At 43.4% G+C, this 1,153,433-nt stretch overlaps 3 protein-coding genes, 1 long non-coding RNA gene and 2 pseudogenes across 7 annotated transcripts; 2 read left to right on the top strand and 4 right to left on the bottom strand.

Annotated features, from left to right (window-relative positions):
- Window positions 1–2,033: 2,033 nt before the first annotated feature.
- Window positions 2,034–5,957, bottom strand: SIX2 (SIX homeobox 2). Of its 2 annotated transcripts, none has more exons than XM_036874038.1 (2): window positions 4,787–5,957; window positions 2,034–2,638 (listed from the first exon to the last, which is right to left on the bottom strand). In XM_036874038.1, the coding sequence occupies exons 1-2, from the start codon at window positions 5,350–5,352 to the stop codon at window positions 2,308–2,310; spliced, it is 897 nt and encodes a 298-aa protein (XP_036729933.1). In that variant the 5' UTR covers window positions 5,353–5,957; the 3' UTR covers window positions 2,034–2,307. The 2 variants fall into 2 exon arrangements, with proteins under 2 accessions (XP_036729933.1, XP_036729934.1); XM_036874039.1 differs by having other exon boundaries at window positions 4,793–5,955.
- Window positions 5,958–339,657: 333,700 nt separating this feature from the next.
- On the bottom strand, window positions 339,658–571,241 carry SRBD1 (S1 RNA binding domain 1). 2 transcript variants are annotated; one of them, XM_036873925.1, is made up of 21 exons: window positions 571,202–571,241; window positions 565,995–566,074; window positions 565,028–565,205; window positions 558,012–558,398; window positions 549,361–549,527; window positions 546,526–546,643; window positions 542,775–542,913; window positions 539,552–539,648; window positions 538,114–538,249; window positions 524,265–524,368; window positions 520,187–520,294; window positions 516,560–516,717; window positions 512,647–512,737; window positions 511,804–511,911; window positions 449,921–450,012; window positions 440,637–440,719; window positions 373,869–373,975; window positions 372,610–372,786; window positions 369,354–369,536; window positions 343,864–344,048; window positions 339,658–340,553 (listed from the first exon to the last, which is right to left on the bottom strand). In XM_036873925.1, exons 2-21 carry the CDS (start codon window positions 566,072–566,074, stop codon window positions 340,264–340,266), a joined length of 2,988 nt encoding a protein of 995 aa, XP_036729820.1. In that variant the 5' UTR covers window positions 571,202–571,241; the 3' UTR covers window positions 339,658–340,263. The 2 variants fall into 2 exon arrangements, with proteins under 2 accessions (XP_036729820.1, XP_036729821.1); XM_036873926.1 differs by lacking the exons at window positions 339,658–340,553; window positions 343,864–344,048 and adding an exon at window positions 353,622–353,683.
- LOC118906277 lies at window positions 459,279–459,890 on the top strand (annotated as a pseudogene).
- Window positions 571,242–601,643: 30,402 nt separating the features above from the next.
- PRKCE (protein kinase C epsilon) lies at window positions 601,644–1,111,785 on the top strand. Of its 2 annotated transcripts, none has more exons than XM_036872893.1 (16): window positions 601,644–602,147; window positions 602,350–602,893; window positions 787,255–787,318; window positions 918,006–918,165; window positions 920,241–920,275; window positions 921,625–921,710; window positions 924,697–924,826; window positions 944,096–944,238; window positions 946,640–946,736; window positions 949,535–949,734; window positions 952,641–952,814; window positions 1,026,453–1,026,607; window positions 1,075,687–1,075,825; window positions 1,081,151–1,081,339; window positions 1,085,162–1,085,308; window positions 1,108,521–1,111,785. In XM_036872893.1, the coding sequence occupies exons 2-16, from the start codon at window positions 602,546–602,548 to the stop codon at window positions 1,108,665–1,108,667; spliced, it is 2,214 nt and encodes a 737-aa protein (XP_036728788.1). In that variant the 5' UTR covers window positions 601,644–602,147; window positions 602,350–602,545; the 3' UTR covers window positions 1,108,668–1,111,785. The 2 variants fall into 2 exon arrangements, with proteins under 2 accessions (XP_036728788.1, XP_036728789.1); XM_036872894.1 differs by adding an exon at window positions 1,090,608–1,090,637 and having other exon boundaries at window positions 601,644–602,893; window positions 1,108,521–1,108,606.
- On the bottom strand, window positions 940,956–941,729 carry LOC118906275 (annotated as a pseudogene).
- On the bottom strand, window positions 1,021,560–1,021,918 carry LOC118905914. The gene is made up of 2 exons (XR_005022377.1): window positions 1,021,855–1,021,918; window positions 1,021,560–1,021,770 (listed from the first exon to the last, which is right to left on the bottom strand). It is a non-coding gene; the product is annotated as an uncharacterized LOC118905914 (long non-coding RNA).
- Window positions 1,111,786–1,153,433: the final 41,648 nt, after the last annotated feature.

The raw sequence follows: 1,153,433 nt of genomic DNA, 5'->3' as shown, positions 1-1,153,433 counted from the left end.
CGCCAGTCAGGGAGGGTGGGGCCCCTCGGGTCCAGGAAGACCTGAGTTGTCCCCTGAGAGCACAGCCTCCAGGAGAGGCCACAGGAGCTGCCAGGACTGCACTTCCTCTTAGGGGTGCAGGGGCCGTGGGGTGCTTAATGCCATCTTATCCTGCTGGGGATTCCCTTGACCCCCACGACAGCACAGAGCTTACGCTGAGGCAAAGTCTCCCTCTCCAAGTTAGCCCGCCCAGCTGCCCGCGTGCCCGCGGGTCTCGACTGGGAAGGAATCCTTGATATTTAGAAAGTCCGCGCAGAAGTGCTCTCCGCGAGCGCTGATTTCACCAGCGCAAAGTGCCAGAGAGGTCCTGGAGCTCCAGGATCACGGGGTCAGAAGAGCGCCTCCTCCCCTCCATCCCTTCCCACCCAGGGCCGGCAGGTCTGGTCGGAAGCGTCCCGGTCGCGGAGGAGTAACGTGTATGGTACCAACAGCCACCGAGACCTGAGACGGAAAAGCCTCAACTTCCTCCTCGAGGAGTCCCGCCAGCTTCGGACCTGCCTGGACCGGCTTAGACTTGTCGCTTGATGGGGAGGGGGGCTGGATCCCTGAGAGGGGAGGGGGCGCCCTAGGTTAATTTACAGCCGCAGAGGCACCTACGGCGCACGACGCACGGAGGTGCCTCCCCTGCCTGACCATCCAAGCCCCGGCGTCCGCTTGTTCCCATTTAGAACACGCGCCCGGCGCGCCCGGCTCCCCGAGTCTCCCGGACTTCCCTTCTCCCCAAGCCCCTTCATCTTCACGCCAAACCAACGGATTTCTGAGCGTGGAGACCTTCGTTCCACGGCCACACGCACGACCCGGGCTTCGCGGCTGGACCAGCGGCTGCCCTTTCGGCCAGCGAATCTGCCCAGTGCGTCGTGCCTGGTTCTGGGGATGGCGACCACCGCTAAGGAGTCCGCCCTTCAGGAAACCTCCACGGCCCGACTTGTTTCCCAGCCTTGTTATGTCCAAACACACGTAACCACGTTACGCACACAGCCTCTCATTTCCTACCCCCATTCCCAGGTGAAGAAAGAGGCAGGTGAGGGCACTGCTCGGCTGGTGGGGGGAGAGGAGTCCCCACGAGGGACAGGCCCCTTCCCCGCTCCTGCAGGGAGCTTCCCAAACAAGAAAAGGGACAGAGGGCTTTGGGGCAGGAGGTTTCAGAGTACTCAGCCCCTTCACCTTGCGACTCAAACGTTGTGTGTGTGGGAAGGCGCCTCCCGGTTTCTGGGACTCATGGGGCTTTGCTGCCCAGAACGGTCCACCCGGGGTGTCGAGTCCCTGTAGGGAAATCAGACACAGCTGCACTTGTGGCTCGCGGGCCTCGTGGTATATATCCATATATATATATTTATGATTTCTAATTTTATTATAAAATAAAAGCAGAAATATTTCCCGAAGAACATTCACATGAGGGCGTAACAGGGAGATGGCAAGTCTGCGGCTGGGAGGCACGCTCTGCCGGGAGCACGGTGGCCACAGTCCCAGGAGGAAGAGGAGAGCGAGTGGCGGGGCCTCACCAAGACAGAGGGGCAAGCGGCAAGGGGGCGTTCAGGGGCTTCCCTGCCGCCGCCTTTGCTCTTTCACTTAAGTTACTAGGCAGCGCTGACACCTGCAGCCCCCAGCTGACCCCGGGGGGAGGGCCTCTGGAGAAAGCCCGGGTTCAAAGGCCCTGTCTTCTCTTTGCTCTTCCCCCTCCCACTCCCACCCCAGTAAAATAAGGAATGGGGGGAGGGCAAACAGACCGCCAGGCACGAGGAGAAAGACCGACGGGTACAGCCCGCGAGGTGCAGGAGGCTGGCGGAGAGGAGAAACAGAAAACAGAGATAGAGTAATAGAAACCTAGCGAGAGATGGCAAGCCGGAAGTACAGAGGGAAACAGAGACAGTGAAAAGGGGGAAAGCAAGAAGAAAGGGAAAGAAGAGAGAAGGAAGGGGAATGAAGAGGAAGAAAGAGCAAGGAAGGCAAGGGAAGAGAGAGAAGAGAGGGGAAGAGAAGGCAGGGAGAGAGAGTAGGAGAATGGTGTATAATTTATTCCCTTCCCTGGTTCAAGACCCGGTCCCAGGCCTCCAAAGGATCTCCAAAGCAACTTGTTGAAAATAAATCCCGAACAAAGACTAAACCAGAGAGCCATCCGCCCTGCCCGGGCCGGCAGTTCTGCCCGCTCAGCGCGCGGGTCTTTCAGTACCTGGTGGGGTCGCCGGCGCGGGGCGCCCTCCGGACACGGTCCTTCTCAGGTCCCGAGCGACCAGCCCAGAAGGCAAGCGCGTCGAGGCAGGCGGGGCTCTAGGAGCCCAGGTCCACGAGGTTGGCCGACATGGGGTTGAGGATGGAGTCCTGCAGGCCGTGGTGATGCTGCAGTGGGTCCGAGCCGCCTCCCCCCGGCACGGGCACGGGCACGGCGCTGGGGCCCGGAGGGTGGCCCAGGCTGTGCAGGGACGGCAGCCCGGGTGGCGGCGGCGGGCTGAGCAGCAGCGCGGGGCTGGACGACGAGTGGTCTGGCGTCCCCGACGGCGTCTTTTCGTCCTCCGAGCTGCCTAGCACAGACTTGCCGCTGCCGTTCAGCGACGCAGCCAGCGGATTGTGGCTGTTGGAGTTGGAGTTCTCGCTGTTCTCCCTGCAAGTGCAGGAGCAAAGCAGCTGGGTCAGCGGGGAAACCGAGGTTGCTCGGCGCCGCGTCGCCCGGAGCCAGAGCCGCCGCGCGCTGCCTGCGGGTGTTTTCGGTTTCTAACATGTTTCGCGGGCCAAGCCTGGGTTCCGGCTCTTTCAGTCCCTCCAGACCCGATTTCTCTCTCTTATACCTTCTCCCTGTATCGTTTCTATCTCCCCACCTCTCCTGCTCTTAATCTCACGAATATCTTTCTGCTCTCCGTGTGTTCTGTCCTCCTTGCCTACCCCCACTGAGTGGCTAACTTTTCCAGAGCAGAGGGGCAGGGGGGCAGGGTTCAGTGGAGTTGTAGGGAGAGGGACAGGGAGGACGAGAAGGTGCCTGGGTTTTCGGATCACTCTTGGCTCCTCAAGCCAGGGTTTGTTGCGGAGAAGTGGGTCCAGGAGAGTCAGGGACCCTAGATTCTAGGCTGAGGGTCCACTTGAGGTTGGGGATCTCACAGGTCCTCATCTCCCTTTGCTTTTCTCTGCTTGAGGGAAAACCCCGTCTGAGGGACAGGTTCCTGGAGCTAAGGGTCTTTTCCCTCTAGTTCCAAACTGGCAGGCCTTGTTAGGGTTTTCCTTGCTTGGCCTAGGAACGAGGCCCTAAGGATGCAGGACTCCCTTTTCCTGGTGGCACAGCAGAAACTTCAGCTGGGGGCCTGAAGCTGGGGTGTGGAGGGCAGCTTCTGGGAGAAGAGAGAAGGAAGAGTGAAGGGGATTGCTAATCCTGGCCTAGACTTTTCCACCATACCAGAAACTGAGGGACTCTTCAGCTCTCACCTGGGGCCTGACCTGAGAACTCAGTTCTTCAGGACTCTGGATGCATGCCATTCTGGGGGGAGGGGGACCTCAGCAGGGAGAACCCACCTCCTGCCCTGTCTCTGACCGACCGACAGCCCCTGCCCAGATTTGGAGATTTGAATTCTTGGGTAGATTCTCTCTTCACTGGCTCCCCAGGGCCTTTTCTTTCTGTTTTCCTGGAAGTGAACTTCCTACAGGGCTGGCAGCTGAATCCTTACAACTGTGGATGCTCCAACCTCATGGTCTTAGAGACCAAGGTCAGCTTGAAGCCACCCCCCACCCCCCCGACTCCCACCGCTGATTCCACTGTTCAGCACCCGAACTCTGACCCTGGCCATTCACTCTGGGCTGCACACACCCCGTACCACAGACCCCGGGTGTCTTGTTTTGCTCTTACACTCAGGCTGATTCTGTTCCCACAGTCAGCTTCTCCCCCTCCAGATTTGGGGTTCTGAGGGGCCAAAGCCATAAGGGCCTCATGGTCAACTGCAAGGCTAGTTCAGCAAGTCCTGGTTTCCCTGAGGACAAGCAACTCCCAGCCCTTCTGCTGCTCTCAGCTCACCCCAGACATACCGACCTACCTGCCAAAGAGGGTAGAGCCTGAGCAGAGAGGAGCTAAGGGCTTGGCAGGCCAGGGAAGGACTGCTGGGTCCAACGAGGCAGAAAAAGGGACATGTGTTTCTCTTCTCTCCTAGAGCTGACACTTCGTCCCCAAGCCTTTCACCTCTTGGTCCTTTCAATGCGCGATAAGACTTTCCCTATCAACCCCCCTATCCAGACAAGGAAAATTCTTCCAGGCCTCTCCACATCCAGGTCGTACCAGGAAAGTTCCAATCCCAGTCCTGACCTCTAATCACACGGCCTGTAGCTGAGTGAGGCAGACGGGAAGCCCTGGGAAGTGCTGGTGAATTCTCACAGTCAGTCTAAACCTGCACCCCGCCCCCCGCCCCCCCAGTAGTCCTCGCCAAAACTCCTCTGTCCTCCGACCTTCGGAGAACTAACAGGCCTTGCCTGCAGTGCGCCCCTTGCCTGGAATCCAGGCCTACCGTCTTGCCTTTGCCCCGAAGGTCGCTGCTTCTCCACTTTTGCTCACAAGCGACCAGGGAGTTAGTTGACAACTTCCCGATTGCTCTGCCCGCTTTAGACAAATTTCCGATCTCCTGGTCGCCCGCAAGCGCCGTCCGGGTCAGAGCAGGCTGCAGCAGGGCCCTTGCTGGGACGAGCGGGCCCAGTTCAAGCCTCTCCAGGGGCTGAGCGGACGCCCTGGGACCCCCTCCCTCGAGCCGGGGGTAGCTGGCGCCGAAGCTCTACTTACTCGTACCTTTCCTTGGCCTCGGCTGCCCGGTCGCGCTGCCGCCGGTTCTTGAACCAGTTGCTGACCTGCGTGGTGGTGAGGCCCGTGGCTTCCGCCAGCTCGCGCTTCTCGCGGGGTGAGGGGTAGGGGTTGTGAGCGTACCACTCGCGCAGCACGCTTCGACTCTTTTCCTTGAAGCAGTAGCTGGTCTCCTCGCCGTCCCAGATGGAGCGCGGCAGGGGAAACTTGCGGCGCACTCGGTACTTGCCCACAGCGCCCAGGGGCCGGCCGCGCAGCTTCTCCGCCTCGATGTAGTGCGCCTTGAGCCACAGCTGCTGCAGCTTGGCGTGGTTGTGCGGCGAGAACTGATGGCTCTCCAGGATCTTGTAGAGCTCGCGGAAGTTGCCGCGGTGGAAGGCCACCACCGCCTTGGCCTTGAGCACGCTTTCATTCTTGTGGAGGTGCTCGCAGGCGGGCAGCGACCACAGGAAGCGGCCCAGCCGCTCGATGTTGCCGCCCTGTTGCAGCACCTCGCATACGCACGCCACTTGCTCCTGCGTGAAGCCGAAGGTGGGTAGCATAGACATGGTGCCGGTTGCGCCCACCCGCGCGCGCCCTCAGCGCGCCGCGCGGTCCGGCATGGGCGCCTCCCCGCCGGACCGTCCGGGCTAAGAGGCGGGCGGGGGCGGGGGCCTGGCCTGGCGCTGGCTCCCAAAGAACTCCGAGTCACTGCAGGACGTCCCCGAGCCGGCCGCGGGTTCCGCGCCGCTCCGCGACCCCGCCGCCCGCGCACTTCTCCTGAGTCCTCGTCCAAGCCCGGGGGCCGCCCGGGACACCGCTCCGCATGCTCCGCGCCCTCCCGCCCGCCAGCCGCTCCCTCGTTCGCTTCTCGCTCGCTCTCCCTCCCGTCTAGCTCGCTCGCTGCTTTTTTAATAATATTATTCTAAGCGGGCATGAGGCGCGGCGGCCCGCGCCCTGATTGGTCTGGTTATCTGACCCGGGGCCTGCCCGCGCCAGACAATAGTCGGAGTCAAATTATTCGCCATGGAGACGCTGTCAGTCACTGGTAACCCGAGCCCGGCGGGCCTGGCGGCTCCCCCTGGCCTGCTCCGCTGACAGATCGCCGGGCTCCGAGCAAAGCGTAGGGCAGCCCGAGACGGGAGCCGGAGGCGCTCCAAGAGCCTGGGAGGCGGAGAGGGCCGGGCAGAGGCCAGCGGCGGCGGTGATTGACGGGGCGGACGCCCAAAGAGCAAGGGAGGAGCTGGACCCGGGAGGCGGGGGTGGGGGGGGGGCGGAGTGGAGACGCGCAGAGAAGAAAAGGGGAGGACCGAAGTGGGGAGGGAAGAGGGGAGAAGAGAAGGCGGAGGACGTTAAGGGGGTGCCGGGAAGAAGGGGAGGGAGTGGGGTGGAGGGAGCCACGAGGGGGAAGAAACTTTGCCCAGCTTTTCGCAAGGCCGCGCCGGCTGTCCCCCGGGTCATCACGCCGCTCCCGGGGCTGCTGTTTGCCGGGTGGATTCTGCCCAGGAGCTGACCAGTGGGGTGGGAGAGTTTGGACGCGCTAGGGCGCCCCTTAAAGATTTGGCTTTTCCTGCTGACAGTGCCCCACCCCCATCCTAGGAGTTCGGGACCCGCGAGGTCCGCGAGGGAGAGGGGGAGGGAGTAAGAGAGAGAACTGAGGAAAATTTGGCAGTGGCTACAGGCAGACGCTTGAGAATCTACTTCATGGAGGATCCCGCCTTTCCTCCTTCTCTTAACCGGGCCGGCTGCCCCGCGGCCAGTACCGCCCGGCTGAGCGCTCTTGGCTCCTCGCTGGGCGGGGACTCAGACTTAACCCCACGGGTCCCACGGCCCGAGAAGCTCCGGCACTTCCGTGTGGCCTCCACGGAAGTTGACTCCGGTGGGCAGCGCCGGTGGTCTGCCCATAGGGATGCGAGGGCAGGGAATCTAGGATGGTCTTGGCCCTTCCCCTGTGGGTGGTCGGGGAGGCAAGATCCACCACCTTCTGGCCTCTCAGCTTGGACTCGGCTCTGGCCAATTCCAACATGAGAACCGGGTCGCCGAGCTCCGGAACGAGGGGCTTAAAAAGGGGATCCTATTTTTTGCTTCTTTGTCACGGCGCGTGTGTAAACACGTGGCGCTGGTTCTCTGGGAGAAGGGCAGGCGAGTAGGTGGGAGGGCTGGAGTGGAAGAGGGGGTGTTGCGGCTGTTTCTACGGTTTTGAAAAGCCCCGGGGTTAGCTCCTTCCCCGACTGGTCCTTCCCACCTCCGTTTCCCGTCTTGGCTCTGAGCTGTTGCAGGCTGGAGCCTCGCTGGCTCCCAGTGCCAGGACTCAAGCCAAAACAGAGCCCCGGCTCTGCCTTCAGCTTAGGACTGTGCAATCTGTGTCTAGGCCACATTTCTTGGTTCCTACGCCTTTAAATTTACTCAGAAGTTTGTGCTAGGAGCACTGGAATGGGGGTCCAGAACCCTGGGTTCAAGCTGTGACTTTGCTTGGTGTTTTTGAGCAAGGCTCCTATTTGTTCTTCTAACCCTTAGTAACATTTCCCAAAGTTTCCCCCCTGCTCTAGCATTCTAGAAGTCCTGTGGGGGACTTGCAGGCATGAAAGAGTGGAACCCTGGGATTCTCCCTGAGACTTCTGCCTCTGGGGGCCTGTCCAGGTGTATTGAGACCACAGGGTTATCAAAGTATGTTCCAAGCCCGTGGCAGGGACAGCTCCCTGCAGGATTTCAGGTGGCATGCTCAGAGCCCGCATCAGTCTGCTGCGAGGAGCCCTGCTGTGTCCAGGCCACTTTATCCGGAGTCCCGTGTGCTGCCACACAGGGTTTGTTTGCCCCAGAGTCGGGCTTAGAGGACTCTGGAAGACATGAGGAAGTACTTACCCCTGGCTGCAGTGAGGTTCAGAGCCCACCTTACTCGTCCCAAGAAAGGGCAACCTACTCTTTCCAAGACCTCTTCCTCAGCCACGTGATTAATGACTGGCAGGCAGGTCCCACCTCTGGCCATGGCGGTCTTACATCTTGGCAAGAGCAAGTCCTAACTGTCGGGGAGCACCCTAGTCTGGTGCAGGTGAGTGGGACTGGGCAGTAACTTCCTGGTGTGAGGCTTTGGGCCAGTTTATGATCTCCACCTCATTCTCTCCGTTAGATGAGGCCTGCGTGATCTTTCAGGTCCCTGTTGCTGGAATGAGTCTAAGAATACTAACCTTGAAAAAGTGGGTAAACTGCAACCTCAGCCACAGCTTCCACTGGGAATATGCCCCTCCCTGGACCCTTGGAGCTTCAAGATTGAACTTCCTTCGGGACGGGGTCCTGCCCATGTTCAGCTAAGGCAGATTTTCTGGAGCTTCAGACTCACTGTCCCTTCTAGTGTTGCTCTCCTTGTGGCCTCTGGGTGCTGAGCCCAAGGGTCAGACCTGCCAGGAGAACACACGTGGTACCTGCCATCTTGGATAATATAGTGTGTGCCATATGAAAAGAGTAAGCACAAAAAACCTGTAACATCATTACTCAATGCATGGGTGTGTGTCCATATGCCACTAGTTCTGCCCTTCCCCCATATCTGTAGGAAACCAGTTTTAGCAGGTCTGGGCTAGAACCTTTTGCCAGCAGAGGCAGCTGAGCGCCTGCCCTAAAAGAGGCTAGGAGCTCAGCTAGGGTCTCTTTACACTCTGCAGGCCCCTCCCTGCCTAGCCCCCTTCCTGACAGCCTTTGCCACAGGACAGAGCACTTGGCAGGCATTTGGGTCCTCCAGGATTTGACAGATGCCAGCCTGACCCTAAGACAATCTCAGCCCCAGGTTCCAGTGCTCAGAGCAGCTGCTGGAGAGGCCTGAGGGTGCCAGACACGGTGGGTCTACCCCACCCCAATCCAAGGAATCTATGGACTATGCAATCTATTCCTCCCCTAAGACATACTTGAAAGGCCTGCACAAATAGAAGCTCCATGGCTGGGGAGGAGAAAACTTTTGTAGACCTGTGGAAATTTGGGCTTTATTGAAATGTCTCCTTTCATCTCCAAAGTGGGCCTGGAGTCCTTTGGGATAGACTTTCTGGAAGGCAGCAGCAGGGGTGGATGGGTGAGCTTTAAAGAGCCCACACTGACCCAGTGCCTTTACCCCGACTCTTGGTCAGGGACAGCCTGAGGCTGGGCCCCCACAGATGGCACCCACTGCCCATCCCAGGGGCAGCACATGGCCCCCTCCCGGGACTTTTGGAGAAAGAGAGAAAGCAGCGGAACCAACCTCGCAAGGGCTTCCCTGACTTTGGTTTGGGGCTTTTCGTAAAGAAGGGGTTGCTAAGGAAAAGGAGCTGCTAGCCGGCTATTTCCAACGCCAGCAGAGAAGGGGGCGGGGGTTCGGTGCCAAACCAGAGAACCGGACCTTTTCTTTTCTTAAACTTTATTTTTCCAGCCTATAAAGACTGCAGAAATCCCCTGGGCAGACTCCGGCCCTGGCGCCGCCCGCCTCAAGCCCTCCCCGCGGTTCTGCATCTCTGGGGCGTCCCGGCCCGGGGGTGGGGAAGCAGGGTGCACCCGCCCGGAACCCGGGGTGGGCCGACCGCGGCCGCAGAGCCCTGTTCCCCCCACACTCGCCCCTACCCGGCCTCCCGCTTGGGCCTCGCTCGCATTTCGGTGAAAGCGGGCTCCCGCCGCCCCGCCTGCCCCCTGGCATTTGCGACCCCCCGCACCGCACGGTTTTCTGTGTTGGCCGACTTTTGGGGCAGGTCAGGGCGCGGGAATTGCGCTCGCAGCAATTCTCCATTTTTGAAGACGGTTCCGGTGGCGCCCGGGGATACAGGGAACTGGACTCCGGGTGGCCGCCCTCGTGAAACGGCGCGAAACGGGGCATCTCCTGCGCCGCACGTGGCTGGCACGGTCCCGGGCCCCCAAGGGCCGGAGCAGCAGCGTCCAGCGGGGGCAGCCGCTGCCCTTCCGCCCTGCGGGCCTTTTGCTCCGGACCCATGCGGCGGCCTGGGCCGCCCTCACGAGCAAACGGTTTGGAGGCCGCAGGCGCACAGGGGATCTGGTTCAAACGAAAAGAGCGAGAACGTAGGGCTTGGGGTCGGTCTGGAGGCCGGCAAACCCGGGAATAGGCCCGGGGCGGCGCCAGGGCCGAGCAGGACTTGAGACGGGTCCCCAGGTCCCGGACGCTGCCCGCCTGCCTACGACGCCCGTCCCGGCTCGCGGCCTTGCATCCCCGCCCGCGGTCACGGCTCGGTCCTGGAGCCCTTCGTACCCGCGCATCGCTCCCTCCGGGGCTGGCAGGGGACTCCGGGCCCCTTTGCCTGGGAAGGGGTTGGGGACTGGGGGGCGCGGGCGCAGGCTTGTGGGGTCGGGCATCCGGGTGAGGGGGCCAGGTTCTCGGCTTTGGGGCCAGGAAGCGGCCGAAGTCCGCCGCCGGGTTTTTTCCGCGGCGGCGCGGAGGGCCTGGGCACTGCGGCCCTGCCTTCGGCCGGGTCTGCCCGCGAGCGCCGCCACGCGGCAGGTCCCAGAGTCCGGGTCGGTGGGTCGATGCTCGGTTTCCCGCAGGCCTCTAACGGAGCAGGGAGAGGGCGCCGGGAGGGCCCGCAGGTTCTTCCCTGCTCACCACCCCCAGCACTAACCGGCCGGACGCACAGGCAGAGAGGACACGAGAAGTGGGGTGCGTCCGGGCAGCGCGCTCCCTCGGAGAAAGGCACACACCCGTTCCGAGGCGCACTAGGTTGCCCGGGTCTGATCCCACGATCCTTGGGGAACAGTCACCGGCTTTTCACCCTCGCGTGTCCCCCCGCCTGGAGACTCCGGATCTGCCTGGCACACAGTGGAAATGTTCGAATGAATGCTTGAATGACCAGTGGGATCTGACTGACAGCAACAACTGGGAAGTACCAGGCCAATAAGAGAATGGCCCTCTTCCTCCTCTTTCCTTCTGTGCTTCACTTGCAGTCCCCTTCCTGCCCTCCTTTCTTTGCAGGGGAAGACTCAGAGCTGTGACGGCTTTCTCCAACCAGAAGTACTGGGTGCTGGAGTCTCTGTAGGGCTATGTAGAAGCTACAGACCGAACGCGCTGCTCTTAGAAATTACAGATCTAACTGCCTATAGCATTACCAGGTCCCCCTGGGCTGCAGGAAAGAAAGTTTTCCAAGTAGAGCTATTCTAGCTTTTGTGGGTCTGCTGTCTTTAGTTGCATTTCCTTAGTTACTTTACAAAACTCCTCTGTAGGTAACGTGTAGATCAGGTTTCCTGTAAGAAGTGACTTTTTTTTTTTTTTCTTCTTTCCATTACCTGTGAGAAATTCTATCCGAGAGTAGGGATTCCTGGCTTGGCACTTCTCTCTCACTGCTGTATCTATTTTTATTACCATTAATTACAGTGCATCAGTCCCACTCATCAGCGACACCCGTCCCCCTGGCCAGTGACTGCTCTTGGCTCTCCTGACTTGGGTAGCACCTGGGCCAGAGGGCACTCCCACCCCGCCGTTGAAGGCAGCCACACAGGGGTTTCCACCAAGTTCTGCATTTGAAAAGGGAACCTGGAAAAAGCCAAGATTGTTCTGAACTGGGAAATCCGATACTTTATTTTGTTGTCTCTGTGAATTAAGGCTAAAATCCAGGGGCTGTTTCTTATAGAAGAATGTGTGCTAATTAATTTATGCACATTGCTGTGAGAATGCTTTAATAAAGTAGGTAGAAACAAGATACAGCCCTGCTGGGGAAGGCACGTAGCTCAGGGAAACCTGTGCCCGAGGCTGCTGCAGAGGATGCAGGTCAATGTCAGCCTCTAATAGATGTCCTCTGGTGGCATTCTGTTTTGTGACGACAGGTGGGGTTGGCCCTCTGGCAATTACCATCTCTGCTCCAACCATTCTAATACAGTTGCACTGTTAGTAAACGCTCACATATGGGGCAGATAGGCTGGGCGGGGCCGAGGACATGGGCTTTGGCAGCAGACAAGCCTGGGTCCTTGGTCCAGACCCACCACTTAAGTAAGCCACTCAACCTTGGAGCCTTATTTTGCTCATGTGTAAAACGAGGATAATAAGCCAGTGTTGGCACACAGCAAGCATTCAACGTTTGCTTATTGAATACAGTTGCATTGGGGATTGGAGATAAAGTTTGTGAAACATCTGGCTGACAAGAGGTGCTCAATAATTGAGGCTGTTGTTGTCATCGGGATGTGATGGGATGGTGTGTTTACAAAACTGCATATGATTAGTGTGATTTCAGAAAGCACCTGACTTAAGTGTCAAAAGGCAGATTTAATTTCCAGGTGACAAATATTATCAAGCCCCTCTCGTTTCCCAGACCCGGGCTAGGCACTGTGGGAAGTGCTCAGTTGTGTGATGGGAGGTCCTGGAGCAGTTGGAAAGACAGAAGCTCGTACGTGTGAGACTCCGTTGGTCTCTGCAGTTCACCATCCGCGGCAGCCTTGGAGAGGGTGTGGGCTTTGGTGTCAGGCTATCTGTGTTAAATCCTGCCTCTGCCACTTAATAACAGGGTGACCAAGGGCAAGCTACTCAATCTTATGGAGTCAGTTTCCCAGTCTAGGGAGAATAAAAAGTAGGCATAACAAACACCTTTGCTCTCAGGGGTTGGGGAAGTGGAAATGAGCTAAGCATGTGAAAAGGCTGGGTCCCCATTCCGAGAGGAATAGGAGAACTTCAGCAACCATAATGTTTTGTATTATCTTATGGTGTTTCCAGGATTTTGGTCTCATTAAGACAATTCTCAAAGCAAAAGACAGCTGCATACGGGTGTGACATCGCATGTTCCTTTGGGGTTGAGACCAAGGCTTCTCCCCCTGTTGTGTTTGCTCTCAGCGTTGAGGACAAGGCAGAACTCACGCTGAAAGCTCCATAGGCAGGTGTGGATTGTGCGTTCTGACCTAGAGTAAATGGAGCGACTCCTCTCCGCTCCCTAACTCCTTCCTTCTCAGCACACTGTGCTTTGAGATAGAGTCAGGAGTATCTGTTCAAATGTCTTCCACTCATAGAGTATCTTCTGTATACAAAGCAGTATACTAATGCAGAGTGGGTACCATCATCCTATAAAGTGGGCATTATTAGCATTTACAGAGGAGGAGATAGGTTCAGAGGTTAAGCAACTTGACCAAGGTCATATGGCTGGTAAGGAGCCTCTGAAACTTCAGTTCTTAAGGCCAAAATCCATACTATCAGCCATAAGCCAGTCACTGCCTTTAGTTCCTTTGTAATAGCAAAAGTAATAATAGAAAGAATTTACTGAAGGCCTATGTGCCAGGCATTGTGACATCTCACATAATCTCAAAACACCTCCATGAGGGGCTTCCCTGGTGGTGCAGTAGTTGAGAATCTGCCTGCAAATGCAGGGGACACAGGTTCGAGCCCTGGTCTGGGAAGATCCCACATGCCGCGGAGCAACTGGGCCCGTGAGCCACAATTACTGAGCCTGCGCGTCTGGAGCCTGTGCTCCGCAACAAGAGAGACCGCGATAGTGAAAGGCCCGCGCACCGCGATGAAGAGTGGCCCCTGCCTGCCACAACTAGAGAAAGCCCTCGCAGAGAAACGAAGACCCAACACAGCCATAAATAAAATAAATAAATAAATTTAAAAAAAAAACCTTAAAAAAAAAAACACCTCCATGAGCCAGGCATAATTAACTGCTCCATTTTGCAGGTGGTGACACTGAGGCTCAGAGAGGTTGAGTACAACTCCAGCAGCTATGGCAGAGCTGAGTTCTTGAATCCAGGCTGTTCGGCTGCAGAGTCTATGCTCTGACCCACTTCACTGAGAGCTTTTCCACCAGACTCTCCTCCCTCACCCCCAAGCTTTTCTTCTCTCTGAGCTCAGGTTCCCCGGGCACTTCCAGCTACCAGTGGTTCGAGTTCCCTGTAGGTGTCAGGAAGATAGGGCTAGGCTCTAGGAAGAGCCAGCTCTCCCCGCCTCAGGTTTCAGCCTCTAGGCCCTGGGGTTCGTGGCCTTCGCTCCCTGTCAGCCCCTGCAGGGCAGGAGTCCACTGTGACCAGGGCAAGCTGTACAGCGGTAGCCTCAACCCCAAGTTGGTAAAGTCTGGTATGTACTCATGGCTCCCATTATGTCTGGGCTGAGCTTGTGGGACTCAGAGAATTAAAGTGTCTTAGGCAAGGCACTTTGACGTGCAAGCTCAGAAATTCACTCAGACCAACAGAAGAAACAAAAGAATGAATTTCTTATAAGGATTCAGGGCTAGCACATGGATTCAAGGGCAGGGGACACCACTGTCCTTAACAGGGGTGGAACCAGAAACTGGAAAATAGTTAGATATCAAGGCAGCCACTTTTTCTCCCTCTGGGTGGCGGAACAGTCTCCTTTCTCAGAGAATCTTTGTTCTCTCTCCGAAGAGCAGCTCTCTCTGTTTCTTCTCCTCTTAATACTTCCCTAGGCTTTAGTGTGTCCCCCGCTCCCGGTACTCAGGAGGCACTACCAAAATCTCTGCCCCTGTTCCAAATTCTTGAGAGAGAGAGAATCTCATAGGCTCATCTTGGGTCACGTGATTCCCACTCCAATCAGTGATGCTGTGTGGGTGGGTGGGTGGGACTATATGGCACCCCGCCCAATCCGCAGGAACTGTGAGTCCGGCCATGGGAGAATGAGGTGATTGGGTGGCTACCGGTTTCTAGTCAGCTATGGAATGCCCGAGTCTAGGGCCTGGTACCCAGAGACATTAAACAAATTAGTTCCTTTGCTTTCCCCTTCTCCCCACTCCCCAATGTGGTGCCTTTTCCAGTCCATCCATCGCAAATCAGCCAGAGCTACCAAATTAGAGCCCAGATACGATGGTCCCACTCTGTGTTTAAATTCCACTAATGGCACCTATTAACCTCATGATGAAATTTAGACTTCTTAGCGTGGCTTATGAGGCCCTTTATCATCGAACTTTGCACGTATATCTAGCTTATTTCTCCACGCTGCCCACTTCTTTCTCAAGACTTTAGCCATCCAGAGTGATTTCCGTGCACTCTTCCACTCCTGTGGTAGAAACCCATCACCACCCACTTATGCCTCCCTGACCCTGGGCTTGGCTGTGTGACAGGCTTGGACCAATGAAATGTGACTGGGTGAGCAGATGCTTCTATAGACATTGCAAGGTGCCACCAGGACTCTTTCATCTTTTGCCCTCGTACCCCAGATAGGTGCTGCTCCAGCCCATGTCACAGGATGAAAAAGAAGATGGAGCAGAGCCCAACCTGAAGCAGGGTCACAGGTGGCCTGCAGCCTACCACTTTTGGTAAATGTTCAATACTCTTACAAGTTTATTTGGCCAGAATTAACGCTGCCTAGGAAGAGCTTGCAGAATGGACATAGGGCTGCGGGTACAAACAAATCTTCCCGAGTCACCCCCCACCGTCCATTCCCACCATACCCCTTCTTTTTAAAAGTCTAGTCTATCCCGTACAGCACCCCAAAGACCCTTCACCCTGTCCCAGCAGATGGATGGATAGTGAGGCCTTTATAAATCAATGGTGGATCCCCCACTAGAGCTGGCATGATCTGGGTTCTTGAAGGTGCTCTTTTGAACTTCTTACTACACAGGACTCACTATTTCAGATTCCATAAGCTGAGTTTGCTCCATAGTTAATCTATGTTGGCCAAAGTCAGCATCTAGCCTCTGGGTGTGTTTGAAAATTCAGAGGTCATGGGGTGTTGTCCATCACACACGCACACACACACAGGCACACATGTTCATATCCGTGGAGGTGTCTAGGGACAGGAAATCACATACTGTTGAACACATATTCCCAGCCATACTGGGCACAGTCCTCCAGCATTGACCCTAGAAGTTCAGATCCTTCTGTGGGTGGGTCTGTGATGGGCTATGAACCTAGCATGTAGTCCTTTCCACCCATGGCTGTGAAACTGAAGTCTCCTCCCCCCCTATGCTTTCAGCAACTGATTAATACTTACAGGGGCCACTGGAGCTCTTGATTCTCAGTAGATTGTACTACCAGCTGACACATTTCCTCCTCAAAGAACATACACTCTAATTTTCTGCACAGAACATACAAGCAAAAATATGTAATTTCAAACAATAAGTTAATGGTAAGAGTAAACAAAAATAGTCTAATGCAGCTGCAAGGTGAAGAAGGAGTGGGTGAGTGATCCTTGTAGTCAACCGAGGCTGTAAGAAAAAGGGGAGGGCTGGAGCCAGGGCTAGGACTGGGGCAGACCCAGGAAAAAGGCGCAGGACGTGAGATAAGCATAGTTAGAGAGCAGATTCAGACTGTGAAGTCCATGAACATTTTATAAAATGAGATTTCCTCATGGGAAAGGCTTAAACCCACAAAGTTTATTCAGCAATACATTTTGTAGCCTCAGCAGGACTTTAATTTAGGGTCCTTGTTTAAAGGGTATATGGAGGAATTCACACACACACACACACATACACACACACACACACACACAGAATCAAGCAGGAATATGCATGCACACATATAAATAAATGTATATATAGGCATATACCTGTCCCTGTACATACACATATGGACACACACAAGCACACATATACTTATATTCATAGGAAATGATGAATACACATTTATGCTCACATGAGGAAATAATTCTTGAAATCATGGGCACCATTTCATTCTCAATGCACTTTATACCTCTGGGTCACCACCAAACCAGCCATCTGTGAGAGCTGACTCGTGATTTGGGGTTTTGGGGGAAGGAGACTTAGGTGGTAAGAGGGGTAGGAGTTGAAGCTAGGAAATGTAATTACATTCAGTTTACTGAGCTTCTCCCCTTCTGAACAGCAAGAATTCTTAACCGGAAAAGTTTGTACATTCAACGCATTATAAACTTTGTGGCTACTTAGCCCGTGGCGGGGGATGGGACCTTTCTTAAGGAATCCGTAGTTTCTGCTAGCATTTTTTCTGATGCCTTCCTGACCTACCTTAGCTACATCTGGGAAGACCTCCTAAGGTTTATGTTCATTGCCTATATCCCTCTAGCTCTCCAAAGTGAGAGAGTGAGGTTTCTGGGAAAAGTCAAAATATGTACAAATAAACAGAATCCATCAACGCACAATGGCGTCATCGGGTGACAGCCATGGATGGCAAATGCAGTCTCGTTGCAGGGAGGGGGGTGGTACTCACAAGGTAGTCTGAGAACCATGCAAAATGGGATGAAGCTAATCTGAAGAGCAGTGGCTCTCAACTTTGGGGGTCAGAAACCCCACTGGAAATGTGAGAAAAGTCCTCTCTCCAGGGAAATGCTCATAGGCACATACCCACCAAAGGTGGCATTCTCTTGCAGGAAGTCAGAGCCCTGAGCTCATGCCTGGATCTGTGGTGTGTGCAGGGGAAGGGCTGCTGGGGCACAGCCAACCGCTGGAGGCCTGGTGCTTCCTTGGAGTTTCAAGCACCCCTTTGTGGTCAAGGACAAAGGTTTTGTCTCCCTTCACAGCCGCTAGGCTGACAAGCAAAAGAGTGGAAGAATCTTTTTACTCACCCACCCCATCCCACAGAACATGAGAAGGGGTCTCCCTTCTCATCAAGGGCAGGTACCACTTTTTGCCTTTAGTGAATATGGGCAGTTTTCTCAGACACCAGTCCCCCTCCGCCGCCAACACCCGCCCCAGCGGTTCAGAATTAACTGGATTGAATAATTTCTCCCTTGCAGGCTTTGTCCATCCGTGGTCATGGACATAGTCCAACACCCAACATGGTGCCTTGTGCCAGAAGAAGCTCAAAAAAAGGTTTCTGTTAATTTATCAATAATAGCTATCTTTCATTGAGTGCTACTATGTGCAGACACTAAGCAAGGGGCTTTAGAAGCAGGATTTCATTGAATCCCCTGACAACTCTATGAGGTGGATACTATTAATAGGTCCATCTTACAGAGAAAGTGTGTACTCCTGATGCACGGAAGGTTAAATTAATGAAGTCGGGGAGGAGGGAGTTGAACCAAGGTCTGCTTGCAGAGTCTGGGCGCGTAACCACTATCCTATGTCGCTACTCTGAGCAACATACCTGTTCAGTTAATGTGGATACACTGACCACGATTCGGCAGAAGCCAAAGGGAGGAAGGGGACTTGAAGAGCTGCCCGGATGCCAGGAGGGCTAGTTGATGCCCGCACGACCGAGCGCTGTGCGAGGCTAGGGGGCACCCCCCACCCCCTGCCCCTCCTCCAGGCAGGTCCCAGTGGCAACCTGAGCTGGAATGCAAGGACGAGCCAGTGCAACACCTTACTCGTATTTTATTTCAGCGATGGCCCGGGCAGGAGGGAAAGCGCCTCATTGAAATAATTGGCTCATTCTGGAATGGAGATTCATTTCCGACTGTGCGCTCCCGAGCTGGCTGATGTCAGAGGGAGGATATTTTCATAAGGATGAACTGTTCTTGATCGTTTCCTGCCGCAAAGGTCTCCCCTCTCAGCGGTCACGGGGCCTGTTATCTAACACCCCCCTCTGCTTCCAAACATATTCAAAGGAAAATAAAGCCCCTCTATGAAGAGCCCGAGCTTTCAGACCTAAGAACAGGCACGGGGTGCTACCGACTCCCCGCTCATGGTGGGAAGGCTGAGAAGTATTTGATTCAATTCAGCACAGACTTTCTTGCGTGTCTGGAGGGGGGCTGGGCATAAGTTTGGGGTAGGAGGATGTCAGGCTTTTGCCTAAGATCCCACCATTAAGTAGTTAGTCGCTTTGTGAAAATGCGAACTAATGGGTCCAGAGGACAGCATTCGAAGTGTCTGTGAACTTGGATGGGAAAAAGTGCATCCTAATTTTCACTAACCTCTAACTAAGATTTAGCAGCTCCTCCGAGAATGTAGGCATCAATCATGGCAGTACTAGGTGATACCTGTGACTTCCTCACCAGCAGAAACCACAGATATTTTCCTATCATGTTAGAGTTGGTGCAGGCAGGCACCTTGAAATACTTATGTTCATCAGTACTTTGGAATTATGGTACTGATTAGACCTACTGCTAGATCTTGCAATTTAAAATGTTAATAAAGATGAACATATGTTGCTGTATCATTTTAAAAATGATTTTTATAATTTTACTTCAATATAATTTTCTTTGTAATCATGAGTATTTTATTTTATGTATTAGAAAATATTATTCTGAGAAGGGGTGGTAGGACTCACCAGATGCCACAGACACAAAAATTGGCCCCCTGTGAAATCGATGTATATTTAGGGATTCTTCCTTCAGTACAGGGTTGCAGCTGTTTTGAAGAAGAGTTAATTCTTCATCTGTCACCTGTTCAGAGAGACCCTCACCAGACATCAGGGGGAAAGAGGAACAACCTGGGGAACCTTAAGAGATTCTGATATGTTTAGGCCTCAACTTTCCATCTATAAAATGGGGTGGCCAAGCCCGTCAACAGGAGGTGCTCTTTTCTCATTCCTGACTGGGTGGGAGGTTGGCAGAACTGTTCACACACCAGGTGCCCGGATTTGACATGGCTGGACGCCGAGCCTGGCACAGTGGCTTCACAAAGTCAGCTGGATCCCCTGTGCTTCCTGCATGCCTGGATGAAAATGGCTTTTTTTCATTTGGGATCCAAGATGCTGAGTCACTGGCCAGACCACAAGAGTAGTTTTTGTTGTAGAAACAGTCCAAGAGGCCGCTCCCCTAATCCCTGCCCAGCAAGCTAGGCCTCGACCCAGTTCTGATTCTGAGGGGATGTCTCCAGGAAAACACTGCAGGGGGTGTGGGAGTGGGTGGGGCTTAATGAAACAGGTTCTAGGGGGGAAGTCCAGGTTTCAGAGTTCCCTAGGGGTGAGCCCAAGGCAGGTGCTTGTCCTGGGGTCCCCTCCCCTTTACTTTGTCCAGAGTCTATGTTGTTCCTGAAGTCTTGTGCACCCAGTAACAGGCTCCAGTCTGTGGGGACCCTGAAGGGGAAGGCAGTTCCTGTTTGTAACGCCCTGACAATTAAGCTGGAGGTGTGAGAGGCAAGCCAAGCCCAGTAGGTACAGCATGCCTCCCAAAAGAGCTTAGGCGTGTGCCCAGACAGGCCAGGACGAGAGGCCTGGAGGGAGCAGAGTGTGCTAAATGGGGGGGCAGAGAGTTGGCAAAGAGGCAGAAGGCACAGGGGAGGGCATCCTAGGAAGGGGTGTCAGCCTGAGCACAGAAGCAGGAGGGGTTTTGACTGGTGATAGTGGGGGGTGCACTGTGGTGAGATAACCAAGATCGAAGTAAAAGGCAAATATTGGAGCAGCGTAGGCTGTGGGAAGTAGGGTGTGGATTATGAAGGACTGGATATTCGTTGAAGTTGTTTTGAGCAGGAGAGTTGATTCTGGCTGTGTTGCAGACTTGCAAGGAAGGGCAGGACTCCAGGTTTCTGCATCCAGGCCCTAACTTATTCCTGATTTATGGCTCTCCTATCTTTCTAAATGTAGCAACCTTCCATCCATCCATTCACGTGTTATCCGTTTATCCATCCATCCAATAATTACCCATCGATCCATGTATCCACCCACTCATTCTCTCATCCTCTGCCTTCCTCCCCACTCCCATCACTAGTCCAGGGACTGTTCTCTGCTGTATTCCGGGTTTCTAGAGTAGTTCCTGGCATATAGTAGGCCCTAAACAAATATTTTTGAACAGATTCTCTCCCTGAGCATTCACTTAGCTGTTCACATTTTGTACAGGATGCTTCTCCTGTAATATTGAGTCCTTTTGTCCCTGCTTATCACTGGAGCCACATCGGGTTATTAGGACACTCCACTATCCCAACAGGGCCTCAGAGAGTCCCTTTCTTCTCTAGTTTAGCCAAGCACCTTGAACTGCAGGAAAGAAGACCCGGGTGCTGGTCTCAGCTCTGCAGAGGCAAGATGCATGGCCTTGGGCACTATCATTCTCCTTGTTTCCTTGGCAGACAGATGTCAAGCTTGGGCTAGGAGAGTTTTGAGATTCTCCGGACTCTAATGGGCTATGATTCTATAACCTTAACTCATCCCACTGGAGGGCAAGGGGAAACCACGTTAAAAACTGCTTGAATTCAAAGGGAAGTTTCTGCAGAGTCAGTGATTTAAGGTACATTTCTCGGCCACACAGAGATGCCCTAGCTGAATGGCTAACCATTCCTCAGCCCTAGGAAACAATTCTCTTCTGATAGTCCCATTATGAACGCATTACCCCCTTCATCATTGGGAGGATCCAGGAGTGCCCAGAAAGGGACTTAATTACTCTGAGATTACGTTACTTTCCTGATTAAGTCACTTAATAAATGACCACATCAAGTAGCCTGAAGCGAGGCGTTTCCTAAGAGGGCCTGAATCACTTTTCATTTTCAGGGCTGTGTGTTTTCCTTGTGCAGCCTGGAGTGGCCATGCCCAGCTTGCCATCTGAGAAACATTTCTTCAAGGTGTCAAGAGGCCGTGCCATGCATTTGGAATGAGGGCTAAATTAAAAGGCCCTACAACACATCGCTATATAAATAGCGGGGCTGTTTCCAATATAAACTACCCATTTTGGCTGTCTTTTCTTGAGTGGAACAACGTGTAGTGGGACACTTGTCTGACATTTACACCCCCATAAGCACATACAAGAACAACTATACACACATGTACATATATGCATAGGCACACATGCATGCAGGCAGGAAGGGAGGTGTAGGGCCCCTGGAACAGGACATACCAATTAGCCACCAGGATTTGTTGCTGCAGAAAGGTGGAAAGATGGGTGACTGCTAACTTAGCACTTCTAGCTTTCATGCCTGTTCTGAGAATGGCCCCGGGACTCTGGTCTCTTGAGAGAGAGGCTTGAGCTCTGTCATGAACTCATACAACATGTTCTATTGCTTAACTCAGAGGTGAGGGGAAACTGACTGATTTCATCCAATTTCCTCAATTTTTAAAATAATTAATTAATTTATTTATTTATTTTTGGCTGTGTTGGGTCTTCGTTTCTGTGCGAGGGCTTTCTCTAGTTGCGGCACGTGGGGGCCACTCTTCATCGCGCTGCGCGGGCCACTCACTATCGCGGCCTCTCTTGTTGCAGAGCACAGGCTCCAGATGCGCAGGCTCAGTAGTTGTGGCTCACGGGCCCAGTTGCTCCACGGAATGTGGGATCTTCCCAGACCAGGGCTCGAACCCATGTCCCCTGCATTGGCAGGCAGATTCTCAACCACTGTGCCACCAGGGAAGCCCAACTTCCTCAATTTTAAGATGAGGAAACCATTGCCCAGAGAGGTCTGGGGACTTGCCAGAAGACACACAGCCAGAGGGAGCCATGCCAGTATAAGGACCCAGGTTTCTTGGTTTTTTGTTCCACGTAGCCCTACCCTCTGAGGTTTCAAGGGTATCATTTACATCAGTGAGCAAAATGGCTGTCCTTGTCACTCTGATTCTGCTCTGCCTGGAAACTGGGCTGATAGGCAATCTGCAACCCCCATCCTACCTCCCCACCCCCGGCTCTTGTTGTCCCACCTCAGCCCAGCCACACAGCAAGAATACTCTGGGAGCTAGTTCTCCCCACTCCCCAGAATTCACACCCTGGTGTAGTCTTTCCGGCACCGAATCTGGGCTGGCTCTTTTAAGCATTAAAGTCAGTGGAAGCAGCACTGTGTGTCTTCTGAGGCCAGGTCATAGAAAGCCTTGCAGCTTCTGTCCTGGACCTTGGAAACGCACCATCTGGAGAAAGCTGCTACGGTGTAAGAAGTCCACTGCTGAGAGACTGCCATGCTGTGAGGGAAGCCCAAGCTACCCCACAGCAAGTGTGAGTAGAGGTGTCTCCCATCTGTTGCTACCATCTGGGCCTGGGTGCCTGACACGTGCATGAAGAAACGCTTTCGGATTCCCAGGCTGGTCAAGCCTTCCCAAGACTGCAGCTCCTGCTGCCACTTTTGGGAGAGACCCAAAGGGAGTGCTGCCCTGCTGAGCCCAGAAACCATGAGAAATGGAGATAAATTGTTGTTTGAGGCCCCTGCATTTTGGGGGCGGTTTGTTAGGCTGCAATAGATAAAAGGAAGGGACACAGACACCTGTCATGGTTTCTCCCAGCTCTGCCTGCTGCTAGTCAGGGCCTCCTTCACCCCCTCCCCTCTGTCCAGTCTCCGTCTCCCTCACCCTGAAGTTATCCCGCCTCAGACAAGCCACAAAGCAGATAATTGAGAGCAGGCTGCCTTGGCTATTGATTTTACCCCAGGGAGAAAACTAGTGCTGTTGCCAGCGAGAGGTCCCAGCTGCTCACAGCGTGTTCTGAAGCTTCGGGCTCTGGAGAAGCTGTTGGCTTTGCTTCTACCTCATGCCATTAAGAGAGCATTTCCAATACCTGACAGGAGCTTTCAGGTACTTTGCTGTTCCCATTTCTGCTCTTTAGCCTTGAAGGTTTTTTTTTTTTTTTTCATTTTCATTTTTTACCAGTTAAACTCTCACTGGGTGGGATAGCCCACGGCCAGCCCTTCCAAGACAAATGAGGGTGAAAGAACTCAGCTCTCAGCTCAGGCATAAGCAAACTTCTGGGAAGAGAAAAAACCACCAAGCACTCCTAGGCCTTTTCCCCAGACTCAGTAATGTGCTCCATCCATCTCCTCCTGGACCTATGGGCCTGAGGGACCATCTAGAGTAAATGGACCAGAGGTTGACCTCCAGAAAGCCTAGGGGATGGTGAGAGGGCAGGGTAGTTTTCCAGAAAACTAGACCCAAACAAAACAAACAATTTCTGGGCACCCAATGTCGTCAGGTGCTGGGCTGGCTGCTTTCTTGTTGGGTAATTTACTGAAACCTCTGTGAGATCTGAGAGCTCCTGGCCCAAGATTGACCTCAGGCTAAGCTCTGGAAGGTGCTGATCATTCATTCTTCCCACGAGGCTCCATCACTATCTCTGGTGGCCTAGAGATCTACCTCCTGCCCCCAGGGAAACTGAGGCTGAGAGAAGCCACTTGGTTGGAGACTTCAGAGGTCTGAGAAGTACTTCCCCTGTAGGGTTGCCCGATTTAGCAAATAAAAAGACAGGACAAAAAAAAAAAAAAAAAAAAGAGACAGAAATCCAGTTAAATTTGAATTTCAGATAAATAACAAATACTTTTTAGTATAAGTATGCCCCATGCAATATTTGGGATATAACTATGTTAAACAATGATTCGGTGTTACCTGAAATTCAAATTTAACCGAGTATCCCATCTTTCATGTGGAAGTCCTAATTTATGGTGCTCTGAGTAATTCTTCATTTGAGTAAAGGGGTCTGCTGCCGAGGAAAATACGTTTACAAGTTACTGATTTAGATTAACCCACTTATTTGATTATTTTCCGAGAAAACCCAGAGAAGGAAAGTGACTTTTCCAGCTCCCGCAGGGAGCCAGCTGTGAGTCAGGCTGGGAGTTCACCTGGGTCAGGTCTTTGGTCCAGTGTTACCTTCTCTACGACACTGTCCTTGATCGCCCATTTAAAATGGTACACCCCCACCCCCACCCTCTGGGGACCTTCCCTGTTGTATTTTTCTCTATATTCTCTGCTTTATCTACTTCTCTCTTTTATAGTCTCTCTCTGCCTACTAGAATGTAAGCTCCACGACGGCAGGGATCTCATTTGTGTCATTCACAACTGTATCCCCAGGTCTGTATCCCCACGTGCCTGGCACTTGGTCGGCCTGCAGTAGACATTTGTTGGATGGCTGAGCGAAGGATTCTGGGACTCACGGTTCACAGTCAGAAGCTCCCCGCTCTGAAGCCCTTTGCTTTCCCTGTCATCTCTTTGCTGCCCTGCAGCCTCCTTGGAGCCAGGGAATTTATGCAACAGCTGCTTTCGGGGGACCATGTGAGGATGCATGTTAGGGGTGGGCTTGGGGAGGGCAGCCCTTGGAGCTTTGCCCTTAAATCCCAGCCACTCCTGCCATCCTGCTGGGTGTCAGCAGCTGCTGGTGTCAGGCAGGAGCGAGCGGAAGGACCCTCAGGAGGGGAGAATGGTGTGACTAGTGCGCAGAGGGGGCTCTCTCTGCAACGATGAGAACTTAGAAAGAGCACAGGTGCTCTTTCCCAACAGCACTGCCTCCTGCTCAGAGAGGCAAAGGTGTCCCGGAAAGAGCTCTGGACGAGAGTGACCCAGTGTGGCCGAGTGCCTGCCTCTGCTCTGCCGGTCACCACCTACTGTGGGGCGGAGGGTGATGGGGAACTGCCCTTTCCATCTCAGGCTTGCAAATCACTGCTGGCCTGGAACCCTCACAGGTAGGGGCGCTGATCCCACCCCCATTACCAAAGACATATCCCAGTCCTAGTCCAACTGGGACAAATGTTTTTTTTTCAGAAAAAAGAATGTCAAACACCTCTGTCGAGTCTTTGACTTTGTAAAAATAATAAAAGAAAAGATTCTGGAAGAGATAAGAAAAGAAAATTATATATAACTGGAGCACAAGGGACCTACGAGGTCTTGTGTTCAGACCCCATTTACTGATAAGGAAACTAAGTCTGGAGAGGCTGGGGGGGGCCCTGTTCCTCAAGTGACTCGGAAGAGCTGGGGGTAGGGGTGCTGAGCTAGAGCCGGGCTCCCTTCCCCCCATCTTGCCACCTACACACATCTAGAAGTTAATGCTGTTGGGTGACTCTGAAAGTGGGTCTCAAGGGGTCAGGTCTATTGTCTGGGGAGTTCAACAGCCCCGAGAGGCTTAGGGTCTGCAAAACTGAGACTCTAGGGTTTCTGGTGCCGGTTTCTCCAGACAAGGAATGGAGGTGGAGCCTTGTCACAAGACTGGCTATGGGCTGTGGGATTTACTTGCTCTTTTGCCATGACCTTGGGCAGATCTTGTTAAGGGATGAGATCCTTGGCTTCCAGAAGCTTCCATCCCTTAACTTGATGGGTGTTAGGTCTTGAGTGAGCTCCTGGCACGTGTGAGGGAGTGAGGGGTGGGGGAGCTGGCACCTCACCCCATCACAGGGGGCGCGAGGTCAGGGAGGGCCACTGGGAAGGACGGGATCCAGGAAGCTTCCTCTGCAGATGGGGCTGGGGGGCTGGGGGGGCTGGAGGGGGGAGGGGCTTGCCCAAGGTTTCACAGCTAGAGATGCCCCACTTCCTCTCTTGGCCTCCCCCTCCTGGACTTAGCGAACAAGACAGCAGCATCTTCCTCTTACTGAGTCCTGATGAAGGCCAGCCGCAGTGCAAAGCATGTTACGTGTATTAGCTCACATACAATTCCAACAGCAATATGAGGTCGATACAACTTATTCGCATTTAATAAATGAGGGAATGGAGATCAAGTCTCTTGTGCAGCATCACGCAGCTAGGAAGCTGCAGAGGAAGAAGGAAAAGCCCTAGCACCTAACTCTGATTTTGTGGGAAGGGCTTCACCTCACTGTGAGGTGAATGCGGAGGCCGGGAACCCTACATTTTTTTACCTCTGCTGCTTAAGGACCCAGCTGTACCTTTGTGCGAGCTTTCCCAAATTGTAGGCTTATTGGCTTAACATGCAAACAGATGCCACTTCAGCTTTACAGCCAGGGGTCCTGATTTATTTTGTGAATGATTCTATTTATCAGTAGCTTCATTAACATGTTCTCCGAGTGTCCAGATTACAAAGTTTATAAATAATTGTTTTCTTAATTGAAACATGTCAGGAGATTACAGGTGAGAAGCAGTTAATTATCTTTCCTTTCCAAATGGAAATTGACCTTAATTGTGAAATATTAATCCACATGTTTTATGCATTACACGAAACCCCCATTTTTGACATGGAGAGCAAGGAAGGCAGGTCTGAGGTTACATAATTGTTTTTAATGTAAATGCATCAGTTAATTAATACTTGTAAAAAACCCAAGGTTTTTCAGGAAACTTACAATTACAATCAATTTAAATGTACAGCTACATTAATATGGTGACAAGTCCAATAATACAACTTAAGTGATTGCAGGCTAGTGCTGAACAGATGTGTGAATAGGCACGCAGGCTCTGGGGTTGAGTATCACATCTTATTGGAAAGGAGAGCAGTCAAAGACCCCACTCCTGGGCCCCAGCCTCAGCCTCCAGCCAGGACTTCAGCCCCAGCCCTGTTGCATGATTGTAGAGCTGGCCCTTGATATGGGCCACAGCCAGATCTACTCTCTCTTTCTATATTTTTTAAAAATGTATTTATTTATTTTTGGCTTCATTGGGTCTTCATTGCTGTGGGCGGGCTTTAGTTGCAGCGAGCGGGGCTCCTCTTCTCTGCGGTGTGCAGGCTTCTCACTGCGGTGGCTTCTCTTTGTTGCGGGGCACGGGCTCTAGGCGCGCGGGCTTCAGTAGTTGTGGCTCGTGGGCTCAGTAGTTGTGTTGCGTGGGCTTATTTACTCCGCGGCATGTGGGATCTTCCCGGACCAGGGATCGAACCCGTGTCCCCTGCATTGGCAGGCGGATTCTTAACCACTGTGCCGCCAGGGAAGCCCCTGCTCTCTATATTTTGATCAAGACACGACATGCACATGCACATGTGGCACTGAGGTCCGCATTTTATTTCTTTCCCTAGCTATCAAAGAGGGTTATTTCTCAGCACTGAGAAAGTGGGCACCTCTTAGGCTGGTTAGATTCCAAAATGGTCAGAAGGGTCCAAGGAACCCACAAGAGAGAGGAGAGCGCTGGAGCTGCTCCTTCTTGCCCCCCTCCTTCTTAGCCCTTCGACCACCTTCCTGTAGATGATCCATTCATGTATCACCCATCAGGTGCCGGGGAGGACAGTGACGGCTGCACAGGGAGCCGGCGATGCTGCTGCGCCTTCCTGGCACCCTTGTGTCTGCTCCTGCCCCTCGCCTGCTGCCCAAAGCTAATCGATTCACATGTACACCTGACCGTGCTGGGATAGTCTGACTTCTTTTCTCCAGGATGGAACTTCGAGCCAGCGAAGATGAGAGTTGGCACCAAGTGCCCTGAAGAGAAGGGCCACAAATCTTGCTGCTCAGGCCCCCAGCGACCCTGCTTCCTTCTGGCCTGGGGGGTGCAGCTCTTCACTGGATCCTGAGGGCTCTTCTAGATATCTTCCAGTAAATGCTAAGCCCTCTCCTTACCCCCTCATTTAGGTATTTATTTATTTAGCCAGCCACTGTTGGTGTCTGGTACCAGTGACCACAAGAAACTTAACGAGGACCAGCCACCGTTACCGTGTGGCTTCGCGGTGAGGCAGCCAAGCCTGCGTTTGTAATCTGGCCTTCCCGGCTCACCAGCTATGTGACTCTGGGCAGATCACTTTCTCAGAATCTCCATTTTCTTATCAAAGTGAGGAAAATAAAAGACCGAATGCATACATTTATTATAAGGATTTTATGAGATAATCTATGTTTGGCATACATAATGTTCTGAAAAAATAAACAAACAAACCTGTTAGCTGCTGTTATTATTACAATTTGAGCTTTAAGAGTTGCAAGCAGGCTGCTGGAACTCTGAGTTCCCTTTTACCATGCTTGGTGGAGCACATAGATAACAAACACAGATGACAAAGGGGTTTACACTGATCTTTAAGTGGCCTTTTGACATTCAGTGGAAGGTACTTGACCCCTGACAGCAAATTAATTTCTAGAACAGGGTCCTAGCCTTGGTGACCATTCATGGTTATCCAGCTCTTTACATCACAAAGGGGAGTCCTGGGCTGCTCTGCATTTTTTTTTTTTTTTTTTTTTTTTTTGGGCCGTGTGAGGCATGCAGGATCCTAGTTTCCTGACCAGGGATGGAACCTGCATTCCCTGCAGTGGAAGCGAGGAATCTTAACCACTGGACCACCAGGGAAGTCCCTGCTCTGCATTGTTGATTGGAGCTAAGTCTGAGATGATGAGGTCGACCTCTGAGCACGGAAGCCAGAGAAACACTCTTCCAGACCACAGGCAGCACCTTACTTAGCCAGCCAGTATGTGCCATGGGTCATCCGGGGGCCTGGGAGAGAGTGTGGACAGCTCCATGTAACACTTCACCACTGCTGGAAACAGTTCAGAGTGTTTGACCCCAGCTGAGCATGAAGCAAGGGTTGTTAGCCAACTGAGGTATCAAAGACTGGGATATCTGGGGTGTGAGACTTGGAAAGAGTGTGAGAGAATTCTGCCTCTTGGGGTCAGATAAAACTCCAGATGGATTTAGCTCTGGAAGGAGATTCTCCAGGTGGAATGAACAGCTGGGACCAAGAAGCCATGGTCTGCTGGCGTGATTCATCCCTGGGGCTCTCCCATCCTGATCCCCACTGCTCCTGCCTTGTTGGCCCCAGGAGCAGGGGCTGCTCTTTTAATGCCCCAGCCCAGTTGGACATAAATGCTTCTCTCAACTCCTCTTAGCTCAGCTGTGACAGCTGGAATTTCTCAGAAGCCTTCTTAAAGGAGAGCAAAGGGAAATCAACCAGAAAATAAGAGTAAAAACCTATCCAGCTTCAAGAAATCAGGTCCCTTCAGCTCTGTCTCATTCCCAGGAGGGTCCCAAGGAGAGAGTCACTCATTCATCCTCATCCCAAGGGTTGGGACACGTCCACAGGCCCCTTGCTGGCTTTCCTTCTCAGCCAGATCCCCGTCGCCATCCAGAAGGGCCCTCAGGCACGTCTTAGCTCCCCCTGGTTCTGGCCAGAACGCCTCAGGCTCCCCCTTCATCTGCAAGACCCGAAGGATTCAGGAAGAAGCTCGGTTCCTCAGAGAAGGTCCTGTCTTGCACAAACAGGAAGCAGTCTGGCCCTGTGCAGGTCCACTGTTGTGGCAGCATCTACACAACATGTCTGGAGGGGTGGTTTCTCATAAAGGTTTTACCTACACACTTATTTCACAGGTGAGAAAACTGAAATTCAAACGAGGTTAAATGACATGCCCAGGGTCCCTGATTGACGTGAAGGTCAGGATTCAATTCATGTTCCCTGATGCCAAGCTGCCTTCTCTTTATTTTATTCACACAGCCTGCTAGTTTATTATTTCATGCCTTCCGTCCCCACTCCTCTCTCCTCTCTGCCCCAGAATTCACTGTCGCATGACCAATGTCGCTGAAGTTGCTTTGATTTACTGATGGAGAAAATGTTTACAGAAAGTCAACGGACACGCAGTAAGTCCTGGTTGAATTACGTTGGCAGAGTTGTTGATAATCGTAGTGATAATAATGAAACTAACTGATGCATTTTAAAGGGGGAAAGAACTTTCATTGAAAGGGGATAAAAAGAGAGCAGTGACTTAAAATCCAATGACTTTGCAGGAGCAGGGGAATTTTTCCTGGGATTACATTTCAGCTCCGTGTGGGCTTTGGTGGGGGGATGTACCTATTTCATATGAGTGTGGGCGATAACATAACAATTACCATTAAATGTTTTTCTTTGAAGATTTTGCAGTCGAATAACTAGGAACAGCAAAGGTTTAGTATGAGAAGCCAGGGAAACGTGGCCATAGGAATAACGTTCACATTTAATTGCTTTAAATGACAGCCTTCAAATACAATGCAATTAAAAACATACAATAAACATGTGGTGGAATTTAGAGCATCTGGGTCTGTTTAAATTGCTCTTGTTTTTCAACATCAAGGGTATTATTGATAAAAACAAAAATCTTTGTAATCACTAAATTTAATCCAACTAACGATGATGAGAAGGCCGTTGTAAACATGAAACATAACTTGAGAACTAAAGCTTACATATTTTCCTCATTGGGAAAGGCATGTTTTGAGTCATTTGCACTGGCGAAAGCTGCAGAACCATCGAGGCAGGGCTTCTGGGCTAAGAGGCTGCCAGAGACAGCCCCCAGCCAGCTGGCACTGCAGAAGGATGCAACTGTTGGTCACAGCAAAACTGAGCAGCAGTTGTTAATACCTTTGGTCTCATACCCATAGGAGGGAAAGAAGCAAGTGTGCATTGAGGTAGGAAGAAATTGAAAATCGGTAGAAGAAAAAAAAATGTCCCCAGTGAGAAACGTTGCCTAAGAATAAAATATAAATGGACCTATTTATGTTTGGCTTTTGCAATTCAAGTTTTAGGTCTAGTTTTACATTTTTATCCCTTCTTGTTTCCATAGGGAACTTTCACCATCAAAATTTCCATTGAATTAATATTTATTGAGTGTGTGGTCTTGGGCACCATGGGGGCTAGAATATGACCCCTCTTCTTGTTTGTGTAAATGGAGGTGCACTCACTTGGGAACAGGCACTGCTCTGGAACCATCCAAGGTGTCTTTTCTGGGAACATGGTGACAACAACTGTTGGCTGGTCTTCTCTATTTCTGCCTCACCCCTGCCTCCTAATTCACACACGTAGTTTTGCCCTAGTCGGTATCATCCCTTAATAAAACATGAAAGGATTCTTGGGACTTTATAAGGACAGCAAAAGACTAATTGAGAAGACCCAAATTCACACAATGGAATAGACTAATACTTAGTTTATTAAACAGCTATCCCAAGCACATCAATAGAAAGAGTAAATTACATATCACGGATATGCATGATAGGAGCCATGCTCTGACGGTTAATACCACCTCCTCCAAGTTCCATATTGGTCTAACTTTCTAAGGTGGGGCTGTCCGAGGCAGCGTTCTGTCCCGGTGTTGTGTCATCATCCAATCTGCTTCTGTGTCACAATCTGGTGTCCATACTGAAGTGCTCCTTCCTTGAATCCAAGGTAATATATTATTGCAAAACTTTCTTATTATTGATGTCTCTCATGTTCAAGTTCAGTCTTTTAAACAACATTAACTGTACTTCTACTGCGTGAGCTATCTACCTGGCCACCATGAGGATCCATGAAGTACTTAACTGTTGGAGATGGCTCTCTGGATATACTAAACAGTTTAGAAATGTTTCCTAGCACAGACCTCTGTATACTTCTTTGAAAATGTTATATATTCTGAGTGAGGAAAAAAAATCCATCAACTCACTCATAAAAGTGCTAACAAAAGATCAAGATAAAAAAAAATTCATTACATGGGACTGAGTGAACTGATGAGGATGATTATAATTTTTGTGACTTTCTGTTTGAATTAAAAAAAAAAAATCCCACAAGGACTCAGAGGCAAAGAATATACAAATCAATTTTCACTGCAAAGTAAAGGAGCTGTTACAGTGGAGGATTACTGTACTGAATGTCAATATTATGACATAGTATGAGTGCATTTCGTGTTTGGTAGTTGCAGTCATTGTTGCTTTTGTTGTGGTCATCCGTTTACAATGCTTGGTGTCAGTCTATTTATCTCTTGTAAAAATAAAATACAGTGTGTGTGTGTGGAAAAAAAAAGAACAAAACCCAATGCAGCCAAAATAAATAAATTAATTAATTAAAAAAAAATCCATCAACTCATTAGAAAATGGGAAAAAGACATTTACAGAAACTCACAGAAGAAATCAATAGAAGGTAAATTACAAATATTCAAATCTTATGAAAAGATGCTGTCTCTCCAATAACATACAAGGCAAAGTAAAACAATAGCAACTTTTAAAATTTCCTATCAGAGTAGGAAAGATGACAAATACTGCTAATAACCACTTTGGCAAAAGTGTGGGGGAAATAGGCACTTCTATGCTGGGGATGGGAGAGTAATTGGTACAATGTCTTTTGGAGAGCAATTTGGCCTTGTCTATAACAATTAGAATGTACATATCCTTTGAATCAGAAATTCCACATATAGGAATTTATCCTATGGAAATACTCACACAATTGTGGAAGAAATAGATATATTCATTACATTATTTATAATAGCATAAAGTTGGAAACTCCCTGTTAATCATTAGGGAATTAGTTAAATAAACTATGGTAATTCCATAATCCACACAATGGAACCCTGTGTGATTATTGAAAAAAGATGAAGTGGATCTATATGTGTCCATCTGGGAAAAGGTTCACAGTATACTCAAAAAACCAAGTTGTCCATAAGTGTGTATACTTTGACTTTTTTTTCTTGAAAGAGCTTGAATTGTGTTTTCACGTGCACAGAATTTTCTGGAAAAAAATATGGTGTTTATCTTTAGGGAGGGAGGATTTATGGCATACTTTCACTTGGTACCTTATAGACTTTTGCCTTATTTGAATCCTTTTTTTTAAAACAAGGAACCTGAGTATAACAAAACAGAAACAGACTCATAGATACAGAGAATAAACTAGTAGTTACCAGTGGGGAGAGGGATGGGGGGAGGGGGAAGATAGGGGAAGGAGATTAAGAGGTACAAATTACTAGGTATAAAATAAATAAGATACAAAGATGTAATGTACAGCACAGGGAACATAGCCAATATTTATGATCACTTTAAGTGGAGTATAATCTATAAAAACATCAAATCACTATGTTGTACACCTGAAACTAATATAACATTGTAAATCAACCATGCTTCAATTAAAAAAAAAAAAAGGAACCTGTTTTATTTATAAAATTAGAAAATCCACAAATAATACTTTTTAAATAGGAGTCTATGGGGGCTGCTATGCGATGAGTTTAGAGAATGTTAAGTCTTGGTGGGAAGCAGTGGCTTTCAGCCTATGACCCATTATACTCTCTCCCTGTTCAGGAGCTTTGTCTCTGGGTCTCATTTACATTTCCCCTCCTTCCTCTTCCTAGCTTGACCCTCCTAGGGTCCCTGGCTGGGTCTGACAATTAAACTGACAAAGACAAACTGACAGGAAAAAAGCATACAAGTTTTATTAAATTTTATAGTACAGACCCAAAGAAGTGAACAGAGCAGGAAGCTTTTATACCTTTTAAACAAAGAAACAATAAATTTTTGAAGAACTGACAAGACAGAGGGGTTTGGGTTACAAGTAGAAAATGGTGAAGAAATAACTAGGAAGATAAGGGTTAGTTTAACAAGGTTTGTTTGTATGGATTTCTTGGTCCCCAATTCCCTGTCTCTGTTGATAAGAATGTCTTCCTTCCTCCTGGTGCAGAGAGGGTACCTTTCACATGGGAGTTTTATGGCCTGTTTCAGTGAAGAAGCATGAGGTGGGGAGGTCAGAGTGAACTTCCTGCTTCTGCCATTATTTTTTCAAATTCCTTCAGCCTAAGATACACCAAGATGCCATATTTTTGGAGTAGTGTGTCTTGAACCCCATCACCAACATCTCCCCTCTTATGTTGACAATGTGACTTGAAATCTCAGTAGCATCCTGTCTTCCTCACCTCTCATAGCCAGTGTCGCCAAGCTCTGCAAAAGCAGCCTGCATGATATTCTTATATCTCTCTTTTGCATCCCTAGCAAAGTTGAAGAGACTTTCTTGAACTTTACATCCTAATGTGACCACAACTTCCCTGAAACTCCAAAGCATTGTGTTTCCTTCTCTGATGCACATATCTGTTCTAGTTTGTATTGACTTAGTTCTGTGTGTTTCTCACCCTCCCTCCCCTACTCTATTTGGATCACAAGCTTCTTGAAGTAGAGAACCTTTTTTACTCACATTTACCTTTACCTTATTTACCTTTACCTCTGCAAATCTTGCACAGGGCCTCATGTGGTAGGTACTCAAATTACATGCTTGTTGGATTAACTTGAATCCCAGACTCCAAGTGCAGTGCATTGACTTGAGTTGAACTGGTCCCTGTTACTGCCTGTGGTCTGAGGACCCCTTTAGACCTGGCTCCCAATCTCCAGAGAGGCCTGAGGAACAGGTGCTACTTAGGTTCTGGTGGTTGTAAAAAACAGAGACTTATTTAAGCTACCTCAGGAGGAAAGAAGATCTATCTTAAGGATGCTGGTGGCCTGGACCAGAATGTGGTCTAGAGCTGAGGGAGCTGGCACAGGCGTCTCTCCCATGAGTGGCCTGATTGCTGCACCTCACTGTATTTCTGCATCTCTTGGTGTATCTGCTCCATTCTCCTTCTGATAACTCTTTGTCTGGCTTCTGTAACCTGTAACTCCTGTTCCCATGTAACTTTGGCTTATACTAGATTATCATGGCCTCTCTGGTTTCTTCTTACATCACAAACCTTCTGTTTTAGCCTTATCGCTAATTATACCCTTCCCTTGGCATTTCTTGGTTCAAGTGCCATAGAAAGAGAATCCGATGGGCACAGTTTATTTTTGGGATTGGCTGCCCTTGATCCAGGTGTCTGCCCCCGGTCCAATCAGCTCTTGCAGTGCTAGAACAGTGGGAAGAGTAGGCCATTAAGGCCCAAATATGTCTACTTAGCGGCTACCCTTAACGCAGGTGTCTTCTGTCACAGTAGCGTGGAGGGTGTGTCAGGCTTCTGCAGCTGGTTCTGCCCAGTTTAGGGATGTCAAACAGCGCTGTCTCTAGCTGCTGCATTGGGAACCAAGAACCCAAGTGAACGAAGGAAGGGCCAAGAGAAAGAACCTCCTGGTTGGCTGGAATGTCAGTTCTCTCATAACATTGCCTCGCCTGCCCCCAGCACCTTCTCACCAGACAATGAGGACGTTTCCCAACATGAGATGTATGAGGGTGAATGGGCTAGAAGGAAATCAGCAAACAAAGCAGTCCTAATACTGACATGAGGAAATGCTGTGAATTTTACGAGTGAGAACATCGATCTTCACTAGGAAGATCACAAGGAGAGAAAAAGAAGATAAACCCAACAGAGAACTTGATACCCAGCCAACTCAGAGGATGAAATAAGCCAGGCCCTTAGGATGCTGAAATGAGAGTCTAATAAAATGGCAGTTGATGTAATCAAGAGTAACTGCAGGGCTTCCCTGGTGGCGCAGTGGTTGAGAATCTGCCTGCAAATGCAAGGGACACAGGTTCGAGCCCTGGTCTGGGAAGATCCCACATGCCGCAGAGCAACTAGGCCCGTGAGCCACAATTGCTGAGCCTGCGCGTCTGGAGCCTGTGCTCCGCAACAAGAGAGGCCGCGATAGTGAGAGGCCCGCGCACCGCGATGAAGAGTGGCCCCCGCTTGCCGCAACTAGAGAAAGCCCTCGCACAGAAATGAAGACCCAACACAGCCATAAATAAATAAATAAATAAATAAAAATTAAAAAAAAAAAGAGTAACTGCAAGTTTAGATATGAGAGTGCATTTAAAAGGATTGAGTATTGATATTCTCCAACACTATTATAGGGTTGACCAACAAAGAGGACGCATCCTAGCCCTTCTGTTTGCAACTTCAAGGGAATTTCATAAGTTGCCAGTGGATTGGTCTTTTCTGCACTGCAGGAATTTTCTCTTGGCATGAATATGAAGATATTTTAAAAGAGAAAAGAAAACTTAGTTACAGAGCAATCTTTGTTCTGTATTTCGAGGACGATTAAATCCCTTTCTCCCTCCCTCCCTCCCTGTCTTCCTTCCACCCTTTTCCTTTCCTCCCTCCCTCCCTCCCTTCCTTCCTTCTTTCCTTCCTTATGAACATGTCTTCTGTCCAAGACTTAGTATGCACAGAGTTTTTTACTCAGCAGCATGAGAAATACAAATATATACAGTACCAAAGAAAGTCTATCATTCATCGAATGCTTACCATGTGTCAGGTACTGTTCAATGCTCTTTACACATATCAATTATTAGCCTTAAAAAGTAGGTACTGGGGCTTCCCTGGTGGCGCAGTGGTTGAGAATCTGCCTGCCAATGCAGGGGACACGGGTTCGATCCCTGGTCGGGGAAGATCCCACATGCCATGGAGCAGCTAGGCCCATGAGCCACAACTACTGAGCCTGCGCGTCTGGAGCCTGTGCTCCGCAACAAGAGAGGCCGCGATAGTGAGAGGCCCGCGCACCGCGATGAAGAGTGGCCCCCACGTGCCGCAACTAGAGAAAGCCCTCGCACAGAAACGAAGACCCAACACAGCCATAAATAAATAAATAAATAAATAAACAATTTAAAAAAAAAAAAAAAGGTAGGTACTAATATTATCCTCACCTGTAAAAGGAAGAAACGGAGGTACAAGTGGTTCAGTAACTTTCTCAAGATCACAGTCAGAAAGTTGCAAAACTAAGCATTTGGCCTCAGTGCTGGTGGGGCTATGAGCACTGTTAGTGGACCACTCGGGCAATTGCAGGATGTGCAAAGAGGGAAGCTCAGTGAGGGAAGGATGGAGGGAGCAAGAAAAGGAAGAGTCTGCTTGTCAGCTCACAGAGGACCCCTTTTCCCCAGGATGATTTTTCTGGAGAGGGGAGTCTGAGGGGGGAGAAGGACCACAGGGGCAGTCCAGCTTACCACAGGTTCCATCTGAGCCATTAAGAAACATGGAAGCAGCTGATAGGGAAATCAGTAGAACACAAGTCCTGAATTTGAACCCTGCCTTCACTGCTTCCTACCTGTGTGACCTTGGACAAGCCTTTTATCCTTTCTCTCCATAGTTATGATCAAGTGAGGGGGCACTTTTTATACTCTGAAGGGCCATTCAAATATTTGATATGAAATGTCCATGGCCAGGTGGGACGTATTTGAGTAGAGCTAATTTCTGTGCCAGTGGCCAGCCCTTGCTCTGTATTGTAAGTACAGGACTGGGTCCTCAGTCCTCAAATGAAATGTATTCACTTGCGTTGACCTGTCCCTTCAGTAAAGGTGAGTCCCAACAAGGATGTGGAGTCTGGAGGAGCTGCCCCGAGGAACACTCCAGAAGAGAAAGGCCAATGGCTTTTCTTAGGAGAATTTGCTCCAGGATTATTACCATCTTTCTCAGACTAGCAACTTCTAGACCTTCATAAGGAATTACTAAGACAAGTTGGCTTGTGGCAAAATAAAAGGGAAGAGAAGCCAGACACAAACGGCCACATATTGTATGATTCCGTTTACATGAAATGCCCAGAAGAGGCAAATCTATAGAGACAGAAACCAGATTAGCAGTTGCCAGGGAATGAGAGGAGTGTGGAATGGGGAGGGCTTGCTGATGGGCAGGGGTTTCTTCTTGGGGGTGGTGAAAGTGCTCTGGAATTAGCTAGTGATGATGACACACTCTTGGGAATATACTAAAAGCTGTTGAAGAGTACACTTGAAAAAGGTGGATTTTGTGGTGTGTGAATTAAATCTCAATTTAAAAAGGTACAATTAAGAGAGGAGGCTCCCAGCAAGCTTCCCATTGCCATAGAAGATCTCCTCATCATGGAAGTCTCTCTGAGTGGAGGCAAAGCCACAGGGATCCGGAACTGCAAAGAATGCCGCCCACTGAGGGTCCTGACTGAGGAATAGACTCACAGGCAGATCCCCACACCCCCCAGCCCTGAACAGACGGCCTGTGGAGAGAGAGGCAGAGAGACTGCCCCCCAGACCCCCAGGCCTGTTCCTCGCTGGGCAGCAGAAGACCACAGCAAGTCAGTTGCCGCAGAGGGGACCCTGGTAAAATTTCTGCCTTTGAAAGCACGCCCCGAGCACTTCAAGATGGTCCCTGGGAGAGGAAGCTCTGACCCAGACTCGGCGCATATTTTGTGGTTTGGTGGTATGGTAGGGGGGGAACTGGTCCACGTCAATGTCAGTCCAGAGCTGAAGGGTTGAAAGACTCCCTTGACTCTTTGCACTTTCACTTGTGGCTTACCTCAAGCCATGCACTCTCTCCTCCCTCCTGGAGGAGGTCCTGGCAGGAGAATGCTTTTTTTTTTTTTTAAGAAAATATAGTAAGCATTCATCTTGGTCTGCAAATTCAGGTTCATACACACACACAAGCACCACTTTCTGTATTTTCTTTAAATCAACATAATTCCAGCCGTAAGCTCCCATCCTGTGGGCTAGTGGGAATTTGGTCATTGCTGGCTCCACCTACCATGTGGGCCCAGGCAGCACCAGGATCCGGTTTACATGGTACCTGGAGATGGGGAAGAGCCTTCAAGCTTTAGTGAGTCAAACTCCAGGCCTGAGTGCTCCCTTGAAGTCTGGCAGCATGGACTGGGGGTCTTGCATGGGACCGGGACCCTCTCATCTTTCCTGCTGGGATCTTACCACCTCTCCCCGGAAGCTGCCCTGAGTTGTGTGGAGGGTCCCTGCTCGTGCAGGACCCATCACAGCCTGTTTTATCCACCAGATACAAAAGCCTAAGAGCTTTTCAAGGGCTCAGAAAAAGTCTGATCATCAGAAGAAAATCCATGGGCTCCAAAATACAAAAAAGAGAACAGCATAATAGAAATGAAGAAATGTTTAATTGTGTTTAGAAATCTAATACTGTCATCCTCATCAATTGTTGAACTTAATATTCATGAACACTGCACTCTATATGAAAACAGTTTGTTACTTAGCTTCTCTCATTTTGCGAGAATTTCTGTGTGTAATAATGTTTGCTAAGTCATTCTTGGTCAGGAAAAAATTAGCAGCACCAGGGAACAACTCTAGAACCCACTAACCCCTCATGCTAGGCAAGTTTTCTTAGAGCAGAACTTTGCAAAGTTTCATGTGCCTGGTGAGTCATGGGGATCTAGTTGCAATGCAGTTCTGATTCAGTAGGCCTGGGGTGGGACTGAGATTGCGCTTTTCTAGAAAATCTCCCAGGTGGGGTAAAGCTGATGCTGGTCATCTCCAGACCACATTTTGTGTAGCAAAGCTCTAAAGCATGCTTTCATTTATTGCTTCTTGTTCAAGAACTTCCAGTACCCTCAAGCTGACTTTAGGGTTAAGTCCAGAGTCCACTGGTTCCATCAAGTTTTGATACTTTGATATTGACACATCTTTCCCACTGCGGTCCCAATGAATTTCTGTGTCCAGGCAATGCTTCTTCCAGCCCCCAGGCTTATTCCTTTGTTCAGGCTGTCTCTCTGCCTATAATGCCTTCTCTTCTGATCTCTGTCAAGTGGGACCCTGTCTATTCTTCAGCCTCCCACCCAACTGCTGCTTCCTCTGTGAAACTTGTCCCAAACTTGCTTGCCAGTATCACTTCCTTCCTTCCCCAAATTCAGTTTTTGGAATCCCCAGTGTGGCTCTGATTATGTACCCTCTCATGTTGTTAGCTAACTCTTTTGAAGATGTCCATCTTCCTTCTCTGACTAGGCTGTAAGGCGCTGGCTGATGCTGCTAAGGTTTCTCACTCTTTCTGCAGTCTAGACTTGGCTCTGTCATTAATTAGCCACACGACCTTGGAAAAATCACTTTAGTTCTCTGGGCCTTGAGTCCCTCATTTGTAAAGTAAGGAGTCAAACTAACTCAGAGGCTGCTGAAAGCCTGTCTGCTTCTGAAATTCCCTGGTTCCATATGGTTCTGACTGCCCCACGTTGCCTAGGACATGGTTGACATCCAAGAACACACCTAGTGGATTTAATTAAATTGAAATTTTAAGCAAGGAAAGGCTATATGTCCCCAGAGAGGTCATGGATAAATGGCCCTGGGGCAATGCAACAAATCATGGCTGTAGGAGAGATTCATTCTTCCTGAGCCTCCCCCATGTCTGGAATTTGCCATCTTTTCTCAGTGCTAGGCTCTTCCCTCCTTCTATTCTTTACCGAGACCACAGAGAAAATAAAATGCAATGAGGGAAATGCTTAGGGGTGTGAGAGAGAAACAAGAGAGGAAAGGGGGTGGGAGAGAGGGAGTAGGGGAGGGAAAAGTAGGGGGGCAGGAGAAGAGCAGAACATGAGGTCATAATGTGGAGGGACCAGACTTTTCAGAGATCATCTGTCACAGCAACCTAACCACCAGAAGATGTAAATAAACGAAGACGGTAATTCCATCTCAGATTTGTGGTGCTGTGAACAGCCCGTGGAAGCTCCGCTCTCACGGTGTGTCATGTCACCCACATGCCTTGATGGAATTAGAGCCCTAATTTATTTATGGTTGGGGATATGCTATTCCTTATGGCATTGCAATTGTCTTTATTTTATAGGCTGCTTGAAGCAATTTAATATGGTTGGATCCTGCAGAGGATGCATACCAACAAAACTCAACAAGTGAGAGTTGGCTGGCTTGTTGGCTCATGGACAGCCAGCAGTCCAGAGCCATGCGAGGCCTGCCAGCAAATGGGGCTTCAGGTTTTTCATCTTCCTCATGGGGCTCCCCCTCAGGAAGCAGGGACGCTACAGTGGGATCATCAGGAGTAGTCAGAGTAGGGATATTCTTCTCAGACACCTGGCCTCAGTGGTGGTGGAAACAGACCCCCAGCAGGATCAAAGAGGGCCACAGTTCAAGAGGGCAGCTCCTCCATGTTTGGAGTGGAAGCAGGACTTTGTTCAAACCACTCCACATCATGTACGGAGGGCCTCGACCATCAGACAGTGTAGAATAGTGTCAGGATTCGGAGTCAGAATCCCTGCATGCATGTCTTGCCACTGTCTGTGTTGTCTTGGGCAAGTCACTTACCTAAACCTCAGTCCTTACAGGTAAAATGGAAATAATATTTTCATACCGCAGAAGGTTGTTGAGACGTAGGTAAAGTGCTTGATAATCTCTGAGTGTTGCATAGACGGTGGCTCCAGCCTGGGGAGGCAACATGTGTCTGACCTCACCTGTGGCACAATCCCTCCTCCGGAAGCTCTTGAATCCTTAAGGAAACCAAGTCTCAGGACGATAGGCCGCCTACTGGCATCCTGCATCCCCTGTGCTTTGACCAACCGTCCTCATGGGTCCTGAGTCCTCTCTTGCTGAAGTACCCAGACACTAGACTTCTCCAGGCTACACCACTGGCAGGCTTTAGATTCTTTTTTATTTATTTATTTATTTATTTTTATTTTTGGTTGTGTTGGGTCTTCATTGCTGCGCGTGGGCTTTCTCTAGTTGCGGTGAGTGGGGTCTACTCTTCGTTATGGTGCGCAGGCTTCTCATTGCGGTGGCTTCTCTTGTTGCAGAGCACGGGCTCCAGGTGTGCTGGCTTCCCTGGTGGTGCAGTGGTTAAGAATCTGCCTGCTAATGCAGGGGACACGGGTTCGAGCCCTGGTCTGGGAAGATCCCACGTGCTGTGGAGCAACAAAGCCCATGAGCCACAACTACTGAGCTCACGTGCCACAACTACCGAAGCAGCCTTTATATTCTAATGGGCCAGGGGGTTCTTCTCTCTTCTAACCTTTCCTCTCATCCCTCTTCTGCAGGAGTAATACATGCTTTGTTCATTTGATGGTTTTGTGCATTAACTTTTCTGTCTTGAGACCATGGTAAGCATTCATTATGTCCTGGAGCAACATATTTTTTCCATCTAGATTCCAAGTTTCTAGAACGTTCTGGAGTTTCACTTGAGGAAGACAGAGCTAGGCACAGACAGGAACTGTAGTTGAGAACTGTATAACTTACTATATCCTAATTCCTCTGGAACACAGTTGTATGTATTTAAAGAAATAGTCAAGTGCTGAAAGAAAGAAAGAGGGGACTTCCCTGGTGGTCCAGTGGTTAAGACTCTGCACTTCCAATGCAGGAGGTTCAGGTTCCATCCTTGGTTGGGGAACTAAGATCCCACATGCCGTGTGGCACCGCCAAAAAATAAAAAAAATAAATTAAAATAAAGAAAAAATAAGGAAGAAAGAGGAAGAGAGGAAGGAAGGAAAAAAGAAAGGAAGGAGAAAATTTTATATAACTGTACATCTTAGTATACACTGTAATTTCTTCACCTATGAAATGAGGAGTTTTGACCAAATGTCTCTGGCAGTCACATCCAGTTAATAATATCCTATAGATCTATAGTTTATTCCATCATTGGCAAGTACATTACATAGGGTTCAATGCCCATAGCAGACATCATTAATTAATCACAACACTGTTCTTCTGCGCTTCAAACAATACCTTCCCAAATCATGTTACCAAGAGATGAAACCCATTTGGCTCCTGGGTTTACTCATTCAATCACCAAACTATTACTGAATAACCTTCATTTTTTTTACTTAAAAATTTTTTTATCTTCCAACCTTCCCTATTCCCTTAGCTCCCTCATGACCATTAACATGCAGGAATTTCTATGAGAAAAATGCAATGGGTATGATTTTTGGATGAAGCTAAGAGGAGCAACATCACGGAAGAGGTGGCATTTGAAGTATTATTAAAACAACAGTAATAACCACTACCGTTTAGCAGAGGGCCTGTTCTATGACTGGCATTGAATCTACACTTGATCTTACTAATCCTAACAATACTTCAAGATACTTATTATTTTTACCATCTTACAGATGAGGAAACTGAGGCTCAAGAGGAGTTAAGTCACTTGCCCAGGGACACACAGCATACAAGTGGCAGAGCTGAGATTCACCTTTGTAGCCCATGGTGGGTAGGATGTTCATAGATTGAAATAAAAGGAAGGAGACAGAGGCAGCACTTAGTAGCACCCCCAAAAATGTAATATTTAGGTATAAATCTAACAAAGTACATATGTACAAGATCTATATGAGGAAAACTACAAAGCTCTGATGAAAGATTTCAACAATGTCAAACCATGGTGAAAGCTGTCTCCATCAAAAAATGGAGAGATATTCCATATTCATGGATAGGAAGACACAATATTGTCAAGAGGTTAGCTCTTCCCAACTTTATCTATAGATTCAAGGCAATCCCAATCAAAATCCCTGCAAGTTATTTTGTGGATATCAACAAACTAATTCTTAAATTTATATGGAGAGGCATTTATATGGCCCAGAGCACAATACTGAAAGAGAACAATGTTGGATCCCTGATGATAAGACTTACTGTAAAGCTACAGTAATCAGGACAAGTGGTCTTGGTAAAAGAATAGACAAATAGATCAATGGGACAGAATAGAGCCCAGAAATAGACCCACATAGATATAGTCAACTGATCTCTGACAAAGGAGCAGAGGCAATTCAGTGGAGCAAAGATAGAAAAACAAATGGTGCTGGAACTACTGGACGTGCAAAAAAAAAAAGAATCTAGACACAGACCTTACACCCTTCATAGGTAGAAACAGAGGGGAGGGGACAGAAGAGGCCTGAGGAAAAGAAAATTGGATAATTATTTAAAACATATTGCAATTGATATGTAGATGGCCCATGTGTAATGAGATCAGTGTAAGATGAGCACACAAGGAAAACTGGCCCTTTTGAAAGCAGACCCAGGCATCCCAGAGCAGAGAGAGCCACCCAAGGTCATTGAGTGCTCACCAGGCCAAGAGGAAGGAGCAATGGATCCACTAGAAAACTTCTGCAGACTGGGGAGCCCTGTGCCTCAATTCCTGCAAACTTGCTACAGGAGGGGGCAGGCCTCGGTCCTGGGGTCGTGTGCCGTCTTCTCTGAAGAGCTCAGAGGATGGGTCATGAATGGACGGGTAGGTTCCAGGATGAGTAGAAGGGTCCCTCCGCTTCACGGTTCATTGTAGAGAATAGAGTGCAGAGGGGTTGGTGGTGGTTCAGCCTTCGTAATGTTATCCTCTGATCTCTCCAGATCAGGGGGAGAAGGGTGTGTCATTCAATGGTCCTTGTAAAGTCTGCCTACCAAGAGGAGCAAGGGTGCATTGGGGTGGCCAGGCCAGGCTGAGCCAAGTCAGTGGGAGGTTTGGGTTGTATTCTGCCGAATAATTTCCTGAGGCAGCTCTAAACATCGGCTTGGGGTGAGGCACAAACGGCCGTGTGAGATTCTGAGAGGGAAATGACGGGGCAGGACAATCCCGGGATGCCTTCTTCCAACGGTCTGAGCAGGTAGTGGGTACCATGAGGAGGGAGTAGAGGACCTGGGGGCCAGTTCCAAACTCGATGGTAACAATTTCAGGGCCTTCCAGATGAGGGGGCAGAGTGAGGGGAAGGCTTATGAACGGCTCGCCAATTTCAGAGAGGTTGTTGGACATGATGGCCGGTGTCCTTTTCCGGGGAGGATGAGGTTAAGAGACTTGACGACATTCAGTGAATGAGGTCCTCACAGTCAGTGTGTCCCCACAATCCCTTCCCATCCCTGGGCCTCCGTTTCCTCATTTTTAAGTGAGACACTTGGAGTAGAGGGCTCCCCAGTGTGCCTTCCAACTATACATTCTGTCCTATGAGAAGACACAGGAAGCCCTTGTCTTCAGGGAACTTCGAGTCTAAATCAGGAGGCTCACACCGGGCACAGTGTGGAGATGAGTTGTGGAGATGGTGAATGTGGAGAGGAGGGGGTGAGCCGGGGAGGCCAGAGATGCTTCAGGAAGCTCAGAGCTGGGGGCCTGGGGCCAGGACTGAGCTGAACTGAAGCCCTCTGATTGGGATGCAGGTCGGAGACTGGCTGTGGTTGTGAAGCTCTTTCCCAGACTCCCGGCTGCGGGGCCTCCCCCCATCCTCACGGTGGGGCAAGGGGCCGTCTCACAGACCCTGCTCCTTGTAAGCTCGGTGGCTCTCCTGCCTCTTTGGGCCACAGAGACGCTAACCTGCAGGCCCTGAGAGGCAGCTCAGCCCGCATCTTGAACTCATTTTCCAGCACGAGGGGGTCTGGTTTTATGTCGCAGTCCAAGGCACGTGTTTACTCAGCTTCTCTGCTCCCCGGCCCAAGGAAAGATAACTGAACTTGATGGATAACCACTAATTGGATCATTACCTTCATTTTGAAATGATTGCCCCTAGCCACCGGGGGCATTAGTTCCAAGCTGGGGCCCCCCAATCCGGCCCCAGGCAAGCTGTGGAGCAGAGGACAGCTCCATCTCAGACCCCAGCAGGACCGTGACCCCGCAAGGGCTCACAGCTGTGCTCCTGCCACACTATCCCCTCCAGCCAGCCCCCTCCCTGCTCCACCCGGACTCTGTGTGCCCAGCCAGTCAGGCTGCACCTTGCTCCCTTGGATACTCCCCCTCCCCCGTGCCCCCTTGTCCTTGTTCCCAGTGCTCCAGCGAACACAGCTCCCACCGAACCATCCTCTCTGCTTTTCTGAGCATCCCTCCCTCAGGGCACCACCTCCCTAGTTCTTCCTGCGTATGCTTTACCTCCCCAGACAGAGAACAGGGTCCTTGAAGGCAGGCCAAACCCTCTTCTCTCAGGCTCCCTTGCACTGCTGGCACTGGTCTGGGCACCCAGCAGTGGCTTCTTGGTTGATTGATGTTATGGGACAGGAAGGGATGGGCCGGAAGGGAGGGCGATTGATTCCAGCTGAGGAAGGAGGGAGGCAGGCACAGGCCGAGGGGAATGGATGCCAGGCGGGTGGGGGCAGGAGGGTCAGTAGCTCTGAAGGAGTCTGCCCCCCCTCCCTGGTGGCTCTGACCTAGGAGCTTGGGTTAAAAAAAATAGTTTACAGAAGTAATCCCTCTGAGAGTGATTAAATAAATTACCATAACTCCTGAGATGAAATATGACAGCCATTAAAAGTTCTTTGAAGACTAATGATATATAGGGATAAAACCAAGTTACAGAATATAATGTAGAATTGATTCCATTAAAAAATGTTGTTGAAACATACATATAGGATGATGGTAGCTGACAGGTACTGGGCCCTTACAGCACCGCCTGCATCGTGCTCTGGGCTTCCTATGTGTTATCTCCTGCAGGCTTCATACCAATCCTAGGAGCTAGGTTCTGTTCTTATCCCCATTTTACGTATGTGGAAACCAAGGCACAGAGATGAAGTAACTTTTCCAACTTTCTCTCTTGAAGCCTTTGGAGCTCTGAATTTCTCATGCTGCCTTGAGGGCCCTTCCACAGGGGAATTAGGTCAAAACTGACCAGTCATGTTCTAGGGAGTGTGGTTGGGGGTATGTTTTGTGGAAGGTGGACCAGTTGTGCTCCGTGTGTTCCCAGAAGAGAAGGGGGGTAGGGGTACCAGGAGGAGCACGACTTCGGCTGCTGGGCAGGGAGGAACCCTGTGTCCCTGGAAGTGATCAAGAATTAGCTGAGAACCAGCTTCCTCGGACACTGGAGAGGGGCTTTCACACTAGGATGACCTCTGAGGACTTCTAATCCTCACAGCCTATGAAGAATGCCAGCCTGGGAATGAGATCTAGGCTTTCCCTGCCCAGGTGCCTGCGCAGAGAATCCAGGGGCTTATGAGTTGCTGTTTCACCCGTCTTATGATTTAAATGTTTGTATCCTTCCAAATTCATACGTTAAAACCCTACCCTCTGCATCTGATAGTATTAGGAGATGGGCCCTTTGACGGGTGATTAGGATTAGATGAGGTCATGAGGGTGGGGGCCTCATGAATGGGATTAGTGCCCTTATAAGGGTCATAAGAGAGCTTGCTCCTTCTTTCACCCTCTCTGCCTTATGAAGATAGAAGAAAACAGCTTTCTGTATCTCAGAGGAAGGCCCTCACCAAGAACCCCACCACAATGTCACCCTCATCTTGAACTTCTAGCCTCCAGAGCTATGAGAAATACCTTTCTGTTGTTTAAGCCCCTGAGTCTCTGGTACTTTGTTATAGCAGCCCATGCTGACCAAGAGCTCCCTCTGGGAGATGGGTGCCCTATCCTGGCACTCTCCAGATTTCCTTAAGAGAGTATAAACCATTGCCATTCCTCTTAGCCCTCTCTGTCTCTCAAACACCCATGAGTTCCATGTGCTAAAGGCCCTGGAGCCCAAGATCAAGTTTCTCAACCTTTCCTACATAGGGGCACCTGGGCAAGTTTGGGCAGTGAAAGTGAACATTCTGGAGAAAGGTCATGGTACCCCAATAATAATGTTGTCCTGCAGAGAAAGGCTCGGGGTAGGGAGACTGAGTGTCTTCTGTCGCCTCCTGAGATGTTGTGTAAATCTGGCCTACCCGGGCCTGGGAGGTCTGAGACGTATGTGTGTGGTGAGGTGGGGGGACGTGTCTCCTGACTGAGATCTTCAACGTCCACTTACAGTTTTCTAGGCAATGTCCTGACCTTTGAAAAAGGACACTGGGATGAGAAATTCAAGCTGACATCCTCCCGTTATCTCACAGTGCCCACTGGTGTTGATTGTGGTGTTTGGTAATAAATCAATCAAGTTCTCTTTATTGCCTGGTAAGCGTGTATCCAGCTTTGCATGTGCTTGTGTGTGTGTGTGTTTGGGGAGGTGAGGCATGAAGAGAAGGCGTGGCCCTGCTCTGGGGGTTAGCCAGACCCAGGAGGAAACCGTTCATAGTAAACCCACAAAGCTGGACGCTGCTCTGTGGAGTTGGAGAGACTAGAGTGGCTTGTCAGCCTGGAGGAGCTGAGCACGAAGCAGCGCGTGCCTGCGGTCTGAAAAAGCCCCGAGTAGTCCTATGCCTTTTATACTTAGTGAAATACCTTTTACTCTGTGTTTCAAAAGAGGTCACTGAGCGCCCTCAGATGTGGAAGGAGTTGATATGAAAGCTCTGGGCAAATCAGCCGCCTCCACCAGCCAAGCCCCTCCCTCTCCACTCTCCCCCCTTTCTACTTTTTCTCCCCACTCCCCTCGAGTTAAACCTGTGGGGAAAACACCCCTCTTCTTCTGCCCTGTCCACAGCATCGCTTTTCTTTCTGGGGGGAAGTGGGGTGGCATTTATTGGTATTGAGCACCCAGGATGAGAGGCCTTGGTACTGGGCACTGCTTCTTGGGGACAGAACATGAGCGAGACCCAGTGTTTATCCTCCTGGCACTCAGGAGGGACACTGCAGAGCCACGAGGAGCCAGGGTGTCAAGGATGGCATGAGGCTCCACCCCCCGGGGCGGCCGTGGGTGCTGCAAGCAAAGGTGGGGAGTGTGCATGACAGGGGAGGGGACAAGGGGTCATTTGGGGGAAGGTGGTCAGTGTGGGTCCAGCCTGACTTTTGAGGGTGAGCAAGCACCAGCCACGCTTAGGTTGAACAAGGCGGCAATAAAGGCTGCTGTCCGAGCCCCGCAGAATGCTTGACCTTTCTCACTGACGCTGGCACATCTGGCCAGGCAGGGATGCAGCCTGACCTCTGACTTAGTCTCTGCTCTTCCTTGCCCCACCTTCCCAGAAATCTGACCTCCTCCCCTGGACCTGTCTAGTTATTTCCTACTGGGCTCCATGGGAAGCATCCAGAATGCCTGTGTACTCAGGATGTCTGCCCAGGTTGCGCTGAGGGCAGAGCCCGGCTCCGGGGCCTGGCCTGGCAGTGGTCCTCTCTCTTTCCCAGGTGTGAGGAGGACCCTCTGGAATGCCCCCACCTGCCTGGGACTGATTCTGATGGCTCCTCTGACCCAGTAGATGCGCCCTGGTTCTAGGCAGCACCAGCTTCCTCATCTCCCCCAACAGGGCCTGTCTTCCTTGGACCCCAGGTTTTCTCCCCTGTGCTGACATGGTGCTCCTTTCCTCGGGAGCCTTGGGCCCAGGAGGAATTGTTGACTTCTCGGTGGTCCCCCTGGGCTTGGCCAGTGCCTCCTCTGAATTCACTGACCTGTTTCAGCTGCAGGAAACGCGTCAGTTCCACATTCTGCACTCTCCTTCAGGCAGCTCAGCCCCACTCTTTTAAATGGTCCCTCTATGTCACTCTGTGGGGCTGGTTCTAATTCTTGGCCGTGACTCTAATCTGCTGACCACATGGCAGCTGCCATCTTGTGTCTTGCCCACGACGGGAAGTGTCTTTAGCTCTCCCCGCCCCCTCCGCCTCTTTCTAGTATCCATCTGGAGAAGGGAGAGACAAACGATGAGCTGGGTGTTTTACTTTTTTTTTTTTTTCTCATTTAAGCCTCGCAACATCTCTCCTACATGGTGTTAGGCTTTTTCCCATAGAGAAGGAATCTGAGGCTCTGAAAGTTATCTCGGTCGCCCAAGGTCTTACCAGTGGTGAGGCCGAGCTGGGTTAGAAACTAGTCTCTCTGGCTCCAGGGCCCCTGCTCGGTTTTTGTTATGGGTTGAATATGTCTCTCAAAAAGAAATATTGAAGTCCTAACCCTTGGTACCTGTGAGTGTGACCTTATTTGGAAATAGGGTCTTTGCAGATATAATCAAGTTAAGATGAGCTCATAGTGGATTAGGGTGAGTCCTAATGCAATTGCTGGTGTGCTTATAAGAAAAGAAAATTTAGACAGAGCCACAGGGAGAACACCATGTGAAGACGGAGGTGGAGATCGGTATGATACCTCTACAAGCCAAGGAACCCCAAGGCTATTGGGGGAGAGGCATGGAACAGATTCTCCTTCAGAACACGCACATGGAACCAACCCTGTGGATACCTTGATTTTGGACTTCTAGCCTCCTGAACTGTGAGAGAATACATTTCTGTTATTTTAAGCCACCCAGTCTGTGGTCATTTGCTGTGGCAGCCCTAGGAAAATAATACAGTTTCTTATACTTCACTCCAAGGATGCCAAGAATGCCTCTTTTTCCTGGCCTAACACCAGTGGACTCCTTCAGAACCCACTCTCAGAATCCTTCTCTCTGGGGTTGACTCAGATCTGATTAAGAGCCTATTGCATGAGTCCACCTGGGAGCCGCCCCAGGAAGTGACAGAGGACAATGAGTAAGTAAGCAGCTTATTCTTGCAGCCATCAGGGAAGGCTTTGCGGTGGCAGAAGCGTGGTGGAGAACAGAAATTGGAGATGAGGATGAAAAGCTAATTTGAGTGGGAAAGGAGAGCAGTGAATGTAAAAGCACCTGGCATGATAAGGCACGGTGTTTATTACATAGTAGGTGGTCAATTAATGTCAGTAAAAGAACCTTAAAAATTGTGAGATGTCTTGAAAGCAGCTGGAACCAGGTATGAACCACTGTATGTTTGCTGGATACAGGTTTTAGGCAAGAGTATTGTTAACTAAATTTGAGTGAATTGTCAAAGGTGTACCTCTAGTACAATGGGGGAAACCCAGTCTCAGGCCTCAAGAGTTGTGAATTCTGGCTTTGACTCTGCTGCTTCCTAATTTTTGTGACCTTGGACAAGTCATTTCATCTCTCTGACCCTCAGTTCACTCAACTGTAGAATGGAGATAATAAATGTCTCTTACTTTACAGAGTTGTAAAGATGGAATGGCAAAGAATTTGAATGTGCTTTGTAAACTGCAAAGCCCAATTTGAACATAAAGTACTATTATTTATATTATTAATGACTGGTCAGGCTCTTTTCTGTCCTGCAAATGCCCCATACACATTGAGTCTCTATGTCTTTGCTTATGATCTCTTTACCCACTTGGAAGTCCATCTTTGTTAGTTAGGATTAGATTTGGATGCAAGTAACAGAAACCCAAGACAACAGTGGTATGTTTCTCTCCTGTAATAGTCTGGAGGCACTTCAGGGCTGGTATGGGTGACTTAGACCTTTCCATCTCTGCTGTGCCTGGGTTGCCATTTCCAAGGTCACCTTATAGCCCAAGATAGCTGCTGGAGCTCCAGCCATTACATCCACATTACAGCAAGGAGGAAGAAAAGACAGAGGGCAGACTTCTGTCTTTAAGGACACTCTGTGGGAGTTGCGTATGCCACCTTTTTATATATTCTATTGGCCAGAAATTAATCACATGGACACATCTACCTTCTGGAGAAACTAGCAAATGTGGTTTTTATTCTGGGTGGTCACGTGCCAAGCTAAAAATCAGGGTTCTATTATCACCGAAGAAGGAGAGAAGACTATTTAGGGGAGAACTATGGATAGCATCTCTGCCATTCCCTTTGTCTCATCTCTGTAGATCCATATTTCATTTTTCAAGATCGAGTCAAGTTCATCTTCAAAATAAGGAGTTTTTGTTAGGGAGATACATAGCTAGTCCCTATGACACTTTACGCCAGGCAGTGAGCTAACTGCTTTACATGGATTATCTCACTTAACTTGCGCCACAGCCCTGTGGGCTAGGCACTATCATTGCCTCAGATTTATAGATGAGGAAATGTGGCTCAGAGCTGTGAAATGTCACAGTCTAGGTTTCCTGGGAAACAAACTCTGAGATGGAGTTTAGCAATTGGTGGGCAGGACGTGTATCAGAGAGCGCTTTGGGGGTTGCATGCCTGTGGCAGGGAGGGGATGGAAGCAGGACGGGGCAGAGGGAGAAGCTGAGCTGTGATGTGGTTCCAAAAAAGGTCTCAGCGGAGTTCCCAGGGAATGCGGAGCTGGGATAGCCCTGCAGAGCTGTTCCACGTTGGCACTAGGAGGACAGGCCTTTAGGCCCCTGTGCTGATCACTCATTTGGACACAGGCTGCCCCAGGAAGGGGCCTGACCTTGGGCTAATCACTTTTCCGCTGAGGCAATCCCCAAGGAGGCTGACAGCTGAGGGCTTTCTGCCGGCAGCACACCCCATGGCTGCAAGGATAAGTCCTTCCTTCCTGAAGCAGAATCCTGGAGGGATCAGAGTTCCCCACATAAAGTCACGTGCCTAAGCTTGCAGCAAGTAGCCAGTGACAGAGAGACAGGACTAGTACCAGGACATCTGACTCCAGAAATTAGGCTTATCCTTCGCAACGAGGCTCGGCTTGCTCAGAGTCACAGCTAGCAAGTAACGCCCACAGTCCAAGCACCCTCATCGCTATTCTAAATCAATTTGCTATACTGCCTCTCTAGGGTCTCCAATGGTGGTTCTTCCTGGGAACTTTACCTCTGTGTTTCCTATGTACCGGGTTCTTTTTTCTCTCTGAACAAACTCTGGCACTTAATACTACTTTGGCTGAACTATTTCGAGTCACTCAGTCAAACCATTGTTTTGTTGATAAAGGGCTCCTAGGGGCTCAGCCCTCTGCCAGGTGGAGTTGGATTCTGAGGACAGATCCTGTCCCAGCAGAACTGCAGGCTGCTTGGAGAGCTGAGGCTGACGCCCGCGGAGATGTTGGCGGTTGAGGCAGGACTGAGTGGCCCTGTGAGTCCTGTCTGCCAGTGCTCTGGGGTTCAGAGGGAGGAAAGAGGGACTGGGGCTGGATTGAAATGCTCCCGGCCTCCACCCACCCATCACAGGCTCCCGGAGGCTGGGGCCAGATGTTCCCCTCTTTTGGAATCCATCAAGTGCTAGTAAATGGGAAGGGATTTTAGAATCAGAGAACTAGAGGAGGATAGTCATGTTTCTTATCTCAGAGATGGAAAACAGAGGCCCAGAAGGCAGAATGACCTGCCCAAGGTGACACAGCCGGGTGGTGGCACAGCTGGACTGAGAACCTGGGTCTTCTGACCCCCGGCCTTGTCCACCACCTGGAGTTGCCCCTGTTAAGTGAGGACAGAAGGACCAGATGCAGACTTCAGGCTGGTCCCTGCCTTCTAACATTCTCAGCAACGCATTCAGGACCATCACTGTCACCAAGAGAGAAACATAACATCGGATTGGGAATAGCAGGCCCGTGGAAACACCCCGCAGAACCCTACACCCTATATACCCTGATTTCCACCAGCCCAGCTGCCTCCTTGCTTGTTCAAGGCAGTTGCCCCAGGAAAGGGGGCTGCGGAGAAGAGAGTACAAAAGTCCTTTCTATTTGGGGCTTAGCACCTGGGACTGCAGACAGCGCCAAGTCGAAGGAGAAGATTTAGGAGTGATTCTGTAGGAAGCCAGAGTGTAAGAAGCTTTAGCTCAACAGTTCAATATGCGAAAAGCTTTTGCCCACCGCCTGAGAGAGGCTCCCTAATACGCTGTAACCTGCATCTTCCCCCGAAACATCTTAGCTCCATGAAGCAATAAAACAGTCTGGCCTAAGTTACTGAACTTCTTTGAAGTCCTGAAGTGGCCCATAAATAAGGTGGGTACTTTGGAAGGGAGCGTTTTTTTTTTAGGAGGGATCCCTAAACGGCTCTTTCAGAGTCACATTGATTTGTAGCCGCCTCTAAGTCAATTTCCTGGGGTTCATAAATCTTGATTTGAGCAAAACGAAAACGTCGTCAGTATTTATTTGATGCATTTCTTACCACTCCATAGGAAAGGAAGAAAAAAAAAAATGTCAGCATTCTCACCCACCACCCTGGAGCAGGCATGGGACACGGCCGTTCCTGGCTCCTGGCAGACTATTTCGTTGTGAACCATAAACTCCGGGTAACAAATGTACCATTTCATGGTCAGCAAGAGTGGTAACTGTCACTGGAGAAATAAAACTGAGTTATTGTTTCCAGTTTCAAAAGAACAGCAACAAGTATAAAAAAAAAAAAAAAAAAAAACTGTATGCGATCCCTGTCCTCTTCCCCTCAGACACCTGCAGTCATCTAATGTTTCACTGAATCCTGCCACATAAATGCATAGCTTCACTCACTAATCCATATGGCTCCAGAGACCACTGTTACACGAGAACTTCAACTGATGGGGCCAGGCAGCCCAGGGCAGCTTAATCTTTTTTAATTCAAATCGACTGAGTCCCATGTGGCCGGGAGATGATACCCTATATGCTGCAATCAGACTGACCTAGACTTCTCGTGCTCTAAATGATTAATGAAACTGCCTCGAGTTTGTTTCTATGGTGATTGGAAACCCGACCCGGACAGAGGAATCTGCCATTCAGGGGAACAGAACCGAAAGGGGGGCACTGGGGACCCTGGCCGCTAGTCGGGAAGTGGGGACGCACAATTCGGCGAGTTCCTCTCCCAAACCTGCCGCTGGGCTCAGAAAGCGGGGTGAGGGGATAGGCAAGAAAATGGCTCTTTTAGGGAAATTTTAACTTGACTCAACTGCAGAATTATCTCCTCCCCACACCCAGAAAAATCTAAAAACTCTTTAAGTGTTTCTAAAGCAAATGACCCAAGAGTTGAGGGAAGACAGTATCGAACTCACTTTTGGTTTCCTAAAATAAATCCATGAATAAATAAAATAAACTAAAACCCTGAAATCTTTTGATTCCTTCTTTAGAATGAATGGTTTTGTCCATTATGAATATTACAAAACCTGCTGAGTACCTGACATTACTTGTTTACTCTCTGGTCATGTGTGGTTTTATTTGTTTTTCTTCCTCATTTGAAATAAGTCCCATTTGGGCTTCACACAGCAAAACTTTGCAGTCAGAACTGGCAGAAGTAGGCAGCGTGGGACTTAGGGGACATTAGGTGCTGCTGACAGAGAAGCAAAGGGTATGAATAATTAGTGCCAATGGTCACCTGCTGCCGTCTGCCTGGAGGGACAGTTGGGTCCTGCTTCAGGATAGAGACCATCCTAGCTTTCTCGTCAGAGCCCCCAAACCCTGCTCGGGTGTCCCAGCTCCATGAAATCCTGAACCTTTAGAGAGGTCACGCCCAAAACACCAAAGGCCACACCTTGTCATTTTAAAATCCAAGGCCATTGACCGAGGAATAATGACTATAAAAGTTGGTGAGGGCATCATTCCCCTTCTTTCATTCTCCCCCCACTGCCCACCTACCTTTCTTCACAAGATCCCCGGCCACCTCCTTAAACATGGTTCCCTACCTGTAAACCTTTGATGCCCGTGTTCCCTAGAGAAGAAATCCCAGACTTTAGTAGGCCCCACAAGGCCCTCCAAGGTTTCCCCCCACCTCCTGTTCCAGCTCGATCTCCCACACATCTCTGCCAACAGTTCCCTGAATGTCCTGCATGATTCTCCCATTCTCTGCCTTTGCTTTGCTGCCCCCTCTGTCTGGGATGCCCTTCCCAAGGGTCTGTTCCCCAAGACCCAGCTCAAGTGCCGTCTCAGCTCATGGGCATCCCAGCCCCTCAGCACAGATCCTCCTTCCTTCCTAATATGCCTTTTATCTTAGGGTGTCCCAGGCTCTGCCTTGCATGATAGGACATCTTGGTCCCAGTCGCAGGGCTTGGCACATGGTGTGTGCTCAGTCTGTTTGTTCCGTTGAATTTCTTCTTCCAACCCTGCTCCTCGGTCCCTGGCTCCACGGTTAGCTGGGAAGTTCATCTGACCACCATATTTGTTGTCCCCCTGACAGTCACCACTAGCTGTTCCCAGAGGAGCAAAGGCGTCAGGACTTTGTGAATCAGCAAACACCTAAGAACACTTCTGCGAAAGCAACCCGGAGCTGCTCTAGTTTGGCTCTAAGCCTCTCTTCTGACCAAGCTGGGGCTCACTGGGCCCGAGCTTTTGCAGCAGTTTCTCCAAATTGAAACCTTCCCTGCTGAGGGCCTGAGCTGGTTACAGCCAGGCTGGGTGTGTTTAGAGGGTCTGTCTAGCCCAGCCTCTCACCCCAGCCCCTGACTCGGCCCTGCAGGGGTGCAGCTGTCAGGCAGCGTCCTCCCTCTGCCCTTGGCAGGAGGAGGGGAACCTGAGTAAGAACGGGCCTCAGCCAGCCTCTCGCCCGTCCAATGAGACATTTCCACAAACTACCTGCTGGTGAGCAATCCCTTGGCCTTATCTGACTCTCCCACGGCGGGGGGTATCATGTGTGCGTGTTGTGTTCTCTGAAGGCACAGGTGGCAGAGCTTGGGTGTGGAGGCCTGTTGAGGAGGGAGCGGTATGCAGGTGCCCAGGAACAGATCTTGGGGTGAGCAGAGGCAGGGTCTCCCTGCGTCAGTGATGAGCCTGAATGCGTGACGTCCCACGTAGTCCCCTTTTCACCAGCTTACAGACCCCACCCCAAATCTCTCACCTGGACTCCCCCGTGCCCTGGCACAGAGCTCGCGGCATACGTCTCTGACATGTGTCCCGGCCTCTGCTTCACTTGTTAAATGGACGAGGTCATAATCCCTGAGTCTGTAACGCTTTGTAAATGGTAAAGCATCTCTCTCCCCTGTTCCTCTTACCTTCCCTTCCCCATGACCCTGTCCAACCAAACTGGTACTTGTTGTGGCTGCGCATGTTTTTAAATCACATTTTGTTTTCAGGGGTTCAGAAAAGTCCCATTGCTTCCATTCAGAAGGTTCTTCCCTGGATGTCGTGGGCACTCTGCCTGGGCTAGGCGGGGGGTGGGGCCTGGTGGAGAAGACCTGGGGGAGTTGGTCGCTGAGGTGAGGAATGTGAGACCTGGCGAGAGGGAAGTGAAGCCATGAATATTTAGATGAGGAGGAGAGTGGAATTCAATCTGACCCTGATACACAGGAGGATTGGATTGATAGCAATAATCTAAAATTAGAAGCACTCAGTCTTGGGAGTTTAGAGCTCAGACTCTAGGGGCAGACTAGGTTAAAAACTGAATTTGCCACTTACCAGCTGAATGACCTTGGGCAAGTTACTTAAACTCTCTGTGCCCCAGCTGCTTCATCTGTAAAGTGGAGATATTAAAGTACTTCCTCTATGGGATGGTAGTGATGATTGAGTTCCTGAAACAATACTTGACACACAGTACACACTAGCTGCAGTTACAACTAAATAAAGATCAACATCATGTACCTTCCCGAGACTGTCAGGATCTCTCATCTAGAGTTCCTTTTGCTGTTTTCCCAAACTCTCCGACCCCACCTCCCCGCCCCCTTCTATTTGTTGTGGAGGAAAGGAGGGTCTAGCTCACTGCTGTCCAACAGAAATATAATACAAGACACAGAATAAGAAATTTAAAAATTTCTAGAAGCCACACTAAAAAAATTAAAAGAAATAGGCAAAATTAATTCTACCAGTATATTTCATTTAACCCAATACATCTAAAATACTATCCTTTCAACATGCAATCAATACAAAAAATTATAGATTAGATTCGTAGGACTGGAGCATGTCTGAGGTGGGTGTCCAGAATTTCAGGTGCTGGCTTGCGCTAGCCCCAAGTTCAAAGTTATCCCCAGAGAGAATTGAACCCACAAGATTTTGGAGTGAAGCCTTGCTCCATCTTTGCCCAGCCATCTGTGAGGAGGTGGGGAAGGGAGCTGCATCCCTATTGTCTGGTCCTATAGAGAAAAACTGAGCCAAGCTCTGCCCTGAGGATGCTCTGGGTTAAGAGGTACTGATCCACAGGGAGCAAAAATGAGATGGAGCAGAGGGAATCGACCTCTGTCTTTTGGAAGTTAAACATTTCAATTAAAAGGCCAGATTATCCAGGTCTAAACCCTGCTTTGATTCTTAAGTTTTAAACTTTGCTCCTCAATTTTCCCATCTGTAAAATGGGGTAATGATAGTACTGACCTCAAACAGCTGTTAATGAGGATAAAATAAGTCTTGCAGAGCACTCAGAATGGTGCCTGTCATGTAATATGTTGGTCAAATAAATGCAGTATTTTACGGAACTACCAACTATTTGATTCACTGCAGTATCTCCAGCCCATATAGGTGCTCAATAAATATTTGTGGAATGAAATAAGTGCTTTCAAGGAGAGCTTTGGCAACAGATAGAAGGAATAGTTCGATAAGCCACAAAAGTTACTCCAGCAGCAATCGATGATTGCTAACGTGTCTCCCGGGGGTGATGACGAGAGGTGAGTGTGGGCAGCAGAACTTACTTTGTGAATGGGGGGTGAGGCTGGGTGTCTTTCTCTGCTATTCACCCACTATTCTTACTGTTTCCTCCATGTGTTTAATGAGTGTTTAAGGGCTACCAGTTTCAAAAGGTGCCAGTGATGTGGTGCAGGACACCCCAAGTCTCTGTCTGACCCTGACTTCTGGCTTTGTCTATCTTTGGGTGAACCTTGGGGTATGGCAAAGACTAGCTGGGTCACATTACACAAAAACTCTTTCTAGATAGTTAGATTCCAAGGAGAACAATCTAGAAACACAGGCCATTCTCCCAAGGACATGGGGGTTGACACCACGATGAACAACCTCCTCCTGCCCCACCCCCACCGCCCGATGCTGGAGAGTGGGGTTGAGTAGAGGGAAAGAGGATAAACTCTATCTGCCATCTTCCTGTCCCACGGCTTCCCACAACTTCCAAGGGAGTCCAAGTGGACTCCGAAATGTGCCCCCCTCCCCGGCCCTGCCCCCCTTTCTATGGTGTGGACATAATCAAATAAGGTATTACCTGTTGATAATCAAATGAGAACAACATATAACACATTGTGTGACCCAACAACAGTGGGGACCATTAGGATGTGTCTCTAAAGATTGGAAAGCCCACTAGGGCAGGTGGCACAAGAGAATTACAGGGAGGTGGGATTTTGAGGATGCTTGGGCTATTTTAGTCAGTCTGGGGTATTCGTTTGTTTGGCTAGTAAACTAATGACACCTTAAAAGCACTGAGTAACCACGGCCCCCGGTTTCCCACCAATACTCTGATTTTATCTCATAGGGACTCTGTGGCCCAGCTCTCCACCCCGGTTCCTGCACCAGCCCTGGCCCAGCCTCTGGTGTGCATGTGGGCTGCAGTCCGCTCCCCCAGACTGTAGACACTTTGGGTTCCCGTAAGTAGCTTTGACAGGGCTCAGCAGTATTCCCTGGATGAAAGCTGTTTTCTTTTAAAAAACAGATGTTGATGACAATAAAAGTCTGAAGAGGAGGCTACAATATAAGTGGATTTTTAAATCACTTCTACTTAGAGGAATTCACAGGACATGTTTTAAAAAATATAGCCCCCTACATGATTCCTATTACTAGTTCCATTGATGAAAAGACTCAACCACATTTGGTTAAACATCCTTAATACTAAGGGGCACCTCAAAACACATTTCCAGATGAAAAACGATGTAGATTTTTTTTCTTTTCAATTAGGCCTAACTTTCTGTCAATGGCTCTCCTGTTACCTCTCTTTTTATCTTTTTTAAAAATTAAAAAAAACCCAAAACAATGCAAGTAGTCTCTTTCATTTCTGAGACAATTAAAAAGGAGAAGCAAAAAAGTAAATGACTTTATTGATATTTTTAACTATTTTAAAAATAGGAAGTTGGGCTTCCCTGGTGGCGCAGCGGTTGAGAATCTGCCTGCCAATGCAGGGGACACGGGTTCAAGCCCTGGTCTGGGAAGATCCCACATGCCGCAGAGCAACTAGGCCCGTGAGCCACAATTACTGAGCCTGCACGTCTGGAGCTTGTGCTCCGCAACAAGAGAGGCCACGACAGTGAGAGGCCCGCGCACCGCGATGAAGAGTGGCCCCCGCTTGCCGCAACTAGAGAAAGCCCTTGCACAGAAACGAAGACCCAACACAGCCAAAAATAAATATAAATAAATAAAAATTAAAAAAAAAAATAGGAAGCACATTAATATGATTGAAAATCTAAGAAGAACAAAAAGATAATCAGCAAAACCCTTCCCTTCCACCCCTCTCCAGCCACCTTGTTCCCCTTCCCAAAGGTAACCAGCATTATCAGTTTTTTGTGTAAATTTCCAGAGATACGTCCCTCACAAACAAGTATACACCCGCCTATTCTTTTTTTCCTTTTTACATATCATACACACATGCTATTCTCTCTATTGTTTTTTCAGTTAGCGATATATCCTGGAGATCATTCCTTTCCATTATGTAAGAATTTTTCATTTTTTCCCAGCTGTATAGTATTTCATTGTATTCATTTAGTAAGCTGGCTGCAGATAGATATTTGGATTGTTTCCAGTCTGTTGCTATTACAAAACGTCTGCAAAGAAGTGCTTTGTATACATATAATTTCCCATGCATACTTATATATCTGCAGGATAAATTTCTAGCAATGGTAGCTTAAGGTCAAAAGATATGGGCATTTGTAACTTTGATGAACTAACTTTCATTTAAAAGTCACTGGTAATCCCTTCTCCAGTGTGAGTCATGTTACCATTTTTTATGTATAATTTTCCAGAGTCGCTCATTTAATAAGCACTTACTAAGCCCCTAGGGGCTGAGCGTTCTGTTAGGCACTGGCCATACAACACTGAACAAAACTGACTTTGAGACCAGAGGGGAGGCACACTGTGCGCAGAGCAAGTGCTCGGAACTGCTCGGGACACTTGGGTGTGAAAGAGCTATTCCCCCCAAATCCCATCAAATCTGGCTCTCAGCGCCCCCTATGCCATGGTCTGCACTAAGTTCAACATTACTTGTTGGGGTCATTTCCTTTCCCATGGATCATCCCAAAATCCTGGGGTTTTTGCGGCCAGAAAGTCGGAGGCGGCTCTCACATGCTCATCCCACTGCCACAGTCGCTGTGGTCCTCACATTCTGCTTGCTTTGCGAGCATCGCCAGCTCCCAGCCCTTGGCTGTTTCCATCAACCCCCGTGTGGGTTCCCACCAGCCAGGACTGCTTCAGAGTTGGAGGCACAGGCTTTCCAACCTCAAAGGAAACCCTCGTCCCCACCGCCTTCTGCCCCTGGGAATTACTCAGTTTCCTGCCTTCTTTTCAAAACACCAGTTTCCATTCCTTCCTTCCCTTGCCCAATGCTAACTGCCTCCTCAGAAACCCACCAACACCTGGGAGATGAGACACTCCCCCAAACCTAGACATTAAACCACAAAGGTCAAGCTGCTTTGAGAATTGGGGGAAGGGGATCCCATTTTCCTTCCTGGGTTTTCTGTATCCATGGGACTAAAGCAAAAATGTATATGTATATGTTATGCCATTGCATAAATACATAAATTATAAGTGCAAACTATAAGCACTGTTTACTGCTGTATTCCCTGCACCTAGAATAGTGCCTGACACATAGTAGGTGCTCAATAAATATTTGTTGACTGAAAGAATGAAGTATTATGAAGAAAAAAAATGGGAGAATGCCTGAGAGGAAAAATTAGTTAGTGGTGACTGCTTTGGACTGAGTAGTCAGAGATTCTCCAAGGAGATGACATTTCCAGTGATCTTTGAGGATCAGAAGAAATCAGCTCCGTGAAGTGTATGGGGAGGAACTGTCCAGGCAGAGTGTGGGGGACCCGAAGAGGAAGGGAACTTGCAGTGAAGCGAGCACAGGAAGAAGCCTTGGGCAGCGGTGTCACAAGGAGGTGACAGAGGAGGGCAGAGGCTGATCGGGGGGGACCTTGGAGGGTGTGTTAAGGAGTATAGATTGTATGCAAACTGTAATGCAAAAACCTTCCATAATTTTAAGCAAGGGAATAAAACTTTTTTTTTAGAATCTCTTTGCATTTTGGAAGGATCTCCCCAGCAGCTGTATAGGAGTGGATATGAGCACTGGATAGAGAAGTGGGTAAATAAGAAGATCATTAAGAGAGGTCATTGCAATCGTCACAGCAAGAACAGATGAGGGATGTGGAGAGGATGGAAAAGTGTGGGAAGATTTAAGATACGTCTTGGGGACAGACTTGGCAAGACTTGATCCAATGTGGGAGATGAGAGAAAGAGGGAAATTTAAGTATTATTGTGAGCTGGGAATAATTGTGAGGGGAGGGGAGATCGCCGTTAAGAGGTGGCAGAGGAGTAAAGGTAAGACTCAAACTGCCCGGGTTCTGGTCCTGTCTCCCAGGTCAGCCATGGGATACTGGGCAAGTGACCCACACTTGTGCCTCTGTTTCCTCATCTGGAAGAGAATAATAATAGTTCCTTCTTACATTTTTGAGGGTTAATTGATTAACCAAATGCTTATAATAGTGTCTTTTACATAGTAAAGTACCTAATAAAATTTAGCTATTTTATTATCTACTTCTACATTGGCATTTATTTATTTTATTTATTTATTTTTGGCTGTGTTGGGTGTTCATTGTTGCGCGTGGGTTTTCTCTAGTTGCGGAGAGCGGAGGCTACTCTTCGGGGTGGTGCGTGGGCCTCTCATTGCAGTGGCTTCTCTTGTTGCGGAGCTTGGGCTCTAGGTGCATGGGCTTCAGTAGTTGTAGCATGCGGGCTCAGTAGTTGTGGCTCGCGGGCTCTAGAGCGCAGCCTCAGTAGTTGTGGCTCACGGGCTTAGTTGCTCTGTGGCATGTGGGATCTTCCCTGACCAGGGCTCGAACCCGTGTCCCCTGCATTGGCAGGTGGATTCTTAACCACTGCACCACCAGAGAAGTCCCTACATTGGCATTTAAAACAGATGGACAGTACTCCATTTTATGAATAAATTACTTATCCAAATCCCCATTTGTATTGCTTCCAATGCTGCAGCTTAGTAATAATAGGATAGCACAGACTCAGGAGCTAAACTGCTTGAGTTCAAATGCTGCCCATATATTTATTAAATCTATAATTTTGGCAAGTTACCTAACCTCTCTGTGCCTCAGTTTCTTCATCACCAAAGGTGAGGATAATGATAGCACCTGTCTCAGAAGATTCTATAAGAGTGAAGTGAGTTAGTGGGTCTAGATCATTCAGAACATATTAAACACCATGTCAGCATTTGCTTTTATCATCATGTGCCAGCTTCTCTTTTAAGCATGTTATGTGTATGTCCTCACTTAATATTTATAACATCCCTATGAGTAGGTACTACTCTTATCCCGATGTTACAGACCAGAAAACTGAGATATAGACACGATTTGAAACTAGACTCCAGAGCCCCTGGTTCTAACAACTACTATCAATGGCACATCACTTTATATGTATCTTTGCTCATCTGTACAACTATTTCTTTAGGATACATTCCAAGAAATGGAATTGCATGATTTAAAAGTTCTTTTAAAGTATGACCTTTGATACACGAACACATCATTTTCCAGAGAGTTTGTAGCAGTTTACAATCCCACACAATTTACAACAGCTATGTCTTCTTGGTGAATTACTCTCTCTACTGTTAAGTAATTCTTATTAATTCACTAGATTTGGAGCAGTGGGTGAAGTCATGCCCAGTGACATCGTTGGTGGAAGTGACTCTCTCGGTGGCAGGTGATCGGGTAGAGCGGCTGGCTCTCCTGGCCTGAGTTGTGGGCTGGGGTAGGCAGGCTCTTGGTGAGGCCAGGCGTGTGGACAGCAGAGACTGGGAAGGGGCAGGGTCACACGTTACGTTTAGTTGTCACATTCCTTAGTCTTCTCTGACCTGGAACAGTCCCTCAGTCTTTCTTTTCATCATCTTGATCTTGAAGAGCATCATCCAGCAATTTGTGAATTGCCCCTCAATTTGGGATCAGACAGGGAATAACTATTTTAAATATGTTACAGAATTTATAGGAAAAGATGGATATAATGAGTAAAGAATTATATGGGTTTTTCAGAAAAGAAACAGACATTCTAATATAAAACCCAATGAAAATTCTAGAACTGAAAAATAAATTATCTAATACCATTCCACTTGATGGGATTAAAAGCAGATAGGACATTGGGTGTCACAGAACAAAGGATCCATGAACTTGAAGATGGGACAATACAAATTAATCAAACTGAAGCAAAGTAAGAAAAAAAATTTTTTAAATGAACAAATTGTCAGTGACACATGGAATAATATCAAATCGTCCAATGTATATGTAATTGGAGTCATAGAAGAGAGAAAGAGTATGACAGAAAAGTTTTCAAGAAACCATGGCCAAATATTTCTCAGATTTGATGAAAAACATCAATACATAACCAAGAAATTTAACAAACCTCAAATGGGATAAATATTGACACCTAGACCCATCATGGTCACATTGCTCAAAAAGATAAGGAGAAAATATTAAAAGAAGGCAGAGCAAAAAAAGATTACATACAAGGCAACATGGATATGAATTATGATTTTTTAAAAATTAGAAACAGTGTAAGCTAGACCACAATGGTACAGCATTTTTAAAATGCTGAAAGAGAAAAACCTTCAAGCTTGAATCCTAGAGCTAGTGAAATGATATATTCTTCAAAAATTAAGGCAAAATAAAGACATTTTCAAGTAAGCAAAAGTTGAGAGAATTTATAGTCAGTAGACCCTCAATACAAGAAGTGCTAAAGGAAGTTCTTCAAACTTAAGAGAAACAATCCCAGATAGAAACACAAGTGAACAGGAAGAAACAAAGAGTTCCAGGAAATAGCAAGCATGGAGATAAGTAAAAAAGATTTTTGTCTCTTTCCTCAATTTCTTTAAAGTACAATTGACAGTTTAAAGCAAAAAGAATAATAATAATCTATCATGGGGTTTATGACATAAGTAAAAGTAAAATATACGACCATAATAATACAAAGCATAGAAGGAGCTAAATGGAAGTTTATTGTTGTTTAGTTTTTCACTACATGTGAAATAGCATAATACTAATAAGTTGTAGTCTCTAAAAAGCTAAAGTTGCATATTGCAATCCCTAGAATAAGAACCAAAAATAAAGCAAAGAGGTATAACTAAAAATCCAACGAAGGGGATAAAATGGAATGCTAAAAAATAATCTCCAAAAGGTCAGGAAAAGTGGGAAAAGTGAACAAAAACAGAGGGACAAATAGAAAATAAATAGTAAGGTGGTAGATGTAACCTAATATGATAATTATTTATCAATAATTACATAAATGTAAACGGACTAAGCGCCTCATTTAAAACCTGAATGCCTTGGACATATATCTGGTTCTAATAACGTTATTGGCCATTTGGTTTCTAACTTCCTTTTACTGCTTTGCTTTTAACTTTCTTTTTACATTTTCGGGTACCTGTGGATTTCCTTTTCATACTTTTGAGATAGGCTAGGTATGAATTATATTTAAATAAGAAATCCCATGTGTTTGGAAGGAGGACAGGGAATCTGGGGGCTGTTTCCAGTGGTTTGGTCCATCATATTGGCAGCTTTATTTTTGAAATTTAAATAATTAATCCATCCTGAATTTATTTTGTTTTAAGGGAACAGATAAGTTTCTAACCTCATTTTATAAATTACTAGCCCATTGCCCTTATTTGTTAAATAATCTAGCCTTTCTCCACCGATTTGAGAAGCTACCTTGATCTCAAACTAAACTATTTTGTACCTTTGTGTACATTACCGAATTTCCATTCTGTTACCATGGTTGTCTGTTTTGTACTATTATTTCCGCTTTACATTATTTCAGTTTTAGTGTCTGGTGGGTGAAGACTCCTATCATCACCCTTATTTTAGAGCATCATAGCTGTTCTATTCACATGAACTATAGAAGAGTTGGTTAAGTCTAAACATTTTCTGTCTGGACTTTATTTTGGGATAATGTTAAAGATGTAACATAATTGAGGGGAAGAATTGGTATTGAAGTGGTATTCGATTTTTCCTCCTAGAAATGTGACATGCTTATCCACTTATTCAAGACATAAATGTCTCAGGCTTCCCTGGTGGCAGCGGTTAAGAATCCACCTGTCAATGCAGGGGACACGGGTTCGAGTCCTGGTCCGGGAAGATCCTGCATGCCTCAGAGCAAATAAGCCCGTGCGCCACAACTACTGAGCCTGCACTCTAGAGCCCGCAAGCCACAACTATTGAGCCCATGAGCCAGAACTACTGAAGCCCGCCCACCTAGAGCCCACGCTCTGCAACAAGAGAAGCTACTGCCATGAGAAGCCCACGCACAGCAATGAAGAGTAGCCCCCGCTCGCCCCAACTAGAGAAAGCCCACGCGCAGCAACGAAGACCCAACGCAGCCTGAAAAATAAAAAAAAAAAGACATAAATGTCTCTCAGGAAAGTTTTGCAATTTTCTTTGTGTGGATTCTGTATGTTTGTCGTAAGGGTATTCCTACATCCATATTTAGGAACTTGTTTTGCTATAGTAAATTAAATCTTTTTATCATATATATTTATATACACATACAGTTTTTCTTGTCCTAAATTTATATTTAATGAAACAAAGTATTAGGAGAAAAGTTTTTCTTTTTAAAAGATCATTAATGTGATATTGTATTCAAATTATTTTTCTTTCTCTTTTTTAGTCAACTATTTTTATTGAGGTATAACATGTATACAGTAAAGTATATAAATGTATTAATCTTAAGTGTTCGTCTTGATGAATTTTTCCATATGTATACCTAGGTCAAGGTATGGAATCTTTCTCTCATGCTCCTTCTCCACCTACACCAACCCCTGAGGTAACTATCGTTCATTTTTCTATCAACAGGGAAGAGTTTAGCCTCCTTGTGAATTTAATATAAATCGAATCATGCTGTATGCATTTTAGTGTCTGGATTCTTCCACTCAATATAATATCTTGAGGTTCATTCACTTTGTTGCACTTAGTAGTAGTTTGGACTTTTTCTTTGTTTTGTAGTAGACTACTACTACTACATTAATATGTAGTAGTCTATGTGTGTGTGCATATGTGTGTATGTATACATCTATGTGTGTGTACTCATACACATAAATAGTTATATACTATATACCACAATTTATCAATTTATTTACCCATTCGCCTATTGACGGGTCTTTGGGTTGTTTCTAGTTTTGGACTATTATGAAAATTCTTGTACCTGTGTTTTTATGAATATATGTACACCTTTCAGTTGGGTGTACCTTTCAGTTGGGTGTATACCTGGGTGTAGATTTGCTGGGATATAGAGTGTGCACATGTTAACTATCAAATGATATTCCAAAGTGGTTATACCATCCTACACTCCCACCATCAATGTTTGAGAGGTCCAGTGGCTGCAATCCTCACAGACATTTTGTATTATCAGTCTTTAATTTTAGTCATTCTAGTGGGTTCGCAGTGGCATCTCATTAGGTTTTTTTTTAATTTTTTTAAAATTTATTTATTTATTTATTTATTTATTTATTTATTTATGGCTGTGTTGGGTCTTCGTTTCTGTGCAAGGGCTTTCTCTAGTTGCGGCAAGTGGGGGCCACTCTTCATCACGGTGCGCGGGCCTCTCATTATCGCGGCCTCTCTTGTTGCAGAGCACAGGCTCCAGACGCGCAGGCTCAGTAGTTGTGGCTCAAGGGCCTAGTTGCTCCACAGCATGTGGGATCTTCCCAGACCAGGGCTCGAACCCGTGTCCCCTGCATTGGCAGGCAGATTCTCAACCACTGCGCCACCAAGGAAGCCCTCATTAGGTTTTAATATGCAATTACTTGGTAAGTAATGTTCAACACCTTTTCATATGCTTATTGGCCATTTAGATATTCTTTTTTTTAAAGTGCCAGTTCAATATTTTTACACATTTTAAACTTGGGCTGTTTGAGTTTTCTTACTGATTTGTAGATTTTCATAGATTTCAGGTATGAGTCCTTTGTCCTATCTGTTCAAAGATATTTTTCTGGGGCTTGCTTTTTATTCTCTTAATGATTTCTGTTGATGAACAGAAGTTTTAAATTTTAGTGAAGTTCAATTAATCAGTTATTTTTCATTTAGGGCTACTGCCTTCTTGTGTCCTGTTTAAGAAATCTTTGCTTACCCCAAGGTCATGAAGATAGTCTCCTACGGTTGCTTCTAGAAACCTTTGTTTTACCTTTCATATTTAAATCTACGATTCATCTCAAATCAATTCCTGTATGTCATATGAGGTAGGGGTTCACAGCTATTTTTTTCCCCAGTGTGGACATCCCAAGTTTCAACACCAGTTGTTGCAAAGATCATTATTTCCTCCACTGAACTGCAGTTGGTATTTCCTTGTGAATCGAGTGAGCATACAAGTGGGTCTATTTCTGCACTTTATGTTATTATTGGTCAAATTATCTATCTTGTCACTAATACCACTTTGTCTTAATTACTATGGCTTTTCATCTTGGTAAGACTTGAAATGTAGTAGTGTAAATTCTTCAATTATGTTCTTCAAGATTTTCTTAGCTATTCTAAGTCCCTTGCATTTCCCTGTAAATTTTAGAATCAACTTGCCAATTTCAGCAACTGTAAACTTTCTGGGATTTTGATTGGGATTGCACTAAATTTATATATCAGTTCAGGGAGAATTAATGCCTTAACAATATTGAGTCATCCAATCTGTGAGCACATGTGGGTCGTTTAGCTCCTTTTAATTTCTCCCAGCAATTTGTTGTTGTTGTTGTGTTTTCAGTATACAAGTCTTGCACACTGACTTGTGTTTTGTTAATACTTGTAAATTTTGTTAAATTTATCACTAAATATTTCATATTTTAATGCTATTATAACGCTATAGGGTTTTTAAGTTTTCATTTTTCTAATTTTTTTGTGGCTCTTTTACAGAAATACAGTTTTATCGATTGACTTTGTATTAATTCAATTATTAGTTCAAACAGTTTGTTATAGATTCTTCGGGGATTTCTATATATACCATTATGGCAGCTGCAAATAAAGAGTTTTACCTCTTCCTCATCACTTTTTAAGGACTTTTATTTATTTTTCCTTTTGAAAGGACTTCCAAATAATCTCTCTGTAGACTGATGGTCCTAATTCAAGTCATGTGTAAAATGACCTATAAAAAGTGTCAGAACAGAGAAGGCTTAGTTGGAAAGAATATTGGGTAATTTAACTGAAGCAACAATGGGTGAGTATGATTCCTCACTGAATGCCCCTGTTGATAGAGAATGTTTACCTTCACAAAAAGATAAGGAGAAAATATTAAGAGATGGTAGAGCAAAAAAGGAAGATTACATACAAGGTAACATGGATACGACTTATGATTTTTTAAAAATTAGAAAGAGCGCAAACCAGACCACAGTGGAACAGCATCTTTAAAATGCTGAAAGAAAAAAAATCTTCAACCTTGAATCTTAGAGCTAATGAAGTGATATATTATTCAAAAATTAAGGCAAAATAAAGACACCCACACATAATAAATATGCACATCAGCAAACACATGGTGAGTGAATCACCTTCACAGCAAATGTAAGAAAATTTTACCTGAAGGAAAATTTTTGTTAAATCACCAAAAACGCTCAAGAGCTTGAGTGAGAGGTCTCAAGACAAACTTTGCTTATGTCAAACTTTGTCTCTTGATCTTTTGGGACTCTTTGGAAAGCAATTTTCCCTGTAATTATCCACCTAAGCACAGACAAGATAAGGGCAGGATTCCTATTGTCTATTCCTACTCTGTAATTTACCAGTTAGGTGTTCCATGAATGTTCCTTGAATGAGTGAATGCATGACTAAATGAAAAGAGTGAATGAGTGGAATTATGGATAAGAGAAGTCAGCCCCAATCTTCAGTTCTCTTTGACAATCCACCCTGCTGAACTTTGAATTTATTTGCTATTTTCTGTTTTGCTAATTTATTTGCTAATTTATTTATTTTGTTGCTAATTATTTTGCTAATTTATTTGCTAATCCCAACCGTTTCCCATTTACAACTTGGTTCCACTAAAGGAATATTCCAATCCATAGTAGACTATTTTCAAAGATGGCCACAGCCATCTCTCTCCCCCCACCACTTCAATCCCACTTCTCAGAGGTTGCCAATGGGAACAGCCAAGCAATAAAGTAGGAGAAGTGGATGTTGGACTGAATTAGACCTTCTTTAAAAGCTGAATTTGGTTGTATCAATCCATGTCTGTACATTGTATAGTCATGGTCATGGAAGAAATGCCATAATCATTGTCTAGCTTCATTCACCATCTGTCAGCTCTGGCAGGGAAATGAAAGAGGCCCCTCTACTCCATTTTTTTTTTTTTTTTTTTAATGGCTGGTTGCATTATTTATTTATTTTATATATATATATATATATATATATATTATATAGTTTTTTGGCTGAGTTGGGTCTTCGTTTCTGTGCGAGGGCTTTCTCTAGTTGTGGCAAGCGGGGGCCACTCTTCATCGCGGTACACGGGCCTCTTCACTATCGCGGCCTCTCTTGTTGCGGAGCACAGGCTCCAGACGCGCAGGCTCAGTAGTTGTGGCTCACGGGCCTAGTTGCTCCGCGGCATGTGGGATCTTCCCAGACCAGGGCTCGAACCCATGTCCCCTGCATTAGCAGGCAGATTCTCAACCACTGCACCACCAGGGAAGCCCCTACTCCATCTCTTTTGAGGCAAGTGCTTCCACTCTCTGTCCACATTCAACGCTCCTGCCAATGTCTACCAGCACTCCACCCCTCACACTAATTGTTTACTCACTATTCATGTTCACGTCCATCGTGGTATACAACTTCCCTAGACCCTACAGTGCCCAGCCCAGTGCTTTGCAAAAAGTAGGCCCTTGGAACAATATTTTCTAGATGCACAAAATAAGGGAGGAAATGAGGAGAGGGGTCGACATGAAAGATGAGTTACAACTAATACTGAATGTTATATTCTGCAAGGTATAGTATACTACATTAAATTACATTGGATTGCTTTCTAGTAAATACGGTTCTGAGCTTAAAATGGTTTTTCGAGAGGCATTAGAAATTCCTACTTTAGCTTAATCACAATGTTTAGTTTTCTCTTGAAGGCACCTTATTTATTTAATGTCACAACACTAAAATCATTTCATTCTGCAATGTTCAATAAACAGAAAAAAAAAAACCCCTCAACATCTCTGCTAAATTGTTACCAACAAAGTAAACATTTCTCCCCCAGTTTTTTCTGAGTTGATTAAGCACCAGTATATTTTAAAATGTTTCCCAAGCCTGAGAAAGTCTCCCCTCTGAACATACAACTATTCGGTGTAGAATGTTTTTCCTACCACTTGATTACAATTTGGCAGTAGTTTCTGAATAATTTACAAATTTAAAATTTCTGTGCCCAAAACACACATGTGTTTGCAGCTAAACAAACTTGAAAGAATATGCAAATTGCACTTTTATGTCAAAAATGAGTGAATGCAGCTTCATGCAGAGAAAAAGCTAACTGCCACCCTCATGTTTTTGTTTAGACTAATCTGTGTGCTGTCGCTCCCACATCAGACTGCATCAACATTTTCTTTGGGATATTAGACGTAAATGTTTATGGCTGCAGATAGCCTAGAAGGGATTGGCACTTATTAAAAACGACCCTGGAGTATTTTCTTTGGTTTCCACATAAATATCCCAGGGAAACGTTCAATCAAACGAGGCTGCCAGGTAGAGGGAAACGAACATTGTAGCAGAGCCCTGGGGTCTCCCGGGTCCTGTGAAGTGAGGGGCCCCATCCAAGAATGGAGTAAGGAGGCTGAGCCCAGAGAACCGGGCGGAGCTGGCTTCTTTTCACTGTGGAAGATAAGGCAGCAGCGGCTGACTGGAAATGTCTCTCCCTGAGGCCAGGAATCCAACACTCTCCACAGACAAAGAAATTCACATTTAAAAGAGCCATCAAAAAACTAGATACCATATGTGGATTTCATCCCATCTTCAGCTGTAGGGGCCAAGGCTGGGTGTGGTGTCAAGACGGGACAACCTCCCATGGGGCAGTTGGTGTCACTCAGGCAGGTGAGAGCCCATCGTATCTTCACAAATGGCAGGAACAGGTTTTCGAAGTTTAGGTCTGGAAATGTTCATTCTTGAATCCAGAAAAAGCTGAGAAACTTATCCTAGGCTCTTGGACACTGAGGATACTTCTAGCTCTCCCTGCTTCAGCTAAAATGTATTCAACATCCACTATGTAAAGGTCCATTAAGTTCTCCTGATAAAAATCACTTTAATGTAATCACCGTCCTCCAGCTTTTACCCTAGACTCCCTGAAATCTAGGGAATGTCATCCCACTCTCAGTGGTCTTCTGCCCCCTCTCATCCACTACAACAGCTAGCACCAAGGTCGCAAACAACCTCCACAAGCCTAATCAAAACGAGCAATTTTCAGTTCCCATCTTATCTTACCTCTCAATGGTATTGAACTCTTGGCCTATCCCTCCTTCTTGAAACCTCTTCTACTGGCTCAGTAACACCATAATCATTTGGTTTCCCTTTATGTCCAGCTACTTCTGTCTCCTTTGCTGGCTCCTTTCTCTCTACACAGTCTTCTTAAGTTGACAGATCAAATGCCATATCATCATTTCAAGAGGCACAAGAAAAGCATTTGACAAAATCCAACACTCCTTCACGTTAAAGACACTCAGCAGACCCGGAACAGAAGGGAACTTCCTTAACCTGATAAAATACTAATACCCGTTGAAAATTAATACAGATATTGGTATCTGGAAGTGGGAGCTGCTCTAATGGATTCCTGAAAATGTGAAAGAAGGAAATTGTGCTGTTTGTGACAGCATGGTTGGACCTAGAGGGCATCATGCTGAGTGAACAAGTCAGAGAGAGAAAGACAAGTACCATATGATCTCACTTATATGTGAAGTCTAGAAAACAAAACAAACGAACAAACAAACCAAAACAGAAACAGATTTGTAGACACAGAACAAACTGGTGTTTGGGAGAGGGCAAGGAGTGAGAAGTTGGTCAAAACAGGTGAAGGGGATTAAGAAATACAAACTTCCAGTTTTAAATAAATAAGCCACGGGGATGTAATATACCACATAAGGAATATAGTCAATAATACTGTGATAATTCTGCATGGTGAAAGATGGTTACCAGACATATATTGTTGATAATTTTGTGATGTATTTGATTGTCAGATTACTATGTTGTACACCTGAAACTAACATAATATTGTATGTCAACTATCCTTCAATTAAAAAAGTCTTTTAAATTAAAAAAACCCAAAATATCTGAAAATGCAGAACTGGCTTTGGAATTCGGCAATGGGCAGAGGCTGGAAGAATTCTGAGGAACGTGAAGAGAGAGTCAGACTGCCTTGAACAAACTGTTAGTAGAAATATAGATGGTAATAAATCTGCCAGTTAGGACTCAGAAGGAAATGAGAAGCACAGTAGAGAAGATATCACTTGCCTTAGGTAATACCTACATCATCACCAACAGGCTGTTAGTAGAAATGTGGGTGTTAAAGGCAGTGCTATGAAGGCTCAGAAGGGAACGAGGAACATGTTACTGGAAACTGGAGGAAAGGGGATTCTGTTAGATATGGCAGAAAGCTTCGCAGAATTTCATCCTACAGTTATTTGGAAAGCAGAACTGGTAAATGATGGATTTTGACATTTAGCTGAAATTTCCAAGCAAAGTGTTGAAGGTGGGACCTAGTTTTCTTGCTGCTCATAGTACAATGCAAGAGAAAAGAGACAAATTGAAGCAAGAACCATTTTTTAAAAGAAGGATCTGGGATTTCATGATTTGGGAAATTCTCAGCTTAACCAGATTGCAAAAGATGCTAAGATTAAGAGATTCCCTGTCAGGGAAGAGTATTACTGGACAGAATTTAAGAGTGTAGCTGGGCAACCTCTTGCTAATACCTCAGAAAAACGAAAAAGTTAGAATATTCAGTTACACAGAAGGCTCTTAGAGATTAAGTGTATAACACATAGATCCCCTCCGCCATCTCAGCAGAAGACAAAAATAGAGGTGGGATTATTTAGGAAGAATCTGGGGAGGGACTTCTTGTCTAAAGACAGAGAGACAGAGTCTTAAGAATTTTATACCAGCAGAAACACTGCCAGCTTGGGCCAATAGGGACAGAGAGCAAAATAAAAGAAGGGTCTTGGACCCCAAAAATTCTTCAGGCAGGAAACAGGCCGATAAAAATACTCAGCAGCAAACACATGTTGCCATTCATGTAAAAAGGAAGGATGACTCAGAATATGGAGCCACAGGTTGAGGGGTAGAGCCATGGACCCAGAGGTTGGAACTGAGATCCCCAGAACATTATTTCCAGACCTTGTAACCCAGTGGGGTTGGCTGGCTGGATTTCTACATTTCGGGGGACCGGTGACTCTTTTTCCTTTTCCTTTTCTCCCTTTTTGAATCAGAATGTCTGTGCCTTTCTTACCTTTGTATTTTGGGAGCATATAACTTGTTTCTTTACTTTCACTTGTCCACATGGAGAGGAATTCTGCTCCAGGATAGGTTATACTGAATCTCGCTCATACCTACATTGATGATTTAGGTGATGGTATTTGGAACTTTTGAACTGAAGAGATATAGGTGAAGTTTTGGATTTGTTGATGCTGTAATGGGTTGAGAATTTAGGGGATCTTGGGATGGGGTAAAAGTATTTTGCCTATGGGACAGACATGAATCTTTGGGGGTCAGAGAATGGAATATGGTGGGCAGAATAATGCCCCCCTAAAGATATCCACATCCTAATCCCTGGAATCTGTGAATATGTTACTTTACGTGGGAAAAGGGACTTTGCAGATGTGACTAACGTTATAGACATTGAGACGGAACCAGTATAATCACTTGAATCCTTAAAATTGAGAATATTTCCTGGTGTATTCAGCCAGAGGAAGATTTTCTTCACTGTGGAAGAAAAATGAGAGAGATGTCACATTGCTAGCTTTGAAAATGGAGAAAGGGGTCCATGAGCCAAGGAATGTGAGTGACCTTTAGAAACTGGAAAAGGCAAAGAAGACTCCCCTAGAGTCCACAGAAAAGCAAACAGCCCACCTGACACCTTGCTTTTAGCTCAGTGAAGCCCATGTTGGACTTGTAAAATATAGAACTGGGAGATAATAAATTTGTATTGTTTTAAGCCATTGAGTTTGTCACAATTAGTTACAGCAGCAAAACAAATACAGTTGTCTGTGAAAAAGCCATAGATAACACCAACTTAATGATGAAAGACAAGGATCAAGAACAAAGACAAAGATCAAGAACAAGACAAGGGGGACTTCCCTGGTGGTGCAGTCGTTAAGAATCCGCCTGCCAATGCAGGGGACATGGGTTTGAGCCCTGGTCGGGGAAGATCCCACATGCCGCGGAGCAACTAAGCCCGTGTGCCACAACTACCGAGCCTGTGCTCTAGAGCCCGCGAGCCACAACTACTGAGCCCGTGCGCCACAACTACTGAGCCTGCGCTCTAGAGCTTGCAACATACAACTACTGAGCCCGTGTGCCACAACTACCGAAGCCTGCGCACCTAGAGCCTGTGCTCTGCAACAAGAGAAGCCACTGCAATGAGAAGTCTGTGCACCGCAACGAAGAGTAGCCCCTGCTCGCCGCAACTAGAGAAAGCCCACGTGCAGCAACAAAGACCTAACGCAGCCAAAAATAAATAAATAAATTTTAAAAATTGTATTAAAAAATTACTCTCAAAAAAAAAACAAGACAAGCTTGTTCATTCTTGCCAGTTCTATTCAACATTATACTGGAGGTTCTAGCCAGGGCAGCTAGGCAGGAAAAAGAAATAAAAGGCATCAAGACTGGAATGGAGAAAGCAAAACTAGCTATGTTTACACATGAAGTGATCTTATATACAGAAAATCCTAAGGAATCCATTAAAAAACTATTAGGACAAATAAATGAGTTCAGCATGGTTGCAGGATATAAGATCAATATGCAAAAATCAATTATATATCTATAACACTGCCAGTGAACAATCAGAAAATAAAATTAAGAAAATAATTTCTGGGGGCTTCCCTGGTGGTGCAGTGGTTAAGAATCTGCCTGTCAACGCAGGAGACACGGGTTCAAGCCCTGGTCCGGGAAGAGCCCACATGCCACGCAGCAACTAAGCCCGTGCACCACAACTACTGAGCCTGCGCTCTAGAGCCTGTGAGCCACAACTACTGAAGCCTGCCCGCCTAGAGCCCGTGCTCCCAACAAAAGAATCCACTGCAATGAGAAGACCGAGCACAGCAATGAAGAGTGGCTCCCACTTGCCGCAACTAGAGAAAAGCCCGCGCACAGCAACGAAGACCCAATGCAGCCAAAAATAAATAGATAAATTAATAAATTTTAAAAAAAGAAAGAGAAGAATTTCTAATAGCATCAAAAAGAATAAAATACTTAGGAACAAATTTAACAAAACAAGTGCAAGACAAGCCCTGAAGATTACAAAATGTCACCAAAGACTTAAAGAAGACTTAAAAAAATGGAAAGACATCTCATTCTCATGGATTGGAAGACTTTATATTGTTAAGAGTGCAAGCTCCCCAGATTGATCTTCAGGGTCAATGCAATCCCTACAAAAATCTCAGCTGGCTTCTTTGAGAATATTAATGAGCTTATTTTAAAATTCATGTGGAAATTCAAGGGATCTGGAATAGCCAAAACAATCTTGAAAAAGAACAAACTTAGAGGACTCACACGTCCTCATTTCAAAACTTACTACAAAGCTACAGTGACTGTAGTATCGGCATAAAGATAGACATGTAGATCAATGGAATAGAATTGAGAATCCAGAAATAAACCTTTATGGTTTTGGTCAACTGATTCTTGACACAAGGATGTCAAGACAATTCATGGGGAAATAATAGTCTTTTCAGTAAATGGTGCTGAGACAAGACAAGGTTGTATGTGAAGGAGACTTGTATGTGAAGGATATTCACATACAGAGGAATGAATTTGGATCCCTACCTCCAAAACATATACAAAAGTTAACTAAAAAGGATCAGAGATCTAAAAGTGAGAGCTAAAACTATAAAACCTTTAGAAGAAAATGTAAGTTTAAATCTTTGTGATCTCAGATTAGGCAATGATTTCTTATATATGACACCAAAACCACAAATGATAAAAGGAAAAACAGGTAAGATGAAGTTCATCAAAATTAAAAACTTTTGTGCTTCAAAGAACGCTGTCAATGAAGTGAAAAGACAACCCACACAGAATGGAAGAAATTTTTTGCAAATCATATATCTGATGAGAGGCTTGTATCCAGAAGAAAAAAACTTGTACACTCAGTAATTAAAAAAAAAAACATTTTAAAATGGGTAAAAGATTTGAATAGACATTTCTCCAAAGAAGATATACAAATGGTATACATATACCATATGTAGAAGATATACAAAAAAGATATACAAAAGCATATGAAAGAATGTTCCAATACCATTAGAGAAATGAGAATCAAAACCACAATGAGGGGGGACTTCCCTGGTGGTCCAGTGGTTAAGACTACACACTCCCAATGCAGGGGGCCCGGGTTCAATCACTGGTCGGGGAGCTAGATCCTGCATGCATGCCGCAGCTAAAGATCTAGCATGCTGCAACAAAGGATCCCGCATGCCACAACAAAGGATCCCGCATGCCACAACAAAGGATCCCGCATGCCACAGCGAAGATCCTGAATCCCGCAACTAAGACCCGGTGCAGCCAAAACAAACAAACAAATAAATAAATATTTTTTAAAAAACACCCACAGTGAGATGTCACTTCACACTTACTAGGATGACTATAATAAAAAGATGAACAATAACTAGTGCTGATGAGGATGTGGAGAAATTAACTCTCATACATTGTGGTGGGAATGTAAAATGATGCAGCTGCTTTGTGAAAATGGTTTGGCTGTTCCTCAGAAAGTTAAACATACAGTTACTTTATGACCCAGCAATTTTATTTCTAGGTATATAAGGGAATTTAAAACATGTTCACACAAAAACTTGTTCATAGCAGACTTATTCATAATAGCCAAAAAATGGAAACAACCCACATATCCATCAATTAATAAATGGATAAACAAAATGGATATTTATTTATATATATATACACCATGGGATTTTATTCAGCTGTAGTAAGGGAAAAAATATACAGCTAAATGCTACAACATGGACAAACCTCAAAATCATCAGGCTAAGTGAGAGAAGTGAGACACAAAACGTTCAGAATAGCAAATTCATAGATACACAAAGCAGATTAGTGGCCGCCAGAGGCTGGGGGTGGAAATGGAGAGTGACCGCTAATAGGTACAGGGCTACTGTTTGAGGTGACAAAAACATTCTGGAATTAGATAACTGTGGTGGTCGCACAACTCTGGGAATATATTAAAATACTGAACTGTATATTTTAAAAGGCTGAATTTTAGGTATGTGAATTATACCTCAATAAAGTTGTTACATATTTATTTTCTTTAAAAAAAACAGTTTATGAACTTCAAGCTTTGGTCCTAAATCCTATTCTTTTCTATACTCTCTCTAGGCAATTCCTTCAAGAACCATAGCTCCAACTGAAATTGATTTACCTGTCAACCTCAAGTGTATATGACAGGTGACTCCTCTGAGTTCCTCTGAATTTCCAACTGGAAGTTTCAAAAGCACCTCTAATTCACCATGACCAAGACTAAATTTTGCTTTCCCATTTGCCACCAAAGTCTGGTCTTCCTTCAATGTTACCTGTTCAGCAAATGGCATCAACATCCACTGAGTTGGAAATAGAAATGGCACTGCCTTTTCCTTAATGCCTTGTTAGTATTGAGGAAGTCCAGTAAATGACAGTCCTTTTCTGCTCAAGTTGATATTCTGTGATGTCAGGTTGATATGGACAAATATTTCAGTCGGCTTCATGACTGACAAAGCCAATACTGGAAAATGTAGTTTGGTTGCATAGTGCCTGGTGATTTCTCAACACTGAACCACGGATGCAGGCAGACTGGACACCCATTCATTAGCAGAACCAATTACTGCAGCCTCCCATACAGGGCCCTGCCTCTGCAAAACTTAGGCTCTCAGTAGAAAATACACTTGCCTACTATGCATATTTCTTACTAAAGAAAGGTAGGTAATAAACTGTATTCAACTTGGAGCTGAACTTGAGTGAGTTTTCCTTCCAAGAGGCACCACGGAGATTATTCTGCCATGACTGTTGAACTTCCGGGAAGATTCTGAAAACCCACACTGCAAATGGGAAGGCCCTTCATGCTTCATGAGTGTTAGGTGAATGACTCTGAGTATTTGACAGTGGGGAGGTCTGTGCTTTCTTCTATAAAGATTTTATGGCGGTGACAGTGGGATGAGAGCATTTCTCACATGTGGCAGAGCAGAGGCCACCTCGTGCAGCTCTCCCACGCTTGCAGCAGTAAACCTTTTGTGGCAGTCCTGCTATCTTGCACACCACGTATACCTGCTTGTGCTAATTTTGGTCTTAATTTGCTCTCCCTAAAGGAGGGATACAAATGGTATCTGATCTCACAACTGTGCATGTAGCCAGAAGACTTTTGATCCTAAGCCCTCTTGAGTTTGAGGTTTTCTTTTTCTTTTATTTATTTATTTATTTATTTATTTTTGGCTGCGTTGTATCTTCATTGCTGCATGCAGGCTTTCTCTAGTTGCGGCAAGCGGGGGCTACTCTTCGTTGCGGTGCACGGGCTTGTCATTGCGGTGGCTTCTCTTGCTGCAGAGCGTGGGCTCTAGGTGCGCGGGCTCAGTAGTTGTGGCTTGAGGGCTCTAGAGCACAGGCTCAGTAGTTGTGGCGCACAGGTTTAGTTGCTCCGCGGCATGTGGGATCTTCCTGGACCAGGGCTCGAACCTCTATCCCCTGCACTGGCAGGCGGATTCTTAACCACTGCGCCACCAGGGAAGCCCGAGTTTTGAGGTTTTCCTCCTCCACTTGTAGGGGCCAGATTTAACTTACGTGACTAGTTACTTATTGGCTGTGTGCTAGGCTCCTACATGGACCACATCTGGGTTATCCTATCTGTACCCACTGTTGGGTAGTGATGGACACTTGGACTTGGTCAGCCTCAACCATCTGAGCTGTAACATGCCTCTGCTCATTGTTAGGATTTAACCTAATGGCAGTATAAGCTACCCTGTGTATTTGCCGAAAAGCATAACATACTGAGCCCTGCAGAGACACTAAAAGGTATGCTGCCAGACTCACAATTCTGCCCTTTTTTCCAAAGCTTTGCTGGAGAAGCCTTAGACCAGGAGTAGAGAGGGAGAGGTGTAGAGGAATGCATTTTGGGGAAGGTTCATTTTATCCTCTCTTCTGCTGACAAGAATTGTTGGGTGTTCAGTTGAGCGTGTTGCATCCTGACCTTGACCCTTGCCCTTTCCTGCTCTTTCAGAGCCCAGTTGTCCTACAGAGGCTGACCACATACTGCCTAAGCTCCATGCCTTTTATGTGGTCCAGCTCACACTGTTGGTGACCAATAAACACAAGCTTAGCAGGTAAGAACACAGGCTTTGGGGGTCAGAGAGCCTTGAGTTTGACTACTGTGTGACCTTGGGCAAGTTACTTTACCTTTCTGAATCCCTGTTTCCTCATTTGGAAAACTGAGATAATAATACCAACTCCCTCATGAGGTAGGGAGAAGAAGAAATGAGCTAATGTAGGCAAAGCAGAGTGCCTGGGACATGCAGGGGTCCAATAAATGTTAGCTGTCACCACCACCGTGATCATCATTCATTTTCATCATCATGATTGTATTCATCAGTTTTAGCTGCAAGTGACAGAAGTCCATCTCAAATGAATTTAAGCAAAAAGGAAAATATTTTGGCTTAGTTAATTGAAAATTCCAGGCACAGGCTGAATCCAGAGTTTCAACAATGTCATCTGTGCTCAATCTCTCTCTGTCCAAATCACTCCACTTTCCTCTGTCTTGACTTCATCCTCCAGTGGGTGACTAAAACGCAGCTGGGGGACTCTAGCCTGCAGAGGCCCACCTGCCTTCTCTTCCCACCAAAGGCTTGGGTAAATGCATGTGGAAACGCCAGCCCACATGTCCAAGCTCCATCCACACACCCACCTCCCAGCGAACAGCCTCCCTTGGCCACCCCTCCTCCTCTGAAACACAGACCTGGGGAAGAGGCTTCCACAGGCTCTGGAAACAGATTCAGGGCTGTTTGGGCAGGGAAGTCTGGGGTCCTGGTATCAGGAACGTGGCTTGTAAATGGAAGTAGAAAGGATGCAGACTCTAGATGGGCGTGTTCACGTGGTCCCACAGAATCATCACCCCAGGAGGAAGGGCAGGGCTGGATGAGGGTTGAGCAGGGCCTTCTAATGCGCAGGGGCTCTGGTTGCCAGGTCTAAGAGAGCTATTTACTTTTTATATAGTACATGTTTCATATGGCGATTGTTGTGGAACAGTCTGAAAGCAATTCAAGACAGGATACCATTCAGTGTTGTGGAGTAAGAAAGAAAGGATTCCTTGAGAAGGAGGCCTTGGAGGATGGGAAGATCAAGATAGACCAGGACATAGAGAAGGGCATTCCAGGTGAGGAGAGCAATGTGACAAAAGGCCATGAGGTCAGATGGGGTCTACTGTGTTGGGTCAATGGGGAGCTCAGTCTAGTAAGACAGAAGGTGTCTGCTGGGAGAAACAGATGATGGCCCAGGGGGCCTACTGGTAGAAGCTTCTTAGAAAAGCTCTAAAGGGGAGTCCAGGTCCAAACCTGTTATAATAAGAACTGGGGAGACTTTGAAGGTTTGTGAATAGAGGATGCTGGTTGAAAGTGGTGTTTGAGAAGCTGGACCTGGCAAGCGCCATGTTGGTGGACCAAGGGGCCCACCCAGAGCTGAGATTTGGGGGAGTTGGTGAGGAACCAGACAAGGACCACTGTGAGGATGATGAGTGGGGGCGGGGGAGGAGTGGGGGGAGGAAGAGAGTTCTTATGCGTGGTCAATGGAAGAGGGTAAGACAGCAAAGGGACCACATCCAGAGCTGATGTCACCAGGAAAAACAAATGCCTAGCCCTAGCCCCGAGTGAGCTGTGTACAAATTCTTCCCAAGTTGAGCTGTCAGGACAGACGGGATGGACACATGTCCAGTCTTATTTGTGGTTAAGATGACCAACTTAACTGCACCAGGTGTTTGCTTTTCATTTTTGTTCCAGTCCCCTGATGGGCAAATGAAATTCAGTGAGTCCATGTGACCTGACCTGGCTGCGGTTACTGCGTCTGGGTGTCCTGTGGGCAGAGCTGGCGCCTCAGGCTGAGGCTGACGCGCTGGTGAAGTTCCTGTGGGCAGAACTGAGGGCTTTTCCCTGGCTGGTTTTGCTGGGCGGTTTGTAGGGCCTTGTCTGTTGACTGGGGGTGAATGCAAACTGGAATGTATTTGTAAAGGGGGCTTCCAGGCCTGTACCCACCGGCTTCTCATCTGAGCAAGGGGAACCGCAGGCGTCTGGCCAGCCACGAGACTGTAGCTACGGGCCAACAGGTCCAGGCAGGCCCCTGCGGAGCTGTGGCTCCTAGAGCATGAAGCACTCAAAGGGACCAAGGGTGTTCCTGGGTGAGAAAAAAATCATGCCAGGCCATGTGATTCCCCCCAAGCCTTTAAGCCAGGCAATTTGTAATTATGCGGTATCCATCAACTTACAATTATTTATTTATTCCCTGTTCTGTGTCTGCATTGTTGATACCACATGAGAAGCAGAAGAAATCCAAATGACTTCTGAAGAGTCTAGGAGTTTAAGTATGAGGACTTGGGTTCAAGTCCAGCTCTACCCTGTACCACATAAATGGACATTAACAAGTCCTTTAACTTCTCTTGTCCTCAGTTTCCTTATCTGTAAAATGGGCACAGAAACACAATCTATTTAACAATGTTGATGTGAGAGATACATGAGATTGATAATGATATATAATAAGCAGGCAGGTGTTTATTCTAATCTAATAAATAGAGATTAATGTAGTTTCTAATTTTACAATATTTGTTAAAATAATAAAATTTGTTCTGAAAGTCAATGAGTTCTGTGAAACTTTTCCTTGCTCTTAAAAAACAAGTTAACTGATTAGGGAACTAAAACTAACACACGTGTAACAGGAATGAATATAAGAGAAAGAAAATATACCATATTTTGTGAAACAGAGGATAAGAGCCACTTGACATTTTCTCAATATTGGGCCAAATAAATTTGGTCATTTTCTTCCTTTCTTACTGCCACCTACCTCTTTGGAAGCATCTGGCTTCCCCCTAAGTTCCTAAAGGTGGGAAATATCTACAGTCAGAAGCTACTGTCCTCTCAGCCCCTGTTTACAGATGGGACAACCAAGGCCCGGGAAGGGGAGGAGTCTTGTACTGCAAAGATTGCACCTTTAGGAAGTGGTAGGGCTGGGACTTGACCACAGGACTTCTGGCTCTTTCCATCCACTCTATTGCCCTCTGACCTGGAAGTTATCTTCCACTGTAAGATCTGGGTCATTGAAGGGGGGACCACTGGCTCCTTACCCACTTCATTGCAGGCCATGCCTTGCTTTCCTTCCCTGGGCGAGTCCCTCACAAATGACCATAGGGACAGAAATCACTGTCTTTGAAAATATTAATTTTGGAGTTAAAAAAAAAAAAACCCAAACAACAAAACAGAGCAATGGGGATTTTCAAATGGCAACGAGGTAGAGAGACAGGTAAAACCCCCTGTAGTGATTCTGTCCCCGAGCAGGGGCCTGTCCACTCTGACCTTAGACCTTCCCGGTCCACACAACCCACAGCCCATAGCTGTGGCTGCTCTCTGAGCAATCTCCAACCAGAAAAGATCTTGCAGAAATGCCTGACTGTGACCTGTGGCTGGGAAGGATGAGGAGGGTGGGGCTGTCAGGGTAGCTACAGCAATAAGGATGTCCCTTCAGGTGCTTTGGTGGTGGTAGTGGGTGTCCAGGTGGAGGGGAGCGGCTACCAGCCTCCCCCCGAGCTGAGCGCTGGAACTGGGGGCAGCCAAGAACTCTGCTTGGTTTTGCCATTTCCCTATCTGGCAGGAGTTGCTAATCCTTCATTACTAAAAATAACTTCTTTATCCAGGACCCAATCAGCATGAAACCTCATATCATTCGGATGCTATTTCTTCCAATCCTGTATGGTTACTGATTTTCCTAATGATGTCCCTGAGGCCCTGCAACACCCTGGAATGCTTTCTGAATCACTGAGGGAGAATGCAGCTGTGTTCAGTCTAGTTTTAATGTGATGTGATTCTTACTTGTTTTTCCAAAGCATCGAATAAAAGGCAACTCTCATGGGAACTACCCAAATGTTGTAGAGAAACAAAAGACACCTGTCTATGGAATGACAGTACATCTGGTCATTTCAGCCACTTCCGGGCACCTGCACGTCCACGTCAGTCCATGCGTATCTGCTCAGCTCTGGTTAGAGCTGTGAGGTTGGGTGTTTGTGGAAGTGGTGTGAGGCCTGCATTTTTTGTGTATCCTGCTCCCCTCGTTTGACTGCAAAGTTCTCAAGGGTGAGGAACATTTCTCATCCTTTGTCTTCCAAACATGTTTTGCTGATGACTGTGGTCACTCCAGGAGCCGAGTCCCTGGGGCTGCTGAGCTCACTGAAGCGCCCACTCTGGCAGGATAACTGCCCATTCCTTGCAGACTTGTGTCACCTGCATAAATGTAAACCTGCCTCCCTAAGGTGGCAAATCTTGGCCCTTTCCCTGGAACTGTCTGCCAGCGCTTCTCTCAAGGAGAGCTATCCACTCCCTAGTTTCTGCCCGCTCTCCTCACAGGCTGCCTTAATTACACTATCTGCCTCCAGGGACCAGACGTGGCGAACAGATGAGGGGAACTGGCTGGCAGGGCAGAGGCGATAGGAAACATTGGTAGCGAGATGGTAGGAAGCACAGATGGTCATTGCCCTCTTTCCATGAAGTGGCTCCTATAACATAAGGCCCTTCAGGGCCAGGATCTTCCATGCCCAGTTCACCTTTATATCACCAGCACTGAGGAAAGTGCTCTGCCTATGCTCAATAAATATTTGCGGAAGGAATAGGACTTGGGGTCCCAAGTCAGCTCAGACATTCATGAGCTCGGTGCATCATTCACTGTCCTCATCTCTAAACTGAGGGGGCTACTTTTGTAGTTCATTTACTGTATTATATTTCATTGCCTAAATCTCGAAACATAATGTTGAGTAGGAAATAAAAGTAAGTAGTAGACAATGACATGCAATAAAGTAAGTAGTAGACAATGACATGCAATATTATCATTTTCCAAAGCTCAGAAGACAAGCAAAATAAAATGATATGGTCTTCAGAGATAGATTGTATATCATCAGCCATTGCCACAATAATGCTGCATAACAAACTAGTCCAAAACTCAGTGGCTTACAACATTCATGTATTCTCACTCGGGCATTGTGGATTGGCTGGGAGTTGGCTGATCTAGTCTGGACTCAGTTGGGTTTGGTTCTGACTTCAGGTTGGGTCCAGGTCTGCTGCACGTGTCTCTCATTCTCCTTGGACCAGCAGGTAAGCTCTGGAGCATGTTCTTCTCATAGCAGAGGCAGGAATACAAGAGGAGAAAGTGGAAACATGTGATGCCTCTTGAGACCTAGGCTCAGAATTGGCATCCATCAATGCCTACAACAATCTACTGGCCAAAGCAAACCTAAATCATTGGGCAGGGAAATGTATTCCACCTCTCACGGGAGGAACTGCAAAGTCATATGTCAAAGGGTATCTAAAGGACTTGGAGCAATAATGTAATCTACCTCGCAAACATTGCTGGCAAAATAATAAAAATAATCAAGGGAACGATAAATACAAGATTCAAGATAGTGGTTATTTCTACGGAGGAGGTGTGAGAAAGGAATGGGAGGAGACTTAATTGTAATGGTCTAGTTCTAAGAGGGCATGGTGGGTTCACAGGTTTTATGATTACTATGTGTTCAGCTGCACCCTACGGGCCTGCAAGCCTTATAGTTGCCCAGTTGCGAGATTGAAGAAAAAGCCCAGAGGCAGTGACAGAGATGTCAGTGGATTGTTGGATAGGGAATCTTACAAGTCTGAAGCAAAAGTCCTGGAGCAACACCCCACTGTGTACAGCAGACAGCAAGAAGGACAGGGCAGCAGTCTTTCCTACCGGAGGGAGGCGACGGGGAGAAGGAGGCTACCAGTTAAAGGGGGAAGTGACTGTCAGGTTGGCTCATCAGTTACCAGGGAAACCAGCAGCTGGGGCAGAGGGCAAGCATGTAGGCAGTTACTAATTAAGTCCTATAATTAAGAGGATCGGACAGTCATGTGAGTAGGGTGTAGGTGAAACAGGGACTGGTCAAACAGATGTAGAGAGAGAGCAAGAGAACAGCCATCTTGAATGCCCTGACCATAAACTATGGTTTGTAATTTATGTAGATATTATTCGGTCTGTGTCAAATCTTACCTAATAAAAACAGTAAGTTTAAAAATATACTGGATGCGATACACTGATAGGAGAAGTTCTTTCCAGTGCTGACATTGTATGTCCTACAATTCTAAGGTAAACAGGAGCTGAGAGCTCTCCTTTGACGATGGAAAGCCTCTGAATATTCAGCAGTAGTCCTGGCTACCCAGCACCCAGAAATCAACCCGTGCTGGTTCCGTCTCAGGCCCAGTGGGGAAAATGAGAAGATATGTTCTCTGCACTTAGGGCTACAGGAAGTCTCTAGAAAACAATTTGGATGGCAGCTGAGATAGTACTGAGATCCCTGGCTTTGATTCCAATCTCACTGGCTTTAACTCTTAACTGAGACAACTCACCAGCTGTGCAGCCTTGGGAATATTACTTAGCCTTTTGGAGTCTATTTCCTTACATGAGACAACTGTACCTTGGAGGGTCGCTATGGATCCTTGAATAAGTGAGTTTCTATTTTCTATTTGCTTTCTGATGTTGAGCAGAGAGGCCATCTTAGTTAATTAGTTAGTTAGTGAGTTGCAAAGTCTGATACCTGTGTTTGACTCTCACCTGTGCTGCTTATAAGGCTGGGTCCTCAGGCAGTGATTTAACTTTTCCAAATCTCCATTGCCTTCTGTAATGTGGTGATGCTAATATTTTTCTTCAAAAGGCATGTTGGGTTTAAATTAGGTAGTGTGTACCATGAATCTGACGCATGTAGGGGCGTTCAGTAAATGTTAATCCCTTTCCCCTCCTGCTTCCAGCTTCTACACAGCTTCTTTCTGGCTGTGGCTCAAAGAGGATGGGGGAAAAAGGTCAAGTTCACAGCCAGGTGTCTTAAGGAGAATCCCAGTCCCCTTGGTTTCAACGGTAGGGGTGTCTCAGGTGTGGGTACTGGGAGGGGGGTTGGACCCAGGGAGGGATTATGTTTTCCATTACCCAAACATCTCCAATTTCAGCCTCCAATTTGGGGAAGCAAAATCATTTTGGGTCCCCACACAGTATCTGTCTCTGGAACTGATTATCTGCTTTGTTAAGTTCAGAGGCATTCTGATAAGGGTAATTGAATTAGGCTTCTCGGGATGGGAGAGGGGCTCCTACAAGCAGGCCTGCTGCCACAGTAGGGGGTCTCTCTATCCAGGCCCTGCAGGCAGGCTCTCCCTCCACACTCCTCTATGGAGCACGCCCTCCTGGGGTGCTCAGCGCCTTGGGCTTTGCCTTTGAAGATCTCTGCAGAGAAACCTCTCACACTCTCCACAATTGCAAGGCCATCGTGCTCCCCTGGGGTCCTGCCCTGAATCTGTTCCCAGCCCAATTTGGAGGCGTGGGGTATGGGGGGAAGGGAGGGGAGAGGAGTCTTCCCTTGAGGCAGAGGAATTCCTGGAGGTCAAGGAAATGTCTTTCCCGGGGACAAAAGAGCAGGAGGTCAAGGTTCAAATGATGTTGACCTAAATTTTTCCCAATTCCAGAGAGTTTTCTCTCTCAGGAGAACTTGCCTCCACTCTCCCAACAATCTTGGCAGGACTCTGCCCACCTGAAATGACAGAAGCCCGGTCATTTGGGGATATGACTGTGACAGCAACCACTCAAGTTTTCAAAAATCAGCAGGCTGCAAGAAAAGTTGTTTGATTCCCCAAATGTGTGCAGACTCAGCCGTCATTTCTCACACTTCATTATGGTCTCCACACACCCCCTCTCTCCCCGTTTCATGACCAGCGCTGAGAAAATCACAGGCTTGTTGTCTATTGTTGCATACCTCTGAGGGGTTGTTTCTTCTTCCTCCCACCAAACCAGGGTCCCATGGAAACTCAGCACAAAAAGGGTGACAGAGCAAAGTGACTGCCCAGTGCGCCCCTCAGGGCTCTCGGTTCCGTGATCTGTGGGTCCCATGCTACTTCTCTAACTTCTGCCCCACCAACCACCCTGTCTATCCACCTCCGGAGGAGCCACTGAGCTCCCATCATTATTATAAACAAAAGTGATGCAGTTTTAGAGACCACTAGAAGAGATGTGGGTTCGAATCCTGACTCTGGAACTTACTACTTGTGTGATCTTTGGCAAGTTAATAACTTGGGAGGATTGGCAATAAAACAGAGGTTCTCAAGCTTTCTCAGTTTATGGTGTCCTCAGTATGTCAGTCATTTTTTCACAGTGTCTCTAGGCCTTAAGAAACACATAAGAGTCCCATTTACTAAAAGTTAGAATCAAATAGGAACCCTCTTACATTGTTGGTGGGAATGTAAATTGGTGCAGCCATTACGGAGAACAGTATGGCGGTTCCTTAAAAAACTAAAAATAGAGCTGCCATATGATCCTGAAATCCCACTCCTGGGCATATATCTGGAGAAAAACATAATTTGAAAAGATACCTGCCCCCCAATGTTCATAGATGCACTATTTACAATAGCCAAGACATGGAAGCAACCTAAGTGTTCATTGAGAGATGAATGGATAAAGAAGATGTGGCATATATATATATATATATATATGTATGTATATTACTCACTCATAAAAAAGAATGAAATAATGCCATCTGCAGCAACATGGATGGACCTAGAGATTATCATACTGAGTGAAATAAGTTAGACACAGAAAGACAAATCTCATATGATGTCACTTATATGTGGAATCTAAAAAAAACATACAAAAGAACTTATTTGCAAAACAAAAGTAGAGTCACGGATGTAGAAAACAAACTTATGGTTACCAGGGGATAAGGGTGGGGGAGGAATAAACTGGAAGACTGAGATTGACATATACACACTACTATATATAAAATACATAACTAATAAGAACCTGCTGTATAGCACAGGAAACTGTACTCAATACTGTGTAATAACCTATAATGGAAGAGAATGTAAAAAAAAGAATCTATCTATCTATCTATCTATATATATATATGTATATCTGAATCACTTTGCTGTACACCTGAAACTAACACAACATTGTAAATCAACTATATTTCAATGAAAATTTTTAAAAAATTAGGACCAAACCACTTAAGTATCTATGTCTTGACAAAATAATAAATATATATTAAAAGAAAAAAGTAGTAGTTTTATTTCATTCTTAAGTTAACAATTACTTATTAAGGAGATGCATGCACCTCTTGCAACTTCTCAGACCTTGCAATCTGATGGGACCCTGCTGCCCTCATCCCTTGTTCCATGCTGATTTTCATATGGTTCTTGTTTATTTATTGCAGCTGCCACCAGAGAGCCAGCTCCACAAGATATGACATCATGGAAAGGAATGTAGTGTGATCTCACGTTAAAACTGTGAACTACCTCGAGCTAGTAGTTTGTACAGTGTCTAACAGATATTGAGTATCATATGTTTCCTTCAAAATCTAAAATAACTCCCGGTTCCCCCGTGAGTTTGCTGCAGCACCCCAGAGTGGGGAGTATAACACTCATGTTTGAGAAATGCCTAACATATTATAGGTACTTAAAAAAAGGTAGCTATTATTATTTCTCTTTAAACTTTTAAAGTCACTGTTGGTTGACTTATGACTGCATTGCCATGCCACCAGACTAGACTACAATCTCATTGAAGGCTATCTTATCCAGCTAAGATAGTCTTCAATGAGACTGGCACTTAGTAAGTGTTCAATAAATGTTTCTAGAATGGATGGATGGATGGATGCCTTTTGGACAATCCATCTGTTGGCTCATTCATACTAATATCCATCTGTCCATCCATCCATCCATCCATCCATCCTTCCATCCATCCATCCATCCATGCATGTATCCAATCAGCAGTAGAAAGTTGACTCTGCTGTCAGCTAGAACTGCCTTCCATCCTCTGCCCCCCTCTAGTGGATGGTGTTGGCTTCTCCTTGCCTTCTTGTCCTACCTCATGTTGCCTTGAGGAACCATCATTCTTTGGGCTCCAGCTCTGGAATTGTTCTTTCATGTGTGTAACTTTTTTTCTCAAAGGTCTCTGCAAATTCCTCAAGGATAGAAACAGTTCTAATTCACTGAATCCCCATACTTTTTCCGACATGGAACGTTCCTTACAGGACTGAACATAAAGTAGGTGCTCAGTAAGTACTTGTTAAGTGAATTATTTGATTTATGCTATGGCTCTATGCAACAAACCAATGTCAACATTTTGATCAATTTGTCTAGTGACTCAATTACAAGAATTGGGCCGGTAGTGACTATCCCATACATAGAAGGAAGGAGGAATTAGGATGACTTCGGCAGTCAGCGAGGGCTTCACTGAGAAGGAGTGTTGAGTGTTGAGTGGTGGGCAGGATTCAGAGGCGCTGAGGAATGAGGCAGGCATTCAGGATCGGGATAGTGGGCACAGCATGAGAAATGGCCTGAAGGAGGAAATGGACTTGGTGTGAAACAAAAGGCTTAACTGGATAGAGAAGGAATGAGATGGCGTCATGTGGAATAACGTTGGATTAGCAATTTCGAAGATATTGAAAGCTAGGGAGAAGTATTTAAAAATGTGAACATTAGTAGTTAAGTGGAAGGTATACCATACATTTGATTGTGTAAAGGTGGTTGCACCATATTGAATCACTTTACCTAAAGAAGAGGGACAAGGGGTAGAGGGGAAACGAAAATAATATGCCCTGTTGCAGGAGAGCTCCAAATGAAAACATTTTGCTGGGGTCTAACTGGCCATAGGTCTGATGGTTTTCTATCCACCGCACAAGTAAATAGCTCAAGGGCAGGCTGCCGGCCAGCGTAAAACTTTGTGTGGAAAATACTGCCAGTGTGGCTATGGAAAATGCCCTCTTGCTGACCATAATTATACAGAATGTGTGCAAATAAAAGCTGAAGGAAAACACTTTTGCAGAGGTGTATTTTTTCTGTTCTTATTTTGACAGAGTGGAAGACAAATTCACAGACGTTTTTCTCAGTCTCCCAGTCGGGGCAGAATGAGCTCATGTGGCAAGGCTGGGCTGGGGCTTGGGTTTCAGAGAGAGACCCCAAACTAGCTTCTACACAGAGACCTACACTTATGGGTCTTTCAGACCTGAGGTAGCCTCGGGGCAGCAGGGGGATTGTTGAGGAGGAGCCCGAAGAGGCATTGCCTTGTTTAGCTCTGCCTAACCAACAAGATTTGGTCTTATTCAGCCAAAGGGAGATGGGAGAAGTTGGGATGTTCAAACTATGATACCCACCTTTTAAGGTTAACTTCAGTGGAAGGTGATTCCTCTCCGTCTTCAGCTGTTTCCTGGGTTTCCCATCAGAGATAACCTCTAACTCTGAAGAAGCCCACAGCACAACAAAGGCCTCCAAGAAAGCCCTCTCCAAGCGGCAAGATGGCAATTTGGTTTCTTCAAATTTTACATCTGCCCTTCCAGAAAGTTGTCCTTTCTCCTCTTTTCTTTGACGTTTTTAGGAATACTTGAGTGAAAAATCCTCAGGTGAAAACCCTGTATTTTCCAGTCTGGCTGTGATACATTCACAGATTACCTGGCCCCTTCAGGGCTGGGTTCCAAAGTGCCAAGGGGCAAAGGACCATCAAAGAAGAGGCACACCCAAGGTCCCTGCAGTTGTAGAAGGTTTGCTTCAGGAGCATGTGCTCTGGAGGTGGAAATGGATCAGGAACGGGAAAGCTAGAAGGAACAATGGCGGCCCTGGAGACCAGCCCTCTCTGCCAACATTTCTTGTTCTGTCTGCCTGTCTGTTCCATTCTCCTCTCTGCTTACTCATAGTTTGTTATTTCACCCTGCATATGGCCCATCATGACTGCTGGCTCCCTTCACTTGTGGCAACTCTCTAGACAACTTTTGGTCTCTGTTTCCAAAGCTAACTGGTTGTTTCTCTGTGTCTTAAGAGAAATATAACTGGCCCAACTGCTCTCGACCATTTTTGGGGGGCAGGGCCTAGTGCCCTGGTCAGCCTGTGGCTTGACTGCCCTTGTGTTGGGCATCCACCCAGAGTGCAGTCAGCTGAGGAGTGGGCAACATGCCACTTAGGAGGAGAGACTGTGAGTTGGGGTGTGGATAAAGCAGGCAATGATCGCCATCTCTAATGCAATAGTTATTCTGAACAGCACTGGCGGACAAGGTTATGTCAGGGACTACACACACACGTAGTTTTTATCAGTTTAGCTAACATTTGTTTGACTTGTGAAAAATATTTTTATAGGAATAAAAAACCTGGCTTTGAATACCATGTGACTGTGATATAGTCTAAGACACATAGGTGTGTTTATACCCAATAATATCCAAATAACTTGGCAAAGAATAGAAACTCTTTAGTATCATGTTGGGAAAAAAAAAGAACACATTCCGTCAAAAACAAAGAAAAATGATCTGACTGACTGAACTTTTAAAAATTTGCTTTTTAAACAAAATTTCTTCTGCCCAAGGGAGAGAGGAGAAATAGTAATGTTTAGGTTACAATCTCCATTTCTTTTTCAACTTAACTTCCTGGGAGGACAACCCTCCTTTGTTCCAACCCATCCTTTGGGATACGTAAATACGACCAGGACCTGTGCGCATGCATTCAGCATACTCTGGACCCTGTGGCAGGTCCCCTCAGTTACAGCAGATATTGTACTCAGGCATAGCAGAGGGATACACAAAAGGGTGGGCATGTCATTTAGCATTAGGTTTGGCTACTTGTAACTAACATCCAAAAGAGCAGTGGATTAGACAAAGAAGTTCGTTTCTCTCTCAAGTAAAAGTTCAGGACAACGGAGTGGCTTTACTTCACAAAACCCTCAGGAACCCAGATTCATTCTGGGTTCTCCCCATTTGGGGGATCTCCAGTTCACAGGCTGGTCTCCCTACTGTGGTCAAGAATGGAGTGCCCCCTGCCACGTCTCTGTTACAAGCAGCAGGGAAGAGGAAGAGGGGATGGGGTAGCAGAGGGCAGGCACCAGCTATCTTTTAAGGAAGGTCCTTAGAATCTGCCACATAAACTTCTACTTGCATCCCATTGGTCACATGGCCACACCGAGCTACCAGAGAGGCTGGGAAATGTAGTCTTTATTCCAGATGGCCATTTGCCAGCTAAAATTTCTACTACTATGTATATTAGTCAGGGTTCTCCAGAGAAACAAAACCAATAGGATGCATTTATATCTAAAAAGCGACTTGTTATAAGGAACTGGCTCATGTGCGCATGGAGGCTGGCAAGTCCAAAATCCTCAGGGTGGGCTGGCAGGCTGGAAAGCCAGAAGACCTGAGGCTGGAATTCCAGTTTGAAGACCAGCAGGCTGGAGAATTCTTTCTTGCTGCCAGCCTTCGTGTTCTATTCAGGCCTTCAACTGATGGGATGAGGCTCACCCACATTATGGAGGGCAATCTGCTTTATTCAAAGTCCACTGATTTAAATGTTAATCTCATTCGAAAACATCCTTACAGAAACAACCAGAATAATGTTTGATCAAATACCTAAGCACCATGGCCCAGCCAAGTTGACACATAAATGACACCTATGTGTCATTTCTGTGTCAACATAAATGATGGCTACTGGGGGACAACAGCGGTCCCTGTCACACTGGAGATCAGCAACTTCTACTCTGAGCAAGAATGTTAAAAATCCCTGAGGGCAATGACTGTGTTTGTATTGGTCACCACTGTATTTCAGTGATTTTCATAATACTTTGCACAATAATGGTGACCATTATTTGTTGAGTGAATATCGTTTGTTTAATAAGGAGCAAAATTAATGTATAGAGAGGATTAAAATGAGTTGGAGCCACAGATGAGAACAGGATCAGCAAACTCTATAAAAGGCCAGAGAATAAATATTTCCAGTTTTGTGGGCCATATGGTCTCTGCCCAAATCCTCAACTCTGCGACTGTAGGGGAGAGCGGCGCACACAATGTGTAAATGAATGGGCACGAGCAGAGCTGACCCACAGACAGTAGTTTGCCAACCCCTGGACTAGAATATCAGAGCTGGGAAGGACCTAACCTCTCATTTTATAGGAAACTGGAGTTAATTGGCTTGGTCAAGGTTACACATGGGTAAGTGGCAGGAGGGAATAGATGGGAATCTGGGAATAGATGATAGGTCTCCTAACTCCTTGTTCAGAGCTTAAGCCCTATCATTCAAAAATTAATTTTTGAGGGTCAACAGCATAGAATGGACAGCTCCTGCTCCTCACTCAGTGTCATAGACCTTGGAAGAACAAGATGTGTGTGTATGTCTATGTGTGTGGCTTGTGTGAGGGGTATGTGTGTGAGTGGTATGTATGTAGGGTGTGTGTGTGAATGTGTGTGGTATGAGTGTGGTGTGTATGTGTGGATTGTGTGTGATGTGTGAGGTGTGTGTGTATGTGTGTGTGTGTGTTATATGGTGTGTGCTTGGGGGGGTTGTGTGTGTGTATGTGGTGTGTGTTGTGGTATGGGGGCGCTTGTGCGGTTTGTGTACATGTTGACAGTCACGGGGAAGGATTATTATCCTTCTGTGAGTCTGAGAGGGTACTGGTGTGCCCTGACATATGTCAACTTCTTTGTCAGAGGAGACAAGAGTGTAGCATGACAAATCCATACCCACTTACTGAAGTTATTCATGCCTTAAGGGGTAGTTCATAGACTGAGGCCTTGTCCTCTTGGTAAGCAGTCATACTGAGCAGGATAACAAATGGAAAGAAGATGCCAGGTGGTAAATGACAGGAAAGAGAAAGCCTGACCCACTTCCCAGAGTCTGAAACTATAAAAGCCAAGCTTCGGCCACTGTGGCTGCCATTTTTACTTTGCGGCTGAGCTGTCCACTGTGGTAGCCACGAGCCACGTGAGGCTACTAAGCACCTGAAATGCGGCTAGCGTGAGATGTAGACTGAAGAACTGAGTTTCAAATATATCAACATTTAGTTCATTCAAATTTAAATTTAAAAACTAAGACTTAAGTTATTAGAAAACTTTTAAGTCTGTTTGGAACAACCCGCTTATGTGAATCTACTTTTTCAACTGGCTATTTAATGTAATTTAAATACAGATCTAGTTTTTCTAATAAAAATTTAGGATATGAAGAGAGAGTTAAACTATACCTGGGTGGTGAGGGTTTCACAGGGATATGGGTATGTGCAAATAATCATATTGTATACAGTAAACATGTGCAGTTTTTTACATCAGTTATACCTCAATAAAGCTGTTAAAAAAATAAAAGTAAACTACAGATGAGAATCTCAAAGCTTTAATGCAAAACAAAAGAATTTAAAACATCTCATTAATAATTGTGTATATTGATTATATGTCGAATACGTGTTGATAATTGGGCTATTGTATGTTAAATATATTATTAAAATTAATTTCAACTCTTTCTTTTTGTAGTGCAGCTACTAGACGATGTAAAATGACATACTTCGCTCACGTTGTATTACTGTGGGACTGTGCTGTTGTAAAGACACCAGCCCTACACCCCCCCAGGACGTCCTGATCTACGCTCTCATTTTCCCTACAGCAAAATTTGTCCTAACCAGGGTTCGACAGCTTCTCTGCTAGTCTCTGATTGTTTCATAAAACCATCTTTCTTTCCTCCCTGGTTGGGTGGAAGTGGAAAGAAGACTTTGGCACTCTCAACAGAGCCCAACATACAATAGGGCCAGGCTAAGGGCTGAGTGGAATGATTCCTGAGCTGGAAATCTGAAGGCTGGGACTTTGCTCTGACCTTACAGTAAACACAGTGGTGATTTTTGCAAGCCACCCCACTGCCCTGCGCTTCATATTCCTCACCTCTGAAGTGATTCCTTGCACTCTTCTGAGGACTATTTTAAACATAAGCATTAATATCTGAGGAGAGCTGGAGAAAATGGAAATGCTATTCTAACGTTAAATAATTTGCATTACAAAGTGGAGGAATTCTGCTCTGGCCAGCCCTCCCTTCCCTCTCCTTCTATCCATTGAGCAAATACTAAGTGCTAAATGCCTGCTTCGGGCCAGGGCTGCACTGGGCTTACTACACATTACAGACCATCTTCCTTACCTGGCTCTACTCCACCCCTTTCCTGCCAGGGGAATCTTGGTTGTCTAAGCGTCTCACATCTTCTCACCTCCTGTAATCACCTGAAGTCCACAGACACACCCTTGGGGCCAACAATAGTTTACCCAATTTCATCTTCATCATGAGCCCTGCGTGAAGCCCTGAGGAAGAAATCAGCTCACACACTGCGTTTCAGGCCCACCGTTACCCCCGCATGATGAAATGTACACAGAGACCCTCAAAATTGGTGTTAAAAGCACATAAACCTCTTGGGTTGTTGAGATTCTAGCCCAAGCAGGGTGTGTGTGTAATATCACTAAAAGCAGGTATGATGGATAAAAATGAATGATGGCCCCTTCTCAACGTAAACCAAGCTGCTCATCCCTCAGGGTTGTTTATAAATAGAGGGGAGTCCATTTGTTCACGATCCCGGGGACAGGCCGGCACTCAATTTAGATAACGACCACATTTTGTGCCCAGCCATCACTCTCCAGCTTGCAAGGTGGTGATTAATCAAACAGTGTTTTGGTTTCTCCTGATATACATCTAGTCCTTCCGGTTTGGAGTGAGCTGAAGATGGCTTTAACAGTTTACAGAACAGCCCGGGGCCGGGACATTAGAAGGCCGTGAGAATGAACGCCCCGGAGGGCCCATCGGGCTGGACATTGCAGTCGAAATTACAAGTTGAGAGCAGCTGCATGAATATGGATTCCAGAAGTTTAGTCCAGTGGAGGCCTGGTCGTCTGGGGGCATCACTGGCTTATTATGCTCAGTCTGAGAGAGCGAATAACACTTGTCACTAAGATAGAGACACATGGAGTTGAAGGAACACCAAAACTGGACTAATCAGAAGGCATATATTTTTCTGATAAGGTACTCAGATACAGACCAAGGGTAATACAGTTTCCCCCCAGCCTCCTCAACTCCATCAGCAGCAATGAGGAGGGGCCCCGGATTCCACGTGCTCTTACGAGACACTCCCACCCCAACACTCACAGCCTCAGGATCGTGATCTGCCTTGCAGACCTTCATGCTCTTTACCCCTGTTTATGTCAATCATGCAAGGAGCCCAGGACTCCCAGACCATCCTTCACCCCTGAACTCTCCCCTCCAGACAGCTCCACAAAGCCCACAGTCTTAGCCTGTCTCCCACTCCCCCAATTCCCCAAGCTCTCTGGGTCTCGTGGTCCATTGTATCCCCTCCATCCTCTGCTTCTCTTTGATGCCCTCTCCATGCTCTTGCTCCAACCAGAAGCTGGCTTTCCACTCAGGACACAGCTTCCTCTGCCTCCCTCAAGTGGGGGCTGTTTCCTCCCCTTCATCTCCCATGCCGCCGGGTCTGGAGCTGGAGTAGTGGTCCTCTCTGACCCTCAGTGCTGCTTGGGTATCACTCTTCCTCCCTCCTCAATAAAACGCCTGCTTTGAAGCACATGCCATCAGCCTACAGACCCCGTGAGCGTCTCTTGTTGCAGTCATCTACGGAGCCCCAGCTCACTGTGCTGTTTCCCACACTCTGCAGTTACAAGTTTTGGTGATTTCATCGTCCATGAAGGGGATCCTCCCAACATCCAGACTTCTCAGGTCCTTGACAACCTCCTCTCCAATACCTCGTTTGCTACCCTATCACAGACACACCTTATAACCTTCCCATTACTAATGACTGCCACCCTCTCACAATCTCGATTTCACCCCCCGCCTCTAGGATCACCACGTGCTCCCTCTAGTACTTGATTCTAACAATCCTTTGAGCTGGGGCTGCCATACACAGTTGTGCATTTTGGGTACTGCACAGAAGTCCTTGGCCAAGGGGATAAGTGGGCCTTGAAATCCAGCCCAAGCCTCAAGAATGACACTATAAACCCTGAATCATGGCTTTATCCACCCAGGGGAAGAGGCAGCTTTTTCTTTGCACAGTTGTGGGACCGTATCACATAGAGGGGAAGCGTTTATCTAATTCATTGAAGACACTCCGTGGAGTAGCACCAGCTCTGATTTAGCCCCACTGGGACCTAGAACTTATTGCTCTCACTACTGTTCCAATGCCCCTCATGCCCTTCCCTCCTTTGCCATCTTAGATTCCATGTTCTGTGATTATAACCCCTTCTCTCAACTCCCTGGCCAACTTTCTCCCTTCATTGTATTCCTGGCAAAAGCCCAATCCTTTTAAAATGGAAACTTCCATGCCTGCACCCGTGTAGCTGAATATGGCTGGAGAGAAACATACATGGGTTCACATTCACATCCATGAGCCCTAACTTCAAGCGGATCCTTAGTTCTGCCTGGTACTCCTAGTCTAGTCACTCTCCCACGTTCTCAGATATCGATCTGTTGTCTATACCCAGTGAGAGCCTGCCCCCCATTTCTGTGAGAACACAATCAGCAGAGCCCTCCACATGCTCCTGACACGACATCCACCCATGTGTCTGCATCTGTCCCCCACACTCTGCCTTCCCTCCCACGCTGTGAGTGAACTGTCCCTGCTCTTATCCAAGACCAGCCCCTCCACTAGTACCTCAGATACATCCTTTTTGCCTCTACAAGGGCTTTCTGTAATCATCCTCTCTCCTCTCTCTTGTGTCATCACATTTTTTCTCCTACTGGGTCCTTTATATGAGTATATTCATGTGTTGTTATATCTCCCATATTTTAAAAAACTCTCTTTACCCTACAACCTCCTCCAGCTGCTACACCATTTCTCTGCGCCCCACAGCAAAACTTCTCTCAAGAGCGGGCTGTACCCGCTGCCTGTTTCCCATTCCCTCTCCAATTGAATCCACTCAGGCTTCTGCCCTCACCACTCCACTGAAATCTTTCTTGTCAAGGTTCCCAATGACCACCATGTTACAAATCTCTTGGTGAATTCTCAGTCCTCATCTTACTTTGACCTACAGCAGCTTTGACACACCTGATCACCCCATCCTTCCTGAAACTCTTTTCTTGGCTTCCAGGACTCTACTCTGTTGGGTCTCCTTTTATGATTGGCCTCTGCTTTTCAGACTTCTTTGCTGGTTCCTTCTTCTTTGTTTCTTCCTGCTCTAAGCTGGTTCTTTCTCATCTCCTCAAACTATGAGCACTGACATGGCCTCGAATGTCCTTGGGCTTTGTCTCTATCTACACACACTCCCTTGGTGATTTCATCCTTTCTTGTGGCTTTAATTATTGTCTATGTGCTGATGACTCCCACATTTCCATCTCCAGCCCCCTGAACTCTAGACTTACATATACAGCTGCAAGCACAATATCTCTGCTTCAATATGGGACTCAGACTTAACAATTATGAAGAAGAACTTCTGATTCTACCATCCACCCCAACCTTCACATCCTCGTCTTCCCATCTCAGTAAATGGCAACTCCAACCTTCCAGTGCCTGGGATGCCATCCTTGACATCTCTCTCTTTCTCAGCTCTCTCTTCAAAATTGATCCAGAAACCAGTCACTTTTTGTCATCTCCACTACCACCACCAAGGTCCAAGTCACCTTATCTTTCGCCTGATTTATTACAGTAGCCTCAGTCGGGGATTTCAGTTGGGGCTGTGGTCAGATCATCTCCATAGTGGCCTGAGCTTCCTTACAACATAATGGCTGGGTCTAGGGACAAGTGTTGAGAGAGAGAGAGAGAGAGAGAGAGAGAGAGAAGCTGTGTTGCCTTTTCTATCCTAGCCTTACTAAGGGAAAGGTATTACATTAAGCACTGAAGGCATAAAGATGAATAATAAGTAGTTTTGAGTTTCCAGGCTGGAAGGGTACTAGGGAACTTCACATGTTAGAACCCAATGTTCCAAGTGCTGTCACAGGATTAAGCAGGGGGTACCGTGGGAAGTGAGATGATGGAGGTAAATCAGAATGGGAGGTTTCAGTTGAGTCTGAAGGCTAAGGAGGAACTACAATGTGGAGGAGGAGAAAAGGGCTTCTGTGTAATGCTCACATGCTAGAAAAAGAGGTTAAAAAGGGACTTATGGAGTTAACAGCTGAGAGACCTTGGGGTGAATCAGATAGACTTCTTGCATTTACTAGTTAAACTTGGAGAAATTATATAATCTCTCTGAACCTGTTTTCTCATTTACGGAATGGGAATTATTCTTTAGAGTTGAGAAAGCTCCTCTCATAATGTATGACACTTAATAGGCCTTCAAAAAATAATGATTTTCCAAAATGAGTTGGTTCAAATTGCCCAATATAGGTTTTTTGAAGTTTTTTCTTTCACCAGTCCTATTCCAACAGGCCCAAACAGTCTCCAGCATTTCAACCTAAGAAATAAATGAAGAAATTTGGGGAGCAGAAAAGCAGAAAGGTTCATTTCCCCCTAGTCTCAGTTGAATCAAAGCCACACAGCCTGACTTACTGTATCTTCCCGTTCACATTCTCAGTGCAGAAAGTCCTCGCAGCAGGCCATGGATTTGCTTCTGGGGCCTAATTTGGGGTTGCTGTCCCAGGATCTGGACTGGCCAGTGAGGTAGATTTCCAAGTCACGTTCCCCATTACATCAGCTGGGGCAGACAGAGAGTGAAGAGAAAATAAAAAGGAAATAGAAGGTTTCCTTTTAATTCATTTTTTTTAAAGTCTGTGCTGTAGAGGATAGAGCATACAACAGCTGGTCCCTGCCTTCTAGACGCTTACAACGTATTTGAAGGGACCAGACACAAACATATGAATCCGGGAGTAGAAGTCATAGGATATATCACGTGTTCCGAATGTCAGGACAGAAGGTACAGACGCTGGGGGCGGGGGAAGCTGGGTGGGAGGCTTCTGTCTTGTAGAAGCTGTGGTGGTCAGAGGTGTCCACAGCCTGCCTGTCTAAGTCTGACTCTGCTGGGGCACATGCTGTCTCTGCACCTACTTTCTTTTTCAGCGGTTCCTTCTAAGACTGCAACTTTCTGGAAAGGAAGTGCCAGCCGGACCCTAAAGCCATTAGGCCAGATGCATCAAAGGGCCTGCCCCACATGCTTTGAGGATTAGAGTCGGTCTTATTTAACAATCTAATTAATGTTTTGATAATTTAACAATTTTGTATGCTTTCTGGAGGGCTTTCGAGGGGAGCGACCTTGGCAAATAAAGCCACGTTTCCTTTCATTCTTAGAGATGCCTTTTCTGATCCTATTAATGAGAAACATCCTTTCTATCTGGGCTGGGCCAAGAGAGTGAGAACAGGCTTTCCTGCTGTTGGGATGCGGTGGGGAAGCCCCAGCAGTGCGGCCAGCGAGGGATGAGGAAGGTGGGGGGCAGAACTGCAGCTGTCCTCTCAGCACTCAGCCACCCCAGTGTGAGGGCCAGCCCCTGTTCACGTTCTACTGTAGCCCTCAGAGAGTGCAGCACTGTGAAAGGTGCTCTGACAGCGCGCTGTGCTGCATGGACCCGGCTCTTCCACCCTCTGGGACTTCATTTCTTCCTATTTCAAATGGACGTGGCAATCCTTACCTGACCTGCCTCAGGGGGTGATGAGCCAGGCCACCTGTAGCAGCATAGGAATCACCGGGGAAGTTTCAATTACAGCCTGAAGCCCAAGGACAAGGAGTGTTGTGATGAGGCTGCACAAGCTCTTTGTAGGCTGAGGTGCCCTCCAGGGAAAGGCACAACTACCTTCCTCCTTCCAAACCAAGGCCCTGTGGAGTGGTGGTGAGCAGCGCAGGCTGGATGCACGGATGGGGGTTCTGATGCCTGCTCCATCACTGCCTTGCCGTGTGCCCGTGGGTGCACGTTCGTTGGCCTCCCTCAGCCTTTTCATCTATAAAATGGGTACAACAATAGCCTCATCCTTCGAAAAGCTACTGTGAGAGTCAAATGAGATGATGTACAGGCAGTGCTCACTTTGCAGAGTTCAACTAAGCATGAATTTCAGTTATCACGGTTTAGTTCAATAACACCAGTCCCAAAACATGGTTCCAATTTCAGTTACCATGTGTGTTAACTGTGAGTAATTGCATGAAGAACAAACTTCTCTGCTAGCTCTTTGACCCATAAATCTCTAGGTAAATGGCAGAGGCACGTCATGATCAGTGACCAATTGCATCACTTCTTTCAAAGCCTGTCGGTGACTGGTCCCGGCGCATTTGTTACTCAATTCACACACAGGCAGCAAAGCATGTAGCTGTGCTGCCTCCTTGTGTCCCAGTGATAAACCCATGTGCCAATCACAAGAGGGAGCTGGCCAAGAAAAACAAAAGTGCAGCAAAGAAATAAAAGTGATAATGTTGGAAGTGAAATTCAAACTCAACATAAATGGAATCATGAAAGAGCTGACCATGGGAATACTGATGATGCCACTCTTTGAGAGACTCTTGTATGCAGTGGGAGGAGCCAATGAAGGCAAACTTAGTGGCATAAATGTGGAGAATGGTTGTGATGAAAAGGGTGAAGATGTCCCAGAGGAAGTGACACCAGCAAAAAACTTCACCTGAAAGGAAATCTCAGAAATACTCCACAACAATGAAAGTACAAATAATGTGTTAGAAGCTGATCCAAACTTAGAAAGGAGTATGACAATTTGCCAAGGCACCGAAAAGCTGCTTGCTCTGTGTCATATGTTCTACAGTGAGAAGAAGGCGAGCACTATTCAAATTTTCTTCATAGACTTTTTACAAAGAAACATGTTAGTTCTTAATGTTTCTAATGTTTTAAGTTTCGGTATACTAAGTAAATGTTGGTTTTACTATTGTATTTCATTTCAATAAACGTTTAAAACTGACAGTAGAGAGTTCTTAATGTTTTGACAAAAATTTTAAAGTTCACAGAACAATTAACATTTTTCCCCGTGACTATTAAGATGGCTTTTCAGGGTTTCAGCACATATGGTTATTTTACAGTCCCTTCCTATCAAGCAAAGTGAGGGCTCCCTGCATATACAGATAAATGCTGATAGACAGTAGCTGCCCTTATTATTACTCTATTGACCCAAGGAGTCCAAAGGACCAAGTTGCATTGACTCTTCCATCGCCCTTTCTACTCATCTATCAGGTCAGAACACACTGGCTGAGGAAACCCTGGGACAATGAGAGGTTATAATAATTAAGAGGAGGACGGGTCCTACGCTGGAAAGCCTTACCCAAGAACTTTTCTCTTGGAACGAGTAAGTGACTAATCTTCAACCACAGGCAACAAGGTCCGTGGAGATTTGCAAATGCTTCCCAGCATCTTCGAGGGTGCTTCTAAGATACTCCACATTTGGTGGAATCTTCAAATCCCACATTTAACTGAGCTGACATTAGAATAGATAGAAACTTTCTCGGTGGGTTCAAGCACCTGAAGACAACCCCTCCCTCAACCAACTCAAGAGAAGAGGTCTGTAGAGAGGGCCCAAAAGCTCAAGGCACAGATTGGTCCTGAATTTCCAACTCTCTCTCATTTCTCTACTGAACCAGTCAGTCTAAATAAAGCACTTATTTTATGCTCAGGTGGAAGGAAGGTGTGCGAGATGGGGAGGCAAGGGTTGTAGATAATTTGGGAGATGAGCTCTGTGCCAAACTGCCAGGGTTCAAATCTTGGCTCTACAACCTTGTATCTGAGGGACTGTGGGCAAGTTACTTACCCTCTCCATGCCTCAGTTTCCTCATTTGTAAATTAAATAGGAGTATCTTAGTCAGTTCAGGCTGCTATAACAAAAATACCATAGACTGGGTAGCTTAAACAACATAACGTTTATTTCTCCTAGTCCTGGAGGCTGAGAAATCTAGGATCAAGGTGCCGGCAGATTCAGTGTCTGCCGAGGGCCTGCTTCCTGGTTCACAGACAGCCATTTTCTTGCAGTGTTCTCACGTGGCAGAATGGCATGAGAGAGCTCTCTGGAGTCTATTTTATAAGGGCACTAATTCCATTCATGAGGGTTCTACCCTCATGACCTAATCACTCCCCAAAGATCCCGCCTTCTAATACCTCCAAACTGGAGACTGGGCTTCAGTGAACTTTGAAGGGGCACACACACTCAGTGCATAACAAATAGTATCTATGGGGTTGGCCAAAAAGTTTGTTTGGGTTTTTCATACCATCGTATGGAAAAACCCGAATGAACTTTTTGGTCAACCCCATACTTATACAGATGAGAGGTCTACAAGTGATCACCTATACTAAGCCCTTTGCCTAGTCTCTGGTATATAGTGACTGCTCTATGAATGTCTGTTTTATTACAAAGTAATTAGTTAAAAGAAAAAAAAGATTCACATTCACACAGAAAGTTCCAGAAGATCAGATTTTTACCATTATTCAAATAAATTAACTCTATCCTAAATCATGTGGTACAGAGAATTTGTGCTGCTGGTATAAAGAAGTAAGCATTACTGGGAAGCAGACCTCCGTGACCCAGTAGAAGCTTCACAGCGTCACCCATCTTATGGGCTCTCACTTCCTCTTCACCAAAATTAACTGTTCTCCTCTGAATGAGATGTTACTGGGTTAATTATTTATAAAAAGAAGGGGCTTCCCTGGTAGCACAGGGCTTCCCTGGTAGCACAGTGGTTGAGAATCTGCCTGCCAATGCAGGGGACACGGGTTCGAGCCCCGGTCTGGGAAGATCCCACATGCCGCGGAGCAACCGGGCCCGTGAGCCACAATTACTGAGCCTGCGCGTCTGGAGCCTGTGCTCCGCAACAAGAGAGGCCACGATAGTGAGAGGCCCGCGCACCGCGATGAAGAGTGGCCCCCACTTGCCACAACTGGAGAAAGCCCTCGCACAGAAACGAAGACCCAACACAGCCATAAATAAATAAAAATTAAAAAAAAAAAAAAAAAAGGAGCTTCCCTTCATCTGTCTGCACCAGTAGGGACCATGGTGGCAGTTGTTTTATTTCCTAGAGGTGGGGGATTCAGATCCTCTCCCAACCCTCTCCCCACCTCCTTCTTGTTATCAGCGGCATGTTTTTTTGAGAGAGTGGGCTAGGGTTAGGGGTTGGGCTGTGGGAAGAGATGGAGATAAGGTAAGAGCATGACCTTGTCCATGAAGTTCTGGCCATTCCAGCCCATGCCAAGCTCTTCCTTCTCTGATCTCTTTATTACCACTGGTCCTTGGCACTCAGCATATCCCATACGTTTGTCAGGTGTCATCCAGCGAGGTAGATATTACCACCCTTGACGCTAAGATGCCATCTTACCTCTCACACAGAGAGCCCTCGACAGCTGTAAGCAGTAAGTACATGCTGACGGACCAAGAGGAGGGACCTCTCAGGGAAGTGGGGTGGAAGCTCTTGGGCTGGGAAGAGCCTGGTGGGAGGGTGAGGGTTGGACAGCCAGAGCCTGTGTCTGTCTCATTTTTCTCCCCATAACTGGCAGTCAGGACAGAGTTTCCCGCCTCCCACCGCGTCGGCCTGGGAGTGTGTCTTGGGTGATTTAACAGGTCTATGAAAATGAAATTTGGAGATGGGGGAGCTGCCCTTTCTGGAGACAGTGGGAGGGAAGGGCCCTATCCCTCTAAGGACCATGTGGCAAATAGGACAGGCCGCATAATTTGAGAAGCCCCGTGCAAAATGAAAATGTGAGGCTCCGTGTTCAAAAACTGTTGAGAATTTTAAGACCGTGACAGCAGGGCATTAAACCAAGTGTGGGCCCATGTAAGCACCTGGAGTGCTTCCTGTGGACGGTCCTGACAGTTCAGTGTTAACACGGAGCATGGTGATATCCAAAAGAAAACTGCTTTTGTATTACAGCTCAGTTCCTTGAACTATGTAAAATGCATATCAATAAATGCACTTACTCCAAAAAAAAAAAAAAGGGCAGGGCCCTGCACTGAACAGGCCTTGAACCCATGAAGCCTGCCCTGCAGCAAATCCAGGAGCTCTGCCTGGCTTGGGCACGGCACATTAACTCACCACCCACAGCTCCGAGCCCTCAGTGGGCTGGGGATGGTGGTGTAAGGGAGGAAGTACATAGAGTCCAGCTCCTTCCTCGCTGGCTGAGAGGAGGGATGGGAAAAAAGGAATGCTGGCAGGGCTAGAGCGTTGTGCCCTCAGAAGAGGCCCCAGCGGCCCCACGGACGGAAATGTTAAACACAGAGTCTCTGTGTTTATCTCACCCCATCGTCATGCAGCGTGACTAAGGCCTGCCTGCAATTCTACCCTGGGTGTGCTCGGGAGGAATCACAGCCTCTCCATGACAATATTTACTCCGCTGTTGCCCGGGGGAGCTCTAAATTCAGAGAATGGTGGTGGTTTTTTCGAGCTCTCCACCCTCATGCGCAGCTGCTTCTGCCCGCTGATTGTGTTCTGGTTTGGGTCAAGAGTAGGATGCAAGCCATCTCTGGGAGAAAACCCAGGGAGAGCCAAGACCTTCAAACTCTTACTATGGCTGCCGACACAGTTCAATTTGCCCACCACATTTGGCTTGTGAGTGGTTTTGTTTTCTCTGAGCTCTTTGGGATGAGGACGGTGGCCAGGCCTTCTCTTTCAACCCTGCCCCCTCCGCACCTGAGGACCTATATGTAGGTGCCATTCACAGAATGGAAGGAGGAAGGAAGGGAGGGGGGCCAGGAGGTCTCTCTCGTGTGCTAAGTGTGCTGGGCATCATGAGTTGGCTAGAGGTGGTGCGGGAAGGAGGGCTGAGGAGGAACTATCTGCTCCTCCCGCGGGAACCATCTCGTTCTCAGCTGCTCAAGGCAGCCCCAGCTGACTGGAATTCAGGTGTTGACTTTTCCAAATACTTTAAGAGCAATGAACGCTTAACAGCTTTGTGAAGCTCCCCACAGAGGCACCAAGGTTTTCCGAAGGATTTAGCCTGTCGTGAGTGTGTAACGCCTAAGAAAACTCTGCTTTTGAGAGTGATGTCCCAGAAAAGCCACGTAATACAGGGAGATGAGCTTCCTGTCTGCAGGAGTCTAGCAAATATAACGTCCTTTTGCTTCACATGGATACTTCTTCTATTCTATTTGCGTTAGTGGCAATACATTTCCTCTGGCATTGATTTCTATACGTCAAACCTATCAACCTACATTATTAGAATGATTGTGCAGGTTTTTGTCTTTTATCTTAATAACATAAGCTGATATATCTAACTAATGTAAAGGAGAAATAAGAGGAAAGTTAATTTGTTACAAGTTGAAGTGTTACTATTTTAATCTATGTAATGTATATGTATATGCTATATATATTATGTTATATATGTTGTATATTACATGTTAATGTTATATATAATATATTTTGTCAATTTCAGTTACTTAGAGGTAATTTAGGACTCCTTCCTCCAGACTACCAAATACCCAGATCCTTCTGTCTTAATTAATCTGGATACTTAATGTTGTTACATGCATACATTGAAGAGAGAGGCTAATTCTTTCAGCTGGTGGCTTCATTAGACTGCTAGCCATTCTGTCTTTTTATAATGTGGCACAATTACATCATACCATATGTCAGCAAATTGTCATTTGCTCTGTATCTTTCCAAATACCTTACTATTACACATTTCATTTGCAAGCAAGATTGGCTGCAAACTACGTCATGCTTTTATGAAGTTGGGCCTTGATAATGGAACACATATGTATAGCAGTCAGTATGTCAAGGGTGACCATGATGATTGCAGCCTTTTCCAATTGTTTTACCCAATTTACAGAACTGAGTAGTAAACAGAACTTGCTACAGGGCTAACTTGATACTCTACTGTTTTCTGTAGTGTCTTTACTTACAAGTTTTCAAGCCTGGAGGGGTTGGGGAATTTTCTTCAAACTACGTCCTTAGTATCCATGATTCCCAACTTATTTCCCCACCACACAACTTCTGAAGCTTTTTTCCCCCCACTGTTGCCACTCACCTCACACTAGAGACATCCTTTGCACACAAAGTGACAGACTCTTGGCGGCTTCTCCAATATCAACTCTCTACCGCTTTCCGGTTACCAGTGGTGATCTCCCGCCATAGAGTTCAAAATGGCTGCCTAGGTCTGGTCACGTGACCCAGTCCTGACCAGCGGGGCCTGAGGGGACGTTGACCTGAGGCTTCTGGGAAATATTTTCCTCCTCAAGAGAAGAGCAAAGAGAAATGGCATTTCCGGCATTTGGGTGTGGAGTGTGGCAAGTAAGAGAATCCACATGCGGAAGATGATGGAGCAGAAAAATGGAGAGAACCTGGGTCCTAATGTCATGACCGAGTCTCTTCATTGACCAGTCCTGCTCCTGCCCAGCCTTTCAATTTCTTGCTGTGCGAGCTGATAAATTCCCACGTTTTTTTAAGCCGCTTTTAGTTTTGCACTTTGTTATGAGCAGCTGAGAGCATCCTTTCCAACTAACAGCGTTCACTAATGAATGGTACACGTAGTAGATGCAGAACTCTATCAGGTATTAATGAAAAATTCAAAAGAAAGAGAAAATGGGTTTGTTTCCTTGAGTGAAATTATAATCTAGTTGACAGAAATAAAATACACCTACAAGTACAAATTAAGAATTTCTGCCCAGTACCTCAGGTTCATGTGCAAAGTACTACAGTATAAGCTAAATACGAATTGCAAAAATTTCTGCAAGATTTGTTTATATTATCAGTTTTCAACAAGGTGTTTTCACAGTGTAAAGAGAGAACCAAAGAAAAATTAAATATAAAACGTGGCTCCCTCCCTTTTCTTTTGTGAATCTGCTTGAAAGCTGACATTGCTGTCTTTGAAAGCCACATACTCTGGTGTTGTTTTGGAAAGCACTGGGACAGAAAATATTTCTCAGAAATGGGAACTCACCTATAGAGGCTGCTGAATGCATACACTGCCGCTTACGTCTGATTTGAAATATGCAAGCAATTTGCCTCTTTAAGAATTTATTACCATCAGGTTAATAATCTTCACCTGACATCTGGAGAGTAACTCATAGGCGCCTTCATGTTCTTTTAAACTCTATCTGCGGCTGAGCAGTTAGCCAATGTTAGCACAAATGCCAATGTGATGGTCAGAAATAATAATTTTGTGCCTCTCAGTCTTCCTGGAAGCCACTTCCATTAGGCGTGTTCTGAAGATGGTAACAGAGTGTACTTGTAGGTTTGTGTTACACGGCATTAATTATGGTGGCAGCTCTGACTCAAATTTTCAAAGTTTGGTGAAATAAGCCTCGTTTGGAAGATAAACTGGTGCGTGGGGCTTCGCATGTCTTCCCAGAAATACCATGAAATAAGACCACGATCTAAATTCCCTTAGAGGAGTCGCAGGGGGTCCGGCAGCTGGGGAACATCAGGACTTGATAGGACCACTGTCCTAATAGGAGGAAGTGAGAGTGACGAGAGGGGGTTTATGGATGCTGGTATTTCTGTTGTGCTGCGGTAGAGGGACACAAACATAGAGTACAAGTCCTGCATAAACTCCAGATCCTTCCACAGAAGGCTTCCGTGCTACCTCAAGTTCAAGCTCCTCACCTCAGCTGTCCAGCTCCTCTGCCCCACCCTTGGTCCCATTTGTCTCCTTGCCATCCTCCGAAGTATGTTCATTCTGGCTTCCCTGCCTTTGCTCATGGAATGCCCACTGCCTGGAATGCCTCTCTTCTTCCCATTTTCCTTCTACATCCCTCCTCCCTGCCTGTTCTTCACTGCCTAGTTCAAGTCCCATCTCTTACAGGACTATCCTGGTCCTCAGCGAGCTCTCTCTTCTTATGATAATAGTAATAACAATGTATTAAGCACGCAGGGTGTGCCACGTAATTCACACTCACTATTGTTCATCCTTGAAACACCCCTTGCAGATAGATAATTTGAAGAAATTGAGGTCCCAAGAAGTTTTAAGTGACTTGCAAGAGACTACACAAGTAAAACGTGGCTGAGTCTGGATTCCCATCAGTTCTATCTGGCTCTAGCTGTTCCAACTCTTGGACCGTGCTTAATTGCCTCAGCTTTGGCGCCTCCTATCCAGACAGCTTTGCCTGCTTGGAGAGGGAATAATCAGGACTTTGGCCTTCCAGACTGCTAAATACTCCTAAGTCATAGGCAAAGACTGTGCTATGGTGGACACCGTGGGTGTGGTGGGGTGTTCTGGATGTGAAAGCCTACTGTGATGGGATGGGGTTTTTCTACTCTCCATACACTGTCTCCATCCATCCCCACCTTGGGACCTGGTACGCACAGTGAAAAGGGCATTTGGTAATGCAACTCAAGAAATTTGATCATCAGAGCTCTTAGCAAAATGACGCTTAGATTTTCTTGCAAAGGTTCCACCTCTAGGAGCTAAAGGCCCCAACCTGCTCAGAATGGAATGAGATAGAAATGCAAGCTGATTAACGTTTATCAGAGGCTAAGGAGAGGCTATAGGACACAAGGATTAGGGGACAAAGGATTAAAGTGGAGAGGATCTACAGACATTAATGATTTGGTTTCCTCATGATAGAAAGAGGGGTGGCCCCCTGGCTCTTTTTGATCAAGAGCCATGATCAAAGGACTTGCTGGTCCTAAATGGATCCTCAGTGGTCGACTGAGGAGCTGGGGGACGGGTTGAATAGGCAGCGGAGCTACTCCTGAATTCCCACACTACTGCAGACTTCCGGTGAGAGCTCTACTTGAAAAGGAAGGGTTGTTTGTTTGTTTTTAGTTGCTTTGTATATTCTAAGTTTCAGGAAAAATTGTCGCACTCTTGGAAATGGACAAGAGTGTGCTTTCCTGGGTTGCTTTGAATGGGGTCTGTTGTCTAGCGGACCCTCTAGGGATTATCTGACTCAAAGGGATGCAGCTTTGACTCTAATGATTAGGCTAATTAAGAATTCTAGGGGGCTTCCCTGGTGGCGCAGTGGTTGAGAATCTGCCTGCCAATGCAGGGGACACGGGTTCGAGCCCTGGTCTGGGAAGATCCCACATGCCGCAGAGCGGCTAGGCCCGTGAGCCACAATTACTGAGCCTGCGCGTCTGGAGCCTGGGCTCCACAACAAGAAAGGTCACGATAGTGAGAGGCCCGCACACCGCGATGAAGAGTGGCCCCCACTTGCCGCAACTAGAGGAAGCCCTCGCACAGAAACGAAGACCCAACACAGCCAAAAATTAATTAATTAATTAATTAATTAATTTAAAAAAAAAAGAATTCTAGGGATACAAGTAAAAAGTGGTAGAGGATTTATAGCTGAAAATGATTCTAATCTATAGGAATCAAAGACATTTTGTCCAGTAGTGATACAATTATTTCAACCCTACTAACAAAGTGATCCCAAATAACACACTTTGTTGTGTTATAGGCTGTTAACCAGTTTTGCGAGTAGCTAGCAAATTCATTTCCGATTTCTGATTACCTGTACATGTATGCCTGTTCTTTAAATTCTTCTTTGAATTAGTTTTAACATCTTACCGGTTCTCTCATTTAATGAGTTAAATAAAATCCTTGACACATGTTCATTCTGTATTTGGATAAAGGTCATGATTTTACCTTTTCGAAAATTATAGTTTAGCGTGGACTCAGCGTGCTTGGCTAGCTGAGGGTGTTTGATAATGAATTCTGCTTCACCTTCTGCCTACTAGTGATGGCATCATCCTGAGCTGAGCAAATGTCAGAGAGGCGGGGCTCTTTATGTTTCTCTTTCAGCTGTCATACCTCAGTGACTTATGGGAATCATCAAGGAATTCTCATAACTAGAGTACCTTCTTAAGGCATTTTTAGCTCTCCTTCCACCTTCTCGAACCATCTGTGGTAAAGAACCAGTATTTTTATTTCCAATCCACTGCAGAATAATATTTTTGTCAAATATAATAAAAGTGAATTACTAGAAAATAACCAAGTGCTCAGATGTTGCAGTTATGTCAGATGGCTATAAAAGTTGTTGAGTGCTTACCCTGAATTCTCATACTTATCTCACGGAGGATGATTACAAAGAGTTTGAGGGCTGGCACTGGTTTGTGGTTTATACTTTGGGGAGTACTGCTTTATCTAAAGGGCAGAAAAGACTTCTATTTCCCTGGACCAACTTGTCCTACAAAATCCCACCAGACCAAACAGGCTCAGGTATACAGAGTTCTTCCTTGTGGTTGGGCAGGTTTAGTGAGTAATATAAAGTACGGGGACAAGGATCGAATCTCCAAATGGTTCAATCAGTTCCTTATTCTGAAACAAGGGCCCTTCCAGGCTGAGGCTTCTGAAAGGAAGGTCCTCCATGGACATTCTTGCACTCCTAACTTTCCTCTTCCAAATCCAGTTTCTTGTCTTTATTCCTCTTGTTCCCTGTATTAGGTCAAATACAGGTCTGGCTCCTGTAATAAAATCCAAAATAACAGTGGCTTAAACAAGATGGGAGTTTATTTTTCTCTAGCAGTCTGAGCATGAACAGTCCCTAGCTATTATGACAGCTTTACAGTGTGTGAAACTGACTCCTGTCTTGCTGCTCTGCTATCCTATCCTCAAAATAACACCTTCCCCTTTGTGGTCTAGGAGCCACTCCAGCTCTCCTGCCATCACATTCTACAGTCTAGCCAGTGGAAAGGGGGATCAAAGGAAAAGATGAGACCATGCTCCTTCCTTCTAGGGACATGACCCAGAAGTTGCACATATGACTTCTGCTCACATCCTATTGGCCGAAACCTAGTCACACAATGGTTCGCTGCCATACCAGGGATGCTGAGAAATGTAGTCCTTATTCTGGGCACCCATATGCTCAGTTAAAATTCAGAAATCTGTTACTAAAGCAAGAAGAAGAGATGGATATTGGGGGCCAACTAGCAATCTCTGCCACCATCTTCTTAAAGTTTCGGAGTCAGGTGCCGCTATTTTTCCTTCAACAGTTCCTCCTTCCAACAAAAGGAGGAAACTCTGCCTCTTAGTACCTTGTTCCTTACAAAACTTGGGCCAAGTGCTCGTAGAGGTGTTCTGCTCCAAAGGGCTGGATTATGCTCTGTTCTTATTAGGAAGAGTGTGGATTCCCTCATTCTAGTTCAACCTCCCTGCTGGAAAGACATGGCAATTTTTTTAAAATAAATTTATTTATTTATTAATTTATTAACTTTTTGGCTGCATTGGGTCTTCGTTGCTGTGCGTGGGCTTTCTCTAGTTGCGGTGAGCGGGGGCTACTCTTGGTTGCGGTGCGCGGGCTTCTCATTGTGGTGGCTTCTCTTGTTGCGGAGCATGGGCTCTAGGTGCACGGGCTTCAGTAGTTGCAGCACGTGGGCTCAGTAGTTGTGTCTCGCGGGCTCTAGAGTGCAGGCTCAGTAGTTGTGGCGCACGGGCTTAGTTGCTCCGCCGCATGTGGGATCTTCCCGGACCAGGGCTCGAACCCGTGTCTCCTGCATTGGCAGGCGGATTCTTAACCACTGCGTCACCAGGGAAGTCCACGGCTATTTTTCTTACTAGAAAGTCAACACCTAAGTAAGGCAATACTTGAAACATTTAAAGGCACTATAGCATACTCTCACATGGTGAGAAGACTATTTCTCATATTAGCATGCTTCGGCTCTGCGTGTTTGGGAACAAAAGACCTCATTATCATTGTGCTGAAGAGCCCTGGACTCTCTCCTGTCCCAGCTGAGCCTGCTTGAATTACTCTCCCTTTGTTATCCAGGAGGGATGGCACCAGCTCCACATTCTATATTCCAAGAAGCCAGGGATGATCATAAACAACTAAAACTTACTGAGATTTACCAAGGGCCAGGTGCTCCCCTAACAGCTTTACTTGGTTTACTTCACTTAATGCTCATACTGACCCTTTGAGGTTGGTGGTATTATTGTTTTCAATTTACGGATGAGAAAACTGAAACTTAGAAAGGGTGAGTAACTTGCCCAAGAGAATACAGAACCAAGCTCCCAAGTGGTTTAGATTCAAAAGAACATTTATATTTTTATTTGAAAATGAATAGTTATTGAGAATTTTCCTAATGATCAATTTCTATCATTTTTTTCTAATTATCAATTTGCACTGCAGCAAAGCATGAAGAGAAAAAATCGACACCATACACTATTTTCACAAAGAAAGATGGTGCTGTAAAATGTTGCTGTATTTCCTTATAGCCTTTGCCTCAGTCAGTCTGTGTCTCTTTATGTTTATCCCGAGTTTTACTTGAATAGCTAATAAGCTAGCTTTTCCCAGAAATGCTTCCAGCTTGTAGGCACACTACGCCCCCTCGCTGTTAGTGTGGCTTCCTCTAAACCTCCAGCTTCAGTGTGACCTTCAGAAATCGCTCAGTTTGGAAGTAACTCTGCAGGATGGGGCCCTTGTCGTGTAATATCCACACAGGGAAACGCCTGGAGAGGTTTTTCAGGCAACAACAGTAATGCTCAGATATTTTTAAAATGTCATCTGTGCTCTTTAAGTCGTAACTCAAATCCTCCCTGTTGGCTGCAGCTTGAACCCCAGGGCTGCAGTGGAGACAGGACGTGTGGCTCGGTCCCAGTCTGAAGGCCTCAGCTATCAACAAGAAATTCCCTCAGAGGAGATCCCAGGCTTTTTCAGGCAGGAGCCAAGAAATTGAATCATATGATGACATTAGATAATTTTTAAAAAATGAAGTACCTCCAGAAGGATAAAATGCTAGGGACTGCGCATTCACAGGCAGTAACTTACCCCACTCTGCATGGTGTCAGGGCCTATAGACTTGGCACATGAAAGACAAAATTTTACCTGACTAAAGATAGCTTTCCTTGAAGCCAATTTAATCTGGAAACGTTCACTCAAATTGTTTAGGCAGAGCAACATTAAGGATCCTGTGACTCTTCGAACGTGGGCACATTTGGCCAGACATTTTTGGGCAGGGAATATTCCCAGGATGCCAAAGAGAACAAGACGAAGCATTCTCAAGGCTTCTTTTCTCTCGAAAAGAATCTCTCATCCGTTAGTTAATGCCCATCCTTCTCTCCTCTGAGTTCTTTTCAACATGTACTGATTCTTAGCAAAAGATGCCTTGTTACATAAGCCATCTTTTGAGGGCCTCAGTGGCTTGTCTTCAGCACTCGATGCTGCATTCATGGTGGCCTCTCTTGCTCTCCCCGGTGTCACCCTCATGGCCAAGCAAGGTATTACAGCACACAGCAGCTGCTGTTTTATTTGTTCCTGCGCTAAGCTGCAGAGGAAACATTTCTGAATCCAGATACGCCAAAGAGCTCCCCAGACAGGCTACTGGGGGCCCTCCATTCCCCCATTTACTCCATTTAATCCTCACAATTCTCTGTGAGGTACTGTTAGCCCCATTGACAAAGAAGGAAGCTGAAACTCAGAGAGGTAGAGAGGTTTGGTCAAGGTCCCTCAGTGAGCAAGTGGCAAAAGCAGGGCTGGAAATGAGATTTTCTGAACCCCCGAGTCCAGCATTCTTGCCCTGATATGACAGCTGTTCTCACTTCGCCACAATTAGCGGGCTGTGGGAAAACCTGTAGCAATGTGTGTGTGAGGAGGGGGCAGACAGAGTAGCTCTTCCACGGCCCCTGCATTGCTTTGTCCGCGGGCCCATCGCGCCAGGCGGGGCTCCACGGCGCACCCTGGGCAGCCTCGGGCTCCTCCTTTTTCTACTGAGATTCTTTCATTCCTTTTCCCCTGCCCCCTCACCTCCCTGCCAAACACAGAAACGACCCCAGGAATAAAATGCAAGAGCTCGACCAACACAAAGCAAAGGTTAGAAATTGAATGCCACCCCTCCCGAAGCCAGGAAATTCCAGAGACGCGGTTCTCATGGCAAGGGGACTTCAAGTTACATATTTTGCAGTCTGGCTAACCAGTTGTACTTTTCAGTGTGAGGCTTAAGACAGGGTCTGCCTGTGCCACGAGGGTGCCTCCGGGGCTCTCAGACCCATATTAGATTGCACGCAGGCTGTACTGTGGATTAGCTGTGAGATTTGCAAATGTATAGTTTACAATGTGGTAAGAGCCTCGCGGCCCCGGGAGCAAGCTCTGAGAGTCGTTACTGTGCCGGGCTGGTGTGGGGGGGGATTTGCCCTTCAAACCTCAAGGCTGCGTTAGCATAGTTGGGGCCTACGGAGTTCCCCTGCTGTAAGAAGCAGTCTACACTTCATTTAAAGTGATTTTCACGAGCCCTCCCTCTTCCGACGCAACCCACCCGATGTGTTTCTCTGGGTAAAACCTTGAATGCTTCCCAAGTCCGCATAAGCCGGATGCCCAAGGTTTTAGAATCGGAAGACTGGTCTCTATTGGAAGTGGTTTCCTAGTCAGATGTGAGCTAAAGATGGAGGTCCCGTGGCCTACCTCCCCCTGGTCTGTGGGTCCCCAGTGAATGGGCAAAGCCCCTGTTCTAAAGGTCTTAGGCTGAACACCTACTGCCCACTGCCCTCTGGCCCCAAGGTAGGGACTGAAGAGTTCTCCAGCCCACGGGCAAGGCACATGGAGGACCCTCACCCCAGCCTGGAGAACAGCAGTGAGGGAACCCCAAGCTTTTCTCCAAAAGTCACCCTAGACTGGAAGCTGGAGAGGCCCATGTTCCTTTCCTGAGTTGTCCCTGACCCCACAGAGCAGGTCCCGGCTCTACACATCACTTCTGTGGTCCGTGTTTCAGCAGTGGAAGCTGAACCCGAGTCTCAGACCAATCACTGAATTGGCTGTTTGACTTGGGCATCTTTCTGGCTTTTCTTCTGCACTCACTTCTCCCTTCAAGACCCCTCCTCTATTTCGCTATGACCTTCTTGTGCCTTGCAGGTCCCAGTCCCTTTCCAGGCCAGTCTGCCTTAGACCCTATTCCCCTCTGGAGCTCTCTCCCTCCCCTCCTCTAACCCTCTTCCCCAGGCCTTTTGCCAAACTTCCTCCCAGCTACCTGTCACTCACAAAAAATCTGATAAAACTGAGTAATTACAGCTGATGTTACTGTGTTCTATATCTGAAAAGCATATTAATAAATACTCTCTCTTTAATCTCACATTAGCCTGTGATGTTCTTGCTGGATGAAGGAAATAAATATCTATCTTTCAAACAGGTTAAGTGGCCCGCCCCAGATCAGGCAACTAAGAAGTGGTAGGATTTGAATCCAAGTCTTCTGATCCCAAATACCTGATACCCTTTCCTTTAGGAGCTGCTGCTTTCTCACCACTGCCCTGCTGGGGGTTCACTGCTGCTCAAGACTTAATTTGTTACTTATCCCAGTGGGGTTTGTGTTTTAGGAGCCGGCACTTCTGCCAGAAGAGTAAGCAAGCAACAGAGCGAGGCTGGTGGGAGTGCCCTTCTGACTCTCTTCCAAGCAGACGGCTCCCACTTGACCTGCTCAAGAGAGAAATGAGCTGTGCTCATGCAAAGAGCTTCTGAGGGTTCTCTGCTGCCAAACTCTAGAAGGCAAAGCCAGGGAGAGGAGACACTGCTGGAGGTACCGTTTGCAGTGAGAAGCTGACACTGTGGGACCCACAGGCTCCCCTCCTCCTTGCCATCCTCTCCCTTCCAGAGGGTTAATTCTGTGCTCCGAGGCAGAGAGGCCTCTCTCAGAGACTCTGATTGTGGTTATAAAACTGTTCCTGTTGACTGGGAGGTTCATTCCTAACTGTGAGGTTGGTAACACCCCTCCCCCAGTCCCCGAGAAAGCCCTGATTCCCCTTTCCTCGCTGCCTTTCTTCCTTCCCCTCCCTTATTAAATATTTGTTGAATGAATAGATGAATGAATGAATGCTGCTCTATCCCTCTGCTCTTGGAGCCAAGTCACCCAGACAGTTCATTCTTGTAGATGGAGCCTGAGGAGTTTAAGAGGTTACCTTGGGCTGGAGCAATGCTCAATTTTTAAAAAATAAATTACTAACGTAACCCGTAAGGTCCTATAGTTCTTGGCTGGAGAAGATAACTTAGCAGAAGTCACTTTAGTTTACAAGCAAATGCATTCAGATGAAAATTGATGCAGGCTCCCTTTTACATAATTGAACTAGATGGTTGCCCATTTGGTGTAACTGGAGAGGGACTGGAATAGCTCTTCTACCCGAATGTCACTCACATCAGCCTGTCTCAGTGCCTGGGATTCCGCCATTAGAGACGCATTACTTTGCAGTTTTAAGAGCCTCTTAAACTCCTTGCAGTTGACAAGCTTTGTCAACAACTCAATATGTGGTTGGTATGACACTAAATATTCAGATACGTGCATCTCTGTGGTTGGGATTGCATAAAGATAGCATCATTATCCTAATCAAATTAAAGAAAATCTACACATGATGAAATTCACATGCTTCTTATTTTTCTGGAACTGAAGGCACTTGGCTGACTCTGATTCTGCCTCCCCCTTTCTGCCCTTCCCCACTTTTGTCTTCTGTATGAGGACACGGGCTTAGGAGCACCCTCTGCTCTTTGGGGTCTCCAGCAGGACAAAGTAACGTCCATGGATTCCAGGCCCAAAGCTTAGAAAGGGAAGGGAGGGTACATAAGGAGGAAGTGGTGTTGGAAAGCAGAAAGATGGGGAGACGAGGAGACAAGCAAAGAATAGGACAGGAGAGAGGAAAAGAAGGGTGCTTTTGGTGGGGACAGGAAAGAGAACTATGCACCCATTTTGTACAGGAAGCAAAGATTCGTCCTCGTGGGGCTCAGGCTCTAATCCGTTCCCTGGACTCATCTTATTCCAGTTTGTCCTGGGGCCTGCAATCCTCCCTTTAGGGATGTGCTGCTTCATAACTTGACGGCTCTTTTGCAAACTTCACCGGCCAGCCTGGGGTTGGTTCTCTGCACCCTGCTTGGAACTGCCCATCCGCCGTCATCTTCTCTTCCTCTAATTGAGGGTCAGATGCTGAGGCTGGGCTGTGCAGACCGGGCCTCTCATGCTGCTGTTCTGTTCACACCTTCCTTGGCACCTTCACAACCGGAAAAAAGACGTTCCAGAAAGAACTAAATGTGTGGCTTGGGTCTGATCGAGTTGCTCGCTGGGCTTGTCTACCCCAAGTGCAGGATGATGGAGACGGAGACGGGAAGTTCAGCAATGGCTGAGCAGTGTACTTTCTCCTTCGCAGCCTCCAGCTCACCAGCCTCTGTCCTCTGGGTCCTCATTCAGAGATCTGGGCGGGAGTCGGGGAGTGGGTGCTGGGGCCACGGTGTTAACTGCTTCTGGAGAACCAGACTGATGAGCAGATGTAGCTTTGCCCGTTTTCTTTTTTGAACCAAATCTGTGCATAGATATTGGGTGTTTGGAAATCAGCCTTGACCCGATGTCCTCAGATGTCAGGGCCGTGCATTCGTCCCCTTGGGCGGTGTTTTCTAAAGCGCTGGCTCTCCACCGCTAATGAGAGTTTCTGTCCCCATAGCATGACCTGCAGTGGGCAAAGCCTGCCTCACCCTTTGAACTTCTGCTGGGGCTTCTGGGCTACAGGCTTAGGGAGAGAATTCACCATCCTTTTCGACTCTCGCTTCCAGGGCGGGTATTCATGGTTCCAAGGGGCTCTCTCGTCTCAGCCTCCCGGAGCATCTCATTCTACCTCCTTTAGAGCTTTGAAAATGCTCACCAAAACTCAAGAAAAGACTTCTACCTTTAGCTTCTCCAACTGAGCCAGAGGTTTATAACTTAACTCTTTTTCCCCCAGTACTAAGAAAAAAAATAAACCCACGATATGTTCACATAAATAATACTTTTATGAAAAATACCCAGAGATTCAGAAACAACAACCAGGAACCTAATGAGAAGCCCAGCATTGTGTTCCATTTTTGAAAATCTTTTTCAAAGTCGGTTTGATTCTCACACATACGTCTGCATCCAGTCTGCTGTGACATCACATGTCATACACGCTGTGACAAACTCCAATGTACAATTGTAAGAGAATGAGAATGAAAAAAAGCAAATACTATCTTTGTATTATTGTGAAAATAGTTTCAACTGATAGACCACATTGAGAACCACTGCTTTACAACATCAGAGTTGATAGGTTTCCCAGCGTCAACTGCCTTCTCTTACACAGGTACACACATGCTTGCACACGCTTGTCTGTCTAGTATTTCTGTTTTGGTAATGTCATGATGTTCTTGGGATAACTGAAAACTGTGCACTGGGAATCAGCATCCTGCATGGCTAGCTAGCGACAGAACAGAGGGAATGGCCCCACTTTAGAGCCACAAACTCTCAGCTTTGGATCCTGGCTCCATCACTGATACGCTCTGGCCTGGGGAATATTACATAATCTCTTTAAAGCCTTGGTTTCTTCTTCTGTAAAAGGGGACAACAAGAACGTCTCTTCATAGAATTGGGAGGATGAAGGACACATATATGTAAAGCAACACATACAGTATCTGGCAGTGGGAGAACAGGTGTTCAATCCACAGCAGTTATGATTGTTGTCATTGCTATTATTTTTCAATAATGACGTAAGCTACATGAGTGTGAGGACTTGGTTCACTTCTATAACTCCAGACCTCTAGTGAGTGTTCCAGAAATATGAATGCATGGCAATTTACACAAATTCAACTTCCTTCAGAACCTCTTAGCCTGAATCAGCGTATGAGAGAAGATCAGGTGGTCCCTACCCCTGGGAGCTCTTGGTCTCATTAGAGGGGGAAAAAAAAGACTCACACTTGAGAAACGGTGCAGTAAGCAAAGGTGTGTGATGAAGAGTCAAAATGAGCAGAGCTGCCAGCATTTATTGCAGTGGCTCACAGATGGGAACTTCTAACACCTGGTGTGGGGATTGGTGCTGGCTCTGAGGTCTGTTTGCCGGCTGCTGCTGCTGTTTTTAACCCCTCCAGCAGCCTGCCTGCACAACCACGCAGTGGGAAGGAGCCAGAACAGGTTGTCCTCAAAGATGACTACCACCAAGCCCTCCTCTGCACATGTGCCGCCTCCCATTAAGAGGTTTACTTCATCTGGGCTGGCTTCAAGACTTACTTTGAATAATAGAATGCCGTGGAGATGGTATTCTGGAACTTCCAAATGAGGCTTTCTTAAGGCAGCTTCTGCTTCCTCCCTCTTGGAAGCCAGGGACCATGTGAGAAGTTTGGCCATCCTAAAACCACCCTGCTGGGAGGAAGGGCCACATGGAGAAGCATCGAGGCACCAGCCATATGCATGAAGCCTTCCTTGACCTGCCAGCATGGCCCATCTAGCAGCTGAATGCAGCTACATGAGTGACCCCAGCTGATTTTATATGAAGCAGAATTGCCTGGCTGAATCCAGCTAAGCCACAGAGTCCTGAGAAATAATAAATTGCTGTCTTAAGCCATCATGTATTGGAGAGGTTGGTTTCACGGTAATAGAAAACTGAAGCACGAGGGCAGGGGCTGGGCAAGAAGAGAGAAAGGTGGCAGAGCTACTGTGCTCATAAACCTCTGGGTCTGGTAGATGGCACCCTTCCCCTCCAGCCTCTGGGCACAGAGCAGATAAGGAGACTAGACACACCTTTGCTAATGTGTGTCTGGATTTGAACTTATATCCCCAAAGGAAATTTCATAAACGATTGTCAAGTAGGAAAACTGTTTAGGTAACAGACAGCAGAGCTGCCAGGATAGACATGTCCAAGGTTCCCTGTTAGTAAATGTGCTTATCCCTCCTGTGGGTAATTGCCACTGTTATGGGTTTTCTCTTGAGTATTTTTATTTTGCATTCTACTTCAATTGGGACTACCTAATTCCTGCTGCCAGGCCTTCTCTCATGTTTTTCCCATTCTCTAGACCGCCCTTTCTCTTTTTCTCTTCCAGTCGAATCCAACGATCCTTCAACATCCCACCTGGCCCACCAGCTCCATTGCAGGACTGTCCTGGCTCCAGCTTGCCCTGGTCACACCCTCCCATGAAGGGCCGCGGCTCCCGTTGTATGTCACATACATTTTGCCACTTAGAATCCTAGTATCACAGGTGGTTAGAGAGGACTAGACCTCAGAGGTGGATCCCAGAATAGGAACCTGGAGCTCAGGGAAAGTGACTTGCCCAAGGTTTTGCAGTTAGTTAGTGGAACATGGAGCACCAATATGGCAGCTCCATGGTTTTGGTAACCCACATTTACCAAACATCTGAGTTAAAATGGAACCAAACCAGGACCACTGAGAACTGGCAAGTGCAAAATAGGTTTATCCGGGGGCAGTGTAGGAGATGCACAGTGTCTTGAAGAGCCAGAGGCAGACCCAGAAAATGCGGAAGAGGAGGAGCCCTAGACGGAGACCCTGCTTGAGAAGGGAGGTCGCTGGAGAAAGAAGGTGGAGGGGTCCTTTGGCCATCAGGAGATTCAGAAGCAGAGTAAGAAAACTGCCAACATGTGGGACTAGACTGAGGTGAGAAAAAGTACTTGAGTTATTTGCATAAAGCCCATTCAAACTATGCAGGAAGGCTGGGTTTTTCCAGAATATTGACATTTGGGACCAAATGGTGGCCTTGGTGCCAAGAAGTGTTGCTACACCCATTGCCAAGACCTTTAAAAAGTTAAACATTCTGTGGTGGAAAAAGCTATTCCTTTATTTGTACAATGTGTTATTTTGCACCTAGGGGAAAACACGGTGATGTGAACCATCCTACATTTCCATCCCTGTTAAATCGGGTTGTGTTTGGGAGAGCCAGTAGATTTGAAAGCAGTAAGCATGAAAAATAAGCAGATTACTGAAGTATTTCAAAACAATTCCTTTTTCTCCAAATGGAATCAGTCGATATTAAACACAACACAACCGGCTGATGTAGGAGGGATGGGGAACAGCAGGAATATGAATGCCAGTCAGAGCTGACTGTGCTGAGGATGGTGTAATGTCCCAGGCATTGCTTTAAGCACATTGTCTCACTGAATAATGAGGTAGTACTATTATTTACAGGTGAGGAAGTAAGGCCCAGAGCAGTTCAGGAACTTGCCCTAGGTCCCAAAAGTGCTGGGATGATAATTCAGGTCTGTCTGACCCCAGCCCAGCTGGTGATGGATGGCCAGGGAACCAACAGCATGGAGATCTGAGATGGGACCACAGACAGGCATCAGCCTTAAACCAAGAACAGTTTTGATGTGCTTAACATCGGGAAAGGATGGATAATCTGCCCTTTAGTGACTGTACCACTTACTGGCTACCTGAGACTTCTTGCTTTTTTCTGTTATTTACATTTTCATGTGTTTTTATCTTGTCCCCTCAACTGGACCGACAGCTCACAAAGAAGGGGACTGTCTAGTGGGTCTCTTGCCCCCTGCTTGGCACCTATTATGCTCAGAAGCCCGTCAGTGAAAACATAACTGATTAATTAGTTTTGTCAGTTTCTTGCTCTGCCCTCTTTGTAAATGAATGACAGTCAGACCTGTATATTTTTTAAATGTGGTGAATAAACTTTGTAAACACTTGACTGGTGGTTTTCTAAATTCTCTATCAGTAGAATGAATTTAATGCTGCCCCCAGTTTTAATGAAATTCCCTTCATGCTGTCTTCAGGTTGATGTTTAAAAGTTTACACTAGACTGTCAATTTTTCTTTTGCATTTAAATTGTCATTCTAGTGAGGTGAACAAAATGAATATTCTGGCTATCAAAATACCATATTGGGGCTATCAGACTATTGTGAAAGTTGTTTTTTGCTTTAAAGAAAAAGAGGCTCTACAGTTGTCCTTTAGATTTTTTTGTTGGAATAACATGTTGGCATTACAATGCTGAAAATATGGTCGGGAAGAAAAAAGAGAAAAGAAGTGCGCACACACACACACACACACACACACACACACAGGTTAATGCTAATCCTCCACTACTGTGCACCTGGGAGCACGGAGCTGACCCTATCAGGGTCTAGAATAGTTGACAGACTGTCAACATGTCGATGACTTTCTGATCTGATTCCATTTGTTACTCTTTCCCAGGACTGAAATGGAGAAAGGGTCACACATCATCCTAGCTTTAGCAATAACTAGAACATCTTCCCAGATGGAGAAGGGAAAGTCTCCCCCAGTGTGATGCCAGCTTGGCAGGCGAGGAACTGTAAATGCCCCTGGGTTCATGTGAGTAGGGTTTAGTCTGGGCATTGTATAGTCTCAGAGAGAAAAAAAAAGGTTTCCTGAGGGAGGCTCGGGCAGCAGTGGTGAATCAACTATTGTCGTATCGGACTTCAGGAAAGTCCAGCATTAGGAAGGCCCCCGTTTTGTGCAAACTGATCAAATACAGATGTTTCCAAGGAGTTGACGTTATTCACCGTGACTTCACTGGAGATTGAATGGCGGACAGCCGGTCAGCAGTGGGGTGAAGGCATGTTTTGGTGAAAGGGTGTAAATGTATATACAACTGACAGGATGTGGATGACACTGGACAAACATCTCTTCTCTTGATAAATACGTGGTTTATTTCCAAAAAGTTTTATACCAAGGAGATGTAATGCAAAATAAATATGGATTCAGGCTTTGCTAGGTGTCTCTCATGTATGTCAAACTCTGAAAGAGATGACGGGGAAAATATAGGGTTCAAACTTCCGTCTTCCTGAAATATCAGTTTTCATATAAAACTCATCAGCTGAGCTAAGTATTAGGCTTGATCAATGGCAGGAAACTAGGGGATCAAATGCTAATAAATCAGAAACAGATATCCCCTCTCAAGCAGAAAATATATCACAAAACTGAAAACGAGGAAATCATCTGATGATTTTTTTAATGCGTGGGCAAGGAGAAAATGAGCTTTTTTGGGAGGTGGGGGAGGGCTGCATCCTAAACAGTGACAAAGAATAAGATTCTTAAACACCTTAATCAGACTTTGACTTGAACATACGCAAAAGAAACAAGGAAGATCCTGATTTGGGTGAGGTCTGGATCCTGAGGCATGATGTGTTTGTGTGGGTGTGCAGATATTAAGATGGCAAAGTGAACACATTAAAATCTTACTACTAATATTTTGCTAGATATTTTAATGCATTTTCTCTCTTCCGGAATTATATCTGCAGCCCTCACCCCTCTGTCTGCCAAAAATGTATTGTCTCACAATCCCATTCCCTTACTTCTTAGTATTTTTTCTCTTATTCATTTTCATTTTGTGAAGTAAATGTTTTATTGAAATAAAACGTGTGTACAGAAAAATGCACAAATCTTAAATTCACAAATTCCTAAGCTTGATGAATTCTCATAAAGTGGACACACCTGTGTAACTAGCACCCAGCATAAGAAACAGAACATTATCAGCAGTCCCCAGAAGCGCCTCTTGTTTTATGTTCCCGTTGCAAACAGAAATCACTATCCTGACTTGTCACACTACAGATTTGTGCTGTCTGTTTTTGATCTTTACATAAATGGATTCTTGGATGTATTCTTGCATCTGCTTTTTTGCTCAACATTATGTTTGTGCAATTCATCCATGGTGGTTTGTTGCGCACTTATTAATATTTTAAACTGTATTGTTTTTAATAATATACATACACTCATTTCATTAATGTAGTCTTGTAGGTACAGAAATGCCTCTATTTCAGCACATTGACCAGCATCAGTACTCAGAAGAAAGTTCAAAAGAGTAAACAATCCCCAGCAGAAATCACAAAGAATCTACTGAAAAAATTCTGAATTGACTTGATGGTAATGAAAGGCACATTATCACCAACACCTTTGAAAGGTTCATCTTTGTTTTCCTTAAAAATATACATACAATTATTTTTTTCTTGCACCCAACTTAAACAAGAATCCAGAGAGTGTGGTCCTGCTCCCTGAATGCAAACTGTTTGCTTCTGTGAAAACAGAGCAAGCTAAATTAAATTAGAAAATCCTGGTATTCAGTAGGACCAAATTTCCCTTCCTTCCTACTTTGCCGTTCCACAGTCTATCACCTAGAGTAATTAAGACCAGGGAGGTATCATCTTCACTGGATTAACCTTAACTAAATTGTGCTCATTCAACATGTGCCCTTTTGATTAGTCCGAGCAGGGCCTGCTGTCTCAGATACACCCACCTTGTAATTCTACACACTTAATTAATTTCAGATGAATAGCGGAGAGGATAAGCTAAATTCTCTGATTAATAAACTATAAGTCCTATTGTCTGTCAGAGTAGCTCAAGATTTTCATTCTTCCCTTATTTCTTTGCCATGCAAGGGCGAATGGAGATTGAAATGTGCACGCACACACGCACACACACACAACACATACACACAGCTGCAATTGTGTGAGGCTGGTGAACAGATCCCTGAGCAGTTTCATCACTGTAAAGGGCAGACCTTGAGAGAGAAAATACTGCAAGAATTGTTGGTAAAATAGATTATTTTTCTGCCAAGCGTAATTTTTAATGTCCTTCTTCACCTGAACCTTACTTTTTATTTGCACATATTTTCATATCCACGTACAGATACAAAACTTCAATATTAATGCCACTAATTTTGTATTTTTAAATGCATTTCTCAGAAGTAAAATACTATTTATAGTCTGAGAACCTTTCTGAGAAATAGTTTGAAGTTATGTGTTGAATCATCAAATTTGACAGCTCTCAAATATATAATCAAAATTTGCCCTCATGGGCATCTCTGACAGCAAAGAAAATTATTTCCTTATAATAAAACAGATCCCAAGGATGTTTATATGCTATAATTTATCTCATATTAAAAGATGGCTAGAAAATTATACAAGATAGATTTACAGCCTCTCCTTCAACCCAGAAAATTTGTGTCTAGTTATTAGTGACTTAAAAACTACTACTGATCTGCATAATTGTATATAAAGAGTTTCCCCAGTAGCTTTTATGTCCTATGATTCAACTTAATGAGGTCAATTATATTCAGGGAATTTAAATTACTGATACTTAGGGAATATAGCCAACATAGCTGTTAGTTTCTAGTTGGTATGCAAGGAATTCTAGTTACATAAGACAAAAATAACATATCTTAATATAGCCAATTTTATGTTTAATTAAGCAGAGACTTTTTTTAAGGCCACTAACCTATTTTATACAGAAAATTGTTCAAGAAACCATATACTCAACTCATTTATGTCTTCAGATGTTGGAGCTGTTCCGATTTAGTCTTTGTTCCAAAATGATTAAAAAAAAAACCTCCTAGTAATTCTGTTAGTATTTTCTACTAGTTTAGAAAATTTAACTGTGAAATTCTTGCACTCCATTTTTAACCACAAATTCCCAAACTACTAAATATTCCTACAAGTTAAAATACTGCTCAATAATTTACCACTAAATGAGTGACAGGGTGTGGAAGATTTTACTGATCATTTTACTAATTGCTCATTTGTGAAAATTCTCAAACTGGTGGAGTCATTTGGTTAATTGAATGCAAATATTAAATAATTTTTGATTGATGACATGCATGCTGATAGGCACATCGTTTTCCAGGATGCATCAGCTAAATGCTTTATCAGGTTTGTATTATCTCCTCCATCCGAGGCTGGGCACATGGGCATTTTAACTCATGTCAGGAAATCTTATTCTCTCTGCCTTCCCTAAAACCAGATCCTACATTTGACCTTTTAGAAAAACACGAAAGCAAGTAATTTAAGTCAGCCCACACCTGCACCATCTTCCAAAATATCCTCATATGAATGCTTAGCACGTCTCATTCCTGAGCAACTGAGGCGGCTGAGAAGGACTATTTATTCCCTCTAAAGAACAAAATACTGACATTGCAGTATGTCGTGTTCGAGGTTGCAGTAAAGTGTAAATATTATTCATGAAAGGGCAGCTAAGCTTGGCCCTGTGATTTAGATTTACTATACAAACCAACTATTTTTGAATGATGGAATTAGGCATTTACATAAGGGGACTTAACAGTTCCTCAGCCTGGTTATGTTCTGCTGTTTATGTTACACAATCGGAACCTGTAAATGCTGTTTTGGGTGATACATTACTAAGAATTTTTACATTAGGAAAGTAACCGTATTATCCGGGATTGTTAGCTGTAAGGAAAGTTGTTTAGCTAAATTCTGCACCTTAAAAAAGGAATAGAAAAATTCCTTAGAAAGTCTCCGAAAAATATAGTATAGTCGTCGCATCACCTAGCGATTTAATCGCCATGTGTCTCGTACTCCTGTTGGCCTCTTTTAACAGGACTTCCATCAATAAATTCAAGTTTTTGTTTTTGCTTACAATCGGTATTTCAATTAGGGCAGGTCCACAGAAAGGAATTAAAGTTTGGATCGTTTTCGACATCATTTGCAGCTATTCATCACTCTGTCTTTTAAGGATAGCTCCCCTTTCCGCACACCCATTGCTGCCGCCTCCCTCGCTCGGTAAATGAGTCTCTGCGCCAAGCAAGGTCGCTCTGTTCGAATTTCTGTGCCTTCACCCTCGGATTGTCGGATCCCCCTCGTCTTTTTCGTGCATATCTCTGAAAAAAAATTTTTTTTTTAATTCGTGGTATTTCTACGCACGGATGGAAGGCAAGCGGGAAAGGAGGGTGCAGGTGCGGGCGGGCGGGCGGCGGCAAGGGCGCGGCGGGTCGGTTGCGGCGGCGGCGCGGAGGCTCTTTCCGGCGCCGGGGGCGGCGCCCCAGGCCGGGTGCGGCGCCCGTTTGGCGCACGTGGCTCTCGGCGCAGCGCAGCCGGAGCGCGGAGGGTTGGGTGTCGGCGGGTGCCTGCGGTTTCCGCCTAGAGCCCTTCGCGCTGCGCCCAGCCGGGAGAGAGGGACGCCCGGGGCTGGCCGGCGGCGGGGGTAACGCTCGCTGACCCGGGGCTCCGGCTGGCGGCGTCTGCGCGGAGTCCCGCCGAGCACGCCCCGCGGCCGAGGGATGTCCAGAGGCACTGGGCGGAGTGTAGGCGCCGAAACATATCTCCGATTCGCTGGAGGCCGACGGGAGGGCCCGGGGCGGCTGGCTAGGCAGCGGGGCAGCTCGGTGGAGAAGGCCCTGCACCCGGCGCAGCGGCCGCCCCTCCGGACCTGCAGGTTTCCGAGGGGAGTCGCTGCCTCAGCGGCGGGGTGCGGGGGCTGCCGAGCCTGGGGCCCGAGAGACGGGGAGGCACAGGGCCAGGGGACTGGGTGGGGGGGCGGTGTGGGGCCCGGTCTGGGAGCCTCGTCCGGCGGCGGAGGTGGGCTGCCGCCAAGTGGTTTGCAGCCCCGATTCCGCCACCTCCTGGGCCACGGGAGTGGGCCCGCGGAGACAGGCAGGGAGAGGCGAACGAGGGTTTGCTCGAACCCGCAGGGCCTGGGTTGGAGGGCAAGACCCTAGGCGAGGGTGGCTGCGCGGCCTGGGAGTCCCGAGACCGGACGGCATTCGTGGAGCCGCCCCGACATGGGGGAGTTGGGGGGATGGTTGTGAATAAGGACGGAGTGATCAAGGCTCCGGGTTTTTTCTCTCCTCTCTCCGCTTCCCCCGAAGCCCTTTAGAAGCGGGCGGTTTGCGGAAACGTGGCTGCCCTGCGCCTCGGGCTCCCACGCCGCATCCCGCCGCAGAGAAGCGCCGCTCAAACCTGACCCCGGCTTGGGGACTTGACCCGGGCTTGACCTCTCCCTCCGCTCCGCCCGCACTCTCGAGACCTAACACTGCGGGCTGCCGGCCAGGACGTCGCCAACATCGCTCCTTAGTCTCGGCGCCCAGCTCCGGGCTCTGGCGCCGAGCTTCCAGGCTGGGGTAGGGACCACAGGACGGTGTATTCTGCGGGGTTTGGGGGTAAGCAAGGGAGAAGATCCCGGCTCTCCGGTGTCGCTAGCGGGTCAGGCCCAGAGCGCATCGTGCTCGCTCCGACCCTGCCGCGGAAGAGCGAGGCCTCCCCAGCAGACCCGGCTAGCCAGGGTCGGGGTTTCCCGAGCAAGGCCGGGCATTTGGGCTCTTGGCGGCCGAGGCTTTCGCGAGGGTGGGTTATCCTCCAGCCACTTTAGGGAAAAAGCGACGAGGCCAAGGAAGTTATGGACGACGGGGCACCCACTATTCCAGCGCTGCCCTCAAACTCGGGGGCTCCGTTCCCTCTGCGGTTACTTGCGGCGCACCCCATTCCTCCCCGACACACTGCCCGCAGCGCTCACAGCCAAAGCCCTCGGCGGTGTGCACCGGCCTGTGCGGGGTGGAGAGGCGGCTCTCCTTGGGTCTCCTGCCTGTCACATCTGCACTTATTTAAAGCTCGGCTGGTGGTCCTCGCTCTCTGGAATGCCGATTGTGGGCCTGGCTGCCTACGACATTTGCACTGATTAGCGAGCCGGTCATGGGGGAGGCCAAAGGCGGGGCGGGGGTGGGGAGGGGGAGCTTTGGGGAGACTCGAGGTTCACAGTATTCTTCTTGACCCCGTTCCGAGAGCCAGCCTGGAGCTCAGCGATTCCCACCGCACCAGATAGCTGAGTGTGTCGGGAAACAGGCCTGAACTTCGAGATCGTTCGATGTGTATAGGAAGTGGCCATTGCACTTTAGCATGTATGTTGTGGTCCGCGTGCACGCACAACCCGAAATCTGAAGGCTCCAGCGCTGAATCAGGCAGAGTGGGTGGACAAGTGCTGCGGCCCCAGGTCACTCCAGGCCCTACAGGTGGGCAGGCAGTGTCAGATTTGCAGCTTCCTCAACACGCGACTCTTAAATATCTGCTGGTGCAAGTCCACAAAAAGAGATTGACCTGCTGCATTTAAAATACTGTACACAAGCTTTAAAAAGGCACAGGATGCCTGCCTCAGAGTCCACACCCTAAGGGGAAGAGGCGTGGGGCAAGTTCCTTGGTGAAAAACAAGATGTGTTCCACCCTAAGGCGAGTCCCACAGGCGTAGGGTCCAGAGAGAGGCAGTTTTCATTCTATAAACCTAGGAGAGCTCAGTCTGATTTTGCATTTGCCTCTGGACTTGGTATAATTAAGGGTGAAAATAAGGCCCCTCTGTATTTCTATTCCCCTTTGCTGTCTGTGAAGCCTGTACCCCAGAGGAAAGTTGTTTTAGTAATCTGGAAAAGAGAAACCATGTGCTGAGTCAGCAAAAATCATGCACCAGGCCAGTTCAGTTCAGTAACACAGCTGTGTGTTATGCACACGCTCTCTAGGCCTTGCGGAGATAATGAAAAATATGGTTGGAATTTCATGGCATAGAAATGCCCACAAAGCCCGTTGGCAGTTGAGAGCCCTATTAAATTCCGTGTCTTCTAATACAAGAAATCTGTTCTGAACATGTCTTCTAACAAGCATTAGACCCAACTCCATTTAATACGAGAGAGGACAAGACAAATGCAATTCTCCAAACAACCCAAAATATATTTTTTTTCAAATGGTTGTGCTGCAGAATGTTTAAACATTCCTTTCTGCTTGTGTTCTTGTGACAGATGTTCAAGGTGGCTCCAGTGGATGCAATCTGATTTTTCATTTTGAATCATTAAAGCATTTCTCGAAATGCATCTTTAAAAGGTCTGAAGAGTCTCCTTGCAAATCCTGTTAGAACCTTAATAACCCATCGGTGGTCCCGCCTTCTCCTTTATGTGCAAGGAATAAATGTATTCACAGAGAGCCACTTGGAAGGCAAGTCACTTCTTAAAGCTGTTAAGCAACTATTTTAGAGAATGATTTCTCATCTTTTAACTGTACAAGTCTTATCCCAATTTGCAGAACTGGAGCATTTCAACCTTGGAACTACAGCCCAGATCATTGCATTTTTAGTGACAGTATTTCTGGGAATACTTCTTCATAATTCTTTTAATCTCTTAGTTGGAAAATGTGTGGCTTTTTTCTTACACTAGCATATTGCGTAAAAAACCAGCCAAAAGTTTGCTTCTATTTCATTCATCTTTTCTATCTTAAAACGTAAATGAAATTACTTAAAACTTAAATGAAATTAGTACAACTTTTATGCTTTTACCCTTTGAATTCTTAAAGATATAGCTGACTTTTTTAGGTTGTTTCAGCATAATGCAAAAACATCTGGATGTAAAATGAAAAATTTAGTCTGTCACTGAGGTTCCAGATGTTTGGTGCTATGTAGACAAAACATCAGGATGAGTGACTGAAATTTTTCTCTCCAAGCCAGATGGTTTAGTGCCTGGTGCTTCTATAAGGAAGCATATTTTCCTTTCTCTAAACATCACATCCTACTGTATCCCACGTAAGGCATGATTTACGCTCTTTCATTGACAAAAATGCTGGGCCATTTGGAGTGTAGCAAAGCAATCCGTAAATGAAACTCTCAGTATGTTTTGGAAAATGTAGTCCAAGTACAAGTGTTTGTGTGTACTTAGGAGGGAGTGGTGGTGGAGGAGCCAGAAATGGGAAGGTAAGAGAGAGCCTTGTTCAATGGGGGAATGACTTGACTAAAAGGACAGCCTTCTAAGAATCCATTTGTGGCATCCCATAATCTTAAATAGGCTAAAGGTAGCATTCAGCAGCAGCTTGGACAGGGCTGCCTTTTGCCTGAGATGCAACTGGGCTGTGAAATATGGTTGTGTCCTCTGAGGCCCTCTTTCCCCTTTATTCCTTCTTGAAACATTGTAAAATAAAACAAGTAAATGTAATATAACATTAAAACATGATTACTTAAGAGCATTACACAGGTGGGAAAATTCCATATTTGAAAAGTAAGGAAACAACATGGTGAATATTTAATCAGTCAAAAAATACAGTGCCAGTGAATAGATTTCTCTTCATGTGAAATGTCACCACATTTTTACAGTTGTTAAACTGGGGGATGAAGAGAGAGCAACATTTCTTCCTTCCCCAAAATCACAGAGATTAAGGTCATGAGCAGAGTCTGAGCTTTTCCAAGTCACTTTGCCTTAGCCATGTTGAGAAAGAAGGAACAAATACAAGAGAGGCCTTCCACTAGAATCAGCAGATGAAATCAAACCCAGAATGAATTCCATTCTACTTATTACCTCACACACTCACTGGGTTATAGAAGAGTGTTTAGACAATGGATGGCAGTGAATGTTAAAACATCATAAAATTTGACCACGTTAACAATTGCTGCAAGAAAAACATACCATTTTGAATAGACCTTCTTATAACTCAGTATCTGAGACTCAGATAATAAGACCCAGGATTTCAATACTGGCCCCAAATCAGTTTTTAAAAATAGTTTACAGGGATCTAGTAGAGTTTCAGAGGTACACATATTGAGTCATCAAGAGTCTTGAAAGTCAAAAAGGAATCTTTAACACCATATAAAACAGAATCACAGTTATTTTTCTTGATTGCTATAATGGGGATGTTTTCGTGACTTTTTGGTGATGTATTTATTAGGATAATAAAATGAGGGGGCTGGAAGGGACTTATCCAGGCCTCCTCTCTCCTTTTATAGATGAGTAAATTGGGCACCAAAAACATTAAAGGACCTACCCAAGGTCACACACTGAAAAAGTGGAAAAGTCAGAACTAGAACTGCTGAGTTCCGGTTGTGACAGAGTCCAAAGCTCGTACCACGGCAGCTTGCCTTTGGATCATTACCACTCCGCTCAGAGGCACAGATTTCCGAGTAGTGTCCAAGAAACTGACACCCGTCACTACAGGCTGGAGACAGCTCAAAACCATTCATTTGTGTTACACATCTAAGAACTATAATACAAAGCCAGCACGAAGGCAGAGTTCCCCCATTTGTCTCCATAGTAAGAGGGACTATTGCAAAACAGAACTAATAAAACTCCGGCAACTTCAACAATTTGGCTAGTGGTCCTGATGACAACAAACGACAAGCTTAGCTTTTTATAGAGAACTTGCAGCACCTTGGAGGAATGCCATGCACACAAACTGCTACAGTCTCTTTTCTTTGAAAATAACGCATTCAAACATTCAAAGTAAGTGACTTTAATGGGGAGGAGGAGGTGGCTGTAGCCATGTCAACACGATTCTTTACAGAATCAGACAAAGCGTCCCACCTGACTCACAACCATCTTAACTCCCTGTTCCAGTGGCCTGTATGATGAAATGGAAGGTTAGGATGCATTGGGTAGGTGGAGGGTGAAGGATGGGGGTCGGAGGATCAAAGAGAAATACGCTGCTTAAGGATATTTAGATAGCAACATGAAGCATACATACATCCCCAATTTTTAGGATCTAGGACCTCACTGGTTCTTCACGGCATGAGCCAAGGAATTGGTCTCATACGTGATGTTACCGAACCTCTTCCATTTTAATGTTTTTATTCGACATCAAATGAGAACACAGAAGCATTGCTTCTAAGAAAGGAAGACAACTCTTCATCATGACTGTTTTGGTCCAAGAAATGCAAGTAAGGATAGCGATTAGGAGAAATGGGGGTGGGAGGAGTGAGTGAAATCACGACTCAGTATTTGGAGTTGTGAGGGAGAGAACAGTCATGTTTCCACTGGCCTGGAGAGAGAAGAGATCCTGTTAAGGCCTTCTCTCCAAGCTAATGCAAGGTCAGTGCCTCCTGAGAAGCAGGATCTGGCCAGAATTTGAATTGAGGGATGGGAGAGGTAGCAATGCTGGGAAAAAGAGGTCTGACAACCTATATTCTTCTTTTGAAATGCTTAGGGGAGCAACTAAACCAGCCAAAGTTAAACCAAATAAAACCAGCATGCCCGCTTACCTCTAATTTACTCTCCCAAACAGATCATCATTTGGGCTATTCCCCTGAAGTCAAGCATGAAATCTATTTAGCTGGAGAGCTACCCATTTTCTCTGACCTGCAGAAGAGATGCCCTGTTCTCTAAGAATCCCTGGAATGCCAGAATCCAGAGAAAACTGGAGCCACATGCCTGAGCCCCTTGAGATCCTCCCATTCCTACCCCCATGCCAAAGAAACATGTTAACAAAGAAGGAGCAGACTTTCAGCACTACCTGACCCAGAAGCACAGCTGCTGATTCATCAGTGTAGGTCACTGCATGACTTTAACAGTTGCTGTGGATTTAAGAGTGTCTCTTATCAACTGGAGTATTTAAATCTTTTTTGTGCCTGGGACCTTTTGGGCAGTTTTGTAAAACCTATAGACTCCTTCTCAGAAAAATGCTCTCAAATGCACAAATGATATTGAAATAAAGTTATCAGAATATTTTTAAGAAACAAATTTGTGAGACAGTATTATATTTGCTTCCTTATTAACCCATTACATGTAAAATCTACTGGTGGGTCTAATAACTTACGTAATATTGAAATAGGGATAAGTGTGAGTGATAATTCAAACTATCGTCAACAACTATAATGTGATACAAAGGTATCTGTGATTTCTGTTGGTGACAAAGTCACAGGGACAGCCAATGCTGTCTATGTTCATAATGAAAAGAAATGCTAATTTTCAAATAGAGGTTTGTAGAAATGAAGATGTAATTTTTTCACATCCAAGTTTATGAACTTCTGCTTTTATTTGATTACATTTCCAAATCACTTCACTTCCAAGTGAAGGACCCCTTAGGAGGAAGAGGAGCAGTTGTAGTAGCACTTTAGACATATGCACTGGTCAGAGCCATTTGAATCTATTTTGATTGGATTATCCAAATTCCAAATTTGGAATTTAAACATTGAGCCTGTGTTATTAGACTTGGTCTGAGGTGAAAAGTAACTTTATATTGTAATCCAGTAGAGTGGAGATCTTGAGAAGTGTTCCCTTGCCGAGAGGACACTGAAGGGATTGTCAAAGATCACCTGTCAAAGTGGGGTGGGGAGGGGGAGGCATAACCAGAGCCAGGAAGGACTTGATAAGGTGAGTGGGTCACCTCTGCTTGGTGCATGAGCCTGAGGTGGGGCTCAGACTGGAATGTGAAATGCAGAGGGACCTAGGGAAGGATTACTGACTGCTGATGGCAGGCAGAGAGTCTCCCAGGAGGATGACAGTTCCAGCCTCCAAAACCTGTGGCCACAGAGGAAATAAGTCCAGGCACAAGTCAGAAATGCTATAGCCTCCACCCAGGGAATCTCTAGCAAGCCAGTGGAGCAGAAGGGATCTGCAGGTTAGGACAGAACAGCCTGTAGCCTGGGAACCGAGGGCAGAGAGAGAGAACCCAAAGCAGAGGGTCTTCCTGAAGGTGAAGAAACAGGTTGATATTATGAACTTCACTCAATTAAGAACTTTCCATTCATAAAAAGACATCATTAAGAGAATGAAAAGGCAGACCACAGACTGTGAGAAAAATATTCACAACATGTATATCTGACAAAGGATTCGTATCTGAGAATATATAAAGAATTCTTACAAATCAATAAGAAAAATACAAACCAAAGTTTATGAATGAACAAAAGACTCAACAGCTACTTCACAAAAGAGGATAACCAAATGGCCAACAAGCATATGATAAGGTGCTCGATGTTATTAGTCATCAGGAAAACGCAAATTAAAACTTCCTTGGGATACACACATAACAGACGGGCCAAAATTTTAAAATAAAAACAAAACATTGACAATATTAAGCATTGGAGAGGATGTGGAGCCACTGAAATTCTTACATTGTGGGTAGGAATTGGTATAAAGTGGTACAACCACTTTGGAAAACTGGCAATAGCTACTGAAACAAAGCATCTATTCATAACCTAAGGCCCAGCAACTCCATTCCTAGGTAGAGGCCCAAGATTGCATTTGCCCGTCAATTGATGTACAAGAATATAGCTTTATATATTTTACATGTTTATAAATATAAATATTATATAAAGTTATATAAATATATATCAACTTCATTCATTATAGCACCAACATGGAAACAACCCAAATTGCAGTCTGTTTATACGGTAGAATATCATACAGCAATGAAAAAGAACAAACTCTTGCAATACACAAAGTGGATGAATCTCACGGATATAACGTAGAGCAAAAGAAGCCAGACACAAAAGAGTACACGCCGTGTGATTCCATTTACATGAAGGACAGGCAAAACAGCCCTAGCACTAGAAGTCAGGATAGAATTTAGTTTTGTAGGGAGTATTGATTGAGAAGGGGCACAAGGGCACCTTCTGTGGTGCTGAATTATAAATATTATTGACTTTCTGAAAAGTGATTTGGAAATGCAATCAAGTAAAAGCAGCTGGCCATACTGTGGATTCAGTCCTCCTGACTCTGTGGTTTTATGTTACAAGAAGATTTCACTGGGCCATATGAGCATGAAGAGAGTGCAGAGGCAAGCGACAGACTGGCAGAAGATTTTTACAGTAGATATATCTGACAAAGGGCTTGTATCCAGTTAAAAATGTGTGGAAGACTTGAAGTGCCTTTTACAAAAGAGAATAACTGAATGGCCAAGAAATATAAGGAAAAAGGCTCAACATTATTATTCTTCAGGGAAATGCAAATTAAAACCACAATTTGATACTAATACACATCCACCAAAATGACTGAAATTAAAAAGACTGGCAACAACACAGACGGATGGTATCTTGAGCAAGAGAACTCTCCTAAACTGCTGATGGGAGTGCAAAATGGGATAGCCACTTTGGAAACTGGCTGTATCTACTAAAGCTTAATGTGCCTAGCAGGTTAGGGCTCCCTGTGGCTGGTCTAGGAAGCAAGTTAAGTAAGAACAGGAGAAGGACCAGGGATTTTGGCTCATGAAGTCCACCAAGCTTAGAGAACCCTATTCCAAGTGTTTGGGTTTTCCTTCGATTTATAGCAAAGTTCCTTATGCAAAATCCCAGCCTTGTATTGGTTTAAATAAAAGGAAAGAGGAATTGTCCGTGCTTAGTTCAGAATAGTAAGGGAGGTGACAGATCAGGAGCCCCAGAAAACTTTGGAGTGAGTGGGCAAGTCAGGATGGCTGCAGGGTTCTCTCCTGGGGCACCAAGTGAAAAGACCAAGAAAGCCACTCACCTCTTCCCACTGCTGTCCAGGAGATGGCCCTCTCCCTTCTTAGAACTCCTGCTACCCATGGGTGGCATGGATCACACAAATGTCCTGAGCAGAGGTGTTTCTGCAGCCCTTACTTCTGAGCCAGGGCCGTAGGAACTGAAGTGAGAGTCCACATTCATTGTGAAAATCCAGCTCAGGAGGGGAGGACAAAGAGGATGGAGGAGGGACGTGGCGGAAGGGGAGCAAAGTGACCAAAGAAGCGAGCAAGCCCAGAGCCAACGGAAGCCCGAGGCCCAGGCTTCCAGCTATCCTCACGTGAGCCCATCCATCTGCACGCACTTCTGGTCACACATCGATGCTTCCCATGAAAACTGGTGCCAGAATGGACAGGCTCCAGGGTGACTCATAACAAGCAGCAAAGGGCAGAAGGATGGCTGGGGATTTGACATCTGTTCTTTGGCCCGTCAGTAAAACTCCTTTCCTCTAAACACCGAGGATGGTAGTTATAAGTACCAGCCTTTGTGTGTCACTGTCAGAGTATTTTTTCCTAGTTTGAGAATTTTCTCAGGAGATGCAACCAATGAAACAGCCACCCCAAACTTCCAGGATCATATGTCCAAGTTCCAAGTTATCATTATCCTAGGGCAGCTGAATCCTTGAAGAAAATATGAAGTAGAAGATCTAGCTGTCTTGCAAATGAAAGATGTTTTTAATGATACCATTAAACTTCAACCTTATTCACATTCGTTCTGTTCATTTGGCTTTGAGATTTGGGAGGCTGACTTTTCAACCTCATGTTCATCGTTGTCACCATCTACTGACATGTATTAGGCACCTACTGTGTGTAGAATGCTGCATTTCTCATAGAAGGGATATATTTATTTCATAAAATTTATCAATAGAATGGCCTGGGGGCTTCCCTGGTGGCGCAGTGGTTGAGAATCTGCCTGCCAATGCAGGGGACACGGGTTCGAGCCCTGGTCTGGGAGGATCCCACATGCCACGGAGCAACTAGGCCCGTGAGCCACAATTACTGAGCCTGTGCGTCTGGAGCCTGTGCTCCGCAACGAGAGGCCGTGACAGTGAGAGGCCCGCGCACCGCGATGAAGAGTGGCCCCCGCTTGCCGCAACTAGAGAAAGCCCTCACACAGAAACGAAGACCCAACACAGCCAAAAATAAATAAATAAATTAATTAATTAATTAAATAAATTAAGAAAAAAATGAGTTTAAAAAAAAAAAAAAAGAATGGCCTGAGGTCTTGTTCTTAAATCCTAAGATACAATTCATTCATTCATTCATTCATTCATTCACTCAAAGGTTTATTGAGCCCCTACCATGTGCCAGGCACCATGTAGTCTCTGCCCCTAAGATGTTTATAGTCCAGGGAAGGAGGGAGATTTTAATTTTAAAAAATCATGCCTCTCTGCACATTTCACCCTTGACCCAACCCTAAACTACCTGAAATAGATAGTTGTCCATCTTAGGATAATCAGGAGTACATAGTGGGAAGTAAATTCACTGCACTTGAGAGGGCTACAGACTAGGGGAGAAATAAGCAAATCAGCCCAGGAGACTGGTCATCGTATGATGCAGGGGGTTGGTTGGATGGAGGGCAGCTGTGGCATCCTCCAAACTCAGAGACACAATCCTGCAGGAAGAACCACACGTATGTTGTTGTTCTTATTTGGTTGTGTGAGGCCTACACTCCCCACATGGTTAAGAGTCCCCAAAACTGACCACAAGAGAGTAGGTGGAGTCTGGGGGGAGGGGTGGGAGGTGAGGCCTCAGGACAGGCAGACCTTGACTGAGGTCAAAGGGAACACTCTTCTAGGTCTATCACACCTTGACTCTGGGTCTCCACCGACAAACAAGAATGATGAGGGTTCAGCTAATACTGCTGCGCACCCAGGAAAGAGGAAAGATGATAGATCTGCACGCTGCTGTCTGGTTTATAAGGCTCCTTCACATGTATGGTTGCATTTGTTAACAGCCTTTTGAAGTAGGCAAGGCAGGCCCTGTCACAGATGAGAGAAGGGAGGCTGCTTTCTACAGGTTAAATACTCTGCCGCGTACCACACGACCAACTCGTGGCAGAGCAGGGATTTGAACCCATTCCCTCTGTTAGTCCTGTATTCTTTCCACAGGCATAAATATTATTATTTGACCTTGCAAACCTCAGAACATGGATGAACCCCCCCTCTCTCCCTCCCTCCCCACACAACCGAGGAGCCCAGAACCTCCAAGGTGAAGGTTTACTCCTGAACTTGGCAAACAGCATTGATGATTCTGCCGGGAAGGAATCTTGCATTTGTTGGACACTTCCCAGGAGGGCTTGTCTCCCTGTGTGCTGAAGGGAAAACAGATGTCAGCAACAGGTTCTCAACCTCCAACATTAAGTCCCACTTTATGATTCTCTTCCACAGGCAGATTGAGAAAGAGATTCTTGTTTGCCTGACTGGGCCAGCTCTATGCACATGGGAAAGAAATGGCCGTTCTAGAGCAGCGCTCAGCACGCTTCCTGTAAAGGGCCAGGTAGTATATGTTTTAGGCTTTAGGGACCACTTGCAAATTATGTGACTGCCTTTGCAGCACAAAAGCAGCCGTGAACAATGCGTAAATGAGCGGGCGTGGCTGTGCTTCAGGAGAACTTTTGGACTCTGAAATGTGAATGTCACATAATGTTCCCATGTCACAAAATATGACTCTTCTATTGATTCTTTTTAACCATTTAAAAATGTAAACACCATTCTTAGCTCGTGAACCATATAAAACAGGCGATGGGCCACCCACGGGCTGTACCTTGCCAAGCCCTGTTCCAGAGGACCAAAGAGAACTCTCAGTCCTAAATATCGCCCCTATATGAACTGGGAATTCCACCATTGGTACTTCGTTTCTCTTGGGGTTAAACTATACTTCTCCAGATTCTTCTTTTAAGAAGCAGGCGTCCTGAGAGGAGGAGCATATTAGATTCCTAACAAGTTCATTTTAAAAGTTGATTAGACGAGTTAGGATGTAAGTGCCATGAGGGCAGGATTTTTCGTCTGTTTTGTTCACCGATCTGTTCATTATGTGCCTGGGAGAATGAACAGAGCTGTATAGATACTCTGAACAAATTCTGGTTGAGTGGATGAAAGAACTTTCCCCTCTGATCTGAAAGACCGAAGCCACTAGAAGGGGCAGCTGGGAGAGAACAGTGAGGGCAAGAGATACCAGGTGAGCTGGGCAGCGGATGAAGATAAAGCTTAAAAGTTAATGGTGTTCCTGTGGGCACTGGGCCTGGGAGACGCTCAAGTCGGCCGATGCTCCAGGAAGCCAGTGGGCTTGGAAGAGGTGGGACGCAGGGCCCGCCAGAGCCCACGGAGCCTGGGAAGTGTGTCAGGAAAGCTCCAGTGGCTGCTCTCGGCACCGCCCGGAGAAGCGGCACCAAGGCCTGACGGCTCACCCAAGCCATTTCAGTGGAGTGGTGTGGTCCCTGCCAAGGACAACGTTAGGACTCGGCAGACTTGGAAATTCCCCGTAGCATTAAAGTTAGAGGGGTCTTTGGGAGATGGGGCACATCTGAACAGACGGGATGCCAAAACCTACTCCTGCTGCAGGGAAGAGCCGAGGAAAGGGAAGGCTGAAAGAGGGGAGACGATGAAGACCCTCCCTCAGCAGCCACATTTTCCTGGGTCAGACATATCATAAAATGCTGTAGGAATAAATGAATGCGATGCCTATGGTAAGCGTTACTAAAAATAACCAGGGTTCCTCACTGTGACCACAATGAAAAATATCAAGCTGGACATTTAACTGGATGGAGAAGTTCTTGGAGATGAGCTGCCCCAGCAGAGGGGCTTGATTTCTCACCCTGAAAAATCTCTCCATGTGCAGAGATCAACAACCAGCCATCCCCTGGCTGCCCTCTAAACTCATCCTTATCTCTTGCCTATGGGCTCTTAGATCTGACTCGGTGATTTCCAAACTTGGTAAGGGATGGACCAAACCATCCACTTCATCTCTGGTTAGGTAAGTCAAGCTGGGGCCCTGTGAGACCTTCCAGATATTGGTACAGGGGGTGAGGTTCCCACACACCTGGCCCAGGTGCCCCAGGATGGGGAGGCACCAGTAGGACAAACTCAGATCCCCACTGGAGCTGGAGTCTGTACCTGCAACAGGGAAGGTCAATATTTGGGGCCAACACAAGAATCACGAAATGTCAGGGAAGGCCCGTGATGAGGTGTGGAGACATAGGCTGCAGTCTCTTCCTTAACGCACCCAGGGCAGCATGGCGTAGGAAGTAAGAGTTCCGTAGACCTGGACTGTATCCTCAACCTTGATGTCACTAGGTTTCTGACTTGGGGTAAGTTATTTTACCTCATGGTGCCTTGGTTTTATCAGCTGTAAAGTGAGCGATATTTACCTCACTGGCTGGTGTGAGGCTTGAGTGAAATGATATGTGTAATGCAACTAGTACAGTGCCTGACATGTAGGCAGCGTGTGATAAACAGTATTTGCTGTTGTTATTTTTGAATTGCCATTTGATGAGACCATTTCCACTTGCTGTTAATCAGCAAGGCTTCCCCTCCCCATTGTCCAGCTTCTACGAAGAGAAGGGGACCCCCTCCATGTCTCCTGACATCACACCACCCACTTCTCCACTTGCCTGCCCTAGTCCCCCAGTGGAAAGGAGGGCAGGCAGGTGTCCAGTTGGGTGTGGCTCAAAGTGGCCCTTCACCTTTGTGAAATTTCTTTCACATCTCAGCTTTAATTTAAACATTTTGGCCAATTTTGTATTTTACTCCATGAAATGTGTTAATAGATTGTCTTATACATTTGTTCCCCCATCATCTACGAGTAACACCGAGGCTTCGAGAAGACAAGCGTTCACCCTGAACACATGAAGACTCTCAAACCAACATGATTTCTGCCTCTGGGCACATCAGCAGATCGGGGGCGGGGGGGAGGCCCAGGTTAGACCATCACGGATGACTTCACAAAGAGGCCTTCACAGAGGCCTGAGCTGGCCGAACAGGGCTTGGACATGAGGAAAGAGGGAAGAAGGTAACGAGCAGAGGTCTGGAGGTGGAGAATACAAATGAAACTCTCAAAGAACCACAAAGAAACTTTGTTCCAGAAACCAGGAACCAGGGTTCTTTCTTAAATGAAAGTCACTAATCTTTGTGTCTCGTTCCAGTAAAACCTGACCCCACAGGAGCCAGATCTGCCGTCCCAAGGCCATCAGTCACCTTCAGCAGCCACGAGGTCTCTTCTCACTCTCCTCCCTCACTCCCTACACATTTGCCATCTGGACAGGAGGCCCCATGCAAGCATGGCTGGCGCCAGGCCTTGCTCACATGCCTCCCTCAGGACTTACAGTCATTAAGAAAGTTCTCATAATGAGCACTTTCATTAAGAAAGTTCTCATAATGAGCACTTTGGCCTCAAAGCACCAGCCTTCCCTGCCCCTCTCACAGCCAGCCTTCAGGTTCCGCCCTCCCCTGTCCCAGGCCTGGCACCTTCTCATGGTGGGAATGGTCCTGGATTCCCTCCCTCTCCCCTTCTTTCTCTGTGCAGCTTCCTTCCTGGAAGTGTTAACAAGGGCTGAAGGCCAGTGGGGTGTGAACCATGGTGCTCAGTCAGTTCTGCTACACAAAGCATGAGCTGCCTCAGCACGCGGAGCTAACTTGCTTTTTATCACCAGAACACTCCCATTTTTCTCTCCAGTGTTAGCCAGCTTCCTCCAGCTTCAAGGGGAGACATCACAGAAGCAGAGCAAGGTACATTCAATTGGGGGATTGAACAGTGGCCCCCTCCCACTGGCACATTCACCACCAAGGAAGAAGGTCCAAAGAAAGCTGCCTTGGGACTCCCTGGTACAGGATGGTGCCCCTTGGAGCTCACCGGGTCCTAAGAGTTATTTCATGAGGTTTATTCGGCATCTTGAAATGACAATCCGTGCCTCTGGGGCCTGGCTGCGAGGAAGATGAGGCAAGTGGACTTCTTTTTCTGTATCCAAATCAGGCAGCTGTGTCCCTGCAGATGGGTTCTGTCTCTTCACTTGTTGAGCATATTATAGGTATCAGTGACTACTTGGATGAAAGATTTATTGGTTTCCAGCCAACATGTTTTTAGATGTTTAGTCCTTTTCCACACAGAAACCAACATGGGGAACATCAGCATAGGAGGCCTCTTTAACTTGGAGAGACAGAAGCTGTTACAGGGCAGCACACGATGGCATGATGGCCTTGGCAGGAGGAGGAAATCTCGAAAACAAGCTTAGGCTTTTTAATCCAAATTCGAACCCAGCTCCTCAGTTGTAAAAAGGGGATGATGCTGCCTAAATAACTGGTACATTGTGAAACAATTTAGCCAGAACGGACACTCGGCAAAGGGTTTAATACATCGTAAATCCCAACCGTGATCATTTACTTCTTCCTCTCTTTGGTCATCACATTCAAGCTGGTACGGTGGATCCTTTGGAAGAGAAAGACGTGTACATTTTAGACAGTGGAAGTCAACTTCTGAAATCCATTCTTTCTAGATGTGGCTCTGATGGCAAATACAAAGAGTTCACTGGAGAATCGGGTCGTATCATGAACACTGGGTGCTCTGCCTCTCGAGGCTGTGGAAGAGACTCCTCGTGGTCCCCGTACCAACCCGTGCCCGGGTGTCTCAGCAGTCATGAGATTCCTGGCTGGACAGAACCTGAGTGCTGATACCATGGAGGCCTTTCTTGGGCTCTGACTTTCTTTGTCTCACTCTGGCCTGCTAAGCTCTGGCACAGTGCCTGAGCTTAAAGTCAACAGGTGGCCAAGAGTGGCTTCAAAAGTCTCTTTAGGGCTTTGGGAAGGGACTTGGAGATGCTTGAAAGAGGTACAGCAGAGCAGACCCCATGGAATCACTGCCTTTTGTCAGTTAGGTGAGTCATGGTGGATGGCACCAAGGTGCCTTGTGTCCCCTCCTCTGGGCTTGTCCCCTGCTTGAGGCCTTCTGACCCCGGACAGCAAGTCTCAGCTCTTCCGATCCTTTCTCCACTCTGGTCAAGGCTAGATGCTGCCCTGACAGAGTCAGGAGCCTCCAACCACATGGGTGTGATGACCTGACCACGGCTCCGACACGGTGTACTTTCCCAGGCTAAACTGGATAGCATTTGTTCAGTAGCTGTTTAGCTTAGACAACCCCACTGAACTTCAAGACCAATGAAGTTTTTGCAAAACGTGTTTTGCTTGTTTGTTTTTGTTTTGTTTTACTGCTGCAGTGAGAGGGCAAAAACTAAACCTCAAACCTCTTTCTGTGCGAGGTTACCTTTATTTAAATCACACCTTTTTTCCAGGAAGCTAGTAAATAAACAGAATGCGTCCCAGAGGTAGGCGTGGAGGAATAATGATGTAAAAAGTCAAAGTGATCTGCTCGATCACACGGCACGGGCACACCAAGGGGAAGGAGAGGCTGCTCTGGGACTTTTAGTTTTCTAAACCTCTAGTTTACAATTCTCTCTGGCAGTGGTCTGTATTTTTTGTTTAAAACTTTTCCAAATTTGCTCTCCAAATTTCAGCCCAAGACAAGGCTGTACTGGTCTTGGAGGTGAAGCTCAGCCATGTCAACTGGAAGGCTTCCCGCTGTCAGGTTCTCCCTGGCTGGCCCCTAAGGCCCTTGCTTCTGGCTTCCCACTGCAGCTGTGGTGCCACCATCAGCCGGAGTGTCCCCAGCCACATGTTCTCTGCTTCTGCTCCTGTTCCCAGATGGCCAGGATGGCGGGAGCACATGTTACGGCCACACATGTTGGACGGAGCCAGGTTTCCATCTTCAGTTTGCTTCTCAATGCTGCTCATGCCCTATTATTCATTACTGTTTGACTTTCTACCCCATTTCCTGCCTGCCTCCAATTTCCAAGCCTTCCCACTCTTACATCACCTCCATCTCCAGCCCCACTCTCAGCACATGATCTCATCGGTTCCTTCCTCAAGAGGCTGCCAGTACTCTCACCCCCACCCTTGCCTTTATCTCTGGCTCATCACCCCTCCTTCTTGCTGCTTTCTAAAGTCAATCCCTCCACCCCTTTCTGCTCCCGCCTGCCCCGATCGTGCTCCATCAGAGAGACCCCTCTCTGATATCTTTTCAATCTCTCCCTTCTTACTAATTTCTCATTAAATATTGTTCAAGGGCCCATCGCCACCCCCCCCCCCTACATCTTTCCTTTCACATTATCACTGTGAAATTTCTTTAAATTCACTCTTGCTGCCTCTACTTCCCACCCCCTTTTTATTTAGACTGTCGTCCCAGAGGTAACCACTGTCCTCTTTATTGCTTTATTGAACCCAAACAGCCCAGAATCTCCCCTGCTGGGGCCTCCTTGAAGCATCAGAAATGTGTTCCAGCTCTTCTCAAAACTCTCCTCCCTTTTCCTCTTGGCTCTTCTCCTACTCCCCTTCTGTCCCCTCTTGTCCGTTGCATTGGCACCTCTCAATGTGGGATGTTCCTATCCTATTTTGGTCCATTTCTCCCTCTACTGTCCCTTGGATATTGCCTCATGAAAGTCACTGCCAAGAATTCCAGCTCCGCATATCCAACTGGAACGGATGTTTTTTTTCTCTCCCTCCCCCCAAACCACTTCTCTCAGAGTTCTGTCTCTGTCATGGCCGTGGGCATCCTCCCAGGCACCCCGAAAGTAGCAAACGACTCGCTGGTGCTTCCCTTGCTCCCACCACATCTCGTGGCTGACCTCTGCAGGGCCCCCAGCACCCGCCCCCTCCAGGAACACCGCCAGTGTCCTGCAGCCCTCCTCCTCTCTGACCTGGGCGACTGAAATAGCCTTTGGTCCCCCTGCCTCCACTGTCTTCCCTCCTCAGCCTGCTCTTTTTTATGGCTCACAGGGTCTATAACGAACACACAGATGGGGTCACATCACCACTCCTTCACCCACTCGCCCCCTTCTCAAGGCTCCAACATCTTTAAGAGGTGACTGTGGTTTGCAAAATAAAAGCATGGCTTCTGTAGCCTGCTGACCACAGCTCTCAATATGGCCCCAGATCAACTTCAATTCCATTTCCCACCACCCTTTCCACCCCCTACCGACACCCCCCCCACAGCCCACAGACACTTGTCTTATTCTCCTTTCATTTGAGACCACTTACCATTCTCTAGATACAACTTTTACTTTCATACCTCCATGTTATGCCGTGTCTTTCATGCTTATGCTGGTTCCTTACCCTGGAACATCATTCCTTTTGAAATCCTCCCCATCTTTTCAGTCTCATCTCCTCCATGAAGCTTTCTCTTCTTCCTCCTGGCACAGCTCACTGCTTCCTCCCCTGAAGTCACGTAGCATTTTGTTTGTATCTCCATTACAGCACTTGACAGACCTAGCAACATGGCTTGCACACAGTGAGAATTTACTCTCTGCCGAATGCACGAGGGAACGAATGAGTAAAGCGTTCCAGTGCTGTATGGGGTAGGAAGTATAATCACTCGAGTGGTAGAGGACAATGCTCTCACAGTATCTACACCTTAGTTTCATCAGGATCCCAGCTCAGACTCAGCCAAGGCCCACGGGAACAGCCCTCCAGCTTCACTTCCTCACTACCTTTCCATTCTTCCTTCTGGGCCATGGGCCTCTCCTCTGCACCTTTACCCCGGATTATATTAAGTCTCTACCTCTTCCATAAGTCTGCTGGCAGTCCTTTCATCCAGGGACTTTCTACTTCTTCACAGGGCCACCATGAAGGTGTCTGCTGGCTATGACACCAGTCACCCCACTGCTTTGCCCTCACTCCTTCCAAGAGTTCCCCTCCTGCTGTTCAGATGCTGGTAAACTTGGATGCTTTTTCTTTCACCCTCTCATCTCAATGATGCCCATCACTGACATCGTAGTGAAGATCTGAGTCCCTATGTTCCCCTGCCAAAGGCTTCTGCAGTGAAGCCTATTAGGAAGTGCAAGTTTTGTCCCCTATTGGAGGCAATTCGCACCTTTGGAAAGGGGCAGGGGAGCTCTGAGATGTTGAGATCCCTCCTCATGCTCCTGAAATCTGCAAGCAGCCATCTCCTCTATCTTCCACTGCAGTAAATTCAGGGGGACCAGGACCACACAGAAGCCCTTCCCCTGAACAGTGTCCTAGCACGCGGCAAGAGGAAGTCATGCTGGGCTGGGACAGCTTGTAATTCTGGCCTGCCCCGAGGGTGAGTCAGCAGAGGGCCCTGGCTCCTCTCCCCCCATCTGGAGGGAAGATGCGAGCAGCACACCTGTGGGCAGCCCCTGAGCCAAAGAGCCCGTGGCTCTCCATCTGCGCATGCCCCACACTGCAGTGGGCCTGGTACCTCCTTCCCGGCGTTTGACGAGGGGGCCTAGGAGGCTCCAGAGCAGCAGCCGCCGCCCCGGGGAAGCCGTCCCTCTAGTGGTCAGATGAAACACCGACCTTCCAGGGAAGGGACAGGGCCTCGGGTCGTGAGTCCATCGCCTGTACCTGCACGGGCCTGAGCGCGCTGAAGGCTCCCATCCCCAGGCGGTGGGTGTAAACGGAGCCGGCCCAGGCCACCGCCGCCATCCAGGTTTCCCTGCACGAACCCTCCTACAAGCCCAAGGCTGGAAGGCCGCCTCCTCTGCCATGGCTTGAAATGGTTTGCACCGACGGAGTCCAGAGATGTAATAACCGGTCTCTATTTTCTATGAGAAGATTTATTCAAAAATAAATTTAGCTAAGGGGAAAAAGTTTAAAAAAAAATTTAAAAAAAAAAAAGGAAAACAGAGGGACAGATTTTCTTGTTGACCGGCTGCCAGGGATTGAAACGTTGAGGCAGCGAGGAGACAGCTGTAACATTTCACGGTGTAAAGTCAGCGAATTTCCACCGGCCCGCCTGCCAGAGACCACAAAATGGTTTCAAACAACGGCTCGCTTCATGCTATTTGTGTGTGTGTGTGTGTGTGTGTGCGTGCGTGTGTGTGCGAGTCCGCGTGTGTTTGAGAAAAAGGCGAGGGTGGGAGCGGGGGTGGGGTGGGCAGAGAGGGAGCTAAAAAGTGTCCTCCCGCGGCCGGCCGAGTGGACAGGGGCGCGGGAGCCGATTAATGAAAATGTTTCGCTGGCACGAGGGGTTAGGTTGCCCCACTGCAAAATTGCTTGCAGATTTGAAAACAGCATGTTTCATTTCAAACTCATTCTCTTGCCATACATTAGCACTTGTCAATGTAACCATTAAGCACAGGCAGTGCAGAAATTTAATTACAAAACCATTTATTTTATTGAAAGAAAAATAAACCCAAGCTACCTCAAATGCATTAGGTAGGTTCAAAACATGTTCAGCTGATAACACCCAAGGGTAGGGAGGCTGCTGCAGGAATAAATGCGTCTTTCATGTGCGGTGGGGACTCGATATTAGAAACAGCTGCCTATAGGTCGCTCTTTATTTAAGTTCAATTATGAATTAAAAAACACTGATTTAATGAAGGGACTTTTTATATCTGAAGTTACTCAGCTGTGGTATGCATTCTTCTCGTCCCAGTTTTGCCTCCCCTTTTGGGCGTTTGAATTAAAAATGTTAATTAGGCGAATGGAACTTTTTATTGAATGGGTCTCCCTCCTCCCCACCCCCATCTCAGGCTTGTCTTTTGTTCTCCTAATCGTGGAAGAACGCAAGGTCTGTGGTATTAAAGGAAGTCACAAAAATGTGCTAAACACATCAAAAAGTCTCCAATCTGTGTCTTATTTATGTCTTCTTCCCCTCTCCCCCATGTGTGTCTTCTGTACTGTTGGAAAGCCGGCAGCGTACGGCTCTCTGGTGAAATAATAGATTTGGGTCAAGCCGTGGGCTGATGTCATGCTGGAGACGGCCTCTCTTAGCACTAATGAGCTGCCAATAACGCGTCTGTTTTACTATTCTGCTGGAAAGGGGAAAAAAGAGTTATAACCTTAGCGGTTTGGACTGATTTGTCAATTTAAAGTGCTTTTTTTTTTTTTTTTTCTTTCCTGTCTGAGATATCTACCCACAATTTCTTACAGACATCTCCCGCAGTCCACTCAGAGGAGGAATCTGGAAAGGGAAGATTTTTTTTTTCTTTCCCTAGTGAGAATACGAATCTCTAAAATTTCAAGGAGGCATCATTTGTCTGGCAGGAAGTGGGGAGCAGGATGTAGATCCCACAGAGGGGGCTCTGGGACTTAAAGTTCAGTTTTAGCTCTTGGAACTAAACTTTTGCACGGTAGCGGACCTGTGACACTGAGACAGCGATGGGTTTACATGTGTCATTGTTTCCCAGGGTGAGACCTAAGGAGGACGTCCTGGCCTGTTTCAGAAGGGCCTCCAGACCTCCCTTGCCTCTTGCAGGACCACTGTTGATGCTCTTTGGGGGGGGGATGGGCATCTTTGTCCAAACTGCGCTGAAACCTGCCAGGAGCAAAGCCTGAGCAGGCATGCTGTCCTGGCGTCTTGGAAATTATACCCGCTCCCTCACGCGGATGGGCACCTCTCCTCAGACCCAAATGCTCTGCTCTGTTCTTAACACGTGCTCTCCATGCCAAACACCCAGGGAGCCTCAGGCAAGAAAAACATTCAGAAATAGAGAAACTCACCACTCCAGGTAGCAAACCTTTTACCAGTAGATTTAGATAATCACTTGTTTGGGAAGGAGGAAAGGGGGCAGAAGAAAACAGGATGAGGAAGTTGGAGGTGGGCGGGGGCAGGTGTTTGTGTCCTACTTTAATATTCTGAGAGAATTGGAATCTAAATTGAGGCCTGTAAATCAAGGAAGCCCCAGAGTAGAGTGGACCTCCATCCTGTTATCACATGTGCACCCAGCAGAGAAAATAGCAAAACACTACAAACATTCGCTGACGGGGTCAAGAAGGTGATGCCCCATTCTGACCCAGCCAAGGAGAGATGCTCATATTCCATGGCTGTGTGTGAGAAAGAACAAGGAGGAAAAGGGAGATGATGGGGAGGGAGGGCTGATTGGCTAATGCACTGTTACTGAAAGAATTTCCACTGGGAATATGTGCTGCAGACTTTCTGAACATCACATCACACTCAATAAAAGCACATGCCAACACCACGTGCTCCTGCTTATGTCTCTCCCTGTCCAGTGCTTAGGATGGATGAAGTTGCTTCCGTTGGCTCCCAACTCTTGTTAAGTGTGCAATGTCTAATTAAGTGATGTTTCCTGGCCTGGGTTGTAGGCAGGAGAGTTCCAAAAATGTATCCTAGTTTTAGAAACAGCAATGGTTTTTAAAATGAAGCAACTCAATGGATTCTTCAAGAATGATTTCTTTTCTCTTATTCCTGCTGTCTTTGGGAATAAGAAGCAAACTCCTAGGAAACAGAAGAGGTTTCCTCTCCTAGGAGTTGAGCTGGCAAAGCAGATGGAGCAAGCAAGCTCTTCAAAACCATCCTGTGGCTTAGAAGCAAGAACTGGGGAAAGTGAAATGAGCTTCCATCCACAGTAGCCTTCTGGGCAGTGTGAATGGATAAAGAAAATACGGTGTATATATACACAATGGAATATTATTCAGCCATAAAAAGGAAGGAAGTTCTGCCATTTGCTACACATGGATGAATCTGGAGGGTTTTATGCTAAGTGAAAGAGAAAGACAAATACTGTATGGTATCACTTATATGTGGAATCTAAAAAACAAAAACAAAAAAAACAAACTGATTTCACAGAAACAGAGAATAGAATCATGATTTCCAGGAGCCAGGGGAGGAGGGAGAAATGTGATAATACAGGTCAAAGGGTACACATCTTCAGTTATAAGAAGAATAAGTTCTCAGGAGCTAATGTACAGCATGGTGACTATAGTTAATAATATGATATTAAATACTTGAAAGTTGCTGAGAGTAGGTCTTAAGCATTCTCACCACAAAAAAAGAGTCAACTGTGTTAACTATGTGAGATGATAGGTATGTTAATTGTCTTGATCTTGATAATCATTCTATAATGTATATGTATATCAAATCATCATTGTATACTTTAAATATATACAATTAAAATTGTCAATTTTTCCTCAAACTAGTTTAAAAATAAATTTTAAAAAGGGATAAACCTAAAGTATAATGGTCAATAATAATCATAAATGTGCACTGTGTAAGAATAGAGGCTCAAGACACATGAAGCAAAATATGACAGAATAAAAGAAATAGAAAAATTTACAATTGTAACAGGATATTTCAACACTTCTTTCTGCAACTGATAGACCCACCAGACAAAAAATTCAGTAAAGACATAGAGGTTCATAACAACTTACTGATATTTATATAACCCTACACCCAACAAATGAAGGACATTATTTTCAGCTGTACAAGTTCACCAAGAGAGACCACATTTAGGCTAAAAAAAAAAAGTCCTAATAAAATGAAAAGATGGAAATAATAGTAGTGTGTATCCTCTAATCACAATGTAATTAAATTAGGAATCAATAAAAATAAGATACCTTGGAAAAACCCAAACATTAGGAAATTAAACACACACTTCTAAACAACCCATGGGCGAAAGAAGAAATCAGAGAGATATAAGAAAATATCTAAAATGTAATGATGGTAACAATACAACAAAACTTGTGAGATGTAGCTAAAGGAGTGCTTAGAGGGAATTTTATGGATTTAAATGCTTATATTCAAAAAGGTCTAAAATCAGTGACTGAAGATTCCACTTGAACCTAAAGTGAACCAAAGTATAGCCTACTGTCCAAATCCATGGATATGGAACCCAAGGAGATGGTGGGCCAACTGTACTAGACCATTTTATATAAGGGACTTGAGCATCCATGAATTTTGGTATCTGAGGGGGTCCTGCAATCGATCCCCTGCAGATATACTGAGGGATGACTGTAGAAGAAACAATAAATATGAGAGTGGAAATGAATGTAATAAGAAGCAGACAAGCAATAAAAATAATCAGCAAACCCCAAAGTTATCTCTTTGTAAAGAACAAAAAAAGTTTGATAAGTTTTATTAGACTGCTCGAGAAAGAGAGCACAAATTATCAGTATCAGAATTGAAAAGGGATTATCACAACAGATCTTAACAGACATTAAAATAATAAAAAGAGAATATGAGAATGTTTTAAAGGAATGTTTAAAGAATGTTTTAAAGAAATTATATCAATAATTTCTACAAAATAGAGGAAATAAAAAAATTCTTTAAAACTCTAAATCCCTAACATTTACACAGATGAAACAGAAAAGCTGAATTCTGGGCACAGGTGATTTCACTGGTAAATTCTACCAAACATTCAAAGAAGAAAACAGCTCAAACTTACATAAACTCTTTCAGAAAATAGAGGAGGATGGGGTACAATTCTCAACTTGTTTTATGATGCCATGAAAACTTTAATACTAAAACCTGTCAAATACATATATAAAAGAGGTTAATATCCCTTATGAACATAAATGTAAAAATTCTTAACAAAATATTAGCAGATTAAACCCAACAATATCTAAAAAAGAATAATATGTTATGACCAACTAGGGTTCATCCCAGGAAGGCAAAGTTGATTTAATATTCAAAAATTAATCAATATAATTCACCACATTAACAGGTTAGAGGAGAAAAATAATATGACCACTTTGATAGATGCACAGAAAGCAGACATGAAAAAATGTAGCATGTATTTATGATAAAAACTCTCGGCAATCTAAGGAATAGAGAGGAACTTTTTCAGTATGATCAAGGGTATAAAGATGAAATATTGAACACTTTCCCAGTAAGTCTGAGAACAGGCAAGGATGTCTACTTTCATAACTTCTGTTCAACATCATACTGGTGGTGCCAGCCATTGCAACAAGGCAATAAAAAGAAATAAATGGTTTAAAGATCAGAAAGGAAGAAAAACTCTCTATCTGCAGATGGCATGATTTCTTAGGTAGAAAATTCTAAAGAATCTACAAAACTATTATGGAAACTATAAATGGATTTAACAAGGTTGCATGTTGTAAAGTTAATATACAAATTAATTTTGTTTTTATACACTAACAGCAAACAATTAGCAAATGAAATTGAAAAAGTTAATTTACAAGAGTGACAAATATACTTAGAAATAAATTTAACAAAAGATATGCGAGACCTATACTCTGAAAACTACAGAATATTTCTGAGAGAAATTAAAACATAAATATATGGAGAAATGTACTATGTTCATGAATTAGAAGAATCCATTCCTTGTTGTAAAGATGTTAATTCTTCCCAAATTTATCTATAGATTCAATGCAAAATTCCAGCAACCTTTTTTGTAGCAATTAACAAGTCAATTATAAAATTTATGTGGAACTAGAACCCACCTAGGATTGCCAAGGTATTTTTTATAAAGAAGAACAAAGTCTGTAGTCCTCTACTACCTGGTTTCAAGGCTTGCCATAAAGCTACTGAAATCAAAACAGTGTGGTATTGGCCAAAGGACAGACATGGAGATCAATCGAACAGAATAGAGAGTTCAAAAATAGACCCACAGATATATTGTCAGTGATTTTTCACAAAAGTGCAAAGGCAATTCAAAGGAGAAAGGATGGTCTTTTTGATAAATGGTACTGGAACGATTACACGTCCACAGGTCAAAAAGAAAAAAAAAAGGTAAGAACAGAAAGAAAAAGAAAAGAAAGAACCTCTCTGTACCCTCCACACCTTGTAGCATATTCAAAACTAAAAATGGATCATAGATCTAAATATAAAACCTTAGATTATATAATGTCTAGAAGGAAAAAAATTTTATGACCTTGGCAAAGATTTCTTAGATACATCAAAAAAAAATCATAAAAAAGAGAAATTTGATTTTATCCAAATTAAGCAGGAAATAAAGTATTATTTTATTAATAGTTGGAAAATTGAGGCTTGCACCAGGTCCCAAAGGCTAGCAAATGGCAGAGCCTAGAAATGAACTCAGGGCAGTCTGACTCCAGAATCTACATTTTTGTGTTCAGAAACAACTCCATTCACAAGATACAATGCAGGGAGCATAGACTTCAACAGCACAGCTGCGCCTCTGGGCTAATAGGCCAGGACTACATCCCCAGTCCCCACCCTGAACCTGGGGAGGCCTGAGTGCTTGAGCTTTATCAACACTGAACGAGCTTTCAGCAAACCTGGCAATGCTTCATCGCAAAAGAAAAATGTTATGACGGAGGTTAGAACTGGGCTGTCCTCCCTGAAGATTTGGTAGCTCAATCTTACTGACTTGTTATTGCTTAAAACAAGGGCCATCCATGTGACTGGTGTCACCCCAGAGGCTGTGTTGCAGAGAATTCTGCCCCTCAGTCAGGGCTTGTACAGGGAGGGGAGGGGAGTGTTTGGGGCTGAAATCCCATTGTGGGCCCTCACTCACTGGACCTGCCCCTGCCTCTTTCTTTCCTGCAGTGCCTAACTCAGGACTAGGCACATGGTAGATTTCAATAAAGATATTGCTTGACAGTGGTCTGGAGATGCCATTATTCACATTAAGGATTTATTTGTAGTTCCAAACTCCAGACTTAGACCATTAGATTATTTTCTCTGTGTTCTATAGAGCGGCACATATAAACCTCTTTAAAGTTCAGACTCAAATCTAGTAGGTCTGGGGTGGGGCCCGAGATGCTGCATTTCTAACAAGCTTCCAAGTATTGATACTGATGCTGCCCATGGACCACACTGAGACTATCAAGGATAGAGAACACAAATGCCAGAAGTAGTTTCTCTCTTCCCTTTCAACCAAGAGAGAGTTCAACATGAGTAATCATTTTCCTCCGGGGAGGAAAGGCTCGATTAGTTCATTTCAATTCGTTTTGTGCATTCATTTTTTTTTAAAGGATGGATTAAGAATATACTATGTTTGTGTTACAGCTACCAGACCAGATTGAGAGCTGTGAGTGCCAGGGCAGGCTCATAGGATGGTGCCCTTCAAACACATTTGGGCATATGTATTTAGAGGCCATACCAGCTTTCCCTGGTGATGGGGGAAATGTAACCCAGCCTCCCTACTGTCTTTCCAACCAGTTGGACTCTGGTTCACACTTGCAAACTCCTTAGAAAAGAAGTGTAGCAACTATCTGCTGAATGTCTCCAAGTGTCTCTTCCAGCCACACTTTCCTTCTTTCCATGAGACAGATCACAGTGTGTGCTACTTGCCCTCACACTCTCTCTGAGAAGAACCCTGCTAATGTAAGTTTTCCATCTTGTTATTTATAATAGCTTGGCATCCTCAGGAAAGGCCTTGACTAAGCCATCTTTTAACTGGTACAATTATATTTCCTTCACTTATACTTTCTACTCAGCCCACTGCTGAGAAAACATAGTCTTTGCCTTCATCAAGCTTTCCATCTTCTTAAGGAAAGCAGGCTCACAGCTAAGCAATAAGAGCATGTAGCTGAATCCTGGATCAGGCTGTACCCAATCTGACTGCTGTGTAAGCAGGGACAGGTCACTGTGGCCTGGCGGGGCTTGTGGAAGGCTTCATGGAAAGGGCTGGGCCGGGCCTGAGGGACAGGAACATAATGTGAATCCAGAGAGCGTAAACCAAGGCCAGGAAGGAAAATCTGCAGTTTGGACAAATGCACACAGGACCACGCCTGCAGGTAGTTGGAACCCAGCTCCTCTGGGTTTTCAGAGCTTCTCCAGCCTACGCTCCTCTTACTGGCACCTGGCCAAAAGATCCGCAAACATTTCCATCCTGAATTCAGCCAGGTTGGGATATTTCATTCTACCAAAGAGAGAAGCCAGAGGTTTTGACCTGAATGCAAAGAATGAAAGTGGAAAAACAATGTTTGAATTTTTCTTCAGAAAAAGGAAGCAACCACCAATAATCTGGAAATTCTTAATAGAGTAGCAATTTAGGACAGCAGCTGAAACTGTTTGACAGAGTAGAAAACTGTGTGAGGCACCTTCCCTGAACTGCAATTATGATCCCACTGTTACTAGGAGAAAGAGAGCCAGTGACACAACATTGCCGTTTTAGGTCTTTAAAAATCCACATCTGCCTCCGTTATCTGATGCTACAGCCAAGCCCTGGGCCTTTTCTTCAAAAGCACCACAGTAAAAGCATCCCCATGCATTCTTGCCATTCTTCTGCCTTGCGGCAGGCTTCAGGTCAGAGCAGTTGCAAGATTGGCTTTGTCTGTGGTGTGTTTGTAGAATAAAGTGTTTTAACCATTTGGCGGAAGGAGGGAGAGATGAAACCAAGATGGCTGGAGCGCTTACACCTGATGGGTCACTCTTGGCAAGAGAAGGGAACTACTGGGTAGCAGAGCAGAGGGAGGCCTAGGGCCCCTTCCTGTCAGCCCCCAGCTCTGTGCAGCTGCCCAGAACCTTGAGCTGGTAAGGTCCCTTCGGAGGGGCAGCTGGGCAATGAGGAAGGCCCAGGTGGTAACGGCGACTGCAGGGAGTCAGAACACAGCATAGGCAAGTGCCACTGGGGTCACCAGGGATCCTAGGTACCCACTACTTGGGACTTCTGCTCAAGGGGGTTTTGAGTACCTTGGCTTCCTGGCCATTCAGATTTAGGGGAGGAAAGACAATGACAGGAACAAAACTGCATCAACCTCCCACAGAGTCCCATAGCATATGGGTATATTACATACCCCCTGACCAGGAATTCAAGGTCTTTAAAATACAGACCCAAACTATCTGCCCAACCTAGCTGCTCCCCTGCACACGCCATGTGCTCCAGCGAGGCCAGGGTTCCCAGTTCTTCACTGCCCCTCCAGCCAGACACAGCCTTTCCTCCTCTCTCTCCTTTCTTAATCCTACCCATCCTTCAAGATCCATGAAGCTTGCTGATTCTACAGGCCCACAAGAAGCTCTTCTTTCTCTAAAACTGGATTACCCAAACTGCAGACCACGCCAAATTTAGCACCAGCAAAGCACGGACAACTAAAAGCATTGTTTGATTCCAAAGAATTTGTTACCAGAAAATTTCTTTTAAAAGTACTGAAATAATCATCATGGGAAAAATATAAATTATCTTGTATTTCTTTACTCTTATTTTGTTGTTTATAGTAATGCTTATTTTTTAATTACCTGGAGGGGGACACCCTGTAATCTTTCCCCTAGACCTGAACCATGCCAGTCCCTCTCTGACCACTTCACCCAGTGACAGCCTGTCCTGCATGTCAGGGTCCCTAATCATTCATGTCTTACATGTGGTTATGTAACTATTTTCTGCCTCACTTTCTAACTAATCAGAATCTCCTTCTGGGCAGGCACTAAGTTTTCAGCATGGTTAAAGGATGTGATGCATGGAAAGCTGTTAGGACAGTGCTTGGCACATTGTAAAAATTCACTACATGTTAGCTATTACTATAGTTGTTATTATTATTATACTTCTTTGTATCACCCTAGAGAAGAGGTTTTTATTTTCTTCAAAGATTAGACATGGGCAACCAACAGGAGCTCAATAAATACTTGTTAAATTACTTTGCAGGGATATAGTGTCTACTAAATTAAAGGGTAGTTAATTAAATTAAACTAAATTAAAGGGTGGATTCAAGAGCCAGCATATCATAATGGTTACAAGCACAGCCTCTGGAGATATAATACTTTGATCCAAATCATGGCACCACAGCTTGAGTTCGATTACTTAATCTTAGGGTCTCTGTTTCCTTGTCTATAGTGCCTACTTCATAGATTTGTTATAAGAATTAAATGGGTTAACATTTCAACAGTACATCACACTGTGCCTAGAACATTAGTAAGCCCTGTGTCAGTATCTGAAATACAAACATTACCACATAGACATTTACCTTAGAGAAAAAGCTTTCTAAGAAGTACCAAGAAGATTAGTGTTTTTTTTTTTTAATCAATTTGAGAGAATAAGTTCCTCTGTTTGCAGATGAGCCACTGGTATGCTAATTACATTAAGTCCCAACTCTTCTTCAAAGCTGATGCAATAGGATCTTTCCTTGGCAGGATCTGACTAATGATTAAAGTATATATCTTTGTAATATTTGTACTCAAACTCTTCTCTCCCTTTGGGGGGGTAGATGCTGTGCTATGCCACCCTGACCCCTCCTCAGGACTGCTGGGAATGCTGCCAGCTGTCAGACCTCCTCCAGAAATCTACCCTCAGCTGGGGAGAGCCCTCAGGGACAGCCATATCCAATGACTGGTGGGTGTGGAGAATAGAGGCCAGTCCCCCTCACACCAACTTGCAAAAACTGTGAAGGTCATCCCAGCCCCAGAGTCAGCTGAGGACTGCCTTTCCTTCTTGCCTTCCACAGGTATTAATCCCAGGAGCTCTCCCTAATAAATGTCCTGCCCACTAATCTCCATCTCAAAGTCCACTTCCAGAGAACCCAGCCTGTATGTAGCACCAGGTAGGACAAATTCATTTATTTTCACTAATTCTGATAAGACCTCTAATTTACAAAGACCTGGATTCCATCTGTAACACAGGTGAGGACATGGTGTAGTTTGTCTGGGACAATCTGTTTGTGCCTTTAATTATGAAAAGATTTAATTATTAATAGCAATCTCTTGTACTTTAAAAATATTCCCAGTTTGAACAATAAAGTATACCGCCACTCTATCTGTACACAACCTCAGTGTCCCCAGGCCTCACTGCTAGTGTGGAAAATGAGCTCTTATTAACATAGCCTCAATTCCCCTGGTGTGGAGCTCCTCTTAAATATAACTTTGGAACCTCAGCACCCTTGCGAAGCTCTTTCCACTAATCCTCCCCCGCTGCCCAGAACATCTGAGCAACTCTCTGCAGCTCACGCACTCTCAATAGATCAAACTGCCATTCAGCTCCTACTCTCAACCCTCTTCTGAGGCTGTTGTTTGCACCCAGTGCCGACAGCAGCCCTCTCCACTCTCCCCGGGAGTGGTGGCACCCACCGGCACTGCGGCTCCTGGGCATCAGACAGCCTCTGGGTGTTCCAGCCAGCATTGCCACAAGGCCCAGATGGCCTGAGGAGGCCCGTGGATGCTCAGCCCTGACCAGGGTTTGAGTATCTATTTCAGTTGTATTTCATATATCTACCCTCCCAAGAAATAAGTAAAGAAACACATTCCCTTTGTCTGGATCCCACAGCAGGATGGCATGGGCCCTAAATGCGGGCAGTTCATCTCATATTGCCCACAAAGCTCTTTCCCACTCAGAGTCACAGAGAGGCCATCAGGGTGGCTGGATCAGGTTGGGGTTGAATAACAGCCTCCGAACTATACCTGGAACCCCTATACCTACCTAACTCTAGTGGCTCAAGTTCTTTTTCCAGAATTTTCCTTACACTCCACATAATTGAGTTGGCACAAGCAGATGTGGAGGAATTGTAATCTAACTCCGCACAAACCAGGTATATATACAGGCAGTCCTCGCTTTGCAGGATAGTGCAGGACCATAAAAATGACTGTGTAAGTTGAAACCCTGCAAAGTGATCTTGATAATCAATGGGGAAAATTACAATTGTTCTGTGACCTTTAGAAAATTTTGTCAAAACGTGAAAAAACTCTTACTGTAAGTTCCAAATGCATTGGGAAATGCAAAATTAGTAAAACTAATATTTACATATTACACTGTAATTTAAAACATTAGAAACATTGAAAATTACAGTGTTTGTTTTTTTATTAAAAAAACTTATCAAAAGTAGTTTGAACAGTTCTTGCCTTCTTCTTCTCATTATATAACTGATGTTATAGAGCAAGCATCTTGTCTATGCCTTGGTGCTTTTTCACACTTCTTTCTAAATTTGGATTGGCTTGCAATATTTCTTGCAATGCCATGAAATGTCTGTGAGCATTCCTTTAAGGTGAAGTTTTTTCGCTGGCGTCACTTCCTCTGGGACATGTTCATTTTCTTGGAATTTGGGTGCAAAATTCACTATATTCACTATATTTTCTTGGAATTTGGGTGCAAATTTCACAAATTTCATCCTTACCTGAGCTAGCATCTTCACCAGTAGCTCAACATCAGTCATCTCATGCTCAATTATGAAATAGTGAAACAAGCCTTTATTGGCAGCAAAAGTTCTTCTTCAGTCTTCTTGTAATTACCTTTTTCTTTTGCTGCGGCAACTTACTTCAATGCTTCGGCCTGAATACTAGCCAGACTAATTAGGATTTTAAAATATTACAGTCTTCAATCCAAAATAGAAAAAAATACTCCGTTTCAACCATAAGTGGCTTTCTGTTTCTAGTGCAATATAAACTAAAAGATGATGAAGTGACTTTATCTTCTTTTTTATACTCATTGGACTTTCCAATATGGTTTGAGACATCACTTCTAGGGCCCCATGTCTCATCCTATCTTTGTTTTGCGGTTGCCATTTCCATATCTTCTATTCACATCCAATTTCACTTCCAGCATTAACACTTTTTGTTTCTTTGTTGTACTTGTATTTTTGTTATCTAACCCTCTATAGATTATCTATTTTTGTAAGATATCATGTTAGTTTATCACAGGGAGATAAAGAGGCAACATAGCTACATGCACTGCTGTCTGTGCATGAACTGAGTAGCAGATGCATGGCGACCAATCACAGACAGACTTTGAAAGAACTGATGCTATTGCTCACATCATGATGCACATCTGTTGTTTACAAAGTGGTCTGTGACCTGAAGAGTGGGCAGTGAAATTTGTACTCTATGCAATTACAGTCATGTACTATGGTGATGAAAATTTGAACCATTTTGTTGGGGACTGGTATTATTTAACTAAATCACGGTAACTGAAACTTGTGCATATCAGAACCATGAAAAGGAAGGACTGTTTTATGAATGTTGTTTATCAAATATTTCTGAGCATATTTCTAGCATGCCATTTCACCCACCTTGTGGTTGGGTCGTTGCATGTGTTTACTTCTGGCTAGTGAATTGTGAGTGGAAGTTACATGTATCACTTTCATGCCAAAGCATTTGATTGCCAGTCAGCACCGGCACAGCCTCTGAGGATATCTGAGAATGTGGCTGCTCTGTTAGCCTGAGGCCCCTGCTAAGATGTCATAGACACATAGCATAAGCAAGATGTAAGCCTTTGTTTTAAGCCATGGAGATCTTACGGTTGTTCATTTCTGCAGCATAATAGCCCATCCTGATTGATACAGTATATAATTAGGAGAGAATCTAGGAAAAGGAGGATAGGGAACTGGGCAGAATTCAGAACCCAGAAATTGGCAGCTAATAGTTAAAAAGGCTCCAAACTGGGGAGAGGTTGGGGGATAGCGAAAGAATCAGGGGCATGTACTAAAAACAAATTTAAAATCTTTATATGGTAAAAAATGCACAAATACAGAAAATAGATGTTTAGTTTAATAAATTACTGAAAGGTGAACATTCTTACAACCTTTACTCAAATCAAGAAACAGAACTCTGGCAACCACCCCAGAAGCTCCTGTCTGGGGTGCCCCATCCCACCACAGACCCCACCTTGTCCCCTATCATTACCAATTAACTGCTTTTTATGATAATGACCTCCTTCCATTCTTCATAGTATCGTCACCCATATGTGCATCCCTCAACACTGTAGTTTAGTTTTACTTTTAAAATATTCTTCTCTCTCTTAATGTACAAATTTCCTGTCTACCCCATTCCCCTTGTGAATTTATCTGCTGATGAATTTATTTGTTATCTACAGTATCTGTGACACTCATGATGTAGCAGCTATCTTCACCAAGAAGGGGGAATTTAATCCTCACCAATTTACGCTGCCTCACCCAGAGGATGCATGCAGGTTCAGCTTCATTCCATTTGGAGGAGATCTTAGGAGCTATGAAGGGAAAGAGTTTGGAAAAATCCTTCTTAAAATATTTAGTGGAGCTGGCCAGGCATAGTGACTGGTGACTTCTAAATCGACAGCCTATAATGAAAGTATAGTCCCATTGTGTCCCCTGTGGATGATCTCCTGGCAAGGTTCACTGTTTCCAGGAGGAAATAAATCTGATGGGTGTGAATGTCCAAACCTCAGACTCATTTGAAGTGTGCACATGAGTTTCTACATAATGTTTTGTTGATTTTATTATACTTAACTTCTAAATGTATATTTATGTCTCTACTATAGTACCACACTATTTAAATATTAAAATAAGGAATTTGTATAGTTTCCAAATAAAGTAAAATGTGAAGGTGAAAAAAAGGGATCATTTGCGGATTTTCCCACAGTGCAGATTTTTTGACTTGTGTCCCCTTGGTGTTATCTACGTGTTCCTCTGACCCTTGTAGTTCCTCTAATTGCTAGTTGGATCTATAGATCGGTCAAATTTGGGTTTGATTATTTTTGGCAAGACGATTTCATAGGTGGTGGTGCATTTGTTTACCAAAATATACATAATTATCTACAAAATAATTTTTTTTTGTATTATGAACAGCCACTGATGTTCAATTCCAAGATTCAGCCTAGATCCATTCATTTATCTGTGGTTTCAGAATGGTAAAATTCCAATTCAGAAATTCCCTTCTCCTACTATGTGGTTATTTGTGGTACAGTTCAAACCGGGAAAACCAGGGTAAATGCTTGATTTTTTTTTCCCCAGAGATCAAAGCTCTGTCATATCCAGATAAGTTGCTAAGATCTAAATTTCACAAAACTGTCACAAAGGCCAAGATGGCCTCCATTGGCCCAGGCTTCTCTCACTAAGCTTTTGATCCCCTAAGAAATCTCCCCAGGCTCTGCACATCCATAGTCTCTCTCCCCATCTCTCCACCCCATCAGAGCCCACCTGCGGGGAGAGAAGGTCCTCATTTTCTCCGCCTTAGAAGATAATTTGTGACAATCACCCTTCCTAGAGGTATATGGATTTTAAGCCACATCTTTCAAATATTCTGTCATAATCCTTGTGGAACTGAAAACAGGTAGCCCTAAGCCCAAACCCAGTTTAGGACTATGTTTTGTTTTGGCTTGCAAGAGTGTTTTTGCTTGTTGGGCTTTTTGGTTTGTTTGTTTTAAGCTGAAAGAGACCATTTGGGTAACGGGCATTTTCTCTCTAGCTAGAGCAGAGCCTACCACCCCGTCTGTTTTATACTTTCCCTGTTTTCTGAGTCCCAAAGGTACTTGTGTTTGCCACCTCTATCTTACAGCAATCTTGTAGACAGGAGTTAGTAGCCCATTTTACAGGTGAATGAATAAGAACTGGAGAGGAGACGGGCCTGAGTGAGGCCTAATGGAAATGGGATGGGTAGTGAGTGCTCTGGGAAGCAGACCACATGGGGGAGAATGGGTGGGGGGCCCTCTCCAGCCCTGCTCAAACTAAAACCCACATTCTCTTCTCTTCCCTTTTACAGAGACAGCTCAAGGAAGCATGATAAAATGAGGCCTAAGATAATATTTGGGGGGAGAGTTTATTTTTCTATGGTCTGTTTGCATTAGACCGTCAGGCGAAGAGAGGCAGTTAAAGACTTGTCCCAAATGGCTGGGCTGGAGAAGCACAAATCCAATGTCAATAGATGGAAATACAAGTGTTTGGTTTCATTAAACTTCTTTTTAAAAAACATTTCTTCTTTCCTTTTCCTGAGGCAATCCAAGGGAAAGAGATACATAGCCGGAAAAAGACAGGGAGGAGGAGGGAGCAAGCCGGGGCCAGTGGCGAGCTGGTCCAGAAGACTTGCTCCCCTCTCGGTGTCTCCGCCAGCCCAGGAGGTTGTCAGAACTGACTAGGAGCAGTCACCTGGAGTCATCTGCTGGTCCCAAGGACCGTTGCTGATTGAGGGCAGAGCCAGAGTTCTAGCATTTGCCCAGCCACAAACTTTTAAAAAAATGAGTGAATATGAACAAATTGTCAAATCAGGACCAGCTCTGGGAAAAAACGATTTGAATTCTGTATTCTCCTGTGGCCCCTTTTGGCAACAGCTGTGTCCTTTTTCTCCCTCACCACCTTGCTGGCCCACGGCTACCCCAAGGCAGAGGCCACATCTGTAGAAGCAGAAGAAGGCAGGTAAAGTAGGCAGGATCTAGTCAGCTTGGGTTTTCAGGTTAAAATCCCAGCTCTGACATTTGTTAACTGGGTCATTTTGGGCAAATTCTTTGTGCCTCAGTTTTCCCATCTGTAAAATTGATAAATAATAATACCATGGCTGTTGAAAGAATTAAATGAGGAAACAAATGCTTAGCATGGTGCCTAGCATATAGTAAAGTGTTCAGTGAACATTTATTGTTGTAATTTCATTATTTTTAGAGCTCCCTCTCTCTCTACCTCTGTCCTTGCATTACATTCCACCCCCCCAGTAATCCCACTGGATTTGTCAACATAGATAAATGTACCCAGAAGAGTGAAAACACATGTTCTCTTGCAGGGTATTTTGCACATTGCCCACCAAGACCCTCTCTCCAGTACGTTTCTATACAGCTCCATGAATACCACTTCCTTATCCATATGGCAACATCTGCTTGGGTTGCCCTCTTCATTCACCTCCATCCACTCAAATCTAGTTCAAGGGCCACATTGTAACAATATACTTTCTGTTCCAAGAAAACCAACCCCAAGTTCATATAAGAAGAAAGAAAATGTATTGACTACACAGTTGAAAAGTCCAGGGGATAGGTATGTCTTCAGGCATGGCTTGATTCAGGGTCTTGTATGAAGTCACTAGTACCTGGTGTCATCTCTTGGTCTTGCTTGCTCCAGATTGGCACAACTCTCAGACAGACTCTACATTTGTGGTGGCAAGAGGTTTGCATTGCAAGGTGAACTCCAGGTTCAAGCCCAGTGAGAAAGAGAACTTTCCACTCTCCTAATAGCCCCAGCAGATGTTGCATGTGTTCCTTGGCTGTGATCGGGTCATAAGTCCATCCCTGGACCAATCTTATAATTGGGAGATGGAGGGAGGAATTTGGTGTTCCCACCTGTAACCTAACCTACAGTTCCTGGGCTGATGGGGGTGGGGAGGGGTGCTTCTCAGAAAGAAATCAGGATAGTTTCCAAAATAAGGGAGAATGGACACAGGAGCCAAACCCCTGCAAATGTCCACTACACACACATCTTTTCTAAAACCCATCTCCAACAATTCTAGCCAATTCTCTTCTCTGAATTCCTGACCTAATTCTTCATAATGTCACTCATGTTGGCAATGTATTTTGCTGTGATCCCTTTGTTGAGAATAAATCTTGCTATATCAGCTACTCTATGAACTGCTTGATGAGAAAACTGTTCCCATGTCCTTCATTTGCCAATGCATCATGTACTGCCTTCTTGTACTGCACTGTTACATTTCTATTACTGATATTGAACTTCCCATATATGTATGTATTACCTTCCTTACAGACTGTAAACTTCCCCATGGAAGGATATAAGGATACTTCTTTCTATATAATAATTGCTTGATAGATGTTGTTGATTGATCAATAATTGAATGATATTTCTTCTCTTATACCTTCCATTGGTTAAATGTCTAGCAGGTGCTAAATAATAGTCTTAGAATCATAGATTTAGAAGGAATGTTGAATTAGGGCAGGACCTTATAATCTAATGCAGGTCCCTTATTTTATTGTATATGGAGTTAGAACAGGACCCATGGTAACACAGTGATTATACAAGCAAGCTTAGAAAAAAATTTAAATCAAGATCCTTTGAACCACAGTTGGCACTTGTATTTGTTGATTATCTGATTGATTGAAAATTCAATGGTTTTTCCACTGAACTTTTATGTAAGACCAGGAGCAAGCCAAGGATGCCCACTCTCACCACTTCTATTCAACCTAGTATTTGAAGTTCCAGCCAGAGAAACTAGACAAGAAAAAAGAAATGAAAGGCATACTAATAAGAAAAGAAGAAGTAAAATTATGTTTGCAGATGACATAATCTTATATGTAGAAACTCCTGAAGATTCTACAAAGAAACTCTTAGAGCTGATAAATTTAGTAAAGTTGCAAGGTACAAAGTCAACCTACAAAAATTAGTTGCATTTAAAAAAATCGTTTTATTGTGGAAATAACACTTAACATGAGATCTACCCTCTTAAAAAATTGTTAAGTGTACAATACAGTATTGTTGGCCTTAGGTACAACTTTGTACAATAAATCTCTGGAATTATTCATCTTGCTTAACTGAAACTTCATGCCCATTGATTAGTAATTTTCCATTTCACTCTCCCCCTAGCCCCTGGAAACTACCATTCCACTCTTCTGTGAATTTCACTATTTCAGATACCGCATATAAGTGAAATGATGCACTTACCGACTTATCACTTCTGTGACTGACTTATTTCACTTAGCATAATGTCCTTAAGGCTCATCCATGTTGTCACATATTGCATAATTTCCTTCTTTTTAAAGGCTGAATAATATTCCATTGTATGTATAGACCACATTCTCTTTATCCATGCATCGACTTTGATCAAAGCATATTTAGGTTGTTTCCATATCTGGGCTATTGTGAATAGTGCTGCAATGAACATGGGAGTGCAGATATCAACTTGAGATCCTGATTCCATTTCTTTTGGATAAATATCCAGAAGTAGGATTGCTGGATCACATGATAGTTCTATTTTCATTTTTGTGAGAAACCTTCATTCTTTTTTTATAGTGGTTGTACCATTTTGCATTCTCACCAACAGAGTGCAGAAGTTCCAATTTCTCCACATCCTCAACATGTGTTTTTTCACTTTTTTTGATAATAGCCATCCTGACAGGTGTGAGGTAATATCTCATTGTGGTTTTTATTTTCTTTTCCCTGATGATTAGTGATGTTAGATACCTTTTCATATACCTGTTGGCCATTTATATGTCTTTTTTGGAGAAATATCTATTCAAGTCCTTTGCCTATTTTTTAAATTGGGTTATTAGGTTTTTTGCTTTTAAGTTGTAGGGGTTCCTTACACATTTTGGATATTAACCCTTAACAGATATATGGTTTGCAAATATTTTCTTCCATTCCATAGGTTACCTTTCACTCTGTTGATTGTTTCACTTGTTATGCATAAGCTTTTTAGCTTGATGAATTCACACTTGTCTATTTTTGTTTTTAATGCCTGTGCTTTTTATGTCATATCCAAGAGACAACTGCCAAGACCAATGTCATGAAGGTTTTCCCTTATGTTTTCTTCTAGGAGTTTCATAGTTTCAGGTCTTACATTTATGTCTTTAATCCACTTTGAGTTGATTTTTGTATATGGTGTAAGATAAGGGTGCAATTGCATTCTTTTGCATGTGGATATCCAGTTTTCCCAACACCATTTGTTGAAGAGACTATCCTTTCCCCACTGCATATTCTTGGCACCTTTGTTGAAGATCAATTGACTGTATATGCATGTATTTATTTCTGAGCTCTCTATTCTCTTCCATTGGTCCATGTATCTATCTTTAGGCCAGTACCATACTGTTTTGATTACTGTAGCTTTGTAATATATTTTGAAATCAGGAAGTAATTGCATCTTGATCCCTAACATCACCAGAAGCTCCAGTCTGCCTACCTGGGCCTGTTGGCTGGAGGCCCAGTGGGAAGACCAGCTAAGTCCAGCACAGGAGACAGGAGTACAGCCCTTAAACAGACAAAACAAACAAACAAAAAATTTATCTGGCTTTTCATTCCTCAGGGACCAGAGATTAAGGCAGAGTATATCCTTAACACGTAAAGGAAATAAATCTATAAAATAAGAGAAATACCAAAGGAGTGTTAAGCCAGTTTAGACACTTCATCCAAAGCCTTTGCCATTACCCGCAATGTAAGCTCCTGTACCTCCAGCAGTAACTCTGTCCCAGGCCCAAGATATCTCTCTGGGCCTTGGCCAGGGGCTTGATCCCAATGCAATTCAAGCTGAGCACTGGGCAAGGCCCATGGTGAGCACTGCTTAACCTGATTCCCAGGTCAAAGGATCCCCAGGGACACCAACTAGCACTCAGCAAGGGGGAGGAGGGCTGGGGAGGCATAGAACTGAAACGGCTCTCCAGTTCTCCTCAATCCTCTTTACCAGACAGTGGGGGCTCCCTAGTTGCCAGACCCAGGGCAAGAACCGGTGATCAGGCCCACATGGTTCTCTGTCCCACAGGAAATCTCCAGATAACTCCAGATAACTACCACCCTGCTCTAAGTTAGGTGACGGTCAATTCTGATGGCACGCTATCACCTGCACCAGCTATACACCCACAGGCCACATCTCTAAGACATTCGATTTCTCAGTGGACAATCAAGGCCAAATCTCTACTCTGGCTTGTGCTATGGCGCCATGGAGCAGTGCTGCCCAGCAGTGAAGGGCACTGCTCTGGAGCCGAACTGTTGGGTTTGTATCCCAGCTCTGTCCCGCTCTCCATGCCTCAGCCTCCCCATCTCTAAGTTGGAGATAATTCCTATCTTGTAGGGTGGTTATGCAGATTCAATGAGGTAATTTAGACAAAGTCTCTCAGAACGGTGCCCGGCACTTGTACTATAAGGTTGGCTGTTATTACCATGCGTCAGGAGCCCACAGAGCTCTCAAAACCACCATTTGAGCTAAAAAAAAGTCCAGGGTGCAGCTCCCCAGGACTTTGGGGGAAAGCTGAGCCTCTTGCACACGAGGGCCAGAAAGAGATGGCCCTGGATGTTCTCCTTCTCACTCTGTGGCCTGCAGATTAGAGGCCCTCCCAGCCTCCAGCTCCAGGGGGCCATTGGGACCATGCTATTGACTTGGAAGGTCACACCCCATGTTTGCACAATGCGGCCTGGCAGGCCGGATGTGGCCTCCTTTCCCAGCAGGCTCGTGCCAGATGGCTCCATTTCTATGGGGTGCATTTCAGGCCTCCTCGCTATTATCAGCGTCTCACTTTCAGCTGCTGGATCAGGGGCAGGATTCTTCCCTTCCTCCCTCTGCCCCATCATTGGGTGTTTGTTTTCACTGGCAGCCTGGATTCCAGAGGTGAGCCACCTCCTGTCCTGGTGAAGGCTTCTCCCAGCCTGATGCTCAGACTCACCCCACATCGCCTCAGTTAGAACCCAACTCTTGCCTCCCAGTCTCAACCCCAAATGAATCTGTCTTGAGTGAGGGGTGGGAGGTGAGGAAGGGGCTAGGTAATAACTATCCAGTCCATGCCACCCACAATTGAAGAAAAAATCTTTCCTGCAGTGATGACTAGCACACCAGGAAAGACAGAAGGGGAGGAGAAGAAAATGGTAGAGAGGGAAGAAGCAAAGATTTACCCTGGAACCATGAACACCGGATTTACAAAATCTGCCATGCTCCCATCCCCCGCTACTCCTTCACTCGTGCAGTGGCCCCTCCTGCTGTGCCCTTTCCCCTCTCCTCCCTGAAGCTGCCCTAGGACATCAGCTGTCACAGTCCTTCCTTCCTGACCATTCCTTCCCAAATGGACGGGGGGCAGGGGCTGTGAGCACTCCCCACCATATCCAGGTCAGCACAACTTCCTTATGTTAGATGAACTCCTCACAACAGGGGTGGGGGGCATTTCATCTTTGAATAAACAAACAAACAGAGAATTCTTTCATCACAGAGCTCCAAAAGAAGCCTGTCAGGGGGAAGGGCCGTTTAGCAGCTGGTCCCTTTCCCTCCCAGGTTTTTGTCCTCACTGGCAATGCTCTTTTGTTCTCAGTGCCACCAAGTCACCTGGTCCGCCTTGTTCTGCCCAGGTGTGGGCTGCACCTCCACTGTCCCCCTTTGCAGGACTCGGGCTGGAATTCTCTAAAAATAATCCCAAAGAAAATCAACAAAATGAACAAAGAGAACACAAACAGCTGCAGGACAGATGCACTGACTGAGTGCCGGTACCTAATCCGAAAACGACCAAAGTCTCACCACCCCTGGGCCAGCCAGGCCTGGGTTCCTCCCTGCCCATTCCGTCCCCCACTAGAAAAGACACTCTCAAGTAAAGCTTTTTTGATGCTCTCCCTCCCTTCCCTTCTCTCCACCCCCTAGCCAGGCACAGTGGGTAAGAGAAAGGGCAGGAGGTGTTCAGAGTGCAGCAAACAGCTGGCCTTGTGTCTGAGCTAGGGTCAAAGGGGAGGTGGGCCCCTAAGTCTCTTGGTCACTCAGTGTGGCCTTTGGAGAAGGGAGGTATCCATAGAGGGGGACCTAGGGTGTGGAGGAGAGCTGGTGAAACTAGGCTTGGAGCCAAGGCCAAGGTCTAGATGTTGGGAGCAGGAGCCTGGTTCCACCTCTGCCTTTGTCACTCTGGCCACGTCCCCATCTTTTCTGGGCCTCAGCTTCCCCATTGGTAAAAGGAGGGAGTTTAAGTAGGTGATCTCCAAAGTCACCTACTCACTTCTAGCACTTGGAAATTTTTCAATTTTCCAATTTCAACCACCAGTTCCCTGAGGTAAGAAAACACCAGTCCACTTAGATGGGTCTCATATATGGTACCTTGGTGTAAAGGCATCAACTCCCAACAGCTAACTTCCTGAATGTTGACCAGGTGCCAGAAACAACTGCAGCTACTTTACATGTGTTGACTCATTTCTTCCTCACAAGATCCCTGAGCAGAAAGGCCTAGTCTCCCCATCTCACAAAAGAGAAAACTCATGCACAAAGAGGTTAAGACCATCCCAGGGTGGTAAGTAAAAAGATCGGCTTCAGGCAGTGTGGCTCCAGGGTCTGTGCTCTGATCCCCTAAACTACTTCTTCATAATGTGTGACTATAATATCTATCATAGGCACAACAGCCAAAAGGTGGAAACAACCCACATGCCCATCAACAGATGAATGGATAAACAAAATGTGGTATATCCACACAATGGAATACTATTATTCCTTAAAGAGGAATGAAATTCTGATATGTGCTACAACATGGATGAACCTTGGAAACATTATGCTAAGTAAAATAAGCCAGACACAACAGGACAAATATTGTATGATCCCACTTACATGAAATATCTGGACTAGACAAATTCACAGAGACAGAGAACAGACTAAAGATTACCAGGGGCTGAGGGGAGGGGAGAATGGGGAGTTATTGCTTAATTGGCACAGAATTTCTGTTTGGGATGATGAAAAGTTCTAGAAATGGATAGTGAAGATTGCTGCACATTATATATGTATTTAATGCCACTGAATTGTACACTTAAAAATGGTTAAGATGGTGAATGTTCTATGTTAAAAAATTTAAAAAAAAATCTGTAACAAAATAGACACCGCTTATTGAGCACCTGCTATGCCCCTACTGCAGTAGGTGCTTTATGTATCACCTCGTTCAGCCTTTACAACAACCCTGTGCGCTAGGCTATGGTGACATTCCACCTAATTTATAGGCAAGGACACCAAGGCTCAGAGAATAAATTCCCCAAGGACTCACAAGCAGTAAGTGGTAGAGCTGATATATAAACCCAGGTAACGCTGACAGCAAACTCAGAGAAGAGGGTAGAGAGAAACTTGAGCAGGCTAGGAACAAGCTGAGACGAACCAGGGTGTGGGGCTTCTCACATCCCTCCTATGCTGGCGAGGTTCCACAAAACCCACGTTCGTCTTTCTCACATCCCTTTCTGCATTTGTTATGCTTTTTTCCCCCCTGTATTTTAGCCAACTAATGCCTTCCTGCCTCACCCCTCCACATCACCACCTCTGCCTATGTCTGCCCAGGACACCTCCTCAGCACAGCAGGACAACCTGTCAGGATTTGCGGCAGGGAGAGGGCTCAGAGCCCATCAGTGTTTATTCTGTGCTGAGCAAGACAGGGGCCCAGATCTCCACTAAGGGTGACCCCTGAGCAAGCAAATCCCCCCCTCTGGGGGTTCTGCTGGGGCCAGGGGTCCTGCTGGGGCCAGGGGCAGCTGGCTGTTGACTGACTGTCTGCAGAAGAACCTTAGGGAGGCTGTGCAGGTGACTCCATGGGGTGCCAGGCCTTGGCAGGCACCAGTTTATCCCAGTCAGGGCTGCAGGTTTCCTCTGCCTCGTAAATAACAACAACAACAACAAAATATGCACATGCAACTTTGCATTCAGGTCACCCAGGAAAGCCAAGCACACCTAGATCCAGGCCACCACACTCCTGTCCATTTATAGCCTCCTGAGGCATTAGCCTAGCCATGAAGTTCACGTGGAGGCACAAAGCATCCTTCCTCATATGGGAAGGTTCAGGCAAAAGTGCCAGATGCCAAAGGTTGTGACTGTCAGGGTTGGAGGGGATTTTGTGTGCACCCCACGACTTGGTTTCTCTAGCCCGAATCCCCCTAGACATTTCCCTGGCATCCTGCTCCTCCAGGCCCTGCGCCCAGCCAATGACTGTAAATCCCCAGAAGATGTTCACTGATGATCTGGAATCCCTCTCAGGGGACCCTGAACAAATAACACTGACCCAAGAAGTGAAATCCATGGGATTCCAGACCTCAGGCACAGTATGGAGGAAAGATTTTTAAGCAGACGAGTCTTCCCAAATACCCCTTTAATCATGTCCAGTAAGACTGACCCCTACCAGTGGGCAGATTTAAAGAATAGGCTCCCATGCTCTCGGGAGAGTCAATGTGGCATAACAGAGTGGACTCTGGTGTCAAACTTCCAGAGTCTAACTCCCGATCTGCCACTAACCAGATGGGTGATCTTGAGACAGTTGTGGCTAAATATTCCTTCTTTATAAACTAGAAACAATAATAATGCCTACCTCAGAATATTGAAGAGAACCAAATGGGATGAAGCACATAAACTACTGAGGACAGTGCCTGGCACAAAGGTCCTATTCAATAAATATTAGCTAACATTATTATGCAAACAGATATTGGTAGTCAATTGTGGCATCTTTGCCCCTGAAACCCTGGGAGTCAAGACTCCTTCTCAATGCAGCATAGCAGGTAGCTACTACCAACTGGCCAGGGCATTGCATCTAAGACAAGATCTATTTGCAACCATTGCCCGATTTTTTCTCCACTGGGTTTATTGCCCTTCCCCTCTCTGTGAGCTGGGACTCCTCTACTTCTCCACCCTGTCTCCTATTATGCCAATTCTAGGACCACTCTCCTCATAACATGTACATGCACTTTAGATGCAAAACTGATCCCTGATTTCCCCATGCACAATTTTATTTATTTATTTATTTATTTATTTATTTATTTATTTATTTATTTATTTATTTATTTATGCTGCGTCAGGTCTTAGTTGCAGTGGGCAGGTTCTCTAGCTGTGGGGTGTGGGCTCTCTAGTTGTGGCGCGTGGGCTCCAGAGTGAGTGGGCTCTGTAGTTGTGGTGCCCAGGCTTAGTTGCCCTATAGAATGTGGGATCTTAGTTCCCTGACCAGGGATCAAGCCCACATTCTCTGCTTTGGAAGGCGGATTCTTAATCACTGGACCACCAGGGAAGTCCCTTTCCCATGCACAATTTTAAACAGCTTTATTGAAATATAATTCATAACTATATGATCCACCCATTTAAAGTGTACAATTCAATGGCTTTTAGTATGTACAGAGCTGTACATATATCACCACAGCCAATTTGAGCATATTTTCATTACCCCCCCAAAAAACTCTTACACCTCTTACCCATCACCTCCAAAAATTTCCTTCCCCCATCCTACCAGTCCTAGGCAACCACTAATTACCTTTTGTCTTTATAGATTTGCTTATTGTAGGCACTTCATATAAATAGAATCATATAATATGTGGTCCTTTGTGACTGGCTTCTTTCACTTAGCATAATGTTTTCAAGGTCCATCCACATGGTAGCATGTATCAATACTTTATTTTTATTGCTGAAAAATATTCCATTGTATGAATATAATACATTTTATTTATTTATTATAAATTTGTTTATTTTATTTATTTATTTTTGGCTGCGTTGGGTCTTTGTTGCTGCGCGCGGGCTTTCTCTAGTTGAGGTGCGTGGGCTTCTCATTGCAGTGGCTTCTCTTCTTGCGGAGCACGGGCACTAGGCACACGGGCTTCAGTAGTTGTGGCATGCAGGCTCAGTAGTTGTGGCTCGAGGGCTCTAGAGTGCAGGCTCAGTAGCTGTGGTGCATGGGCTTAGCTGCTCCGCAGCATGTGGGATCTTCCCAGACCAGGGCTCAAACCTGTGTCCCCTGCATTGGCAGGCGGATTCTTAACCACTGCACCACCAGGGAAGCCCCATACATTTTACTTATTGACTCATCCATTGGTGGACATTTGGGTTGTTTCCACTACTATGAATAATGCTGCTATGAACATTTACGTTGAAGTTTTTGTGAGGACATATGTTTTCACTTCTTGGATAGATATCTAGGAGTGGAATTGTTGGGTAATATGATAACTCTGTGTTTAACCATTTCAGAAACTGCCAGAATGTTTTCCAAACAAGCTGTACCATTTTAAATTTCCACCAGCAGTGTATGAGGGTTTTATTTCTCCACTTCCCCACCAACACCTGTTATCATCTGTATTTTCGATTAAACCTATCCTAGAGGGTGTAAAATGCTAACTCATTGTGGTTTTGATTTGCATTTCCTGATGGCTAATGATGCTGAACATCTTCTCTCAGGCTTATTGGTCATTTGTATATATTCATTGGAGAAATATCTATTCAGACCCTTTGCCCATTTTTAAATTAGCTTATTTGTCTTTTTTATTATTGAGTTGTAAGAGTTCTTTATATATTCTAAATACAAGTCCCTTATCAGATGTATGATTTGCAAAAATATTCTCCCACTCTGTGGGTCGTTTTTTCATTTTTTTGATGGTATCTTTTGAAGCACAAAAGTTTTAAATTTTGAAGCCATTTTAAGTAAGGTAGGAGTTCAACTTCATTCTTATACATGTGGCTCTCCAGGTGTCCCAGCACCATTTGAAAGACTTTTCTTTCCCCAATTTAATTGTCTTGGCACCCTTGTCAAAGATCAGTTGACCGTAAAGTTGAGGGTTTATTTCTGGACTCTCAATTCCATTCCATTGATCTATTATATTTATTCATATGCCAGTACCACACTGTCTTGATGACTAAGCTTTGTAGTAAGTTTTGAAATCTGGCAGTGTGAATTCTCCAACTCTGTTCCTCATTTTCAAGATTATTTTGACTAATCTGAGTCCCTTGCATTTTCATATGAATTTTAGGATCAGCTTGTCAATTTCTGCAATGAAATCAGCTGGAATTTTGATAGAAATTATGTTGAATCTGTGGATCAATTTGGGGAGTATTGCCATCTTAAAATGTCTTCCAGTCCATAAACATGAGATGAATTTCCATTTATTTAGGTCTTCTTTAATTTCTTCCAACAACGTTTTGTAGTTTTCAGAGTATAAATTTTGTATTTCTTTTGTCAAATTTATTTCTAAGTACTTTATTATTTTGACACTATTGTAAGTGGAATTGTTTTTAATTTCAGTTTCAGTTTACTCATTTTTACTGTAAAGAAATAAATTGATTTTGGTATATTGATCATGTATCCTGCAACTTTGCTGAACTCACTTATTAGAGATAATAGTTTTTTTTGTGAATTGTTTAGGGTGTTCTCTATATAAATCATGTCATCTGAGAATAGAGATAGTTTTACTTCTTCCTTTCTAATTTTTATGTCTTTTACTTCTTTTCTTGCCTTATTTCCCTGCATAGAACCTCCAGTACAATGTTGTATAGAAGTGACAAGAGTAGACAACCTTGTCTTGTTTTGAATCTTAGGAGAAGAGCTTTAAGTCTTTTACCACTAAGTAGAATGTTAGCTGTGGGGATTTGTAGATGCTCTTAGTCAGATTGAGGAAGTTCCCTTCTATTCCTAGTTTCTTAATTTTTTTATCATTAAGCGGTGTTGAATTTTGTCAAATGCTTTTTCTCTGTCTATTGAGATGATCATGGAGTTTTTGTCCTTTAATCCATTGATGTGGTGTATTACAATAATTCATTTTCAGATGTTACACCAACCTTGTGTTCCTGGGGTAAAGCCTACTTGGTCATGGTGTATAATCCTTTTTATATATTGCTAGATTTGATTTGCTAGTATTTTGTTGAGGGTCTTTGTATCTGTACTCGTAATAAGTATTGGTCTGTAGTTTTCTCATGAAATCTTTGTCTGGTTTTGGTATCGTGGTAATACTGGCTTCACAGAATGAGTTGGGAAGTGTTTCCAACTCTTTTATTTTTGGAAGAGTCTGTGAAGAATTGGTATTAGTTATTTAAATGTGTAGTAGAATTCACCAATGAAGTCAGTTTTGGTAGTTTTTGCCTCTCTAGGAATTTATCAATTTCAACTAAATTAATATACTGTCATATATTTGTTCATAGCACTACTTTACATTTGTTTTATTTCTGGAAAGTCTGTGATGATATCCCTTCTTTAACTTCTGATTTTAGTAAGTTGATTCCTTTCTCTTTTTTTCTTCATCAGTCTAGTTAAAGTCTTGTCAATTTTTTTATCTTTCCAAAGAACCAACTTTTACTTTTGTTGATTTTCTCTATTGTCTTTTTAGCCTCTATTTCATTAGTTTATCCTCTAATATTTACATTTTCTTCTTTCTGTTTTCTTTGTGTTTAGTTTTCTCTTCTTTTCCTAATGCCTTAAGGTGGAGCATCCAGTTATTTGAGATCTTTCTTCTTTTTTAGTGGAAGCATCTACAGCTATAAAACTTCCTCTAAGCATTGCTTTAGTATGCTATGTTTCATTTACACTCAAATATCTTCTAGTTTCCCTATGATTTCTTCTTTGATCCATTGGTTTTTCAATAGTATGTTGTTTAATTTCTGCATATTTGTGAATTTCCTAATTTTTTCTATTATTAACTTCCAAGTTCATGTTATTATGATTAGAGAACATACTTTGTATAATTTCAATCCTTTTCAATTTATTGAGCTTTGTTTTACAGCCTAGCATATGGTCTATCCTGGAGAATGTTCCATGTGTGCTTAAGAAGAATGTTTATTCTGTTTCCTTTCAGCAAGGTAGTCTATAGATGTCTGTTACCTATACATGGTTTATCTAAGTTCTCGTTAGTTCCCATTCTTAGAGTGTCTTTCCCTTTATCTCCATGGTACTAAAGTGTATCCTTTACTCAAAGCATAGAGTAAATCTTACTTCAAATGCTGTGTAAGCTGCTATGGACAATTAAAAATAAGGAAAAACTTATGCATTCATTATTAATGCTGAATAACAAATTACCCCCAAACTTAGTAGCTTTAAACAACAAACATTTGTTATCTCAGATTCTATGGCTCAGGAATCCAGGAGCAGCTTAGCTGGATGGCTCTGAATCGGCATCTCTCATAAGGTAGCAGCCAGACTCTCAGCCAGGGCTACAGTCATCTCAAAGCTTGACCGGGGGAGGATCTGCTTCTGAGATCATTTATGTGGCTATTGGCAGTCCTCAGTTTCTTGCTGGCTGTTGGCTGGAGATTTCAGTTTCTTGCCACATGAGCCACTTGCTTGCTTCTCCCAGAGCAAGTGATCCAAGAGTGGGCCAGAAGGCAAGGAAACACCCAAGATGGAAGCCATAGTCTTTTATAACCTAATCTCAGAAGTGAGATTCTGCCATATGCTATCAGTCACACAGACAAACTCTGTACCAGAGTCTACACAGGATGTAAATACTAGGAGGAAGGGATTATTGGGGGCCATTCTGAAGGTTGGCTGCCAGAGTTTACAAATAATTTGTTTGAAGCAGCATAACACTGATCCCTAAATCTAATAAATGGCACAAAAAAGAAAACTACAGGTCAATCTCACTAATGAATTATGGAGGCAAAATTCATAAATTATTATTATTATTATTTTTTAAACATCTTCATTGGAGTATAATTGCTTTACAATGGTGTGTTAGTTTCTGCTTTATAATGAAGTGAATCAGTTATACATATACATATGTTCCCATATCTCTTCCCTCTCATAAATAAATTATTAACAAACAGATTCATGTGGCACCTTTTAAGAATACCCATATGTAAGTGGGGGTTTATCTTGGGAATGCAAGGATGGTTCAATATTCATAAATCTGTTAATATGATTCACCATATTAAAAGATCCAAGGAGAAAAATTAATCATTTCCATAGATGCTTAAAAGGCATTTGAATAAAATTCAACATTCGTTTCAATTCAACATTCATTTCAATGAATTCAGATTCGTTTCATAAATTCTTAATACAAGAGGGTGTTGGGCTGCACCCCACAGGCCTGCAAGCCCTGTGCTTGCCCAGCCTCAAGACCAAAGAAAGAGCCTGGAGTCAGCGACAGAGACATCAATGGTTTAATGGATGGGGGAGTTTACACATCAGAAACAAGGTCTTGGAGTGACACCCTACCATGTGGCAGACAGAGGGTAGGACATGGCAGCAGTCTTCTCTCCTGGGGGGAGCAGAAGGTTACCAGTTATAGGCAGAACTGACATCAGGTTGGCTCACAGTTTACCAGGGAAACTAGCAGAGGAGCACGCCCCTCAACACCCCTTTGATAAGCTATCATGGTGGAGATATTCTGATTTAAAGATTAGAACAATCACTAGCTAGGATGGGGTCAATTATGTAGGAAGGTCAGTCATGTGAGTAGGGTGTAGGTGAAGCAGTCACGGGTCAAGCAGGGGATGTACAGAGAGCAAGAGAACAGCCATCTTGGGTGGCCTGATCATACAGAGGAATAGATGGATTCTTCCTTGGTGTGATAAAATATCTTTCCCAAAAGTTAGCATCTTGCCTAAAGGGAAAACAATAAAAGCAGTTCCATTATAGTTAGGTAAAAAGACAAGGGTGCCCATTATCATTATTATTTTAAAAGCTCTGGAGAATTATGGCTTTCTCAGGGTATATGCCCAGTAGTGGGATTGCTGGGTCATATGATAGTTTTCTATTTTTAGTTTTTTAAGGAACCTTCATACTGTTCTTCATAGTGGCTGTATCAATTTACATTCCCACCCACAGTGCAAAAGGGTTCCCTTTTCTCCACACCCTCTCCAGCATTTATTGTTTGCAGATTTTTTTGATGATGGCCATTCTGACCGGTGTGAGGTGATACCTCATTGAAGTTTTGATTTGCAGTTCTCTAATGATTAGTGATGTTGAGCATTCTTTCATGTGATTGTTGGCAATCTGTATATCTTCTTTGGAGAAATGTCTATTTAGGTCTTCTGCCCATTTTTGGATTGGGTTGCTTGTTTTTTGATATTGAGCTGCATGAGCTGCTTGTAAATTTTGGAGATTAATCCTTTGTCAGTTGCTTCGTTTAAAAATATTTTTTCCCATTCTGAGGGTTGTCTTTTTGTCTTGTTTATGGTTTCCTTTGCTGTGCAAAAGCTTTGAAGTTTCATTAGGTCCCATTTGTTTATTTTTGTTTTTATTTCCATTTCTCTAGGAGGTGGGTCAAAAAGGATCTTGCTGTGATTTATGTCATAGAGTGTTCTGCCTATGTTTTCCTCTAGAGTTTTATAGTGTCTGCCCTTGCATTTAGGTCTTTAATCTGTATTGAGGTTATTTTTGTGTATGGTGTTAGGAAGTGTTCTAATTTCATTCTTTTACATGTAGCTGTCCAGTTTTCCCAGCACCACTTATTTAAGAGGCTGTCTTTTCTCCATTGCATATTCTTGCCTCCTTTGTCTAAGATAAGGTGACCATATGTGCGTGGGTGTATCTCTGGGCTTTCTATCCTGTTCCATTGATCTATATTTCTGTTTTTGTGCCAGTTCCATACTGTCTTGATTACTGTAGCTTTGTAGTGTAGTCTGAGGTCAGGGAGCCTGATTCCTCCAGCTCTGTTTTTCTTCTCAAGATTGGTTTGGCTATTCAGGGTCTTTTGTGTTTCCATACAAATTGTGAAATTTTTTGTCTTAGTTCTGTGAAAAATGCCATTGGTAGTTTGATAGAGATTGCACTGAATCTGTAGATTGCTTTCGGTAATATAGTCATTTTCACAATGTTGATTATTCTAATCCAAGAACATGGTATATCTCTCCCTCTGTTTGTATCATCTTTAATTTCTTTCATCAGCGTTTTATAGTTTTCTGCATACAGTCTTTTGTCTCCTTAGGGAGGCTTATTCCTAGGTATTTTATTCTTTTTGTTGCAATGGTAAATGGGAGTGTTTCCTTAACTTCTCTTTTGGATTTTTCATCATTACTGTACAGGAATGCATATACCCTGAGAAAACCATAATTCAAAAAGAGACATGTACCACAATGTTCATTGCAGCACTATTTACAATAGCCAGGACATGGAACCAAGCTAAATGTCCGTCGACAGATGAATGGATAAAGAAGATGTGGCACATATATACAATGGAATATTACTCAGCCATAAAAAGAAATGAATTGACTTATTTGTAGTGAGGTGGATGGGCCTAGAGTCTGTCATACAGAGTGAAGTCAGAAAGAGAAAAACAAATACCGTATGCTAACACATATATATGGAATCTAAAAAAAAATACGGTTCTGACGAACCTAGGGTCAGGACAGGAATAAAGATGCAGACGTAGAGAATGAACTTGAGGACATGGGGAGGGGGAAGGGTAAACTGGGACGAAGTGAGAGAGTAGCATTGACATATATATATACACTACCAAATGCAAAATAGATAGCTAGTGGGAAGCAGCTGCACTGCACAGGGAGATCAGTTCGGTGCTTTGTGACCACCTAGAGGGGTGGGATAGGGAGGGTGGGAGGGAGGCGCCAGAGGGAGGGGATATGGAGATATATGTATACGTATAGCTGATTCACTTTGTTATACAGCAGAAACTAACACAAGATTGTAAAGCAATTATACTCCAATAAAGATGTTAAAAAACATAAAAATAAAAATTAAGTCATGGGGGAAAAAAAAGAGAAAGCTCTGGAGATAGTAGCCAATAAAATTATGCAACAGAAAGAAGTTGGAGGTGTAAAATTTGAAAATAAGAGGCAAAGTTATCAAGATTTGTAAATGACATGATTGTATATCTTGAAGACCTAAGAGAACCAACTGAGAAACTGCTGCAAACAAGAGAATTTGGTAATGAAGCAGCAATATTTTGTTTATAATAAGAAATATATATTTGGTCTTCATCTCATTTCTGGTATAGAGCTCCTAAAACCTTTAGAATTTTCTAAGTGATTACAGCCATAAAAGTGTCTTTTGTTATGTTACTGAGGTGACTTAGGGCCTCACCTAAGGATGGGGGCTTGTTGCTAGGAGAACCAACCATGTGGATAAGGCATTGAAAATTTCAGCCCCATACCTGACCTCCAGGGAGAGGAGAGGGGCTGGAGGCTGAATGGATTGCCAATAGCCAACAGTCTAATCAATCATAATTATGTAGTGAAGCTTTGATAAAAACCCAAAAGCACAGAGCCTCCAGGTTGGTGAACACATGGAGATTTGGGGAGACTAGCATGCTCAGAGAGAGCATGTAAGCCCTGCACCCTTGCCCTACACCTTGCCCTATGCTCTTCCCTCTGGCTGTTCCTGAGTTATATCCTTTTATAATAAACCTGTGAGTTATTAAGTAAAATCTGAGTCTGTGAACCGCTCTACTAAGCTAATCAAACCTGCGAAGGAGGTTGTGGAAACCTCCCATCTATAACCAGTCAGTTGGAAGTACAGGTGGCAACCTAAACTTGAAACTGGTGTCTGAAGTCCAAGGAAAAGTTCATGGAAACCTCTAATATGTACCCATTAAGATAGAAGCACAGGTAACAAACTGGGCTTGCACTGGCATCTGAAGTTGGGGGGTGGGGGACAGTCTTATAAGACTGAACCCTCAACCTGTGGAATCTGATGCTATCTCCAGGTAGACAGTGTCAGAATTGGGTTGAATTCTCTGACACCCTGCTGGTGTCTGAGAACTCCTTGGTGGTGTGTGGGGAAACCACCCCCCCCACACACACACATAAACACGCACATTGGAATTGGGTCCAAGAATCCAAAAGAGAAGCCAATTACAAAATTAATGTATGGTAAACAATAGCTTTTATACATAAAAGTATCAACCAGTTAGAAGATATAGTGGAAGAAAAGAGTGTATTTTCAATATCAATTAAAGTATAAAATAGCTGGGAATAACCTTTAAAATGTGCAAGAAATGTATGAAGAAAACTTTAACATACAAAAGGGACTTGAAAAAATGAAAAGGTATACCATAATCTTAGATTGGAAGATTCATCACTGTAAAAATATCAATTCTCCACTCAGTTATTTTCTAAATCTAACACTATCTCAATAAAGATAACCACAGGACTCGTGTGAAACTAGAAAAGCTGATTGTAGAAGTAAACAATCAAGCATAGTTATGAAAATTGGGGACAGGAGAATAAGGAGCAAACTTTGGAGTGAGAATCCAGAAATCAGGGCTCTAGTCCAGCTCTGCCCTCACAAATTGAAGGACCATTCATCACTTCTGTTGGGGCTTCAGTTTCCTCATCAGCAAAGTGAAGCACCCAGGCTCTAGAATGTTCTGATTGATTCTGTTATAAGAATACTCAAATACCCCAGACTTGGTTGGAGCTATGTCTATTCTAAACAGGTCCAGGACAACTTGGCTCGGCAAGGCACCTAAGTATGGGAGTTTCTGGGATACCAGCTTCACCCTATGCTAAAAAGTGTTCCTACTCTTACCTTTACCCACATCCTTTCTCTGGTATGGCTCCCTGGGATTTAGTCAGTTGATTTGACCTGGCCTGTCCCTCCATTACCTTCCCACTGAGGAAGTAAGCAGTGTATTTGGATCTTGGTGTAGCTCCTATTAGATCCTTTCTTAGGAGCCAATTTGCAAAGTAAAAGTAAGAAGATGGGGTGCACAGAGACCCCTCAGAGGGAGGATGAACTACCCAGCGGAAAGAAAAGAGAACACAGAGACACAGAGAACAAACACCGGGCATTTTAGCCCCAGAGAGTCCATTCTGAGAGGATCATTGCCATTAGGCCTGATAGAGACAAATGGATGCTCAAACAGAGAGCCCAGAGGAAGGCACAAGACCTATACCCAAACTCAGGTGGAATTAATTGATCAATATCTTCATCTATGAAACAACAAGTGCATAATGGACTGAACTCAGTATTTATTGCCTTGAATAGAGAAGAATAATTTGCACAAGAAGAAAAGAAAAACTTCTCCTCTACCCAGTCAGGAAGGGGAAGAAGATGCTTGGTTAGGATGTGCTTTCTCCAAAATCCAGAGAAGTCACAGGAGAGGGAGATGGGGGAGGATGGCCAGAGAGCAGTGAGGAAGACTTCACATGAAGAGAGAGAAGGGTAGAGGAATTGGGGAAGAAAGATACTAGCCCAGGATGGCCAAGCCCCATGAAGGTTCTGTGAGTGGGCTGACATAAAGTACACTGAACAACAGGGGGTGGGACGATGCCCCAGTACCAGGCCCAAGCATGGGAGTTTTCGAAGCAACTCTCTGGGAACTAGTATAATTCCCTATGATATTATTGCAGGGCTTCAAAGGAGCTCAGAGTTTGACCACTTCCAAGCATTCTCCATCCACCCTCAGAAATGTAAATCATGCTGTGTTATTGCCTGTGGCCAGGCAATGGTTTGAGTTCAGGTCAACTCAAGTAATTGCTAAACTATTACCATGAGTCCAGCCCCACACTAAGGGCATGGTGACCAAAAGGAGGTCAGAGCAGGGTCCTTGCTATTAAGGAGTTTATAGCTGGAAAAACACAAATTCCATATTGGAAAATCGTATGATTCATACTACTCACCCAAGTGCCCAGTGAAATGTAAATGGGTGAAAAAGTGAGTGAGGTAGGAGTTCAGAGGGAACAGAGAAAGACAGTCGGCTGGTGGCCAGGGAGAACGTCACAGAAAAGGTGGAACTTGACACCAATATGCATCTGTGAGAATTTAAGATCCCTCTTCCTTCCTCCCTGCCCCAAGCTACAAGGGGTCCAAGCTGGAGCCCAGGAGTGGAAGAAGCAGCTTCTCTTCTGGAAGCTTAGAGGTGACACTCTAAGTGAGAACTTTTTCCTATCCTATCTTTTTCAGTGCTGTTTATTTGAAAAGGGAATAGATTTTCCTGTTCCAAGGGCCAAAAATCCAAAAATAAATCAAGAAAGGAATGACAAGGATGGACCTGGAAATGAAGTTAAAATATCTAGGCTTGGTGAAGACACCATGAAATGGTTTTCTCCTCATAGTGGCTGCTCAACTTATAGGGACGGCGGACCAGATTGCTCTAATGGATCTGGGGACACATTCTTCTCCCTGACAACCCTGCCCACCCCTCTTCCCACACCATTTCCTCCAAAAGCCTTTTGCAGATGGTACCTCTCAGTTCCCAGAACCAGTCTGGAGCAGTGATTAAAAGATCAAAATTCCAGGAATCATTTTTTTCTTCTTGTACACCTTGGCAAATGCTTAAGCTACACTGAGACACAGTGAATCATTTAAGAATGACAATCAAGATGCTGGAGAAAAATTAAGAATTCCACTAGGCATGGGGCCAGTCCTCAAAAAAGTGGTTGTTTGGGAAAAGGTAGGATTCTGTGAAGACACTGGGAACCCTTCCTCCCCATAGGTGCTCAGACCTCCCTCTTGCCTTTCCCCATTTTACAAGGACAGGAATCATTTACATTACTACCAGTTTTCTTCATATTACAGGGTTGTAACATAGCCTAGAAAAAAGAAATAACGAAAGACTCAGGACGTTATTAGATCCACTAACCCTGAAGAGTCCTTTATACAATACCCCACATTCCACTGAAAGGACTCCCAGTGTCCTTTTGCCCATTTCGGTCTTTCAAAATTTTTCCTAACACTCAAGAAGCTCTCCCAGAATGAGGGGAAAAAGACAAAGAGATTAAATCTCTTTGATTAAATCTCTTTGTCTTTAAAAAGACAAAGAGATTTAAACATACAATCGAGTTTAAATAATTATTGTAAATATCATTTCAAAGCATGTAAGGTAAACATCAATTAATTTTTGAAAGAGAGTATAATGTAAAATGTTAATAATTTAATAGTAATACATTGTTTCCCCATATCCCAGATCACACAACACACACACACAGAAGATGTGCATAAGAAAGGATAGAAGGAAGTCAAAGAATGAAAATGTCTTCGTGTTACACATGGCTATGTAGCATTTTTTTATTCTTAGCACTGGTATTTAGAAGAAATATGGATTCAAGCACATTTACTGATAGTTTTTATAATTGATAAAACAATCTGTGGTGTGTGTGTGTGTGTGTGTGTGTGTGTGTATGTGAGAGAGAGAGAGAGAGGGAGAGAGAAAGCACACACAAGAGAGAGCAGCTAGTTCCCTTCCCTTTAATTTGATAGGAGGTCATTTTTCCCCTTAGCTTTACTGAGGTATAACTGACAGATAAAAAGTATATATATTTAAGGTGTACAACTGATGATTTGATATATGTATACATTGTGAAATAATTACTACGTTAAAGCTAATTAACATATCCATCACCTCAAGTAGTTACCATTTTCTTTTCTTTCTTTTTCTGTGTGTGTGTGTGTGTGTGTGTGTGTGTGTGTGGTGAGAACACTTAGGATCTGCCCTCTTAGCAAATTTCAAGTATAGAGTACGTACAGTGTTATTAACTATCGTCACCATGCTGTACATTAGATCCCCAGAAGTTATGTTGCATAACTGAAACAGTGCCACGTGACCACCATCTTCCCATTTCCCCCATGAGGTCACTTCTAAAGAATCTGTCCTTTGTCCCCACAGTTATCTCAGTTCTTTCACATTTCCCTAGCCCTGCAGGCCTCCATTTCTGGTTTCACGTGCCTTCATATCCAGCTTTGTACATTCTCGAGGGCAAAGGGGAAGGGGGGAGGTATAGGAGGAGAGAAGTGGACAGTGGATGATGCGGCTCTGCTCTGGATACTTTGCCCTCTCCGACATCACAGCCTAAATTGAGCTGAGCTGGGGTTGGGGGCGGGGAGAGGTACACACTATGAAGATACTTCCCAGCCCTTTGTGCTGTGCTGTTTCCAATTTTTTGTTATTATCAGTAACACAGTAGTGAACATCTTTATATATGTTTTAGCTTCAAAACTTGTATTATTTCTGTCCAAGGATATGGAGTGAGACTTCCCCTCTTACCCCAGAAAGCAACCAGGACTCAACACTAAGACCGAGGAAGTATGAAGTGCCATGCTATGGCAGGCAGCCATGCTATGGTTGGTTCCCAGTGATCGCTGCTTCCTGGTATTCACACCCTTATCTAAAGTGAAGGATATAATTAATAATCATTCTGTAAGTCTAAGTAGAGCCTTTTTCATATAATTTCTAGAAACCCGAGAAAATGAATAAGTGCAATGACATTTATTCAAAATAAGTTTTCCCAGTTAGTTGATTCTCCATTCTTTGCATTCAGCTAAATAGATGGAGGACCTAATTGAACTGTCAGCTCATAGATCATTAAAAATAATTTTTGATGATAGGTCACCATGTGATTTTGGTATACAACTGGGAAAGAGTTCAAATATTGCTATAATAAAACTCTTTCTATTCCCACCATATTTTTGTGAACACATTTTCTCAGCATGTATATCTACAAGAAAGGAAAATGGGAATAGAACTGAAGCTAAACACTGTCTTATTCTAACAATAAATAACACTTATCCATGGATAGAGGAGCAAACAAAAAAGAAAGCCTTCCCATGTCATGAAGAGATACATTTACAATAACAATGTATTTTTGTTATTTATTAAAATTTGTATTACATTTATGGTATTTTGATCAATTGTATAATAAAATTATTTTAATGCATAATCTAGAAAAGTTTTTTTAACATTTAGAGGTTATAGTCACAGGAGTTTTTTTAATGTTAACTTTAATATATACACACATTTTAATTTTTTTATACACACATTTTTATTGCAGAGAGTATGATAAGCATAAAAAGATATTAGAAAAAAATTCTATGGGAGAAATGGAATAAAACTGCAGATTCAAAAAGAAATAGAAACAATATAAGATTTCTGATGGTAAAAAAAAGCTTGTTCATGTACTTTTAAAACAAGTGATGGTGAATATCAAACTGCTATGGTATTTATATTTCTTTGGATACACCTAAAAAGAGTAATGTTTCAGTTTTATAACTGTCACATTTCCAGTATGTCAGAAATTGCACCCTTTTGCGATTACTTTTTAAATTTGTGATGAAAATATTTAGCTGTCAATGCGCTCATGCTGCCGCTCAGACGTGGCTTAGCTCTTCCCCTTATCTGGAACATTCTTTCCTTCCTAGCCAGGACTGCATGGGTACGGAGGGCCTAGAACAGGCTCACACAGTGCGGGTGGGGTGCCTCAGGCTGCACTGTCTGCATTGCAGCTTTCCAGGGCTGTCCTGAACCCACCATTCTCCAAGAGCCAAGCAGAGGCACATCACACAGCTTACCTTAGGGATTATGCCCTCTGAGCTGAGGATAGCAACAGGCCCTGCTCACACAAATAAAGGGTCCCCAGGATTTTCAGGGCACAAACCCCTCCATTGTCCTCTGCCCTAATTAGTGATGCTTGGCTTCCTATGGGGAAGTGGGCTGAGGGGCCTGGGCTCCATACCAGCCATCCACCATCCACTGTACAGCTTATGCCTCCTCCCAGCAAGCCCTGGGTAAGCACTCTGGAGACAGAGAGGGAGGACTGAGCACCCAGGCTGATGGAGGAGACAGTTTCTACACAGAGGTGGAGAGGGGACATCAGAATCCCTGCCCCCTTGTCCTCAGCCTAAAAGAGGGACTTTATGCTCTTAATTTTTTTCTTTATGCTCATAATTCAATATAATTGATGATTTAAAGGGTCCAGGGCCTGAAATAGTCACAATGTACCTTTAGGACCAGCAACAACAGAAGATAACTACCTATATAATAGCAAGGGCATCAAACTCTTTGGGAAAGGCAATCTGGGAAGGCTGCCTGGAGGAAGTGAGATATTTGAACTAGTTTTTAAAGGAGATTTGAGTCTAAGCAACAATTCCATTATTAATTGCCTCCTGGAATGTTCTCTCTGTGGTGAGGAGTTATAACATTGAAAATGCCAGAGATCAGCTAAAGACAGATTAGGCGAATTTTGGAGGAAAGGGGTGAGGGAGGGTGGAGTGGGAGGAGAGAAAAACAAAAGGAAACAATCCTATTTCAAATCCAATAACATTGCCCTGCTTCATTTCATTACCAGAGATGAACGAAGATTACAGATGACATTATAAGTTGAAATGTGATCCCCTGGGAAAGAGTATCAGCTACCTCAGTAATTATAGATCTGCTCCCTGCCTGCAGAGAGCTCCAAGAACTAACGGGCAGTATCCCCTTCCACTGAGGTCCATGAGGTTTTAGTTGTAAAGAGCATAGCCCAGCACAGCTCTGAGACTTGTTGGGTTGCCCTGGCCTGGGGCCTTGGTCAATAAACCCATAGGAGCTGTGCCCCGCTGCAGCTCAGGGGAATGGCCAAGGAGGATAGTCTTGGGAGAGGAGGACACAGAGCAGTGGGTACCTACCAACTTTCCAACCCAATATGGCCACTCTCTTCCAGGCACTCTTGGCTCCAGGATAACAAAGCTGTTTGCTCTTGCCCCACACCTCCCTGCCCTGTGTTCTCCTGCCTAAGCCACTTCCCTCCTTCATATGTCCTTTATTCTTGTATCCCCATGTCAACCTCCTGCCGTTCCTAAGGCTCCTCCTCTGGAAAGGTTTCTCTGTGTTCCCATCAACCCACCCAGCCCTTTAGCTGACGATTGCCTGTCATCCTCTGCACTGCAGCCCCTGAGCCCCCATCTTGCAATTCTCTCATGAAATGGATCCCTTTCTACCTTGCACTATGGTAATTTAAATGGTCTGGTTTCCCCTTCCAGCCCGGGGCTAGAATTATCAGTCCCTGTTCACTTCAAATCCACAGACATGAGCTGAGCACTTCCTGGGTGCCAGGCACTGAGCAGGGTGCACTAATGAGGGTGGGAGATACGGTTCTGCAGCCAGGCATTCCCATCCCAATAGGAGAGCAGAGGCCAAGCACAGCCCGGGCACCGCCCTTCCTGGCCAGGGTCAACGCTTGTTCTATAACTTCGGCCCAGAGTGTGGCTTAGTTCCAGGTCGTTGGAAGATGGTTTATCTTTAGCCGAATGCAGAACAGCCTGTGACTGGGTTAGGGTCCAGGGAGCAGTGGTTGGAAGGAGGTCCAGCAAATATTGCTCAGCGTTCAGGGCATGGGCTTCTGGGAAATGGTGAGAATACCCTTGGTCATCATATTTTCGCTATGTGGAGGCCCAGGAGGGAGTCTGAAGCCAAGATTCCTATGCACCCCAGCTGAGTACAGGGAGAACATTCAGTTCACATCCAACAGGTGGTTTTTTAATGTTCTGAGAAGCTAATGAAAGTTCTGGATGTTCTTTCCAGAAGTGCACAGACTCATGCACCCACTATTTGGCACATAATTTCAGGGGATTCACCTACTCTCAGAAATCTATCCACGAATCCCTGGATCAGTATCTTGGTGAAAACAATGAGTCCTTTAGCGTGGTTGCTGTGGAACAATGGGCAAAACCTATACTCCCTGGGGGAAAATTTGCTCAGTAAACGTTTGTTGAATTAATGATGACCTTGAATTTAAGCAGGCCAAGATCCCCACTTGTGTTCACTGATCACTAATTATTTCTTGTACTGTCTGGTAGAGCCAGCATGAAGTCTTAGCCAGAGCCCACCCGGTGTTCAGGTAGAACAGGCGGCCTCTGCACGGTGGCATGTGGGTTCAGGGAATGCCTCACCTCTCAAACGTATCTTCCCCCAACAATCTTCCTTTGGCTGCATCGTGTCTGAAACTCCACCACTGACACAACCATTAACACAACATCCCTTTGAAGCAAGAGGTCGGAGTCAAGAGGTTACTGAAGTCCTTTCGTCCTTCCAGAAGAGCCCAGGGGTTAAGAACAGATGTGTAGAGCTTCTCTTCCTCTTAGCCGTGGGCTCGGCACATGGACTACAGTGCATCATACACACAGACTTCCCGACCTGGGCTCTGCCTCCCTCAGTGGTGATGTTCAGACTGTGAGGAACTGCAGAGACCTTAAGGGCCGTTTCAAAATCAAAACGCCACCTTATGATCTGACAACACTGAAACACAGAAATATCCTGGAAAATCTTGAGAGTCAGTGAATGAAAACTGCCAAGCACCTTCAGCCTCCAGAAAGTCTACATTTATCCAAGCGGGAAAGGGGTTGGGAAGGATGAGGATGAACATTTACTGGGTATCTGCTATGTGCCGGGTGATTTCCATATATTATCTCATTTAATCTTCACAATATGGGGAAAAGAAAGTATGATTTTCCCCAATGACAAGTGAGGAAACTGAGGCAAACGTGCCCAAAGGTAAACAGCTGGTAAAATAAAGAACCCAGATTCAAACTGAGGCTGTCAGTTTTCGGAGCACATGAGCTTCCCACTGTACAATAAATTTGTTTTGTTTCAGGACAGAACACAGATCAGACCTGTGATCACTTCAGCTCAGAAATAATGGAAAATCAGGGGAGACCAGGGTTGCCCTGAAAGACATCAACTTTAAAGTTGGGGGATGAGTCCAAGCCCCACTATTTCCCATGGAACCAGTGCTGGGTTTGTTTCATGATCATGAGAATGAATCACTTTTCTTTATCAATGTACATGCTTTGCAGACCTTAAGATCCTTGTAAAATCTGAAAATATGAAAGATTTTCCATGACAGCCCAAGTCCAAATCTTCCAGAGGCTGGGGAGATGCTATACACACACTTCCACAAGATGCCAGGTTCTGAGGCCCAGCAGAGCCCGAGAAGGCTGACCCCTGTGACTCCAGATGACTGTGACCAAGGACTCATTTGCCCATACACTTCACGGTGCAAGGAAATTAGCAACCTGGGAAAATATTCAGTTTTCAACCACATTTATTATTCCAATTATTTTTTAGTTCAAAATATCTTTGTTTTACTTTATCTCTTTGGCATTTTCTATTGTTTACGTGACCAAGTGTATTTCCCATAAATGTGATAATTATCATCAAGACAGTCAACATCCAGGAATTCATTTGCAGTCTAAAAAGCACTTTCCTACAAATGCAAATCACAATCATGGGCCATAACCAAGACTTCCTAAGACAGACAGTGCTGAGATAATTTTTTTCTTTGGGAATAAGCAACTTTTGGTGTGTTTATTAACTTTTGTGCCTGGATTTTTCCTCTTCTATTTCTCATAATTTTTTTTTAACTAGGTGATTTTAATAAATCATTCTCCTACTGATCCCATTAGACAGGGAAATAGGAACCAACCAGGGTATCTACACACAAATAAATATCTTTGCACAGTAATATTAGCAAACTGATGACTTTCGAGGTCTAGTTATCGTGGTTTCTCAGATAAAAACCATTTGGATAACATTAAAGAAAAAAACTCCAAAACTGTTTTTCACTTCATAGAGGGCTCTGCAGAAAATATTTTTGGCACCTCAGGTTGTCTTGTTGTTAATCAGCTCTTATTACAGGGGTTCACACCAGAATAATGTTCCAAAAGCTCTTTATCTCGTGACACGAGCAGAATGACATTTCAAAATCTCATTTTAAAAAGCCATTAGTCACCAGTATAACAAAACACATGCTCTGTACCAATAAAATTTAATGTTCAAATAAAAAATGCTTATTTACATGCATTTTTGTATGGCTCCCGATATAAAAGAAACCATGTTTTCATGAGATATTTTCCTTAGGTGAGTGGACCCTCCCTCCTATTTCTCTGTCTAATGGGAAGCCAGCCCATCTCGTTGTCATCACCCCTGGAGATGAGGCAGAGATCCAAGACGGGAGGAGCACATTCGGTAGTTATGACTTTGTGATTTGAAGATAAACAATAGCTCTGCCTCCCCACTCCCCGACTCAGTCTGGTATAAGAACTATTTCTACAGGTGGGTCGTTGTTGCAATGAGCTTCATCACTTCTCTGCCACCAAACCCACCTGTGGTGGACCCTGCAAGAGGTCCCTTCTTTCTGCACCAGCAATAGTCAGTTGCATGTATTATAACAAGAACAGTGACAAAAGGTAGAGTTTCTTTCTTTTTTAAACAGTCCTTTTTTATACCCAATTCCAGAGGATCCATCCATCAACAAAACAACTTGTTAAATTTATTAACTTTTACTTCATCCAAGATAACGAAATCTTATGAGATAGGGCAATAGTTCGTTTTACACCATTGTAACTCTATTTGATATCATCTGTAGGTTAAAATTTCCCCTTCAATCTAACTTAAATTTCCTCACTGAAGTTTATGCACTAGCAGTATCTGATTTTTACCTGTGTTACTTGGTTTGATGTATTTCTTACACGCGTTTAGAATTCACGTGGCTTAACATTGTAAACATAATACTAGGTCATTCATAGACTTGTCTTATATGCTTAGCATCCTGGGAAAGGATATCAGAGTTAAGGATGGAGTTTCTTGTAGGTAATATCTTCCTTTTTGGTTCTACAAACAAAAGTAAGTGTTGTGTTAAGGAATATTTTATTTTACTAAGAGGTTAGAATTTTATTCAGTAGCAGGTTAATGATTTATTAGTCTTATTAATGAGATGCCACAGCCCTAACATTTTAAATTAAGCTTAATAGTAACAGAGAGGGACCAGGAGGACAGAGAAACATGTCCTGGAAACTATTTATTTGTGTGTGTGGAATAAGTACAACCACCATTAATTCTTCCTTCTGCTTACCTGAAAGCCTTGCAAATTCTAGACAATCTACCTCTCTGTCAGAGTTCAGAAAGAGAAAGAAAAAACAAAATGAAGCTGACACAATTTTTTGCCCATGATGTCATTTGCTGTCTTCCAAAGCCTGTGGGTCTGATTTTGATGTCAGGGTGCGTAACTCCACAGTGACAGGCCCAAATGTATTTGAAGAGGGAAATAACCTTTCAGCTCTGCGGCAGTCATTTTCCCCACGAAGAAAAATATAGCCCAGGCTGAAATCACTTAGTGTCAATCAAGGTAACCAGATCACTTCAGCGTTAATAATGAATTTGATCACATGCCTCCACAGAGAGAAAAGTGTGAGATAGCTGAACTCTCCTTGCATGGGATACCCACTGGCTTCTATGTCAGGCCACAGTTCTCCTAGCCCAACTGGGAAGCAACAGGGTAATTTTATCTGCCATCTACTCTAATTGTAAACTGAGAGAATTATCAGGGTTGCCAGAAAGCGATTTCAGGGCCCTAAGTCCAGGCTGGGTGACTGGTATGCAGAGCAATGCCTGGGATTGTCATTAGGGATGGACCCAGGTTTTTTGTGGGGTCTAAGGCTTATACAAGTTGGGATCTCTCCTTAAGGAAAAGAATACAAAATTACAAAAGCAAAATTAGGAGCAGAGCCTTGGAAGGGGCCCTCTTAAGTTAGAGGTCCTGAAGCTTAAATTTCATTAACATCATGGTAAATCTGCCTCTGGTTGTCATGGAAACCAAAAGAATATTAGCCTCCCGTCTGGGTCCTGGATTTTGGATTGACTGTCTCCAAGGAGGTATATTCTCTCTACTCTTATGTAATCATTTGTACCTTTCTGTGTTTTATTACATGAAGATGAAGTATATACAATGCTATCATGGGTCCTGGGTCATCCCTTTACCAACCCCTCAGCCCACCTCAGATGTAACGTTGTGTTTCTGACTGACACCAATCATCAGTTGGTATGCCCTGGCTGTCCTCTATGATGCCAACTTTTAAAGGTTAAGCACATGTCCCAAATATCCTTAGTTTCTAAGGATATTAGAAATAATATCCTAAATAATCTGCAGTAAAACTTTTAAAATAATCTGCAGTAAATAATCTGCAGTAAAACTAAATAATCTGCAGTAAAACTTTTTAAAAAGAGGATAACGACAAACTCAATCACTAGAGACAAAAATAATGGAACAATGTAATCGAGGAGAACTTTGAAGCAGTCAGTTTTCAGGCAAACCAAAGATTGCCTGTCCTATTTAAGTTCTTACAAGCAAACTAAAGGCATTATTACCACAAATGGGAAAAATCAAATAGTGTTTAATCCCTCAAGTGCAATGTTGGTCCAACATTTCAAAATATTGTTCAATTAATAGACAAGAAGAGAAAAATTATATGATTATCTCAACAGAAGCAGAAAAACTATTTCATGAGATTTAGCACTCATTCCCAAGAAACTCTTAGCAACTTGGAAATAGAAGAAAATTTTCTTTTCTTGAAAAAGAATGTCAACCAGAAGCCTAGAGCAAATATCATTCTAATGATAAAACAGAATTATTTCTATTAATATTAGAGATAAGGATGCTCACAAGTATTTCACGTTGACTTAGAAGTCCCAGCCAATTAACTGACAAGGAAAAGAAATAAGACATAAGGATTTGAAAAGAAGAAACCATCAGTATTTGCAGACAGCATGAAAGTCTAAGAGAGTATGAAGCAAGCTATCACAATTCACAGAGTTCAGTTAGGAGGCCAAGTACCATATTAACATATGCAAGCAATAGATTGCCTCTGTTTCACAATAACTATGACAAAATGTCATGAAAAAAGATCTTATTCACAAAAGCCACAAAACCACAAAACTGCAAAATACCTAAGGATAAACTGAAAATATTCAAGATCTAAATGATAAAATTTTACTAAAGGACATAAAAGAAAAACCACATAAATGGAGAAAATGTTCATGTATCTGGTTGGAAAGACTTGGCATCGTAAAGATGGTCGTTCCCCTCAAATTAATCTATACATTCAGCGAAATCACAATCAAATTCCCAGTGGAATTTTTCAAAGAACTCACAAACTGATTCTAAAATTCTTCTAGAAGAGAAAATGTGAAAGAATATCCAAGGCAAATTTGAAAAAGAAGTTCTAAAAGAGAGAGCATGCTGTTCTAAATTTCTGAAGTAGCCCAACAGAGGCTGGGCTTGAAGATAAGTAAGAAGGAACACTTAGGGCTTCCCTGGTGGCGCAGTGGTTAAGAATCTGCCTGCCAGTGCAGGGGACATGGGTTCGAGCCCTGGTCTGGGAAGATCCCACATGCCGCGGAGCAACTAGGCCCGTGAGCCACAGCTACTGAGCCTGCGCGTCTGGAGCCTGTGCTCCGCAACAAGAGAGGCCGCGATAGTGAGAGGCCCGCGCATCGCGATGAAGAGTGGCCCCCGCTCGCCACAACTGGAGAAAGCCCTCGCACAGAAATGAAGACCCAAAACAGCCAAAAATAAAAATAATAATAAATAAATAATAAATAAATTTAAAAAAAAAGAATGAACTATTGATATATCCAACAATGTGAATAAATCTCAATATAATAAAGCTACAGTAATCAAGATAATACAAAAAAAAAAAAAAAAAAAAGAAGGAACACTTAGGCACATAGAGAGTACACGACTTGCATGTCATTGCAACTGACCTTAAAGGATAAGAGATCATACCAAGCAACAGAGCTTAGGGAGGACAGTTTCTTGGATTTACCTTAATTCCACCATAAGATACAGGCTTGAGTGCTGCCCATGGTCAGCCTGCCAGGGGGAAACTGCCAGGTACTGAGAAGTCCCAACCTGTGTTTTCTGGAGCCCATAGATTCCCAGCCACAAATCTCAAAACTCTAGAATGGTTTTACAAAACCACTGGATAAGGTTGGGAAGGCACATTATCCAGACCTATTATCAGGTTCAATTTCTTGCTTTATTGCTATAATGCCGTATTGCTGCACCAAGCACAGATTAAATGATAATAACTAGGCATCACAGACGTCTGGTAGACCTAAGACAATACGACAGGCCATGTGTGATGTCTGGTTATTATCACTACTCATCCTAAAGCCCATTTTTTGGTGAACTGCTTCAAAAATGTAGAAGAGCATGGGCTCCCTTCTAGAACTCCTTTCTCAGAATTTCAGGCAGGCATGTGATTTATCCACTAGGAGGAGCTGGGCAGGTCAAGCCTGGCCATTGCCTGTCACAATATCAAAACATAATGTAAAGCTATGGGAAATAAAACATTGTGACATTGGTTTAAAATAGCTCAATAGGACATAAAGGGAAAACTGAGCCATGAATATATGGTTTTATATATATATATTATATGATACATGTATTACGTGATAAATGTGACATTTTAAATCAATAGGGAAAGGATAGATTGGCTATTCAAAGAATGATATTGGAGCAACTTTCTGACCATTGGGAGAAATTCATTTACATCACTACTTTTCACTATTCAAAAATATAAATTCCAGAAGGATTAAAGACCTAAACACTATACAAAACTATAAAACCTTAGAAGAAAATCTTAGAGAATGTGACATAGGGAAAGCCTATGCAAAAATATGGAGGAAAAAGTGATTAAATTTAATTTTGTCAAATTTTAAAGTTCTGTCCACAGAAGTCACCATAAACATACTAAAAGGAAAGTAACAGATTACAAAAAGATATTAGCTACACATATAACATAGGATTGGTATTCAAACTATAAGGAGTTCACACAAAGACAAATAGCCCAAGAGAAAATGGGTGAAAGATATTAATCAGCAATTCATATAAGACAAACTACAAGTCAATATTAACATAACAAAAAAAAAGTAAAACGATCAGCTTCTCTGCTCACTAGGAATAGATTAAACAGTAGTGCGATACCACTTCCATTTTTTACTTGTGGTTGACAATGCTTTTTGTTTGTATACAGAGAAAGTCTTTATTTTTCCTTCATTTTTGCAAGATACTTTCACTGGGTATAAAATTCTGATTGACAGAGGCTTTTTCCCACCCATAGCACTTTATTTTGGCTGCACTGGGTCTTTGTTGCTGTGTGTGGGCTTTCTCTAGTTGCCGTGAGCAGGGGCTACTCTTCGGTGCAGTGCGCGGGCTTCTCATTGTGGTGGCTTCTCTTGTTGCGGAGCTCGGGCTCTAGGCGCGCAGGCTTCAGTAGTTGTGGCACGCAGGCTCAGTAGTTGTGGTTTGTGGGCTCTAGAGCGCAGGCTCAGTAGTTGTGGAGCGTGGGCTTAGTTGCTCCATGGCATGTGGGATCTTCCCAGACCAGGGATCGAACCCGTGTCCCCTGCACTGGCAGGTGGATTCTTAACCACTGTGCCACCAGGGAAGCATCCCCACCCATAGCACTTTAAAGATGTCACTCCAGGGCTTCCCCGGTGGTGCAGTGGTTGAGAATCTGCCTGCTAATGCAGGGGACATGGGTTCGAGCCCTGGTCTGGGAAGATCCCACATGCCGCAGAGCAGCTGGGCCCGTGAGCCACAATTACTGAGCCTGCGCGTCTGGAGCCTGTGCTCCGCAACAAGAGAGGCCGCGATAGTGAGAGGGCCGCGCACCGCGATGAAGAGTGGCCCCCGCTTGCCACAACTAGAGAAAGCCCTCGCACAGAAACGAAGACCCAACACAGCCATAAATAAATAAATAAATAAATAAATTTAAAAAAAAAAAAAAAAAAAAAGATGTCACTCCATCGTCTTCTCATAGTTTCTGACAAGAAGTTTGCTGTAATAGTTTATCTTTGTTCCTCAGCATATAATGTCTTTTTTTTTTTTTCATTGCTTTCAAGCTTTTCTCTTTATCCTTGGCATTCAACAATTTGTATATGACATGCCTAGGTTATTTTGTTTTGTTTTGTATTTATTCTGTTTAGTGTTCTCTGAGCTTTTTAGATCCATGAGTAGTGTTTATAATTAACTTTGGAAAATTCTCAGCCATTATTTCTTTAAGTATTTCTTCTGCCTTTTACCTCTCTTCTCTTTCTGGAATTGTAATTTACATGTATGTTAGACTATTTCATATTTTCCCACAGATTTTGCATTCTCTGTTCTGTTGTGCTTTCTTTTTTCACTCATGTGCATGTGCTTCAGTTTGGGCAATTTCATGAAGATAGATCTTCATGTTCAATGATTCTTTCTTTGGCTGTAACAAGTTTACTAATGAGCCTATTGAAAGCATTCTTCATCTGTTACTGTGTCTTTCATGTGTAGCATTTCCATTTGATTCTTTCTTATCATTTCCATCTCTCTACTGAAATTACCCAAACTATCTGCTATTATGCATTGTCCATCTTTTCCATTAGAACCTTCAACATATAAACCATAGCTATTTTATTTATTTATTTATTTATTTATTTATTTATTTATTTAACCATAGCTATTTTAAATTCTGCTGATGGCTTTGTCTCTCGACAGTGTGTTTTTTCCTTGCTGTTTTGTATGTTTTATAATTTTTTGTTGAAAGCCAGACATCTTGTATGTGACAGTAAAAATTGATGCAAATAGTTTTTATGCCTGGAAATGAGCATACCTTTCCCTCTGCTAGGCCTTTGGTATAGGGGTTTGAGTCAGTATATTCAGAAGATGCTCTATGGCAGACACTGTTGGTTGTCTCCCCAACAGTAATCACTTCTTCTTCCTTGCTAAAAAACTCCAACATCGGTCAAGTATTATGTGACAATGCCTTTAGGGAAGATAGGACCTTCCTCCAGTTTCAGAAGATGAATTATGTTTGGTTTAAACTAATCATGGAAATCTGATTTCTCTTTGCCAGTGATTGGTTTAATAGTATGCCTGTGATCCAATCCACACTAATATTAGTGTGAAGACTTCAGGGAGGAGTCTGGGAAAGATTTTCCCACATGATATAAAAAAGGGATGTGGAAGAGACCTTAACAATTTTCCACCCTCTCTATCTTTCTGCCATGCTGTTTGAAGCTTTGGATGTCATCTTGTGACCATGAAGGGAGAACCAAAGGAATCTTAGAGACATGACTCAAAGCCCTAACATGATTGAACTGTTGAATGAATCAACCCTGGAATCACCTATCTCTGGATTTCATATTGTATGAGAAAATGAAAAGTCTCTATTGCTGGTCTTGTTTCTTACAGGGAAAGCTATCCCAGAGAATCTAATACTTAAAAAGTATTCATTGACAAAATGAACACAAGGCTCAGGGCTAGGCCATTGCTTACCTCCAATAAAGTTCTCGATACTCCTCCACACCTCCTCTCTGCCCCAGCCATCCTGATCTTTGACTGCTTCCATGACTGTGTTAGATGGTTTACACATGCTGTTCTCTCTGCTGAAACCATCTTCCCCAACATCTTTGCCTAGCTAATTCCTATTCATCCTTTAAGTCTCACTTAGGGCATTGCTTTTTATGAAGGACTCTCTGCCCCCTGAGTATGTTTAAGTGGCCCGCCTATGTTCTTCCATGGTGCTCAGTACCATCCCCTAAATAGTACTTGTCACACTAAATGGTTATTGTTCCTCACTAGACTATAAGCTCTGTAGGGCAGCAACCATGTCTGTCTTATTCACTGCAGCACTCCTGCATGGAGCTCAGGGCCTCACAGGTGGTTAGTCCACAATAAATATTTTTTGAATAAATGAATGAAATCTTACCACCTGGAAAGGAAAATAAGGCACACATATGAAAAAGAAATAAAAATATAAGTCAGGGTATGCTAAGTATCAAATAATCCCCACTAAATTTCAAGGGAGTTGGAGAGAGTATCTGGGAAAAGCTTCCCAGTGGAGGTCGAAGTGAGCTGGACCTTGCAGGAATTGTACCAGAGGGAGGAAGACATCTCTGGCAGAAGTCGAGGTGCCTGAAGTGGGGAGAGAAGCAAGTAAAGCAGCAAGGCTGGATCCAAGGTGTCAAGTGAGGTGAGTGCCAGAGATAACACTGGACCAGATTATAGAGGGTCTTAAAGGGGTTTGAGCTTTATTCTGTAAGCAAAAGGAATGCCTTAAATATTCTGAGTGGAGCAGTGGCATATGCAGAGCCAAGCTTTTGACTATTAAATCTTGAGAGAGTAAGAGGTGGCTTGGAGCAGGTGGGGTGGAGTCAGGAGGACCAATGAGTCAGTCATTGTGATACTCCGAGTGTGAGCAGATGCGGGTATTTGCTTGAGTAATGATTCTGCTCCCATTTTTAACCCATGATTGGGTTAAAAAAAAAGCTGTGATTATACAGCAGATACATACACAGCAGATACAAAAAGTGATTTAAAAAAGACCTGTAGAAAGAACAAGTCAGGCAAAGATTATTCCTCACCATGACCCTACAGACAGGAGATCAAGAAGCAGACCCAGGAAAAGAAGGAAAGAAGGTTTCCAGGCTACTTCTTTACCAACAAAAATGAGCTCTTTTTAAGTCATCTGTTTTGGCTGAGGCTAAGAGAAGAAACTTGGTTCATTTTTGCAAATTCCAATGTCATTCATGGTTTGTAGTGTTTTCAACTGCAAGACAATTTTCCTGCTGTCACTAAGAGCTATAACTTTTCTTCAAACTACAAAGTTATGGTCAAAACAATACCGAAGTGGGTGAGTGTGCTTTTCTCTAGAAATGCCTCTTAAGAAGGGGCGTGAGGAGAGATACTCAAGTAAGATTTTTTTTTCCCATAGCACTTTAATTATATAACAGCTTGAAAATTCTTAACACCTTTCATGTGAGGTGATCAAAAGCAATTTTATCGCACTCGTGGTTTTATTTATATGCAGAAAATCTCTTCAGATTTCAGAAGAGAGTTGATATATATTTGCATCAAAGCTACTAACTCATATACCTGACAGCAAGTCATATTTTACCAAAAAATGAAGCCTTAAAATTTTACTGTCATAAGGTTTCCAGTCCCCGCGTTGTATCTTAGCCTTCCTGCCAAACTTGCCAAGAGAGAAGGCGCCTTGAACTTTTCTGACCCTATTGTGTCAAACACATCTCTCATGCTTCATACTTTGTCTCAGTTCTTTTCGACAATCAGGTCTGAGATTTAAGAAATTCTCCACAGGAAAAACCTCAAAACAAGGACCGTACCTTCTACACACATCTGGAGCTATATATCAAAACCTGTCCTCACAGGTTAGTTGCCAGCTTCTCCGGACAGAAAGGAAGGGATGTCCATCTTTTGACTAGGAACTGGCTCTCCTAGGTGCCTGCCCTTCCCTCCTTTTCCCTCATGTGAACCCCTTGTCTCCCCTTTAGGAAACTGCTCTCCTTCTAGCGTCTGGAGTCCTTGGACTGTCTGCCTCTGATATCGCAAGCACCCTCATGATAATTCCCCAACAGGGCTCGGCCATCTGTGATCCACCCCTTCAGACCTCAATTTGTGAAGTCAAATTTCTTCACTTCCAAGGAATATGCATATTTTAAAATACTAAGGCCCCACTGAATCTGACTCTGGGGGTGAGGCCCAGACATCAGTTTAAGTTTTAAAGCAGCCCAGGTAACCTGCAGCCCACCTTCAGAACCACTAGATTAGATGGTCTCCGAAGTTCTATCATCTTTAACATTCCATGATTCTAGGAGGTGCTAATGGTTTACTAGGATATACCACTTCCCTTTTCCTTTCATCAACAGAGACCCTGGAAACATAATGACAAATCCTAGAAAGGCAAATTGTTTCAGTTCAAAGCCCTACATCAATGGCTTTGTAATTGTTGTCTAGAGCTCTGGGGTGAGGTTTAAGGCAAGATGTGGGTGAATGGGAAAAAAGTTGTATCAGCCAGCAGTGTCTGTCAAGAGCAAGAGGAACAGAGCGGCACTCAAGATTTCTCCCAGGCGGTCCTAATCCAAAGAGGAGATTACACAGGAAGAGATCTCAGACATGGATCCAGATCAGTGCTACCCCTTGTTTCAGGTATGTATTGCTGTGTAACAAAACATTTCAAATTGAAGTGGCTCAAAACAACAAGCACGTGCTCGTGATGGTATAACTTGGACTGGGTTTTAGGGAGACATCTTATTGCTTTTCCAAGTGGTGTTAAGGGGCAGGACTTGACTGGGGCTGGAGGAGCCAAGATGACTTCCCATTACATGTCTAGCACCTTGGCTGGGGAGGCTGGAATGGTGGGAGGTTGGCTGGGCCCCCCTCTCCAGCAGGGTAGTCAGATGTCCTTACACGGTGGCTCAAGGCTCTAAGAGAGTGAAAGTAGAAGCTATTGGGCCTCTTCAGAGCCTTTTACAAGGCTCAGAACGGGCACAGCATTGTTTCTGCAGAATTCTGTTGACCAAAGCAAGTCACAAGGCCAGGGGAGGAGAACTACACTCAATCCCTTGATAGAAGGCACAACAGGTGTGTCCAGGGAGGGGAGGAATTGTTGGTGGCATCTTTGCACACAATTTACCATACCCCTTACTCAGCTCATCGAATGGGTCCTATTGTGTGTCTACTGGCCTGAAAACTATATTATAAAGTAGGTAACGAGAGTATGTTGATATTCCTAAGTATCCACCTGTAATTTAAATTGTTTAAATAGTAATATAACCACAGACACATGCATATTATATTCATAAACACATATATTTTCATCACTGCCTTAGCTAATATCTAAATATTGTCAAATATGGTCATCTATTAGATTATTATCTTCACCAGTGACCATCGGGAAGAGATAATGTGGTTGAATTTTAACCTGACAATCCCTTGGAAGGATTGTATTTTGTTGTATTTAAGAATACAAGGGGAAATGGGAAATTAAGACTACAATAGGAAGATAGCTGTTTCCCCCCACAGTACTCTGACCTAAACCCAAACTGGCAGATACACAGTCTCTTGGGTGTCAGTTTCAGGATATGGCACATAGCAACAAGATTAAGAACAGGAAGTGAAACCAGGGGCTTAAAATCTGCTTCTTCTGGGAAATTACAACCCCAGCCCCACTCTGGCCTTCCCCTCTCGCTGCATATCCTTACCTCATCTGTCTCTTTTGGGAGACTGTGTTCACTTACTGAAATCCTTTGTATCCCTTCATACCATATGATCCCAAAGACTTTGGGGGGGATCTCCTTTTATTTTAACTACTCTTCAAATAGACCCTAGCCCTGGGACCACAACTCCAAGCAGAAAGATTTATTAACAGTTGAGTTTCACTTGTTTCCACATTGTAGTTCTATTGGTTAAAATTCCAAGACAACTTCTCGTTATTTAAACAAAAATGAGACTTGGGATATTTTGTAAACCACAAGACAATTCATAAGAAGGCCACAGAGGCATGGTTGACAGACTGCTTGTCCCATGAAGTTTGCTGGAAAAAATACATAAATGATGTCAGACAGAACCACACAGGCTATGCCCAATCATTTACTCAACAAGTATTCACTGAGCACTTAATATGTTCTTGACATGCTGTTAAACACTGAGAAAACAGAGAAAAAGAGGACTCTGTTCTGGCTCTAATAGCTGGAGTAGAAGAGAGAGACATATAATCCATTACATCGCACACAATATATTAAGTATCCTAATAATAAAAACAACAGAAAATATGTAGCATTTACCATGAATCAGGCATTGTTCTAAATGCTGTAACTTATACTGATCCATTTACTCCTCAGAATAACCCTACAATCTACATTCTCTTATTATCTCCATTTTACAAATGAGGAAGCTGAGACACAGACAGCCTAAAGAATGTGTTCAAGGCAAGCCCCTAGGAGGTGGTAGAGCTGGAACTTAAACCTATATGGTCGGGCTCTAGAGTTTGTTCCTTTCACCAGCACACAGAGAAGACAGCAACTAATTTGTCTGGGGGAGTTGGGAATGGTCCTATGGAGGTAGTGATGCTACCATTTTAAAGGATAGGGGCAGTTCCGCAGGGGAAGAAGAGACATTTACAAACTTGAAGACAACCTTGAGGACTGAGGAGAAAGCTGGTGAGGCTGTGGAGATGGGGTGTGATAGGGAGGTGACGGCAGGGCAGGCGGGGGGCGGGGGGGGGGGCGTTGATGGTGACGAGCCCTGTGTACTGTGACCGTGAAGGCAAAGGGTCCATTCGGGGACGGCCGACTTCCCCCCCATCCCCTGTTCAGAGCCTCGCCTTAATTCAGAACCATGTCCTCACAAACAACATGTTGCAATCCGAAAAAGAGAGATGGAAAATAATGGTCAAAGAAATCTCCATGCACAGTTTCATTTTCAGAGTCAACACACATTCTCTTAGCTACACTTCATGTTTTGCAGGTGAGAAAACAGTCGAAGAAACAAGTGTCAGCCAGTAAATTCGTCCAAAGCCAGGCCTCAGACCAGGTCTTTGGATTCCTTATTCAGTGCCCTTTCTGTTGTGACCAACACAGTCCGTCCCCATCACTGGACCCCAAAACCTCCAAGGGTCCATTCAGCTAGACCTGGGTCCAGAGGACCACTGTCACACAAAAAGGAGAGCCAATGACATTTAGAATGCTGAGACTCTAGAGGAGGCAGATGCACCCACAGTAAAAATGACATTAGAGTCTCATCATTATCACAGTCACAGTGTGACCTGCAGGTCTTGGTGTCCTCACCTGTAAAGTAAAGGAAGAGTGTTCGAGATGATTTCCAAAGGGCCCGTTCAGACTTATCTTTCTCTGCCTCCATCACTGTCTACACGTAGCTTCATTATTTTAGTCAACTGCTGTTTTTGGCCATCACTGAGTGTCCAGTTCCACTCAAAACAGAGCTGAGTTGACAGACTGTGCCATTAGAGCTGGAAGTGCAGCGTCTGGGACACAGCCTCAGGCGTGTCTGTATTCCAGCCAAGTTCCTCTCTTCAGTTTAAGCTAACCTTGAAGCGCCCAGCATTTCCATGTCCCACTGTGGGATCTGCTTTGTAGGCTGAAATGAGATACGTGTCTCCCTATTAATATCCTCACACTGTCTGAATGCATTTTAAAAAGCTCACCGTGTTCGGCAACTTGTGGGCCTGTTTTTGTTATTGTTGGTTGGAGTCGTGCATACTTGACTTAAAAGTTAGCACCAAACGCAGCTTTATCTGATCAGGGAAGCATGAAATAGAGAAGGAATGGGTAAATTTCCTTTGCAAAGCAGACACCCCTGGATGCATTTTTCATGCTAGAGATTTGCATCAACTTGAATGAATGGCAGTGGTGCTTCTCACCAGGTGAAGGGAGTGCCAGCGAGGTCAGAGAGAGAACACTATAGAGTATTGCAAAGATTACAACACAGGCTGAGTCTACTGGGCCCAAGGAAAGGGACATGGGGCAATGACCATGTTAACTTGATTCCCTAATCTCCTCCTCTGTTTATGCAGGGCTCTTCGGTTTTCAAAGAGTCTTTATATTCCTTTATTCATTTGATTGCCATAGTACCTAGGAGGTGACCAGGGCATAGGTCATTATCTCCAGTGACAGGAAGCTGAGGTTTGGCAAATGGCCAAGGTTAAATGGAAAGACTAGAACCCAGGTCTCCCAACTCCCTAGTCCAGGGCTCTTTCCTCTGCACCATGATGCCACAACCACTGGGATTCAAACTTGAACTTTTTGAAGGTAGAAACTGCCTTACTCATCAATGTATGCCTCAGGACTTGGCATATACAATCAAGAAATTTTTGTTGAATTTCTTGAACCCTAGTTTGACTAATGAGAGAGACTGGCCTTTATGAACTTACTTAGGTACAGACAGAAAAAGTCAAAGTCATTACAGTACCTGCAGGCTCCTATGTGATCTGATCCCTTTATCTTTCTGACCTCATCTCCTTTTACTTCTCCCATTGGTCACTTCACTCTGGCCACTCTGGCCTTCTTGCTGGTCTTTACACATGCCAGACATTAGTCCTGCCTCGGGGCCTTTGCAATGGCTGTTCCCTCGGCCTGGAACACACTTCCCCAGATACCTTCATGGCTAACTTCCTTGCCTCCCTCAAGTCTATGTTCAAACATCACCTTCTCTATAGGCTTGCCCCAAACCTCCTATTTGCACATGTAACTCACCCCCACTCTAGTACTTTCCAATCTCTCTTACCTTGTTCTGTTTTATTCATTGGCATTTTTTGCCTTCTATCACATTGTACACATTTCTTATTGTTTATGATTATTATTTATCATCTGCTTACACCTACTAGAATATGAACTCCAGGAGGGCAAGGATTCACTGATGTGTATCCCAAGGGCGTAGAACAGTGTCTGACACACAGTAGACTCAATAAATGTTGCTGAATGAATGGGTTTGCAAAGTTACAAACACACTTTTATTTCATAGAGAGGTTTTCTTTCTGGTCTATCCAAGTGTATAAGCATAACTGTGGTATAACCGACCGTTTTTGGTACCGCAGGTTGGTCGGGGAGTAGGGAATCTGTCCCGTTACTTTTGTTGCGGGGGGAGGAGCAGCTGTGGCCTGAATCACCGATCTAGAATCTTCTCCCACTGGGCATGGGCCTTTTGCCTCTAGGTGGGGTCCTTGCAAAGAGGAATAGAGGGGCAGATGGAAAAAACAGGAAGACACATTCCTCATGGTAGATTTTCAGAGGGGCTCTCACATCTCAGAGTCAGTAAGGCATAGCACTGAGAGGGTTGCAGAGAGCACTTCTAGATGTTGAGGAACAGACAGAATGCGGCACCAGATCCACTGACACTGCAGCACAGGAGCCAGGACAGGGATTCAAAGCACACGGGCGGGCATTGAGTTCAATGGGCACACGGCTTCTTCCAGCCCTGGGCCCAGGCCCGCACTGACTAGTGGGGCAGGGGCTGAGGGGCGAGGGCATTTCCAAGCATGCCAAGCCCGGGTACAGGCGAGCTGGAGAGCTGGCTTCAAGCGCCCAGACATCTGTATGGAGCAAGCTGGAGCCTTTGCTGTTGCGGGGCTGCTTGGTCCTGGGCTGGGCACCTGGGCAGGACCCAGGAGAGACTGCAGCTCGGGAAGGAGGCTCATGCTGTGCTCAGGCAGGACGAGCAGCCGCTCGTCTGGAGACCTCAGGACCTCCTACAGCACCCCAGGCCTGGGTCCGGGAACTGGGGTCAAGTGGAGCCAAAGGGGGAGAACTGGGGAGGGGTGTGGGGCAGCCCCAGCTGTGAGAGAGGGAGGGGAGCCGGGCAGGGCCAAGCGGGGCTGACCCAGGTGAGAAAGGCTTCTTCTCAGAGACGGCCGGCTCTTTATTCACGAGGGCCTTGTGGAGAGAGACTGCACGGGCTTTCAGAGTCAGGGTCAACGCCAGTCTCACCGTTTTTTAAAGCTGGGCAAGTTGTTACCATGTCAAAGCTTCAATTTCCTCACTCTCTTTCCTCACAGGAGTGCTGAAATAACCAACAGAGAGCGAGCGCTCAGACAGCCTGTGTACTTCACGGGCACACTGAGGGGCCCACCTCGGGAAGCAGCGGCGGCCTCTGATCTCTCTACCACGGCCCCAGCCCAGGCAGGTTGCAGGAGCGGAGCCTGCTGCGGCCTCCACCCCGCTTCCCATCCCCCACCCCCTGCCCAGCCAAGAGATGGTTTGTTTGAACTAAGAATTTAAATGTAAATATGCAACATCCCTTCTCCTCTCCCTCCACGCAGTGGGAGAGAGCGTGCGTCCACCTCTGTCAGCGCAGCAAGAGTGCCCTGTGTGCAGAGATCCTATCTACGCCGAAAAGAGCAGAAATATTAGACACAGCTGAATAAGAAAACACAGATTATTGCTGGAGACCCCTAAGGCCTACTTTGTCTGTGCAATAGTTTGTTTTACTTTTCACAGAATTTATTTTGGCTGCAGCCAGATTGATGGTGATTATATCTGAAATCCCTCCCACATATCTGTCACATAAACACTTCGTTTAATTCAGGTCTGTAAAAGCTACAGGCCAACAGGGAGCCGGGTTTTCCAATTAATTAGCAGACGCTAACACTGGGCATCTTGTCACATGGTCCGACGGCTCAGAGGCTGAGGGTCCAAGAGGGGATGGCACGCGGCCCTGGCCCCTTTCTCAGGAGTTTGATCCCTTGGCCAATAAAGGAAAACCGAGGAAAAGATGGAGGAGGAGGAAGGTCGCTCGCTGTCTGGCCTGGCTGAGGAGCAGGATTCCAGGCTACAGAGTGGGCCAAAGTCGTCCATCTGGGCACAGCCAGAGGAGGAGGGGGATTCGTAGGCGTTTTGAAGTGGATACAAAATAAACCCCAGGCTTCCTCGGACTTTCTGTCGACAGAATCGCTGGATCCGACACCTTCTGAGAAGGAGAAGGGCCTTAGGGGCCCGCGGCTGGGGAGGGACGCCCTGCTCAGGCAGCCGGGGAGGGACATGGAGCCTGGAGCCTTGGCAGCAACGGCTCTGACTCCCCGAGACCCCCAAACCGCCTGCTCCCCAGTGGCTGCTCAGGCCCTGCGGTACCCGGCAGGATTTCCTTCTGTCTGATGGGAGCGTGCCCCTAACAGGCCGCATATGCCCGCCAGCTGTTGCGCTCCTTCTGCCCACAGCTGAGACAAGAAAAGCATTATTTCCTCCTGGCCTTCTCATCTCCGGGCCTCTCTAACTTCACAGACCTGCTTCGGGCATCGTTAACTCGGTGCTGCTTCTCAGGGTGAGTCCCTCTTTGCTCAGAAAAGCCCCTTTTTTTTCTCTCCATCCCATTTGCCTTTCCGGTTGACGTGGGGTTCCTCCACTAAGGGGCTGGGAGTATGCAGAACTTCAACAAGGATATTTGGTTCTCAGAGGCTTTATCTGCATCCTTACTGATTTGGAAGAGGCTGTCCCAAGCCTGGGAGAATTCCTGGTAGCCCAAGAACAAACATTTTTTGAGCCTCTGGTCTTTATACAGACCATCTCATTTAATACCAAAAACCCAGCCAAAGACCTATTTTGAACCCCATTTGGCAAATGACGGACCTGAATGGAGAGGGGAAAAGATGAACCGGAGGTAACCCAGCCAAGAAGAGGCTGAACCAGCCCTCAATCCGCGTCTGCCTGAATCCATGTGCTAAAATAATCCAGGGCTTTCCAGAAAGGACACTGGGACGGGAAGCAAGACTTTCCCACTCTTGTCTTTGCTGTGCCACTGTAAGGATGGCCTGAGTCAAGTTCCCAGCCTTCCCTGGGTTTTGTTTCCCTCTGTGTAAAGGAGGGGTGGGTAGCACCTCCCAGGCCCTGCCCTCCAGAGCTGCCTGCCTCGATTCTACCTCCAAATAACCGCAAGAACTGGGCCAACCTCAACTCTCAACCTGCAGAGGGACGGGAGGCCAAAAACCCAGCTCAAGCCATATCCAGTTACTAACTAAACACTCGTCTTTCTTCCCGACTGAAACTGGACAGGCCTGGTGCTTAGGGCTCTTGAATTTTTAACCCTTTCACAGCACCTGGCTTTTTCCCCCCAAAGCACATAAAATACAAGTCTCAGATTGGTCAGACATTACTCAGCTCAGACCTCACCTGGGGAAAAGATCTGCGGGCGCCTAAGCAGGACACACCATTTTTGACTTAACCAGTCCTAATTGTTCACTTCTGTCCCTTTTTGTAAATGTTACTTTGGAAGTGTGATTCCTATTTCACCCTCCTTCTTAAAACAAAGGGTGCCATTGTTTAGAGGGCCGGAGGAGAGAGGGAGGGGACAGGAGTTGGGGTCAGGGGTCATGTCCTGGTACAGACATGCTGTTCCCTAAGGTGGAGCTGGGGTACGCAGGCTCCTGGGAAATGCCTATCCAATCAGGGCACCCCAAGTCTGCGAGGAACTCCCCATCTAATTACTTCAAAGGGTCATTTAACTCCTTATTTGTCTGAGGTCTCCTCTCGGGACAAGCCTGGGGTTAGAGTTTTGTTCTCCTGCACTGAAATTGACTGGATTCCAAGATTTTTAAATCTCCACTCCCAGGGCCAAAAACAGACAAACAAACAAAACTGAAACAGAACAAAAAGCAACCTCGGGGGACAGTACTGTAGAAACCATGAGGATCCAAATTCCAAAACTCTTGCATTCACCCCAGCATTAAGGATGTGATAGTCACAGCCAGGAAACAAATGCACAGCCTGAGTGCTGGCCTCCGGGCTCAGAGGCCTAATTGTCAGACTGTGTTTCCAGATGCAAGGTTCCTGCCTTTGGCACGAACGTTTTCTATAACAAACCCACTTTGGGGTCATTTATCAGTGCATAAATGCACACCTGGGAGGTGGGGGACAAGCCCCCATTTTTCTGGCTTTATAAATACGGAACTCACATTTCTCCCATTGACATCTGCAGAGGAATGATCGATTAGAGCGCCTTGCACCATGGAGCAATTTCAAATAAACGAGAGTCGGCTGTGCATGCTCCAGCTCTCCACGCCCTACAGAGGAAACAAGCTTTCCCTTCCAGCCTCTTCCTTGTTAGGTGAGCAAAAGTAAAGACCCCAGCTGAGAGGGAGTCCCGCTTCAGGATTCTGACTCAACAAGGTATGGGGAGAAGGGTGTGAACTCTCAGTTCCACGTGCTGCTCAGCAAACCGGGTGGGAACGGGAGGTCCAGAGCTCAGAGCACTCAGGCCTCCAGGACTACCTGGGACCAAAGAGATGGAAGTGGGTGAGACTCACTGCTGGGTGACTTCCCAGCGTCACTAGTTATAGGGACTTAGGACCACCTCTGATTGTGGGCCAAGTTGGTAGTTATTCAAATGGAAAGATTTGAGAAAACCCCTAGCATTGTTGGCTAACCCAAAATATTGTCTGCATCTGATGCCTGCAGTGACACCATTGGAAACCCATTTGTTTGGGTTGACCATGTTACCAGCTTGTAACATGGTGAAGGTGCCCTGGGAGGAGGTGGGAATATACCGGGAGGAGATGGGGGTGGACCTGGAGGAGGTGGAGGTGGGCTGGGAGGAGATAGAAGGGAACTGGAAATTGGTAACAGGAAAAGATGCACCAGAGCCAGTGAGGACTCAGAAGGGGCCCTGGGGTTAGACCTGGACATTAATGGTCACCTTAAAGAAGGCAGCTCCAGTCAGTGTGCGAGGAGGGTTGTAAGGCATGAAGTAGAGGCAGTGTGTATGAAGCTTCTTTTTTCCACAAGTCTGGGACTGAAGGAAAGATGAGAGAGCTTCAACTACTGCTAGATAAGACAACTGAATTAGGGATTTGGGGGCACCTTCTAGACTTTTGGGGTAGTTCACATAATACACTATATGTGAAAATACCTTCAAAACAGTAGGGGGCCATCTGGGTGAGAATTTGGGGTCCTGATTGTTAACTGGTAGGCGTGTTGAATCAGCAGACAGGGGAGACTTGAGCCTCGGCCGGCCAGCCGTGCTGTGCCCTCCACCTCTCTGACCCTCCACAGACTCTCGGGGTTTCTCTCCAGAACTTCAGTGACTGTGGCTTCTCCACTTCCGCCATTATACCCGCCCCAGGAGATGAAGCCTGAGCCTTGAGTGCCTGGGAGGGAAGGGTGTGAGGGAGGATTACTCCAGCCACCCCCTCCTCCTATTAGACCCTCTTTCAACACCAAGCAGGCGTCTGGCACTTGCTGAACCTTTAGAGGGAAAGACCAGCTTGGTGAGGGGAGGGCTAAGTGGAGCCAGTGAATGTCTTGGGAGGAGAATTAAATTACCCCAAAGAGGGCTCTCTTCTTGGAATCCCTGAAAGCTTGTGTGACAATATAATTAAGTAGGAGGCCACAACAGCCTGTCAAATTGGAAGTGTGCCTCCGGCTTGCCTAAGGGGATGGGTGGGTGAGCAGGGCTGGGGGCGTCAGGCCTGCCATCAGCGCAGTAATTCCAGGTATGCACTTCTCTCTGTCAGTTCCTGAGAATCACAGACGAAGTAAACGGAGGCTCTGAGCCTTCAACAGGTGAGGATGCCAGCTACTCACCGGCTCACTTCAGCCGACAGAGCCACCCACGGGAATTTCTGACACCCCAGCCCCACTTGACCTCTTCTTTCTCCAAGCTCAGCCTCATGGTCACCAACGCTAGTTAGCACTTTAGGTTGTTTTATTTTTTTTGGTGCGTATGCAGGAGCATTGCCCTTGTATCACCATCACATTTGCTCCTTTGATATGGAGACTGGTGCAGCCAGGAGCAGCTTTGCATCCAGGGCAGAGATGCAGAGAGAAAGAGAAAGACAAAGAGAAGGAAGGGAGGGCGGGCCCTCAACGGAATAACAAGAGACCTTACTGCTAACTCAATGGCTGTTTCCCCACTTGTAACCCCCCCACCCCACCTCGACCTCTTCCCGGTCCACCGGGCCTCATCATGCTGGTCCTCCACCACCATCGCCACACAGCTGTTTCAACCTAACTCAGGGCTCCAAACGGAACAAACCTTTGATTGGAAACCACTGCTGAATAACCAACGGTGGCCTCCTAAGCAAATGTCCTTATCCACTGACCACAGACACTAACACACATACGTAGAGATAAACATATATGTGTTCTGTCTCCCAAGCATTTTAAATAAATGTTACCACAACACCTCAGCTATGTAGACTTTTTAAAAAAATCAATATTGCCTCAAGCTAGCAAATAAGGAAGGAAATCACTGGGAAATGCATTATTCATGAGCTTGCCAGAGTGCTGATGACTGGCAGTGATAAAAGTCCCAGTGTGAGCGAGCTGCAGTCTGATAGCTCCCTATCAAGTCAATCTATCCAGCCTGCTTCCTGTTTTTGGGAGCAGGGATATCAGGCTCTCATCACTTTTCTCGTCTCTCTCATTTAAGAGAGTGGGATCTGTGCACCTGTGGGAAATGAACCTGGCTTTTGCTCCGGTCATGACACGCAGGGAGCAGGATGGAACCAGGCGGAGGAGAGGACCGAACCCCGGCAGGGGGAAACCCTGTTGAGAACTACTTAGAATTCCGTCCTCTGTAGCTCTTCCGCTCACACCCTCCTGTGAGTGAGAAAAAATCACTCTCAGCTTTTGAGAATTCTAATCGGCATGAGGAAACAATGAGTGGACATCAGTCAATATAGAGCCCTTGCCCAATGAAATTATGGGAAAGGCTCTCAGAAGCCTGAGCACAGGGCTGGTTAGGAATGGCTTGGCTGCCTCATCAGTTAGCTTTCCTAGCAGAGACAGGCCACCAAGCCTGGAGAATGGAGGATGAGGAGACAGGAAGGGCTCGTGGGGCAGGGAATCCTTGGGACTTATTCACAGATCCTCTGCTGGCCCATCGAGTTGCCTTGGGCAAGACACTCCACTCCACCTGGGCTTCTGAGCACCTCCCCACCATTAAAGTAAAAAGTCAGGAACGCCACAGTGTCAGGAAAAGCAAATCAATTCCTCCTGAAGTGTTGCATGAGCTTGAGTGGAGAGAGAGGGAAAATTGAGGAGTAAGAAAAAATTGTTGTGTTCAAATGAAATTTCAGACGATTAACACAGACTCATGCATAACTTATGTGCACCTGAGAAATGCGTTATGTAAATGAACACAGTTCCAAAGAGCACTAGTTCACACATGATCACACATGCAGTGGGCGTGAATCCCAGAACAATAAGCACTGTGCCTGTAGAAGACACAGAGAGCACTGGAAGAGGGAGATGATGGGTCATTTCCAGCCCTGCTGAATCAGCTACAATCATTTTCGTTAAGCCTCTGGAGGAAAGTAAGAGTCAGCTGTCTGAAGCAGTTTGTTACAGGCCCCCACTCCACTCCTTGCCAGAACTCCTGGCAGGCAGGGCGACTGGTACTTCTAGACAGCAGGGTCCAAGTCAGAGATCACCGGATGCAGTTGCAAAGGACGGGGTGGAGGGCAGGGGCAGGGTCCAAGGACCCAGTCCTCCAGCTGCCCAGGTGCCAAGCAGAGGGGAACAGAAGCAGTGTCATCCCCTTTCAGTCCTGGCCGAACCGGTCTCCTGGGCAGGCAGGCAGGGTGAGCCAGAACCGGTGCCAGGCGGAGCCCAGGCAGCAATGCTCAGCTGAAGGCAATGAGGGCATTACTCAGCACAAGCAATGAAACCCCCGTTAGAAAAATCACACCATTTTTCACAGGAAGAAGTCTGAGTTACAGATTTTTTTCTTCTTTATGTTACATTGGTATTTGCATGTGCATACAGGGCTTTGAAGGAGGTTAACAAAGATAGACCAGTAGCAATTTCGTTGGTCCCACTTTACCAAATAGAGAAGAATCATCATTTATACTCACACGGTCGACTGTATTCAAGCACATGTTCCTAAATTGTGTGACAGCTGTGCTTTTAATTGAGCTACCTTTCCTCCTGCAACTTTATTTGTGCCACAGCAGTTACCTGAAGGAAATGCTTGCAGGAATCTCTGGACAGAACTATCATGATACCCACCAGGAAGTGGAAAGAATAGCTGAGGAGCAGAGAGCTTTCGCCAAGCTCACGCATTGTACTCTCAGAAGACACATGTCCTTCAGCCTCTTGCCCAGATGTGGCACCTAAGTGCCAGAGCCCAGGAGCAAAAAGCGCTAACAGCAGAACCACATTACCACTGACAGCCAAGGAAGGGCTGTGGAAACAGTTCTGTGTGTTTGCTTTCTGGGTCATGAGTCTGGGTTCATTTAGTGTAGGGACTGGGAGAAAAATACACAACAACAACACAAAACCCCTCTCCTTTTCTTCATAGTCCCAGAGTGTATCCTCGTGTTACAAAATAACATAGAATAATAGGACTTGGTATTAAAAGTCACCCTAAGAATCACTAGTCCGGTGTTTTCAAAACCAGGGTTTCCCAGAACATTTTTTCTAAGAGATGTTAACAGGTAGGCTGTATAAAAAGTATCCCACAGTCAATTAGTTTGGGAAATATTTAATACTCTCCCCATATATTCACAATGCACATTGAAATATTGAAGGCACTGAGAAGTACCGTAGTAGGTAAATCTTCGTTTTAATTTACTGAGCATCTGCAAATTTATCTAAGGATAGGACAATTTTCCCTTCAGTATAGCTAATAATATACTATGGGATAATATTATTTTGGTTAAACATATATCTGTCTTCCCTCTCTCCACCCCCCAGATGAAACCCTCAGAATACCTGCTTGAATAAGGCAGCTTGTCGTATATGATTGATTCCTTTAATGGCCCCAGTTTTTCACCCTTCCCTGTATCCATATCTTTCGCCACATAATTTTGCAGTTCCTTCCACACAAGAGGAGGAGTATATTCCCCACTCCTGACGCTGATTTGGATCATATGACTTGGTTTGGCCAATAGAAATGACTGTGTGCCAGTTCCCAGCCTGTAGGATTCAAGGGGTTGTATGATTCCTCTTGCTTTCTTTCACCTGTGCCATTGCCACTAGAACATGCCTGGGCTAGCCTGCTGAGGTTGGAAGACATGTGGAGCAGAGCTGAGTCACCTCATTTGCCCCAGACAAGGCCAGCCTAGATCAGCCAATAGCCAGTCAACCACAAGACAGGTGGCTGAGCCCAGCCAAGAACAGCAGAAGTGCCTGGCCGACTCCCAGCTGACCCCAGAGGGATGAGCAGTATGCACTTACTGTTGCATGCCACTGAGGTTTTGTGGTTGCCTGTCATTCATCATGCAGCATTATTGAAACAATAGATAATTGGTGCAGTATAGAAGAAAGTACATGGGCTTTGGAGTCAGTTATATTTATATCCAAATCCTAGCCCCACTCTCTTTCAGCTGTGTGAACCTGAGCAAGCCACACAACATCTCTTAGCTTTAGCTTCCTTGTCTATGAAACAAAGATAACGTCAGAGCACCATTATCAGGACCAACAGAGATAACATATGAAAGCAACTAAAATAGTGTCTGGCACATGATAGGTGATCAGTAAATGGCGCTTCCTTTGCCTGGAATTCTTTAACTGAACCCACAGAACTTTCATCTAAGGCTGAGTACTTTGGTGTCTTCATGCATAGATTTGAACAGTCTGGAATCAGAACGCATCAGGATTCCCAGGCATAGAGGCCACCCTGATGTACATACTGTTTAGCAGCCACTGCATCACTTAGTGATACAGCAAAAACTTCTTTCCAGTATTTCAATTTCTATATCAATAGTCTTCTACAGCCTTTTCAAAGGTCACAGAGTAACCCATAGAGTGAGTACATCATCATTTATTTTGCCATTTGGGATGTTTCCATCATTTTCACCACTAAATAAGGAGTAAATGTGTATTAAATACCAAGATAGATGAAGTCATGTTATTATAAAATAGCACATAATGAACAAAAGAATAGCAAAAAGAAGACAAAGTCTTTAAAACTGACATTCAGAATAATGGCCCTGTGTCGTCAATGAACACTTAACATCTCTGCAACATTTCTATTGAAGAAGAGGCACAGGTAATATATTCTTGAAAACTGTCTGTCCTGAATGGGTAAAATAAAAGCTTTGCTGTCTGCAGGAAAAAGCCACAGTTGTCTGAGAAATGTCACTTCTGAGGTGCACCAAAACCAGATAACTCAAATTTGCCTGCAGATTCTTAGACAGAAAAAAGATGAAGCCCAACCTTTTCAAATGTCAAGGGTTCCAACTGGTGAGATTTGGCTGTTAAAACCATCATGCTCTCCACCCTGTGAACCTATATTTATTCCTGGTCCTCTCAGTACGTAAGACAAACAAGAGCAGCAGCATCTGCCTTTCTCCGAAGCCCTCTGTGAGCTCACAGGCCCCTGAAAATGCCATTCTCCCCCTCCCTAAGCCTTCCAGGGGAAACAGCAGGTACCTCTGAAAACAGCCATGGCCAACTGGTCACCATTAGCTGATCGCTCGCTCCTGGAGGAAGTCATCCCGGCCTACAGCGGAAGTCCATTTCCAGTGATTACCACTAGACAAACGGCTTTTAAATTACACCCTAAAAGGCTAACAGGCCATTTATCTTTTTCAGTAATGGCACAGAAATACTGCACTACTGCCTCCCCAGCCCTGCAAAGGGGCTCTGACTTGCAAGGGGGAGTGTGGGTGGGTGGATAGGAAAGGGGTCCAGGAGACAGAAACACCTGACGTGGGGGGCGTGGGGTGGGATTTGATTCAGAAAACCTGGCGGCTTTTCTAGAGCCAAATGGGGGCGCACGCACTGGCTAGACCTCGGAGAAGGCAAAGCTGAGGTGGTTTTCCCTGGCAGGTGTCTAAGGTTAACAAAGAGAACTGGAGCTGAGCTACTGGAATGGGAAAGGTGGGTGAGTACAAGGAGAACTGGAGCAGGGAGAGAGAAACCAGACAACGCCTGTGACCGCGGCTCGACCAGCAGGCTAGAGCTGGGACTTCATCCTCAAACACGCAACCCCAGGAGCATGGACTTCCCAAGGAAGCGGCCAGATGCTCGGACTCTGAGCTCAGCCTCTGGGCTTCCGGCCTTGCCCCTTACTACCCTTGGGACATCTTAAAAGCCGGGAACTGCTACCTCCACCAGGCCAGGCGTTAACTCTGTGACATGTTATGAATAGGGAAACATTAAAGAAAGAATTCCGGCATTCCTCCTCCATGCTCTAAAGCCTTTGTTTACCTTATTAGCCCAGGCCTGTCAGTTCCCCCGCGAGCTGACAGGTCTGGAGGGTGAAGGAAGCTGTCACCGCATGGTTTCCACGCTGACAGTCTGTCTCGCCTTCGTTTCAGCACATAGCCTGCCTCGAGGCACCAAGTCACGCTACATCTTTCAGATCGTGGCCTCCCGGGGGCATGGCGAGACCAGAGCCCCCCGTCTGGAGCCCAGAGAATCACACAGAGGGGCCTCTGGGCCAAGAACAAAAAGCTGCCAGCTTTCAGGGATGGAGTTATCATCATCTCACATGCCTGGCTCTCCCCCTTCCCAGGGAGGAGATGCCACTTCTGTGGGACTTTCTCCCTCCCGCTTTCTGCAAGACACCTGAAACGCCCCCTTCGTGGAAGCAATCACTGGCTGTTTAAGATACTCCACATACTAACCTCATGTCCCTCAAACTGGAGTTTCACACTCTTAGATATGCTCACCATACAAAGAGTAAGCATCACTTATGTTTAGGAGGGTTGATTTTATAACGATAAAGAGTTTGTGGGGGAACCACTATTTCTAGATTGGAACAAACACAAACATTAAGAAATAAAATGCATATTTTATGTGCATTTTTAAAGATAACATGAAAGTCCAAGATATTTCGTTCTTATGGAATGGAGTTAAGCCCCTAGATTACTTGGATTTACATTTCCACTCTTCTCTGATATTAGGGATGCTTTGGTGAAAAGTTTAAGAACCACTTAACTAGCATGACAAATTACAAAATAGTTCCCAGTATCCAGTTTCCAGCAAGTCTACAGAATATGTCTGTCTCAAGTTCTTCATTTATAGCAATAATAAAAAAATAGTATTCATATGCCAAGCGCTATTCTAAGCACTTTATATGAATTATCTTCTTTAAATATGGCCACCAACCAATGAAACAAGGACTATTATAACTGTTCAAAGAGGTTAAGTGATACGTCCAAGGTCATGAAGCTTCAAAGTGGTGGGACCAGGATTTAAACCCAGTCAATATGACACCAGACCTTCCTTTCTTAGCCATTCACCCACACAGACTGTAGAATGAAGGGCCTGGATCGAGTGATCTCAAATGTCTCTTTCAGCTTTGCATTCCCAGGGTTAAAGTACAAGAAATACGATCAAATAAAAAGAAACCCTTTCTTATAAAGACAAATCCAAGACAGTCAGGGCATCCTTAGTTTGGTCTCCTCCACTTTTGGTAGGTGGGAATTTCGAGCTGGCTTCACTACTAGAATCAGTTCAGGCAAAATGGAATCTGAGAAAGCTTCTTGGAGGAAGCCCTCGGAGTGGGCTCGGAGAGCAAGGACCCTAGGGGCTTTCCAAAGCATACACAGTGCCAACATGTGTAGAATGGGGGTGGTTGCTTAGTAGCTGCACTTGCCTAGAAAGCAAATGGAGAAGACGACAGTCAAGTGACAAACGTGTGATGTGAAAGGAGGCAGCACGGCTGACGAGTGGGCTCAAGAGGAAAGCCTATCTGTCTGTGGGCTCCTAAGGGCTCTGAGCAAAATGCCTCTGAAGGACAGGGACACCTGGTGCCCAAACCCCACCTTCCTTCCCCTTCCAAATGGCCTTCTGGCCCTGTTCTTATAAAAAGCACAGTAAAGGCAGGTTTAATCCACCGAGTCAAGGGAAGAAGCAGACAGCCATGCAAGAGGTCCAGGGGAAGAGGACACAAAGGGAGGGGAGCCTCAGTGAGAAGATGTTTGTGGGGGAGGGGAGGCCCCACCAGTCTCATGGCCCATCAAATGTTGGGGAACGGCAGTGGGGCCATGGGCTCAATACTGGAGAACATGGAGCTTTTATTAGCATTGACCTGAAGGCTCTCTTTACCCATCTGTCTCTAAACGTCTCCCCTTTCCTCCCCCAAAATACTTGGCTCAAGATAACGCCCCCAAAGAACCTGGCACCATGTGGCCAAGGATGCGATGCAGGGGAGATTTCAAAATGTTGAACTCTTGGTACAGCTTGGGTATCAACCGACCAGAACAGGGTTCTCACCAGATAACTTCGTGTTAAGTCCCTTCTGCCATTTAGCTTTTTAACCTTCAGTGACGTCTCCCCACGTGGGGCAGGCAGTCATCCTTATAATTAGCTGCTGTGGATTTCCCCCAGTGGCAGCACCTGCCTCTCCGCCCCAAATCCCTCTTCATACCCACATACTTCCCTCAAGTCCTGGGCTCTCTCCGGCAAAGACCATTAAAGCACACGACCCGCACATCATTCATTCTAACCTCCAGGTTGTCACCCACCCTCTCCCCCTGGAAAGTGCGCTCTTCTCCCCTTCACTGGCCACACGCCCCCGCCCCGAGCTCTGCCGATGGCCTCCTGACTCCAAGAACACTTCCCTCCAATCCACCAGTGTTGTTAGCGTCTCTTCCAGGACACTTTAGTCTGACTTGGCATTTGATGTTAGGAAGCTCCGCTCTTGAGTGAACACTGCCCTACCATGTTCATTTGACTGCTTCATCCATGAGTTCTGCCGCCCCACCAAGGTTGTACGCTCCTTGAGGGCGGGGAGCAGGCTTCAGTCTCCTCTTGTAACCCCATGGTGCCCAGGGCAGGACTGAGCGCTCTGCAGGTGTGTAGCAACCACCAAGCAATCCAAACTGACTCATGCCTGGATCTGAGTCCTGGCCCTGACACTGGCAGTCACCTCTGTTTGGGGGCCTCTATAAACTCAAAGGTTGGACTGTGGTTCCCAATGCTGGCATCACGTTAGAGTCACCTGGGGACTTGGAAAAAGTCTCACTAGCCAGGACCTACCCCAGGTCTTCTGTTTGAATAGTGTTGGGTGGGAACAGACATTAGTTTTTGTACATTTTTAAAGCGTTCCAGGTGATTCCAGGGTGCAGCCAAAACTGAGATCCACTGGATGAGATCATCACAGTCCTGTGCACTCTGTGCCTCCACGAACTGAACTGAATTGGACGGTATTCCAGGTGAGGTCATCCCTGAGAGAGGGTTAGCTTGAAAGCTCTTCCTGACTGACAGGCAGGGAGAGGCCACCGGTGAGGCTGTAGTAATAGCTGCTGTCAGAGCTCACGGGAGGCTCATCACCTACGCCCACGGCGGGTCCTCCCCTGGGGCTGTTCCTAGGTGATGCTTACTCCAAAGGACCCTTAGATGCTAAATGAAAGGGTTAAGGCCTCCCCCACATCTGCCCTCCCTCCCCCTCCCTACGTGCTCTTTAGAGTGTCAGGAAAAGTTCAAGATTGCTGCTGGCAGGTGTGCCAGAACTCTTGCCTGAACATATTGGATTATAAAATATGTGGATGTGACAAGCATATCTGACAGGTCCGTTTGCTTCATACTAAGATGATGTTTAGAAGAAAGACATGTTTTTGCACCGCTGTGGTTTAGAGTTTTTTGGTTGTTTTGTGTGTTTCCCAAGTGTTTTCATTCTTTCCTCCTTCTTGAAATACGGTCCTGACTTTGAGTTGTGACATCTATTAAAAACTAAGCTAATGAGAAAGCGAAACCCATGGGAGTACATTAAATGCCACTTAGGAAAGTTGATTCCAGATCCTTTTCAAAGCCAAATCTTGGACACCAAATCACGCTCAATCACAGACCTTCATTTTTCCTTGGATAGAAAAGTCTTTTTGTAACTCTCCTTCATTGTGGGGCTGCATAAATGGGGCATATTCATATTCTCTCTGACCCTCCCTCCCTCCTTCCTTCACTCTCTCACTTGTTGAAACAAGCACAGTAATTGCATTACCAGATTTCCAGGATTAACTTTTCGTTCAAGGAAAAGAGCTCAGTTTGAGCGAGTATCTGTAATTAGAGGTGGTAGGGTAATTAGCTGCACACAGCTAGATTGTGTCTACAAGGAACCTAGAAGACAGGTCTGTTTGTTCTGTTTCATCAAACAATTTAATCAAACAGTGAGTGCCTTGCTCACAGGCCTCACAGAACAAATATTTGCTGATTGATTAGTTCATCAAACAACTGGTCAATTCAGTTAAACCAGCTCTTTGCTGTCCAGTAAGCCAAGGAAAGAAAAATAATTGACCTAAGTCTTTCACTTTTTAAATGGCTGCTTTGCTGCCTTATAGAAACAACGGCAGAACAGCACATGGTAAAGGTGTTGAAATCCACTTCTTTCTTTCCTTTTAATGTCTTTCCAAAATAAATAGCATTTAAAAATTAATAGGCTACAAAATGAAAATCTACAAAAGACACTCATCACTTTGTCTACCCGAAGGCCCCTTCCCTGAGCAGCCTGTCTCCTTGGGGTCAAGGTGTGTCCCATCATTGAGAGGCTCTTAAGTCAGCGCATCCCTCCAGCAGAGCAGGACTGACCCGTGGAGACAGCCTCTCAAGTGCCAGGAGAAGGTGCAGCACATCACTGGGGATTTTGCTGCGGACATGATGTCAACATCTAGATGCACAAGGAACACCCAGACCGGACCCTGGTGTCCTGCCCACCTCACAGAGAAACCTCTGCTTTCTGTGTTGCTATTAGCAGATGGTAATGACTGGCTAGAAGCCCTGCTTGGCCCTGCTCTGCTGGTAGAAATTCCTGGTGGGGAGTGAAGTGTTTCAACACGCTTAATTTTCCATTCTGGACCAACTGACCAGAGGAGATTTGTCTCTGTTGGGCCCAGAAGAAAGAACTTTGCCCCACAGCAAGGCAAGGCTCCAGCTGTGCACAGAGTTGCCTGGCCAGAGAGGCTCTCTGCTGAGGCTGAGGAATGGCAGGGAGGCTGCTTTCCATGAAAAGCAATTTAAAGTGACATGATGTTAAAGGCCAAGCGTCCAAAAAAGGCAAACAGCCCATCACTTGGGAGTGATCCGCTGAGTCCGGCCACATTTTTTAAAAATCCATCTCACAAATCGTTCAGTGTTTAACTTGAAGTCCATTTGTTAATTTGGTAAACACTGGCGTGATATTGACAGTATGACTCTAATCCAGGCAGGAAGGAAGTATCAGGTGTCAGATGACTCCAGCCCCCTTTCCAGTCCCTCCTCACCTGAGGGTCAGGGAGGGGGTAGTGACAGTTCAGACAGCAGGTGGAAGAGCAGGGGAGACAGGGGCTCCTTAACCCTCCGTGTGCCAAAGCACTCTCACTTGGGGTGGAGGGTGGAACCTGCAGAGCTTCCCTCTCTTTCAGCAGTATAGAGCAGTTTACCATTCATAAAACACTTCTCACAGTTCCTGACTAATTAAATCTTCTGGCCTGTCCTATGAGACCAGCTGTGATCAGGGTTAATTTTTAAATTAACTTGGCTGGGCCACAGGGCCCAGCTATTTGGTCAAACATTATTCTGGATGTTTCTGTGAAGGTGTTTTTTTGGATGAGATTAACGTTTAAATCAGTGGACTTAGAGTGAGCAGATTACTCTCCATGATGCGGTGAGCCTCATCCAATCAGCTGAAGGCCTGAATGTAGAACAAAGTCTGACCATCCCTGAGCAAGAAGGAATTCTGCCAGTTGACTGCCTTTGGACTTGATCAGCAACTCTTCTCTGGGTCTCCAGCCTGCTGGCCTACCCTGCAGATTTTGGACTTGCCAAGCCTCTATAATCACATGAACCAACTCTGTAAAATCAGCCTCTCTCTCCTCTCTCAGAAATATATATATTTCTGTTGGTTCTGTTTCTCTGGAGGACCCTGTCTAATACACCAGAAGTGTTATCAACCCCATTTTATGGATGAGGAAACAGCTTCAGTGAGAACAGAAACCAAAATCAGGCCACTGCAATGTAAATTGGTCACAGAGACAGGTGTTGGGTCTACGTTCTAACATGATGACTTCGCCATTTAGTAACATAAAAACCCAGGGCTGGAAAAGAACCCAAGAGTCGGGCTTTAGGCCCTGCCATCAGACAGGCATATGTCTTGATCATATCACTTCTATTCTTGAAGATTTCCAGGCATGTAATCCCACTCCTCACCTCCATGACCCATTGCTTCTTCCTCCACTGCCAACTGGAATGACCTTCTCTCCTAATTTAAACTCATTTTCTTTGGTGATATCACCCACACAGGAGAAAAGTACTGCTTATAAAGTTTCTAGCAGGAGCCCTCCATGAACTAAAAGACAACTTTAAATAGCATGTGGCACAAAGCTAAGAACACAGCAGATGCACACAATAAACAAACAATTGTGTTTGTGGTATCCTACAAAGGTGATCTAGGCTTTGTAAACTATAAGGCAAACATACAAATGGAAAGTATTGTCATCATTAATGTTCCAGGTTGCAGGACCGGATGAAGTTGAGAGAACACTCAGTTTCTCAGGTATAAGAAGCAGATCATAAAAGCTTCTGGTTCAAGGCTGAGACTACTCCACGCTAAAAATTAGTTTAAGTGAGATGATATGAGATTTAACACTCTAAACTTAACTAAATAAATTCTGGACCCCTGGCTTAGACCCTCTCCAAACCCTCCAAATCCTCTCCTTTCTTTTTATTTATGTATTTATTTATTTATTTTTGGCTGCGTTGGGTCTTTGTTGCTGTGCGTGGGCTTTCTCTAGTTGTGGCGAGAGGGGGGCTACTCTTTGTTGCAGTACGCGGGCTTCTCACTGCGATGGCTTCTCTTGTTGCAGAGCACGGGCTCTAGGCGCGCGGGCTTTTAGTAGTTGTGTCACCTGGGCTTAGTAGTTGTGGCTCGCGGGCTCTAGAGCGCAGGCTCAGTAGTTGGGGCGCATGGGCTTAGTTGCTCCGTGCGGCATATGGGATCTTCCCGGACCAGGGCTCGAACCCATGCCCCCTGCATTGGCAGGCGGATTCTTAACCACTGCGCCACCAGGGAAGTCCTCCTCTCCTTTCTTCATAGGAAAATAAATAGGTGCCCCTTCTTTTATTAAAGAGAACTGTTTTGGTCGCAAGAAATGGAAACCATCTTACATTAACTTAAATACACAAGTGTAGGTCTCACAGACCCTGAAGGCAAGAGCAACTAAACCTAAGGAGGGGATTGGAATCAGAAAATGGAAAGCCATGGGGAACCCGGGGGCTACTCCTTCTTGCTCTCACAGTGACTCCATTCTTGTCTCTCTGCTAACTCAGTCCACACAGTGGGGAAAAGCCTCCTTCCTGGTCCAAAATTTATAATGTCTTCTTTGTTCAAAAGTCTAGCCAAGAATGAAATCTCTTGGTCCTTATTCCAGATTCTTGGGTAAGGAATTTTGACTGTCCACGTTTAAGTCAGATGTTCACCCCTTATCCAGCTGACTGTGGCAGGGGTCTGGGGTCAGTTAGTACCTCCCATGTGGCTGGCAGAGGACCTATGACTATACACCCTTGTGATCCAGGACCATAGGATGGAGACAGGAAAGTCACCCCCTAAATTGTCAACCATACCAGTGTTTCTCAAAGTTGTTCTGCATCCAAACCACCTGGAAAGCTTAGAAAAAACACAGATTCTGCAAGCCTACTCTAGCTCAGAGACCTTGGACCAATAGCTTCCAGCTGCCAGCAGCATTGTCTACTTTCCCTAGAATGTTCTAGGAAGGGGAAAGGATAATCAGTACATTTAGAAATAGCCTCTTCCCCTTTTCCCACCCCACCCAAATGATTCTGTGCAACTGTCTGAAACCCCTTTCTGGGGAAAGCACTGTAAAATATCATCAGGCAATGCAGAGTAAGAGATGGGGAATAATAATCTAATAACCCTGTATCAGCCTTTCACCTTGTGTCAAGTGCTTCCCCACTTACTAAGTGCTTCCTGCCAGCTGGTCATTGAGCGAAGCTGTTTAATAAATATGGCCTCTTTCCATCTTCACAACAATCCCACAAGGTACATGCTTTTTATTCTCATTTGACAGACGAGAAAAGTGAAGCTCAGAGAGGTTAAGGGACTTGCCCAAGGCCACTTAGCTAGTCAGTGACAGAACCACTTGTATGCTTGTCTCCCTCAGTTCCATGAGGCCAGGGATGATATGTCATTGCTTTTGCCCCTCCCAGTATCCATCTGCAGCACCTGGTGCCTGACATAGGACAGTTGCTCAGTACTGTTTATGGGGCAAATGTAAAATAAATGAATGGCAGCCTGACAGTCTTCAGCGAGCCCATTCCATGTATTCCTACCAGAGCTCCCCACCCCTCTGGTTATTGCACCTTGGCAGGTCTTGGTGGGTTATAAGTCGACTGAGATACATAACCTCTCAGCTGCTGGGGCAGCAGAGCCCTTGGACCAGTAGCTTCCTCTGGCTGGAAGCAGCCTTGTCTACTTTCCTTAGAATGTCCAACAATATTCTGTTCTACAGGTGGTATGATTTGAGAAAGTGTGGGAAGTACAGCACAGTCTCATTTAAAGAGTAAATATATGTCCTGCTAATTAAAAACTTGGAAGGTGGGCTGTGAACCCACCCCAACCCTTTCGAGTTATCCTGAGACATTTACAGAATTGTTCTGGGACTTCCCTGGCAGTCCAGCAGTTGAGACTCCGTGCTCCCAATGCAGGGGGACCGGGTTTGATCCCTGGTCAGGGAACTAGATCCCGCATGCCGCAACTAAAGATCCTGCAAGTCATGATGAAGATCCCGCGCGCCGCAACTAAGACCCAGAGCAGCCAAATAAATAAATAAATATTTTAAAAAGAAAAAAAAAACCACGTTGGCTCATCTTTAAAAAAAGAAAATTGTTCTGCATCCTCTCTCTTGGGGAAGTCCTGGATGACAGCCCTCATGAGCCAGCAGCCTGCTCCCTTCCAGCAAGAGCACCCAAAGGCTCCAGAGTTAAACTCAGACCTTAATGAAAGGCCGGCAGCATCTGGCATTCTTCACGTGAAACCCAGAGGCCCCCAGCTTGATGCCAGGGCTCCGAAACGCCTTTCCTGCCAGGGGATTATGTTCATTTGCACAGGATCTGAGACAGAAATTCCAAAGAGATGATACTGGAAACCAAAGGCCTATATCGTATTAATAATACAGACAGGAAGACTCCCTTGGCAGCTGGTAGCAAACATATTACATAAAGAAGGGGCCCTGGTCCCTACCCCAGCCCCAGCAAGCCAGCCAGGTCATTTCAGATTACGAAGAGACACAATTAAAACTTACTATGTCTATTAGAGACTTCGTCTCTGTTTAGCTATTAGGTTTACGCACTTACATGCTAATTTCTGAGTCAAAGAATCAGAGATCTCTCCAGATGAGGTATCCACCACAGCTCAGCAGGCTGCAAAAATCAAGCTGTACTTACCTTTCACTGGATCCTCCGTGCCCGCGTCTGGGTGCAGCTGCAGCCATGAGCAGAGGCCAGAGTCGGTGGAAGGCTGGGTTACAAGGCACAGCAAGGAGAGCATCAGCTCTGCATTCAGAGGCCTTGGGTCGGAGGCCTGTCTCGGCCACTCACCAGCTGGGTGACTGTGAAAGAGAGAGAACCCACATTTTTAATTGATGATTTTAAACTTCAGCCAGCCCAGGCACCCTCAGCTCTCACCTATCCCAAACCCTGATTCCAGTTCCCAAATTCCTATACCCACCACTTCTTCAGTCAGCAAGCAAGCTAGCTAAGCGGAGGTCAAAAGCAGACAATCACACCTTTAAATGGTATGGGTTCAAACATACACAGACAGCCGTTCAACGTTCTCATCTATAAAATGAGAATGCTAATAATCCCTGCCTGGGTTCTGAACCCTTATGGGTTCATATTCTTGCTCGGGATCATTAGTTGTATAACTTTATTTAACCTCTCCTGGCCTCAGTTTCCTCATCCATAAAAGGGAGATTGGCCTGTGGAGAGGGGTCATGAGATTGGTATATTTCTGCTTTTGTGAACCACCACTTTTTCATTCGGAACACTTAGATTATATTGGTTTGTAAGAGCTCTTTATATATTATAAACTTTAGCCCTTCCTCATTAATACCATATTTTTTGCTTAGTTTATCTTTTATTTATGACATATAAAGTGCTTAGCATGGTGATTATGACATTGGCAGCAATTTTATTACTGAGAAATGGTTTCTAAGTGGAAAGTTCTAGAACAAGGTGAGCTATCATTACTTTTTTATTACCAACAAGGGCAAGGCTGGACCCAAAGAAAAGGAGCTCCACCTTCCTGGAGAACTGAAGCCAATTTGAGCCAGCTGGAAGCAAGGGGTGCTATGGAGACAAACGTGACTGCCTAGGGCTATGCTAGAGACCTGAGGTCCTCAGGTGAGAAAGACAAATGTTGAGAGGAACCAAGATCCCGAAAATGAAGGGCTTTCCTGGAATCAGATTACATCCCATCACCACCCACAACATATACACACACACACATCATATATCAGACATCACATGTATACACACACATCACCCACGTCACGCACACATACACATAACCCCCCCTCACACACACATCACACACATTCATACTCATGACGAAAACATACATTTCACACCCGTATCTCACACACACACACACACACACGAGAGCAGGAGAAAGGGTCATAAGAAAGACCGCCCTGCATCATACCTATGGAGAAAACCAAGAGAGCAGCTCGCCTGAGGAGCCGGCACTGGCCGGGACAGAAACCAGGCTGAGAAAGCGCCTTTGTGTGAACAAAGGTCACGGCTGCTTAGCAAGAGGAGCTCTGGGAGCAAAAGGAAGACAGTCATCTGTCTGCCTGTGTGAAGACCTTGCAGGACCTACACTTTCTATGATCCTCAAAGCAGCCCTCGGAGGTGTCCGGGACAGGTATTTACAGGCCCTTTCACAGAAGGGGGAAACTGAGGCTTAGAAGGTCCATGTTTATTTTAAAACAGTTCACAAATATCAGAACCAGGGCCAGGATCTGGGTCTTTTGATTCCTATTCAAAGTCATTCATTCAACAAATATTTACTGAGATCCTACCTTAGGCCTGGCTTTAAGTTGTGGGTTTGTTTTAACACCTGGTTATAGAAGCTTTCTGAATTCTTCAAGCCTTTCCATGTTGGCCTAATGCACCCTAGGATTCCCAGAATCAGAGTCTCAGGCTGCAAGGACCCTTGGAAAGGACTCTGGCCAGACTGGCATGTCTCAGGGTTTTGCAAATATTCCTATATCATATGCCTAAGAAAACAGAACATTGTTCTGTTTGCCAAACAGCTGGACTGTGGTAGCTCTAATAAAGACCAAGCTCAGGGGCCAAGCAGAATCCTCCAGTTTATTTAAAAGCATAAGAGGTTTGCAAGTCTAGGAAATACCTCTGGTTTCACCACCCTGGTTGAAAAGCCTTTTACATTCTAGTTCCTGCTGACTCAGCAAGATGAACATGGTTTGGGTTTGGGCTGGAGGGGAGGAAGATACCTTTGTCCCTAACCCCAGTTCATTGGCTTGCCAAAGCGGCCCCGTGGGCTCCGTCTCACTTCATTCTCCCAGCAAGCTCCTCCACCACCACCTGCACTGTTCATGGGTCTGAGCAGTGATGAGACCACAGAGACCCAAAGCATGCCCAGGATGAGCTGCCACATGGAACTCACAGCTCTCTTGGCCCCTCCCTCCTCCCCGGTACCCTCTCCCTCAAGAACCGCTCCCCTTTCAGGAAAGTCTAATCAGCCGGCGGCCAGATCCGTGGTAACTGAGCTCAGACACTGGATCGAATGTCCGGTGGGCCCCCACCATAAACTGCAGGTCACATAATTCAACTTGATCCCTCACTCCATCCTACACTTTATATGCTTCGGGGGACACGGCGGCTGATGGTGAGAGAGATAAGTCCCTGCGATGGGGCTGCAAGATGAGGGATTGCTCTCAAATGGAAAAGTTACTTCAGATCCAAAGAGGAGCAACTGGCTCAAGACCTTGCAGTGGGGGGAGGGGGGGGAGGGGAGGGCCACCCTGGGGAAGCCCAACCCCAGTCCCTGTTTTCCACTCTGACCCCCATCAGGAATACTCGACCCTCCTCCTTACTCATGCTCCAGGCAACCTCAGAACCCTGTTGGGAGGTTTTGGAAGCCCCATTTTCTCATCTGTAACATGGGAAGGAGAAAATCTGCTGAGAAAATGAGAGAAAATAGCAATGCACATCAGTCCTAGGAGGAAGAAACTTTGAACTGGGCAAGAAGGTTATTTTCCATCCACATGACCTGGTAACCACAGAGCAAATGCTTCATTTTGTTCACCAGCAGTGACATGGTTGAGTGGGAATGATGGCGGCACTTGGTTTTTCACCAAAGGCCTATGCAGTTGATATGTAAGAAGACAAAGTCCTCCACAGGGCCTCAGAAAGAGGCTCGGACTCCCTCTTTCTGTTTTCACAGATCCAGTGCCCCCAGACCCCAGGAAACCAGAAACAAAGGAGCAAGTGGGCCAGGCCCTCCTTATCTCCATCTGCTCACACCCTCCCAGCTCGGGAATCAGGCAGGAGGCCCATCCTCCCAGCGGAGGCCTCGTACCTTTTGCTGCTGTGTATCCCGGGGTGCAATCGCCCCTTTTGCTGCTGTATACCCCGAGGTGCCATCCCCCCAGCACACTTGAGTCTGGACTTTTCATGTGCGCAAATCTCTCTCGTAATAGTCATGGCCGGACAGGCCCAATGGTAGGGCCGCTGTGCAACAATGTTTAGACACATTGCTAAATATTTCCAGCTGCCCAGAGGGCCCCTGTACTATATGAGGTGAGACTGTGACGTTTCACCGCACAGGCGAGGACAGCCAAAGGGCATCCCCTCGACTTTTCTCTACTGTCCTCCATTTGATGAAAGACTTGTGGTTATAACCTTTATCTTCCATAAACATTTAAAATGCGGTTACCTTGATTTCCATGTCTCATTTTCATTTTATTAAAAAAATGGGTTCCTTGCAGTAAAACATCTGATACTGTGGATGTTCTGCAGAAAACAGATGTTTCTCCATGTAATAGACGTTGGCGGGCCTCCGCATGCCCACCAGGCCTCACACTACCACTCAGATGCACGCACCCACACATGTGTCTCATGAAAGGCCGGGCATGGCTGGGGCCCACCAGGGACCCTGAGGCCACAAGGCCGCAAGGCTTGAGTCCCCACAGCCATGGCACCCTTGAGCCAAGAGGCCAGAGAGGTAACATGACCTGGGGCTGTCACTGGAGGGCTCACTGCCTCTGAGTTCCTGCTCCCTCTCTCTGCCTCTAAAGGGACAGGGGCAGAAGCTTCAAACCAAGCAGGCACAATCTTTATCAAGAGCACACAAAGCACCCTTGCCAGCTCTATCCCTCAGGCGCTGGGGCGGACTGGCTCACTCATTTCCCCAGGAATTTTCTCCCCATCCCCTCTGGAGATTCGCCTGGAACTGGCTGAGACAGCTGAGGCTTGCTTCCTTCCCAGGGATAGTAGCACCTTCATGGACCCTGAAAAATTAAGGGTTATCAAGACCCAAAAGAATTAGCTCCCTGCTATGGAATGTCTCAGGTACTCAGAAAGCTGTTTCTGGGCAACAGGGGACTGTCACGCTGGAGGGGGTTCCACCACCCACATAGCCCTACCCACAGGACAGTGTCCTAGAACTTGCCCAGCAGTGGGGTGACTGGGTTCCCTTTCTTAAAAAAGAGAGAGAGAGAGAGAGGATGATGATGATGATGATATTATAGCAAATGACTAAAAAACAAGGGTAGAAAAAATAAGATGAATCCTGGTTGCTACATAAAATCTTTGCTAAGGAGAACTGTAAAGTTGGGTCTGGGCTTCCCAGATGCAGAGCAGCGAGGATACAAGAAGTCAGTTACAAGAAGTACGGTGTCACTGAGGTGAAAAAACAAACCATTACTCAGACGAATCACAGATATTCTCGGGAGTGAGACTTCAAAGCAATTTCTCACAGGGAATTTTGAGGTGTGTAGTAAACCAGTGCTTTTCATCTTGAAAAACAAAAACAAATGGATAACTCCTTTTTTCAAACTAAAATTTATTTTCAAAATGCAAAGAAATAAAATAGACAAAAGAATTGCTCTCGCTGAAGGGGAGGACAAGGGCTCCATGCTCTGTGCAGGACGCCAAAGTAACCCACAACCTCGCTCCCCAAACAGCTCAGTTGGACTGACCAGGCACTGCATGAGTCCACTGTTTTCCAAACCCTGCCAGAAGGTAGGAGTCCCCTGGAGGGCTTGCTAAGCACATAGAGCCCACAGCCCCACAGCAAACCGACTGCATGAGAATCTTGGAGGGAAGGGAGACAGGGTATGATCTGTGGCTCCTGGTGATCTATGTTCAGCAAGCTTTAGAAACACTGCCGTAAACCAATACCACAACAGTCTGGCTCAACTAGACAGTAAAAGCTCCTTAGAATGGCGAGCCCCATCCTGGAATGTGGCATTCTTTGTAAGGCAAGGCCCCAGCGGGGGTAAGAGTACATGGAGTAAGCTGCCAGGGCCACAGACTGTGCTGATCTGGGTGGAGGTAGAGAATTTCTCTGCTCCCTCTCTGGTAGCACCGCCCACACCTCCACACCAGCTGCCCCTTCCATCCTGCTCTTCCCTGCTCTCAAGGTGAAGCAGTCTTGCTGTCCTCTCCTCAGAGACACGCAAATATCATGGCAACAATAACAGGCAGAGCAGGCGACAAGGCTTCCCTTCTGTGCAGCAGAAGTTGGAGAAGCACAAACCTCAGGTGACCTGATGGGCTGTGGACACGTGCTCCATCTTCCTACTCCAGCTCACCCTCCATAAGCCAGGTCAGGCTCCCACAGACTTGCTGTCATCAGGGGCATCCAGCTTGAAAAGTCCTTCCATGACTTTCCATTGGCCATGACTTCTGCGTATGGAAATTATATCATGGCGGTTTAGAGCTTGGGCTCTGGAGCCGTATCAGGTTCAAACTCTGATGTTCTCACTTTTGACTGGTGTGTCCTGGGCGAGTTCCTGCCTACTCAGAGCCCAAGTTTCCTCATCTGTAAAATGAGGGTGTCCACTAGGCAGAATATGCTAGCTTGTTTTGCAGTAGCAAACAACCCCAAAATTTCAATGGATTAAAACAACAAAGGCTTATTTTTTATGCAAGCAAAGTTGGCGATGGCTCCAGAGACCCCCAAGGCACTTGCCCCCCTATGTGGAAGCTCAACAATCCAGGCTATTTCAACCATGTGCCACTGCTGTCTACCACAGGCTTCCACGATTAGAATGGGACTCTGGAGGGCCTCGCAGAGACTTTTAAATGCTTCAACCCAGAAGTGATGCACGTCACTTCCCCTCACCAATCACTGGTCAAAACTAGTCACATGGCCCTGTCTCCAGCAAGGGTATGGGAAGCATATCACGCTGGTGCCTAGGAGAGAGAAGCAGCCACGAGGGAGCACTAACCATGGTGGCAATGCATAACGGGGGGCTGGTAATCACGCGATCCATGTAAATCTTCAGCACAGTTTCCGGCACACAGAAAACGTTTTAATAATGTTCACATCATTATTATTATCATAGCCTTCCAAAGCCTTGCCTTCTCTTCCGTTCTGGTCCTGACCAGTGTTCTAAGGAGCAGTGGCCCATTTCCTAGCTTGCAAATTCTTTTACCCTCCAGGCTTGGAATTTTGTAGCTTTTCCTTTCCATTAAGCCCAGTATTAATCATGAGATTTACATCAGCCATCATAAGAACTCTGGATGTTACTACAGCAAGAGGCCAAGGATGATTTATCATCCAATACATACACACAGCACACACACACTTGTTAACATGCGCATATTACAGAGATCGTTGATTAATGTTTCATCAGCACTATCATCATCAGTGAATACAGCTGGTTCAAGATCAAGGAGCAGGCGGGGTCACCAGATGCAGAGGGAAGAGCATTCCTGGGAAATGAATCAGAAGCCTGGGTTCTGAAACCTACGTGTCCACATCTGTGAAATGGGGCTAATGTTCCTGCCAAGCTCACGAGGTTGTTGATAGGACGCAGCAAGAGCAAGAAGCCTAGTCCCCTGTGAAGTGTCATCCAAATGCAGGCCATAGTATTCCCTGACAGGTGCCAAGTACCGTGGTTGCCTCAGAAAAAAACTCGTCAGCAGAGTCCTTTGCAGATCTCAAATGCTTCTTTTCTATCTCCCAGGGTTTCTCTCCCAGAGATCTCTGTCCCCCACTAATCTTATTCCCTTGATAACCAACTCACCATCAGATTGCATAGCCCAGTATCTTCCTCCCTCCAGACTTACGGGGGGTGGGGGGGGAGGTCAGATTGTATTGGGGAGTGTGTGCAGTTTCCCAGGGCTTTTCCTACCAGAGCGCCGAGCTCTGGGGAACAGCTTACTGCTGCCCTAATCGTAACGAGGCTCACGCCACCATTACACAACTTTAGTACCAGCTTTTATGCGGGCATCTGGGGATGTGTGTGCTTATGAGCAATCTGTAATGAAAAAAAGACCGACCTGCAGCAGGCTGGGAGAAGAGGGGCCCAGAGCACCAGGCAGGGCAGGCCCCATCACAGAGGCCGCCCCAGGCTCTGGGGACAGGGCTGCTGCCCTGGGACATTTAAGGCACTATTTGATCTCTTGTTAAGTCCCACATGGCTTCAATTTCCACGTGCTCTGAAAGAGAATGGAATTAGAGTCAACAGATCCATCGTGTCTTTCATAAAGATGTGTTCTTAATCAAGGAGATGGAGGAGGGAAGGAAACTCACATTCCTGGAAGGCCTACTATGTGCCAGGACCATGCCAAGAGCTTTGTTTCTATGCATTATCTCATATGAGCCTCACCGTAACCCACTGAGGTAGGATTTGTTATTAACCTTTGTGGTAGTTTGCAAAAAACCCCCGAAAAAGCCACAGTATTTTGAGGCAGAGTCTGTTTCTCCATCCTTTGAACCTGGTACTGGCTATCTTCTTGCTTGGGCCAGTGTGTCTGCATTAGCAAACACAACGCAAGCAGGGGCTTGAAAAGGGCCTGTGTGTCAGACTTGCCTTCTCTCGCTGCTTCGAACCATTTCACTGCTATGTGAACAAGCACAAGCTAGCCTCCTGGAGGATGAGAGACCACATGGGCCATGACGCCAGCTGGGACCACAAACATAGGAGTGAGGCCATCCTAGCCCATCCAGCCACAGCTGAGGCAGCCCAGACCTGAAGAACACCCAGCCAGCCTAGAGAATCACAGGAAATACTAAATGCTTCTTATCATAACCCACCCTGTTTTCGGGGACTTTGTTGTTCAGTAAGAGCTGCCTGATACATCCTTTGTTACAGATGAGGAGTCTGAGGCTCCGAAAGCTCAAGTCCATTCTCCAAGATTCCTTAACTGGTTAAATGGCAGAGAGGGATTAGAACCCCAGGCTTATAGTCAGTGCACTGAATTGCCATGGTTCCCCTACAGCATGCTGGCATGTGGAGTGGGACTCCTGAGAGCAAGTTCTCCTGAGAGATGCTAACTCCCCCCACAGCCATTGCCACCATTCCCCTCGGAGGAAAGCTGGAAAACCTCCAGTGCTCTGGAGACTTTCCGCCTAGGTGGGCTTCACAGCTTACAAAAGGCACAGCACAGACCTGAAAACTTTTCTCTAGATGGCGTTTTCATAAATAGAGTCTAATTTTTCCATTGTTTCTTATTTAAGAATTGCTCCATCCTTCTGCCTAAAGAATCATCAAAAGACTGGGGTAGCCCCTGCAAGTTCTCTATTCCTCTGGCTCAGAAACCCTCGCCTCTGGTCATGTGTGAGTGGTTTGAAGACAAACTTTTTTGTGTGTGTTTTTTGTTATGATAAAATATACACAACATAAAATTGTACTATTGCAACCGTTTTTAAGTGTACAAGTCAGTGGTGGTAGATACCTTCATAACCTTGTGCACCATCACCACCATCCATCTCCACAGCTCTTTTCATCTTATAAAACTGAAACCCGGCACCCATTAAACAGCATTTCCCCCATTCCCTCCTCTCCCAGCCCCTGACAACCACCATTCTACCTTCTCTATGAATTTGATGACTCTAGGTACCTCATGTAAGTGGAATCATACAGTATTTGTCTTTGTGTGACTGGCTTATTTCACTTAGTACAACATCCTCAAGGTTCATCCATGTTGTAGCATATGTTAGAATTTCCTTCCTTTTTAAGGCTGAATAATATTCAATTGTATGCTTATCCATCCATCCGTCAGTGGACACTTGGGTTGCTCTCACATCTTAGCTATTGTGAATAATGCTGTTATGAATATGGGTGTACAAACATCCGGAAGATAAACCATCGAGTGTGTCTGGGAATCTCCTTGTTCAATAGTTATACTAAGGGGAGTCATTTTGGATGTTTGAATTTATGCCCTGAGGAAACTACCTTCCTATCCCAACATCATGTTCCAAGGAGGGCTTGCTTAAAATATGACATACCAGGATCAGGGAGCCCCAGTTATAAGTCCTCTGTGCCCCCAAAGTCAGTTAACTGAGAATAAATCTCCCCAGCAAAATCCTACTGTGCTTGTTAGTCTGTTCTTGGGCTAACCTGTGTACCTCATAGCGCAACTGAAGGATCACATCCTAGTTTTGGGTCCTAGGGGCAGGGCAGCCCTCCTTCCTGATGCAGAATTGGTTTGAAGTAGAATTTTGAAATAGCACTGTTATATTTTAGCACTTCTGGGGCTCCTTGTCAGGTCCCTGCCTTCCCTACCTTTGGAATGAGCCTCTACCACCTCCTACCTTCCCAGCATCAATGTGCTCCGCACCCTAGAATAATATCTCCTCTCCTCCTCTTCTCTCTCCCCCTTTTCCTCTCCCCTCCATTACCCTCTCCTCATCATGTAGATGGGCCAGAGCTGGTGGGCCTTCTTTGGCTGTCCCTATTTTGTTCATTTCAACTATGTCTCATCCTCCATTTAGAATACCACAGATTATCTAGAAGCACCAGTGCTGTTTCACCGGTCTCTCACCTGGAAACGGTAGTGGAGAATCTGCTGGTAGCTGCACCAACTAGTTCAGTAACAACATAAACTGGATTCTAATCACTCTGGAATTTCAAATGTAAACTCTCACATCTATGGTGAGGAAGGAGGTTGAGTTTGGGATCCTTCACAACTTAAAGCTAAAGTCTGACCTGTTTAAAAATAAAATGCGTAGAAGACATCTTTTGATATGATTTATGGGATACTGTATGGAACCTGGAATTTATTCTTGAAAGCAATTGTGTGCAGAGAAATTAGCAGACACTATTGCTTTCAAGAGAAATTGCATCTCATTACAAACTACTGGATTTTTTTTTTTAAATGACCTCCTTCCCTGCAGTGAAAACATCTGGATTCCCAGGGGCATGGCAAAGCCAGAGCCTCTTCCAGCCCAAGATAGGTTTTGCCAGTTGCTGGAGCTCTGAGTGAGAAAGGTCACAGGACAGCGAAGTGTGGGATTTTGTTGTTGTTGTTGTTGTTGGTTTTTTGCATGGCAAGTTAAATCTAGTATGGGGCCATCAGTAGCATGGAATTGTTTAAAATCTCAGCTTCAAGCCCAAACTCCACGTGGCATTCAAGGCTCTCTAAATCAATTCAGCTCCTCGGCAACCTGAAAAAACCTGTCTTCTGTCTTGGGCTGGAAGAGGCTCTCCACAGAGCTGCTTCCTGAGTGCAGCGCTGACGACAGAAGGAAAAATGCCTTTCCAAGGTTGTGGCAATCGATGTGTTCCACGGCCAAGAAAAGAAAATTTTAAGAATGGTCACTCATTAAGTAATCACCAAGAATGACTCAGGCACCCATGATTTGCTCACAGTACACTAGCAGCTAGTTATCAAGATACTGCCTATGTAAACATATCAGTTTGAGCACAGCAGCCAAATGTTTCCCAACAACTAGTAAGGAGCCAAAGCTTGATCATGTCACGTCTGAGTGAGCTGATACACATTTTTATTTTTCAGATGGTCCTTTTCCCAAAGGTAGAAGACGACTCCCTGGGAATGTTGTGTGGAACAATGTTTTTTCAGACCGTTTTAGTCATAGAATCCTTTCTTCAAATTGAAATTTCACGTGGAAGCCCTGGATTTAAAACCCAAGGCCTACAGGACGGGCCCCTTCCTTTTTGGTTCCTTAGGGGCCCATTTTTGGCTCCTTCTTGGGAAGGGGCTGGGGGGTTGGAAGGCTGTGCCCTGCTGTTTCTACAAGCAGATACTCCACGTGACCTGGTAGTCTAAAGAGAAAAGCCCTCCATGCCCGTCAAAACCATAGGAAAGTAGTTACCCTCAACCTACTCTGGACCCCTCCTTACCTGCCTTCTCCTGGCTGAATCTCCACTGACTTTTCTGAAGGTCCAAAGCTGTTCTTTTCTGATGAAATCAGTCCATTGATCCAAAGCTATAAAAAGCCAGGCAGTGCAGTGAAGGATGGGGTGGGCAATACAATCCTGAGCCTCGTGTTTCACACTTTATTCTCTGCATCACACAAGGGACCACACCTCACTGCCTGGGCCTTCAGAAAGGGTGATGAGGATGCTTCCTCCTTCCCTAGCTCTCCTCTTCTCCCCTCACTTCCTTTAACCCTTTCCTCCCCAGAGGGTGGCAACCCTAACCATCTCCATCCTTTCCCCACCAGCCCCAACCTTCCCCATTCATGTATCAGTTTCTAACCCCTAAAGTCCCTCCCCATATCTTGCAAATGTCACAGCCTTCAGCAGCATCCTCTGACTGTCCTGGAGCCTCTTCCCAGCCCAGTATCTGCTGCTCTATGGAGTGACTCTGGTCTTAAGGTTTTCCCACAACGTGGGGGCAGGATGGACAGTGGAGGCGTCCTTTCCTGGATGCAACTGTCTTCTCAACAATAACTCACCATCATGAGGATCAATTCCCTAAAACAATAGCAACAACAACAAAACACTTTGGCTGGTCTTCAAGAGAGATTTATACTTCTCCTTTAATGCAACTTTGACTTATCTGGGGAGAGTTAATAACCCTGGCCATGAATAGCACTATGCCCAAATCTCTTCCTGTAACACCTAGGATTCTTCCTTTGTCACAGAACACAGAGAGGGGAGGAGTTGTTTTGTCTGTCTGTTTTAACTAGATAAAAGCAGAGCTGGTCTTATTAAAATGGTGAATGGGTGGTAGAAATCCCTGCCCCTTGAACCCTCCATTTCTCTGCTGGCAGACCCCCTGAATAAGGTTGCCAAATTTAGCAAATAAAAATATGGGATACCCAGTTAAATTTGAATTTTAGATAAACAATGAATAATTTTTAGTATAATTATGTTCCAACTATTGCATGGGACAACCCTACCCCTGAGACAGCCCCAAGGAGCACTGACTGAACCCACTGTGTGGGAAATGTTGGCTTCAGTTAGGGGATCACAACAGTTGACCTCCAAGAGTCCTTCATCCCAAGGACTCTGTGATTTCTTATATACCAACACACTAAGAGTGGGGGGTACACAGAACATGGGTCCTTGTTCTTGGCAGCAGAAGGGCCCCTCCTTCCTGAGTCTCAGCTCCCACCTAGGCCCCTGACTGTGGTAATGTCTCCTTCAGCTCAGGGGCCTCAAACTCTGCCCCTCACTCTTTCCTCAGCCCCCAGACTGTCTCCATTTAGCATTTCCAAGTGATCACCAACACTTGGTAACAGGCTCTGGCTCTGCCTCCCGTGTCTCCCTGACCTGCCTTCAAGGCTGGGACCGCCTCACTCATTCTCTACAACTATCACCCGACACTTGTGATGAGTAGCATTTGGCCAAGAGCTTGGCTGGGATATCAAGTCTCCCTCCAGAGCAGCACAGACCAATCTTTCCTTGCAGCAGGAGGGCCTGAGGTACCCAGAATGAGAATCCTTGCCAGGAAAGTAAATGAGGGTGTCCCTTCTTAAAAACAAGGAGACAAGATCACCATATGAGAGACAGAACTGTGTTTAGTTTGGCTAAAGTCAGGTCTAATGGAGAGTGTGTGTGATAACTATCTCCAGGCTCTGCTACGGGATACAGATCGAAGAGGAAAGAGGAGCTGGGCAGGGGACTCACAGAATCAGAAGATAACGGAGGGAGGGGAAACACAGTCCGAAATGCAGGAATGTACCCAGCCCTGGTTCACTGGATATGTTGAAGCAGGCTTACAGATAAAAAGATAAAGATGCTGTCAATAATGCTAGAGTCATCCTCCAACAACCTCAACTTTCTCTCAAACTGAAAGAAAAAAAAGAAAAAGAAAAAAAAAAGAGAGAGAGAGAGAGAAACCACCTCCACTTCTGTCTCCTTTTAAAATGGAGGAAGTTCGGAGGAACCAGACTCCCTGACCTTCAGACTATACTACAAAGCTACAGTAATCAAGACAATATGGTACTGGCACAAAAACCAGAAACTAGATCAATGAACAAGATAGAAAGCCCAGAGATAAACCCACACACCTATGGTCAACTAATCTATGACAAAGGAGGCAGGATATACAATGGAGAAAAGACAGTCTCTTCAATAAGTGGTGCTGGGAAAACTGGACAGCCTACATGTAAAAGAATGGAATTACAACACTCCTAACACTATACACAAAAATAAACTCCAAATGGATTAGAGACCTAAATGTAGACCAGACACTATAAAACTCTTAGAGGAAACATAGGAAGAACACTCTTTGACATAAATCACAGCAAGATCTTTTTTGATCCACTCCTAGAGTACCGGAAATAAAACAAAAATAAACAAATGGGACCTAATGAAACTCAAAGCTTTTGGCACAGCAAAAGGAGAATCCATAAACAAGACGGAAAGACAACCCTCAGAATGGGAGAAAATATTTGCAAACGAATCAACGGACAAAGGATTAATCTCCAAAATATATAAACAGCTCATGCAGCTCAATATTAAAGAAACCAACAACCCAATCCAAAAATGGGCAGAAGACCTAAATAGACATTTCTCCAAAGAAGACATACAGATGGCCTAGAAGCACATGAAAAGCTGCTCAACATCACTAATTATTAGAGAAATGCAAATCAAAACTACAATGAGGTATCACCTCACACCAGTTAGAATGGGCATCATCAGAAAATCTACGAACAACAAATGCTGGAAAGGGTGTGGAGAAAAGGGAACCCTCTTGCACTGTTGGTGGGAATGTAAATTGATACAGCCACTATGGAGAACAGTATGGAGGTTCCTTAAAAAACTAAAAATCGAATTACTGTATGATCCAGCAATCCAACTACTGGGCATATACCCTGAGAAAAACATAATTCAAAAAGAAACATGCACCCCAATGTTCACTGAAGCACTGTTTATAATAGCCAGGTCATGGAAGCAACCTAAATGCCCATCGACAGACAAATGGATAAAGAAGATGTGGTACATATATACAATGGAATATTACTCAGCCATAAAAAGGAACGAAATTGGGTCATTTGTTGAGATGTGGATGGATCTAGAGACTGTCATACAGAGTGAAGTAAGTCAGAAAGAGAAAAACAAACATCATATATTAACACATGTATGTGGAACCTAGAAAAATGGTACAGATGAACCGGTTTGCAGGGCAGAAGTTGAGACACAGATGTAGAAAACAAACGTATGGACACCAAGGGGGGAAAGCCGCAGGGGGGTGGGGATGGTGGTGTGATGAATTGGGTGATTGGGATTGACATGTATACACTGATGTGTATAAAATTGATGACTAATAACCTGTTGTATAAAAAAATAAATAAAATAAAATTCAAAAATTAAAAAAAAAAATGGAGGAGGATAATGCCTAGTTAATGTCAGCAGCAGGCACACAGCCTCCACCCAGAATAATCAACACATGAACTGACAAGTGAATGGACAAATACATGAAGGTAGCTGCTCAGTTAGAACTCCCTCTACATTTGGAACCAGAATATCTTGGTTCAGATCCCAGCTCTGCTACTACTTATTCCATGGCCTTGAGCAACCGCTTGATCTCTCCAAAGCCTCAGTTTTCTCATCTAAAAACTGGCATTAATAACTCTATCAACTTCACCAGACAACAGTAAGGATCAAAGGAGGTGACATATCAGAAAGGGCTTATAAACTCTAAGGCAATTTCCAAGTACTAAATATTGATACCACAAAATGCAATCCCTACCTTTAAACAGCTTACAATCTAGGCCTGTACTGTCCAATATGGTAGCCACTAGGCACGTGTGGCTACTGAGCACCTGAAATGTGACCGATGAAAATTTACACAGGCTGCAAGTATATAATACACACTAGGGAGTGTGTGTGTTTTAATACAAAAAAAGAATGTCAAAATATCTCGTTAGTATGTTTTATATTAAACGCATGATGAAATGGTACTACTTTTATACATTGAACTAAATTAAATGGCAGTAGCTTATTAGTACACAAATGCTGGGCAACCAATGTGTCTTGAAATGTAAACTAATGTGTCTCCTGGGCCTCTGCTGATCAGAAGAGCAAACATAAATATTTTGAACTCTAAGTGACCTTCAGGACTATCCAATACACCTTATTTTTTTCACATGAAGAATCTGAGGTCCAGAGAGGGTTGAGACTTAACCAAGACCACACAGCCAATGAACGACCCAGTGTATTTTCCATTAGACCACAGTGCAGTTTTTAGAGCTTTTCAAACCTTTTTTAAATAAAGATTGCCTAAAATCAAGTCACATGATAATTCTGGGAAATAACAACATATCCACAGCTGGCAGATGAAAAAACTGAGGCCCTGAATGACTAAACACACACAATTAGTGGCATCTTTGAGGCCAGCACCCTTTCACCCCATGCTCTCCCTCCCACCCCAGGCTCCCTCTCCAGGTCCAGAAGATGGTGCAATAACATGTAGCATCCTCTTCCCTGGTGCCTCCACCACCTCATGTTCAGGACACGCCCATGAGCATTCTTGAGCCTAATTAAATAATGGAACCACACTGATCCTTTCTTCCAAGGTCCAGGGGCACTGTTTCCTCTCCACCCCAGTTCTGCTTGGGAATGTTGACTTTGGATAACGGCACCAAATACACTCTGACTGCAATTTCCAAATCAGAAACAGCCTCCAAATCTTTATTCAGCAGAGAGTAAAAGATCTCAGAAGGGCTGAGCCTGTTTAGGCCACGAGAGCCTAGAAGCTCTTCTGCCCACAGAGCCTCCGGGGACAAACAGGTCATTACAAGTCAGCTCAAATCCACAAATGGGTACCTGCTGCATGTCCTGGAATTCAGAGATGACTAAAACAAAGCTATCACCTCTTAGTCATTCCTGGTCCAACAGAGGAGATTCATACAAATGGTTAGTTGGACTCTGAGGCAGAAAGCCATGGGTGCCGTACTTTGGGGGCCCAGAAATTAAGGAGCCTCAGGTTCAGGTAGGCTTCCTGGAGCAGGGGGGTCTGACCAAAGTCTTAGAGGATGAGAAGGACATCATAGGCCGAGAAGGGACAGATAAACCTTCCAGGTAGAGAGAGCAGAGATTCAAGAAAACTTTAGTCTTTGAGGACACGTGACACTGGACTGGCTGTTCCTTTCTGGCACTCTCCAAGGTGACCATGAGCCAAGCTTCTGCAGCAGCAATATTAATAGTACCTCCTCACCTCTTGGGGATGCTTCATGGCCAATCTCACTGCATACTCACAAACACCCCAGAAAGCAGGCAGGGCAAATGTCACATATCCATTCTCCAGATCAGGGAAGACTCGGGGAGATTAGTGCCCTGACTGGCTTCACATAGCAATTAAAGGACAGAGCCCAGGCATCACCAAGCGTTTCTGGGTCCTCCACCTCTGATCTTGCTTCCATACAGTTCAGCAGCTGAGAATTACATAGCTCCAAGGTTTCCCCCAACCTCCCTTGTCTTAAAGACAACTTAGTTATTGCCAAGTACCACTTATGGGGCACTTTGCATGAATGGCCTTGCCCCTGCAGCTGTTTTCTCAAGGTTTGTGTCTTATCTCCCAAGGTGCTTCTTTTATCTCTCACAACATCTAGAAGGCGCTCAGGAGACTCATAGATTCATTGATTGGTAGGCCTAGTGCAGAGATGATGTCAAAAAGGAAAGGGCATGTTAAAAGTATTTTAAATATTATTACTACCTAAATTCATAGACACTTTCTTTGGAGGTCTTTAAAACACAGGGCTAGCCTCTCTAATTATGCCCTATCTCCATGCCTGTCATGTACCTACAAACGTCTCCTTAATCACATTCAAGCTATCTACTTGCCTCCCTGATATTTTGACTTTCCAGACTGCTAGATAAACACCAATCCATTTAACATCTATATCTTGGGCACCAATGCACAGGTGCGTGTGTGTGTGTGACATAAGGGGAGGAAGGTGTGGTAGGGAGATGCATAGCCGTGCCCAGTCCACTAAGCCGCATGTGGCTATTGAGCACTTGGATTGTGGCCAGTCTAAATGAAGACATGCTGTGAGTGTAAGATCCACACTGGATTTCAATGATTTAGTGCAGAAAAACAAAGAATGTAAGATAGCTCATTAATATTGAATACACATCGAAAAGATAATATTTTAGATATAATGGATTAAATAAAATATACTATTAAAATTAACTTCACTCGTTTCTTTTTACTCTTGTTAATGTGGCTACTAGAAAGTGTTAAGATACACGTGTGGCTCACGTTATATTTCTATTGGACATTACCAACCTTTAGAGGGGGTCTAACCCGGGAAGGGAACAGACTTGTGAACAAGCCACGCAAGTAGGACCCGGAGTGTGGGGAGTGGCGTCTCCCTCAAAACCTTAGTCTTATGGGTCTTAATTTCTTTATCCATTTTCTCCATATTTGGTCCTTTAATTTGTCCAACCCAGTAACTATTTATATCTCCCATTCCTCCAACCGATTCAAACACATGCAGTTCAGAATGCAAGTCAAAGGCATCCTCGACCCATACCTGCCCACCACACATGCCTCTTGTCTGATTCCCTTTTCTTTTTATTGCTGATTTTGCCCAACTGCTGCCTTATCAGCCACAGCACAAAGCACCTGGCACAGGGTAGTCCCTCAACAAGGACGTGAATGTGGGGCTGAAAAATGGGTAAGTGAATGTACAAAGTGCATAATGCAGATACGTGTGCGTGCGCGTACACACACACACACAGAGTCTTGTTTGTGTTTCTTGTTTCATACACACATCTTGTGTCTTTAGCTAGCTATAAGACTTCTGCCTTAGGACTTTACTTAAGCTTTAGCCATATTGTTTTTATGCTAGTTACTCAATACATTCTTGTTGGCTAATTAATTCTTTTCTTTTTCTAAAGCCAAGGAGAAATCACTTCCTTCATAAAGTCTCTATCGTCTCCTTCCACATTGCTCTTCCTCCTGATTCCCACTGACAGCCTATTCTATACTGTGTGACAATTATGTCTTGTGTTTTCTTTTTGTTTCATGAATGAATCCTGCACTCCCTTTGGTCTTCCCTCTACCCACACTCCCAGTGAACTGTAAACTTCTTTGAAGCCTGAAACTATCTTCTCTTAAAGCTCTAGCACAGAGCTTAGCCCATGGTAATTGTTCAATAAAGACTTGCTGGTTGGTTGACTGGGGGGATATACCTATAAGAGTCTTGTGATATTGTGATTTATAATAGGAAACATACAGGCATACCTCAGAGATATTGTGGGATCAGTTCCAGACCACCACAATAAGTTGAATATCACAATAAAGTGAGTCAAATGTTTTGATTTCCTAGTGCATATGAAAGTTATATTTACACTATACTGTAGTCTAAGTGTGCAATAGCATTATGTCTAAAAAAATGTACATACTTTAGTTAAAAAATACTTGATTGCCAAAAAATGCTAACCATCATCTGAGCCTTCATTGAGTTGTAATCTTTTCGCTGGTGGAGGTTTTGCCTCAACATTGGCTGATCTGGGTGTGGTTGCTGAAGGCTGGGTGGCTGTAGCAACTTCTTAAAATAAGACAGCAACGAAGTTTGTCGCATCGACTCTTCCTTTCCTGAATGATGTCTCTGTAGCAGGCAATACTGTTTGACAGCATTTTAGTCACAGTAGAACTTCTTTCAACTAAGTTTATCAACTAAGTTTACAACACAACCTAAATCCTTGTTGTCATTTCAACAATCTTCATAGCGTCTTCACCAGGAGTAGATGCCATCTCCAGAAACCGTTTTCTTTGCTCATCCATAAGAAGCAATTCATCATTAAAGTCTTAACCATGAGACTGCAGCAATTCAGTTACATCTTCAGGCCCCACTTCTAATTTTGCTGTTTCCACCACATCTGCAGTTACTTCCATCACTAAAGTCTTAAACCCCTCAAAGTCGTCCATGAGGGTTGGAATTAACTTCTTCCAAACTCCTGTTAATGTTGATATTATGACCTCTTCCCATGAATCACAAATGTTCTTTATGGCATCAAAAATGGTGAATCCTTTCAGAAGGTTTTCAATTTACTTTGCCCAGATTCCTAAGAATAATTGCTATCCATAGCCTTATGAAATGTATTTCTTAAATAATAAGACTTGAAAGTCAAAATTACTCCTCAATCCATGGGCTGCAGAATGGACGCTGTATTAGCAGGCATGAAAACGACATGAATCTCATTGTACATCTCCATCAGAGCTCTTGGGTGACCAGGTGCATTGTCAATGAGCAGTCATATTTTGAAAGGAATCTTTTTTTCTGAAAGTAGGTCTCAACGGTGGGCTTAAAATATTCAGTAAACCATGTTGTAAATAGACGTGCTGTCATCCAGGCTTTGCTCTTCTGTCCATAAAGCACAGGCAGAGTAGATTTAGCATACTTCTTAAGGGCTCCAGGCATTTTTGAATGGTAAATGAGCATTGGTTTTAACTTAAAGTGACCAGTGGCATTGGCTCTTTACGACAGAGTTAGATTGTCTTTCGAAGATTTGAAGCCAGGCCTTGACTTCTCCTCTCTATCTATGAAAGTCCTAGATGACATCTTCTTCCAGTATAAGGCTGATTCGTCTACATTGAGTATCTCGTTTAGCGTAGCCACCTTCATTGATTATCTTAGTTAGATCTTCTGGATAACTTGCTGCAGCTTCTCCATCAGCACTTGCTGCTTCACCTTGCACTTTTAGGTTATGGAGACGGCCTCTTTCCTGAAGCCTCATAAAGCAAACTCGGCTGGCTTCAAACTTTTCTTCTGCAGCTTCCTCGCCTCTCTCAGCCTTCAAAGAATTGAAGAGAGTTATGCCTCACACTGGATTAAGCTTTGGCTTAAAGGGGTGTTGTGGCTGGTTTAATCTTCTATCCAAACGACTAAAACTTTCTCCATATCAGCAGTAAGGCTGTTTTGCTTTCTTATCATTTATGTGTTTACTGGAGTAACACTTTTCATTTCTTTCAAGAACTTCTCTTTTCATTCAGAACTTTGCTGTTTGGTGCAAGAGGCCTGGCTTTTGGCCTATCTTGGCTTTTGACATGCCTTTCTCACTAACCTGAATCACTTCTAGCTTTTGATTTAAAGTGAGAGATGTACAAACTCTTCCTTTCACTTGAACACTTACATGCCATTGTAAGGTTATCAATTGGCCTAATTTCAATATCATTGTGTCTCAGGGAATAGGGAGGCCCAAGGAGATGGAGAAACATGGGGGAGCAGTCAAAATACCACATTTATTAAGTTCAACATCTTATATGGGTGCAGTTCATGGCTCCCCAAAATAATTACAATAGTAACATCAAAGATCACTGATCACAGACCACCATGACAAATTAATAATAATGAAAAAGTTTGAAATATTGTGAGAATTACCAAAATGTGATACAGTGACACAAAGTGAGCAAAATCCTTTTGGAAAAATGGCACCAACAGACTTGCTCAATGCAGGTTTGACACAAACCTTCGATTTGTAAAAAGGGCAATATCTGTGAAGCACAATAAAGCGAAGTGCAATAAAACAAGGTATACCTGTATATTTGGTCTTGTCCCCTTTCCTGGTACAGAGGTTGGAAAACCCTTGGAATTTCCTAAGAGGTGAGAGCTAGGAAGGTGTCTTTTGTTCCATGAATGATGTGGCTTTTGGAAAGCCCTTAGGTAAACTAAGGATGGGGGTGCTGGTTGCCAGAAAAACCAGCCATGTGATTAGAGGGTGGAACTTTCCATTTCACCCCTGACCTCCTGGGATGGGGGAGGGGAAGAGCTGGAGATTGAGTTCAATCAGCAATAGTCAATGATTTAATCATTCACGCCTCTGTAACAGCAGCCTCCACAAAAACCTAAAAGGATGGGTTCGGATAGCTCCAGGTTGGTGAACATACAGAGGAAATTCGGGGTGAGTGGTCCACCCAGAGAGAGCATGGAAGCGCTGTGCCCCTTCCCACATACCCTGCCCTATGCATCTCTTCCATCTGGCTGTTCCTGAGTTATATCCTTTTATAATCAACCAGCAATCCAATAAGTAAAATGTTCCTCTGAATTCTGTAAGCCTCCCTAGCAATTAATCAACCCCGAGGAGGAGGTCATAGGCTCCAAACTCTAGCCAGTTGATCAGAGCACAGGTGACAACCTAGACTCGCAATCACCTCTGAAGTGTTTATGTGTTGAGGGGCGTTGGAGACAGTCCTGTAGGACTGAGCCCTTAACCTGTGGGATCTAACTCTATTTCTAGGTAGTGTCAGAATTGAATTAATTGTCAATTTGAGTTAACAGACACACATTGGAGGACTTCAAAGGAGATGTATTTTGTAAGCTTGGTGCCTGGATTTCTTATCCCTTCTCTCTACCCCTAGCATTCACCTATGTCCATTAAAAGTAAAAATAAGCCAAATAAAAATTACTTCAAAGGGGGAGGCTCCCTCCCCCCAACACACACACCCGGGGCTCCATGCACTGCCTGTCAATGGGTTTCTCCTTGCTAAGAATTCTCTTCACGAATGAATCAATTGGTCTGCTCAGAAACCAATCACAGTAAGGTCATTTAACCTGGGGCTCCAGAAAGAAGCCTCCAACCAGGAACTTCTGCAAAAACAGGTGCTGATTAAGAACTCCCTAATCTGTATCAGCTCTTGCACTGACAAGGATGGCTGTGAGTGGCCCCAGCACGGGCAGGGAAGGCAGGCGGGCCTCTGAGCAGTGGGGAGTTCCCGGCAGGGAGGACAGGGGACCTCAGAACGAACACGACACCATGCTCTTTACACACACAAAGCTCCTAGAAAGAGCCCACACGTGCCAAAGTTTGGTCCCTCATGTCCACCAAGCCAGCAGACCAGGGCATAATCTCAGAAGACCCCACCTCCTGTGGCCTAGAGGCTGTCCCTGGGTCCTGCCCTCTGGCTTCCCAAGGCTCCTCTTATAGTCGGAGACCTCAGGGCTGGTCAACAGCGAGACACTGGGTGAGGGCTGGCTGGAAGGGGAGGAGGGGCCCTGCTTCTGCAGTTGTATCTGGCCTCTCGACCTTCTTTACCACAAGGCCACTCCTGTTATCCTAACTCTCTTGAATTTCCATGGGGCTATGGGTGCCTTGCCCACAGAGTGACAGCCCCATGGCATCAACCAAAGAACATGTTTGGAATAGGAGAGAGACTAGGCTTTGGCCCACAGGTGCTCCCTGGGCCACCAGTAGACCATTGCTGGGAACGCTCAGTGAAGCCGGCCATAGCCCTGAAATCAGGCCTAGGATTCTCTGACCTTCTTTAAGGGAGCATCAGGTCCCTTACCCAGCATCTCAGATCCTACAGGGCCTAGACCCTATGGGCCCGAGACAACAGTGCTCCTCTAAGCTACACCCCACCTATCCCCGGGACCCCTCTCTCTTGGCCCCAGTAATGCCTTCTAGACTGAAATAACCAGGTTCACCAAATGTCACAGGGGATGAGCCTTAGAGCTGTCTTTTTCTAAGAGGTCTCTATACCCAGATCTGGAACCCCTGATGTAGTTTTGAGGGTTTTGAGGGCTCATCCCTGACTCACTTTTAATTTTACCCAGGCCCTTAGAAGACTTCACAGCATGGGTACTAACTCATTAGGAAACTTGAAGGCTATGATCAGCTCCAGACTTTGCTGGCATTTGTGGGGGTTGCTATGGCTGTCCCAGAAGATGGTGGAGCCGCCAGGGACCCCAACAGAGGCATGCGTGACAGCTTATTCACCATCCACTCACCTCCCCTCTGTGCTGTGAGGGGGATGGGTCTTCCGGCTCTCCAGGAAGGCCAACCCCTAAAGCTGCTGTGATGTTTGGGATCCCCCAGAGCTGACCTTGGCGTTCTTAGGGGCCATCCTCCTTCACTATTGCCAGGGTCTCTTAAAGCCCTGGTGTATGAGAGAGGGCCCTGCACTCAGGAGAGAAGGGAGCCAGGAGCAAGGGGAGGAAAGGGAGAAAAAGGCCAAGCATCTCCCAAGCCCAGGCACCAAGCTTGGTAGTTTGCACCCACTATGCCCTCAGCAGCACTCAGGAGAGCACCTCTCTCCTCTCTGGAGACCCCACTGGCTCTGCGGGAATATTCCTGGTTGTGCTGTGTACACAGTGGGTAGGCTGTAGTGGCAAAGGCAGGTTTGAGCTCACAGCCTCGATTCAAAAGGGCCATCCACATTCCAAACTCGGCAAGACTCTGAACAAATTTCTGAACAGCTCTGGGGCAGCTGAGGTTGGGAAATTATAAGTGTACCCACCCTGAAAACCTGCATGATATATGGAAACATTCTGATCACCAGAACTTACACAGGCCTTGGCTTGTTGTGCGGGTGCCATGATGCTTCCGAATTTCTTACCAAGGCTCTGTGCTTAGTTCTTCTTGGGGCTAAAGCGAGGCTCTTAGGCCCAGGGAATTGCACATAACCCGTGGGTATGGGTATCCCCTGTGGACATCACTGCCATGTAGAAAAGCTGAGAATCACTGGACTGGACTGCACGCAATGCTCTGAGAGCAGGAGAGCGTATCTTGTATCCAGCACCCTCCACAGGGCCAGCCACACGGTAAGTGCTCAACAAAGACCTGCTGATTATAATGCATCAGTCTCTAAATGGATTTGCTAGTGACCTCAGTATAGGGGATCCACAAACAGGCCTCTCCTGGCCACGAGAGGGACCACACAGCACCCCCATGCTCCCCTTCCCAGGGAACAGGCTGAGTCAGCAGAGCAGGGCAGGCAATAATATGGGTGATGGGAGATCTAGAATGAGGGCAGTTGGAGATCTGGAGGTCGGCATCCAGCATGACCTGGAAAGCTGCTGAGCCCATGAAGAGACCCAGGCAACCACAGCGCCAGCATCACAGACGACTGGCAGGCAAAGCAGGCATGGGGACCTTTCTGGAAGCACCACTAGGATCCCAGGGAGGGCTCGGTAGGGAGCCCAGAGCAAGCTTCAACTCCAGATGAATTGGGCCCTGAGTGAGGGGGGGCAGGGCAGAGACTGAAGCTCCAGGGCCTGAGAGGAGCCTCAGAAAGGATGGCCTGCGGCCGAGCTGCTCGTCCAGAGCCCCTGAGTTGCAGCAGCGCGAGCCCCGGCATCCAGGTAAGCCTGAGCGGGAGGCTCTGCTCCTGGCCCCTGCAGGAAGGTGACAGGGACGCGGCATCAGGGCCTCTGCAAATCATTTCAACAGTCGAAGCCAAAGAACCACACTAACTGACCCCAAGAGAGGCCAGAAAGTAAACACACCACCTATGACCTGCGCCTTCAAGGAGAACCCTGAGAAAGCCCCGGCCGGGCCAGCCTCACATGCACCATCTCACCATCCCACAGCCCGACATCCCCCTCAAGCTCCTCATTTCTTTCAGGCAACCGCTTCAGCCCATGCTCTTTGAGTGTGTGTGCTCCTGGATGTGTGCACACACCTACCGCAGGTGTTACAGGAGCAAGGGTTTATGTTCTCCACTGTCCTCACAGGCATTTCTATCGAAGTTACATCTTCCTCAACCTTTACTGCAGGTGAAAGAAATGCATAAATGGGCAGATGGAATGACTGACATGCTCAGGATATATGAGGGACATTAAAGGCACTGCTAGGATCTGACGACAGCTGCCAAGAATCTGTTCCATAATCATAAATGAGATAAGCGCAAAGCCATGAAGGCGACATAAAAATCCCAGCGGGGGCCAGGGCAGGTGTTTCCCTGCTGCAGTTAATGACCCTGGGGGAGTTTGCTGCAGACCCAGAACATGTGCAGGTGCCCCTGGACCGGGGCTCGGAGGGCCGGGGAGCCTCAGGGTGGGTCACTCATTCTTGATGTCCGTTCTTACCTGCATTTTCCCGGCTGGGGCCCCTGCCTAGGAAGTATGGCCTCCTGGCATTCATCTGTGGGAACCTCTGCCAGCCTCCGAGTCTCCCAGGCTCAGCCGGACCCTCTTCCTCCTGGGAGGGAATCAGCCTTAGCTCCTCTGCTCCACGTCTCCGGGCCCCCCCACAGTGCTTTTGCATAGTAGGGCCTTTCCTGGTTTCGCTGCAGGGCGCACGCTGCTCACGCAGGCAAATCTTTCACTGGGCTCTTATTAGCTACACCCCGGAGATACCTCAACGAACAAGGGGGTACCTACTGCCTCTACTGTTCTTTACTTTCAAACGCTTCCTCCCTTCCTTCCAAAAGTACTCTGACACTGGCAAGCAACTTCATATGATGGATACACCGCACTCTGTCATCCCTACAGAGACCCTCAAGGAGCAGAGTCAGCCTGAGAGAAGCTGTGAAGCCCACAGAGCTTAACTCAGGGTGCTCAGCATGTCTGTCCTTCTCTCCCTCCACTCCTCTCGCCCCGCCCACACCCAGGGCTCTCTAGCCTCTGGGGTCTCACACAATTGGAGAACTCAGAGGCATGGGGAAGGCACGAGGAGCAAGCGGGGAGGGCTGAGGTTTCAGCGCTCAGCCTGAAGGCAGATTCCAAGCAGTGGAGGCTTCAGGGATGGGCCTTCTCTCCAGGCGCTCCACAGCTGAGGCCGGACAGGGAACCCACTGAGAGCTGTCAGGGAATTCAGCCCACCCCCTGCCCCCAGCATTATAGGCTAGTCAGACTGAGGCGGTGCGGGTCCCTCAGCCTGCCAGGAGGCGATGGGGAATGGGGAGGCTCTGGGACCTAGGGCAGACCCGCCTAAATGTCCTCGCCTTTTACCCACCCCTCCTCAGAGAGAACTCCAGTTCCTAGGCTCTCATGGCCATGTTGACCAAGCTAAGAGTCAGGGGAAATGACACCCCCATGTTCTAAGGCCCCTCATTGAACCGGGGTGTCATGGTTTGGTTTGGAGCTCTCCCCTAAGCTCCCAGGTAAACATAGGTGGAGAGTCCAGAGGCACCAATTCACAGGAGGAAGGGGCTTTAATGGTGGGAAGCTCTGGGCCAGGGGTCTTCTGGGAAATCCAGGGGGAGGCAGGAAAGGCTCCCAAGGTTTTTGGCTTTTCTATCTCAAATGCTACCTGCACTCACCCCAGGATGGCCCTCCTGCTGCCATGATGCTAAGCCCACCCAGATGATTCTTACTTCACCCCAGTTCAACACAACCCTGTCTACCCCACTCATTTGCTGCATGGCCTCCAAGATCTGTCTGCTTTCTAAGCCTGTTTCCTCATCAGTAAAATGGTGAAGATAGTAGCAGTGCTTCCTTCAGGGCTATGAGGATTAAATTTCATGTGATGCACCTGGAGCAGTGGCTGACACAGCAATTACTCACTTAACGTCAGCTGTTGTGTTTGGTGTTACAGCTGACCCTTGAACAACATGGGTTTGAACAGTACTGGCCCACTTATACGTAGATTTTTTTCAATTGTAAATAGTACAGTACTGCACCATCTGGGCTTGGTTGAATCTGAGGATGCAGAGCTGAGGATATGAATATGGAGGGCCTACTATAAGTTATATGTGGATTTTCCTCTGTGTGGAGGGCCAGTATGCCTAACCCTCAAGTTCAAGGGTCAACTGTATTAGTATTATCAGTGAACTCTGGGTTCTCCACTGACAGTTACCTTTTATGTGCAATCTTGGGCCTTGTGGGCCTGGAGCCGGTGGGGAGAGGGAGCTGGGACCACAGAGCACTACTTATTGCTATTGTTCACACCGCTGCCAACTCCTTTCCACTGAGCACCCACTCCATGCTGGCGATGGCATCTAGACAGGACTTCCCAAATGTTAGTGTGGAGATCTTGCTAAAGCACAAAACACTGGGCCACGCCCTCAGAGTTTTTGTTTAAACTTGCATTTCTCCCTGGTTCCCAGATGATGCCAATGCTGCTGGTCCGGGGACGGCACTTTGAGAACCCCTGCTCTAGGATGCTGGAGGCATCCGCTTTGTCATTGCTGTGCCCCCAGCACAGTTCTCAGCACAAAGTAGGTGTTCAGTTACCACCCGATGCTTTGTTTGTGCCTTGCCTACTCTGTGATCAGCTAGCACACTGCCTCCTGGTTTGGGGCAGCCGGACCCTCATTTGAGAAGCATGCAATCTGACTACTCAAGCAGCAGGGAGACCACTCAGTGCTGAACCTCCTCAGAGAGCCTCCAACAGAAATGGAGGCCAGCCCACACCCGCTGGCGAAGCTTCCCACACTGCCACACCCAGCACAGGCTCCCCACAGCTGTCTGTCACAAGTAATCCGTGACATGTCCCGCATTATTAACTGTCCCCGAGACAGAATGGAGCTGAGGTGAAAGGCAGATAGTGAGAATGGGGAAGGCAGGCACCCTGATGCCAGCGACAGCAGTTCTCAGCCTTTCAATAACCCACCAAACTCTTCTAGGCATTATTTTTTCTTCTCCTTACTTTTTTCTTTCCCTCCTTCTTCCTCCTTTTCCTCCTCTTCTTCCTGCTCCTCTGCCTCTTCTTTTTCTTTTTATATACAGTTAAATGACAGGGATTAGGGGTGCCAACCCCAGCACAGTCAAAAATCCATGTATAACTTATAAGTTAACCCTCTGGACCCACAGTTCTGCATCCATAGATTCAACCAACCACAGATCGTGTAGTACTGTAGCATTTACTGAAAAGAATTTGCATGTAGGTGGAACCGCACAGTTCAAACTTGTGTAGTTCAAGGTTAACTGTGCTTTTTATTGGTTCCCAGTTTTTCACTTTTATCTTCTAAAATGTCTTTGACCATGACAAGGCACCCCCATGACCAATGATGAGATTTAGGAGTTCCTCACTGAGAAACAGGTTTAGCAGACCTTGGAGGATGTAACGCCTTCCAATCTGCTGCCTCCATCACATCTGCCTAAATCTTCCTTTGTAACATGACTCCATCCTGCATCCCAAACATTAGGCTCCCATGAGCCTCCACCCACCACATTCCCCATGAACTCATCTCATTTTTGTGATCATGGTAGACTCTTGCTCTGTCTCCAGGGAGGTCTACATCATTCTCCTTGTTGGAGCAAGTCCTCAGGAGAAAATGCCAGTGCAGCAGAATAGAACCGTGTCACCTACTCTCTTCTTGGGAAACAAAGTGAGGAAAAGGAGGGCCAGATGAAGACAGGTGGATGAGGTGATGGAGAAGCAGTTTCTGCTGAGGGTCAGAAGGTTGACGGGGAAAGCCTGGGGTGGGGCCGAAGTGGAGTGGCTGCCACGGGCACCTCAGATGAGCTTCTGCAGGGCCCCTGGGGATGAGTGTGAGAGCCTAGCAAGCAGGAACTACATAAAGGCTGCGTGGCCCCAAATCCCCCACCAGAATTAACCAAGAGAACAGGCCTGCACTGTGCTGTGAGCCCATGGCGGGTGGAGGTACACGGAGCAGGGGAGTCCCTCTTCCCCTGACTCCAGGGCTGGGCTCCTGGGACCCCGCAGGGGAAGTGCCCTCTCAGAGCAGTCAGTGATGGCCTTCTGGGCATAAGCATAAGGCGGTCCAAGGGTCCGCTCTGAAGGACAATACACGAGATTATGTGAGTTCTAATGGGGTTTTGTTCTTTTCTTAAGACACGGCGCATATGGTCCAATAACCTGGGCATTTTTCTGCTTTTTTTTTACCCTAAATTAAAGGGTTTGGGGCTTTGTGGGCCACACTGCATTCCTATGGTTAATGAGAACCACAGATGTGTCGTTTTCAGTTTGGGTTGAATCCCCCGTGGACTAGTTCGTGCTTTGCGTCCCCCCACAGCACCTGTAGGGATTTCTGCCCACAGTGGGTTTGAGTGGTGCTCACCAGTCTACTCTTGTGGGTTCAGATAATAGCAGTGGGGAAGGAGATTAGCTATGGGGAAGGAGAGGCTGAAACTCAGAGCTGCTGAACAGCCCCGCAGGGCCGTGGGCACCTATTATACAGGTAAGATTTGGCAGGCCATGCCGGGCTGCAATAGGACACTAAAAACAGAGTGGCTCAACTCTCTTTTCAATCAAGAAAATGCATTTTTGTTTGTTGTTGTTGTTGTTTTGTTTTTTTTTTCTGATCCTTCTTTCAGGAAAATGGAAAAGAGAAGGGAAAACAAACGAAAACATAAAACAATGTTCTCTTAAGCTTGACAGTGGCCAGAGCTTTTGATAATTCAACTGCAAGTTTACAAACTGTTCCCATTTGGGTGGTTTCACTGAGCAGCAGATAAGCGGTGGCTTCTCTGCATCTACTTATGGTACCAGCAACAAGTAATAGCATTTCTGCGATTGTTCACCATCGTAGGACCCTTGACATTAATCAACTCCATGCTCTGGCTCCCAGCAGGGAGAGCTCAACTCGAAATCACTCCAGGTTACAGACAACACACTCCAAGGAGCTGCCACCTGCACAGCCTCAAACTTCGCAGCAAACACCTGAGAGACAGGTGAGAGACCCGTCGTACAAGCCAGTGTTAGAGGCAGAGACTGAAAGACTGAAACCAGACGGAGTCCCGGTAGTCCCTGGCCAGGGCTGGGCATCAGATTCACTGGGGGCTGTTTCCAAAAGGTGCAAGCCCAGGCCCTGCCCCCAGAGGTTCCTTTTATAGGTCTGACCCAAGGCATCTGTATTCTGCAAAAGCAGCTTAGTGATTCTGGTGTGTACCCAAGGTCACCATACACAGCTGAACAGTACATGACAGCCCTGTGGGCCCTCTAGCTCTAACCACTGGATTCGACCCAGCAAGGCGGCCAGCTTCCATGCAGAAACGTGCTGGGACAGAATGAAGAAGGTTGGCAGGGTGACCCTTTGCTAGCAGCAGAAAGCCCTTGTCATTCCGATCCTGAAGAGGCTGGGTGGAAGAGTGTCAGGCCACACCGCCCAGAAACAGCTTAAACTACTGACTCATGGCCTATCAATCAGTCAGCAGGGTCTTGCCCAGGAATGACTGGCCCAGAGGGTATGGGCTTTTGAACTCTTTAGAGGAAAACTAGAAGAGAATTTCTTGGTTTAAAACAAAATGCGAGGCTCAAAATGTAATGTGCCAAAACTTAGGGGGAAAGGTCAAAAAACCCTGCTGCCTGTTCCCGAAAACCAGCTAAAACTCTCCAGTGAAGTTGACTGCTTTGGTGGTTAAAAGCACGATGCTTGTGCCAGGCTGCTGGGTTCAAACCCCAGCACGATCACTTACTGTGTGACCTTGCACAAGTTTCTCTCTCTCTCTTTGAGCTTCAATTTCCCCATAGGGTTGTTATGAAGATTAAGTGAGATAATATTCATGAAGTGCTTAGGACGGGGCAGGCCCAGAGCGCTGCGTAAGCGTTAATTACTGTTGTCACCGGGTGCAACGTTCTCACGACCGCTTCCAGTCATTCTTAGGCACCAAGCCCCCAAAAATGAAGATCTGAGGAGACATCCCAGTGCTCCTGAGGGCAGCAGCAAGATGAAGCTCTCCCCTCTTCCAGCCTTTTGGAGAGACGGGTCTTGGAGAGAGACTGGGTTAGGAAGCATTTAGATGGACTGGTTGAGTAAACTGTGATACATTCAGATGATGGGATGTGATGTGACTGACACAAATAACGGCGAGTGCGTAGGAACACACATGGAAGACCTGTGTGATCCAGTGCTGAGTGGAAAAACCAGGTAACAGAACAGAATGGCCCCGTTTCTGTTAAAAGCATATACGTGCAACATGTATGAATCATACTCCACAAGCTCAGATATGCAAGAAGTATCACGTGTCATTATTTAAATCAACTCAAATCTGACTTCAGGTTTTACCCTGTGGGCTGGCAGGCAATTCACTCTTGGCATTGCTGAGGTTTCTTCCCCTACCCAGCATCACACGAGAATCCAACATGCTAACGCGGTGCCCAGAAAAGAGAGGCTGGCCTCTAGCCCCCCGTCCTTTGGCCACGGTCAAGCCCACGGGTCCCTTGCAGGTAGATGGCTGTCCATGAGATGGGGACGTGTGGAGGTGCTCCTTTAGCAAGGCTGGGAGCTCAGGTGCCTTTAACCCGTCCCCTGGGGCAGTCATGTCCCTCAGGTGTCCTGTCCCCTCTTCAGGGGCTGCCAGGACAGCTCGGGTTCCCTGCAACTTGGGGCCCACCAGTCTGCATCCCTGACCAGGGCCAGGTGCTGTCTTGTCCCTTCTCCCAACCCCCTGCACACACCTGCCATAATACGGGGCCGGAGGGAGCTTGGGCTTTCCTGAGAGACGGAAAGAGGGGCAACTCTTGCTTCTTCCTCTACCAGAGGCTCCCCAGGCTAGGAATGCATGGGCTTAGAATAGGGAGGGAAGGGGCCAGGGAGAACCCACGCCAATTAGGAGCCCAGGACATCACTTAACTACATGCTCGTATGTGCACACGTGGGTACCGACAAGTCTGTGTGTGGGAGCCCAAATGTAGTATCTCTAGGGGAGGGGAGATTATTTATGGGTGATTGGAATTTTCTCCTTTTAATTTCTCTGTACTTTCTACAATTAATATGAATTATTTGTATCAAAAATTATGAAGTTTGACAGAAGCGTTTCGTAAGGAAGCTAGAACTTGTTTAGAAGCCTGAATGACAAGTTTCTGAAATAGGGGGAACTTAAAAGCTGGGGCAATGGAAGCAGCCTTCTGTGCAAAGTGAATATCGTCTGAGTGATTTTACCTCTAGGGCATGCTCTGAGCATTAAGTTCTTGTCCCGTGTAAATAACTACATGGTGTTAAGAGGCACACTCAGAGCTCTGGGTGGACAAGTCAAGAGCTACTCCCTGCCCCACGATCCCCTCCACCAGGAGCCAGCTTTCCCGAGTGTGTGGACGGGGCTGTGCCTGCTGATGCCGAGCAGTGTGTGTGTGCGTGTGTGTGTGTGAGTGTGTGTGTGTGTGTGGTGTGTGGTGTGTGTGGGGGGGGGTGTGTGGGGGTGTGTGGGGGGGGGGTGTGTGGGGGTGTGTATGAGTGTGTGTGTGTGTGTGTGAGTGTGGGGGGGTGTGTGTGTGGGTGTGGGGGTGTGGGTGTGAATTTTCCATGCTGCCTCCTTCCCTGAGTCGTCGGTCAGCGCACCCTTCTCTGAGCTGCAGCAGCACCTCCAGATGTGTTTATGTGTTTCACCACCTCCCGTCCCACAAGCCTTCTCGGGGCCGCAGAACAAAGGAGAGGAGCAAGAGGGGCTGGGTGTCACTCATTCCGGTTCTGCTGATCCGGGTAGCCTGGCTTATTTGTTTTGGTGAGCTGGCCAGCTGCAAGCTGTTTGGTTTGGGGCTATAGGATTAGGACTGTTTTCCTTTCTGAGTTTGGTGCAGTCAGGGGTGAGAAGAAGGATCCCAGGTTGAGGACAGCCAGGGTCTGGCCTCTCAGCTCTGGTTTCTCAGTGCTGCTGCTGGGGATCCGGCTCCCGCAACAAGTGTGAGGGCGCTGCCTTTCAGGGAGGGGCAGCTCCCTGGACAGGGCAGCTGGTTGTCACCCATGCCACAGGGGCTAGCTCCCCTAGCTCCTGGAAGAAAGCCCCTGGTCGGGGGGGCGTCTAGGTAAAATACAGAGGAAACAGGCAGGGCCACAGCCCCTCTCTCAGCCTCGGGGCTCCCCCTCTCAGGCCTGTCAAAGGCTGTTTCCCCCTCCCCCTCCCAGCAGATTCTCAGCATCCCCAAGATAAGCAGTGTTTGGGGTCCTCAAAGACCCTTTGATCTTTAGACCCTCAAATCCATTAGAGTTCCAGGCCATAAATATTGTGCTACTACCCCTGTCACCAGCCCTCTAGAGTGACAATGCCTATGTTTTTAATTCTGGCTTAGATAACAATGCCTAGGTTGTATTTAATGATTCCCATGTCTGAGCTTTTTCCCCTAACTTGATTAGAACTTCTTTAAGGTAGACACCGTTTTCCCACAGGCCAAAGCATAGGGCAAAAAAGGACCGGGCACCTAAAACACACTCGTTGAATGACTAACCTGGATGGGCAGATGGATAGGTGTACAGACAGACAGATGGACAGATAGATGGATGGCAGACATCCTTCATGGAAATCTTCCCATAACAGAAACAGTTTTTATGTGCATTTATCCAACAAATATTTATTGTGCACTAACGACATGCCAGCCATTGTTTTAGGCCATTGAGATTCATCAGTGAACAAAAATACAAAAAAACCTCTGCCTTCCTGGAACTTATATTCTATCAGGAGGAGATCTATAAACAATAAACACTTAAAATCAAGTAATTTCATAGTATGTCAGAAAGTGATAACTACTATGGAAACAAACTAAGTAGAACAGGATGAGGAGGGTTGGGATTTGAGTAGAGGCAGTTGTACTATAAACAGGAGTCAGAGTAGATCTCACTGAGATGGTGACATCTGAGCAAAAATGTGAGGGACGTGAAGGAGTGAGTCATGTGGCTATTTGGGGAAGGAGCGTTCCAGGAGAGTGAACAGACAGTTTGTAAAATGGAGCATCCTAGGTGTGTCTGAGGAACTGCCATGAGGTCAGTAGGCTGGAGTGGAGTAAATAAGAAGGATAGTAGGAGAGAGTTGAGAGAGGTAGAGTTGAGACGGTTGGCAGATTCTGCAGGACCACAGAGAAATGGGGAACCATTGAAAGGTTTTGAGAAGAGGAATGACATGACCTGATGACATGATTTGATTTAAATTTTGGAACACTCCCTCTAGTTGCTGTTTTGAGAACAGATTGCAAGGAAACAAAGGTGGGAGCAATTATGAGGCTATTATAGTAATCCAGGTGAGAAACGATAGTCTCCAACCAGGGTGGTAGCCATAAATGTGGCAAGACTAAGCAATTGAAGGATGGAGTTGGCATCAAGTGAGATGGAGATGGCTGTGGGTAGAGCAGGTTTATGAGGCAGGGGTGGGCATAGGGCAGACCAGGAGAGCATGCTGAACTTAAGATATCATCCAAGTAGACATCCAAATAGATATCTGAAGGCCGGAGGTATAAACTGAAATTTGGACATCAACAGTGATATATGATGTGCAAAGCCATGAGATCACCAACAATACTAATGTAGATAAAGGAGAGAAGAGTACCAAGGACTGAGCTCTGAGGTATATCAACATTAAAAGATCAAGGAGATGAGGAGGAACCAGCAAAGGAGACCAAGAGGGAGCAACCTGCAAGACAGGAGGAAAACAAAGAGAATGTACTGTTCTGGAAGTCAAGGGAAGAATATGTAACAAGGAGGAAAAGTGATCAACTTGTGTTAAATGCAGCTGATCAACTAAGTGGTAAAGACACACCTGACAACTGAACTCGGCAATAAGAAGGCTGTCAAGAGTAGCCTGTTGAGTACTGGGGGGCAAAGGCTGACTGGAGTGTGTTTAAGAGAGAATGGGAGGAATCCACACATTTAAGGTCAACTGACCTTCAACAAGCATGCCATGAACACACAATGGGGAAAAGATAGTCTCTTCAATAACTGGATATCCACAGGCAGAAGAATGAAATTGGATCCTTATCTCATACCATATACAAAAATTAACTCAAAATGGATTAAAGACTTACATGTAAGACCTGAAACTGAAAAACTACTAGAAAAAAACCTACAGGGAAGGCTTCTTGACATAGCTCTTGGCAATAATTGTTGTTGGTTCTGACACACCAAAATCCCAGCAACAAAGGCAAAAACAAACAAGTGGAACTATATCAAACTAAGCTTCTGTACAGAATGAAAAGGAAACCTATGGAATGGGAGAAAAAAAACTGCAAACCACATATCTGATAAGTGTTAATATCTAAAATATATAAGGAACTCCTACAACTCAATTTTTTTTAAAAGGTGATTTTAAATGGGCAAAGGACCTGAATAGACATTTTCAAAGAAGATATACAAATGACCAAACAGGTACATGGAAAGATACTAAACATCATTAATCATCAGGGAAATGTAATTCAAAACCACAATGACATATCACCTCATACCTGTTAGAACAGCTATTATCAAAAAGACAAATATAACACGTGTTGGTGAGGATGTAGAAAAAAGGAAAACTTGTGCACTGTTGGTGGGAATGTAAATTGGTACAGCCACTATGGAAAATAGTATTAAAGTTCCTCAAAAAATTAAAATAGACTACCAGGTGACCCAGCAACCCCACTTCTGGGTATATATCCAAAGGAAATGAAATCAGTATCTCAAAGAGATATCTCACATGTTTATTACACCATCATTCACAATAGTCAGATATGGAAACACCCTAAATGTCCACCAAAGGACAAATGGATAAAGAAAATGTGATATATATATATCACAATGGTATATTATTCAGCCTTACAAAATGAAGGAAATCCTCCCATTTGTGAAAACATGGAGGACATTATGCCAGTGAAACAAAACAGAAACAGAAAGATAAATACTACATGATCTCATTTATATGTGGAATGTAAAAGGTTCAAACTCATATAAGCAGAAAGTAGAATGGTGGTTGCCAGGAGCAAGGAGGATGGGAGGGGAAATGAATGTTGGTCAAAGGGTACAAAATTTCAGTTATGCAACGTGAATGAGTTGTGTATAGCATGGGATGAGAGTTAACAGTACCATATTGTATACTTGAAAGCTACTAAGAGGATAGATCTTAAAGTTAGATCTTAAAGTTAATCTTAAATTAAATCTTTAAAGTTAAATCTTCTCAACACACACACACATATACACAATGGTAACTATGTAGAGGTGATGGATAAGTTATAGAGCTTGGATTGTGGTGATCTTTTCACAATATATCAAAATATATCAAAACATCAAATATATCAGAACAGCATATCAACTATATCAAAAACATCAAGATGTACTACTCCTTAAATATATACAATTTTTATATGTCCATGATATCTCAAAAAAGTTGTTTTCAAGAAACAACTAATTGGAGATAGTGAGTACAGACAACTTTCTGGAGAAGTTCTGCTGTGAATGGGGAGCAAATCAAAAGTTGCAGAAGTGGGTTCAAAAGGAGGATTTTATAAAATGGGAGAAACAGTCACATGCCTGCACGCTGATGAAAATGATTCAGGAGAACATGAACAATTGCAGATGGAGGAGAGAAGTGGGCAATATGGCCCAGAGCAATATCCTTGAGTAGGTGAGCAGGACGGGATCTGGTGCCCAGGTGGAAAGGCTGGCTCCAGAGAGTGCATGGAGAGGTCATCAAGTTACAGCCAAGGAGAAACAGAGGATATGAGGGAAGACGGAGGGCAGGCAGGGAGATGTGGTGGAGTCCGTGGGAAGTTCTCTTCTGATGACTTCACCTTTGTCATAAGAGGGAAACAATGGTCATATGGGAAGAGGGCGTTAGGGATCTGGAGAAAGAAGTGACAGTGTAAAGTCGTCATCCAGGATAATGGCAGAGTGAGTGGACCAGGAGAGTAGAGGGGGATGACCTGGCAGCAGCTGAAGGCCACCTCGAAAATTGTGGGCATAAATTTAAAGTGACAACAAGTCAGCATGGTTGTATTATTTTTCCCTTAAAGCAGCATGGAGTAAATGGGGAGTTGGATTTATAACCTTGATTGTGGTTTACAGTACAATAAAATGAGAGGTGCAAGGAGTGATTATAATGACTGACCAGGAATTTAAGTTGTATTCTAGAAAGAAGGGTTTCCATTTTAGTAACTGGGAACATGTGAGGTCTTTCACTTTACCAAGAGTGAGCTGTGGATGGAAAAGGCTGAGACTCACTGCCCTGGAGCATCATTAACTCAGTGACTCCCTGAGGATTTAATGGAGGTGACCTGCCTTCCGAAATTCGCCCTCATGATTGTCCTTGCCAAGAGGTGTGATATAGCACAGGGGTCGGCAGTGGAACAAGGAAGTGAGGGGTTTGTCATATTGTACTAAACTTGCTCTTAGGCTGCCTGTGGGGCACCCCATTCACCCCAAGACACAGTCCTCTCTGGGCCATCAGCAAGCTTGGCCTTACCAGGAATGGTTCAGCAGTCACCTCTGACCTCAGCCAGGTCTCTCAGCTCCTCCACTGGGCCAAAAGTACCTCTACCATGCAGCTGCCTTTCCCTATCCCTGCCATATTTGTTAGTCCCAAGATAGCAGCTCTATCTCAATTCCATGTCCCTCTGAATTTTCAGGGATTTCTGAATCGCTGCTCCCGGCTTATATGACCAAGTCCTTGGCTGTTCTGCCCTCCATTCCTCCCCACCCAACCGGCCCCATCAGACATGCAGACTAGACCTCTGCACACCCACCTCACCAGACAGGCTCATTCTTACCTACTCAGAGGAAAGTTTGTTGGCTCAGCTTCACCCACCCATTGGCAGACAATCAATGTCTAGGCCTATTTCCAGAATCATGACGACAATAATAACAACAGTAATAACTACCACAGTGTAACTACTGAGAAAACAAGAACCTGATCTACTTTGCTCACTGCTATGTTCATGTTCTCAGAATCCAGACAGAGCCTTACAATAGTAGGTACTCAGTAAATATCTGAGGAATAAAAGAATAAATGAGTAGCATCTACCCAGTGCACATAAAGCCCCAAGGATGGCACTACATCTTTTTCACAAGTGATCTAATTTTAATCCTCCCAGCAACCTCCTTCAGTGCAGGAGATGATACTGTACTAATTTTATGAAGGCGGAAAACTAAGATGCTAAGGAGTCATATAGCTAATAAATGCCAGAAACAGAATTAGGACCCAGTTCTGTCTTCTAACCCACTACCTTATATGGATCCAACCCAATGAGTCCCCAAAGTCACCTTGGTCCTCCCCACCGCTCCCCTCAAAGGACAGAACAAAAGGCTGCAATTGAGAGCACCCAGGCCAGAACCCTCACCAGTCAAGCCACATCTCGTGATTCACGATATAAGAATGGCGAACCCCTGGCTCTCAGAAATGTCCTTGTTTCCCCAACCCCAGCTCTGGGACGCCAGGCTCCAATGATGGCCCCGCACCTTCAGGAAGCTGTGCCCAGGGATACCAGATGACCGTCCAGAGCTCTGGCCAAGGACCCCAGAAATTCCTCCCACTGGTGACCACCCTTAGTCCTTTCCCTCCACAGCCAGCCCCATTGTGCATTCCAGGCCGGTATCTCAGATATGAGGTGGGACTTCAGTAATTTGGCAGTCCAGATGCCTGAAACAGATGCAAAGAATACAAGGTGTCCCCATTCTCTCTTCATTTATAGAGAACTTCCAAGTTTTAGATGGGTATATGGCTACCCAGCTTGTCATGACCATACAACTAACTTCTATACAATAGGATAACACCAGAAGTAATAGGTGCTTTCACTAGATCAGTGATTCCCAACCAGGAGTGATTCTCTCCCCGCTCCCCAGACATTTCTGGTTGTCAGTACTGGTGGGTGCTGCTGGTATCGAGGGGGTAGAGGCCAGGGATGCTGCTAAACATCCTACAATGCACAAAACGGTACCCGCAAAAAATGATTATCTGGTCCAAAATGTCAGCAGAGTCAAGGTTGAGAAATATTCTAGATCATGCCCTTAAAAGGAATGTACATGACCTTCTCCACTCCCTTCTTCCTTTCCTCTAGGCTATGAGTTGAGGAAAATTAGAGCAATGTCCTTGGACCTAGAAATAGAAACCAGAAGCTTGGAGATGGCAGAGCCACCATGGCAGCCTACCTCCATTACTACCATGAAAAAGAAATAGCCTCTTTTGTTTAAGCCATTGTATTTTGGGGGTCCTTTTGTTACAGCAGCTTAGACCATACCCTAACTGATACAATGGATTTTAAGAGGGCAGTGACCCAGACGGTCTGAAATGACTTCCACAGTCATTTAGGGCCAGACTGTGTCCTTTGGCCCATACTCCCAGACCACTATCTGGTGCTTGTCTGAGATGGTTTCTAATCCCAGGATAAGTAGGATTTCAATTCAGTATAATTTCATGTAATTCCGTTTCTCCCATTCCCCGCAGCCCCCCTCGCCTTTCTTGCTGTAATACCCTGTAGTAAGCAGAATAACACCTCCCTAAACATGTCTATGTCCTAATCTCCAAAACCTGTGAATGTTATGTTACAAAGCACAAGGGAATTAAGGTTGCTAATCAGCTAAGGAGGGTAGCCTGGATTTTTCAGGTGAGTGCAATGTTATCACAAAGGTCCTTAAAGTAAAAGGGGGAGGCAGAGAGGCAAAGATGGAGTGATGCAGTGTGGGAAGGACTCCACTGCCCACCGCTGGCTTTGAAGATGAAGCGGAAGCCACAAGCCACGGAATGTGGCAGCCTCTAGAAGCTGGACTAGGCAAGGAAATGGATTCTCCCCTAGAGCCTCCAGAAGGAACACAGCCCTACTGATATTTGATTTTAGCCCAAAGAGACCCATGTAGGACATCTTACCTCCAGAACTGTAAGATAATAAATTTATGTTGTTTTAAGCACCAAGTGTGTGATAGTTTATTAAGCAGCCACTGGAAACAAATATTCACCTTTCTTCCTTTCTCCTTCTTCCCTCTCTTTCTTTCCAGTCTAGCTTCTACTTAATCTCTACAAGAGTCTGAGCCAGTGTGGCAAACAGACCAAGGCCCAAGCTGGTCAACTTCTGGGGCCTCCCAGAAAGCTCTTAAGAGCAGGATAGAATGAACACCTGGGAGAAGAGTCTGATCATGCTAACCCAGGGCATGGTCTGGGTTCAGCAATTCATGGATTCAGGACTAATTCCCTTTATGACTTGCTTTCAGAAACATACACTTCATCTGCACCCAAGATCCTGCAGTAAGTAGCCCCGTCGCACTCTTTATGAAATCCAGGTTATCACTGGATTATCTGCAGTTCCAAAGGTGTCTCTGCCCAAAGCCAGGGACCACTAGGTGACAGTCATACTAACTGGAGGTGGAATTACCCAACCCTCTAATTCCAAAGTGTTTAGCTTTGGAGCACAAAAAGTTAAACACCTTCTTGCAACACATAGTAAACATGTCAGTGTGTTTAACATGTTAACCGTCCTCTGTTCTCCTGCCCAAGTGTTTAGAAAAGAAACAGGTTATGATGTTTAACTAGTGAATGGATACATGTGCTCATAGCAGCTAACACTTTTTAAACACTTGTGGATGCTTAAAATTATGATGTGTTTAAGATTTGAACACATTTGCTTTTCTACACTCTTAATCCAATGAGTGTTGGCTACACTTTTTTTTTCCCGAACAGCAAGGGTTTGTCCACCTTGCAAAGGCCAGTGTGCAATAAGTTCCTAGAGCTGTAAATTGCATTGTTGTTGGTGTTTTTGTTTGGGGGAGTTTTGTGTTTTTGTTTGTTTTTTAACATTTTCTTTCATACATGGACCCCCTCACCAGGAGAGTGTAAATGATAGTCATTCTTTGGAGGATGTCTGGAGTCCTATTCTATTAGAGAATCTAAAGGAATTTAGTGGAATCAACGGGGAAGCTTGACCAATTTCACTATAATTTCAGAAAATAAAAACCAAAGAGGCTCCAGGTCCTGCCCAGGCCACAAAGAAGTGTGTGGAGGGCCTGGGGGTTAAGCCAGACCTCCAGGTGCCACCTGGGGCTCTACTTGTCTTCTCCACCGAGCCTGTCCAAACCAGCAGCTGGAAAAGGCATTAAATCCTCCGGCTCCCTTCCAAGTGTGGGCTCACAGTACGTAATCGTGGAGAGGGTTGTCTGCGGTGGTTGTCGGTCTGCTTTCCTCTGTTGCACTGTGACCTCTCCACCCGAGGCCTCCATCCTTTCTTGCTTGATGTCTCCGGTGATCTCCCCAGCCACTCGTGTCCACCCATTTCTCCATACCCCACTTCCCACCACAGCCCCTGCTGAACGTGGCCTTTAAATGGCCCCTCAGACACCCTGCCCTGACCAGCCTTGTTTCTTGCCAGTGTCTCTCTCCCTCTCTATGCTTCAGCCACCCTGGCCTTCTTTTCAACCTCGCTACTTCCTGCCCCAGGGCCTTTAAATATTCCCTTCCATGATGAAAGCCATTCTTTTCTAGGTCCTCTTCAACTAGATAACTGTTTTAAACAGCAGTGTCTCAGGAAAGGTCTTCCCAACTACCCACAGCCCCTCAAGTCTAGGCAGACACCCCTTCTCTATGCCATCACAGCACTCTGTCCCTCTAGCATGTAATTACCATGTACTTAGTTTTGCCTTCCCCCATTGGTCTAAGCCTCCCATGAGGGCAGGGTCTGCCACTGTCTTTTCACCAGTGTATCACCAGCACCCAAGGCCAGACACAAAGTCAGCGCCTAATGAATATTTGTCAAATGGCCAATGGGACTTCTGGCTCTTCAGCCAATCTTGGGGTCAAGGAAAGAAAGATTGCATTGTGAGTCGGGGGCTGTGAGCATAGTTTCTGACCTGGTGCAAGCTACTTAATTTCTTTGATTCTCAGCCTGTCTGCACGCTGGATGGGGAATCCGCTCAATTCAGCAAATGTTTTTGGAGCTAGCACAATGTTTAAGGACCCTGCCAGGCTCTCTTGGTGCCTGCAGAGATGAAAACCACAAGTGGCTGGCCTTCCTTGCCCTCAAAGAGCTTGTAGTTTACTGTGCAAGATTAGACTTCTACATAAATCACCACAATAAAAGGCAAATTTGATAAAGCTTCAAGATAATTTGAAAGGACTAGGGAAAGCATAGAAGAACCCACTTGTAAGTGACAGACTAAGAAGGCCTTGTGGAGGAAAGGACATTTGGGCAAACTTATGAACAGGTAGGACTCCAACAGGCCAAAAGGTGGGGGAAATAAGAGGGAGTCTTCTAATCACATCAGTGACGTTAAAGGCCCAGAGATGGAGAAGCCTGGGACATGCTTCAGGAATGTCTAGGATCCAGCTTGGCTGCCACGTAAGACACAGAACAGGAAGTGAAACTGGAGAGGTAGATTGGAGTCATGCATAGTAAGAGATCTTGAAATGCCGCTCAGGAGTTTGGAATAAATTCATAAGGCAGTAGGGAGTGCTGGAGGGCTGTGAGCAGGGGAGTGACCAGTGAGAGCTACACTGAGGGTGGTTAATCCAGCTGCAAGAACTGGGCCGGGATGATCACTTGGGAGGCAACTACAATTGTTCAGGAGAGAAGGGAGAAGGCAGATGGCAGTGAGAAAGGCAGTGAGAGAAGGGAGCTGAAATCAGAGGCCAAAGATACCAAAGATAGAAGCAGAGGGGTTTAGGAGCTGATTGGATATGCAGTCAAGGGAGAGAGTGAAACCCAACAAGGATGTCAGGGTTTCAAGCCTGGACCATCAGGAACATGACGCTGCAATGAACAAAAGCAAAACACAGGAGTAAGAGAGGTAGGTGGGGATCAGACAGCATGTTTCAGAAATGTTCACTGTGAGTCCCTGATGAAGCTGCCTGGCAAAAACACTGCAGGCAGTGAGAAATGCAGGGCTTGAAACTGGAATGTGGATTAATACCTTCCCAGCCTGGCCCCAGGGCTACTGGGAAAATAAAAAGAGATTGTGGGACAGAAGGCACTTTGGGACGTACAAGTCACTCTGGATGTGTAAGGCATGATGGTTTGTATTTTTATTACTGGTACAAAATACATCTCTAAATATCTCAGAAGTAAAGATGGGGAAACTACGCCTACTCTCTCTCTCTCCCTGGAGATTAGAAACCTAAAATTGTTCTCTGAGTGTTAAAATCCACCCATAAAGAAGCAGCCTGGAGGTCCTTGAAAAAGACATAATGAGTTCAGGGCCAGCAGATAGCGGGAAAGGGGTTGAGTTATCCTTGGGGACATGGGAAGGGATAGCACGAGGCACCACTGGCCTTACCCACCCAGGCACTATCTAGGGATGCAGGGGCAGGAGCATTTCTACTTCCTTGGAAGACTTATCCCAGGCAGCACATGGTTCTCAGACCTAAGTATTCAATCAATCCATCAATGTTACTGATACCCGGATTCTGTCACCAGCAAACCTCATTAACAATTCCCAGGAAACAGAAATAGAATCTGGGTAATAAAATAAAGTCTGACCTTCTTTTCCTTTCCTTTGTGCTTAGTCTAGTTTCACTTGTTCACAGGGTGCTGTGGACAGAGGCCTTGACCCCGGCGCTTCAGACTGGAGCTCCCGGTGCAACATGGCTGCGCTGATACCTCAGCTGCGGGACCGCGTGCAGAAGCTGCGCGGGACACTCAATTCAAGATGGCGGCGGTGGGCCGTGAGCAGAGATCCCGTGACCGGCACTGGAGCGCGAGCGTGCGCAGCACAGCTCCGCCCACCCCGGAAGAACTCGGCCCCCTCCCCTCCCTGCTGCCGAGATCCCTATAAAGCAGCCCCGCCCACAGCCTGATGGGAGAGTTTGTGCTTTAGAGGTCTGTGCTCTCGAGGTCCCCTGCCCCCGGCGGGGGGGGCCTGTTAGGATCGGGGACGCACAGCAGGAGGTGAGTGGCAGGCGAGCAAGCGAGCGAAGCTTCACCTGCTGCTCCCCACGCTCGCGTTACCGCCTGAACCCCTCCCCCACCCCACCTCCGGTCCGTGGAAAAATTGTCTTCCATGAAACCGGTCCCCGGTGCCAAAAAAGGTTGGGGACCGCTGCTCCAGAGCATGAGCTCGCACCTCTCCATCCTCTGATCAAAGAATAAAGTTCCCCTTTGCTTCTGAACTGAGCTTGGTCTCATTCTATTGGCTCAAATGACACCAGGCAGGAGGACCTTTGTCTGGGTCCGACTGGAAAGGGTCCGTAATAATTCTGTTCCTAGAGATTCAGATTTAATTTGGGGTATGGCCTGGGTATTGAGGGTTTTTTTAAAGTTCTCTAAATAATTCCAACGTGTAGCCAAGTTTGAAATATATTGCTTAGTGCCTTAAGTGATCTCAAATTGTACAAACAACCTTCTCATTTCAACCTGACCTCTCCTGTGATTTGCCAACAGGGAAAGAATATGTGAGCCGAAGACCTGGGCAGCTTAAACCTCACACCCATCAGAAGGGCAATTATCAAAAAGACAACAAATAACAAGTATTGGCAAGGATGTAGAGAAAAGGGAAGCTTTGAACACTATTGGTGGGATTGCAAATTGGTGCAGCCACTATGAAGATTCCTCAAAAAATTAAAAATAGAACTACCACACAATCCACTCCTCAATATTTGTCCAAAGAAAATTAAAACACTAATTTGGAAATATATATGCACCTCTATGCTCACTGCAGCATTATTCACAATAGCTAAGATATGGAAGCAACCTAAGTGCCCACTGATAGATAAATGGATAAAGAAGATGTGGCACACTATATACAATGGAATATTACTCAGTCATAAAAAAAGGATGAAATCTTGCCATTTGTGACAACATGGATGGACCTAGAGGGTATTATGCTAAGTGAAATAAGTCAGACAGAGAAAGAAAAACACCATATAATTTCACTTACACGTGGAATCTAAAAAACAAAACAAATGAACAAACATAAAACAGAAACAAAGTCATAGATATAGAGAACAAACAGGTGGTTGCCAGAGGGGTGAGGGGTGAGGGCAGGGAAGAAATAGGTGAGGGAGATTAAGAGGTACAAACTTCCAGTTGCAAAATAAATGAGTTGTGGGTATGAAATGTACAGTGTGGGGCATATAGTCAATAACTGTGTAATATCTTGGTGTGGTGACAGATGGTAACTAGACTTAATCATGGTGATTGTTTTGAAATGTACAGAAATACTGATTCACTATATTGCGTGCCAGGAACTAACATAGTGTTATAGGTTAATTATACTTAAAAAACCAACCAAACAAACAAACAAACTCATAGAAAAAGAGATCAGATTTGTGGTTACCAGAGGTAGGGGGTGGGGAGAGAGGGAATTAGATGAAGGCAGTCAAAGATACAAATTTCCAGTTATAAGATATTTAAGCACTAGGGATGTAATGTACAACATGATAAATATAATTAACACTGCTGTTCGTTATGTATGAAAGTTGTAAAGAGAGTAAATCCTAAAAGTTCTCATCATAAGGAAAAAATTTGTTTTTCTATTTCTTTAATGTTCTATCTGTGTGAGATAATGGATGTTCACTAAATTGACTGTGGTGATCATTTCACGATGTATGTAAGTCAAATCATTATGTTGTACCTTAAACTTATACAGTGCTATATACCAATTATATCTCAATAAAACTGTAAGAAAAATTTTAAATAAGGTTTGGAAAATTTTTTTAAATCAATATAGAATTATTTCAGACCTTGAGTGAGCCATAACATTTTTTTTTTCTGCTTGTCTCTTTTATTTATTTAATTTTTTTAAACATCTTTATTGGAGTATAATTGCTTTACATTGTTGTGTTAGTTGCTGCTGTATAACAAAGTGAATCAGCTATACGTATACATATATCCCCATTTTGATGGCTTTGGAGCAGTCTTTCATTTCCCAGTTTTCTCATCACTTGCAAATGGGTAGCGTTAGCCCCTCACACTCACTGAAGTCTGAGGCAACCTCCAGATAGAATTATAAACCTGTGTTCAAAATATGATTTAAATGTCTTTCTCCCTGGGCTTTCCATTTTTTTTCCCGTGATTCCTTTGGAGTCTGGGGGTGGAAGGCTGGTTCCCTGCAGGTGGTCTCCCAGAGAGGGAGACAGCCTTCTGTAGAGCCCTGTGGTTCCTCTGCAGTTTTCTGAGCCAGGGAACTTCTTGGGAGGTATATTAAAATGTTTAAATTTTAGATAATACAATAAATCACTCACCTCCTGAGGATAGTACTACTCGTTGCATGATTCAGTGTCAGAATTTCAGCTGATGATGCCTGTTGGCTTCAGGTAACTGTCTGCTGGCTGGTCCCCGGACTGGTCAGTAGGCCCAAATTCATGGCACCCAATTGCAAATGTGAGTCACAAAGCACTTGATAGACATGGAGTTAGAGCAGCAGAGACCGTTTCTCCTTGCCTCTGGCATGCACAACCTGGTAGACTTTACTAGTATCTACTAATCACCAGCTCTCATCCCCTTTCTGGTAGCAGGAAGGCTACACGCCTCAAGCCCCATAGATCAGGGCAGAGCTGTATGCTGTGAGAGGGACTCCCAGCCTGAGGCAGGGAACAGCCCATGCATGGTTTTCCCTCTCTTCCTCTGCCTCATTGATTAAGGAGGCCGCGTTTCAGACACAGGGCCCTCATGGGTCCCTGAGCTGTCATCCGGAGGACACTTGCTTTCCAGAGTCATTGGGACTGGTGTGAGTGAGAAGTAAATTGTGTGTGTTAAAACACTGATACCAGAAGATTGCATATGGAAATGTGACCCATACCCCAGTTTTCATTTATTTCAGTGACATTTTAGCTCCTATAATAGATTGGTGACTATATTAATTTCCTATTGCTGTTAAAACAAATGCCACAAACTTGGTCGCTTAAAGCAATACAAATTTATTATTTTACAGTTTGAGAGGTCAGAAGCCCAGAATCAGTCTTACTGGGCTAAAATCAAGGTGTTGACAGGGTTGGTTCCTTCTGGAGGCTTTAGGGGAGAATCCTGTCCTTGCCTTTTCAAGCTTCTGGAAGCTACCTGCATTCTTTGGCTCATGGCCCCTTTCTCCATCCTCAAAGCCATCCTTTCTCTCTCTCTGATCTCTGCTTCCGTATTCACATCTCCTTCTATTACGCTGACCCTCCTGCCTCCCCCTTATAAGGGCCTTTGTGATTACACTGGGCCCCGCCAGATAATCCAGGATAATCTCCCATCTCAAAATTCTTAACCAAAGCACATCTGCAAAATCCCTTTTACAATGTAAAGCAAACATGTTCACAGGTTCAGGGGAATACATCGTGGACATCTTTAGCGGGGAATTGTTCAGCCTTCCACAGTGACCCATGCATTTGCTAATCTGACTGATCCTCCCACTCTGGTGGGATTTGGCTGGGAGCCAGATGGCCTTCCCCAGGCAGTACTCTTCCATATCACCAAAAGCCATACATCTCTTCTTCTGAGATTCATAAGGTTCCATGTAGCATTGATTATGGGGAAATATTCCAAATGAAGATAAACTGTATGCACCAAGGTGTTTGTGAAGCATTCTAGATTTTGTTATTAAAAAAATTAGAAACACCTACATGTGCAGCAATAGGGGAACGTGCAAGGAAATTCTAGAGCAACCCATGTTTAAATTCTGTGCAGCCATTATAAATGTTTAGGACAAATTTTAATAACTGAAATTCTTTATAATAATTTTTAAAGCAAGTTGCACATTTATATAATCTTAATTCTGAGAAAAACATATGTAGAAGAGAAATGTATACACCAAAATATCAACAATGCTTTTTGTTTGTTTTCCTAGAGGTCATGCATGACTTTTATTTTCTTCTTTACACTTTCATTTTTTTTTTTTTCATGTCCACACAGGATTAGGATTACTTTTGTAATCAGAAAGCTCTGTTGGTGATAAGAGCAGATACCCAGACTGGACAAGAGTGACCTGGCAGTCGTGGAGAATCACTGTTTATGAGGAAAAGTGCTTCATCTTCTCTCTGTAAGCACTTGAGGATTTGTGGCAGGGTGATTCCTGCTTCCATGTGTGCTCAGACCCTTGAGTGTCCCTTCTTTTGGGGCATTTGCCCTGAGGGAGCAGCTAGGACTTCTGCAGAAGGCATAGGGACCCACTGGGCCATCCTGAACAATGAGGTCCAAGGTTAGAGATATCAGATTGCTGGTTACCTACAGGCTCAGCAAGGAGATGATCAGAAGAAGGTCTTCAGTGTGAGTATGAAAAAGTGCACCATCTTCCTAGGTGGCCAGAGCCAAGGAGAAACAAACTCAAGCCACAGCTCCAGGGCATAGAAGCAGTGCGGGTCTGAGACCTCATCATCCCTAATGTCAAAATGGATGTCAGCCCATGTGGCATTGTCACCTCCCTGGTGGGGACATGTCCTTCCTAAAAGACCAAGGCGGGTGGAGTGGGTGAGGAACTGAGGCAGATGAGCAAGCCACCTGCATTGCAGATGTGATCTGAGTGCAAGGACACCAAAATGCTCTCTGCTTTTCAACTTTCTCTTGCTCCTGCAGACTCTACAGTCTCCCATTAAGGTTTCTGTTTCTTTGGAGTAATCAGTTTCCTCTTGTAAGTACCTATGCCCAAGCCAGGTGGCTGCTTTTGCTCCTCCGGCCTCCCTCCCTCCTCATCCCTTTGCCCATTCCCCATGTATCTTTGGTCTTTATTTCAGCTCCTCGTTAATGGCTCTCCCTACTCAGCCCAATCCCCGGGACCCCTTCCATTCACCATCCTTGAGGGAAGTTAATCCACTCATCACCAAACACCTCAGGAGGACTGAATCCACAGCTGCTTCCCAAGAGGAAGGGGGCAAGGCACAAGAAAACTCTGGGCGTGGGTGAGGATGATTCCCGCTCTGTGCTCATGGATACGGGGGCCGCCATGGTGCTCGGCCAGCTTCCCCGTCCTTTACCTTCTTCCTCCAGGTCCTGATCCAAAGTCCACTCTCAAGGACGCTGCCTGTCTCAGACTATGAGCTCCTTAAGAACAGAGAGATGGGGCCACTCCCAGCACAGGGCCAGACATAACTAGCCGTTTAAAGGTGACCAAGAAAGGGGAGGGAGACAAGGGAGGAGGGAAGGCGGGGGGAGGGAGGAGTGTGCCCCTTTATCCTAGTCCCACGCCTTGGTTCATGCTGAAACCTAAGGAGGCTGTCCCTCCACCACTCCAGCCCGAGTTGCCCTCCCGCTCCCCCGGCCTCGCCATCACTTAGCAGAGACTTCGGGCAGCCTGGACTCCGCCTGCCGGCACTGCGGCTGTGCACTGCCTGTGCAACAGTCCTGAGTCCACACCTCCACTGTGAGCTGCTCCTCGCGGGGACTCACAGGCCCTCGCTGCAGCCTTGATTGATTGGGTGATGGGGTGCCCAAGGGCTGAGACACCCTGGTGGTTCTTGCCGAGGAAAGGGGAGTCCAGGGCACATTCCAGCCCTGTCAGCGCTAACTCAGCCCGAGTGGTGTAAAATCTCACGCCCGGAGCCCCGGGAGCTCCCGGTGCCAGCTGCAATTTTATTGGTGGTCTGTGACTTCAAAGGCCTCTCCCCCTGCGTGGCTGAGCCGGGCGGGCTGTGGAGCAGGAGGCCTTGTGCCCAGGGCACTGGGGAACTCCTCTGGACCTGGACCCAGCCTCTCCCCAGCCTGCCCTGTCACTTCCTTCTGCCTTCATTAAAAACCACTTTCCCAGCTCACTCTGTGACCACAGAGCAGATGGAGAGGAGTGCCTTGTTTAGGAGACTGCTTTCATGGACCTGTGTGTCCCAGTTTGCAGGCAAAACACTTGTGACCAAACATCTATTCAATGCCCCAGCAATTTTTTTTTTTTTAAAGATATCTGCACAAGATTTTCTCTCTCTTTTTTTAAAAAATTTATTAATTAATTTATTTATTTTTATATTTATTTTTGGCTGTGTTGGGTCTTCGTTTCTGTGCGAGGGCTTCCTTTAGTTGCGGCAAGTGGGGGCCACTCTTCATCGCGGTGCGTGGGCCTCTAACTATCACGGCCTCTCTTGTTGCGGAGCACAGGCTCCAGACACGCAGGCTCAGTAGTTGTGGCTCACGGGCCCAGTTGCTCCACGGCATGTGGGATCTTCCCAGACCAGGGCTCGAACCCATGTCCCCTGCATTGGCAGGCAGATTCTCAACCCCTGCACCACCAGGGAAGCCCACCCCAGCATTTTTTCCTATAGAAACCCCTGCAGTGGCAAGACAGCAGGCTGGGCTGTGGTCTGGGTGACATGGGCCCCGACTTGACATCTCTGTGCCTTACCTCATCTATAAAGGGAAGTGACGCCCAGATCCGGCTGCCTGCCTCACCATGCTCGGAGGCTTAGAAGAGGTCAAGTGTGGGAGAGGAGGATAAAATCTCTCAGTGAAAAGTAGTGCTCACTCCACACTGCCGGCGTCCTTCTCTGGCAGGCCCAAAACTCAATCAAGTGTTTAAGACACACTATGAGTTTGAATCGCAACTCTGACATTTCCCAGCTGTGTTACCTTGGGAGAGTTACCCAACATCTCTGTGCTTCAGTTTCCTCATGGGGATTAGTTAACACTGGGGAAACACTTGACTAGTCCCTGGCACCCAGTAGGTGCTAGAACAGTGTTTGCTGTAATTATCATCACCACACATAAACCTCATCTTGCTTGTTTATTCCACATGAATAGGTGCATCTTCCAGCGAGATGACAAGTTTCCAGCATTCTTTCCTTCTCCCCACGACACACACGGGCACACAGGCACACCCCCAGCCTGGTATGGTAGCAAGAGCAGCCCAGGGGTCAGATCCTGCTCTGCCATCTGCTTGCTAAACGAGCTTGGGTAAATCATTACAACCCTGCAAAACCAGCTTACTCATTGATAAAGACAAGCCAAGAATAACCTGCTTCACACAGTAGTGGAGAATTTACATGAAATTTAAGGAAAGCTACCGGTAAGTATCAGTGAAGCTCAGTGTCTAGCCTGTAGAAAACGTTTAGTGAACCTTCTAGTCTCAGGGCTGGACACACCATAGCTCAATAAACACTTGCTGGCCTGAGGTCAGTTCTGCACAAGATGTGTTAAATTGGAGGTGATGTGAAGTCACCAGCCTCACACCCCCATCACAGGCCACACCTTCCACGGCAGCCCCACACTCAGAAGGACTGAGAGGAGTGAACCCCTTAAGGGCAAGGACTGCATCTTCTCCTTCACACTTGCCGGCAGCTGGTCCAGCTCGGTACAAACAATGCGAGACACACCCCCGCAGAAGTGACCCTGGCTGTCTGAAATCCTGTCCAGAAGAAAATTATTGAGAGAAAGCTGAAGAAGGAAAAGCTGCCCTGAAACATACCCAGAATCTTGCTGGAGATGGAAACTAACAGGGATGGAAACATGACAGCAACAAAATACAGACAGTTTTGAAGTCTGCCCACCTGGGAGTCAAGCCACATTGAAAATCAATATGGCATCAAGGCCGGGAGCATGGAGAGCTGACTGGATACCTGCTTATGCCTCCTTTAAAGCAAGGAAACCTTTGAAGTTGCAGACGACCAATAAAAATACAGCTGGCGTTTACAGCTTCAACTCCTCCTGCCTTTGCTTTTCACCAAGTACCTCAAGCTGCAGCCAGAGTTGCCTCGGGCTGGAATGTTGGCCCAGGTCCACAGGGCCCATGCCGTTGACAAGGACAATGTCTCCTGGCATGAACTGGCCAGGGATTGGTGATTAACTGTAGGCCTGCTGGCACCTTTCCAGGACAACCCTGGCTTGGGTTCTGGCCACCAGACGCAGTGGCTGAGATCCCCCAAAATACTTTAGTAAGGTGAGCTCTGTCGGGAGCAGTCTAAGTCAAGGCCAAGTTGAACCACAGGGAAGCTCTCGTTTGCATGGGATACCTCCACTTGATTTAGTGTGCTTTCCATCCACTGGCTCTTTCTGTACTCTCTTTGGAAGGCCTGTAACACCAGAAGGATACCTGCAGGAATGACGTCCCCCACCTCAGAAGATGGAGCAATCCAAACAGAACAGGTTTAAGCGAATAGTGAAAAAGGCAACAAAAGTTATAATGAAAGGGCCCTAGAACCCAGTTTCCAGCCCAATGCTGATCACTTAGGATGCTGAAGCTGGAGGCTCTTCTCATTTCCCTCATTTTTCTGCTTAGCACTCATAGGAAGCTCCGTGACCTCACTCTTCTTTCAATAAGCACGTAACAGGCTCAGGGCTCATGGTCCAGCCAAGGAGACAGAACTTAGAGACAGAAGACCTCCAACAAAAAAGCGATAAAGGAGTCTTTGAATGGAAGATATTGTACCATACAACGTACATGGGCAATGTCAGGCTTAATGACCAAGCTGAGCTAATGTCAATAAACAGAGAACTATTAGGAAATTCATTAATCAAGGCCTTGTTTATACTCCTATTTGTCAACCAAATTATTTGTTTGACTTGTGGCCTCCCTGGTTTATTACGGTCATTTCTGTCATCAGAAGAGCTGGGCTGGAATTTCACACATAGGCAGGGCCTGCACTGTCTTCAGTATGCTGTCTTGGTCACCCTTTCCAAGAACCAGAGACCTCATCAGGGGCCAAGGTCTGTCTTCAGTTAACAAATAACCGCTCTTTGGAATCCAATGGCTCACTGGACCTGAATTAATTGATTTGCTAATCACTGTTTCCTGTTTCCAGAAGCTGACCTCTGGAGCACCCTCGTGCTCTTGGGGGAATGTCATCGGGAGGAAACTTGAGGCTGAAAAGCAACAGCAGGGTTGAGGGAGACTAGCAGCTCTCTGAGGACACCTGAAGTCCCGCCCGAGCTGGATTTGGTCTTTAAAAGGTCGTCTCTCACTCCTCCCGTCGCCCCCATACGTTTCCTTCCTGCTCACTTGGCTCATACCCGTCCCCACCCCGCTCCACAGCCCAGAGGTCAATCTCCTCTATGAAAGCCTCCCCCTGACCATGGAAGCCAGAAAGGATTTGTCCCACCTCTGGCTTTCAAACTACTCAGTCCCAATGATTGCCTCTGCTCTGCTCTGTTGGCACTGTTTATACCCAGCTTTGCAACTAGTGGGTAAGTTCTTTGAGGGCAAGCCAACCTTAGGGGTCTCACAGCTTTGCATCCTTTCTCCTTGGCCCCTCTACTACACACACACACACACACACACACACACACACACTCACACACACACACACACTCACACACACACAATGCTGGACCAACAGAGGATTCTCTGCTCAGTGCAAATATAACTTTCATTAGGGGTTTTGCTTCTCCCCGGATCCTAAAGTACCCCTGTTTAAGGCCTTGCCCATAAGCAAATAAAGAATGATAATCACCTTAGCAACCACCTTCTCTGCTTTCATCTCCTAAGTTGAACTAATTTGGGGGGTTTCCACCTTCTTTGAGCCAGTGCTTCCTGTTTAGGAAATAAATGTCAAATGATTTCACCACTCAGAGTGATGATTGCAGTGGATTTCTGGGTAGCAAGCAGGCAGGGGGAGCCCCCTTCCTAAAAAGTAGACATCCTTTATTACTTTGAAGGGAAAAGGGTGAAGGGCCTTGAGGGGAGTGGGATGAAGGGTCAGATTTCTCCATAATGACTCAGAGTAATATCTCCCCTCAGCAGCCACCCTATGAATTTTGACACATTTCAAAAAGCAGGAGTCTGGAAAAAGCAGTCAGAATCTCTTACCTTCTGCAAAAAGCTACTGTGCAGTCTGTTCCTTTGTAGTTTGGGTTTAAAAAAAAAAAAATCAAACCATCTTGGAAAAATCAAAAAGCAGATGCACTCATAATTGAAGTTGGCAAGGGCAACAGAAACCTTGTTATAGGTGTTACAGGCCCTCGTACCCCAATTAACCTGGGGGGGGCGGCTCAGGGGCTGTGGGTTTCTCTGCACAGATGTCCGAGGGGAGAGGCCCTGGTGGGCAGGAGATTGAGGTGCTCTGAGACCCTTCTGGAAACTCAGGGTCCAGGATCCTCGTCCAGTCCTGATGTGGAATCACTCTCCGGCCTTCGGAGAGCCACGTCCAGGGGAGTCCTGGCCCAGGGCCTGCCCTGGAGAAGCGTGGGCCGCAGCCCACCCGAGAGCGAGCCGGGGAGCGTCCACAGCCATGACCCGGGGCCGAATTTTACTGCCCGCCATTTACCATTCTGACGGGAAAACAAATTTAAAACACCTGGACATTTACGTCTCTGATGGGTCGAGTTGCACTGTTCCATTATATTAAATAATGCAGGCGGTGTGCTTCAAAGGCCGCCATCTCCGGGAGGCCGCTGGGCACAGCCTGGGTAAGAGCGCGGCCTGGGCCACAGGTGGGAGGGCAGCCTTGGGAAGAGCCGTGCGTGGGTTCAGAGGTGGAGGCTCGCGGTGAGCCCCGGGTTCTCACCTGTGACACGGCCCCTGCCGGCCACACCCTGCCCCCGACACGCCACTGCCCCAGACTTCCCAGCAAAATGGGATTTACTCCATTTGCTCAGGTCACAGAGCTCTAAAGGGCAGGGTGGGCACTGAGTGGAGACGAGGTTTGGGTTGACAGGGAATATCAGAAAGCTAAGACTGGATGGCGAGAGCGGCTCAGAAGCAGCTGGGGAAGACGTCTAGGATGCGCTGGGGACTTGGGGCCCAACAGACCTCTTCAAGGCTGGGTCAGCCAAGAGCAGCAGTGCGGTGGGGGCGGGCATGGGGGCTGCAGCAGCCTGGGACCCTCCAGAAAGCAGGCCTCAGCACTGACGCTGCCGTGAGCAGGGGTCCCGGCCGGGGCCAAGGCTTCCCCCGGGCTCAGGAGGTGAGGACCAACTGCCCAGCAGCCGGGCAGGTGCTTGGAGACTGAAACCAACAGACTGGTTCAGGGGCTCACACGAGGTCCACCTTGGAAACTTCCAGAAAATACCAGAGGAGGGGTGAGGGTGAGCGTTGACATGTTCTGGCCCTGAGGTGAGGGCTGTGCAGTTTCTCAGCGTTTGTGCTCCTTCTGTGAAATAGCGGAAACGCCTCCTGCTCCCTCTACCTCGCAGCCCGACTGGGAGGACCAGAAAGAAAGTTTTCTGAAGGCGCATTGGAAGCTTAAGATGATGCAAATGAGCTCATATTAGTGCAGCTGGGAAATGGGAGCCTGGGGAACGTCTCCTAGCCACGGCAGCAGGAGGAGAAAGGCTGGGAGAAGGGGCTCTCGCTCCGGCCTCTTTGCCGTCCGGGCCCCGTCCTTCAGGGCCCGCTCCCCTCCTCTCTGTATCTCCTCCGAGCACCTCTGCCAAGTTGTGGCGGCTCCTTCCCGGTCTCTGGTGCTCTCTCCCCAGCCACGGCACCAGGGTGTAGAGAAAACACCAAGACGTCTCTTCTTTGTGCAGCGAAAAGGTTTGCTAGAACAGGTTTGCTCTTTGGTTTCACAGCCATTATGTGGATAATAAGTCACCAATCAGTCCATACACAGGCGAAGCAGAGCACTTAGGAAGGTGCCTGCCTCAGACCAGGGCTTCAGAGGCCTGAGTCCCAGACCTGGATCTGCCTGCATCTAACGGTGGCCTCAAGTGAACACGTACTTCACCTCTTCGGTCTTGTCACTTTGCAAGTGAGGGCACGGGGCTGCAATCCTTGAAGCCATCCCATCCCCTTCTGTGGTTCTTGACCTCGGTGGCACATCTGAGTCATCCGAGGAACTTTGGAACAGAACCATTGCCTGGGCTCAACTCCCAGAAGTCCAGAAGTTTCGATGTAATTGGGCTGGGGTGGAACCCCAGGGAACTGCACTGTGTGGGCGCGGCTCGGAAAGCCTGTGCTAGTCGCTGTGAGGATTTTATTAAGCAACTGTCCAGTCTAGTGGCCCAGGGGCCAGAACCTGGAAACGTTAAGAGGGAGCCCCTGGGAATTTCATTTCCCCTCCTGGAATAAAAAGCTTAAGAACTAAAAAGCTCTAAAGGTGCTTCTGTGGTCTCTTTTCAAATGATGGCACTAAAGTCTAGGCCACCAGTTGTCCTATATAGGTCTGCTATATAAGAAGTGGGCCGAGTCATGGCCTCGGTGTTGGTTGAGTTCATTGGCCACAAACACTCCATTGGACTATCTTCAGGGGTTCTCCTGGGCAGAAGGGGTTTGTAGCTGGAGGGGTCTGTAGCTGGAGAGGCCTCCCCTGCTGTATCCAAACCCCCAAGTTGGAGGGGGCCCTTTGAACCCCCATGTCACCCAGGCAGCATCCCTGACCTGTACGTGTGATCAGTCATCCCTCTAGGCCTCAAGGGAACCGGAGAGCTTTGAGCTGGTTTGCCCCACCCACTGTGCAAAGTCTGTTGTGAGCAGACATATGAGAGAGAGACCCCAGAAAGTCACTCCTCTATGGACCAGAAGGGGAAGGGCTTGGGGAGCAGAGAAAAGTTCTCCATCAGAGGCTTTAAAAGAAATTCTCTAGTAACCCATTCAAGGATACCAAATGGCAGATGTTGGAGCTCAAAGAGGCCTCCAAAGAGCACCCACCTCAGGCAGGAAAGGGGCTTATCCCCCTGTTACCTCTGCCGTAAAAACCCAGAGGAAGGGCTGATGATGTGTCATCCATTGGCCTGCTCTAATGAAACAGGGTCATTTCTAATTAACCAGACTCCACATAAATGGGTGCAACTGACATGCTTGGAAAGATTTCCTTTCTTAAGTAATAAAATTAATACTTTCCCTTGATTGCATGCTTGATTCCAATGTGCTTGAACAGAACAACACTTCACTACCCCTTTAGATGAGTGAGGCAGGTATTAATGTCACTGTTTTACAGATTAGGCACCTAGTGTAAGTAATGACAGGGCAAAAACGTTCTGCAAACCAGGTCTCCTGAGTATCTGCCATGGTCTCCTCTCTACCCCATGTCACTGTTAAATAGTACTCTCTCCAGCTACAATCAAGCTTATACCATTTGTTTGTTCAGGAATTTTATCTTTAATTTAAGGACATATGTTGTGTCCCCAGTTATATCATAAAGATGTAAAGCATGATACGAAATTCTGTTTGATGTTCCCAACTTTGAAAAAAGTGCGTATGTGTATGTAGCTCACATAGGATAAAATAACCGAAATAAGATACACCAAAATATTAACCATGGTTATCTATGGACAATGAGAATGTGGTTGACTTTTTTCATTTTGCCTTTCTCTATATTTTAAGACCTTTAAAATAAGCATGTGTTAATTTTGAGATTTTTGAAACAAGGTATTTTAAAGATAGAGTTTTGCTTCAGCAAGCTGTGTAAGAGTAAGCTTCAGCTCAGCCCCACCTGTGTCATTTTGAATTTAAAACTGGTACCTATGCAGTTGGGAATGACAATCACCAAGGGAGGGCTTGTGGCTTAGCACCCCAAGCAGAGCCTCCCATTAATGGCTGTTAGACATTGCAATGGCCAATTTCTCAGGCATCACTCCAATTAGGATCTTCTTCACGGCTTACAACACCAGCCCTCTGACTTCAGACAGGGAGCATCTGTGGCACAGCTGGAGCAGCAGGGTTGGAAAATCAATCACTGCCCAACAACTGTGCGACTGATGGCCCATCAATCAGAAACATAAGGCGGTCGCTCCATTTATAAAACGCATACATTCTCTTGCGAATCTGCAAATGCAATAAGCAGCCCCAGCACTTCAGCGCTGGAGAAACGGCAGCACCACTCACTTTTGATTGGATGATCACAGATCGGCATCACCAATGAAGCACGACTGACGCTCCAAGCCCCTGCTGTCCTCAGGGACCCTGAGTCTTCCTGATACCCACACTCAGGGCTGGCTTTGAGATTTTCATTGGCCCTGAAAGCAAGTCATGCTGTAACTCTGTGGGAATGCATCAGTACTTAAAGAATTTCTTTGAGACTTTCTAAAATGGCCATTTCCTCCTTCCTTCCTATTCTCTTTTCCTTCCCTTCCTCTTTCTTTCGTTCTTTCTAACCTCCATACATTAAAGGAGAAATGTCTTTTCCCTAGATTATGGTCAGGTGATGACCAGATCTCTGGGACTTCAACACTCACCATGTGAACATATATATATATGTTCTGAATAAAAAAGAACTCATATACAAGTCTGTCCGCTTGTAGAAGCACCAAAGCTACCTCTCTTCCCCCCAGTGACATCCTGATGCTGTCAGGTGATATCTCCTTCACTAGCCTCTGGAGGAAGTCATTGCGCTTTGGCTAATGGAGTAGAAAGATAGCCCAGTCAATATCTCTGGTCCCTACCAGGATCACTTAAAGTGTTCCTCTTCGAATAATAATAATGACAACGAACATTGTATGCTGCTGTGTGATTTATAGATGATCTCATTTGACCCTGAAAGTCTTGTAAAATAGGCATTGTCATTACCAATACAGATGAAGATGCTGAAAGGCAACTAAGGGGAAGAATATTTAATGACTGTCTGTCAGTGATGTGCCTGGCACCATGCTAAGCACTTTTCAAATGTGAGATCATGTATTCCTCAGGACAACCCTGAAGAATGTGGCATGTATGTATTATTAGCCCCATGTTACAGATAAGGTATTAAGGCTCGAAAAGGAAAAAGAATCAGAGAGATTGTAAGACATACCAAGGTTACATGGCACATGACGAGGTGAACTAGGATTTCTGACTCCAAATCCTCAAAACGTTCCGACTACAGTTTTGTGAACTAAAGTATGGTAGGGATGTTGTTCTTTAAGTCATATGAGCTTTCCTGGTTGATTGACGGCCTGGAGCTCAGGAATTCTTTTTAGGAGCAGAGCGCTGGACCAGGAAAACCCCAGAATGGCCCAGCCTGAAGTCCAAACTCACCCTGAGAATAGTTCCCTGTGACCTACCCTAGTCCAACTCAGCCCTGAGGCTGGCACTTGGGGTTCTGGGGACATCCTGACTTGCATATGTTACGTCAGGCCATCTCCTCTTGGTCCCTGCCCAGACCCCAGAACTGTAGGCTCTCCTTGCTCCCAAGAGGATGGTTCCTGAAGCCCCAGGATCCTCCACCTGCACTGGTTTGGGGAAAGAAAGGTTGAGCTGCCTTTGCCCACGGCTGTGGGCGCCTTTCTTTCCCTCTGTGAGCCCGGAACACATGCCACGGGCAGGAGGCAGTGCTGCTGGGGCCCCATTCCCCTTCTGAGAAACGTAATGGTATTACTACAGGGTCAGGAAACTGCAGGCAGCAGAACCAGACTGCCAAACCACGGCATGCCTCGGGGTGAGCTATGAAACAGCGACGCAGGCAGTGCACCGGGAACCTGGCTGGGTTAGTGGTGTTCAGAAATAATAATTGTAGCGAGCAGTTATTGAGCATTTACATGTGCCAGGTGGAAGGGTGATTGAACTTTTCTGTATGGTTCCCAGGGGAGGCATGAGGCCCACTGGGAAGAAGGTAAAGGGAGACAGATTTCAGGTTGTAAAGGGGAGAACACAGCTACGCAGGGATTCAAAGGGCCGCCTTGCTGGGCTGTGGTTCCTCGTCACTCGAGTTGTTCAGATGTAGTGTGGACAATCCCTTGCTGTGATGTTGGAGACAGAATCACGGAATAGGGGAGCACAGGGTAAGGGCTGAGGATTTGTAACGTCCCTTCCAGTGATGAGGTTTCTATGATTCCGCTTCCGTGTTTTAGCCATGTGCCTCCTCTTTACCATCCTTCAGCCCAAGCACTTGCTGATATTCTCCAGCTCTTCTGGGCAAATGCCGTATCCCCGAGGCTCCTGGAGGGGTGGGGACGTGAGACCTCCTTTCCCTATGTCTCCCCACAAAGGTTCAAGACCACGCCCCACAGCTTTGCACCAACGTGGCATTAATTAGTTCATACGTGGAAGCCTTCCTGTACTCTGAATCATAGCAACGTTAGATAAAATAGGAGATGGGGAAGTTACAAAGACCTAGTCCCAATAGCTCAAAACCAGATAAACAGCTCTGAGGACCTGAGATCAAGTAGAAAGACAAGCGAGCAAGCAGGCGGCAGCTCAGCTCTTGCAGGATAATGAGGGCATAGGTGCTCTAAAGAGGCAAGAGGTGGATCCAGACTCATGGTCTGAGACCAGGGGTTGGGATGCGGCTTCCCTGCCTGGGAAATGAAGCAGGAGGTAGCTCTGAGCGCTGCTTGAGGCTCTGCTTTACCTGAAGGGGCAGGGGACATGGTGCAGCCTTGCATACGGACAGGGGCCCAGCTGCCCACTGGCTCAAGACAGGAGAGCTGAGCAACACCAGGCCTGGGTTGAGACAGGATTCCTGGGACACTGTGTGAGGACCCTGCAAAACTGCTAAGCAGAGGAGTAAGTGCAAAGAGAGAGATAAAGAGCAAAACTGGATTTCAAATGAGCTTGCAAACAAAATTCCGCAAACCTCAGAAAAAGAGCCTGACAGATCAACAATCAGGAAATGACTTTAATCCAAATGAAATGAAAATAAAAGAGAAATCTGAGAACAAATTTAGAATAAGTAGGTTTAGGGAAAGGCAGTAAAAGAAGTAAAGAAAGAAAAAGCAATTATATTTTTAAAATTGTGAAACAAAGAAGAAATAAATTAAGACAGAGAGAGAGAGAAAAATAAACAAAATGATAATCTTGGAAATAAAAATATAGTTGATGAAATAAAAAATGTAAATTCCCCATGGGATACAGTTAAAGAGAGAACTAATAAATTAGAAGATAGTACCAAGGTACTTAGTCAGAATGCAGCATAGAGAGAAAAAGAAATTCTACATATGTATTATATATAATGCATACATACATACATGCTGTTTAAGAGACATGGAGCATAGACTGAGAGGCTCAAACATATATTTAATAGGAGCACCAAAAAACAGAATAGAAGGAATAAGAGAAGGAACATTCAAAGACATGATGCTGGGTATTTCCCAAAATTGAAGAGATACAACTCCTCAGATTGAAAGTCATCACCAAGTACAGATCAGGATCAAGAAAAACACCTTGACCCATCATCATGAAACTGCAGATCCTCAAGGAGAAGAGGAAAATCATCAGAAGCTCCTGGAGCCTGCCCCGTTAGAGCCCAGAGAAGGCACACTCAGGGAAGCTGGGGCCTAGGAGTGGTAACTTCCCCTTCCCTGTCTCTAGAACAAGGAACCAGCTTGGCCCCCAACACCAGGAGGGAGCCGCCACCCTCAGGATCGGTGGTGCAGCCTGGTGTGCAGGGAAGCACCCACACACGTGCCGTGCCAGGGAAAGGGAGTCTGTTGGGTTTCTCCTGTGCTTCCCGACAAGTTCTTTATAAGAACTCTCAGAGTCACAGTTAGCCCTTTCTGGCATTTTCAATGAACATGGAATCCAGAACTTCTCTCTGTCGCTGAAATGATGTTTCTTTCCTGGTTCCCAAAGAAATGGGCTTTTTGGAAGGCATTGGATTCCTTCCCTTGCTTTTGCCAATTGCTATTTTTCTTTACTTTGTAACTTTCAGTTTTTCCCACAGTATGTCATGCTGGAAAAAAATGTGGAAATGGGGCTTTCACATGTCTGAGACAGAGAGCAAACTCCTGTTGGACAAAAATCTCCAACCTGGAGCCCCCAAGCCTGAGTCAAACTTTCCACCGACTCAAGATCTCTACTTGCAATTTGAGAGGCAAAATTAAGTTGTAATATTCCAGCAAATAGCTATAGCCACTCAGAATGCTACTTCTGGCTCTTTGGCTGCATCACAAACCAATGCAGAGGCAAACTGAATTACCTGTCAGGAACTAAATAAAAGGTTTGCTTCATCTAATACTCCCAGCGTGCAGGACAGCTATGAAAACAAGCCTGATGCTCAATCAATCTGCTGTTTACAGAGGCCCAAAGAGGAGCTGAGACACACAAGTGGGCTGCTTGAAGCTTCTGGAAGTTTAAATATTCTTTAATGCATTTGTCTACCATTCCCTCTTCCTCAGCTAGACTCAAAGAAACCACTGCTAACTCCCAAGAGCTCTTAAACCCTTCCTTAAAAATATCCCATAATAATCTTTCCTTTCAGATGTCCAAAATGGCTAGTAAGGAAGCCCCACCCCATTAGCTTATCCACACCAGAAAGCTCATGTCTCCCCGAGAAAAGCGTGTTTTCTGGGGTCCGCCGCCTATTCATCAAGACCTCCAGGCTGTCTGTTATCCCCGCCAGCATCGGCCATCAGTTGAGTCACAATAGAAAGAAACTTTTGGCACCCGGAGACTTTGGTGAGCTAGGCTAAGTTCACATCCGTTGTGCTAAACCTCAGTTTCCCCAACTGCAACATGGAGAAAACTGCCCCATCTACTCTACTCCCAGGGTTGTAGCAAGCCTACTATGTGTGATGATGCGTGAAAACCAGGGCCAAACTAAGGAGGTGTTACGATTGCTGATTCAAATGGATATTAATTACTGCCTGGAGTCGGAGGGCCAGAGGGCAGGGGAGGAGGAGTGTCCATCTTCACAGAAGTCGGACATGGAGGCTGTGGGCAGCACACTGAGAACAGAGGGAAGGGGCGGGGCTGGACCAGCACAGAGCAGAGCCCTGCGGAGACGGCCAGCTCTCAGCGCCACCAGGACTCTCCTCTAAGGCTTAGCAGAAAGCCGAGTCAGCCCACCCTCTGCTGTCTCAGGGGGGACTCTGAAAAGGTAGCCAAGTAGCAGCTGGTTGGAAATGAAGGGCAAAATCGGGACTGGGGAGCAAAGTTTCTATTTTTAAAAAGCTTTTCTCCCTTGGGCCAAAAGTCAGCAGCGTCAGTTGGTAGGGATGGACTCTACATTGTCGTGTCCCTAGGACGTGTTACTTAATGTCTCTGAGCTTCGGCTTCCTTCTCTATAAAATAGATTCGGAACCAGTAAATAACTTTCTAAAGTGAAAATCATTATGGAAGCCATTATTGCACCTTTATGGTTTCTGCCCCTTTTCCCCTAGGATCCTGGAGGACTTTAAGGAATGAAATGGGTTCAAGTGTCCTCACTCTGGCCTTCGGAAGGATGTGAACGAAAGGGCAGCCTGGAGCCGCACCAGAGGGCAGTACAACCTGGGTCAGGCTCCTCAACCCCAGGTCACTGGGCCAAGTGGGCACATTTTTCAACGCAAATGTGAATGGTGTGATGCCCTGAGGCTTTGCCTGCTTGCTTTGTGCTTGGTGTGAATGTCCTAGACTTACAAGGGATGGATCAGAGTGGATTCTCCCCATCTGCCCCCAGATCCTGACACCCAGGCCCTACCCCTGCCTCTAGCAGGGCTCCCGGGACCAGAGGGGCTTCGTGCCCTTTCTCCAGACCCCTTCCCCATGCTTCACTCCCTGTCTTGTTGAGTTCCCAGACAAGTGCTGACACAGCTGGGCCAGGACCAAAGTCTGTGACTCACCACCTCTGCTGGCCCTTCTGTCACTGGAGGAGCCCCTGGGCTCTATCCGCAGTCCCCCCTCCCCGCCGCTGCCCTCTCTGCCTCTCACAGGTCAGGCTAGAGTGCATCTCCTCCAGGAACGGCTTCTCAACCTCTGTGACCTCCAGAGAGCCTTCCTTCACCCGTGCCCCTGCAGCCCTCACTGTGCTGGCTCCCAGCACAAAGCAAGCGGGCAAAGCCTCAGGGCATCTCTTCAGCTGTCACACGCTACTTGAAGTAACTCAGGAGAGAGGGAGGCTCGGGCCAGCCCCACAGGTCTGCAGCCAGGCCTCCCTCCCCATCCCCACCTCCTGACAGGGGATTGGGGTAGATGGACGGTACTGGAAGCCCCACGGGCCACCAAAGCAACGTCTTATCCCCAAAGGCCTAGAAGGGGCTGAGAGCAGTCTCACTCCTGACCTGGCCAAACTCAGGGAGGCCCAGGCTGCCCCAGCACAGCTGCCCTTTTGGTTAATGATGGAATTGATAATGGCTTTTAGAGATCCTCTGATTCCTTCTTCCAAGAGCAGGGAAAAGAAAGATGCTCCCTGCCACATCTTTAACGATCCATTATCAGGAAGGCACTGCATTTAAAATTTCTCTCTGTGGTGTTTTCTTTTTTTTTTCCCCCTAAGCAGTGCTAATAAAATCTCTAACCCACGTGGCAGCCCCACTGCTCATCAACTATTAGCTGCCCTCAGGCTGCACCAGTCTGTTTACATTATAAATACAGGCTGAAATATGCTGCTTGCTCAGTGCAGGCTCCTTGGGGGCCGGTGGCGGAGCAAGGCCAGCCCCTCCCTCCTCCCTCTCACCCCAGTTGGGGGAGGGATGGCCCAACAGAGGCCTTGCCTGAAGCTAGCTCCTTTGGACATTAACAAACCACTACAAGGATCTACGATCCATCCCTGGAATCCTGGTTTAATTATTTAGGAAGAGGGCTTTTGCTCCCCCCAAGCTGTGCCGCTCCCCAGAGCCTGAGGAATCATTGTTCAATGCTTATTACCGCCGCGGGCCCCCCGGGCACAGTGTGCCAGAGACCTCATTTCAATATTTACCACTTAGATCACTTAAGGGCTGTCAGCTTTAATAACATTTTATCAATTGGATACTTATATTATTCACAGCTTCATAAAAATAACAAGACCTGCCTTGGCATTTCAATCATAGCCGGGCTAATTTCAGTGACTGCTCAGGGATTTCGTTTTTATTAACGTTTAGATCCAACATGACTGCTTCTCTTCCTGGATGCATAGTGCATGAGGTGGCTGAGTAGGCAGGCAGTGGGGAGCGAGCTGCACGGACCTCTGTCCTGGGTGTGTGGTCAGCGAAGGTAGGCGCCGACACATCCCCAGGCCAGGCTGAGACGGCGCCCTTCCCAGTTATGTGACTTGTACGTGGCGGGTGCTGTGGCTCAGGGCTCTGTCGGTGGGAAACCCTCTGCTCGCCCTTGACGATCGGGCCCCCAGCTTCACCTCCTTCCTTCCCGTTCCTAGGCTGCGGCCGCTGGGAACTGTCCCCTGAGCTCCAGCGGCAGCATTCTCTTCCATGGGGCTCAGCCTGGAAAGCCTCTGCTCTGTCCTCCGCCTGCAGAACCCCTACGCAGCCTTCCAGGCTCACCTCCAAGGTCACCTCCGCCCGGAAGCCTGCCCTGCTTTCATGGTGGCTGCTCAGAGCGTGCCTGTGAGTGAATGGCGCCTTCTGGCCCTTCTGGTCACTTCCTGCAGATTCCCACCTCTTCTGGTGCCTCAAGCACCGGAGTTCGGGGCTTTTCTAAAGTCACCATCACTCTCCCTTCTGGTATCCTGAAGGAGTGTGGCACTTTCCTTGACTTTTCCTGCATTTTGCTGAGAAAAAATTTTTTGCAAACCCCTTCTGGTCTCCAAGGCGTTTGCTGTTGCTCGTAACTGCAGGGCAACACCAGGACTGCTGTTCATTGTTCAGACCCCAGAGATGTGACCCTTTCAGAGGAAATGCCACCTCATTCAGTGGCTGCCCCATCCTCAGTACTCTTGGCTCCAGCTCTAACTCCCTTTCTTGCTGCCCCCAGGCCCCCTGGCCCCTCTTCAGCCCTGGGCCTGCAGGTGTATTGCCTGCTGCAGCCTCCCAACGGGCCTCACCTGCGCCCCTTGACCCCTCCAGCCCATTCTCCTCACAGAGACCACAGTCCTTTCATGTCAATCTCCTGATTAAAGCCCCTTTGTGGGTTTCTACTGCTCTCAGAACCAAATCCAATCTTCACCTTTGCACGGTCCCTACCTTGGCTCGCGGGCCTCACCGCCCAGCCCCTCGTCCAGCTCGCAGTTCTCTGGCGGCTGCTCTTTCAGAGACGCGACCCACCAAGCCCTCCTCTCCCTCAGAGCCTTGCAATGTCGGCACCCCTGGAAGGCCCTTCCCACCGCTCCCCACATGGCCAACGCTTGTGTCCACTTCCTGTCATCTAAGAGAGACCGGCCCTGACGCCTGGCTTCTCCTTCCAGCCCGTCATCCTCTATCTTGGTCCCCTTTGCTGCCTCCGTGGGACTGATCACAACGTGCAATTATTATTATTTTTTTTATAGTAATCTATTTATTTATTTTTATATTTATTTTTGGCTGTGTTGGGTCTCGTTTCTGTGAGAGGGCTTTCTCTAGCTGTGGCAAGCGGGGGCCACTCTTCATCGCGGTGCGCGGGCCTCTCACTATCGCGGCCTCTCTTGTTGCGGAGCACAGGCTCCAGACGCGCAGGCTCAGTAGTTGTGGCTCACGGGCCCAGTTGCTCCGCGGCATGTGGGATCTTCCCGGACCAGGGCTCGAACCCGTGTCCCCTGCATTGGCAGGCAGATTCTCAACCACTGCGCCACCAGGGAAGCCCCCCGTGCAATTATTTTTAACTTCTTTGTTGATTTGTTTTGCTCCATGAACTCAGAGACTGTAACTGGCTGTTCAATAAAAATGCGGTGACTGGATGAATTTATCCATTCCGTTCTTCCCTTGCCTTGGTGAGAATCCCTCACACTCAGCAGCCTTCCCTCTCACATCACCTTGGGTACACAGATGAGTAGGTAAAGGCGATCAGATGCATATGAGCCGTTCCTGTTGCTGGGAAATGCCCAGACCAACCCACAGACAGTGTGCACAGTTGGTAGGGGCACGGGCTCTGGAGGCAGCCCATGTCCACTTGTCAGATGTGTGCCTTTGGGCAAGTTCCTTAATCTCTCTGTGCCTCAGTCTGTTCATTTGTAACTTAGGGTTAGTGATACGTCATAGGGTCACTATCAGGATTAATATATGTAAAGTCCTTAGAACTGTGCCTGGCACACAGTAAGCGCTCTGTACATGCCAACCACTATTACTGTAGGTTTAGAGCGGCCTTCTGCATTTCCTACTGGGAAAGTTGTCCCCTCTCCCCTGCATACACACATCACCACTGCTCTCTTGGCTGGCTGGATGTCATTCACTGTTGAGCCCAGGGAGGCCCTTTCAGTGAAGCCGTGACTCCCTCACTTTTCGGGATGGGGAAGGAGGAGGCGGGTGAATACTTGCTGCTGGCTGACCAAACAGATCTCACACCTGGGGAGACAGGCTTTCTTGCGAGAAGATGCTTCTTGTTCTTGTCTACCGCACAAAGACAGACTCTCTGGATCCCCCAAGAAAAAGCCTATTCTTTGTGACGGAGACTTACGGGAAGTCAGTTTCTCACAAGTACTCCCAAGAAAGGGTTGTCACATCTGCAGGCCCCATGGGGCAACCAGTGTCCCTGGAGAGACAGAGAAGGGGAAGCCTGGGCCGGCTTCTCTGGTCCGCCCCCCAGGAAGAGCAAAGCTTGGCCTGCCACTCATCTCCAGGGCAGCCAGAGTTCTCCAGACACACACAGATGTTCCAGAGCTGCCAGGCTCCATTTGTGCCCCATAAACTATACTGATTCTACCGGTCAATTTCTCTATTGCTTGAAGCTTCTATTTCTGTTAGAAAGACATTAAGTGCCTCCCAGGTGGCAGGGCTGCAAGGCTTCCGGCCTCTCTGGGGCAGTGCGTGTGTGCGTGTGTGTGTGTGTGTGTGTGTGTGTGTGTGTGTGTTGGGGAGCTACATGGAGTAAGACCTGTCCCTTTTGACACTGATTTGCCTGGGTTCTGTCCTCCCAAGTGTTCTAAATTGCAGGTGAAATGGCCCTGACAGAACTTCCCACTGACAGACAGTGTCTTTTGTTACAGACGGAGGTGTTGATCCTTCTCTAATCAACAGCTTAATTAGGTCTGCTGAGATGAAAGAGTTATTTTTACTTGGGGAGCAAATATTTATAGACAACCCTCTCCCCGGCCCCTGCACTGGAGGTGTTATCAACTTGAGGACTAAATCAAATAAAAATTATAAAACTCATTTCTCCACTCTACTAAAATCACTGGCAAACTCAGACAGAACTCTCCAGACTTTGAGCTGCCTACAGAGCAGTTTCATTTGTGGCCGGAGAGCCCAGCAGACATTGTGGTGCACGGTGGGCATGTGGGAAGCAATTGTTGAATTTTGAGAGTGGAGAACCTGCCCGATGGCTTTCTTCTCTAGCAGGAATCAGCAGGGCACTGTGGTTGAGTCAGACAGACCTGGAATTGAATCCTAGCAGCCTGGTCACTCAGCTGTATGACCTTGGGCAAGTTGTTTACCATCTCTAGGTCTCTATGGCTGTTAATCGGGACAGTAATAATACCTAATTTATAGGGTTGTAACCCTGAAAGCCTGTAGCACAGTTTTTGGCACACAGAAGCAACTTTAGCGTTGGCTGCTAAGAGCAGAGATGGTGGCAGTAAAGGCAGAGGTGACAATTAAGCCTCAGAGCCTCTGATCCCATAAGAAGGTCTCCTGGGCAGCTTTTAAGCCATCTCGTTTCATAGACTTCTCAGTTCTGTTAAGAATGTATTAGGCTCCCTCATGAGGGAAGTGGAAATTAAAACCACAATGAGATACCACTTCATACCCACTAGGGTGGCTATATTCAAAAAAACAGAAAATAACAAGTGTTGGCTACGATGTAGAAAAAATGGACCGCTCATACATGGCTGGTGAGTATGCTTGACGGTGCAGCCGCTGTGGAAAACAGCTTGGCATTCCTCAAAAGGTTAGACATACTGTCACCAAATGATCCAGCAATTTCACTCCTGGATATATACCCCAAAGAACTGAAAACAGAGATTCACACAGATACTTGAATGCCAATGTTCACAGCATCATTATTCACAAGAGCCAAAAAGTGGAAACTACTCAGATATCTATCACCTGATGAATGGAAAAACAAAAGGAGATATGTCCATACAATGGAATATTATTCAGCCATAAAAAGAATGAAATTTAATACATGCTACAACATGCACCTTAAAAACATTATGCTAAGTGAAAGAAGCCAGACACAAAAGTCTGTGTATCGTATGATTGCATTTATAAGAAATATCCAGAATAGGGAACTGTATAGAGATAGAGGGTAGATTAGTGGTTGCTATGGCTACCCACCTCCACCTCCCCCCATACAGCTGAGGGGTATAGGGAGAGACTGCTAAGGGGTACAGTGTTTCTTTATGGGGTGATGGGAACATTCTGGAATTAGTGATGATGGTTGCACATCATAGTATATACTAAAGACCACTGAATTGTACAGTTTAAAGTAGTGAATTTCATACGATGTGAGCTATATCTCAACAAAAAAATAAGATTAAAAGAAAGAGACTGTATTGGGCCCCCAGTGGTCTCACTTCCAACATATCCACAATGACTGTTTTCAAAGTGAAGCCTCTACAGTAGAAAACCTTTACTAACACTTTACAATTTGCAAATCACCTTATGCCAGACATGAAAATAGGCATTATTATCACTATTATACAGATGTGGAAACTGAAATTCAGAAACATGAAGCAACTTGGCACAGATGAATAATAAGTAGAAAAGATGGAACTGGAACTGAAGCCTTCAAACTCCAACACCCTCTATTCTCCCTACTGATGAAACACAGTGTGACCAACGGTGCTCTCAGATCTTCCCAGCGGTGAGCTGCTTCCCAACAGTCTGGATTACCGAGGACTTCAGCCTTCCGCCTCATCTACGGGGGCAGCATTCCTGACTCTATCTGTGCCGGGCCCCCAGAGTACAAACTCCGCAGGTCTGAAAGCCTCGCAGAGGACCTGCGAAACAGGTCACCCAATTCCCATTCTACCCAGGCAAAGAGTCTGTCACTTATCCAGCTGCCAGGTGCTCCCCCAAATGTCCCGCTGCTTTTGATATTGACTAAGCACAAGCCAACAAGAGGCGGTAAGGAAGTCCCTGTTTACGGTTATTTCTGTCTCCTTCCTGCCCCATGTAAGCCCCACTCCATTTGGAAGAAGGCTTCTCTCGAAGTTCAGAGGCTTTTAGGTACAGAGGTGAATCAGGGGTTGGGAGCATCCAATCAGCAGGTCAAGAAGAAAAGGACAGATGTGAAGGAGCTGAGGAGAGTGAGGAGGGCTTTCCATTCCACACTACTGGGATGGGGAGCGAGCAAAAGGGAGGAAGGGGAAACCAAGGAATAAGAGTGGAGCAAAAAGGGCAGAGATGAGGCTGGAATAGCAGAAGGAACCAGATGTAAAGGGCCGTGGCCACCAGGATAAGAAGGAGGCCACTCCAACAGGCAGCGGGGAGCCATTGGAACTTCTTGAGTAGGGGGCTGACATGAGAGTTTACAAGTCTCCACGGTATAAACTGTCCATATGGAAAAGCCATTAAAAAGAAAAACACCTGCTCGGGGGGCCTTAAATGGAGTTTCTGTGGGTGGCAAGAAAGGCTTTAATAACCAAGTTGAAGGTTGCTTCCGGAGCGGTAGGACTAATGGAGTATAAAACTTTTGAACAAAACCCCTAGCTATGAGATGCTGGAGAAAGGTCATGAAATCTCAATGCCCACTTCTTCATTTGATCCCCCAGTACCTCACTGGAATAGACAACGACTTCCTTCAGAACTGGTCAGATTCAATAGGTGCAAAGAGGCCTTATCACTTTTTTCTGTAGTCACAACAAATCATTTCTTCTTAAGGGTGAAAGTGACCTTGAAGTGACCTTGAAGTCACTGACACTTCCATGTGAGGCCGAAGTTCCAAAGTCACATCCTTGCTAAACCGTGGTCCAGCCTCTGGCTGCACACCCGCAGTGACAGGGCTGTCACTGTCTATTAGGTGACCCTCTCTAGCTTTAGAAATGTCTGGCTTTTAGAAACTATTTCTTCTGATAAAGTCAAAACCTGTCTTCCTGTGGGCTCCTCTCGTTGACCTCAATCCACCTCTTAGGGCCATTCAGAAACTCATTTGCTCATTCTTCCACACGACGGCCCTTCAATATTTTAAGCCATCTATTATACCCTCAGCATCTACTCAATGAGTCTTCTCTTTGTATTTCTTATATGACACTGATTTGAAGCTCTAAGCCTTAGTTAGTTCGCTCTTTTTTCTTTTCTTACAGTTTACTTTTTAGGGAAGGAAAAATTCATATTTTGCGTTTCTTCTGAGATACTTCTGAACTTCCTTTCCATGGGTCAGCATTGCATCAAAAACTTTAGAGTTTAGGCATGGCTTTATCTCCTCTTCATTCAGCAAGTGCTACATCTTGGGGCAAGGCCATGCATGGGTGACAGCAACTGTGGGACCTGCAACCAGACCTGTCAGCTGGGGTACAGCAGGTTCTGAGAGGAAGTAAAGTACAACAGCTGAATGTAACATCTAAAGGGCATGGAAACAAACAGCAGCAGCCATTAAGGAGTCAGTCTGACAGTGAGGGTCTCAAGGAAGATGTCCCCATAGATCCAGGGATGGACATTCAGGAACAAGTGATACCCCAAGAGCCAGGCAGACAGTCTGCACTTGGGAAGTTTTGCAGCAAGTGGCCAAGCCTCAGGCCCAGGGCCCTAGTCTTAAGGAGACTGGTATTCCGTGAAGGCCATCAGGACACAGGTACAGAGAACTGAGCCCCAGACATGGGTCTGGGTGAGGGGCTTGGTCTTGGCCAGGTGGCATGCCAGCTCGGACTCACTGGTAGTGAGCCCTGGGGCACCATGTTGAACAAGATTCTGGTTCCCCTCCGCTTGTCCAGCCTCATCTCTGCCCTTTTTGCTCCAGGCCGGCTGGGCTCCTCAGGAGTCCCTCTACACGCTCACCATATTCTCCACTCTATTCCTTGTTTCCCCTCCCTCCCTTTCTCTCACTCCCCGTCCCAACAATCTGGAATGGAATGCCCTCCTCACTAGCTCTCCTCAGCTTCACATCCAGCTTTTCTTCTTGACCCAGATAACTGGATGCTGACACCTGATTCATCTAGATTCTGAGATTCTGAGACTGCTTCCAGAAAAGTTTCCTGATTGTTTGCCCATGTCACTTCAGGCATAGGAGGGGAGGGTGGTGGCATTTCCAAACTAGCCACAAGGTCAGTTGCTAGACCTGGGGCCAGGGTAGAATGGGAAGAGCATCAAATGGTACTTGACGCTGTTGGACCAGAGCTGCTTCAATCCCTCCTGCCGAAGGACGGGATCCAGAGAGCACGCTGCAACATAGCTGAGCCTGTACGGGTCTGGGGACAGAGAGTCTGCCAAGGCTGGGAGGGCAGGCAGGCCTTCCGGTCACAATCCTCAGGCCCCCAACATGAGGCTCTCTGGCTGTATAAATCTCCCAAATTGTGCTGATACTTTTCTCAGTTTATGTGGTAAAGTTGGGCAATCAGAAAAGCACTCTGCAGAAGCAACTTTCACAGTGAACAAAACAAGAATTCCATCTGTTTTAGGTAAAAAAATAAATAACTAAAATGGAGCATGGGGTGGAGAAGAGAGATAAAATGAGGGTCGAAATAGTAATATAGAGAAATAGACTTCTATCATAGTAACTGGCAAAATATTTGTGACTTCTTTATGTATATTTAAAAGTTTCATATCACTACTTGGAAGGTAATCCTGTATGTGAAACCTGTAATAGAAACTGGCTGGGTTTTCTCTGAATGACTTTATTGTAAAACATCTACATTCTTAATGAGGCACAGGAAAGTCAGAGGAGGCCACCAGGATGGACCATGGCAAAGGAGGAAGGGTGGGGTATCCTGAGATGTTTGGAGCCTGTCAGGACATTTGAGTAGGATTTTATGCAAATCCAATCAGCTCCAAAATCAAATCACAATTATTTAACCCATTATCACTGGTCCAGAATAATGCCAGACACATTATTCTTACCAGTCCTCACCCTGTCAAGATGAGGAAAAAAATACGAGTGTTTACTTTGATTATTATGCATCCTGTTATGAGGCCCACCGTCGCTAAGTGTATGCAGCACCTTTAACTAAAGAAACTAATTGCAAGCCACTTTCAATATCTCTTGTTTTTTAATTTAATGCCCTCGGAGAGATATAATTGGGCTGGAGGGAAGAATTTTCACTGAAGTCATGAATCTGCTATATAAATACAAACAAGAAAGAAAGCTAATACAGTAAGGGAATATGGGATTAATTTTGAAATTGTCTGATTAGTGGATTGCTGCCCATCAATAATTGCCTTATATTTTCCCAAGGCCCTCTCTTTATTAGAGTCTGGCACCGCATCTGCCCACAGTCTGTCAATCAGCCTGTGCAGCTGGGAGGGTCTGCAGAGAGACCACAATTGGAAGCCTGCTGGGGCGCCTTGTTAGACAAAGCAATATATCCCAGACGTGAAAACGCTGCCATCTCGACTCGGCTGCTAACGTCCTTACACTCAATCCCCCCATGTTGGAGAAGGGGCTCATGTGACTAGGTCTGATTTTTTAAAAAGGAAAAGAAAAAAGTTGCAATCGTTTCTTTACATGTATTTTACAGGCCTGGGCTCTGCTAGAGTTTGAGGTCACAAACGCCTTCCCCCTCCCAGGGGCTGAGTCGCCGGTAATGTAGTTAAAAAGAGCTTTGCAACAGCTGGAATTTCTAAAGCAACATCGGCATCATGGGGGACAACTAAACATGCTTCATACATTTAAAAATTATGAAAGATTATCACAAGGGTTACGAGCAAGTGTGCAGATGGTGGGTTTCTAACTTAATTAATGCTTAGAATCTGGAATGTTCCCCAAGCTCTCAGAACCTTTCCCGTCTATCCTCTCCAGGCCTGATGTTCCCAAGTCCTTAAAGACTCTTGATCAGAGAAAGCTGAGGAGGGTCTGTTGACTGAACTCGCCATAAACATCTTTTCAAACCACACAGACACACACACAAAGTTGCAGCCTGGCTAATGATATGTTTATGCCATGTCCATTTCCAGAAATATTTATGTCTCTCTATCTTGCCAGCAATCAGTCAAAATATACAAAAATGGATTTGCATGTAAAGATGCTTCATTTGGAAGACAGAATATGATGATAATAGGACAAAGATGGCTCAGAGCATGCTCTTTTTTTTTTGTTTTTTTCTTATCATCTACTGTTTTCCTTTTCTGTTTGGTAAACTGAGCATTTGTTTTAAATTGCGATTTTGTTCTTGTGAGGTAGGAAATAAAACGATCCTGGAGCCAAGACCCCTACAGCACCCAGAAGGGTTTATTAGCTATTGAAGTGCAATTTCCTCTCAATGTCCAGGTCCCCACTCTGCCCTGTGGCCAAGACTAGCCTTGTCGCCATCTTCCACTGGGCACCGTGGACATTTGTGTCTGCCCCTCGCCACATCGACAGCCTGCTAGGCTCAGGGGCCGAGGTCTGGAGGACAGAGCTTGACTCCCTCCAGTCTTGTGTGACAGGAACATGGCCGGTACACTGAACGACTGGTTTCGTACAGAAACCTTAGAAACACATCAATACCCCTTCCCGTTATGTTCCGTTTGGGTCCCAGCCCTGGAGTTGCTCACACCTCCCTCCTTCATGGTTGTGTCTCCCACTCTGAAAGACTAATAAGGGTAGGGCTCACTGGTGTTGCTGCTTGGACGGCCAAAAACAACACCTCAGTGGCGCTTAGTGCCCCGGGCACACTGTCCTGTGGATTAGCAGGACCAGGGCCACTCTGAAAATGTCCATCTCCTTCTGTTAGGTGGGAATGCAAATACTTACAGCAGAGTTGTGAGAGTTAAGCCAATAGAATGGAAGCACTTTTTAAGCTGTAGTCTAGAGCTTTCTGCCAAAGTAAGGGCTATTTTGCTATTAACAATGCGAGCCTTTAATGGCTGCTTGTACAGCGGCATGGAGGCAGCCATCTTGGCGCCTTGCTTTGCTCTGGAGGAGCCGCCAGCTTAAGGCCACGGGGACTCCGGGCTTGGCGCACACCGGCAAGCTTCCCCGGTACCGGATGTGGCCCCGGGGATGGCAGAGTGTCTTCCCCACCTCCGCTTCTCTTTTCCAGTCTGCTGCCCCTCTGATATTGGACCTCTTCTCACTCCACCTTGAAGGAAATCACAACTTCTTTCCCTTATGAATTACAACCCTCAGTAGAACAAAGCAGTGGCAGGCGAAGTCCTCCTTCCAGGTCTTCAGTTGGCTTTAAGGACCACCATAGTGGTACCTGCTACTCCCCAAATGCACCCACCCCTCCTCCCAGGTTGATCTCGTTGCCCCCGAGGAAGACTCGGTCTTTCATTTGTTCACCTTCTTTCCTCGCCTGTGATACTTCCCTTCTGTCCTTCGCTGGCTCAAGCCCACCCCTCTTGAAAGCCCATCCTCACCTCACGGCTTCCAACTTCATCTCCCTCCACTTTCTCTGACCACACCATCCCTTGCCATCTCCTCCTCCCTGACTCTTGCGGCATTTGTGATTGGTAGTTGCCACTGGACGATGATTGGTGGGTGTGTTCCTTTCACATGTGTTGAGAATCTCCTATGTGCTCAACACTGTGCCAGAGCAGATCCACACCAGAATATACACCTTGATGTCATGTCTCATGTGATGTTTGTGACTTTCAACTGCCTGGCTTGATTTTAAGCTCCTGGAGAGCAGGAACCATATCTTATTCTGTATTTTGCAAATGTTCATAGTTATCTGTCAATAAACATTAAGTAAGTGACTCAGGGATAACCAGATGCTGGAGAGGTTCAAAGGGTGAGGTTGAACCACAGAGAAAACAAGCTCTTGAACATCAAAATGTTGGTGCCCCAGTCAAAACAGCAATGTCCCTTGCCTCATAGATGGCCTGCCCCATAGTCCTCAAACACATAGCATGACAGATAAAATTAAAAAGTCACAACATATTCATACCCTCTCTCTAAAACAAAAAAATTAACTCTGTGGTTCAAACGCAAAATGGAAAGGCAGTACCATAAGTGGGCCGAAACCACTGGCTTGCTGATTCTCCATTCAGAGGCAGGCTCCCTGCTTGCAAAGGAGGCCAAACAGCTGCTTGAGACCTAGGGCTCCTGCCAGGAGGAGGCCACCAGGACCTGGGCCAGAGCTAAATCCATGAGACACCCAAGGTCACTGTGGGACAGGAGCCTTAGTCACCAATATATGAGGCTTAGTTCTGGACTGGGAGGCCCAGGAAACCAGATGGAGACTTCCACAAAACTGCTAGAGCAGGGCAGTGAGCTCAGGGGTAGCTCTTGCCCCTCGTCCAAATTTAGAGTGTTGGAGTGCCCTATGCTCAGCCCTTGGACCTCTTCTCTTCTCCATCTACACTCACTCTCTGAGTAACTCTGTCCTCTCCCACAGCCCTAATATTATCAAGGTGCTGAGGATGCCTGTATATACAACTCGACTCAACCTCTTCCTGGGCTCCAGTTACTCGGATGTCTGATAAGTATCCCAAAGTTCCCATGTCCAGAACACACCTCTAGATTCCTGTCCCAACCAGCTCTGCCCCGACCTCTCCCCTTCTCAGTAGATAGCATGGCCATTTACCCAGCTGCTCAGGCCCAAAACCTAGGGGTCATTTTTTTTTAAATTAATTAATTAATTAATTAATTAATTAATGGCTGTGTTGGGTCTTTCGTTTCTGTGCGAGGGCTTTCTCTAATTGCGGCAAGCAGGGGCCTCTCTTCATCGCGGTGCATGGGCCTCTCACTATCGCGGCCTCTCTTGTTGCGGAGCACAGGCTCCAGACGCGCAGGCTCAGTAGTTGTGGCTCACGGGCCTAGTTGTGGCTCCACGGCATGTGGGATCTTCCCAGACCAGGGCTCGAACCCGTGTCCCCTGCATTGGCAGGCAGATTCTCAACCACTGCGCCACCAGGGAAGCCCTAGGGGTCATTTTTGAGTTCTCGTTTTCCCTCACACCTGACATGCAATCCCTCAGCAAGGTCTGTTGGCTTTATCTTCAAAAGAGATCCTGAGTTTGATGGCTTCTCAGTACCGCGACCCCTTGAACAGTACACAAGGCCAGCCAGCACCTCTTGCCAGACTGCTGCAGCCGTCCAGCTGGTCTTCTTGCTGCCATCTTGTTCCCTACTCTCTGTGCTCCACAGAGCAGTCACAGTGACGTTTTAAAATCATAAATCAAACCATGTCAGCCCACTACCCCAAACCCTCTCCTGGCTTTCCCTTATACTTAAAATAAGATCCAAAATCCCTGTCTGATGTGGCCTCATTTCCTACTCAGCCCTTCCTGCATGCTGGGCTCCAGACACGTGGGCTTCTTGCTCTTCCTTGAACCCATCATCCTGTTTCCTGCCCTAGGATCTTCCCACCTCCTTGGTGTTCTTCTTCAGGATCTTTGGATAGTTCCCTGCCCCGATGCACCCCAGCTTTCACCCAAATGTCACCTTCCAAAGAACGTCTATCCTCTCTACAATGCCTAGCTCCCACATCCTTGTCACTCTTTATCCCCATTCCTGCTTCATTAGTCTTCACATTAACTGCCTGAAACTATGTATTTTTTAAAAAATGTCTTCTTTTTATTTATGGCTGTGTTGGGTCTTCATTGCTGCACATGGGCTTTCTCCAGTTGTGGCGAGTGGGGGCTACTCTTTGTTGCGGTGCGCGGGCTTCTCATTGCGGTGGCTTCTCTTGTTGGTGGAGCACGGGCTCTAGGTGCGCGGGCTTCAGTAGTTGTGGCACGCAGGCTCCGTAGTTGTGGCACATGAGCTTTGCTGCTCCACAGCATGTGGGATCTTCCCGGACCAGGGCTCGAACCCGTGTCCCCTGCATTGGCAGGCGGATTCTTAACCACTGCGCCACCAGGGAAGTCCCTGAAACTATGTATTTTGTTGTTGTTGTTGACCTCTCCCCCATACAAGATCCATGATGACAGGGATTTTGCTGCTCTTGTTCACTGTTACCTTTCCCGTGCCTGAACTGTACTTGACACTTTAAAGGCACTCAGTGAATACTTGTTACGCGAGTAAATTAGTGAATGGGTAAATAAGTAAGCAATAAGCTAAGACGACGTTAGTATCCTCATTATCATGTACACGTGACTCTCATGGAGCAATTTTTTAAAAACTGGGTTTGTTTGTGGGGGAAAAACGGTCCCCAAAAGAAAGAAAAACACTGGGGCTGATGATAGGACAGCACAGATCATAAAGAGAACCTCTAGCTCCCCTAATAAAGCAAAACCCAGACAGCACAAGTCTGGAAAAGGATGTCATGGGGAGGTGTGGCTGGACCCCCCCTCCCCCGCCCCAGGAGCTCTGAAGCATTACTGCTTTCATCCCAGCTTTCATTTCTCAAAGCAGAGCTAAGACCAGGCTGGAACATCTGAACAAAATGTCACCAAAGGTCCAGGGAGACTGAGGAAAGGCTTGGGTATAAAGTGAGGGGGGCACCAGGAGTTGTGAGGGCCACAGAAAAGGAAGAAAGAGCTCCAGATAGGACATTTCACTCAGGGCCAGGCTCACTTACAGGATGGGCCACTTTGGAAAAGATAACGTAAGCTTCGGGTGGCAGAAGGTCTTAGAAATGGACGTGGGAATGTGCTTATACTTTTACTTGTTCACTTCAGTCTCCCTCACCACACACGCAAGATGGAAGATATAATCCCATTTTTTTACATGCAAACACTGTGCTTGGGGGCAGGAGTTGAAATTAGGTCTGCATGACCAGAAAGCTTTTTGAAACACCTTGGATCACCATTCCATTAGGACCCATTGAGCCAAGGTCCCTTCTCCAGCTGGCACCTAAAGAACATCGCACGAGTCCGCTCACATTCCACAGTCTTTAAGAGTCTACAAACGTGTGCTGGTTTGTTTTAAAACAGATGCTATCGGGACTTCCCTGGTGGCGCAGTGGTTAAGAATCCGTCTGCCAATGCAGGGGACACGGGTTCGAGCCCTGGTCTGGGAAGATCCCACATGCCGTCGACCAACTAAGCCCGCGAGCTGCAACTACTGAGCCTAAGTGCCACAACTACTGAAGCCCTCGCACCTAGAGCCCGTGCTCTGCAACAAGAGAAGCCACCACAATGAGAAGCCCACGCACTGCAACGAAGAGTAGCCCCTGCTCACCGCAACTAGAGAAAGCCTGCGTGCAGAAACAAAGACCCAACACAGCCAAAAATAAATAAATAAAATAAATAAATTTAAAAATAAAACAAATGCTATCACGCTGATTCCCCAATGATTCTCACACCAAAATGGGCTGGGGGTGGTGGGAGGAAGGGCAGGGGATGCACAGGGGAAGGAAAGCTCTGAAGCAAAGCTACTCCCTAACCATAGGCCAAAACCTTGCTAGAAACATGACTGATGATGTGATAAGAGGGTGCCCTACCATACTAAATGCAAAACAGGAATTGCAAGGTGCATGTAAAGGACTAGGTAACGGGTTGCATATTAAGAACACAGTTTCCATTTAGTCACTTGGAACAGAACAATCTGCAGCATTAAAGGAGAGGAAAATTTGGCAGGGCTCACTGTGAGGAGGCATGAGTGGGGAGAGAATTCCTAAAAGAGATCCTAACTTAATCAATCACTTGAAGCAGGAGACCAAAAGCTGCCTTCGGAAATAGATCAAAAGAGTTGTACCGGCCCAGGAGTGCACACACCGTATCAATCTCTGGCCCAAGTGTGTGAGCCTCCAGGCATCACCTCGGAAGCGTGCCCAGAGCAGCCTGGTTTTATTTGTAAATGCACAGGAAGGGTCTGAAACAATCCCAGAGCAAGGGTGGTGGGGCAGCAACCAGGTGGAGTAGGAGTCAGGACCAACTGGAAATTCCCTCAGGTTTACTTTCCTACTGATCTCATTCCCGTGGAACATACACTAAATCCATCCTTAACTTGACAAATTAGTGGGGCCCCATCTAAGAGATGGGAAAGGGCCTGAGGCAAGAAAGACAGGCCAGGCCTGGCTTGCACCAAGGACAGAGGGCCTGCCTCTTTGGCCTATACACTCATGAGCTGTACTCCAGTAACTGAGGCCATTGCTGTCGCCCATCTCAGAGCTCCAGACTGGGCCCGGAGGCCAGCCTTGGCTCACCTAACATTCTGCACAGATAAGCAACCAGACAGGTACCGTTTTGTTTACACAAAAGGGATTAACTATGCACTTTGTTGTCCATCTTGCTTTTCTTGAGGCCCGAAGGCTACAAGGTATGTCATGAATTGAGGACCCAGGTGAAGAAAGACTGATGGAGTGTTACACTGTAAGGTGAACTGTACTTTATCTAGTCCCGTACTGATGGACATTTAGGTTGTTCCCTCACCCCCGTTTTTTTTTCCTATTACAAATAATGCTGCAGTGAACATCCTTGTAACACAACTCGGTGAACTCTTGCGGGTATATCTGTAGGGTAAATTCCTAGCTCAGCGACTGCACTTTAAGCTCCTTCAGAATAGGAAAATGGATTAATCATCTTTCTTGCTCCTTTGCCTAGCATAGTCACAAAATTCTGTGTATAGTACGGACTCAATAAATATTTGTTAACATGAGTTAATGAAAAAGATACAATCTATACCCTGAATTACAAAGCCCTAAGCATGAAACAGATAACAGAACAAAATGGTTTTGAACACAGTGATAAGTGGAATGATCTGGACCAGGTAAAACTGCTACAGGAATTCCAAATGGAAGGTGTAGAATCTCAGATTTTTACCCTTTCCTACACCTGAATTTTATATACCATTGCTAATTAACGTCTTGTTCTAACAGGCCAGTTATGGATAGGCCAGCTCTGCCTTCTTCCTCTTAGAGATAATAGGAAGAAGAGAAAGATCCCGGTCAGAACTTGCTCCCTTTGCTGAGATTTTTGGGAGACATCTAGAACAGCATTTCCTCATTAGGCCTGATTTTGGAACACAATTTCCCAGTGACCTGAGTGGCTCCATATGTTTATCAAAGATGGAAAAAAACTGCTATAATTTGGAATTTTATAGTTTCCCCTCAAAATTAATTTTTTTCAGAGCTACCTAAGGATATACTCTACCAATAACCAGAAGTTTCTAAATTCATACTGTATTACAGACATGAGGATCCCAGGGGTCTCAGTGGGATTTGGGACAGCAGTTTTTGACTTCGAAGCTAGCTGCTATTTCATTAAGATGATGTCATCATTATTTCATCAGCCTCTCGTTCAACACTGTCAGGATTTATTATCACTACTTTACAGGGTTGGAAACTGAGGCACAGAGAAGTTAAGTACTTGCCACCCCATACTTCCTAACAAGCAGAACTGATCTCGGATCTGGGTCTTCAAGTCTACTCTCTTGCCTTTGCTTCCAGGAGCAGTTCTATGACAAAGCTTCAGCTTCCGGCCCACACTTGCACCTCTCCTTTCAGGACCCTGGGAGGGGCCCTCACATCGTGTTTATACGGTCACATATTTTTGTAACATTTGCAGAAGCAAGATCTTGAACTGTAGTTAAAAACCACTGTCTCTTTTCATTCTGACTTTCCTCTCTGACTCATTCACCTAGTGTTGGGTGGCCTCTGAGTAGTGGAGGGATCTGGCTAAAGGGAAGTTGAGTTGGGCTATGTTTAGTTTGAGTTTGGTCAGAGATGTGGTTCACAATCACTTTTATGTCGAGTTAAATTATTGCTGGCTGTCCTTGTGCAAAACAAAACCAACCAAACAAAACCCTTAATTTTACTAAAATAATATATGCACATGGTAACAGATCAAATAGTACAGGGGGCTTAGAGACAAGTTGGATGGTACCACAAGACTTACAACAAAATAAGTTCTCCCCACCTCTCTAACTACCTTCATTTATTTTAGCAATTTCTTTTGACAATATCACCATATTTTTAAACAATATCCTAATATTTCAATATTCTAAGTCAAAAAACTGGTGGACATGTAAATTTTCCTTACAAAAATTATTTTAAAGAAATTTTGTTTGTGTATAGGAAACTATCTAAATTTGGTTTTGTATATTATAAATGGTAAATATTGTAGTAAACCTTATAATATTTTTATAATACTTTCTTCATTTATCAATATTAGACATTATCTATTGATTTCCTGTCATTAGGTAAAGCTATAGCTCTCTCAAACCTATTCACTTCCTCTCTCCCATTTTCTTTTTATAGTTCTGCTTTAATTTTTGGTTAAATCAATAGAGTTTACAGTTTATATGACAGGGATAATATTTTTACAAATATTAAATCAATACATTGTATTTTTCCACTTAAATAATTATTTCCAACAGAAAAGCAGGCTTATGTTTACCAAAAAGACAAGTACAGGAATGTTCATAGGAAAATTATTCGTAATAGTCTCCTACTAAAACTTATCCAAATGCCTATCAACAGCAGAGTAGATAAAAAAATTGTGATACACTCATATGTGTACTGAACATATATGATAATAAATGAACTACTGTTGCATGCGACAACATGAATGAATCTTAAAAACATAATATTAAGCAAAAGAAATCAGACACGATAGTACTATATGAATCAATTACATAATATATCAACAACAGACAACACTAAAATAGTTAGAAATAAGTATAGTTGTTGCCCTGGAGTGACTGTAAGGAGGTGAGAAGAGGCTTCTGAGTGCTAGTAATGTCCTATTTCTTGATCTGGGTCCTTTTAATATGGGCATATTATATATTCATTTTGTGAAAATTCAACAGTATATATACTTAAAATTTCTGTATTTTTCTATACATGTTTTACTTCCATAAAAAAGTTTATTTTAAAATATCATAATAAAAAAGATATTTTATACCTCTATTATTAAATATCTATTGATTTCCCAGCTTTTAAAGATTTTGTTATACTTACCCTAACATCTGTGTCTTTATCCCTTCTCCTCCCAACTTTTGTTACTTTATTTTTTACAATATCTTGGTTTAGAATATATTCTCTTCTGTAATCAAAAAAGCTCACATTTGTTTTCATTTTAGTTCTATAATTAAAATAGATTTAATGCTTACCACCAGGTTATTTTATTGTAGTTTTGTCAGTTTTCTCTTAGGTAACTGAAGTGCATGCTCTTATTCATCAAAAAGGACAATAAACTATACACCCTCTACCATGTTCTTGCATATTCAAAACAGTTTGCTGGTTGCTTTAGTATAGTAATGGGATAATAGTTTGGCTGGGAATAAAATTCTTTAGAAAAGTATATTCATACTGCCTTTTAGTCACTCTGAGGCTTGTCTGATTTCACTTCCATTAATTACTCTATTTTTTTTTCTTGCTTTCCCAAAGAATTCTTTGAGGTTCAATAATTTTAAAACACTATATCTCTAGGTTGACCATTCTGGCTCAGTTTTTCCTGGATGCTCCATTTCCATATAAAGATTCATACCCTTATTTTAGTTCAGGAAAGTTTTCATAAAGTATATCTTTATACATTTGTCCTTTATACGTTTGTCCTGTCCATTATTTCTGTTGCCTTCTTTGAAGACCTTACATTGAACTCCTTGGCTTGTCTACCGTAACTATTATTTCTCCTTTAAGCCTCTACTCATTCATTTGCTTTCATTTCATTGTGCAATCTTTTCTCATTTCTACTCTCTCTGTTAGTCTTAAATGAAGAATGCATACCCCTGGGCAAAGACTTCCTAAGGAATATGCAAGTATATATATAGTTTTAACAGCATCAATTTCCATGTTCTCAATTTCCATATATACTCTTTCCAAAAAATTGATCTGCCAGAAAATATACCTGAGGAGGTGTTTTGTGAGTTCTTTTTTCCCATTAACCCTTTCACAATCTCCTTCAGTCAAGGCATCATAAACCCTCAATAGGGCTTCATGTCTTTCCTCCTCTTGTATACATTTATGTTAAGCTTGAAGCAAGGCATTAGAAACTGAGCACTTTGCCTCAATTGGCATGTTCTGAATTCATTGTAGCATAAAGCAGCAGGAGAAATGACAATTTTTGTTTACTAATTTCACCTCTTTTACCCCATAACTATTGTCAAGAATGCACTGCCTCAGGACTTCCCTGGTGGCGCAGTGGATAAGACTCTGCAGTCCCAATGCAGGGGGCCCGGGTTTGGTCCCTGGTCAGGGAACTAGATTCCACATGCATGCTGCACCTAAGAGTTCACATGCCACAACTAAGGAGCCCACCTGCTGCAACTAAGATCTGGCTCGACCAAATAAATAAATAAATATTAAAAAAAAAAAAGAATGTATTGCTTCTAAGGAAGAAGCTTGTGAGAGCACACAAGGGACAAATTTATGAAAAGCTCTGGCTCTTATCTATCTTATCTACACCCATTAATCTACGAATTTTAGTACTAACATTTCTTTAAAATTTTATTTATTTATTTTATTTTTTGGGTGTGCCGTGTGTTAGTTGTGGCACGCAGGATCTTCCGTTGCACGCCTGGGCTCTTTGTTGCGGTGCGCGGGCTTCTCTCTAGCTGTGGTGTGCAGGTTTTTTCTCTCTAGTTGAGGCACGCGAGCTCAGTAGTTGTGGCACACGGGCTTAGCTGCCCCGTGGCATGTGGGATCTTAGTTCCCCGACCAGGGATCGAACCCACGTCCCCTGCATTGGAAGGTGGATTCTTTACCACTGGACCACCAGGGAAGTCCCAACGTTTATTTTTAAATGATGTATCAATCTGCCACAAATCACTCTTTCTGAATTTCCACCATTCTTGGTGATGGAATTGGGAGAGTATTCTCATTCAAGGCATGGATCGTGCCTTGGTCCATCTCAGATGCATTTCTGCATGATTTTTGGGAGGAGGAAGTGAAGCACTCCACACTAACTTCCAATGCTTCCAGCAGATTAGTGCAACATCTGGAAATGAAATATACATCTAAGTTGGGGTTTTATATTTTCTTGAACACTTATGCAGAGTGGTAGGGGAAACATTTTCATTACTTTTGCCAAAAGATGGTGGGATGCTATGAACTAATATTTATTTTTTATTTGGGCATATGTCTCCTCTCACTGCAACTAGTCAACTACCTGCTGATCAATTATTCTTTTTCACCATGTAGTTATTAGATTTATATTATTATATATAATATATTTTATATTTACTTTAATTTTTTATTCCTATTACATTATAACAGGAATGTTATAGATTCTACTGTAAATAATACATATAGCAACAATGATAAATAAACTTTTTATAAGTCCCCCACTAACTGATGGTCTAACACTTTCCTTTTGCTATTACTGTCCACAAAGTAGTTTAAATTGCATTCTTAAAAATAGACAAGTAAGAGAATGAAATGACAAATCATACTGGGAGAAATATTTGTAAGACATGTCTGATAAAGGACAGCCATCCAAAATAAACAAAGAACACTTAAAACTCAACAAGAAAACAACAATCCATTAAAAAATGGGCCAAAGACCTTAACAGACACCTCACCAAAGACAATATACACATAGCAAATAAACGTATGAAGAGATGCTCCACATAATATGCCATTAGGGAAATGCAAATTAAAACAGTGAAATACCACACTACACACCTATTAGAATGGCCCAAATCCAGAACACTAACAACACAAAGTGCTGGCCAGGACACCAACAATACCAAATGCTGGCAACAGGAACTCATTTACTGCTGATGGAAATACAAAATGTCACAGCACTTTCGAAGATATTTAGTTAGGTGGTTTCTTACAAAACTAAACATACTCTTGCCATGAAGTACAGCAATCTCACTCCTTAGTCTTTCCCTAAAAAAGCTGAAAACTTATGTCTACACAAAAACCTAAACGTGGATATTTATAGCATATTTATTCACAATTGCCAAAATTTGGAAGCAACCAAGATGGTCCTTTAGTAGGTGAATGGATAAATAAACTGATACATCCAGTCAATGGTATATTATTCAGCACAAAAGAGATGGGTTATCAAGCCATGAAAAGACATGGGGTGGGACTTCCCTGGTGGTCCAGTAGTTAAGACTCTATGCTTCCACTGCAGGGGGCGCAGGTTTGATCCCTGGTTGGGGAACTAAGAACCCACATGATGCGCAGCGCGGCCAAAAAAAAAAAAAAAACCAAACCAAAACAAAAAAAACTTGCAGCCTGAGAAAAAAGACATGGGGTAAACTTAAACGCATATTAGTAACGGAAAGAAGCCAATCTAAAAAGGCTACTTACTATGTGTTTCCAACTCTATCGCATTCTAGAAAAGGTAAAACTATGGAGACAATAAAATGATCAGTGGTTGCGAGGGATTAGAGGGGAGGGAGAGATGAACTGACATAGCGCAGAGGATTTTCAGGGCAGTGAAACTACTCTGTATGATACTATAATGGTGGATACATGTCATTACACATTTGTCCAAACCCACAGAATATACAAGCCAAGAGTGCACCCTAATGTAAACTATGGACTTTGGGTGATAATGATGTGTCAATGTAGGTTCAACAATTGTAACAAATGTACCACTTTGGTGGGGGATGTTGATAATGGGGGACCTTACGCATGTGTGACAGCAGGGGATACATGGGAACTCTCCTTACCTTCTGCTCAATTTTGCTGAGAACTTCTTAAGTAATAAAGTCTATTAAAAAAAAATAGAACATCTACCGCTGTACAGGTGTAGGATAAAATGTTCCCAAAACATAAACTAGAACATAATATCTTGAACTTTATAAAACCAAGTTTATTTAATTAGGGATAATTCCTCCTCAGATTTTGATGTGCTTTTCTAATAATATCAAACACGTAATTATAAACATGCTCCTTTTCAATCATTAAATAAATTACTAACTTATCTCTAACAACTGTCAAGTATCCAACTCTGTCCATCTGTCTTCCCATTTTAAGACACTTTAGGATATTCTAGAAAACTGAAATTCAGCATGATTATACTTTGTTCACAAAGGATTTATAATTTCCAATTTAAAAAAATCTGTTTAACAAATTTAAGCTATAAAAATGAAATTTATCTAAAACTAACAAGAATAAGTAATAGAAATTTTAAGTCTTGGAAAGGCTTTTTTGGGCAAAATTATAAGAAATTGAGAAAAAGAATGACTTTAAAGATTTAGGAAAAAAAAGTTTTTGCAAATTGGGTGGTTTCTAATTCCTGGGTTTCAACAAAATTGCGGGAGGATCTAATCAAGTTGTCAGTGATGGATCATTAAAAATAATTTTTGAAGATGACTTAAAATTTTTGATTTTGGCATATAACTTGAAGGAATTTCCAAGCCCTGGATGATATTTTTAAAAATAAAACTCCTTTTACCTCCATCTAGTTATTTATGTAAACATGGGTTCTCAGCTCTGATATCTAAAAAAACTAAAAGGAGGAACAGAATTGACGCTAAGCCTGTCTCATTCTGAAAATGTCATACTTGAATATTTACCTATAGTTACATGAACTAACAGAGAAATGCCTCACCAATATCATTAAGTGATAACTTTCTAATAACTTTTATTAATATTTAGGAGACTTAAGGATATAGGAATTTACAACAAATTAAAAAATGTTTATTGAGGTATAATTGACATACTAGTTTCGGGTGTTACAACATAATGATTTGATATTTGTATATACTGCAAAATGATCACCACATAAGTCTTGTTAACATATATGATTTTTGTTGCAGAGAACTATGATAGGGTAATCAATAAAAATTTTTTTAAACAATGATATTGCACTGGGATATAATTATATGGAAGAAATGGAAAAAAATAGAAGTTCAAGGTAAAAAGAAATGGTAATATTTGACTACTAAAAAGAACTTATTTGTGTATTTTGGTGCACGTCAAGGCAGTAATATTTAGATCTGAATGGATAATTTAAAAGAGTTATGTATGCAGCTCTCGGGTTGTAGTTTGCTGAATCTTGGTCTACACCTAAGAAAGTGATAGAGAAAATGTAAATAATGCAGATGAAACTTACAAATATGTCATGTCTGTAGCCATTACACTGTGAATAGCAAATAAAAAAACCCCAAAATAAAAAAAACCAAACTATTCTTCTAATATTCAAAAACTATTATCCAACTCAGCAAAGATGTCACACATGCCTATTGATGAATGAATGAAACGCCAACATATGTCTTCATTATTTCACTTTCATCTTACTTGTTAACATCAACAAAAATATTATTCAACATCCATGTTGGAACTACACTTGGGGAGCCAGCTGTTAAACATTCATCAGCAGCATGCACTATACTGGACTTAAATGTGTGATTCTTTATTTAGTTCATCTCCTTTTGTTTCTAAAAACCAAATTTTGTCTTGGGGAAATTTCTATCACCAGCCTACCCATTTTCCTCTTGTTACTGTGCACCAAGGATTTAGGTCTTACATTTCAGGATAAGTCCCTGAACTCTGAGAAACACACTTGGTAGTCTGTTCTGAAACCTGCAGGCACGAATCCTCTGCTTCTCTCTGCATGCTCCCCTGCTTGAGCACCACAGCTTTTGTTTTGCTTTTGTTTCATCCAGACTGAGTAATCTCTGCCCAGTTGTTAAGACTCTGTGCTTCCACTGCAGGGGGCACGGGTTCGATCCCTGGTCGAGGAACCAAGGTCCCACATGCCATGTGGCATGGCCAAAATAAATAAATAAATAAATAAAGTAATTATTGATGTATTAGGGTTTACATCTACCATCTTACTATTTGTTTTATATTTGTCTCATCTGTTCTGTGCTCTTTCACTCTTCTTTCTTGCATTTTAAAAAGAGATTAATCAAATAATTATCACTCCATTTCCCTTTTGATTAGCTAACTACTTTTGCATTATTTCACTATTCTTTTCATGGTTACCTTAGAGATTAGAACATGCATCTTGATTTACTAGAATCTAACATAAATTTTTATTTTCACCAATGCAAGGGCCATAGAACACTTTAATTTCCTTTTCTCTCCTCCTGCCTTTTGTACTTGGTACTATCATTGTCGTGAATTTTATTTCTACATACTTTAAACACCTCAAGATAATGTTATAAATGTTTTATATTGTCAGTATGTTAATATATTTATCCACATATTTTTATGGTTTCAATATCAGGGTAATGCTGTCCTCATAGAATGAGTTGGGATGTATCCCCCTCTTCAGTATTCTGGAAATGTAAGTGTAGAATAGGTATAATTTCTTTATTAAATGTTTGGTTAAGTTCCCCAGTGAAGCAATCTCGGCCTGGAGTTTTCTTTGTAGGAAGGCTTTAAACCATAAATTCAATCTCTTTAATAGATAAAGCATAATTCAAGTTATCTATTTCTTCTTGAGTGAGCTTTGGTAGTTTGTGCTTTTCAAGGAATTTGTCTATTTCATCTAAGTTGTTGAACTGATTGGCATAAAGTTAATCTTTTACTCTTTTATTATTTTTAATATGAATAGACTCTATAGTTATATTACTGCTCTTATTCCTGATAATGGTAACTTGTATTTTATTGTTGTTTTTGTTTTTCTGATCAGTCTGGGTAGAAGTTTATCCTTTTTTCCCTCAAAGAGTCAGTTTCTGGTTTCACTGACTTTGTTTTTCTGTTTTCTAATTCATTGATTTTTGCTCTTGTGTACTACTTTCTTTCTTCTGCTTATTTTCATTTGCTCTTCTTTTTTTTAAATTTATTAAGGTGGAAGCTGACATCATTGACAAGACTTAAAGGGCAAGGATCCCAAAGAGAAGAGTGGTATATTCTGTAAAAATTTCCTTTCAATGAATTTGCTGATCTTAAGTGGCTCAGGTACAACAGGGAAAGGACCAAAGCAAAGAGCGTCAGCTAAGAACCTGGGAAGCCAATCAGAACTTTTGGCAATCTCTCAGGCTGGGTGACAGAAATTATAGAGATCAGAACCCACCAACGAGGAAGGACCCTCGTATACATCCCAGACTTCCAGTTAAGACTCTGGAAGAGTAACACTGTAGGTATATGGCTCAGTTGGAAATAGAACAGTATGCACAAAAGACTGAAACCCACCTTCAACTGAGCTCATCCCAGATTGGTTTAATGTGATCTGTCCCTACACTAACTGCCTGCTAAATGGCAGGTAAATCTTCTCTGGAAGAAGAAAACATTAGCCAGGGCCTCAATTTATATCTACAATTTTCATACATGATGTCTGGCATTCAATCAAAGAATTACCAGATATGCCATCTGTCAGTTCAAATGTGTTATACACGGTGTTTGTGGCCTTGGCTGACAATTAAAAAATTAAAAATAGAACTACTATATGATCCAGATATTTCAATTCAGGGTATTTATCTGAAGGAAATGAAAACAGTAACTCAAAAAGATATCTGTAACCCCATGTCTATTGCAGTGTTGTTTGAATAGAAATAACTGAAGTGTCCATTGATGAATGAATGGATAAAGAAAATGTGGTATGTTTATATGTGTATGGAATATCATTGAGCCATAAAAAAAGAAAATCTTGCCATTTGCAACAATATGGATGAACTTTGAGGGCATAATGCCCTCAAAGTGAAATAAGACAGACAAAGAAAGACAAATACTGTATGATCTCACTTATATGTGGAATCTAAAAACAAAAACAAAAAAACCGAGCTCATAGATACAGAGAATAGATTGGTGATTACCAGAGGCAATGGGTGGGGAGTGGGCAAAATGGGTAAAGGTGGTCAAAAGGTACAAACTTCCAGTTAGAAAATAAATAAGTCTTGGGGATGTAATGTACAGCATGGTGACTATAGCTAATAACACTGTATTGTACATTTGAAGGTTGCTAAGGCAGTAGATCTTAAAAGTTCTCATCACAAGGAAAAAAAACTGTAACTATGTGTGGTGATATACGTTAACTAGACTTAGTGTGATGATCATTTTGCAATATATACAAATATCGAATCATTATGTTGTACAACTGAAACTTATATGTTATATGTCAATTATCTCTGAATTAAGAAAAAAAAGAAAGTAACTAGTCCCATTGGACCCCAGAAAGGTTATCTTCATGAAGAAAGTAGATTTTATTAAAAGGTAGTATGGTGAAGAAAATTAATGTTTTAAAGTTATGGTGAATGTACATATTGTATATATCATAAATAACCTTTATATAATGTATATATTGAAAAGAAAAAAGGAAGGTAATTAAAAGGCTGGGCGGGGTACTGTACAAGAAATGTGAAGCAACTAAAATACAGTATATTTTTTTTTCCTCAGAGTATAAAAAAGAATTCATTTGACATGAGACTTGGAACATTCTCCTTCAAGAGTTAGTGATACAGGATTATGTTTCCTTCTCTGAGGCTCCAATAATACTATTTTACTCCACGGTTCACGATATTTACACAGTCCATAATAATTTAACCAATTTCTATTTTTTCCATTTTTAGAATAGGTTACAGACAAAAAAAAGTACACTTAATTATACTTACAAAGAAGAATATAAATGCCATAAATCTTAGTGTCGTAAAAATAATGGAATACTAGCAGATGTTGCAGGGCAACATAGAGAACAGAGAAAAGAAAAAAAGAGAAAGAAAGGAGAAGGAACTGCAGATATGTTTATTTTCTTAGTTACAAAGTGGTGAATCAAAATACATACAGTCTAAAGTTGATGGGCAAGAAATAGAAGTTTAAATATGTTTGAAAAATAACCAAAAATAGATCGAAAAATAACCAAAAGAACTAAATTAATAATAAAATGAGCAGTCTCTCATTTTAAGATGGAAAAATAAAGAAATCTCTGACTCTGTTATGGACTGAATGTGTGTTTCCCCCCAGAACTCATGTTGAAACCCTACCCTCCAATGTGATGGTATTAGGAGGTAGGGCTTTTGGGAGGTAAATTAGGGTTAGAAGAGGTCATGCAAGTGGAGCCCTCATGAATGCAATTACTCTTGTAAGTATCACGAGACAGCTTGCTTCCTATCTCAGCCTTTCACCATGTGAAGACACAACGAGAAGACAGCAGTCTGCAACCCAGAAAAGGGCCCTCACTAGAACCCAACCATGCTGGCACCCTGATCTCAAACTTCCAGCCTCCAGAACTGTGAGAAATAAATTTCTGTTGTTTATAAGCCATCCAATGTATGGCATTTGTTACAGCAGCTGGAGTTGACTAAGGCTGAATCTGCTTGCTAAAACCAATCTGAAACAATAAGAATAAAAATGGAATAAAAACTCCATTTAGGAGGAAATCAGGTAACACTTATGACCTAAATTTTAATATTTATAAAGGAGGGCTGCTGCCAAGTGCAGTGAAAATTTGACCAGAGAAAGGACTCCAAAAGACGATACCTATGGTTGCAGAGCTCGAGTAGAGTATACAGTTTTGCAAGGTAGTAGTATAACTTGAGGAGAAAAATCCAGTTCCTTGTTTGAAAAAAAAAGCCTGAGGTTTGCAAACTGGCTCTAGAATTCTCTATAATCCCTTTTGAAACCACACAGACATGACATTCTGCAAAAAAATTTTTAAGATAATAGAGAAGCTAAGGTTAATGGGTGGCCCTGACGCTACCAATTCTAGTCAATTAAAATTTTGTAAAGTTTGAATATACACTCACACTCACAATATACTCCACTAGACCTTGCATATGCAGGGCGTTGTTTTAAGTTAGGACAAAGCCTTGTTGGTCCAGAGGTTGTTCAAAGCCTCTTACACCTCTCTCACATTTTCCATCCCCATGTAACTGGTCCAGAAGGGACTCTGTGTGCAAAAAAGAGAACAACCAATAAACGAACCAGGAATGGTTTCACGACCCTATGAATGTATTTAAAAATATTGAATGATACACTATAAGTGGTAAATTATATTGTATGTGAATTATATTTCAATAAAACTTTTAAAAGAAGGAACCAGGAGACAAAATCACTGCAGGAAAAAGGCAAAGGAGAAAACAAAACAAATTCAGCACTCATCAGAAAAAAATTTATTGTGGAATAGCTGAAAACTGTGACCAAAAAATTTCTTATGGATTCAAATAATTCACTGAAAAAGTGGACTCCATGAATCAAGAGTCCAAAGCACAGATAAAAGGACTGAAGTAAGAAATGATAAGACAACAAAGGATAAGATAAAATTGACTTGAATGAGCCCAGGAAAGACGTAGAAAAGTAATGACATACAGAAATGGAAATTGCAGAAAGAAGAATACATGTTGTTGAAAACAAGCTAAAGAAATGGAGGACAGGCTCAACAAAACTGAGCAAAAGAAGAGAAAAAAGAAAAGAAAAGAATTTTAAAGAGTTATAGGGAAAAAATATACATGGAAGACAGATGGGATATTCAGTTATGCATTCAGAAGACAGAACAATCTCAAGCACACAAAAAATATTCAAAGTGTAATTCAAGAAAATTCTTCTGAAATATAAGACTTGAATCTGTACATTTAAACAGGTACACCATCTTCCAAAAAGAATCAACAAAGGTTAATCAGCACTAGAACATACCCTAATAAAGTTACTGGACTTCAAAGATATATCTTTCAGACAGAAAATCAAATCACCTCAAGGGGAAGAGGTAGAAATCAAGCTGCTTCATAATTCTTTGAAGCAACATTCAACATTGTAGCAATTTACTGCCTTCAAAATTCTCAGGGATCCTATGACCCAAGAATTTTAGTTCCAGTCAAAGTATAGTTTAAGCATAAAGGCAACGTGCAGATGATTTCAAACATATAAATCCTCAAAGAACATAGTTCCTACAAATCTTTCTTTAAAAAACTACCAAAAAATAGCTTCTGTCAATTGAAAGACAAATGGAAAAGGTAAATAATTAAGTATCCAATTCAGTAAGTTAGAAAAAAAACAACACAGTAATCTTAAGAACAAAAGAAAGGAGATACTAGTAAAGATAAAGCAACAATTAAAGAATAGAAAACTATACAACAGGGCTTCCCTGGTGGCACAGTGGTTGAAAGTCTGTCTGCTAATGCAGGGGACACGGGATCGGGCCCTGGTCTGGGAGGATCCCATGTGCCACGGAGCGACTGGGCCCGTGGGCCATGGCTACTGGGCCTGCGTGTCTGGAGCCTGTGCTCCGCAACAAGAGAGGCCGCGATGGTGAGAGGCCTGCGCACTGCGATGAGGAGTGGCCCCCACTTGCCGCAACTAAAGAAAGCCCTCGCACAGAAACGAAGACCCAACACAGCCATAAATAATAAATAAATAAATAAAGGGAAAAAGATGATTCAATTTAAAAAAAAAACTATACAACAAATAAACATATCTCCAGAATGTTCTTAAACAAAAGCCAAAAAGGTAAAAATTTAGCAAAGCTAGATAAACAATATAAATAAAGAAGCACATATATAAATATGAAAAATGAGTATAGAAAAATAAGCATAGATACTTAAAAAATTTTTTAAATTATAAGAGAATATATTGTTCAGCTTTATGCAAATACATAGTTAGGGAAATATAAACTATTAAAACTGACCCCAGTGGGCTTCCCAGGTGGCAGAGTGGTTAGGAATCCACCTGCCAATGCAGGGGACACGGGTTTGAGCCCTGGCCTGGGAAGATCCCACATGCCGTGGAGCAACTAGGCCCATGTGCCACAACTACTGAGTCTACGCTGTAGAGCCTGAGAGCCACAACTACTGAAGCCCGTGCACCTAGAGCCCGTGCTCCGCAACAAGAGAAGCCACCGCAATGAGAAGACTGCGCACCACAACGAAGAGTAGCCCCCGCTTGCCACAACTAGAGAAAACCCGTGAGCAGCAACAAAGACCCAACACAGCCAAAAAAAAACCAAAAAACAAAAAACTGATCCCAGTAAAAGAAGAAAGTTACAAATAGGTCAATTTTTAGAAAATTTTATAAGTGAATTCTATCAAATCTTTACGGAACATGTAACTTTAATATTATTTAATGGTTCCAGAGTACTAAAAGGAAAGTTTCCAAAATCTTTTCATCAATTCAACGTAATACTGACATGGTTCGATCCCTAAACATTGTAAATAAAACATTAGCCAATAGACTCTAATAGCATATAAATCAAATATATATCATGATGAAGGAAGACTCAAATCAATGATGCAAAGATGGCACAATATTAAGGAATCTACTATATAATACAACTTAAATATATATCAAAAGAGAAATACTACATGAACATTTCTATAGATGCTGAAAAGGTATCTAATAGCATTCAATATCCCTTTTGATTAAAAAAATGCTATTAATAAAATAGTAATAGACAGTTTCTTAACATGAAAAAATACATATATCATTTCAAATGCCAAAAACTATACAGTGAAACACTGAGTTGCATTAAATCAGAAACAAAATAAGAATGCACATTATTACCAGTTTTATTTAACTTGGGCCAATACTAGCCAATGTCATTAGAGAAGAAAAGGGAAGATTACAAGGGAAAGGAAAGAAAAAGGAAGAAAACATTACTATTTGCAGGTGAGATAATATTATGACAGAAAATCAACTTTAAAAATCATCACTACAAGAATAAGATAATTTAGTAAGGTGGCTGATAGTAAAATTAAAACACAATCAATAGTTATCCAATATATGAACAATTACCTAGAAAATATTCAATTTACAAAAACAAGAACTACGATGGAATACCTAGGAATAAAAATACAAGATTCACATGAAGAAAACTTGGAAACACTTTGAAAGGTCATTAAAAAAGACCTGAATAAATAGTAAGACATTCTTAGATGATGGAAAATGACGGCAATCCTCTCTAAATAAATATATAAATCGAACTTCCTCAAGAAAAATACCAACACTATTATTTTGGGAATAAAGAGAGAAAGGACTAATGATGGAGGACTAGCCCTACCAGATACTGAAAAAAAGGATAAACATTATAGTAATGAAAACAGTTTGGTACCAGCACACGAACAGAAAGATCTGGGACAGAACAGATATCCCGGAAACAGATGCAGATAAATACTGGGATTAGTTTCTGATAGAGTTGGTATTTCAAATCAGTGGGGTAAAATGATATATTTAATAAACAGTATTAGGATAAGAGGGTAGCCATCTGGAAAATATGAAATTGGATTCTGTCTTTCACCTACACCAAACTAACTTCTAAATAGAGTATTAAAAAAAATAACATAAAGGTAACAGAAATGATATATCTGACTTTGTAAAAATTTTGATTTTCTTTATGGCAAAAAATTCCAATTATATTTTTCATTTCCAAACATTCATTTAGTTCTTTTATCAGACCTACTTGATCAATTAAAAAAATTCTCTTTCTCCTTATTCAAATGGTTTATGTGTTCAACCTCTTCTTTCATTTAAATATTCTATTTATTTTATAATCTGTGTCTAATAATATCGATATGTGGAGGCTCTGTTTTTTACCTGCTGTCTCTTATCACAGTGGTTTGTTTCTTATTTTTGTTTGGTTTGGTTTTAAATTTTTGACTGTGATATCATATTCCTTGAACTTTTCTCAGAGAATTCTCCTTCGGAGAAGACTTGCATTCACTTCTGCAGGGGCACAATGTTAAATGATTTTGAGACCACTCAGTAGTATGAAATCAGCAGTGCTAATCAGCATTTTTTCTAATTCTCACTTTGATTGCTTCTTTGATTGATGGGTTATTTTTAAACTTCCAAATATTTGCTATTATTATTTTTTGCTACCCTCGATTATCTCCATGAGCATTCAGCAAGTGAACCTTTATCACTATGACCTTATTCAGGTCTTGGTTACCTCTCCCTTGTACTAGAACAATCACTCTGTATGATCTATAGCACCAATGTTGTCTCTGCACTTAGGGGAGAATGCTCTTTATTGTGTGTGTGTGTGTGTGTGTGTGTGTGTGTGTGTTTCAACTGTATGTAGTGGCATGTCTAATCCAGATCTTACGAAATTATTCCAGAGGAAAATTCACAGACAAAACCTCCTAACGAGGATATCAGTGATGAATTAAATCACCTGGCTTCACCTGAAAAAATGGAGCCCATTGAATCGAGGCAATCAAACATGCCTCCTCTGAGGACACATAATTGATTTGTTTAATTTCTGAAAGGTCATCTGCCCTGGGAAAGGGAAGGGGAATTCTGCATTATCTTCCACGGTCTGTAACCTTATCCCTGACAGCTGCAGGGACACGTGCATGGGGAAGAATCTCTCCTTCTCCTCCTTCCCCCCTCCTGCCTTGCATTCATACATAGCTGTGTGGCAATTTTCTTTTATCACCATGGCCTGGAATGGGTTTTATTTGCTAGGCATCATATTCTCCACAGAGGCTTCCCATGGGAAAGTCTCTCTTTCTGAGGCCCCTCAAATCACCAGACCAGGCATTTTTTCCCATCTTGGGTTCATTCTTGGATGGACCTCAGTACATCAACAAGTTTTGATGAGTGTACCTATCCATGCCCAACTTTGAGTCAGTGCCTATTCACACTGTCTTAGACATTCCCAGCTCCAGAAGGCAAAATACAAGGCAATAGAGCCCAAATCGAGCCAAAGCCAGGCTCCCATGAACTTGTACTTTGATGGCTGCAACTGCCTCCTAACTTATATCCCTGATTTCTATCCCTCGTACCACCCCAATGTGTTTATACGTGTCTGCCAGAACAACTGTCCTCAAATTTAACTGTACATATTTAAATGACCACCATCCCCTTTCCTCCAACAAAAATCTTCAGAGGATCCTCTTTGCTTAGAAAATAAGGTACAAATGAAGAGAACCAGGAATGATGGATAAAGAGGTTAATATAACAAACTCTATAAATAGAGTTTCTTGCTTTCCTCTTGCTGTCCTTTCTTTTATCAGCTTCTTTAATAGACATAAAATTATATAAAGTAATAATTATACTTATGTATTGCTAGGTTTGTAACATATATAGGTGTAACAATAATATAATATGATATAACAAGTACAAAAAGGGGGAGAGAGAATAGAGTTATATAGGAGTAATGTTTCTGTCTCACTGGGAGTAAGTTTCTATAAATCCAAAGTAGATTCTGATCAGGTGTATCTGGTAAGCATAGAGAAACAATAAGAAAATAGCTCCAAAGACATCACAAGTAAAGAAAACTACAGACCAACATCTGTTATGAATACAGATGCAAAAATTCTCAACAAAACACAAGCAAACCAAATCCAAGAATATATAAAAAGGAGAATACACTGTGTAAGTTTGCTAGGGCTGCTATAACAAAGCACCACAAACTGGGGGGCTTAAGGAACAGTTCTGAAGGCTAAAAGTCTGAGATTAATGTGTTGGCAGGATTGGTTCCTTCTGAGGAATCTGCTCCAGGTCTCTCTCCTACCTTCTGATAGTTCCACGGTTTGTGGCAGTGTAACTCCAATTTTCAATTGACATTCTCCCTGTGTGCATGTCTGTGTCCAAATCTCTCCTTTTTATAAGGACATCAGTCACATTAGATTAGGGTCCACTGTAATTCAGTATGACCTCATCTTTAATTACATCTTTAGTGATCCTTTTTGCAAATATGGTCATATTCTGTGCTACTGGGAGTTAGGACTTCAACATATACATTTTTCCAGAGACACAATTCAACCTATAACATACACCATGACCAAGTGAAATTTATCCCAGGAATGTAAGATTGGTTTAACATTTGAAAATTAGTTAATGTAATACACCATATTAATAGAATTCAACACCCTTCAGGATAAAAATATTAAAGAACTAGGAATACAAGGGAACTTCATCAATCTGATAAAAGGCAAATACAAAACCCTCACAACTAAATCATACTTAATGATAAAGCACTGAATACTTCCTTTCTCCTTAAGATCAGGAACAAGACAAGAATTCCACTGTCACTACTTTTATTCAACACTATACTGGAGGTTCTAATCAGAATAATCAGGCAAGAAAATCAGATAAAAGGAATTCAGATTGAAAAGGAAGTAAACTATCTGCATTCACAGATGGCATGATCTTACAACAGACAATCCTAATGAATTCACTAAAAAAACGATTAAAAGTAATAAATGAGTTCAGCAAGTTTGCAAAATACAAATCAATATAAAAAATCAATTGTATTTCTATACACTTGCAGCAAACATTCAGAGAATGAATACGTACAAGAAAACAATTCCATTTATTATTGCATCAAAAAGAATAAAATACTTAGGAATAAATTTAACAAAAGAAGTACAAAACTTAAACTCTGAAAACAACAAAACATTGTTGAAAGAAATTAAAGAAGACCTAAATAAATGGAAAGACGTCTCTCCCACGTTTTATGGATTAGAAGACTCAATACTGCTAAGATGGCAATACTTCCCAAATTGATCTACAGATCTGATACAATCCCTATCAAAATCTCAGCTGATTTCTTTACAAAATTGACAGGCAGATCCTAAAATACTTATGCAAACACAACAGATCCAGAATAGCCAAAAAAACTTTGAAAAAGAACAGAGTTGGAAGACTCACATAACACAATTTCAAAATTGCTACAAAGCTGAAGTACTCAAGACTGTATGGTACTGGCATAAGCAAAGACATAAAGATCAATGAAATAGAATTTACCTATATGTCTATAGAATAGAACCCATGTGTCTATGGTCAACTGATTACTGATAAGAGTGCCAAGATAAGTAAATGGGGAAAGAACTGTCTTTACAACAAACAGTGCTAGGATAACTGGATATTCACATTCTAAAGAATCAGCTGGACCTCTACCTCAATCCATATACAAATTAAATCAAAATGGATCAAAGACCTAAATGTAAGAGCTAAAACTACTAAACTCTTAGAAGAAAACACAGGTATAAATCTTTATGACCTTTGGTTAGGCAGTGGTTTCTTAAATATGACACCAAAAGCACAAGCAATCAGAGGAAAAAAATAAATTGGACATCATAACAATTAAAAATTTTGTTCTTCAAAGGACATTATCAAGAAAAGTTTTTAAAAAGTCCAGAGAATAGGATAAAGTTTTTATAAATCATATATCTGATAGAAGACTTATATTGAGAATACATAAGGAACTCCTACAATATAGAAAAAATAACCTAATTAAAAAGTGATCAAACAGTCTGAACAGACAATTCTTCAAAGAAGATATACAAATGGCTAATAAGCACATGAAGAGATGTTCAATATTATTATCCAGGAGGAAAATGCAAATTAAAACCACATTGTGAAACCACCTCACACCCACTAGGATAGCTATAATAAAAAATACTGATAAATAAGAAGTGTTGATGAGGATGAAGAAAAACTGTAACCCTTATACACTGCTGGTGAGGATGTAAAATGGTACAGCCACTTTGGAAAACATGCTGGCAGTTCCTCAAAAGGTTAAACACAGAGTTACCATTTGGCTCAGCAATTCCACTCTTAGGTATATACACAAGGGAAATAACAACATATGTCTACATGGAAACTTGTACATGAATATTCATGGCAGAAAAATTCATAATAGCCAAAAAGTAGAAAATAATCCAAATGTCCTTCAACTAATGAATGGATAAAAAAAATGTCGTATATCCATACAGCAAAATATCATTCAGCAATAAAAAGAAATGAAGTGGGGGGGCCTTCAAGATGGCAGAGGAGTAAGACATGGAGATCACCATCTTCACCAGAAATACATCAAAAATACATCTACATGTGGAACAGCTCCTGCAGAACACCTACTGAATGCTGACAGAAGACATCAGACTTCCCAAAAGGCAAGAAAATCCCCACGTACCTGGGTAGGGAGAAAGAAAAAAGAAAAAACACAAAAAAATAGGGACAGGACCTGCACCTCTGGGAGGGAGCTGTGAAGGAGGAAAAGTTTCCACACACTAGGAAGCCCCTTCACTGGTGGAGACGGGGGGTGGGCAGGGGGGAAACTTTGGAGCCACTGAGGAGAGTGCAGCAACAGGGGTGCAGAGGGCAAAGTGGAGAGATTCCCACACAGAGGATCGGTGCCGACCAGCACTCACCAGCGTGAAAGGCTTGTCTGCAGGGCTGGGAGCTGAGGCTCTGGCTTGGAGGTCAGATCCCAGGGAGAGGACTGGGGTTGGCTGTGTGAAGACAGTCAGAAGGGGGCTAGTGCGCCACAGCTAGCTGGGAGGAAGTCCAGGAAACAGTCTGGACCTGCCAAAGAGGCAAGAGACCACAGTTTCTGGGTGCGCGAGGAGAGGGGATTCCTTCCCCGTGTGCCCACAGAACGCAGAGCACCACCTAAGCGAGCTCCAGAGACAGGTGCGAGCTGTGGCTATCAGCTTGGACTCCAGAGATGGGCATGAAATGCTAATGCTACTGCTGCTGTCACCAAGAATCCTATGTGCAAGCACAGGTCACTACCCACAACACCGCACCCCCCACCACCGGGAGCCTGTGCAGCCCGCCACTGCCAGGATCCCATGATCCAGGGACAACTTCCCTGGAAGAACACACAGCGTGCCTCAGGCTGTTGCAACGTCATGCTGGCCTCTGCCGCCACAGGCTCGCCCCACATTCCAATTATAACTACCGTACACCCTCCCTTCCCCTGGCCTGAGTGAGCAAGAGCGCCCTAATCAGCTGCTGCTTTAAGTCCCTCCTGTCTGGGCAGGGCACAGATGCCCAAGGGGGACCTACATGCAGAGATGGGGCCAAAACCAAAGCTGAACCCCAGAAGCTGTGCGAACAAAGAAGAGAAAAGGAAATCTCTCCGTGTGGCCTCAGGAGCGGCAGATTAAATCCCCACAATCAACTTCACGTACCCTGCATCTGTGGAATATCTGAATAGACAACGAATCGCCCCAAAATCGAGGTGGTGGACTATGGGAGCAACTGTAGACTTGCGGTTTGCTGTCTGCTACTGATTTGTTTATGATTTTTATGTTTATCTTAGTTTAGTTTTTAGCGCTTGTTATCATTGGTGGAATTGTTTATTGGTTTGGTTGCTCTCTTCTTTTTTTAAATTATTTTTTAAATTTTAATTATTTTATTTTAATTTATTTTTCTTTCTTTTTTTCTCCCTTTTCTCCTGAGCCGTGTGGCTGACAGAGTCTTGGTCTCTGGCCCTGGTGTCGGGCCTGAGCCTCTGAGGTGGGAGAGCTGAGTTCAGGACATTGGACCACCACAGACTTCCGAACCCCTCGTAACATCAATTGGCGGGAGCTCTCCCAGAGATCTCCATCTCGACGCTAAGACCCAGCTCCACTCAACGGCCAGCAAGCTCCAGTGCTGGATGCCCCATGCCAAACAACTAGCAAGACAGGTACACAATCCCATCCATTAGCAGAGAGGCTGCCTAAAATCATAATAAGGTCACAGACAGCCCATAACACACAACCAGATGTGGCCCTGCCCACCAGAAAGACAAGATCCAGCCCAACCCACCAGAACACAGGCATCAGTCCCCTCCACCAGGAAGCTTACACAAGCCACTGAACCAACCTCACCCACTGGGGGCAGACACCAAAAACAACGGGAACTACAACTCTGCAGCCTGCGAAAAGGGGACCCCAAACACAGTAAGTTAAACAAAATGAGAAGACAGAGAAATATGCAGCAGATGAAACAGCAAGATAAAAACACACCTGACCAAACAAATGAAGAGGAAATAGGCAGTCTACCTGAAAAAGAATTCAGAGTAATGATAGTAAAGATGACCTAAAATCTTGGAAACAGAATGGAGAAAATACAAGAAACATTTAACAACAACCTAGAAGAGCTAAACAGCAAACAAACAATGATGAACAACACAATAAATGAAATTAAAAATTCTCTAGAAGGAATCAACAGCAGAATAACTGAGGCAGAAGAACAGATACATGACCTGCAAGATAAAATAGTGGAAATAACTACCACAGAGCAGAATAAAGAAAAAAGAATGAAAATAATTGAGGACCTCTGGGACAACATTAAACGTGCCAATGTTCAAATTATAGGGGTCCCAGAAGAAGAAGAGAAAAAAAAGGGTCTGAGAAAATATTTGAAGAGATTATAGGTGAAAACTTCCCTAACATGGGAAAGGAAATAGTCAATCAAGTCCGGGAAGCACAGAGAGTCCCATACAGGATAAACCCAAGGAGAAACAAGCCAAGACACATACTAATCAAACTAACGAAAATTAGGTACAAAGAAAAAATATTAAAAGCAACAAGGGAAAAACAACAAATAACATACAAGGGAATCTCCATAAGGTTAACAGCTGATCTTTCAGCAGAAACTCTACAAGCCAGAAGGGAGTGGCAGAACATACTTAAATTGATGAAAGGGAAAAACCTACAACCAAGATTACTCTACCCAGCAAGGATCCCATTCAGATTCGATGGAGAAATTAAAACCTTTACAGACAAGCAAAAGTTGAGAGAATTCAGCACAACCAAACCAGTTTTAAAACAAATGCTAAAGGAACTTCTCTAGGCAGGAAACACAAGAGAAGGAAAAGACCTACAATAACAAACCAAAAACAATTAAGAAAATGGTAATAGGAACATACATATCAATAATTACCTTCAATGTAAATGGATTAAATGCTCCAACCAAAAGACACAGACTGGCTGAATGGATACAATAACAAGACCCGTATATATGCTGTCTACAAGAGACCCACTTCAGACCTAGGGACACATACAGACTGAAAGTGAGGGGATGGAAAAAGATATTCCATGTAAATGGAAATGAAAAGAAAGCTGGAGTAGCAATTCTCATACCAGATAAAAATGACTTTAAAATAAAGACTATTACAAGAGACAAAGAAGGACACTACATAATGATCAAGGGATCAATCCAAGAAGAAGATATAAGAATTGTAAATATTTATGCACCCAACATAGAAGCACTTCAATACATAAGGCAAATGCTAACAGCTACAAAAGGGGAAATCGACAGCAACACAATCATAGTAGGGGACTTTAACACCTCACTTTAACCAGTGGACAGATCATCCAAAATGAAAATAAATAAGGAAACACAAGCTTTAAATGACACATTAGACAAGATGGACTTAATTGATATTTATAGGACATTCCATCCAAAAACAACAGAATACACTTTCTTCTCAAGTGCTCATGGAACATTCTCCAGGATAGATCATATCTGGGGTCACAAATCAAGCCTTGGTAAATTTAAGAAAGTTGAAATGGTATCAAGTATCTTTTCTGACCACAATGCTATGAGACTACATATCAATTACAGGAAAAAAACTGTAAAAAATACATACACATGGAGGCTAAGCCATATGCTACTAAATAACCAAGAAATCACTGAAGAAATCAAAGAGGAAATCAAAAAATACCTAGAAACAAATGACAATGAAAACATGACAACCCAAAACCTATGGGATGCAGCAAAAGCAGTTCTAAGAGGGAAGTTTATAGCAATACAATCCTACCTCAAGTAGCAAGAAAAACCTCAAATAAACAACCTAACCTTACACCGAGAGCATTAGAGAAAGAAGAACAAAAAATCCCCAAAGTTAGCAGAAGGAAAAAAATCATAAAGATCAGATCAGAAATAAATGAAAAAGAAATGAAGGAAACAATAGCAAGGATCAATAAAACTAAAAGCTGGTTCTTTGAGAGGATAAACAAAATTGATAAACCCTTAGCCAGACTCATCAAAAAAAAAAAAAAAAAAGGGAGAAGACTCAAATCAACAGAATTAGAAATGAAAAAGAAGTTACAACTGACACTGCAGAAATACAAAGGATCATGAGAGATTACTATAAGCAACTATATGCCAATAAAATGGACAACCTGGAAGAAATGGACAAATTCTTAGAAAAGCACAACCTTCCAAGACTGAACCCGGAAGAAATTGAAAATATAAACAGACCAATCACAAGCAATGGTATTGAAACTGTGATGAAAAATCTTCCAACAAACAAAAGCCCAGGACCAGATGGCTTCACAGGCGAATTCTATCAAACATTTAGAGAAAAGCTAACACCTATCTTTCTCAAACTCTTCCACAATATGGAAGAGGGAGGAACACTCCCAAACTCATTCTACGAGGCCACCATCACCCTGATACTGAAACCAGACAAAGATGTCACAAAAAAAGAAAACTACGGGCCAATGTCACTGATGAACATTGATGCAAAAATCCTCAACAAAATACTAGCAAACAGAATCCAACAGCACATTAAATGGATCACACACCATGATCAACTGGGGTTTATTCCAGGAATGCAAGGATTCTTCAATATACAAAAATCAATCAATGTGATACACGATATTAACAAATTGAAGGATAGAAACCATATGATCATCTCAATAGATGCAGAAAAAGCTTTTGACAAAATTCAACACCCATTTGTGATAAAAACTCTCCAAAAAGTAGGCATAGAGGGAACCTCCCTCAACATAATAAAGGCCATATATGACAAACCCACAGCCAACATCATTCTCAATGGTGAAAATCTGAAACCATTTCCTCTAAGATCAGGAACAAGACAAGGTTGCCCACTATTATTCAACATAGTTTTGGAAGTTTTAGCCATGGCAATCAGAGAAGAAAAAGAAATAAAAGGAATCCAAATCACAAAAGAAGTAAAGCTGTCACTATTTGCAGATGACATGATACTATACATAGAGAATCCTAAAGATGCTACCAGAAAACTACTAGAGCTAATCAACGAATTTGGTAAAGTAGCAGGATACAAAATTAATGCACAGAAAGCTCTTGCATTCCTATGCACTAATGATGAAAAGTCTGAAAGAGGAATTAAGGAAACACTCCCATTTACCACTGCAACAAAAAGAATAAAATATCTAGGAATAAACCTACCTAAGGAGACAAAAGACCTGTATGCACAAAACTATAAGGCACTGATGAAAGAAATTAAAGATGATACAAACAGATGGAGAGATATACCATGTTCTTGGATTGGAAGAATCAACATGGTGAAAATGACTATACTATCCAAAGCAATCTACAGATTCAAGGCAATCCATATCAAACTACCAATGGCATTTTTCACAGAACTAGAACAAAAAATTTCACAATTTGTATGGAAACATAAAAGACTCCGAATAGCCAAAGCAATCTTGAGAAAGAAAAACAGAGCTGGAGGAATCAGGCTCCCTGACCTTAGACTATACTACAAAGCTACAGTAATCAAGACAGTATGGTACTGGCATAAAAACAGAAATATAGGTCAATGGAACAGGATAGAAAGCCCAGAGATATACCCACGCACATATGGTCACCTTATCTTTGATAAAGGAGGCAAGAATATACAATGGAGAAAAGACAGCCTCTTCAATAAGTGGTGCTGGGAAAACTGGAGAGCTACATGGAAAAGAATGAAATTAGAACACTTCTTAACCCCATACACAAAAATAAACTCCAAATGGATTAAAGACCTAAATGTAAGGTCAGACACTATAAAACTCTTAGAGGAAAACATAGGCAGAACACTCTATGACATAAATCACAGCAAGATCCTTTTGAACCACCTCCTAGAGAAATGGAAATAAAAACAAAAATAAACAAATGGGACCTAATGAAACCTAAAAGCTTTTGCACAGCAAAGGAAACCATAAACAAGACAAAAGACAACCCTCAGAATGGGAGAAAATATTTGCAAGCGAAGCAACTGACAAAGGATTAATCTCCAAAATATGCAAACAGCTCATGCAGCTCAATATCAAAAAAACAAACAACCCAATCTAAAAATGGGCAGAAGACCTAAATAGACATTTCTCTAAAGATATACAGATTGCCAACAATGACGTGAAAGGATGCTCAACATCACTAATCATTAGAGAAATGCAAATCAAAACTACAATGAGTTATCACCTCACAACAGTCAGAATGGCCATCACAAAAATCTACAGACAATAAATGCTGGAGAGGGTGTGGAGAAAAGGGAACCGTCTTATACTGTTGGTGGGAATGTAAATTGATACAGCCACTATGGAGAACAGTATGAACGTTCCTTAAAAAATTAAAAATAGAACTACCATATGACCCAGCAATCCCAATACTGGGCATATACCCTGAGAAAACTATAATTAAAAAAGAGATATGTACCACAATGTTCACTGCAGCACTATTTACAATAGCCAGGACATGGAAGGAACCTAAGTGTCCACTGACAGATGAATGGATAAAGAAGATGTGGCACGTATATACAATGGAATATTACTCAGTCATAAAAAGAAACAAAATTGAGTTATTTGTAGTGAGATGGATGGACCTAGAGTCTGTCATACAGAGTGAAGTAAGTCAGAAAGAGAAAAACAAATACCGTATGCTAACACATATATATGGAATCTAAGAAAAAAAAATGGTTCTGAAGAACCTAGGGGTAGGACAGGAATAAAGACGCAGAAGTAGAGAATGGACTTGAGGACACGGGGAGGGGGAAGGGTAAGTTGGGACTAAGTGAGAGAGTAACATTGACATATATACACTACCAAGTGTAAAATAGATAGCTAGTGGGAAGCAGCCACATAGCACAGGGACATCAGCTCGGTGCTTTGTGACCACCTAGAGGGGTGGGATAGGGAGGGTGGGAGGGAGGCGCAAGAGGGAGGGGATATGGGGATATATGTAAACGTTTAGCTGATTCACTTTGTTATAAAGCAGAAACTAACACAACATTGTAAAGCAATTATACTCCAATAAAGATGTTAAAAAAAAAAAAATGAAGTACTGATGCATGCTACAACATGGATGAACTTTGAAAACAGTATCCTAGGTGAAAGAAGCCAGTCACAAAAGACCACATATTATATTATCCCAATTACATGAAATGTCCAGAAGCGGCAAATCCATACAGACAGAAAGTAGATCAGTGGCTGCCTAGTGCTGAAGGTGTGGAGCAACTACTAATGGGTACAGGGTTTCTTCTTGGGGTAATGAAAATAAATTCTAAAATTTATTGTGGTGATGGTTGCAGAATTCTGTGAATATACTCAAAATCATTGATTTGTACCCTTTAAATGGTGAATTATATTTCAATTAAGCTGTTACCAAAACCAAAACCCAAAAAAGAGCAAGGTGAAGTTTCCCGAGACAAATTTTCGATTGCAGACTATTTTCCTTGGTCCTGGCTCTATTCACTGGGGCCAGCAGCTTTTATTAGTGAAGACTTGGCCAAAGCCCAAAGGAACTCTTCATCTGTGCTTTGCCTTGAGCAATTTATTTTTAAATAACCCTTGTCAAATTAGACATACACAGTCTGGTTTTGCATATCCTCTCCTATGGTTTTTGATGTTTTTATCTTGGGGATGGGGTGGGGCATCAAGGGTATGTTTTCCTCTTTAAAAGATGTGATGGGTTAAGGGCCAATTAATTGTCAGTTTTAGTTTTCTTGGTCCCTGACTCACATCCATTTTCAACTCCAACAGCTTCCAGTATCAATCACACAGGAGCCAAACTCTCCATGAGGCAGAGAGATATCCCCACTGCTCTGAATTCCTAATTTTTTCTTGAATGGATCTGTGGCCTCTGCTCAGTGTTCTTAGAGATCTAGGTGAGAGGGAAGTAATCTAAGGGAAGCTTGTAAACAATGAAGAAACAGGTTTTTTTTAGCACCTAGGTTACCTGGTGCTGCTATAAATTGTGAAGCCAGGGCTGGGGAGGTTCTGGGGCTGGCTTGCTTGAGAGCTGGTTGGGGAGCCTGGGTTAGAGTTGAGTTCCACAAGTACCGGATAGCAGCAAGGGATAAGAGGGGGAAAAGAGGGAGACGGTGAGTTCATGAGGTAGTGAATCATGTAAGCTAAGTTAGTTTGGAGGAATCGCAGTCCTAGTGCTCCAGAGGCTGTACTGGACCTGTTTATGAGGCTCCCAGATTCACTCGCCTCCTCCTCAGCCAGAAACTCCATAGGAAGCACTGTTTGCAGTGGTTCATACACTTATCATGGAACACATTAAGGTAGATATGGGGGTACTGATATGGCAAGATGTGCATGCCATATTGTAAAAAACAAAATATATATATATATATAATCTGACCCTGATTTTTAAAAAAATCTTCATATATGAAGGAGTGTATATATAGAAAAAGGTTGAGGATATACATAAATTATAAAAGGTGACTACTTCTCAAATGACAAGGGACTTTTCCAACTTTTATATTTCATTATTTATACTTTTTATAATATATGTATTTTCAATCAGGAAAAAAATATATATATATATTTATAATAAAATGACCAAAAATAACTTCAGATGTTTCTTGTGGGTGTTACTACAGGTAAAGTGACAGTATATCTTACTTAGTTGTTTTGGTTATTGAAGTAGCAAATTATACCAAATTTGACTCAATTGGCCTTTTGAGTTTTAGCTCCATGGAATCATTTTAACCCTGTGAAGCAAAGAATCTGAACAAGCGTTAGGTTTGACTTTCACTGGTGCCACCTTCTCTTTCATTGCCAAGAGACTTAAACCTGGGAAGGAGACGGGCGGATGTCAAATGATCAAAGAACCAGCCACTGGGATGGGAGAAAGGCAACCAAAGTCTTGCTCCCTTGAGGAAATTTCCCATGTTATTGTAGACCTGGTCATAGGAGGTGGAAAGTTTGTCAGACGTGGGCCGCTTTCAGTAGCAGGCTGTCATTCTTCCGTTACCTGACTGCTTTTGCAAAAAAAATACTGCAACAAATCTGGAGACTTATACTTGGCCTAATTGCTTGGATAAAACAAGACTTGAAACTTGAGACAAAACAAAGTTGCGCTATTCCAATGCTTTTTTCTCCCCTCCCTCACCCCATCTCTCCCTTTACCACTGTATCTTTAACTTTAGATTTTTCTGTAGGATTGAGCTACATAACATTTCAGACCTGTCACATTAGATGAGCTATATATAGTTGTGACAAATTCTCTGCTACCTGAGAGGTTTCCCTGTAGTATTTAGATTAATAATTTATTTTCTTTCTTCAGAGTTAGACTTTTTTCTTTAAAAAATATTTAGTGGGGGGATACTGCAATCCTTGTTTAGATTCTTGATATGAGGTAAGAGAATAGCAAATCTTTTCTGGGGGTGGTTTTTAAATTAATTTCTAAAAAGGTAATTTTTAGTACTGACAGGACAAGAGTCTGCTTATCCCACTCTCCCTCTAAATAATAAATGCAGCCATCATGCACAGAATCCTCCTCACCATGTAAAATGAGTGAGTGGGAAGAAATCTATATCTTTCTTCCTGTGGAACGGACTGCTTTGGCAATGAGCCCAGTCATTCAGGAGTTCTCCATGATCTGTTATTTAAATCCAAACTCATTATAACTGATTTTAGGCAGGAAGCCAAAATAAAAAGATCAACTAAATATATTTTTGGTTTTTCCATCCTGTCCTTTCTTTCCATCTCCAATTTTAACACAAGTGCTAACTCTGAGGTCAGGGTTAGATGTATAGACACCCTCAACATAAGCACTCCATTAATCCAAAACCAAGCATTCCAAAAGGGTCTTGTGGCTTCAGATGAGATGGGATGACACTACATTCTGAAGTAGATAGCAGCCAGGTTTAACTCCAAAATGCCCATGATATTTAACTTAAGATATTCTTTGCTGCAGCTTAAATTCTAACTCCTCTAGGCTACAGACATCACCAAGATACCATATTCATCTTTCATCCCCAGCACCTGGCACAGGGTCTCATAGGAGGTGTCCAACAAATGTCTTCTGAATGGAACTTTTAGGTCTATAGGCCCATGTTTCCTCTATTTTTTCTTGTGTGCCAAAAACATGGCTATTTAGTCAGTTCTCAAAGCCCTTCTATGTTTGTTTGTAGTTCTTTTAAAATTTTACTTATGTTTAATTCATCTGGAACTAATTTTTGTGTTAGTGTGGCAATATGATTTTGCCCCAATCTGGAATACCATTTTTAACATATATTAAATTCCCATTGATTTAAAATTCTCTGCTTATTCCACTCTTCTGTTTATCTATTCCTGTGCTAGTACGACACTATTTAAATGATAGAAGCTTTTGTGTATACTTTAATATCTTACAGGACAAATTCCCCCATATCATCCACCTCAATTATTCCTTTAAGATATTGATTTGACCTTTTTCACACTCTTCCAAATAACTTTAATTTTTAATTTAAGTTTAAATAAACAAACAAACATACAAACAAAAAGCAAAGTTGATTGAAACGATGATTGAAATTTTGGCAAAAGTAGATACACCTACATCTATATCTATCTATCCATATCTATCTATCTATCTAGATATGATAATTTTTGGAGGACTGATCTTTCTACAATATCATGTCTTCCAGTCCAGGAACACAGTATACTTTAACATATTCTGCTTTTATTTCATATTCAATAGTAAAGTTTTATAATTTTTCTTCATATTAATCTTGCACATTGCTTATTAGATTATTTTTAGATTTTTAAATCAATCAATCAATCAATTAATTTTTGGCTGCATTGGGTCTTCGTTGCGGTGCGCGGGCATCTCATTGTGGTGGCTTCTCTTGTTGCGGAGCACGGGCTCTAGGCTCGTGGGCTTCAGTAGTTGTGGCACACAGGCTCAGTAGTTGTGGCTCACAGGCTCTAGAGCGCAGGCTCAGTAGTTGTGGTGCACGGGCTTAGTTGCTCCGCGGCATGTGGGATCCTCCCGGACCAGGGCTCGAACCCGTGTCCCCTGCATTGGCAGGCGGATTCTTAACCACTGCGTCACCAGGGAAGCCCTATTTTACATATTTTATAGTGTGGTGTTGTAATATATAGGAACCATTTATTCCATCATATCGTCTAACGTGATTAAGGAAAACTGGATTTTTCTGAACACTTATTTTATATTTAACCATTTTATTGAACTCCTTTATTAGCTATTTATTCATCCAATCAATCAACATTCGGTGAGTACCTATCACATGCCAGGCATTTTTATATGTAGAGGGGGTAGGGTACAGCACAAATGTATATCAGGGAATACATTTTTCTGTAAACCTCCGTTCGCCCCCAGTAGCTGAAATGAATATATGAAGCTCTTGTTTTTCTCACATAGTGTGAAGTCCAGAGTAGGCAGTTAGCACAAGGCTGCTTTAGTGCCTCCACAATGCCAAGATGGATTCAGGAACTTTCTGTCTTTCTGTTCAGCAGTTGCTATCTAGTGCTGGAGATGCACTGTTTGCCCTCTAGCACTTCCACATTCTATGTGCACTCCAAGCAGGAAGGAGGGCCAGGGCAAAGGATAAGAAAAGCATAATAGTTGAGCCTGACCCCCCAACTCTTTCTAGCCTTCCTAGAACCTCCCCATGGCTTTTGCCTACACTCTCTAGCCAGAGCTATATCACATGGCCACATCCACATCCACTAGTCACATTATTGCTCCCTTCAAATGAGAATTCCCTTAGTAAGGAAGAAGGGGAGAATTCTGAATATACATCTAGGAGACTGTGCCACAACAAGACAAAATTCCTGCCCCTACAGAGATGGTCAAAGAATTTATAGCTGAGTGCCTTAGATTTCCAACAACCCAGCTCTTGGATCTCTCTCTGCTCCGTATTATTTCTGCTCATTCCATTGGTGATCTTAAACAGTCTCATGGCTGTAAGTACAGTTATACGCTGCTGACTACCAATTTACGTCTCCAGCCCAGCCTTCTCTCCTGAACTTCAGACTGAAATAGTCAACTGTCTACCTGTCATTTCCACTCAGACGTCTAATGAATATCTCAAATTTAACCTGTCCAAAATGAACTTCTTCACCAAAACTTCCCTCCTATCTTAGTAGGTAACAATTTCATCCTTCTGGTTCCTTAGGTCAAAAACCATCCTAGACTCCTGTGTGTCTCACATCTTACATCCAATACACCAGGAAACCCTGTTTGACTATACCTTTACCTTTGAACTGTATCCAGAATCCCACTTCTCACCTTTTCTAACACTAACATTCTGGTCCAAGTCACCATTACTTTATATCTGCATTACTGCGACAGTCTCCAAAAATCCTTGCACATATAGATAATCCTGAATTCTCAGTTCTTTCACTTCCTCTTCTCTAATGAGCTTATCCTTGTGCCCCTACCATGCCCTACCCATTGTTACAAAACCACTCCCAAAACTGTAATTTCAGAGTTAATAAGCATCCAACTTTTGACAACCACTCTTTCCCATCCATTATACCCTCTATTATTCCCACTATAACAATTGCTCCATCAGGACCTAAAATCCATCAATCCTATTCTTTCTCACTGCTCCTCACCCTCCCCTCATATTCTTACTTTTCTTATTGGGCTTAAATTCCACGTTCAGTAATTTCATTGTTCACATGCCTTCAACTTCCTTGCCCTTCTTTCTATTGTATTCACTTGGCAAACTCCCAAACCTTATTAGCTCTATCTCTCCATCTAATCTGGACCTGTACCACACAGTTGATGTGGATGAAGAAATATATAACCAAGCTGAGTGATCTTACATTCAATTGATCACTAACCTGGTAGAACATTTAACACGGCCTGGAAATCATACTCTGTTTCCCTAGGTTTTTCACTTTTTTCTTACCTTTTCTTTTCTTCTCGAACTTTCAACTCCTTTTTGCTCTGATCTTCGGTCTCAGTCTTCTTTTATATTTCAATAAGAAAAATAGAGGCAATACAAAGAGACCTTCCATGAGCACCCATCATCTATCTTCCTTCCTGCATCTGTGCCCACATATTCAATCTTCTCTCTTTTAATATGGATGAACTCTTTGTATCCCTCTCTTAGACCAATCACTTGTGCACTAGATTCTATCCAATCTCCTCCACTCAGTGATCTCATTCCGGTAATTCTCCTCTTTGTCTCCTGTATCAAATTTTCCTGGATCCTTTCCATTTGCATATATTATTATTTCTTCTGTCTTTAAAATAAATACAAAAACTCTCCCTGGACTCCATTTCCCCCTTCCAGCCACTCTTTTATTTCTCTTTTTCCTTTACAGCACAACTCCCTGAAAAAATTACCTATATTCAGTATTTCCAATCTAACTCCTCTTACTCTCTCTTAAACCCACTCCAATGAGGCTCTCACCTCCACCATTTATCAGAAAAAACTCTTGTTAAGGTCAATAAAACATGTGTTCCAGTTAAATTCCGGTCATTTTTTCATATCTCAGTTAAACCCCAATGAAACATTTTCTGACTTTTCTGAAAAGGTCAATCCATCTATTATATGCTGTCACCATTATATTGCTTATCATGCTTGTAATTTTATACTTTTATATGATTTTTTGATTAATGATTCTTTCTTCCTCAATAAACTTCAAGCTCCATAAGGGCAGGGATAATCTCTATTTCTCTATCATAATTGTATGGTCAGTGTTTAGCACAATGCCTGGCACAAAGGAGACCACTAACACAATCTGGAAAAATGAATGCTTTTTTTATCATCATCCCCATTTTAAACTTGGGAAATGAAGGCCCAGAGAAGCAGAGGTACCAGCTCAAAGGCACACTGTAGATTATTGGTAGAATAGGGACTAGAACTAGTTGAATGTACGGACCACCAAGCACCATGCTGCGTTCTGGGGTTACAAGATAAGTGAGATGTGCCTCTCTTCACCCAGCCTACACCTTACAGAGCACCACCATGTTTGGGCTGAACAGGACAAATCATGCAACCCAGTGAAATATCAAGTCCTCCTTGTGTCCCCAAGGGTTTAGCTACCAGGTCAACAGAGCTGCTTCATACTGTCGACTGCTCTGTTCCTGTATTCAAAGTGCCCAGGAAGAAGGCCTTTTCCCCCAAAGCATTTGTCTGACTATGTATGGTGGTGGATGTTAACCAGACTCCTTGTGGTGATCATTTCGCAATATATACAAATATCAGATCATTATGTTGAATACCTGAAAATAATATAATGTCACATGCCAATTATACCTCAATTTTTAAAAAAAGCATTTGCTTGAAATTACATTGCATGTTTCAGAATAAAACTCTTCAGGTGCATATCACTCGTCACTGATCTACAAACTAGGAACTGAGAGGAGTGAACGGGAAGGTCAACTTAAAGTTACAACATTAAGATCCGTTGTCAGTTGAAGACCAGTAGGAGAGAAAAAGCATTTCAGAAATGAAATCATCAGGCAAACAGGAGTTGAGTTATACAACTTTTAAGGAACCCACTTATTAAAAATATCTATGTATACTGGTTGGACGGCTGCATATTTCAAGAAAAATAAACCACCAGTCAGAACTGTCAATAAACACAGTCCGATTTACCACTTTGTAAGGGACTGTTACTATTAAGGTGATCATATGATTTATTATCCAAAATGGGGCACTTTGGAAATAAAAAGTGGCACTATTAAAAATTATGCCAGGACAATGAGTGTTTTACCAGGACTGACTGTCCCAGGCAAACAAGCAGGATTGGTCACCCTCTTTAGCAACCATCCACTCGTTACACATGAAGAAAACCAGGCACTCATTCAGTCATGCAAATGACTCCACCAGGGAAATGAACCACAGCAGCCAGAATGGACAAGATACCCGTCCAGTGTGGGCTCTGTTTAAATCATTTTTACCCTGTATGGTCATGCTAATATTTACCATCTCCACTGAATAAAAACAGAGTTAAGAGGTCTGGCTTCATCTACTTGTTTTTCTTGCCCCTTCACACCTGATCTGTATTGAATCTTTAGGCGGGCCATTTCTATCCCCATCTGGAGTTTGATCTTAATGCTTAAGAAAGAATATGCCTTTCTGTGATAAGTCAAACAGAAAGTCATTCTTCAAATTAATAGAGGCTTCCCTTTTCCCCAAAGGCACAGTTAGTTGGCTTATATGAAAGTTGTATGAATATGTGCCACATCTTCTTTAATCAAGATTGACTCTTAGATCATTCACTGAATCAACATAGCAAAAACAAGATCACTAGCCACAAAATTTTATTGTAGGGAATAATACATATATCCTTCTGAGAAATAGTTCGAGCTATTCACTTGATGGTTATGAACACATCAGGATCTGTTTTATTGGGATATCTCTGGTTTGCCTGGCAAAGGAAAATCATGAGTCAAGTCCAAAAGGCCTGATTTTTTAAAAATATCTATAAAAAGAAAGGATTAAGTACTGCCAGCCCTACTGTCAAGAAACATTGTACAATTTAAATCAAGAAGATAGTTCCATACAAATCCAGCAAGGCATGTTGGCAAGTAGAAGTGAAACAATCTATTATACAAAATGCAAAAGGAGTCAAAGATGAGTTATAAAAAATAAAATTTTGGTCAGAAAATCATTACTACATAAAGCCAAATAAAGATGTCTATTAGTTGCTTTTTTTAAGGGGAAAAGAAATCAAACCGTTAGCTCTCTATTTATCCAGAAGGAATAATAAGGAAAGTGTTCGGAAAATACTTCTGATATTAAGTGAATTCTTTCTCATCTGCTATCTAGAGCTCACAAACATCTGACTTATCCTTGTCAAACTGTAGAAATGAGGGAATAAAAATCAGTGTTTGGCCACCAGTGGCACACTCACAACACCCGAATGAGGTCCAGAGTAATCCTAGATCGGGGAATGTCAATGTTGAGTACTTGGACTTCCACTCTTTCTCCAGGGCCCAGCCCAAGACTCCTTCTCTTCTTCGTCTTAGAAAGTTTTGCTTCTGTTACATTTCGTATGGGAATCAGCCCTGATCTCCCCACTCCTATATCCACAAAAATTCCAAACAGGGTGGCATTCTCGACTTTGCCTGTAAGAACTGTCCCAACCTGCAGGTCTTCCAAGCAGACTATGCTTCTCTTGAAATCAGGTTTATCGAAATCTACAAGGAAAGGGGAAAAAAGACAGTTTGTGTAAATAATAAAGCACTGTTAGACACAACATAGATTAGTGAGTAAGTATGGACTATGTATCGATTGTGTGCCCAGACCAGTATTAAGCATTGAGGGGGGATGTAAAAGGAGCTGAAGATACAGGCCTGCCTTCAGAGAAAAGGCATCCTAGTTGGAGAAACAGCATGTGCCAAGTAGAAACAATTCAAGAAAATTTACTCAGACACTTCCTTCTCCTCAAATTCTATCTTGCTAGCACGTAAACATTAACACTATACATAAGGACTAAAATTTTAGATTAGAGAGTCTTATTTTCTTCTTTATGAGGAGGTGATGAGAAAGTATATTTGTTAAATGAATATGCAAGGCTAAGTCACAAACACTGAGAAAATAAGACCCTCGGAGATAGAAGATTGGGAGTTTTTCCCCCAGTACCTGAATTCTCAAACTGTTTAAAGGGGGTAGAACATACATAAATGTTTAGTCAAATGTGGATGAAATTTAAATGGTCTTCTCACTTCTCTCCATAAATTTTGAGCTCAAGGATCAATTCCTATCCACTTTGAATATATTTATCCAATCAAAATTTATGGATTCTTGATTATGTATTGCTCAGAAACCCAGATTAGCTCATCTCCTTTCTCCTCTTTCAATTCAATTCATACAACATTTATTAACCCCTATTATTACCTCCTGGCCAGGCACTCTGCTGGGTGCTTGAGAGACAATGAAGCATAGATCTCTGTTCTCAAGTTCCTTACAGCCCTCTTCCCTTGTTCGCTCCAGTACATTTCTCTGTTCATTAACACTACACACCCAAAGGTAGGCACAAAGCCGGCCAAGGAATCATTATGGCTTTAGTTAAAACAAAACAAAAACAACAACAAATGTTTTATGGTGGAGAAGGTTACAACTCACAATTTAAAGGGGGCTTTTGGATTATCTGTGGATTCCATTTACCCATTTACCCATGCTCCTCTTGGCCCCCTTTCCTAGGATTACTGAATGTTGATTCTAATAACAAAGAACACATTCTATGCTCCAATCTCCTTTTACTAAGACCTCATTTTCCCCTCCGCCCATTCCATTTCCTTTTCCTCCACAGCTGTTGCCTTTATCCTGATTACTTGTTGAAGCTATCCTTTACATTTGTATTAACAACTGGTCACCTCTTGGTTCCCCTCCCCCAGCCCAACCATACTGAAATCAAGGTTTTTAGAAAATTCACCTTTTGCCTTTAAAACAAAACAAAAACCCTCTTTAAACCTGAAATCTCATTTTCTTCATAAAAAAGCAATATGTTAACACTGGAATTGATTGTGTAGAATTCCATCTGATGCTGCAGCAGTGAATTCCAAAAGCAAAAAACCCACTGAATGCGCCATTACACTGGGCAAGGACTGTGTCAAAGCAAAGTGAAACTAAGTTGTTGATCAGGGTCAGAGGTAGGATGGTCTCTGAGGCCCCATAGGCATTGTTTTTATGCTTAGAAACTTTTTTTCCCCCTTCTTTCTTACAGAGGTCCAGCTGCTACAGATTCCCCAAGGGTTCCTGATCAGCTGCTTAGTTTAATTTTGCATGGAAAATCAGAGTCAAGAACTACTTAACATGTTTCTGAAGACAGCCTGGGCCACTGAGAAATCAGAAATCCTCCATGTACCAGGCAAACTTTAACACTTTGATTGCCAAGGCTACATATTCACTCCTCTGTCACCTGGATGCCTCTGATGAACTCAATTATGGAAACTAGCAACCAGAGTGTTAATAAAATAGAATTGATTATGTCACTGGGAAAACAGAAGACAGGATGAGTATGAAGAAAGAATGAGGCAAGAAAGGAAATAATTTTGAGAAAATGGAGAAAAGAAAAGAGATGTAGCATAAATACTGTAATACAGAAACATCCAAAATACTATCTGCCTCTTCAAAAGTAAGACTGTCTGCCTTCCTTCCTGGGGATGTTTTTAGTATTAAAACGAAAGTTCTCAGACATCTAGGAAACTGTGACTTACTCTAGGGCAAAAGTTTGTTTCAGAGAGATTTATTTGAAATTTCACTTGTCACAGTGATAAACACTGCAGTAACTGGTAAGCTCAGTTGAGAGCCCAGGTGCATCTGTTTCTGCTCAACCAGGTAAGGACCAACTTAGCTGTTGGTTGTTTAACTGAACTATATAATTTGAGTATTGATCTTTGCTCTGAGTCTACAGTGTAACTGGGATAATGGAGCAATCAACACCAAGACCGAAAAATAAGATGGACAAGAAAAGCCAGTACAGAGAATATTTGCCAACCCTCTAATGTAGTGGTTCTAGGCATAGCACCCTCAAATCCCACCGTGCTTGAAAACCCCTGCTCACTTAGTATTCCTGCTAGATAACACCTAGGTGGAATTCACACCTAAGAATACCTGCAAAGGGAGATGGATTTGTCTACTGAAATATTCACTTTGGATGGACCACACAGAGGCTTCTACTCCTGCATTTCTGGCATAGGTCTTACTGTATGTTTCATTTTATTTTTCTCCAACCTTAAAATTAATTTCAAACTTACACAAAAGTTGAGGGAATGGTACATTGAGCTTGCTGGGTAAGCACAAATTCCCTTAAACCTTTTCAAAGAAACCGCCTCAACACAGCCTGACCCAGAATGAAAAGAGCCAAGCCCTAACATGGTATCATAAAACTGGTGTGAGACAAGCACAGATTCATTTAAATCTAAGGGCTTCCTATTCAAATTTCCTTGGGAAGTAGGTCATTTGATACCTTAATTCCTTCTCACCGGGTCATTGCTCTCAACAACTATGGCTGTTATACTTCCCTCACCATCTACCTGTGCTGAAAGCTGAGAGACTTTTAGTTAGAAGGAAAATCAACAGAGAGATAGTATCTTATTTGTTCAATGTGTTCATTGACATAGAATCCAGGAACTTGGAAGGCTGTAATTTAGGGAGAAGATCCACTTTAGTTTGTGAATCGAATGCTTTACCTTGGACTTCTGACTCTTATGAGGTAAAAACAGTTTACAAAAGGATCATGAAGAATGTGTGCCTCCATGCACATGCCAGCACATGCATGATGCACTTAGTCTAGTGTGATGGGAAATAAGCCTGGGACAAGGGTTCTGGAGACCTGGCTTTTAGCTTCGGCTTTGGATACTAACTAGCTGCAATGACTTTGAAGGAAGGTCACTACGCTTTAGTTTTCTCATGGATAGAATGGGAGAATGGAGAATCCAATGGCTTAGGATTATTGTGAGCTATGCAAGTGAAAGGTGCTGTTATTCAAGTTCAGTTGTTTACCTGTTCGAAAGTCAAAGCTCTCAGGCTGGCTGAGACCATCTATGATGACCTGTAAGGTGTGTACTGTAGTTTGCAATCTTTCTGCAGTTTTCTCTATTCCTTCTCTGTCAAGGAATGAATTTATTTTTTGTTGGATTTCAGGCTTGCCAATCTCACACAGTGTCCCTCCAACAAATGATAAAAACCTGCAGAGGAAAAAAAAAAACCCAACACTTATTAATAATATTACTTATTTTCCAATCTCCTTACACAGGTCACTCCTTATTCATCTCAGATCCATATATCAATGAATCAATTGGTCTTTACTGAAAATCTACTATGTGTCCCATGCCATGATAGATGATGTGTCTTGGGGAAAAAAAGGGAGGGGATAACTTTAGGTTTTTGTGCCATTTTCCAATGAATCACCTGCTCAGAATCAGCACCAGAAACGTCTTACAGTGCAATGTTCATTAGAGTTTAGTGTCATATATATTTTCTAAATAAGGATACCTATATTTGCTTCATGTTTCCCAAAATTTCAGTTAGGAAAACTTACTTGAATTTAAATTATCTATTAGGCAAACAATAAATTGATGCTATCAAAATCTGGCAAAACATCCAACAAGCATTGCCAGCTTTTGACAAATAAATCACTCTACTCATATGCCAGATCATTGCTCTTTACTTCTGTGTACCCATGATGACAGCGTTACCTGTGCAAGCATACGCTCAACCTAATAATTCTCAAATTCCATCAACAGTCAAGCCTCACATGGACTAAATAATATCAAGTACATTAAGCATTCAGAGTCAACAGAAAAAATATGAGGGGATTATCAAAAAGAAAAAGTAACTTTCTTCCAAAATGGAAGCATTGCAAGCAAGACCTCAATTGTATAATCTTAAGATGAATATTACTTTATATTCTTTACATATTATATAGCTGCAATATTTATAAAATAAAAACATTTGTCTTTCTCAATTTCCCTTTGCTATGTTTACCATTTCCCTTGCTTGTACAGCTGCCTCTCAATTACTTAGCTTTGGAGTTCAGTAATAAGTTAATTAAGAAAAAAACAATTATAGGGTTAAGCTGAATTTCCCTTCAATCTCATCTGAATATTAGGTTGTAGCTTACTTTCTTGATATTCCTTGGCTGGGTATTTTTCTACATCAAGTTCCATTTCCTATGATTAATGGCTCTTAAAAAATGTCAACACAGTAATCAGACAGATAGTGATACTAATGCCCTCAAATCCTTTCCTCTAAAGATGTCTCTGGAATACAAACAGGGGAAAAGGAAACGGAGGCTTGTCTATGATCAGAATTGAGAGGTATCCCATTTGTCAGGTTGCTGCATGATCACAAAAGGAATGCTTGTGATTTTCAGTCTTTTCTTACATTGTTGTGTTCAACTAGAAAAGGCCTCTTCAGTGATAATCTGGTAGTGATAATCTGTTATCTGTTGGAGAAAGCTCTCTCAACTCTCATTTAGCCAGGGGCATCTCTTTGGGTTCGAACATGCAATCCTCCTACCTTTCCAAAGCCGTATTTTAAGTCAAAAACAGATTCACCAAAATCCAACTTATTTTCTTGAATATATTTTGGTTAAGGATTTAATGAAAGACCAAGGAGTTGTTGCTTGGGCTCCCTTTTTTTAAATGAGCTTCCATCCCAACTGGTGGCCAGTGAGATACACACTTTACCTCTGTGTGTCCATGGCTTCCCTGGCCCACGGAGAGGCAGCGGTATCTGTTAGTGCTGATGGATGAGCAGTAGCACGTAAGGGCCCTAGTGACGGGGAACAGCTGCTAAAGTTCTGACTGATGGGGCAGATGACACATGACAACCTCTGCCCACAGCCAACTTCCTTGCACAACTTTTTAAATAAGACAGGCCCTGCTGAGCAGATTTCCCTGGTATTCACCCTCTTGGCTTGACTGGTCTGCAACTGGCTATTTAGCAGAACATCTTTCAAATCCCCAAGATTCTGGCTTACAATCAACTGATAAAATGCCAAAAAAGTATATTCATGAATTGAAAATCTATAATAACCTTGAATAGCATTTTATAACTAATAAAAGTAACTAAAAAGCAGAAACTTCCCAAAGCAATGTACAAGTCTTGGTCTCAATAACAAAAACACTGGCTCAGGAGGCTACTTGGAGTCATAAGGTTTTGTGTGTGTATGTGTGTGTGTGTGTGTGTGTGTGTGTGTGTGTGTGTAACTAACTGTTACTAAAGTCACTTCCATATAAAGAATTCTGTTTATAGTGGTTACAGATGTACAAAGAATATTGGTTTGTTTAACCTGGGTGCATATTTCATATATCATTTTCATCCTCACACACACAAGCCTGAGGGCAATGGTAACTGAAATCAATAAAAAAGCACCAAATTGTGCTCCTAGCTAATGCTGCAGTATTGATCAACCCTATTTTTAAATGACTATGGAACAAAGTCAGATGCTTTTTTATTTTGAAAACTTTCTTAAAGTTACAACAGGGTTGCAGAAAAAGGAAAACAGGAACCAAAAGGGGAGAGGGACTATAAAATGAACTGGGAATAGCTTGAGTTTGACCTCTCCATTATTGGATTTCAAATATATTCAACTGTAAATGATAGGAAACAATGTTTTTTGCTCAGTAGCCACTCAATAAACATGCGTTCTTTAAATAACGTAAGAATAATTTATTCTACATTATTCTGAATTTTTACTCTAGAATCGAGTGTGATAAGTAATGTCCAATACACAGTTTCATTTTAGAATTGAGTATAAGAAATACTCAATACAAAGTACTTTCTGGCTCAAAAGTACCATATAAAAACACACTGTACTTTATGTGAACGTAAGACATGTTCTGAAAAAACACTGCTTGATAGATGTTCTCATTTAATCCTGACGATAATCCTGAAAGGTAGGTATCACATCACACAGAAAGGGAAAATTGATGTTTAGGGAGGTTAAATAACTTGCCCAAGGCCACACAGCTCTTTTCACTAACTGGAGTTTCATGCTATACATATCAGTGTGTGTCTGTTTATAACCGCAGTTACATCAAAATTAAAGTGCTGTATTTGGTTAAGATATAAAACAATACTTTGGGTAACATTTCACCAACACAATTTAATGGCAGATTAGTTTTAAACATTAGACAGTTAACACTGATAAATCCCACAGAGAATTTATTATATATATGCGTTTAAGTAGACAATTCTCTCAAAAGTCCATGCGTTATTAAAATCATAGTCTCATTTTCTCCACTGTCTCTGAAAGGCTTTTTCAGTTTGCTAAGGACTGCTGTCTGACCTGCTGTTTTTATTTAATATGTAATTTCATCCATCTTACTTAAAGTAAGAAAGTAGCATAAATGCAACAAATAAGCACATCATGTTCTTTCAGCACACATCTGCACAAAGTTAAAATACAGACCTTGCAGCAGAAAGACTGCTTGTTTTTCAAACAGAATGCTATATAACCTAAAATCGCTGATATTTTTAACAGAAACTTGTTACAAATTCAAGTTTTCCCCCTCAAAAAATAAGAAAAGTCTTTGTAATATTTTTCCTGAAAAATAAGAAATTCTCAAGATTCATAAGACTTCAGATATAGCCATTCAGTTTTATGTAATCATTTCCAGCATGGAGAAAAAAATTTAGGAGCCCAGGACTCATTACACTAAAGCAACATGATACCCCTCAGAGCACAGAAGAACCATGGTGATGCAACTCCATCACTTTAAAAACAACTTAATATTAACATGTGCTTTGTGGGCTAAACACACCAGATTTAAGACTCTGTAAAGAACCATGTTGCAAGGGCAAAGTACTTCTAGTTGTCTATCCACTCAGGACACTTTTAAAAGAGACTTTTATACTTTATTTTTATCCATTAGTTTTACTGTTTTAAAGTAATCACGTCAATAAACCAATAAATGCAAGAGCACAGTCATTTCAGAAAAAGTAGTTACAGATAAAGCAGGTCATTATTTGCAATACAGGCAGACATTCAATGATTTAAAAGAGAGCTTACACTCTAAGAGCTAACCTGGCCTTCTTAACTGTGATTATAGAGGAAGAGGGGGGACACAAAAGTTCGGCAATAATTTGTTATACCGAAAACCACAGATTCTATATATATTTAAAAATTTACTGCTTTTAATAATAAAGACTAAATATAAATTCCAACGTGCCAAAGGAGGGAAACCTGCTACCCCTTTACACTATCTACCAGGAGCTGAAATTCACCCAGGTGAGCGTGTAGCAGCACACTTTAGTTTCGCTTAAAGGAGTGTGGCTTTACCACATCTGCTGTTTCAGCAGTCAAATCAAAGGGGTGGCAGTGTGAACTGCACTTTAATCATCATCAAAGAATCTTTTCCAATTTCTAACCTCTTTGTTAAACCAAGAAACTGAACTGGGCCAGAATCCTTAAAAATCTTCGCTGGTGCAAAATCCACAAGTAATAGTAAATTCAAGTAGAGTGCATTTACAGAGAGGCCCACAGAACAACCAACTGTGCTTAATTAGAAGCTAGTAGGTACCTAGTGAAGGTGATACTGAAATGGCTTTTGCTAGCATATCATCAGCCATGGAAAGTTATAGCAAGTAATTTTTCATAAGAACTTAACAGCTTTTGAAAACTTACATACTGCAGATAAACTTTTAAAAAATGTAACCCTTTCAGAAAGGGTTAACAAAGTTGTTCTGAAAGCCCTTACAGACTTTGACCTGAAAGTATAGTTTTAAATGGTATGCAGCTATCTGGGTGGCAGGGGGGCACTTTCAGTGTCATTGCTTGGAAACATTCGGAGTGTCTTTGGAGCACCTCCTGCATCTAAACACACTCTTGGATCTATGAGCAGCAGAAAAAAACAAGAAGAACCAAAAAGGAGAAGCCGCCATAGATTAAGGAATGCAGTTTGTCTTCCAAAAGACTTGGTTTATAAGCATCAGACTTTACCTGCTTCTAACTTTGAAGAACTTAGTAAATGTTTCCTCGTTTTTCAAAAGTCTGTTACATTGATACGGGCACAGAAACTGGATACTCGATGCACGTTGCATTAATTGTATGTAGGAGAACAAACATATTCTTAGAAAGCTGTTTTATTTTAGTTTAGCAATTTAGTACAAGGAATTGACTTCATAAAAAAAAAAAGCCAGTTAAAATGTGATATCCTCTAAAAGTGTGAGATTTAGGATGATCTTCTCTTGAGAAATAGTTGAAGAAGACGTTGCTTATATAGTTACATCAAACAAAATATGTAAGATCAGTGAAATAATAACCAATGCCACAAAGAATAAGCAGCATCGATTTGTATGTCGCTTTTCCTATTTCAGAACCACTTACTAGGTATGATATACTGTGTGATTATGATATAATTAAAGCTATAATTTAAAAAACCAAATGTGTGTGTGTGTGTATATATATACACACACATCCAAATGAGTGTGAGTATATAAAAATGGGAAAGCATCACGTATTGAAATGTTGTGATTATTGCTCTAAAGATTTCTAAAATCTTATCTTAGAAATTGCCTTAGAAATAAATTTACAAGTGACAAAGGAAAATCAGTTTTATTACACTTGTTAAAACAATAATCCCCATTAAAAAAACACAGAAAAACCCCAAACAACCCAATTACTCAGTGTGATCATCCTCTTTCCATTGAGTCTGGGTTGTTTTAAACATGCTCATACTTATACACACAGACACACACAACATCCTCAAATGATAAAGATTTGCTAAAATCAAGGCTCTTCAAAGGACTGTGACAAAATGCTAAAGTGAATTAAAAATAATTTAGAAAAGTGTTCAGCTTTCTTCAATAAGTATTTATTTACTGTGGAAGAAGACTCTATGAAAGATGGTAACAGAGCTTTTGCCTTGAATGAACTTATTCTAATTTAAGTACTGACAGTATATTGGAATAATCTTCCACTTATATCTGCTCTTTTAGAGGTAGGATTTTATATGCAGACAAATAGATATTTTGAAAGTGCTCAATAAAGATTTAAAGTTCATTTAATTCTCTCAACAATTTATTGTGGATATAAATTTGCAGATAAGGAAATCTAAACTCAGATAGATTAAGTGACCTGCCCAAAGTCACATAGCTGAGACCACAAGGTTGTAGCTAAGGTAAAAGTCATATATCACATCTTCATTAGCATTGCTTACCTCTTAACTCTGGCAGATTTTCAATGTAGACAGAAGATTTAGATCCCAGATAAAATCTGGCACCCAGGACCACTGCCTGGGAGCAATTTATTATTATTTTTTAAACCAAATTCAAAAGGAAAAAGTTTGGCTCTTTTTGAGTTACCGAATAAGAGTTATACAAAATTAAGTTAGTGGTTTCAAAGGCTGCAGACTCTCTACAGCTCAAAAACACTGTGTTCAGAATTCATGTAATTTAATTTACTGTCTGTAAAGCCATAACGTGGATTAGTGCCTGTGCATATTTGAAAGAGGAGGGCAAATAAAAAAGTAGTATTCAAAAACATACAGGCTAGTGATAGCAGAGCTGAAATTAAACAGCTCTGGCACTACTAGGTGGTAAAGCCCATGTACTGGAATAAAGAACCTTCTTCCTTGGGAAATAGCCTTTTTACTATGAATTCCATCCTGTCAAGGAATCCTCCTTTTAAGAAATTGGAAAATGCATTTCCATAAATCTCCCCAGTTGTTCTCTGAATGCGCAGAGCCATTTTTATTCCATTTAAAGAGTGGGCAATTGAGGTCAAAGTGATTTGCTTATGGTCACACAAGAGTCAGAAGACAGGCTAAGATTAAAATCCATAGCTAGAGTGGGGACAGGAAGGGGAGAAGGGAGATAATGGGAGACTAAATCAATACCCTACTGAGTTTCAGGCTCCAGACTGAGTGATCTAAACCTGAAGAAGAGAAGAGAAGAAGGGCAAATACTTTGGAGATTGGAAGAGACTGAAGCAAGCACAACTTTATGGCTGGTCGGCAACTCCCTCTCACTTCTGCTCCACTGGGTACTACAAGGCTACTCCAGATACTCAGGTGAGAAACCAGTGTTTTCTTCAATTCCAGGACCCAGTGTTAACATTAATTAACAATGTTAAATTATATTATAATTTAATTATATCTGGCTCACATGGTAAAACATTTTTTTTCCTCGGAAACTAACAGCTGTAAATCAATCCCCCCCACCCCCCGCCTTTTCTTTTAAGTTAGCTTGACAGCCCCTTCTCAATCACAACAAAAATAATAGCAATGACTATAGCAATAACAATGGTTTACTCTCTCCCAGGTGCTAAGAATTCTATGTATATTAATTCATGCAATCCCATGAGATAGGTACTATTATTATCCTCATTTAACAGATACGGAAATGAGGTACAGGGAGGTTGAATAACTTTCCCAGATCAAATAGGCATGATCTGAACCCTCAGCAGTCTGGCACTGTACTGCCTTCACAGCAAGCTGTGGGAAGTTAGGTACCATCTCAGATTCTTAAACCTCCTATTTACCTCTACTAGCCTTGCCCAAAACTTCATGCAGCGTGTGTTAGAACAGTGTGTAAGACATCAGATATGACAATCAGTTCCTAAGAATCCCACATCCTGGTCATCTGATTCTCAAGTGGGTAGAATCTCTTTCATCATCTTTTTCTTTTGTGAAAGCACTTTCAAAAATATGATGAATGTTATTTCCTGGGAATTATAGTAAGCTGTTTGGGTTTTTAACTATAGTATTAACAAGAAAAAAACAAACACCAAAAATCACTTTTAGTAATCTGTCCTTTTATCATCTTTAGGTTTGGTCTCTCTTTTATGATGCTATGTCTCTTTATGAAAAGGCAATCTAATATTGTCTAATCATAGTTCCATAGAAGAAGTTAATGTGCAGTAACTAACTGATACACATCCTAAGACATCACTTACCAAAAGCCAGAAAAGATTCTGCCTTAATTTTCATGTCCGAATGCTGCCAACTCTTGTGAGGCAAGTCCAGAAAAATTTAAGATCTTTCAAATTTGCAAATAACTTTTTAGGTCTGTTTATCAAATCTTCATTTATTTTACAGCATTTGTAGCTGGGTTTCTTTTCAGGAAAGTTTCCCACAGAGAAACATGTTTTTATCATTGTAGAAGTTAGTTGGCACGTGAATGCAGAATAAAGCTGTGGTGAATTTTAGATGTGGGAGGTGTGCTAGACATACACATTAGACTGACTTACCCCTCAGAAAAATTACAAATCACCACAAGTCATTGGCCTTCTGAGTTGCTCGCAGTCAAAACTATGAATACCAATGCTCTACTGCTGCCATTTTGTTTTGTTTTTTTTAAACAAAAACAACCTCAACTCCCTGTATTACAGCTGCTTATTAGCTAGAAGGCTTCTCTTCTTGCTGGGCAGAAAGCTAAAGTTGGGAAGAATGTGATAAAACCTCTGAAAGCAATGCTAAAAAAAAAAAAGAGTTCAGAGGTGCTCAATCCTTGAACAGGAATGGGAAAGAAACAGAGATTGAGATCTGCTCAGTCATTAAAGGTCTTCAGTATGGGCCACCAGTCACTGTCTGGTTTGACTTATGTTAGCTCCATGGCAGAGAGCAAGGCAGGACCTCCGAAGGGACTCTCCACCCCCTTGGCTCCCAACTGCTTTTAGCCCAGAAGCACCAGTTGGGATCCATGTATTCATTTATCTAAACACAGAATCCTTGTTGGGTTAATTCTACTTTTGTGGGTTTTCTCCCCACCAGCTTCATTGAGATATAATTGACACATAACATTGTATAAGTTTAAGGTGTACAACCTGTTGATCTGATACACTTAACAACTGCAAAATGATTACCACCACAGCATTAGCTTAACATCCCCATCGGGTCACATAATTACCATTTCTTTTTTGGAGGTGAAACATTTAAGATCTACTCTCTTAGCAACTTTCAAGTATATAATAGAATATTATTAACTATAATCACCATGCTGTACATTAGATCTCCAGAACTTATCCATCTTATAATTGGAAGTTTGTACTGTTTGAGCAACTTCTGGTCTTAAAAACCAGACACAAGTTTTTTCTGTAAATTAAGAATAAACAGTGCTTGGCTTTTGTACAGAAGAGCTCCTGTCCCCAAGAAAATATTTTGTGAGGTTATATGACTACTCCTGTTCCAGACCTGAATTTTAAGTTAATGGTTATTTACTCTCTGAAAACATACTTTTCCACATTGATCTAAGGGTCAGAAATAGGTATATCCTCAGTAATAAAGGAAATATCACATTACTATTAGAATAGTGCAGATACTGATATAAATCATCCCTTGAAATACAACTTACCTAGTCCATCATTTTGGTGCTGCATGTCATATTCCTGCTACACAGGCTGTTAACCACTTCTAGAAACTAACCTTTTAAAAATTTTCCCTGACGGCCAAAAATAGAAATAACAATTAAATACTAGCTAAAGCTTTATCAAAATGAGTGCCGAGTAACAATCTTAACATTAAATTTCCTGGCATTTCTCAAGTTAAATCAAGAACATAACAACTTTCAAGCTTAACTATCTGGAGTGAATCAAATTCTTAATGCAGCAGATTCTTTGGGAGAGTGCCAGGTCTCACTGTGACATGTACCAATCAGCATAATCTGCAGCACAAAGTACTACCTCCTGGTACCTCGTTCAAGCAAAAGGGGAAATCGGACACTTGCCTTTGGCTCTCTTGATCTACCAGAATGGCAGGACAAAACCAGAGGAGGCGTGGGGAGTGGCAACCCCCGCACAGGCTGCTGGCGATTTCACTCAGGGCCCGCAGAGCCAGCACGATGAAATCACTCACACATGGAGACAATGTGGCAATTTCTGGAGGACGGCAGAAAATGGGAAATAATCCTCTGTCATGGTCTGTCTCTGTTTTCTAGTCTGTAAAATCTAGGAAAGCCCAGGCTCTGGACACGATAGTCTGTGGAGGCTTGGGATTTAACTTGGGGAGGTCCTAAAATCCCTTCAATCCACAAAAGATTCTCAAAGAAGCACTTACTCGACACAATGGCAGAAAGGATGATCGAGAGGTTCTATCAACAGTTTTGCTTACACAACTGCATTGACCTCAGCCAGTTTAGACTACAGAAAAAAAAAATTTAAATTGGGATAAAGCTAGACACTTCATTTTGCTCTATTAAAATTGTCAATTCCTGGGCTTCCCTGGTGGCGCAGTGGTTAAGAATCCACCTGCCAACGCAGGGGACATGGGTCCGGAAAGATCCCACATGCCGCAGAGCAACAAAGCCCATGTGCCACAACTACTGTCTGGGCTCTAGAGCCCGCGAACCACAACTAATGAGCCTGCATGCCACAACTACTGAAGCCCGTGCGCCTAGAGCCCATGCTCCGCAACAAGAGAAGCCACCGCAATGAGAAGCCCGTGCACCGCAACGAAGAGTAGTCCCACTCGCCGCAACTAGAGAAAGCCCGTGCACAGCAACAAAGACCCGACGCAGCCAAAAATAAATAAAATTAAAAAAATAAATAAATTTATAATAAACAAAAATAAAATTGTCAATCGCTAAGTAGTTCTGTTTCCTCAGTCTTCTCCTATGTAGTCATCTTTCATTCTTTATTTCTATCATTTATTCTTTCATTAAACAAATAATGCCATATCAGTCTGTGTCCTAAAGCCATGAGACTAGAAGACACCACTGGGGAGTGGTGATCAAAGTTTAGTTCTTAAACTTCTCTCTTCCCCCATTCCCCTCCTTTACAATGAGTTTCCACTTCATCCTCCAGTGTCTCTGGCATTCATATAATTTTTGTCATTCATATCCACAATTACTGTCTTTCATACCCTTCATTCAATCTGTCAGCAAATCATATTGACTCTTCTTTAAAAATATACCTAGAAAAAAAAAATATACCTAGAATCTGATAACTTCTTACCAACTCTTTTATCATTTTAGTCTCAGTCATCAACATCTTTCACCTGGATTATTGCACTTAGTCTAACTTGTCTCCCTGTTTCTACCACTACTCCTTATAGTCCCCCTAATACAGCAAACAACAGGATCCTTTTAACATGTAAGTCAGAGCATGTCACTATTCAGCATAAAACCTTGCTGTGGCTCCTGATTCTGGCCCAGAATTAAGGCCAAGTCCCTATAATAGCCTCCCAATGCCCTTTTCACCTGATCTCCTATTTTTCTCTCCCTTGCTCACTCTGCATTAGCCTCACTGGCTTCCTTGCTATTCCTTGATCATGCCAGACCTGCTCCCACCTTAGGGTCTTTACACTGTCTGGTCCCTCTTCCTGGAACACTCTTCCCCCAGATATCTGCACAGCTAACTCATTTACTTCCATCAAGACTTTGCTCAAATGTCACCTTGTCAGTTAGGTCTACCCTGACCACCCTACTTAAATTTGCAAGCCCTTATCCATAACCCTGGTAATCCTGATCCCCATTACTCTGCTCTTTTTCCCACTGATCTTTTCACCTTTATCAACTATACAATTTATTTATTATGCTGGTTGTATACCATCTGTCTCCTTGAGAGCCGGGATCTTTGAACGTACTCCAAGATGGTAGAACAGTACCTGGAATACAGCAGGTACTCACTCAGAAGGTATATGTTTAATGAATGAATGAATAATCTGTTAACTCCAGCCTTGATTAATGGAAAGACAGTAGTGCCATTAACTATTCATCATGGGATAAGAGAGGAAGACCAAGCCTTTTTGTTTGTCTGTCTTGTTTTTATATGGGGCCGGTGAGGAGGATTAGTGGGAGGAAAAGAGAGAGTTATAAAGGGAGGGAGAAAGGAGGATGCAAGTTTTAGTTTTAGATATACTGAGTTGGAGTTGCTAAGATATTCATGAGAAAATCTCTCACAGGTAAATGGAAAAGGAGAGCTAGAGCTTAGGAGAAAGGCCTGGACTAGAGATATTGAAATGTAGGATTGGAATTAGCAGTGGAGGGGTGAGAGATAAAGATAGTCATGTGAGTGGATGCAGTCATTCAGGGGAAAATATAGAATAAAAGAAGAAGGTGACTAAGGTAAAAACTTGAAGAATATCTACATTTAGAGGGCCAGAGGAAGAAGTCAGAGAAGACAGAATGTGAAAACAGTCATGGAAGAAGATCAGTAAGTTGATGGTGTCAAATGTTGCAGAATGGGTAAGTGGTTTAAGGACAGAAAGAGGCCACTGATTTTGACAATCAGGAGGTCATTAGTTGAGAGAATAAATTCCAGAAGAGTGGTAATGATAGAAGCCAATCTATAAAGGCTGGAAGAAAGCAAACAGTAAAAATTAGAGGCAGATAATTCTGAGAAGTCTGGCAATGAGAAAAAGGAGCACTGAGAGAGAAGTTCTAGGAGGAAGTAAGATAAAAAGTGGTTGCTGCTTTTAGCTTTTAGGAAGTGAAGAATGGGAGACCAGAGCAACAATATGTCTCTGGGGCAAAACAAAAGGGATAAATTATGGAGACATTAAAGATACAAGAGACAGTCATAACATTTTACAAAGTTAAAAGACCTTATTCACTTGGCTGTCACCCTAACACTACCCCACACCAATTTTTAGAGGTGAGGCAACTACGACTCAGAGAGACCAAGAGAATGCCAAGGTCAAGTGTCCTGAGCGACAACCAGTCAGAAGTGAGAATGGGAAGAGAAGCAGAATCAAGTGATGGAAGGGTAGCTTGGAGAAGTGTGGGACAGAATGAGTAAAGATATGGAGACAATTATAAGGAAGGTAGCTCTCAATTTTTTCAGTGAAGTAGAATGTAAAGTAATCAGCTAAATGTGAGAAGATCCTGAAACAAGTAAGAGATTGAGAACAGAAAGGGTTCCTGAAACAAGTAAGAGATTGAGAACAGAAAGGGTTCAAAGGACTACTGAAATAAAACCTACCTGTAGCAATAGTAGGTTTCTTAATCCCATGTTCCCCTTATATCTTCTATAATATGGAGTTTCTTACTGTTTTTAAACTGACATTTACTAAAGACCTCAAATTATCCCTTTTACTCTTTCTCTCTTATGTAAAAACATCTCCTGGCAGAGGTGAGTACAAGTCTAGGGTGAGTACACTACTCCTGCTCTTCACCCTCCTTGTCTTTTAAAATGAGAAGATACCAAATGTGGTCACTATCAACCTGCTTATTTTGAAATGTACATGTCTCATTCTAAAAAAGCATAATGAAAGGAATTCTTTTCAGTGCAATACTCAGGAAACATCATACCTGCAGCAGAACAGCATAAAGTTCTACATACTCTATGTGAAGAATCCATTTCTTACAGATCCCTTAATAAAATAAATAGGCAAAGTTTCCTTTATTGGAGGAGGTAATGTTTTCTCCAGAAGAAAGAGAGAGTCTAATTTCAGCCATGTGATGATAGAGAATAACAGTCAAAGCTAGCATATTACAGATATTCTGGGGGTTTTTTTCCTTTAGAAGCACACAAAACACAAGCCTTGTTACATTTCTGTGCTGAACACAGACTGTCTTTAAGGGTATGATTCCCTTAAATCTGAAAGACCATTATTATTACATTTAAATCTGGCTCCAAACTAGCTTTTTAATTGTGAGCTCAGGCTTTGGAGTGTCACAGATCTGGTTCAAATCTTGGTTCCACCAGCTGACTTATCTTAGGCAATCTACTTCACCCATCAGAGACTCTGTATACCTAAAGAAGTGGGAATATTAATAGTACTAACCTCGTTAAGATTGCTGTGGGGTTTAAACAAAATGATGCTTCTAAAGTGCCTGGTAATGAGGAAATATTCAATGAATGTTTGTTTTTATTGGACTATTAACTAATCCTCAAATCTGACCTGAGCTATATTTTCCGGTCTCCAACCCTTTAAACATCTTTTTTCCTCTTTCTACTGGCTGAAAGACCTAGCCCAAATGTCACCTCCTGCAAGAAACCTTATAAGAAACTCCTATCTGGAAATGAGATCTTTCTCCTGTGAACAACTTTGTGCTTTGCAAAGGACCCTTATTAATTATTGACCTCTACTATGGTTACTTGTGAATAAGTTTCATCCTCCCTATTTTGGTAGGCTCCTTAGGACTATAAATCACCTCTATTCATTTTTATATTCTTCAGGCCCCACCACAGTGCTTTGTACATTTGAAGTGATGAATGAAATCATCAGCAATAAAATTCACAGAGTAAAAAATGAAACCATAAAGAACATGAAAAAAATATGGGGAACACTGAATTGATCTTAGAAATCAGGTATCTTAAGAGAAGATCAATTTGCCTAAAAGCAAGAAAAAGAATAGTAGGTTTACTTCATAAAAATTAAACATTCATATTTCAAAAACATAATAGCATTATAAGCAGATAGAAAATTAAATAAACTAGAAAAAATTCAGCCCATACAACACTTTAATATTTAATAGAGAATCCCTACATGTAAATAAAACTTTTAATATAAATAATAAAAGTAGTCAAAAAAAAGTAGACTTTTAAAAAACCACTAAATGACTAACTTAGGTTACAAAATACCATGATCTCAGTTTTCTAAAATATGAATGTGAGACAGAATATCATAAATACAAAAGTAAAAAGACTTAACGGCTTCACATTTTGTTGTATTTCTGGGAGTGACATCATGGTAAGGTAGCATTAAAGCTATTTATGTTCCTACTGCTTTTCTAATACAACTAAAAATGAAATTTACTGCAATGGAACTTACTTTTACAGAACTGAAGTCAAACCAGTGATGACCTAATCATATCCATCTTGGGCTTTTCTTCCCCGGGAAGACACTTTTTTAACACTATATGAAAGTTTGAACTACCTATATGTTGCGTGATGTCTCTACTAAGTATACTTGAAAGCCAGAAAAGACTATCACAGTTCCAAAGTGGATAATGGGGATGGTAAGCAAAATTAGATAAATTACCAGTTTGTCTCCAGATTTTAAAGGTCAGGAGTTGAACTTCATGTAGAGAAATTTCCCATGAAAAAGTCCTCAAGTACCCTGCTTCTGAGAGACAAGCCTACTCCCAAAGGAAGCATAGCGAAGGGTGAAGTCACTGGTAGGGCTTTTATGCTCCACATGCAGAAACTAGCCCATGTGAAAACTGGTAGGGAAGTCGTGTCTGACAGGAGAAACTCAAGATTTCTCAGGCTTGAACACTGCTGATGGCATTGCAAATCAGTATGTTACTTGGCAATGTATATTAAGAGCCACATAAACTTTCAAACCCTTTGGAAGAGTAATTCCACTTCTAGGAATCCATCATAAGGAACCCCTACTAGTACTACTATTACTAAACTACAGTTCAATCACTTGATGGAATATTATTTAGCCTTTTAAAAAGGGATATGCAGAAACCAAAAATTTGTGCTTATATTAGAAAGCAAATAGAAAAACTTATAAACCACATTAGAACTACATCATAGAAACAAACAAAAATTAAAAAAAGACACTGGCTTTGCACAGAGCAAAATGCTAATTTAGTGCCCATGGAGATGTCAATTGTTGCAAGAAGTCTATAAATCCATGTGTACATATGCCTCTTCTCAAACAACAAACACTAAAAATACAATTACTATAATATGAGACCACAATTTTATTTAATATTAAAAAAATGAGAACCACGTGCTAGGATTAAGAATGGAACAAGGATGCCCATTCTCACCACTCTTATTCAACATAGTACTGAAAGTCCTGGCCATTGTAATAGGCAAGAAAAAGAAATAAAAAGCATGAAGGTTAAAAAAGAAGTAGAAAAGCTTTCATCTATTTGCTGATAACATAATTGTTTATATAGGGAAATTTAAAGAATCTACAAACACATACTAAGAACTAGTAAGTGAATTTAGCAAGGCCACAGGATACAAGGTTACTATAAAAAAACAACTGTGTTTTTACATATTAGCAGCAAACAATTAGCAACAAGTTAAAAAAAATTCCATTTACAATAGTGCTGAAAAGAATAAAATACATTTAATAAAACATATGCAAGACCTCTACACTAGAAACTAAAAAACATTGTTGAGAGAAATGACAGAAGATCTAAATAAAAGGAAAGAAAATAAGTTCATGATGAAAAGACTAAATAAATATTATGAAGACATCAACTGTTCCTAAATTCACCTATAGACTCAATGTAATCCCAATCATAATCCCACCAGGTTTTGTTTTTTTTAATGTAAATTGACAAGTTCATTCTAAAATTTATAGGAAAATCAAATCATCTAGACTATTCAGAGCAATATTAAAAAAACAAAGTTGGAGGACTGACGCTACCTGACTTAGAAACTTAGCATAAAACTACAGTAATAAAGATACTGTGGTACTGACAAACAGATCAATGAAACAGAATAGAGAGCCAGAAATAGACCCACACTTACACAGTCATCTGACTTTCAACAAAGGTACAAAACAATGGGTAAAGGAAAGTTGTGTTGTTGCTATTGTTTTTCAAACTGGTGCTGGAATAACTAAATGTTCATAATGAAGAAAGAAAATGAACCTTGACCCCTACTTCAAATCATACACAAAATGTAACTTCAGATATATCACTGACCTAAATGTGAAAGTTAAAACCATCAAGCTTGGGTTTCCCTGGTGGCACAGTAGTTAGGAATCCCCCTGCCAGTGCAGAGGACACGGGTTCGAGCCCTGGTCCAGGAAGATCCCACATGCCGTGGAGCAGCTGGGCCCGGGTGCCACAACTACTGAGCCTGCGCTCTAGAGCCCTTGAGCCACAACTACTAAAGATCGCATGACTGGGCCTGAGCTCCGCAGCAGGAGAAGCCACCGCAATGAGAAGCCTGTGCGCCACAACTGGAGAAGGCCTGTGCGCAGCAACGAAGACCCAATGCAGCCAAAAATAAATAAATAAAATAAATTTATATAAAAAAAACCCAAAATTAAAACCACCAAGCTTTAAGAAGAAAACACTGAGGAAAGATTCATGACTTGAGGTAGGCAAAAGTTTCTTAGGACAAAGAAAGCAGTAGCTTCATATAAAAGAAAAAAATGGATAAATTAGACATCATCAAAATTAAAAACTTCTGCACATCAAAAGATGTTAATAATAAAATAAAGATGTAAGCCATAAACTAGGACAAAATATTTGTGGAACATATATTTGACAAAGGACTAATATGCAGAATATGTTTTTAGGGGGCAGAGTCAAGATGGCGGTGTGAGAAGATGCCAAGTTAGCGTCTTCTCCCCACTAGGGCACCTGCCAGCCACTGGTGAGGGACCCTGACACCCAAGGAGATGGGAGGAGCCCCCAAGTGAACTGGTAGGACGTGGGGGACAGAGCGGGGAGGAGAAGTGGAGGCCAGACAGGATCAGCGCCCCTGAGGCCAGGGAGATCAGAAGAGGTAAGCAGTAGGGACCCTCCGGAGGAGCAGGAGAGGAGCTGAGGGTGACTGCCCATCCCACTCAGGCCCGGGGAGCCTGCTGAGCTCCCAGGCCGGTCCCCTGTCCTCCAAGGCACCCCCACCTCCCTGGCCACATTGGTCTTGGGGGCATACGAAGGAGGCCAAGGGGAGTTCAGGAGAGGCAGGCAGGAGGGACCCTCCAGGAGGAGTGGGAGAGGAGCAGAGGGTGTTTGCCCTGCCCACTAGGGCCCTGGGAGCCTGCTGAGCTCCCAGGCCGGTCCCCTGCCCTCCAAGGCCCCCCTAACCCCTGGCCACATTGGTCCTGGGGGCATAGGAAGGACGCCAACGGGAGGACAGGAGAGGCAGGTGGGAGGGGCCCTCCAGGACTGGAGGAGCAGGAGAGGAGAGGAGGAGCAGGAATGCCCCGCCCATTCGAGACCAGGAAGCCTGCTGGGCTCCCAGGTGAGGTCCCCCACCCTCTGAGACGAGGGGTGGGGGGACACGCCTGGGCCCCTTCTGTTCCTTGAGCCTAAGCCCCACCCCCCACAGCCCCCAGGGCCTTTTCCAGCCCTGTGGGTCCTAAGCATAGGCCCCACCCACCACCCAAACCTTGCCCTTGCTTAGGCCCCACCTTCCACAACCAAGGCCTTTCCCCCCCTTTTTTTTTTTCTCTTTTCCCTCCTTCTCTTTTTTACTATTGTGGTACTGTTGTACCTTCCGGTTGTTGATTCACCTATATTTTTATTTTTATATTCTTTCTAACATATCTGTTAGTTTCCTAGCCTAATTTTATTTTTTACTTTGTTATTGTTCTCTCTCTCTTTTTTTTTTTGCCACTGCATGCTGCTTGCAGGATCTTGCTTCACGAGGCGGGGGTCGGGCCAAAGCTCCTGTGGTGGGAGCTCCGTGTTGGAACCACTGGACTAACAGAGAACCTCAGATCCCAGGGAATATTCACTGGAGTGAGGTCTCATGGAGGTCCTCATCTCAGCACCAAGACCCAGCTCTACCCAACAGCCACCAAATTCCAGTGTTGGAAGCCTCAGGCCAAATAACCACTAAGACAGGAATACAATTCCACTCATAAAAAAAAAAAAAAATGAGACAGCAAAAAAAATATGTCACAGATGAAGGAGCAAGGTAAAAACCTACAAGACCAAATAAATGAAGAGGAAATAGGCAATCTACCTGAAAAAGAATTCAGAGAAATGAGAGTAAAGATGATCCAGAATCCTGGAAACAGAATGGAAGCATGGATTGAGAAAATGCAAAAAATGTTTAACAAAGATCTAAAGAACTAAAGAACAAACAAACAGAGATGAACAACACAATAACTGAAATGAAAAATACACTAGAAGGAATCAATAACAGAATAACTGAGGCAGAAGAATGAATAAGTGAGCTGGAAGACAAAATGGTGGAAATAACTGCCAAGGAGCAGAATAAAGAAAAAAGATGAAAAGAATTGAAGACAATCTCAGAGACCTCTGGGACAACGCTAAATGCACCACATTTGAATTACAGTGGTCCCAGAAGAAGAAGAGAAAAAGAAAGGGTCTGAGAAAATATTTGAAGAGATTACAGTCAAAAACTTCCCTAACATGGGAAAGGAAATAGTCACTCAAGTCCAGGAAGCACAGAGAGTCCCATACAGGATAAACTCTAGGAAAAACAAACCAAGACACATATTAATCAAACTAACAAAAATTAAATTCAAGGGAAAAACAAAAAAAAAAACATACAAAGGAGTCCCCACAAGGTTATCAGCTGATATTTCAGCAGAAACTCTGCAGGCCAGAAGGGAGTTGCAGGACATACTTAAAGTGATGAAAGAGAAAAACATACAACCAAGATTACTCTATCCAGCAAGGATCTCATTCAGATGCAAGGGAGAAATCAAAAGCTTTTCAAACAAGGAAAAGCTAAGAGAATTCAGCACCACCAAACCAGCCTTATAACAAATGCTAAAGCAACTTCTCTAGGCGGGAAACGCAAGAGAAGAAAAAGACCCACAAAAACAAACCCAAAACAATTAAGAAAATGGTAATAGGAACATACATATCAATAATAACCTTGAATGTAAATGGATTAAATGCCCCAACCAAAAGACACAGACTGGCTGAACAGATACAAAAACAAGACCCATATATATGTTGTCTACAAAAGACCCACTTCAGACCTAGGGACACATACAGACTGAAAGTGAAAGGATGGAAAATGATATTCCATGCAAATGGAAATCAAAAGAAAGCTGGAGTAGCAATATTCATATCAGACAAAATAAACTTAAAAATAAAGACTATTATAAGAGATAAGGAGGGACACTACATAATGATCAAAGGATCAATCCAAGAAGAAGATATAACAATTAAAAATGTTTATGCACCCAACACATGAGCACCTCAATACATAAGGCAAATGTTAACAACCATGAAAGGAGAAATTGACAGTAACACAGTAATAGTAGGGGACTTTTAACACGCCACTTACACCAATGGACAGATCATCCAAACAAAAAATAAATAAGGAAACACAAGCTTTAAATGACACAATAGACCAGGTAGATTTAATTGATACTTATAAAACATTCCACCGAAAAGTGGCAGAATACCCTTTCTTCTGAAGTGCACATGGAACATTCTCCAGGATAGATCACATCTTGGGTCACAAATCAAGCCTTGGAAAATTTAAGAAAATTGAATTCTTATCAAGCATCTTTTCTGACCACAACGCTATGAGACTGGAAATCAATTACAGGAAGAAGATTTGTATAAAACACAAATACATGGAGGCTAAACATGTGCTACTAAATAACCAAGAGATCCCTGAAGAAATCAAAGAAGAAATAAAAAAATACCTAGAAACAAATGACAACAAAAACATGATGACCCAAAACCTATGGGATGCAGCAAAAGCAGTTCTAACAGGGAAGTTTATAGCAATTCAATCTCACGTCAAGAAACAAGAAAAATCGTAAATAAACAATCTAAGCCAACACTGAAAACAACTAGAGAAAGAAGAACAAAGAAAACCCAAAGTAAGTAGAAGGAAAGAAATCATAAAAATCAGAGCAGAAATAAATGCAATAGAAACTAAGAAAACAATAGCAAAGAACAATAAAACTACAAACTGGTTCTTTGAGAAGATAAACAAAATTGATAAACCCTTAGCCAGACCCATCAAGAAAAAAAGGGAGAGGATGCAAATCAATAAAATTAGAAATGAAAAAGGAGAGATCACAACTGACACCGCAGAAATACAAAGGATTATAAGAGACTACTACAAAAAACTATATACCAATAAAATGGACAACCAAGAAGAAATGGACAAATTCTTGGAAAGGTACAATTTTCCAAGACTGAACCAGGAAGCATTAGAAAATATAAACAGACCCATCACAAGTAATGAAATTGAAACCATAATTAAAAATCTTCCAACAAACAGAAGTCCAGGACCAGATGGCTTCACAGGTGAATTCTACCAAACATTTAGTGAAGAGCTAACACCCATCCTTCTCAAGCTCTTCCAAAAAATTGCAGAGGGAGAAACACTCCCAAATTCATTCTATGAAGCCACCATCACCCTGATACCAAAACCAGAAAAAGATATTACAAAAAAAGAAAATTATAGACCAATATCACTGATGAACATAGATGCAAAAATCCTCAACAAAATACTAACAAACAGAATCCAACAACACATTAAAAGAATCATACACCATGATCAAGTGGGATTTATCCCAGGTATGCAAGGATTCTTCAATATATGCAAATCAAACAATGTGATACACTACATTAACAAATTAAGGAATAAAAACCATATGATCATCTCAACAGATGCAGAAAAAGCTTTTGACAAAATTCAACGCTCATTTACGAGAAAAACTCTCCAGAAAATGGGCATAGAGGGAACCTACCTCAACATAATAAAGGCCATATATGAGAAACCCACAGCAAGCATCATACTCAATGGTGAAAAACTGAAAGCATTTCCACTAAGATCAGGAACAAGACAAGGATGACCACTCTTGCCACTCTTATTCAACATAGTTTTGGAAGTCCTAGCCACGGCAATCAGAGAAGAAAAAGAAATACAAATTGGAAAAGAAGTAAAAGTGTCACCATTTGTGGATGACATGATACTATACATAGAAAATCCTAAAGATGCCACCAGAAAACTACTAGAACTAAACAATGAATTTGGTAAGGTTGTAGGACACAAAATTAATGCACAGAAATCTCTGGCTTTCCTATACACCAACAATGAAAAATCAGAAAGAGAAATTAAGGAAACAATCCCATTTACCATTGCAACAAAAAGAATAAAGTATCTAGGAAAAAACTTGCCTGTGGAGGCGAAAGACTTGTACTCAGAAAACTATAAAACACTGATGAATGAAATCAAAGATGACATAAACAGATGGAGAAATATACTATGTTCTGGATTGCAAGAATCAATATTGTGAAAATGATTATACTACCCAAAGCAATCTACAGATTCAATGCAATCCCTATCAAACTACCAATGGCATTCTTCACAGAATTGGAACAAAAAATTTTGCTATTCATATGGAAACATAAAAGACCCCGAATAACCAAAGCAATCTTGAGAAAGAAAAACGGAGTTGGAAGAATCAGGCTCCCCAACTTCAAAATATACCACAAAGCTACAGTAATCAAGACAGTATGGTACTGGCAGAAAAACAGAAATATAGATCAATGGAACAGGATAGAAAGCCCAGAGATAAACCCATGCACATATGGTCACCTAATTTATGACAAAGGAGGCAAGAACATACAATGGAGAAAAGACATCTTCTTCAATACGTGGTGCTGGGAAAACTGGACAGCTACATGTAAAGAATGAAATTAGAACACTTCTTAACACCATACACAAAAATAAACTCCAAATGGATTAAAGACCTAAATGTAAGACCAGACACTGTAAAACTCTTAGAGGAAAAATAGGAAATACACTCTTTGACATAAACCACAGCAAGATCTTTTTTGACCCACCTCCTAGAGTTACAGAAATAAAAACAAAAATAAACAAATGGGACTTAATTAAACTTAAAAGCTTTTGCACAGCAAAGGAAACCATAAACAAGACAAAAAGACAACCCTCAGAATGGGAGAAAATATTTGCAAATGAAACAACAGACAAAGGATTAATCTCCAAAATATATAAACAGCTCATGAAGCTCGATATCAAAAAAAACAAACAGTCCAATTAAAAATGGGCAGAAGACCTAAATAGACATTTCACCAAGGAAGACATACAGATGGCCAAGAGGCACATGAAAAGATGGGTCAACATCACTAATTATTAGAGAAATGCAAATCAAAACTACAATGAGGTATCACCTCATGCCAGTCAGAATGGCTATTATCAAGAAATCTAGAAACAATAAATGCTGGAAAGGGTGTGGTGAAAAGGAAACCCTCCTGCACTGTTAGTGGGAATGTAAATTGATACAACCACTATGGAAAACAGTACGGAGGTTCCTTAAAAAACTAAAAATAGAATTACCATATGATCCAGCAATCCCATTACTGGGCATATACCCTGAGAAAACCATAAATCAAAAAGAGACATGTGCCACAATATTCATTGCAGCACTATTTACAATAGCCAGGACATGGAACCAAGCTAAATGTCCATCGACAGATGAATGGATAAAGAAGATGTGGCACATATATACAATGGAATATTACTCAGCCATAAAAAGAAACGAAATTGAGTTATTTTTAGTGAGGTGGATGGACCTAGAGTCTGTCATACAGAGTGAACTAAGTCAGAAAGAGAAAAACAAATACCGTATTCTAACGCATATATATGGAATCTAAAAAAAAAAAAAAAAAATGGTACTGATGAACCTAGTTGCAGGGCAGGAATAAAGATGTAGACATACAGAATGGACTTGAGGACACAGGGTGGGAGGGGAAGCTGGGGTGAAGTGTGAGTAGCATCGACATACACTACCGAATGTAAAATAGCTAGCAGGAAGCAGCAGCATAGCACAGGGAGATCAGCTCGGTGCTTTGCAATGACCTAGAGGGGTGGGAAAGGGAGGATGGGAGGGAGGCTCAAGAGGGAGGGGATATGGGGACACATGTATGCATATGGCTGATTCACTTTGGTGTACAACAGAAACTAACACGGTATTGTGAAGCAATTATACTCCAATAAAGATCTATTAAGAAAGAAAAAGAATATGTTTTTAACATTCCCACAACTCAATAATAAAAAAGGTAAACAACTCAATTAGAAAATGGCTAAATGATATGAACAGATAGTTCACAAAAGAAGCTATACAAATGGCTAATAAGCACATGAGAAAGTGCTCACTGTCACCAGGGAAATGCAAATTAAAACCACAAAGAGATACTACCACATACACACATATACTAGAATGGCTAAAATTAAAAAGACTAACATCAAATGATGGCAAAGCAAACTCTTAGCATTGTTGGTGAAGTGTAAAATGGTACAACTACACTGGATTGTAGTCTAGAAGTTTCTAAGAAAACTAAACACTCACCTGATTTATGACCCAGCAAATCCTCTCCTAAGTAATTTTCCAAGATAAATGAAAAAAAATGTCAACAACAACAAAAAATTATACAAGAATGTTCATAGCAGCTTTACTCATAATAACCTAAAACTGGAATAACCAAAAAACTGGGAATAGGCAAGCTTCCTTCAATAAAGAGAATAAACTATGGTATAGTTATACAACGGCATATTATTCAGCAATAAAAATATTTATCCATGTTACAACATGAATTAAAAATAAACATGTTGAAAGAAGCTTTATACAAAAGAGTACACTGTGTGATATCATTTACATGAAGTTCAAGAAGAGGCAAACTAATCTTTGGCTGAAGAAATGAGAACATATGGTTAGTGCTGAGAGGCTAGGCAAGGATTTTCTAGGAAGAGGTACAAGGGAATGCTCTAGGATGATGGCAATGTTTTTTATCTTGATAGAGGTTTGGGTTACACAGATGTAGGTATTTATTTGCCAAAATTCAGCTCTTGAACACTTATAATTAAAATGTATATGAATTTTACTTCAAAAGAAAAAAAACTAGGAATTATTGAGTTCTAGTTAATGATATACATGCCAAAGTATTAGCTGACAGTGTGTTGATGTCTGCAATTTTCTTTAAAATATATATAAAAAAAGAGATGGACTCATGGACAAACAGATGGGTAGATAAGTGGAAAAACAGGCATAGTAAAATGTAAATGATAAAATCTGGATGTGGGTATACAGGAATTCACTGCAAAATTTTTTTTCAACTTTTCCCTATGTTAAATTTTTTCATAATAAAATGTTGGGAGAAAAACAGATACGACTGCTTTTGATGTTCACAGAATATTATTTTTTACTTCTTTTTTTATTTTCTAAGTTTTCTATAATGTGCAATAGTCTTTACGATCTTAAACACTTTTAAAAGAAATTACAATTATATTTCTTAAAATAATCAAATATAAATTATTTTTAAAACAAGTTAAAAATCTTACTTTAGATTCAATGAAAATTAAAATATCCACTATTTTTAAACTCACTGTCATTTAATTCACTAAAAGCCTTAAAATATTTAGTTATGTAGGAAGTCACGGTTTTTGAACTAATTAATTTTGAACTAATCAAATGTGGTATCAAAGTTTTCTCTTTTAATGTCTAATATTAAACTTTCCCTTGTACTCAAACCTCCCCCTGTGTTAATTAATGCATGCTCATTAAAAGTACATCATTTCTTAAACTCTATAATAACTAAGCAGGGCAACATTTCTTAAGAAATCTGAGAGTAGGCTGTTTACTAAAGGGCTTTATCTTTAGATAAGCACAAGCTTTAAGCCAGGTGCTAGTCATTTGTGTCTTGTTAATTTCCAAAACAAACAGAGGAGAGTGCCATGCTATTTCCATTACACACACTTCACCATTAGGACCAGGGTTTATGAGCTTGACATTGTTCCAGGAAAAATGGTTTCATTCCTCACTGAAATAAAATAATGTGCCACATAACTCAGCAATGTGGAACTTCTGAAAAATGTTGTCATGTTAAACATGGTCATATTTTTAAAGTCTCCATTATGCCAAAACAAAGGCCATTTGCTGTAGGGAACTCACTCTGGGCACAGGAAACTCTTACATGGGCCTCAGACTTACCTCATCGCTATGTCATATGATTCCGGGTGAATACAAGTTTGGTCCAAAGGATTTGGCTTTAGTACAGCATTCACTGCAGTTTTGCTCTTCTTCTTGCCTTGCTTCTCATTTGTGACTTCAACACCTGCTGAAGATGCCACAGCAACTCCCTGCATTTCGCCTGCAGATTCAGTTTGCTGACGACTGTAACCATTCAAAACAACATATGGGGCGGGGCGGGGGAGGGTTGGGGGTGGGCAGAAAAGAGTCTTTAATTAAAAATGTGCTTATTTCTCTGCCATACAAATATACACAAACAGCAACCAGATTCTGACCATTCACTTCACAGAAATTACTACTTAGTTTAAACACTGTTAATAGGGTTTTCTGTTACTTAAAGCCAAAAACATTCTTAAGTGATTCTGTCTGTATAACTGGCATTCTAGGAGAGAACAGAGAGAAATGGAGGAAAATTAATTAAATAAGGAGAAAGTGATTTCTCAGAGGTGAAGAAAAAGCTCCCCAAAGGAATCTACTGAGTGTAAAATAGAATGAATGGGAAAAGAATGAAAAAGACATTTTGACATATCATGGGGAAACTTTAGAATATAATTTTTAAAATTAAGAGAGAAAAATAAAACAGATTATTGAAAGGAACTAGAATCAAACTGGCATCAGTTTTCTCACTGACAAACATCAGATGCCAGAACACAGTGGAATAATATTTTAAAAGTCTGAGACAAAATGATTTTGAATCTAGAATCATATACCTAGCCAAAGTAGCGTTCAAATTAAAATCATTTTCAGACATGTAAGGACTGAAGTACAACCCATATAATATACCCTCTCTGAAAAGAGTTTAAGTATATACTCCAGCAAAAACAATGAATTCACGAAAAATGATAATGTGGGCTACGAGAAACAGTGATGAGCACAGAAACCATTAAAAAATTATTAGGTTAAATAACTGCTCATGAATAATGTAGAAAATATATTAAAAGGACACAGTCTGAAACTAAAATCCCAGATCATCTCACCATAGCACATAGTGTTGAAGGGAGGAAGATTGGTAAAGAGACCTAAGGTTCTAGTCTTCTCCAGGAGGAGGACAGAGAAACCTATTAACTCCAGAGACCAATCCAAATCAAATTTAAAGATAATCACCAGAAGAATAAAAGCAAGATATACAAGCTGAAATCACTAAGAGGAGATAAAGATGAGTAAGGAAGACAAGAAGAGAAACAGGGAGAAAACGTGTTAACTGATAAATCCAACAAACAGCATGAAAGGAAAAGAATCAGAAGGCATGAAGAGAAAATATAAAATAAGAGGGAAGATCAAGTCCAAACACATCAATAAATGTAATAAATGTGAATGTATTAATAAGACTGAGCAAACCTAGAAAATCTATTTGTTTATAAGAGTCATAAAAAATTGAATGTCATAGAAAGTTTGAAAATAAAAAATACCAAGCATATTCTGAAAAGGCAGATATAGCAACAATGCCAGCAAACAAAACAGATTTCAAAGTAAAAAACATTCAATGAGATAGCAAGAGTCATTCTGAATAACAGTATGACCTATCAAGTAGATATAATAGTCATGAATCTTCAAGTCCTTCATTACCAGTTGAAAAAATTTAAGGCTTTAAAACAACCCAAATGTTCATCAACAGGGCACTGATTAGATTAAATTATAGTCCATCTATAAATTACTGTGCAGTCATTATATATAAATGATAATTTATATATAATGATATAAATATATAAATCAATATGTAATATTTGGAAAGAGATCCAAGATATATTACTGAAACTAATAAAACAAGTTTCAAATAGTTGTATAGCATGACTCCTTCTATATGCATTTAAAAATAACAAATACATTATTAATTTACATAAATTTATTTTCAGGAAGCAATATATAAGAAATTATTTTGAAGTGACAAGTTGAGGTGCCCTTTTCATTTTATTCTTTTTTATACTGTTTGAATTTTCTAACCAAGTGTTAGAAAAAACAAAAAGTAAGAAATCCAATTTTTTTTTGCTTCTGGGTTTGGTGGTCTACTTAGAAAGAACTTCCACTACTCCAGCGGTCTGCAAAATTTACCCATGTTTTTTTCTGGTACTTTTACAGTTTTACTTTTTCCATTTAAGTGTATGGTCCATCTGGAATTTATTTGGGTATAAGGTATGGGTTAGGACTGTAGCTTCTCCTACACATACAAATTCCAGTTGTCATAATGCTACTTACTGGATAATTAATCAATTTTTTCCAACTATTTGAAATATCATCTTATCATAAACTAAATTCCCTCTGGGTTTGATGTATTTCAGACTCTATTCTGTTCTACCTGTTTCTACATCAAAACCAAACTGCTTAATTACTATGGCTTTATAATAAATTCTACTATCCAGTGGGGCTGGTTTTTCCTTAGTCTTTTCCAGGAAAAAAAAATATTATTATAACTTTGTCAAAAGAAAAAAATACACATAAATGAATCAGGTAGTCCCAAAAAGCAAATACATAAAAGCCATTCTTTCATGATTACAAAATGCTAAGAAGCTTACCAAATTTCTTTGCATTTGTGCTACAGGATTAGAAAGCAAGGATTTAGCTCTTAATCGACACATCTGATAATTAATGCTTTGGCCAGTTTTCAGTGAGGAAGGAGCAGGGAAACCCAACTATGCTTAGGGTAAAAGCTGTCAGTATGAAGTGGTCTTTGCGAAGTCCTCTTTGTTACCTCATCTTATACCAGTCCTTCCTACTTGTGGTGCTCCAATCACACTGGCCTTAGTTTCATTTCCTGAATACACCAAAGTTGGTCCTGCCTTAGGATGTTGCACATGTACTGTTTGCTCTGCCTGGAATGCCCTCCTTCTGATCCCTGTGTGACTGGCTCCTTCATTTCATTCAAAACTCGGCTCAAATATCTTTTCAATGAGTAACTCATATAAAGCAGTTTATTGCTCCCCAAAGGCAGTGTCATATTGCTTTGTTTTAATTTTTATAACACTTATTACATCTGAAACTATTTATTTTTACTAGTTTATTTATTGTCTGTCTCATACATTAAAATTTAACTCCATGAGGCCAGGGAATTTGTTGATTTGCTCACTGCTGTATTCCCAGTACCTAGCAAAGATTACAGTTGACACATATTGAATGAAGGAATGAACAAATAGACAGCTAGGATTTATGCCAGTGAGAAGGATGGGTAACAGAAAGAGAGGAGGTTGATAATAGAACAGACAGTGTACACTTCAATAATGACCTGCAAAATGTTCGAATATAATCCTGGTTGACTCTGATGAAACCAGCACACTGTTGGAAAGATTTTGGACCTAGCCCTTTCACTTTCTTCAGCTGTTCTCGGTTGATGAATGGCCCATTTTTCTCACGCCATTCAATAATATTTTTGGCTCGGTTGGCATTGAGTCCAGCAATATGCCTAAAAAAATAAACAAAATGAGTAATGTGGCCAATGTAATTGTTCTAAGAGTACTGAAAGAAAAGATCTCATCTGAAAAGACAATGATATAAAACATTTGCATCATAAAAGCAACTGCAATTACATCTTGTCATATGTCTCTACACTATTCACATTCCTTGTGTTTCTGAATCAAGTAATAATTCTGCCTATTCCTGGTTAGCTTACAAAGTGAGTTAGCAGTAGAAGTTACAATAGCTACAGCTGCATTGTACTATTCTATTTTTTTGATCAGCCTGTTCTCATTAGTAAAGCCTTGAACTATAGAAAGATACTTATTCATGATATAAAAACTCTATCATTACGTAGTCGGCTTAGTGTTAATTAGAGAATCGTAATTTTATTACAGAATTCCATACATGGCATTATGGAATGTTTGTCGCTGTGGTAGAAAAGCAACACCTTACAATGCAAGGGATATTTTCTGCTATTCCAATTTCAAAGCAGAAAGATCCAGATTTTTTCCAGAGGTCCAGAATTTCATGCTGCATCAGCAGAGTTGTATAATACATGCAAGACTAGGAACAAAAAAGCAATTCTTCTATAGCCACAGGGGAAAAAAAAAGAACATATAAGACATGATTACAGTACAATGAAGATTTTGAGATGTGACCTGTGGAATCAAGGTAAAAATATGGTAACCATACCTTGAACCATCAGGATTTATCTTTTGGTGACTGCCAGCTTTGACAGATGTAAGCAAGAGACTGAACTAGTGAAAAATATCTACTCTCCTGTGGTGGGAAACAGCTCTTTTCCATGTTAACCTAATTTAAATTCTATTAGCGACATTAATGCACTCAATAGTTACCATATGTTCTTCACATTAGATTTCCAGTATTAAAAATAACATGAATTGTTATAATTCTCTTCTTAAATGATGCCTTCCCCTCTGACTGATTACCTAAAGCAATGTATGAACTCATAGATTTTCTATACTTGACAACTTTATACACGTGTCCCCTTGCTCTAGCTGAGTTTGAACTGGATAGCCAGTAAAACTCAAGATTCTGTGATGTTTAGCCACAGACTTCTTGTCTCACCTTAACAAAACTTCTGAACAGATGTTAATATCCACTCCCACAAAGCTGACACATTCTTCTACAACACTATCCAGTGTTGCCTTGAGTAGAGTCTGAGACACATCGTGCTGAAAAGACAAAGATAAAATATGAATCAAAAGTAAAGAACATGCAAAAAACCACATTCACAAAAAGACAGACAGATGAAAAGGCAGAGGGCTATGTACCAGATGAAGGAACAAGATAAAACCCCAGAAAAACAACTAAATGAAGTGGAGGTAGGCAACCTTCCAAAAAAAGAATTCAGAATAATGACAGTGAAGATGATCCAGACCTCGGAAAAAGAATGGAGGCAAAGATTGAGAAGATGCAAGAAATGTTTAACAAAGACCTAGAAGAATTAAAGAACAAACAAACAGAGTTGAACAATACAATAACTGAAATGAAAACTACACTAGAAGGAATCAATAGCAGAATAACTGAGGCAGAACGGATAAGTGACCTGGAAGACAGAATGGTGGAATTCACTGCTGTGGAACAGAATAAACAAAAAAGAAGGAAAAGAAATGAAGACAGCCTAAGACACCTCTGGGACAACATTAAACACAACAACATTCGCATTATAGGGGATCCAGAAGGAGAAGAGAGAGAGAAAGGACCAGAGAAAATATTTGAAGAGATTATAGTCGAAAAGTTCCCTAACGTGGGAAAGGAAATAGCCACCTAAGTCCAGGAAGCACAGAGAGTCCCATACAGGATAAACCCAAGGAGAAACACACCGAGACACATAGTAATCAAATTGGCAAAAATTAAAGACAAAGAAAAATTATTGAAAGCAGCAAGGGAAGAACGACAAGTAACATACAAGGGAACTCCCATAAGGTTAACAGCTGATTTCTCAGCAGAAATTCTACAAGCCAGAAGGGAGTGGTATGATATACTTAAAGTGATGAAAGGGAAGAACCTACAACCAAGATTACTGTACCCAGCAAGGATCTCATTCAGATTCGATGGAGAAATCAAAAGCTTTACAGACAAGCAAAAGCTAAGAGAATTCAGCACCACCAAACCAGCTCTACAACAAATGCTAAAGGAACTTCTCTAAGTGGGAAACACAAGGGAAGAAAAGGACCTATGAAACCAAACCCAAAACAATTAAGAAAATGGTAATAGGAACATACATATCGATAATTACCTTAAACGTGAATGGATTAAATGCTCCAACCAAAAGACGTAGGCTTGCTGAATGTATACAAAAACAAGACCCATCTATATGCTGTCTACAAGAGACCCACTTCAGACCTAGGGACACATACAGACTGAAAGTGAGGGGATGGAAAAAGATATTCCATGTAAATGGAAATGAAAAGAAAGCTGGAGTAGCAATTCTCATACCAGACAAAATTGACTTTAAAATAAAGACTATTACAAGAGACAAAGAAGGACACTACATAATGATCAAGGGATAAATCCAAGAAGAAGATATAAGAATTGTAAATACTTATGCACCCAACATAGAAGCACCTCAATACATAAGGCAAATGCTAACAGCCACAAAAGGGGAAATTGACAGTAACACAATAATAGTAGGGGACCTTAACACCTCACTTTAACCAGTGGACAGATCATCCAAAATGAAAACAAATAAGGAAACAGAAGCTGTAAATGACACCAAAGACCAGATAGATTTAATTGATATTTATAGGACATTCCATCCAAAAACAGCAGATTACACTTTCTTCTCAAGTGTGCACGGAACATTCTCCAGGATAGATCACATCTTGGGTCACAAATCAAGCCTCAGTAAATTTAAGAAAACTGAAATCATATCAAGCATCTTTTCTGACCACAATGCTATGAGATTAGAAATCAATTAAAGGGAAAAAAACGTAAAAAACACAAACACATGGAGGCTAAACAATACGTTACTAAATAACCAAGACATCAATGAAGAAATCAAAGAGGAAATCAAAAAATATCTAGAGACAAATGACAATGAAAACATGATGATCCAAAACCTATGGGATGCAGCAAAAGCAGTTCGAAGAGGGAAGTTTATAGCTATACAAGCCTACCTCAAGAAACAAGAAAAATCCCAAATAAACAATCTTACACTACACTAAGGTTAGTGTAATCTTACACTAACCTTACACCTAAAAGAACTAGAGAAAGAAGAACAAACAAAACCCAAAGTTAGCAGAAGGAAAGAAATCATAAAGATCAGAGCAGAAATAAATGAAATAGAAACAAAGAAAACAATAGCAAAGATCAATAAAACTAAAAGCTGGTTCTTTGAGAAGATAAACAAAATTGATAAACCATTAGCCAGACTCATCAAGAAAAAGAGGGAGAGGAATCAAATCAATAAAATTAGAAACGAAAAAGGAGAATTTACAGCAGACACCGCAGAAATACAAAGCATCCTAAAAGACTACTACAAGCAACTCTATGCCAATAAAATGGACAACCTGGAAGAAATGGACAAATTCTTAGAAAGGTATAACCTTCCAAGACTGAACCAGGAAGAAATAGAAAATATGAACAGACCTATCACAAGTAATGAAATTGAAACTGTGATTAAAAATCTTCCAACAAACAAAAGTCCAGGACCAGATGGCTTCACAGGTGAATTCTATGAAATATTTAGAGAAGAGCTAACACCCATCCTTCTCAAAATCTTCAAAAAATTGCGGAGGAAGGAACACTCCCAAACTCATTCTATGAGGCCACCATCACCCTGATACCAAAACCAGACAAAGATACTACAAGAAAAGAAAATTACAGACCAATATCACTGATGAATATAGATGCAAAAATCCTCAACAAAATACTTGCAAACAGAATCCAACAACACATTAAAAGGATCATACACCATGATCAAGTGGGATTTATCCCAGGGATGCAAGGATTCTTCAATATATGCAAATCAATCAATGTGATACACCATATTAACAAACTGAAGAATAAAAACCATATGATCATCTCAATAGATGCAGAAAAAGCTTTTGACAAAATTCAACACTCATTTATGATAAAAACTCTCCAGAAAGTGGGCATAGAGGGAACCTACCTCAACATAGTAAAGGCCATATACGACAAACCCACAGCAAACATCATTCTCAATGGTGAAAAACTGAAAGCATTTCCTCTAAGATCAGGAACAAGACAAGGATGTCCACCCTCACCAATATTATTCAACATAGTTTTGGAAGTCCTAGCCACAGCAATCAGAGAAGAAAAAGAAATAAAAGGAATACAAATCAGAAAAGAAGAAGTAAAACTGTCAGTGTTTGCAGATGACATGATACTATACATAGAGAATGCTAAAGACGCCACCAGAAAACTACTAGAGCTAATCAATGAATTTGGCAAAGTTGCAGGATACAAAATTAATGCACAGAAATCTCTTGCATTCCTATACATTAATGATGAAAAATCTGAAAGAGAAATTAAGGAAACACTCCCATTTACCACTGCAACAAAAAGAATAAAATACCTAGGAATAAACCTACCTAGGGAGACAAAAGACCTGTATGCAGAAAAACTGTTAAGACACTGATGAAAGAAATTAAAGATGATACCAACAGATGGAGAGATATACCATGTTCTTGGATTGGAAGAATCAATATTGTGAAAATGACTGTAGTACCTAAAGCAATCTACAGATTCAATGCAATCCCTATCAAATTACCAATGGTATTTTTTACGGAACTAGAACAAAAATTCTTAAAATTTGTATGGAGACACAAAGACCCCAAATACCCAAAGTGGTCTTGAGGGAAAAAATGGAGCTGAAGGAATCAGACTCCCTGACTTCAGACTATACTACAAGCTACAGTAATCAAGACAATATGGTACTGGCACAAAAACAGAAACATAGATCAACGGAACAAGATAGAAAGCCCAGAGATAAACCCACACACCTATGGTCAACTAATCTATGACAAAGGAGGCAAGGATATACAATGGAGAAAAGACAGTCTCTTCAATAAGTGGTGCTGGGAAAACTGGATAGCTACATGTAAAAGAATGGAATTACTCCCTAACACTATACACAAAAATAAACTCCAAATGGATTTGAGACCTAAATGTAAGACCGGACACTATAAAACTCTTAGAGGAAAACACAGGAAGAACACTCTTTGACATAAATCACAGCAAGATCTTTTTTGATCCACCTCCTAGAGTAATGGAAATAAAAACAAAAATAAACAAATGGGACCTAATGAAACTTCAAAGCTTTTGCACAGCAAAGGAAACCATAAACAAGACGAAAGGACAACCCTCAGAATGGAAGAAAATATTTGCAAACGTATCAATGGATAAAGGATTAATCTCCAAAATATATAAACAGCTCATGCAGCTCAATATTAAAGAAACTAACAACCCAATCCAAAAATGGGCAGAAGACCTAAATAGACATTTCTCCAAAGAAGACATACAGATGGCCAAGAAGCACATGAAAAGATGCTCAACATCACTAATTATTAGAGAAATGCAAATCAAAACTACAATGAGGTATCACCTCACACCAGTTAGAATGGGCATCATCAGAAAATCTACAAACAACAAATGCTGCAGAGGGTGGAGAAAAGGGAACCCTCTTGCACTGTTGGTGGGAATGTAAATTGATACAGCCACTATGGAGAACAGTATGGAGGTTCCTTAAAAAACTAAAAATAGATTTACCATATGATCCAGCAATCCCACTACTGGGCATATACCCAGAGAAAACCATAATCCAAAAAGACACATGCACCCCTATGCTCACTGCAGCACTATTTACAATAGCCAGGACATGGAAGCAACCTAAATGCCCATCGATAGATGAATGGATAAAGAAGATGTGGTACATATATACAATGGAATATTACTCAGCCATAAAAAGGAACAAAATTGGGTCATTTGTTGAGACATGGATGGATCTAGAGACTGTAATACAGAGTGAAGTAAGTCAGAAAGAGAAAAACAAATATCGTATATTGACGCATATATGTGGAACCTAGAAAAATGGTATAGATGAACCGGTTTGCAGGGCAGAAGTTGAGACACAGATGTAGAGAACAAACGTATGGACACCAAGGGGGAAAAAGCGGCGGAGGTGGGGTGGGGGTGGGGGTGTGATGAATTGGGAGATTGGGATTGACATGTATACACTGATGTGTATAAAACTGATGACTAATAAGGACCTGCTGTATAAAAAATAAATAAAATAAAAATCAAAAATTAAAAAACAACAAAGTTATGTTACACTGCCAAAAAGAAAAAAGTAAAGAACATGCAGTTCTTGGACTAGTCCCTTTGCTTAGCAGGCTGAGACACAGCAAAGTAAATTTCTTCATTTCTTTTAGACACATTGTTAGCCAATGTAATTGAGCGGAACTTAAGGAATCTGTTCTTACTCTCTAAATTACTCATACACTTGACTCAAATATAACAGCACCAGTATTTTTCCCTTTTGTGAAATTCTGCCAGAGCAGGGGTTCTCAAACTATAGCTTGCCATCAAAATCACCTCCAGGGTTTGTTAAAATACAGCTTGCTGGGCCCCACATCCAGAGTCTTTGATTCAGTGGGTCTGAGGTGGGGCCTGAGAATTTGCTTTCTAAGAAGCTCCCCGGTAATGTTGTTGCTGTTGGTTCTGGGAGCACACTTTGAGCCATACTGTTCACTATCATTCACGCACTGCTTTGTAGTCTTATCTTCACTTGCATATGTATTCTGACCCTTAGTTGTTCTTAAGAGGAGAGAGTGAATTATAACAGGAAGCAGAACACGAATACTCAGTAAATTTGACAGTAAACCAAACTCTCATATTTCATGAAACTGAAGATACTATTGCTTATAAGAAGCACCATTATTTTATATACCACTAAGAAAGAAGATATACTACCAATTAAACCATGACACAATGCTTTCCTGTTACTCAGAATTTTTGTTTTATAAAAATTAAAAGAACTCTTTTAGACTTATTTAGAAAGTTTTAAAAATCATATATCATGCATAGACAAAAGGAAAATATAAGCAATTTAATCTGATTAAGGTATTCCTAAAATTCTTCACATTAAACATCCAACTTTTCTGTATCACTTTTTAAAGTCAGAGTCATAGATGTCCAAATTCTTCCACCCATTTTATCTTTTATGCTACTGAGCACCTAGATAATGCAGCATTTCTTAAAAGAGTAATACTCTATAGTTTCTGAGATTTTCTTTCAAGCTGTCAGATGCTCATTCTGTAGTCCTACCTTAATCTCAACACAAGAGATTTTAGACAGAAACAAAACTCCTACTTTTCCTTAAAGGTCCTTAAATGTTTCATTGTTCAATAGTTTATTGACTAGAACAGTGAAGAGTCTGCAGTTCAGCCATGTCTCCAGGACTCACAATCAAATTCACGCAGACGCTACACCACGATTTGCCACAGGGCCAACAGCAACCAGAGGACATCATTAATTGGAAGATGCATCCTATATCTCAGAGTGTTAAAATGTGAGAAAATATGCATATTAGAATTGATGAACTGCAGTATCTGAATGACTATTTGTTGGTTAATTGAAGCCAGATTACCACAGTGAATGGTTCAAAACACTTGATGTTACTCACAATTCTAAAATTAAAGATCCTCCGTTAATGTTCCCAGACATGAAACTGTAGTTCAGCTTTCTTCTCCTCTCCATATGTCTTAAGGAATCAAGGATAGGTTTGATAACCTTAAACTCTTAGGAAGACAATATAGTAAATAGACTCTCTAGGTATTGTGATTACACTATTATCATTTAATAACACCCGAAGTTTTTGATCTGCCAGACTGTTTTTGTTTTTCAGAGATAACCTAGTTGGTAACTACTCAGACCACAGCTTAAAAATATAGACACAATTATAAAAAGCTAATAAGCAAATATAATCATGAAAATATCATAAACTAAACCCAAGCCTCGCTAAGAACCTGATTATTCATGAGCCACAGCTTTTAAGAAGCTGAATAGTCTTTTCTGTGTCTAAGTAGATGAGAATCAGCAAAATGAAAAGGGGGACTTCACAAAATGAGAGGGTGGAAGATGGGTGACAATATAGAGGGCAAATACAATGAAAGTAACAAGAAAAAAATATTTGAGCAAAGAGACATAACTTTAACCAAATAGGAAAACTAAGAGTAATAGTTAGGGGTCGCTAGAATAAATGCAAACAACTCCACATACTTCCAAACACACCAGATGCTTAGGATATCTAAATGAGTAGCAGTCCCTATAGCAGACAATCTTGGTTGCCTATCCTACCTCTAGTCTCCAACCCCCTTTTCCTCCTTCCAAACAGAAGCCTGATTGTGTTCATGCATCCACTCAACCTCTGTAAGGCCATATGCTTTAGGGAAGCTGGCCCTATTTCCAGCAGATGATAATGACCAGTTAAAACCAATGGTTTTCAAACTGAGGGTTGTGACCAATTAGTGGGTCATAAAGTTAATTTGGTGGCTTTGCCATGCAGCACTAAAAAAAATCAATAAAGAAATAGAATAGACCACATCAAGCCTGTTGCACATATCCTTAACATGGAATGAACAGTTTGTAATAAAAAAAATGCAGCCAACTGAGACTACCATGTGAGAAGAATACATAAACTGGCCAGGAACATGTATTTGTTCACTGATGTCTCATTTGATCTTTTGATAAATGATGGTCCCTTTGACCACGGATTGATAGAGAGGTTAAAGAGTAACTTTACAGAGTTAAGAAGCAAAGTATTTTAAAAAGTAAGTCAGAAAGAGAAAACAAATATGTATGTATGAACGCATATATGTGGAATCTAGAAAAATGGTATAGATGATCTTATTTGCAAAGCAGAAAGAGAGAAAACAGATGTAGAGAACAAATGTATGGATACCAATGGGGAAAGGGGGTGGGTGGGAGGAACTGGGAGATTAGGATTGACACATACATACTATTGATACTATGTATAAAATAGATAACTAGGGAGGACCTTCAAGATGGCAGAGGAGTAAGACATGGAGATCACCTTCTCCCCACATATACATCAAAATACATCTACATGTGGAACAACTCCTACAGAACACCTACTGAATGCTGGCAGAAGACCTCAGACTTCCCAAAAGGCAAGAAACTCCCCACGTAGCTGGGTAGCGCAAAAGAAAAAGAAAAAACAGAGACAAAAGAACAGGGATGGACCTGTACCTCTGGGAGGGAACTATGAAGGAGGAAAGTTTCCACACACCAGGAAGCCCCTTCATTGGCGGAGACAGGGAGTGGCGAGGGGGAAGCTTCGGAGCCATGGAGGAGAGTGCAGCAACAGGGGTGCGGAGGGCAAAGCGGAGATATTCCCACACAGAGGACTGGTGCCAACCAGCACTCACCAGCCTCAGAGGCTTGTCTGCTCACCTGCTGGATTGGGTGGGGGCTGGGAGCTGAGGCTCCGGCTTCGGAGGTCAGACCCCAGGGAGAGGACTGGGGTTGGCTGTGTGAACACAGCCCGAAGTGGGGGGCTAGTGCACCACAGCTAGCTGGGAGGGAGTCCAGGAAAAAGTCTGGAACTGCCTAAGAGGCAAGAGACCATTGTTTCAGGGTGCGCGAGGAGAGGAGATTCAGAGCACCGCCTAAAACAAGCTTCAAGATGGGCACAAGCTGCGGCTATCAGCACGGACACCAGAGAAGGGCATGAAACTCTAACTCTGCTGCTACAGCCACCAAGAATCCTGTGTGCAAGCACAGGTCACTATGCACAACTCCCCTCGTGGAAGGCCATTCATCCCGCCACTGCCAGGGTCCTGTGATCGAGGGACAACTTCCCCGGGAAAAACACACGGCACACCCCAGGCTGTTGCAATGTCACACTGGCCTCCGCCGCCGCAGGCTCACCCAGCATTCCGTTACCCCTCCTTCCCCCGGGCCTGAGTGAGCCAGAGCCCCCTAATCAGCCGCTCCTTTAACCCCCTCCTGTCTGTGCAAAGAACAGACGCCAGAGGGCAACCTACATGCAGAGGCGGGGCCGAATCCAAAGCTGAACCCCAGAAGCTGTGCCAACAAAGAAGAGAAAGGGAAATTTCTCCGTACAGCCTCAGGAGCAGCAGGTTAAATCTCCACAATCAACTTGATGTACCCTGCATCTGTGGAATACCTGAATAGAAAACGAATCATCCCAAAATTGAGGCAGTGGACTTTGGGAGCAACTATAGACTTGGGGTTTGCTGTATGCGACTGACTAGTTTCTGATTTTTATGTTTATCTTAGTTTAGTTTTTGGCGCTTGTTATCATTGGTGGATTTGTTTAACTGGTTTGGTTGCTCTCTTCTCCTTTTTTCTTTTATTACTATTTTTATTTAATAATATATTAAAAATTCTTTAATTTAATAACTTTAATTAATTAATTAATTTATTCTTTCTTTTTTTCTCCCTTTATTCTGAGCCGTGTGGCTGACAGGGTCTTGGTGCTCTGGCCGGGTGTCAGGCCTGAGCCTCTGAGGTGTGAGAGCCAAGTTCAGGACACTGGTCCACCAGAGACCTCCCGGCCCCACATAATATCAATTGGCGAAGGAGGTCTCCCAGAGATCTCCATCTCAACACTAAGACTCAGGTGCACTCAACGACGAGAAAGCTCCACTGCTGGATGCCCCATGCCAAACAACTAGCAAGACAGGAACATAACCCCACCATTAGCAGAGAGGCTGCCTAAAATCATAATAGTTCACAGACACCCCAAAACATACCACCGGATGTGATCCTGCCCACCAGAAAGACAAGATCCAGTCTCGTCCACCAGAACACAGGCACCAGTCCTCTACACCAGGAGGCTACATAACCACTGAACCAACCTTACCCACTGGGGGCAGACACCAAAAACAACGGGAACTACGAACCTGGAGCCTGCAAAAAGGAGACCCCAAACACAGTAAGTTAAGCAAAATGAGAAGACAGAGAAATACGCAGCAGATGAAGGAGCAAGGTAGAAACCCACTAGACCAAAAAAATGAAGAGGAAATAGGCAGTCTACCTGAAAAAGAATTCAGAGTAGCTATAGTAAAGATGATCCAAACTCTTGGAAATAGAATGGAGAAATACAAGAAATGTTTAACAAGGATCTAGAAGAGCTAAAGGGCAAACAAACAATGATGATGAATAACACCAATAAATGAAATTTAAAATTCTCTAGAAGGAATCAATAGCAGAATAACAGGCAGAAGAATGGATAAGTGACCTGGAGATAAAATAGTGGAAAAGCTACCACAGAGCAAAATAAAGAAAAAGAATGAAAAGAATTGAGGACAGTATCAGAGACCTCTGGGACAACATTAACGCACCAACATTCACATTATAGGACTCCCAGAAGAAGAAGAGAAAAAAAAGGGAGTGAGAAAATATTTGAAGAGATTATAGTTGAAAACTTCCCTAACATGGGAAAGGAAATAGTAAATCAAGTCCAGGAAGCACAAAGAGTCCCATACAGTGACATATATACACTAATAGGTAAAAAATGGATAACTAATAAGAACTTGCTGTATAAAAAAATAAATAAAATTCTAAAATTAAAAAAAAAAGCAGCAAGGGAAAAGCAACAAATAACATACAAGGGGATCCCTATAAGGTTAACAGCTGATCTTTCAGCAGAAATTCTACAAGCCAGACGGGAGTGGCAGAACATATTTAAATTGATGAAAGGGAAAAACCCTACAACCAAGATTAGTCTAACCAGCAAGGATCTCATTTAGATTCAACGGAGAAATTAAAACCTTTACAGAGAAGCAAAAGCTGAGAGAATTCAGCACCACCAAAGCAGCTTTAAAAAAATTCTAAAGGAACTTCTCTAGGCAGGAAACACGAGAAAAGGAAAAGAACTACAAAAACAAACCCAAAACAATTAAGAAAATGGTAATAGGAACATACATATCAATAATTACCTTCTATGTAAATGGATTAACTGCCCCAACGAGAAGACACAGACTGGCTGAATGGATACAATAACAAGACCCATATATTGCTGTCTACAAGAGACCCACTTCAGACCTAGGGACACATACAGACTGAAAGTGAGGGGATGGAAAAAGATACTCCATGCAATGGAAATGAAAGAAAGCTGGAATAGCAATTCTCCTATCAGACAAAATTGCTTTAAAATAAAGACTGTTATAGAGACAAAGAAGGACACTACATAATGATCAAGGGATCAATCCAAGAAGATATAACAATTGTAAATATTTATGCACCCAACACAGGAGCACCTCAATACATAGGCAATGCTAACAGCCATAAAAGGGGAAATGAGAGTAACACAATCATAGTAGGGGACATTAACACCCCACTTTCACCATGGACAGATCATCCAAAATGAAAATAAATAAGGAAACACAAGCTTTAAATGATACATTAAACAAGATGGACTTAATTGATATTTATAGGACATTCCATCCAAAAACAGATTACACTTTCTCTCAAGTGCTCATGGAACATTCTCCAGGATAGATCATATCTTGGGTCACAAATCAGGCCTTGGTAAATTTAAGAAAGTGAAATCATATCAAGTATCTTTCCAACCACAACGCTATGAGACTAGATATCAATTACAGGAAAAAACCTGTATAAAATACAAACATATGGAGGCTAAACCATATGCTACTAAATAACCAAGAAATCACTGAAGAAATCAAAGAGGAAATCAAAAAATACCTAGAAATAAATGACAATGAAAACACAATGACCCAAAACCTATGGATGCCAGCAAAAGCAGTTCTAAGAGGGAAGTTTATAGCAATACAATCCTACCTCAAGTAACAAGAAAACCTCAAAAAACAACCTAACCTTACACCGAAAGCAATTAGAGAAAGAAGAACCAAAAAACCCCAAAGTTAGCAGAAGGAAAAAATCATAAAGATCAGATCAGAAATAAATGAAAATGAAAAGAAGGAATCAATAGCAAAGATCAATAAAACTAAAAGCTGGTTCTTTGAGAGGATAACAAAATTGATAAGCCATTAGCCAGACTCATCAAAAAAAAAAGGGAGAAGACTCAAACAACAGAATTAGAAATGAAAAAGAAGTTACAACTGACACTGCAGAAATACAAGGATCATGAGAGATTACTACAAGCAACTATATGCCAATAAAATGGACAACCTGGAAGAAATGGACACATAACTTAGAAAAGCACAACCTTCCAAGACTGAACCCGGAAGAAATTGAAAATATAAACAGACCAATCACAGCAATGATATTGAAACTGTGATGAAAAATCTTCCAACAAACAAAAGCCCAGGACCAGATGCTTCACAGGCGAATTCTATCAAACATTAGAGAAAAGCTAACACCTATCTTTCTCAAACTCTTCCACAATATGGAAGAGGGAGGAACACTACCAAACTCATTCTACGAGGCCACCGTCACCCTGATACCAAAACCAGACAAAGATGTCACAAAAGAGAAAACTATAGGCCAAGATCACTGATGAACATAGATGCAAAAATCCTCAACAAATACTACAAACAGAATCCAACAGCACATTAAACGGATCATACACCATGATCAAGTGGGGTTTATCCCAGGAATGCAAGGATTCTTCAATATGTGCAAATCAACAAAGTGATACACCATATTAACAAATTGAAGGATAAAAACCATATGATCATCTCAACAGATGAAGAAAAAGCTTTTGACAAAATTCAACACCCATTTGTGATAAAAAACTCTCCAGAAAATAGGCATAGAGGGAACTTACCTCAACATAATAAAGGCCATATATGACAAACCCACAGCCAACATCATTCTCATTGGTGAAAAACTGAAACCATTTCCTCTAAGATCAGGAACAAGACAAGGTTGCCCACTCCTACCACCATTATTCAACATAGCTTTGGAAGTTTTAGCCATGGCAATCAGAGAAGAAAAAGAAAAGGAATCCAAATCGGAAAAGAAGAAGTAAAACTGTCACTGTTTGCAGATGACATGATACTATACATAGAGAATCCTAAAGATGCTACCAGATGACTACTAGAGCTAATCAGTGTATTTGGTAAAGTAGCATACAAAATTAATGCACAGAAACCTCTTGCATTCCTATACACTAATGATGAAAAATCTGAAAGAGAAATTAAGGAAACACTCCGATTTACCACTGCAAGAAAAAGAATAAAATACCTAGGAATAAACCTACCTAAGGAGACAAAAGACCTGTATGCAGAAAACTATAAGATACTGATGAAAGAAATTAAAGATGATACAAACAGATGCGAAATATACCATGTTCTTGGATTAGAAGAATCAAGGATGTGAAAATGATTATACTACCCAAAGCAATCTGCAGATTCAAAGCAATCCTTATCAAACTACCATTTTTCACAGAACTAGAACAAAAAAATTTCACAATTTGCATAGAAACACAAAAGACCCCGAATAGCCAAAGCAATCTTGAGAAAGAAAACAGAACTGGGGAATCAGGTTCCCTGACTTTAGACTATACTACAAAGCTACAGTAATCAAGACAGTATGGTACTGGCACAAAAACAAAAATATAGCTCAATGGAACAGGATAGAAAGCCCAGAGATAAACCCATGCACATATGGTCATATTATCTTTGATAAAGGAGGCAAGAGTATACAATGGAGAAAAGACAGCCTCTTCAATAAGTGGTGCTGGGAAAACTGGACTGCTACATGTAAAGAATGAAATTAGAACACTTCCTAACACCATACACAAAAATAAACTCAAATGGATTAAAGACCTAAATGTAAGGCCAAACACGCTAAAACTCTTAGAGGAAAAACATAGGCAGAACACTCTATGACATAAATCACAGCAAGATCCTTTTTGATCCACCTCGTAGAGAAATGGAAATAAAAACAACAATAAACAAATGGGACCTAATGAAACTTAAAAGTTTTTGCACAGCAAAGGAAACCATAAACAAGACAAAAGACAACCCTCAGAATGGGAGAAAGTATTTGCAAACGAAGCAACTGACAAAGGATTAATCTCCAAAATATACAAACAGCTCATGCATCTCAATATCAAAAAACAAACAACCCAATTCAAAATGGGCAGAAGACCTAAATAAACATTTCTCCAAAGAAGATATACAGATTGCCACAAAACACATGAAAGGATGCTCAACATCACTAATCATTAGAGAAATGCAAATCAAACTACAATGAGTTATCACCTCACACTGGTCAGAATGGCCATCATCAAAAAAATCTACAAAAAATAAATGCTGGAGAGGGTGTGGAGAAAAGGGAACCCTCCTACACTGCTGGTGGGAATGTAAATTGATACAGCCACTATGGAGAACAGTACGGAGGTTCCTTGAAAAACTAAAAATAGAACTACCATATGACCCAGCAATCCCACTACCGGGCATATACCCTGAGAAAACCATAATTCAAAAAGAGACATGGGGCTTCCCTGGTGGTGCAGTGGTTAAGAATCCGCCTGCCAATGCAGGGGACATGGGTTCGAGCCCTGGTCTGGGAAGATCCCACATGCTGCAGAGCAACTAAGCCCGTGCGCTACAACTACTGAGCCTGCGCTCTAGAGCCTGCAAGCCACAACTACTGATGCCCGCACGCCTAGAGCCTGTGCTCCGCAACAAGAGAAGCCACCACAGTGAGAAGCCTGCTTGCCGCAACTAGAGAAAGCCCGCTTGCAGCAACGAAGACCCAAAACAGCCAAAAATAAAATAAATAAATTAAAAAAAAAAAAAAAAGAGACATGTACCACAATGTTCACTGCAGCACTATTTACAATAGCCAGGACATGGAAGCAACCTAAGTGTCCATCAACAGATGAATGGATAAGGAAGATGTGGCACATATATACGATGGAATATTAGTCAGCCATAAAAAGAAAAGAAATTGAGTTATTTGTAGTGAGGTGGATAGACCTAGAGTCTGTCATACAGAGTGAAGTAAGTCAGAAAGAGAAAAACAAGTGCTGCATGCTAACACATATATATGGAATCTAAAAAAAAAATGATTCTGAAGAACCTAGGGGCAGGACAGGAATATAGATGCAGAAGTAGAGAATGGACTTGAGGACACAGGGGGGGGAAGGGTAAGTTGGGACGAAGTGAGAGAGTAGCATTGACAGGTATACACTACCAAATGTAAAACAGATAGCTAGTGGGAAGCAGCCGCACATCACAGGGAGACCAGCTCGGTGCTTTGTGACCACCTAGAGGGGTGGGATAGGGAGGGTAGGATGGAGACACAAGAGGGAGGGGATATGGCGATAAATGTATACGTATAGCTGATTCACTTTGTTATACAGTAGAAACTAACACACCATTGTAAAGCACTATACTCCAATAAAAATTAATTTAAAAAATTTTTGAGAAGTTTATCATCTATTGGCAAAATGCTTTCTTTAAACCAGATTTAGTTAAAAACTTTCAGTGTATTTTTCAGAAAGGAAGCTATTGAGTATAACTTTTTTCAAATTATCAGCAATTGTAATATTTAAACTGAGTTAGTACAAGTTGTCTTTAAAGTGAATCTTTTAAACTTTGAAGGAAAAAATAATAATAAAGCAAGCTCAACCACTAGATTTAGAAGTATTAATAGCAACAAAATTGAGAGGAAATGTTGACTCCATCACCAATCTTTGATTTGATTTGAACCACATTTTAAATAGGAAAAAAACAGACAAGCAAACTTGATTATTTTTTATATCTTTATTGGAGTATAATTGCTTTACAATGTTGTTAGTTTGTGCTGTACAATAAAGTGAATCAGCTATATGTATACATACATCCCCACATCCTCTCCCTCTTGAGCCTCCCTCCTGCCCTCCCTGTCCCACCCCCTAGGTTGTCACAAGCACCGAGTTGATCTCCCTGTGCTATGCAGCAGCTTCCCACTAGCTATCCATTTCACATTTGGTAGTGTATATATGTCAATGCTACTCTCTCACTTCGTCCCAGCTTCCCCTTTCCCCCCATGCCCTCAAGTCTCTTCTCTATGTCTGCGTTTTTATTCCTGCCCTGCCACTAGGTTCATAAGTACTGTTTTTTTATATTCCATATATATGCGTTAGCATGCGATATTTGTTTTTCTCTTCCTGACTTACTTCACTCTGTATGACAGACTCTAGGTCCATCCACCTCTGTACAAATAACTCAATTTCGTTCCTTTTTATGGCTGAGTAATATTCCATTGTATAAATGTGCCACATCTTCTTTATCCATTCATCTGTCGATGGACACTTAGGTTGCTTCCATGTCCTGGCTATTGTAAATAGTGCTGCAGTGAACATTGTGGTACATGTCTCTTTTTGAATTATGGTTTTCTCAGGGTATATGCCCAGTAGTGGGATTGCTGTGTCATATGGTAGTTCTATTTTTAGTTTTTCAAGGAACCTCCATACTGTTCTCCATAGTGGCTGTATCAATTTACATTCCCACCAGCAGTGTAGGAGGGTTCCCTTTTCTCCACACCCTCTCCAGCATTTATTGTTTCTAGATTTTTTGATGATGGCCATTCTGACTGGTATGAGGTGATACCTCTTTGTGGTTCTGATTTGCATTTCTCTAATGATTAGTGATGTTGAGCATCTTTTCATGTGTTTGTTGGCAATCTGTATGTCTTCTTTGGAGAAATGTGTATTTAGGTCTTCCACCCATATTTGGATTGGGTTGTTTGTTTTTTTGACAGTGAGCTGCATGAGCTGTTTGTATATTTTGGAGATTAATCCTTTGTCAGTTGCTTCGTTTGCAAATATTTTCTCCCATTCTGAGGGTTGTCTTTTTGTCTTGTTTATGGTTTCCTTTGCTGTGCAAAAGCTTTTAAGTTTCATTAGGTCCCATTTGTATATTTTTGTTTTTATTTCCATTTCTCTAGGAGGTGGGTCAAAAAGGATCTTGCTGTGATTTATGGCATAGAGTGTTCTGCCTATGAACAAAGTTGATTTTAAAAATGATTTTACAAACACACAAAACAATAAAAATAACAGACCCCAGATGTATTGTCATTTATGATGTTCTTATAGGTGACAGTTTAAAACCTTCAAAATTAAAAACCAAAGAAAAACATCCCCACAAGAATGGCTAAAATGAAAAATATGAAAAATACCAAGTATTGATAAGGGTGTGAAGCAGCTGGAATGCTCAAAATATCATCATGATAAATGCATGTTAGGTCAGATATGCAAGGCTAGGCAGTTGTATGGGGGATTTATTTTGTATGGTTTAAATATAACTTCACATAAAACTGAATCAAATATATGTACACAATGTAAAAATGCATTATTGTTCAATATAAATTAAACTAGGTAACTGCAAAGGAATAAAAAATGAAAATTCCTAGAAACAAAGAAATTGCCAAAACTGACTCAAGAAGAAATAAGAAAATCTTAACAGACCTATCAAAAGTCTCCCAGAAAAGAGAAGTCTAGGACTAGATAGCTTCATTAATGAAGTCTACCACATATTTAAAGAAGAATTAACACTAATCCTTCTCAAGCTCTTCCAGAAAAATAAATGAGGAGGGAACATCTCTTAACTCATTCTGTGAGGTCAGCATTACTCTGATATCAAAGCCAAACAAAGATACCACCAGAAAAGAAAGCTATAGACCAATATTCCTTATGAATATAGGGGCAAAAATCTTCAACAAAATACTAGCAAACCAAATCCAACAATGTATTGAAAGAATTAAACACCATGACATAGAATACATATCATGCATTCAGTGGATATAAACTCAAGAACTAGATACATATTTTTTTTCAGTTGAAACACAATTTCTGTTGGCATTTTATAACTTAATTTTGAAATACCTTCAAATTTAGAAAAAACCTGCAATAGTAGTGTAAAGCATTTCCTTATACCCTTCCTTCAAATAAATACAACAGTGTGTATTTCCCAATAACAAGGACATTGTATTACATACCATTGTATGATAAATAAAATCAGGTAAGTTATCATGAATGTAGTATTATATAATGCATAGGCCATACTTGAATTTCATCAATTGCCCCAATTCTACTTAACAGCAGTTTCTTCCCAGTCCAGAATTCAATCCAGGGTCACACATTGCATTTAGTTGTATCTTTTTATACTCTGTGCTAGGCAGCTTCCAAGATGCTTCCCAATGATCCCCAACTCCTGGTTTTCATGCATTTGTGTATCCTGTCTCCTTGAGTGTAGAATTCACTGATGATTCTTGCATGTATCAATTATTATTAAGATTATTTTACTACTCACAATTAATTACCTATTTGTGTGAAAAAGTATTTATCTTGACTCAGTCAAAATTTAGAATAGGCTCAGTAGTGTACCATGCAGTCTTACTGTCCTCATGTGTTCTGGACTGGAACAAATTCATGAATAGCTTATACTATATATTAAGTCTTTCCAAATTTTTGTATTTGAGGGTTTAAAAACCTTATATTTAAATATAAATAAAATACTCTAATTTATCATAGGTAGTAAGGATAAGTATTATATTGAGAAGCTTTTACTGTGAATTATGTTTAACTGTATAGAGAGACATGTACATATACACAAATATATGTGTGATGAGTATCTTGATCATGGTATAAAATGTATTTCCTACTGTGCGTCATGATCAAAAGGTATGAAAAATAATGGTATAAGCCAATCATAGTGGTCCCATTTCATTTATTCAATTAGGGCAAATGAAACGTGAGGGTAAATCTGATGGAGCCTTCAGAAAGAGACTTCACTCTCGTAAATATAGACCCTTATGAAGAGCTGGTCTTTTCTTCTTTTCATTCAAGTACGACTCCTGCAGCCAAAATAAGCATTATATTATGTGATTGGGACCAGCTTGAGGACAAAGCTGACTCAATGAGTATGACAGGTGGCACACATGGAAAGACTTTGGTTCCTCTTTCCTGAAATCCTGTATTGACAAGTTCTGGACTCACCCTTCCTCTGACCTTCTAGTAATGAAATTTCCTTATTGTTTAATAAAGAATAATAAATTTCCTTATCATTCAAGCCATTCGCAGTTGGGATCTCTGATGTTTTTCTAACTGAAGCAGTCATTTTATTTAGGGGCTTAAAGTCCAGTGGGAAGACTAAAGCAACAAAAACAACTAACAATAACCATACTACCAAAGCCCTTGAGATTTTACTGTCAGGCACTGTTATAAGTCTTCTATAATATTACCTAATTTAATCCTCAAAAGAATTATAAGATGTATGTGTATGATTTCATGCATCTTCATATATAAGAATTTATTCTAAGGAAATAGCAAGACAAATGTGCAAAGGTGTGTGTGTACAATCTAAAATTCACCCAGAAGGTACTGGTACAAATAAATTATGGAACAACCACAACATGAACTATTATGAAGTCATTAAAAAACATAAGGCAGAACAGCTATTTTACCAAAATGCCCTGTAAGAAAAACGATCCAAGATAACAACATATTGAGTTGAAATACTTTTTAAGTCCTCTACCAGCTAGACTCATGTAAGAAAAATTTCTGCTGTCATGTATAATCCTGCATTTTGCCTACATTCTTCTCCAACTTTTTGCTTAGAAAAGCACTAAAGAGTTAATAGTATTTTCTAAAAGTAAAATCATATATGTTTAGGGGAGGGAATACTGAACAAAGTTCCATATTGTCCTCATAATAATGTTTCTGACATTAAAGTAGCGGCATTGATTTTGTCATTCTAAAAACATTTTCTAAGCAACTATTATGTACCAGACACTGTGCTAGTTGTGCTCGGTGTTGAAAGTACAGGAAAAAGCATATGAATTTCATGTCTTCAAGGAGCTCAGTTTACATTTGCTGAAAGCTGGGCTGTGATACATCATTCTACTGGCAGTCATGAGTATAAGAGGCAAGAGGACCCCAGGACTGATTGTGCTAACTGTCAAAGACTTGATGCCAGGAAAGATGAATTGTTCCATTTTTTAAAAGTAATCTAACTCTGAATTTCAGGGCAAGTTATTTGAATTTTATAAACAGACTGTTCGAATTCAAGGAAACATTATTTGGGCCATTAGATTTTTACCTAAAATTTATGAGATTTTTAAAAAGGAATATAAGCAGTCATTTATGCTAGTCAGCTTTTTTGAGGTCAGAATCCACATTGTTATTATTGTTCTACCACAAACTTCTAAAGAATTGCTGATCCAAACTGCTCTTTTTTTTTGGTCCTAAGCACTAAAATTATCTCACAATTAGTTTTAAAAATCCTTCCAGATGAAACATTGTCTATGGACTATAGCAACAAAATTTCACTTTGCATATTCCATATAAATTTTAGGTTTATTCCCAAGTGGTATTCTGATGCAATATTCTTGAGTATTTTCTTTAGCAATTATCACTCACTCATGTCCCTTCCTACCCCTTACTATTGCCAAAATATAAACGCAGTTGGAAACTGAAGATGCAAAAAAGCTTTACAGGAAAAGTCTAGCCAATTTCAAATAAGACAAGTTTATTTCCTCATCTTACATCTACTTTTCTTTGATTGACATGTGACAGTTTAAAAGAGTCACCCAGAGGTGTGTGGGTTGAATGACCCATGAAAAACAGGACTGACAGAAGAATGAAAAACATTTGAGAAAACAGAATATGTATGCTTAAGAGTAGCTCCTCCTCCAAATCTTCAAATCCAGCATACGAGGTCATTATATAGTCCCTTTAAAGATTAAGACAACATTCAGTACCATAGAAATACTGTATTTAACACAATTTTCTAAAAGTAAAAATCACATATGTTTAGGGGAGGGAATATTAAACAAAGTTCCATATTTTCCTCATAATAATATCTTTCTAAAAACATATGTGTCCTAACTCTACTGGATCATACATATTTACATGTAACAGACAAACATTCTTGAAAAAAGTCTGGAAAAAGAAAAAATATTTCTTCATAAGCACAGTGTTTTAAAAACAAATTCCTTTAACACTAGCAGAACATTTTTGTTTTTTAAATGAATAAACTATAGGTACAATGAACAGCTCACTGTGCCTATGGGGCTCTGGGATTAAGATGGCAAAGGGCATTTCAGCACTCGAGGTACTTTTCTGAAAGATGTGGAAACATAGATTAAAGTACGGCCAGTGGTCATAACAGGTAAAAACAACATAGGAAGAGGTTCTCTTTGTAAATCCTCCTCCTCTGATAAAGCAGATGAAGGGTATGCTGAAGAATCCTTTATTGCTAACTCAGTATTCAGGCACCCAGTTGGCATTAACTTATACCATTTAATGTAAATCAATTTATTCAGGCTAACTTGACAGAAAGATCCCTAGGACAATGATTGTCTTCTCTGTTCTGCAGAAGACAAATGGAAGCTATTCTTTAAAAAATGAACCTTCCACCCTGACTCTGGGGCTAGAGTAGCTCCACTCCTAAGGCACAGATCTTCTGGGTCTCAAAGGAGTCCCCACAGTTGTTCAGTGAGGTCTCCCCACTCTGGATGACCAGAATTTCTGTTTCCAGGACACTGTATAACCTCTGGAATCTCCATTCAGCACAAAACTTCAGCAGTTTTTATGCGCTGGCATTATGGAGTCTTGGCCTACAAATGTGCACCTTAATATCTTGTCAAAGACCTATTTGAAAAAAACAAACAAGACTTCTACTTTTAGCTATGATGGAGTAATTGGTACCAGAGTACTTTTCCCACCATGAACAACTATAAAACTGGGTGAAATATATTTGGTGACTAATTTTAGATGTTAGACAACTGGCAGTGCAGGACTATGATTCTAGAGAGAGGGGAACCACATAAGTTGAGCCTCCACAATTGCCCACAATCTCTTTCTGAAGAGACTTTATAGACTGTGGCACAGGGAGGTGGCAGAAGCAGATCACAGCAGTTTTACTGAGCTGGGGAAGCAGAGACTAGAGTTCAAGATTGCTGAAGTGACTGGAATTTTAAGAGTAGTATACCAGAGGGAATGGAGCTTTGAAGAGCAGAACTCCAGAAATCTGTATGAGGCCCCTAATGTATTTAGTTAAATACTAAGCTACATATACCCAGGACACCAGGACAGGACTCTACAAACCAGGCAAAAAACAGCTGTCTGGAAGTTTGAGGCTATACAGAGATTCCTGTGATTACAGAGCTGGGAGACATAGGCTGTTCTACCAGTCACAGTGGGGAGACCTCACTGATCACCCAGATACTCTGTTGATACCTCAGAAAGGCCAGGGCTTAGAAGTGGGGTTACTCTAGTCCTAGAGTAAGGGCTACTCTACACCCATCCTAACAAACTTCATAAAACAATCCTTTCCAGACTGGTTCACTGGTATACTTTACCAAACATTTAAGGGAAAAAAAATCATACCAATTCTCTACAATCTTTTCCAGAAGATAAAAGCAGCTTTATTCATAATTGCCAAAACTTAGAAGCAACCAAGATGTTCTTCAGCAGGTGAATGAATAAATAACTGTGGTACAACCAGACAATGGAATATTATTCAATACTAAAAAGAAATGTGCTTTTAAGCCATAGAAAGACATAGAGGAACCTTAAATAATATTATTACTATATGAAAAGAAGCCAATCTAAAAAGGCTGTGTATGTATGATTCCAACTCTGTCACATTCTGGAAAAGGCAAAACTATGCAGGCAATAGAAAGATCAGTGGTTGCCTGGGGTCAGAGAGGAGGGAGGAAGGGATTAGCATAGCTCAGAGTATCCTTAGGGTAGTAAAACTGTTCTGTATGATACTATAATGGTGGATCCATATCATTATACATTTGTCAAAATCCATAGACTGTCCAACACCAAGAATAAACCTTAATATAACTATGAACTTTGGGTGATAATGATGTGTCAATATAGGTTCACTGAATGTAACAAATGTATCACTCCAGTGTGGGATGCTGATAGTGGGGGAGATTGTGCATACGTGGGGATGAGGGGTAATGGAAACTCTGTCTTTCCACTCAATTTTGTTGTAAACCTAAAAACTGTTCTTAAAAAAAGTTTAAAGTTTATTTAAAATGACATAATAATCCTTACAAGATTCAATCTGATCTGATAATAAATTAACTGATTGCCAGAACAAAATTCAACACTCTAAAAGAAGACAAAACTTGCACTCCCAAGAACATAACATCCACAATGTCCACCATATAATAAAAAATAACTAGGCACAGAAAGAAGCAGACAAATATGACCCATAACAGAGTGAAAGTGAAGAACAGTCAGTGAATAGGAACCAATGTGGGATAACCCAGATGTTGAAAATAGCAGACAAGAACTTTAAAGCACTTAAAGGAAAACAAGGTCATAAATGAATAGAGGGGAAATAGCAGCAGAGAAATGGAAGCTATAATAAATAAACAAATGGAAATTCTAGATCTGACAATATAGTATCTGAAATGAAAAATTTACTGGAAGGGTTTAACAGCAAGCTTACGAGAGGAGTAGATAGAAGAAAGGGTCAGTGAACATGAAGAGAGAGCCCACAGAAATTATCCTTTCTAAAGAACAGCTGATTAATAAACAGAGAGGGGGGACAAAAGAAGAGCCATAGTGACCTGTGAGACAATATCAAATATCTAAATATGTGTAATCAGAGGAGAGAGAATAGGGTAGAAAAAATATTTGAAGAAGTAGTGACTAAAATTTCCTCAATATTTTGAAAAACATAATGTATAGATCCAAGAAGCTCAGTGAATTCCAAAAGGATAAATTACAAAGAAAACCACACTAGGAATATTAGAGTCAAACTGCTGGAAAACAAAGATAAGGAGAGAAAATCATGAAAGCAGGCAGAGAGAAAGAACACATTGCATATGGAGGAACAACAATATGAGAAATGCTAACTTCTTATCTGAAACAACAGTGGTCAAGAGACAATGAAATGACATCTTTTAAATGTTTGCATTAAAAAACAAAAATAAACAAACAACCTGTTAACCCCAATCCTGCATCTTTCAAAGATGAAGGAAAAATAAAGACATTTTCAGGTAAATGAGAACTCCCAGCCAACAGACCAAACACTACAAAAAATGTTAGAGAAAATTCTTCAGGCTAAAGAAAATTGATACCAGATGGTAAATGGTAAGTATGTGGATAAATATGTGACTATGCACATGTGTATGTGTGTGTATACGTATCCTAATTTTACTTAAAAGACATATGACCGTTTAAAGCAAAAATTGTAGCACTATACTTTGGAATTTATATATATGAAAACAATCACACAAAGAATGGAGGGTAGTGAGGTGGTATAATATTAACTCAGACTGTGAAAAGGTAAGAATATAAATTGTAATCCCTAGAGTAACCACTAAAAAAAAAAAAAAAAAAAAAAAAGCATGAAAGTCTAGGTGAAAAGTCCATAGAGATTAAAATGGAAAGCTAAAAATTATTATTTATTTTTGCCAAAATAAGCAGAAAAGAAAAACACAGGCTAGAAAAGCAGATGGGGCAAATAAGAAAAGAAACAACAAAATTGTAGACCTTAATTCAACTATGTTAATACTTATATGAGATGTTAATGACATAAATGCTTCAATTAAAAGGCAAAGATTGTCAATCAAGATATAACTATATACTGTCCCAAAGAGACACAGTAAATACAAACAAATAGGTTACAATTAAAAGAATGGAAAAAAATGTATCACGCAAACATTAAGACTACAAAGACTAAAGCAGCTATATTAATATCAAACAAAACAGAAATGTGTATTACCTAATCACTTCAAGAGCTTTCAAAACACTTGCAGCATTCAACTGCTAAATGTTTACCTAAGGGAAAATTTTATAATATGGCCCTCCCAAATCTTATACAAGGATGTCTATAGCATTTTTATTCATTAATAGTCAAAAACTAGGAACAGCCTAGGTGGCCATCAATAGGAGAAAGGATTTTAAAATGTGTATTTTCATATAATGGAATACTATTCTGCAACAAAAAAGAACAAAATTGCTGATACATACAAAAACATGGATGAATTGAAAGAACTTGGGTGCAATGGGATACAAATTGTATACTGTCATTTATGCAAAATTCTAGAACAGACAAAACTAATGTGTGCTGAAAAAAATCAGAACAGTGCTCTGTGTGTGGGAAGGGGCAGGAGTGAACTTTTCTGGGATGATAGAAATGCTCTACATCTTCACAGATGTGGGTTATGCATTTGTCAAAACTCATGCAGTGTTCACTTTGCTCTTTTCTGTATGTAAATGATAACTTAAAAAAAACTATAAATAAACAAAAATCCAACCTAAGTTTCTGAACTAGAAACTAATTAGACCAGATAATCATTTTAGGAGGGACTGGAGATACCTTAACTATAGATCTCTCTCAGGATTCATAACTCTAGAGCAGGTACCTGGGGTTTTTGTTCTTTGGAATCTGATAGAAGAGGTCCTCCCCAGGTGGCTCACCTCCTGAACCCAAAAGGTAATTCTTTTCTATATACAGTAATTTTCAAAGCCAGAATCATTCTCGGCATAGCTTTAGTAGACCACATGGGAACTTAGTTAATGAAAAAAAGCATGCAGTTAAATGGCTCAAGCATGCTAGTTAGCTGCTGTTTGGCTATCACTCCATAATTATTAACATAAGATACTGATCCTGCCTTAAGAAGTTTCCCATGATGACTAAAATTTAAACAAAATGTATACTTCTTTGAATCACGAAGCTAAAAAATGAGTCTTTTCATATGCAATCATAATAGCCCAGTGTTTAAATTTTAATCTAGTCAGGCTTTCATTCCGTCTTCTAGTAGGTGCTCCTATGTCCCCTAGTGGATACAGGTCGACATGGTGGAAGAAGATATGGGCAATACTGGCTAAGTAAAGGTCCATAAATCCTAAATGTCTGCCTTGCCCACAGACTTTTCCAAACCAGTGCCTCACACCATCTAATTTACTGTAAGGAAAAACATTAACACATCTAACTTAAGCCACACTTATCTGTCCCATGTGTGGTCATGTACAGGGCCTGGGCTAAAACATAATCCTGGCTTATGACATATGCACGAACAAATGCATACCAATTAGCTAGACATTTTGACCTAACATAATACAAAGGAGTCAACATTTCCACTGTAAATCTCCATTTTTATAGATTTATAGCTTAGTCATAAACATGGACTTGAGAAAAATTTAGGGTGCAAAGATTAGCCACAAGAGGGAAATTTCCCTTCTAATAAATTAAAACATGGTGTGTAGAAAGTCTGATCTGCAACTATTGTTTGTATGGTACATACGTGAGAGAGGGAGAGAATCCTTCTGCACAGAAATTCTGACAGCCTGGTGTTTAAACTGTTTGGGGGTGAGGGACAGGGGTTAGCGTTAAAAGGAGGTACTAATGCAAAGTAATAAAAAAGGTTTTCTCCTGCCCAAATGGTAGAAACTAGGTTCCTTGTTAATATTTAATTAATAAGGTCTAAAGATACATTTTCTCTCCCCAAATACACATACATATACTCATTCGTGGCCACACATGCCGCCAGATATGAATTGGCTTCCGGTCCATTAATATTACAGACGGTAAATTTTCCCCAATCACACCTGAGGCTGACACCACCAGCACAGGATCCACATCAGTGTGTTTCCATGGGGGTAGAAGGTTAATATGGTAAGGTAAGGTTCCCTTTTGTTTGCAAGTCCCTTGCCTCTACACGACTATGACAAACAGAGAGCCAGGGCTCCATGGAACGTGAAATGATTACTCTACGCCTAGCCTCCTGCACTGGTGGGAGTGAAGACAGGGATCCAAAACTCTGCCCCCCCACACCACTCTTAACCCCACTGCCTATTTTATTTTTTTATCCATAGTACTTATTATCATCTCCTTCACACAGGTTTGTTGTGTGTATAAGTTAATAAACATTTATGTGTTGTTCATTGCTGTATCTTAGCACATAGTAGGCACTCACTACTGTTTTAATGTGTATTTCCTTGAAAACTGGTTTAATTGAGGATCTCTCTGTGAGTTTTCTGGCCATTTAGACTTTTCTCTGCATTCCCACTTCTTAACACCATGCTTCTTAACACATGGTAGGTACTCAATAAATTACAACTTAATTGGATAAAGGGAGGAACACCAGGGGCAAATTTCTAGCAGTTTTGCTTTTGGATTCTTCTTGCTGAAGTTGGGAATTTGGTTTAAGAAAAAAGAGTTACCGTAAAATAAAAAGAGATATTAGTGACATGGAATTGCTTGAGGGCATTACAACAATACAATTTAAATTCATATTATAGAAAAACTTTTTTTAGCAGGAATCAATCAACAGCAAGCTTAGAAGGTGATATTTTAAAATGAACATCTAAGATGCCCAAACATAACATGTTAAGACTGACCATGGCCACAGGCTCTCTCACTCCAAGCCACCAAATCCTCTGGCAAATAGTTTCTGGTAGGTTTCTAGGTCAATAAAGAGTCCTATTAACTCAGACCTTACTCACAGACTAATCGCTGATGCTCCTAATTAGAAAGCTTAAGTATTTATTTTCCTGGAATTGAATTAAACTTAAGCTTCTGTCATTTTGAACATGAGCTGAAGTACAAGCATCCTGTCATATAATAAAAGAAGACCAAAGAAGCTGAAAGATTTGGACTCAGAATGCAAAGAAACCCTTAGGAAGAAAGTCCTGACTCACCAGCTCCCACGTCAAGACTTGTGAGACTCATTTATGGGAATCCATTTATTTACCATAGACAATCTCATAGTCAACATGATTAGAAACTGATTAGGCACCTCTAGCAGAAGGTCAAAAGCATACCTAGATACATACCTTGATACAACTAATGGGTTTGGGAAGAAAATACTTTTTGATATGAAAATGTTGCATTAATACATAATCTTTTCTTTAAAGCTCAGTGTAGTATAATGACTCATTTCCCCAAAATATCTGAGTCATGGCAGAATTGGGCAAAATCAAACCCATTTGACCCACAGAGTAACTAGGCCATGGACAAGGGTTAGGTCATAAAGTTAAAGAAAATACAAATTAGAGAATTCTAAAATTTGGAAGTGGGAGACAGATGTTCCTAACTCCTCTTTACCAAGGAAAGAATTCTAGGGCATAAGAATTAAACACTGATCCTTATAGGATCAGCTATGCAAGCAAGACCAGAGTGCAAATAATTCATCTTATTCATTCCTCAAACCACCAAGGGGAATATTCTGATGGAGTAAATCTCAGTTTAGAACTGACAGTTTATTTTAAATAAATTGGGTTTTAAAGTGAATTAGCAACTTATTTCATTTTAGTATGAAAGGTTTTTTTTTTTTGGATATTGAGAAGAAATGGGAGGGAAAGGTGGTCTAGCTGTCTTCTTTACGTGCCTCCCTTTTATAATGTTCTAACAAAACTTCTTTCCTTCTCTTTGAGGCAGGAGTGTCTTTTGTCCGTAAGAGTAGGTTTGTAATAAATATCTGCTGTTTTGAATGGAAAACTTCAGAATCAACCAAAGTCCCCCATTCCAATGGGAAGAAGTAGTAAGCTTCACTCTCTTTAAAAGTCACTTTGACCCAGGTTACACTTAAGAAAACCAACACTTTATCATTAATTACTGTAGCAGACAGACCCTGAGGTGACCTCCGTGATATTCACCTCCTCTTGTTCACTCGTTGTGTAATCCCCTCACCTTGAGTGTGAGCAAGACCTGTGACATGCTTCTAAGCTGTGGAATATGGCAGCGGTGATAGGCTGTCACTCCAGTGATTAGGTTACATTATAGAGGAAAGGTGATTCTCCTAATGTCTTGATGAAATAAGCAGTCATGCTGAAGAAGCCCATGTGGAAAGGAACTATGAGTGACCTCTAGAACCTGACAGCGGGCTACAGTCAGCAGCTAGTAAAAAGCTGGGGCTCTCAGTCACTCAGCCAGGCAATGAATTCTGCCAACACCGTGAATGAGCTTAGAAGTGCCCTGAATAGACTCAAAGCAAGCAAATAAAAAATAAACTTTCTATAAGAATTCATTCATTCATCCATTCATTCAATAAACATTACAAATGTTTACTGAGTGTCTACTTTGTACCTGGCCTTGTTCTAATTAATGAGAGTACAGCAGCAAACAGATAGATAGCATATATCATTAAATAAACAAATAAAAATTATAACTTGTGATAAATGCTATATAGGAAATAAATAGAGTAACATGATAGTCCAAGGAGTTAAAGGTGGCTACCTGGGTGACTGGAAATTTACTCTTTAAAGAAATATATTAAAACTGACACTTGAGGAATGAGAAGAAGCCAGTCATGGAAAGAGCCAGAGAGATTATTCTAGGATGAAAAATAACAAGTGCAAAGGCCCTGAGGTGGGAACAAACTACAGTGTTCATGAAAGGAGGGCAGTGTGGCCAGAACACAATGAGGACGGCAAAAGTGGTCAGAAATAAGGCTGGAGAAGCAGACAAGGATCGTATAGGTCCCATGGCAAGGAGTTAGAATTTTATTCTAACTACAATGAGAACAGAGACAGGATCTGACACACATTTTCAAAAAAGCATGCTACAGAACATGGATTGAAAAAAGGCAAAAGTGGAAACAGGGAGTCCTGGTAAGAGACTTTTCAGTGTATCCAGAGGGAGATGGCGGTTGTCTAGAGTCAGGTGGCTGGGGTGGAAAGAGGTAGATGAAGTTAATATTGGGGGTGAGAAAGCAAAAAAAGGGAGACTCAAGGATTTTAATAAAAGTGATTTTTAAAAAATGAGAACAGGTTTGTAGCTTTACTATTTGGGTGGATGACGATGCCATTATAGAAACAGGGTAAGATGAAAGAAAAACAGGTTAGTGGTTTTCGTTTCAAATTTGGAGGAGGCAGGGAGGTTAGTAGAGGGACGACAAGAGTTCTTTGCTAGACACATTAAGTTTGAGAGGTCTACTAGACCTCCAAATTGAGAGCTCCGGTTGGTGGGTGGATATATGAAGTTTGGAGTTCAGGGGAGAGATCTGTGGTGAAGCATTCTAAGTATAAACTGTCTAGCACGCAAATGGGAGGAACATAATAAACATAGAAAACCTTGAGAGGGAGGCAGAGTGTAGGGAGAGGATCTGGCAACATCAAGGAACAGAAGTGGAAATGTGCATATTGTAAATAGCTAAATAAACAAAAACCTTTTGCAGTTCCTATATGCAAATAATTCTGAAATTCATCTTTAAAAAGAAGAGGAGGTGGTACTAAACAACTACCTACTTGTTTTATAAGAAATGCTGCCTCCAGAATCCTTTTTTTTTTTTTTTTTTTTAATTTATTTAGTTGGCTGTGCCAGGTCTTAGTTGCAGCATATGAACTCTTAGTCGTGGCACGTGGGATCTAGTTCCCTGACCAGGGATCGAACCCCGGTAGCCTGCATTGGGAAAGAGGAGTCCCAGCCACTGGACCACCAGGGAAGCCCCCAGAATCCTTTTTAATGTACATGTAGTAATTTTCATTGGGTGAGGTATGTAATCTTTAATGACAGGTACTTCATAAGTAAATGTCTGTGAAAGGGTTGAATTTTCATAATTTGGTACAGTTGTTATTACCACAAGGGAGCCAAATACAAAGTGTTACAGAGAAGCTATACTAAGCTGTCAAAGTTCTTCAAAATCCTTGTACAAGAAAAGCCATTTTATAGTAATAACACCAGAAAATATTTATATTGGGTACTAATAATATGTATCGGGAATTTTACAATGCTAACTTAATTCATCCTCACAACCCTGTGGTTGTTATTATTGTTACATTATTATTTCCATTTTACAGAAGAGGAAACAGGCACAGAGAGGTTAAGTAAGTTGCCCAATGTCACACTGCTAGGGTATAGTTGAATGCAAAGGGTCTATCTCTTGAGCTGGAGCTCTAAACACCATGCCCCCCTGTTTCACATAAGTAGTATCAGTTGATCTAGCAATGCAAATTCCAGCTCTCTTACTTGGGTTGCAAAAAGACCCCACTGACTTCAGCTATTTTATTTTTTAAGGGAAAGTTTTGTATCAATCAGGAATACATTTTTTTGCTTATAAGATATTTTCTCTTCATTCATAAGGCTTATCATGATGAAAAATGTTCTGACAAAATAGACATGTTTTAAAAATTCTGTATCACATTGTTCTTATTACAAATCTTATATAAATGGTAACAGTGTCTATGCATAACAAAAAAAAAAGGAGATTTCTGAAGAAACATGGCAACTTGCTTTGACAGGACACTAGTCTTTTCTATCATGAAACTATAATTTACTCCTTTTCACTTTCCCTCTAATTTTTCTATCCTTCTGTCACTAAGAAGGATCCACTGCAGCATTTTACTTGACAGACTGAAAATAATTATGATTTGCCACCTAACCAGCTCAGCTATGAATGACAGATGCAAATCTCTCTCAAAGAAAAATTTGAGACATTTCCATTCTTGCTAGGTTCCTTCACAGTAGCAGCACAGTAAGTATAGAGGTTGGGACATAAGTATGCACAAGTCAGAGTCAGAGGAAAAGGAGTATGTTCCAGCCACTGGCAGTTTTCCTTCTTTCTCCTGGGTAACGATATTAGTCCTGATCAAGTTCCAATTTTGATTGTAAACAACTGCATTTTTAAAAATGGAAAAAGCAAAGATTTTATGATTACCCACCTCCCTTCTGTTGGCAAACAGTGCAGGAGAAAAGAATGACGTCCAAAGGTCTTCCATTGGAATCTCAAAATTTTAGAACTGGAAAGGTTTTTAAGAGATCATATATAGTATAACCTATCAATTCACAGATGAGAAAATCTAAACCCAGATGAACTTTATCTGTTAATATACCTTCTACCACGAAAAATAACTACAACCTGAGTTTCCTCAGTTTGGTGTTTCTATAGCCATGTTTCAAAAGACAACAAATTTTCCTTTATTCAGCAAACACCTGAGGACACAAAAAAAGGCAAAGTTGAAAGCTACTAATAGAAACACAGTATGATAAAGTACCATGGTTCCCAAATATCAGTTCATGACAAAGTTTTCAGTGGTCAACAACAAAACGAGAAAAAGAACAATGTGAAAGTTTTTCAACAAGATCAATTTATTCAATCTAAGCAACTGTCCTTTACTATAGAATTATGACTTTCCTACTGTTTTGGTACTAAAATAGTCCGTTCCCTTCTCCTTGTCTGTGATAAGGAAAAAATTTGGAAACATGTCAGTTCTCCACAACTCTACTACATTAGTTATCTACTGCTGTGTAACAAATTACTCCCAAATCTAGCAGCTTAAAGCAACAAACTTTTATTATCTCACACAGTTTCTGAGGGTCAGGAGCCCAGGAGCAGCTTAGCTGGGTAGTTCTGACTCTCAATGAGAGTTCTTGATGTGGTTACAGTCAAGATGTCAGCTGGGGCTGAAACCATCTGAAGACCTGAGTGGGTTGAAGGATCCGTTCCTAAGATGCTCATTCACGTCATTGTTGGCAGAAGGCCTGAGTTCCTCATATGCTGTTGGCCAGAGGCCTCAATTCCTCTCCATATGAGTATCTACCAGGGCTGCTCATGACATGGAAGTTGGCTTCCCCCACAGGAAGTGATCCAAGAGAATGAAAGCATCCAAGACAGAATTACAGTGTCTTTTATAACTTAGTCTCAGGAGTGATATACCATTCCTTCTGCCATATCCTACAGTCACAAAGACCAGTACAACGCAGGAAGAGACTACAGCAGTGTGTCAGTACCAAGAGGCAGGGATTATTGAGGGCCATCTTGGAGACAGGCTACCAGAACCACAGATGTTTTAAAAAATTATTTTATCAGGCCCTGAAGTCAAAAGTATAGCAACTGTCTGGAGTAGAAAGGACATGAATGTTAAAAGATCAGGGACTTCCCTGGTGGCGCAGTGGTTAAGAATCCACCTGCCAGTGCAGGGGACACGGGTTTGAGCCCAGGTCCGGGAGGATCCCACATGCTGCGGAGCAACTAAGCCCGTGTGCCACACCTACTGAGCCTACGCTCTAGAGCCCGTGAGCCACAACTACTGAATCCCACACGCCTAGAGCCCATGCTCCGCAGCAAGAGAAGCCACCGCAATGAGAAGCCCACGCACCTCAGTGAAGAGTAGCCCCCGCTCGCCATAACTAGAGAAAGCCCGTGTGCAGCAATGCAGACCCAACACAGCCAAAAATAAATAAAATAAATTTATATTAAAAAAAAGTTAAAAGATCATTGCTCTAGTTGTAAGTAAAACACTAGCTAGTGATGGATAAATCACCTAATTTTTCAGACTTCAGTTTCCTTAGACACTAAGGGGTTTGGGTTTGACAGTCCTTAGATAACTTTCAGTGCTAACAGACTACAATTCTACACTAGGAATGATGATGATGATGATGATGACGACGATGACGACGACAATGACAAAGACTATGACAAACTTGATAACTTGCCCAAAGTCAGTAGGCTAGTAAATGGTAAAGCCAAAATTTGAACTCAGGCAGCTGGACTGCAGAGCCTATGCTATCCTAACCTTAGGAAACAAATGAGAATGAAAGGTAAAGAGGAAGACCAAGCAAGTCACATAACATCTTGCTGCCTTACTCTCATCAACTGTAAAAAGGAGAGGGTAATATCATCCTATCCCTATTAAGTACTTCATAAACACTAATTAACTATTTTATTATTATTGACTTAGGATAATGTAATGTAACAGCCCACTCTAAAAAACCTGTCTTCAAATCAACTTGTAATAAAATAATGCTTCTTGTAATGTGAAATTTCCATTGTAAAACCATCATGCTTACTATATTGTATGGTATCACTTCCAGACGACTTTGGTAAAGAACATCGACAGTCAGGAAACCTTTTGTGCAGGCTTAGAATGGAGGTGGGGTGGTGGTAATTTTTAATCTTAGTATTTTTCTTTCCTGTACATTCCTTTCTTCTTTTTCCTAACCTAAGAACTACTTTTAATTTCACAGGGAAACTTTATAATAGCTTAGTTTTTAATTAATCCTTTTTTTCCAGTTAATATGTTTTTTGAGAAAAATATCAAATGTTATGCAAATAAATGGACCAAACACCATACTATAATGGTTTAAAGTTCTTTATCTTTCTCTTTTAGTTAAAATAATAATAATAATATACATATGCTAACTGGAATCATATTGAGAATAATTTCAGTTATGTTTTTTCTGTATTTCCTTTGTCCTTCTCAGTTCCCCAAATACTAATGCTCTTCTACACCAGAAACAGAAACCACTGGGGGAACTCCTTTGGTACCAGTAAGAAACAAGGAAAATCTATGACTCTGTGATTGTTTCGTGTTCAGTAAAGGCAGCCTTCTGGCATGAAAGCGAGGCCAGAAGTCAGCTAGAAAAAACGAAGTGAAATTTCTCAGAAACCTTGCCAGGGGATGAACATGAAAAATGGGGGCAAAATAACACTGTCAAAGTTGCTCTCCATTTTAGGAACTCAAGGAAGACAAGAGGCATCTCAGGAATAGTAGACAATGTTTCCCTTGCTTTTAACTAAGATAGCAGGAAAAAGCATTTAAGGTTTCAGGCATTCAAGAGTGACAACTGTCTTTCAGTTAGTTGGAAAGAACTTGAAAAAAACAGTTGTTGGAATAAATGGAATGTGCCTTGGCTTCTGTGGTCAAAATTTCTGAGACTCAGCTGAAACAAGATTCTGGCTTAAGACTTATATGGTTTTCATCACCCTATAAACATTAACATTATTGATGCAGATCCGTCGCTTGAAATATTTTACCCATATCCTCTACTGCAAGGAATTTTCTTTTTACCCATTCATCTCTAGTGACAAATTTGTGGCACTTACAAATTTAAAAGGCTGTCAGAATCTAATAATGAAATCTTGGGGGAAGTCATGTGGGGGGCACAGATCAGAAAGAACCAAAATTAATTTCAGAGGATTTACTACACAGGTTAGGGGTCACAATGAGGTGAGTTTCTCTGTACAATGTGAAATCTACAGAAGGAATACCTTCCTAGAAGTAAAGAAAAAGTAGAAAAGGAATTAGTGCTAGTCAAGCCAATGCATGAAGCTAGAAACACATTACAGAAACCAATGCATAGATGGCATAGAAAACCATATGTTGTCAGTGACTTAAATCCATGCCTGGGCCCATGCTTGTTTTAATAATGGCTATTACTAAAAGTCAGACGTACTTTTCAATTATTGATAACTCACCTAGGAAACTTTTCCAATCTCAACAGGGATTGAATTTAAAGGCTTGAGTTCTACAACTTTTCCCCAGGAAAGTGTAACAAAAATGGAAAGGTAGTTCAAAAAGAAACAAGGCCAGGGCTTTCTTCCTTTCCTAAGCCTCTGTGATGTACCTGCTATTATAGAAAGTTCAACAGCTAAGAGAACGTTTTCCTCAAGGTGTCTTTCAGCAGAAGGAGGAAGTTGCAAGCTGATGCATTCATGCTGGGGACCCAGCTGAGGGGGACTTACGAGTTGTCCTAAGTCAGGCAGAACCTCTAGAGAAGCTCTGTCCTGGGATATGTCAGAGATCACATTGTATAAAACCTGGAGTGTTAATTCAAAGTTAGACTATAAAACAGTTGCCTTCTGAGAGAGGTAAGAGTTAACATGCCATAGACTGATTCCCAGCAGGCTGACTTCACACAAAAGGAGATGGCCTTCAGCACAGAGTGTCATGGAAGGAGTAGTCCAGTGCTTAAGACAAACCTGATAGAAGGTTGGGCTGGTGAATCAGGCCACTACTTCAAAATGTCCCCAGTGCTGGAAATGCAAGTCCTGAGCACCCAGTCCTCTTTATCATTCCAGGGATTTGTCCCCCAACCACAAATGCCAGCTAGCATAACAAGAGTGAAGACAAAAGCTCTGCTACACTATAACACGACTGAGTCTCCCCAGGCCCTATTATACAAGAGGAGGAAATGATCCTTGCCTACTCCTTAAACCTAAAATCTCACAGCCTAGGGACTGGGAATCCTTTTCTTGAGTCTGAGTTTTCAAATGTGTGGTCTGGTCCTTTGAAATTCTTGTGTACAGTCCTCAAATGCAAGAGGCTAGGAGGCAATAGTTGCTTCAAAGCTCTGGTGAGTACGCTGGTCAGATCATTAAGGCTTGTTTGCTGCACACCTGTTTTAGTTTGACAGGGCTACCGAAAAAAATTATCAAAAACTGCGTGGCTTAAACAAACAGAAGTTTATTCTCTCACGGTTGTGGAGCATAGAAGTCCAAAATCAAGATGCTGGCAGCTGGTTCCCTCTGGAAACTCTGAGGGACAATCTATTCCATGCCTCTCTCCTAGCTTCCAGCGTTGCCGGCAACGTTTGGCATTCCTTGGCTTGCAGCTGCATCACATCACATTCTATCTCCACCTCCACATGGTGTTCTCTCTGTGTGCCTGTTTTCTCTGTTTACAAGGACACCAGTCATTGGATTAGGGCCCACCCCAACCCAGTATGACCTCATCTTAACTAATTATACCTACAAGGACCCTATTTCCAAATAAGGCCACATTCTGAAGTCCTGGGTAGAGATGAATTCTGAGACGCTACTCAACGCAGTACACCTCCAAATTCACCAAAAGCAGCATCCAAAATATTTATACCATCTTTCCAGCCAAATATTTACTTCTTCTTCTCTCACCAAAAAAGAAAAAATTGTAGGGTTCTTCACTAAAGAAACTAAAAAGTTTGCTCCAAGGAAAAAGTCTTCTGAAATGTGGCGTGTACACATTCCTCAGTTTAAGAATAGCTACCTCCCCTCAAGAGATCATGATAAAGCAAAACCTGCTAATAAAACAAACTCTACCTGCATATAGCAAAGTTCCATTCAGTTCTATCCTTACACAGGAAGAGATCACCAAGGTTCTCCCAAGAAACTGAAAAAGTCTCTGTCCTAAGAGATATCAAGGTAACAAACAGAAAAATAAATGACCAAAAAAAAAAGCAGGAGAAATGGGGACAGAGGGGAAAATCTCTTTGGTTTGTATTCTTAGGAAAATCAAAGAAAATATTATAGCTAAAAAAAAACAAAAACAAAAAATAATGTAATATTACATAAAAAGGGAATTAGAGATCAAGAAAACATTTTTTAGAAATTAAAAATGATTATCAAAATGAAATATTTAAAATAAAATGACTAGAAGATAAAATTGAGGGCTCCACCAGAGCAACGACAATGACAAAAATCGAGAGCTGAAAATTTTAGAAAAGAGAGACAGAGAGGTTCCATCTAAGAGGTCCCATTCCTACCTTAATAGAATTAGAGAAAACAAAGGACAAGAAATCAAATACAGAACACAAGATATTTTCCCAGAGTAGAAGGACATCTTCAGAATATAAAGGTACAAGAAGCATCCAGCCCAAAGAATGGAAAAAGACAAGCACCCATGCTTATAAAGGAAGATGCAAAAAACAGGTCACTCTCAAAGAAATCAGACTCAGATCACCACCAATACCACCAGATGATAGAAGACAAAGAATGGATGCAATATAATCTCTGAAGAAAAATAATCTCAACCACCTAAAATTATACACCCTGTGAAAATATTATTCAAGTGTAAGAATAAAACACCTTTTCGACATGCACAAACTCAGAACATTTACCTCTTACACACCTCTAAACAGTTACCCATCAGTGGTAGGATTTTACTTACTGCTTTGTCTTCTAACTTTCCATGTACTACTAGTATAATAAGTGTATTCATATCAAAGTATTTATAAAGTTATAAATTATGATAAAATTATCATCAAGATATTTATAAATGTATTTGTTATATTTATTATAAAAGTATTTGCCTAATGAACACCCTTTCCCTAAAGAGTTTAAAGCAGAGGTTACTTTTGCGATTTTCTTCCTTTTCCCATCACTCGTAAATAATTTTTAAATGGCACATCACGTTTCCTAAATGGGATTCAGATACGAAAGTTAAGTGACTTAACCCTCATGAGATTATTACACATTCTGGAGAGCATATATTTTTTGTTCCATATAGAAACCAATTTTCTACCTCTAATCAGAATCCCCCACGTTGGTTTCTTTTGTCAAAAGAAAACCAAAGGGTAAAACAAAACATATTTAAGGTATTAGTCATTAGGCATATAGTACTATGAAAGGTGTATATCAAAGTATTTAACAGAGAGCTTTGTTTTTATAAACTTAGATGGTTATTGTAGGGGTTATGTTATGTTCCTGAATATGTTATGTAACAGAAACTGAGTATATCAGAATTAACATATTTGAAGTCAACATAATTTTATGAGAAATAGGTATACTATTCCTTAGTATAAAGAAGAACGTTTATACCAAGTTTCCATGGTATACACCAGTATTTCCTCCCTATATCTTAACACATAATGTACAATTACAAACTAAAAATAAATTAACATGGTTTATTGTTTAATAAAGTATCAAGAATAATACTAAAAACCCTTTCTCCTTTTGTTTGTGACACGCATAATCAAGAATGGCAATTGTTACTGTAGAGTCCTCTCCTCAATAATATAAGCAGGATGGTTAAAGATTTGCAGTGATGCTAAAGTATAATCATTACGCATACAACTTAACTATTAATGGCACTGACTTTGAATCCAAGTAGACTTAGCTTCAAATCTTGCCTCTATTACTAGCAGATTCTTAACCTCTTTGAGTTTCAGTTGTTTCATCAATAAGATTGGGGGGGGGGGATTCCCTGGTGGCGCAGTGGTTAAAAATCCGCCTGCCAATGCAGGGGACGTGGGTTCGAGCCCTGGTCTTGGAAGATCCCACATGCTGCGGAGCAACTAAGCCTGTGCGCCACAACTACGGAGCCTGCACTCTAGAGCCTGCGAGCCACAACTACTGAGCCCGCGCCACAACTACCGAAGCCCGCGCACCCTAGAAACTGTGCTCTGCAACAAGGGAAGCCACCACAATGAGAAGCCTGCACACCACAACGAAGAGTAGCCCCCACTCGCCACAACTAGAGAAAACCCGTGTGCAGAAACGAAGAACCAACACAGCCAAAAATAAATACATAAATAAAAAAGATGGGGGAAAAATCGCACCCAGCCTTGTAGAACGGTGAAGATTAGATTACATGATTAAGTTTTATTATAAGACTGGCACATACTAAGGGCTCAACAAATGGTAACTTATGATCAACATCATCACCACTACCACTATTATCACGTGCTGGGTGAGCAAAACCAAAAACAAAACCCAAGCACTGAAGTGGACCTTCTACTATTGACAGAAGAATTCAGCACTAGGCACAAAGCTGTACAAATAAAAACATCTGCATCTCAGAGGCCTGAGAGGTTACATAAATGTATGAATCAGGCCAGGAATGAGACAGAGATGGGTAGGGGCTGGTGGTACACTGGAGAGGATTGTGCCCTCTCCTAAAGGCATCCAAACTTAAATTATTTTAAAATTCCAGGGACTTCCCTGGTGGTCCAGTGACTAAGACTCCACGCTGCCAATGCAGTGGACCCGGGTTCATTACCTGGTGGGGGAACTAGATCCCACATGCCGCGACTAAGAGTTTGCATGCCACAACGAAGATCCCGCGTGCTGCAACTAAGAACCAGTGCAGCCAAGTAAATAAATAAATAAATATATATATATGTATATTTAAAGTTCTTTAAAAAAAGGTAAAATAAAATTCCAGTGCTAGCCAAGCAAAATCCTCTGCTGGTGGAATATGGCTCATAGGTGATTGTTTTTCACCTCGTGAACTACGACCATTATTCAACCCCTTAAGCTGCCCTGAAGGAAATTAGAAAACAGGATTCCTAGATTCCAATGTGTCACTACTATTTTTTTCTAAGTTTCTCATTTAATAAACCTGTTTTTCTTCCAGTGAATAAAAGTTACATGTTTTAATTATAGCAAATTAGGAAAGTGCACAGGTGCATAAAGGAGAAGAAAATAATATACGCAATCTTATCATTCAGAGCAACTCAACTTTTAGGGACTTTTCCTTCAACTTTTCCTAGGCATATTCTTCTTCCATAATACAAGTACAAATCCAGCTTTTTGACTATTTGAAAATTTTAGTTAAGATTCTTTGGAAACAACATTAAACGATTGTAGATGATTCAATTATATAGACACACTTTAGTTAATCCAGTCTTTTTTTTTTAATTGAACATTTTCTTTTTCTTTCTCAGTTCAGTTATTATAGGTAATACTATAAGAATATGTTTATGCATAAAATTTTAAATTAACTTGCTTCCTTGGGATACAATCCCCAAAAAAGAATTGTTCAAAACAGAAAAGGGCAATTTAAGGTCCTTTATACATAGTGTCAATCTGTACACTGAAATAGTTACAAAGGATGACATTCCCTCAAAAGGACAGAGGAATGCCTTTTTGGCTACCTGTTCACCAACTACGGGTCTATGGGTATTCTTAACACTTATGTCAAATTAAGATTCCAAAACTGTTCCTTTCACATCATCAAAATAGGGGAAAAGAATTTAAACTCTTATTTAAAAAGTGATTCTGAAATTAATGCCACTATGACTTCAAAGTTATATTATTTAACTAATAATGTGTTATAATGTATTGATCCTCTGAAATCCTCTATATTAATACAAATGGATATGGTATGATTTTATTTCAATTATCTAAGTTATTGGGGAGCAAAACCAGGGTGAGATATTGAAATTTAGGGATAATATCAAAATTATCATTTTAGCCAATAATTTCAACCAATATCAACCCTGAATTTCTCTCTGTTTCAGAGCTATAAGTTAAAACACTGAATCTTACAACAATATTCTCAGAGGGCATACTGTCCAGCACTAGCTCACACTCTTGTGTATATGCTACAGAATGTAGTCTATCTACCTAAAGTAAAGCAGCAGCAACATGCCAGCTACAGTTAATACAAACTGCATAATCATCCTGAGTCAGCTATTTAAATTAAACGTGCAGGGGTGTGAGCTGAGATGGTGAAGATCAAAGCTTTATAAAAGTGATCAGGATCTATAGTGATTACCTGTCTCAGCTCCCTGTCCTAAGACAGGTGAAACCAGGTATCACGTATAGATATTCAGGGTTAATAGCTCCACATAGCACAAGTAGTGCCCCAAAATCTGGAAGTGAAACCAGAGTTTTCCATTTCCCAACAGATAGCATGAGACACAAAAAACCCACAGGCCAAGGATACTAAATTTTCTTATTTATCTCATAAGACTGTTATATGACAATCAAATACAGTAACAGCTAGGCATTTGAAAAACTAAAAATCATTACTATTAGATGTTAATAAATTATTGCATTTTGAAGCACTAATTATCAGTTAACTATAGTAAGAAGATACTGAATTCAAAGTTCCTTAAATGCGGGAATCATGTATCTTGTGACTCCTATGGTTTATATAGTATATTGCCCTTGAAATTGAAGGTATAATTATTTTTTAGATAAATTAAGAAATAATATTAATAAACTATATTTGTATAGTATATGCAAAATGTTTTTCAAAATATTTTCACATAATGAATGAATCTATAAGTCCTCGTAGCAACATGTTTACAAACATGTTAGATCCTCTACACTGGGAGAAACAATAGCAATATTCCTAAATTTTTTGTGCTCTGTAACATTAATTGAAAAATAAGTTCTTCTCAATTAGCATCATAAAGTAAAGCACTGTCCTAGTCCATTAGATGTTCAAGGGAGGGAACAAGGGAATGACTATATATGTCAATTAAAGCAATTATAGAACAGAAAGATGTTGGGATGAATATCCATCAAGTTAGTTTTAGAACACATAAGAAGCATCAGAGTTTTGGAGGGGGAAAAAAAGGCAAAAGTGCCCTATCTTGGCTGAGTAGCACTATTAAATTCAGATGCAGGGTTCTATTTAGCTTGGACAGGTCCCAGCCACAGAACAAAGTCAGTCTGTCTTAGTACCATAACTGAATTCTACAAGTTAACAGCTTTTCATGAAAAGCTGCCATTTCAAAATGTCAATCAAATCTGAGCATAAGTGGGAACTCCTGCAGAAATAACCAGCTGCAGGTTTGAAAAACATTTTTCACTGAAAGTGGAAACACAAAAGATGTTTGAATGGGATCTCTTTTCATTCCTGTAACAGTAGACGGCCATTTTCACAACATCAAGGACAGAAAACAGAGGACAAAATTGCAAATAATGTCTTGAAAGGGCTATTTGCAGGGGTGATGACTGATTCAAGTTACAAATGACAGAATTATTGGCAAATGGGAACTCATTAATATGAAATTGTTTGTTTCTCATTAACTGATCACAGTCTCAGACTATTCTTTTAATTGCCCTTGAATGATTATGCCATACAGAATGAAATGTAGCCTCAAGTTTTGACATTTATTTCAACTTCTTTATAGAAATTGATGAGGGTATCACCTGACTTTATGGGGGGAAAATCCACCAATTATAGTTTATGAACAAATAAAAAAGAAACATTATTTCACTTTTCAGAATGTCAAAGATAATAAAAATACTATGCATTAATATTGCACCTTTCTTCCCAGAAAAATTCCCTTATAAGCATGATGTAATAAAGTGAAACTAAATAACAGAGTAGTAAATATGATATACTATGAGAGTTTATATAGAAAGGAGATAGGACTTACTCAGGGAGATGCACATTAGAAAATAACTCTACAGAAGATCTGCCACCATGCTAGACCTCCAGAGGCATAAGATAGCGTGAAGATTAATCAGAAAATAACTTTAAAAAATTGTTCCACAACTTGAAGAAAGTGATACAACACAAATACCCTCCCATTTTCTTTTTCACATCACACATTTCAACAAATCTTTTTTTAAATTTGTTGGAAGCTAATAGGAGAATTCAAGTTCATAGAAATGATGACTCCTCTCAATACCAATGCAATTGTCTGTGCAGTAGAGATGATATCAATGTTGATTTTCTTTTATAGAAATGAAAGGTAAAATCAAAACTAGTTTAAAAGGCACTACCCATACCATAAGGTTCTATTCGAATTTTGGGGGCTCCCACAGTTGACCAATTTTTATCTATTCGTAAGATTTAGAGAACTTGTTTGAGTCTTGTTTATTTATTGTACCCCATATTATTGTCACTTAAATATGAAAACAAAAAAGCAGTATTTAGAAATTAGAATTCCCAACCCCAAATAAATGCTACAAACTGTTCAAACCAAAAAGTGCTTTCATATGGTATGGGATAATTCAGGGACACTAGAATCTGTCCTCCTTTACTTCATAAAAAAGTTCATTTCTCTCATTTTCAGAAATTTGGACTTTCTGTGTTTTGTTGACACAAAAGTTAACACACATCTATCCCAAATGCAGATTTATTTAATTTTAGTAGGTATGGTCTCATTAACATACTTATCTCTAGCCCAAATTGTGATTCCTTGGTTTCACTCACCTTTGTATACCTGAGAATTTCTCTTGGGCTCAGACTCAACAACAGCAAAGCCTTCAAATAAACATCTAACAATATTTGTATATAAAATTAAGCAGAGATATTATAAATCTCACTAATCTCTCTTAATCTTTCCAAAAGAGCTACACTCATGTTCAGCTATATACTACACACATTCTCCATTATAAAGAGAAAATATGTCCTCTTTATCTGAATTTGAGTAAATGATTCCGTTTTAACATATGTTTCCAAATATGTGATAGTTAAGCCTTGGCACAATAGTACCTTTTGCTTTACTTTAAGAACTTTTTCACTTAGTACTACAGCATCCATAGGTCTTCCTAAGAGAACATCCAATATTTAGTTCCAAATGCTTTTAATTCTTGTGTTCAAACAGCTGTATGAGGTTGTAGAGCTTGTTTAAAAAAAAAAAAATTGTTGGGCGGGGGGTGGGCATGAGTTGGTAACCAGTTGTCACCCAAAGACAACAGTTACTTTTATTGGGGTATTACAAATGCAAATGGTTAATGTGGTATAAACTGTACACTAGATTTTAGTTAGAATGTCTAAAGCTATTACACAAGGCATTCATCTGCGTTCCCTGTTTATGGGAATGAAATATGTAGTCATTTGAAGTCCACAATATGTATATTGTGTTTGTAATAACTGCAGATTTTACAAGCACATTATTCTTTCCATTAGGATTAAAACCTCACCGAATAGCAATTTGTGAAAGAATTCTAGCAGGGCCCCGAGCCCAGAACTCTGACCTCTGATGAGATGCTTGGCAGCAACAAACTCCGGGTCTAGGCAAAACATCTGGTTTGAGTTAGACTTCCTGAAAAAATAGCCCCTGTACTGGGTAAACTGGTATTCACTCAGCTTTGTATATATACTTTGACTGACTTCAACACCGCTACAGGAAAAAAGAGAGAAACAGAGAGAGAGAGAGAGAGACAGAGAGACAGAGAGACAGAGAGACAGAAAGACAGAGAAAGACAGAGAAAGACAGAGAGAGAAAAGAATGCTTGTCAATCGTGACAGATTCCTTGCTGGCCTCTCTAGAATGAAGTTCTCTTATTAGCTAGAACAGTCTTTCTTTCCATATTCCTCGAGTATTTTCCCCCACATTATAGCATAATAGAATGTACGATAACTTCAAAGTAAGTCCAGACTTTTTATTAGCAAACACAACAATACATTACTTTTCTTTTAATCACTCCAGAGGAGGAATCACTGGTTAATTTTGATTTCATTCTGTTTACATATATGAGGGAAAAAGATAAAACAGTAATGTTTTGAGGGTTCCTAAGAATTTGGTACATACTAAAACTCCAAAAAATTAAATAGCTTCTAACTAGTGTACCTTTCTTTTAAATGATAAACTTACTGTAGTAAATGTTTATTGAGAAGAGGTTCTTTGAGTTTTTGCAAATTTAATAAAAACCTCAATTCAAAAATGATTCTTCTAATATATATACTAGAGAAAAAATGTTCTGGATTAATATGGAAATATGAAACAACAATTTGGAGACAGGTCATTATTTAAAGGTTCTCCTGCCCATTTTCACATTCTGATTAGCAGGTTTAGTAAGACAAATGTGGAAATCCACTCACCGCAATTAACAGTTCATTTAAACTCATCATAAAAGGGCCATTAAATTGTTTCACATTTTTTATACAGACACACCATCTTCTGAAGCACGGTTCTTAAACATCAGACTGAAAATGGCCCCAAACTATGAATGGTGCTAAAAAAGAAAAGGCCAGCATCTAGGTGAGCTGTTTTTTATAGCCAAAGGTTAACGTTTGGACCTAACAGAAACATAAAAGCAGGATGTTCCAACGCAGTACTCCTTACCTTGACTGTGATTTGATTTGAGTTTCTAGTAAAAGCAAAAATATAACCCAATTTATCCCATTGTCAATGTGTAAGATTAAGGTCATATGGGATAATGATTCGGAACATGATTTCAACTTTGAAGGACCTGGGAGAGTTCTGTCATTCTCAGATGGTTGGTAAATTGCCATTTTACCTTTCTATATATCACCTTAGTTTAATTATTACCTTTGTGAATAGAAGTACAAACTAATTTAAATTTAGTCTTTTGAGAGAATAGTGCGGAACAGAATGCGAATTAATAGCTGTACATTTCTTTAGGTACAAATTTACTTTTCTGCCCAGTGGCATTGCTAGGGACCCTACTGAATCTTTCTTCAACATGTATCAGCAGTCTGCAAACTCCACTTTTACCTGACTTCAGGGAGCTATTTGGGAATAACCAAGATTATTTACGTCCTGCTTAAAGATTAAAAATAAAATCTTATTGACCAAACTCAAACCAGAGTCTGCTCGAAGTTCCTCAGAACCTCATGAGACACATGCACTTGTGTCTACTTGCCACAAACAGCATGGTTTTTTAATGTATATCACAACTATTATGCAGCAAATTATAAACTTTGTACTATCTCCACATTATACAATTTTTAAAAATTCATATTTCCACCATCAAGTCTTATCATTTCTATTATAATCAGAATCAACAAAATAATCATGGAAAATAAAAAATTTTGCTTCTCCAAATTCTGTTTCTTGAATCCATAATTTACATATATTTTAACATAAAATGTTCCTTTGCCAGCTTTGAGCAAAATACCATGTAGCCTAAGTTCAGCACTTCTTTTCTCCACACCCTTGCAGCCTTCTTTTGTACACATACCATACACGCAACCCCTCTACATTCCTTAGCTCACTATGAACTGAAATGTTTCTCTAAGATATTCATTTTGACACAAAATAAAAGGTAAAAAAGAACAATGTGACCAACTTCTCATTTAAATGTAATTTTTGAGAGAATATATTGTGAAATAAAATGCAGATTGATAATAGCAACTTTCCGTAAACACACATTTACTTTTCCACTCAAAACAAGGATAAACTAAAGCTGTAGTGTTCATTTCAGAAAGAAGGCAGAGGCATTTTTAAAAACTGTGTAAGAATGCATGCAGAATTATCATACATATTTATACATAATCACACTGCAGGTATATGGTAATAGACTTAGGGATAGTTTTTAAAAATAACCATTGCCTGGGATGCCTACATAAATTATATTTGAAAGCCTGCTTTCCCTTAAACCTGACTGTGAAACAATCCATATTTGAGTCAGAGCACAAACATAAATGTACATGACTTGACACCTGTAGTTTTTTCATTTTGTCTGATGATGATAAAAAAGAAAATTATTATCATAATTCTGAAGGCCACTCAGACAGAGAAACCCTCCAAAGTACAGGGAAGAGGACTCCTCTGTCATCCTCCTTATGACAGAAGTAGCAAGTAAAACACTTTCTGCCTGATACAGCTTTGGAATATATGTAGTTCAATCCTGAGAGTACAGATCCAAAAACTGAGTATGACAATGAATAGTAACAAAAAATAATGGTGGTGATTTTGTATTCTGGTAGTACTTTTATACTGGAATTAAACAGCAAATTTTCTTTCCAAAAGGCATAAAGAGCATTTCACTGCTAACTCCCCGCATTTTTTAAAGCTATGGCCACAAAGACACATTTATAAAATAAGCCCCCACTTGTTAAAACTGTAACACTGCCACCATCACTAGAGTTTCACCTTAGTGACTTAAATAAATATAAATAAAGTAATAAACACTATATGTTTTATAGAGTTCTATGAACCAGCAAAAAAAAAAAAAAAAATCACCTTACAAAATAACCTCCTGGCAAATGCAAAAGAAAAGCTAAATTTGGTTTGCCCATATTTTCTGAGTTCCCAGAATATAAGAAGCAGCTTAGGGGAAACCTAACTTATTTAACTGAAAGACTTTTACCTATTTCATTTTCCACATTAGCCTTTCTGGAAAGCAAGGGGAAAAAAGTATTAAACAGGAAAGGATGAAAGAAGTAGAGAAGAGCAATCAGTATAATAAAAAATATCTGGGGGTTTAAAACTAGATATCTTTCATAGTCTAGGTTTTAAGATGACCTTGATGGAAATCTTTCTACTGACTGGGGTTAAATATTGAAAATAAGCTCTATAAGAATCAGACATGATGGCTTGCTATCCTAAGTGGTCAAAATGTTCAGCAAGTAAGTTACTCGCTTTGCTTCCTCATCAATTAAGTGATGGTAAAACTCTTCATGCTACTGCTGTCAGATGGCTGTCAAGTGAACTGTTTCATTCAGAATTGAGGAATAAAAATTTTAATGGCTACTGTCATATGAACAACTTTAAAAAATATATAATTTCATACTTGTTAATATACTAATGGAGATTTTGTAAAGTTTGAATATAATTTTCAAGTCATCACCTGTATAATAGCAATAACAACAACACTTATTTTAAATAACTCCAAATTATATACAGTTGAGTAAATTTTAATTTGTTTTCCTTTAAGGTCTTCTAAAGTTGAGGCCAGCATGCTAAAGAAAAATATTAAACTATCTATAACCCTGTGTCAACATATGATGCTACTGGGAATGGTAAGTGAATTAATTTTCCAAGGAAAATTAATTACTTATGACTTACAGTTGTAAAAGCAAACAACGTAACTCTGGATTAGGGCACATTTAATTTCTGTTTGCAGTAGCGATTAAATTAATTTCATATAATTCATGGTATGTAATGGAAAGCAGAACAAAAATGAAATTCTAGACAATGACTGACACAGAAAAATGTATATATTTATGAAGCTGATCCAAAAATAAAGGTCATGGGTATTAATCACTGGATACTAAAACAGTAATTTTAATAGTTCTACAATAATGGATTTTTAGCATAGTTTTTGAGAAAGCTTCACCGGAAAAAGTCTAACACAGAGAAACAAGATAAAAAACTGTAATAATAGCCTGTAACATCTCCTAAATTTCTCCCTTCCCTCCTTAAAAGGCAGCTGGAATAAGAATTTGCACATCTTTTATTTATAACAATAATTTTTGTCCACATAGATTTTGGGCAGCTAAAATTAAATATACCATTAAATAATTTGGGGATGAAGTTCTTAAAATTACAACTAAATTCTCTTCCCCTGACACCCAAATAGTAAGGTACTTCTAAAATGGATCATCTGTGATTCATTTGATCGAATTATGTACCTGAGTACTACTAAGACAACAGATTTTGGCTAATAGGGCCCTAAGAATATATGCACAGCTGCACATATAAAAATATTCACCTTTATACCCCACCACATCCTACCTGTTCCAGTTAAGCCGGACATAACCTTTTAATTTTGGACTCCAACTTCATGGTATAGTTCATGTGTTAAGATAAAGAATTAAGTCTTGCCCTGATACTAATTGTAATTAAATAGTTTAAAGTAGCTATTGGAAAATGAAATGTCATTCTCATGGTATATTAAAACACACATGCAAATTCAGAACATTTCATATTCTGGTAATAATCTTAAGTACTGACCACTAGCCACCTGGTGAAATCATTGTTAGTCAAATTCCCACTGACATTTGGGATCATCTGGCTACGAGAGATCAAGCATTTTGACACATTCTTTTAAAGTAAACTATTTCTATGATTTATGCTTTTAGAAAAAAGTATATGTGGATTTCTAATGAAAAATAGAGCATAAACACATGCAAATAGAAATAAAAACTATACATATATACATATACTTTTCTCAAAATTTTACTTTTTACCAATTTTAAAGTATTCCCTTTCGTAGTCACACCGTCTATAACAAAAAAGCACTCTTCCCACACTACTTTATCTTTAAAAATACATATTTATATAGAGAAAGACTATCATTTATGTAATGCCTTTGAGATCAAAGAGAAAAAATTACTAAAAATATTCTAAATTCCATTTTAATCTTAAACCTATCAAAGGAAGAAGAAATTGTGACATTACTTTGGAGTTTATGAAAATAAAAATTCGTGGCACTGTAGTTTTTAAAGGGATTTTTTTTGAAGTAACCGCACTGTGAAAAGATTCATTAAGAGAGAAACTTTTCCATTCCTAGAGAAGCTGCGATTTAATCATGATTAGAAACCCTTTTTGCTCTATTTTGAAGAATAAAACTAAATGAAGCAATAGAAACCTCACCTTTCTGGCTTGTTTTCTTAAAACCCAGGGTTACTCTTATTTCAAAATGGACCTCACTCAGCATAATCCAGATTGAAAGGGGTTTGTTTATAAAATGTCCTCGATAGGTTCTCTTTAGGGTAAGAGGCACATTCAGCTTTTTTTTTTTTTTCAGCTAGTAAAGCTACCCAGGAGGCTGAAACATCACCTTGGACTCTCAGAGAACTTAACTTTCCTTTCATTCTTGGCTTCGACACTGGAACAGGGTTGTAAGAAGACAGAAAAAGAAGGAACAAAAGAACAAAACCATGTCCTTCCACACCAAAAAAAAATCTATCCTGCTGCCCACATCAGTGCTGCCTAACTACACTCAGGAAAAGAGAACAAAGGAAAGAAAAGAAAGAAAAAGAAAAAGGAAAAGAAAAAAGAATAAAGAAGGAAAGGAAGGAAGGAAGGAAAGGGGGAAGGAAGGGAGGAAGGAAAGGAAGGAAGCAAGGAAGGGAGGAAGGAAGGAAGAGAGACAATGAGAGAACACAGAACCCTTTTCTGATTGGCAATAGTCTAGAAGACAGGGAAATTACACTGAAACTCCCTCATTAGAAAACACACACAAGACACCCTCTACATTCCCTCAAGCCTGAAATGAATTTCAGAAACCTCTTCAGGCATCTTTCTTTTATTACAACCCACATTCATATTTCAGTAGAATCACTACAGGGGAATCACTAATTTTTTATCTAAACTATGACGTTTTGGCAAATGCTATATAACCAACTATAAATCTACAACAAGCCTCAAATACTAAAGACTTGGTAATTATATGATGAGAAACAGCTTGATTATGGGCGAGGCAAGGCAGGCTGTCAACAAACAAACAGCTGTTTCTTATTGACAATCCATAACCAGATCATGCATCCCAACCAAGTGAGGAGTTTGTTTCTGCTGTTGCTGTTGTGTTTGTTTTCGACTGTTCTACCCTCTTCCCCTCCCACCTCCAAAATACTGAGTCAATTTAAACATTAGATGTGAACCACAACAGAAGAATCAGATATGCAAGGATAACAAGTAAAGTACTACAGACTTACAAAACATTCTCTAGGTAATAACTAACAGAAGTTTAAAGTGTACTTTCTAATTCAACTTCAAATGCCTATCTTTCCCTGTGCAACACGTCCTGTCATTACTATTTATATGAGGCATCTCAGGCAATGGGCCTGTTTCCTCATTCCTGGATTATGAGCACAGCAATGCCGCCACTCTGATCCTTTGTTCTGGAAGTTTTCCTTGCAGATTCTTCCGTCCTCCCTTTTCGCAGAAGGCAATGAACATGCTTATACCTGCTAGTGTGAACTAAATGACCTCTAAGGTCCCTTGTGACTTGAAATTAAATGATTCTAGGAACACTTGAGAAGCTTAGCATATGAATAAATAATAGAAATAAATAGAACCTTAACACAAAGGTTTAAAAAAAACCCCACCAACATAAATGGAATCTGTTTATTTGATGGTTCCATCATATGAAATAAAATGCACCTTCGGGCATTTTCATATATATGTGAAATATATATATTCCTTTTAACATTCAGAAACCATACAGATAACCTTATTTTATTTTCCAACAAGGCATGAAGAAGTAAAATTAGTTTCCCAAGGTCACAAAGCAAATGCAGCTAAACCAAAACAAGACCACAGCTCCCTTTGGTGCACTGGGGCTTTGTGTTCCATTTCACTGAACCACACGGAAATGAGGAAAGGACCAGTGAGAACGTTTATACATTTTCAGTTTAAGGTAAGTTCCCTTTAAACACACCCTGAATTATAACTACCCAACTGCAAGGGGGGGCATATGTCAAAGAGCATAGTTATGCGCCCTAGGTATGACTAACCAAGTATTTTAATCTAGAATCCAAATTTCCTTTGCAAACTTAATGATAAATACAGAATTTCTCTACAAGAAGATATCTCCTGTCTCAGTCTCAACTACAGTGTTCCATTTTATTTAAAACCACGTCCTTACCATCTAGCAAATTGGGCTGGATGTCTTCTGTGTTCTGCTGCCATAGTGGGGTCTATGTTCAGTTAGGAGCATGCCCATAAATTTGCTTTTTGGAAAGCTCCTAAAGTTACTTAAATTTATCAACACACATCTGAGTAGGTTTCAAATCACAAATGAGGGCAGAATCACTTTTTAGAAAAGTCTGGTTGTATTTCACACGATATGAATAGAGGGGACCTGAGTAAGGGACTAAGGAACAGACTACCTCTGCAAAAAGCAGCTCATAGGAGGGTAGAAGGGAGACAAAGAAAGAGACACATAAGCAAGAGAACACAGCAGGAGAAAATGCTGAGGAAGGCAGAGAAGAATGGAGGGCATATTTGGAATCAGACTTCTCCATTATCCATGCTTCTAAAATAACTGTTATGTTCCACATTGGTTTGAGATGGACATTCAGGAGGTGAAGGAAGAGTCACAGACTTTTTAAAGCCAATCCCCAAGAATAATTTTTAAATCTCAATCTTTTAAAAAGTAACCAAACCATGATGAAGACAAATCCGCATGGTGTCAAACATAATGTCTCTTGGAATGTCCAAAACATGGTTTCATTCTACTAGTAAGGATACCTGAAAGTTTGAGAAGCCCAATCGATGTCATTAAAATTAAGTCTTGCCTACAATCCAATTCCTTCTAAAATTAAATTCTTACCATAGTCTGTGACCATGGATGGTCATAACTAATCACCGTGGCTGAATCATTCTCAAAGTGGACACGTTCTCACCAGGACTGACAGCATGTGATGACTAAATAACAACATAACCAGGGGTGCCAGTGTCCCCTCCCAGTCCACCCTGTTTACATAAACCACAGGCCTGGACCTCCCTCCTCTACACTGTCTCTAAACTATACAAATAATGTTTCTCCTGGCCTTTGCCAACTCGCTGGGGAAGCGCTATGTGGGAATGACATAATTTTTAGAGCAAATTTAGGGCTCTGAAGAGATACGTGGTGTGTCACTCCAAAGAAGCAGAGAGAAAATATAAAACTGATTGTCATCCTTACTTTCATAGAGCCTTGTAATATGCCAGGTATAAAATGCTTTAATGAATTCTTATCAGTTAAGACTGATTGATTTCTGAGTCCTTCTGTTTGTAAGTGGTTGATACTTGGCACATCTGGAAAACGAAGGGGTCTGTCAAAAATATTGCCAGGAAGATGATCTATTTTCCATCAGGTTCACATCACCAGATGACGCTGGATATGGCACAACTCCAGAGAAAACAACCTTTTCTTGGTCTCTCAGTGGCTGTTGTTATGAGTATACAAGTGCTTTATAACCCTACAAGCTCATCAGGTGGATGCCTGTTCTGTTAATTTCCTTCTAGAGTGTGTGTACTTCTAGGTGGCATGACATCCTCACCTTCTCCCATAATCACCCCCCACTTCCAAACAAACATTTGTCAGAGACTATTTTACCTAAGATTGATTTTCTTTTCTACTACAGCATTTGTTCATAAATGCATCCAACAAAAGGGAAGAACAACAGGTGCCTCACTTTTTCTTAACTCATATCTGATACCAGATAGTTATCCTCATTGGTGGAGGGGTTAGCAGATTGATTTATTTATGGAGTCCTCCTCTGAGGTATATGTGGGCTACCTGGAAACCATAAAGATGTTACCCACTTCCCTAATGCCCTAACACATGAGCCCCCTTCTTTTTTCCCCCCTACTTAACTTGCAGGACTATTTAGATCATTCACATTCATTAAATACTCAAAATAAAATAAAGGGAAAAATTTCAAGTTTAAAATTGGACAAAAACCTTACAGGGAAAAAAAGGAAGAAACCATTTTGTAGATAAACTTCATGCTCTGGTGTTGAAAGTTAAGGTCCACAAATCAAAAAGCAGTCATTTCTACAGAGCTAGGCTTTTCCACCGCTCTCTCAGTGAATCACGCTGTGGTTAGTTGAAAGTGCTGTTCACATAATAAATTAACCACCTCATTTCCTTCATCACCAAAATATACATAGCACCCCCATACAGATTTGTTTTAATAAAAGTAATAAAGCAAGCCCAGAGGTTATGGCTGTTATGACATAATCACACCTCTGAGATTTAAAAACACTCACTTGCACATCATGCCTCAAAAAGTCTTTGTAATCCCCCCTCCAACGAAATCTAACTGCACTCATACTCTCTGGCCCCATTTATTCCAAATAAATAATGAACAAAAGCCTTGTATATGGCAGGAGAAAATTCTCCCTTTCAATTAAACATTTGAAAAGAAAATACATCTTTTTTAATAATACTGTACAATAAACAGCTTGGGTAGCCTGATCTAGATTATTAAAGAAAATATATCACCAGAGGGACTTCCCTGGTGGCACAGTGGTTAAGAGTCCACCTGCCAAAGCAGGGGACACGGATTTGAGCCCTGGTCCAGGAAGATCCCACATGCCATGGAGCAACTAAGCCCGTGCGCCACAACTACTGAGCCTGCGCTCTAGAGCCCACGAGCCACAACTACTGAAGCCCATGCGCCGAGAGCCTGTGCTCCGCAACAAGAGAAGCCACCGCAATGAGAAGCCTGTGCATGGCAATGAAGAGTAGCCCTCGCTCACCACAACTAGAGAAAGCCCGGGCGCAGCAATGAAAACCCAATGCAGCCAAAAATAAATAAATAAATAAATAAATTTAAAAAAAAAAAAAAAAAAAAGAAAGAAAATACATCACCAGAGTTAACAGTGCACAAAGAAGGCAGCCAACTAGCCTATCTCACCCAAAACCAAAGATATCTTCTAAAGTTAGTTGTTCAAAAAGAAAAACAACCCGTGTTTATTTCTGTGGAAGTGAGAAACAATCTTCATTCTATACAAATCCAGGCAAATTAGTTTTTCTTACCTGTAATGTGATTTAAAATTATTGAGAAAAACCCAGGAAAAAGACCTCTCATCGATATAATTTTTCCTCAATACAGACTCTTCTCCTTAGAATTCCTTTCCATGATCACCAGAAGAAAGACACTGTAACACAATTGTCCACAGCATAAGAGATTTGCTGGACAAATGTGCCATGAGTGAACTCATACCATAATTGAACAAGGCTGGTTTTCTTGTCTCTGCACCACATTACAATCACTTTGCAGGCAGTTCATTTCTGACCTAAATCTATCAAACTCACAGTCCTTTCTATAGGATCATGCATTTAATGCATATTATTACTATGATAATGATGAAGCCTTCCCCTTGAATTTAAAATATAATATAATCTTACTAGTAATTAAATTTATCTGTGCTATTCTTAAAGCTCACGATCAACACCTACCTCCAACACACGTATTTAGAGGAATGAGTTGATCAACATTCCTGAACAATATCAGATATACAGAACATAGTTTTTAAATTCTCGGAAGTGGCCTTCCTAATATTTACACATTTTATTTCTCTTCCCAATCACTATAATTATCTAGCACAATCTTACATTTGAGTTTTCAATAATTCTTTCTAATATGAACATTATTATGTTATACAGATAGTAGTTTTTTGCACCGAGTAAAGAATTACATCTCAGGTTCTCTCTTTAGTATGCCAAACAATTATCCACACATAATTATATACAAATATTCAGCAAAATAAATAGTAATATCTATATGAATGCCAGAATTAAACATTTTTGCAATAATCGTATTTTTAGTCTATAGACTATCCATCCACATACAACCAATATCAGACTTAACCAGTATACTAAAAACCTCCTTAGAGCTCTGTGGAGAACAAAGATGAAATTCTAAAGAATTTCCATAAGCTTACATTTTAATAGATAATTTCACTTTAAAGGAAAGAGTCTATTCTGATGAATTCCATGGCAACAAAGATTTTTCTTTGATAAGGATATTATACTGTATTAATCATAGATCCTTAGAAATACTGATTTACTAATTTAATCACAATCAAAGAACATTCCTATATAAGCGCTCCCTCTGATCTGTCCCGGTAAGAATTATTTCCATAGGGAAAAGCATGTGTGTTGTCGGGGAGAAAGAAATGAAGAGATACGTGCTATGAAGACTAGTTCTTTCATCCCCAGCAATCCTTTACTTTCCACAGCCATTTTCACTCCACATGGCTATTCTAATGTTCTCTGCTCTTAAGTTCTCACTTTTCCCGAAAAGAGATTCATTAAAAAAAATACTAGTAACCAACATTTCAAGTTTACCAAAATTTTTAAGTGAGAGGGTATAAAATTTTATGGTGCGTTCACAACAGAGTGAAAAATATAATAAATGAACAACTATACTGATAATCTACCATTCGTTCATTCATTCGGCAAATACAATACTTACTGAGTATCTATGTGTGCCAGGTCCTGGGAGCTGTGGATAGAGGTGGAAACACCTTGTCCTCATGTGAGAGTTTACATTCCATTAGAGGAGAGACAGTAAACAAAAGAATACTATGATTTCAGAAATTTTAAAACTAGCGGCTGTTTTTTTGGGGTGGGGGATGAGGCGTTTAAAACACTAGGCTCCCACTTCAAAGAGAAAATAAAACTCTCCAGGTAGAGGAGCAACCCCTCCCAATCCTGCTCTCTTCCACTTCTTCCCAGCCACCCACCACCCCAGGAGCTTCTCTCTTCTGAACTCTTGTCCATTTCCTTCCTTAGCCTATTTCTTAGGTAAGCTGTGGGTGTCATCTCCTCAGGCATCTAGCTTCCTCTCTCTCTAGCATCTTCAACTTCTCCCTCTCTGTTTCTACTTCCTTCCTATAAACATTTAAACACATTTAAATCCTGACCTCCTTTGAAAACTCTCTCCTTTAAAGATCTGTATATACCTGTCTCTAAGTGCTCACCTTTCATTCAGTCCTCCATCTACTTCTGACTTCTGCCTCCACTACTCCAATGAAATTATTCTTGTTAGGGTCACCATCAACATTAAAAAAAAAAAAAACATGAAAGACACATTTTCAATTCTTATCCTACCTTTATTTTTTTCAGTGTTTTACAATATTGATTTTTGCTTCTCAAGCTCTCATCCCCCTTAGATGCTGGCATGTCCTGATTTTCCTTCTACATTACAAATACTGTAATGTGAATTCAAAACACCTGGAAATCTTGTTAAAATCAGATTCTGATTCAACCGGTCTGGGGTACGGTCCAAGAGGCTTTCAGTAGGGTCTCTTGCTACTCAAAGTATAATCCTCAGACAAACAGCATTGGTATCACCTGGGAGTTTATTAGAAATGCAGAATCTCATGCCCCACCTTAGACCAACTGAATCAAAATCTTCATTTTAACAAGACCTCATGAAGGGTTTTTTTTACTGTACATTCAAGCTTGAGAAGCATTAGAGACCAGTGGTTCTCAAACCTTAGCCATTAAAACACAGATTCCAGTGCCCCACCCACAGAATTTGTGATCCTATATGTCTGGGAAGGGGGTGTAAGAATTTGCATTTCTAACAAGTTCTCAGATGATATTGATGCTGCTGGTCCAGGGACTGTACTTTAAGAAGCAATGGTTCTCAACCCTGCCCGTACATTAGAATCACCTGTGGAATTTTAAAAAGTTTGTTGATGTCTAGGGCCCACCCCAGACCAATTAAACTAAAATATCTGGGGAGGTGGTGTAGGCTAGGATTTTTAAAAGCTCCCTTGCCTAATCTTAAGGTTTCTAATTTAGGTAATTTAGGAGTGTGTTGGTTGCGGGGGGGTAGTGGTGAAAAGAAAATAGTAGAGGATGAATGCTAGTCATATTATGGTAACATTATTATAACACATTATACTATAACCTCTTAAACATCTGTTCTACCCAACTCTGCCCTGTAAATAAACACTAGAAGTTATAATGGTCTACAGGTTTGTCCTAGGCCATGTCTCTGAAATGACCATTTCAGGTAATGGAGCAAAGCAAATAATATTTAATTCTTGAAATTCACAGAGAAGAATCCAATATTTGTGAAATGAAAAAATATAAAGATAGTGTTAAAACTCTGCATTAAAGAGTATTTGACTTGCTGCAAAATTAGTCTTAAAGATGAAAATTTGAAAGAATATTATGAAGAGAAATGTAACCTAGTATTAAAAGTATTTTTTCATTTTTACTGGAAAATGAAAACAGCTTTATTATTTTTCTGGTTACATAAATCCTCACAGTAAAATACACACACACACACACACACACACACACAAACGTATAAGGCAGAAATTAAAACCAACTGAAAGCCAAAGTTCCTGAGATAAAACACATTTATCATTTGACCCAGCTTTCTTGCATCTTTTTATAAAATTTGACTTACTTAACAAAAAAGTTATAAAGTATAAAGGACACCATGTACCCACCAAACAGTCTAAGAAATACAATATAGAGTTGAAACTCCTGTTGTACCCCTCCCAGTTCCCGTTCCCCTCCCATCTCATGCCTCACTCAAGGTAACCACTACCTTAGATTCCAGTACTTATTTCTATATTCTTACTTTGTACATAGGTATTCATAAATAGTACATAGTATTATTTTTCATATTTAAAATTTTTATACCAATCATAAAATACTATACATATTCTGCAACTTGCTTTCTCTCTTAATATTGTATCTTATGAGGTTTATCCATATTAATATAGGTAGCTCTAACTGGGTCATCTTTGCTCCTATGTAATATTCTACCATCTGAGTATACTACAGTTTTATTTTCCTGTTTTCCAGATGAGGGACATACTGTTTCCAAATTTTTACTACTATAAATAGTGCTTCAGTGAATTTCTTGTACATGTCTTCTTGTGCACATGAGAGAGAGTTTTTCAAGGCTATGAATATCTAGCAACGAAATTAAGTTGAAGAGAATCCCAGTCTCTCACTTTACTAGTTTCCAGTTGCTCTCCAAAGAGGTTGTGCCAGTTTATACTTCTACAAATAATGTGTAAGATTCCCAATGCTCCACATTGTTGCTAACATCCAAATTGTCAGACTAACTTTTGACAACCTGAAAGGTTTCCCATCGTGGCTTTAGTTTGCATTTCCCCAACTATTAATCAGAGTGATAATTTTTTTCACATTTTTATTTTGTGTGTGTGTCTCCACTGCTGTCAATTGCCTGTTCACATCCCTTGCTATTTTTCTGTGGAACTGTTTTTTTCTCTTAATTTATAGCAGATCTTTATAAATTATGGATCCTTTGTAGGTTTTATGTGATGCAAATACCTTCTCCCTGTCTGTGGATTTTCTATGTACTGTTTTCTGATTCAGAGATGTTTTAGATTCTAATGCAGAACTTAAAAATCTTTTCCTTTATGGTAGGTAGTACCTTTAGTGTCATGTGTAATTTTTTTTCATTCATTCATGATAAACCTAGTTTAAAATACTGTGAAAATACTTTAAAGTTTTAGAAATCCTAAAAATGATTTTTGTGCCGATGTATGAAACCAGAAGGTGAACTTAAGTAGAAACGGAAATTGATCTAGTTTCATTGTCCAAGGTCAAAGACATACAAGGAGTAAGTAAACAAAAGACAAAGGAAATTAGCTATTTCATTGTTAATAATTTAAGGTATTATTGGTAAAAGGTTTTTCAAACCACACCAACATTTCACATTTCTTTTAAAGATAAGTAATGGTGTTATACTAGGGTGTGTGTATATGTACATGGCTTATTACATCGTCAGTGATTTCTAAGAACCTGAGAAAACTATAGTTAATACCTCAACATAGGAAGCATAATTCAACCAGAAGTGAAAAAACATACCCAGAAAAGACATTTTAAAACTTTAAATTTAGTAATAACCAGGAAATTCTAATATATGAGTTCATGCTCCCAGTCAAGGTCAATTACTTGTTTTTGTTCAATTATAGAAACAGCTCAGTTATGGTCAAAAATAAATGAAATGGGCTTCCCTGGTGGCGCAGTGGTTGAGAATCTGCCTGCCAATGCAGGGGACACGGGTTCGAGCCCTGGTCTGGGAAGATCCCACATGCCGCGGAGCGACTAGGCCCGTGAGCCACAATTACTGAGCCTGCGCGTCTGGAGCCTGTGCTCCGCAACAAGAGAGGCCGCGATAGTGAGAGGCCCGCGCACCGCGATGAAGAGTGGCCCCCACTTGCCGCAACTAGAGAAAGCCCTTGCACAGAAACGAAGACCCAACACAGCCATAAATAAATAAATAAATAAAATAAAATAAAATAATAATAGCAGTTAACATTTATAGAGCACTTTAAAATAAATAAATAAATAAAATAAAATAATAATAGCAGTTAACATTTATAGAGCACTTTAAAATAAATAAATAAATAAATAAATACATGAAATACCTAAATTGCAAGGCTAAGTTTGAATTTCATGCATAAATACCTGGTAAATCAGGGATTCAAGTACAGCCCCTATCCTGGGATTTACAGTTAAGGGACAAGATTGTAAAAACGTTTGTCAAGGAACTCATCTATGTGAATACTGCCCAATTTCTAGAACAACTTCCTCTATGTTTCTTTCACCTTTGCGTTTTATCGATTTCAAAATATTGCTTTAGTATAGGGGGCAAAATCCAGGTAAAGTCATCTAAGTGGATATACATGGGACAGACTCTTTTCTATATCCCACTCTACAATAACACATAATTAAAGGATTAAAATGTTTAAAAAGATTTGGACAAACAATACAGGACAGATGAGAATCCTTATTACCCTTTATATACCTAAACTAAAACATTTCATGATCCCTACAATATTAACTATAAAATAGGTTTTAAGAGTAATGTCACCACTAAAGAGTTGGGTTATTTTGGTTTTGTTTAGTTTTTATCCAGAACTGATCCCACAGAGGGGGTGGGGAAGTAAAATACAAATTCCCACCTTTGAGGTTTTACGATGAAAAACTGCAGCTGGGAAGATGATTTTCCTTTTACAGTGACTCCTCATTATACATAATAATGAGGAATAAAGATGGCCTGGATATAGAAAATCCACTAAGGGTTCCAGAAACTCATTTTGGAAAACGATTTCACTCTCTAATATCATCAAATGATCTAACAGAGAGGCACAAAGGAGGAAAGGGGACTGCCCTGTCTTTCCTACTTTACCGTGCATGCTCATTAACAAATACAGGTGTAAATGAGCATGGAAGTATCTAAAACACAGTCCAAAGAAGAAATAAATAGCAAGTAAATCCAACTTACTCAAGTTGTACTCTCAGGATATGACAAGGCCAAGCTAAACCATCATTCCCCATGTCCCACAGAACTCAACAGAGCCAACCCTGCATCATCCTGCTCTCACCCTGGAGTGTTTTCTTGGGAGTAACACCAAGCCACTTTCCAGCAAAGTCTTTAGGGGTCAGTTAGGGATATGCTGTCATTCGACCACACTGGCTGCCTCTCACTCCAGAAATAATGACAGGCATGTGTTTTTGAAATCAGCCCTCCCCATTTTCTAAGACAAGGACTGGAGTGCTGCCTTGAGCATTTTAGCTGTTATTAAACCAAAAGTATTTTAGTTTCTATTGAAATAATATTATAGCTTCTATTATTTCATCTATTTAACATTCTTTGAACAGCTTTCATTTTTAAAATCAGCACTGTTTGGCTACTCATAATTTAAGTCAGAATAAATATAAGTATTAAATTTATACTAAAAGCACTTAAAGGTCCCAACTAAAAAGAAATCCAGCCCCACTCTGGTTGTACCGGAAGTCTACTGTATCAAGGTTTAAAATTAAGTGGCCCATCGGCTGGGAAATGGAAACAGATATTTGTTTTACAGCACATTTTTCCTAATACATAATCACTATAAGAAGTTTGAAAATAAGTAAAAAAAAAAAAAAAAAAGGAAAGGAAAAGAAAAAAGATTCCCTAATCACACCAACAGAGATATAAATATGTCACCAGCCAGTTACTTTTTTCTTCAATGTAAATGCACATCTCTAGTTCTAAAACACAAATTGGTTTAATTCTGTATCAACAACTTTATTGCAATTTAAAAGTATGTCAAGAGCAATTTCTCACGTCATTAAATCGGCCTTGAAAGCCTAAATTTTTAATGGTTGTATAAATATTTCAACCGGTGGATATACCATAACTCATTTAACTATTTTCCTATTGTAGCTGCTTCCAACATTTTGCTGTAACAGCAAACTTGTATGTGAATTTTAGAAATAGTTCTTATTACTGCCTGAGAAGAGACGCCTAAAGGAAGAACTACCAGGTCAAAGGGATGCCTTTTCTTAAAGTGCATCTTGATTGGTATTAACTATTTGCTAGAAATAACAATTTACACTTCCACCAGCAGTGTTTGTGAATGCTCATTTCACTGTACCCTTCTTACTTGCACAGATATTTATCATTTTATTACAACTTTACTCGATTGTTAGGTTGAAATAATAACCCCTTGTCTAATTTGGGTTTGTTTGATAAAGAGAGAAATTTATATTTCATCCATGGTGAATGGTATGTAGAGGCTCTTTGTAAATGTTTTGTAAATGTTTTATATAAACCAATATATAAATGTATACAAATCAACAAGAAAATACCAAACTCTAATAATAAAATGTGTACTAGTTACATGTACATGTACATTTGTGGCCAATAACTTCCCTACTTCATCATCTGGCTTTAAACTTATGTTACATAGCACAGCAAATCCACTCTTAGGTATATATTCAAGAGAAATGAAAACATACATCATAAAAACTTATACACAGTTTTACTATACATCCATATCTCTCTAGATAAAAAGCCAATAGACTAGTTTTGGATGGATCCACTGAACAATGCTAGCTCACCTAAGAACTGAATATCTAATGGTAATTTCTTGTTGCTCATTAACCAATACCTATTTAAAAATAAAAATAAAATGCTAAATCTACGCCCCCAAAATAAAATAAATAAAAATAAGATAAAAACTTGTACACAAATGTTCATAGTAGCATTATTCATAATAGCCCCAAAATGGAAATAACCCAAACTTCCATGAACTGATAAATGGATAAACAAAATGTGGTATATATATACAATGAGATACTATCACCCATAAAAAGGAATGAAGTTCTGATACATGCTACACTATGGATGAACCTTGAAAACATTATGCTAAAGGAAAGAAGACAGTCACAAAAGGCCACATATTGTATAATTTCATTTATATGACAGATCCAGAATAGATAAATCAATAGAAACAGAAAATAAATTAGTAGTTGCCCTAGGGCTGGGGAAGAAGGGAGCGCTGAAGAGTGACTGCTAATGGTTTCTTTTTGGGGTGATGAAAATGTTCAAAAATTAAGGGTAACAGTTTCACAACCCTATGAATATACTAAAAAGCCTTTGACTTGTACACTTTAAGTGGGTGGATTTATTCATGTATGTATGTATGTATGGTTTGTGATTATATCTCAATAAAGCTGTTTTTAAAATGTATGTGTTGCTATGTTGTGGTCTATAAAGCTCCTACCAAAAAAGTGGACTTGTCTCTTACTCTAATTTTTAGAAGTGTTTAATACTGCATATTTTTTGAAGCTATGTTGTTAGCATTCTATAATGCTCAGGGCAATTATACCTTCTTAGGATACTCTATCTGTAATTAACATGAAATATCCCTCTTTGACCTGTTTAATGCATTTTGCCTTAAATTCTATTTCATCTCATGTTAACATTGCTGATTTTTTCATTCGTGTGGAATATTTTTCTTCAAATTTCAAATATCAAGGTTGCTTTTTTCTTTAGAAGTACCTCTTGCACATATACATCTTAGTGCTATATTTTATTTTTAGAAGTCTGAGATTCTATTCATAGGGGAATTTACCTATTACTATACTTTCACCTTTACCTATTACTATACTTATTCCTCTCATCATATACTTTTTTTATTTACTATACTTTCTTATTTTCTTTTCTCTGCCTTTGGTTGGAATGATAAACTTTATTTTTTACTCTCATGATTTATATTAAATGTCCTATTTGTGGTTATTATCCATATATTTCAGATTATGTTTTTCTAAAAAATTATAGAGTTAATCTATATCTGAATCTTTTTCCTGAGAAAGAATCCTAATACTTCATCACTTCTTTTTCTTATACCCTCTCATGTTGAGTTGATCTGATCCAGACTAATATATTTAAAAATGAACATTATAGTTAAAAAACTATGAGACTCAACAATACAGATACACTTTACTGGATATGTGTGTATTGTAAAGCTCTCCACTGTTTTCTTACCTTGATCCTGTTTCCTCACAACAAGCCTTTCCCTTCTTCGGACCTCCATTCCCCCTCCCCACCCCATCCCCCCCGACCCTCCGACACTTTAGGCAGGAGTAATTCCATAAATAATTCTTTCAAAGAAGGTCTGTAACAACCAGAGAAGGTGAATCATTATAGATCCAAAAATGCTTTCATTTTCCTCTCACATTGAATTGCTGGTTTGCCTGAATATAGAATTATAGGTTCAAAATAAAATTTTTCTCACAACTTCAAAACTACTGCATTTCTATCTTCTATTACTTGTTTTTTTTACCAGTAATAGGACTGATGTCAACTTGATTCTTTCCTTTGTAGATAAACTCTGTTTGCTCTCTGGAAGCTTTTAGTTAGTTCCTCCGTATTACTAGCATTCTGAAATTTCACAGGAAGGCATCTGAGTGTAGGTCTTTTGTTACTCTTTTATGCAGTATTCATTAGGCCTTTTCAAAAGACTTGTCCTGTCAACTGGAGAAATTTCATTCTATTATTTCTGTGATTATAACTCCCCTTCACTCATTGTTTATTTGAACCTTCCGTTAGATGAATGTTGAAGCTTTAGAAGGAGCTCTACATCATATGACTTTTTGTTCATGCTTCCCACCTTTTTCAGTTTAAGACTGCACTCTAAGGAATCTCTTAGCTCAATCTTCCAATTCATTAATTTGCTTTTAGCTGTGTCCACTCTATTTCACCCGTTTATGTGGTTTTTTTTTAAAATCTTAACAATCATATTTTAAAATTCTTAGATCGGTTTAATTTCATTCTATCCCATATTTGTTTCAGAAATGCAGTAACCACTTATCTCTCTGTGAATGTTAATTTAACTTATTTCAGAGTCTGTTGCCTGTTCATTGTTTCTTTGGGTGTTATTTTTTTAAGTTTGGTGCCTCATTTTTCTACCATAGGTTTTCCTCAAACATTTAGTGATTCTTGGCATCAAGATCGTTTCAGAGTCCCTCTTTGTCTGTGTATGCTGTTTCTGTTCAGCACCATGTGCCTCGAGTGATAATGTGGGATATGATGCCAGGTGTCATGTACATGTCAGGAGTTTGTCCTGCCAGGAAGAGACTCCTTGAGCTTCCTGACAATCAAAAGCTACTTGAGGGATCACCCAGCCTCTCTGGCCTCTGTGTTATACTCAGTGCTTTAGCTAGGATTCACAGAATATTGAGGGAGGGGGGTCACCACAGGCTTAGCTGCTCTATACACACCTGCTTATCTAGTCCTGCAGGTCCCCTCCCCACTACTTGAATATGACTCTGCTTTCAGAACCCTACTGATCTATATATTTTCGGGTGTGGCTCCACCATGTTTCATTTTTCTGTGGATGTGATTCTTCAGGCTTAATATCTTTCAAGAATTCCTGAAATTTCTACCCACTGATGGGACCCTTTCTTATTTTTCCCGGACTATTATCAATTGATTCATATAAGTGAGTGTTTACATAGGTATAGATATATATGCACAACTTTTCTGTCATCTTATGGAATTTGGAGTTGTGGATATGCCAGTGGTGGTGGTAATGTAGTTAGAATATCATGAGCTCTGCCTACCGTTTTGATCATTTTCTTAGTGTCATTATTTGCTAAATAGTCTGTACTCCAATGTTAATATGGCCATATCTCTTAATCTCAGACTTGTATATCCAACTCCTAGTTTCCTGTATTTCTTACAGGCACCACAAATTTAACATGTTCGAAACTGAATTGCTAACCTTATCCTCACCAAATCTGCTCCACTCAGGCATCCTCAGGACCTTTGGAGCAAATTCTTCACAACTCCTTTTCCCTCACTATCACCAAGTAGTCCCTAAAAATAGATTTAACTTCTTTCCATTTCTACTGCCATTAACTTTGTCCAAGCCACCATTATCTTTCACCTGGAGTAGTCAGAGTCAACATTTAAAAATACAAATCAGATCACGGCATTCCTCTGCTTAAAACTCTTCCTTTACTTCTCATTGCTGTTGGAATGAATTCCAAACTGTTTTCACGTTAAATGCTATCTCAGAATCCAAATCTGGAGACTAGGTCCCTGCTATTTACTTAAAGACCACTTTGATGCCAATAGGTTATTAGCCTCCTGGGTTCTATAAGTTTGACTTTCTCTTTCCTTTGTTCCACTAAGGAACTGAGGTATTCCATAACTTCCATAACTTCACCTTGAATTAATATAACTATAATTTCTCTTAACTATGATGCCTATATCATAAAACTGCTATAAGAGGTATACTCTTTAGTTACTAGGCATTTTATCTATCTGTAGCTAGATCAGTCCCTTTAGGAACCATCCTCACCAGTGAACAAGTCCAGTTAAAGGTTTGGATGCCTCTTGGTCTAACTTGCTCTAAAATGGGAAAACTCCAGTTAAGTCCCAATATATGACCGGTTAGTCCAGGCTTTGACAGTGTGAGCCTGGGTAAAAATCCTAACTACTCTAGGACACAGCTTCTTTTCCTGTCAGATGAGGAGGGTAGAGTTGTATGATCTCAAAGGTCTCTTCCATTTCTAGTGGCCACAGATTCCATGACCTCATATAATATTTCCTTAGAGAAAGTATAGTACCTATCACTCAAATCTCATGAAAATTATATAGAGGGTAATATTCTATTTCAGACTTAAGAAGAACTTTCATCAAAGAGAAAATAATTCAACTTGAGGTTTCTGGAGACCACTTAAGCCAACATGGATTCATTTTGCCAAGATTTAGTGCTGCTCTCAATTGCCTAAGGAACACAATCTCAAGAACTGGAAATACAGCAGCAACACCAAGAAGCACTATTACTACTATTACTACTACACAGTAACAAAAATGAAAGGTTTTAGCTCATACTGGGAAATGACCAAAAACTAACTATAATAATCAAATAGGAATGAAAACAGGAAAAAAAATCACAGTAGGTACCAAAGGTTTCTTCCTGAAAGATCAATAAAGATCAATAGTTCATACTGGTTTACAAAAAGAGCCAACATACCCCCCTTTCTCCACACCCCTTCCATTTTTATAGCGACGTTAAAAGGAGAGGCTCTTCAGATTAAGTTACTAGTCGTATCTAGAGTTTTAATAGTCTTTAAACTGATTATAGTCTATTATAACCTTTGATCAAAATCATAAAGACCAGGAAAAAAAAATTCTCTCCTTCCTGAATAATTTATAATACCTAACTACCTTCCCACAAACTGTATAAACCTTTGAAAATGGGAACTTATTCCCACTGACAATTACTATGCCAAGTTTGAGTACTGTCTCTGTATTGATGGATTTCACAAATTAAATGATCCACACTGCTTTACCTGATACATTCCAACTCCAATGTGCTTCGGCTCAATTTTCACTAGCTCAGCTAATGGATCTTGTACACGCCTTGCTATGGAAACTGAAAAAACAGAATCAGAAAACAAGTATGGCTTAATGTGAAAAGCAGTATGCAGATAATTACTATTTTAGTTCCTCATAATGCATAGTTATCCCTCGTTATTCCTCCCCCCAAGGAGGCCAACAATTTAACCAAGTTTCAGAGTTCCTTTTTTTTTCCACACAAAAAGTGAATGCAAAATTTCAGGATTAATTATGTCACCAGAACTCCTAGGTGTTCCTGAGCACGAACACATTGAAAGGGTTATACATTTGGAAAAACAAATAAAACACTTAGTTGCTATATTTATACAATTACCTGTTCGTTCTTTAAATATAGTATAGTAGGGCACCTCACACTTTAAAGAACAAGTAGATATTTGTTTTACTTTTAAATAATCCTGCGTTGCTATAAACATGATACACATTTGTACATTAAATATGCTTATTAGGACTAGATCCTGATAAAGATGAGTAAATGATAGAATCATATCTTATTGCAATCAGAGATCAAGTTAGTTGACTAGTGAATACTCTTGAATCACCTTGAATACGATTGCAAGATCAGTCTGAGAAGTGATCTGCGTCCCAACTGCTTGTTCCTGACAGTCCTAATTACATCCCTTTCTTGACCATCACTTTCCATTTTTAAGAGACTTGAGAGTTAACTTTAAACATCCTTTGTGTCATGATTTTTATTTAGTCATCATATATTATCATCTTTTTAAAAGCTGTATGTTATTAGCAAAATCTTATAACTAATTTAGCTTATAAGATAGATTTAGTTAGAGAAAAGAAATTTAGTTGCATTGAGTGTTTACAAATGAACAGCTTTTATTTTCTAAACACATGAAAGCTAGTCAGTGTCACCTACTCATACAGAAGGTTGGATGAAATATAAATTCATTAAGTAAAAACATTAAGGCCATTAAAGGAAACCCCATGCCTGTTTTCGTGTTAAACTATTCAAGGTCTGGTAAAAGAAGCCACTTCTTAGAAGTAACTATCAGATTCTCCAGTCACTGATTTGTGCCACCTCTCATCAGAGATAAGATCTACTGTGAACATCAAGTTCACTGCACATTCAAGTCTTTTTCATATCTTTTATTATTACTGCCAACAGACAGTGACAATGGCAGCTTGCAAAGCAAGCTTAGAGAGCAATAAGCTGATGTTTTACAATCTGCCTATTTCTCCCACAGAAGAGATGGGGATTCCAAGGCCTTCACATACACCTTTCTCATCAAATCTCATAAAAAGTTAATTAGTGCAAGCATGCCACGTTATAGGAGAAATGGTTTCCTTTAATAACCACATTTATAGTCATATGAAAACATATGCCACCAGAGAAATACCTGATATCCTCTAAAACCAAATACAGTCAGGCCTCCATATCTGTGGGCTTCACATTCACAGATTCAACCAACTATGGATCAAAAATATTTGAAAAAAAAATTCCATAAAGTTCCAAAAAGGAAAACTTGAATTTGATGCTCTCAGCAACTATTTATATTGCACTTACAACTATTTACATAACATTTACATTGTATTAGGTATTATAAGTAATCTAGAGATGATTCAAAGTACATTGGAGGATGTGCATAGGTTATATGCAAATACTATGCTATTTTATGTAAGGGACTTGAGCATCCTTGGATTTTGGTATCTGAGACGGGTCCTGAAACCAATCTCCTGTGGATACCAAGGGACAACTCAACTGTATTATTTCCTTATTCTAGCCTTTACATATATTATACAATAAGAGTGATTTTCAAACACATACATACATTGCCAAAATATTTTCGGATTAAAAAAACAACCCACAACAGTAGACCAAGTTAAGGTAATAGGCATCAGAACGTTTGCTGTGTAGGAAGGCAATATTAGAAATTCAATAACAGTATATCAATAATAGGTAAATCTCTCAAATCTACACCTTCAGGAAAACCCACATTATGAAAACCTAAACTTAGAAATTGTGTGAGTAGATCCCATATTTTAACATTTCTGAAATACACAAAAGGATTTTAAACTATTTTCTACTGGATTCCCTCCTAACATTTCACTGCCAGTGTATCCTTTGTTCATCCTAATATTACTAAATATTAGCAACAATGGATTAAAAATGATGGCTTCTAGATGACATATTAATTCTACAATAGTCCCAATGGCTTCTGGAGTTACAGTGTACCCCGTAAACAACCCCCAACATAGACCTAATATTTCTAGAATTGGCATTTCACTTTCAGATGCTGTTCATTCTGTGTAGCATAGAAACCCAAGCATGGAAGAGATGGGAGGCAGGAGGAGGGAGAGAGATGAACATTGTTTAAAGTAGAATTCGAAAAGTAGTATGCTCAGGCTTTGGAGAAAAGATGGTGTTGTTTTCCTGCTGGCAGGATAATCAAGAGAAGGGTTATGCAATAAACAGTAATAATGATCAGGCTGACAACAGATTTCTGAAAGTAAGAGACAGATAAGTAGTTCCGGCAAAAGGACTTTAATAGATTGCTGATAAAAAAAAAGAAGAAGGAGTAAGAATCATGGCCCGAAACTTGGGGCACATTCATATTTTGAGACAGAAAAGAGAAGGAGGAAATGGTGAAAGAGGCAGAGAAGGAATGGTGAGGAAAGTAAAGCAAAAGAAGTCAAAAGGACTTCTGGAACATGTTAAACATAGAGCTACCCTATGTCCCTATGTCCCCAAGTTTTTACTCCTAGGTACATACTCAAAAGAAATAAAAACATCGGTCTACATAAAATCTTGTACATGGATGTTCACAGCAGCATTATTCATAATAGCCAAAAAGGTGAAAACAACCCAAATATCCAACAACTGATAAATGGATGAATACAATGTGGTATACCTGTACAATGGTAAATTATTTGGCAATACAAAGGAATGGGGTACTGATATATGCTACAGCACGAGTGAACTTTGAAAACACTATGCTAAGTGAAAGAAGCCAGCCAATCACAAAAGACCTCATATTGTAATGGTTCCATTTATATGAAATATCCAGAATAGGCAAATCCATATAGACAGAAGGTAGATTAGTGTTTTCCAGGGATTGGGAAGAAGAGGGGAAGGGGGACCGATTGCTAATGGGTATGGGGTTTCTAGGTGCAATGAAAATATTCTAAAGTTGGATAGTGGCAATAGTTACACAACTCTGACTATACTAAAAAATGATGACATATACTTTAAAAGGGTAAACTGTATGCTATGTAAACTATATCTCAATGAAGTTGTTATGTATTTTTTAAATGCAGTATGTCCAAATGTATGGCAAATATTGACTATTTTGCCCACATGTAACGTCAACATTTCTCTGTATCACTGCGACTATTTACCACTGTTTAGGAAGTTCTACTTAACGCAATTGGAAGAGAAAAGAAAGAAGGTATAATTACTCAAAAGACAGAAACTAGATTATTTATTATTACTTGCAAATGATGACTGTCTACTTAGAAAACCCAAGCAAGTCAACTGAAAAAATATCAGAACTAATAAGATTTCAATCAGTTGGTTGGTTTCAAGACACCCAGACAAAAACTGATGCTCCACCATATGCCATCAACAACCAATAAGAAAATATCATGAAGGAGAATCTATTCACTGTCTCTCTCTGTGTGTGTTTGTGTGTGTGTGTGTGTGTGTGTGTGTATTGCGGGTGAGTAAGAAAAATACAATGTGCATAACCTGGATGAAGGTATAAATTTAATGGAATTTCACTGTATTTCTACAGAGTTTGAAAAATATTAGTTAAATGGCTCTAAAGTTTATACAGAAAGAAAGAAATGCATAGGACAAGTGCAATGAAAAAAAAGATTAAGGCAAATCATATTATAAGCCATAGTAATTGAAAGAGTCTTGCGTTGTAGCAGACTAGACAGACCAAGGAAAAAGGGAAAAAAGTACATATAGGAATTTCATTTTTTGTTTGTGTTTTTTTTTTACATGGAATTTCGTTTTTAATAAATGGTAATTTGTTAAACGGTAATGAAACATATTGTGTAAAGGAAGACAGTAAAAAGCAGGGAAAAGCAGGGAAAAGGAGCTTCGACTGAGTGAAGATTATCATCCTAAAAGGTAAGCAACCAGAGCTACAGTCATATGCAGTAGCACTGAAAACAACATTTCCCCCTCATTCATAAGGTATCTTATATCCAAAGGACAAAAGGGGTTCTATTGGTTTTGGTCTTCAGTTCCATGAAATACATAGAATCTTAAAGTTTCTAGAGCAAATAAATGTATTGCTTAAAAGACTGTACTAAACTGTGTTCTCTTTAAAATTTGCCTTACTCTGTTATCTGAGAATATCAAAGTGGAAATCTTTATTTTTAAAGTCCAATACTCCTTTTTTATACTTCCTCTTGCCATCAGACAGCAACAGAGGAATCCCCATGCTGTCTTATTTCATTCAACAACTCCTAATTAGAATTTTTTTCACTAAAAAGCTTATTAAAATGTAGTTTTAATGCTCTTAATGCAAATTTATTATAATCTTGATCCTCTAATTAGTAATTACATTTTTCAATAATGAGCTGACAAATCTGTTGACCTAATATAAATACTCTATATCTTGATTGCAGTGGTTGTGGTTACCTGACTAGTACAAGCTTTTCAAAATTCATAGATGGTGTACCTAAAAAAGGTGAATTTTACTTTATGCAAATATACCCTTAAATTTGAAAGAAATATCTTTTCTCTAAGGATATCAAACTTTTTCTTTATTTTTCTTCTTTCTGTATAGTCTCTACTTCTTCCATGTAGTGTACCCCACCTCCCACCCCATATTTTGGCATCTGTCTTTAATAGCATAAGTTTTCCTTACATGTTAAGTGACCCTAGACTTTCCATCAGGGGTAGGGTACTAAAAAGCTGACTGTTAAGTGCTTTGCTCAAAGGTGAGGTTTGTCAACTGTGGGCTTCACTATAGGGTGATTTGGCCATTTCTTTGTGAAATCTCTGATCTCAGTTTCTTTAGGTGTTTTCTCTTGTGTTCTCTTGTGTTCTAGCCAGAATCCCCTAGTCTCCCACATGGAAGATTTAGTCCTCTCTAAGGTACCTACAACAGCATGTCAATAATTATTTAATCTTTCTTTTTTTTTAGTAGGTATTCCCACTCTCACTTATAACCCATGTCCTCCAGTGTAGAAACCTTCGGTTTAACCCTCTCTAGAGAACAATTCTCCAGTCTTCTGCAAAAGCGGAAGAAGGACAGTTACTCAACTGTGTGGAATGGGAGGTCTAATTCATTTCTTCTTTTTTTACTGATGTGAAATTCACATAACATAAACTTAACCATTTTAAGGTGTACCGTTCAGTGGTATTTAGTATACTTAAAACACTGTGCAAACCACCACCTCTATCAAGTTCCAAAACAGTTTCATCACCCCCAAAGGAAACCCTGTACACATTAAGCAGTCCCTCTTCATTGTCCCCTCTTCCCAGCCCCTGGCAACCACCAATCAGCTCTCTGTGTCTGCAGATTTGCCTATTCTGGACATTTCACATATATATGCAATCATACAATATGTGACCTTTTGTGTTTAGCTTCTTTCACTTAGCATGTTTTCAAGGTTCATCCATGTTGTAGCACGTATCATTACTTCATTCTTTCTTATGGCTGAAAATACTCTTCCATCGTATGGATAGACCACATTTTGTTTATCTATTCACCTGCTGATAGACATTTGGGTTGTTTCCAGTTTTGGGCTATTGTGAATAGTGCTGCTATGAGCATCTGTGTACAAGTATTTGCTGAGTACCTGTTTTCAATTCTTCTGAGTATATACCAAGGAGTGGGATTGCTGGGTTATATGATATTCTATGTTTAACTTGATCTCACTGCTTTTTAAACAGACTTTCAATCAATCCTCCTATTTTAGACCCATTCTCAGCCCTCCCAAGATACTTCTAAAGGTGCTTAGTGCATTTCCTGAGTCTTTAGGGTTTCTACGATCTATTTCAGGTTAGCTCTGTTTTCTACAATGCTGTCTCAGTATTCCACTTTCTCAAGTTGGCTAGATCTCATCCGGTTTCCAGCTTCAAAACTATTGTTGCCGTTATCTCCTCTCCCATTCTCCTTGTCCTAGTAAGTTTATGCCTTCATTCTATCAAGTTACTGTCATTTTAATGAGATTTCAGAAGAGAGTGAAGGAGTAACAGGTATATTTAATCTTCATTTTAAATCAGAAATCCATAATAAACGTTTTAATACCAACTATCTACTATTCTATCCATCCAATTTAAACTGTCTCAGTACAATGAATTTATTATGAAGGGAATATAAGCATATATAAGGATAACTTCTGTTTTCAATAAGCTGATAAACTGGTCAAGAAGATGTAGTAAGATAAAGGTCATTTTCTTACATATGTTTAACACTTGTATGAATGTTGAGGTTCCGTTATATTTGATATGGTAAACTTATGGAGGGTTGAAAGGTAAAACCCACACCCACAGATAGGTCAGGTCTCAGATGAAGTATGAAGTCATCCCAGGCATCAATCACTAGGAAAGAGAAAGATTCCTAGTGAGAAAACAGGAACTGAAATGGAAGTGGGGCCTAGAAAGCCAAGAGTGGAGACTCTCAGTTAATTTCAATATTTGCTTCTAGGACCAGACTTTGAAGACTCAGAATGTCTAGGTAGGTGTTTTGAGTTGATATGGGTCAAACATAGTCACTGCCAATGTGGAAACAAGCTAAGACAAAGAAAAATGGCACACCTGCAGTGAATCACGAACTGAAGACACAGCTAGGTTTTGAAATCAGAGTAATTAGGACTATATACCAATTCCCCTTTTTATTATTTCCTATTTTCATAGAATCTTGTTAGAATGTTGTGATCTTGTTCCCTTATAATACTGTGGCAGTTATGCACCCACATGGGCCAGTGGTGAAGAGGAAATAGCAGCCCCCTTAGCAAAGGGAAGTCTGAGGGACTGCCACCTCCTATATAATATTTTTCTAATGCCCTGTTGGATGATTACCTTTCAGTGCCAACTTGGGAGGCTCTGAATTTTACTTTTTATAAAGAAAAGTATCCCTTTATTACAGAAGTTACGTACATAAATATTATGTTCACACTTACTTGGCTATGCGGCCTCTTTAAGCCTTGGTTTCCTCATCTGTAAAGTGCGAATAATAAATGACTCATAGGGCAATTGTGAGGATTAAATAAAATAATCCTGGTAATGTATTTACCACAATGTTTCATATATATTAAGTGCTTAAAAAAGATTAGTGTTAGCAGCTCCCTACTCCTCCTATTATTATTATTACTACTGTTATTACAAGGCAAGTACCAAAAGAGAACATGGCAAGGAGGCAGAGACCACACTGAGTTGATGTGACAGGGAAAAGCTTCACTGAAGAAGCAAGATTTTGAGCTGGGATCTGAGTTTGAAAAGATGACCATTTTAGGGGACTTCCCTGGTAGTCCAGTGGTAAAGAATCTGCCTTCCAATGCAGGGGACGTGGGTTCGATCCCTGGTTGGGGAACTAAGATCCCACATGCCTTGGGGCAACTAAGCCCTCGCGCCTCAACTAGAGAGCCCGCATGCCACAAACTACAGAGCCCAAGTGCCACAGCTAGAGAGAGAAAACCCACACACCACAACTAGAGAGAAGCCTGCGTGCCACAACGAAGACCCGAAGCAACCAAAGAAATTAAAAGAAAATAAATAAATAAAATAAATAAATATTTAAAAAAGAAAAAAGAAAAGATGATCATGTTAGTCAGGGGACTGTGTCATGGAATGAACAACTGAAGAGAAACTACAAGTTCTTTTGGATCAAAAAAGAAGTTTTTAACTTTAGATTAATGCAAAAATTTTCAAATACATATCACCAGGTGTAGATTTCAAGAACAGTCAATGAAATTTGATGAGAATATTTAAGGAAAAAAAATTAAACAAAAAGTCTATTTCCCCTAATTTGGAATTTCCCCAAATTGGGGGATTAAGAGATACAAACTACTATATATAAAATAGATAAACAACAAGGATATATTGTATAGCAATGGGAATTATAGCCATTATCTTATAAGAAGTTATAATGGAGTATAATCTGTAAAAATACTGGATCACAATGCTGTGCACGTGAAACTAATATAATATTGTAAATCAACTATACATCCATTAAAAAAAATAATAATAAAGCAGTAAACACACATACACAAGACATTTCTAACAAAGTAGTCTAAATATCCACCTATTACACAGAAAAATGCTCTGACCAGATCTATATTTTGCTTGTGATACCAATTATTGTCATTAGATGTACCAAAATATCTTTTTTTAAAATAAATTTATTTATTTATTTATTTTTGGTTGCATTGGGTCTCTGTTGCTGTGCGCAGGCTTTCTTTTTAGATGCAGCAAGCGGGGGCTACTCTTCATTGCAGTACTCTTCATTGCAGGCTTCTCATTGCAGTGGCTTCTCTTGTTGTGGAGCACGGGCTCTAGGCACGCGGGCTTCAGCAGTTGTGGCATGCAGGCTCTAGAGCGCAGGCTCAGTACTTGTAGAGCATGGGCTTAGCTGCTCCGCAGCATGTGGGATCTTCCCGGACCAGGGCTCGAACCCGTGTCCCTTGCATTGGTAGGCGTATTCTCAACCACTGTGCCACCAGGAAGCCCTCAAAATATCTTTAATTTCTTCACACACAAGATTTAAACTATTCCACATCACAGAAATCAAAGCAATTTTATACAACTAATATCAAATCAGGCTGATTTAAACAATACAGTAATGACAATTCCTATTAGCAAGGCAAGAGAAACCGGTCATTTAACAAATATTTAGCTATAGCCTGAAAGTCTGTGCATGTTTATACATTTGCACTTTAAATATTTTATGTTAATATATTACTTTCCTCCAACAAAAAGCTGTAATAAGTAATATTTTGCAATAATAATAAGAGAACTGAATATTTTATTGTTTTTACTATTAACTCTCTAGCATTTAATTTTACTAAATATGTTTTGGGCTAATTTTTCACCATACTCTAGAATACTATGCAGTGTTCTTTAAAAGCAGTATTCTTCCACTTCTTTTCCATAATTCCCAGTACTATTCCAATCAAACACTTTCTTTCTAACATGACTGCAATATATCTTCTAAAATTTCTTGGATATTTAAATATTTTGCTTGCTACAAATACAAATCCAAAATATGAAAATCACACGCTTTAGTGATCATGCACAGTTTCTTACCTGCACTTCTCAAATTAGGGTCCAGTCCTGGCATCTCTTTATTAGCTTCAGGGCTGACACTGTAGACTGATGCTCCTGCTTCACTGACGATACTGAAAAGAAAGAAAAGGGGAATATCATTTTCCAAACTTTCTACCTGCCCAAAGAAAATAAATGAATGAGACTAGGTATTATAAGAAAAGAAAACTGCAGGGCAAAGCACTCTCTTTATATTTCAATGATACCTATACTATTTAATTTTACATTAACTTAAAGTGATTAAGCAATGCTTGTTTTCTACACATAGGAAATACACAGGTTTAAATCCATAATGAATTCATTCAGTCATTTTCTGTTTAAATGAACACCATGGATACTCCTCCATGATGCCAACATCAAAATTTTCAGAATACTTAGCTCCTCTTGTGTTTATAATCCATTATTGACTGACATTTATGACTCCCTTCTGAATTAATCATTCTAAAGCATCTTGGGAAGCACAGACATGTGTGTGGATATGTGCATATGCGGATATACACAAAAAACCATTGCCATAAACACTGCCATTATTATTACTTGGTTATAATTAACAACCACAATGTGAAAAGGAAGGGGATCAGACAGGATCCCACTTCTTTTCAGGAGGGTCTGAAATCATCCTTTTGGTGAACTTGAAACATACCACTTCAGGCAGGTGTTAAACCACTTCATTTCATCATTTCTTTAATCAAAGCATCAGACATATCATCCTGTTCCTTTCTTCTTTGGCTCCATATACTTTACAATCCACAATGGCAGCACTCTCTTACAGATGACGGTTGTATAGTGGTTGACATTTGTACAGTTTACCAAACATTTTAAAATTAGAGGCTTTCTTTATGACATTATACGTAAAGAAACATCATCTACTTTAAGTATTTACAATACCTTTGGTTCTCTACCATGTGACCATCTAGATGTCACAATTCAAAAGCAGAAACATGTTAGTGCTAATTTTTAATCCACTCTTAGAAACCTCTCCCATTCTCTGCTCTTCAGTAGTTACTTCAAGTGTGAGACAAGTTGAGCAGATAACTTTTAACATATTGCCCCACTGTAACAACTCAACACTGATAAGTAAAATGTGAAACGGTTAGTTTGCTACTCCAAAGAGTTCTTTGAAGAACTCTTGATTGAACTTTGACAACAATTATAAACCACAGAGACTTGAGAAGATTATTTGGGGGCAACGAGAAGATTTATATCTTTTGCAACCAAGATCTACTAACCCAAACTTCATAATAGGGAAAATGAACACTCTGCAATTGCAAAGCAAGGCTGCTCATCCTGTTCCTCATCAACAGCATCATCATGATACAATAAGAGGTGCATATTATATACAAAGCACAAAACCAACCCCTTTATGAAACTTAGGATAAATAAGAATAGTCAGCCATCAGCCATGGAAAATTTGGTTTCAAACACAAATGAACAACACTCAGCCTAACAAATTTTTTTCTAAAAAACCAGAGTATCTGTGAAGTGCACAGAAAAGAATATTTTAAAAAATCTTACCACAAATCTATTTTCTGTCATTGCCAGAAGCCTCCAAAATTATCTCTATTTGAGCAAAGGAACTTAAATGGTAAATAAAAATTCCCATTAACTGTGGGCTTCAGCAGTTGGGTACCTGAGAATTTGCTGGGTGATTCACTGTCTCTTGGAAGTTATAATTCTCAAAAGACTGAGGGAAACTGTTGCAAAGAAAAACACTCAGATAATAAATATTCCTCCAAATACCATATTGCCACTTCTTTTAAACAGAGGAATACAAAACAGATGTGACACGCTGCACCCAAAGATTTTAGATTAACATTAATATTAAATCAATACAAAATGCAGTAAATTTCATATGCTTCAGTTACTAGACAGCATGGGTCCAATAAACTGTTCAGTACTATGCGCAGATCAGAATGCTTAAATAATCTAAATGAAGAGAAAAAGCTCAACACTGATTACTTCAATATAAAACATATAAGGATATAAGAAGTATATGTGGCAAGAGTTAAATGAAAGAAATCAAGCTGGGAGTGGTGATGATTTTTTCCAGGAGAAGCTGCTAAGAACAAAAGTTATAACCTTCCCCCCCTTCCTTTTTTTCTTTCCTATTTAGAGTTCAAGGATAGGCATTAAGTAGAAAGTATGCTAGATTTTACAAGGCACTTTCTGTTTATTAGGAAGTTTCCCAATAAACTATTATAAGATTATTCCAATTATCTCTAGTATGTTTTGAGGAAAGCAAAAGTAAACTTTGTACAAAATACAGATATCTAACATTTAATATGTATTATATGTCACAAAACAAATTTCACTCAGGTGTAAACTAATTTGGCTCATAATCTTAGCAATTTGATTATTTTATTTACTTTGCCATAAAGCAGACAAGACTCAGTAAAATTTATAATTTTGGGGGAATTTAACTGACACAGTTCTAACTGAACTCAAAGGTTTTGAGATTATTACAGTACTTGAAGCCCTTTCAAACTGTTTGTTTAGACAAATGCCTAAATAGATACATATGGTATATCAAACTTTAAATATATGAAAGTACACTTCAGAAGCTACCACTGGACTTAACGTTTTACCAGATCTATGTGTTAATGTGCTAATTCTCTAGAATTAAACTGATAATTTTTAAAGCACTTTATCTTATTCAGCACTTTTCTAGAGTCTTTCTAGGTTTTTTAATTTGAAAATATATACATATAAACCACACACTCATAACCTAAAAAACAAGTGAAATGCCCACAATATAGATGCATTTACTTTTAAATTCATTAAAAAAATTTTAACAAAAACTCTCTAAGTTAAAAATGCCAATTTTTGTTACCTCAAGTAAAATTCAATGCTGTTACATAAATCTGATCATTTATCAATATAACGTACTTTATTTTTTAAACAAATATATGTTTAAACCACAGAATTTATATCTCCACAGTTTATAAGTCTCTTCTACCAAGATAAATTGTATGTTGATGAATCTTTTAAAACCACATTTGCAAGTACTTTTCTTATAGTGCCTATTCATTCTGACAGTAAAAGAATGGCAATTTCTTTTGCCAAATTGAGATGGGAGAATTTTTTTCATGAGAGAGGAAAACTAGCTGTTTGTTTTTTTTTAAGTTATTGGGCTAATAGTTTTCACATTCATTTACAAGATTGCTTGAAGCCTCTGTATGAGTCCCCTCCCCCTTCTTATTTCCCAAATATGAAAATAGCTTTTTTGTTTTTCTTATTTTAAAATAAATTGCATGCTTCCTATGTTAACAAGAAAATTCAATTCAAAGTTAACCTACTTAAATGAAAACACAATTAATATTTAGTAAGCTATCAAAAATCAGCCAGGATATATTTGCTTAAACTAATAAAAACTGATGTTTTTCATTTTTTATAAAAGTATACTAGAATTGCTTAAGTGTTACCAATATCTAGAAGCTTCCTTTTCCTTCTGCCCACCAAAAAAAATAGGTACTAAAAAGCCGATACTAAATGCACAGCTCATTTCACTAAAGTTTTAAAAATAATTTATCTAAAAAGAGTTCTTCCAAATTTTCAGACTGAGAAACATTCATATGAAGAGAGGGTAGGTAAATGACCTAAGTTTCTCAACAAGTAACAGAAAATGCTATAAAAAGTTAATCAACACAGATCTTAATTCTTTGCTTTGCATATGAGAACCTGTTTTGAAGTATGAAAGGATAGCTGTTTGTATTTTGGGGACAGGAGACAAGGCCAAAAACCAAACCACCATAAATAAAAGGGGCTCTAGGATTTAATGTTTAAAGGATACTTATTTCTAAAAAAAAAATCAAAGCAATTTTAAATTCCTTTATTTAGTGATGAATTGTCATTTCAGGGAGCCTCAAATGAGCAATACCTAGTCACTTTAAAAACTAACGTGGGAATTCCCTGGCAGTCTAGTGGTTAGGACTCCACGCTTCCAGTGCAGGGGCACGAGTTCGATCCCTGGTTGGGGAACTAAGATCCCGCAAGCCATGTGCACAGCCAAAAAAAAATTTTTTTTAATTAAAAATAAATAAAAACTAAGGTAATCTGGTGATGATAAGGATGCAGGGAAACAAATAAAATTCTATACTATTAAAGATATTTAAACTGTAAAACTCTTTTGGATGGTAATTTGAAAATACAGATCAAAAGTCACAAGAATATGCATTCTTTCTGAACTGGCTATTATATTTTTAAGAATTTATATGAAGGAAATTTTAATTTACACAAAAAATTAAACAGCGTTATTCATCACAGCATAGCTCCGACCAAAAGAAACTGAAACCAAAATGCCTATCATTAAAGAGTTCTTTAATGAAAACCTATACTGTCATTAAAAATTACTGTTGTAATGTATTAAGTGGAAAGGCTGGTTATAAAACTAAGACATGAGACCAACTTTGATATTTTTAAAATATAGGTATATACAAAAGAAAAAAAGGTTTATGTTAATATTAACAGTACTTAACTATGAGTTATTCCTTTAAAAGAATTCTTATTTCTTTAAATTTTTCTGCAATAACTATAATATTTATTTGTAAAAAGAAAAAGTTTAAAACTTAAGTTTCAAATGACCATTATTTACCTGGCCAGGAGATCCAATATTGCATAATAGCCAACATTTTTTTTTTTTTTTTTTTTTACCAAACTTTCTTTTAAAGTTATCAAAGTTATTTTGAACTTAAATGTGGGTAAATATATCATTTGTTAGTAACAACTTCCAACATGACTCCTAGGAGACCTCAAATAATAATATTTTATGATATTGTTTTATAACATGAAAGAAAGGTCAAGAATAACTCTAGATTTGTACATACAGGTCATATAAGAAGCAAATGCACAATGAAAAATTTTATAAGAAAGTACATATAATATACATTTTTAAGTTGTACTTAGTCCTTGGCCTGTGAATCCAACTCCCATGTTATTCTTCATGAACACCACGGCACAATCAATTCACTACCCACAACAGAAAAGGTGTGAGGTGACACAGTTGTATACCAGGAAAGTAGTGTGTGTGGAAAAAAAAAAAAACACTAAAGGCAAAATATGGTGAAAAAGAAAAAGAGCAGAAATACACCACCTCAAGATTTCAATGGCACCAAATTTACATGTAGGTATGTAACACTAGCACCATCTGGTGGAAGACCAGTTAGAAGCCATTCTCCAACTATCACAGTTTTTTAAAAAAAATTCTAAGCTATCTTTCAAAGAATGAGCATTTTCCAAAGAGAACGAGTCTAGCAATGGTACAGTAATTACACAGAGGACCCATAACAAGCCTGTGAGAACTTAAAATGTCTACCAAACAGAGGGTGAGTATATCCCGGGATCGACATCTTATCACATCCACAGAGCAGTATTTCAACAATACAGAATTCCCTTGGCTACTTTTCCTTCAGTGTCTCATACCATATCAGATGAACACTTTCTAGCCACAAAAGAAACCTAAAAAGGACAAACCCAAGTTGGCAACTACCAAACAGAACTGTAATTTGGAATTTGGGGTTCCTCAAAGTAACAGCTACCAACTCTTCTGGGCCATAAACATAACAATAGTATTCATTCCACATGAGAATCTGATTCTGGTTTATGTTCACAATGATGCTGAGCTGCTACGATGTACCACAATGTGTCAAAATATTACACTTAAATCACTTTTACTGCTGTCAGTGGGCCACTCAATTTGACAAAATCGCTGGTACCTTCAAATGCCATCAAGGGGAAAGCCAATCAACAAACTGAAGGACAAAGATGGACAGCTTCTCTCTATTTGTAGGTTGAGTCCCTCTGCTGAGGTAGAAGCAGTTTCTGACAAAGAATGGAACCAGCAGAAATTGTCGGTCTCCACCACTCTCCAGGGTAAGCATTCCTTTTATTTTCTTTCTCCCTTCCCTTCACTGTCTTCTGTTTTCCTTTTAAAAACAAAAATCCCTCCTTTATTTTTTTCCCCCCATCTATGTTTGAGTCCAACATGAAGTTGTTACAAGTACTGCACAATACCACTAAAGGGAGCTCAAGGAAAAAAGTCACAGGAGCAACCAACCACAAGGCCTGATGCCTAAGTGGTGTTAGACTAGGCACAAGGACAAGGGCCCCACTGAACCAAGACACGAAAAGCAGGCTTGAAGAGCAGAACACTGGGACTTCCCTGGTGGCACAGTGGTTGAGAGTCTGCCAGCCAATGCAGAGGACACGGGTTCGAGCCCTGGTCCGGGAGGATCCCACATGCCCCGGAGCAGCTGAGACCGTGTACCACGGCTGCTGAGTCTGCGCTCTGGAGCCCGTGAGAAACAACTGCTGAAGCCCGTGCACCTGGAGCCTGTGCTTCGCAATGGGAGAGGCCACCGCAATGTGAGGCGCGCACACCGCGGGGAGGAGTGGCCCCTGCTCGCCTCAGCTGGAGAGGACCCACGTGCAGCAGTGAAGACCCAACACAGCCAAAAAAATAAAACTAATTAAAAAAAAAAAAGGAGCGGAACACTAACTGTGAAAGAGGCTGTTGTTTGCAGCAGTACTGTAAACATTCCACGTTCGCTACTAACAAGTTCCCAAAAACTAAGAGGGGAAGGAAGAAATACTGATCTAATTTTTGTGCTTTCGTCAACATTTTGAAATGTCCTGATTTAAAGAACATGATGTCAACCTACCTGCCATCCCTACTGCCCCAAACATACCAAAAAGTATGCTTCTTCTGATTCTTGCAGTTAACTCCAAAACTCAAATTTTTAGGTACTCAGCTTGCATTTACTCATAGAATAACATATTATCTGTGTTTGTTTATTCTTGTTCAAATGCAACTCTACATTTAGATATAAATCTAAGAGTATGAATTGCAGAGTTTTCTAACTAAGGGAGAAGTTTATTTTTTTCTTTTCTATCCCTCCTATTTTTTTTTTTAAGCTTAAGTACATCTATAGGAATTTATCCACTAATAAATAAGTGGAATTCAGACTGCTACGGCATAGACTTTTCAGAATGAAACTTATTGCAAGATATTTTATTCCTTTATTATCCATCCAATAACAGAAGTCAGAATCAGAATTACTAATTTAGAGGGTTATAATATTCTAATATTTTGCTAATAATAAGTGCTGAATAATAAAATGTGAATTATTAAAAGTTTTAAGAAAGAACAAAAAAGAAAGGAGAGAAGCAAAGGGAAAAAGACAATGAGAAATAAAATAATTAAAGAGAGAGGCAGAAGTCAAGATACACTTTGCCAGCAACTAACAGCCCAGTTCTTTTTACCTACAGTTGAATAGTTGAATAAAGTTTTGGAAATAACAGTGGTTTGTGCTACATTCCCTAATATTCTTCCAAATGCTACTGCTAAAAATCTCAGTGAACTCCACTAATAAATCACGTACATTTTATCAGTTTTCACATCCTGTTACTCACTCCTCTTTTTCTCCCTTGTCTGATGTTTGTTTTTGCCTCCCACCCCCCACCCTGCCAACCTCTACTTTCCTCTGACGTGAACTTATACCTCTGCAGAAGTCATCACCGCCTGCTCCCCACCCCGACCCCACTTAAGGGACCCTATCTACAAACTTCACTTAACACATTCACCAACCAGCAGTCTCCAGTTTGAATCATCAGGCTCTTTTCTGGGGCAGCCTCAAACTTTAGAATTTCTTTTGGCCACCCAGATAATGCTAGGGGAAAAAAAAACCAAACAAACTCTGAAAGCACAGGCCAAATGTAAGATGACGACTCTAGATCAACCACTTTTTCTAATCGTGGTTTTCAAAAGTACACTGAACAGATGGAGGGAGAGAATGAGTTGTTCAGTTCAGCTGGCTGCTCCATTTACTTCTTTATCTATGGTCAGATCTTTACTTTCTTGGGATCACTGCACATTTCTGGCTCTGCTATATTACACTGTGTAAATATTTAGGAGAAATAATTCCTTTCTAGGATCTAAACTTCCACTGTCGTTATGGCAAATGAACCTGTTTATGCTATGTTCGTTAAGTAACAGCAAGCCTAAAAGAACACAGGAATTTACTAATATATGTGGTACACAAACATCACAATCATAAAGCTTCTCATAGGGGCATATCAAGAACATGAAAGGCCAGTTTATTTTTACTCCCATTGCCCTGTAATTTTCTTTAACTCTACTACAACAGTCCTTAATTCAAACCTTTCCTACAGTTACAGTAACAGGGTAGATTTAATGTACATAAGCTGTACCAAAACTACTCACATCTCCATTTAACCTTCCTTGATTCTCAAGTGGTTATCAAACTTAATCCTACATCAGAATCTGCTGGAGGTTGTTAAAACACAGATTGCCAGGCTCCACCCCCAGAGCTTCTGCTTCACTGGCGCTGAGCATTTGCATTTCTAACCAGTTCACTGGTGATGCTGATGCTGCTGGGACCATATAGGTTTCAAAGTCTTATTAAGGTATAACTTACATTTCATAAAGTTCACCCATCTTAAGTATACAATTCAATGACTTTTAGCAAATGTTGTACAATCATCACCAAAATCCAATTTCAGAACATTTCCATCCCAAAAAGATCCTTTGTGCCCATTTGCAGTCCTCATTCCCATCTCCAACCCTAGGTATCCACTAATTTACTTTTTGTCTCTATACATTCACCTGCCTGGACATGTCATATAAATGGAATCATAAAATATGTGGTCTTTTCTGTCTGGCTTCTTCACTTAGCATAATGTTTTTGAGATTCATTCATGCTATAGTATCAGTACTTCTTTTTTATTGCTGAATAGTATTCCACTGTTCTAGAAATACCACATTTTGTTTATCCATTCACCAGTTGATAGAATTTGGGGTTGGTCCAAGTTTTCTGGTATTATGAATAATGCTGCTATAAACATTCATTTACAAATATTTGTGTAGACTTATGTTTCATTTCTCTTGGATGGATTCCCAGGAGTGGAAATGCTGGGTTGTAAATTCATGTCTAATTTTTTAAGAAACTGCCTAAGTACAATGAATAAGGGCTCCAGTTTGTTCATTTCCTTGACAATACTTGCTGTTGCCTTTTTGACAACTATTCTAGTGGTTATGAAGTGGTATGTACTTCTGGCTTATTTTACATTTTTAAATCATTGATGATGTGAACATTTATTCAATGCCTTTGTTGGCCTTTCCTAATCTTCTTTAGTAGAATATCTGTTCAAATCTTTGCCCATTTTTATTTGGCTTGTCTCCTTATTATTGACTTACAAGTGTTTTTATGTATCCTAAATACAAGTCCTGCATCAGATACATGATTTGCAAATATTTTCTCCAAATTTTTGGTTTGTCCTTTCATTTTCCTAATGGTCTTTTGAAACATAAAAGTTTTAAATACTGATGAAGTCTAGGACTACACTTTTGAGAGCCAGTGTTTTAAAGCCTCAGGTGGGGCATGCGGTGGCGTGCGCGTGCGGAGCCGTTGCGCAATGGGATAAGGTAGAGGGGCGGCGCCGCCGCCAGGCCCCCTCTCTGTCCACTCCACACGTCGCACCCCCCAGCGTCCGCCGCCTCCTCCGCCATGGCAGTGGAGGGGGGGAGACGATCTTCCCCAGAGACGGGCACACCTTCCCCAAGCACGGCCAGACCTGCGTGGTGCACTACGCCTGGATGCTTCAAGATGGAAAGAAATTCGAGTCCTCTAGGGACAGAAACAAGCCCTTTAAGTTTGTGCTGGGCAAGAAGGAGGTGATCTGAGGCTGGGAAGAAAGGGTTGCCCAGATGAGCGTGAGTCAGAGAGCCAAACTGACTGTCCCCCCAGACTATGCATACGGTGCCGCTGGGCACCCAGGCGTCATCCCACCAAATGCCACTCTCATCTTTGACGTGGAGCTTCTAAAACTGGAATGACAGGAACGGCCTCCTCCCTGAGCTCCCCGTTCTTGGATGTGCCATGGAAGGATCGGGCGCCTCCAGATGCGCACAGCGAGTCCATATGGAGCTTTTCCTGAAATTCCACTACACTCTTTGTATAAGCACCTTCCTTGGCTGAACGTGTTCTGTCACCAGCTTTGCTCTTCCCCTTTCTCCTGGTATGTATGTTGAGCTGAACTACATTACATAAACCTCGAGTTACTCATTTTAGTTTGTTTTCGTTTTGGGGTGAAGACTGAGTTTCAGTCCTTTGGATCTAGGTTTCCAGTTAAGTACTAGTCAAGTGTTAACAGCACAAGTAATGGGTTGACTTCAGAATAGGAACTGGTGTGTGGGGTGCAAGAATCTTTTTTATTTTATTTTGGATGAAAGTTTTATCTATTATATATATATATATGAAACATTCTTGCTGCTGCGCTGCAGAGCCATAGCTGATTTGAGGCGCTCTTTTTTTTTTTTTTTTAAACTTTGGGTTTATTTATTTATTTATTTTTATGGCTGTGTTGGGTCTTCGCTTCTGCGCGAGGGCCCTCCCCAGCTGCGGCAAGTGGGGGCCACTCTTCATCGCAGTGCGCGGGCCTCTCACCATCGCGGCCTCTCTTGTTGCGGAGCACAGGCTCCAGACGCGCAGGCTCAGTAATTGTGGCTCACGGGCCCAGCCGCTCCGCGGCACGCGGGATCCTCCCAGACCAGGGCCCGAACCCGCATCCTCTGCATTGGCAGGCAGACTCCCAACCACTGCGCCACCAGGGAAGCCCTGAGGCGCTCTTGAGGGCCGAATTATTCTCCAAGTTGAGAGATGTCCTCGGGTTGAATGAAAAGCCTGACCCCAAACTAAAGTGGCCTCCACTGCCCCACCCCACCCTCCCCTTAACCCTCTGCCTTTTGAAAGCAGATCATTTTCATTGAGATGTTGGACACTACAGGGTCTGTCCCTGGGCTAGCAGGGACCTCTGAAGCCTTCTTCATGGCCTGGCTTTTCTTTTTCTTTCCATCCTGTGGTTTTTCTAATGGATATTCAGGACTTTCGTAATCTCATAGCTATCCAAGCTCCACTTCCTAAATTTTAAGAACTTTAATCAAAAGTTAAATTGAAGGCGCTGTTTGTAGACACTTAACACCCATGAAAGCCCACCATCATGACAAATCCTTGAGTGTTGTCTTAAGAAAACGATGCTGGTCATCATAGCTTCAGCATCTCCTGTTTTTTGATGCTCAGCTCTCCCTGCTGATCTCAGAGTTTCCTGGCTTCTCCCTCTCACCCCTCTGCTGTCCTGTGTAGTGATGTGGTGAGAGAAACTGCTGCCTACTCCCCTACCTCCACACTACATATGAGTTTCAAGTTTTATTATTGCAATAAAAGTGCTTTATGCGGGCTTTTCTCAACAACAACAAAAATGCCTCAAAAATTCAAAAGAAATAGTAAACCCTTGAAAAATGTGAAAGCTTAGTGGTTTCCATCTGCATAAGCAATATGTAAATGTCACGCATAGTATCTGCTTTTCTGTTCAGCTGCAGGTGGGCCTACCTGGGAACACTGGGTGGCATGCTGCCATTAAAGAACATGGACCTCTGTGTCAGCATTTTCAGAAGCACTGGTCAGTCCATGGCTTTTGACACCGTTCTTAAGAATATAAGAAATATGTCCACCTTACAAACTAATGGGAATAAAGATAAATGGTGCACCATAGAAGATATTATAGAAAAAGAGCATATTACCTGAAAGATACATTTGATTTATTTTGATATTTTTGCCTATTTTTATTAGCCTTCATGTCAGGGCATTTTAAAACAATTCATATACCAGTACAGCCCTTTCTTTGTTGAAAATTTACTGTACCTTAAGTGAAGAGGAGCCAAAGATGGCAGCTAAAATTCAAATCTTGTCTAGGACCATAACTTGCAAATGTATAAAACATACTTCAGGAAAATATAGGATATGTTTGATTCAGGTATAAGCAATATTAAGATGATTCATTTCCAGGGTGAAACCCAAATTACTACACATTTACCTCTTGATGATTATCCATGTCCACAAATCATAAAAAAACAAATCATAAGAAAAAGAAGCTTATATGAACACTATTTCTATAACCATGACCTAAGATACAGATTTTGTGATTTTATGGATAAACTATAACAATAAGAAGGATCCAGTTAAAAGATAAAGAAAACCCATTTAAATTTGCAACAACAATCCTTCTTTATATAATTCAAGTCAACCTAGGACCCAAAGCAAGAAGTTTTTTATACTGAAGAATTCCCATGCTTCTGCTATGAAATGTTTTCAAATATTTATGTTCTAATTCATGGACCCTGCTCATAACATAAAAGCCGTTAGTCCTCATTGCCTTTCAGTTGCTGGAGATGGATTTTATTATTCTACTAGTCTTCATAAATTACAATACAAGGAAGAAGCCTGTTGGCCAAAACTCATTCTCCTTTTTTCACTGAGCCACTCAAAGCCACTTAAGAAGTTGTCCAAAGAGATGTCAGAGAATACAGTTTCACAAGTGATCCACAGTCTCTCAATATGGTCTGGCTCCTAATAAAACTTACAGGGCATCTCATCCAACCTTTTTACTTTTTTTGCAATTCAAAATAACTAAAGTTATTGGAACATCTTTCCCAAATTACACAAAATTAAGCTATCATCATCTCTGTTATGTTACTGGCCCTGAGATCCAAGATAAAGATCAAGATATAAGAAATAAAGGAAAGAGTTTACTCAAGAGCATACAGCCAATTATAATTCATCCATAAGATTGAAAGGTAAGAATAAGCAAAATAATGTTAATAGTTTTTTAAGCCTTCATTTTATAACAGTGTTCAAGTCCCTTCTTCAACCAGTTAGATACCAGTTACTAGGAGGAACAAACTCAGCAGGTTACACTACTTTTCCTGTCCTTATTTAGCAATCAGTCCTCTGGTCTTAGAACACTAAGGCTCAATGAAAAAAAAAAAGGAAGAAGCAGCAGCAAGGACCTCAAGCAGGAGGTCTTACTCCTGGCCTTTTAAAATTTAACAGTCATCGGTGTGTGTATCTGTATGACAATATGATCATAACAGAAGCCCATCCTCCAAAATCTGCAATTTCCTAGTGAGGTTCTTGAAAACAATAAGGTGCAAGGAGAACTGCACCCCCTGCCCCCAACTCTTACCATTTATCCCATAAAATCCAAAAAAATAATCACTAAAACCTTTGCTTATACTAACAGCAAATTAGTATCATGCCAAATAGGTACAAAGGTGAATAAGAACACATAAACAAACACCTTTGACTCTTCTGTACAAAATTGGTGTGCCTCTCTCCAAACTAACAGAACTATACCACTTCAGCAATTCATCCATTTATGAACAAATGCCCTCAGCCTATTCCTGAGAAAGGGAAGAATGATCAGTTATATCTGTCTTCATCTTGTCTGAAAACCTTGACATTTTTCAGCAAGTAAAGGTTCCAAATGGCAGGTGTCAGAATGCCTTAGCCTCACATGTGGTGCTGGAAGGCAGGAAAAGCAGCAGCAGTATGTGGTCATGTCAGAGCCACATAGAAGCTGCCTAGAGAGCACATTCTGAAAAGAGCAAACCTCAGACTTGGTTAAATCAATCTACTGCCAGATGCCACTCTCAGAAAAAGCTGCAGTGAGAAACATTCTCAAAGCTGCCCAGAGAAACATCCAACTCAGAGCTCTCACAAAAGGGAAAATAGCTGAGTGCAATGGCACCTGTCCATATCCTGTCTGATAATTTGGTCAAACTGGCTCAATGCAGAGATGAAAAATTGCCATAGAATTCTTTGCTTAGTCTACAAGTGAGTATTATTTCCTCAGAGTCATTTTCAGTTAATCTGAAGTAAATATTATGAATCTCCTGCACTTCCATAATATCTATAGCTTTCTAAAAGTGCTTTAAGATCGACTAACTCCTATAAGGAAGTCAGGATCATAAGTACCCTGTTCATTTTACCTGTGGGGTTAGAAAGAACCAAAGAGGTAAATAAAATTAAATCAAGATCATCTGAAACTAAGACTCAAAAAGGAAAAACTGGTCTCTGTACGGTTAGGCCAGGCTTCTTTCTACTTAGATGCCTACCCTCTGCCCACTTCTCGCCTCCCAATCATCTTTTCACAGGTTTTCCCAATAATTAGAAAGCTTTGGAGCTTTTTGAAAGTTGTTTGTGAAGGTCAATCAATAAGCATTTTTGTTCCCAGAGGTTAACACAATTGGCATGATGGTCTACTTTATTTCTCCTCAGATTTGAGTCTATGAAAAAGTAATGATTTCTGAGGAAAACTCAAAGCAGGAGATGCCAAAGAAGCATAAGAACAAGTTATTGTTTTAGGGAGGAGCATTCACTGTCAAGTCATCTGGTTAGATACACCAGAAACTAAACAAATCAGGATTCATTCAGATAAACAGTACATAGTTAATGATATAACCATCCATGGAAAAGAACATTCAATATCATTTAGGTTTTTATACTCTATTGGAATATACAAAGGGACCCCTGGGCCAAGGAATGATACCTCAAAACACCTGATTTCCTCTCATACCTCAAAAGACAAAGCACAAACAAGAGCCAGGACTTCCTTGAAGTTAACAGTATTTTAAAATAAAATAGTGTCAAAATGAGGACATTTGGAAGCATCCAGAACAAGCATGATCTTCCAATTATTGCACAAAGAAATCGGATTCTTCCTTAACATTTTACTCCCTGTGGCTACACCACTGAAATGTATTAATTTGCCACACAATTGTGCATATTTTCAAACTAAAACAATTCACTGGAGTCTGCATTGTCTTGTCTTGCCTTCTAAGTACCTAGAAGGTACTGTTCTTCAACTCTGTGCAGTTGGCTCAAGTAATTTCTCATCTTTGTATTTTCAGATCTTATTCTAAGGCCAATTAACATATACAGCACAGAAAGGATCAAAGTAAATACTAATTAACACAGACCCACATTCAGATAAGGAGTAAGAGTATTCTCACATACATATTCTACAGTTTGAAAATCAAATGTATTAAATAAAATTATTAAATAAATGGAAATTTCCTAAATTAATTTCTTATTCACCATTTAGTCTGCAAGTTTCTATTTCTATAAAACAAGTCATTTTGATATGATCATTTTCCATGTCTGCTGTCTTTTTTCTACACACTTTGCTAACTTAATTGATTCCAGACTTCCCAGCATCTCATGCTTTTCTGTTTTACTCACTGAAATAGAGGGATTTGTTTTTTTCATTAACATGGATAAAAACCAATTTGTGTTCATGTTTGGAGTAAAGATGAGTGTTGGTAAAAACAAAGTGTGATGCTGTTGTCAAGGAATGTTTATTGCTCAAAATCATGCAAATGATAAACAGACACATGAAATGGACAAGCTTTGTGCTGGCATCAGATTTAGTATACATTTCAACTGAAATAAAAGCAGAACTAGGACAAGCCAGAAACAGACAGCTCATAATTTTCAATGTCATTGTAAAGAGTCATACTAAGTCATCATTTTTTTTCATTCCACAAAAAAGCAAGAGTACAAGCTAGGGCACTTAAACGTTAGTTGGTTAATGACATTCACCGCAACCTCTTTAATTAAGCCCATGCTTATTAAAAGTCACTGAACATTCTCTAAAACTTAAAATCTTCTAATATCTCTTTTGGTATCCCTGGCAATTTTAAATCTTAATTGTTGGGCCTTATTTTGGGCAAACGTATTTTATCTCAACAATGCTAAGATGAAATCATAAGTGGGGGGAAAAAGATCCCAAAACTAACAAATGAAAAAACATCATCTCCTGGTCTAATCTTACCTAAAAGTAATGACATCTCCCCTATCCCTTCATAAAGTTTCCTGCCCCAAATTCTTAAAACCTGGCCAGTAGATATTTATACAATTTTTAAAACACAATATACTAAAGAAAGTTAGAAGGCTGTTCGGATACTTAGTCATGCTGTAGCTTGAAGGTATAAACTCTTGAAAATTAAAAACAAATATAAAGATAACACAAATAAGAAGAAAGCTAAACCTGTGTTCTTGAGATTCCCAAAGGTAAGAAAGGAAAAGAAAGTTATAGCAGTCACTTAATATGTACTTAACACCATGTGTAAAGAAAATCTGCGATATAATCTGATCCTGAAGAATTTAAACTACAGACTTCCTGATTCCCCAGTGCTAGCAATCACATCCAACAGTAACTGTGCACAATGGCTGAAAGAACTTTTTAAATTATTTCATTTCCCCTAAGTTTGTTTTAAGTATGAAGTCTCCATTCCAAAGTAAATTTTAAATGATTTGATGTTGTTCTGAAAATACATTTTATATCAAAGGGCTCCAGTGAATTTTTCCTGTTAATTTCTAGTGTAGTAACTCAAACTTAGGACAATTAGAAGTAAAATTACAATCTCTAAAGTAATATTAATGTTTTACATCACACACCTGGTGTCATATTCCAACATCATTTTCATCTGAAAGTTAAAAAAAACAAAAACAAAAAGATGTTAGAATACAAACTCCAGTGTACATGTGTTAATGTAACATTGACTTTTTATTCCTAGAGGAAAACTGAATAGTGGTGCTTCTTCTTTATGAGAAATTATAAACAGTGAATTGCTAGATGTCATAAGTGATTTTACTAAAAATAGATATAAAAGTGATTTAAATCATAAGTCTTTATGAAACAAAACAAATTATTTATAGTCATAGGCATTCTTAACAATGATATGAAAGATGTTTTCCTTCTTTTTCCCTTATTTAAATGGGAGGGGAAGAAAAAGAAGAGAGAAAGGGAGGGAGGGAAGGCAAGGGAAGGGAAGGGAAAAAGATAAATGTTTTCAGGAAAGAGTGAACAAGTGCACACATACACATACATGACTGGCAAATCTATTAAAACATTTTTTTTCACTAAATTATGTAGGATACAAAGTAATAATGACTTGTAAAGAAGTAACAGAACATAACAAATCGACCCTAAGCAGTCTACTTCTCCAAATCATGTGCCCACCCCAATCTCAGGGGGATACACTGGTAGTGAAATGAATGCATTTTCCTCACCTGGAATAAATCACTACCATCATGAGCAAGTTTGAGAGTATCCATTTCTAACCTTATCTACTGGTTAAAAAACAAAACCTCACATATTAGAAACACACACACAAAGAAAAAACTAAAAAGCACTCTTTTCTGTTCTTTCACCTATTTCCCAGGCATAGAAACCAGGCTTCTGTCAGCAGATATTTTTCAAACACATGCTTCGGTTTCAATTTGGCCCTTAAATATTCTCCAAAATACTTGGAGAAACGCAGGTTTCTAAGATAATTTTTCATAAATAAATTAGCATGCATACTTATGTATTGTGTATGCACTCTATATTTTCTTCAACCTTTAACTTCTCTATTTAAAAATGTAAATTTTCCATTATATAGAAAGAGATACACACCAAATAACTTGTACTGAAATTAGTCTCTTCCACCATTTTCAAATGCCATGGGGAAAATTTTTAAAGCAAATAATACTTCTGAGTTAGAAAGATGTAGATTATAACATAATTAAAGAGGCCAAAAAATTTACACATTTTATACCTAAATTTATTGTCCTTATGGAACACTGTTTTTGTCACAAAGATTAGTATTTACTGCATTAGCCCCACATCCTAACATCTACAGAAAAAATTCTTTCAACCGTGTAGGAGTATTTTAGGTGAAGCTCCTAAGAAAACACCTGCCAAGGAGCTTGAGCTATCACATTAAATGGATCACAGGGTTTACAAAGTGCTGCAGACGTTCAAAGGCATTCCCTGCACTGAGTATCACAATCATAGCAAGAGAAGACTTTAGGCACATGCCTAAGTTGTTTCCCTGAATTGTTTCTTGTCAAATTAAAATGTCAAAAATTAGTCTATCAAATGCCGTCCCTGAGGAATCTAGCTCAACCCAAAGAGCAGCTACCAATTAGTAAAGTCGGGTGTTTTAATGGGGAAAATTTTTCCTTTTCTATTGATATCTGAAATTAGCAGGGCCCCCAAAGAAAAGTTTCATCTCAGCAGTTAGTTTAAGTGCTACTGATAGCTATAATCACATGCAGGCTGCAATTCCTTTTGAAAGGCTTTTCAAATGAACAAATACAAAGGAAAAAGAGAAACACAGAGAGTTTTCACAGTGAATGACTGCCTAGGATTACAGAGTAATAAAAAGCCAAGGTTAGAGATCCAGATATACATGAGTATTGTGAACTAACAAAACAAAGTCAAATGAAATCCTTGCTCACTTTTTTGACAAGGTCAGTGCACCCATCCCTTAGCACAATATACGACTGAATTTCGGGTTGTAGAAGGTGCTTCAAGAAAATAAAATCCACCACAAATCATTTAATATTCTCTATTAAAATCCTCCAAGAAAAACATTTCCTGTTCACTTGGTTTTTTACCAAAAGCTGCCTATCTCTCAGAGGCTGCCTTGTTGAAGTGTTCATTTGTTAGCAGCATAAGTGTGCAGAGGTAATAGATATTCTTTGGCAGCCAAATCATACTGTATTTTTTTTTACCTGATAGTCCAGATGAATTTATACAGTGCAACATTTGTAATCTACCCACAGAAATATGAGCCATGTTCATGTACTAGAAAGAGCTATTGGTTGTCCATGAACTTCCCCCCAAAGGTTCTAAAACTTGATTTCAAAGGACAGAAATACAAGCAACAAGACAAACTCACAGAATAAGACTGTTTACATGAGACATGTACGTAAGTTGCCTAGGCTTACAGTTTGGCAAAAATCATTATATGACCTGTGGCTACTGAAGTAATCAAAAGTTTCAATTGTAACTGTGGCAAGGGACATTAAAAGCAAAAATTCAACGATATGTATATATTCCCATGTATACAGTCCTTTTGCACTTTTCACAAAAAGCCTCTTTGATTTGAATTATCAAACATTTCCCAATATTGTTGCCTTTTCAAGTCTCCATTCCCAAACACTAAGTTTCTTGGCTTTGTGGCTCAAGCGATGGCAAACAGATCATTTCCTGTTCCCTCCACTTACTTCATCACCAACAAGAATTCTAGAATCCAGTTATGTTAAGAATTATTTTCAGCAGCCACCTTCAATTTCAAATGTTTGACATGATCACAGATTTCCAATGCTAATCCCCTTTCAAGGTGAAATACCCAGGCTAGGGCCCTTTAAGACACACAGTATGGCTATTTTCTTGGCTTTGCCCTATCCTGCAAAGCTGCTGAAATACATTTGAATCCTTTCTCTCCTCCCCCATCACTACCAACCATCTCTTAAGCAAAGTAATACGCAGACCCACATGCTTTTGTCAAGACCTAAGTCTTGAACAAAGCAGTTTTCATGGTTAAAACATTTTCCTAAGTATGCCTCTAAACCTGAAAGCTATTTAAAGAAAGGAAAAGAAACTTTTCATGTAATTGACTCTCATTTCCCCAAGTTCTCTGCCTATAGACTATACCTCCTTAGTTTACATACATTTGCATGCCCTGAGTATATTTACTTTCCAGATCCTTATTGCTAACCACAATTCTGGACTTAGAAACTTTCAGTCTTGTCTATTCAGGAAGAATGCCCATCCCTTAACCCAATGTAAAGAAAACCTGAATCTATAAAGAATAATATTATCAACAAACTAAATTATACTTATCCGTTGAGGAGAGATTTTTAAATTTCAAAGAATAATACAATTTTCTGGCACACCAAATTCAGGCATTTATACCAAGAGCACATATCCAAGTCTTTACTATTTCCAAATGACAACCAATTGGGGCTTTGAACAAAAAAACCATGATTCTGCTTCATGTGTAGGTGGACTTATTAAAATCCCTTCTTAACCTGAATTTTCATAAGTCAAATTCCATTTTAACTGCATTTTAAACGCAACAAGAGAGCTCATGAGCTAAAGGAACTACAAAGCGAACTTCTTACAGTACAAAGAACACTGGTAAAGCAACTGATCATCCTTTCAATTACGAGCTTTTAACTTGTGATTTTGTGTTTAGAATTTGCATAGTGAATAATACTTTTCTTTAAGCCTGTACTGCACCTATGTTAATCATGGAAACATGGACCTCTATGTTCTACTGTTAGAGGAAAGATAGGTCTATCCCCTTAACGTACATCTAGTTTATGTTCCCAAGGGAACTGGGAAGAGTTAAAAACGTCATTCTGAGAAGGACCAAGCAAGAATACAATAACCACTCACAAATTACCCTTGGAGTACACTCCTCAGCTAACAGGAAGCAAAATCAGAAAGTAAAGGGAATCAGGATATGTCATCCCAAAATATGCCACTTTGACAAAATAATTATTTTAAGCTGAAGGAATCTGAGAAATGGCAAGTATAGGAAGGACTCGCTTCCCTTTCTACCCTGAAGCAGGTCGTAAGACTCTCATGTGAGAGGTGTCCTCCTTATACTTGGAGGAAAGGAGCACCCTTATCTCCAAAGATGGGGGAATACTGAGAGGAATCCGAAAGCACAGGCTTGCTGTTTCCCCCAGTTTACTACCCTTAGCTCATATCCTTTATGTCTCCTATCATGATTTCCCACAACTTTCTACTCTTCATCAAACCTAGAATAAAAACACTCAGGCTTAACCGTTTCTCTGGATCTTCACTTCCTTATAAAGGCTCCTGTGCCATGTAAAACATAATTAAATAAATTTGTATGCTTTTCTCTGTTAATTTGTCTTTGTTAGTTTAATTTTCAGGTCCAGCCAGGGACCTCAAGAGAGTCAAGGAAGAGTTTTTCCTCCCCTACAAACCCAAGAAATCAAGCTCCACCGTCAAACTCTTTCCTTCCTGGTCATGCCACTACTATTCTATATCATTTAACCCATTGCTCCAGCAAGGTCACACCCCCAGGATAGCATACTAGAAGTGGTGGAGAGATCTTCTCTTTCTTACTCCACTTTCTTCATCATATAAAACTACGTTAGGCCAAAGGGAATCCCTAAGTGATTATTTCCTGTCACCTGCTGAGATTTCAGGCTCATCTGGGTGCTGATGAGAACATATGACCAGTCTGCAGTCTAGTTACATAACAAGGGCGGTTTACCCCCGGAGAGTTCTACTCCTCCAGAATGCTCCCTTTAAAAAAAACCTTACCAGTTAATAAAGTAGTTAATTAGTTTCAACTTAGCATTGAGACAAATTTAGTTCATGCTGAATTTGAAAACATTTAAAAGTTGAAGAAGGTGGAAAATTCAAAAGGGGTGTTGCGTTTCACTACCTTTACAAAAACTATCTAAAAGAGTTTTAGGGCCCACAAAGAACAAAATGTGGCTCGCTTGATCACGCAGCCTCAAGTCCCTTCTGGAACACGGGTTGTTAGACTAGATCTTTGAGGGTATTCTACCTCCAATACTACATCATGTATGACTTAGGAAAATTCCTTAATGCTAAAAAACAGATGAAAATGGATTAATCTGAATATAAACTCAGTTTTGTTAAGACGTTTTTTGCTATTTTCTCCACCATCTCCAAACGAACAATCAAAGGTAAAAGGTAAAATTAAGAATGTTAAAAATAGGCAAGCTTATTTCCTTAAGCCAAACTTTCTGGAAACACCTACCATATTTAAACAATAGAGAGGTGCAAAGCACATGTGCTGGAAATAGCATGAGATTTAAGATCAGGTAACCTGGACTTGAGTCCCCATTCCACTAATTCTTTCATTCATATCAACCTGCAATTCAGGTTCCAAATCTGTAAAATGTGAATAATACAACCAGGGGTTTACTATGAGAGATAAATAAGAAGAGGTAAAGGCACTTGATAAGCAGTAGTAAATACATGGGACATTATTCCAAAGAATTCTGAATCAAAGAATTTATTAAAATCTACTTTGGGACCTCCCTGGCGGTCCCATGGTGGAGATTCCCCACTTCTACTGCAGGGGGCATGGGTTCGAACTCTGGTTGGGGAACTACGATCCCACATGCCGCGCAGCACACACACACAAAAAATCTACTTTTATTCAACTCTACGAAAAGTACATCATGATTTAAGTTAGAAATACGTAATATAACACAATGTGATTTACTATAAAGTAAAAATAGGAGTTTTCCCAAGTAAAACTCCTAAAGTCAATATTTGAAGGCAAGGTTCCTGAGTTGTTTTTCTGGTTATTTTTTTTTTTAATTTTATTTATTTATTTTTGGCTGCATTGGGTCTTCATTGCTGCGCGCGGGCTTTCTCTAGTTTGCGGCGCGCGGGCTTTCTCCAGCTGCGGCAAGTGGGGGCTACGCTTCGTTGGCGGTGCGCGTGCCTCTCACTGCAGTGGCCTCTCTTGCTGCGGAGCACGGGCTCTAGGTGCATGTGCTTCAGCAGTTGTGGCACACGGGCTCAGTAGTTGTGGCACATGGGCTCTAGAGCGCAGGCTCAGTAGTTGTGGTGCACGGGCTTAATTGCTCCGCCACATGTGGGATCTTCCCGGACCAGGGCTCAAGCCCGTGTCCCCTGTATTGGCAGGCGGATTCTTAACCACTGCACCTCTAGGGAAGCCTGGTTCCTGAGTTTTGAGGGGAGTAACTCCCCACCCCGCCCCATTTTTTTTCTTTACGAAAAACAAACTATTTTAAATTCTTACTGAGAGTTTTAATTCCTGTAACTTAATTCTTCACAAATTCCCAGTTTATGAAATCACATTCTATGAGTCAGTGACCCACTGATAAAAGCACAGAAGCCAGGATAATTTATTGTGGAGAGGTAGCAGGCAGGATAACCAGCAGTACTAAATAATACAAATATAACTTCACAAGTTAATGGGTATGAATCTCAACAAAAATAAATATGAGAAATAAAATTTATTTGGCAACTCACCTATGAAAGAAAAGGAAAAACGATTACTTTACTGCCACACGTTATTTCCGAAAGTGCAAAAACACCATTCAAAAACACATCCCAACACAGACAATTTAATTATGACTTAGTTTAGCTAACTTTCAAGGTAAAATTAGGTAGCAAAATAATTTTCTCACATGCTTACACAATCCATGACTGAAATGAAAACATATACACGTCACACTTCTGGACCCTTCTCAGCAAGAATAAAATGGAATGGGGGAGGGAAGGTGTTGGGACTATCTGACACCTACAGGCTCCATCATTATCAAAATCAATGAAGAGTCAGACTCTGGTTTTCCAGAGAAAATATTTATTTTTATCACAGTCTCTCTGGAACAGATGCCTTTCGAAGTGTTCAAATTCTCATTTAAACTGCTTTAAAAATTATTAATCACTTATACCTTATATAAACAACTTTCTTATAACTTCAAATTTTATAGCATGAACAATTTTCAAGGCATTTTCAACCAAAACTCTAAGTCTGTCTTAGATTATGAACAGCTACGACAAACCACATTTTTTATCAAATATCCTTATTCAGTCCTTTAATCACTGTATGTCACTCTTTAATTTTAAAAGGAATTTCTCAATTTCATGAGAAAACATATCACTAAACAATATGACACGTGGAAACTAACAGTGCTTCAAGCTCAAGAACAGTAAATTCAGTGAGAATCTGGGAACAAGAGAGTAGATGAAATTTTATCCTGCTGGACATAAAGTGTAAAACCCCTTCAGAATGAAAGAAGACATTATTAGCCATAATAATATAATAATATAATGAGTGTTAGAATTTACAGGGTCAGACACTGTTGTGCTACATACATATTAATGTCTTTCATCTTCACAACCACCCTGTTATCATCCCATATAACAACTGAGGAAACCTAGGTACAGAGAGTTTAGCTAATGTGCTGAAGGTTATGCAACTAGTAAGGGCAGAGTTACAATATGAGCACAGGTAGTCCTGACTCAAGAGCCCATATTCTTAACCACTATTTTGAGCTATTTATTATACTCAGCACAGTACAGACCTCATTAAACTTCATAATCCTGAGAGGCAGGTATTATTATTCTCATTTTACTAAGTAGAAAACTGAAGCTCAGAGAGATTAAGAAACTTGTCCAAAGTCAGACAGCTAGCAAGAGGCAGAGCTGAGGTTCAAACCCAGGACTGTAGGACTCTGAAGTCTATGCTCTCATACTTAGCACTCTACACACCACCTACTAAGGAGGCAGTGACTACATCACCACCACAACCCCTCACCAATCACTGTGATACTTACTTCTACTCCTATAGCTCACCCAACTACTGCCATAAAAGGGTAAGTATAAAAACTAAAATAAATTATGTGAAGAAGGAAAATGAGCAGCCGAGAAAGACCTGAAACATCACTTAAGTACTGTGATATTTCTAAGTCACCTCTATATTCAGAAAAACCATCATCACCAATTTTTTAAAATATGTCATCAAGAGGCAGAACATAAAATCTCCTTTCCATAATCACTGTGCATGCTAGTTGATTCGCTCCATGATGAGTCCCAGAGACACACTACAGGGAATCCCTGGGTGTAACTGTGATGTTTTTTAGCAAACCCTGTCTTGTCCTTTTTGTTGCCTACCTTTTCCTACATTCAAAAAACACTTTAATCAAGTACTCAGCCTTGACTCTAAACACAGGGAAAAGGAAAGGGAGAGATCTAATAAGTTCACTTGAAAGTGCCAGAACTTACTGTGTTCAATTAGAAAAAAAGGATTTGAGATATACTACTAAATATACAGATTGTACCAAGAGTTAAAATAAGAATCTTTTACACTTAGGAAGGGAGCAAAGTAGACACTATACATATAAACAAAACTATAAGGCAGAACACTATTTTTTTTCAAAAATAAGTACTAGGGGTAACTAGTAGTTGGAGTTGTTTTCACAGATGGAAGCCGTGTGCTTAATAATAATCCTGGAAAGAAAAATCCATATTCTATAAAAGAACCATAAAATATGCACATGCAATAAAATAGCATTCAGCAGTCCTTAAAAAATGATATTATCTATAACACATAAAAGAGTGGGGAAAAAGATAGGTATTCATTAATGTTAAATTATATAACATACACAACACAGATATATTTGGACTCATGTTCACCAAAATAATGATTGTGACCTTTGGGAGTACAGATAATTTTCTACACTGCTCTTTAGACTACTCTATACTGTTTGAACTGCTTATAGGAGTACATATTTACACAAAAACAATAAAAGTATTCTTAATTTGTCAGTACTTACTGTACACATAGAGAAGACACATTACAAATTCACAAAATATATAGTTAAAAACCAAACAAAAGCACTACAAGAAAGGAAAACAACAGACCAGTATCTCTCCTGTACATAGATACAAATGTCCTGAACAAAATATTAGCAAATCAAATCTAACAATGTATAAAAAGAATTATACAGCATGAGTAGGATTTATCCTAGGAATGCAAGACTGCTTAAACATTCAAAAATCAATTAATATAGTCCATCATATCAACAAGCTATATAAGTCACATCATCATAGCAACAGATGCAAAAAAGCATTTGACAAAATCCAATACCCATTCATGATAAAAAGTCTCAGTAAACTAGAAATAGAAGGAAACTTCCTCAACTTGATAAAGACTATCTACAAAAAAAACTACAGCTAATATTATACTTACTGGTGAGACACTAGAGCTTTCCCACTAAGATCAGGAACAAGACAGGGATGTCCCCTCTCACCACTCCTTTTCAACATCACACTGGAAATTCTATCTTACACAACATGACAAGAAAAGAAAATAAAAGGTATACAGGGTGGGAAGGAAGAAATAAAATTGACTTTGTTCACAGATGACATGATTTTCTATGTAGAAAATCTGAAAGAATCAGCAAAAAAATTCCTGGAACATATAAGCAATTATAGCAAGGTTGCAGGATACAAGGTTAATGTACAAAAGTCAATCACTTTCCTATAAACTAGCAATGAACAAGTTAAATTTGAAATTAAAAACACAATACCATGGCAGGGAGGTAGGATCAAGATGGCGGAGTAGCAAGACACTGAGCTCACCCCCCCATCCCACCCCCCACCCCACCCATGAACACTCAAAACTACAACTATAGGGAATTGCCTGGTGGTCCCATGGTTAGGACTCCATGCTTTCACTGCTGAGGGTGCGGATTCAATCCCTGGTTGGGAACTAAGATCCCTGCAAGACGTGGCATGGCCAAAAACAAAAACAAAAAAACAAAACAAAACAAAACAAAAAACAAACCTACAACTACATATAAAGCAACTCGCACTTAAAATGACCTGGAGGCTAGCAGAACAGCTCTTCTACAACCAAGGCTATAAAGAAAGAACCACACAGAGTCTGGTAAGAGGCGAGGAAAAACGATCTAGTCGGGACCCACACCCCTAGCAGGTGACCCAGAAGAGGGGGGAATATCACAGGCTCAAGGATCCTCCCTGAGGAGCGAGGTGTTCAAGCCACATATTAAGCACCCCAGCCCTGGGGTCCTACACCAGGAAAACAAACCCCCTTAGCTGGTTTGAAAACCAGTGGAGCTTCCTGAACAGCTGTAAGAAACCAAGACTCTACTCTTAAAGAGTGAGTGCTCACACTGATGTTCTTGTTCCCAGTCCTAGCACAGAGGCAGCAGATTGAAAACTGCCTGGTGCTCTGGTCAGCTTGCCAAGATGGCCCCAGAGTCCGTACTGGGCTCCTGTTCCTGACCCTCCTGTTCTGATGCTGCTCCCCCGTAAGGCAGAGGCTACCATTGCCAACAGTAGTGCACACACTTGGAGGGAATGGAGCTGGCTTGGGCCACAGACCTGCCTATGACCAGGGCAGAGGTAGTAACTGCTGGTGTGCCTGGCCATGTGCAAGCACATACTTGGGAAGGAGCAGAACCAGTTCAGTAGTGCAGCTCTAACCCTTCCAGCCCCAACCCAGCCTCTAACCAAGGTGCACACACTGGGGGAAAAAGTTGAAACAGCTCAGAAGTACAGGTCCAAGCCCTCGGGCCCTGGACACTCCCAACTGAGGCGGCATCACAGGCGGGAGAAATTCAGATCCCCTCAGGGCTCCAGGCCCAGCCCGCTGGGCCTGAATCCACCCCCACTTGGGCAGTGACGGTCACTGAGCACAGGGGAAGCCCTGACTTGCACCTAGCTCTGACTCTAGCTCCTCCAGCTCTAGCCCTACCTCCCACCAAGGTGGTGGCTGCCAGCACATCGGAGGGGAAGATGCAGCTCGTGCTCACTTCAGATCTAGCTCTCACACCAAAGCCACAGGGCACGTATATCCTGCAGAGGAAAACTCCCTCACAAGGACACACCTTCAAGACCTGGCTAGGTAACTGTTTCACCTAATTTCACAGAGTCAGAGAAAGATAAACAAAATGAGAAGAGAGAGGAATATGTTTCAAATAAAAGAAGAAAAAAATACCCTAATGAAACAGAGATAAATAATTCACATGATAAAGAGTTCAAAGCAACAGTAATAAGAATGGTAACTGAACTGGGGAAAAGAATAGATGGACACAATGAGAATTTTAACAAAGAACTGGAAAACATAAAAAAGAAATAGACAGAGCTGAAGAATACAATAACTGAAATGAAAAATACACTAAAGGGAATTAACAGCAGATTAGGTGATACAGAAGAACACATAAGGTATCCAAAAGATAGAATAATGGAAATCACCCAATCAGAACAGCAAAAAAGAAAAACAAACTTTAAAAAATGAGAATAGTTTAAGAAATCTCTAGGACAACATCAAGCATACTAACATTCGCATTATACGGTCCCAGGAGAAGAAAGAAAAAGGTAGAAAACGTATTTCGTAAAATTATGGCTGAAAATTTCACAAACCTGAAGAAGGGAACAGATATCCAGGTACAGGAAGCACAGAGTCTCAAACAAGATGAATCCAGAGACCCACACCAAGACAGATCATAATTAAAATGTCAAAAGTTAAAGAGAATTCTAAAAGCAGCAAGAAAAGAACGAGTTATATACAAGAGAATATTGCAGCTATCAGCTGATTTTCAGCAGAAACTTTGCAGGCCAGAAGGGAGTAGCATGATATATTCAAAGTGATGAAACGAAAAAACCTGACAATCTAGCATAGTCTATGCAGTTATCATTCAGTGGGATGTAAAGTCCCCCACTGTTATTGTATTATTGTCAATTTCTCCCTTTCTGTTAACATATGCTTTATATATTTAGGTGCTCCTATGTTAGGTGCATATATGTTTATGAATGCTATATCTTCTTGTATTGATCCCTTTATCTTTATATAATGCCCTTCTTTGTTTCTTATTATAGACTATGTTTTAAAGTCTACTTTGGGGACTTCCCCGGTGGTCCAGTGGTGAAGAATCCGCCTTCCAATGCAGGGGACACAGGTTCGATCCCTGGTCGGGGAGCTAAGATCCCATATGCTGCGGGGTGATTGGGCCCGTGTGCCACAACTACTGAGCTTGTGCGCCTCAACTAGAGAGCCCGCGTGCTGCAAACTACAGAGCCCACGCGCTCTGGAGCCCACCACAACTAGAGGGAGAAAACCTGCATGCCACAACTAGAGAGAAGCCCTCGCGCCACAACGAAGAGCCCGTGTGCCACAACTAAGACCCGACGCAGCCAAAAAAAAAATAAAGAAAAATTGTAAAAAATAAAGAAAATAAATTAAAAAAAATAAAGTCACTTTGTCTGATATGAGTATTGCTACAACAGCTTTCTTTTTGTTTCCATTTGCATTGAGTATCATTTTCCATCTTCTCACTTTCAATCTGTGTGTCTTTAGCTCTGAAAGGAGTCTCTTGTAGGCTACATATAGATGGGTCTTTTTTTAATCCAATCTGCCACCCTAGTCTTTTTTTTTTTTTAACATCTTTATTGGAGTATAATTGCTTTACAATGGTGTGTTAGTTTCTGCTTTATAACAAAGTGAATCAGCTATACATATACATATATCCCCACATCTCCTCCCTCTTGGGTCTCCCTCCCATCCTCCCTATCCCACCCCTCTAGGTGGTCACAAAGCACCGAGCTGATCGCCCTGTGCTATGTGGCTGCTTCCCACTAGCTATCTATTTTACATTTGGTAGTGTATATATGTCCATGCCACTCTCTCACTTCATCCCAGCTTACCCTTCCCCCTCACCCTAGTCTTTTGATTGGACAGATTCACAGACACAGAGAACATGCTAGTGGTTACCAGGGGTGAGAGGGGGAGGGGGAAAGGCAAAACAGGGGATGGGGATTAAGAGGTAAAAACTACTAGGTATAAAATGAACTTCAAGGAGGTAACGTACAAGAGAATATAGCCAATATTTTATAATTTTAAATGAAGTATAATCTATAAAAATATTGAATCATTATATTGTACATGTGAAAATATTGTAATTCAACTATACTTCAACAATATATAGATAGATAGATAGATAGATTTTAAAAAAATACTATTTACATTATCATCCAAAAATGAAATACTTAGGTATAAATTTAACAATACATGCATAATACCTATGTACAAGTGAGTAAAACTACAACACTCTGGGGACTTCCCTGGTGGCACAGTGGTTAAGAATCGCCTGCCAATGCAGGGGACACGGGTTCGAGCCCTGGTCCAGGAAGATCCCACATGCCGTGGGGCAACTAAGCCTGTGCACCACAACTACTGAGCCTGTGCTCTAGAGCCCATGAGCCACAACTTCTGAGCCCACATGCCACAACTACTAAAGCCCGCGCGCCTAGAGCCCGTGCTCCGCAACAAGAGAAGCCACCTCAATAAGAAGCCCGCACACCGCAACGAAGAGTAGCTCCCGCTCGCTGCAACTAGAGAAAGCCCGCAGATAGCAAAGAAGACCCAATGCAGCCAAAAATAAATAAATAAAATTTATAAAAAAAAAGAAAACTATAACACTGATGAACTATATAAAGGGGGAGATATTCCATGCTCATGGATAAGAAGACTCAATATTGTCAAGGTGTCAGTTCTTCCCAAAGATCTATAGATTCAATACAATCTCAATCAAAATCCCACCAAGTTATTTTATGGATATGGACAATCTACAGTTTACAGTTGACCCTTGAACAACATGGGTTTGAATTGCACAGGTCCACTTATACACAGATTTTTTTCAATAAATATATTGGAAAATTTTTTGGAGATTTGCAACAATTAAAAAAACTCACAGTTGAACTGCATAGCCTAAAAATTAAGAAAAAGTTAGATATGTCATGAATGCATAAAATATATGTAGATACTAGTCTATTTTATCATTTATTATCATAAAATATATACAAATCTATCATGAAAAGTTAAAATTTATCAAAACTTACTCACACAAACACTTAGGACTGTATTCCTGGTGCTATCCTGGTCAAGAGAAATATAAACAAATGTAAAGATGCAGCATTAAATCAGAACTGTATATAATTAATTGCAGTACATACTGTACTACTGTAATAATTCCATAGCCACCTCCTGTTGCTACTGCGCTAAGCTCAAGTGTTGCAAGTATCTGCTTAAAACACTGTGTGATGCTAATCATCTCTGTTTGAGCAGTTCATTTCTCTAGTAAATTGCATATCACAGTAAAAAGTGATCTCTTGTGGTTCTCACATATTTTTCATTGTATTTAGTGCAATACTGTAAACCTTGAATAACACCATGGGACCCACATGAAGTACCACTAGTGATGATGGAAGTGCTCCCGAGAAGCAGAGAAGTCATGATGTTATAAGAAAAAGTTGAATTACTTGATATGTACCATAGATTGAGGTCTGCAACTATGGTTGCCCACCACTTCAAGACAAATGAGTCTAGCATAAGGACCAATGTAAAAATAGAAAAGGAAATTTGTGAAGCCATCAATGCAGCCATGCCAGCAGGCACAAAAACCTTATGCTTTTTGCAAAATACCTTTCTTTCTCGTATTGAAAATGTAGCTTTTATGTTGATGCAGGATTGCTATAAGAAAGGCACACCTATAGACTCTAAAATGATTTGAGAAAAAAATGAAGTCATTATATGACAACTTTACACAAAAGGAAGTTGAAAGACAGAATTTAATGCCAGCAAAGGATGGTTTAATAATTTTAGAAAGAGTTTTGACTTTAAAAATGTCAAGATAACAGGAGAAATAGCTTCTGCTGACCAAGAAGCAGCAGACAAGGTCCCAGAAGCCATTAAGAAAATTATTAAGGAGAAAGGATATCTGCCTGAACAGATTTTTAATACAGACCAAAATGCCCTATTCTGGGGAGAAAATGCCACAAAGGACATTTATTAGTAAGGAAGAGAGACAAGGACCAGGATTTAAGGCAGAAAGGGATAGGCTAACTCTACTGTTCTGTGCAACAAAACTGCACTTATCTATAAAGCTGCTAACCCCTGAGCCTTGAAGGGAAAAGATAAACACCCGCTGCCAGTCTTCTGGTTGTACAAGAAGAGGGCCTAGACAACAAGCACCCTTTTTCTGAATTGATTCCATGGATGCTTTGTCCCTGAGGTCAGGAAGTACCTTGCCAGTAACGGACTGCCTTTTACAGTTCTTTTGATATTGGACAATGCCTCTGGCAACCCAGAACCCCACCAGTGCGACACCAAATGTTTCAAAGTGGTCTACTTGCCCCCAAACACAACATCTCTAATTCAGCCTCTAGACCAGGGGGTCCATAAGGACCTTTAAGGCTCACTACACGCTGTACTCTATGGAAAGGATTGTCAACACTATGGACGAGATCCCCAATAGAAAGAACATCATGAAAATCTAGAAGGATGACACCACTGAAGATGACTATGTTACAGAAAAATCCATGAAAGCCATTAAGCCCGAAATGATAAATTCCTGCTGGAGAAAACTGTGTCCTGATGTTGTGCATGACTTCACAGGATTTACAACAGAGCCAATCAAGGACATCAGGAAAGAGATTGTGGATATGGCAAAAAAAAGGCTGGGGATGAAGGGTTTCAAGATATGGATCTTGGATAAATTCAAGAGAAAACAGACACCATACCAGAGGAATTAACAGAAGGCTTGATGGAGGTGAGTGCTTCCAACCCAGTGCCAGACAACAAGGAAGAAGATGTAGAAGCAGCAGCACCAGAAAACTAATTGACATTATACAATCTGACATAAGGGTTCCGATTATTCAACACCGCTTCTGACTTCTTTTACAACATGGACCTTCTATGATACAGGCTCTGAAACTAAAGCAAACAGTGGAAGAGGGACTGGTGCCATATAGCAACATTTTTAGAGAAATGAAAAAGCAAAAGGCAGAAATTACAATGTATTTCTGTAAAGTTACACTGAGTGTGCCTGCCTCTCCTGCCTCCCCTTCCATCTCTCCCACCTCTTCAGCCTCTGCCACCCCTGAGACAGGAAGACCAGCCCTTCCTCTTCCTCCTCAGCCTACTCAACATGAAGACAATGAGGCTGAAGACCTTTACGATGATCCACTTCCACTTAATAAATAGTAAATAATCATTATGCCATACAGTTAATAAACTTATCTGTTGTGTATGTGTGTCTGTGTAAAAATATAGTAACTGTACAGCAAAACTGTTTGAGACATTTTTGTGTCATCATCATCATCACCACCTAAGAAATCACTGTGTATAACATTGTGCACAAGACTTGTACTGAAGTGGATAGCCTAGCCTTACATAGGCATAAAGTGAGTGATACTTAGTATAAAATTAATAATGTGTTAGTTTTCTTACCTTGCTTTCAAAGAATTTCATTATTGCACAGTGTGCCTCTCTTTCTCCTAACTGGAGAAACTGTGTATCAGCCTACCATTACAGGTAAGTGGTATTAAAAAAAAAAAATGTGTTTCTGATACTGTATTACAAATATGACTGTAATACTGTATGCCACAAAAATTTTATAACGGTTCATTCATTAGTGTATAGGCTAGGCCACCATGAAGCAATCTTATCAATTACACTAGGCTACCATAAAGCAATCACGTTGCTACTTCTTCATTATCAATGCTTGAATCATTATATCTATAAATATGAATTTCTTTTTTACATTACCTTTTCGCTTTTGATGTCTAGTGTTAGTAATACTAACTGTATAACATCTACAGTGTTTTATATCATATAAGACAATATTGATGTAGGTACTGACGGATGATTCATCTTAGAAACAGATGACATAAACGTATAGTATCAATAAATATAGTACAGTACTGTAAATGCACTTTCTCTTCCTTACGATTTCCTTAACATTTTCTTTTCGCTAGCTTACTCTATTGTAAGAATACAGTATACAATACATATAACACAAAATATGTGTCAACTGACTGTTTATGTTAAGGCTTCTGGTCAACAGTAGGCTATTAATAGTTAAGTTTTGAGGGAGTCAAAAGTTATACATGGAGTTTCCACTTCATGGGGGGGTTGGCATCCCTAACCCCTACGTTATTCCTGGGTTAAGTGCTTATAGAGAGGCAAAGACCCAGAACAGCCCACATAACACTGAAAGAAAAGAACAAAGTTGGAAGGCTGACATTACATGACTTCAAGACTTACTATAAAGACAGTGGGTATTAGTGAAGAATAGACAAATAGATCAATGGAACACAATAGAGAGCTCAGATATAGAACCACATTATATAGACAACTGACCTTTGACAAGGAACAGAGGCAATACAATGGAGCAAAGATAGTCTTTTCAACAAACGGTGCTAGAAAAACTGGACTTCCACATGTAAAAAAGTGAACCTAGACACAGACCCTACACCCTCACAAAAATTAACTCAAAGTATATCACAGACCTAAATATAAAATATAAAATTATAAAACTCCTACAAGATAACATAGGAAAGATGACCTTGGGTGTGGAAATGACTTACAGTATTTGGATACAACACCAAAGGCATGATCCATGAAAAAAACAATTGATAAGCTGGACTTCATTAAAATTAAAAACTTCTGCTCTGCGAAAACTGACGTCAAGAGAATGAGAAGACAAGGTCCAGACTGAGAGAAAATATTTGCAAAAACTATCTGATAAAGAACTTTTATCCAAAAAATGCAAAGAACTCTTAAAACTCAATAATAAGAAAACAAACAACTCTACTTAAAAATGAGCCAAAGACACTGCACCAAAGAAGATACACAGATGGCAACTAGGCTTATGAAAAGATCTTACACATGATATGTCATCAGGGATATGCAAATTAGAATAATGAGATATCACTACAAAACTATTAGAATGGCCCAAATCTAAAACACCAACCACAACAAATGCTGACAAGGATACAGAGAAATAGAAACTCTCATTCATTGCTGGTGGGAATGCAAAATGGTACAGCATTCTGGAAGACAGTTTGATGGTTTCTTACAAAACTAAATATACTATTACCATACAGTCCAGCAGTCATGCTTCTTGGTATTTAACCAAAGGAGTTGAAAACTTACAATCACACAAAAACCTACACACAGATGTTTATATATAGCAGCTTTATTCACAACTGCCAAAAACTTGGAAGCAACCAAGATATCCTTCAACAGGTGAGTAGATAAACTGTGCTACATCCAGACAATGGAATACTATTCAGTGCTAAAAAGAAATGCACTATCAAGCCATAAAAAGACATGGGGAAACTTCAATGCGTACTACGAAGTGAAAGGAGCCAATCTGAAAAGCCTACATACTATGTGATTACAATTAAATGACATTCTGAAAAAGGCAAAATTATGGAGATGGTAGAAAGATCAGTGGTTGCTAGGGGTTTGGAGGTGGGGGGAGAGATAAACAGGTGGAGCACAGAGGATTTTTAAGGCAGTGAAACTACTTTGTATGATACCACAATGGTGGATAAGCGTCATTATATATTTGTCCAAACCCACAGACTACACAACACCAAGAATGAACCATAATGTAAATTTTGGACTTTAGGTGATTACGACGTATCAGTTTAGGTTCACTAATTGTAACAAATATACCACCCTTGTGGGGGATGTTAATAACTGGGGAAGAGTGTGTGGTGTGTGGGGCAGGGAGAAGAAGGGAAATCTCTGTACCTTCCTCCAAATTTTGGTGTGAACCTAAAACTGCTATTAAAAAAAAAAAGATAAAGCCTTAATTAAAAAAAACACTAAGAACTTTCACCATATATATGCTGTAAGGGATTTTAAAATCGTTCTGTAGGGTAAGGCATTTTGTTAATGTAAATGCAAGATAAGATATACTAGAACCCATTAAGTGCTGGTTAGACAGAATCCATTCATTTAGTCAAGAATACATGAGTAAGTACCATGTGCTACATGCTGCCCTATATCTGGAGGAAATAAGAGTAAATGGCCAAACTTCCCTGTGCCCATGGAACTTATATGTTAGTAAATATTTACTAATTATTAAATTGAAAATGTATAAAACTCAATAGCTAAAAAACATATATATACTGATATTGAGTCACAGTATAACACAGCAATAAAAAAATACAAACTTCCACAAAAAAACAGCTTTCCAGAAGAGTTATATTAATTCATACACAGTATATGAGGATATCTATCTCGCTACACACTCGTCAGCATTATTACTTAAATTTAAAAAAATAAATTCAAACATTATTAAAACATATATTCTTCCCATTGTTTTGCTATGCTTATTTTATCTTTTAAATAGCCCTGTTTTGGCATTTTCTATTGCATTTAGTGATCTCTATTCTTATTTTTGCGAGTGTCACAATGCTTTGTAATATGTTTAATTTCAATGTAGGACTCAACTTTTACATTAGTGAGAGTTTTCATTTTAACATATTGTGATCACAAACAAGTCTAAAAAATAAGTAGGTTACAGCAGGGCAACTAAAAGCAGTAAAAGTGCTAAATCCCTCAGAATAGATGAAAGCTGTTTCAGAGAAAGGAGAGGCTGGTGTGACAAGCTTTGAGTAGGTCTAGTGAATTCACTGAGCATTAATTTGTCAGAAATTTCCTGATGACATTACATAAAAGTTAACTCTCAATTAAGCCTTTGAATATAGTTTCAGAAATAACCTGATCAATTTGATATTTTAATTTTTATGTACATACAAGAGTAAAATATGGTAAAAAATGTAAGTCTAGGTAATTCGAAAAGCTTTTTCTATGTGATGATAAAGCAAAATGTCATAATTTAATAGTCATTTTTTTTTCTTAAAGGTACATAAAAAATGGTGTGTCTTAAAACTGCTAACATCTTAGATTCATTAAAATACAATAATATATTTAGCCCCCACAACAACCCTATGAGTTAAGTATTATTATCATGAACATCTTTACAGGTAGGAAAACTGAAAGCCTAAATAAATCACCCAAGTATATAAAACTAATAAAATATCAAAGTTAACCTTACTCTTCTATGCAATACTGACCCTTCAAAGAATCTACCGAATATTTAAGTAATTATCCACAACACCTCCTAACTTACTTGAGCCCTGCTACATGAGATTATTTTGAGCAGAATGAATAACAGAACAGTATTATGTAGTAATTTCCAAACAACGCTGGCAGCACTAGTCAATCCAGGTGTTTGTGAGCAGAGTGGAAGAGGGAAGAAAGAACTGAGGTACTGGCAGAAGCCTCAAAGCCCCAGGTCATGCCTCTCATTACCTGAATACAGGTAATATTTTGTTTGGAAAACCACAGCTAAGGATGAGGTAGGTAGTAATTTTCCACTTTGCGTTTTTACAACATGCCCGGGGCTTTCTTAAGAATCATCGTCTGTATGTTTTTGACACACTATAAAGGAACAGTTTGGAAAAGGACAGATCACAGAATAATGACCCTAAATTTTTCTATATGAAGAACATAGTTGTATTCAAGCAAATAAATCACTTTAAACACAAGTATCTGATTTGATTATTTTGTTCACCTTAATGAGCCAATTTACAAACTGCCAAAGCATGTTTTGTTTGTACAACTAAAAAAATTTATTTCAATCTCATTTTGCTCAGAGATGACAGAGTTGGGCTTTCTCTATGACTTTCTCAATGTGAGCTCCTGAAAATGAACAAGGCCGAAAAAAGAGGTAAGGAATGGATGGATCCTAGGAGGGCACTGAAAAAGGAAACAAAATATTTAGTTTTCTCAAATACAGATAAGTAAAAGTATCAGTTATTCCTGGAAAGACAAAGGGAACAACTTTATAGTCCTTACCAAACTACCATACTCAAGGGTGCTCAACAGTACAACAAGGGTACCCCTTTGCCCTCACTACCACCTCACCTCACCTCACATCTCTTTCAAATTACACCTTGACTTCCACAGGCACACGGAAAGGAACACCTTAACCAAAGCAAAAAAGAAACAAAAAGTTCATCTGGCCTGTTGTGCTTCCAAGGGCCCAGGTGGCCATTTGAGTTTAGAAGGTTATCTTTGGTTAAGTTTGATTTTCACTGTGCTCTCCCTCCCTTCCATTCTACTCTCTTTTATTTCCTTAAATACATTCAACATGTCTATACTATATTCTTTATGTGATAATCCCAACAACTGCATGTTTGTTGGTTCAAAAGTAAATTTGTTACTTCTGCTAACTCAGGCACATATATTATGTGATTTTTTTTTAAGCATGTATTAATTTTCTCTGGAATTTTAACTCCAGAAAAATCTTTGATGTCTGAGTTTAACATGGTTTCCCTTCAGAGAGGATGGAATTTGCCTTCGCTACACAGTAGTGGAGTACTCTTCAAAGCACTTAATCATTTAATCCCTGCAACAATCTTATAAAGTTGCTCTTCGTGTTTAAAAAAGATGTATCTAAAACATGAGACACAGAAAAGACAAAAGTAAAAGAATGGAAAATTACATCCCAGGAAATTACTAATCAAAAGAAAGCATTTCCAGATGTCAGTCAAGGAGGGCCCAAAAGCAGTCCCCAGTGGGCAGTGCAGAATCAGGAGCAGCAGGTTCTGTGGCCCCAGTGGTACTTCTGTGCTATTGCTGGGTTCAGTCAGACCCATGCCTGCAGAAGTATATCTGTTCAAGTTATGAATCTGGTTTGATTGAAGAGCATCATGAAGAGATACCCCTGGCAGCCCAGGATACCTTGTGAGAAAGTAGATTCACAACTGTTCACACTGCCAAAGAGCAGTTTGCTTTTGGCATCTTTGATGACAGCTTCAAGATCTCCACATTCACCACCAGGATGCAGGCAAAAAGCTGCAAAGAGCTTGAGAAGCAGTGGAAGAGAGCACCAGTTCCAGGATATATAACTAACTCTTACAACTCAATAACAAAAGACAGACAAGCCTATTAAAATGAATAAAGGGCCTGAACAGACATTTCTCCAAAGAAGACGTACAAACAGCCAATAAGCACATGAAAAGATGCTCAACATCATTAGTCATTATGGAAATGCAAATCAAAATCACAATGAGATACCGCATCACAGCTACTAGGATTGCAATCATAAAAAAAAAACAGGGAAAATAATAAGTGTTAACAAGAATGTGGAGAAACTGGAACCCTTGTGCATTGCTGGTAGGAATGATCTATGATACAACATGGATGGACCTTGAAAATATTATGCTCAAGAAAGAAGCCAGACAGAGAAGGATAAGTATTATGTGAGTCCACTTATTTAAGGTACTTAGAATAGGCAAATTCATAGAGACAAAAGGAGAAAGAGGTTACTAGGGGTGGGCAGAAAGGTGGTAGGGCAAATTATTATTTAATGGATACAAAGTTTGGGTTGGGTATGATGAAAAAGTTTTGCATACAGATGGATGGTAGCAATTGTTACACAACATTGCAAATATATTTAATACTACTGAATGGCACACTTTGCAAATATATTTAATACTACTGAATGGCACACTTATGAATAATTAAAATGATAAATAACACGTATACTTTACTACAGTAAAAAAAAGTTAAAGCAGCGCTGGTGATAAACAAACAAATAAATAAAAACTAAAAGGACAGAAATAACACAAAGCACGTTCTACAACCAAAATGGAATAAAATTAGAAATGAGAAAGAAATTTGGGAAATTCACAAATATAGGGAAATTGAACAATACACTCAACTAATTGGTCAAAGAAAAAAATCAAAAATGGAAATTAGAAAGTATTCTGAGTGAAAATAAAGACAAAACATACCAAACGTTATGGAATATAGCTGAAGGATTGCTCAGAGGAAAAATTACAGCTCTAAATGCCTATATTAAAAAAAAGAAAGATTGCAAATAAAAAGACTTATATGTCCATGTAAGACACTGGAAAAAGAAGAGCAAACTAAATCTAAAACAAGCAGAAGGAAGAACATAATAAAGATGAGAACATAAGTTAATGAAATAGAGAACAGAAAAACAATACAGAAATTCAATGAAATAAAAAGTTGGTTCTTAGAAAATATCAACAAAATTAACAAACTGTTAGCTATACTGACCAAGAAGAAAAGAGATGAATTAAATTACTAAAATTAGAAATGTAAAGAGGACATTACTACCACCTTTATAAAAATAAAAAATGACTTTAAAGGAATAATAAGAAAAATACCAATAAATTAGATAACTTAGATTAAATGGACAAATTCCTGAAAAGACAAAAACTACTGAAAATGACTCAAGAAGAAAGTAGACTATCTGAATAGACCAGTAACAAATAAAGATGTTGAGCCAGTAATCAAAAAACTGCCCACAAAGAAAAACCAGGACCAGATGGCTTTATGACTGAATTCTACCAAACATTAAAAAAAAAAAAAAAAAAAATTAACACCAATTCCTCACAAACTCTTCCACATAGAAGGAGGAACACTTCCCAACTCATTCAATGGGGCCAGTATTACCCTGATACCAAAACCAGACTAAGACAGCACAAGAAAACTACAGATTGATATCTCTTATGAATATGGATGTAAAAATTCTCAACAAAATACTAGCAAACCAAATCTAGCAACATATTAAAAAGAATTATACACCAAGACCAAGTGGGACTTACCCCAAGAATGAAAGATTGCTTCAACATCCAAAAATCAATTAATGCAATATATCTTATTAACAGAATAAAAAACAGAATTCATATGATCACCTCAATAGACACAGAAAAGGCATTTCACAAAATCTAACATCCTTTCATGATAAAAACACTAAAAAAATGAGGATAAGAAGGGAACTTCCTCAACTAGATAAAGGGCATGTTTAAAAAAAAAAAAACGAAAACATCATAGCTAACATCATAGTTAATGGTGAAAGACTGGATGCTTTTCCTTAAGAATAGGAACAAGATAAGGATTCTACCCTGGCCACTTCTATTCAACACTGTATTGGAGGTTCTAGCTAGGGCAATTAGGCAAAAGTAAAATAAAATAAAATTCATTCAGACTGGAAAGGAAAAAATAAAACTATATTTATAGACAACATGATCTTATATAGAGAAGATCTTAAGGAATACACTAAAAAACTGTTAGAACTAATTAACATGTTCAGCAAGGTTGTAAGATAGAAGATTACAAAAATCAGGTGTATTTCTATACACTTGAAATGAACAATCCAAAAGTGAAATAAGACAATTCCATTTATAGTAGCATCAAGAAGAATAAAATATCTAGCAATAAATTTAACAAAAGAAGTATAAAGCTTTTTACTCTGAAAACTGTAAAGCACTGTTGAAAGAAATTAAAGAAGATCTAAACAAATGGAAACACCTCACATGTTCCATGGATTGCAAGATTTATTGTTTAAAAAATAATAACAATCTCCAATAATCTCCAAATTGATCTACTTATTCAATAATCCCTATCAGAATCTCAGCTGACTACTTTGTAGAAACTGACAAACTGATTCTAAAATTCATATGGAATTGCAAGGGATCCTGAATAGCCCAAACAACCTTGAAAAAGAAGAACAAAGCAGAGGACTCACACTTCCTGATTTCAAAACTTACTCTAAAGCAATGGTAATCAAGACAGTGTGATAAGTGGCACTAGGATAGACAAATAGATCAATGAAATAGAATCCACATATAAACTTACACTTCTTTGGTCAACTGATTTCGTTAAGGGTGCCAAGATCATCCAATGGGGAAAAAATAGTCTTTTTAATGAATGTCACAGGCACAGCTGGATAGCCACATGCAAAAAACTGAAAATGGACTCTTACCTTACAGCATATACAAAAATTAACTCAAAATGGATGAAAGACCTGAATGTAAGAGCTAAAACTATAAAACTCTTAGAAGAAAACATATGAGTAAATCTTCATGACCTTGGATCTGGCAAAGGATTCTTACATACGATGACCTCAAAACATGAGCAACCAAAGGAAAAAAAAAAAGATAAACTGGATTTCAGCAAGATTTAAAACTTTTGTGCTTTAAATGTGATCATCAAGAAAGTAAAAAAGACAATCCACAGTATGGAAGAACGTATTTGCAAATCATCCATCTGATAAGGGACTTGTATCCAAAATTTATAAAGAACTCTTAAAACTCAGTAATAAAAAGACAAATAATCTAAAAAAAAAATTAGCAAGGGATCTGAATAGGTATGTATTCAAGGAATTTATACAAATGGCCACTATATATATGAAAAGATGCTGGACGCCATTAGTCATCAAAGAAATTCAAACTGAATCCACAAGGACATCACGTCATACCCACTAGAATGTCTATAAATCAAAAAGTCAAATAATAAGTGTGGTGAGGATGTGAAGTCAGAACCCTCATACACTGCTGTTAGGAATGTAAAACAGTACCAACACTTTGGAAAACAGTCTGCAGTGCCTCAGCCAATTAGACATAAGAGTCACCACAGCAATTCCCCACATGTCCACACAAAAACTTGTACATGAATGTTTACAGCAGCATTATTCATAATAGCCAGAGTATAAATAACCCAAATGTCCATCAACTGATAAATGGATAAACAAACTGTGGTATATCCATATGATGGAATATTATTCAGCCATAAAAAAATAACATTCTGATACATGCTACAACATGGATGAACCTTGAAAACATTATACTAAGTGAAAGAAGACAGTTACAAAAGACCATATATGCTATGATTTCATTAATATGGAATGTTCAAAACAGAGATATCTATAGGGACAAAAAGTAGATTAATGGTTGCTTAGAGCTGGGAGGAGGGGGATGGGGAGTGATAGCTAAAGGAACAGGGTTCTTTTTGAGACAATGAAACGTTTTAAAATTGATGGTGGCAATCACTGCACATATCTGTAAATATACTAAAAATCACTGAATTGTACATTTCAAATGGATAAAGTGCATGGTATGTGAATTATATCTCAATAAAGGTGGTATTTAAACAAAATAAGTGAATTGAGGCTTCCAAAATCAACAAACAAAACTAATAAGAACCCAAATGTCCATCAACTCTAAAATAGAAAAATACTGTATAATTATGGAATGCAACACTAAAAAGTAATGACTCACAGTTATATATGTATATATATCAAAATGAACGAGTCTATGAAATAATCTTGAGTAAGAAAGAAAAAACTACTCACAGAAGAATACATGCAGTAGGATTCTATTTCTATAAAGGAGCCATCATGAAAAACAGGAAGGGAATTATTAACACAGAGTTCAGTAGAGTGACTATTTCTGGCAAGGGAGACAGGAGATGTGTTGAAGGAGGGACAGACAGGGGGGCTTCAAAAGTACTGATAATGTTGTATGTCTTGAAAGCTGAATGGTGAGGACACAATATATAATCGTTTAAATTACACATTTTCTTTTGTTTGTAAGGTATATTTTAAAAAAATTTTTTTAATGTACTGATAACATTTGGTTCTAACCTGGAAAACACACCTTTTATTTTTTGTATCCTCCATAGCCCTTACAGGAGTACGTGATGCCCAAAAGAATTACGTATGCACATAAATATATATACGTACTCTCCACATACATATGTGCAGGTAGAGGGAGGGGTTAACCAGTTTTAAATCATTTCACACTTTTGAGTACCAGCACAGGCAAAACACTGAACAAGGTACTCTTCTAAAAGCATGGACAACAATGCCTCCCTAGACACAAGGAATTTTCCAGATAACAGTTACACAGTAGGAACAGTACAAAGAACACTATATTTTAAGTGTCATAGTAGAAGTACATAGAAAGTTTTATGAGGATACAAAGGAAGACAAGATTAATTCCAACCGCAGGCACCTAGAAGAGTTTCATGGAGGATGTGGCACCTCAGACAGGCCCTGAAGTATAGGTAAGATTGTAATAGGCAGAGGATGAGGAAAGGGTATTCCATTTTTTTAGTAGTTATAATAAAAATAGTAGCAGCTAATATTTATTAATTGCATACTATGTGCCAAGCATTATTCTAAGTATTTTAAAATGTATTACCCCATTTAATCTTAACCAAAATCCTATGGTAGATAACTATTATTATCTCCACTTTGGAGATGAAGAGACAGAGAGATTAAATAACTTGTCATTGTGGCAGTAAGAAATCAAGCTGTAATTTGAATCTGGCTCCACAGCCTGTTCTTTCAACTACAAAAGAGGTAGAAAAAAGAAAACCACACATGTTCAAAGAACAAATATTCCAATTTACCTGGCATATAACAATTATTGATAACTGAGGATACTTGGTAAGAGGAGAAAGGGCACTTAAGTGGAATCCACTGAAAACAAGAACCAAAATATCATTGTAAATAAAGGAGCAGATCAGGGGAGGACTTAAATGAGACTACCTTGCAAAATAAAATATTGAAAATGGATATATCTTAGCTTACATTTAATAAAATATAGACTTATAAATTATAACTGTGCTAATTCTTATAATGAATCAACTGTTGATTATAAGATTAAATTATATGATTCCTTAATGAATGGCATCAATGGCATACCAAAAAGATAACTATGTAGACTTGGATTACAAATGTTTGAATGATGAATATCATGTCTTGGGTTGAAAGGAAGTATAAGAGATTATATTGGAAAAGTAGCTTGAGGCCAGCTCATGAAAGGCTTAAGCCTTAACCCTCAAAGGGAGAAGACTAGCAAACAGGAGACAATGAAAGAAAGAAATAGGAGAAACATTCCAGAGGGAGAATTGACAGGACTTGCTGACAGTTTGAATGGAGTATATAGCAGAAAAAGAAATAAAATTTACCAATTTTGGGCCCAAGGAATTGCTAGCCCATCAGTGAAGGAGGGGCTTAAAAAAGAACAAAATCACATGAAGAAAACTGGGATTGGGAGCCAAAGCAAGGAGTTAAGTTTGGTTGAAACAGTGGGATACTCAGGAGACTGGCAGCAAGCCACTGAAATGTGAGTCCAGATCTCTGGAGAGAACTTAAACTAAGGATGTAGATTTAGAACCCAGAGATGCAAAAGATGAAGTCCCAGAAGTGGATGGAGAAATTATCAAGGAAAAGAAGATACAGGAAGATAAAGAGAAGAGAAGATAAAGGGAATGAAGAAAATATTTGGGTGCTGTCTAAGAGCAAAGAAGGATGCATAGAAAGGATGACTAGCAGAAGTTGAAGTAAGATCATTCAAAAGCAGTGGGAGAAATATCAGTATACGAAACTGAGAAGGAGTCCAGATGAGCTCGACCGAAGAGTAAATGAAATATTTCACTTCTATGTAGTAACAAAAAAAGGATGCTGTGCATACACCAGATTTTGGAGACAAACCAAGATATTTGGAGACAAATCAAGATATTAAATTCAACAGAACAGATACAGTTTACATTTTTCCACTTAACAAAAACCTGTCACTTCTCACTAAGGAAAGGTAGTCAGAAGGAAGGCAGAAAAGAAAGAAAAAAAAAAAAAAAGCAGTAGGAAAATGAAAGAGTGGAAGAAATCAAACCTGAAAAATCTAAGATACTTCAAAAGTCCAACATGTTCCTGAGAGAGTCTCAGATCAGTTTTCTCTATCCACTTCTCATACCTGCCTGCCAAAAACCATGAATGAGAAAAATGTCCAGTCCCAAATTGAAAAATTTGAGCAGAGGTCCTTAACATCCTTCCAGTCTTTCTGCACCCAACAAAATTTTATTAAAATAGAAAAAAGACCAATTTCTTCATAGAAATTTTAATTATTACTCTTCCCACCAAAGTCTAAACCACCTAAAAGTAGCATTTTATATTTAGAACCAGGAATAGAATCTCCCAAAAGGCTTAAGAGGTAGGGCTCCCCTAACAAAGGAGTGGAGAAAAGAAAGAAAACAGGTATCAGGGTTCTTCTTATATAACCAGTGAATTTTAATTCAAAATAAACCTAGGACCTGGAAGAGAAGGAAATCATTGAATCCTAGAAATTAGATGTGGCTTGAATAGAAATGAACATCCTTAAAGTATTTCTTGTTACACATTGAAGACATTATAGAGGCTTCTGCACATCTGTATCTTTCCTCAAAGTTTTTGCATTTTGGTCACACCAACATCTGAATTCTGAGCCAGAGACATCCACATTATGTTACTAAGTGTCGCTTAAAACAGCAAGTAGAATATGACAATGACAATGATGGCAGCATCATGATTTAAACCATGGAACTATCTGAATTTAAACCTGCTGGGAGTTGGGAGTGTAGTCTAACTTCTTGTGGCCCCTTCTGCGGTTCATGAAAATTATGTTGAAAGGAAAAATAAAAATACTTCGAAGAATAGTAGGAGTTTTGGGTAAATGAGATAACTAAGTAAACATAAGAATCAGTCAAAAATATACTGATCAACTGCTAAGCTGGTGACTCACTTGCAAGCTCAAACTGCTTATCACTAAGTAACTAATAAATGTCACTTACAACCCTTCACTATGTTGACTCTTATCAATCAAGCTTTACATTAATTTATAGTTAATAAGTTTGAGTATCATGCAATAATATTGAATAATAATAAATGCAATAGTAGGGCCAAATCATGTGCTTTTAACTGTACTAGTCCTAAATTAGATAGGATACACAAAACCTCAAAAAAAAAAAAAAAAAAAAAGTCAAAGCATGAGTCACTATGTCAACCAAAAGACTCCACAACTCTGCCTCAGAAAAGCTAAAATCCTTGCAAAAGAAGATCCTGATGACTTTTTTAGGCAGTGTCATGCTTCACTGTCTCCCAATTCCCTATGACTATGATGAGTCATGTCAAATTATTAAAGGAACATATCTTATATGCAAAAGAAGATGCTGTTAACTGTGAAGGGGGGATGGGTAAGGGGTTGAAGAAAATTGTGGCATGAATGGAAATCTATACATCTTCCAGCTTTCATTCTACTACCCATTTCCTAATTTCCATCTCTCTCAACCCCAGAGGCCAGTCTTTCTAATGCCAGGGGTGATCCATATATGGCTTAGGGCAATGGCAGCAAGCTCTGGATTTCCTATATCAACAAATGGACAAGATGTACCTCTCCCACCTCCTTCCTTAATCACAGACTCAAATGCCATGTAAACTAAATACACTGCTCACTTCCGACATATACTAAGTAAACTATCTCCCTTCAGGAGACCTCTGTAGCTCATTCTATGTTGACAGTCTGTCTCAAATATCTGCTTTCCTTAAAAAGAAAAGGCCATTACCAAACTCCTCTGTGTCAACTGTAGTGTTGGTTTCTTACACTTTATAGGCCAAACACTTTAGTTCAATAAATCACCAAGACCAGGTCTGGGTTATAATTTATTTTCCCACCATATATGAAAAAAAAGTTAAGCATGTAAATGCAAACAAAATTAAAGAATATCAGGAGAATATGCTATTTTTAAAGCATTTTAATACTACAAAAATACATTTTAACAGATACTAATTACAAAAAAAGTTTTTATTACAATAGATTTTAAAAGACTTCCACAAGTCAAGGTTATGTTAATAAGTTGAAAATAAAGTATAAATATGAAAACAAGTAAATTTCATTCTATAAGACATTCTGCAATTTCTATTCTTCACTATTCTGATTAAGATAGTTCTATGGTAAAGATGATAGGAACAGATCCACAGACAATGCTTGTGATTATCTAAAAAGCAAAAATGGTTTTAAATATTTTTTCTTAAGTAAGAGAAACATCCAACAAATATTTGTGAAACAAAGAAGGAATCAGTTTCAAAACTGAGCTATAAGAAGTTCTACCCCATATATTCAGCCTAGAACAGAGATAATAAATAGCCTCTAAAACAGGCGTTTACAGGAAAATAAATATTCCACAATATATATGGCAAACCTCCTCTGAGTCCTGTTTCCTTTGTTCTTCTTAAGACTCAGTTTCCCACATTACTGTGTTTAAAAGCTTTTTCTCAATTGGCTCAGTAAAGAATAAACAGGCTGTGAAATTAAACTAATTAAACAATCTCTGAATAAGATACTGACACTGCCTTTTATTCTTGCTTTCACAGAGGTCTAATGAATTCTCTTTGGTCACCCTCTTCGGTCTTCTTATAACCCAGATGAGTGCCTCATCACTCTGATCATAAGCACCACATTGGACTAAACACTTCCCAGCCCAAAGAAAAACACAAAAACAAGCCATCGTGGGAGGAGCACAGGTGAAAAAGAATATGTCCTTAACTTTTCATTTACTCTCTTCTCTAGCTAACCATTGCCACCCAACCACCACCACCACTGCCACCGTAAGGCACCCCCCCAAGACTGGAAACAACTGCTTTAAATTTCTTTTAGTGCAGCAAGCGATAGCTTGTAAAAGGATGCATACCAGCTGAAACATTTGACAGACAGTGTTAAATACCAGGGAATTCCTATCAACCATTTTACTTTAAAAGGTACTTTGATGTTGGCTATCTTTCATGTACCTCTTTCATGGCACATTAATAAAGAAAACGGAGCTGAAGTAAATCAAGTCCCAAGGTCACATCTAGAATTACAGCACTGTAGGTACCTGATGAAATACGGATTAATGCTGCATGAGTAGTGAATAAATAAAAGCTCTTCTACCCACCAATCAGGCAAGTTTTACAAGTGCTTCTGAACTTTATTCTGCAACTAGACCTGAGACATCTTTAATCCCCTATGCCTCTGAAACCTAATTATCATAATGTGAACCCAAATGTTAGGGTCCCTTCAAAATGCAAGTGCTGTGAAGTGGAAAAGTAATGGGAATTAAGCTGGGTGTAACCTTAGAAATGTACGGATGTGGGGAACTTGAAAGTGGTATTTCAATAAGTTAGGAGAGCGTAACACAAAGATTTAGCCACATAAAATACATGAGAATCAAAAGGTGCCCCCCTCAAAAAAAAAAACAAAAACATATGAAACACAAATAAGGTGGATTCAAAAACTATTTACAAATACCAATTTCTGGCCCCAGAATCTTCAAGTTCTACATAACCAAATGAAAAAGATGTCAACAACAAAGAATTCTAGCAGTTTTGCATTGTTCTAATGCAACTGAACTATGAAACAGAACCACAGTGACTCTGCACAACCCAAACAATTCTCATAAGGAAAAAAATTTTAATGTTCCCAAATAATCAACTGAATACAGTGCTGGCCAAAGGTGAGGGAGAAAAGCAAGCTGTTTAATGCCAAAGAAAAGAGAAAAATATGAATCAGAATAGGCCAAAGAGTTGACAATCTCAAGGCAAAACTCATTCCGTTAGTAATTTGTTGATAATGCATTTACACATCTAATTTATTCTAGGAACTATGATCAAAAAAAGAGGTAAAATTACATAATACGAATACATTCTTCTTGTATTCACTATGCATCTGTGTTCACTATAACACAGAATTCAGCATAAATCAGGACTGAATTGGGCTCTAATCACAGAGATGGTCACTTACAGTTCCAAAATATCTACACTACAACCCTATAATATGGTTGCTAACTTCACCAAATACACGATTTTTTGAAAGATCAATGTATAATTATTTCACCTACCTATTTATAAGCATTAGAATCTTAAAAATGATTTTTTCTACTCAACGATGTGTCTATGACAAAACAGCATCTATCTTATGCACGTACTTTAAGAAATAACAGAACTATGTTATTTGTATTTTCATATGTATATATGAAATTGGTGAACTCCACTCTACTTTCAAGATCACAGTAAAATGTTAGTTTAGAGGAGGATCTAAGAATATAAGACTGTACATACACAAACTGATATGGATGGAGAAAAAATATAAAACAATTGCTCAAAATAAGGCAGTGCTCCTTCCATTTCTAAAGGTTATCAAAAACACTCATAACATTCCAAAGTTCATCAGTTCTTACATTAATGTTGAACATATTTAATATATATGTTTGGTTCTGTTATAGCAAATACACTTGTCTAAACAGAACATCTGTTTTGGTTACAATGCATTGTATCTTTGGCAAGAACTTATAATAAAACTAACAAAAACAACCAAGAATCTTTATTGGATCTGGCAACAAAAGCAGATTTGTAACCAAAAACCTTAAGACGTGAAATGACCATCACTGGGCTCTAGGCCAGTTCTAATCTAAGTCAATAAACAAAGATCTGCAAGAGTTAAGGGGGGGGAGAGGGAGGCTGGGGTAATTCCTGCAGATACTTAAGTTGGACTTGGAGATGCAGAAACACATGGGTTACAAACTGCTAAAACATATTTTATTTTGATCAAAAACTGTCAAACTGAATCCGAATCCAAATAGTATTTTAAAACCACACACACACACACCATAATTATTCATTCCATACGTCTCCTTTCCAACATACCTCACTGAAATGGTCTACTTATACAGGTATATTTTTAAAAATATTCTGGCCCTTTCAACAAAATGAACATAAATTATACTGGTTGTAAAACAATTTTATTTTTAAATTTACTTAATGTCACAAACATCTCAGAAAGTAAGCCTTATAAACAAGAGTCTAGTGTTTATAATAGTCAAAGAAATGAAGGGAGGATTATCAGTAGGTGAAAGAAAACAAAGTCCTAGAATATCACAGCACATTTTCTCAAGCCATCGCTGTAGAAAGAAGTGAGACAAATACGATAACACCTTAACTTGTCATTAAGCATAATAATCAAACTAATATCCAAAAAACAATTTAGGCTGTCCCAGTTCTAAAGCTAATTCACCTTGTCCTACACATCTCTTCCATCTAAATGTTCATCTGTATCCTGTATAGTATCATTTTATAATAAACCACTTAAGTAAGTAAATGGTTTTCCTGGGTTCTTTGAGCCACTCTAGCAAATTAATAGAAATTAATCGATTGGGAACTCCAATCTATAGCCAGTTAGTTGGTCAGAAGTCCAGGTGACAACCTGGGCTTGGGACTGGCATCTGAAGTGTAGGGGGTGGAGGTGGAGTTAACAGTCCTGTGGGAATGAGCCCTTAACCTGTGGAATCTGATGTTATTTCTAGGTAGATAGTATAAGAACTGAATTGAATGGTAGGACACCCAGCTGGTGTCAGAGCACTGCTTGTTATACATGGGAGACTATATATAGGGGGATGCCACACACACACTTTGAAATTGGGTCAAGGAACCCAAAAGAATTGACAATAAGAAATACCCTCTACATGTCAACCCAGTACACAATACATGTATGTAACTAAAACAAATATTCATGAAATAATACTTAGCCTTACTATATGAAATGAACTCTATTTCCTATTCTTTTCTATTGAATTTTTTTTTAATGCTGTTGGGACCCACTACATTGCCTTCACCTTCCACCAATGGATTGCAACCTACAATTTGAAAAACATGGCCCTAGAGAGCTCATGTGACATGGAAAAGATGAGGATAATAAGGACATGAATCTGGATGATGTAGATAAATGAGGATATAAATTCATCACACTTTACTTCAGCCTGGGTGGTTTCCTTAAAATATATCTCATATACCATACCACACAAAAAGAATTCCTATCACTAAAAGAAAAGAATATTTGTTATATCTATATCTACCAAAAAATGTCACTTCTTGTCCCTTTCTATCCCCTTACCTTGCTTTTAATTCTCTATATAGAATTTATCACTAACTGACATAGTATACACACACACACACACACACACACACACGCATCTTTTCATCTGTTTTCCTCACTAGAATAAAGGCTTCAAGAAGGCAGGCACCTTGTCTGTCTTGTTCACTGCCCTTACTCCCAGCACATAGTATTGTGCCTGCCATACAGTTTGGTACTAACAGTACTTTGCTGATTGTAGGAGAGCACATGGGATGGTTTTGTTCTGGCTAAAGTCCCAAAAGCCTGTTTTGCTAACGTGAGCAATCCTCCAACTTCGTCCTATAAAATGGGTACGTGTTTGAGGAGAGGGACAGGAGGGAGTTAGAGCTGAAAGAGACAATTTCTTTAAGAAGATAGTTGGAATGCTGTGGCATTTCTCCGGCTGCCCCAATACCTCATGTGAAAGTGTCCCACTCACCCCATGCCAAGTGATGGGGCTTCACTGGGACCAATATGTGAATATAAGAAAGAGAATAAAGGTAAGAACAAGCATGGGAGAGAAAGAGAATGAAAAAGGGGAGAGCTGCACTAAGGATAAGTTGCTGTTCCCCCTTTGAGAGTAGGCAAGGATGTATGAACCAATCAGGCCTGCAGGAGGAAGCGGGAGGTAGCTTGAAAGAGATTCTGTCCAAGAGGACTGAGTAGCAAAGGGATCCAGAGAAGAGCAGCCTGTCTGAAGCCTGGATCTGAAGAAGGAGAGTCATAACCAGTCAGCCAGAGAAGATATCTGCCAAGTCACACGGCTGGCAGTTCAAGGAGGCTGTTGGTGAAAATCTCAGAAAACAAAAACAAAAGTTTTTCAAAAGCAGCCCATGGAAGAATGAATCAGCAATGGTAAATGGGCCACCAAGAGGACTCTATCCTTAGACTGCAACTGTCCCCACTTTTAAGACTATGCTCCTTGTCCCTATTCTCAACTCTGAGGACTAAACTTGGAGAAAATTCAGCTAGTGAATTGGGGGGAAGAGAAAAATAACAAGAAGGGAAGAAAGAGGAAGCTAAACAAGCCCCCTGCAAAGTCCTACAGTAAAGTAGTATTTCCCAGAAGGACATGGAATTTAATTTATCTCATGTTGGAGCTTTGATTATTACACTAGAGAAGATATTTTGATTGCTAAAATGAGACTGTTCTAATGACTAAAAGGAAATGAAGAAGCTGAGATCTCTCCATTATTTCAGCCAAGGATGAAAAGAACTACTCCAAACATGATTATGGAGTAGGATAGAAATTAAGTTTTCTTCTTGTACCTTACTGAGTCTACCTCAGTCAATTAATCATTTACATGTGATAAATATTTGTCAAATAAATGAATACATAAGTAAAATAACTAGAATAAAATATAATATTAATAGCATTCTCAGAGTGGTGAATTACAAATTATTTTTATTTTCCTTTTTGTATTTTCCTAGATTTTTCAAAACTCTTTTGAGCATGCTTAAAAGAAAAAAAAGAGACTATTAAATTGACAGAGAAAAATGTCATGCACATGTTTCACAGGCATTCATACCCAGAGGAACCAAGTAAAAGAAACAAGTAATTCCTAATTCACAAGTATAAACTGAGGGAATCCTTGGCAGTACAATGGTTAGGGCTTGGAGCTTTCACTGCCACAAGCCAAGCAGTGCGGCCAAAAAAAAAAAAAAAAAAAAGTGTAAATCAAAATTATTTAAAATGATCATCTTCTAATTTTCCCTTATGGTTTATGTCTCTGCTGTCTGAAAATGCCAAATTTTAAATTTAAAGTAGACTAAAAGTAGAAAATCAAGTATTGATCTTGTTGCCAGTAATAGGGATGATTGGCTACCTGGATCAACAGTGTACTGAAAACAACTAAACATACTAGATATAATACATCTTCTTAGATGTATCAGTGAGTTGGCAAGAAAAAAAAATACTCAAGCTAAAAAATAAGAAGAACATGGGAACCTTGATTTCTGAAGCTGACCTTCACCTGAGGGCATTGCTGAGCCAGGTGAATTTTATGGCCTCAGAGAGCTTCACAGAACTAGAGGATTAGAAGACAAAACCCAGGGTCCACCTAAGATCATAGTAACAAATGATTCCCCCAACTCCCCTCCCACATATAAAGCTGATATCCCAAAGGGTTAAACCTGCAGTATAAGGGTCAAAGTATACCCTGTACCCTAACTCCAGGATATTGCAATGAAAATGGACTATCTCAAACCTTGTCACAGGAGGAATCTCTGATGAGAATATGGAACCATAAGCCATCTCTCTCGTTTGCAGGCTAAATTCACATGATCTGGGTGGCCAGGAAAAAATTCAAGCTGAGAATTTAAGTGGTCACAGACTGGTAGTGTCTACAGGAGCCTGGCAGAAGCAAATGCAAATCCACTTTCAAGCGACTCACAGTCAATCCAGGCCTCCATGAATTCCCACAGACAAAGTTCCGTGAAAATAAGGAGTTCTCAGTAAAAATTAACTGAACAGAAAAGGAAAGAAAGCAGAACCAGCAGTAACAACAGATAGCTGAAACAGAATTAAAGGGATTTTAGATATTAGAATTATCACAGTCTGCAAAATAATAATGCTTAGTATGACTAAGGAAATAAAAGATAGGTTTAAAAATGTATTCAGGAACAAGTAAAATAACTGTAAGAATGATCAAGCAGATTTGAAAAATATAAAGTTTCTAGATATAATAAATATAACTGAAATTAAAAATTAAATGGATGATGTCAGTTTTCTACAAATTAAATTATAGAGTCAACTTAATTCTAATCAAAATCCCAGCAGGCTCATTAGAAGAAACTGAAAAGCTGATTCTACAATTTGTGTAGAAGTGCTATGGACCTAGAATAGCCAAAACAATTTTGAAAAAGAAGAACAAAATTGAAGGACTACACTATCTAATTTCATCACTTATTAAGCTACACAAATCAGCACTGAGTAGTATTAAAGATACAAAGATTAGTGTAAAGACATACAGCTCAATTAAACAGAACAGACTCCAGAAATAGATCCATACATATATGAGCAGTTGATTTTCAACAAAAATGCCAAGGCAATTCAATGGGGAAAGGAAAAATCTTTCAACAAATGGTACTGGAATAATCCATAGCCATATAGAAAAAAAGAACTGCTTATCATATATAAAAATTAACTTTAAATGGATCACAGACCTAAATAAATTTAAAGCTGTAAAACTTCTAAAACAAAACACAGAGGAAAATCACAGTGACCTTAGCTTTTCCAAACATTACTTACACAGGACAAAAAGCAAGAATATATAAAACAAATTGATAAACTGGACTTCATCAAAATTTAAAATGTTTGCTTCTCCAAAGACCATGTTAAAAAATGAAAAGGTAAGCTTCAGACTGGGAGAAAATGTTTACAAAACATGTATTTAACAAAGGAGTTGTATTCAGAATAAATATAAAATACTCTTACTCAATAATAGGAAGAAAAACAATCCAATTTTTTTTTAATGGGAAGAAGATCTGGACAGATACTACAAAGAAAATACATGGATGACAAATAAGCAAATAAAGGTGCTCAACATCATTTATTGCTAAGGATGTCGCTTAAAACTACAATGAAATATCACTACACATCCACTAAGATAGCTAAATTTAAAAGACCGGCCATACCAAGCAGATGGATGAGAATATGGGGAAGCCGGAACTCTGATACACTGCTGGTGGGAATGCAAAATGGTAAAACCACCTTGGAAAACAGTTTGGCAGTTTCTTAAGTTAAACATACACCTACCATACAGCATAGCCATTCCACTCATACTTATGTACCCAACATAAATGAAAGCATATGTCCATGCAAAGACTTGAACAAGAATGTTCATACAGCTTTATTTGTAATAGCCAAAAACTGGCAACAATCCAAATATCCATCAACAGGTAAATGAACAAACTACTTATGATTTAACCATACAACAGAATACTCAGTAACAAAAAGAACAAACTATGGCATATATAACATCATGGATGAACCTCAAAATAATTACACTGTGTGAATATATACTGTATGATTCCAATTATATACAAGTCTAGATGATGCAAGCTAATCTATAGCTACATAAAACAAATCAGAGGTTGCCTGGGAGACAGAGGGGTCAGGGAAGGCAGGATGGATTATAAAGGAACACAAGGAAATTTGGGGGCTAATGGGTATGTTCATTATCTTAATTGTGGTGATAGTTTCATGGGAGAACACATATGTCGAAACTTAGGAAACTGAAAACTTTAAATATGTGCAGTTTATTATATGCCAATTATCTTTCAAGCTGAAAAACTAACAAATAGGACTTCTAGAAGTGAAAAATATAACTTCTAGAAATAAAAAATTCAATGGATGGGTCTGAAAGCTAAAGAAAAAGCTAGTGAATTGGAGAAAAGATCTGAAGAAATCAACCACAAAGCAGCCCAGAGAAAACAAGAAACGGAAAATGAAAAGAGAGACGTTAAAAGGCATGGAGGATAGAGTGAGAAGCCTGAATAGATATTATTAGAATTTCAGAGAGAGAACAGAGAGAAAAAATGGGACTGAGGTAATATTTGAAAAATGATGGCTGAGATTTTGAAGAACGAAAAGATATCACTCTACCGATTCAAGAATCCCAATAAATTTTAAGTAGAATAAATAAAGAAAGCAGTATAAATGCTACCTAATAGCAAAAAGGAACAATAAACAATTTGATATTTTATTTCTTATCAACATAGCTATACTCTTCTGATTGAGTTGTCAATGACAAATTTGGAAACAGAAATGCCCTTTCTCCTCAGCTCATTACAAATACCATACTAAACATGCCTATAAATAAATACTGAAATTATGGTCAATAAGTCTGTACTGATAGGTTTAAAACTAAAGATAAATCAAAGATTGGAAATAATCCAGCTGTCAAACAACAGGACATGTCAAAAATATGGTATAACCAAACGAGAATTAAGGTAGGGAAAAGGGAGGGAAGAAGGAGAAAAATGAGGGAAGGAGAAAGGAAACAGGAAAGGAGAGGAGCGGAGGAAAAGGAAGGGAAGAAATCAGGTGTCTCTGCTGTTTACAAAACACCAGAGTTGGCGAAAAGAGAGGCCTTAAGAAAGAATGGGGGAAATCGGCACCCATTCCTTGTTCAAAACTACCCTCAGGTTATCTAACAGCCTTCTATTCTCTGTTTCTGTTATCTAAGCTGATTGAAGTTCTCTCATTAACTTTTCGTTTCTTGGAGAATAAAGTTTCAAAGCAGCCATACAAGTAACTAAGGATAATGAGGTTTTGTGGTTTCAAAACAAAAAGTCAGCAGCATAAAGTTTCAAGAATAATACAAAACTCAAAAGCCATAAAGAAAAAGACAGACAAATCTGAGAAAATAATATTTTAAATTCGATATGAAATACAGCTCAAATTGTAAACACAAAAACAGGGGAAATGATTAGCAAAATTTGCAAAAATTATGACAGATTAATCATTACTATAGACATTTACAAATCTGAACAAGATCAGCAATTATGAACAAGATGAAAACCTCTAAAAGAAAAAAAATATGGGCAAAGGACTTCCCTGGTGGTTCAGCGGTAAAGAATCTGCTGCAGGGGATGCGGGTTCGATCCCTGGTCAGGGAACTAAGATCCCACATGCCGTGGGGCAACTAAGCCTGCATACCACAACTAGTGAGCCCATGCACCTGAACCAGAGAGCCGGTGTGCTGCAAACCACAGAGCCCACGCACTCTGGAGCCTGCGTGCCACAACTAGAGAGAAGCCCAGTGCCTCAATGAAAGATCCCATGTGGCGCAACTTAGACCCGACACAGCCAATAAATAAATAAATAAATAAATAAATAAATAAATAAAATGGGCAAAGGACACAAACAAGCCACCCATACATACACAAAAAATCCAGAAATGGCCAATAAATATGTAAAAAGATATTTGACTTCATTACTAATAACAATAATAATGTGCTGTTCTAAGTACTTTATACTATATATAAACTCATTTAACCTTCAATGATAACTCTATAGGATGCGTACTATTATTATTCCACTTTATGCATGATGAAACTGAAATACAGACAGGTTTACTGGTATGAGAAGATGATAATATATTAAGTAGGGAAAAGGTTATAAACCATGTACAGTGTGAGTTCCTTTTTATAATACACACACACACGCACACAAGAATAATCTAGAAATATGCTCTAAAATATAAATAACAGTTTAGATAATAGAATATCCTGTCACTTATCTATATTTTCCAATCAATCTATGATAATAAATATTATTATCTTTAAAGAAATGTATGTTTTTAAAATTTTAATCAAAAGATTCTCATTAGCTTCACTATTACGCAGTTTTCACAAATGAGTTAACCCTTTGAAGATCAATCTATTCCCTACAATTAAGTTATACTCTGAAAGGTATGTCAAGTTATCTCAAGCAACAGAGCTATGATTCCTTAAATTATATCTTCTGGGCTTCCCTTGTGGCGCAGTGGTTAAGAACCCACCTGCCAATGCAGGGGACATGGGTTTGAGCCCTAGTCCAGGAAGATCCCACATGCCGTGGAGCAACTAAGCCTGTGCACCACAACTACTGAGTCTGCACTCTACAGTCCGCAAGCCACAACTACTGAGCCCGCGTGCCACGGCTACTGAAGCCCGCGCACCTAGAGCCCGTGCTCCACAACAAGAGAAGCCACCGCAATGAGAAGCCCGCACACTGCAACGAAGAGTAGCCCCCGCTCGCCACAACTAGAGAAAGGCCGCACACAGCAACAAAGACCCAATGCAACCAAAAATAATAATAAATTAATTAATTAAAAAAAAATTATATCTTCCTCTGTTAAATGGTTGGTATGCTTCTGAAAATAAAAGAAGAAGAAAGAGGTCCAGTGTGTATTCCACAGATGTCCAAAACCAACGCTTTTTTCCTAATAGGGTCTGGCTACCTGCTTAACCTTCACTGGCCAGGCCCCTTGGTATACACCTAACCTCAAATATTACAACTCCAATCCTCCACTACAGCTCCCCTTCCCTTTCCTCATTCTGTCGTCACATACCACACCTTCTCAGTTCATTCCATTTTCTAATTCTTTTCACTATCCTAATGAATAAGGTCATTCGGAAGCAAAATTAATTTCTCTTATTTTCTATATTTGCCTGCTCAAAGTCATTCGTATATTGAAGCTTTTAGAGTAGAAACATTAAGCACAGGGTCTGAATTAACAGGACAAAATTTTATTTTCCATTTTCTGCTCCCAGGTTTTGAGGGGTTTCATGTATCTGTGATTCTCCAGAATGTACATAATGCGTGATTTCTAGCAATGTTTCCACTATCAGCATGAATCTTGCCAATCATGGTTTGAAATATAAGACAGCAAGTATTAGAGATTACTTATAATTCTTTCATAGTTCATTAATAAATATATAACTCTAACCATACAATACTTTTATTTCAGAAATCATCATTTATCTTTGGCAAAATATAAGTCTATAATCCATCAAATGCAAATTTCTATATCAATGAAAAAATACAGGAAACAGTACATCATAGGTTTACCAAAGCATTAAGCAGAGGGGAAATTTTCCATAATTGTTGCAGACATTAATTCCTGTCTATAGCCTTGAAAAGACTTATCTGATTAAAAATAGTTTTATTGTTAATATTTGACAATTCAAATTAGTAAATATTTATTGAGATGCATCTATAAGTACAGAAATATGCATGTGAAGGAGGCAGAGATAAGTAAAACATAGTACCCTGATTTAAGAAGGTATCAATGTAGGAGAAACCAGATACAGTGCATATAAACACAAATGTCTCATAAGGAGCTAGCCATTTCTATATTTCAATAAATTTTACCACTGCTACACAAAAGAAAACACTATTTTTTACCAAGGAAAAACAGATTTAAAAAAAAAAAAGAGAGAAGAAAATAATCAAGTGTGACATTTTAAAATGAATGGAAACAAATATTCAGATACTCAAAAAATAAAGTGACTGCCTACTATGGGCCAGAGGATTTTAAAGAACAGATCATTCTAGCACATACTTAAAACAAATGACACATATAATACTGTAGAATTTCTTTTCACAAACACTTGCAACTTTAAACATGTGTGACAAACTAAGATCTAGCATAGTTATATTCTACAACTTAATCCATTTTTTTTTCTCCTTTGGTAACTGAGATTTGAAGCTCTGGATGACTTCCTCCATAGGAGATATAAGTATCAGAGTTTATAAGGTATTTTAAGAGAAATGATTGAGAGAGAAGTTGGATGGATGGGTCAGGATGCATGGGGTTTACAAGTGAGAAGATAAATCATGGTGTATGTTAACCTATGGCAAGTAGGTCAGGGCAAAAGGTGTTAGAAGGAATAGATAAGAAGGAATGTGCTGGTGGATGTGTCAGGAAAAGGTTTTCCAGGATAAGAAGAATTATAGGAATGCCTATCAGATTATCTGTTTAAGAGTGTTAAAAATGACTGCTAGAGAAAGCATGGAAATTTCAACTTAAGTGTAGTTTGCGATGTAATTTCAAGCCATTAGATGAGAAAATATGGTTTCTTCATAAAGGCATGTTGAACTGGCAAAATGATAACAAAATGAAATTGAACAGCTGATTTCCTAAAGCACACACTATAACTTCTGATTAAGTATTTGTATCATTGAGGATTTCAAAAGCACATAATAAAATACCAGCAAATATATTCCAAAAGTACATTAAAAGAATAATACACTATGACAAAGAAAAGTTCAACTCAGAACTGCAGAGATGGTTCAACTGTAGGAAATCTACTACTTTTACGATTCAGCATATTGATCAAAAGAGGATAAAAAAACCTCTTTAGAGAAAAATTATTATGGCAAAATTCTGAAAAAGCATTAATGTTACCTTTTATTCTTGATTTTTAAAGTATAATAAAATAGGAATCAGTATTTTTAAAACACTCATAAATAAAAACTATTTCCTTTAAAAGATTTTTTTAAAAAATATACAAAAGGCAGTATCATACTTAAGGGAAACACTAGAAGCATTCTAATAAAAGTAAAGGAGGAAAAAAAAAATCCACTATCACTACTACTATTTAATAGCCTTTCAAAGATACTGCATGATACCTTTAAAGAGAAGAAAATAAAAAGGTATAAAACTAGAAAAAGAACTGATAAATTCATCATCTTTTGCAGATGGTATGACCATATCATATCTCTTGAAATCCAAGAAAATGAACTGAAAAACTAATTATAAACAATGAAAGAATTCTGTACTATGGTTGGGGAACCAAACTAACATTAAAAAAGGGCTCCTTCATAGAGATATAAAGTAACGTAGTAAAGTAATTCTTAATACAAACACAAAAAGAGAGAAATACAAAAGAAAGTTTTAATATTGAATATGAAAAATAATTATAAAGAAAACTTCAAAATGTTACTGAAAGCAAAAGCATTCCCCATTTTAATGATGGAAAGAGAAACTCAGAGAGGCAGAGTAAGTCTTCCAAACTTGCATAACTAGTAAATGGTGACAACAAAAGATGAACCCAGATTTGTCTGGCTCCAAAGCTCATCCTCTTTCTACTACCATATATTGCTGCAAGTTCAAGAAAGAGAGCCTCTGTAAGCAAATTCAGATGAAATCCAACAAGTCTTCACTATTTAATGTTTTTAATAATTTGAAGGTTCTATTTATAATCACTATAAATGTATCCAAGATATTTATATCCAATTAATGTGAACAAGTTAAAAAGAAATCAAAGAAGTTGCCTGAAATAAACTGTATCAGCTATGTCAGGTCCTTGTGGTAGGTTCTCAAAAGGACTGGGTACATGTGTGCAATTCCCAGAATAGAGAAGATTCACAGTATTTCCTAGACCAAACTGAATAAGAAGGAGAGGGAAAAAAGCTGAGCCAAACTATTCAACCTGATCCTTTCCTGAACCATGATCCCATGGCACCTACAGTTTGTCCCTGACCTTCTAATCCCCTTTGGTTACTCTACGTCTGTTTTTCTAACTTCTTGATTATACTCTTGACACACGGAATATTACACTAAATACAAGACCCCTCTCTTTTGGCCTATCTGAATGGATCCTAGAATTCTTCTTCCTGTGTTGGCTTTTGGTTTTGTTTTGTTGATCCTGATCCCATACTTATCAGTTGACTATACTTATTACATTTCTCAAAAAGCAGTGGGAGATGGCTCTTAAATGCTCTACCCTAGATATCATCTATTATAACTATCTTCTCTCCTAGAATTAAACCCTTTAGGATTTAGCATTCTACCACACTTTGGAAAAGGTAAAGGTGGCTATTTGAGGTTCAAAGGGAAAGTAAGGAAACAATGGTGGATGACAGCAAAACTACTACAGATCTAGGAGCAGGACTAAAGAAATGGGTCATGCTAATACAAAGTTATTTATAAGTCAACTGTATGCCTATACAAAATGAGAGCGTGTGATGAAGAGACTAATAAGAAAGGAACATCAGAAATGCTTAAAAAAAAAAAAAAAAGAGGGCTTCCCTGGTGGCGCAGTGGTTGAGAATCTGCCTGCCAATGCAGGGGACACGGGTTCGAGCCCTGGTCTGGGAAGATCCCACATGCCACGGAGCAACTAAGCCCGTGCACCACAACTACTGAGCCTGCGCGTCTGGAGCCTGTGCTCCGCAACAAGAGAGGCCGCGAGAGTGAGAGGCCCACGCACCGTGATGAAGAGTGGCCCCCGCTTGCTGCAACTAGAGGAAGCCCTCGCACAGAAACGAAGACCCAACACAGCCAAAAAATAAATAAATAAATAAAATTAAATTTTAAAAAAAAAAGAAACACTTTTAATTTGTAATACTTACCTTGGCTCTCAGTTCTGAAGGCCAATGATTCATAGTCATCAAAACTTTGGGAGAAGAAGGCTAAGTTATCAACGGTCTATAGCTGCTAGACCTATACACCATTCTACTTATTAGTCACTAGTTAGCTAGAGCCATCACACAAAGTACTGCCTGGAAAATCCCATGAATTCAAGTAAGCCCTAACTTGCTGCATCTGTGAGTGGTTTCAGGATACTGAAATGCCAATTTCTCCAAGAGGCAGACACTTTACATTGTCCTGCAAAGCTCCTATGAATAGGAAGAGGTGATAGGAGGGCAAACAAGAAGTACATCTTAAAAAGACAAGGGAGAATTTATCACAGAAGGAACTTCAGAAGTTCCTTTGCCTCTCAAAGAAAACAAACATTCCTAACATCCTTACCAGTAAACGATGTCCAGTGGTGCAAAGTAGTTTTTCATTATCAGGTCAGCAAAGTAAGCTTCTGTTTCCCGGCAGGCAGTTCCATTTCCAATCACCACTGTGCTGCAGCTTCAAGGAGAAACAGAATGAGAAACTGTATGAGATCAAGGCATGCTTCTAAATCAATCCGGAGAAAATGGACAGAATGCACGAACAGTATTATATGATGCTCTTATTCTCTCATATATCCAAGCAATCTCTCCACTATCTCACAGGGGCCACGCAGACTTATGTAGAATAAAAGACACTGCTCCTGCACTTGGTATTATAGGAGGCAGTGGAGAAATGTCTTATGGTCACAAAATCTCAAGAATAGTCAGCTTTCTTCCCATCTAGAAGGAATGAAATTTAGACATGAATAAGTAAACTCTGGAACATTCTAAGCCATAATAAAGAATTATGACTGAATTATGTAATATGTTTTCAAGTAATTTCTGAAGCTTCTCTAACTACTGCCACATCCATTCCTCAGATCCATGAAAAAGAAAGAAAGAAAGAAAGAGAGAGGGGGAGGGAGGGAGGAAGAAAGAAAGAAAGAGAGAAGGCCCAAACTGAAGAATTAAAATCTCACTTTTGGTTATATTACCACCTTTGTTTAGCGAAGGTGGCAGAGGAAGGGAGTAGCATTCCTCCAGAGTCTCCAAATGTAGAGTTCTCCAGCAATTTGCCCCAGCATTGTTTTACATGGTTCCTTTTCTAACACCAAGGCACTTCCTTTAATCCCTCCCTCCAAATTAGGGACTTCAAAGATATCTCTGATTGGCTGAGCCACTGAAATACTCAAAAGGTTACTTATTTTCATACTTGAAATTCAGCAAAAGCCTCTTTATTTTCTCTGCCTCTCGGAAGCCTTGTCCACAATGCAAGTATACCACGTCAGTATGAAGTATCTGACCTTAGGAAAAAATGAAAAGAAAAGGCCATTTTGTAAGAAATTACGAAACATAACACACCACTGATTTGATTAAGCAAGTTGAAACTGAAAAAGGAACTGGTTCATCTTTTAAAATGCAGTCTGAATCTTTCATATTCCTTAATCAGATTCCCCCTTAAGCATTCTGAAATTTTGTTACCTCCAAAGTTATTAGAACTCTATTTTGGTATACAAAAATCATTATCAACTAGATAATATGCCATGATACCTAAAAGAGAAATGATTTTTAATAACACTTAACATCAAAAATAGTAAAAGCTGGGACTTCCCTGGTGGCGCAGAGGTTAAGAATCTGCCTGCCAATGCAGGGGACAGGGGTTCGAGCCCTGGTCCAGGAAGATCCCACATACCACAGAGCAACTAAGCCCATGCACCACAACTACTGAGCCTGTGCTCTAGAGCCCGTGAGCCACAACTACTGAGCCCGTGTGCCACAACTACAGAAGCTCACGCACCTAGAGCCTGTGCTCGGCAACAAGAGAAGCCACCACAATGAGAAGCCTGCACACCGCAACAAAGAGTAGCCCCCCAAAGAGTAGCCCCCACTCGCCGCAACTAGAAAAAGCCAGAAAACCTGCAGGCAGCAACGAAGACCCAATGCAGCCAAAAAATAAATAAAATTTTTTTAAAAAATAGTAAAAGCTAACAGTCACTGAATATTTACTGTAAATCAGTGAGTGTTGTAATACTATTCTATTTCTTCCTTTGGGTTGTAGATATGTAAATCTCTTTACCTTATGTAATTTTTTTCAGCTGCATACTTATGAACTGTGGGCTTTTCTGTACTATATTTCAGCCAGAAATATATTTTAAAATTTGAGGGTAACTCCTAAAGAATAGAAATAATGAGCTAGGTGACCAAATTAGGAAGTTAGGAAAAGGACGACAGAATAATCTCAAAGAAAGTGGAAGGAAGAAAATAATAAAGTTAAAAAAGCAGAAATTAATGAAATAGAAAAAAAACCCATATAACAGAGAGGACCAATGAAGCTTAAAATTTTAAATCACCTGTTAAGAAAAACACATACTTTTAGCTATACCAATCAAGTAAAAGAAAGGATGACACAAATAAATTATATTAGAAATGAAAAGGGAGTATAACTAGAGATTCAGCACAAATTTACAAGATACAGAGAGATTATTATAAACAACTTGATGTTAATTTAGATTAAATGATGAAATGGATAAATTCTTGGAAAAGTCTTACCAAAACAGACTGAAAATACATATGCATGTATGTATGTATGTGTGCATAAAATTTTAAAAAGAACCATTCTATAAACAATACAAATACAGTAAAGGATAAAAGCCATATGATAGCTCAATAGATGCAGGAAAAAACACTGACAAAATATACTTCCCATCTATTGTAAAAATGCACAGCATGAAAACAGAGCAACTTAGGACAGCAAAATCAAAAGCCCATGACTGTATTTTAAAAAAACAAGTATCCCCACAAAATGCAAAAGGTGAGCAGGTGGGAACAATGCACCAATAACCACCAAGACCAATGTACATCAGCATTTCTGTGGGAGGAGGCACAGAGAAACAATGGAGTATCTCATGGACCTGAGATTGGAGGAAGCCTCAAAATGTCAGAAGGTACTTCCCTGGAAATCAAAACTGCCCCATTTGAGAATAGAAAGTAAAACTGGAAAAGACCTTTGCATACTCTACTCTAATTTATAGGTCAGTACAAAGGTTGCACAGTAAGTTCAGAAAGGACTGGAAAACTCTGATCTCTGAACTCTTGAAATTAACAAGTAGAACATTCTTTTCAAGACAAAACCCCACAGTGAGAAAAAACTGTTGAGCATCATATCCACATTGAGCAAGGTAAGAACAGTATGGACAAAGGGGAAAAAATGTCTAGATAAAAGGGAAGAAAGCAATAGGAAAGCAAATTTCAGAGAGTATAAGGTTATCTCTCTATCCAAATAGATAAAGTTTTTCTTCCCAATAATTTGGAAAAAGTAGAAATGATAGTTCTAGAGATATACAGCTAGCCTTCCATCCTAAAAGCTGAGAAAAACTAATTTTATGTAAAAGTAAGCAACAGAAAAGGATCATAGTCAAATTTCATATAGAATGATTATTTTTCAAATCAGGAAATAAAAAAGACTAGTATGATGTCTACAGAAAGATGTGCCCAAAAACAGAGAAAAACTGTAACCTAATATATAAGAACAAGCTATCAAAAAAAAAGATTAGAGAAAATGAGAATAAAATAAATCAGAATTAGAAAATGTCAGAAGTAAGATCAAAGAACTTAGGAATGAATTAAATATGAAAGAAAAAGTTATTCTAGGAATGAAAACTTAAACCAAAAGAAACATAAGAAAAATGTAATCAAAAAAATTAAAAGGTGAAGAAGTTCACCACAGAACTGTAATCTATTTTTTATAAATACCAAATGGAAATTCAAAAACTTAAAAACATAACTTAAATAAATAACTCAATGGATGGATTTAATAGCACATTAGACATAGCAGAATAGAGGATTAATTAACTTAAAGACAATTAATAAAAAATAAAAGAATTGAAAATAGAAGAGGAAATTGAATGGTCTAAAATACACATAATTAGAATTCCAGAAAGAGATGCAAGAAGGTCTACAAACCTCAAGCAGAATTCATGTCCCCCTCCCTCCAAAACAAACAAATAACACACACACAAACAGCTAAGCATATAAGAAAACTTCTGAAAACCACAAAGAAAAAATCTTAGCAGGCAGAGGAAAAAATTATCACCTTCAAAGGAACAATAATAAGATTTTTGTCTGACTTCTCAACAGAAACTGTAATAGCCAGGAAAAAAAAAAAAAAGAAAGAAAGAAATGACATCTTTAAAGCACTGAAAATAACTGCCAATCTTGAATTCTACACCCAGCAAATATATTTTTCAAAACCGAAGGCAAATCAGAAACATTGAGACAAAAAAACCGAGACAATTTGTCACTAGCTGATCCACATTAAAAAGTAACAGACTAGAGTTTTAGGAAGAAAGAAAGTGATCTCAAATGGAAACACAGAAATGCAGAAAGAAATGAAGATAACAGAAAGGGCAAATAAATGAGTAAACATGAAAAAAAATACTGACTGGACAAAACAATAAAAATGTCTCGTGGTATTTAAAATATACACAGAATCAGGACTTCCCTGGTGGTCCAGTGGTTAAGAATCCGCCTTCCACTGCAGGGGATGCAGGTTCGATCCCTGGTTGGGGAACTAAGATCCCACACGCCACAGGGCAACTAAGCCCGCGAGCTGCAACTACTAAGCCTGTGCACTCTGGAGCCCGTGTGCCACAACGAGAGAGACGCTCACGCGCAGCAACTAGAGAAGCCCGTGCACCTCAACAAAAAGATCCTGCATGCTGCAACTAAGACCCAATGCAGCCAAATAAATAAATAAATAAATATTTTTTAAAAAACAAAAATAAATAAAATATACACAGAATCAAAATATATCATATATAAATGCAGTCAGTATAAACAGAAGTTGATGGGGGATAAACAGAGTTATTAAAGTCTGAGCCCAGGTAATCCTCAATACGTCCATTGTGACATAGGAAAGGGCATAAATGATAGTAAATGTTGACTGTTTGAGTCAACAAACAGGCCAAACAGGAAGCTTCATCCTGATTCCTATATCCCTTTTTGTGAGAAAACCATCTTCTATTCCTTGAAAATTAGCATTATTTCCAAATCCTCATGGAGTATATGAAGTGAAATTTATGACCAACCAAACAACTTCTATATAAAATGCTGAAAGGTATGCTTACTGGTAGGAGAAATTATAGCTAATTTGCAACCGTGTTTATAACCAGGATCCACTCCCATCAAGGTACGCCCTGGGACAGGGCTTGTTAAAAGGAGCTGACGAAGGTTCCGTCCAAACATCATTACTGATTCTTTCTCTGCATCTGATGTTAGTTTGGCTCTTTAGAAATAGAAAAAGAGAAGAAAAAAGAAAAAGTACTCAGTTTTCATTCATTCCAATTTTCTTCCAGAAAAAGAACACAATTATTCCTCATTGGAGCATTCATTATAACAAAATAACTTAAGATCTTTAGAAACAGAAAAAGAGAAGAAAAAAGATAAAGTATTCAGTTTTCATTCATTCAAATTTTCTTCCAGAAAAAGAACACAATTATTCCTCATTGGAGCATTCATTATAACAAAATAACTTAAGAGAAAAAAAATCACATACAAAATTATATTGAGTCTCTTTTTGCTAAGCTCAGTAATACAGATACCACAAACAATTTTGTGGTATCAAACCTGCTGAGTTTGTCATACCTACACTCCTTCTCTATCTGCTCACCCTTATATAAGAAATCTAAATGTATAAGTATCTGTGTATACGAGAGAGACAGGGTGTATAAAGATTTGGACATTACATGGGATGTCAAAGTTTATCAGCTGATTAAAAATATAAACACATAATTAGTGGTCAATTATTGAATCATAAGTAGCCTCCTCCAACAATGCTTAGTTTTACACCCTCACCTATATATATCTCAAGGCCATCTTCTCACTCTATTCCATTCCCCACCATCTACCCCCTCGTCACTCTCACAGTGATGTGACATGACCACAGATATTAATACCAGTCCAGAACCCTGCCTCACATAAATAACTTCCCAATTTTATCCAGAGAAGCTATTAAAAGTCTAATTTTCAAACTTTTTCTAGGATAAAAAAATATGTCTATATTGGATTTAAAGGCATTTGGAAACTAAGTTTTACACCATTTGCCTATTTAACAAGAGTTCTTAACATATTATCTCCTGAAACTCAAAAGAATTTATTGAAAGTATGTCTTCTCTATTAGACCAGGTTAAAAAAAAAGTGCATGCCAATGGCCACAAGAACAAAGCAATTCAGGGCACATTTCTATCAGCGTTGAGGTAGAATTATCTACATATCTAAAGGTACATACAGCTAATCAACATTTGTTTTCCTGGCTTAATTCAGCTTCTTACGGCTTTTCTCTCATCTTCTCTAATATTTCACTGTCATTCTCCCTGCATTCAGCCAAGCAACATGAAGATATCATTACAGGTATTTCTAAATATTCACATTTAACTTTATTTATTGAGTGAGCACTGTACTCAGTCTTATATAAGGTACTGTGATTGATGTAAGAGATACAAAGCTGAAAAAATCCCTACCCTGAAGATCACTGTCTAGTGGAAGAAACAGAAAAATAAACAGACGAGTATAACACACAGTAGGGATAGCTAAGTTAGGAGAACTTTCTAAAAGAGATGTCTTCTCAGGTGAATCAAGAAGGATAAGTAATAGTTAAGCAAACAAAGGCAGGGATAGTAGCTGAAGAGCATTGAGAAAACACTGGGCAACAGAAGCAGCAGATGTCAAAGCTCATGGCTCATTTATAGAAAAAGCAAGTTAACTTCATATGATAAAATAAGAAGAAATACCAAGACAAAGGGCTACAGAGGAAGAAAAAAACAGACCACAAAGGGTTCTTCTAAAGAGCTTGGATTTTATCCTGGAGACAAAGAAGATCCACTGAAGGATTTTAAGTAGAAGAGTATGAAATAATCAGATGGGAATTTAAGGATGGCAATGTGGAATATGTATTAGAAAATACAAGACAGAGATCATCTATGATCCTAGTATAGTGATTCAGACAAGAAATGATGATAACCTGAACTAACCATGGATATACTTTCTCCTAGTAAAGATGGAGATAAAGAGGAGGCAAAATTCAAGATATAATAAAAGATGGCATAATAGACAGCACTTGGTAATACTGATAATGTAGTTTTGATGAAAGAGGTATGTGTGAAAAATGACACAGGGATGAATGATCATGACAGTCATGGAAACAAAAATGCAGAAGTAGACTCTGAATCTTATATAGTCAACTGAATAAAATGGCTGCAAAATAATATAGTCTATTTGATCTCTTTTAATACACACACATGAATGGAGAAAAGTCTAGTTAACAATGGTTATCTCTACGTGGTGAAATTATATGGGTTTTTTTTCCTTTGTGTTTTACTGATTCTTTCAATTTTTCTGCATTTGGACAAATTTCTTTTTAATTAGAGAATTAAAGTAATTTTCTTTAAAAAATAAATCAGTTGAGGGTTTTCTCCCTCAACTGCTGTTCAGGTAATTACAAGTATTTCTATGAAGAGACACATCTGTAGACAACGTCTGCAAACCAACTTATGGAATGAAATAAGATATTTTTTAACCACAGGCATTTTAGAAAAAGAGGAGGAAAGTGCTCTTGCTTGCCACTGCTAATGGAAGTCGGAGAAGAATTATACATTAAATAATCCCACAGCAAACTGCACAAATTAAATCTCAATGAAATTATTCCACAAGCAGTAAAGCTATTCACATCAAATATATGTAAAAATGTCAAATGTACCACTGGACATTATATGCGACATGAGAAAACAAGATAAAAGGATGAATCAAGAGAATGAATGATTTTGATAAAAAAGAGGTTGGACAAAGGAGCTATATATCTTTTTTATTAGTACCTGCTCACTCCCTACTCTAAATGCCTCCAAAGTCAATGGCCAAGTCCAGTAAAAGAAAAACAGACAAACATAAAGGCTGCTATAAATTCTAGTGAGGCTGAAGAGATGGCTAGAAATCTATAGTTTCCAGGTGACCCTTGCTGAAACACTAAATAAACGGGAATGAAGAAAATCTATAGCACATAGAAAGGAATATATGAAGGCATGGCTGGTGTCTAAACATTGACTACCAAGACAAAGGCTAGAGAGAAGCAGGAAAGAGGGTTTTTGCCTCCCAACATTTCTGTCCTCCCCTAAAAACAATTCGGTACCTCACCTCTTTTGCAGTTCTTTGTAACCTTTAGTTCTTCTGCTACTCCATTTAGATGGTCACCTTAATAATCTCCTAATATTTGTTCATCACTGCTGATAATTATTCATTGAAACAACTCCATTTGCTAATATATATTAGCTTTCTCTCATAGTAATACATTCATCATGTACTCCTCTGATTTCCTTATGCTTTTTTTGGCTCTCTTACCTCTAAAACTGCTGCCAACTAACTTCTCCATTAACTTCTTAGTTTGTTTCTCCCAAGCCAAATCTCTCATCAATAAAACCATTTGTTTGGCTTGGTTGTCAAATTGCAAGACTAGTATTGCAGAACTGGAAGGGGTACACATTAAGTGGTCAAGATTTGAAAAGTATACCGTAAATGTTTTGTGATCTATGCATGTGAATGTCTCTACAGATTGAAATCTATGCTTAAATTTAAGACTTTGTGATTCTGACTCAGTTCTTTGGATTGGTTAATGGATCAACAAATATTTACTACACACTTTAATGGGCCTATTACCATACATAAAAATAAACAGTCCAGAAAGTTAAATAAGACAAGATGCATACCTGAACTCTCTACAAAGGAGAGGATAAATAAGGCGTTTAAAGGAATCATCCAGTGAGTTGTATAAGATCTTCATTAACTCTGGCCTTGCAAAGCCACGTGGTCTCCACCTGCAAAAAAGAAAAGCCTATACTAAAACTGATGTAACAATAATAAGGTCATAAAAGGGCTCCTGGAAGAGCAGAGAGGAAGTGGAAAAGAAAAGGGGGGAAGAAACTTTATTGAATCCAAAGTAACATAATCTGTAAGAAGAGACAGTGATGTCTGAAAATTATTACTATGACATCTGGAGTTCTTATTTTTAAAAACCTGGTAACCATGGTAACACATAAAACTTAAGGGAGGAAAAAACTTTCCTATTCTGGGGAGAGTCCCCAAGGCATTATTAATAATGGTCAAAATTTTTAAGATATAAGAAAGTCACCAAAAAATTACTGAACCACTGCTATAGACTGAATTATGTCCCCTAAAATTAGTATGTTGAAGCCCTAATCCTCAAATCGGATGATATTTGGAGACGGAGCCTTTGGGAGGTAATTAGGTTTAGATGAGGTCATGAGGGTAGGGTCCCCATGATAGGATTAGTGAGTGCCCTTAAAAGAAGAAATATCAGATACCCCCTTCTCTCTACCCCCACGTCAGGTGAGGACATAATGAGAAGGCTGCTGTCTGCAAGACAAAAAGAGGGTTCTCACCAGAAACCAAATCAGCCTGACCTTGATCTTGGACTTCCAGCCTCCAGAACAAGGAGAAAATAAATTTCTGTTGTTTAAGTCACCTAGTGTATGGTATTTTGTTATGGCAACTGAAGCTAAGACAAGCACTATGTCCTTCTTTTCCCATTTCTTAATCTCTTCCTGAGAGTTAAAGTAGATTGAGCAAAGGAGAAACTCTGTTTTAACCTTTGCCTCTTGTCATCCTTGAGTAGAACTCACTCTATTCCTCAGGTTGTACTGTTCTACTAGTCAGTGTATCTGCATACATACTGATAAATATAAATGCCAGAGAACCCACTGTTAGTAGAAACTGGAAAAAGAACAGTAAGAGAAAAACACAAGCTAAAAAGGACAAACAAATTCAGCCTTACCCCTTTTCTGTGTTCCCTACATCTACAGCATCTCTGCCCGTGTCCTTCAATGGCTCTTGAATAGAAAACATTAATATTTTATCAATGGTTCCTAATAAACCATTAATATACTTTAGGGACACTGTCATCTCCCTTACTTATAATGTGGTACACCAAAGGCTACATAATAATAACTAATTGAATCCCTTCCATAGAAGGGTATTACTTGAGTAGAATATAGTTTTGTTTTTTAATTTGAATGAAAGTGCTTTTAGGCAGGACGTACATCCTTCCTTCCATCCAAATCCTTGTTTCTCCCTACTGTCATCTACACCTGAGGGCATGAAACGTAGGGAGAACTAGGATATGAATTAGACAGTTATTATTATTATTATTATTATTATTATTTTGTTATGTTACAGGCATACCTTGGAGATACTGTGGGTTTGGTTCCAGACCACCACAATAAAGTGATTATCACAGTAAAGTGAGTCACATGAAGTTTTTGGTTTCCTAGAGCATATAAGAGTTATGTTTACACTATAATGTAGTCTATTAAGTGTGTAATACCATTATGTCTTAGAAAACAATGTACATACCTTAACCAAAAAATAATGCTATTGGAAAAATGGTACCAATAGATACGCACAACACAGGGCTGCCACAAACCTTCAATTTATAAAAAAAACAAAAACAAAAAAACCCAATATCTGCGAAGCACAATAAAGCAAAGTGCAATAAAACTTATAGCTGTGTTGTTGTTATTAATTGGGGAAATTCAATGTCAAACAAAGACATCCCAGAAGAAACATCTGAGATGGCTTTAAAAAAATGAATTGTGGTTTACCAAATAAGACAAAGGAATAAAAGCATTCTGGGAAGAAACCATACCATATGTAAAAGCTTAGAGGCATGAAAGAGCATGATAAGCTCGAGTAACTAGAAGCAGATTAGTCATACAAGGGCATAAAGCTGCAGGATCAGGTTGCGGGGTAGATGAGGCTAGAAAATATGGCAGTAGCCAGATTACTGAGGCCCTTATCACCATACTCTGGAGCTTGGCCAGTTAGGAGAGAACATAGCCCTGGGTCATGGGACAATACACTAGGAAAAGAGTCCTTAGAGGCAGGAAGGCCCTAATGGAGTGATTCTTATAATGAATGTATCTGATGTCTGCTGGGGGATCATTCCCTTTAAAGCCAAACCAAGGTTTACACATTGGTTGTAGGAAAAAAATGGAAATCTTTAACATCAGATACCCAATTTCTCTGGAAGCCCCAGTAGCCTTCCTTAAACCTCAAGGTTCTCCTGTGGCGTGACGGCTCACCTCCCTGGAACAGAGTGCTGTGGGTCTATTTTATACCTAAGGATGCCTCAATTATACTCATTCACAGTGACCTTTAGACCACAGACCCAGCTATACTCACTTCCTGCATTACAGAAACTCCTTTTTCTTCCTCACCCCACAGCAATTTCTATCTCTTGACTGGCTTCCTGTGATCTATTCATTTAGCACCCGAAGGGACCTGAAACAGTATAGCGAAGTCACAGACATTATTACTTCTAAACTTAAAGGAAATACAGTGGGTTTCCCTTACAGGGTATCATCTTAAAACTTGATTCTTCCTCTAATTCAATAGTTAAACACTGCTGAATAAAATTAAGAAGGACCTCACTTTAACTAAATTTCACAGTACAAAATACATGCGATGTGCACAATGAAGCATACAAATTAAGACAGAGGCCACAAACTCAAATACCTACGGGGAGTCAGGAAAGTACTGTAAACAAATGAATAAGACCCAGGGCCTATATGTATGTTTTTGACAGAGACATGCTTTATTCACCCATTACAGACAAAGAAATATTCTTCACTCTGGCAAAGAAATATGCTCCCCCCCATTCGGTACCTATAGATAAAGATAGGCTCTCTCCATCTAGCTTTCATTTTCCCACATTTAAAATAGAAATGGATACAGGATATAGTTCCCCTTAAATCTACAAGAAAAAAGCAGCACCATTTTAGTGTAGCATTTTCTCAAAGTGATGTGACAGACATTTGGGAACAGAATAATTTACTTTACAAGACTATCCCATACATTGGCACTAAAAGCTAGTTTTAAAAAAGAAAAAAGCTAGTAGCCAGCCTCAGTCATTCATTCGTTACTCATATAATATCTGAAAAATTAAATATTTGATTCAATTATCCTTAATGAACAAAACATTTCAGATATACTATATACAGTATGTTTCTGTTAATTCATTTTTCATAAAAGAAAATATACTCTTTATAAAAGATTCATATGGTACAGGATTACAGTAAAAGTCTCTTTCCCCAGAAATAACCACTATTAATAATTCTTATGTACTTCCCAGATATTTCCTATTTAAACATATACAACATATGTACTTTTTAAATTTTTAAAAAAAATTTTTAACATCTTTATTGGAGTATAATTGCTTTACAGTGGTGTGTTAGTTTCTGCTTTATAACGAAGTGAATCAGCTATACATATACATATATCCCCATATCTCCTCCCTCTTGCGTCTCCCTCCCACCTTCCCTATCCCACCCCTCTAGGTGGTCAGCTCCCTGTGCTATGTGGCTGCTTCCCACTAGCTATCTATTTTACATTTGGTAGTGTATATAGGTCCATGCCACTCTCTCACTTCATCCCAGCTTACCCTTCCCCCTCTCCGTGTCCTCAAGTCCATTCTCTACGTCTGTGTCTTTATTCCTGTCCTGCTCCTAGGTTCGTCAGAACCTTTTTTTTTTAGATTCCATATATATGTGTTAGCATACGGTACTTGTTTTTCTCTTTCTGACTTACTTCACTCTGTATGACAGACTCTAGGTCCATCCACCTCACTACAAGACACTATATCCATTGCCTGTCACTGTTTTTTTTTTTTTTTAACACAATGGACATCTTTCCATTATCAGTACATATAGATCTCAATATAGCATTTTAAAAACAAAAAAAAGAATATTCTGTAAAAATCTATAAACAGACCTGTTTTGGATGCACCACCTACAGAACTCATTCTTCACTCCATCAGAAATGTTAACCTTGACCGTCAGTATCTTCAAATTTTCTCCACGGTTAATTGCCAGAATCTGAGTGCAAACATATATGGCAAAGACTGATGATCCACAAAATATATAAATGATCAATTTAACCAGTCAATATTTGTGAAACAAACTGGGTGGTTATCCAGTCTAGAGCTATATAAATTTTGTATTCATTTATTTACCAAGAATGTATTCAAAAATAATCATTTCTTTATATTATTTTCAAGTATTTTCAAAATAAAATACAGGTACAAAGTCTATGATATTCACAGGAAGAGATAGTGTTGATCTAAAAATCTCATTTCAGATTCTACTAATTGAAAGTTTTTGATCACCTAGAGTTAGAAGGATATACTTTTTATATTTGTGAAAAAACATTACTAAGATAAATACAAACATGGAAATTTCTAAGTGGAATATTTAATAACTACTAATTGCTACCATTTATTGAGCACTTACTAATTGTCAGGCCCATCTAAGCACTTTAAATACATTAACTCATTTATCTTCAAAGCCACCAGTGATGTATGTATTAACATCTTACTCTTATATGATAATTTTTCTAAGACTAACTTGTCCTAAATCACAAAGCTAGCAAGTAGCAAAGGAGGAATTTAAATTCAGATTGACCTGTCTCTACTTTTAATTAATATATTAAAAGAACAATTGCTTTAAAACACATTAAAAACACTCCTTAAAGAAAAGCAAACAAACCTAAAGCAAGAAGAAGAAAGGAAATAATAAAGAACAGAGGGAAAATTAATACAATAGAGAATAGAAAAACAACAAAAAATATCAACAAAACCAAAAGTTGGTTCTTGGAAAATATCAACAAAATTGACAAACCTTTCACTAGGCTGACCAAAGAAAAAAGGGAGACATTCCAATTATCAAAATCAGGAATGAAAGAGGGGCCATTAATATGAATGCTATAGAAATAAAACGGATCAAAAGAGAATACTATGAACAACTGTATGCCAAATTAGAATTCCTAAAAAGATACAAACTTCTAAACTAGAATAAAAAAGAAATAGAAAATTCAAAATTATCTATAACAAGTAAAGAGATAGAATTAGTAATTTTAAAATTTCCCACAAGGAAATACCCAGGCTCATATGGCTTCACTGCTGAATTCTACCAAACATTTAAAGAAGAATTAATAGCAATTCTTCACAAACTCTTCCAAAAATACAATAGAAGAAAAAACTTCCTGACTCTACCCTGTTCTTGCAAGAACACTGCAAGAGAAAAGTAAAGACCATTGCCTCTTATGAATATAGGTGTAAAAATTCTCAATAAAATACTAGTAAACTAAACCCAGAAACATATAAAAAGGATTATACACAAGGATCAAAAGGGATTTACTCCAGGAACGCAAGGTTGGTTTAACATCCAAAAAAGAAGTAATGTAATACATCATAACTATAGAATAAAAAACAAAAATTACATGATCATTTCAATAGAAGCAGAAAGAATATTTGAGAAAATTCCAGCAGTTGTTCATGATAAAAATACTCAAGAAACTAGGAAGAGAAAGCAAATTCTTCAAAATGATAAAGGGCACATACAAAAACTCCACAGATAACATAATGTTTAATAGTGAAAGACTGGATGCTTTCCCTCTAAGATTACAAGGGTGTCTCTCCTCTTGCACTTCTATTCAACATTGTACTGGAGGGCCTATCTAGGGAAATTAGGCAAGAAAAAGAAATAAAAGGCCTCTAGATTGAAAAGAAAGAAGTTAAAACTATCTCTATTTGCAGATACTATGATCTTGTATACAGAAAATCCTAAGGAGTCCACTATAAAACTATTAGAACTAATAGAGTTCAGCAAGGTTGCAGGATAATTAATTTCTACACACTAGCAATAAACATCCTAAAAATAATTTTTTAAAATTCCATTTACCATAGCAGCAGCACAAATAAAATACTTTCCAATAAATTTAACAAAAGAAGTTCAAAATTATACACTGAGAACTATAAAATATTGTTTTTAAAAAAACTGAAGAAGACCTAAATAAATGGAAAGACATCCCAAGGTCAATGGATCAAAAGGCTTAATATTGCTAAATGGCACTAATCCCCAAATTACTTCATAAATTCAATGTGATCCCTATCAAATCCCAGCTAGCCTCTTTGCAGAAATTGACAAACTAATTCTAAGATTCATATAGAAATGCAAGGGACCCAGAATAACTAAGTCAATCTTGTAAAAAAAGAACAAACCTGGAGGACTCCCACTTCTCAATTTCAAAACTTACTACAAAACTACAGTAATCAAGACGGTGTGGTACTGGCATTAAAGATAAACATACAGATGAATGGAATAGAATTTAGAGTCCAGAAATAAATCTATACATCTACAATCAAGTGAATGTCAACAAGGGTGCTAAGAAAATTAAATGGGGAAAATACAGTCTTTTCAACAAGTGATGCTGGTACAATGGATGGCCAAATTCAAAAGTATGAAGTTGGACAGCATCTTCACACCATACACAAAAATTAGCTCAAAATTGATCATAGACCTTAATATAAAAACCAAACCTATAAAATGCTTAGAAGAAAATACTTGAGAAAATCTTCATAACCTTGAGTTACATAAGGCCTTAGGTAAAACACCACATGCATAATCAACACAAGAAAAAAATAAATAGATTGGATTTCAACAAAATTATAATTTTTATATCTCAAAGGATACCATCAAGAAATTGAAAAGAAAGCACTTAGCACAGGAGAAAAGTTTTGCAAATCATATATCACATAAAGGACTTATATCTAGAACATACAAATATCTCTTATAACTTAACAATAAAAAGACACAACCTAACAAAAATGTGCAAAAGGTCCAAAGAGACATATTTTTCAAAGATAATATAGAAATGTTCAATAAGTACATGAAAAGATGCTCAACATCATTAGTTAGAAGAGAAGTGCAAACCAAAACCATAATGAGAAATCAGTTCATACCAAAATGGCCATAATCAAAAAGATAGACAGGGACTTCTCTCATAGTGCAGTGGTTAAGAATCCACCTGCCAGTGCAGGGGACATGGGTTCAAGTCCTGGTCTAGGAGGATCCCACATGCCGCAGAGCAATTAAGCCTGTGTGCCACAACTATTGAGCCTGCGCTCTAGAGCCTGCAAGCCACAACTACGGAGCCCGCAAGCCACAACTATGGAGCCCAAGTGCCACAACTACTGAAGCCTGCGTGCCTAGAGCTCATGCTCCACAACAAAAAGAAGCCACTGCAATGAGAAGCCTGTGCACCACAATGAAGAGTAGCCCCCGCTCGTTGCAACTAGAGAAAGCCCGTGTGCAGCAACGAAGACCCAATGCAGCCAAAAAAAAAACAAATAAATAAAATAAAATTTATATTAAAAAAAAAGATAGACAATAAGTATTGGTGAGGATATAAAGAAACGGAACTCTCATAAACTGCTGGTGGGAAGGTAAAATGGTATAGCCACTCTGGAAAACAGCAACCTTAATTTATGTAAATTCTAAAGGTATTTTCAAGTAAAATGTTAAATATAGAACAAATCCTCAAAGTTTAAAATATTACAGATACTTTAAAAAAATTCTTTAAATATATTTGAGAAATTTCCAAGGTAAACATTGGCAGAAATAAAATAATCACTTAAAAATAAACTTTTAATACAAAATAAACTTCAGTTTGGGCTGGACAAAATCTTCAATGTCTGCCAGCTCTCTGAAATACTGAAAGGAACACTGAACAGTAAATAAAAGTTCTTCATCCAAGAATTTATCAGTAATAAATTCATTCATGCAGAATACAATATTATAGGGGAAAAAGAGTTATTTAATTCTGATTTATATAAATACATTATTAGGGACTTCCCTGGTGGCGCAGTGGTTAAGAATCCACCTGCCAATGCAGGGGACATGGGTTTGATCCCTGGTCCAGGAAGATCCCACATGCCATGGAGCAACTAAGCCCGTGCGCCACAACTACTGAGTCCGCGTGCCACAACTACTGAAGCCCATGCGCCTAGAGTTCGTGCTCCACAACAAAGAGAAGCCACTGCAATGAGAAGCCCACGCACTGCAACAAAGAGTAGCCCCCACTAGCCGCAACTAGGGAAAGCCTGCGCGCAGCAACGAAGACCCAATGCAGCCAAAAAAAAAAAAAAACCCAAATAAATAAAAATATAAATACACTATTATATCAAAATATATTATTGGAGGGTGCTTTTTTTTCCACTATACCTAGTAAAGTCATAGGTCAAACTTTAAAAAATCCTAACATAGAGGATCCATGGTAGAAAAGGGAGTGGAGTAGCAGAAACAGCTTGGGGCAAAAAGTGAGATTGAAAGTGAATACAGAGTTAAAGGAGAATTACCGTAGATGGCAGCACCGAATGTTAAACAGGTATTGTAAAAGACAAAGAAAGTGAGACATCAGTGAAAGAAGCTACAAAAAAGAATGGGAAGGCTGAGTTACAAATTCATGTGGTGGAAAGGAGCACATTAAGGACCAGTGTGGAGAAGAAAGAAAACAAGATGCAGCTAGAAGAATTAATTTGGTAGACAGCTATAACAGCTCTTCCCACAGCATTTGGAGAAGGAGTTCCAGGTACCGTTGTTCCTTTACCACTGTCTGTCATCACTCTCCCTCACTTCTGTATTCTGGGATGCTATATGCTGGGCTATCTAGGTGAAAGCTGAAAAACAGAGTCTGGAGTCAGGGACATGAGGCCTTAGCACTATAGGGATTAAAAATCCATCTTTGTGAGCTAGCATATCATCACTCTAGCCTGCAAGATAACTAGAAAGTTCTTCTCAAAACACAGGTCTGTTTTTCAAAACTGACATTCCCAAAACGTTCTACCTTCTCAGGTCTTAGGACTGTCACACTTAGAAGCCTGTGTCAATCACAAACTTAGATTCAACCACAAACTAACTCAGAATGCCACATGTGCTAAACACACTAGTTAAAATGCAGAGACCAAAATGTTTTCAAGCAAATACTAGAAAGACTAAGTTTTAATAGAATAAAAGTATTCATATTTTTCCGAAGTTGCAATAAAATTCAATCAAATAAAGGGAGGCAAAATCCAGTAGCAAAATCATTTCTGCAAAAGGAATTTTAGTATTTTAGTCACTGGTTTTATAAAAAATTCCTTTTCATTAGGCTCTATCAGTAGACAATAGCTAGGTAAGTAAAATTTCACTCTTCTAACAATTTTTCCAATTATCAAAAGTATTCATTTCACCCCATATGATACAGTGTACACAAAAGTAAAAAGAACAACTTAGATATTAGTGAAACACTTCAAAAGTTCAACAGCAGGGACCATGTCATCTACATACCCCAAGCAGGCACCAATACATAATAAGTGTTCAAGAAGTATTTGTAACATAACTGAAGACTCTTCATGTTATGTTACACACACACACACAGAATAATAACATACCTTTTCATATCTATACCACCGTAAGTTTTTTTTAATTACATTTTTAATGAAGATAACTAAACATTATCAATGAAAAGTGACGCATTCTAGTCTTTTTCATTATCCTCTCCTTATAACAGTAAAATTCAGGAAGGAAGAAAAAATAAATTTAAAAAATGATTCATTGAGGAATTTCAGGTTTAAAGAACACTGGCAGGCCCCTCATTCTAAATCCCCCCTCATCCTCCTACAAAACCAATAAAGTGAATAAATAAAACAACACAGGACCCACATCTTCAGCATTTCTAAGAAACAGAGAATTAGATTGGCATCTGATTTCAAAAACAAGCAAACAAAAAAAAACTTGCAAAGTAAGACAACAACAGAGCAACATGTTTGACAAACTTAAGGAAAGAAAGTGCAAACAAAAAATATTATACTGGGCTTCCTTGGTGGCACAGTAGTTAAGAATCTGCCTGCCAATGCAGGGGACACAGGTTTGAGCCCTGGTCCGGGAAGATCCCACATGCCGCAGAGCAACTAAGCCCGTGTGCCACAACTACTGAGCCTGTGCTCTAGAGCCCGCGAGCCACAACCACTGAAGCCCGTGCACCTAGAGCCTGTGCTCCGCAACAAGAGAAGCCACTGCAATGAGAAGCCCATGCACCACAATGAAGAGTAGCCCCGCTTGCCACAACTAGAGAAAGCCCGCGCGCAGCAACGAAGACCCAATGTAGCCAAAAATAAAATAAAAAATAAATAAATTTTTAAAAAATCATTGGATTATTAAAAATATATATATTTACTGAGCTAAGCTATCCTTCAAGTATCAAGGACATAGGAAACAATTGTGACTGTGTCAAAACTCAAAGAATTACAGGCATATCTTGGAGATATTACAGGTTCAGTTCCAGACTACTACAATAAAACAACATCACAATAAAGCAAGTCATACACATTTTTTGGTTTCCCAGTGCATATAAAGGTTATGTTACACTATACTTTAGTCTAGGTGTGGAATAACATTATGTCTAAAAAAAAAAGATGTACACACCTTAATTTAAAAGTGGCTATCATCAAAAAGAACACAAATAACAAATGTTGGAGAGGATGTGGAGAAAAGGGTACCCTGCACGTTGTTGCTGGGAATGTAAATTGGTGCAGCCACTGTGGAAAACAGTTTGGAAGTTCCTCAAAAATCTAAAACTAGGGCTTCCCTGGTGGCACAGTGGTTACGAATCCGCCTGCCAATGCAGGGGACATGGGTTTGAGCCCTGGTCCAGGAAGATCCCGCAAGCCACGGAGCAACTAAGCTCATGAGCCACAACTACTGAGCCTGCCCTCTAGAGCCCGCGAGCCACAACTACTGAACCTGCGTGCCACAACTACTGAAGCCCACGCACCACAACTACTAAAGCCCGCATGCCTAGAGCCTGTGCTCCGCAACAAGAGAAGCCACTGCAATGAGAAGGCTGTGCAACACAACGAAGAGTAGCCCCTGCTCACCGCAACTAAAGAAAGCCCATGCTCAGCAACAAAGACCCAACAGAGCCAAAAATAAATAAATAAATTAATTAATTAAAAAACAAAACAAAACCTAAAACTAGAACTACCATATGACCCAGGATTCCACTCTTGGGTATACACCCAAAACAAAAACACTAATTTGAAAAGATAAATGCACCCCAATGTTCATAGCAGTATTATTTACAATTGACAAGATATGGAAGCAACCTAAGTGTCCATCAACAGAAGAATGGATAAAGAAGATGTGACAGATAGATAGATATCCACACACTGTGGAGTACTATTCAGCCATAAAAAAGAACAAAATTTTGCCATTTGCAACAACATTGATGGACTTGGAGAGTATTATGCTAAGTAAAATAAGTCAGAAAGAGAAAGACAAATACTGTATGATATCACTTATATATGGAATATAAAAAATACAACAAACTAGTGAATATAGCAAAAACAGACTCACAGATATAGAGAACTAGAGTACCAGTGGGGAGAGGGAAAGAAGGAGGGGCAAAGAGGGTAAGGGGATTAAGAGGTACAAACTATTAATATTATGTATAAAATAAGCTACAAGGATATATTGTACAACACAGGGAATGTAGCAAATATTTTATAATGACTACAAATGGTGTATAACCTTCAAAAATTGTGAATCGCTATATTGTAACCTATAATTTATATAATATTGTACATAAACTATACTTCAATAAAAAATTAAAAATAAATTTTAAAAATTAAAATTAAAAAATACTTTAATGCTAAAAAATCATAGTCATCATCTGAACCTTCAGCAAGCCATAATCTTTTTGCTGGTGGAGGATCCTGCCTCCGTGTTGACGGTTGCTGACTGATGGGGTGGTGGCTGCTGAGGGCTGGGGTGGCCGTGGCAATTTCTTAAAAGAAGACAACAGTGAAGTTTGCCGCAGCGACTGACTCTTCCTTTCAGGAACAATCTCTCTGTAACATGCAATGCTGATAGCATTTTACTCACAGTAGAACTTCTTTCAAACCTGGAGTCAATCCTCTCAAACCCTGACATTGCTTTATTGACTAAGTTGATGTAACACTCTAAATCACTTGTCATTTGAACAATCTTCACCAGGAGCAGATCCATCTCACAAAACCTCTTTCTTTGCTCATCCATAAGAAGTAACTCCTCATCAATTAAAGTTTAGTCATGAGATTTCAGCAATTCTTTCACATCTTCAGGCACCAGTTCTAATTCTAGTTCTCTTGCTATTTCCATTACAGCTGCAGTTACTTCCTTTACTGAAGTCTGGAACCCTTAAAAGTCACCCATAAGGATTAGAATCAATTTCTTCCAAATTCCTATTAATATTGATATCATATCTCTTCCCACGAATCACAAGTGGTCTTAATGGCATCTAGAGTGGTGAATCCCTTCTAGAGGTTTTCAATTTACTTTGCCCAAATCCATCAGAGGAATCATTATCTATGGCAGCTATAGCCTTATGAAATGCATTTCTTAAATAATAAGACTTGAAAGTCGAAATGACTCCCTGACCCATGGGCTGCAGAATGGATGTTGTGTTAGCAGGCATGAAAACATTAATCTCATTGTACATCTCCATCAGAGCTCTTGGGTGATCAGGTACATTGTGAATGAGCAGTAATATTTTGAAAGGAATCTTTTTTCCTGAGCAGTAGGTCTCAACTGTGGGCTTAAAATATTCAGCAAACCATGTTGTAAACAGATGTGCTGTTATCCAGGCTTTGTTGTTCCATTTATAGAGCACTGGTAAATGAGCATTGGCTTCAATTTCAAGTCACCAGCTGCATTAGTCCCTAACAAGAAAGACCCTATCCTTTGAAGCTTTGAAGCCTTGAAGCCAGGCATTTTACTCCTCTCTAGCTATGAAAGTCCTAGATGGCATCTTCTTCAAGTATAAGGCTGTTTCGTTTATAATGAAAATCTGTTGTTTACTGTAGCTACCTTCATTAATTATCTTAGTTAGACCTTCTGCATAACTTACTGCAGCTTCTACATCAGCACTTGCTGCTTCACCTTGTACTTTTCTTTTTTTTAATAAATATTTATTTATTTATTTAGTTACTTACTTACTTATGGCTGCGTTGGGTCTCCATTGCTGTGCATGGGCTTTCTCTAGTTGCGGCGAGTGAGGGCTACTCTTCGTTGCGGTGCGCGGGCTTCTTATTGCAGTGGCTTCTCTTGTTGCGGAGCACGGGCTCTAGGCACGTGGGCTTCAGCAGTTGTGGCTCATGGGCTCTAGAGCGCAGGCTCAGTAGTTGTGGCGCACAGGCTTAGTTGCTCCATGGCATGTGGGATCTTCCCGGACCAGGGATCAAACCCATGTCCCCTGCATTGGCAGGCGGATTCTTAACCACTGTGCCACGAGGGAAGTCCCTCACCTTGTACTTTTATGTTATGGAGATGGCTTCTTTCCTTAAACCTCACGAACCAACCTCTGCTAACTTCAAACTTTTCTTCTGCAGCTTCCTTACCTCTCAGCCTTCATAGAACTGAATAGAGTTTGGGCCATGCTCTGGATTAGGCTTTGGCTTAAGGGAGTGTTACAGCTGATTTGATCTTCTATCCAGACCACTGAAACTTTCTCCATATCAGCAATAAGGCTGTTTCACTTTCTTATCATTTGTGTGTTCACTAGAGTAGCAGTTTTAGTTTCCTTCAAGAACTTATCCTTTGCATTCACAACTTGGCTACCTATTTGGCACAAGAGGCCTAGATTGCAGCCTATCTTGGCTTTTGATGTATCTTCCTCACTAAGCTTAATCATTTCTAGCTTTTGATTTAAAGTGAGAGATGTGCAACTCCTTCCATTCACTGAACACTTAGGGGCCACTGTCGGGTTATTAAATGTCCTAATGTCAATATTATTGTGTCTCAGGGAATAGGGAGGCCCAAGGAGGATAGAGATGGAGGGAACAGCTGGTCGGTGGAGCAATCAGAACACACATTATCAATTAAGTTTGCTGTCTTATATGGGTGCAGTCATGGCACCTCAAAACAATTACAATAGTAACGTCAAAGATCACTGATCACAGATCACCAGAACAAATATAATAATAATGGAAAATTCTGAAATATTGAGAGAATTACCAAAATGTGACACAAGAGACACAAAGTCAGCAAATGCTGTTGGAAAATGGTGCCAACAGACTTGTATGAAACACAGTTGCCACAAACCTTCAATCTGTAAAACACACAGATTCTGCATTTATTTTCAGAATAAACACATTTATTCTGCAAAGCACAATAAAGCAAAAAGCACTATGGAATAAGGCACACCTGTACTGTACACATAAAATCTTCTTGAGAAATATGCAAGAGCAGAGGCCAGCAAACTATGGCCCATGGACCAAATCCAATCTAACATCTGTTTTCATAAATAAAATTTTATTAAAACACAACCATGCTCATTCATTTATGTATTAGCTGTGACTGCTTTCATGCTGCAATGGCAGTTGTGTAGTTGCAGGAAGAGGCATCTAGCTCACAAAGTCTAAAATATTTTCTCCCTGGTCCTTTACAGAAAAACTTTGCCAACTCCATACTAGACTAGAGAATAAGCTTCAACCAGCTTAAAAGAAGACTGGAAAATTTTGGCAAAAGGACTAAGGGCAAGCATTTCATATAATTGTAGGGCTAAGATTAAAACAAGGGTGAAATCAATTTCCATTAAGAAAATACAGGTTGCAATCCTGATACCAAAGTAGACTTCAAGCTAAAAACCATTAAACAAGATAAAGAAGGACAGTTCATAAGGTTAAGTCCACATGCTGGTTTTGGAATAGAACAGGGGAATACACACCACACTTTAAAGATGCTGTTAGGTGTGACATGACCAAAGTGGTGGAGTAGGGAATTCCAAAACTCCAAACCTCTACAAAAGCAAAAAACTGGCAAAAACTGCCAGATTCAGCTTTTTCAGAACTCTGGAATCTAATCAAAAACTTACAATAATCAGAGGAACACTTCAAGAAGAAGCTGCAGAATTTTGATGAAAGAGCACTTTTAACTTACCCACTTACCATCCTCCACTCTGCAGTTCAGCAGTGGCAGTGAAGATAACAGCCTACTTTTCTGGTGCAGTCTGCTAGTACCAGAGGGAGCAATATGGACCTTATTCTCAAAAGTTTGTGATTATGTGTTTCGATCTGTCTCATAGCTCCCTGACGGTTTGGCTCAAGGGCTTGCCTTTGTTTTGCTTGTCTCAGAGCTTCCCCAGGAAGCTCCTGGGTGACATTTGTTCAAAGTATTTAAGGCAATGTGTTAGCTGCAGTTTCAAGGGGTAAGGGATAACACCTGGGGATAAGGGATTACAGTCAGGGCAACCATCAGACAGACCAGAAAAACCTGGGAAGGAAGAGGCTAGTAAAAGAGATAACTGAGAGGAAAGGGGCTTTTTAAAATTTCCGCATATTTTAGGAAATCTAAGAGGTCATGCACGCATTCAGGACTAGACAGACACCTGCTCTGAAAAGACCTGGGAAGACCTTAAGTTTTCACCTCTGTCTGACCTTTGAGCTCCACACAAAGACAAAGTGAAGGCTAAGGTAGAGTTGTAAACAGCCTCGCTAAGCATTGAAGGATGCCCCAACATAGAGCAAATACGCAGGACCAGGAAAGTTGTTATTTGTTTTGGCTCTAGGAATGAAGGAAATCTCTGTCAAGTAACTAGCTGTCCACTAAGCTAATAGACCAGGGACTTCAGTGGCCAAACATGACAAAGAATACAGACTACAGAAACAGTTTAGAAGTCACTAAATAAACCGCAAAACCCCACAACAGCAACAACAACAAATGCCGGGGAGGGGGGAGAATCTGATTTTCAGTGTTGCCAACTTATAATATTCAAAATGACAAGTTTTAACAAAAAATTACATGGCAGGCAAAGAAACAAGAAAATATGACCCATTTACAGAAAAAAAGAAATTAACAGAAACCATCTCTGAGGAAGTTCAGACTTTGGCATTACTAGACACACTTTAAATTAACTGTTTTAAATATGCTCAAAGTTAAAGGAAATCACAGAGTCCTAAAGGAAATCATGAGCATGTTATCCCAACAAATACAGAATATCAATAAAGAGCTGGGTATTATAAAAAAAGAACCAAAGAGAAACTCTTCAGCAAAAAAGTACAATGACTGAAATGAAAAATTTACTAGAGGGGTTCAGTATTTCAACAATCAGAAGAAAGAATCAGCAAACTTGAAGATATGTCAATTGAGATTACATAGTTTGAGAAGAATTTAAAAAAAGAAAAAAAGAAATAAACAGAGGCTAAGAGACTTGTGGGATACTCTCAAGCATGCCAACACACATATAATGGGAGACCCAGGAGAAAAGGGCTCAAAGAATATTTAAAGAAATAATGGCCAAAATTTTCCCAAGTTTGATCAGAAACATCTAACTACACAACCAAAAATCACAACAAACTCCAAGAAAAATAAACTCAAAGAGATCCACAGCAAGACAAATTATAATCAAATTGTCAAAAGTCAGAGAATCTTAAATGTAGCAAGAAAAACCAAGTGCAATCATCATGTGCAAGGGCTCAGTGAGATTAACAGCTGATTTCTCATCAAAACCATTAAGGCCAGAAGATAGTGGGGTAACATATTCAAAGTGCTGAAAGAAAAAACTGCTAACCAAGAATTCTATATTCAGAAAATCTATGTTTTGCAAGATAAAAAAATTCTGGGGATTGGTTGCACAACAATGTTAAGATACTTAACATTACTAAACTGTACACTTAAAAAGTTAAGATGGTAAAGTTTATGTTATATGTATTTTATCACAATTAAAAATAAATTTTAAAAAATAAGGAGAAATTAAGACTTTCCAGATAAACAAAAACTGAGGGAGTTTACTTTCCCTACCTGAAATGTTACAGAAAGTCCTCCAGGCTGAAATAAAATCTAGATAGTAACTCAAAAGCATACAAAGAAGTAAAGAATACTGGTAAAGGTAGCTACACAGGTAAATACAAAAGCCAGTATTACTGTATTTTTGGTTTGTAAAAATATTTTTTTCTATATGATTTAAAGCCACATTCCACAATGTAGATATATAACCTATAACTACAATTAGGATAAAAATTAATAAAATGAAATGTGAAATTAAAAGACTGAGGGCTTCCCTGGTGGCGCAGTGGTTGAGAATCTGCCTGCTAATGCAGGGGACACGGGTTCGAGCCCTGGTCTGGGAAGATCCCACATGCCGCAGACCAACTAGGCCCGTGAGCCACAACTACTGAGCCTGCGCGTCTGGAGCCTGTGCTCCGCAACAAGAGAGGCCACGATAGTGAGAGGCCCGCGCACTGCGATGAAGAGTGGCTCCCGCTCGCCGCAACTAGAGAAAGCCCTTGCACAGAAACGAAGACCCAACACAGCCAAAAATAAATTAATTAATTAATTAATTAAAAAAAAAAGACTGAGATATAATGATTACAATTTATATAACTGAGATCTCTCATACTTTATTTATCTTTATTTATTCTAATTCAGTTATCTCTATTTTGTATTTCACATGGAAAAGATCCAGAATTGAGCTCAAATCCAAGCATACTGGGAAGGAAAGTCTAATAAGAAAGATCACCAGCCAGAGAGTCAAGATACCGAAGTGTTATACTGTTAGCACAGCTAATAAGTCTCAGTGTCATTTACTAACTTCTGTGGGTCTTGAGTTCCCCATTTGTCAAATGGGGAGGATATAACAATATTATAAAAATTTATATGAAGGAAGAAAATAGTTGATTGAAAATTCTTTAGTAAATAAAGTAATAAACAAATCTGAGGTATTATCATTATTACTACTATCAGCATGCATAAGCAGTTTTCTTATTTACCTGATGATGTTGGATGTTTCTTATGTTGCACGAAAAATTTTGGTAGAGCAGAAACTTATCAACATCTTTTTCATTTACTTTTTTTGAGGATACCTTTGCCAGAGATGATTGGATACAAATATATCTATTTTGGCACCTGTTCAGATACACAAATATTCAAATATTAAGTAGTTATTAATATGTGCTTTAGTAAAGAAACACATTATATAGAAAGAAATTAACAAAAAACTAAATGAGATTTACCAAATGAGATTTTTTTTTAATGATGCTCAACTATAAAAACGTTATTGACCCATCAAAAGGGGACTCCTCGCCTATTCATGCTAGCATAGGTGTTCCAGATCTATTTATATTTCAACCTAATCCTCCCATAAAATGCCTAAATGAGTTCAGATACTACCTGCAGTTATGCGAGAGACTAATAACTCTGGCCTAGATATCATCCTTTTCTAACCACTGAGTTAGGGAGTCAGAACCAATTAAAAGCTAAAAAGAAGGGAAACAAGATGATGTGTCAGGACAGCTTCCAATGACAATTTATGATATTGAACCAAATTTCAGCAGTATAATTACTTATAAAAACACATTTAAAAACCTGCACAATTCTCCTACTTCAACTCATTCCTGTGAGGGCCACTGAGAAAAAAGGAAAATTCTCTCCCTTACATTAACAAAAACCCTGACAAGCTACAGTAGTCAACCGGTTCATTTTCACCTTTACTCTCCTCTGCACAGCTCACACAGCTAGAGATGTGGAGAGAGAGGAAGAGTAGACCTCTGCCAAACCCTGTCCTCTGATACACAGAAGGAAAGGAAGGACACAGTACCTAAAAATAAGGTTTTTAAAATAATATCTTTTTTTAATGAGGCGTAAAATCCATAAGCCCAAGTAGGGTCTAGGTCAAAGGGTTTTACTCTCTTATAAATTGGGACTATGATACTATGGATAAGCTGCTCTCTCCATCAGCTAAAATTCATCTTGAGGTCAGCACTTTTATCCATACCTGATATTAAACATTCTCAAGTTAACCCAACCACTGGTAAACATTATAAAATTAAGTGCATACATCTCAATACGTTTAAAAAGCAATGCCACCCATTCTCAATGGTTATGAATCTCTCTCTAGAATGTATTGCACAATGCAGTGGTTTTAAAACTGTGTTCCTCAGAGGTCTCTGCTGAGATGCTTCAGGGTAAGGAGGATGAACAGGCAGAGTTCCAGGCTCCCTGCCCAGAATTCAATTAAAGCAACTTTACTTTTATCTGTTTTATGTATTCGGGTTCTGTTGTTTGAGCAGAGAGCTGTGCTACTAAAAAAAATTTTTTAATTTTTAAAAGTCTGAAAATAAAGTTTTTAATGAACACTGGAGTTAGCACTAACCATGCGACCCTTAACATCATGAGTCCACAAAGCAGAAAACTCTGAGAGTTACTCACAATTTCCGAATGAAGTCAAGCGTGTCTTTGTCCTTAGCAATCATGTCTGCTAAAATATGCTGCACTCCTGTTTCAATATCCTGGAGTGCTGAAAGCCCTTTAGGAGAAGGGTAAGAGGGAAAACAAAAGCAAGAACTACAGATTGGTTTTTAAATCTATAATTAAATCACAATAAATTTATTCCAGTCAAAATAAAACCTTAAGTTGACAAACTTAAGACAGAAAAGTATCCTCTGTGGTGACCTAAATGGGAAAGAAATCCAAAAAAGAGGGGATATATGTATACATGTAGCTGATTCACTTTGCTGTACAGTGGAAACTAACACAACATTGTAAAGCAACTATACTCCAATAAAAATTAAAAAAACAAACAAACAAAAAGACAGAAAAGTATCATAGTAGTGACTAGCTTCCCTCAGCAACAAAATCAAGTCTCCAAAAACAATAATACAGGACCTTAACATACCATGTAACCTAGTGGTGAAAAATGCAGCTCTGGAGCCAGCTGCCTGGTCTAATCCTGGCTCCACCATCTACTAAATGCATGACCCTGGGCAAGTTACTTGTTCTCTCTGTGCCTCAGTTTCCTATAAAAATGGAATAATAATAGTATCTACCTCATGAAGTATTTACAAAGATTAAGCATTATAGGATTAAGCATTATAGGTTATAGGAAATATATATTAATAGAGTCATATCTCAAGGTATACTATTTCATTCCAGTTACAAAAATTCTCTTTTGCAAATAATTTTATTAATATCCCTATTTTGGCTTATGAGGCATTTATTCACATTTTCAATGACCTATTTGAATTTCTCAAACCTCAAATGAGCACAAAACAAGAGCCATTATGTGGTTGTTCATCTTCACAGCTGAATTGTCTACCAATGGTACATTAAGTTCTCTCCAAGTGCTTTCAGTTTGCTAATTTACAGCAGTGTCTCTTGTACATTATGGCCCCTGCAATACCAACTTATACACTGAGAGAGATCATTTGCAATGCATTATTTATTTCTTTTGTCTTTATTGTTCTATTTCCATTAAAGCTTCTTTTTTTTCCTTCCATTAAAACTTGAATTACACAAGCACTGAGTATCATAAATATGTTTTTCTGAGGGTATGGTTTTAGTGAGTAACAAGTACAGAAGACAAAGAGGACAGGAGGACAGACTTACAGAGTAATTAATAAAGAGAAAATGCCTTGTTGGCTTGTGTTATGATAACTGATCTTAACTAATGATGTAACTGCATTTATTTCAAAGAAATTTAAAGAAAGAAATTTGGCCACTGAAATTAATAGGAATCCTGTTTACATTTTAAGAGAGTTTCCCTATGAGGGAATTTTCAGGAACAAATTACCTTTGAGAGGTGGAAGACTGTATATGTAAAGACTTAGAACAGCTGTGGTGCATAGTAAGCAGTCAGTAGGTGTCTGCTCTTGTGTTAGCTTTCTCACTAGATCAGTCTTTATCCTAGAAAACCACTCACTATGCATTCATTCCTGGAGTCCAAAAGTACCTCACAGCATCATTACCCGAAGTTTAATGAGAATACCAGGGTGAGAAGTCAGTAGTAAAGATGGAACCTACAATGAGACCAATTAATGAGAGAGACTAGAAAGAGGAAATTATAGATTTTGCAATTATAACAATGGGCTTTTGTAAAGCCCACATCATTCAGGGGAATACAATTTGTAAACCTTATGTTATCAAACCTACTTAGTAGGAACGCAGTATGTGTGTGAACTAAGGAAAACTTTGTACCAGAGGAGGTGAAGAGTGGAAGGAAAGAAAATAGACCAGAAGAGAAAAATAAAAACTGACCATAAATCATTATGCATCTAACATTCTGAAAGCTCCAATGTTTGATTCTATTGATAATAAAACATACCATCACTGGGCACAGACAGTTCCCACTGTGGCTAACCTTAATGCTTGGCTATATGGTCTCAGTAAATATTAAAATATTAAAGTTGCAACCATTTGAAAATATAACGAAAAAAATAAAACAAACTTGAATTTTACTCATTTCAACCCATCTCTAAATTCAAATATTTACCAATTTGCTTTTTCTTTTCATTATTGCTCTTTTCAATATAGATATTAGGATGTGTGTATTTGTGTATGAGCAGATATTCATATTTTCACAGACACATACTTAATTTTTTTAATTGCAAATTCACATTTGCCAGATTACATAAAATAAACACAGGTTTTGGTATGCTGATTCTCTACAGTTTAGTACATCCTGTAGATTTTGTTGTCAGAGACTGCCCCCTACAGACACTCTCCCAGCCTAAAGGAAGGAAGGCTAAAAGGAACTAGAATGAGAGTAGTAATCACCAGAGCATCAATCTCCCCTTTCAATCCTAGCAGAGCACTCCTTGGAAAAAGCCACTCTTACTCAAAAAGCTCTCACTCCAAGGCTCATTTTGACAATAAAACCAATATACCCTAACACGTATCAGTTGACACTTTCCTTGGGTTCTTCTTAGAAATATCTCTCCCTTACCCCCTTCCTCTCTCATTCTCTCCTGTGCACGCACATACACAAAGTGAAAGGAAGATACACTTAAGAAAAAGACAAACACTTTACTCGTGGAGAGTAGAAGTGTGGAAGTAGGACTTCACTTTATAATCCATATCTGTCCGAATTGTTGAAGTTCTTTTTAAAAAGTAGATATGATTTTTATAATTAAATAAGTTTTTAGAAATAGAATAAAAATTTTAAAAGACAATACAGGAGGATCTTTATAACCTTGGATATAAAGGAAATTCTTTAAAAAGAAAAAGAAGCAATTATCTAAAAAGAAAAGATTAACAAAATTGAAAAGATTAACTATGATAAAACTAAGACCTTCTATTTACCAAAAGACAGCATAAAGAAAGTGAAAAGAGAAGTTACAAGCTGGGAGAAAAGATCTGTAGCACATGTAACTGAGCAAGAATATCTAAAAAATTCTTATAAATTAATAAGAAAAAGTGAAACAACACAATAGAAAAATGAGCAGAAGAGTAGAACAGGCACTTCATCAAAAGAGGAAAGCTGAATGGCTAAGCAGGAGGTATACTGGGATTTGTTTTATTAGAATTATTTACTCTTTATATGCTGTAATATTCTTTTGTATCATCATTACTTAATGAAACAATTTTTTTAACCTAAGTTTTCAAATTAAAAAAGGAAAGACACAGAAACGACCTCTTTATTAAGTAAAGCTGGTACCTTTAACATTGGGCCTAATGTAAGAGAGCAGATTGAGGTCCCCTGGATTCTCAAGCAGTGTCCTGGCTGCTCCTTCTAATCCCAGCTGCTTTGCTCTCTGGGCTTTGGTGCCCTTGCTCCCAGTTTTATATGGTGCTGACTAGGGAAAAAAGTCAGAAAACATACCAAATTATTCAGTTTTAAAAAGCAAAAGTTAAAATTAGGACACAAAATTAGAGGACACGTGAGAATGCTAAAGACATCCTCTTCTCAACCCTTTCCTCTTCCTTCAAAGATTAATGCTAGGGGCTTCCCTGGTGGCGCAGTGGTTGAGAATCTGCCTGCCAATGCAGGGGACATGGGTTCGAGCCCTGGTCTGGGAAGATCCCACATGCTGCGTAGCAGCTGGGCCCGTGAGCCACAACTACTGAGCCTGCGCGTCTGGAGCCTGTGCTCCGCAACAAGAGAGGCCGCGATAGTGAGAGGCCCGCGCGCTGCGATGAAGAGTGGTCCCCACTTGCCACAACTAGAGAAAGCCCTCGCACAGAAACGAAGACCCAACACAGCCATAAATAAATAAATAAATAAATATTAAAAAAAAAAAAAAGATTAATGCTAACAGAGAATACAAGTTGTATGAAAACAGTTGTTCCTTATCAGACTCTCTACTTTTCTACACACTTACAGTTAGCTATCTGCTTGGATTCACTCATCCCACAAACTCAGTGCTTGGACTGCCAGGACTGCAAGTCCTCAACTCAAGCAAGCTCCTCTAAAAGATGTCCTCACACAATGCTTCTACTTCTTAGTCCACGTTCACTCCTCAACCCACTGCCCCCTGGCTTCTCTTTCCACACACCTTGCTGAAAGTGGTATCACAAAGATCCACAATGATCCCCTAATTACCAAATATACATTTTTCAGTCCTTATCTTGCCAAAACTCCCTGCTATATTTAATTACTTAACCATTGATCATTACCTCCTTCTATGACTCTCCTCCTTAATCTTTTATGGGTATCATCATCTCCTGATTCTCTTCATACTTCTCTGACTATTCTTTCCATGTCTCCTCCTTAGGCTCTCCCTTCCTCCACCCATGCTTCAAAAGTTAGTGTTCCTGGGCTTCCCTGGTGGCGCAGTGGTTGAGAATCTGCCTGCCAATGCAGGGGACACGGGTTCGAGCCCTGGTCTGGGAAGATCCCACATGCCGCGGAGCAACTAAGCCCGTGCACCACAACTACTGAGGCTGCGCGTCTGGAGCCTGTGCTCCGCAACAAGAGAGGCCGCGACAGTGAAAGGCCTGCGCACCGCGATGAAGAGTGGCCCCCGCTCACCGCAACTAGAGAAAGCCCTCGCACAGAAACGAAGACCCAACACAGCCAAAAATAAATAAATAAATTAAAAAAAAAAAAAAAGTTAGTGTTCCTCAATGGTCTATCCTGACCTGCTTACCCCATGATCTCTCCTTGAGTGAAATCTTCCATTTTCATGGTTCCAAATACCAATTACATGCTGCAGACACATCTATGTCTACAGCTCAGCACACTCTCCCGTAAGCTTACGCTTCTGTTACCTACTCTCATTTTTCCCCACTCGACTGGAAATTCCTTGAAGACAAGGACTATGTATTAGTCATCTTTGTATTGGGTTGGCCAAAAAGGGCCTTCGGTTTTTACGTAAAAGTAAAAGACATTTTTCATTTCACCAAGAACTTTATTGAACAACGTATTCACCCTTTTGTTCTACTACCTTCTGCCATTTTTCAGGCAACTTCATAATTCTATCTTCCCAAAACTTTTTATCTTTTTGAGTAAAGAACTGTTCCAGGTGCCTTTTACAGTCTTCCAGGGAATTGAAATTTTTTCCGTTAAGAGAATTTTGTGAAGACCGAAATAAATGGAAATCCGAAGGTGCCATGTCTGGTGAATATGGCGGATGAATCAGAACTTCCCAGCCAAACTTTAACAGTTTTTGCCTGGTCATCAAAGAAACATGCGGTCTTGCATTGTCCTGATGAAAGATTATGCGTTGTCTGTTGACTAATTCCAGACGCTTTTCGTCGAGTGCTGCTTTCAGTTGGTCTAATTGGGAGCATTACTTGTTGGAATTAATCATTTGATTTTCCAGAAGGAGCTCATAATAGAGGACTCTCTTCCAATCCCACCATATATACATCACCTGCTTTGGATGAAGACCAACCTTTGGTGTGGTTGGTGGTGGTTCATTTCACTTGTCCCACGATCTCTTCCGTTCCACATTGTTGTACAGTATCCACTTTTCATTGCCCGTCACAATTTGTTTTAAAAACAGAACGTTTTGGGCTTCCCTGGTGGCGCAGTGGTTGAGAATCTGCCTGCCAATGCAAGGGACACGGGTTCGAGTCCTGGTCTGGGAAGATCCCACATGCCGCGGAGCGACTAGGCCCATGAGCCACAACTACTGAGCCTGCGCGTCTGGAGCCTGTGCTCCGCAACAAGAGAGGCCGCGATACTGAGAGGCCCGCGCACCGCGATGAAGAGTGGCCCCTGCTTGCCGCAACTGGAGAAAGCCCTCGCACAGAGACGAGGACCCAAAAGAGCCATAAATGAAAAAAAAAATAAAATAAAAAAATTAAAAAAAAAAAAAAAGTTTAAAAACATAACGTTTTCATTACGTTTAAGTAGAGAATCGCATGTGGAAGTGCGGTCAAAAAGGTTTTTTTTGCTTAACTTACGTGGAACCCAAACATCAAAGCAATTAACATAACCAAAGTGGTGCAAATGATTTTCAACGCTTGATTTGGATATTTTGAGTATGTCGGCTATCTCCCGCATGGTATAATGTTGACTGTTCTCAATGAATGCCTCGATTTGATCGCTATCAACTTCAACTGGTCTACCCGACTGTGGAGCATTGCCCAGCGAGAAATTTCTAGCACGAAACTTCGCAAACCACTTTTTTTAAAAATTATTTATTTATTTATTTATTTATTTATTTATTTATGGCTGTGTTGGGTCTTCGTTTCTGTGCGAGGGCTTTCTCCAGTTGCGGCAAGCGGGGGCCACTCTTCATCGCGGTGCGCGGGCCTCTCACTATCGCGGCCTCTCTTGTTGCGGAGCACAGGCTCCAGACGCGCAGGCTCAGTAGTTGTGGCTCACGGGCCTAGTTGGTCCGTGGCATGTGGGATCTTCCCAGACCAGGGCTCGAACCCGTGGCCCCTGCATTGGCAGGCAGATTCTCAACCACTGCGCCACCAGGGAAGCCCCGCAAACCACTTTTGACACGTTTGATCAGTCACAGCACCTTCTCCATATGCTGCACAAATCTTTTCTTGCACGAATCTTTTTTTGCATTTCAGTTGCATTTTTACCTTTCTTGAAATAATAAAGCATAATATGTTGAAAATGCTGTTTTCCTTCCATCTTTAATATTAAAATGGCTACACAAAAATTCACCAATTGTGATAAGTCCTTTTTTTAAATGCACGCTGATATGACAGATGTCACATACAATCTAACAAAATTGTTCTGAATGAAGTTAAAGACAACTAAGTGCTACTAGAGCCATCTTATGGGAAAAACCGATCGAACCTTTTGGCCAACCCAATAAATCCAAGTGCCTATCAGAAAAAAGCGCTTAATGGATATTTACTGAATAAAGAATATTTTGTTGAATTAAATAATGATGGTGGCTGATGACTTTAGCTTTTTATTTCCAGCTCTTTAACTATAAGACCCAAATCATAATATACTCAGGTAAGTATTACATTAAAAGATAAAAAGGATTCCTTACCACGTGTTCTAGTTCTTCAAAAGTTTTACAGTTCAGCAAGGCTTTTAACAAGCACTCAGACATCTTCCCCTCCTTCTTAATTTTTTGGATTGTGTTATAAGCCTTCTTTGCAACAGCCCTGAAAATAGAAACTTTTATAATATACAAGACCTATATGTTAAAACTTTCTTTTTGAAGCTATATCAAACTTACAGAAAAGTTGTAGGTGAGGTAAAAAGAACTTTTTTCCCCCTCTGAACCATTTGAGAATAAGTTACCATCATCCCCAAGTACTTTAGTATGTATTTTCTATAAACAAGAATCTTCTCCTATAACCATCAAAAGCAGGTAATTAAAACTGATATTAATATTGATATAATATTGATATATTCTAACCCTCAGATCTCATTTAAGTTTCACCAATTGTTCCTACACATGTCCTTGACAGTGAATTCAGCTAAGAATGGGTTTTATGTAATTGCTATGTGTCTACAGTCTCTTTCAAGCTGAAACAGTATTTCAGTCTCTCCTCGATTTTCAAAACCTTGATACTTTAGAATGTATTATTATTACAGCCTTTCATCCTATTTCGTTACCTGTTACTATTTATAATTTCTGCCTAATAATGGTATTGCTAAAATGATGGGCAAAAGTTAGAGAGATGATAATATAAATTACTAAAAATGATTGATGGAAAAGAAAACTCAATCTACTTATGAAAAAAAAGAAAGGCAGAAGATTATAAGTTAATGAGGAAGAATATGCAGTCCTTAGATCACACCTCTGTGTCTTCTACATTCCTGGTAGCACAAGACTGTTTTCAGAGGCTGAAGCCTACCAGGGTCATTTCGACAAAAGGCCAGTGACCTACTGGCTTGCATATAAGGGAGAGGAAAGGCATCTTTAGAGAAAATACAGGAAGTTTCTTACTATCCATAATCATAATCATTTTTTAATTCACTTTTTTAAGTGACCCTCAGTAAGAAATATATTTTACCTTGCAACCCAGTATACACACATATATAATTTCATATTTAATAAAGTTATATAAACATATGATAGTTTCATGAAACAATATTTACCTTTACCACAGAAGCTGCACTCATATTTTCTATTCTCTATTTCATTTTTGTTAAAGTGGTAATGACCTACTAAATTAGTTTCACTACTCATTTATGAGTAGCAATTACCAGGGTGAAAACCAATGCTCTAGTTATAGAAAAAGCTGAGCTCAAGAAAAATAGAGACCATACCTCATTACCAAAAAGAAATCTCTGTACGATATAAAAAGATCTTCTAAGTCCTAGTCAATGCCACCACTTACTTGGAGAAATAGTCCTCTACTAATATTTAATGTATTCCTCTATTAATAGATACCCAGAGAATGAACTCTGTTGCAGCTAAAGTGTGTTTTTAGAGAAAAAGAAAATAATAATATTAATCTTGACATAAAGCTCCTATTTGTCCCCAACCCAATCAAAAATTGGTAGAATACCTTTAATTTTTTTAAGTAAACTATTCTTGCTTGTTTGTGACACTTTCCCCAATTTCAGATCCCAAAACCCTTAAGATTTTCTTCATTACTTTGCCTTCAACCAAACAGAAAGCTTACTTCTGAATTTGCAAATTGCTGGACTTCCAAGATGTGGCCTGCAGATGATTTTGTTTGACCTCAAAATTTTTTTACATAAAAATTCAGATTATCAGTTTTTCAAATATAGGAAGATACAGCAATCTGGGTAGAGAACCCCGCATGTTATAATCTGATGGAGATGAGTAGCAGCTGCCCCTCTTAGACAGGACTTGTGATCTCCAGTTTGCGTCCCTTTGTGCTTGATTATACTAGCCTGGCCCTGGGTGATCTGAATCTGAAACCACTTGAATAACTAGTCATTTATATTTCTGGGTTGGCTAATTGATTTTGCCTCTTGATGAAATATAACTTTCCACATATTAGCATTTAGATCTTCCTGGCACTAAAAGAAATTCAACAAAAGGGGTAGAAATGTTAATGAGAGGCAAGTTCCTCCAAAATCAAAGAGGCTTATTAGGCTTGTTCTAAAAATAACCCTTAGTGCTTTTAGAATGGCTTGATGGTAAGATTATATCCAATTTAAATCATATCCTTGTTGAAGAACACACATAGCAACAACACAGCACTTGGCATGTAGGAGACATGCAATAAATAAATGAATGGTAAAGACTGTTTTAATAAACTCTACTGATACAGTTAGTTTTATAGTCTTTATATGCTTATTTCTGAGTTATTACAATAAATCCAGAGGAATAATGTTTTTAAAGAGTGCTTTCCATTCTACAACCATACAAAACTCACAATCCACTAACATTAAATTACCATGCCCTATAAAAGACTAGAAAAAGGAAATATACATATTTCCTACCAAACTCTATACAGCCAAAGAACTCTCCATTTAGGGACTTCACAGTATTAAGAGGACAGTTTTATGTAAGCTATTGAAGATTTAGACCAAAATGTATTTTTCTGAGTTACCTGCTGGTAGTTCTAATTTTGCCATTATGCAAAATCATTTCTGTGAGAGAAGATGACATTCAAACTCATAGGCACAGACTCTTAATGCAAACCACCTTTTGCAGATACATGCCCAAGCTATGCATGAACACACCAGCAGAGGGACTCTGCACACCCCTAAATAAGTAAACTGGAGCTGGCTTCCTCTGTCAGAAGGGGACTATATCCAGATTACAAAAAATCAAGAAAACAAAATATTGGAACTGTCGAAATATACTATCACTCACTTCCTCACTGTTTCGCCTCATTGGCTCACACACCCTCTTTCCCCTTACACAAAGCTCATCCCTTCCCAGGTTTCTTACCGTAGCTCCTCTAGAGTTTGTTGAACTTCTCTCAAGGAATCAGCATCAAGGTTATTAATAAGCTCTTTTCGATAACGTATAATGAAGGGAATTGTGTTATCATCATTAAAGAGACGAATAATGTTGGCACAAACCCAAAGTTCAATATCAGTTCTCTCAGATAAAACCTGTAAATTAATATTTAGTGATTTAAAACTCTGAAAATTAAACATCTGTATTATAACATATGGTTTAAAATACAGCAATTAAATAATGTTCTCCAGCCACTTAGAAACAAACTGCTGTGGTTTTAAAAAAAGAAGAAAAGGAAATTGTATGAAATATATATATATATATATTGACAATCATAGAACAGTCATTTCACTCATTCAATAAAATCCAATCGAAACCACTCTGCATTACCCGAATTCTACAGGGCTCAAATGAGATATGCATTTTTCATCTCTCAGATTGGCACCAAAGATCAAGGAGATGGTAACTCACTGTGCTGGCATAAGTGATGGGAAAAGGCACTTTCAGCTACTGCTAGTGAGAAAGTACAATGGTAAAACCTCTGGAGGAAGAACAGTTTGGCAATATCTATCAAAATTTACAATGCATAAACTCTATGACCCACCAATTACACTTCTGGAAATTTGTTCTGATATATTCATACCTCTGGAAAATGATATTATTTACAGTGATATTTTTTGAAGAATTTTTTCCAGTATGGTAGAAGTCAGCAAAAAACAGTCTACAATGGGGAATTGGTAAATAAATTATGATATGCCCGTGGAGCAGAATACCACTCAACTTACTCTTATATGAACGGATATGGAATGAATTACAAGAACTTGGAACATGGCTTATTTTGGGGAAAGGTAACTGGTTGGCTTAGAGCTAGGGCAGGAAGATCCTTCTATGTCTTTGGAATTTTGTATCATTCCCATATACTACATATTCAAAATAATTATTTTTTAAAAAACAAGTCTACAGGTTTCAGCAAAAATGTACATGTAAGCAGAAAAGTTTAGAGAAGTCAGCCTGGAGAAGAGAAAGAATAAAATGCAATTTCAGTAACTGTTCTCAAAACCTAAGCCGATTTTTTTAAAGTAAGGCATGAAAGGCATAAGCTTTATTATTATTTCAATCTTGATGCTCAAGATATGCCAAAAATGTAAGAAAAAATTCAAAAATTATTAAAGCATTAACATGGTCAACTGCTTAACAAAATCAAGTCAATATATAAAATAGACTGAGTTTCAAAACTACAGATGAAATAAATGGCTGAGCTCCAGAGACTACTGAGGATACCCTCATTCCTCTGTGCACTGTATATCCTAAGGCCTACATCTTATCACCCATTCTGAGAATGCCAGCTTTACGTCTCCAGCCCTAGCTCTCTTCTGCATGAGCTCTGGACTCATTTAGCCAGCTACCTGACCTACCTCTTGAAATCCTATTAGGTATCTCAAACTCTGCATTCGCAAAAGTGATTTCCCTCTCAAACTTCTTCCTCTTCCAGTTTTCCCCTTATTATGTCCATTCAAATACCAGTTTAGGCCTGAAAACTAAGAGTCTTCAACTCTTTTGACTCCTTTAACTCTTAAATCTACTCTATCATAAGAATCAATCAACTCTAGTGGCAAAGTATTTCTTTAGTCTATTACTGCTCTTCATTTCTGCCCTATAGCCCAGTCTAGTTCAAGCCAGGATTACTGCAACTGCCTTTTACTATTCTTCTCGCATCCATAGCAATCTCATCTATGTCAATTTCCATAAAACAACAAGAATTATCTTTCCAAAGTCTATATTGGATCATGTCACCTGACTAGTCAAAACCTTTCAATGATTTCCCATAGCATTTAGAATCCAAAGTCCTTACCATGACCCAAAAAACATGGGCCTCCCTCTCCAGCCTCATCTTATCCAGTCTTCCCCTCATTAGAAGCCAGCCCCAATGGGCTGCTCCTAGAACAATGTTCACTTCCTAGAACAATGTTCACTTCCTAGAACAAGCTCAGTTGCTTCCCTCTTCAGAGGCCTTCATGAGGCTGCTCCATTATGCAGAAATGCTCCCCTTGCTTGATATCATCCCTGACCCCTACAAAATCATGTTCATTAGTATTTTCTCTCTCAAACCTGTACCTCTTCCTGTTTCCTATTCCAGTTAACATTATCTCCTACCACAGAAACCTTCGGGGATATTGTGGTTATCTCCCCCAACAATACCTCCCCATTATGTAGCAGCTTTGTGGCTGAAGAACACTTGACCTCAACTCCACCTCCACAGCATTTTGTTCAGTAACCAGTTGTTTTAGAATTACAACAGCCAGAGTTTGGACAGAGAGACGAGTTCAGTGAGCAGGAAGCTCAAGATCTGGCTTAGAACTCTGGACCCAGGTACAATTTCTTCCTCGGGAGAAATATGGTTTATACAAGTAGAATCTTGAAGTTGGATGGCAGTGCTAAGAGAATTGTGGAGAGACTGTTGCAGTGCACTTAGGTAACTCTCCTGTTACCTAAGTCAATAAATCTCCTTTATTGCTTAAGCTAGTTCAAGATAGGTTTTCTCTTATTGCAACCAAAAGTATTCTAATCAATGTCCTCAGTTTCACTGTGTGTTCTCTATCTCGCTCTTCTAATCTGTCACCAAGGAAGCAAACTGAACTTCTAAAATGTCTGTTCTTTCCCCTCAAGCTCCCTTTCTATTATCTTCTTTTATCTAAACCACAGGGCATTTTTTTTGTTCTCTATGCATTCCACCCAACCTTTCTGCATTACTACTGATTATACTTCTAAGACACATTTATAATAAGTCCCTTATTTTTTTCCTCTTTTTCTTCTTTTGAACATAAGCTTCAATGACTCTTTCCTAACTACTAGTAAAAGTCCAACCATTGTAGCATAGTTTTAAAATCCTTTCCCAAGCTTGCTCCCAAATTTCACTGTCCTCACAGAATAAACAATCTAGAACGGAAGATAAAACATTAATATAAATAAGTACAAATAAAACAGAATATGCCAGGGAATAAGTGGTATAACGTTTTCAGAGAAGAGAACGATCTCCCTGGTGTAATCAAGGAAGGCTTGCTGCAGGGGCAGCATTTCAGCCGGCCCTTGAAAGGCCAGATTCTGAAAGACGGACATAAGACACGAAAATGACAAAAATGGTCATTATTTTGGAACTGAGTGATTGTTAGAACCCATGGGCTCCCACTATCCTAAACTAGTTCAGTGATTGTTAACTAAAAGGGGCCCAAGACAGCTAATACCCCAGACCCGCATCTGAAGTGTACCAGGTCCTGACAAATCCAGAAGCATCATATGTGTTAAGACAGTGTATACTGCTGCTTATGAAAATTTGCTTCTTGAAATTAAGGATAATAAAACTACATACAAGCAGTCACAACTTTGGGGCCTCCAAATCATCCAATTTCTTCTGTCTTAATTTAGTCAAACATTTATTTTAGCTCATATTATATGCCAATAACCATACCAAGCCAGTAATAAACAAAATGTAAAAAACCAAGTCCCTCTTGCCAAGAAGCTTATAACCTAGAAAGAAGAAAGACAGTTAAAATACAGTGTGATCTGTACTCTGACAGAAGCATATACAGGCTCTTTGAGAGCACGTGGGAGGAAGAAACATCTACCTCTGCAGAAATGGAAAAGCAACAAGGGAATGAAAGTATCTCAGGCAGTCAAATGAGGGCAGGAATTCTAGGAAGAGAGAAGAACGTATCAAAAGCCACTGATGAGGAACCACTGCACATTTTTAAAAATTTCTATGTTCAGTAATGCTAAAATGTACAAGGCATATTGAGATGAGTGAGAAATGGAAAAGTGGATGGAGCTAGATGGTGAATTCTAAAAAAAGTTGGAACTTTATCCTGTACTTAATATCAAGCCACTCAATGACTGATCTGCTCGTTACTTGATTTCAGCTGTTGAGTCAACTCCCCCTGTAAACTCCCTTGACATTTTATGAGTCAATGAGATTTGGGGACTAGAGCAGTGGTTCAAAACATGTGGTTCCCAAACCAGCAGCATAAGCATAATCAGGAAACTTATTAGAAATGTAACTTCTTGAGCCCCACCCCAGATCAACTGAATCAGAACCTCTGGGGTGGGGCCCAGCATCTGTGTTTTAGACAGATGAGGCAAACGCCAAAGAAACAGCTAAGCGTTAAAAGTTGAGATCAAACCTTAGGGATGGGCAGGGAACCACTAAAATTTTTACTTTTAAACTACTACTTATTTCAATTATTACACTTACTACTTTAATCATTTTTATAGTTAACTGGTGAATAGGAATGAGGGTAAAGTAAAAAGGAAGGCAGTCTCGATATTTTTTTCACCTCTAAGACTTAAATAGACAGACACTTTTTGTGACTGTTGTTGTTTTAAGCTAATATCTGTATAGGGCTTATTATGTTCTACACACTTTTACATATTCAATAGTAACTCATTTTACAGATACAAAAACTGAGACCCAAAGAAGTTAAGTAAATTGCCCAAAGTCCCACAAGCTATATTTCCTTTTCAGAAATTTGATTTGTGTGCAAAGCAAGATGATTTTCTTCAGGCAAAAGTATCAATACAAATTAATCAATCGCCTTACTTTTCGTCCTGAATCCAACTGCGATGAGACATGGTGCCTTCATACTGTCCTCTACTGTCTAAAACCTCCAACAAAATGGCCTTCTCCGCAAGTGGCCTGAGAATTTCCTGCTTCAAAATCTATATTCCCATTTCCTCAGTTATAAAAGAAAACTGCTGGGTATCAACAGCTAAACTATTGCCTTAATCATCCAGGCAGCATTTTAAAAGAACCAGCATCTAAATTAAATGACACTCAAATGAGTAGATTGAGAGAGAATTTTTTTATCCAAAATCAAACCAGCAACTGGACACCTCCCTTCTAAAACAGTTTTGATTACTGCTGCTCTCTTTACCCTTACCTATTCATTTTATTATATCACTTATTTTACCACACACATAAGTTTCCTTAAAGACTGCAAAAGGAAAAACTATGCTGTTAGAAGTCAGAAGAGTGGTTTTAGGCAAGGGGATGCAGGATTGATAAAGGGTATGAAGGGATTGTAGGGTGCTGGTAATGTTCTGTTTCTTGATCTGAAAGCTTGTTACATGGTTACAATTTTGAACATTCATGAGTTGCATATTTAAGTACAATTTTATATATATATGCATATATGTATACATATATATATTTCAGAAAGTTTTTTTTAAGCCCATAATAAATACCACGAGCTAAGTTATAAAAATAAAAAAGGGCCAATACAATTTCTTTTACTTAATCCCTCCTGGAACACACAGGTTGACCTAACGGATGGCGCATGCTTATGCGCAGAAGTGCAGTGAGAAAAGCCAACTCAGAGACACCCGCCTCCTTCCTGTCCCTCTTCTTTCCCCTATACTTTCGTCCCATGTTCTTCTTCACCTATATAATCCCACATCATCTTCTTGCAAGAATGGGGAAAATGGCCAATAAAGGGGTTTTTGCTTGCTTTTCCTCCCTAATTTAGCAAACATTACTAAGTTATTCTATGTGGCTGCTCCACGCCCACCCCCTCAAAGTAAAGACACTACGTAACAACAATCACCACTTGGGAGCATTTAATTTTCTCAAAAACTGCTTGTAGCTAGTCACCTCTTCAAATTCTTACAAAGGTTATGGTACTCACAATATATTTGTGTAATGATAAAATATACTTTAACAAAAACTAGTTTCTAATGGCAACCACACATTTGTGGCTTGGGGGAAGGGCTGAAGTAGGTTGCTTCTCAAGGAGTCTGGTGATCGCCAAACCTGATTAGGAAATAGACACAAAGTGTGTTTATATGTAAAGTCTACAAATAAATTAAGTATTGACAATGTAGTTTTCCTTCCCCAAACAAGACAGTGATATTCCTGAAAAGGCTGTGGACTTTTCAGAAATGAGAAACACACCTTGAAGAGAAAAAACAGTTAGAGGATCAAAGTGTCATGGTGGGCAGGGTCCAAGGGGAACAGCACACAAAATGAAGGAAATATAAATGACATTTCCCTCATGTTCAATTAGTAATAAAAATTCCTATACAATTAATTTCCATTGACTATTTCTTACTAACTAGGAACTTGTTAGGAACTTGTTCCCCAAAGAACTTGGACATACACTTCATTTTGTGACAGATAAAATGCATACCACAGGCATTTCACTGACTCTGGTCCTCACTCAAATGTTCAAAGCCTTCCTGATTGTCTCACTTGGCATTGCTGACTCTCGCTCTTCTCAGCCCCTTTCCCCCTAACACCTGCCACTATTCTCAAACATGTTTGGAAGCAGGAATGCAGTGCTAAGATAGAATGATTCTCTCTCCTGCTTATAGAGAATAAAAAGTATAGGACAGGAAGTCCACATACACTAAAAGACTTGTCTGTAAAAGTAACTCAAGGTTAGACAAGGATGACTGTATCTGGTTAAATTTTTTAAAAACCCAAACATGTAAATCACACCTGAAGTTCCCCAGGCAATTTCCCTAAACCGATCTAGAAAATGCTGAGCATACTAGTTGTCCTCAGGGTGCTCAGCGAGGGCGGCAGCTGAGGCAACCACTTCTCCCAACTCACAAGCAAGGAGTGCCACATTCTGAGTACAGGCTTGTTTGAGCTGTCAAAAATCACTTTCAATAAGGAGGAGGAGAAAAAATGCTTGGAATTGAAAAGAAAGACAAGCACACCAATATTACCCAAATAATATGGCCAAAGGCCATAAAAATAGTTCTAGGACCTGAAAACTTGCTTCCATTTGATATTCAAACACAACCATGGACACTGCTGCTACCGATTTACAAATGAAGCTTTTACTCCTGGCTGCTCTTCTTCTGCCACTCACCCTCTGGCAGTTGGGAACCTGTTCTCTCCGTACACTTTTCCCTCCTCACAAGCTAAAACTAATGGTAAATGAATTGTGGAGCTGTCATCTTCCACCTTCAGTGAAGAAGCAGGGAAATCTGGTCTGTTGAGAGGAAATAACAACTCAGACAAACAGAGAAGGGGCAAAAATGGGTGATCATGAAACCCCTGAAAGAGAGAAAACTGAGAAAATGACTTCCTCAAGTCCTCAGTTTTCCAATTTTTGGTTCAAGGCCTTTAGGAGACTCGATCACACTTTGTCCCTTGCATCTTTGAAAGGGCCCTGGTCCTTGGTAATAAACTCTTTTCTTCCTAAGCTCATTAGAAGCAGGTTTCTATTACCTGTAACTAAGAGACAGCTGGGAAAGGTAGGGTCATTTTCATCTCTTTCTCTGTTACACAGATTAGGAGATAGGGGTGTGAAGCAAAGTTTCATAGAATAAGTAGCCCCTGACTTCCTTTTGTAAAACTTATTTCCACAGTTCAAGAGATTTCCTGGGCTCTGAAACCTTCCTCTCTCCCTCCCTCCTGCTCAGGGTCAACTACTAAAGGTAGATCTATGTCAACAGCAGAAGTAAGCTTAAAAGTAAAGGAGAAGAGAAGGGAAGTGGGACACGTCCACCTGTCCCTGTAGGTCTGGTCTGGAACCAAGGAGTCTGCCTGTTAAGAAAGCCTTCCGTGTGAATCTGATTCAGGCTGCCATGAACCAACCTTTTAAAACAATTCTTTGTAGGCCTAAATGAAAAAAGAAAAAGAAGGCATAGAAAGGAGCCTAATTATACTGTTTCTCCAGGAAACTCTGAACTGTTCAGGAACAAGAATGAGAAGAAAGCTATGAGGCAACATTCTATTCCTTAATAAGTCAGAGAGAAGAAAATATCATAATTAAAAATTACTGGTGATGTTCAACTAATAGGTAATAGAAAAGGCAGCATGGATAAAAAGAAGTTCCTCTGAAAAAAAGGTAACACACAGACAATCCCAGACTGAGAAGTAGTATTACCCAGCAGAGGCACCAAGCTCTAGAGCAGTAATTCACAGCAGAGGAAGGAGTACACATCAAATCACCATGGGACAGACAATAAGGAGGGAGGTTATCCCCATTTACACTGAGGGGCACTGCTATGATTAAGTTTGAACCGTTCCCAGAGTGTGTTGGGGCAGACAAAAGGTTGAGAATCACTGTTTAAGAGTCACTCTTCAGGTCTTCTCTACCATCCCCAAAGCCAGCCAAAGAAACTGGGAGAAATCCAATTTCTCCTGTAGTAAGAAATATAATTATGGCAGCTCAAGTTAGAATTTGGATAAAATTTTCCTTTAAGAAATTACTAGGCCTTGTTCATAGTCTATTACAACATTACACTAAGAGTTAAACAGATGTACTAATGGTCAATGACTTAATCACTTGCACTGCTTTTATAGGCAATACAATTCAAGTGCAAAGCAAAAACTTAACAAAGAACTTAGGAGGGCCCAATCTGTTGATGCAATCTGTCTATATAGGACATGTTCACTAGAACACCATGGTGGAGATCTACCTTGCCTGAGGTCACAGCTTTTAGCTAAAGAACTGATGACAATAAGCAATAATACCAAACCACGTACCCAGGAAAGGAACCAGTGGGCAAAGCCTCCAGAGACCACTGGCAAAAGTGAAAAGAGAACTGAAAACTCCCAGCCCTTCCCTAGCCCCATCCCAGTCAAAAAGAAAGGGATCAAACAAATTGAAGTGACAGAAAGAGGCTGCACATACCTGTACTATGTCCCAGTTCATTTCCACCTCCTCCTTAATATTGTTGGCATTTGCTGGAAACCTGACAGGCTGCCCCTGAGGACACATTTCTGTCTTCACTTTCTTCAAAGGGGACTGACTGCATGTGAAGTCGTCTTCACTCTCCTCCTTCTTGCACCCACCTTCCCACGTGGCGCTTGTGGACGGTGTCTCTGTGCTGTTACTCCCGCTCTCTAAGCTGCTGGCCTTGTTGGTTTCTTCATCAGCTTTCAGCTTTTTGGTCCTCCGAGCTGAAGGTGACTGAGCTGAATTTTTCCGTTTCATCTTTGCTGTTTTCAGAGTCTGCACAGTCTCCAATTTATTTTTTCTGTCTTCCATATCAACATCAGCAATAGGCACAGAGCTATTCTATCAAATCATGAAGAGATCATACAAGAATTAGATGATAAAAACCAATGGCTCTGGAATATTATTCAGCAATGAAAAGGCACAAATTGTAGACATACACAATAATTTGGAAGAATCTCAAGGAAATTATGTTGACTGGAGGGAAAACGCCAATCTCAAAAAGTTACATACTATATGATTGTATTTATACAATATTCCTGAAAAAATTAGTGGTTATTGGGGGTCAGAGATGGGGGTGGAGGTTGGGAGGGAGGTGGGTATGACAATAAAAGGGCAATACTAGGGATCCTTGTGATAGGACTGTCCTGTGTGGTGGACACACAGACCTACACATATTGTAAAATTGCATAGAACTAAATATACACATATACATACACACATATAAATGAATACAAATAAAACTGGAGAAATCTAAATAAGATCAGTGGATTTTATCAATGTCAATATCCTGGCTGTGATATTTAACTATAGTTTTACATGATGTGACCACAGGGGGAAATGTGATAAAGGGTACATGATATCTCTGTATTATTTTTCACAACTGCAGGTGAAGGTTTAATTTTTTTAAATAAGTGGAGAATAGGTGTACACCTGGCAGAAAAACCAAGATTTAAAACTTGCAATCAAAAGTCAACACTTTGGAGGGAGAAGAGTAACACTCACAGGTTCATAGAACTCAACATGCTACACCTGCCACCAGTTTATGCAGAAACAGAACAGAAAACATGGCAGGACAGCAGGGTAGTACCAGGCATTTTTCCTTAGTAAGAGGCTGCACAGCAGTACATGCAGGTGTCCAAGGGCTACTCTCTGCACCACCCACCCCTCCCCCCAGGTGACAACTCAGGTGTGAAGCAATGACATCTGGCACTCATTTTGAGACTAGAGTAGTAAGTAAGATATAGACCCTGCCCCATGGAGTTCACAATTTCGCAAGCTAGCCTGTTTTTAGTTACCTAAGTGATGTAGATGGCACAAACTCAAACAAAAGAACTGCTCCCAAACTAAATTTCAGTCAGTATTGAATTTTCTCTCCTATCAGATAATTTTCCATAATTACTGACTACTGAAAATACTGGGAACTATAATAAAGAGCACACCCCCTCCATCCTAATGCCCACCCATCACCACCTAACCTGGAAATGATATATAATACATTAAATAGCCCTCCAAGTATTACATTTTTAATTGGAACATAATAGATAAGAACAGAGGTATAAAAATAGAATGCCTCCTCAAGTCCATAAGAGTTGATAATAACCTGATCAAATTAATTGACATAGCTAAAGAATGTGTCAATCATACAGAGAGTTGTCAGCCCTAGAGGAACAGAAAAAGGAGAACTGTAGAAAGCAAATAGGAGCAGCATTCTAAGTAACATACAAAGAAGAGGAAAGGTTAGCAAACAGATTCTGAGTAATTTGCTCCCAATGGTTAAGACAGCCCTCCTGTCAGATGGATATATCAGACTACCTTAGATTCATGCAGTTAAAACATTCAGTTCTCATTGTGACAAGCACAGTACCTTGACCACAGAAGGCATTCAATAAACCCAAATGAATATTTCTCTAATTCTCCTATTCTGAGCCCATGCTCATCAAGTAAATTTCTGATTATTATTTAATTCCCTACTTACTTCAGCCTCCAACGAGAGACAGTGCTAGTCATAAGAATTTAACTCCTTGCGACGGTTATATCAAACTATTAATTATTAAACCAGCACTCTGGTTTTATACACCACTCTTATGAGCATGGCTGATGTAAAAACACCCACGAGAGAAATATTGGTTCCTGAAATGCTGACAAAATCATGTTCTTGACTTAGAAACCCAGTTCCATTACTATCTGTGATTCATGAGCAAGTCACTTAACATCTCTCCCCTTGGCTTTCTGGTCTATAAAATCAGGATAATTACAGCACCTGCCTCAAGGGATTGTTGTGAAGATTAAGTAATATCACGCAAATGCAGTGCTGAACATGTCGCCTGGCTAACGGTAAGCAATCAAAAATCTGCTGTTACCACCAACATTACCATGACTACCACACCCAGACTACCTCTCAGGAGAGGGAAAAGGAAGTAGATGAAGAAATAAAGAAAAAGTAAAATGACTAAAGGTGGGGGGTTTAAAGTAAGAGGAAAAAAAGAAAAGCCAGCAGTCAAAAATTAGACACTTAAAGGTATCTTCTCTGGAGTCTTCAGGCAAAATTTACCTAGGGTTTCTCAGTGTTGTTCACAGACCCCTGAGACCCTTTCAGGGGGTCTGCAAGGTCACAACTATTTTCCTAATAATGCCAAGGCACTGTCTGACATTTCACTGATGGTGCAAGAGCAATGGTAGCAAAAAAACAAGGCAGTGGCACCAAGCTGTACTAGCAATCACTGTTCCCTTCACTGTCACACACTTGCAATAAAACAATGTCAGCTTCACTTAAGAATGAAGCAGTAAAAGTTTTTAATTTTTAAAATTTCAATCCTTGAAAGCACACTTTTTTCATAGTCTGTACTGAAATGTACATAAAGCACAAATGTACACATAAAGCACTTCTGCTGCAGGCCAATGCATACTGACGTGCAGTGGTTGTCTCACAGTAAATCAATTAGTGAACCAGTATTTTCCAAATGACCAACACATAATGTTACAAAATCATGGGGCTTCCCTGGTGGCGCAGTGGTTGAGAATCCGCCTGCCAATGCAGGGGACACGGGTTCGTGCCCCGGTCCGGGAGGATCCCACATGCCACGGAGCAACTAGGCCCGTGAGCCACAACTACTGAGCCTGCGCGTCTGGAGCCTGTGCTCCGCAACGGGAGAGGCCGCGACAGTGAGAGGCCCGCGCACCGCGATGAAGAGTGGCCCCCGCTCGCCGTAACTGGAGAAAGCCCTCGCACAGAAACGAAGACCCAACACAGCCAAAAATAAATAAATAAATAAATAAATTTATTAAAAAAAAAAAATCATGCACAGGTAAAAGAGCCATTCAAACAACACAGACCAATGGATTTTAATGTAATAGAATATAGTATGGTTACAGATTCCACAATGAAACCTTTTAAACTACCACTTACTGAGTTTTGGTATAGTATAAAATAATATCTACAATTATCTGAAAAGGCTATTAAAACACCATTCCCTTTTCCAAATACACATCTGTGTGGAGGCTGGGATTTCTTTTTTATTTCAAATATCTTCTAGTAAATCAGACATTAAAGACATTTGCAAAAATGTAAAACAACGTCATTCTCATCATTAATTTTTTTGTTGTTTGGGGAAATATATACTTATTTTTCATTAAAACATGTTATTTGCATTAACATGTAATAGAATTATTATTAGTTTTAAATTGATGAATATTTTCTCATTTTTAATTTCTAATATGGTAAATATCTACAGATATAACCCACCTAAGCAAAAGTTCCTTGGGGTCCTCAGTAAGTTCTAAAAGTGTGAAGGAGTCCAAAAACCAAAAATTTTGAGAAAAGTGAATCCAAACATGTTTAGATCAAAACACAGATCAAAAACATATGGAAAGGGCTTCCCTGGTGGTGCAGTGGTTGAGAATCCACCTGCCAATGCAGGGGACACAGGTTCGAGCCCTGGTCTGGGAAGAGCCCACATGCCGCGGAGCAACTAAGCCCACGCGCCACAACTACTGAGCCTGCGCCCTAGAGCCCATGAGCCACAACTACTGAAGCTCATGCGCCGAGAGCCCGTGCTCCGCAGCAAGAGAAGCCACAGCAATGAGAAGCCCGCACACCACAACAAAGAGTAGCCTCGCTCGCTGCAACTAGAGAAAGCCTGTGTGCAGCAACGAAGACTCAATGCAGCCAAAAATAAAGTAAATAAATAAACAAACAAAAATATGGAAATAACTCTCCATTTTTAAAGCTTCTAAGATTCTACAGCCTTCCTCAGTGACATACTCAAGTTTAATAAGCCATGAAAATATTTTTCCTCCTTATAGTTAACCTGAATCTTTGACACGCTGAAAAATCACAGTTCATTATCTTTTGCCTTCATGGGTTTTTAAATCACTCTTAACACTTCAAATGGTAATTATGTAGCCTATAACTAAACCCAGAACTCCAGGAAGAATCTGACCATTCTTCTTTTTGCTATCTCTGAAAGTTGTAAACTGTCTAAATCAAAAAAGTGGCTCATTGTAAATATCTTTACCAGTTGAATCAATCAGCAGGCCTTGGCCTTGACCTTGTGTTGTATTGTGTGAGCTTGACAGATAGCTGGAAAGGGATATGGAGTCAAGGGAAGGCTTCTTAAAAGTCAGATGTAAAAGAGCATTTTCTACCCTGTAGCAACTGAGGAAGAAAAGTTGACAAGAGAAAAGAAAGGAGATGACAGAGGGAACAGAGACCTTGCACAAGAGTGGATGAGATCGTAAGCCCAAGCGGCGAACCAATCCTTGGTAGGAGGAATGACATTTCCTCCATGGCAATAGGACAGAAGGTGAACACAAATATAGATAGCTTGGTCGTGAGAAAACTGGAAACTTCATATAGTCTCAAATAAATAAAAGGCAATGTCATCAGCTGAGTGAGAGAACAGAAAGGAATTTAGGAAGTTTAAGAAAAGAGAAAAAGGTGGAAAAACAAACCTGCTGAAGAAAAATAATGAGGTTACCAGGTATTTCTGAAGCAATTTTGAGGTCTGAGATTATGAATCTAAAGCAAAACAAACTAGGTCACTGGTGAGACTGCTTCCCGCAATGGTTAGCTGCTCAGTGCAGGCAGGAGAGGCTATGGCTCACCCAGTGCTGGGGTTTAATCAGCCATGTAGGATCGAATAAAAGAAGGGCAAAATGGTGAGACCATTCAATAAAAAGTGATTATGTAATCTAGGCTAGATTAGGTAGGAAAAGAAAAGGGCTGATGGACAGTGACAGAGCCCTAGAGTCAAAGAATTAGGTAATGGATCTCAACTCTGGCTGTACATAAAAATCACATGAGGAGCTTTAAGAAAATAATACCACTGGTGCCAAGGTCTACCTCCAGAATTCTTTCCAGATTTAATTGGTTTGGAAAAGGGGCCTAGGCATTGGTTTTTTTTTTTTTCAAGTTCCCTAGGCTGAGAACTACTGATGAGAAGTTGTGACAAATTTGCAAAATTGCATCAGTAAGGGCACCTGAGCAAGTAAGCTGGAAAAACAGGAAATGGTGAGCTGATGGTACAAAAGTGAGATAGATGGAAAAGAAATGTCAGCAGTAGCACAGCTTCTGGTCATGACAAGATTCAGGCTGAGCTCACGAGAGGTGTGGTGAAGGCAGAGAAGAAGAAAAAGGCACTGGAGGTGGGGAGGTTAAAGAACCAGGAACACAGGGTATTAGAAGGTTCATTCAAGTGGAGGGGGGTATCACTGAGAAAAGTGACAGAAGATGCAGAGAGGAAGATACAAAGCAGGAGCTAAAGTCTTCAAAGAATGAAGAGGAATGGCCAGTGGACTGGCAAATTACAGCAACATGGAGAGGAAGAGACTGAGTAATGATGGATTTTGTCTACAATGTTTGCTAACAATAGATTTTAAAATTATTAAGAGGCTACCAATTCCATCTCCACCCAAAACCAATTCTAGCTCCACCTAATTAGGGTTTTCAATTATTTTGTTTGGTGGTGGTTACACGAGAACAAGATGCCAAACCAATGAAATGAAATAGTCTAACATGCTCCATGTGCTTTGATTGAGCCAGAAAACTTGTGGAATATCTCTTAAGTGAGAGACTTTCCATGTGAATTCTCTTTTTCCCTTTAAAAGAAATATACATATACCAATCACCATGGGAAGAATCAAGAAGTCACCATGACAAGGGTTCTTAAGCTGTATGCTCTTGAACCATACTTTAAAACTTATGTGTACATTTTACTGAAGAGAAGGTTCATAACTATAATCAAATTCTCAAAGGGTTTGTGACCCCAATACAAAGAACCCCAGAACTAAGAGATATTTCCTAATTAAGCAGTCAAGCTACTCTTAAGTGCAGCTATGCCATGCTTAATGAAAAACCTCCAAATTCTGCCAACAAGTCAATACTTTCTCAGCTGTAGGTAAAGCCTACCCACCCACCCACTAAAAGTGTGTTCAGTGAAAGGCTTGCATGCAAAGATGAAGAAACAGAGGTGCCGGCTGATAGGAGAAAAGATCGATTCAAATGCCCTATCCAAGGGCACAGCAAGGTACAATGTAATGTCCCCTCTATACACAATAAATGAGTCCCTGGGAAGTCAGGCATCCACTGCATATCAAAAGAGTATTCTTTTAAATGAACTAGGGAAGCTGTTATTTAAAGGAATACCACACTGAATGATTTTGGAAATGCATAATCCTTTCGGTACTGCAACAGAGCCAATAATTTATTGTTGTTGGTTTTTTTAATCCAGATTGGTGTAGCTACAGTGTTTGCTTACAGCAAGATATACATATGTGCCAGTTGATAAATATTCCTTCTGCTCCAACACGGTGGATCTGATGGTAAATACTATTAAGGCCCCTGGCAGAAGGCACCATTGCCCTACAGTTTTTGCCATTTACTTGCTTTGTCCTAGTCCATGTAAGGAGAAAGTAGCATCACTAATTAGGAAGGCACGGCAGTGTTCCCTCTATCCAGCTAAAGCACCTACCAGCTCTTCCTTAACAGCCACACCTTCTGAGCCATCTTTGGTCCGTAGGGTGTTCTTCTTCACCCGTGGCGCCCTCTTCGGTTTGGATTCCTTGGAAACAGGCAGCTTACGGCTTCTGGGGACTTTCTTTTGGGGCTCCCAGGCACTATCCTCCTTGTCATCTTCAGAGGCAGATGATCTAAAAGTAAAACGATAGGAAAATTTCCAGAAAAAATGAAGCCAAATGTTAAAGGTGAAAAAGAGATATCTGCTTCTTGAAAAAAGAATAAGGTAGAGGTGTTTAATATAAAACGGAGTGATGTGAACACAGAATATGAAGAGATATTGCTAAGAACTGAAACAAGAGAGTTGACCAGAAATACCCTCCAATACATTATAAATCACAGGTCTCCATCTGTTCTCCTCTCACCTAACCAATACACACACCCGTACACTCAAAACATAGGAAATCATGTATTACCTTAAGTAATAAGTGGGTAATGTCACACCATAGTCATAGTGAGGTTTTCCATTTTTAAACAATGTCTAAAGACATTTTTGATTGTCCCAACTGAGGTGGGGGAGGGGATGCTATTGGCAACTAATGGGTAGAGACCAGGGATGCTACTAAACATCCTACAATGTAAAGAACAGTCCCCGTACCAAAGAATTATCTGGTCAATAGTGCTGAAGTTGAGAAACTGTGCTCTAAAGCAATAAAAAAAACTCCACTGACCTCATGGACCTTATATTCTAGTATATATATTTTATATTTAGTTGGTCACTTTCTCCTTGTTCAATAGTTTATCACCAACACCTAAACACAGCCTGGGACACAGCATGAGTTCAATAAATATTTGTTACATAAATGAATGAAAAAGACACAGCCTTCTTCAACACAAATGACTTCATAAGTTAGTAAATGACAGAATGCATCTCCTTAAAATACACATCATTCTCCCACCCCATATGAAACCAATATGCTTACAACTCAGAGAGGGAAGAGAATTCATCTTTGGATACCACAGTCTGGACCTTTACTTTTGCTCTTCTTGGCAATGATGACATCTGAAAGAAGAAATACAACATGAAATCAGTATGATTTAAATCACTGATCACTTATTTTGTCTACAAAATGATGTGCCATTCAAAACTAACTCCAATACCTCTGCTGCTAGAAAATGCCATAGGGGGGAAAAATGACAATCATTCACAAGCCTCAACACTTGTTTCCCCTCCTATGTGGCTGCCAATTATAAGGGCAGCTAACAGCCTTCCCATGGTTTCAAAAGCCTGATGAGGATGGGCCATCTCTGGAAACATATATATAAGTTCCTGCAGGGTGAGAATTCTTCATTTTTTAGAATTATATGCTTGCGTATACTGCAAGTATTATTTGATAATTTATCAGACAGCAAATTATAAAGTCCTCTATCTCAAAGACAAGAAATACCTTCCTTCTTCTTTATCTTCTTACAGTATAAGTAGAGGCCCATCTACAAAGTTGGCAGTCAAATAAGCGATGCTGACTGACTGAATAAGCAGCCAGGCTATTCCTAAAACAAGATAATCTAGTCCCTTATAATAAAAGCTCACAATTTTTAAGTAAAATAATTAATCACAAATGCCACTAGAAAATATTTCCCAAATTCAAAGGCCCAGCTCTAAAAAAAAAAAAAAAAAAAAAAAGGACTCAAATAACCAGAGACATCATACAATACAGGAAGTAAACAAATTTACTTTAGCTGATAAATTCTATTACCTAAAGACTGTATGTCAAACCATAAAAACTACATTAGACTCTGACATGCTTGTAAACCTTTAAACAAGTTCCTAAACCAGTCATATGTTATAATGCCTCCGTTCTAACTTCCACTTGGAGAAGGAACAAACACCTCACAGAAATACCAAAGTGGTTGTCACAAAAGGGAACATGTACCCCTGGCAGCTATAGCTCAACTCAGTCCAGTGGGTGCAGAACTACTGGACAGGAGAGTGCCCAGAGGGAACCAGGACAACAAAAGAAGTAGATAGGATATTCTTCCATCTTTTCCTTCACTGCCTTTTCTGAATTTTATGTTTATCAAGGTCATCATTCCTCAAATAAGTGCTCCTAGATACTGATCATAAAGGAACGGATAATTTGTGATTTCTGTGTTGTACGTATTTTACCACAATGAAACAAAAACAGAAACAGAGGAAATCAGTGTATGATGGGGTGGCATTTCAATCAATTTTATTTATTCATTTATATTTGGTTGCGTTGGGTCTCTGTTGCTGTGCACAGGCTTTCTCTAGTTGTGGCAAGTGGGGGCTACTCTTCGTTGCGGTGCATGGGCTTCTCGTTGTGGCGCGCAGGCTTCTCATCGCGATGGCTTCTCTTGTTGCAGAGCACGGGCTCTAGGGTGCACGGGCTTCAGTAGTTGTGGCGTGTGGGCTCAGTAGTTGTGGCTCACGGGCTCTAGAGCGCAGGCTCAGTAATTGCGGTGCACAGGCTTAGTTGCTCTGGGGAATGTGGGATCTTCCCGGACCAGGGATCGGACTGGTGTCCCCTGCATTGGCAGGCGATTCTTAACCACTGTGCCACCAGGGAAGTCCAGAAATGAATTATTGCATAAGTGGTATTAAGACAATCAGCTATCCCTCTGGAGGAAAAGAAGTGTTTAATTCTTGCTGCCACACCATGAACTAAAATATATTCCACACTGACTAATGATTTAAATGTACCAAATAAAACTACAGTACTACAAAAGGCAAAGAAGACTGTTTTGATAATTCTGAGTGGAGGTGGGAGAATTAAGGTTTTCCTAGGCATGACTCGAAATTCCAAAAGCCAAAAAGATTAGCAAATTTTACTATATAAAAATTAAAACCCCAAGTCAGCAGTGGGAGCATTTCAGAACCAAACCAATTTACTCTGCAGTATCCTCCAAAAAAAAAAGACAGGACATGGTACCTGATACCTTGGAACTAAGGGTAAAGGGAGTCAGGGCTGGGTGTAAGCTGTCTGAAGCAAAGGAATATCTCTAGATGCCCTACTCCACTTCGTGCTATTAATAACTGCCCCAGGAAAAAGTCTGGAGGTTATTCTCTGGAGAAGGTAAAACAAGTCTCTAGACTAGAGGACATGAAGTACAGTTGTGGACATGGGAACCATACAGGCTGAACACTAAACAGAGATTCCCGGCCCCCTTCCCCCACTATGCTCCTAAAAAGGCTGCCAGTCAGATTCCTACCCTCTTGGGAGGAGCATGGGAAGATTCTTCTTTGGAGAATCTGACCAGCCCAAGAATAAAAAGCTGAAGGTGCTAAGCTCCTCGACAAACAACCCAACCAGATCATCCACTCCCATCACCCCCTTCTACATTATACCTGAATTCAGAACTTTCCCACACAGACCACCATGCACCAATTCTAACTCCACACTTCAGCTTTAACAGAAATGTGTTATAAATAGGAATAGACAAATCCTTGGGAAGCTCATAAAATTTTAATTAACCACTGGAGAAGACTTTCCTAAAACAAATATTTCCAAATGCTCCTTTATCAGGCACCCTGGAGGCAATGCTGCCATTAAAAGAGGTGAACTTGTCTTTTGACAAGTAGAAAAAAAAATATGAATTTGAAAAAGGAGGTGGGAAAGGAGAATATGCATGAACACATAGGCCTATTACAGGCAAATCAGTTTTGGAAAGAGTATACACAGAAGGTAAGGTCTTCGAAATTCTTTCTTAAAAACTGTGTACCTATCTAGGTATACTCCCAGGGGTATGTATACTCCCAGGGGTATCCATACTCCAGTTTTACCACCAATGTTCTGGGAACTGTTTGTCTATCTCCAATCCTCCCATGTTCTCTTATTTCCTATCATAGGATTTGTAGATTAACCAAAATTTAATCCATTTCCATGGTTTTAAATACTTGTATCACCTACTTACTAACAAACCTAATACCTCCATCACAAATTTCACCTCTGAGATTCAGATTTACATAATAAACTGCCTGCCTATGAAACTATTTAGATGCTTCACAGTTATCCAAAATTTAACATATCCACAATGGAACTCCTGATAACCATTCCTTGTCCTAAAACCCATTCAGACCTCAGTCTTTCCCATCTTTGTAAATGGCACCACCATCCACCTAAGATGAATGGTTCTTTGCTAAGTCAGAACGTTGGAAAAATTTTAACAGCTTCATTGAGCTATAACTGACATACAATAAATTGTTCGTGTTTAAAGTGTACAGATTTGGTAAGTTTTGACATATGTATACTTATCTCCACAATCAAGATACTGAACATAACCATCATCTTCTAAAGTTCCACTTGCTAAACCAAAACCTTGCAAATCTGTTATTTCTTTCATCTCCCACATCCAGTCTGTAAGTAAGTCACATAAATTCTGCCTCCAAAATGTATCTTAAATCTTGATGATCTCCAGTGAGGCCTCAGTCCCAAACGCTTCTCACCTGGAGTACTGTAATAGCCTCTTAACTGGCCTCCCTGCTTCCACTCCTGCTCCTAAAACCCATCCTTCACAAATCCATTCAATCGAACATTTAGAAAATGCTTTAAAACCATTCAATGACTTCCTATTCCATCCTCCACTTAGAGTCAAATCATATTTTTTACCATAGCCTTCTAGAACACCTTGAAGAAGTGACCGCTGCCTACCTTTCTAACCACATTTACCACTCCCTGTAGCTCCTTAGCCATAGTCACAACATTCTTTCAGTCCGTGTAACAAGCGTGATCCTTCCCCACCCCAGGTTCCCTCTGCCGGGAGCACTATTCCCCCCGCTCATCAATAGGCTGGCTCCTTCTCAGTGCTTAGATCTCAATATTTTAGGCCTAACATGCATTTCTCAGATAAAATATTATTATAGGACCCTATTTATTCCCTTTATACAGTACTATGTAACATAGTCTATAATTATCCTTGTTTATTGTCTGCATTCCCCATGTTTACTTCATGGCGGTAAGCACCATAAAGTTTGAAGAAACCACATTTGTCTTTTTCACTTCTGTATCACACGGAGCCTGGCACTTAATAGCTGCTCTATAACTATTTTTAAATGAACATAAGAATATATATATAAAAATAGTCTCTACACAGGAATATACATTTTTTTCTCCAGCACTATTAGGCAACATCACACATGGCACTCATTGCTTTCTTGAAAAAGTGATGGTACAAGAGAACATCCCTATTGTTAGTGGCTTGAGATTTTCACTCCTCCAAGCTCTCTTATCTCTGTGGTATGAAAGCCGACTCAGAATCAATAACTTGGAGGTTGCTATGATGTTACTGAGAGGAGGCACCAAGCCAGGGCAAGTGAAAAGCGGGGGAGGGGCTGGAAAGACCTGCACACACACAAATACTACATTAAAACTGTAAAAACAACAATTAGATAACTTAAAGGAAAACGGGGGGAACAACTTTTTAAGAGGCACCTAAAGAAGTCTCCCTGTGTACTAACAAAAGTCCTTGGAATGTCAGCGCAGATCCCTAAGTAATAAAAATAAAATACTAGAGCTGGAAAGAGCCTCAGAAATCAGACAGTCCTGCTATTCTCTTTTATGAATAAGAAGCCTAAGATGCAGTGAAGTGATACGGTTTACTCAAAGGGAAGATCTATGTGGCATAAGGACCAGAACCCAGAGCCCCAAACACAAAGCCTAGGCTCGTTTCCCATTGCACATACAGTATATTTATGACATGCTGGCGAATGGGAGGCTCGAGAAGAGTTGCCTGGAGTGTTCCCATTCGTTCCTTTCCTCAACAGTTATTCAGTACCTCCTACGCGCCAAGCACACTACTGAGAATGCAGCTGATTCTGCCAGGGCCATCATCTGATAGTGAAAAGGGCGCTTCCTCCCCCATCTCCGATCATTTGAGGTTTGAAAACAATCTAGGTCTGCCCGGGCTTTCCCACGTCTGCCCCTAAGCGCTAAGAGCTTGTCTGAGAAGACGCGCCAGGTGACAACGCAGCAGGTAGGAGGGGTTTTCGAGGGTACGGTATGAGATACAGACTGCAGACAGTACAATGTAATGAAGCTTCTCACTTTAAAAAGGGATGTTATTTCCCAAATGAGCGCTCAGAACTTTCTTAATGGCCCCAAAAATACCGGAGCCCGGGCGCCGGGCTCCCGCGAGTCCGCAGGAAGACCGCCAAGGCGGACGCTCAGCTCACCTTCCCGCCCGGCGTGTCAGAAGGCCCAGGATTCTGTGTGTGCAACCACATCTTCCGGTTCCCGCCGGAAGTTTTTCAAACGCCGGAAGTCCCGCCTGGCTTTTCCCTGACTCGCCGCATAGGCGCGCAGCTACCGGAGCGGGGTGGAGCCGAGCCAAGCGGAGGCGGAACTAGAGCGAGGATCCCGCGGGACCCGCTCGTCGGCTGGGGGCGGAGCTCCATTTACCCACATCCGGCGGAGGTTATCGTGAGGTTCTTGCAAAGGTCTACCGCTTCCCTGTTTTTATTTCTTTATCTTCTGTTAATCCGCTTTGCTTGTATTTTCTTCTCTTTTAAGTTTAATCAAGAATATTTCTGTTTATTGCATTATTTGTAATTTGCAAATGTGGAAAAATGAAAAACAATCAAGCTTTATTCTTTCTAACGTCAGTTTTAAATGTCAGTAATTAACTTCCCTAAGGGTGTTTCCTAAACCCTGAGATAAGGGTTTGCTCTAGGCTTATGGAACTATCCCAGTTTTGCCTTTTCTGTTAAGCCCTCACGCAGCCCCTGAGGTTTATGGGAGAGTTTAGCCCTAGAGTCATTACTGTCTTACGTTGGTCTCTCAGGCAGCTTGGGGGAGGCTCCCATCAAGATGTCGGAATAGAAGGACAGGGGAGATCACCTCCTCTCACAGGTACATCAAAAATACATTTGCATCTGGAACAATTCTCACAGAATACCTGCTGAACGCTGGCAAAATAGCTCAAACACACCAAATCACAAGAAAGATCTCCACATGACCAGGTAGGACAAAAGAAAAAAAAAAAACGGAATCTCAGGCAGCTTGGTACACTGCCAAGCACACTGATTGGGAAACCCGGTTCTCTCAGGAACTGCCTCGTGCTCTGGGCGAATACTTTATGTCTTTGGATTTATTTCCACCGCCTACCCCTCCATCTCACTCCTTACCTGATAAGGTACCCCGCACATATTAAGGGTGAATATTCACTGAATTAATTTACTTGAGGCAAATGCAGGTCCCAGTTACCTAACCTTTTGGGGCAAGAATGGAAAAATCCATTTCATTTTTAGATTCTTGAAAAGTGCTGTGTCTTAAGTCCTGATCACCTAGTAACCTAGGTGAGCTATCCTCCATATCCAGCAGTTCCATTTCCCTTCCCACAAAACATAAAAATAGCTCCTGCTTATTACTTTGATGAGGCCAAGTATCTTAACCCCACTTCCATACTCTAAGCCCCACTTTTTTTCACTAACGGAACTTAAAAGCTATTATAAAGGGCTCCCCAACAATTCTTCTCTCACTTTCCCTTTAATATATTTTCTCAAAATCAGTTCTCATTGGAAATGAAAAATGACTTGTTTTTTGGTGTTGTGTTTTTTCCAGAGTACATTAAACTCTAAGCGCCAAAGAAATTACATTGTAAAATTAGGGAAATAAGGCTGCTGTTAGTCTAGATTAGAATTTAGCAAATCAAAACCCCATGGATTCGTCTTAGAAGACTCTAAAGAGCAGCTTTCCATGCTACTGAATCATTTCCAGGAACTCTTATTAAATGCTGAAGAGCTGAGCAAGCTATTGAAATGACCCTTTGGGTGCTACAGATTCACCCACAATGAACATAAATTTTATTGGCTAATTTTTGCAATGGGGAGGAAAACAGGACTCCTTAACCTTATTAAGGTCTCTTCGTCTATATCTAAGATCCTTGGCGATAAGGATCCATTTCTGAGATTGATTAGGGATTTGTTTTTTCTTTCTTAATTTGCAGGCTTATGTTGCGTTTTGCAATGGTTCCAGTAGATCTGGAACTCTCTGCTGCAATCACAGTCTGCTCCACAATTTCTAGTTCTGAAAGAATTCTAGAGAACACATTATAGTTCAGGATATGGGGAAGTGAAACCAGGTCATAATAATCAACAACAACAATTTACAATTTATCGTTCACCTACTTTTGATGTCGAATTGTGCTACATAGGTTTAAGGTACGGGTGGGTCAAGTTTAACCAATATGCTACAAAATCTTTTGACAAAATTCCTGTCCTGAAGGAATTTTCAAACAAGACTGGGGACTAGATACAGCCACAAGAGACAGAGGCCCAGACAAGACAGTCTAGGTTCAAGGGCTAGGTTGTACATGAGAGTAGCCACATTACCAGTGAGAACAAGAGTAGGGCCTGACCAGCGTAGTGTTGGACCTTGATTCCCCTCTCCTCTACCAGGGAGAATTGTCTTTCAACTGGGGAAGAAAAAAGATTACTAAGCTAAAGTAAATAACCTGGTGAGGTTTTTGACATCAGACATCTGGGGAAAATAAAAGCTAGGGCAGTATCCGCCAAAATTAATGTAGGTGGTGACCTACTCCAAAGGCAAGTAAGATTGTCCAGAACATATTTCCCTTGCAATTTTGCAAGAAAGACACTCCCACTAAAAGATGTCAAGGGAAATTTGTAATCGCTAAGTATAAACCAGACTCCACGGCAAAAACTGCCTTTTCTCTCTAGAACCTTGCCCAGTCTGTTGTTTACCTTTGGATCTTAAGTGCTGAATGCTAAGAAATTCATGGGTTTAGACTCACAGCCTGGAATAGTCTGAACACCAGCCTGAGACTAATGCAGTAGAGTTTGGGAGTAATGAAAACATGTTTTGGATTTTCTTGGAGGTTATTTATTTTATTGCTCCAAAGCAAACAGCTCTTTGTATGCTATTCATTGGTATGTATTACTGTAATAATAATAGTAATAACCTACAGTCATTCCTCATCTACCACGTGCCAGGCACTAAATTAATGTTTTTACATGTATTTGTGTATTTAACTCATATCAGCTCAGTGAGATGTTGCTATTATCCTCTTTTTATGAAATGAGAAGGCCAAGGTATAGATAAGTTAAATAACTCTTCCAAAGTCACATCAACTATTAAATTGCAGATCTGGGATTCAAACCCAGTGATCTGCCTTACTCCAAATCTAGAACTCTTAAAGACATCCATATACTACCACCAACTTGAAGCAGTTCTTTTCTTTCTCCATTATGGTGGCCAGTGTAAGACTCGAAATCCTTGAGATGCTCAAGAACCAGTGAATCTCTAAATGTACTAAATAAAGTACTATCTACCCACCTAAAACATAGCAAGGCCATTTTCCCTATTGACTTCAAACTAATTTACATTCCATGAGAACAAAAATTTTTAATATAGATGCAACTGTTTCACCCACTAAATTGTAAGATATTTGGATCTAAGTCCGGGAACTAAGTCTTAATCATTTTGGTCTCCCCTTCTCCAATTTCTCCTTCCACCCACACAGTGTCTAATAATACGTTACAAATAATAGGTACTCGATAAAATACTAGACTAGCTCTTGGACCCAAGAATGTGCCTGGAATAAAGAAAAATCCTTCCTTGTACTAGAAAAGTAATCTAAAGCTCCTGCCACACAGAAGGGGGGTTACCATTTGAAAAATCAAGTGTACTTTTGGAAAATCAAACATTTTGTCACTTAAGAGTCAATCACTTAGCAAAGGCAAAAAAGTCTGTTTCAGATTAGGGGATGTACAAATTGAAACTGAGCCCTATTTCATAAATGTGTGTGTTACCTCCTGCCCATCCACTTTCCCACTATCAGAAGCTCTCATTCCTAAACACTAAAACTCATTGTCTTCAGTGAGCTTCTCAATAACTCAGCCAGGAATATGGAGGATTTTCTGCAAAATCTAAGACATTGGGAAGCAGAGAGGGGACTGCCTCTGTTCCCAAATGAGAAAGGGGTTTCTTGTCAAGTGAGGTAGACTAGGCTGGTAGACGAGTTCCCAAACTTAGACTTCCCTGTTGCTCTTTCATTCTGGCTGGGAACAGCAGCATAATTCCGGAGTGCTAGTCTAGTACTGAGGACAATGCTCTAACCCAGAGTGAGTTTGTCAGTCTTTCGTGTAATAGAAAAAAGATTCAAGGGATTAAAATCCTGAGTTTTGAAAAAATATTGAATGGATCTTGAGAAGGCATCAGTTAAGCATGAGGAAATTAATTGTACAGATTTTTCAAGGAAATGGATATTCATGCATCATTCAAAAGGATTATACACATTTAAATTTATCTTACGTGAAGTAAAATTGTGGGATTTACATATGGAGCTAGAATATAATTTTAATCTTTCGGTGAAAACGGAAATTTGCAGTGTTTTGTCCACTTAATCTTTTACAAATCCTCAAAGTATTTTTGTAATGAATGTAATTAAAAGCAATATTAAGGGGGAAAAAAGTCTGAATCATTGACAAACTACTGTATCTATTGCATAGCCCACTGTTCCACTTATCATCTGCCTGGCAAATTCACTGGCTCAATCACTGGTACTCAATCAGTTGCACTCATGAGCAGACATATTGCAAAATTTTCTCCTGGTGAGTTTCTCATCCTCAAGTAGTGTCCAGGGATCACTTCAAAGCCCTAAAATATCCATTGAATAGCCTGAGATCCAGGCATAGATACCGCAGAGAGCTCATTAGGATCCTAATGATGGCATGGCTGGTTGAGTTGCAGAGAAGGAAAGAAAGGCAGTATAGTGGGACCAGATTTATTTTGTTCATCACCACAGGGAGCCATGTCTGAAGACTCTATACATCAGAACTAGTAGTTTGTTTGCAGTACCTTGAGTCCCGTATTCCAGTTTAATAAACTGGAACTATCTGCAAGGTGCTTGTTTGAAACACTCATCCAGAACCCTATAGTCAGAGTTTTAATACTAGGAGCTTCACACACTAACTGAAATTCAAATTTAGAAAAGCATCATGTGTCAAATCAGTCTATGTCCAAGTTTGTGTGTACTTATGTTTTTAAGTCAAGTTTATTGAGTATAATTTACATAGAGTAAAACTCAACTTTTTTGTTCTGACAAACACATACAGGCATGGAACACAACCACAATCAAAATATAAAACATTTCCATCACCTAAGGAAAAAAAAAAAATGCCCCTGTGTAGTCAACCTCCTCCCCCATGCCAGCCCCCTGGCAACCATTCATTGTTCTCTGTCCCAATAATTCCATCTTTTCCAGATTATCATGTAAACAAAATCACACACTATGTAGCCATTTGAGTCTTTTTTTCTTTTTCCACTTAGTAGAAGGCATTTTAGATGAATCCATGTTGTTGCATGTTTCAGTAGTTTGTTTCTTTCTATTGCCAGTTAGCATTCCATTGTGTGAATGTTTGTTTAGCCATTCTGCAACTGATGGACATTTAGGTGTTTTCTTTCCACTTTTTGGTTCTCCTTAACAATGCTGCTATGAAAACTCACGTACAAGTTTTTGTGTGGACGTGTGTTTTCATTTCTCTTGGTAAATAAATACCTAGGAACAGGATTGCTGAGTCACATGGTGAGTGTTTAGTTTTATAAGAAACTACTAAATTGTTTTCAAAAGTGGCTGTACCATTTTGCATTCCCACCAGCAATGCATGAGAGTTGCAAATGCTCTACATCCTCGCAAGGACTTGATATTGTCAGGTTTGTCTATTTGTCTGTTTGTTTGTTTGATTTTTGCCATTTAATAGGTGTGTAGGAGTATCTGATTAGAATTTTAATTTGCATTTCCTTAATGACTAATGTTTAGTTATTTGTCACTCACATATCCTCTTTGATGAAGTGTCTGTTCAAATATTTTGACATTTTTTAGTTGGATTTTTTGATTGTTGAATTATGAGAGTTCTTTATATATTGTGGATACTAGTTCTTTATTAAATATGACACTTGGCTTTAAGAGTTGTGAGTTATTACAGGCAGCTGCCATCATAATAGCACACAGAAAAATGATTCCTCCTCTGACCATGAAGAAAACTCTACCACAGCCAAGTGTCCTTCAAGAGACTAGCTAACAGATGGTATCAAAACCACCAACCTTTTTACATGCATGAATTTTCCTGAAACGACCATTCCACAGACAGAAAACATTCTTTGTAGAAAAATGGCCTAACTTCACAGTGAAGGATGATACAAGTATGAGCTTAAAATACCCTAAGCAATTGTCACCCTAAAGGAATGCTTTAAAATTGAGAAAGTGGCATGCACAAGCTTTTAGCAAATAATGTGGAAAGTTAGCTAAACCATAATGTTCATACAGCAGAAGTGGGTATTTTGTTTAGACTGGACCATGACCTGAGTATAAGAAAATCCAAACAGTTTACCAAGAAACTCCTGTTGGATTCTGAAAGTTAGAGAGTTTAGCAGAAGTAGGTGCTGCATATATAAGGGCCTTTCATAACTTTCTGCTGTGAGCTTTTTTTTTTTTTAATAAATTTATTTATTTATTTATTTTATTTTTGACTGTGTTGTATCTTCATTGCTGCGCGCGTGCTTTCTCTAGTTGCGGCGAGCAGGGGCTACTCTTCATTGCAGTGAACAGGCTTCTCATTGCAGTGGCTTCTTTTGTTGTGGAGCACAGGCTCTAGGCACGTGGCCTTCAGTAGTTGTGGCTCGCAGGCTCAGTAGTTGTGGCTCTCGGGCTCTAGAGCGCAGGCTCCGTAGTTGTGGCACACGGGCTTAGTTGCTCTGCGGCATGGCATGTGGGATCTTCCCGGACCAGGGCTCGAACCCGTGTCCCCTGCATTGGCAGACGGATTCTTAACCACTGCACCACCAGGGAAGTCCCTGCCGTGAGCTTTTGTTAGTTAGGAGACCCAGATCTATAATTCCTATAACTTTCAGGCCTGTTTCTAGAAATCATTAGCTAGTACTTCTCAAATTTTAATGCACATAAGAATCACCAGCAGAACTTCTTTTTAAATGCTAATTTCCAGCCCCTAGCACCCAAAATCCCAACTGAATGAGTTTACCATGGCATCTACATGTATATCAGTACACTGGATGATTCTGATGGGGTGTTTATACATTACTGGAAGAACTGGCCTAATTCTTACCATGTACTTGATTTAGAAAACTTAGAGGACTGAGCTGTAGCAGTAGGGTTTCTACAGTGTTTTATGGTGCTTAACCTTAAACGTCACCTTCCAAAAGGTAGACCAGATAGTTCCTGCTAGCCACACTGACTATTTTGGTATAGTTTATTAACTGAAAATAACTTATACTTACAGATTGCTTAATATTTGTAAGATATTATGGTAATTATATACTTTTTTGTTTTGTTTTTAAAGTATTTTTTGAGGCAGATAGATGATATATTTATCCCCATTTTAAGATGATAAAACTGAAGCTTAGAGCACTCACTCAAATTCACTCAAAATTACAGAGCACTATTAAATAAATGTATCACAAACTAAAGTAGTTTTATGCAAAATAGTTTTATACCTACTTCAACTAAACGCTTATATATTATTTATCTATTGCTGCATAGCACATTACCCTGAAATATTTTTTTCATGCTGTAAATATTTTAAATAACCTCCTGGTAAATAAACTGGATAAACTGGATTCCAGAGAGACTGAGTCTGGTCAAGTAAGAGTGCATATTCAAAGATATATTGAAAATAATGTCCCAACTATTTCATGATATAGCAAAAACTTCCAGTTATAAGACAAATAAGTTCTAGGAATGTAATGTACAACATAATGACTGTAGTAAACAATATTATACTGTATATTTGAAAGTTACTAATAGAGTAGATCTTAAGAGTTATCAGAAGGAAATGTTTTGGGCTTCCCTGGTGGCGCAGTGGTTGAGAATCTGCCTGCCGGTGCAGGGGACACGGGTTCGAGCCCTGGTCTGGGAGGATCCCACATGCCGCGGAGCAACTGGGCCCGGGAGCCACAACTGCTGAGCCTGCGCGTCTGGAGCCTGTGCTCCGCAACAAGAGAGGCCGTGATAGTGAGAGGCCCGCGCACCGCGATGAAGAGTGGCCCCCGCTCGCCGCAATTAGAGAGGGCCCTCGCACAGAAACGAAGACCCAACACAGCCAAATAAATAAATAAATAAATAATAATTTTAAAAAAAAAAAAAAAAGGAGGAAATGTTTTATGTCAGTTGCATGTTAAATAATCTACCTTATTAAAAAGTAAATTTATGTAAAAGTAAGTCTGTCCTAATTCTAGGAAGTATTGTTTCTGTGCCCCAACACACAAATCACTGAAAATTGTTCATTTTACTGCTGGGCCTTTAAGCTTTCTTCATCTCAAACTGGCCTGTTGATGAGAGGGAACCATAAATGCCAACAAGAATTGATGGTAATCACCCTGGAACCTGTTGTTATCCACATCCAACCAGCACTGGTTGGATCCTATCTATGTCAAACTTGAAAGCTCTGGCCCTGAAAATTCTGCCTCTATTCTGTATTGAACTTTTTGAGTTCTTTTTGGAATAGGGCTGAGATCTCAGCTTGGCCCTACTTGGTAACTATTCTTTGCCATCTGGGATTGCTAGGATTGATTTTGCTTACTTGAGATTTAATACTACTTTTGTGTGTATAAAACATTCAGAGTGGTCTGGGAAGTGGCTACTTCCATTTCTAAATATCATCATCAACAGAAATGAATCAGCAATGCTGTTTTAGTGACACACATAACTGCCAGCATCTTAGAGTCATTCATTGCAGCTGCCTCCTGGTTTATTTAGCAAACACTATGTATGAGCTATCATGGTAACCCAATGGTTGCCAAGTGCTTTGGTGCCAATTAAACTGTTTTTTTTTTTTTTTTTACTTTTCAAGACGTTTCTCTCCCCACCCACCCTAGATACTGCTACATGATTCTGCTGAAAGTCAATGTCTTATAAAAGAAGAGCATCTGATATATTTATGCTTTACCTTATGGAACAATTTCATCAGTAGAAATGTGAAGGAAGCAATGAGGGGAACAGCTATAGTGAACTTAATTTTAGCTAATAAATATCTGGTTGATGATTTACAAGTAACAGAAAACTTGGGAGAAAGGGACAATGTCAGTTGGAGTTAGTGCCCAGCCAGGCACAATGCTGGACTTGGGTTGAGATTGGGGCACGTGATGGCACAGCCATTACTAAGAACAATCACAAAACCGTGTACAAATCTGCACAGAAGTAGTGGTGTCAGGAGGACTCATGTCCAGTTGCACTTTTTGAATTTCAATTATTGTTCAAATGTTTCATTTATTAACATAATTATGTGATTCAAAATGTGAAGGATACAAAAGGGAATGCAACAGAAGTCGTCACCTCTGCTCCCCAGTCACTTTGTTCCCCTCCCTTTGAGCGATCTTTTTTACCAGTTTCTTGCAAATTCTCCTAGAGGAAATTCTTTGCGTATGCAATCAAATGAAATAATATACTTTACCAAACCTAGGATCCCATTGATTGCAAGATGTGCCATTATTATGTTTATATATTATTAATATACATATACTATATATATGTATATATACTATATATAGTATATATATATACTATATATAGTATATATAGTATATATACTATATATATTATATGGTGTGTTGCATTATATGGTATGTATTATACATATACTATAATTATAGTATGCTATACTACTACAAAAGAAAATTTTTAAGAAGCACTGTCAATTAAACTATGATTCGCCATCTATTATACAATGAATTCTGATTTCAGAGACATCCAAAGTGTGAAAATATGTGCATTTTAGAATCAATGAAGTCTGACTTACATTCTCTTTTTCAAATTTTACACAAAAGCTTGTAGCCTATGTTTATGATTCTGTATTATGCTTGCTTCACTCAACAGTACATCCTGGAGCTTATTTCATATCAGTACCTAAGGTATTTCCTCCTCCTTTTTTATGTGGGAGAACTGTGAAAAGAGGACTTTAACGAGTATGTTCTATGACAGAAAGTGAAAAAGGAAGGAATAGGACACTCTTTGGAAAAGATAGTGAATAAACTGCAGATGACTGAAAGAAAAAAACATAATAACCCTTATTTTGCTTGTTTCTTCTCCAAGGATAAAGATATTCAAATTGGAAAGTGTAGGATAGATATCATGAAAAAAGAGCTCAAGTTTGCCATAAAAGAAAAAAAAATAGTAAGATGATGTCTAGATAGTTTATAGGAGTTAAAGCCTCTGAACCCGAACAAATAGAAACCACAGCACTAAAACACACAGACGTGACAAAATCATTTGGGGGAATTTTTGTGAAATAATGAAGGAAAGAAGAGGTGACTGAAGATGTTGTAAAAGATTTGTACAAAAGTGAAAATTATAGGAAATACAGACTAGCAAATTTTCCCATTCATAAATTTTAAAATACATTATTAAAAATATGGTTTATTAGCCCTTAAAAAGTAAAAATGTCATGCTTATTTTTTAAAATTGAAAAAAAAAGAGGTGATTAAAAGGAACCAGAATAGGTTCGCTAGAAATGTTATGCCATGGCTAGGTTGTGGCTATGGTGAGGGGGAAGGAGCTGAAGAGAAGCTTGCTTTGCCAGCAAACTAAACGACTGCCCTGCCAACAGTCAGGGAACATTCCCTTCACTTGTGCTCTGAGTGACACACTACAAAGAACAACAAGGTAAAAAATGGAACTGGATTCAAGTCCTGTCTCAGATGCTACCTACTAACCTTGGAAAAGTCACACATTTTGTTTTTCCTTATCTAAAATAAGGAGACTTCATTTATTGATTCCTAAATTCCTTTCTGTAAATTACATTTTAACTATAATCTGGTTATAACTATATTACATATAACTATATATTATCACTATAATCTAGAAAATTTGAAAGATCAAGAGTTTTTTGATGTAAGCAAAATGTCTGATGTCTTTCATGATATCTTTGTGGAAGTGATGAAGAAATATGGATTAGGTTCCCATCTAGTTCCAATCAGGCTGACATTTCTATGCAACAGGTTGATGAATAAATCAAAAAAAACATAAGATTGGGAAAACCACTGTTCAAAATCACCTCAAATTACTGAAAATGTGCCTGAAATCAATAAAAGGAAATTTAGTAAAGTTGATCTTGAACACCTCTACTTTGATTGTAAAAAAAAAAAAAGTCATTTACGATGTGGAGAAATTAGAACCCTCATTCGTTGCTGGTGGAAATGTAAAAATTGGTGCAGACGCTGTGGAAAACACTTTGGTGGCTCCTCAAAAAGTTAAACATAGAGCTGCCATATGACCCAGCAATTCCACCCCTAGATATACACCCATGAGAAATGAAAACGTGTTCATACAAAAACTTGTACATGAACATTCATAGCAGCATTTGTAAGAGCAGAAAAGGGAAACAACCCAACTGTCTATCAATTGATGATTGGGTGAATAAAATGTAGTATGTCCACACAATGGAATATTATTCAGCCACTAAAAGGAATGAAGTACTGATACATGCTACAATATGGATGAACCTTAAAAACAGTATACTCAGTGAAAGAAAACAAACACAAAAGGCCACATATTATATGATTCCATTTATATGAAATGTCCAGACCAGGCAAATCCATAGAGACAAAAAGTAGATTAGTGATTGGCAGGGGGTGTGGTGGGGGGCATTGGGGAATGCCTGCTAATAGGTATGAGGTTTCTTTGGGGGATAATGAAAGTGTTCTGGAATTAGATTGTGGTGATAGCTATGCAATCTTGTGAATAAACTACATACCAGTGAGTTGTACATTTGAAAATGGTAAATTTTATGGCATGTGAGTTATATCTTAATATAAAAATTAATTTAAAAGTTATTTACAGAAAATCAGTATGAGAGACCAGACTTCTTAGTTTAATAAGGTGAAAACAAAACAGCAATTCTGAGTTGGCTGTGAGCTCTTAATTGAATCAACAGACTGAAATGGCTGCTTAAGAAAGTACGCCATCTTGAGTTTTTTTAACACTTACTGAGAACATATTGAGAATAAGGCCAAGCATTTCCAGGATCATCAGAACAACTCTGTAAGTGGCTGTTATTATTTTCATTTTACAGAAAAGGAATCTGATGTTAAGTGACTTGCCCGAGGTCACCCAACTAGGAAGGGGAGGGCCAAGCTTTGAACCCAGTTTATTTGACTTTGGGAACTATGTACCTGACCACTGCACCATACTTGTGTAAAGAAAAGATTAAAGTCCAGATCAAGGAAGGTGATAGGCTGACAGCCAACTACACTAATCATACTTCATCTTGGCCATCATGGCCAGTTCTGAAAACCACACTGATGGTTTTAGATTATGTCCTCAAGCTCTTTGATGCTGCCCCCTTCAAAAGGTGAAGCCAAACTTCCCTCCTTGAGTGTAGGCTGTGCTTTGTATCTGGCTTCTATAGAATAAGAAGGAAGTAATAGTGTGTAATTCTGATATTAGGACATAAAACATGTTATGGCTTCCCTCTTGCTCTCTCTTTTGGATCACTACCTCTGGAGGAAGCAAACTGCCATATTTCGAGGACACTCAAGCAGCCCTATGGAGAGTTCCACATGGCGAGGAACTAAGGCCTCCAGGAACTCAGGCCTCCTGCCAAAAACCAGCAATGACTTGCCAAGCATGTGAATGGGCCTTCTTAGAAGCAGATCCTCCTGTTCCAGTCAAGCCTGCAAATGACTGACTCTTGACTGGGACCTCATGGGAGACCCAGAGCCAGAACCACCCACCTAAGCTATTAGAGGATTCCTGACTCTTTCTTTTCGGAATGATGAAAGTGTTCTGGAATTACATTGTAGTGATGGTTGCACAACCTTGTGAATATACTAAAAATCACTGAGTTGTACACTCAGAAATGATATAAAATAATATACAGTTAAAGCATCAACTAAGTTTTAGGGTAATTAGTTTCATGGCAATAGATGACTAATACATAACTTTAAGGGACACTGAAAAACCTAAGTGTGTCCCAAGAAGGACAACCAGGAGGTCCCTAGGGTTTTAAGCCCTGTCATGTGTGGAATGTACTTGAGGTGTTTTTGTCTGGACTAGGGGAGTCTGATGAGGACCTAGCTTCTGTGTGCAAAAATCTTCCAGCAGGGTGACATCAGCATCAAAACTGAATAAGGGGCTTCCCTGGTGGCGCAGTGGTTGAGAATCTGCCTGCTAATGCAGGGGACACGGGTTCGAGCCCTGGTCTGGGAAGATCCCACATGCCACGGAGCAGCTGGGCCCGTGAGCCACAACTACTGAGCCTGCGCATCTGGAGCCTGTGCCCCGCAACGGGAGGGGCCGCGATAGTGAAAGGCCCGCGCACCGCGATGAAGAGCGGTCCCCGCACCGCGAAGAAGAGTGGCCCCCACTTGCCGCAACTAGAGAAAGCCCTCGCACGAACCGAAGACCCAACACAGCCAAAAAAATAAAATAAATAAATAAATAAAGTAGCTATAAAAAAAATTAAAAAAAAAAAAAAAAACAAACTGAATAAGGTGTCCCTCATCGTGTCCCACCCCTCAACAGCAACAATTTGGCATCCATCCATGGACAAAAGTGCCTGTGGGAGCTGTGGGATCCAGTGTCACGCCAAGGGGCCTGGGAGTAATCTTGCCCACCTGTGCATCAAGTAATAAGCATACAGACCTCAAAGCCATGAACAGGCTCCGCCCTTCCTGACCATGGACTGAGAGCCCCTGGGAAACATTGTCTTAGACAATCACCCGTGGATGAGAGAGGCTTTGTGGAAGTCCAGATTTCCAGTGGAGGTGTTCCAGCACACCGCTGGAGCAAAGAAAATGCAAGTTTGGACACGTTGGAGAGGTTAGTAAAGACTGGAGGAGGTGACTGCTACTTCAGATGCCAAGACAGTGATGGAAAACTTCACAGAACATGAAAAATCAAGGAAACATGACACCACCAAAGGACCATGATAATTTTCTAGTAACTGACCCCGATGACATGGAGATCTATGATTTACCCAACAAAGAATTCAAAATAACTGTTTTAAGGAAACTCAACAAAACTAAGAGCTGTTTTTCTGAAAAGATAAAGAAAATCGACAAACCTATAGCTAGACTAAGAAAAAAAGAAGATTCAAATAAATACAATCAGAAATAAAAGAAGAAACGTTACAATTGATACCATAGAAACAGAAAGAATCTTAAGAGACTACTATGAATAATTATACACTGACAAATTGGACAATCTAGAAGAAATGAATAAATTTCTAGAAACATACAACCTACCAAGACTGAATCATGAGAAAATAGAAAATCTGAGCAAACCAATAATGAGTAAGGAAATTGAATCAGTAATCAAAAACCCCCCAACAAAGGAAAACCAAGGACCAGATGGTATCCCTAGTGAATTCTACCAAACATTTAAAGAAGAATTAACACCAATCTTTGTCAAACTCTTCCAAAAAACTGAAGAGGTAGGAACACTTCCAAACTCATTTTATGAGGCCACTCTGATACCAAAGCCAGGTAAGGACACTACGAGGAAAGAAAACTATAGGCCAGTATCCCTGATGTATATAGGTGTAAAAATTCTCAATAAAATATTAACAAACCAAATTCAATAACACATTAAAAAGATCATACACCACGACCAAGTGGGATTTATCCCTGGGATTTAAGAATGGTTCAATGTATGCAAATCAATAAATGTGATACAACACATTAAGATAATGAAAGATAAAAATTATATGATCATCTCAGTAGATGCGGAAAAAGCGTTTGACAAAATACAACCTCCTTTCATGATTAAAAACTCTCAATAAATTGGGTATTGAAGGAAAGTACTTCAACATAATAAAGGCCATATGTGACAACCCCACAGCTGACATTATACTCAAAGGTAAAAGGTTGAAAGCTTTTCCTCTAAGATTAGGAAGTTTGAGGAGCAGGAAGTGGAACCCTATGGGATACAGAGATCTGAGAAAATCTCCCAACCTTTTTTTTTTCTTTTTTAACTTTCTTTCCCATTCTAGCCCCAGGCAAGCCCCAGACATAAAACTACAGTCCTGTGATGGATGGGTGACATCTGGGCAGTAATGGCAGTGGCTGCCAGTAGGCACCTAAAACCTAGAGGGAGGGGATTGCTTATCTCTCACAATTGGAATGTGATCCTAAAAATACAGGGAGAATCCCCATTGCTTTTTTTCTCTATATATTATCCTGCCGTTTGGCCCCAGAGGTAGACTCAGTTGCAGGAAGTAAATGGCAGAACTGGGAAATTAAAACTTTGGATTTCTAATCAGAAGACCAGGAAAGGGGAGCCTTGGAAACAAGACAAGAGGCAGCTCAGGAAAGGGATTCTATAAAGTACGTATCAATTTTTGGGCTCACACCTGAGCTGCACATGCATGGCTATGATCCTAAATTCATACCAAAGACTTAAAGAACTGAACTATAGAGGAGAACACCCAGACACATCTCAGACTGGTCACTGGATGGCACTGATGTGCAACAGATCTGAATAGCACAGCAAAGTCTTTGAAAGTTGAACAGACATTGAAATCATAGCTCATAGAAGGCAAATTAGACCCTGCAGCCTGAACTTAACAGGCTTATTGCCTGTTAAACAGACAAACAAAAAGTTGATATTCTCCATGGGATTTAAATGAGACACAGAATTCTTATAATATGATATTTTAAATGTCAATTTAAACATTTAGGATCCAAACCAAAAGTACTCAACTTATGAAGAACCAGGAACAGCTCAATAACTAACAAAGGAAAAGACAATCAACAGACACAAATTTCTAGATAATACAGATGTTGAAATTATCAGACTTTAAAGGAACTGTTATAACCATGCTCCAGTAAGTAAGTGTGAATACTCTTGAAACAAATGGAACGATAAAAAGTCTCAGAAGAAAAATGGAAGCATTGAAAAAGAACCAAATGGAGTTTTTAGAACTGAAAAACTCAATAAGCAAAATTTTAAAATCACTTCAGAGGATCAGTAGCAGAGTGGAAATGACAAAAGAGTCAGTGAACTTGGAGATCGATTAATAGAAATTATCTAGTCTTGAAAGCAATCAAAGAGGAAATCTCAAGGTAAATTAGAAGGTCTTTTGAACTAAATGAAAATGAAAATACACACGTCAATTTATGGGATACAGCTAAAATAATGCTTAGAGGGAAATTTTTAGCACTAAATGCTTAAATTAGAAAATGAGAATAGAAAGCAAACTACAGACTGGTATCCTTCATGAATATAGAAGTGAAAATCCTTAACAAAATATCAACAAATGAAATTTAGCAATATATAAAAAAAAATACATGATGACCAAGACAAGGCTGATTCAGCATTTTAAAATCAGTCTATGTAGTACACTACATTAACAGACTAAAGAAAAAAATTATCATATTAATTGCTGCAGAAAAAGCATTTGACAAATTCCCATCCATTCATGACAAAAAAAAAAAAAAAGTCTCATAAAACTAGGAATATAAGGACACATCCTTAACCTAATAAAGTGTATCTACAAAAACCGACCTCTTCCTCAAGATCAGGAAAAAGGCAAGTATGTCCATTCATGTGATCCCTGTTGAGCATTGTACTGGAAGTCTTGGTCAGTGCAATAGGGCAAGAAAAAAAGGAAAGGAAGAAATAAAAGTGTCCCTACTTGCAACTGATATGACTGCTTACATAGGAAGGTCCAAGGAATTTACAAAAAAAGTTTCTAAAACTAATAATTGAGTAGAGCAAGGTTGTAGAATACAAAGTCAACATACAAAAATCAATAGTATTTCTATATACTAGTGATGAACAACTGAAAACTGAATTTTCTAAAATACCATTTATAATAGGCCCCCCAAAATGACACCTAGGTATAAATCTAAGAAAACATGTGTAAGATCTACATGCTAAAAACTATAAAAACTACAAAACACTGATGAAAGAAATCAAAGAAGCCCTAAATAAATAAAGAAAAATACTATGTTCATAAATTAGAACACTCAAATAGTTAAGTGTTAATTCTCCCCCAACTAAAGTTGCCAAATTTAGGAAAAAACATTACAGGCTGCCAAGTTAAATTTGAATTTCAGATAAATAATGAATAATTTTTTGTATAATTATGTCCCATGCAATATTTGGAATGCTATGATGTTAAATATTAATTTATTTTTATCTTAAATTCAAATTTAACTGAATGTCCTACATATTAATGGCAATTCTACAAGGCCCAATTGATTTTATAGATTTAATGGACTAACAATCAAAATCTCAGCAGGATTTTTGGTAGATAGAAGCAAGCCGATTCTAAAATATATGTGGAAAGGCAAAGAACCTAAAATAACCAAAATAATTTCGAAAAAGAAAAACAAGAGTTCGAGTACTCACATTACTCAATTTCAAAACTTATCCTAAAGCTAAATAATCCAGACAATGTGGTACTGGTGAAAGTTTAGACACATAGATCAATGGAACAAAATAAGATTCTAGAAATAGATCCTCACAAATATGATCTATTCATTTTTTTAAGACAGATTATTTTATTAAGATAAAATTCACATTACATAAAATTCACCATTTTAATCATTTTAAAGTGTACGATTCACTATTGGGATGAAGACCAAACCAGTGGTTGCCAGAGGTTAGGCATGAGGGGCAGAATTTCACCGATGTTAAAATAAGGGAATTTGGTTGGGCGGTGGGGGGTGGGGTGGGTGATGGAACTGTTCTGTATTGATTAGGGTGGTGGTTGTATAAATCTATACATGCGTTAAAACTCAGAACTGTACACACACATACGTACACATCCAAGTACACGTCACTCTTTGTAAATAAAAAGGGGATACATATATTGAAGACATTGTGCTCAAATGTTTAAAATACTAAGGATGCACCATCAAAAAAAGTTTGGGATTGGTGTGGGCCCCTCATTTTACAGTTGGGGAGACTGAGGCCAGAAGGCAAATGTAACATAAGCCCAAAAGAATTACAAAGCAGCCACAGGGGTGGATTTTTTCTTGGGAAATATCTCTGATGCCTGTTTCTTACCACAGGCTCAGCCAGGTTTAACTGGGCTTCTGTTTTTCTTCAGGCAGTTTCTAAATTCAGAGTTTTCTGTGAGAGACAGAATCATGGTTATGTGTACAAGTTAAAACAAAATCAGTATGAATGAAAGAAATATATATCCTATTTTACCGAGTATGCAGTCAGCATGAGCCCGGTTCCTGATAGGCAGACCTATGGGGAGATGTTTGCAGGATGCCCGAGGTTGCAAAACAAACAAACAGGTGGACTCTGGGCTACTTGTGTCTTAATCCAGGCTCTGCTACCTACTAGCAGTAGGACCCTGGGTACATCACTTAGTTTTTCTCCATTTTACTTGCTTCACCTGTAAAATGCACCCTAATTTTATGTACTACTACGAGATTAAAAAAAAATTTCACCAGCCATTATGACATATTACCATGGATTATAAAATGTTAAAATGTGATTTTATTTATTTATTTATTTTTAGGCCGCACTGCGCTGCTTGTGGGATCTTAGTTCCCCAACCAGGGACTGAACCCAGCCCTGGCAGTGAAAGCTCCTAGTCCTAACCACTGGGCCGCCAGGGAATTCCCTAAAATGTGATTTTTAAAAATGTCTTAGAATTGGAGAAATATGGTAATACCTATTTCATTGGGCTGTTTAAATGATTAAAAGAGTTGTTATATGTTAATGCATGGCACACAGCTCTCAACCAGTAGTTGTTAACTGTCATTAGTATTAATGTTGCTACTATTGTTACTCTGACTCCTATTACTACTTTAAGAAGTGAAGAGCGGGAGACTAGCTTGCAGTAAATGGTAAACTGCCCCTCCCACTCCACCCTGCCTTCTGCACCCACTACCCTCTTTGCTGTTGAATTTTCAAGCTCTGGCACAAGCAAACACAGAATGTGGGACGAAACCAGAGGAAAACGTGAGAAACATTTACCACTTCTCCATTCTTGTTAGAGAGAAACCACAATGACACACTCCGGGCTGTGTTGGCAAGGTCAGTTCTTGCATTGGCTTGTGCCCTGGTTCCCACGAGACGAGGGAGTCAGAGTGGGAACTTGAACGAATGGAGCAGGGTTTGTGCCAATCCTGCGCCGAGGGACAGGGGACCGGAGGCCGTGTCCAGGGTGGCAGGAGCATGGACCTTGTCTGCAGTTCTGGGTCTGCCGCCTGCCCACCCTGGAACCTTAGTTAGGCAGGTGGCTTCACGCCATTTCAGTCTGTTTCTTCTCTGAGAGACAGAGATAAATAATTACTACTTTACAGCCACTGAGGGTTCCAGTTGGGTTAAATGGCTGGAAAACTAACCGCAGCTGCAAACGGAAGCTGGTTAGCCACATGACTTGTTTCCTTATTATTTATATTTTTATTCAAGCTCCTTGAATGTTTCCTGCAGTCCTCTATCTTATCGTAGGAAGGAGCAGTGTAGAAGGGGTACCCCACACCTGGTCTCAGGGCCATTCTTAGTGGGGTGCTGGGCCCAGGGCAAATCCCTTTGTGTGCTTGGACCCTTCACACCAAAACCTCACTATCCAGGAGCCATGGTTAAAAGGCTATGGGGAGAGTGGGCTGTCAATGCTAGAGATAAAAAGGATTTTCTAAAAATGTGCCTTAGGGAGTGAGTATTATAAAGGCATTTCCTAAGACCTACTCAGTGTCAGGCACTGTATACCCATCTGTAGCACAACGCCCATCGTTAATCTATAAGGCAGTTGTTACAACACCTTGTTACATTTGAATCAACCAGGGCCTGCTGAGAGGCAGGTAATTTGCCCCAGATCCCAGAACTAAGTCCCTGAGCTTCCAAGCTGGACTCCACTCCACGCTGCACTGCGCTAAAGGGACAGGCCAGCCTGTCCAGGTCGCCCAGTTGACAGTGCTGAGGGCACTTAATGAGAACCCCTGGTCTGCTAAACACTAGCCAAGGATCCTTTCTTCCTTTCATTTTTTTCATTTAACAAACGTTTGTTGAGAGCGTAGCCTGTCTGTTGAGACCTAGGAGTACCCCAGGGAATCTGACATACAGTCCCTGAACCAGGGAGTTTGCAGAGCAATGGGAAATACCACAGGAAGACCCGGGTTGCATGTGGCCTGAAGCTTAAACATTTGAAAAGCCCCCTTTAGGAAAAAGAATACAAAATTAGGAATATAAAATTAGGAACAGGGCCTTGGAAGGAGCAAGGGAGGGGCCCTGAAATTTAAACTGTATTAGCTTTGCTGTAACTCTGCCTTTGGTGAAAACCAACAAGTAGACCAGCACTAACAACAACATGTATTCAGGGCTGATGGGGGAGCATTTCTCTGGGAAGAAGTGCTATCTAAGCTGAGACCCACAGGATGGGGCAGGGAGCCCTGGCAGAGGGAATAACTGGGTGCAGGACTCAGGTCAGGAAAAGGAGCTGGCGTGGTTTTCAGGGAGTTAAGAGGGAAATGTCCTTTCTCTTTCCTTCACTACACCCCAGGCTCAGCGACCCTCCCACAGCGCAGGGACCTGAGGGGGCCACAGCCTCGAGGTTAACAGGATGCCATCCCAGGCAGGGCTTCCACCTTTCCTCCAAGCTCCCTGGGGAATCTCAGGTCCCAGAAGAGGGCTCCCATGCTTGGTTCCTGCACCCCACCAACAAAGGCCTGCCTCGGCTGGGCCTGGCTTGACTCTCCTGGTTAGCTTGTTTGCATTTGCAAGAATAAAACAATCCAGAAAAGCTTCCTTTGTTAGAAGTTAAGGACAGAAGTGCAACAGGTTCAGAGAAAGAAAAGATAGGGGAGGGGAAGGGAAAAAAGCAGACAAAGACTGACTTTTATAAGAAAATCCTTCAGTGAGGTAAGAATTTGAGAGATAGCTATCCTCACCCAGAGGTGGGTGCAGGTAGTGCCCCCCAACCCTCCACCACCACCCCATCCCAGGAAAAGCAATCAGCAGGGTGCCCAGTAGCTCTCAGTTCCTCAGGGGGCAAAGGGCATGTTTAGCGCCTTCCCCGCTGGACCAGGATGCAAACGTGCCCCAGCCAGCACTCCTTCGTTAACTAACACCCACATCGCCCAGGCCACTTAGGCAGCTGAGGGTGGGTAGAACGGCCTGCACGTCTGAGCCAATGTCTCCGTGCAACCCACCAGCTGGAGCAGCAGCCTTTGCCTTGCAGGGCAATGAGGCATCCTTGGAGACTCAGTTTCCAGGGAAATGGGAGAAGAGCCGCCCACCAGTGACTTGATCATACTCAGATAAAGGGGGTAAGGTTGGTCTTGTGGGAGGCCCCATCTAGGGAGCCAGGTTCTGCTCTGGGCCCTGATCCTGTGTCCACTTGAGTCCCTTCCCTTCTCTGAGTTCCAATTACTCTCATCTGTAAAATGGGGGATGATAATATTTGCTTTGAACTTGTGGTTGAGAAGGGAGTAGTAAAGGAGGGATAGAGGTACACTCTTCCTTAGAAGTTCAAAGTACAGAATAGTGTTCTACATCTGATGCTTGCGCCTGGTGACTCACTTTCACCCCACACTGCACTGCAGCTTCTCCCAGGTTACCTGGAGGGAGGACCTTGACCAAGTTCACTTGTGGGTTGAGAATTTCCCCCCACCAGGAAATAACAGGTGTCTCCCACCACGCCACAACTTTCACCAAAGATAAGGGCAACTTGGCATGTTAATGGGCAGGGACAGGGAGGGGCTGGAAGACGCTGTCCTCTCTAGACACTGTAGCCCAGCACACTGCTTTCTCCTGTTTCTTCACCTATATCTTGACTCGCACCTGCACCTGTATCTCTCTTCACAACTGTAGAGGCTTTGTAGCTCTTTTTAACACATAAGGTAGGGAAAGAATGAGGATAATGAAGAATGGATCAAATTTGTACTATAGGTTAACCCAAATGGATCATCCTAATCTCCAGCAAAGAGGAAAGGACCAAGTGGGAAACAGCTCTTTGCTCACCAAAAGCCATGCTCCCCTCACTCTCCTGGCACTTGACCAGACTGTTTCCCTTGCAGTTATATGTGGCCATGTGACTAAGTCCTAGCCAATGGGATGTGAGCAAACTGGCCCATAAATACCTTTCTGACTCCACGATCCTTCATGATCTTTTCTCTTTCTGGATGGGTCCATTGGCTACAATCCCCAGGGTGACTGTGGAAGCCTGAGAGGAACAGGGCCACCCCTCTGACCTATTCACCTACTCAATACCGTTAGGTGAGAAAACATAAATGTCTCTTGTGTTTGAGCTTTTATATATTTGAGGCTGTATCTCCATTAGAGCAGTTAGCCTACCCTAATTGAAACAGAGCAATATAGCCCACAAGTCCCGCCATCTCCAGGAAGCCCGTGCTGATCTCTTCCTTCTTTGCACCATCTATACCTCTATCAAATGCTACCTTATGTTGCTTTCTGATCACTTCACAGGAACGTAAGCTGAAATTTAAACTAGGGACTCATGTCTTCCTTTTTTATTTTATGCCATGCCTAGCAAAGAGATGCTTAATAGTTTTGGATTAAACCTTTTCTTCCTTCTGTGCATTTAGTGGGAAGTTCCTCCACCAGGAATGTCATTTCTCTTTCTCTCTGATATTCTACCCTATGTCCGCGCCCACTTTCCATCTCTCTTTCTTCACGGGGGCTTCCCTTACCACTCTAAGCCATAGTGATCTTTCCTTCCTTCAAAGTGTATGGCACCTATGGTCACTCACCTGACATTTTCATCGAGAAAACATTTGCATTATTGTCTTAGCATTCTGCAGTGTAATTAATGATGCATTTAAGAGATGGGCAGAGGAAGAGAAGAACAAAGGAAACTGGAAAGGAGAAGCCAAGGAGGCAGGGAGAACATTTTGGAGAGCTCAGATGTCATGTAAACCAGGGGAAGAGAGCATTTTAAGGACAGAGGGGAAACAGCATCCCATGCTGCCAAGAGAGTGGCCAAGCGAGGTATTCACTCCAAAACTGGGCTTAGCAGGGTGGAGGTGACTCGTCCCCTCCATGAGAGAGGGCTCAGTGAGCCTCATGGCATGGGCTGAGGAGGGAGTGGATTGTAAGAAAATAGAGAACGTGAGACTAGGTAATGCTTAACTTTAGGGAGGGAGGAGAAGAGGTTTGAGAGGTAGCTGGAGAGAGATGTGTGGTGACGAAAATATTTTTTAGGATGGGTGAGACTTACTGATGGGAAAGAATAGTGGAGAGGGAGAGGTTGAAGGTGAGGAGTGAGGGGTGATCAGCAGTGGAGTCCCTGAAACGGAGGGGTGGGTAATGGATCCAAGGCACAGGTGGGGGCCTAAGTTGGAGGGACCCGCTTCCGTGACAACCGGTGGGATGGAGAAATGACACTCATCCTTTCTTCCTTCCTAAGTGGTTGTCGGGTTAAGTGGCAAAGTCAGGTCAGCCCCCAGCTGATGGCTTCTGTGTTTTTTAATAAAAGGAAACCAAGTTATCTGCTGGAATGAGGGGAGCAACCTGTGTGGGGACCCCAATCCTCTGCCATTCCCAGTGCTTCCCATTCTGAATGTGACTTCTCCAGCAGGGTTCCTTGGCCATTTCTCACAACCCTCACCTCAGCTTTGGAAACTGACCAGCCATCTTAAATCAAGAAAAAAGCAGGGTTGGTCTCTGTGGCCCACAGGGAGGCCCTTTGAGTTCTAGCTCCTCAAAAACCTGAACTGCAACTCCTTCATTTCTGTTTTTCCTGGACCCAGCATGGATTTAACTGGCAAACGGATGGCTTATTGCTCTAATGCAATGATAGGAACATAGTTCTTCACTTTGAGAAGACTAGTTGTTAAAAAAAAAAAAAGAAAAAAGACAGAACATTATTCACAGTATTTTCATACCGCAGGTGCTCGCTGACTGCATCTGTCCCCTGCTCCCGATGGGCATGTGGGTAAAGCCAATGGTCCCGTGCCAGGTGGTCTGCCCCTTGACCTCAGCTTTTAAAGAAATCCTAGAGCTCCCAGCGTTTGGAGCCCCAGTCCGCGGACACAAGAGTAAGCAGAGGCGGTCAGAGCGCCGGAAAAACCGGGCTGGGCGCGCTCGCGTCCGCCAGAGGGCGCTGTCGGCTCGCGGAGCCCGGCGCGGCGGCCGCAGGCCCCGAGGTGCCCTCGCGACGCCACCCAGCAGCCCCACTGACTTATCACTACAGCCCCTCGTTGCCTTGGAGCGGAGCGAGCCAACCATTGCCAAGGCGCTCATCTGGGCAAGGACGGGAGAGGCTGACAAGATTTGTGACACTCTTTTCAGAGGGCCATCCTTGTGACGAATATTTATAGAGCGCAAACTTGTACCTACCATGTCCAAGGTACTGGGGAGCAGGTATGGAGATGAGTCATATTTCAGAGAAGGGGCAGAGTTAAGACAGGTACCAAATAAGAGACTTATAGCTGACTGGGCAATAAGAAGTGAGGAGGAGGTGGTAGGGGAGTTCAGGGAGGACGATGCAGAGCTTCAGCTGGGGGAATAAGGACCGGGCCCTTGGAAGATGTGGGCCTTAAAGGAGAGAAGGAATTGCCACCCTGCATCACATGTTGGTTGTAACAAAACCCGTGAATTTAACCTGTTCTGGTTTTACATTTGTTATAACTACATGATCCTTATTGGTAACGAGAAGCAATGTTCCCTGCCCTGGAGCCCCAGCTCCTTGATCCTGAAAAGTAAATTAGAAGTAGAAATGGATTAATCAAATGTCCAGAACTTGTTAGAGATCTATAACCTAATCTGAACAGTCAGATCAGTCTTTCTGCTAATTGATAAAATATCCACAGGGAGCCTCGGGAAACAGCTGCTATACTTGGTGCAGGTATCATAAAACCATCTGCCGAAAATACATCTGATTGGTGTTAGGAGAGAAGAGGTAAAAATAGAGAAGTTGAGGACCAATAAAGTCCTTTTGTTTTCAGGAAGACCTCTGTCAATATCATAGTCCCCCGAGAATTACTGTAAGTCTATAATATTGTATTTCACCCAGGCCAGTTAAACTTGAAACCAATACATTAAAACAAACCTGAACCTTAGATTTACAGAAATTTTGTTTCCGAGGTATTAAAATGGAATTGGAGTTATTATCATTACATGGCATTGCATTGGTTCCAGCATGACAATGTAGAAAAAAGGTGAACTTAAACTAGTAAGTGCAAGCATTGGTTTTGACCTCTAAATAGTGTTTTGGTTATTATGATTATTTTTTTAAATTTTCTTGTGTGGCAAGTCAGTTAACCTCTCTAGAACCAAGTTTCCTCATTTAATAGAGGAATGTAATAAGGATTAAGAATATAGGCCAGGTAATCTCTCAAATCCTGCAGAGTGAAACAAACAAGTTTTAGTTCTATTGAGTCCAAATGCCTCCTTAGTGCTGATTTGGTTCTGAAGTCGCTTGAAGGACCTGCAGGTCCTGTGAAGTTAGACATATTGAGGGACGGGGAAGAGGAGCTTAGGTGGTTGCTAGTCTGACACTTGGTAGGATTCTCCAGTCACCGGAAGTCTTCTGTATGCGGTGGCCCAGGGCCACTGGGTGTCAAACGGTCCCACTCTGACTGTGATAGCTGCGCTCCCTAAATGACTATAGCTCTTTCTGACTGTGCCATTTATCTGCCATTTACTATGTGCTACCTTGAATTATCTCTAGGCACCAGTTATCTGAAGACAGGGTCTAGGGCAGTCTTCAGTGCTATTCACCAAATAGTCCAGGCTCCTCACCTCTGCGGGTAGGAGAACTTCCTAGCCCCCTCACGTCTGGGGAAGGGAGGCCGCGTGACTCGTTCTAGCCAACAACTTGTGAGCAGAAATGGAGGTTAGCACTTCCGGTGGGCTATTGAATTGCCTGAGTAAGACCCTCTAGAGGTTCTTTTGCTCTCTGCCTGTGACCAGCTACATTCCAGAAAGTGAGAATGACGTGAATGAGTGACAATGATGCTGATATGGAGGCAGACCTGCAGCCAACCCTGCCATGGACTTATAGCAGTGTGAGAAGAGAGCTCTGTTATTTTTAGACCTTGAGATTTGGGGACTGTTTATTAGAGCAGCATGAACTGGCCCATCCCAACTAATAAAGGGTCACTGTGTGTCATCATCTTCATTTCCTCAGTGCTCTAGATGACATGGCACTCAATACCGACTGCTAAATATATGAATGACTGCCTGAATTGATCTTTCTATCTCCCCCACTGGAGTAGGAATCATCCACGTATCTGTTTGTTCTCCCTAGAGCACCTGCCCCAGTATTCTGAACATAGCAGGTACTCAGTAAAGACGGATGGGTTAATTCATGGATTTAAAAGTCCCAAGATGCAGCCCAACATCAGAGCCAAAGAAGATGTGGTATGTGATACTATTTTCCATATGGCACCTGAGAGAGTGGGGCTCAGGGTCAAAGGAACTGAGGAGGGAGGGGCACCAGGCCCTCTCCTGTCCGCATCCACCTTTAAGCTCTATGGGGTTACCTCTGATCCCTCCATCTCTCTGCAGGGTGTGAGTGAAGCTTGGTCTCTGGGTCATTGCAACAGAGTTTAGAGCAGAGACAGGGCCCAAATAAGCAGACATGGCAGGCCAGATATGGGCCAGAAACAGGAGGGTGGGCCTAGGGTGGGGTTAGAATTGGGGTTGGAACTAAGGTGGGGACTGAGCCAGGGCAGGGCCAACAAAACTCTGCAAGGTTTTCTGCTGCTGTGCTCCTGCATATTCCATCACAGGGCCCAGGTGGTTGGACTCTGTTTCACAGAGCATGTGTGGAATGTATGAGAGACCCTGACCAGGCAGACCTTTGCAGAAGCCATTAACATCCTGTAAATGGCAACAACCAGCAGAGCAACAAGGCCATGAATCTGAACGCGCTAGTCTAAGGTTCTGGCGCCCCTCCCTGCTTCCTTTTACCCAGTTCAACAATATCCACAGACCGTTTCATTTTTGATCAGATGGAGTGTAAAGCATACTCAGACTTGGAGCTTCTGTTTCTCTGACATCCTGTGTTTGGGGTGAGTCTTCTGGAGAAAAATTACAGAAGAGAAAAGTATCCATCCCTGAAAAATGGTTTTTTTAAAGTGTTAACTCCAGTTATAATGCTTCTCCACTTTAGAGGGATCATTGTCTCTCAATGAGGAAGTTCAGACTTCCTTTGCAGGCTCTACAAGGCCTTAATTATTCAGTCCAACCTACCTCACCTCCTCTTACCTCACAGGCCAGGTACACCTGGTCCCTTACTCATCCCAAACAGCCATGCTCTTACCTACCTGTGCTTTATACACTCTGTTCCCTTTGCCTCCAATGCCCTTTCCTCTCCTCTTTGCCTCTGAAGGAATTCCTGTTGAAAAGCCTAGGCCTGCCGGGTGATGCCTTCCCAGGCAGCCCCAGGCAAAGGGTTGATCCTTCTTCCGTGCTCTCCGAGAGGCTGGTGCAGCCCTCCATTGGCTACTATCATACTGCCCTGGGGACTCTTGCTCCATCAGTCTTTTTTCCATGAGCCTTAATTTTAAAAGGAGAAGGTCACCATCCTGATCATTTTTGTCAAATTCTTCTATCACTTTTCTTCCCTCTCCCAAAGATCACAAAACAACTAGGCCATAGTTGGAATCCAAAGGGTGTTTTACTCAATGTCTATACCCATGGCTGTCCTGTCTTTCAAGACTATACAGGGGCCAAGAAAAGGATGAAATAGGCAATAATTATTGATTGGAATTTTACATTGTAAAACTTCTGCCCTGCAAGGGCTTGTTTTTCTTTTCACATGAAATCTGGAGCAGAGGGTCATTTTAGACCCACTGCCCCTACTCCTCAGGTAAATTTAAGGGTTTCCCCCTAAAGAGGCTCACATCTGGCCTCTCCATGGTGCCCCTGGAGGATACATATTTTCATTCAGCCAAGTTTGAGAGGAGGATGGTGAGAGATTTATTTAGAAATAAGGATGTAATAAGGGCAGGAAATTAGCAATGTTTGTATGTAGACAACCAGCATTCTCCCTTTTTATTTAAATATTTTTCCAACACAAAACAGAAAGTTTGTTTGGCCAAGTTTTTTAGTTACCCCACCTTCCTCCACCCCCAGACAGAAAGACTTGTAATTGAAAGGAAAGGTGACCCTGGGCTTGGCTGCATCTGAGGATTGCAGGCTGATTTATTCACATGGTGTAACAAACATTCTACTAAGAGGCAGATGCTGCCTTCCTGTAACCTTACCCAGGTCCAAGGAAATGGTATTAGAAACTTGTAACTTATTGGTTTTAACAACGCCTGGTCACTGGGATGGCAACAGACCCTATTTAATATCATTGGGGTTCTTGCCTGGGGAGGTGGTGGGAATATAATATCATGCCAAAAGTTCAAGTTTAGTGTGTCTTTAATTCTAAACGTATTTCCTGTTGAGCACACAGAAGAGGAGGGATTCTGACCAATGTCCTTCAATCCTTGTACTTCTCTGTTTGCAGGTAAGATAGGACTCTCCCAGAGAAAGAGTAGAGAGAAGGTATGAAACACTCAAGAATCCCTAACTTCACAAAATCTGTGCCTTTCTCCACTGCTCCAAAGGGCTGGGGCTGGTGTGGGGCAAGTGAAGCCCTCATCTCGGGCACAAAATTTCAGGGGTGCCAATAAACTCAGTAATACAAAGACTATTTTAATGCAATATTTTAAATTATTCGAAATTTGGATATTATGTTCACCCTGGAATTCTACATTCGTTTTGATTTTTTTAAAAAAATATTGCATTAAAATATTATTTGTCTTGATGGCCGAGTTTGTTGGTAGCCCTTCAATTTTGCCTCTTTGTCAGGCATCGTAGTCATCTCTCTCTAGCTCTTGCTCTGCTTCCAAATGCATTTTTAGAAGATCAAGCCCTATTTGCCATTCTCGCCCATCACATGCCCCATGAAGGGGGAAACGTGTTTAATAAGAACAGAATGATGGCAGTAAGAAACAAGGAGGAAAAAGTTCTGATGATCAAAGAAATAAAGTTAAACAGCAACGAGATATCCCACCTGTGCTTTGTCAAACGGACAGATTTTAAAATATGCCTCCAGTTGGTGGGAGTGGCCCTGGAAGGCATAACTTTTATATCTTGACATTTTACATGTGAGCGGTCTCGACTGTCCTTAAGACTGCATGGTAGCTCTTTCTCTACCCTGCTGCTCAATCCAACAGGGCGGGCTTCGAGAAATTACTTCTAAATTCAGGAGAGCGCAGTGGCTGCAGGCCTTCGGAGAGGATCTGCCTGGGGCTTTTCTAATCATTTTTCCGACCTGTGTGCTGCACTTGGTATCCTGTTGTTCCAGGGGCCTGCCTTCTTCTTCACCTTTAAGCCTTTTGAAGCCTTTAAGCCACAATGATAACCTTTTTTCCACTGAGAAAAAGTGATCGAGAGGTGGGTTTCAAATTTTGGCCGACACTAACCAGACTCGAGAGATAAACACTCAGCTTACCACGATTCCTACAAACTCCCTGACTTGACTTGGCACACGGGACAGGGCCGAGGTTTTCTTTTTCCGTTTGCACAACCCCCCGGCTCGCAGGTTGCGGAGATGACCTCTTCCCAGCGCTGTCCTTCTGCTGTTCCAGCCAGGGCCGCGACCGGGACCTCCGCGCTCTCCGCCCCGGCCTCCCAGGTTCGTGTCCCCAGGCGCGAGGCCGTCCCTCGCCGGGCCGCCTTCCCCGTCCTCGGCTCCCCGCGGAGGAAATTCTTCCCCAGCAGCCCAGGGCTCGCCTCACGTGATCAGCCGCCGCCGCGGCTTCCAGCGAGAGTTTAAAGGTTACGGAGGAAATTAGCACGGACACAGCCCCTCGCCCCTCGGAGGACGCACCCCGTTTTCGCGCAGCTGGGACGGCCGCTGTCAGCGCGCTGATCAGAGCCCCCAGAAGGGCACAGGCAAGGTCCAGAGTAAATATGAAGTCACTTCGTAAAATATAAACAAACACACAAACCGAGCCGGGGTGCTACTAAGCTTTCACTTGTCAACAAGTTCTCGCAGCCCGAGAAGTCTGGGACAGACCCCCAAAGGGAGAATGCCCCCAAAGAAAGGGAAGAGAGAATAAATGTTTTAAAGCTCACACGGAGCCTTGCACGCCCCTCCCTTTCCCCCTTCCCCCACCACCGCGGAGCAGAGCGTCTCCGGACAGAATGACAGACAGACCGACCAATACTCCGCAGGCTGCCCTTGCCAGCCACGGTCCGAGGAGGGGTGGGACCGGGGGAGGGTCCCGAGTCCTCGCCGGCTGCGCGACCCCTGCCACTTATCCACCCTCGGCTCTAAAAGACAGTGTTGGCCGCAGAGCCTGGAGAGATGCGCGGCCCGCTCGTCTCCCAGCGGAGACCACAGACCAGGTATCGACAGCCGGCGGGCTCGCACCCCAGCCCCCAAGGCCGCCACTCCACGGGGTCCCGCGCGGGGTCCCGGTCTGGCTCCTCCGCCCGCCACCGCGACCCCGGCAGGCTTGCCCGCTCTCGATCGTCCTCTCCTCGGCTCACTTTTCCCGTATTGCTCCCCCAACCGGCAAAACTTTCTATTTCCCCAAACACAGGAGCGCGCCCGCGCGCGTGCACACACACACACACATACACACACAAACACACACACACACACACACACTGACGTCTTTTGCGCATTTCCTGCATTAGAGGGAGGGAGACTCGCTCGCACACCGACGGAGGGAGAAGAGACCGAGGGGGAGAGCGGGCGGGCCGGCGGGCGGCGAGCGAGCGGCAGCCGAGAGCTGGGACGCGGGGAGCGCGGCAGGCGGGCGCCGGCGCCCGGGAGGTGGGGCCGCGCGGAGTCGCAGTCCCGTCCCCGCCGCCGCGCTGCGCACCGCTCGGTGCCGGCCTGCGCCCCAAGCCTTAGCGACGGCCACCCCGACTCCCGAGCCCGCGCGGATGTGAGATTCCCGACTCCTGGCGCCTCCCGATCGCCGACTGCGGCGCGGCGCGGCTTCGCCCAGGAGGAGGCGGCCGGGCTGGCCGTGTGGCTTGTGGATTTTTAAAAATTTGGCTCCGAGGAGGACCATTTCCTCTCGACATGCATCCCTCCGGATAGACTGCACATCCCTTGGTCCATCCCCCGCCCCGCGCGGTCAGAGGCAGGCGCTGGGTGTGCGAAGAGGATCCGGGTTGAAATCTGCGCCCCCGGTTCTCGTCCCCGCCCCGTCTCACCGCCCCCTCCCCCTCCCGGAGTCGAAATTTCCCGGGGATTATGTTTCGGAAAGGTAGGTAAGCGCCGGGCGCGGCGCCCGCTTCCCCGCAGCCCGGACCCAGTGAGGCGGCGAGGCGACGACACAGCCCCCGCGGCTTGCAACGGAGCCAGCACCTCATCTCCTCTTCTGGAGGTGCTGCTGTTGGGGGGGGGGGAGAGACTTGCTCCAAACACGGACGTCCCCCAGCTCTCCCCCCCTCCCTGTTTTCCGTTAGGAACCCGGCGAGGAAATACATGCACTGGCTGAGAATCGCCCGCGCCAGGGCGCAACGCTACAAGGTGTAGGGAGAGTGTGCGGTGGGGCGAGAGGGGACCCAGGAGTCCCCGTGCTCGGAGCGCCGCGGCGTCGGTTCTTCGTTCCTGCCCTCGGGGCGGACGGAGTGACCCCGGCCCCCACTCCCCGCCCCGACCATGGTAGTGTTCAATGGCCTTCTTAAGATCAAAATCTGCGAGGCCGTGAGCTTGAAGCCCACAGCCTGGTCGCTGCGCCATGCGGTGGGACCCCGGCCGCAGACTTTCCTTCTCGACCCCTACATCGCCCTCAACGTGGACGATTCGCGCATCGGCCAAACGGCCACCAAGCAGAAGACCAACAGCCCGGCCTGGCACGACGAGTTCGTCACCGATGTGTGTAACGGGCGCAAGATCGAGCTGGCCGTCTTCCACGATGCCCCCATCGGCTACGACGACTTCGTGGCCAACTGCACCATCCAGTTTGAGGAGCTGCTGCAGAACGGGAGCCGCCACTTCGAGGACTGGGTGAGTTGGGCGCCTCCTGGTCCAGGAGCCCGGCTCTGGGGTTCCGGGGGAAGACTCTTGGCCTTGGCTTTGGTCGTTGGGCGCGGGGTCTTAGTGCCCTCTGAGGTGTGTGTGTGTATGTCTCAATTACCTTGGGGAAGCACACTCCACTTCGTAGTTGGGAAGAAGTAGGCATTGGGGCGAGGAAGAAGAGACTTGGAAAGAGGGTACGGCCCTCTGCCCCCTCCAGACAGCGGGTGCTACAGGGAGCTCGCAAGCTGGGAGCCCCGAGCCGCCGGTGCTGAAGGCTGGCCGAGAACCCGGCGCCTTCCGCAGGCGCGCGGTGGGCTGGCTGTGTGTGATTGTGTGCGTGGGGGTTCCTCCGTCCTTGGAGAGGCACGTGGAGCCCTAGACTGAAGGCTTCGTGCACGTCCTGGCTTTGTCCTGCGTAGCCTGAGGGACTGTTTTCTCTTTCCCTCCGGGAGGAAGCTAGCTCGTTTCTATTCTGTTGCCTGGCAGTTAGCTCATCTTCTGACATACGGGGAGAAAAATGTCTTCTCCTCTAGTCCCCTCCAGGGTCCCAGAAACATCGGCCCAGCTGGTTTTGCCCAATGCATTGCCTATCCATCCGGAACGAGTGTTGTATTCTACAAATGGTTCTGCTAGTGAGTAATTGGAAGTCAATGCTTTGAATCCGACTTCAAGTTATATCGTTTCCCTGTTTTGATTTTCAAGACACTGTGCAATGAGATACTAAGTCTGAGACTGAGTTAATTGATTACATCGTCAAAATATTAGGGACTTGGAAACAGGCCTTGTGCACATACTATAAGCCAAATGCATTAAACCTTGGCATTTGGAGAAGCAGGGAGAAGCAACCTTGCTTTAGCTCTTTTTTTAGAGGGAAGGTGTTCAATAAGGAAATGTATTTCTTTATTTTCAGATTTGTTACATGTTTCCACCAAGAGCAGGTGTGGCTCTGGGTATATATGTTTTCAGGGTTCTTTGGTCTACCCAAAAAGAGAGATATCTGATCCTCATGGAGAGATGTTTAATTATTGAAAATGAATAACTTCATGATTGTCCTATGGTCAAAGGTTGCACACGAATCACCTTGGCATATTGCCTTACATATATATACATATACAAATACATATATGTACACCCATATATATACATATATAAATGTATATATATTTTAAGGATATGGAATTTTAGGGGGAAATAGGAAAAAGCCTCTTCCCTTTATGCTCACAGCTGTGATGTAGTCTGCCCGAAACCATGGTTACGGGGCTTACAGGGAAGCTCCAACAAACCACACCAAGTACAGCCCTAGAAGATTGTGGCTTACACTTTGGGAAGCAGGCAAACCTTTATGGAATCCCAAAGAACACAGTGCTATTCCATTCCATTCCAGTTCACCAATGGCCCTTGCCACTGCCTCCCTCCCACCACTGGCGTTCCCATGCATTCCCCATTTCCTCTCCACACTGGCCTCCAGTCCTTTCACTCATGAAAGCGATGCATGTCTGAGGGGGAGCTGAAGGTATAACTAATTTCAAAGCCAGATCTTAACACCGAAAACCTGTGGTTTTCAAGTTGTTGTTGTTGTTGTTGTTTTAGAACGGGAAGGGGAAGAAAAAGCTATGACTCTGGTAGTGAGGAGATGGGGCCTTTTGCCGTGTATTCAGATGAAGGAGTTGGACAGTGAGGCAGAGAGCAGGTAGGGTGAACAGCAGGTCTGCTTTTATCCACATGCAGATGCTGGTTGGAGGGAAAGGTGTCTGAGTGTCTCTGATGATGCTTTGCTGGGGCCCACCCAAATCTTGGGCACATTGGGGCACCATCCCCACTTCGGAGCACGTCCAGTGAAGTGTGCATTGGGCACTAGTCTTGTTTGGCTATCATTCTCTAAGGTACTCAAATTCACGTTGAACTTGGCCCTAGACCAGATCATCTAGTGCACAGGCAAGTTTCACAGACAAGGACGTTGAGTCCCAGAGCAGCTAAGTGGGTACCTGAGGTCATGTGACAAGCAAAGGTGGCAGAGTTGGAAGGAGGGACCACACCTCCTATTGCTCACGGCTCGCCCAGTGGAGAACGGGCCCCTCTGGCCTCCCAGTCTAATTCTCCTTGCAGAGTCATGTGCTGTGTCCCTGATGTTTTTATTGTACATGATAATTTAAACTGCTTTCAAAATCACTGTCTCTTTTGCCTTATAACAAGTGTGAATTAGGTATGACAGGTATTGGATAGATTCAAAAACTTGAGATACAGAAAGGCCAAAGTCACAGGATGAATCAAGTAGTGGAGCTTGTTCTGTTTGCCCATTTGTGGTCGTTTCCACGAGGATTCTTTGGCCACTCTGGTTCTTCCAGACTGAGGGTGAGGATGCAGCAGCAGAGGTGACTGGCCCTTGGAAACAGACAAGTTGCAACTGGGATGGCTAAGGTCACCTTTCCCATCCCCGTCGGCCAGGGGACACCCACAGAATCACAGCTTTGGGTAGAATTTCCTAGGCTCTGGCTTCTGTGCTCTTCACCTGACAGTGATGAAGAGATGTGGCTGAGAAATCTGACCTGGAGTAAGGAGATGCAGAGGGCATGCAACAGCCGCTTCTCTCATTGCTGTGGAACATTTCATTCAGCTACATGATGAATTCCCACGTAGTCACTGAGTTCCGGTTTTGTGCTCGGATCCAACCAGGGACGTTTAGCTCTCTGGGTAATCCAGGAGTAAAAGAGACCATGGGTTATTCTCAGGAGGCTCGGTTTCACTAGGGAAATGAATAGATCCATATAGACACTTAAGTAGCAATTATGTTATAAATGAGTGGTACCTTAAGTATGTTACAGGAGTTCCAAAAGGGAGTGTGCTGGGATGGCTGGAAGAATCTGGAGGTTCCTGGAAGGAGGCATGAATTGGGTGTGAAATGATGGGTAACATTTAAAGAGATATTTATAAGAGGAGACAGTGTTCCATGGGCACGGACACTCTGGAATAAAGGCAGAGGATGCCTGTGGTCAGAGACACATGGCTGAAACTGAGGGTGCCTGTCAGAAAGGACAAAGGCAAATTTGAAGTTTCCCAAATTTAAGACTTTTATCTGAGTGCTGCCTGTACTATTACATATTTACTTAATATTTTTAAACATTGATGCTTTTATTTCCCACTGAAGCCCCAGTATTCATGAAATCACAGGTTTGGATATTGTAGTTACAATTTTTCTTCATTTATATTAACATAAACATTGGGCCTCTAAAAGAAAAAGAAAAGTTTATCTCAGGTGCCTCTTAAAATCATTAGTGCCATGGGGGCCACCCTCTGGAAACACTGGAGTGGGAGAAAGTTTAGAAAACTGAGGTGGATTCTAGAATGTTTAAAACCAGGATGAGATCATTATTCTCCAGACCATGAGAGATGTATCAGTTATGATGACAAAAAGGATTGCTTTAAAGAAAGCTTATTACAGAGAGAGGGGAAGATTTCATTTGTACTTGAAGCAGAATCCCATTAAATACTATTGCCATAGCTTGTTTCCCAAGAACTAGATAATGACGCTACTCAGACTTTGGTGTGCAGAAGAATCACTGGTTGAGGGGCTTAAAAATATAGGTTCTCCTGCCCCACCTTCAGAGCTTTTCATTCTGTAATTTAGGACGAGTGCTAGGAATACTCATTTTTAACAAGATGTCCTGGAGATTCTGACCAGACCATACCTTAAGAAACACTGAATTAGAATAGAAATTGTGGGCAGGAGAAGTCTCCAGATAATTAATGTACCAAGACTTTGTACGTAGAAATGTCCTGAGATTTTTGAATGGACTTTTATCATTCCTAAAGCAAGATTTATAAGCAGGATTGGGTAGACTAGAAGTATTGGGGCTCCCGTGAGAACCAGAGGCTGAATGAATGCTGGCTGGAGCAGCGCTTGCATTTAGGACAGATGATGGGGGAGCAGGGGGATGGCAGAGAGGGTGGGTGGAGCGTGCCGCTACAGCTGGCTGGTCCCGTCACACTCTGGAGTTTGCTCTTTGTCACCCCAGTAGTCTATATCCTTAGCCTCAGTTCTCTCCTGTTCTCCCCTTCCTGCCTCTGAAGATATCTTTGGTTGGTGTCACTCCCGTTCTTCATCCTGTGGAAGAGGCACTCATAACAGTGCTAATGACAGAAAGTCATTGTCTGAGAGGTGGTTCGGCAGAGCACCTAAGGGCAGAGCGCTGGAGCCTGGCTGCTTGGGCTTGAATCTCACCTCTACCACCGACTACTTTCGAGACCTTTAGGGAGTGATTTAACCTGTTTCTGTTTCTTCTTCTGTAAAAAGTGGGGATAGTACAAGTCCCTACCTCTAATGAAACGGGCTTGTCGTGGGGATAGAAGGAACACATAAAGTGCATAAGCCAATGCCTGGCCCTCAGTCAGGGCTCTGTGAATGTTTAACAACTATAGCTATCATTGTTATGTCCCCCTAAACCTACCATGGGGCTGGCCCTAGAGAGGGTTCTTTCCTGAGTTGATTATTATACAGGACCTAAGGAAGCCAGTTTTTCTTAGCCTCCAAAGTATTTTTCATTCGGGGAGTCTCATTTGGCAAGGAATCGGACTCTAGTGTTTCTGTTTCATTTTTCCAAAGTAGCGCGTTGACAGGGCTTCTCAAAATTATCCCACCCTGCTGACCCTGGGGGATAGGCCGATGCCCCTTTTGGAGAGGTTAGGCTTGGGGGGCTGGCGTTCCCCCTGGGCCCCAAAGCCCTTGGGGAGAGTCTTACAATGCAAAAGCCAAACAGAGGGGCCTAGTGTTTCAGATGGTGGTGCCCTGGGCAGAGCCTGAGGACACGTGTTCCAGGGAAACTACCCTAGCTGAGTGTTCTGCTGGTGGCCTGAGCACATGTTGATATACGCTGCCTAAAAGCCCATCTCCTCTGTCTTCAGGACTCTTGTCAGGCAATCTTTTGGAGGATTTCTGAAAACTTCTATTATCATTTAAATAGAGTGAGGTGGGATGGTCTGGAAAGGGGCGCCGAAGCCCTGGGAAGGGTCCACACCCACTTTGTGGGCACCTATGCCTTGAATTCGTCCCCCAGCACCTGAGGTTCCAGATCTCTCCCTGCTCTACTTCCTACCGACTCATATAGTACTTACCATCTAATTAAATATTGCTCCCCATGGTACATAATTACTTATTTAACAACTACCCTAAGAGTTGATTCTTGACCCAGTGCTATCATAGAGAGCTGCTTGACTTTGTGTGCCCGAAGTTAAAGGGCCTCGAGCCTCATGGGCTGTCAGGGCTTGCCTGTCTGTCCTGTTCCTCTTTCTCTGTGTCTTTGACCAGCAGCAGATCTGGTGAATATTTAAGACCATCAGCTCCCTAGCTCCTCAGTGGGCCCCTCACCCTGAATCTGTGAGCTCGAACTTCAGGATGCCTGGACCAGTCACTAGTTGTGTGTCTTTGGGTACGTGACTTAGGCTCTTTAAGTCTGTTTCTTTGTTTGTAAAATGGGAATATAACAGTTCTTACCTCTTAGGGCTGCTGTGAGAGATAAGGGAATCTATGTAAAGTTCTTAGCAAGGGACCAGGCTACAGTACATTCTAACAATTTTTATTAATATTTGAAGGGTTATGTGTGTGTATTCATAGTTTTAGAATCTTAAATCAGCACATATTGTCTGGTGAAAGATATTTTTCTCTTTGATTTGTGAATGTATTTATATGAGAAGTCTCACATTGTCTAAAAATAAAGTTGATTTAGTTACACTTAACAATTGCCTTTTTGGAAATATTAGAATTACTTGAAATGAGATTGTTTTGGGAAGTCTAGAACTGTGACCACTGGAGTCAAAGGTTAATTATTTATTGAAGCATATGAGTAATTGGAAATAGGAATATTTGGGAGCTGCTCTTTCGGTTTTGCTGTACCCATTTCATCTAGTTTCATGGGTTTAAATACATTCTCAGTGCTGTTGACTCTAAATTCCTAATTCCAGCCCATACCTGCTCTTGAGCCTCAGAACTCATATATGCGACTGCCTTCTTGTCATGGCCATATGATGGTATAAAGGGCATCTCAAACTCAATTATGTCCCAACCTGATGTCCCCCCTCCCCAGTTTAAGCACCTTGTAGTTTTCCCCATCTCAAGAAATGGCAACTCCATCCTTCCAATTGCCCAGGCCATTCTTGACGCCTCTCATTCTCATGCACCCCGCCCTGTATGCAGTCCCTCAGCAACATCTCTTGTCTCTGCCTTCAAAATATGTCCCAAATCTGATCAGCTTTCCATACCTCTGCCGACGCCACTCTGGCCCAAGTCCAAGTCATCTCATGCCTGGATTATTTCAACAGCCTCCTAAGTGGTACCCCCTGCCCCAGCTTCATCAGATCATGTCACTCTGCTCACAAACCTCTCAGGGTAAAAACCCTTATCACCATCTGTAAGACCACCATGGTCAGGCCTCCTGTTATGACCTCTCTGACCCCATGGCCCAGTACTCCTTACCGTTCTGTCCTCTCCCAGTCATATTGACCCACTTGACACCCTTACACTTACTCACTATGTTCCTGCCTCAGTCTTTGCACCTGCTATTCCATCTTTCTAGAGTATTCCTTCCTCAGATACCCTCATGGTTCAAGTCTTTACTCAAATGTTACATTCTCAGTAAGGCCTTTTCTGACAATCCTGTCTAAAATTTTACTCTTCTCCTTGAAACTTTATATGCTCCTTTCCTGCTTTATTTTTGCTTTTTAGCTCTTATCTATCCTATATATTATATAGTTTTCTTATTTGTCTTCATCTCTAGCACCAGAACAGAGGTTCAATAAATGTGGAGGTTTTTGTTCACTGCTCTATTCTTGGTACTCAAAACAATTCCTGGCACACTGTTGCATTAAAGAATGAATTTAGTCAAACAAAGATGTATTCCCCTAGCACCCTCTGTGGTCTAGCACTGTGGTAGATACTGGGGGCTTGATAAAACAAAAGTGGTGTATGGTATCATTCCTGCCTCTGAGGAGTAGGAAGTATAGTTGGGAAGACCAGTAAGATAAGCAGTTGAGTGAATTCCTTAAACGATCTTTCTGTATGGTTGAAAGAAGTAAGGAGAAGGCAGAAGAAAAGGATATTTTATTTTATAAAACTCTATGGGATCCTTGAAGATGTTTTTATGAGAGAATGCTGTATTATTTCCATGAGGCAATTTGCACCAAGCTGAAGCAACTCCATCAAGTCTGAGGTTTCTTTATTTTTTATTTTTTTCCAGCCTACTGAGATATAATTGACAAATAAAAATTATATACATTTAGGGTGTACAGTGTGATGATTTACTATACATATACATTGTAAAAAATTATATATGTGTATATATATATACACAGACAGACATATATATACATATATTCTTTTTCAGATTCTTTTCCATTACAGGTTATTACAAGATATTGAATATTATTTCCTGTGCTATACAGCAGGTCCTTGTCAAACCGTTTTTAAGGGTGGAAGCTGTCACAAAAAAATAAGGGTTCCAAAAAGTATGGAGTTTCCTCAAAAAACTAAAAATAGAGTTGCCATATGATCCAGCAATCCCACTCCTGGGCATATATCTGGACAAAACTATAATTCAAAAAGATACATGCACCCCTATGTTCATAGCAGCACTGTTCGCAATAGCCAAGACATGGAAACAACCTAAATGTCCATTGGCAGATGAATGGATAAAGAAGATGTGGTACATATATATAACGGAGTACTACAGACATAAAAAGAGAGTGAAATAATGCCATTTGCAGCAACATGGATGGAACTAGAGATTATCATAGTAAGTGAAGTAAGTCAGACAGAGAAAGACAAATACCATGTGATATCACTTATATGTGGAATCTAAAATATGACACAAAAGAACTTATCTATGAAACAGAAACAGACTCACAGACATAGAGAACAGACTTGTGGTTGCCAAGGGGGAGGGGAGGTGGGAGAGGCATGGATTGGGAGTTTGGGATTAGTAGATACAAACTACTATATATAGAATGGATAAACAACAAGGTTCTACTATATAGCACAGGGAACTATATTCAATATCCTGTGATAAACCATAATGGAAAAGAATATGAAAAAGAATGTATATATATGTATAACTGAGTCACTTTGCTGTACAGCAGAAATTAACGCAACATTGTAAATCAACTATACTTCAATAAAATAAATTTAAAATAAAAAAAAATAAAGGCTACAAATGCTGTATAACCATTACGGAGCAAAATGATTGTCTGAGGTTTCTAAAAGAGGGAACTGTATACCCTGTGGGTGCTCAGGGCCCATGCAAGGTGCTGTGATAGGGGGAGAAGGAAAAGGCCCACTTGTCTTCCCTTTGCAGAGTTTAAAACCAAGTTTAAATTCTCATAAGGGCTTTAGATACAACACCCTTTGTAATTGGCAGCAACAAGAAGTGAAATGTTACATTCCAGCACCTGAACTCACAGAGCTCATTGAAGCACACGCAGACAAAGCTTCCAGGGGTTTCACTTAGTTGAAAAGAACTCTGGAGCAGGCCTGCAGTATTTTACATAAATAAACGCTACACTTGGCAAAACATTATATTTCTCTTCAAGTCCCTCCGGGTATATATGGGCTTGTTAAGTAATTACAATCTATTATAATGCTAATTAGCAGGCTGCACCTGTTTGAAATCTAATTTTCTGGCAGAAACCATGCAAAGTGGGCAAAACTCTGCACTGTGCTGGGAGAACGGGAAGGACAGGGACGGACTGTTGTCCTTGTACCTCACCGACCTCTAAACAGAATGGAAACTCCGGACAGAATAAGATTGTGCTCTGTAGTATCTATTGCCTGGGAGGAGGAAGGGCACAAGCCTGTCACCAGATCCAGGTTCAGGAATGAGGCCCTCCCCCCCATCCCCCGTCCTGTTCCCCTCTACCTCACCTTGAAGTCTCAGAGAGTTAGTTTTGAAGCTAGTGAAAAGTCACTTTCATTTGCCAGCAAGGAATAAACTCATTGAGCTACTGACCCAGCTTCAAGGTGTAATCAATCAGGTTCAAGAAGGGTTTAGCAGGTGCATCTATGATTAATTATTGACGAAAAAATTGACTTGGAGTTTGCTTATGTCCTTCTTGAATAGATTTGTTTGTTTTCTTCAGACTAGAGCATCTCTTGGTGCCCATTGTCTTTCTGCAGCCAGATGTAAGCATCTTGTTTTCTTTTTTAAAATAAATTCTGTGTTTATTTATATATTAGGAAAGAAAAGACTTTTTTTTTTACGGCAATCATGGAGTCACAGAAAAATTGAGAAGAGATACAGAGATTTCCCATACACCCCCTATGTACGCATATGCCCCCTCATTATCAGCATCTCCCACCAGAGAGGTACATTTGTTACAACTGATGAACCTATACCATAATCAAAATCACCCACTGTCCATAGTTTACCTTAGGGTTCGCTCTTGGTGTTGTACATTCTGTGTTTGGACAGATGTGTAATATATATCCATCATGATAGTATTATATGAAGCAGTTTCACTGCCCTAAAAATTCTCAGATGTAAGCATCTTGTGAGCAGACGTGTCTTCAACGCCAATCAGAGTATGAGCCACTCAGAAGGTGCATGTAACCTACTCACTCATCCGTGGGTTGAGTAAAAGGTTGCCTCTTTGGAGTCTGTCTTGTAGAATCTCAAATAGGCAGCACTCTTTCATCAGACTAACTTAGCTTCTGCCCCTCTTAGAAATTCATCATCCAGTACAGTGCTGAAAAGAAGGATGGTGGAACCCACAAAAGATTCTAACCAGTGGACAAAGAGGAGTCTTCCTTCATTGTTCCAGCCATCCTTTCAGCCATTTAGTGAATATTCATTGAATACCTTATATGCCAGGCACCATGCTAGAAGCTGGTCCCCGATCTCATGGAGTGTATAGTCTAGTAGGAGACACAATATTAATCAAGGAATAACACAAATGTCCTGGTATGTAAAATTACAGCTAAGAAGGAGAGCTCTTCACAAAACTTTCAGAGCCTGGGGACACCTAGACCTCACCTCTTCAGGGTTGGATTGGCTAATACCTTTTTCTTTCCCTGAAAAATTTGTTGAATGGTGAGTCAGGTGACTTCTATTACCAAGTGGCATTGGACCTTAAATTCCACATCTGTGAAAGCAGGAGTTTGCATAGTCTAGAGGCTTAGTAAGGCCTGTGTGAACAATGATCCTGACTTGGCTGTCTGCATTTGGGGCCTTGACTGTGCTCAACCTAGCACTTGATAGTATTTTATCTTTATTGTTCTCCATGTAGCTAAGTCTTGTCTCTCCTGAGAAACTTCCAGCTTCTGCCTTTTCCCCTCCTCATCCTTCTTTGTTGTTGTGATCAAAATCACAAAGGTATTTTTGAAAGCTCACTTCTTCGCCTAGTGTTCAAGGCCCACAAAAATACATTTATTTTTAAAATGGAGTCCTCTCTCCGTATCCTTGAGCCATTCAAAGAATATGCTAAAAACAAACAAACAAGCAAGCAGAATTTCTAGAATGCAGGGTCTGTGAATCCATCTCTCTACCTTCCAGACTGATGATTACCTAAAATGTTTTGGGCAGCTGATCGAATCATCAGTCAACCAGCAAGAATGGAGCATGTGATCGACCAGTATTTGCCAGCATATCTTTCAAAGTATAGGAGCCTTGTAATATTTTCAGGTTGCTGTGATCAAAGAGTTTGGGAAATGTTACAGAGTCAAATGCACATTAGGATATTAAAGACTCCAAGATGGCCTGTAGCAAAGGGACTTGTATAACTCTGTATGTAACCACTTATTTCCAAAATTATTTTGTCATAGAAGGCTCTTATTTGTTAAAAATTATTAGCACTATAGAGCTAGTGTTTTGTGCACATATTTTGCAAAATATTATAATTAGAAAAAAGAAGGAATGGACTTTACTCAAGTGGGTCACTTGGGATTCAAAGGTAACACCCTTTTATGAAGTGAACTTGAGGAACTGTGGGATTTCACAGGAGGGGGGGATTACTGTGGGTTCTGATAGTTGGCAGAGGCTTCTTGGTAAGATCTGGAGCCAGTCCTTATAGAAAATGGAATCTGAATAGACAGGGAAGGGAGCCTCTAAGTTGAAAGGAGAGCATAAAGAATATTGGACTGGCAGTTTCTAGCATTTTGGGTTATGAGGGCAGTCAGGAAATCAGTGAGATTAAAGTAAGAATGCATTCCAAAAATAATTGCTTCAGTAAAAAAATACACAAAAAAACCACCAAGGAATAAGATATCCAAAGAAAGGGAACAGTGAGTAGCATGGGGTATTCATTCATTAATCTATCCATCCATCTAGCCGGCCAGCCAACTAGCCAGCCAGCCATTCAACAAATATGTATTGAATACTTTCTATGTTCTAGGAATTTTGCTCAGAGCACAGTGTTGAACAAAATCACTCATGATATATTGAACTCTTTATTAGCAAGGAAATCTATCCTGAGGGCTAACCTCAATCTCTCATCCTGTATTTCCAGTTAATTTTCATTTGTTTATTTCTTGATAGGCCTAATAGAGATGGAGAAAAGCTTTGTAGCATCCTTCATGTAATTGAGTGGTGACTTGTCCAAATTCATGAACATAAAAAAAATTGTGTGTGGGCTTTGGAGTCAGTCCATCCTGGGTTGAGTTCTGGTTTATCAGTTTTGGCTGCATGATCTTGGGCAAATTATTTAACTTATATCTGTACCAGTCTCTTATCTATAAAGGGGAATAATAGCTGTCTTGTAGAGTTATTGTAATATTAGATGAGAAATGTAAAAGTGCCCCGCTTCTAGCAAGTTTTTTAAAAAAAATGGTAGTTAATTATTATTGGGAAATATCTGCAATTAATATTTATTACTAGATACAGGTAAAATTGTGCTTGTCTGAAGATTTTGTTCAGTAATTCCCAGCTAAGGAGTCTTAAGCAAAACCTTTTTCAGTCCCTACTTCCCTCCCTCCCTGAAATGAGCTAGCAACAGGAATTCAGGGTTTGCTAATTCCAAGTGTGCAGAACTAGAATCCCACACTTAACTCTTCTTAGGTGACCCCTTGGGGTGGGAGGTACAGGGAACATAGATGACCTGCCCTTGGGCTCTCTTTGGTCCTGATGGACAGACCTTCCCAACAAATTGCTCCCTCTTGCCTTTTTAAAAAGCAGGAGACAGTGTTGCATTTTGGACCTGAACAACACCTGCATCAGTTTGTGGGCCTAATGTGGTAACTGAGGTTTGGGGGTTTTTTAACAGCCCAGTTTGCTGTGGTCCATGTGTATGTCCCATTTCCTCTGGGCCAAAGCATCTGACTTCATTTCCCTACTATGCGTGTCTTCTGTAAGCCCAGCCTCCGATGCAGTGCATGCCGATTGCTCTGTTGTCCTAGCCCAAATGCTGGCAGCACCCAAAGCCACTCCATTTAGAGAGTAGGACTTTGCTTTTGACCCAGGCACTGGAATTGCTAAGGAGTACCAAGAGTTGAAGAATAGCCAGTCTTTTGAAAAGATTACTGTGTGCTCATAAGGAACTATACATTTACTTGTTAATTTTCTGTTAAGACCCTTGGTCTTTCAGCTCAGATTTCATTTTAGATAATTTATATTGAAATAACAAAAATAAGTGTGGCAGATAGCTCATCTGCCCTTCTTTATGGGTCAGTTCTCAGAAACTGCCTTTTCTTCTCTTCAGTCATAAAAGTCCTTTTCTTCCTTCAAATCCTTCTTCAGACTTCACCCAGGAGCAGCAGGTCTGGTTCTTTTGTAGCTTTATGACTTCGTGAAAATTCACTTAACATCCTCAACTTTGGTTTCCTAGTTTATGAAAGCGTTAGTACTATTTTCATTTTAGAGAAGACTATCTCATTTAAGTTACAGGTGCCTGAGTACTAATTCAGGACGACAGCTTTAGGACTGTTTTTCGTATCTTTATTAGTCTGGTTCTCCGGAATCCAGAGGATTTCTGCGAGAGTTGTATGGTAGCACTAAGTCCCCTTTCTGGGTGCTTAGAACCAAGGATAGTCTCCCCCCACCCCAGGAGCTTATAGGATAGAGTCCAGCCCCATCATCCTGCCAGACATTCAGGGCCCTGCGTGGCTCGCCCCCTTGCCCGTTTAGCGGATCCCGCATCTTCTGAGCTGGGAACCTCCTCCACGAGGGCTTGTTTCTGTCCTCTGTGCCCAGTGTTTCCTTGTGCTCTGATGCCCCATGTCCATCTTCCTGGGATATTCCTGCCACCCAACCAAGTCTCGTCCTTTTTGGGCCATCATTCCTAGAACTCTTCAGGCTACTGCTCTTTTGGCCTTTGGAATCCTGGTGAGGTTTCCCATCTGTGCCCTCCATTTACAAGTATTGCTGTCTGGTGTTGACGACCCCATACCCTCTGTCTCTGTTCTCTCACAGAGGCAGCAAAGGTCTCTGAGAGGAAAAACTCGTGCCATTTTGTGTTAACACTTGGCATATTGCTTTGAATATAATAGATACTTGCTGGGCCAAAAAATTTTAACGTTAAATACAGTAAGATTTACCTAAAAAAAGATGTCCTTTAGATGTTTGTTCTGGGGTGTTCTCCTTCCTTCTATGACAGAAAAGAATGTCATATTTTAAAAATTACACACACACACACATCTGTATGTGCTTTAAAAAAGAAAAAGGCAAGAGAGACTGCTGATACATGGGGAGGATTTTTATCTTTTACTTTACTTCAGCATTTTTTAAAAAAATTAATAACTTTATTTTCTAGAGCAGTTTTAGGTTTACAGAAAAATTGAACAGGCAGTACAGAGAGTCCCATAAACTCCCTCTGTCCCCCCCACCCCAGGTTTCCCCTATTATTTTATATATATTTTGACTTGAAAAAAAGCAGGGGAAAGATGCAACACAGCCACTGCGAATTGAGGCAGGTGGTGTCATGGTTAAATGCAGAGGCTTTGCATTAGAGGGAGGTGGGTTCTAATCCTGGTTGTACCACGGAACCAGCTGTGTGACCTTTTGACAAACTGGGTAACCACTCTGAGCCTTCATTTCTTCATCTGTAAAACAAGGTCAGTAACATCTACCTATTACTATTGTGTTGTTTGGAATAAATAATATAATGCATAGAAAGTGCTTAGAAAAGTGCTTGTCACATGATAATCACTTTAAATGTTAGCTATTATTATTATTATTCTAATTCTATTGTAAAAAATAAATTGTAGATTATGTGGTTTTGGGACTTACGACGTCAGAGTCCATTTGGTTGATTTGTATGTCGGGGGGTGACTTGGGCTTGGGGGTTGCTTTTTGTCTGAGGGCCGTGTCTCTGATAGATTGTAGTCCGTGTTGTAATGAGTGACATAGGAAATGACTGTGGTTTGCCGAGTCTGTATTTGCTGTCTGCATCAGGCATTTATAGACCAGCATACATTCACAGAGTGCTGTGTTCACAGTGGCTTGTTTATTCTTTATCAACTCAGCTCCGCTGCTGCTAATGAGCTGTGTGACCTTGGGGAAGAAATGTAACCTCTCTGATCTTCGGTTTCCTCTACTGTAAAATAGGAATAGTCGTATTGGCTCTGCCTACCTCATGGGGTTGAAAGACTCATTTACTATAACTCTGAAAAATGAAATACGTCACACACATGTCAAGCAGCGATGATGAACCACTTTGGGATTTGGGGGAGGGGTGTGGCATTTTCATGTGAAGTTTACAGATGGGAAAATTGAGGATAGAGGTTGTCCCCTGGCAGGGACTAGAGTGGATCTTATCTCCCCAAAGTCCCTGATAAATCTGAGCGGTGAGCAGCATTTGGGTTTCTGAGCCAAACAGTCTGCCTTACCCTCACATTGTTAGGGCTGAGGATTTAAAATTGATCTGCGGGCTTTGTTTTCTAGGAAAACTGGCGTCTTAGAAGCCCACCCCCACAAGCAAGAGAACATGTCTCTTCTCTTTGCTTCCTTATCCCTTCTTGGCTCTTTAAATTTTTGTCTTTATCACGGCTTATCATATGACTGGGCACAGACAACCGAACGCCAACTATTTTAAGGGGAAAAGGGGAGGAAGACAGATAAGACAGTGATTCAGAAACGAGCAGGAAAGTGGAGTCATGTGGTCGTCCCCTGTGGGTGGGATGTACAGCAGTTTTTGAGACTGAGAAGGCCTCCTGAGTGCCTGGAGAGTAAATTAGGCCTGTCGTGAATGTGTTTTAAAGCCCTTCCCTGTGCTGGAGAGATTCAGGACCCAGATGGAGGCACACGATCCACAAGTCATGCCCTCCTGCCCTGCTCTGTGCCTGGGGCGTGCTAGGTGCAGTGGAGGCTCCAAAGGAGAGGCCTTGGCACCTGCCCCTGGGAATAGGAAAGGGCGAAGCGATGCCCACTTGAAAAAGACCGCTCACATCAGTTTCACAGTGAGAGGAAACTGGGTCTTGTCCTAACCTATTGGTGAAGGTATAAATTAGTGAAGCCTTTTTTTAGAGAGCAGCCTGGCCGGTAGTATCTGTAAAAACCAAAATGTATATAATCAAGATATAATCCAGATAATGTTTATAATTAATTCCATTGTTAGTTATCAATCATATGGATATGTTACACCGATACTATTTGAGATCCAAACCATCGCTTGTCCCTGATGGCTGAAGGGGTGGCCCTGTGGGTGCCCACGTACCGTTAAGACTGCCATGTGGCTTCTCTGATGGAATTGGGATTTTAGGCAAGTGAGCATCATTTGACCCTTTCAAATTTAAGTCAATTAAGAACTTTCAGAACTTTTGTCTATTTTTTTGTAGGAGGATCTGTTTTTCTTTTTGATGGGGAAAGACATGAGAAAAGAGAATAAGGGTACATCTTGTTGAGTTTTTCAAACCATGGGTCAGGGCCCATCCATTGAGGTCATGAGATCAATTAGGTAGCTCTCAAACAGCGATATTAAATATGGAAATAGAATAGAACAATGTCAAAATGACCAGAATGCATCACAGGCAGTAAGCGTAAATATTACTTTAGAAAACTTCTGCTTCAGTTTTATGTGAGTATTATTTATATGATGATCTTAATTCTCACTGTGGGTCCCAGTAAAAATTTTAAAAAATTTGAGAAACATTGGCGTAGAACACAATTTCTAATTTAACAGGCTTTTGATGAGTACCAGTAAGAGGGAGATAAGAAAGGAAAGAAGATAGGGTTCCCTGCATTCAATAAGCTTCCAATTGGACCTCCCTGGTGGCGCAGTGGTTAAGAATCCACCTGCCAATGCAGGGGACAAGGGTTGGATCCCTGGTCGGGGAAGATCCCACATGCCGCGGGGCAACTAAGCCCGTGTGCCACAACTACTGAGCCTGCGTGCCACAACTACTGAAGCCTGTGCACCCTAGAGCCCACGTGCCACAACTACTGAGCCCGCATGCTGCAGCTACTGAAGCCCGGGAGCCTAGAGCCCGTGCTCCACAGCAAGAGAAGCCACCACAATGAGAAACTCACGCACTGCAACGAAGACCCAACACAGCCAAAAAAAAAAAAAAAAAGTAAGCTTCCAATTTCCTCACCCCCAAAATTCCATAAAGGTGGTGGCTTTTGAAGAATGGGTGGGATAGACTGCTTCTAGAAAACCTGCCTGAGTCTTCCTTAGTGAACAAGTTCACAACAATGTAGGATGCAAAAGTGACCTGATGAACTGAAATACCTTATGTTCTCCAAGAGCCCCCATCTCCTGACACCCCTGCAAATGGCATTCAGTATCAGATAGTGGTGCATCAGGGTTCATGTGTTGAACTATCTGAAGTTCAAGGTTAGAGAGCTCAGTTCATGCCCTGTGATGTGTGGTGGGTTTCTCTAGCACTAGCTACACTTCAGCCAGCACAGGATAGTTTTGCACTTTTTCATCAGGAATGTGGTGTCTTTGGAAAATAATGTGTTTTGACCTCACCCCTCATGGCACTGCACAAGGTTAATACATTTATTCAAAAACCTGTACTGTTTCTCTTGATTTTCCCATCAAACTTGTATGGTAGTAAATAGATGTTCTCCCTCTTAATTTGACATTTGAGGACAACAAGACCCAGGGAAGTTAAATGATGAATTGGAGGCTGGGGCAGATGAATGAGGACCTGGGTCCTCTTGGTTTTTAGGATGAGGCTATTTACTGCACAGGTAGAGGTATATAGTCTCCCAAACACACTGACCTAGGGGGCCAGGGCCTGGCCCAGAAGGTATTGATATCAATACCATTATACATTTAATACCTTTATATATTTGTACATTTAAGCTGTATTCAAAAGGCATTCAGATGAATCAAAATTCCTTCCTACTTGTCTCTTTCCCTCCTCTTGCTTCTCTCTCTCTCTCTCTTCTCTCTCTTTCTCTTAGGAATGATCAGATGGAGGGAAAGGTCCATGGAACATTTTCCCAACAGCTGAAATTATGCAAAACTGGCTATTTAATAGGAGATATTCACTTAACCCTTATGTATAGATGGAAAACTCTAAGAGCTCAGAACGTAGGTGATTTGATCAAAGTAAAAACTCCAGTAGAGACAGAGAAAATATGAGAAAACAGGCTTCCTCATTCCTATCAAGGTGATTGTATAGCTATACCACATTGGATCCAACCATCATCCACCTACCAGGCTTCCATCATCCATCATTTTCCATCCATCCCATTTATTGGTCATACGTTAATGCCAATACCATGTGGCTAGAACTTTTAGTAAGGGAGGTTGATTTATTTATTTATCTTTTCAGTTTACTCTTCAGCTATTGACTGGGGCAGATGATCAGACCACCTTTGGGCTGACAAAAGTTGAAACTTGGCCTGTTTGACGAGATGACCATTTGCCTCTCTCTCTGGGGTTGGTCTTTACATGTCAAGGGGATGGTAAAAACCGTGATGAGGGGTAATTTAAAAAAAATAAGTTCGCTTTTTCTTCCCCCGACTTCCAGAATTCTCTAGAGTGTCAGGATGCATTGATTTTGTAATTCAGCCTACTGTACTGACAAGATCCTTCCTTTCAAGTTGGAGTTCCCAAAATGTGTTCTGCAGAATAAAAGAAGTTAATAGATCATATACATTCAAAAAAGGAATGCTGTGTCAAGTAGATTTGGCAAACAATGGATTAAATAAAGCAAAGAACTTACTGTAGGACTTTTCAGAGCCTTCAATATGCTGATTTCCGTTAGTCTTCAGGATGGCAATTGAGTGAATAGTGTTCCCAAACTCATCTGGCCATACAACACTGTTTTGGGGACAGTCCTTATATATCTTGAAGTAGTATCATTTAGGAAGTACTATCTGAGAATCTGGCCTCTACCATATAAAGCAAATACTACATATTTGGCACTGTTGACCAAGGGAGACTGATGTGGTGAGCAGGAAGGGATCATTATTAGTTTTTGTTAATCTTTTAATCATTAAGTCTAAACCTTTGTTTTTAAAAATAGGATCCCAAGTGTTGTTTATAGGCCTCTGACCCTAAAGGGAGAGAAGCTGAGGCTGGACAGTTGTTTTTATATGAAAAAAGGAGTGCAAATAGGGCTCTTATTAGTAGGATTTTCTACATGATATTCTGGTAGTTCATCCTTGTTCTGTCTTTAGCCAGTGACATTATAAAGCAGTCGCCAAGCTAATATTATGGTTCCTGAGATCATTCATGTAGAATTACATGGGCTGAGGTCAGAAGCCCATGGTTCCTCCTCCTTCCTGACTCAGGTCAGGCTGAATAGTATCCAAGTGCAATTTAACTCTTGCTCCTTCTCTTCAGAAATCACTTGCTACTGGGTTATTGCTTCCAATCAACTCTATTGTGGAGGCATGTTTCAATATTTCATTTCCTTGTGTTTATTAGAAAAGATTGGGGGAAAGCTACATGCAAAGATCTGAGTGTGATCGTGGGAGCTGACCTGCAGTTAAAAAAGTGAGGGAGGCAAAGATTGATTTCAGGTTTTCATGTCTTTGAGGGCCCCTCCTAGCCTGGGGCCCAGTCAGGGTTCCTGGGTTCCTCTTGGCTGATAAACTCATTTACATTGGGGTGTCCACACATAATGAGTTATACAGGCTGGACAGGGAGCAATCCTTCACCCAGAGGGCGATATCTCTACCTCTGGAGTTTTCAGATGTCAGTGATAGGTGAAGATGAGCTTTTTTGGCTGAGAGGAAGCTTTCAAACCAGGTACTGTCCTGTGACCAGGCTATTACTGAGACTATGTCAAGGGCTAGGGTCTTCACATAAACCTTCAGCAGTGGGTCAGGACCCAACTCACCTATGCTGAGTGGACATATTTCTAGAGTACCTCGCATTGAATGCTTGTCTCCCTCGTCCGTGAGGGATTAGTGCTTTTCCACTTAAAGGAAAAACAGGCCATAAATTACTGCAGAATTTTATGGCACTGTCCAAAGCACAGATTGGAAGCCAAGGAAAAACAAAACTCCAGCTTCTTTATGGAAAGTCAAATGTAAAGAGAGATTGCTTCCTGAAAAGAGGGAGGCACTGCTTAGGGGGAGTGGAGGGATAGGGACTTGAACTTAGTCTGTAGAAACCCATCTTCTGGTGCCCCTGAGGATTTTATGAGAACTCTGGGCCTCAAACTGATGAACTGAAGGCAAAGGGAAGCAGGTGGTTGAACTGATTGGAAAGTAGGTGAGAAAAGTGATTATTTTTGGTAGCAAGATTTTTGTGTTTGGATTATGCCTGCTGTAGATCCAGTATCTTAATTTACATTCGCCTCAGCAAGGCAAAGAATTCCCCAGGTCATTCATACACCTGATTCCAATTCAAGGCTTGTTAAATGTTGGAGAAGGAAAGGAAGGGGTGGTGTGGAAGTTTCTGAGGCTGGCTGACCAGGGAGAAAGCAGACAGATCCTGGGGGCTGGACTTCGTCATAAATTACAGACGAACAGAACACTCTAGAACATTGTATGTTGCAAAACAAAGTAGAACCAGCACAAGAAAGCACTTTGTACGCATACGTGAAGCAGTCTCCTTTCTAGAAAATGTTTCCTCAAACTAGGAAGATCCAGCAAGCCCTGTATCATCTGAACCCAAGCCTTCAACTGTTTTCAGCTGTCCTTTTCTGACAGTGGATACACATGATGCTGTAAGTCTTTGCTTTCATGCCTTTATCCCATCTCAGGAGCAGTGGGGGGATTGTGACCGTATGGGGGGAGTAGATACAGTCATTTCACTGTCATTTCTTGTTTCAGAATTGGAGTGAATCTGAATGAATCATAACAGTTGCATTTAATATATTCTCCTGGGTATTGGCTAATTTTAAACCGGTCAGACGAGTTTTAAGGTCCATGTGGTTTGGGGAAATTCAGTGGTGCATTTCCTCGTTTGGTCACCCCTTATTTCCCTCCAACTTTGTTCCTTTTCAGCAAGCTGGTCTACTTGGCATGGTTATCTTTGATCATCTGAGTAGGGAGGAGGGGAGACTGGGGAGGGGCTGGGCTGAAGGTCATGCAAGAAGCATTCAGGTCTCTGCTTGTTAGCCAGCACCGCTGGGAATTCCCAGGGGTCTTGGGGAGCTGGCCTTCAGCTCGCAGAGGGCCCCAGGTGGGAGGCCGCCATCCACCAGGAAGCTTCCAGCTAGCAGATGCGGGGCAGGGGAGGGGGCAAAACTCTGATTGTGGAAATGAAAGTATCTCAGCATTTTGCTTCTTTTCCTCCAAGTCACTGCCTCCACTCCAGGCTCTGACATGAGCAGCTTTAGCCTCTCCACGTTGACTTTCTGCCTTGGCTCTATAATCATGGTGGTTAATGGATGCCAGGTGTGTTTGGTGTTTTTTTTTTTTTTTTTTGGAGAAGTTATTTACTACCGGAGTGGGGAGATCTTCTGGGTCATGGGAAGTTCAGGGAGCCCCAAGACAGCGTCACTGGATGGGATCATTACCAGAATCACCCGCAATCTCAGGATGTCTGCCCCCACCTCCCCTTGCTTGTCTGCTGGATGTTCAGCCCTGTCGACGTTTCATAGCTCACCTGAGCAGGTTCCCCCAGTAAGCCTGTATTTTGATAATTGTTTGCCTCACAGGGCAAGCGTTACAGTGATTGAAGGTTGCTCTGTGAAGAGATTTTTTTTTTTAATTAATTAATTAATTTATGGCTGTGTTGGGTCTTCGTTTCTGTGCGAGGGCTTTCTCTAGTTGTGGCAAGCGGGGGCCACTCTCATCGCGGTGCGCGGGCCTCTCACTGTCGCGGCCTCTCTTGTTGCAGAGCACAGGCACCAGACGCGCAGGCTCAGTAATTGTGGCTCATGGGCCGAGTTGCTCCGCGGCATGTGGGATCTTCCCAGACCAGGGCTCGAACCCGTGTCCCCTGCATTGGCAGACAGATTCTCAACCACTGTGCCACCAGGGAAGCCCTGTGAAGGAGATTTTTAAAAACCAAAACAAGTGCAACAAAACCATTTAAAACATTTTAATAATTTCTTAAAGGATGCAGAGCACTTTCCTCGCTTAACACATGAAGTTCAGAATGACATCAATAAAGACTATATTTTTACATTAAGAGGAGAACTCAGTTCAAGGCTGGAGTGTAGGTAGAGAGAAGGATGGTTCTGCTTGAAGTAAATTGTGACCCACCCACCAAAGGAAAGCCAGGAAGTGGCGCCAGGGGGTGCAGATACCATAACCTTTTCATTCTCTACCGGACACACACATTGTTCCATTGTGATGAAAGATTTGTTGTAATGAAGAGGGTAGTGAAAAGCTCAGTCCAGGTTCTAGGGAGGTTTGGAGTAACGGCAGCACACGTCCATCCTTCTGTGGTTAGTCACTGCTAGTTGCTGAAGGAGGGAGGTGTCAAGCATCTCCATTCTTTCCTTTGTTCTTCCTCATTTCTAGATCATTCACTCATTCATTCAACAAATCATTAGGGAGCCCCTGCCTTGTGCCAGGCATCAAGCCAGGCCCTAGGGTTATAACTAGGTCATGATAGATATATGCGCCCTGACCTCAGAGGGCTTCCAGTCAGATTGGGGGACAGATAAGCAAATGGGCAATTACATAGTATGGAAGTGCTGTGATGTATGCCACTTAAAAGGGGCCTCGAACTAGGTTGTGGGGCAGGGGGAGGCTTTTGGGAGAAGATGACATTTAAGCAGAGACCTAAAATGAGAAACTAAAAACGTGACTGCATTGTGAAGTGGGGTGGTGGATGGGAGTGGGTTGGAGGTGTGGGCAAGAGTAAGATTTTTTTTGTCAGCTGGCCCCTCCCTCCCCCTCCCTCCCCCCTCCCCCTCCCCCCCCCCCTCCCTCCCCCTCTCTTCCTGTCTCCCTCCCTCCCTTTCTCCCTCCTTCTCTCCCTTCTTTCCTTAAGAATTAATCCTTGGATCATGAGGAGCTACTTTTCGTGCATAGCAATTTGTGAGTTTGGGCTCTATTCTGGGGGTAACAGGGGAACCAGGGAAAGAGTTTTAAGCTGAGAAATAGGCAGACCAGATCTGAAATTTATCACCCTGGAGAATGGACCAGAGATAGATTAAAAAATTAGGGAACTGTGGTAGTTAGCCCGTTAGAGATGCTGGTGACCTGGAGTGGGAATTGGCAGGGCTGATAGTGTTTGGAGAAGGCAGAGCTGGTGGTGGATTGAACATGGGGATGAGGGTGGCTAGGATCTAGGATGAACCTCACGTTTCTGGCTTGAGCCATGGGGTGGCTCTGGGTGTTCTTTACTGAGATGGGTAATTCAGAGGAATGGGTGTCTTTGTGGGCGCTGGGGTCTTTGATGGCTGCTTTAGATCTGCTTTGGGGAATTTCATCTTGGAATAGATAAGGCTGTTTAAGGTAGTGAACATGAGGACAATTGAAAGGTGAATTAAGTGATAGAAAGTCTGCAGAGATAGTGGGAAGTGAGACGAGCATATCACCATCTTTTCCTGCCCTCTTCTCTGCCCGCACAGTGTGAATATCAACCTTATTTTACATGAGTCTGAAATATCCTTTAGGACCAAATCAACCAGGTTGGTGGTTCATCCACTGATCCAGGAGAAAAGCTTTGTTTCTTTGTTGTAACAAGGGAATTTTGACTTACCTGGCTTTTCTGCCTTCCTCATGTCTTTCTTTTTGGTTTTCTTGGATTATATGTCTATGTAAATACTTCATATTGAAATTTTGGGCTTTTCTGCTTAAACTTTTAACATTCTACCCATGTTCACATGCATTCAGAATATACAGTATAATTCTTTTGAATTATATAGTGCAAAATATTCTTAAAATGTCCTTTTTTTAAATTAAAAAAAATAAAAGAAACCAAAGTTAAGATTTAAAATTTTATTTTGGTATTTGTTACTAGTGTGATGTTTAATTTTAGTGAAGGATCAGGTTTTAAAAATCTCTCCAATGTTGTTACATTCTGCAGATTGCAAATGTTTTGCAACAGCTCTTGCCAAATAAAAAATGCATGTGCTAGTTAAGGGCACCAATTGTTTCTAAACTTCTTTCTGATTTTAAGGGCACAGAGTAAACTTGGGTAAATCAGAGTGTTAAAACAAGTATTAGGTGAGGAAATTTTATAGATGAGAAGTTAGAAGGCAAAAAAGTTTATATTAAGGGAAATTTGGAGGGAACTCTTCTTCCAAGATAATTAAATTATTTACCATCCAGAAATTTCTCCTGGAATTATCTGGAAACTTTTTTCATTTCTCTGAGTGTAAGCTCAGGCTCAGTGGACTCAGATTTCACAAATACAATGTATTTTTAAATTCCAGAAGCCATGCATCTGTGGGCATTTGTGAAACTTGGTGCAAATAAAATGAAGAGATACATATTTCAATTGTTTCTGCTTTATTCTCCTTCCATTGTCTCATTATCAGCAAGATTCATCCTTGATGAAGCCTAGACAAGTGGAAAGTTTCTCATTTTGAAGTTTAGTTGTTTTTTAATTGGTCACGCCAAAGAAAGGCTTACATTGATTTTGAAAGACAAAACATGTCATTGTTTTTTTCACTCATGCCCAACTCCTACATGGCTGACTGGATATTGTTCAAATTTTCCAAAAGAAAAAAAAAAAAGAAAGAAACACCCTTATTTTGGGTCAGAAGCCAGTCATGGAAAATTTCATCCCAAAAGGATAATTTTTCATAAATATGTAAGCAGCAAATGGCAATGTGACTACAATAGACTCTGCCCCTGAACTTCCATAGAAAATCTCATGCTGTAAATACTCAACTTCAGGCACACATATTAGGTCCAAAAGGAAAACACAGTATTGGAAGCCTAATTATGCATTTCCACTGGAACTGAGACTTCTTCTGAGACCTGTAGTGGGGTAGGCACAGGCCCCAACTTCGTTTTTATTCCACATTCATTCATTCATTCATTTTTATAGCATGTCTACTATGCAAAAGGTGGTTTTGCTAGGGAAAACTCTGCCCTCAGCATTTGCAATCCAGTTTGGAAAATAAAGTGCACATATATTAAAATCTAAGTCCATTTGTAATAAGTGCCAAGGATGTGATAGAGACAGGAAGTACTGTAGATCTAAGAAGATCAAGCTCATGGGTATACGGGCTCTAATAGTTGGGGAAGTCCTCCTAGGAGAAGTGGAACTTGAGTGATAGGTTGAAAGATGGGGTGGATTGAGGCACATGTGCGATACTTACACAACGAGGGTGTGGAGAGCGTGTGATCGCGAAGAGCAGGGAGCCCGGCGCCTGCGGGTGTATGTGGCCCTCTGCTATGGGTTTGTTGATTGACCTGTGTAGGCACTCTGCCCTTCCGTCATCTGGGTTCCTGCCAGCTGGGACAGAGAGGCTGGCTCAGCTCAGCCCTTCTGGGTCTTACCCGAGGACTATGCAACATGAAGGTGAAGTCCTAATAGGGCAAAGGTCATGGGAAGTCTATTTTCTAAATCCAGGCTCTGCCTGTTTCCTGCAATTTTATTCCATGTTATTAGATCTGGGAAGAGGTTTAGCGTCTCTCGATGTTAATAGAGGATTTGAGAGAGTGTGTATACTGAGAGAGAGAGAGGCGAAGAGAATCAGAGATGAACAGGTGTGTGTTGGGATGAAGGGTGAGGGTACGGGTTTGAAGCTAACATTCACAGATGTGGTGCTGGCTGTCCTAGAAACAATAAAAGTCACCAGACAAATCATGAGGGGGTAGATTGGTATTGGGACTGTAAATTTCTAGAGGCTGTCAACTTTGTTGAGTTTAAATGGTGAGTGCTAGCCATCACAGGAGGCCTCACTGCAAGATTTGTTCTTTCCAAGTTAGGAGATTCTGGCGTGTTCAGGCTAATAGAATGGACTCTGCATACCCCTCTCTGCCCTCACTGGGAGGGAGAATGGAAAAAGAGGATCATGCTCCTGATATCCCAAATATGAGCTAATACACGGTAGGGATGCTCACCCCAGCCCTTTAGGCTCAAACCTGTTCCTTTGACTGATAGTTTTATGGTGCCCAGGGTTAAACATTAAAGTCATGCTGTTTATATGCTCAGGACATGGGGAGCCAAACTGGGAAAGTAAAATAAAGACAAGCTGATAAAGCACAGCCCACTTCTGCCATTAGACCAGAACTCACACACTCTTGGATATATACATACATCTATAACCAAGGCATCTTGCTGTTGAATGATCTTCAGGAGAGCAGAAAAACCTTTGAACAAATGTCCATTTTATAGAGACTTGCCAATAGCCTTCTACATTTCAGCTTGTGAAAATAAATGAGAAGGTATGGTTGTCTCAAGGTGCTTATAACAAAAATCTGACTGATACACATAAAGCAGAGCTTTGTCCTAAACTCTCTAAAGTTCTTATACATCATATTTGTTCTTCACTCAGCAGACATTTATTGACTGCTGTGTTCCAGGCACTGTGCTAGAGGTTAGATATTTTAAACCTTAAGTAACTTAGGCATTACAACCTATAAAATGTCATTTAAAGACATAGTGTTTTCTTCCTATACTTACTATAACCACTCTTCATTTTTCTCATGATAGGAAGTGATTGTGATTGAGTATCGAGGGCCACATAGTTATTCTAGACTTTAGCCAGGTGTTTTTTTAAATTTCCATTTAGAAATTGGTCCTGTTATATTTATCTGTAAACCAAGTCATAAAGTTTTCAGAGTGACCAGGTAGGAATTTATGTACATAACTAAAGGCCAATCAGATCTGTTTTGATTTTAGTGTTTTTACCTGTGGTTAATGCCCCATTTGACTCCTTGGGCAATTTCATCTGTGTTATTATATTCCAAAATTCGTCTAGTTTTGTTGGTTATCCCTTCCTCGGTCTGGGGGTGAGACCAGGGATACCAGAAGCTAGGGTCATTTCTTGGTGACACAACTGCCAGGCCCACATGAGTGGACAGGAATGGGTAATGCCTATGGGAATCCAAACACTGAGACTGTGAGAGGAATGCACACCCTGTATTTAAATCAGCAAAGGGGCTGGGTTCCCCTTAGTGAATACAGTCAGCAGTCACTACTCCTATAACGTGTATTGTCTGGGTCACTCATTTGGCACTTATTACATCCTGCCTTGGGTTATTAGCAACCGTTGCATGCATCTGTTTTTTCCTCCCCAGCTACACTGCCCCATTGGTGTAGATACAGGCTTTCCTCCCCATTCAAATTCTTTACCAGTGCTCTTTATGGGGAGCAAACTTGATGATTGTTTTTATTATGAAATAGGGGTGTTTGATTTATTAAAATATAAGTATTTTTTTTCAAACAATTATAAATTGACTAATCGAGCCTACTTTTAAAAGACAGATTTATTGAGGCATCGTTGACATAGAATAAACTACATGTGTACAGTTGATAAGTGTACAGTTTGATAAGTTTGGACTCGATAACTTTTTTTTTTTCAAAAAAAATTCAGTAAGCAGCGACTTTGTGTAAGTTGCCAATCTAAGAGTGTGAGGTAGGAAGTTTCAAAGTGACACTTGTGTGGTGGTGAGGGGGTGATTTGGCGCCCAGATGACTTTCCAATTGTAGTTTTCTGCCTTGGTGAGTTGAGGTGCTTCTGGCACGCAGTGGACATGTGATAAATCCTGCTCACTGAAGGTCATGTGTGTGTAGTTGTAAAGTCTTCATCTCTGTGCCCTTTAAAAAAGCAGTATTTTATGTCTTTTATTCGTTTATTTTTTAAGGAAGGATAGTTTTTAAAAATTTGTTTTTTCCCAGCTATATTGAGGTATCATTGACAAATAAAAACGGATATATTTAAAGCATACAACGTGATGATTTGATATACTTATATATCGTGAAATGATTACCACAATTAAGTTAATTAACATATCTGTCACTTCACGTAGTTACTTTTTTTTTTAATGGAGGATTGTTTATAATGCCCTCAGAAACTTAGGACATTTTATCCTCTTGACAAATCCAGCAATGATTTTACTTCCTGAGTGAAGGGATGCTGGCTGGCCAAGGCTTGGTTGGAAGATTCAGTCAGGAAAGTAGGTGGATATTCTTATCGCTGCAGAATCTCTTACTCTCTGGATCCTTCTTCGATTTTCATAAGGGCTGAGCGAGTCCTGCAAGGGAATTGAGTGCCAGGGCAGGCCAGCTGAGTGTTAATTGATTCTAATTAACACCCCCATAGACTGTAACAATTTTTTTTTTCCCTCCAAGCAGTCAGCCAAGTAGCATTAGGAAAGGTGAGACGTCTTTCTTTGGAATCATCCAAGAGGCAAAACTATTTTCAGGCTCTGTCTCTGCAAGTCCTGCCTTTCTCAGGAATAGGGAGGAAGTGAGATAAGGAAAAGAAATACCTGAGGAGACAGGTGCCAGGAAATAGTCACTCTAAACCCAGCTGTGGGCTTAGTACAACAGGAAGAAGATGCTTAAGGTCTTTGCACTCAAGTACCTGCCAGTCGAGTTGGAAAGAATGAGAGATGGGATGTAATCAAGCCTTAATGTTTCATGGGAGCTGGGGAAATGTTTCTTGGGAGCAGTATTTATGGACATTTCAGAAGGCGTTTTCTTACCTTGAACGAGTCATTAGAGCTGGAACTGGATGCTGCTGCCAAAAGGATAAAGTCTAAGAAAACGAACAGTCTGCAGACAGTCCTGAGTGCTCCCTCCCCTTTCAGCCGCACTCAGCGGGGACCCAGTGCCTGCCTGTAGTAGTAGATGCTCCTGTTTTCCCATCCCTTGGCAAGGCATATGGTTTCCATTAATGGGCAGCTAAATTTGCAGCCAATTCTCAATCATTTGTGGTGTTAGGGGGACAGAAATAATGTGGGAAGCTAGAGCCCCAAGTCAACCCAAGGCCTTATTAGTCAGAAATTTCAATCTTCCTTGCCATCCAACACCACAAGCAACTTCAGAGTACAACTGGCTTGGTCTTGGGGGACTTGGGGGTGGGAGGAAGTGAGAAGTTATGCCAGAGCTGGACAAAATTGTGAAGTGAGGTGGGGATATCTTCATTCCCCTCCCCTCCATTCAGTAATGCGATGGTTTTGATAGTCACTTCATCAAAACTTGCTCTCAGACACATCTGCTATCAGCCATTTAGACCCCAGTATGACTATAAGCCTGTGGGTTCCCATTTTTAGGAAATTTGCCTTTTGAATTTGGGTCTTCTTGGTGAACCGAAAGGCCTGGGCTTCTGGTGACGGAATCATAAGGAGTTGAGGAATGGGCAGGCCCGATTCTGAGATGACACTAGCGAGGAGAAGGCCTGCCTCATATGCACTCAGAAGAGCACCGCGGGCAAGCTTCACCCTGGGTTTTCGGAGATATGAGCTAGACCCACAGTAGGAAGTACTTTCTGCCTGTGACACAGGGCGCACACATGAGGAGGAATGGAATGATATTTACCTTCCTATGTGAGAGGCACCTGATCCATTTTAATAACCTATGGCTTAATTTTAAATAATGTTGACTGGATCTACTAAACTGAATTTCACTAACCAACAAGTAGCATGTGAGTTACAGGGCCAGGCCAAGCTGCAGTTTTGGGTTTCCTATACCAGGGCGCCTAGTCAGGGGGGCTGGTGTGGGCTGAACCTTGACTCTCATTTCTCTTGCCAAGAGGGTGCCCCAGACTTGGTGGCTGGGTCTTCCAGAAGAAGGGGTGCCTTTTAGAATGTGTACATGGAGTGATCCTTGTGCCCAAGACTTGTATGCATGGGACTTGTGTGCCCCACCCAACACCATTTGTAATTTACAAATAAGATCTCTGTGGCTGGTAGTGTCCTGGCAGTAGGCACTGTGCAGAAGAAAGAGAGGGTAGAAAGTTACAGGTCAGGAGAGACGAGATCCAGAGTGAGAAGGATGCCTGCTATGGCTCTGGCACTGGTGAGAGTACAGTTGAGGGGGATTGTTCCAGCGCCCCACAAGATACAAAATTGGTGGATGCTTCAAGTCCCTTATCTAAAATGGTGAAGTATTTGAAGTATATAATCTGTGCACATCCTCCTGCATACTTCAAATCTCTCTAGGTTACTTGTAATACCTAATACAATGTAAATGATATGTAAATTATTGTTAATACAATGTAAATGCTCTGTAAATAGTTGCCAGCATGCAGCAAGTTCACGTTTTGCTTTTTGGAACTTTCTGGAATTTTTTTCTCAAATATTTTCTATCCGTGGTTGGTTGAATCCTTAGATGTTGAATTCGCAGATATGGAGGTTCCAACTGTATCTGTTCCCGGCTTCTTCCTCACGTCCCATTCACTTTGTGGTCAAAAGATCAGGAAGGTGCTGAACCACGACAAGGAGAAAAGGGCCCATGTGACACTGGCCACTGCTTCTTAGATTTCTCTGAAGGGAGGAGTTAAATTTCTTTCTGTGATGGAAAAATTGGGAAAGAGCAATAAGGAAAAAATATATGTAATAAAAAATGAAAATAAACAATAAATGCAGCAAATGTCTGTTGAAAACTTTCTCTGTACCAGAGACTGAATCAGACACTACATTGTTTAAGTAACTTCTTATAGTCACCATGGATCACAATAAATTCTTTTGAAAAAAGATGAGATTTACCCATCTGCATGAGTGCCCTCATTTGAATTCTATGATTTTTCTTCATTTCTAGCTAGTCACTAGGCATAAATTTCCTGAAAACAGAAGAGACCCAACTACTGTTATTCAAATAATGACCATTTTGCCAGGAGGGAGTGTCAGGGAGTTAATTAAAGCTAACAAAGCCATTGCCAGGTTTCCTAGGGTAAGAAAAGTTTCTTTTCCCCCCGTGTCTGATTACACCATGGAAAGCATAGAAGACTAACAGGCATTTCTTTTGTGTCACTCAGAGTTTCTCATTCAGCAAGTACTTACTGAATATCCACTGTGTTGCAGACACTGAGTAGGCACCTGGCATGAAGCAGGACTAAGACATCCTTGACCTCAGGGAGCAGGGTTGAGGGGAAGGTAAGGCTTACTAATGAGCAAGAAAGGGCCCTGAGACCCCCTTATATGGGGATCACTAAGGGTCCTACTCAGTGTGTACCAGTTAGGATTAAGTGTGCCTGCATGTGATAGAAAACCTAAATCAACAGTGGCTTAAAGAGGCAAAGTTTTATGTTTTCAAGGGTAAGAAGTTTTGATCAGGGCTGATATGGTATTCCAAGATGCTTTCAGGGACCCAGGGTCCATCCAACTTTCCACTTCATCATCCTTAGTGTGTGGTCCTCTCTCACATGGTCCAATGTGGCTGCCAGAGCTCCAGCTCCAATGTGGCTGCCATAGTCATTCTAAGAGAAAGAGAAGAAGGAGGGCATACTTTCTCCCTTTTAAGAAAGGTTGGGAAATATAGTCTTTATTCTAGGCAGTCATATGCACAGCTAAAATTCAGGAGGTTTATTACTAAGGAAGAAGGGGAGACTCGATATTAAGGTAAGCAACTAGCAGCCTCTCCCCAAGCATGGGGTACAGGGATGTGGGAAAGCTTTGTAAAGGAGGTGGGATGTGACACAGGCTTTCATGGACTGGGTAGTATTTGGATGAGATTGGCTGACACCCTGTTCACTGTACACTAGACCCGTCCTCTGCTGTGGCAGATGTAATAGAGCTTGCGAAGGTCCTCCTCTGGCAGCTTGTTTGCAACTTGTCCATTGATAGAGCCCTGACCACCCAGTAGTCCCAAGAGTCGAGTTGTAGCTTAGCATGTTTTGATTATTATTGTTATTTAAAAATTTAAGTACAGGAGATTTTGTAGGTATAACATAGGAAATCACACCTGGACATTCTTAGAATGGAATCTTAGTTCCTTGTTTTTTGTCATCCACAAAACATACTCCTGACCCTATCAAGCATGGCAAATAAAAGGGAGGGGAAGGGCAAGCCGAAACTCCAGAGAGACCCAGCAGGGGGGAGTGTAGTTGGATGGTCCTAGAGAAAAGCTTTTCCTTCTTCATAATTTCCTTGCTTCTGTTTCCCCACATCCCAGAGTGGAAATCGGCAGTTTGATATTCTCCCTTTTTTTTTTTTCTCCTCTAAGCTTCTGCAGAATACAGAGCCAAGCAGGATTACATGGATTGTTAAGGGTCATGCTGCCAACAAAATAAGGATGTCTAATACCACTGCCTGTATTAAACATTGTTCTGTAGGTACTCGCTGAGGCACCTGGACAAGAGAAAGTATACATGTGGAAAGCAAGAGGTGGAATTATCATTATGTGCACATGATATGCTTATATACTAAATGATATACTATTTATTATAAAAAACCAGAGAGTACAGTAAAGTAGTCTGACACGAAATTAATATACAAAAATAGCTTTAGAGAAAAACAACCAGGTAGAAATAGGAAATAGAGTGGAAGCAAAGACTCCATTCCTAGCAAGGATAAGTGAGAATAATTAAGATGAACTAGTTTTATAGGACATTATATATTTTAAGTGATATTATACATATTTAAGTAGTATAATACTGACACTTGAATAGACAGGAAGATCAGTAGTATAGAACAGAATCCAGAACTAAGACACCGATATATATATGGAAACTTTGTCTTTAGATAAAGGTGGCATTTTATATCAGTAAGGAAAATGATAGATTATTCAATAAATAGTTTAGGACAACTGGATAGCCATCTGCAAGAACAAAAATTGGATCAATACCTCACTTCTTATGCCAACATAAATGCCAGATGGATAAAAATTTAAATATTAAAAGTAGTAGAAGACAGAAGTTTTAAAAGTCTTGTGGTAACACAGTCTTCCTAGGTATAACACAAACTCTAGAAATCATAAATAAAAAGATTTGTATATTAAATTTCAAAAAACTGAAAAAACCCAGGCCTCATTGAGGCTAGGTCCCTGACAGCTTCATGGACCATCAGAAAGTCAAGAAACAAACAATGAACAGAGAATTATGTATAAAAACCAGGGGCTTCCCTGGTGGCGCAGTGGTTAAGAATCCGCCTGCCAATGCAGAGGACACGGGTTCGAGCCCTGGTCTGGGAAGATCCCACATGCCGCGGAGCAACTAGGCCCGTGAGCCACAACTACTGAGCCTGCGCGTCTGGAGCCTGTGCTCCGCAACAAGAGAGGCCGCAATAGTGAGAGGCCCGCGCACCGCGATGAAGAGCAGCCCCCACTTGCCGCAACTAGAGAAAGCCCTCGCATAGAAACGGAGACCCAACACAGCCAAAAATAAATAAATAAATAAATAAATTTTTAAAAAAAGAAAAAAAACACCAAAGGACTAATATCCGTTATAAAGAGCTCTAATCAATTAATAAAAGATCAGCAACGTAAAGGAAAAATGGGGAAAGACAAGAACAGATTATTGACAGGAAAAAGAAATAAAGTTACTCACATATATAAGAAGATATTCAACCTACAACAGGGTTTGTTTGTTTGTTTGTTTTTAATTATCAGAATGGTAGTTAAATAGTTTTAACTATCAGAATGATAAAAAAATTTATCATTGAGAGTGAAGGGAACCAGACATTCATGCATAATGGGAGCATAAATTGGAACAACTTCCATGGTGGGTGTTTTGATAATCTTTTATCAAAATAAAAAGTGCACATTAACTCAATAATTCCACTTCCAGAAATGCTATCCTTCAGAAATATTTATGTGTAAAGATATGTATGAGAAGATTCATTCCCTCATCTCAATGTCTTCATTACTCTGTGTTTCATTCTGCTCATCTGTGAGGTGGGAATAATGATTCTAGTTTCCTGACACTTGAAATGGCTGGTATAAGAACATCTCAGAAACAAGCTAGGCTGCCTGAAAGAAGAAGAAAGGTAGTCTTTAAATTTAGGACATTATTCTGGTGTTTCAGAAAAGCGGTCCCAATTATAAAGCGATTACCTGTGCTTTGAAATACCAGGGCAAAGCCAGCACAGCCATGCTAGGTTTACACCTGCTTCGCTACTCTGGCATCAAGAGTTGTGTTTGGAAGCACTTGAAAGGCCTTTGGAGGCCAGCGTGATGGAATGGCTGGTAGCCTTTTTGGCACAGGGCCTCAAGAGATGGAGCAATGGGTCAAAGCACGCCTCACCACTTGGGGACATCTGGCCCGACCTTCCCGAATGCCTCAAGATGGAAGCTCTCCTAGGGCCGTCTTCCTGGATCCAGCATGTGGAGAGCCCTCAGATTTGACATCACTTTCACACCAACATTAATTTGACACAGATAATGATGCAACCTGTTACACAGCCCATCAGCATAATTATAGGTAAGGAAATTGCTAAGGGAGGTCCCTGAGCAGTTGGAGGCCAGAAGGAAATATTTTCAAGTAATTAATGGGTGGACAGGTGAAAATTTTTATTATTTAAAAAAATAAGAACATCCTAGAATAAGATGTTATAGCTCATATCTGTCCAGAAAAGGGTATATACTAGAAGAAGTTAAGCTGAAATTCATGGATGCTCAAACTTTGATTTTAATCTCTTCTTCTTTAAAATATCATTTTAAAAGTACCTTGTTATATTTCCTTGTTTTTTTTTCCCCTTAACCCCCAAATAAGGCCTAAAAAAATAACCATTCTGGGAGTTTATAAACAGCAGAGGCTAGAATTTAGCAAAACAAAGAGAATTTAACTTGGATGAATACATTATGCATAAAAAATAGAGCATCGGTCTGGGCTTTGTTAATGGCAAACGCCTAAACCACCAAATGATTGTGTTGATTTTGTGGGTTTCTTAAAAGAGACCAAGCATTTAGAAACTGTCTGACTTATGTAACACTTCAGCTAGAGCATTGGTTAAAAGTCAAGAAAAATAAGGCACGGGGAACAGGATTTCAAATAGAGCTTCCTATCTGATTGGAAGAATACACTCTAATGATTTGTTATGATCGTTTTATAAATTGCACTGATAGCAAATGCACCTTGGGCCTGGGGTCAAGGGCATTAGCTGAAGAGACTGTCGTATCAGAAGGCTTCTGAAATGCCTGCATGAAGCAAAATTCAAAAGTTGAGCATCAACAACATAAGCGAATTGGTGATGACCTTTTGGGAGCTCATGTTTCAAAGCAGATCTCACTGATGTGGGCAGAACCTAAGAACACAAGGAAAATGAACCAAATGTTGCAGGCACAGATGAGCCATCTGCGTGCTCTGTTTAGAGCAAACCTCATACAAGAAAAACAGGGTGAAAGAAACGTAAATGAGTTAGGGATCATTTCTTTGCTTTTCATGAAGGGAGAGATTTAAGCACAACTTGTAGCATCTTGGGAATAGAATTTGATTTAAAAGAAAATCTAGATCACAGATTCCCTGTTTTAAGCATGTCATATAAATAAAATAAACAGCAGTGACGCCTCATTTGCCCGGGGAGTAGATTTCAGGTAACCCTGGGCAACCGGAACAGGATCATGAATACGGAAATGCTGTGGAAGAGCAGCAAGAACTGAAGGGCCAGAGGTCCCGCCTCCAGCAACCCTCAGTCCACTTTCTGGACCTCGGGTTCCTCATTGTTGAAATGAAGGTATTAGACAGTTTCAAGTCTCTCTCCCTGTTAAAAATAAAAAATGTGTTATCAATGCTTTATTTGTGTTTATACATTTATATAGTAATAATATTTAAAAAGATTTAATAAATATACTTTGTAAAGAATTCAAACAGTAAAAAGGCAGATGGCGAAAAATTGACCTTTCCTCTTATCCCAGACTACCAGCTCCCTGGTTGCAGAGGCAACCATTATACTAGCTCCTTGTATATCCTTCCAAAATATTCTATAGGCGTATTATGTATATATCTCTTGAGAACGAATGGCATAGTTGTCATACACAGTCCTGCTTCTTGTCTTTTTTACTTAACAATTTTGCAAACTTTTTACTTTACAATTTTGGGAATTGTAATTATAGGCTCCATCTACTTTCTTTCTTCCTTTTAAAGACTCTACAGTATGATAATCCATAGTTCAGTCATTAGTTTAACTAATGTCTTGTTGATGAAGAGTCAGTTTATATTCATAGATCTTTCCTTCGACTCCCTATAGCTCTAAATTCCTATGGCTTTAACATCTTGGTGAAAAGATACCTGAGTAAGAAAAAAAAAAGATAGCTGTTACAAATCACATGTACTGCTCCTCTTGGGCGATAAAAGCCCACCTGTTACCAGTCCTTGACCACAGGTGTGTATGGAGTGAGGCGGCAGATGAAACCCTAGTCCTTACATCAGCGGAGGCCGGAGATAGAGGAAGCATGTTGATTCCCACAGGGTGGGCCTCCTGCACTGTCATTTTTACCCAAGTGAGAACCCCTGTTGACACCTGGGTCATTCATTAGTAAACGGGTAAATCAGATTTGAGACCAAAACTTCACTGCCTTTTAAAATGATAAATACATGTTAGAGATTTTGCATTTCAGAAAGTTAAAAGAAGAATTTGGGGTTGCCGAAGAACCTCTCAAAGAGAGGGTTGAGCACGTGGTGTGGGAGCCCGAAGTAAGGGAGTTCACAGTTAGGGAGGTAGAGGGCGGCGTGATTTTCCCTCTGTGTCTAATGACTGAGTGACGAGACTCCTGCACTCTCAGGGTTGGAGAGGGGACAGTGGAAAGGCGATCGTGGACTGTCCAGGTGCTCCCGAGCTGCAGAACAAGTGGCAGTGGCAGCGTGGGCCCTGCTCGACTAGCCCCCGGCAGATGAAGTGCCGGCAGAGTGGGGACACAGCACATTTATCTTGGAAAGAATTTTATGTTAGTATTTACCAAAAGCTTCAAAGTAGTCATCATGGGAAAAGCCTGAAACTTTGTTGGACTTCCTCCTCTTATGGCTTAGTATTTGTTTTATTTAAAATCACACACGTGGGGAACACTGAGTTTTTAGGACTGAGGATCTACACGCTGTAACCAGGCCCGAGAGGGGGCTTCTGGAAACCAGCGAGCCGTGTCCGTCCGTGGCCAGGCTGGGCAGTTCCCCTTTCTAAGCCGGGCAGGGAAGAATGGACCATTTGCATTTGCGGGGCGGGGGGTGGGCATCTTGCCACCCCCCCCAGACCTGGTTTCCTCACAGGAACAGGGCTGGGCACACCTGCCGCTGCTCTGCTGTGTCTCCAGAGAGGTTGTGGGTTTTCACTGTGACTCATGAGCCTTATTTATGGCTACCACACCAGTGGAGACACACAGACGGAGTGACACAAGCTCAGAGAGTGTTTCCCCTCTTTCCATTCAGAGGTTTTTCTGGAACGCCCCCAGCATGTTGGCTTTCAGTGTTCAAGAAAGAGAAAAGAGAAAAAACTCATTCTTGGGTGAATTCAGCCACCTTCTCCCCACCCTGTTCATTCCCAAAGGCCTTTGGTTCAAGGGTCCACTTGGCTGAATTGCAAGCATTTTGGTGTCAGCATGGACATCTTGATAATTACACTCTGCTTTACTTGCGTGTGAAGAGAGACGCTGTCCTTTTCAGCCTCCACTCCCCATGCCCCTTTTAGTGAGTCTCGTTTCTGCTGGCTGGTATTTGAGGTCATTAGCTTAGTGGAACAGGGCCCTGTGCTAATGAGTCCAAGGTCACAGCTTTGCACAGAGGGTAGCCTTGCTCTCCCTTGGAGGACACCTGCAGGCCCCGCCAGCTGCTTTGCCCACGTTTCCATGAGGTATGGGGAGGCCAGGTGAAGAGGGTACAGGTAGCTTAAACTCAGCCCATCTCTTTTTCTTTCTGGACACAAAACACAGAGCTGAGGTTCTAGCAATTATGGGTTAGTAATTCTGTCTTAGGAAATTATGGTTTAAGTGTGAATATACATTCAAGTTTAAGGGATTAATTTTTAGAAAAATCTGCATTCGTGGCCAGAGTTCCTTGGTGTGCATGGTTCATTTTTGTTCATGAATTCACCGGGAAGTTAATGAGTTTCAAGGACTCTATGGATACTGAGAGTTCACAAGGAGAAATTAAGATGTAGTTCCCACCTGTGTTAGTTTCCCAGGGCTGCCGGCAGCAAAGTACCACAAACTGGGTGGCTTGCAACAGAAATGTATTCTCTCACCGTTCTGCAAGCTACAAGTCTGAAATCAAGGTGTTGGCTGGCCCATGCTTCCTCTGAAGACTGGAGGGGAATCCTTCCTCTTCCAGCTTCTGGTAGCCCCAGGCTTTACTCGGCTTGTGTCAGCGGAACTCCAAGCTCTGGCTCTGTCTTCAACATGGCTGTCTCCCTCCCTCTGTCTTCTCTTCTCATAAGGACAACAGTCATTGGATAAAAGGCCCACCCTAATGACCTCATCTTCACCTGATTACATCTGCAAAGGCTCTATTTCCAAATAAGGTCACATTCACAGGTGTGAGGACTTAGAACTTCAACATACCTTTTTGGGGGACACAACTCAACCCCCGACCCCACCTGTCCTTAGGTACCTTCCAATTCATGAGGGAAACTGATGGAAAAGGATGGTGAAATTAGTGCTATAAGAGCCCCAAGCACTGTGTTGTAAGAGTCCAAGGAAGGATACACACACTCCCAATACCAAACATGCACCTATGGCATGATGTGGAATGGTTAAGTTGTAAAGGCTCTGTGGAGGAGTTTTCCCGGGCATGTGGCCTTGAAGGATGGGATTTAGTTCTAGAGAAGAAGGCAGTGAAGGGCATTTCAAACTGAGAGTAAGCAGGGACTTCCCTGGTGGCACAGTGGTTAAGACTCTGCACTCCCAATGCAGGGGGCCTGGGTTCGATCCCTGGTCTGGGAACTAGATCCCACATGCATGCTGCAACTAAGAGTTTGCGTGCTGCAACTAAGGAGCTGGTGAGCCGCAACTAAGGAGCCCACCTGCCACAACTAAGGAGCCCACATGCTACAACTAAGAAGCTGGAGAGCTGCAACTAAGACCCGATGCACCCAAATAAATAAATAAATAAACCAAGTGTAAGCAAAGTTATGAAAGCACACTTGGTTAGACCTGGGAAGAAAGATGCTTCCGGCAGAAATGTGAGGGCAGATTGGAGATCTGGAGACTGGAGGCCAGTTGGGAGATTCTATAGGAGCCCCAAGCAGCTCTGGAGGGCCCTGAACTTGGAAATGGTGGTGGGGTGAGAGGTCAGGGACAGATTATGAGGAGTGGGCTGGGAGCCGGGAGTTGTTGGAAGGTGGCAATGGACAGGTAGGGGAGATGGTCAGGGGAGAGCTGACCCTCAGACTTCTGGTGGGATTGACTGGGAGGAGGGTAATGCCTTTCGACAGGAGGGAGAGCTCAGGAAGAAAGCAAATTTGAAAGGGAAGATAATAAGTTTGTTTGTAAATATGTTGAGTTTGAGGTCATTGTAGCTCTAGGTGTAGAGGCTCAGCACAAATTCTGAAACTTGAGATTAGCACTCTGGAAGAAGTGGTCCAGGTTGGAGGTGAGAATGCCAGCATGCTAGTTGGAATCATGGGAATGGATGAAGTGACCTGGAGAGCGAGGGGACAGAGGCAGAAGAGCAGAGGGGCAAGGCCCAAGCCTTGGGGAATGCCCGGGGGATGGAAGGGGTAAGAGACAGTGCAGGTCGAAAGGCAGGGAGGGAGTGGAGAGTTTAGAGGAGAGGGTACACCCAGCAGGGCTGCAGCGGCCTTGCGTTAGCCGAGAAGACTGGAAACTAAGGAGACTGTCAGAGCTGACAGCTGATGTTCTGTCTGAAGGCTGATTGGGAGAAAACCCTCTCAGTGAAGTGATGGGGGCAGAATCCAAATTGCAAGAGGTTGAGGAGATCGGCGGGAGATGTGGCAGCGAAGGTGGACTGTCATTCTTGAAAAGGAGAGAAGGGTAGACTGTCACTTCTTGGCAGGATGAAGAGAGAAGGCAGGTCACCTGAAGAAGCAGAGTAAAAAGAAGGAATAGTCAGTCAGGAAGATAGAAAAAAGGATCATTAGTTGGTGAACTGAGTTCTGGAAAAGATGGCAGGCTGTGGGATGTGTAGCCGGGAGAGAAGTTTAATTGAGACTCTCAAGGGAATTTTGAGAACAATGTAAGGAGTCATTGTGTGACTGCAGTGTGAACCTTGTGGGGATTTTTAATCCGTGAGGATCATTCTTGTGGGGGGCTCCCTGAAGACTAGAGAATGGACTAGTTGACCTGTGGACACAGAATTTTGTGATTTTTGGCCTCTGCTGCGCCCCACTGCCACGGGAACTGAAGGGTCACACCCAGCTCCAGTAACTTCCTCAGAGAGTGTCTAGCTTTGTCATTTTATGGCTGTTGCTGAAACCAAGGGACAGCGCCGCCATCCCAGATAGTCTTTCTCTGACCCAAGAACTAATGTGTCATCTGGGTAAACAAAATTGTTATAGGAGCCTGACGTAGAAATATCCATTTTCCCTCTGTCACCATCCAGAGGAACTACTATGCTTTTCTCCTCACCCTACCTCTCTCTAGATCTGAATTTCTGGATCTGGATCTGGATCTGGATCTAGGGAATGAGCAGAAGAATGGGGGTGGGGTTAGGAAGCCTGGAGTGAGTGACCTCAACCCCTTGCCATGCTTATTTTTACCAAAGGCATCAGTCAGTCCAGCCCTGTGCTAAGTGCTCCCAGATAAAAGAGAGATGGGTTCCCTGCCTTCATGGACTTCCATGGGACTTAGAGCCTGTGCTATGCTAGTAGAGGAGACACGAGTTCCCTGAGAAATGCATGTGTGCTAGTTTTGTGTTTCAGAAAGGAGAAGCAAGGTCGGTGTTGGCTGGAGTGGTTGAGAAAGATTTCATAGAAGACAAGAGTGGGACTTTGAATGATGGATCGATTGCATAGATCGGTAAGAAATGCAGTAGCATCCCAGGTTGATGGCCAACATGCTGGAAACAACGTGGCGTGTCCATGAGACAAGGAAAAGACTGGCCAGACTAGAGGGGACTGTATCTGGGAGTGAATGTGATCGGATAGGAAGGAGGCTGGAGTTTGGAGGGCTTTGAGTATAAGGCTGAAGAGTGTGAACTTTTTCCTGAGAGTGAGTGGGAGCTGCTGAACGTTATAGAGTAGGGGTCACATGGGCAAGTCAGTGTTTTGGAGAAAGAATTGCCTCTCCTGTCTACTTCAGTTTGGCTGTGTAGAGCTAACCGGCTCATGCAAGATGCGTTGGCTGTGTTCCCTGCCCTTGTGGAACTCACCTACAGGAAGGACACTTCCTCCTTCCTGTTTCTCCTCTCTCTGTTAGGAAACATCCCCCGGGAGCTTGGGTTCATTCCTCCAAACTGCAGAATGTAGGTTACTGTAAAGCTTGAGGAGAAAAACCTGTTTTTCAATTTTTCTCTTCTTTTTTTTCCCCCCTCAACATTGGTCTTTTGCCCTTAGCCTCTGAGGATCTTGACAACATTCTTAATTGGATTTTTCCTATTCCCACAATGAGTTTTCTGAAACCATCACCACTCCCAGAAGAGAACCCAATCCCGGACTGGAGGTGGAGAGGCCGATTGCATTTCAGTCTGTCTCACCTTTCCTGTGGGGAGATGGCGTGTGTGTTAGATAAATGCACCACCACTTAATGAAATAACTGCCCATCACAGAGCTCCTTGAAGAAATCCTAAAATAACAATAATAGAACATGTGCCACGCTTGTGGGAAGCAAGGGCTTTGTGGGGAAGGGGGTAGGGAGCAGAGAAAAGAAACAGATTTTAATGTCAGGCTGACAAGAGATTATACACATCAGTGGTTAAAATAATTACTTTTTAAATTATGAGAAAGGCCTTTTGGGGGGCCCTGTTAAATATCAGCTGCAGTTCCTTGCAATAGATTTGCTGGGGCCACAAAAGAGATACCTTGCTTTTCCGGATCCCTGTGGGAATTCTGGCAGGAGGCAACGAAGCACACCCCCTCTCCTCCTGCCCTCACGTTTCGGCTTTTGGTTGCAGTGCTCTGTGTGTCTTTGCTCTCCTGAGGGCTTCTTCTATTTCTCCATCTCCCATCTCGGGTTTGCTTCTGCTTCTCCATCTTCTCACTGCTCTCAGGAGAGAAGTCACAGGGCCACAGGGCAGAGGAAGGTGCCACTTGGCATCCTCTTTTCATTTTCTTTGAAAAATGTAAGCCTCTTCTGGAATAAGCAAAAGGTGTGACAGGGACCTGCCAAGACGGTGGGGTGAGTGCAGACCTGAGAACTTGGATCTCAGTTTTCCCACCCAGCTAGAATCTTCTCACAGGAAGCTGAGAATGCTGATGGTCAGATTGTTCCACACGGTCTTTGTGTGATGTTCCAGCATCAGACCTCTCATTACATTTCTAGACTCATCACAGAACTTGAAGAGCTCTAATGCCCTTACCTGTGCAGGTAAGGACCAGGCAGTGATTGCTCAGAACACGGCTTGGTCATGTGACTGATCATGTGACCACAGCTCCCTAGACACAGATCTCCTGCTCTCCCCCTGGAACTCTGAACCCCACTTCCTTTTTTATTCTGAATGTCCGTTCCCCCTTGCCTTCTGTACCTGCCAAAAAGGGCCATGTTTGGTACAGAGCTGAAGGCAAGTCCTTTTATGACCACTCTTCCATTCATGCCCATGGTGATACTGGGGATTATCCACTGAGATCAAAGGTGGATTTCGCTCTAATACTCAGGAAGATGCCTCCATATAAAATGAAATGCTCTGGTGAAGATGACAAGTGATCACTTTCTCCTTTCAAAACCAGTGCTCTGCCTGGGAGGGCCTGGGAGGTGGGGAGGGGACTGTCACCCCTGGCCTTGCCCCATCCTCCTGGCTGCCCACATTCTGCTTGGCTCTGGTCCTGAGGATTTTTTTTTTTTTTTTTTGAGTTTCGGAAAACTCTGGTCTGGCTCACATTGTTGCCCTCTGTGCCTCCTAATGGTGTTCTGATTCTCTATTGGTTTTGGCCAAATATGGGTGTAAATCCATTTTCTTCTTCATTTAACCAGGACAGATAAGGACTTTTACTGTCAAAAACAAAATGAAATACCCAAAGCAAACAGACAAAAGCAAACCAAACCAGAGTGGAAATGGCAACCAGAACCTCCCCCGAAAGTGAAGAAATTGGGGTCCAACATAGAAGAGTCTTCCGCTCTTTACTCCATGTGGGCTGGTTGGCACATGTACGGGACATCTCCAGCCCCCTTTTTTCACTCTGGCCCTGGTTACCTCATGCCTTAGGTGGCTTCCTACAGGTGCCAGCTTCACCTGGAGGCCCAAGGACCTCACCTACCTCCATTCCCAGGAGCTGACCGGAAGGAGCTTCCTGTTTCTAAGCCCTACCCTTCCCTTGAGGGTCCCATTTCCAGGCTGAATGAATTTCCAGACCAGCCCAGCTCACCACCCCAATTCCCAGCGAGATTTTTGTTGATGAACCAGCACCCAGATATTCCTGCAGGAAGGTAAAATTTGTCCCCAGTTTCTTTAATTGTGTGTGGATTCGCTTTCTACCTTGAAAGAAACTCAGAACATTAAAACTCTTGAGGACTTCATTCTCAGCCAGTGTGAATGGAGTGCAGCCTTTAGATAGAAGAAAGAGACCTGTTTCCAAAGAGCTGTGAGCGTGTGTCATCTCCCTGTAGACTTATTTTCAGTTTCCAGGCATCTGCGATCGGTGTGGACATCAAGCCTGTGCTGGCTTTATCTTCCACAAATGCTCCATTGGGTGCCACATACAAATGTGAGCAGTCCCCACTCATTTTGTGGGCAAGCTTCTGGACAAGAGGTTAAAATAGGAGTTTGTGTGTGATTATCTACTTCATAGATGTACATTAAAGTGCCCAGATTACGGGTAGGTGAATTTGATGGAATCTTTTTTCTACCAGAATCCCAAATTGTATTTCGAATCTTATTTTAGTAAAGTTAATGTAATCTGGCTTGATATAAAACAGAAATCTCCAGTTGGGGGCTAGGAGTGAAGGGAAGGGGCTGTTTGGGGGGAGCGTCCCCCCCCACCCCCCAAGTCAGCATGGGGATATGGCTCCCTGGGGGGAGGGTGGGGGAGGTGACAGCCTTGATTTTGCCCAACATCTCTGCTAATGATGAGGTGCTCAAGTAAACAGCACGTTAATGGACTTCCCAGATATGTGAAATTCAGCAGCTGTTGCAAACAGCAGTGAGCACAGGAAAAAAAAAAAATATTATAGAGGAAGAGAGAAGGGAAGAGGAAAGAGCGGAAGAGGAGGGGAGGGAGGTCAGCAATGTGAGCAGGAAACAACAAGGATGAGATTCCATCTTTCAAATCCGAATTCTTGTATCTGGGCATGATTGCAAATGCACGGAGCTTAGGAATCCATCTGGAAAACCCACCAATCTGAGGAAGCCCCCGAGGGCGACCAAGGGCAGCCGTGTGGCCTGGAGTCCTCTGGGTTTCTTCGGATCTGGTTGTGCATGTAGAGGTGAACCGAACAGGCATCATATAGAGAGGCAATAGGTGCTTACACCCCTTTTGAGAGAATGAACATCCATGACCTTCAAAATTCACTATTAGTCTTAGGTTAAGATTTATGTATTGTCCAGGGAGTGGTAACAAATTATGCCTTGTCAGCTAATTATAAGACCCTTTATGAACTGCCCCCAGTTTTATCTTTTTAGCTTCATCTATTTCTATTTTTACTGGATACCCTACACCACAGACAAGTGGTGTGGTTTGCTGTTGCCATAACATCTTATTCTTTGCCTCTGCTTGAAAGCTCTGCCCTACGCCCCCGACCCCCTCCCACCCTCCTCCCTGTCTTACTGGCCTTTGCAGGTAGAGGAGGGGCTTCCCCAAAGCCCCAGAACTCACCCCCTGTAGCCCTTTTGCACTTAACTCTGTTGGGGCATTTACCTGTCTGCCTTCTCATTATCTGATTCCTTGTCTCTCTCTCTCCAGCATCTCTAAGATAGGAACAAGACGGACCTCTGTTTTTTTTTTTTCCCCTCTATCAATCCCGTTGTCTTAAATTGTTCCGTTGGCACCGTAAGAATTCAGTAAAGGTTGTCTAAGGGAGTGAATGAGTTACGAGTTACAAAGTGAGAGCGAAGGAATGGCCAGATGGCCTTCCTGCGTGGTACCACACAGAGCTCCTCAGGTTCAGGGGCTGCTGATGGGGGCTGAAGGACCAGTCCCCATGCTGGGTCACCATAGGCGTAGCTCTGCTGTCCTCATCGATACACAGGCCAAGCTTGCTTTAGCCATGGTGACTGTTTAAAGCTGATCTCAAGGAAACCTGCCATGTTTTTGATGGTCCTGGAGAATTTCTGAAGCATATAGGTGTGTGTGGTGTTCAGGGTTGAGCAGGGTGTTAAAAGTACGAAATTAAATCCTCAGAAAGTAGTGGCTTTGAGGAGACTGTGTGTGCCTGGCAGCCGCTGAGGAAGGTGTGAAGTGGAAACACCCCTTAGGGCCCTGGGAAACTCTAGTGCCAATGTCGCCTCTTGTGTCTAGTGGGGAGTGAAGACATGTGTTTCCCACACTGATGAGGGCTGGATGCAGGGTGCGGGGAGCTGTGGAGTTGAGGGGGTAGCGCTGGGTGAGAGCCCTTTGGTTCTCAGGGATTGCCAGCCATGGGCTGGGCTGGAGCGGGGAGGTGGAAGGCTTAGGTCACAAGGCTAATGACTGCCCTCAACTAACCAGGCTGCTTGGGGCTGAGGATAAACTGGTTAGCTGAGTTTTCTTTCCAAGGACAGAGGACTAAGGTCTGGGCCCCCCCTGAGAGCCGGGAGCTGTGCTAAGAGTCAGGAAGACAGCCGTGAGCAAAGCAGGGAGGTGCTCGCGGTCGGATAGCGGAGAGAGACACCTATCAGATAATCCCAAAACAAATGGAAAATTGCAACAGCGATGAGGGCGATGAGGGAGAGAGAGATGGTGTGCAGAGATCCTGAGGTAGGGGGGTTTGACCTGGTCTGGGAGGTCAGGGAAGGCTCCCTGGGGTCAGGTGCTTGAGCTCCTTGGAGGAGTTGAGCAAAGAGTAGGGGAGAGGAGGTCTGAAGCAGCGGGAGCAGCAGGAGAAGCACAGCACTGTTGATCTTTGATGTCATGGACTCCTTCACGGTGTTTGAGTCTGCACTTCCACCTGGCTGAGGATAATCTAGGAAATGAAACTGAACGTTGCGATGACCAGGACCTTGTAGGACCTTGAGGTCATCACTTTCTCACAGGTGGGTGTTATGAGTTGAATTGTGTCCCCCTCTCCCACTAAAGATATGTTAAATTCCTAACCCAGAATACCTAGGTATTGACCTAGTATCTCAGAATATGACCTTCTTTGGAAGTAGGGTCTTTGCAGATGTAATCAACTTACGGTGAGGTCATTAGGGTGGCCTCCAATCCAATATGATTGGTATACTTATATAAAGGGGGAATTTGGACACAAAGACAGACGCAGGGAGAAGATGGCTATGTGAGGATGGACGCAGGGGTTGGTATGATGCTGCCACAGCCAAGGAACACCTGGGGCTACCAGAAGCTGGAAGAGGCAAGGAAGGGTTCTCTTTTAGAGGCTTTAGAGAGAGCACAGCCTTGCCAACACCTTAATTACAGACTTCCAGTCTCTAGAATTGCAAGAGAATACATTTCTGTTGTCTTAAGCCACCCAGTTTATGGTTCTTTGTTGTGGCAGCCCTAGGAAACTAATACAGTGAGGAGAAAGGAAAATGAGAGCTTGTGTTGAAGATTAGACATAAGATATTTATACCTAGAACAAGACCTGAAAAATAATATATTCCAGTAACTATTGTTATCTTATTGGGTAAATTCCATTTTGTTTTTCAGGTTTATGTGTGTGTCTGTGTATGTGCGTGTGTGTGTGTGTGTGTGTGTGTGTATGCATGCACACATACTTTGTGTTTCTTTTTGTAAAAACTGGAAGAACTCAAAAGTTAAATCGGGCTGCCTTATATAGATAGACTATTGATAGCTCCAGTAGAGAATCTTTTACTTCCTTATGCTCAAAAAAATGCCCTGGTCAGTCCACCTATGGTAAGATCTCTGGCCCTTTATCAGAGGACAGAGCTTTAAAATGCAGGTGCCCTGGGAAGTAGGTCACAGTGACTTGCAGAGGCACTAGTGGATAAATGATTGATTCCTCACATCTTCTGGGGACAATTTTGATCTAGAGAGGGGAGAGCACAGAGCCTACTAGGGCAATAAAGGCCTGAACTACAGAAGAGGCCATTCCAGAAGGGATAACACAGTGAAGAAAGAAAGTTTTGCCCAACTCGTTGTAGGTTAACCCAGGCATGGCCCCAGGTGAAGGCGGAATTCTTCCTATTGGTCCAGGCAGCTTCCCATTCGCACTTACATTCCAGGCTGATAAAGGCCCATCTTTTACATTGGTGTTTTAGAAAACATCTGAATTCTTAGACATCGATGGGTCTGGATTATTTCCTTCCTTCCTTGGTATCTGAAATTTAGGACTCACCTAGCAATACAAAATCACAAAGCAAATACAAAGGTGAGTAAACCTGAAATGGGGAGTTAGGCTGAATCAACGTGGTTTTGGTAGCTGGCAAGGAGGCCTTGGTGTCAGGTGGCCTGGGGTTCTAGTCCCAGCCCTTGGACAAGCTATTTGCCTTTTGTCAGTGTCAGCGTCCTCATCTGTGAGATAAAGATGATAGTACCTACCACTGCATGCAGTCCTTCCGCTGGTGATCAGATGAGAGCAGCAGTAAGTTGCCAAGTCAGTTGTTGCTGTGTTTACTCTGAGCTGTGGGATTTATGCCTCCTGAAGGCTGATCTCTGGGATCTAGTTTTTCTTTTTTCTATTTTTTTTTTTCAGTTTTGTTGAGATATGGTTGACAAAAATTATATATGCAGATATTCTTTGATGTATAATGTGGTTACATCTGATAAACTCGTCGTTAGTTGAAGATATCAAGTCGAAAATACTTTTAATACACCTAACCTATTGACCATTGTAGCTTAGCCTCACCTACCTTAAATGTGCTCAGAACACTTAAATTAGCTTGCAGTTGGGCAAAATCATCTAACACAAAGCCTATTTTGTGTTTCCTCTTGTGATCGCGCGGCTGACTGGGAGCTGCAGCTCGCTGCCCTGCCCAGCATCACGAGAGAGTATATATTGCATATTGGTATCTTGGGAAAAGATCAAAATTCAAAAATCAAAGTACAACTTCTACTGAATGCGTGTCAATTTCATACCATCGTAAGGTCGAAAAATCCTGAGTCAAACCATCATAAGTCAGGGCCATCTGTATTTAGGTTATGCAATGATTTTTTTAAAGGCGTACAATGTGATGATTTAACATACGTATACATTGTGATCATTGTGAAGTGATTGTGAAATGCTTACTACAATCAAATTAACATATCCGTCACCTCACATAGTTACGGTTTTTTTTTTTTTTATGGTGAGAACACTTAAGATTTACTCTCTTAGCAAATATCAAGTATACAATACAGTGTTATTAACTATAATCACCATGTTGTACATTAGATCCCCAGAATTTATCCATCTTATAACTGTACCCTTTGACCAGTATCTCCCCATTTCCCCCACCCCACCCCCAGCCCCTGGCAACCACAGTTCAACTCTCTGGTTCTATGAGTTTGACTTTTTTAGATTCCACAAATGAGTGAGATGATACACTATTTGTCTTTCAGTGTCTGGCTTATTTCATTTAACATAATGTCTTCCAGGTTCATCTGTGTTGTTGCAAATGTCAGGATTTCCTTCTTTTTTGTGTCTGAGTAATATTCCATTATATGTATGTCTTCCTTATCCACAGGGGATATGTTCTAAGACCTCCAGTGAATGCCTGAAACTTTGGAGAGTACCAAACCCTATATATACTATGTTTTTTCTATACATACATACCTATGATAAAGTTTAATTTATAAATTAGGCACAGTAAGAGATTAACAACAATAACTAATAATAAAATAGAACAATTATATCAATATACTGTAATAAAATTATATGAATGTGGTCTCTTTCTCAAAATATCTTACTGTACAAATGTAATGCTTTTCCCTCTTAACTCAACCACACGCACTATGGCTGTAATTTTTGCAGTTTGAGGTGCGACAGCAAAACTAGCGCACGTTTTTTTTTCTTCTTCACAATTTCGCACAGATAGAAGATTCATTCTTATCATAGGTCTTAGCAACCTCAGCATATGATTTTTTTTCCTTATTAAGTTGAGAACTTTCACCTTTTCACTTAAAGGAAGTGCTTTACGACTTCTCTTTGGCCTATCTAAATTGCCAGCATCACTACTCTTGCTGGCTTTGGGGCCACTATGAAGTAAAACAAGGGTAACTTGAACATAAGCACTGAGATACCGCAACAGTTAATCTGATAACCAAGGCAGCTACTAAGTGACTAAGGGGAGAGATGTGCTGGCCAAGTGGGCAGGATGGAGCGGGATAGCGTGACATTTCATCACCCTACTCAGAATGGCGTGTGATTGAAAACTTATGAATTGTTTATTTCTGATATTTTCCATTTAATATTTTGGGACCACAGTTGACCACAGGTAACTGAAACTGCAGAAAGTGAAACCGAGGCTAACAGGGGACTACTGTATAGATACCACATTTTTTTCTTTTTTTAAATTGAAATCTAGCTGATGTACAATATTATATGTTACAGGTATACAATATAGTGATTCATAATTTTTAAAAGTTACTCTCCATTTATGGTGATTATAAAATATTAACTATATTCCGCACATTGTACAATATATCCTCGTAGCTTTTTTTTTTTTATATTATTATTTATTTATTTTTTAAACATGTTAATTTCTTTTTATTTATTTATTTATGGCTGTGTTGGGTCTTCGTTTCTGTGCGAGGGCTTTCTCTAGTTGTGGCAAGCGGGGGCCACTCTTCATCGCGGTGCGCAGGCCTATCACTATCGCGGCCTCTCCTGTTGTGGAGCACAGGCTCCAGACGCGCAGGCTCAGTAGTTGTGGCTCACGGGCCCAGTCGCTTCGTGGCATGTGGGATCTTCCCAGGCCAGGGCTCGAACCCATGTCCCCTGCATTGGCAGGCAGATTCTCAACCACTGCGCCACCAGGGAAGCCCCCTTGTAGCTTATTTTATACATAATAGTTTGTACTTCTTAATCACCTACCCCTATATTGCCCCTCCCCCCTTCCCTCTCCCCACCGGTAACCACCAGTTTGTTCTCTGTATCTGTGAATCTGCTTCTTTTTTGTTATATTCACTAGTTTGTTGTAATTTTTAGATTCCGCATATCAGTGATATCATACAGTATTTGTCTTTCTCTGTTTGACTTATTTCAGTAAGCATAATACTCTCCAAGTCCATTCATGTTGTTGAAAATGGCAAAATTTCATTCTTTTTTATGGCTGAGTCGTACTCCATTGTATGTATATACCTTTTCAAATCAGTGTTTTAGTTTTTTTTTTGGATATATACCCAAAAGCGGAATTGCTGGGTCATTTGGTAGTTCTATTTTTAGTTTTTTGAGAAACCTCAATACTGTTTTCCACAGTGGCTCCGCCAATTTACATTCCCACCAACAGTGTATGAGAGTTCCCTTTTCTCCACATCCTTGTCAACATTTGTCATTTGTGTTCTTTTTGATGGTAGCCGTTCGATATCTCTTTGTGGTTTTTATTTGCGTTTCCCTGATGATTAGTGATGTTTAGCATCTTTTCATGTGCCTGTTGGCCATCTGCATGAACTCTTTGGAAAAACGTCTGTTGAGGTCTTCTGCCCATTTTTTAATCGGGTTGTTTGTTTTTTTGATGTTGAGTTGTATGAGCTGTTTATGTATTTTAGATTTTAACCCCTTATCGGTCATATCATTTCCATGTCATTTTTTAATCCATATCTGTTGATGGGTACTTAGGTAGTTTCCATAGCTTGGCTACTTAAAGCACCTAGTTTTGTACCTGGTTCCGTAGATATTTATTGAATGACTAATGAATGAGATTTAGCCAATGTTCTACAACAGTGGTATCCAAATTATTATTATATTTTAGTAGTAGGAATCCTCCTCTCCTTTTTTCCCTAAATAAAGCTCTAGGGGAATCCCAGCACATACGGTAAATCCAAGAGGAGCTTCTCTTGTTGAACACAGGGCAAGGGCTACCTCTCTTTGTCCCCATTCCCTTTCCTTCACCCTACCTAAGACAACTCCCTAGAAGGAGCAATTTGAAAACCTTATACTGACCATAGGACTGAAAACTCTACTGAAACCAGAAAGGATTTTTGCTTTTTGCTTTTTCAGGAAGTCAGTCCTTACTCCTAACTAAAAATCTTAAAATTTAGCTGTTCTTAGTAAGGGTGGAATGTGTTGGGCTTCAGCTTCCGTGTAATTATTTTTTGCATTCCTGCTGACTGTTGTTATGTTCTCCCTACCTGAGTTAAAGACCACAACACCATTTCCTTTCCTCCTAAGTTTTATTCTCTAGCCTGTAAATGAACAACTCGATTTGAAGCTCCTGGAGGGCAGGGCTCATTTGGAATTTCCTGAGCACCTCCCACTCGAAGGACACACAGAGGCCCTCCGTTCATGTTCATGGAATGATTCTTCTTTGGATTTTCTTTTATTGTCCTAAATAGAAAGCTCCACTTGTGCTTGTAAAGATTCTTTCCTAGAACATTTGTTTTGTCTTTAAAAAGACAATAATTGGGCTTCTGTCACAATCTTTGGAAAACTATCTTTAACTATGCAGCCTGTTCACTTGCAACAAAACATTCATATTCTTTCCTCCATATGCTCACAGAAGATAAAGCTAAAATAGCTCGTGTTACAAGTATTAAAATGACAAACATGTCTCCAAATATCAAATGACTGGAATAGTACAGATTTAAATTCCACCTAGATTGGGAGGCATTATTACTGACAACAGTATTATTCCATCCATTCATCTATCTATCCATCCATCCATCTAACATTCATTGAGCATTTACTTGGGGCAGGCCCAGAGACACATGGGTGATACATACCTGCATAGAAAAAGGCCAAGGAAATCATGGCAGGGAGCAGCATATAATATTTGAGATTATTAACATTTTACCTCCATTTAATTTCTTTCATTGTCTTTAGAATTAAGTATAGGAAAAACAACTCTATGTGCCTCTTCAATGTAGTATATCTGAAGGACACTACTGGATTACTATGTAGGGGATGGTTTTCTGGCTTGTAGATTGTTCCATTTCATTCTTTTCCCACCCTCTGAATATTCCATAGTACTTTTGGACTATGACCGTCTGTTTTTTTTTGTTTGTTTTTTTTTTTAGATGGAACTTCAAACATTTAATTACCAAACAGTGTAAGAAGTACAAAAACAAATGCATACGAAGTATGCAAGGTTCAGTGGTAGCACAAGGAAGAAAGTGTCCAAAACTTGAAAAAGAGGTGCCCAGAGAAATTATTACAGAGAAAATATTTTTATTTATTTTATTTATTTATTTATTTAACATCTTTATTGGAGTATAATTGCTTTACAATGTTGTGTTAGTTTGTGCTTTATAACAAAGTGAATCGGCTATACGTATACATATATCCCCATATCCCCTTCCTCTTGCGCCTCCCTCCCACCCTCCCTATCCCACCCTTCTAGGTGGTCACAAAGCACCGAACTGATTTCCCCATGCGATGCAGCTGCTTCCCACTAGCTATCTATTTTACATTTGGTAGTGTACATATGTCAATGCTGCTCTCTCACTTCATCCCAGCTTACCCTTCCCCCTCCCCATTCCTCAAGTCCATTCTCTACATCTGCATCTTTATTCCTGTCCTGCCCCTAGGTTCAGCAGAACCTTTTATTTTTATTTTTTAGATTCCATATATATGTGTTAGCATACGGTATTTGTTTTTCTCTTTCTGACTTACTTCACTCTGTATGACAGACTCTAACTCCATCCACCTCATTACAAATACCTCCATTTCATTTCTTTTTATGGCTGAGTAATATTCCATTGTATATATGTGCCACATCTTCTTTATCCATTCATCCGATGATGGACACTTCGGTTGCTTCCATGTCCTGGCTATTGTAAATAGAGCTGCAATGAACATTTTGGTACATGACTCTTTTTGAATTATGGTTTTCTCAGGGTATATGCCCAGTAGTGGGATTGCTGGGTCGTATGGTAGTTCTATTTGTAGTTTTTTAAGGAACCTCCATACTGTTCTCCATAGTGGCTGTATCAATTTACATTCCCACCAACAGTGTAAGAGGGTTCTCTTTTCTCCACACCCTCTCCAGCATTTATTGTTTGTAGAGTTTTTGATGATGGCCATTCTGACCGGTGTGAGGTGATCCCTCATTGTAGTTTTGATTTGCATTTCTCTAATGATTAGTGATGTTGAGCATCCTTTCATGTGTTTGTTGGCAATCTGTATATCTTCTTTGGAGAACTGTCTGTTTAGATCTTATGACCGTCTCTTTTCAGAGACTGGGCGGTTGGGGAGGGACAGGAAAGGAGGGGCAAGTCTTTAGTTTAGATTTTGTTAGCAAATCCTAAAGTGATTTTTCTGTATAAAATGTGACTTGGGGTCTTGCAGTTTTCCTGAGCCTGGCATTCTGGTGTGAAGACATGGCCTTTGCCAGCAGATCCACTTGAAGTACCCACTGGGAAGTACTAGTTCTGCCAATTACAGGCACACCTTGTTTTATTGCACTTTGCTTTATTACACTTCCCAGATTTTTTTTTTGTTTAAATTGAAGGTTTGTGGCAACCCTGCATCAAGCAAGTCTATGGGTGACATTTTTCCAACAGTGTTTGCTCACTTCCTGTCTTTGTGGCACATTTTGGTTAATTCTCACAATATTTCAAACTTTTTCATTGTTATTAGTTTGTTATAGTGATCTGTGATCAGTGATCTTTCATGTTACCGTTGTGATCGTTTTGGGGAGCCATGAACCATGCCCGTATAAGATGGTGAACTTTATCAATAAATGTGTGTGTTCTGACTGCTCCACCGACTGGCTCTTCCCCTGTCTCGCTCCCTCTCCTCAGGCCCCCCTAGTCCCTGAGACACAACAATATTGACATTAGACCAGTTAATAACCCTACAGTGGCCTGTAAGTGTTCAAGTGAAAGGAGAGTTAGTCAGTATGGCAGCCTTCATTATCGTCTTCTTTTAAGAAATTGACACAGCCATTCCAGCCTTCAGGAACCAGACCCTGATCAGTCATCAGCCATCAGCATCGAGGTGAGATCCTACACCAGCAAAACGATTATGACTCGCTGAAGGCTCAGGTGATATTCAGCATTTTTTTTTAGCAATAAAGTACTTTAAAATTAAGGTATGTCCATTATTGTTTAGACGTAATGCTATGCACACTAAATAGACTACAGTATCATGGAAACATAACTTTCATTTGCGGCGGGAAACCAAAAAATTCGCGTGGCTTGCTTGATTGCAATATTCGCTTTATTGCAATGGTCTGGCACCAAACCTGCAATATCTCTGAGGTCTGCGTGTACTGTCTGGGTATCTCATCCACCTCCTCTGAAGAATGGGCATCGTGGTACCAGTGTTGTAGAAGTTTGGTGAGAATGAGGTGCCCGCTATTGTGTCTGGAAAGTGTGGATACTCAGTAAATGTCAGTCTCTTCCTCCTAATTTGTGAAGATACCAAACAAGATAACAATGTTTGAAGAACCTTGATAACATAGTTCAGTGCCATATTTTAAGATTCTGTTGGAACTCCTGTACTTACCATTAAAGGCTATAAAACTTGGCCCGGGAGGACCAGGGGTCAAGAGGGTGGTCTTGAACTTACCAACTGTGGTGTAATGTGACCTTAAGTCATTCTCAGCCCCTCTTTTGCTCCCATTTTACCATCTGTCAGATGGAAGCTGAGGGGGGGGGGGTCCCCTCTTAGCCCCAGGGCAGCCGTGTGGCATGTATGAGATAATGGGATCAAGTATTTTGAGAAGTCTAAAGCTTACAAATGCTTGCAATTCACTATCATCACTATTTGGATAGGTCGAAATTAAATTTGAGTTCCTCATTCACTATCACTTTTGGAGGCGTATCTTTTCACACCACATTTAATGCATACTTTGTCCCTGGATCTGTGGGGATTGGCCCCATGTAACCCTAGGGGCCTGAACTATTGCTGTAGTCACAGGACATAATTTTATGTGGGGGGAAGTAGCAGCCTTTCTTTCACCTGCTTGAAACTCTAAGTTGCAGAAAAACTTGGCTCAGACTTTCCAAAATAAATTCACCTTTGAATTGAATCCAGGAGTGGAAAATTTTAGCTGGAAACGATGGCTTGTCAGAAAACATAGGAGTGACTGCAAAGGGGGGCATAGGTCCCCATCAGAGAAGGCTGGGTGTAATTGCAACCATACCATCCCCTGCCCTCCCCTGAGTATAGGTTACAGGCTCCACAGGACGGGGGGAGGCAGGAAAAGTCTTAAGAACTGTCTGTTTTTTCCACTGTCAGATCAACCTCAAGTCTCTAGCTTCTGGAGTGATGGGTGGGCTCGCTTTCATTTTGTGGCTTTGATAGCATTTGACTCTATAATTATTCCTCTCAGCTGAATATCCCTGAATATCCTTTGACATGATGGTGGTATAGGTGGCTTTACCAGGCATAATTCCTATAATCCATGGAGTGTTAAAAGAAGGTTCTTATTTTCAGATCAAATGCTGCTGACCTGATTAAGCCTCTTGTCTTGCCTTGGAGCAGAGGATAATCAGTTTGTCCAGCGCGCTGGCTGGTGGGACGTGAGGGGCTTTTTTAAGATGGTTCTGAGGCTGGGTGCTGAGCCGGCTTGTATAACTATCAGACGTGTCAAGTTAGATGTATGCTTTGCAGCTCTGTGCCTGGCTTTCTATGCTCTGATCACTCTGTCCCACAGGTCATTTTGCAGATAAAGGGATCTCTGGTCCTCCTTGAATTTTCCATTGTTTGAGGACTGAAAACTATTTCTACCAGGGATTTCACCTGAACAGAAACGTGTCCAGATGAAAGCTAGTGGGGGTGGGGTAGAAGGAGAAGAAATGGAAGCCCAGGGATTTGGGGGGTGGGATGGGGGACGATTCTGAGTTGATGCTGGGGTAGAAATGCCACAGGGCTGGCGGGGAGGCTAGGGCTTAACAGCTGCTGTCATAGTTGGCAAGAAAAGTAGGCTATGAAGTGAAATATTACACAGAATCGCTCTAGACTCTCAATGGAAAACTTTTTTCCCCTTCCAACAGAGGAAATAAGTACACGGTAATGGTAATGAGAAAATAAGTCTCTGAAAGTGTCCTGTTTTTCTTCATTCTCCTCTTTCCCTTCTTTTCCCTGAATCCTCTCTGCCCTTGTTTCAGGCCTTACCCAATCTGTCAACCAGTCTGGAAAGGTATCTGGAAACCTGGACTCAGCCCTGGCAAGAGTCAGACTAGAATCCAGAATGATCTTTGCTCTTGCTTCTGTTCTGAATGAACAGTTTGCAGGTGTCACAACCTCTACTGTCTTATCCCAGCAGTGTCTTCTCTCCTGTTCATCCCGAGGTAGCATTTTGTGTTGGCTGCAGGAGAGATGGAACCCACCACAGTGAATTAAATTCCAGCAGAAGGAAAATGGGAACCCCTGTCTTCTGTGTGTGAGAGAATCTGAGAACACTGTAGGGGATTCATAGGGAAGAAATACCTTTCATCTGATCAGTGTCTTTTAGTTGCCAAAGTGCTTCCCCATTCTGTACTCTTGTTGAGTAAGAAACTGGCATGTTGGGGTGGTTAAATAACTTGTGGAAGATCCCAAACCAAATAAGTGATGATAGACAGAAACCTGTTTTGCCTTTCATGAGTCAGTTTTCCACTTTTACTTGGGAACTAGCTCGTTTCCCTCAAGGACTGGGGTCTGCACCAAGTGTAGAAGTCTGTGATTTTTTTTGACTGTGTGTTCCTTGCAGTTCAAAGATACCACACCTGAGTCTGCGAGAGTCGGCTTCTGTGCAGTGGAAGTGATCCTCCTGGATCACAGTTCACTGTTTTACATACAGATGTTTCTTGATTAGAGCGTGCATCCCAGAACATACCGGGCCTATGTCTGGCACAGGCTTCTGCCTCAGGACCCATTTCTTAAATGTGGAGGCTGCCACATTGCTTCGACTCATTGAGGCGGAGCCTTTGCCAGATTGTAACTGTTATCAAACATCTGAATTTGCTGGAGAGGCATGAAGGGTGAGTGGATAATAACACCTTATATTCTCGTAGAAAGCGTTATACTTTCCAGAGCCATTTACACATTGATTATCTCATTCTAACTTCAGAACAGCTTTTATTATCTCCATTTGACAGATGGGGAAAAAATGGAGACAGAGAATCTGTCACTTGCCCAAGGTCACAAAGCCAACTAATAGCTGTGCTTGCTTTTTGATCTTTCCCCTCTGTTGGCCCCTTTGGTGGTGGAGGGGCTTTGTCTGTCCCCTGAAGTCAAGGGTGTTCTCACCGACGTTTTTCCTGGCTCCCTGCTTTGGAGATGCTGCAGTGGGGGAGGGAGAATGCTTCTTCTGTGGCTTCTCATGTCTGTGGGACACAGTTCGTGATGAATATGAAAGAAAATGGAAACAGCTCCTTCTTCCTTCCCACACAGATGAGGCGAGAGTCTGCCTCTGACGTGAGAGCTGGGCATGGGGGCGGGTATGGGGGCAGAGGAGGCTCTGGCTGTCCCCTTCTCCTTGCTTCCCCCCCTGCAAAGTGGATCAGGGAATCCCAGGCATGAAGCTCCAGTGAGTCAGACCGTGGCGTTCCTGCAAGACGGCTGGTGCCTGGCACCCCTGCAGGCCCCAGTCCTCCCCTCCTCCTGTTCAACAGACATGCACGGGGGGCCTTGCTCTGTGACGGGCCACGTGCGAGGAACGTGGGGCTGCCGCACGAGCCGCCACACGGTTCTTGCCCTCGATGGGTTCCCGGTCTGCTACAATCTGTCCCTCTCGCTCCTCCCTGCATGTCATAGCCTGGACATTGAGGGCCATCAGATTCCCTTTAAAGTCACCTGGGCAGAGCAAGTCGCCAACTTAAGCTGGGGCTCCAGTCTAGGACCATCAAGTGCCACAGAGCAAAGGCGTGAGGTCGATGGCAGCAGGTGGCCTTTGTGTCCACCAAAGCCTGTTTCTTCTGTTCCCTGGGCAAACAGCTAGACTACACCTCCCAGCTTCCCTTATGGGCAGGTGTGGCCAGGTGGCTAAGTTCTGGCCAGTGGAAGATGGAAGAAAGGATAAGTGGCTCTTCTAGGCTAGCCCGTAAACCCTCCAGGGCCAGGCCCCATGTGCCTTCCACCTCCGTTGGCTTGCATCAGCCGGTTGTGGTCATCGTGGGGGCCGTGAGTTGAAGGTGGCAGAGTCACAAGGAGGAAGGAGCCATGGTCTCCACATCCCATGTGGATGGCAGCACACGGTGGGACTTCAATTGCCTTGAGCCACTGAAGATCTGGGGATTTCCCTGCTTCCCTAATAGGCCAGTTTTACCAACAGAGATGCTGGCTTGAGTCAGGAACGTGGAATCAGTCTGCATGAGACAAGTGAGGTTGTGGAACTTTTTGGGCTGCTTCTTCTAGACTCGTGCCCAGGCCTGGAGCCACCTCCAGTGTGAACATGTAGGAGGTGAGGACTCGCAATCCCCACTTCCGAAAGAGGAAATCGAGCCTGAGGTCTCTAGGGACTGCCAGAGCTTGGTGGCAGGTGCTGGTCTGCAACAGCCTGCACTGGGGCCAGTGCACGGCCGGCCCTGCCAGCCCGGGGTGGCAGCTGCTTCAGCCATGCCGAGACCTAGATGCTCCAGATCCAACAGCCCTCAGCTCAGCTCTTGCTCCTTTCCCACACCAGCCAGCTACCGTGACCTTGGACAAGACCCTTCTCTGGCCCTCAGCATGATTCTTTTCCTGCCCAGTGGGCTGGGCGTGCACTGGATGATTTTGGATATTTCTGAGTGTGAATTTTGAAAGCTTTAGTATAAACTACACCCCAGGAATTTCTAGCATTCTTGGGCCATGCCACCCCATCCTGGATTCCAAGGCCCTGACTCTGCCTTGGGATAGCTGCTGTGGCACGTTGTTGAATAGCACTGCAACTTTCCCTGTGACCTGAAATCAGTAACTTCCAACTTTTAAAAAATCTAAACTCTTAGAAGAAATAGAAACATCTCATCCCCATCCCTGGCCTCCATGAACTTGTACGTGATGGTATCCTCCACCGTGAGACGTGAGATGTCTCATGTTTCCCCCAGCCCATTTATCTTATTTAACAAACATATATATAGCACTGCCTAGGTGTGATGCACTGTTCTCAGAGCTTTCCATATATTAACTCATTGAATCCCCATAACCTGATGAGGCAGGTACTATTATTATCCTCCTATAACTGGGGAGAAAACTGAGGCCTAGAGGGATGAAAGAACATGCCCAAGTCTCTAAGCCAGTAAGTGATCCAGCTGGGATTTGAACCCAGGGAGTCTGGCTTCAAAGTCCACACCCTTGACCACTGTGATACGCAGCCTCTCATAAGTGCTCCTTCAAAGTCCCACAGAACCTTTAAGATGTCCTCCTGGCGGTTTTGCCCTCCTGCTTCAGAATCACTGCCTTAAATGGTCTGGTCTTAGCTAAACCCTGGTGAATTTTTTAGCTCTGTTTCCTTCGGTAAAATTTCCTGCATGTTTTCCTCCGTAGGAAGCCAGTCCATAGATTAATGATTCCATGGCCAGGCCCCAGGCCAGGACTCCCAGTCCCGAGAAGTGGCAGGAGAAGGCTCTGGACATTGCGGCTCCAGCATGGCCCAGAGTGTGCCTGGGGCCTGGGGCGCTGCTGTCACCAGGATTTACAGCTGTTGCTAACTGACATCTTGTTTTTGCCAAGACCGATCAGTGAAGCCCGGACCTGACTGAGATATCATTGTTTGCCACCCCCCTGCCCCGTTCCCAGTGCCACGGCCTGCAGATCCTCACCCCCAAGGGATCGGAGTGTTTTATTGCCCAGCTGACAGGGTCTGACTTGTATGCCAGGCTGAGCAGGGGTGCTGGGAGAGAGGGGAACTTGCCTTCTCTCTTCTCTGCTTAACACTGGGTAGAAAAACCTATTCCGGCTGCTTGCCCACTCCTCTCAGCATTCAGCCTTCCTCTGGGTTGCTGCTCCTTCTGTTTTTTGTACTTTTAGAATGAAGGGAGAGGAGAGAGCAGTTAAAAGCAGTCACACAGGGTGTTAAAAGCAGACTGCAGGGTGCAGTTTGTAACTCTACCGCTTACTAGAATGTGTAACTTTGAGTGAAGTGCTGGTTCTCTCTGTGTCTCGGTTTCTTTACCTGCAAAACAGGCACAAAAAGAGTGCCTACCTCATGGAATCATTGTGAGGACCAAAGTAATAAACAATGACTATAAGGCACTTACCACAGTGCTGGGACATGACAAGCAAGAGGCCATGAATGTGACCAAGAGCCAAGGAAGGGACTGGGGTCAGATTGCCTGGATATAAACCCCAGCTCTGCTACTTACTGCCTGCGTGACCTGGTGTAAGTCACTTAACGTCTCTGTGCCTCAATTTTCTCATCTGTAAAATGGGGATAATTAAAATCCTTATTTTATAGGATTGTTATGAGGATTAAATGGACTAGTGTTTGTAAAGCACTTAGAACAATGCCTGATACCTATCAAACGCTATCTAAATGCTATCTATTTGTTAAATAAAATACATATGTTCTCAATATGTGTTGGTCATTATTTTTATTATATTTTCATTATTATTAACAACTTTATCATAGCCCCATAAGGGAGGCAGGACAAATATTATTATTTCACTTTTCAGGTGAAAGGTTATGTGACAAGTGCAGATCTTCTGCTTAGCTCCCCCACTGTCACTTGCCTGAACAATTACATTTTCTCACTGATCTGTGTCCCCAGGTGCTCCTGTTAACTTCTAGCCAGATCTGTTCGTGCTGTTCTGCTGTTTAACACCTCTGATGGAGGCGGGTCCTGTTGGCCTCTGGAAAATCTCCCCTCCTTAGTGAGACCTGTGAGGCTTTTGGCTAGTTGGCCCTGGCTGATGTCACCAGACATCTGCAGTCCCTTCATGATGTGTCACACCGCCAGGGCCTTGGCACACTGTCCCCTCAGCCTGGAATGGCCCTTTGCTTCTTCTCCACCCAGCGAAGCCCTCCTTCAGGTTGTAGCTCAAATGCCCCCTCCTCCTTGCTCCTACAGACAGGCAGGCTGTCCTCGTCTGGGCTTCTAGCTGCGTGGCTCTAGAATTCCATTGTGCGGTACAGGTTTGTTTAAAAGAGATGGTCAGCTCCTCCAGTACACTGCCCTTTCCTTGATGGGCAGGGATCATGCATCATTTATCTTTGTACCGCCCCGCCCCTGCCACATGCCTACCTCCTTGAGGTTGGGAGAGCCTGCGGCACATGGTAAACGCCCAGAGATCTTGAGTGGAAACATAATGATGAGAACTACAGCACTGTTGCCTTGCATCTCCAATGCACATCATGATTTCAAGGCTCTGACACCTTTGCATTTTCATCCTAGTCCTACTCTGGGGTTGACTTACAGCGCTGTCTTCAGTAAGCTAGCTCATCCCCTGGGCCTCAGTTTTTCTACCTGTAAATGACCTGCAGCCGCCCTCGTGTCAAGGATCTTGTAGAAGTGAGTGGATGCTTACTGAAGAACTTGTTTAGGATGGAGCTCTAGACATACGGAGGGCATCACTGTTTTGCACATCTCGCCCTTGGACTTCATGGCCGATCGCCTGGCCAGATGGGAACAGCTACAGGAGAGCCTGGGCGTGGCTGCTAATGTGTGTTTTTCTGTGCCCTACCTAGTTGTGCAGTGTCTGGTGGAAATGGAGAGCTGTAAAGACTCATTATGTCCCGTGTAGCTGCAGGGATAAGTGTTCTTTTCCTGCGTTACTGATCGGGAGGCTGACCCCCCGGGGAAACAGCCAGTGCACAGGTGAACCCTGCTGTAAGAAAACTCAGTATCCGAACATCCAAATCCATACAACACTGGGACATCATTAATGCAATCAGAAATGGTTCTGCATTGAAAGAAAGGATCCATTGGTATTTCCTTAAGCAGGAACCCATGAATGTTTATGGGTTGAAAAATTAAAACCTACGTAATAAAGAGCTTGGTAAGGAAAGGGAAAGGCAGAAGATGCTAAAGCTGTGATATTAGTGACCACTGTTGGGGAATGAGAAGTGAAGATAAAACACCTCCGAGAAAGTGAGTCTCTTTGGAAATAGATGTGGATTTGCATACATTTTGTTTATAGGTATCTGTTTCAGAAGTAGGTCTGTGATTTTAACAGAGGGACCCCATACTATGTTTGCTTACACGAAAGGACTTACTCTATAAAGCATTGGTTTGCAAACTTTTCATTTCTTTAAACAACAAAATGCCTCCTCTCCCTCCACCTTTCTCCCCTGGAAAAGGGGAAGGTACCAACCTAGAGTTATGCTCTTTTAATTTTACCAAGTAAGAATTTAAAAAATAAATTTGCCCTCGTAATTATTTCATAAACAGAGCATTTTCATTCAATGATTGGATAAGCATTTATCGAGAGCGTGTGTGCTCCAAATGCTGTGCTAAGTAGTGGCTGTTTAATAGCAAACAAGACAGGAATGGCCCTTGCTCTAATGGGACTTAAGAGTTGGGTGGGGGATTGGCACGAAACAAGCCGATTAATAAGTGCGGGTTCTAAGAAGGGATTTGAAGAAAAACAAGGGGCTAAGATCGAGGTGAGGAGAGGAGGCTGCCTTCCAGTGGCATGGTCAGGGAAGGCCTCCCCGTGGAAGGGACAATGAAACTGAGGCACAGAGGGAGAGAAGGAGCTGGAGGTGGAAAGGGCGATAAGTGTTCCAGGCAGAGGAAACTGTGTGTGCAAAGGATCTGAGGTGGGAAAGGACTTGGTGTGTTCAAGATAGAAAATCAAAAAAGTAAGACAAACATATCTCAGAATAAAGGATGGCTCTTTCAGTGAAATATATTCAGTGTTATGAAAAACTCAAAACAATGTCTGTCTTTCTGTCTTCCTCCCTCCCTTCCTGCCTCATTTTGCTGTGGCCTAGTAAAAGATTTTCTTGTCTCACCACTGTTAAGCCTGTTAAAGAGGCGATGTCCTTTCCATGTGGGGAGTGCGGATCATGTGGGGGAGGAGCCTGGGGGATCAAGGTTAGGCTTAACAGATGACCTCCCTGACTCAGTGGATGGGCCTTGAGGCTGCTGAGCCTGTCCTGGAATCTCTTGGCGTTCTTGGAGTGTAATTTCTGTGTCCCTAAAACCAAGGCAGACCTGAGGCATTGCCACTGGCCTGAGGGTATTAGTACCTGTCACATCTGTGAGTAAGCTGGTTACAGCCTCATGGTCTTCGTGTTTGGGTGGCATTGACAACTGCAAGGCAGTTCACCTCTCGGCTTCACGGTCTCCAGCCTTTACAGGTTCCTCCCCAGACTTTGTTGTTTTCCCTGAAACAGGCTGGAATTGTTCCCTAGCAGAAAATGAGATGGGATTTCACAGAGCTTTTCCAAAGGCAAGCGACTCAAAGCTGTGAATTGAGTGAATAAGTCATTCATTCAGTTAAGAAATATTTTTTGAGTGCCGACTGTATGCAGCTGTGTATGTGGCTCCACTGGACTCCCTTGATCTGCACTTTGTCGTCTTTTGCCATGGACTCTCCCCAGTGTATGGGCTGCCAGACGTAAGCTCTGCCAGGAGGAAGCGTCTCTTGATCTTCTGTTCTGACCCCCTCAGCACCTGGTGCCCCTTGACACCCCCAGGTGGAGCTAGTGAATCTTAAATTGTGTCACCCGCCTTCAGATCCTCAGGGAAATCAGTGTCCTTAAGGACATGGTTGGTTTTCTCTCTGACCAGTTCCAGCTCTTCCTCTTGGAGGAAGACCCTCACATCCTGCTTTCATCCATCCACTGTCCCTCATTGTCATGGAGCAATGTCCCTTGCCGAGGAGCGAGGGACTCCTGCTGTCTCTCACAAAGACTTGGCTTCTTCTGGAATTTTCTAGGAGTGTCTGTCTACTGTCTCCATAGAAACAGACTAGTATATTCTAAGGAGTTGGATCTCTTTCAAAAATAAAGTCTGCATGGTGGGGTGCAGATCCCACCATGAGGGGATGAAGATGGGGTGAAGATGGGGTGAGTGGGGAAAGGGAGGACCATATATGGATGGATTCTGAGCGCCCCCTCAGAATCCATCCATATATGGATGGATGGATATGGATTTTTTTTTTTCAAATGTCACTTCTTTCTATTTTATTTTTAAATTATTTATTTAATTTTTTGGCTGCGTTGGGTCTTCGCTGCTGCGTGCGGGCTTTCTCTAGTTGCAGTGAGCAGGGGCTACTCTTCGTTGCGGTGCACGGACTTCTCATTGTGGTGGCTTCTCTTGTTGCGGAGCACCAGCTCTAGGCATGAGGGCTTCAGTAGTTGTGGCACACGGGCTCAGTAGTTGTGGCGCGTGGGCTTAGCTGCTCTGCAGCATGTGGGATCTTCCTGGACCAGGGATCAAACCTGTGTCCCTTGCATTGGCAGGCGGATTCTTAACCACTGCACCACCAGGGAAGTGCACCACTGCACCATCTCGGGCCTCACAGCTGTAGGAGGAAGGCCTTGTCACCATCTTGCAGAGCAGGAAACTGTGTCTCAGAAGGTAAACCACCTCTCCCGAGATCACTCGGCTTCTCTGTGGTGGAACCAGGCTTTGAGCCTGGTCTATTGGGCTCTGGAGCCCATGCATGTACCACTCTACCATGGTGACTCCTTTCCTGAGCTGAGCGCTCTCACTGGTTCCTGGCGAATAATGGCACTGTGTGTGTGTGTGTGTGTGTGTGTGTTGGGAGTGCTCACTTTTTATCAACGTGGCTTAAGCTGTCTTGTTTTTCCTACTTTGAACTCTTGTCTGCTAGTTCAACTTTTCTTCCTTCTTGCCATCTTTCCTCACCACATAAACTGCTTGTCTCTGGTGACTCAGTTATTTCCTCTCGCTCCTATTTTTGGGACAGGATGGGGTCTGATGGTTTGGGACAGGTTGAGCAGTGTTAGCTGAAGGCAAACGAAGTCCATAAAGCCCGTCTTTATTGCCTGTCCTCCCTTTCTGCACTTTGTCCCTGGAGCCTCTCACCTCAAAGCACCCCTGAAGCCCTCCCTCCTGGGGAGAGGTACCCAGGCCTCTCCTCCCAGGGCCGTGCCCCACATTCTCGGCCCACAGGTCCCACCTGCCCAAATCTGGTTTTCAGTTTTTAACCTGGAAAGTGCCTTTTGAAGCCTGCAAAGCCTCCCTTCCCCTCCCTCCCTCTCTGCACTCATCTCTTACCCACCTTCAGCTGTTACAGAGGCCCAGGCAGAATTAGAATCCTCCGGAAGGGTTGTTTCTCTGGCTTTCAAAGGTCAAGGCCAATGCCGTGGTGATAGTCCAGCTGCCCCAACCTGTTCAAGGTCCTTGAGGGAACGGATGGGGCTCCCACTGTGTCCTCCATCTCCCAGCTCAGGCTGGGCCCAGGTGAGGATGACATAACTGCTTGTGGGAGGAGGAGCTTAATCTTTTCATTTGTCACCCAGAGTGCAGCTTCTCCGGCTTCCAGGTTGTTGGCGTGTCTGTGTCATTGGACAGGGAGGAGAGCTGGGCCTGTGAGTTAAGGAGCAGCACTTAGATACCAACCACTTGGGAATCTCTCAATCCATCCATCAACGATCTATCTACCTATTCATCATCTGTCTTTTTCTATCTATCTACACAAGGGCACATGTGTGTCAACACAGATACATCCATAGTTTGGAGCATTTTGCTTGCATAAGGAAACCAGCATTGGGTTCCCCCTAAAGCATATCTGGTCTTTGTGCATATCTGCAGGTCCCACAGAGCACAGTGTGTCCTTCTGTCTGAGGTCTTTAATCTGTCTCGACTTCAGAAAGAGCATACCGAGGCTTCTTTCCTAATGTCTTGTGTTTTTAGTGGTGATGACAGTGTTCGGTCCACTGAAGTTGTCTGCGACTGACGTTCACATCTTTTGCTTCTTCCCCTGTGATGGGAAAGGAGGCAGCTGAGGGGCTCAGTACCCGCTAGCCTGGCTGCTCCCACTAGCTGGTCATTACTTGTTGAGCAAATGACATTCCAGCTGTGTAAATGGCTTCATGTGTCCGTGAACTGAGTAGGTGGAGGACAGGGCCGAGGACCTGTTGTCACAGGGTCACTCTGTGTGTGACTGGCCTTTGTGCCCAGCCCCAGGTTGTATATCTTGTGGACATTAAAGGAAAGGCTCCTTCTGTACGGGTGAGCAGAGATGGCCCCCTGCAGAGGCTGACAGCTGGTTGTCAACAGTCCTTTTGGGGTAGCATTCATTGTTTTGGTCAATTTATCAAGATTCTCAACCTTGCAGACCAAGACCATGGGTTTATACGTTTCCCAACCTCAGCACTGTTGGCATTTCAGACCAGACAACTCTTTATTGTGTAGGCTGTTCCATGCATTATAGCAGGGGTCCCCAACCCCCTGGCTGTGGGCCAGTACTGGCCTGTTGGGAACCGGGCCGCACAGCAGGAGGGGAGAGGCAGGCGGGCAAGTGAGCCAAGCTTCATCTGCCGCTCCCCATCGCTCACATTCCCGTCTGAACCATCCACCCCCCCGCCCCCCATCCACAGAAAAATTGTCTTCCACGAAACTGGTCCCTGGTGCCAAGAAGGTTGGGGACCGCCGCATTATAGGATGTTTAGCACCATCCTGGCCTCTACCCACTAGATGATAATAATATCTCGTTGCCAGTTGTGACAACTAAATATGTCTCCAGATATTACCAAATGCCCCCCATCCAGGGCAAAACACCCCTAGTTGGGACCCACTAGGTTCGAACATGAGAGAGGCTCCAGGTATTTGGGGAAGCTAATGGTAACCGAGTGTTTGCAACGGATGTATAATGTCGGGGTGTCAGTTCATCCCGTTACAAGGAGAATAGGATGTTAGTCTAAAGTTTGAAAAAAAGGTTTATCAGCAACAGGTGGGGGAGGCCTGAGGCATCAATTCCCACCACAGGATCCCCTCACCTGCGGGCAGTGCTGGGCTGGGCACCGTCATTGTATGCTTTGAGATTTCCCTCTTCCCTCGCTCTCTTTGTTGGTCCCCCTGCCCCAGCCCCATCTCAGCCTCTTACTTTTTTGAGATTATGTTAAAGTGTTGAATCTGATTGGGATCTATTCTAAGTGATTGACTTTTTAATTTTTATGCTGATTCATGATTGTGTTGATCTTACAGTTTTATTGTTGGAGGGCAAACTGTGTTTCTTATTTTAAAGTTTTTTCTTAAGGAGGATATCAGTGGAGTCAAGAGGGCTGACCCCCCTTTAGGCCATATCCCCAGGGTGTCCTGTAGACCACGGGAAGAACTGTTTGGGCATCTGCCCATCTTTGTTTCCTCCAGCTCTTACCTACTCTCAGGAAAGCAGTGGTGGGCACTGGCACTCGGGAAATGTGTACTGAGTGGATGGATGGATGAACTGATGGTGAGTTGCATTTGAAAGACAGGGTCAGGGTTTTATCTAACAAATATTTCAAGGTGTGATATGTCTGAAATACATGTGCACAATACGTAATATATAGTCATTAAACACACGTAGCATGTGGTTATGGCTTGGAAGAAATTTCCTCTCACTCCTTTGCAATCTGGATCAAACAAATCATGGCTCCCCGTAAAACAATTGAAATACTCAGATTGCCGGTCCTGAGTTCACAGAGGGCTTGTTTGCTGAAGTCCCTTCCCAGGGATCACAGTCCAAAGCGGTGGAATCCGAATTCACACAGTAACAGCATTCCTTGGCTGCTTCCTGTCTCTCTCTGACAGAGCTGCAGGCTGCCTGCCAGAGAGTGAGGGAGGGAGTGGGGCCGGAGGGCTGAGAACTGTGATGAGGGGCACTAGGTGAAGGAGACACACCCCCAAAGCTGGGAGTAGCCACTTCCCCACCCCTCTGGGAGTTGAGAGTAAGTGAAGTGATGCACCATCATTTCAGCCTATTGGTTGGTAAGAGAACTAACCACCTGGAATGTTGGAGGAACTGGCATTCCTCCTAGGGATTTGAGGATACCCCGGAGAGCCCCCCCCAGGAATGGCTTGGGCAGGAACACTGGGGCCCCTCTTCTATGAGTGAGGGAGAAGCTTATGATCCTGAGAGGTACAATATGAGGCACCAGGATGCTGAGAAGATGTTCACGTCTGAGATAGAAATCTGTGGCATTTGGGTGGATGGAGTTTTAGGTAGGTCCCTGCCCACTAAATGCCAATAATTCATGCTCACTAAAAGCCAGTAGCCCTCTTTTCCCTCCCTTGTTTCCTAGTGTCCCTCTAGGAAGGGCATACTGTACCCCGGTGAGACCCCAACTTTGTGCATTGATTCATGCATCTTTCATTCATTCACCTAGTAAGTGTGGGTGATAGTTAAGGCCATTTCTGCCTGTCATGGCAACACAGTTGGGAAGAAGACTGATCAGCCTCCTGCACGGCAGCACCTTGCTTGGAGCTCAAGATCGTTACAGTTGTTCGTTCTCAGAAAAATCCTAAGTTATGTGGTGTTGGTAGAGCAGGTAATCGCCTGTGGTTCACAGAAAGTCTGCCTACTCTGAATTTTAGAAATGAGGAAACAGCCTTTGTAACTCGACCAAGGTCAGCCTGCTAGTTAAGAGGCAGAGCTGGGATTGGGACCCATTTTCACAGTTCCACGTTGCCTTGGGAAGCAAGACACACCCTTGGGGGAAGTTAAATAACAACAGGAGTTACATAACCCAGGACAATAATGCAGGGGATCACAGGGCAGAGTGTGATGAAATGCTAGGTGGTATGGAAAAACCAGTTGTCAGGGATATCAGAGGGTGGAATCCTTAGAGGGCTGGGTCATCTGGAAGATTTGAAGGAGAACATGGAGCTTGAACTAGACCCCGAAGGATGGGTAGGGTCTGATGGGCAGAAAGCGTCAGGGTTATTCAGATTTAGTTTCTTAAGAAACAGATGGGATGCGAGCATCTTTCTTATGAACCAGTGGTTCTCAAACTTTTGGGTCTCAAGAGCAAAACTGAAGTGATTTCAATTTAAATATTTTAAAATTACTGAGGACTCCAGAGAACTTTTTGTTTATGTGGGTTATATCTATCAATATTTACCACATTAAGATTAAAACCAATACATTTTAAAACTAATTAATTAAAAAGAAACCCATTTCATGTTAATGTAAGAGCATATTTTTGTGCAATATTAACTACATTTTCCACAACAAAAATCTTAGAAGCATGGCATTGTTTTACAGTTTTGCCAATCTCTTTAATGTCTGGCTTAATGGAAGTCAGCTGGATTCTTCTATCTGCTTCTGCATTGTTGCCATATCACACGTCATGTAGCCCCTGGAAACCCCACTGGACACTCTTGAGAGTATGAGAGTGAAAGAGACCAAAAAGAATGTGTTTTTATTATTCTGAAAATAATTTTGACCTTGCAAAACAACTGAAAAAGTCTCAGGGACCCCCAGGTATCCCCGGATCACACTTTGGGAACCACTGCTAGGAATCAGTAGAACTTACAAGTAGGCAGAAGAGGGTGCTGCACTTGGGATGATGGTCTTGGTGAGTCTCCCTTGGGAAAAGGAAGAAGAAAGAAAGCAGATGGGACACCATCCTTTCACTTCCTGGAATGATCGTGTGGTCTGACTCTTGAATCTGAGTGTACTAACCAGGTGTGATTCAGTGCTGGTGACAGATTTGGCCTGTTTCCATTTGGAGTTCTAATCTCACCTTTTGTGTGTAACAAAGGCACCTCATGGCTCTCTTCATAGAAACCCAGGAATACACTGTCGTCAGTTAGAAGCTAAATTCACAGCATTTCTTCTCCATTTCCTAACAGTGGGAAACAAGCAGAGTATGAGAGGCGACTTCTACCCTCTCAGAGCTTTCAGTCCACATGGTTTACACATGTGGTTTTCTACCCCTAGAGATTCTTGGGAGAAAATGCTGTGAATCCTCCCTGTTAAAATATGCAATAGGGGAAGAGAGGCCCCGGTGAGCCCAGAGCCCAGTTCCCATGTGTTTTCCTGATAGTAACTAGAGGGTGCCTGCCTGAGCCCCAGGAATCTTTCAGGGCCTGAGGTTTAAGTGTTAATTTTCAGCACAGATGTGCTTCTGGGCTTCTGTGCTCTAGGTTAAGTGTGTGCTGCTTGTTGCTGTCTTTTGGGAGGGGACCGTCCTTTTTCCTAGCCAGTTTGTCCCGTGGATGGTCATGATTCACCATTCACTTCTGCCCACTGTGGAGTTTCTGCTGCTCAGGATAGCTTACTGGTTTTGAGTTGAACATTCCAACACATGTTCTTTTAATTTCTTCATGCTGTGATGACATGGCCTGTTTTTACATTCTTTTAGGAGATCCTGATTTTAGTTCTTGTTTTGTGAGCGGTTTAAACAGTCTAGAATCTCTAGTTACCACTGCCTGGCTTCAGATCCTGGACAGTGTGCTGGGGTCTCCACTGCCTAGTTTTGCTTCTCAGGATCTATTTTTCTTAAACAAAATATTACTGATTTAACGAATCAGATATGTCCTGGGAGCCTTTGGCTTCTGATAGTGCCTTGTGCTTCAGCCCTCCTGTTTTCCCAGGTGACATGAAAGGCCTTGTAGAGTGGCTGTAGGGCAGTGGAAAAGGAATTGGAACTGGATTCCAGTGCTGACTTTGCTGTGTGTTGGCTGGGTGACCCTGGTTAAGCCACTTAACCTTTCTGAGCCTCACTTTCCTGATGGGAAACAGGAATAAGAGTGCATGAGAAGGCTTAGTATTGTCAAGCTCCATTCAGTTTAAAATTTGGCCTTAGAGTTCTTATTAATAGACCTGCCATTCACTGAGAAAATTTTCTAGGTGAGGATATACTCCCAGATGTGTGTCATAGTACAGTTACTTATCTGCCCAAGGTGAAATTAATTTTCTATGACTGGGCATAGTTGATCTTTATTAGGCCAATGGTGCTATCTTCTCCTGAGAAGAGAATTAGGTGTACATTAAGAACGGTTTACTTACACATTTAAGCCACAGTTATTTATTCCGTGTGAGCCAAGTGCCAGGTGAAATGGGAGATAAAATAAAACCCTTTGGAAGTCCTTTCATGAGCACGAGGTGTATTTGGAGGACAGAAAACAAGCAATGGCAGAGTGCTTTGTATGTCCAGTGAATGCTCAGCAGTAAATGTGAGCGGGTGTCCCTAATGGGAGAGACACTGGGTGCAGTATTACCAGTGGAGGCTTCCAGGAGGAGGGGGCAGGGGTGTTGAACTCTGCCTTCAAGGATAAGAGGATTTGGACTGGGAGGGAGGGCATTCCCAGTAGCTTAGAGGATTTGGCGAAGCTTTTGTGCAACATCTGTCATTCCGCCCAGATGTGCTGGCTGTCACTTAAGCCCTGATGATACTGGTTTCCTGCCATTGCAGTGGTCTCTGCTTCTTGGCTCCACGCTTGGGGCATGTATTTTCACACTGTATCAGAACTCTGGGAAGCCAAGAAGGACACCATTGATGCTGAAGCCCTGACTGGTTTAAACTAGGCTAAGGGAGGGGGAGTATTGTGTAAACACCATGCCTCGCTCTCTGTTTAAGTGTATTTTTTAAAGTGTGACTTCACATCCTTTCTGAAAGCCTTTTGTAGTCCATCAAGGGAGTAAGGTCATGGGTGAGAAGCCATTCTATATAAATTAAAGGCACTTTGAGTTTTGGCTTCAAAGGACAAAGAATCAAGGTTAGGGTGAAGAGATATCTCTCCCTCCTGATGTCAGGGGAAACTGTTTTTAACAAGTCCTGAATTGCCTGCTTGGTACCTAGATGGCCAGAAACTTCTCTAGCTGCTGGTCTAGAAAACCCAAGAATAACAATGCAAGCAATGCCCGTTGTGGTTAACCAGCGGCACCCTACGCCCTCCTCACCCCTCCCCCAACACTCCCACGCCAGACACACTCACTCACTCTCCACTATGTGTTGTGCACGTAGCTTCCTTTGATGAAGGAAGGTTTCCTGTTAGGTTTTCTCTCTGCTCTCACTTCTTCCCCCATTTCCAACCCTCTCTCCTTTCCCCTGTCCCACCAGGGACCTCCTTCTCTACTATGGTACGATGGTACATGGCCGCCATGATGACTCAGGAGCCTGGGCCCCTTCCTTTAGAGCCTTTTCAATGGTTCAGAATCCTCATCCTGGGCATGTAAAGGGGCTGATATCACATCACTGATACCAGGAGTCCTGGGCTGGTTAAGGGAGGCAGTTAGGGCAGTGGAGGGCATAATGCAGTCCCTTATTGCATTGGTTTGTAAGAGCCTGAGCAAGATATAGTAGAGAGAAAGTGGATGGAAGTGTCCATGAAACCCACCTCCAGCTCAAACACATGCCCCCTTAGCTGGAGTCAGTTGCATCATCTTTATTGTGAAAGAGTATGTTCCCAATTTGGATGGCCTAGGATATACCAGTGCAGATGTGGCGCTAAGCTAGCTGAGGGACTCCTGCCTGCATCTTCCACCATTGCATCTGTGTTTCTCCCTTTCATTCTCTTTTCTGTCTTTCTTCTCCCCTTCTTATAGCAGTAGCCTGAAGGATATTACTCACACCCCATAAGGCTATGACCTCTGGCTTACGTGAATTTTTACACAGTATTGGAGGGACATGTATACTCAAGAATGTAGCCATTTTTGAATCTGTACTAGAGATTCTAGGCTGTGCCAGAGGCTTCATCCTCTACGGGGCTTATTTTTCAAGTTTGAGCAGAAAATAGTCCAAGGGACATTGGTCGTGTAATTGATCAGACTGCATGCTGACTCTGATACAGAGTGGGGGCTGAGGGATGCTCTGGTCATCCTTCACAGGGATAAAACTGGTACATTCACCTCACCCCAAGGAAGATAGACTTGGCAATGGCTTAGAAGTCTACCAAACTGGAGGCAGGGTTCTAGACCCTTCTGGGTTCTTATGAGAGAAACAGATCACTATGGAGAAGATCTTTGGGTCACGGGCATATTTTGCATTTTTTTTTAAGGATATAAGGTCATAATTTTATAGTGCAATGACACTGACAAGCATGGATGCTTTTGAGTCCCTTCATTAACCTTGGATTAGAAAAGAGGAAGAAAATGGGAACCACACATCAGAAGAACAGCACTGGGGGTACAGTAGTGTTGCCAAGGACACCGAGCCTAAATTGCCATTTGGGGCTTAACAGAGCACAACATTTTTAACTGTCAAGAGCTTTCATCACCACCACTTTCTTTTCTGTCTCTTAAGAGACACTTCTCCCAAGAAAAAGAAATCAACTTTGTGTGTATGCCCAACAGATCATAGGAGACAGAGAGTTATTATTTGTAAAATGTTTTAAAAATAAACTTTTACATTCATGGGCCATGAAAATGATATTCCCCAGATATTCCTGAAAGGAAACCAAATCCCACTGGTGTGAAACGACACATGGAGACTGTTAATGAAAATTTTGAGATGAAGGAAATAGGAATGTGGAAAATGGTGGAAACTTGGGTGCTTTTGAACCAGGAAGAAGTCTCAGGCATTAGTCTAGGGACTGGTAAGAAGGTATTTTAGGGCCAGTTGATTACCATGGTTAGTGAGCGCTCTGCTTTGCTTTTAGAGAAGAGGGGTGTTACAACTACCATCAGGGGAGCAAGGCATGACTTCACTGAGAGACACACAATCTTTGCCTCTGATTGACACGTGGTGTTTTCCCTTGGTTTAAAGATGGAGGCCACTTGCTGAAGAGATTGCCTACTTTTCACAGCTCAGCCTCTTGGACCCAGAGTGTTCGCTTTGAAAGAGCAGCCCCTGTGATTTTCTGGTTAATATTTCAGGACCATCAGTTCTATGACTTATGTGGGTCTGATGTGTAAATGTACTCCTTTGGGAGAGATGCCCAAAGGGGTGGGGAGATGAGTATTATTAGAGTAATAAGCGTCTGTCTGGAGATTTCTCATTGACTGAGTTTGTCTTAAGGTTTTTTGTTTTGTTTTGTTTTGTTTTTAAATCGTGGTAAGAACACTTAACATGAGGTCTACCCTTTTAACAAAAGCTTTAAGTGCAGGGACTTCCCTGGTGGCACAGTGGTTAAGAATCCACCTGCCAATGCAGGGAACATGGGTTCGAGCCCTGGTCTGGGAAGATCCCACATGCTGTAGAGCAGCTAAGCCCGTGCACCACAGCTACAGAGCCTGCGCTCTAGAGCCCATGCTCCGCAACAAGAGAAGCCACTGCAATAAGAAGCCCATGCATCGCAAAGATAGAGCAGCCCCCTCTCCGCCGCAACTAGAGAAAGCCCGCCTGCAGCAACGAAGACCCACTGCAGCCAAAAATAAATAAATAAATAAATTTATTTAAAAAAAATAAAAAAGAAAGACTTCTACAGATTTCTTTAAAAAAAAATTTAAGTGCACATGCAGTGTTGTTAACTATAGGTACCTGTTGTACAGCAGATCTCTAGAACTCATTCATATTGCATAATTAACACCCTATAACCATTGAACAGCAACTTCCTAATTCCCTTCCCTCCAGGCCCTGGTAGCCACCATTCTATTCTCTGTTTCTATGAGTCTGACCATTTTAGAGACCTCATATAAGTGGAATCATGCAGTATTTGTCCTTCTGTGTCTGTATTCTTTTACTTCGTGTACTGACCTCCAGGTTCCTCCACGTGGTCACACATGGTAGAATTTCCTTCTTTTTAAAGGCCAAATACTATTCCGTTGTATGCATATACCACATTTTCTTTAGCCATTCATCTGTCGAGGGAAATGGAGGTTGTTTCCCTGCCGTGGCTGTTGGGAATAATTAAGTTTTCCTTCTTTAGTTCTCACATTCATTTTATGAATGAAGGAAAGACACTTGGAGACATTAAGTGTCATGGTCATAATTATGGAGTATGTCATGGAATATGGAGTAAGAGGGAGGCCTAAGCCTAAAGACAGAGGTCTTCTGAACTCCTGGATTTTCCTCCTACAGCAGGCTGCCATAGGTGATGCAAATTAAGCGTTAGAGACGGCTTCCCACTCCACAGAGGCTTGTCCTACCTTCCACCACAGTCCTTGAAATTCTGCCTTTAGAAAGTCTGCCCTGCAACTGAAACCTTTTTATGACTAGGTTAAAGTACAGATGTCCTAGAGAAGGACCACACCATCTTATCAGTCATTTGAACATCAGTAGAAATGAAATTTATAAGAGTTTTACCTGGGACAGACTGTCATGGAAGGTGAGGAGATAATATAGGGGCTCTGGTCACCCCAGGGCAGACAAGAGGCCCCACATGAGGAGGCTGAGGACAGACATGTCCCAGGAATCGGGTTTTTTCTGTAGGTGAACCCTGAATGCCAATGTAAGTACATTCTACCCCGACTGATAATGTTAAGGTCTTGGCTAGTTTGAGGCCCTTTGTGTGCTGATATCAACTCACAAGGCAACTGTATGCTTCTGAGTACCTGTCATACAACCAGAAGATTACATACTAAGTAATCAAATACAGTATTATTGGTCATAGCCCATGTTATTTAGGTTTACCACAGTCTATTTTGTTACACGTTTTACAAATAGCTTATTTTGGGCAGTAGTAGTGCTGGTAACAATAATAATACTATTTTTTTTTAATTAATTAATTTGTCTAATTTTAGTTGCACTGGGTCTTCGTTGCTGCGCGTGGGCTTTCTCTAGTTGCGGCGAGCGGGGGCTACTCTTCGTTGCGGTACGCGGGCTTCTCATTGCGGTGGCTTCTCTTGTTGCGGAGCATGGGCTCTAGGCGCACGGGCTTCAGTAGTTGTGGCACGCAGGCTCAGTAGTTGTGGCTCACGGGCTCTAGAGGGCAGGCTCAGTAGTTGGGCGCACGTGCTTAGTTGCTCTGTGGCATGTGGGATCTTACCGGACCAGGGCTTGGACCCATGTCTGCTGCATTGGCAGGCAGATTCTTAATCACTGAGCCACCAGCGAAGTCCAATAATACTATTTTAGATGTCACTTCCTCCAAGAAGCCTTCATGGATCCTCCATGTCAGGCTATGTGCAGCTTTCTATGTGCTTCTGTGGTATCTTGCCTCACTTCCCCCAGTCGGTACCTAACACACTATTTGATATTTTCCTGTTTGTTTCTTTTCTTTCTCAAGTAGAATTCCACATCTGGACCACAGAACAAAAAAATGACATGAGTGACTATTTTCTCGCTCCTCCCAAGGACGGTACATAACTAGTACAACTAGATGAACAGGAGAGATACTAATTCACTATGATTAATAGATGCCTGAGATCAGAGGTTGGCAACTTTTTGCCACGAAGGGCCAGATAGGAAATGTTTTAAGCTTTGTGGGCTATACAATCTCAGTCAAAACAATTCAACTCTGCTATTGTAGCGCAAAAGCAACCATAGACAATACAAATAAGTGAATTAATAAATGAATTAATGTTTCAATAAAATTTTATGTCCATGAACAGGCAGTGGCTGGGATTTGGCCCAGGGGCCGTAGTTTGCTGACCCCCATGGCTTAGGGCATTAGGGTTTGTTCCTCTCTCAGAGCTTGTTTGAGGAAGTACTAGATTGATGGTGAGCTTGGTGAGGGCAGGGATTCTGGCCACTCACCACCATCTCCCTGGTGGCCAGCCTGTCTCAGTACATAGCAAGTACTCAACAGATACTAGCTCTTATTCATTCATTGAACAAGTATTTATTGAGTGTTTACTATATTCCAACTCCATTCAAGGAGCTTCGGATACATCAGTACAGAAAACCGAGATGCCTGTGTTCACGGAGCTTAAATGGAAGACAAATAATAAACACTAAACGGAGTAAATAGTAAATGATATAGTATGTGACGAGATCATAAAAACTATGGTAAAAAAAGTGCCAAACAGGGTAAGGGGCACTGGAAGCCCCTGGGTGCTGAGGGAGTGGGCAGGCTGGGGTATGATTAGTCAGTAGTACATGCGGTCAGCACTGGCCTCACTGAGAGGATGGGGTTTGAGCCAAGAGTTGAAGCAGGTCGCGGAGTCGGCCAGGTAGCTGCCTGAAATGCCATTTCTCCTCCCTTCCACATCCCCACATGCCATCCTTCTCTCTTACTCCAGGCAGTTGGTAGGTAGAGCTCAGGGCTTCGGGAGTTGTGGATTCCAGGTGACCTTGCCTGTCACCCTGTGGTCTCTTTCTGTCTGCTGAGTCATGATCCGCCCTAGGCCTGCTGAACCTGCCTTCTCAGAACTCCGATTTCACGGCGAGCCAGTGTCTCATGCGATCCAGTGTGTAACTGTTACTGTGTAACAGTTCTTGGGGTGGTCTCAAGAAAACCTCCTTGAAGGCAGGGCCATCCCCTACTTTTTATGGACATATACCATACAACAGACGGCACAGCGCGGAACGTGCCATTGAGGCTGGGTAATCGTGAATTGGTTAAAAAGTGCCCAGTTTAGGTTGTTCGGGTTGGAATTGCAGCCCGATGGACAACATTAAACTGAAATTCGGTTCTGGTCTACAGTCGACCCTCATCTTAGGCAATGAGTGCAATCCTGAAAGGCAGCATGTTCCTCCGGGCAAGTGCACGGTTGCCTGTGTTGCGTGGCTTGGGCATTGGAAGTGAGTGAGTGTCTGGGGAACAGCCCGCGCTGTGGTGCATCTTTGGAATCTGGCACGTGGGAGAGGAGGGAGGCGCCCAGGTCTGTGCTCCCACCTTCCTGGGAGCAGCAGGACTTTGGCCTGAGCCTTTAGTGTCAAGATAACCCGTGAGCCTCAGCGTAGTGGTGCATGCCGTGGTGCCCGGAGCCCCTACAGGCTTGAAGCATTCATTCCCCCAGCTGCCGGGAGGGATGACTGACGGCTTACAGTCACCACAGTCCCCTCTCTTCCAGGCTGTTGCCTTCAGAGGAGGAGAGCCTTCTGGCCCAAGGTCCACCCCTCCCTGGGGGCAGCCCCTGTGGAATGACCTGCTTCTGGGGAGTCAAAAGACCCTGCCCCCTTACCTCAATGGGAGACAACTCTGTAAAGCCATCCTCACTGCAGAGCACCCCTGAGACTTGGCTAAGACCTTTAAGGCTGCATCACGGTCCATTGGGCCCCATCCCGCTTCCGTCACTCCTTCCACAGGGGTTGATGCTGAGAACAGTCCCCAGTAAACCTCCTGCACACAAATCTCCATCTCAGAGTTGCCTCTCCAGGGACCGAACCTGTGACATTAGGCCAGGCCAGCCTCTGGTGGAAACAGTTGCCGGTGATGTGGGCAGATCCCTGGAGCCATAGGGACAGACATGACTGCCACGCTGTCTGTGGTCCGTCACCCTGGGGGGTGTTTTGGGGGTCTATGGTAAGGCTGTCCACCATCGCTGTCCCCACTAGAAGTTAATGTCTTTGAGTTAAATGTGCTCCTTGCTTCAGGCTCTCCTGTGGCTCTATGCATTCCTCAGAGATTGTCACCTCAGTAGGAATAAATATCTCAGAGTGATTTAGTCCCTACTAAGAGTAACCTAATGAAACCGTAAGACACGGGGGCAGTGCAGTCTGGGGCTAAGGACGTAGACTTTGAATGGGGCTGCTTGGGTTTGCATTTCAGCCCCTTACATATTAGCTTCGGTGACCACAGGCAAGTCCTTTCACCTCTCTGTACCCAGCTTCATCATCTGGAAAACGGGGTTAATGATGGTGCTCACCTCATAGGGTTGTTTTGCAGATTAAGTGAAGTAGTGCCTCTAAAGCAGTTATGGGGGTACATGACACATACCTGTGTGAGTGTTGGCTCTTGGAAGAGGAATAGGAAGGGAAAGGAGCTCAGGGGAGATGGGAGGAGGCAGAAAAGTAAAATGTTCGCCAAAGAGGAAATAACTCTTAGAATGTGACCATTTTGTGCATTTTGTCTGAAGATGCACATGCAAATGAATGAGGAAGGCAGGCCAGACCCTTATCCTGGGGAGGATGAGAGCAAGGACAGGAGACACTTCTCATAAAAGCCAGGGCTCAGACTCTAGCGTTGGGGGAAGGAGGGAGTGGGGAAGGGAACTAACACTAATTGGGCACCTACTGTGTGCTAGATGCTGTGCTAAGCCCTCCCATATATTTTCCCATTTATTCCTTACCGTTTCCATTTGACATACGTACTTTCATTCCTGTTTCGTAGGTGGGAAACTGAGGTTGTGAGAGATTAAGTTGCTTGCCCCAAATTAGAGAGCTGTTATGTGATAGGCAGGGTTGGAAGGCAGGTCTGTGTGACAATAGGACCTGTGTTCTTGTGGCTAGATCACACTGCCTAAAAAATTTTGCTTCAGTGTTGTCATGTGCCAGGGCTAGAAGGGCATGAGAAGAAATCAGTTGCTTAAGGATAAATCAACCTGTTAGGCAAATCAGACGGAGAAGCCACCGCCTCCAGGAAGCCTTTCCTGAGTTCCCTTGTCCTGGAGCCTGCCCCTTGCTCTGATTTCTCTGATGCTGATGGTATCTCCATCAGCTTTAAAGCTCCTCTCACTTCCTGCCAGGTGTTGTGTTTACCTGAGGAGCCATTCTCAGTCCTGTTACACAGTCCAGTTTCTAGGGAATATAAGAGGCTGAACCTCTTTCCTTCCATTGCTCTGCACATTGCCTGTCCCCTAGCATCCTCCATAGTGTGCGGGAAGTCTCGTGGAAAGAATGAACGAGTAGGAACACTAGACAGTAGTAAGTGACTGGGTCCTGCAGCCTCAGGTGTTTTAGAAATCCGATGGATACAAGGATCATTTTGGAGACAGGGAGTCAGGGGAGACTTCTCTGAGGAGGTGATGCCCAAACCCACATCCTGGAGAATGGGAACAATTCAGGGATGGGTTGAGCAGAGGAAAGAGGGACACCATCATTCTGAGGCGGAGCTGTCACCTTTGGGGGAGGGGCAGCTGTCAGTTGTGGGTGCCTCTCCTGCTGTGTGCTGTCAGGGCCGAACCTGGTGACCAGTGTCTCTTCCGCCACACAGGGGGCTGGACGGTTCCCCTGGGGGAGTGTGGATATGCCAGCCTTGCCAACTTGAGACCAAATGTTCCTCCTACACAGCTGTCTTCAAAATGAAATCCTGATGGGAGGTGGGTGAGCAACCGAGCATGAATTACCCCTGGCCCACGTCTTGGCTCGCTTACAGGCTGCCTGCTTGCTTGCGCTTCCTCTCGTCTTTTAGATGAATCAGGAACCCCCAAACACTCCTTATGGAGTCATTCCCCCTCCCCCTCCTTGCCCTGGCAGAATCAAGGCCTGCCAGTCGTGGGACACCCTGTGCTCTTCCTTGGAACACTCATACACATGTTACCTGTCTACCTTTCACACGGGCGGGCCGAGAGGCAGGGCAGGAAGCAGTGTGTCCATCCACACAGCTGGAAACTGAGGCCCCAAGTGGAGGCCCATTTGTCCAAGGCTCATGGCTCCTCTCAGCTGCCTGGCAGAGTGATACTGGTTCTCCTCTGATTTCTCAGCTCCTTTTCTGCCTCTTTCATGGGTGCCTTTCCTTTCATCCCTGACATGTAGATGCGCCCCAGCATCTGCCATTAGTGGTCCCCTTCTACCCTGGAGCCATAAGCTGTAGAAAGTCAGGATTGGAAGAGTCAAGTCCAACCAGGTGCCCTCTGCCGATTCTCCCTACCATCCTCTCTCGAAGGCTGTCTGTGTTCTGCTCGGGGACCTCGTCCACCCCACAGCTCTTCCTCTCTCCTCCCTCTGGGTCCCGAGACTTTCCCCATCTGCTAACTTGTTTGCATTTCCAAATGCTTCTTGGACATCTCAATCGGACATTACCCCAGCATCCCAAATTCAACTAATCCAGCAATGCACTTAAAATCCCTTCCGTAACCTTAGCTTCCCTTCCTGATGGTAACCGCACCTCCATTCTTCTGGTCTCCCTGGCTTGCACCCTTTATATCATTCCTTTCCCTCCTTGTTCTCCCTCAGTACTTCCTGGAAGGTCCTGTCTGTTGGTGCTGACAGCCTCTGGCACCCAAATCTTCCTATGCGCAGTCCTGGTGCGGGCACGTGTCACTTGTTGCCTGGACTCCTGTGGTTTCCTCTAACTGGCCTCCTTGCTGCCAACCTCTCTCATCTCCAGCTCAGCCTACACACTATTACCAGATTTATAGTTTTAATTATGTTAATTAAAATCATTAATTAGCACAGTTTTAATTATGTTATTTTCCTGCTCAAATCTTTCAGGGTTTTCTCTTCGCTTCAGAATTAAATAATGACTTCTTGCCTAGCAACTATAGTCTTCAGTATTCACTCAGTCTTTCTGACTTAATTCCTTCGTACCTGTAGATAAACGACACCTGAAGCAAAGGGCTTATTTGCTGTTTTCTGCATTAGCTGAGTATTTCCTTCCTCTGTGCCTTCCTTTGCTTCTGGCCTTCCTACTCTTCTCCACCGTTTGAAATCCCATCCCTTTTCGAATAACATGTCTTCAAGGATCTTATTCTGATTTTCCCAACCAGATGTGTTTTCTCTCTCCTTTGAATTGCCTTCATGATAAAGACTATATCTTATTAAGCCTTATATAACCACAGATCCTAGCCTTGTACCTTGTTCTCAGGAAGTATTGGCTCAACTGTACTGGATTTGGTCATCTTGCAAAGAGCCAGCCTGAGTCTCTAAAAAACTGATGCTGAGAAGTCTTGGATGTTTGGTTGTAATGTGTGGCCTAACAAATGCTTTGCCTTTGGCCTTAGGGTTATTGGGAATTAAGATGTGATAGCTCTTAAAGGTTCAGGATTGGGAATCATGTTTCTAGAGTCTGAAATAGAAGAATTTTAACATCATATATCTGTGTAGTTTACATGGCCCTGTCGTAGGTGTTATTTTTTTTTTTTAATTTTTTATTTATTTATTTATTTTATTTTTGGCTGTGTTGGGTCTTCGTTTCTGTGCGAGGGCTTTCTCCAGTTGCGGCGAGCGGGGGCCACTCTTCATCGCGGTGCGCGGGCCCCTCACTATCGCGGCGTCTCTTGTTGTGGAGCACAGGCTCCAGACGCGCAGGCTCAGTAGTTGTGGCTCACGGGCCCAGTTGCTCCGCGGCATGTGGGATCTTCCCAGACCAGGGCTCGAACCCGTGTCCCCTGCATTGGCAGGCAGATTCTCAACCACTGCGCCACCAGGGAAGCCCTCATGTGTTATTTTATGATCCTTCCAACATCTCTGAGCAGTGAGGTTGCTTGTGTATTACTTTGATTAAGCAAATAAAGGGACTGTATTGGTTCAGTCCCGGTCCAGGGATAGATGGAAACAAAGTTGGATCAGGGTACTTACACACTGGTGTCATCACATTGCTGTCTTGTCCTTCTAGGCTGCTGTCTTCTGGCTGGCTCTATTCGCAGACAAGTTCTTCCCATGTGGTGGCAGAAATGGCCACCTGCAGCTCCTGACCTAAGTTCAACTACTGATATTTTAGGAACCCACAGAATGATAAGAGGAGGTATCTGTCTTCATAGCTTCAGCAGTAGTCACTGGGAGGGTCTGTCCCCGAGTTCATCACTGTGGCCAAGGAGATGTGGTGCTCTGATTGGCTGGGTCTGGGCCTCATTGGACACAGAAGGAAATTGTGACTCTCAGAAAGGCTAAGTGACTTACCCAAGATCACAAAGCGAACTGAAGTATGTGTCTTCTGACCACAGTTCATGTTCTTTAAATTAGCCTAAGTTGTTCCCGGGCAGCCAGTGTCTATGTGTGTGAGCCCTTTTTATTTAGGGGTAGCCCTTAGCTGCAAAGGTGGCAGATTGTATTTTGGGGGTTCCTACTTTCCTTTGTCTGGACCTTTTTGGGCCTATTTGAGGACTCAGCTAATGCCCAGTTCCTTCTAATCCTTTTTCTTCCTATCCTCTTTAAAAACCTGATATTGCGCTTAAAAGTATTATGCTAAATGAAAGAAACCAAACTCAGAATGCTACATACTATATGATCCCGTGTATATGACGCTCTGGAAAAGGCGCAACTTCAGGTTTGGAAAACAGATGCCAGGAGTCGGGTAGGGGTAGGGGTAGGGGATTGACTACAAAGGGACACGGGGAAAGTTTTTTGAGGTAATAGACTGTTTTATATCTTGATTGTGGTGGTGTTTACAAGACTGTATATATTTGTCAAAATTCACAGAACCACACACAAAAATGGGTGAATTTTACAGCATGTAAATGATACCTTAATTAAAACAACAACAAAAAACCCCTGATCTTAGATCCTATTCAAGCCTGAGTGACCATGAGATTTGCGTCTTAATGAGCATCAAAACTTTAGATTGTGATGGACTAAGTAGCTTTGAGATACCACCACAATCTAATAGCAAGAATGAAAAACCACAAAGTATTTGAGTCATTCAAGAATAATTACTCATGGACTTCCCTGGTGGCGCAGTGGTTAAGAATCTGCCTCCCAGTGCAGGGGACACGGGTTTGAGCCCTGGTCTGGGAAGATCCCACATGCCGGAGCAACTAAGCCCACGTGCCGCAACTACTAAGCCTGCGCTCTAGAGCCTGCAAGCCACAACTACTGAAGCCCGTGAGCCACAACTACTGAAGCCCACACGCCTAGAGCCTGTGCTCTGCAACCAGAGAAGCCACCACAATGAGAAGTCTGCGCACCACAAGGAAGAGTAGCCCCTGCTCACCGCCACTAGAGAAAGCCCGCATGCAGCAACGAAGACCCAACGCAGCCAAAAAAAAAAAAAAAAAAAAAAAATAATTACTCGCATTCCCTGGGAAGGGAATGAGCCCTCCCTGAGCTGAGTGAATCAGTGGCTCTTCTGCTGCCACCGCCATCTGACTGGAACAGGGAGGCTGTGTCCCAGCTCCCCTCCCTTGGGCTGAGTCAGGGGTGGAGGCTTTCTAGGGGATGAGGGGGATCTGGGATTGGTGTAGAGGGCTTAGGGCACAGCATGGGTGACAGAGGCTGGTCAGTTGGGAGGAGAGGGGGAAGTAAGTAAGACCATTCACAGTGTTTAACATCTACCCCCCTCATCCCCCTCCCCGCTGCTCTGCCACCCTGGCCACTCTATTCGTTCTTTAGGATCCATTTAGATGCCTCCTCCCCTTCCCCACTGCGAGTCCTCCCCACACAGCTTCCCTGTCCTTGGCTCCAGGAGTGTCCCCAGGAAACCGTCTCATGCCAGTCTGTGTCTTCCCTCTTCTCCCAAACTCCTCCCCACTCTCTCTCTTTTAGCTCATCTCATTACAATGGGGGCGTTTCACTTTAACATTCCTGTCTGATTATTCCCTTCCGCACCCCCAAATGTTCTGATTTCTCCCTGCCTCATCGCAACTCGGTCTCATCTTAGACCACAGTTGTTCAAAGGTGAGGCGTTACCAGGTGATACTATAGAATATACAAACGACAGATGGTTTCTGAAGTTTTAGTAGCCTTCTGTTCTGTGGAAGTCTCTACTGACAGGGAAATTAGAAACACTTTCAGCTGTAGAAATCTATCACATTTTCTGATTTAAAGCATCTCATTAAAAATATATATAAGCTGCAAACATTTTTATTTTTTCTGAAATAATGCTCTTGCCAAAAAAAAAAAAAAAATGTTGCCTGCCGATTACAAACTAAAATAGAGAAAGTTCTAGTGGTGGAATTGAGGCGTTAGGAAGCTTGTCTCAGCAATCCCAGGTGGGATCCCTTCTATCTCTGCCTGTCAAGGAGTCACTGATTATGGAGGCAGGTTTGTGCTAAGCTGCAGGTAAGAGCAGTGATCAGAGTAGACCTTTATGTGTTCAGCGTCTAAGGGATATATATATATATATATATATATATATATATATATATATACACATATATACACATATATACACACACACACATATATACATATATATATTTATATATTTTTTAGGCGTGAAAGACTCTTATGGAAAAAATTATACAACTTTATTGAACGATGTAAGAGCTATATAAATGGAGAGACGTACCATGCTTTTGAATGGGAAAACATAATAGAAATTCTCCCCAAATGAATCTGATAAGGTCAATAATTCAATTTTTTAATCAAAATCTAAACTAGCATTTTTTACAGCATTAGACAACCTGATTTTAAAATTGACATGGAAGCGTAAAGGGCAAGAAGAGCCAAATAATTTCAAAGAACAATATGGGTGAACTCACCCTACCACATACCAAGATCTATACCCTGCTACGTAAAGCAGTAGTTAATTAACTAGTATGGTCATGACCCAGGTAAACATACTAATGGAAAGGTCTGCCTTTTCACCCTTGTTTCCTAACTCCTCTTTGTGTATAGCTACATGCCTGCCACCCTGAACGATACATGCCAACACTCGTGCCTTGGGAATTCCAGTACCATGCCTAAAGGATTTTTTTGATGAGTTGGAAATCAGGTTGAAATACATACCCTGGAAACAAGGCTGAAGCCTAGACTCTAGTTGTAATAAAGCTCCTGAGAAACATTTCCTGGCGGTTGTTCATAGTTTGCTTTTAGCTAAATGGGTCTGACACTTTCCAGTTAAGTTACACAAAAATACTCAATCAGTTATAGGGAGTGAGACAGGGGTTGAGCCCACTGGGGACAAACATCAGGGTCTTCCTGGGGCAGGTAGTGCCAGAAGAATGGGGCCTGGCTTTGGCAGAGAGAGACCAGGGGCTTCTCTGGGGGAAGCCAGCACTGCCCTGGTAGAACGAGGCCTGCTCTCCTGCTCTGACATGGAGGTCCCCAGCCAGGGTCCACCAATCACGTCGGAGATCTTGCCAGCCCAGCCCAGCCCAGCAGATGGGCATGTGCACGTTTTGGGCTCGTGCCTGGGCTGCACCGCGTTGCTGACGGGCTGTGGGCTGTGGTCTCGAAAGGCAGGTTCAGGAGGGAGCTCAAAGCTAATACAGCCTGTGCTGGATTAGCCGGGAAGGCTGTCAGCACCATCACCACTGCGGCCAGAGAGTGCAGCAGAGCTCTGCGCCTCCGGCACCATCCTCGAGGTCATAAGATGCGAGGGTCTCCCAGTTAATCCCCCGGAATACTAGTTACCTGCTCCGCCTCGGACAGCACCGGCGGGTGCGCTGTGCTGTAGTGATGTTGGGAAGACAGCCTGTGGTTAGCGTGCAGAGGACTCGTGTGTTCCTGCTTCTGGATGCTCCCCGCCTCCTCTCAGGGATGGAAACAGGTGCCTTAAGACACATATTGGAGCTGTAGCAACGATAGACTTGGGCAAGCCTCTGGATCTACCTTCTTGAAGGAGGTATAGACTCAGGAGCCGGATGGGGTCTGAGAGGCAGGAGGCTGACAGCTTATGCCTGGGGACATAGCCAAGGCTGTCCTGGTCTCAAAGAGGCAGGCTTAGAACATATCCAGGAAAGGGGGTGTAGTTCAACAGCCTGAATATCCTTGGTTTTTTTTTCTCTTTATTAACACTAAAAATTCTAAGAATCGGGGATAAGGAGTCGGCCAAGGGCATCTTGATGGAAGTCTTTCTCCTCTCCTGCTATTTCCTACCCCTCACAGATGGGTCCAGGAGCCTTCCAGACTAGACTGATGCTTTTCTGCCTTTGAAGTTGCTTCGGAGAAAGCAACCAGGAGAAGCTGACGTCGGAAGTTAGCTCATCCCTTCCTACTGAGCCAATTCTGGTTTATCTTTCAGATCCTGCCCTGCCTGGCTACATCTGTGTACATTTACTTATTCCTCACATCCGTATTGTGGGCGTGGGTATGCCCCCTCCCACTCCCCCACTGCTTCTTTTCAAAACCTTGCCCTAAGCATGAGGTCTTAGATTCTGTTTAGTCCAAATAGTTTGAGCCAACACACCCACATTAGCAGACTCTGCAGAGAGCTTGATTCCGGCCCTGGTCCCTACAGATGTTCTCTCAGCTTCTGGGCCATCAAAATAGGAAGCTGGCCTGGCCAGAGACAGCCTGAGGGCCAGAATGACCTCATCGCTGGGCCCTGGTGAAGGGTGCGGAGACCTGAATGTACAGGAAGGAGCTTGACTCCTGAGAGCTAAGTTGATTGTGGATTCGGTGGTTGTTTTTTCAGATAGTGCATCTAATAAATAATGTATGGGAAAGAGGCAGATAGCCCTAGGTTCAAATCCCAACCATCACAAGCTGGGTAACCTTGAGTTACTTGCTTAATGTTTCTGAGCTTAGTTTCCTCATCTGTAAAATGGGAATAGAGATACCAACTGTGTTGTTTGATATGAGAAAAAAGAGACAATATGATTTGTGAGTCTCATGTGGTGCCCTAGAAAGTGTATTTTTCAAAGTTCTCCAGGTGATTTTGATGTGCTTTCTGGTTGAACCAAAAGGAATGAATTGCCCCAGTAGAATTTTAGATATTGCTGTGGGGTGCAGTGTAGTTGGTGCAAAGAGGGGAGGTTTGCAGGGAAAGATGGCCACTTTCTGGGGACTCTGAGATCAACCACTTCTTATAATTGTCCTTGTCTGTTCTTGGGGGTTCTAGAAACCACCCCATTCTGCGTAATCCGCCCCTTCCCGAGGCAATGGAGACAGATGGTGGTGGAAGTGGTGGGGCTGGGACGGGGGAGCCCTGGTACCCAGATGCCCTGTGTCTCACTGTGCTCTGACAGGCCTTCTGCCCCTCTCCCTGCAGTGGCCTCAGAACTTGTGCCTAGAATCACAGCCTTTGAGGCTTCCCTTCCCCATCTGCTCTGGTGTGTTTACCTTTCTCATCCCTGTTTTAAACAACTTTTCTTTCTCATGCCCTACCCACATCACTCACTCTGCCCTGAGGGTATCTGACCTCTGGATCCTGCTGTAATTTGAGGAAGCTTTCTCATTTAAACTGAAAGACATGGAGGTTTTCCTTTTCTGTGTTTATGGTCTGTATAGATAACCTCCCCCAAACAGAAGTGGGTATGGCATTAAGAAAATTTTAATCTCACTTCTAATCCCAGTCAGTTTATTTCTGGTGGTTAATGGGATGCCTGGGGGATGGAGAGTTGGCTCTGACCAGCCTGATTAGTTTGTCTCCCAGGGAGATCATGGATGTGGACCAGCCCCTTAGAGCATCCCCAATATATGAACAGTGGTGAGATGGGGAAACCAGAACAATATCGGTGTTCTTTCTGAGAATCAGAGTTTAAGTTTCTGTATTTTGGTTTGTTTGGGTCGGCATCTAATTTTTTTTCCACCTTGTTTCAACTCTCTGTAGCCCTGAGTCACTGGACTAATTTAAATGGATGGTCTAAGAGGTCATTATACATCAAGCCACAAACCTGTGGACTTTTACCATACTGTGATGTTTTTTCTCTTTAGTAAATTAATGTCAATTATTGTGTGCCCACGTGTGATAGTTAAGAGAAACCAGGCAGTGGAACTGAAGGAAATTAGGCAGCAATCCTAAGTATGCCTGTCTCTCATTTCTGAGAAATTCTTTTTTTCCACTCTTTCTTTCTTTCAAGCATTTACTTGTATTTGTAGGGAAGACTATCAGCTATATCCAGTTCCATGGCTTCAAATACATCTTATATACTGATGGTTCTTAAATTTTTACGTCTGTCCAAACCTCCCCTCTAAGACTCATGTATCCACCTGCCTGGGTATCTAATAGTCTTCTCACACTTCAGATGTACAAACCTGAGGTCCTGGCTTTCCTCCCCAAATCTGCTCCTTCCGCAGTCTTTCCCATCCTCTGTGTCAAGAAGAGGGAGTGCCTGGCAGGTAGTCAGTGCTCAATAAATATTTATAGAACAAAGAACAAGAAAATGAAGAGTTCATACCTTTGTGCTTGGAGTCAGGAATGGATGGCTCCATTCCGAACTCTGCTGCTAATGAAATGTGTGTCACCAGAGGAGTCGCTCACCTCCCTACCTCAGTTTCTATCCCACTAAAATGTGGATAATATTACTATCTGTAGTGGAAGTACCAGGACATAATGAGAGAGTGGTGCTGGGTAAATGCAAGACATTATACTATACACCTTCCCCAGAGCATTCAGTGCCTCCCTTTTTCCTGCAGCATCACGTGGACATTTAACCCAGCTTTTCTTCAAGACTGCTTTACACATCTCTTATCAAAACCTGTCTACCCAAATGATTTCTCAACAGGCTTCTTCTCTCCAAGATGACAGATTTTCACATTGCTCCTCTCCCAATCCCAGGCCTGGAATGCCCTCCTCTATCTCCCAAGACCTTCTAGACTCTTCCTACCTTTCAAGGCTTTAGTTCCCACCACCTGAGTCCCCCTGACTCTGCAGCTGCACTGATGACTTGCTTCTCTGATTTCTCCAGTACTGACCCACATTGGATGGTACCCTGCCTCATTCTGCATGTGTTTATCTTCTTTCCTCAGAGATTGTAACCCTTGAGGCCAGGACAATTTGTTTCTCATTCTCTTTCATCCTTATAGTATATAGCATGAAACAACTATGCACTTTTATTTTTTATTTTTGACAAATTTTTTTTAAATGTGGTAAAATACACATAGTATAAAATTTACCATCTTAACCATTTTTAAGTGTAATGTTCAGTGGTCTTAAGTACATTCACATTGTTGTGCAACCGTCACCAACCTCCATCTTTATTATTCTTTTCATTGTAAAACTGAAACTCTCTACCTGTTAAACAACAACTCCCCATTCTCCCTTGTCCCCAGACCCCGACAACCACCATTATACTTTCCACCTTTATGATTTTTGACTACTTTAAGTATCTCATATAAGTGGAATCATACAATTAATGTCTTTTTGTGGCTGGCTTATTTCACTTAGCATAACGTCCTCAAGGTTCATCCATGTTGTAGCATGTGTCAGAATTTCCTTCCCTTTTTAAGGCTGAATAATATTTCATTGTATGTATATACAACACTGAGTTTATCCATTCATTTATCAAAGGATACTTGGGTTGCTTCCACCTTTTGGCTCTTGTGAATAATGCTGCTGTGAGCATGGGTGTACAAATATCTCTTAGAGACCCTGCTTTCAGTTCTTCTGTGTATACACACAGAAGCCGAATCGCTGGATCATATGTTTAACTTTTTGAGGAGCCACCATACTGTTTTCCATAGCGGCTGCACCATTTTACACTCCTACCAGCAGTGCACAAGGGTTCCAGTTTCTCCACATCCTTGCTAATACTTTGTTTTGATAGTAGCCCCCATTTACATTTTCCTAAGGATTAGAGATATTGAGTACCTTTTCATGTGCTTATTGACCATTTGCCTATCTTCTTTGGAGAAATATCTGTTCACGTACTTTACCCATTTTTTAATCAGGTGGTTTCTTTTTTTGCTTGTTGGGTTGTAAGAAGAGTTCTTTATATATTCTGGATATTAACCCCTTATCCGATATATGATTTGCAACAACTGGGTAATTTTGACTGGGCACTCATTGCTAACCATTCACACAGTATTATAGGAGTCTGCATTTGAAGGTCCTGAAATGCCAGCTGGCAGGTAATTTGAAAGGCCTTTTTTGACCTGTGGATACACGCCAGGCATTTTCCATACTCGCTCTCAGAGAAAACTCACAACAATCCTGTAAGGTATGCAAGATCACTTTCATTTTACAGATGAAGAGACTGAGGCTCAGAGAGGTCAAATAATTTACTCAAGGTCCTCCAGCCTAGTAAATGGCATCAGCGGGAGGTGAAGCCATGCCTGCCTGCCTCCGCTCACCTCCTGGGCCTTCGGGCTGCGCGTGAGAGCGTGCAAGCGAGCTTCACACATGTGTTGCTCATCACTCTCGTTCTCTGGATTTCATTAAAGAAACCCCTGTGCCTGGCAAGCAAGCCACCGCCAGCACCCCTGACTCTGCAAAATGTGATCCCTCCCTGCATTTGGATCTCCGCCTGACTCAAATACCTGGTGTTCCTTTACCCAGTCTTCACTGGGAGGGCAGATACTCTGGCTTTTCCGATCTATTATCTCCACTGTCCTGCTTCTAGCTTAGGACTTCTCAGAGCTGCTCACACGCATTAATCAATTGGATTCAACAGGAAGTTAGTGCTGGGCAGAGGAGGCTTTGTGCTGGGATAGGGGGATGGGAAGACAGTCCCACCCTGAAGGATTAGACACCCCAGAGGCTGGACTTCGCAGCAAATGCAACTCTAGAGCAAAGAGAGATGTGCCTTTGAAAGCCAAGTAAACGGTGTAGTGCAGACTGTCAGGGCGCCAAAACAGGGAGGGAACAGGATTTTAATGTGTTCCTGAATCATCTTCCCTGACCCACTGTGGGTGTGTGCTCAGAAAAGCCAACCTGCTCAATGTCAGGCTGAACAAAATATATTCAGGAAGGAAATATGCTACAAACAAATTACACAGTGTAGTCCAAACCTAAGAGATGCCCACTTTGGATTATGCATTTTTCTAGCTCCCTGGGCTTCGTGTTTCATTGGGATTGAATGTCTACCCCGGAGTGTCGTTGGCATGTGGCTCAAAGCTTATGGGATGCAGTTCTGCTACAGGACATAGACCAACCACTTAGATGAACACCAGACAAAAACTAAGGCAAGTCATTATAGAGAGGGTTTCACCAGCCTCCAAGAGGGATTCCACAGTTCCAGATATGGAATGGCATTCATAAGATGTGAATTGCATATTTTAGCACTTATAAAATTATAACCCACATTATGAGCACTTAACTACTTTATGAATGCAATCTCACTTATTTTTTGTAAAAATCCTATGAAGTACAGGTACTATTATTAGTGAGGCAGAGTGAATTCTCCTGAGTCTCACAACTGGTAGATGATGGAACCCAGACTTTAACATGATTCTGCTTCATTTCTCAAGTCTTTGCTTTCAAGTGCTGCACGAAACCACCTCTCCATCACATGTGCTACCAGAAGATAGGACATCAATTGAAAAAAGGAAGTCAATAGAAATGCCTCTTACCTTTGTCCACACTTAGCATTCTTCCAGAGATATTTGTAGGGATCAAAAACCATGTACAAGAATGAGGAATTCTGGGGGGAGAATATCTACTCTGTATTAAAGGAAAACTTACTTGTCTGCAGCCTGAGTTCTTTCAGCATGGCTGATTTCTCTTGGCTCTTAAGTAGTGAATAATATACCAACTTCAACAATTCCCTTGTCCTTATACCCCAAGGGTTTTTCTTTCCTGTTAGGTTTTTTTTTTTTTAACTGTGATAAAATACATACAATATATCATTAATGACATTTGGTAAATTCACAGTTTTGTGCAACCATCACCACTATCTAGTTCCAGAATATTTTCATCACCCCGAAAAGGAAGCCCTGTACCTATTAAGCAGTCACTCCCTATTCCTCCCTCTTCCAGCTCCTGGCAAACATTAATCTGCTTTGTATCTCTATAGATTTGCTGATTCTAGATATTTCATATAAATGGAAACCTATAGTATGCGGCTTTGTGTGTGTCCTGTCAATTTTATCACTCATGGTTCCTCCTTTCCATACCAACATTTGCAGCCCCACTGCTCTAGTGGGGAGCTGTGTCCCAAGGTGGGTACAGCTTCAGGATCAGAGTGATCGAGCTGGGCAAGTTATATGACTTTGAGCTGGTCAAGGTTGTTGGAGGATTAAGTGAAATGATGTAAAGCTCCTTGTTCTTGACCTTAGGCAAGTTACTTAACACTTAGTTCCCCCAGTTTTCTTTCCCTATAAGATGAAGATATAATAATATATACATCATGGGGCTCTTCTGAGGATTAAATGAGGAAATACATGGAAGTATGTAGAAGGACGCTTGCATATGGGAATGGCTTCATATGTGTTAGTATCACGTGCTTGGTTGGTGGCATGAGTTAGACGAGGCCTGACATCATACACTGGAATAATAATGGAGGCCCCTCAGTGGCCTGTCTGCCTGCAGACCCAGCCTGAACGTTGTCACCAGAGCTACGCTGGTCACTCACTCTTCATTTCAGGAAACTTCCAAGACTCTCTACTACCTGGAGAGTTCAGATTCCTTAGCTTTGTGTTTAAGACCCTCTGCATCTCACTTCTTTCCTTTCTGGTTTCTCTTCCCATCCTTTTCTCCATGAACCCTTTCCCTGCCACCATGCTGGACCGCCCTTGGTTCACAAGGGCCCCCTGGGCTATCCAGCCTCTGTGCCTTTATTCCTACTCTTCCCTCTGCTGGGAATGCCCTTCCACTCATCATCATCTGGCTATGCTCCTTTCTTCCCCTCAGTTCTTTCATCCATCTTAATTGTATGTACATCATAGGGTTGTTCTGAAATCATCTGACATAATATCAGTACATGACCAAGATGACATGTGGTACATAATAATGTTAACTGAGATAAAAAGCACACGTGTGTGGGAGACATCTGGTAATTGTTCAGGATGTGTTAATTATCTTCGTATCATATCATTACATCATTCTATGAGGACTGTTTGTACACACCTGCTTTCCCAGCTAGACTGCACATTCCTTGAGAATAAGGCCATATCTTATGTTTATATCCCCATGGGTGTCTAGATGGAAGCCTGCATATAGAGTTTCCATAATCATGTATTAAATTGAATTAAAATGAGAGATCTCCGTGGTTCTTCCCAACCCCTGTTTTCTTTAGGGGAAGAAATCAGTTGTCAATGAAGTCAGAGCCAGTTGTGGAAACAGGCTGAGTTTGTCCCTTTTGACCTTTCAGGCTCCCAAACTACACCCTGGCACCCAGTGTTCCCATGTTGCCACTGGGTTCCCAGCGACCCTCTCACAGGGCTGCCCTAACCAGGCCCCCTTTTCCTGATTTAGGCCTTTCCCTCCTTCCTTCCACACTTCAGAGTGTACCCATTCTGTGTCCTAGCATTTTTCCAGGTTTGTGGTAGGTAAATGGCTAATTAGTCTGACACTGATCAACACCACCTTGCTGAAGAGGGGCCAACAGTGCCACAAATTAACGGTGTGACCTTTAGCAAACCCCTTCATCATTCTGACCCCAAAGTACTTTCAGGTGCTGTTTCTGGAGATTCCTCCAGGAAGGAGGCCTGCCCCTCTGTGCTTTTGTTTACTCACTTCCCTGTGTGGAATACTTCCTTCATGGAGACTTCCGGTTTGTCATCACTGCCCTTGATTCTCCTTTCTTCATGAGTCCGTGTGTGTGTGTATGTGTGTATATCCACACTTATACATGAATACAGTCAGCTCTTTGTATCCACGCGTTCTGCATCTGCGTATTCAGCTACTATGTTTACAATCGGCAATTGGTTGAATCTACCCATGCGAAATCTGCCAATACAGAGGGCCGACTATACTAGGCCATTTTATATAAGGGACTTGAGCATCTGTGGTTTTGATACCCGCTGGGGTCCTGGAAACAGTCCCCTGCAGACACCGAGGGACAACTGTATATATATATATATGTGTGTGTGTGTGTGTGTGTGTGTATGTATATATGTGTATATATATGTGTGTGCGTATATATATATGTATATATATGTGTGTATGTATATATATATATGAAATCTTCACTTGACATCACGTACTGATTTAGTTCCCAAACAGTTCCTCTTGTTTCTCTAATCAGATGTGAGTCAGATCTCTGAAGGAAGGCCTTTGGCTTCTTCTATTCTCTGATCTTCCATGGCATTCAGCACCAGGTTGCACAGACAGAATAGGATTAATACATACCTGATGAATTTAATTAACTTTAAAAAAAATTAACGAAGCAACATGTGTGTACCTTACAAGTTTTTGAAAATACAATAAAGAAAAAAATTACCTGTACTCTCACTTCTAGTGCTACCACTACTAACATTAAAACAAGTTAATATTGTATGTAATAAATAATATAATTAATGACTGCTTGTTATGTGCTAAGCCCTTTGCTGACTATCCATCTGATTTAACTCATGTATTCCCACTGTGAGGCAGGTGTTATTATTATCCCCATTTTATAGACTAGGAACCTCCTGAGGCACAAAGAAGTTAACTTATTTAAGGTCACAAGGCTTATAAGTAGAGGAGCTAAGTTTGAAACACAAGCAGTTTGACTTTAGGGTCTCTACTCACCTTCCCCCCCCCCCATACCCTTTGAGATGTCCCCTCCCCCATGTTTAACAGAACAAATCAGCACTGGGACTCAGGGAAGCTGGATTTTCTTTCCTCTGTGCACTCACTGGTTGTAAGACATTAGGACGATCACTTTTTGCCTCTCTGGGCCTCAGTTTCCTCACCTATAAATCGGGGAACTGGCCTCAGCAATCTCTGTTATTCAGCTAGAACACTCTGTGATTTTATGAATTAAACACTGAAGCAGGGACTTGCTTTGGTGTGTGTCCTTCCCCGCCTCCTCATCTCTGCACCTGCAGGCATGTTATCTTCCATCCAGTCGGGTCGCCCTGACCCAGGTACCTCCCCCCACTTCTGTGTGCCTGCAGAAGCCTCCAGCTGGCCCCTACGCTGTCAGTGGGCTTTGCCCAGCGGTTGGGATTTAGCGGGTTATGTAAGCCATTTACGATCCATTTTAATAGAGTGTGCACCCTTTGAACTGCAGATGGGGCGCCTGCTGTTTATGGGGCTTCCTGGAGCATGGACTTAGGGGGAGGCTCCTCAGGGTTTATGGGGCTTCCCAGGGCGCAGGCATTTAATGGGGGCTGTGTCGCTTTGTTTCTCTTCCACTACCAGCTTTCTGGCCCTGGCAGTGGCTGTAGAGCGGGGTTTGTCTGAGCAGGAGTGTGTGTGTTTACACCACTGCTGTGTATACAACAGGCTCAGAGTAAAGTCTGGCCCACCTAGCGCCACAGGTTAAAGAGCATCAGAATCACCCAAAGGCTTGTTAAAGCACAGGTTGCTGGGCCCCATCCTGGAATTTTTGATTCAGGAGGTCTGGGGTGGAGCCTGATAATTTGCATTTCTAACAAGTTTCCAGGTGATGCTTAAGCTGCTGCTCCTGGGACCACACCTTGGCAACCAACTGTACCAGGGAATTGAAGCTTTACATTTCTTTAAGTACTAAATTGAAACGAAAATATTTCTGTCCATGTTTTTAGGTAAACATCCTTCAGTTGTATCCATAGTATACTGAAAAAAGTAATCGAATATCTTCTTGATATCGATAGTCATAATTATGATTATTCATTATTGTGGTTGACTGTCATTTGGGATGTCCTAGACCCTCTGGAGGTTGGCCCAGGCTATTTGAGTTGCTGGTTTGCATCTGACATTTTTTTGACTCTTCCCTTGAGGTCAGGTGGTCATGCTGGCTGGTGTGCCTGTAGCATTCTTCCCTGCCTGGAGCTTTTTTTTTTTTAAAAAAAAACTTTCTTATTAAAACATCTGCCCTTTAAAAGTCAGGAGAGTAGAACAATGAACTCCCATATACCCATCATCTAGATTTTTAACATTTTTGCTTCATCTTTTTTTGTGGAAGTATTCTAAAGCCAATCCCAGACATCGTAACATTCCCCTCTCAAATATTTCCAACTACATCTCTAAAAAATAAAGACATTTCTTGCACAACCACAAGACCATTATCACAACTCACAGACCCAATAGGAAGTCCTCAGTATCATCTAACGCTCAAACCATATTCAGATTTTCCCCAGTTGTTCAAAAAACTCCAGTTGAATCAGGATGCAAAAAAGGTCTATGTCCGCATTGCCTTTGACTGTTAGGTACCTTTCCCTTCGAATTTGCTATTTTGGGGGGTCAGGGGATCTGTGGGGAGTTGGGGATAGATAGTTGCTCCTAGTTACCGAAAACTGAGGAAGTGTGTCTAAAGTAGGGAAAGCTGGTTTTGAGTTAGGCTTTGTGAGAAGAGCGCAGTTCTCTTGCAGGGGCTTAGAGACGTCTCTGTCTTAGAAACAGATGCTCTTTAACTTTCTTCTCTTTTCTTTGATCTTCAGAGGCAAGGAGGCCAGGCGTGTGACTTCCAGCTCCGTGAATTGCTTTCATGTGGGAATATGTATCTGTTAGAAGATGTTTATAAAGCAGCTAAGTTGCCCGGGGTCGGCAACAGAGTCTTTGGCCCCAAGGCCTCTTGGCTGTGGGTGTTCTCGAGTGTCTGGGATGTGTGTTTTATTCTCCACGGGCTTTCCTTTCTCCCTCTGTTAATAATCCAGCCTCCATCCAGGCTTTGCGGGGGGGAAGAATTCGTTGGAACTGCAGGCTCTGGGAGCTCGCACACACACCTAGTTCCCTTGCGTGGCCTGGTTTCTTGCCAGAGGTATGAGGAATAAATATTGATGTGCTGTGGCTGGCCCCCCTGCATCCCTGCTTCCATGCTCATCCTCCACGTAGGTGTTTCAAACATGTTACAGGCTTCTAATTTAACTTCTGCATCGAAATCAAAGGTCCCTCGCTGCAGTTTAAATGCCACAGTGTACCCGTGGCTGGGGCTGACGTGGATTGGAAAGCAGAGCTGTTCTGCATCACGCAGCATCCGCTGTACTGCCATATGGGCCACAGCCTGGTGCTAAGAGGGGCTGCCAACTTCAAGCTGGGCTGAGGATGGAATCATGAGGCTGCCGGGATGGGAGGGCCCTTCTGGACAGGGACCTGATTGTCGGTGGCTTCTGGGGGCTCTGGACCACTGGTTCAAGGTTCGGGACCAAGCAGCAACACTATGCATGGAGCTGCCCTAGATGACCCACGAGGAGGGCCTGGAGGAGAGGGGAGAGAGCTTGGCTCATGGCCTCATTTCAGCCCCTGTGCTGCCTCCCCGACCCCCTGACGGCCCCCTTTGTGCATCTGTTGTGGTCCCCAGTGTGCTTCATCAGGGCACCAACCACACCGGATTATAAAGGGCTATTGCCTTATTCTTACCCTCCTCTGGACAGGAAGATCCTCAGGGGCAGTGATGTTCACCGTCTTGCCGTTTGGCACACAGTGGCACTCAATAAATGTGCAGCAAACACATTACTGCAGCCCAGGAAATGGAGAGAAGGGAGGGGTCTTTGTGGTGAGTTAGGTGACGCACACAGTACAGAAGCAAGTCAGAGATGGTCCTGAATATCATAGTACATCTAACCTGCCCAAGACGTGGGGCTTCATTCTAACGTGACTGCTCCTGGCTGCCATCTTGCTGAGAAACCCTTAACCACGTCCTGTTCCTCACCTTTTCCTGCCTGGCAAACCCGCACGATATTTGGCTCAAATGTCTTATGGCCGTTACCAGGCTGCTTAGAAATATTGCAGTTGTAACTATGTCTTACCCGTGATCTGTACTTTACGGTGCATGAGGGTGGCATTTATGCTTGGTTTCTCTTTTCATCCTCCTTAGCCTTGACACTGTGGTTTAGACATACTAAATCTAGTTGCCCAATGACATGCAAGGCTGTGTTTTGGGAGTGCTAAAGAAATGGCTCAGACAGAGGCTTCTTTTGAGTTAGGGGAGGGAGAGCTCCCTGGGCACTGGAGTCATCAGGAGAACCCTCCTATAGGGAGTTGGAACTGATTGGCACATGGAGAATTGGGGAAGGTGGAGAGGAGCAGGAGAAGGAGAAGGAGAGAGAGCAGGTTCGGTGCTGGGAAGATCAGGGGAGGCTTTGAATCTCCATGGCTGGGTGTAATGAAAAGGGGTGGCTAACTAGCTTGAAACCACCGAGTTCTGGGTGTTTACCAGACACACAGTGAACTGCCAAGAACTATATAGACTGACCACAGGGAAGGGTGGCTACAAAATTTTTAAAACATGATGCTCACTCCAAGCTCCTGGTGAGACTGATGGGGATGAGTCAGGTTGAAGCCGAGATAAACATTCACTTATCAGATGGAGAGCCACCCTATTATCTAAGTTCTTGGATTTTGAAAAAAGCGTGGACCCAAACACCAGATAATGGAGCAGGATGGAAGAAGAGGATAAAGGGGCTCTTGCCCCAGGGCTTTGGTGGTTTAGCTGGAAAAGAAATACTGAGATGGGTGGGAGACGATGGAAAGAAGCAAAGTTTCAGGCTTAGAAAAGTGGTGATTGTACAATTGCTTTGGAAAACAATTTGGCAGTTTGGCAGTTTCTTAAAAAGCTAAACATAAACCTACCATGTGATTCAGCCACTCCACTCCTAGGTGTTTACCCAAGAGAAATGAAAGCATATGTCCATACAAGGTCTTGTACAGGAACGTTCATAGCGGCTTTGTAATAACCCCAAACCGGAAACAACTCAAATGTCCGTCAAGAGCTGAATGGATAAACAGATTGTGGTATGTCCGTACAATGGACTACTATTGCGAAATAAAGAGGAAGAAATGTCTGAATCTCAAAATAATTATACTGGATGGAAAGAGCCAGATTTAAAAAAATACATATTATGATTCCATTCGTATAAAAGTCTTGCAAATGCAAACTAATCTATAGTGACAGAAAGTAAAACAGCAGAAGGGGCAGGAGGAGGATATCACAGAGACGGATGAGGAAACTTTTGGGGCTGCAGGATATGTTCATTGTCTTGATTATAGTGATGGTTTTACAGGTGTATATATATATATGTCGAAACTTATCAAAGTTTACTCTTTAAAGGTGTTCAATTTATTGTCTGTTAATTATACCACAGTAAAGCTGCTACAAATAAAGTGGTGATTGAGAGTTTCATTTCAGTTCAATCAAACAAGTCATAATTGCAAACTTACCCATTCCTGAACTAGAATTGTTTCATTTCAGTGGAAATGAGAAGAGAAAGAACGGACAATTTCAAGGAGGTTAGGATGGCAAGGAAGAGACAGTGTTAAAACTGAGCACAATGAAGGCAAGCCTCGATGGAAGCTAGTACTGGCGAAAACAAAAGGAACTGCCTTTGAGAATTGGTCAGGGAAAGCTCCTGGTGGGTGTAGGATCCAAGATGGACTTCATTGAATGAAGAGAATGTCAAAAGCACAGAGGTGCCAAATGAGGAGGCCTAAAAGATAGAATCCACAAGCTGTGTTGAATTACAAAGAAGAGGCCATACAAGGAAGGCCAATGGTGCAGTTTGAGAAGGGCTAATATCAAGAAGTAGGGCTGCATGGGCTGGTAGCCAAGGGCCCAGGGGATGTATGCAGACTGCCTGGCTGTGTGTCTTGGATGCACACACTTAGAAGCTGGGCAGCATTTGGGCAAATTACCTAACTTCTCTGAGCCTCAGTTTTCTCATCTGAGAGATAGTCCAGATCTCATAGGATTACAGTGAACACGAAACAAATTAATGTACAAAAAGTATTTAGAACCATGCCTGGCATATATTAAGTGCTCAATAAATGTTATTGCTGCTGCTGTTATCCTTATCATCATTATTATCATTATCTGCTATTGGGCAGGACCTTGAATGCTAACATTTTGCAACTGACTTCTTTCACTTAGTATGTTGTTTTTGAGGTTCATTTATGCTGTTGCATGTATCAAGAGAGCTTTGTTCCTTTTTATGGTTGAATACTATTCCACTGTATTGCATATGACACATTTTGTTTATCATTTCATCAGTGATGGACGGTGGAGTTGTTTCCACCTTTGGGCTATTATGAATAATAACTGCTGTGAACATTTACATACAAGTTTTTGTTCCCCTCCTTTTCTTTAAAGCTCGTACTTTTTGAGACTTAAGCATGTTCTGCCTCCCACATGTTTGAAATGACAAAGTGAATTCAGTCATTTAAAGGTAACTTTGAAGATAACAAACAGAGACCTACTGTACAGCACAGGGAACTATACTCAATATTTTGTAATTACCTGTAAGGGAAAAGAATCTGAAAAAGAACACATAAATGTGTGTATATATATATATATATATATATATATATATATATATATGAGTCACTGTGTTCTACACTTGAAACTAACACGATATTGTAAATCAACTATACTTCAATAAAAAAGGTAAACAAACCTAATTTGGATACTTTAATTTTAGACAGCTTAAAATACACTAGTTCAAAATTTAGAGGAAATTATTTTTCTAATTAAAAAAAACTTCATGTGAAATATGCAACAAAATTGAATTTCTAATAAAATATGAAGAAATTAAGAAAATTAAAATATTTGCATAACTATAAGGGAGAAAATTCACATACAAATAATACTGAAACTAATTTGTATAGATAGTGGTTTCTGGCTGTTATAAGTTCAAGGTATGTTCTTGATGGACTAGAGTTGAGTAAATTAAGCAAGGCACATATTGCTACCTTAAATTTTCTTCATAATATCCTAGCAATGAAACGAGTCAAAGAAGCATGTATGTTTCTAGATGTTGCACTATGAAATGGTAAAAATCTTCGTATCAGTAATATAAAATTATATAATTAAATATTTTTGAAATAGTTTCTGTGAAGTGTTAATTTTTCAAGTGTTATCCCCATTACAGTGTTTGAACATAAAAACTTACAGAATTATTCCAAGTATTGCATCATAACTTTATAAACAATTTCAGAGCAGTTTTTCCAAATTGAAGTTTTTAAAGCAAATAAGCATATTTAAGCACTAAAAAAATAATAAATAAGGGAACTTTGTGATTTTCCAAACTTTCTCCTTTTCCCACTGGGCACGGTGCCCTCTCCTGCTCATGCCTCACAGTGAGTCCCAGCTCTAGACACATGCAGGAAATGAATATGCCAGAGCAAGGCAGCATCAGTTGGTGCCACATGAGAGGTACGTGGGGTCATCGGTTTACTCTGTCAGGAGCTGTTCCGTTTTGAAGGGGAGAGGACTGCGGGTTCTGTGCGGAAGGAACGCGTTAGGCGGAGGGGGCGTGGAGGCTGGGAGAGGCGCTGACACATGTGTCAGAAGAGGGGCCAGCCAGATGGCTCAGATTTATCCGTGTCAGGACCGGGCCGGGAAGGAGCCCAGGCTGGCTGGGCGCCTCTGGAGGCTTCCACGCCTCTGGGCCCTTGGGAGGCTGGGCCTCTGCCCTCGCACCTGAGCTCCCTGGGGAAGCAGGGGCGGCAGCGGCTGGGAGACGCCTGTTGTTCCTCAAGTTCAGCAATTAGCGCACTCTCTTTCAGGGCAGACCTCCTCTTCGCTGTAATCTGAAATGTCAGTTATTACACTTGTTTGATTTAAGTATAGAAGCGCCTCGGTTATGCTCTCAGGAGTAAGACAGAAATAGCTAGTCAGCGTGGGTGAGTAATCTTCTAAAAGCATTCGCAGGGATCATCCTTGCCATGGCATCATGTACTGTTCAAAGTTTGAGTGAATGTCAGGCATTCGGCATTTACGGTTGGGGGAGGAGAGGTGGAAGATCTTAGGGAAATCCTGGGTTAAATCCCTCAGAGTTTCTGTACTGGGTGATCCATCAAGCAGTTAATATCCTTTTAGTCCCCAGTGTGTGAGTGGGGTTGGATTTTATGGGAGGTACTAAAAAGTGCAGGACGCAGCCCTTGGGCCCTAGCTTAGGTGCCAGTTAAGAGGACCAGCACTTGTGCACAGGTGAGAGGCTGCATCTGAAAGCACTGCATGCGAGGGGCAGTAGGAGCTGTTAGCGTCTGGGCAGGAAGGGATCCTGTGGGCTGGGTAGTCAGAGAATGTTTCCTGGAGGAAGCAGCACGTGAAAGGTGAAAATATTAGGGACAGAATGTTTTGCTTTAACTTGATCCTCGCCCTGCCTTTGTCTACTAAGGGTGGAAGCACCTTATACAAGAAAGTTAACAAACATAAATAGCAAATTGAGGCCACAAAAAAGAAAGAAGTGGCTAATCTAGTGGCTCTGATGGCGCCCTGAATTTGGTTTTGAGCAGCCCGGCCAGAATGAAAACCAGATTAATTACATAGCTCTCTTGATCAGAAAGGGGAAAATCTACCAGCTCCTGAGGGGAGGCAAAATTCTTCCTGGCACATTTTTCCGAAATCATTTTCTCATGTAGGAGGTTATACAAAAGACACAGGGGCGTAACGGACATTGATCCATCAGCAGCAAAAACCTTTATGAATGTGGAGGATTGAATGCCAAGGTGTGACCCGGTGAAGGTAATCAGGCCAGTGGCTAAGCTGGCAAGATCCAGTTATGTGGCTTTGGGGGCTCTGACTTGATGCAAAATGCACTGAGAATCATTCGCTGGAAGAGTAGACAGAGGAGAAATCCTGATGGAGCCTTTCTAGTGGAAATTCAGAGGGGAAACCTCCTTGGTCCTGGTGAGATTATACCCAGGAAAGGATGTGGATCCTGTCTCCCTGGGTTCCCACTGTCCAGCATATAATTATCCTGTCTGGGGATCAGATCTGGTGCTGAGTGTCCTGGTGGCCAGGGACACAAAAGGAAACACACGTCTGATTCCAGAGTCTGGAGCTGTTCTTGTCTCTGTTACCAGGACCCCTTAGTACACTATCCCTTGGTCTATGTTAATTGAGGCCGTAAAGCACTGGCTGTTGTCTCTGACAATTTCTCAAGCAGTTTGAAGTCTAGAAAGGGTAGTTTTACTTAAAAAAAATGAATCCAAGATAGGCACGAGTACAGAAGAGATTACATGCTAGTAGGTTGGCTTTGTAACTATTCCTACTATCACTATCTGCCATTTGTTGAGTGTTTACTCTGTCCCAAGCACTTTACCTACATTCTCTTTATATCATCCTCAGAACAGTTTCCTGAGGTGTGTGCTGTTATTATCTCCATTTTATTGGAGAGACTGGGGCTTGTGGACATCTAGATATACTCTTAAGCCTCCAGTTTGAGGAAGATTCCAGCTGGCCTCACTTTGGGATCTTGTGGGTTGAGTCTTGGCTGCCTGACCAATCCCTGGCCGTGGATCTCCTCCTCTCCCACATCGTGCCTGGCAGAGGTTTTCTGTTTCAAGCTTGTCCGGGGTATCCTGCTAGTCCCTGGCCTTTTGTGTGAGATAAGCACTTCCCCATCTGACCTCAAAGGTTCTTCTTCTGGGCCTCATGCTGCCACATCTGTCCCTAGAGTCACACCCTTTCTCATCCTTTATGCTTGAACCAGTTCTGTCTGCGTCCCATCAGTCCCTTCCAAGAATCATAAAAGCAGTGTCCAGGTCTCCTTGTTTTTACAGCCCTTGTTCCAGCAAATTCCTGCTACCCATCAGGGGTACCGCGGATCAGGGACTGAGGGAGGGTGAAGCCTGGCTCTTGGTTCCATTCTACCCCTTCACCTGGGTTCCCCTGGTTGGCTCTCTGCTCAGCCACTCTCCAGGGGCGTAGCTGCCATGTGTCAGTGCCATTGTCTCATATCAAAAATACTTGAAAACTGCATTAAGATTTGCACTCTCATCAATGGAGGAGGAAGGCATTTTGTTAAGCTGTCTTCCTTCTTTCTTCCTTCCTTTGTTCCTTCCTCCTTCCTTCCTTCCTTCCTTCCTTCGTTCCTTCCTCCTTCCTTCCTTCCTTCCTCCTTCCTTCTTCCTTCCTTCCTTCCTTCCTTCCTTCCTTTCTTTCTTTCTTCTTTCTTTCTTTTTCTTTCTCTGCCTTGGGTCTTAGTTGCAGCACGCGGGAACTTCATCGTGGCATGCGGGGTCTTTCGTTACAGTGCGTGAGCTTCTCTCTACTTGTGGCACGCGGGGCTCCAGACCATGCTTGCTCAGTAGTTGCGGTGCATGGGCTTAGTCACCCCGTGGCACGTGGGATCTTAGTTCCCCAACCAGGGATCAAACCCGTGTTCCTTGTACTGGAAGGCGGATTCTCAACCACTGGACCACCAGGAAAGTCCCAAGCTGTCTTACTTCTGAAAGATTTGGGATTCTTGCTGTCTTTGGACCCCAGGATCAGTGTGCATTTATTTCTGTAGGAAGAGACTGTGTATCTGGGGATGATGGCAAATTGGTCCCCCTGTGTTGGGAAAGCTGGTGACCAGCTGAGTAACTCGGGTTTAGGCTGAAATTCCTGCCTTCACCCCTGTTCAGTCTCTCTTCGGCTCCCATTGACCTCTGTCACTGGGAACAGGATGAGATGAACTGGGTGGCCTCAGATGCACGTCTTCAGAGGCTCAGAGGGAACCTTTTGGAACACCAGGACTCTTTTTTATTCTTTGAAGCTTTTGAAGGACAGTATTTTCAACGGGATCCACTTGGCCTTCTGTGTTTGGCTGTCTCTGGAAGGGCTGGCCTGGGAAGGCAAAGAAGGTGGCTGTCTAAAAGACATACTGTATGGTAGAGTCACTTCGTTAAATTTGGAGAACATATCAGTTGACTATCCAAGTCCAAATAACCACCATTTGTATATTGGTCAGTCTTTCAAATAAAGTTGCATTTCCATGAAAAAAATAAATAAAAGATACATAGTAAGCAGCTCTCACCTGGGACTCTACACCTGAAAGTGCACTGATGGCTTAATTTCTCCATCACCACAATAGCTGTCATTTATTGAGTGCTCACTAAGTGCTTCAAGGGTATTACTTGTTTAATCTGCACAGCAACCTAACACATACCTGTTAGCCCGTTTTACAGATGAGAAAATAGCAGGACCAGAATGGGAAGACCCTGTGCTATAGGAGGCCCTCAGGTTGTAAGGCCCAGAGTGGTCCAATAGCCCTTTGAGGTGGTTCCCTCTTTGGCCCCTGGAGATCTTGGTTGTGCTTTGGCTTGGGCGTGTGGATGGGAGAGGTGTTTCCTCCTCAGATGAGGAACCCTTGCAGTACAAAACAGCAGAGACCTGTCTGGTAGAAGCTTATGCCAAAGGGTAAGGGCTGAAATGATTTCATATCATCCTTCATCCCCATCATCCAAACCCAGACCCAGTGCTACACAGCCAAGTGCGGGAAATGTCAAGTCTTCGACCATGTCCCATCTCTCTCCCCTGATGTCCTCTGGAGATGACCTCAGCCCTCATTGACTTCCCTTCTTCTCTGAAAGTCCCAGCATTTGGATTCCGTAATATCCAGTCTAGGGCTTGATTCTCCAGTCTCCCTTGGTAGCAACCCCTCACACTGCTTCAGTCATTGCCCAACCCCCAGCCCCGGTCCCTTTTGCTGCCCTCTGGCCTAGACTCAGTGAGCCCCAGAGTCAGGAAGGACCTAAGGGGCATGTAGTTTAATCTACTCATTTCATCAGTGAGCAGAAAGTGTCTCTTTCATGGCAGAGGGAAGAATTATACCCCCTTGTTGAAGGAATCCCAAACTGAAGTGAACAGATTGGGAGCTTTGTGTATTGTTTGTTTTGGTGGATGCTTTCCTGCATGCCTGGGATTTCTCCGCTTAGATCTGAAATCCTTTTACTGAATTAACCCCATTCTCCCCATACCCCTCCATCCTGCTTATGTTCTAGGCTGGTTCTGATTTTTAGTATCAAATCACAGACTCTCAGAGCTGGAAGGAATCTTTGAGGTCATGAAGTGCGATCCCTTCAGAGCAAATGCTTTAGATGACCATTTACAGTGTTCTCATTCTCAAGAAAGGCTTGTGGGCACCCACCGCTAGACTGAGGTCAGTGCTTCAATTATAATACCCCAGGAGTTCTTATTACTGGTGACTCTTTGGAGGAAACAAGAGGACTTCCACACCAAGAATAGTCATCTTTTATCTTTTTAAAAAAATGCTGATTTTCTTATTCTGAGTTTCTTAAAGCAAAGCCCACCTGTATGCATGTCAATGGGTGAAACTATTGACTCATTTAAGTTACACTGGTGCGGTACCAGATGGATGAAATTTTAATCTGCTTGAGGAAATTCAAGCACATGTTTTACTAAGAGCCTGTAAATGGAGGTAGAAGATTTTAGTTCAAAGAAAGAAATGAGTATAGTTGACAATTACAGCCAAAATAGGACCTTACTTGAGGGATAATTAAGTGATAAACTAATTAATCTGCTAACCGGCTTCTGTTGTCACTAGGGTTTACTCTTTAGGCTTGATCTGTATGTACACGCGTGCATGGAAGTTAATATCTCTGCAGCTCAAAGAGTGTATAGTGTGACGGTCAGGGCCCTTAAACCCAACAGAGAAATTCAGATCTGAGGCTGAGTGAAAGAGGTGAGCGACAGCAAGTTTAAACTCTCCAAATTTTTCTTTATCCATTTTCTGAAAACCTATAAAAGTTGAGAACAATTCAGCTGTTCATTTAGTAAGCCCACCTAGAAGTAAATTCAAATTATTATGTCCATGCCAGAGGCTAAAGGAAGGAGTTACTATTACCTTTGGAGTGGAAAGAAATTGCCATCTGAGGGAGATGAATTAGCCTACATTAAAAAAAAAAAGTTGAAATCATATAGCAAAAATATGTATAATTCGTCCCTTTATTCTTTGTGGTCTTGCCCTTATATCTCACAGAATGTGTTGATTTGAATGCTTTAGAGACAGAGGGACCTCTGGCATCTCTTGGTTCTCTTTGCCATCAGGAGCAGACATGCTGAAGAACCTGGACCCCACTTGATCCACCAGCCTTCCTCCCTGTGGCCTTGGCCTGGGGCAATTCTAGATGTCAGATCCTCAAAACCCACCCGCTGACATGGACCTTGCTCTCAGCAAATCTTCAAGCCTGGATGGAGGAAATGTTTTCCCCTTAACATGTTGTTAAGCCATGTATAACTTACTGAGAAATTTAGCCATGTGCTTCTAATTAATTTGCACCTAATTCTTCAGTGGGTTTTTTTCTCTTCATTTTTTTAAAAGAAGAAGTCACATGATGAATAAGCCTGGAGATTAAGCTCTCTGAAGAGGTTTCATTGACAACAAAAACAATATGTTTATAGAAAGATACAACTAATGGCCAAGGGCTATGGAATAGGCAGGTTGGGTTCTCAGGTGTGACCTGTGGATGGAGTTCTGAGAAGATGCTCCATTTGCATCAAAGTCACAGGGTACCCACCTCCAAACTGGCCTCATTCTCAAACTCTGCTCCTTCCTTACAGGACAACTATGCTGTGTAGCAATACCTTTTGTGGTTTGCTGCCAAAGTCTTCATTCAGTACCTAGTATTTCTCCCCACAGTGCTGTGGTCATCCTCCTCTACTTCTTTCTTCCTCCTCCTCCCTTTCCCTTTCATTTGGAGGAAAGGGCTTGTGAAAAGAGATCAAATATCTTGGCTGAAGTTTTGATGGTGATGGAAATAATAGAATTCTGGAGCATTGACCCCCCACACCCCAGGCCCACAGATGAGACCACCCAGCAGGATCCCGGGCTGCCCCCAGAGCTGCTTCCCAGAACTGGGCTGTTGGCAGAGTTTGCCTTTCAGAACTCAGAGCATTACTGCACAGAAGGGGATTTCCCCTTTTTCCTGCCACCCTCCCCCCTCCCACTTCCAGCCGGAAGAGCCAGTCTCGACCAAGTTTAGGAAAAGGGAATTACATTGGGTCAATGTAGGTAGCTGAAATAACCAAGAACCTTATTGCAGTGAACTTGCAAGTACGGAGGTTGGTTCCAACCTGACATCACCACCCACCCCCGCCCCACCCCCCAACCACCTACTTCCAGGCGGCAGCTAGAAAACTTAAAAGAAATAATGGAGATGGGAGAGATTCTCTCAGGACTCTGGCAAGCATAGCATTACCCTCTGGCAGGTACCCAAGTTTATCCGTGTTTATGGGGATTTGCAGCGTTGAACTGCGGTGGATAGAAGTGTGTAGTTCTGCAGGCTCCATAGTCAATTAAATTTCCTGCTCATCCCTAAGCTTTGGGCCAAGATAATCAACTGGGAGAAGGAGAAGAGGAGGTTGTTTATTAATCTGAAGGATTTACACCAGTGTACTATTACCTTTTTGGTTCAGGGTGCTGTGTAGATCTTTGTCGATTCTGAAAGAATTGAGAGGCCATTCTAGCACTTTCTCACTTGAGTAAGAGAGAAAGCCCTGTGGCCACTTGCAGGTTGGTTCTATTCTCTTCTTTTTCTCCAGCCTGCAGACCTTCTAGTTTACCTTGAATAAAATCAGAGAAATTCCTAGAGAATTAATGGAGATACAGAGAGAGGCAGAGAAGAGGTGTTGAGAGAAGTTTGATAAACAAATCACAGTAAGACCAAAAAAAAAAAGAGCCTGGGGTGTAACTGTTTAACCCCAGTTATAATGAATCTTAAAGATGGAATTTCAGACCCTGGGATGGGCTGATGGATGGAGGGTATTTTTTGAACAGCATATCCTGAGCCTCTTACATCATGCTTCATAGAGGTGCCTCTTCCACTTACATTCAAGTTCCTAGCAGTGGGCCAAAAAAAAAAGGCTGACTTGTTGAGTAAATTTGTGAAAATGGCATACCCCTGACCTACTTTGGTCTTTATGTTTACCTCCCTCGGAGATGTACTATTTACTTGAATGGAATCTGCACAAATAATCACAAAAATTAGATGAAGGCAACAGTTTTCTCAAATACTTCCCTGCAGGAAGGAGGGTGGAATTAGCCCTCCTCACTCAAGACACTGATGCTCTTTGTAATTGTTTTTTTTTAAACAAAAAAAGAACAAGGAAATAAAATGTCTGTACCACATTGTCTCCTTTTAATCAGCCTCTTAATGGGCCATTTTAAGCACTTTCAGAATTTGGAAGAGTGCTGATGTCAGGAATATGTATCATCTCAGCATCCTTGTTGTGTTTATCCAAAAGTCTTGATCTTCCTGCCTCTTCTCATTCTGAGGGCATGTATGTAGAAACAGAGTATGTCATCAATCAAATTCCTATTACAGAGAGAGTTTATACAGGAAGACTCTGGCATAGTCTTTGTAATACTGAGGGCTATACATAACTAACAGAAGAATTTTCTAATCCAGCACACTTAAACTACTGGAGCATACTTTTTCTCTAATCACTGCCCTCAGGTTCTATTAAGGATCAAAGAAACTGCCTTACAGAGAATTTGCCTTCACTCTCAGCAGAAGTTCTATTGACTTGCTGTCTACTTGGCATGGGCGTCCACTGGGAAGGATCCGTGAGTTGGATTCCTTACTGGATGATTTTACTGGAGGAAGACTTAGGGCTTTATTTTAGGAGTTAAGGACTTCTCTAACCCTACCCTTCCAGCTGTCACAGGTGTTTGCCTCCCGGAGCTTGGTGAAGTAGAAACACCGAGGGATAGGAAACGTTTGTGGGAATAGTAGATTCATGCAGAAATAACCTAAAGTGCAAAATTTAGCCTGATACCAAGCAGAGGAGTTAAAACTCTGAGAGCTGAGCCTCCAGAAGCTTTCTGGAGAGGGGCTGTTCCTTGACAGCAGTGCCAGTGCCCTGGTGAGAAGCAAAAATACTGGCCAGGCCTTGTGGATAGTTACCCAAGCCCAGATGTCTGAGATCATGGAAAAGGAACCCTGAGGGAATGAGCTTTTCACACCCTTTTCACTCAGATGTTTTCCGATAGGTAGAAACCACCTCTGAGGACGTTTCACAATTTTGTTAATAGAAAAAAGTCAAAACAAGGATAGAACCTCCAAAAGCCATTACATTGCTAAATGTACATTGTGGGAGTGCTTTTCTCCTTGGTCCTATCCTGGCCTGGTTCTAATTAGCTGTAGAGACATCCGATTAACTCCAAATGACATGGTCTATGTGTGAGTCCCATGGGGATGGGTTCTGGAAGGAGCCATATCGCATTTCATTAGCTGGCTCCCTTCTTGCAGGCGCGATCCAATTTGGTCGAGAAATGAAAGACATTTCAGCATTTCCTTCCCTCTTTTCCTTCCACAAAAAGTTAAGCAACTGATAGTTGGCCAGAGGGATAGGAGGATAGGGGAGAGTTTGAATGGGGACAGTCAGGGTTGGGAGATAATAATAGATAATTCTTTTCCTTCTTACCTGGAGCCCCAACTGAATAATGCTCCCAACAGATGGGCAGGAGAATGGATATTGAGCAGTGATGCTGTCTTCCCTCTGTTTTTCCAAATCCTCTGTGTCCTTCACATGCCAAGATGAAGGAAAGCCCACCCTCACTTTCAGTTATCTGTCCCTTCTCTAAATAGCAGCAGCAATTATGGTCTTTACCACAAAATTTAACACAAATTTTACGCCCACTGACACTGTTTCTCATATTCAAACGGTGTGTGTCCGCCTCGCAGTAGGTTATTGGTGGCCTGGAACTGATTGGACATCTTTACATGACCACGTTGCCAGGACAGGGCTTAGCCACCGATAGTTATCGATCATCTGATTGTCCTCCTTCGGACACATTCGTCTTGTCAAGCCCTGGTTTCAGTGTTTAGCAGATTGTGGGCCATTTTGGCAGCAGAGCCGTGGGGCAAGATTTAAGTTATTTGTTCCCATTTATCAGTGAACTGGGCAATCCATCCACATTTACAATTCCCTAATCAGATTAGCTCCGTTTTAATCATCTGGGGTCTGGCTGGGTTTGTTCTGTGTAGGAGCCAGCAAGGCCCAACTGTTGCGCTGACTTCCTTTGTCGCTCCTGAGGAAGGTCTTTTTATCCTCGCCCACCTTGCGCCTTCAAAACTATGAGTCAAACTGCTTTTCGAGGAGCTTTTTTTCTCCTTCCTCCTCATGGGTACTTTTTAGCTGCCATTTTCTCTTCTACCCCTTTTGTTAGGTTTTTTGACTGCACAGTCATGCTCCCTCCCCTTTAGCTTGACTGGAAGGAGTGTGTGTGTGTCTGTGTGTGTGTCTGTGTGTGTGTCCGTCTGCATTTGTGTATGTGTCTGTGTGGGTTTGTGTGGGTACCCGTGCACACATATGTATATGTATATGTGTGTATATCTGCACACACCTATGGGTACACACATGTGTGTGGGTTTCGGTGTGTGTATCTAAGTGTTGTGTGTGCGCACAGTCACGCACATTTGCTGGTGAATAGCCCCTACCTGACTGACATGGCAAGTGAGTCGGATCTAGGGCCCCAACAAAGTGAACATAATCACTTTTTTCCCTCAGAGACTGTAGTTTATTCCTCACTGACATTAAGTTTGTTTAACTAGTGGTACAGAATTGTGGAGGGATTCTGTTTCCTGAGTTTGTAAGTTATTTTCTTTTCTCTGGGCTTAAGCCAGCTTGCCTTTAGCGTGAAATTTGTATACGGTGCTCATGTATTTTGGTGTGCTTTGCTAGCTGGGGTCATACCTAGGGTCTAGGATCAATCAGATATAGATTAACCTGTGGATGGTTAACCTTTGCTAAGTGCATACTTGTCTCCAAACCCTCATATTCCAGCGCCCTGGATAAAACCGTAGGAGGAAAAGGGAGGGACAGATGGACAGATGCATGGACACAACCCCAGTCTCCATGGTTCCTTGCTCTTGCCAGGGTGCAGCAGGCGTGTGCCTACCCCATATTCAGTCACTCAAGCACACCCTCACTCCTGGATGCCTGGGTAAATAGTCACGCAGGGTCACCACCAAGGATTTGCAATTCTGCAAGAGGTAGGGCTAGGAAACCCTCTCCTCTTGTGCTCACGGGTCTCCTCTCCCCTTTCCTAGGTGGTTCTTATATCGGGGACACCGAGCATTGGCTTGAGGGTGAGCTCCTACCCGCTCTCAGGGACCGCCCTCCCGGTGGGCGATGTTCAGCTGCCCCCCACGCCCCTCGCCCTGTGGAATTGCTTGCTTCTCTTCCCTAGGGTCAAGAGCTGAGCAGTCAGGCACGAGCTGGAATTACTATCCAGATGCATCTGGAAGGTGGAAATTCTGCTTCCTCTGTCTGGAAAACACAACCCTGGCTGTGGCTTTTTTATTTTAGGGACATAATGTCGCTCTTCTGTTTCCAAAGTATGAGTATTGCCCAAGCCTTTTATGTTCGTGAAGATTGTGGTGTTTGAGTCCTGTTTGCAGTCACGGAGATGGTAACATTAGAGGTAGAGTCTGAGATGTCAGGTGCATGGCATCCCTTCTGCAGTGCTGTTGGGGCCAGCAGGAGTATGAATTTCTGTTTTCTCAGCAGCCTGGATATCGCTTTAGCTTTATACCTTCACAGGAGGACCAGGCTGGCACAGCCGTGGTCCCGCCCCCAAGCCCACAAAAACAGGTGGTGGCCGTTGTGATTATCTTTACTTCATAGGTGGATGATGAAATTGAGAGAGTGAGAAGCCCAGGGGCCGAGATGCCAGCCCTCTCACTGCACCCTCTCTCTTGACCTGTGGGTTGCCAGAACCGGCCCCATTGGCAGCCGATTATTTCTTCCTTCCTAAAAATCCAGGCTGCTTCTGGCCATGCGGAGACAATGAAATCCTCAACCATGGTTGAAAAAGACCAACCAAATCCAAACAAACAAGGGCTTTTTTTTTTTTTTACACTTTTCTTAGGAAGTCATTAAGGAATTATTGAGCTGATTAATGTGAGTGGAAAATATTTAAGTTTGGTCATTGTTTAGGCTGGCCAGTTTGGCTGCATTAGGAATGGACTTTTGGAAACCACTGTACTGTTCTCTCCAGGCGTCCACTTAGCTCTGGAGTACTCCGGGACTGGATCAGGCCACCCCCAAACTCAGGGATGAGGAGGGGCTGCCACAGTGTTTAGGAGGACCCTGGGTGAACAGGGAGCTTGGGGGTGGGAGAGGATGGTCATTTCAGGCTTCCCCAGGCTGACATTCTTTCTTGTCCTGTGTTGGCCAAGATGGAGATGCCCTAGAAGATTTGGAAGCTAAAGGGAAGACAAAGGGAAGGACTTAGGAAGAAGGCAAAGCAAAAGGGAACAAGCGTGATCTGTTTATATAGGGCTTGCATTAAGCAGATCCTTTTCCTGGCAGAAGCTGCAGCTCGCGGTGGGCTGGGGAAGAGCCTCGCAGACGGCCAACGAGAGGTTGCTTCTCCCCAGTGCCTCCCTGCCGAGCGAGCCTGCGGAGACGGGGAACCTGGCGGCCCCAGGTTGACCTCTCCCCACAGCTGCCGCCTCCTCTGAGGCACGATGCCGCCGCCGGTGCTCTGCCGCCCAGGGTTCTCCTCCTCCTGCGAGCAGCCCTTTGTGACGTGGACTGAATCCTGGCCATCTTCCCCTTCCTCCCCCTTTGTCTTCTGTCAGAACTTTCGTTCCGCTTTTGCACTTGCCTGAGACACAGGGGAAGTGGGGTGGTTCTAACTGGGGTGATTCTGGAAGTGGGTGTGGGGGGGGAGCTGCCCACCACCAGGGGCAGGCAGGGTGTGCCCCTTCCTCTTCTGGATGCCCCCAGCCCCTTTCTGCCATTGCTGGAAGCCTTTTCCGAGGGTTCCAAATCTTGCATAGGCTGCCAGGGGTGGAGAGAAGAGAGTAGAGCTAGAACCATGTGTGTATCTCCAGCTGCCTGGCTGGGATGCTCAGTCATTGCCATTAGGGCCCAACCACTGCCCCTACCCTCTGGAAGCACGCGGTAGATGGGTGGAAGGGGCAGGAAGGGAGGACAACCCCTCCTTGTATCATTTCTTCTCCCAGCAGCTCTTGGAAATGTCTCCATTTGACAGAAGGGAAAACTGAGGCCCAGAGAGACTGAGTGGCTTCTTTGACCAGGTTAAGCAGTAGAGTCAGAATTAGCCCCTAGACATGCTGGTGCCTAATTTAGTGCTTTTGCATAAAGCTGGAGAGCAAAGGAAAAACAAGGGCAGTAAAAGTAACTGAGGGAGAAAGGGAAACACAGAGTTATAGGACAGAGAAAAGGGAGCTGGTGGAACCAAGGGAATGTTAGGACTCTCCTAAGTTAGTGAGCGATGTTCTGTCTGCCTGCAAGGGTCGCAGCGGGAAGGAAATGCAGTAGACACATCTGCCAGTAAATGCAGATTTTGTTCACTTGCCCTCTTATTTCTTGATCACTTTCACTAATCAGTTAAAAAAAAAGCTTACTGATCATCTTCTGGTCACTCTGCCTGGCCCTGAGCCCTCTGGGGACACTTGAGATTGAGGAGAGACAGGCTGTTCCCTCTGTAAGCTTGCAGCCTATGCTGGACCATCATGCTTGGAAGCACTAAGTAGTGTAGCAAAAGGTTGTTGATGGAGAAACGTGAGCTGAGCATCTGCTGTGTGGTCGGCTCCATTGAGGACCAAGCCGTGGGTTCTGAGGAACAGAATCTGAGTGGGAAAGGCGGTCAGGGAGGCCGTCTCAGGGGAGAGGAGCCTGAGCTAGAGAATGGGGCTCCTCCCGCTCTCATGGGGAAAGGCGCTGGAGAATGTAAAGTGGGCAGTGCTGGCGCCACACCCCAGACGGTGCTCTGCACCTGTGACAGCCTATCGAGTGACCTATTTGCTGGGTGTTCAGAATTGAGCTTGCTTGAATGGGGTGATGATGGCAGGTGGCCGGTGAGACGTCTGGGCTGGATATAAAGCCTTTCTGAAAGCACGGAGCTTTGTCGTTCCCGGGAAGGCAAGAGCCCTGCCCAGTGGTCTCCTCCTGGCTCCTCTGTCCCTTCCCCTTCAGGTTACCTTGGTCACTGGCTGACTGGCCCCTGGAAGGGGTTTTCTTTCCAGGCTATGAGTCCAAGAAACTGCCTTAGCACCTGTGACCCGCAGCCCTCCAACACTGCCCTTTGATGGACGAGCCAGCCAGAGAGGCTGTGTCACTGTCCCCAGGATGCCCCCAGGAGAGGGGCCCCCAGGCTGCAGGAGGGTGGGGCGAGGTGGGAGTGGGGAGCATAGGAGACCCAGATCCAGGCTTGCTCCTGGCCAGCTGTGTGGCTTAGGTGGAGATGACGATGATGAAGGTAGCAATAGTCACCACTACTTGTGCCCAGACTGTGTAGAACATCACAGACACAACTCGTCTGATCTTCCCAATGGCTGTGTAAAGGGGGTGCTGTCTTTACCCTCTTCCTGCAGACGAGGAAGTGGCAGCTCATGGAACTCATGGGCACTGGGAAGCAGAGTTGAGATTCAAGCCCACTCTTCCTGACTCCCGAGATGCTGCCCTAATGATTGGGGCATACTGCCCCCTTAGCTACTACCCCGGGCCTCTCTTTTCTCTCAAGATGAGGACTTGAATGAACTGACTACTTGGACCCCTCTGGGCACCATCATTCTAGAATTTTAGGGAAGGGTGTCCGCAAGGACACTGTAAAGGCGTTGGCCTTGGGAACGACGGTCCTTCCGCAATGATGGGGAGGAGACCCAAGTTGCTGAGACCGTTTGCCCCACGGCAGCCTAGGGCCAATGTCTCAGCTCTTTCTCCGCTGGCCGCCCTGAGCACACCTGCCCTGCTGGGAGCACTCGGTGACCCTAGGGGCTGTTTTACGTAGAGCCGCCCATCCCTGGAGGAGGTGCATTGCGGTGGGATAGCTGAGGCTCCCCCCGTCGCGGGCTGGGTCCTTAGCACCATCCCCGCTGAGCGCGCTGCTCACCAGTCGGAGCTGTCTGCTGCTGTCGTCCCACAGCTGCCGCTGCTGCCACATCAGGTTAGAAATAGAAACCCCCTGCTGGGCCCCCAGCCCTCCCCTCCCGCTGCTGCCGCTCCTCTGGGGGGCCCCCCGTGCTGCCTTAGTTGGTGAGGCCTCTCTCGGGGGAGCAGGGGGCTGGAGGAAACCAGGGATGTGTCAGCCTGGGAGCTCCAGGGCCAGCCCCACTGGGATGACCACCCTGTGGTCCGGCCCTGCGATGGGCTCACAACGTCCAGGCCTCCCCTCTCTCAGCAGCTGCTTCTCAAGCTCCGGGAAGGTGATTTGACGCTGGCCTGGCAGGGTGGCTCACCCTGCCACCTGCGGCTTCCAGCCTTCCGCTGTGGAGGGCCTCCCTGAGTACGTGTTGAACTTGACTTATGAACACAGGACCAGGCAGAACCCCAGCAGGGCTTACAAAGGCAACCTCGGCACAGCCTCAGGGGTTGAGTGCTGCATTTTGGTTGTTTTTCACCGAATCCCTTTCCTCCCCATCTCTCCTATCTTCTCTCCATGGTGCCAAAGCACTCTGTGCCCCCTTCTCCCCCCGCCTGGTTATCTGCCTCGGGAGCGCTGAATGTTAGGAATCAGGCGTGGATTTCTGTGTGACCCTTCAGAGCAGGGCGGGGGGAGGAGTGGCGTTCTGCCCAGGGGTTGTTCTGAAGCCGCAGGCCTCTGGGGAGACAGACAGGCCTTGGCCTCTGGGACCATCTTCCCTCCATCCCTGACTCCTGACAGCTGATCCAAGCCAGGAGGCCTGGCCACCCTGACTTTGACCCCTTCCTGGAGAGGCCAGCCCAGGCTGCATCCCTGGAGCCAGCACACACCCTTCCCCCTGTGCCTCTGAGCAGTGGCCCTGCTCCCCCCATTCCCCAGGCTGTCTCCAAGTCCAGGGTATCAGCTGACCCGAGGAAGCACAGTGACACCGTCCCAGCAGGGTGTGGTGAAGGAAGTTGTTTTCATTCATGGTAAACAGGGTAGTAAAACAACAATAGCAGTGTAGATGCTTCTCAGTTATTTACCAGTGGATTCATCTGCATTCTGGATAATCCACGGCTTTCTCTTCCCAGGGTGGGATTGGTTCCTAGGGGGGATTAGCAATAAGGAAGGAACTAAGGTTTATTGAGACTGTACTATGTGCCAGGCATTGTGACAGGCACTTTACCCACATTTGTTCTTGTCATTGTCCCCTAAACCTCATTTGTCCCTGTTTTATCCTGTTTGCTCAGGAAGAACTAAGCCTCATGGACTTTAAATAAGTCGCTCATGGTTACACGGTTAAAAAGTGTCCTATCCGGGCTCCTGACAGGTCTGCGTTTCTCCAGGGGTTATGTCTTCCTACCCTGAGTGTACGGGGGGGTGTGTGGGCAGACACACGGAAAGATGGACTCCATAAGGACCCCTCCCCCCATCCCCATCCTCATGCTTCATGCAGTATATTTGAGGCTCATGGAGTCCTCCCACCAGCAAGAATTTATTCATCCCACCATGAGTTTCCAGGGCCATTTTAAATCGAGGTGGCCCCAAACATTTCCAGATAGTTGTTGTTTTCCACTTATTTTTATACCTCCCTGGAATATGGAAAGGGAGTGCTGAGACCATTATAGATTGGGAAATTGAGGGTCAAAGAAGGAAAGAAATCCAGGATCTGACCCCTCCTTTTCATTTCCACCCCCTGTTCTGAGCCTCCACCATCTCCTGCCAGGAGCATTGCAGTGGCCTCCTCATTGGTCTCTCTGCATCTACCCTTGCTCCGTCCCCACTGCCCCAGCCAACACGATCTTCAGGTTACGTTATTCCTCTGCTTGGATTCCCACAATGGGTCTTCGTCATGGTGAAAACCAAAATCCTTCTAACAGCCTACATGGCCCTGCATGCTCTGCACCCCCATCCCTACCTCTCTGATTTCATTTTATATTTTTCTCTCCCAACTCATTCCACTGGCCTTTGTGCTGTTCCTAGAATGGACGAGGCACTTTCCAGTCTGTACTGGCCATTCTCTCGGCCTGGATCACTTCTGATATCTGAACCTCTCCCTTCAAGTCTTGCTCCAATGACCCGGCAATGAGGCAGCCCTGAATCCCCTACTTAAAACCACCACGCCCTTCCCCATCCTGATCCTCCTTACCCTGCTTTATCTATTTTTTTTGTCCAGAGTACTTATCACACTCTAAAATGTCATACAATTTACTTTCCTTACTGGTAGTATGTAGACTCTCCTAGGACAGCAATTTCTTTCCCTCTTCTGTTCATTGATATAGCCCAAGCATCTAGAACAGTGCCTGGCACATAGTAAGCACTTTAATAAATGTTTGATGAATGAATGAAATCACATATCAGGTTAGTGAGGGACTCATGACTAGAACCTGGTGTTTTACTCCCAAGATAAGGATTCCCCCCAAGTGTTTGTGTTAGAACAATTATATATATATATATTCACACACACACACGTATATATATATATTTACAATAAAACTTAACATGGGCATAAAAAGCAGAAGAGCATCAACATGTACTGTGCATGAGATATGTGCCAGGTACCGTGTATGCATTATCTCACATGTCTGCCTTTCTTTCCCGGGAGGAAAGTGACACTCAAGGAAGATAAATGATGTGCCCATGACCGCAGCTACTCAGAGATACAGCTGGGTTTAACCTCAGATCTGTCTGGCCTCAGAGCCTCTTTCCTATTCTTCCCTGGAGAAAACAGCACTGATAAGCTAGCTGTTTGGCCCTCACGTTCCTGCCAGCTGCGCAGAGAACCAGACTTGATGCTGAGCCCACATGTCTGGGTCCTGCTCCCCTCCCCCAGTTTCCTGTGGGCTGGTCTCTGTCTTGCTCTTCCTTTCCTGGGAGGTCTTGGGTGGCCAGGACCACATTCATATGCAGTCCTGGTCGTCATGCAGACCTCGTCGTCAGGTCCTGATGCTTGGCCATGTATCAGCTAAAGTAAGCCAGGAGGTTGCAAAAAAGCCATGGCAGAGTTTGGCTACTCACTGAAGGACACGTTGGTGGTTGATTTCCAGGGCCCGGGCACCACTGCAGCCCTCCCCTCCTCTCCAGCCAAGCTGAGTTGTAGGTTCCCGTGAAGGGAGCCTGCAGGGAAGTGTGATCCAGACCAACTTGCGACTTGCGTTCTTGTCCCCCTGCAGGCTCCTCCCCAGTCCTCCAGGCTGGGGTTCCGAGCTTCTGAGAACCAACATGGAACAGCTTTGAAAGCCACCCAGGATGAGCATACACCTGTCTATTTTAGAGGGACTCACCATCCAGATCATGTTGGGGGCCGAGGAAGATACAGTGAGAGGTGAATTCATTCCTTTCGCTCAAGAAGTTTCTGTTCTACTCATGGAGATTAGATATACATACTATATGAAATAATTAACATGACAAATCCACGAATCAGGAACGTAAATGAGCTAAGTGCTATGGATTTTTTTTTTTCAAGAAGGACGTGAAGCCTTTATTAAACTTTTCCACTCGACCTGTGGTTTGAGAGGCCCAATAGCGGGGCCCAGCTGACTGACCATGCCCCTTGAGCCCCACAGGCCTCCTGCATGGAAGGGCAGTTTTGAGGAACAACATAATGCACAGAAGAGGGGTGTTTCTTCAATTGGTAGTTTGGAAGTGAAAAGCACTATATAACCTGTAACTATAACGTATTCTTAAAAATGGAAAGAGAGAAGTGTGGAAATATGGCAAATAGAGAGTTAATCCCCATGTAATGTGGGTGCACATGTAACTGTAGGTTTTCGTGACAGAGGTAGCGTCATCTTTGAACATGAAGGGCCAGGATACACCAAGCTAGGCCTTGAGTTATAGTAGCGTATAGTCATTGGAAGTAGGTATCCCTTTTGCCCAGAATGGCCAGGAAAAAAACCCTGTTGGCTACCGAGAGGGTGATAATTAGGAACATTGAGCGCACCTTTCAGAACATTGAGTTCCAATGAAGTGAAGGCTTTGGAAGTTTCCACGGAGACAGGAACGCTTCACTTAGGCTTTGTGTGGTAATTTAAGGGCATTTCATCCCTGCGTGCTCTCAGGTACCAAGGGACCCAAGCTGCTTCTTTTCCCTCAGCCTCAGATCTTGGTGGACTGTAGGGGAAAGTTTGAAGGGTTATAACAGAGACCAGTAGGATTGAACTAGTTCTTGGAGCGTTTGGATTTCATTTACCACTGGAGTGTTATAGAATTATAATCCTGCCTTCCAATATTTTAATTAGACAATGGATTCAGCACTTATTGTGGGAGTGAAGAGTGAAGCTTCTGAGAAGAGACAGTCTGATGGAGACTCCACCCCTGCTTAAGGCCCGGTTCCAACTTCCCCCACTCAGCCCTTCTTCTAGAAGACATTGTTTCTTGGCCACCAGCTCCACCATACTTAGATTCTTCTTGTTTTCTCAGCCATTCCTTTGGCGTTTTCCCTGAGGTCAGGGATCAGACATTATACAAGGCATTCGTCCTCACACACCCTCAATAAATGCGGCTGACTTGAGAGGAATGGAAACTGCCGTTGCCCACTGAGGAGAATGAATAACCAGGAACTTGCAGATTAGAGGACAAAGAACGACTTTTCTCAGGGCATCTTAAACTAACCAAGCCTAGAATCTCATCCACATAATCTGGCCGGATTTTCCTTAGGGGACTTGAATCTTAACTCCAGCACCAGGCTTGGTATTTTCCAGTAGGTGGTCTGCTTGCAAACTTATTTGCTTTGCCTCAAGCCCTGCCTGTGAGAACTATTAATTCAGATGATCTAATCAAAACCACACATGAGGCTTTAATGATGCTACTCCTCATCCTGAACTCCTCCTCATCCTCCGCCCTACCCCCACCCCCATTACACTCTGATTTTGTTTAAAGAAGTCCAAGGATGGTTGAGTGCCTTGCACAAAACTGCCAGAGGAGGTCAGCCTCACGTGGCTGGACATCCCCACTGGCCTTTTTTCATAGATGACTGATTCTGGTTCTTTTCTGGACCAGAAGTCTCCAAGCAAACTCCTCCCAAGAGCCTAGAATGTTAACCTTCTCTGCTGATTATCTCGCCTATGAGAAGGATCCCAGCCTTAATATGATATTGTTCATTGCGTTAGAAATGTATTAGAAATTAAAATGTAGAAATTAGAAATTAAAATTTCATTTTATTATTTCATTTTATAAGCAGCCCTTAGGAGCAGCGTGGCCTCGGGAGAAGAGTGCAGGTCTTGTGACCTGATGGGTTACCAGGGGCCTCTGGATGCTGTAGACTTACTCTGTTTCTTGATCTGGGCACCGGTCACACAGGTGCTGTCACCTTGCGCACTTTTCTGTAAATATATTCCACTTCAATCCAAAGTTAAGAAGAAGAGAAAATAAGCAAGAGAATGACAAACACAAATTTAGGGTAGCACTCCCTTGGGGTGGGGGAAGGCAGGGAGGTGGTATTGGAGAGCCGTGCACAGGCAGCTTCAAGCCTCCATTCCAGTGTTTGGTTTGGATTTTAGGTTCCTTAGAATTCTTCTCCATAACTCACACATATAAATATCCTTTTATAGATATCAAGTATTAAATAATAAGCTACATGGGGGTATAGAAAAAAGATCTTGCGGGTTCTATGGTCAAACTGACCAGGTTTGAATCTTGTCTTGCCACTTACAGGCTGTGGGGGGTCTTGAATGAATAGCAAAAGTTCCCAGACTCTCAGTTTGCTCATCTGCAAAATGGGGATTGCAATCTACAACCAATAATTCAGTTGACATTTGAGGTATGTATTACAAAGCGAAGTACAGAGTGTTATGAGAGCATAAAACAGTGGGACCTAACCTAGTTGAAGGCGGATGGGGTGGGAGTGGGGTGTTCAGGGAAAATTTCCTTGAGAAGGCAATGTTTGAGCTGGGTGTTGATAGAGGGCTAGTTTTTATGTTTTCTTTTGTTTATTTATTTATTTATTTATTATTTTTGGCTGTGTTGGGTTTTCGTTGCTGCGTGCGGGCTTTCTCTAGTTACGGCGAAGGGGGGCTACTCTTTGTTGCGGTGCGTGAGCTTCTCACTGTGGTGGCTTCTCTTGTTGCGGAGCACGGGCTCTAGGAGCGAGGGCTTCAGTTGTTGCGAGGGCTAGTTTTAAGTACACAGAGTCAGTACCTGGATTTCTCTCTCCTCATACTCATACACTAGCTATGTCCTATGGCGAGTGGGAGATAAGTGTTCCAGAGACTCGTGGAACCGCAGAGCCACAGTGGATTTCAGAGAACAATACATAACCCACCGTCTCCCACCCTCACTTCCTTGATTTTGCCCATGAAGAAAACGAAGCCCAAGGGATAATGTGACTTGCCCAGGCCTCTCAGCTGATGAACAGCAGGACCTGGAGTGGAACACACACCGCATTTGCCCCTGTCATGTGCCAGACATAGTGCCAGTGCTTTACATTCTTGATATTTAATCTTCATTAACATCTCTATGTACTAAGTCAGTGATATTATCTCTTGCTTACAGATGAGGAAACTGATGCCCAGAGAGGTTAAGTACTCCCTCAAGGTCACACAGCTAGCTCAGGAGAGTCAGGATTTGAACCCAACCTGACTGCAGACGCCCCACATTCCTAATTACCACCCTGCACTTCCTCCTACCAGAACCTCGATTTGCAGTATTTCTGCTAAACCATGACATTTTCCCTGCCCTCACAGAACTACGGTCCTTTTGGAGAGAAAAGGTGTCTTCAATACAGCACAGATGAGAAAGCCCAGCTGGGGGAAGGGTCGGCTTTGGGAGTAGCCTGTCAGTTCGCCTCTTGGGATTAATTTTCTTCATTGGGAACATTGAGGAAGAGTGAGGGAACATTATAAGCCTATAATGTTCTCTGAAGTCCATTGGCTGGTAGGTCACTGGCTGGACTTCAGACCAGTGGCTGATGACTGTCAACTAGCAGAGGAGTTCAGACTTGGTCTTGAGGCACTGGGGTGCCAGTGTGAGGTTCTGGGCAGTGGGTCCTGAAGAAGGAAAACCAGAGAGGGCTTTATCTTCCAAATATGTTTCTCTGGAGACTGATCTCCCAAGAGGACACACCTGGCTGCTTAGGTCCACAGAGTTTGTGCTCCCAGGAGTCCCTGACAGGGGGGACTCATTGTCATTGGTCGCATTCATGTTCCTCTTCAGATGAGGAAGGTTGAGTCATGGTTTGGACTTCTAGCAAGTTCTCACTCTCAACTGGAGTTCCCTCTTTGCGATGGTACCTCCACTTTCACTCAACATGCCCTGCACTGCCCCTCCCCTACCCCTCCCCCCATTATTCCCGACATTCCTACCCACACCTACAGAGAGACTAAGGGATACTGGATGGGGTTTCATCATTGGTACTGATGGATGTTCTTCTAAGTCGGTGCATTTTCTTCTGCTAACCTCTATTTTAGTATTATGGGGAAATTAATAGAAATGTTCTCCTTTGTATCAGTATCAGAAGAATGTTTTCCCCTTCGGATGGCCCTCCTCTCTATTTGCATAATGGCAAGAAAACGCTACTGCCACCTAGTGGGAGTTCAGAGTGTGACCTTCAGAGCTCCTCCTCCTGACCCCAGCACATTATTTCTATTATTAAAATTTAAACTAAGGAGCAGTTCTGAGTACAGTGTTCTTCCCAGTGTATGGATTCAAGTGGATTTCAGGTCCCCTTCCCATTCTCTTAAAACTTGCAGCTGCAAGTCTCAGAGGGGTTGTTTTGTGTATACCAGACAGAGCCTTTGAAATAGGTACAGGGAGCTTGATCTACTTTCCCGTGGCTAATCTTCACAGCAGTCCAATGAGGTAGGTACCTGTATCCCCACTTACAAACAAGGAAATCAAGGCTCAGAAAGGTTAAGTAACTTAACTCAACTGTGTAGTAGGCCTCCTAGGTAGTATGCGGATTATGGCTTGTTTTCCTCTAAAAGTGTACTATCCAGACACAGTGGCAAAGTGTTGTCAGGTCCTGGCCATCTTGTGGAGGGAGAGGCCCTTGTGCCCTGAGGTAGTCCAGCAGGGCTTCCTGGATGGAGGAGGTGGGTCTGGAGCTGGGATTTGGAAGTCTGAATGGGAGGAAAACGTTTGGTGAATGAGGGCACAGAAGTAGCACAGGAATGGGGCTGTCTGTGAGTAAGGAATATTAGCCAGTCTAGAGCTGAGCCTCATGTCATGGATGGAGGTCCAGGATGCAGAGCTCTTGAGAGCTAGGCTGGGGACTCCAGGGAGTCACTGTGTCTACTCCCACACTGCCTTTGTAAATTGAGAAGTGGGACATGCTTGATGGAAGAAATTGAAATAATGCAGAAGTATGTAAAGTAAAAAATGAATACCTCCCTCCAGTTCTATCCTCCCGCCAAAACAGGATTGATAAAAGTTTGCTGTATGTGCTTCCAGAAGATTTCCTATGTCTGTAAACTTATATAGATATATATGCCCATTCATATATACATAAATTAATACACGCATTCATAGTATGAGTTATTTTAAATAGGATTATTTTAGCTACAAGTTTTAAATTTTATAAAAACTCTATATTATGGTCATCTCTTAGCTTTTTAAATAGTCTTTTACTATGGAAGATTTTAAACATATATAAAAATAAAACAGTATAATAAATCCACTCTAACGGCCTCAATATTTGTCAGTGTATGGCCAATCTTGTTTTACCTCTACCTGTCTCCATAGGTTCCTCCCAACTGGTTTATTTTAAAGAATGTTCCAGACATCAAACATTTCATCTGTAAATATGTCTGTATCTATCTCAAAAGACAAGAACACTTTAAAAATAACCAAAATGCCGCTATCTCATTGAAGAAAGCATGAACTCCTTTATATCATCAGATATCTAGTCAGTGTTCAAATTTTTCCAATTGTCTTATAAACTTCCCTTTTAGCAGTTGATGTGTTTGAATCATGATTCAAATAAGATCCATATATTGCATTTGGTTGATGCTTTTTAAGTCTCTTTTCATTCACAGATTTCTATTCTCTCCTTTTCCTTTTTTGGTTTTTGCCTGTATTTGTTGAAGAAATGAGTCATGTGCCCTGTAGTTTCCCACATTCCAAATTTTGCTGATTGTATCCCCATTGTGTCTTTTAACCTGTTCCTCTGTTCCTGTATTTCTTATAATCAGGTGGTTAGTTAGAGGAGCTGGAGCAGGATCAGATTTGATTTCTTGGCAAAAAGGTTGGAGCTCCTTAGGTAGGGGAATGAGGTGACCAGGAGCAAGAGTGGTGGCTTTAGGAAAGAAGGGGACCCTTCATGGACCTCCCAAAGTCACCCCCTTGATTTGCTCTTCCTAGGTGCAGGTAGGAGACAAAGGGCAGGGGTGCCCCCAAACCTCTGTAGGGTTGGCTTCTGGGATGCTCATTTGCTAGGGCGGGGCGTGGTTTGCATCTCATCAGCGCCTTCCGGGGGGCATCTGGGGCCATCAGATCCCATCATCTGACCAGCAACTGGCTCTCATGACAAGTGGAAGCCTATGGCTTCCCCCTCCTGTGGTTTTGCCCTGGCTTTCTTCCCTTCTTCCCATAAGCAGTAGATCTCCACTTAAAACACACACACACCCACACACACACACCCCCCCCCCACACACACACACCACCATAAAAATGCTTTTCTTTCCTCTTCTCAACCCATTCATCCAGTTGACACTGCTGACCCACTGAGGACAGCTTAACTGCCTCAGCTCAGAGTTAGGAAAAATCTGGACAGTGTTTACAGACATTGCCCGTGCTCTTGAAATGCTTTACACATTGTATCACAAACTCCTGCAGAAGAATCGCTTAATTTAGAAATTAAATGACAATCTCTAAATCCTCCTTCCCACCTCATCCCCAGAAGCCCGTCTTCAGCCACATTTTTCTTCAGTGATCATTCTGAGCTTTCCGATACCTTTGATTAGCTTCCCCTCCCCCCACCATGGAAATAAACTGCATTTCTTTTTTTTTTTATTAATTAATTAATTAATTTTTGTCTGTGTTGGGTCTTCGTTTCTGTGCGAGGGCTTTCTCCAGTTGCGGCAAGCTGGGGCCACTCTTCATCGCGGTGCACGGGCCTGTCACTGTCGTGGCCTCTCCCGTTGCGGAGCACAGGCTCCAGACGCGCAGGCTCAGTAATTGTGGCTCACGGGCCCAGTTGCTCCGCGGCATATGGGATCCTCCCAGACCAGGGTTTGAACCCGTGTCCCCTGCATTGGCAGACAGATTCTCAACCACTGCGCCACCAGGGAAGCCCTAAACTGCATTTCTTAAAGACAGTTTGTTTGCTAGTATCATGTCAGCTTCCACGCTGACATGATATTAAAGCAAATAAACTTGATAACTTAATTTTCTATGTAGTCTTATCTCAGTAAAATGTATGCTTTTCTTTGGGCCTTCTGAAATATTAAAGATAGTTTCTCATCATCACTTTCCGGAGCTCCTAGGAGTCGGGGGTACCAGAGGATGGGGTTACTTTTCTTAGAAACTGGATTCATCAACCTCCTTGCTGGAGGGGACCACAGGAAATAAGCTGGTGCGGGATTCTGCCTGATCCATCCCCTCCCCTGCCCCTTCACTTAAAAAAATATATTATCTGAATCGTAGATGGATTATATCATCTCTCAGAATCAATAGGTAATAAGTAGAGGTGAGGTTTGGGCCTAGTCTTTGGTTATGTCTGTTTGAGCTTTATCAAAATCCTTATATTTTTTATGATTTACCCACAAGGTAAAGTCCATAATGAAGGACATCCTTCATATGTGCAGTTTGTGAATTGGGGATTATTCCTTCTAAAATATGACATATAAACTCTTTTGAGCTGAGTTAAGGGAGGGATGCTTTCTTGACTAAGTTACCAATGCTTCACCAGGGCTCTTCTTATTGTCCTTTTGTTCACATCCTTCTTCTGACTCTGGCCTAGCAGGTACTCACAGGCTCAGCTGCCCACTTCCTAGGAATCCATGCTGATTTGGGGGACTGTATGTACATCCTTGCATGGAGGCAGTGTGGTTTAATGAAACAAACCCAAGACAGACTTAGGTTCACATCCTACTTGGTAGCAATGTGGTGTTTGAGCAAGTCACTTAGGTTATGATCCTCAGTTTCTTTCTCTCTGAAATGGGCTGACAACCCCAATCCCAGGACTGGCATGGCCATTCCAGACTGTACATCTCCAGCCCTTGGTAAATACCACATGCTTAATAAATGGTCACCATTGTAACCGTGGAGAGGCAGAGTTGAATCCAGCCTTCAGGGAAGCAGGGAGGAGAGAGATCTAAGATAGAAGGCCAGTGTTTTCAGGATAATGTATGCTTTTGTCTGACCCTGAGATTTGGAAAAGATGGTTGTTTTTTATGAACTACCCCCTTTTCTTCCTCACAAGCTAAAAACTGTATCGAGATAATCAGCTCTCTGTCATAAAGCCTCTTGAGTTTTTTTTGTTTGTTTGTTTGACTGATTTTATATACACATATACGTGTACACACACACACACACACACACACACACACAGCAAGCGGGGAAACTCAGCAAACCTCCACCTGCAAGTTGGCATGTGATTTCTGGCAAGTTGTTAGCCATGGTTTCCTCATGTCTGAATCCAGAAAGCAAACTGGGTCGGAAACAGTTCATAAGAAACATGCCCTCAATTGACCTACTCAGGTACTTCCTCTTTATTATTTCATTACTTTTTGTCCCAGAGAATTTTGCTCTTACAGTTTCAAGATAATCAATTTATTTTCATGCGCCTTCCCCATCCAAATTGGATTACAGATATAAATAGCCATGTGCTAGCCCCGGGCCAGGCCAGCCTGTGCTCCCAGGCTGGTGCTTGGCAGCCTGGGTCCTTGGGCAGCCTGGGCTGTTTGTTTATTTTCAATTGAAGCTCTAAGTGCTGGAATGACTCCCCCCTCCTTCACACACAGCCATGTCAACACCGCCTTTGTTCTCTGGTTGCGGAGGACAGATACTTGGGGTTTTTATTGGTTGTGGTAAGAATGCCGGTTCCCTTGGCATCATCCTGCTGGTTGGTGTCCTGTGGTGTTAGCCTTTTTATTTAAAACATTTTCTAAATCATTCTGTGCATTTGTGCACACATACAGCCCCACCCACCCAAGGCTGTACCCTGAAGTTTACCTTACTGTTGGTTTTCCTTCCAGGAACAGAAAAACACCATGGTGTAATGTTATAAGGAAAACAGGACAAGGTCCCAGGTCAGGAACTGTGGTTTCCTTTGCTGGGGTTCAGCTTTGCCTTCATTGGGAATCTACTTCTATCTGCATTTTTTTACTTCGTGCCACCTTTGGTTGTATGCAAGTAGTTTTCTTATTGTTTAATCCCACCTCCAGGGACAGAGGTAGAATTAACTACAACTCAAGTTAGGCTCTGCGTGCCAGCTGGTAACACCATTTTCCTTGGTCTTCTACGTGTGAGGATGTTCAGTATCCCAACTTGGTCTCTGTTCACAGGTGGTATGTCTCTTGGCGTGGTCCAGAACCACCGGCATTAGAATCTTCCAGGAGCTGGGGAAGGTACAGACTCTTGAGCCCTATTCCAGACTTGTTAAATCTGAAATTTCTAAGAGTGGGGTCCAGGAATCCGTGATAGGAAATTCACAGAAACAGTATTGGTCTGTATATAAAATGCCATCATTGAAGATACTGGGGCTGCCACCATTTCTTCCTTTCTTTCTCTTTAGGACTATGACTTTGAACCTGTAGGTAGTCACTCATACATTCATCCATAGGTACTCCTCTATCTCCAGTATCTTTTCATTGATGCCAAGATAATTCTGTGCTTGCCCTCAAGGAGCTCAGGGTCTAGTTGAAGAGATAAAGTGTGTTCGTATTATAAGTAACAACAGAAGGCAAGGAAGGCTAAGTGCAAATGTGTAGTGTAAACTTGCTTTTAAAGGAGAGGAGAGGTGCTGGCCTTGGGCGGGACCCTGAGGAAGGACAGCGCAGGGCAGGAGGTAGGTGGGAAAGCAGTCCCTCAGAGGGAGCCGCGTGAGCAGTGGTCCACTTTGGGGATGACGGGCACGTGTGGGTGGGGAGGGGCGCAGAACCTGACCAAAGAAGGAGGAAGAATGGGGCTGGTTGTGAAGGAATGCAAGTCTAGGAGAAGACTTTTTATGGGGAGCTTAAAAGATAATCAGATTAATTAGGATTTAGGGGAGAAGATTTAGCAAATCAACGCTATAATCAGCATCATGTTGGGATTTGCCAAGTCAGAATCCAATTTCCTAATCCGGCATCGTCCCCTTTCATTAGTTCAGGGTGCCCCGAATTGTAGGTCTCATGCCATTGGAGTCTCTGAAGAAGACTGTAAGTAAAGTTATGGACAGGGTGTTCCATAACTGAAAAAATTATTTTTATCATGAAAAATTTCAAGCACGTACAAAAGTATGACATTATCATAACTTTTATTTAACCATGAAAAAACCATCACCATGAGCCAATAACTTGAAGTTCAAGAACAGAAAAAACTAGTCTATGAAGATAGAAATGAAAATGGTGGTGGCCTCTGGTCGTCAGGAGAGGTTGCAGGGGAAGGGGCATGAGAGACCTTTCTAGGATAATGATAATGTTTTTGTCTTGATTGGGGCATCGGTGACACAGGCGTATCCATTTGTGAAACTTAGCGAACTGTACACTTAAGACATGGGCATTGCACAACATATAAGTCTACCTCCAAAAAATAATTTTTTTTCTTTTCTCCCAGTTTTCTTTCAGTCCTTCTGATCCTATCAAGGAGGAACTCTCAGGTTGGGGCCAGAGTATCAGTAATATGTCTCTAATATTTATCTCCCTTTTAAAACAACAGTAGAAGGCCTCAGAAGAATACTGTTTTTATTGCATTAAAAAATAATTGCTTATGATCACTGATACTAACTTTCCTAAGTAGTAGTATAGTGTTTGTTCTTCAAAAATAAAATTATTTAAGAAGAGAGCTAAGTGGCGAGGATATAGAGTGAAAACTGTAGGTGGGAGGTGACTGGCAGACATTCGAGGACCCTCGGTGGAATGGGGAGACACCCTGTAGGGCAGATGAGAAGGGTCTTACTGGAAAGTGCTCTGTTCTTACAGTGTCACTCAGACGTTACTCGCTGAGCTTGGTTTTGCTTTCTGAACTCCTGGTGACAATTCGCCGCAGAGCCGGCAGCGTGGAGAGACGGCCGTCAGGGTTAGCCCCCTGTGAGGCCTAGAGGAAACAGCAGATGTCAGTGGTTCCACCGGAAGCAAAACTCTGACCTCCACCCCCTGGGCAGCGCCTGGTCGCTGGGAGGCTTGGCTGCGCTGTGTACTGGAATGAGACAGAGAGGAACCTGCCCTGAACCCTCTCCCTGCTCACCTGTGACTGTGTCCGGTGCCTTCTAGGGCTCTGCTGCAGGAACAGGAGCAGGTTACGGCCAGGCTGCCTTGACGCTGCCCAAGGGCTGAGAGTCTCACAGCCCTGCTGGCTCATCGTGGGGCCGAATAGATACCCCTTCTCTCCAGGGAGCCGAGGCCTTGCAGTGACACCTGCTGGGATCTTTGTTTGAAATAAATAACGTACGGGGAACATGGGTTGCGCTCCTCCAGTGTGTTATTTACGCCCAGTGCTGCCCCTGTCCTCTGGTTTCCGGGGAGCCCGGGCTCTCCTGGACAGCTGCCCAATGTCTCTGTGAATACGGTAGAATTCATCCCGCATCTCTGGGGGCGGGACGGGGGGTTACAGTGAAGGGACAGTTCAAGTGACAGATGCTGTTTAACCACCTTCCATGGGGTTCCTAGAAAACTGTGACATCAGCAGAGTTTGTGTCCCTGCCCCGTCTTCCGTCTGTACACCGTCAACACACCCCACTCTTTCTGGTTGCTCCTCGTATCTCCTTTCAGCCATTTTATCTTTAGATTCCATCTGCACACAATTTACTTCACTGCAATAAGACCAGGTAGACCTGAAGGGGTTGCTCCCGGGGACGGGATAGCACAAATGGTGATCTTGGGTCCTGGAGGGTCAGTGGGAAGGCAGAGTATTTTGTGTGAGAAGTCGGAGGTGGTGGGCGAGGTGGCAAGTGTCTAAGTTCGTTATCAATAGCAGCAAACCTTCCTGGGGGGTTACCACGTGCCAGGTGGGCTCTAAGTGTTTTCTGCGCCCTCTAGGCCACCTAATCCTCCAACAACCCAGCACGGAAGCCGCTGCCATTACCGCTGCTTTACAGATGTGGAAACCGAGGGCTCAGACAGCTTAAGTCAGTTGCACGAAACGGCATGGTAATAGCAGAGCAGGATTCAAACCCAGGCAGTCTGGTTCCTGGGCCTTACAGGTAACCGTGAAGCCAATGTTTCTCAAACTCATCCAATTATAGGAATCACTTGAGGCTTTGGTTCACGTGATGGAACCCAGATGGTTCCATCAGGAACTAGGATCCCATGGGTTTAGAAACCTACACATCCGTTAGAGGCCCTTAGTGAATTACCTGCTGGTGGGTTTAGGAAATTCTGCGCCAGGCTATTTGAAAGTGAGGTGCTGTCCCCTCAGCTGGGAGGAGTCAGGCTGTGGTTGTAGGCTTTGCTGGGAGCAGAGCTGCTGGCAGGTGGCTTCCTGACGTCTGTGTTAGCTGGGAACAGAGCCTGGACTTAGGAGGTTGGTCAAAATGAAGTTCCAGGTAAAAGACCTCAATTGGCAGACATAGATGGGTTTGGGGATGGATTTGGGGAACAAATAGAGAGCCTAACAAGATAAAATGTAAGAAGGGGGTTCTCACCTGTACCAGAATAGCAGCTGCTGGGGGGCTCCACACTAGCCATTAACACTGGGCAATATTGGCTGTAGCGCCGGACTTAGCCTGTAGTGGGGGTCTGGGGTGGGGGACGTGGTAAGTCCTTGCCAAATGGTTTCCTAATGGTGTTTCATGGAATTTTGATGGGAGGGAGGATTAACAAGACTTCAGCTACTAAGAGCCCTTCAACCAGGGGTGTCCCATTTTATCTTTGTAATATATTTGGGTTCCATATAAGATTTCATCTGCAGAGGGGAAAATGTGAAAACAAGGGCCTTACAATATAAACAGTGGTCGGGATTCAGGTATTATCCCAGGGCTTTGCATTTAAAAGAATTGTCTAGATGGTGGTTAGTGTGGCCTCCAGGGAGAACGTTCTTAGCAAGGAATTGCAGGCCTGGAGACCCTGTGCATTGGAGATCCATTTAATGGGAGGCCCAGCTAGAGCAATCGGGTTCTACCAGCCAAGAAGGATGCCCTGGGACTTAGCTGTACCTGATCTTAGGTTGTCAGTGAGAGCTCAGAAGACTGTGTCTGTGCCCCGGTACCTGGAAACCCTGAGGGTCAGAAGCATCCATTACCATTTCCCCCTCTCCGGCCTCACTTTCTCCTGAATCTGATAGGGAGGCGGATTTCTTCTTGGTCAAGCTGAAGCTTTTCCTGCTAAAATGTCTGCTACAGAAGTCTGTGGCTACCTGGGAGCCTCAGGAAATGAGTCATTCTGGGTGGCAGCAATTTCCAAAGAGCTCAAGATTCATCCCTTTCATCGCACTTGCTGTTTATTATTACTATTTTTGAGAGAAATCATCATATATATTTCAGCTTCCATAACCACTTTATCATGAGCATAATTTAACTTGTACTGAGTGACTCTGGACTATTCTTAGGATTATCAGTGATGTGGCACCTTGATGTCCACAGTGTCCTTTCATTAAAGAACCCTGACTTTCATGCTTTTTTTTGTGCTGTGTCTACTGATTTCAGTTTTTCTGTCTCTTCCCTATTAGCACTCACTTCTCACTGCAGTCAGGGGACCTGCTTCTAATAGTCTCTCTCCTCTTTTCTACCTGCCCCCTCTATCACTTTTAATTTGCGTGATTCTAATCTACTGTTGGTTTAGAAACCAGATAAATGCTCTTGTTTCAACGGTGTATGAAATGAAATGAACAAGCTCCCCATGAAGGCCCGAGGGACACTCAGCCTGAAAGATGTACGTGGGCATCATGACATCAAATTCAGTTGTTCACTCAGATGCCTTTATTACTTGCTTTCTATGTAAGGTAGGCAAAGTAGTGCTGTTCTTTGGATTTTTAGATCTGAAAAAAGGTCTGAAGATAAATTTCCTGAGTTCTTCTCCACCTTCATGTGTTTGAGGATAAGTGAATCAGAGAAGTGCAGTGACTTAGACCAGTGGTCCTCAACCCTGGCTGAATTCTCAAATAATTTTCAAATATCAGGGCTGAGCCCCATCCCAGACTTATTAAGTCAGGATCATTGGAGGGGATGAGTCCCAAACATTGATGTTTTAAAAAATATTCTGCAGATTCTAATATGCAGCCCAGACGGAGAACCACTGATTTAAATCCCTGCAAAAGCATCACACCAAAGACCTGTGTTCCTTTAAGACAGGGCTGCACAGGAGAACCATGTGGAGGAGGTAGGAACAGTTTGATGGCGCCCCTGCTGCCAGGTGCTTCTAATGAGCAGTCGGGGTTGAGAACCACACTGCTTTAAGATATTTTGCCTGCAATATTGCTCTTTATAAGTCTGTGTTTTCTGAAGGGCTTGGATATCTTTTTTTTTTAATGTATCAGCGTCTTTCTGGAGACAATGACAATCTTTGTCTTTAGATTAGCTTTACAAATTGAACACCCATACGGTAGCATTTGCTCATGTTGGAGTGATAGGAAGGAAAGGAGAACTTTGATCAAACACCTGGGATGCCACAAATTTGTCTCTGATCTTGAGAGTGGAAATCCCAAGTGCAGCCATGAATTACAGATCTGGCAGGGCTCCCAAATCATTTGTGGAAGGATCAGCTTTTGTGATGGCCACCTGGACAGATGGCTGTGTGTAACTAGCTCTTCCGTGTTTTCTCACCTGCATGTTTGTATTTGCAAAAATGCACATATCCATAAGGGATGCCAAAGAGATAAATCAATGCAACAAAATTCTCCAGTGTTGCATGAGAGCAGTGACTTAAACCGAGCTCCGGGGGAAGAATCATGAGAATCCGTGTCGAGGAGGCCAGAATGTGAGAAAACTTGCAGGATGCGCTGAGAAAAAAACACACACGTGTGTGTTCCAATCTCACTGTTTTTGATGCTCAAATTCACTGTTAGGGCTTGTGATATATTTAGCCTTGTTATCAGAGCATAGAGCAGGTTTTCAAGGCTTGTAGGATGTATCTATTAAAATAACCTATGTGACTGAGCAGCTTCTCACTATAACATTGTTGTTCCACTGAAACACAATGAGAGGAAATGGGGCTCCAGGAAATGGCCGTTATATCAGGGGATCCAAAGCAGCACAGGGCCACTCCAGTATTTACACACGTTCTGGCCATTGTGCTTGCAACCTTGGGTAACCCTCTACTTTTTTCTGCTCCTTTTTAATCTTCTGCAGACTTTGAAGGCTATCACTCTTAAGGATGGGATGTACTAAGCTCTGGGCATTGGGAAAGTTGATTTGTGAACACACTTTCTATCTCTTTCTCTGCCTTCCTTGGAAGATTTCAAGGTTGTTGATTTTCTAACCAAGCAGCTGACAGTATAACTTTGTGGTCCTGATGGTGTGGTGATGGTGGTGGTTGGGGGATGGGGGTGGAGGATGGGGCACAGCCCCAGGAGACCTGTGGCCTGTACTCGATTCTAGACCTCTATAAAAGCATCTTGGCCTGCTGAGGAGGCCAGGTCCACCTCCCTCCCCTTTTGTCGTCTACAGCCAGCTCACTTTGGTGACAAGAGGAGGTTTAGAAATTGGCTTGTAGAGGTGCCCATGACCTATATGGGCTTGGCGGGGATAGGTCATGGTGGCCTACACTCTCCTGGCCCCCAGCCCCCCTTTCCCACCTGATCAGCTCCCTCTGTCCATTTTAGATATTGGACTTTCTGATAAAGAGGATCCTGCTATTAAAAGACTGAAATCCACTACTTGGAATAACTCACCCTAGAGATGGAAAAGACCCCAGGAGCTGTAAGTCTGGCTCTGAGGCTTCCAATGGGGGAAAGGCCACAGCCGAGCAGGTGGAGGAACCAGTCCAGAGCCCTTTGCCCAGCGGAGCCCATATAGCAGCCCCTCAGCCCAGTCCTGTACCCAAGAGGTCTTGCTTCCTTCTTTCAGGCACCCCTTTGTGCCAATTGGATCCACATACACTGTACTTGTTTTTTAAACTTTTTATTTTATATTGGAGTATAGCCGATTAACAATGCTGTGATAGTTTCAGGTGCACAGCAAAGTGACTCAGCCATACATATACATGTATCCATTCTCCCCCAGACTCCCCTCCCATCCAGGCTGCCACATAGCATTGAGCAGAGTTCCCTGTGCTATACGGTAGGTCCTTGTTGGTCAGCCTTTTTAAATACAGTAGTGACACATACACTGTACTTTTATAATGCCCTAATTTGTTTCCATATCCTTTCTTTCTTTCATTTCTTTCTTGAAGAATGGAGTCAGTTAAGTAACCAAGTAGAAACCCAGTAAATACCTGCTGAATTGAATCCTGATAGCTAATTTGACCCCCCATCTTATGGGTAGCTTCACAAAGCAGTTGTACTTTCCTTAAAGACAGCCTGGTCTTGATGTAGGGTTACTGTGCTCAGATCTGCCCTTGCTGACATTAAAGCAGTACTGAAGCTCAGATACTCACAGCCAGCTCCAACTCCAGCAGAGCACCGTGGTTGATAGCATAGATTCCGCCACCGGCTGTGTGGATGGGAATCCTGGCTCTAGTACAAGCTCACTGCGGGACCTCTCTGGATCTCGGTTTTCTCATCCATAAAATGAGGATAATGGTGCCTACCTTGTAGGGTGTTGTAAATGACCACGTGGGGTTCAGTTGACACATAGTAAGGTCTCAGTAAATCTTAACTGTTATTGTCACTAGCACTTCCCATCACTATCCTAAACACAAAGCTAGAGAAATAGCCCCTTCCGCCTCTTCACCTCTATTCAGCTTATTCCTCCAGCTCTAAGACACCAGAGAGTGTGGTGGCTGAGTGCGGCTTTGGGCGCCAGACTGCCCAAGTTCATGTCCACTTCTACCACTCACTGACTGTGTGACCTGGGGCAATTTACTTCACCTCTCTGTGCCTAGGGTCTCTCACTTGGAAAATGGGGTTATCCTCCAATAATCCTATATTTGTTTTTAGGATTGAATGAGATAATGCTTATTAATGTATCCGTCCATCTATCATAAGAACTGATAAATGGTAGGTGGTATAATCCATTTATTTACCTTCCCTTTTTCCAGAATAGATTTAAAACAGGGCACAGAAGAGGTACTCAATAAACAAAACGTACTGGAAAACTCTGATGACTGTGAGAGAGCTGTGAAGGATCCTTCCTATTTGTTGCGTTTGGGTGAATGGTGAAGATGTACCACTTTGAATCCCACTGGTTCTTGGTCTGTTTCCTGGGCTTCTGCTCTTCTTTCTCGCTTGTTCTCTTTCTTCTGCTGCTAGCCCGTGTTCTGTGTTTGGTTAGACAGTTCTGGGGGAGGGAAGCAAGCTGAGAGAGGAAGAAGGGAGAAGAAATTGTATCTAGACTTCCCCAAGCCTTGCTCTTTGGAAACCCTGAGAGCGCTCAGGTGTTCTGTCTCTTATTTCTCTGCCACAGAATCCCTGAGCAATAGCTTCGGGCTGTATTCCTCCAGCAGTGTGAGGTTTGTGTCAAAAAGCAACTTCTAAACGGCCTCCTCGGCTTCCTGATTTTCTCTCTAATGCTCTCGCTTTTACTTCTGAATAAGCATATGTTGGGTAGCTAGCCAGTGCCAGGTGTGGGGTTCTATTTCCACAGCCCTGATCAACGCCGACCTCCGTCCATGCTTTGGTTGAGGCCATCTGGAACCATCAATAATTGGAACAATTGTTTAAATTTCCCCACAGATACCATCGGCCTTCAGTATCCGCGGGTTCGGTGTCTGCGAGTTCCGCGTCGCAGATTCAACCAACCGTCGATGAAAACATAGCACAAGATGTGTGGTTGGTTGAATCTCCGGATGTGGAAGCCGTGGATGTGCAACCTGAGGATACAGAGGGCCGATTATGGGGTTTGAACATGCGTGGATTTTGATATCCACTGGGCGAGGCGGGGGTTGCGTCCTGGGACCAATTCCCTGGCAGATACCGAGGGACTCCTGTAGGTTTAGGTCCAGGATCTGGGCTCAGCCAGAACCTGTGCAGGTGCCTGTGATGGATGAGGACAGGGTCTCACACCAACATGTGAACGGTCTTGCTAAACAGCCAGGTAAAAAGGGCGCTGAGTCATGACTGTGGAAACTGTTGGTTTTTTGCTTGCTTCAGATTGGTTGTGGTTATTGGTGCATAACAGAAGCTAATAGATTTAGATAAAACTCAGAGTAATCCCACAGCCCAGTGCCTGAATCCCAAAGAACATAAGATTCTGATGGTCACTGAAACATTGCCTCATTATTGAGGGGCAGCAGCTCTGGGACTCTGGCTGGAGACTCGGGGGCCGCAGATGTTTCAGCCTGTTGCAAATGGAATTGTTGAGCAGTCAATGCAGAACGCTTCCTCGGGAGGGTGGCGTCACTGATTTATGAATTATGGCCCTTTTAAACTCTCTGCTTGCCTTCTCAGATATCGACGTTTTAAAAAGTGATTTCTCCTGTGGATCCTTTTCAAAAACACACAGGGCCCAAGATTAGCGCTTATGCCAGAATAAATGGAGTGGAGCTCTCTGGGCTGATGTTTCCTTTGAATAATGAATTATTCAGGGAGAGGTTTTTGTTTTTGAAAATGGCAAATGCATTGCCAGGCCAGACAGGAAAGGGTTGCACTCAGGGTTGTGTTTCTTCTTATCTTTTAGGGAAGGGTTAATCAGTCTGAATGAATCTAGAAGCTCATCTTCTCAGCTCCTGCCTTATTCTAGCACAGTCCCCGGTGCAAAACTTTTCTGTGGTTCAGAGTGCCTGGGGAAGAAACTCGGCGTTGCTGTTGCTAGAAATCTTAGGAAGAGCGCGACGATCACCCAACAATGCCATCCCTGGTGGGGGAGAAGTGTGACTGGTCTCTGATCGTTCACAGCTTTGTTCTTTTCCTTCTGAGGGTCTCTGACTTCCTGTCTTCCTTACATGGTGCCAATTTTGGGTGGTTGAAGTGCCATCGTTCTCCATTTCTAATCATTTGCAATCGTAATCATAACCAGAGCCATCGTGTACTGGTCACCTGCTATGTGCTTGGTCAGTGTGCTGGGTGGTACGGTGTCAGTCAATTCTCATGGAACCATATGGCGGAGGGGCTGTGAGTCCCCCATTTCTTTTTTAGCAGAACCTCAAAGAAGTAGAAATTTCAAGATCACAGAGGCAATGAGAGCAGAACAATTCAGATCCAGTTTTTGTTGTTGGTTTGCTGTTGCTTTCCAAACTCTCTTCTTTATTCTCTGTGCCACCCACCCTTCCCTCGCTGCTGCCAGGTCGAGGGGCCGATTTCCACCTTCCTGAGGAGGTGAGGCCAGCCCCTCTTCCTCTCCTCCAGGTCCCACCCCACTGGGGTTTCCAGAGACTGCAGCACCCATGCTCATGAGCCAGCCAGGCGCCCGGGCTCAGAGTTCCCGGTCCTGCTCCGGCAGGTGTGTCTGCCTCAGGGACCTGAGGTTGCACCTGGAGCTTCTACTCTTGAGACATCTTGTGGCACAGGTGCTTTCCGACCTCAGGCTTCTGAACTCCTGCCTTCCACGTCTTCCCTTTCTGTATACACATGCTCTCCCTCGAACCTTGAATGGTTGAACATTTTCAATTTACTCAGCCTGTGATCTGCTGCTTGGCTGCACCAGATTCCCTGCCTGGCCTGAAGATCATAGTCAGCTACTTCAAAACCATACACCCTGGCTCCCTGGGCTCTGATTCCCTCCCTAGGGGCTTTCCGGCAATCGGCCGCTATGCTCTGAGCCCTTTCTCTCTTCATTGCCTGCCAACCCCACCCAGGGGACTAGGAGCCAAGCAGAGCTGGGCAGTGCCATTGGATTCCATGCATTTGTCCACTGCAGATGTATGCCTTTTTTTTTTTTTTTTTTTTTTTGCATGGTCTCTACTGAGGCGTGACAGTGCTTTAAAATTTTTTCTTATTACAAACAATTTCAGGCATTCAGGAAAGTTGAAAAGAAAAGGAAACACAGGTCATTTTCTCTAAGGAATTCTCCCATCCTCGTCTCCCTTCACTCTAGCCTTACTTGCATTTCTTTGAATGCTGTAATGCTTCGTACCGCTGTGCCTTTGCCCATGCTATTCCTTCAGTGTGGAATGCCCTTCCCTGTTCTACTTGCCTGACTCCAGCTAGTTCTCTGACATCTTCTCCAGGATCCCCACCCCAACCCCTGCCTCAGGTTAGTTGTCCCTCTTCTATGTTCACAAAATGTCCAGGTGGAGTTAGTGTAATGTGCTTGATAACACAGACCAAGGAGCCAGGCTGCCTGGATTCAAATCCTAGCTTGCTTACTAGCTGGAACCTTGGGCAGTTACTTAATTCTGTATGCTTCAGTGTCCTTGTGTGTAAACAAGGTGACAATAATAATTTCTATTGCTTAGAGATGTAATGAGCATTAAATGTTACTATATGTTATGCACTGAGAGCAATGCCTGGTACATAGTAAGTGCCACATACGTAAGGGTTGGCTATTACTGATTTCTTATGATACTGTTTAGTATTTACCAAACTGAAATTATCAATAACCTTGAACCTGAGAAGAGGCACGGCCTTAACTTGGGCAGTCTAATGCCAGGCAAGTCAACTTAACCTTTCTGACCTTAGCTTTTCCATCTGGTAAATGGGGTCACTATAATATCTACTTCACTGGGTAGCTGGGGAGATGAAATGAGTAAATAGAGGTAAAGTGTTGAGAACAGTGCCTGGTGCGTCGTGATCAATAGGGTGAGCCATCGTTATTAGTTATCGGGCATTTCGCTCAGGCTCAGGTCAAGAATTGTAGAGCTGGAAAGGTCATGAGTTGTTTTTTTTTTTAAACTTTACAAATAAAGATAACAAAGTAGCTTTAAAAAAATCATTCAAGGTCACATAGCTCTATTTGCTATTTATTTGAGATATAACAATGCAGGAGAGTATGTGCCTAGGAGGGTCCAAGGTGTTTCAGAGAATGCAGACTTGAAAGGAGGGGAGAGAGGAGGGAGTGGAGTGTGTGATAGTTTCACACTGCCTATTACCTCCTCTGTGTAACAGGTCCAGCGGGCATTCTTAGCCTATTGTCCACGTGGAGAAACTGCCCCCAAACCCACTCTAGCCGACGTCACACAGCTGGCCACTTGCGGAGTTCAAGATCTTGTCACCTTACTCCTTTGGCCACATTGCTCAGTCTTCTTTGAGCCAAGCCCAGACCAAAGACAGCTGGCTGGGTGGGTTGGGGAGCGGAGCCATGGATCCCCATGTCCTTACTGGAGTGATTCAGCTCTCCATGACCGGCGTGACAGCGCATCCCAGCATGCCCTGGACAGTCCCAGTTTACACCTGTGGACCGAGTAAAATGGTGCACAGCAGACCTATTGACTCTCACAAGTGTCCTTTCCAGAGCTTGGGGGCCACCTCTTATGCCTTAGTTTGTAATCTTCTGGGAACAGGGCTGAAATCACTGTTCCCCTCAATTTATTCCCTGTGCAAATCACTTGAGCCCACTGATGCTGTGGAAGGTGGCAGAGCCCCTCAGAGAGACTGAGCATTTGAGCAGGCCCTGCACCAGGTCCTTTTGGAGGGTCTCACCTGCTAGGGCAGAGGCCCATTGGAACGGACAGCTGAGACTCCATACCCTCAGGAAGGGCTGCCTTACACTTCATCATTTTGTTTTGTTCTAAGTCCCATCTTTCTGAACTGGGACTGCCTTGGCACCTTTGGTGTTATGCTTTTAGGGTAAATGCTGCCGTGCTTTATCTCAGTAAAGGCCGAGGGGGTCTAGGCCTCCTCACGGGGCTCTGGTATTCAGCTGGATTTTAGTTAGAAGGAGAATGCAAATTGCCAGTACAGCAAATTGCCAGGGCTTACTGAGCCCCTGGATTTGCCAAAAAACAGGGATGTAGCCTTGTTCCCATTTCCTCATCTTATATTCCTGTGAAGAATTCTCGGGGATGCATAATCTCATAAACCTGGGAACCAGCTCCTTGGTATCCTTGGAGAGGCCAAGTTTAATGAGGTTTCCAGGGCTACCTCTTTAAGTACTTTGTCCCAGCTGGATCTCAAGGAGCAACAGAGTCATTTGTGCAAATGAAGTGCACAGCTGAAACTATTGTTGCTTTGGATTAGGCTAAATGAGATTGTAAAAGGCAGATGGGAAACATGAATAAAGAATTAAAGAATATGAAAGGGAAATTTACATTATGGAACATATAATAAGAGCTAGGTTTTACCATGTCCATTTTATAGATGTGGAAACTGAGGCTCCCAGAAGTTAAGTCATCTAGCTAGTAAGTACGGAGCAGTGATTTGAACTTAAAAGTCCACGCTCTTACCACTGAGACACACTGCTTCCTGCTTAGGCTCCTATACGTGCTGCCCCCAACATTCATGGGACGTGGTGTAGGTGCTAACTGAATACCATGTATCTGAATATTGAAACAAATTAACTGTTAAATATGTGCTAGCTTCCTAGCTTGACAAATATATCTTCAGAATAACAAAATTTTAAAACGTGTAAAGCCAGCTCCGTTTTTCTTTCTCAAGATTGCTTTGGCTATTCGGGGTCTTTTGTGTTTCCATACAAATTGTAAAATTTTGTTCTAATTCTGTGAAGAATGTCATTGGTAGTTTGATAGGGATTGCAATGAATCTGTGGATTGCTTGGGGTAGTATAGTCATTTTCACAACATTGATTCTTCCAATCCAAGAACATGGTATATTTCTCCATCTGTTTATGTCATCTTTGATTTCTTTCATCAGTGTTTTATAGTTTTCTGAGTACAAGACTTTTGCCTCCTTAGGTAGGTTTATTCCTAGGTGTTTTATTCTTTTTGTTGCGATGGTAAATGGGATTGTTTCCTTAATTTCTCTTTCTGATTTTTCGTTAAAGACGTAGACATAGAGAGTGGACTTGAGGACACAGGGTGGGGAGTGGGAAGCTGGGGCAAAGTGAGAGTAGCATCGACATATATACACTACCAAATGTAAAATAGATAGCTAGTGGGAAGCAGCAGCATAGCACAGGGAGATCAGCTTGGTGCTTTGTGACCACCTAGAGGGGTGGGATACAGAAGGTGGGAGGGAGCTCAAGAGGGAGGGGATATGGGGACATATGTATGCATATGGCTGATTCACTTTGTTGTACAAAAGAAACTAACACAGTATTGTGAAGCAATTATACTCCAATAACGATCTATTTAAAAAAATGTGTAAAGCCAGAGTTTTATATGATTGAAAGTTATTAGCAAAATATTAAGTTCAACTTGCACATTTGATGGGAATATTTGTCTCCCTAATTTTCATTGTTTTGATCAGTAGTTAAGTCTTGCATCTTTACTAAATCAAGAATCTGTAATATTCTGTTTCAAATTGTAGGTAGGCCATGCTCAACAGAAGTCTCTTTTCTTTCATTGTTTGCAGTTTTAAAAAATGTAACATTTTCCTTCATTACTGATTTTCTATTCTTTTTTTCTTTTCTATTTTTTCTTTTCTCTGAGCTCCACTTTCTTTTCTGTTTCTATTGTGATCTCATATCCTCGGTGATCTAAAGAATTGCACAATAAATTATAATTATATTCAAGGTATAAAAATTGAATATATTTTTAATCAAATATATAAGTTGGAATAAATAAATATAAAAATTAAAAAATTAAATTGTTTTCAAAAAATTATTTTTCTTCTACAATATTCAAAATTATCCATGAAATTAAAAGGCAAAAATATATAATTTAATGAATATTAAATTTTCATTAAAATTACTTAAAGCTAAAATTTTAATTTAACTTGAAAAATTAATTAAATCTCATTAGATGTTTTTATAAAAATAAAACTATTCACAGCTTTAGGATTCTAATCCATTTAGTTGTCAATATACAGAGTCAGTATCACTTTTCTCTTGCTATGTCTAGACCTAAGTCTACACACATTTAAGAGTAATGTGAATCGATATTGCAAAATGTTCCTCAGCTGCCATTGCAACCACCAATGCCACACGAATTCATGAGTATCTCTGGAACAAGGAATTGGGACACAAAGAGAAGCAAGAAAGTGATTTTTTAAAAAAATTTATTTATTTTATTTATTTATCTTTGGCTGCGGTGGGTCTGTTGCTGTGCGCGGGCTTTCTCTAGTTGTGGCGGGCGAGGGCTACTCTTCGTTGCGGTGCACAGGGTTCTCATTGCGGTGGCTTCTCTTGTTGCAGAGCACGGGCTCTAGGCGCGCAGGCTTCAGTAGTTGTGGCTTATGGGCTTCAGGAGCTGTGGCTCGTGGGCTCTGGAGCGCAGGCTCAGTAGTTGTGGCGCACGGGCTTAGTTGCTCTGCGGCATGTGGGATCTTCCCGGACCAGGGCTCGAACCTGTGTCCCCTGCATTGGCAGGCGGATTCTTAACCACTGCGCCACCAGGGAAGCCCAAAAGTGATTTCTTGACACTGATGAAAAATATACTTGGTTATGCAAGACTCTGTTGCATTCAGTCATGTGGTACGAAAGGAAGACTTGTTCAGACTAATTAGTTTGCTGCTTCTCTGACTTTAGATCCCTCAAATCTCCCTACACGCCAAAGCCAGGTTGGTCTCCACTGTCTGAAGCAGCACCACACACACATCTTCCTGGAATTTGGATAGTCGTCTTTGGTTTTGAGGACCTGGGACAGGAAATGTGGGGAAACATGTCCCTGGGGCCTGAATTATGTTGATCCGAGAGAGAGGTTTAGGGTAATGTGTCGCGCTGGCTCTGTACTGTGCATTGGCTCCTTAGCAACAGAAACACCATATGCTTTTTTAATAAATTAAACTTTTTTGTATGTTGTGATATGCATGGCTTTCTAAGCAGGGCCGGGCCAGGACCGGGCCAGGGCTGTCCAGCAGAGGCAGGATTGGGAGCTGGCATTGCATCTTTGGGCTGCAGCTGAGGGAGGTAAGCCCTTAGCATCTGGATATCTGGACTTCTCATCCACGAGGCGAGGAGAACTGGAGTGGGGTACTGCCCCCCTGGTGGCCCTGGGGAGGGGGAGGACAGGTTTGTGGGTAGTTCCCTCCAGGCTGGCCAAGCTGGCAGGGATTTCCTACCTGGTTCGCTCGGCTGTATAACGTTGAGTAGATGAAAATACAGTTGCAGGAGGTGGGGTGGGAGTGGGTGCAGAAGAGGCAAGCTGTCCCAGACTGGGTGCTGTGTTACAGCAAATGCATGAAGTAGTTCTGTAAACTCTGCTCAGTCCAGTGACAGGCCGCTAGGTGAGGTGGGGTAGTGTGCCTTCAAGAGACAGGAAGGAACAGACTAGGCAAAGGTGAGCACTATGGGATGTCAACTTTGAGAACATGGGGAATCCCGGCCTGAATCACATTGCCCAGGCAGGAGCCCTTCCCTACAGCCCCACCCTAGGCCGACCACTCCAGAGAGCAGCAGTCAGGTCACCTGTGTCTTTGGCCGTGATCTCAGGCCAGGCCTGGGGTGACCAGACCCCCAGCAGACCCGCAGGCCCTGGCAGGTACTAAAGGAGGTTTTAATAGGCAGTTGGCTACAGGCTCTGGCAACAGGCACTGAGAACCCGGTCTTAGACTCAGGTCCAAGGGCAGCCTCCGTTCCCTGGAAGGACTAAGAACTAGAGAAAAGGACAAGAGAGAGCCACGATTTGGCAGAATGCCTTAAGCCTTGTGGGGAGTTTTAACCTATGGAGTTCGAGGCAGAAGAACAAAATAAAACTCCCATCATTAAAACTGGGGAAGGAGGGTGGAACAGAACTAGTAAAGCTGGCTTCCCTTCTTCCTTCTACAAATATTCATGATTTGTCTACTGTGCACTGTGCATTATGCTAGGCACTCACACACAAGTATGAGTGAGCCAGGGTCCCAGCTCCTCCCCACCAGGTGATTCAAATCCACCCTAAGAGGTAGACAGAAGAGATCATGACAGTACACGGACACCAGTGCAGCCATAAAGGAAATGGATTGCTGACCTGTGTCAGAAAAGATTCCTCAGCAAGTTTCAGAGATGGATAAGAATTAGCCGGTAAAGGGATTTCAGGAAGAGGGAACAGCGCGAGCAAAAGCAGAGAGGTGAGTGACAACGCTGGAGTGTTCTGGGTACACCTGGTAGGGTGTACCAGGTTTGATGGAGGGTGGTTGGAGGTGAAGCTGGAGAAGGTCAACCACACCTGGGGGCCTGGCTTGCTAGGCTTGGGTGCCTCCTTGGTGGTCTCAGAGGCCATGATGGAAGGATTTGAAGCTGAAGAGTGGCCATTTTTAGTGCCTCATTAGAGATTGGATTTTGAAATGAATTTATCAGGGCTGCATTTAGAGAGCAGAAGACCAGAGGAGGGAACCAATTTGAGGGCTGTCTAGAATCCAGGCGAAAGGTGGCATGAACAGGGCTGGGGCATGTTAATTGGAATGGAGTGGGCAGACTGGAGAAATATTTAGGAGAATCCACAGGACTTAGTGATGAGTGTTAGGGGTGGTGGAGGGGAGATGAGGGGTACAGTTTGGAAGCTGGTGGAGAAGGGTCTGTGGAAGGCCTGGGGCGCACAGTGAGAGTGGAGGTTCTGGGGGAAAGGAAGTGAGGTCCCAGGGAAGATGTCCTTCCCTGATGTCTCCTGGCAGTCACCAGGCAAGCTGCCTTGCCCGAGGGAGGGAGGGAGGCCACTATGGGTCTGAGGATGGTGCCCAGAACTGGTCAGGAAACCGAGTCAGGGTCCCAGCTTTGCTGCATGTACCAGCCCTGGGACTGGGGCCAATCTTGCACCTCTCCTCCTTTCCTTTTCTGGAAAATGTGGATAATAATACCTACCATCTAGGTTCAGGTTTAAAAGCATTACGGTGTTTCACTGAGTCTAAGATGCAGTTTTGTGCCTTTGGGCATCTATGAATTCCAGATACATCTTACAAATGTCTGTTATACTTTAATTGGCAACATTTTTTGCTTTCTTAATGATAGATAAAATAATGGTTTATCTTAAAAGTGATGGTGTCTGAGATTAGATGGACTGCTGTCATTAATGTGAGCGTGTTTCGAAAATCTCAACAGAGTAAGGCTATTATAGGGCCCTTGACAGCCTACCTCCCACTGAAGATGAGGGTGTCTTCTGGCTTAATCTTCACAAACAAATTAAACTGGATTAAGGCACAATTCTAAACAAAGGCAGTAAACCCTCCAGGGAAGCTGGAACACTTCAGAACACTCCACTGGGCCCCCTTTCATGGCAGCGGATTTGATAGCTCTCTAAAAGCAGAAAGGTTTGTGAATACATAGGGGCTTTCCTTTTGTTCCTTCCATAAAAATCCAGTTTAGGGACTTCCCTGGTGGCATAGTAGTTAAGAATCCTCCTGCCAATGCAGGGGACACGGGTTCGATCCCTGGTCCAGGAAGATCCCACATGCTGCAGAGCAACTAAGCCCGTGAGCCACAACTACTGAGCCCGTGCACCACAACTACTGAAGCCCGTGTGCCACAACTACTGAAGCCCGCGCGCCTAGAGCCCGTGCTCTGCAACAAGAGAAGCCTCCACAATGAGAAGTCTGCGTACTGCAACGAAGAGTAGCCCCCGCTCACCGCAACTAGAGAAAGCCTGCGGGCAACAATGAAGACCCAACGCAACCAAAAATAAATAAATAAAAAATAAATAAATTTATATTAAAAAAAAAAAAGATCCAGTTCAGTGGTTCTCAAACTTCAAGGTGAATTAAGATCCTTGGACACAGAAACATAAGCATAAACAATATACATACTCCATGGTGTGGGTGATTTAAGACTTTCTAGGACAATTTTGACTATTACTTCAATTTGGTTAGTCCCTGACTTGGAAACACAACTGGTATCTGTATACGATGCAGTATCACTCTTATCACCTGTTTATTGAGGAAGGCTCAACTGTTAGATGAACTGTAGTCCAACTAGAGTGGAAGTCAATTAATTTTATGAAAAATATTACAAAATGCAGATATGTAGACAGAGATGCATATTTTTTAAAGTAAAAAGTAAAATGTGGCTTAAAAGTTGGAACCTAATTTCTAAACAATATGCCAAAGCTACTTTGATGAAAAATTCAAAATTTAAAATGTCAGACAGTGGTGGATCTCCGAGAAATCATGTTAATCACCACTACATGTCCTGGAGCAAAAGGGGAGTGTTTAGAAGCAAGAGAACAAGATTTGGTGTATGCCCAGGTGTTGGAATTGTACAAGATGATGTGGTCCCTTAGCTGTGACAATTTTGCATTGCAAAATAAGACAAGAACAAGAATGTTGGACAGTGCTTCGGGGTCTGTGTGGGGTTATAGGAGCTGGTACTAACCCTGAAATCATCAAGTTTCAGTTTGTCCTCCCCACTGGGATTTCACCCCCTGGGCAGTGTCAGCTGCCTTTGGCCATGGGTTACCATCAGAAGGTGGCCTGTGGCTATGCTTTTCCCACTGGCGTTGTCATAGAGAGAAGGGTTCCCTAGAACCCCTTTGGTCCTGCGTGTCACATTTGACTTAAGAGAGTGGTCATTGGGAGGCTTTTAACCTTAATCCCTCTCTGCTTCCAGCTGTAAACTGGCCTTTAATATTTGTTGATGGCTTGGATTTGGACAGTCCTGGACTTGTCACCATCCTTAGCAGTTATGAGTGCTGGCTCAGCCACTGTGGGCTACACTGAATAAATGTTTGGTAAATTGTTTCTGAAATGTTTTAGTAACAGAGTGCTTCCCCCCAAAATATTGTATACACTATAAATTTACTTTCAAACAATGTATTATGGTTTTTTGGAGGGTAGTCCCATAAAACAGTCTATCTAAACTTGCAGAGGTTCTGCAGAGAGAATGTTATTTAAATGGGCAGAGCTAGAAGTCAGGATTCCCAGGTCCTCATCCTAACCCCATCCTGGGAGAAGGACCTTTGGTCACAAGTTTGAGCCTAGCATCAGATTCACTGTCTTGTGGGAACCCATATCTCCCTTCCTGGACAGGGGGTCCCGGGGTGCTGTCTGTGGCTGGTTCATCTTTGTTTCCGCTGCCATAGAGTTCAGTTCAATGTCTTGCCTGCCATGAGCGCTTAGTGTGTGACCCACATGAGAGCTTTATGAAGGTGCAGCAAGGTACAGCAAGCTTAATGCAGTGTAGCTAAAGCCAAGAGTTGTTAGGGAAAATAGTGGAGTGGGTCTCAACCCTGGCTAAGCGTCAGCATGATCTGGAGCAGCATTAAAACATACAGATGCCCAGGCCCCACCCCAGACCTACTGAACCGAATCTGGAGGAGAGGACCCGGGCATGTAGTGTCCAGGTAGTTGCAGGTTATTCTAATGGTCTTCCAGGGCTTTGTCCTGATTAGGAATAACTTCTCCTACTCTGAGTTGCTGAAGGCTGTGGGTAGGGGAAGGACCAAGCCCTGGGAAAACCTAAAGCTCTATGGGCTTTGGAGTTGGCCAGCTCCTCGCCGAGACCAGTGCTATGGGGAGGGAACATGGTTCCCCTTGGAAAGCAATTCAGCTCTCGGATTGAGAGAGAAAAGGTGGCTCTTCTGCCTTCTCCTCCACCCAGTGACTATGGAGACCCAGGGACTTAAGCCTCTGGCAGGAGACTCCACCATGTTGACGTTGGGTGTCGGAAATCAGAGATTAGGGCAAGTTAGCATAGGAAGGCCGACCAGGAATCAAATTTGATTGTTTCATAAGACGTCTCTATTTGTTTGCTTCTTTGGGAGATTTTGTATTAAGCCTTTAAATTCTCTGTTCACTTAACTTCATCAACTGTTTTTTGAGCACTTAGTGTATGTTCCCAGTTCTGCTGCCTAAATCCTTCTAGAATGAGGTTAGATATTTGGAAGCAAAGGAGAAGGGAATACAAAAGACAAGTCAAAGACCCAATAATTAGACTAGCTAAGCCATAAATATCTCTTTTTCCTTTTCAGATACTGTTCTGAGCATTAATTTATCCAATCTTTATAGGAACCCTATGAGTTAGACACTATGTTTATGATCTCTATTTTATAGATGAGAAAATGGAGGCACAGAGAGGGTAAGTAACTTGTCCAAGATCACACAGTTGGATTCAAATCCAGGCTAGCCACGTGGTTGTAAGCACTTAACCACTGTACATAGGGCCTCTGAAGGAATTTAGAACTTGTTGAAGAGAAGTTACACAATTAGGGATGAATCCTCCTTTCTTGGCTGCGTTCAGCGCTCATGCCCACTCACCCAGCCCACCATGATGTGTTTACCTGTGTCTGCCCTTTCCTCGTCTGTCTCCCTGGGCCATGACTTCTGGAGGACAGGACTGGGTCTTACAAGAACAAGCCTTGGCAATTAAAGATCCTCAAAGAACTTTCGCTTATCGAGAGCTTGTGCTGAGTATTTGCATGCATTATCTCCTTGCTCCTATCACAATGCTCCCGTGTCACACGGAAAGAAATGACCTTTCGAGAAGCCAAGGAACTTGCCCAAGGTTGCACAGCCATCCAGCGTGTCCCTGCCCATGCCCTTGGGCTCCCATGTCCCACTCAGTCAGTGTTTGCTGAATTGAGCTCAAGGGCTTTTAGCAGCCCCAGGGGACAGGAGGAGGTGAGGCTGGGCCTCTCATCCCAGGCTTCAAGGGGAAAGTTCATACTCCACATGTACATCACTGAGAAAGTAGATTCTAGAAGGGTTTTGCTCTGGGGACCCTGGCCAAGTCATCAACCAAACGAGCTCATGTGTGTGAGAAAGCTTGTGGACTGAAGAGCACCTTACACATACACGGCGTTATTATTCCACTATTGGCACGTCAGCAGCACTGCGCCCCGCACCCCTCCCTTGGCTCAAGCATGTCTATCTCTCCCTCAGCTCATGTTCATTTCCACCTCCTGCTGCACCTCTGTGAGCAGTGGATACAGGAGATATAGGCTGGCTGGATCAGGACTCAGGAGATCCCATTGTCTTCTATCACTGGATCCTCCATTCATTCATTTATTAAATTATGGTAAAATACACATAATATAAAATTTACCATCTTGGACTTCCCTGGTGGTGCAGTGGTTAAGAATCTGCCTGCCGGTTAAGAATCTGCCTGCCAATGCAGGGGACACAGGTTCGAGCCCTGGTCCGGGAAGATCCCACATGCCGCGGAGCAACTAAGCCCATGTGCCACAACTACTGAGCCTGCGCTCTAGAGCCCACGAGCCACAACTACTGAGCCCAAATGCCACAACTACTGAAGCCCGCGTGCCTAGAGCCCGTGCTCCGCAACAAGATAAGCTGCCGCAATGAGAAGCCCGCGCACCGCAACGAAGAGTAGCCCCCGCTCGCCGCAACTAGAGAAAGCCCACGAGCAGCAAAGAAGACCCAACGCAGCCAAAAATAAATAAAATTTAAAAAAAAATTTACCATCTTAACCGTTTTTAAGCATACAGTTCAGCGGCATTAAGTACATTCACATTGTTGTGCACCCATCACCACCATCATCTTCAGAACTCTTCATTCTCCCCAACTAAAACTCTGCACTCATTAAACACTGACTCCCGTCCCCCCTCCCTCCAGCCCCTGGCAACCACCATTCTGCTTTCCAGCTCTATGAATTTGACTACTCTAGGTATCTCGTATAATTGGAATCACACCATATTTCTCCTTTTGTGACTGGCTTATTTGACTCAGATGACTTGATTCTGTCCCCTCAGTTGTTCTCAGGTTGAGTGAAGGTGAGGGAGGACCCGAGGGGGGTGAGAAGGAGAGGGTGCCAGGAGAGACCATGTGTGTGTCAGGGGCCTAAGGAAAGGGACTGAGGAAGCCCTGAAACCCCAGGGGCCTGTGCAGAGGGGTGAGGTCCTGACACTCAGAACTTCTGAGACGCTGGTTTCAAAGTTGAGTCCCTGCGGACGTTTTGCCCGGAGAGCCACTGTAGACAGTTCTCACTGAGGCTGACAAGAAGGGGCTGAAACAGCATCCAAGAGTTCTCCACAGGTCTGGGTGGATGGAGCAGGACAGGCCACAGGGTGCAGGCCTGGCACAGGCTGGGGAGTAGGTAGACCTTGGTTTTGCATACTGGCTCTGTCTTTCATCAGATGTGATTTTTTTTTTTTTTTTTTTTTGGCCCCGTGGCTTGTAGGGTCTCAGTTCCAAACCAGGGATTGAAGCTGGACCATGGCAGTGAGGGCCCAGAATCCTAACTGCTGGGCCACCAGGGAACTCCCATATTAGATATTGTGATCTTGAGCAAGCCACTTAACTGGTCTCAGCCTTAGTTTTTTCATCTGTAAAATGGGGACGATAATCCCTACCTTGCAATAATGTACGTAAAGCGTGAAGTACTGTGTGCGGCACGTAGGCGTTCACAAATAGTAACACTGGAATGATCCCAGCTGGGCTTCTCATACTCGCTCGGCATTTTTAAAGAAGGTGAACGCTTCACCTGGACAGTGTTTTCTGGTTTCTGCTGGTGACCCAGAATCATGACTGCTAATTTCTCTTTAAAACAATGTGTTTCACACAGAAATGAGAAGTGGGAGTGTGGTAGAGGTGGTAGGTAGTGGTTGACGTCTAGTGATCCTATGTCTACAAAAACAGACAATAGCAAAGGGCAGAAAGCTATTCATAGAAATGGAAAAGAGCAGGATACAAATCAAACAAAGCACCACTCCCGTTCCATCTCTCCCCTGGGGAAAGGTCTCCCGGAGCTTGCAGCTGCTCAGCATTTGTGGCCCTCTACAGTCTGGTGCAGTGGCTCTCACAGTGTGGTCCCCGGCCCAGCAGCACCAACATCAGCATCACCTGGGAACTTGTTAGAAATGCAGATTCTGAAGTTCCACCCCAGACCTCCTGAATCAGAAACCCTGGGGGTGGAGCCCAGCAAGCTGCGCTTTAACAAGCCCGCTAGGGCACACACAAGTTTGAGGACCACTGCTCCAGCCGCGCCCCTCCCCCCAGCCCACATTTCTGCTTTCTCTCGCCTGCTGTTTAACACAAACTCTCTGGTCCAGCCAGACTAGTCTCCCTTTTGAAAATACAAGGGACATTTCTACTCTCACTCCCTTGCTGTGCCACTCCCTGCACCTGGAATGTTCTTTCTTTTACTTAATTAGGATCTTATCTATCCTGCAAGGCTGCCTTCAGAACTCAGCTCACCCAGAGTTCTCTGAGTCACGCCAGCCTGTAGTGGTCACTCCCTCTCTGATCATCTGTAACCCTTAGCACTGTACCTACTCACCTCGGCTTTTCTCGCCGGTTAACTTCTCTGGAGGTTGGTCTTGTCCCAAACTTGAGTTGTAGGTGGCTGGCTGGCAAGGAGTGAGACTTCCAGTTCTTTCTTTCCCCTTCAGCATTCAATGTGTGTTTTACCCTGGTGAGCACCGGTGGTAGACACTCAAAATATACCTACTTGATCAATGACATTTGTAGGTTTAGAAGTTTGAGAAAAGGAACTGTAGAAAATTGTCAGGGGAATACTGTTCCTGTCATCTTTGATGGTACATCGCGATCAGCATTAACCAGCACAAGAAACTGTTATTCCCTGCACGCCCGGCTTTTCGCATGATTAGAGGAAACTCAACACAACAGGTGTTGCTAGAGAGCTGATTAAACAATTATCACCCCTCCCTGGCTTCCTGTTTGTGTACGGTCTAGAGAACGAAGTCACCAATTCCGCCAGCCCTTCCTCTACCACTGAGCTAGCTGCCAGGGAGCTGCCAGGACTGGAGCCCCCCCGCTGCCTGGGGTTGGGGGTGGGCACGAGGATTGTCTCTGCACGTGGCCCTGCTGAGCTGAAGATGCTCTCGAGGCTGCAGAGACTGTGTGTTGCTGAAAGAAGTATATACTTTTAGGCCTGGGAATCATCTAGTCCAGTCTCAGCTGAGGAATCTGAGACCCAGTGAAGGAGAGCTAATTAGGAGCAGAGCTGAAAGGGATGATTCTTCCCTGATCCTAGCTTAGTGCTTTTGCTCCAACTGTACTCTGGATTGGCACGTGTAGAACTATAGTTTGGGGTCTCTTTATATATCCTGCCCCCTACCCACTGGCAGGCCAATATTTCTAAGTCATGACTGTACCCTGCCCCAGTCTACCCAGAATCTAGCACCGGTGGTACTCATCCATTCAGGTGACTTGTTCCCTCTGTGACCTTGTGGGTATGAGATTGTGAGTGAACTCATCGCAGGCCAGGACCTCAGTCTGGGTGCATCCTGGACTGATGGGAAGTGCTGAGACGCCCCCCACCCCCTATCCTGAAACTCTACAGGCCTTCACATAGGTCCCTATAGTTTTCTGATCTAAATCTTCTCAGGAATAAGATGGGGTCTAAATCAATAAGTTTGTGTTAGAACCTGGACAATTGAGAAACTTGTGCTGATTTGTTACCCTGTAGCAGGAATAGTAATTAAATGTCATTCATGACTCTTTTTGATACTAATGACCACTTAGAATGTGACCTGAAGAAGCATTTTGAGTAAGGGCTCTGGGGGGATTGATTAATGATGTCTGCCAAGAACAGTCTAAAGGAGAATTTGCAGCTGCATAAAGATGAAATCGTGACATATTCTATTAGTAAAAATTTCTCTTGGAAGTCATTTCACTGTTAGGTTTCACTCTAACAGAAAACTCCAAATAACAGTCACTTAAACAAGACAGACATGTGTTTTTCTTACACATAAAAGTCTAGATGAAGTCCAAGGTGGGTGGGGTGCTCCCAGGTCTCAGGCACCCGGGCTCCTTCTGTCTAGGGTGGCCTCAATCTTATTGTCCAAGATGGAACCATCTGTGTTCCAAGCAGCAGGATGGAGAAAAGGGTTATTAAAGGATAATGTTTTTAAAGGTAAAATCATAACTGTCATACAAATGTAAAAATAAACACATTGTAAAGATGTTATTTAACTCAATTAATGAGGGAACTAGTAAGATGTCATAGTTGGTTCAAAGGAGAGCTGAACACATACACATGTAAAGGCCACCAAGAATGCTGAAGTGAACTTAGATGCAAAATGGATCAATATTCACTGCGATATCAACTTCATCTCCACTGACATAATTTGCATTTTTATGAATGGGGCTCATTTGTATTATTGACAGTATTTGACCACTCACAGAGTTGTAAAGTAGCTCAAAGCCAACCAAAGTCTGATATAATGCAGAAGTGGGCCCTAGACAGGACACCAGTAATTATTTTTGTTCATTTCACAATGTTTCCTGGCAAGATAAAGATGAAGCAAGTACAGGGGGTACATTTGCTTTCTCTCAAGGGAAGTTCCTAAAAATTGCCACATATGCATTTGCTTACATCCATGGCCAGAATTTAGTCACGTGGCCACACCTAGTTGCAAGGGAGGTTGGGAAATGTGGCTTTTATAAAATTCTCTCGTATGGAAGAAGGGGAACCCCGATATTGGGGAGACCCAGCAGCCTCTGCCTCAGCCATTATCTATGGTTGTTGCATCATTTTTCTCAATAGCAAACAGTTGGAAGCAACTAAAGGTCCATCAGATAATTTGTGGTACATCCATACAATGGAATATTATGTAGCCATTAAAAGGAGGGAGCTGTATAAGTACAGATGTAAAGATCTCCAAGATAGACTGTTCAGTGAAAAAACACATACAGAAAAGTGTGCATAAGTCTACAATTTTAGTTGGAAAAAAAATGTATGGATATGCTTGTAAATACTTAGATTCTCATTGAAAAGAATAAGAGAAGGGAGTAGCAGTTTCTGGGTGACTGGGGACCAGAGAAAAAAGGGAGTCTGACTTTTCATTATAATTGTTTTTTGGTACTTTCTGAACCTGAGCAATGTTCATGTATTATCTATTGTCAATAAAATAAAAGTCACCATCATGTATGGCTTGAAGGAAAATTGGAGTTGGTCTGAGGCTGGGAGGGGGTAAGGTTTCTAAATTGTTACAGTAGGTCATCCGAGTATGGAAAGAAGAGGGAGGCTTGGAGAAGAAGAAGATGGGCCCTTGAATAAAAAGCCATGATAGAGAGTCTTTTCACTGCACACGCTTTTGTGATTCTTGAATTTTGAACCACTTGGATTTAATATTATTTTAAAATGTTGATGCTATCTAAAAATATTGGAGGGCTTCCCTGGTGGCGCAGTGGTTGAGAATCTGCCTGCTAATGCAGGGGACGCAGGTTCGAGCCCTGGTCTGGGAAGATCCCACATGCCGCGGAGCAACTAGGCCCGTGAGCCACAACTACTGAGCCTGCGCGTCTGGAGCCTGTGCTCCGCAACAAGAGAGGCCGCGATAGTGAGAGGCCCGCGCACCGCGATGAAGAGTGGCCCCCACTTGCCGCAACTAGAGAAAGCCCTCACACAGAAACGAAGACCCAACACAGCCATAAATAAATAAGTAAATAAATAAAATTTAAAAAAATAAATAAATAAAAAAAATAAAAATAAAAATATTGGAAAAAAAGTTTAAATCTTTTGACTCCCATCAGCACTAATTTAAATAAAATTTTGAAATTATGGTAGCTATTACAGCTATCTCCACACCTCTGCACATCCTCTCCTATTTATCTCTATCTTGATCTCTATCTCTATACCCATCCCCATCCATATCCATATATTCCTATCTGGGGGGTTCCACTACAGAGCAAATCCCCTGTCAGTGTTTGTAGTCATCTCTTCCTAAGGTGGGAAGAAGAGTGAACCAAGAGATAGGAAGCCTGGGTTTTAGCCTTAGCCTCAGCCTCCACCCAGAAAAGCTGTGTAACTTTGGATGAGTCACGCCACCTCTCTGGGTAAAGGTTCCGCCTCATCAGAAGAAGCTTACACACACTTGTTCTACTTATGTTACAGGAACATTCTCAGATTTGTGTTTGGGGGAGAGGTGATCTGTTGGCGCTTGTAAAAAATGTAAAGCATTGTTCAAGTGCAAAGGACTATTATTACCCACTGACAGAAGAAGCCACGGATCTCAGATCTCAGATAGGAAATTCAATCGTAGGCAGCAGAGAGGCTGTCTGAAACATGAAGCCGAAGAGTGAACTGAGGAACTGTCTGCCAGTAAGACTAGTATTTATGGAGCACTGGTGTGTGTCAGCCCTGTGTCAAGGACAGCAGGGGGTGGGGCAGTGGAGTGTGATGGTGAAGAGTGCCAACTCCAGGACTGCTGGCTCCCCTCCCACCTGTTGGGTGACCTCAGGCTGGTGACTTAGCCTCTCTGTGCCTCAGTGTCCTGTACAATCGGGGTAATATTAGTGCCCACCGCATAGGCTCATTTTGAGGATTAAATGAGTTAACAGATGTATGAAAACACATAACAAACATGCCTGGCACATGGTCAATGCTATGAAATGCTGTGCCTCAGCAGGTGATGGTCATGAAATGTGCTATTGATTTGTAAAGTAGCCAGCGCAGGGCCTGAAGCCCATGGGTGGCCTCACGGTAAGTGTGGTGGTGGGAGTGAAGACACAGAAGTGTTAATAGCATTGTTCTCTGCTCTTGTGTGACTTACAGTCTAGTGGAGGAAAGACTCCTGTGAAACAACGCACACTAGCAAAATAACAGTATACCAGGTGAGTATTTTAGTGTCCAGCGGGCATATTAGAGTCATGAATCTTTGTCAGGGTAACGAGGGTTTACTTAACTCTCTTAAGGAGAGTTTTTAGCTTGGTTGCAAAAAACACGAAGGGCAATTAGAAGAAAATGGCTATTGGAAATTCCATTTCTGGGTTTCCTGGCCCCGCTCGCAGCCCAGGAATGAGCCTCGTTGGGGATGGAGTTAATAAGCTCTTGGCGTCTAGTTCCAGGCTGCAAAACTTCAGGGAATTTGGCATTATCTCATCCAGTGTGCTGACCACCAGCTAGGAGGCCACTGCACCTTCCTGAGGCGTTTCTCTGAGGTCCTGGGCTGGGCTCACAGGCTTCCCTCTGCCAGGGCCTTAGGGCTGGCCAGTCACGGGTCATTTTTTAAAAGGGCCTAAAAGTGACCCCCGGCTGCACGGGCAGGAAGGGGCTCTTGGGGTTAATGGCTGGAGGGGTGCAGATGGCTCTCGCTGGCGACTGTGGCACGAAGCAGATGCAGGTGCTAATGAGGACCGGGTTTGTCCCTGAGCAGAGAGGAGGGGGAGGGGCAGTTTCGTTCTTTCCTTCCCTGTGCCCAGCCCCCAGCAAAATGCATGTGGGACATGAAGGGACCTCAGGAGCCACCGCTGCCCTTTTACAGAGGAGAAAATTGGGGCTCAGGGAGGTGCAAAGAGGTCACCCAGAAACTTGGGCCAAAGCAGGCCCAGCGCTCCGGCCCTCAGAGTCCCAGTCTGGGCGGGGAGCGGGTGGGGAAGCAGGCGGAGCAGGGACCAGATGATGACCAGTCAGGAGTTTTCCTCTGCAAATAGAAATAACCCCGTAGGGTGTGTGTCAGGAATCTTTGAGATGGTGCAAAGTACCTGATATGGCTCAGGTACTACATGCCTACTACATGCCCCAGAATGTCTGCATTCGTTCTCTACTGTTAGGGCATAAATACAGCTGAGTTTAGCTGCATACCTGTGAAATCTAAACCTCCAAGAACAAGTACAGTAACTCAAAAATGAATATAGTTTCTGTGAATCCAACACGAACCATTTCAATTGACACTTATCAGGGAACAGAGCCCCCATGGTAAGCAGAATAATCAGAAAAGGCCCGTCCCGGCCCCCCACCCCCAGGAGATTAATTTGAGAAAAAAATGAGATGTGAGTGCAGGTTGGAGTGAGTAGAGGGTAACCACCCCCCCAGCCATTGTGATGAGGCTTGTGGTGGCCAGGAACCCGGGCGTGACTTTGCCACCAGGTTGAGAAGAATCTTGAAGTCAGAGCTGGAGACTGGAAATGGCAAACTGGTTGGGTCTGATCAAATTCAGCCCACCAGGAAGGATGCGGAGCCCGCAGACCTGAGTAACCCGGCGGTCCCTGTCCCCCTGCCCTGCAGCCAGGGACTGTCAGGTGACTTTGCAGAAGTGCTCCCTGCAAGGAAGCCAGCCTTTCCAGGGGACAGCTGGGGAGGTCAGAGCCCTGCCTCTTTCCAGATCTCCAGTTTCATTCCTGGCACCACTGCTGGGGTCCGGGCTCACTCCTCCTCCAGTGGGATTTTAGGAATCTTTCATGCTGAAAACCGGGAAGTCAAATAAAACTCATGGAGAAAATATGTAGCTGTATGTGCAAAAGGAGGGATGGATAGTTCCGCATCCCCACCAGTTTGAAAGGAAATGTGCAGCCCCAATTCTCCTGGGGTCCGGGCTGCTCGAGGGTGCAAGCCAAGCATCTCGATTCTTTCAGGCCTCAGGCACATTCAGGAGGGGCTTAGGCGCCAAGAATATTTGGTGCAGCAGAGTTGCTGAAATGTCCTAGCCCTGGACAGTGTCTTGCAGGGCACTTTACACTCTCTGGAGGGAGGAGTGGAGAGGAGGAGGGGGGAGGAGGGAGGAGGGAGAAGGCGGGAGGGAAGAAGTGGGAGGAAAGAGGGAGGAGAGTTTTCGTAGCACCTCAGCTACGAGCTGCACTTGTCCGGATGGCCCCTAAGGAGGAGAAGAGACCCAAGAAGGGGTGTGGGGACGCCCTCCCACGTCCCAGGCTTGGAGGCTGTGGCAATATGATTTTTCCGCATATGAACCTACAAGGGCATTGGGTTAGGTTTTAACTTCCTTTCGGCTCTAAAGCTCCATGCTCCTGGTTTGAAATGGCTCCAGTCGCACCCATTTAGAGCAGGGGATCACAGGTCTGTGTTTCCACCCTGCGTCATAGAATCAAGCATCCCCCTCTCCCCCAGAGGAGAATTACCCAGTGGTATAATTTAGTTCCCAAGCCAGAACCTCATTACCATTTAAGAAGGCACTAATCTCATAAGAGGATTATGCAGGAAATTTGATACAGAAGTCCTCACGCCCACCCCCGCCTTCTCTTCTCTTCGGTGGTCAAGAATATGACTTTTTTTTTTTTTTTTTAACAATGTTCAACAAGAAATGTGTTTGGTCAAGTGCTGGTTCTAGAACCAAAAGAAAGCAGTGTGTTCTTTGAGGTGTGACCATAGCAGGCGGGCTGTGATTCCAGGAGTTTTGAATCCTCTGCCCCAGAGCGCAGGTGGAGTCTTCCCAGACTCCCCAAGAGGTCCATCCTCTCCCTTAACCGAGTCTTACTGGATACTGTTCTTACTTTGCATTTCATTGCCTCCTTTCAGCTTTCAAACCTTGGATGCTCTGTCATTTTCTTCCTGGGTTCCCTCCACTGGCCAAAGATCACATCCTTATCAGTCACTTCAGAGGGGAGGTGGCCTAAGTGAAAATCCCTCAGGCAATTGGAAGTAACCCAAAGTTCAGCCAGAGCCTCCAGCCCCTGTGCAGGGAGAGCGTTTTATTGATAGAATATTCCAGCAAATATACCACTTTCTCTATTTTATTTATAAGAAAGAACTAGGCGATGTGGCTGAGGGGTGACATGGAGTCGGAGTAGGAAATCAGCCCTCCTGGTTGTTACTACTAGTAGAACTTGTGCCTCTGCTTCCTGTTAGATGATCTTGGGTAAATCATCCTCAAGTTTTGATTTCTCCTCTGAAAAATGGCAGTGATGGTATCCACCCCACCAATCCAGTGCCTGCGCTGGCATGATGGATGTGAAGGCTTATAGTCCAAGTGAGATAAGGGTGTTAACATGAGCACCTCCATGAATCTGGCAATTAAGGCAAGACACATCCCAGGTGGAGATGGGTCTCTCATTTAACCATTTTCTCTTGGTCCGTGAGGAGTACTGAAAAGACACGTCTTGATTTATATTTGTATTTATTCATCTGCTTGCCTATTATCACAACTACTGAAATTTCTACTACTGTCATCGCCTGGCACCGCGTAATACAGAGGTTTGCTGTGTGACCTTCCCCCGTGAATGTACGACCTCAGGATTCTGCTTTAAAGGCCCCATTTACCTCTTCCCTGAGTCCCAGACCGACTTGTGAATGGGGAAGGACAGTTTGTCCTTAATGACCAGGCTGAATGGAATTTGTGCTCTCTCCCTTGGACTGTGGTAAGGTTTAATGTTTTGGGGGTGCCCTCTGGACCTAGGAAGTCATTCAGTGATTTGTCTTGGGGATGAGACCAGGTGCACTTTGTCCAGGATGTAGAACACAGGTGGATAACTCGGGACCTCATTATCCCTCACACCTAGAGGCGTACTTGACTTTCTGTGTCAACTAGACAGAAGCAATGCCGTGCTGGCCAGACTCCAAACTTCTTGTGAACCTTCTGGCTTCTGTTTGTTTTGTTTTGTTTTCAATTAATCTTTCTTTCCTTATCCTTAGGTTCCTGCCATTTTATTATTATAATTATTTTTCAAGTGCCAGGACTTTGTTTTTGGGATGCTCTTGCTTTCTCTTCTGTCCTCTCCTCCACACCCCTCCTCCCGTCCCTGGCCCCTCCGCATGCTGTACTGCGTCCCCATCCGCATCCATCAGATGCCCCTTCCCTGCCTTCTGGTTCCCCCCATGCCTCCTTGGTCTTCCTGTCAGCCTCCATTTCCTTCTCCCTAAGTGTTAGAGGGTGAACTGGCCCAAGGTGTGAACCAGGGGGTAAGTGTAATTCCCTTCAGAATTGTTGCACTTTAAAAGAGAATGTTTTAGAGAACGAAATAATGATACTACTTAGTGTTGATGAAAATGTAAGAATTTATTCACACACTGCGAGTGGAAGTGTAATTTATGAAATCTTTCAGGAGGGCAATATGAAAAAAACAAAAACAAAAACGAAATAATGATACTACTTAGTGTTGATGAAAATGTAAGAATTTATTCATACACTGCAAGCGAAAGTGTAATTTACAAAATCTTTCAGGAGGGCAATATGGCAAAAAATATCAAGGACTTTAAAAACGTGCATTTCTCTTGACCCAGCAATACCACTTCTAGGTAAGAATGATCATAGATAGGTATAAAGGGTGTTCTTTTTAGTGTTGCTTAAATTATTGAAAAGCTAGAAAATAAATATCCCAAATAGGAGTATGTTGTAGATACTCAGAATTAGTCAAGTTAAACAATTGATTAAAACTTGGCTCATCCATACTATGGAAGAGTGTGTAATCATGACAGTAGAAAACATAATGAATAAAATACAAAGATTTTCAATATATATTAAGTGGCAAAGTTTGCAGGTCATATCTTATGTTTGGTTTGGTGACTCAGTGGACTCTGCCTGGGTTTGAACCCAGGCTCTGCCACTTACAAGCTGTGTGACCTTGGACATGTTTCTTAACTTCTCTGAGTTTCAGTTTCCTCATCTGTAAAATAAAGGATGAACAGTACCTACTCGGGGATTGTTGAGAGGATTATATGACTAAAAACATGTAAAGCGGTTAATTCCGTACCTGGCACACAATAAGTATTCAATACGTTAGCTATTATTATTAAAAAATCACTCATGCACACATATACATGCACACACAAACAGCTATGAAAGGCTGGAAGGAATATATTGCAAATTATCTATGGGTAGTGAGATTATGGTAAATTTTTTTTCTGTTTTATTTCTCTTTTTTACAGTTACTACTGTGAATTTTTGTAATAACAGAACTACTAAAATCCTTAGGGGCATAGAAAGTGGGGGAAAAATGATTGTTCTGTAAGGAAATTACTCAAGTGACAGAATGTCTGCAGGGAGTGTGTGTGAGTCTCTGTGTGTGTGTGTTTTGGGTAGGAATATGCCCCAGGGGAGGGACAGGCCTCCCTCTGGCACTCCTCTCCACCACCAGCTGCAACACTATCCTTTCGAATAATAGCAGTAGCTAACTTCTTATTGGGGGTTGCAGGTCACGTGCAATAGGGCTTTACAGTTTGCCAAGTACCAACTTTCAAATATCTTATCTTTTAAATTCCTCAAATAACCCTCAAACTCTGCTGATCCTGAGGCTTAACTGGGTTTAGTGGCCTGTCTGACTCCACCCTTAACAGAGGAGAAGCCAGGAATGGAGCCCTGTGTCTTAAGGCAAGGGCAGTGTTTGCTCTACCTGCCTGCAGAGAGCCGGGAAGAGCAGGGCCAGCTCCCCGCCTGCTTTCAGGGTTCTGGGCAAGCAAGAGGCAGGGTTTCATCCAGCTGTGTTAGGAATCAGGAGAGGCTCAGTCTCCTTGGAATTTCTCCTTGTTAACCCTGGAGTCCTGCAGAATTTAAATCAGTTTGGTCTTTCAAGTATGAAAGGAGAAAAGAAGGTCAGGCATTGATGTGGTGACTTTCTTCCTTTGGGTGCAGTAGGAATTTCACAATCATTTTGCATAAGCAGTCGGTCCATAAGGTAACCTTGATTATCTGTTACATAGAAATGGAGGTTCTGTTTTTATTTTTTGGCATTCATAGGACATGTTTTTGTTACATCAAAGCGGTCATTCCAAATATTTGGGATTGAAGGCGTAAACAAAAATCAATCCTGTGACTTGTAGATTTCTATCTCTTTGGCTTCAGAAGATGGATAGATAGTCTGGCTGCCCCACACCCCCTTCTGGATTTGAACATTGACTTTCATCTGAGCCATAAGAATAACATTTACGAGATCAACACCCCAACGGAAGTTTTAGCAAAGAAAGAATAAACTACCCTGAGTCTCAGTCACCATAACAGATGTTTTGCTCAGGAAGGACAGGACTGATGGGCAAGTCTCAGAAACTATGTTATTAAATGAGGACATCTAAAGGGTTCATCTTACACTTTGGGGTTCAACCCTTACCTCTGATTTCATCCTCAGTTTTTCCCATCTGCCTTATCTCCTTCCCAGGCTGGCTCTTGGGGCCCACGGGTTGAATTCGGAAGAACAAAAGACTCAGCGAGCCTGTGGCTTTGGTGGAGACTGACCACTGCAGTTTTAAGATGAGGAGGCGGAGACCTGTTTTTGATCTTTTTAATGCCTTGCTTTCTCCTCTGCCCTGCTTCAGCACTCACCACACATGTTTCCAAAACACGTATAATGATAAAAACCTGTATAAGCATTATTGTATTTGCCACCAAGCGGATCCAGTAGCTCACAAGAAATGTGGGGTGTTGGCTGAGGAGAGGAAGCACGTGAGATCAGTTCACCGTGATGGTTTGAATGCTTGAATGGATATTTAATGTTTGAGATATAGGAGGTGAAAAAAGGAGGTAGAAAAAAAAGGATTTGGAACGTAGTCTCCAGTGACAGGAAAATCTGTGTTGAGGGTGAGGCATTTGCTTTTGTGCCTAAATAAAGCAAAGGAGAGGAATTAATAATAATAACCACAATGATGCTGATGACGATGATAATAATAATAAATATTTACTCTGTCAGGCATAGTTTCTATGCATTTTATATAAATTAACAACAATGCTATGAGGTAGGTAATGTTGTTATCCCCAGTCTGCAGATTGAGAGTGAGGAATAATTGACTTGCCCAAGGTCACACTGCTATTAAATGGAGCTGGTGCCCAGGAAGTCTGGCTCCCAAGTCCACTTCCTGCACCATGTGCTATGGCTTTACTTCTTAAGAACTCACCTGGCTCAGAATGCTGCCTTTCCTCTGGGCCGGTCAGGGAGAACACCACTCTCGTGAGTCCAGATCTAGAGTTGATCCAAGGGGACACGCTGTCAGTTACAGCCATGGAGCTGAGTGGCCATTCTGTCCCTCCAAGCCTGGGGTTTCAGGGATGATTCTCTTCTTCCAGCTCGTTCTCTGCCAGGCTGGCTGGTCGTCAGCATGTGGTTTTTCCTGTTCCTGGACTGGGGATGAGAGTCCAGGCGATGGAAAGGCAGCACACACATAGTATGGATGGGATGTGGGAGGTTGGAGGATGGAGGTTAGTTCTGGATGACACCGTATAGCAAGGTGGTTTGTGAAATTGCTCTCCACAGAGGCTCGAGAGTCACCAGCGAAAGCTTTGAAACCCATGTTGGTGTGCTGGGGAGTGTGGAATATAAAGCAAGTCATACTTCATTTCGCCTATAAAGCTTCAGACCTAGCTCTCTGGGTGAATGAAGAACAATGGTAAGACTGCAGAGAAGCAACAACACAAGGAAATAATTGCATCAAGATGGGTGTGGGCCGTGTCATTGCACAGCCCACTGCCTTTGTAATGTATGGATCTGGGGTGGCTGCTTCTTTGAAAAGTAATGGGGAGTTTAATGGGGGTTGGAAGTGATCACTGGTCTGGGGAATGCAGATGGAAGTTGGATGCAGCACTTTTACAGGACTGAGATGAGCTCAGCAGCAAAATAAAGGAGGATGTTTTCAGGGGGTTGGACCCAAGGAGTGAATCTTCAATGGGATTTTCCAGCTGAATGTAATGGAAACGTCACGGAGTCTCAGTTTTTCTGGGTGTTACATCACTTAACAAACAAGGGTTTATTGAGCACTTTTCAGCAGTGTTCCATGTGCTCCCGGTGGGGAGAGGGGACTCTCCAGGGATGAGCTACAAGGATATAGGAGGAAAAAAAAAAAGGATATAGGAGAGGACCTGCCTTTGAGGGACCCCAGTGTTGGGAGGGGAAGCAGATTCAGGTGGAGATAGCCCTGAAAGTTTAGGTAGATTTTATTTGGGCTTTTGATGAGGGGTGGTTTGGAAGGGACAAAGTGTGCTGAGGAAGAGAGAGTGGGATGCGAAAGGCCTGGTACAGTAGGACAGCAATATGGCTGAAACATAAGGGGGTGGGAGAAAGAGCTGGAAATTCCAGTTGGGGCCCAGTTTTAAAGAATGTTAAATGCCAGCAAGAGAAGTTGTGACTTGCGGCAGTAGGAATTACAGAGTTGAAGATTTTAACTTTGTTATTTGGAAGTGAGTTTCCTAGAGGGCCTTCTATCCTTAAGTCTTGATTCAGAACCCAAAGGCCTTTGAAGTTTTCAAACTGATAGCTTCATTCTCTTCATTTGTTGAGTTCTTGATTATGCTAAACATTCTGGTTTATGCATGATTGTGGCAGATCTCTTCCCTGCCCCTGTGGGAGTTTACAGTTGAGGCAATTAAAGCTCCGAGAGATTGTCCCGGGTCATGTGGACCTTAGTGGCAGAGGCCAGGGTGAGAAACTTGGCCTTCGGGCCCTTCTCCCCCATGACGACGAACTGAAATCCTATGAGGTCTAGCTCCCTCCCCTACAGAGAGCCTGTTTAGGCCTGGTGACAGATCATCTTACACAAGACTGCGTAGAGCCAGCATCTCTGAGCCTCAAGGGTTGGGGGAGCCAAGCTCAGGGTAGGGAAACGGGGGAGCCTCTGGTTCAGAACTTCTAAGGCTAGTCTGGGATAATTCACCCCTTCAAGCTCCCCATCTCCCCCAGCCCATACCCTGTGGTCACCTCATAGGCTGTAGTAGACACACTACCTTTTTGTGCTATTTAGAAACTGGTTGACATATGGACGGGAGGTGTAGCATTTAAAAATTATTGTTTGTGTCTAGAGTCAGTTTACTCAACATCGAACACCTAGAAGTTGAAGGAATTATCTCTCCTAAGTTACAGATGCTAAAGGAAAAGATGGAGCACCACAGCCTGGAGTGGAAGCAAGCAACAAATAAATGTTTATTGAAGAGCTCCTTTGTGGGCTGCTCTACTAGGTCCTAGAAGCTGAAGGATAGGGGTGGGGGTTAGGGAAGAAGGAATACAAGGCGAAGGCGATGCCCCTGAAAAAGTACCTTTGGGGACTGGTAATATAGGTGAGAAGAGAGTTCCTGACAACCTAAATGACACTCCATGCCAAAGGAGTGGCTCAGAAGGGCACAGGAGGAGCCTGGAGGAGGCAGGCTGGGCCCCAGGAAGGAACGCATTGGAGCGCAGGGTAAGGCACGTGTTGGGGGGCTTGGGCAGGATGGTAGCTACGTGAGCCTGGCTGCAGCACCAGGCATCTGCGGTGGCAAATAAGGAATAAGAGGAACACGGCACAGTGTAGAGGAAGTGGGCTGCCATGTTGAGGAACTGAATGTCATCCTATGGGCAGAGGGATGTTTTGGTGAAAGAGGCATCATTATGATGACTGTATTGTACATCAGTGGGTTGGGTTTCCAGAAGGGTGGATTAGTGCTGAGAATAAGGAAGATCTAGGAGCTACTGGGTGGATTCTATTCAATATGAGGACTGGCACCAGGGGTGAGCATGGAGCCAAAGTGTAGGCACAGAAGCTTATGAAGAAAGTTTTGGGGCTCAGTGACTGATGAGATAGGAGGGGCAGAGTGTGGGAGGACCTGGAGACGGCTCCAAGTGAAGGGCCTGGGAGAACGGGCTGCAAAATGTTCGGGCGCTTGTCCAGCGCTCTCTCTTTCCCAGTTCTTTGTATAATCGTCTCAGAGGTTATTGTGTTAAGTCAGCATATATCAGTTATTGTGTATATGAAATACGTGTATATACAAAGGCACAGGGAGACAGGAAAGCTTATGTTCCTGTCATCTCCAGAGGGGAGAAGAGTAATTTTGTAGTTTGGGGAAGGCCCATGGCATTTTAAGAGCAGCTGGTTTCCAGAGGATGAAACTTGGGCCAACCCTGGAGAGAAGCGCTGTGGCTCTTGGGAAAAATGAGAAGGCAGCCCAAATCGTGCACCCACAAGTGGCCCCAGTAGATAAGGTTGTAAGCAGGTGTAAGCCCGCTGGAGCTCCCCCCTCCTGCCTGCACAGTTGGGGTTGCCTGTGGATGAGTTTGTTGTTGGAAGTAGAGGATAACCGCTAGGGATCCCCAACTCTGCATGGCTACTTTCTTCCCGTTTTCCTGGGGATGGATGCCCTGTATGTACTCTGAGCAGTAGAGAGCTTTATGCCACTGGGCTTTGCACCTTCAACCTGGTTAACTCAGGTGGCTTGGCCATTGAGGTGGTGGTAGGGGTGCAGCTGGGGCTACTGTGGGTAAGAGATACAAATCGATGTCATTCACTGAATGAGTTGCATAATTAGGGGTTAAATCTTTCTCATAAGGCTGACTTTTCTCTTTCGATTAGGAGTGTTTGCTTTATAACCTTCTCTCTCAGTGAGGAGAGTTGCTTCTTTTAATTTTGGCAATGATTCCCTTATGCAAAACATAAACTCATGTTAATAATTATCCTTATCCCCTCTAAGAGGTCCTATGATTGATAGTTAATGGCCCAAACAAAATGTAGCACCAGGTAAGTGAAGTTCCTCTTGAGTCTTCTGATTGGGTCCTGGTAGTCACTTCCCTGTAACTGACGCCTGTTCCCCCCACCCCACCCCAGTTGCCCAGGTGCCATGCCGGGCCTGGGGAGACAAAGACCCATGGGAAACTGTCCCAGAAGAGCCCAGGTTCCCGCTGAGGTGGCTCCCCGTTGTCAAGCCCGGCGCCCCAGGTGACTTGGCAAAGAGTGAGGTGAGCTCCATTAGAGGTCTGAGCATTGGAGTGAATTCCCAGGACGGTGATTCTTAAGGCTTGAGAAGCTGGCCAGACAACCACATCCTTCCCACTGCCTTAAGCAACACCCCTGGGACTGCCAGGTTTTTCAGCAGTAACTTTGATCCTCTGCTCTCTCTGGATGAAAAGAAGTTGGAATTTGTTGGAAAATATTTCACACCAAATGGCTGAGCTATTGAAATCACTTTCTCAGGAAGGCTCTGGCAAGCTTTGGGTCCCTTAAGTTAGGAAACCTGTGATTCGCCCTTAGGTTTGTGAATTAAAGACTCAGAGTAACTTGACTTGCGAGAAGCAAGTGGTGGATTTTCTCGTATTTGACTAATTGGGTGCTAGGGTCTATGTTACGCTCCAGGAGATTTACCCACAGTGACAAAGTCGTCAGGGGAGGGGTCGCAAGGCAGCCATGAGTGGGCCCTGGCGGCACCTCCCCACCCACCCCGCCATCCCCCAGCTGCTTGGTTTGATGCTTCCTGCAGGCTTCCGAGGGGAGCGTCTTCCATCCGTCTGTGACAGAGAACTTCAGGTTTTCCATCCCTTCCTCTGGCTGCGTTTTGCTTATTTCCCAGGCTGTCCTCTGAGCCCAGTTCCACCTCCGAGGGCTCACCGGCAGCCGCAGAGGCATCTGAGATGCGTGTGCTCTGGGCAGCTGTTTCTGTTCTTGTGCTGGTGGAGTTTTTGTACGGTAGATACCAGCCAGAGGGTCACAGCCCGGGGGGTGCATGAGGGCAGGGTGTCTGGCTCGGCTGACATGGCCCAAGCTTTGCACTCCCAGAGCATATATGCCCATCGGATCGCTGGCTTTCCCTGGGCACCGCCGGGAGGTTGGCAGGCTTACTTCATACTCTGGAGGCTACCACAGCTTCCGTCCCGGCCGAAGGCTGACTTTGCACCCTGGCTCACTACCGGGGCACAGCCTAGTGTGGTCATATGCAAGCTTACTGGGTTTAGTGGTGGTGAGGTAATCTCCAGGCAATCAAAGCAAATCAGGGATAATTTGCAGGCTTCAGCAGAACAGTCACATTGTTAACACAATTAGTTCCATTAATCTTTCCTAATCATCTAAGGTAAACAGATGGCTTTTGAAGTCAGGGAAAACATCTCTATGAAGAAAGGAAAGGATGAAGTGATCAACTCCTTTTTTCTTCACGGCACTTATCATTGTGAATCCTGACTTAAAAAAAAAAAAGCCACCGCCTACTGTATGTGCATGAGAGGATCAGGGAAAGGACTTGGGGAGTCTCTTCAGAGGGGCATGAGAAGGGCCAGATGGACAGCTGTGGCTTGGGTTTTTTCATCCCATGTCCCCCGTGGGGCATTGGCTTAGACCGGTTGGAATAGGAGGTGGGAAAGGCTTGGCTTACGTGAGGTACCGCACTCCCCAGTTAAGGTCTTTAAGAAAGGCTAAGATGAGCTGTGGGACATCGGTCCAGTTGGGGTATAGAAGTTGTCCACTTTCTCCCTCCCTTCCTCTTTCCCTCTTTTCTTCCCTCCTCCTTCTCCTCTTCCTCTTCTTTATCTCTTACTATGGAAAATTTCAAACACCTACGGAAGTAAACCGAGTAGAATGATGGATTCCTGTGTATCTACCACCTAGTTTCAACAGTGATCATGACCAACGACCAGTTTTCCAGTTGATGATATTTAATTATCACCACCCCCTGCCTCTCTGGAGACTTTTCTTACGCATTGTGTGTTGCTCATCTGTTTATGAATGATAGGGCTCCCGGAATTTCTCGTAGAGATTTCTTGTCTCTTCTTTTTTTTCTTCCTTAGAGGTCAAATGGGCCAACAATTTAAGTTGATACGGAGGTTTTCTGATCCTAGGAAGCTGCATCCAGGGCAGGAGAAGTGGATGAGGGAGGTTGGGTCGTGGGGCCTGGGAAGACAACAGAACCTGGGTCCATTTGGTGGTCTAGAGGGATGGGTGAGTGAACTATCTTTTCATTTTTATTTTTAACTGTTGACAAGGCCACTTATCTGCAGCCAAGCTGCCCACCATGGAGCACATTTATCCACAGGAATGAACATAGGAATAATAGCTTCCATGAGAGCAGCTACCTTAGCCTCACCTTTACCTGGCTGAGGTTCTAAATCCTCTCAGCCCTTTCCTGTGTCTTGCCTTAGAACACACAAAGGATCCTCTATGGGAATCTTGTGCCACTGTAGTCTAAGAGGGCAACTTGGATGGGGGTTCAGGCACCCAACCTCTTGCTCCATTATTTTCTTGCACCGGGCCTGGGACTTGGGGTGCCCCACCGCAGCCCCCCTGCCACAACGTCCTGACTGAATTTAGAGTTGGTGTGTTTAATGGTGGGGGGAGGGATACTCAATCTGGTAGAGCAGCAGCAGCGGACAGACAGGCTTCCCAGAAACAGGAAATGCCTTTATGCTAACCTAAAGCATTATTTCAGCTTTTCTACAGTTTTTTTTTCTCACCACACAAACCCCACCTTGCAGCAGATACAGCCAGTTAGTTCAGTGGTGCATGAAGTCAGCGTCACATCAGGCTTAACAAAAACTACTCTGTGTGTGTGTGTGTGTGTGTGTGTGTGTGTTGAGGGGGGACAGGTAGAGAGGTTTTCTGCCTTCTCTTTTGAAGACATAGTGAAAGCTAAAAAAACAAGGCTTTTATCATCCCCAAGTCTGGGATGAGTGTGCATGTTTGGTGGTGGTGGTTTGGAGGGAGGAAGGTGGGAAGTCAAAGCAGACTCCACCCAGGGCGGTCGAGGTTGGACCTCTGTATCGAGGTCTTTCTGACGTCTGGGCAGGTCCCTCTGGTCTTCCCAGTCTCTATGTGTCCTCCTGGCTCAAACTACAGATCCACATCCCTTATCCAAAAACCCCCAAGGCCAGATTTATTTAGTAATTCAGTCTTTTTTGTATTCTTGAACAGCGGTCCCCAACCTTTTTGGCACCAGGGACCAGTTTCGTGGAAGACAATTTTTCCACAGACCGGGGCAGGGCAGCGGTGGTTCAGGCCGTAAAGTGAGCGATGATTCAGGCGGTGATGGGGGCGATGGGGAGCGATGGGGAGCGGCAGATGAAGCTTCCCTCACTCCCCCACCGCCCACCTCCTGCTGTGCGGCCCAGTTCCTAACAGGCTGCGGACAGGTAGCGGTCCGCGGCCCAGGGGTTGGGGACCCCTGTTCTAGAAGGTTATTCTGTATATTACTGAATACATAACATCTCCAGCAGATTCTGGGGCAGTCCTTTATGAGGAAACAAATTAATATTTTTATAACCCAATTGTATGACTATTTACACTAAGTGGAATAAATGGAGACAATAAATAGCCATGTGTCAGCTTGGGTCAGGGTTTGTGGCCAAAGGATTTTGACCCAAACTTCAAAAAGAGTCCAGGTTTTAGAGCATTTTGGATGTCAGTGTTGTGGGTCAGGGGTTTCGGATCTGTACTGTCTCTCTGCTAGTGACTTCCGAATTCAGATCTTAAGCTTGGACCTTTCCCCTGCCCTTGGCTGTCTCAGAGGTGTCTCCAACTGTACCTGTCCAAACCCTGCTCTGGGTGCCCCACTCCTGCCCTGCCCCCCTCCCAGTCCTCTCCTGCTCAGCCAAGGACAGCTTCATGTTTTGCTCAGGCTCCAAATCTCCACGCTAGCCTCGAGGCCTCTCATTATCTTATACACTGCGTCCAATCCACCAGCAATCCTTTTGGCTCCACCTTCAAAATATATTCCAAAACTGACCACTTCGCATCACCTCCACTATCCCGTCCCTTCCTAGCCACCATCATCTCCCCTGGATTATTATGATAGCCTCCAGCTCTCACCTGGATTATCACAATAGCCTCATAAGTGGCCTTCCTGCTTCCTCACTCGCCCCTAAAATTTATTCTCCACACAGTAGCCAGACTGATCCTGTCAAAGTGTAAGTCACAGCACGTCACTTCTATGCTCAAACTCACCTCTGGCTTCCCATCTCACTCAGCGCCGAAGTCCAGTCCTTACCGTGTTCCACCTCTGTGACCTTGTCACCAGTGACCTCGTCACCAGTGACCTCCATCACTCTGCTCCTGCCACTCCATCTCCTACCCTGGCAAAGGTCAAGTCCTCTCCCACCTCCCAGCCTTTGCGCTTGCCCTTCCCTCTGCTTGTTACGATCCTGGTATCCTCCCAGAAATCCGCAGGCCTGACTCCTTGAGTATCAAGAAGGCTTTCCTTGATGATCTTAGATAAATGAACCCTCAGTCACCAAACCCAAACTTTGAAATTTGCCTTTTGACAAACAAGACATGAAATACTCTAAAGGGAAACCAACAAAAGGTTCAACACGTTAGAAAAGATCTATTAACTAAAACTTGGTTCCAGTTACGTCTACTCTGGGCAATGAACAGAGCATTGATTATTCTAAGGATAGACTTGAAAGATTTAAACTTTATTTTCCTTTGATGCCTCTGAAAGGCCAAGGACGTTTTTTGTGCTTGGACTTTTTGTGTGCTTTCTTCTATTTATTTCAAGCCCTGACTTCATTAATTAATGATTATAGATAGCCCTAAACTATCCTCACAAAGTAGATGGAATTCATAGAATCCCTCCCATATGGTCTGTATATAACATGACATATTTGTGATTTGTCTTTTCTGTGCTTGTCCAAAATATATGGAAATCTGATGTACACAAGAGAAAGCCACAAATTCAGAACTATTCTGACATTCAGAGCTTGGACAATTTTCTGATCCCCTTTGCTATGTGCTTCAGGAAATATCTTCCCTTCTAGTTCAGTTATTGGTGGGGTTTCAGCACATGTAAATCTGATTTGTGAGTCCAGCTTCATTAGCCTGTTCCTTTTACAATGCCTGCAACTTCATAAAGGTGTAGAAACCAAGCAGAGAATTATAAGGAGAGTTGCCCATTTTCAGAGAATAGATGCTCCCTGCTTTCATATATTACTTGTACCTGAAAACCTATGTATTCATTTATCTATAGGAAAAACCCAGTTGAACATTCACACATGCTCATTAGGTTACATGTTAAGGTAAGCTTTATCCCAGAAAGCTGGAAATTATGTCAGACTTTATATTTATATCTTTACTATTTTGATACAAAACCTAAAAGTTTTAAAAATTTAATGTTTTCCTTCAAAATTCAACAGAGTCAACTGATGAACATCTAATTGAGGGTAAGATTTTGCTGATATTGACCTGCCTAATAAATTCTGTTTTCCTCTATATTACATGTTTGAGACCTATGCTTGGTTTTCTTAGAACCAGCATTTGAAATTTTTTATAAATTAAAAAAATTATACGTTTTATAGCACACTGAGGACAAATGGGAGAATATATTCCAAAGAACTCCTGTAAAAACAAAGATGGTGACACTGCATGGCTAAGTGATAGCACAGTATGGTTATGTCATAGCAGAAATGTTTGCTCATTACCTGATTGACAAAGTCTATGTTGTTATGGAAGTTTATCACATACAAGGTAGTTTAAAGGTTAACCGCGTATAAGGTATAAAAATGTGGGCCACACCACCCCACAAAAATTGAGGAAGAGCATCGTACAGAGAAGGTACGATCAAAGCATTTGCTTTGATTCGATCAAAGCAAAGGATTTTTAAATGAATGTGTTCTATTTGGTTGAGCTATTGAAGCTTCTCTTAAGATGTTCTAACTGTATTCAACTGAGGAATATGCCTGGCTACTAACCCCTCGTAACTGGTGATTAGGATTGAGTAGTGCTGTGAACCATTTGACCAGAAAATTACACTTTTAAAGAAGTAAGTAAATTTAACATAATTTGTCCCATTTTTAACTTGCACCTTAAAGAATTCTGCAGTGAAAATCGGGACAACTGAGTATCCTTTTCTTTTTTTTTTCAGCTATGGTTAATTTACTGAGATGCCTGAGTGGGTTGCTTGACCTCACTGTGCTTCAGTTTCCTTACCTGTAAATGAGGGGACTGAGCCACATAATGTCCTTCAAGCAACAAGTTTATTGTTTGATTTTTTTTTTATCACAAAATTTATAATAGAAAGTAGAAGATTTAAAAGACAGTTTAGAAAAACTATGGATATGCACAAAGAAAAAAATCACATTATTTTACTCTCCTGTAGATAACTGGTTTTTTCCTTTGTATATGTACCTACTTACACACATTTTATTTTTTAAAAATTGGATCATAGTAATATATTCCTTTATAATCTCATTTTTCCTCCACTTTTAATACCATATTTTGAATATCTTTCCATGCCATTAAATATAATTCTGCAAGATTTTTTTTGTGATGGCATGGTATCTAATGATTTGAATATGCTACAATTTATTTAAATAGTTTGCTATTATTGGACAATTAGTTTCTAATTTTACGCGCTTCAAAATGTTGTAATAATGATCTCTGTATTTAAATCTTTTTGCACATGTGTGATTTGGGATAAATTCCCAGAAATGGAATTGCTAGGTCAAAGGATTTTTGTTATATAATGCCAAACTACCCTACAAATTTTGTGCCAATTTATACTTCATTAGCAGTGTGTAAGGGGGCCTATTTCTCCTCCACTCTTACCAGCCCTGGATAATATCATTTAAGATGATGAGTTTTTGGAATTTTCATTCAAGGTGGTCTAGGAGCAAATATGTTTATTGCTTTGCCTACTCAAGATCCCATTTAGATAACAGAAAAGGAAAAAGGTCAGGGGGGATACAATTTTATAACTAGTAAGTAAGCAGAAGGATGCCATCATTAAGCTATTTCAGTGAATTTCTGGGAAAAGAAAGGAGAGGGCAGGGTGGAAACTACGGAGCAGAATAGAAGTACAAAGGAGCCACAGCCCAGAACATGTGCGGGGGACTACCGGAGCCTAGCCTAGAGCCAGCTGTTCTGCAGGACCCTTAAGGAGCTCTGGGCATGGAAACTGTAGTCACCCCAGAGGCAGGAGTGAGATGTGCAGCTGAAAGCAAGTGACTATTTGAAAGTCTGTATGTGGCATGTGTAGTGAGTATACTCACTCTTCTCACTGCTGAAGGACCTGGAACCAGACCCTGACCCCCAGGGTCAGAAAGTGGAAGGTTCTTTTAAAAAGCAACGGAATAATGGTTTGGGGAGAGCTATCATAGATGGTGGGGACCCCTGCTATCATGGCCAGCTCCCACTCTGTAACCCTGTGTTCACAGAAATAGGTTGTGTCCATAAAATAAAAAAAGAAAAGGATGCTGTGAGGAGAAAGAAGCTGCAGAAAATAAGAAGGTGCTTCTGGAATCTTAACATACTATTGTCAGAAATAAAAGTTCAGTGGAAGGGTTGTAAGATATATTCAAAGAAATTTAGAATATGGACTAAAAGGAGAAAAGAGATGGAAATATATATAACAAATAGTAAGAGACATAGGGATTAATTCTACTCGTCCAATAGCCAAATAATGGGAGTTTCATACAGAAAATGAAGAGGCCAATAGCAAAGGACAAATTAGAAGAATATCTCCCACAAATGCAATGAATCAAAAGAACAAGTACAATGAATCAAAAAAAGATACCCTGAGACATATCATGTTGGAATTTCAGAACGCTGAGGATAAAAAAGATGCTAAAACTTCTAGAGAGTGAAAACAAAACAAAGTCACATACTAAACAACAGTAACCAGGCTGACATCAGAGTCCATAGGCAATATTGATGTTAGAAGAAAGTTCTGATAGGTAATGATTTTTTTTTTTTTTTTTTTTACCTAGAATTCTATATCCAGCCAAACTATCAATCATGTGTGAGGACAAGCATGCAAGGTCTTAGAAAGCTAGCTTTCTATGCACTCTTAATCAATATTTCAATCAGAATGTACTTTACTGGCAAAAACAAAGGAATAACCCAGAACAAGGAAGATGATGGATTCCAGAAACAGTGACTGCTTCCAGCAGAGCAGTGAAAATAAGTCACGGTACTACAGCTGTGCAGGAGACCAGAGAGTAGTCAGCCCAGATTAGGGAAAAGTGGACAGTGAGGGTCTCCAGAAGGGCAGACCCTGAGAGAAGGGGACCCAGGGGAAACTTGAGGATCTGAGAAAGGCAATTGGTAGAGTGAAAAAAAAAAAAAAAAAAGAATCCATTCGAATTTGCTGCTAGGTATATTCTCCATTGAGTGGTAGATGAGTTGTCACATTGGACCTGTGGAAAAGAAAGTATATGTGATATCATTTACAAAGTTATAATATTAAGTAAACACGATTAATTCATCCTCAGATTTTGGAACCAGCATATACACAAAGCATGGAACTCAACTACAATTAGAAAAAAATGTCAGTTTTGTCAATGTTGATAGTATAACAGTAAAAATGCAGAGGATGGGGAGGGCGGGAAGCACTCATGTCCTCCAGTTAGAATGTGTAGGGTCAAGGGATATTGCCTATAGTTGATGGAACAAGAAATTGACATTTAGATTGCTTTTTTTTTTGCAGTTGTAAAGAAGAATAGAGAAGGAACTGAGAATTGTGATGTGTAATTATTTTGTGAAGGGAGGAAAGTGGAGTGAGGTGGTGAGTGAACTAAATCCTCATCTCTCACAGCAGCAGGGCAAGAGTGAATGTCTAAAACAAGAAATCAGGAAATTGAGGTATAAGCATTTTGTTTAGGGACATGGCAGTGATGACCAGAAAAACCCAAATAGAAGTTATTAAAATTGGCTCCCTCTGGGGAGTATAGGGCAAGAGACGCTGCCTCTCATTGTAAGTTTTGATTTTTAAAAACCGAACACATCATGATACTTAATTGTGTTTATATATTAATAAACAAATAACACAAGGATACATAGCCCCAAAGAAACTTTGGCTAAATTGTTAGGCAAAAGAAAAAAATTCTTACCCTTGTTTAAATTTGTATTTCTTTGCTTATTTGAACCAAGTGATTCCAAAGTTGCTTATGACTGTTAGCTTTCATGCTTCTGTGATTTTTATAAAACTCTTCCTCATTGGACATGTTTCCAACTATACGATGCAAAGCAGTGGCAAATAGGACTTGCTATACAGAAAATCCCAATACAGCAATATTTCCAAGAGGGCATTTACTCCCTGAAGCTGGGCGTCCTACCCTGTGTTTGTGTCTCATAGTCTGAGCCTCCCAGCTGTTTTGCTGTGGGATTAGTATTCCTTCAACTATGAGCTCCAGGAGGACAATGAAAAAGCTTTACTTTCATTGTTCTTGTGCCCAAGAAGTGACTCCACCATCATGCACACAGCATGGACTCCTTGAACAGCTCACGATGTGTTCTTTCCGCAGGATCTCCTTGAGTCCATGCCCTTGGCTGGGTCCAAGGTAACCAGAGCATCGGGTTGGGAGTCGGAGAGCCCTGCCTTAATTCAGGCTGCTCTTCTTCAAGCTGTGAGAATGTGGGCAAGCCATTCAAATCCATGAGCCTCTCTGTTCTCTCATTCCTGAAATGGTTCAGATAAGGATATGGCCTCCCTCACTCAGATAACGCATGTAAAGTGCTCAATAAAGGGTGTTTATTAGAGTTGTGATTATTATTATGAATAAAAGAGTCTCCATGAGGAGCTCAAAGTGCTGAATAACAATTATAATGTCTTAGGTTTTGAAGGGAGTCAGGAACTGAATGTCTTTGTGAGCAGCTGCTGGTGAAAGGTCCTGCTAGGTTGTGATATAACAGAGACAGAAAAGTTCCTGGTCTGGAGATAATTTTTCTGGTTGCACAATCTTGAGCTCCCGACTGAGCTCGGCTCTGCTCCACGTGGATCCATTCAGTTCCACTTGGAGTCTCTACTGATTCCCTGCCATGCGCCCAGCTGTGGATCAAGAACTGTGGAAACCTCTCCACCAAGGGACACGTGGCTCTTCCCAAGAGGGGCTCACAGTCTAGGCGGGAAATAACCCTAATGACTTGACAGCTGACATTTAGAGGATGCTAGCCGTGTGCTAGGCATGGCTCCAAGTGCTTCACCCTCTCATTTGATCCTCCCAACATTCTGAAGCAGGTGCCACTGACATTCTCAATGTGTAGATGAGGAAATCGAAGCAAGGGCCACACAGCTTGTGACAGGCAGAGCTGGGGTTTGGACCCAGGTAGGTTAGCTTCAGAGCCTTGACTCTCAATCGCCGCAATTGGCTTAGTGTAAAAAATAGGAAACGTGGAATAAAACACATGGATAAAAATGCACCCAGTGACAGAGAGCACTGCAAAGCAAAATGCAAAGTGCGCATGGGTAGTGGGTATTTTTCACTTCAGAACACTGAGGGTAAGTGGCTACATTTCCTGCTGTTTGCATTCAGCATCTCCTCGTGGGAGTCAGTGGGAGTACAGTCATGTACTGCCATTTCCCTGAAAGAAGAGAGGAAAACGAAAACGACACCATGACCAGGCAATGCTTCGTAAGCCATTGCACACTCTTGACATTAGGTCTGGCACTTCTGGATGTTTTCTCAGCTCAGAAAAGCATCTGCGCACACAGACTTATTTGTTTTTAGCCACCTCTGTCATCAGAGGGAGCCAGCTCTCTGGGTCTATTCTGCGCCTGTTGAAAAGAGGAAGCAGGTACTAGCTTGAGTTTACTCCATTTGTGGCCTGTGGGGAGCTGGGATCTGTAAGGTAGGCATCCGGTCCAGCCAACGGGACTTTCATGTGGAGATGATGGTTGCTGCTCGGTTGGTGTCTGGGACCTGGGTACCGGGGATGGACAAGCAATGTGTCGGCCAATTTTGAGGGGCGTTTCTTTAAGAAGTGTCTGGGAACCGAAGCAAGCTGCTCTCTGGGGGACTGGGTTAGAAATAGGTAGTGAAAAAAGATGTTGACAAATATTGTGAGAAGTTCACTCAAGGACACGATTTTAAAAATCAAATGGTTCAAAAGAGCATAGAGTGAAGAATAATGCCCCTTTCCTGATTTCTCACCCCTCGATCCTCTAGTTTCCACCTCTTGAGGCAACCCCTGTTTCCTGTTGATTAAGACTCCTTCTAGAGATAATCTATGCCAAACAAGCGTGACAGTGTGTGTGTGTGTCTGTGTGTGTTTACCCACATGCACACCCATTTTATTCACATGATAGCCTAGCATAAGAAACACATTACACCATACTTTTTTCCCACTTAATATATCCCAGAGATAGTTTCATATAAGTCAGTACATTTAGATCTTTTTATTCTTTTTTTAGGGCTTGCATAGAGATCTACCAAACGGTGTCCCATAATTTATTTAAGCTGTCTCCTATTCATGGATATTTAGGTCCTTGAGGTTGTTAAAAGCCATTCTAGAGCATTCGGCCTAATTTTTTTTGTTTTGCATATGAGGAAATTGAGATCCACACACAGAAAGGTTTAAATAATTCAGCAGGGAACCTACATTTTGGATGTGTTTTTCTTGCTATTACCGTATTTTGATCACAGAAGACAAGAGAAGGTGGGTTTGAGGGTGTTTTGCACACATGGGTGGGTGTGTGAATGTGTGCCTACACAGGTAGGTGTACATTCTGTTGGGTGACAGATGTGTTCTTGAAAAACTCTGAATGAACCCTTTTATTTTTAAAAATGGAATATGAAATCTTAAATGCCCTGAGGGTGGGAAGATGATTTGTTATTTAAAGGAAAATTGTAGAGCAATCCTTATGTGAAATGATGACTTATTTTTTTCCTTTTTCAAAAGCGACTTTATTGAGGTATAATTTACAGGCAAAAAAAAGAATGCATCCATTTTAAGTGTGTGGCTTGATTCAGTTTAACAAACGTATACATTCATGTCACCGCCACTCAATCAACATACAGAAGACTTTCATCTTCCCCAAAAGTCCTTCTGTGCCTCTTTTCTTTTTTATTGAATATATACTTTACTATTGTAAAATACAGTACTCAAAATCATTCAATCATCCCCTGTGCCTCTTTGAATCCATTTCCCATGTCCACCTCCAGGAGATCACCGATATGCTTTTTGTCACGATAGATTCGTTTTGCCTGTTCTGGAACATTATGTAAGTGGAATCGTAATCTCTTGCGTTTGGCTTCTTTCCCATAGCATTTGTTTTGTTGCATGTACCAGGAGTTCATTCTTTACTGCTGAGTAAAAGTCTGTCATATGGATACAGCATGGTTTGCTTATTCATTTATCTGTTCTTGGACATTTGGGTTGTTTCCAGTATTTGGCTGTTATGAATGAAGCTGCTAGGAACACTTCTGTACAGGTTGATGGCTTCCCAAGTAAATCATCTCCATAATTCAGCTGTGCAGGTCCAGTTTAAAATCGGGCCATTCGTCCATTGAGCCAACATGTATAAATATGTATTAAATCCCTTCCATGTGCTGGACAGACAGGGTTCTGCCCTTCAGGGCAGAAGGAAAGCCCACATAACGTCTTTGCACTACCATGGAAGGCATATGAGAAAGGAGCAATCCTCCTCTCCTCCTGTTTTATGAAAGTAAGTGCTATTCGAAGCCTGTGAACCGAGTGGAGCTCTTAAAATATTTAATTACATGTGCACCCTCTGCTTTTTAACTAGCCAGTGCACTCTACCAATAGATCTAGTAGCAACTCCTCAAATGAAGAGTCTTTAGTGTAATTGGTGGCTAGCTCCAAAATCACCACCCAGCAGCTGCTCAAGAGCTGCCCATCATAGCGCCTGCACGTTTTGTGCTTTCCAAAAGCGGCAGCTGGGGCTGCTTGAAGATCTCCTGCTCTGTCTGGCTTGCCTCTTCCATGCCAGGCACCTCTGGGGACAGTACGTGCCTGAGAGGCCTCCAGGGGAAAATAGCCAGCAATCCAGGGGGTGCAGACCTTGGGAAGCGGGTCCTCTGCCTTGGGAAAGAAGCTCTGAGTCTTCTCTCTTCTTCTCCTTCCCACCTCCTCCTCCTTCACTCCCCACCCTCCTCCAGGAAAAAAAAGAAACAGCCTATTATCTAGGACTTAATGGGTGCAACATGGGCAGTGCAGCCTCTTTTTCTCCTTCTCCTCCGTTCTGGAGTCATCCTTTTCTGACACCCCCCCCCCCATCCCTTTTGCTTCTTTCTAGGCCCTGGTGCCTGACAACAGATGGAAAAGGAAGTGAAGCTCAAATTGGGTCTGTGTGACCCTCGCGGGCTGTTCTGAGGAGAGGTTTTCCTAGAGGTCCCCAGTGAAAGTTGAGCCTATGGTCAGGAGGAAGCTTGACTATGAATTTCTTGCCTCCTTTGTCTCAAACTCGATTACCCCCAAACACAGGCACACAGACACCTATGGGTCACAGTGACACACAGCGGTGACAGCTAAGCGGGCTGCATGGCTGGGGTGCTAGTCCAGTGGTCAGGGTTCTTGCTGGACAGGTGTGGTGTGCTGGGAGGAGTATAGGATTCTGAGAATCAGGAGCTAAGGGTGCAAGTTATGACTCTGCCTCTTACCTCTGGCTGTTCAGCTCCGGAGGACTTGTCCTCAGAGACTACCGTGTGAATGGTGCCCCTGCAGTTGTGCCGTGTGTGTGCTCTCACTAGCCCTGCTTATCTTCCTTAACCTCAGTTTTCTCGTACATACAATGTTGCTAATAATACTTGTTACCTTACAGGTTAATTGTGAGGAATCAATGAAATAATGCTTGTGAAGGACTTTGTGAATGCTCAGGCACCACCCCAAAAAGTGCCTGTGTGTCTTTTTGCTTTTCAGAGATGGCTTTTTCCTGGTTTCTGTGGTTTGGGCTCTTTCCCCATTGCTTTGTACCTAACTCGCAGGAATGGAGCTCTTGTTTATGCCCAGACCTTCCCCAAGGGCTCTGGGGGGCTGGGGGGGGGTGGGAAGGGGTGGGCAAGGTGTTCAACGCGTTGCTCTGACTTAAACCGGCCTGGCTGGGGAGCCAGTTGCACCTGAGAAGGAGCATGAACCCACGGAGGACAGCCAGAGGCTTAGAGTTATGAGAACCCTGAGACTGAGTTGTCAGAGAAGGCTTTGTGGGGCTTGAGATGGGAGCTCCCGCTGTCAGAGTCATCTCTCCTGTGTGCTCCAGGCAGCAGCGCTGCGTGGGAATCCGGCTGAAAGCTCTCTGTACCCTAGTTTTTCTATCTGAAAAGTAGGGAATATGTATTGCTGGCCTCCCAGGAGATTAGATGAACTAATGCAGGTGAAACCTCAATACAGTGTCCCAGGCCTAGCAGGTGCTCAGACAATACGTGGTCATCCTCAGCTTCTCCTCTCGTAATCACCTCATGACCCTCTGATGACCAGGGCTATAGCCTTTTTTCCCACTGGGTTTCCTCCAGGGCTGGGTGAGAAATTCTCACCTTAGTTCTACATCTGATATTCACAGCACTGTAAAATCATCAGATGTCCTGAAATAATATGTAATAACATCAATCTGGGGCAAGAAAATGCTTTTTGGTGGGTGGGAAGTTTCATAGAGTGGAAAGAACATCACATCGGATTAAGTAACAGATTTGAAGACCTGGCTTTTTAATAACAATAGCAGCAACAATGACCGAGTGTTCTGCGCCAGGCACCATGCTATGCACTGTACATAGATTTTCACATTTTACATTGTGACACCCCCAGTGTCACAGGACCCGTTATTAGCTCCTTTCACTGAGGAGCATTCTGAGTCTTAGAGAAGATAGTTGCTTGCTTCAGGCCAGAGAGCCAGTAAGTTCACTGTTAACCACCATATACTGAGTAACTCCTAAGTGCCAAGTGCTTTGCATGTGTGTCTCATGGAATTGTTACAATAACCTGTTTCACAGATGAAGAGACAGCGGTTGAAGTTCAGGGAGAATAAATAATTGCCTGACCTGTAAGTGACAAAACTGGGATTCAGTCCTGGTGTGACTCCAAAGGCTGTGTTTGTCTCCCCCATGGTTCTACTGCCTTGCTTCTGGCCTCAGCTGGAGGTTGAAAGAGAATCATAGTCAAAAACAGAGATAGTATCTGGGAAAGTGCATCAAATAAAGGTATGAGGTTCAAGGAGATTTGATAAAGGGGGTTGCATCTGGGAGAATTGGGAGGAACCTGAAGCCCGGGAGAAGGAGCTGAGAAGAAACCCTGGGAATGGTTGGGAGGAGGGAGGAGGCCTGCTTTTATGTAGTGCCAGCTGCCTGGTGGTGATGCCAGCTATCAGCTTGCAGTGGTTGTGCAGGGCTGGGCACCGACATTGCTTCATTATCCGGGCCACATAATTGTGAACAGAATTGTGATTAAGTTAATTTGGCCATGAAGTTACAAGGCATTCCACCCCCTTTTGTACCTGATAACCCCTCTAGTCATCCACGTTGAAGTCCCACCACCCTGCATGGATTCTCAGAGCCTCCTTACTTGGCTGGCTGGCGCTCAGCCAGTGCTCTGCGGCCATCTGCCCAGGCTGCAAAGCTCTTTGTTGCTCTTGGCATGTTTAATAGCTTAATTTCTATTTTTCTGTTTGAAAATGCAGTTCATCGGCACTGAGGCAGCAGAGGGTGCTAAAATGGTTTCTGATTGCTATCTTGAATGTTAATATCCTAATACATTTTATCATCAATGACCTGTCCCCCGCCACGAGTTCTCACTCCCCTTTTGCAAAGAAAGGCACGCTGCCTGCCTTCCGATAGGCCTCGCGGCCCATCTCATTCCTTTGCTGCCTCCCTCCCTGCTTTTCTCAGATACCATTGTACTTTGCCAGTGAAATCCACAGTCGTGGGAAATCTTTGGCTTGGAGGATATGAGAAAGTGTTTCATTTTGCCGGCGGGGTTTAATAGGGATGACCTAATCTCTAAGAGGCACACATTATTTAAATTCCATGCTTTCGGACAAGGGGGCCCCTGATACTTTTGAACTGTGGCAGGGGCAGGATTCTGGTTGGGCTCTGTTGTTTTTCCTGTTTGTAATACAGTGCAGGGGCCAGGTTATGCTTGTGGCACGGGACAGTATTAGTGGTGAAGGTGGTGGAGAACATTTTCTTTACCCAGAAACCTGAAATCGTGGACTCTTTGGCATCACCAGTGTGTTATTTGGTTCTTATCTGGATCCCAAGCTCAAGATCCCAAACCCAGGTGAGCGGTCCCTGTGGGGCTACCTGAGAGCTCCCTGCCCTCCCTCACTCTCTGCCCTGACAGAGTACCTGCAGTATCACAGGGACCTCACCTGGGGGGCATTGAAGACCCGTGTTGGTGGAACTATAATTTTGAGGGAAACCATAAGCACTCTCAACCACTAAGAGGCTGAGTCTGGAAATAAAGAGAGGCTCACGAATGGCTCAGGGAATCTGGATTAGGAGTGGAGTGAGATGTCGGGGGGAGGGACACAGAGAGCATCCGTTCAAGGTGAGTCTTTACCTCATAGGGAGTATATGGTACTCCTGGTATAGCTGCCTCTTCTTCCCCTCTTGCCTCATTGGAATATCATTTTAGTACAGATCCCCTGCCTTCCTTCCTTCCTAAGGAAGGGGCTTGCAGGAGTGAATAATCCCAGAATAGGCTCTGGGACACAGAACATTTTCCCACCTCCACAAAGGTTTATTGGGTGTCTCCTGACCAACAGACAGTACGCTAAACACTAGGGATGCAAATAGGATTGTCATAGTCTCTGTCTAGCCGAGGAGAGAGACATACTGGAGCCGCAGTTGAGATATGTATGTGTACTATAAGAACACAAGGGAGGGTAGTTAATTCTGACTCGGAATATCTGGAAAGGCTTCAGAGAGGAGGCAATAACTGACCTTGACCTTGGAGGAGCAGGAGGTGTTCACCAGGCTAACTCTTCCCAAGCAGTACTTGTTAAATGTGTGCCTGCTTCTTGCTGAGGACCATGGAAAAGAAAGGGAGGGGCTCGTGGCTCCTGCCCTCAAGAAACTCACAGCTTGTTGAGGAGACCAGCCTGGCACATCTGAGCCAATTGGAGCTCTGCACAGACAGATGGGACTGTGGAGGCGGGGGTGGGTACAGGGGTACTCAGTGATCCAGGGTTTCCAGAGTCGCTACTCTCTCAGGGAGAACATGGTCTCTGTGAGGACAGTGCAGACCTTGGAAGGGTGTCGACTGTAAGCGGCCCAGCCCCTCTGGCTCTCCTCGTCATCCTGCTTCTGTATTGGGCCAGTAGCTTGCTGGATTGGGAGGTGGGGAGGGAGGGCACGAGGGTGGGTAGAGAAGGTTGGTGGTGAGAATTTAGCGACATTGGCTCTCTCCTTACAACCCTGGTAGAGTCCGGGGTTTGCAACACGCATGCGCCAGCATACCCCGAGCATGGTGGCCCTTCAGTCCCCCACAAGCACCACTCACATGCCCAGCCTTTGCTTATTCTGTTGCTTCCACCTGGAGTGCTTTCCCTTTCTTGCCTTCGTGAAGTCTTCCCAGGCTGCTCTTTCACACTGATTTCAGGTCCACCAGATACTTTTTATCAGTTATTCTCTGTCCCTCATCATTAAGCTGGGTTCAGCATTGTTCTGTTTTTTGGTTTTTGTTTTTAGACTCCCCAGTGAGATTGTAAACTCACTTGAGAGTGGGAATAATGTCTTATGCTTTTCTTATCTCCCGTGAGCAATTTGTGTAGTATAAAGAACAGGGGCTTCTGTAGACAGTCTTGGCATTGAATCCCAGCATTGCCATTTACCTTGGAACTTTGAGCTCAGTTTCCTTATTTGTGAAACGGGGTTTAACACAGGGTTTCTCGACCTTGACACTGTTGGCATTTGGGGCTGGATAATCCTTTGTTGTGGGGACTGTCCTGTCTGCTGTAGGATGTTTAGCACATCCTTGACCTCCACCCATTAGATGCCAGTAGCACCACTCCCTCTCCAATCGTAACAATCAAAAACGTCTCCAGATACTTTCGTGTCCTCCAAAACGTTCCTTATGTCAGGTGTCCCCAGTGTAGTTCCTCATGTCAGGTTTCCCTTGTGCAGCAAAATTGCTTCCAGTTGGGAACCACTGGAATGACCCTACCTGTTGGGTATGCATCAGACCTCATTGTTACTGCATCCGGAACACAGTAGACATTCCACAAATGCTGATTCTCCTTCATCCCTCATTCACCCAGCACTCGGCGTGTTGCAGATTCATGGATTGAATGGAGCTGTGACTCTAGGTTTTAGCAGTTTGGGGTGGAAATGCCATGAACTCTCGGGTTGCCCCTACAATGCACTAACAGAGTCACTGTCATTTTCTTAATTGCAGATTGATCTGGAGCCAGAAGGAAGAGTGTATGTGATCATTGATCTCTCGGGGTCATCGGGTGAAGGTAGGAGAGTGTGAGCTCTCGTCATTGTTCTTGTCCATCGACCCTTTTGTCTTTTGGTCTCTCCCTTCCCTCCTTGGCTGAGACATATTACAGTGACATTTAATTAATTGGCACCCTTTAAAGGAAAAGGTTATTTTGAAGATGCTTACGCCTGTGTACCAAAAGGGACCAGCCATCTGTTAGCTTTGGTGGAGCAGAGGGAAGATTTTCGACTTACGGAGTGAGGCCAGTAAAGCAGGCGTTCCTGCGCGCGGCTGCCCAGGCAGGCTTCGGTGGGGCAGCTGCTCTCCCCGGGGGTGCGCGTGGGGTCAGTGTGTGTGTGTGTGTGGTGGCCAGGAAGTAACACCAGTTGGTCTCACGGTATTCAGAAATGAAACAAATGAGGTGTCAAATTTCAGAATCAGAAATGTTACTTCTATAAAGAGGGATAAATGAGGAGTTTGGGATTAACATATACACACTACTATATATAATAGATAACCAACAAGGACCTACTGTATAGCACAGGGAACTATACTCAGTATCTTGTAATAATCTATAAGGTAAAAAGAATTTATATGTATATATACATATATATGTGTGTATATATACATATTTTTTATGTATATGTGTGTGTGTATAATGGAATCAAAAAAATAAAAATAAAGAAGTGTTACTTCTCTTTACCAGTTCTTTGCCCAGGCAAAAGCTCTGCTCTTAAAGAGAAATAATGGGGTGAGGATATCTGCTCCCCACTAGCTGATTAAGCAGGGTATAAATGTTCTCTGATCGTTGGATTTTCCTTCTTTCTTCTTCTTACACCCTCTTCTCTCCATCCTGTCTTTGCTCACTTACTACCTTTCAAGGCTTGCCTTGTGGTGAGGGCTGAGCAGTCGGGGTAGAAGGGAAGACTGGACGATAAAACCTTCTCCACGTGGAAACAGGGAGATGGTGGCAGACTTGGGCTCTAGGGAGGTTGGGAATTAGGACTAAAGTTTAGTTACTGGGACCATCTTTCTTCTCCTCTTCTCTTTGTGGGCAGGGGACAGAACAATTGGCTTTAATGTCATGGCAGAAAGATGGGACGAGCCAGGCGGGTTCTTCTTGGCAATGAGAAAAAATGGGGATTAGAGGTTGTGGCCCAAAGGGAAAGGCACAGCTCCTGGCTGGGAGATTTGGGCCTTTTACAGCATCTCCCCAGAATACTGGGGATTATAAGCACAAAGTCACAACCCCACAGTTTTGGGGATGAAGCTCTAGTTTAAGTTTCTATAATGGAGGAGGGACTATGTAAGCAAATTTAAATGAGCTGGTCAAATGATGCACTTGACAGTGGGGCCTGATGACTTTCATTTAACTAATTTAATCACCTGATTTCAACAGGTGTTCAGAATAATTCAATAATTGTGTGTATATGGAGCTCATGATGGAATTCAGTTCTCTCTTAATAGATCTCAATTATTTGGCATAGGTTTAAAACTTTAAACATCCTTCCAAAATTGGTCTCTTAACATTTTCTGCTCTTTATTGCAATTACATTTTGGCGTTTCCAACTTTCCCTCTCTACTCTCAGCTCTGAACAGCCCAGAATAGAAACTATTGTAGAAGATTTGGAGATTTAACAATATTTAGTATGAATTATTCAAGATGTACAAAAGGGCCTAAAGTATAATAAAATGGGTACCAGTGTACCCGCCACCCAGATTAAGAAATAAAGCATCCAGTAATGTAAAGCCTTGCCTTACTTTTAACACAGCGTGTGATCCCAAATTTACCAGACTTCACAATATTACAGTCATCTCCTGATTGTTGATACTGGTGAAACATTTGCTGAGCAAAATCAATCCCCCTTTTTCCTTACATAATGTATATGCAACAGGATAATTAACTAAATATGTATTCCCTGTGCCAAGATGCTGGGCAATCAATGGGAGGCTTGGATTATTTTTTTCTTTGAAAAGATTAACGACTTGCAAAATTATAGAAGACATCCTTTTTAACATTAGAGGGAAAGGATATGGACAAATGAATGAATAAATAAATCAGAGGCAATTGATTTTTTTCTTCTTGCTTCTACAGCTTATTGCATGTGAATGACCAAAGCAGTTTTCATTGGACTGAACTCTTAGCCTATTTTTTTTTATCTCTTTCATCTAAAGAAAATAGAGTTTACTTCAGAAATGCTGACACATGCCAGACTCTGTAAAGTGTTAGCCTGTGTTGCTCTGAAGAAAAGAAGTTTTTCTGCTTTTTCTTAACTGCTGTTTCTGGATTTGGAATTCTTTCTCTGGATAGTGGGAAGGACTTCCAGTAACCTCTTCCTAGAAGCTGACCTTGGTGTGTTCTGTTTGTGTTCTACACATCTGTTCTCCCACTCCTGCTGCTGGGACTGTGAGGGCTCCTGGCCCAGAGGTGGCTTTGTTTTTGGAAGGATTGAGAGGGTGAGAAGAGGAATGGGAGAATGAGTAGCCACAACATTTGCTACCTGGATTGCATGGGAAGGGTCCAGGGCAAAACATGGTTGTCACACCCAGACTATGGACATTCACTGATTCTTATTTAGGTCCCTTTCTTTAGTGAAAATTCCTAACTCTATATTCTGAGAAAGGGTGAAAAAGAGAATTGAAATGAGGCACAGCTGACATTTTCACCGCTCTATTATTCTGCCATCAAGCATCCCTTCAGCTCACCTATTTCAAGTGCTCCAGTCAGTCCCATCAATGGAAAAAAAAGATATTCGTAGCAATTGCACAAACTTTACACCACATGCAAATACCAAAGAGCCCAGAGAAAGATATGGGGGTGAGACTGTGTGAATACACCCCCTTCTTCTGGGATGTGCTAAAGGATTCTTTTTTCTTGCTTACGCACTGTAGAAAGCCTGGATGTTTACGTCTGCTAGAGCTGGAGTTAATGTGCTTTCTAACTATTTAATAAAATTCCATTGCTTTCATGTCCTGTGCAGTTCATCATAATGGGATTTGACTGGTGTGTGCTTTAGCTAAACCAGGCAACCTAACCCCAGGTGTAAGGGGTCAGGCTGGATGACAGTTAAGGTCATTTCTGGTTATGCAATTTTGATCGTCGGTATAATTTGAATAGACATCTATCAGAGCTCAAGGCTGAAGGCTGGCTAATATCTGTAGCCAGTAGAAGGGATTGACAGGTACAGTGCCAGGAACTTTACCTATGTTATCCCATGTAGTAAACCTTCTTAGGATGTTTCGTGTGTTGCTCCAGGCTCGGGTGCCTCTTAGTGTTTGCTTTAAGTAATGACCATGGGGCTTCCTCGTAAACATGGCACTACAGGATCACCAGATACTTAAATCAGAGCATAATTAGCCCTGGCAACAGAAGCATAAACAACAATGGATGTAGTTCTCAGTTGTGCAAATTATTATTTCCTGTTGTGGACATTAGTTAATATTTCTTCCTTTTTTGTGATGTAATTTGTATATTACTTCTATTCTTCATAGTAATATGACAGTGAACCATCATTTGCAGGCTCCCAGAGGAGGGGCAGTCAGGGTCTGACCCAGGGATTTCTAGGCTCCTCTTCCCCCATCTTCCATCCAGGTGTCGTGTTCACCCAGGAGAGTTTTTCAGAGTCTTAGACAACAATAGAAAGAACAAGAAGTGGGCCTCAGTGGTATGTTTGGGTCCCCAAACTGTTTCTCCAATAAAATGCCAAAGATACAAAGTAATTGGAATGGTTTTTGCAGCACGTCCATCACAAATACTGTGGTTAGATCAGGTTGTGGAATGAGTGAGTGCATATTGTGGAAGCAGAAGATGAAGAGGTGGGCTCAGGATCCAGCCCTCTGCCCTTCTTTCTATAGCCACAGGCTTCAGAAAGCATTCAGTATCCTCTCTGGGAGCGGCAGCAGAGAGAAGAAAGAGAGAGCCTTAGGAGTCCGTCAGTCCTGAATGTAAATCCTGGCTCCAGTGCCTACTAGTTTAGAGCTTCAGATTTCTCACCCATCAATGGGGATAATGGGATGTATGGTAGGTACTGTGATAGGACTGCTGTAAGGACAGTGCCCTCACATAAAGGTGATGCTCAGTAAATATCCTAAAGGCCCTGGAGACCTGAGGGCAAGGAGGTGAGCAACGTTCTAACCCAGTGCCAAGGAGCAGCAGGCAGGGTATCCAGGGAAGCAGTTTGAGGGCAGGTTTCTGACTCTGGGGTGTGGCATATGCAAAAGGTCCAAGAACAGAGCAAGGTGACAAAGAGGCAATTCATAGAATAATATCTATATCCGGCAGGGGCTATGAGATTGCTTTTTGCAGAGTTCAGACCTTCCCATAGTTTTGCCCCATCTTCTGTCTTTCTCTTTCTTCCCAACCCTTCCCCCATTGAAGTATTTCCCAGAAGAGCATTCTTTAGCTTGTCTGTGTCCTGTGGCCCTTAATGTTAGAAATGTCTCCTTGTCAGAGCCTGGGCTTGTGCCCTCTCTTCTCAGTGCAGACAGAACATGTTGTCCTTACACTCTCATCGGTCCTGGGTAAAAGCCCTGCATATATTTGAAGACAGTTATTAAATCTCTCTTCTTCAGGCTGAATCAATCAAACCCCTTAACCTTTCTGAAGAGAGAGTTTAGAAATCTTATCTCATCTTTGCAGCTCTCTTATGGACTTTTTTTCAAGTTGCACAGACAGGTAGACATGATCAAACCTGCTTTGCTTCGTTCTAAAATGATAATGTGTGTATAGCAAGTATTACCCCCCTGGTGGGAGATGGTGACTTTGAGAGGTCAAGTGATGTGCCTGAGGCCAAACAGTTGATTACAAGGCCCTGCTGGGTCCAGACCCCAGGCTACGATCCAGGGCCCTGCCTGGATCATGGTCCTAATCATGGCCCCAATAATGAGTTTGCCAACAAAGACCTCCTCACTGCTTTTAACATTTTAGTTCTTTTCTTCAGGAAGCTTTTTACAGAAATAGGAAGGTAAAGTTTATAGCTTTGAATCCAAAGATGACCCAGAAAGTCCCTTTCATAAATAAGCAGATCTCTTTTCCACTCTCTTTGAAATGAAAACTTCCATGGTCCCAGTTCAGGACTGGTCAGCTCCTTCTCAGGCTCTCTGTAAGGTGGATCCATAACTAAGTCTTGGTCGGACTCATCCCAGCAGGTTAGTAATCTTTCTTACCTGTGTCCATGGCAAGCATTAGAGCACTGCCTCCAGGGTTGAAATAGAGAGGTAGGCCTTCCTCTTGACCCTCTGCCACTGGTAGTTTCTATCCAGATAACATCTTTCAGATTCCGGAGTCCCACTGAAGCTTCAGTTCATAAGAATTCTACCCTTTTCCTTAGAATTTCTGCATCATTTAATCCAATGCCTTCTGATGATCATATAATTAAGAAGAACCATTCATTCAAATGAAAAGTCGTCACTAATGCACTTTAGCAAATGTGCCCAGTTTGGTGCCCATGCTGAATTGGGGGACAGGGAAGTGGAAAATGAGAGATGGCATTTTCAAGAACACATGGCCCTTGACTTCAAGGAGCTTGCAATTCAATTAGGAATCCTAGACTTACCTGAAGGACAAAAGCATTAGGGAACAAGGCAAGGCAATATCACATTGAGTGCCTAATTTGGTGTTACCAGGAGTTCTCCAAATGGGAATAAATTGAAGCCAGAATAACCCAAGGAAATTCAAGAAAGAGGCAGGGCTTGGGCTGAAAAGGAAAAGTTAGGTAGACCAGATTGACAGGGAAGAAGCAGGGAGGCCATTCTTTTTTTTTTCTTTTTTTAATACTTATTTATTTGGCTACACCGGGTCATAGTGGCTGCACAAGGGATCTTCATTGCCACATGTGGGCTCCTAGTTGCGGCATGTGGGACCTAGTTCCCTGACCAGGGATCTAACCCGGGCCTCCTTCATCAGAAGCGCAGAGTCTTAACCACTGGACCACCAGGAAAGTCCCAGGGAGGCCATTCTGAGTAGAGGGGATCATGTCATCATTATCAAAGACAGCTTTGAAGCTCTTATTTTTAGGTAAGTCTGGAGAGACACGATAAATTAAATAGATGCAATTTGTGTTCTCAAGGAGCTTCCAAACAAAGACAGTCATCAATGTGGCAGACAGATACTTTCAAACAAGAAAATGAAATACCTTAAATGATTAAGCTGTATTTGAAGACAAGGTAGTTCTTTTTGGGTGTGTCTTCATGGTCAAGGTTTCTCACTCACCTTGGTCACAGGGAGAAGGGATGTTCTAGGTCAAGTCTGGGACATTGAGTAGAGCACATTTTATAAGCATGGGCTTAAGTGATTAGGTCAAGCCTGGTACAGGCATCCCTTTATATCTTTTCTGCACTCTCTTGTTTCTCCCTCAGCAGTCTTATGGAGTCCCATCGTAAGCCCTCCACCACCCTCAACCTTCTCCTCCTCTCCAGACTATCTAGCTAGTGTCCCGGCATCAAGCCCTGACACTCCCACCCTTTTCAAGTTCTGTCCAGTCTCTAATGAGAAACATTGCTTGACATGTTAAAGGGAGCCCTTACCCTCCCAAATCGGGGATTTCAAAGTCAGGCACTTGCTCCAAGGAGCTGATGCGTCTGCCTCCTGTGAGGTGCCTCAGGCAATAAGACGGTGGTCCTGCTCACCCCACGGGGTCCCCAGACATCCATGGACAAGTTGGATTCTCCAGTAGCATGTGGGGAACAGAAACAACCTCAGCATTTGATAAGGGTGGAAATAACAAAAGTCAGATGTTCAAAAACATTGATCTTGCAATGTGTACCCCGCATTCCCCCCACCCAGCATCACTACTTGCCGTTGATACTCAGACTCAGGGAGTGGGCCTCTTTTTTCCAGATTTTTGTCTCCATCCTTTGTCCTGATAGAATAAATGCTTGTTCCTGGAAGTGGCCATATGCACCAGATGAGATAGGGGGAGTCTGCTTGAAAGCAATGAGTAGTGAACCCCCATCAAGAGGTTTATAATGTCACAGAGACAATGCTAAAATGCTTGATGAGAAATAAGCCAAGAAACCCTCATTTCCTTCCAGATAGGCTCGAGGTGCACGGCAGTTCCTCTGAAATGAATCATCCACAGTTAACAACACCAAATGCCAACCATTAGCAGATGAAAAACAGAATTGAATCCTGAGTGTTTGGAGAGCAGATCCCTTTAGGATCACTACCAAAGCCTCCTTCCTCGTGGCCATTATGGGAGCGTAGATGTGCATTTTCTATTGACTTGTGTGCCTGTTTTACTAATGAAGTAATTGAAGGAGGAATACTCACGTTGAAGAAATAAGCTTATAGAGAGGGTGGGTTTATAATAGATCCTTAGTCAAGAAGTGAGCCCCATGTTTCCTGGCGTGGCCTCCAATTCTGTCTCTGTTGTCTTGCTATACATCATTTCTGTGTCTTATAAAGAAGATCGTTTCAGGAAATTCATGTTTGCAGCTCAGATCGTACTGGGTCAAAGTGGCTTATAATTTAATTGTTTACTGTTGTTGATGTCCTTGTGATTTGGCTTAAAACAAAAGGGTATTTCCATTCATCTAACCTAATTTAGAGAGTTGTCTTTCAGGACCAATTACTTTATTCTTTTATCCAGTTGAAATTGGCCAGTGCTGACAGTTTTATTGATTTTCCTTATTACCTAGCTTCGTTGAAACATTCACATTTTCACAATCAAGTGCATTCACCATCTTATTCAAGCTGCTAACACTGGGGCTTTTATTTTCCTCCTTTATTATAAATCTTTGGTGTGAGCTTGTCGGAGCCTGTGAGGGTGTGTGCTTTTGCCCATATACATAGAGCTGAGAACGAACAGCTGTGAATCTCCTATTCTAGCTCCCCTTCGTCCTCATTGTCCCTCATTGGAGTCATCATTTATTTACTTATCTAAGAAGTACTAGGCCCTGGGAGTATAGAGTTAATGAAGATGGTCCCTGCTGTAGGGCATCTGTACTCTTACAGAAGGAGGCAGGCACTAGACCAGTAAAGCGCAGTAACGTGTTTTATCAGTTGGGTAGCTGTTGGGAGAACAGGGTGCAGTGGGACCGCCACGGAGACTGCTCTTTCTAGAGTAGCAGTCAGTAAATGACAAGCACCGATACTTCCTTCCACGTGCTCTCATCAGCTCCATGGCAACCCTGAAAGGCAGGTAATAACTGTTATCCTCTTTTCTTGGTTGAGGAGACAGCCGCTGCCCACTGAAGGTGCATCCAATCAGAAGATAAAATAAAGGCAGAGTAGGACTTGATTTATCAAAATGTGAACTTTTCAGGAATACATCTGATTTATAAATTAATTTATTCAACATAGAGCTATTGGGCACCTTTGCCAGTTACTCTTCTCAGTACTAGGGGCACAGAAGTGAACAGTGAAAACGGAAATTCCTGTCCTTAGGCGCCTTCCATTCTAGTGGACATGCTTGCCTGTGTGTCAGCTGTCTCTTCAAGATACATCACACACTGGGAACAGCAGTTGTCTCTGGGGAAGGGAAAGGGTGAATTTAGAAAGGAGGAAACCTTTCTTGTCAATGCCGATAATCTTGGTTTTCTTTCCCATTGATGTGTATGAGCTGCTAAAACGATTACTTAGAAGATTTGAAACAAAATGAATTAGGTGGAAATGTGACCATTCCCGTACATACGGAGACCGTGACTTGCCCATGGCCAGAGGTTATGACAGGTTTCAGAAGACCCAGGCAGAGAGGAATGACCGGCTTAATCCACAGCATGAATGTCTAAGGGCAGGGAGCTCAGAAATAATGCACATGGCCCACTTCATGTCCTCCATCGCTCAAGACACCTCTGATTTCGAGTGGGAAATACTGAAATTCAGGATTCCCTCCAATAGTGCCTGTCACCGAGGACTGAATGCTCCCAACATGGAGAGGCAGGTGCGCTAGGTAGCCAGACTCCATGGAGCGAGTGATGGATGAACGACGCACACAGAGCGTTCACTCCAGGGAGCCACTGGCCTCTGCATGCCCAGTCCTGCTGCTGAGAGGCTGCACCCCTCTGGATGGACAATCCCACGTGGGTGTTTTTACTAGTGCCAGGCAGCACTCTCCAGCGTTTAGGGTCAGCTGCTCCTGTCCCAAGCTTGGCCATCTCCACACACCGAGAGGCTTAACTAGCTGGGGTTCCTTCTGCCCAGCTAAGCAGGGCGCACTGGCTGTCAGTGGGTTATTCCTACTCTCCAGACACTCAAGTTTGCCTGTTTCCTGACACTGAGAATAATGGTGATGTTTAGTTCAGAGAGCTGTTGTCTGCAGCAGAAACCCATGGTCTCGACTATTAGCCAGGTATAACTTCTTTGGGAACTGTCAGGAAGAATGAAGTCAGGGGAAGTTAAGTCCGCTTTCAGGTGTATCTGTGTGTTATTGGGACTAGGATTTCGTAGACACCTGGATTTTAGCTTTTGTTCCACAGTTAGTTAATTACTGAATGTACCGATTGATTCAACAGATGTATCTGCAGAGTCTGTTGCCTGCCCGGCACCATGCAAGAGCTGGAGAAACAAAGATGTTAAAGACATAGGCCTTGCCCTTGAGGAGCTCCCAAGCTAGGGCATGTTGGGCAACAAGTCATCTGTTCCACTTGGACCTCTGTGGCCTCCTCGGTACACAGAGAGGGAGGTGGGACTAACGGCCCCTTGGCTCTCTGCAGTGCTGAGTTAAAACCAAGAGAAGTTTGCATAGAGCTGGGCACCTGGAAGGAGGAAGGGAGAGAGAACAAAAATTTTAAGCCAAATCTCTGTACAGAGATTATTTTATTTAAGCGTAAATGGATCTGCCATTTTATCATCCCTATTTTACAGATGGTAAAACTGAGGCTTAAAGAGTTTTAAGAATGTGAATCACCCGGATCCTGTGAAGATGCAGATTCCAACTCAGTGGGCCTGGGGTGGGGCCTGAGGGGGACAACACTTTGAGGAGTGAGAGACTCTTAAGACCTGTGATTTCCCCTCTGAACCAGTTTCTATGGGATTGAAAATTAAGAGGGAAATCTGCTTTCTCTCTTCCCCAACTTCCAATCATTTAGTCTTTCTCAAAGTCAAGAATTTTGAATCCCTTTTTGTTTAGTATCCTTCCCCCCACCTTCTCCTTTCTTCTGGAAAAGGGCTAGGAAGGCACTTGGCATATTCTTAGGGAGGTAGGCAATGTCCAGGCCCTGGTGTTCCAGTCCCAGCTTTAATCATCTGCAGAAGGTCAAAATGGATAGCATCAGTGTTCTTCAGCTAGGAGAACAGGCACCAGTTTATGCCAGGAAACCAAAAAGCAACCAGTCAGGGTATTGGATTTTTTTGTTTTTGTGTTTGTTTTTCTATAAATACCCTCAAGTATTGAGTGGTGCTTGAATTTGATTCCACTGTGCTAATTTTCTCCTGGTTCCTGGGGCTTTAATTAAAATAACTCACCCAGGGACCTTGCTAAAACTTACCTCTACGTGATCCTCCTCTGAGGTAGGCAAGTTGCACCTGCCTTTAATGGATGGGGAAACGCAGGGGGAGTTCTGGGTTAGGTGCTGGGTACACAGTAGGGGCATAATTTTTAACTTGTCGCATAAATGAATGCGTGACTAAATGAAATAACAGAAGTGTCACTATAAAAGGAAATTATGGAGATAAACAAGATGTTGGGACTGATGTTGCTTTGGATAACCGGTTGTTTCATATTCCAGTGTACAGTCAGTTTCGCGGGTGGGCGTGGGCCTGCATGATTACTTTCTGTGCCTGGTACTTATTAGGGGCGCTCTGAGGCCACCTCAGGGTCTCCACACACACCAAGTCCCCTATTATAATATCCTGTCCCCTTCCTGTTAATTCAACTTCTTCTCTGTTCTTTCAGAATTTGATTTCAAGTTTGTCTCCTCCTGGGGGCCTTCCCACGCCGGCCCACCCACCCCAGCATGCTGGTTCACACACTGTGCTCCCACACTCCTCTGTGTCTTTCTGTACAAGCATGTACTCAGATATTTACATTGTGTCTATAACTAGAGTCCTGGTTGTACCCTGCCTACCCCAGTGAGCCACAAGTTATTCAAGGGCAGAGGCTTCTGGAACATGGGCTTCGAGCTGAGAGCTGGCCCAGTGCACATGAGGCTCCCGGCTGGTCTCGTGATATAGCCGTGCTGAGCTCAGGGTGCTGTCCTGCCATTCGGACTACACAAAGCCAGACTGGGAACAAGGGCCATCTCTGTAGCTGGGGCCTCTTTGTCCACCGGAGAGCCAGACAACCCCAAGCCACTGTGGGCCTGGCTCTCATGACGGCACCGACAAAGTCCATGGGAGTCCTGATATCACAGGGCCTTGTAGTGCTGGGCACAAGGCCCCCAGTTAGTTACACTGAATTCAGCATAAGCAGCCTTCTGATGACGTGTAGTGGGAGCAACCTCTTTACTGAAATCAGAAGCTTGGATTCTGTCCCTGGCCCTGCTTCTAACCGGCCGGTTGAAGGTGAACAAATGATTGTTTCTGGCCCTCAGCTGGATTGCATCAAAGGCATTAAGATGCTATGATTCAGTGAATGCTCAGGATTTTGGATTCTCAGATTTAAGACTCTCTGAATACAGGTGTGAGCCAATGAGAAGGTTTCCTAATCTCTCTTTATACTTATCATGAGGGAGCCAGACTCAGTTATTCCTCACCAAAGCACAGGACCCTGAGTAGTGGGTGAGGCATGGTGGGTATCTTAAGAACTTAAAGTGTTGCCAAGACAAATAGGGAGAGAACTTATCCTGTGGCTCCTTAGGGCAGCTCTGGGACCAGAGGGGTAGAAGTTACAGGGAGGCAACTTTAAGCTTAGTTTAGTAACTACTCGTTAGCAGTTAAGTACATCTGAGCAGTAAGTAGGGAGCTTTCCATCTCTGCAGGTATTCAGATACTGAACGAGTGTTTTAAAAAATTGTAGAAAAGATTCCTCTTCTAATAGTCTTTTTTTTTTTGTAAGATGTGAATATCTGTAAATAACAACTTCCATAAGTATCTACAAATGGAGGATAAGGTAACTGTTTATCTTATTTGAAAAAAATCCAAGGTCTGCCTGGAAAAAAAGGTAGAGAAAAAGAGTGTATGAAATAATGGGAAAAGGGAATCAGTTGGATCGCAGCATCTATTTACAGAATAGTTCTATTTCTTGAAAATTTAGTCAAAAATGGAAGTGTTGAAACTTGAGTCTTATTTCCAAAGATCTAGGGAAGGATTCTATTTGAGTGGACCCCAAATTGTGTGGACCCCTCCTGGAAGCCTTTTTTTAAGTGGAATAATCTCTTGTAACACCAATCTCGCTCCTTAATTCTCTCTCACATGGGGATGCACGTGGAGTTCAATTAAAGAGTGGTCCATTGGTTGAGCAGGCCCATGTGGGGGAAGGAAAAAGGGCAACAGAGGTCCCTGACTCGAGGGGAAACAGCATTTTGTCATGCTTGTCCATGTCTGCTGGGAGGTAAGGATTTTCTCCTTAAACTTATGAGGGTATTGCATGGAAGCTACAGAAGTGGGAAGAAACTGAGGTTTCTTTGCCTCTTAGCCTCTTGCCCCGAGAAAGGGTTTGATTTTGGGTAGATAGCTTCTCACTATGGTGGGTGATGATGCCATGAACAGGCTAAACCATTTATTGCCTATGTGAGGTGGAGGTACCAGGAAGGTAGTTGACACCCTGCCCCCAACCATTGACCTACCATTTATCTAATGCTTGAAATTACCTTCAGAGCTTTCACACTGTTGTTGTTTTTTGATGCCATTACGTAGTTAACTCCTCCTTCCCTCAAAAAAACAAAAACAAGAACAAACAAAACAAAAACAAACCAAACCCAAAGAACAAACCCTTGTAGAAAGGTGAAATCCTGTCTTTTTAACCTCCTCATGCATGAAGTACCAGCAGCCAGGTTTGCAGTCCCCTAATTTTGTGCATGATGCTTTCAAAAAAAACATGTCTGAAGGGCAAAGGAGTGAAAATTTGAATAACTGAGTTAAATGTTATAATGGGAGATTCCATTCCCAGAAAATGAAAGTATCTTACAAAATCCTCTCATCATGTCTCATTGTGTAGACACAATTTTTAGTAATATTTCCAGCATCTTTTTTTTCTTTTTTTTCTCATTTGGTCATACGGGCAGCGTGTCAACCTGCTTAAGTGCTAGGAGGATCCAGCTGAGGCTAAATAGGGGCCTTTGCAGCCCCCTGAGGACCCTTTGCTGATTTGCTCTGTTCTCTAAAGGAGAAAAGATGCATCTTATCACAAGGGCCAATATTTTCACTTTTTTCCTTACCCATCATTTTTATTTAACAAAAAAGGGCAGGAGCAATAAAATATTCAACAAATGCACAAGCACTTTCTTTAGACTCTAAACTCTGAGAAGGCCAGGACTGTGTCTATTTTGGTCTTCGCTGGACTTTCTTGGCCTTAGTGCCAGCGTACAGCAGTGCTTAGGACATATTTGTTCCAGGAATTAATGAGTGACCACTGTCCAGGTGAACGTGGTGAAGGTGTGGAGGCGGCACCGGGGCTTGGCAGGCAGAGAGCACTGCTGTGAAATGTCATTGCTGGCTGGTGGCGAGTGTCCCTGTTTGGCCTGTGTGTTGTTTGAAGGCGAAAAGTATGAAAGTCAAGAACTGCCTGTAATAGGTGGGTTTGGGGTCACCAGGGCCGTCGGCAGTGCGCTTGGAGCCTGGAAGACAGACTTCACCTGCTTAATTACAGATGGCCATCTAGCTACTTGACCTCTCCCTGGCTGTAATTATGGCCCTTGTAGCCACTATACTGCCAGGCCAACTAGAATCACCTAGCGCTGCCTGGAGAGGGACCTATTTTGCTTTTATTTTTATTTTTTTAAAACAGAAATCAAACCAGTGTCCTTTGGATTTAACACTCACTTCCTATACTGCATGAGGCCTTCACCAGGCTTCCTTGCCTTGGAAAACCAACAAATGATAACTCTTTTGTTTGACTTAAGGAAAAAATACCCTCGGTGATTTGTTTCCCTTGAATCAATCTGTCCTTTGGGATTAATTTAAATCAGCCTTACCTTCCCTCCCTCGCGCTAGTCATATGTACCTATGAGCCAGATTAAGAAAAAATGTTTCCGGTGCCTTTGCAGCCTCCGGGGCCCTTCACTGACCTTGTCTTTGCCTTTTATTCCCCAAAGGTAACTACTATCCTGAATTTTATGTTAAATTATTTTTTTTTTGCATTTCTTTATGATTTTACCACCTATATGCACGTTTTCTTAAATAATATATTGTTTTGTCTTACCTACTTTTTAGCTTTTTTAAGAGTACCATCCTATATAAATTCTTTGATTCATCCATATTGACGTGTGACTGTAGTTCATATTATTCCATTTATTAATATATCAAAATTCATTTATCCATTTTCCTATTCATGGACATCTGGGTTATTTTCACGTTTTTGCTATTAGGGACAATACTGTATTCTGGGGCACACTTGCACCTATAGTTTTCTACATTATTTACTTAGGTGTGGAACTGATGTTTCAAAAGGTCTTTGCATGTCCAACGTTACTAAGTAATGATAAATTATTTACTAGGTAATGATAAATTGTTTCCCAAAGTGACTAAACCAGTGGATGCTACCACCAGACATAAATGTACTTTAGTTTGCAGTTTCCTGTTATTTTATATCCTCACAAATACTTTAAAACAGACTTTTAAATTTCTGCCAGCGTGGTGGGTGGTGTGTCATTATACTTTTAATTTGTATTTCTCTGATTATTAGTGAAATTGAGAATCTTTTCATGTATCTACAGGTTTTTGATCTTTCCTGAAAAATATCTGTTCATTCCTTTGGTGCATTTTTCTGTTATGCTTTTGGTCTTATTGCTTCAGAGGCAGTTATATTTGTTGCAAACATCTCCCCCTAATTTGTAGCTGATCTTTTCACTTTCTCTACAGCCAACTGATAAATAGAAATCCAAAGAATGAAACTTGGTGGACCTTGAACAAGTCATTTTTCACATCTGGGCTTCTGTTTCTGCTTGGGTAAATGAGCACACTGATGCATCCCACCCAACAGTGAGTGATGGCAAAATGGGTTGATATGCAGGAAGGCACATTTTGAAAGTAAAACACCAACTACGTACATAGAAAGTCTAGTTTTCTTTCTACATTATCATACTGCTGCCATTTTTATACTAAAACATACTCTTTGGGACTATTTTTTGTTTTTGAGCTGCTTTTTTTAATAGCACTTGGTGCTTTTTTAAAATTGTTTGTTCACTTATTTGTTTGTCCCTCTAGCATGTAAGTCCCAGAGGGCAAGAATTTTATCTTACTTGTTTATCACTGCATCCCTAGCAACTTGGAATAGTGCTTGGCACATAGTAGGTGCTCAAAAAATATTTGTTCAATGAATGACTAAGCCAATGGTGTTAGTAGTAGTCATGATACCATTGCTATGTAATCATCCAAATGCTGTTTTTAGGATTTGCTCCCTGTTCAAATAACTTTCAAAATGATGCAGTGTATTGTTCAGTGTATCTCTGGCCTTTTCCTTTCCAGAGAGGGTGGGTGGAGCCAGAGGAAGGGAATTGTGCCCTAGGGAATCTGAGAGCTCAGTTTTTAGACTTATAGCTGGGGCCCCCTGATGGGCTGGCACTCCTCTGAGGGCAGATTTCTAGGGTGAGACCAGAATTTCCCAGGCTATTTTTTTTTTTTCTCCTTCTGCATGGTCTCTGTCAAATTTGCTGCTTTTTCAAACCCAGTTGGCTTTTGCTTTGTTGCTATGGAAACCGGAGCTGGTAGTTTGGGGGAAATATGTGTGCACGTGAGTGCTGGGGGAGGGGCATGTTGTGGAAGTGGAGGAGAACCAGAGCTGGGTGGTGGCCATGGACATGGAGTAAGTGAGGACAGCAGGAAGAGACAGAAGTCTCTGGGAAGGCCCTGCCCACTTGGGCAGTAACTCTCTTCAGAGAGCTTTTGATTTCGAATGGTGCACACTTGGGGAACAGGCATCTCTTTGTAGATCTGCAGGGCTCCCCTGGCTCCAGTCCAGCCCTTCAGTGGAACATCTGGAAAGCCTTGGTCCCTCCCCATGCCAGAGCCGCTGAGCCCTGGAGACAGCGATCAATGACCTCTTCTTGGCTGCTCCTTAACCCGTGTCCCAGACAAGCGTTTTTTTGGGAACCAGTGAGTAACGCAGATCTTTGATGCCAAGGCTTGTGGGCTGCTGCAGGAAGACTTTCACTTTTGCTAAAAAGGCGGGAGCAGAGAAAGGGTCTGTGTAGGGAAAGCAATGAGGATTTGGCTTTTCAGGAAATCAGAGCCCAAGCAGGGAGCCCTGCTTCCTGCTCACTGGTTTTCTGGCTGAGAAAACAGCAAGCTGAGCTATTGCCTAATGTTAATGCTCCTTCAAGCTGGGGCTGATATTAAGGTTGGGGGTGGGCTTGAGGCTGGAGACTAATTTGGTTCTCACCTCCGCAGGCAATCCTTGAAACCCCTGGGAGATAATTCTGAAAAAGCACAGGGTGATTTTTATTTTATGCATATAATTTATCACACACTGGGTTGTGCTGAAAACAGTGAAAAGAATTTACGATATATAATAGATTGGGATAAATATGCCATGTGATTACCTGTTCTGCAGTAATGTTTTATAACCCATGTGTTAGGTTGCACATTTAATATTTATCATAAAAAATACACGTATACACAATAGAAAAAACATAGGAAGAGTAGAAATGCCCTTAACCTATCCCTCAATAAATGGCCTCGTCCTACTTGAAGTCAGGTGCCCAAGATCAGTTTACCTTCAGTGTCATTAAAATAAGAGCTCTTGTTTTTCTTGCATATGGTAGGTATTCAGTAAGTGCCACTTGAACTGTTGATAGGAATACAATTAGTTTCCCTTGACCCAGAAATTCTGCTGCAGGTTTATCCCACTGGCAAACCTGCTGAGGTGATGTAAAGACAAATCACCAGATTTGAAACAGAAAAATGTAGAAAACAAGGTAAATGTCTATAGCTAAGGAGCATCTTGTACCTCCCTATAATGGAATAATAAGCAACTTATAAATTTTTAAGGCTGATTTGTATATATTAATGGGGAAATATGTTCAAAATAAATGGTTAAATTAATAAAGTTGGAATAGTGTGTTTAATGTCATTTGTGCAAAAAGAAACACACATACATACACACACACTAGCTTGTGTACACAAAAACTTTTACCTCTGAAAAGTGGGAAGGCAGACCAAAGGACTTTTGCTTTCCTCCCATGTCCTTTGAACTCATTGATCTTTTTCCCTTGAGCTTATAAATATTTTAAATCTGTTCTTCTGAATTCCTCATTATATTGCCTCCTAGTATACATGACTACCTTTCCCCCAACAATTTGCTCCTCCCTCTCCCTTCCGGGCCTCAGCACCTGCATAACACCTCCTGGACCCTCCCTGGTGTGGTTTGTTCTCCTTTCTGAAGCCCCACAGAACTCCCTGGTCATACAACTCAGCAATGCATTAGGCCTCTCTGAGGTCGTTCTCTGCCTTACTTTGTGGTGTCGACTACCGGCCAACCAGACTGTCAGGAGGGAAGACGGTACTAGGTATGAGACGGCATCAGGTACTAACCACCTGTGCAGTCTGAGAGGCAGGGGTGTCTTTGCCTGGCTCTTTCGGCTTCCCGTGTCCCTGGAACTGGAGTCTGAGTCACTGACTTTACGGCCCATTTCCAAGGGCTGCCGGGCTAGGAAACCTATGTCTAGGTCATCCCACAGGTGATGTAAATAAGGGTGCAAGGCCCAGGGCTTTGGGTGCTGCGGTAAGGGCAGGTAGCTCATTTACCAAAGTTAACTCTGTTCTGCCCGCCCCCCTCGCCCCCGCAAGGCTGTTTGTGCGCATGCGCTGCACCCGTCCTCACGCACGTACGTGCACGTTCACACGCACACGTGGGTTCGTGATGACCTGTGCGGCCGCTCCTGGGCTCCTAGCTCGACTGATGCTACATCGGCGCTGGAAACTCAGGTACCTTCCTGCCCTAGATTGAGTGTTCTGGCTGAGAACCATTTTGAAACACAGCCTTCCTGGTTCTCTGTTCTTGGTCCCTGGTGCCAAAGGCTCCACAGCCCCGCTCTCCCCAGTTTGCTGGGACCCTGCGGGGGGGAAGGGAGTGGTTCGGGACAGAATGTGGTGTTTGAGTGGCTGTAGGGTTGTGGGAAGGGGCAGCCAGACTCCCAGTTTGTCCTGTTATTGTGGGTTTGGGGTTCTGGGAAGGAGGGTAAACCGAGCTAGGCTCCCCATGGCCTGACATACCATTAGCATCGGGCCTAGATCCTACTGCCAATTTTGTTTAAAAAACTCGACTCTTTAGGAAAACGGAGGGTCTCAGGGCCACCCACCATGTTGCCTACTAATGTGGCTCTTGCTATTTCCTACCTGAAGACAGGACCCCTGAAAGAGCTGCGTTCTGTTTTCCCGGCCTGCTTTCCAGGTCACAGTAGGCGTCCTTAGCATCAGACCCCTTGGCCTAGGGACCTTGACTCCTCTGACATTGCATAAAAGGTTTTCTGTGTATTCTGGACACGCATTTTAAGAGCAGAAAGTTTATAGCTTTGCTCCAGTTTCAGAAGAATTCAGGACCTCAAAAACCTTAACGGTAATTGCTTTGGAAAATGGTCTCGGGTCCTACCATGCCACCCTGGTGTAACCTTCTTGTTTCTGCCCCCTCCGACCCCCCCAAATATTTAGGAATGAAATACTTGACACAATAGACTGTTCTTAGCGATTATTTTTCACTTGAAAGAAATGTAAAATGTTGTAATAGAAATATTTCTAAAATGTAAACTTGGTTGCCTCCTTAAGGAGAATGTACTGAACACAGCTGACGTGTTTAGTATTTTGGACATTTTTATGAACATCAGTTGTTAGCCTGTAGTTTTCTGAGGACCCCAGGTGGCTTTGTTTTTAATTCTTCCCCACCACTCCTACTTACTTGTCCTGTGTCATGGGTTATAAAGAGAGATCTTAATTGATGTGTAATTGTTTGCGTGGGAGCCTGAGGGTGGCTTCAGTTTCTCTTTGGAAGTGAATTGCTGTGCTTATAATCACTACTTCCTGCTTGGGCAATATGGAGTTATGTTCTAGACGCCAAAGTAGTGGGTCTCAAACTGGAGCGTGCATCAGTGTTACCAGAAGGGCTGGTTAACGTACACACAGCCTGCCGGGCCCCACCCCCGGAGTTTCTGATTCTGTAGGCCTGGGGTGAGGCCCAAGAATTTGCATTCCTAACAAGTTCTGCTCTTTGAGAACGACTCTTACAAAACAGCCTTTCTCAAATTGAATGTGCATACAAGTCACCTGGGGAACCTGGGCAGAACTTAAATTCTGATGCAGAAGGTCTGGGGTGGGCCCCGAGATTCTGCCTTTCTAACTGGCTCCCAGATGATGCTGGTAATGCTGATCTGCGGATCCTGCTCTCTATAGAAAGACTTTAAAGCAGTGGTTCTCCATTCTGACCACACATTCAAATCACGTGAAGAGCTTCTGAAAAAATGATGGAGGAGGAGGAGGGAAAGAAAAAAAAGTTATGTCTCCAAACAGAAAAACCTGAATTTCTGGGGGTGGAGCCTGAGCATGGGTCCAGCTGCCCAGGTGATTGGATTGTGCACTCAAGGTTGAGAACCTTGTTCTTAAGGCTGTGAAGTTGCTGAAAGTCCGTCCTGTAATTAAATGGAGAGTCACAGTATTAAATATTTGATTGACTAATCACTGGCCTCCGACTGTGGTTTCACATTTGAATCATCTGGAAAGCTTGAAAAGATATTGATACATGGATGAAATAATATGATGTCTGGGATTTGCTTCCAAATAACATGGTGGGAAGAGAAATGGGTGAGAGTATCGATCTGTACAATCCAATATGTAGCCATCAGCCACCTGTGGCTATTTAAATCGAAATTAATTAACCTTTTTTAAAAACTGAAAATGCAGTTCCTCCGGGACCCCAGGCACATTTCAAGTGCTCATTAGTCACATGTGTCTAGCAGCTATATTGGACGACATGGATATGGAACATTTCCATTGCTGCAGAAAATTCTATTGGGCAGCACTGGTATATGAAACGAGATTGACCAGGAGTTGATAATTATTGAAGCTGGGTGACTGGGTACCTGAGGGTATATTCTCCTTTCTTGTCTACTTTTATATATCTTTACTTTTTTTTTGGTAAAATGTTTTAAAAAGATGCTCAGGCATTAGGAGTGGGGGCCCGGACATCAGTGGGGTTTTGGCGGCTCCCCAGGTGATTCCAAGGTTCAGCCAGTGTTGAACCCCTGACCCTGGGCTAATTGAACAGGTGGGCTTAAGAATGATTAGAGCCAGCTGTGTTCCTGACCTGCATAGCCTTCACTCCATTGTTTGGTACCTTTTTTTTCTCTCTCTCTTCTGGTTAATGAGGGTAGAGAGAGAGAGATTTGTCCTGCTTGCCTCTCAGACGCAGTAGAATCTGGAGAGAAAAGGGTTGAAAAGGCTTCGAAAAATGTCAAGCGCTGAATACACTAAGAGGTTTGATGCTTTTCCTTGTTCCAGGTCTTACCACAGTGAGGCCTTAGAGTAGGGTTGCCAGATAATGCAAAGAAAAATACAGGAGACCCAGTTCAATTTGAATTTTAGCTAAACTACAAATACCTTTTAAATTCTTTAATATGTTCCGTGCAATATTTGGGACATACATATACTAAACACTTATTTGTATTTTATCTGGAAACGGTATGTTGGCACCTCTTTGCGCCCACAGTGGGTAGAGGCCCTGAGGTTTTCATTTGTAGCTGCACATCCATGAGGCTACTGCCTTCATTTAGGGGATATTTCTGTTAACCATCATTGTGAAGGAACGCATTTCTAAACCTCTGATTTGAGATCAGGTTAACAGAGTTGGAGAGTTTGCTTTTAAAATTCAGTGTAGGACTGCCCATTTATTTAGATATTCTTTGATTTCTTTTATCAGAGGTTTGTAGTTTTCCTCATGCAGATCATGTGCCTGTGTGGGCTTTTGTGTGTGTGTGCGCTAATGTGTTTTTAAGTTCAAACTCAAATTGTTCATGGCTAGTATATAGATAAACAATTGACTTTTGTATATTAACCTTGTATTCTGCAACCTTGCTCCAATTGCTTATTAGTTCCAGGATTTTTTTTGTCAATTATTTGGGATCAGCAGTTGCCAGAGGTTTGGGTTGTGGGAGGGGAAGGAGGGAGGGAGGGAGGGAGGGATGAATAGGTAGTGCATAGGGGATTTTTAGGGCAGTGAAATTATTCTTTACAGTAATGATGGACACGTGTCATGATATATTTGTCAAAACCCATAGAACGTATGATCCAGAGTGAATCCTAATGTAAACTATGGATGTTAGTGTATCAATATCGGTTCATCAATTGTAACAAACATACCACATTAATACAAGATGTAAATAACAGAGGAAACTGTGTTTGTGGAGGGGCAAGGGGTATTTGGGAACTTTGTACTTCCTGATCAATTTTTCTATAAACCTAAAAGTGCTCTAAAATAGTCTATTAATTAAAAAAACACTGATAGAGGGCTTTGGTGAAATGAAGATGCCCAGGTTGGTCGGCACATTTTGAGTCTTCCCTCAGATGAGAGAATGACTTGCCTGATTATTTGATCATGTGATGAACCTGGGTGTTCCTTAGTTTCTTTCTCGGTGTTTAGGCTAAACACGCCGTGCTTTTTCCTCTGTGTCTTTGGGGCCTTGAATAGATCTGTGCTTCTGTAAAGTGGTAGCCTGTTTCTAGAATAAGAATGACGTAGATTCAGGTAATGGTTACAACACTCAAAAAATAAAATGCCACGTTAGCAACCATGTCACAAGGAGAGTGGCTCTGAAGGGGTGGGAAGGAGTGGAAGCCTCCGTTTCCTCATCTGGGAAATGGGGATGATAATTCTCTCCCCCTCTCCTTGGGCTCTGGTGATTAAATGAGGGAAAGCATGTTAAATGCTGGGTGCCTAGTGAGAGTCAGTGATAACAAAGACCCGAGATCTTTGAAGAGGATGAACCTGGGGACCAATGGCACTTAGGAGGAGCAGGCTTCCCAGAAGACAGTGAGGGAATGCTCTGTCCCCAGAATCATTTGGGCATACATTGGGGCCTGGCTGTCAGGGGCATCGTGGAAGGGACTTATCAGAGAGTGGCATGCTCCAGGGGCCTCCAGATGCTTCTTGTCTTCACAGAATCCGGGATGTCCTGTTCCTTCAGAGGGACTGCGGTTGGGTGTGGAACGATCAAGCAGTCACCTCAGTTAACCACCGAGATGGGAAGAGACCCTCTTTCCCCCACCTCCAAGTAGCTGGCCTGGCCTGTTGGCTCCACCCCTGTCCCTGGAGAGGAGAACCTCATTTGTGTATGGCTCTGGCTTTGAGAGCATTTTATACCCTCCCTGGTGGGACAAATGGAAGGTCCAGCAGGTCGACACATGCACCTGCATCTGGGACCCAGGATCTTTGTCCAGAGGTGCATTTACATGGATAAAACCCTTTACCTGTGAGACCTGTGGTTAGAGAATCCAGCACGGGCGGGGGGGGGGGGGGGGGAAACTGTCAATAATTGCTCTGTTGCTTTGTGCTTCTTCTCTTGATAGGAATTAAAGTGTGTTTTCTCAGCAGCAAGGGTGATAAAATCATCTCAGAGGAGGAGCTAGTTTTTCCCTGACTCCTTGAGAGCAGATGATTTAGAGGCATCTCTATAGGAGATTAAATGGAATTCAGGTAAACAGCTGAAGGCTTTACATGGGATGGAGTTTTTAAAAAAGCCCTCCTAGAGGGTATTTTGCTTTGCAGAGATGAGGGTGCAAAGCAGTGGCTTTGGAAGGCAGGTCAATGGTGAAGAGCAGACTTTTCCACACTCCCCTGCAGAGACAGTGCCCAGAGATGGGACACAGGTCTCTTTCACACCTGTTGGAGTCATCCCCTTAGATGCTGAGATGTTTGCTGTCTGGGTCTGGTGACCAAGTGGAGAAGGGGCAACCGGAGGACCTCGGACCAGCCAGACAGTGACCCACAGAACTCCTCCCTCGTTGCACAAATGTACTGAACTCCTGTGTGCCAGGTACTGGGGCAGACACTGGGGCTGTCACATGGACAAAAGGCACAGAAATCTCTGCCCTCGTGGCCCTTACCTTCTGCCGGAGGAGACAGATCACAGACAAGATAAGTAACTGTTACATCACCATAACTGCTAGGGAGAAAAAGTTAAGCAGGAAAGGGGGATATGAACTGTAGGGAGGGAGGACCCTGAGATGTTAGGGGACCAGGGAGACCTTTGGGGAAAGTCCTGAAAGAAATGAGGGAATGAGCCATGCAGGGATGAAAGAAGAACATTCTGGGCAGAGAAAACAGCAAGTGCAAAGACCTTGCAGGCAAGGAAACGTGACTGGAGCTGAGAAGATAGGCAAAGGGCAGAAAGCAGGTCAGAGAGGCGGTAGGGAGCTGGCTCGGGTGTGCGGGGCATGGGGCTTTGCAGGTCACAGGTAGGACCCTGGCCTTTGCTCTCAAGAAAGGTGGGGCCCCCGGAGGATTCTGAGCAGAGGAGTGGCCCATCTGGGTTTTAGGAGGATCATTCAGGCCACGGCGTAAGAGCGGACGGCGGAGGGGCCTATCAGGAGCCGCTGCCATGAGCCAGGCCGGTGATGAGATGGCAGTGGCCTGGATAGCGGTGGTGGGATAATAAGAAGAAGTTGGATTTTGGATATATTTGAGCAGGTAAGTTGAGAGCTGTATTGATAAGTTCACAGTGAGTTGTGAGATAAAGGGAGAAATCAAGGATGACTTCAAGATCTTTGGTCTAAGCAATTGGAAGGATGGAGTTGCCATTAACTGATGGGGCAAGACTGTGAGGGGTGGGGGCCTGTTTTGGGGCTCTGTCCTGATCAGGTTAAATTTGAGATGTCTGGGAGGTGTTGAGGGCAGATGTTAAGTAGGCAGCTGGATGTATGGCTCTGGCGTTCAGGGGAGAGGTCCAGGCTGGAGACATAAACTGAAGAGTCCTGAGCATGTAGGTAGGCTAGAGAGCTGTGAGTCTGGAGGAGAGCATGGCACCTGGGAGCTGGAAGGGTCCTTAGTAGCTGCCTGGTTCAAACTGGTCATCTTCTCAAGGGAAACTCAATCACCTGCAAGTTAAGGATTATACCCAGGGCTATACCTTGAGTCGGTGGAAAATCTGGCTTAGAACCTGGGTCTGCTAAGGCCTACCCAGCTACACCTCTTTACAAGGTTTTTGGCTGGAGCTGTAGAGCTGGCGGTGATTGCTGAAGTCCAGGTGACAGGAGGCAGCCCTCCCACATATGACACACTCCGCTGTCCTCATGTGGGGCGGCCACTCCTCAGTCTTCCAGCCTAAGCTCTAGAGTGCTGCTCAGGGATGGTGCTGCCCGTGAGCTGTCTGCTGCTGGCGGTGACAGATGAGACCAGAAATTGATGGGAAGCATTAGAAACTCGTGACAATTCAACATCGCCACAGCATCCAAGGGTGACACCGGTGGACTCACCTTGTCGAACAGGGTGGGGACAGGTTTGGGTGTTGCTGATCTCCGGTGATAACTCGTTCGTGGTATGGGCTGCCTATTAGTTGTGCATAGTAGGACCGTGTGTTAGATTGCAAACAAATAAGTAAGAAACACAGGTCTGTCACCCCAGGTAGTTTGAGAAGCTCAGCCCCAGCATGATGCCTGCTGAGGAAAACAGTAAATGCTTGTTAGATGTATGTTCAGAATCTTGTGCTCCTTTTACTGTTGTCTGAGGCTTAGGTTGTATCTTTTGCCAAACGATGAAGTCAGCAGATTACCTTTGCCCTCGAGGCATCTCAGATTTCTCCTCTCTCCTCCTGGAGGGCCTGTGGCTGCACCATAACCATCTCCCTGGAGACAGCATGCTTCTCAGCTCAGTGTTCATCAGTCTTTCCCGAGAGCAGTTCTCCCAACGACACAAGCATTGTGCACTTGCTTCTAAAATCTGACCACTAATTGAGAAGGAACTAGCCACATTGACCACCACTAGGGCTTGGGGGGGTCACATTAGGAACACTGAGAGGGGCAGGTGGCAGGTTACCCCAGCGTTGTGCACTAAGGCATGCGTGTAGCCCCCAAGAACTGAGTCTCTTATCTTGGCATTTCAAGGGAGGAGATATATTTTGGCTTCAGTCTAGAGGGAGGCACTGAGCTATTGTAGAAAGAATAGGAGTTTTGGAGGGAGATAGACCTCGGACAGCCGACATTGTTAACCTTTCTGCGTTTCATCCTTCCCTCTCTAGAAATGGGGCAATAATCTGCAGGTCAGAGCAATGTTGGGAGGTTAGATGAAATAGTGGTGTAAGGTGCCTAGTAGAGGAACTGGTGCTAAAGAGATTGTCAGTGAAAGTTCTATCAAGTCACACCATGGGGATAATTTCCTCCTTAGGATCCAGACTTGCTCCAGTCTTCCATCTCTCAGACTCCTCACTCTGGGACCCTCCTTTCCCTGTCCCTCCCTTCCCTGCCTTGTCTGCCTATAGGATCTGTGGTCCATATGCTGGATCCCAAGTTGCTGGACAGGCTGCCATGTAGGATATTCACCCACAACTCCACAGGGCTCCATTCCTGCTGGTGACCAAAGGAGGAGGCTGTAGGGGCTTCGGCGATTGCCTTGGCTCGCCCTGAACTTGTACCTGTCCTCTCATCTCCTACTCTGCTATCTTCAAGGCTGAATGAAGGAGGAGGCTCTTCAGCCTAGAGCGGGCTGCCAGCGATGGGATAGGTCCTCCCTCCAGTTGGGCAAAGCTTCCCAGAGCTGTCTTTCCCACTGGTCACTTGCCTCTGAGACGGTTGCCAATTACCACTTTTTCAGGGCTCCCTGCCTCCTTCCTCCTAACTCTCTGATTTGGGTCTTTGGAAGAGTCACATTGGGCAGGGCATGGCAGACATCAAGCTTGGGGGCCTCACTTGTTTTATTCTTATTAATGTGCCATTTAGGGTAACCCTTGCCTTCAGGTTCTAAATTCCCGGTGATTAATATGCAGCTGATGGCTTATCATTCCCAAAGCTGCATCCCACTGTTTACAGAGAGGGAGGATTCCTGCTTTCTGCTCACTGCTGGCCCTGGATCTCAGAGATTTCAGAATATGCCACTGAAGAGATGGTAACTGGGAATATTTGGGAATTAAGCGCCTCATTCTATTTGTATGGTTCTGGCCTCTTTTAATTTGGGGATATAGCTTAAATCTATTTGGCCTATGTTTCAAGCAGGTAAGAGTGTCCTGTTTTTCTTATTTCATTGAGAGGAAATATATACAGATATGTGAATTAATTATGAAATATATGTGTGTATATATATATGCATATGTGTATGGAGAGGGAGAGAGTACATCTCAAACAGGTGCACCTGGTCTCCCTGAATCCCCTTAGATGCTGCAGGATCGAGCATGTGGGTGACACAGGCATGAGGGACGGGAGGACACAGGCCTTCAACCAGCTCCTCCAGGTGAGACTCAGAGCAGAAATGGTACAGCAGAATCTGGGAGGAAAGAATAAGCAAATGCAGATTTCCTTGTCTGTTGAAAGAGAAAGTCGTACATTTAAGTCCAAGGTTCAGCCATCAATATTTGTGGTAAAATTCAGCATACCTAATTCCATGTCTTAGCATTTTCATCCGTTGCCTCAAGGTGCTATGATTTAAAGCCTACTGATTCAATGTCCACAACTGTGTTGAAGACTCTTCAAATTGGGGGTCAGTTCTGGTGTCACATACTAAGGAGGATGTTGGCATAACAGAGCCCAGCTCCGGAGGAACAAGGAGAGGGGTCCAGAGGCTCTGATGGAGGAGGGTCTATAGAAGAGACACCTTGCACGTATCAAGCCCCTCAAGTCAGTCATTTCCATGGGAAGGGTGGTTATATAGATATAAGTTCAGTGTGTTCTGCATTGATCAGGGAAACAGAGTAAAAACCAGTGGGGTAAAAATGTAAGGTCACGATAAAGACTTCCCACAGTTAAATTGGCTGCTTTGTGGAGGTGCTGAGCTCCCATCACCCTGAGTGTTCATGCAGATGTCGGCTTACTTTCTGCCTAAAATGGATTCCAGCAATGCCTGGGAGGTTGGACTAAATGAGTTTGTAAACTCATCATAGACTTTTTAGAAAATGAATGATATATCTTCCTAGTTAAAAGTGCTGAGTTTTTTGTATTTCCCACAGTGCTAGGGAGATACCCAGTCCTTAGAAAATGCTAAATAAATAACTGTTTACTGGTTAACAGTACAGTGAGCAGATTTTGGAATTTCAAAATTAAGCTGATTTTTGAAGAGTTTGATAACAGTGGTGGCAGTAACCTTCTATGGGTGCTGAAAAATCCACCTCTGCCTCCCAGAATTTGGTGTTTCCATCTGGGGAGTAGGGAATAAGAATCCATGCTTCTTGTACATCACTGAGTATGTTGACTGTGGCTCTGAAATCAACAGTGGTCTAAGTGGTCTCCCTCCTTCCAATGTCCCTCTTATTTCATCTTACACAGCCTTGCCTGAGTGGCTTTAAATGCAGATCTCATCAAATTACTCTCCAGTTTAAAATCCTTTAGCAGTTCCCTATCATCTGCAAAATATAAATGTTAATTCCTTTTCAGAATACAAACCGTCTATCATCTGGCCCCTGTGGTTCTTTTCAGGTCATCTTCAGCTTATCCTCATCTCCAAATTCACGCTTTAGCCACATCATTTCCCAAATAGACCAAGTTGCTGTTTATTATCTGTGCTTAAGTCTAGTTATTGTATTGCAGTTTGAGGTCATAAATGGTGCCCCTGTACCTCTTCTAATACTTTTCAACCATTTAGGATACATTCTGTGATTCTCTTTTGGCTTGCTCCTGTGTGGATTGGCCAAGACTAGCCCTCCAGACTTGCTTCAGGCCATATTTCCTTTAATCTCTACACCTTAACCATACTGACCTTCTATCAGTTATGCTTTCCTACTACTGGACCTTCGCAGATGCTGTTACTTCACCTGGAAAACTGTTCTTGGCCAGGTTGACAGCTTCTCGTTCCTTATCGTTTACTTTGTCTCTTGTACACAGCATACCACTGGATGTTTAAAAATCCAGTCTGACAGTCTTTGTCTTTTAACTAAATAAGTAGTCTACTTACATTTAATGTAATTACTGATATATTTGGATTTAAATCTAACATTTTATTCCTTCTACATGTGCCCTGATCTGCATTTGTTTCTTTCCTTTCTTGATTTTTTTTTGGACTGAATTTTTTTTTTTAAATTTTATTTTATTTTTGGCTGCATTGGGTCTTTGTTGCTGCTCACGGGCTTTCTCTAGTTACAGCAAGCAGGGCTACTCTTTGTCGCGGTGTGCGGGCCTCTCATGTGGTAGCTTCTCTTGTTGCGGAGCATGGGCTCTAGGCACACGGGCTTCAGTAATTGTAGCACGTGGGCTCAGTAGTTGCGGCTCACGGGCTCCAGAGCGCAGGCTCAGCAGCTGTGGCACACGGGCCCAGCGGCTCCGCAGCATGTGGGATCTTCCCGGACCAGGGCTCGAACCCATGTCCCCTGCATTGGCAGGTGGGCTCTCAACCACTGCGCTACCAGGTAAGCCCTGGACTGAATTTTTTTTTAAAATTTGTTTTCCCCATTTACTACTTTGGAAAATGTGTATTCTCTTGCTTTTTTTTTTTTTTTTTAGTATTAGTTTTTTTTTCTTTACATTTTTGAATTTTACTTTACTTATTTTTTTATGCAGCAGGTTCTTATTAGTCATCAGTTTTATACACATCAGTGTATACATGTCAATCCCAGTCTCCCAATTCATCACACCACAACCCGCTCCCCGCCACTGTCCCCCCTTGGTGTCCATACATTTGTTCTCTACATCTGTGTCTCTATTTCTGCCCTGCAAACCGGTTCATCTGTACCATTTTTCTAGGTTCCACATATATGCGTTAATATACAATATTTGTTTTTCTCTTTCTGACTTACTTCACTCTGTATGATAGTCTCTAGATCCATCCACATCTCTACAAATAACCCAATTTCGTTCCTTTTTATGGCTGAGTAATATTCCATTGTATATATGTACCACATCTTCTTTACCCATTCGTCTGTTGATGGGCATTTAGGTTGCCTCCATAACCTGGCTATTGTAAATAGTGCTGCAATGAACATTGGGGTGCAAGTGTCTTTTTGAATTATGGTTTTCTCTGGGTATATGGCCAGTAGTGGGATTGCTGGATCATATGGTAATTCTATTTTTAGTTTTTTAAGGAACCTCCATACTGTTCTCCATAGTGGCTGTATCAGTTTACATTCCCACCAACAGTGCAAGAGGGTTCCCTTTTCTCCACACCCTCTCCAGCATTTGTTGTTTGTAGATTTTCTGATGATGCCCATTCTAACTGGTGTGAGGTGATACCTCATTGTAGTTTTGATTTGCATTTCTCTAATAATTAGTGATGTTGAGCAGCTTTTCATGTGCTTCTTAGCCATCTGTATGTCTTCTTTGGAGAAATGTCTATTTAGGTCTTCTGCCCATTTTTGGATTGGGTTGTTGGTTTCTTTAATATTGAGCTGCATGAGCTGTTTATATATTTTGGAAATTAATCCTTTGTCTGTTGATTCATTTGCAAATATTTTCTCCCATTCTGAGGGTTGTCTTTTGGTCTTGTTTATGGTTTCCTTTGCTGTGCAAAAGCTTTGAAGTTTCATTAGGTCCCATTTGTTTATTTTTGTTTTTATTTCCATTACTCTAGGAGGTGGATCAAAAAAGATCTTGCTGTGATTTATGTCAAAGAGTGTTCTTCCTGTTTTCCTCTAAGAGTTTTATAGTGTCCAGTCTTACATTTAGGTCTCTAATCCATTTTGAGTTTATTTTTGTGTATGGTATTAGGGAGTGTTCTAATTTCATTCTTTTACATGTAGCTGTCCAGTTTTCCCAGCACCACTTTTTGAAGAGACTGTCTTTTATCCATTGTATATCCTTGCCTCCTTTGTCATAGATTAGTTGACCATAGGTACGTGGGTTTATCTCTGGGCTTTCTATCTTGTTCCATTGATCTGTGTTTCTGTTTTTGTGCCAGTACCATATTGTCTTGATTACTGTAGCTTTGTAGTGTAGTCTGAAGTCAGGGAGTCTGATTCCTCCAGCTCCTTTTTTTTCCCTCAAGACCGCTTTGGGTATTTGGGGTCTTTTGTGTCTCCATACAAATTTTAAGATTTTTTGTTCTAGTTCTGTAAAAAATGCCATTGGTAATTTGATAGGGATTGCATTGAATCTGTAGCTTGCTTTGGGTAGTATAGTCATTTTCACAGTATTGATTCTTCCAATCCAAGAACATGGTATATCTCTCCATCTGTTGGTATCATCTTTAATTTCTTTCATCAGTGTCTTATAGTTTTCTGCATACAGGTCTTTTGTCTCCCTAGGTAGGTTTATTCCTAGGTATTTTATTCTTTTTGCTGCAGTGGTAAATGGGAGTGTTTCCTTAATTTCTCTTTCAGATTTTTCATCATTAGTGTATAGGAATGCAAGAGATTTCTGTGCATTAATTTTGTATCCTGCAACTTTACCAAATTCGTTGATTAGCTCTAGTAGTTTTCTGGTTGCATTTTTAGGATTCTCTATGTATAGTATAATGTCATCTGCAAACAGTGACAGTTTTACTTCTTCTTTTCCGATTTGTATTCCTTTTATTTCTTTTTCTTCTCTGATTGCCATGGCTAGGACTTCCAAAACTATGTTGAATAATAGTGGTGAGAGTGGACATCCTTGTCTCGTTCCTGATCTTAGAGGAAATGCTTTCAGTTTTTCACCATTGAGAATGATGTTTGTTGTGGGTTTGCCATATATGGCCTTTATTATGTTGAGGTAGGTTCCCTCTATGCCCACTTTCTGGAGAGTTTTTATCATAAATGGGTGTTGAATTTTTATTTATTTATTTAGTTAGTTAGTTAGCTAGTTAGTTACTTATTTATGGCTGTGTTGGGTCTTCGTTTCTGTGCGAGGGCTTTCTCCAGTTGCGGCGAGCGGGGGCCCCTCTTCATCGCAGTGCACGGGCCTTTCACCATCGTGGCCTCTCTTGTTGCAGAGCACAGGCTCCAGATGCGCAGGCTCAGCAATTGTGGCTCACGGGCCTAGTCGCTCCGCGGCACGTGGGATCTTCCCAGAGCAGGGCTCGAACCCGCGTCCCCTGCATTGGCAGGCAGATTCTCAACCACTGCGCCACCAGGGAAGCCCATAGGTGTTGAATTTTGTCAAAAGCTTTTTCTGCATCTATTGAGATGATCATATGGTTTTTCTTCTTCAGTTTGTTAATATGGTGTACCACATTGATTGATTTGTGTATATTGAAGAATCCTTGCATCCCTGGGATAAATCCCACTTGATTGTGGTGTATGATCCTTTTAATGTGTTGTTGGGTTCTGTTTGCTAGTATTTTGTTGAGGATTTTTGCATCTATATTAATCAGTGATATTGGTCTGTAATTTTCTTTTTCTGTAGTATCTTTGTCTGGTTTTGGTATCAGGGTGATGGTGGCCTCATAGAATGAGTTTGGGAGTGTTCCTTCCTCTGCAATTTTTTGGAAGAGTTTGAGAAGGATGGGTGTTAGCTGTTCTCTAAAGTTTTGATAGAATTCACCTGTGAAGCCATCTGGTCCTGGACTTTTGTTTGTTGGAAGATTTTTAATCACAGTTTCAATTTCATTACTTGTGATTGGTCTGTTCAGACTTTCTATTTCTTCCTGGTTCAGTGTTGGAAGGTTATACCTTTCTAAGAATTTGTCCATTTCTTCCAGGTTGTCCATTTTATGGGTATAGAGTTGCTTGTAGTAGTCTCTTAGGATGCTTTGTATTTCTGCGGTGTCTGTTGTAACTTCTCCTTTTTCATTTCTAATTTTATTGATTTGAGTCCTCTCTCTCTTTTTCTTGATGAGACTGGCTAATGGTTTATCAATTTTGTTTATCTTCTCAAAGAACCAGCTTTTAGTTTTATTGATCTTTGCTATTGTTTTCTTCGTTTCTATTTCATTTATTTCTGCTCTGATCTTTAGGATTTCTTCCCTTCTGCTAACTTTGGGTTTTGTTTGTTCTTCTTTCTGTAGTTCCTTTAGGTGTAAGGTTAGATTGTTTATTTGAGATTTTTCTTATTTCTTGAGGTAGGCTTGTATAGCTGTAAACTTCCCTCTTAAAACTGCTTTTGCTGCATGCCATAGGTTTTGGATCGTCGTGTTTTCATTGTCATTTGTCTCTAGGTATTTTTTGATTTCCTCTTTGATTTCTTCAGTGATCTCTTGGTTATTTAGTAATGTATTGTTTAGCCTACATGTGTTTGTGTTTTTTACGTTTTTTTTCCCTGTAATTCATTTATAATCTCATAGCGTTGTGGTCAGAAAAGATGCTTGATATGATTTCAATTTTCTTAAATTTACTGAGGCTTGATTTGTGACCCAAGATGTGATCTATCCTGGAGAATGTTCCGTGTGCACTTGAGAAGAAAGTGTAATCTGCTGTTTTTGAATGGAATGTCATATAAATATCAATTAAATCTATCTGGTCTATTGTGTCATTTAAAGCTTCTGTTTCCTTATTTATTTTCATTTTGGATGATCTGTCCATTGGTGTAAGTGAGGTGTTAAAGTCCCCCAGTATTACTGTGTTACTGTCGATTTCCTCTTTTATAGCTGTTAGCAGTTGCCTTATGTATTGAGGTGCTCCTATGTTGGGTGCATATATATTTATAATTGTTATATCTTCTTCTTGGATTGATCCCTTGATCATTATGTAGTGTCCTTCCTTGTCTTTTGTAACATTCTTTATTTTAAAGTCTATTTAGTCTGATATGAGTCATGCTGCTCCAGCTTTCTTTTGATTTCCATTTACATGGAATATCTTTTTCCATCCTCTCACTTTCAGTCTGTTATGTGTCCCTAGGTCTGAAGTGGGTCTCTTGTAGACAGCATATAGATGGGTCTTGTTTTTTATCCATTCAGCAAGCCTGTGTCTTTTGGTGGGAGCATTTAATCCATTCATGTTTAAGGTAATTATTGATATGTATGTTCTTTTGACCATTTTCTTAATTGTTTTGGGTTTGTTTTTGTAGGTCCTTTACTTCTCTTGTGTTTCCCACTTAGAGAAGTTCCTTTAGCATTTGTTGTAGAGCTGGTTTGGTGGTGCTGAATTCTCTTAGCTTTTGCTTGTCTGTAAAGATTTTGATTTCTCCATTGAATCTGAATGAGATCCTTGCCAGGTAGAGTAATCTTGGTTGTAGGTTCCTCTCTTTCATCACTTTGAGTATATCATGCCACTCCCTTCTGGCTTTTAGAGTTTCTGCTGAGAAATCAGCTGTTAACCTTATGGGAGTTCCCTTGTATGTTATTTGTCATTTTTTCCCTTACTGTTTTCAATAATTTTTCTTTGTCTTTAATTTTTGCCAATTTGATTACTATGTGTCTTGGCATGTTTCTCCTTGGGTTTATCCTGTATGTGACTTGCTGCACTTTCTGGACTTGGGTGGCTATTTCCTTTCCCATGTTAGGGAAGTTTTTGACTATAATCTCCTCAAATATTTTCTCAGGTCCTTTCTCTCTCTCTTCTCCCTCTGGGACCCCTATAATGCGAATGTTTTTGTGTTTAATGTTGTCCCAGAGGTCTCTTAGGCTGTCTTCATTTCTTTTCCTTTTTTTTTTCTTTAGTCTGTTCCGCAGCAGTGAATTCCACCGTTCTGTCTTCCAGGTCACTTATTCGTTCTTCTGCCTCAGTTATTCTGCTATTGATTCCTTCTAGTGTAGTTTTCATTTCAGTTATTGTATTGTTCATCTCTGTTTGTTCTTTAATTCTTCTAGGTCTTTGTTAAACATTTCTTGCATCTTCTCGATCTTTGCCTCCATTCTTTTACCAAAGGTCCTGGATCATCTTCACTGTCATTATTCTGAATTCTTCTTCTGGAAGGTTGCCTATCTCCACTTCATTTAGTTGTTTTTCTGGGGTTTTATCTTGTTCCTTCATTTGGTACATAGGCCTCTGCTTTTTCATCTTGTGTATCTTTCTGTGAATGTGGTTTTTGTTCCACAGGCTGCAGGATTGTAGTTCTTCTTGCTTCTGCTGTCTGCCCTCTGGTGGATGAGGCTATCTAAGAGGCTTGTGTAAGTTTCCCGATGGGAGGGACTGGTGGTGGGTAGAGCTGACTGTTGCTCTGGTGGGCAGAGCTCAGTAAAACTTTAATCCACTTGACTGCTGATGGATGGGGCTGGGTTCCCTCTGTTTTGGTCGTTTGGCCTGAGGCAAGCCAACACTGGAGCCTACCTGGGCTCTTTGGTGGGGCTAATGACAGATTCTGGGAGGGCTTACACCAAGGAGTATGTCCCAGAACTTCTGCTGCCAGTGTCCTTGTCCCCACAGTGAGCCACAGCCACCCCCCGCCTCTGCAGGAGACCCTCCAACACTAGCAGGTAGGTCTGGTTCAGTCTCCCCTGCGGTCACTGCTCCTTCCCCTGGGTCCCGATGAGCACACTACTTTGTGCGTGCCCTCCAAGAGTGGAGTTTCTGTTTCCCCCAGTCCTGTCGAAGTCCTGCAGTCAAATCCCACTAGGCTTCAGTGTCTGATTCTCTAGGAATTCCTCCTCCCGTTGCCGGACTCCCAGGTTGGGAAGCCTGACGTGGGGCTCAGAACCTTCACTCCAGTGGGTGGACTTCTGTGGTATAAGTGTTCTCCAGTCTGTGAGTCACCCACCCAGCAGTTATGGGATTTGATTTTACTTTGATTGCGCCTCTCTACCGTCTCATTGTGGCTTCTCCTTTGTCTTTGGATATGGGGTATCTTTTTTGGTGAGTTCCAGTGTCTTCCTGTCGATGATTGTCTAGCAGCTATTTGTGATTCTGGTGTTCTCACAAGAGGGAGTGAGAGCACTTCCTTCTACTCCGCCATCTTGGTTCCTCTTCTGTATTCTCTTTCTATTCTTTTAGTGATTACCTTGGAAATTACCACTTAAATATATTTATGCCTACTTAGGCCTACTTATCAAGTTTTAACATTAATCAAACTTTTATACTCTTTCTGGATAATATAAGGACCTTAGAATAATTAATTATATTTACTTTCCCCATGCTCATCTTACATACTAGTGTTGATGAAAATTTTAATTATATTGAGGGACACTCTATAAAACATTATATTTGTTTTATGCAGCTAATTTTTATATTGATATATCCATATATTTACCACTTTCTTTGCCCTTCATTCTTTCCTATACTTTAGACCTACCATTTTGGATAATTTTCTTCTACCTAAAGTACATCCTTTGTAAATTCCCTTGCATTTCACATTCAGTGTGCTGATGTTTTATTTGTTTGAAAATATTTTTCAATCTTAGTTTTATTTGTTTGAAAATATTGTCAGTCACCTTTATTTTTGAATGATTTTGTTGTTGCTATATAGAATTCTAGGTAGGGAGTTATTTTCTTTCAGCATATTAAAGGTATTTCACTATCTTGGGTTGTTGTCATTGAGAAGTCATCTGTCAGTCTGTTGCTCTTTTGAAGGTAATATTTTTTTTTAAAATATATTTATTTATTTATTTATTTTTGGCTGCATTGGGTCTTCGTTGCTGCGCGCAGGCTTTCTCTAGTTGCGGCGAGCGGGGGCTACTCTTCTTAGCAGTGTATGGGCTTCTCATTGCGGTGGCTTGTTGCGGAGCATGGGCTCTAGGCGCATGGACTTCAGTAGTTGTGGCACGTGGGCTTTAGTAGTTGTGGCTTACAAGCTCTAGAGCACAGGCTCAGTAGTTGTGGTGCACGGGCTTAGTTGCTCCGCAGCATATGGGATCTTCCCAGGCCAGGGCTCGAACACATGTCCCCTGCATTGGCAGGCAGATTCTTAACCACTGCACCACCAGGGAAGCCTGGTAATACGGTTTTTGTTTCTCAGGACCCCTTTAAGATTTTTCTCCTTGTCTTTGATGGTGTACATTTTCATAGCAATGTGTCTAGGTTTGGCTTTTTATTTTTCCTTCTCAGACTCCAGTGGACTTTTAAACTTACATATTATTATCTTTCAAAAGTTCTGGAAAATTATCAGTCATGTCTCTTTAGATATTACCTCTGCCCCATCCTTTTTTCCTCTTTCTGGGATCCTGATTACATATACTCCATTCTCTCACTCTTTCTTCTACATCTTCTGTATTATCTGCTGTATTTTCCATCTTTTTGTCTTTTCATGGTACACTCTAGATGGTTTCTTTTGACTGTTCAAGTCTCTCGCCAGCTGTATCTAATTTAATATTAAACTCTTCTTGAGTTTTTAAATTTTGGTATTGTGTTTTTTAATTTCCAGAATTTCTATTTGGTTTTTTAAAAAATCTTCTAGGTCACTACGTTTACTGTTCCTGTCAGATATTTTCAAACTTCTCCTTTTTTTAAACATTTGACATTATAAGCATCATTTACAGTGTGATAATTTCAGTACTCGAAGGTTTTGTAGTTCTGTCCTTAATATGCTTTTTCAGGTGGTTCTTGCACATGGTACCTTCTTTCCTTGCAGACTTGGTTATCTTGGGTTCATTGTGCTGAAATTTTTATTTGTGACCTGTTATGAAAGTACTTCCTCCAGTGTTTGCTTCTGCAGCTGCCTAGTATCCAGATCCAACTTAAGCCAAATTTAGGGCTTGAATCTCTGTCTTAGTCCATCCGGGCTGCTATTTCTGTCTTAGTCTGTTTGGGCTGCTATAACAAAATATCATAGACTGGGTGGCTTATAAACAACAGAAATTTATTTTCTTACAGTCCTGGAGGCTGGGAAGTCAAAGATCAAGGTGCTAGCAGATTCAGTGTCTGTTGAGGGCCTGTTTCTTGGTTCTTTTGCTGTGTTCTCACATGGTAGAAAAGGCAAGGTATCTTTCTGAGATCTCTTTTATAAAGGCACTAATCTCATCCATGATGTTTCCACCATCATGACCGAATCACCTCCCAAAGTCCTCACCTCCAAATACCATCACACTGGCATTAGGATTTAACATTTGAATTTTGATGGGGGTGGTGGGCAGCATAAACATGAAGTCTGTAACTGTCTCCCAAGTCACAGATCTATATAAAGGTTTATTTCCAGTCTACCCTTATGCTAAGGCTTGGGACCTTTTGGGTCCTAGCATATTGAGAGGAGGGTCTCTCATTTGGATCTCTTCTTTGAGCATGCCCTAATCTTTTATTTTTGTCCTCCTGATCTTGAAAAATCTTCCAAATTTTAATTTTCTAGGATTGGCAAATGCCCCGAGGGCAAAAGTGCCTCCCTGGGTTTCTATTTTTCTTCCATTTCCCTAGTTCTTCACTACTATTTTGTCTATACTTTGATACGTTAGAGAAGAATTTAACAATTTTATCCAGCATTTTTTCTGGGCTATTTTTAGTGGTACAGTTGGCTCAAATAATGTAGTCTGATTGCGAGAGACTGGAGGTCTCACTTTGAATGCCACTTCTTCAGTCGAGACTTGGCTGAGCCCAGTCTTAATTAAGACTCCTTGTTATACACTTTCATAACCCTGTTTTTTTCCTTCATGACATTTATCTCAATTTATACCTTTATGATTAAAGATTCTGTTTACTGCCTCGATGGCTATGTGAGGTCAGGAAGTATATGTGAACCAGTGCCTAGCATAGTGGCTAGTTCTCACTAAGGGCACAATCAATATCTGGTCCCTCAAAAGATAAATGCAGCAGAGTATTTGTTGATAAGTAGGTGCCTGGCAAGATGCAAAGGACTAGGGTGGTTTGAATGCAGTTTTGCAAAGAAGCACAAATTGTCCCATTTTTATAGATCAGTAAGTGAGAAATAGATATTAAGGGCTTGCAACAACTCTTTCAAGATTTCAGGGTGCTTTTTGCCTTCAGGGACTGCAGCTGACATCTTAATGCGCTCACCTTCCCGTGCTCTGTGCCGTATCTTTCGGAAGAAGCAGAACCGTGGAATTAAGGCAATCATATATAAGAACGTGCTGTGTTTTAACTTTGTGCTGTACATACTGAAAAACCGAGGATGAGGCCAGTGTTGTGAACTAGGTGTACACGCTAAAAAATATCTAGGTGTGCCCATTTTAAATTGACAATTTCCAGGCCTTCTTACTAATTTTTGATAATATATAGTACAGATAACCTTTAAGTACCTAAGTCAGAAATTTATGAGTGTAATAAATTTTTGTTGCAATTTAAAAGTCTTTTAGTCACAGTGCTTAGTAGGTCCTCAGTAAATGTGCATTAATAATAATAGCCAACTCAGCGCTTACTGCATTCCTATAATTATTTTAGCCATGTTATGTAAAGTGATTCATTTTTTTTTTTTTTTTTAAAGGAACTCCTTTATTTATTTATTTTTGGCTGTGTTGGGTCTTCGTTTCTGTGCGAGGGCTTTCTGTAGTTGCGGCAAGCGGGGGCCACTCTTCATCGCAGTGCGCGGGCCTCTCACTATCGCGGCGTCTCCCGTTGCAGAGCACAGGCTCCAGATGCGCAGGCTCAGTAGTTGTGGCTCACGGGCCTAGTTGCTCCGCGGCATGTGGGATCTTCCCAGACCAGGGCTCGAACCCGTGTCCCCTGCATTGGCAGGCAGATTCTCAACCACTGCGCCACCAGGGAAGCCCAAGTGATTCATTTAATCGTTTCAGCAGCACTATATGGTGGGTCCTATTATCATCCCCATTTTTACAGATGAGGACACTGAGGCCCAGGGTGATGGAGTAACTAGGTCACACAGAGAGAGGAAGAGCCAAGATTTGAGCACAGCTGTCCTGGCTTCTGATGTCTGTGTTCTTAATCTTATGCTCTACTGTTACAAGGAGCAAGATTGAGTGATAAGTGGCTTTTCCAGGCTACCCAGGGCTACGTGCAGCTGTGCAGGTTGACCAGAAGCTTGGTGTTAGCTGGCAGACCTCTGGGTATAGGGAGCTCCGTGCATCGTTCTACCACAGCCTCTGTAGGGACTGTTCCCTGCCTGCTGCTGGATTTATGAATTATTTCCAGAAAGCTGATATGCCAGATCTGACTGGCTAAGGGGAAAGGCGTTTCTGTGGAAAGAGAAAAAAACCAAACATATGGAAATATTTTTTAAAGCTCAGAGATGACATTGCCCTATTACAGCTGTTTCTTCTCTTTGGTGACTTGTCTCACCTACTTCCTTGCTATTTCATGGTGACGTAATTAATAATATATGGAGAGCAGGTTCTGAATTTAGGGGAGAGGCTGTCCTGTTGGTACACCTCCTTGTAGAAGCTGTGAAGGGGCGCCTGTGGGTTAATGTGACACCCTTGCCCGATGCTCTCAGTCACACAGTGGTCTGAGGCGGTGACCTCTTGGGGGTTACTTCGTGGGTCAGTTATCCTGTGCTGTTGGGTCAGCTGCTGGGATTGAAGAATATGAAGAGGTGTTAGGGACTGGCCTTCAAGGACTCTGGGGAAATGATGTTTGGAAAGTTATCACTGCAGTATAAGGTGTTGATTGGTCTCTTCGCAGATGCTTTTCCCTCGATATTTGGAGGGCACTTTTCTTTTCTGAATTACCCAGAGAATTGGCCTAATTCTCAATGACTCCCTCACCCTGAGGACCTGTCCACAAATGGAGGAGAAGGCTGAAGAAGGAAGTGAATAGAAAGAGCCTGCCTGACGAGCTGGAATTTCTGATCCCGCCTGCCCCTTTGGGCCTGCGCCGAACTTTTCTTTTTAAATCTTCACGTGGCCCCTCTGAGTCTGCCCATTCCAGGACAGCTCTGGCTTCTGTCCCTGCCGCCAGCCGGATGACCCTGTGTGAGCACAGGCAGGCTCCATTCTGAAGGACTTGGAAGTTGTTAATAGAGCGGCCACTTCTCAGAAGTGTAAAGGTTTGCTGTTGGTTCACCTGGCAAAGCTGGACTAAAGCCACACTCTACAGCAGTGTGTGGTGGTGACCAGTCACTGCTGAGACAGTTGGCTCTCTGGGCCTTAAATCTCAGTGGGGTTTAAAACAAAAGTCCTCACATATTCAGATCCACGTCTTAGCACTGTTTTTAGGTATTCGCTCTCCAGCCAGCGTCGCATGTGTCCACTGCCTTTGAGCCCTGCCATGTGAGGGCTGCCCTAAACAGACTGGTCCTGAATAGAGCCAAGTATGGATTCTGATTTTGTAGAGATTAACTGGTCATTGAGTTTGCATTGATTGAAGGCAGCAGAGCATTCCAGACAGGACTCTGAGGGCCCTGCAGGGGTGCCTCTTGGCCGGCCGCCTCCGGGATGTGGGTGAGTGCCCGAGGCCTGTTACCCCACCCCATGGCCAGAGCCTAAGGCCCTGTGGGAGCCAGGCCTGTGTGGAAGGCTCCTGGGGCCAGGTGCTAGGGCTGCCTCTGCCATTCGGATCAACTCCTCCTCCCGGCTCGGCCTTGTGGGGTGTTGCTTTTTTTGGGGGGTGGGAGGAGTTAAATTCATACTCTCTCTTTTCTTGCATTTATAGTTATTCTTGCGCAGGTGCTGAAAGTGAGCCCTCACAGCCACAGTGCCACTCCACCACCCCTGGGCGGATGGCGTCAGAAGGCTCCTTAGGAAGGAGTTGCCCTCCTCCTTGCTGGAAGGGCAGGCTGGACCAACAAGTCCATTTTGCACAACCAGTGTGGGAACGGGGTGGGGTCACAGTACAGGCGGCAGGGGGTGGGCGGGAGAAGTCCCTTCCCTTACACCCCACACCAGCCCTGGGAGGTACCCAGGCTCAAGCTTTGGGGAATGGGCCTGGGAATCTTTCCTTGAAGTCGCTTCCCTAATTGTCAGTGCTCTGCAGAACTGAGGGGTTTTTTTGTTTTTTTTGTTTTTTTAATCTTTTCTGCAGAGCAGCTTGGAATCCTTGAGGCTGCTCCAGGCCTTCTGGGGCACGGGAGCTGTGTTCTGGCAACTGCCCTTAGAGTGGGTGGCTCCGTGGACTGCCCGTCGGCCCTTGTTCCCGCCGCACAGTTTCTAGTACACATGTTTTTGCAAATTGTCACAAATCAAGACCATTGTGAACATCTGGAGGCCTGAAACCAGCACTGTTTTAGGTGGAGGAGACAGCTGAAGAGGTGGCCTGGAATAGCAGCCAGGAAGTGGAGTGAGAGGGTTTCTGGGTTCAAGTCCTGTGTGTCACTGGGCAGGTTACTTGTCCTTTCTGATTTCAGTATCCTCTTTGGTAAAATAGAATACTGTTTACTCATTTGTTGAAAGGATGCCTATGATAGTGTCTCCATGTTATTGATGGGTGAATCAAGACCCAGAAGTGACCTGACCAAGGTTCACAGTGTAAAGACAGGATAGTGGTGAGGAAGGAGGCCTGAGATCAATTCCAGGTGCCCTCAGTACAGCCCCTGTGGCCCCAGGCAGGACATTTAGCCTCCAGAACCTCTGTTTTGTAGAGGTAAAATGGGAGTAGTGTCTCCAGAGTGTCTTATCTTGACGCCTATGACAACGTTACAGGAATAAAGGGAGGCAGTCTATGCCTTATAAACTGTAAGGAATTTTATAGCTGCAGAACAGTTCCATCATTACAGCTTCTTGGTGATGAGCAGGGCTGACACTGAGCTCTTCAAAGTTCCTGGCCTGTGGGCTCTTGAAGTGATGTGTTCATGGCTAGATTTTCTAATTAATAAAAGTAATATTCATGGTAAAAAGTCTACTAGGACAGACGGGTGTAGAGTGAAAGACACCCTTCCCTCTATCAGTTCTACTCCCCAGAGATGACTTCTGTTTACTTCTTGTGTAACCTTCCAGTAATTACCTAGACACATGGATACACACAGATGTGTACGTATATATGTATATATGCTGCATGTAATCGATTATATATGGGTCATAATTTTTTTCACCAAAAGCCCGAATGGCCAAGATCCAGGTAGTTTCTAGTATTTCGGTTATTAGATGCAACAGCAGAGTGAGCAGAGACACACTTCCACCTTGGTGCCCTGGATTTAAAACAAATGGTGAAAGCAGTGCCTAGCAGCTCGAGGCTTTCAGAATGGTCTCTCTTGCACTTGGCAGAATCTCTCCTCAAAAAGAATTATGTTGTTAATTCTGTGGTTTTCCACTACTCCACCCAGTTAAATTTAATCACACCATGTGACTTCCAGATAAAATGATGTGTGTGTCTGGAGGGAAGGGACCTGAGAAAGCTTCCCTTTTTTTAGATCCTAGAGAATACAGCAAAGCTCTCTTCCGAAGACCCTGCTTTCAGAGCCCTCCTGCCTGGGATGTTTTTATTTTGCAGCTCACTCTTTACTGTCCTTGGAGGAAGCTGTTGTCATTAATCGGGTTGCAGAGGGTGGCTATGTATTTTTTAAAATATGTCTTCCTACACACAAAAAAAGCCCAGCCAACTTTATTTTAAAAAGCAGCTAATCTACATGAATTCCTACATCCCTTTGATAATGCTGTTTGGGCAGTGCATCATCAAACCATAACCAGATTTCTTTGCCTGTTGTTGATGACAAATGGGGTTTAGTTCTCTAGATAAAGCAAACACTTCAGACACCCTAAAGGGCGTATTTTGGGGTTAGAGCAGCTCCTCGGATTTCATGTTGCAGTGTGAAATGGTTTTTCTTACGGTTAAAAAAAATCCGCAGATTTGTGGGGTTTGGGTGCTTTTTAATGTTGCTGTTTTCCCAAAATGTTATGCATCAGACAGTTTAGAAAGCTAAATCTTCTATTTTAAATGCACTAGGGAGCCTTAAAGGAATCCTGTGGAGTTAAATGTTTTGTTCTGTTTTGTTTTAATGAGGGCTTTTTGGTCCTATAAACCCAAGAATCAGGTGTGGAAGGGATGTTGGGCCAAGCCCTCTTGAGGGCCTGAGTCCTTCCCTCAGGACTCCCAGATCAGTGGCCTCTCCCTCCTCCTCTTAATCAAAAGGCCTGCTTGGGCTCTTGCCACAGACCCAGCTCTTGCCGACAGGTGTTAACACCCTTACGTTGCCTGGCTCATGGGCTTTGGGCCCCACGTGCTGGCTGTCTTGTGTTTTGGGCTCTGAAATGCACGGTGAGCTGATTGCAGAGCTGTCCTCGGCCCCGGGAGCTCTGGCTGTTGGTGACTCCAATTCCCCTCCCGTCACTTGTCCCAGTTCCTAACCCCTCCCCCTCCGCACACTGAGAGCTCCGAGCTCCTCCCTTTGGTCTGGCTGCTGCCTGCTTTCCTGCCTATTTAGGCTGTTTCTTCCTGAGAACCCCTGCCTTGTGGCTGTCTGTTAGCTTAGAGCAGCGCTTACAGATTGTGTCAAGAGGATTTGCTTCCAGGGGACATGGCATTTTAAGGCTAGCAGTGAAACAAACCTGCCATATTGATTTTCTGTTGTGTCAAAAACTGAAGAAACAGGAGTGATGCCTGCTTAAAAACAAAAACAAACAGCAGCAGCAACAACAGAAACTCAGAACCATGTGGGTACAGGAAATCTTCCAGCCGTCTTGTATGACGGCACGAAAGGACAGCTGACGTGAAAACAATAACCTTGCAATGAGTCTTGACAATCCTGTTGAAGAGAAATGATTTTTGTTAAACCTCTCCAGTGCTTGGCTATAATCTAAAGGAAGTATTGCACTTCCAGTGCTCTGATTTTTTAATGAAGCTCATAAAACTGTCTCTAAATGTGAGACTGTCATACAGAGTGAAGTAAGTCAGAAAGAGAAAAACAAATATCGTATATTAACGCATGTATGTGGAACCTAGAAAAATGGTACAGATGAACCGGTTTGCAGGGCAGAAATAGAGACCCAGATGTAGAGAACAAACATATGGACACCAAGGGGGGAAAGCAGCGGTGGGGGGTGGGTGGAGGTGGTGGTGGGATGAATTGGGAGATTGGGATTGACATGTATACACTAATATGTATAAAACAGATAAGTAATAAGAACCTGCTGTATAAAAAAATAAAATTAAAAAAAAAGAATCTTATTACAAATAACACACTGAGGTCTGTCATTTTCAAAGGGTTTTTCACATTTGATAAAACTGTATTTTAAATAATCTTCATTAAAAAAAAACTCTCTAAATGCAATGTGCTAAAAAGTTATATGTATTAAATTTAGCAAGTTTCTTTAAGAGTATAGAAAGAAAGGCCTTTTTTTCTTGGTTATGATTTCTGAATGCTAGTGATAATATTAGTCAGTCATAGTAATGCTATCCTTTTAATAGAACACTCTTTCCCCAAAGGTCTTCGAGGTCTACCCTCCTCCCTCCCATGAGGTAAATGATGTCACCGTCCCCACTTGGAAGAACAGGTCTGCAACTCAGAGTTTAAGTGACATGGGTTGGAATTAGAACCCAGGCATGTTGTTCCTTCCTGGAAACCCTTCTGTTTGGGTTTTACATGGTTTCTATGTATAGCTGCTGCTCCAGAAGGAGTTGGGCATCATTACTGCTTGGGAGGCAGACATCTATGTTGACCTGACCCAAGATGCATGCTTGGCTGCCGAAAGCCAGCTTTGTAAGTTTCCAGCATTTGGCTACAGTCTGCCGTATGGGAGGCTCCCCACCTGGATGGAGTATGGGCAGTGACTCGGTTTGGAATCCCACAGCCATCAAGGTGAGACTGAGAGGTTCGATCATCCTTGCTGAAACACCACTTGAGTTGGAGTGTTGGTCAGGATTCAGTCGAAGAAAGCAGAATCCACTCGAGCAAAATTCAGGAGGAAGGGATTCATTGTAGGATATGAAATGGCTTGAAGGCTTATGGAGAGTTCTGAAGACACAACTCTCTAGCGGAGGTTTCAGGAATGAGTGTCTCAACGCCACGCTAAGGAACTGGAGCACCCAGGAAGCTGCTGCTGCTTCCACGATCATCAAGCAGCTTCTCCACAACCACGTGGGGATGGCCATGATGGAGAGGCTCCCATGATCAGAACCATGCCACGCCGCTATGATCCAGGCCTGCAAACAGGTGTCTTGGTCCTGCCTCCTGGCAGCCATGGAGCTGGCACCTGGATGCTGGCACCTTGGCTAAAACTGTCACAGAAGAATCGTGTGCCTCCTGGACTTTGCTTGATGAGGAAAGAGCAGCAACTGCAGAAGTATGATCTCTGCCTCAGTTTTCTTTCCAAATTTCACAAAAGTACATCTGGTTGGCCAAACCTAACTCACACTTGGAACCTTCGCTGTAAGACATCTGGGGGATGTGGTTTTAGCTCTTCACCCCTGCAGGGCAGGTGGACACACTAGAAATTCTTGGAAACAAATCCGTCGTATCCCCTAGGCCCGATGGTTAGTAGAAACGGACCTTGATTTCCAGAGTCAGCTGAAGAGTACAGAACTAAGGTTATAGCTAGAGCATGGAATGGTTGGGAATCTTTTTGGGGTTGTGTGTCGATGACCCCAGATAATAGGCAACAAAGAGTTAAGAGTAGCAAAAGGCCATGGGTTTGCCCTCTGGCTTCTGCTTAGCTTCTTTGGGATGGTTAAGCTATAGTTGCAGCATCCCAAGGGGGAGTTCTAGAGAACTCAACTCTCACTGGATGTTATTAGGGGAAACGATATGATAAAAATATATGATACATGTCTTAATTGCAGTCTTTACTATGCTAATGTATGTGACTTTCCAGATGGGGATGCAGCATGCAGGAGTTCCTCAAATTTATCTGGCCACAGGAAAGCCCCACTTTTAAAAGCTGCAGAAGTACTGTTTCCCAATATACGTGAGAAATGCTATTTCAAAGAGGAAGCCAAGGAGCAACTTGGAGGAAAGGTTTGTTTTATTTCCAAGGAATTGACCTTTTCAGTGACCTCGATCGGGCACATTTACCATTGAAATGATAGGATTTTCTATACTGAGGATAGCACTCTGCCCTTCAAGAAGGACTAAAAAAGAAGAGACACTGCCCAGTGAAATGAGCCTGTGTGGACAGAGGGTTCTCTTAGGAATCCACATGGCTTGAGAGTCATCCTTAGGGACCTCTAAGGAGGTAGCTTTGTAATCACTAGTAGAAGTTACAACAGTAACAAGGTATTAATCAGTTGTTGACCATATCTCGTGTGTTGATCTGTTATAGAAGCAGATGGTGTTACAGAAAAGGAACTGTGTTTAGCTCAAGGAAAACAAGGGCAGCAGGATAGGGAATTCATTCTCTGGTGAGAGTGTCCTGAGTGGAGGAGGGGACAGTGGGGGTGTGAGTGCAGGAGACTACTGTGTGAGTGACAACCACAGCGGAGCAGAGCATGAAATGCATGAGGACAGGAGAAGGCAGACCCCTGCTTGGAAGGATTTGCAGCCATGACGGCAAAGGCCTAGAGATAGTGATGAGAATCGAACCAGTAGTCAGTAATCACCTTCCAAAAATCAGGTGCTGCAGAGGAAGGCAAGAGAAGACACCTTCAGAGATGAACTTAGATCATATAGTGCATCGTTCATTGATTTTATTTTATTTTTTAAATTTTATTGGACTATAGTGGATTTACTATGTTGTGTTAGTTTCAGATGTACAGCAAAGTGACTCAGTTATACATATGTCCACTCTTTTTTGGATTCTTTTCCCATATAGGCCATGAGAGTATTGAGTAGAGTTCCCTGTGCTGTACAGTAGGTCCTTATTAGTTATCTATACGTTCATTGATTTTAATTTTCTACCTTAACCATCTAACAAAGAGTTTGTGGCATGTGTGCGTCATTCTCAAGCAAATCTTTTTGCAGTTTGAGTTTAAGCACTGAAACAGAGCACTGGCCGTTTGAAAAAGCACTCAAATCTGGGTGTGCTCCTCTGTGTCTCAACACTAGGAACGCAATCAGACATGCCTTAAGTGGATTTATGTGCAGCCTTCCTGGGAACCAGGAAATGGGAGTTAGACGATTAAATTAGTTTGCTGAAAGGTGGGAGTTATGTCTGTACAGAATCACAAGCATGTTTCTGACTCCCTAAGTTTTTCTGTGTTCTGACTGAGTGAACCTGAAGTTACGGGCTGGTTACCAGGGTCCTGTGTATACAAAGGCATCTCATGGTGTCGACTGCTTCTCCTCCTCCAGTTCCCGTCCAGAGGAGGATGGGGGTGGGAAGGGCAGGAGCCGTTCAGTGGAGGGTATCACTACCCCTCCCGCCTGCTGTGTTCTTTGGACTCAAATCCCTCTGTGCTGATTACCTTATTGAAGCGCCTTTTGTTTTTCTCTGTAAGCACTTTATTAAATGGAGGTTTTACATTATTACTAAATCCCAGCTTTTCCTAAAAACATGGCGTTCGGTGCTTACTGTCTATCCTAAGCAATTATCACACAGTCGCCAGAGATTTCAATCCCCTCTCCATGTGTTCTAAGGTTCTCAGGGATAGTCTTAAATGGCTATAAAAACTAAATTTTTGATAGTTATTATTCAGTCTTTTAAAGCTTTAATTATGGGAAATTTCAGTATCAAAAGTAGAGAGAATAGTGTAATAAATTCCCATGTCCCTATTCCTAGCTTAAGAGTTATGTGCTCATGCCTGGCCAGCCTTGTTTCCTCTCCCCCATTATTTTGAAACAAAAAAAAAATCATAAAAATATTTTTGTTATTCTACCCTGATTTCTCTACTCTGTTTCTCAGTATTTTTATATAATTTTCTAAACATTGCAGCAATAAGGACTTTTAACTTTTTCAGATTTTGCCTTGAATATGTAAATGTAATCCAGATGGATCTGCAGGCATAAACAGAGTGGCTCCCCTGCACAGGGTGCTGTGCTAGGTGTGGGAACGGGTCAGGTTTTGTTGGATGGTGGGGGAGTGAGGCAGCAGATGTGCCCACCCTCAGGAGAAGCTGTGGGCTCTGCTCTGATAACCCTTGCAGTCCAGTTGGTCCTTGGGATGCAGGCTGACTGAGCGAGCACAGGTTAGGTGCCCAATGAGCATCTCTGTTCAGATGTGCTAGGGTGGCTCAGCAGAGCAAGGGACTGTGTGGTCTGGGAATTTGGGGATGAAGATTTTGAGGAGGGGCACAGAGCATGGATTGGGTTGGATATTGCTATCAGCACGATTCTGACTACAGGAATTTGTTGGGAGCCCACTGGGCGACTAAATTAGGAATCGTCAGACTGAAGCGTGGCTGCCAGACCACAGGAAGCTCAGCCCAAGTTGTACCACAAGAGCTCTTTGGCTCCATCACCATGTCTGAGGCTGGCCATTGCTGCTGGATGCCTCCTCTAGGGTTGCATCCTAAACTGTCCCTATGTCTTTGTCACCCCTCAAGTTTCCAAGTCCCAATGAGACCGTCTGATTGGTGGAGTAGGTCACACACCAGAATGGTGGCTGCCCGGGGTCGGGGCTGGGGGAGACAGGAACAGGTATTTGTCACCTTTAGCTTCTCTAGAAGACATGGGCTCTGCCTTCCAGCAAAAAGCATGCAGTGAGGGGTCTTCCCAGACATAAAGGGGTTTTAGATCCTAAGCGCCCAAAAAGATAAGGGTCCACTCTGAACATCCCCGTCATCTTAGACTATTTCCTCTCCATTGTTTTCAGCACAGACAAGGTCTTCGTTTTCCTTAAAAAAGCCATTTGCGTCTGTTGCTCCCGGTTTCCCATCCCCATGGCAACTGCGAGCGCCCAGGTGCCCCAGAGCATCTCCTGTGCAGTTTTCCTGCTTCTAGTCGCTCCCACCTCCACTCCTGCCTACACAGTGCTGCCGCCACTGCTTTCATCTCCACCAAAACAGCACGGCAGCTCAAAACATCTTTGATATCCTCCTGTTGCCTGGAAGACAAAGGCTAACTTTTTACACTGGCCCTGCCTTCCACAAGTTGACACCTGGTCTCCATTTTCAGCCTTATCTGTCATTCCAGAAACCCTCGTCTCTGGCTAAGCAGGTCCCCAGGCACACGCCGTGCCTCGCCAGCTCCGTGCGTTGCTCATCGGTAGCTCTGTTGCTTGGGGGCCCTCCCCTCTCCTAACAGAATCCTTGTTCTGCTCACGTTCTGCTGACCTCCCTGGAGAGAGGTGACTGCTTTCTTTCACTCCTGTGGCACGTGTGTGCCTTGCTCTGAGGCCCCTTCGGCCCTGGCATCTGTCTGTGTAGACCTGCTGTGCAGCCTGCTGCACGTCTGCGTGTTTCTCTCCTGTGCCAGCACAGGGCTGGGCATACGGGAGCTCACTAGATATTTGAGGTTTCCTTTTTTCATAGAAGGAGAGAACAGGCAGGGAATTAGAAATAGGGACGGTTCAATGCAAAATACAGAGGTAGAAATGCTGAAGTCAGAAGTCGAGGTCAGCAGGCTGAGGAGTTGAGGACGGAGGCAAGCCGGAGTGGGAGGCGAGTTTGGGAAGATGGAGTGGTTGGTTAGGCATTTGCTCTGTGGTGTAAACCAGATGGAGACACTTCGGTTCTATGCTCCCAGGTGTACGAGTGCTCACCTGGTTTACAAGGATGCTCTGGAGGTGGCCAACAGTCAAACAGCAAGGATTTCTGGAGACTCGAGCGCGTGTCTGTGTAAATAGCAGTAAGAGTGGCAGGTGCTGGAGCAGCCTTGGCTGCTGATGGGATATGGATTTCCCGGCACACACTGATGGCAGGTGGATTGTCCTCACAGCTTGCACCCGCGTGGCATTTTGATGTGTATCCTTGTGCGCTTTGCAGGAAGAGGGAGCAGAAATGTGTAACGGTCAGGGGTGCACCCCCTGGGGTTGCTCCTGACTGAGGACTTCTCTAGGGCAGCATCCCCAGACGGCTCAGGGCATCACTGTGCAAGTCAGCCTGGGCCTCCTGCCCATTATCCTGTCAGCCTTGTTCAGCTGTTCAGAGAAATGTTGCAAGGGGCCCCCGATTTGGGCCTACTGTTTGCCTCTCTGCAGGGTTCACAGAACCCTGAAGGCCATGTCTACAGATTCAAGTACAAAAGAATGAGAAGGGAGAGTTGGGAAGGGTTGGGGCACCTGGAGGGTGTTCAGCTGGACAGTTTGGTGGAAACAAAGAAGGAAGTGACCTGTGCCTTGAGAGACTGTGTGGAGAGTTGGTGATAGGAGGGAACGCCCCATGAAGATGACCACTGTCTGGCAGGGTCAGCGTGCTGGGGACTCTCAGGAAAGGCTGGCCGTCGGGGTCAGCCTCTCTCCCCGTCATCACAGCCTGGCTCACGTCCTGCTCGGAGCCTCCCTAAGTGCCATCTCCTCCCACTGCAGGGGCCACTCCTGTTGGGACACTCATCGATCCTGCTGCAAACGCTCGCTTGAATTGTAGGTTGCTTTTCTATTGAACAGCTAGGCTGGAGCTCTGAGCCCGGGGCTGGTTTGTTCCGTATAGACCCTAGGGCCCTTAGCACTGCCCTGAGCAGCAGTGGGAGACCACCAGAGGGGCTGGGGCTCTAGGGCCATAATCCTTCCTCCCTGCTTCTTGGTGAAGGACTTCCAACCTAAGTCTGCGCATTTGTAAAATAGATAAAAAACATATCTCAGATTAAAGAGGTAACATGTGTGATGTCCCCGGACATAGCTGGCACTCAGCGTCCAGCAAACACAGTCTGAATGACCACCCTCCCATATCCTGCAGCCCATACATGTTGCCACACAGGATCGGTATGTTATAGTTGTTTCATCAATACATGTCTGTAGATTAAAGGTGATGAGAGTTGTCGTGATCCCAGTTGTGAAGGTCTCCTTTAGAGCTCAGCTTTTAACCTGCAAGCATTCAGAACTAGAACTGCTGAGGGGAATCCTGGAACTTGTCTTACTGCGAGTGATTAAAGAAACAGGTTGTTTGATAAAGGAAGATTAAGGCAACTAATTGCTGAGCAATGAATGTCTGGCTAATGCCAGATAGAGACATCTTAAGAGAGGGGAAGTTAAGCATCCAATAAAGGGAACAATAAAAATGAATAAGGGAAACTTAAGGGGAAAAATAGATGAATGCCTTGGAGTGAGAAAGTGTTATAGTAACACCCAAGGATCTTCTAAGGGGAGGCAGCCTGCCAGTATGTTGGGGAGGGCAGATTTCTGCAAGTTACTCAGAGCATCTGAGCTGAAGTTTCCTTAACCCTAGAATGGGAGTAATAATGCCATTTCGCAGAGTTGACGTGAAAATGACATTAAAAAATTTTTTAATCAAGTTTTATTGAAGTATGTACATATAATAAAATTTACCAATTTTAAGTGTAAACTTGATGAGTTTTGACAAATGTATACAATCATCTAGTCACCACCACAATCATGATGTCGACATTGCCATCATCCTCAAAGTTCCCTTATGCCCCTTGGCAGTCAGTTCCCTCATTTCACCTCTGGCCACTGGCAATCAGTTATCTGCTTTATGAATCTAAAGCTTTACATTTTCTAGGATTTCATAAAAATGGCATCGTAGACAACATATTCTCTTGTGGCTGGCTTCCTTATGAAGTTTTAAGAGTCATTCTCGTTGCACGTAGTCTGCTCCATTTGGTGAAGACGGGATTTGACAGCGTATGTGAAACACTCGCCGTGTTGCCTGGCACACAGGAGTCCCCTTCCATTTCCCTCTAAAAAAAAAAAATGTTCATTTTAAAAGTGAGCTCATCAGTCTCATCTATCCTTCTATCTCTCCCTGGGTAAACTAGGGACTTAGACAGAGGTGCTTGTTGAGGACATTAGTTGTAAGGGTTTGGCCGCAGGCTGAGGAGAATGTCTGCTGAGAAATGAAATTTTTTCCAGGACAAATGGTATTGATCAGATACATTTTCACCAGTTGATTTCTGTTTTTTCACTCATGGTCACTAGGTGTGCTCCCCTGGAACACAGACAGCCACAGTAACAGTAGCTCCTAGTAGGGGTGAGCCTGATGCCGGTAATACTAACTCTGGGAAATTTCAAAGAATAGAAGAGGGACTTTCTCTTTAAAAAAAGAAAAAAAAAAAAAGCTGTTGCTCTACAGAGGTCTGGCTGTCACTTTGCACCCTGATGTCATTTGGCTGGACCCTAGACCGTGGGGATAAATGGTACAGCCAACTAAGGCAGGACAGCCGTGTGATGATTTTAGAAGGACTAACAGGACACCAGGAAAAGCCTAATTCATTCTTTACTTCTCTAGTTTGGCTAGGGGAAAAAAAATGCTTTTCTGAGTTTATGCAAAGTGATCATGTTTTATTCATCATTTGGTCGAAGTCACTCTTGAGGCATGCAGGGTTGATGATGTCAGCTTTTCCATCTCAGCCGAGTCAAATTTGAGCCCTTCGGCATCTGTGTTAGGGGCTGGGGAAACCAAGCAGAAGAGGGCATGGTGCCATCTCAGTGTATTAGGAAAGCAAGAATCATCTCAGCAAGGTGAGATCTGCTCAGGTGTAGAGGAAGTGCTGTGGGACCACAGAGGGAGGAGACACAAATACAGAAGGGTGAGGGGCACGGGCTGGGGGTTCCAGAGGAGCTGGTGTTTGGGCTGTGGTTGCGGCTCACTGAGGAAGGTGGAGGAGGGCGCTGCAGGCAGAGTCCCAGCTCTTTACGATTCCTGTCCTGGACGTGCCTAAACCAGGGCGGTCATCCACGAAGGAGCATGTGTTACCTTGGTGTTGCCCCTGCACGGTGGGTGTGGGAGGATCTGGGTTCTGGTTCTCACCTTCGACCTGGCTCTGTTACCTTGTCCAAGTCGCTTAACCTCTTTCAGGGGCACATGCTCTTTGTAGGTTGGTTCAGTGGTCCTAGTCATCCCCAACCTCCCTATAGGTGGTCTGTATAGGCTCCAGGGGAAGAAATTTGAAGTCCTGGGCTTTAAGTGGCCATGGCTAAGAGAGAGCTCTTTGTTCTATCCTCTCTCCTGGAAGTTTCATCTCCCGGTCCTCCTACAAGGATGATATGACCACCTGAATGCCTGGTTTTCCCTTTCAGCCTTTTTTCTGCATTTCCCTTCCTTGGCTTTTTATAGATTGGATTTACCTATTTGAATCAGGTAATTAGTTTTGTTTTTTTGTAAATAGCATAATGTAAATATTTTCCTTTTTAAGACAAGAGACAATTTTGAGTCAATATACCCCCATCAAAGGAGTGAAGTACACAAATACTTTTATTTGAATGGATTATAGAGAAAATATATGCAGTTGGTAAATAATCCTGAGATAAAATATATACGTGTTCCTAAAACCCAGAGGTAACCTGCTTGTGATTCAGAGCTTCATGTGCAGCTTTTAAAATCAGGGGTGTATGAGGAAAAAATAATGACCATTAATAACTGGATTGGTGGTTTCATTAAATATAATATGTCCTTTGAAATAGCTAAACTTGTATTAAGTATGCACTCAGATAGAGAACTGTCCACTCTTTAGTTCAAGAAGAAGTATAGGCATTAGCGTCTGGCTTATCCATCTATCCATTCATCCATCCCCTAGACTCTTATTTCATGGAAGGTGATACCTTCAGACCATTTGTAGGACATTGCTTTTCCTCATAACACAGCTCGGGAATTGCTGTTCAAGGCAGTGTGCCAGTGGGTCTGATGAATCAAGGCTCCTCTTTTTAGTCAGGCTGCCCATTTTGGTCCATGCTCACAGAAATAAGTCATTTGATGGTTTTTATTTTATATTTTTATTTTTAAAAACCTGAGGAAAGTTTACATAGGTCAAAGGGATGAATGAATAGCTAGTGTTACAGAAGATAACGCAATTGAGGATCGTTAGAGGATAAATGGCATTTTTGCCCAAGGTAACTGCCAAATGTCGAGTGGTGTACAGGAGATGGTGCCACATTTTCTGCAACTGCATTTGGTGCCTTTCATGGCAAAGCTGATCTGTCTTCTCTCTTGGGTGGTCAGGCTGAAGAAAGAGGAGTCAAAGTCAGTTCAGTGGTGACTTAGATGGAGGGAACGTTGCAATATGGTGTATGGTTTGAGAGGAAAGCTTCCCCAGCCACCCAAATATCTTTTTTTTGGTCTGCCAGCTGCCAGAAACTCCATCACTGGAGATTCAATTCTTTGAGTTAAGAATTGGCTTTTAATTGGCTGGCCAGAGTTTGGTGAGAGGGACACCCTGATAAACTGTTGGGAAGATATAAATTTTCCCAGTCTTTGGTATAATTTGTCAGTGTGTATGGCACTCATTTAAGAAGTATATACCTTTTCTTATCCAGCAGTTCCACGTTTATCAATTTATGCTAAGGACACAGCCAACAAGCACACAAAAAGCACATGGACAGTTTCCCACGGCAGCCTTGTTAATGATAAAGACAACTGACAATAGCCTAAATCACTTATTTAAAAAAAAAAAAAGGATTGCTTAAATATATTTTGATATACTTAATAAAATACTATGTGGCTATTCCAAATACTGTTGTAATTTTAACTTTAATGACTTGAAATAGAGTTCAGTATTGTTAAATGGCAAAAAGCAGATTCTAAGTAATATGAGCTCATTTTTGTAAGAAAAATAAACAGCACCAAAAAACACACGCAAGTAGGAAACATGAAAAGTTATATCAAAATGATAAAATTAGTTATCTGGATGAGAATGAGTAATTTAAAAATTTTGTCTTTGTTTTTATCTATATTTAAAATTTTAGTAAAATAAGCATAGATTAATAGTATAAAAAAGTTTTTTTAAAGGTAAACCTTCTTAAAGTATATATATTTCCTAAGTGATGGAAAACTGTATTAGGTACCTGTTGATGCAGAACAAATTACCCCTGAAATTTAGCTGCTTTATATAATAAACATTAGCTTGCAGTTTTTGTGGGTCAGGAATTCCAGAGGAGCTTAACTTTGTGGTTCTGGCTCAAGGACTCTCATGAGGCTGCAGTCAGTCTTCTGTCTGGTAGTAAAGTCATCCAAAGGTTTCACTGGAGTTGGAGGATCCACTTCCAAAATGATTCTCTCATATGGCTGTTGGCAGGAGGCCTCAGTCTTGCTATGTGAGTCTGTTCATAGAGGTACTTGAGTGTCCCTACAACATGGCAGCTGGCTTCCTCCACAGAGAGTGATTGGAGAGAGCAAGGATGAAGCCACAGTGGCTCTTATGACCTAGTCTCTGAAATCACGCATCATCACTTCACCTTTTTTATTCCTTAGAGGCAAGATACTAAGTCCAGCCCATGCTCAAAGGGAGGGGAATTAAGCTCCACCTCTTGAAGAGAGGAACATGAAAGAATTTGTAGACATATATTCATACAATCACAAACATGAAGTCATTTGCGATCATTAACACATCAGCAGGGTTAGGATCTATCCACTAGGAGCCGTCTTTCCTCTCAGTGGGTAATTGAGAAGAGTCCTAAAGGGGTGAGAGTTTTGGTTTTGAGATTAATATGTGCTTGGTAATGTTTAAGGAACAGAAAGCCACTCACCAAAAGAGGACTGGGTTTTTCGAGCCTAGAGACTTGGTTCTACCACACATTGCTCGCATACCTTCGGTAAATCAGGTGTCTACTCGGTTTTTCCTATTAGGTTGTGCTGGGGGTCAAATAAACTAATGCAGTTGAGAGCCCTATGGAAACTGTAAAGCAGTAAAAGAAGCTGGCTCTTGCTGACACTATTACCCCCACTATTGTTATTGTTGGAAAGGGGTACCCGTGTGAGAGTCAGGGAAGAGTGGGACACAGACATGGATTAGGGAGTAGAGAAAGGGAATTGAAAACCATTCTAGCCAGATGAGTATTTCCTAGGGCTGGAGAAGGCCTGTCTCAACCATGAACTCACATGAGGCCATGACAGTTATAGGGATTTCTGTGAAGGAGTGCTGTGTTGGGTCCTTACAGAACACAAAACCTAGTCCATGAGAAAGGCGACTACCAGGGTAGAATGTGTCAAGAAGACAACATTCTCCAGTCTCTGGGATCAGAAAGTCCTCACTCTTCTTAGATTGGTGTCATGCATTCATTCATTGTTTCAGGAACTGTGTATTCATTCCCAGCTGGGTGCCAAGCCCTGTGCTAAGGGCCAGGGAGATACAGTTAAACTGGCCACAGCTTTTTCTCCCCAGCATCCAAATCCAGCCGGAAAGGCTGATGTGCAAACATTTTGAAAAGTTGAAGACTGAGCCTTGGCTGGTGGCCTCATTCCCCAAGCCTGGATTTGAGTTTCAGGAAATAGTTTTCTCAGATGGCCTTATTCTTTCAGAGGTCACATAGCTCTGAAAATTTTATGTCTTTGGAGATTAAACCCTTTTCCCTCCACTGATGTTTATAGGCTCTTGGAGTGTTGGGCAAAGATAAAGCCAGGCAATTGCATTCAGATGGCTGTAATTTCCACTCCTCCTTCCTTCCAAGTCTTAATGGCCAACACCACACAGTTTCCAAAGGCCCTTTCATGCTCTTCCAGAAATGGCAGGGCCTGTAGTTAGTGCTGCACAGAGCAGCTCCTGCCTGAGATTCCGCTTGCTGTGAGCTGGGGCTCTCTGCAGAAAAGGTTGACACCAGTGTGGTGAGAAAGCTACCCAGTAGTTGGTTCTCTTTTCTTTTACTTGCTTATATTTCTACTGGGAGGTACTCTAAATATTCAGAAATAATCCTTGTTCTGTGAGCCTAGGCTGAACTGTGAAAGGTAAATTATTTTTATTTAGCTGTTCATGACTTCTGACTGTGCCTTAGGTGGTAAACCAAGTCAAAGTTTTTTCTCATTAGAACCATTAACCTATAACAGACCTAACTGGGAACTGTTGCTTCAGATAAATTCAATTAGCAAAAACAAAAACAAAAAACAAAAAAACAAATCCCAAAACAAAAAACAAGCCAGAAAATAACAACTGTTGATGAGAATGTGGAGAAATTGGAACCCCTTGTGCACTGTTGGCAGGAATGTAAAATGGTGCAGCCATTATGGAAAACAATATGGCGGTTCCTCAAAAAATTAAACATAGAATTACCATATGATTCAGAAATTCTGCTCTTGGGTGTATACTCCAAAAAACTGAAAGCAGGGACTCAAACAAATATTTGTACACCAGTGTTCAGTGCAATATTATTCATGATAGCCAAAAGGTGGAAACAACTCAAATGCCCATTGATAGATGAATGGATTAACAAAATGTGGTATATCCATACAATGGAATTCTGACACATGCTACAACATGGCCAAATCTTGTATGATTCCACTTATATGAGGTCCTAGAGTAGTCAAATTCATAGGGACAGAAAGTAGAATAATGGTTGCTAGGGGATGGGGGAGGTGAGGTTGAAGGGGTTAGCATTTAATTGTACAGAGTTTCAGTTTGGGAATATGAAATGGATGGTGGTGATAGTTGCACTGCCATCACCAGCCCTGAATGAGGCTCTGAGGATACAACATTGAGCCACGCAGAGGACCTGACTGCAAGGAGATCTTTTAGATTATTTTCTACTGATGGGGGATGGACGATAAACATTTAAAGCATGAGGAAGGTAATACAGGTACTATAAGGACTTTGAGAAACATAAAATCAGGAGTGAATGTGGTAGAGAGCTGTCTCGTACTTGTGTGTGGGGTGGGGTGGGGGGGCTTCAGCTGGGGTGGCCCCGGGAAGGACTCTGAAGAGTTGATATTTGGGCTAAGTCCTGAATGATGAGAAATGATTTGATCAAACTACTGAATATATCTGGACCCCATTTTACCTGAAATTTCATTGAGATTTCTGAGATACAGAAATGGCTACAAAATCCAAAATTTACTATGAATTGTGCTTGCAAAACAAGAGTGTCTGTGTTGCTATTCCTAATTGATTGCTTGAGGATTGAGATGGAGACAAAGAAGGCATTAGCAGTCTAGAATGTTACAGTGTTTCTTACCAAATACCAAGTGCTCAGACCTGGCAGTGTTTTCACCCAGGAAATGTGATAGCTGGTTCACATATTTTTCCAGGAACTGAATCCAATGAAGTTTGCCATGGGCCTTCTTGGAAAGCCTTTTATGCTTTTTAGAAAATCACTGATTTACAAAAATCAGTTTATTACTGATATTTTTATCACTTGTTATCATTCAAAAGGAGATAAGTCTATTTCACCTTGGAAACCAGGGCTATTTATTTAAAGCTTTGAGTGTGGAGTTTGAAATTTTTTGTATAATTTGTATACAAATTATGGCTTGAGATGGAAAGAAATATGCTTCTGGGACAATGAAGTGTGTGCACAGTTGATTTGTATGATATGTTTAGATTTCCGATTATGTATTTTAGAGACTCCCCTGTTGTTGCCCAGATTTTTCTTTTTAAATCAGAGTCTCAGCGTAGAAGATGAGAACTCCATGAAGACTATGGAAATGCAGTGGAATTGTTAGAAATCTGCATTGCACAGGCCTTGATTCATGATGGAGCTCACAGCGCAATGTCTGTAAAACCCTGAAGCCCTGCCAGGCGCATTAAATAAAAGAGTCCTGTGACTTCACTGCTGGAGAGTAGGTCATTTTGCAATCTGTTCTTTTTTATCAGAGTACATGGCCATCTTTGCCTTAGGATAGTGAAATGGTATTTCCCAGGACGGAAGAATTGAAATCATTTGAATTTCAAAGCTGCAGATCCTATCATATTTGGGAATTTTGACCTATAAACTAATTGGGGAATTATTTGACCCTCATGGAAATCTCTGGTCTTCGCAGGTCTTTCCCTCCTCCACTGGTTTGGGTTGGAGTTAGGGTGTCTGCTGGGGGGTGGTGACTGACGTGAGGGGGCACACAATGCATGGCTCAGAAGGCAACTCTGAGGTTAAGCTTTTCACCTTTCCTGGCGCACAAGGGAAGCCAGCTCGTGACTCTTTTAGGAAAACCATCCGTTGTTTCTGAAACCTGTAACGATTAGAACACGGGGGCATGAAGAGACATACTTCTGTCAAAAAGCATTTACCAAAGGCCTACTGGATGCCCGGCCCGTCTTGCAATAAGGGGCTATGGTGAAGCAGGAAAAGTGTCACCCCAAGTAGCTTCAAGCCTGGTTGAGGAGCCAACATATAAAGAACCAGAAAACAATAGCTAAAGAATCAAATCAGCATACTTGGATTAATGTCCTGAGGGCATGGGATGTGTGAATTGGTGTGCTGGGAATAATTGCTGAATGAAAAGTCAGAGAAACAAAGAAGGAAGTGGTCAGTGTGGCTGGAGAGGCCAGGAGGTCAGGGAGGCTTCATGGAGCAGGTGGAGCTTGGGTGGGCCTTGAAGGAAGATGGTGACAGAAGGGGTCTTGGATCAGGGACAGGAACACTTCTAAAGAACCCAGAGCCCCAGGCCTAAACTAGGGTATAGAAAGAAATACTATCTAAAGGGTTAGTTTTGGGGACTTCCCTGGTGGCGCAGTGGTTAAGAATCCGCCTGCCAACGCAGGGGACACGGGTTCAAGCCCTAGTCCGGAAAGATTCCCACATGCCGCGGAGCAACTAAGCCCGTGAGCCACAACTACTGAGCCTGCGCTCTAGAGCCCGTGAGCCACAACTACTGAGCCCTCGTGCCACAACTACTGAAGCCGCACGCCTAGAGCCTGTGCTCCGCAACAAAGAGAAGCCACCCCAGAAAAGTAGTTCCGGCTCGCCGCAATTAAAGAAAGCCCCCGTGCAGCAACGAAGACCCAACACAGCCAAAAATAAATAAATAAATAACTTTATAAAAAAAAAAAATAATAAAGGGTTAGTTTTGTTTGAAAAACATTCACCTGTTTCTAGCATCCCAGTTGTTATCTGTAGGGTTAAGAGGCATTAGATGGGGGCAGTGGCAGCCCGTGTGCTCTGTGGTCGAGTAAGTTTGGATCGTGCTGGAATAAGCAGCTCAGAGTTTCCCCTGCAAGACTCCTCAGGCCTTTCGTACACTGATGTTCACAGTGACTTTCCCAGATGGGCATAGACAGCGTGCAGTTTCCTGCTTATTCAGCCACAGAACCATGTTTTTTCCAGGAGGATCCTGTGGGAATAGAGTTCCAAAAAGTATAATTGAGTTGGGGAAATGCTAGCCTAAATGATTTTATTTCAATGTGTTTTTTAGTGCAAGTCACTAGCAATAGAGCCATGTTTTCAGTGGTCTGAAAGCCCAAGGGGATTGATTGGAAGGAAGTTAGAGGGACTTCATTTAAAGAAACCAGTGAATGTGAGTGGTCCTCCAGGAGAGCTCAGACTGGAGTAAAATACCCTGGGGCCATCTTAATTCAGAAGTTATTCCTCAGTATATTGAGACACTTAACATTGGCTTTAAAAAAAATACTATTTTTGTTAATATCCTTCCTTCTCTTGAAATACGGGGAAGGATTTTGCATCAACAGTACAGCCTCACCATGGGGACAGAACCCTGGGTCACAGCAGGTGGGGCCGTTAGTGAAGGTACAACTCAGAGCCGGCAGGACTGGAGTTGCAGAAAAAAATACAGGCTGCCCAGTCACACTGAACTTCACATCAACTCTGCATCATTTTCAATATTAACTATGTCCCAGATAGTGCACTGGACATACTAAGACAAAGTATTCATTGTTTATCTGAAATTGAAATTTAACTGGACATCATGTGCTTTTGTTTTCTAAATCTGACACCCTTGCACAGAATGCTTGGGAAACCTAGACATGTGGACCAGAAAGTGACTTAAAATGTAAAGGCAAGGTAGCACGGATCTATTACGAGTTCTTGAGAGCCTGGGTCCTTCTCCTGGGAGATGGGTCACTACATCCTCAAGTTCCCTCTCCACTCCCATTCACTTTTATTACATCTCCCTCAGTTTGGGAGAGTTTATATACGAGAGGCTGCAACCTGGATGGTATTTTATTTGGCTCACACACTTTTAAAAACAAACAAATGTAAGGTCCAAAACTTCACCTTTGGGTAAAAAAAGGCACACATATTCAGCTTCTTTGGAAAATGCAAAAAGCATATAGTTTCATAGAAGGAAGCCAGTTGTATCTGAACCTAGAAATCTTGAACCCAGAAGGACTACAAATTCCCTGCCTGCAGTGAACACAGTGAGGGCTGGCCCAGTGTAGTCCAGGGCAAATGTCAGGGTGGGGGAGAAGAGAAGAAGATAGGGTTTCTGAATACCCCACCCTCCAGGTTTGGAATTTAAAATGTAATTGAGGACACCGAATAACCTCACATGTGAAAATAAAGCAATGGTTTAAAAATGTTATCTTTGTATTGACTCAAGATGAGAGTTTTGCAAGGGAGAGATGGGCTTGTTTGGGGTACGGGAGGTTCTGGGTGTTCTTTCCCTGCCAAGAGGTGAAATGTCTTAGCTCCACACTCGGTGATGATTACTAAGTGGCCAGGGCTTACCAGCGGGCTCTGCTCAGGGATCTCATAGGGAGGAAAAAGAATCAAGCTAATCTCTTTGTGGAAAAAGTCTCCCTGTGTCCTGCTGGGGGGCTGGACCGCCCGTCCCATCTGCATTCTTCTTTTCAATGACTCACCCCTCTCCTCTCTGCCCCAGAAGCTCACCTTTCCCCCAGCCCTGCACGGGACATGCTCCTGAGAGCAGGGACTTGGGGGGAGCATGGGGGCAGCCCCTGTGATGTGAATGTGTCCGCCGGTCCTGGCGGAGGAGTCAGGGTGCTGGGGAGCTGGGCCGTGGGGACTGTGTTTGAGAGCAGGGCTTGGTGCTTCTGCTGACCATTGTACAGACACTGGCAGGGACTCTAAGGTGCCTCTGCAGGCATTGTGGCACAGAGGATCACTGGCTGCCACCAAAGTAAATCACACCACGGGCGCTTGCTGTATCCTATGGCAACAGGAGCTCCTTGTTAATTCAGTGATGCTGGAGGCAGGCAGTATTACAGGCTACTTCACATTGGCTGGGCAAAACCAATGTGAGCCCAGGTCATGAGCATCCTTGATTTATGGCCAAGCCCCAGGAACCTCTTTGCTTCCTCTCCAACATCCCTGCTACCCCTCCCCCCAGCTCCCCAGTTTTGGAATTTGGTAGTGGGAGGAGAGGGAAGCTCCAATAAAATGTTATTCCAGAGGTCAAGCAGAACCCTGAATAATGAGTCCATTAAACTCCACAATCAATATCCAGCTTCTAAACATTATGTATATTGATGAGCTTATTGCTAGGAGACTAGTGCTGAGGGACTTGGAATCCATTTTACTGGGACCAAATTGGTTGTTGATGGGCTATAGTAGACTGTGACTTTAATAATCAGCTAAAAACATCCTGCCATCCAGTAAAACACAGCTTCAGCACATCAGAGCCCTCGTGTACTTTCCTGAAAGCCAGGCAGAGCAGGGCTTTCACTGGGCCCTGCATCATGGCCCTGTGGGCTCTTCCTAAGGGACAGATGGGCTGACCAGGGCCCCGCTGAAGCCTCCACTGGTGCTGGGATGAACAGAGGGAGACAGGCAGGGAGGATGGAGGCAAGGGGGTAAGCCTTTCAGCTGTGATGTGAAAACACGATGTGTGCTTCATGAAGGGTGCGTGAGGACTGGCTCTTGGCCCTTGTGGTCAGTGCACACACATGCCAACCTGAACTGCTGACCCAGCTCTGTTCTCGGGACACACAGGTCACAAACTGAGTGAGCTGTGGTTCCCACAGTGGGAATGAGTTCCCTTTACGGTCTTTTTATCCAAGAGGCTCAGTAGGAGGAAGGCTGTGTTTGTGTGCAGTATGGTGTTCGAGTGTGTGTGTACGCACGGGTGTGTGCAGGGGGGGTGCTTTCAGTGAAGCACTTCAGCCTTCCTTCCCCACCCACACTTCCCAGGTATGGAGCATGACATGGTTTCCCGGAACACACTGGAATCTAATATAAATTCTCCTCTTAATTAGCTGGGCCAGAGCTGGTCAGATGGTCACTAAGGCCAAGTTGAAGAGTCTCGAGCTCCTGGCCTGTCGGGCATCTCCTGCTCCTTTGGGCTTCTGCTGGGTATAGAGATGCTGAGTTTGGGGGTCTAGTGCTGCGCATAGGGCATAGCCTGGGCCAGGACACTGTCAAGTTTTGGAGAACAGGTTTCTGGAGGCAGGAAGTTGCAGGTAATTAGGTTAGTTAAGCCCTTACAGCTCTCCAGCTGGGGAACTGCTCTGAGATACTCTGGAGATTTAAAATTGTGCATTTACTAAAACAAAGCCCAAACATCCACAATTAAACCAAGGTGAGCCCCTTCTCCCTGTGGTGCTGTGCACTGCTCCGCTCGGTTTGAGTCGGGGGAGGGTTTTAGGGTTTCCCACGTTCTCTCTGAATATCTTTCATCTGATTCTGAACACAGGCCTGGCTGGTGTGACCCCGGGTCATTCCTCAGTCCTACCCTCTGCCGGGGCGTGGTGGGCAGCTGCCTCTGTCTCAGCAGGGTGCTGTGTTCCTCCACGTGTCCCCGGGTTAAGGGGCAGCGGGAGCAGGGGCCGTGATCTGTTGCTGCTGGCCCACCGCCCTCTGTCAGGCAGGAGCTCTGGGTGTCAGTGTTCCAGCAGCTTCTGAGATGCCTGGCTGGGTGTGCAAGGCCTGCTGAGGCCAGGGCTGGGGGAATGGGGTGGGGGAAGGGAGCAGCACTGTTGGAGATTGGTTCCCCCACTTGGCTGGGCCAGTGTTCGGCAGGGGGTCTGCCTGGAGGGCTGCACTGGGCTTCTCATCAGTCCAGGCCCAGAGGACCTGGTGGGGGTCCTGGGTGGATGAGGGCGCACAGATGGCATCCCTCTCACGCCCCCTGTGGGCACCGTGCTGCGTGGTGCCCCTGGTCAGCTCCAGAACCAGGGAGGGGAGGGGTAGGTGTGGCGAAGAGGGGAGAAAGGCAGTCAGAGGGGCCCCGAGTGCATTAAATTGCTGAAGAGCAAAGGTTAAAACCCTTGAAGTGATTGGATCAGCAATGGAGGAGGAAGCCCGAGAGAAGAAAATTGAGTCTTAAGTATCACGGAGCATCTGACTGGGAGTGAAAGGGTTTTAAGTTGGCAAAAGGGAGAAATGAATTGGCCCCTGTTGAGCTACTTTCAGGAATTAGAGGCAGACCAACTGGATATTGAGGAAACATTTGAATGTACTGGATTATGTTTGGTTTCAGAGGCTAAGAATGTCTGAGGCCCTTCTGTGTTTTCTGAAGAGCTTCTGGGGTTACTCTCCTGCAGAATTAGGAAAAAATCAGACTGGACTGGATTTATCCCTGGCGGGAAGGTAACCACAGTAGAATGCATTTCCCGCTTGTCCTACTAGACTTTCCCTGCTGTGGAGGTGGCACTCGAGGGTGTGGCTGACTCTTGTCATGCACACGCCTTGTGTTTTCCCCCAAAGCCAGTCTGCATGGCCTTGATTGCATCACGAACTGTTCTATCCTGGAGAAGGAGCAGCGGCCTAGAGCAAGTGGGAAGCTTGGTTCCGAGGCCCAGATCTGCCCTGGGCCTGCTCCCAAGGCTGAGCAGAGCAGATCTGAGCCTGCTTGCGTCCCGGCATCGCTCTGGCACTTCCCCACTTGGGTGACCATCAGCAAACTCCTTGCCTCTCTGGGTCCCTGGGCCTCATCCTAAACTGGGCACACCGGTAGTATCTGCTTCTAGCCTTGTGCCGATTAGATGGGTTAGGATTTATAGAGTGCTGAGAACAGTGCCTGGCATCTATATTAATAAAGAAAACATTGTCCAAAATGATCTCATGTATCTCCCAGTTTTCACTTCTGTAATTCTGTTTCATCTTCTAATCTCTAAGGTGTGATTATCACCTTATTTTGGGGATAGGAAAAGCACAAGGAGACTTTGGGTACATTTTCTGAGTGCAGGTGGTTGGTTAATGGATGGAAAACCAAGAACTGGGTTCAGAAGGGGAAGGAATTGCATTAGAGTTGAGGGGCCCCGACTGTTCTCCATTCCCCAGTCTTGTCATTGGCCCTAGGGGCCCGCTTCTCAGGCACAGGATGAAGATGATAAAGCAAGTCCTAGGCATTGGGAAGAAACAGTGCTGAGGAGGCAGCCGGGCCCCTGGCCATGTGAGGAGGCTGGCAGGCCAGTTGCTGCACAGCCTGGAGGGAGGAGGGAAGGGGAGGGCTCCAGGGTCTCGGTGTGAAAGCTCAGAGCACAGCCTACTTCTGAGTGCTAAGGAAGTGTGACCGGAAGTGGCCACTCCAGCCACTCGTGCCCTTTGGACAAAGGCCTAACATCTGGAAAGACACATTCCCCACAGTGCCAAAGGGGCCGACCCACAGGTTGTCCTGAGTGGAGAGGAGGAGAAAGCTGTCATCTGAAGGGGCCCATCTAGCCTATCGGTTTCTTGCTAGAAACCGGCATGGCCTGCGTGGGGATCCTGCTCCTTACCAGACGATCAGGATGCAGGGGCTACAGTAACTCATCAGGATTAAGGCAGATGGTAAAAGTTCACCACATACCCAACCAAGGAGTCTCACCCCTGCCACCACCACCCCACTCCCTGGCTCTCGGGTACCAGAGCAGCGTTTCCTCAGATGTTAACTGCACAGGAGTATGCATCGCGTTACCATGCAGATTCTGACTCAGTGGGTATGGGTATGGCCGCCGATTCTGTGTGTCTACCCGGCTGCCAGTCTTGCTGAGGCTGCTGTTCAGGGACCTCGTCGAGAAGTGAGGATCTAGAGGGCACGCTGCCTGGCCTGGGTGTCTTTCCATCAAGAGCCCTCCCTCCTGTGCACGCGCTCTATTTTCCTCCTCATGCTCACAGGTTTCTCAACACCAGCCAGATGGGGACAAGCCTGAGTGAGGCTAATGAGGTCCCACCGGGGCAAAGTGGAGAACCTCTCTGAGGTGTTGCTTTCCCCGAGAGGAAAGGACTATTCTCCAGGGTTGGCAAAACCCTGGCGAGAGGGGAGCAGGCAGGCTGTGCCTCCCTCCTCCTTCCTCCGAGCCCTGCAGTCATCTGTTCAGGCAGCTTTCTACTTAGCGCTCTGATTTCTGTGTCCAATCGATTGGCCACTCTTTGTGCCACGTAAAAATGCATGACTGAGTTTTGACCTTGAAGCCAGCCAGCCAGCCATGCAGGCTTCTGTCTTTCACTGTCTTTGAACTTAGAGAAAGATGAGGGAAGAAAAACAGCAAATTGTTTTGCCAAAATAATGTTGTCATTAGTAATACAACCTCTTTGCATTAAATCCTGTAATTATTAATAGTATGATAATACCACTCTCTTCCATTTGTAGATTATGTTTTACAAAGCACGTTCACAGTCATTATCTTATTTGATACTCAAACTGCCTTTATGAGATGAAAGGAGATTATCGTCTTCAGGAAACTGAGGCTCAGATTGGTTTAGGAGCTTGCCAAAGGTCATAGGGCAGTGGCTAACAGAACTGGGATGCGTGCACATCTTATTAGAGTGATATTGACAGTTCCATAGACTTGCCGACGCTGCGGGTCGTAATTTGCCTCATCCCAAACACTGTGATTCCATACCAAGGAAGACTGTTAAGGTGTGGTCAACCCGTAGCTGAGTGTTTAGGACTGTTCCTGAAATGATGTTGGCCATATTGTTCCTAAAGTGCGTAGCTGAGAATGCTCTGAAGTTTAAGAAGTGTTAAAATAGCAACTAAAGCCAACAAAATCAGCAAAAACAAACAAATAAAACCATAGGGAAATAAGCTAGAAAATGTGTTTTAAATTATTCAACCTCTCCCTTCCTCTCTTCCTCTCTTCCTCTCTTCCTCTCTTCCTCTCTTCCTCTCTTCCTCTACACAGACACACACACACACACACATACACACACACACTCCCTCTCTCTCTCTGTCTCTCTTTGCTCTGCTTAGCGTTAGCTTTCCTGGCAGGGTTAACCTTCCACAGTGAAGCATTTAGAAAAGCCATCCAGGCAGAGATCAGTCGTGCAGTGCTTGTTGAAGTCGTTCCTGGAACGTCCCCTCCGGGTCACCATACCTGTGTCCTTCCTTCGGACAGGCATTCCAAGCCACTGCCCGTGACAAGGTAGGCCAAACACATGGACAACCACAACTTAATTTCCCCCAAACCTTCTTTAGGTCCTTATTCCACAGGCTGCTTAGGGTTGCCATGGAGACCGTCTGCTGCCTCCTCCCTCAGACAGAGCCGGAATCTCATTTCTGCTTATGTGCAAGGTAGAAGCGACAGAGCGGCATTTCTGTAAATGGCCCTTTCCAGTAAACTCCCCCCACCGCCTCCACCCAGCCAAGTGCCCAAGAATGTGTGAGCAGGGCACCCAAACTCACGCTGCAGGGTACTTAAAAAACAAAGCAAAACAAAACACCTGAGAATAATCACTTCTAAGTTCCATGTGTAGTTAATGATTCTAGGAATGCCACTGCTGAGTTGCTGTTTAAAAAAAAAAATGTCACCACGCACAACGGGAGCCTCCCCACAAAACAGTCTCTGAAGGCCATTGTCACCATGGACCGGTTGTTCTGGAGTCTGGAGGGGGCTGCGTGCTTAGTCCTGGACCGGGAGCAACTGGGAAGTGGGAGGAGGCGGTGGTGAGGAATCTGGAGAGCGCTGAAATGGGGCCCGAACATGCCTTTCCGATTCTAGCGCTGCCTTGGGGCTCAGGCCACTCGGTGGGCAGGGGCACGGGGGCACCGGGCGCAGAGGCAGGCTGCGGGTCAGATCCTGACTCTTTCACTTACCAGCTCAGGGTCTTCGGGTGAGTTTCTTAATATTTTAGAGCCCCAGCTTCTTTCTCCTTCCTCAGGAAGGCGGTCACGAGCATCACATGATCTGGTGTGTGTTGAAGAGCCCAGCACGAAGCAGGTCCTCAGTGGATGCTAGTTCAGTCTTCTCCTTCCCACCCGTAAAGGAGGGTGGGGCAGGGGCGGAGGGGTGGGCAGGGAGGTCCCGAGGCTGGGCGACAGCACAGCCAGGGCTTGGGGGCCGGAGCTGTGGGTGTGGAAGGCGCAGTGAGCAGTCCCGGCAGATGCTGGGCAGAGACCCACCGCGAATTCCCAGCCCAGCAGCAGCCCACGTGGCGTGGGGACCTGTGAGGAGTGTGTGCTGAGGGCAGCTTGTCGAGGTCACGGCTCTCGGGGGGGTGGGGAGGGAATGGGGACTGAGGCAAGAAGCGATGCCCATCACAGAATGAAAACCGGAACTGCTGTGCATGGGTGGATGATTTCAGTGTTGTTGAGCTGGGCCGATCGCTGTGGGCTGCTCACGTGTGTGCGCCGCGGTTCAGACTTAAGGAAGGGCTTGTGTCTTCTGCCTCGGTGTCCCAAGAGGTACTGACCATTGGCATTTTCCGCCTAAAGCAGTTTTCTTTACAACTTGCCCTGGACGGGAATCCAGGGAAAATGCTTCTCAATCAACATTAAGAAGATATGGGTCATTTAAGACCAACAAACAAGAAAAAGCTGTGTCTTTTCCTATAAACGCCTTCCCCAGCCCCACCACTATGCACCTCTCCCCAACATTTCTGAAAACACGAATTGCTGAGGAAATGGGCTGCGGCGTGGACGACGCCTGCCCAGCACCAGAGGATGAGTGTTCTGCTTTCCAGAGGCGCTGCGTTGTGCACCCGGAGCGTGGCGGTCTCTCGGGATGACAGGTCAGTGAATCCCAAATGTGGCCCGAGCAGCTGTGACTCTCCATCTCCAGGAGGCCATGCCCCTGGGCTGCACGTGGTCTCATTTCCCCTAAACCCTGGAGACCGTATGAGAAACTGCTTTGCAAGAGTATTCTTTGCAAGCCCTGCGTGGAGGCAGAGGGTGGATTGATGAGATGAGCACTCAGAGTGTCTGTCAGTCTCAGTTTCCTGAGACTTCAGGAACCCTCCAGGCCAAAGGATAACTGGACCGCTCATGCTGTCTGGCTTCTAGGACTGGAGACAGTGTGGTGCAGTGGTTACAGGTGGGGGTGTTGACAAAGAAACTAGAGAAAAAGAGAGAATCTTTAGTTTGCTGGGGAGCCAGGGGAATCCTGCTCAAACCTTTTGGTAACTGAGTTCAAGGGAGTGAGTGTGTTTTGGGTTCTTTCTCTCTCCACCAGAGCAGCTTCCTGGGTGGGGGGACATATTGGTGGTAGTATTAGAATAATACCAGTAATAAAAGCAAGCATTTTCCAAAGTACTTTCGTAGTCTCGATGGATCTTTACGGTACTCTGAAAGATAGGCAGGGAGGGTGTGATCCTGGATCAGAGAGCAGATGAGAGGTCAGTGTCCTGCTGGGACCCACACAACTAGTCTGTGACAGATGGAGGACCTATAATCCATGCCTCCGCAGCTGCAGTGGCATTGCCCTCGGAGTGAGCTCCAGGTGTGGCAGGATAAGGGAAGAAGTAGGAAAGACATCACACATGGCCGTCATCCTGTGTCTACTGTGCTTCAGGTGTGTGGAGCAGGGGCTCTGCCGCATTGGGAGTGTAGCCTCCTGCCTGGTGGGTGGAGGGCCACATGCTGCAGGACCCTGATTGCGGAGGGTGAGTCTAAGCCATTGTCAGGGAGAAGGCGTCTGACAGCTCCCAGCAGTGGGGATAATTCAGGAGGCTGCTAGGAGCCTCTCTGGGGACAGTGAGAGACAGGCTTTGCAGGTGGCATGGAGTGGCCTCAGAAATGTACCTTAGAAGCATCTCTTGTCAGAAACCACCACGTGGAGCAGCCGGGACCCCTTCTTGGCCTCTGGCTTCAGCCAGATGGAACTTGAAGGCTTCTAACACAGAGTAGATTTCAAAGGGAAAGCTTTGAAGAGAAAAGAGTCTGTGAGATGAAGGGTTTGGAAATGACAGAATAGGTTAACTTAGCTCAGAAATCTGGAAAGGGGCCATGTGGAGATTGGCAGTCTGCTTCCTGGAAGCCTCCTGGGGGTCACTGACCGACCCATGCCAGAGCCTAGAATGAGTGTCCTGCTGAAGTTCAAGCCCACACTTCACTGGGCCACTCTGGGGACACAGCAGTAACATGACGGCATTGTTGAAAATGTGTGGGATTGGTGCTTAGGAACCGCTTGCCTTGATGAGGCAGCTAGACAAGTACCCTCATCATAGGTGTCTTGTCTGACCCATGGGTTCATGGAGAAGAAGTAAGACAGAGCCTGTGAATGCTTTGTGTAAGGAGAAGGCACAGTCAGACACCAAGGAGGCGCTGCTGAGAAGTGGTTGCTTTTATTCAGTGAGGTAAGAAGTCTTGGCTACTGGTCCAGACTCTGCTCAGTGGCACACTGGGGTTCCGGTGTTCCTCGGATTAGATAATTCTCACTGAGAGCTGCTTAAAGTCTTTGAGGACCAGCCTAATCTCATCAGCCCCAGTTTTCAGGACTTGTGGCTGAAAGACCTACTTCAGGATCAGTAGACTAGTTTCTCTGTCTACCTGTCCATTTTCTCACTCACTCACTCACTCACTCACTCACTCACTCACTCACTCACTCAACAGCTCTAATATATTGAGCACAGCCCTAGACTTCTGGGGCTATAACCTGCAGACATTGCCCCTGCCGCCCAGGTGCTTCGTGTATAGTCAAGGAGAGGAGCCAGATGTATAAAGGTTATAGTGCAATACAGTGTGTATCTCTGTTGTGATGATTCCATGACTTTCCTGATAATGCCAGCCAGCCAAAACTTGAGTGTCTATTCCTCAAGTGCTAGAAAAACAGGGATTCTTCCCTCTACCCCATTTTTTAAAAAAATTTATTTATTTAATTTATTTATTTTTGGCTGCGTTGGGTCTTCGTTGCTGCGCACGGGCTTTCTCTAGCTGCGGCGAGCGGGGGCTACTCTTTGTTGCGGTGCATGGGCTTCTCATTGCGGTGGCTTCTCTTGTTGCAGAGCATGGGCTCTAGGCGTGTGGGCTTCAGTAGTTGTGGCACGTGGGCTCAGTAGTTGTGGCTCGTGGGCTCAGTAGTTGTGGCTCGTGGGCTCTAGGGCACAGGCTCAGTAGTTGTGGTGCACGGGCTTAGTTGCTCCGCGGCATGTGGGATCTTCCCGGACCAGGGCTCGAACCCGTGTCCCCTGCCTTGGCAGGCAGATTCTCAACCACTGAGCCACCAGGGAAGCCCTCTACCCCATTTTTTTTGATGCAGAATTTGTGGAGGTTTAATTTGTGGCCTACAAACTTAATGGAGTCTAGTACTTTTCTTCCTGGGTAGAAACCATTAACAATGTCAAGAGCTGTTAGTGGATGCAGTTTTCTTTGCATGTGTAGCAAAGTGTAATTCACATTCTGGTCCTGAAATAACTTATTGGTGACTTAAGTTACAAATATGCATATGGTATCATGCTAGGTGCTGTGAGGGCATTAAGGCATTTACTATATAATTATTAGGGAGATAATAAATCCATGTGTGAATTCAAAAAATAATGGTGCAAACCTGGTGGAGGGTAAATGACAGAAGGCCTAGAATAGCTAATAAGATGGGTGGATGGTAGGTCCTTGGGCTGCCTATGGGAATACAAGGGGAAGTGACAAGTTCTGTTTGGACACACAGAGTGTTGGATATGCCTTGGGGACATCATAACCAGAGGGCTGGGGAATCTCTGGGCCTGGAGCTGGGAGGAGTGTTCTGTGCTGTAGATCTCAATTTGGGGATTAACATTCAGAGGATACAATGCCATGATGGTCAAGGAAGTATGTGTAGAAAGAATACGACAGAAACCCAAGCCAAGGACACAGCCTGAGGAAGCTCCAAGTGCATGGAACGGACAGAGGGAGACTGACCAGAGGAGCAGGTGTGAGATGCTAGAGTGCAGTGGAGGCTGGTCCCCAAACCAAAGCGCATTTTGAGAACAAAGGGGGTTGTTAACAGTCTCATATTCAAGAGGGATCAAAATGAGCTGCAGCACCTGTTGGATCCTGGCGTCCTTGGGGAGAGCAGTCTCAAGGGGGAGTCAAGGGCAGAGGCCAGAGTGCACTAGAAAAGAGGGGCAGTGAAGGAGTGGAAAGTGTAGGAAGACCCCACTTTTAGGACTGTAAGGGCAGGAGAGAGCATGGGTGAGAGCTTTCAATATCCCTCCCCAACCCCCAGCCCAAAGGTGGGGGTTATTTTCTCTTTACAGAGGAGACTGATTTCAGGATGTGAAATAATTTGCCCTTACCTACATTACTATTATGAACAGAAACTTCCCTCCACCCCAATAAAGGTTATTATTAAAAATGTTTCCAAAACATTTACAAAAAAGAAAGTGGCAAAGTGGGGATTCAAATCCTAATATACCTGGCTCTGAAGTCTAAGTCTTTGCTACTCAGAATGTAGTCTGGGGGCCGGTAACATGGGCATCACCTGGGACCTGGTTAGAAATGCACATTCTCATATCCCACCCAGACCTACTCACTGCATCTTAACAAGATTCAGGTGATGCACATGCACATTGAAGTGTGAGAGGCACCGCTCTGGGCTTTCCGCTCTACCATGTTTTAGTAATCCAGGTATCAGGTAAGGAGGACATGAATTATCAAGTTGACAGAAAAGCAGAGAAATGGGTGGGAGAGGCATGCAACTTCCTCCTTTTCCTGAGTGGCACAAGACATCTACATGTCCTCAGCTGACCTTCTAAAGCTCATCTTCACCATGAAGGGCATCCACTGGCCCCTAAGGCTTTCCATAGAGCCTGGGAGGGGCCTGCTTCACCATAGGATGATGGAGCACATTGGGCTTTGAGTAAGCTTTGCTACATTTTAATTAACAGCCATTTTCTCCAAATAATAATGCAGATGCAAAGGAAGTGAAACACCCTTTCAATCGCTAGCATAATTAAGCTGCATAGATTAGTCTGATCTTTGCTCCCTCTCCAAGGGAAGATAACTCACATGCATGGAGATTTGCTCAGATGTTTTGCTTCTCAAGGATTCAGTAACTGCCTACCTGTGATGTTTTTTAATTACAGCAGTCTGCTCTTTGAATACTTGTTTTTGAATGAGTGCTCCCTTCAAGGTTCTGTTTGGTCCCTTCTCTCGTGTACCTAAAACAACCAAACCACATGCCAAACGCCAAGAGAATCTAAACCCATGGTTCCTTCTTCCTGTGGGCACACTTTCTTTTTCTCACCTTTACTTTCTGTTTCTTGGAGGTTATGTAGTTCAGTGTTTTCATGAGTTGGTTGTGAAATGAATTTAGTGAGTCTCAACCAATGTTTTAAAAAAATATACAAAATGAAATAGAACATATCAAAGTGCATCACCTGCAGTAGGGGCACCAAATGTTTTGTGAAACTTCTGTTTCAGTTATGTAAATGTGCATATCCTGAGTTTCAGTGCAAAGATGGTTTCCATCCTACGGGTCACTGTCAAAAAGTATGAGAGCCACTGATCCATTTCAGTGGTTCCCTATTTATAGAATCATTGAAATCATAGAATGTTTTTCAATTACCTATTTCCAGGCCAATTTCCACCCTTTGGTTTCAGTAATCTGTATTTGAAAGCATTCCCAGAGATTCCAACCATCAACCATGTTTAAGATCTGCTGGTGTGGTTCAAACTCCCACCCCAAGGAGGATGCCCTTTAATATTATTTCTGGCAGGTGACACTCAGGCCTCTGGGTGCCAGCATTCTCTCCCTATTCACACCAAGCATACGTATGCGGAGCCTAATTTGTGAGCACGCTTCCCCGAAGAACAGCACGCAGCCCTGGCCTTGTGGGATGTGCCTTCTCGTTAGAAACTTCTGGGGACTGATCCAAACCCAGCTTGCCCGCAGCTTTCATTCTTGCAGGCTCCAGTGGTCAATCCCCTGGAGTTCTACAGAGCACATCTGTCATGTCCTCCACACTGACAGCCCTTCAGAGACTAAAGAGCAGCTTTTATTTTCTCCTACAGCTTCCTTTTCTCAAGCGAAGTAATTCTAGGGTCTTAAAGCGTCCTTTATCGGTTACAGTAGCAGTACTCTTCCTCATCCTACTTTAGCATCTCTGAACTACTCTTTTGTCGAAAGGAGAACACAGTTCACTGAATACAGTGTAAACAGTGCTGTGAGCCAGGAGTTCCACTTCTGTTAGAACCAGTGATGTGACCCTGGACAAGCCACCTCGTCTCTCTGGTCCTGGGTTTCCTCATTTGTCTAGTGAGGCTGCTTGGCTGAGTGACCCACTTTACAAAGTTCTGGTTTTAGCATTAACTGGGAGGAGGGTAAATGGCTCTCAACAGAAAATATGATTCTCATTTCATGTTAAAGTCAACAAGCCATAATCAGATTAGGAATTTTTTGAGAGTCCATAGGGTCTTTCATTGATGGCAATTTAATCAAGTGTTGCTTTTATTGGCTTGTCACACATGGGAAGGAATGAATACCACGCATAGCTCTCCAGAAGCACCCAGCTCTTAGGGATTACACATGCACACCCAATAGAGAACCCTTTCTTGGGCTTCCCTCCTCAAATTTCTATTTTCCCTTATGATCAGCCCCTGAAAAAGTATCCTTTTGCTAGAATTTACCATAGTGTGTTTTAGGCTGAAGAGATTATTGTTCTTACCTTACCTTGAAGTCTTATGCAAAATAATTTAAAGTAATGGAAGACTAGGGCATGCTGTCCTTTCAGCCCAATGAGAGTCTTCATTTTTTGTTTTATTTTGTTTTAGCAATAATTAGATTTAAAAAAATATGTCCAGCCAGTGCATCTGTTGTTGTTGGCCTCTAAGCACATCTTAGGGATCCAGGGCATGAATTTGCAAGAAGGAAGGTTTTAAATATTAATAAGATTGGGAATTGGCTCTTCTGTATGAGCATTTTAGAATTCACTGAAGCTCTGGTGAACCCTGAAGAACTCAGCTCCTCCTCATTAGAGAGTGAGGTTCCCTGGGGGCCTTTCTAGGAGCAAGTGCTTTCTACCTGACACGTGAACAAAGGACAAATGAAAGGCGTTTGAGCCTCCTAGAGGTGGATGTAGATGTTCAAGCCTCCCCCAGGTTTTACTAAACCCACACGAGCTCTTCCGCGTTTGCCGATTAGCTCGGTAGAGGGTGGTGCTGGTGGGGCTAAGTCATGGCCTTGTTTTGGTGTCACTCAGTTACGTGTGACCTTGGTCTCAAGAGGGAAATGGCAAGAGATGTGGGTGGACGGCGGGCTATGTCCCACGCCCACCCCCGTGGTGACTTCTGCAGCACCTGCACCTCTTAGAACGAAATTGACATCAGCCAGGAAAAAGTAGGGACGATTTTCTGAATTTGTCTGAGGGAGCTTACGGTGAAAAGAGGGCAGAATTTGGAGGGTATGGTTCTGGGGCTCATGTGAGAAGAGATGGTTTTATTGAGAAGGAGCTCTGTGGACAAAGAACAACCGATGTGGTATCTGGTGGGTTTTGTGTTGGTCTTGTCTGTCGCTACTTATTTTTTCTTTAAAGTTATCTAGGATGCGGAGTTCTTAGGACAGGAGAGAGCAATAGCTTTCTTTGTATTGAGGAAATTTCTTACTTTAGAAAGGTAAGTCTGTAGGAATAATGTTTTATCTGGGCAATTTTCACATCCTCTCACATTGAGGGTTTCTTTAGCCAAATAGAGAATCTTAGATGCTCTGTTCTTTTAAAGGAGCATCATATCCAAACACAGTAAAGACTCATTACAGAGTGTCTGTTATTCATAAATTTACTTAATATTGCAGATAAAACTTCATATGCTAGCTGTAGAAGAGGTAGGTGGAGCATTTCATTCCCCACCGTGAGTGGGAAGTTTGTAAGGATGGCTTTAGCTTTATCTCTTAATGTCTAGTCTCTAACAAGACTTCTCTGACTCTTTTTCAAAATTGTAACTCATTTATTTTTAGTGAGGCTCTGATCGTTGTACCAGACAGTGCTTATCAACAACACACATTCGAGATTAAGCCTCTCCTATTCAGCTAACATTTTGCAAGGACAGTGGAGGAAAACAGGACCAGAATCAAGAAGCACCTGGACTTGTTAAAGGGTCAAGGTAAAGGTAGCTGTTACCGTTGGTGTTATTAAGGCCTGTGCTTGCAAAACACAGGCTTAAATGACAGCTATAAAAGACCACGTAGGATTAAAGACCCGACAAGGGTTGAGACAATGAGTGCAATTGGAGGAGAGAAAAGTCACCGTGTAAATTATTTTTAGGTTTCTATAGTTCCTTTAAAACCAGATGATTCAAATTCAGCTCAGATCCCTGAAGCTTTCATGGTTGTGTATAGTAAACCAATCTGCCCACCAGCCAGAAATTCAAGGCACTTGTAGGAATTACTTTCTGTGGGCCAGGTTTATTGCTGGCTTGAGTCCTCCATGGTGGGCAAGCGAAGGCTGGGGGGAGAGGTGAGGCACACAGGAGCATGGTAGGGGGCCCAGGTTGGCAAGGGGGCAGGACAGGGAAGGCAGAAGCCAAGTCCTCAGAGCCTGGCCTACGTATGAGTCCGTCTGTGTTTTGTGGACTATGTCATACAGAACATCTGAGGTTGGAAGTTTTCACAGCTCCTTTCAGGGCCCAAGTTATGTTCCCCTTTCTTGTCAAATAGTCATTGTCTTCAAGGGAAGGCAGAACTGAAAAGCTAAACAACAAGGCAAGATCTATGATGTGAACACACACACACCCCTGAGAGGAAATACTTCAGAATACATAGTGTTGTGTTTGGATGGTAGAGTTTTGAATGATTTTTCTTTCATTCTTGTTCAGTTTGCCAGATTTTCTTTAATAATCTTGTATAGTATTTATGATGAAAAGACTATTAAAAGGTAGCTATTTAAGAGATGTCACAGCAGATGAAAATGAACACCAAAGAGGGTGGCACGCACAGTGAGTGGGCCGGGGCCATTGTGGGCTGAAGCCTGGGAAGGCGTCTGTGGACGGGAAACGCGGGCCGGGGCGGAAAGGGCGGCGGGCGGAGAGCGTAGCAGCTTCAGGGGTGTGGAGGCGCTCGCCTGGGCAGAGCTGGTGGGATATGGCAGCGGCCGGAGTGTCACAGCTGGGCTGGACAGCCACCCAGAGAGCGTGTCCGGAACAGTTAGGCCTGGAGCCAGCCCATTTGGGTTTGATAAGGCGGTTTATGTAAATGAAGGGTGTTATACGGAAACAGCTGGTTTCACTTTAGTTTAACTGAAAACAAGAGAACATCAGGGTTGGGGAGACGAGAGGGGGGAGGTGGGTGGACAGAGGGGAGAAGAGACGATGAGCTGGGCTCGTGGGGTGAGGCAGTGCAGGCAGCCTGTCCGGGGAGTGAAGGCAGGCAGACAGGTGTCAGCATCAGTTTAGCTGAGAAGACCAGGCATGGGCAGGCTGAGCCGGGTCCTCCAGGCCCGGCTTGGCCTCAGAGGTCCCCTTCCTTGCCAGAGCTTGGGATCTCCAAATTACTTGGCGATGGAGACCACAGGAAAGCCAGTGTTTGTGAAGGTGTCTGCCTTCTACCCTCCAGTCTCACTTGATTTGCTACCTTTCCACTGAGGTGTGTGTTTATGCCTCGTTTCTGGCTTGAATTGGGGGACCCTCCTCCTCTGGGGGAGCCCACGCCTCTCCTCCCTCTTTCCTGGGGTGAGCCGGCACCCAGGGGTGCTCATGGTGTCAGGCTCACACTTTGGATAACGCTGAGAAAATCTGGGGTGGGCAAGGCAGAAGACAAAGGCCATGGAAGAGTAAGGAGGCAGCCCAAGAGAACACAGATTGTTGTCAGGAACTGCCTTTTTTAAAAAAAAAATCCAGGCCTCTGTGGCTGTAGGGCGAGGGCCCGAGAAAAGCACGAAGTAAACAGCCTGCGGACACTTGTCACAGCCTGTGTGGGGTCCTTCTGACAAATGAGAGCAGAGGAAATAAATGAAAGAACTTCTCCAAAAGAGGTAAACAAACACGTGTGTGACGTCTTCACTGTTCAGGCGAGCACTAGTGAGACCTTTAGGTATGGAAAGGAGGCGGGTGGTTGGGTGGAGGGAGGACTCAGGAACCGGCTCCACTCATCCGGACCCTGCCCGTTGCTGAGTGACCTCGGGCTGGCCGGCGCATCTCCTCCTCCTCGTTTCCACATGCAGGCACGGTGGGCCCGGCCAGTGCAGATACAGCCCTGCCCTCTTAATCTCCTGTAGCCCCGAGGCTGGTAGGACAAGAACTTGTAGCCCCCCCCTGGAAGGTAAGGACACAGCTTCACTCTTTGACAGTCAAGCAGGGGCAGAGCAATCTCACAATCAAGTTTCTCTTTGACAAGAGAAAAACTTTGCTCCTAAGATCTCATGGAGGGGAGAGTAAAGTGACATTAGCTTGAGGCTAAAAATTTAGAAGATGAGTATACACTAAGGCCTCAGCTTGAGACTTTCTAACTGTCCAATAATTAACTAAATGGCAGAATGTAAAATGGGCAGCTGTTTTGGAAAACATTCTCAAACGATTACACATAGAGTTACCGTGTGACCCAGCAATTCCACGTCCAGGTATATTCCCAAGAGAAATGAGAACATATGTTCACACAAAAACTTGTAATGTTTACAGTAGCATTCTTCATAATGGTCAAAAAACAGAGATGATTCAAATGCCCAGCAGCTGTTGAGCAGATAAATAAAATGTGGAATGTTCATACAAGGGACTCTTATGGAGCTGTAGAAAAGAATGAAGTACTGATACGTACAACACCATAGATGAACCTTGAAAATATTGTGTGTGAATAAAAGAAACCAGACACATAAGACCATGTGTTGTATGATTTGGCTTATATGAAACGTCCCAAATAAGGAGGACTATAGAGACAGAAAGCAGATTTGTGGTTGTCTAGGCTGGAGGTGGGGAATTGGAGGGTTGGGTGTGATAGTTAAAAGGTAGGTTTCTTTTTGAGGTGAGGAAAGTGTTCTAATATGGACTGTGGTTATGGTTGCACGTATCTGTCAATATACCAAAAAAAAAAAAAAACCAAAACCCACCAAATTGTGCAGTTAAAATGAATGAACTCATGGTATGTGAATTATAGTTGGCTCTTCATATGGGGGTGCAATGGGGTTCTGTATCTTCAGACTCAACCAAGCAATTGGAAATTCCATCCGCAACTGGTTGAATACACAGGTGCAGGAACTCCCTGGATATGGTGGACCAACCGTACTACACCATTTTACATAAGGGACTTGGACATCCATGGATTTTGGTATCTGTGGCAGGTCCTGGTACCAATCCTACATGAATACAGAGAGACAAATGTATATCTCAAAGTTGTTTTTTAAAAAAATCAACCAAATGTCCCTGCGTCCATCCTACTCCTTCTGTCCTGCCCCCACTCCCCCTCCCCTACCCCATGCACATGCCTGTAATTAGGCTTTTCCAGCCACCAGCCAGGCTCTCAGCTCTTCCCTGCTGAGCTGAGGAGACAAGAGGCTCGCTCACTATAAGACATAAGTGCAATGCAAGGAAGTCTACAGGTAGCCCAGCCCTAAAAAATTTAACCTAAAAATATTGTCACACAATAGATGGATTGGGCAGAGGTCTTCAGTGAACCAAAGGAGACTGAAGAATATGGCCAAAGTGTCGGGAGGGGGTACTTTACACTGCAGAGCCCCGAGTAGAATTCCTGAAGTTCTTGTGGAGACTTGGTACCCAGGAGAAATGTATGCAGAGTTGGAGCTGCTGAAATTCTTACAGCTTCTGAGAGGAACTATGGCCAAGGATTATAGAAAATAAAAATGAATAAGGTACAGTGTCATAAAAAGGGTTAACAGGGTCCTCTTAAAATAAAAGATGGGGAAAATGGTGATGGTTTGACATTAATTGAGCACTTATTCCATGTCAGGCACGGTTTTATAAGTTTTGTGTGTATTAGCGTATTTGTTCCTCACAACAAGCCAATGAGTTATTTGCTATTACTATCCCCATTTTCTAGGTTAGGAAGTTCAGTCACAAGTAGTTGGGTCATTTGCCCAAGGTCATACAGCTGGTAAGTGGTAGAACTGGAGGAAATTGCCAGGGTGGTCCTAGTGGCCAGAGCCCCTGGGCCCACTGTGAGCAGCTTCATTCAGTTACCTCTATGTGCTGATCAAACATTATCACTTTTCACACACCCCATTCTGTAACAAGGGTGGAGTTACAGAACGCCAGAGCCCTTCTGTGAGACCTTTGAGGGGAGACCTAGGGTTGTCTTCATTTTGATCTCTCCTCCTGGTGTGATGCCTGCCGGCTTATAGAAAGGGCTCAATACATATTTATTGCCTTGGACTGAGTTAATTTGGATGTATAATAAATGGAGGCAGTTAACTGATTTCTACATTGTTTTTGATATTTGGTTTAGTAGTGGACATAGAATTATTATAAAAATATTTATCCATATATGCCCTTATATAGAGGAAATGACTAAGGTTCAAATGAGATTACAGGGGGGCAGGTGCTCCGAGATCTCAAAAACAAACCCTTTCTGCATCGGGGACTTCTTCCTCCTTGGGACTTGATTTTCTTAAGGGTACCCCATGGTGTGAATGTGGTTGCTAATGAGCTGATGTCCCTCTGGGAGGTCAAGTTGAAAGATCTGGGGTGGAGATGGCATGAGTGTTTCTCTGTTGACATCAGTTTGAGGTTGACTCTGATCCTGGGGGATTGCTGTGGCCTGGAGAATTAAAATCCATGGAACTGGTTCAGGACACACCAGTTAAGACCTACTACAAAGGCGCTGTCCCCAAGGAACCCTCTGGATTGGTGTGAATTGCTTTTCCTATACTTCCCATTGCCCAGCTTTCAGGCAAGAGGTGACTAAACTGGGCAGTATGAAAAGGAGAGTCCGTCTCTTGGTTCCCTTGTCCTGCAGCTCTGCCCTGCACCGGTTTACTGTTTTGCATTGTTTGATGCGTTGGCCTCTCTCTATCCAGTTTAGCCCCTTCCTAGGGTATCAGTGTATTAATACACTGGCCCCACAGACAGGCAAAACTTCTTCCAGACACACAATTTTCTCCTCTGATCAACAACCCGGGGACGAGCAGGGCAAGTACTATTATCCCTCTTTTATGGATGAGGCTTGGGAAGTACTTTTTTCCAGTTCCAGAGCTGGTTAGTGGAGGTCACTAGCCAGCCCATGTATCCTAGGTCCGAAATCGCCACGTGCTCTCTGATCCTAGATTCTTGTTTCTGTCTCTCATAGCATCTGGGAAAGCTTGAGCTCCATAAAAATCTGTCAGATCATGACTTCAAGAATTTCTGTTAGGTTTCCTATTATATTTAGTGTGATTCATTGGGAAAGATAGACTAGAGGTCCCCAAATTCAAATTTCTGAAGCCAAGCTCCCTTGTATTGGTTTTGTTTTGTTTTGTTTTTGGCTGCGCCGCGTGGCATGCTGGATCTTAGTTCCCTGACCAGGAATCAAACCCGTGCCCCCTGCAGTGGAAGCACAGAGTCCTAACCACTGGCCCACCAGGGAATTAAGCCAAGTCTCCTTGCACCCTCAAGGGGCATAGCATCTAGAGAGGGAGAGAGGGGAGTAAGAGGTTAAGTGCAAGGAGATGCTTCAGGCCTCCCCCGAGGGGGTTAACTGCCTTCCCTGTGCCTCATTTTGAATTCCTCCTTTAACTTCTGGACAACCTGCCACCCACTCCGTTCCCACTGACTGTCTTCATTAAACCCTTCCTCCTGCCCTACCCCAAACCCACGTGGCTGGTCTCTGCCTGGGGGCCACCGGCTCAGATCTGTGCTTGCCACCAGGCCAGAGCCGCTCTTTAATAGAAATACACGGGCTGATCCTCCAGCTTGTGTCGCTAAGCACTGGCTTTTGGTTGCCTGGAGATTATCATGGAGTCGAGACCGCAGATGGAAATGTGTGTCTCATTCTGCGCTGGGATGTGCTTGGACGCCTAAGAACCACCAAACCTTTCTTTTGCAGCTCTGATTTTACATTAAATCCCTGGAACTTGAGGATACATCCTTCACATGTTAGTCATTGGAAATAATAAGTGCACAAAAGATCATGTTCTGATACCCCTGGGTTTATAGGGATCGGCAATTCTTCAGGATATAAGAGGGGAGAGCGATATAATAACACATGTCTTCTGTAAAGCAGGATAAAGGGAAGAAACAGAAACTGAGCCTTTGTGCTTATAATGGAGGGGAGGAAAACAGTGCTTTTGAATTTTCCTCAAAGTCACTATTTATTTGTAGGGGGAGCAATAATTAGAGGAGTAGGCCTCACTGAGTGGAGAGCATTTCAGAAAGTTCCTGTGGGAGAGACTTTGGCACTACAAATCTTTTAGAAAATGCAGGAATTAGAGGTCCCTGGACCCCTGGGCTGATGCTGTGACACATTTACCTTTTCTTGAGGTATTGGCAACTTTCAGATCCAGAGATAGGAGTGCTGGATGATATGGCAGGATTTAACCCGTCGTTCTGCCAGAAGTGTGTGTGTGTGTGTGTGCGCGCGCGCCCAGAACAGTGTCCAGGAGGAGCCACTGACAGCCCCGAGGCTCACAGAGCAGGGTCTGGAGGTTTGGGGAGGAGATGCCACAGGGGGTTGGTAGGATCTGCGACTCTGGCCTGCAATTTGTCCATTTGACACTGGCCTTGGAGGTAGAGCAGCTGAAGCCCAGGGAGTCCTCCAGTTTCCATCAGCCAGCCAAGTGTGTTCATCACCTCTATGTGTTCCCAGCCCCATATCAGATGCGGTGGCAGATACAGGAGCACAAGACACGTGATTTCTGCCCCCAGACTAGTTGAGAAGACACACGTGAAACCAATGTGTGACGGTGTATAATTAAGCACTGACTTTTGCAGCAAAGACTTTGCAGGTAGGAACACAGCAGGGAGCTTGCCCTCAGGATTCCAGGGATTCTGGAGGCTCCATGGGAGGTGGGGCTGGAGCTGGCCATGGAGGATGCATTTCTATGAGCGGAGGGGATGGAGGGAGGAAATTCCAGGCAGGAGGGGCTTGGTAACCAAAGGTGCAGTGGTTGGAGTGAACTTGAAATGTAGTAGGAATGTGTGGGAACGAGCTCACCTGAGCCGAATATTCTCAGGGGCAGCCTGCGATGCGGGGAGAGGGAGTTATGGGAAGCTTTGAGAAGAGTGGCGTAAATAAATCAACATTTCAACATGAGTTTGCTATGTCCTGGCTCCTTGAGGTGCTGGGGCAGGGGACGTGGGTGTGAGCACTCCCTCCGCAAGCCTTGATTCCCCTTAAACAAATGGACCCACTGGGCCACATTCTCCCTTCTCTCCTGGGACTTAAGCCTGCAGAAACTTCCACAGGAGGCTCTCCTTGTAGGTGGGAAACAGGCGGTGGAATTGACTTTCACGCCTGGCTATTCAGTTGCTAAGTAATTGGTTTCTTGATCATTGTAACAAAGGGAAACAAAGGTTAAAGCAAATACGTCCACTGCCAGAAGAAAGAAATCCTCGTGCCAAATTTGAGGCTTTACCAGACCAGTTGTTTCTGAACAGGAAGGTGAAGGACTGAAGGCAGGGGAGACATTAAGAAAAGTGTGATTGCTGAGGTCAGTGAAGCATTCTTCACTGTAGTGGGTGTTCTGTGGAGGCAGGATGGCAGAGAGGCTGGGAGTGCAGCCTCCCTCTCCAGACTGGATCGGGGCTCTGCCGCTTCCCAGCAGCAGGGGCCCTTCGGCTGATTATTTAACTCACCAGGGAAAATACCAGTACCCACCTCCCTGCTTCATGGAGTTGTTGTAATCCTTACAGGGTTGGATACACATATAAAAGGTTTGAAAGGGTGCTTGGCAAATAGTATGTGCTCAAGTAAATGTTAGTAAGAGATGCAGTTTTATTACTGGCCTCAAACACAACGCTGAGAAAGACGGGTGTTTCATTCTGTGTTGGTTGCAGCAAAGAGTTCCACAGAAATTGATTGATGGGAGAAGCGAGGCTGAATGCAGAACGTGGATTGAGCACAGATATGATGGAGGGCATAGGCCAGTGACCAAAGCCAGGCCTGACCCGGGCTGTGCAGAAACCAGCAGAGCCCTGGATGCCTCAGCCAGCTGGGATGTGGACAGCTCGGAGCACAGAGGACAAGGGACCAGCCTGAGGGCCCGTGGCAGCCAGGCTGAGCAGCCAGAGTTCTTGGGTAGCCCAGTGAAGGGAAACTGAGGAACACTGAAGAGGATCAGGGCACACGAGGGTGGGCAGGGTGTCTTAAAGGTATCCAGTCCTGCCTCAAGGGTAAGCTTGCTAAAATCTTCAAGTAGAGAGAACTATCTGGAGCCTGATACCAGGCAACCAGGACCTGAGGACTATTCTTTAAGATGTCCAGTTTCTCATTTTTGACACATATGACTTGTACTGAAGGGTGGGGCTTTTGTCCTATCCTTTCTTACAGGCAAATTGTCCTGGTAACTTACTTTACCTGATCTTGCTAAGCATCCTGCCTTTCTATCATCAGTTATTATCAGCAAGTATTTACTGTGTCCCTAAGATACATCCCTAAGCTAGCATTGAACCCAAGGAAGAATTTTGGAGCCCAAGTTCAGGGAGCTCACAGGCTGGTCAAGGATCACTTAGACGGAAGTTACTTTTCTCAAGAACGAAGATCTGTGATGTTGATGAGAGAAAGCTGCTGTCAATCATTGAGGGCTAGGAAAGCCTGGGCCGACTTCCAGCAAAGGTGGGACTTGGGCATGGACGTCAGGGTCTTCATAAGCAGACAGAATGATGGGGTAGACACTCCTGGCCCCCAAGTAGGGGTACCATGAGAGTGGGATTCAGTGGGGGAGGGGTGGTCAAGGCTAATTTAAGTGGGTAGGATCAGATTAGGAGAAATTCAGTAGGCAGTGCCTCGGTGCCATCCACTTTGGGTTGGGAATTTCTAGAAGAGCATTTTGCCAGTTTCTCCTACATCTCAGGAAACTGGGGATTTGAATCTCACAGACTGGTACAGTATAAATAACTCAGAAATTTTGAGAAATGACAGGGTTGGCAGGCATAAATTTTCAGTCGGCTGCTCAGCAGCTGCGTGTGCTGGGGCTTGCAATGATATGCATGGGAACTTGGTTGGCTAATTTTGAATTCTCCTTTCTCCAGAGCCTGGCCAAGGATGTTTAGGGAAGAGGGGTTATCCTCCTTGCTTCAGGGCAACTGCCATCCGTAAGCACTTTCTTCAAAGAAAAGCCTGATACAAATTTCCATTACACAGCAAGTCAGGAAGGAGCTAGTGAATTCAATGAGTTAAATGAGTACCTACATCCTAAGGATCCTTTGTGTGTCATGATGATGGTGATGGTGGTGGTGGTAGTTGCAGTGATGTTGGTGGCAGCAATGGTGGTAGCAGTAGTGATCATGATGGTAGCGGTGGTGGTGATGGTGGTAGCAGTATTGATGGTGATGGTGGTGATAATGATAGTAATGATGATAATGGTGGTGATTATGGAGGTGATGGTGATAGTCATGATGGTGGTGGTGGTGATGATTATGATGGCAGTTGTGGGAGTGGTGGTGGGAATAGTGGTGACAGTGATGGGATGAAGCAGTGGAGACCTTATACTTACATAGTTATGGCAGATTATGTAGCTCTTCTATACAGGTAATTTTACTTGAGCCTAAAGCAAAACTGTGAGGTAGGCAGAACAGGTATTGTTATTGCCAACTGAAAGACGCAGGCTGGGATTCAGAGAACTTGTAAGCCAGGGTTGTTGTTTTGTTTGTTTGTTTTACATCACTGTGTCTCTTGCCAGTGTGTGTCAGATGAGTAGCATTGACAGTCATAGATAGAAGTGTTCAGACAAAGAAGGGTTCCTGTGGGCCAGAGCCACCAGAAAGGGTTTCTGGAACTAGAATTTGAGCTTAGAAGTTTTGGCTGAAAAGTAGGACACAGGAACAGTCGAAGGTGTTAGAATGTATATATGTGCATGTGTGAGTGTGTGTGTTGGGGGCAGGGGGGTTGTCAGAGAAAAGGGAGATTAGAAAGTAGAGATACAATCTGTGAACTTACAAATCGTGTTGGATTTCTCTGGAATTGGAACCCAGAGAAGAGAAGGAAGTTAATATTTATTGAACACTGCTCAATGTGCCAGGTCCTGTGCTTTTTATATACCTTTTAAAAATGTGTCCTTTTATATATATTACCTAATTTAATCCTCACAACCTCCCTGTGAAGCAGATACTGTTGTCTCCACTTTATACAGTTGAAAACTGACACATAAACAAAATAAATACCTTCCTCAAAGTCACCTAGAAAAACCACACGAATCCAGGCCTCGGGTCCTAACTTTCTACCAGGGATGCTGAGTGTGGGGTGTAGCTGCCGGCCCGAAAGTCCGCAGCCTGGGGTGTGTTAATGATTCTGCAGCCAGGTTGAGGGGCGTTGGAGACGGGGTTTCGTCTCCAGAACTGCAAATCAGCAGGAGGTCACCTCTATCTCATAGAGGCTGGTACTCTTTCCTGCGGTGGGTTTGAATATCTGTCTTCCCATTAAATAGGTAAACATATAACTGCTAACTGCTGGTGTAGGCTGAGGAAGAATACGGCTTTATTTTTCTTTAGCTCTGGAAAGACTTTTCTGTAGTGACTTTGGACAGTCTTTGAGATATCCAAGGTTTCATTCAGGTGTGCACCTTCCATAGTAACTGTTGCCCATTACATGTCCTGGGAGGAGAAGGAGGAGGATGGATGGGCTGAAAGATCCCAGTGGACGTGGACTTAGCTTTGATGAGCCCAGGACCTGGGGAAGGCTGTCTGGCTTTTGTATGTTCTTTGGGGACACTAAGGTCATACCCTAGCGCTACACCCCTTGACTTCTAGGGCTCCCTCTCTCCTCCTCTCTGGGCTCTGGTTTCTAGAGGAACTTGTCCTGTGCTGTGACCTCTGGGAGGAGGTGGCTTAGCCCCCGTGCCTTCTGCAAATTTTACTCGGGGTGTGTAATCATGGATTACAGGTCAGACTCATGACAATAATGCTTTACATCTGAATATAACCTTTTACTTTTCTGGACATGTTTATTGTTCCATTTTAGTCCTCCCACACCCCGTGTATAGAAGTGATGTGGATATTTTTAACACAAGGATGCCGGCCGACTCCGAGAGAGGTGAAGTGCTTTCCCTGGGACGGCAAGAGTTGACGGCAGGGATGGGGCGAGTGCAGGGTTTTCATAGTCCCGCTTCATGCTCTTTCCCGCCTCCCAGCGACAGTGCTGATGAGCTTTTATTTTTCCTAGAAAGCCCTGCAACTCGTGCATAGTTACACGTGCAGCCAGCGTTAGAGGATTCTTTTGCAGCTGATAGAGCCCTCGGCGCATTTGGGAACTGTGGCCGGCCTCCTCAGGCCTGGCTCAGGCGCATCAGGGGCCTCTCGGTGGGAGTCCGGCCCTACCTGTCTGAGCCCTGCTTCTTCGTGCTTGCAGGGCGGAGCAGCCCTTCCTAATGTGTTACCGTTCAGTTCAGAATTGTGCGTTCTTGCTGCTTTCCCCTTTTAGAAGGGCTGGATTTAGCCCTGGCATGCCAAATACAAACCCTCACTTCATCTTGAGAGCTCTTTCCATCCACCCCTCCTCGAGCAGGCTATTTACAGACTTGTCATCCCACCATGCGGGTCAATCCACCAGTGAAATGAAAGGAAGGAGAGGCCCCAAGCCAATGAATTCGGGCAGATGAGCCTTATATAACACGTGCTAAAAATATGTAGCTAATTGGAATGGAAAAGCGAAAAATGAGTTGCGCTTAAGCCTTAGTCTGAGACACCAAAGAGTGATGGGGAAGCAGTTTCTCCCAGCGGAAGATGCCCATGTATAAATCATTTTACTCTGTGCGTACTCTCCTTTTTGTGGCTTTTCAACCGTGTTCAGTTCCCACTCATCCCCCCACGAGACTGAATTCGGGCAGCAGAAACCAAGACTAAGGGAGCATCAAAGAAAAGATGCAGAGAGCTTCTGCCCCTTCAGAGCAGGAGGAGGAGGCGGTGTCTAGGGGTGTGGCCAGATGTTAAGATGGTAAATAGAGCTCCTGCTTCTGACAGCTTCCAAAACCAAACACTCAGAAGACTCAAATTATCAAAGGATTCTTTCTGCTCTGGAAATTAACATTAGGGATTTTTCTAAAACTGAAGAAGATAACTGTTTTATTCCAGTTCCATCCCCATCTGCACCTCCCTGCTCCCCAGGTCCTCACTCTGTCAATTATCTCCTCTCCTTCTCTTGGCATCTCTAATTGCTTTTTCTCCTGGCTTCCCCTCTGCCTACAACATGCTCTGTCCTCCCTTATTGTGCTATATTGTGTGTGATTAATGATGAGGCTCTGCATTTCCTATAGAGCAAGAGCACCCTGAGGGCAGGGCCTTGGTCTGGCTCAGGGCCTAGTACAATGCCTGGTCCAAAGTGAGCACCAAATCCTTGCTTGTTGAATAAATCAATCATTCAATGGATCAGTGAATGGGCAAACCAAAGGGGATGTGTTATGATTTCCGAAAAATATAGTGTGAAAGATATGAACCCTGTTCTTCTTATTCAGATCTGATGCTGGTCTCCTTGACAGTCAGATGACACTTCATCTAGCTCATCCGTCACCTGATGACTGTTCTGTGTGACACCCCACAATGAGGACACGAGGACTCTAAAGATAGCTGAACACGATGTAGTGTTTGGAGAGCATATGGGTTGATTAAAGATTTGGAGGTGACCTGGTACTACTGATCAGTTTTAAAATGAGAAAATGGAGACCTAGGGTGTTCAGAAAATTTGGCCAAAATGACATGGTTAGTGAGTGGCAGTTCCAGGCCAGTGCCTGCTGGCTCATGTTGGCTGCTTAATAAATCTTACAAACAAGCACAGGGTAAGTCTTTGGAACCCAAGTTCAGAGCCTTCCACGGACACCACTGTGCCCCTCACGGGGGAGAACGGAAACACCCATTGATCCGTGATGCTGGGCCGCCCTCCCCCACACACAGGTAGCTCCAGGGAAGGCTCTCGCTGCCCACCTTTCAATTTGAATGCCTGTCTTTGCTCTGCGGAGGGCATAGCAGTTACTCTGTAATGAACCTTGCTGACTTGTCATTGGGAGCCCATCACCATCACTCAACGTGATTTATTCCACCTAGAATCTACTTCATCCGTCTTTGGCTGACTCAAAAATTTGTGCCTGCCTAGAGCTGAGTCACGTTGATGAGAGGTCCACTCCACAGCCTTCCGTTGCTGGGGTGTCCTGGGCAGCCCTGCTTTGCTCTTCCTATGGCTTGGGGTTCAGGTCTTCCTTGGACTCCATGAGATGGGTCTTCCCAGTAAATTCCCCTTTGCGCAGAAGCAGCTTCTTTTAGTCTCTGTTACTTGCAAATGAAAGAAGTTGAGCTGATCTAACATTGGAGTAGGAAGGAAGCAGAGCATCCAATTCCTCACTTTTCAGGTAGGAGAACACTGAGGTCCAAAGAGGGGAGTTTGGTGGTCCCACATCTCAAAGGCAGAGGATGGCAGAGACTGGACAGGATCTCAGTCCCTGGGTTCCCCACCCACTGTCCACAGTGTCCCCTCTGAGAATCACAGCAGGGCTGTGGGATCCCAACACCTGCTCCTCCAACAGTAGGAGGCTCTCAGCAGGTGCTGGGTCAGGGAAAGGAAAGGGCCCTGATGGAGGGAGACCTGGGGAAGGGACTTGTAACACTTAAGTGTAGCATGGGGTACATGTTTGTACTTAGAAATTTATAAGGCTTTTTATAAACAACCCCTGCCCTAACTGGAGTATCAAATTATTCACGAGTCATGGGCCTTAAGACTAGAACTGTGAAATTAATAAAGAGGCGTCTGGTTCATGGAAAAAAATGTGTGGATGCAAAAGGGTTCCAGGGGATGGGTCAGAAAGGCGTGATGTGCAGTCCCCCAACCCTGGGAGCCGGCTTCCAGAAGATTTGAGGAAATGAAGCATGAAGAAGGATCTAGATTCCACCTTCTTTTCTGCTTAAGATCAGAAGCCTACACAGGCTTTAGGAGAAGACAACTGCCGTACTTGCCTGTGTGCTGCTGGGCACGTAAATGTGTCCCGGATCCCCCATTTCCTCAGCTTTATCTCATGTAATTTATCTCATCCTTACACCAGCCTGATGAGGTCACTACTATCCTCACTTGGAGGTTGCAAAGCACAGGCCAGGGATATTATATACACCTGCCCAAGATCTGTCATGCTTCACAGCCAAAGCTCTTCCTTTATTATGAAGTTGCCCCGGATACATAGTCTAATATTTCTAAGTCCCCACATTAGCTGACAACACATTTAATATTTACTATATCACTGTCATGTAATCCTAGTATTGTATATTATTACTGAACAAGTGGTTTTGATTCTTATGGCATGCCTGGCCCTGTGCTAGGTTCTGGTTTATACTAGAGAAATAGCACCAGAGTCCCTGCTTTCAGGGAGCTTATAGTTAAGGTGAATACTCATCAGACCTTTACATAACAAAACAACGCACCATGTGATTAGATGCCAAGATGAATGACATAGGTGGTAAATGCCCTAACGGCACCTTCTGGTGCCATCAGCTCGTTGATCTGAATTTTCCCCACTCCTAAATGACTCCCTGATGGTGAATTACGTTCTAGTTGAAGCCAGGTGCTTTATATTTCGCTCCACCAATGTTCCATTAGGGCTTGACTTCCCCACACTCTTGTGTCCTAAATAGTCCATAATTGAATGCGTTATTATATGCAATGCTGCATATGACTGACTTTCTTATTTTATGTCAACTTTTAAATTAAAGTGACATATACACACAGAAAAATGCATAGCATATAAGTGTACAGCTCAGTGAATTTTCACAAAGCAAATACACCATGTGATCAGCATCAAGATGAAGAAACAGAACATGACCAGCCTCCTGCATGCTGCCTTCCTGTCCCTGTCCCCCTCTCCCGCCATCTTGACTTCCAAGGGCATGGAATAGTTTTCCTTGGTTTTGAACTTTAAATAGATGGATTCATATGATATACAGTTAACCCTTGAACAACATGGGTTTGCACTTCACGGGTCCACTTGTATGTGTTTTTTTGTTTTTTCTTCCCCAATAAATACTACAGTACTACCAATCTGCAGTTAGTTAAATTTGTGGATGCGGAACCATGGACACAGAGGGATGACTATGGGTCTTGAGCATCCTCAGATTTTGCTATCCTCCTGGGCTCCTGGAACCAGCCACCTCTGCGGATACTGAGGGATGACTGTATACTCTTTTGTATCTGGTTTCTTTCATTCAACATTCTGTTGATGAGATTCATCCGTGTTGTTGTGTGTAGTTTGCTTTCATTCTCATTGCTGTGGAATTGTGGGAATATCTATCCATTCTACCATTGATAGACACGTGGTTATTTCCAGTTTAGAGGTAGTACAAATGATGTTGCTATGAACATTCTAGTTCGCATCTTCTGGTGAACAAATGTATGTGGTGGTGGTGCACACATACCTAGGAATGGGATTGCTGAGTCATGAGGTGGCCACTGTTCGGCTTCAGTAGATTCTGTCTGTGTCCCAAAATGGCTGTACTGATTTACTGCCCCACCAACTGTGTGTGCAGAGTTCCAGTTGCTCCACAGCTCTGCCAAAACTTGGTATTGTTCATCTCTAATCCACTTACAGCTGTTCTAGTGGGTGCGTTTCATTGTAATTTTTCTCCTTTTATTATTGTGGAAAAATATGCATAACAGACTTACCATTTTTAAGGTACGGTTCAGTGTCATTAAGTACATTCACATTTTTGTGCCATCATCACCACCATCTACCTCCGGAACTTTTTTTGGTTTTCCAAATTGACACTTTGTACCCATTAAACACTAACTCCCCATTTCCCCTCCCTTCACGGCTGACACCCACCAGTCTACTTTCTCTCTATGAATTTGACTACTCTAGGTGCCTCATATAAGTAGAATTGTGCAGTATTTATTCTTTTGTTACTGGTTTATCTTACTTGCATAATGTATTCAAGACTCATCCATGTTACAGCATGTGCCAGAAATTCCTTTCTTTTTAAGGCTGAATGGTATTCCATGATATGTATGTACCACATTCTATTGATCTGTTCATCTTTTGATTTCATTCTGATTTTAATTTGCATTTGTCTAATAACCTTGCATTTCTCTTGAGCACCTTTTATTTGATCAGTAGCTGTTTGGGCAGAAGACTTAAGCAGGCATTTCTAAAGGATGATATCCATTTTCCTATTGGATTGTCTGCCTTTTTCTTACTGATTTGTAGGAGAACTTTACATATTCCAGATCCGAGTCTTTGCTGAATATATGAATTGCAAGTCCTTCTAATCTGTGGCTTGCCTTTTCACTCCTTAAGAATATAGTTTGATAAATAGAAGTTCTCAATGAATGTAGTCCAGTGTATCCATTTTTTTTTTCTTTATGGCTAGCATTTTTGTGTGTGTTCTACTTAAGAAAGTGTTGCCTACCTGAAGGTCATGGTATATCCACCTTTGTTTTCTTCCAAAAACCTTATTGTTTTCACTTTCATCTAATGTGTCTGCTTTTTCAATTAGGAGTAGTTTTCAATCCTAGGGAAACTGGGGTTCGCAGTGCAAGCCTAGGATGTGGGCAGCACTATAGTGAAACCACATTAATTTGGGCAAGTGGTAACTGGCTCAGGTGATTGGTAGAACCCTACATGGGTGCAGATTTTCCTTGCTTGGGCATCAGATTTGTTTTCTGAAGAGTTACATGTAAATTCTATCTAGCAATTTTGGCCATATCATAAAGGTCAAGTCTGCAGCTTTTCAGACATTTCCACCAAAGTTTAGGAGGTATTCTCCTACCCATCTCTGCTTTACAGACTTGCTAGACTCACTGTACCTCCCATTCCTTCTGACCCCCAGGAGCACACTTGAAAACTCTCATCTACGGCACAGCAGCCTGCTCTCTAGAACTCCCTGCACTTCTGTCTCCATCATTTTAGTTGTATATTTGTCAGAAGTCACTTGTTTGTTGTTCTTCTTGTAATTACATAATTTTGATCTAATCTCATTTAATGTATGAAGTAGGAGCACGGAAAGAAAATGTTTCTATGAAAACTAAGTTGAATGTGTTGGAAAGAGTCACTGAAGATAAACTGCTAATAAAATCGCTGTTGAATTATGTGCAAGAGGGAAAACAATAGAATCCTAAAAGGGGGAGGGGGCCAGATAATAAAGCTCTAAAAAGATTCTCAATTCATATTGTTCATATTATCTTTAAGTTTTTGCTCCACTATAAAGAAATCAAAATTAGAAATGGTAGATACTCCATTATCCAGGAGAGAGAGTGCAGGACGCGAAACAGGGAGCATCCTTTCAAGAAAAGTCTTTGGCTTTGTTACTGGCCCATGGGTGTGCATATTTTCAGATAAATGTTTGAAGTTTGGATGGATGCTGTCAGTTAAAATACTTAAAGTATATAGATGTCTTATTTTTGCATGAGTCTCTGCTTTACTTGACTCTTTGTTAACTAAGCGCTGTTCCTTTCGTCATAGATAAGAGGGTGGAGGGGTAGGAATCCCTCCCCTCCCGCGGCCATCCTCAAGCTAGGAACTTCTGTGAAGTACTGTTTTGTCTTAAAAAAAAAAAAAAAAAGTATTAATACTTCACAATTTGCATTTTACTCCATGTTTAAAAACAAAATAAAAATAAGCATTTTTCTTTTTCAAAATCTTCAAATAAAACCACAGCTCAGCTGAGTTCTTCCGTGGTAGGAGTTTGGGGTTTCAAGTCGCCTTCCAATGTATCTGCTGGATCAGTGCCACTGGAATCCATGGTGATTTTTCTGGCATCACCATGCCCGTGCCCTGCAGTCCTGGGATGCGGGCTTGCCCGTGCCATGCGGTGCCTGGTGAAGCTGGGCGTCGGGGCCACTGTCCTGCCCTCGGGATGTGGACACATGTGTATGCGGCGGTGAGGATGCTGATCTCTGTGGGTGCGGGAGCCCCTCCATTCCAGAAGCTCGGTAATGCACTGTCTGGGGGCCAGTCTGCTGTCCTGCCTCTCAGGCTGGATTCGCTCCCCTGTGAGCAGAGCTGGCAGGCACAGAGGGCGAGCATACCTCTCACGCCAAGGACACCATGTGACACACTGAAAAACAGTCTGTTGCTCCGCTCCACCCCCCCCACTCCCAACCCCCGCCCTCCAAGGCTCCCCTTTGGCGTGTATTCATCTGCTCCCTCCGGTGGCAGGGTAGGTGGTTATTTTACCGGTAAATTTCATTTATTAGTTCCATTCTCCTCCACCCCACCCCGCCCCCCTCCCCGGGTGTAATAACGGGTAACCGGTGCCCCAGGCCACGGTGCTGGGAAAGTGCTTAGGAAGCGAGGGGAAACCTGTTGGGCCGGCGCCCACACAGTTCTGATACACCCGGGGCAGTCAACCTGAGTCACTGCCGCCAAGGCAGGAATCATCCAGTAGCGCTTCTCCGCTCACCGACGTCGTCCTCCTCCTCCAACGTTGTTTCTGACTTTTCCGGAGAGGAAGCCTGCGGGAAGCCCAGATCAAGGCGTTGACTCGCGCGCCCCCGTGTGGCCATGGTGGGCGGGTTTGGAAAATGCGGCCAGGTTTTCCTTTCCCCACGACCGGAGAAGGCAGCGGGCAGCCTGCGACCCGTGCACACACCTTACAAAAGCAGACATTTTGCATCATCTTTGATTGCTTATTTCTATTATATTTTTCCAAAATTTATTCAGCCGTTTAAATTATAATGGTTAATTTAGTGAATATGTTGATTCTTATGAAAAATTATGTGATTTTATTATAATCATAACTTGGTCATAGTAGTGTCAAGGTGAGCTTTTTTTTTTTTTTAAGAGTTTTTTTATTGCTCTTATTTCTTAACAGTTAAGCATCCTCAGGTCTTATTCAACTCGAGTTACAAGGCATGGCTTTTGGAGCCCGCAGATTTTCTGTAGCTGTAGGCAACGCCCCCTCCCGATTCTGGGAGACTTCCCCCAACCCGCAGCCTATTACTGGTGCCTGTTTTTATTAAAAAGGGACAAGAACAAAAGCTATAGCTCTGCCTGTCCCTTTTACACTTTCAGGCTATAATAAATCAGCAGGTGTTCGCACCTGCTAGGGCCGAGCTATCGAATTTCCAGCATTGAGACCAGGGCCTAGTATGGATACAAGGCTCCCAGTGCTTGGATTTTGAGTTCCACAGAGGTCTGGACCTTCTTTTATGGATCCTTCGGGCAATGATGACGAGAGAGGAGATGTGCTCCCCAAGGGATGAGCAATGTGATCCTCTTTGGGAAGAAGATTCAAATTCCATCCATTTAAAAAATCTGCTTCTTTAAAAATTTTCCCATTGTGTGTAGTTTTATAATGGTACTTCAGTAAAAATACCTGTGTGTGTGTTGGGGGGATGGTTAGCAGATACTGTTGGTGCCCCAGCATGGCTGTATTCCTTGACCTACCACTGAGGTCATCTGCAGAATACCCTGTGACTTCCCATGTCTCTCCACCTGAGGTGACCTAAGCCACGATGTTATGGGGTAGGGGCTAAAACCTGATGGGCCCCCGTTGTAGGTCGTTTGATTTTAGGAAAATTCCTCTTAGGTCTACATCATTATTCCAATAATAGCTACCATTCTTGAGTGCCTACTGTGTGCCTGATACTTTATAATGAGTGCGTTGTAAAGGTCACACTAACTTTGGAAGCAGATGTTATTAACCTTTATTTAGAGATGAGGAGACGAACACTTAGCAAATGGCTGTGGGATTTGGAGCAGAACCCAGGTCTCGCTAGACCCTGTTCTCTCCCCCCTTGCTGGCTTCTCCATGGTGACAGCGAGCTCCATTCATGCCCCTCTGAGGGCTCCAGTCCCCAGATCCCCACTGTCTCTCTCCCCTTCCAGCTCTACTCTCTCTCCTCCTCACCAGCCCCCCTCACCCTGTTCCTCTCGCATCCTCAGGAGCCAGTGTGGCCCCAGAAGTAAAGAATTGGAACCTCACACTACTACCATCTGTTCAGGAAGAAATGGGAGCTCTCCCTGCCTCAGGGCAGGCTGAGAGGGCAATTTTCAGTCCCTTGGAGAGGCTGTGCAAATGTAGAAGCCAGTGTAGATGGCTTGGCTGAAAGGGGTGCTGTCTGGCAATTCAGTGCATCTTATGGGCTTTGAGAACAAGGTTGAGGAGTTTATCCTCCAAGGAAGAACACAGTTGAGAGGGAGAGGTGGTGCTATTCGTGATGACTCCGGGAAAACAGGTGAATCCCAGGACTCTCCTGGGTGAACCAGAACCTACGTTCTCCCTTCCTGCTCTATACCTGTCCTGTATTTCTCACACTGCTTTTATGATCGGCCTCTGGGTCCCTTTTAACATTTTGGTACCTACTCTTCTCGCCATCATCAATCCTTACAACAGCCGTTTATTCAGGGAGCAAACTTGTTCTGGCCTCCAGTTTTTGTTCTTTTCTGACTTATAGACCCCTTCTCTTTTGCCTAAGCTTTGCCTTTTCCTGATTATTTGACTGTAAATTCGTTGTATCATGCCTTATTCAGCAACTTTTGGAACAGAAGGAACAGACGTACAAATTTGCTTAAACTGAGTAAGCGTATATTTACGAAATTGTGACACTTTTCTTTCTCACTCATTTATTACAATCTCAAAAATATCCGCCCCATTCATGGTACATGACATTGTAAACCCCCGGGGGCAGAGGCTGGTCCTCTTGCCCAGTTAGGCGTGGTGGGCACCGCATGGGCCCTAGCGCTTGTAGCTCTGCCTGGGTGCTCGGAGTTCCGTGGCTGAGTCAGCACTCAGGAATCCAGCGCAGCAGGTTAGTTCCCTACTGGCTCCAACCCCAGCGAGATCCAGCCCAGAGCACCCCGCCAGAGTGGAGGAGGTGCTGGCTTGTCACTTACCAAGTTATTTCTTCTCCTGGAAAAGGTGAAAAAAAAAAAAAACAACAACAAACGAAAGCAGACCCCTGTATACATCGTACTCCTCTGAGCCTCCTTCCTGCGGTTACTGTGAGTCCATAGTGAAATAATCGGTATCAGAGTACCTGCAGAAAGAGAAATTGGATAGAAGTGTGAAATACTATTATTAAACATCCTAAGAGTTTATCTTGGTAACACCCCAATAGTGACAGACAGGAGACGGGCTTGTGTAAAGTCAGCACCACTGCCTTCCTCAGGGGTCACCATTTACATTCCCTAATAAGCAGCCCTGCTGTCAGGTGGTCAGGCCCTGGAGCTGACCTTTTTGCTGGTCTATCATCATTTTATATCCCACTGTCCTGGAGAGTAGAATCTGGGCACTCTCTTTCACTAGATTACTAAGGCTTTCAAAGCGACATTTCCAACTCCATGTCATTAAGAGAAAATGCAATGACTTAAAAAAAAAAAACAACTGTTTTCCTTAAGTGATTCCAGCGCCAGTTAGCTAATGCAGTGTTAAGTCATGCTTGCTGTAAATTGTTGCGGGAATCTGCTGTCATTTCTGAGATGTGGGTGTAACCCATCCCCTCACCATGCTGGGCTGGCAAGTACATTCAGAAAACAGGCACACACACACGCCCTCGCCCCATATAACCTTAAAGAGTCTCCTTGCTTAGTTGACTTCATGTTTTAGAACTCATCTCTGCATCTTCCTGGGTGCTTGCTTTTGTCCCTCACTTACTGGCTTCTAGAAAGTAGCATCAGCAATGCAAATTGGCGGTTGTCCTCATGTGCAAAGGAGCCCATTTCCAGCCTGGCATTTGCTTTGAATAATCCAGTGCTAACCCTCAGCAAGGGGTGTGTGTGTGTGTGTGTGTGTGTGTGTGTGTGTGTGTGTGCCTAGTTTAGAGGCGTGGCCTCCAATGTAGAACTTGCATACGGTGTGGGTTAGGCCAGATGAGCCACTGGGAAATGGGAAACAAACAATAGTCCTTCCATTTGTATCTATTACCTAAGAAACAAGAAAATGATTTCATTTTAATATTTAATATATGGATTGCCAGGGCTACATGTTTATAATTGATAAGAAAATAAACTTATATGTCAAAGTTTTTACTGATACTTGCAGCCAAAAATACTTGGAGACCTTTGGCTTAGTCGATCCAAATAGGTCCAACGAATGGAAGAAGCAGAGAGCATGTTAATCAGAGCAAGAGCGAAGGTGATTACTTGTGTTCAGGGTCATGTACACACACTTGTGCATGCACACTCATGCACTCACAAGCTATACACACAGCTTGCATGTGCACACTCACGCATGTGCTCACACCCACATGATTATATTGACACACACATCACTCATACTTACTACACCCACTTACCACATGTGTATCACAGATACACACCTACCTTCACTCACTCCTGCACACACTCACTCCCACTTACATTCATTCACAAACACAAACTCCCATGCTCCCCCCCAACTCTCACACACACATACACCACATGCTGTCAAACACAATGCACCTTTTGCTTAATAAACTTAATAGACACCTATTCCCAAGGGGAAGCAGCACGGTTAATCCCTTGGAGACACGCTAGTGGCCACTTGCTGCCTGACTTAACTCATTCTGATGGTTGGCATCAAACCTGAGCCTCAGGAAGGCAGTGTCCAGCACGCACATGCTGAAGCTTAGCAACCGGGACATCTTCTGCATATTCAACACCATCAATGTAGGCATCTGTAGATCAGGTGACGTGAGGGCAGGTGAGAGGGAAAGACACGGTCTCTAGACTTTAAAGACACTTAGTATCTGGATTGGGAGATTATATAGACCTATGTCAACTAGGCACTGACAGGTGTCTAGACTGAGAAGCAGTTAAGAGGAAGGAGGGACAGGAGGTCAGTGGGAGGGGTTTGAAGAAAAAGCAGAACTCCTGCTGGGCATTGAGGGATGAATGGTTGAATTAAAAAGGGAGAGGGGGGGCTTCCCTGGTGGTGCAGTGGTTGAGAATCCGCCTGCCAATGCAGGGGACACGGGTTCGAGCCCTGGTCTGGGAAGATCCCACATGCCGCGGAGCAACTGGGCCCGTGAGCCACAACTACTGAGCCTGCGTGTCTGGAGCCTGTGCTCCGCAACAAGAGAGGCCACGATAGTGAGAGGCCCGCGCACCGCGATGAAGAGTGGCCCCCGCTTGCCGCAACTAGAGAAAGCCCTCGCACAGAAACGAAGACCCAACACTGCCATAAATATATAAATAAATAAATAAATTTATATTAAAAAAAAAAGGGAGAGGGAAGGGAAGATTCAGCCGGCACAGTTCTGTCTGTTGAGGGGCTGAGGATCAGGGGAGCTTAAGTCACTTATTCTGAAGTGAGTAGCCCCCTGGTCATTGGGCAGTTCAAGCGTGCACTGGAGGAGCCTAGAGGGATTTCAAGTGATGGAAAGTTATTGAGCTAGACACCCTTTAAGGTTCACTTGAGCCCTGGGATTTTATGATGACATGACAGTCTTTCCTGGCTGGCTCTGGCTAAGAAGGTGATAAATTCACTGATTATGGGGAGGTCGTTCTTTGGGATAAAAGACCCCTGTTGCTGGAGAGGTATACCTCTTCTATGCTGATTGAAACAGGAGGTCCAGGCAAAAGGCTGCTGTGGTTAGCTGGAAGTTCTGTCTGAGTGGGGTCCGTCTTTCCAAATAGTTATCAAAGCAAACTCTTAGAAACCAAACCTAATTGCTGTTTGGAACTTATTTCTTCTTGGGGCATAACACCCCTGGCCTGGTCCATGGAATGTGAGCGATCTTGCCTCGAGAGAGAAGTGTAGGAATCAGGCATGAAAAACAAATATTTTTTACTTGTCGTGTTCATCTGAGGCAGATTAATACGATTCTGTTTCTACCTGTTAAATATTGACAGAATGAATTGTTATACTAGTTAAGTTCCAAAGACACCAATTAAAGAAACATTTCAGCCAAAGACAATGCCTTTCTGGGTGTACCCTGAGATGCCTGGAAAAGATTTACATGTGGGAAGGGATAATTACCATGATAACATCATTTGGTTGATGGCATCCAAATTGTATATAGGCAACATTTCCTTCTTAGAATCCATTTAGGTGATGTATCTGAGCCCATCTCGTGTACATTTCATGCATGTGTCATGTACAGAGGAACAGCCCTTGTGATGTGAAAAGTCCCAATAGCTCTCAGGAGGGGACCGGCAGGGACTGGCAAAGGCCATGCACTTAGTGAATTGTGTTGGCCTGATGATCAGGTCCTCATAGGAGAGCTTAGAACACGAATGGATTACGAATTCTCTTCTTCCCTGTGCTTTGTTACAGAAGCACACTGTTTTCTGATTCTACAATTAATTCCTGGGCAAGCCATTTAATCTCCCTGAGATTCAGTTTTTTGACAATAAAATGCATTGTATGTATTATAATACACATGTAATTAAATGAGTACATGGATGTCAAAACTCTCTGTAGGGGCTTCCCTGGTGACGCAGTGGTTGAGAATCTGCCTGCCAATGCAGGGGACACGGGTTCGAGCCCTGGTCTGGGAAGATCCCACATGCCGCGGAGCAACTGGGCCCGTGAGCCACAACTACTGAGCCTGTGCGTCTGGAGCCTGTGCTCCGCAACAGGAGAGGCCACGATAGTGAGAGGCCCGCGCACCGCGATGAAGAGTGGCCCCCGCTCGCCGCAACTGGAGAAAGCCCTCGCACAGAAACGAGGACCCAACACAGCCAAAAATAAATAAATAAATTAATTAATTAATTAAAAAAAATGCAACTGCGGGGGGAAAAAAAAAAAAAGTTTAAAAAAAAAAAAAAAACTCTCTGTAAACTTTAGTCTTACAGATTATTTAAATAATAAATACCATATGCGCTTACAGGAAAGGACTGAATAACACGGAGGAATGCTTTAGGGAGTAAAGTAAAAGTTGCCTGACCTCTCGCATCCCCTCCCCGGAAGTCAGCTGCTGTCCCTTTCTTTTATATATGTCAAAGTGCTACGCAGATACATGTGACTATGATTTATTTCAGGTAATCTTTCAACTTTTATAGTGTTTTGTAAATTGACAAATCATTTTAGCCAAAGAGAATGATTACATCTTGTGGGCTAGGACATAGCAACGAAGATTCAGGAGGATTTAAGAGCTCATTATAGGTAATTTTCTACTTGTCTACTTTTATTATAGGAGGCAAATTCCTTTGTTAAAGGACATCATTCAGTTTCCCCTAAACCTAACACTCCTTCATTTATTCCTCCATTTAAAAAAGGGATTTTTGCACTTACCATGTACAAAGCACTTAACCAGCCTATGAAAGATTAAAAGGACCATAACCATCTCAGCCGGGAGATAAGAGTTGCACGCTGGAAACTGTATACAGTACCGGGTATATGTGTGTAAAGAGGGGTGTGGGTAGAGGGCCACAGGAATTGTCCACGGACCCCTCTAGCCAGGGGCTTCCTGGGAGGAGGTGACATTTGACCTGGGTCTTGCAGGTGAGTTAGAATTAAGACATACAAGATGAGAACTAGTTTCTCTACAAAACTTGAAATCTTTGAGATTACACAGACCAGAATTTCTTCTTTCCAGATTCCTTTTTTCTTTCTGAAATGTTTTTGAATTCCACTGCCCCAAATGCCCTTGAGGAGGACACAGTAATATAAAGTTCTCACCAGATGACACCACGGTATAAAAATGTGTCAGCTGAGTTACACTATCTTGGCATAAACCCAGCCTCCGCTCCTGCTTTCCTGGGTCCTCCTTATGAAGAGTCCCCATTTGCAGAACGAACCAGACAACTGCAGGGGAGGCTCTGTCTGTGTTGAGTAAACAAGGGAGAATTTGGAGTCCCCATGCAGTGAACCTGCCCTGTCTAGATCATCAACACAGAATTAAGTTGCTAGAGCCAGAAAAGACACAGATGAGCGTTCGGTCCACAAAAGCGTTGTTTTACAGGGTTTGGAGACTGAGGCACAGAGCTGTGATGTGATTTACCCCAAGACAGTTAGATGGGGAGGAGATGGCTGAGTCAGGTGTGGGAAGGAACCTGGGTGTCATGAGTCAGTTCCAGTGCTCAGCCATCATGGTCCTCCCACAGGGCCATTGCTTGTAGATTCTTGCCTGGATTCATTGATACCACAGCCTTTAGAATTGAATCACCTAGTTGTGACTCAGTTCTACCACCCATTCTGCTTCACTAGTTCCATTTACTCCGTTTAGGCTTCTCGGTGCCGCTTTTGTTCTGCACCTTATGGATTGCTGCAGGCATCAGGCTGTAGGGGAAGGTCCGTGTCTTCCCGGTGGGCGTTCCTGATGCGTGAGCTGTGCGTGGAACACCTTCAAGCCAGTACAGAAAAGACAGCTCAGCTTGGGATGCTGGCTGCACTGGTGTATACGTTTGTCAGAACTCACTGACTTGACACTTGCGATCTCCGCCTTCTACTTTCTGTAAATGAATATTTAATTAAAAAAAAAACAACAATATTCAAATGACTTCACTTGTAGATCCTTGGGTATCTCGGTGGGTAAATTCCACCTACCTTCAGAACCACTTTGCGGTGGTTACAGAGGTGTCACTCAGTTAAGTGGGGGCTCTTGTCTTCTGCTCCCAGCCATCCCTTTCACTGAACTTTTCCTCTCCGGGAATGGTTTTTCCATTTCCTGCTCCTCTTCCAACCCTCCACCTACCTCCCATGGGCCTCCAGCTGCCATAGGTTGGTCCCATCAGGCAGGGAAAGGACTGCCACACCAGAGCACTAAGAGTAGGGTGTGTTCTGGGAGGACTTTAGTCTCAGAGGAGGACCTAAGAGGGCCACACTGCACAGCTGGCACTGGTTGAGCACGTACTGTGTGCCAGGCCCTGTGCTCGAGAGGAAAGAATGACTTGCTCACAGTAGAGGGTCGGGCACTGGTGAGGAAGACCCTTTGGTGAAGGGCTTTTTCATCTCCTTGAGTGAGACCACGTGAATAGCCACCTATATCTATGGGTATGGCCAACACTGGATGGCAGTGATGCCAAACCCAAAAATGGACTGGATTCAGTGCTCTGCATGTATAAGTCGTTAATGAACACAAAACAACTAGGGCTGCCATTAACCGGCCCCCCCCTCCCCCATCTGCAAGGCCAGGATTTATTGTGAAGTTGACAGAGGCCCTCCCAGGGTATAGGATGTTGGCTGAGTATCAACCAAGGTGACCAGAGTTTGCAGACCCATTCTGCAAAGGAGCCCCGAGGAGCCCTGTGTCTCTCAAACCCCTGCCCTCCACCGGGCTCCCTGCCCTCGGGACCCTTGATCAGATCATCCGTGGCTGTGAGTCATGCATCATCACCCTGTGACTGGCCGTGCAGTAAGGCCACTTGGCCTATTTGTCTTCTGGATCACTTCACCTGAATCTATTTTCCATTTAAATTTTATAGAAATGAAATGAGTTATAAGCGACCCAAGTCAGAACATTGGGACATGCTGGCTCAGCTCTTCCCAGGGTTTGCAGGGAAAGCAGGGACAGCTGACACATCTGTCCGCTTGAGCGGAGAGAAGGCGAGGGCCTGGAGAACAGAGCTGTCTAATCCCAAAGACGTCAGCCTCGAGCTCTTGTTCAAAGAAGAAGGTCAGCGATGGTGAGAGATGGGGGGAGTCACCCTGCCAGCTCACTGCCCCTTAATCTTTTTGAGATCCATGCCAGCACCCTGGGAAATAGCCAGTTACAGTTGTAAGAGGTTCTTATTGGAGTGCCGTGGAGGAAGAGATGAATTAAAGGTCGGCAGAACCAAGACGGTGATAAAGGTACCAACATGATTTGCGGGGTTAATCCTCCCCTGTTTGCCTCATGGAGTTTCCCAGGCGAGAAAGTCTGGATGAAAGGGGGTGTGACCACCCTCTTGAGTAGTTCAGAATGCTGCCCCAGTGCAAACCTTGGCTCTCACCGCCCTCCAAGGGGGCAACTCCTACACACCATGGGTTGAAGAGTGAACTTGTCTTGGCTTTGCAGTGGTCTGGTGCTCCAGAAACTGCTGTCTGCTGTGGATTCAGCAAATCGTCACCGCCACCCTCAGAACTGCAGGGGTAGACTTTGGAATCAGACTTGGGTTCAAAGCCTGCTTTGTCACTTTCTGTTGTATCACTGTTGTACCTCTGTAAATTTTAGTCTACTTGTCTGTAAAATTAGGGTAGTGAGGGTACTTTCCTTGTAAGTGGTTGTGAGGATTACTGATAATATACATTAAACCATCTGTCACCATGCTGGGTGTATAGCAAGTAATCAGTGGTGCCTGCTGTTATGACAGTGATTGAATCCTTTCCTCCCTCCTAGGCCCTTGAGTTGCATGGCTTCTGTAAGCCTTAAGTCAAGTTCAGTCTCTAGGACCCAGGGGACAGCGTCCTCTTCACTCTGCCTCCTCTGGTGCTTCTCTGGCCTCAAACTCCTGGCTGAGTAGCCCCAGCTCTGCCTTGACCAGGCTTTCTGTAGTGGGGAGCTGCTCTGACCCCACAGCCAGGTCCATGCTCTGGCCTCCTGCTCAGTGTCCCAGGACTTTCCATGCATCTGGGCCTGCCCTTGAGTCCAGTCCCATGCTTGGGCCCCTCCTCCAGTGGCTGGATCTCCCCGGGCAGCTGGTCGCCTGTAGGCCCCTCTGCTTCTCCTCTGCCCTGCACTCTCTTTCCCAGCTCCCGCCTGTCCAGCCCTTCCTACTTGTGCTGACACCCCTGCCCGCAACCCCCCCGCCCCCGTTGCTTCCTTTTCTCTCTACCGCACTGCACTAGTTGTCAACTCTGCCCCTCTAGAGACTCTGGTCCCTGGATTCAGCCTCTCCAGTCTGGCCTGTCCTACCCATCAGCCAAGTCCCAGTTATGACCCAGTAGACCTAGACTCTGTGAGACATTCACTACCCTGAGGTCATCATTCAGCCACCAAAAGTAATTCATGTTAGAATAGGGTAGACAGAAAGCGCTCCGAACCTCTTTCCATCACATAGAGTTCTTATTGCTATTGTAAAGATAGTACCACATAAATGAAGTGTGGTATATCCATTCAATGGAACGTTATTCAGCAATAAAGAGAAATGAAGTACTGATACATGCTACAATATGGATGAACCTTGAAAATATTATGCTAAGTGAAAGCAGCCAGACTCAAAAGGCCACATACTGTATGATTCCATTTATACGACACGTCCAGAACAGGCAAATCCATAGAGACAGAAGGTACATTGGTGATTGCCAGGAACAGAGGGAGGGAAATGGGAGATGCCTGCTAAAGCGTATGGGGGTTTCTTTTTGGTGTGATGAACATGTTCTAAGATTGTTTGTGGAGATGGTTGGACTCTGTGAATATATGAAAGAGCATTGATGACACACTCTAAGTGGGACAGTGGTACACTGGTACAGTGACCCATGATATTGGGACATTATGTCCCAATAAAGCTGTTACCAAAAAAAGATAGTTAAGGAATGAATGTATCAACATGTTAAAAGATTAAAATAATGTTTATAATAATACAATGCTAACACAACTGTTTTAATTTTTACTTATCTTCTGATCTTCAGCTACTTGAAAACACCTTTTTATGTGGTTATAGCCTCAATGTATTCTTTTCACTGTTCTTTTTAGCAAACATTTGTCCATTTTGTTACTTAGTCTTTATAATTATCATTTGTATTCTATCAGTTTGATATCTCGTTTAATTATTTTCCAGTTGGTAGGCATTCATGGCTCCAGGTTTGTTGTGGTAGTGGTGATTACGATAGATAGTGTTTCTGTTCTGTAGAACTAAACAATGTCTTTAGGATTATTTCTTTGGAGATGGACTATTCAGTCAACATTCCTTGCAATGAAATTTATGTTCCTTTTCTAGTCTATTTTACCCAATAAAGTTTGGAGATGTAAAAATGCCTGAGAAGCAGGAGGAAGTCAGAGCACAATGAACATGTGAGGTCAGCAGTGTTCTCGTTAAGCAGTAATAAAACTCCCTCTCCCACCCCCATCCTAGACAGTGTTCAGGCATTGCTCAGTATAAGTGTCTATTGTCTACATGTTAGACCCTGGCTAGTAACTACAGCTGTGGTTAGGTGAAAAAGCAGGAATAATTTAGTGGCAATCTCACAACCCCTAGTTAGCAAATATAAAAATGTAATATTTGCTTCAGATCTTTTTCATTGTTTGTTAAAGACATGAGATACAGTTGGAATTCCCTTGAGAAGGGATTTCTACTCCTCTTTCCCCAGAGGTAACCACTGGGCTGAAGTTGGTGTTTAGCCTATTCATGTGTGTGCATGTGTGTATATTTATATATATATATTTATATATATATATATGTATATATAGAATATATAAAACGTGTGTGTCCATAAATGTTTTGTGAATTTGATTTTATATAAATGGTAACATTCTGTACATTTTCTTTCGTAACTTGTTTTATTAAGGAAACGTGTTTTGAAGATTTGTCTCTGTCGACATAGTACATCTAGTACAGTCATTGTAACTACTAGATGATATTCCTTGTACGACAGTATCACAATTTTTATCCATTCACTTGTTGGTGGACATTCAAGTTGTTTTTAGGTTTTTTTTTTTTTTAAACTACCACAGTGTTCCAGTGAACATCGTTGTGTGAATCTCTTTGGGTGTATGTGTGCAGATTTCCCTAGGGTATGTACTTAGGATAGAACTGCTGGATTGTAGGCTATGTACATTCTCAGCTTAGCTCATTATTGCCAGATTGTTCTTCAGCCTTGTTATATTAGTTCGCGCCCCCTTGGGACAGTATATAAGAGTTTGCTTCTTTACATCCTCATCAAAACTTAGGAATGTCAGATTTTTAATTTTTACCAACCAATAAGTATAACGTGGCACTCATTATTGTTTTAATCTGCATTTCCCTGATTACCTGTAAGGTTGAGGACCCTGTTAGGATTATTGGCCAACTGTATGTCCACTGAGAAGAAACTGTGCATATCCTTTGCTAATATTTCTTTTGGATTATTGGTCATCTTCTTATTGATGGTACGAGTTTTTGATACATACTGAACTACCAAATCTGAGTCTATTATGTGTGGCAGATGTCTTCTCATAGTGTCTCTGGCTTGTCCTTATAATTTATTTCTGGTGTCTTCTGCTGTGCAGTTTTACATTTTAATATCATATTTTTAGTTTGTGCATTTTGCATTCTGATGAATAAATACTTCTCTATCTAAGTGACAGAAATATTTTTGTATTTTTTAAGTAAAAGTTTGAGTGTTTTGCTTTTTACACTTCGATCTAGTTCTTTTTTTTTTTTTCCTTTTTCCATTTTGACAACCTGTGGACCTAGGTTCAGGTTGTGATCATTCCCTGTTTTCTCCACTGATCCTCCTGCTTTAGATCTCTGTTCTATTCCTTTGGTCTGTCTGTCCATCTCTGAGCCAACACACATTGTTTTAATTGCTCTAGCTATGAAACAAATCTTGGTACCTGTAGAGCATGCTCCCATTCTTTATTCTTATTTGTCAATTTTTTTTTCCAATTTTTGGCCATTTTTCTTTTGTGAATTTTAGGATCAGCTTCTCAAATCCCATGAGAGACGTTTTGGGATTTAAATGCATTAATTTTTGAGATACTGATTTAAAAAGTGATTATAGATCTATTCAGGTTTTTAATTTCTTCCTGTGTTAAATTTATGAAGCAAAACACTTGCCTAAAATAAATTCTTGGAAAATATTTTCCTAATTAGCATCCTGGGGAACACAACAAAGATGGCTTTCTGTGAATGCAATTTTGATCAAAGACTGAAGCTATCTTCAGCTAAGTTGGGTTTTGCCTTTACTAAAATCAACATACTTACCCAAAACGAATGCTTAGTTTTAACACTAGTCATAAACACACATCACTGCTTTATAGATCAGATAATTTATTACCCCGTAGTGAACATCAGCCAACCTCTGATCTTTAGATGAGTGCGTTTGACTTTCATATTTTCTTATGAAAAGCTTTATCTTGAAATTTGCCGGCAGAATTTCAGTTACACTCACTGAGAGTTAATGTATTTCTGCTTCTCACTTTCTAATTTCGAGGGTAGCTGTTAAAGATGTCACAGCGCATTTGCATGGGGAACTCTGGCTGGGTGAGGAGAAATTAGCTTTCAAGGTCATCACCGGGCTTTCTCTTGACTCTACCCCAGTTTCCCCAGGGACTACCAGATGCCTGGTTTGATGATGCCCCAGGCCAAGTGTCTTCATAAGCAACGGAGTAAAAGAGATTACTGCAAGCACATAGAGGGCAGAGAGGGATGGGTGCTGAGGGGGCGGGATGCAGGTCAGCACGGTGTCTGCCCTGTCTCCGTGGTTCAAACTCCTGTTGGCCTCAAGGTGACAGGTGTTCGTGGATGAGTAGCAGCTGGAGGGCAAGTGGGAGGACTGGCTTTCCTTGAGTACCTCTGAGAACTCGGCTCCCTTAATTAAATGTCCTCAGACTACCAGGCTCATTTCTTTGGTCTCTCTTTGCCCACTGGGTGGCCCAGATTGTCTGCCTGGGACCATGTTCACTTGGCCACCATGACAGAAAGCCCCAAACGGTGTCCTTGCACTTCTCCTGGTATCGTCTATCCCTGGTCGCGATTGTGAATTATTCTCCAATCCTTCCACAACTAGTACTTGGGGTCCGGACAATCACTGTAACCAGTGTTCTTCAAACACTGCCATGTCGTCTGTGCTGTGTTGGTGGCACTAGATGCCCTGGGGAGCTGATTGAAATTACAGATTTTTAAGCTTCACTCAGTGGGGTTGGGGAGTGGTTCAGGAGTCTGTGGCTGCACCAACTTCACAGGTCACTCCAATAAGCATCCAGGTTTTGGGAACCACTGCTCTGTACAATTTTAACCTAGGACTCTAGGAAGGAACCAGGTCATCTAGGAAACAGCTTCATAAAGACTGTTCAGTGACTAATGTTTCCAGTCACAGTTATTTCTTTACATATGTCCCTCTGCCTTGCAAGTCTTTGGGCTTCCATAAATCCCCCTTAACCCTGACCTCTGCACTCAAACTAGGTGATATTTATGTGTACATGATCTCCACACCTCCTCTGGGCCCAGAAGGATAGACTTTTGTCATGGGACCCCACTTTGATGTTAACCACAAGAATTGTGCTTTGCTGCTGTTAGGTTTAAAGGTGCTGCTCTCACCAGGGCCAGGCTAGAGCATGCAGCACCTAATGCAACGGGGATCCCCAACTGAGCTAATACAGCCCTGTGCTGGGGGCAGATGTTGCAAAGGCTGAGTACTTTTGTGCAGTGTACAACCTGCACGACCGCACACAGCTTGGTTCTCCCACACCTCATCCTCTGAGTAAAGCACTAATAGAGTGGTTCTAGGACTGTAAAATTTGACAACCTTGGATGATCCAGACTCTTCAAAGAAGCCTAAAATTCTAAAATGCCAGAGCTGAAAAGGACTTTAGAAATCACCTAGTCCAATATTTCTGACACACAAATAAATAAGCTAAAGCCCAGAAAAGGAAAGGGACCCCCTCAACGGCACACAACTAGCCGGTGGTGAGCAGAAGGACCTCGGACCCCAACCCATAATGATTCAGCTCATTTCATTGCACCATGTGGCTTCTGGGCCTTTGTAAGCACAGGCAAGTCATCATTGTTCTGTTCTGTGTATGTAAGTGGCTCAACACAAAGAAGCGCAGTAGAGTTTAAACCAATAAAACACCCCTCCTTTTGCTGCAGATATTCTGAAGGAACATGAACTACAGCAGAATTTATTATAACGTACCCCAAACCCCTTAAGGGTTCAAATTAAGGGAACATAAAACAACCTCTATTTTACATTGAAATTGCTATGTTAAAATTTAGTTTTACCAAACAGTTGAATTAAGGTACAATTATTAGCATTACCCCCCAAATTGTCACTCTTCAAAAGCACTCACCACAAGGCTCCCTTATATAGCACTTAATGTACATTTAAAATAGAATTTGATTGATGGAAATTCCATTGACACACAGCTTTCTAGGAACACAACTTTTGTAGAAAAAGTAAGAACACTGAGTGCTGTGTTTAAGCCCTGCCCCACGACGCAAAGGTTCTGTTAGACAACCAGTTCCTGCTTCAAGGAGCTTATGAACTAACAGGACAAAACACGGTAACCAAATAAACCTACAGATTACAGAATGAGAATTTGTTTTACTTGGGAAGCTGAGTTCACCCTTAAAGGTGGAGGAAGGTCAAGTCAGCTGCCTTTTTATTTTTTTTGACATTTTTGAGTGATGTTTGAGATGATGAAATTCTCAAATAATTGAGAGCTCCAAAATAACCCTCCACCACCTGTCCTCAAACTTTAGCCTTTGCATTCAATTGCCTAGACGATACTCAGCTCTGATGCCTCTTCTTCTTCCCCTTTGCTGTGGGGTCCAAGCTAATGTCTACTGAACACTCAAGTGATGTTGGTAAAACACACCTGGAGAATCTCAGAAGCAGAAGGGACTTGAAAACACACAGCTATCCATGTAATATGGAGGAAGCTGAGGCCAAGGCAAGAGAAATGGCTCACCTTGGGGTCACATATATGATTAGTGTCAGATCCAAGACTTTATCTTCCATCACCAGGCTCTCAGTCCTGGGCAATTTAAAATTGTCCCTCCCTCTTCTACTCTCCTTCCCTCTCCCTGAATACCAACTCCCTTTCCTTCTCCCTCTCTTTCCCTCTTGGACTACCTCCCCTGCAATATCCATTTCTGAGTCATGCCCCAAGACATTGAACCCAAACCCTCGTTCAGTGTCACTGGCAGCTTCTGAGTCAGAAACCGCTGGCTTGATCAATGCTGATCTCCCCCTGGGCCTCTCCTGATTTTTAATGGCCCCACCATTAAAAATGTGGGTGTTTCTCCACACTGGCTGCACATTATAATCTCCTGGTGGGCTTTAAAGTACTGGTGCCTGGGCTTCACCCACAGAGATTGTGAGTCAGTTGTCTGGCGTGGGCCGCGGGCACCAGCAAATCTCGGGACTCTCCAGGTGAGTCTAATGCGCAGGCAGGATTGAGGGTGCGTGTCATGCAGTATTAGGTCTAGTTATTTTTGTGTACCTGCTGACCCTCATTTGCCAGTTGATGTGGGTGCAGCACACTTAAGGAGGTGAATGGATTCACCAAAGCTGTCTATTTTCCTAACAAGGCACAGAAGCTGTACCACCCCTCCCCTGCAATCTTACCTAGTGCCTTTGCCTATTCAGAAAAATTAAAAGGACATATTGAAATGCCACTTTCTATAACTCTTTTGGTTTGGGCAATAAAACAAATCTCTTGGCTGTGGAAATGCTCTTATCACCAGATGAAGGGCAGGGAGAAGAAGAACACAGGCTTCTTTTGGGCCACGGAGCCCAGATTTGGTTCACCAGTGGATCTCAATTTTGACTCCAGGTTAAGATCACCTGGGAAACGTTTAAAAATTCCCTGTGGAGGGCCAGCCCCATTTAAATGGGAGTCTCTGAGGGTAGGGCCAAGGCCTCCGTGTGTTTTAAAGCTTAAAGTCCCCAGGGTCTCTCGCTGGGAGAACATAGGAAGAAGCTAATCCTAAACCAGGGCTTCTCCAAGGTGGTGAAACCCCAGAAGAGTGCAGATCTGGGTGTGCAGCCTTCAGTGCCCTCTCCTGGGGGTGAAGTGCATTCCCCACAGTCCCTCCTTCAGCCTCTGGAAGAGCCAGGCTCAGTTCTGGGCACAGCAGGCGCTCTGGGGTGGACATGGAATTGCAGGGTTCTCCTATTGGTGGTGCTGCTCTCCCTTTTGAACCTACATATCCTTCACACGACTGTTTGCTCGACGGCCAATCAAGTCCCTAGTCTCAGTCACCTGCTCTCAGGAGATGCTTCCTGGCTGACCCAGTAGTTCTGCTCCTAGAAGCTTCTATCAGAGATTCACAAGATGTGGGAGCTGCAGACTCCCTGGGAACAATGCTTTTGAGACTGTCTCAGCATTTACTATTTGTAGACTTTTTGATGATGACTGTTCTGAAATATTACTTATAGGTGGAGCCCAAAAAGTAATTCAAATGAATCTATATACAAAAGAGTAACAGACTCAGATGTAGAAAACAAATTTATGGTTGCCAGAGGGGAGAGGGAGGGAGAGATTAGGAGAGTGGGATTAAAAGATACGAGCTACTGTATATCAAATAGATAAGCAACAAGGATTTGCTGTATAGCACAGGGAATTATACCCAATATCTTGTAATTACCTATAATGGAATATAATCTGCTCCAAAAAACCACTGTACTTTATACCTGAAACTAACATAATATTGTAAATCAATGATACTTCAATTAAAAAAGAATGCCTCTGGAGTCTCCCTCCCTGGGGTCCCCTGGGGCTGTCTTGATGGAGGGATGGTTCAGAGCACTGATGGATTAAAGAAGTCTCTGTTGCTCCTCTTTTCTCTGGGGCTATTTCCTATCTCTCAGTCCAGAATTCTCTGATAATTCTGGTGACCCACAGGACCATAGATAGTCTCGGGCAGTCCGTGATTCTTAAAGTGCACCCCCTTGATGGCCCAGCGGCATCAGCGTCACCAGTGAGCTTATTAGAAATGCACGTTCTCGGGTCCCAACCCAGAGCTCCTGAATAGAAACCCAGGTGGGGCCCAGCAACCTGTGCTTTAACAAACCTCCGGGGATTCTGATGCAGGCTAAAGTTTGAGAACCACTGGCCTAGTGGTTTTGTTTTGTATTCACTGGTATAGTAGCACATGCATGTCTATTTTATTTTGTCTACCTGGTCGTAATACCTAAACGCGAACCTTTAGGCTATAACTAGAAAGGGCTGGCCTTTGGCAAAATTATCAGCTTGGACAGTGATCTCGTCAACTTTCCAGGCCTTTTCAATGCTCCCTTCCACTTTGAAGGGGGCCTTAGAGGGTCGCGGGATCTTTGTGCAGCCCCAGTGATTCTGGGCAGGGAATAAAACAGTTCTCAAACTCATCCACACACATGACTATGATATTATTGAATGGAGTCTGTATATCCAAACGAAGTGAAGGCTGATGGCTTCCTTATTGCTAGAAATTCAATACAGAGTCAAAAGAGTTTAAATGCCAGCTGGAAAATTTCTGAAGAAAAAATAATTTCTTTATCAATATTGCATTTTCCATTTATTATTTACCATAAACTAAGCAAAGGACAAATAATGAAATGTAACATGAGATTCGGAATACAATGGCAATAACCCAGCATGATGTTCTTCTTGCATCACTGTTCTGCAGGATTAAAAGACTAATTAAATTGGCCTATCTAAGTTAAACATAAGCATGCATGAAAATTGGAAACATCTGTAGAGGGGGTCTATTAGCTCAAGATGCTTGGCCAAAGACTTCTAGAAGAAAAAAAAATAAATGTATAGAATTTATTTGATTATTGTTTAAAAAAAAAGAAAATAACCCAACCCTCATTTTAATGTGACATCAGGAAATGAATCTAATACAGTGGAAACAATTACACATCAAGAAATGCATGTACTTACTGTGCTATTGTGGATCCTTCAGGGATTGTTAAATTGCTTAGTACCAGGGATGGCTTTTATTTTGTGAAAAGACATTTTAATCACCTTGTATGCAAGGAGAAAATCTACAAAGATTTTGAGCCACGAGCAGATGAATTGCAATATGTTTAATACCACAGTGCATCTCTTACCTACTGTGGTTGATATTTCATTCAGTTGATGGTTTGAATTAGGCAATGGAGGTGCTGGGGTGAGGTTGGGGAGATGGACACGAGAAATCTTAAGGGCTTCCTCTTCTAAAGTAACTAGCAGTGTAGTTACAATAGGAAACAATAGGAAAACCACTTCAAGCACGCAAAGTGTATAATGAATGTTTAATGGATGAATATCAAATTGAATAGTGAAGACTCCAAGTCCTAAGGTGCTTCAAAGAGGAGGAGATCCCTGCTCTGGTAGGGAAAGTTTCATGGAAGGTTTAGATCTTAAAGGATGGGAAAGATTGAGATTAGGAGAGGGGAGAAAGCTGTGTCCTAGACAGGAGAGCTGATGTAATTAGAAGCTTGGAGGGAGGATTAAATTGACTTCTGTGAGGGGGCAGTCGGGCGATCCACCTGGTTAGGGTGGTGAGAGAGGGGAAGGCAGAACGAAAAGCCCACGGATTAAAGGCAGAAGCAGACAGTGGAGGGGACCCTGTTTATACCAGATACCCCGGCTTTCTCTGGACTCGTGTTTACAGTCTATTCTGCTCACCTGAGGTCTTAGTTGTAAAACCTGTTTAGGCAGATGTTCACTCTAAACCGTCCTCAGGGCAGTTCTTTGTATCTTTAGTAGCTTTTGACACAGAGCTGAGGCTATAGTAGGTCCTCCCTATTATTATTTTTTTCCCTTTTTTTAGGAAAAAAAAGGTATCATGTAGATACAGCAACATTCACTTGTTTTAGCATACAGTTTTGTGAGTTTTGACAAATACATACAGTCAGGTAGCCTCTACTATGATCAAAATATAGAATAGTTTCACCACCTTCCAAAATTCTCCCATTATCTTTCCCTGTCATAGTCAAACCCTTTGCTCTCCCCCAAGCCCTGGCAACCACTGATTCTTTTTCAGTGCCTAAAGTATTGCCTTTTCTACAGTGTCATTCACATGGAATTATACAGTATGTAACCCACTGAGCTTAGCTTTTTTTTTTTCATTTAGCGTACGTTTAAGATTCATCCATGTTGATGATTGTATCAGTAATTTGTTCCTTCCTTTGCTAAGTAGAATTCCACCGTATGGATGTACACCAGTTTGTTTACCCGTCCCCCAGTTGAGGGACCTTTGGATTATTTCCAGTTTTTGATGATTACAAATAAAGCTGCTATGGATATTTGCATATAGGTTTTCATGTGAATATAAGTTTTCATTTCATTTGAGTAAATACCTAGGGATGAGATTGCTGGATCGTGCATGGTAAGCGTGTGTTTGATTTTATAAGAAACTGCAAACTGTTTTCCTAAGTGGAGAAACTATTTTGTTTTCCCACCAGCAATGAAAGTTCCAATTACTCTGCATCCTCACCAGCACTTGATATTTTCAAGCTTTATGTTAATACTATTGTTGTTATTTTAATGTTAGTCATTCTAACAAATGTAGTGGTTTCACTGTGGTTTTAATTTTCATTTTCCTAAAAGTGATGTTCAGCATCTTTTTATGATTAATTGCCATCCATATATCTTTTTTGGTGAGCTGACTTTCAAATATTTAGCCCATTTTTTAAAATTTGGGTTGTTTCCTTATTACTGGGTTTTGAGAGTTCTGTATATTCTAGATATCTGCTTTACCAGCTATGTATTTTGCAGATATTTTCCCCATTTGGGGACTTATCTTTTCATTCTATTAACAATGTCTTTTGAACAGCAGTTATTAATCTTGATGTTCAATTTATCAATCTTTTATGAATTATACTTTTAGTGTCATAGCTAATAAAGCTTTGCCTAACCTTGTGGTCACAAAGATTTTTTTCCAACATTTTTCTCCAGATGTTTTATAGTTTTAGGTTTCACATTTTTTCTGTCATTTATTCTGAGTTAATTTTTGTACAATATGCAAGGTATGAAACTGTGCTTATTTTTTGCGTGTGGATATTCAATTATTCCAGCATCATTTGTTGAAAAGACTGTAATTTCTCCTTTGAATTGCCTTTCTACCTTATTGAAAATCAGTTGAAACTATATGTGTAGACTAATCTCTGGACTCTGTTCTGGTCCATTGATTTATTTGTCTATTTTTTGTTGTAATGGCAGAAGTGATGGTCTTTCCAGCTTTTTCTACATCCTAAGCAAGACCCTAATTTCTTTTGAATAAATAAATGTATCACTTTTAGGTGATTCCAATAAGGGATAATGTGGTCTAGACTGTTCTTAGAATTTGGTCCTGGACCAGCAGCATTAGGATCACCTGCCAACTTATTAGAAATGAAATTCTCAGCCCCTCCCCAAACTTGCTGAATCAGAAACTCTGGGGATGGGGCCAGCAGTATGTTTCAAGAAGTTCTCCAAGCAATTCCGGTGCATGTTGGAGTTTGAGACTTTAAGGAGGTGAATTTAGGTTATTTAGAAGAAAACAGTGATGGAACTATGTTAATGGACTTAATTTGGGTTCTTCTGTTTTCTAATTCAGATTTTTTTTTTTTTTTTTTTTTTTTTTTTTTTTTGGCTGTGTTGGGTCTTTGTTGCTGCACATGGGCTTTCTCTAGTTGCAGCGAGCGGGGGCTACTCTTAGTTGTGGTGCACTGGCTTCTTATTCAGTGACTTCTCTTGTTGCAGAGCACTGGCTCTAGGCGTGCAGGCTTCAGTAGTTGTGGCACACAGGCTCAGTAGTTGTGGCTTGCGGGCTCTAGAGCGCAGGCTCAGTAGTTGTGGCGCCCGGGCTTAGTTGCTCCACAGCATGTGGGATCTTCCCGGACCAGAGCTCGAACCCGTGTCTTCTGCATTGGCAGGCGGATTCTTAACCACTGCACCGCCAGGGAAGACCCTCTAATTCAGATTTGATAAGAAACTGTGGCCGTTGTCTGACAATGGCCATTGACTGTGGCTTTATCTGAAAGAGAGAAGAACCTTTTTTCCATTCCTTCTGGCTTTTTATTCTGAGCTCCCTTGCCATCACACTCCAACAGGAAATGAGATGTCCCCTTGAGGAGTGAGAAGCCATTTCTGATACCTAGATAGGTTTTCAAGTGGGGCATCAACGTGAGAGAGAGCCAAGTTGGGGGCTCTAATGGGTGTACATTTCAGGTTGATAGGTTGAGAATCAGCCAGAAGTTCTGGTTAATGATTTGTCAAGTTTCAGGTCGCTCTCACCCAGAAATCAACTGGCGTCCTCTTGGGCAGCAAATAAGGGGGAAGAATATTGTGCGAGCTTATTAAAAAAACCCCAAGCTTCCCTAGTGCAAGAACAAAATTGTTGTCCTGTTCTACCCACCAGCAGTAGATGCATTAAGAGCTCTCCTTTCCAGTAGATCATTTGGGCCAGACTGCTCACCAGAGTGGCCAGAGCAGCTCCAGAATAAAGGAGGGATGCCTTGCCTTCTTCAACACTGCAGTCTTTTTTTCTCAGGAAGGTGATTTGAAAGAATAAAAGATATAATGTCATATCGTCATTTTAGTACTTCTACCTTAAACACACACACACACACACACACACACACACACACACACACACTTGCTATTTTAGCTTCTCACTTCTAATTTTTTTGTAGCCTCAGGAGTGAAGAGGGGACTGATGTGGAAAAGAGAATACGCTTTCCTTCTTGACCCCGTGTTCCTGCCGACCTCAAGCTGGCTTGAGGCAGGTTTAGGGAACACCTTGACCTAAAGCTTTCTTCCTTGCTTGGCTTGAGCAGATAGAAACTTTTTGTTCCAGGAGGTTGTTGCCTATGTGATGAGTATATCTGCTCCTGCATCATACCTCACGTCTCCTCCTGCCTTTCACAATTCTGTAGGAAACTCCTGGAAGCAGTACAAATCGGCTGAAAGCAGGGGCTCTGATCGTATTCCTGTCACTCCCCTGAGCTCCCTGGCATGTGTGCTGTGTGATGAGAGTCTGTCGTCTCTATGAATTTTCATTTTCTGTTACTTCGCCAGCCGCCTGTTTTCCAAAACAACTTTCAGAATTTCTCATCAAACCCTACATTCACTTAAAAGAAATGGGTCTCTCTCCTTCCAATCTGCTATTAATTTTTCACATAGCTTTTTCATTTACAGCATTGGAGAAAGAAAGTTCATTTAAAAAAAAATCTATAAACCACCGTTAGAATAACAGAAACAGCATGCTTGAATTTTCTTGAGTGTTTTTTTCCAGTTTCTATATAAGAAGAAAGGGGAGAAAAATGTCCATTTTATTTTCTTTACTATGTGTAGCATGGTGGGGAAACCGTGAACTTGTGAACTTTGGAGCAAGACAGTCCTTGGTACAAAATCAGGCTCTACCACTTAATAACAATGCACCCTTGGGTTAGTTATTGAGATTTTCTTAGCCCCAGTTTCCTCATTTGCATAGTGGAGAGAATAATACTGATCTTGTAGGATCCTTTCAAGAAGCAGAGAAAATATGTTTTAATCACACACCGTACAGTAAATGGTACCTATTATTTCTATTATTAGATTTGTTTACAAATGGATTTTGTCTTTTGCTTTAGACTGTAAAATTTCCAAAGTTTATCTCCTAACACCACTCTCCCTGCAGGTTCTACATGATTTTTCTAGCTTCCCAGTACAACCTCCCCAAAAAGGATCTGAAATTCATTCATACTAAACTCATAATGGCCCTCCCACGGGATCTGTGTTTTAACAGGGCTTTAAGCCTCCAGCTTGAAGGATAAAGCTGACACAGTGGAGCTGAAAGTAACAGGGATCATTTGGTTTTCAGGACACCAGTACCTCTGAATTTCCAGCTCTCAGGAGCCAGGTCAGCCTAACTCACTTTTACATAGGCGCTAGGATCCATGTGATAGTGGTTCTAATATAATCTTTCCTCTCAGTATTTATTTTCCTTTGTCCCTCCCCATAGGCAGGATAAATGTGTAACACAAAGGCCTGGTACCTAGCATCCCGGAGGCACTCAGTAAATATTGGATGAGTTGAATGAACAGTTCTCACAGTTAAAACATTTTCCTTCTGATGTTTACCCTAAGTCTCTCCTGCTTGGTTTATCTATTACCTCCTGAATTAGATATCTATTGCTGAGTAACAGATTATCCCAAATTTAGTAGCTTAAGACAATAAGAAATTGGTATTATTCCTTACAGTTTCTGTGGGTCAGGAATTCAGGAGTAGCTTTAGCTGGATGGCTCTGGCCTGTGGTCTCTCGTGAGGGTGCAGTCAAGATGTTGGCCGGGGCTGTGGCTGACCAAGGGCTCAAATGGGGCTGGAGGATCCGATTCCAGGATGGCTGACACACCTGACTCAGGAGTCAGTGTTGACTGGCAGGAGGTTTCAGTTTCCCACCGAATGGACCTCTCCGTAGGGCTGTTTGCGTGTCCTCAGAACATGGCAGCTGGCTTTCCAAGAGTGATCCAAGAAAGAGCAAGGCGGAAGCTGCAATGTCTTTTATGACCTAGCCTCAGAAGTCAAACTCTGTCATTTCTGCAAAATCTTTTTGGTCACACGAGTCAGCAGGGCATCTCTAGTCATTGTAGGAGGGGCCTACATTGAAGGTGTTAATACCAGGAGGTAGGGATCCCTGGGGGTCATTGTGGAGACTGGCCACCATACCTCTCATTCAACCCTTTCTTTTTTCTCCCAGAAAATGAAGTTTCTTTTCAAGGCTTTCCTCTAGGTAGATTTCAGTTCTCTCCTCCTAGGCATCTCACGACCTATTGGGGTAGCCAGACTCACTAGCACTGCAGAGATGTGCTTTGGCCAGGGCCAGCGCTAAAACATCACTAGGGATTCTTGAACTCTTAAGACTGTGGTAGACCTTAACTGCAGCTTAACCTTTGTTGTCTAGTCCCAGTTAATGCTTAAGCCAAGACCTACTGAAAGGGTGGGCAGGTGACTGCACTGTATTCAGGGCCCAGATTTCCAGTTTAGGAAAGTGCCATCTTCTGTAAGTAAAGACACAGCTCTGGGGCTGCCCTGAGGGAGTAAGGTATAGGATGGGAGTTGGGTTTTTAGGAGAGAAGTTGGGTAATATTTGGCCATAACTACTTCTTCCCCAGAGCCCTGGTGACCAAGAATGGATATGTGCAAGAAGTTTGCTGAGATTCAAGGCAGGGCCTGTGGCCGGTAGTATTTTCCCTCTGGACAGAGATAACTTACTCATTTGGGGAATTGATCTCCATTTGCACTTCATTAGCACTAAGACCTAAGCTAACTGGATCTCCCTTAAGCATCTATGGCTTCAGAATATTTTCTTAGGTTCATTAAAGTGGAAAGAAAAAAAGGTTTTCCCCTCCCCCACCCCCATCTTTTGTTCTTGATGTTTTTCATTTTCTGTGTATGGGAGTTTATAGATATGAGACCCCAAATTTAGCAGATGTCTCTGTTGTTTTGTAGAGCTATTAGAAATACATTTTTCTCCTCACATAGTGACTGTTCTTTCCCCAACATTCTCCTGTCTCTCTGGAAGACATCTCATGGAGAGATAGGAGTTTCTGAGGCCCTAAGAAGCAATCCTGGAAATTCATTAGTTTTTCCAGACTGCAGTGTTCCCTGGAAAGAGGTGTCAGCATCGAGTGGGTGGGACACATTGCGTGTGTGTGTGTGTGTGTGTGTGTGTGTGTGTGTGTGTGTGTGTGTGTGTGTAGTTAGAGTCTGTGTGCCTTGAAGGAGCACAGGGTTGGATTCTGGATTGCTTTGCTTTCAGTTATTGAAAGCATTATTGTTTTTGACCTCCTTATCCCTCTCTCTACATGCAGAATTCTGGTCATAGTCTCCATGGAACATAAAACTTTTCAGGAAAAGTTTAATTTAAGCAGGTTTTTGAAGCCAAGGGAAAAGATATAAGTTCCATGGGCACTATGGCCATGATGGCTGTATGTGTAGAAGGACCTGGGGCTTATTCACCTATGTTAAGCTTCCCAAGGAAAGTCCATCCTCCCAACACCCTGCCCTAGAAACTGGCTAGACCTGGGTTACTTGGAGGGACAATGGAAGGAAGGTGAGCTCACTTCGTGGTCCAAGGGATGGGGAGAATAGATTGTGTGACTTAAGACAAATCCATCTGCTTTCTGGAAAGGTGTGGGGTTCACTTGGCCAATTACCAGCCTGGACTTTGTGACTTAGTAATCATCTTTACTTCTTTTAATCTTCTTTCTCCATCTCATTTGTCTTACGAGTCTTTCATTGCCTATTTTTTTGTTGTTGTTTTGTTTTTATCTTCTGATTCCCTGAAACTATTCTTCTATTCCTAGTTAGCCTGGTAAATACCCATCTGGCCAACTTCCTGGGAACCCTGCTCAGGACTTCAGGTCTCTCTGGGAAAGGCTATGGTTTTTCTTTTCTTTTTTTTTTTTTTTTTAAATTTATTTATTATTTATTTATTATTTATTTTTGGCTGTGTTGGGTCTTCGTTTCTGTGCGAGGGCTTTCTCTAGTTGTGGCAAGCGGGGGCCACTCTTCATCGCGGTGCGCAGACCTCTCACTATCGCGGCCTCTCCTGTTGTGGAGCACAGGCTCCAGACGCGCAGGCTCAGTAGTTGTGGCTCACGGGCCTAGTTTCTCCGCGGCATGTGGGATCTTCCCAGACCAGGGCTCGAACCCGTGTCCCCTGCATTGGCAGGCAGATTCTCAACCACTGCACCACCAGGGAAGCCCTATGGTTTTTCTTTTTAATTTTAACTTTAAAATATTAGTGACAGTACAAAACTGCCTTAGCAAACAGAGGAGTTTGGGGAAAATAAAGAGTGAGTTCATTGTGGTATTTTGGGAAATTGTGCAGGCAGTTAATTTTGAGAAGGTCTCTGGAGCCTGGTATGACGAGGTAAGGGGACCACTTGGGCATTAGAGGGTGTGATTTTTAGGTCACTGTACTTGAACCTTTCCGAATCCTGCCTGCCGCTGACTGGATGATGTCGAACGGCTGATAGCAACAACACTGATGGGTGTGGGTTTTTCAGTAAATAATCCCATAACCTTTTTTGGCTGGGCTACCTTGTCATTAAAAGGCTTATGATATATTTGAAAAGGGGGGTGTCAACCTTCACTTGGCATTGACGCCCCCCCCCCCCGCCCCTCCGCCCATGACCACCAGCTAGCACCTGGGAATGGACAGATGCTCTGCTGAGACTTCTGCCACTGCTTTCCCACAGGCATTTTTTAATAGAGCATTTTAGAAACATGAACCACAGACATGACCTCATGGACATGAGCTCCACAGGGCTCAGGTGCCCAGGAATTCAGCAGCAGCTAAGTTTCCTGTGATATGAATCATAGGACCATCGCTGGCACCAGTGAGGTCTCTGGCCCCGCCCTTGGCTGGTGCTGCACTTGGCTGATTTCCCTGGATGAGAAGGCTCTTTGAGCATTTAGCAGGTCTGCCTGGAGGGGTTTTGCTCTGCGGTTTTTCTCCTGGCAAGTAGTGACTTTTCCTGGGTACCAGAAGCATGTAGTAGTTCCAATGTGACTGCAGTGTGTAATTTTGAATGGATGGAGGAGGGAGGAAGTGAGGGAATGAATAAATGCGGACAGGCAGGAGGCAAGGAAACTTCCCGCTTAAGTATGATCACTGTTCTCCAGTGGTTCTCCATGTCCCCATGTGCTTTGCATCAGAGCCTGGGTGGTGGGATTGGGGGGCTGCCCGCCCCCTTTCTCCCTGGGGTGCTCTCCCTCAGTGACCATCCCACTGTCCTGCCACCACTGGGTTTGACCTTAGTTTACCCTAGCGCTACTCTCCCTACCCTGTCAAGTGTCCAGATTTTTCACGTTTTTTTTTTTCCCTCAACAAAGCACAAACTAGCTTAAGCTTTATTTTAAATAAGTGGACAGAGCATACGCCCTGCCATGAACACAAAACAGGTCATTCAGAAAGTAAAGATGAGAAAGAAGAAAATGGTTTACATTAAATTTGAGATGCTAATCTTGAAATGCCACCAGTGCTCTTCTGATTAGATTACACACAGAATAACACATGCAGACAATTCCAAACCTCTCCTCCTAGACATTTCTGCTTCACATTGTGTGGCTCTTTGGGAAGACATAGATAGCACAGACTAATCTCTCTCGTGGAATTAATTGCTGTTTCCTCTTTCCTGTTTTGAACAGAAATTTTCTTTATTGTGTGAGTACAACATGTAGAACATAGTCTTCGGCACCACATAAATATTTACTTAATCATTAAAACTCACTGTCATGTAACATTGATTTCAACTTGAAAATATTATAATCCATCTTCCTCATGGAAAATAAAATGAAAAGGCACTGCTCCTTTGATTTTCAGTACCTAGTTTTGTTTTGTTTTGTTTCCGTGATCTTGCATTTTTAACAGTAAGTCCATAAAGTTAAGCCAGAGATTTACTGAGAGGGAAAATTAAGTAAACTCCTCAGAGACTGAGTGGGAAAAATTCCATTTAGTCTCTGTCAGGAGCTCCTCCCCACACCCCAGTCATAATCACTGTTGTCTGGACTTTGATGGTAATTCCTTGCTTTGTTAGTGGAGACTTATCTATTAAGGACCGAATCCGAAGTATTTGAGAAGAATAATTTAGAGAATGGCTATGGCCCTTCCATTGTGGCCAAGAGTCTGTGCTCAGAGCCCTGCCTTCCAGCCAGTATCCACATAATAAACATGTTTTAGGATGTACAGTTTTTTACCCTTCAGAAAGCCTCAATGTGTATTTCTCCTTATGCTCTTCGAGGGTATTTATCCTTTTCTCTTTCTTATTTTATTCAAATATACACTATACACATGTTTCCTGGTTTTCTTTTTCTACTTATTGTTTCTAGGTGGACTTAGCATATCTGCTTTTTGAATCCACTGCATTAAATTTTACTATGTGGGTGTGTTATGAATTAATCAGTCCCCTTTAGCTTTCTTTTCTAAGTCTCTAGACGAGAGCAGGATGAATGTGTGGAGAGGTGGGTGGGCAGCAGCCGGGAAGAGACTTCCATACACACAGTTGGGTACCAGGGATCTAGGCTATTCCGCCATCCTTGGGAGGTGTGGATGGACGGGCCAGGGTGAGAATTCCTGAACTGACATTCACTGTTAGCTGTGTGACCTTGAACAAATCAGTTATTAACGTCTTGGGGCCTTGGTTTCTTCATTTGTAAGAAGAATACCACCTCATGATATTGGAGGGTGTGTGTAAGTTGCTTTCATACCTCGTGTATATGTAATAATACCTCATGTATATGTAATAATATCTCATGTATCTGTAATAGTACCTCATAGATGTGGAACAGTACCTCGTATATAGAATAATACCTCATAGATGTAAGAAACTTAGAATGGTGCTTAGCACATGCCCATACATGCTAGCTGTTATTTTTCAGCTTCAGAATTATCCAAGATTTGACAGTTATTTAGACAAAAATACCGGGATGGTTGAGTTGTTTTCTTTGTGTTGTGAAACAACCTGCCTTGAAGACTGTATTCACTCTTTGCTTGGGTTCCAAGATGAGCCGTCCGAGGACGTTCCCAGCCTTTTCTCTAACTAGTCACATTTCTTACTGCTTTTGTCCTGGAGCTGAGTCAGTGCTCCTTGCCCAGCCCAGTCTTCCCGAGAGTTCTCCAAGTCTGAAGATGGAGTCTGCTTCTCCAGAGCCTCTGATGGATGGGGTTGGGGAAGGCCATGACGACTCTCTCTGTTATTCACATCGGCAGGGGTGGACCATCTGGAGGCAGCCGGACCCCAGTAGGGGTAGGTTTTGCTGGGCAGGGGATGAGGCAGTTTCACTCCCTTTCAGTAAGAAGGTGCTGTGTTGACACCTGGGGGAGAGAATGTGCCAGCTTGGTGTTTAGGCAGAGCCATTGCACTAGCTCTTCTTGATGGATAAGAAAACAGAAGCCCAAAGAGGTTAAATGACTTGTTCTAGGATATAAAGCAAGTTTGGGGCAAAGGCAAAATTTGTCCAGTCTCCCAGCACCTATTATAACCATACTGGTAGAAAGAGAAGGTCAAAAGAGGGAGGTCAGAAAAAATAAAGAAGACCACCCATGACATACTTGCTTGTGGAAAAGACCCCTGTGTGCCCTGAACATCAAGAGTAGGTGACCTTCCTGCAGTGAGGAATGACACTGGTGCCCAGAGGTGGCCGGTCATGCATATTGGTCCTTCTGACTGGTCCAGGCTCCCAGGTCAAGGGTCTTGGGCAAGCTTGATCCTTGGGTTTGGCAGTCCTTGTTACACATACCCGGGGAGGAAGTTCTGGCATCTGGGAGTTCGTCAGCATTAGCCTATTAGAAATTCCCTGCTGGATATTCTTTAACTGTAAGGCATTCCAAGAGCACTGAGGTTAAGGGTGCCCATGACCTTGTGTGGGGGATTGTGTTCATTCCTGTCAGCTCAGCCCTCTTTTTGTGCAGGAGGACATGAGATGAGGTGAGGGAGGTGATGATGAAGCAGTGAGACCTTCAGTAATCAGACTGGCCAGAAGAGGTGGCATAGGGTTTGGTGCCAGGGGCTGCCTCTCCCTGTGTCTGTGAGTGTCCCTCTGGTCTAGACTGAGAAGTCTCAGCCAAAGGAAAAGAGGCCGGCTGAGATTGATCAACAGAACAATAACTGCGAGGTGTGGGTTCTTTGTGCTTCTCCTGCCACTTGCCTGCAACCTGTCATAGATTCTTTTGAGCACTGGGGCTGTAAGATAACTATTGGTGTAGAAGCCCCTAGGAGTTTGAGCTTATAGGCAAATCAAACCAAGCAGAAAACATTCCTGGAATGTTGTTAGAGATTGGAATTGCTGAGGATCTCACAGCTGCTTCATAGGGTGTCTGCTTAGCTTTATGCCTTTGTGAATTCTTGTCATTGTATCTGACCGGCCAAGATCTTCATTTCCACAGAAAGTTTCACAAGAGTTATCCAACTTTGCGTTGGCCTCTCCCTGCCTTGAGTCACCCCTTCTACTGTGTGGTAGATGCAGCCATAAAACAAAGGGTCTGTGTAGGGCAGGAAGGGCCATCTGGGAGGAAAGCCAGCATTGGTTTTGCCTCGTGGGCTGTGGCAAATGAAACGTTGCCCCAGGTGGGTGTGAATGAGTGCATCCAGTGACGGCAAAGAGCATCCTTCAGAGCAAGTCACAGATGTGGGGGCAGTTGGGGTGACTCTTCACTCAGTTCAGAACCACAGGTAATTGGGGAAGCCGATAAAATGTATATTGTCTCTCCTGATGTCCATGCCAACATCTGGTGCCCTTTCCTCCTCATTCATGCCATGCAGCCCCCCACTCCTGCAAGACGAGGGACCCTTCCATTACCTAATGCTTTAGGCAGAAAGAACTGCTTTTAAAAGTCATTAAAGAGCATTAGAGAACATTTTTTCAAATATACAAATACATAATCCCATCATCCTCGTGTAACATAATTCTTACTTTCACGTTACCTTCAACCTGCAAATGTGTTTTACGTAGGGTTGTGTTTCTGTGCCTTCTGTTTCCCTATGTTCCTACGTAGTCTTTCCCTACCATTTTTAAATTGCTATAGATGTAATATAATTCATTAGACCATTCTCCTAATGTGAGACAATCAAGTTATTTCTATTTGATGGCCGATTAGACATGCCATGGGGAACATCTATAAGTTATAAGTGTATAGCTTTTAGTTTCTGTTTAATTATTGACTTGGCAATTCCTTAGGAATTAAAGCTTAATCAGAGGTTATGAATCTGTTTGTGATGTTTGCTATGTACTGTAATATTGCTTCTGAAAATATTATGTGACATTGCCTCTAGCAGTGAATGAATAAATCAGTTTCACAGCAGCCTTCCAAATAGCTGATAATACCATTTTAAAACAAATTTGTTTCTTTATTAGGCATTAAACGGTATGTCAGTGGTATGTCTAGACTGCTCTGCTTTGCATTTTAAGAATTCCCAGTAAGAGTGAATATTTTATATTTCTCCTCCTATAAATTTTATGTTCATGTCATTTACACATTTATCTATAGATAAAGATCTTGATGAATATATTTGTTTTTTTGTGTTTTTTAATACATTTTTTTCATTTTATTTATTTATTTTTGGCTGCGTTGGGTCTTCGTTGCTGCGCGCAGGCTTTCTCTAGTTACGGTGAGCGGGGGCTACTCTTCATTGCGGTGCGCAGGCTTCTCATTGTGGTGGCTTCTCTTATTGTGGAGCATGGGCTCTAGGCACGTGGGCTTTCAGTAGTTGTGGCTCGCAGGCTCTCAAGTGCAGGCTCAGTAGTTGTGGCGCATGGGCTTAGTTGCTCCGCGGCATGTGGGACCTTCCCGGACCAGGAATCAAACCCGTGTCCCCCACGTTGGCAGGCGGATTCTTCATCACTGTGCCACCAGGGAAGTCCCTTGATGAATATATTTGGATTTGTTGATACGTAGATCTCTATGGTATGCTTGCCATTGAATTGGAAACTAATCAAAACGGAACAAACAGATCCAAGTTGTAGAATGTTCCATAAGACAATATCCTATATTTTTCATAAATGTATCATAAAAAGGAAAAATGTCAAGAAAATTGTTCTAGATTAGGAGATTAAAGAGACATGGCAACAAATGCCATGCATGAACTCTATTAGCTCCTGGATTAAACTTTTAAAAACAACAGCAACCATAAAGGACATTTTGGGGACAATCAGGGAGATTTGAATATGAACTGTATATTGGATAGTTATGTCAATGTTAAATTTCTTGACTTTGATACTGTGATTATGTAGGAGAATGTCTTTGTTCTTAGGAGATAAAGGCTGATGTATTTAGGGGTGAAGTGTTGCTTCAAATGGTTCGGCAAAACTATGCATCTGTCTATCATATATTTCATATTATGCAATAATACATTGTAATTAATATAATTATAATCATGTCATAATATAATATATCATAATGATATTATGTTAATGGCGTACATATATTAATATATTATGCTATATTATATGTAAGTATATAGTATATAAATTATGCATGATGTATTTGATATATATGTTAATTGATATTATACACACAAATATATATATGTATTTATAAATCTTTTACCCCCACACCATGCACTCTCTTACCCACGTGTGAGTGTGCCTGCACACACGCACAGTGCATTACTCCCTTCCCTGTGGAAGCTGCATTTTAATAGAGACCCTTCACATCAGTGGGAAATGCTGAAGGGAGCCATTGCTAGCAGTGACTCCAGGCCCAGCAGGGAGGTTCTCTGGGGCTGCGGAACCTCATGGCCCCCCTGTGCAGAGGTGTGTGGAATGGGGGTGTTTTCATCAGCCAGGGGCCCCACCCCCCTTTCTCCTGCAGCTTTGTGTGCAGGCCTCCCTGGAGCATGAAGTTTACCTGTGTTCTTCCTCTCCTGTAGGCTTTTGTCTCCCCACATCTTGGACGCAGAATCTGACTTTTAAAAGGCAGTGCGCATATGCTTTGGGGCAGGGTAACGGAACCCTTTGGGAAAGTTAGATCAGAGAGACCCCACCTTAGCAGGAGCTGTCCTTGGCTCTCTATCTACCCTGCGCCCAAGACTCCCCCAGCCCCCACCCTCTGCAGGCTTGAAGCAGCTTCTCCCCCGGTGTCCATGCACCCCACCAAGAGGTCTTCAAAAGTAAATGGAATTAAATTAATTGGTTGCTGCATTTATCTATTAAATCAGTGTAAACACAGTTTAGAATGTTCAGTTTGGTTGCTGTGGTCATTTCTCTAAAAGGTTGAGAAATAAGGTCCTCAGGGAGCCCTATAACCCCCGTTATAGCAGCGCTCCCTTGAGAAGACTAGATTGAACTCATCACCATTTTAACTGAAAACACAATTTCCAGGATCAAAATGACTCACAAATCTGAGAGATTCGTAAATCAAATTGCATCTTAAACACATTAGGGCTTACTGTTGGCATATATTCCGTGGTGAATCCTTCTTTGAAAGAATTTGAAGGGTGCCTTGTACAAAGAGAATCCCCATCCCCTGGCCTGAGCTGCCCAGGGCTGAGTTTTGGGGTTTGGATTTTTGTAGATCAGGTTTGTAGCAAGTAAGGGCTATTGAAAAGATTTGTTTTTTTAAAATACCACATTTTTTCCAGCTTAAAAAAAATAGAATAGTCTAAATATACTGAAAAGTATGAAGGAGAAAGTCACCTCTAATTGTACAGTTGAGTGATGATTGTCATATTTTTGCATGCGTGTGTGTGTGTGTGTGTGTGTGTGTGTGTGTGTGTGTAGATGTCTCTAGTTAGAACTGGGATCTTCCTGTGAGAATTTGCTCAGCTGGGTCTCACCCCCTAGGTTGTGGCCAAGTAGGAGGTGGTGGGCTTTCTATACCCAGAGGTAGTCGGTGTCAGAGACTTTTTGAAACAATAAGCACCGGTTAAAAAGGAAACCCAGGCAGGGTGGGGGCTGTGAAGCAGGAGGTCCACAGGCAGACCCCCATCTGGGTCATCGGGGTCAGTGCTGAGGATGCAGCCTGGGAGCACAGAGGGCAGCCTCCAGTCGACGGCCCTGCCTGTTTGCTTGCAGGCTGCGTCCCTCTAAAAGCACTCGCTAGGCATTTGTTCCCCGTTGTTCTTGCCTTTTTCCTCCTTCAGTTTGATTTTCTCTCCACCCCTACCCTCTCTGGATTGACAGGATGCCCTTGGATTAAACAGATGTTTGGCTCACACACATGACCTCCGCTGCAGGGAACCTTATTGTCAAAGAGGTCCAGGAGGAGCAAAGCTTGTTCCCCTGAGGACTGACGCTGTTACGCCGGAGTGTTGGGCACTGGCTGGTGCAGGGGGGATTTGGGGGGCACGGAGCCTTCCCAGTGCATTTTCAGTTGTGCCATGCAGGTGACCTTCCAGGGCATACTTGAGAGTGACAGGAGCTTGGTAGGAGACCCACAGCCTGCATCCTCTGCCCTCGGGAAAGCCACAGGCAGCTCAGCTGTTCCTTAACGAGAGCCACCCCGTGAGAGCTCTGGGGACTTACTGTAGGGAGAGTGGGCTGTCCCTCAGAGCAGCATGTGGCCGGTGGGACCTTGACGTCTCCCTCTCTGGGTTAGAATCTGGGCTTCAACACTAGACAGCTGTATTAACAGAAACAGGTTACTTGAACTCTTCATTCCTCAGCTTGCACACCTGCAAAAGGGGGGTAATAGCAGTACCCCTCAGGTGGGGTTGTTGTGATGACACGTGTCATGCATTTAGCATAGCACCTGCCGGAGTGTAAGCCCTCGACAAACATTAGCCGTTATCATCACTGTCTTAGTCTCCTCAGGCTGCCGTAACAAAATACCATAGACTGGGAGGCTTAGATAGCAGATATTTATTTCTCACAGTTCTGGAGGCTGGAAGTCCGAGATCAAGATGCCAGCATGGTTGGGTTCTGGTGAGGACTCTCTTCCTGGCTGGTTGACGGCCACCTTCTCACTGTGTCCTCACATGGCAGAGAGTGAGCCAGCTCAGGTCTTTTCCTTTTTAAATATTTATTTATTTATTATTTATTTATTTTGGCTGCGCCGGGTCTTAGTTGCGGCATGTGGACTCTTAGTTGCGGCATGCGGACTCTTAGTTGTGGCATACATGCAGGATCTAGTTCCCTGACCAGGGATCGAACTGGGACCCCTGCATTGGGAGCGCGGAGTATTACCCACTGGACCACCAGGGAAGTCCCACTTTTCCTTTTCTTATAATGGTATTAATCCCATCATGGGGGCCCCACCCTCATGCCTGCATCTAAACCTAATTACCCCCCAAAGGCACCCCCTCCAAATGCTATCGCATTGGGGTTCAGGGCTTTAACATATGAATGGGGAGGGGAGGGCAGGGGTGGCACAAACATTCAGTCCATAACAATATGATTATTTTTGTTGTCCCTTTGCAGGGTGTTCTTAGGTTTGGGACAGTCTTCCAAGGGGAGGGAAGGAAGAAATGAGGAAGCTCTTTTTGTCTCCAGTAGGGTCTTCAAGCCCATGGTGGTGGTTCTTGAGCCTTCTGGAAACTGTGCTTTCACAGTGTTTTATTTCCCTCTCCTTTTAACCTTTGGGGAAAGGCTCTTTATTGTCCTAGTCTAGGTAAGAGGGAGAAGGAAGAAAAGTCAGGTTTATTAGGCAGCTGGGCGTGGAGGGAAGTCACACCACTGACTCCAGGCCACGCCCGTTGGTGTTATCCCCACTGACAAAGGACAGTGCCCGCAGAGGCTCTGGGCCAGGAACACCAGCAGTCCAAGGTCACGCTGCTCAGAAGTTTCAGTGAGATTTGAACCCTGAGCCTTCTGACCCTGCACCCTGGCAAGATGTAGCTGGTGTGGGGAGGAGTGGAGCGGCCACACCTGGAGCAGGATCGGGGTTGGGATGGATGCTGAGTGCAGCTGTCATGGCAAAGTGCACAGTCTGGGCCTTCCCGTCACGTGGTGCTTGCTCGCTGGAGCTGAGCAGTGAAGTACCTCAGGCCCCTGAGTCCCTCTACCAGTGGAGGCTGCCCCCACGCCCCCTTCTACCTCCATATCCCCGAGGCTGCAGTAGCTCTCCTGCAGGAGGTTATTTCAAGGGACGCTAATCCAGACTGTGTTTTCTCCTGTGCTCTTTTTTTTTTTTTTTTCTTTAGACATCTTTATTGAAGTATAATTGCCTTACAATAGTGTGTTAGCTTCTGCTTTATAACAAAGTGAATCAGTTATACATATACAATAGGTTCCCATTTCTCTTCCCTCTTGCATCTCCCTCCCTCCCACCCTCCCCATCCCACCCCTCTAGGTGGTCACAAAGCACCGAGCTGATCTCCCTGTGCTATGCGGCTGCTTCCCACTAGCTATCTATTTTACAATTGGTAGTGTATATATGTCCATGACACTCTCTTACCCTGTCCCATCTCACCCCACCCCCTCCCCATATCCTCAAGTCCATTCTCTAATAGGTCTGTGTCTTATCCTTCCCCAGCCCCCAAAGACAATGAAGAACGCGTGTTCCGGGAGCGCATGCGGCCCAGGAAGCGGCAGGGGGCTGTCAGGCGCAGGGTCCACCAGGTCAACGGCCACAAGTTCATGGCTACCTACCTTCGGCAGCCCACCTACTGTTCCCACTGCAGGGATTTTATCTGGTAAGGCCCTCTTTCCTGGAAACCTCTAGTTATGCTTTCTTGGCAATGAGAGGTGGGGGGAATGGGTCAGGAGATTAGAAACTTTATGTAAAAAATGCTGATGTGCTTTATTTCTTTTTCTGACTACAGAAGACTTTTCTGGAAGGCTGAGTGGTGCTTGGGGGGATAGATGGAAAGAAGAAACTATGGTTCCTGGTGCCTCTATACTTAGGATCATATCATACATCATATTTAAGGAGTTAAGATTTTATAACCAATAATGGTATTGTGGTTTGTTTTTTTTAAAATCCTTATCTTTTAGACAAGCTGAATTATTTACAAATGAAATGATAGGATGTCTCAGATTTGTTTAGGAAAAAAATAAGCTGGAAGGAGAGGCGAGGGGCCAGGGGTAGAGATGAAACAAGGCTGGCCATGTATTGATCGTTGTTGGAGCTGGGTGATGGGTACATGAGGGTCCACTATATTCATCTCTCTATTTTAATATACATTTGAATTTTTCCATAATAAGCTTAAAATATTTGATTGCCAATATTTATAACACAAAGCAGTTCTTAGTAACTGTCATAACGCTGGTGCTGATAGGATGCTAAGATTTCAGAGGAGGGAGAGAGGAGCGTTGGCTGGAGTGCTCAGGGAAGGCTTCCTGGAGGAGGTGGCATTTCTCCTTTCATGATGACTAGGATTTTGATAGGCAGAGATAGGTAAGTAGTAGGCCTTTTGGGGAGGTGGAGAAACATAAGGAACACTGGCCTTGGGGATAAGCGGGGAACTTTTGATGAATACCTACCGTGTGCCAGGGTCTCTCTTTGGCTCTGGAAATCTCTAATTAACTCTTCCCAGCATCCTATGAGCTATGTATTATGAACCCCATTCCACTAACAACAGTACTGAGGCTCAGAAACGAGACCACTCTACGGCCCTCCAGCTAGGAAGTGTCAGAGGCCTGATTCCACCCCTGGTGAGCACAACTAATAGCTCACGCTCAGTCTTCCTGGCAACCTCTCTGAAACTGATGTGGAGTTTGCCAACACACTGGGATCCTGCAGGGGAGAGTGAACAAGGCCACACTGCAACATGAACCCAGAAGGGGGACATTCGAATTGCACTGAGGACCCCCTGGATTCCCGTGGTATCCAGGAAAGCCTCATCTCATCCTCATGGTGTTCTAGAACTAATCATAGAGGTTGGCGTGGACATCTGAGGTGACACAGCTTAGAGCAAAGTCAACCTGACTGAAGCAGAAATAATGCCCCACTCCACCCGCAGACATGTCTCATTCCTGGGGCTGACAACCATCTGACCTCCACCTCTGTATTTTGGTTAAGAATAGGGGGAACAGGTTCTGAAAGCTTAGTCTTAGAGACTCAGGTCTTCTCTAACCCGTGGCCAGCACCACTGAACTCTAGGTTTCCTTAGCTGCAGCCCTAGTGACTTCTGGCTCCTTTCACTGGGCTGGGCACTGCAGAGAGCTGACCACTTGGTGGTGGTGCCCTGAGGACAGGGCTCAGGCCAGGCAGGTTGGATTGTTCTGTGTCCAGGCTGACCCTATACCTGCCCTAGGGTACCCTACTCTGGCCATGGAAGGACTCTCTGATGTTGACCTTCACATGGTAGATCGAGCTCCCAGTCCTGGCCACAGACTGCCCCATAACCCTTGGCTGCTTCTGGAATGCTCAGGGACTATGCCTGCCAGCGACAGCCCTCCTCCACGATTATCCATGAAGAAGGACACACTCGACGACTCGAGGCCTGTGGAAAGCAAGCAGAGTCTTCGTGGCTTTCCAGAGCACAGCTGGGCCCCTGGAATGGTTGTTTGTACAGGAAACTGAGCCCTGACACTGACCAAACCTTGCACCCATGCCAAGAGCTAGGGCTGCCCTCAGTGGCCTTCAGAGAGAGTCATTTTAAGGCACCCTGCAACTGGGAGTGAGATCACTACCCCACTGCTGGGTGGACTCCAGTGTGCCTGAGGTACTGCGGGCAGCGACTAGAATGATGGGAATGGGGTGGCTTTGTGTGGCTTTTGACCTGCTGAAATTCATTTTCTTAAAGGGCCGTATTCTTCTTTTCAGGGGTGTCATAGGAAAGCAGGGATACCAATGTCAAGGTAAGAGGGTATTGTATGAAGTAAATCCTTGGGGCCCACAGGTCGATCCAGATCACCACTGCTCGTGGGAGGCGGGTGCTGGGTTGGATGACATCCAGAGCTCTGTACGCTGGGCATGCTTACGCTCCCTCCCCACAAAGCAAGTCCCTGATTTTCCTTTGTCCCTGCCTGGCCATCTCTCCCCCATAACTGTGTGGGAGCAGATGTGCGGGACCACCATCTGCAGGTGTCCCAGGAGTCTCAGCCTTGTTTTGTAGCCTTTCTGGTGCACCTTCTTCTTTCCCCATGAAATGTAAATCTTCAGTAAGATGCCCATTAGAGGCTGCCTGTGTCCTGAGCCGGGTTCTGTGTGTTCTGTCAGCTCCCTCACTCTCCCACTCCCTGAAGAAGCTCCCTCGCCTGCTTGTTTTATTCAGTATCACTAATGGTCCTTGCTGGTTCTCTTTTTTGTCTCTTCAGTGCCGTCATTAGCTCTTAAACATTTAACAGTCACTTGAAAGTATGGGAGGGTTTGGTTTTTTCCCCAGTTAACTGACTACAGATGTAAGGTTAAGTTGTCCAGAACTGGATGGTGGGTATGTGATGAGGTCATGTTGAGGTTTCTCTGTGGTTGGAGCTGGGAGACCATCCCGTCTCCTCGCCCAGCCACTGGTTGACTTGGGTCTCACCCCTGGGGGACTGGGGTAGCTTCTGTGGGACATGGCTGTGTCTTGGGGGTAGCATGTACGCAGTTACACACGTGACACTTCTTAGGTTACTTACAGCCATCTGCTGCCCAAACTGGCCCATGACACTAAAGACAGAGCTATAGGCCACTTCTTGGGGAAGTATTACATTAAATGAAATTTTTTCTTTGGCACAGAAGGGCACAACCAGATCAAGAAGCTTGAGCACTTCTGTGCCACAAAACATCCATTTGCCTGCTGCCGGCTGGCCGGCCTGCCTGTCACCCCAGCCAACCCTGGTGGGACCCTGAATGGAGCACATTCAGAGCAGCAGTTCCCTGGGTAGACAGTGCTTCACGGCTGGGCCATTGTTCCCTGACCTTGGCATAGAGAAACAAGAAAATTGATTGATAGTCCTGGAACTAGAGAAAACTGCTGATGTCCTTTGGATATAAATGGTCCATTCTTCTCCAGAGCATTTAGGAAACCCTAATGGCTCTGATGGCAGAGTGCTTTGAAATGACTGCATAAAGGGCTTCAGGTAGGGCGTCACATTAAGACTCGGCTACAGAGACAGAAGGGCGCGGCTCCCCTCGCTCCTCTGCAGAGACCTAATCGAATCTCAGGTTGGAACCTTTCTTCCCCTACTTGTCGCTCAGCCCTCTCGTGTTTTGCTCTTTGCAGTTTGCACTTGCGTGGTCCACAAGCGATGCCATGAGCTCATAATTACGAAGTGCGCTGGATTAAAGAAACAGGAAACTCCCGACGAGGTAAATATTTATAACATTGAAATTCTGGGCTTTCTTCACCGCCATCCCCACCTTCCACTGCCTCCTCTGTGGTCCCCAAGAGAAACCTTATCTCTTTGAGGTCCCGCTGCTGTCTTTATTGTGTCGATCAAAAATGAAGGGAGTTGTCCACAGTCTTCCGATATGAGGTACAGCCTACGGAATGAGTGCGGCTCAGAGTCGGGTTTAGGTGTGTGAATAGGATGCCAAGAGCTGTGTGATCCCCAAATGAAAGCCCACAAGGAAAATGTGAGTTATTTTATGTCATTATCTCATCGGAACAGTGAAGGGGCTCAGTGACATGTCAAGGGATCCACACGGTTCATAAATAGTAAGAGACACAACACGCAAGCAGGAACCTTATCTTTATGAGGTGATGGGGGAATGGAGTGGGATTAGCAAATCTAAGAAACACTTAGGAGCCTGAAAGAACCACAGTAATAACAATAATAGCTGACATTCATTGGGTACTTGCCGTGCCCTGATTTAAGCACTTTATCGTATATTATTTAAAGCTGTAACAACCTTAACGAGATCCGTGTTGTTATTACCTTCACTTTCCAACAGAGAGAATAGGAGCATAGAGAGGTCAAATTAACTTGCCCCAAACCTCACAGCCCAGTATGTGAAAAAGCCACGTTCAAATCCAGCTAGTCAGTTCCGGAGTCTGAGCCCTTGACCACTATGTTCTCTTAATCTTAGAAACTAGTGTTAGATTGACTGTTAGAGAAGTTGTTAGGGGTAAGGAAGAGAGAAAATTCGACTTGAAGCCAGGTTTCTCCTAACTGAGTGATTAGGAGAAGAGTGGTTCCACTAACAGATGTAAAAACCTTTTGGGGAAGATGACAGGTGTAAATCTAAGTAGAGAAGTTATCTGTGTTCATGACAATTGATTTCAAAGACATGATTTTAGTTCTCGGTGAAATAAATAAATACTGTATAATCATAGGCCATTAGATTTGGCAGTCAGAGAGGCCTTGGGTGGATTTATAATCAACTGGGTTTATAATCAAATGGGTTTATACTTTGGCTTCTAAAAGGAGTTGCTTATAGAGATCTTCTACCTGCTTCTTAAAAATAATTCAACCAAGTGACATCTCAACATCCAAAGCATTTTCCATCTTTTATCTCCTTTTGATTTCACACCATCTCTGGAAATCAGGAAGGGACGAGGCTTAGATTGAGTGTCCCATGTCCCTGGAGGGCAGACAGCACAAAGCACCGAAATTATTTACAGAGGTTCTACTGACAGGGTAGAAATTGCAAGTCACGGTCACCCGGGTCTCCTGGCTCCTGGTCTAGGATCATAACCCGAAGTATGTTGTTACCCTCATTAGTTTAAGTAAATGAAAGAAAAAGATGATTAGCTTGCTGTCTGTCTGTCTTCCTTCTTATGGACATTTTATTGAGCGTTTATTGAGCACTTCCTGTATGCCAGATAATTGTTCCATGTCCCAGTGAAATAAAGAGGAATACATGATTCCTGCTTTCAAGGATCTCATAAGTCTCAGTAAGTTTAAAAAAAAAAAAATCTCGTAAATCTTATCAAGTGCGAACCTCTACAGGTTTATTTATATTCACAAATAGGCACACCTATGCTACAAATCTACGGAGGGGTGGGCACGATTGTTTTCAGTAAATCTGGGACGCTGGTACTGGGGTAAGTGCCCAGTAGACGGCCGATGCACCTCAAGCAGGGCTCAGTAAGATGCTGGTGCAGCGGCAGGATGAGCCACTCCTTGCTGCCGGGTGATAAGGAGGTTGTTATGAAGCTGAGTGACCCTGAGGGTGTGTGTGCACATACCTCGGAGTTTGTGTTCACGTTCACGTCCGTGCCCAGCTCTCACCCCGCCGTGAGGGCTTTTCCCTCACGGGGCAGCAGTGAGCCAAGGACAGCTCCTCTGCTGTGTGCTGTCCCTAACGCCTGGAGTAGCAAGAGTGATGCTCTCCCGAGCCCAGGGGCTCTCAGGGGATGGTGCCCTGCTGTCCTAAGAGGGGCAGATTTTGTTCGTGTGGCTGCTCCACCAGAGATGTAGGTGGAGAGCATCTCTTAGAGGGCAGAGGGAGACCCCTGCTGACCTCTTGCTTCAGTTAACGTTTCCCACCTCTTCCACCCCCAGCGTCTCATGGACCCCACAGTCCTGTCATATTAGGTGGATTGGGGGGCGCCATCCTTATTTGCCAGATAAGGAATCCACAGCCCCGAGAAGTCAGGAAACTTGCCTGAGACCTCACAGGGGGCTGGTGGCAGACCCAGGCCTGCAGATCAGATGCCTGGACTCCTCTCCCCCATCCTCTGCCCTTCCGTCTTGCCACCTTCTCTTCACTCCTTTTAAATAATAAGTGGCAGCATAGTGGTTAAAAAGCCTGGGCCCTGAATTCAGACCCACAGCCTCAAATCCTGGCTCTGCCACGCAGCCGCCTGCAGGCACATCTCTTAATCTCCCTGTTCCTTAATTTCCTCATTTGTAAACTCGTGCCTACCCCATAGGGTGCTGGTGAGGTTTAACTGAGCTGGTGGTGCCTGGCCCGTGGTCAGCACCGATGCCTTAGCGCCCTTAGTGGTCACCACTCCGTGTTAGCCATCTCCATCGTGATGGTTGTTTGTCCTAACTGATGACCTACAGTTTCCACGGCTGTGCTGGGTTCTTGGGTGTTCACAGAATCCCACATCCACCATCAAGCTGCAGAAAGACTCTGCCTAGCTAGGCTTTGGTGCTCAAGCAGCATTAAAAGCACATAATGACAATTCTTTAAGGTCAAAATGTGAGGTACAGGTTGAGTGCTGTGTGCCATGGGAGTTGGAGGTCTGGAGTCCCAGAGGGGACTGATGGGGGAGCAGAGTCCAGCAGAGCAGCAGAGAGAGTGGGATAAGGGTCCCAGCAGGGAGGTTCTCTTCACCTCCTTCCCAGGGCAGCTTTCAGAGCAAGGAGCTTAGTGGTGACCCTGTGTTTTGCCATCCCTGCAGGTGGGCTCCCAGCGGTTCAGTGTCAACATGCCCCACAAGTTCGGGATCCACAACTACAAGGTTCCCACCTTCTGCGACCACTGCGGCTCCTTGCTCTGGGGCCTCTTGCGGCAGGGTTTGCAGTGCAAAGGTAAGGCGCTGGTCCTGGCCTCCTCCCCCCGCACCTGCGCCCCGATGTCCCTCCTCTTAAAGAATCTTTTCGTAGCCTTGAGAGTGCGTTCCAGGCCTGGCCAGAGGACTGAGCCCAAGCCCTCGCTAAGCCCTTATTAGTAACTCCGAGCATTTGTTAAGCAGTCTCTGTGCAGAGGCCATTCAAGGGACTCTGTAGAGGGAACCAGAAGAAGGAAGGCACGGCTCCATCTTTTAAGATAGTGAACAAGCTGGGGAGACAAGATGAGTCTATGGAAGTGCAGAAGAAATTTAAGGAAAAAATACATTAGAGTAGAAGGGAAGAAAAGTTTTCAGAGTTAGGCCCTGAAATAAGTCATAGAGATTTTTCTGTCACCATCTGTGGTTCAGAGCTTACTCTTGGAAGGAACACTGCTAAAGCACTGTCACATCTTATTGATCCTTTATAGGCCTGTGATAGATGTTATATTATGCCCATGGCTCCCCTGAGGAAACAGGCTCAGAGACTAAGTAATTTGATCATGTCATGTAGCTTGTGAGCAGAAGTAGGGTTTGAACCTTGACTTCTGAGTCTTGAGTTTCTTCCTCTGTTTCCTGCTGTCCTGCCTGTGAATTGATTTCTGCTCAAATGAGTGTGCTGAGTGACACAGGTAATGGCATGTAATATGGGGAGGTGGGGACATACCCTGGGGGCCTGGATGGAGTGTCCAGTTTCACAAGCTGGTCCCAACCTGCTCACAGAGTTGGACTACCATGAACTATTGGGCAGGAATGTCTCATGGACATTATTTAAAAACAGTGTTTTATTATTTTAAATTTTAAAGTTAATTTAAAAATGAAAAACATATTAAATTTTATGAAATTATTTTATGTTATAAAAACACTATTTTATTATTAGTGAATGTATTATTGATAAATACCTATTGTGGAAAAATTGGAGAAAGAAGTACAGTGTAAGAAAGAAAGCTGAAGCCATGAACCAATTGGTCATTGAAGGGATCCCAATGAGAAATTATGAGGACTGGAAATAAGGTACTGGCTGTAGTGGGAATAGAGAAGGAAACGAACTTAAGAGGTATCGAGGAGTGATTTATTGGCTGTAGTGACGAGATCCAACTGGGAGGATGGCGACACTACTCGCTGAGACAGGGAGCACATGAGGGAGGGCAGGGCTGGAGGCAGTGATGGTGGAGTTGAGTTGGGGGCATGTTAACTTTGAGGTGCCTGTGGGAAGTTTACATGGAGCTGACTGTTGGACATTCTCATCAAAACTCAGAGGAGAAGTCTAGACTGAGCATTTAGATTTGGGATTTGTCAATGTCTAAGTAGTAGTTAAACCTATAAAGTAGATGTCATCCCCAGGATAAGTACCTTGAGTGTGAAGAAAGAAGAAAACAACTTGGGAATCTGGGGGGTGCGGTGGGTCACCAGCATCCTAGGATGAGCGTACAAAGGAACTGGGAGGGAAAGACCTCAGAGGTAGGAGGAAAAGTAGCAAGGAATGGCCTCATGGAAGCCAAGAAAGTAGAGAGTATTTTTTAAAAAATTTGAAGAAGGAAATGATGGATAGTGCCAAATGGTTCCAAGAAGTTATTTAAAGTAAGAAGTAGAACATGGGAAAATAGAACTACCATATGATCCAGCAATTCCACTTCTGGGTATTTTCCTGAAGAAAATAGAAACACTAATTTGAAAAGATACATGCACCCCTGTGTTCATTGCAGCATTATTTACAATAGCCAAGATATGGAAGCAACCTAAGTGTCCATTGATAGATGAATGGATAAAGAAGAGGTGGTGTGTATACACACACACACACACACACACACACACACACACACACAATGGAATAGTACTCAGCCATAAAAATTAATTAAATCTTGCCATTTGCAACAACATGGATAGACCTAGAGGGTATTATGCTAAGTTAGATGAGTCAGAGAAAGACAAGCACTGTATGATTTCACTTATATGTGGAATCTATAAAACATCAAATGAACAAACACAAAACAGAAACATAGATACAGAGAACAAACAGGTGGTTGATGGCGGGGGAGGGGGGGATGAGTGAAATAGGTAAGGGAGATTGAGGTAAAAACTTCCAGTCACAAAATAAGTGAGCCAGTCACAAGGCTGAAATGTACAGCATGGGGCATAGACTCAGTAATACTGGAGTAGCCTTGTATGGTGACAGATGGTAACTAGACTTACTGTGGTGCTCATTTTGTAACGTATAGAAATATTGAATCACTATTCAATATTCACTGGAACTAGCATAGTGTTGTAGGTCAATTATGCTTCAATAAAAATTAAAAAAAAAAAATTCGAACATGGGGTTGGATTTAACAACAAGGAGGTCACTAGTGCCCTCAGCAAGAGCTGTCTTGGTGGGGCAGTGGGGATGGATGCCCAAGTGCAGAGGCTGAAGTGAGAATGGAGGGTGAAGTATTTTCAGGTTATTTTATATAATCAGGAAAAAGACAGTGGAAATGGTGAGCCAGGAGAGACAGGGGACCATTGACAGAACAGGGACAGAGAGATGGATACCCCTTCTCCCAGTGGAGGGAAAGCCTCAAGGCCAGGCCAGGGTACAGATATGTGTCCTATGTTGGAGAAGGGAGTCCAGGAGGAGGTGATTGGGCAGAGTGATCATTTAAGTTGTGAATCTTTTGAGGGCATTGCAAATAAAAATAAGTGCCCTTATTTCTGAAACAGGAGATCCTGTTCAAAGTTGAGGTGAGAAGTGGGGGTGGTGTAGAAGGTGTGAGCAGGGTTGGAAACAGTTGTCGTGGGAAGTGAGGACGACCTGCCCCAGGACAGGAGGAAGTGCTGGCTGCTGACACATCTCGTGTCCTGTGTGAGCTTCCCAGACATTCACATTTCCCTTTCTAGAATTCTAGCACATGACCTGAAAGAAACAGGGCCTACCCTAAATCCTTTTTGCCATTACGTGACATTAAAACAAAGGAAGAGAAAGAAAAAAATGCAGCAGGAATCTCAAATGTTTTCAGAGGAGTGCTGCATTTTTGGAAAGTTGAGTGGGGTTGCTGGGAAGCAGAGTGCCTGCTTTGGATGGGACTCTGATGAAGCCATGTCTGGTTTTTAGTAAATCTATTAATTATTAATCTATCTAGAGAATCTAAATGAAGATTCGTCATATCATAAATATTGATATCTTAAGAAAGCAGCCCAGATGCCCAGACGCAGCAACTAGGGCTGTGGGTCCCTGGATGACCCCGGGAGAAGGCAGGGCCCACCCAGGGACAGTGTATTCAGCTCTGTTTTGGCAGGAAACACTCTCAAGCCTGCTCAAGTAAAGGATGGGGTGAACGAGGCTGCCTAGAGCAAGGATTCCTATTCACTGGAGCCCAGGGGAACGTGAGGGGGTCAGGCCACACAGAGACAAGAGGGTAAAGGCTGTTCAGAATTTAGGGCCCCCAGCAAAAGTTCACAGATCTTCCCTGTCCTTTTCCTCTGCCACCATGACTTGGCCACTTCCTCCTTGCTCCTTTCCTACTCTAGCTGTTCCTTTCTCTCTCTCTCAATTAATAGACTTTATTATTTTTAGAGTAGTTTTGGATTCACAGCAGAACTGAACTGAAGGTACAGAGATTTCCCATATACCCCCTGACCCCACATACACTGAGCCTCCGCCACCATCAACATCTCCACCAGAGTGATACATTTCTTACAGTCGCTGAACTTACATTGACACATCATAATCACCCAATGTCCATAATTTACATTAATTTCACTCTTGGTGTCGGATACTCTATGGGTTTTGACAAATGTATGATGACACATATCATACAGAGTGGCTTCACTGCCCGCCCCCCCCCCCCCCCAATCCCCTGTGCTTCTTGCTTTTGATCCTTTTTCAACCTCAAGTCTTTCTGCCCCTGCAGGCCCCTTACCCTGTGGAGAGGTTGATGACCAGAAGAGGCCAGGAAGGGCCAGGGCAGGGGCCCCTCGTGTCTGGGTCTAAGCCTGGTTCCGCTCCTATGATTACTAAGAAAAGGAAATCAAGGCTTAGTTACCTGCCCAGGGTCCCAGAGCAAGTCTCCATGGAGCTGGAGTTAAACCCAGGCAGCGGGCTCCTGCCCTGGATCTGACCCGTGCTCCACACCCTCTCCGGCTCGGGGAGACTCCGTCAGATCCTCACCTCTGCTGGATCAGGCTGGCTTGGCCTCCTGGGCTGGAGCCCCTATCCCCTGGTCGTGGTGGGACACCAGCCACTTGGCCTGCTGGTCTTTGGCTTCAGCTTTGTTGCCCGTCCCGCTCCTGGCGATAATCGGTTTAGGTATTTTTAGTGAAACCAGTTTCTCTCAAGCCTGGGTCTATAGGGAAGGATTCATGAGACTGTCCTGGTCACTCTCCCTTCAGCCTAAAATTGCCTGAGCCACATGGGTTCAAGTGTGGTGCATATACTCTTTCAGGGATCGTCCCTCTGTCAGCCAGGGAGAGGGAACATAATTACCCCCGTTTTACCGGTGGAGAATGGAGAACAATGTGCACAAGGGGATACAACAAGGGGCCTGTGGGACACACCTCTGTCCTCTGGGCTGCCACCTCCCTCCCACGGCCCAGAGGGGACAGATGCTTGGAGGATGCTCACGGGCTGTTTTTGGTAACTGAGTCCTTAATCAGGGCAGAAAAACACCAGCACTAAGTGATAAGGCAAAATATTTCATCCCTGTCCTTTTTTGTTTGTTTGTTTGTTTTGTTTTTGTTTTTAGCTGTGCCACGTGGCTTGCAGGATCTTAGTTCCCCAACCAGGGATTGAACCTGCGCCCTCGGCAGTGAAAGCACGGAGTCCTAACTACTGGACTGCCCGGGAATTCCCTCCTGTCTTTTGTCTTATGATTTGAGTGCTGGCACAGTCTCTGTGTCTCTCTCCAGGCTCGCTGAGGGTCTGTCTGAGCCCTCAGCCACTATTAGTCCAGAAATCAGCTTCAAACGTTCAAATATTAGCGTCACTGAGGCATTTGAACCCTTTTTGTTCTTCACTTTATCTGAACTGTGCTGCTTCCCCAACCTGACCACCTGCACAGTGAACCCCCTAGGGTCCTTTTGCACCCGTGTTTTGTTTTTCCATTGACTCATGGAGTTATTTCCCTGTGGAGGTAAAGACTCCCAATACCTTAGGATTTTTGTTTCCTTCTCTAAAGAAGATGTGGCGTTCTCACCTGTCCTGTGGGTCACCGCCCACTTCTCTTCTGCCCATGAGCTCACACTCATGTCTCCAGCACAGCTGCCCTGAAGTCATCAGGCACCGAGGGGCAATTTAACAGAAAGGCAGACCTCTTCACACAATCCACAGTGTGCCCTGCAGGGCAGCAGCAGCCCTGGTTTTCCCGTCCCCATCTGCGGTGGGCTCCCTGCTCCTGCCAGTTCCCTCTGACTGCAGCTTTGTACCGAGGTGGAGGATAGGTGCAGCTGGAAAAGTTCTGGCCTGGAAATTCCTGAAGAATCTCCTTCCTGGCTTCCTGACTGTCTCTCAGATCCTATCCTAGGAACAGCTGTGATCCGAGCCTGCTTTTGTGGGCTAAGGGGCAGAGTGTCACTTTCCCGCGGGTAATGAAGAACGGGCCATCTTGTTTGGGGCAAACCCCTTAGGCAGAGAGCTGTGGCCAGTGAAGATCCCAGATTAGGAGTCCAGGGAACTGGTCTGTCCCGGTTCTGTCACTGCCTGGCTGGGCAATTGCAGGCAGGGCCCACTGGCCAGGTGACCCTGGACTTGCTTTTAACCCCAACTGCCCACCTGCTTTCTGAGAATTATAATGAAAACAGAGTGATCTTAGCTGTATATACCTCATGGAGTGGCTGTAAGAGCCATAAAGATCGGAGGAAGGAAAGGTCTTCTCTCTCCCTCCCTCCCTTCCTTCCTTTATGGATATTTTAAAAACATTAGAGACATGAGAAAGGATTTTTATTCTCATCATTTTTGAAAATATCAGCCCTTCACTATTATTTTTTGACAACTAGGTTCCTTGTCATATCTTCAACTTTTATTTGTATTTTTAGAATTAAAAAAAAAACACAAGGACTTCCCTGGCAGTCTGGTGGTTAAGACTCCACGCTTCCATGGCAGGAGCCATGGATTCAATCCCTGCTCAGGGAACTAAGATCCCTCATGCCGCACAGCATGGCCAAAAGACAAACAAACAAACAAAGCCACAAATAATACATAAATAATTCTCACTAGAAAAGATTCAAGCAAGACTTAAGTCTTAAGCATATGTATAAAAAATATTAAAGTCCTTTGTGTTCTTTTTCCACGTCCATCCCCAGCCTTAACTGCTACTAACAATTTGCTATGGATCCTTTCAAGCCTTTCTGTGTGCATTTGTTGCATGAATACTTATATACACTGTAATAGGCATCTATTGGTGCATAACAAATTATGCCAAAACCTAGTGGCTTAAAACAACCAATATTTATTACCTCAGAGTTTCTCTGGGTTAAAAATCTGAATGCAGCTTAGTTGAGTGCTTCTGACTTAGGTTTTTGCATGAGTTTGCATCAAGCTGACAAGTGGGGCTTTGGTCTCATCTGAAGGTTCAACTGGAAGAGAATCCCTTCCAAGCTCACTCACGTTGCTGTTGGCTAGAGACATCAGTTCTTTGCCACATGGGCCTCTCCATAGGGCAACTTACAGCATGGAAGCTGGTTTCCTTCAGAGCAAGCAAACAAGAAAGCAAGAGGGGATGCCCAAAACAGAAGCCATACTGTTTTGTAACCTAATCTCAAAAATGACATCCCATCACTTTTGACATTTTCTGTTCGTTAAAAGAGAATCACTACGTCCAGCCCCCCATTTAATGGGAGGGAATGGTGTGAAGGGTCAGATACCAGAAGGTGGAGATTTATTATAAGCCAACTTAGAAGCCACCCACCCCGCTTCCCACCATACACACACACACACAGAAATATGATCACCTTCTCTGGGAGGTCTACCCTTTTAAAAACTGAAGCTCCCATCTCTTAACTTCCTTCACCTTCCTCTGCTTTTTTTTTTTGTCTTTACAACAATTGTCACCTTCTAATAACTTAAATTACCTATGTTTTATGTTTATTTCTTTCTCTCCTAATCAGAATATAAGATCCATGAGGGCAGAGGTTTTTTTGGTCTGTTTGGTTCTCTGCTGTTTCCCCAGCATCTAGAACAGTGCTGGACACATTAGCATTCAACAAATGTTTGTTAATTAAATGCTATATGCATTGTTCTGTAATTTGCTTTTCCTACAAGTCAGCGTATATAAGGTTACATCATTCTTTTTACTGGCTGCTTAATACTCCACATCATGGGCCATTCCATACATTATTTAAAGCTTACCTTCTTGATGGACATTTACTTGTTTCTGTGTCCTCACCATTTAATGCTGCTGCAGACATCCTCATATATGCATCTTCATGCATTTGTATGAATAATTATGAAGAAATGCTCGTAGAAGTCCTGTAGTAACTTCAAGCCCTATCTTTTGTGGTTGAACCACATAAGGAGGGAATTACATAAGGACACTTTTCGTCTGTTTGTTGCTTGTTTGTTTTTACATAAGTCATGTTCACTGACTGCTTCACCTTCTTGTGCCTTGACGTTTAATTTTGCATGATCAGAAAATGCCTATGTAGTGACTTCAGGATTTCAGTTACCTGTTATCTGCTGGGATCTGGTCATTTTTGCCGCCTATGTGTTAACTAATTTCCACAGAGTTAGAATACACTGAAAAGCCATGGCATCCTGGTTTGTGCAAGGCATCAGGGAGAACTTGGAGATAAAACATTACTTTAGTTTTCTAGAAACTTGCCCTCTACTTGGGCATTAAAACATAAGTTAAATATAGACAATAATTCAAGCAGTGAATCAGAAATACGTGTGAGCAGTTCAAGGGCAAGAGAGGCCAACAGGAACTTGGTCAAGACAGGCTTTCTGGGGGGGATGGGGCTTGAGCTACACCTTGAGGGAGGAGAAGGACCTGGAAAGGAGGGCAAGGGAAGATGTTCTAGGTAGGTAACGAGTTATACCTAGAGGGCAGGGGAAGAAGAAGCAGTTCCCTGCTCAGCACTGAAATGCCACAGGAGTCTCCTTGGTTGATTCTGAATCCTTGCAGTAGCAGCTGGCAATGCCTGGGGATCATGACAAATGCCCCGCATCATGAGTGGAAGGTCAGTGGGAGACTCAGTCAGAGTTTTCATCTGAGGAATGCCAGGTGGCAGACAGTTGGCCAGTCATTGCTTCTGGAAAGCTTTGAATGGTGGTTCCAGTACCCAGTCTCTATCTGGCGACAGTTGGTGCCCAGTGTGACCCCCAAGGAGCTCCCCTCTAACCTCCTGTTCTCATCTTCTGCCCAGGACTCTGCATCAGTCACTCTCCCGCCCCTGCCAACCTCCATGGCACAAGCACACAATTTCCTGTTCAAAATTGTGTGTGCTCTGCCTCTGAGTATGGCATGGCTGACTGTAATCTGTTACGAAATCAAACCACTGCCCTGGCTTACCCTCTAGGGCCAAATAACCCTCATGTAGAGAGATTTCTGCAGGACACATAGGCCTGCCCATCTCCCTTTGTCATGGTTCTGACAATGTCATCCGCTTGCTTTGGGAGAAATCCCAACAGCCTGACTCGCCCCATTGCAACCCTCGCTTTAATCTCAGCTGTGAAAAGGGTGGAAACATGGAAACCAAAATGAAGGTCAGAGTGCTCGAGCCCCCATCTGTCCTGAGGATGACACTACCCGCCAGCACAGAGTAGGAGCTCAACAAATATGTGATGAAAAACTAGGTAGTAGTACTATAATGATCCTCCTTTTAGAAGAGCCCCAGCAGGGCAGCTCTGTTTCTTCCCAGTGCACTTCATCCAGGTGGAACAGTTGAAAATGAACAATATGAAGCTGCCTGGAAAGGGAAGCCTTAAGGGCAGCCTCAAGCTATGAGGGGGTTGGGAGCCTTGCCACCGGGCCTGGGTGCTCACCAATCGGGATGGGGCAGAGGAGTGCAGAAGGGGTGTTTTGGCTGGTTTGTCTGCCCCAAACGTTTCCCCTTATTTTTGATTCCAACTGGCACATTCACTTTCTCTTACTGATCTGCAGCCTCTGGGTGTCACCTTACAGCTTCCAGGAGCCCCGCTGTGGCTGCCTAAATTATGTCAAGTTCCCCTCCCTCAGCCAACTTTGCCCTCTTGTTTCCAGACTTTTCAAAGCACTTTCAAAGTTGCTTTTTCATTTGGTCCATTTTAACTGACATGTTATTGGATTTTTTTTTAACTTAACCTATTGGGACAACTACACAGTTCTCCTAGGGAAATAACAGAATTTTTTAAAAAATGAAAAAGTCTCTGAAGACCGATCCTATCTTGCTGACCAGCCAACCTGAGCTAATTGTTTCATTAGGATGGACAGGTCTGGCGTTACAACACCAGGGGGCACCAGTGACTAAATCACCTAGATAAGCTGCCCTTGCTAAGAAATTCTCTCTCTTCATTTGTTTGCTTCATTCTTGTCCTTTCTGTCACCTCAAGAAGAGACAGAAGACGACTTGCATGAAGTTGGTGGGCAGGTGCAGGTGAGGTGGGCTGTGTGTCCAAGGGTAGCTGTTGCTAAGGGAAGTGGGACAGAGGATTCAGAGTTGAGTGCTGTTGCCTGGAGTCTGGGAGGCTCTGAGGATTTTCAGGCATTGTTAGTAATAACTCAGTTAATGGATTTGGCACCGTGACCAGGCTGTGGTGGAGCTTTCTCGTTTGTTTATATTGTCTGAGAAAGCTCCCCTCCCATCAGTGCACATGCTCCCCCATCCCCACACCCCTGCCTTTGGTTCTGTGTGCATCTTCAGCTCCATAATTCACTTGAACCCTTCAAGCCTGGGTTGGGAAGGAGGGGGAGTGGAGTCTGCACTGTCCCTCCCTCTAGGTCAGGGACCAGGCCGTGAAACTGTGTGTGTGTGTGTGTGTGTTTTAATAGACTTTAACTTTTAGAGCAGTTTTAGGTTCACAGCAAAATTGAGGAGCAAGTACAGAGATTTCCAATATACCCTCCTATCCCCAGCCACGGGACAGCCTCCCTCACTATCAGGTCCCCACCAGAGTGATACATTTGTTACAATCAGTGAACTTAAATTGATACATCATTATCCCTCAGTTTACATTAGGGTTCCCTCTTGGTGTAGGACTTACTGTGGGTTTGGACAAATGTACAGTGTGTTGTATCCACCATTATAGTATCAAACGGTTAGTTTCACTGCCCTAAAAATCCTCTGTGCTTTGGCTGTTCATCCCTGCCTCCCCCCAACGCCTGGCAATCACTGATCTTTTTACTGTCTCTGTGGTTCTGCTTTTCCAGAAAGTCATATAGTTGGAATCATACAATATATATAGTCTTTTCAGATTGCCTTCTTTCACTTAGTAATGTTCATAAGTTTCCTCCATGTCTTTCATGGGTTAATAACTAATGTATTTTTAGTGCTGAATAATATTCCATTGTATGAATTTACCACAGTTTATTTAGCCGTTCACCTACTAAAGGGCATCTTAGTGGTTTCCAAGTTTTCATAATTATGTATAAAACTGCTGTAGACATCCATGTGCTGGTTTTTGTGTAGACATACATTTTCAACTAATTTGGGTAAATGCCAGGAGTGTGATTGCTGGATTGTAAGCTAAGAGTATGTTTAGTTTTGTAAGAAACTACCAAACTGTCTTCCATAGTGGAAGACATTTTTCATTCCCACTAGGAATGAATGAGAATTCCTGTTGCTCCATATCCTCACCAGCATTTGGTGTTGTCAGTGTTTTAGATTTTGGCCATTCTAAAACGTGTGTAGTGGTATCTTGTTTTAATTTGCAATTCCCTAATGACATATGATGTGGAGCATCTTCTCATATGCTTGTATGCTATCTGTATATCTTCTTTGGTGAGGTTTCCACTCAAGTCTTTTGCCTATTTTTTAATTGGGTTGTTCATTTTCTTATTGTTGAGTTTTAAGGGTTCTTGCATATTTTGGATAAGCTTTTATCAGATATGTCTTGTGCAAATATTTTCTCCCAGTCTGTGGCTTATCTTCTCATTCTCTTGACAGTGTCTTTTGCAGAGCAAAATATTTTAATTTTAACGAAGTCCAGCTTATCAATTATTTCTTTCATTAATCATGCCTTTGGTGTTATATTTAAAAAGTCATTGCCATATCCATGGGCACCTAGATTTCCTCCTATGTTATCTTCTAGGAGTTTCATAGTTTTGAGTTTTATATTTAGGTTTATGACCCATTTAGAGTTAATTTTTGTGAAGGGTGTAAATCTGTGTCTAGGTTCTTTTGTTTTTTGCATCGGATGTCCAGTTGTTCCAGCACCATTTGTTGAAAAGACTATCTTTGCTCCCTTGTATTACCTTTGCTCCTTTGTCGAAAATCAGTTGTATGTTTATGGAGGTCTATTTCTGGGTTCTCTATTCTGTGCCATTGATCTGTTTGTCTATTCTTTCACCAGTACACACTGCCTTGATTACTATAGCTTTACAGTAAATCTTGAAGTCAGGTAGTGTTGGTTGTCCAACACTTCTTCAATATTGTGTTGGCTATTCTGGGTCTTTTGCATCTCCATGTGAACTTTAGAATCAGTTTGTCAGTCTCCACAAAATAATTTCCTGGGATTTTGATTGAGATTTCAGTGAATCTATAGATCACACTGAGAAGAACTGTCCTCCTTACAACAATGAGACTTCCTACCCATGAACATGGAATATCTTTACATGTATTTAGTTCTGTTTTTGTTTCTTTCATCAGTTTTGTAGTTTTCCTCATAGTCTTGTACATATTTTCTTAGATTTATACCTAAGTATTTCATTTTTTAGGTGCTAATGCAAATGATATCATGTTCTTAATTTTAAATTCCACTTAATCATTATTGATAAATAGGAAAGTGATTGGCTTTGTATATTAGCCTTGTATCCTACAACATTGCTATAATCACTTCTTAGTTCCAGTTTTTTGGTCAGTTCTTTCAGATTTTCTGCATAGATAATCATGTCATCTGCAAACAAAGACAGTTTTATTTCTTCCTTTCTAAGCACTATACCTTTTACCTCCTTTTCTTGTCTTATTGCATTAGCTAGTACTTCCAATGCAATATTGAAAAGGAGTGGTGAGAGGGGACATCCTTGCCTTGTTCTTGGAACTAGAAAGCTTCTGGTTTCTTACCATTAAGCGTGATGTTAGTTGTAGGTTTTTGTAGATGTTCTTTATCAAGTTAAGGCAGTTCCCCTCTATTTCTTTGTTGCTGAGAGATTTTATTATGAATGGGTGTTGGATTTTGTCAAATGCTTTTTTTTTTTTTTGCATTGATTGATAGGCTTTGTGATTTTTCTTCTTTAGCCTGTTGATGTGATGGATTACATTAACTGATTTTCAAATATTGAACTAGCCTTGCATACCTGAGATAAATTACACTTTGTCATGATATATATTTCTTTTTATACATTGTTGGATTCAATTTGGTAGTATTTTGTTGAGGATTTCTACATCTATATTTGTGAGAGATATTGGTCTGCAGTTGTCTTTTCTTGTAATGGCTTTGTTGGTTTTGGTGTTAGGGTAATGCTGGTCTCATAAAAGGAGTTAGGAAATGTTTCCTTTGCTTCCATCTTCTAGAAGATATTGTAGAGGATTGGTATAATTTCTTCCTTAAGTGTGTGGTCCTGGAATTCACTAGTGAACCTATCTGAGCCTGGTACTAGCTGTCTTGGAAGGCTATTAATTACTGATTTTATTTCCTTAATAGATATAGTTTTGGCAGATTGTATCTTTCAAGGGTGCTTTTGCTGCATCCTGCTAATTATGAAAAGTTGTATTTTCATTTTCAATCAGTTCAAAATATTTTAAAATTTCTCATGAGATTTCTTCTTTGACCCGTGTGTTACTTAGCAGTATGTTATTTAATTTCCAAGTATTTGGGGATTTTTCCAAATATGTTTCTTTTATTGATTTCTGATTTAATTCCACTGTGGTCTGAGAACAGATATTGTATGATTTCTATTATTTTAAAATTGTTAAGATGTGTTTTATGCCTCAGATTGTGCTCTGTCTTGGTAAATGTTCCATGTGAGCTTGAGAAGAATGTGTGTTCTGCTGTTGTTGGATGAGGCAGTCAATAAATATCCAGTTGATTAATGTGACTGTTGACTTCAACTATGTCCTTACTGATTTTCTGCCTTCTGTTTCTGTCCATTTCTGATAGAGGGGTGTTAAAGTCTTCAGCCATAATAGTTGGTTCATCTATTTCTCCTTGCAGTTCGCTGTTTTTGCCTTATGTATTTTGGTGCTCTGTTGTTACGTGCATACATATTAAGGTTTTTAGTGTCTTCTTGGAGAATTGACCCCTTTATCATTGTGCCCTTTGATGTCTCTGATAACTTTCCTTGCTCTGAAGTCTGCCCTGTCAGAAATTAATATAGCTACTCCTGCCTTCTTTTGATTAGTGTTAACATCGTATATCTTTCTCCATAACTTTAATTTTAATCTGTATGTGTCTTATATTTAAAGTGTGTTTCTTGTAGATGATACGTACTGGGTCTTGTTTTGTGATCCATTCTGACAATCCCTGTCTTCTAATTGGTGTATTTAGACCGTTGACATTTAAATTGATTATCAGCATAGTTGGATTAATGACTACCTTTTTTGCTATTGTTTTCCATTTGATGCCCTTGTTCTCTGTTCCTGTTTTTGTCTTCCACATTCTTTCCACCTTTTGTGGTTTTAATTGAACATTTTATATGATTCCATTTTCTCTTCTTAGCATATCAGTTCTTCTCCTCCTCCCCCTTCCTCTCCCCCTCATCCCCCTCCCCCTTATCCCCCTCCTCACCCCCTCCTCCTCCTCCTTTTTTCTTATTTTAGTGCTTACCCTAGAGTTTGCAATATACATTTACAACTAATCCAAGTCCACTTTCAAACAACACTCTAATACTTCATGGGTAGTGCAAGTACCTTATAATAACAAAATACTCCTAGTTCCTCTGTCCCACTCCTTATATTGTTGTAGTCATTCATTTCACTTATACATAAGCATATATTTTCTATACATATATATAAGCATAATAATTGAAAACATTGTTGCTATTATTATTTTGAAAAATTGTTATCTGTTAGATCAAGTAAGAATTTAAAAACTAAAAGTTTTTATTTTAGCATCACTTATTCCTTCTCTGATGCTCTTCCTTTCTTTATGTAGATCTGAGTTTTTGACTGATATCATTTTCCTTCTTTCTGAAGAACTTTTTTTTTTTAAGTTGTAAAATATTTTTTATTGTAAAAACAGAGTCAATAGAGGTTGACAACATAAATGTTATCTCAGAACATTTCCCCTTGGTTCCTGAATTTGCTAGGTTCCTATGTACCAGCAAGTCTCCATTAGCACTTCTCAGATTTCATGGTCCTTTTTGGATATGTTTATTGATTATATGTAAATATTGCTTAGAAACAGAAGTCCATATGATATTAAAACAAACAAAAAAACCTGTTGTGCCTTTCTTTCACGTTTCCTAAAGGGAGATCTATATATCTCAGGTGCTTTCACAATTTAAAAGTAAAGTTAGTGCCTTAACCAAACCAAAGAATCCTCCATCACAAGTTATTAAATCAAACCTCTCATGACATTTGCAATATATCCAGATTTAACAATTTTAAAACAAAAGAATTTAGAATTTAAAACAAACTTCAGACTGATTTTTCATATTTGAAAGATTACAGTTATTTGCAGCATACAAATGGAGAGAGTAGTGCAAAATGCACCATTTTATATGATAAATATACTTTCAACCTAATGGCTGCTTCAAAAGCAAAGAGTGAAAAATTACGTCTTCTTAAAAGCAATCTAGACTGACTCAATAAAGTTCACAATTTAGAAAGATCAGTTGCTACTCTATTTCCATAGATTGCAAAATGATTTCAGAAACAGATTAAACATACAATTGTTTTACAAAAATAGAAATATTGTTTGGGACTTTACAAAACTTTATAAAATATAACACAATATTTGTAAATTCAAGATAGTTGCACACTGAAATAGAAAATACTTCCAGAAATATGAAGTCTAGTCAAACTTAACTGGTCTCTCCTAACCATTCTCATACATCATTTCTTCCAGATCTTCAACCTAAGTAGATCTGTGCTCTAGCATGAGATTTTTTTTAAAAGAGATTGGTTAATTTCAAGAAGTTGTATAAGAATTTTCATTCTAGAAACAATGTTAAAGCAGATGAATTTACACCTAAAAATATGTCTTATTAAAAGTAGAAATAATGCAATGACAATTTGTATTTGATAAATTTCAAACGGAATTCCTCAGAATGACAATTATAATTTGGTACCTACAAAAAGTAAAAATATACAGTAATCACAACTATTTTATGGAAAAATATTTATTCATATGGAATAAAGAACCTCTAAATTTAGTTATTTGTAGCTGTCAAATGAGAAGTATTTTCTAATTACACCCATTTATAACATTCATTTTACACCTCAAAGAGCACCAGTGTATTTTTAAAACAAACTAAAAACTGAGACGGTAGGGGCTTATTACATGCAACAGTGCTATTATGATAAGGCACCACCTGCTATATGAAAAAGCCAAACAAAGTATTTCCAAAGCATGTATTTCTGTAACTGGTGTCTTAACCTTTAGATAGGATGGTTAGAAAAAAGCTAATAACATTATTAGCTAACCACGTCATACTCCTTTTCCATCATTCTTTGCTTTTAGTTTTTCCATATTACAGAACATATAATAAACAACAGTATAGTACGTGATATGTTAAATAAACATCTTTTCCCAACCATTCAAGAAAATAGTGTAGAATTAAAACAAGAATAAGAAACCAAAATTTTTTCTGATATATTCGCAATAGTCTATCCCTGTAGAAGAATAGGGAGCTGGGTGAGGTGAGGAGAGAGTGGCAGCAGCAGTTGGGGTTGGGGATTGGTAACAGGACCTATTTTCTATAGAATATATTGAGGCACATAGGTTAAAAGTTTCTCAGGCAAATTCATGGCTAGAGCAAAATTGACAGAAAGCTCAGGATTTTACATTCCCCCCAGAGCTGATTTCTCAGATAGTCACATCCGATTAAATATTTCAAAATATGCCTTTAGTCACGGCTATCATCATCATCATCATCATCATCATCATCATCATCATCATCATCAGATACATCATTTAAAGGAGACTTCAGTGACTGACTATAAGAGTCCGATCTAGTAGGCTGGCACCTGGCCATGTCCCCAATAGAAAGCAGGTCATAGTAGAAGTCACAAATCCTCACAGGCTTAGAGGACTGGCTGGGAAGAAGAAGTCTCTTTTCAGAGCAGGGCCCACAGACAACAAAACCACATTTGCGGCAGTGGTGACGACGATTAACAGGTGTGAATTTTGCTCTCTGACAGCGCATACATACAGTTGCCTCAGAGTCAGGAACCCAGACAGCAGCATGTTCATTACCGGGTGTCTTCCCACTTTTGGAGAGCAAATCAGTAACACGTTTACTTATGTGATTCATCCATTCTGATTTCTCAGTGGCAGTGGCAGAATAAACTGCAAACGATTTAGTTGGTGTCTTGATCAGCCATCCATTCCTCAAGTCTCCCTCATCTTTGATAGAATCAATTGTGACATTTTCCAGGGGAATACTATGTTATTTGTTATATTTTTTCTTCTGGATGACAATATTGCCATATACAAGAATATCATTAAATAAGAAAAACTGCCTTGCTTTAGGCTTTTTTCTGCACAACTTAGTCAATACTCCTTCTCCAATAAGAACCCGTCCAGGTATAGTTAAGGGTTGGCCAGCAGCTCCAAAACAGTTTTCTACTATATTTTCACATCTAGTATTTGCTTCACTGTTTGCCAAGCGATCCACCATCTTTTGCTAATAGCCTCCAAACTTGGGAACTCCACACTCCAGAGGCCCTCCTTTCCACATGCTGCCTCTCCCCTTCTGCCTGAAGAACTTCTTTTAACATTTCTTGCAAGGCAGGTCTATTGGCAACAAATTCCTTCAATTTTTATTTGTCTGAGAAAGTCTTTATTTCTCCTTCACTTTTGAAGGATAATTTCACAGGCTACGGAATTCTGCAATTTTTTTTTTTCCCTCTCAGTACTTTAAATATTTCACTGTACTCTCTTCTTGCTTATGTGGTTTCTGAGAAGAAGTCAGATGTAATTCTTATCTTTGCTTCTCTGTAGGTAAGGTGTTATTTCCTTCTGGTTTCTTTCAGGATTATTTTTCTTTATGTTTGATTTTATGCAGCTTGTATATGATATGCCTAGGTGTAGTTTGTTATTGGTTTTGATTTTTGTCATTTATCCTGCTTGGTGTTCTCTAAGCTTACTGGGTCTGTGGTTTGGTGTCTGACTTTAATTTGAGGGCACTCTCAGTCATTTTTGCTTCAAATATTTCTTTTGTTCATTTTTCCCTTTTTTCTCCTTCTAGTATTCCCATACACATATGTTACACCTTTTGTAATCATTCCACATTTCTTAGATATTCTTTTCCTTTTTTTTCAGTATGTTTCCCTTGCTTTTCTGTTTTGGAAGTTTCTATTGACATATCCTCAGGCTCAGAGATTCTTTTCTCAGTTATGTCCATTCTACTAATGGGCCCATCAGTGACCTTCTTCGTTTCTGTTACAGTGTTTTTGAGTTCCAGCATTTCCTTCTGAGTCTTTCTTAGAATTTCCATCTCTCTGCTTGCCCATCTGTTCTTACATGCTGTCTACTTTATTGATTAGAGCCTGTAACATATCAATCATAGTTGTTGTAAATTCCTGGTCTGGTTATTCTAACATCCCTGCCATGTCTCAGTCTGGTTCTGCTGCTTGCCCTGTCTCTTCAAACTGTTTTTTGCCGTTTAGTGTGCCTTGTAATTTTTTTTTTTTTTTTTTCTGATCGTCAGACATGATGTGTTGGGTAACAGGAACTGCAATAAAAGGCCTTTAGTAACATGGTGCTAAGGTGTTGGGGGAGGGGAAGCATTCTGTAGTCCTATGATTAGATCTTAGTCTTTCTGTGAGCCTGTGCCTCTGAACTATGAGCCTTAGACATGTTTCTCAGGGTCCCCCCCCCACCTCCACCTATGTGGGACAGGATAGCTAGCATGGACTGGAGTTGGGTATTTCTCTTCCCGCATGTTGCTTAGGATCTGATAAAACTACAATAGTTCAGTCTGTGGCGAAATAGCTTCTCCTGAGAGTAGGCCTTGTTAAGAACAGGGTGCTCTGGTATGTTTCAAAATCCTTTCCCTCTCCCCCTGTCATAAGCAGGAGGGAATTTTTCTCCAGTATTCACTGTGAGAAACCTGGTCAGACAACTAGAGGTAAAGCTCCCCCAAGTGCGGGGACCCCTATGACAGGGTCAGCCTAGAGTCTTTGACTCTCAGACCTGTCCACTCTGGGACCCCAGCAGTTCGCCAATTTCAGTGCCAGCTTCCCTACCCTGCGATGGTTTCCACGGGGCTGCAGCTCGGGAGTTTCTGCTCCACTAAGTTGTGATTCATATAGTTACCTGTCTGTCTCTCCCTCAGGGCAGCGGTTTGCCCTGTGACCTTACTTCTCTGATAAATCTTAAGAAGAGTTGTTGATTTTCCAGTTTGTTCAGCTTTTTACTCATTAGGGCAGACCAACAACTTCCAAGCTCCTTACGTGCTGGACTGGAAACCCAGACAGTTTACGTCTTCGCCTTTGATGTCCTACACCAAGGACAACGAAGTGATGTGGACAAAACAAAGACATCCAAGCATGGCCTTTGTGCCTTTGAACCCAGATTTTGGATTTGAAAGGGGCCTTGGAGGTCACCTCATTCAGTCTCCTTGTTTTCAGATGAGCATCTTGATAGGCTGTACTGTGGGCATTCCTCTCTCGGGAATATTCCCACATTTCAGCAGAGTAATAGAGTGAACTGAGTACGGGGGACCCATTTGGGTTCAACATCCAAATGAACTTTCTTCAGAGAAACCAATTAAGTTCTACAGTCAGTGTTCTACTCCCTGAAAGGAAATTTCAATGTGATTTGTATTTATCCATAAACTGGTTATCTCCGTATGGTGGTTTGATGGATGATTTTAGTTCTGTGTGAGGGGATGGTGGGTGATCTTTCATTTTTCTTTTTTTGTCTTTCTCCATTTTCCAAATTCTAACGAATGAACATGTGTTCCTTTTACAAGCAGCACAAAATAAGGTAATGTTTTAGGTTGTGACCATTTGGAAGCCTCTCCTCTGTGCTTCCTTACAGTCTGCAAGATGAACGTTCACCGGCGCTGCGAGACCAACGTGGCCCCCAACTGTGGCGTGGACGCCAGGGGCATTGCCAAAGTGCTGGCCGACCTGGGCGTCACTCCAGACAAAATCACCAATAGTGGCCAGAGGAGGAAAAAGGTAACTGGCTCTTTGGTGGTGTTGCTGGAGCTCTTTGTGAGCCAGCATCTCTGTGTTGGCTTCCCGAGTGTCACTTGGAGCGAAGTTCTGAGACTGCTGGGTTTGAGACACTGGACTTGAAGCAGCACGTGCTTCAAGAAAAAAGAAAAGGTCAGGCAGGTAACATGAAAGTCTCCTTCGGTTCCAGAGGTGGGGAAAAGCTAAGCAAGTCTCAAGTGTGGTGTTTCTTAGGGGAACGTCAGCTTCAAAATGAGGACTCTGGAATTCCCTCCAGAAGAGACTCAACTCTAGACAGGGAAATAGACTGATCTGCCTCCAGGACTGGCATGAAAGCAATGTCAGTGCTCAGACTTTGCCTCTGGTATCACTTTAATGAGGATAAATGGATGAAGAGCTGGAACCACATTCTTTTCTAGGGAGCAAGCCAAGAAGATTTGTGATAGTGCCAGCACTCGGCTGCCCGAGGAATATTGTTATGTCCCGCGACATGAAACATCTGGGCCTGTCTTTGGAGACCAAAGCCCTGTCTCTATCCATGTGACATTCTGAATGTCAGTAGGAAGAGATCCATTTGCTAAAATGTTATTTTGGTAAGTCAGGGCCCACAGATGTAAATAGAGCTAAAGGTATCCGTAGCATTTTGTTTGAAGGCCCTTCTTAGCCTTGGCTCCTAGCCTAGAAAATGTAAGAATTCTCTGAAAGACTAAGTTATGAGAAAATTGGAACCATGTTAACTGGGCAAGAAATCCTGGTGGGGGTGGGTGGCCCTTGTTGCCCAGTATCAGGCATTTTTTTTTTTTTTTTACTAGAAAACAAGCCTGACTCTGGGGCCTCTCCAACTTGACTCCTAAATGTTGTCCCTGAATTTTCCCTTGAAATACCTTCTGAAGGGCATTTTAGAAGCTGCCCGCACCTTTTCCCTGCTGCCTCTCAGAGGAGCCTTTTCCCTTGAATGGGAAGGTTTGGGTTGTTTCCATCTTCTTAGACTGCTTCTTCCTTACCTTTCTAATAAACAAAGCAGTTTTTTAAGGATTGGAGAAAAAAACATTCTCTTCTCTGGTTAACTGTGAGATTTTGTGCTTCTGGGGGCTCTTCTCAGCTCTGTCAGTCCCACTGGTGGAAACAGGACTTCAGTTATTGACCCAAGACATTGGAGTTGCAAGCAGAATGTCAGCACCCAGAATGCTGGGGCCCCACCGAGGAGGCGGGTTAGACGAACACCCTGCGATGACAGTGTTGAACACACACATTTATGAGCTCTACAGAGAGCCCTGTTCAGGGGACATGGTTTGGTTTCTTGCTAGAAGCAAACTGAGGCAGAATCCTTATTGTCCTGAAACATTTCAGAGAAAACTCAGTACCTGCCCCCTCCCCTGTATTTACATTGGCCATAATGGCAGTAGCCAGGCATTGTCTATCTGTCCTGGATTTGGGAGATCCTGGAGGTAAGAAGCCAACATGGAGAAATTTAGGAAGGAACAAAGTCAAAGACTAAAGGACTTCAGTCCTGATATTTTTATTGCTTTGATGCTTCTAATGCAAAAGCTGGAAAAAGTCAAGTGAACCAAATAGTAGCTCAAGTTAGTACAAGAGGATGGGAGACAAGTGCCCTTGGCCAGAAGCTTAAAGGGCTTTTTTGCAGGAGCGTCAGGCTTGCTAGAGCTTTGGTTCCCTTCACATTGCCCCTTGCAAGTAGTCCATCATTCAGAAAGAACGTGTGTGCACAGCAGGTAGATCAAGAGTAAAAGGGAGCAGAAGGGCTTGCAATCTCTGAGTCTAAACCTCTGACTTAAATGGGAACTTAAAATGGATATGCCAGCATCTCTGCCAGGAAGTAGACTTCACTGGGGGTGTCCTGCTAAAATTTGCCAATTGCCGACAAATACCGATACGCCTGAAGATGTTTATTGAGCTTCTGTTATGTGTATCACTCTGTGCAATCACCAGGGGCAATACAAATACTAGATAGGGTCTTACTTTCAAAGAACCTACAGTCTACCTGAGTAGAGAGCCCCAAACTAAATAAAGCTGAACAAGGTAATGAGTAAATGGCAAGCGGCTGTTAGAGGCAAGTGTCAAGTTGCTCTGGATGAGGTAACTTGCATTTCTTGGGTAGGCAGAGGAGGGTTTCATGGAAGGGGTAAGGTTGGGCTTTGCTTGGAAAGGTCAGCTGTATTTGGATAGGATAAAAATCAAGCAAACTGACATCTCTTGTGTTCTTCCCTTTAACTGGCAAATGAAACCTTGAGTCTCTGCCTTCAAATTGTCAATTCAGCAACTGCTACTGTGCGCCAGGGACTCCTAGGGCCCCTGGCATCGTTTCTTGATGCTTTTGACCTCAGGGAAACTCCCCACACTCCCTTCTGATCCCTCTCTCCCCTCGTTCTCTCCCTCTCTCTAGCTCATTGCTGGTGCTGAGTCCCCACAGCCTGCTTCTGGAAGCTCACCGTCTGAGGAAGATCGATCCAAGTCGGCCCCCACCTCCCCTTGTGACCAAGGTGAGACTCTCAGATTTGCTTCTTTACCTCTGAGCTCTGTCCTTGGAAGGACGAGGGAGCCCGAGGCCTCTTCATCCAAGAATGGCCTTGTGAGCAGAAACAGCCAGCAGCCCTGGAGCATCTCCAGATGACCTTTCCCAGCTGACTCCTTAGCTGTGCTTTCCCTCTACAAGGCTTTCTTGAGGGTGAGGTACTAAATGGCTGTGCCAGCCTGAAATCCCCGCCCCAGGCAGGGTGAGAGAGAGAGAGCTGGGGTGCTGTGGTTCTTTCTTTTCTTTTGCCTCTCCCTGATTCCACGTTCAGGAGAGGGAGAAGCCCTTCTCTTACCCCGCTGCCCAGCGTCTGCTCCCAGGCCCGTCAGCACTGCTCAGTTGAGTCTGACTTCCTTCCTCCCTGACTCTCATCATGGTACCCGAAACCTGAGAACAGGGCAGGAGTCGGGGGATGGGTGGGGATAGGAAGGTGAAGCTGGCGAAGAGTCTGGGAGAAGCAGTGGGGAGGAAGCCAGCTCTAGGACTGAATCCCCTCTAGAGCTCAGCTCAGGACATTTCCTTCCCTGTCAGAAGGTGCTGAAAGTCATCAAAGGTTTCTGAATTCTACAGGCATCCAAGGATGCCGAGGCTGAGGAGGGACTTACACGTTTAAGACCTTCCCCTCTGGTGACCAGAACCAGATCTCACTGGGAAGGGATCTTTGCATCGGCAGAACATTCACAATCATTAATGAATCATAACAGTAGTGCCTTGATGTTCTGTAGCCCCTTTTCTTTCGTCTTCCTTATCCTAATTTTATGCTCACGCCAACTCTCTTGTCCATGCTCCCTTACTGTCCCCAGGTTACAGGGTGGGAAGTGGAAGGCAGAGAGTTGAAAAGGTTTGTCCAAAGGTCAGGAACTAAGTCAGTGGTAAGGGTGAGACTGCGCCCCTCCTGGCATAGGGACCCCGTTCTCAGAATCCATGCCATTGAACCCCCCCTGGGGGTCATCACTGTGACCCAGCCCTTCTTACCTAGGAGTAAATAAAACAGCTGCAAGGGGGTGTGCCAGTCCTGAGGCCACAAAATAATTGGTCTGAGTCCCTCTTCATGCTGCTCTGGTTTACTTTCTGCATCTTTATACTCTGCTTCATTTCAAAAGAGGTTTGACCCATCTGTTAGTAAGCTGACGGTACTCTGGGGCCTCCAAGCAAGCAGGTACTATCCCGGCCCAGTGTGGGTATTTTCATGTTTCCCTTTTTTAATGCTGAGAGCTCCTTTGAGAGCTTCAAGGAGACAGGGTCATATGGTAAAGAGACCCCAAGTAAGGGATGAGGTGCCCGGGTTCCTAGGCCTGGTCCTTGCCCAGAGTGCTGTCCAGCCTTGGCAGGACACCGTGCCCCTCAAGACCTCTCTTTGGCCCCAGTCAGTGCAAGTACGGCATTCCCCAGCAGTGTTGTGAGCACAAAGGGACGTGAAAACCCTCTTAGCAAGACATGGCATTATTGCAGAGCAGAAATAAGGCGCTATTCCTCTTCCCTCTGTTGTAAGAACACATAGAAAGACATTGTCTTCAAGTTTTAATATCCCCAAGCATCCAAGTTCTGTCTTCCAAAATCCATTTATTAACTTGCCTTGGAAGTTATGCTGAGAAGCTCTGTGCTGAGACCAAAAGTTATACTTAGTTAAGAGTAAGAGATAGAAAACTGCAGAATTGGCGTGGGCATATCTGTAGACTCGGAAGCTGTCTTCACCCCTCCCCTCTACCCTGTCCCGACACATCTCAGAGGACTCAAACTCCAGATCTAAGGAAGATCTCCAGGTTCCTGGAGTGAGCTCTCATGGGCCTCAGTCCTTCTGAAAAGAAGCCAAAGTTGTCTTTATGTCAAGCAGCACGTGGTCACTAATGCGTGATTCTGATTCCCAAGGGTCAGTAGTTTGTGTTCCCCTCCTGTGATCCCAGTTATTCACGAGCATCTTTTAAAAATGGGTTATGCTTAAGATGCCCATTTCTACACAGAGGAGTGTACGTCTTGGTGAATATATAGCTAACAATAAAGCTTCCTCAAATAGAAAAGGTCAAAGGATCATCCAGCCTTATCATCCCCAGGTAATTCAGGTCACATACTCTGGAGGGGCACAAGGCTGTGTCATAGTTGTGAAATTGTACTGAGGAATCCCTGTCCCATCCAAGATAAATTTGCAGCATGTCACTCTTGGGAAGCAGTTCTTTTGGTAATGATAAGCCCATTGCTCATTTTGTTAAATAACCTGGTGTAAGATGGGTGTTTAGAATAAACCCAGCAACAAGGCCAAATAAACTCCCTTAGAAGGTAAAGGCTTCTTAGTCCCAGCTATTGAAATAATTACCTCACCAATAATTACTGTAACAATGGTTCTCCATTAGTCATTGTTCTAATTTTCAAAGGAACCTTGAAGGGTACCTGTTGCCTTTGGGACTCTGCGAGGTTCCAGAGAAGGCCAGGATACCTGCATTACACCTAGAATAATGGAATAAACAGGCTACTGGCTGAAGGGGGCTTTCAGAGAGGTGGCCTGATCCCAGAGTAAAAGGAAGATCTGAAGGAGCTGGTTGGCGGGGACGGCCTCCTCTTTGCATGCCTAGGCCTTGCTCTACGTTAGGTGCCAAGGAAAGTGTGCAGAGCAAATGAAGGCACGTAAAGGGATGCCCCACTGGGTCTGCTGCTATGAAAAACCAGAAAGAGGGCTGAGAGCTCATGGGGGTAAATTCTGAGTATTAAATCCTAATGGGAAGGGCTCGTGAGGTATGCGCTAATGCAATATCTTGTCACCCTTGGCCCTAGAAATAAAAGAACTTGAAAACAACATCCGGAAGGCCTTGTCATTTGACAACCGAGGGGAGGAGCACAGGGCAGCAGCATCCACCGACGGCCAGCTGGCGAGCCCGGGCGAGAATGGTGAAGTCCGGCAAGGCCAGGCCAAGCGCTTGGGCCTGGATGAGTTCAACTTCATCAAGGTGTTGGGCAAAGGCAGCTTCGGCAAGGTCTGTGACATGCAGGGGCAGGGCTGCTGGTTTGATCCAAGATTAAGTGATGAACATTTCAGCCTAGTCTGCTTATGTTTTCCTTCCTTGTTGAGTGCAAATGGCCTGAGGCCAAGCAGACAGGAGCCAGGGTTCTGCTGCTAACTAGCTGTGGGACTTCAGTGTAGTCATTACACCTCTCTGGGATTTAGTTTTTCTCGTTTGTCAAATGGCGATAGGAATCAAGTGAGAGAGTGGGGGAGAAAGCACTTGGAACGGTTTAAATTGCATTACGTGTGCTTGGCATGCCATTATCGATAATAGTAACGATAGCTTTCTTCCCTTCAGAGATCCGCCTGAAATTCTGGTTTTAATTCATCATGAAGACTTTGGAAATGAACTCTAGAATCTCTGCCCTCAGTGAACTTGGGGCTCAAAGGAAATCTTAGCATGTATTACTTTGGAAATATAATGTTATTCAACTGACTTTTCCGCCCCTGACTAAATGTCTTGTTTATCCTCTGCACCTGGCAAGAGATTGAGCACAACTGTCTCATGTCTTGAATGAGGGGCCACTGCCCTCGGTTCCATTCTCCCTCTCCTGCTCACCCCGAGCCCGACACAGCGATGTGGGGCGTGGGTGCAGTGTGTGCCCACTAAAGCACTTGCAGTGACCAGCCAGCATTCTGAAGGTGGGGTGAGATGGAAGAATAATCCCGGTTTATTTTAGACAGAAGATGGAAGGGCAGAGAGCCTAGGAAGCTGGTTAACACTTCAGTTCAGACCCCTGATTATTCCTGCTCTTCACAAGGCCATGCCTAGGGGTCGATGGGAGTCACCTTTCTAGGACCTCCCAGAGCAGAGCGCCGGTGCTCTGGGGCCCAGGTGCCTGGCTCTGGGAGCTCCCAGGGGTCCCATGCCCTCACACATCCTGGACTTTTGCAGGCTGAGCTGCAGACCCGCTCCACTTCTCTCCGAAGGGAGTGGCTCTCTGGAACCCCCAGGCTATGAGACCCGGTTCTTAACCCATCTCACCTGCCCCATCTCATCCTGAGATCGCAGTGGCAGGAAAGGAACTGGGATTGGCTTAAATGGCAAAAGCTGAAGCAATCACATTCTTTGGAGACTGGTTAAATAAGAAACAGACCCCAGTCCTCTGAGGAGGCATAACTCTGGGATGTGAGCAGGACCTGGTTTAATTTTAAACAAGATTCAAGGGGAAAGAAGCAGGCTCAGAGTTTCCAGGTTTCCATAGGGTATAAGCAGGATGGGAACTCTGATGACTCCAGAGCATTTAGGTTGCTTCTTCAGAGAAATTGCAGCCAAAGTTTGAGCCAGTTTTAAAGAGTTTGTATTATATGTGGGCGACAAAGGTCTTCAGGGTAACATCCTGAACACCCTCGTGAAGCCTCTGAGTTACTGTTCTTTAGCTCTACTAGAATACTGTACTTAGGAGTTATTTAATGGGAGAAAGTCTTGTCACATTTATAGGGAAATGAGTGCAAAAATATCAAATGATAGGAAAACTTTAAGAAAATAGAACTGTTAATTTGCTCTCTAGAGAAGGAATCACATTCCCAGCTTTAAAGCTATAGAGGAAACCATAAAGGTAAACGAGGACAGATTCGACTACATAAGATACGGGACCCTGTTCAATAGAAAAAGATAACAGAAAATCATAAAACAGTCTTAGAAAAACATTTGCAAAAAGTAAAGTGGTAGTAACTTTATATACCAAGCTCATACAGATGTGTAAGAAAATAGATAACTAGACGGAGGAAATTGACAAATAATTCGCACAAAAAATAAATATAATTAGAAAACAAATATTTTTAGTTTCATTACAAGTTAAAACAGCATTGAGGTAACACTTCACACCCGTGACATGAGCAAAAATGTTTTTTAAGTGAAAGCACCCACTGTTGGTAAATTTGCGTGAAACTAAAGCACTTCTACATTGCTAGTGGCAGATTATATTGTACATCCTCTTTGAAAGTCAGTTAGGAAATGTGCGAAATATTTCACTCTATAATCCACTTCTAAGGCTTTCCATCTTAAAACTGTGGTATAAAAGAAAGAAAAAATTATACGTATAAAAATGCTTGATGCAGTTTATTTATATAATACTTAATAATTAGATGTAACTCAAGTGTCTAATATGAGGTAAATGGTTTAACTGTTGCTGATATACTTGAATTGAGTATCAGCAACCATGATATGGTGGAGACCATGTACAGAAATGCTTATGAAGGGCTTCCCTGGTGGCACAGTGGTTAAGAATCCGCCTGCCAATGCAGGGGACACGGGTTCGAGCCCTGGTCTGGGAAGATCCCACATGCCGCGGAGCAACTAAGCCCGTGTGCCACAACTACTGAGCCTGCGCTCTAGAGCCCACGAGCCACAACTACTGAAGCTCGCGTGCCTAGAGCCCCTGCTCCGCAACAAGAGAAGCCACTGCAATGAGAAGCCCGTGCACCGCAATGAAGAGTAACCCCCCGCTCACTGCAACTAGAGAAAGCCCGCACGCAGCAACAAAGACCCAACAGCCAAAAATAAATAAATAAATAAATTTATTAAAAAAAAAAAAAAAAAAAAAAAAAAAAAGAAATGCTTATGAAATAATGTTCAGTTAAAAACAAATCTATTTGCTGTACTCTAATTGCAAGTATGACAAATTATATGAACATATGAGTAATTATTTAATAGATGTGCATTGAACTTTTCTTTGCCTGGACACTGTTAGAGATTAAAAATAAATAAATTGTAGTAGCTGTATTAGGATGGGTAGTCTTTACATTTTAAATACTATTATGCTATTTAAAATTAAAGAAAAAAAGGAGTTAGTTTTTAAAGCATTTGATGTTGACTTGGGTTTCTTTTGATTCCCTACAACTATAGACTTACGGGGTGGTTTTGGTTGATTACAGGTCATGTTGGCGGAGCTCAAAGGCAAAGATGAAGTATATGCTGTGAAGGTCCTGAAGAAGGATGTCATCCTTCAGGATGATGATGTAGACTGCACAATGACAGAGAAGAGGATTTTGGCTCTGGCGCGGAAACACCCATACCTAACCCAACTCTATTGCTGCTTCCAGACCAAGGTATGTTTCAGAAGAAGCTGGTGGACCTCCATCTTGGGGTTGTGCTGTAGGACACTATGGTATCTTGACTGTGAGATAAAAAAATCAATCATAGATCCCCTACATTCTTTTCTCAAAGACCTTGTAAAGTGGAATGGATTTTACCCTTGAAAAGATCAAGGTATATTTGAACAGTATTCTCTTTTTTAAGGGCAAGGGATTTTCCATTCCAGGTTGTGCTTGTGAAGGGATGAGAGGGCGATAGAAGTCTTTGCGAATGTAGCTGGACAAAGCCGAATGACTAACCCCGGTGTTTGCTCCTTGGAGAAAACAACAGGCATGGTTAGTCCTTTCTCAGCTCCTAACTTTCTGTCACTAGGCAAATCCCTTAAGTTCTTTATGGCCTTCAGATCAAATGAAAAAAGAGTAAAGGCTACCCGAACCACATCTAACCTGTGTAATGTCATATGAGGTAAAGGATGTGAACAAGTGCTTAAAATGCCATCGTGGGGAATTCCCTGGCGGTCCAGTGGTTAGGATTCGACGCTTTCACTGCCGGCCCGGGTTCGATGTCTGGTCCGGGAACTAAGATCCCGCAAGCGATGTGGCATGCCAAAAAAAAAAAAAAAAAAAATAGGATGCCATCGTGAACCACAAATATAAGGTAGCATTTTAAAACTACCAAGTAGGTGCCTGGGGACCAGAAGGTGGCAGTAAAGAAATGAAAATAATCTGTAAGTACATTATGGAGTCTGACCGATGAGTATCCTTAACTCATTTGTTACTTATTCTTAGTAAAGAAGAGAAATGCCAACATTCTTCATGAAGCTCTTTTATTACCCCATTTTGGGGAATAAAATGAGTGAAAGTCTTTCAGGATGCCTTAAGGATTTGTAGCCCTTGGCTCCTTGAGGAGGCAAAGGCAGCCTCACCTGAAACGCTTACCCGTATCCATCTGGAGCCCAGACAGTGACGGGTTCCACCTTGGACAGATGATTCCTTGCTCCTTGGCATACTCTCACCACCATGTCATTGCGAATGCCAGTCTTTCCACTTGGAATTCAACAATTACTCATTTGGTCATTTGGCCAATTTTTATTTTATTATATTTTATTGAATCCTTTCCATGTGCCCAGTGTCGTGCCACGTGCTGGAGAGAGAGTGGTGAGCAAGGCCCAGTCCCCGACCTCAGGGAATTTACAGTCTCTTTGGTACACTATTTCCCAAAGGGTATTTCTCTGAACCTTCCTCACTTGAGAAACTTTTCAGAATAAAAGGGACAAAGTGAGAGAGTGGCATGGACATATATACACTACCAAATGTAAAATAGATAGCTAGTGGGAAGCAGCTGCATCGCACAGGGAGATCAGCTAGGTGCTTTGTGTCCGCCTAGAGGGCTGGGATAGGGAGGGTGGGAGGGAGACTCAAGAGGGAGGAGATATGGGGATATATGTATACGTATAGTTGACTCACTTTGTTATACAGCGGAAACTAACAACATGGTAAAGCAATTATACTCCAATAAAGATGTTAAAAGAAAAAAAAAAGAATGAAAGACTCTGTGGCCCATAATTTGGGACACTGCAGTCTTGACCTCTCTTAGAGTGTCTCAACATACATTTGCTTGTCAAAGTTGCTGAGGAGACCTGCAATGGAAAAATATATATATTACCTTTACTTAATCTACTATTTCCCAATGATGTGATCCCAAGCTTTACCTCACTGTCACTACCCATTCCAAACACTGATCTAATGAAATTTTTCCTAACCCTCTGAAATCTCTCAGGAGAATATGAAATATCTCCTGAAAATCTGGAAATCCCTTTTCTGAACAAGTATAGCACTTAACACACATCCAAAACAAGGACAGCTAGTATGTATTGCCTGATATTTGTGGGTCCGTGCATGTGTGTGTATGTGTACACGCGCAGAATCCAGTGTGATAATAGAGGGTCAGTCACGAGGTCAGCTTTCCTCTTTTCTCCACATGAGCATGATCCTGGATTAATGAGAAATGTACCCTATATCTCTTTATCTTCCATGGTACCTGTCAGAGGGCCTCACAACCGGTAGGTTGACACTCTCAGAATTGGAGTGTTGGAAGATTTTTTTTAAATTCTCTCTTCTCGTCTTCTTTTTGCACCAGTGAGAAAATCAGATTTCAGAGAAGTAAGTCTTTTGCCCACAGATACTTGGTATTGGCCAAGCCGAACTTACCATCTCATCTCTGCGACTCCCAGTCCAGTGGGGACTTGCTCTGACATCACGTTGTATCCCCTCTGTGGGGAGAGCCCCCTCTTCCCCTGTGTCTAGCAGCTGTGCCATCTCTTTCACCCACTGAGCTGGTTTCCTAGGCAGGGATCCACACGAGCTTGCTTTCTTTGGACACGTTGCCAAGAGGTCTGACATCCCAGGAGGGATCCAGTCCAGTTGTAGGGACCCTGTGAACCCCCTGTACGTGGTGGACCTGGAGAGCCAGAGCGGAGGCTCTGCTTCCCTGCCCTCTTGGTGAATGAGTGAGGGAGCAGGAACGATGTCCTCAGCGTCAGCAGTGTTCTCTTCTGTGCGATTAGAATAGGCTGAGGGTCCTCATTGTGTGGCTGCTCTTGGAGCACAAGATGGCATCGTACAGCACCATGAGTTTCCTTTACGGCAGAACAGTGACCAAAGTGACATGGAGATCGGTATCTGGGTGGCAGAGGGTGAGGTTGGGGAGAGAAGTGACTCTCCTCTGAAGTTCAGAGGTTTGCTAACTCTTTTCTCAGGCCAGTGTCAGGTAGCGACAGTTACAGGAGCAAGTCCCAGACCACGGTTGCTCAGTAGAACATGGCACATCTCACTTTACATGACAGATGTACGCTCATCTAATTTTTCTAAAGCAAATCATATTTTAACTTCGCCGAAGGACCTCTGCTTACTAGAAAGGAATCTTATGAGGAATCATCTTGTAACCCCCCAGCTTAACCATCAGAAAATGTGGCTTTTCCTATGGCAACCAGTCATCATGTTTTTAAAAAGGAGCTGTTGTTCACCTGACTCTGCGGTAGGTGCTGGGTATGGAGTTATCAGCAAAAAGGAAGGTGATTCTCAAGTGGAAGAGTTTACTCAATAAGGGATGGGGCTTAAAAGTTTTTACACAGCAAAGGAAAACATAAACAAGATGAAAAGACAACCCTCAGAATGGGAGAAAATATTTGCAAACGAAGCAACTGACAAAGGATTACTCTCCAAAATTTACAAGCAGCTCATGCAGCTCAATATCAAAAAAACAAACAACCCAATCCAAAAATGGGCAGAAGACCTAAATAGACATTTCTCCAAAGAAGATACACAGATTGCCAACAAACACATGAAAGGATGCTCAACATCACTAATCATTAGAGAAATGCAAATCAAAACTACAATGAGGTATCACCTCACACCAGTCAGAATGGCCATCATCAAAAAATCTACAAACAAATGCTGGAGAGGGTGTGGAGAAAAGGGAACCCTCTTGCACTGTTGGTGGGAATGTAAATTGATACAGCCACTATGGAGGACAGTATGGAGGTTCCTTAAAAAACTAAAAACAGAACTACCATACGACCCAGCAATCCCACTACTGGGCTTATACCCTGAGAAAACCATAATTCCAAAAGAGTCATGTACCACAGTGTTCATTGCAGCTCTGTTTACAATAGCCAGGACGTGGAAGCAACCTAAGTGTCCATTGACAGATGAATGGATAAAGAAGCTGTGGCACATACATACAATGGAATATTACTCAGCCATAAAAAGAAACGAAATGGAGGTATTTGTAGTGAGGTGGATGGACCTAGAGTCTGTCATACAGAGTGAAGTAAGTCAGAAAGAGAAAAACAAATACCATATGCTAACACATATATATGGAATCTAAAAAAAAAAAATGGTTCTGAGAAACCTAGGGGCAGGACATGAATAAAGATGCAGACATAGAGAATGGACTTGAAGACACGGGGAGGGGGAAGGGTAAGCTGGGACGAAGTGAGAGAGTGGCATGGACATATATACACTACCAAATGTAAAATAGATAGCTAGTGGGAAGCAGCCGCATGGCATAGGGAGACCAGCTCGGTGCGATGCAAGAGGGAGGAGATATGGGGATGTATGTATATGTATAGCTGATTCACTTTGTTATACAGCAGAAACTAACACACCATTGTAAAGCAATTATACTCCAATAAGGATGTTAAAAAAAGAAACTACTAGTCGAATTTTGATGTAAAATAAATAAATAAGGGATGGGGGTGGGGAGTTATACTAACTTCCATAGCAAACAGCCTTGAGACGGTACATTCTGGGTGGAGGTGTTCGAGCTGGGAGGACTCCGAGGAGGGGGTGCGCTTTAGAGTCTGGAGGTGGGGAAAGAGCTCAATCTAGGCTCTGCAGAGTGGGGAGGACTGGGACAGGACTTGGGTGGGAATGGGAGCCGAGTTCAGTGGCCATAGTTCAGTCCAGCTTTAGTTTCACTTTTCCTGAAAAGAAAGGACAGTGTTTCTGAGCCACCGTTAAGCCTGGTTTTGACTAAGACTCTAATACATGATTAAGGAACACAAGACCTGCTTGCAATCCTATTAAGATTTCTTTCATTCTTGTTTGATTATGACACAGAGAGCAGCAATAATGTTAAGTCAGGTTTGATTATTTTTAGATGGGCCTTTATTCGGTATGTAGAAGAAACAGCCCCTACGGAAGCATTCCTTTGAGAAGTTCCTGAGGGATTGCACATGGCTTCCGGGCACGCGCTACGCAGATTGCCTGACAGGACTTGGAAGTGTGTGAGGTCCCATGTCTGGTATGGTGACCAATGGCAATGATTGTGTAAGCCTACTGGCGCCAATCGTGACGTCAGGTCATGAGTTAGGTCTGGTTACCACAGCCCACTGAATGACCAAGTTACAGTTAAAGAAGGATGTGGCCTTTTCTGTGCCAAGCCCACCTGCCCTTGGCTTCTGTACTCTGATCGTTCTCCATGGGATCTAGAAGGAAAAAGCAAATGAAATGGCTCCAGTGCTTGTGAGAAAAGGCAGAAAGCCCCCCAAATTAAGCCAATAACTTCAATTTCAATCAAATTCACACCAGTATGTTTGACTTGAGTTCCCACTATGCTGTGTGCTCTTTGGAATGCTGGAATCACCTGAAACAACTAGAGAAATCTACAAAACTATATTTGACTAAATAGCAAACATATGGTATGAAAAGGGGGGCAAAGGGACTTCCCACTCCAGCAGAGATGGAGTAGTCTCATTTCTCTCAGGCCCTCCCTCTTATAACAAAAAAAACCCTGGGCATAATTCTTATTTTATAAAGGCATTATGCTCATCAACACTGACATAGCCATAAAGAATTATAGACATTGTACTATCTGTTGATATGGATGAGAAACTAAAATTTTCATATTTTAAACTGATTTTTTAATGGATAATGTTAAATTAACAGCACACTTAATATTTCCATACACAAAATAATTTTTCTTGGTTAAAAAAAGTATGGCCTGTAATTAATTCAATGAATATACAAGTATTTATTGGGCATCTGTTATATGCTAGACACTGCTAGGTTCTGGGGCTACAAAGCTCAAAACATACCAGTTCTGAACGCATGGAGATTGCTGTTTAGTGGGGAGATAGACATGCAATGAGTGATATTCTACAGCATTGTAACTCTTCTAGTGGAGCCCTGTAGGTGATTCATTTGAAGCTCTGCAGAAGGCAGTTGGGAAGGCTTCCTGGAAGAGGTGGCACCTAACTTGGGCCTTGAAGTGCAGGCAGCATTTGGAAAAGGATAAAGGCAAAGAGATGCTGATGAAGCCTAGAACTTATCTCCAACTCTCATTTTCACTGTTATTTTTCCAACACTGGAACTCCCACCTCAGTCTGTGTCCTGCTTCTTCCAAGGAAATGTCAACGGCTAAACAACCACAGGGAAGGAGAAGAAGAAAGGGAGGAGGGTATTTGGAAAATAAAGAGGGAGCTTCCTGCGTCTGCAAGATCAGATGTTGAGTGGTAGAGAGGGGAGATAATACTGGGAGCCTGCTTCTTTGGGCTCTAAAAGTTATGGGCTGCTCAATGTCAGGGCTTAGGGGGAGGCGTGATTTCAGGAATTGCCTCTTCTGGCTTCCCACTCATCCATGGAAGGCTGGGGATGGGAGAGCCACTGAGTGGTAGGTTTGTTTTTGCTTTTGTTTTTCTAGTTATAAGAAATAAAATTCTCAGGCATTTTGAGCTGCTGCATGTGATCCCCATTGTGAAATCATCCCTTCCAACTAAACCCGACTTGAATAAATTCATCTGTGATTTTTCCTCTTTAAAAATATGAGTCTCTACCTAATTGTCCTCATCCCCCACTCTTTGGCATTTCCTGCCAGGCCTGGGAAGACAACTCCTGGAGGGCTTGGTCAGTGTGAGTCGCTAAGAAGGAAACAGAGGGTGAACTAGAGAATCTCCCTTGGCCAACCTCCCTCGCTGCCCTGGGGGAAATGCAGGATGGAAAAATCCTTAAAAAGCAACCGGAGACATTTTTCAAATGAGTTTTAATAAGCTGTGTGAGCAGGGAGTGAAAACTGCTGGGAAAGGAGTGTTGACTATGCAGAGGGAAAACTGTGGTTTCAAGAAACTTGGACATTCTTGTGACTGTCAATTCTGAAGAGCAGCAAACACGAAAGCAAAAACAGAGTAAATATTAGGGCACTGGTAGATTTTTTTTTTAAAAAAAAGAGGTGACTGTGTCAGATTAAATCTAAAAAATCTGAGAATGAAGTATGGGTCTCTTTTGTACTAGAGCACACCATCTGAGGCAGCATGGTGTCTGAGGGGTTGGAGGGGCTTTGATTGGATTTGACGAGTGCCTCACGAGCGTAGACTGAGACGTTCAACACCGTGAGATGGTATGTGGGTCAGGCAGCCACCTGGGAATCGATATGCTTGCTAGTAAAAGAGATAGCCTCCGTAGTTTTCTAACAGATTTCAGTGAAATGAGATCTATGGTAGAGGATACAGGCTTACCGTTGGCAGAAGCCATTGTCAAAGTGATGAGACTCCAGCAGACTCTATCTCCTTACTTCCAAAGACCATCCTGCCCTAGAGCAAGCCGGTCAGCAGAGCCACTGCTTTTAATCAGCCAAGAAGACATCTTCAGCAAGGGCCTGCAGCGTGCAAATCACCGCGAGGCTTTACAAGACTTTTATGATAGGACCTCTGTCAAAGTAGTGGTTATAATCACTATTCACTTGAGGAAGATGGGCTGAGGCCTGTGGAGGGCTGGTGGGGATTGAGTTGGGGGGTGGGTTGGTAGGGAGAGAGAGAAAAAGAGAATGTGAATGAGTGTGTGTGTGGTGGGGAGGGGCGTGTCTATGTGCAGACCTACCAGGGGTGCCCAACCCAGTTGGAGAGAGGAGATCACACAGACCTACCAGGGGTGCCCAACCCAGTTGGAGAGAGGAGACCACCGTTTTCATAAGCAAGCAAGGCTTCACAGAGGTGGAGGACCAGGTCTAGAAGCATAACAGGATGCATTCTGCATGATGAAAGGAAATGTTACAGAGTTAATTACTGCTCATGTGCCCCCTGGGGGGCAGAGAGGGTGTGTGTGTGTGTGTGTGTGTGTGTGTCTGTGTGTGTGTGTCTGTGTGTGTGTGTGTGTGTTGGCTCTTAATCTAAGGTGCTGCTGCCCCAGGAAACTTCTTTGCCTCCAAGGAAACCTTGCATTTGAATAGGACAGTTACTTTTACAAATGCCTTCATTTCATTTAGATCAGCCTTACCACACGTTCCTAAAGATGTCTCTGTGAGACAAGTAAGGTCACTCCCTTCTATGGATGAGAAAACCGAGGCCCAGAGAGGTCTTACAGCTTGTCTGTAATGGAACCCAGCTTGGAAGCAAGGTGTGCTGAAGTCCTTTGTTGTTCACAGGATGCTCTTCTGTCTCCAACACCTCCCTCTTGTCCAAGTTCTCTACTTCACATGTTCTTACCCCCAGCCCCTCTCTCCCCAGTCCGCATTTGCTGTCACACACATGAGAAAGGGTCTGAGTGACAGCTCTGTTTTACCTGGATTCAGTGAGATTGGAATTTTTAAAAAATTAATGCCCCTTAAGGTGGTGAGAGTAGCAAGATCTTTCAGCCTGTTTCTGGAAACTTTTCTGTTTTCTGAAAGTGCAAGAGAGGAGAGAGGAGAAAGGGGGCATGGGCATAGGGATTATATTCAAAATGGGCTGGAGCAGGACGAGGCCCTCACACCTGTCCATTCAGCCACTGTTTATTGACCATCTACTATGTACCCAGTGTACTGTGCCATGGGCATCATGGGACGCCATGCTACCTGACAGCAATTTAATGGTGAACTCATTGCTTTGTTTGCCTTCAGAAACTGTTGGCCTTGGCCTTTAAAAAAATAATAATAATATTTTTTTAATCACAAAGAATATTTGTTAATTGTAGAAAATTTGGAAAATTCAGAAAAGGACAAAAAGAATTATTCTAATGACTACTACTAACATTTTGATGTGTATATTTCCAGTTTAAAAATATGTATCTGTTTATACATATATATTTTAAAAATTGATATCATACTTTCAACTGTTTCACCAAAGATATATTGTAGCTATTTCTGTTGTCACTAAGTGTTCTTTAACCAAATGATTTCTAAGGTTCACAGTATCCGAGGGCCTCCTGTAGAGAAATCCTGAGTTTGAGGGTTGCGGGTCTCCAGTAAATGCTTGGCTTCCCATGGAGCTGATGTTAGCAGTAAGTGAACCAGAAAGCACTGCCCAGTGTTGCGCAGAGATACCATTTGCCTCTATGCAGCAGAATAGCCTCTTTCTGTTTTTGTTTCTCTCTTTCTGTAACATAAACTTGAGTACAGCTTGTAAATATTCTGACATTGGCATCTTGTAGAACAAGAGTTAAATTCCTTTGACATCATGTACATGTATATATGTTTGTTTAGTAGATGTTTTTTCACCAGTGTGGAGTATATTTACCTGTCCTCCTAAACGATTTGCTTATTCTGCTAAGCTGTAGTTTCTGAATTAGGTTTTGTGGAGGTGCCTCAGGAGTTGCTGTGTGTGTGTGCACATGTACACACACACACACACATCTGGGCAAACAGACCCTGTGTGTGCTATGAAGAGAGGACTTCCGCACTCTTCTTTCTAGCCACCCAGAGCAGGACCCACCTTCAGCTGCTTCTCGTGTTAGTATTCCAAGTAAGACGTCATTTGAAGAAAGGATTTTACTTTGGGAAAAAAAAGTTTAAAGCCACTGCAACTTCCGCTGACAGTTTGGAGTAAGTCTTGATGGTTTTAACCTACCTATGTATAATCGGATATATATACGCAGATGTCATTTCTTGAAGGTTTCCATTATAAATGTCCTTCCATTATTAAAATGGGCACATTCCTGAGACTTAGGTAGAGATAGAATTTTGGAAGCAGATTCAAAACTTAAATTTCTCCTATTCTCTGTGAGTGCTGTCTCTAGTTCGGTTGGCTCATTAATAGAAACCACTTCCGCTCGCTGAGAAAGGTTTTCCACCATAGAGAGAGTAAGGTAGAGAGAATATAGCTGGGTTATAACATTACTCTGATGGCAAGCAATTTGATCGTGAGAATCTGCTCTGTACCAGAACCTTATTAGGTGCCACTGGGAGATAGTCAGAACTGGGACTCTTATGTGCAAGAACAGATGATATAACATACGTAAAACAGTAACTTAGAATAAAGGTGGTATGTGATAAAGAGGAAGGAAAGACTTATGGAGCACCTGTTAAGTGGCAAGCCTGGTGCAAGGACCAATTTCTTTAATCTTACCCAAATCCCATGGTGTATAGGTATTGTCCTTTCTCTGGGCAGAGGAAGAAGCTGAGACTAGGGGAGGCTTTACAACTTGGCCAGGGTCACACAGATAGTTTAGTTGTGGGATTCAGATCAACCATCCCCACCCTCGCCTCCTATGGGAGAGAAGGACCACTGTGAATGAGGAATGTGTACTGGGTGGGGGAGTTTGGGGGGATGATGTCACTGCAGGAGAGGGGGAGGAGCAGGGCACAGCAAGTCTGAGGGAGGGAGGAGTTTGACCCCAAATTTAGGCGGAGTAATGACATGTACCAGAAAAGCAGGCTTACATTGGGAAGGCATGAGAAAGACCACTTTGTAAGGAGAGCCGTGGAGTTCTTAAAATTTCAGACAAGGAGTTTGGACTTATCCTGGAAGTAACAGATTCCTTGAAGGTGTTACAGGAAGTGATGACTTAGGAAGCATAGCGTGGCAGCTCTGTGTGGTTTGGATTAAAGGGGAAAATAAAAAGCCGAGCTATCTGTGTGGAGGGTATTTCAACGGCCTGCAAGTCTGGAGGTGGTGGGGGAAGAATTTCTGAAGGAAGAATTGCTGTAGACCGTTCTGTTTCCCCTCTGCATCTGGGAAGGCGGGCCTGCCCGAGAAGGAAGTAGAGCACTGCATTTAATCCTCTGGAAAATATCAATCGTACAACCCCGAGCTGATTAGAAACAAGAACTGCGGTTGCGGCCAGTTGGGTTAAGTGACCTGCACACTTTTACAGTGTCATTTGCCCACAGTCAATGGGTACATAATGATCGAATTTAAATTAAAAGTTTCAGCTTGAAATCTAAAACCAGAGGTCCAAGTTATCTAACCTGTTCTTGGAACAAAGCCAGTTTCCTCATTGGTTAACATCAGACCTCCCATCTCCCCCCAGTGCCATCTATTCGATTTCAGGATTTACCTTGTTTTTTATTGTGTCTATTTTTAGATCCTAGTTGAATTTGATAGTGGACTGGTGTTGTTTTCTACGTGGGGCATTTTGTAGAGAAGCTTCTACCCAGGCTGTTGAGATTATTCAGCTTAAGCAATGGGCTTTCCTCATATAACCTGTACTTTTTCTTCCAATGGTCTCAGATACTTCTGATAACTCTGCTGGCCCTTGGTTCTTTGGCTTTGAAGATTTTGCCAAGGGGCGGGTATGTCCCATTTGGCTACTTGTGTTCATGTGTGCCCTCTTCATTGGTAAGGAACACGGGATCCAGGAAAGAGGGCACTGTGATGCAAGAAACTCTGCTTCTAGCTCTGGCTTCTGCCACAGATGCTTGGCTGAGACATTTCTCTGTGCATTGATTTCCTCACTCATAATAAAAGATGAGGGAGGGCACAGAGAGGGGAGTTAGACGACATGATCTATAAGATTCCTAAATCTGATTCTAAATATCTGTGAAAATGCAGCATTGGGAACTATACGTGGGACCATTACAGACTGACTTGTTGCTGATGCATGAGGGAGAAAAGAACAGTGATAAGATCACATGAAAGGTGCTTCTGTTTAGTGTTCATTTTTCAAAGCTCAATTCAGAAAATGATCCCACCTCAAGCAATGCCTTTATGTTCACAAGACTGTCATTCTACATTACGGTTCCAAATTCAAACACACTTTGAATGACTGATGGTCATGCATCAGGAGGCCTACCGGGAGGTATTATAGTTGTCTTACTAAAGCACAGCACAGTTTCTAGCACACAGCAGGCACAATAAATTTTAGCTTCTGTCTTTTCCAGTTAACAGTTTCAGTATGCTTTATATAAATACTCCACCCCTGCCCACAAGCTGGACTGAGAGCTTTGCCATGTTTCTGTTAGCCTATAGGGATGACCTTTTCTGACCAGCTGGCCAAACATTCATGAAACAAAATTGAGAAACCATTGCTGGTAGGTTTGAACCCCCAGGTACACTAGCTTCATAAAGAGAAAATATATATTACCTAACCCCTAACCTGAGCCCAGATGTCCTTAACTACAGCTATGGCCCAACCTCTTAACCTGTCTAGTCATCTCACAAGTATATCAGGAGGGCATCAAGCAAAAGATTACCAAGAGCCGTCTCTTCTCCTGGAAGAAATCTATGCCCAACCAGAGGATGAATGCCTTATTATATCATTTTTGTTTCTTAATTACAAAATCGATTCTTAAATCTTAATTATAAAATCTAGTGAATTTAGAAGTGGGAGTAGTTAATGTGAAGAACATGACTTTGATTTTGTGTCCCTAGGAGTCAGGTAGCTTGTCCTTCTGACTGCCTGACCCATAGATTGAACTGGGGCCAGTACAAGTGGGTCACCGTGACGTTGGCTTCTGCATGGTTCCTCTGAATGATTTTTTTCATCCACAAGATTCCGGTGAATTCTTGCTGGACCCTTTGTCTCCTTGTTTTCACTGGTGGGGGGGTTGGTCATATTTAGGACTGACTCCCCATCGTGAGAAGAAAAGGTTTCTGGTTCCAGTAAAGAACATCTTAGAACTGCCCCCTTGGTGGTTTGTCTTTGGAGGCTGCTGTCCTAAGCCAAGAAATGAGAGAGACATGGGTCATCCAGGTGGGCTACTCATCAGCTACCATTTCAGGGTCATCCTTGGCTCAATAATAACAACCAGAACAAAAATGTATACAGTACGTATTAAATGCCAGGTTTAATGTCAAGCATTTTACATGTATTAACTCATTTAATCTTCACATCAACCTTCTAGTAGGACTATTATCCCAAAGAGAGGTCACACAGCTGGAAGTGGCAGATCCTGGATTCAAACCCAGGTAGTTGGCTTCCAGAAACTTCATTTTGTCTGAGTGCCCAGGGGAGATTAGGCTTCTGAGGATTAATGAACACAAATCAAAATCTCAAGAGACCAAGGTGTAAATAAAACAATAAAATGGCAGTTGGTTAATTTATAGTGGGGTGACCAGATACTTACGCCTGTTACCCAGGGTCCCTGGAATAACCCTTTGGGGATATTATTTTAGGCAATCCAGATTGTATTAGGAAAGCAATAGAAGGAGAAACAGACGCTCTTCTTCCTGTTATGAGGACGTTTTTTTCCAGAGGCAATGGGAAGTTGAACCATCCACTTTTGACCCCATCAGAGCATTTTATTTTACCATGACATTCCAGGGAGAATGCCAGGAGGGATCACAGACAAAAAGAATTCTCTTAGTTGACCCCTGTAGTGTGGTAAGAGGTACAAGTTAACTCCTTTGTTGGGTCAATAGGATATTCACTTGGAATTCAGCAGCAGTATGTAATCCATTTTGTCTGGAACACTTGTGTGCAGGTTGCTAGGGAACTAAGCTCATTACCTGGCCCTGCCTCTTAGAGCTGAAGCCTCCTGGCTCTACAGCTTGGTTTGAACCTGACCGACTGATATTGAATGACATGGGTGGTGATGGGGACTGTGGCCTTACCTCATCCTCCAAAAGGTGCAGTCCAGTAAGGGTCTGAGGATGGGAGTGGTTGGAGAAGCTGATGTCTTTGTTCTCGATGTTTCTTCCACCATTTATCCAACCCATGCCAGTTTTGTTTTCAGCTAATAACTTAAATTCAACCTCCTTTATCAAGCCCTAATTTATGAACGTTTTCTAGGTGCACCAGTGTTAACACTAAAACCACACAAATGCAACCAAATGAAACACGTTGCCATCCATGTTGAAATACTTCCATAGTCTAATTCACCCAGAGTTTTGTTCTTTGCGGGGAGTTGATTAGAGATGTGGGAAGTATTTCTTGATGTATATAAATTGAAAGGGAATGTAACAAAGAAGTACAAGTAGGTCCACTAGAAGAAAACTTGAAAATAAAATCTGGCTTTCAAAAATAATAATTATAAATGTAGGTGTGGTGGTTCACCTTGCAAAAGCCAACTCCTTTTATAAAATGTTCATAAAAGAATTCACCACTTTGGGTTGGCAAGACCCATTTGGATTGCCAGGTGGGGTGGCTGAGGGGTAGATGTATTAGGCAGAGTAACAAACCTGAAGTGTTAAAAACAGCAGCAGGAGAGGAGCAGTACAGGGAGAGGAAGACACAGGGAACACATCCCATCTATCAGGGAGGAAGTGCTCTGCTTTAGTAAACAGTCAACAACCAGTATTTTCCCAGAACCTGGTATGTCTTCAGCTTCGTGGCAGGGATGGAAAAAGACACAGCCTTTATCCCAAGAACTTCTAGTTTATCTAGGGAGGTAAGACTAGCACAGTTGAGCCAGAAAATGAAATATGATTCTGTGTAAAAACGAGTGGCGCAGAAATTAGCTTAGAAAGTTAGAGGAAGAAGCACTGTGGGTGGGCGGGAGGAGTAAGCATACTCCTACAGCTGGGAGGGGCACTCTCCTCTCACATACAAAGAACGTTGTCACAGGAGTAAGAACCCTGGGTCCCATCTATCCTAGGGGAGTACAGTGGTGAGAGCCCATTAGAATCTATGGGATTGGCACAGTGCGGTCCCGTCACTGTGTGACATTGTGTGACAAACCCTGACTGAGACAGCTCTGCATGTTGATGTAGTTCAGTTCCTCCCATCCAGCTGCCCACCCAGTGCTGATCTCTGCAGCTTTAAACCACAGCAGCCTATGTGGGGGGGAGGGGGAATCAGCCCATCGCCATGGGAACTAAAGAGAGCCCAGTGTCCTAGGCACTGGGTAAACACAGGAAGTCAGTATCTTGCGGATGCCACAGGCAGGAACAAACCAGGTCCTTCCAAAAACTTAAAATGATATATGGCTGCTTACAGCTCAAAAACCTTGCATCTACATCTCCTGAAAGGCAGATTCTATTTAGCTCTTTGAGCTACTTGTTAATTCCTGGATCTTGAAGACACTAAGTTCAGCACAAAATGCAGACATTCAGATGCTCCTTCCTCCTCTTTAGGAAATCGTACTAACAGTTTGCAGGACTATGAGAGTAAAAATTCCACTTGATCCAAATAGGTATTTTTGTGGGAGGGAGAAATACAAAGTTAGAGGGCTTTGTGAAAATCTATACAAGTTGTTCAAAGGTTATGGTAGTGATGTGAAATTTAAAATCCTAATTCCATAAAAAGGGACATTTAGATTTCATAGGTAAGGAAGGACAAGAATAGGAGTGTGAGCTGTTGGACAAAACTGGAGAGAAACATAGAAGACTGTGCAAAAAATATTAGGAATATGGTGCTTGTGGGAAAATGTCTCCTTTTGGAAGATGGTGATCATTTGGAAGGTTTGAATGCATTTCTTCGATCTTTAAATCTACCAAAAATGTCACTTTGATGTAAGGAAATATTTTCATCCAAAAGTTGAGGAACTGGCCACAGCTTACCGAAATGTGGCAGACAGTTCACATCCAAGGGAAAAGAATGACCCAGTTCAGTTGTTGTGTCATGGTATTTTAGGGAGAATGTTTCAAGGATGTTTTTTAAGGGCACTTTTAAAAGAGAAAGAGTGAGACCCTTAAGAACTGAGACCTCATCCAGAAGAGCTGGTGATTAAAAAGGAGGAAACACAGACCAAAAGTGCAAGTCAGTCCAAGAAAGAGCTGTGCAGCAAAACTGCATTTACATAGAGTCCCCAAACAGGAAATGCTAAACAATATATTGTTTAGAGATAAACATGTAGGTGATGAAACTATAAAGAAAAACAAGGCAGTGATTACCTTGGTGGTTACCCCTACCTCTGGGCGGGGAGTGGGGGACAGGATGCAATCAGAGAGGGTTAAAGAAACTTTTGAGGACCAGCAACCATCTCTTTTTTGTCAAGATGCATATGGCTAAAAGGAAGTTTGTTTTGATTATTCTTTAAAATATATATCTTACATATTCTTCTGTAGGTATATTATGTAATGAAAAGGGGGAGAGGAGAACAAGATCATGAAAGTATCCAAACTACCATAGACATTAGCATTTTAAGTGATGATATCCCATCAAAAAAAACCCCAAAATTCTCACTGTAGTAAAAACTGAGCTTGAGGACAATGTCTGCATATCATTATTTTGCCACTAAAGTCTTGATTTTCCTGTTGTCTTTGGCAGTGAGGTCTGTCTCAAGGACAGGAAGTGTGGCCACTGGTCCCATGGTCTGTTTAGCTGGAAGGATAAAGCATAGGACCCATCCCCTTGCCAAGACCAAGGCCAAGAGGGAGCTGAAGTCTAGGGGTTATCCACAGAGGCGCTGGCCCATCTTCTGCCCAGCCTGGGTCCTCCCGTTCACAGGTTGCGAATTCTTAAGGAGTAACCCCACTCAGCCTCACCCTTTCAGCACGCAGCTCTGACTAGGGAAGAAATCTTTCCTACTCTCCACTACTTCAGTGTTTCTCAACATTTTAAAATCCTGTCTTATAGCCAAGAAGATGTCGTCAAACATTTTTTTTGGTGACTTTTATTATGAAAACCATAGACATCTTTTCATTTTCCATCTACAAAATTATATTATAAATTAACCGCTTTTAAGCCATATGCATACATGTTCTCTCCAGATCCTGACATATCCTCTGTGGGGGACATGCCCCTTCCTGTGCCTCCCTCCCCCCTCCCCCCTCCCACAGGTTGAAAATAGCTTTCCTTGCTGCCATCACCAGCAGCAAACATTTATAGAATGTTTTCTATAAGCCCCAAATAATAGCAGCTGACATTTTTACAGCATTTACAATGGACCGTTTGCAAAGCTCTTGACACATATTGATGATATCATCCTTGCAAGGGCCTTACGAGGTAGGCGTACCCTGAGGCACAGGGAGGTAGAATGCCTTGTCACAGTCACACAGCTAATAAGTAGTAGAACTGGGATCTGAACCCAGGCAGTGTCCACTCTGTTCTCCTAGTGCTCCCTATTCTGTGCTGCCTCACATGACATGCTACCCACTTTGCAGGTGTGATTGACTTACCACATCTCTTACAGTTTTATTATCCCCCCATTTTATGGATAAGCCTACCGAGGTTTGGAATTTCATTTCACGAAGTGAAGCGTTGGAGATGGGACCAAGGAAGATCTCCTTTGTTCATCCCCTGCCCCACTCCTTCATACACACAGCCCCACACACCAACCCCCCTTCACCTCCCCGTGAAATGGAAAATCTTCCCTTTCCCCCAATCCCAGGGTGAGTGGCCCCTGCAGCGGGAGGAAAGAGCAGACCCCGGAGTGAGAGGGTGAGCAAGCCCGTTCATGTGTTACTAATTGCTTAAACATCATGGAAAGGAGTTTGTCTTACTGTGGGGTTTTTTTGGTGGGAAAGCTTTTCGTACAATGCTGGCTGACTCCTGAGCCTTAAAGTAAACAACTACATCATCCTGTACAGAGAGAGTCAGGAAAAAGGAAGCTGTAAGAAAATATCAAACTCCTCCAGCTCGCTCTCTCTCTTTTTTAAAAATATAAGTGGAGGAAATGAGGTTTAGGGGGATTTGCTGGGGTCCATGTAACAGAAGGCTCTGTGAATAACAGCCCTCTTCCCAAGCTGCATATTTGAGTAAACGCTTTCTTCTCAACGCCCTCGCTGTGATGTAAGGAAGAAAGTACACCCAGAAAGCATGGCCAAAAGACTCTCTAAACCCATTAGAAAGTTAAGCTACCTCCCAACAGGGAGTGGTGAAAAGTCCTCACTTGCAAAACTGCTAGGTGGCTGAGTGGGGTGATAGAGCTGACAGCTGTTTGTGGTCCTTGAATCCTGGGGGTGGAACATGTATGATTATCTCTGTCTCCATTGTCTAAGAACATGGACAAAATTCTAGGCACCCCCCTGCACTGAGAATACAGCACTGCAGAACCTTCCAGATAAGGATACAGTCAGAAACACAGAAGACTTGCTGAGAAAACACCAGTGCCCCAGCCATAAATCACCTTGTCCAATGTCTGCATCCTTTAAATTCACACTAGGACTTTCTGGAGGGCCTTCCTGGTTGCCTGACTTTAGCTTTCCATGTCAACCCAGAATCGCTCAGAGCGGTGGTACTTGGCTGTGGGGGTGACCAGAAGCGCAGAAGATGCAATTATCCAAATCACCTGTGGGTTTTTCCAACCATGCGCCCACCCCGAAGGTTCTGAAGTGCTATCCGTCCTCTTCCATCGGTGTTACTTCTGAAAAGCGATTGCATCTTTCAGAGGTGATTGAGGGATGTAGAAGATATAAAGCTGCTGCCTTTAGGATTGCCGGAATGAATGTCTCCTAGAGTTGCTGCTATAGTAATGCTTTCCTATAGCAAACTGTAACTATGTCCCAGCAAAAAGGGATTACCCACTTAAATGAATTTGCCCTTTTCCCCCTCCAATCCACCACTTGTTTCTCCTGGTCCCGCATGATGTGGGACAGTCCCTCTCTTCCTGACCCGCCCCCTCACAAACCCTAGGATCCTTGGCATCTTTGTCATCCATAGAATAAGTACGTTTCTTTACCCTAAGAGTAGTAGTTTTCATTCTGTGTTTCCTTTTCCGCTAGGTGGGAACTTCTCTGGGGTGTGTATCTTGCACTTGCCCTAGCATTCATTACCTGTAGGGCTGGGTCCCCAACCCCCAGTCCAGGGACTGGACCCTTAGGAACTGGTCCGCACAGCAGGAGGTGAGCGGCGGGAGAGTAAACAAAGCTTCATCTGCTGCTCCCCATCGCTCCCATTACCGCCTGAACCCTTGCCCCACCCCCGTTGGTCCGTGGAAAAATTGTCTTCCGCGAAACCGGTCCCTGGTGCCAAAAAGGTTGGGAACCACTGCTGTAGGGCCTCCTAGTTTTATACAGCTTTCTTGTGAGTGATGGAGCCAGCACCATGTGTGTAAGGATAAATACTTAAATGGGCTTCCCTTAAATACTATTTTGGGTAGTAACAGGAGCAACAGATTATAGTGGGATAACCGTTTGAGTTTTATTTGAAATGAACCGCTCCTCGAAGGAGTTTTACAAATACAGCAAAAGAGCTTGCCCACTTTTGCCACCCTCTTCTGAGACTTTGGACACCGCCCACGGCCTGTAAAATAAAATGTCATTTGTCCGATCTCCACCTGCCCTCTTCAATTTCACTGCCCCCTTTCTGGATACTGCCAGGCAGATCCCTGCCTTCCTGCCTGTTCCCCTTGCCTGGGATGACGCAGCCCCGCTTCTCTGATTATCCACGTCTCCCGCTGCTACTCTCACATCCCCCCTCTTCTGTGAATCCTTCAGTTCGTTCGAACCCCTTTAGTGTTTATTAATGACTTTTCTCACTTGGCACCCAGAATATACAGCATGACTGGCTGTTAGATCTGTATGCACCAACGACTTATCTCCCCAAGCCAACTATAAACATCCAAAGGCCGACACAAACTTTTCTACCTGTCTGTGCCCTTCCCGTGTGTGTGCGTGCGTGCGTGCATGTGTAGGCATGTATAGGAGAAGCCCACTTACTTATGGAGAGTAAGTGCTCAGTAAAAGCATCCTGTGGCGGGTATGGTAGTGAGAACTAGTGTGATTATACCCAGCAGGAATCGTTTGGGGAATTAAAATCAGCTGATTTAACAGTGACTGTCTTGCAGCTAATCCATCATTCTCCCTCTTTCAGCATATGGCTGTAGAATCCTGAATAGGATTCTATTCTATTCTAGCCACAATGATCCTCACAGCTCCTACTGATTGATTGCAATTAGGATGGGAGAGAATCCAAACCTTTTTTTTTTTTTTTTTTTTTAACTGCTTCTCACCTTAGACACACTCATCTGTCAGCCCCTTAGAGACAGGGAATCTCACTTTGAACAGGCGTTTAGTTTTCAGAGACCTATTACTTTGTCTGGTTTTTAGAAAACTTACAGCAGATATTAAGACTGCTCATGAATCTTGGTTTCCTCCTCCACAAAGTGGAAGTACAGTTGGTCCTCTGCATCCTTGGGTTCCACATCCATGGATTCAGGCAACCACGGATGGAAAATATTCGGAAAAAAGTTCCAAAAAGCAAAACTTGAATTTGCTACGCCAGCAACTATTTCCATAGCATTTACATTGTATTAGGTATCATAAGTAATCTAGAGATGATTTAAAGTATGCAGGAGGATGTGTGTAGTTCATGTGCAAATACTTCACCATTTTATATAAGGGACTTGAGCATCCACAGATTTTGGTGTCCACGGGGGCCCTGGAGCCAGTCCCCTTTGGATACCGAGGGATGACTGTAGCAGCGCTGCCCTCAGAGGGGCTGCCCTGAGAATTCAGTGATAACTTGCATGGCCTTTAGCAGAGTGCCTGGCAGGTAGCACGCACGCAACTCTTAAATTGCTTTCCGGAGTCCTTTGTACGTCATCATGGCCTCACTTTATCTTCACAGAACCTATGAGACGGACAGGGTGCTAGCATATTTTCCTTTGATTAGATGAGGAGACAGGCACAGGTCAGTGAAAGGACTTGCTCGGGGCCTGTGATTCATGAAGAGCCGGGTCTGGATCTGAGAGCTTTCCCCGCCCGCTCCAGTGCTGCTCCTCCTGGCAGCATTCGTTGTGGGGTGGCGGGAGAGAGGGCAGCCTTCGCCTGTGGAAGGAACCCCAGCCCCTGGCTCCTGCTGAGGAAGCTACCATCCGTCTTTTAAAGTGGGCGTGAGTGTGTCGGCAGGACTTGCCGTCATTATGGTCAGGCTGCCTCCTCACCCCCAGCCTTCCGGAACCTTCCCCTCTGCTTGGCGGCCAGCAGTAGGATTTGTGAAAGGTTAAAATACTGTGTATTTGTCTTACATCCTAGTTATCCCAGAAAGTTCCAGGATGACTTGGGAGATTTTATGGGCTCGGCTGAAAAATGCTCAGGCAGTGATAGGCCTTGATGCTTGGAGGCGGGCTGGCTAAGCGAGGGGTGATTTAGGAAAAGCCCTGTAACCCTAGGAGCTCCTAATCCGGAGGCTGAGAGAAAGGGATGAAGCGTCTTAATCATCTCCGTAGTCTCCTCATTACTCTCATCAGTCATGGGTAAAGTTTCTCTTCTGAGGTGTGTGCTTTTCGGGATATTAATGAAATTTCAGGTTTCCCAGCTCACAGGCTTCCACATCTGCGGTCTGCCAGTGTTTTCATCAGTGAGAAAGGAACTCTTTGCCAAGAATTCGTCATGTACTGGAAACAGGAAAGTATGGAAAATGAAGCATTTATCATCAGTGCTGCTGCTAAAGGTCACGGTTTCATTTATAGAACTGGAGCCATCCAGCTGGAAGAGAAAGGTCCATTCTTGTGTGCAGACAGCACGAAGGGTGTAGAAGCGTGGATCAGATGGTCTCCACTCATGATGCGATGGCGAGAGGTCAACACGTATTTACAAAGATCAGCCGTTTCTGGGAGGATTAGAGCGGAGAAAAGGTGAACCAAACATTAGTTATGGACTTAGATCATTTTCAGCAACAGGAATGACAACACGTCACCACGTGGGCATTTGGGGACAAGAGAGAGGTCAGGGAGCCATTGCTCTCCATCTCTTTCACTAGGCAGGATACTGGGAAGTCCCCCCCAAGCGGGAGATCTCCTTGGTCTCCACAGCAGAACCCCACGTTCTGTGTTACAATCGCCGTCAGACATGGATCTTGCTGTCTGAGTGAATGAGTGCATCACCCTTATGGCAGGGTTCTCAGTACTAGTGTGCGTTGCATCTCCCAAGGAGCTGGTTAAATGGCAAATGGTAGGTCCCACCCCTGGAGATTCAGATTCAGTAGGACCCTGATTAGCATTTTTTAATGCAAGGTGGGTGCTGGCAGCACTTTGAGAAACACTGCCTGATAGTGGCATCGTTACCTACTTTTGGAGACAGCTGGCTTTAAAATTAATCACCAAGTGACTGCCCTAGGCAGTGTCCTAGGCCTGCTGGGATTTGCAAAAGATTCATATGCTATGAGCCTTATTCTTAAGAAGAGTATATTAGGAGTGGAGTGGGAAGCGCAGGATTTGCCAGAATCAGGTGCCAGGACATTGTTGGGGTACCAAGAGGGCTGGAGAGTCAGGGCCCGCTGGGCGGGGTGGTGGGGCTCCACTGGGCCTGGGGGATTGCAGGGTTTGCACTGATGGCTCAGAGGGGAAAGAGGGCATTTCTGATGAGGGGCTACCAGTGTGTAGGCAGCCTTGAGCTTGATACTTCACCAGCCTGAAAACCTATGTCTCGGTTTCGAGAAAGTCATAGGCTTAGCAGGCGTTTGGCCAAGGCTCCTTGAAATCTGGTGTTAATGAACCTGGAACAGGCACCATGTCTGAGCAGTGGCCCAGCCCACCATCAGCAGGTGAGGACTTAGCCCAGACCATGCTGGAAATGACAAACAACACTGGGCTTTTGGAGATTTTGCTCAGAAATAGAGGGTATCTGGGGTCACCATAGACTGTGGTGTTTGAGAGTTCAGAACCTCAGTATTTATACCTTGATGTTGCTTATAAAATGTGTTCCAAATTTCAAAGCGCTCAATTCTCCATGATCCTGAGGTGGGACTTAGGGGACTGTCACCTCCTTTAATGGGTAAGAAAACAGGTGGGGTGTTCTTGAAATTCTCACAGAGATATGGGGTGGAATTGAGTCTCTTGTACAGGCCCTGTGACCCCCAGCTAAGATTATCCTGCGGCCCATACTGAGAAAGGTTGCATGAGAGGACCAGAGCTCTTAGAGTCATTTTTAAAGCTCTGTCTCTTTAAAAAAATATTTCTTCTCTTATTGGTCTTCAAGTCTCTTTCTTTGCAAATAGCTTCATGATCTGTGACACCCCCCCCCCACTTCCTTCTAAACAAGTCTAATTTCTTCTTCCTTTTATCTCCCTACGACTGTTACTCTACAGTACTATGTCCCCTCTGCTTCTTTATATGGTAATTATGTCTGTGATGGTATTTCCCATCACACTAGACTATAAAAACCTTGAGGCAAGGAGTTAGATAGTAGTCACACTTTTTTTCTTTTTCCTCTGCTTTGGCTCTTAGGATCATAATGGATAAAAATGCTTGTTTGCACTTAGTAGCCCCTCAGTGTGAACTTACTGATTGATTTCAGTCTACCTAATCATAAGAATTACAATGGTTATATTGATTGATTCAGTTATCTATGGCTGTGCAACAAACCACCTCAAAACTTAGTGGCTTAAAACAACAATAAATTATGTCTCCTTGTTCTGTGGACCAGGAACTCAGGAAACTGGGCTGGGTGGTTTTTTTGCTCCATGTGTCATCAGCCCGTGTCCCGCGCTTGGCTGCATTCACTTGGTGGCGGGGTGGGGCGGGGCTGGGCTGGGCTGGGCTGGGCTGGGCTGGGCTGGGCTGGGCGGGGCTGGGCGGGGCTGGAAGGTGCCAGGTGCCTTCACCCACATATTAGGTGCTCTCCACATGAGGTCTTATCCTTTGGTGGCTGGCTGAGCCCAGGCTGCTTTCCGGCATGGTGGTTGGCTGCCCCCAAGAGCACAAAAGCAGAGGCGACCAGACCTCTTAAAAGTTAGACCCAGAACTGGCATAGTTGCCATCACTTCTGTGCATTCAGTTGGCCACAGCAAGCCACAAGGCCAGCCCAGGCTCAAGCGGAGGGAAGCAGACTCTACCTTTTGATGGGAGGAGCATATGCTCATCAGGGAAAGGGGGGACTGATGGGCCATCTTTGGAGACCACCTACCACAGTCATAAGGGCAGCTGATATTGAGCTTTCACTGTTGTCAGGCACTGATCATTTAATCCTCACACAGTTCTATGAAGAAGGTGCTATTACCATTTCCTTTTTATATATGAAGAACCCGAGGCTTGGAAAAAACTAAGTAACTTTCCCAAAGTGACACAGCTCACCTTTGAGAGGAGTGGACTTGAGACAAGGTTGTCTAACTTAGAACCCCTTCTTGGCAAAGAGGCAACCTCGATGGAACTTGTAGACAAGCTCTGAATTCTTTTACGTGCATGGTTTCGCATTACTTGCTGTGGGAAGTCAAAAAGTATAAGCCATATCCGGGAAACAAGGCTGAAACATACAAGATAAGTAGAGACACATAGGCCAATAAGTAATGATGTGTTAAATGGGATGGGCCAGGCAGTAAATGATGGAGGAGTTTGGAAAAAGAGGAAGTGCAGATACCGTGAAGGAGGTGGGGAGACTGGTCCTTTGGATGAGCTGCTGCTTCATTAGGAATGTTGGGTAGGGCTAGGAAATAGCATGAGCCCCAGCAGGGAGGCTGGAAGAGGCTGGTGCTCACAGACGAATCCGGCAGATGGAGAATAGCCTGGATCTTGACTCCAAGGAGCTGGGAGAGCTGACCGAGGAGTTCAGACTCCCTGAGGCAGCCTAGAAGGGTCCTTTTTAGATGGATCCTCAGATTTTATGGCTGGAGAGGATCCCTCCAGGCTGTTCCTTGACAGCCAGGACTATGACTTGTCCATTTCTGCTTACCCTAGAGGAGCCCAGTGCCAGGCAGAGAAGTACCCTCAGTTAATGTACATAAAAAGAGTGACGTCAGAGGTCTTCTATCCAACTTCCACATTCAGAGATGGGGAAATCCAGGTTGACCCCTGATCTCAGGGCTCACGAGCAGAGAGTGCTCACAGCCTCCATCAGCCAGCCTTCCAGGTCCCCGCCCACCAGCAGGCCTGCCAACACCTCAGGTCACGAGACCACACTTGAGGGCTTGTTTGGTACTTCTGTAGAAACATCAGAATTGAAGCGGAGCTGAAAGCCCGGGGACTTCCCTGTGGCCCTAAGGACCTGAGCTCCTTTCTCACAGAGAACGAACGAGGTCCAGATCTCCTGGGTAGCAGGAAGCACAGAGGTACCAAGTACCAGGGCTTGGTACAACTGGTCCATGCCTCTCACTGAGGCTCCCTTCAGAAAGATGCAGACTAACCTGAAAAGTTCCCCATTGACCTCTCAGGGCTGCCAGCCAGGAATTCATCCTTGAACCAAGTGTCGAATGGGTGACTCTCCTGTTCTCTTGTGAGCACGAGCCCAACCTGGCTGCAAGATTGTAATGTTGGAGACAGTGTGATAACAGGACGCCTGGTCCTTCCTAGTCCCTGCCTGCTTCACTCCCCTCCCCCAGAACCTCCCTTCTTCAGACCAAGGCGTGCCCTCCCAGCCTTGAGGAAGGAGCATGTGAAATGAATAGACCAATAGGGGTCTGAACCCAAGGACAGAATAATATTGTCATTTATAACAAGTATCTGTTGAGCGTTTATGCTCATATATATATAAACGGTAAATGGTAAATGTAAATTATATATATATGGTATGTCTGTATATGATATATACCATATGTATATGACAAATACACACAGGACATATAGGTCAACACTATGCTAAGCAAAAGGGCTATAATAATATAGAGATATTCATTCAACACCTGTTTCTCATGTGTCTCCTACATACAAGGCACTGTTCTAAGTGTTGGCGATCCAGCAGTGAACAAAACAGCTGGAAATCTGTGCTCTCATAGAACATATTCTAGTAGGGGGAAAAGGGCAATAAACAGATTAAAAAGTCCATGATGTCAGGTGGTGATAAGACAAAACAAGGGACAAAAGCAAGGGAAGATGAAAGTGGAGTTCTGGGAAAGGGCATTTGTTCATTTGTTGTAATCTGGGGTATTCACAGAAGCCTTTCTGATAAATTAAAGTAACATTTGAGCAGGGCCATTAACGTGTGAGCCATTTACCTAGGGGAGGAGTATTCTAAACAGAGGGAGCAGCCAGTGCAAAGGCCCTGGGGCAGGAGTGTGCCTGGCACACTCTGAAGAACATTGAGGAGGCCAGCATGGCTGGAGCAGAGTGAGCTAAGGACAGGATAGGAGGAGATGGGTCAGAGGGGAGGCACCCTGATCATCCTAAAAAAGAAAGAACATAGTCTCATAAAAACTTGGGTAATGGGACAAGGCGGGATGTGGTAAGCGCAGACTAAGGGACCCTGTCGATTTTAAAACAGAGGAGAGAGCATCCTCTCTGGGCTGGGGAGTGGTCAGGGAAGGCCCCCTGCAAGAACTAGGACTCAAACTGACCAGAGGAAGGACAGTGCACCCAGGTAAAGGCTGAGGATGTTCCTGGCAGGAGAAACGTGAAGGATGCTCTGAGTAGAGTTTGCATAGGGGCCTGGTGAAGGTAAAGTGGAACATAGAGGTGGAGGCTGTGTTTAGAGGGCCTTGGATGGCGGACAGGAAACTTGTGAAAAATCAACAGAAGCCTGCCTGTCCCACGTTCCGTCCTACCAAGCAGGCAGCTTGGCCCAGGCCAGTGGAGATGCCGGCTCTTAAAATCTTCCCAAACCCTGCCCCGGCCCAGGCCCGTCGCCCTGCCTCGGGTTCATCCCTTCTGTGCTGACTCAGACTTTCCTGTATCCCTTCCAGGGATGACTATGGCTCTGCCAGGGGCACAAACCAGGTCCCCTCCCAACCACAGACACCCTCTGCAGACATAAATCTTTGAGGTCTGGAATTCTCTTTCCATCTTGCTGGAACCACTGGATTCCCACACGCAGAGGGTGGGCAGCTATTCTTATGAAAAGTATTGCTCAGTTTCTGGACTAAAAAGGCATGTGAGAGCTGAAGATAAGGATTCCCAACTCCAAGTCAGGCTTATCTGCAAGCAAACCCTGAGACTTACCTCTTTCTTTCTATCAGTAATGCCCTCTGTGTGAGAAAAGCAGGGAGGCGTTGTTGCCGTATGACATGGCAAAAAGGGATTAGCCGCTAATGCCATTTGGTTTAGAGATGCATTGTTACATAAAATACTCTGGAGGAGTTCAAATGTCCCCCAAGCTAATGCTTACATCCCCAGGTTGGTAACACTATAGCTGAGTATTGTTTTACTTGCCATTTTTCAAAAGAGGGAGGAAAAATACACAAGCCATTATTCAGCCTAGTAATAATAATTTTGAAGGAAACAACCACAACTCCCAAACCTTACTTCTGTGGGCAGGATGTGGAGAGGCTGTTGCTCCTTCCTAGGCCACCTTTCAACCTACAGAAACTGCTCTGGGTTACAGTCAGATTACAGGGAGTATTAGGAGGCTTTTGGGAGTTAGAGAGTCTTAAAGATGGCAGCCTAGCTCTAGCAAAGAGGATGATCACTGACTTCAAAGCCAGACACGCGTGACCTCTCATTTTGGTTGACTCTGAGTGAATTGTTGAAACTCCTTAAACCTTAGTGTTCTCATCTTAAAAAAAAAAAGTGGGCAGGTGTTAGCTAACGCTGTGAAGGTAATCATTTTGCAGTGTGTAAGTGGATCAGATCAACAGGTTGTATGCAATGTGTTGTGTCAATTATTATCTCAATAAAGCTGGGGGAAAAAAATGGGGATAGGGTGATAATGACCACCTCGTAGAGTTGTTTCAAGGTTTGGATGTGCAAAAGTCTACAAAAGTGCCTAACACAGTGACTAAATAGTACCAGTTTCCTTCTTTCCTGGCTGGCATCAGCTGGGGAATCAAGAAGGAGGGCAGTTGGGTGTGGTACTGAGTGGCTGGAGGCCCTTCCTCTATATTTATCTTCTTTTTAAGCCAATTATACTCTTGGTATAATTTTGAGAAAAAAAAATTTAAGAGGCTACATAGCATTTAAAAGTCTTTAAAAAACAAACAAACAAACATACTGGCAACAATTGCCAAATTATTGAAGTTCCCAGACAAGGGAGCAAATGTTGGGTCTTGGCAAACTGGGATGGGGAATTTCTGAGTGTGATTTTTGAATAAAGAAATCTAAACTGGGAGGGTGGGGTGGAAGTTTCCCCAGATCTTATCATTGTACAATGAAGAGTTGTATAAAACCTGTTTGTCCCCACCGCATGTTTACTTACCAATGGGCACGATATCTTCCAGGCCAGAAGTTCAAACTACTGTTAGCTCCCAAGTGTTGTGTGAACTTCAAATGAACCGGCTTCAAAAGTGGCTCGAAAAATGCTCTGACCCACAAATGTTCCCGCCTCCTACACGTTCCCCAATACTTGCCACAGTCCTGGGGGATCCGGTGTTAAATAATCTGGAAAGATGAGATGAGGGCATGGTGATAACTCTCTCCCTCCCCAATGCAGACTCTCACTCTCAACACTTTTTCCAGATACTTCCTTGGGAGTACAGTTCTTGTTCCATTACATCAAGCTTCTAGGCTTAGCCATACTTTATAATGAAAAGCTCTGCCAACTCCAGTGAATTGACAAAAATAGATGATTTATTTGGATTCATTTCGTAAATGCGGGTTTAGTTTTTGAATTTTCATGCTTTTTGCTGTAGCAACTATGAATATATTCAAGTTGGGACCTAGGTCTTACTAATCAACATTTGAAGTGTCAGCATTATTCCTGGCTTCTAGTACAGATTCAGAAAATGTCTTCCAGGTGCAGTTTATCTAGTTCCTTAGGCATCATATCTACTGTTAACATGTGGTTTAGTGGTAGTAAGATCATGGCCTTGGCTTAAATCCCATCTCTATTTTAACTGGCTGTGTGATTTCGGTCAAGCGACTTAACTTCTCTGTGCTTCATTTTCTTCACCAGCAACATGAAGATAACAGTAACTAATAAAGCTACTTTTGAGGATTCAATAAATGAATCATGTGAAGTCTTTAGTAAACTATATGATACATATAATTTGCTGTGATATTTATTACTGTTCTCTTCAAATTTACCATTTCTCTCCTGCCTTATACCAGTTTCTCTGCACTTCTCACACCTTCCTCTGTGAGAGCAGTAGTTACAGGGAGCTTGGAAACCAGTTGTCAGCTCTGCCGCCATTTTCTTTTCACAATTGCACTTGCCTCGTCAGAGCCTCAGGTCCCCACAATGATGTTCCTAAAATCTGTTGCTAAATCAACAACAGTCTTATTAGTCACAGTGAATAAAAAGATGGGAACAGGAGAACTGAGATCTCCAAATTCTGCCATTGTGCTTACAGCACTTCTTAGAAGCTAATAAACATAAGGATGTCCCAAGGGGAATCTTATCTAAGTCCCAATCTTACCCCAACCAAGGTACCCACCAACACAGAAATGACACGCATGCTCTCCTCAGACTGCTTACCTGGTACGTAGGAAAAAAGGCCTTCTCCTCAAATAAACCTCGACCTAGGCTGTCCCCTTTATCTCTACTGACCGTGTTTCTCTGGCTGCATGATGGGTTCATGTTATTAATTTAAAAAAAAAAGAAAAAAGGATAAATAAAACCAACTTGGCTCCCAAGGTCTAAGTTGAATCACTGGATTAGTTCAGCCTTCCTCTTCCAGAAGACTGCTCTGGCTAGTATTCTTTCAGGTATCTCTTTTCTTATTTATTGTTTATTCAAGAAATAGTTAAGGATGACAATGCTGACAGTTGCGATAAGGCTGCCTCGATGAGGCCCCGAGTCTCAGCTTGCTGGTTCCCTCTGTGGCTCATGCTCACCACTGATTCAGGAGGAGGATGTTTGGGGTCCTACCACCGTCTCCTCTCGTTGGGATTCTCTGTGGGTCTCCATGGCAATCAGGACTTATTCATCCTCCACTCGAATTGGTTCTGCTTCCGGGCTGTTATGCTTCCAGGCCTGTGCTGTTTCTAGAATTGCCATTTTTTAGCTACCGAAGGTAGGACATTTGATCTGGGCTGATACCTCAGGAAAGTTTGACTTCTCAGCCATGGGTGGAAGCTCCCTGAAGGCAGGTCCTGTGTCTTGGGCATCTGAGCTGTACACAGGGTCTGGCTTCCGGTGGGTACCCACAGAATGTTAACTAAATTGAACTGAACTGGGCCTCGAAGGATGACGAGGATTTAGCTGGAAGGACTGGAGAGCTAGAGGTATTCCAGGGAGAATTTTCTACGGGAAAGAAGAGACAGGTGGGAAGCAGGAATTACCAGGGGGTGAACGGCAATTTAGTTACGTATGAGAGTGATTGGAGGGCAGGCTGATGGCTGTGTGCTTTGAATACCTTAGAACAGTGTTGCCTATTCTGGCTTCAGGTTAAAATCACATGGGCTACTTTAAAGACATTCACCCTCCTGGCCTCACCCTAGTTCAGTTAAAACTGAATCCCTGTAGGTGGGACTTGGGGAGGTTGAGAACCACTGACTTAGGGCTTCTAGGGACACTTTACAGACTGTGTTGAGAGTCCCACACCAGGAGTCCCCTTTTACTATAAATTGCCAACAGTCTTGGGGAAATGGCAGAATCTGCCTCTGAGTCTTCCAAGCTGGAGTTTAGAATTTTAGAATGATCTAGAAAGAATTGTGTAAAAAAACCAGTGAAAGAGATCTGTTGACGACATGGCAGAATTATCAATAAGGACTAGTAAAAATCAGGGCGGGCAGTGCTACAGACTTCTGAAGACTTCACTACCCCTACTTTCCCTTAATTGTAACCCTTGCACTCTGAACATTGCTAATTTCCTAAACGCTTGCAAACTGATGAATCTCAATTTTAAGTGTAGTTCAGATTTCACCCTATATCTAAGTCACATCAAAAGTCGCTATATGTATCGAGAAAGAGAAGTTTGCGAGTCAGTTAGGGTGCTGTTTATATTTCCAGTATTCAAAGTAAATCATTCCATTTAACTGTTGTATCCTGACTTTCTAAAAATCATTTCTGTTCATGAGTAACATAAGTGACACAAGGTGTTCATTTCCTAAATAGGTTTAGGTTTTGCAGGTGTTCAAGTTCACAGCAAGGACGCAGTCTCAAGTGTGTCTCATATTGGTACCAGTCATTGAGCCATAGGACTTAAACTAGCAAATAATCACCCTTGATTGTGGAGTCCTGGATATGCCCATGCCCTATGTAAGAATTTTAAAGCAGTATTAAAACAAAACAAAATGCTTCTCATGGAAGGACCCATTCATCTGTCTTTCCTTCTGTAAGTCATCACCTGATGCTTGGGCTTTCATTACGTCACATACACTTAATACAGCATACATACCCCTTTGGGAACATATTGGGTGTTAAAAGGAGAAAATCACATATGCGTATTTCTCCCTACACCTGTCCGAACTCTGGTCATATCCCTGCTGGCTTCTAGAAGAAAGGCTGAAAATTTTACAGTGCAGAAAGTTGTAGCATTTGTAGGAGCTATAGGAATCTCAGCACATAATCTTGGACAAGCAAATATTGGCCTGAGTAACCATGAAGCCAGCGACTTTGGGTTTGTTTACCAAACTAACTGCCAAGTCACAAATAAGAGCTTTTTTGGCTTAATGAGGAATGAACAACATGGTACTGAAGTGTTTCCTTGTGAAACCTTTCCATATGCATCATAGCAAAGTAGAGATCAGAGTACATTACATTGTTTAGTTAAATGCAAAATTCTTTGAGCTGGAGGAATTTCCCCTAAAACTGCACCACACTGCCAACAATTTAATGTTGGAAAAGCCAGGTTCCATTTTAGCTTGAATACTCTTATTTTCTCACTAAAGACATTATAGGACATTGAGCTTTTCTGTGGTTGATTGTTAGTTATCAAAATGTATGACTTCTATATCACAGGTTGTAATATAGTTTGATTTGACAGTCCCCTTTCCAGGAATCCCATTTTTATTTTTTGTTGTTTTTTTTTTTTTTAATATATGAGCTATTGCCAAACTCCAAAAGCTGACTGCTAGGAATACCAGCCAGTTAATATTAACATTATTGAAAATAGTAGGTTAATGTGAAAAAGAGAGTCAAAATTGATAAATCTGCTGTTTATTAAGGACCTGTACCTGCTGGTCTTTATAGTGTGTGCAGCTCATTGATTTCTCCAGCTAAGAAGGATGGTGGCTTCCACGGCTGACCTACATTCTGTCTCTGTGAGTTCCCCCTTCCTGTTTACTTTTTCCCTCTACTGTCCTAGTCCCAAAAACATAATCTTGCCCCCTTTTATTCTTATTGAGGTGAGGAACAGAGTTTTTCCCATTTGTTTACTACCTAGATGAGTTGGGGTTTTTTCAGAAGGAACAAGAAGGGAAAACAAACAGACACAGGAGAGGTTAGAGTCCAAGATTCTGTTCCAAATTTAAATAAGGTCAAGGTCTAGCCACAGAGTGGAATGGCCAGCCAGGCTTAAGAGGTGCGTATGCCACCCTGTGGTTCTTTTCCCTTTGCCTCTGGAGAACCAGGGCCAGAGCCCCCCTTTAAAGCCCATGGTATGTCCCTCTCTTGGTCCTTCTATTTAACTTCAACCAGTGACATGAGCCCTGAGCAGTATACTGTTAAGTAACCAATGGGAGGAGAAATCTCCTCCAGGCCTTCTCCGTGGGAGTCTTCTATCCATCTTATAAAATCCCAGAGGCGAGGGGCAAGGGCTCACTCCTAGTTCTCCCAGGTTAACCAGTCTGGTTACTGCAGCCTGACTCTGGGCCTCTTCATATATATCCTTATTCATAGGCACTGCCCTGGTCAGCATTTTGATTTTCAGACATCACTCTACTGATGCTGTTGTTTTGTACGTAGGATTTTTAATAGAAGGAGAACATAGTAAAGTGTCAAAACTATATTGTCCTCTCTGAAGCTCCTGCCTTTTCAAGCCTTTTCAAATTGTGGTGGTTTCCTGAGAGACTCTCTTTGTTTTATAATTTCATTCTAAACGCACAAGACAACTGCCCATCCAAATTAAACATTTGAAGTAGGAAAACTTCGTGGGGCCTTCAGAAAAACACTTCTTGAAAGGTGTTGTGTAAATATGGGATTATTACACCTCCTTGTGCCAAAATCATGTCAAATAAAAGTTTCAGATCTGTTCTTTTACTGACCCAAAGCCCTCTTTCATCACAATTATGTCCTTAATCTGTTCTAGGATTACTGCCATAGTCTTATCGCTCTAATTATAGCCCCCAAAAATGTGAAATATGTTATATAGCTCAGAGCTTGTTTGGACTTCTTATAGACGTGCTTATATGGCAAGAAAAACAACTTTCAGTCCAACAATGGAGAGGAGGAGTCATACACGTGGTCGTTATTCCTATTTGTTTCTTTTTTTAAGTAATATTAGAAATGCCTGGTTGATATCTTTTTGTAACATATTACATTAAAAAATTTTAACTCAGGGGGCAGTTATGTAGTACACTCCTAGAGATGTGTGAGTCTGAAAGCAGTTGCTGCCTCTAAGGTATTATGGTAAATAATCTACCAGACGATGAAGGCACTCACCTGTCTGGACAGTGGGGGGCAGGAAGAAGAGTTTGGGTGGATAGGTTGGGACCAGACAATGGAGGGGCCATAGATCCCACTGTGAGAAAAGGCTGCCTCATTGGATGACACCAGGCAAAGCAGGAATGCGTTTGACCCACTTTCTTCCCCTGGCTGGAGGAGCAGATGTGAACCCATCAGTGGGTCCAGAGCTCCATCTCTGAGTGGTCGCCCCACAGCTGTGTGTCTTCATGGGTGTATGGCACCATGTAATGGTTTTGTCATTCTCGTGTAGTGGTTCCAACATCTTTCCTTACAAAATACTCAGGTCAATGGCTCTACCAATTCTTCCCCCGCCCCTCCAGCATCTGCTGGTCCCTAGACTGTTTTTACATGTCAAAGAAGGCTAACAATGGCCTTAGGTGATCTCACATGATGCTACGGGGCTTTGATTCCAGAGTGACAGCTTAATTTTTGACTGGAGCCATTCCGTATACTAAATAATATTGTATTAAGCTGTGACATGGTCCCTTTTCTGATGCCAGCCAGTGCTCAGAATTTTCTCTTCATGTTCTTGCTCTGGAGCTGAGGGGGTTGCTGATTTAGCATGTGGTTATTCAATTTGGGGTTTATATCATTCAGTATTTTCAGTGCAAAGTCCTGTAGAAACCTGGAACTCCCAGCAGCTCCTGAAAGCAATAAGAATGCCATAGGGTCACGATACACAAAGCTTTTGCTTATGCTCATTTAATTATAGGTGGTTGGCAAATAAATAAATTAAGGCGAGTGACCTGTGGACCTGCTCGTGCTCAGGGGTTTTCAGCTCCTCCCTGCCTCTCAAGCAGGGGGGATCTCCTCAGGAGGAGGGCATCGCTCTACGCTGAGTGATTCTAGTGTATGTTAGATCCTGTGCTTGTATCTGATTATCCTATTGTGTACTTTATTGTATATGTTGTATATTTGTACTCACATTTTATTTTACAGAATAGTATACACAAAACCATATATCCTGTACTCTACAGGCAAGTTAAAGTAGTATTTTTCAAACTCCAGGTCATGTTTGACTAGTGGGTCGTGAAATTCACTTAGTGTGTCTCTATGAGCATTTTTTCTTTAGTGAAATAGAATAGGATAGAAAATATGAGAGTGTACCTGTATTTTCTACATGGAGTGAAGATAAGGGTTATCTTGGGAAACTTAATTTCAGTCACCTGTTTGTATGTGTACGTGGGTTTTGGTCTACAGTGTGGGGCCCTGGCCAGGGGAACTGAGTCAGCAGGTGAGAGACCAAAATAGCATCCCTAGAGGGCAAAGACAACTCCCGGAAGAAGGCCTGAATCCCAGAGGATTCCCCCCCCCCCCCCCCGCCCAACCCCGGTCACGGGAAGATGGTGTCTGATGGTCAGTGAAATGCCTCCCCTTCTTCTAGAGAGATCAGTGCCCGCCCCCTCACCCAGCAAGCAATGGCTGGGATGCCTTCCTAGTGGAAGTTCTGGGGTGAGGGCCATGGGGCAGACCCTATTCCTAAAGGATCAGCTGCCATCCTTTGTTCCAAGCAAACCGGCTGCTCAAAGGTCAGCCAGTCAGCCAGACTCTGTCTCCAGGCTGGCTTGGCATTCTCCAACAATCCGGTGTGTGCCCGGGCCTTGTCTGGCCTCCAGGGCTAGATATGACTCTTCCCAGCAATATGTTGTGATATCTAGCTCCACAGGGCAGTGTTTCTCAAAGAATAGCCCAGAGAACTTTGGCTTCACATGAATGTCACCTGCTGAAGCAGAACCTCTGGGCTGAGTCCCAGGTGATTTTTTAAAATTAATTAATTAATGTATTTATTTATTTGGTTGCGTTGGGTCTTCATTGCTGCACACGGGCTTTCTCTAGTTGCATTGAGTGGGGGCTACTCTTCGTTGCGGTGCACAGGCTTCTCATTGCGGTGGCTTCTCATGTTGCGGAGCTCAGGCTTTAGGCACGCGGGCTTCAGTAGTTGTGGCACATGGGCTCAGTAGTTGTGGCTCGCGGGCTTAGTTGCTCCGCGGCATGTGGAATCTTCCTGGACCAGGGTCAAACCCGTGTCCCCTGCATTGGCAGGCGGATTCCTAACCACTGTGCCACCAGGGAAGTCCCAGTCCCAAGTGAGTTTAACAAGCCTTCCAGAAGATTCTTCTACACATTAAAGTTTGAGAATCTCAGCTTTAGGGTTTCTTTGATATACACGTCACATTGAAAAATGGAAAAACTTAAGCTTGAAGGGTGTGTTATATTTTAATTTTTTGGTACGGTTTAATTTGGGATTATTCTTCTTGGTCAGGGTTTTTACATAACTGTTTGAAAACTTAAAAGGGGGTGAAAAAGTCAACTGTTTATCTACAGCAGCAGAAGGATAGCACTGCTCTAAATGCCTACATCTTGGGCAAGACCCCTTCAGGAATCCTCTTGAAAATACCCTCTGATAAACAAGGAATTGGATGGGATTTAAGAGGTATTCCACATTCTCTGTTTATTTCTATAATGAGTGAATATTGTTGGAAGAGCCCTATTTCCATTTTCGTCTGTCAGTTAACAGCTCTTAAAAGCCCGTCGTGGTTCTGACACTGAGCCTTCTGCCTCTTTCCTCAGCTCAGCATGGAAGGGCTTTTCTCAACCTTGTTCTCTGTCGCTTCTCCTGCAGTGAATTCTTCTTAGGTCAGGAGAGATGTATCTGATATCCAAGGACTATTTGAGGGAGAGATTCTGTGGCCTTTTTTTTTTTTTTTTTTTTTTTGGCCTGGAGACCCGGCCTTCCTGGCTGTATCTATCCCTAGTTAGAGAAGTTTAAAGGCACAGGATTAAGAGGAGGCTGGGCCAGGCAAGCCAACGGATCTCCCTGAGCTGGACCATGTCTGATAACACTTCGCTGAGCTGTTTTCTAAAAACTCATCAGAGAAAGAGTACAGAAATCTCATCTCCAGTTGGCCAAGGGAACCCAGGGCACTTGGACTTGACAAGATCTCGTTAGGGGCTGATAAATACAAGTTTACCTGGTGATGCAGGTGCTCTTTTATAGAGTGACGAAGGCTAGTGGCTGAAACAAGAAGAAGACACAACACATGTCTCGGAAGACGTGGTCTTGGGAAGTCACCTCCCCTTCTGCAAGTCCCGGAGCTCACAGTGCTGTTATCACCAACACAAGGAGGGCTTTTGCTGGCTACATCCTGGATAACTTACTGAGTCAGAGATTGCCATAGAGCTCAGGCCATTAATCCCATTTTAGATGTTAAATGTTGGAGAAGCTGTGCATTTCAAAACATTGAAGTGGCTTAGGACAGACTCAGCAATGTCTGTTGTTTCACTTGTTTAGAGCTTCAAATCAAAGAAGTTCCCTTTCTCTCCTCCTCTTATTTAATTAGTTAACTCATTTATTTATTTATTTTTTAACAACTTTATTGGAGTATAATTCCTTTACAATGGTGTGTTAGTTTCTGCTGTATAACAAAGTGAATCAGCTATACATATATCCCCATATCTCCTCCCTCTTGCGTCTCCCTCCCACCCCCCCATCCCACCCCTCTAGGTGGTCACAAAGCACCGAGCTGATCTCCCTGTGCTATGCGGCTGCTTCCCACCAGCTATCTATTTTACATTTGGTAGTGTATATATGTCCATGCCACTCTCTCACTTCGTCCCAGCTTACCCTTCCCCCTCCCCACGTCCTCAAGTCCATTCTCTACGTCTTCATCTTTATTCGTGTCCTGCCCCTAGGTTCTTCAGAACCATTTTTTTTTTTTAGATTCCATATATATGTGTTATAGCATATGGTATTTGTTTTTCTCTTTCTGACTTACTTCACTCTGTATGACAGACTCTAGGTCCATCCACCTCACTACAAATAACTCAATTTTGTTTCTTTTTATGGCTGAGTAATATTCCACTGTATATATGTGCCACATCTTCTTTATCCATTCATCTGTCGATGGAAACTTAGGTTGCTTCCATGTCCTGGCTATTGTAAATAGAGCTGCAGTGAACATTGTGGTACATGACTCTTTTTTTTTTTTTTTTTAAACATCTTTATTGGAGTATAATTGCTTTACAATGGTGTGTTAGTTTCTGCTTTATAACAAAGTGAATCAATTATACATATACATATGTTCCCATATCTCTTCCCTCTTGCATCTCCCTCCCTCCCACCCTCCCTATCCCACCCCTCTAGGTGGTCACAAAGCACCGAGCTGATCTCCCTGTGCTATGCAGCTGCTTCCCACTAGCTATCTATTTTACATTTGGTAGTGTATATATGTCCATGCCACTCTCTCACCCTGTCACATCTCACCCCTCCCCCTCCCCATATCCTCAAGTCCATTCTCTAGTAGGTCTGTGTCTTTATTCCCATCTTGCCACTAGGTTCTTCATGACCTTTTTTTTTTTTTCCTTAGATTCCATATATATGTGTTAGCATACTGTATTTGTTTTTCTCTTTCTGACTTACTTCACTCTGTATGACAGACTCTAACTCCATCCACCTCACTACAAATACCTCCATTTCATTTCTTTTTATGGCTGAGTAATATTCCATTGTATATATATGCCACATCTTCTTTATCCATTCATCTGATGATGGACACTTAGGTTGCTTCCATGTCCTGGCTATTGTAAATAGAACTGCAATGAACATTTTGGTACATGACTCTTTTTGAATTATGGTTTTCTCAGGGTATATGCCCAGTAGTGGGATTGCTGGGTCGTATGGTAGTTCTGTTTTTAGTTTTTTGAGGAACCTCCATACTGTTCTCCATAGTGACTGTATCAGTTTACATTCCCACCAACAGTGCAAGAGGGTCCCCTTTTCTCCACACCCTGTCCAGCATTTATTGTTTGTAGATTTTTTGATGATGGCCATTCTGACTGGTGTGAGGTGATCCCTCATTGTAGTTTTGATTTGCATTTCTCTAATGATTAGTGATGTTGAGCATCCTTTCATGTGTTTGTTGGCAATCTGTATATCTTCTTTGGAGAAAGTCTGTTTAAGTCTTCTGCCCATTTTTGGATTGGTTTTTTTTTTTTTTTTTTTTTTTGACATTGAGCTGCATGAGCTGCTTGTAAATTTTGGAGAGTAATCCTTTGTCAGTTGCTTCCTTTGCAAATATGTTCTCCCATTCTGAGGGTTGTCTTTCTGTCTCGTTTATGGTTTCCTTGGCTGTGCAAAAGCTTTTAAGTTTCATTAGGTCCCATTTGTTTATTTTTGTTTTTATTTCCATTTCTCTAGGAGGTGGGTCAAAAAGGATCTTGCTGTGATTTATGTCATGGAGTGTTTTGCCTGTGTTTTCCTCTAAGAGTTTTATAGTGTCTGGCCTTGCATTTAGGTCTTTAATCCATTTTGAGCTTATTTTTGTGTATGGTGTTAGGGAGTGTTCTAATTTCATTCTTTTACATGTAGCTGTCCAGTTTTCCCAGCACTACTTACTGAAGAGGCTGTCTTTTCTCCATTGTATATTCTTGCCTCCTTTATCAAAGATAGAGTGACTATATGTGCGTGGGTTTATCTCTAAGCTTTCTATGTTGTTCCATTGATCTATATTTCTGTTTTTGTGCCAGTACCATACTGTCTTGATTACTGTAGCTTTGTCGTATAGTCTGAAGTCCAGGAGCCTGATTCCTCCAGCTCTGTTTTTCTTTCTCAAGATTGCTTTGGCTATTCGAGGTCTTTTGTGTTTCCATACAAATTGTGAAATTTTTTGTTCTAGTTCTGTGAAGGATGCCATTGTTAGTTTGATAGGGATTGCACTGAATCTGTAGATTGCTTTGGGTAGTATAGTCATTTTCACAATGTTGATTTTTCCGATCCAAGAACATGGTATATCTCTCCATCTGTTTGTATTGTCTTTAATTTCTTTCATCAGTGTCTTATAGTTTTCTGAATACAGGTCTTTTGCCTCCTTACATAGGTTTATTCCTAGGTATTTTATTTTTTTGTTGCAGTGATAAATGGGAGTGTTTCCTTAATTTCTCTTTCACATTTTTCATTATTAGTGTATAGGAATGCAAGACATTTCTGTGCATTAATTTTGTATCCTGATACTTTACCAAATTCATTGATTAGCTGTAGTAGTTTTCTGGTAGCATCTTTAGGATTCTCTGTGTATAGTATCATGTCATCTGCATACAATGACAGTTTTACTTCTTTTCTGATTTGGATTCCTTTTATTTCTTGGTCTTCTCTGATTGCCATGGCTAAAACTTCCAGAACTATGTTGAATAATAGTGGTGAGAGTAGGCAACGTTGTCTTGTTCCTGATCTTAGTGGAAATGGTTTCAGCTTTTCACCATTGAGAACGATGTTGGCTGTGGGTTTGTCATATATGGCCTTTATTATGTGGGGTAAGTTCCCTCTATGCCTACTTTCTGGAGGATTTTTATCATAAATGGGTGTTGAATTTTGTTGAAAGCTTTTTCTGCATCTATTGAGATGATCATATGGTTTTTCTACTTCAGTTTGTTAATATGGTGTATTACATTGATTGATTTGCATATATTGAAGAATCGTTGCATTCCTGGGATAAACCCCACTTGATCATGGTGTATGATCCTTTGAATGTGCTGTTGGATTCTGTTTGCTAGTATTTTGTTGAGGATTTTCACATCTATGTTCATCAGTGATATTGGCCTGTAGTTTTTTTTTTTTGTGGCATCTTTGTCTGGTTTTGGTATCAGGGTGATGGTGGTTTATGTTCCTGTTACCATTTTCTTAATTGTTTTGGGTTTGTTATTGTAGGTCTTTTCCTTCTCTTGTGTTTCCTGCCTAGAGAAGTTCCTTTAGCATTTGTTGTAAAGCTGGTTTGATGGTGCTGAATTCTCTTAGCTTTTGCTTGTCTCTAAAGGTTTTAATTTCTCCGTCGAATCTGAATGAGATCCTTGCTGGGTAGAGCAATCTTGGTTGTAGGTTTTTCCCTTTCATCACTTTCAATATGTCCTGCCACTCCCTTCTGGCTTGCCGAGTTTCTGCTGAAAGATCAGCTGTTAACCTTATGGGGATTCCCTTGTATGTTATGTGTTGCTTTTCCCTTGCTGCTTTTAATATTTTTTCTTTGTATTTAATTTTTGATAGTTTGATTAATATGTGTCTTGGCATGTTTCTCCTTGGATTTATCCTGTATGGGACTCTCTGTGCTTCCTGGACTTGATTGACTATTTCCTTACCCACATTAGGGAAGTTTTCAACTATAATCTCTTCAGATATTTTCTCCATCCCTTTTTTTTTTTCTCTTCTTCTCAGGGACCTCTATAATTTGAATGTTGGTGTGTTTTATGTTGTCCCAGAGGTCTCTGAGATTGTCCTCAATTCTTTTCATTCTTTCTTCTTTATTCTGCTCTGCCATAGTTATTTCCACTATTTTATCTTCCAAACCACTTATCCGTTCTTCTGCCTCAGTTATTCTACTATTGATTCCTTCTACAGAATTTTTAATTTCATGTATTGTGTGGTTCATCATTATTTGTTTGCTCTGTAGTTCTTCTAGGTCCTTGTTAAATGTTTCTTGTATTTTCTGCATTGTATTTCCAAGATTTTGGGTCATCTTTACTATCATTACTCTGAATTCTTTTTCAGGTAGACTGCCTATTTCCTCTTCACTTGTTTGGTCTGGTGGGTTTTTACCTTGCTCCTTCATCTGCTGTGTATTTCTCTCTCTTCTCATTTTGCTTAACTTACTGTGTTTGGGGTCTCCATTCCGCAGGCTGCAGGTCTGTAGTTCCTCTTGTTTTTGGTGTCTGCTCCCAGTGAGTAAGGTTGGTTCAGTGGGTTGTGTAGGCTTCCTGGTAGAGGGGACTGGTGCCTGTGTTCTGGTGGATGAGGCTGGATCTTGTCTTTCTGGTGGGCAGGACCACGTCTGGTGGTGTGTTTTGGGGTGTATGTGAACTTATTATGATCTTAGGCAGCCTCTCTCCTAATGGGTGGGTTTGTGTACCTGTCTTGCTAGTTGTTTGGCATAGGGTGTCCAGCACTGTAGCTTGCTGGTCGTTGAGTGGAGCTGGGTCTTAGGGTTGAGATGGAGGTCTCTGGGAGATCTTTCACCAGTTGATATTATGTGAGGCAGGGAGGTCTCTGGTGGACCAATGTCCTGAACTCAGCTCTCCCACCTCAGAGGCTCAAGCCTGCCACCCGGCCAGAGCACCAAGACCCTGTCAGCCACACAGCTTAGAAGAAAAGGGAGAAAAAGAAAGAAATGAATGAAGGAAGGAAGGAAGGAAGGAGGGAGGGAGGGAGGGAGGGAGGGAGGGAGAATAAAATAAAGTTATTAAAATAGAAAAAAAATTATTAAAAATAAAGAAATAAGTAATAAAAAAAGAGAGAGAAAGAAAGAAGAGAGCAACCAAACCAAAAACCAAATCCACCAGTGATAAAAAAGCTAAAAACTATACTAAAGAAAACAAAACAAAACAGACAGTCAGAACCCTAGGACAGATGGCAAAAGTTAAGCTATACAGACAAAATCACACAGAGAAGCATACACATACACATACACACTCACAAAAAGAGAAAAAGGAAAAAAAAAATATATATATATATATATTAAAAAAAGGGAGAGAGCAACCAAATCAGTAAACAAATCTACCAGTGATAATAAGCTGTAAATACTAAACTAAGATAAACATAAAACCAGAAACAAATTAGATGGAGAAAGCAAACCCCAAGTCTACAGTTGCTCCCAAAGTCCACCACCTCAATTTTGGGATGATTCGTTGTCTATTCAGGTATTCCACAGATACAGCATACATCAAGTTGATTGTGGAGATTTGATCCACTGCTCCTGAGGCTGCTGGCAGAAATTTCCCTTTCTGTTCTTTGTTCACACAGCTCCTGGGGTTCAGCTTTGGATTTGGCCCTGCCTCTGTGTGTAGGTCTCCTGAGGGTGTTTTTTGGGAAGTCTGAGGTCTTCTGCCAGTGTTCAGTAGGTGTTCTGTAGGAGTTGTTCTACATGTAGATGTAGTTTTGATGTATTTGTGGGGCGGAAGGTGATCTCCACGTCTTACTTCTCCGCCATCTTGAAGGTGCCTCCTAAAATAGAGGCCAGGTCAGCCCTTCCTCAGAAGACCTTTTGGGTCCTGCATCCTGGGCTCCTTGGTTCCCCTTGGCCTGGCTCTTCTTCATTCTCATGAGTTCACAGCATGGAGCCTGGCAAGCTTTCTACTTCAGTGATTTCAGAAATCAGGTGGATTGTTCTTTGTCTCAGAAAGAATTCATTTTGAAGATGCTGATGGCCTCAGCTCTGGCTGGTGGCCAGCTTCAGGAAGTGTGGTTCACAAGCCGTCAAGGACTGTGCATACTCCACATTCCTTGGGTAATGCAATTCTGGACCCAAATCGATTCCAGAAGTCTGCTCTTCCAAGAGGGGCCAATGCTCTGCTCATTTATTTTTGAGTGAGAATGCTGGATGACTCAAAAGCAAAAACTTGGGGGAAAATTTTTTTCTAAATTAATTCATTTATTTATTTTTGGCTGCATTGGGTCTTTGTTGCTGTGCGCGGGCTTTCCCTGGCTTTCCCTAGTTGCGGTGAGTGGGGGCTACTCTTTGTTGTGGTGTGCGGGCCTCTCATTGCAGTGGCTTCTCCTGTTGCAGGGCACAGGCACTAGGCGTGGGCTTCAGTAGTTGTGGCACGCGGGCTCGGTAGTTGTGGCTCGCGGGCTCTAGAGCGCAGGCTCAGTAGCTGTGGCACACAGGCTTAGTTGCTCCACGGCATGTGGGATCTTCCCAGACCAGGGCTCGAACCCGTGTCCCCTGCATTGGCAGGCGGATTCTTAACCACTGCGCCACCAGGGAAGTCCCGGACATTCTTTTAAGAGAGAGGCTATCTTGCCCTAAAAAAAAAAATCCCATCAAAGCATCTCCATTTTGATTTCTGACCTTTGACCTGCATACAGGATGTTTTCTCTCAAGTACCAAACAAATCCTAGAAAACTGAACATGATTTTAGAATATAATTCTCTCTCTTGGTTTCACCCAGACCAGGTGGGTGGCTCATTAAATGTAAAAAGTGCTTTGAAAATTAGGAGGCCAACATATGTATGTTAACTATTATCAACAGTCATGAAATCAGTGTCTCTTAATTTAAGTCATTTTTCTCCACAATGGGCCAGAATTCCACAGATAAGCCCAACTGCCCACTACAGCAGGGTTTACTGACTTGCTTTAAGGGCACATGGGGAAAACAAGGAAGAGGAAGATTAAGTTCTGTGTTCTGTTCTTTTTCTGATTAGCTGTAGGCCCTTAGGGCAGCTACATGATGATTATTTTGAGCCTCAGTTCCCTCATCTGTGAAATGGGTTCAACATTCCTTGCCTACTCCATTCAAGGCTGTCCTGAGGCTTAAACAGCAGCATTTTGAAAAGTCCTAAGGGTATTCGTAAAATGGAAAATTCCCACCATGTGTTTTTTTTTTTTGTATTTTATATTCTCCCATCCACTTTTCACTTCCTCACCTTCAATAGGGACCCACGTGGGGATGACTGCACTATGTCCCACCAGTACCCCTCTGCCTGCACCTCCCACCAAACAGCTGGCTTTCTGAGCAAGGGGCACAGAGGGGTGGGCAGGTTTGCCCAGTGTAGACATCTGCCCAGTTGTCCTTGATCCCTTTTTTTCCTAACACTTGGCCTTTCTCCAGGGAGAGGCAGGTGATCGGCTCTGCATGGGGATTTTGGTGGCAGTGAAGGAAACCAGTGTCTGACAGGTGAGCTTTTCCTTTTGGTAGGAAATGCATTGTGCTTTGAATACAAAAGGGTCTTCTCCACCTGGACAAATTCTGCCCATCCTGCAAGACCCAACTCAATGTGACTCTTGCCCTCTTCCTCCTCCTTCCCAGAGAGAATGCACTCTCCCTTTTCACACCTCCCCATGGCAAAGACCAGAGTGTAGTAGTTGGCTGTGGGTCATATAACTCTCCAGTGACGCCGGATGTCTGACTTTGGTAGGGGGAATTCAACAGAGTTTCTAAAAGCAATTTGATTGGCTCGTCCCTGCTATCTGCATTCCCAAGGCTTTCCTTGGAGTCCCCTGATAGAGATTATTGACCTTTATAGTCAGAGTCAGACGGGCAGAAGGATGAGACAAGCCTCTTTCTTTCTCCTTCTGAACTGACCTTGGGGCAGGGTTGTCTGTCCAAGCCTGTCCTTGCTGGAGTTTTACTGACCCCATCCCTTTCCCTATTTAGTGGTCTCCAGGGCCCTCAGGGTTTCTGCTTAGAAGCTTCGCAGGCAGTCACTAGGCTTAGAGTGTGATGGAAGCCCCCACTCCTGGATCATGCTGCTGTGCTTTCTTTCCAGCCCTGACAGTGCACACAGCCCAGCCCTCTCTCAGGCCTCCAGATCCTTTAAGCCTCTGTTGACTTAAAGTGGTCCGAGACAGGGTGAGATGGGAGAGCATGCAGCAGATTGGGGGGCAGAGCCTTTTACACACACATTTTGCAATGAACTGTGAGCCCAGATCAGACTTTGAGGAGCCAGGCCAGTTTAAGCCTGAATGGCTCCCAAGAAGCCCTCTGGTCAGGGAGGAGCATCTGTGAGTTTTATGCCTGCTGCAGGGAATACCTTCTGGTCTCCTTGTCGCTGTGGGAAAGCACTTACCTGACTCCTTGTAGGTCACCAAGGGTGGAGGGGCCTCACCTCTGCTTTTCTATGAATTCTTGTAAGCCCCACCTGTTCTAGAATGTCTGTCTTGATCTCCCTTCATTGGTTTCCCTCTGCCCAATTCCTCATTCCTTTTGCCAACTTAGTTCTTGAGGATGTAGCATTTTTATGTTCTGTGACTTCTAATTCTCCATCATGCCTAGAAGACCCTTGGGGCAAAGACCAGGCCCTTGTGTCTGCTGACTCCAGCACACACTGGCTCCTGAGTGCCTGCCGTGAGAGGGCCCTGAAGCACAGTCCTCGGGGCCAGCACTGGAGGCCGGAGGGTAAAAACCAAGCCGCACCTGACAGGGAAGTGCCAAGCCCTTGCAGGGGCTCTCAGGGCCTGGCGTTTCCTCCGTTGGCCTCCCAGTGCTCCCTCCGCCGTCCTGTTCCTGGGATGGCTCAGGTGAGCTCACGGCCTGGGGTGCACAGTCCCAAATCCACAAAGCCACTTCCCTTCAATCGTGTTTACCTTTCACAAGAAAAGAGCCGAAGCAGGAAAGCTTAACAGAAACACTACCACCAAGACTCCGGCACTGGTCATTTCTTATGAGCCTTTTGTGACTGTCAAGTTTATGAAATTTAAGTCACCAGTCTTCCTTCTAATCCCCAAGCCGTGAGAAGCTGTCTGAGCATTTGTTTGCCATCCCTGCATGCCTGTCCCGGGGCACACCTAGGCTCTGGTGTTCTGCCCATCAAAAGGTGTCTAATTTCTGTAATCACCTCTGAGTTTAATGGCTTTCAACCACATGGGTTTCAGCCAAGAGAAAACATCATTTCTAGTCATTTGGTTTCTTTCCTGCCTTCCCCACCTCCTCTCTCTCTCTCCCTCCTTGCCCCTCCCTCGTGAGCTGGTGGATTATAAAATGTTAGGTGTGACCTTGGGGGTAGGAAGGAACAAAGGTTTCAGTTTCCCCCTCCCTCCTGCTCCCCCAGCAAGGGCTCCTTGATGAGGTTCCAAAGGTAACGGGGTGATCTCAGGACACAGCCACCAGGGCCTGGAAAGAACATAACTTGGTATATATTTAATTTTTTTTTTCCAGCAATGTCCCAGGGGTTATTGGGGGGCTCACCGGCACATTTTGGGTGTGTCTTCTCCCATTTCTCTTTTTGTCAAAGCCTCACTCTTCTCCAGGAAAACAACACAACACAACACAGTGATTTATGCCCACCACGGGCAGCAGCATCCTCTGTGCGTCATCCAAGAAGTCCCATGAAGGCCCTGATTCTTAATGATCCTCTTCTCCCCTCCCTGCACTTCTAGCCTGTGCCCACTGGAGAGGAAGGGGGAGAACAGCTGGTGTGCCATGCAGGGGGGTTGGATGCCATTGTCTGTGGCAAGCCCACGAATAAGTGCTGAGATGACCTCAAGTCCTCCCACAAGAGCTACGCTGGTGTCAGCTTCTCTTTGCTACTGCAGTTCTCAAGACACGTTCAGCTCATGTCATTTGACGCTCAGATCTGACCTTCCCAACCAGGGTACTGAGAACGGATTAGAGGCAGGCTGTGATGCGGCTCCTCCTGTCAGCTCTGGGGATAGCCCTGGGGCAGCCCGGGGTGGTGGGACCCTGGGCTGGTGGTTCCTGGTAGCAGGAATCTGTCTGCATTCCTCAGTGTATCACACACGTGCTATCACTTTCTCTCTCAGCTGTGATCATAATGGTTGGGAAACCACGAGCAGGGCAGAATCTTTATCTCACTTTTCCAGATGAGGAAACAGAGGTTCAGAGAAGTTATGTAGCCCGTGTCATAGCCGATCCCCTGAGTATGCGGCACTATCCTTGCTATTCTTCTCACCAGCCATGGATTTTAAGATGGCTCTGATATTTGAAGTCACGCTACATATCAGTTTCCTAGGGGCTGTTCTGTCTCTTTAGTGCTTTACCATTTGCAGGCATTATGGTCTGTATTTTTTTTTTTTTTTTTTTAAGGCATCACCAGAGTAAAGTGAGACACAAATACTCAGGGATGATTTCCAGTGTACGGAGAGAGGGAGGAGAGAAGCTATGTAATCTAAGGTTGTATCACTGTCAGCATGATCCCCTCTTTCCTCTGGTTGTTGAGTATATCTAAGGTTTGAGCCTCTTTTCAAAAGGCAGTGTGTGCAAATAACATGATCCTGTATGTAGAAAATATTAATGAACACATACACACACGCAAAGGACCTACTAGAACTAATAATAAATGAGTAGAGGAGGGCCACAGGATGTGAGATCAATGTACAAAAATCAGTTGTATTTCTATATACTAGCAATGAGCAATCCAAAAGTGAAATTAAGAAAATAGTTCCATTCACAGTGACATCAGAAAGAATTAAATGCTTAGGAATAAATTTAAGCAAAGGAGCTGGGGACTTACATACTAAAAAATACAAAACATTGTTGAGAGAAATTAAGGAAGATCTAAATAAATGGAGAAACAGTTCATGTTTATGGATTAAAAGACTCAGCATCATTAAAATGGCATGTCTCCCCAAGTTGGTTTACATATTCAATGCAATTCCTACCAAAATCTCATTAGGTTTCTTTGCAGACATTAACAATCTGAACTTAAAATTCATATGGAAGTTTAAAGGACTCAAAAAGGCCAAAGGAATCTGGAAAAAGAAGAACAAAATTGGAGGATACACATTTCCTGATTTCAAAACTTCCTCTAAAGCTACAGTAACCAAAACAGTATGGTGCTAGCATAAAAATACACAGATCAATACAACAGAATTGAGAGCCCAGAAATAAACCTTTACATTTATGGCTAATTGATTTTCCACAATAGTGACAAGACCATTGAATGAGGAAAAGATGGTCTTTCCAATAAATGATGAACATTTAGATTCTTTTCCCATACCATACACTAAAATTAACTCAAAGTGGACCTAAAAACAAGAGCTTGTCATACAACTTCCTGTGAAGTTAAAAGGCTGAGAATGTCAAAGGCTGGGAGCACCAGCAGAAGAGGTATCAGTAAGATTATCTTTTTGTCAAGAACTTCAGTGATTTCAAAGAAATAACTGTGCGTGAGAGAAAAAAACAGTGAAAACGTGGTGAGAAATCCTGCTCTGAGGAGGAAGCATCCTTCTGTCACTGTTCAGACTCCATTAGTCATTTGCAGCCTAAGAAATTTGGGCTCAATAAGGGACCTTACTATGTTATAAGGAAGCTTACTTTTTAATATAAAATAGCTACTTTTTATTTCAAATTCTTCTTATTTCCTATGTGTAGCTTCCCCCCACCCCCACCCCAATCTCCTGGTGACGTAGGAAAAGAGTTGCCATCATCTTCATTTTAGCTAACGTTTCTCTCATGCTTGCCATGTGCCATGCTCTGCTCCCAGCACTTTACAAATTACTAAGACACTGGATTCTCACAACAGCCCTAGGAGGTGGATCCTGTTATCACTGCTACTTTACAGATGAGGAAATTGAGGCCAAAGTGGTTTTGTGACTTGCAGCTAGCAAGACGCAGAGCTGGGAGACAGATTCTGGCAGCGTGATTACAGGACTGACCGTTCCACGCCTAGTGCCGCCTGCCTCTTATCACTTGTGTTTGATAATTGAGGAGACTGCAGTGCAGGGACATTAAGTGATTATGCAGGGTTGAACAGCAAGTTCTGTGTCATTTTGTCTAGTGTTTTGCTTCTGCATCATGTGCTCACCTAGTCCCCCACTAAGAACACACAGCCCTCATAGGTAAGGTGTTTAGTAGAGAAGAATTACAAGAGAATGAAAATCTTCATTCATTCCTTCATCCCTTAGTGCAACTCCTATCCCAGTTTAGAATCTCTGCAATTTCAACCATGCACAGAATCCTGGGGTTCAAAGACTTCTCTTAGAAATCCCCTAGTTCGGTCTCTCTATCAGGGCTAAAAATTCATCAACAGCTCTTCTGTAGCTTCTGCTTGTGTATTTTCTGCAATAGGAAATTCACTACCTTGTAACTGTCCGTTATTTGATGTGCCTACTAGCTAGAAAATTCTCCTTTTTGGGCACTGGTCGGTATTGGCGTTGCTGTGACTTGCATTCTTAACCTTGGTTTTGCCCTCTGGAACAATGCTCAGTATGTCTAATTTTTACATGTCAGGGCTTTGTCGTTAAAAGCAGGACTCAGGAGTCCGATTGCCTGGGTTTGAATCCTGGCTCTGCCACAAACATGCTCTGTAACCTTAGGCCTTAGTTTCTTCATCTGTAAAATGGGAACAGGCTATTTAGAGGAGGTGTCAGTTAATCCACATCAGCAGGAGCTCAGTAGCTGCTCACTGTTACCATAGTTGGAAACAGTAATTACATTCTATCTCAGTCTTACTTCTTCACTATTAGTATCCCTGGTTCTTCAAATATCTGTCCCAAAAAAACAGAAGCCAGAACCGAGCTCAGTAACCCCTGACCCATCTGACCACGCCTGCTTGTGAGTAGAGCACATAGTACTTTTTAGATGGGGTTTATTTGTCCTAATGAAGCCTTCTGATAAAGCTGTTCGTTTCATGTGTATTACCTGGAGGGATTGTGTGCTGCCTTCCTCAAACCCTCTCTTCTTTCCTTTCTTAAAAGGTATTGTGTTAAGATAGAAATTGGCAGCAATTAGTGAATTTAGGTGTTTCCAGATTTTAGATCCTTTCCTTTTGAATCACTATTCATTAGAAACTTTACTATGCATTATGAGTAACTATCTCTTTATCTAAAATTAAATATTGGATACTAGTCAAACGTGGAATTAGATTTTGTCCTCATCATACCATGCTTCCAGTGGGTGGTGGCAGAGCTGAAATCACCTCCTCCCATTCTTCTTTTCTTTTTTTTTAATTAATTAATTAATTAATTTATTTTTGGCTGTGTTGGGTCTTCGTTTCTGTTTATAGGGCTTTCTCTAGTTGCGGCGAGTGGGGGCCACTCTTCATCGCGGTGCGTGGGCCTCTCACTGTCGCGGCCTCTCTTGTTGCGGAGCACAGCCTCCAGACGCGCAGGCTCAGTAGTTGCGGCTCACGGGCCCAGTTGCTCCGCGGCATGTGGGATCCTCCCAGACCAGGACTCGAACCCGTGTCCCCTGCATTGGCAGGCGGATTCTCAACCACTGCGCCACCAGGGAAGCCCCACCTTCTCCCATTCTTAAAGGTGGCTTTCAAACTTTTCATTTTTAGTGCTGGAATCCATGGTTCTAATAATAATGAGAAATAGTTCTACTACTAATACGAAAACCCAAGTATATAAAACACATGGAAGCATTTCTGCTCTGACTGAAAGATGGGACTTGGAGCTGTTTTGATTGCTTTTGCTGCAAGAGATCACCTCAAAGCTTAGAGGCTCAGCCGGTTGGTTCTGGTGCAGGGCAGTCAGAGGGTGGTTGGAACAGTGAGGGTGGCAGGGAGCTGAAGTCCCTGGGGGCAAGCTGTCGTGAGGATCAGAAGAGCAACAGCTTATGAAAAGATCTGAGTGTGAATATGTGCGTTAGGAGTATTCACAGTGCTCTTCTTACGGTGGCCGATACAGAGGAGAGGCAGAAGTCCACTCAGCAGCCGACGGGCAGATGAAATGCAACAGTTAGATTCAGACCTCAAGAGTTACCTCCTAACCTAGTTCCCTTTCTTCTGCTCCCCCTTTGCCCTCACTTTTGGGCTTTCAACATTAAAATAGTGAGTGAATTCATGGATTTCTCAGTGTTCTGCAGTTCCAGCTAGAAGGAACCTCAGAGGCCGTGTAGTTCAGTTCCTGTGAGGTTCAGTGGCCTTCTGCAGCCCACACAGACAGGAGACGTGGCTGGAGGGAGGGCCACGGTTTGCAGCTTCTGTAGGGAGCAGCTGACGTTAGCTTTCTCTTCTGACAGGAGGCAAATGTCCTGAGCCAAGTGGCCTGCAGCAGGTCAGGACGAGAGGAGGAGCCTCTGGAAAGCTGGACCAGGACTGGCTGGGGTCCAGGTGCTCATTGTGTGGGGATGAAATGAAATGTTTCCAGAGGAACTGGCTCATTGTTTAGGATGCTAAATATTTATTTGATCCATCCAAACTTTAACTGAAGAAGCCAAAGGTTCTGAATTTTAAGTCCCACAAACCCAGCTTGGAGGGAACAGGGAAGAGGAGGTGAGAGTTGTTTCCAGTCAGAAAATTGTGGGAAAGATGTTAATGCAGGCCACGACAGTGTCCAGGTGTCTGCACGTCACCTGGTGAGAGGGGACTTGGCCTCCCACCAAGCAGGACAGACCGAGGTGCTGCCAGTTTTCCAGATGTTACAACAGTTTTACCACCTGCCATGGGTTCAGTCACATGGAATGATCCTTCATTCTATTACTTGAAATGATACCTTTAAATGAAATAAAATAGTATCAATGCCTATTTTCTTGCACTTTAATTGTTTTCCTTTGGCCTCTGAAGTTCTCTTCTGCAACTTTGTGGGCATAGTGGCCTCAGTCCATAGATCATTCCATCAACCAGGGCGATCCTTGTCACCTCAGCTCCTTCAAGTAAGCCTGGCTGTAAGTGATAGGTTAGTTCTTATAAATCAAAAGACCCAGAATCTGATTCAGGAAAAAAAAAAAGCCATTTTCAAGACCACTGGGATTCATCTTGCTTCTGCAGGGATTAGTGATTTTGCTAATGGTTCCCAGCCAGTGGGAGAGGCATTTCATCATCTTGGTTATCCCCTGCTATGCCTGTGCATCTTCTCCAAGCCCAGGGCCTGGTTTGGGCCATCTGCTCACCACTTGTAATGTGGTCCTTTAAGACAGTATCTGAATTATTTCTTTTAAATAAACTGAAATTCAAGAGATGTTGGACCTTTTAGAGATTAACCAGCAAGAGTGTTTCTTACTGCTGACTTGACATTTTGGTACTGCTTTATGCTAAGGTCATGTGTTTGCACTGTTATCACGTATACGGTAAAAATGGAAACCAAACAAAATTAAAAACTTTAAAGGACTAAGAAAAAACAGGCATTGAATTAATTGAACATGAATTATTCTGTATTTTAACTTCAGAGCATATTTTTGTCTTTGAATTGTGTGCTGTTAAATGTTGGGAGAAGAATGGTTTTGCTGTGTATCTTTTCTCTAAAGAACATACTGCGTACTTCAATTTAGGAATGCATTTTCAGCTCCCCCAACACCCCCCCCCCCACCCCGACCAGGAACTGAGCTTAGCAAAATGAATGACTGAGGAAGCAAGTTCACATACAATCATTACACATAAGATCAGACAGCCCTTCCCTTCCATGTCCACTGCCTGGACAGTCCCAAGAACCTGCGTGACTCTGTCCAAGGTTTCATGATACCTGCTGTGAATGAGATTTTGGGTGGGCAAAGCAGCAGAGGGTAAAGTCTCAGAGCTCTACTGCTCCTAGGCAGCCCACAGACACCCACAGACAGAGCCGGCATCCAGAGGGAAGTGGGCAAGAGCAGAGAAGGCAAACAGCACCCACTCTGTGCAGCACAAGCTGCATAGAGCAGTCCTTCCCTCCAGTGCTGCCGAGTTACAGGGGGCCAGTGGGAACAGGACTCCAGGAAAGTTCTATATGCTTCTAAGATGTTCAACCCTGCTCACATCGAAGTGACCATCTCAGTGACCAAAAGAATACTCTGTCTAGTCCTGTCAATCTTACGGTCAGATTTTTTTTTTTTCTTTAATTGTATCCTATTCGTTCTAATTTTTTCTATATTCTTTTTTAGCATTATTCTCTGGTGCAGAGAACCAGTTCTCTCTGGTACATTGTTCTGCTGAGGCCAGTGTCCCAGAGCGGTGGTTTCGGGCTGTTTACAGTAAGGGAATGACACCTGCAGAGCAGTGCACTCTGTAAAATTATACAAGGGGAAGCCCCTTTTATTCAAGGGAGCCGTGGGACTTGGCTTCCTGGCAGCTGGCCCCCAGTGCACCTCCTTGGCATGTAAGATCCCTGGAGGAGAGTTTTCAATCCCCTCTTTTAGTTGTTGGGGGAAATCGGGACTGGCAGAGTTTCCTGGAGATTAGCATCACACTTGCTTTCCTGAGTGTGATGCTTTCAGCATCTTCTCATTCATGCATAAGCGAAATATTTCTCACTCTCCTACTAGGTATAAAGCGCTGCGTCAGATGCTGGTGACATGGAAATGAGTAAGTTAGACATGGCCCCTACCCTCTTGCGGAGGGCAGGGTTTTAGACTGTCATGAACGAAATCTGCCCCAGTGCGCAGGCTAGTCAGTATGTCCTGGTGACCGGTCATCCTGTGGGTGCTCCCTGGGCCGATGTGTCTTACCCGATCTGGTCGGCCTCCTCAAGCAAAGTGTTCCCCTCATCAGGAAGCCATGAGAGGCCCAGCATGCCAAGAAAGTCCTGCTGTGATTCTAAAACTATCCCGGGGAAGTAGGGACCGCACACAAACTATGGGGACTAAGAGGTAAATAGGAAAATTGGGCCGAATGAGGGCTGAGGTTCTCTGTAATGTAATACAATTCAGTTTTCTTTATTTTGGATTGACTAACCCCTCCCCCTGCCCCCACTTTACTACCCCTATTCTTTTAACTAGGGGTTGAAAGATAAAAATTCAGCTTATTAATGAAGGTTTTCCTACATTGAAAACAATAACACACAATAACCTTCAAACATGTGTCTCACTTAACTAAGTATATTCTTGGAAATCAGAAAGCAGAGGAGTAAAGCTGATCATTTTTTTCCTTTAGGATCCAGTTGCCGAGTAGCTTGCAGTTAACATCTTTTGCCACTAGAGGGTGATCACAGTCGGAAAAGTAGAGCTGAGACGGTCAATATTGAACCAGGGAATATTGACGAAATAGCAACTGGTTAGTTATTACGTTTGATGGATACAGGGCTAGAAAGAGCAGCCTGAAGACCTAAAGTGCTTTTGGCTTAGCTGGATGAGAGAATTTGTGATATTCCAGGAGAAGAGATTTTGAAATTGCTATATACTTTTTTTTTATGAGCAAGATCCTGAAGTTAAGCAGAAAAGAATGGACAAAAAGTCAGGGGCAGAGCTGTGCTATTCTTTTAAAAATAGATACATAGAAGCATGTGTTTGTTTGTTCCTACTTGGTGTTTTTGTTTTACTTCTAAATTGAGAACAGCTGAAATAATTTCTGAATTGTTCTGGACTTTTGAGCCCATACTCCCAGACGGTTTCTGTGGTCTGGGCCTTCAAAAACCCACCTGATGAGAGATGAAGCTCATCTTTGGAAAAAGCTATTTGAGGCTCTGTGAAGCAGCCCAAGCTTGTTTGTTTTCCCCTGCATTTGAAAATGGAAGTCAAGCATGCTCCCAGGACAGAGGATTCTACCATTGTGACCATCTTAAAAGGGGCAGGAAAGGATTTGCAGTTTTGCCAGATAGAGCAGTAACAGTCTCCGTTCTTTGTGCTGTAATCATCCTTACTGGTGACTTCTAAATTGGAGTAGCAGTTTCCTATCAAATTCATTTGAGAAGCGAATTGTTCAATAACTCTGGGAAGAGCGTAGAAGATTCATTTCTGATGACTTTACAGAATCCTAGTTCCTCCCTGACCCTGAGAGTTGTCGACTGTAATGTGGTTTAGTCCTCAAGTTTGCCAGTTTTTGATGAATATAAGAATGGTTAACTGCCTTTAAGATATAGTGTTATTCCTTTGACACCCCAAAATCATCTAAATATATTTATAAATGAAGTTCACATGAATTTCAGTTAATGATGTATTTCTTAATACTGGCTGATAGGTAACGCCAAGTTAATCAGATTTCCTTGCACCGATGGTTTCTTTAAAACATGGTATTATTACATGATAACGGAAAGGACAGTCTTGGCAACAAATGCTTAAACCGTAGCCCAAGGGATTTAGATTATCATCAGTAGCCTGCAGCAGAAGCAGAGTCTTGCTGAATGCTATCTCTTTTCTAGATTAGATAGAAAGAAGAATTGGGGAGATACAAGGAAACATTTTCTGAGGCTGGTTATACTCTGATTTGGGTGACGGTACAAACTATGGGAATTGGAAAGTACCTCGTTGGTCAAAAACCGGTAGCACATAAACTACTACAGGTGGCAAAATTATTATTTTTTTTAACTCCCTTGGGCTCTTCCTTTGGGCTCCTTAGTTAGTAGTATAACTACTGTGGGGGGATTGAAGGGGAGGTCTGTTGTTGCTGACAGCAAGCGTATGCTTTCTGCAGATGTGGCTCTTCGTTTTTAACCAGAGGATGGAGGAGAAAATATTGACTTTCTCACTTGCAAAACCATGCTCTTAACTTATTTTACCCTTGCGCGTTCTTGGCCCTTCAAAATATTTAAATTCTTCCCCACTTCAGAGCTAGGATCATAGAGTGTCTGATAATAATTCTCCAAGCTTCTTGTATTCAGACGGGTAAAGGAGTTGGGGGTTGATGTAGTTCCTGGCTTATTCAAACCTAAAAGCCTACTGTTAAGAGGGGAAGAGAAAAGGGGGAAGCAACTGTTTAAGACCTGCACCTTGAAAGAATGCTGTTTATCTAGTCTCCCCAGAGCAGGGAATGTGTCTGTGGGTGAACTAAACAACTCCTCCAAGAATCTCAGTGAGAAGCAGTGTTTTGAGTTTGTCATAGTTTCTCGAATACTCTGGAAATAACGAAAGCAGACATCATTTCATGCACAGACTTTCTCTGATACCACCAACAGGCCTTCCATGCTACGGTCTGTGCAGTTAAGCTTTCACAATCAAAACAAAAAAAAAGAAGCACACCCGTTTTGGTGAATAATTTGTTATTCTTCCCATCTGAATAGCCAGCGGTTATTTGTGTGTGAGGACCACAGTTCAGATAAGATCTGTTGTAACTGTAGTAATCTGGAGAAATTGCTGTTCAGATTTTAGCAGAATCCCTTTTACCTTCTTATTCTAGAATTAGCTACCTCTGACCGGCCTTGGCATTATCTTAATGATCAAGATCTGATGTCACTGGAGGTTAGAAACACATACAAAAAAGAAAATTTAAATATTTTCCAATTGGAAAATTATCCTGAAGTATTTGTGTTATATTTCCAAGCCATAAATGATCACAGGTGCTTTGAGTCATGTTGCCGATTCCAGGAAAGTGTTTGCGCAAGTTTAGAAAATAGAACAGACCAGTTGATTCATGCTTTAGCGGATGGCATTGTCCCCTGGGGAGCTAAGGCACCCTTGCCTTATGCACAAGGGGCTGGTGGAATGCTGCTGTTTAATTTCTTAACTCTCTCTTCTGGGGCTGTATTGCACAGCACCACTGCCCTCACCCCCCAACCCATTTATAAAGATCCAGCAGCAACCCTCCAGAGATTACTATTTCACAGGCATTCCAAAGGGCTGGCTGCCAATAGCTCAGCCATCTTAATCTTTGCATTTCCCTTGAGAGAATATAGGAGTAACAGGCTGTGACCTAGGGAAAGAATGTGCAAGTGGTAAGGGGCTTCACGGGTCTTCGGGGAGATGAGATAGCCCAGTGCAATATCGGGTGAGGGGGAAGCGTTTGTAAATTTCCTTTCTTGTGTTTTGTTGTTTCCCCTCTTTTTCTGCCAGCACGCCCATCTGAGTGTCGGCTTGGCTTAAGTCACCCCAAAGGAAGTGTTGAAGTAATAAGAGTCACCTACCTTTATTCAGATCTTGCTTTCCTGCTCTTCCTTTCTTTTCCCAAAAATTTATGAATGAAGGTTGATAAGGCGAGGTTGAAGTGGCCAAGGCTGTAGGTTGCATCTTGATAGTCTGGTCTCTGGGAAAGAGGGCAGGGAACCATCTACTCCAATTGAAAATCCTAGGCTTATATTCATTTAACAACTTTATGTTACCCAGTACATGTTGTTCAAATAAATTGTGAAAATAAGTTATTTCTAGTGCTCAGGACATAGTCTGTGAACTGATCTGTCTGTATCTCTTGTAAATTTTCCATTTGGATGATTAGAGCAAGGCAGAAGTTTCTCGCTGTGCTGTTAGGCTACAGGCAACTGTTGCCACTGGCTGACCCTGGGTTGTAAGTACGTGGGAACTTGGTCAAGGGCTTCACAGAGAAGAGGAGAGTTAGTCCTGGTGAGGTCTGCCTTTGGGTTAGTGGGGAGCTCTTGCTAATGATTCTTTTGTCAGTGCTTCTGTTTTAACCAAGTTGGCAGAGTTTTATCTTATCCAAACAGATGCATAGCAAAAGAAAACTAATTTGGGCAATTAGAATTGGTGATAAACCTGAAATATATGGAATGTGTTCAAAAAGATGACAGGAGTTAGAACTGCTCAGATTGTCGCCAGGTAGCGGTTCCTCAGAACCTTCCCTGATAAAAAGATAAGGGTAATTTGAATTAGCACACTGGCCAAATAGATGGGTGCTGTTGATGTACTTAAAAATGTGTGTTCTTAAATTAATTATAAAGGTTTGTACATTTGAGCATTTGACTTGGCTATCAATCGGCTAAGCAATGTATTTCTTTATAAAGATATATTTCCAGTTTGCTCCTGTTCAAGCTATCACAATCTCATATTTGAACAAATGCCAGACTGATGAGGTGTACTAGATAGTGAGTCCTTGTCCATCAAAATATTTTGGTGCAGTGGTTTCATGAGCAAAGCATGGTATTAAAGTATTGGTTTAGAGCCCTGAGAAGCAGTTTCGGCCATGCCTGGGAGGCAGAGGTGAAAGGGTATCTCTCAGCCCAAGGCAGTGAGCTGTGTGCTGTTTTAAAGTCACGCTCATCTCATCTACCTATTCAGATACTCAGGTGTAGGCCCAGCCGACATGGTACAAAATGAAACCACATGTATAATTTCAAGGGTAGACAACGTCTTGTAGTTTGGAGAGAGAGAGAGGGAGAATGAGCAGTTTACGGGTTGGACTGTCTCGCATCTAGTAGGTGCTCAAAAAATATCTGCCAGAGATTGATTGCCTTTTATGAAATGAATGAACCAAACTTCCAGTGAGTGTAGCAGAGCCTGGAAGCCCAAAGTTGCAGGATTGCCCATCCTTATGGAGCCAGTTCACTTCGTAATAGTTTCTTAGCTCTCCTCCCACGTTGCAAACCAAGAATCTGACGCAACACAGAGGAACAGTAAAAGTCATGTGAATCTGGAAATGTACCCCTTTTCCAGGCATTTGTTAGAGTTTCCTGGCATTGGATTGTTTGTACGTCAGTATTGCAAGAGAATGCACATTTTTTACATAATACTGTGGTTGAAAGTAGGGTTTCCTCACCAGCTCACTGATTATTTCACTAAGTAAGGAATTAGTCAGAAGGCAATTGAAAAATCTTTTGTTTTCGTCGTCCATGTGAGACTCTGATGGTTTGCCTGTACTTTACATCATTGGTGGGTAGATTCCCCAGTGGAATTCTTAAAAGTAGAGTCATGAATGGGTATAAACCTAAGCTGGTTTGTATCCAGGAGGAAGAGAAGTAGTCCATTTGGGTGAGCCACTCAAGTAATCAACCATCTAATTTCTGAGCATGCCTGCTCTGTTAGGTCCAATAAAGGATTCAGAAAGAGACCTCAGGGGCCACTCTGAGAACCAAGACCATGAAACAGTGTTGAATTGGCTTGTCTAGAGTAATGATACTCACCCATCTTAGTAATTTAGACAACCTTACCTAAGTCGAACCAAAATTATATTAACTATACTGATCGGTAAGTCTAATTAATCAGTCGTTATTAATTGCTTGACTATTATATGCAAAGGTATAATTCCTGCTCTCAAGGACTGAGAAAGTCCAGTTGAAGAAGTGGGGTTAAAAAAAAATAACACTGAGTTAAATAAACCTCTCTGTCCTAACAATGTAAGCCAATGTTATAAGGTTATAATGTACAGGGTGTGATTAATCATCACATGGCTGGTTTAGGTACTGCCATGAATTCACAGGAGGAAGAGTTTTCTCAATATTGTTTTCATTGGAAAAGGCACCACCAAGGAGGAAGAGAATAGGAAGTGTTTGATAGGTGGAGAGGAGGGACCTGGAGCAGAGTTGCCAGGATGGTTCAGAAGTGACCAAGAGCAAGGAGTGGTTGCTACATGAAGAGAAATCAACTCAAGTAGGAAGTCGTGAGATAGACTGAAATTTAGATTACCACCAGACTGGGGGCGGTTCTAATCTGAACTACTCAAAGTGGGATCCTAGACTAGCAGCATTGCATCACCTGGGAGCTTGTTGGGACGAAGCTCATTCCTCATTCTGGGAAATGCAGAATCTCACGTCCCAACCTAGACCTTACAGACTCAGTATTTTGGGGCCCAGGAATCTGTGTTTTTTAAAAAGTGTCCAGTTGACTCTTATGCATGCTAAAGTTTGAAAAGCACTACTGCTGGTAATTTGGGTTTGGTTCCAAGTGACTGAAGGCTCTTAAGTGGAGAAGTAGCATGTTTTTCAGTGAGGCAACAAATTAGAGCATTTGGGATACTGTCTTTTACATGGAAGCCTCTTTAGAACTCTCACTTACAATTCTCCCTTACCTACAGCTCACCACCTGCAGGGTGAAATCTCTCCAAATTGCCAGTCATGTAACTGGTAAAGTTAAGGTCATATAACTGTTCTTTGGAGTGGTTTCTGAAGGCTAAGGGTAGGTCTTGTCTGGGTAATGGTGTGATATGCATCTGTGGTATGTTTCTATAACTAGAGATTTTTTTTTTAAGTGTGTGCTTTGCAAGAACTATGTGAATCAGCAACAATAACAAATACATATGGTGCTTTACAGTTTAAAACATAATATTCGTTCATATATTTTCTGACCATTTAAAAAATTAGTTTCCACTACTTTGAAATCAGTTCATTTATCTGGCATTTATCAGGAAATTCAGATTTCCATGTTACAAAGGTAATATGAGCTCTTGTCAACCAGTAAACCTTTTTGATGGAAAATTTTTTCCAGACTATATCATTGTATTATCACTAATACCAATAGAATTACTGTTGTAATAATAGAATCAGCACATATTTTTAAGTCTTGGTAGAAAGAGTTTTGAATGTTATTTTAGTTTTACTTGGTGACTTTGGTATAATAACACCTTCAGGGCTATAAGAAGTTAGGACTGCTGTTCCTACTTTAAACAGCCCCAGATTGGCAATTTTTTGGTCAATTCTAGCATTCTCCTTTATCTTTATTTCCCACCTTACTGCTCCAGTAAGCTAGGAAGAATGGAGTTTTCTTAAGGTTAAAATCCTAACCTTAATTTTGCCTGCAGTATCACAAAGTAGCCCTTGGCCCGTGGACTTGAGAGTGGTGTTAGCTTCTGTTGTCATGGATAATATGGGTCTTGGCACCAGTGTTTTCTCTCCCCCACTCAGGGGACATTTTTCCACTTACAATTTCGCAGTGGTGGTCCAGATGGTGGAATTTGCCAAAGAGCAGACCACTGCATAAAAGACATGACGTTGTATTCACCTAGATTCTGTGTTGACTCTAAAGAGGGTCAAGAGTCCCAGAGAGAGGAACAAATCCCTGTCATGCTGCTTCAAAAAGCACCAGAATTTGTGTCCTAGAGATTCAAGACCACCTCTACAAATACAGCCTGAGCAGAGGTTTAACGTGCAGACGTGAACACAGAGTCTCTAACCTTAGCCCCAAGCACCATTATTTTTGATACATAAAATGTGAACTCTGTTGTCAGCTGTATTGAATGATGCTGAGGGTGACGGAAAGAGCCCTGGCTTTGGGGCAGACAGATCTGGGTTCAAATTCTACCTGTACTACTTACCAGTAGCCTCAGGCAAGTCAGCTTACTCCTCTGAGCCACTGTTTCTTTGTGGAAAATGGGGATATTAACACCTGCTTTCAAGATTGTTGCATCAGTGGAAAAGTAGCTCATACTTCACAGGTAGTAGGTGCTCAATAAATTATAGCCATTGTCAGTTTCCACTTGTTAATTGTGTCCTCACATTAATCTTAGATTATAATTTTCTAAGAAAAAAACAAAAAGGCCGAGATAGAGATGGTTTGCTTCAAACAGACCTCCTCACCATTCCCAAAGTCTACCAAATGCATCCCATCTCTGTGACTTCATGGTTCTCCTACACCTGGAAGACCCAGACTCTCCTCGTTTTGATTCCCTTCCACCTCTAAGTCCCAGCTCTTCCATGGAGCTTTCCTTCACTATTTCTTCATCATAAATCCACAAATAATAAAATACCCTCCTGTGGTGTCAACTCTTATTTCATTAGAGCTTCTCATTCCTCCAACTAGACTGTAGCCTTTTTGAAAGCCCTCTATAAATACAAACTAATGGACTGATTTGAAATGTGTTCATCACTGAGCCATATGAAGCCACTGAATGGAGGCTTGTGAATGAAAAATTGAAACTAATATTTTCCTGAGCAGTTTTTTGGGGGCCAGGCACCTACGATAAGGATAATCTATTATAATTTTCCAAGAAGTAGCTACTATCAAATCTTGATTTTACAGATGGGGAAACCAACACCCCTGATTGTCCAGTTCACACAGCCAGAGAGTAGCTGAGCTAGGAGTTGAACACAAGCAGTCTGGGTCCAGAGGCTGAGTTTGGACCACTACACCATGCAGGTGAGGATATGGATGGAGAAAGCTATCAGAACATTCAAAAACATCCACTGGCAGAGTTCTACAAACGGGGACCGACTACAGTCGAGTTATGAACATTTCATTTGAGGTTCTCCAAGTCTTTTTTCTCATTCGTGTCATTAACAAGTCCATTTAGATCATGGATTTCTACATTTAGAGAAACCAGCCTCCCCTCGGAATTGCTGGTCCTCGGTTTGTATCAGAGCCGTGACTTGGTCCTGAAACTCTCACTTGCTTTGTCTATTTCACCACCTTTTCAGGTCATTAAGAACAAAAGGTTTGTGAACAGATTAAACACAGGCTGTTTTTGTTCTGCTTCTACAAACACCTACACCTGCTGAATGTAGACTGCATAGTGTTGATTGGAGTCTGTACTCATGGATTTTTTTAAAAAACAACACATGCCGGAATCCAGCCGAGGTTAAACAGTTCCTTGGAGAGGACACTGTGCTATTACACCAAATACTTACAAGTTTATCTCACCACACTGCCTGGGGTTCAGAGTAAACCTGGATGGAAGTATGGAGATCAAAGAATTTAATAATGAAAAACCTCTATTCATGCTCTATCTGTCATCAAATGAAAGTATTAGTGAAGTGGTATGGAAATCCTCTTCAGCTTGCCTGCAACCACCAGCCATGCCACTTAAGATTTAAAACAATGTGATCAAGTGTTCAGAATCCACAAGATTGAGTTGTATGCATACGTTAGTGTATTATTTCCAAGTTGCCAATTTCCCCCAGATTAGCACATTTTCATTTCGGCTTTATTAAAGGAGTCAGAACATGAAAGGGAATTTAGCACAGTGGAGACGTCAGCAGAGCTTTCTTGCCATCATGGTGTGGTTCATTTGGTTTGGGGCAGCCACGCATATGAATCCAACAAGGTGTCTATAGGACTGCAAGTCAAGCCAAGTGGGACTGATAAAAAGGAAAAGACAAAGAATACAATAATGTGGTGAAACCACAGCTCTCTAACCGCGGGTGGGAATTTCAGGCCCTTGATTTGTTTTCATATGGCCCCGCAGTTGCAAAACCACGGTACAGCATGGTATCAGCTACACATAAGAGCTTTATTATGGCGTTAGTGGAGTGGCTTGGATGAGCCCAGCATGGTATGAAGCATTGCAGGAATGCAGCCAGATGCAGGAGACATGGCCCTGGTCACTCCAGGAGATACCTCCTGTTGTGGAAAGCCATGGTTTTCCTGAGAGTACACCTTGTCTGAAGGAAAGCTAGAAACCACTGGTCCAAGAATTTACACTTTGGTTGGACTTACCAACACATGAAATTCTCACAAAAAGACTCAGAACCAAATGCAATGAAATCACCAAATCTTGATGTCAGAAGCCAGGACAGTTGTCCAGTCCAGTGGTTCCCAAACTTCACGGAGCATTTGGAGCTACCTGGGGAATTTAAAACGAAGTGAACATTCCCAGGGCCCAGCCAGAGTTGGAAGCTCTGATCAGAGGGCCTGGAAATCTGTATGCTTTAAAATGCTCCCAAGGGATTCTGTGGCTCAGCCAGCTCATCTGGCCCATCCCCTCAATGAACAAAGAGGGTTTCTGTTAACAACCCTGCAAAGTGATAATCCATCCAAGGCTGGCATCCTCAGGTTGGAAGGAATTCACTGCAGAACAAGGCAGCAGGATCCAGATAGAAGGCTGGAGTTCTTTAAAGTCTTTCCTAGACTTTGATAAAAGGGGCCTCAGTTTATCTTCTACCCATTGGTCTTAGTTAATCTGCAATAACACAGATTGTCTTTACCAACATGGCAGTCCTGCAGTTGATTACCAACATGGCAATACTTCAGATGTTTGAAGAGAGTTCCTCTTCAGTTTGTTCCTTTGTTTGATAGCTAATTCATTTGTTCATTCATTCATTCAGCTCAGACTCTCAGCATCCCCTAAGAGTGGGTTTCTTGAGGCTGACCATTGCCACTTCCTTCAGCCGCTTCTTATAGGTCTCGGCTTCTCCACACCCTCCTGTTGGCCATCCTCTGTAAGAACTCTAGTTTGTCAGCATCAAATATGGTGCCCAGAATCGGATACCACACTGACCATGTGGTGTGACCAGCAGAGTCCAACTGCTACAGGAGCAGTTGCTACCTGTGTCCTGCTTCTACTAAAGAGTGCTGTAAGAATAACCAAGAGCTCAAACTGGTGCAGACAGAAAGCTCCGGAGCAGATCAGGAAGGGAAAAGGTCAGTGTTGGCTGAATCGGGCGTGAGCCAGGTCCTAGTGAATGGGTAAGCTTTGGAATGGAAGAGAGTGCCATCCTTCCAGCATTCCAAGTGGAGAAATAATGTTTCATTGGAAACCCAGATATTTGCTGCATAGACCACAGTGTGCATCTGTTATCCGGTCTGCAGGCTAAACAGAGGTTCTCACCACATCACTGCCCCCTACGTGTAGGATCAGCTCTGACTGCTACACCAAGCCAGGAGGTGTGAGGGGCAGCTTTCTTTTCTTCTCTGTACGGTGGACTCAACCTAAATACTTCCATCTAAGCAGGTTATGTTTCCTTCCCACAACTGAAGAGAAATAGTGATGTACCTTCTCTCTTTAGGGTCAGCTACCTTGTATTTGCTTATGTTTAAAACTGTCACAAGAGCTTTGTATATTCTTTGGGAAGACCAGGAAAGGTAAGAAAAGAGGAACTATTGTGACGTTGACAGCTGGATATAAAGTTAACTGAACGGTTGTTTCATATGTGTAAAATTGGAAAAACATTTCCTTGATTACTTTTCACTGAATAGACTGGTCATTTTAACATTGATGTGGGTACATTCTAATCCCTGGATTGGTTAGCAGGATTTCATTCTAAATCGAATTAAGCAAGCAAGCAAGCAAGCAAAGAAACAAAAAACAATGAGAGAGAAAACAGCAACAACAATTGCAGCCGTAACACAGTCCATGGCTGGCCTGACCCAGGACTGTAGGCTTTATTTACAACAGTAGGTGCGTTAGCCTCCTGGAAATCAGACCTCAAGTGTGACCTCTGTAGGGGCTTCTTTTTGTGTTGGGCACGGGAAATAAGAAGGTGACATCTGAAGTTTCTGGAATCAGAGTAGCAGCCACATGGGCTGCTTCCATTCTGCCTGGGGTCCATCTCTAGCATCTGAGCTGGAGACCAGAGATACTCATTTAGTTCTTCTTTACCAGCTAGACATGCACCAAGCCTAGATAAGATGGGGATACACAAGAAAGGGGAGTCTTGAGGCCCACCTGTTGGGCCTTACATCCTGCTGGAGACACAGGAAGTATTGGCGGGACAGTCAGAGTTTGATGCAGTCACACACTGGATTGAGAGGGAAAGCCTGAGCTCATGAAAAGAGTGTTGGTAAAGGACAAGACTACCACATGGGCCTTGGCTGGATGGGGAAATGGGCTTAGAACAAGAATACTTTCATTCCTTTGCTTAAAAACACTTACAAGGAACATTCATTCAGTTCTTAACTTTGGCTTCAGACAGCTGACTGCTGGTGACAGTGGTGACAGTGTTTTCTTTCTGTTTAAATTAACTCTTGGTTTCATCAAAGACACATTTGGCCTGTGTCACCATCTTGCCCAGAACGGGCAGACCAGATTCTCAGTGGGCAACAGGCACACTGCAGAGCATGAAACGTCTACAAGATGGCCAGGCTGCTAAGTTGGGCAGACGAGTGAGGGGCAAGGTTCCTGATGCCTTGCTGCTTTCCTGGAGTCCAGGTCAACAGCCAGGGACAGAGGACAGTAGCCAGAAGCCACACCCCAGGAGTGGCACTTGATGGAGAAAGCAGCCAGTGGGTGAACAACCAGGAAGAAGCCTGGTGCTGTGAGGTGATGCTGACGCTCTGGTGATGCAGTGGAATAAAAGAAGGAGCCTCAGCAAAACCACACCGTTGCGCATTTCACTGCCATGTTCCCCATCTAAACCCCCTTGGTTCTATCATTTGCAAACAGAAAACTAACAACAAACCATTATTCCTACTTACCTTTAGATGTTGCTCTTATTCATGGCATGAGGTCACTCTGGTGTCAGCATCATTGAGATGTAGCCTATTTGGGGGCTATTCTTTTTTTTTTTTTTTTTCCCATAATGGAGACATTCATTTGTATTTTCCTACAGGATGGTAGTTATTATTAGTAGCTCACACTTATTTTTTTTTAAATTAATTAATTAATTAATTAATTTTTGCTGTGTTGGGTCTTCGTTTCTGTTTATAGGGCTTTCTCTAGTTGTGGCAAGCGGGGGCCACTCTTCATCGCGGTGCGCGGGCCTCTCACCATCGCGGCCTCTCTTGTTGCGGAGCACAGGCTCCAGACGCGCAGGCTCAGTAGTTGTGCCTCATGGGCCTAGTTGCTCCGCGGCATGTGGGATCTTCCCAGACCAGGACTCGAACCCGTGTCCCCTGCATTAGCAGGCAGATTCTCCACCACTGCGCCACCAGGGAAGCCCTTGGGGGCTATTCTTTATGTCCTATCATATCATGTGATAGAAATTTCTTTTTCCAAAGATGTTGATGACCCTATGAAAGGCAAGTGTTCTCTGACGTATTGAACCAAAGCCTTTCCCCCTTTCCCCTGGCTTTCACACACAGATCAGTGTGCGTGGGGCAGGTTGGCAGTAACTTGAAGTTTTTCCCTGGGCTAAGTGCAGCTCTAATCAGAGGCAGGAAATGTTTATTTTGAGCTTTATCGAGTGAGTCAGTTTAGTACAGCTTTAGGTCACTTTAGACTTGAGGTGTCCTGTGTACTTCCAATAAGCAGAGTTAAAAGCAGTTGGGAACAAATATCAGATGGACATGAATGAAGTTTATACCTTCTCAACCAGCAGACTTTTGTGTGGAACTTTTACTATTTGGCCAATTCTGATTAGGTTAATACTTCCCCCACAAAAAATACTTCTCCCCTTTTACCCAAAGGAGGGTAGACTCTACCATCTGTGACTTATAGAAGATTATTATAAGAAACAGCGATGTGAAAACCCATTCTGTATTCTCCGTTCCACTCTTGGCGTTGATGGAATTGGCCATGGCTGTAGGAATTTGGTTGAGATAAATCTGAATTTGGCAAAGACCACAACAGAGTAAGGCCTTGCACAATGGGAGGTGAAAGGGGGGAGAAAGCTGAGAAGGGCTGAGAATGTGTGAACATGAATTTTTTTAAATGACATTTTTTGGCTGATAATTATTAGTGTTATTGCATAAGAAAATTTACATCACTGATCATAATTATTATTCAGATGAGACTCTCATTCTCTGTTAATTGACAGTCTTCAGTGAGAAGAAAAATCCTTCCTTTTTATTATCTACAGCTCTCCTTCACCAAACTTAGTGGAAGGTCTGTGACACCAGTTGAACAAGGCTCTGCCCGTAGTCCACATATGGTACGAGAGCTGGAGAGTCTCATTCATGATTGACTGTTTTTAGTTTATTGTGATGTTGGCTGTTCCGTCTTGGTGGGGAAATAAAATTGAGGTGGTTACGTTTCCCAAAGTGGTTGGATCTTTCCTTTCGTTGGATCCAGGAAGTGTAATAGAGAAGAGGGAGGGTTGCTTGTTGGTCTTTCTCAAAGATAATAAAACATTTAACACAGTGGAAATAGGGAAGAGATGGAATAACTTCGAGCAACCTTCCTTCAATCCATCATAAACTCTGCTTTTAGAAGTTTTTTAAAAATCAGCTTTAGTTATGCCATTTTACAACTCAAAAGATCTCTAGAGTTCTTTACTTCCCACCTGTGTTTTCAGAACCATCTGGCCTCACCCCACCATCGAATCTGTCTCCTTCATTCCTATATCCAAGTTTTTTCACTGGCTTACTCTTACCCTCCTCATCCCTACATGCAATGGCCACTTTTGCTTACCTCTGCCCTTCAGGGCTGTGCTTCTAGCTTGCCAGGCTCTCTACTCCTTCCACCTTCTGTTGTTCAAGACCTCAATTGTGGTCTTTCCCTAATTCAGATTTGTCTCAACCAAATTCCTGTAGCAATGGCTAGTTCCATCAATACCAGTTGTATTATGGAAAATAAAATACAGAAAGAATTTTCTTATGAGTGTTTCTTATAATGATTTTCTGTAAGTGCTAAGGCCTGGATGACAGACAGTTCTTCTCTAGCGGCCTAAGAAGATAAGGTCCCAGATACATAGGTTTCACAATCTGATTTGATACAGAAGGGTTTAGCACATAATGATAGAGCATTTCGTGTTGCTTTCTGTGGTTTCCTGTGTTCAATTCCTAGCTCCCAAAAATCAAAGCCATGGCTTGTATCATCTTCCATATCTCCCAGTCACCTACCTCAGGGCAGAGCACCCAGGAAAGACCTGTCGAGTTGATAGGTTAAATGATGGAGAGAAAAGGAGATGCTACAGAGTGTGTGAGGTCAGGCCCCATGATTCCCTTAGATGGTACCTTAGAGAAATCGTTCATCCTGTCATTGGCACATCAAAGGCGGACTGTTCCAAGTCCAGTCTTTTGTTGGGCATTCCTGTGAAATTGATTCAAAAATGATAGAATCTTTGCACATATAAACAGCTAACAAACGATGGAGAATGTGTGTCTAAACAAACCCAATTGGCAGGACATGCCGTGCTGCTGAGAGGAAGCCTCTGGCTATCCATCACACCTTGAAAGATGAACAGGGAGGGCCTAGTTTTCCCTTCAAAGTCAGGAAAGGTTAGCACTCTGGGAAAATGGAGCCCAATGGGAATTTCAAACACATGGCGTGGCCCTTCCGGCTTGTAGGTCATTATTAACTATTCTTACCCTAAATCGCCATGACATATAATCTCTTTCCTAATTTTATTATTTTACTTGCTATCACAAGACCATAACTTTTCAGACATTCAGGTGTGATTAAGGGAGGAGGAGGTAGAATAAGGCTTTTAAAATCTTTGATTACCTCAGAAAACATATTTGCTTACTTTACAAGGAAGTTGGGGTTTTGTTTTGTTTTGTTTTCTACTGATGCCAAGAGGGGATTAATGAGTAGCTGCTGGGTTTGCCAGCTTTCTTTTGATTTCAGTTTATGTAATTAAGCAGTTCCCAGAATGACTTGAGGTTCTCACTCTGCATCAAAACATGCTTCTCAAATGTGTTAGGTGTGGAGGTCAGAAACAATCCAGACTCACTGAATGGAGGGAGGAGAAGTGAAAAACTTTTCTTGCTTTAAAAACAGTCCCTCCTATGTCAAAAGGGTTGACCACGCTTTGGGACCATGCATATTGAGCTGTATTGAGTAGAAAACCAAGTTAAAACTGAAGTTCAGATGGGCTAAAGTTAGAATAACTCGAAACGAGGTTAACAATAGAAATAACATGGGGAAACCAACTCTGGTTTACTGTTGAATTTCCAGCAACCAGGGCCTCATCTGCAGTGGGTATTTAAGACCTCATGCATTTAACAAAGATACACTAGGAACTCACTCTGTGCCAGGCTCCGTTCTAGTTGCTGGGGGTACAATGAGGAACTAAACCAATGAGAATCCCTCCCTCAAGATGCTAACATGGAGTGAGCGTTGGATGAGCAGATTTTTTTTTTTTTTTTTTTCTTTTTTTTTTTTCTTTTTTTTTTTTTTTTTAATTAAATTTATTATTATTATTAATTTTATTTATTTATTTATTTATGGCTGTGTTGGGTCTTCGTTTCTGTGCGAGGGCTTTCTCTAGTTGCGGCAAGTGGGGGCCACTCTTCATCGCGGTGCGCGGGCCTCTCACTCTCACGGCCTCTCTTGTTGCGGAGCACAGGCTCCAGACGCGCAGGCTCAGCAATTGTGGCTCACGGGCCTAGTTGCTCCGCGGCATGTGGGATCTTCCCAGACCAGGGCTCGAACCTGTGTCCCCTGCATTGGCAGGCAGATTCTCAACCACTGCGCCACCAGGGAAGCCCTTTTTTTTTTTTTTTTTTTGACAGGGACAAGAAAGTAGAGTTTATTGGTGGGCATGGGTAGGCAGGGGGCAGCGCCAAGGCTCTCACGAGTGCAGGGCCCGCCATTTGTCCAGGGGGCCACGATTAGGGATGTACTTGACCCCACAGCCATCTGGGATGAGCCGCTTTTCTGCCACCATGTTTTCAAATTCATCTGCATTAAACTTAGTAAATCCCCACTTCTTGGAGATGTGGATCTAGAGAAAGACAGAAACAGCTGAGTCAGGAGACATGGAGACAGGAGCAGGGAAAGGTGAGACCAAGGCTGCAGCACTACATACCTTCTGGCGGCCAGGGAACTTGAACTTGGCCCTGCGGAGGGCCTCAATCACATTGATGAGCAGATTTTTATTGAGCGCCTCTGAGCTGGTAGTGGTGATGGCGATTGCTGGGAAGTATAAGGTGTGTTCCTCAAGGAACTGACCATCTCACGGGGAGGTGAAGACATCTGTCCACGGAACCAAAGAACTGTTCAAAGCTCTACCAAATATTGGGTGCTGATACAGACAGACCCCCTGAGGGTGAAATAGTCAGAGTGGGCACTCATGGGCACATTCTGCAGGCAGTAGGCCTAGTACAGTAGGCTGACTCATCTTGAAGCCTTTAACTGCCTAAGCAGTAAGAAATTGCAGATACAAATATCAGAGCACCCTTTGGTTTCGTTTCTCTCTTATAGCCCCTAAACTTTTTTAGTTCTTCTCCCCACATGATGCTTGTTTTTAAAGGGAATTATAGCCACTTTTCTTTGGGGTTAGGCTAATTCCCTTAAAAACCAACAGGGCAGAATTACCAATAGTTCCCGCCCTCATGAAGTATACAGACTACTGGCGGAGAAAGACATAAATCAGTGACACAAATCAAAGCCCCACTGGAGAGTGTCGCATGTAATAGGGGGATTTGACCTGGTCAGAAAAGTTAGGGACAGCTTCCTAGAAGAAAAGATGGTTGCACTGAAATCGGAAGGACAAGGAGGGATTAATTAGCTGAAAGGAGAGGGGAAAACACGCCAAGCAGAGGGAGCAGCATGAGCAAAGGCCCTGTGGCAGGAGGGAGTTTGCTGTTGGGGTGGAGGGAACAGCTGAAAGTGCTTCTTACTCAGAAGAATTAGATAGGGCCAGATCACACAGGCCGTGAGGCATATTAGGGAGTTTTCTGTTTATTCCAAGAGTATCAGGAAACCTTTGAAAGAGTTAGTAGAATGAGGGAAGGAAGGGGGGGATGCATTGTAATCAGATTTTCATTTCAGCAGGGTAACTCTGCCCATAGTGTGATGAGCGTTTGGTGGGGCAGGGCGGGGGAGAGCTGGAATCAACGCAGGGAGCATCAGTAAGAGGCACTTGCAAGAATCTCGACAAGAGATGATAACTGCTTGGGCGAGAATGGTGGCCATGATGGTGGTGACAACAGAAAGGCAAATGTAGCAGGTACAGAGGTAATAAGTGCAAAGGTACAAAAGGTAAAAGCAGTAGAGCTTGGTGATGGATATGAGGGATAAAGGAGAGGGAGGTATTGAGAATGACTTTCAGGTTTCTGACTTATACACTTGGCTGGATGGTTAAGCCCTGCCCTTAGACAGGCACCCTGGACGAGGACCAGTTTGCTGGGGGAAGATTATGAAGCAGTTTTGAACATGTTGGGTTTGAGTGCCTTTGAGGCATCAGAGGGAGATGTCAGAAACACAGCTGGGTAAATGGGTCCACAGATTGGAGGAGCGGTCTAGGATGGAGGGAGACGTTTGTGAGTCATAGGTGTCAAGGTGCAGTAGCCACTGTGGGTGTGGATGAGATCACTCAGCGAGTACAGAAAGGAGAGGGCCTAGAACACTGCCTTGTGGGATTCCAACACCTAACTTTAAGTTAGGCTGGAGAGAGGAGAAGCCTACAGAGAAGGCAGAACAAAACCTGCCAGAATCACAGGGAAGAACCAGCTGAAAGCTAAGGGGAGCAAGCGTTTGTTGGGAGAGGAGGTGATCAGGGGAAAATACTGCTGAAAGGACAGGGAAAACGAAGACTTGATAATGACCGTATTAACTATCATACTCTAGCTAGAATACTCTAGTAACAGTAGTAACAGACAGTCTTTATGGAGCAACAGTTATGAGCCAGGCACTTTAACATGTAATTTAATCCTCATAAGAACTTTGTAAGGTGGGTCCTATTATCATCCTCATTTTCACAGATGAGAAAACTGAGCACAGAGGGCTGAAGTCATTTGCCTGAGGTCACACAGCCAGTAAGTGATGACATCAGCGTGGGAGCTCTTCTTTCTCACTCCACGGCCCCTATCCTTAAATGCCATGTGTCCAGTGTTGGAGTATAAAAATCAGCCAGGGAGGCAGGATGGGGAGGGGAGATGTTTCCTCTTTAGAAATTTGGATTCTTTCAGACACAGGCAAGGAAATACTCCATTGTTGCTGAAGCCCAAGTCCAAGTTGGTGACCATGGACTGGCATTGCAGCAGCTGTTCTGACGGTGGTTCAGCTAGATTAGGGCAGCGTTGAATGCATGACGCAGCTGTTCTTGCCATGGGAAAGGCTTGCCCCAAGTGCTCTAGGGCAGTGGTTCTCAAAGTGGGGGTCCCTGGCCAGCAGCATAACATCACCTGGGAACTAAGAGATGCAGATTCTCAGGCTCCAACCCAGATCTTCTGAATCAGAAACTCTGTGGGGCGGGAGGAGTGGGGGAGGAATCCATGTTCTAACAGGCCTCTGTGAGATTCTGATGCACAAGTTTGAGAACCTGTGTTTTTGGGAGATCCTTGAAAAGAAAAAAGAGGAAAACTCCAATAACTTATAATCCATGTATCTCACCTTGGCAGAAACCAGATGGAAGAGTGGTTCTCCAGCCTGGCTGCCCACTGGAATCACAGGAGGACCTTTGAAAACTACTGATGCCTGAGTCCCATCCTCAGAAATTCTGGTTTCATTGGATTGGGGTTGGCCTGATCATTTGATTTTTGAAATAAGGATTTGAATGGGGACTAGATGATTAAATGAATGGTTGGCTTCTGAATACTTCTGAGTATAAAATTGTACTTGGGGGAGAAAACAAGGCAGGCTTTGAAGGGGAGGGTCAAGACAAATGGAAGAGAAGCTAGACCTCAGGGCCTTGGTGAATACCAGTAAAGCTTGAATAATTCTGGAGGTTGTGATGGGGGGAGAAGGTAGTCTGAATTCATAAACAATTCTTAAGGATGGACTTATTTTCAAAGAGATGCCAATTATAAAGTAGATATGCCGTCAAGGCTGCTGCATGAATAAAGTGTCATTGTGATTTTTACTCAGTCTTCATGGAAATGATTCTACTAATTCTGATTGAAAACAATATGCTGACATCCTCCTGGCAGCTTCGCTGAGACTGTATCTGTATGTTAAGAATGTACTCTGACCCTCTGGCCTCTCAAACCTCGCTGTTTCCCCTTTGCTCCATGAACCTTCCTCCCCGGCTGACGTAGTCAGTTTACCGGTCCCCAAGCCCTCTCTGTTCCCATGTCCTGGTATTTGTTGACGCCTCCCGCACCTCCTCCTCCTCTAAGGTAGGGCCTAGCTCCTTCTAGATTCCTCCATGGACCCCCCCCCACTTCAGAGAGCTCCCCTTTCTCCTAATCCTTTCAGCACCCAGTGTCTTTAAGGCACTCTGCTCCTATTTTGTTTTCATCATTCTACCCATTTCCCATCTCTGCCCCTGGATCTTAACCACCACCCCCCTCCCGCTGCCTCAGGACAGTGATGGTTTATAATTCTTTGCCTCCTGCCTAGCACAGCACCCCACACTCTACGGGTTCCGCAAACTGTAGGCAAGAAACTGTGCAAAAGTGAATTTCAGTCCATCTTCTTCCCACCTCATAACGGTGGGCAGATGAGAAGGCACCACCCCTAATGAGGTATGACTGTGGTTTGGCCATTCTTGAGGACAGAATCCATAGGAAGTTCGCCAGGGTGGGAATCCCAAAAGGAGCATCCTCCAGAGTGAGACGTGGCCCTCATGGGAGGGGCTCTCACTGTCTCATTAGTCCATGTTGCTTTGCATTAGTTTCCTAGGACTGCCGTAGCAAATCACCACAAACTTGGTGGTTTAAAATAATAGAAATCTGTTCTCTCACAGTTCTGGAGGCCAGACGTCTGAGACCAGTGTCCCTGGGCTGAAGTCAAAGTGTCGGCCAGGCCATGCTCCCTCCAGAGACTCTAGGAGGGATCCTTCCCTGCCTCTTCCAGCTTCTGTTGGCACCGCCCTCCTTGGCTCGTGGCCACATCACTCTAATCTCCACCTCCCTGGTCACGTTGCTTTCTCCTCCCTTCTCAAATCGCCTCTGCCTCCCTCTTATAAGGACATCTGTGACTGCATTTAGGGTCCACCCTGGTGATCCAAAATAAGGACATTTGTGACTGCATTTAAGACCCACTCTGGTGATCCAAAATAATCTCCTCAACTCAAGATCCTTAACTTAATCACAACTGTAAAGTCCTTTTTTACCATCTAAGGTAACATTCACACATTAAGGGATTAGGACATGGATACCTTTGCGGGAGGGGCCGTGATATAACCCACCACACATACCGAGGTAACTGGAGCCTGCAAAGGGACAGAGACTTGTCCAAGGTCACACTTCAAGGTCATAACAGAAATTAGACAGAGACCCAGATCTCCTTTCTGTCAATTTTGGGCTTCTCCCACTAGACCAAGCTGACGCCTATGAAAGTAAGACAGAAAGATTTTAGAATAACACTTTGTATCCTAACTCGTTTGTCTTCTCTCCGGAACATGTGCTACTAGGGCTCTTGAGTCCCGGTTCTGTTACTTTGGACTCACAGTACGCTTGCTGGCCTGTGTGGGCAGCTGCAGTGGAATTCGCTAAATGGCATTTCCTCCTCTCCTCTCAGGACCGCCTCTTTTTCGTCATGGAGTATGTAAATGGTGGAGACCTCATGTTCCAGATTCAGCGGTCCCGAAAATTCGACGAGCCTCGTTCCCGGTTCTATGCTGCAGAGGTTACGTCAGCCCTCATGTTCCTCCACCAACATGGAGTCATCTACAGGTACCTCTCCTCTCCTCCTCTCTTCCCCAAAAGCGAAAAAATAAAGAGTTTTCCGGATGCTTGGACTGACTTGGCTCCCGCCCCACTGGTCTCTTAGCAACCCGCTTTAGATTAGTTGTTTGTTCCAATTTGCTTACAGAGGGCTTTTTTGGGGGCTGTTTATCACTGTGAATGTTAATATTTGAATGGCCCCAGGAGATCTGACCCACTGTTTGTACCAGTTTTGATTGAAAGCTTAAGCACAACATTTTAAAGGCTCGGCGCCGAGTAACCTTGGGGTGACCTTCGTTTCTCTCTGCCCCACCCCCTACCCTCTTCCTTGAACATCAGGGCATTCTCTTTACTTTTTCCTTCTGTGCCATGAACTTCCTCCCCTTCCCAACCTCTTGCCACTTCCTGAGTTTGTTTGGCTTAGTTGTCTCCAGTAGATAGAATCGGAGAAGGAGGAGTTCCTTGCGGGTCTCAGGGTTTATGATCTTGGGGGGAGGAGGGGAGGGGAACTAGACAATATCCAACAGGAAGTGACTCTCTACAGATCATCCAGTCCTTTATTACTGCCTTGTCCCCCTTCCAAGAAAACATAGAACGAACACACACACACGAAAATTTTCCAGTAAGAGAGCGAGACTACGCAGGCTCTTCTGTGAGGTCAGGAATTCTGGGAGGAGTAAATATTTATAATTAGCAACAAGGACACTAAAGTTCCTTAAGGTTTTTTCAATGACTGTCAATTTCTTTACTCAGATTTTGCTTCCTCCTTTTTTTTTTTTTTTTAAATTGTGTAGAAGAATAGCTGGCTTGGTTCAACCCAGAACTAATCCCTCACCAGAACTTCACTGACCTGCTCCCGGGAGCAATGCCCTGACTAAATGTTCTCCAAGGGGTTCTGACCAACCCTCACCAGCTTCCTAAAGTCCCTCTGCTCAAAAATAGTCAGTGGCTCCCTACGGCCTGCATAACAAAGCCCATACTTCTCAGCCTGCTTTCATGGCCCTCCACGACAGGAGTCTATGTATTTGCTTCCTGTTACTGCATAACAAATACCACAAACGCAGTGGCTTAAAACAACACCCATTGATTATCTCACAGTTTCCAGGGGCAGGAGTCCAGGCAAGGCACACCTGGGTTTCTCTGCCGTGATCAAGGTGTCAGCCAGGCTGCATTCTTATCTGAAGTTTGGGCTCCTCTTCCAGACTTACATGGTTGCGGGCAGAATTCATTTCCTTGCAGCTGGAGCATTCACGTGGCTTCCTCAAGGCCAGCAGGAGAGAAAGTCTTTCCTGCTTTGAGTCTCTAACTTCAGGGAGACCTGGACCCTCTTTGAAACAGATCATTTGATTAGATTGGGCGCAGCCAGGCTAATCTCTCTTTTGTTTAACTCAAAGTCAAATGACTTAGGGACTTTAATTATACATGCAAATCCGTTGGCCCTTGCCCTCTAATGTCATATAATCTCAATAGTGATATCACATCCCTTTTCCACATTGTTTTGGTTGGAGGTAAGTCACAGTTTCGCCACCGTATACAAGGGGAGGAGGTATGAGATAATACCAGAGTGTGACACCTTGGGGGTCACCTTAGGTTATGTCTACTACAGCCCAGAACACCTTTCTCCCCTCACTTCCCATGATCTCTTGTTTTGAACCTACCAAGGTTCTTAGCTTTCCTCAAACTCACCTGCCAATTCCCAACTTCCTCATTTTTCTGCCCTCCTCTCCACTTCTTCTGTCCAGCCCAGAAGCCTCATGCAATACTGCATGCCAGCTCGAAGCCTGGTCCCACCAACCAGACCAAGTCTCTCCATCCACCACACTTTATTTGCAATTTGGGAATGAATTGCAAGTTGAAACTAATTGCTGCACCTGCCGCTCTTCACCTTGTGTTAGGGTCAGGCATCCATGTGGGTCCTTCACTAAGTCACAGCCTCTCCTCTAGGGCCATGGCTGCTTCTTTTTAACCCTTCGATCTTCTTATTTTACATCCTCGTCTTATCTTGCACATAGTAAATGGTCAACAAACGACCATTGGCTTCAATTAGTTTAAAACCCTAATCTCTGCCCCCAAAACTGGTTGCAGGCTAGTTAGAGATACCGGGGTTAGATATGTGAAAAGATCACCCATACTACAAGGCAGTGAGTGCACTGATAGGTGCCAGTGACAAGAAGAATTGTCATTCATTGATATATCATCGCCATCCCCTCCCTATTAGAGTGGGTATAATCATCCACAGTTTACCAGCAGGGATTCAGAGACTTCTCTTAAATAATTTGCCCCAGGCCATAAGTGACAGACTTAGGAAGTGTAACTGATCAGCAAGCTCGTGCTACACATCATGACACTTGTCATGGGGCTCATCAGGTCCAAGTCCACACTCTTTACTAGTCATTCCAGGGATTCCAAAACTTGACTTTTTCTTACATGTCTGGTTTCTTCTCCTTTCTACTTCCCTCTTTGAATGCTTCCCTCTCATCACACCTTTGAACACTTTTGTTCTGTTGACTCCTATGAGCCATACATGCCCCCTCTCTTTCTCTCCTTCCCATCTCCTTGACCATTTCTCTTCAATCTCTATATCACCTGGCCTGTCCTTCTCCCCTCCACCCCCATCTTCTAAATGCTGGTTTTTCCCACGGCCTTCATCCCCAAATACTCCTCCTGAGCAATTTCAGCATTTGCATGCCTCCAAATGACACCTGTGTGCCCGTGATTTCCATATCACTCTCTCCAGAACCCCGCACAAGATCTCTCTCTTTCAAGACAACCTCCAAGGCCTTCTTCCTTCTTCCCTGGCTAGTTTGCAAGAATTTCTTGACTTGACTCACTCACTGCCTCTCGGTTTTCTGCCCTTCTCTCTGTCCACCTCCCTCTTCATCGCTGCCCAGTGTTCTTTCAAAGCACAGGCTGATCGTCACAGGGTCCCCTTCTTAGCATCCTTCAACCCTCATAAGATAAAGCACAGAAAGGGGTGCTTTTTCTACCCAGAGGAGATGTCTTTTTGTGTTTCTTACAAAGACACCATGCATGCTGACAGGGCCCTCGTGGCCCCCAACGATCTTTTGATCCTTATCCCCCTTCCCCCAACCGTGTATCCCACCCTCAGGGCCCTCCAAATTAGGCCATTCTCCCCCAAATACCCTTCTCTTTCATTTCTCCTAGTCTTTGTCTCCACTGTCCCTGGAATTCCCTTGCTCCTAATCTGTGTCTTGATCAGTGAGTGGCTTCCAGGTCACATGTATGGTCTGACTGCCTTAGAGTCCCTGGTTTAAAAAAATAGGTAGATTCCAGAATACTGGACAAGGGGACTAGACAAGGATATAGGTGAGGAAAGAGTGACCATGAGTTGGTGATCGCTGAAGCTGGGTGATGGGTACACGGGGGTTCACTATTCTGTCTGCTTTTTTGTATGTTTTGAATTTGTCAAAATAATCATAATTTTTTTTAAAAAGAATAGCAATTCCAGGGTACCATTCCTAGAGCCTTTGATTCAGTAGGTCTGGTATGGGGTTCAGGAATCTGTACTTTCTTAAAACATTCCTCAGGTGATTTGGGGACCACGGGTCTAGAAAAATTCCGTTCTGCCCTCAGAACTGTGTCAGATTCCCCGGCTCTGGGAGGCCTCCCCTGACCACCCAGCCTGCCGTGGGGGTCACGCCTTCCCTGAGCGACAGCATCTCTCTGGATCAGGCTGGTTCCCTTTGCCAACCTTGTATTTTCACTAAGATACCTATTCTGTGATTGAGAACTCCATGCAAGTGTGCTGACCTGGCTGGCCTAGGATGGTACCCTGCTTGTAGTAGGTGTTCACTAAATACTTGTTCTAGTCTCTAATGCTCCAGAGCCTTCCCATCTAGGGGGTTGCTACCTCATACATGTGCACTTTTGAAAGTCTGTGTCGGAAGCATCTGCAACACATACACACACACAGTTTTGTTTTTTTTTTTTTGACCCTGAACAGTCCCCCTTCCTTTATCTCTCCCGATTCATAGATGAATGAGGACCATGTGATCTCTCTTTCCCATGCTGCTTTGTTTGAAGCTGCCAGCACACGGGCTATATGGCATGTGTCTCCGCATATTCGCCTCTGGCTTTTCCGAAGCCCAGGTGGAGACCATATTTTGGGTGGTACAGGGGTTTATCTGGGAGATTGGCAAGACCAAATTTTGCAGGAGGAACCTCATTGCTGAAGTTGAGATAGAATTTTCCAGCTTTCCTGCTGGAATTTATACACAAACTAATTAGCAGCTAATTGGCCAGGGTTCAGGAACTAAGGGAAGAAGTCGTTTCCCTGACTGGGGGCTCACACTTGAAGTCGAGCCCAGGCTGACAGGCTCCCTTTCCTCTGGGCCCTCTCTGGTCAGGTTCCCCCCATGGGCGGCACAGGGCACTGTCTCTGTGTCCCCTGCCCAGCATTCCTGAGAATCCTCTGTGTGCTTCAGTGGGAGCAGGCGTTAGCTTACTGTGTGTCCACGCTTCCTAACTATGGCTTTTAAAAATCTCTTCCCCTCCCTTGCGCACTCACACATACCATGACAGGGGGAGGTTTTCAGGGGTGGACTTTCTTCCGAAAGTTGACTCAGGAAACTTTCTCCTACTCTACATCATGCTCAGAGCTTGTCTGTTTTCCTCTGAGCTGCTCAGTACAGCAGCTGAGTCTCAGAGGATGCTTCTCTGACCATGGGACATGGAAGAGAGACTGTGGGATCCACCTCAGACACAGAGGGCAGCGGGGGTTCCCTGGGAGGAGAACCAGAGGCTTGGCAGACAGGAATGCATCTTCTTCTTTCACAGTCACACGTACTGCGGCAGAGGGTGGTAAAGAACATGGCTTCTGCCACTCTGGCCAAGTGTCTTAACACTAGAAGAATGAATTCCTTCCTTCATTTTTATAAAATTGAATTCCTTTTTTTAAATTATAGAAGTAGTAGTCATAGGAAAAAATCAAAATTTAAACAGCAAAGAAAGGTAAAGTCAGTTTTCTCTTCCCCGACCTCATAGGTACCCAGGACAAAACAGTTGAACAGCTGCTAGAGAATCCTTCAAGAAATCTTGAGCAAGTGACTGACCCTCTTCATGACTGGCTTCCCTGTGGGGTTCGGATAGTACCTGCCTTGTCTCCTTTCTAAAGTAGTTGAGAGTGACCATGGCTAGTCGGACTGTACAGGCAGAAGTGAGGGATATAAAAACAAGTCGGGAATGACAAGGTGTTTTATTTATGTCAAGTATGATTGATGATTAACATTCCTCACTTAAAGCACTAAAATTTGGCCTTTAACCAGCAGGAGAGGAAGTTGTAAGTTTTAAAGCTCTCCTGCTCCTTTAATTCTCCAAGATTTTCAATCTTTAATGAGCCATCATCATCACCCCCCAAAAGTCAGTCCGCCCTGGGTGCCTGTTATGTGTCTGGTGCCAGAACTGAGGGGCAATAAGGGGACAGGAAGAGAGAGAAGGGCATTTCTGCTTTGGCCCCATCTAGATCACTCTGTACTCTAGAGGTGCTTAGAAAAGGCTTTCCTTGTTGATGATAATGTTTATAAAAAGTCAATTAAGAATTAAGAGCAGGGAGCGAAGATTTCGTTTAGACTCAGATAAGCCTGAGTTGGAAATGTCTGGTCCTCTCCAGGGCTGGGGGACAAAGCCCAAAAGGAGGGACTTGGGAGGGATTTCCCTAGAAAGAGCTGAAGACGTACAGAGGTCTCTGGCTGTGCTCTCCGAGCCCAGCCTCCCTGGGAAATGCATACAGAGTTGTGATGTGCGCCGTAGTCTTGCCTTCCTGGTGGTCTAAGGGGATTGTGTGCCTGGTCTGGGGAATGATAGCCTGCCTTGATCCCTGGAAAGCTTTCCTGCCACAGGCAGTTAGGCGTTTCCTGAGTTGATGAAGGTCTCTGGTTAAAGGCTGTGTTAATAACTGGAAAATCTACTGTTTAGAGTCTCATCTTCTTTCAATACATTTCCGATGTAGCTAATGCTCATACATAGCAGGCGAGGAGGAGAAATTGGTGTGATCCCTTCCACTTTGCTTCTCAGTCTTCTTAGGACCTGGCCTTTAGAAAATCACGTGGAGATCTTTGTTCCCACAGAGCGCTGTTCTCAGCCGTCAGCATTCCCCCACCCATTGTAGAAAATGATACCTTAGTGTAAAGCTCCTAAGGACCTAGGGGCTGAGTGTGTAATGAGATGACACCAGTTCCCGTGGCAGGAATCGCAGTGTGAATGTTAGATCAAGGAGGCCCTCAGAGGCTGTCTAGTCCAACTCCATTTTATAGATGCGGAACTTGGAAACCAAAATCGGGCAGTAACTCACTCGAGTTTATGCAGTGAGGTGTTATAAAGCTTAGATGTTATTTTAATCCAAGATATTCACATAGATAAAGATTCAAACAGCTCTACACAGTGCTTAAAGAAATGAGAAGCCATTTTCTGCCCTTCCTCCCCACCAATTTCCCCTTCCTCAGAGACAACCACTTACAATTCTTCTAGCTGACACTTCTGATATGGACCTTTGTATTTCAAAATGTTTCTTTTTGTTTTGTTTTTTTTTTAATTGAAGTATATTTGATTTCCAGTGTTGTGTTAGTTTCTGGTGTACAGCAAAGTGATTCAATTATACATATATATATTTTTTTCATATTTCCCATTATGGTTTATTATAGGATATTGAATATATTTCCCTATGCTGTACAGTAGGACCTTGTTGTTTATCTATTTTAAATATAATAGTTTGTGTCTGCTAATCCCAAACTCCTAATTTATCCCTCCTTCATCCCATTCGCTCTTTGGTAACCATAAATTGGTTTTCTATGTCTGTGAGTCTGTATCTGTTTTGTAAATAAGTTCATTTGTATCATAATTTAGATTCCACATATAAGTGATATCATATGACATTTGTCTTTCTCTGTCTGGCTTACTTCTCTTAGTATGATAATCTCTAGGTCCATCCATATTGCTGCAAATGGCATCATTTCATTTTTTATGGCTGAGTAGTATTCCATTGATATATATACCACATCCTCTTTATCCATTCATCCGTCGATGGACATTTAGGTTGCTTCCATGTCTTGGCTATTGTAAATAGTGCTGCTTTGAACATTAGGATGCATGTATCTTTTCAAATTAGAGTTTTCTCTGGATATATGCCCAGGAGTGGGATTGGTGGATCATATGGCAACTCTGTTTTTAGTTTTTTAACGAACCTCTGTATTGTTTTCCATGGTGGCTGCACCAGTTTATATTCCTACCAACAGTGTAGGAGGGTTCCCTTTTCTCCACACCCTCTCCAGCAGTTGTTATTTGTAGACTTTGTAATGATGGCCATTCTGACCAGTGTGAGGTGATACCTCATTGTACTAAATAACATGTTTTAATGTTATTTTTTAAATTTTATTTTAGACATTATCTAGTGACTTTCCATATGGAAGTGAGAATTTAGTTCTCTTCCCCACCTACTACCTACTCACCACCCCATCACATCCACATAGCCTTCCAAACCTCCCATCTTCTCAACAGACTTTACTGTAATTTTTGTTAAGTGAATGTACATTGTATACATTATTATGACTGTGAAATACTATTTGGAACTAAGCCACTTGATAAGCTATAATTACTTTTCCTTTCGTATACATTTTCTCTGTTTGTTTTCCCTGGAGATAACACAGATGCTGTCCAGATTGTCCACATCTCCCTTCAGAGTGGCTAGGTGCAATAGGCATTCTATCAGTATTCTTGGATAAATTTCTACCAGTGCCTTCTAAACTGCTCCAGTCTGAACGGTTGTCCTCAGTGCCTGCTGCAGAGCTGCCACCCTGGGATCTCCCTTCACTGTTGTCCAGGCGTCTTTGCCTCTTCCATGTGAGAGCTCCTCTCTTATATCACATGTCTCCTCTTTCTTGATACACTTTCTTGATGTGGTGATGTACCTTCTGAGAAAGAGTATGGAAAGTAAATTTTTGAGACCTTCCTTTTATATCTAAAACCATCTTGATTGTACTCTCAAACTTGATAAAGAGTTTGGCTAAGTATAGAATTCTAGATTGAAAACCATTTTCACTCAAAATGTGAAGGTATTGTTCCACTGCCTTCCAACTCCCAGTGTTGCTATTAAGAAGTCCAAAACTATTTTGTTCTTGATCCTTCGTATGGACCTATTTCTTTTTTCTGGAAGCTTGTTAATTACATGTTAATGATGTGGTGTAGACCCATTTTCATCCATTGCACTGGGCCTTAGATAAACCTTTTTAATTTAGAAAATCATGTCCTTCAGGTCTGGGAAATGTCTAATTTCTTTAATGATTTCTTCTCTTCTCTTCTCTTTCTGTAACTATCATTCAGATATTGGAGTAGTCAACTTGGGCATCATTACAATGAATCATCCTATGGGCCACTTATTTGGGAAACTTCTGACTATCAGTATTTTTAGAGTTTTTCTCTTGGAGTCCTCAGATTACCCTGGGAAGACTTTTCCAGAGTCCTGTCTGAAGAGACAGGGCTTGGCAGCCAGGTGAGCCAAATGAAAGAAGAGGGTTGAAGGCCCAGCTCCCAGAATACATATATCCATCCAATTGCCCTATTTTTAGTTCTGTACGCTGGTGCCTGCCCTCTCCCCCGTTCCACCCTGGTCCCGGAGACTTTCTGTTTCTCCCCTGCAGAGAATAAATCTCTGAGGTAGAGAAGGGGCTGTGCAGAGTAAGAAGAGAATGTGAGTTTATAATTGCTTTTCAACCAGATCTCTTCACTTTATCTCTTTCTACATCATCCTCATCTCCAGAGGTAACGGTTACTGCAAATTCCTGAGCTTTGTTAGAGCAGGAAGTGGGAGATTCTACAGCGTAAATTTGATCATTCTTGACTTTCCCCATTGCTGGTTCAGGATTCAGCTCTTTCTCAGGTCTACTGAGTCATGTCCCACTCACCCCTCTGCTTTCCAGATTCCAAAATTACATCATTGTTCTTTCTTCTCTTGTTCGCCCCCATCTTTGTGTGTTTAGGCCTTTGTGTGTAATTTTGGGATGGAGAGAAAAATAATTTGTAGGTATTTGAGAAGTCAATAATTTTATATCTAGAAGTCAATAATAATAATAATCATAACAATAACAAAAATAATAACCACCACAGCAGTAGCAGCAACAGCAGTGACGATAGCAAGATACTCATTTAGCCTTCGTTACCAGTCAGACTCTATTCTGAGCACTTTGCACCCATTAACTCATTTAATCATCACACAACAGCCCTGTGCGGTAGATACAGCTATTATCCATGGGATTTACGGTATTTCCAAAGAAGGAGATCCTGCCAGATCCCACCCCACTGCCGCCACTGTCAGGTCACCCTGTCCCGTTGCTGCCAGCTGCGGTCTTGCGTGGGAAGCAAAGTTGTATGCTGGAGACACGGTGCTGAATTTGGAGTCGGGGAACTGGGGCTGAATCCAGTGTCTGTCTCATCTTTATTGTGTTTTCCTGGGCAGAATACTTAAACTGTTTGAAGTGTAGTTCCCTCAGTGTACCATGGGAATTAGAATGCAAAGCTCCCTGGACTGTGTGGAAAAATACATGAGAAAACATTTGCTGAAGTGCCGAGCGCAATTCTTGGCACCTAGGAAGCTTCATAAATATTGGTTGGATGAATGAGTGGGAGGAGGGTTATGGAGTCAGAGGATGTTATGGGCTGAATTCTGTCCCCTCCAAATTCGTATGTTGAAGTCCTAACTCCTAGTACCTCAGAACGTGGCTGTATTTGGAGATAGGCCCTTTAAAGAGGTAAGAGGTAAAATAAGGTCACATGGGTGATCCCTAATCCAATATGACCAGTGTCTTAATAAGACGAGGAGATTAGGACACAGACATGCACAGAGGGAGACCATGAAGACACCAGAAAACCCATTTACAGGCCAAAGAGAAATCTCAGAAGAAACCAATCCTCCATCTGGGACTTCCAGCCTCCAGAACTGTGAGAAATACATTTCTGTTGCTTAAGTCACCCAGAGTATGGTACTTGGCTATAGCAACCCTAGCAAACTAATATAGAGAACGCACGTTGCAGTCCCAACATTGCCACTTACTAACCGTGTAGCCCTGGGCAAATGACCTAATCTCTCTGAGCCACAGTTTCCTCATCTGTAAAATGGAGCTGATAATAAATATCACATCAAAATAAGATGGCCAGGCCTGCAGCCTTGTCATAAATTGAAAGCTTTAAATAAGCTAATGGACATAAAAGGACTCTATAAGTTGTTTGGGGCACAGCGAGGTGTGGGGAGGTTCAGACACCCCAGGAACGATGACACCCTGTTTGTGGGGAGCAGGGTGGTGGACATGTGAGGCTCTGTCCCCATACAGGTCAAGGGCCTGTCTAGGGCAGGGCCTAGATCTCAGGGTCAGGCAGTATTCTGGGGAAGGGAGCCTCTCTTTGGCGTTATTCCACTACTGTGAGCACGCAGGGACCCTGAGGCAGGGTAAGAGAGTACTGAGAAATGCACCTAACTGTGTCCAATGGGCTGGAACAGCCGGCGGGTGTGCTTGCATAGGAAATCTGCGGAGTCTGACTTCCGTGCCTCGGCCTCCTTGACGGAGATCTGCCATCTTCATGAGCTCCCACTCCACCCCCCACCCCCGTCCCCCAGTCCCTACATGACCACCTTCAGCAAAAAAGCTGACTTCAAAAATGTGCATTTTGGTAATGAGAGTCATTTGGTCCCTCTACCATGTTGTATAATTGAAGGGCTTGTCTCCTGATAAAGGAATACTAAGTGTAATCGTGGGGTTTCAGGGGTAGTCACTTTTTTGTGGGTCTAGGTTTACTTAGGTGAGACCATGTTCACCCCAAACTCCTTTCATGCAGTGTCACCTGCCAATGACAGTGTAGGGTGAGGTCGTTGTGACATGATAAAGGGGAGGGGAAGAGAGAGCAGAGCCTGAGCTGGTTGGGATGAAAGCCAAGTTTATATTCTTCTGAGGAAGCCATGTTATTGCCGACCAGATCAGAAGTAGAATGCTGACTCCGTTGACATTGGAGGCTCAGAGCAAACAGGAAGTTTGGAACCAGAGGGAAATTCCTGATTAAATGTGTCTGAGTGTTTCAGCTAATAGTGTGTGTTCAGAGAGAAAATGATCAGGGACCCTGTCATCTACTTTTGTGTCTCTCATTATACCTACCACAGAGCTGAGAACACATTGTAGTGGGTAAGGACTCCTGGCTCAAACTCTGTCTCCACTGCTTATTAGATATGTGATCTTCGGCAAGGGACTTACTTCTCTAACCCTCAGTTTCTTCATCTGTATAACTACCTCCCTCAAAGAGAGATTGTGAGACTCAAATACATGTTAATATGTGTAAAATCATTACGATTGTGTCAGATACAGAGTAAACACTCACTGAATGCTCGCTGCTGCTACTGTCATCATTATTCTATTTCACAAGTGGCTGAGCAGACAGTTGGTCAGGTTCACTTTGTCCATCGCGAAAAGTTTACCATGAATGTATCTTGCTAGCTGGCAAACTGATGAAAACACCTTGTCAGGTTAGAGTCTCCCAAACAAAGGCTAGTTTGAGGACTTGGGACCTGTCTTATGAAGCAGAATTCGGTATATGTAGCTTTTATGACCATGCAGTGTTCTATAGACAGTAGACATCTTGGAACATGTATTACTGCAATGTATTCAACAGTAGAGCCTGAATTCTCCTGGGCTTCGTCTTATGATTTTGTTTCTGCAATGCCTTTGGCTAATGATTGAACTGCAAAAAATGGCAACTGTTTTAGCAAACAATGGGCGGCTTTGCCACGTGGTAAGCAGAGTCTGTGTGAACGTCTGAGTGAATCCCGCGGTCTCAGCCCTGGCTGAGTCCAAGATGACTCAGGCTGTTGGGGGCGCGCCTCAGCCCATGGAAGCATTAGGGGCCACAGTTAATTAGCTTTGTTTCTCTCTTTGGTCATGTGGTAAGAGGCTGATGGATTAATCCTGGTGGTTGTTGCCACCTTCTCTCTCCTTGCTTCTGGGTCTCTTCTCCCACCATACCTACAGATTAACTATCATAAAATAAGGAGTTGGGGCACTTCCTTGCTCAGAAGTCTGCAGTGACTCCATGTTGTCTCAGGATATTGTCCAGACTCTTCCACCTCTTACCTGAAGCCATCCCCAAGCTGACCCTCTCACTAACTTCTTCTCCAGGATTTGCACACAGGTCTCTTCCCACCCACCCTGACTTCCCAAGTGCTTCTCCCACCGGGCTCCTCCCTGGAAGGTGTCCTCATCAACACAGCCACACACACTGTGCGTTTATCACCCAGATCCCAACATCGACTCCTCTCTTTGCCTAGGAATACCGTACATTTTCCTAGAATACCAGACCTTCTTTTTCACTTTTTATTTTTTCTAACTTTTTCCCATCCTTTAAGATTCAGCTTCAGTTCATTTTCCCCGGGCCCTTTCAAGCAAAGTTGGTCCTTTCTTCCTCCCGTTAACGCTGCGTCTACTCCATTATATTCTAGCATTTCTCACATTGTACTGACAACTGTTTCTTGGTTGAATGATCTTGTAGAGCTTCTGCGGGTTATGCCGAACTTGAGGTTGAATCCAATCGCCCTTGAGTTCATGGCCAACCTACTCAAATGGATCAAGCAAAACACCTCCAGGGAGGTAGGGGGACTTTCTAAATATATTTGGCCACAGGTATGCGCTTTCTAATGGACTTCCTGCTGGACCCACATTTTCCTGGGCTTCCTTTCTGTGCGCACTGCCCCATTCCACGGTCTTTTTATTCTTCACAGTGTCTGGCTGATGAAGTGCTGCAGTAAAAAGAACGTGGGGCCAGGAATCGGGCCAGAACTCTGATAAAGCTTTGCCTCAGTTGGGTGACCTCAGGCAAATTACTTCTCCTCTCTGGACCTCGGCTCTGTACATGACGGCTGCATTGGAGGATCTGGCTCTGTGAGCCTAAGGTTGTTGGTCTGGGAATCCCTTGAACAGACTCTGAAAATGAATCTCAAAAAATGGCGTCTGCAAATGACCTCAGTGAGGCTCCAGAGGTAACTGTATTTAACTGCCTGGTGCCTTCTGGAGAGTTTCGAGGTCCTGGAACATGAGACTTCGTTGGCAGGTGGTCCCATGCTCTGCGCTCTGAATGTCAGATCGCCATCTGTGGATCCCCCTCTCCAGTGTATCCACAGTCCCCCCTCTTAATCAAAACAAATGGTTTCTCAAGGGTCTGATGCTGCCAAGTTAAGTGTTTATCCCTGTAGTGAGCAGAGCTTCCTCCAAGGGCCATAACCCACCATATGGGCAAGAGTTCCTGTCTGAGGAGCAGGACTGTTTGCTTAGAAAGTCGTGGTCCCATCAGGATTGAGAATCTCACTCCCCAGGATTCAGAACCTTCTCTGAAGTAGGAAATCTCTCAGATGAAATTCCCTCCATTGTGGGAAATCTGCTAATGCAAAAGCATTCGTCCAAAAGGGATTTCAGTTTGGGTTTGTACCATTTCTTGAAGAGTACCGCTCTGTTGTTCAGAGAGCTGTGTGTTTAAGCAGATGCTCATTTATTCAGTCAGCAATGACTGTTAAGCCTCCTTGGTGTATCAGGTGTAGGCCTTGGAGATACCATGAAAAGGAAGAGACACACACTCTCTGCCCTCTTGGCACTTAAGTTTGGGTGGGGATGCCAGGCAATAAAATGAACAATAACAATAAAAAACTAATAAGGATGGTGATAGGGAAAGGATAGGGTGCCAGGGAACTACATAGCACAGATACCTCAGCTGGATGGGGAAAATCAAGGAAGGCTTTCTGGGTGAATTGACCTCTCCCAAAGAGGCCCAGTGGGGTAAGTAAGAGTTGGCCAGAGGAAGAGGTCATGGGAGAGTGTACCAAGGAGTGGGATCAGGATGTGTGAAGGCTTGGGTAAGCGGGATGCCGAAGGGGTCTGTGGGTCTAAAGAATTTCTACATGCCTGGATCTCAAAGCACAAAGGGAGGCTTGGTGAGCAGTGAGGCCTGAGGGGAGACCACAGACCGCATCCTGAGGGGCCATGGAATGACTGTCCGAAGTCACGTGACTGCACACTGTTGTGCTGTTAGGTTGTGTTATATGTGGGAATTGTGGAAGAAGGGCCTGCTATTTAATAGAATTTTAGAGGTGTGAGTAAACTTGGGGGTCAGCTACTCCAACACCATCTTTTATAGATGAATAAATTAGGGAGGTGGTATGACTTGTCCAAGGTCATTCAGTCTCCTGATGATGCAGACAGAACCACTGGTGGGGGCTCTGGTGTTTTTTGATAGTGTGGGCTGATAAACTGACTCCAAATAAACAAACAGAAGCACCTGGTTTGTAGCTGATTTCCATGGTGTAAATATTCCCTCCGGGGGGAAACTTCAAGCTACCCATGTTTCACAATCAGCTCACAAAGCTCCTGAAAATTTAGCAATCTGATCTGTGAGCTGGCACCAAAGGGGGAAAGCTATGCACGTCTCTTCCCAGCTCCATGGTCAGTGACATTTTGTTGGTAGGTTGTCAGCCATGGTGGGAGTATTTGTACCATGGAACTCAGCAAATGCTACAGATCAAAGTTTGTTTCCCCTGGAAAACTATTGTTAAATATTTACCAGTACACCACTGTAAAATGAAATCTATAGATTAAGTTGGGCAGTGCTGTTCGGGTCAACTATACCCTTCTTGGTTTTCTGCCTGTTTGATATATCACTGAAAAAGGGCATTTGTGCATTTCTCCTTTCAGTTCAATCGTCTTTTTTCTAACAGTTTTATTCCAATTTAATTCACATACCATACAGTTCATCCGCTGAAAGTGTACAAATCAGTGGCTTTTAGTATATTCACACAGTTGTGCAATTATCACCAAAATATTTTCATCACTCCAAAAAGAAATTCTATTTCTTTTAACCATCATCCCCCAGTCCTCCCCCACCCTCACTCCCAGCCCTAGGCAACCACTTATCTACTTTCTCTATAGCTTTGTCTATTCTGGACATTACATATGCATAGAATTATGCAACATGTGGTGTCTTGTAACTGGCTTCTTTTACTTAGCATGTTTTCAAGGTTCATCCATATCGTAGCATTTATCAATGCTTCACATTCCTTTTCATGGCTGAATAATGTTTTGTCGTATGGGTATACCACATTTTGTTTATTCACTCATCAGTTGATGGGCCTTTGGATTGTCCACCTGCTGCTATTAATATTACTGTACAAGTCTTTGAGTGGACATACGCTTTCATTTATGTACCTAGGAGTAGAATTGCTGGGTCAGATGGTTTAACTTTTTGAAGAACTGTCAAGCTGCTTTCCAAAGTGACTGCATCATTTTACATTCCCACCAGCAACCTATGAAGGTTCCAGTTACTCCACGTCTTCACCAACACTTGTTATTGTCTGTCCTTTTTGATTATATATCCAAGTGGATGTGATGTATATCTAATTGTGGTTTTGAGTTCTATCCGTTTTTGCCTGTATTTAGACACTCTCTTGTTCGGTACATACCTGTTTAGGATTTTTAGGTCATCTTGAAGAATTGACCCCTTCATCATTATGTAATGTACCTTATTCCTGATAATTTTCCTTACCGTGAAGTCTGCTTTGTCTGAAGTTAATATAGGTAGTCCAGCTTTCTTTTGATTAGTGTCAGCTTCGTATTTCTTTCTCCATCCTTTTACTTTTAATCTATCTAAATCTTTATTATTTAATGTGTGTTTCTCATAGACAAAATATAGTTGGGTCTTGGTTTTTTTTTTTTTTTTTTTGGCTGTGTTGGGTCTTCGTTGCTGCACGCGGGCTTTCTCTAGTTGCATTGAGTAGAGGCTACTCTTTGTTGTGGTGCGCGGGCTTCTCCTTGCGGTGGCTCCTCTCGTTGTGGAGCAGGGGCTGTAGGCGTGCAGGCTTCAGTAGTTGTGGCTCTCGGGCTCTAGAACACAGGCTCGGTAGTTGTGGCACACGGGCTTAGTTGCTCCGCGGCATGTGGGATCTTCCCAGACCAGGGCTCGAACCCGTGTCCCCTTCATTGGCAGGCGGATTCTTAACCACTGCGCCATCAGGGAAGCCCTGTTTGTTTCTTAATCCACTCTGACAATCTCTGTCTTTTAATTGATGTATTTAGAGCATTCACATGTAAAGTGATTATTGATAGAGTTGGATCGATATCCACTATTTTTGTAACTACTTTTTACTCATTATATTTGTTCTTTGTTTCCTCTCCCCCACTTTTTCTGTTGCTTTCTTACTAAAAAAAAAAATTGCCAGTTGTAATCGTAAGATGCATCTTAACTTCAAAATTGTTAAAATGTAAAAACAATTTTTTAAAAAGTGTGTTCTAGAATCTATGAACCATGGTCATAGTACCCCGCCCCCCATAAGGAGGTTGTAGAGCTTAAATAGGGCTGTGCATCAAAGTACTTGGTGCAGTATTTGGTATGGCAGTGAGCACTAGATATTAACCATTACCATAATTACTATATTAGTCCTACCCAGTTACTCTGTGGACCTCACAGCTGACCTAGACACCCCAGTTCTATCACTGCATCACGGCTGAGAATAATTGCCCTAAATGCATAGGCATATGGTTCTGCACTGAGGTTTTTTGTGGTCACTCACTGCAAATATGTTCTCTTGGCCTGTTTGTTCTGTAGTCCACAGTCAAACACAGAACTCTGAGGTCAGACAGCCCCATATTTGAATCCCAGATTCATCACTTACAGATGCATGACCTTGAGAAATTTCTTAACCTCTCTTAAGTCTCAGTTTCCTTACTTGTCAAATGTATATATTAATACCTTCCTTACAGAATGTGGTCAGGACATAGCAGGCGCCCAAATCATAGCTATTATTATTATCAGTTGTCATCCTATCTCTTTCTCTACATAAGATGCTTACTGTGCCTCAGTATCCCTTTTTGAGCTGGAAACTCTAGGCAGGACCTGATGAGTGCATAGAAGAATTTAAACATTAGCAGGGGAAATGCCTTGAACCATAGGGACCAATCTCTCCAGGTAGATTTGGCAGTGGGGAAATGGGGTGGGGCTCCTTCCTAGCATGCCTCACATAGGAGGTTCCCTCTTAGCCCTGGAGAAGCTCAGCTTTAAGGCAGAAAGAGGTTCCCGATGGATGCGGGCACAGCAGGGGCAACATGACGGCAGCCACCCTTCTCACATCCATCGTAAGGCAGTGCATCCTGATGGAACGCCGGCTGTGTATTCGTTGGTCCTGGCTGTTGTGGGGATACCAGGTGGGTGACTGTGCTTCATCTCTGTGGTTTTCTCCTCAAGAATATTCTAGATAGCGCTATTTATTCATTTTCCTTTGCTTTCTTAATTTTGTTTCCTGAATCTGCAGTTTGGGTTTAACGGGAATGGATCACCCAGCGCCCTGTCTCTTCACTCCCCAGACACATTTTTAGTGTCTGAACAACACCAGGCTGGGCCTCTGGACCCAGATGAGCAGGAGATGCACAGTGACAGAAGGATCCTATAGTGCTTGGCTCTGTTTCATGGTGGTAGCGGTGTGTTGGACAGCATCAAACTGAACATGGGCAGAGCTAGTCCCGCCTAGAGGAAATTTCTGTGTCTGTCTAGTTTTGTGTGGTCGGGGGACTTTGTTCATGGTTTTTCTGAGTCAAGGCTGCAGCTTTCCCAGAGGCCGGGCATCGCCTGGCTAACATGGCTGGAAACAGTAGTGCCCTTCCAGAGCCCAAGGCTTCTAGAAGGATCTGAAATTCTTAACCTCAAGAGAGATACTTTGCTGTGCTTTATGATTCAGTGAGAATTTTGTGATGTACTGATGTGAGTTTAAAAAAAACAACAGGGTGAATTAGAGCAATTATCTGGATTACCCAAACCAAGAAAAGGGCAGGATTTGGAGAAAAAGGATTTCAGGCCTCAATAATATATATTCGGGAATCCCTTTTTCCAAGATTATATGTTCTAGAAGATCCCAGGAAATCCTGTCCCATTGGGCTGGGCTGCTGAGGAAACTCAGCGACAGTTCCACAAAGCTTCAAGTCTGTCCTGGGTCGACCTCCACATGAATGACACCCCTGGAGAATTTCTCCATGCCGTGTCCCACCTGGACCACAGTGGAACTCAAGCCTCAGTCCTAAGCACTGTAAGGTTATATCAATACTTGGTAAGGGGTCAGGGGCGTATTATTTCACAAGCTGTCAACTACCCAAAGCAGAACAAAGTTTTCAAGCTGAGTGAGTCACCTTGGACTTTCGCCCCCAACCTTGCAAGCTTCCATTGACAGGTCTGTTTTCAGACTCTGTTTCCCATCCTTTCCAGGTTTCTGTGAGGTAGTGGAGGTATGTGCTGTTTGTGAGAGTCTGAAAACCTAACTTAGTTTTTGCACAAAGAAATACACGTATCATTAGACCCCAAACCCAGTGAAAAACGTCCACCCAGTATGTCTTGTCCAGAGACTTGAGCTGCTAAGCACATGGCTAGAAGAATAAGCTGAGGGGTGTAAGGAATCCAGAAGCCCCACTTTCCTGCAGATGTCATGGAATTCTCCAGTGGGGACCCTTTATTGTCAAAGGCATACAACATGGTACCAGCCATCAATGAGAAATATATCTTTGCAGGCATGAAGCCAGATTTGGGAGCTATCTATATGTGCATCAGTGCTTGCTTCAAAGCTACTGGGTTCTATTTGTGTGTTTGTCTGAATTATAAATCAGTGTTTTTGATGGAAGCAAGATACAGAGTTATATTTAGAACCGTCTTGGAATCAGGCACAGGCTCCTTTACCCCTCTGTAATTAGTACCCCATCACAGAGGGTACGCTGGGGAATGCAGCTCAGAGAGAGTTTTCCCATCGTTTGCCTTCTTTTCTTTTATCTTTGCATATAAGTTTTCATCTTTGCTTTTCTTTTCAATATAAGACAAACAAAATTCCTTACTATTAGGAACCAAAGGCCTAAAGTTGCAGAAAGAGAGAACTTGCTTTATAATATTGCAGGGGCAGGGGGATTGGGGTGAGAGTTCCCCAAAAGATGAATGAGTATTTATTTGTACAGTGGCTTATGGGATTTCAGACTGTGGGTAGGGACGTAGTGCTTGCTCAGTCTCAAAATGTTTCACTTTTGTTAGTCTTGTCTCCCAATTTAAATTGTTAGCCCTTGGGGGTCTGGGAACATGACCTCTCCTCCTCTTGGGTCCTCCAAGGTGCCCAGCATTAGGCTGTATATGAGGTAAGCCTACTTCAGGGAGGATATCCCTGTTTGGCAGGTGGGCACATTCCTGCAGATGGAGAATGTCAAATGAGAGTTGCCTTTTAGAACTTCTCAGAGAACAGTGTATGCACATGGATATGAACTGCTTGGCAGCTACAACCTACAGGAAAAGTCTTGGATTCTAATCTAAAACATCCAGAGTGATAAGCAATTCAGTAACTGTTGCCTGTATGCTTTCATCCTAGTTTCAAATAAAATAAGATGATGATGAAATATGTGAAAGGAGATTGGTGAGCTGCTGGTGACCCAGTGCTGTTGACACCTTGGAACAATTATGAAATAAGAAGGCTGGGATATTCTGATGGTGTTCCTCCCACCCCCCACCTCCATTTACCCTTAGCAGAAACCAGTGGAAGAAAACAAAAACAGTCATTCGAAAAGATATATGCACCCCCATATTCATAGCAGCATTATCTACCATAGCCAAGATATGGAAGCAACCTAAGTGTCCATCAACAGATGAAAGGATAAAGAAGATGGGGTATATGTATACAATGGAATACTACTCAGCTATAGAAAGTAATGAAATTCTGCCATTGGCAACCACATGGATGGACCTGGAGGGTATTATACTTAGTGAAATAAGTCAGACAGAGAAGGACAAATACTTTGTGTTATCGCTTATATATGGAATCTAAAAAGTAAAACAAACGAATTAATATAACAGAAAAGAAACCATGTGAGCCATTTAATTGATGGGATTTGGTCTGTGCTGATAACGATCCTAAAACCACAGCCTTCACGTGCCTACTAGCCACTCTGCCCTGTCCCCACTCTGCCCTGTGGTTGGCCAGCAACAATAGTTTAACCATCACAAATAATAATTTAATAAACACAAACATCCTACAGTGAAATTAGAGGAAGGAGAAAGAGTAGCAAAAAGAGGACATACTTCGGTAGTTAGATTTGGAGAGGGGAAACGAAACCATGGGTAGCAGAAAGACCTTTTGCTTGGAGAATCTAAAGAATTTTGTGGTGGTTTTTCTTGCTGTTGCTTAAAAGGAAGCCATCAGTAAAGAAAATTATAGGTCAAATTTCATAGAAGAAGGAACATGAAACAAAGGATTTTATCTTTATTAGCTTAGAACCCAATTTAATGTTTGAAGGAAAGTGAGAAAAAAAAAACAAAAACAAAAACCAACAATGGACTATCCAAAAGGGCTATAGAATCCTGTCAAATTAGCTCTTCCAGAAAACATGTGAGGACTTCAGGGACTGGGAGTTTCTCAATTCTGCCATAAGGAAATAGACCGACTTTTTTTTTTTTTTTAAGCAAACACAGCAGAGTTTACACATCCATATGAGTATTATCATCTCCTTTAAAAGAGTGCTCCTGGGAGACTTTATTCTCAGGGCAAAAATACGGCTTTTCCTTTGAATATTTTTGTACTCCTCTCTAGATTTTACTTTGAATAGCCTCTTTTGTGTCTAATCATCCTGCTTTGGAGATAAATCCGGTTTCTGAACATCGTTTTGTACCAAAAATAATGTGTGCCTATGATGGAAAAGCCCTGATTTCTCTGAGTGGCCGTGAAATGATGGATTCTGAAAGACATTCTACATATGGTCCAGGAAGCAAGTGGGCAGAGGCAGCAGCCTCAGTCCTTCCCACAATAACCTCCAGGGAACCCGACATGCAGCAGCATGGCTGGGTGATTACACACCTGTGGGCCAGACACACCTGGGGTGATGGGATCCTGGCTCTACATGCTGGCCAGTTCTTCTTCCCTTCTGACCTTCAATGTCCTCATTTAAATCCTGCGATAACGTATGATTGTTGTGACTATTAAATGAGGTAATGCTTGAAAAACACATAGGAAAGGCTTAGTAATTGTTTATTGTTATTATATTCCCTTATAATACCTTAATGTGGAGCCAAGTACATGGTAGGTAATCACTAAATATTAGTCGATTGGTTGCAAGGTTGATTCTGAATATGTCAGGTTTTGACCTGAAAGTACAATTGTGCTTGAAGTGTGGGGTCGTCTGAGGGAACTGCAGAAAGGCTAGGAAAACATTTCTAATCCTTAATCCCATAAAACTATTCCAGAATGGCCTTTATTTACCTTGAAGGTCCATCCCAGCTCTAATAGTCTATGAAATTGACTATTACATCAGATAATGGAATTAATATGAACAATAAGAAAAAGTGCTAAGTAGCACAAACAATTGAAGAATAAACTGTCAGAGAGTCAAGTAACTTTATAGGTACAGCTTAGGGGGAAATATCTTGAAAAACCAACTTAGGACACTTTAGTGGAATTGTCAACGGGAAAGACTCCTCTGTGGCCTCGTCACTTAAGACGATGAAGTAATTTGTTTAACCTGGGCCTGAGAGGCATTGCCAAGAAGAAAACTTACCTGAAATTCCACAAACAAAGGAGAGTGAGCCCTTGGGGAGTTGTGGGACAGGGTGGGGAAAGAGAGAGTGCCCAAGGTTGGCCAAAGAGCTTGTCACCTTTTTACAATGATCTCAAGTTGGTAAAGAAGGTTTTCGCAGCTTTTCAGAAGATTTGAAAGAGAGAATAGATACTGGCAGCTATGAAAACACTGTGTTGACTGCAAAACCCAGTGTGTGTATGGTATTATAAGCAAGATATTAAAATTAGGCAGGGGGAGGCAGAGACACAGTAGAGTATCCCATTCATGGAACGCCTTGAAGTAACAAAAAATAAAAATGGCGATGAGGTGGTTTAATTATTACTGCATTATAACTGACTTCACTACGGAAGCTCCTAATGCGATCTTGTAACCAGAGAAGACAAATCAGGGAGAAATTGACTTAAAGCCAAAGAGATGCAAGGTGAGGCATATGGAAGAAGACCTTCTTGCCCTTCTTGAAGATAAAACATAAAAATGAAGATCCTAGTGATGGACAAGAGTGATGGACCTGGAGGTTCAGGCATTGACCTGTCCAAAGGTAGGCCTGGAACGTGGGCCCCAGGGAGCCCGGGAACTTCTGAGAAAGCAGATTTTTGACCCAAGACCCTCTGATTTTAACAACCTGATCGAATCCCGGCCTGGGATGGATGCTTCTTGGGATGCTAGAAACTACCTGGGATAGGACTGGAGGAGGAGAGTGAATGAGATTTTCCTTTCACCAGCTCCTTGGACCCATGGAGTCAACACAATAAAATTAGCAGCGTTAAGTAGGCAGATTTGTGGGTTTGGAGGCATAATTGGTCCTGTTTTTCTCTAGTCTTGACCTAAATGGAGTTCACTGGGTATGTAATGGAAAAAAAACAACCAGCTTGATATAAAAATACAGGAAATGCCTGCAATCACTGCTGATTACAGTAGCAGCTTTCCTTCTGTTATTTTTGTGAAGGAGAAAAAAACAGGGTTTGTTAGGTTTGGTTTGGTTTTGCCTTTTTTTTTTTTTTTTTTCCTTTCCTAAACGGTAGAAACAACTTGGCCTATTAGTTCTTTTTAGGGCATTCTTTACTTTAGCTAAATGATGTCATTTAATCTTTATGAATAAGGGGGAGGGCAGGGCAAAGAAGACATTCAAATTCTTATCATAAATACAATTCCTGTAAATATAAAATACATTCAGATGGTTCTAAATATGGTTTATTGGTCCTGGGGGCTCATGTTTTCTGAATTTCCTCCAATTTCTAATCTCTCTAGGCTGAACAGGATGAATTTAGTTTTTTTAGTGTAGTGCCTGGTTTTGCAGTGTGACTTACATTAGTGCTAGGAGAGGTAATACTGTTTCCAGCAATTTCTTTTCCTAGAAACCATCACTTTTTAGCAAATTGAAGACTACTGCAATGAGACCTTCTGAGCCAATGGACTAAGAGACACACAATATTCCAGGAGCAGAGAGACAGCTAGATTCTCACTAACCAGGAGCTAGCAAGCAACATCCCACCCAGTCTGTTAGTGGAATTCAGTTAACATGTCTTAATTTTGGCTTTAGGATTCTCAATTTCTGTGGCTGGAAATTGGATCGAACAGGAGAAATCTGTAGTTACAGTGTGTTTTATAATGCTACCAGGGAATTTGTGGGTTCCCCTGGCTTTCATCTGGGGGTACCCTGGGATTTTGCGGATGAGAAACTCACTGGGGCACTGCCCAGGAGATGCTGTGATTCGCGGGTAGGGCCATGAGGCTCCTTTGTTCCAGAGGCTCCAAGAGGTGTTGTCATTCTAGACAACAGAGTTATGAAACTCAGTTCCTTAGCATGGTGCTCAGGCAACAAGGAGGATTTGGCTTTTACACAGCAGCCCTGTTTAGGAGGAAAAGCACTGACCTCAGGCTGGGAACACTGTCATTGGCCATAGTTTCTTCACCTCTGATGAGATTAGAGCAGCTGATCCCTGCTGCTCCTCTGGCACAGTGGTTCTCAGCTGGTGCTTCTGCCTCCAGGGGACATTTGACAATGTCTGGAGTCATTTTTGGTTGTTGCAGCTGGGGAGGGGGCACTGCTGCTGGCATCTAGTGGCTGGAGGCCGAGGGCGCTGCTAAACATCCTGCCATGCACAGGGCTGTCAGTAGCACGAGGATGATAAACCTGCCCCGGAGTTCTATGATTATGCAACTCTAAGGCTTGGAGAGGTCATGAGTTAACAGGACCCTTGCTTTGGCTGGTAAGGTTTATGCAGCTTAAGTGGGGGTACAGCCAGAATTGCAGGCTTTTCAGACCCTGAAGAAAGCAGATCAGGCTTTTTGAACCCTTTTGAAGACAGAGGAAGGCATTTCCTCTCCCTTTTCTCCACTCAACAAGGTTCTACAATTTAACTTCTTAGACTGTACTGGCTTTTCTTTCAAAGGGTACCACCCATGTTTGAAAAACCAAAGGTTGTTGGGTTGGGGTTTTTTTGTTTTGTTTTTTTGTTTTTTGATAAATGTTAAATCAAGAAAGATATTTAATCTATTCATATTATAAAAACTAGAATAGTCTAAATATGATCTTTTCTTATTAATGCATTAAAATCAGTTTCCCACCTCTGTGATTCTTCTGCATGTTTCACATGAACATGTGGCAATATCCATTTCCAAACTAAATCCACCCCTCTCCAGATAAATTTTATTTCAAAAACAAATTTTTTCAAAAGTCATTTTACCATCACAACTCAATCTAACCAGAGCACCTTCATGTTACCCCACCCTTTCAGTGTCTTTTATGGGGAAGTTTATGCCAGTAATGGTTTGGTGTTCTTGGGATTAAAAGGATTAAGAATACACAGGCAGACAATTTTCATTTCCACTTCGGTGCACCCATCGTAAAGTAGACATTGCCTTGTTTATGGCTCTTGGGACCAGACTGTCTTGAACATTTTATGGCATGAGATCAGACTGAGGAGGCACCCTCCCCGTGCCCTGGGACGGGCCTCACCCTGCACACTGAGAGAAGTCTCCTGGGTCTGTTCTCTCTGACACCAGGGTGCCCAGGGCATGCACTCCCTGACTTTGACACCCACAGGTGGATGCCTGCAAATACCTGCCCAGTCTGTACAGCATAGCGTAGTGGGCTCTGAGATGGTATGGGTGCCCACAGGGGATTTACAGGACCTGGAAGGGAACTGGGCTTGTAGGGGATGGCTAGAAAATTTGTCCAATTTGTCGATGGGAAATTCTGGGATGATGGTCAGGCTTATCAATTTCAGTATGAGGCTCATATGACACTAGGTGTTCGGCACATGTCAGTAGGCGCATTCAGACTGAAGACAGACCAGCATGCAGTTTCTGAACACTTACCCCCATGGCCTCATACACCTAAATACGTACCAGAAATGACACTCGTGAATGCCTCGGAACAGGAGTTAGGATCTGATCATGGAGGAAAGAGCACAATTCTTTCCGGTCAGTCAGCTCATTCACTGAATAGGCCTCTCCCGAACTGGGTTTGTGGGTAGCTTAAAAAGAGCAAAGTAGACTACAGGAAACATCATTTATGCCTGTCCCCCCTTTTTTTCCCTCTTTTTTTCTCCCTCTCTCCCTCCCTCCCTCTTTGCCTCCTTTCTTCCCTTTCTTCCTTCCTCTCTGCCTCCCTTCCTTCCTTTCTATTTCTTTTTTCGTGGTGAGGTATAATAGGCCCACAGTTCTCAGATGTTAACAGATTTTTACATGAATGTACACCTGTGTAACCCAGACTGAGATAGAGACTGTTTCTAGCATCCCAGCAGGCTGATGCCCCTTCAATCAGTACCACCCCCCGCCCCAGGGGTAAGCGCCTTTCTGACCATAAATAAGTTTTATATTTAGGTCTCTTTAAAACTGACCTTAGTGCTGAAATACCCTAAATAGCCCTCATTGTATCCCTCTGACCTTGCCCAAGTCTGGGTTGGTATGTGAAGCTCCTCACTTTGAAAATTATTAATAATAATTATTGAGGAGTTAAATTGTGCCTGGCAATAAGTGTTTTTCCATCTGTTCTTTCATTTAACCCCTGGGAACACAGCCTGTGAGGTAGACAGTATTGTCCCCATTTTACAGATGAAGAAACTGAGACTTCAAGTTGTAACAGGAAGCAAGAAGTTTCCAGAACCAGGAAGTAGGGGAGCAGCATTGGAACCTTGCTGTATCTGATACCATAGTCTGTATTCTTTAGCACTGTGCCAACAAGCGTTCGCTTCCGTTATACTTAGAAAAGCTAGCAAAGCCGAATTATTTTTCCTATAAAATTGAGTTCAATATTCCCTAGTAAAGCTGGAGAAGAGATTCTAGAAAACTTGGCCAGACCACCTTGCCGTTGGTTATTGTGGCAATATTTACTGCACAGTGGTCAGAGTCTGAAACCTCTCTCTGTAATGTATGTTTAAATTCAAGAAATAAGTTTACTCAAGTTCACTAGCAAAAATGTGCAAATACAAGGAAAGGAAAAGCTTTACAGAGGAAAATACTCGAGCCCCCACTCCCCTTTTTTTGTCAACACACTGCTCAAAGGAAACTCAGAGTAAAAAGATAAGCAAGTCACACACTTTAATGTCTTAAACTATTACCTCCAATTGTGGAACAGTTACTGGGAGGTAGTGAGACTAGAATAAGGTTCAGTGAGATAATGAGGATAAAAGAATTGGGGGGGGGGTCAAAAGGCAAGGAATTACTTCTCTTGGGGGAATGAAATGATTTCTCTCTTGTTTACTGTTTAGGATCCTGAAGAGTTCTGGGTTTTTTTGGTTTTTTTTTTTTTTTCAGTTATCTATTTTATATTTAGTAGTGTGTATATGTTTTTTTTTCCCACAACTCACACACACACACTGTATTTTATTTTTACAAGAGATAAATAAACTGACACCAAGCATTGTAAATGGATGACCACAACAAAAGCAACAATGATTGCAATTACCAAACACAAAACACACTCATACTATGTCATAATATTGACATTCAGTCCAGTAATCCTCCACTGTAACAGCTCCTTTACTTTGCAGTGAATATTGATTTGTATATTTTTTGCCTCTGATTCCTTGTGAGATTTTTTTTTTTAATTCAAGAGTTCTGTTTTGTATCACATAGATCAAAAGCAAATGTATTGGTTTTTACATTACATTGTATTTTAGTCCTTCTTCAACCCTCTTAGGTTGTAAGGATTAGTGCCTTTCCAAGCACAGAATAATCAAGTTCCCAACAATGAATGAAGAGACCAATGTTTATGAGGCACATGCTGATGGAAGGGGAAGCAAGCTCAAGGCATGGCTGAGTCCAAGCAACTGGCAGTAGTCAAGCGATTTCGTCAAGTCTTCCCAGTTTGAAAAGTGATTTTAAATGTTTGCTTGTATATGAGGAAACGTTAGTTAGCATCAAGCAGTGGACACTATTCTTATTTCTAATTAAAATGGAATTGCTGCCTTCTGAGATATCATAAGGAGCATGAATAAATAACCTTCTAGGAAGAATTTCCTCTTAAGGAATAGTTCCAATCTAATCAGCTGATATTAATAGAATCAAGTCCCTCCTCCTCTATGAAACCTTATTTGATCAGTACCCATGACACTAACCTATAATTCCATGTTCACTCCCCAACTGGAAATCCCTACTTGTGTCAAAAAAAAATTGACCATGTAAATAAATCCACAGCTCTACATTTATGTTAGGGCCTCTGGGTAGAGCAAAGAGGTCATATTCATAGGACCCAGTACCTCACTCATTGATATAACTTTGACACACTATAAACTCTTTAAGGACTGGGAACAAGTCTTAAATCTCTCTGATCTTCCACTGTATCTAACAAAGATCTTTACATAGTCCATGTGGTAAATGATAAGGATGGTTGTGTTGCATGTTTATATAATGTTAGGTGACCCTGAACAATTAAAAATATTTCTCTAATAGCAGCCTCCACATAATTGGTAAATATGGTGAGTCTTGAAAAGAACTTCTTACACACAGTTAAGTCTTTTCTGGAAAAAGGGATGTCACACTTGGATTCTCTCATTGGGGCACAAATAAGATACTTTGGTAATTATTTGTCTTGCCTGCTTTAGCCACTGATTGCCCAATACTTTCTCCCTGTAGCAATTTCTCGAATTCTTCACTGCCATGCTTTAGTTATATATATGTACACAAACTTTAGAAAACTGGAATTTAATTGATTCGCATTTATATTTATCTAAATGTTAGTAAAAATGTCTTTGGAAAGAGTAGTTGGGAAAATGAATTGATGGCCTGTACCACAGTTCACACGTTCCATAGAACTCAGTGATCCAAATTCTAATAGAAAGGAAAAATAGGCATGGTCCCCATTATGGGGTTGACAAAGAGGATTGTTTGGTTTCTGATGTACTGTGCTCCTCTAAAAAGTTTTTTGGAACCAGCCAATAAGTGAACAGAACGGTGACTTTTGGTGAACATTTTTAGGTAGCAATGACTGAGTTTAAAATAAAAGTTTGAGTTTATGGGAATCAATTTATCTGGAACAGAGGAATCTTTTCTGAAGTTGGTAAATCGTACCAGAGTTTGGCTCTTACCATGCAGGGCTTAAAGGAGGGGGGGGGGGGGCAGAATGTCAATTTCCTGGATGTGGTTAACTATGTATCATCAGGAGGGAAATGAATTTGTCATTGACTTCATCTAGCCAAATACAACTAACTGATGGAATTTTTCCACTTTTTAGTGTCTTGGAATAATTCCCTTCTCCTAAGTTCACCCACGCCAATAAATACGTACCTTAAAAAAAAAAAGAATTAACAGTGCGAGAATATTTAGTAGGTATGTAAGTAATCACCCTCTGAGAAAAACAAATGTTTCAGCCTATGACAGTGAGTCATTCCTAATTCACATTAGGATTAAATAAGCATGAAAATCAAAGTCCATTCTGTACATAATTACTGCCATAACAAAATGGAGTGTGAATCAAAATCAAGTTGTACGTGTCTCCATTGTATCTAAGTGAAGTACTTGTTTAAAATGATTAAAACTTATTTAAGGCAAGTTAATCTGTGCAAACAGCAGGGCAAACGTAAGCAACAGGGTTGGGGCCGCCACGCCAGGGTACTAATAGCCCAGCAGGTTGGCTCTCATAGTGTGGGGTTAGGCGGTGTTCTTTTAGCCACAGCCATCCAAGCTGTGGCACAGGCAATACTAAGTTTCCAGAAGAAAATTACTTCATGGATCTTTCCTTAGTAAGTACTCCAAGGTGCTGGCTGTCTAGGAAGCTGACCCCCTTCAGCCCACAGCGCTCTCTCCGGGTCTCCTCTGAGTGCCTCTGTTCATTCTTAAGAAGTCAGCCATCAGACATTTACGAAGTGCCTACTACATCGCAGGCACTGTGCAGGGTCCTGCGCGGATGAAGTGGTGAACTTGACTGGGTCCCTTTGTCCCCTCCTAGTGCCCAGTGGGGGAGACAGACAAACAGGCATTCACGTTTCATTGTCACGAATACTGTGGCAGGGGAGGTCCAGATACCTTGGCACCTCTTAGGAACCTAAGAGGTGAACCTAATTGGAGGAGCCCATGAAAGCTAATTGGAGGAGTGAACCTAATTGGAGGAGCCCATGAAAGCTTCTTGAAGGAAGTGATGGGCGGTGACCAGTGAGGAGTGGGGAAGTGTTACAGGCAGAGAAAACAGTTTCTGCAAAAACCTAAACGTGAACACTCAATATTTATACCTTTTACTTCATGTTTCTTGATACTTAAATCTATATTTCCCATTTTAGTGTCAGATTAAAAGCTTTTTTCCCAGTGGAAACCCTTTCTTTAGTGCCCTTGGGTCTCCCGCACAGAAGCTGCCACGGAACCTGGTGTTTGGTAAGAGTTTGACAAATGTGAGCGCCCTTCCCTCTTGCCTGGAGCACTCACACTGGAGGCTGAATACTGCTGCCACAGCCTCTTGCGGGAGCTGGTGGGGAGGAGCGGGAAGAGCAGAGAGGCCGGCAGGCCCTGGACCAGGGAGAGGGCACCACTGAGGACAGACAGGGGTGAGGTGAGGAAAGCTCCGGATGGTGAAGACACGCCTCACTCATTTACAGTTTTCTTTCTTTTTTTTTTGAATTTTTGAATTTTATTTTATTTATTTTTTTATACAGCAGGTTCTTATTAGTAATCTATTTATACATATTAGTGTATATATGTCAATCCCAGTCTCCCAACTCATCACAGTTTTCTTAAGGCCCAGCATTAATAGACTTACCCTAGATGAGCTCCTTTGAAATATGGGTGCTGTCATTGAGCTTTAAAAACTAGAGTCCATTTGTGTTATTTTAAGCCTCCAGACCCTTAGCCTAGGAGTTGAAGGGCAAAGTATGGAAAAAGCAAGGGTTCAGGGCCAGAAAGCCTAGAGATTGGGGCCTTCCCAGTAGCTCTGCTGCTGCTTCAGTTTTGATTCTTTATTTAGCTTTCAAGTTTGTTCAGTTCAAACTCATTGATCCTTGCCCTTAAACAGTTCATCACTGATATTTTCTTCCCATATTGCTAATCTAGTAACCCTAGATTCTTAATCTCTTAATACAGTGTCCCGCACGATGATTCCTCTAGGTTTTAATAATATCCCTTATTTTGAACTTCGAGGAGAAACAGCTGTATAGACTTTTTTTTTTTTTTTTTTAAGGAAGAGAGCTTCTGGGTCATGTCAACATACACCACATAGCTATTATTTGCCCCGACCTTCTCTTAGAGCGTGGAGACCAATGCATTTGGCATTGCTTGTCCTCACTGCTCTTCTCAGTGTTGGTCTCTGCTCCCAACCAGTGCTGTGCACAGAGTAGGTGGTCAACAGGCAACTGTGAATGTATGGTGGCCGGCAGGGCCTCTCTCCTCTCAAAATACACTAGCCTAGCTCCTGAGCTAGTTCCAAGTTTGTAAGCCTTTGACAACGAACAGCTGTCATCACGGGCAGCCTGTGTGAGTGAGGGGTTTTTAGATTGGCCTGGGACTGGGAGGGGTTAGTCAGGGGTCTTAGTAATAAGCGTAGCTCTGGCTAACTTGTACAGAAAAGGAATTTGCTGGGCAGAGAAGAGGTAGGTCACAGATCCAACAGGCAAGCTGGAAAATCAAGGGGAAAATGGACACAGCCATGCCTCTTAGACATGACCACGGCGCACCCCAGCGTGGGCAGCTCACAGTTCCTTCACCTTTGTGCCCTTGCCTCAGACAGAAGTCACAGGAGTATTGAAATGGCCATGTGTGAGTGTCCCATGTCCTTCTACAATTCACACCCCAGGCACCCTGCCCATCCACCCATAACAAGTCAGCTACAGTGGCGAATTAAGACAGAATCTGAGCCACAAGAGCACAGCCTCCATCCTACAATTCCTATTTCTATGTCCTCATTCTGCTTTCCCCTTCTGTTTGTGGCGGTGGTGCTTTGCCACTGTGTTGCTCCCTTACAGTGTCACTTAAAATGTAGTCAGTCTAAAAAAAAAACTAGCAGACATCCGAATCTGTTTGTGTGGCAGACAGTCATTTTTTTGGTCGGTGAGAGAGGAATAAGAAACTAGTGGTTTGAATGATCAGGTTTGGAAATTGCTCATGAAGGGGAATTGGAACTAATATTAGTCAAGCACCCACGCTGTGCCAGGAACTATAATGAACTCTTTACATACTATCTCATTTAAGCGTGACAGTAAGCCTTTGAAATGAGTTATTGTTATCCCCATTTTACAGGCGAGGGGCCTGAGGCTCAGTGAGGATCACTCACTGTCCTCACATATTGCTGATAATAAGTCAGAGCCAGAGTAATCTTCAAACTCACATCTGTGAGACATCACAGTCTCTCCTGCTCGGTCTCCGGTTCTCTGCCTTACTAATCCTTACGTGGTATCACAGAGAGTCCCTGTTTTGGTGAATGTCCCCTAATCCTTATGTCACTGGTCTTTAACCAGTTTTCCAAGGGCCCCAAATCTAGATCATTGGTAGACCATTAAAACTAAGATTGACAAGCCAATGGAATGTCATTATTGGGAAGTCAGGGCTGGATGACCACACATGCAAAGACCTTCTGGTCTGGAAATCTGGGTGGGTGATCCTGAAGTGAGAGCATGAGAGAACGACCAGGCTGTCTGGTTTACTGACTTCTCCTGGCACGTGCACTGGAGCAGGCAGTATGGACCTGGGGAGGATGTGGACGGTGGAGTGGATGTGGCTTCTTCTTCGGGGAGCTTACAGCTTCTCAGGAGCTCCTTTAGTGCAGGTGGTCTCCACCAGCCAGTGGAGACACACGTGGTTAGGAGCTTGCTCTGCAAGGTGCAAGTCTTGATTCCCACCCCCACCTTGCTTCTAGGCAAGATATTTACCCTCTATAAGCCTCAGTTTTGTCATCCATAAAATGGGAGTGACGGTAGTCCCATTTCAGAGAATTTGGAAGAGAAATAAGATCATCCACATGAGGTACAGCCTGGTGTCTTAGGATTTTCTCCTGGCTCCACCTGAAGATTGCAGAAGCCAAGTCTTAGAATTCTGTCCCTTGAAAGTCATTTCACAAAGGCCCAGGCACTTAGAAGGTGCTCAATAAATACTTGTCACTTAATGGAAAAGAAACAAGGACATGGACCAGAGTTCATCCCAGCCTAAATGCTCATAGCACTTTCATTTCTTAACATTACTATTTATTGTTATGTTAATTGATTGTCAATTTCCACATTAGAATGTAAGCTCCATGAGGGCAGGGCAGGGAATTTGTTTCCTCCATGCCAAGAACAGTACACGTTACACAGTAGTTCAGTAAATAGTTGAGTGCCTGAATAAATGGTCTTTTCTATGTAAGGGAAATAAGCTGGCTAGAAACCTGTGGGCAGCCTCTGCCCTGGAACCTCCTGAGCCCTGGGCTGACCATCCCACTGTCCCACAGGGATTCCAGCCATCCTTGTGTTCTTGCTGGAGGCCATCCATGGGAAGCGGCCTGTGCCTGCCTCTCGCCCCAGCTCCAGCCAACTCACCTGTGGGGCCCAGGGCAGAGCTTTCCAGATTGGCAGCTGCTTAGTTTGATGTTGTAAGACTCACTGAGAATTGCTGCCATTTGGATTTATGATTTTAATTGTTTTATAGTTTATACTTGTGCCCTGCAGTAATTTTCCTTTAAATCAGAACATTTACGTTTCAGAAAAGAGCTGATGTGGTTCTGGGTATATATACATATATCTTAACAGCTAATCTCTGGCAATAAAAACTGACAGTTATCAACAGATGAGGAAATTAGCATTCGTTTAATTAACTTCTATTTGAAGCTGTTAGTGCATGAAGATAGTGATTTTTTTTTTTTAGCCTGATAAGATGACAGATTTTGCATTTGTATACTCTGAAGGTTCAAGAGTAATTTTTGTTTCTATCCCTGTTTAGCATAAACCAGTAGGTAAAAATAAGTTGCAAAATTGGGAGGCGACCAATAACTCCAAATATAGTCTAAGAAGTCACACAGACTTCTACTGATTTTATGTAAAGCATATGCTATATGTACATATATTATACTATATATGCATATAATATATAGAATATAAATACATATATCCAAATAATCATACCAAATATTCATCATATATGTTAAACTAGAAGCTTTATCATAGACATACTTTATTGCATGTGTGTATATAAGCAACATATGACTCCCAACATCTCTCTCTATATATGGTATGTATTAATCCTACTGTATATTTATTATATATATGTACAGTTGACCCTTGAACAACACAGCGGTTAGGGGAGCCAGCCTTCCATGCAAAAATCCATGTATAACTTACAGTCAGCCTTTCGCACCCACAGATTCAACCAACCATGGAGTGTGTAGTACTGTAGTACATATTTATTGGAAAAGAATCCATGTATAAGTGGACCCATGCACTTCAAACCCATGTTGTTCAAGGGCCAATTGTACTTTAGTATATATACCTTATTATATACACAATAAAGTATCTAGTATGATTAATATATGAGAGAAAGAGATTGAGAGTTATATGTTGCCTGAGCTCATTCTCACGCTACATGTTAACTACTTTTGGCATACATACTTCATTATATATATATTTATATGTGTAAAAATATATCTATAATCACTGCAGGGCAACACATAACTCTCAATATCTCTCTATATATCTATGTCTCTCTATATATTAATTTGATATTCTCTATACTAACTATAATATTGATATATATTTTATTACATATATAATAAAGTACATATACAAAAATATATACTGATGTATGCATGTAATAAAGTATATAGCATGACTAATATGACATAGAAATGTACATATAAGGGGAGATGTTGAGAGTTATATATTGCCTGGGCACATCCTACAGCACGTTAGCCACCTTTTTAGTTTTCGCTAAAGTTTCCACCTTTGCCACAGCACTTGCTAAAACAAAATTCACAAATCTTGATTTCTTTATTGCAGAATAGAGTATTTGGAGGACTTGTCATAGATCTGAATCCCCAACACATTGCACACTCCTGTGTTTAATTTGGTCAAAGCACTTGCATTCTGTTTGAGAACTCTTCCTCTCCCAGACCTCGTCACTGTCTCCACTGGGTTGAGCTCATTCATTGGCCCACTGGCCGACCCCACGCACTGGCTTCATTAAGAAACCAATTAAAATATGTACCCTGTATAGGTAGAAATTGCTACTTGTCATGGATCCTCAGGGTACCTCAAGAATAGAAAGCTATAACTGCTAAATCTGAGGGTCTGCTGTGCTCTGTGTGTGTACCCCATGCCCTCAGTACACTTCCATGACCTTGACTGTAATTGAAAGAGACTTTGTTCAAAAGCCAGGTATCACTTTTTCCCAAGGCAGAGATGGACCAACCTTTTATAAGTACCTCCCTCCATTGAATGTAACTTACTACTATTTCATCCACAGCTATGGCCAAACAACCTGCTCTACTGTGAGGATACATTCTGCTAGTGATTGCCAGCCAAGTCAGGGAATAAGCAGCACTCTGAATTTTAGCTGATTGACATCAGAAAAATCCAAATCCTGCTCCAAGAATGGTCCTAGGGTTAAAAAAAAAGCAGCTGACTCAAGCTGGACTCAGAGGCAGGGATGAGGGGGTGGCCACTAGGAGAGCCCTGGAGGGGACCTCGGCCCCCTCCAGGCAGGATTTGAGAAGTGGTATTGAGGCTGTGCCCCTGCTCCATCTCCTCCACCAGCTCTCCAGAGTCTTCTGACCAGTCTATGCAGGTTCCTGGGGGAAGTTGCATATCAAGCCATAAATGCCTATCTTAGCTTAATGACATTGAACAGATTTGCAAGTCATTCAGAAGGGCTTGTAGTTTGGGGGAGAGTGATTTTTAAAGGGAAGGGAGTAAAGAAATATCCTGAGTACAGTTGCCCCTTCAGATGGAGCAGTAGGTAGGGAGTGCCAGAGAGGGCAGCCAGAAGGCAGTGGGCCTGGTGGAGCGGAGAGAGGGACCCGGGAAGCTGGGCTGTTGTTGAGCTGGGGCGCCAGTGCACCCACTCACCCGGAGGGGGAGGAGGAGGAGGAGGGGAAGCTGCTAGGTCCTTCTTGGTTGGAGACTGGAAGGCTTCTGGAAAACATGGAGGTCCAGTGGGTTTTCTCTGAATGGGGATTCTTCCTACGTGGAGACTAGACCGTCTTATACAAAGACATGTCTCCCAGTGTCACTTGCAGAATTACTGCTTTATTTTTTCCCCTGAATGGAATTCTGGAAACTCCTTCTCTTTTTCCCATTGACAGGTTTGACATTTTCTTTTCTTTACTAAAGCTGTTCACCGGGCCAGCCCTGGTACATGATACCTCTGTCGATCTGGCAAGTCGTTTCTTTCTTTTTTTTTTTTTTTTAAAGATCAAATTTATAGAGAGAATGTTTTGCTTATTTCTTTTAAATTTTATTTATTTATTTATTTATGGCTGTGTCGGGTCTTCGTTTCTGTGCTAGGGCTCTCTCCAGTTGCGGCAAGCGGGGGCCACTCTTCATCGCGGTGCGCGGGCCTCTCACTATCGCGGCCTCTCTTGTTGCGGAGCACAGGCTCCAGACGCGCAGGCTCAGTCATTGTGGCTCACGGGCCCAGCTGCTCCGCGGCATGTGGGATCTTCCGGGACCAGGGCTCGAACCCGTGTCCCCTGCATTGGCAGGCGGATTCTTAACCACTGCGCCACCAGGGAAGCCCCTCAAGTCGTTTCTTGAAATGTAAAATTTATTATTATTATTATCACTACTATTATTATTATTTCTAAATTGGAATCACAAATCATAAAGAGAAAATATCAGTAAATATAAATAAAGCCAAGTGACTCTACCTCCTGGGCCTCAGTTGGATAAAAAGAACTCTGAGCTACTGAATCACCAAACTTGAGACCCCTCAGCAGCAGTGACTGGCCATGCCCTTTGGTTGAGGTTGTCCCTCCTCCTTGGGCCTCCTGGACATCCAGGCTCGTGAGTTTCCTCTCTGGTGGTTTCGTTGAAAGTCCCACCCATTAAACGTTGGGCTTGCTCACAGACCAGTCTTAGCTTTCTTCTCTTCTCACACGATACTATCTATCTTCTCAGAAAATCCCACCCACACTCATTATTTCTCCAGCCCAAACCTTCATATATCATCACCTGGCCATCATGTGCAGTTAGATGTCGCCAAGGCATCTAAGACTCAGCATATGCAAATTGAACTACTGGTCAATCCCTGCCCTCACTCCACAACCTGGACCTCACCAGTACATAGTAGGTGCCCCGTAAATATTTATCAAGTGGAGCATTGGAGGTGCTCTTAGCTCTAATCGTCTTTGTTTCATAAACTCCACCAGATGTGTCCTCCCTGATGAAACAGAGGAAGCTTTCACAGGTCCTTGCCTCATCCTCATGGACCTGTGCATCCCCCTCGACCTGAGCCGACGAACACACGTGTGGCATGAACACACCGTGTACCTGTCCCTAGCGGCATGTGTGCCTACACGCACGCGCATTCACATCTCTGATCAGCTGAAAAGCGCCACTCGGTCTCAAAGCAAATACCTTCCGTGGCCAAATTAAACAAATATAAATGTACAACTTCTTTTTTTAAGAATAATAAAATCTGTTTTCTGTCCTTTTAGAGGTCAGTCCATTTTCAGCTCCCTGGCCTTGCCGGAGACCTCTGATATCCTCCAAGTAACTTGGGTGACCCCCGCTTTGCAGGAAGACGTGCTTTCCCTACATCCCCCTCAACTTGTCGGGGTTACATTTGCGTTTCCTCAGCTCTTTATCTGGGCTGGGCTGACCTGCAAGGGGCTGACCACTCTCTTAGCACGTGGCTTCTTGCGTGGCTGCACACGGAAGCCCTACGCTTACTGGTTCTGGCAGCTTCTCGTACTGACAAAGGAGCTTGAGGAGTAGTTTTCTGGCCTTCCTGTCCGGGAATTCTGGGCCCTGCCTAGGGTTCCATAGTCCACTTCCGCCAGGCTCCAGGCACGCCCCCAGAAAGGTTACTCTTGGTCCTTTAGCTGGAGTGGCCCTTTCTGTGATGACAGAGTGCTGGCTGGGTTCCGAGCTGCAAATCGCTGGGCCCAAAAAAGGCGAGACCGGCAGCCCTTGCCTTCTAAGGACAGTGGTGGTGTCCTGTTTGTACTTCTGGTGTAGAACTTACCATCCCAAGTATTCCGGACTCATTTATGTTCACTTCTCCCTTGAGGACAGGGACCCTTCCTTGAGGAGAGGGACTGCGTCCTCTGTCAGTATCCTCCTAGCACCAAAGCAGACCCTGAGTGGCAACTCAGTAAGTATTGTGGAGCATTATGTAATAGGGCCAAGTAGGCAACGGATGTATTAGGAGTTGTAGTCATGCCGTTAACTAGACTGTCATTAGAATGGACTTAATACATACCCTGCTCGTTAGCTCATCCAGGCACTCAACAAACATTGAGTGCCAGGTGCTTTGCAGGACTCTGGGGACCGAGATGCAAACACAAAGACGTAGTTCTCATGGAGCTCATGTGAGGGAAGCCGTAAACCCAAGGGCATAAACAAGCAAAGTGATTACAAATTGTGATCACTGCTGCAAAGGAAATGACCACGTTTACTGAGAATACAGGAAGGGTCGGGGGCTGGTGGTGGTGGGACACTTTAGACAGGATGGCCAAGAAAGGCGTCTTTGAGGAAAGGAATTGGAGGCAGAGACTCAGATGGCAAGGAGTCTGTTTTCCAGGGAAAGGGAACAGTGATGTGGCAAAGGTCTCAAGGCAGGAAAGTGCTCGGTGAGCTTGAGGAACTGTCAGACACCCCTGTGGCTGGACAAAGGGGAAGGTGACTCCAAATGAGATGGGGAAGGGCCAGCCCCAGGGCCAGAGTAAGGCACTCAGATGCTACTCTGACTGCCGTGGAAGCTGCTGGGGTCAAAAAGGGGTTCCTCCTGAGTATAACCAGCGAATGAATTGGAAGGTGCAAGAGAGCACCGGATTCAGCTGCCTCTGATGGTTTTGGCGTTAGTTTTAATATTTTTTAATAATAATATATTTTAGTAGTTCCATACATTACCTGAAAATAAGGTCATCTGGCTGGAGGGGCCGTGATCCACAAATTCACTCCTTCCTTCATCCCTTTGACCAACAGGTATTGAGAAGCTAGGATGCTTCAGGCACCGGGGGGATTCCCAGGCCCTGCCCCCATGGCGTGGGCCGTTGTGGAAGACAGATACTCCCAGTGGGGCCTGGGTTTGCCAAGACATTGAGGCAGGAGACAGCCTCACACATCTGGGAGCCACCCACAGGCCCCAGGTTTGGATTGTGAGGGAGTGGGGTGAGGGATGAGGCTAAAAGGCCAGGCTGGTGGAGACCACACAGGGTCTTGCGCACCACGTTAGGAAGCGAGTTCATGGGGCGCCCTGGAAGAATGCAAGCAGGAGGAGAGCGTCATCTGATTTACATTTTGTATAAAAACGCCTGCTGGCAAAGGTTTCCTCCAAAGTGGAAAGGGAAACATTTGGTGTCCAACAGCTAGGACTGCAAGTTCAAGCTTCATGTGCTCCAGCTGCCTTGGCTTCCCAGGATCTTAGACAAGAAGGATCCTTGGGGATTAATTTATCCAGCCATCGTATCTCATATTTGAAGACAGTAAGGCTCAGAAAAGCAGCTTGCTTGAGGTCGCCATTGTCCTTGGTCCTGGTCTGTACACTGAATCCCAAATAGCCATTTCGAAGCCAAGTTGATTGATGACCTGGAGAGGAATGAGGGGACTAGGTGTAAGTATCATGGTCAGGGCAGCCCATCCTACTTGCTGGGGACACAAGTCAAGGCCTATTTCCCATCAGTGGAGGTCAGGATATTATCCATGAGTATTAAGGATAAGGATTTGCTTTAATTACTGTGGGTTAAAGAAAAAAAAGTAATTGGAAAATCATGCTATCAGATAAGTGATCCTGCAGTGATTCCAAGTCTTAATGCCCAGGTACAGCCGCAGGCTATGTATTTTGGCTGTGAACAGGGATGCTCTTTCACACCTCAGGTTTTCAGCTGTCAGTGTGGTAGCTTAAAGTCTGCTGTCTTCAGGCAAGGGGTCATCTGTTTGGTCAAAACAGCAGCGTCTAGCTTATCAGTTGCATCTTGTAACCATGTTGCTGTGAGTCAAAAGCAACCACCCTCCAAGAGCAACAGTTGTGTTCCCAGTCCCACAAAAGGGCAAAAACGTGCTACAGTGTTTTTTTTTTTTCCTCCCCAAGCAACATAGCAAAGTGATTAAGAACATGGGAGCTGATGTCAGGCAGCACCAGCTCTGTCACTCGCCACCTGTGTGTTCTGGACCAGGTCAATGACCCCTGAGACCGTCTTTAGAATGGAGATAATAATAGTCTTACCAGATTCATAGGCTATTTGTGAGATTAAATGAGATAATGCATATAAAAGATTTACCCCTGAGCCTGGCATGCAAAAGCATTTGAAAAAGAAAAATGGTGGTTATGATTTTGTTCCTAAATGATTGAGCTTTTCCTATGAAAAGACTTGGAGAAAGATTTCTCTTCAGACTGGCCCAGAGTGAAATATTATCATCAACTCTCAGGTATCAGCACTGATATGGAGAATTTTTTAATCATTTACCTTGGTTCTGAAAGCAAATTATGCTTTTCTATTTGATGGAGAGGCAGGAGTTACACTCTCCTAGGCTTCTCGCTTGCCATCCCGTCTGGCGTAGGGTCGTACTTGAGTGACATGGCCTTCCTGGGAGTGATGGGAGGTGGCTGCCACAGAGAAAGCTGGGAGAAAGGATGATGGCTCGTCACCAGCATTGGTCACCATCTTGAGGGGAGTCTGACTGCATTGAAGGGGCAAATGGTCTTTCTCTTGAACATATTGTTAAATTTATGAAAGTGTTTGACGTCATCTGCCAGAAGAGCCTGGATTCCCATCTGATTAACCACAGTCATTTGCAAGTCTCCACTACTTGTCCAAAAAACAAGCAGAGTTTCTTCATAACCTCCCCCGAGGGCCTGCTCTCTGGTGATCCAAATACTTGGCATCCCGAGAAGTAATCTTTCTCATCTCTTATCTTCAAGTAAATGGAAGAATTTGCTGTTGTTTCTGTGGCACTCAGGCCTGAGCTTTGTGGAATTAGCCTGCCGGTGGGGTGAGCATACCAGGAAGTGAGGGCATTAAAGAAAAAAATGGAGCCAGGGTGAAGGAGACAGGAGCATATGGATCTCTTCCTTTAGGTCAAGTTTACAAGTCAAGCAAAACAAAATTTTTTTCACTTTTTTCTTGTGTGTGAAGGGTCTCACGGGTGCCACCCCTTTGCTGACTGCTCTGTGGTTTACAGAAGAGTTTTCTGGCCCTTATTCTCGGGGAATCTACCGTCAAATTGGGACACTATAATTTTACAAATGGCAAAGGATGAATTTTCAGCTGAGATGGCTGAGGTGCTATGGGAGGAATGGAGGACTTCACCCAACTTCTGAAGTGCAGGCCCCAGCTCACCTCCCTAGGCTTTATTTCCCTCCAAGCTCTTCATCTGTAAATTGGGGATGGTGCTACTCATTGCCAGGGCTGTGTGGTAAGAGAGATAAGGCGTGTGATAGCCTTAAGGTGTGTAAGCCTGGAGCTTAGGGACAGGTTACAGCTGCGAACCACAGCAACCCTTCAGGCCCCACTCCCAGCATGGCAATCCAGGTCCTGAGAAGTTTGCTAACTAAGGGTCTGGAAGCTGTCACATCAATCCTGATTAGAAACACCTGTATTGCCCCACCCCACCCCCCACCCCCCACTCCCTACCTCCCACCCCTTGTTTTCTCCCCTGGGGCTCTAGGTGTTCCCATCAGGTGTCATTCTCCCAGGCCCAGTGGAAAGGAATCTGTGATTTTTCTCGCTGGACTAGACTGAAAGTTTCAGTCTCTATCTCTGTCTGTCTGTTTCATTTAAGTATCAGTCATCACTTTCTTTCATATGTTACAGTTGCATATGCTTCCTATTTTTCATCCCACAGTGTCTCTCTCAGTGGCTCATACACAATAAGAGGTAATAAGTATTTTTCAAAAATTCTAGTGACTTGCCATCACGTGGCAGGTGTATTTTAAGAAATGACTGTTAGAGATCCCTGGAGAGGACAGAATTTCTGGGCTAACTGCCATGTCTCAGGCACTGTGCTAGAGCTTTCATGTCGGTTACATCAGTCAATCATGGCAGTATTCTTCCCATTTTACAGATAAGAAAACTGAGTCCCAACGATATTTTGGACCAGCCGAACATCATCCAGCTTGAAAGCCAAGTTAGGATTCAGATTCAGAACTGCCTCACTGCCTATCAGGAAGAGACAAGTTGGGGGACCCCCACCCCCCGCCAGCATCTCAGATCAAAACATAGAGGCACCTACAGCGTCTTAGAAATAGCCATTAGGTGCATAGATAGCCGTGGGGGGCAGGGGCGTACAATTCTTAGAAGACAAAATATGTATTTCAAATTGTTGTGGATACATTTCTAGAGATAACAATAGCTGATTCCATGTCATGTTAAAAGTAAACTTTTGTTAAAAGTAAAAGTGTAATTTGATCTACTGCAGATTTCGGCCCATCTGTAACAGATGTCCCTGATACGAAGACCTTCTTTACACCTCACTTATCCTCAGGACAAGACCATTTCTTCCCCAGCTCACAGCAAACTCACTTTAGGGATCTTTGCTTTCACTCACAGATCCCTTTCCCATTTTCCAACCCAATAAAGTAGTGCAGTTGGTCATAGAAGAAAAGCATTTTTTTTTTCCCTCCTTAAAACCAACTGCAAGGTCTCACCCCTACCCCGATAGGTTTTATAGAATTTTTTTTTTAAAGGTATGTTGTTTAGGGAGTTTCTTTTCTTGGTGCCTTTTGAGTTTCTGGAAGAGATCTGTGCTCCTGCCCCAAGGGAGCCTTGGTCATACCATCCTGCATCTAAATCAATCCTTCCTTGTCAGCCACTGTGACCTCTTGGCCTCTGTATTCCCCTTGTCACCACGAAGCCTTCCTTATCCAGCCCAAAGGAATTTGGGTCCAATCAGCAGATGGAGATTCCCAGCTCACGGGCCTTACATTTGGTGTAAGGTGATCACGGGCAGCTGTGTGGAGTCAGCTCAGCGCTGCTTCTTACCAGCCCTGTGACCTTGGGCAAGTGACTTGCCTTGCCTTGGGCAAGTGAGCCTCCATTTCTTCATACATTTAAAAAGCTGGTTGATGATAGCAGATGTCGGCAGGGTTGGTGTGGTCAGGGTTCTTGTCTCCTAGGATAATGGCAGAGGATACTGTAGGCAGATGCACCCTTTCCTGATAGCCAGAGCATGGCTCCCAAATCCCTGTTTGGCTTAATGATCTGGGTTAGGCCGTCTTGGAGCTTTGATCACTGTTAAGACTTAAATCAGAGAAGTAGTTGTCCGCCAGAGGTCCTGCAAAGAGACGTTTGGCAATGTCTGGAGCCGTTTCTGGTTGTCACAGCTTGGTTGGGGGTTGCTAAGAGCATCTAGTGTGTAGAGACCAGTGATGCTACTAAACATCCTACAGTGCACAGGAGAGCTCCCCACAACAAAGAGGTACCCAGCCCAAGTGCCAGTCCAGCTCCAGTGTGCCAAGGGTGAGAAGCCCTGGACCAGAGGGACAGTGCATGACCTGCTCCTTACCCACTTCTCTCCAGCCCACACACAGCCCATTGGGACATCTGGCAGCTCGGGGAGTCAGGGAGGTTCTATGGAAGTTCTCACAATCCTCAGCCTAGTGGAGAAGTACAGTAAGGAAGTCTTCGATCCAGGTGCCATGTGACAGGGGCTATAATAAAGGTATTCTGCCTGAGGAAGAAATTCTGGGAGCCCCACCCCCTAAGATCAGGGACTACCAAAGGTGCTCACTCCCACCATTATTCTTTAGCATTGTTCTCAAGGTTCTAGTCAACACAATCAGACAGAAGAAATAAGTTAGAAATATAATCACTGAAAAGGAGGAGGTAAAAATGATCACTAATTACAGATGATTTGGAAAATCCAGGAGAATCAACTGGAAAAACTCCTTTACAAAAATAAAGATCATTCAGTGTAGCAGCAGGGCACAGAATGGTTAGCAGAAATCAATAGTTAGTACAAACATGTGTAACCTGATAGAACATATAATGGAAGAAAAGATCCTATTTACAATAGGAATGTGAAATATAAAATAATAACTTGGATTATTTAGAAGTAGATTCAGTTGCAGTTAACATATAAAACCCAGACAACGGTGCTTTAAATTAAATACAAGTTTTTCTTTTTCATATGAATGTTATCTGGAAGTATAGGTAGTCCATTCCTGGGGCGTGGTCCTTATCTTTATGGTCGAAGGTGGCTGCTAGGACTCCAGGCATTACATCCTCATTCAGGCAATAGGATAGAGGAAGGAAAGAAGAAGAAGTGTAAGGCTCTTCCTTTCAAGGAGACTTCCACACATCTGATTGGCTAGAACTTAGTCACTTAACTATGCCCAGCTCTAAAGAAGGCTTTGAATTCTAGTTTATAGCTGCATCACTGTGTGCGTGGCTTAAAAGAAATCAACATTCTCTCACTAAGCAAGAAAGTGAGAATGAATATTGGGACAACCGGCAGGCTGCCATGAAATATAACAAAAGTGTATTACAAGATCTATAGGAGAGAACTTTAAAATGCTCCTATAGGACACAGGCAAGATTTGAACAAATGGAAAAACAAACAATGTTATTGAATAGGAAGACTCAACATCATAGAAAGATCAATTCTCCTTGAGTTAATTTACAACTTTAAACACGTTTCCAATAAAAAACATCACTTTAACTACACAGATGATTCTAAAGTTCGTATGGAAAAGTAAATACACAAGAGTAGCCAGGAAATTTTGAAAAAGAAGAAGGGGACCAGTCCTGCTGGCTATTAAAACATATTTTAAACCTACAGTAATTTAAAAAGTATGGTACAGATCAATGTTATAGAGTGAAGGGTACAGAAATAAATCCAAATATATATGGACATTTAATACCAATATTTATTAAAGGTGGTATTTCAATCAATGAGGAAAAGATGAACTATTTAACATATTGGATTGGGGCAACTTACTAGAAGTCTGGAAACAAAGTTGGATCTATACTTCACACCTTTTATCAGGACAAATTCCAATTATATCAAAGACTTATGTTTATAAAATGAAAGCATAAAAGTACTAGTGAGAAACCTTGGGAGAATGCTTTTATAACTTTGAAATGGGTAAAACAAAGACTTTCAAATGAAAACATAAACTCCAAAAACCATAAAGTTAAACGTCAGTTCAGTTACATCAAAAGAAATAAGATTGGCCTGGCAAAAACCAGCATTAGCAATGTCAAAAGTCAAAGAGTAAACTGGGACAAGCATTTGCAATTCTTAGCCCACACAAAGGTTGTTTCCTAATATAGAAAGAACTCCTAACAATCAATAAAAAACAAACACCACCAAAGGAAAATAGGTAACAGTTCACAGAAAAAAAAAAAAAACAGATCACTTTTAAATATAGGAAAAATGCCCAAACTTACAGAGAAACCTAGGGATATACTGAAATACTGTTTTTACCTATCAGACTACCAGAAACTTGATAGCACACCATGGTAGCAAGCAGGGACTATCATATATGCTTATGGAAATGTAAACTGTTCAACCTCTAAGGAGGGCAGTTTGACAACATTCATCAAAATCCACATTTTTTACTATTTGACTCAGAAATTTCTGAGATATGTGTACAATTACTTTCATATACGCACAAGATGTCACATGTACTAACTTAATCACAGCAGCACTATTTATAATAGCACAATATTGGAAGCACCTTAAATGGCCCCCCCCAAAATATGGTGGAGTATCATACAGCCATAAAAATGAATTAGGAGACTCTTCATGTGCCAAGACAGAAAGATCTCCAATATAGCCAATATATAAGTAGAAAATATAAGGTATGAATGAGTGCATATAACAAGCTCCCATTCAGTTAAAAGGGAGGAAATGAATGTACATTCACTTTTTTTTTTTAAATAAATTTATTTATTTTATTTATTTATTTTTGGCTGTATTGGGTCTCCGTTGCTGCGCGCGGGCTTTCTTAGTTGCGGCGAGAGGGGGCTACTCTTCGTTGTGGTGCGCAGGCTTCTCATTGCAGTGACTTCTCTCGTTGTGGAGCATGGGCTCTAGGCACACGAGCTTCAGTAGTTGTGGCACGCGGGCTCAGTAGTTGTGGCTCGTGGGCTCTAGAGCACAGGCTCAGTAATTGTGGCTCATGGGCCTAGCCGCTCCGCAGCATGTGGGATCTTCCCGGACCAGGGCTTGAACCCGTGTCCCCTTCATTGGCAGGCGGATTCTTAACCACTGCGCCACCAGGGAAGCCCCACATTTTCTTATTTACGTATAAAGTGTGACCAAGAGGATACACAAGGAATGAGTAAAAAGCAATTGCCTGTAGGGGGAGAAAGGGGTGTCTGGGGAACAGAGGCAGGAGGGAGAATATTTCCTGTAGGCCCTTTACACTTTGGACTTTATGAACACATGAATGTATTAACCTATTGAAAAAGATTGAATAAAACTATTAATAGATCAACTTAATAAATAAAGGCTAGTTACATTGGCTCACAGGGAAAGGGATGTTGCTGTATCTGTTTCCATTATTTAAAAAAAAAAAAAAAAGGAAAAAAACCCTACTTCTTAAAAAATGTCCCAGTCCTTGTATTTGGGGACTGAGTAGAGAGGGATTGACGTCTAGGCAGGAGCCCCTCTTTGCAAAACTGTCAGTCCACGAGTTTGACAGGTACCTACTGTGTGCACAACCATGACCCGAGTGCCAGGGGAACTTTCTCTCAAAAAGAAAAGTCCAGTCACCCTGCCCTGCAAGCTGGGCTTCAGAGCAGGCAAGGCTGGGAAATGATTGTTCCTGACCCTGCTTCCCAGGGAGGCTTAGGGACCCCTAGGGAAGAGACAACACTAAAAGCCAAGAGGTAGAGAAATCTTAGGGCAGGAATGGGAGCTAGAAAGGCAGGGGTCCTGGCACAGCAGTGCTGGTAGGAGAAGGCGAGGGAAATCATGAGGGGACCACCACTCTCAGCCAGCTGTGCAGCGAGCAGAACTTTGGGGGTACCACCTTCTTTCTGTAGGCTCCGTCCCCTCTCCCTTGCAGGGAAGGGCATTCTCTCTCCTCTCTCTTTCTCCACCTGAGCAAGCATGGCCCTGGGCTTCCCTGAGCGCTCCCATCCCCTGAAACCCCACTCAAGAACTCACTTAGAGCCCGGGACAAGACAAATTTGGTCTCTGTGGTATGAGTATTTTTCTTTTTAATGAGACTGAAGACCCCCAAAGAAATAAAGTTCCAGTAGCAGCCTTTCTGGCCCCCAGGGGTCTTTCAAGCTGTGATAATCTTTCCTGTTACAAAAGGAAAGGAACATAAATCACTAACTCTTCCTTGGGACTTGGTTTCCCATGGGGAGTTGGAGTTTAGATAAATACAGGCAGTGGAAGGGGGACTCCAAGGAAGACGTCAGGCATCATAGACAGGACAGTGGGAAGAAATGCTTTGGCCTGGGGCCTCCCTTCGCCACAGCAGAGGGGCAGGTGCTGCCAAACATGCTCGACCCTGGTGGCCGCCCTGGGCCTTCAGCAGGAGTGATTTCTCTCTCCAGGGAGCAGAGGGGCAGGGAGCCCAGGGACGGTGTGCACCTGGGCCAGGGCAGGCAGAGAAGAGCGGGAGGTGGGGAGAAACTAGGTGGTCCACCTTCTCTTGCTCTGAGTAGGAGCCCCCCGAGCAGAAGGAAAGGCTGAGCCTGATGGGCCGGAAACACTGAGTCGCAATTTTCAGCACAAGGGCAAGGTTCGGGTTGGCTCAGAATCTTCTGAATCTATTCCATTCATACAAATGAGAAGGAGTCCTTCCTATGACATAACAAAGGCTTTAAAAGAGAGTGCTTGAGCGATGGCATGCGGGGTCCTTTATATATTCGGGGTTGGTGGCTGGCACTGAAAGTCATCCACCACTGAGAAGGCAGGAAGGTAGGGGAGTGTAGTGCACAGAGGCGGCGGTGCCAGCCTTCAGAGCCAGGGACCTGAGTTCAGGTCACAGTCCCACCAGCACCCTGTCACCTTACAGAAGTCACTTGCTCTCTTCCAGTCTCCCTGTGCTTGTTTCTGCTACCCTTGTGCAGAGTGTGCTCTTCCTCACTCTCAGGGTTGTTCAGAATACGAATGTGGTTTGTAGACTACCAGGTGCTTTCCGCAGGTTGTGGTTACTGTTAGCGTGGGTGTTGCCATGGTGATCATGGTGGGCAAGGGTAGGTCTTGGAAAGGCAACTCTATAGACTGGAGAGCGTGTTAAGGGGCCCTAACTCAGCAGGGCCGTGGGTCAGCCTCTCAACCACTCAAATGTTTGCAGGACACCCTGCTCCCTCTCAGTTTCCTCGTGAAGGAAGCGGGTGTTAGGGTATTAAAGACCGGCTACTTTCACACACCTCATCACAGTAACCCTTCACTCCAGCACATGGGGTTACAGACCAGCAAGATGACTGCACCAGGACCACACCCCAGTAGTGATTGCAACCCAGGCCGCCTGCACCCGAGTCATGTTCCCCTCACTGCTCCCCCCGCACACCAACCAGAGCGGAGCCTTGACCACACACGGTGGCCAGGGTGGGGACTCGGGGAGCCCTGGTCCCAAGAGCTCGGACGCACTCTTCTTTCTGTAGCTCCCAAGCATTTGCTTAGAGCAGCACATTTTATGTACTTTCTCTTTTCTCAAGAAGTCCCAGCTGTGTGAGGAAATGGGGCCACGGGTGCAAGACAGGCTGGCCTTAGAGTGCTTCCTGCCCCACCTTTGCACTCAGGCCTGGATTCCTGACGGTGGCCGGAGTTCAAGTCCAGACGCCAGCAGGCTTGTGAGAAAGGCCCCTCTTGCTCTGTGTGCCGGGGAGTCGGCCTTCTTTGCAAGACCCCCCCACCCCAGAGTGACTGCTGAGAGAGACCCAGGGTGAGGACCTCCATCTAGATCTTTATATGGGACAGGTCTGGAATTTGCAGACTTGGTAGGGGAATTCTTATCCAGAACCCTAGATTCTATATGAGATCTTAGGGGAAACCCAAACTGTAAAATAGGCCATATGGAAGCTGCACTGGCTGAAGCCTGAGAACCACCCAGCTCTGTGGGGCCTGGTTATTGCAACCAATGGGCCTTCCTTCCTGCACCCAGACCCTTCCCCTGCTTGGCCTGCTTGCCCCTAAGAGACTGATCTTGCAAGTGCGTCGTGCACGCTCATGCAGGCTGGGGCTTCAGTTACCCTCAGCCCCTCAGCATGAATTTCAGACTCCTCTTCCTGGCGTTCTGGGCTCTTCATGTTTGGTTTCAACATGTCTGTCTTGCCTCACCATTTACTGGGACTCAGTTCTCTGGTCTCTTCACTGCCTTTTGCATGTACTGTGTTGGCCTTCCCCTCCCTCCCACCTTTTCTCTTCATGCTCTGTCCAAACCTTACCACCTAGCCAAGCTTCTCTTGAGAGTCAGTTTCCTGGGAGCCCTCCCCGCCTGCACCAGCCATCAATGGTCTCCCTCCCCCGCTCCCCCCAAAACACAATGGCTCACATAGTCAGTGCCCTATAAAGTAGCATCCGGTTCTTATGTGGTTTATCTGCTTCATTGGTGCCAATATATGTCAGTCTTGTCCCACCACCTGATCCCCATGATTAACTCATAAAGGGAGGGGCATAAGTTCCTTCTTTCTCTCTTATCAAGATCTGAATAATATGAATTTCAGCATATAGTAGGGCTTCAATAAATAGCTGCCGACTTCTTTAAACCAAAGCAGTGTTAAGACATTCCTGAGGTTACAGAAGCTCCTCCCTCAGGCTGGAATGAATGGGGGGCACTTGGGGGTTGGCCATTGTGGGCAAGAGCCCTGGACTGGGGTTGGTTGTTGGCAGGTCAAGCCTCCTTGAAGACTTTCCTTTCTGTAGCAGATTTCCCTGAGATGTGCATACCTCTCCACCTCAAAAAGGTCATATTGGGATGAGTGAAGCATTAACCATGTGGTTCTGGCACGTCTTATAGGGATTTGAAACTGGACAACATCCTTCTGGATGCAGAAGGTCATTGCAAGCTGGCCGACTTCGGAATGTGCAAGGAAGGGATTCTGAACGGTGTGACGACCACCACATTCTGCGGGACTCCTGACTACATTGCTCCCGAGGTAAGACCATGGACAAAGGGCCACCTCCTCCTGTTGCCAGGGCTGAGGCCTGAGTCCATCCCCATATGCCAGGGTCATCTAGCAGTGCTGGGGAAGGCTCTGGAAAACCAGAATGGATTCCGGGGAGGAGGGAGAAAAGGAAAGGTAAAAGGCTTGCCGATTTCTCCATAAGGAAGTGGTGGTGATGGGGAGATAATGGTGAACTGAGAGTAACAGGCCATTCCCCAAAGCTGGCCAGGCCCTCACTGAGCATCCTCTCATCCCAGTCCAGAACTACCAGCGAGACTAGGACCAAGAGACGTTTGTTGACTTGTATGATTGCTTTCATTTTTTAATAACCAGAATAAAGGAGAGCCATTGATAAAGGCAGTGATTAGCTTTATCAGCTATAATTTGCCTACAGTGGAACCAAGAAGTAGTTGCCATTTCTAGTGCAGCAGTGATTCCGCATAGCAGGCACACAGATTGAACAGGAAGAGGAGAGTGCCTGGGCCTCATTTTAATAGAGATCAGAGATGTTCATGGTAAGCCTCGCCAGTAGGTTGCCTTTCATGGGAGTTGCTTGGGTGTTTTGTTCATCATAAAGTGTTTGTTTGCCTTCAGCTTCTGCAGGTCGGTCTTGCCTAGACTGAGAGATACCTAGTGTGGTATGATTCAGGTTTAAGACACAGTCTGTCATAGATACTTAATAAAAATGGTCCTATGTGTTCTGACACATGTGAGATGAGCAGGAAGTACCAATCCCCTTTAAGCATTGTCCATGGTGGGTAGGGGTTAGCACAACCAGTTTTCATTTCCTTCCAGTGGGCATTGTTTGAGCACCTGCTAGACACAAAGCGATGTGGGGATGAAGAATTGACTAAGACCCTGGTGGCTCTCCTAAAATGACTTTGTGTCTAAAGAGAGTGACAGATAAGTAAACAATGAATTAAGCAGAATAAATAGGTACACAACACAAGACAGTAACCTCAGGGATCAGGGAGGGTTTCTTAGAGCACCTGGTGGATGAATTGAGTTGTAGAGAATCAGCAGGATTTCCTTTGGTGGTATGGAGTAGGGAGCATTCCTGAAAACAGCAGGAAGGACTGGAGTGGGCGTGGGGCAGGCAAGGAGGCTCAGTATCCCTGGGCTCTGAATCCTTTAAGGCAGGGCTATGTTTCTAATCTGGGTACTCCCAAGCTCCGGCACACTAGTCAGTCTCTTAGTAATGGTTTGTTGAATGAATAAAGGAATGAGAACTTATGATACTCCAACATGAGCAAAGACCAGTGGATGAGAGAACATTCTTGGCCTTTTTTAGAAAGGAAGATAGTGTGGCTAGAACAGAGGATTTCTTAGTGCTCTTAGTGATGAACAAGATTAAGAAAAAGGACCAAGGAAAGTGGCCTTTATTCTGTAGGATCTGTGGACCCACTGAGGGTTTCCTAGTAGAAGGAGGGTCATCATCAGACCTGTCCCAGAAAGAAGACAGGCAACAGCAGTGTAGATCAGAAGCCAGAGGGCCAGGGAAGGATGGTTGAGAGTCTTTCCACAGCCCAGACAAGACACAGGGAGGCCTGAGGAGGGTCATAGAGTAAGGATGGTAACAGGTAAATTCTCACTGGAACCTCCATCTTCTAAAAGATCTGAAGAATAGAGATTTCAGTCTGTCTCTACTAGTATGTTCTCTTAGCAGGGACACTAGGAATTTAACCTCCAAGGAGAAATCATTGAAAGTAAGAGCTCTCGATTGAGACTTGCTTTTTCCACCACCTTCCTCATTCACTCTTTATCATCAGAATGCTTGGTTCTAGGCCCTCTGTGAATTGATGCCAGAGTCAAAGGGTTGACAGCCCAGTATAGTAGTCAAGGACCCAGCCCAAGATAAACATTCACTTTATGATGAACAAAACACCCACACAACTTTCACAAAAGGCAATCCATTGGTGAAACTCACAATGAATAACTCTGGTCTCTGTTTAGAGTGGGCCCTAGACACTCTTTCTTCCCATTCTACACTTGTGCCAAATCTGCAGCATCGCCACTCCACGCGAAATGAAATCCCTGGTCTTACTGTAGGCAAATTACAGCTGATAAGGGTATCGCTACCTTTATCAAAGGGTCATTGGGAAGGTTAAATGAAATTATGCCGCTAAAGCATTTAGCACAGTGCCTGGCGCACAGGAAGTGCTGGGTCAGTGGCGGCTCCATCACAGTCATCATGCTCGTCGGGTTGTGCAGTGGGGTGGGAAAAGCACAGGCCTGAGAGTTGAGATCCCAGGCCAGACTTAACCACTAATGCCCCCACGTGATCTTGACCAAGTGGCAAAATGTTTTTGACCCTCAGGTTCCTCATCTTTCAAATGGAAAAATAAGTCCTGCCCTACCCACCTCATCAAGCTATTTTGAGAATCTAATGAGATTAGAGCATGGAAATGCCTCAGAAAGCATAAGCCTGTATTCAGATAGGAGGGGTTGTGAGACACCTGGCTAACCCCGAAACCAGAGACACGTTCTGAGGCATTAGCTCTGCCCTGGGGCTTCTCTTCCCACGGTGTGCCCTTGGCTGACCTCCATGGCACCCCCCTCTCCTTTCTCCATGCCCAGCCCCCACTCCCCATCAAATGGCGGCCAGCCCTGGGTAGTGCCTGGCGTCATCGGGACCAATGCCTGCTCTTCTACCCCAGCTCTGACCCATCAAGGGGTTGGCTGCTGCACCAGGTGCCCTCCCATGGCATGTGAAGCCTTGCCCTTCTCACCAGCTCCATCCGTGACAAGGTGATTAGGAAACAGATAATTAGGGCCAAGCCTAAGGAGAATTTTAGAAAAGATGCTACCCAAAATAGGAAGGCTCTGGAGGGGCCTGGGGAAGGGTGGGCAGGGCTGCTCTGTGGTTTACCCAGCGCCATCCTGTCTGAGCACACACAGGGCCACCTGGAGGCCACCTCCCCACCACACCGAGGAGGCACAGAACCCAGCTGTGCCACTCCCCAAGGCTGGAGGGTGGCTTCCTTAGCACCAAGGCCCTCAGAGCCCAGGAGAGAAGGGGGCATGCCCAGGAAGATACACACGGTGGGCACACCTGGCAGCCAGTCTCCCTGAGTGTTGGAACTGGGCTGGTCACAGGGGTAGATTCGGAAAAATGTAGAGTCCCTACCCTCTGGTGGCTTATGGATGCCCTGGGGAGACAGCTGACCATGAAAAAAGTAGCTCAACTGCTGGTAGTATTTGGAAAGTGCCTGCCAGATCTTAGGGCAAGGGTCTTAGGGTGTCAGAGGAGAGGAGAAAAGCTGGAGAAATCCAGGAAAGCTTTCTGGAGGAGATGGGTGATAACCATGACCTTGAAGGTGGTACCACGGTGAGCCAGGCTGGGCCGCTGGGTCTTTCAAGGTTGAGGGAGTCTTGGGCTTTGGCTTTCCCTTCACCTTTGGAACAGAGCAGAGTTACTGGCTCCTCAGTGGAGCCTATAGCTCTGACCTTACAGATACCCTGTGCTGACCACTGGGCTGAGACCGAAGGTCCTAACCAAGCAGCTTTACCAGCCCCAAATAATTTAAAGTTGGCTGCATTTGCTCACATTCCTTTTCATTCTAAATCCTGAAGAGTCCTAAAATGTGCATGTTTTTACTGTTTTCAAAATGCTTCTACCCATCTTTTGATTTAATCCCAAGCAATCTACAACCTCTAGAAGGGCATTTTGAGTAGACCCGAGACAGTCTAGATACTTGGGTTCAGCCTTCTCTTCCATCTTGGAATCTGAGAACTGAGCTGGAGCCTTGTTCTGTAACAAGTTAACTGAGAAGTTACCTGCCTGGGGTGTCCTGCAAGCTGGAGTGGCCTTTGCCATTTTGGGGGGGAGTCCTCAAAATACACCCCCCTTGGGTACATGCACTCCAGCCGTGCTTTTCCTCCACAGCCTTCACCTTTTGGAGTTCTTTATAGAATGACAGCGCTGAGAGCAGCCAGAGATGTCCTCGCACCCACCCGCCTGTCTCTGGGCAGTACCATGCCTAGTCCTGCTCTGACTGAGCATTATTTCTGCTCTGAGCCAAACACACATCAATGACCTGCTACATTCTATATAAACGTGGAGACCAAATCTTATAGAAGAAAAACTGGATTTAGTACCACCTTCTAATTATACAGAGCTTTGTATTTTGCAGTAGGTTTTCAAAATCTTCCACCTTAATTAATCTTGTGAAGTTAAGCTGAGAATCTGAGCCTCATCTGATAGATGAGGAAGTCAAGTGACTGGCTTGAGATCACCCAGAAATCTAATGCCAAACTTGGAGTGAAACTGGATGCAACCTGGTTGATCTTCCATCTCCTTCCAGCACATGGCCAGCACTGAAGAAAAATTGGGATGGGGCAGTTACTTGCTTTTCAAAAAGTTCTGCAGCTTCTTGACTCGGAATAGAATTCCTCTTGTGCACTGACATTCTGATTCTGTTTGTAAAACTGCAGTCCTTACACACCATTCTGCAGGAAGCCGATGGTGCTGAGTATTCAGCATCATGTCATACGTGCATGTAACCTAAGTGACTTTGACTCCACACACTTGGTCAGAGGGAGAAAAGAGAGAGAGGCAGAGAACATAGATAAGAAAAATGGCCACCGTCGAAGATAAAATGCACCAGACAACCGAGGAGAGGATTTGATTCGAGCTCTTGGAATAGGGAGAATGTTTATGGAACACCTCAAATAAAAAGAAGGGGGTCTGGGGCTTTATAGAGGCAAGAAAACAAGGATTCATCAGCGAGCCGTAGGCAAGTCATGGGTCTTTTCTCAGAATATGCAAGAGCATAGTGGTCCTTTATGATTAGAACACAAATGGGTGGGGAGATTTATTAACTCTAGTTTCTTTTCCAAGAGCACAGGCCTCCGTAAATTCAGCATTGTCACCATTTAAAGAGGACTAAGATTCTGCTCACCCTTCCACTCAGTGAGCCGTGCCCTGGGCTGAGCGTGCAGTGGGAGACCCAAATTTGCTGCACGCACTCACTCACCCCGATTTTAGTGTCAAAAATGTGCACAGCTTTTTACATGGCCCTCAATTCAAGTCAGGAACTTCATCTGGTGCTCAGGCAAAGAAGCAGCAATTTGTTCCCCCTGGAAGACAGACTGTGGGTATTGGTTTTTGAAAGCTGGCCCCCAACATGGTGCCTCCCAAACTCAATTGTCACTCAACTTGCTGATTTAGAACCTAATTTTATGTAAGGCAGCTCCGCCCTACAGAGGAGCAAGCTGGAAATAGAGACGCGCGTCTTCCCACGGGCGCTTGTGGCGCAGGTGTAGCCACAGAGGGCAGCCTGCGCTGGACCCTGACGTTGCCCGTCTCCCAAACAGATCCTGCAGGAGTTGGAGTACGGCCCCTCGGTGGACTGGTGGGCCCTGGGGGTGCTGATGTACGAGATGATGGCTGGTCAGCCCCCCTTCGAGGCCGACAACGAGGACGATCTGTTTGAGTCCATCCTCCATGACGACGTGCTCTACCCGGTCTGGCTCAGCAAGGAGGCCGTCAGCATCCTGAAAGCAGTGAGTCACTGGCCCTCACCCACTTCCTGGTCCCCTGGCTTTCCCACCTCTCTCTCTCCCCGCCCACTTCTCCTTTCTCTCTCTCTCTCTCTGTCCCACCTCTGCTCACTGCTGAACAGAAGGGGCGGAGGGCAGTCACCACTGGGAGCTCAGGCCCACTGCACCCGCTCCTGCCAGAAAGGGGGTCTGGGACAAATTACTGTTCTTGTGGGAAAGGGACACCATGTCTGTGTTTCCCGAGGAAGGCTCCATGCACCTGGGTCCTCCAGTGCTGTAGAGGGGGTAGAGCCAACCCCTGCTGCACTGGGGTCACCCCTGCTGCTTGCACTCTGGGGGCTGGACCCTCCTTCCTTACCTGCCACCCATGGCCTGTCTTCCTCCAGGGCCTGCAGTGGGGGAGGGAAGGGAGGCATTGTGCACCTGTGTCCGCAACAGCATTGCTGATCAAAAAAGATGTGTCCACTTAAGATCCCTGTGGCCCCGCTGGATTCAGATGTAATAGAGAGACTGCCCGCCACCCCCCCCCCCCGCCAACAAATAATCCCTCACAGGTGACAATGCTTAGTACTTGCTCAGCACACCCGTTGCTGCATTGTAAGACACTTGTACTGTGGCAAGTAAGTGAAGTTACCTGTCCCCCTTGGAATGCTGGGGGAGCTGAGGTGCACGGAAGGTAAGCAGACCAGCTTACCTGGGAAGGGTCACCCCGCTGGGCTGAGGCCATGACAGCCCAGGAATCTTGACTTCCGGTCCTGGCTCCTTTCACCCATCAGAATGCCCCAAAGTTCAGAGTCGGCATGCCTCAGTCACAGAATTTGCCATATCCAAATACCTGCTGTACCGTGATTTAGTTTTCTTGTTTTTTCAATCAAGTCCCCAAATCTACCTAATTATATGTATTTTATAAAGAAATGTTATGTAACTATCATAAATGGAAAGAGTATCACTTGTCATAATTAATTAACATAAATTATCCAATGAAAATGGTAAAAATGACCTAAAATCATTTCGCAGGTATCTGGCAGGGGACATGTATCATATTTTGGAAAATGCCACAGCAAAACATGTTGCTTCTTTCTGCAGTTCATTTTTTCCTTACTCTTCCCTTCTTTCCCTCACATCATTTCTTTCCTCCCTTCTGCATCTATTTCTCTTTTCCTCCCTCCCTCCTTCCCATTCACTGATTCAATGAACGACCATTTGTTGAGTGTTTCCAGTGTGCGGGGCATTGTGCTAGAATGCTGAGTAAGCACTGGTGAGTGTAACAGCCGTCATCCCTGCCTCGTGGAGCTTGTGATCCAGCGGGAGAAGGTGGGCAATAAATAAAAAACACATCCATATGTGGTCACAATTGGGATAAGAGCAGTGAAGGAAGCAAACAGAGTATGCTCATTCACTCATTCATTTATTCAACACGTATTTATTGGGCATCTAGGATGTGCCAGACACTATACCAGGTGCTGGCTAAGGAAAAACCTGCAGCACCCGAGGCAGCCAGAACACCCCCAGCAGAGCTGGTCACTCACCCTGGGCCCTGAACCCCAGCCTGACACACTTTCCTGTGAGCCCCCTGCCGGCACCCCAGGTGGGCCCTTTCATTATGGATGACCTAGAGCAGTGGTCTTCAACTAGGGGTGACTTTGTCCCCCATCATCTCCCAGAGACATTCGGCAACGTCTGGAGATGTTTTTAGTTGTCACAACTTGGAGGGGAGGGGTGCTATTGGCATCTAGGAGGTGAAGCCCAGGGACGCTGCTAAACATCCCGCACTGCACAGGACAGCCCCCAAACAAAGAAGTGTCCAGTCCAAAATGTCATCAGCACAGAGGCTGAGAAACTTTGGCCTACAGAGATTCAGAAGAGGTCATGCCTGTGTCAGCTGGTTGGTGAGGGTGAAGTCTCTGGGAAAAGAGAAGAGCCTCTGGCTCAGGGTCAGCTTCCTGAGACGCTAAAACCTGCGTGTTTATCCGTAGCCCTGATACTTCCCCTCCCAGAAGTGGGAGGACAGGAAGAGCTGAGGAAGCAAGGAGAAGTCTTCTACTCCCTTGGCCTTGGAACACTTCACTTCCTCACATTGTCACCTGATTCTAGGGCCAGGCCAGGTTTTCCATGACTCTGGCCACTGATCTGTGTCTCTGAGGGCTGCTGCCTACATGCAGAACTCTCCAGAAGGCCATTTGCACCAGAGAGTTATGCAGTGCACAACCTGTGCAACAGTAAGTGGCAGTCCTGCTGCCTCCCTTCCTCAGCACTGTGCCCTGAGGCCCAGCCATCAACCCGCTGTTCACTCATCTCAGTGTACTGAGTGCACAGTGGGAGCCAGGCACTGAGCCAGATGCTGGGAAGAAGGAACTGATTCCTATATCATAGAGCTCACCAAGGAGAAGAGATGTTTAGACAAATTATAATTTAAATAAATGAGAAGCATGGGGTCTTAGATGTCCACAGAGTGAATCTGGGGAGGCTTCACAGAGGAGGCAGCATTTTGACTGGTTCTTAGAGGATAGTTAGGGGCTAGAGAGGGGCCTTGGACCAGGCAAGTAAAGGATGCAGAAGGTGAGCGAGAGAGACTGGCTACAGGCTGAGTAGTTTGTGTGTGCCAAACTAAGGGGTATGGACTTTATCCTGTGGGCGATAGGAATCGGGGGTGTGTAAGCAGGAGTGACCTCTGCCAGCTGTTCGATTAGAAGGATGAAGTGTGTTGGCAGCATTCCTAACCCCTCACTCTCTCGTCCATGGCTCCCCTGCCTTTCAGGGGTGCCAGGCAGGAGGCAGGAGGAGGCTCCTACTGCCCAGGAGAACCTCCCTTGCTGATGAAGCCTAAAATGCTATCATTATAGATTTATCCCTTTGCATTATAATTTGTCCTCTTAGGTTCCTTTGTTTAAGTCTAAACTCTCAGCTTTCACCCCATGAAATATAATACTCAGTCTCTGACACACATGTACACACACACCCCTACCTTTATTCTGGGTGGCTATCAGAAATATTTCCACCTGCCAGCACTGATTTGTTTCAAGGTTATGTTACTATACATCTGCTCAGTGAAATTAACATTTGCCATCAGGACTGACTCATTTAACAGGAATAATCATTTCACCTGGGTTTGTGAGATCACAAGACACCCAAAAAGTACAAAACACATCAATGTGTTTTTTACAGACAAGCATTGAGAAGCAGTAAGCCTTTCTTTTTCTTGTTTTTTTATCTGTTAATCTATGTGGGGTTTTGTGCTAGAGATTACAAAGTCAAATTTTTTTAAGAAGTAGGAGGGCCTAGGTCCGGGAAGAGGAAAGAGGAGGAGGTGCCTTTGATAATTGACCTTAGCATGAATATCTGGTCTTCTTTCCTTCCCTCAAAAAGGATTGCTGACCTCTCAGTATGAGTTTATCAGACCTCAGTCTCCCTGATGAGAAGACTTGAGAATCTGAGGGGGAATCAGAGGGTTAGAAAGAGTCTGAGTTCCTGATCCTGACTTGATACCTTGCTGGCTGTTTGACCTTGGCCAAGTTAATTAACTTCTCTGTGCCTCAACTACCTCACTTATAAAGTAGGGATCATGATAGTACCTCAGAGGGTCACGCTGGATGAAATGAATCAATGCGTGTATATGTAATACTATGTGTAGAACAGTGGCTGGCGCACAGTAAGTTCTGTGTAAGAATTAAAGAGCACCCTGAGGGGCAGAGCCCCCGAAAATGTAGAAAATGGGCTTGGGAGGTGATGCTAAAGGTTCTGCCTTGGCTGAGTTCCGTGTTCCCCTCACAGCCTGTGCCTGCCGGGCCTTTGTCACTGATTCCGTCTCTCTCCTCATCCCCACAGTTCATGACCAAGAACCCTCACAAGCGCCTGGGCTGTGTGGCGGCACAGAACGGCGAGGATGCCATCAAGCAGCACCCGTTCTTCAAGGAGATCGACTGGCTGCTCCTGGAGCAGAAGAAGATCAAGCCGCCCTTCAAACCTCGAATTGTAAGTAGGCCCTGAGCTCGTTCCACGGCGCGGGCGGGCCTGCTTCCCGTGCGCAGAGATGGGGGTCTGGGCACATTTTACAGCCAAGATGACAAGGGCAGGAGGTCGCCAAGAGGCCCCCTAAAAGAGAGTCTCCTTGGCCCTGGGAGTTTACTCTCGAAACCACAGAACCGATAGCGGTAACCAAGGTGATGATTTATATGGGACACAGAAGAACCTTTTGTACTTCAATCAAATTTTATTTATCTTGATCAAAAATTATACTTGATACTGGTTTTCCATGTGTGGTAGCAATATATAAGGTTTCCTTATAGATAAGCTTTTTTTTTAATGAGTCAATTTAAAGAAAAATATTCAGTAACTAATTGTCGCAGTCATTCTGTGGAGTGAGCACAGAGCGTGAAGCTGAGACTCAGAGATGGCCATTTGAGGAAGACTGTCCCCAGGGCTGCCCATGGGTGCTGGCTCTATAAGATGCTGTTTCTTTAGGCCACATCTCTGCCCTCTCTGATCCGCTCTCCCTTCTGCCTTCTCTCCAGCCTCAGCACACACTCCTTCCAGGTTCTTGGGCCTGTTGTGCTCATGCCAGTCGGAGGAGGGTGCAGTAAAGGGTGTTTGACGCTCAGAGGTTGGAAAAAAGAATAGGCCTGTCGATTCCGGGCTTAACTCAGAGACTGTGTCGTGGCAGTGACCTTCTGCTGGAAGGGGAGAGGGTCGGCGGTGCTCTCCTTAAAATTAGAGAGAGAGAGTGGGTGTGGGTGTGCATACGTATGCATGTGTGTGTGTGTGTGAGGGGGGAAATTCTTAGCTCTGTTGGATCCTAGCCCAAGGAGGCCGTCATTTAGACTGAAACTTTGGGTAGCCAGCTGGGTAGCGTCCTGGGGGCAAGGGAGGGTGTGTAACATAGGAGGTTATAGGGCAGAGCCCCAGAGTCGTGGGGCTGGGGTCTCGGGCAGGGAAGACCTGAGATTATCCAGTCGGCCCTCAGTCACCCCACATTCCGTCAGAGGACCCCTTCTTCCTCACTTCCAAGTACAGAAAAGACCCTCCTGTGCTTTGGGAATCATCAGAGAGGAAATCTACTATATTCCAAGACATTTTCTAGGGGGCAGTGGTTGAGAGTGAAATGTTTCATGCTGTGGGTAACTCTCAGCTGAAGGGTGTGGTCCGGGCCTCAGCCAGATGAGAGCGTGGCAGGTGGACGGTCCCTAGACACTCAGTCCTGTCTCCATTCCTCGTTTGCTTCCTTCTTGGGTTTTTATGATTTTCACTGGCTGGCACACAGCCTGGACCAGGCTAAATTCAAGTTTACCTTCTTTCTTTGTTAGCATCACCCACAGTTCTGGGGCCTGTCATGCCAAAAGCCCGTGCTGCGGGCTCGGGACAGGGCTCACCGTGTGTGCCAGCCTGCCTGAAGGCCGCCCCACCCCATCCCGAGGGTCTCTGAAGGTGGCCTTTAAGGACAAGATGAGCCGACAGAGTTCCCCAGACAAAGTGAGGGAAAGCAGGAGGCCAGAGGCCAAGCAGGGGAGGAGAAACTGAAGACTCAGATCTGAAGGTGAAATGTTATTTTAGGTTCAATCTAACTTAATCAACCCAAAGAAAGTTGAGAAGTAGAACTGAGTAAGGAACCCAGGCCCAACAAACAGGAACCTGGGATGAGAGCAGGGACCAGTCAGCCAGTGCAGGTCTGCAAGATGACTTGAACTCCAGTCTAGACACCAGCTCAACAAAAGGACTGGACACGAGCCTTGTGGGGGGAGGGGGAGGACTGGAGGAGCAGCTTTCTCCCGGGGATGCAGCCTGGAGGGGACAAGTGCCAGGGGACCATCAGCAAAGCGTGTGAAGGGAAGAGGGGGCCTGGGTGGGGCAGAGGCAGGCAGGGAGTCTTTGCCAAGAGGCCACAGGGAAGCAAGGAATTCGGGAAGCTCTTTGTGATAAAAGGCGCAAGGAAGCTCTAAAGGATGGATTCACAGAGAAGGGTCTCTCACTGGGGTAGAATAGTGGCAGATCATCACTCAGATCCAGTGGAGGTGATTCCTCTGAGATGGCCAAAGACCCGAGTAGCTCTGGTCTCCAGGAGCTCTTCCCAAAGCCCTAGCAATGCCAGGGGCTCCTCAGTGGGGCTTCCACCCTCCAGTCTGAACTCTGAGCCCAGTGAAAATGCAGACCTGAGCAGAGTGACACTTTGAGCAGTCCCTGGCTTCCCTGGAGTAAGGCGAGGGCAGGAAGGACAAGTGTGAGATTTCTGCGGACCTGCAGGATGGGCAAGGAACCAGACAGAGGAAGGGGGAGGGATGAAGCGTGAACCAGGAGGCCGAGCAGGTGACCCAGTCCGCTACCATAGAGCTGCCCCTGGCCAGGGGTGCAGGTTCTCCTGCGGTCAGGGGGTGACGGCCCCCCAGGAACCAGCAGTAGAAGCCCATCCTGTGGGTCAGGTGGGACTACCTCTCTACCTAGAGCACAAGGGCCCTGCGCTTCCCTTCCCAGGGCCTCTCGAGGGTCCCCAGCCTGGGACCAGAGGCAGGACACTGCTTGCTTCCTTCGCTGAGAGGCTCAAGTAGGCTTCCAGGGGCCGTCCAGGAGCTCCCACCAAGTTCAAAACTGCCTTAGCGTTCCTAAAGACTGAGTTCATCATTGCCTTGGAAATCATCCTCTGTGCATGTTCCTACTCGCCCCGCACAGACCTCCAGAGTCATCCTCAACACTGTTGGGGGTCAGGGGAGAGGGCGTTTATTTGGTTGGTTTGAATTCAGTTTGGAGGAGAGAATTAGAACATCCAAAGGAAGGGTAAGAAGGGAAACTTTGTGTGTATGTGTGTGTACAAGAGGTGTTTCTGGTCACATTTGGAGCTGAGTAATGTTGATCCTTACTGAGTTCTCGGCTATAGGTCATTCAAGAAGTATTCAGGTTATTTAGATCTCTGATCACAATTATATCCTTGGGACTAGAGATTTCTCTCCAGAGAAATACTAAAGTCGGAAAAGAAAAGAATAGTCTTCATCCAGTTAGCAGGTTGGAAAGGTGTCCCAAATCTGTCCTTTAAATGAAAACTTGTTTCTGAAAAATGTTCATGGCACCACCCTGAGTCATCTGTGGGCTTGTGTACAACAGAAATAGACTTTACGTTGAATTAAAGCCCACTGCAGTGGCGGACATACTGTGTTTCTCATCTCTAAAAGCCCTGTAAGGCCAATGTGAAAACTCACACAGGCGTTTATAAGCCATCACCCCCACTAACCACCTCAGGACTCACCACGGGGGTGAGGGACCTGCCTGGCTCAGATGCCAGTGGTGAGCACGGCTCTGTGCTCCAAAAGCAGGGTCAGCCTCACCCCCAGACAGAATAGATGGCCACACACTAGAGGTCATTGGAGAGACACTGGGAAGCCAAGGTATGTCTCCACGGAAGTCATCTTCTGTTCACGGGGCAGGGAGTTCCAACACAGGACAGGCTTCCCGTGGGCTTCAGGTATCACATGACTTGAGGACACATCAGATGCCTTCCGAGGAGAGCAGCGGAAGAAAGGTTTTGTCGGAGAGAGGAAAGAAAACTGGTTTGGAGCCTGACATTGGAAACAAGTGGCCAAGATGGTGGGTCGCAAGCAGCCAGGGATGGTGTGAGTTTCTTAGATCTTAGGGACAGACTCCGAGTCAAAAGAAAGCCACTGTGAGAAGGAAGGGGACAAGTCTATGAGCAAGCATCTCCAGCCCTGCACCTTGGTGGTGGCCTGGAGAAGACACTGGGCATGAGTTTTAGCAGCAAGGAAAGCGATGCACAGACTCCCCTATCTCATCGGGCTGAAGATCCCCAGGGCGTTCGGTCAAGGTCCTGGGGCTCGTGAGGGAACTCCAGGGCTCCTCTTGCTCCCTCCCCATGCCCCGCTGATGCCACACCAGGATACCACTAGTCCCCAGGATCCTGCTGAATAGCTGCTCTCCACTCCTCAGCTGGCCCTACTGAATCTGAGCACCCTGGGGGGCATCCTGCCTGTCTGATTCAGGAAGGAGTTGGTTTTGTCTGGCTGGGGGGAGACTGGGTGAGATCATGTCATCCAGTCTAAGAGTTATGAAGAGACAAGACGTAGTGGCCTGTTTTCCACAGCTCCTGACCGTCCCCACTCCCCCGCACAGACGGAGCCCCTCCACAGCTGGTGGGCACAGCAAGCCTGCACTCTGCCCAGGCTGGCTCAGCTGGACGCTGGGGTCCCTGGATCACCCCCCACAGGGGCTGAGGATATGGCAGGAGAACAGCTCCCGGGCCTGGTTTCCATCGCCTCTGCAGGAAGCCTCGCCCCTCTAAAGATATCACCCAGGAGACTGTCCAGATTTCGTAGCTGGAATTTGGCCTCTGGGCAGGTTCCATCCCATACTTCAATTGGCTGCTGTCCCCTCCAGGCCTTCGCCTTCTTGAGATGTTTGCTGAGCTGAGATTTCTGCTCCCTGGCGCCTGAGCCTCCATGTCTAACCACTGCCCTGACTCGCCCGCTGTCAGTATTCCACTGGGTTTCCTGCCTTCAGCTTTTCATCCCTTTGCACTAACCCCACCCCAGGGCATTTTTCAGTGGCTTTTGCTTCTGCGTGGAGATTTCCTTCTCATCTTTCCCCCCAGCTATCTTATCTTGTATATTCTCCCTCCTCCACTTGCCTTTTTATGCTCCTGTCCAGCCTTTATCCACCCACATACTCGACTGATGTTGCACAAGCCATGTGCCATCAACACCAAACCAGAGACTTGGCGCCGTCATGCGCTCAAATCAGTTTTCTGGGGGTGGCTTGCTTCAGAGCAAGGGCATACAGCAGTGGACGGCTGGGGGAATAGGAAAGCCAGCGAGGCTGGATCCGTGGCCTTTGATGCTGGAAAAAGTCGCCAAGCTTAGAATTCACTGGTCTATCCCACTGGGGATTTGGTTCCAAAATGGCGGCATCATTTGCTGCCGTTAAAAGTAGCCCATTTAGCTTTTGTGTTGCCATTGGGCTTGCCTTCCTTGGGGACTGTAGGGGAGAGAAGTGATGTGTTTGGTGTGGCTGAAGGGCATCATCCAACCCTGTAGATCTTGGAGGTATTTTGCTCACTCCTAGCTTCTCTCCTGCACACACCTCCCCCGCCCCAAACGCATTAGGCTCTGAGATTATGGCTCCTGGGGCTTCGGCGCTGGAATGGGGGGGGGGGGAGCCAGCAGAGGAGGGAGAGGTCTGCCTCCCCAGCAGCCTAGCTGTCCTCAGTGAAAGCCAAAGATAATGAGGGAAATGCCAGCCAAGTAAACTTCTCTTTGTGTACGTGTTCTCTCTTTTCAAGTTTGCTTCAGTGTGAATGTCCCTCTTTAAGGTAAGGCCTCCAGAGTGGGGAGTCTTTCCAGGTAGGTGAGCCCTCAGACCGGGTGACATGGAGGCCCCTTTCAACCTCATGATCTGTTCCATCCAGCCATCCACACTGCATGGCGGGACCCCCAAGGGAGGCCTTTCCTGCATGCTCCTGCATGACTGGGCTGTGCTGAGAGAAAACTGGGAAGTGGGCCTGAGACCCTCACACCCTCACCAACTCAGCGGCTGGAGGAGGAGCCCTGCCGAACAGGCAGCCCCTTCCCCTAAAGCCAGCCCACTGGCCCAGGGACCTCCTGAAAGCGTGAACCGTGAAGACAGAGCCCCGGGGACCATGAGAGGCTGTCCTCATCTTCCACCTGGCAGAGCAGGAATGGGGCCCAGTCGGTCCCTGCAGACATGTGAGGACATCCCGCTGGCCTGTGTCCATGCCAGAGTGAGAGCCCTTAGCCTCCGAGAGGCTGCAGGGTCCCGCCAAGAGCCAGGATGTTGGCCCAGGGCTGGGGGGCATGGGAAAAGTCCAGGAACCTGTTTTTAGTAGTTGGCCCAGGTGATGGCATGGAAAAGTGGACAGGGCACTCGCTTTCACCCCAGAGAGACTTGAGTAGGAATAAAATTGCTGTCACAGGATAGTCGTGTGAACCTGGGAATTCACTTCCAGCCTCCTAGAGCCGCGACCTCCTTATGTGTAAAATGGGGTTGAGAATACCCGCTCACAGAATTACTACAGGGTTAGTTTACAAACCTCAGATGCTTTGCATACTACAGATTCTCAATAAATTTTAGTTCCTGTCTCTCCATTCATCACCCCCAACCCAGCTTGTTGAAGCCCCTCTCCCTCTTATCCCAAGACTCCAAGAATCAGGAGTTAAGGATTGCAGGAGGTGGTGTGGTATTTGGAGGCTGGGGTGTGGAATCAGGTGCAGCCAGGTTCCGACTGGGGCTGTAGGATCTTGGGAAAGTCACCTCACCTCTCTGAGCCTCAGTCTGCTGATCCATAGAATGGGGATGATAAAATCTACCACACTGGATTGCTGTGAGGAGAGGAAAAGCTAATGATGTGAGATGATTAGGAGAGCCCTTCATACACAGTGAGTGCTGGGGATGGCGCTGATGCCGATAGTGATGGAGGCAGTGGGGGTCTAAGCTGAGGGAGGCCGGTCTGGACAATATTTCTGTCCCAAAGGGGTGGAGGGGCCAGGAGTTCAGACGAGGGATGACACCCTGTGCTCAGGGGAGCAGCCATCCGTTACAGGGCAGAAAGGCAGAGACTGGCAGAGAACGCAGTTCAGACTCTGCCCGAGAGCCTCCTGGGGCTTAATTCTGGCACAGCCACTGGTCTGAGCTGGGGGACTACTAGAAAGGAGGTGCTGCAAGACAGTCACTCACCCCAGATGCCAATATTCCCAGTCCTTTGCTCCTTGGAAGACCCCCAAGGTTCCCCAACTTTTATTCTGTGAACTTGCTCACCAGCTTTACTCTTCTTGCCTTTGGTCTCGACAGTGTTTTTGCTGAGCACGGCTGTGTGACTCTCAGTGCCCCAGCCCTGAAATGGTAGCAGTCACAGCTTCCCAAGTATTTCTAAGCTAAACAGCCTCAGTGGGGCGTCTTTGACTCTACACAAGAGATTTCTCCATCAGGGAATTCTGACTGCAGGAGCGTCCCTGTGGCCAAGGGCTGGAGGGCCCACCTGTGATTCACTTTGGTCCTCCCAGCACCCACCCCAGGGGAGGGATCTGAGCCCTAGGCTGGGCATTTCCATAAGCTCCAAAGTTTTTATTTATGACTTAACTAGCTGTGAGGTTGGGATTCGCCTTCATGGATTCACCAAACTAGTGTATATTGAATTTAATCTCCTCCCTGCCCCATCAACACTTAAGGTAACACACACATCCTACCTGGGAGCATGGGACCTACTAGGCTGTTCCTGATTGAAAGTGGGGAGAGCAGGAGCCATCAGAGAAGGTTCTTGAGAGTTGCTGGATCTTGGCAGAGAAAGCCAGGAAGGGTTAGGAAGAGAGAACTACACGGGACAAGGCATGAAAGGGAAAAGGGAAAGGCAGGATTCAGATCAGCTCTTTTTAATGGGTATTTAGTGAGCATGTGCTCTGTGCCTTCTGGGAAGCCCTGGAGGGGAAGGTAAACAGAAGAAAAGAATCCCCTACGAACACAAACACGTTCACATCACCGTGTGACGTGAGGAGCTTAGATGGCAGGAGGAGATACTGAACACGGAATACTTGAGGAATACCAGGCAATGGGATAAAATTCAGGATTTGACTTTGGGAGGGGAGTCTTGAGGTTTGCCTGTCGAGGTTAGAGGACAGAACGGGAGAGATGGCACGAAGAAGATGGCCTCCCCAGTCAGGCCTCTGTGGGTCACAGGAGCCACTTCCCACCCGAGGTCTCATAGAAGATCTTGTCCAGGAGGGCCACGTAGCTGGATGAGCAGTGCCCTCCTGCCTGTCTCTGCAGAGAAGGCTACAGGGTGGTCCTGCAGCCAGGGGGGCGGGCATAGTGGTCAGAGGCTGGATAATGTGCGTCAAAGTAAAAGCAGATAGAATCTCAAGCTTTTCCCATGGAGGGGCTCCGTCCTCCAGGCCTCAAGCCAGCATTTGCTCTTTGAAGGGTGTAAGCACCAAGGGACATTTTGCCAGCTGACAGGGTTCCCCCGTCCACACCAGCCTACAAGTCCAGGACCTTGAATCTCCAGGGCTGCATCTGTCATAGCGGAGAGAAGCTCTTGGAAACGCAGTTTTGCATCTCGGGGGATCAGTGCCCTGTTTACTCCCCATTGTTTGTGCTGGGATAAGGGGTGATAACAGAATTGGATTTGGCCTCAGCTAGATGCTCAAACGTTATTCTAGAGTTCCAGGGTCTAGCAAACACACATTGGGTTTGTGAAGCTTCATTAAGGTTGTTCATCAACCTCAGTCTCTTCGAAGAGAGAAGACCTGGCTCACGGGCCTGCATCTTTTCGAGACTGCATGTTATTCGGGCTCCTCCGTTCTGAGACCTACTCCACCCCCAAAGGGGTTTTCTTGAGCACAGAGCTTGGATGTCAGTGGAGTATTTCAGGTGTGTGAGCCCAGCTAGGTGTGGAGGAGGGTCCAGAATGACGGGGACAGTGAAATAAGATCATTGCCTGAAGTGGGGAGATGGGCAGATAAGACTGGAGTGGGGATTGTCAGCTGAGATGACTTGGAAAATAAACCAGACCTTGACTGGGAGCTTCAGCCGCGCCTTCCTTCTCCCCGCAAGCAACTGGCACCTCCCCTAGTGTTGGAAACGACAGGATTGATGGTCCTCCCGGGGAGGTGTGGCAGATTCAGGCTACAGGTACCCAAGTACCTAGGATGTGGGTGTTCCACTGAATGATGCAGAATACCCTCACCCCAGAACAGGAGATTTCAGAACTTAGCCCTGACTCTGTATCACAGGCAGTGAGCTGAGAGGAAAACACTGGACGGGGCTGGGTCCAGGTCCCTGCTGGGAGAGTCTGTGAAACCCTGAACAAGGCACTGAATCTCTCTGCTCCTTTCCTGTAAGGTGAGGGACTTGCATTGTCCCTAAGATTTCTCCCAGCCCCAGGCACTCTGTGTAAACGTGCTCCATGAGGGCAGGGATGTGTGCAGGTTTTGAATCAACTTTATTATAGTAACATTTACAGAGCTGAAAAGTTACCTGTTTAAAGTGTCCATTTTGATGCAGTTTAACAAACCTATGTAACCACCGGCTCATGAATGTAAAGAACATCTCTGTACCCAAGCAGTTCCCAGGTGTCTCTGCCCCCGGCAGCCCCTGATCTGCTTTCTGTCCCTGGAAAGGAGATTTCTCTTTCCTAGAGCTTCACGTTTATGCAGTCATGTTGTATGCACTCTTTTGTGTCTGGCTTCTTTCACTCAGCATCATGTGTTTGAGACTTACATTTTTAACTTTTTATTATGGAAAATTTCAAGCATGTACAAAAGTAGCGAGAAAAGTGGAATCCCCATGTGCCCATCACCCAACTGCAAAGACTACTAGCGAGCTCTGCTTAATGTGTTAGGGGAGGGATCTGTGTCTGTTTCGTTCACAGCTGCGTCCTCAGCAAAAACTCCTGGCACATAGTAGTAATTCATATATCTGTGTGGAATGAATGAATGAATTCTGTAGATCTACAGTGTTCTTCCAGAGAATGTTTCTCTCTTAGTTCCATCTCAAAATTCTCTTCTCACCTTTTATGGCCCAAGATCTATCCCAGTATGTGCCTGGGAATTTGGGGTGATAAGATCCTGCATTAGGAAACCTGAAATTGTTGAATGGTAAGAGAAGGTGGGTGACCTCATCGTGATTTGAGAGGCATCTATTAGAGTGTTTACGGTTCCCGTTTCAAAGCCAGTAGGCAGAGCAACAATAAATCCCAGGCCAAGAGAGCTTGATCTCCATCCAGGACATGTTCATAAATACGGGGCGGGGGGTTGGAGTGGGGGATTGTTGAGTGCAGGATCAGGGCTTTTGCCAGGACTGATTGGAAAGTTTCTTCTTTGAGTACCCAAAAGCATCCCTAGAGTAGCTTAACTCAACAGCTGTCAACAATGACACTGCTTTGAAAAGTCGATGATAAATGAAAAAGGGCCCCCCGGTTAGAGGCAGAGCGGGGCTGGCTTTGCCACTGTGCGTCTGCCCACTTTCAGCGGGAACAGCCACGGGTCCCGCTGCTGCACGTCCCACCGCATGGGGCCAGCTCGCTGCAGAGCCTGGCACAGGGGCTCAGGCCTTGGGCAGGCCATAGCAGGCAGGGTGCTGTCTCCTCCTAAGGCTTTTTATTCCTGCGTATCGACATGGTATTTTCTACACATTTTCAGCTCCAGACACCCCTGCTGGGTGCCCCTTTACCCTACTTCCAGGTCTACCCATCAGTGGGTTGTAAAATCAGTTTAGTGGGTCAGGTGCATTTTTAATGAAGACTAGGATAGGGTAGAATTGGGTAGAGTAGAGAAGAAGAGAAAAGGAAAGAAAAGAACAAAGTAGAGAGACTAGAACATAGACTGCATCACATCTGGTAAGGGTAAAGTGTAGCGAGCTGCATCTTTTCTTGGGGATGGTGGAATGAGGTGATGTCCACTAGGTCATATATAACATGTATTTCTTACTCTTGGTCATAATGAAGAATTTCGAAGGGCTGTATTCCCTTTCACCCCTCCTGTCTAAGAAATGACCCCAAAGGGCCTAGTGGGGATGGCGGCCTCATGCATTGTGAGGGACGCAGGGCAGAAGGCAGTTGTTTGCTTGTTGGCTGATTGGTTGGTTGGTTGGTTGGTCGGTTGGTTGGTTTTTTTTTTTTTTTTCTTTAAACATCTTTATTGAAGTATAATTGCCTTACAATAGTGTGTTAGCTTCTGCTTTATAACAAAGTGAATCAGTTATACATATACAATAGGTTCCCATTACTCTTCCCTCTTGCGTCTCCCTCCCTCCCACCCTCCCTATCCCACCCCTCTAGGTGGTCACAAAGCACCGAGCTGATCTCCCTGTGCTATGCGGCTGCTTCCCACTAGCTATCTATTTTACAATTGGTAGTGTATATATGTCCATGACACTCTCTCACCCTGTCACATCTCACCCCACCCCCTCCCCATATCCTCAAGTCCATTCTCTAGTAGGTCTGTGTCTTTATTCCCGTCTTGCCACTAGGTTCTTCATGGCCTTTTTTTTTTTTTTTTTTTCCTTAGATTCCGTATATATGTGTTAGCATACTGTATTTGTTTTTCTCTTTCTGACTTACTTCACTCTGTATGACAGACTCTAACTCCATCCACCTCATTACAAATACCTCCATTTCATTTCTTTTTATGGCTGAGTAATGCGCTTCAGCCCTTTTGCACAGGTGACCACCTTGACGCCTGTCAGCGGGAGGCAGGACGGCACACACCAGGGGCCCGGCCCAGGGTCAGAACAGGCTGAATCCAGTCCTGGCTCCACCCCGGGCGGGCCCACCTCGGGCAGCTGCTTGCTAGTCTTTGCAGTGGTAACTGTGAGGTTAAATGCATCAGGCAGGTCTCCATCCCTGAGCTTTATTCTGTTGTCCACACGGAGGGACTGAAACGTGCCGCTGCTGGAAGTACACGGCAGGCCTCCGAGCAGAGCCTCTAGCCTGTGCAGGAGACAGTTACTGAGTAAGTCACTTTTTAGCCCCAGTTACAAGGAGGACCAGGAAAGAGAGGCACAGGGCGATCAAGGTATGTGAGGGGGACCAGCCTGGGTTCGGGATGGTTCCCCAGGAAGGGGCATTTCTTTCCCACATAGCAGTTCCAGACCCTTCTTATTAGCAGCAGGATGGAGGCTTTGTGGCCTCAGGAACGGTTTCCGAGCTCCTTTGCAGCATTTGAGAGGGAAACGGGCACTCCTTTTCTCTCATGTCTTGTCTTGGAGGGGCGGGCTCCCCTGTGTGAGAAGAGCTCTTGCTCTGGGCCGTCACCTGGGGACTCAGCAGGGTCTACTTAGTTAAGGCCCGGCTGTGAGCTGGGTACTGCGAGTGACAGAAGATGCAGGTGGCCCTGAGATGCTACTTGCCTTGCCAAGGAGCCAAGATTCTTGGGGCACTTGGAGACACCTCTAGGCCATTTAAAACTCCAAACTGAACGTCGTCAAGGGCCAGTGAGTGCTGTACAGACTATGAGGATGTGTCCTTAACCACACGGCCCACAATGAATCTTGGCTGAAATGTATGCTTTATACTTTTTTACCAAGTTTTAACAGCAGATAGTCACAGCCAAAGGTGTGTCCACGTGTGGACCTGGGCAGGCCTGGGAGGGTTTCAGGAGGCAGGTGTCAGCACCGCCCTTCAGAACTGCCCAGAAATGTCTCCTTCCCTAAAAGGAATGACGAAATGCTGTGTCTGTGAGGCTAAAGCTACGAGACAAGTGGTTCCACCTGGTCTTGAAATAGCCTTAGACAGAGAGCCTGCGTCCGGGGGACTTTTCCCAACCATTTTCACAGGGACCCTTCAGCCTTCCCATGGAGCACCACACGGGCCAAAGGCAACGCCCCATGTTGGGGGCCTCCATGGTACGAGGGACTTGAGCAAAAGGGGACATTTCCGGCCCTGAGACTGCTTCTCAGGGCTTTCTGCTCTCTGTGGATTCCTCAGAGTTACTGTACCACAGGGAATTTCAGACCTTGTTTGAGGGGAAACTTTGAAATCTGTGACTCTTAACTTAGCAGTGAAGTTGCCACCCCTTCCAGAATCTGCTGCGGTGAACTCTCTCCAGGAAAACCCAAAAGTGCCCATACATACAACACACTGGATTGTATTTCACGAGGTTCCCGGAAGCCCTGAAGTCCCTCGTCTAGTACAGGGGTTGGCAAACTCTGACCCACTGGCCAGATCCAACCCACTGCCTCTTTTTGTGCAGCCCTCAGACTAAGAATGGGTTTTACATTTATCTTCAGTGGTTGAGGAAGAATGGTGACACTTGACCATTATAAGAAGTTCGAATATCTGTGTCCATAAATAAAGTGTTACTGGGACACAGCCACTCACAGTCACTGACACTTTGTCTAGGGCTGCTTCGTGCTACACAGCAGAGGGGAGTGGTTGTGACAGAGACCCCATGGCCCACAAAGCCAAAAATATTTACTAGCTGGCCTTTCACAGAAAACGTGCCATTCCTGCTCTAAGAGTGGGAACCCAGGTCAAGAAGTCTTGTTTGAAATATTTTAGTTTTACTTAAAATGATTGAGCCATGGAATATACAGGTAGAAGCAGCTTTGGAAATCCCCTCAACAAGCTCCCCACTTTATCAAGGACCACATTCCCTGCTTCTGTGGGAGCAGGGGATACAGGGAGTTGTATCTTGGGTTCCCCTTTCAAGCTTCTGTAGGTTTCTAAGCTGGCCCTGCCTTCCAAATGAACCTTCAGGTAGAAGCACCAAAATTTTGTTTAAAAAGCACCATAACAGGGCTTCCCTGGTGGCGCAGTGGTTGAGAGTCTGCCTGCTAATGCAGGGGACGCGGGTTCGGGCCCTGGTCTGGGAGGATCCCACATGCCGCGGAGCGGCTGGGCCCGTGGGCCACAATTACTGAGCCTGCGCGTCTGGAGCCTGTGCTCCGCAACAGGAGAGGCCGCGATAGTGAGAGGCCCGCGCACCGTGATGAAGAGTGGCCCCCGCTCGCCACAACTGGAGAGGGCCCTAGCGCAGAAACGAAGACCCAACATAGCAATCAATCAATCAATCAATTAATCAATAAAAAAAAAATAAATCTTAAAAAAAAAAAACGCACCATAACAAATGTTCCATGTTTGGTAACAGCTTCTTTATAACGGGGATACCTGCCCTCCCCTGTAAAGGCGATCCCAGAGGGCTGAGTCTATAGACCCCTATAAACCACTGATTTACAGACAAATTGTAGTTGGCTGAACTCCTTTGATCACTGAAGTATTTCTAGGTGTGAGGGAGGAGCAACTCCCAAATCCAAAGCAACTCTTCAAATGGAATTTGTAAAAATGTGGATTTTTTAATAGTCTGGGAAACAATTACGAGGGGACAAGGAGAGAGGGGGAATAGTTGAATTCCATCAAGCAGTGGATTTGACAGAATTCAGCTCTTGTTGGTTGTTCAGAATGCCTGTTGGTCTGAGGGACTTAGCCCATTTAAAAAATACATTTACATATGCAGACTGCCTCAGGAGTGAAGCGGCTTTCCCTCAGACATGGTTTAGATGAGGCGGTGGACCAGATTCTGGGGGAGGGGGCATTCGACCTGAGGCTTGGGTGGCTCCCCATCTCTGTATGCTAGCAGCAGAGGCCAGCCTGCTGCCATGATTCTCTCCTGCGGACCAGGGAGTGACCAGGAACCAAGTGACTTCCCATTTTTACATGTCATGAAGCTAATCATTTGTGCCTAAAAAGCAAATGCGTCTTGATTTTCTTTTTCCCTAAAAGGTGGAAACAGCTTTACTAAAACAGAGGTCACAAACTGGAGGACCGCGCAACCCATTCAACCAGGCTGCTCTATTTTTAATTGAATTAGTTGGCAAAAATTAGGAGCTCTAACATGAAAATGTGTCTGGGGTATTTGTTGGGAATTCAGAAGACCTAGGAACCCTGGGTCTGTGTTCCTGAAGGAACACATCAGCTGCTGAGGCATGCACTGCCCACTTTGCCCCCAGCTCTACAGCTCCCTGTGGACACACACACACCCTCTGGCTCATTACAGAGAAAAGAAGAAATGATGTCATAGCCAGCACTGCTAAAAGTAAAATTCATCTTCTTTCTTCCTTTTTGTTTTTCTTATCTTGCTTTATTCCAGAAAGTTTAAAGATAGCCCACTAGGATATACAAAGCACATACTGTAAATGTAATGGCAGTGAAAATGGGGAAAGACAAAGAAGGTTAGGAAGGCAATAAAAGGATCAGGAATGTCCTCTTGGGTGGGTCACAATTCTGGCTCTTAGCTTTTAAGAGAAGACTGGTTAGTCCTAGTATTTGGAGTACACAGGAGATGAAAGCACACAGGTTACCCTGGTGATACAGTGATTATTCTGTGAACTGAGATCAGGGATCATCCCAAAGACAATGCTCTTTGTTCTGACCATACTGTTGTGATCAATATTGACAAAGAAGCAATACTAATAACTTACATTTACTCTCTGCTGTGTAATGTTCTCATCACTTAAATGTATTATTTCACTTAATCCTTATAACAAGTATATGGAGAGGACTACTAATATCCCCATTTTACAGATGAGGAAACTGAGGCACAAGAGAGAATTCATGATTTGCCCAAGGCCACAAAGTTTAGCGTGCATGCTAAACCACTAGGCTACGCTGCCTCTCAGAGGGCGACATCTAAAGAAACCAGTGTGGTTTGCCAGTGAGCTCTTGGGTATCCTGATTTTATAAAGACCGATGTAAAATAACTAAGGAATGGCATGAAATTCAGAAGGAATACCAGTATATTGTGTGGTCCCTTTGAAACTGCTAAGAAAAAGAAGGAAGAAAGAGATCCACTGCTCCTTTACACAGAGGGACTCAACAAGGCTGCACATCAGAATCACTCACAGAGCTATAAAAAAAATACAGAGGTCTGGGCCCCACCCCTGGACATTCCAGTTCACGAGGTGTGGGTTGAGGCCCAGGTGTCCATATAGATGCATGTTTGTTTCTGATGCACAGGCAGGATGGAGAACCACTGACTGAAAACAATGACAAATAGCAAGGCTGTTATTTTGCCTCTAACTTTTCCCCAAAGAGAAATGTCTTCAAAGTACAAAGATTAGGGCAAAAACCACTCTTGGGTGAACTGAAACCCAAGAGAAGTGAATTAATGAATTATATCTAATGAAGTCACCTGGGAGCTATAACTCACCCAGGCCAGATCCTGGAGCAGTTACACTGAGTCTCTGGGGTGGGTGTAGCGTCACTCTCATTTAAAGTTCCATGGTGGTTCTGTTGTGCAGCCGAGTTTGAAAGCCACCGTGCCAGACCCAGGTGAGTTATCTCTCAGGTTAGTGAAGAATCAGCCATGCCCACTATTTGGTTATTTGGATTTGATGGAATAGAGCAGTGGTACCAAATGATGGGACATGGGCAAACAGTCTCCCAGTATTCAGAAAGAGGGAAAATGAGGTTTGGGATACTCTGAGATAGATGTGATTATAGCAAGTTTCTAGAAGGTTTTATGAGAAGATAGTTTGTGGACACTTAGGGGAAAATGGTAATTGCTTGGAGCCAATTAACTTCACCTCTAGACTAATAGATGAGAGAAATGCTGCAGGCATTGTGTATCTTTATTCCAGCAAAACAATGGAAAGTCTCGGATGGCATCCTCCTGAACAAGATGGAAAAAGTGACCATGGCTGGTTGCTTCACAGTGGATTTAACACCCATACCCCCAAACTGTGCTGGTACGACTGGGTAGGTCAGCTTTGTGAGAGAGCTCTTTGCAGAGGGCAGGTCAGAGGGCTCTGAGCCTGAACTTCCCTTATACAGTATTTTTATATGCATCTTGTTAAAGAGATGGGAGGCATGCCAATCAAATTTTAGGATGACAAAAATCTGAAGAATATGGCAGAAAAGATGGATGACAGAGTTAAAATGGCATTCATGTAGTACTTTAGAGTTTACGTGAGGTTTACTTATATGCTCTCATGCAATCCTCAGCAAGCTAGGTAGATTTATTATCCCCACTTTCTTGGTAAATAAACTGAGATTCAGAGAGGTGAATTACAGAATCATTATTTATGGTAATCTTAACAACCTAGAAATAAGTACCACCATAAGAAGAAATCAAAGTTAAGTGTCAGAGGTTACATCTGGATGCAAAAAATCCATTTCAGAAGATAGGGGTTTGTATTAGTTTCCTAGGACTACCATAAAGTTCCACACGCCGGGTGGCCTACAACAACAGAGATGTATTGTCTCTCAGTTTTGGATGCGAAAGTCTTTGATCAGGGCACGTGCAGAGCCGCGCTCCTCCTGAAACCCGTAGTGGAGGAATCCTTCCTTGCCTCTTTCAGCTTCTGGTGGCACCAGATGTTCCTTGGCTTGTGGTGGCATCACTCTGCTCTTCATGTGGGTTCTCCCTGTGTCTCTTTATCAGGTCCTCCCCCTGTGCGTGTCTGCCTCTGTGTCCAAATTTCCCCTTCTTATAAGGTCACCAGTCATACTGGATAGGCCCCACCCTGATGACCTTACATCTGCAAAGACCTTATTTCCAAATAAGGCTGAGGTGCTGGTGGTTAGGATTTCAACATAGCTTTTGGGGGAGACACAGTTCAACACATAACAAGGTTAAATTGGATTGATAAAACTGTAAGAGCGTCACTGTTTTATCACAGTTACCTCAGAAATGATAAAACATTGACACCGTCTTAGACATTGATTTAATTTGAGAGTTTCCACCAAGTAGAGGGTCATACCACTTCCCTTGGCATTGCTCAGACCACGGAGTCAGGAATCGAGCTGTCAGTTCTGGCCACCACATTCTAAGAAGGAAATGGATTAAAAAATGGTAGGGCACCACCATGGCAAGACAGGTGCTGTGAAAGCTTCCACTGGCAGCCTAGACAAACCCTCTATGTGTCTCGCTCTGTTTTCTATAAGGAAAATCCAAAAGTATGATCAATTCATGGTTAACAAAATTAAAAAAGGGGGAAAGGGATAGAAGAATATGTTGAGAGAGATTTCTAGGCAAATGATAGTTGACTTGAATTTCTGTTCCAAGCCTCGTTTTTGTCAGGCAAAACACTATGCAGTTATACGTTTCTCATTTCATTTAACTTCATGGGTGAGCATGTGTGTATAAGCATATGGACATGTACTCTGTCAATATATGGGTATAATGAATATATGTGTATATGTAAAGATCCAGTTAATTGATGTTAAGCAAGCATTCTAATTATTTAAATTCTCACTTTTTCTTTGAAGATATTTAAAAGAAGAAAGAGCTTAGATAAGAATATTGACATTTCAGAGCTAAGAGGAATCTTGAGTTTGACTGTTGCGGCGAATAAAAGGATTTTGAGCAAATGAATATTAAAGGATTGCTGTGTGCCCTGCTTTGCAGTAGGTACCTTGAGGGATACGAGAGGAAAATGTGACACACATAAAAACATGACAAGGAGGGAGCAAATGCATGTTCCAGGAAGTGCCGTGGGGGACTGCAGGGGAGGGTGAGATGGAGGGAGGCTGGAGTCAGGGAGACTCAAGAGGGAGGTGGAACCTGAAAGCTGGATTTTTGGAGACCACGTGAAGACAGCATGTCTCCCCAGAAAGTTATGGTCACACACATGGGTCTGGGGACCCTGGCTTGTGGTCACTCTACTGCCTATGCCCTTGCTGTCACGCCAGACACAGATGAAGAGGTGGTCTGGGACCAGCACGGTGACTACAGCCCCGTGCCCCGGCCTGTAAGACCAGGGAGTTTTCTCGGTGCTTTAGAACAAAGTCATCTGTTGATCTCGTAATCAGAAGAAGACAGAAGCAGAAATCGCTGGCTCCTCTAAAAGCTTGTATTTATGACTTCAGTTCAGTGAGGGCTATGAAAGAATTGCTCCAGCCAGACAGGAAGCGAGCATTCAGGCAGCCTGCCCATGTCCGCACTGGGGTCCAAACACTGCCACAGCCGGCTGAGCCTCCAGCCCTCAGTGGCCTCAGGGCGATTTAAAAGGCAGGTCGCCTACCTTTGCCTCTCAAATGCAGTTTCTCAGAGGCATCTGGAGTGACCTGTAACTCTGTTTCCATAAGTTCTACCTCACTCCCCCGCTGCAGATGCCAGAAGTGTGCCCTCCCCCCAGGGTCAGCCCCAGACCTCTCAAATCCAAGACCTTACTTCTCAATGAAGCCAAAGGGAAGAGGAATGTTGTTTTCCCCTGACACCAACTGCAAATACCCACCAAGTCCGTAAACTTCTCTTAGCCCATCTGTCTTGGTAGAATTTGCCCAAACCCTGGTTCATCCTCTTTCTTTCTCAGACCAGCAGTCAAGGAACCCTAGTGGCCCAGGCTGACCACTGCAGGGAGAGGAAACCCCATTAACCAGACCTAAGCCTGCCTGTCTCTCAGGGCTCTGTGGGGCAGCCATGGGCTGGGGTGCCCTGCTCCAGGCTCTTTCTGAGTCAGACCTCAACCTTCTCCAAACAAAAACACCCTCTGGCACAAGAGTGCCACAGGTTCTGAACCCAGATCACTTCAGTGGCTCTAGATAAAGCAGCAGCAGGAGACGTGCATTCAGTTATTTTTTTCCTCTGATATTTCTTGAGCACTCTCTGTGTGCCAGGCAGTGCGCCATCCCGCGGATGGAATGGCGAGTTCAACCCAGTCCCTGCCCCCAGGAGCGCACAGATTAGTTGCAAAAGGAGGCGGACACCCAGGGTGGTAAGTGCCGTGATGAGAGTTAGGAGAGGTGATAGAACCCCCCATAAGAGGCCTGGAGGGACAGAGAAGGCTTCCTGAAAGCAGGGCATCTGAGCCAAGATGGGAAAGGTGAGCAGAAGTCAGCTCGGTGATGAAGACATGGGGCAGAAGGCACGGAGGGGAGCGGGTGCTCCGGGCCGAGGACTAGCTGAGCGAAGGCTCGGATGCAGGAGGAAGCCGGCGAGCCCGGAGGGCTTCATGGTTCCCCGGGCCCAGGAGGTGAAGCTGGGCAAGTGGGCAGGGGCGAGATCCCAGAGGGCCTTAGAAGTGGGTAAGAAACTGGGGCTTTTTCCGAGAGCAGTAAGCCACCGTTGGAAGAATCTCAGTGGCTGGAGGAAGCACGGGATGTTCAGGCAGGCCCTGGCTCAGCACTAGTTCAGGATTTGAAAGCATCCAGAGAACTGTGAGCTCAGGCCCTGCCCTCACGAAGCTCATGGCACCCGTGGGCAGATCACATGGGCTGTGCCGGGGAACACAGCCAAGAAGAGAGTGAGGCATGCCCACGGCACACGGTGCTAAGACTCGGAGGCAGGGTAGGATCTCACGTTTATTGGGTGCCCATTGTGTGTTGGGGTCTGCACGGAGGCACCTCACATCTGGCATCTCATTTAGTCCTCAAGGCAATCTGTAGGGCACCTGTGACCACCCCCATTTTACAGATGAAAAGACCAAGGCTCAAAGAGGTTACCTTCACAGTGTCATCTCACCAGGAAGGGGGACGGTACCAGGATGGGAGGCCAGCCAGTGCTCTTTCTCCTCCTGCATGCAGCCTTCCTTGCGTGTAGGTCAGAGGACGTGGGAAGGACTTAATGGAGGAGATAAGGTGCGAAGAGTTAGAAGGCTGTTCCACTGTCCCAGTGTCACCTCTCAGGCTGTGCGGTGGGGGCTGAGAGTCAGGCATTTAGATATTAGGAGAGGCACATGGGGTGACTAAAGATCCAGCTAAACAGGGAGTGTCTCTAGGAGTTTGCCCACCAGAACCTTGGAGTGGAGTCTCGTGCCAACTCTGTAAGGGAGACAGCGGCTTTCCAAAGAGTAAAACCAGTGAGTAAAGGATAGAATCCCCAGTCCTCTCTAAATATGCGGATGCTATGCTGCCTACATGCAATTAACAGGGGATGGGGTTTCTCAGAAATACTTGCTTTGGAAAACTCCCCAAGCCTCTAAGGTTAATTAATAGTCAGGAATTGTTAGTTATTTGAATTGGGAATGAGGGACTGACATACACCTAAGCTGTCTCCAGGGGAACTAGGGCCTGGGCCGGGTTGCATAAGGGTTGCATGAGCCAAGTGTGTTCTTCTGTAGAGCTCTTGAAGAATGGCACACTCGCTCCAATGCCACAGATGATTCTGGGACCACTGGAAAGCCCAGAGCTGAGCTAGATTGCTACCTAAGCCAGCCCGCCATGGAGCTAGAGGCCCTCTGGAAATGACGTCCCTAACTGTATTGACTGAGCCCGATTCCCTGGTAAGCAGTCAGCAAGTTGGGACATTCAGACATCCTGTGGAATCTAGCTCCGTCACTATGCTCATTTGACCTCAGGAAAGGAAACCAGTTTCCATGACTAATGGACACAAATGATTGAAAGGTGAAGCACAAGTAGTTAAACAGGGGAGCCGATGCCAGAGTGTTTACAGATTTCCCGAGGTTCTCTATACACTGGCTCCCCTCCCCCATTAGTGACCAGTGAGAGGGAGGCAGGAAGGAGGTGGTCCCGCCCCTGAAAGTACCTGGGCATAGCCCACCATTGGTGGTGTTACCAATTGAGTTTCCCTCCTGGCCTATTCCTTGCCAATCTTCTTCACCAACTCCCACCCCTCCTGCCCCTGCTCCCCCTCTCCTCCTGCCCCCACTGAGGGTGCCCCTTGGTCGCCTTCTGGGATGATACTCAGCGCTTCCCAAGTCTTAAAGTCTTGCTGCCACCTTCTCCCATCCTGCTGCTCCGCCAGCACCACGCGCCCATACTCTGTAAGCCCTCTTCAATCAAAGTGAACCCATCCCTCCTTCGATAGGGATCTTCAGAAGAGGCGTCACCACACCCTTTCCCCAGGCACCTGCCCTCCCGTGTCCCTCGTGCGTCACTTGGGTTTGGGCTTTGTGGCTCTCCTCTGGAGTCCCTCTCCACGAGGGCCCCCCTTTTCCTCGTGCTCTGTACACACTGGAGATGGAGACGTGTCATTCTCTTGCCTGCGGCCAGCCCTCCTGTAGAAAAGACTAAGCCACTCCTCAGTTTTCCCATGTCAAGGGGCGACACACACATCCTGCTGCGGCAAGTCCTGTTTCCATCCCTTGGGCTTTTCTGTGTCCCCCTTTTGTCTCCCCTCCAAGGTCTCTGAGACCTACTGAACTATGCAGCTCAAGGCCAGAGAGAAGACGCCAAGCAGGACTGATGGGCGCTGAAAGATAGGAAAGACTAGCTCATCTCCGCTCTGTGCTGTCCATCTGATTCAGATCTCAATCTGGGGAAGTTCGAAAACAGACTCCCCTGCCGAGCTCACCTCACCATGTCACCACTCTCTCCCCAACCCACAGACGTCTCCCACCATGCTGGCTTACCAGCAAGTTGTTCTGGCTTTGCTTCAGCCTAGTGGTTTGACCTAAATGTCTCCTGTTTGAATTTGACTCTTGCCGTGTCTTCCCACGTCTCCAGTACCCAGCTTTCCAGACGTTCTACACCACGGGAGGCATCATGCTGAGAGCTGGATTTGAGTCTGGCTCTGCTCTGAACTCACTGGGTGACTCTGGGCAAGTCACCAAACCTCTGTGAGCCACGGTTTCCACATCTGTAAAATCAGGATAATAACACCTGCCTGTTCCAAGGATCAGTGAGCAAATGAACGTGAAGATGCTGTAAACTGTAAAGCAGCACTTCCCAAACCATGTTCTGCAGAACTTTGCTCCCATCTTCTTAACCATCTTCCTCTCTGCCAAGGTGCCTTCCTCCCATCTCTACCAACATGATTGTAACTCATCCTTCAAGTCTCAGCCGGGCCCTGACTACTCCATGAAAGTTTTTCTAATGATTGCAGTGTGTTCTAGACAGGAATACTAATTCCCGATTCAGCAGTGAACCCCCAAAGGCAGAGAGCATTATTCATACTTCCTGATTTTCTCCAAAACCCAGGATGTGTTTGGTTGCTGCCCTCCACCCTCCACAGACCATAAGCCCAGTTTTGGTAACTTGAACCTCCGGCTGGGTATGGGTCTTTCTGAGCTGGGAAGTCAGTGGTGGGCTTGCTGATGTATTCACTCATTCAGTAGATGCTTAGTGCAGGGGACTGCTGGGGACCCAAGGCTGAGTCAGACAAGGCTTCTGCCTTTAAGGAGCTCATGGTCAGGACAAAAGCATTAACAATTCACTGCAAGTCAGTGTCTTGAGTATAATAATAGAAATAACGTGGGAACACAAAATAGCAGGTGAGGATCAAGGCAGGTTTCCCAGAAGATGGTCCCACCCCCCCCCCCCCATCCCATGCATCCTCCTACTTATAGAGAAGATGACATCTGGAGCAGACATGGCAAGGTAATGGGGATTTACCTTTATGGAAGAAAGACCACTGGAGACCTTGTGGGAGGGAGATTCAAGTTCATTTCCTGGATCACAGGAAGGGAAGTCTCAGTGGAGCCAGAGGGTTAGGGCAGATGCTGGAAGGGGGAGTGTCCGGAACACACACACACACACACACACACACACGCACACACACTCGACCCCACACACACAGTCTATGGGAATCCCACTTCCCTGCTTTTCCATCATACCTCTCACCCCGTCTTCCTTCTCACCTGGACTCATTCTTCCTCTCCAAGTCCTCCATCACCTCCCGGTCCTGGGGCCATTCATCGTTACCTCATTGGAACAGCTCGATGTCTGCTCTCAGTAGCTAGAGGTCTGCTTTGGCGAGAGGCTGGTCAGCGCGATGCCCACTCCCTGCGGGGGGCCCTGGGGAGGAAGGTCAGCCTGGAGTCAGTGCTTTCTCTTATCTTCCCACAGAAAACCAAAAGAGACGTCAATAATTTTGACCAAGACTTTACCCGGGAAGAGCCGGTACTCACGCTCGTGGACGAAGCGATTGTGAAGCAGATCAACCAGGAGGAATTCAAAGGCTTCTCCTACTTTGGTGAAGACCTGATGCCCTGAGAAGCCGCTCCAGGTGGAGTTTGGTGATGCTGCAAGCAGGGGCGCCGGGAAGATTCCTATTTTCCCGTCGGACGGTCTTGAACTACTTCTCCTCCCCGGAGCCCCAGTCCCTTGTCCACCCTCTATTTATTGCATTCCCTCGCCCCAGGCCAGCTCCTCCCTCTTCCCACCTGGTGACCAGAAGGCACTCTTGGTTCTTGTCTCACCAGTAATGCAGAATCGTGTGGCGTCAGCAGTTCACTGGACCCACTGCCGAGTCTGGTCTGTTGGCAAGCCTGGCTTCTTCACTCCACGGAGGCTTCTGGCAGGGAAGCAACTTCAGGTCTTTTACTGAAAAGAAAAGGAAAAAAAAAAAAAAAAAAGCTAACGAGACTCTGGCTCTGCTCGTGGACGCAGAGTCCTGACAACTCTTGCTTCTCATCCCTCCGGTCTCCCCGCCTGCCACCGTCTGCCATTCTATCCAGAAGAAGAGACTGGTGCTTCTTCAGCCCAAAGATGGGCACCCTCAAGGCATGCCCAGGAAGGAGAGAGGCTGGGAGATGCCCGGGTTGGCTCCCTGTGTTGGTTTGCTCTGGAATGGCTAATTCTCGCTTGCTTTGGTTTTAGCTTTGGGGCATGCCAAAGTTGTGTAAGCATGTGTCTTGTGGAAGAAATCGCTCTCCGTAGAAGAAGAAATTTGATTTTGAACTCTGTTAACATTTGAAAAATAGATTATCAAATTTGCTTTCTAATTGGCCAAAAGATATAAATTCCAGTGTTAATACAGGTAGATATTAAAGGGCTAATAAATCATCGTCCAAGGTTTATGCTCTGAATGCTTTCGTGGCACGTGGGGCTCCGTGAATTGAGAGGAAAGGAAACTAGCAGTGCTCTATGTTATTCAAGTTCTGCCTGAACTCCAAGGCCACCGCAGAGATGGCCAAGGCCCTGGGGTCCTAGCAAAACTCGCCTCCCAGATTCTCTTTCCAGTTTCGTCCTAAGTCCCCAGCATCAACTCTATTTATTTTCTGCAGCAGTGTGTAATTTTTGCGCACTTCTACCAAATGGTAGTACTACTGTGTTGTGGTTTTTAAACATTAAACGTGTAAAGTTAAATATGAAATATCTGCTTTTGGAACAAGCAGAGTGAGGCTAAACGTGGGTTATGCAGAGGGTATCAGGAGATTGAAGAGCGACTTATTTGAAAACTGACAGGGTGGCAAGATGCGCTCGGAGTTTTGTTTCTGTGTGACATGCAATGGCAACTCATGTGGACACTATTTAATGGATGTGACATTACCTCCTGTAGATATGCTAACAGTGTTACATTCTTTGATTTCCAAGGGTTCTCTGTGGCTTTGTGTACATGTTTCCTGGAGGTCGTTTGATTATCTATTTTACTGAACTGATTTAGCAGGGAATGGAATCCATTCCAACTGTTGCACGTGGATTTCCCAGCTGCCCCTAAATATATATACTTGTGAGTGGCAAAGTGGCACTAATGAAGCTTTTTGCCTTTTGTACATTTGAGATTTTTGTATATAGTGTTTGCTGCAAGGCCTGTGGAATTAATTCATTGAATTTAGAGGTATCAACTGCTGCATGTTCAGGCATATTATAAAACTTTAGTCTATGAAAGAATAATTATAATAATGTCCAGGTGCAATACTCTCTGAGTGTATTGGTTCAAGTTACCGAGAGATAAGGTGTGTTTCCTTCTTTCTTTTTTCTTCTCGGGGGGGAGGGGTGTTCTTTGTATTGTTGATTTCATTTTGGTTTATTTTAAAAGATGTAAACTCACATATAGTTCTCCTGCGCTCTGTTATGCCCTGATAGAGATGGGAAAGAGAAAGGAATGTTCTGGATGGTGGTTTCAAAGTTTTGACAGTGACTAGCTGGGGCCCCTTAGCTGGTGTCCATATTTGTATCTGGCTGGTCACGTAGCTTTGGTTACTAGTGATGCCATTCAGTTCTCTTTTGTTTTGATTTTTTTAAAACTCAGGTGTAATTATTAACTGTTCTTACGATAATTTCAAATATTATGCTCTATCAATTTGTGTGTTTGGCATACCAGTGAAGAGATGAAGAACAGTAGATTAATTGATCTTCGGTAACTTGACATACTGGGGAGAGACTGTCTTCTGGAGTTGAGGACAAGCACAGAAACATCTTCATGGTGGCATCATCTCATTTTTTAGGAAGACATGACAATACTGCCCATCTTACTCGTGCATCACCACTGCTCTCTGTTTTCTCCTCTGCTTCCTTCACCCTGATGGACTTTGAAACACCAAGCAAACTCTGACTATAATGCCAACTGGCCTTGTCCAAGGTATTCCCATGTCAGCAGGGGTTGGGCCTTCCTAAAGGACAACTGGCATTTTTGTTGGGAAGTCAAATAATAATACATTCCACCAGGCAGCTCCAGGCAATCACTCAGCGGGTTGCCTGGCCCAGAGATGCCCCCTTCCAGCCCCCAAAGCTGGGCTCGCTGGGATGCCTCCTGTCTGGGGCTGGAGCTCATCAAGTTCTCATACAGGCAGATTCAAATCCCATGTAGTCTATAGAATAAGGCTTGTGTGTTCCGTGAGTAGTCATTGTTTCATTTCAGCTTTCACAAGACTTTGGAAGCAACCACACTGTTTCATTTCTGCCAGTTCTTTCTAATCTTTCCAGCTCGCTCACTCACTCTCTCTTTTTTTTTTCTTTTAAGAAAAAAAAGGGGGGGACGGGAGTGCAAAAAAATGCCAAAAAAATATATGAAGGATAGCTGTTCTCCTGTGTTCTCTCATAATGGATTTTGTGAAGTGGAAACATTTTTTTTTTCCTCCAAAGGTGAAAAAGCAATGCATTCTTGCTTTAAAAAAAAAAAAAAAAGAAGGCTAAAAAATTACCTCTTTTTAAATTATGTGCAAAATAAGTCTGGCTAAATATAAAATGTATTCAATTTTAGGGATTTTTTTTTTGTATTGTGATGCTTTATTTGTACATTTTTTCCCTTTCTGGATGTAATTTTAATCTCTTGCCATTCGTTAGTGTTATTTCATTGTAAACATTATTGTGCCAAATGTACTGTATTCAAAAGGATGTGAATGTGTATTGTTTCAGAACCTAATAAATACAATGACGTTAAATCTTATTTCTCAGTCCTGATGAACATTTTTATCTCCTTGGTGAGTGTCAAGGTGGCACTAATGAAGCTCACTGCCTTTTAGACATTAGGGATTCCAAATTCCCAAACCTAGATGTGGTTTCAGCTTTTCTCTTACCCCTTGAAGATGCACAAAGGATGCAAATGACCATATTGGCAATGCCCAATGCCCACCCCCGCCTGGCCTCTGTGTTTCGGGGACTGCCAGCCAGAGGCGCGGAGGGCGCCTGAGCGGACTGGATGTGGCTCTGGGCTGTCTGGGTGTGGAGCTGCCCTGGAGTGCCAGCAGTTGGGCAAGCAACACCAGGAGCACTTGGTTTTCATCTTTCTAGAGAAGCAAATGCTGGATCTCCTTGCAACCCATTCAAGCGTCTTCAGGACTCAGTTTCTGACCGGCTGCTCAGAACTTTAGGCCTTGGGAGTCCTAGAAACCCCTGCGAGGCTGGGAGCCCCTTGGAGGCTGGGCCTGGAGCACAGGCTAGCCAGTGGGGCTCCATGCTTGGCTTGCGCCCTCTCCGCCACTCAACCAGCGTTCATGGCCATCACAGTGACTCTGAGCTCTCCAGGTTCTTCCTTCACGCTGGGGCTCCTTTCTCACACTCCACTCATGTTGCACTGCCCCTGCTAGGCTCCTCCTCTTCTTTCTCCAGCATAGAATTTTCAAGAAAGTTTGAAACTCAAAAGGATGCTCTAGAGTACACCAGAAATTTCAAGTAACCAGAACTCCCTGTTTCTTAAGAGCTATGGGCACGATTGCAGTTTTACGATTTGTCATCCTCAGGCCATCCTAAGGAGATGGACTAACTTATCACCCTTTCAGCCCTCACAATCACTTCAAAAGCCCCCCCATGACTTTGCTATATCATCCTGAAGGTACTCGCCTCTCAGTCCCCTCTCCCACCCCCACCAGCAACATCTCCTGCCTACCTGGAGATGTAAGCATGGACCTCCAGACCCACTCCAAGAAGAAGGTTGTATTTATCTATTCTCTCTGATTCAGGCAGCTGTTTCTAAGTAAGTGACCATCCCAGGAGAAGCAGGCTTCCCACCAGTGTGTCTGAGTTTAAATAAAAAGAGAACTGAATTAAAAGATGCTGTTCTTAGAAGGTCAGAAGACATCTCCAAGCATTTCACTGAATGAAATATGACCAGTCTACACCTCCCTTGCCTAGTGGTCCAGAAGAGACAGCTCCAAAGTCCTGGAGATGAGGAAATCCATCCTCCCAAAATCTGTGTGCTCCACAAATCACACAGAAGCCATAAGAAAGGTCAGTTGCTGATCAAAGTCCCTGGTTTGGAACCTCTTCCCTCAATCCCAACCATGTTCTGGGAGAGGAAGCCAAGCACTGCCATGCCTATTGCAGGAAAGCCATGGCCACTGGTCCCTGACAAGGGTTGTTAGGTGGCTCCGGAGCTAATTGAGGAAAGCCTGTCTGTGTGGCTTTGCCCCCGAACTGAGAAACGGCAGGTCTAACAGATTTCTTGCAGAGGGAATCTATGGGAAGATTGGTCCTTCTCTATTTCCTTGTACCCGAGTACAGCCAGTGCTTGGATTACTAGGAGCCTGAAGATCTCCATGCAATAAAATTACTGAACCACAAAGCATGTGTCGTCATAGTGCTTACGGTGGCAGAGAGATGGAGTGAAAAGAAAGCATAGAAGCCACATCATGAAGTCTGTTTTTCACTTTGAAGGTCTTTAGCCTAGACAATGATACAACTTGTGTGGTATGTCTTAAGCTAGACCTGAAGGATGATCAGCTCTCCTAATCAGGAATACACCCTCCAGGGATGGACCGCTGATTGAATAAATAGTGTTTATTCAGAAGGTACTGCAAGTGCTTCAGCTCTCTTTTAACTCCTATCGACTCCTGGGGGTTTTGTTATTAGCATAAAGAATGCTAGAAAAGGATTCTTAAGGAAACCGGTAGCTTGTTAATTAGCATAAAGGATGTCAGAAAGGTGGCATTAGTGATGTTTGAGATAAGTAGATTGGCAAAGATATTTTAAGACAAATCTCCACATTTAAAAAAAAAAAAAGATATAAGAAACTAGAGAGTCTTCAATTTCCCTAGTAATCAGGGAGATGCAAATTTAAATCAAACTGCAATACCACTTCACACCCACCAGAATGACTAAATCAAAAAGGCAGACTTATCAAGGTTTACTAAGGATGTGGAACAACCAGAACTTTCAGTGTCTCAGGTTTGGGTATAAAGTGGTACAACTACTTTGGAAAACTTTGGCAGTATCTACTAAAGCTAAATATGTATACCCTTGATGCAACAGAAAATTTATCCAGTGAATAAATGAATTTTGCAATGTTTATACAATAGAACAGTAGGTAGACATGAGAATGAATGATTTACAACTACACACAACATCATAGATGAACCTCACAGCACAGTATTGAGTTTAAGAAGCCAGGCACAGTACAGACTGTGTGATTCCATTTACATAAAATACAAAATAGACAATCCGTGTTGCTAGAAATCAGTCTAGTGGTTGCCCTTGGGGGAGGAGAGGCCATGACTAGGAGGGGGCGTGAAAGGGCTTCTGGAGAGCTGCTTTAGTTTTGTTTTCTGAACTGGCAAACAGGTATGTTTACTTTGTGATCAATCACTGAGTCGTCCCCTTATGATCTGCGCACTTTTCTGTGTATGTATTGTATGTCAGTAAAAAAGTTTCCCCCCCAAATCTAGAATGCCCTTGGTCTGTCACCCTTACGGCTGGCACCCAGGCTGGATCTGTAAGCTGCCTGCGTCTCCCTGCTGTCCGGGAGGCATCTTGGTTGTCTTACTCCCGTAGACAGCCTGATCCTATGGCTGGAATAGAGTGGCATTTGCCTTGGGTGGACCTTTCCTGCGAGACACTATTGGAAACATCCAAACAGACAGCTGGAACTTCATGGAGCTTTCAGAGTGGCCCCAAGACTCTTCAGGGCCTGCTTGCTAATAAAATGTCTACATATCTCTGAATGTGGTCTGTGAGGTCATTAGGGGGCAGCTAGGCTTCCCCTTTGGCAGCTACTGAGATCTACCCCAAAGAGCCCAGGGTATGCATCACAAAATTGGCTTAGGCAGTCCACAACAAGCAAGGTTTGGTTCCATTGCTTTCACCTTGGGCAGGTAACTACCTTTCTAAACCTGTTTCCACGTTTATAAAATGGCGGTAACAAGACTGAATTTTCAAAGACCTGTTCTGAAATGTCAGTGAGATAAAAGTCTCCAAAGCGCTGTGCCTAGTACTGTTGCCTTTGCAGGAAAAAAAAAAAAACGGGGCTTGAGAGGATGGTCATGTCCCAGGTCTTGGGTGAGCCCCTGGGATGGGCCACCAAGTAAGGGTCAAGAATTCAAGAGCAAGTCATAGTGGTAAGGTGAAAGCAGGTTTATTTAGAGAGATACACATTCCATAGACAGAATGTGGTCCGTCTCAGAAAGTGAGAGTGGCCCCGAAATATGGGGTTAGTTTTATGGACTGGGTAATTTCATAGGCTAATGAGTGGGAGGATTATTCCAACTATTTTGGGGAAGGGAGTAGGGATTTCTAGGAACTGGGCCACTGCCCACTTTTTACCTTTTATGGTCGCCTCAGAACTGTCATGGCCCCTGCGGGGGTGTCATTTAGTATATGCTAATGCATTACAGTGAGCATATAATGAGGCTCAAGGTCTGCAGGAAGTCGAACCTTCAGCCATCTTGGACCTACTTGATTCTAACCAGTTTATGTCGTGTCCTCAATGGCTTTGTGGTTCTTTTCAAGGTTGTGCCCTGATCCCTCCCCTCCTATCTCATTGCTACTATTCCTCCTCCTTCCATCCTTCTCATCTTTCAGTGCCCTCTCACCACTGCCTCTTCCAGGAAGCCTACCTGGATAACGCAAACCTGACCCCTTTCTCTGGACTTCCCTGGGCTCATCTGCAGGGCTTTGTCCCTTGTGTCTGCCTTACGCTGCTATTCTGTATCAGGCCCGGTCTCGTCTCCTGCTGTAAGTTTGAGAGTGCGGACCTTCTCTTTGTAGCTTGTGCTCCCTTGCTGCCCCAGACAGGGTCCTTCATGGCGTGGGGTGTATCAGGTGGCTCAGGAGTGCTGAGGGGCAGGACGCTGGGATGATGAAGGGAACACAAGTCAGAGAGAAAAAAGAAAGGTGGCTCTTGTCTATACCAGGTCGCTCTTCCCAGGATGCAGGCTGTGCTCTGATCGAGAAGGGCAGTGCTGTAGTAACTCTCACATCATTTCTCAGCAGGGGATTGTCAAGGTCCCGGAATCCTTTAAAGTAGTGTGATGGTCTCTGCAGGTGGTACAATCTCTGAGAGGGCCCAGCCCTCCTCTTGCGTAAAGACCCCCTTGCCTTTGTGTAGGATGGGGGAGTTCAGCTTTCACTGCCTACTCTTTCTCAGGGTCAGGTAGACACTGCCTGAGGGTTGAGATCAGACCAGCCTCAGTTCTAGGACCCAAATGCTGAGTAAACAATTGCAGACCTCACTGCTTCTCAGGCTTTCTGCACTTTGGAGCAGCTACCCTCTTTGGCTGTCGTGAGAGGCTCTGAAAGGGCCCTTTCTGGGCACCAATTGTAGATTTTCATCCTTCATGCTTCCTTCTTTAGGTTATTAATCATTTAAGTGTAACATGTATTATCTTCTTTGTTCCAGACATTGTGCTAAGTACTTCACGTAAGTCATCTATTTAAACCTCACAAAAAAGCACATGGAATAGATATTCTAGTTATCCCCATTATATAGATGAGGAAACTGAGGCTCAGAAATTATATAACTTATTTAGTCCTTACACCTCCAGGAAACTGTTGTATTCTTATGCCCATTCTACAATAAAATCAATTGCCCCAATTCTCAGACCCAGTAGAAGCTGTTTGGACAGGACATAGTATTTACACACAGGACAGATGACAGAACTATTCATTCACTCATTTATTCAATAAATTTATTCCACAAATGTTCATAAAGTTCCTACTACATGCCAGCCATTCATCTAGACATCACTAAACAAAAATCTGCATCCTTACAGAGCTTATGTGGGGGTGGGTTATTGACAGACAATAAGCAAGAAACATGACCATTAATGTGAATTATATAATGTGTTAGAAGATCCAGGCCACCCCTAAGATTTGAAGCAAAGGTACACATGGAGGTCCAGACCAGAGGGCTGAATATTTTTGGTTATAAATCAAGCTATTGTTAAATAAAATATGCTCTAGCCTTGTCCCTTGACAAAGACACCATCCTAACAACGTGGAAGGCCAGGTGTGAATTTGGAGAGCAGGAGGAGAGTGGGAGGAGAGAACGAGGGGGGAGAGGGACTCGTAATGGAGGAGAAAGACCCGGAGGGAGGAGTGGGCAGCGGCTCACTGCCCTGGCAACGTGAGTCCGTGACTCTGTGTCCCCAGCCGTGTCAGCCGCTCTAAGGAGGTCCCACTCCTGAAGACCCATCCTAGTCGGCACTGTTCACTAAGAGGCAACAGTAGTGACCCACAACACAGCATATGCACTCAGAGCAAGTGGGGGACTGGGTAGTCCCCCCCTTGTAGCCCTCCCATTTAGCCAAGGCCAATTCCTCCCCCGGAGCTCAGCCCCACCGTAGGGGTGGGATCAGAGGGCCTTTTTCTGGTCAATAACCTCCTTCAAAATTGTGGTCCATGCTCATGTCCTTCTTTAAATGGCCCTGCTTTGCATTCCACCCATCGCAGCTGTGCTTGGGGGTGTTTAAACTGTCTCTCATGTGGATATTGGGGTGAGGTGAGGGCTCCTGGGTGATCCCTGGCAGGGGAAGAAGAACAGATAGAGTCCAGCCTGGTGAGGATAAATGCCGCCACAGGCAAGGGGGCTGGGGCCAAGCAGGAGAGTCTGTTCTCCCAGATCACCAAATCGCTAGGCAACAGGCAGTTAAAGAAGCGAGGAGAGCGGGGTGATTGCTAGAGACCAGGATATGCCTGCAGGGGTAGAAGGGAGGGGAGGCAGGGGCCTGGGGAGGAGCCAACAGCAGCTGCTAGGAGAACTATTTTGGCAGAAGTGGAGCTGACTAGATTGCTTGGGAACAGATGTGCCCCTATTCTCTTGCGTGGGTACCCCTCTGCCCTCTGTGCTCCGTTGGAGGGAAGGAGACTGGCTGCCGTTGTGCCTTCCCTGGGCCAGCTGGGCACCACTCCACTGGGGAGGTGGTCGTTATTAGGTTCCCCCGTTTGGGAAGCGAGGGTTCTGAGGCACAGCAAAGTCAGGAAATTCTCCAAGCCATGCAGGCAGCCCCTGGCAGATCCAGGACGAAGCCTGTGATTTATATCTGCATCCAGCTGGGGCCAAAGACTTTGCTCTTCCCACTGGGCTCTTGGTCGTTGTGCCAACACGGGTCCTGCGTGCTTCTGGCCTCCCTCTTCTGAAGAAATTCCGCCTCCTTGTGAAATGATACGATTGTTTGATGGCATTAGACTGTGTTGCTCTCTCTAAAGACTATGGATGTGAGCACTAAGGAAGGTGAGGCTGGGAAATCGGGCAGAGGCATCTGGGGACTCTTGTTACTCTCCTTTCCCACCCTTTTCCCTGTGCCACCTCCTAGCAGGGCCCTGAGAGCTGGTCCTCAAGCCCAGCAAAGCCTACATCCTCTACCCTCAGACACCCCTCCCATCACCAAAAAAAGAAACCATCCCTGTGGACTGTTCTAAGCAGGAAGCCGAGTTTTCAGTTCACTGGAAAACAGGAAATGCCTCCAAGGGTCTGAAGTCTTTTTAGTCCCTGCGCCCTCCATGCAGGGTCTGCATCCCAGGCCAGCTGCTGAGGACGACGCCCTAGAAGCAAGGTCATCCCAACCCCCAGCACCGAGAGTGTGATCCTTGGTGCCACTCAAAAACCCTCTCTACTGTTGGAGCCAGAGCTGACGTCACCCGCTGCTCAGGACACTGGACATTCTGGACCAGGCAAGAGGGCTCGGGATTCCAGGGATGCAGCGCGAAGCACCACAGAGGCTCATTAGCTTTGCAAGGAGCAGATTCTGACCATGGACGGAGCTCTCACCCCAGCCAAAGGCTGACCACTGATCCCCGCCAGATGGATCTCTAAACCCTGTCAGAGACTGGCTGACCCCCAACAAAGCCTGACTTCCTAGCCCTCTCTTATAGTTGACTACCCCATCCTGGCTCTAGACTGACCCTCTAACCTTGACCTTGTCAGAAGCTAACCTTTAACACTAGCCACAGCAAAGCTTTCTAACCCTGGGCACAGACCAAACTCAAGTGCTTGCCAGCCTCCTCATCCATTCACAGTCATCACTGAGCTTCTGTGGAGTTCCATGTGCTGCGAGCCCAGCACAGTCCTCACAGACCCTACAGCCTGGGGGAGGAGGTGGGCCCCACACAAGCTTTAATCAGATTGTGAGCTGGGGGGAAGGGTAAGCAGAGGCTTGTCTGACACCCCGGCACTGTCTCCAACTTTGCTGGGTGACCTTGGGTTGGTCACATCACCTCCTGGGCCAGGGTCTTCTGCCTTCCTCTGCAGTGGGCTGGTGTGTCTAGATGGTGTCCAGGATTCCAGTCCTCAATGGCACATGCCAATGGTGGAAGCCTAGACCACCCTAAGCGTCTAGGATGTGAGGCATCATCACTAGGGTTGGTGTTACTCTTGCGAGTAGGAAAGCCAGACTCAGGAAGATATAGGCAATCAGGCACCTTCCCTTCCGCGTGGTAGATGAGGATTCACGGAATCCCTCCTCTGTTTGAACACTGGTTTCCTGCTTCCACTACAGACAGTGGGGCCCTGATTGGACACCATTGGTTCTTCTTCCTGCCTCAGCTTTTCCGTCTGTAAAATGAGCTGTGACACCAGCAGTTTGGGAACTTTGGAGGCAAACAGAGGGGCCTGTATGAACATGTGGTGATTCAGACAGAAGACTTTTCACTGACTGGAAAGCAAAGATTCTGGCTGTCTTTGTGTTAACCTAAATGTTAGAGGAAATAGGATGATTTATGATTAAGATCACCCAGGGCCTGGCACCGTTTGATTTCCCCAAAGGGCACTGGGATGAGGGTGGGCAGAGTGTGGATGGCTGTGGAGGGAACAGACTATTACCTAAAACCTTGTCCCCACCTGCCATCATATCTCTCATGCACCGCGCACTGCCTGAAAGTCTACTGTTATGAAGAAGTAGCAACGTCAAGAACAGGCACTATGTGCACATCACCTGCATATCACCTGTCACTGGCCTACGTCCTTTACCAGCACTCTTCCTTGCATCGGCTGAGAGCAGGACCCTGAAAGAAGAGCAGATACTGACTGGGAAAATCCACCGGAGCAGCTGAAGATAGATAGGTCTAGAGTAGCAGTGCTCCAAGTGAGGTCTGAGGACTCCTGGGGGTCTCTAAGATTTTTTTCAGGGAATGCGTTAGTTATCTCTTGCTGTGTCATAAACTACCCCCAAAACTCAGCAGCTTAAAACAACAAACATTTATCACCTCACAGTATCTCACAGTAACTCAGGACTTAGCTGGATGCCTCCCCTCAGGGTCTCTCACAGGCTGCCGTCAAGGTGACGGCTGGGGCTGCAGTCTCATCTGACTCACCTGGGGGAGCATAGGCTTCCAAGCTCAAGGCCATGGTTGTTGGCAAGATTCAGTGAGGAACTTCCTCACTTGGGGCCTCGGTTCCTCACTGGATTTTGGCCAGAGGCCTCTCTCTGTCCCTTGTCAAGTGGGTCTTTCCATCCTGCAGCTTGGAACACGGCAGCTGACTTCTCTCCGAGCAAGGGAGCAAGAGAGGGTCCCTTCTAGACAGAAGCCACAGTCCCTCTGGGATGTTAATCTTCAGAGTGTCATGCCATCACTCTTGCCATACCACTTGTACCACTCACTTCCTTGGAGTGAGTCATCAGACCCAGCCTACACCCAAGGGGAGGGGATTACAAAGGGTATGAAGATCAGGCAGTGGGGAACCCTGGGAGACACTTCACAGGCTGCCTGACACAGGGCATCTGCGAGAGTCTTTCTTTCCAGCTACCTACCTCTGGGATACTTGACTTTCTTCCCATGCTTCAACCAAAACACATAAGAGATTTCATGCAGAAGCACATATAAGAAGCCAGCTGTCCTGTATTAAGCTCACAGTAACGAAACTTGTACAAATAGAAAACAATACCACTATAGTGGTAGATATAACCCACATGAATAAAAGCTCGTTGGGGTCCTTATAGTTCTTAAGAGCATAAAAAGGACTTGAGATCAAAAAGTTTGAGGACTACAGGTCTGGAAAGACAGAGCTAGGATCCTGCCCAAGGAGGGCCGCCCTGGGTGGGGAGGGGATGGAGGACACACTGAAGCCTTTCAGCCAAACGCCATCAGAGGCCTGGCTGCCTGGGAAAGGGGTGGTTAAAAAAGAGCAAGTGAGAGGAAGGGCCTACCGTCTAACTTTCACTTTCTTTACAGTTCTGCACACAATGCATCTCTGAGCATCTGCCCTTTCTGCGTCTGTGTGCAGAGATAGGTTCCCCATGCACAAACATTAGCTGGTGTGAGCACGTGTGCACAGGTGGATCTGCACGAGCACGTGTAAAAGTTGTCGTGTGCGTGCCCATACCTGTGTGCGTGTGCCTGTTTAAGCAGGGGTGTGCCTGGGGCCCCTGGGGGTGGGCAGGGCCTGGCCAGCAGGCCCAGGGACACCCTGCGAAAGGAGAAGGGGCAGTAGAGGGTTGGGTGGCACGATCACCACCACCGTGGCTGTGTGTCCCTGTAACGCCCTCTGCCCTCAGCCTCTGCTTTCAGCACGACTCTCACATATTATTATCTTCTATGGGAACTTCCTGATCAGCTTCCTGTTGTTCTTGGACTTTTCTTTTTTAGTTAGTTTTTTTTTTTTTAATGTTGTAATTCTTTAATCTGACTTTTTATTTTGCCCGGGGAGGCACTGTGGTCCCCAGCTACCTCTGAGAGGGGGAGAAAATAACCTGCCAGGGCAGGCCAGGTGCTTGGCTGGAGTTAAAAGTGCCCAGGAGTTGGGACTGGGGAATCAGCTCCTCTTTCCATCAAGATAAACTAATCCTTCTAAACCCCCAGCTGATTTTGTAGATGTTCAGAGTGAGGGGCGGTGGGAGGGAAAGAGGCCTGAAGGGGAGTGGAATCGGCCTCCCCAAAATTTGTGTCTTGGGCACCAGGATCATGTTGAGCTGATTATTTTGAGAAACAGAGACATGGGAGAAGTTGTAAAAACAGAGTAGAAGTTACTCTTTGGTAGGGAAATGTATAGGAAATCTCCCTTTGCGAGGGTGTCCACTCTCAGTACTCAGAAGAGAGCCTTTACCAGAGAGAGATTTTCCCACCTGAGAAACTGCAAAGCAGGGCAAACTTAGTTTTCCTTACATTTCCCCTCTCACCTTCCCAGGTTGCCTCCTCCCCCCAAAAAGCCCCAGGCCCTTGTCCCTTTCCTTAGCTCAGGATGGTATATAAGCCTCAACTGTCCGTGCCGTGAGTCTCCTATGTTTGTGGGTCTCCTGTGCGTAGGTACCAGTATAATTAAAGTGTTTTCTTCTCCTGTTAATCTGTCTTACGTCAGTGTCATTCCTAGACCAGTCACAGAAACCTGAAGGGTAGAAGGGAGAATGTTCCCGCCCCTGCGGCCTCGGGGCAGACTTCTCTGGGGGTCAGGGAGGGCCCGGCTAGGGCAGTGCCCCAGGTTTGCAGGGCCCAGTGATTCAGCACTTCTGCCCTCCGCCCGCCTTTCCTGCCACCTCTGAAGCGGCAGAAGGGAGTGCAGCTAGCAAAGAATTCAGACAGCGGCTAGGCCCAGCCTCACCTCTAGGCGGCCCCCTCCCCCAAATGGAGGGGCCTCTGCACAGACTTGCCTGTGCCCTTGCTGGCCCTCTGCTCAAGCCCTTCATTTCCCAGCCACCCGCCACTGAATCAGAGTCTTCTTTCAAGTTGCCTTCAAAAGGTCTTTGGGAAGCCTTCCCTGGCACTCCCAGGCCAAGGGGAGAGCTTTGTCCACAATGTCCCCTCCCCTGGGACCCCCTCCTCAGGACTCCCACCACCTGCCCCAGTAGCCAGTCCAGGGGTCGAACCATCCTTGTTCTGACCCTCTGGATTTCCTGTGTGCACCAGTGGGTCTCCATTTGCCTGTGGGCCCTCCCCGGGCCTGCTTCTCCAGCGCAGTCCCCTGGGTTCTGAGCCTATTCCTTTTTTCTCCCCACTTTTCCTCTAGATGCTCCCGAGGGTGGGTCCCAGTCTGGTTTTCTCGCTGTTACTTGCCTGGGCTGTGAGCTGGCACAATTGGTCCTGACTAAGGATTTGTTTTTCTTGTTGTTTACTCTCCCAGTGCATTGATTCAACAAACTCACCCATATTCAACTGGTAATAGCTGATGTGCTCCCCCCAACCCCCAACAAAGAGATGACCATTTTAGCTGGAGATAAAACCTAACCCAAAGGAATAAATCTGAGTGTGGACTTCTAGGCACCTTGGAGGAGATGGGGGATGGCTTCCTCTTCCACCCCTGCTTAAGGCTGACGCCAGCTGCAGGAGATCAAAGCCAGATCACTCCACTTTTCTTGCCTGCCTAGAAAGGGAAACCAGTCTCCTCCACCTACCCAAGAGGCCCCCATGTAAATGGGAAATGGCATTGTCATTTCCAAGTATCATTCAAGTAAAAATGTGGATTCTTGAGCTCCACCCCTCAACCTGTGAAGTTAGATCTGAGGGTGGGGGTTTTAAAGGTGATCTGGTGCACAACCAGGGCTGTGAAACTGTTCTCCTGTGGACAGGGTGCCCTGATTTCTAGCTGAGTGACTGCCATGGTAGGTGCCCCATAAATGCTTGAAGAATTGAGTGAGCGGCAGGGAGAAACTGCAAGGAGCACGGGTTCTGAGCTCTGCCACTTCCTATGGGACACTGGGCAAGTTTCTTGCACAGGCCAAGTAGAGACACACCCCTGCCTCGCAGGGTTGTTGGGAGGGCAGCGATGCCAAACGTTCCTAGGATGGTCCCTCACAGGACACAGGGGAGTCCCCAAGAACGGTGTGCAAAGAGAAACCTCTCAGCCTGTCTTCAGGACCTAGGGAGAGCCAGCATCCACCATTTCTAAGTGCCTTTCCTCCCCAGCTTTGGTCTAAGGGGGCTCCTTGGAACTCTTATTTATGTGACCCACCAAGATTGCTCCTCTGGGCCCATCCCAAGCAAGCAGCATTCCTGGAATCTATTGTTTATGAGCAGGGATAAGAGGACAGGACACCACTTGCTGGTTAAACCATCTCCTCTAGAGCTTATCTCTGCCTGGGATGTTCAAAACAGCCAGCCCAGACACTTTTGCCCCTGAGGCTGCTGCCCTCTGAAGCCACCGCAGCCTGAAGAGGTGGTTTGGGCTGTGAGCCTGTAACCCACACCACCTCCAAGAAGTTTCCCTTCCTGCCTACTCTCTCCCTCTGGACCCACTGTGGGGGGGGGGGGGAATCATCCTCCCAAACCAGCTCAACTTCTACCATCCACCTTCATTTGTATTGATAAAGCCCTTATCACCTCAGGCCTCCAAACCCCCAAGCCAAGGAATCAAGAGAGTATTTTAAAATGTCTTCCCTTGGGAAGTCCCTGGCTGTCCAGTGGTTAGGACTCCATGCTTCCACTGCAGGGGGCATGGGTTTGATCTTAGTCGGGGAACTAAGATCCTGCGTGCCACACTGTGCGGCCAAATAAATTAAATAATAAATAAGGCATTTTAAAACTATTTTTTCTTTAATTTTTTTAATGTTTTCTCTTCTGCTAGTCCTCCCCAAGACACTCACTAATCCCTGCTTACCTCAGCCATCACCAGGGTCCTCAAGGGTCTTCCTGCTCTGATTATTCCTGGGCCCAGTTTTATCCAATCCTCTTCTGTTCCTTCCTTCCCAAGCCCGTGCATTGGACCTCCATCACCTCAAACCCACCTTTAGCGAGCTCCGCTATGTTTTCAACCTTTATCCCTTCAGGCCCTCCCAGAATTCTGCCTGTCCCCTGCAGCCCTCTCAGGTGGAGACAGGTTTCCACTGGTCTAAAACTGGGGTGGATGTTTTCCTTGCCCTCCACGGACATTCCCAAGCCTTTTTATTCCTTCCTTCAAAATCCCAGCTCCTGCGACACTGAATCCATCTCACCAATATTGTCTGCCGTCGTTGTCCCTCTGCTGGCCTCCCAGCTTCCCCTCATTCACTGAAGACTCTCATTCCTGGCTCACTGTTTCTCATTCCTGCCCTCATTCTAAGAGGCTTTAACATCCATGTGGCACCACATCTAGCACGCTGATCTCGCCATTCCCTGCCCCTCTTGGCGCCAACTCCAACTCAGCCACCACCCTCACCCCTATGGTCACCCCATTCCTGTTCAACACCGGCAACTACAGCACCTCTGAAACTCAACTACAAGCCTCACACCCTCACCACAACATTCTAGCCCAAAGTGCACCTACTTTTTTTTTTAAAATTAATTAATTAATTTATTTATTTATTTATTTATTTATTTATGGCTGCATTGGGTCTTCGTTTCTGTGCGAGGGCTTTCTCCAGTTGCGGCAAGCGGGGGCCACTCTTCATCGCGGTGCGCGGGCCTCTCACTATCGCGGCCTCTCTTGTTGCGGAGCACAGGCTCCAGACGCGCAAGCTCAGTAATTGTGGCTCACGGGCCCAGCTGCTCCGCGGCATGTGGGATCCTCCCAGACCAGGGCTCGAACCCGTGTCCCCTGCATTGGCAGGCAGATTCCCAACCACTGCACCACCAGGGAAGCCCACACCTACTTTTATATCCCCTCAAGGAGTCTTCGACTTCCAATCCACTGAGCACATCACTTTTCCACTATCATTCTTCTTTTGTCTTCCCATTCCTTTCTACCTAGCTTAGATTCCGTAATCGTTGTACCTTTCAAACACTGTCAGCTTCCTTGGGACTTAGTGTTACTTGTCTGGCAAAATCCCAAACTTGGTTATAAATCCAACAATTTCACTGAGCTTACCCCTGAGCAGCTGAAAATAGGTTGAGAAAAATCACAAACTCTGACTCACAAATTTCTCTTTATGTTCATGACCACATACACAGTAGGCATTTAAGTCTTCCTGGCAGTCCTTGGATGGTTCCCAAATAGGTTTGCTCTCTCACTCTAGAAAATGATTAGTTAATTACCTTCCCCTCTCACCAAACCCCTGACAACTTCTTCCTACCCCGCCACTTACAGCTGATGACTTTGCCTTTTGCTTCACGGAGAAAATAAAAGCCATTAGTCAAAGAATTCCTTATCTTCCCACCTTCAAATCTACCATGGTAAAGACAACTAGGACAATTTGTGTAGAATTCATTGTAGTGGACAGTCTTGATTTGTCTGGTTTACCAGCAAACCTATAGCTTCCATATTAAATATAATGATTGCTATAGGTTTTTGAAAGCTGTCTCTTTTCATATTACTTTCTAATATTAGTTTGCTATGAGGTCTGGTTTGTTTGTCTGTTTTACCAAGAGTGAGTGTTGGATTTCATTAAATATGTTTTCTATATTGACTGATAGAACTATATGGTATATAGTGACCATAGACAAATGAGTAAGAAATAACTGTAAATCACTGGAATTTGAGGTGTTATTTGTTGCATGGCACTATCACAGCAAAATCTGACTAATGTGCTTGGTAAAATAGATTGGATAGCTTTTCTTCTTTCTCTCTCTTTTTTTTTTTTTTTTACTTTTTGGCCACACCCTGCTGTATGTGGGATCTTAATTTCCCAACCAGGGATGGAACCCATGGCCCCTGCAATGGAAGCCCAGAGTCTTAACCACTGGACCACCAGAGAAGTCCCTTTCTTCTCTTTCTATTGTCTGAAACAAATTGTATATTTTCTGTTCTTTGAAATAAAGCTTCCTTATAAAGCCATTTGGGCCTGGTATCTTTTGAGAGAAGGAGGCTTTTGTTACTGATTCACCTTCTTTTAGTCTCATTGGCTTATTTATTTATTTAAAAAATTTTCTTCATGAATCAATTATTACTATTTATATTGTTCTAGAAATGAATTCAAGTTTTCAATTTTTTTTAGCATTTTTTATTCTTTCTAATATGTGCATTCAATACTATAAATTTCCCTCAAAGCAGTGCTTTCACTGCATCACACAAATTTTGATATCTGGGTTTTCATTTTCATTGAGTTCAAAATATTTTAAAATTTCCCTTGAGATTTCTTCTTTGACTCATGTGCTATTTAAAAGTGTGTTGTTTATTCTCTACGTAATTGGGGATTTTCCAGTTATCTTTCTGTTATTGATTTCTAGTTTAATTCCATTGTGGTTTGAGAGTAGACATTATATGATTTCTATTCTTTTCAATTTGTTAAGTTGTGCTTTATGGTACAGAATATGGTCTACCTTGGTGAATGTTCCATGTGAGCTTGAGAAGAATGTGTATTCTGTTGTTGGATAAAGTACTCTATAGATGTCCATTATATCCAGTTGATTGATGGTGTTGTTGAGTTCAACTATGTCCTACTGATTTTCTGCCTGCTGGTTCTGTCCATTTCTGATAGAGGGGTGTCAAAATCTTCAACTACGACAGTGGATTCTCCCATTTCTCTTTGCCATTCTATTAATTTTTGCCTTACATCATTTGTTGCTCTGTTTTTAGGTGCATGCACATTAAGGATTGTTATTGTTTTTGGAGAGTTGACCCCTTTATCATTATGTAATGCACTTCTCTATCCCTGATAACTTTCCTTGCTTTGAAGTGTGCTCTCTCTGAATGTAATATAGCTACTCCTGTTCTCTTTTGATTAGTGTTAGCAAGGTATATTTTTCTCCATCCATTTATTATTAATTTGTACGTATCTTTGTATTTTAAATGGGTTTCTTTTGGACAACATATAGTTGATTCATATTTTTTGATCCACTCTGACAATCTCTGTCTTTTAATTGATGCATTATATCATTAATGTTCAAAGTGAATATTGATATAGTTGGATTAATATCTGTCATATTTGTTACTATTTTCTATTTGTTGCCTTTGTTCTTTTCCCCCATTTTTATCTTCTATTCATTTTCTGCCTTCTGTGCTTTTAATTGAGCATTTTATATTATTTTATTTTCTCTCCCTTTTTAGCACACCCTTTTATGTGTGCATGCTTTTTTTTAGTTGTTGCCCTAGAGTTTGCAATATACATTTACAATTAATCCAATTCCACTTTTAAATAACACTATACTGCTTCACAGGTAATATGAGAACCATGTTATAACAAAATAGCCCTATTTTCTCCTTCCCATCCCTTGTATCATTGCTGTTATTCATTTCATTTATGTTTAAGCATACATGAGTAACATATACATTATACATACTATATATAATTTTATTTTGAACAAAGTGTTATCTGTTAGTTCAATTAAGAATGAGAAAAATGTAAGTTTTTATTTTACTTTCACTTATTCCTTCTTCAGTGCACTTCCTTTCTTTATGTAGGTCAGAGTTTCTGACCTATATTCTTTTTCTCTGATATTTACTATGAAAACCTGGTCAAGCTCCTGGAAGTAAAATTTACAAAAGTGTGGGATCACCCTATGACTGAGTCCCCCCGGATTTTTTAACCCTCAAACTTGTCTGCACTGAGACTCTAGCAATTTGTTCGTTACAGTTCACATTTTCCTACCCCAGCGTTGGGTCTCATTATGTTTCCATTCATGAGTCTCTATTCTGGTAAGCAGAGACTCCCTGTATTCACTTGTCTGTCCCTCTAATCTGTGGGCAGTGGTTTGCCCTGTGCCCTCACCTCTCTAATGTATCCAACAAGGATTGGTTTGTTGTTAGGATTGAGTGTCAATTTCCAAGCTCCTTACATGCAAAACAGGACACCAGAAGTGGCAATCTCTATTTTTAAAAGTTTTTTATATAGATGAGGCATTCACAAGGCTTACAAATCAAAAGGTATGAGTTATATAGTAAGACTTCCCCTCTGATGATGAAGTAGATGTCTCCAACCTACCCTCCTGCTGAGAACAGCTGAAGAAGTAAGATAATATTTTTTAAAACTATCTTAGAAGCATCAAAGAATTTGACAAATACTAAAGAATTGTTGGGAGACAAGGACAACCCAGAGAGTTAAGACAAGCCACTTTAAGCCATGTTTGCCTTGAGATAATATACCTGGGTAAACAGCTATAAAGACAACCTGAACTCCTAGTTGCCTCATGAAGTCAGGAGAAGGGGACAAAAGTCAGAGCCAAGAGCTTATCAGAAGTTATCAGGAGCTCTGGTTAAAGCACTCCTCACTGTGTCTTCAGGGTAGAATAAACCAGAAATAACTCAGCTGTGGCACCAACTTGCAGCCCTCCTTCCCATTATCTGGACTTAGGGTATCTCAAGTCTTTAACTTGGATTAAGGTGGTCCTTGACAGGAGCAACAAGCAAAGATCCATTGTATAGGAGGATAGCATCATTCTAGGAGTAAAACTGTTCCTCAAAATAATTTTTACATACAGTCTACCAGTCTTTGATAAAAAAAAATAATCAGGTGTACAAGGAAACGAGTGAATGAAAACTTACAGAAACAACAGACAACAGAAATAGACCATCCATCTCAAGAAGTCAGGAAAAGAATGACAAAATAACACAATAAAAGTAGAAGGGAGAAAGAATAAGAATTAGAGCAGGAATTAATAAAATAGAAAACAAACATGCAAAAGAGAAGAGTTAAAAACTTAGAAGTGGAAAGATTAATCTTTGGAAAGATTAATAAAGATAATAAGCCTCTAGCTAGGCCAATCAAGAACAAAAGAAAAAAGCATACATAACAAATATTATAAATTAAAAAGGGTGCATCATTGCATATTCTGTAGACATTATAAAAATAATAAAGTGATACTATGAAAATTTTTTCACTACATTTGAAAATTATACGAACTGAATTCCTAGAAAAATGTAGCTTACTTAAAGAAAAATAGAAATTCTGAACAATCATAGAACTATAAAATAAATTGAATCAGCGGTTTAAAATCTTTCCACAGAAGAGACTCCAAACTGTGGATGTCACTGGTGAGTTCTACCTAACATCTAAGGAATGAATAATTGCAATCTTATAGATACATCTGAAAAACAGGAAGAGTATATACTCTCCATCTTATTTTGTGAGACTAAGAAAATCTTGATATCCAAGTAGGATAAACATAGTTGGAAAAAGAAAATTACAGGCCCATCTCACTCAAGAAATACAGATGCAAAAGTCCTGCACAAAATAAAAGCAAGCTGGACCCAGCTGCATATATCAAATAAATATATCAAACAATTTGAGTTATACTAGTAATGTGAAATTGATTTAACCCAGAGTTTTTCAGCTTGGGCACTATTGCCATTTGGAGCTGGATAATTCTTTGTTGTGGGGAACCAGCCTGTTCATTGTAGAATGTTTAGCAGCGTCATTGGCCTGTAGTCACTACATACGAGTAGCACCACCACCCCTATTTCTGACAAGCAAAAATGTCTCCTGTAAAATTGTCCATGGTTGAAAACTAACATTACAAAATCAATCAGTATAATTCATCATGTTAATAATTACAAGCCAAACTCATATAATAATTTTGATAGATGCAGAAAAATGTTTGTTAAAAATAAACATCAGTTATGATAAAATAAAACACCTAACAAGTGAGGCAGGAAAGAGGCAGATACAGCACTTCAAAGACATAGATCTCCTACTTTTTTTTTTAAACAATAAGAAATGTATTGGTTCAGGTAACTGGGAGGCTCAAGAGGTGATATAACATTAGTACTGGCTAGATTCCATGCCTCCAGCAGTTCATCAAGACACTGCCTTTCTACTGGCTCTGCTTTGTTCTATTGACTTCATTTTCGAGCAGGCTCTCTCCACACAGTTTGGGGTGGATACCAGCAGCTCCAAGCTTTTACCTTCTGTGGGTTGAGTAATCACTCACTATGTGATAGTTCTAGCAAAGTCCTGGAAATGAGTCTCATTGATCAGGTCTGACTTTGAGCTGGAGTCAGGGGAGGGAGAAAGCCCTGCAACCCACAAAAATGGTTCCCCAGAGGAGAAGAGATATTCTTTCATCAGAAGAAGAAATGCTGGACAAGTGAAACAATAGATGTCTAATTTAGAGACTTTTCAAACTTTATCCCATGAATGAGAACAGCCTAGTTTATGTGGCCAGGAGTTCAGGAGCTGAATGGTTCTAGCTCTGGGTTTCTCGTGGGGATATTGCCTAGGACTGTAGTTTTCTTAAGGTTTGACTATAGCTGGAGAATCTGCTTCCAAGGTGACTCCCTGATAGGATAGGCAAGTTTGTGGTCTTTGTTGGTTGAAGGTTTCAGTTCCTCACCATGTGAGCTTCTCCATAGGGTAGCTTGAGTGTCTTCTTGAGATGACAGCTGGTTTTCACTAAGCAAGTCATCCAAGATACCAAGGAAAAGGCTGAAATGTCTTTCATGACTGGCTTCGGATATCATCCCTCATCACTTCTACAATATCCAGCAGGTCACACAAGTCATCCCTTTCAGTTTTGGAGGGACTAAACAAGAGCATGAATACCAGGAGATGATGATCAATGAGAAGGGGCAAACATAATCAAATAACTAATAGAAGAAAATTCCCTAGATAGGAAGCTCATGAGAGTCTAGATTAAAGGGCTCTTCAAGTTTGTAGCACAATGGATTAAAATAGACCATCTCCAATGCATATCATGAAATTTCAGAATAGTGAACGTCAAAGAGAAAATCTCCCAAGATTCTGGAAAGGAAGAAAAAATATGTCACATATAAACATTTAGAATCAGAAGGACTTCATAATCCTCAAAAGCAAGTTTGTATGACAAAATATAATAGTGTTTTCAAAATTCTATTAAACTATTTTAAACATAGCATTTTATACCCAAGGCAAACCATCAATCAAGTTTTAATGTAGAATAGAGACATTTTTAGATATTCAAGTTTAAAAAATTGTCTCCCACCCACCCTTTCTCAGAAACTTTGGGAAAACAGAAGATCCAGGAAGCAAGGGATTCAATACAAGGAAAAGGAGAAGGAAATCCCCAAAATGATGGAGAAAGGAATTCCAAGAACAACAGCTGTGTGCCAAGTGCAGAGGGCAAAAAGGACTGACTTAAACAGATCAGAGAACTCAGAATATTGTTCCATGAGAATATTAAATCTATAGAACACAAAATGTGTTTGAACATAATAAGGGATTTACACAACTGGGAGAGAGTTTGAAGTTGAATTTGTCAAAAAGTAAAATAATAGGAAGATAAAGCAAGTATTAATCCCAGAGAAAACAAGACACTATGTAGGAAAAGGTAAAGCAATCAAAGTTTACTTTATGTCTCAGCTGGAACTGGCATTTACAAACTCACAAAAAATGTAAACACAGAATAGTGACCTAACTAAATTATAATGTAACTATATTGGGAGGACAGAAGAATGAAAAGTGTGATGGGGCAGGTCAGGGGTTAAAAAAGAGCTAAATCCTCATTTTCCATAGTGGGAAATCAACAGATAATATCTAGAACTGGAAAATCAATAAACAGCAGTATAAGAATGTTACTCAGAAATGTGGAAGTAAATACCAAATGAATCAACTAAAGTTGTTTGAAACTAGTTGCTTCTGGGAAGCAGCAATTCATGGAAGATATGGGGGTAGAGGTGCTAATTTTCATGATAAGCTTTGTATAACTAGTGTAATCTTCCAAATATGTTCATGTAAATTTAATCAAAATAAAACTAAATAGAAAGGATTCTGAGAAGATGGGAGAGTAGGGAGCACCAGGAATCTGTCTCCCCACCTGGACAACAATTGCACTGGCAGAATCTGCCTGATGTAACTATTTTGGAACTCTGGAGTCTGTTGAAGGCATGCAACTTCCAGGAAAAGGTTGAACAGTAAATTACTGTTAATTTCAGTCAAGTTCAACTCTTAGGGCTATTGCAGTGACCCATCCCCGACTCCCAGCCCCGTGGCAGGCAGCAGAACACATATTCCAGGAGAAGCCTGCATGTAGCTTGTGAGAACCAGGGTGAGAAAAAAAGAGTGTGCCCTCCAAACATCAGGGTTCTGTGCCCCATAGCTGACTGCTGCTTCTGATCATAGAAGTGCAGACAAAGAGGCTGCCACCCATTGTCGTTGCATCTCCTCCCACTGTTGCAAGACCCTCTCCCTCCAACTTAAGTTACTTCCAGGAGATTTAAAGGGCTGACATCCTCTTTTTCCTCCCTTCCATTTTTCTCTTTTCCCCTCTTGGGCACCAGAGACATTAAAGACTATGATATTAAAAAGCAACTTTGTAAATGAGGAAAGTTAGAAAGTGACCACACACGCACAGGGAAAGGTGAAGGCTCAGAAGAGACCTGAGAGGATCTTAAGTTTATACCTCAGGCAGATCCCTGGCACAGAGACAGCCTGCAATTGCTTAAAAAAGAAAAACAACAAACAAAAATAATAATTAAAAGTGGCAAACTCTGGAGAAGGGGGCAGAATATGATTTCCAGAGTTATCACATTATTGGATTCAAATGTCCAATTTTCAACAAAAAAAATCACAAGGCATACAGAGAAACAGAAAAGTATAGCCTATTCAAAGGGAAAACATTAAATCAACAGAAACCATCCCTGCAAAAGACCTAAAGGCAGATCTACTAGACAAAGACTTTAAAACAACCAACCTAAAGATACTTAAAGAACCAAAGGGATATTTGAAGAAAGTCAAGAAAACAATGTGTGAACAAAATAGAAATATCAATAAAGAGATAGAAAACCTTAAAAGGGTTTTTTTAAATTTGGACTTAGGTGCTGGTCTTGGGATGGAGCTCAGGGCTAGTCTTAGGGTACAAAACGTTTGAGACATTGTTATTGGGGCATAGAATTAGGTTCAGCTCTGGGTATAAGGACCTTAAGGTAAGAGAAGTCTTGGAAGGCTGGTCCTGAGGCACCTGTGCCTGGGTCCCTACCCTTGAAGCTGCTGCTAGAGGTTCCAGGAGATGGGTTGCAGTGCATGAAGTTGCAGAAGCCACCATAGGTACATTCCCCCATCTGCCGACAGCATGGCTCCCAGAAGTCAGTGACAGGAGACAGCTTGGCATGCACAGTCTGGCTGTTGAACCAATGGTTATTGAGTTCAGCCACTCCCTGAGCTGCGTCCTCCTCATGCCAGAATTTGACATAGACATTGCCCACAAGATGGCCCCTCAGATGGTCACTGAACTCCCTCAGCTTTTATTTATCTGGGAATGTCTTGATTTCTCCTTCACTTTTGAAGGACAGTTTTGCTGGCTATAGAGGTCTTGGTTGACAGGACGGGTGGAAACCCCCTGAATATTCAAAGAGATGCATAAATACAAAAGGGAGAAAAGATAAGACCAAGAGGAAAATAGACAAAGAATATGAATAGACGTTACAGAAAAAAGAAATGTAATCCTCAGTAGACACATGAAGAAATGCTCCATTTCATTCATAATTAAAGAAATGCAAATTAAAGCATTGCCATGCTGATTTTTGTAGCATATTGGCACAGAATTTTAAAAAGTTGTACTCATCATTGGTGAAGGTGGGGGCAGATCAGCAGGAGGTGGGAGTGCAAATTGGGGCAGTATTTGTTGAAGGCTAACTTGGAAATATCTATGAAAATGTATAATGCACCTGCTGTTTGAGCATCACCTCTTCTGGGAGTTTATTCTTCATACATACGTCGCAAGTACACATTCTGTATTGAAAGGTGTTCATTGGAAATCACACAAATGTCTCTCAGTACAGGACTAGCTAGACAAATAATGATACATCCTTCTCATGGTATCTTAGTCTATTCGGGCTGCTGTAAGAGAATACCATAGACTGGGTGGCTTATAAAGAACAGAAATTTATTTTCACAAATTTGGAGGTTGAGCAGTCCAAAATCAAGGCACCGGCAGATTTGGCGTCTGGTGAGAGCTTGCTTCCTGGTTCACAGACAGCTGTCTTCTCTCTGGGTCCTCACATAGCAGAAGGGGTGAGGGAGCTCTCTGGGGGTCTCTTTCATAAGGACACTTGTCCCATTCATCAAGTTTCCTCCCTCATGACCTGATCCACCTCACAAAGGCCCCACATCCAAATACCATCACATTGGGGATTAGGTTTCAACATGTGAATTTTGGAGGGACACAAACATTCAGTCCATATAAGCACATGCAATACTCTGCACCATTAAGAAGAGAGACTGCTACAGAGCAGTCTCTTCATACCGAAGAGGGCAAGATACTTTAATATAGAAAAAAGTTTCTAGCAGTATTTATAGTGTGAGTCCATTGTATGACAGATGGAGAGAAGTAATGTTTGTAATGACCTGGCACCTACTTGATGGTCATTAGAAAGTACTTAGCTACCTTCTCTAACATAAGCTGTCAAACTAAACAGCTTTTGATTGTGATTCAAAACAAAATACAAAATTCATTTGATAATGAGGCTCACTTGGCTGCAGAGGTCATGTCTAATCTTGACTTTACATTTTTGTGTGATGTGCAACAGCTTTTTTGTCCTCATTCATCGACTTAATGATGAAATAGAATACATTTGAACTTAAAAACATAAATTCCTATAACATTCTCATGTGCTTTTAGATGTTTTGTATGTTTCACCTATTGGGCTTTCTTTTCTTTTTTTTTAACCATGCTTTCTTTAAAAAAAAAAAAAAAAGTATGTAGTTCTTTAGCTAAAAAACAAAACAAAACAAACCCTAGAAAATAATATCCCCCATTTCTTTCCCCAGCTGGCCTGGATTTCCCTGACCCGATAAGACCTCAGCAGATTTATCCTGGACTAGAATTCAGGAGACCTGGGTGCCAATCTTGGCTCAGCTCTTCACTAGCTGTGTGACCTTGAGTAAATCCTTTAGCCTTTCTTAGTTCTTTTTCTCAGCTGTCACATGGGGCACAGTACCTTTCCTATCTACCGCATGGGATTATTTTGAGGTGTAAATGAAATAATAGGCATACAAACTCATAATTTGTAAAGGCTACAAAAATGAAAGGGCTTTTGTTTTGATAATGAGGGGATCCTCTCAGAGGTTACATATTTCTATTTTCTGGTTTCCCCAGAAGGGAGGCAAGCCTGGGTATTTATTCAATTAACCTTGAGTGCCTTTTCTGGACCAGGCACCATGCCAGGGGCTGGTGATCCAGAGTCGAATGTGATGCAATTCTTGCTCTCAAAGAATTCAGTTTGGTAGAGGATGCAACTAATAATTGCCATAAAATGTGAGAAATGCAATAGAATGGTTATAGATGAAGAGTGGTGGGACAATTCTCTGATTGGGAAGGCATCACTGAAACGGTGACATTTGGGTTGAGTCTTAACGAATGTGTTAGATTTTGCCAGGCGAAGAATTGACTGCTTACCTGGTTGAACCCAGGCAGTGCCCAACCTTGGACCAATTTCTGACCCATCTTTATCAAACTTTCCCTGTGCTGTGTTGTAGTACACATTACTGCCACATTAATCACGTTGAATGCCTCACGGTTTACAGAATTCTGAAATGTCGTGGGTATAAAACCAGAGATTATTTGTATGCTCAAAATAGTTGTATAAATCATTAATGAATTCAATATCCTTTTCATACTAATTAGGATTTGTTGGGCTTTTTGGATAACACAGTTAATTACCAGTCGATACTGATAATCACTACCAAGCTGATATTTCATGATTAAATTATTTCCATTTCCTGAAAAAAAAAAAAATCAGAAACTTGCCCTCAACTGCCCGTCCTATTGGAAAATATTTGTGAAAAGATGTTAACCACAGGTTAGGTGTGTTTCCCTCCCAGGAATATATGCATTGGGGTCCAGAGGGTGATTTGTGTCCCTACACACAAAGGAATCATAATAATGTTTTAGTTTCACAGCTTACTTTAGGAGAAGTACCGACATACTTTCTATTGGCTGCCAATTCGTGCAAGATATTTACAAACATTACTTTTCTTCATTGTCACAACAACTCTGTTTTCTCTCTTATTATATGTGAGGGAACAGAATCACCTGGCTAGTTAGTGGCAGAGTTAAATTCAAACTCCGGGCTATGATCTTGCGCGTCCTTTGGCAGCTTGGTTCTCACAGCAATGCTGGGAAATGGGCAAGAAACGAACATTACCCCTCTTTAGGATGGGAAATCGGGACTTGGAAAGCTTTGCTGGGGACCCCCAGCTAGGCTTCCTGACTCTGGCTCCACTGGGGGCTGTTACCTTGCTGTCAGGGTCAAAGCCCTCACAGGCAGTGGAGGAGATCCTTTGGGGTAAGGTTGTCTCCTTGGCGCTTCTCAAATCTCATCTCGGGAAGCAGCTGCCCCCTGGGCCCAGGTGTTAGGTCTGCCCTGGCTGGGCCTGGGACCCTGCTGTTCTGGAAAGTTCTTTGGAAAAAGATACCTTTCCTTGTCTATCTTCACCACGAGGTGGGCTGGGCGCTGTCTACCAGTCTTCCCCAGGTTAACACTCTTCCTGCCCTTGTTCATGGAAATGACAGGGACAGTGGAGGAGAGTGAGCCCCTTGGCTTGAGACAGTATTTGGGGTGATAAAGAATAGCTTCCTCTTTGATGGACTGCTCGGGTTCGTTCACTGAGAATGGACCCTTTGTGGGGTTGCAGAGAGGAGTAACTGGGGAGCTAGAATAGTGCTTAGCCAGGATGAAGTCGCGTCTGAATACACATCACCTCCTGACCTCCTGCGATGCGGTCCTCAGACCCACCGAATCTTTCCTTTCTCTGTCCAGCTGTCTCTCTTGGTCTCTGCCTCTGTCCTCTCTCTCTGTGTATCTCTGTCTGTCTGTCCTGGCTTTCTCTTCCTCGCTCCCTTTTCCCCTCCCTCTCTCCCTCTGTCCTTCTCCCTCCCTTTTCCCTGCCTCCTTCTCTTTCCGTCCACAACCCTTTACCTTGTCTCCCACTTCGCCTGCCTCATGCAGACCTACACACATTTCGGATTCCTTGTTCTCCCTGAAGAGATTCTTTAATCACTTCCATTAAAAAGTAGGCGAGTTGCACTCTTCAGACGCTAAGAAAAAAAACAGTCATCTTAATTTAACCTTTTTTTCGGCCCACTGGCCTGTGGCTAAAGCAAAAATAGGTCTCCCCGCTTCTGGCACATACACCGCCCTCCCCAAGCTGTAAGCCAGCCCAGTTGGCAGATACGCTGCGGAGGCCAGAATCCTGTTACCGAACACACGGCCAGGGCCAGAGCTCCAAGTCCAGTCAGGCCTCCTAGCCAAGGCCGTGCATCAGCCTGAGGCCTGAGGGGGGCGGGGGGCACGGAGGCTCCTGCCCATCTGGCCCTCGGGCTGTGGCAGGTGCTGGTAGCTGCCTCCTTCCCTTCCCCAGTGGGGCTGCAAGAGGCGTTCGGCTGGAGCCCTGCCCCCTCTCAGCTTGTCACCACGCCGGGTGACACCCTGCAGGCCCGGGCCAAGCTGTCAGGTTAGTGCCCAGTCTAGCACCGTTAAATTTATTGGACTAACATTTGAATGAGGATTTAGAGTTACATAATGTTCTTACCTCATAACAACCTAGTAGAGGAGGTTTTATTGAGTCCTTATAATGACCAGACTGAGGCTTATACAGGTTAAATTATCCAGTTAGGGATAAAGCCGGTACTTAGGACTGGAATTTCTTGCCCCAGTGTCCCCAGACCAGGTTCCAGAACCTGCACGGGCCACTTCCCCAGGCCTGTTTTCCCAGGGGGGACTGTACCAGGCATGGACACTATCTCTAGTCTCAAGGTTGGCTGCAGGGCAGAAGTTTGCTGGCTGTGGGTGGACATTGGACATGTAGGCTGGAGTGTCCCCAGATGAGTGTGAGGTCCTCTGCAATGCAGGATGTTGCTGGGAGTAGCAAGAAGACGAGAGTGGACTGAGGGCCTGGGACTGGGGCCTCAGACCACCACATTCGGGCATGAACTCCCAGGAATCTGAAAGTTCTCAATTTGAACCTGGTCTTCCAGGTCACCATGAATGTGCATTTGTGGCGTTAGGAAGATAAAATATATTTCACTTAATAGTTTGTTGACTCAGTTTATAACCAAAATATTGAAATTTATGTTAATTGGGCTGTCACTAGACTTATGAGCTCTGGGTCCCGTAAATGTCAGAGGCGGGCCTGGTGAGCGCATTTTCATGTGTTTATTGGTGGCTGGCTGGGAGGTCCTCTTTTGTGAAGTTCCTGTTCGAGTCTGTTGCCCACTTTTTTATTGGGTCATCTCAATCACATTTGGATGTCTTTGTGCCTCTACCCTTTGGGAACTCCTTATCTAGACCCAAGAGGAGGGGCAGAGTTCCAAACAGCGTCACTCAGCTTATGGCTTCACCTCATCCCACCTGAGAGGTTGGTCATGCTTTGTGATTGAAAGTATGCTCGTCACACCTGCCACCTTTCCATGTCCTGATGCAGATCTCCCTCCTGAGCTCCATCTGAATGTCATAAAAGGTCCTGCCACTCAACCCAGTCTCTCTCCCAAACCCATTCCTCCTCATGGTTTCTATACCCAGGGGTCTTGGACTGTTTCCTCTCACCCCCAAACCCCATCTGCCTATCACCAGATCTGATCGATTTCACCTCCATAAGGTCTCTGAAGTCCATGCACGGGGCTCTACCCCACAGCCACCGCCCCGTTCCCCTTCAGGTCCTCCCTGCTGGGCCCAGAGAGAGCTTCCAGACTGCTGTCCCCTCCTCCAGCCCTGCCCTGCTCTATCCCACTCTCCATACTGCATCCTAAACAGCTCAAAAGATATTCCAAGTGCCTCGCTGCCCACAGACTAGAACTCCAGCTTCTCAGCCTGCTCTCCAAGGTGCTTGTTTCATTACGGTGTTTGTTGTAAGGATCAGGTGGCCTCCTGCAACAGGGGTGGGGAGGCGGGTGAGGAGCACAGGGAAATCGGGCAACGCAAACCTCAACCATGTGGCTAGACCTGGCAGAAGCCAGGAAAAGCCACCAAGAAAGACCAAGGTGGACAGCAGGGTCAGGGTCCCTGAGGCTGGAGTACAGTTTAGGGGCTCAGAGCCTGGGCCACCTCATTGCCTCCTCAGCACTCGAGCTCAGCTTGCCACGGAAGGACACGCCCTCTTTCTCTTCCCTCTCGGCCTTCTTCCTTTTACTCTCACCACAAACCGATAACCTTTCCTTTTTCTGTCGCTACTTTAACACTCACCACCCCCTGGCACAGGGAAAGGATCTATTGACCCAATCAGTCCCAATATTCCTTGGGCAGAGAGTTCTTGCCAGACCATCTCATGGACAGGACTTGGAGCAGCTACCTAGCCTGATCCAATCAACTGTGAACAGGGAGATGAGGATCCCAAGGTGAGCTGGTCTCCTCATCCTGGAGTGGACTGGGGGACCTCCTGAGGCTTGGCCTGCCCCATTCATCAGCCAGACCCACCATCTGTAGAGGTTCAGCTATTTGAGATCCCAGTGCGCCCTTCCAACCTTCCTCATCTTTGCTCATGCTGATCCCCTCACTAGGTACACTCAGCTTTCACGGCTCCGATCCACGCTACCCATCCTTTCTCTCCCTTCTCAGCCTTCTCTAAACCCCTCCAGCTCGAATTGACCCAGTACTGGACCTCTGTTGCTAGTTGCTTATAACATCTTGTTAGCACTGATTTCCTTTTCTTTAACTACTGTGAGTTGTTACTTGTCTGTCTCCCTAATTGGGTTGTAAACACCATGAAAATGAAGATCCTATTATCCATCTTTGTATATAGTCTAAGTGCTTAGTACAGAACATTGCATAGAATAAGCTTCCAGTTAAATACTTTGTTGGAAAAATAAATGAATAAACGGTCTGGATAAGCCAGCATAGCAGATGATTCCCCAATTTTTTTTTCTCCATGATGCATCTTATAAATTTTTTTAAACGCCAAGAACAGATGTTAAAACCCTGAGAGCTCAATCCCCACCCACCGCCCCCCACCACCCCCCCACCCCCGGCAGCATCTCACCCCGCACCAGCTCCTCCTCAGCCAGACCCAGGGTCCTTCCCTCTGTCCCAGCGGGCAGGCTGTGGTGAGGGCAGCATGGGCCACCCAGGAGCCTGTGTGGTCATGGGCTCTGCATGGAGGGCCTGCCAGGGCAGCCCGGGATGTGGCTGGACCGCTGCTGGGGCCCGGGCGGGCTGGGAGGCGTGGGCAGCACCAGCGTGCTCTCCCTCACGTCCTTGAAGCTTCCCCTGTCCTCTGACTCAGCTCCAGCATCTCAATTCGTGGATGAATGCCCTGGTCCTAGACAGAGAGCCGATTCAGCCCAGCAGGGTTTCTGGAGGGCTCCCAGGAAGGGGAGGCCCAGAAAATGGCCGGGGGGCAGTGAAGTTGGAGTGACGGCCAGTTCACTCCAGCTGCAGTTCTTCTCCGCCCCCACTCCCACCCCACATTCTTCTGGTGCCCTCAACGGTGCTGGGCTCTACGGGGCAAACAGGAGCCTGGAGCAGACCTTGGAAGGCCAGCTTCTAGTGTCCTACGCTTCCCAGCCCTGTCCCCATCACTTTCCCACATCTGGGTTTGTGTGTGTTCATGTGTGCTTGTGTGTGCATTCTGCCAGCAGATGCGGGTGACATCTCTACTCCAGCGGGGGTCCCTATACCCACTGCAGAGCAAGTTGAGCCCCTTTAGAGCTCAAAGAACCCCCATATCAAAACTTGGTACCATTTGATAAATTAACATGCAATAAAATGCACATCTCAGTTTGACCATTTTTGACAATTTGGTTGCAGCTACCACCCAAATGGTCCAGTATCTCCCCCACATCCCCAGAAAGTTCCCTCACACCCCTTTCAACACCCTTCTCATTTATGTAACCATAGATCAGCTTTTAAATCTGCATCAGAGGAGAGAGATGTCACCAGACTTTGTGTTGTGTGAGTATAGAAACTGCCAAGCAGCACCCAGTTCTGAAGCTAAGGGGCCTCCTCCCACCCTCCTTCCCAGCATCCCCACTCCACACCTGCCCCAGGTGCTGCATGACAGGACAGCGGGATCAACAAACAGTGCAGGGAAAGAACAGAGGACATGGGCGAGGGCCCTGGGTTTACGCGATGTGATTGGGGCAGTCACTCACTCTTTTGGAGTCTTGGGATCTGTAGCTCTGCACTGGGGATGGTAACGGTCACCCTCAGCCCCGACATCCCCAGGGCCTCTGGGAGGACTGAAGCCAATTTTGCAGCCAACGTTACAGATGGAGAGAGGGCATCAATCAATTAATTGATTGACCCAATAGCTAGCATGTACTGAACTCTCTTGGGGGCCAGGCATCATGCTAACAACTTCCTTTAACCCTCAAGTCCGGGGGTGGGTACTACCTTTTATCCCCATTCTACAAACGGGAAAACTGGGGCTCAGAGGAATTAAAAGACTGGCCCCAAGCCAAACAATGAGAACATGATGGAGTTACATTTGCCTGTAGGCAGCCGCTCACGGCTCAGGCTCTTGATCCTCTATACCATTCTTCTTCCCAGATGGATCCATTAATTGACAAGAATGAGCTATAGCTGACAGTAGTTTGTTAACAGAGATGTGCAATGCAATTGGTGCTTGTTATCATTTCTATCAACAAGTTTTGAGAGCCAGAGAATTAGATGACAGTCCACAGGCCTCACCTCCCACCCCAACCCTAGTTGGTCTGTCCTAATAAATTTCAGAATCACGACTCCTGCCTCTTCTCCTTGGACCCACAGACTATTTCCGCTTCAGAGACAGAAAGTCCTTCTTCACATCTAACTTCAGTCTCGCCTGCTGGAGTATAGCCAACATCAAGTTCACCACTGGCCGTATACAAACGATGTGCATGAGGGTGCTCATCACCTTTCTGCCCTGCAGGGCACCCCAAAGTGCTGAGGCCTGAGGGGGGGCAGGTCGCCACAGTCCCCTCCCGGTCCTAAGCACGTGAGTGCTAGGGGATGGAGGAGTAGAAAGGAGGGATCGAGAGAGGGCGTCTGAGCTGCCTCCTTTCTGCTCTTCTCAGCTCCCGCAGAGACCCCTGTGTCTGGCTCTTTCTCCTGGGAATGCTCCACCCACCACAGACTTCACCCCATGTCCTTGTAGCATTTCTGTGAGGCTTGTCACCGGAGGGGTTTGGGAGACAGGAGAGCAGAGGGTCTGGCAGAGCCCTTCAAGAGCGAGGCCTTGCACTGGGGAGCTTAGCTCAGGGATGCAGGCCTGCTAGCTCACCGCTTGACCTTGGTCAGGCCAGGCCTGTCTTCTCCGCTGCCAGGGGAGATAATATTACTGCCTCTCAGGGCTGGGCCGAGGCTCGGATGATACCAAGACTGGGAAAGGACTTGGCAAAGCAGAAGCTGAAGTTCAGCCCAAGGGATTGTTTGAGGCACATTGTGCTGCAGGGAAGGGTCTGGACTCGCCCAAGAGAGCTCAGGGCCAAGGGTCTGGCTCGCTGACCGCCTTGTAAGCTTCTCGTGGACCCCTCTGAGACAGAAGGACAAACGGTCAATCTACCCCTATGCGCCATCCACCCAAACCAAAGGGCCCCCTGCTGTGCTGCCTGTGGCCTGCCTGTGGGCCTCTGTGTTGCCTGTGAGCGCCTGTCTGTGCGCTAGGGTGCAGGCGGAGGCCTCTCTGTGATGGCAGAGGAGGTTCTGGTCAACAGCACAGTCTCCTGGGAGTCTCTGTGTATGTGTCCCTCTGTGCGGGCTCATGTGGATCTGTGTCTGTGTGTACACCCATGTCACAGAGCATCTGTTTTTTAAAAAGCTGTCTAGGATTTATTGTCTGTTACATGGAAATGGGGTACCTTAGTCTCTAGGCATCTGGAGGCACAAGGATTATGTTGTGAATTGTGGGTTTGGTGTCCACAGGGCTCCAAAGCCACCCATGGCTCCCTATTCCTCAGTGTGAATGTCTTAGCCTGGTGTTCAAGGTCCTCCACGCCTGGCACACAGAGGCCTTTCTGGCACAATCGTCCACACTTACTGGGCACAGACAGGAGAGACTGTGACTTCAGGCTTGTCCCTTCCCCTCCGGGCCTCATTCTCTCAAACGTGACGTGAGCTGGGAAAGTCATCTACGAACTGTAAAGCATGACACACAAGCAAGGGATTTTTCCTGCAGCTTCCTGGATTTGGGGTGCCTAGCCCACTCTGGGCCTCTCCTCCTGTTGTCCCAATATCCCCACTCCCTGACTGCCTTCCCCGCCTTCTCTGAATAGTCAGGTTCTGCCCATGCTTCCCCGCTCAGCGCTCCTCTGCCTGCAACTCTCCTTCTCTGTTCCTGCGTCTGTGAGGATCCCTGTTTGTAAGTCTGTGTGTGTGTGTTGTGTGTGCCCCTGTGTGTGCACTTGGGTCTACCCTCTGAATGCACCTTTTGTTCATTCAGCAAGTATGTATTGAACACCTGTTACCTGCCAGGCCTCGCGCTGGGCGCTGGGGATTCAGCTGTGAACAAGGCAGATGCAGGAGCAGTACTAGCGCACTGGGGATCGGCGCAAATAAGGAAACACTACCCTTAGCAGGAGGTGCAGTCCCGGGGTGTACGGCTTGCTGAAGAAATGATGCTTTTACACAAGGAAAAAGGAGCCTTTTCTTCCTGGTGGACACAGCCCTAAATGAAGGTCCACAGCTTCGGAAGTGGGGACAGGGGCTGGACTTCAGCCCCATGCCACCTCCCTTGGCTAAGCCAGCCACCCTTGGGCATTGAACAAAACGCACATCTCGAGACAGCAGCCCAGGAAAGCCCTTCTTACCCTTGAAGGAAGCACTCAAGCTCCTTCAAGGAGCATCTTGAAGATGTGTGCATCTCTGTACTGCTTGTGTGCACACATGACACCAGTGTGTCCCTCTGTGCAAGTGTCCCTGCTCTGATGGACCTCTCTGTAGCCACGCCTGGGCATGGGGGGCAATACGTATGTGTGGGTATCAGCCTGTATACGTGTGTACCCGCGGCCCTGACGGCTATTTCCTCACCATCCTGCACGTCTCTCTGTTGGCTTTCTCTGCTTACCTAATTTTTCATCTTCCCCAACTGGACCCCACGCTCTGTGAAGTCTTTCCTCAGCAGAGCAGGGTGGAGCTTAGCCTCAGGAGTGAGTGGACCAATGCTGGGCCCAGCCTTCCTCCTAATCTGCTTCTGCTTTTCCCTTCTCTGGAAGGAAGGGCTGGGTCCCTCTGGTACCAGCATGGGCCAGGGAAAAGGGCACAGCTGTTACATGGAGGGCCTAGACTCCCTCTGCCTGGGAATCTCTGGGAGACCCCGGGCAGATCCCTAACCCCTCCTGAAGACTTACCCACGTGGAACATGATGGGCTTGTTTGTTCTTTGCTAGATACGTCCTGCCTCTGCATCTTTGCTCAGCCCACTCTCACGGTGTGCTCCCCCATCCTTCAAGACCGAGGGCCACCTGTGCTATAAGTGGTGGCAGCAGCGACCCACTACAGAGCGCTCACCTGGCACCAACGTGGTAGAAGGGTGGATTGCACAAATCGTGGACCTTGGTGTTTAGATGCTTATCATACACACAATCTCATTGAAGTCTCACAACGGTCTAATGAAGTAGGCATTATTAACATCCCAGTTTTTGAGACAAGGAAACCAAAGTTCAGAAGTGTCCACGAACCTGCCCAAGGTCACACTGCCTCACTAGCTGACTGAGACAATCAGGATTGGACTCAGCTCTGCCTGCGCCTCAGGCTCCCATGCTCCTAACCTCAGGTCAGCCTCTGACCTCTACAGCCCGCTGTTACTCTCCCTGCTCTGAGCTCCTGGTGTCCTAGTGGGCACAGTGGCCATCTGAATTCATACCCTTAGCTGGTGTCTTAAAAATATATACTTCTCTTTTTTTTTTAACATTGCACCTACCTCCCTGACTAGATTATGTGTCTGAGGGTAGGGACTGTGTCCTTTTATCCCTTTGTTTCCCCAGCTCCTCACACCTACAAGATGATGTTGATGATGATGGTGAGTGATTCCCCCCTGCCTGTCTCTGGGCCACAAGGTCACAGTGACGGCTTTGTGTGCTTTCCTCCTTTGTGTGACCTGGAGAAGCTGTGTCCCTTGTAGGAGAGTTTCTTGGTTTGGGAGGAGAAGCTCTGGGCAGTCTGTGCCTCTGGCCTGGGGATCCCAAAGGGCTCCTGCAGCCCTGAGGACAGCGGCAGAGACGGCACCTCCCTCGCTCCCCCTCGAGCCTGCATTCTGGCTAATCCCCCACCCCTGACTCCCCAGGGCCCTGGGCTTTGCAGGCCTGGGTGGGGAGGAAGCCGGTAGGAGGGGGGCCTTCCACCCTGCCTCTGCAGCTCTGGTGCAAAACTATGTGGTCCTTCCAGTATGTTCAGAAATCCCATCCCCACAGAGGCATGGCCTAGGTGGAACTGACGCCCTGCGGGCAGCCTAGCCGGATGGTCTGGACCTGACAGCCGCCTTGGAGGTGCCTGACTGCAGCCACAGGGTCTGGGCTGTGACGTCTCCACTTATGTGAAATCAGAGTCCTACCGTCTAAGAGGGGGGCTATGGGACCATATTCTCCGCAGTTTCATCCAATAACCAAGGGCACAGTAAGCACTTGCCACTGGGGGTAAATCTCTGAGATGCATTTCCTGCTCCATGGGTGGAGGGTCTACATATACCCAGTCTGCTCACACAAGGAAAGGGGTAATACCTTCAGAAAGCAGTGCTGGGTACCAGCAGTGCTGTATTACGTTCAGGAGGGAAGAGCGTGATGGGTCAGAGGGGTCCCGGAAGGCAGCGCAGTGAGAGGAAGTGGGGATGGCAGTTCGGCAGGGAGAGGCTCAGAGGATCGGGTAGGTTATCCTTGGTGGGGAGGAGCAACACGACCAGGGGGATGATACTGCACACACTAGTCCATAACTGGTGGGTGGGCTTGACTTCCCCCAACCGCGTGGAAAAGCCACCAGTGCCCAGACTTGACTCCAATGTTGATACTGCCATTTTCTAGATGTGCAAACTTGGGATAGTTACTTCACTTCTCTGAGGCTCCGTTTCTTCATCTGTAAAACAGCGATGAAAATTCTAACCTCTGAAGGTTGTTGACTTTTTGTTTCATCGTTCTTTGGAGAGAGAGAGTATTCTCAAAGGGAATGTCTATTCGTTCTCTAATTTGAATGAAGTGGAGAACAGTACTGTTTGGATTCCCTGACTTCTATCTATCAAAAAATATTTATTTCCATGAGCTCTGCCCAGTGTTGTGTGTCATAAGGGAAGCAGGGCCTTTGGAATGGGCAGGGCTCCCTGGAGACACGGACATTGGCTCTGGGGAGACAAGACTGTGCCTTGGCACAGTCCAGGGCAGTGTGGACTAACTTCATGGGCCAGACAGCAGGGGCTGCAGCAGCTTGTCAAAGGGGCACCACTGAGGTTTGGATTAGCCAGGAGACACTTGCTGTAGAAGCTGGCACTTGAATAGAACTTTTGGTTGGTTAAGATGTCCAATCATGTTTCATATGGGTGATTTTTCTGCTTATCTTTTGATTTTTTTATGTTAGTATATTAGTTATCTATTGCTACCTAACAAACAGTGCCAAAACATAGTGGCTTAAGTTCTAGAGTGGCTTAGCTAAGTGGTTCTGGCTCTGAGTTCTCATGAAGTTGGCATGGGCTGCGCTGTAATCTGAAGGCTTGATTGGGCTGGAGGATCCACTTCTAAGTTCACTGCCATGACTATTGGCAGGAGGACTCCGTTCTGCACTGGCTATTAGCCTGAGGCCTCAGTTCCTTACCATGTGCGTCTTTGAGTGTCCTCACAATGTGGTGGTTGGCTTCCCCCAAAGGGAGTGGGCCAAGAAGGAGAGAGCAAGGAGGAAGCTGCACTGCCATTGACGACCTAGTCTCTGATGTTGCACACCATCACATCCTCTGTTCTTATTCATTAGAAGCCAGTCAATAGGTACAGCCCACATTTAAGGGGGAGGGGAATTAGACTTCACCTATGGAAGGGAGAAGTATCAGAGAATTTGTGAAAATATTTTAAAGCCATCACAGTTATGGACATTTTTTCTTTCTAACAAGGAAAACATAAAACATTTGCAAAAGCAAAGCGAATGGTATAATGAACCCTTATACACCCATCATCCAGCTGCTGATTGTGAACAATTATGAAACCAGGCCAATATTTTTATCAGGTTTATTGAGGCATATATGACATATGATAAACTGCACATATGTAAAGTGCACAATTCAATAAGTTTTGACATATGTTTACACCCATGGTACCATCACTACAGTCAAGCTAATGAGCACATCCTTCATGACCAAAAGCTTCCTTGTGCCCCTTTGTAATCTATTCCTTACCTCTTACCCACCTTACCCCATCCCCAGGCAGCCTTACCCCATCCCCAGGCAACGACTGATCTTCTTCCTGTCATTATAACATAGTTTACATTTCCTAGAATATTACGTGAATGAAACCATAAAGTATATACTCCTCTTTGTTGGATTTTTTCACTCAGCCTAGTTATTTTGAAATCCGTCTATGTTGCTGTGTGTATCAATAGTTCATTCTTTTTTATTGCTGAGTAGTATTCCATTGTAGGGAAATGTTATAATTTGTTTATCCATTCACCTGTTGATATACATTTGCATTGTTTCCAGTCTGGGGCTATTACAAATGAGGCTGCTATGAACATTCATGTACAAGTGTTTGTATATACATCTGATTTCATTTCTCTTGGGTAAATATCTCGTAGTGGAATGACTGAGTTATATGGTAGGATGTGTTTAACATTTTAGAAAACAGCCACACTCTTTTGCAAAGTGGTGTTACTAATTTACATTCCTGCCAGCAGTATATGAGAGTTGGTTATTCTACCTCATCACCAACACTTGATATGATCAGTCTTTTTAATTTTAGGCACACTGAAATTAGTAGTGGCATTTCATTGTGGTTTTAATTTGCATTTCACTAATGACTAATGAAGTGTAACATTTTCATATGCTTATTTGCCATCTATATATTGTCTTTGGTAGAGTGTCTGTTGAAATGTTTTGCCCATTTTTTTTACTGAGTTTTTGGTTGCTTCTTACAGAGTGTTGAGATTTCTGCATAGATTCTGGAAAAAAGTCCCATCTCAGAAATGTGATTTGCAAATAGTTTCTCCCAGTCTGTGGCTTATCTTTTCATACTCTTAAATGTCTTTTAAAGAGAAGTTCTTAATTTTGTTGAAGTCCAGTTTATTCTCCTCCCTCTTTAAAATAGTTTTGTTTTTCTTTTAAATAAAAGGGAGCATGTTTTTAGTGTTGTATCTAAAAGATCTTTGCCTACACCAAGGTCATAAAGATTTTCTCCTATGTTTTCTTCTAGAACTTTCATAATAATTTCAGAGTTTACATCGAGGTCTATGATCCATTTTTTTTTTTAATTTATTTATTTATTTATTTATTTATGGCTGTGTTGGGTCTTCGTTTATGTGCGAGGGCTTTCTTTAGTTGCGGCGAGCGGGGGCCCCTCTTCATCCCCGTGCGCGGGCCTCTCACTATCGCGGCCTCTCGTTGCGGAGCACAGGCTCCAGACGCGCAGGCTCAGTATTTGTGGCTCACGGGCCCAGTTGCTCCGTGGCATGTGGGATCTTCCCAGACCAGGGCTCGAACCCGTGTCCCCTGCATTGGCAGGCAGATTCTCAACCACTGCGCCACCGGGGAAGCCCTATGATCCATTTTGAGTTAACTTTTGTATTTGGTTCAAGGTACTGGTCAAAGTTTTGTTTTGTATACATATATCCAGTTTTTCCAACACCATTTGTTGAACACTATTCTTCACCTTTGTCAAAAGTCAATCGGCCACATATCTGTGGATTTATTTTTATTTCTGGACTCTATACCATTCATTGATTTATTCGTCTGTCTTTAAACCAATACACACTATATTGATTACTGTCGTTTTATAAGATTTTCCCTGTTTTTTAATTGAGGTATAATTCACATGTTATAATATTCACCTTTTAAAGTATTCAATTCCATGGATTTTATATATTCACAAAGTTGTGCAACTATCACCACTCTCTAATTCCAGAACATTTCATCACCAAAAAAAGAAATCCTATATGCATTAGCAATAACCTTCATCCCTCCCCTTCCCCCCAGGTCCCTAGCAAGCACTGATCTACTTCTGTCTCTACGAATTTACATCTAATGATATGGTTGCTTCTAACAAATAACCTTTCTTTCCTTCCCCCCACATTAAATAATAGTCCTGAATCCTGCATTCTTCATTTCTTTGTACTCCTTTATAAGAGTCTTGCTGTATCTACATAATTCCTAAAATGCTGTTTTAAAAAATTGTAGCTTTATGAAAAGTCACAATGCATGCAATTTCGGGGGACTCACTTCTTTCACTTGGTATCATGTTGCTGACTTTTATTCATATTGTTGTCTATCTTAAGTTTCTTTGTTTTAACCCCTATGTGAGAATATACCACAACATAATCTTCCGCTCTCTGTAGATGGACGTTTGGGTTGTTTCCAAGTTTTTGCTATTGTGAATAGGGCTGCTATGAATACTCTTGCACATGTTTCCTGAGTATTTGTGAGTGAGTGAAAATCTAGGGCATAGGTTATGTTAATTTTCAACTTGAGGAAATAACACGTAAGACTGTTTTTTCAAAATGTTTTCACCAGTGTAAACTCCCACCAGCAATGTACAAGCAAGTGCCTGTGGATACACATACTCCAAAAGTGGTATTGTCAGACTTTTGAAAAAATGTTGCCAGTTGATTAGGTGCAAAATGGTGTTTTATTATGGTCTTGATTTGTGTTTTCCCAATCACCAGTGATGTTGAACATCCCTTTATATGTTTATTGACCATTTATGTTTCCTTTCTATGAAATCCCTGTTCATGTCTCTTGTCCAACTTTCTGTAGGGTTGGCTGGGTCCAACATCTTATTTTAAATGATTGTGTTATGTATATGAATATATTCTTTTTTTTTTTTTTTTTGGCTACGTTGGGTCTTTGTTGCTGTGCATGGGCTTTCTCTGGTTGTGGCGAGCGGGGGCTACTCTTTGTTGCGGTACGCGGGCTTCTCATTGCGGTGGCTTCTCTTGTTGCAGAGCATGGGCTCTAGGCACACGGGCTTATATTCTTAATACTAATCCTTGTCAGTTGTGTATATGGCAAATATCCTCTCCCAGCGTACAACTTGTCTTTTCACTCTCTTTAGGTGTTCTCTTGAAAAACAGAAATTCTTAATTCTAATATAATCAAATTTATTCATCTTTCATATTTTAGCCAATGCTTTTTGTGTTTTAAGAATCCTTCCTTACTCCAAGGTATAAAACATACTCACATATATTTTCTGCTAAGCATATTAAAGTTTTGTTTTTGACACTTCAGTCCTCAATCCACATGAATTATAAAGAAGGGACTGGATTTAATCTATTCCAATTAGAATACATTTTTTTCCAGTTTCATTTATTTACAAGCCCTCTTTCCCTGTCGGTTGAATGTATGACATCTATCATATACCAGAGTCCCACGCTGCATGGATCTGTTTCTGAGTTCTCTGTTCTATCACATTGGTCAGTCTCTCCAACCCTGGACCACAGACGAAGTGCACTGTCCTAACCACAATAGCTTCAAAATAAGTCCTGATATCCAGTAAGGTAATTCCCTCCTTGATTATCTTCTTCAAAAAATGCCCTGGCTATTCTTGGCCCTATAGTTTTTCAAATAAATTCCAAATAGAATTATTTTCTCAAGTTCCATAAAAATCTCTTAATGGATTTTCAGTGAAATTATATTTAATTTATACGTCACATTGGGAAGAATTGACATCTTCATGATAATCAGCTTTCCTGTCAATAAACGTAGTATTTTTTCCTATTTATTTATGCTTTTTAGATATCTCTTAATAATATTCCCCTGGTCATCAATATCTTTTTTTTAAAACCAGCATTATGTGAGAATCTTTATTTTGACAAATAAGTACACAGTATTTTTTTAAGATTTATTCCTGTGTATTTGATATTCTTTAATGCTATTGTAAATGATACCTTCCCTTCAATTGCATTTTCTAGTTATTTGCTGTTAGTATATAGAAGTGCAACTGATTTTTGAGTATTGCTTTTATATCCAGGCACCTCAGTCAACTTTCTAGGCTTTTGTAATTTTTGTCTTTAATAACCTTAAATCTTGCTGCACTTGGATAGGTTTAAACTTTTCCATTTTTTTCCTATTTGGCCCTCTCTAGATCCTTTTAATCTGAGGTTTCTCAGTTCTTTTGTTGTTTTAAACTTCAGGTTATATATCTCTATTATTTTATAAAGTATTTTCTCTTACCCCTCTTTATTCCTCTCTCTTTCTGATATCTTCTATTATTCATATCTTAGCATTTCCACCTCTAAAATTTTTATCTCCTAACTTTTTTTGCATATTTTCTATTTCTTTCCTTTTTTCTGTTTGGGCATTTTTTTTTTTCAATTTCATTTTCTAGTTTTGAATTCATTTCTCAGTTGTAACCATCCTGATATTTATCCATCTATTCTGTTCTTTATTTTAAACATTGTATGTTCATGACTAATATTTCTACTTGGTTCTTTTTTTATGAGATCTTTGAATGGCCAGCTATTTTGGCTGGGGTTCATTTTCTCCTAGAGGTATTGGCTTCTATGTCAGGCAATAATTATGGGGGTGGGCCAGACCCTAGTCCAGGAAGATTCCAAAAGGTTCAAGGGATGGCTAATGAATAAACCTTAAGGTAGCGAGAGCCTCAGGCACCAGGAAACCACAATTCCCTATCCATAGCTATAGCAGGCCAGGTGCCCAGTGTCCATGATACTTTTAAGGGCCCACAAAAATATGTTATTTCTAATTTATTTTAATGTAAGGAAAAAAATGAATATAATAATAATGACTACACAGTAATGAATCTAGTCTGGATTATATTAATCTTTATAGTAATGTGGTCATCAAATAATTTTTACTATATTTTATGAAGGAAGGATGCCCAGGACCCACTGAAGTCATAATGCAGCTCCATCTCCAACCCATAAAACACAGTCAATCACTGCTCATTCTACAAAACAACTCTCAGATCAAGTCTGGTCTTCACTCTCCCTCCCTTCCAGCCCCAGAGAGAGAAGTGCATTAGGAGGAGACACTCCTTAGAGAGTAATTCACCAGCCCTGGGGGTTGGAAGGAGATGGGATAAGAAAGGAGGCCAGTTGTTCCCCACCTGGTTTTGTCAGCTCCTCTCAAGCCCAGGGCTCCTGCACTGCCCTGATTTCACCTCTGTGGCACCAGGATAGGGACAGGCCCTGTCTGACTCAAAGAAACGGTGGTAGAGAAGCAAACGCAGACTGCCAACACTTCCCGTTCTGTTTGATCCTCCCAGGGAGTGCTAGAAGCCAGAGTGCTTGTAGCCTCAGGCCAAAGTCACCACCAGACACAACAAATAAAAATAGCTCCTATCATCCCAGGGGGTTCTCACTGTTTTCTATCTCACAGTTCCCCTGGGCTGATCTTGGAGGAAGAGAGCCAGTAGTGGTGCTGCTTAGAGATGCAGTTCTTACTTTGTCACTCAGCTGGCTGAAGAGCATTCAGTGGTTTCCCATTGGGCTTCTGGATTCCCAACTTGACTCGTTTAGGAGAAAGGAGAATTAATTATAACCTCCATGTGTACCCTCTTTCTAGCTCTCCTCTGAGGAGTGTTAGTAACCTGAATGCCTAAAGTGGAGAACTGCTGATTTAGCAGCATAGAGAAGCGGGCGGAGGTGCTATGC

This window comes from Balaenoptera musculus, chromosome 13 (assembly GCF_009873245.2).
Source record: "Balaenoptera musculus isolate JJ_BM4_2016_0621 chromosome 13, mBalMus1.pri.v3, whole genome shotgun sequence".
Lineage (NCBI taxonomy): Eukaryota > Metazoa > Chordata > Mammalia > Artiodactyla > Balaenopteridae > Balaenoptera > Balaenoptera musculus.
Note: the sequence above shows the minus strand (reverse complement) of the source record. Positions and strands in the feature narration are given on the sequence as shown.

Bases quoted from the DNA above. Each gene is read 5' to 3' on its own strand.
- SIX2 (XM_036874038.1), bottom strand. From the start codon at position 5,352: ATGTCTATGCTACCCACCTTCGGCTTCACGCAGGAGCAAGTGGCGTGC. The intron at 2,639-4,786 runs GTAAGTAGAGCT...CTGCACTTGCAG, and splicing joins GAGGCCAAGGAAAGGTACGA to GGAGAACAGCGAGAACTCCA.
- SRBD1 (XM_036873925.1), bottom strand. From the start codon at position 566,074: ATGTCATCATTGCCAAGAAGAGCAAAAGTAAAGGTCCAGACTGTGGTA. The intron at 539,649-542,774 runs GTACCAGCTTTA...CTTCTCCTAAAG, and splicing joins CATTAGGCCCAATGTTAAAG to GGCTTTCAGCACTCCAGGAT. The intron at 440,720-449,920 runs GTAAGAAACTGT...CTGTTTTTTCAG, and splicing joins CCCTAATTTGAGAAGTGCAG to TTTCCATAGCAAGGCGTGTA.
- PRKCE (XM_036872893.1), top strand. From the start codon at position 602,546: ATGGTAGTGTTCAATGGCCTTCTTAAGATCAAAATCTGCGAGGCCGTG. The intron at 1,075,826-1,081,150 runs GTAAGACCATGG...TCTCCCAAACAG, and splicing joins CTGACTACATTGCTCCCGAG to ATCCTGCAGGAGTTGGAGTA. The intron at 1,085,309-1,108,520 runs GTAAGTAGGCCC...ATCTTCCCACAG, and splicing joins CGCCCTTCAAACCTCGAATT to AAAACCAAAAGAGACGTCAA.